Source organism: Homo sapiens, chromosome 5 (assembly GCF_000001405.40).
Source record: "Homo sapiens chromosome 5, GRCh38.p14 Primary Assembly".
In the NCBI taxonomy this organism is placed as follows: domain Eukaryota; kingdom Metazoa; phylum Chordata; class Mammalia; order Primates; family Hominidae; genus Homo; species Homo sapiens.
This window is the reverse complement of record NC_000005.10, coordinates 53,445,270-54,505,915: the sequence shown is the minus strand read 5'-3', so window position 1 is coordinate 54,505,915 and position 1,060,646 is coordinate 53,445,270. Positions and strand designations below refer to the sequence as shown.

At 39.0% G+C, this 1,060,646-nt stretch overlaps 4 protein-coding genes, 3 long non-coding RNA genes, 1 other non-coding gene and 4 pseudogenes across 31 annotated transcripts, besides 24 other annotated features; 5 read left to right on the top strand and 7 right to left on the bottom strand.

Moving 5' to 3' along the window:
• On the bottom strand, positions 49,539–50,217 carry HSPB3 (heat shock protein family B (small) member 3). Its single transcript, NM_006308.3, has one exon. The coding sequence runs from the start codon at positions 50,124–50,126 to the stop codon at positions 49,674–49,676; it is 453 nt and encodes a 150-aa protein (NP_006299.1). The 5' UTR covers positions 50,127–50,217; the 3' UTR covers positions 49,539–49,673.
• Positions 65,096–65,155: an enhancer, noted in NCBI's record as "active region_22550". NCBI's record gives its function as "activates an Ori minimal core promoter by ATAC-STARR-seq in GM12878 lymphoblastoid cells {active_cell/tissue: GM12878}" and the evidence as "EXISTENCE:reporter gene assay evidence [ECO:0000049][PMID:35858748]".
• Positions 65,432–65,933: an enhancer, noted in NCBI's record as "H3K4me1 hESC enhancer chr5:53735813-53736314 (GRCh37/hg19 assembly coordinates)". NCBI's record gives its function as "activates a minimal SCP1, AML or CMV promoter by ChIP-STARR-seq in naive H9 embryonic stem cells {active_cell/tissue: H9 hESC(naive)}" and the evidence as "EXISTENCE:reporter gene assay evidence [ECO:0000049][PMID:30033119]".
• LINC01033 (long intergenic non-protein coding RNA 1033) lies at positions 90,791–184,972 on the bottom strand. Its single transcript, NR_126379.1, has 5 exons — positions 184,918–184,972; positions 104,051–104,273; positions 102,128–102,393; positions 97,395–97,461; positions 90,791–90,894 (listed from the first exon to the last, which is right to left on the bottom strand). It is a non-coding gene; the product is annotated as a long intergenic non-protein coding RNA 1033 (long non-coding RNA).
• RPL37P25 (ribosomal protein L37 pseudogene 25) lies at positions 105,883–106,477 on the bottom strand (annotated as a pseudogene).
• Positions 115,118–115,247: an enhancer, noted in NCBI's record as "active region_22549". NCBI's record gives its function as "activates an Ori minimal core promoter by ATAC-STARR-seq in GM12878 lymphoblastoid cells {active_cell/tissue: GM12878}" and the evidence as "EXISTENCE:reporter gene assay evidence [ECO:0000049][PMID:35858748]".
• Positions 115,258–115,387: an enhancer, noted in NCBI's record as "active region_22548". NCBI's record gives its function as "activates an Ori minimal core promoter by ATAC-STARR-seq in GM12878 lymphoblastoid cells {active_cell/tissue: GM12878}" and the evidence as "EXISTENCE:reporter gene assay evidence [ECO:0000049][PMID:35858748]".
• Positions 180,001–180,145: an enhancer, noted in NCBI's record as "145 bp enhancer 36 fragment used in the MPRA reporter construct; PK_construct_4477". NCBI's record gives its function as "activates an SV40 promoter by MPRA in K562 cells {active_cell/tissue: K562}" and the evidence as "EXISTENCE:reporter gene assay evidence [ECO:0000049][PMID:23512712]".
• Positions 180,064–180,081: a transcriptional cis regulatory region, noted in NCBI's record as "GATA motif; enhancer activity is reduced when this motif is scrambled". NCBI's record gives its function as "necessary for full MPRA enhancer 36 activity {active_cell/tissue: K562}" and the evidence as "EXISTENCE:site-directed mutagenesis evidence [ECO:0005528][PMID:23512712]".
• Positions 192,235–192,582: a transcriptional cis regulatory region, noted in NCBI's record as "candidate enhancer chr5.1314 targeted for multiplex CRISPR interference". NCBI's record gives its function as "positively regulates SNX18 gene expression with high confidence in K562 cells {active_cell/tissue: K562}" and the evidence as "EXISTENCE:mutant phenotype evidence [ECO:0000015][PMID:30612741]".
• ARL15 (ARF like GTPase 15) lies at positions 195,343–621,974 on the top strand. Of its 10 annotated transcripts, none has more exons than XM_017009598.2 (7): positions 195,343–195,484; positions 220,558–220,575; positions 223,589–223,645; positions 333,988–334,132; positions 351,277–351,336; positions 392,506–392,714; positions 619,203–621,974. In XM_017009598.2, the coding sequence occupies exons 3-7, from the start codon at positions 223,592–223,594 to the stop codon at positions 619,353–619,355; spliced, it is 621 nt and encodes a 206-aa protein (XP_016865087.1). In that variant the 5' UTR covers positions 195,343–195,484; positions 220,558–220,575; positions 223,589–223,591; the 3' UTR covers positions 619,356–621,974. The 10 variants fall into 10 exon arrangements, with proteins under 10 accessions (XP_016865087.1, XP_047273291.1, XP_011541802.1 ...); XM_047417335.1 differs by lacking the exon at positions 220,558–220,575 and adding an exon at positions 197,970–198,028; XM_011543498.3 differs by lacking the exon at positions 220,558–220,575 and adding an exon at positions 197,970–198,028 and having other exon boundaries at positions 195,469–195,621.
• Positions 200,581–201,244: an enhancer, noted in NCBI's record as "OCT4-NANOG hESC enhancer chr5:53600502-53601165 (GRCh37/hg19 assembly coordinates)". NCBI's record gives its function as "activates a minimal SCP1, AML or CMV promoter by ChIP-STARR-seq in naive H9 embryonic stem cells {active_cell/tissue: H9 hESC(naive)}" and the evidence as "EXISTENCE:reporter gene assay evidence [ECO:0000049][PMID:30033119]".
• Positions 208,717–209,217: an enhancer, noted in NCBI's record as "H3K4me1 hESC enhancer chr5:53592529-53593029 (GRCh37/hg19 assembly coordinates)". NCBI's record gives its function as "activates a minimal SCP1, AML or CMV promoter by ChIP-STARR-seq in naive H9 embryonic stem cells {active_cell/tissue: H9 hESC(naive)}" and the evidence as "EXISTENCE:reporter gene assay evidence [ECO:0000049][PMID:30033119]".
• Positions 324,880–325,386: an enhancer, noted in NCBI's record as "NANOG hESC enhancer chr5:53476360-53476866 (GRCh37/hg19 assembly coordinates)". NCBI's record gives its function as "activates a minimal SCP1, AML or CMV promoter by ChIP-STARR-seq in primed H9 embryonic stem cells {active_cell/tissue: H9 hESC(primed)}" and the evidence as "EXISTENCE:reporter gene assay evidence [ECO:0000049][PMID:30033119]".
• Positions 457,608–457,909, top strand: RN7SL801P (RNA, 7SL, cytoplasmic 801, pseudogene; annotated as a pseudogene).
• Positions 485,154–486,060: an enhancer, noted in NCBI's record as "H3K27ac hESC enhancer chr5:53315686-53316592 (GRCh37/hg19 assembly coordinates)". NCBI's record gives its function as "activates a minimal SCP1, AML or CMV promoter by ChIP-STARR-seq in primed H9 embryonic stem cells {active_cell/tissue: H9 hESC(primed)}" and the evidence as "EXISTENCE:reporter gene assay evidence [ECO:0000049][PMID:30033119]".
• Positions 486,799–487,572: an enhancer, noted in NCBI's record as "OCT4-NANOG hESC enhancer chr5:53314174-53314947 (GRCh37/hg19 assembly coordinates)". NCBI's record gives its function as "activates a minimal SCP1, AML or CMV promoter by ChIP-STARR-seq in naive and primed H9 embryonic stem cells {active_cell/tissue: H9 hESC(naive and primed)}" and the evidence as "EXISTENCE:reporter gene assay evidence [ECO:0000049][PMID:30033119]".
• Positions 487,573–488,347: an enhancer, noted in NCBI's record as "OCT4-NANOG-H3K27ac-H3K4me1 hESC enhancer chr5:53313399-53314173 (GRCh37/hg19 assembly coordinates)". NCBI's record gives its function as "activates a minimal SCP1, AML or CMV promoter by ChIP-STARR-seq in primed H9 embryonic stem cells {active_cell/tissue: H9 hESC(primed)}" and the evidence as "EXISTENCE:reporter gene assay evidence [ECO:0000049][PMID:30033119]".
• On the top strand, positions 554,317–554,412 carry MIR581 (microRNA 581). The gene has a single exon (NR_030307.1). It is a non-coding gene; the product is annotated as a microRNA 581 (primary transcript).
• Positions 593,793–593,896, top strand: RNU6-272P (RNA, U6 small nuclear 272, pseudogene; annotated as a pseudogene).
• Positions 622,515–623,714: an enhancer, noted in NCBI's record as "CDK7 strongly-dependent group 2 enhancer chr5:53178032-53179231 (GRCh37/hg19 assembly coordinates)". NCBI's record gives its function as "activates an origin of replication core promoter dependent on BRD2, BRD4, P300/CBP, MED14 and CDK7 cofactors, with strong dependence on CDK7, by STARR-seq in HCT116 cells {active_cell/tissue: HCT116}" and the evidence as "EXISTENCE:reporter gene assay evidence [ECO:0000049][PMID:35650434]".
• Positions 643,922–644,130: a silencer, noted in NCBI's record as "fragment chr5:53157616-53157824 (GRCh37/hg19 assembly coordinates)". NCBI's record gives its function as "represses an EF-1alpha promoter that drives an FKBP-Casp9 reporter gene in an ReSE screen in K562 erythroleukemia cells {active_cell/tissue: K562}" and the evidence as "EXISTENCE:reporter gene assay evidence [ECO:0000049][PMID:32094911]".
• On the bottom strand, positions 645,284–646,852 carry ASS1P9 (argininosuccinate synthetase 1 pseudogene 9; annotated as a pseudogene).
• Positions 650,808–652,007: an enhancer, noted in NCBI's record as "BRD4-independent group 4 enhancer chr5:53149739-53150938 (GRCh37/hg19 assembly coordinates)". NCBI's record gives its function as "activates an origin of replication core promoter dependent on BRD2, P300/CBP, MED14 and CDK7 cofactors, and independent of BRD4, by STARR-seq in HCT116 cells {active_cell/tissue: HCT116}" and the evidence as "EXISTENCE:reporter gene assay evidence [ECO:0000049][PMID:35650434]".
• Positions 686,234–729,866, top strand: LINC02105 (long intergenic non-protein coding RNA 2105). Of its 2 annotated transcripts, NR_147167.1 has the most exons (6): positions 686,234–686,360; positions 689,724–689,863; positions 720,772–720,836; positions 721,789–721,949; positions 727,539–727,648; positions 728,630–729,866. It is a non-coding gene; the product is annotated as a long intergenic non-protein coding RNA 2105 (long non-coding RNA). The 2 variants fall into 2 exon arrangements; NR_147168.1 differs by lacking the exons at positions 689,724–689,863; positions 727,539–727,648 and having other exon boundaries at positions 721,786–721,949.
• Positions 706,011–706,211: a silencer, noted in NCBI's record as "peak5241 fragment used in MPRA reporter construct". NCBI's record gives its function as "represses an SCP1 promoter by STARR-seq MPRAs in K562 erythroleukemia cells {active_cell/tissue: K562}" and the evidence as "EXISTENCE:reporter gene assay evidence [ECO:0000049][PMID:32103011]".
• Positions 725,992–726,061: a silencer, noted in NCBI's record as "silent region_16007". NCBI's record gives its function as "represses an Ori minimal core promoter by ATAC-STARR-seq in GM12878 lymphoblastoid cells {active_cell/tissue: GM12878}" and the evidence as "EXISTENCE:reporter gene assay evidence [ECO:0000049][PMID:35858748]".
• Positions 729,867–780,509: 50,643 nt separating the features above from the next.
• LOC124900975 (uncharacterized) lies at positions 780,510–793,008 on the bottom strand. Its single transcript, XR_007058768.1, has 2 exons — positions 792,494–793,008; positions 780,510–781,579 (listed from the first exon to the last, which is right to left on the bottom strand). It is a non-coding gene; the product is annotated as an uncharacterized LOC124900975 (long non-coding RNA).
• Positions 793,284–793,785: an enhancer, noted in NCBI's record as "H3K4me1 hESC enhancer chr5:53007961-53008462 (GRCh37/hg19 assembly coordinates)". NCBI's record gives its function as "activates a minimal SCP1, AML or CMV promoter by ChIP-STARR-seq in naive and primed H9 embryonic stem cells {active_cell/tissue: H9 hESC(naive and primed)}" and the evidence as "EXISTENCE:reporter gene assay evidence [ECO:0000049][PMID:30033119]".
• On the bottom strand, positions 822,578–945,277 carry NDUFS4 (NADH:ubiquinone oxidoreductase subunit S4). 5 transcript variants are annotated; one of them, NR_134475.2, is made up of 6 exons: positions 945,156–945,277; positions 932,185–932,308; positions 902,386–902,464; positions 859,511–859,683; positions 847,292–847,365; positions 822,578–822,798 (listed from the first exon to the last, which is right to left on the bottom strand). NR_134475.2 is itself a non-coding variant. In NM_002495.4 (5 exons), exons 1-5 carry the CDS (start codon positions 945,251–945,253, stop codon positions 822,695–822,697), a joined length of 528 nt encoding a protein of 175 aa, NP_002486.1. In that variant the 5' UTR covers positions 945,254–945,277; the 3' UTR covers positions 822,578–822,694. The 5 variants fall into 5 exon arrangements, 2 of the variants coding, with proteins under 2 accessions (NP_002486.1, NP_001304980.1); NR_134473.2 differs by lacking the exon at positions 932,185–932,308 and adding an exon at positions 901,021–901,192; NR_134474.2 differs by lacking the exon at positions 932,185–932,308 and adding an exon at positions 901,021–901,109.
• Positions 833,785–834,769: an enhancer, noted in NCBI's record as "OCT4-NANOG hESC enhancer chr5:52966977-52967961 (GRCh37/hg19 assembly coordinates)". NCBI's record gives its function as "activates a minimal SCP1, AML or CMV promoter by ChIP-STARR-seq in naive and primed H9 embryonic stem cells {active_cell/tissue: H9 hESC(naive and primed)}" and the evidence as "EXISTENCE:reporter gene assay evidence [ECO:0000049][PMID:30033119]".
• Positions 944,876–945,375: an enhancer, noted in NCBI's record as "active region_22547". NCBI's record gives its function as "activates an Ori minimal core promoter by ATAC-STARR-seq in GM12878 lymphoblastoid cells {active_cell/tissue: GM12878}" and the evidence as "EXISTENCE:reporter gene assay evidence [ECO:0000049][PMID:35858748]".
• Positions 960,355–960,996: an enhancer, noted in NCBI's record as "NANOG hESC enhancer chr5:52840750-52841391 (GRCh37/hg19 assembly coordinates)". NCBI's record gives its function as "activates a minimal SCP1, AML or CMV promoter by ChIP-STARR-seq in primed H9 embryonic stem cells {active_cell/tissue: H9 hESC(primed)}" and the evidence as "EXISTENCE:reporter gene assay evidence [ECO:0000049][PMID:30033119]".
• Positions 1,014,217–1,015,416: an enhancer, noted in NCBI's record as "MED14-independent group 3 enhancer chr5:52786330-52787529 (GRCh37/hg19 assembly coordinates)". NCBI's record gives its function as "activates an origin of replication core promoter dependent on BRD2, BRD4, P300/CBP and CDK7 cofactors, and independent of MED14, by STARR-seq in HCT116 cells {active_cell/tissue: HCT116}" and the evidence as "EXISTENCE:reporter gene assay evidence [ECO:0000049][PMID:35650434]".
• Positions 1,018,782–1,025,287, bottom strand: FST (follistatin). 10 transcript variants are annotated; one of them, XM_005248402.5, is made up of 6 exons: positions 1,025,040–1,025,287; positions 1,022,845–1,023,036; positions 1,022,194–1,022,412; positions 1,021,584–1,021,847; positions 1,020,689–1,020,919; positions 1,018,782–1,020,229 (listed from the first exon to the last, which is right to left on the bottom strand). In XM_005248402.5, coding segments are annotated over exons 1-6 (993 nt in total). In that variant the 5' UTR covers positions 1,025,125–1,025,287; the 3' UTR covers positions 1,018,782–1,020,227. The 10 variants fall into 10 exon arrangements, with proteins under 10 accessions (XP_005248459.1, XP_005248457.1, NP_006341.1 ...); XM_005248400.5 differs by having other exon boundaries at positions 1,018,782–1,019,965; NM_006350.5 differs by having other exon boundaries at positions 1,021,623–1,021,847.
• Positions 1,023,985–1,024,054: an enhancer, noted in NCBI's record as "active region_22546". NCBI's record gives its function as "activates an Ori minimal core promoter by ATAC-STARR-seq in GM12878 lymphoblastoid cells {active_cell/tissue: GM12878}" and the evidence as "EXISTENCE:reporter gene assay evidence [ECO:0000049][PMID:35858748]".

The following is a 1,060,646-nucleotide window of genomic DNA, read 5'->3' as shown; positions in this document are numbered from 1 at the left end:
TCCTATGGCTCCACCCAGAAACAGACTCAGTGCACCAAAAGAGGACCATTTTCCACACCCCTATGATTGCACTCACCAACCAATCAGCAGCACCCATTCCCTAGCCCCTACCCAGCAAATTATCCTTAAAAAACCCTGGCCTCTGAATTTGCAGAGACTGGTTTGAATAATAAAACTCTAGTATCAGCTGGCTCTGCATGAATTAAACTCTCTATTGCAATTCCCCTGTCTTGATAAATTGGCTCTATCTGGGCAGTGGGCAAAATGAACCTGTTGGGCAGTTATACTTTCACCCCTACAGAGGTGATACCTCAAAATATGGCTCTGCAAAATATCTCAAGCAGTGATCTTAGGCCTTACAATAGTGATGTTATCCCCAGAAACAACTTGGAGAGGGTCAGAATCTTGCAGCCTCCAGCTGCATGATTCCTAAACCATAATTTCATATCTTTTGGCTAATTTGTTAGTCTTACAAAGGCAGTCTAGTTCTCAGTAAAGAAAGGGGTCTGTGTTGGGATCAAGCCCCCACAAAACTGGCCATAAACAAAATCTCTGCAGCACTGTAACATGTTCATAATGGCCCTAATGCCCAAGCTGGAAGGTTGTGGGTTTACTGGAATGAGGGCAAGGAACACCTGGCCCACCCAGGGCGGAAAACCACTTAAAGGCATTCTTAAGCCACAAACAATAGCATGAGGGATCTGTGTCTTAAGGGCATGTTCCTGCTGCAGTTAGTTAGCCCAACCTATTCCTTTAATTCGGCCCATCCCTTCGTTTCCCACAAGGGATACTTTTAGTTAATCGAATATCTGTAGAAACAATGCTAATGACTGGTTTGCTGTTAATAAATATGTGTGTAAATCTCTGTTCGGGGCTCTCAGCTCTGAAGGCTGTGAGACCCCTGATTTCCCACTTCACACCTCTATATTTCTGTGTGTGTGTCTTTAATTGCTCTAGCGCCACTGGGTTAGGGTTTCCCTGACGGAGCTGGTCTCAGCAAGTGGCGTCCATTCGTGGGGGCTTGAATCCAGGTCGAAGGGTTGCCAGAGCAACGGTTGGAACAGAAAACTAGCTGGAGGACACCCAAGTACTCTTAAAGCAATCCGCATGGTGAGTAAGAAGGGGAGCTCGGAAGCGTCAGGGTAACAATGGACAGGTATGGGGTCTGGTTCATTTCACCTTGGAACTTTTTCACACTGATAATTAGGAGGAACAAGAGTATAGTGAAGTAACAGAAGAGGTTACAGAGCAGGTTTATTTGCCAGCTAAAGCCAAAGTGGCAAAGGAGGGAGAGGTTCATCCCTACCCTTCTGCACCCCCTCATTATTATTTTGAAGAAAATGACCCCCCAGATCTTTCTTTTCCGGAGGACACTGGGCGAAAAGTAGTTGCCCCCGTGACTGTTCGAGCAGCACCTCGAGGGACTGCTCTTAGTTCTATTCAGGCAGGCATTCAGCAAGCTAGACAAGAGGGTGATTTAGAGGCTTGGCAGTTCCCTGTTAGAATACACCCCCCAGATCAACAGGGAAATATTATAGCTACATTTGAGCCTTTTCCTTTTAAATTACTCAAAGAATTCAAACAAGCAATAAGTCAGTATGGACCAGGTTCTCCCTTTGTAATGGGACTGTTAAAGAATGTTACAGTTTCCAGTCAGAAGATTCCTACTGACTGGGACACTCTTACTCGAGCTTGTCTAACTCCTGCTCAGTTCTTACAATTTAAAACTTGGTGGGCAGATGCAGCCTCCATTCAGGCTGCTCGCAATGCCCAGGCCCAACCTCAAATTAATATAACTGCAGACCAACTTTTGGGGGTTGGCAGCTGGGCTGGTTTAGATGCATAATTGTCCATGCAGGATGATCCCATAGAACAGCTTAGAGGAGTGCGCATTAGAGCTTGGGAAAAAAATCACCTCAGGTGGGGAACAATACCCTTCCTTTAGTGCTATGAAACAGGGACCAAGGGAACCATATGTTGATTTTATAGCTCGGTTACAGGAGTCTCTTAAAAAGATGATTGCAGATTCGGCTGCTCAGGAGATAGTGTTGCAGTTACTAGCTTTCGACAATGCTCATCCCGATTGCCAGGCTGCTCTGCGACCTATCAGAGGGAAAGCACATTTAGTTGATTATGTCAAGGCCTGTGATGGTATTGGAGGTAATCTGCATAAAGCTACTTTGTTGGCACAGGCAGTGGCAGGACGGAGAGTGGATAAAGGAAATACTCCATTTCCTGGAGCTTGTTTTAACTTTCTTGTGGGAAGCATGGTCATACTAAAAAGGAATGTAGAAAAAATCAGCAAGTCAGGCCGCCAGATAGGGGAAAAAAGAAAACTGTTGAGCCTGAAATATGTCCAAAATGTAAAAAAGGAAAACACTGGGCTAGTCAGTGTCACTCTAAGTTTGATAAAGAAGGGAACCCAATTTTGGGAAACGCCATGAGGAGCCCGTCCCAGGCCCCATTCTAAATCAGGACATTTCCAGCTCAGGCCATTCCCTCACCCCTGTACAATGTCTGTCCCCTGCCACAGCTGGTAGTGCCACAGTAGATTTATGCTGCACAAAAGCTGTCAGCCTTCTGCCTGGGGAACCCCTGCAAAAGGTCCCAACAGGAGTCTGTGGACCCTTGCCAGCAGGGATAATGGGATTACTTTTAGGAAGGTCTAGTGTAAATTTAAAAGGGGTACAAATACATACAGGAGTCATTGATTCAGATTACATTGGGGAAATTCAAATTGTTATATCTACTTCTGTTCCCTGGAAAGCAGAGCCAGGAGAGTGCATAGCACAGCTCCTGATTGTGCCATATGTGGGAATGGGAAAAAGTGAAATTAAATGAACAGGAGGATTTGGAAGCACAAATAAACAAGGCAAAGCAGCTTATTGGCTAAATCAAATTACTGATAAACGTCCTACCTGTGAAATAACTATTCAAGGAAAGAAATTTAAAGGTTTGGTAGATACAGGAGTGGATATTTCAATCATTTCTCTACAGCACTGGCTGTCCACGTGGCCAATTCAACCCACTCAATTTAACATAGTTGGAATTGGTAAAGCCACTGAAGTATATCAAGGTAGTTATATTTTGCACTGTGAGGGCCCGATGGACAACCTGGGACTATTCAACCAATTATAACGTCTGTACCTATAAATTTATGGGGAAGAGATTTATTACAACAATGGGGAGCACAAGTTCTAATTCCAGAACAATTATATAGTCCTCAAAGTCAATGTACAATGCAGGAAATAGGTATGTCCCTGGTATGGGACTAGAAAAAAATTTGCAAGGTTTGAAAGAACCGCTTCAAGTGGAAAAACAAAGTTCTCACCAAAGATTAGGAAATAATTTTTTTTTTTTTTTTGAGACAGAGTCTCACTCTATCGCCCAGTCTGGAGTGCAGTGGCGTGATCTGGGCTCACTGCAAGCTCCACCTCCTGGGTTCACACCATTCTCCTGCCTCAGCCTCCTGAATAGCTGGGACTACAGGCGCCTGCCACCACGCCCAGCTAATTTTTTTGTATTTTTAGTAGAGATGGGGTTTTGCTGTGTTAGCCAGGATAGTCTCAATCTCCTGACCTGGTGATCTGCCCGCCTTTTGATGGTGGCCATTGTTAAGCCTCCAGAACCTATACTTTTAAAATGGTTAACAAATAAGCCAATTTGGATAGAAAAATGGCCACTAAGTAAAGAAAAACTGGAGGCTTTAGAGAAATTAGTTGCCAAACAATTAGAAAATGGGCACATAGCTCCACATTTTCTCCTTGGAATTCTCCAGTTTTCATAATTAAGAAAAAATCAGGTAAATGGAGAATGTTAACTGACTTAAGAGCCATCAATTCAGTTATACAACCTATGGGAGCATTACAGCCAGGATTGCCTTCTCCTGCTATAATTCCAAAAAATTGGCCTTTAATAGTCATAGATTTAAAAGACTGTCTCTTTACTATCCCTTTAGCTGAGCCAGACTGTGAACGGTTTGCATTTACAGTTCCTGCAGTAAATAACCTGCAGCCTACTAAGCATTATCATTGGAAAGTGTGGCCACAGGGCATGTTAAACAGCCCAACAATTTGCTAGACGTATGTGGGGCAAGCAATTGAACCCACTCGTAAAAAATTTTCACTTTGTTACATTATTCACTGTATGGATGATATACTACGTGCTGCCCCCACTCGAGAAATATTACTCCAATGTTATGATCACTTGCAAAATTCAATTTCTCGTGCTGGTTTAGTTATAGCTCCTGACAAAATTCAGACTACTACTCCTTACTCCTACTTGGGGACCTTAGTAAATGACACCACCATTGTGCCACAGAAAGTAACTGTACGTAGGAATCAACTAAAAACATTAAATGACTTTCAAAAATTACTAGGGGATATTAATTGGATACGACCTGCTCTAGGCTTTCCTACCTAAGCCATGAGTAATCTGTTTTCTATCCTTAGAGGAAATCCTAGTCTCACTAGCCCTTGGCAATTAACAAAGAAGGCGGAGACAGAGTTACAACTGATTGAGAAGCAAGTCCATAAAGCTCAGATAAATAGAATAGATCCAGAGAAGACTCTAGATTTGCTAATTTTTTCAACTCAGCATTCACCTACTGGTGTTATTGTCCAAGAACAGGACTTAGTAGAGTGGCTTTTTATTCCACATACTAATTCACGGACTCTAACTCCTTATTTAGATCAAATCGCTACTATGATAGGGATTGGGAGAACTTGGATTGTTAATTACATGGATATGATCCTGGAAAAATTATTGTCCCTCTCATGAAGGCACAAATACAACTAGCTTTTATAAATAGTCTTACTTGGCAAACCCATTTAGCTGACTTTGTGGGTATTCTCGATAATCATTTTCCTAAAACGAAGCTGTTTCAGTTTCTGAAATTAACTAATTGGATTCTCCTTAAAATAACTAAATTTAAACCAATTGAAGGTGCTGAGAATGTTTTTGCAGATGGGTCTAGTAATGGTAAAGCTTCTTATTTTGGCTCAAAAAGTAAAGTTTTCCAGACGTCCTGTACTTCAGCTCAAAAAGCGGAGCTTGTAGCTGTAATTGAGGTATTGACTGCTTTTGATATGCCTATTAATGTGATTTCCGATTCTTCATACGTGGTTCATTCCACACAGTTAATTGAAAATGCTCAGTTACGATTTCATACAGATGAACAACTGATGACTTTATTTACCCAACTGCAAACAGCAGTTAGGAGTAGAATGCACCCTTTTTACAGCACTCACATTAGAGCTCATACACCTCTTCCAGGACCTTTGACTGAAGGGAATCAAATGGCTGATTGCCTACTTGCTACTGCAATATCTAATGCTAGACACTTTCACAATTTAACCCATGTTAATGCTTCTGGTCTCAAATGCAGATACAGCATTACCTGGAAAGAAGCTAAAGCTATTATCTAGCTATGCCCGACTTGCCAAATGGTACATTCCTCATCTTTCACAGGAGGAGTTAATCCTCGAGGATTGGAATCTAACTCTATTTGGCAAATGGATGTCACACATATTCCCTCGTTTGGGAGACTAGCTTACGTACATGTATGTGTGGGCATCTTTTCTCACTTTGTCTGGGCTACAGGCCAAACAGGAGAGTCTTCTGCCTGTGTTAAACGTCATCTTTTGCGGTGTTTTGCGGTGATGGGCATTCCAGCTTCTATAAAAACAGACAATGCCCCCAGGCTATAATAGCCAAGCTCTAGTTACATTTTTCTCTATGTGGAATATTAAACACATTACTGATATCCCATACAATTCTCAAGGACAAGCCATAGTGGAAAGAATAAATCTCTCCCTAAAACAGCAGTTGCAAAAGCAGAAAGGAAGAGACAGAGAATATGGAACAGCACAGATGCAACTGAACCTAGCATTATTAACTTTAAATTTTTTGAGCCTGCCCAAAGGCCAGATGTTATCAATAGCTGAACAGCATCTACAGAAACCAGCTGCAAAGACAGAAACAGAACAACTGATTTGTTGGAGAGATCTGATAACAAAAAGTTGGGAAATAGGTAAAATAATAACTTGGGGTAGAGTTTATGCTTGTATTTCTCCAGGCCAAAATCAACAGCCGATTTGGATACCATCAAGACACCTGAAACCTTATCATGAGCCAGATGCTGAGGAAGAGATTCCGGGAGGATCCCAAGGACCCCTCGGTTGCAGCCATGTCGAGACTGATGCTGAGGAGGACCCCAACTGTCACAAGCAACACCTGTCGAACACAGCCACCCATCTGGGGGCAGATCAAGAAGCTGTCACAGATGGTGGAAGAAAACTTGAGGAAAGTGGGACAACCAGTCACAATGAATAATTTAATGGTAGCTATGATAGTGGTTATCACCACTACTGTGAGTATTCCTTCAATAAGGGCTGGTAATAATGCCTGGATGCAATCACTGTATGAGAATTACACATGCTTTCTGGTCTCAGTATTTACCATAATAAATCTGCTCCTATAATTGAGGCATACTGCCCTCAAAAACCTATTTGTAAACAGGATTGGACCCAGTTAGAAAAAATGAAAGTAGTTGTTTAGGAAGATTGCTTTTCAGAACCAGCAGAGGTGCTGCACAACAATTCCTATGGAATCATTATTAATTGATCCCCTAAGGGGATATTTAGCTTGAATTGCACTCTCAGTCTGCGTGCCATGGCCACACTGTGTTCAGATGATCTGAACAAAATGGTCAGATGGTAGAAATGATAAGAAGTACGGCAAAAGTTCCTATTATCTGGAAACATGGCGGTATAGTGGCACCTCAAACTCAAATGATATGGTCCGCTGTAGGAGCTAAACATAAGGATTTGTGGAAACTATTAAATGCTCTTAATAAGATCAAAATTTGGGAAAGAATAAAAAAGCTTCTAGAAGGAGACTCTACAAACTTGTTTTTGGATATAGCAAAATTAAAAGAACAAATATTTAAAGCATCCCTGGCACACCTGATGTTAATGCCAGGAACTGGAGTGCTTAAAGGAGCTGCAGACAAATTAGCAGCTAGTAACCCATTAAAATGGATAAAAACACCTGGAAGCTCTGTGATTTCAATGATGACTGTGCTTTTAATCTGTGTTGTTTGTCTTTGTATAGTCTGCAGGTGCGGATCCTGACTCCTGCGAGAAGTAGCTTACCGTGACAAAGCTGCCCTTGCTTTTATCTCTCTGCAAATCAAAGAAGGGAGACATGTTGGGAGCAAGCCCCCCCAAAACTGGCCATAAACAAAATCTCTGCAGCACTGTAACAAGTTAATAATGGCCTTAATGCCCAAGCTGGAAGGTTGTGGGTTTACTGGAATGAGGGCAAGGAACACCTGGCCCACCCAGGGCGGAAAACAACTTAAAGGCATTCTTAAACCACAAACAATAGCATGAGCGATCTGTGTCTTAAGGGCATGTTCCTGCTGCAGTTAACTAGCCCAACCTATTCCTTTAATTCGGCCCATTCCTTCCTTTCCCATAAGGGATACTTTTAGTTAATCGAATATTTATAGAAACAATGCTAATGACTGGTTTGCTGTTAATAAATATGTGGGTAAATCTCTGTTTGGGGCTGTCAGCTCTGAAGGCTATGAGATCCCTGATTTCCCACTTCACACCTCTATATTTCTGTGTGTGTGTCTTTAATTCCTCTAGCGCTGCTGAGTTAGGGTCTCCCCGACCGAGCTGGTCTCAGCAGGTCTGTTTTGGGAAAGGGCTGTTATTGTCTTTGTTTTAAATTATAAACTAAGTTTCTCCTGATGTTAGTTTGGCCTACACCCACGAATAAACAAGGACAGCTTGGAGGTTAGAAGCAAGATGGAGTTAGTTAGGTCAGATCTCTTTTACTGTCTCAGTTATAATTTTGCAACAGCAGTTTCAGTATGACAAGATGACCAGGAAAAGCACCATAAACAAAGGTAAGTTCTGCTATGCAGATTTAAGTCAATGCCTTCTCCATTGATTAAGAGTCTAGTGATCTAGTGTCCTCCTCTTCCTGGTGTAGACAGGGACACAGTCTCACAAATGGAGATTTCTTTGATAGATGTAAATTTCTCTCACACAGGATAACTTTTCAGAGCCTCTACTGTGTCTACAATTTCTCAAAATAACAGCTCAAAATAATCCTTATGTTAAAGAGACATATTTTGGCCTGGCATATTCTGGTCTCCTAAAGTCATATTTTGGCGTGACTTGTCCTGGACCCAATTAATAGAGTGTTCTCATTTTTTATAGCAACATAATATCCCATTATGTGGACATACTGAGGGAGCACAGGGAATTTCACCCCAAAATATGGCTCACTGCAGCCTGAACTCCTGGGCCCAAGCAGTTCTCCTGTTACAGCAGGCAGATACCTAGACATGAGCAGGAGGGGGAGCCTGAAGAAAGGGAGGTCTGGAAAATCTCACACCTCAGAGACCACTGGAAATCTGCATGCTAGATATGAGCATAAAGGAGGGAAAATACCTGTGCACGAAGAAACACCTCAGAACAACTCTTAAGATGCCCAGTAATCACTCACGCTGCAGCTAATCGGTCAGAATGGAGCTAGCCACATGCTGATAAGGAGGGGATGGCTGGGCACAGTGGATCACGCCTGTAATCCCAGAACTTTGGGAGGCCGAGGTGGGTGGATCACCTGAGTTCAGGAGTTCAAGACCAGCCTGGCCAACATGGTGAAACCCTGTCTCTACTAAAAATGCAAAAATTAGCTGGGCATGGTGGCAAGTGCCTGTAATTCCAGCTACTCAGGAGGTTGAGGCAGGTCAATGGCTTGAGCCTGGGAGGCAGAGGTTGCAGTGAGCCGAGATCATGCCACTGCACTCCAGCCTGCACAATTGAGACTCTGTCTCAAAAAAAAAAAAAAGGGCAAAGGGGAAATTTCTAAGAGTCTGAGAGATATGCAGGGGTAATATGTACACATATAACTGCTATATGACCTTCCTAGAGGGCAACGCTAGAGGGTAATAAGCAAAGCTGCCATTAGGATTGTACCCAACACCAGTCCTTGCATGTGCCTTAACTACCAGTAAAGGAGAATCCCATAAACCTAGAGCAGGAACTAGGCAGGAAAAAAGCAGGGACTTAATGCAGAAGGGGGAAGCTAGATAAAGATAGAGGTGGAGACTTGAGACAGAGGTGGGAACTTAAAGAAACAGTCCCAACATAACAAAAATCTCAATGCAGAACCCTAGGGGCTGCTGGCTCATTCTCTTTCCAGCAGCCCACTCTGACTTTTCTTTCAGAGCATACTATCTCTTTAAACAGACTGCTACTACTACTGCTCCCAGCAGGGTCAGCCCACTCCTCTCTTGGAGCATATTCTTATTTCCTTAATATGTCTTTGTTTACTTTACTAATTGGTCTCTTGGCCAAATTTCTTCTCCCAAGAAGACTAAGAACAGAGGACTCCACACATCCTGGTAACACTCCCACCTCAGCCTCCCAGCTGGCTTGGACTACAGGTGTGCACCACCATGCCTGGCTAATTAAAAAAAAAAAAAAAAATTGTGGCCAGGCATGGTGGCTCACACCTGTAATCCCAGCACTCTGGGAGGCCGAGGCAGGTGGATCACATGAGGTCAGGAGTTCGAGACCACCCTGGCTAACATGGTAAAACACCGTCTCTACTAAAAATACAAAAATTAGCTGGGCGTGGTGGCGCATGCCTGTAATCCTAGCTGCTTGGGAGGTTGAGGCAGGAGAATCGCTTGAACCCAGGAGGTGACGGTTGCAGTAAGCTGAGATCTCACCACTGCACTCCAGTCTGGGAAACAGAGCGAGACATTGTCTCAAAAAAAAAAAAATTTTGTGTAGAGATGGGGGTCATGCCATGTTGCCAGGCTGGTCTCCAGTTGATCTTCCTGCCTCAGCATTCCAGAGTGCTGGGATTACAGGCATGAGCCACCATGTCCCATGCTGATCAAAATTTTTAAATGAGTTGGAATTAGTCAAAAACAGGATTGGTATTCCAGGTAGGAAGAGCATCAAAGACACAAAAAATGTTAAATGCCATGGTGGATATTAGGAAATACAAGAAATAAGTAATATTACAGTGTAAAACAACACAAGGTGAGATGTAGAAGGAATTAAGGCAAAAACATGTGTAAGGAAATTGGACTGTATGAGGATGAAAGGTGTTTGAAATGAGAGAAATGACAAGCTCAGGCAGTAGTAAGACATCATAGAATGGTGGCCAGCATGATGCTAGAAGCTACTTCAGGGAACTACTGGATTGACACATGATAAAGATAGACAATGGCAGTTGGGAGGTCAAGAAAAGGGCAGAAGAACAATGCTTAGAAGGTAAAACTGGCAAGCCTTGATGCAAAGGTATGAAGAGGAGGAGGTCGGGATGGATGAATGGTGACTGTAACAAGTAGAGAATTCAGGTGGGGAACAAGTTTTGGGGAAAGGAGGAGAAGCTTGACTTTCAAGAAGATTATTTTGAGTTACATACCCTTCACTACTACACCCCTGTAAGGGAAAAAATCAAAGGCACTATGCTATTCCAACTTTACTACTTGAGTTGGCTGATGGGAGTATTGGTTTCTTATTTGGCAAATGGTAGAGCTTGAATGTGAATCCAGCTTTTTAAATGCCAGAACCAGCCATCATTCCACTATGTATGCTGCTGTCAAAATAAGCACTGCTCATAAAATAACATAAGTGAAAACAAGCACAGCTGGCTAAAATGAGGTGGCAAATGTCAAGAGAGAATGATTAATAGAGGAAGTATGCTAGAGATAGGTGGACTGGGATCCCATATGTAGCAGAATCATGGGGTTTGGATCCAGCTAACCCAAATTTAGAGAGTACAAATGGAAAATGCTAATTTTTAAAGATTATGCACACTTTAAGTCACCCCCTACTCCATCTGTTGAGAAAGGTAATCTACTGTGAGCCCTGAACAGCCCTATACATTCTTGCTGGGTATGCTAGAGAGACTTTCTTGCTGGCTTTGAAGATAGGAACTGCCATGTTGTGAGAGGGTCATGTGGCAAGGAACTGTGGGTGGCTTCTAGGAGCTGATGGCAGCCCCAAACAACAAGCCAGCAAGGGCAGGGCACAGTGGCTCATGCCTGTTAGCCCAGCACTTTGGGAGGCTGAGGTGGGAGGATCACTCAAGAGCAGGAGCCAGCCTGGGCAACACAGTGAGAGCTGTCTTTACAAAAAGTACAAAAATTAGCAGCAAGAAAGTCTCTCTAGTTACTTTAGACAGTCTTCTATAATGAAATTGATCAAGGGAATGATATCCTGTTTGGAAAAATCTCTCAAGCCAAACTCCTCTACTCATATCAACACAATAAACACAGAAGACTTCTATGACCCCGAAATATGTGGGGATTTCTCTCCACCAGCAAGTAAACAATAGATTCTGCAGTGGACACCAGCTGAGTGTCCTCCAATTCAGTTCTGACATTGTCTACCTGGAGATTGTGTCAGATCCCACAGGTTGAGGGCTCAGTCCCACCAATCGCCAGTCCAAGTGTCTGGAACTTCTGGCTGACCAGATTTAAGTTGGGGTTCCCACAACCCCCTCTTTGGTTTCAATTAATTTTCTTTTTCTTTTTTTTTTTTTTTAAGATGGAGCCTCGCACTGTCACCCAGGCTGGAGTGCAGTGGCCCGACCTCAGCTCACTTCAACCTCCGCCTCCCAGGTTCAAGCGATTCTCCTGCCTCAGCCTCCCAAGTAGCAGGGATTGCAGGGGCATACTACCATGCCCAGCTACTTTTTGTATTTTTATTAGAGAGGGGATTGCACAATGTTGGCCAGGCTGGTCCCTAATGCCTAACTTCAGGTTATCCATCCACCTTGGCCTCCCAAAGTGCTGGGATTACAGTCGTGAGCCACTGAGTCCAGCAGGATTCAATTAATTTTCTAGAGTGGCTCACGGAACTCGGGGAAACACTTACTTGCATTTACTCATTTATTATAAAGGATATTACAAAGGATATAGATGAAGTGTGTAGGGCAAGGTATAGGGGAAGGGGTACAAAGCTTGAAGGCCGTCTCCAGGTATACCACCCTCCAGGAACCTCCACGTGGTCACCTCTTCAGAAGCTCTCTGAACCCTGTCCTCTTGTGTGTGGTGGAGTTGTTGGCGGGGAACGGTTGTGGGGTTGTTTTTTGAGACAGGGTCTCACTCTGTCACCAAGGCTGGAGTGCAGTGGTACAACTATGGCTCACTGCAACCTCGACCTCCTGGGCTTAAGCAATCCTCCCACCTCAGCCTCCCAAGTAGTTAGGACTTACAGGAGCCCGCCACCAACATCTGGCTATTTTTTGGTAATTTTTGTAGGACCAGGTTCCACCTGTTGCCTAGGCTGGTCTTGAACTCCTGGGCTTAAGCGATTCACCTGCCTTGGCCTCCTAAAATGCTGGGATTACAGGCATGAGCCACCGTGCCCGGCCCTCTTGTGTTTTAAAAGAGAATTCATTACATAGGCATGATTGACAACAGTGCAGAAATGTGATTGGACGAAAAGGGTATGACTGCATACAAATAGGCTGAGCGGGGAAACCCAGTAAGACCCACTGTTGAGATTCTTCCTGGCCTCTGTGCAGCATTGCTTCCTTCAGAGTATGGGGCACGCTTTCTGGAATGAGGGTCTTTTGACTTGCCTTGGACAGGTGAAAGGAGGAAAGAAGTTCAGAGAGACAGAGAGAGATTGTTTCCTGAGGCCTGTTCCTGAGGCCTAAAATGCCCCAGCCAATGTCTTGTTATAGCCAAAAAGGCTATAACAAGAGGGCTATGGGAGTTATCAGCCAGAAACTATGACTTTCATGCTTTATATATATATATATATATATATAAAATCATATCACACATCTCATCAACTTTGCCATATTCTTGTGGTTAGAAGCAAATCACAGATTCTACCAGCACTCAGGGGAAGGGACTACACAAGGGCAGGACTCCCTGGGGGTCACCTTACTGTGTGTCCACCACCCTGTCTGTGGGGTGAGCAGAAGGCCAGCAGATGCACAAAGTAACAAGTATGCAGACACAGCTAACCTTTTCCAAGGTAATTTGGGGGTGGCAGAGTAGCTCTAAGGAGCCAGAGGGGCAAGGAGGAGAGGCTAATGCTTCCTGGAAGGAGTGCGACAATCCAGACTGGGGTCGGGCAGGAGCTGAGAGAGACATGGGGCAGGGCCCCTCTTGAAGGTCACAGCTGGACAGGGGTGGTCACCAGGAACTGAACTGCCTGTGACATGGGCAAATCCAGCTGACAGCAGAGGGAATATCAAAGATCAGGAGAGTAGGAGGTGTGCGAAGAGCCCATGGGAGAGGGCTAAGGTGTGGTACCAAGGAGCCAAGCCTAATGCATAAAAAGGAATTCCAACTTTGTAACTTGAGGACTCAGTTCCTCACTCCCATGCCCATCCCAGCCAACTTGAAAGGGGCCTTATGTCCCGGGAGGGTGGGAAACAGTGAGGAGGCTCACATAAACCAGACATGCCTTTTTTGACCCTATGCAATAGCATCATAAGGGCAGAGCCAAGTTTCATTTCCTCTCTTCAACATTCTTAGGCTCATTGTTAAATTTCCTGGCTTCATCCCAGTTCTCATCTTCTACCACCTCTTTGAAGTAGCTGACTGGGAATTTCTTAAATTATGCAGAGTAACTTCCACAGCACCGTGCTGTCCATATGCCCTCCTCTGTTGGTGTTTCTCTTCTGCTTCTTTAGTGACTTTTTTCCCAGGGAGTTTAACATTTTGTGGTTTCAGCTCTCAAATATAGGTGAAACCTCAAATTCATACCTCCAGCCTTGTTTGTCTTCTAGGCAGGTGCTTGGAAAAAAAGGACAAGAGAACACGTTTCCACTTTCAGCTATGTGCCTTCCCAGCAGCAGCCCAGGGGATGCATAGAGGGTCCAGTTCTGTTTTTGTTTTACCCTCTTCTCATATGTACATAATGTCCAGTCTACCAAACTGGAACCCTTGAAATCTTTGGAATTAATGCAATGAACAGTATGGAATTGTTCTTGGTCAGGAACACAGAAAGATGAATCTTCTTTTTCTTTCTCCACAGCCAAGTTCCTGTGCTTGGCTTTCCAAACCCTCCATTGATGAGCCCCCACTACCTCCCAGCTTTATGTGGCAGCCTCCAAAGTCCAAGCCATCACTCTGGTCTCTTCACTGGTTTCCTTCACAAGAGAGACCACCCAACTTCTTCCCTTGGACTGAGAAATCGTAAAGCTGAATGATGAGAGAGAATGGGATGCAGGTCAAACTACCTGGGTTTGAACCCTAGTTCTGTCTCTTACTGGCAGTGTGACATTAGGCTGATAACTACTCTCTATGCTTCAGTAACCTCAGTTGTAAAGTGGAGGAGATGATGTCTATGTCATACAGTTGTTGTGAGGAGTAAGTGACTCAATATGTGCAAAGTGCTTAGAACATTCCTGGCAATTGGGTCACATAATACTAAAAAATCAGGCAGCAAGGACCTATGTCATCTATTTCTCCACCACAGCCTGGCTAGGTCACCATGTGTCATCAAACAGGAATATAACTAATTTTAATCAATATTTTATATATTTCAATTACATAGAAGTACAAACTTCAAAAAAAATTGCTTTGCTTGCAGAAGGGCTCTTGCTTTTCCTCCTTCTCCCCATCCAAATTCTATCTCATTCTTCAAGAACCAGCTTAAGTCCCACTTCCATGAAATCAATTCCTGTTGCTTCAGTCTACACCAAATTCTCATTTCTGGAAATGCTTTTATAGTAGGTTCACACCATAGAAGTTGGCGCTGAATGGCTCTTGTGTTTTGTGGGGTCTCTAAGTGTCTCCTCAGTAAATAGTTTGCCACTTCTGGCTGAGTTCTGAAAAAAATGAACCATAACCGGTAGTTGACCCCCAGAACCCAGGTTATTACCTTTATTATTGATGGAGGCAAATTGTAGGATATACTATAGAGTAAGGGCCAAACATACTTCCTAACTGCATTCAAAAATATGTGTCCTTTTCCTTGTGGGACTGCGCCCAATGCCACTTCACTCCAAGAAAGTTGCTCCACATCTTGCAGGGGAACAAGAATAGGGACATAAGAAGCCAGGCATATGTTTAAAAAAAAAAAAGTCCCCCTCCTGCAAACCAACAAGTGGAATGAAGGCCCATTCCTCTAGCAAGATCTTTCCATGTCAACTATAAATTCTTGAGGACAGGGCCTGGATTTTCAGCTTTGGATGCATTCTCTATAGTCCCTAGAATGGTATAGGTGCATAACATCTGCTCAATAATAATTCCAGGCTCTGTTCTAATCACTGTCTATATATTAGCTTAATCCACCATGAGAACCACCTATAAGGTAGCTGGTATTAACACTGATGTTTTATAGATGAAGAAACTGAGGCATCAATCTCTCATAGTCAACAAATGGTAAAGCTGGGATTTAAACCCAGTCTGGCTTCAGAGTTCATGCTCTTAACCACCATCCTATACTGTACTGATTGAATTTCACGAGCAGTAATGTTGGCAGAAATGGAGATTGTAAGAGTTCAGAAGCTGGATGGGAACCAGCCCTGCTAATGTCCAGTGAAGGCAAGCTCTGTAAGTAATAACTAGTGCTTAGACAATGTCATCAGTGAAGATCCTACAGCACATTTTCTTTTTACGACACTATCAGAAATTCTGCAAAATGATCCATTATGAACTACTCTATGTACTTGGAAAGAAGTTTATAATTCCACTTAAGGTACTACTGAAATAAATTTTAATGTAACATCTGGTCATTTGTGCAAAAATGAATCAAAATAGCTCATATTTGTCAAAAAAATCAAATATAATTTGATTTTTTTCTGGCTCTGATTTTTTTTTGAGACAGGGTCTTGCTCTTTCACCCAGGTTAGAGTGCAGGGGTGTGATCATGGCTAACTGCAGCCTCAACCTCCCAGGTTCAAGCAATCCTCCTACCTCAGCCTCCCAAGTAGCTGAGACCACAGGTACATGCCATCATGCCTGGCTAGGCTAATTTTTGTATTTTTGGTAGAAACGGGGTTTCACATGTTGCCCAGGCTGGTCTCAAACTCCTGGGCTCAAGTGATTTGCCTGCCTTGGCCTCCCAAAGTGCTGGGATTACAGGTATGAGCCACTTTGCCTGGCCCCGATTCTTTTGTTACTCATATGATTAAACTGCAATTTTTGGCATAACAGAAGGCAAGGACATTTTCCTTTATTTCATTGTTTTACAGAATGGCATGAAGGCTAAATTCTTATCCAAGTATTAATTACATTTGATCTCATAGCTTTACATTGCACTTCTGTGATCAATTTCAGGCTGAATCCTAAGTAAGGGAGAAAATGTATCGCCTTTAGGCATTTTGCCTGTTTACCACTAGAGGTCACTACCTAGTCTTTTATCTGTGAAAACCGAGGCCTAAATGTTCGTTTTGCTTCATTCATGTCATTCATGTTTATGAAGGAGAGGCATGAAAATTTGTTACAGCATGTCTCAGACTTATTGTGAAATTATCTAAAGTAGAAATAAGTTTCAAATCAAGCTGGTTAATCAGCTTTATTTGATGTTGACTACCATTGATTTAGGGCCTACTGTGGGCAGGTTCTGTGCTAGGTGCCTTATATATGTTGTCTCTGAATGCTGCAACATTATCCTCATTTTACAGATGAGGAAATTGAAGCTCAGCAAAGTCATAACATCACACAATTGCACAACAAGGACTTAATTCAGGTTGTGAACCCAGCTCAGGACTGGTAAATAAAAAAGGGAAACTTAGGCCGGGCACAGTGGTTCATGCCTGTAATCCCAGCACTTTGGGAGGCCAAGGCGGGCGGATCACATGAAGTCAGGAGTTCGAGACCAGCTTGGCCAATATAGTGAAACCCCGTCTCTACTAAAAAAAAAAAAAAAAAAAATTACCTGGGCGTGGTAGTGGGCGCCTGTAGTCCTAGCTACTTGGGAGGCTGAGGCAGAAGAATCACTTGAAATCGGGAGGTGGAGGTTGCAGTGATCCGAGATCGCACCACTGCACTCCAGCCTGGGTAACAGAGTGAAACTCTGTCTCAAAAAAAAAAAAAAAAAAAAAAAAAGATTAAAAAAAAAGAAAAGAAAAGAAGAATTAGCCAGGCATAGTGGTGCACACTTGTAATCCCAGCTACTTGAGAGGCTGAGGTGGGAGGATTGCCTGAACCTAGGGGGCAGAGGTTGCAGTGAGCTGAGATTGCACCGCTGCACTCCAGCCTGTGTGAGGCTCTGTCTCAAAAATAATAGTAAAGTGAAAAGGAGAAATTTCCAATGATGCCTGACCTGAAAAGAGGTCCAAGAATATTTATTCTACCTTGTAAGACATTTGGCAATTCACCATGATGATGGGTGGGTTAAACAGAGTTGAAGAGGAATACTATTAACAACTCTAAATGGAATTTACAGCTAAACAGATTCTAGCAAAACAGCCATCTAGCTGCACTAGAAATTTCATTTTAATTCGATTAAAGCTAATTTGTCCCCACATTTTTTATTTAAATGTAATTAGTGGATAATTTAAGGCGTCTGATGTTACAAGACGTTTTAGCTAATAAAGGAGCTGTGTTTCTGCCTTAGACCTTCATCTTTCTTAGGTGATAAAGGTATAAGTGTCCATGCCTAGGAAAGAGACCATGTTTACATATGTCTATGGGTCTTGATAGTACATTTTCTGGCATAAAATTTTGTTGTAATGACTTTCTAGTTTTTTTTTTATTTTTTCTATTTTTTTTTTTTTTTTTTTTTTTTTGTTAGAGATGTGAGGTCTCACTACGTTGCCCAAGCTGGTCTCAAACTCCTGGGCTCAAGCAATCCTCCCACCTTGGCCTCCCAAAGCGTTGAGATTACAGGTGTGAGCCACTGCTCCTGGCCCTGTGACAACTTCCTGTCTTTCCACAAACATGGCTGCATTTGGCAGTGCAGTGTCACACTAAATAATGACTCCATTGAAGTGGATCAGACATGTACTTTGTGCCATCAGTGTTAATAAACATCAGTTCTAGTATTGTGCTGAATCTGAACCTATTCACTGAGATCATAATGAGCTTAGAATTATTCATTATAATGCCCTTGTATTTCCTGGTCTAGGGCTGTTTAATAAGATACTACTTTCATCTGAGGAGACGAATAAAATTTCAGTCCTGACTACACCAATTACATGCTTTTTTAAAAAAAGACAATAAAATTAATGCTGCATGAAACACATCCTACCCTAAAATAAAACTACTTAAACCTTGATCTTCAAGGATTTGAATAAAAAGCATACTATCACTGAGGGTTCTTTTGTATACAGGACCAAGAATTATATTTGTTCTGCAACTTTAGCCTACCAATGTATTATTATTATTATTATTTTTAAAGAGATGGGGTCTCACCATATTGCCTAGGCTGGTCTTAACTCCTGAGCTCAAGCAATCCTCCCAACTTGGCCTCCCAAAGTGCTGGGATTACAGACATGAGCCTCCACTCCCAGCCCCATGTATTAAGTTTGTGAAAAAAAAAAATCTGGGGGTAAAAACATACCTGGAGACTTTACATATTCCACACACTCATTTTATTTTATTTTATTTCATTTTTATTTTGTTTGTATACATTCTTATAATTTCAATTTTTTTTATTATACTTTAAGCTCTAGGGTACATGTGTACAACATGCAGGTTTGTTACATATGTATACATGTGCCATATTGGTATGCTGCACCCACTAACTTGTCATTTGCATTAGGTATTTCTCCTAATGCTATCCCTCCCCAATCCCCCCACCCCACGACAGGCCCTGGTGTGTCCACAGGCCCACCTATGAGTGAGAACATGTGGTGTTTGGTTTTCTGTCCTTGTGATAGTTTGCTCAGAATGATGGTTTCCAGCTTCATCCATGTCCCTACAAAGGACATGAACTCATCCTTTTTTATGGCTGTATAGTATTCCATGGTGTATATGTGCCACATTTTCTTAATCCAGTCTATCATTGATGGACATTTGGGTTGGTTCCAAGTCTTTGCTATTGTGAATAGTGCTGCAATAAACATACGTATGCATATGTCTTTATAGCATCATGATTTATAATCCTTTGGATATATACCCAGTAATGGGATGGCTGGGTCAAATGGTATTTCTAGTTCTAGATCCTTGAGGAATTGCCACACTGTCTTCCACAATGGTTGAACTAGTTTACAGTCCCACCAACAGTGTAAAAGTGTTCCTATTTCTCCACATCCTCTCCAGCACCTGTTGTTTCCTGACTTTTTAATGATTGCCATTCTAACTGGTGTGAGATGGTATCTCATTGTGGTTTTGATTTGCATTTCTCTGATGGCCAGTGATGATGAGCTGAATTCTACCAGAGGTACAAAGAGGAGCTGGTACCATTCCTTCTGAAACTATTCCAATCAATAGAAAAAGAGGGAATCTTCCCTAACTCATTTTATGAGGCCAACATCATTCTGATATCAAAGCCTGGCAGAGACACAACAAAAAAGAGAATTTTAGACCAATATACCTGATGAACATTGATGCAAAAATCCTCAATAAAATACTGGCAAACCGAATCCAGCAGCACATCAAAAAGCTTATCCAACACGATCAAGTTGGCTTCATCCCTGGGATGCAAGGCTGGTTCAACATATGCAAATCAATAAACATAATCCATCATATAAACAGAACCAAAGACAAAAACCACATGATTATCTCAATAGATGCAGAAAAGGCCTTTGACAAAATTCAACAGCCCTTCATGCTAAAAACTCTCAGTAAACTAGGTACTGATGGGACGTATCTCAAAACAATAAGAGCTATTTATGACAAACCCACAGCCAATATCATACTGAATGGACAAAAACCGGAAGCATTCCCTTTGAAAACTGGCACAAGACAGGGATGCCCTCTCTCACCACTCCTATTCAACATAGTGTTGGAAGTTCTGACCAGGGCAACCAGGCAGGAGAAAGAAATAAAGGGTAATCAATTAGGAAAAGAGGAAGTCAAACTGTCTCTGTTTGCAGATGACATGATTATATATTCAGAAAACCCCATCACCTCAGCCCAAAATCTCCTTAGTAAGCAAATCTCCTTCAGCAAAGTCTCAGGATACAAAATCAATGTGCAAAATCATAAGCATTCTTATACACCAATAACAGACAAACAGAGAGCCAAATCATGAGTGAACTCCCATTCACAATTGCTTCAAAGAGAATAAAATACCTAGGAATCCAACTTACAAGGGAAGTGAAGGACCTCTTCAAGGAGAACTAGAAAGCACTGCTCAACGAAATAAAAGAGAACAAAAACAAATGGAAGAACATTCCATGCTCATGGATAGGAAGAATCAATATTGTGAAAATGGCCATACTGCCCAAGGTAATTTATAGATTCAATGCCATCCCCATCAAGCTACCAATTACTTTCTTCACAGAATTGGAAAAAACTACTTTAAAGTTCATATGAAACCGAAAAAGAGCCAGCATTGCCAAGACAATCCTAAGCCAAAAGAACAAAGCTGGAGGCATCATGCTACCTGACTTCAAAATATACTACAGTGCTACAGTAACCAAAACAGCATGGTACTGGTACCAGAACAAGATATAGACCAATGGAACAGAACAGAGCCCTCAGAAATAATACCACACATCTACAACCATCTGATCTTTGACAAACCTGACAAAAACAAAAAATGGGGAAACGATTCCCTATTTAATAAATGGTGCTGGGAAAACTGGCTAGCCATACGTAGAAAGCTGAAACAGGATCCCTTCCTTACACCTTATATAAAAATTAATTCAAGATGGATTAAAGACTTACATGTTAGACCTAAACTCATAAAAACCCTAGAAGAAAACCTAGGCAATACCATTCAGGACATAGGCATGGGCAGGGACTTCATGACTAAAACACCAAAAGCAATGGCAACAAAAGCCAAAATTGACAAATGAGATCCAATTAAACTAAAGAGCTTCTGCACAGCAAAAGAAACTACCATCAGAGTGAACAGGCAACCTACAGAATGGGAGAAAATTTTTACAGTCTACCCATCTGACAAAGGGCTAATATCCAGAATCTACAAGGAACTTAAACAAATTTGCAAGAAAAAAGCAAACAACCCCATCAAAAAGTTGGTGAAGGATATGAACAGACACTTCTCAAAAGAAGACATTTATGCAGCCAACAGACACACACTCATTTTAATTGAATTAGTCATCAAGCTTCTGATCTAGAACTATCTTTAGGATTGGGTGTTTTAACACCCTCTTCTCCTCTGTGATCTTGGAGCAGCTGTTGTTCCCCCCAAATAGCCCATTAATGTAGATTTATTTTTTAAATTACTACTTTGTTCTAATGATACATGAGCTAGTTAATTCTAAGAACTGAAAAGCCTGTTCAAGAACAACAGCATGTAAGTTCTCCAAATCTGTCTGTAGGAGAACAGCACACCATGCAGAGGAGTTCTACCACAAGATCAACAGGAGAGGTAAAACCCTGTGTGCACATGAGGCAGATCCAATTACGATTTTGTTTACTGGCTTTGCAAGGACTCAGGCCTCTCTCCCAGGCTTTGGATTTATTCTTCCTATTCAAGGCAACGACAGCCGAGTTTGACAGAAATAAAATTCAAGTCATAGCAGATCAAGTAACTCAAAGATTTCATTCCGGTAAAATTAGAATACTAAGTAGTTGAGTTATTACTGGGGAACTCTACATCGAAGTTTAAAGCCTCACATTTAATTATCATAAGCGTGTAGGGAGAGTAAAACTTGACCTCTGCTTTTTTAGGGTTTTTTGGTTGGGCCTAGGAATTAAGTTGACAGAAGACAAATTCATAGGAGAAAAGCATACAAATGTAATACACATGTTACATGGCTAAGGAAATGAAGATTCAAAGATGCAGAATTGAACACTTATACTGAATTAGACAAAGAGTCATGAATTATTAAAATGTGACAAGGTAAAGGAGCTTGGGCTAGGGTGGTTAACTGGGTAGAGAAGTGACTAGGAAAATAAGGATTAATTTAACAAGTTTCATTAGTACAGATCTCCTATCCTTGATGATAAGAATAATACCTTCTTTCTGGTATAAGGAGGGCATCTTTCACATGGGAATTTCATCTCTTGCTTTCAAAAAAATAAAAGGAAGGGCTGAGTGATCCTCTTGTCCTGCTGTTTTATTCAGTCCCTAAACACAAAATAGCCAATATACCAGAGCAGCATAGTTTGGAGTAGCATGTTCTTAGTTCCTTCAAGTAGAATAAGTGAATTAATTTTTAATTACATTTTTAATCTTGAGATGATTACAGATTCACATGCAGTCGTAAAAAATAATACAGAGATAGCTTGTATCCTTTAGCTGGTTACCCACAATGGTGACATCTTGCAAAACTGTAGTACACTATCACAGCTAGCATATCAACACTGACACAGCCAATTACAGTGTCCTAGGGAACTTTATAATTTCCTAGGAAAGTAATACTCCACTGAATCAGACCAGTGGTCTCTTTAGCTAGGATCTGTCAGTGGCACCAGGAATACTTACAGAAAAAGAGTACTAGTTTCTCTGATATCATCCTTAAAGTTTAGGAGTGTACCCAAACATTCACATTTTAAATTGCTATTAAAAGGGAGATCAGTCGTGAACTTTTTTTTTTTTTTTTTTGAGACGGAGTCTCACTCTGTTGCCCAGGCTGGAGTGTAGTGGCGCAATCTCGGCTTACTGTAATCTCTGCCTCCCGGGTTCAAGCAATTCTCTGCCTCAGCCTCCCAAGTACCTGGGGATTACAGGCGCCCACCACTGTGCCTGGCTAATTTTTGTGTTTTTAGTAGAGATGGGGTTTCACCATATTGGCCAGACTGGTCTTGAACTCCTGACCTCAGGTGATCCACCCACCTCGGCCTCCCAAAGTGCTGGTATTACAGGCGTGAGCCACTGCGCCTGGCCGAACATTTCTAACTCTTGTCTGCTGACTCCCTTTCATTCTTGCCCTTGCAGATGAGCTTCCTGCCCTCCTTCACCCTGCCGTGTGCCCCGTGAGGATGACTTATGGGCAGTACCAAACTTCGGTTGCCTGTGTTCCTCTCTGAAGGCCATGGCTTCATCCAACAGTCAGATTTCTCCATGAAGATGGCCCTCTCCAAGTGCTGGCACCCACTCCATGCTCTCACACCCCCCAGGCCTAGAGGAGGGAAGAATCCTGTGGTCCCTGTTGGGGCCCCTCACCCCTGACCTCAATTCTGTAAGGAGTCCCTTTGTTAAGCTACTTTCTGCCACTCGCCTTGTGTGTGCTGTCTGGTTTCACCTTAGACCCCAACCAATACATTCAGCAAACACTCACTGACCACGACTGTCTTCCTAATGCCCTCTTCTTCCTCAACCTGATGGACACTGCTCTCCCTACATCCCCTCCTACAGATGTAGGAGGGAGTCAAGGATAAAGCCCAGTGAAACACCACCATTTAAAAAGAGAGCAGTGGTCAGGAGGAAAGTAGAAGACGAAGCATGGCTCCCAGGCTCCTCAAACTCCAATTTCTCCCTTGGCTGGTGACATCTTGGGCTAAGGTGGTTAATTGGGTAGAGAAACTTCTTTCAGGAGACCCACAGGAGCCTCCCACTAACCACTTGATGAACTGCCCAGATCCCTCCTCTTTAGCAATAAAGGACTTGGTCACCCGGCTGCTGCGAATGTTGCCCGAAAACAGCCTTCAGCTGACTGCCTTCTGGGGGGCTGCCTTGGCTGAAGAAAACGGCCTCGTCCAGAGTCACGCTTCCTTCCGGCACAGCCTGCATCCAACGACTAATCAATGAGTCCGATGTAAAGGTCTGGTCCCCTTGGCCCAACTCAGGACAATTACTGGTTATCTATTGTTGCATAACAAATGACCCCAAAACTGGCAACTTAAAACAACAAACATCTATTATCTCTCAATATGTGGGGTTCGGGAATCCAGGAGTATCTTAGCTTCAGTTTCCATCTCAGGGTTTCTTATGCTGTTGCAGTCAAGCTGTCACATCTGAAGGGGCTGGGGTCCACATTGCTGTTGGTAGAAGGCTTCAGTCTCTCACTACCTTGGCCTCTCTATAAAGTTGCCCACAACATGGCAATGACTGCTGGGTCAAAATCCTGTTTTCTATGTAAAGCAGACTTCCTTAATAATTTCAGCCCCATATCATGTCTTGGTCACTTTTAGTCATTAGAATAGTTACTACTAGCTGTTAAAAAAAAAATGGCCACGTGTGGTGGCTCCTGCACTTTGGGAGGCTGAGGCAGGTCACCAGCCTGGCCAACATGGTGAAACTCCATCTCTACTAAAAATATAAAAAATATTAGCTGGGCTTGGGGGTGGGTGCCTGTAGTCCTAGCTACTTGGGAGGCTAAGGCAGGAGAATTGCTTGAACCCAGGAGGCGGAGGTTGCAGTAAGCTGAGATCATGCCACTGCACTCCAGCCTGGGTGACAGAGCAAGACTGAGACTCTGTCTCAAAAAAAAAAAAAAAAAAAAAAAAGACTTCCTATTCTTAAGATCCAATGATTTTATTTTAAAGCTTTAGTTTCATATCCAATGCATGGCTCTCTCCTCCTCTCCTATGCCCTGCAGAATAGAGATGTGATCTGGGTCACACACAACTTGTAAGTCTACCATACCTCCTGCTGGTAATGACCATGGAGGAGAAAAATGGAAGGGAGAGGTGCCCCGTGAGACCCAGCTTATTGCCATTGTGTTAGTGTGGACAGATGAAGGAAGACAACATCTTCAGACAGGGGATTTGCCCCCAACCAGTAATTCTAGATGCTAGGGGTTCCTTATAAGAGATTCATTCTCAACTTCAAGCCCAGCCCTCGAGCTGGTGGCCTTATGTCCCATTCCTCTGATGTGTGCCCCTCTTTGCCCAATATTGCAGCATAGCCAGACAAGACCAAGACTCCAAATATGGTCTACTCACCACAGCCAACTCCTGGGTCTTCAGGCTTTTGTGGAATCCACCTTTCAAGCCTCCAGGACACCATGACTTCAAGTGAAGACAGTTTCGACCCCTGCCCTGCTTGGCAGCCCCCCATCATGCCATCTCTTCCCAATGTATTTTTTCCTCTACTGTGGTGGCACAGGGGCTGGACAGTGAGCCTAGCATCCTTCAGCTGTTCAGACAGGTAGCACATATCAGATACTTACAAACCTGTGAGTGGTTCTCTCGACAGCTCTTACCCTTGGCTTTGAGGATGGGAGGCAACCTACCCCCTACCCTTGTTCTTGGGAGTAAATCATCCTAAATGAGCACTGCACTTCTGCAAAAGGCAACAGTCTTCTCCCTTTCAGTCTCACTTTATATTAGGGTGAGAGGTGTTGCTGCTGGTTCTGCTTCCTGGTTCCTCTTAGCAAACCTTGTCAGGGTGTGGCTGACCCACTCCAACAGCTGTGGTTCTAGGAATTTAGAATGTGGGGGATTTAACTCATATGATCCTCAGCTGTGAGCTTAGAATGGCATTAGTCACCAATACTTAGCAGCTGTTACATGTTTAAAATTAATCACCTTTCCCCCAACCACACTCTGATCCTGTATTGCCTATCTTGGTGAATGGTACTACCATCCTCCCTGTTGTATTAGTCTGTTTTCACATTGCTGTAAAGAAATACCTGAGACTGGGTAATTTATAAAGAAAAGAGGTTTAATTGGCTCAGGGTTCCACATGCTGTACAGGAAGCATGATGCTGGCATTTGTTTCTGGGGAGGTCTCAGGAAACTTACAATCATGGTGGAAGGGGAAGGGAAAGGGGAAGCAGGCACGTTTTACATGACTGGAGCAGGAGGAAGAGAGAGAGGAGGGAGATCAGACCTCATGAGAACTCACTCACTATATAGTACCAAGGGGGGATGGTGCTAAACCATTAATGAGGATTCTGCCCCCATGATCCAATCACGTCCCCCCAGGCCCTGCCTCCAACATTGGGGATTACAATTCGACATGAGACTTGGGTGAGGTCACAGATCCAAGCCATGTCAGTAACGAACTATTGCAGAATGAGAGATCTTCAGTAAGAGAACTGTGATAGTCCCTGGCAAAATGGGAAGGTTGATCACCCTACTTCCCATTTTCAATGACTCCAATCAGAACTTGTGAATAATTCAATTCCTCCCCTTTCTTCATTGGCCCTGCTCTGTTAGCTAGGCATGCTGTCCCCTTACCTCTAACAGCCTTTGCATCTATAGCCCCCTTTCCATTCTGCAACTCTCTTAATTCACACTAGTGATTATCAGCCTTGGTTTCTCACTGGAATCATCTGGAAGGATTTAGAAACTACTGATGCCTAGATCCCATCACCAGAGATTCTGATTTAAATGGCCTGGGGTGGGCCCTGGACAAACACCAGGGGATTCTTAGGTGCATTCTCCCACCTGAACTACTACAGAACTGAATGATCTTCTTAGCTCCAGGGTTGCCCTCTGTAGTCAATCCTTCACACGGCAGCCAGAGCTTTCTAAAACACAAAGCTTGTCACATCATGGCCCTGCTTAAACTTCTCCTATGGGTCCCCACTGACCCAGGATAAAGCTCAAACTGTTCATCATGGCAGAAGGGGAGCAGTGCTTGGGAGATGAAGCTGGCGAGGGAATCAGGGCCTGATCATGCAGGATCTTGACTCTTGGGCTAAACTGCTTACATTGCTTCATGTACACCATGCCCTCCGACAACATCAGCTTTTGCTCATTTAAATACTACTCACTGAGCACCTACTATGTGCAAGATGGTACAGATACAATGATGAATAAAGTGACCACAGTCATAGACTTTACCCTCAAGATATAGTAGGCTAGATCATTAAAGAGACCACAGCCACCCTCCCCTGGCTCAGAGAGAAGTAACCATTGTGGAAGACAGTGTGGCAATTCCTCAAGGATCTAGAATCAGAAAAACCATTTGACCCACCAATCCCATTACTGGGTATATACCCAAAGGATTATAAATCATTCTACTATAAAGACACATGCACATGTATATATATTGCAGCACTATTTATAATAGCAAAGACTTGGAACCAACCCAAATGACCATCAATGATAGACTGGATAAAGAAAATGTGGCACATATATACCATGGAATACTATGCAGCCATAAAAAAGAATGAGTTCATGTCCTTTGCAGGGACATGGATGAAGCTGGAAACCATCATTCTTAGCAGACCACACCTTTTTTAGTACCTACGTTGTGATCTGAGTATGATTATACAATAGCACTTGTAACCCTCATTACGGTTCTTTGTTTATACGTATGTTCCATTCTAGAAGTCTTAGCATAAGTGCCTTGAGGTCAAGAATCATACTGTTTCCATATTTTTATCTGCAACACCAAGCAGGGTGCTCAGTACATAGTGAATGCTCAGGGCAGTTTGCCAAATGAAAAAGGCAAGGAAGAATGGCTTAGTCTGACTTTCCACATAACTACTTGGGAATCGTAAATTCTACTTCCTTTATCCATTGATAATCTCACAGTTCTATGCTTTCCATTAGAATGGGTGTATTATGAAATAATTTCTCATGTATTCAGAATGGTCTTAGTAAATTTGTCAAATGGCCATTGTGTGTCTCTGAAAGCAGGACACACTCTCTCACAGGGCAAGTGAAGGGACTACTGATCCTTTCTTCATATGACTTCTAAAAATAGCTTAAGTCATCAATTATCAGCTATATGGGAGACACACCTGACAGCAGTAACTGAACTTGAGAATACCCTGAAAATGGCCCTATGGTCTAAGAAGAATGTGTGTTCAGAGTTCCAGGCTAAGGAATCTGGGAGTGGCCAACCTAGAGATTCACTCCTTATCCATGAAGGGCATCTCAACCCCTAGCCCTTCCCTTGGAATGCAGGCCATACAGGAGATGGAGGCCCTTTGTTTTGGGTTACCTGGAGGTTGCAAACTGGAGGTTGCTAGGTAGAGGGTACTAAGTGAAAATGCTATGGAAGCTGCATGCTTTTTACACATGGTAGTAGTTTTCCGGTCCAGCCCACCACAACTGGACCATTCCTGTATGTAATTCCCCTATATAAGCACTATATCTCATTCACTGTCTCTTGGTCTCTTTTTTTGGTCTCCAGGACATGGTGTTATCTTTATTGCAGTCAATAGGGGTCTGGCCTAATAACATCTTAGCAGGGATTACTTATATTATAGCATCACCTCTTACCAAGGAGATTGGCATGTCCAAAGACAATCTGAAGATGAAAGAGGAATAGTCCTTTTATTTTATTTTATTTTTTATTTTTTTTTATTATTATACTTCAAGTTCTAGGGTACATGTGCACAACGTGCAGGTTTGTTACATATGTATACATATGCCATGTTGGTGTGCTGCACCCATTAACTAGTCATTTACATTAGGTATTTTGCCTAATGCTATCCCTCCCCCTTTCCCCCCACCCAACAGGCCCCAGTGTGTGATGTTCCCCACCCTGTGTCCAAGTGTTCTCATTGTTCAATTCCCACCTATGAGTGAGAATATGCGATGTTTGGTTTTCTGTCCTTGCAATAGTTTGCTCAGAATGATGGTTTCCAGCTTCATCCATGTCCCTACGAAGGACATGAACTCATCCTTTTTTATGGCTGCATAGTATTTCATCGTGTATAGGTGCCACATTTTCTTAATGCAGTCTATCATTGATGGACATTTGGGTTGGTTCCAAGTCTTTGCTATTGTGAATAGTGCTGCAATAAACATACATGTGCATGTGTCTTTGTAGCAGCATGATTTATAATCCTTTGGGTATATACCCAGTAATGGGATCGCTTGGTCAAATGGTATTTCTAGTTCTAGATCCTTGAGGAATTGCCACAGTGTCTTCCACAATGGTTGAACTGGTTTACAGTCCCACCAACAGTGTAAAAGTGTTCCTATTTCTCCACATCCAAAGAGGAATGGTCCTTTTAATGGTCGAATGAAAAGGGTAGTGAAGCCTGTGTTTTCCAAGGATTATAGCCCCTTACTTCCCTCATAAGTAAGCTCTGTGCAAGAAGACAAGTGACAGCCACAGACTGAGCCCCGGGTAGAGCTCCCACTCAGCTTCTGGGGGAATTCCCCAATGCTGTAACTCAAACTGGTGCAACTACTCAGCTTTGACAATGCTTCTCAGGAGAAGGAAGAGCCATGTTGTTATGTCCTCAATGTCTCCCCCTGTTTTGTCAGTTACTCTGGAGTAGACTACATTGTCAGTACAATGGTTTTTATCCAAGCCAAACTCCTCAGTGCAGAAGGCATCCTATTTTCTCCTGAGTGCAGCACACAGTGGTTCAGGCTGCACACAAACTTTACAGCCGATGGCTCTAATGACCAACTCAGTCTCTCACACTCATCTTCAAAGTCTGTTTTACTCACATACTTAGTTTCTGTGGTCCCTCAGTTCATCAGAATCTTGCTAATAATCGGTTATAACCCCTATTTGTTTTTTTTTTTGCATTTGCATTCTCTTCCAATGATTATTCACTAAAAAGCAACAGCAACATAGTAGGATGCTACTGATTCCAGTCACTCATCCTCTCTACGTTAGTGTCAATATATTATTTCCCCAGGTAACTTGTTAAGTAGAGTGATCAACCAGCCTAGTTGGCCCAGGACTGAGGGGTTTTAGTGTAGGGCTAAGCAGATGGTTGGTCACTCTATAACAGATCCTAGATCATACAGCCAAGAAATAACACAAGCACTGAAGACTCTAGATCAGAAAACTGGAAGGAAGTAAATGCTAGAGAGAAAATGAAGGAAAGAGAAGTAGGTTGACAGAAAGTAAGCATGGTGCGGGGAGGGAGGAATGAAAGAACACCTGTGGAAGAGGAAAATACAAGAAGAAAAATCAAAATAAAAGAAGACATAACCCTGGGCAAATGAAAACTTACAGGTATAGAGAACTAGTTACAAATATCTAGGAACAGTCCTAAAGGGAATAAAAATAGAAATAGGAGTATACATGCCATGGTGATGAGCAGTGAGTTGGAAAGGAATAAAGAAGTCCTGTTAAAATATATCCTTCTACACATGGTGATTTCTTTTCTTTCAAAATGTCCCTTCTGAAACAAACAGTACATCTTTTTCTTCGTGTTACTTATAAAACATAGCATTGTATAATGTTTGGAGAAAAGAACAGGAATAAATCAGATAAAAATGATTATTACTTGTATAAATGTATTTTTCCCTTGTCTCTCAAAGAGAGTGATACTATCATCTGCTGGAAAATTACCAGGTCAGCCTATATTTAGTCTGGCTCCTTTGGGATATCTGTAATTTTGTTAAGTCCTATAGTTAACAAATATTAACGAAGTGTCTAAATGATATATGGAATTTCGTTGAATTCAGTAATTGTCCTATTTCCAGTGTTTGGTTTTGTAGCCTCACATGCTTTTCTATTTACCACTAAGGAGGGATAGAATTTGATTTTCTTTGCCCTATAAAAGATGACCTGAGTGGCCTTTTCAGTTTGTACAGCTTTAGGGTAAGTAGGCATTTGTGGAAGAAAAAAAATACAAAAAGAAAAATCAAAATAAGAAAATACACCACTTCATTGGTGGAAGAATGTGGATCCATCTGCACAAGAAACGGGCCTATAGGGTGGTAGTGGAGGGGATGGAGGATGGGAGTGCACATTACAGAGCACCTTTTGCCAGGCTGGACACTGAGTGGACACATCCTCCCCTTAAGAGAGGTGGAGGCCCTGGCCAATGAGATGCTACAACAGAATGGACCAGCTGGCCCTTGGGGTGAAGAGCACCCATGTTCTACAACATTGGATGTAATTATAGGAGCTGATCTACACACGCGGAACCCAATCATCATCACTTGTTGAAGCCCACGCAATGCAGGGACGTTGTGATAACTCTTTGTGAGGCCATGTTGAAATAATTACAAGGTGCAAGTGATTTTCAGGGCAAGGTTCCCACTCATTCATCCCACCCACATGTCAGACTTTCACCCATTTAAAATAGAAGAATAACTTGAACTGAGCCAAACATACAAGGCCATGTATTATATGAATCCATTTATATGAAACGACCAAAATAGGGAAATTCAGAGAGACAGAAAATAGACTGGTGGTTGCCCACTGGGGGATAGGGGAGACAGGGGAGGTTGAAGAAAGATGGAGTGATGGCTAGTAGGTCCAGGGTTTCTTTTTGAGGCAACAGAAATGTTCAGAAATTGATCGCGGTGATATTGTACACCTCTGTAGATACACTAAAACCCATCAAATTGCAAACTTCAAATGGGTAAATTATGGTATGTAAATTATATCTTGATAAAGCTATTATTTTTTTAAAAAGAATAACTTGAGGCTCATTGTCTTTCTTCATGAGTTTATACTGGTTTGGAGGAAATCTTTAGAGATGTGTAGCATGTGAGACAACATGCTAAACATGAGATTAAGCTTCTGGAGAAGTTCAGGCTGCTTGGGCAGTACCTTAAAAGTAAAGAATTCTAACCCAATTATCTTGTTAAGAAACTGAGCTGGTCTTTCACGGTGTTACAGGTTGAATTATGTCCCCCAAAAAGGTATGTTGGAAATCCTAATCCTGAGTACCTATGAATATGACTTTGTTTGAAAATAGGGCCTTTGTAGATGTAATAAAGTTAAGATGAGGTCACCCAATTAAGGTAGGCCTTAATCCAATGTGACTGGCATCCTAATAAGAAAACAGAGACACAGGGAGAGAACACTTTGTGAAGACACAGGGACAGACAGGGAGAAGGTGGCCATGCAAAGACAGAGACAGAGCAATCAACAAAAAGAATTGGCGGGGCACAGTGGCTCACACATGTAATCTCAGCACTTTGGGAGGCTGAGGTGGGCAGATCACTTGAGGTCACAAGTTTGAGACCAGCCTGGCTAACATGGCAAAACCCCGTCTCTACTAAAAATACAAAAATTAGCTGGGCATGGTGGTGGGTGCCTGTAATCCCAGCTACTTGGGAGGTTGAGGCAGGAGAATCACTTGAACCCTGGAGGTGGAGGTTGCAGTGAGCCAAGATTGCACCACTGCACTCCAGCCTGGGCAACAGAGCGAGACTCTGTCTCAGAAACAAAACAAAATGAAAACCAAAAAAGACAGAATCATAGAATTTTAGAAATAACCAAATAGACGTTAGAAATGAACAGTGATATTGATTCACTAATGAAGCATTTTATTTTTTAAAATTATGTTTTAGTCTTTAAATAAGGTAGAGATGTACATAATTAAACTACATAAAAAACATGACTGGGAATTTGCTCAAATACATATTTGAAATATATAAAATAATGGCTAATATTTATTGAACTCATATTCTGTACCACGCTTTGTGCTGAGTACTTGACATCTTATGGAGTGACCAACTCTCCTAGTTTGCCTGGGATGTCCCAATTCTAGCACTGTAAGTTTTGTGTTTTGAGAAACCACTCAGGCCTGGACAAGCCAGGCTTGTTGGTCACTCTACATCTTCATCTCATTTAGTCTTCCAAACAACTGTATGTGATGGTACCATAATTACCCCCATTCTACAGATGAAGAAACTGAGGCATAGAGGGGTTAAGCAAACTGATCAAAATTACCAGGTGTGGCCAGGCGTGGTGGCTCATGCCTGCAATCCCAGCAGTTTGGGAGGCCGACACAGCGGATCACTTGAGGTCAGGAGTTCGAGACCACCCTGGCCAACATGGCAAAACCCCGTCTCTACTAAAAATAAAAAAATAAGCTGGGCATGGCGGTGTGTGCCTGTAATTCCAGCTACTGGAGAGGTTGAGGCAAGAGAATCACTTGAACCCGGGAGGCGGAGGCTGCAGTGAGTTGAGATTGCACCACTGCACTCCAGCCTGGGCGACTGAGCAAGACTCTGTCTCGACAAAAAAAAAAAAAAAAGGCCCGGCATGGTGGCTCACGCCTGTAATCCCAGCATTTGGGAGGCCGAGGTGGGTGGATCACGAGGTCAGGAGATTGAGACCATCCTGGCTAACATGGTGAAACCCCGTCTCTACTAAAAATACAAAAAATTAGCCAGGCATGATGGTGGGCGCCTGCAGTCCCAGCTACTCAGGAGGCTGAGGCAGGAGAATGGCGTGAACCTGGGAGGTGGAGCTTGCAGTGAGCCGAGATCGCGCCACTGCACTCCAGCCTGGGCGACAGAGCAAGACTCCGTCTCAAAAAAATAAAAAAAATTTTTTTTTAAAATTTCCTTTGATGTTTTGCTATTTTTTTGTTGTCTTTTTGCTTGTTTTAAAAGTCTTCCCTAGAAGAATATATAGGTAGATATATCACCCTGAGTACCGAAGGGAAACAAAATGCATATTCAGCTTGGATTTTAAAAAGATACAATAAAGTGATTATTTATAGAGATGTGGGCAGGACTGAAGGATGAACAAAAATGGTGAGACACCCAGAGACCTGTAATAGAGGGGATGCCATTACCCCCCAGAGCATGAAGGATTAAGGGAAAGAAAATGGAACTACTTGCCCAGTGTGGGCTGCAGCCAGGAGAGAAAGTCTCATCAGAGAGGCAGCCACTGCAGGAGGCAGCCCCTGCCAGAACCTGGACCTGAAGCAATGAGAGTTGGAGAAGAAATTTCCTAAATCCCCCTTTCCTTCCACCCTCTGCTCTCTTGCTGGTGCCTTCCATTGAGTGAATCCAGCCTGAAGCCAGAGGACAGACCCCCAGAACACAGAACAGGGCAGAGAAGATCAGAGGTCAGGGGTGGGGATGGAAGAATGAGAACAACCAGCGCAGCAGACATGCAGAGCTTTTTTGTTTGTTTGTTTTTACATTTACTTTTTAGTCCATTTGGAATTTTTCTTTTTGAGATATATATGATAGGGATGAGCTTTTAATTTCATTTTTCTAGACAGGTCTACAGTTACCTTAGGTACATACATTGAATTGTTATGTCTCACCAATACACCACAACGTAGCAGTCTCTCATAGCCTGACATATCACCCAAAGTTCTTCGTCTCACGACCAAGAAAGTTAAGGAGCACAGGTGCCAAGGGTAACACTGGAGCAAAAGTTTAATAAGTGAAAGAAGAAAGCTCTCTCCTGTGCAGGGGGGACCTGGAAGAGGGTTGCTGTTTTTACAGTTGAATGCAGAGGATTTTATAGGAAACTGATGAGAGCTGGGCATCTCATTTGCATAAGGTGTGAATCTGTGGTAGCTCCACCCCATCCTCCTAGTGCACACGGGGGCCCTTAGCTTGAGTTATTCCATATTGCTTTGTTCCCCTTACTGTGCATGTGTCAGGGGACAAAATTTTTCATTGTGGGCATGTCTGGGAAACTGAGCTGTATAGCCTTTCTTATCTGTGTGGCTGTGGGCCTGTCTTAGGCAATCTCCCATGCAAGTTCCCTTATCTGTGCCGGTAGCTTGATGTTTTGGGGTGTTCTTTTGTTTGAAACAATTCAACAGAAGACTCACCCTAACTGCTTGCGTGACCAGTTTCTTCCTTTCTCCTCTCTCAGAATCATGTTAACATGTATTACAACTGCAACTGCTACTATTATCAAACTAAACTCTAGGATGTGATGGGGTTCTGATCAGTGTCTCCTACTTGGTTCTATTGATTTACTCTTATGTTAACATTATTTTAATTACCGTAACATTATGTTTTAACATTTAGTAGAGCAGCTCCCATGTATTCTAAAGTTCTGGTGAAAAACTAATAGGGAATCAATAGGTTTGAAAACTGGGGGAACTGTCAAATACAAAAAGGTTTCTTATTCAGATATATTTTGAAGTGATATGTACAATTAAGAGATATGTACAAATTCTAATTAGTTCCCTAACATAGGAACTCAATATATATTACTAGATTGTACAAGAAGAGGTGGAGTTTTTTTGAAAGATAAACATAGGAATATCTGATAATTAGCCATATAATTTTGCTTTGGCAAGATACCAAAGTCACTAGAATTCGTTTTCCTCTTGTTTTGATGCAAACCACTCAAAACTCAGTGGCTTAAAACAACCACAATCTGTATTTTCTTACAATTCTCTGTGATAATGGGCTCAGCTGGGCATTCCTTCTGCCCCATATGATCTCATCTGGAGGCTTGCCTGGGCTGAAATGTCAAGGAGGGGTATTTAAATAGCTAATAGCTAGGACTGCTTGTTGGATAGGAGCTTAGCTGAGAGAGCTCAGAGAGAGCTTTGGTTCTTCTCCAAGGAGTTTCACCATGTAGCTTGGGTTTTAAAAGGGAGTGTATGGAAGAGTGTGAATAGGAAAGCTTTAGATTTCTTCAGACCCAACCTCAAAAGTTACATAGTGCCCCTTCCTTCTTATTCTGCTGGTCAAGGAGGGACACAAGGACAGTCTACACCCCATGGGAGAGCAAATTGCTACTCTTGTCATTAGAGGTGGAGTCTAAAAATGTTTGGCCATCTTTATTCCAACACACCTCTATACTTATTTGGAAATATTAAAGAAAAGAGTTCTATCAACATTTCCAAAGACCTTTTATCTTCTGTCTCTTGATTCTAAATGTGGTTTGCATTTGCATTGTGAATCATGTGCATTATGAACTTAGTTCAAATATGCACGTAATTGCAAAAGAATGAAAACAAAAATGAGATATCATTTTGTCCAAATGATCTGCTCCAGGAATGAGAAAAGTTTGAAATGAGTTCTGAAAAAATAAGTTAAGTCTTAAGCATCTTAAATGCAGCTGCATTACTCTATTTTTAAAGCATTGGAAAATGAGGGAGGAAGGAGGGAAAACAGCTAATTTTAGCCACAGCTGCCACCGATGGGAGACAATTTGCAATGAGAAAGGAGGGGTTCATCAATGCTTGAACTTACTGTATTCTTTACTAGATATCTAATCTCTCCTTTCCATCCCATCACTTGACATATTTCATGAGAAAATTTAGAATCTAGTAGAACACTGTACTGCCATAACCCTTGGCGATTATAAATAAAACAGAAAAAAACAAAAAGACATAGCCAGTCTCAAAAATAAGATAAACAGCTCTGTAGACTCAAACAAAACAGAAACAGAAAGCAGTGGATTGACACCGTGTGCCTGCTGGCTTTCAGGCAGAAATGGACAGTGACAGGGGAACTTTGGGTCTTGAAAAGTAATGAGAATCAAGGAATTCAGAGGACAGGAGACAGATTCACCATGTGAGACTGGGAGCTGTGGTGTGTGGAGACCCTCCTGCCCAGTAAAGGGAACTGAAACCACTTGCAGGCTTTCTAAGAAGAAAGAAGAAAATCACCAAGCCTCATGCTTGTTTGATGACCGAATCTGCAGTATTCACAAGGTCACTTTGAGGCAGAGATTTCTAAAATCCTCAAGTTAAAGTCTAGAGCAAAGTTAACAGCAAATCCTCTAGATAGGGAAGGTTGATTATGGGATAGAGGGAAGATAACAACAACTACTGTTTCACACAAAACAAGCCTGAAAACCAAAATTCCCAAGTACTTCAAAAAACTTAATGCTAAGAAAATCAAACTAGTCCATACTTTGAACTTGAATTCTCTCCAGATAAAATTAATATATAGAACAATCCAATAAAGACTTTGAAAATAATTATGTTTAGGATGCTCAAAGAATTATGTCTATTTAAAAAGAATAAGAAATTATGAAAGAAATGGCAGGCAGAATAGTTTGATAGGCTGGGTGCAGTGGCTTACTCCTATAATCTCAGCATTTTGGGAGGCCAAGGTGAGTGGATCACCTGAGGTCAGGAGTTCAAGACCAGTCCAGCCAACATGGTGAAACCCTGTCTCTACTAAAAATACAAAAATTAGCTGGGCATAGTGGTAGGCATCTGTAATCTCAGCTACTTGGGAGGCTGAGGCAGGAGAATCGCTTCAACCCCAGAGGTGGAGGTTGCAGTGAGCCGAGATCATGCCATTGCAATCCAGCCTGGGTGACAAGAGTGAAACTCCATCACAAAAAAAGAAAAAAGGAATAGTTTGATAAAAAATGTAATTAAAACCATAGCCATTGAGAACACACATGAGATAAACTCAGTAACATGGTAAAAATGAGACTTCGTATCTCTCTGTGCTTTACATTATACAGTGCTATGGTTTGAATGGGTCCTCTCCAAAATTCAGGTGTTGCCAATCTCATAGTACAAAGAGATGGGCCTTTAAGGGGTGATTAGGCCACAAGGGCACCTCCCTCATGAATGGAATTAGGGGTCCTTATATAAGAACTTGACAGAGAGTGTTGTTTGTTATCTCTTGCACATTTGCCTTTCACTATGTGAGAAAACAGTAAGAAGGCCCTCACCAGATGCCAGTTCCTTGATCTTGGACTTCCCAGCTTCCAGAATTATAAAAGATAAATTTCTGTGTTTCATAAATTAGCCAGTCTCAAGTGTTCCATTATAGCAGCACATACAGATGAAGACAATTAGACTGGCAAAAATTTAAGCCTGAGTATGCTAAGGTTTGATGAGGATTTAGGATAATTTCAAACCCTCATATAATTCTAACGGTAACATAAATTGTTAAATCACATTGGAAAACGCTGGTATGATTTATTAAATGGAAGGTGGCCACACTCAATACTTCATCAGTTTTATTCTTAGGTATATACCTTAAAGAAATTCCTGCACATTAGCCAGGTGAAGTGGCACATGTCTAATCCAAGCTACTAGGGAGGCTGAGGTTGGAGGATCGCTTGAGCCAAGGAGTTTGAATCCAGCCTGGGCAACACTGACTTTGCTTCTAAAAAAAGAAAGAAATTCCTGCATCCGGAAGCCAATAGACATGTACAAAAATATTCATAGTGGTATTGTTCTATAGCTCTAAATTAATAAAAAATGTCTATTATTGTTTGAGCATGAAAGCTTATGCCTATAATCCCAACACTTTGGGAGGCTGAGGCGGGAGGATCGTTTGAAGCCAGGAGTTTGAGACCAGCCTGGGCAGCAAAGCAAGACTGTCTCTACAAAAAAAATTAAAAGATTAGCTGGGCATTGTGACATGTACCTGTAGTCCTAGTTACTCAGGAAGCTGAGATGGGAGGATCACTTGGGCCCAGGAGTTCAAGGCTGCAGTGAGCTATGATCACACCACTGCACCCAAGCCTGAACAACAGAGCAAGATCCTGTCTTTTTTTTTTTTTTTTTTCTATTAATCAGGCTGGAGTGCACTGGTGCAATCTCAGATCACTACAACCTCTGCCTCCCAGGCTCAAGCGATTCTCATGTCTCCTGAGTAGCTGGGACTACAGGAATGTGCCTGGCTAGTTTTTTGTATTTTTAGTAGAGATAGTGTTTTGCCATGTTGGCTGGGCTGGTTTTGAACACTTGGCCTCAAGTGATCCACCCACCTTGGCCTCACAAAGTGCTGGGAATACAGGCATGAGCGACCACACCTAGCTTAAGACCCCATCTTTAACAAATTATTTTTTAATGTTTAAAAGAGAATATCTATTATCGCCCCGGTATGGTGGCTCATGCCTGTAAACCTAGCACTTTGGGAGAAAAGGTAGGGGGATCCCTTGAGCCCAGGAGTTTGAGACCAGCCTGGGGAACACAGGGAGACCCTGCCTCTATAAAAACAAAATATATTTTAATATCATAAAGGAATGACTATTATCAATAGAATTCACAGATTGGTGCATTTATTCAATGAACTATATACATCAATAAAAATGAACAGAGTACTGTTCTCTGTGGATGGCGCTAAAGCAATCTTGAGTAAAGGAAGTAAGTCACAAAAAATACATAGGCTATACTTCCAGTTATATAAAGTTTAAACAAGTAAAAACTAAACTACATTGATTAGAGATGCAAATACATGTAGTAACATTTTTATCTTTTCTTAATCATCACATAGGACAGGATGGTGGTTGCCTCTGGAAGGAGAGTAGCCTCTGGGTGCTGTCAGTGACCGATTTCTTATGCTGGGTGATTTATTACATGGATGATCTTTTAAAAAAACATATGAACAATAATAATTAAGTTTTTCTATATGTATGGCATATTTCAAAAGGAAAGAAAGAACGAAAGGACTGAGGAATTCAGCTAGAAATAGAGCACAGAAAGACCAAGGGCTTTTGAGAGGCTTCAATCTATATATAGTAATAGTTCTAACTGAAGGGAATGGAGCCTTTGTGGAGAGCATGTGAAGAAGAAATAGCCATGAAATGTCCAGACCTTTAAAAAAAGATATTTGTTCAGACTGCATATTAAGCAGCACAAACAAATCCAGATCCAAGCCCAGACAAATCACAGTGAAACCACAGAACATCACAGAGAAAATATCTGAGACTACCAGAGAAAACAGATTATATACAAAGGAACGATTATGTTGCTGCTAATAAGAACTCCACTCTAAGTGGAGAGGACAACAGAATAATTACAGTGTTGAGGTAAAAATTACCATTCATCTAGAATTTTATACCTTGCTAAATATCATTCAAGAGTGAAGCAATGTAAAGACAGTTTTCACCTACAGAGCCTCAAAATAACTAGAAACCTTAACCGGAAGAGATAGGAACCCAAAGTTCAGCTGTGGAAAACAAGAAACAAAGGTGAGCACAGAAATTCATACATTTTCTTTTAATAGTAGGATTTTTTTTTTTCTTTTTGAGATGGAGTCTCGCTCTGTCACCCAGGCTGGAGTGCAATGGCATGACCTCGGCTTACTGAAACCTCCTCCTCCTGGGTTCAAGCGATTCTCCTTCTCCTGCCTCAGCCTCCTTAGTGGGTGGGACTACAGGCACACACCACCATGCCCGGCTAATTTTTTGTAGTTTTAGTAGATACGGGGTTTTGACATGTTGGCCAGGCTGGTCTCGAACTCCTGACCTCAGGTGATCTGCCCGACTCAGCCTCCCAAAGTGCTGGGATTACAGGCATAAGCCACCATGCCCGGCCAATAGTAGGATTTTAACAGTCAATATTTAAAGGTAAAACTTTTTTTTTTTTCCGGCAGGGTCTTGTTCTGTCACCCAGGTTGGAGTGCAGTGGCACGATCACAGTTCACTGCAGTCTTGACCTTGTGGCTCAAGCAATCCTCCCATCTCATTTTTGATTTTTTTTTTCCTCTTTTTTTGTAGAGACAGGGTTCTCATTTTGTTGCCCAGGCTGGTCTTGAACTTCTGGGCTCAAGCAATCTTCCCCACTCAGTCTCCCAAAGTGCTGGGATTACAGGTGTGAGCCACCGTGCCCAGCCCAAAACTAAATTTAATTTTAAAAATGTTTTAAATAAATAAGAGGTGGGGTCTCACTATTGTTGGCCAGGTTGGTCTTGAACTCCTGGCCTCAAGCTGTCTTCCCACCTTGGCTTCCCAAAGTGCTAGGATTATGGGCGTGAGCCATTGAGCCCAGTCTAAAAGTAAAATTAAGAATAGCAACAAGATGGAGGACAGTATTCAGTGGGTAGTAAGGACACAAATGACCTAGTCACAATCAGGAGAAGGATATTGACAGTTTTTTTGGTGGGGTGCGGTGGCTCACGCCTGCAATCCCAGCACTTTAGGAGGCTGAGGCGGGTAGATCACCTGGGGTCAGGAGTTCGAGACCAGCCTGGCCAACATGGTGAAATGCTGTCTCTACTCAAAATACAAAAAATTAGCCAGGCATGGTGGTGCATGCCTGTAGTCCCAGCTACTAGGGAGGCTGAGGCAAAAGAATTGCTTGAACCTGGGAGGCGGAGGTTGCAGTGAGCCGGGATTGCACCACTGTACTCCACCCTGGTGAGACTCTGTCTCAAAAAAAAAAAGACAAAGAAAATGTTTAAATTTTTATACTTGTATTATTTTCCTTCAAAAATGTATATTAGCCTATAAATTTTCAGGCAGTGTTTAAGTTTTAACATCTTAAAGATCAGTAGAAAAAACAAAGAAGTAAACCGAAAATCTGAAAGGGAAAAAAGCAAAGAAAAGCATGATAAACAGAAATATGAAATAAGAAATAAATTCAAATATTTAATTCCAATAAGTAAATGGATTAAACTTATCTACTAAAAGACAGATGATCAGACTGCATTTTTAAAAATTCAGCTATATGCTACTGCTTTTAAGAGACACATTTAAATACTGTAGTGTATTCAATATATTGAATATAAAAGAACAAGAGTTGCCATGTAAATAATAAAAACGTGGTATTTTTCAGGCAAAATAGAATTTAAGGCTAAAAGCATTAAATAGGGATAAAAAGTGGGCCTACATAATAATATAAGAAACAATTCGATAGAAAAAAATTACAATTTTAAACTTACAATTAGGAAAGTTATATAAGTTTATACAACAAACTTAAAAGTATAACAACATAATCTAAAAATACACAAAGTAAAAAATGGGCCAGAACTTTTTTTAAAAATGGAAAACTGCCTTTTTTCCAATTTCGAATCTCCAATTTTGAGAGATTCGAAGACAACAATCTATATGTTTTCTAGTATCAGGGGAAAAAAGGGAAGAACATAGAATATTTGAACAACACATTACAAAGAATGGTATCATACAGATCATTTGATCTTACCACATTGCACATTCTTTGTATTTCCTTGAGGTTAGAAAACATTAATAAACAGGATTATATTTTTATATACACACACACACTGTGTATTAAACAACACAGGAAATGTAAACAGCAGTTTGAATCATTTGCTTTTCAAATTAAAAATACTACCTCTCTTATTTTGCGGGGGGTCAGGGGTGGAGGTGGGATCCGGCCCACTCAACCACTAAATAAAATTATTTTCAAAATGTAATATAAGAGCTGTACCAAACCAACATTTTAATTTTTAATTCTTCTTTGTGACTAATTATTTGACAGACTCTGAAGAGAACTATGATCATTAGTAAAAAGTATTTTTGTTAAACTAGTGGAAATCATGGGTTTTTAAAAATTTGAGGTTGTATGCTAAATTCCCTCTATTCCCTTAATTTTCCTGGGGGACTTTTTTGTTTTTGTTTTTTATTTTCTTGGGTTTTCTTTGTTGTTGTTGTTTTGAGACAAGGTCTTGTTCTGTTGCCTAGACTGTACTGCAGCCTCACCCTCCCAGGCTCAAGCTATCCTCCCGCCTCAGCCTGCAGAGTAGCTGAGACTACAGGCACGTGCCACCACTCATGGCTTATTTTTGTTCTTTTTGTAGAGATGGAGTCTCGTCATGTTGCCAAGGCTTGTCTGGAACTCCTGAGCTCAAGTGATCCTCCCACCTCAGCCTCCCAAAGTGCTCAGATTACAGGCATGAGCCTAGCAACTGGCTAAGACTTCTTTAAGATTTGTTTCTCCCTGAAGAGAATTTCTCCATGGAACGGTTCCATGTGCTGAGCCAGCATCCCTGCCCACAGACCTGCCGAGCCTCTTCACAGCTCCCTGTGACATGGTAACCAGCACAGTAACACATCCCATCATCACACCAAGTTGGCTTCCCAGTTTTTTCTCATTTTATTTTCCTTGCCTCATATGTTTTCTAAAATAACTTTTTGGCTGGGCGCAGTAGCTCACACCTGTAATCCCAGCACTTCGGGAGGCCGAGGTGGGTGGATTACGAGGTCAGGAGATCGAGACTGTCCTGGCTAACACGGTGAAACCCCGTCTCTACTAAAAATACAAAAAAAAAATTTGTGCTACAGGGCGTGGTGGCACACGCCTGTAGTCCCAGGAACCCAGGAGGCAGAGGTTGCAGTGAGCTGAGATCACACCATTGCACTCTAGCCTGGGTGACAAAGCGAGACTCCATCTCAAAAAAAAATAAAATAAAATAAAAAATAAATGAAAATAACTTTTTGACTTGCTAAGGTCCTTAACAGATCAACTTTCAGATAATCACATCAATAGGGACAAACACAAGACCCAATCCACTGATTTTTTTGATCACTTGTTAGCAATCTCTACATAGACTGACCATACATGATCCCATTACATATTTTTAAGCATAGGGCTTCCATATATGATGCTTCCAACCCCACCTCCTGTCCCCATCCATATAACATTTTCAACAGTGACAAGTGTACACTTAGGTAATCCATTCCAGGGACAAGAGGCTATGCCTATAGCAAAAGCTTAGGAGAATCAGGAATTAAGGAAGAAAGCATTGTCCATATCCCTGATACTGGCCATTTTCCTTCCTCATATCCAGAGCCTCATCGCCTCCCAGCAAAGGGTTACAGCCAAGATGTGTTTTGTAACTTACTGAGTAACACCCTACTGTAAAGCAAGACCTCCATACATTTTTCTCGTTTGGGGTTTCATGGTAAGTATGGAAATTGAATAGGATTGTGTTAAAGCAATGTTTCATGAAAGAAAAACCTGTGGAACTCCAGTTGAAGTTCTCAGTCTTTCATAACACTGTACTGTCTTCCCAATATCAGAAAATGCTAAAAGACGTGGTCCAAACACAATTGCACACAGTGGGCAAACAGGAGACACTCAGGCAAAAAAACAAAACAAACAAACAAAACCCTTCAAGGTGGCTCTTTGAGAAGGGCCAGCGTGCCTGGTAAGTGCATGCGATTGCCAAATGCAGTCAGTGCGCTGGTGGCTAACAGTAGCCTTGGACTAGCTGGACATCTTTCAGGAAGTATTTTGGGTAGGAACCAGGCACTTTTGGCATGCTGCTCATAGTGTGGGGCACAGTATGCTGTGATGGCAGAAAGGATAATGAGGAGAGCTAGCTGGGAAGCATGTTGTTTCTTCTGTTTTTGATGTTTCGTTTTCCAAATAAGATTTCCAGGACTGTGTCTCTACCTTGAAGGACAAGTAGGTGAGAAAAATAGGCCAAGGACAAGTGGGGGACCTCAGTGTTGTAGGAAGTCAGGGACCCCAAACGGAGGGACCGGCTGAAGCCATGGCAGAAGAACGTGGATTGTGAAGATTTCATGGACATTTATTAGTTCCCCAAATTAATACTGTTATAATTTCTTATGCCTGTCTTTACTGCAACCTCTAAACATAAAGATTTCATGGAGACTTATCACTTCCCCAATCAATACCCTTGTGATTTCCTATGCCTGTCTTTAGTTTAACTCTTAATCCTGTCAGCTGAGGAGGATGTATGTCATCTCAGTACCCTGTAATAATTGCATTAACTGCACAAATTGTACAGCATGTGTGTTTGAGCAATATGAAATCTGGGCACCTTGAAAAAAGAACAGGATAACAGCAATTGTTCAGGGAATAAGAGAGATAACCTTAAACTCTGACTGCTGGTGAGCCAGGTAGAACAGAGCCATATTTCTCTTCTTTCAAAAGCAAATGGGAGAAATATCACTGAATTCTTTTTCTCAGCAAGGAACAACCCTGAGAAAGAGAATGCACGCCTGAGGGTAGGCCTATGAATGGCCACCCTGGGCGTAGCCATCTCTTAGGGTTGAGACTGCAGGGATGAAATAGACCCCAGTCTCCCATAGCACTCCCAGATTTATTAGGAAGAGGAAATTCCCGCCTAATAAATTTTGGTCAGACCCGTTGATCTCAAAAACCCTGTCTCCTGATAAGATGTTATCAACGACAATGGTGCCTGAAACTTCATTAGCAATTTTAATTTCGCCTCAGTCCTGTGGTCCTGTGATCTCGCCCTGCTTCCACTTGCCTTGTGATAGTCTATTACCTTGTAAAGTACTTGATGTCTGTGACCCACACCTATTCGCACACTCCCTCCCCTTTTGAAAATCCCTAACAAAAGCTTGCTGGTTTTTGCGGCGTGTGGGGCATCACAGAACCTACCGACATGTGATGTCTCCCCCGGACGCCCAGCTTTAAAATTTCTGTCTTTTGTACTCTGTCCCTTTATTTTTCAAGCTGGCTGACACTTAAGGAAAATGGAAAAGAACCTACATGAATATTGGGGCAGGTTCCCTGATACCTCAGTGCAGTTTGGACTTGGAGAGATCACTGAGAACAAAAATCTTGAAAATCTTCATTGACTTCTAGCTTTCTGGCAGACAGCTTTAAATAATAAACACACAACCTTGGTCCACAATTTACAGAAAAAGAAAAATCCTGGAGATGTTTAAGAGGACTAACTTTGCACCTAAGTGGATTAAAAATTAGATCAAAATATAAAGTGACATTAGGGTCCATAAAATCTGAAGGCAGTGTAGGTTGCAGAGCAGTAGATGATATAAGACTGTCTGATCTGCCTGGCATTCTCTTCCTGCAGTTTTGTATTTAAGGTTTACTGGATACAAACCTTGCATATCTTTTTGACTGACACCTTGTTTCTGAAGGCATCGCCTGCCTCCCAGACCATGCTGCTGCCACTTTTGCCAGCAGTTTTGCCAGGCTTCCAAGGCAGCAAGAGTCCACTGACTGAAGCCTTGAGCCCTACTCATGCTGAGTCATTCTTCTGCTCCTAATCATGCTGTCATTCTTCTGCTCCCAGCTTGGATGAAATGTCACATCATCAGGGTCTGGTTTCCAACAAGGCATTGAATGATAGAACCCAGAAGTACAGGAAAGTTTATCCCCTGTGAGCTGAACCTTGACTAATAGGAGATGGGATATTGTAGAGAATAAGGTGAGCAAATTCCCTCTCTCCCCTTGATTTTCCTGGGGACTTCTTTAAGATTTGTTTCTCCCTGAAGAAAACTTCTCCATGGAGCGATTCCCTGTGCTGAGCCAACATCCCTGCCCACAGACATGCTGAGCCTCTTCACAGCTCCCTGTGGCGTGGTGGTCAGCACAGTGACACATCCCCTAATCACACCATCTTAGCTCCCCAGTTTTTCCTTGTCTCATTTCCCCTATTTCCTCATCTTTACTATCCTGGGCTTGACACTTTCCAAATAAAGTGTCAGCTCTTCCTCATCCCATCCTCATCCCAAGCTTTACTTTGTAGAAAGAGACTTTCTAACAGAGAACTCTGACAATAGGACTCATTTGATTGGAGTACTGGATATTATCCTCCTGCCCCTGAGGGTCATCCTCACTTTTCTCCATCCTGCCCTTTGCCCTGGGGGGCCGTTGAACTAGATGACAGGACTCCCATGCCCTCTGGCCTCCAGTCAGATCCAGCCAATGGGGGACCCTAGCAGGAGATGGGAAGGAGGAAGTATTTGTTCTCCTGGCTCCCTCCCTGTAAGAGGTCTCCTTGGACTGGTCATGCCCTCAGATGAAAGTCACAGCTGGTAGTCTCCTCTATGCGACTTTCCTTTTGATTTCTGAGACCTGCTTCCTCCTCCCATCCCTTTGGACCTGGGGGACGTAACAACTCCACACTGAACGTCAGATTACTCCGCTTTCCTTTGCAGTGCCTCTATGCCCTCCCCACTCCTTTGTAATGTTTCTCTCTCTCTTGTTTTTTATTTTTGTTTTGTTTTGTTTTTTGAGACAGTCGCACTCTGTTACCCAGGCTGGAGCGCAGTGGTGCCATCTTGGCTCACTGCAACCTCTGCCTCCAAGGTTCAAGCAATTCTCCTGCCTCAGCCTCCCTAGTAGCTGGGACTACAGGCACGTGCCACCATGCCCAGCTAATTTTTGTATTTTTAGTAGAGACTGGGATTCACCATGTTGGTCAAGCTGGTCTTGAACTCCTGACCTGAAGTGATCCACCCATCTTGGCCTCCCAAACTGATGGGATTACAGGCGTGAGCCGCAATGCCCAGCCTGTAATGTCTCTTTATAAATAAACCCTTCTTGAATTTTTCCAATTTGATAGGGTCCAACTGTTTCCTACTGGAACCAAGAATGAAAAGAAATGGTTAAATGCTAATACAATTAAGCTTTGTTGGAACAGTGAATAGCCATTACAAATCAGTTCTTGTTTGGTAGAAAAAGAAAGCGATGCACTAATTTTTAAAAAGTCACTGTTGCGATGAACACCTATCAACCCCAATAGGGAAAGCACCAGGTTAAAGAGGCCAAAGAAGAGACCCAGAGCCAGCAGATGAAATGCGGTGTTTTATTAGGGGGTTAATACAGAAGAGAGAGTCCAGTAGCGGCAGGCTGGCTGGGAGAACACAACTGCTTGCAAACATTATGCAGTTTCTACAGCACTTTCACTTAACACCCTCCATCGAAAGAACTCCACCTGGCAACCATCATTTAACTCAAAACTCAAGGCCTCAATCTCCTGTACGGCACATATTCCATGGAACAGGCTGGGTGGGGGCTCAGATGTATAGATAAAAAAACGAATCTCCAGGTTGGCCATGCACAGATTGCCTAACTTGAAACACACATTCAGGTACATCTACCGTACTGGGTCTTTCTAAAGGTATGCTTAAATGTTTGCTATCACATGCATTTACTCTGCAATTGATTAAAAGGTCAAACAATCAGAGTTCTGGCAGAAAACAATTCCATTGCCTAAAGGACCATTTATGAGAGAGTGGGCAAAGTAAGGAGAATCAATAAGGGATAGTGACACACAGGGTACAAGAAAGAGCAGAGAGTCACCCCTCCTCCTCCTTTTGAACAGACGAAAGGAAGAGACAGTGTTACAACCCTAAGCCCTGTGAGAGTGGCAGCCCTGGAGGAACTCAGTCATAGAAGGATGCAGCCCTGACAGGGCCTTGGTCTGCAGCAGGTTAAGGGCGACAGAAGAATTCCCTGACCATTCTCCCCTCTTGCCCACTAATCTCTCTGCAATCTCTGGTCTCCAGTCAGTGCCTCTTATTGGCTGAACCCAACCAGAAACTAGAATGATGTGGCCCATCAGGGTCAGCCTGCTTGGGCTCAGAGTGGGGCTGAGAAGGGCAGAGAATGGTTTGACTTGGTGGGAGTGGGGAGGGCAACAGACAGTAGCCAGTACAATCAGGATATCAAACTCCATACAGATATAATCCTAATTTTGTGAAAAGTGATACATGTATTTATGTAGTCCTGTTGTTGAACAAGATATTTAAAATAGCTGCCTCATGGTAGCAGAAGAACCATAGATGATTTTTATTATTTATAGTGTTTGGTATATTTCCCAAATCAAAAAAATGGCTATAAGACTTTAAAATTTATCTTTAAAACTTATCTATATCTTATCTATAAGACTTTAAAATTTATCTTGTAAAAACAAGAGCTCATTAGACATGTGTTTACTTTAATTTTATTTTTAAAGAGAATATTTTCTATCAGTGGCTCCTCATGGTAGGAATTTCACCTCCTGAATTTTCCCGGGAGGAGGATCTCATCTAGAGTAAGATCAAGGCCGAAAGAGAGGGTTTTTTTGTTTCTCACCACATTAGTTTCTTTTCACACTATTCTGCCAATCACTGGGAAAGAATGATAATCCAGACAAATGGTATCCCAGTTCTGATCATATTAGTAGATCTGGAATCTCAACGACTGCTATTAACTTTGTTATGCAGCCAAGCTGATCTGTGATATTCACTTGGTCAAACAAAATTTTTCATATCTGAGTTGGACACACAAACCTCCATGTATAGGCATAAACCTCAGATATGCATATAACTGCAAAATCTTTTCAATTTAATTAGACAGTAAACATTCTTCTCAGATTACATTTGTTTTCAAAATAACTTTTAGAACTGTTTGATTCGTTTTTCTATTGCTTCATGTCTTTTACATTTTAACTTGAGCTACAGTAAAACAACGTGGGGGAGTACTGGGATACTGTCAGCAATCTGCATTTGCCCTGGTGTTTTCCACACCCTGCATTCCATGTCTATTCTTAGCACTGTCCTTGGGCTGCTTGTCAGCTCACATTCAGTGCGGGGTAAAAGGCAGGCAGCCACTGCCTCTGAAGAAATACTTAATGTATACAGAATGAGATAGCAAACCTTTGGAATGTCCCAGAGCAGCTGTTGAAGGCACTAGTCCTTAACCTCTACCAATGTCTCCACCTTGAGCCAAGGCAGTAGTTTGGGAGAATATAATAAGCACCAATCATCAGATGTGCTGTGTAAACTCAGACACGCAGTGTAAGCTCAGGTGTTGAACTTCCATTGGCTGCCAGGCTATTTAAAGCTAAGGATTATGCAGAGATAGCAGATGTGTTACATTTTGCCATCTAAGTTTATGGAGCATCTAAAAAGCACAGATTAAAACTCACTGAATTCAGCAATCAAACTTTTAAAAGTGGTGTCCTTAAGCTTCATATTAATTTACAAGAGGATATGTAAATACATATCTCATGAACATTTTGTACGTGTCCATAGAACTTATACTATCTTTAAAAAGTCAAAACACTTCAGATAGGATTCAGTATATCTTTAAAAAGATGAATGAGGTACATATTTGAACTTTTTAAAAATAAGATTTATATCTGAAAATTCCCATTGACCTTTAAGGCAGTAACAACTATACTAAATCATAAATAGATATCAGACCCAATTTCCAAATACTGTATTTTAATTTTTGCACTCCATATTTATAAAACCTCATTTTAATTAAAATACATTAAAAAGAAAAGCTTATCGAGTGAAGGGAATCACAACTCTTTTTGGCAAAATAAAAGATTTTCATAAAATGGATAGGAATTCCTTAAATGGGTATAGCTCTTTTGCCATCAGTGATTACAAATGCAGCTGGCATTGTTGGAATAATAAGAAACAATTCGGAGTCCTCTCTAATATCCAAATACAGCCTTCTGTATTTTCAATGTTTCAGTTGTAAGAATAGTATCAGTTTGAGCCACACAAACATATTTACAAATTTTCCTTTCTGAGTAAGAATAATAAAGACAACCTCAACATACCAGGAACTGTGTATATATTTTTAATCTTCATAAAAATCATAGCAAATCATTTCAAATGTGGGTAATACAAACATTCTCGTAGTACCAGTGGCTGAACCATCATCTTCCCCATGTCATCTGAACAGGAACCGATACGATGTCACTTAGTCCCAACTGGATCCTTTACTTCCACCACCAAAATTCCATCATGACAGAGGACTGCAGACAAATCTTTGATTTCCACACCATCTGGTAGTTTGTACTGTCGGGTGAAGCTTCTTGAGATAAAACCGTGCTCATCCATTCTGGTTCCGTGTTGTGCTTTTATCAGCAGCCAGCCTTCGAAGGTCTGAATGATGATGTCTTCAGGGAGGAACTGGACCACGTCCAGCAGGATCTGAAAGTGGGATTTGCCTTCTCGGGGTGGCGTCTCTGCCGCTGAGTCCACTGGAGGAGACTGCGCTGCCCTGGTTTTCCTCAGGTCCACGATGGTTGGCCCAGGCAGTGCATATAAAGCATGATCCAGCCTGCAGTCTTCTAGACCTCGAGCTTCAAACTCTTCCTGGTAACGCACTGGAATCTCTATGAGGTGCCTCAAAATGATTTTTGCCATAGTGAAGGCAAAAACAGCCTTGAACAGCCTCCTTCTGCCAACCTTCCACTGCCTTCAGTCAGTGGCGAGCCCCTGCAGTTGCCTACTGACTGGATTACCAGTTGAAGCAGCTAGTGGTTTATAGCCGTGCCCAGACGCAATCACTTAATTAGGCCTGAATCATAGCACGGAATGCTCTCTTGTCTTTTCACACATGCTGACAATGAACGGCTATTTATAGGGCATGTTTCCCAGTGCATTTAGCACACAGCCTGCACAAGCTGCCCAGTCATGGATTGCCCTTACATTCTCAGTTATCCTTGGCAAATGTGTCTGCCTTGCTTACTTCAAGAAAGAGAGTGGGAATCGAAAATGGTATTTGAAAAATATCTGGGTGAGGCCAGGTGCGGTGGCTCATGCCTGTAATCCCAGCACTTCGGGAGGCTGAGGCGGGTGGATCGCCTGAGGTCAGGAGTTCAAGCCCAGCCTGAACAATGTGGTGAAACCCTGTCTGTACTAAAAACACAAAAATTAGCTGGGCATGGTGGCTTATGTCTGAAATCTTAGCTACTTGGGAGGTTGAGGTAGGAGAATCGCTTGAACCAGGAGGCAAAGGTTTCAGCGAGCCAAGACCATACCGTTGCACTCTAGCCTGGGCAATAGAGTGAGACTCCATCTCAACAAACAAACAAACAAACAAAAACCAAAAATATCTGGGTGGGTGCTTTCTCCCTGTGAACTTCAGTAATCTAAGGGAATAGGACTTCTTAGAACAGTCAGAGATGTTCACTCATAATATGAACTGGGATCACATTTTCCCTCGTCTCCAGATACAAAGCTGGGGAGGGCAGAATCTAGCTGTAATTCAGAAAGAATTAATACACACATATTCAAATCTCAGCCATTCAACAAACTGCCCTGTGTCCTATGCATTTCCTTTTATTTTATCTTTTAGTCTTTTGGGCTAAAAGACACATTATCTGGGTTTATTTACATCTGACTCATCAAAATTAGATCAGATGACTAAGCTAGAGAAGTGACAAACGTCAGATGGGGGCTGCAGGGGCATAGGATGGGGAATTTTAGTGATGAAAATAGAGCCACAAAGAAGAGAAAAATGTCAAAGCTTTGAATGATTTGATATGAACCTCCAAAAATCTAAGGATTAATCTTGTCACAGCTCTGCTACTGAGTTGGCAAAAATAAATTAAATATAATTTCCCCACTATATCACCCTTTATACTAAACTTACCCTGAAAAAGAATGAGGCAACTCCTTATCCACAGCTATGGAAGAATCTCCAAGATATGTTAAATCAAAAAGAAAAGTCCAGGGCAATATATGATATGCTAGTGTTTATACTTTTTTTTTTTTTGAGACAGAGTCTTGCTCTGTCACCCAAGCTGGAGTGGGTGACAGCCTCGAAGTCCTGGAATCAAGAAATCCCTCACTCTCAGCTTCCTGAGTAGCTGGGACTATAGAACCATGCCACCATGCCCAGTTAGTTTTTTTGATTGTTTTTTTAGAGATGGGGGTCTTGTTATGTTGCCCAGGCTGGTCTCTAACTCCTGGCCTGAAGAGATCCTTCCACCTCATCCTCCCAAAGTGCTGGAATTACAGACGTGAGCCACTGCACCAGGCCTTATTTATACTTTTTTAAAAAGTATGTATTTGCTTATATTAATAAAATCTCTCTGAAAGCTTTGTAGCTGAAGACAGTGGGTGCCTCCTGAGAGTGATTGGCAGGTGGGGGCTGGAAGGAGACCTAATTTTTTACTGTAAATACTTCTGTGCTATTTATTTACTTACTATTTTTATTATTATTTTTGCCACCATCTTCTTTGTGATAGTGTGTGCTTTTTATTTTATTTATTTATTTATTTTTTTGAGATGGAGTGTCGCTCTGTTGCCCAGGCTGGAGTGCAGTAGTGCCATCTTGGCTCACTGCAACCTCCACCTCCTAGGTTCAAGTGATTCTCCTGCCTCAGCCTCCTGAGTAGCTGGGACTATAGGCGTCTGCCATCACACCCAGATAATTTTTGTATCTTTAGTAGAGACAGGGTTTCACAATGTTGGCCAGGCTGGTCTCAAACTCCTGACCTCAGGTGATCTGCCCGCCTCAGCCTCCCAAAGCATTGGGATTATAGATATGAGCCACTGCGCCCAGCCAGTGTGCTTTTTATTTATAGAGTGTATATGGAATATACCTACACACAATAAATTTTAAAATATGGAAAATTTCTTCTCCATGGAGATTAATATTTTCTTAAATGGATAGACTTAAGAGTACCTTTCCTTTAAAAATATATGCACTTTCTTCAAATGAAAAAATGTCTATATAAATTAAAAATCAGAAAATGGAACAAAAGTCTTCTTTAGCTCGCTTTATAAGTCTAAAAAAACCTCTGTGGACATATTGGCATACACTTAGAAACATGTCCTAACAATGCTGTTCACACTCAGCTTTTTGACCTGCAGTTTACAGGCTGGTGGCCCTCCAGAGGAAAATGTACTCTTTTAGATATGTTAATGTTCTCCGGCTCATAAAATACTGCGGGATGTTGTCATCAGTACTGCTCTTAGTGGAAAGTCAAGAACAGAACTCACTGCCAGTGACAAGAAATAGATATGATCTTAAGGATTTGGCATTCAAACACTAGTAAGATTTACAGCAAAACTGAGGGAAAGCTACAGACATTTCCTACATGCCTCCTACCCCTACACATGTACAGCCTCCCCCATTATCAACACCACCCCCAAAGTGGTACTTTTTTTTTTTTTTGAGATGGAGTCTCGCTCTGTGGACCAGGCTGGAGTGCAGTGGCACCATCTCAGCTCACCGCAACCTCAACCTCCAAGGTTCAAGCGATTCTCCTGCCTCAGCCTCCCAAGTAGCTGGGATTATAGGCACCCGCCACCATGCCCAGCTAATTTTTGTAGTTTTAGTAGAGACGAGGTTTCACAATGTTGGCCAGGCTGGTCTTGAACTCCTGACCTCAGGTGATCTGCCCACCTTGGACTCCCAAAGTACTGGGATTACAGGCATGAGCCACCGCTCCCAGCCTCAAAGTGGTACATTTGTTACAACTGATAAACCTACACTGACACATCATTATCAGCCTGAGTCCATATTTCACCCTAGGGTTCAGTCTTGGTGTTGTACATTTTATGCATGGTGGTGACATGTATCCACCATTACAGTATCATGTAGAGTAGTTTTACTGCCCTAAAAACCCTCTGGGCTCCACTTATTCATCCCTCTGTCTCCCCAAACCCTTGCTCTAAAAAACTTCTCAAAAAAAAAAAAAATAAGTTTTTTAAAACAAATACTAGAAAGAGGCTGTTAGGGTGAGACAGAGAAAATGTGTCAAATAATCTTACAGTTTCTTGCACCAGGGATCTCTAAGACAGGCAAAGAAGGCTTAGGTGTGAGTGATAAGTTTCCATGTATGATCTGTGAATGAGCTGCTGAGATTAAAAATGAGCAATTCCAGCACTTTGGGAGGCCGAGGCGGGTCAGGAGTTCAAGACCAGCCTGACCAACATGGTGAAACCCCGTCTCTACTAAAAATACAAAAATTAGCAGGGCATGGTGGTGGACACCTGTAATCCCAGCTACTCAGGAGGCTGAGGCAGGAGAATCACTTGAACATGGGAGGCGGAGGTTGCAGTGAACCAACATCGTGCCACTGCTCTCCAGCCTGGGCAACAGAGCAAGACTCCATCTAAAAGAAAAGAAAAAAATAAAAATGAGCATCACATTTCTGATGCGATATTCAAGACTTCTACTTCTGCCATTTTCCCAAAATTTTCCCAAAACTGCCCTTTGACTCCAGCCCTAAGCGTGACTGCCCTCATCATGATCATCAGCTACGTTGACTTTTTGTCCTTTTGGAGAATCTGTCAGGCTTCCTTCTCCTGCCCTCCTGTCCATCCTTCGCCTTGTAACTAGAGCAGTTGTTCTAGAGCATCACATAGATGATGTCACTCCCTTGCTTCAAACTTGAAGTCAGAAGTTTCTCATCACAACCAGAATGAAATATAAAATTCTTACCATGGCCTTTGAGAACCTATAATCTGGCCCCTCTGCCCTGCTCCCCTCCACCTCACACTAGGGTTCAGTCTTCGTGTTGTACATTTTATGCATGCTGGTGACCACAGGTAAAATGGTGGTGCCCCTGCTTCAACCACACTGGCCTCCTGTCTGTCCCTTGAACACTCTAAGCTTGGTTCTTCCTCAGGCTTCTTGTACTTGGAGTCCCTTTTGTTCTGAAAACTTGACTTTCAAGTTGTCTTAAAGTTGCCTCTTTCTCATCATTCAGGCTCCAGGTCACGTGTTACTTCTTCAGCCAAGTCTTTTCCAACTATCTAGGGAAAGTACTCTTGTTATCCATCATAGAACCCAATTTTTTTTTTTTTTTTTTTTGAGACAGAGTCTCACTCTGTTGCCCAGGCTGGAGTGCAGTGGCGCAATCTCGGCTCACTGCAAGCTCCACCTCCTGGGTTCACACCATTCTCCTGCCTCAGCCTCCCGAATAGCTGGGATGACAGGCGCCCGCCACCATGCCCGGCTAATTTTTTGTATTTTTTGGTAGAGACGGGATTTCACTATGTTAGCCAGGATGGTCTCGATCTCCTGACCTCGTGATCTGCCCACCTCGGCCTCCCATAGTGCTGGGATTACAGGCGTGAGCCACTGTGCCCAGCCCATAGAACCCTATTTTACCTTTTTTTGTATTCTTTTACGCCATGATCAGGGCGGTGTGGTCACAAGAGGAGATACAGGAGAGAGTCTCGGGAAAACAAAGTATGTTATACTCACAGGTCCTAGAGACAACTGGCTATGGAGGGTGAGAGGAAGACATAAGCAGTCAGGAGGCAGAAGACAGGAGCAAGTGGAAGATTTAGCCACAGCCATTATTGGGGTTTCCACAGGGAAAGGCAGGGCAGGATGAACAGTTTAGAACTGGCTAGTTTGAATAATTTCAGCAGGCCCTAAGCTACAGGATGTCTCCAATTGCCCGGTACCTGGCCTTTGGTTGACTAAGGCAGAGGAATGTTGTGTCCTGGAGTGCAGGGGCCACATAGAGGAGAGATGGCTCTGGGTTGGGCAGTTTGCGTATCAAAGGCACACTCCCAGCTGAGCCCTTTGCTGTCTCTAAGGATTGGCCAGCCCTGGGAGGTGCAGTCTCTTTCCAGGTGGAAAGGTTTTTAACATATCAAAACATCATAATATACAGAAAATAATCCACATTCTTTTATTAAAGAGTGGGAACTATTTTTTTTTCTTATCCCTCTCAAGAGGACAAATAGAGTTTTATTTTATTGCATGCATTCTCACTGGGGGTGATAGTGCCCACAAGGAGGTAAAAATTGGTTCCTATGGAGCAAAAAAAAAAAAAAGATTCACATAATCTAAGATTATATAAAATCTGAGATATTATGTAATGGTTTGTGATCCTCCAAAGGGCCACAGTGCATAAATGGACATGTATCTGGGTTATTAGAATTCTAATGGGGAGATGGAGGAGAAATTAGGTGAACAGTATCTAAAGATATCTGGGAGAGGATAAATGATACAGTAATAAAACAGGTGAGAAATGCTGTGTAGTCTGCTTCATTAGTCACCCATCAAGACACCCATGGCTTATGCCAAATGCTGAAGAGCTTAGGTGGATAAGGATGACAGTATAGATGCAGCAATGCTGTCCTCGACCAAACCAAGGTCAGAGTCATCAGTAGGGTGAACGTTAAATTGCAGTGACTTGGAGATCATTGACCATTGAACACAGGCGGCAAATTCCAATAACAGCTTGGCTTGAAGTCCGAGAAGGTTTTCTAAAAAGAGCCATGACTCAGCTGGGATAAGAAGGCTGACAGAGTGGGCCACAGGAAGCTTTGAGCAGAGAAGGAGAGGGAGGACATCTGAGTGTTCCAGGTAACAGGATGGCATCTTCAAGGTCCTGGAGCCAAAAGAAAACATCATGCCAAGAGAAGATACAAGAATCTCAGCGTGGCCACGATACACTCTGCAAAGTAGGAAACGGGGAAAATGAGGCTGGAGAGGAAGAGACCAGCCATGAAAAGCCTTGTCATCTTTCTTGAGACAAAATAACATTTTTAAAGTTGCCTGAACTTTCACCAGTTATTTAAGCTGCGACAGCAGAAATCTTAAAGACGATTCTTCATCGCCTCATAATCAAAATTTCTATTGAGTTTTTTTTTTCCAAATTAAAGTTTGGATTCTATTTTGGAATAATAGAGTTAACTTCAGGAAAACCCAAATCAGTGCCTTTTTAAAAACTTTTCTGACCACCCACAATAAGAAATATATTTACTATCATGACCTAGTGGATATACATATACACATACTGGGTACAAAACACTTAGCTTTCCTACGTGAATACACTCTGATGGTCTCTATTCAGTTCTATGTAGCTTAAGAAAAGTGATCCTTGAAACTCTCTAAATTGATTTCATGACCCCAAAATTGGTTAAAATTGATAGTTTGGAAAGTTACTTAAGTTTTTACATTATTAAGCAGGTAGTTTATCATGTTTGTGGGGTGAATTACATCTCTGCAGGGTGACTGTGGTGGTCTTAACTGATTGTTCTTCTGTGGCTGTGGTGAGGCATTGAGCAGGTAGGGAAGGAAGGAGTGCAGTGGGAGCAGGCAGCATGGCTTATGTCAAATGTTGAAGAGGTTAAGGAAGGTACGAATGGAATCCTAGATTTAGCAGTGAGGGTGTCTTTGACTTAACTAAGAGGAGAGTCCATGGTAAGGTAGGGACAGAAGTTAAACTGCAGTTGGTCAGGGAGTGAATATTACATATAAACTACAATTATAAGCATGTAAGGGGATGAAAAAATTAACATAAATTCCAGGTTTGTTTTGTCTAATAAGATGCTTTTAATAAAATTGACCAGCCGGGCATGGTGGCTCATGCCTGTAATCCCAGCATTTTGGGAGGCTGAGGCGGGTGGATCCCTTGAGGTCAGGAGTTCGAGACCAGCCTGGCCAACATGGCGAAACCCCGTCTCTACTAAAAATACAAAAATTAGCTGGGCGTGGTGGTACACACCTGTAATCCCAGCTACTCAGGAGGCTGAGGCACGAGAATTGCTTGAACGTGGGAGGCAGAGGTTGCAGTGAGCCAAGATCATGCTACTGCACTCCAGCCTGGGTGACAGAGTGTGACTGTCTCAAAAAACAAAACAAAAACAAAAGAAAATTGACCATTAGCCTGACGGATAGGAGAGAACTGGTTAGCAAGAGACCCTGACAGGCTGTGCTTGTCTGAGTCTGAGACCTAGATGAACAATATCCCATTTGGAATATTTCTTTTAAACAAAGTAATTTCCTTATGTCATCCTCAAGTCATTGGTAAGGTTTTGTTCAGCCCTACAGCCTAATGTAAACTAGGCTTTGGGGAATTAAGGAAGGGACTGTACTATATATTATATACATTAGAGCAAAGGGCCTCGGCTACCCAGAGAAGCAGTAATGAGACAACAGGAGATGAAAATAGTTGTTTGGAAAAAGATAAAATTGGCAACCCAGTTAATATCTACACATACCCAAGGGCATCCAAAAAGTTTATGACAGGAGGTTTGATTGGACCCTGCTGCACTCTTGAAGGCTGAAGTCAACTCTGGAATGTTAGCCTGGAATGTTAAGGACTTTGTCCTTCCATAGGAGCCATAATAAACACAAATAGAAGGAGAGTTGAAGGATGGAGAATGTAATCTTCCTAAGATTTCCAATATTCCTTCTTTGATCACATCATCTTTCCCCTGATCAAATACTTGCAGTGGTTCTTGGTTTTCTCACATAACTGTTGTGATTATACAATCTGATCTTAGCTTTCTTTCCAAATCTGTATTTTTAGGATTTCCTCCATCCTATGCTCCAAACTCTTTGGTCTGGAATTCAAGGACCCCACCAAGACCGCTAAATAGGTGTTTGTAAGAAGCCATACCTTATAGGATTGTTCTGTATCATCCCAACCCTCCAACTAACTGGCGGTCGCTGTCTGAATATTCTTTCTCCTTCTCTGTCTTTTCTTCCTTACATGCTATTTCTTTCAGCAGGGCTGCTGTGGTAGGCTTGATAATGCCCCCCAAAAGATATCTACATCTTAATCCTTGGAATCTGTAAATCTTTAGAATCTGCTACCTTATATGGCAAAGACTTTACAGTCATGATTAATAAAGATCTTGAGATGAGGAGGTTATCCTGGATGATCTGGCTAGGCACCAAATGCCGTCACAAATGTCCCTATAAGAGAGAGGCAGAGAAACACAGAGGAGAAGGCAATGGGAAGAGAGAGCAGAGAGGATTGGAAGATGCAGGCCTTGAAGATGAAAGCAATGCAATTACAAGCCCAGGAATCCCAGCAGCCATTAGAAGCTAGAAGAGGCAAGAAACAGACTATCCTCCAGAGCCTCCAGAGAAAGCACAGCCCTGTCAGCTCCCTGCTTTTGGACTCTGGGCCTCCAGAACTGTGAAAAAGTCCATTTCTGTTGGTTAAGCCATCAGGTTTATGGTTATTTGTTACCAGAGCCACAGGATATGAATACAGATACCCTCACCCTCTGACACAGATATTAGCTAGGATGCTCAAAATGTGTTTTTACTTTAAGCCTTGACCCAAACATTCCTCCTCCCTGTAGAGTTCCCATATCGCTTCAGCTGAAAGCAGTTTTGCTGTACTTGCTGGGTATGAGGTCCACCTGGCACCTTAGGTATAAACTTGTGGATCTCTTTTACGCATTGTTAAGCGAGACACTAGGCTAGGAAACATGAGAGATAAGAGTTAGTGTTCAAGAACTAATACAGGAAAAAAGCTTTGGAAGATTCTACTCATTGAATTGGTATCTAATGTGCTCATGAAACTTCAGGGCCACAAACTCTGAAGGGACTATTTATAAGATTTTTCCTTCTGGGACTGTCATGATGGAGTCAGGTTCATTAGGCACTGCTCAGGGACTGGAATGTCAGCAACCAGAAGTTAGCAGGTGGAGCAAGCCCCACTGTGTTCACTTTGCCTCCCCTGAGTCCCGACTGCTGGGCTCACCAATGCACCCATACTCAGGCTCAGCTCTGTTCCTGCTACTGAGTTGATTGTAACCAAAGCAAACAAATCATCAACAGCCTCAGCTCAATCTCATCAGGACTGGAAATGAATCTAGCCTGCCAGACTCTGTGGCATAGCTTCAACAGCTGAGCATCTGCCTGCGCTCTCAAATCTCCAACCAGATTCCAGACCGGAGCCACTCGTACTCTTGGAGTTGGTGCAATTCATAAAGCTGAACATTTGGCCAAGATTTTCTCCTCTGTTTGCTTTCCCCCCAGCCAAATTCCACAGTCCCTCTAAAGGCCTGGATCCTGCCCTGAACTGAGACTTCACTGGTGGTTGGGGCAGTGGTATTTCCTCTAGAGTCCATTTGTTCTTTTTACGGAGATAGATCCTAGTTCTGTGCCTTCAATCTGCTAGCCATGTGTGTTAGTCAGGGTTCTCCAGAGAAACAGAACAAATAAACTGCAAATATAGAGATCTATAAAAGGAGATTTATTGTTGGAATAGGCTCAGGTGATTATGCAGGCCAAGGCATCCCATAATCTGCCATCTGCAAGCTGAAGAGCTAGGAAATTCAGTTCAAGTCCAAAGGCCTAAGACAGGGGAACTGATGCTATAACTTCCATTCCAAGGAGTCTGAAGGCCCAAGAACCAGGAGCTCTGATGTCTGAGGGCAGAAGATGGATGTCACAGCTCATAAAGAGAAAGAACAAATCCACCCTTCCTCCTCCTTTTTGTTCTATTCAGGCCCTCAAGGGATTGACTGATTGCCACCAACACTGGTGAGGTTGATCTTCTTTTTTTAGTCTATACAGTCAAAGACTCATCCCTCTGGAGACACCTCACACACATACCCAAAAAGAATGTCTGACCAGCTATCTAAGCATCCCTTAGCCCAGTCAAGTTAACACATACAAGTATCGCACAAGGCTCCTGCCAGACTGTCTGACTTTTGGACTTAGGGATTCTAGCCATCCATGCCTCCTGCTTCATGGAGTAATGGTCTGTAAACATCACTTGAGCAGCCATGCCCTTTGACTAAGTAGTGGAGACTGTAGTCTCAGCCAGTGAGAGCAACTGGGTAGCTTCCACAGTTACCTACCCTGCGTCAGCCTCCTTTTCCTGACATTGACTTCTGAGCACCAGTGCGCCTCCCTTGTAAACCTGCCAAGTCTCTATACCTAGGCCCATCTCATCTCCAACAGATCCACTTCTTCGTGGTGGTTAAGAACATGGAGTAAGGGGGTCTCCTTCGATGTGTTACTTCACCTGAGAATGTTTCAACTTCTCTAAAATGGGTATAACTACAGAACATACCATCCAGAGATGTTGGAAAGATTGAATTTGATTCTGGCCATAAAGTATGTTCTCTATGAGGCACTGTGCTAAGTGATCTATCGGGGGGAACCAGCCCCCGATATTCAACATGGGTCCTTTTCTATTTTCCCTAAGTGTCAGTCAGTCTGAGAAATAAAGGGAAAGAGTACAAAAGAGAGAAATTTTAAAGCTGGGTGTCTGGGGAAGACATCACATGTCAGCAGGTTCCGTGATGCCCCCCAAACTGCAAAACCAGCAAGTTTTTATTAGTGATTTTCAAAAGGGGAGGGAGTGTATGAATAGGGTGGGGTCACAGAGATCACACGCTTCACAAGGTAATAAAATATCACAAGGTAAATGGAGGTGGGGCAAGATCACAGGACGGGGCAAAATTAAAATTGCAAATGAAGTTTCGGGCATGCATTGTCATTGACAACATCTTATCAGGAGACAGGGTTTGAGAGCAGACAACCAGTCTGATCAAACTTTATTAGGCAGGAATTTCCTCATCCTAATAAGCCTGGGAGCGCTATGGGAGACTGGGGCTTATTTCATCCCTTATCTACAACCGTTAAGAAAAAAAAAAAAAAAAAAAACAGACGTTCCCAAAGTGGCCATTTCAGAGGCCTCCCCTTAGGGATGCATTCTCTTTCTCAGGGATGTTCCTTGCTGAGAAAAAGAATTCAGTGATATTTCTCCTATTTGCTTTTGAAAGAAGAGAAATATGGCTCTGTTCCGCCCGGCCCACAGGCAGCCAGACTTTAAGGTTATCTCCCTTGTCCCCTGAACATCACTGTTATCCTGTTCTTTTTTCAAGGTGCCCAGATTTCATATTGTTTAAACAATTTGTGCAGTTAACACAATCATCACAGGATCCTGAGGTGACATTCATCCTCAGCTTACAAAGATGATGGGATTAAGAGATTAAAGTAAAGACAGACACAGGAAATCACAAGAGTATTGATTGGGGAAATGATAAGTGTCCATGAAATCTTCACAATTTATGTTCAGAGATTGCAGTAAAGACAGGAGTAAAAAGTTATAAAAGTATTAATTTGGGGAACTCATAAATGTCCATGAAATCTTCACAATTTACGTTCTTCTGCCATGGCTTCAGCCGGTCCCTCCATTCGGGGTCCTTGACTTCCCGCAACAGTGATCAATATATATAATGTTTCTGTTGGTTTCTCCAAAACATAAGCAGTCTGGACACTCGAAAAGTAATTTGTTGTCTATCAAAAACTGCAATCCCACTTTGGGAGGCCGAGATGGGTGGATCGCTTGAGCCTAGGAGTTTGAGACCAGCCTGGGCAACATGGCGAAACCCCATCTCTACAAAAAAATAAACCAAAAAAAATAACTAGGTGTGGTGGCATGCATCTGCAGTCCCAGCTACCCGGGGGGCTGAGGTGAGAGGATCACTTGACCGACGAGTCAAAGGTTGCAGTGAGCCAAGATTGCACCACTGCACTCCAGCCTGGGTGACAGAGTGAGACCCTGTCTCAAAAACAAAACAAAAACTATAATCCTTTTTCTCAGCTAATCTTTAGAATTTTCATGAAAAAGCATATAAAGCTACTTTTCTGGGGAAATACAGGTTACTGAAACACAGACGGTACATAAATGGAATAAAATATAAAGTTTTAGACACAGAAAAATGTTTTTTACTCTGTCACTGAGTGTTTGGTGCAGGGTTTCCACCCCTCAAAATAGAACCAATACAAGCATCTGTCTTTGGTCCATTTTAACATTCCTTTATGAAGAGATGGTTTCTATGCTATCATAAGCTCCTTTAAGTTGCAGGCAAAAAAGAAAGGCATGACATGTTAGTTTCAGACTTAAAAGAAGCAGAGATGTTCTCAGGATCTGTACTGGGCTGTAAACCTAATTCCAGATGTAGTGTGATGTGGTGTCTGAAAGTGAAGCCAAGAGGGGCTTTCTGGTTTATGTGATAACTGCCCTCTGGTGGGAGAGGCTAGAATTTTACTGATGAAAGACTGGTTCTTTAATAATAACTGAGATTCTAAACAAATAATTCTTATTCTTCTTGTCTTTTGACTTTATTTTCCAAATAAAGATCCCCATATACTGAGTCCATTTCACTATTTGGTCTGACTAGCTTTTAAATTACTTGTATTATATGGGGTGGGAGGTGGCAGGCTTGGGGAAACAAAAATTTCTTTAATGCCTAGAATCTTATTCCCTATTTGGAAAATTTTTGAAGGGTAAACGTTGAACCCAGGCTTTCTGATTGGAAGCTACAAAGCACAAATTATGCTGGTTCTTTCTACATGCATATTCTGAAAGAGGCATCTTATTAGTATGATGAAAGAAACCTTTTTTAAGGGACATAAAGACCTAAATTTGAATCCTCACTCTGCCTTTCACCATCTGCTTGATCTAGGGCAAGTCACGATCTCCCTAAGCCTTCATTTCTTCTTCACCAGTAAAATAAGGAAAATATGTGTATCTCTTAGGTTGCTTTGAGTGTTAGAAAAGAGACGTAAAACAGTAGAGCCTGGCACATAGTAAATGTTCAATACATGTTAGATATTATTATTTATAGTATGTAACAGGATGCAAACTCTTTGGAGAAAAAGCTGACCCACTTCAATTCCATTATGGCTATTTTTAAAAGAATAGCATGTAGCATTGCCCACATTTCTTTAAATATTAGTCAAAGCCATGGCAAATATTAGATGTTACTGGATAACTACACAAGCCACAATTTCTACACAGATGAGGTTCAGACCAAGCTAGCACTTGGGAAGGAATGCACTAAGACTTCCCTATCACACTAGAATTACCTTTATCAGCTGTGATCAAATGATATTTATTCTTTTTCTGCAATTTACTTTTAAGCCCTTTGGTGATATTAACATTACTTTTTAGTTGCTGAGCTACTAAGCTTGAGAAACTCAAGTCTGCTTTTTAACCTGAGGGAAATTCCAAGGAAATACTTGCTATGGCTTGCTCAGAAGTGGTTCTTGGGGCTTTAGGAGTTATTTTTCCACAACATAGTTTAACTGAGAGATCAGATAAGGACGTCAAGATAAAGAAAATGTAGAATTGGAGATACTAGGGCAGAGAGTAGAGGGAAGAACTGGCAATCAAAGGCAAAGGTAGGAGACAGGAGTCCTAATGAGTCTCCTAACACCGGGTAGATGACCAAAACCTCCATGAACCCCACTTCTCAGCTGGAAAATAGGGCAAGGGACTGAACTACATTTACAAAGTCCCTTCCAGGTTAAAAAAAAATGAAGAAAAAAGAAAAAATCCACTTGAGTATCATGTTAATTACACATAGCCTGCCAAAGTGTTCTCAAAAACATTATCATTTTATTCTGTGTGCACCCACTCCCCAGCCCCAGCAACTCCCTTTCCATTCATTTCATACCACCAGCCAGGGTTGCCTTTTCTCCAGCACTAAAGACTGGCAGAGGGGCAGGTGATTCAGAAGCACTTTGTTTTTTCTTTGAGACAGGGTCTCACTCTGTTACCCAGGGTGGAGCGCAGTGGCACAATCACAACTCACTGCAGCCTTGACCTCCTGGGGTCAGGTGATCCTCCTGCCTCAACCTTCCAAGTAGCTGGGACCACAGGTGTGTACCACCATGCCCGGCTAATTTTCTTTTTTATTATTTATAGAGACCAGGTCTCACTATGTTGCCCAGACTGGTCTCAAACTCCTGGGCTCAAGTAATCCTCCCTCCTTGTCCTCCCAAAGTGCTGGGATTATATAAATGAGCCACTATGCCTGGCCCATAAGCACATTTTTATCTGAGGACCCTGCCATCAGATATGAGGAGTTAATTAATTGGAGGGAAGGCATTTGTCCTTGGGATGTTATAAGGGAGATTCTTGTCATTTCCCCACACTCTTGAAAAACCCATCTTGTATGCCCCCTTGACTGAAAGCCTGATCCAATAGCACTATGGCCCTGGCATGCGGCCCCAACCCCTGTCCAGTGAGTGGACCCAGGGCGGACCCTTGACCGGAGATTTGGAATTGAGATTCTGAGACTTTAGGCCCTTATTGGGGCATGAATTAGGTGTGCATTAGGCCCTTTAACTGAGGTCTGCATGGAGTTCAGGCGGCTATTTCCTGCCATAGGAAGGCCAAAGCAGGGCAGACCACACCAGCCTTCATGTTGGCCTCACTGTCCTGGCTCTGTAGCGAGCAGCAGAAACAGGGCATCCCACAGCTTCGGGGAGAATAGTTGCCTTAGAACTAGGAATTGCCCAGAAACCAAAAAATTGCCAAGAGCCAATTCCCAAGCCATTATCTGCCCCTGTGCTCTGGGAAGTAACACTTATATCACTGGGATACAGTTCTGTTTATTTCTAAAGCTGGACTGAATAGGTTTCTGTTAGCCTTTAAAGAGCAAATACATACTGGCAGAAGAGCATGAAGAAATTTATTCTCGTGCTCAAACCCCAAAAAGCTCATGACTTGAAGTAATAACCCTCAAATAAAGACATTTCAGACACCAAGATGAGCTATTGGAAACATATTTTAGGGCTGAAGGGTCTTCTTGGGGTCCTTTAAGTCCACAGGCAGCTTCCTGTGCTATCTTCCTGGTTTCGGTGGGAATTCTAGAGGAACATGCTTGGGCAGGCTCTTTATGTCCTTTGCAAAGCAAACAGGAACTAAGATCTAAGATCTCATACATGAAAAGAAGTGAAACTCAAGGTGGTATTTTTATAGCCTAGACTTTGAAAAAGCTGTCTTTGGAGGCCCTTCTGGAGGAAGAATGAAGGCTCATGCAGCTGATGCAATCTGCTCCATGCTCACAGCCCATCTGCTATTCGGGGTTTTTGTTTTTTGATTTTTGCTTTCTTTGTCATTCCACTGTTTGAGATACGATCTCGCTCTGTTGCCCAGGGTGGAGTACAGAAGCACAGTCACTCCGTGCTACAGTAGCACAGAGGCTCACTGCAACCTCAAACTCCTGCGCTCAAGTGATCCTCATTCCTCAGCCTCCCAAAGAGCTAGGATTCACCACACCCGGCCCCATCTGCTGTTCAAGTCTCAATGACAGGTGGCCTTGCGTGATGATCAAGAACATAAGATACGGTCACCTGGGTTCAAATCCTGACTCCACTCTCAACCTGGACAAGTTACTGAATGCCCACCTCGCTGTGTTCTTTTAAGATCAAAAGAGACCATGTATGGAGTATCCAGTGGGTTCCAGACACTATTCTGCATAGTTTTACATGAAAATGAAAGCTAGCATGTATGCACGTAGAGTACCTTAGCTTATTGATCACAAGAGGAGTTAGAGAGACCACTAAGAAACTGGGGCTTGTGGGGTGTGGACACATGCACAACCCATGCGTGGTCCTACGATTCTAGTACCCAGGACCAGCAATGAAGGGAGTTAATTAAAATTCATTTTAGAAACTCACAACCTGCAACAATTTCTCAGTAACAATCAAATTAAAAACCCTAATGATGTGTTTACCACTACAGATGCTCCTCGACTTAGGGGTTATGTTCTGATAAACCCAGCATAACTTAGATATATCATAAGCCAAAAATGCGCTTAGTATATCTAACCTACCAAACATCATAGCTTAGCCTAGCCTAGCTTAAATGTGTTCAGAACACTTACATTAGCCTGCAGGTAAGCTAAATCAGCTAAATCAACACAAAGCCTATTTTATAGTAGAGTGTTAAATATCTCATGTAAGAATATCATACCACATATAGCTTGCCTGGGAAAAGATCAAAATTAAGCTGGGTATGGTGGCTGGAACTTGTAATCCCAGCTACTTGAGAGGCTAGGTCAGGAGGATTGCTTGAAGTAAGGAGTTTGAGATCAGCCTGAGCAACATAGTGAGACCCTATTTCTTTTTTATAAAAAGGAAAAAAACCCACAAAATTTAAAATATGGTTTCTACTAAATGTGTATCAATTTTGTACTATCATAAAGTCAAAAAATCGTAAGTTGAAGTTGAAAAATCATGAGTCTGGGACTGTCTGTATATGTGTCAGACAGGGGTCCTCACAGTGGAATATTCTGATGATGTATTTTTCTAAGCCCCAAAGCAAGATGTACTATCCAGTGGCAATCTCATTGGCTTTATAGATGGAAAGATGCAAAGTCAACAGGCATGTCTCCTACAGTGAAATATTATGTCCGAACGCTAGCACAGAGTAAACACTTAAGTGTTTATTTCTTTCCCTTCCTTCTACAAAACATTAACTTAACCGTGTCACCATCTAGGGTTGCAACAATCTAGCCATCTCTTAACTACCTCCTTGTGATAATATCTTGGTAGTTACAGCATGTGCTTTTATGAAATGTATTACCTTCATTTCTTACAACACTGTACAACACTTCTACTGACCTCTAGAGAACTATAGACTTTTATACTTTCCGACCTCTAGAGAACTATAGACTTTTAGACTTTACTGCCTTCAAGACTGCATCTTCCGCAACCAACTTATCCTTACAACTTCACCGCATGCCTCTTCCCCTTCCTACCTTCCCTGCAAACAAGCCTGTGTGCACACACTTGACCTTTACCTGCTGAGACTTTTTTCTAGATTTCCAAAAGGCCATCCCTTTCAAGCTTTCATGCGTTTGCATTTGCAGTTCCTTTTTCTGTATGGAAAATTCCTGTCAGACTATACTGTTTCCTCTTCTGAGAAGCCTTCCCCAACTCAATCAGATAGAGCTAATCACCTCACCCTCTATGCTTGCAAAATGCTTTTAGGTTATCCACAAAGCTGTTCTGTTCCAGGTCACTGTTCCTGACCTCTGAGGCAGGGACAGGATCTTATACCATCTTGGAAATAACTGCTTTCGAGGAGACTTGAATGTGTCAGTCATGTTCCCAGCAGGGAATACGGCATCTGCAAACTGAGAAATTGAAGAAGGGTTCAAAATATAGACTATTTACAAAGGTGGGCAGAATCTAGGAGAAACACAGGGATAATGCAGTGTCTCCAGGGCCAGCAAGAGCAGGGAGTTTTGGCCTGAAGAAGCCAAAGAGAGAAGGTAGCCACTTGAACCCATAGTAAGAAATATATATAGAGAGGGGTCCACATAGCAGGACCAGAAACCCTTTGCAGAGAGAAATAGACAACCCCCTGTGGACTGACAGGTGAGGAGTTGAGAATATACTCTGACCTCATGCTCTACCTGCTGCTTTCCATTGGCCAAGCCCATCAGGAACCTGTGGCAACGGGCCCATTGATGTAATCCTTATGGCTAGTCTCCCTGAGCACAGAGCAGAGGGAGAGTAGCTTGGGAGGGTCAACGGGAGACAGCCAGCACTGTATGCATAGTGACAAGTTTTTTGCACACTATATAAATGCTCAAACAGTAGCTTTTAGACCCAGCAGTAATAAATCAACCACATATTAGAGATATTTAGCAAAATGATCCCAAGGTGGGTTCCCTGGGCAGCGGACTCGAGATGGTTACCAGCATGCAGGAGACACATTTGGGGTCAGCTCCTGTGGGAGAGAAGGGAATGAAATCTGTCTCGCTGTTTCTCTGTCCAAATGACCCAAGGGTCTCAATCAGAAAAGATTCCAGCCTTGAATCCCAATGATGAAATGTATTTACCCTGGTCCTTTTCTGGGCCCCAAAATAACAGTCATTTGGGGTCCTCCATTTTTATCACCCCCCAAAAAAACCCCCATACATATTACTAGTTTCCCCATTTCCCTACCACCACCCTACATAAATGCCCACATTCTCCACACTTGCCAGCACAAATGGAGTGGAGCATGCATTCTCAATAAGGGAAATATCAGCCCCTACGGGGCAAAAATTGTCCTGGCAGGGTGGGGCGGGGTGAAAGAATGTAGTTATTACATAGTACAAGAAAAGATGTACAGAGTATCTGGGAGAGTGAAATTTCATGAACTGAGGGGTGGGAGGGATGAAACTTGGGGGGAAAAAAGTCTAAGATGGCACACAATGCCACCTGAAAATTTCATTGTGACTGCATAGCACTTCCCAGTGACCCAGCAGGCACAAGCAACACTTCCAGCTGCAGCTTCAGGCATCATCTGCAGGACCTCCCAGGTGTCTGAGTGACAAAGCTTTCCTCTGTTGTACTCCCCTGAATAGGTGCTTATGAGGCCAAACCATAACACACAACATTGTAGCCAATGTGAAGGGGCTAAAACTGACCAAACCTTTCACCTGACCTCATTAAACCCTGGACTCTTGCTTTTAGACACCCCAAAAGATGTACCAGGCTCACCTGATATCTTCCATGCCTCAAACTTGGAATAAGCCATTACCGCTAAGGAGCCCAGGATCTTTTTAATGGGGAACGGTACTAAGAGACCTCAATCTATGGGCTAGGGCCATTTCTATGAACTGCAGTGGAATATATACACACTAATTTTAGAACATTTTCATCACCCCCAAAAGAAAACCTTATACATATTACCAGTCATTCCCCATTTCCTCACCATCACCCTACATGAATTTTTATTTCAGTTTTGGATTGTTTTGATTTGTTGAATGTGGCGTGAATGAACACAGCCTAGTTTTAGAATGAGTTTGTTTCTGGGAGAATTGCAGGGTGACATAAAAGAGGACACAACACAATTCATTGCTGCCCAGGGGCCATTATCACTTACTACCCATTGCTGTCTGACCTATCAGAAGAATGTGCTCTTCACTGAATAAAAGGCAGCACGAGGTAAATAGCTTTGGAGTATCTTCCCAGCTCACACGGCCCTTCCTTAAGTGAACTACTCCTACCTTCTCAACCACACCAGTGGACCCCCAGAAGCTACTTTATACAACATGGAATCATGCCCCTGGCCACAGTTGATAATACCAGGGTTGAACATCCCATCCAAGTTAGGCCAGAGCTCTTCCTTGGTAATTTAGAGAATCCAAAGGGAAGAGACTGTTAGAGAGAAGAGGTAAGATAGAAGAGAAGAAGATTTTTTCAGTTTTCCAGCACTTAAACTGAGTCCATTTGTGGTAGGCAGAATTCTAAGAGTCCAGCCCTGGTATAGACCTGTATAATACCTACCCTTGACAGTGGAAGGATCTGCAAATATGAAACATCACTCCTATAACTTACTATGTTATATATATACATATATTTTTGAGACAGAGTCTCACACTGTTGCCCAGGCTAGAGTGCAATGGCACGATCTCCGCTCACTGCAACCTCTGCCTCCCAGGTTCAAGCAATTCTCCTGCCTCAGCCTCCCGAGTAGCTGGGGTTACAGGTGGCTGCCACCACGCCCGGCTAATTTTTTGTATTTTTAGTAGAGATGAGGTTTCACTATGTTGGCCAGGCTGGTCTCAAACTCCTGACCTTGTGATCCACCTGCCTCAGCCTCCCAAAGTGCTGGGATTATAGGCATGAGCCACCATGCCTGGCCAACTTACTATGTTATATGACAAAAGGTGTGTTCTAGATGTAATGAAGGCCTTAAATCAGTTGATTTGGAGTTAAAAGGAATATAATCCTCACTGAACTTCACTTAATGGGGTGAAAACCTTTAAAAAGCAGCAGAGAGAGTCTCTTAACTGCTCAAGAAAGAAAGCAAACAGCCCTGGGTGACTGTCTGTGGAGAGAAGTGGCCTGCAGGAGTGGAGGCCTCAGTCCTGTGACCTCAAGGAACTGCATTCTGCCCACAAACAAGCTGAATGAGCTTGGAAGAGGGCCCTGAGCTCCAAGTGAGAACCAGCCCCCGCTGACACATGCAATGCAGCCTTGAAGAGACTGTGAGATTATAAATTTGTGTTCTTCTCAAGCCATTACGCTTTTGGCAATTTGTTACACAGCAATGTGTAATAATATGCCATTCCCAAAGCCTCATTGGGTTGGGTTCAAAAAAACCAAACAGCTGAACATGCTTCCTCACTAAATTCTTCACTTTTTACCTGAGCTAGTTAACAGTAGTTTATTTCAACCGGAAAGTCCTAATATGGTTTTTGGTACATTATTCCAAAGAAAGAATAATTAGTTAATGCTGAAAATACCAACCCACTTGAATGCCTTTACATATTTCTATTGACACATTTCCCTCCCCTCTGCCTCATATGATGGATGATATAAATATGAATAGAATGGATAACAAGAATCTTGGAAAAATTCTAAGGGTTGGATGTGGGGAGGGGAGCAGAAGACAGTGCTTATCATTGAAGCAATTAAACCTAAAGTCAGACATGATTATCTTAATACTTTTGAACAGAAGTATGCTTTCTGCTAATGAGGTTACAAAAACGAAAAAAAAAACTTTTTTTTAAAAATATGCTTCTTGGCCGGGCGTGGTGGCTCATGCCGGTAATCCCAGCACTTTGGGAGACTGAGGCGGGCGGATCACCTGAGGTCAGGAGTTCGAGACCAGCCTGGCTAACATGATGAAATCCTGTTTCTACTAAAAATACAAAAAATTAGCCAGGCGTGGTGGCACTCACCTGTAATCCCAGCTACTCAGGAGGCTGAGGCAGGAGAATCACTTGAACCTGGGAGGCAGAAGTTGCAGTGAGCAGAGATTGCACCATTGCACTCCAGCCTGGGCAACAAGAGCAAAACTCTGTCTCAAAAATAAATAAATAAATAAATAAATAAATAAATAAATAAATAAAATATGCTTCTTCGTGGCTCTACATGCTAGAGAGGACAAAATAGTGAATATATTACTCTATTTGGTGCCCTCTGACCTTCAAATTTTATCCAACATAATAATGACAATATCTTTAGGTGCAAATGTCTAGCTCATCCTCTTAACCATAGCAGTGGCCCCAGGGATCATTTTGTAAAACTGAACCCACTCTCCTGGGCCAGAACTGTATGGTAATTTGGAGGACAGATACACACAGACTCTACTACAGGTAAATGCTCTACATAGATGTTCACAGTGAGGGAACTTTTGGGTCTTGGTGGCTGTGGCAGCCATAGAGATGCACCACTGCTCAGCTCTTCCTTCAGGAAAGGAGTGGAGCTGGGAGGTGCGAGAGCGGAGTTAGCTGACGGCCTCCAGCTGTTAGTGCCTTCAGAATCTGCTTCAATTTTTGAGCTGGAGCCATACTTCTTCTAGGCAACCCCCAGCTAATGACTAAGCACCACAGAGGTCCTAGAGCCTGGACATTTCTCTCCAACATGGAACACCTCTAGCAAATCATCTTTTTGCTCTGGAGTTCCCCATTGGCTTGGTCTGAATTTTGTCATGTCCACATCATGATCTGAGACTCACTTGCCCAATCCTGATTCCTCCCGCTTTCCTTTAATAGGTGTCCAGTATGCATCATGGTGTGAAGACTTTCCCTGTCCAGTTACCTTCCTCTTCCTCTTCTCTTTCACAGGGATTACATCTCAACAAACCTCATGTGCTCCCAGCTCCATCTCAATGTCTGCCTCACAGAGGACCCAGCTAACTCAGTGGCCATACTTGGGCATGCATGGGAATGGAGAAGAGGAAAACAATCTATATAAAGAGAAGAATGAAGCATACACTGAGGAAAGAGAGAAAGAGAGAGAGAGCGAGCAGGAGAGAGTGGGGGAGAGAGAGGGAGGGAGAGAGATGTGACGATATCTGACTGCTATTTAATCCACAAGTTCCATGGGACACTTATTAGTAAATTTCCATTTTTTTTCCTTCAGTTAACTTAGGCTTTTTTTTTTTTTTCTGGTCACAAAGATAAGTAATTAATCCATATTTGACACCCTCTTCAAAAAAAGTGGGGGTGGGGAGCAGGGGATTAGGGCCACAGAACCGTCATCGGAATTGTACCCCTTACATAGCTCCAATATGTAACCCCAAACCACCCACCATCCACACCATTATGTCTGAATGAGATGGAAAAACACCAAGAAAATTCCCCTAAGTCAGATGGAGGAAGGACCACGTGGAAGGAGACAATTAACACTAATTGAGATAATCTTCTTATAGTATGGAAAACAAGAGCAACTACAGCTAATAAAATTAACCAAAAAAGTATATAGGTTTAACTTTGAAGCAATTACAAATGTGCTATCTTTTTTAAAACGTGCTTCATTGGCTCCTTATGTAGGCGGCAGAGGGGAGAGAATGAAAAGATATCTGTTTGGTGGCCTCTAACACTGAAATATATTTTGGCAGCATACATTAATTGAATACCTACTATGTGTCAGGTCTGGAAAAAGCACTGAATACTAGGATAAAACATTCATCTCTTAAAAGTGCTCAGATTATTGCAAGAGACAAATAATAAAAAAGAAGTTTAGAGATAAACACTCAGAATAAAATTCCCTTTATCTGGGTCATATCAGTTTTTAATAAAGAAAAGTAGTATCCAGGCACAAGAGAAGCTCCCCAGTTACTGAAGCATTGGAACTATAAGAAAATTGCCATTTTTCAAAAAAGAATGGAAATTATTTGAAAATTAGGCACAGTTTGAAGTGAGGAAGAGAAATAGCATCTTAAATGTAACTGCCAAGATGTAGCAAAAGAAGGGTAAGATGGATCCAGCACCAATGTCAACAGGAAAGCTCTCTGAGCCATTAATTCTAAAGAACACATCTCCCAAGAACATTAGTTTTCAGCCCGGCCTAACAGATTCCTCCTGAATAGTGTATGTGGGCTGCCCGGCTGGTGAGGTGTCCTTAGAACCTGAGCCCCTGCAGTGGACATCTCCATGTCTGTTTCCTTCCAGCTTTACAACCAGAGGCCATCATGTAGCCACCAAGGTCTGCCTCCCTTGGCTGTGTTTGAATTCCCTCTCAATTTCTGTTGATTAGCGTGGTAAGAAGCTACCAAGATGTTTCCCAAGGATCCCAGATTCCTGGTACTTGCACCCTTAGTAGTGCTGTGCCATATTGAATAAAGCCGACCTATGTAACCAATAGGATATTGCAGAAATGCCCATGTGTGGCTTCTTAGGCTAAGTTACAAGAGACATGGAAGTTTTTTTACCTTATTTTCTTCAGTCTCTTCCTCTGAGGCAAGGCAGCCACCATCTTGTGAGGGTACTCGAGCAGCCTGTGGAGAGGCCCACATGAGGAGGAACTGAGGTTTCCTGCTGACAATAAGCATAATGTAAGCAAACTGTCTTGAAAGGGGATCTTTCAGCCCCAGTCAAGCCCTCAGATGACTGTTGCCCTGGACAACACCTTGACTGTAACTTCAAGAAAGACCCCAAGCCAGAATTATCCACCTAAGCCACTATTCAATGTCTGTTTCACAGAAATTGTGTGAGGTAGTATTTAGCATTGTTTTAAGCAGCTAAGTTTTGGAATGATCTGCTATGCAGCAAGAGATAACTAACACAGATATCGGGTACCTGAATGTGAGGCACTATCCTAACAAAACCTCAAATGTGGCCTCAAACAATCCTCCCGCTTCAGCCTTCTAAAGTGCTGGGATTAAGAGTGTAAGCCACTGCCCGGCCTCCTGTGGTTTTGATGGCAATTTCCTTACCTCCCTTTAATCCCACACTGGCAGCCTAGTGAATGTCTATCAGGCTTCTACTATCAGTTTGTTCAACATGTTATGCTTTCACTAACACTCTCCTCAAAGTCTTTCCAGCTTCCATTCATTTCCTCATTCCAAAGCCAAAGCCAAAACAAACAAATAAACAAAAACAAAAAAATGAAAGGAAAGAGGATCCTTGTTATATAGTGGTAGAAAATTTAGCAACACCGTCCCCTTCAGTAAGGTGGAGGTAGCATGGATTGGGTGATTTTGTTTTTTGGTGTGTGTGTGTGTGTGTGTGTGTGTGTGTGTGTGTGCGTGTGTTGAGACAGGGTCTTGCTCTTTTGCCCAGGCTGGAGTGCAGTGGCACAATCACAGCTCACTGCAGCCTTGACCTCCCAGGCTCAAGTGATCCCTTCCACCTCAGCCTCTTGAGTAGCTAGGACCACAGGCAGATGCCACTACACTCAGCTAATTTTTTAAATTTTTGCAGAGATGAAATCTCCCTATGTTCCCAGGTTGGTTACAAACTCCTGGGCTCAAGCAATCCTCCTGCCTTGGCCTCCCAAAGTGCTGGGATTACAGGTGTGAGCCACTGTGCCCAGCCTGGACTGGGTGACTTTGAACAGGATTGTCTACAACTATAGACATCCTATATTTTTCCTCCCATTGCATGTTGTGTGTGATGAGGGTAGGTTACTTGTTTCTTTAATTGGCAGGTCTTCAGATGAAGGAGAATGGTATTCAAGGAGCTAAACTTAAAGAACTGCTCTTAAGAAATCTCATCCAAGGAGTCTTGTGCTTGATTTATATAGCAAGATTTTGGATGTTCAGCAGGTATTGTAAAGGGATTAGACTTTTGGGGTCATGAGGGGAGGTGAGAGTATTTTGTATGTGGTAAGGAGGTGAATCACTGGGGGACCAGAGGACATTCTTTGGTAGCCCAGTCATGCCCACCTCCTGGTATTCATGCCCTTGTGTAGTCCCCTCTCAAACTGAGTAAGGTTGACCCATATAACCAGCAAGATGTCATAGAAATGATGATCAGTGACTCCTGAGGCTTCCGTAAGAGACACTGTGCATTCCTCCTTGCTCTCTCTTATGTCACTCATGATGGGGGACACCAGACATTGTGTCATAACAACACTCCAGCATCCCATGGAGAGACCCACATAGGTAGGAACTGAAGCCTCCTTCCAACAACCATATGGATGAACTATTTTGGAAAGGGATCCTCCAGTCCCAGTCAAGTCTTCAATGACTGTAGCTCTGGTGACATCTTTTTGTTTGTTTTGTTTTGTTTTGTCTCTCACTCTGTCACTCAGGCTGGAGTGCAGTGGCACTATCACAGTGCACTACAACCTCAGCCTCCTGGGCTGAGGCGATCCTCCTGCCTCAGCCTCCCAAGTAGCTGGGACTACAGGCATGCACTACCACACTTGATCATTTTTTTTTTTTTTTTTTTTGTAGACATGAGGTCTCAAAGTCCCCTGGTGGCATCCTAACTGCAACCTCATGAGAACCTGAGACAGAACCACTGGGCTAAGCCACTATTAAATTTCTGACCCACAGAAACTGGGATAATAAAAGTTTATTACTTTAAACTGCTAATTGTTGAAGTAATTTGTTACATAGCAATTGATAACTACAGCAGTCTGGGTTTTTGTTTGTTTGTTTGTTTCATACCATCATTACTCCTTTCCTTCTATCTACCCACCAAATGTGTTGTAATAAAAATATTTTTTAAAGTCATTATTGATATAATATTGGAAAGAATGATTCCTCCATTTCTCTGATCACACTAAATAGTTTCTACTCATCTGTGCCTGAAGAAGATTAAAGAGGCATAGTAGGTAAATTCCATAAAATTACTTTTAAGTGGTCAAAGAGGAATGACAGCCAGCACTGTCATTCCAGCCACATGGAAAGCAGAAACTAACAAAGCACCTCAGTCAATGCAAATCAGCAGACAAAATGAGATCCTATTTAAGGAAATCATGTTTTCAGATTAAACTGCTCAGAAGGAACTGGCCTTAAAAATCAGGTTTGCTTTAAGTATTGTCAAGTTAAATAAATAATGCAGAAACAGAACAGCTGTCATTTTGGGAGCAAGACCAGACTCTTCCAGCCAAGAAGAAGGTGGCTGTGTCACCCATCCATTCCAACGCTGATAACATGTTCTACCCAGGGGCTCAGATTCTCTGTATTTCAGTCCATATATTTGTGGACTTGACTGTAACATCATAACGTGTCTTTCTTTCTAGGCTAAAGACATCAAATCTTTTAGGGAAAGGCCTAGATTTGATGAAGGAGAGAGCAGCTCTGATATCAAGTTCCTTGACGACTTGATTAAATGAGCTAACCCATGTGTAGACACATAGGAAGAATGCAATAAATATAAACTATAAAAAAAGGAATGTGATTAAAAGAACTTATGGAATAATAAAATCAACAAAATGGTAATTTCCATGCTATTTCTCTTTAGCACCTTAATGTTATTAAAAGACCCAATGGTTTTTACACCAACTCAATGAATATTTGATGTCTGCTCCCACTTGATTGAAGAGTGGGAACATTGGTGGATATTTTAACTGGCTTTTATTAGAAATGTTTGAATTAAACACACACAAACTTCCCATGCCTATTAGTGGCTCCTTACATGTAGCTTTTCCCTCTCACCTACTCCTGGGACCCTTGACTCTGTTACTTGGGTCCCTTGGAGCATGGCTTGGCCCCCTGCCTCTCTGCTATCACCTCCTTATTTCCTAAACAGGGGAAACTTGCATGTTTTCATTGTCCTTTTTTTTTTTTTTTTGGCTCTGTCTTTTACCTGCTTGAGTTAGAGTTGTCTCACCTATGGATATATTTCTTTTACAACTTCTCTCCTATCAACTCATTTTCTCCTCCTTTTTGTTTCATTTATAATCTAAATACTAATCAAATTGATTATTTTCTTTTTCTCTTTTTATGGCTATGTCTATTAGTAGCATGAAGGATTAGAAGTATATGGGCCATCAACATTTAATGGAATCAAATGTTCTGAAAATGTCTAGAAATTTTCTTCACATCCTTAAATATTTCTAAGACTCTGAACTTCTTCAAAGGAAACCTCTTTTAGTTCAACCAGTGGGATTGTTGGTCAATCAACTGACATACTTTCCATTAGATTGTATTTGTTTTATTCAGTTAGTAGTACTAATTTTACTGTAGTATATACTTTTACAAATGTGGAGTATTTCAACCACTCTGAGTTCAACAAATTTTTGTACATTAGACATTGCAATATTAGAACTTGAAATATATTAAAATAGAAACATTAATTAATTGTATTAGATAACAGTAAATGAACAATTCATTATAGGAAGTATTCCATTTATAACCAGCCTAGGTAACAAATGCTTGGTTATGTCATTGAAATGAACAAATGTTAAATAAGTAAAATTGACATGTAGGAATCCTCACTCATAGAAAAGAGTAATCCTACATATTTTAATCTCAGTACTGGCTCAGGTTGGGTTTTATGAAAGCAGATACTGAGACAAAGTCTGAGGTCCAACTTGTTGATTGGGGATAAACAACTGTGAAAGGAAAGGGAGAAAGAAAGATTGGGCAGAGAGAGAAGTGATGTGGGCCTGACAAGTCTTAGCCACTCCCCTGGGGAGCTCTGGAGCAAGTATTTACTGTTGTGGGTGGATAAGAGGGCAGGTCCTTTATACCCACCTCGCTCAGCCGCCAGATGGACTGCTCATGGAAGGGCAAGGTGCTCTTTGCAGTGGTGGCAGAGTGTGAAGAAGCAGACAGCTGAAACAGTCTGCTGTCACACTGCCTGCAGGTGGACAGCAAGTCCTCCTTGAAAGGGGACCTAGGTGGTGCTTCTCAATGTCTATCACATATGACTTTTTTTTTTTTTTTTTGAGATGAAGTCTCACTCTTGTCACCCAGACTGGAGTGCAATGGTGTGATCTCGGCTCAATGCAACCTCCATCTCCCAGGTTCAAGTGATCCTCCTGCCTCAGCCTCCCAGTAGCTGAGATTACAGGTGCCTGACATCATGCCCAGCTAATTTTTGTATTTTTAGTAGACACATGGTTTCCCCATGTTGGCCGGGCTGGTCTTGAACCCCTGACCTCAGGCGATCCACCCGCCTGGGCCTCCCAAAGTGCTGGGATTATAGGAGTGAGCCACAGCGTCCGACCTGGCATTTTTGAAATTACATTCTAGAGCACCAGCCTTCTACAAAATGTACTGGCAGCGTCCTGAATGTATTTGTCCATGAGGTGCGTATTCACATTCCTCTATCATGGAATCAGACCACATATGTGGGCATATTAAAGTCTTCAAAAAGTCAGTAATCAAACCGGTTTAACATTACTTAACTCATTGGTTACCAGTATTTAACCAGAGGACCTTTTTGGGGAAACTAGTGACATTTCTTGGACCACTAAAAGAAAAAATGCTCTTTAGAACAATGGACTAAGTATCTCAGCTTTCTTTGCATAGAAACTTCACTTCTATCTGATAATAGGAACAATTCCCTGGTTTTGGAAGAAAGGTAAAGTTTTGTTTAACATATTCTCTAAACCTCTAATGAGAAGTCTGGCTTATATTTTCTCCATCTTAATTGCTTTTAAGTGGTAGTAAAATAGAGCAAGTGTGCTAATAACTGCTTTCTGTAACTAATCGCTGTACTTGTAGCTACTGCCTAAAACTTGGTGTTCCAGGAAGAAAGGTACCATAATGCTCACTAGAGCTCCCCAAACCTACACGAATGATCCAGTTCAACACAGGATACTCACACTCACCATGACGCCTGCTGCTTTTCACTTAAAACTTAGAGAAGAGTTAATCACTAGAAGATCATTCATTCAGCTTGCTAAAAGTTGATTTCTCCTGCATCTCTGATCTATATTTGGAGAGTACTAAGAGCACCAAAGTATTGGAGCCACGAAAGAGAAACAAATTTTATGACTTGGTTCAGTGAAGTTGCTAAAGCCATGTTAGTTTTTTGACTGTAACCCAAACATCCCAGACCTCCTATTTTCAAACCTCATGCCCAAGCTGTCTAGTTTGTCTTTAGCCCCACTTTGCCGGATTATTGGCCACCACCTACCCATAGGTGACTTGAGTCTTGAGCAAACCCAATACCCCTTAGGCTTTGGCTTTCCCAGAAATAACCCTGGACATGCAGGGTGGTGTCAGGCACGATTCCTCTTGATGTTATCCTCTGCTCTTCCTGCTGATGTCTGCTGCTCCTAGCTCTTCAGCGAGGCTGCCCCCACTTCCTGAGCACTCCTGGGTTCCACAGCTGCAAATCCCTCCACATGCTGAAGGGGCCATGTGACTTCTGGCCTTATTTCTCCCCAAACACTATATACATGGCATACCACAGAAATAGAGAAAACATCTCTCCAGCTGCTCAGAGGTGACATTTGGCCCTATAAAACTGGAGAAGGCACTGCTTTGTACCCCAGAGTCTCAACAGCTCTTTCAACCACTGCCTAACACCCCTAAATCCAGAAATCAGACCTAGTTTCTGAGGTTGAGCCAGAAAAAAGGGAAATGAAGAAGGTAGTGGTCTTACCACCGTCTTTCCCCTCCAGAGAAATTTCTTCTTTCCCTTTCTTCATGCAAATCACCTATATAATTTGAAGCTATGGGACCAGCAATAACACAACCAGAAGCATAGTGAAGCACAGTGGAGGAATTATACCCCTGCCCACATGGTTCAAAAACAATTTCTTCTCAATGGAAAGAAAAGTCAATTTTTTCTTTTTTTTTCTTTCTTTTCTTTTTTTTTTTTTTGAGATGGAGTCTAGCTCTGTTGGCCAGGCTGGAGTGCAGTGGCATGACCTCAGCTTGCTGCAACCTCTACCTCTCGGGTTCAAGCCATTCTCCCATTCCCCTGCCTCAGCTTCCTGAGTAGCTGGGATTACAGGTGTGTTCCACCATGTCCAGCTAATTTTTGTATTTTTAGTATAGACGGGGTTTCACCATGTTGGCCAGGCTGGTCTCGAACTCCTGACCTCAAGTGATCCACCCACCTTGGACTCCCAAAGTGCTGGTATTACAGACGTGAACCACCGTGTCTGGTCCCCAATATTTTTTGCTTTTGAGGACTCAAAGAGGCTGTTTCCAATAGTTTTTGGAGAAAGGGTGGTTTTTTTGTGGGCATGTCAGCCTGATTTTTCTGTTGATGCCATCCTGCTGCAGGCTGTTGATTCAGAACATTGGATATTCTGTGGCTGATGAGCCAAGTGCCCACTGTGAAGGAGATGATAAACTCATATACAGTGACAGCAACTCAGGATTCTCTTATCAATTCCCTTCCTATCATATAAACCAAGAGAAGTGGCCTATGGGAAAAGTGAGCAGGAAAAACACAATTTAATTTTCAAAGCTTCAAAAGATTAACATGCTACATATTTTTAAAATCCACAACATTAGAAAAAGATATCTGCTTATGCTTCTTGGAAAGAAAGTAGTAACTAAGGTTGACAGTGCCCAGCCTAGAAGTCAGCTGCAGGCAATTCTCTCAAACGCTGACTGGTTTTTGCTTCTCTCTGGGCAAGGGAGCACCAGAGGCTGGCGATACATAGCAGCTTATAAGAAAGGGGAGGCTTTGTGTTAGCCCATCCAATACATGGGCATGGATAGAAAATACCTGGGAAGAAAAGCATGGTGGAAAAGAAATAGATACTAATAGCCCATTAAATCCTTTCTAGTGGTATCTGAAGTGAGTGGAGGCCAAAAAGAGAAACATGACATAAGGGGAAGCCCCTTTGCTGGGGCTCTCAGAAGGCACCAGGCTTCCTAGGATTCTCAGGAAGAGAAGCTCATTAACAGTGTCAGATATCCCAGCTGTAACTTCTAGACATGAGCATCCTCCAACACTGAAGGGTTAAAGGTAAGCAGCCCAATCACTTGTTATCCTGCAATTTCTGTAAACAAAAGCTGATTTTTCTAAAACTTAATGCTAATTTCTACCAAGAAGACAGGAAATATAGCTGACCTCCAAATCTGAAGCTTACCACCTTGCCGTTTCTTATTATGTCTTGTATTATGGCTTCCTATTTCTTTTACACTTCAGTTGGAACTCTGTAAGAGAATGATGTCTTCCGAGTGGCTAAAAATAATTTTGTAGTAATAATAACAGTAGCTAGCTTCTAAGTGCTTAATGTGTTGCTGGCCATATATGAAACTCTTCATTTGCTGCTCTTAGGCTTTACGACGACCTTTTCCAGAATAGAAAATGGAGGCACAGAAAGTTTAAATAGCTTGCTTGCAGGGAGGAAACGTGCAGGGATGGGAACAGTGAAGCCCTACAGTCCATGCTCCTAACCACTGGGCTACACTGTGAAGTGGCTATTTACCCCCAATCTCCAACTACTCCATATAAGATTAGAGAACTCAGCCAGGTGCACTGGCTCATACCTGTAATCCCAGCATTTTGGGAGGCCAAGGCGGGTGGGTCACTTGAGGTCAGGAGTTTGAGACCAGTCTGGCTAACATGGCAAAATCTCGTCTCTACTTAAAATACAAAAATTAGCGGGGTGTGGTGGTGGGCACCTGTAATCCCAGCTACTCAGGAGGCTGAGGTTGGAGAATGGCTTGAACCCGGGAGGTGAAGGTTGCAGTGAGCCAAGGTCATGCCACTGCACTCCAGCCTGGGTGACAGAGCAAGACTCCATCTAAAAAAAAAAAAAAAAAAAAAGATTAAAGGACTATGCCTGGAAGTGCCATGAAAATGGAGGAAAATGCCAGGCGGTTGGCACAGGCATTTCGTGAAAACTTCTAGAAATAAAATAAGGGGGAATGTATGTTTAAAATACACACACAAAACCAATTTTCAGATGGTAAGAGGTGGTTTGAAATAATCAGTTCTGAGTGTGTATTTTAAACTCATATTCCACCCCTGCCACCCATTTTATTTCCAGAAGTTCCCATGAAACGTGTGTGCCAACTGCACTATCACGGTACTTCTAGGCATAGTCCCCTACTCTTACATGGGGTGGGTGGGGACGTGGAGGTGCAAACAGTGAATCAGGAAAAGCAAAACCTACTGGAGCAAATGCCATCTAGAACTAGTTACTTCCATTTTAGATACATTTGAATGTCATTTCATTTTTTTGTCTTGAACAAAATATATTTATTACCTTATAGTCTAGGATGCAATATGGTCCATTAACCAAGTAATTAAAACCAGTTGTGATGAGTTAAGTAAAGGGGACTCACAAAAAAGCAGATGAAAATGCTTAAGACTGTGATATGGCCAGAAGTGAGCTGTGAGGTACAGTGAACAAATTCAAAACTTATTTTTTTTCTCCAATCCTCCTTTTTTGAATTTGAGAAAAAAATGCTAGAAGGAATAAGAAATGGATCATAGATAATTTGTGTAGGTGAAAATGTAATTTACCTCAAATCATTATTATGAGTAAACACTTCTTTGGGGCAACAATATTGTTTTCTCAGAATGTCTGCCAAGTGTGTTGATATTTCTGAAATCCAACCTTAACCTGTCATTTTCTTTCTTTAATTTCCTAGACTCAATATTCCCCTCCACCATCTCTAATTCCCTTCCACCTTATATACGCTGTCTCTCCCTAAAGGGTGTGAAAATGGAATGAGTGCATTCTTCTTTCCTTCTCATTCATATTAAATAATGAACTAAGGAATTTTACGATAAATCATTTATAAAGAAGAAATAGAAACCATATTAATAGCATTTTTTTACCATAAATCTTAATCAGAATGTTAACGCCCGGCAAACATAGATGACATCTAAACTATAAGAAAAACCATGTAAGTTTGCCTGATTTTTTACATAGAAGCAACAAGAATATTACTTTATGATATGGGTCTTCTTAAGTTTACTTTTCTGGAAGTTACCATAGGGATCTCAGATGGACTTTTAAAAGCCTTTATTATTTGCTATTTCAAGGCTTTGGTTCTTAGCCAAGCTGAAGAATTTCTCTCTACCTGATTTTACCAGTAGCATCTATAATCAGCAAATTCCTCTGTCCTTGAGTTCCCTAAAATACCCTACCCTTCCTGTCCTTCCCAGCGTTGATCTTCCTTACTTACCTGTAGACAGCCTACAAGCCAGGTACCACATCAGCTTCCCTGGGAGAATTTTCCTAGTGTTGGTTCTTTAGTTCCTCAAAATTGTCTGATCGTACCTGATTAAATGAACATCTTTCCCAAATATGACATTCCAGGCAAGGCCTTAATTACATAACCAATTTTTCCAATTATGGTCTGGTAAACAAAGAACAGTTTCTTATTGAATATTTGCTAATAAGTATATTGCCATGAAAAGTAAGAATACTTGATAATAGTTTGTGAATTCAAGCGGTAGGTGGAAAGGGTCAGTGAGAAAAATATATTATTTAAAAATATTTTATTACTGTTTACAAAAGCAAATGGATAAGGAGTTATGGGGTTACAGATAGCTTAAGAAAGAATTTCCTTATATATCCAGAAAATACAGCATTAAAACAATATCAACAATATTCCAAACACATAACTTCAATCATCCCTCTATTCATTCATTCATTCCTATGTAATTAATTCTTGTTCTGCGGTAGCTTGGGTTAGCAGTTTTATGAAGCCTTCTGCTTCTCCATTAGAGTTCTGAAAATCCTGACTCAATCCTCAGGGACAGACTAAAAGTTGCTAAGCACAGAAGCCTATATGAAAGAGTCTATTTTTAGAAGTGTCAATAGTTTAAAAGTACATGGTACAGTTCTTTTCCATCAGTTTCTGAGGTAGTCATTATTTGAAGGCAGCAACTCTGGAGGGTAGCTGATTGCCGAGTCTTCAGGAAAGCATTAGAGGAAAACACACCCCATCTGTAGATGATAAAGTCTTAAAACAACGTGGTAAGTTGATTACTGATTATTTTCAAAGTGAAAGGCCTGATGAGCGTTCATAGCAAGAATAATGCAACTGACAAGAAAGTTTGGTTATTTCTGTGGCATGCAAAATAAAAGTTTTAGACAAAATGTCTATAGGGACAACTAGCCAATTTTCAATGTCTACAAGGACTATGATTAGCCAGTTTTCCATGTCAGTATGTGTTACAATTGATTAAAAAGAATGAAAATAATTTTTACATGTAATAATCTTGAGACAAAATATACCAAGAGTATGTTAAGACTATACCAATATGAATATTTCAAGAATATCAATTAGAGATTCAGCAAGTCTAGAGTGAGTCCTAAATATCTACATTTTAGTAAAACTTCACAGCTAAGTCTAACATGCATCCCCAGTTAAAAACCACTGGCCAAGAAGCTGCTAGTTTCAAATTAAATAAGTAATTTTGTGGCCAAGTTTCATATAATAAAATGATGACTGATTACCCTATAGGGTTTTTGACTGACATCATCAGACAACTACAACTGATAAGTATAGGAAACCTCATCAGAATTATTTCATATTATTTCAGTGTTTTCCTTGAGGTTCAAATATATTAAAAATAAAGGCATCGGCAAATCTCCGGGGACTTTTCATGAAGCACAGAATTTCTAAAGTGTTACATTGGTAACATTTTACCTATGCAAATGTGCAAGATTTAACCCACCTAAAGAAAACAGCATGATCGGTTCTTGCTCTCCCCCTCCCCCTCCCCCTCTCCCTCCCCCTCCCTCCCTCCCTCTCCCTCTCCCTCTCCACGGTCTCCCTCTGATGCCCAGCGGAAGCTGGACTGTACTGCTGCCATCTCTGCTCACTGCAGCCTCCCTGCCTGATTCTCCTGCCTCAGCCTGCTGAGTGCCTCCGATTGCAGGCGCGCGCCGCCACGCCTGACTGGTTTTCGTATTTTTTTGGTGGAGACGGGGTTTCGCTGTGTTGGCCGGGCTGGTCTCCAGCTCCTAACCAAGAGTGATCTGCCAGCCTCGGCCTCCCAAGGTGCCGGGATTGCAGACGGAGTCTCGTTCACTCAGTGCTCAATGTTGCCCAGGCTGGAGTGCAGTGGCGTGATCTCGGCTCGCTACAACCTCCACCTCCCAGCCGCCTGCCTTGGCCTCCCAAAGTGCCGAGATTGCAGCCTCTGCCTGGCCGCCACCCCGTCTGGGAAGTGAGGAGCGTCTCTGCCTGGCCGCCCATCGTCTGGGATGTGAGGAGCCCCTCTGCCCGGCTGCCCAGTCTGGGAAGTGAGGAGCGCCTCTTCCCGGCCGCCATCCCGTCTAGGAAGTGAGGAGCGTCTCTGCCCGGCCGCCCATCGTCTGAGATGTGGGGAGCGCCTCTGCCCCACCACCCCGTCTGGGATGTGAGGAGCGCCTCTGCCCGGCCGCGACCCCGTCTGGGAGGTGAGGAGCGTCTGTGCCCGGCCGCCCCGTCTGAGAAGTGAGGAGCCCCTCCGCCCGGCAGCCGCCCCGTCTGAGAAGTGAGGAGCCCCTCTGCCCGGCGGCCGCCCCTTCTGGGAAGTGAGGAGCCCCTCTGCCAGGCCACCACCCCGTCTGGGAGGTGTACCCAACAGCTCATTGAGAACGGGCCATGATGACAATGGCGGTTTTGTCGAATAGAAAAGGGGGAAATGTGGGGAAAAGATAGAGAAATCAGACTGTTGCTGTGTCTGTGTAGAAAGAAGTAGACATAGGAGACTCCATTTCGTTCTATACTAAGAAAACTTCTACTGCCTTAGGATGCTGTTGATCTATGACCTTACCCCCAACCCGGTGCTCTCTGAAACACGTGCCATGTCCACTCAGGGTTAAATGGATTAAGGGCGGTGCAAGATGTGCTTTGTTAAACAGATGCTTGAAGGCAGCATGCTCGTTAAGAGTCATCACCACTCCCTAATCTCAAGTACCCAGGGACACAAACACTGCGGAAGGCCGCAGGGACCTCGGCCTAGGAAAACCAGAGACCTTTGTTCACTTGTTTATCTGCTGACCTTCCCTCCACTATTGTCCTATGACCCTGCCAAATCCCCCTCTGCGAGAAACACCCAAGAATGATCAATTAAAAAAACAAAACAAACAAACAAAAAAAAACAGCATGATCTTCTCTCTGTAGGTAATGAATGAATAATACAATTTTAAAGTTAAGAATTACTCATATTGCTTAGTAACAAAAACAAAATCCAATTTATGTTAATACATTGAAAAATAGATACAAAGTTAATATTCAACACAAAAAAAGTGAGTTCTGCGTTAGATCTCTGCAGAGCTGCCACTAGAGGGCACTATAAACAGATTACAGAATAAATCCCCTGGACCTTGTCTTTTTTGGTACAGAGCTTGACTGTTGAATCTTAAACTGTTAGTAACAGTAAGAAGGTACACATCTTTGAGACTTGGTGAATGTGTAACCTCATATCTAGTTGCCACACCAGCTCCATGGATATTATTTAGGGGATTTCTGCCAGGGATGGAGGTGCAGAAAGTCATGTTGGAGGACTCCCTCTTGTGCAACATTAAACTAGAGCCTTCACCTCAGGCTTCAATTACTTTAATAGCTTTTCAAATATTATACTACATATATAATATAGTATAATATATCTATATTTCCTTATTAAACCTTAGGCTAAGTACACAAATGTATATTATTCTCTAATTTTCTATTGCATTATATATGTATATAACATATGTATACATTATATATATATAATTATATATATTATATATTAACATTATATATATAATATATATTATATATTATATATATTGTATATTATATATATTATATATATTGTATATTATATATATTATATATATTGTATATTATATATATTATATATATTATATATTTTTATATATTATATATATTATATATATTATATATTTTTATATATTATATATATTATATGTATATTATATAATATACATATACTATATATGTATATTATACATGTATACTATGTATAATATATACATAGTATACATATACATATATTATATATAATACAATAGCAAATTAGAGAATAATATACTTATTCTCTAATTTATGTACTTACCCTAAGGTTTAATAAGGAGATATAGATATTTGCTTCAGATACAATCATGGGTTGCTTAACAACAGAAACTTATTCTGAGAAATGCATCGTTAGGTGATTTCATCATTGTGTGAACATCATAGAGTGTACTTATACAAACCAAAATAGTAGAGCCTACGACACACCTAGGCCACATGGTGTAGCCCATTGCTCCTAGGCTACAATCCTGCACAGCATGTTACTGTGCTGAATACTGTAGGCAATTTAACAGTGGTATTTGTATATGTAAATATATCTAAACATAGAAAAGGTACAGTAAAAAGACAGTACTATAATCTTATGGGACCATGTCATATGTGTAGTCCATTGGCCAAAATGTTATCATGTGGTATACGATTGTATTTTTAAGAAATAAAAGACTCTACAGATACAACAAAAGGCTTTTGAACGCTCTCTCAGTTCTATTGCTTCCCTCCCTCTCTGTTTAACAATTTCAGATTAAACCACTATTTTGAAATTGATATGTGTACTTCCCACCCTATGTTTAATATCTACACTACATAGAAGGAGGTACTGTTCATATTATGTTCTATTGTTATGTTCCAAGGGACATTGTTCTTTCCTTCCATTTGGATTGTTTTCTTGATCCTTGCTACTGATTTGGAAATTTTTTGTTTTCTTTCTACTCTTTTAGTATATATTTTTGGGCTAGTAAACATGTTACATCATTTAATGACCTCAGAGTCTTAAATATGGTCTTCCCTACTCCCATTCTTCATGTCATCTATCATTTGTTCTTTTGTTTTTTCATCATTACTCATCACCTATAAATATTTTTGCCTTATGTTTGAGTGTTGGTAGTGGGAGGAGCATCTCTCTCCATCAGCTCAATTCACTGGGTTGTTGTAATTCCACAGATAACCTTCTAATTGGTCTTCTCTCCAACCCACTGAACACCACTAATTTTTGTGAAGTATAGTTTTTTCATTATACCTCTTTACCACCTGTGAACATTATACTACTTTCTAGCTCAAGTGCTCATTTATTATGTTTGGAACCATATAATATGTCCCATCCTATCCTTTCTAACTTGTCTCACTGTTTCCAACATGAATCCCCTAGTCTAGATCATGATCCTTCCTCACTGGTCCACAATACCCTGTGTTGATTGATACACTTGTGCTTTTTATTATGCCTATAGGCAATTCTTTCTCTTCTTTTTCTCTATCCTAATCCTATATTTCTTCCTAAATCTGTTTAAGGTCCAGTTTGTGAGAGAGTCTTATCCTAGTTACTCCATATCTATTCATCTTTATCTCTTTTCTCATCTTTTAAGACTCTAAAAGTCTATAATCCAATTTTACATTGATCATATCATCTTTTTTAAACCCTATTTTTTTTAAAGGATCAGTCCCTCTTGATTAGAAAACAGAGTTGGTTGTTTATTGGTTGTTTCGTTTAACTGACAGATACAATAAGTATTTATTAATTTGAGTTCAATTTTAAAACACTTTAGCAATTAAATACAAAACATTTGTATTCTGTTTGTAGAGAGTTTACTGGGCGAGCTCTGTCAGTGATTTCCAATTAAATCAGGGCTATCTCCCTTCCTTGTTAATTTACATCACTGTTACAGTCATTCAGATATCAAGTGAGAATGTATGCACAAGTTTCTGTGCTGTGAATCATGGAGAAAGGCAGAGACACTGGTTACAAAAGCCCACCTATCCATTAAATGTCACACACAAGAGGTGGTAGAATTTGGACTCAGACTGTCTCAGTTTGAATCTCAGTTCAACCACCTCCTGGCTATATGACCTTACCAAGCTCTTATTCTCCATGCCTTAGTTTGATGTATAAATAAAGACAAATGGCCAACCTCCTGGTGCAGTGTTCACTGGGAAACACTAATGGATACAGGAAAATAAATACAGTATGCCACCCTCCCCCATCTGAGTTTTCACTTGCTATGAACAACCACAGTCCAAAAATATTACATACAATAAGATATTTTGAGACAAACAATGTTCACGTTAACTTTTATTATAGTATGTTGTTATAATTCTTCTATTTTATTATTAGTTATTGTTATTAGTCTCTGCCTAATCTATTATATAAATTAAATTTTATCATAGGTATATATATGAAAAAACATAGTATATGTAGGGTTTGGTATTATTTATGGTTTCAAGCATCCACTGGGGGTCTTGGAATGCATCCCCCTCAGATAAGGGGGCACTAGTGTAGGTGTGTGAGTCTCCAAGTAAGTCAAAGACAGCACATAGCAATCTGGTCTTCCTGGATGTCAGACTTCAGGAGAGCGGACTCCCCGCCTTGCCTTGTGTTGCTTTTAAGCTGCATGATTAGGAAAGTCCAGGCCCTTCCTTGGTGTGACCAATACCAGGATGGAATACACCAGCAACATGATGGGGTAGGAGTTTGCCTCCAGCCCTATCCTTCCAGCTCAGCACTGGCAGTTGAGGTTAGCACCAGGGAGCTGGTGTGCAAAGCAGTGGCAGGATCTACCACCTGAACTTTCATGGTTGGGGAAGCCCCAGCCCCTGCCTGGCAAGAAAAGGACTCAGGCTGTCTGGATTCTAATTTCTGTTCAACCACATACTGGCAAGACTTGTGGGCAAGCCTTGCTTTGGGCTACAAGCCAGAGTTTAAGGCAATTCATTCTGATTGGTTTCCAGGGTATCCTGGGGCAAGTTACCTCCTTTTTCTGGAAGGCCAGCCTGTAGGGGATCATGAGACCAATTAACTCCTACTTCTCACTTTCCTTATCTGTAACAGGGATAATAATACTACCTACCCCCAGGGGGTTGGTGTGAGTTTAAATGGTTTAAACATATAGTATGCATAAGAGTGGGTGGTACATGCTAAGGGCTCAATAAGCATTATGTCTTATGTGTGCATTTAATTACAACACAAGTGCCTTTGAAGAGATACTATCCTATGTGAGTTCAGAGTGAATCACTAACTGGAATTACCAGAAATATTTATCTACATCAGTCCATAGTTGGTGTCCCCTCAAATCTGCTTATGCAGAATTGCATACCTTGTTGTGAGCCTCACTGTCTGGATTCTACACTCTGCCTTTTCTATCTGTTTGTTTTGATGTCTAGAGCCTGAGGCCCATCCACATTCTCTAAACTTCACTTCTGCTGGCTTGTCTGAATGACTAAGCCTCACTGTTCCTCACAGACATCCCAGATCTCCTGGGGACCTTAGCTTCACCCAAGGCTCTGCTACTGCGACTACTCTTTGTCTTAGTGAACCCTAGAATCTTTTATTAACCCTAGACTGAACTTTACTGTGGATAAACCTCATATATATATATATATGTTTTTTGTTGTTGTTGTTTGTTTTTGTTTTGAGACAGGATCTCTCTGTGTCACCAAGGCTAGAGTGCAGTGGAGCAATCATAGGTCACTGCAGCCTCAACTTCCTAGACCTAACCAATCCTCCCACCTCTGCCTCCCAAGCAGCTGGGACTACAGGTGTATATAACCACACCTGGCTAATTTTTGTTTTTGTATTTGTATTTTGGTAGAGATAGGATTTCTCCATGTTGCCCAGGCTGGTCTTGAACTCCTAGGCTCAAGCAATCCTCCTGCCTCAGCCTTTCAAAGTGTTGGGATTATACGCATGAGCCGCCACACCCGGCTGAATCAGCCATTTAATCAAACTGTGTTTATCCTCTCTCCCTCTAAAGCCCTGCCCTTAACCTTCCCTTCTTTTATCTTTGACCCTTAAACCAGGCTCTACCACCTGATGTAACTTGTTTTTATGCTTTCTAGCCTCTCCATTTTTCACCTCTTATAGCATTCTTTTGTGAATAATAAAACCAAATCATAATATTTTATGAAACATTATAAGGTACACAGTAGTTGTTAAAGGATGAGTAAGACAGAATTCTTGCTATGTAGGAATTTACAGCTTATAGGAGACATAAAATATAACAATGCTCATAATACTCCTTTATTATCCTTTCAATATCCATGGGATCTCTAGTGATGTCTCTCCTCTTCCATTTCTGATATTAGTACAGCCAGCCTTCCATCTTCATGGGTTCCCCATTCATAAAATCAACCAGCCATGGATCAAAAGTATTTTTTGAAAAGCAAAAATAAAAATAGAATAAAATAATACAGATTTTAAAACAGTACATTGTAACAATTATTTACATAGCATTTACATTGTGTGAGGTATTAAAAGTAATCTAGAGATGATTTAAAGCATGAGAGAAGATGTGTGTAGGCTATATGTAAATACTGTGCCATTTTATGTAAGAGATTTGAGCATCCATAAATTTTGGTATCCATGTTGGGTCCTGGAACAATTCCCCAGGGATATCATGGGACAACTCTAATTTGTGTCTTCTCTTTTTTTCTTGGCCTAGAGAGTAACCAATTTTAATATTCTTTTTAAAGAACTAACTTTTGATTTTGTCTATTAATTTCCTATTTTCCATTTCACTGATTTCTGCTCTAATTCTTCATTGTCTTTTCTTCTCCTTATTTGGCATTTGGTTTGCTCTTATTTTTAAGTTTTCTAAAATAGAAGTTTAGATTATTGTAGATCTTTCTTCCTTTCTAGTTTATGTATTCAATGCTATAGATTTCCTTCCAAGTACTGTTTTTGCTGCATTATGCAAATTTTAATGAGTTGTATTATCATTTTCATTTAGTTTGAAACATTTTTTAAGTTCTCTTGAGATTTTTTTCTTATCCATATATTATTTAGAAGAGTGTTTCTTAATCTCCAAGTATTTGGGATTTTCTAGCTATCCTTCAGTTATTATTTTTTCATCAGCAGGAGCTGAGGCCTCTATCTTTCTGTTATTGATTTCTAGTTTAATTACAATGTGGTCTGAAAGCAGATGTGTGATTTCTAGTCTTTTAAACTGTTAAGGTGCATTTTATGGCCTAGAATGTGGTGTATTATGGTGAATGTTCCATGTGAGCTTGAGAAGAATGTGTAAGGTGAAACAGTCTACCGATATCAATCATATCTAGTTGATTGGTACTGCTACTGAGTTCAGCTATGTCCTCACTGATTTCCTGCCTGCTGGATCTGTCCATTTCTTATTAAGGTGTGTTGGATTCTCCAGCTATGATACTGGATTTATCTATTTCTCCTTGCACTTTTATCTGTTTCTGCCTCACTCATTTTAGTGCTCTGTTGTTAGCCACACACACGCTAAGAATAATTAAGTCTTCTTGCACTGTTTACACCTTTATCATTAGTTAATCCCCCTCTTTAAACCTGATAATTTTTCTTGTGGTGAAAAAATATAACAATATAAATTTCTTTATAATAGAAGTGTGTAGGGGGCAGCCAAGAAGTATAATTCCCACTGAAAAAGGGATGCATGGGTAAGAACTTATTTTTTATCGTTTATCATGTGCCAGGTACTGGGTCTAAGAAACGGGGGCAGGGATTGTTTCTTTAGGCATGACACGATTGGAGGCTGGATGCATGAAGTTGGTAGCAATAAATAAGAAAAAAGCTTGTGTCTATATGTGCTTTGTATATCTAGTCTATCTACCTACTTATCTATCTGTCTCTCTTGCTGAATCAGTTCAGAATGAATGAGGCATTATGACATTTTATTCCTTAATAGTTCAATGTACATCTAAAAAAAAAACAAAAAAACTGAGCATTCTCTGATCTCACAAGACAATTACATCTAACAATCAACAGTAATTCTCTAATCTACTCTGTACTTGTCGTGCTTTATTCTCCCTTTGCCTTCTACCTCCAGATGCATTCTCCACTTTTTTCTGTTTTGCTCTCAGCTCCAAAAGGCTTATTTCTACAGACTGCCATGGGTGGCCAGGACTCCAACTGGGGTCAGCCAACTGGAGGCACCTACAAGGCATCAGAGGCCAATGGTGAGCCCTGGCAAGAGATCAGAGGGTGGGAGAGTGGCTGGGATACTCTCTCTGCTCCTCCCTGCTGAGTTCCTTGTCCGGTACTGGCTGCATCTGCCACTGTATCCCTTGTGAAGCTGTACTCTGTTCAGCAGCTCCAGCTGTGACTAGACACTCATAACTGCCCCCATGCCTGCTCCTTTGGGTCTAACAGCAGTTGGTGACAGCTTCCCTGCTGCGCCCTGGGTGCCTCAGCACCCCCTATTGATTCCATTAGCTCTGCCTACATCCCTCAATAGTCCCTTCTTTAACTGATTCATGATTAAGTTCTTTTGAGTTTGCCATCGGTTTCCTGCGAGGACCCTGCCTGATATTTGAATATTCCATATTCAAAATTCACCATTAACCCAAAGTGTTTTTAAAGCTTTTTTAAAAACCAAAATCCACTCAAGAATCCCATGTTGAATTGGTTTTGCCTGTTTAGTCCCTTAACCTAGCTCCTCTTCCTTTTTTCCTTGTCATTAACTTTTTTTTTTGAGACCAGAACAGCTGTCTTATTCTGTCCCATATTCTGAATGTGTTCAAGTGTACCTTAATTTGTTCTTCTCTGCTTTGAATTTCCTTTAACTTGAATCTAATCCAGCCTTTAGATTCCATTTCCATCTTAAACATTATCTCTTAAATATTATTGACAGGTGCTGTCATATAATTTATAAAGCATTACCTCAGAAGTCACACAGCATCATTAATAGTGGGACAATCAGATAGTAAGTTACCTAGTGATAATAGCCATATTTCTCCATGGTAAAGGGTACTTTTTCCTCCGTTTGCTATAAACAAGTAATAGCAAATTACTTGTTATTTTAAGGGTGATACTTTGGTGCTTTTTGAATATCTGGTTCTCTGTTGACTGTTCAACTAACAGTTTTAGCATTCATTATTGATCCTTGTTTGGATTGATTATTTCATAATGTCTTGCAAAAATATTTTCTATTTCCATCATTATTTCTACATTTATTATCTAGCATTCTTTTGTATACAAAAGCTTTAGTTTAATAACGGGAGCTATTTATTTTTCCTGACTACAGGTGTTACGTAAAAGCAGAATAATCCCTAATTTGGCCCCCTTTAATTCCTTACTCTGAAATTAGATAATCAATGTAATGCCATTACTAATATAAACTGTCTATATTGGGTTTCATTAATGAGCTCTCATAATTCTGTGCAATTAAGCTTGGTTATCAGGGAAATTGAATTCTATATCTTCTCAAACACAATAAATTCAGCTTTGTCTGCATCTTCTTACCTTTTATTATTGCTGCAGAGATGTCTGCACCAGCCCTGGTCATCCATACATTACTAGCACTAATAGATACAGACCTCTGGTACTGTGGTAGCACAAACCCGATGAACAAAACCCACCATCAATAGCTGGTATTTACACCACAATTAGATTGCGCATCTCGTAAGAGCGCTCAGAAGGCATTCAAAAGGGCTATCATCTCTTTCCTGTGTAAGCTATTAGTCTCACAAATTTTTGATCAGGAGACCCTCAAAGCTTAGCTGTACTGTTACATTGCTTTCTCATGCTGAAATAAGCCATTTTGCTTCCCTAAGTGCTTCTGTCTGAAAAAAATAATGGATTTTTTAAAGCTAAGTGAGACTTCTGGGTTCTGTTGGATTTTCATGAGTGATCATGTAGGGGCTGGCCATTTGTTATCCTCAAGTGCACTTTTGGCTGTCTCCTTCACTCCCTATATGCAGTCACAGGTATCTGCTACATGTAGTAACAGACTTTCGCCAAGCTCTCTTTCAAATACTCAGTGCTAGTCAGAGTTCCCAGCCTCATCTGTATGGCTCTGGACTTTTCTCTGCAGCTGCCACCTCTTAGTAGCTGTTCCTCAATTGCAAACACCACAGCAGAGGGGAGAGAATCAGACAGAAAGAAAAGGCTCACATAGCCATTCACCAATTAACAAAGTCTTTCTCCAATAAAACTAACAATAATTAGCCGAAATCCCTAACATCCCAGTCATCATCACAAATAAATCTCTTTACTCATTGAGACAACGTAGAGTGAGCCATACATGCCAAAAACATCTAGGCTAAAGGATGTACAAAACAAAGTTGTGATAAGGTCTGTCTGGCCATTGGCTTATTTGCTCCCAGATCCATTCATTGTCTTTCCCCTGTCTGTTCCATGTTACAGGGGCTATCCTCTGCAAACTACAATTCTCAGTTTATTAATTTTCTATTACTATATAACAAATTACTGCAAACTTTGCAGCTAAAAATAACTCCCATTTACTATCTCATAGGTCTATACTTCAGAAATCTGGGTTAATTTGGCTGGTTCTCTGTTTAGAAAGCCCAAGTCAAGGTGTGAGCTGGACTCTTATTTTGAGACTCTGGGGAAGAATCCACTTTCTAGTTCATTCTGGTTGTTGGCAGAATGTCGTTCCTTACAGCTATAGGACTCAGGTTGCTTTTCCTTGCTGGCTGTCGGCAGGAGACCAGGCCTCTCTCCGTCATTGACTGGGAGAGGTGGAATGGGTTTAGAGGAGGGGCAGGGTGGGTTGAGGAGTGGACCGTGATGAAACTCATTGCTGGGGGCTGTTAGATAATACTCCTCCTCTCAGCTGAGCAATAAGTCCTTTCTGAGGAGTATCTAAGCCGGGGGTTGGTAACTGTATATAGCCTGCTGCCTATTTTGGTATAGCTCCCCAACCTAAAAGTAGATTTTTACATCTTTAATGGTGACATTTTATATTTATTTTTTATTTATTTTTTGAGATACAGTCTTACTTTGTTGTCCAGGCTGGAATACAAGAGCATGATCATGGCTCACTGCAGCCTTAACCTCCTGGGCTGAAGTGACCCTCCTGCCTCAGCCTCCTGAGTAGCTGGTACTATAGGTGCAAGCTACCATTTTTTTTTTTTAAGAGTGAGAGAGATGGTGTTTCACTGTGTTGCTCAGGCTAGACTCAAACTCCTGAGCTCAAGAAATCCTCCTGCCTCAGCCTCCCAAAATGCTGGGATTATAGGCGTGAGCTACTGTACTCTTAGCACTTACATAATATCTTGATTTTGCTGCTTAGCTCTCACAGGTTGAAATATTTACTATCTGGCCCTTTACAGAGAATAATTCATGGGCTCCTGAATTTTATGCTGGGCATCTTTGTGTCTGTTCAACCCTGGCAGGTCAGAATAGAGGGCATGGTGAGGGGGACCCTGATACTGTAATTGAGGAAGGGAGAAAATGGGAGACATATCGAGTAGAAAAAAACCCAAAACCCAGAAACTTGATAGCAGGGCATGCATAAAAAAGTGAGACTGTCATTTAAAACTTCCTGGAATGGAGTATAATTTTTTAGGTCTTTGCTAATTTGTTGTAATAAAAATATTCTTGTTTTAATTTGCATATCATTTGTCTACTAATAAAGTTGGAATTGGATCTCTTTTCATGTGTTAATTTAAAGAATTGCAAATGACAGCCACAAATAAAATGAACAGATTTCTGAACCAAGGATAGAAACAAAATAGTTAATATCCATATACCTAAAATAATCTACAAAATGGAAAACATTAAGGTTCCTACCAAAAAATGAACAAATGTTTATGCTTTTAAATTTGTTAATACTTGAAAACAGAAACAAATTTTGAAGCATAGCTTCTGAGTCCAAAACCTTGTAGTTGAGCATTTTGAAATATCTAGGGTAGTTCCCTAGTACTTCTACCCGTTCACTTCTCTACTCATTTGGCTAAACTAAATAGTTTTATTTCTAAAGAATATTTATGTTATCAAAGAAGCAGAAAAAAATTTTTCCTAAGGAAAAATGGAGTCAAGAATACCAAGTTTTATATTTGCAATAATGATATTTTCTCTCAAAGAATTTGCAGGAAAAACATTTATAACTATTAGTGCACAGCTAGAAAATTGAAATGGCACCAAGAAAAACCTACGTGATTGCAATCAGCTCTTGTTCAAGAGTAAAATCCCCTTTAGTGCCTGAATTGTGATTTTTAAATATCATTCTCCACTAAAAGAAATTCCTTTTGAGAAATAGTTGATTTTAGGTCCACATCAGGACATTTACAAAATGAGTAAGACATAATTTTCTGCCAGAAAGCAGGGAAATAATCAAACTTTAAAGAGGTCATGTCAAAAGTACACAGGACCTAAACTGAAAAGGCTTCTGCTGGCAAAGTTGTGACAATTCAAGCCAAAAGGAACAATATCACTGCTTGAAACATAAATATATAAACATTCAGTAGTTCACAACAATACTCAGGGATCAACGCATTGGTCACCATCTGAGTTGGCTAGGGCACCAACTCTACTCTCAATTTTTTTTGTGTTTGTTTTGAGATGAAGTCTCCCTCTGTTGCACAGGTTAGCGTGCAGTAGTGTGATCTCAGCTCACTGCAACCTCTGCCTCCTGGGTTCAAGCGATTCTCCTGCCTCAGCCTCCTGAGTAGCTGGGATTACAGGTGCACGCCACCACACCCAGCTAATTTTGTGTTTTTAGTAGAGATGGGGTTTCACCATGTTGGCCAGGCTGGTCTCAAACTCCTGACCTCAAGTGATCCACCTGCCTTGGCCTCCCAAAGTGCTGGGATTACAGGTGGGAGCCACTGTTCCTGGCCTACTCTCAAAATTAATAAAAGAAAAGAATCAAGATTTTACCTTTCCGGCATAAGCTGCGTTTCCATTTATCCAAAGACTTGAGGTCATGTGCTTCACAGAATTCCAGCTAACAAATGCAGAAGAAATGATAGGCTTAGAAAATCACTATCTTTCAATTTTAGTGAGATACTATGGATCTAGGATAATCAATGGTTGATAAATATTGTAAAGGAGGGATCCAGCTGCCACTTCCTAATACACTGATCAATTTTAGCATCACTCAAATTAGATAGGCCTTGACATTGTATTTCAAGATACAATGCCATAGGAACTATAAAGCTCCACTTACAAAGTATTCATACCAAATTGAACATGTTTCGAGATCTAACAATAAGTTTATAGGAAATATGAGGAATAAAGGAACTACTTTTTAAAACCATCATGAGAAAGCAATCAGCCAAATTCAAATATGGAATACTCTGTGGTATGAAGAATGGACTTCTCCAACAAATCAACTGTATTAAAAAACAGCAGAAGGGTATAGAATAAAATACATAGCAGATATAATAATCAAATGTAATATTTAGGCCATATTTGGATCCTAATTTGAACAAACCAGCTGTAAAAAGCATTTGAGACTATCACAAAATCTTTTTTTTTTTTTTTGAGATGGAGTCTCGCTCTGTTGCCCAGACTGGAGTGCAGTGGCGCTATCTCTGCTCCCTGCAAGCTCTGCCCCCCGGGTTCATGCCATTCTCTTGCCTCAGCCTCCCAAGTAGCTGGGACTACAGGCGGCCACCACCACACCCGGCTAATTTTTTTGTATTTTTAGTAGAGACGGGGTTTCACAGTGTTTGCCAGGATGGTCTCGATCTCCTGACCTCGTGATCCGCCCACCTCAGCCTCCCAAAGTGCTGGGATTAGAGGCGTGAGCCACCACGCCCGGCCTGACTATCACAAAATCTTAACATAGTCTCGGTATTACATGAAATGAAAAAAACCACTGTACATTTTGTTGAGTAGCATCATGCCATGGTGGTTGCGTGGGGAGAAAAAATAGTCTATCAGTTATCAACGCTCCAGCCTGTCTAAACTTCCCTCAAGGCCAATGAGGACTCTTTAGAACACAAAAGAAATCACATGGGCTCTGAAACAGTCTGGTTCTATCTGAAGCAGCATTTCTTTCCTTTCATGCAACAGTATCTCATAAGTGACAGGTAAACTGGGTACTGAAGATCATGATGCAGAAGTTGTGGTGGTGAATATGCGATTTTTGCCAACCCATCATTTGAGGTGATCAGGGTAAATTTTTTTACTGGGAGGAAGAAAATCTAAGAAATATATGAGTACGTTAGGGAAAAACCTGTATATTCCATACAGTGAAGACCTTCAATGAGGTAGTGATTCTTGAAGCCATTAAACCAGCCACTAAGTTTTCTATTATATTAAACTATCTGGTGAAGCTGTGAGTGCAGTTGAAGATGCTTTGAAGAGACATCCCTCTGTATTGAAACCCTAGATCAGAATTCTAATGTCGATGCCTATGTTCTCTATTGGCAGTGAATGCCCCAAGGACCTACAAGAAGCCTGAGCCCCAGGATATAAGGCTGCAAAGGGCTGTCTGTGATGCTAAAGGCAAATGTTTACAGAGATTCAGCCATGCTAGTATTTCTATTTGTATTACACTCTCAGGTTTTTTACTTCCTAATTCTAACACCAACCCCATTTTTCTCATAAGCCCTATTATTTTAAGTATACTATATTGCTAACTGAAGAGTGTTTTTTTTTTTTTTTAGGAATGCATATGATGTCTTAGCAAAGATAACTGTGTACCAAAGTTAAAATTTTGGCCACTTATTGGAAGCCTAACATTGAACAAACCACTAATCTTCTCTGGACTGTCTAACTAGCTTTCTAAAATTTGACAAATGGGAATATCACCTCTCTTAAAGGATTGCTAAGGTTGTACACATAAAGCACCTAATATGTCATCTAGCACATGGGAGGACTGAATAAATAGTAGTCATTATTATCCGAGGATAAGTGTTGGTCCTCGACCTGCTGCTGCTGAACTAGGGAGCTCAACAGCAACCAAGCTGAGCAGTCTGCAGATATTTTGACATGAACACTCAGTGATTTGTCCTACGCTCTCTTCACCTCCTCTTCCAGACCACAGAAACACAGAAACACAACTAGTCTTTCATTGTTCCCTCCTCTGGTCTGCAGGTTAAACCCCAAATGGAGCCACCCCTGAAACCTCAGCCTGGTTGTTACACACAAACTGAGCCAAGCTCAGAAAACTCTAAGTTCCTGCTTCGTGCAGTGTTAATGCAGGTTAACACACAGTATGTTGAGAAGCAGTCCTGGCAGCCCCCCAGCGGCTTTTCCAGATATCCCATTGCTGGTTTGATAAACCAGGTCCTAGCATATCTCCTCAGAGGAACTCCTACTTAGGAGTCCTGTGATCAGGGCCTCAGGGTCAGTCCCATCACCCCAGTGCCCTCCTCAGTGCTTCTGGCTGCAGAAGCTTGGTCAAAGGGAACCCCAGAGGGAATCCTACCCATAGCAGACACCTCTGCTAGTGAAAAGAGATACAAAAGGAACCTGGTGAGAAACTCCTAGAGCCCTTTAGTTCCTCTCCAATATAGCTGCCCATATACATTTAATCAGACATGAGGAGAGTTTAAAAACACAGCACTGAAAGGAAAGTGGAGCCTTGGATCTAGCTCTCCTCATGGGAGCTCTCCTGAGGCTCAAGGCAAAAGGCTGGGACCCACGGCCTGGGGCTTCCCTGGTGAGGCTCCTCAGATTCCTACCCTGTCTTTCCTCCCTGGTTGCCTGGGAACTGACCAGCTTGCTTATGGCCACTTTCCTTTCCACTCAGCCTCTTCTGACAAAGGGCACCCCCTAGACTGCATCCAGCACCAGATCCCAAGGAGATTCCTTTACGGCATCATGGCGTGATTCAGAAAAGGGAAACGGAGAAACAGAGAAGTAGGTGAAGAAAGTAGGAAAAAGAAAATAAGGGGAAGAATGAGGCTAAAGTCAAAAGAAAGGCCAAGAACTTATTCATGGCTGGGGTGTCACATGTGGTCATCACCATCATATATTTCCTGATTTAAAAATTATCTAAAAGGGCTGGGCACGGTGGCTCACCCCTGTAATCCCAGCACTTTGGGAGGCCAAGGCGGGCAGATCACCTGAGTTCCAGAGTTCAAAACCAGCCTGGCCAACATGGTGAAAACCCGTCTCTACTAAAAATACAAAAATTAGGCAGGTGTGGTGGCACATGCCTGTAATTCCAGCTACTTGGGAGGCTGAGGCAGGAGAATTGCTTGAACCCGGGAGGCAGAGGTTGCAGTGAGCCAAGATCGCACCATTGCACTCCAGCCTGGGCAACAAGAGTGAAACTCCATCTCAAAAACAAAAAAAAAAAGAAAAAAAAATTATCTAAACGTACTTAGGAAAGAATTGAAGGATTATATCCTGAAAAGATTCACTGTTTTGTTGTGGAAATTTGGCCTTTAAGGGCTTTTGTTTCCTGTGAAAATGCATGAGCTATAAGAGTAGAAAGTTTACAGACCAAGTAAGAGATCTTCAGAGTTATTTAGGTTTTAATAAGCTTGCCTCATTCCATATATATTTTTCCAAGGGCAGTCAATCATCTAGACACGTAATGTTAATAAATGAAGTGACATTTGTATTGTCTATGTAGAAGTGACTGTTGCTTACACAAAGCTTTCTTCCAAAGAGTGTAACATTCCCATGGAACGCCCTAACAGGCAGACAGATCTTTTAATTGTTCTCAGAAAGTGCTTCCAGACTTGTAACCTCAGAGAGTGTCTTGCTTACAAGTAGTCTGAGAACAAGTTCTTACATGTTCTAGAAAGGAAGGCCCTGAAAACATAGAAGCAGCCTGTTTTCAAAAAAGGGGAAGAAAAACAGATGTCCGGTTGATTGGACAAATTAGTCCTAGGTAGAAAAAAGAATGTGAAATGCACAATAATTTGAGGGGTGAAAGGCAGTTGTCAGATGGAGAAGGTAATAATGAATGATAATTACTGTGTATTTACTTTCTGGAAGGAGAATGTAGGAAATGTTAGAGCTCAATCACTTAAAAATTCATTGGTTTTTCACCACTATTCTTGACAAAATAAAACGTCAAAATTCACACAACAGCATAGAAAAATAGATGAAACATAGGCAGATAGAAGTTGTGAGTGCCTCGTTCTATCTTGAATGTCTAGAGGCATCTGGATGTTTTAAAGATACCTTTACAAAAAAGTAAACCTTAAAAGAACTACCTAGGCTCTTTTTTCATAACAAAATAAAGGGGATTGCGTAAAAGATTATTGCTTAGAGATCTGGAAGAATTCCAAGAACATTCATATTCCTAAAATAAAAGCCAGCCCAATTTAAAAGTTTTATGAAAAGCTTAACTGGGGTTGTTTCTAAATTAAATCCAAGAACACTCTCAAGTTGATTTTGTCTATTTAGAATTGCCTAAAATAAAGGAAAAGTGTGAAAAACATATATTAGGAAAACTGCCAGACTTAAGTTTTCGCTTCTATCAAAAGGATTATACTGAAGGAAAGAGTCTTTGCTTCTTTATGCATGAAGAATATGTTCTGAAAATAAAGATATCGGCTATCCAAGCAAGCTTTAAAATTGCTCTTTTGTGAGATCCCATGGTATGTGGTGTAAGTACAAATACATTAGAGGTGTGTATTAATTATTGATGGCTGCCTAAAAATTTACCCCCAAATTTAAGAGCTTAAAACAACGTTTATTACCTCACACTGTTTCTAGGGTCAGGGTCAGGGTCAGGAATCCAGGAGTGGCTTAGTTGGGTGGTTCTGCCTCCCGAGATTATCATCAAGCTGTCACCTAGGGCTGAAGTCTTCTGAGGCTTGACTGGGGCTGGAGAATCTCCTCCCAAGCTTATTCACGTGATTGACAACAGGTCTCAGGTCCTCATTACCTGAGATTCTCATTGCATGGTGGTTGGCTTCCCTTTGAGTGAGTGATGAGAGATGGTAGCCACAATGTCTTTTATAACCTAATCTCAGAAGTGACATATCATTACTTCTGCCATATTCTGTCACACAGATAAATTCTGGTACAATGTGGGAGGGGAATTATACAAGGGTATGAATACCAGGAGGAGACAATCTTGAGGGCTGGCTACCATAGTCTGCCTTCTAGGCTCCAGTGAATCAAGTCCCTCCAACATGCAAAACACGTCCACTCCATCTCAACATTTCTAAAATTCTTGTCTCATTACAGCATCAACTCAAAGTCTAGAGTCTTGTCATTTAAATCAGGACCAGGTACACAAGAGGTTCCTTAGGTATAATTTCTTAACTCTAGCTCCTTGGGTATAATTCCTCTCAATCTGAAACTAACACGCACACACATAGACACACACACACACACACACACACCCCAAACACACAATGGTGGAACAGGAATAAACACTATATGCATTAATATTCAAAAAGGAAAGGTACTGGACACACTACTATGTCCCCATAGCAGCTCTGAAATCCAGCCAGGCAAATGTTGGAATCGCCTTAGGATTTAGTCCTATTTCTACGCATGAGTTATTCTCTGAGGCTTTTAGCTTCCCCTTCAGAGTCATCCTTTTTTAAAAAGAGACAGAGTCTTGCTATGTTGCCCAGGCTGATTCAAACTCCTGGGCTCAAGTGGTCTTCCCACCTTGTCCTCCCAAAGTGCTGGGGTTACAGGAGTGAGTCACCATGCTTAGCTATTCTTTCTTTTTCATGAAAGTTAGTACATGTATGCAGCTGAAATTTTTTCTTAACCTGCAGTGAAACAGGGGCAAAGTGAGTACCAAGGCCTTTTTTCATTTCATACTGTCTCTATCCCTTTGAGTTCTAGTTGGCAATGTTTCTACTAATATAATTCTTTTAAAAAATTTGTGAATCACCTATGAATTTTTGGGGGTCCATTCCATTAGACAAAAGTCACGCCCAAAAATCTTTTTGAGATAATCCCTTTCCCACCTTGTGATTCTGCTGAAAAACTATGCTCTTAAGCTTCTCAGGAGCCCTGTTTTTGAAAGAATCTGTGAGTCACAGCCTTAAAAACTTTAGAGGGCCTTTGTGTGACCAAACTGGTACTCTGAGGCACCACTTTTGATCTTTCTGAGGTCATAACAAAGGATTTATAGTCACATCTCAGCTTCATCTTTGGATTATGTTTTCATGATGGTGCCCAGGATTTGACCTCTGTCCTTCAGCCATTTCTTAATTTAGCATTTTTCACCATCTGTAAAAGCTGAGAATCTTTATGTCTTTATGAATAGCAAATTAGATCACCCAGTTTACCAGGTACATTCCCACCACCCACATTATTGCAGACAACAATATTGCTAAGATTTATGCCACTCCATAGTAAGGATTCCCTGTTCTGTTTTCAACAAGATTTTTCTCACTTTCTTTTAAACCTCCACCAGCAGCCTGGTCAAAGTCCAAAGTTTTTCTAATGTTTTGTTCAAGGCTCCTGAGACTTTCACTGCTATGCTTCTTAAATTCTTTCCAGCTACCTCCACTGTCTAGTTTCCTAGCTGTGCCTACATTTTAGGTATTTATTATGGTAGCACCTTACTTCCAGGTATTAAAAAATATATTAGAATAACAAATTATCCCAAAACTTGGCAGCTTAAAAAAACAAACTTTTTTTTCATCTCGTACAGTTTTTGAGGACCAGGAACCCAGGAACAGTTTAGCTGAGTTGTTCAAGCTGAGAGTCTCTCATGAGTTTGCTGTCAAGCTGTCAGCCAGGGCTGCAGTCTTCTAAAGGCTTGACTGGAGCTGCAGGTTTCACTTCCAGTGTCACTCGCATGGCTACTGTCACATGGGCCTCTCCATAGGACTGCTCATTACATGCCAGAGGGCTGCCCCCAGAATGAGTGATCTATAAGAGACAGAGAGACCTAATGTCTAATGACATATTGCACTGGTCACACAAACTAACTCTGGAACCACAAGGGAGGGTGGGAATACCTGAATTGGGATTATTAGGGGGTAATTTTGGAGGCTATCACAGATATAATTGCTTTTTTTTCTTTTTTTTTTTTTGAGATGGAGTCTCGCTCTGTCCCCCAGGCTGGAGTGCAGTGGCACGATCTCGGTTCACTGCAAGCTCTGCCTCCCGGGTTCATGCCATTCTCCTGCCTCAGCCTCCCGAATAGCTGGGACTACAGGTGCCCACCACCACACTTGGTTAATTTTTTTGTATTTTTAGTGGAGACGGGGTTTCACCGTGTTAGCCAGGATGGTCTTGATCTCCTGACCCCATGATCCGCCCACCTCGGCCTCCCAAAGTGCTGGGATTACAGGCGTGAGCCACTGTGCCCAGCCACAGAGTATAATTTTTAAAAGAACTCCTTTTCTCTCCCGTACCAGAACAAATTGAAAAGTAGATGCAATGCAAGAATCAAACAAATAGATCAAAATATTAACTTTATTATTGATAGAAGCTAAATTGGAGGAGGTGGCCTAGACATGTGGCTACAATGAGCTTCAATACTTGACCTCCAAATTAGACTTACCTACCCAGTTATAGAAAGAACAGGACTTCTCACTTATCAGATTAGCTTATCACACAGAGAGCAAAACAAAAAGCACCTCTTCTGTGTTTTTTTTCTGTGTTTTTGTGGGGTCTTTTTGTGCACAGGTGCCTGCCCCTTGTGTAATACATCTAACAAAATCTGTCCTGCCTTCTTCGTTAGATCCCAGAAAGTCTAACACAGTTCTCAAGCTTTAGTATGCTGATTGCTGGGCCTGGAGAATCTCCATTCCTTTATAAATTCCCAGGCAATCTTGATACAGCTGGTCTGAGAACCACACTTTGAGAACCACTGGCCAAGTACCTATGATGCACTGATGCTTATGGGCATCTCGTTTTCATTCCCAATCTCATTAGTGTCCATAAAAATATAAGATAGATTTCACTAACCCTTCCCCTGCACTTGACAGACATGGAGAACAAGGCTCAGAAGTGAAGTCAGTGGGCCAAGCTTACATCCTGCTAGGCATGCAAAGCCAATCTTCAAACCCAGGTCCAACTCCACAGCCTGTGGTCTTCCCTCTCCACCAGGTTGCCACCAATTACTAAGGACTGAACATCAGTGCATAGTCTGAGTCTTAACAGTAATCTCCTAGAACTGTTTTCTATTAACTCCACTTTGCATCTTGTTTTTTATTTATTTTTTTATTTTTATTATTTTTATTTGTTTATTTAGTTATTATTATTATTATTTTTTGAGACGGAGTCTCACTCTTTCACCCAGGCTGGAGGGCAGTGGCACAATCTTGGCTCACTGCAAGCTCTGCCTCCCAGGTTCACGCCATTCTCCTGCCTCAGCCTCCTGAGTAGCTGGGACTACAGGCACCCACCACCACGCCTGGCTAATTTTTTGTATTTTTTAGTAGAGACGGGGTTTCACCATGTTAGCCAGGATTATTTCTATTTTTTAAAACTAGAACATTTATTTGCATGACTAATTGTTGACGTTCTGAAGCTAAACTGGATGCTGCAACAGCTGCCTTCTTGGGTTTAGGTGTTGTTCCTTCACAGAATTCATCCTGAATCTGAGGTGTACAATTATCATTATTATTTTTTGAGACAGAGTCTCACTCTGTTGCCCAGGCTGGAGTGCAGTGGCACAATCTCGGCTCATTGTAACCTCAGCTTCCCAGGTTCAAGCAATTCTCGTGCCTCAGCCCCATGAGTGGCAGGGATTACAGGTGCGCGCCACGATACCCAGCTAATTGTTTTGTATTTTTAGTACAGACTGGGTTTTACCATGTTGGCCAGGCTAGTCTCAAACTCCTGACCTTAGGTGATCCACCTGCCTCAGCCTCCCAAACTGCTGGGATTACAGGCATGAGCCACTGTGCCCGGCCGCAGTGTACAATTTTTAAGTGCTTCATTTGACCAGTACTGGTGGCATTTCATCTTTCAGCCCTGGCACTCAAGTTATACTTTCTCTTGCTCTTGTCAGTGTGGCCGCATTTGCAGCAGATCAACTTCTGAAGTTGGTAGGCCTTGGCGCCACTGCGGCAGCACATTTACTTCTTATTGCAATGCTTTTCAAATGGTGACTTTCTATTCATCGTCTTGTGTCTGTGGCCAAGACCAGACACTTCTCATCTTCTTGACCTGTAGTCTCAAGCACAGTTTGCTCCATTTTCATTTGTCAAACATAATTGTACACTATGCACAATACATTCAACTGGGTAATGTCCATACATGTTAAAAGTAGGTAAATATGTTTACCTTAAGGGGCAAGATTAAGACTATCAATTAACAATGGGCTACCATTCCAGAAGTTCCATAAAAGAAGTTAGAAAACGTCCAGCACAACAGATACCTAGCTGCTTTCCCTCCAGGTTTGCTCTCCACTTTCTCCACCCTCCTCCCTGCCCAGGAGGTGGACCTCCGTGACCTACATCAACAGTCTTCCTTGCCTTCTAGATTCCCATTGGCTTTCTCCTCTCCAATAGTGAACAGAGGGAGGAAGGAGAGTTCCCCAACTCCCTTCATGTAGGGTCACCTCGGACTAACTGCATTTTTCCATAAAGTACATGAGTCCTCTCAAGGCAGCTGCTCTGCCCTGAGTGATTTTATTTTTTTTTAAGACAGAGTTTCACTTTTGTCTCCCAGGTGGGGGTGCAGTGGTGCAATCTTGGCTCACTGCAACCTCCACCTCCCGGGTTCAAGCGATTCTCTTGCCTCAGCCTCCCAAGTAGCTGGGATTACAGGCGCACACCACCATGCCCAGCTAATTTTTGTATTTTTAGTAGAGGCAGAGTTTCACCATGTTGGCCAGGCTGGTCTCAAACTCCTGACCTCAGGTCATCCGCCTGCCTCGAACTCCCAAAGTGTTGGGATTACAGGCGTGAGCCACCGCGCCCAGCTATGAGTGCTTTTTTTTTTTTTTTAAGAGGTTTCAGGAACTCCTGTCTCCCCTATCCCTTGAGGCTCAAGGATAGTAATAGCTCTTAAAGTCCTGCACTATTGCTGTGGTTTTCCTCACCCTACCCATAGCTTTCTAAACAACCCCCTTATTAGTACCTCCTTGAATTATCCTAACTTGAGTGTGCTATTTCCCTTGGGGCCCTGAATGAATACATATTTAAGTACAGTTTACAGTTTGCCTTTCTTTGAGCTAGCCCAGGTGCCTTAGCTTAAGGTCTATGTCATCTTCCTAAAAGTCAGTAACTTCCTGCTGCTGCCCAGATGGTTATTAAAGGCATGAAAAACCACCTTCTGGGCCTCACATGTGCTTTGTAGGTAGAACAAATGGCAAGAGGCGACTTGGAAGGTTCTGCAGGCAAAATTCTTCTTATCAAAATTGCTGCTAAATTTTAGAATTCTATAATTTTCTACCTTATATTAGGCACTTATTCTAGCAAGAGGTAAATTATCCCTGGAAGAAAGAGATAAAGTTGTCAGTCAAAGACATTTGTGTTAAATGAGTTTCAGGTGTTTCTATTTTGGCTGCTAGCTGCAAGCCTGGTTTGAGAAAAAGGAAGATAAAATCCATCTAGGTTCTAGAATAATGGTTTTCAAGGTGTGTGGGGAAGATGGTTTTCACTGTCTTCTGGAAGGCATTTTGGAAATTATGGGGAGTCTTTGTGAGCCAAGGGCCAGAGATGCTAGTCTGCCTGTGCTGAAAGGGATGGTTCCACACAACAGAGAATAACTGTGTGGGAACTGTAATGCTCTAAGAGCATTCATGTTGCTGAGAAACCTGTTTATAATTACCCAGGCAAAGGGCTTATGTTTTCTTTTATGGAAAGAAAGAAGGGAAGAAGGGAAAGATGGATGGAAGGAAGGAAGGAAGGAGGGAAGGAAGGAAGGGAAGGAAGGAGAAATGGAGGAAGGGAAGGAGGGAGGGAGGAGGAAAAGAAGAAAAGGAAAGGAAAGAAGGAAGAAGGGAAGGCAGAAGAGAAGGAAGGGAGGAAGAAAGAGAGAGAAAGAAAAGAAAGAGCGAAAGAAAAAAAGGAAAGAAAGAAAGAAAAAGAAGGAAAGAATTTGTGTATGACTTTAATACTCACTGAAATTTCCAGGAATGCAACTGCCATATAAATTGAGGGACTATCATACATTGTTTTGTTTGAATTTTACCAAGCTGGTTACAATTAGAGAAAAACACAATTTTCAATCTGCATTTGTAGCTGCAGCATTCAAGGTGAGTCTACAAACATATTAAAGTGCCATAACTTCATTGTATCTTAATCTAGTGAGGTTTTATTCTACTATACATACTGAAATTTATAAAGAAAATCTCCTTGCACAAAATTTTAAAAAATTAATGTAATACACCAATGGAAATCTAATAGATACATACAAAGAAAGTAGTTATAATTATTTCATTTCCAGGTAGTCAAAGGTGTATATAGCAAAGTACCTACCATAGAAATGGTCATTGGATTTGATGAAATTTGGGACCCACAGATCTAAAGCGAGGTGTTCTGATGGCTGAAGGTACCACTGGGGAGGAGGTCCACTGCAGGGAAATCCCTCCTGGGGGAAAATTGCCACGAAAGAAGCTATGTGGAAAGAATGAGAAGGAAGTGATGACAATAAGGCCTAGTGTGTATCAGAAGCCTTCTAGTATGTGTAAGGCCTTGGAATGGGCCTTATTACTTATTGATAACACCATTTAAAAAAAAAATTACTGACTTCTTTCAAGACCGTGTGGCATTAGTTTATCTCTCAGTATCATCTGGCAGGGAGTGGATATTCAATGAATGTCAAAGAAAATCATTCAACAAAACTCTCCTTGAATAAATTGAAGATACTACCACTCATTACTAGAAACATTTATCAAAAAAGCAACCATGATTTGTAACTTCTTTACAAAGAGATCCTGTAATATTTTTTATCACATATGGTGACTTTGGTGGGTGTAATTTCCTATGTAACTTCAAATCTAAAATGTAGTGTTCACAGCCAGGTGAAAGGTTATTTGGCCAAACTGGAGGCCTCAAGGGCCCAAATAAATCAGGAGCCGACTTGTTTTGTTATGCTCATTATATTTCACATCTTGACAAGTTAAGAAATGTCTTGGGTATTTTTTAATGTCCGGAGTGCAATGACAGAGATTAATAAATCATCTGGAAACAGAGCTTCTTTATTAAGAACAAAAACTCAGTGAAAGCTAAACCCTGAGCCCCACTCCCTTCACCTGACAGCTGCTCATGCTTTAGGTCTCAAGCCCTTCCCTGAACCCCAAGTCTGGGTTATGGGTCCTTCATCTGGCTTTCCCAGGATCCGATACACTGACCCACGAGCTACAAGGGTAACTGCTTGATTACTTACCTGTTTCTCCCAGTAGACTCTTGAGGTCCATCCATGTTTCTCTTGTATTTGGCACACAGGTTGTCAGTGCTTAGTCAGTCGTTCAACAAATTATGCATTTGCATATTGCAAATGGCAACATTGGCTTCAACACTGTTCCACTGAGCAACCAAGGATAGGTGTGCCTTCACACATGGTTCCCACTGAACACCATCTAACACTACTTCTGTGCTTTCTACATTTTGTCCTCTAGCCCCAAAGCTCCTCTGCTTTATCTATTACCTTTTATCTCCAATCAAGTTGGGACTAGGAAGCATGAGAGGGCTGGGAAGTAGAAGAGTTACTATTCTTATCTGTTTATTTGACTGTTCAGTTTAATTTTAATAAAGATCAACTCCTTTTCTGTTTCAAGTCCCTATTCAGGCTTCAGTCAGTTGCGAGAAAGAGAAAACTGTTTGGTTTGGTTTGAGAAAATGTTAGTTTGATTGTTCATATGTTCCCAAATTTTAGCAGGCTGGGCCTCTGGGGTTTCTCATTATGGAGGCCTGAGATGGAGCCCAAGAATTTGCATTTCTAACAAGTCCCCAGGTGATGCTTGTGTTGTTGGTCTAGGGACCACACTTGGAAAATCACTGGCTGAGTAAGAATAAGTTTTAGCAAATGTTATTTATCTCCTCACCAGGTACTTGTCTTTAAAGATATCTCCAATTGTGAATAACAAAAAAGAAATTAGTCTCCTGTCATAAAAGATATGCAGATACCAAAAAGTAGATAGAATCTAAAGTACCAAGAGGGGCCTGAATATATACCAAACTCCTTAAGACAAACCTGGTTCTATTCTTCAGGTTAGGCTGAGGAGGCAGAAGTCCACTTCTTACAAAGCAGCCAAGTTGGGACCTGGCAAGAAATAGTAGAACTTTCTAAGGCCCAGAGCCTCATTCATCCTCAAGTAGGTCTGCTCCCAGCAATACCCACTTCTTAATCCTGTCTGAATGGGAAAACTATTCTGGCTGAATCTGAAGACCATCCAATGCATCTGCCTATTTTCCAAAACATTTGTTTTTGAGTTCACATCTATATCATGTATTACCTGCTAGGAACAAAGTTTCTAACAAGATATGGAGTTGAAATGTAATATGTTTTAGCTATCTTGCATGTGTGCTTTTTCTTTTTCAAAAAAATGTGAGCTCTTTTAAATATTATTGATCAGCTAACTTTTGCTGTATTTTCTTAAGCAGCTACTTTTTTTCCCCATATATCCTTTTTCTTTCTAAACTCCCTCATATGGCAGAGTCATATTTTTTAAATAGCAGTGAATGTGTACTATCCTACCTCTGCCCAGGCAGTCAAGGCCAGGGCAGACATTCTCACAGAAGCATTTCTGCTCCCAAAGCATGGCTAGGAAAGAACATAGAGAGCCCTTCAAATGGTCAGGGCATGGCTTGTGGTAATCAACAACAGAAAGCCAGTCAGGCCAGCCAGGGGAGTAGAGCCAGAGGTGTTCACCAGGATAGGTCACACTTCAAACCAAACAGTTTCCTCTTTCTTACAACTGACTGAAGCCTGAATAGGGACTTGAAACAGAAAAGAGGTTGATCTTTACTATAATTAAAAATTATTTCCTGAAAGCAAAATCAGGAATGCAGTCCCATTCATAATTGCCACAGATATAATAAAATACCCAGGAATACAGCTAACCAGGGCGGGTAAAAGATCTCTGCAATAAGAATTACAAAACACTGCTCAAAGAAATCAGACGTGACACAAACAAATGGAAAAACGTTCCATGCTCATGGATAGGAAGAATCAATATTGTTAAAATGGCCATACTACCCAAAGCAATTTAAAGATTCAATGCTATTCCTATCAAACAATGACATTCTTCACAGAACTAGAAAAAAACTATTCTAAAATTCATATGGAACGAAAAGAGATCTTAAATAACCAAGGGAACCCTAAGCAAAAAGAACAAAGATGGAGGAATTATATTGCCTGACTTCAAACTGTACTTCAAGGCTACAGTAACCAAAACAGCATGTTGGTACAAAAACAGACACATAGACCAATGAAATCGATACAGAGCCCAGAAATAAAGCTACACACCTATAGCCATCTGACCTTTGACAAGCTGATAAAAATAAGCAATGGGGAAAGGACTCCCTATTTAATAAAGGGTGCTGGGATAACTGGCTAGCCATACGCAGAAGACTGACACTGAACCCCTTCCTTACACGAGATACAAAGATCAACTCAAGATGAATTAAAGACTTAACTGTAAAACCTATAACTATAAAAACCCTGGAAGATAACCTAAGAGATACCATTTTGGACATAGGAGCTGGTAAAGATTTCACTACAAAAATGCCAAAAATAATTGCAACAAAAGCAAAAATTAACAAATGGGACCCAATTAAACTAAGGCGCTTCTGCACAGCAAAAGGAACTATCAACAGAGTAAGCAGACAAGCTACAGAATGGGAGAAAATATTTGTAAACAATGCATCTGACAAAGGTCTAATATCCAGAATCTATAAGGATCTTAAATATCTAGCAAAAAACAATCCTATTAAAAAGTGGGCAAAGGACATAAACAGATACTTTCCAAAGGAAAACATACATGCAGCCAACAAACATATGAAAAAATACTCAATATCAGTAATCACTAGAGAAATGCAAATCAAAACGAGAGTGAGATACCATCTCACACTAGTCAGAAAGGCTATTGTTAAAAAGTCAAAAAATAACAGATGCTGGTGAGGTTGCAGAGAAAAGGGAATGCCTATACACTGCTGATGGGAGTGCAAATTAGTTCAACCATTGTAGAAAGCAGTGTGGCGATTCCTCAAAGAACTAAAAACAGAACTACCATTCGACCCAGCATTCCCACTACTGGTTATATACCCAAAGGTATATAAATCATTCTACCATTAAGATACATGCATGTGTATGTTCATTGCAGCACTATTCACAATAGCAAAGACAAGGAATCAACCTAAATGCCCATCAAAGGTAGACCAGATAAATGAAATGTGGTACATATACACCATGGAATACTATGCAGTCATGAAAAAGAATGAGATCATGTCCTTTGCAGGAACATGGGTGGAGCTGGAGGCCTTTATCCTTAGCAAACTAATGGAGGAACAGAAAACAAAACACTGCATGTTCTCACTTATAAGTGGGAGCTAAATAATGAGAACACATGGATAGAAGCAGGGGAACAACAAACACTGTGGCCTTCTTGAGGGAGGAGGCTGGGAAGAGGGAGAGGTTCAAGAAAAAAAACTGTTGGGTACTATGCTTAGCACCTGCATAACAAAATAATCTGTACACCAAACCCCCAAGTCACAAGTTTACCTGTGTAACGAACCTGCACATGTACACCTGAACCTTAAATAAAACTTAAAATATTTTTCTAAAAAAGAATTATTTCCTGCATACCTTAATTTTGGGCAGAGGTTCACATCTGCTACACATATGAGCTCAATAACTGTGTTGTATTGTCTAATATTGTACGCTTTCTTAAGCTGTGAGTTTGTGGTTTTCTTTCCTTAATCAACAAAATCTTATCATTGATTATTCTTTGGGAGATAGTCTACCTATGGCTGTTTATTTTTTTATTTTTATTTTTATTTTTATTTTTTTGGAGACAGAGTCTTGCTCTGTCCCCCATGCTGGAGTTCAGTGGCGTGATCTCGGCTCACTGCAACCTCTGCCTCCTGGGTTCAAGCAATTCTTATGTCTCAGCCTCCTGAGTAGCTGGTCACCTGCCATCATGCCCGGTTAATTTTTCTATCTGTGGTAGAGATGGGGTTTTGCCATGTTGGCCATGCTGGTCTTGAACTCCTGACTTCAGTTGATCCACCTGCCTCGGCCTCCCAAAGTGTTGGGATTACAGGCGTGAGCCACTGCGCCCGGCCTGCTGTTTATTTTTTGGTGAAGCACTTTAACATTTAAGCTATATATAGTGAAGACCTGTGAACTTACCACTCCACTTGATTAAAAAAAAACACACACACACAAAACATTTTAGAGATATTTGAAACCCTCTGTGTTTTCCCCCAATCTCATCCCCTTCCCCACAAAGTGAATGCAACCATAAATGTTTTTATACTACATATCTATCTAAGCCCTGTAAACAATAAATAGTATAATTTTGCTTGTTTTAAGGTTTATATAAATACCATTTTGTTTGTCCTATAATTAGTTTTCACTCAACATTATGTTGAGACATATCCATATTGATACACACAGTTGTAATTCACTAATTTGTGGGATTATACCACATCTTGCTTAGCATTTTTCCAAATGATGGCAATTTCACTTGCAATATTTACTTTTATAAGGAATAATTTAATGAGTAGTTCCATAAATGTCACCTTGCACATGTGTGCAAAATTTTCTCCAGGATACATGCTACAAAAATATTGCTGGATTATAGCTATTACATACCTTCAACTTTTCCTGATATTGTTAAATTGCTTTCTAAAGTGGCTGTGCCAATTTCACTCCAAATAGCAGTGTTTGAGAGTTCCCATTGTTCCACATCCTTACCAAGTCTTGATATTGTCAGTTTTTATTCTTTTTGCCAATCTTGTAAGTTTGAAATTATATATTATTTAAAAATTGAATTTACCTGGTTACTAAAGAGGTAGTACATCTTATTTATGTTTACTGGCAAATATAATACCCTCTGTGTGAATCAGTTCGCCATTTTTCTTTTGGCCTTATTATTTTTCTTTGTAAGAGCCTTCAATTTTTATCAACTATGTGTTGCAAGCATATTTTCCCAGTCTGTGTGTGTGTGTGTGTGTTTTTGTTTTGTTTTTGCTATCTTACTGTATAGAAGTTTTAAGTTGCATGTAGTCAAATTTCAGTCTTTTTCACTGATATTTTTGTCTTATCTGTATGACCTGAGAGTTGGAGAATAATTTACATCCACAATTTGCCTAAAGGTTTTGCTTTTTCACATTTATATTCTTAATCTTCCTGGAATTGATTTATGTATTGGTGTGAGGTAGGAATCTAATTTTATTTTATTTTACTTTTTCTGTAAAGATAAGCATTTTCTCAGTGAGATTTACCCAGGATTCCTTTCCCCCACTGATTTATAATAGCACATTTGTCATTCAGATGTGTAAACCCATATGGAGTCTGGTTCCAGATTCTGTTCTGTTACACTGGTCCATTGTCTGCTCTTTTATTTTAAAGTGATGGTAAATAAAGCAGTTTATTAAAGCGTGTTAGTGTGTTTTCATGCTGCTGATAAAGACATACCCGACACTGGGAAGAAAAAGGTTTAATGGACTTACAGTTCCACATGGCTGGGAAGGCCTCACAATCATGGCGAAAGTCAAGGAGGAGAAAGTCCCATCTCACATGGTTGCCAGCAAGCAAATTTGTGCAGGGAAACTCCCGTTTTTAAAAACCGTCAGATCTTGTGAGACTCATTCACTGTCAATCACAAGAATAGCACAGGAAACACCCACCCACCCATATTCAATCACCTCCCACTGGGTTCCTCCCATGACATATAGGAATTGTGGGAGTTACAATTCAAGATAAGATTAGGGTGGGCACACAGGCAAACAAAAGTGATTCCCCCAACACCTTGTTAATCTCCAATATTTGACCTATATGTAGTCCTTTGTTCTCTCATACAGAAACACTATATCAATTAGTCAAGGCCCACAGACAAACAAAACAAAACAAAACAAAGTCTTGTTATGAGTATAACTCTTAAAACCAAATAGTTTTTTGTTTTTGTTTTGTTTTGTTTTTAGAGAAAACTGAGTACTTGTACCTATTTCACTCATTATTTGAGGAATTTATTAGCTAGAAGAAATGTACATTTGTTTCAGGCCTTAAAAATCCTGGGAGCACTGTCCTGAATACCTTCTGGAACCATTTGTATAGTAGCTTTGAGAGAGAATGACTTGGCCAAAAACTTTATTTTTCTAATCCCAGGGAAGATACAAACTCAGCAGTTGCTGTGTGGTGCTCTAAATGATTAGCCCAAAGACCTCCTACTGAGATCTCCATAAACTGGCAGCTTGGATTACTCAGTGATGTCACCCCATGCAGGTTTATGGGCAGATGGCCAAACCTTGACACAGGCTGCAGTCAGATCCCAAACAAGTACATACACATAGACTCTTCCTTGTCTATAGCCTAAGCCATGGTCTGACACAGCCAGGAAAAACTCCAAAGAGGAGTAGATCACAATAACCTGGTTTATTGGTTTTATATCATTAAGTTTCAGAAACGTTTTAGGACAAACAGCCTTTGTAAAAAGCCAACATCTATATGTACTTTTCTATTGCAACTGGCTTAAGTAATAAGTGTCCTATTTGCCTTATAGAATTCTAAATTTAGTACAATTTGCTGCTAAATATATAGAATTATATTATAGAACTGAAAAAGAACCTAAAGGTAATCTAGTTCAGTGATGGTTCCCAACCTTAGCTGTACTTTAGGATTACCTGAGAGGCTTTAGAAGAATCTCAATGACTAGACTTAGACTAACTAAATAATATTGGGCAGGTGATATGGTTTGGCTGTGTCCCCACCCAAATCTCATCTTGAATTGTAGCTCCCACAATTCCCACATGTAGTGGGAGTGACCCAGTGGGAGATAATTGAGTCATGGGGGCGGTTTCCCCCATACTGTTCTAGTGGTAGTGAATAAGTCTCATGAGATCTGATGATTTTATAAGGGGCTTTCCCTTTCACTTGGCTCTCATCCTCTCTTTTCTCCCACCATGTAAGACATGCCTTTTGCTTTCCACCATGATTGTGAGGCCTCCCCAGCCATGTGGAACTCTGAGTCCATTAAACCTCTTTTTCTTTATAAATTACCCAGTCTTGGGTATGTCTTTATCAGCAGCATGAAAATGATCTAATACAGCAGGAGACCCAAGTATCAGTACTCTTTTAACATTCTTTGAGTGACTTCATTGTACTGCCAAGATCGAGAGAACCATTGGCCTAATTCACACCTTTTGCATACTAAGAAAATGAGGCTTAGGTTAGGTGACTTTTCATTATGTTTTAAACTTACACTATCCGATATGGTAACCATTAGCCACATCTGGCTATTTAAATTCAAATGTATTACAATTAAATAAAATTACAAATTGAGTTCCTCAGTCATGCTACTCACTTTCAAGTGCTCAACACCCACATATGGCTACTGGTTACCATATTACACAGCACAGAAGAGACATTTTCATCATCACAGAAATTTCTCTTAGACAAGTAATTTTACATGTGTTTTTAAAATTCTTTTGGGTTTGATTTCTATCCAGGCATTTAGTAACTTCAGAAACATTTTAAACCATTATTCCACAATGATTAATATAATAAAATATTTTTAAGCAAGAATAGCTTAATATTAGCATGTACATCTGTAAAGTTCCTAATACCATAATAAAAGCAACAGCTTCCTAGGGAAGTGTAGATGTGACTCAAATTCACCCACACTCCACCCCTACCTCCAAACCAATAGATCATAATCCAGAAGGCCATTTCCCCTACTTGATTGGTAAGGAAAGCACACCGGGGGAAGGCGAGGAGGAGCTACAATTTCCCAGTGACCAGTTCGTCACTTTAAGAGCCAACCCACAAGCATGGCCAAGCACAGTCTTGGCTCAAGAAAAGCATAAATGAAATTGGTAGAGGACAGTCTCCTCCTCCTTATGGAAAAACAAGACACAGTACAAGAACCAAGTTGAAGTCGATTTTTCCATTCTCAGTATAACAGGATGTATCACCACTGCTGTCTTTTTTAAAATTATAGGACAGAATTTATCATCTAAAGCTTCTCGACCTCTTAAAGAAAACATGCCATAGAACATATTTCATAAAGCAGGTGTTAGTGCTAGAGGGATTCAAATCTGTTGTGTTGGTTATATTTTTGTCACTGCAACCACCTAGAAATATGTCAACATTTTTAAACTTTGTTTTTTCAGTTGTGTTATGAAATTGAAACTTGATATAACTGTACCAGAATACATTGTTCCTTGTCATGTAGCTCAATATTTCCATTCCCAAGTGCATTATATCAAGCCATGTGATAGTTATGCCTTAATTTAAACAAAAGCAAGCCAGAAAGCCAATAGTGCAACAATAAGCCAATTTCAGTGATTACAGTGTACTAGGCACTGTTCTAAGCATTTTACATGGATTACATCATTTAATTCTCACAACAACTCACAATGAGGTCAGTGCTATTATTATTCTCATTTTACAGATAAAGAACCCAAGAGACCCACAGCTGAGTAATTTGCTTAAGGTCACACAGCTAGTAAGTGGTAGAATTGAACTGCCAACCCTGGCAGTCTAACTGCAGAAAATAGCATTTTAATTGCTCCGCTGTGTTTTCCACATGCACATACTTCATAAAAAGGTCATCCTTGACTTATTAAGGTCAAGATAAGAGACACTGGAATAGACTGGTCTATTTGAGCAGTAAAAGGGACCCCATGTGGCAGCAAGGTGTGGACGTGGGTATATGCAGCCCTAACCACAGGTTTCCCAAGATTGCTTTATTGGGGAGATGCCTCATTCTCGCTTTGACTTTTATATCACCTACTCTCTGGCACAACACACACCCCTCGTTTTGCAAGGGCCACAGTAGTAGTTGCAACAAAAATGGTTACCAGAGACTAGGAAACAGCAGGAGAGCAAAACAAAACAGCAGTACCTGCAGGCGCTGCTCAAGTGGTTACACAATATTCCCTAGTGTCTGGGCCCTGGATAGACATGGAGGAGTAAGGTTTCCTGGCTCAAGGCAGGGGGCTGAGATGGATAGATATCTGCATTAATTAGATCATTATATAAAACATCACCTTTCTTAAGGCCATATTCTCTCGTTCATAACCTTTACAAATCTCAGCATGTTTCCACATTTCATCCACAAATTTCATCCACAAGAAAGACAGTCTGTCCCAATGTTACTGGTTTTCCAGCCTGAGCAAGCCAAATTATTTTCTCAACCAGACAGCAGCCTGACATTCTTATCAGCATCAGAGTGTTCTTTGGGTCTTTCATACCCACGGTTTCTTCGTTTATTGTTCTACAGACTAATACAACTTTCCCATGCAGCCTGGCTTTGAGCCCTTTGGACTTGTCCCCTTTTCTCCCAGCCCCAAGGATGTCAATTTTTTAAAAACAGACTTTTTTTTTTTAGTGGTTTTCAGTTCACAGCAAGCGTGAGCAGAAGGTACAGAGAGTTCTCATATATGCCCCCCAACAAACAACACATACACAGCCTCCCCAACTATGAATATCTCATACCAGAATGGTATATTTCTTATAGGTGATGAACCTACATTGACACATCATTATCACTCAAAGTCTGTAGTTTACACTAGGGTTCACTCTTGGTAAGGTAGATTCTTATGGATTTTGACAAATAATAATGACATGTATCGACCACTATAGTATCATTCCATTGTTTATTTTTAAAGGGTATTGTGTTCATCGGTTTTGTGCTGCTGTAACAGAATACCATAGATTGGGTAATTTATAAAGAACAGAAATTTACTTGTCATGGTTTTGGAGCCTGGGAAGTTCAAGAGCAGGGTGCTGGCAGGTTAAGTCTCTGGTTCCAATATGGCAGCTTGTTGCTGCATCCTCTGGAGAGAAAGAACTCTGTGTTCTCACATGGCAGAAGAGCAGAACAGAGAACACACTCCCTCAAGCCCTTTTTATAGTGGCTTTAATTCATTCATGAAGACTCTGTCCTCATGACCTAAACACCTCCCTCAAGGCCCCACCATTTAACACTGTTGCGTTGGGGATTAAGTTTCTAACATGTGTATTTTGAAGGGAACAAAAACATTCAAACCATAGCAGGTACCATATGTATACTTTGTCTTGAGAGTCCTCACTTGCTTTTCAGAATTCAAAAATGGTCTCATTGTTTCTGTGAGTTCACTACCAAGTCCTTTGCACTTGGTCTGACAGTGAGTGACAGCAGAGGCATCTGGGGCTCTGAGATACTCCTCGCACAGCCAGCTTAAGAGCCAGAACTCTGCAGTTGCCTTAGCAACAGCTAAAGTTTCCTGTCCCAGGCTAAAAAGCGTGATATCTCTTCATTTGTAAAAAGTCTATTTTATTCTCTCAATCTGCCTGGGGCATAAATATGCCAGGAATGGAACCCTCAGGGTTGGATTTCCTGTTCTTGATTTTGAAATAGAAGGTAAAATACTCATAGAAGGAGGTAAAAAGGAGGCCTGCACATGTTCTTATACTTGATAGCAGGCTCAAATATTCTAATATAGCCAGAATCTGAGCTAGTCAAAGTCTTAAACTTGCAGACGATTTGATTTTAGACCCAGCATTTTTTTTAATTCATCACAGAGAGAAATAATTCAATGGTCTTCATTTTGCAGAAATGAAGAAACTCTCTATCCCAGCTCTTGCATTTGAGAACTCTAATAGAATTTTGAAAGGGAAAAAAAGTGAAACATCTTTAAATGACTACATATTTGATCATGCCTAATATATCTTAAGTATTATTGAAGAGCTCAGAATATTCTCCAAATGTGAGCTCATTCTAGCCTAAAACACTTAGGAAGCCCATCAGCCTTGAATTAGACAATAGAAATTCTCTCCATTTCAACTCTCTTCTCTAATTGAAGCTTCCGTTTAAGCCCAAAGAGTTGCAATTTCTTTGTCTCTCCCTCCAGGTTCTCCAGACCATCGCTTATCCCAAAGCCTACATTTCTGCCTGTCTGAGACACAGGTATATAAATAATATTTAATCTTTCTTCCTTCCCTTGACGTGTTGACTGAAAGCTGAAACAAAAGGCATTATAATGTTAAAAATGTAAAGTTAATTTCACCTTAGCCAAGTTTGAGGACAAATAGCCCCTGAAAACACTGACTTAGCACAAACCGATAATGAGTCTCAGAGTGGGTTACATGAGGCACGGTATTCATGTGTTCCATTACATAGAAAATGAGAGAAAGGGGTAATAAAGTAAAGGTGACATTCTCACAATTCTGATTGGTGCTCAGAGACATTGTACATAAGATAAAGCAACAGTCTGGTTAAGTTATATAGGGTAAAAGGTTAGCAAGTATGTGGGCATCTTAGGGTCTGGAGAGGGATGATTGATTTTATCCTGCCTTTATGCTATATCTGATAGATAGGGTTGTATTATAATTCGTACATATCAGTGAAATATTTGACAGACTGCAGCCTTGCTGGTGAGGGTTCAGCTTTAATTCATAGGCCTAGTTTCTATTGTCTATGTCCAATCTGCAGCCATCTTAGACCACTTTTAAATATATTTTTCTTTCAGATTTTCCTTTTTCTGAAGAGTTAAGTACCTAGCTTCTAACAAACATCCACCAGATTTTATTTTAGAACTTGGAGAATAACTGAATTTCTTGAAGCAACATGATTCACATACTTCTACCGTCCTATAAGTTCAAATCACTGGGGGTGGCCACCGCCCAAGTGGTTATATGCACCTAGGCTTGGCAGGAAGTCAGGCAAAAGAGAGCATTTGGTACTAAGTAAATCCAGCAGCCTCAACCCAATTGCAACATCCACATCAGGAGGTCAGACATGCTCCTGCCCATCCTTTGGTATCAAGGGAGGCAAAGTATAAAGACTAAAAAAAGTAAATAGTATGCTCTTTCATCTTTCCCCTAGCAGAGGATGGCGGGAGGTTCTGGCACGGTGGAGAATAACCTCAGAAGTGCACCAGCGGGCGGTAGCAACGGCCGCACTGAAGCAGGTTAAGCACCCTGAGAAAAGTGGTAACATCTAGAGCAGGCTCTGCTCCCTGGCCTCACACCTCCATCCTACTCTGAGATAAAAAAAACTCCTCATCAGTTATCTTTTGGGGCTTTATACATAATAGATGTCCAATAAAGAATTCAATGACATGAAGGATCCCACATTGAGGAAAGAGCAGAGAAAACATGGCTGTAGCCTTTGTGAAATTAAATAATTCAAACTTAAAATAATTCAAACTTAAAGCTGTTTGAAATTGAAGTTATCCTGAGCCTTGAGAGGAATGTGGCTATGCAGCTTAAGTCACATGGCATGCAGCTGCAACTTCTGCCTTTTTTATTTTCTGTAAATAATTAAGAACAAAGTTCCCCAGAGATAAGACTCCCTCAGCTCACTACTCTTCCTCTTGGAGTAATAAAGCAATCTTCCTTAGAATGTAGCAGTTCGTAACCAATCAAATCACTGTGATGTGTGTGTGCACTGGTCGTGTATGGAAAATGTTGCCATGCTGCTGAAATTTAACTTCTCTACTTTGGAATGCTTGTTGCATTCATTTGGAGTCAATGTCTCTGGGTGGCTATCCTCAAACTTTGCACTCGAATAAACTCTATACTTAATATATTTTTTGAATCTCATTATTTAAGGTTGACACCTTTAAGGAACTTCTAAGTTTGTTTCTGGCTTGTTTATTTCTCAACACATACACACCATGGTTGGAGTACCGGCAAGGAACTATTGGGAGGGAGGTTTGACTAATTCTAGGGAGTAGAAAGGACAGACTCAGTGAGAAAAGCTTCACAGAGGTGATGTGCAAATTGAGATTACAGGGAGGAGTACAAAATGGTTAGGTTGGACAAAGGAGCAGGAGAGGCATTCTACCCAAAAGAAACAGACCTAGCAAAGGCACAGAGACCTTGGGTTATTCCTCAGGGAATAGGGAAGGACTTTACGTACTGACAGGCCTAGAAAGAAAGGATTCAGCTGGACTGGGAAAGCTTTGATTACCAAAAAGCCAAGATGAAGAACTCAAATGTCTCAGGAAACACAGCAGAAAACAAAGTGGTGCTGTTGCATAACATGTGGAGAACATTAGCACATTGTTTAAGGGCAATGAGTTTAAATTTCAGAATACCAAACTAGTCAGTCAAATACTTCTGCAGACCATACAGCTTGCTTCCTTCTCCATTCATATAGGGGTACAGGCTCAGAAGATAAGGGGACCCTGACTTCTAGGATACAGATGGGGCATCAAGAGATGCCATATCTGGGCTGGGCACAGTGACTCACACCTGTAATCCCAGCACTTTGGGAGGCTGAGGTGGGTGAATAATTTGAGGTCAGGAGTTCAAGACCATCCTGGCCAACATGGTGAAACCTTGTCTCTACTAAAAATACAAAATTAGCCCAGGCATAACGGTGCACGCCTGTAATCCCAGCTACTTAGGAGGCTGAGGTGGGAGAATCAAACCCAGGAGGCGAAAGATGCAATGAGTTGAGATTGCACCACTGCACTCCAGCCTGAGTGACAGAGTAACACTCTGTCTCAAAATAAAAGAGATACCACATCAAAGTTAACAAGAACATGTCTGAATAGGGAAAACCATTCAGGCACCAACACAACCTATGCTGAGGCTGGGAGGCAACTAGCAGACTAAGGACCTCAGCGACTTTCAGATTCCATACAGCAAGCAACTGTGAAATCTAACATTCCTTATTCTTGAAAATCATAGCACACCAGGTGTATCACAGGGTGATGACCAATGTTCCCAAATCAAGTAGGAGGAGAGATTTAGCCCATCATTTTTTATCATAAACTTCAGATCCTTCTCCGTGATAACTTTTAAAATTTTCCTTTTTTTTTTCCATGATCTGTGTTGCTGTATTAGATCAGCCTCCAAAACCCTGATTTATAAGCTTATTAGTTATGTACATTAGTCAGTGTTTGTTGTGTAACAATCACCCCTTAAATCTCAGTGGCTTACAACAACAAATACGATCTTCTTGTCCTCAGATCTGTGTGTCAGCTGTGGTTCTGATGAGTTCCGTTGGACTTGGCTTCCCACAGTAGGTTGAGTTCAAGCCTTTTCTGAATGCTTCTTTAATCTGGGAGCGAGTCTCAAGAACCCATTTCTAATTGAGCATATTCTGGAGCCATTGCTTTCTGAGGCATGCTCTTCTGATGGCAGAGCATAGGAGCTCAATAGGCAAGTGAAACTTTTTTTTTTTTGATTTTTTTTTTTTTTTGGTTTTCTTTTTTTTTTTAAATTGATCATTCTTGGGTGTTTCTCCCAGAGGGGGATTCGGCAGGGCCACAGGACAATAGTGGAGGGAAGGTCAGCAGACAAACAAGTGAACAAAGGTCTCTGGTTCTCCTAGGCAGAGGACCCTGCGGCCTTCCGCAGTGTTTGTGTCCCTGGGTACTTGAGATTAGGGAGTGGTGATGACTCTTAACGAGCATGCTGCCTTCAAGCATCTGTTTAACAAAGCACATCTTGCACCGCCCTTAATCCATTCAACCCTGAGTGGACACAGCACATGTTTCAGAGAGCACAGGGTTGGGGGTAAGGTCATAGATCAACAGGATCCCAAGGCAGAAGAATTTTTCTTAGTACAGAACAAAATGAAAAGTCTCCCATGTCTACTTCTTTCCACACAGACACAGCAACCATCCGATTTCTCAATCTTTTCCCCACCTTTCCCCCTTTTCTATTCCACAAAACCGCCATTGTCATCATGGCCCATTCTCAATGAGCTGTTGGGTACACCTCCCAGATGGGGTGGTGGCCTGGCAGAGGGGCTCCTCACTTCCCAGAAGGGGCCGCCGGGCAGAGGCGCCCCCCACCTCCCGGACGGGGCGGCTGGCCGGGTGGGGGCTGACCCCCCATCTCCCTCCCGGACAGGGTGGCTGCCGGGCGGAGATGCTCCCCACCTCCCAGACGGGGCGGCTGCCGGGCGGAGGGGCTCCTCACTTCTCAGTTGGGGCGGCTGCCGGGCAGAGGGGCTCCTCACCTCCCAGATGGGGCGGCTGCCGGGCGGAGGGGCTCCTCACCTCTCAGACGGGGCGGCCGGGCAGAGACGCTCCTCACCTCCCAGACGGGGTCGCAGCCGGGCAGAGGCGCTCCTCACATCCCAGACGGGGCGGCGGGGCAGAGGCGCTCCCCACATCTCAGACAATGGGCGGCCGGGCAGAGACGCTCCTCATTTCCTAGATGGGATGGCGGCCGGGAAGAGGCGCTCCTCACTTCCCAGACTGGGCAGCTAGGCAGAGACGCTCCTCACATCCCAGACGGGGTGGCGGCCGGGCAGAGGCTGCAATCTCGGCACTTTGGGAGGCCAAGGCAGGCGGCTGGGAGGTGGAGGTTGTAGCGAACAGAGATCACGCCACTGCACTCCAGCCTGGGCAACATTGAGCACTGAGTGAACGAGACTCCGTCTGCAATCCCCGCACCTCGGGAGGCCGAGGCTGGCGGATCATTCGCGGTTAGGAGCTGGAGACCAGCCCAGCCAACACAGCGAAACCCCGTCTCCACCAAAAAAATACGAAAACCAGTCAGGCGTGGCGGCGCGCACCGGCAATCGCAGGCACTCGGCAGGCTGAGGCAGGAGAATCAGGCAGGGAGGTTGCAGCGAGCCGAGATGGCAGCAGTACAGTCCAGCTTCGGCTCGGCATCAGAGGGAGACCGTGGAAAGAGAGGGAGAGGGAGACCGTGGGGAGAGGGAGACCATGGGGAGAGGGAGAGAGAGAGGGAGAGGGAGCAAAATTTTCTTTAAGATCAAAAGTACAAGTTAAGAAAATTATTTGAGTTTTATTCCTTATTCCTTAAACTATATGCAATATGCTTATATTTAGATATGGATAAATTAGGGTTTGTGAGATTTTTCCATCTACCTACGTTGTCTGCAAGGTCTGTGAATGTGACAGTCACTTTCTGTCAGGCTGCCAGAGGCCCAGGATTCACACTTTGAGAAGCACAAGTCTTGGGTGAGATTTTAATCACTTGAATGCAAATCCTGTAGGCTTCTGTGGATGCACATGTGTTTTCAGAGGGCAGGAACTATGACTTGGACATTGTCGTGTCCTCCACAGTATTTGACACCATACATGCCTCATACGTTTGCTGGACTGAATACCAACCCTGTCCAGGGAACAGCATGCCAGGCCTAGCTGGACTTGAGCACCCTGGCTGGCTTATTAAGTACTTGCCTGTGTGAGTGGCTGCCCTGGGTATTTGTGACTTGATTACAAACCCCTTAATCTCATCTAGGAGGAGGAAAAGGATGAAGAGCTTACTATGAGTGTTACTAACTGTGCTAGATACTTTATGTACTGTATTACATGTATTTTTCATAATCTTACAATGTATTTTTTTTCTAGTTTACTGGGGAGGAAATTGAAGTTCAAGTAGCTTCTCTAAGATTAGAAGCTATCGTACCTTTGCATGTTTGACTCCAAAACCCAAAATCCTAAGAGGAAAAAATCCCAACCCACTACCTATCAATAACGAAATGTGTTAACATGGCCTACCTGATAGGTGCTGTTCGGTGGAAATTCTAAGGTGGACCCTTTATACAAATCAGGCTCTATCAAGTTTGGTAAATAAACAAACCATGTTATGCACCTCTGATAAAATCAAGTTTCTAAACCTGCAAAATAAAGTGTGATGGAAAGAAATATTACCCTGCCCCCTGGTGACTCTGCCAGAACACATCCTCCCTTGGAGACTCAGCCTCTAACATGTGATCCATCTTACTTGTACAGCACACAAACAAACCAGAGAATGAAATTTCAGAAAAATCTCTTTGAAACCTCTTCTCCATTCACAGAAACAGTCCTGAACCTACTCCTCTCGAGCTCCATCTGTGTTCCCAGGGAGCCAGCCTGCTGAGATGCCTCTGTCCTCCAGGATAACCCTTATCACTGCAAGGAGGCTTCTCAAGGCTCTGTTAGCATTTTTTACTTCTAACCCACAGATTGCACATCAGCAATACAAATGTGCCCATAGTGAGCCTACAAATGGTGTAAGGCTCTGAAGAGCACAGAGTGACACTTTATTGGTAATAAAATCCCAAGCTAACTGGAGAGAAAGCATGAAAGCTTCTCAATCTGCTAGAGAAGGGGGAAAAACAAATCAAATAAGGTAAATTTTTCCTGTACCCCACTCCACTCACATTTTTTTAAAGCTTGATTTTTGCAAAGAGAAAGGCTCTTAAATTCTACAATTAAAAATCATGAAAGAGACAAAGGGAAAGAGTGAGACAAAGAAACAGAGACACAGAGAGACAAAGAGAGAAGAGATGTCCAACAGAGATGTAGTTGGAGAAGTCAGTGGGTCTGTAACTCCGAGTTCTATGACTTCCTTGGACCCAAATCAGAGGATGTCCATCAAATGCATTACTGATGCAGGATTTTTCTCGACCGCTTTGTTGGATTTGCGACGGGGGTGCCCCATTTACTCAGCCCATGGTGCTCAACCCCTTGCAGGAGGAAGCATGTGAGCAAGTGAGTGGAGGATCCAGCCGGCCATTTGGCCGCTAGCAGGAGCAAGCTCCATGTGGGCCCTGCAGCCAAACCAGGTGTGAGCAAATGAGTGCGGGATCCAGCTGGCTGGTTTGGCCACTGGCAGGAGCAAGCTCCATGGGGACCCCGCAGCAGCACCCAGGTGGGGGCGCCTGTGACCCCGAAGCTCCAGAGGGCATGTTACAGTGCTCTCTTAGATCCACCATCCATGGACAGCAGTGTGTTATCAGCTCATTGGGCCCCTTGCCTCATTGCATGGGGCAGCTGCCCTCTGCCAGCAAGGGCAAAGAGCCAGTATGAAAGCCTTTTCTGGGTACCTGTATTCAGTGGGTCCTGTGCTCTCGTCTGGCATCAAAGAAGAATGAGGTTGCACAGACACTTGAAAGATGGTGGAGGCAGAGAATTTTATTTAGTGGTGGAAGTGGCTCTCAGCGAGAGGGAAGCTAGAGAGGGGGCAGGATGGGCAGGTAATCTTTCCCCAGAGTCTGGTCATCTTCGGCTGGCTCTTCCCTGAAGTCAAACTGCCTCTCTGAAGCCAAGCCATCTCTACTCCAAAGTCCAGCCTTCCCTCTGAAGCCAAGTTGCCCCTCTCCCTTCTATATCAACTGAGCCTGGGGTCTTTATAGGCACACGATGTGGAGGGGGCGGGGCAAGGCAGGCCATGTGTAGTTTTGGAAAAAGCAACATTCAATTGGTAAAAAGACATTATCCAGAAAGAACCAATTGGGAGAAAGTGGGCAAACAGGGATAGAAGTTCTCACTTTGGACTGCAGGCTTCAGGCTTTTCAGCTGAAAGGTGGTGTTTCACTGGGAACCTGCCCCTGTCTGCCTAGAATTTCTCTGCTTCCTGCCTCTATCATTACTATCCAGATATTAAGAATGATGTACATTCTACTTGACATGGAAAGACATTTATGACATTGAGTAAAGAGAAGAGTTACAAATTAATATCATTCTATATTAATGTATTCTTATTGTGGTAAAATATACATAAAATTTACCATTTTAAGTGTACAACTCAGTGACATTAAGTGCATTCACATTATTGTGCAAAAATCACCACTATCCATTTCCAAAACTTTTTCACCATCCTAAACTGAAATTCTGTACCCATTAAAAAATAACTCCCCAACAAAGGAATGCTTATACACTGTTGGTGGCAGTGTAAATTAGTTCAGCCACTGTGGAAGACAATGTGGTGATTCCTCAAAGACCTAAAGACAGAAATGCCATTTGGCCCAGCAATCCTATTACTGGGTATATACCCAAAGGAATATAAATAATTCTATTGTAAAGACATGTGCACATGTATGTTTATTACAGCACTATTCACAATAGCAAAGACATGGAATCAACATAAATGTCCATCAGTGACAGACTGGATAAAGAAAATGTGGTACGTATACACCATGGAATACTATGCAGCCATAAAAAGGAATAAGTTCATGTCCTTTGCAGGAACATGGATGAAGCTGGAAGTCATTATTCTCAGCAAACTAACACAGGGACAGAAAAACAAATACCACATGTTCTCACTTGTAAGTGGGAGCTAAATGATGAGAACATATGAACACATAAAGGAGAGCAACACACACTGGGGCCTTTCAGAGGGTGGAGGGTGGGAGGAGGGAGATCAGGAAAAACAACTAATAAGTATTATGCTTAATACCTGGGTGATGAAATAATCTGTACAACAAGCCCCCATGACACAAGTTTACCTATATAACAAACCTTCATTTGTGCCCCTGAACTTAAAAGTTAAAAAATAAGTCCCCTTTAATTTTTTCCCTCATTCCCATAACCAATCTTCTACTTTCTGTCTCTATGAATTTGACTATTCTAGGTATAGCCTGTAAGAAGAATCATACAGTATTTGTTGTTTTGTGTCTAGATTATTTCATTTAGCATCATGTCTTGAAGGTTCATCCATGTTCCACAGGTTGAATATGCCTTATCGAAAATGCCTGGGACCAGAAGTGTTATAGATTTTGGAATATTTGCATTATATAATTACCCAGTTGAGCATCCCAAACCCTAAAATGCTCCAATGAACATTTCCTTTGCATGTTACATTAGCACTCGAAAAGTTTTGAATTTTGGAGCATTTCAAATTTTAAATTTTCAGATTTGTGATGCTCAACCTGTAGCATGTATCAGAATTCCATTCCTCTTTAAGGTTAAATACTATTCCATTATCTGTGTATTCCACATTTTGTTTATCCATTCATCCATAGATGGACACTTGGGTTGTTTCTACCTTTTGGCTATTGTGAATAATGCTGCTCAAACATGGGTATACAAATACATATTTGAGTTTCTGCTTTTAATTCTTTAGGGTATATACCTAGAACTGGAATTATTGGTGCATATAGTAATTCTGTTTAATTTCTGAGGAACTGTCATACTGTTTTTCACCACAGCTTCTATATTCATATTTTTTAACTATTTGTAAAGCACATACAAAATGTTTTACACACAAAATGTTAACAGTAATTTTTGGACTGTGAAATTATGGGTTAATTTCCCCCTAAGTATTAGCTGTCTATTGATATATAACATATTGCCCCCAAATGTAGTAGCTTAAAGCTACAAACATTTATTATCTCATAGAGTTTCTGAGAAGCAATTAAGTTGGTTGGCTCTGATTCAGGATCTCTAGTAAGGTTGTAGTTAAGGTGGCAGCTGGGGCTAGAGGATCCTCTTCAAAGTTCAGTCTTATGGCTGCTGGCAAGAGGCTTTAGTTCCTCACCACAGAAACCTCTCCATAAGGCTGCTGATGACATGATTTCCTCCAGAGCCAGTGATCCAAGAGAGACAGATTGAGAGAAGGAGAGACCAAGACAAAAGCTGCAATGCCTCTCTTCTTCTTCTTTTTGTTTGTTTGTTTGTTTGTTTGTTTTTGGAGTCAGGGTCTTGCCCTGTCACCCAGGCTGGAGTGCAGTGGTACAATCATGGCTCATTGCAGCCTTGAACTCCTGGGCTCAAATAATCCTCCCACCTCAGCTTCCTGAGCAGCTAGGAGTACAGGTACATGCCACCATGCCAAGCTAATTTCTACTTTTTTTTTTTGTAGAGACAGGGTCTAGCTATGTTGCCTATGCTGGTCTCAAACTCCTGGCCTCAAGTGGATCACTCACCTTGGCCTCCTAAAGTGCTGGAATTATAACCATGAGCCACCATTCCCAGCCTGCTGTATCTTTTATAAACTAGTTGTCAGCATTAACACATTACTTTCGCATATTCATTGTACATACAAGACAACTCAGGTATAATGTAGTAAGAGACTGTCTAAGAGTATGAATATCTGGAGGTGGGGCCATCTTGGAGTCTGGCTACCATACCACATTGATCTATATTTTCAAATTTAACTAAAATGCATATCTTTAGTGACACGACACATATAAAAAGGGAGGATTCTGAGGAAGTGACAAAGTAGGAAGCACCAGGAATCTGTCACCCCACCTAGACAACAATTTCACTGGCAGAATATATCGGATGTAGCTATTTTGAAGCTCTGGAGTCTATTGAAGGATTAAAACTCCAGAGGAAGGCTTAGACAGTGAAGAGCATTTAATTCTGATCAATTTTAACTCTTAGCACAGTAGCAGCTACCCGTCTCTCACCTTCAGCCCCATGGCAGGTAGCCATGCCTGTAATATTGCACACATGTCCTTGGAGTAGCTTGCAAAAAGCTTGCAGGAGCTAGGATGAACATAAAGGGCTCTGTCATCCAAACATCAGAGATTTCCATTCTAATCACTGATTGCTGCTCCTGATCACAGAGGTGCAGACAAAAAGAAGACTGGCCACTGCTGTTCTACTTCCCGCCCCCCGCCACCATTGTTGCCAACCCCTCCATCTCTGGCTGAAGTGACTTCCAGGGAATTTAAAAGGCAATTGTCCTTTCTTCCCCTTCCTTTCATGTTTTTTTCCCCACTTTCAGGGGCTAGACATTAAAGACTAGAACATTCAAAAGCAACTGCATATACAAGGAAAATTAGAAAGAGACCACACATGCCCAGGGAAAGGTGCAGGATCAGAAAAGACCTTAGAAAGACCTTAAGTTTACACCTCAGGCTGATCCTTGGCAGAGAGAACCTACAAAAATTAAAAAAACCAAACCCCATAAATAACAAATGAAACAATAGCAAACCACAGGGAAAGAGGAGAATCTGATTGTCAGAGGTATTACATTATTAGTTTCGAATGTCCAGTTAAAAATATTACAAGGTCATACAAAGAAACAGGAAAGTGTGACCATTTCAAAGGAAAAAAAATAAATCAACAGAAACATCCCCCCTAAAAAAGACCTGATGGCAGATTTACTAAATGAAGACTTTAAAACAACTGTCTTAAGGATGCTCAAAGGACTAATAGGATGTGGAGAAAGTCTAGAAGGCATGGCTGGGTGCAGTGGCTCACACCTGTAATCTCAGCACTTTGGGAGGCCAAGGCAGGTGGATCACTTGAGCTTAGGAGTTTGAGATAAGCCTGGGCAACATGGCAAAACCCTGTTTCTACAAAAAAAAAAAAAAAAAGTGCTGAGTGCAGTGGCCACACCTATAGCTCCAGCTACTTGGGGGTCTGAGACAGGAGGATCACTTGAGCCTGGGAGGCAGAAGTTGCAGTGATCTGAGGTCATGCCACTGCACTCCAGCCTGAGCGACAAAGTGAGCAGTCCCTGTCTCCAACCAACCAACCAACCAACCAAAAAAAAGAAAGTCAAGAAAGCAGAAGAAAGCAACATATGAACAAAATGAAAGTATCAAAAGGATATTAAAAACCTAAAAGGAAACCAAAAAGAAATTCTGGAGCCAAAATATATAACTAAAATTAAACATTTATTAGAGGGATTCACAGTTAGATTTAAGCAAGCAAAAGAAAGAATCAGTGAACTTGAAGATAAGATGATAGAAAATATCAAGTCTGAGGAACAGAAAGAAAAAAGATTGAAAAAAAAAAGCAGAGTCCAAAGGACCTGTGGGATACCACCAAGTGGACCAACATACATATTGTGGGAGTCCAAGAAACAGAAGAGAGAGAGAAAGAGGCAGAGAGAATATGTGAAAAAATAATGGCTGAAAACTTTCCAAATTTGTTGAAAACCATGAATATAAACATTCAAGAAGATTAACAAACTACAAGTAAGATGAACTCAAAAGGAACCACACCAAGACACATTATAATCAAACTTTCAAAAGACAAAGAGAATCTTGAGAGCAGCAAGAGACAAAGAACTCTTCAAATACAGTGGACCCTCAATTAGATTATCAGCAAATTCCAAATCAGAAACTTTGGAGGTAAGAAGGCAGGGGCTAATATACTCAATGTGCTAAAAGGAAAAAACAACATCTGTGAACCAAGAATCCCATATCTGGCAAAACTATCCTTCAAAAGTGAGGGAGAAATTAGGGTGTTCTCAAATACACAAAAGCTGAAGGAGTCTGTTACTAGTAGACCTGCCCTGTGAGAAATGCTCAAGGAATTCTATAGGGTGAAATTACAGCACAGCAGATAGTAACTCAAAGCTGTATAATGGAATAAAGATATCAGTAAAGGTAAATAACATGAGCAATGATAAAAGCTAATATATTGTAACAATGCTTTGTAATTCTACTTTTTGTTTTCTACATGATTTAAGAGATTAATACATATTAAAAAACAATTATTAGTCTAAAAATTAGAATTATTGTAATGTTGATTTGTAACTTCACACTGTTTTCCACATAATTTAAGAGATTGGTGCATTTAGAAGAATTATTAGTTTATGTTTTGGGGTATGCAATGTATAAGGATGTAATTTTGTGACATCACTAAGGAGATAAAAGCAAAGCTGTAAAGGAGCAGACTTTGTGTATGTTATTGAAGTTAAACTTTTATAAAATCACATTAGAGTGCTATAACTTTAGGATGTTAAATGTAATCCCCATGGTAACCACAAAGAAAATAGCTATAGAATATACGCAAAAGGAAATGAGAAAGGAATGTAAACATTTCAATATAAAAATAAGCTAAACATAAAATAAGAGAGTAATGCAGAAAATAAAGATCAAAAAGCTATAAGGGAGATAATAAATAACATTATGACAGAAGTAAGTCCTTCCTCATCAGCAACTACTTTAAATACAAATGGCTTAAACTTTCCAGTGAAAAGACAGAGATTAGCAGAAGGGATTAAAAACACATGATCTAACTATTTGCTGTCTACAAGAGACTCATTTTAGATCCAAAGACACAAATAGATTGAAAGTGAAAGAATGGAAAAAGATATTCCATGAAAATAGTAGCTGAAAGAGAGCAGAGGTGGTTATATTAACATCAGACAATATAGACTTTAATTTTTTAAACTTACAAGAGTTAAAGGACATTATATATTAATAAAAGGTTTAATACATCAAGAAGACATAATCATTATAAACATGTATGCACCTAATGACAGACTATTAAAATATATGAAGCGGCCGGGCGCGGTGGCTCACGCCTGTAATCCCAGCACTTTGGGAGGCCGAGGCGGGTGGATCATGAGGTCAGGAGATCGAGACCACCCTGGCTAACAAGGTGAAACCCCGTCTCTACTAAAAATACAAAAAATTAGCCGGGCGCGGTGGCGGGCACCTGTAGTCCCAGCTACTCGGCAGGCTGAGGCAGGAGAATGGCGTGAACCCGGGAAGCGGAGCTTGCAGTGAGCCGAGATTGCGCCACTGCAGTCCGCAGTCCGGCCTGGGCGACAGAGCAAGACTCCATCTCAAAAAAAACAAACAAAAAAAAATATATATATATATATATATATGAAGCATAAACAGAATTCAAGGGAGAAATAAGATAGTTCTACAATAATAGTTGGACACTTCAATAGCCCACTCTCAATAATGAATAGGTCACCAGAGAAAAGAAAAGTAGGGAAATAGAAGACAAACATCACAATAAATGAATTAGATCTAGCAGACATATGCAGAACACTCTACCTAACAACAACAGCATGCACATTTTTCTCAAGTGCACATGGGGCATTTTCCAAAATAGACTATATGTTAGGCCACAAATTAAGTCTCAATAGATTTAAAAGGATAACTATCATAAAAAGTATTTTCTGGCCGGGCATGGTGGCTCACACTTGTAATCCCAGCACTTTGGGAGGCCGAGGCAGGCAGACCACAGGGTCAGGAGATCAAAACCATCCTGGCTAACATGGTGAAACTCCATCTGTACTAAAAATACAAAAAAATAGCCGGGCATGGTGGCACGTGCCTGTAGTCCCAGCTACTTGGGAGGCTGAGGCAGGAGAATCGCTTGAACCCACTAGGCAGAGGTTGCAGTGAGCCAAGATTGTGCCACTGCACTTCAGCCTGGGCAACAGAGTGAGACTCAGTCTGAAAAAAAGAAAAAGTATTTTCTCTGACACTAGGAGATGACATTAGAAATTGATAAAGAAGTAAAACTGGAAAATTAAAAATTTGTGGGAACCAAAAAATGCATTATTAAACAACCAATGGAACAAAGAGGAAATCACAGGAACATTTGAAAATACTTAGATATAAATTTTAAAAAAGACACCATTCCAAAAACTTAAGGGATGAAGGGAAAGCAATGCTAAGAAGGAAACTTATAGCTATAAATACTTACATTAAAAACAAGAAAGATCTCAAATCAAAAACCTAACTTTACAACTAAACCCAAAGCTAGTAGAAGGAAGAAAAAATAATACTAGAGCAGAGATAAATAGAAACTAGAAAACAATAAAGAAAATCAGTGAAACCAAAAGTTGATTCTTTGAAAAGAGAAAAAAAATTGAAATACTTTTAGCTTGATAGACAAAAAAAAGAACAGAAAAGTCTCAAATTACTAAAATTAAAAATAAAAGGGGAACTTACTACTGATTCAGTATTATTCTTTTTAAGAAATAAAAAAGATTATTAGAGAGTACTATGAACAATTGTACACCAACAAACTGGATAATCTAAATGAAATGAGGAAATTCTCAGAAACTCAAAAACTACCAGGTCTAAATCATAAAGAAATAGAAAACCTGAATAGACCTATAACTAGTAAGGAGATTGAGTCAGTATTAAAAAAAATTCCTAAGCAAAGAAAAGCCCTGGACCTGGTGGCTTCACTGGGGAATTTTATCAAACAATTAAAGAAGAACTAATACCAGTATTTCTCAAATTTTCCCAAAAAATTGAAAAGTAGGGAACACTTTCTAACTAATTCAGTGAGGCCAGCATTACTCTGATACCAAAGCCAAAGACACAACAAAAAAAGAAAACTACAGACTAATATTCCTTAAGAATATTGATGCAAAAATTCTCAACAAAATACTAGCAAACCAAATTTAGCAGCATATTAAAAAGATTGTGTATCAAGTGGGATTAATTCTGGAATGCAAGGATGTTTCAGCATGTAATAATCAATGTAATATACCATGTTAAAATAATAAAGAAAAAATACCACAATTATCTCAACAAATGCAGAAAAAGCATTTGACAAAAATCAACCATTTTCATAATAAAAACATTCCAATGAACTAGGAATAGGAGGACATTCCTATTACATATTACCCCAACATAATAAAAGCCATATATGAAAAAATTTAAAATAAGCATCATACTCAATGGTAGAAGACAAAAACCTTTCCTCTAAGATCAGGAATAAGGCAAGGATGCCTACCTTCACCGTTTCTACTTAACATAGTACTGGAAGTTCTAGCCTGAAACATTAGTCAAGAAAAAAAATAAAAATCATCCAAACTAAAAAGGAAGAATAAAATCATTTCTGTTCAAAGATAATATGATATGCAGAAAATCCTAAAGATTTCACAAAAAGCTTTTAGAGCTAATAGAGGAATTATTCACAGTAGTAGGATACAAAGTCAACATACAAAAATCAGTTGGATGTCTACATACTGACAATGAACAATCTGCAAAGCAAATTACAAAAGCAATTCCATTTATGGTAATATCAAAAATAATAAAATACTTAGGAAATAACCAAGGAGGTGAAAGACTTGTACAATGAAAACTATAAAATATTACTGAAAGAAATTAAAGACCTAAATAAATTGAAACACATCCCATGTTTGGATAAAACTGTTAAGATGTCAATATAACCCAGAGCAATCTATAGATTCAATGCAATCTCTATCAGTATACCAATGACTTTTTTTTACAGAAATAGAAGAACCCATTCTAAAATTCATATAGAATCTCAAGGGACCCCAAATAGCCAAACATTCTTGAAAAATTACAAACCCGGAGGACTCACACTTCCTGATTTCAAAAGTTACTACTATGTTATTGGCATAAAGACAGACAAATAGACCAATGGAATAGAATACAGAACACAGAAATAAACCCTTATATGTATCATCAAATGATTTTTGACAAGGCTGCTAAGACCACTCAATGAGGAAAGAACAATCATTTCAACAAATGATGTTGAGAAAACTGAATATCCACATGCAAAAGAATGGAGTTGGACCCTTACCAAATATCATATGCAAAAATTAACTCAAAATGGACCAAGGACCTAAATGTAAGAACTAAACTATAAAATTCTTAGAAGAAAACATAGGGCAAAAGTTTTGAAACACTGGTTTGGCAATGATTTCTTGAATATGATACCAAAGGCACAGGCGACAAGAGAAAAATAGACAAATTGGATTTTATGAAAATTTTAAAATTTTGTAAATCAAAAGACAGTATCAACAGAGTAAAAAGGCAAACCACAAATAGAAGAAAATATTTGCAAATCATATATCTGATAAGAGATTAATGTCCAGAATATATAGAGAACTCTTAAAACTCAACAGCAACAACAACAAAAAACTAATTCAAAAGTGGGCAAAGGACTTGAATAGACATTTCTCCAAAGAGAATAATCAAATGGCCAATAAGCACATGAAAAGATGCTCAGCATCACTAATCATTAGAGAAATACAAATCAGAATTATAATAAGATACCACTTTACACTTGCTAGAAAGGTTACTATCAAAAAACAGAAAATAAGTGTTGGTGAGGATGTGGAGAAAGTGGAAAATTGGAACCCTTGAGCACTGCAAGTGGGAATGTAAAATGGTATAGCTACTTGGAAAACAGTATGGAAGTTCCTGAAAAAATTAAAAACAGATAACCATACAATCCAGCAATTTCACGTCTTGGTATATGTCCAAATAATTGAACACAAAATTTTAGGGAAATTTATCACCCATGTTCAGAGCAGCACTACTCACATTTGCTAAAACACGGAGCAGCCCAAGTGTCCATTCAACAGATGAATGGATAAGCAAATTGTGGCATATACATACAATAAAATACTATTCAGGCTGAGAAAGGAAGGAAATTCTGACATATGCTACAACATGGATGAACTATGAGCATATGATGCTAAGTGAAATAAGCCAGTCACAAAAAGAAATACTGCCTGATCTCATTTTTATGAGGTATTTAGAGTTGTCAAAATCATAGAAACATATAGACTGGTTGCCAGGGGCTGGGGAGTGGGAGACATAAGGAGTTACTTTTCGATATGTGTAGAGTTTCAGCTTTACAAGATGAAAATCAGTTATGGAGCTGGATGGTGATGATTATTAAACATTATGAATATGTTTCATACCACTGAATTGTACAGTTAAAAATGGCCAAGATGGTAAATTTTATGTTAGGTGTGTTTTAAGATGATTATGAAGTGTAACTGCTGTTAAGACCCACAGAAAAATGCCTACACTCAGTAAAACATTTCCAAGCATTGAAAAACAAACCAGTAAAAATACCAGGATTTACTCAACTTTTGTCTGACTTCATAAAAGACAGATTGATCAGGAAATGTTTTCATTGAGGAACACTTTACTCCTATCACTCAGGTTGTTCTGGCCTCATCTTTAACCTTCAGCTTCAAACAGAAGCCCGGGATGTCTTATGGTTCCAGGAGGACCCTGAGCAATTCTATGGCAGTGCTAGCACAAAGTCCAGAGGCTTCAGCAGAGGTAAATCTGCAAGGCATCTCTGGGGTAGCCTGCTACCATGGTCCCTGTCTTTGGTTTATCTTTTGTTGAGGGCTGAAATGTGACAGCTTTACTGAAGGAATGAATAAAGCTAACACTTTATCCACAAAATCTGACTATCCCTGGAAGAGGTAACACATCATAGCTTTATTGGTCACAATTTAAAGATATTTAAACACTTCTAACAAAATTTTAAATTATAAAATATATATCATAAGATGTATAGAAACAAAAATATAAAGGACAAAATTCATCCCCTAATTCTAGCAATAAACAGCGTGATTGGGTTTTGGAGTTGGGTAAGCTTGGATCCAAACCCTGGCTCTGACATTGAGTAGCTGTGCAATCTGGGGAGAGTTACTGACCTTCTTGGAGGCCACAGTTTCTTCATCTAAGAAATGGTATATATTTATAATATCCCCAAACCATAAACAACTTAAATGTCCATCATCTGGCAAATGGATAGACAAAAGCTGGTATATTCACTATACTGGGAGATTTTCTCAGCAATAAAAAGGAATAAACTGCTGACATGTGCTATGAAATAGACAAAACTCAAAACCATTACACTAAGTGAAAGAAGCCAGGTACAAAAGACCAAGGGACCACATAATGTATAATTCCATTTATATAAAATGTCCAGAAAAGGCAATATAGAGACAGAAATTAAATTAGTGATTGTCTGGGGCTGGGAGTAGAAATGAGGATTAAATGTAAATAGACACGAAGGAGCTTAGTAGGGAAATAAAAAATTATAAAACTGGACTATGGTGATGACTGCATTTCTTGGTAAGGTTACTAGAAATCACTGAATTGTATTGAAATAGATGAATTCTGTGATATGTAAAATATGCCACAATAAAGCTGTTTAAATAAAAAGGATGAAAACTGGTCATCCACTTATAATAGTCTGTGCTAAAAAAATAAAAGTATTCATGGTAATGGTTTAAAAAAAGATATAATCTCATCCTATGGTTAATGTTTAAATAAGGATATCTATAAAACACTAAATGCAGGGTCTGGCACATGTAAATACACAAACTGTTGACTGTTATAAGAATAGGGAAAGATCAGCCACTGTGAACATGAAAGGAAATACAATAAAAGGAAATACAATACAAGGTATTTTTTCTAATGCATGCATATTTCATGTAGGCCAGAGCATTTTGTATTAGTCCTAGCTTGCCTTTATTCTATTTACCATAATTGCTGTATTATTATGCTTTTCTTTTCTTTCTTTTCTTTTTTTTTTTTTTCTGAGACAGAGTCTTACTCTGTCACCCAGGCTGGTGTGCAGTGGCGTGATCTCAGCTCACTGCAACCTCTGCCTCCTGGGTTCAAGTGATTCTCCTGCCTCAGCCTCCTGAGTAGCTGGGATTACAGGCATGTGCCACCACAGCCGGCTAATTTTTGTATTTTTAGTAGAGACGGGGTTTTGCCATATTGGTCAGGCTGGTCTCAAACACCTGACCTCAGGTGATCTGCCCGCCATGGCCTCCCTAAGTGTTAGGATTACAGGCATAAGCCACCGTGCCTGGCTTATTATGTTTTTCTTAAGCACTCCATGATGATATAGAGCATGATAGGGCTAAACATAACTTAAACATTTACTGATGGGTACTTAGCTTTTACAATTTGGCTAGCTCTTATTTATTTATTTATTTTTATTTAATTTATTTTTTTTATTTCTGTTATACTTTAAGTTCTGGGATACATGTGCAGAATGTGCAGGTTTGTTACATAGGTATACGCATGCCATGGTGGTTTGCTGCACCCATCAACTCATCATCTACATTAGGTATTTCTCCTAATGTTATCGCTCCCCTAGCGCCCACCCCCCGACAGGCCCCGGTGTGTGATGTTCCCCTCCCTGAGTCCATGTGTTCTCATTGTTCAACTCCCACTTATCAGTGAGAACATGTGGTGTTTGGTTTTCTGTTCCTGTGTTAGTTTGCTGAGAATAAAGGTTTCCAGCTTCATCCATGACCCTGCAAAGGACATGAACTCATCCTTTTTTATGGCTGCACAGTATTCCACATTGTTTATGTGCCACATTTTCTTTATCCAGTCTATCATTGATGGGCATGTGGGTTAGTTCCAAGTCTTTGCTATTGTGAACATTGCTGCAATAAACATACGTGTGCATATGTCTTTATAGTAGAAAGATTTATAATCCTTTGGGTGTATACCCAGTAATGGGATTGCTGGGTCAAATGGTATTTCTGGTTCTAGATCCTTGAGGAATCACTGCACTGTCTTCCACAATGGTTGAACTAATTTACACTCTTGCCAACAGTGTAAAAGCATTCCTATTTCTCCAGATCCTTTCCAGCATCTGTTGTTTCCTGACTTTTTAATGATCACCATTCTAACTTGTGTGAGATGGTATCTCATTGTGGTGTTGATTTGCATTTCTCTAATGACCAGTGATGATGAACTTTTTTTCAAATGCTTTTTGGCTGCATAAATGTCTTCTTTTGAGAAGTATCTGTTCATATCCTTCACCCACTTTTTGGTAGGGTTGTTTGTTTTTTCTTATAATTTTGTTTAAGTTCTTTGTAGATTCTGGATATTAGCCCTTTGTTAGATGGATAGATTGCAAACATTTTCTCCCATTCTGTAGGTTGCCTATTCACTCTGATGATAGTTTCTTTTGCTGTGCAGAAGCTCTTTAGTTTAATTAGATCCCATTTGTCAATTTTGGCTTTTGTTGCCATTGCTCTTGGTGTTTTAGTCATGAAGTCTTTGCCCATGCCTATGTCCTGAATGGTATTGCCTAGGTTTTCTTCTAGGGTTTTTATGGTTTTAGATCTTACATTTAAGTCTTTAATCCATCTTGAGTTAATTTTTGTATAAGGTATAAGCAAGGGGTCCAGTTTCAGTTTTCTGCATATGGCTAGCCAATTTTCCCAACACCATTTATTAAATAGGGAATCCTTTCCCCATTGCTTGTTTTTGTCAGGTTTGTCAAAGATCAGATGGTTGTAGATGTGTGGCGTTATTTCTGAGGCCTCTGTTCTGTTCCATTGGTCTATATATCTGTTTTTGTACCAGTACTATGCTGTTTCGGTTACTGCAGCCTGGTAGTATAGTTTGAAGTCAGGTAGCACGATGCCTCCAGCTTTGGTCTTTTTGCTTAGGATTGTCTTGACTATATGGGCTCTTTTTTGGTTCCATATGAAATTTAAAGTAGTTTTTTCTAATTCTGTGAAGAAAGTCAATGGTATCTTGATGCGGATGGCATTGAATCTATAAATTACTTTGGGCAGTATGGCCATTTGTTACTGTGGATCAACCTACATGGGGAAGTGTTGGATAATCGCTATGCCATTTGTCAAGTGGACATATCCATTAAGTGTAAACCCAGAAGGTTATCATCATTCATTATGAAACATCCATATTTGCATTAATTCTTATTGTGGGTAAGAATTCCCTACTCTATCTAGACTTTTGTTCTCTGAAAACTAAATTTTGAGAACCTCTTCCTAAAAATTATTTATTAACATGGAGGGAAAGTGTTCATTTTTTAAAATCGGTGTCAGTAAAAAGTAGATATATTTGAGAAGGTTCTTAAAGATGCAATGTGTTAAATTAAAAATAATTGAAAAACTGATCTTCGAAGATGACACTAGTTGTGTAACTTTGGGAAAGTTATTTTACTTCTAAGTCTGTTTCCTCATCTATAAAACAGGAAAAAAATTGCATCTTTACCCTAGACCTATATGACAGCTATAAGAAATTGTAAGTCACCAAGCCCATTAAAAATACTCAGAGATTCCTTTATTCTTAGGACAAGGAAACTAAATGGTAGGTCAAGTGACTTAATTTTCTGTAGATTCTACTCAGGCAGGAAAATGTAAAAATAGTAAGTAATTATTAATAATATTTACTGTTTATTGCTCAAAAAAACTGTGCTAGGTCCTTTTATCATCTTATTAAACCTTCACAACACTGGTTGTTACTCCCATTTCAATGATGAGGAAATTGAGGTTTGAAGAAATTATCCTGCTTTTCACACAGAGAGTCAGATGCTTCCCTGTGACTCATTTCTGGTGTTTCTTCCATGCAATTAAATGCCCAATTTGTTAGACTTGTTATCCAATGGCCTGCTTGACATGTCCACTTAGATGACTAATAGGCATCTCAAACAAGATGAAAAGCAAGATTCTGGCCTTGCCTCCAAATCCTGATGTTCCTACAATCTTCCAGACTCCATCAATCTAGGTGCTCAAATCAAAAACCTTGGAGTCATCCTCAACTTCCTCAAACCCCACTCTTATATTTAATAGAACCTGCCAACTCTGTCTTCAATTATATCTAGATTCTGAACAACTTCTTACCTTTCCAAGCTACCACTCTGGCTGAAGCTGCCAATGACTCTCACCTATATTAAATATCCTACTATGTGGTTCATTTCTGTCCTTGTGCCTCTTCAGCCTACTTGTACAAAGCTGCTAGAATGATCCTGCTAAGATAAAGATTTGTCCACATCTCTCTGCTCAAAACCTTTCCCTGGATTCCTGTGTGACTCAGGGTAAGAACCACAGTGCTTTTGAGGGTTCACACAACTGATGTGGCTCTCAATACCACTGATCACAATTTCTACTCCTCCCCCATGGCTCACTCCATTCCAGCCACACCAGCCTCCTCACTGTCTCCTCTGAGAGGGCTGTTCTGACTCCAGATTCCACCATGGCTCACTTCCTCACTTCCTTCAGGCTTTATGCAAAAGCTGCCTTCTCCAGGAGGACATCCTTCATTACCCTACCTAAAATCTCAACACCCTAATTCATTCACTTCCCTATTTCTGCTTCATTGGTTTCTTTTGCACTTATTACCAATATGCTGCATGTTGTACTTACTTCTCTTGTTTGTTTCACCTTGCTAGAATGTAATTTCCATGGGGCCCAGGAATTTGGTCTGTTTTGTTCTCTGATGTGTTTCCAGTGCCTAACACATGGTGGGCACACCATAAATATTTGTTGAATCAGTGTGTGAGTTTGTAACTGACTTGTGCTTTGCTCCACCCCTGCTGTCTTCCATCTTACCTCATACCGCACATGAGAGTATCCTTTGCAGACACTTAAACTTTTCTGCACATTACCACCTGTGACTTTCAAGAGGTATAACAGGACTATCCTTAGAGTTTTCTAAAACCCATTTCAGGCTCTCCTCCAGATTTTATTGAGGAGTCTGGGTCACATGAAAATATCTAGTCCAACCTCTGGCAAAAGGGCATGGGACTACCATAACTGTAGTGGTTTAATCATGATTTATTCCCTGAAGCTGGGCAGATTGCTGCAAGCAATTAGAAAGAAGAGGATGAATTTTATGTAGGAAAATAAGCATCTGCCAAATCCACTGAATCACGATTTCCTGTCTGTGAACACATTTGAACTTCAATATATTTATGTGGAAAGATAGACAGGAATTCTGACCATTTTACAGAGAAGGGAACGAAAGTACAGAGATTCCCCAACATGCCAAGGTCATGTCATAAATCAGAGGAGGTCCAGTGTATTCTACACAAGTTCTGGGTTCTAGAGAAGAAGAGTAGAGCAGGAGTCAGAGACCCAGAGATTCTTTCTCAATCTGCACAAAAAAATTGTATGACCCCAAAGGGGTTCTGACCGCTCACAGCCTCAGTTTCCCCATCTATAAAATGAAAATAAAGTCTCTTTCTTTCTCCAGAACTGTGTTGGGGCTGATTAATCATTAAGAATCTTTTCTTATCTGTTGAATTTCAGCTCAAGCTGAAGTGTGTTGGTGGACTTCGAACTTTGCAGAGCCAGAAGAGAAGAATTAGATTTATTCCTCCTTTCGTTCTGAAAGTAAATACAAAAGGATGGTCTTTTTAAACCTTTGTATGTTCCCCAGGCTTTCCTCTGGGTTGTGTCTCTAAACCCTTCTAGATCTAGGTTTGACATTTGAGGAACACAGGTGTTCCTCGGCAGGTTGTCTGTTCCTCATTTAGAGATCAATCTCCTTGTGCCTCCACAGCTGGAAGCTTCCATTGCACAGTCCAGTTGCAGAGCCCACTGCAGTGTTCTTCATAGCTTGAGAGCTCTCCTATCCTAAGGCATTGCTGGCCAGGGTCCCGGTACACACAGTTGCCAGGCTACATTCATTCTAAATTCTGCTGTTGTGTTTCTCACTCCTATGCACAGTTTCCAATATGTTGCCTAAGAGAGTCAAGTTTTTCTGTTGAAGGAGTGGCTTTACGGGAGCAATGGGAAGAAAATGTTGTTTAATAATTTAGAGTACATTGCATTCTAAGTTCTATACCCATATGATGCATTTCCAACCTTCTAACCCCATAGATTCAGATCTTTCATCTTTCTTCAGTGTAAAAATTAATATTCAATAATCCTTCACTTTTGGATTATTTTGGATAGAAATTTAGGGTGCTTCACATACTCTTTCATGCGATTTTACAACTGAGAATAGATTAGGTAACTTGCACAAGGTCATTAAGCTGGTAAATAACAAAATTGAGATTAGATCCCAGGGCTATCAGGCTGCCTCTGACGTATTATATGAGGTACTATAATTTTCATGCATCCAAAATAGACATTTATTTGTACTCTAAGTTACCCATTGTTAGGATCTCAGGTTATATCTTTTCTGAAAAATCTAGAGAGGGAATTTTACTTGAAGAGAGCTGCTTACAAATTTTATTACTTAAACTAGGGGTTGGCAAACTTTTTCTGTTAAGGGCCAGGTAGTAAATATTTTAAGCTTTGTGGGCCAGATAAACTTTGTTGCAACTACTCAGCTCTGTAGTGGTAGTGAGAAAGCAGCCATAGACAATATGTAAACAGATAAGCATGGCTCTGTTTCAGTAAAAGTTAATTTACAAAAACAAGCAGCAGGCTGGATTTGACTCACAGGCCATTGTTTGCCAACTCCTGAACTAGGCTGGGGTTCTATTAGAACCATGCACTCTTTTGCATAATGCTTTCAAAGGTATTAGTGAAAATGTCTCTCATTCTCTTAGTGAAATGGGAAGGTAAATTTTGTTTCACAATATACTCACCTAGTGCTTCAAAAAGATCTCTAAACATTTTCCTCACCAATCAATATACGCCACAAACTTGACTGAAACAGGGAATGTTTCGTATCCCTTATGAGTATACAAGGGATACTTGAGATCATCTAGTCTAAGCCTCTCATTAGAGAAATAATTGGGGGTGAAGAAACAAAGGAAGTTTTTCAACCTCCCATCCAAAAGAAGTACAAGGTACACTTTGGAAGACCAAGAAGCTATGAGTGTTAAGCTTAATGTGTGGTTGGAATCTTGATATTTCTTTGCTAAAGAATAAACTATAACATATAAAATGCATCCTGATAACTTCCTTTTTTAACTTAGTATTATTATAATGAGTTTATTTTTCCTAAAAGGTATTGTAAAGCCTTTAAAAAACTCAGGCAGAAAGGCAGGAAAAACTGCCTTATTTTCCTAGACTTCAGCAAATCTCTTTTTAAAATGTTGCTCTCCTGTGTCCTTTAGTTATTGGCGGAGACACTAAGACCTCTTGTTTTAATACAGCCTCCCACAAGATGCCAGGGGACCTGTCAGTCTGAGTCACAGTGGAATGCAGACAGCACCCTCAGATCAAGATTATTCATGGGGGAGGGAGGGCAGAGTGTTCGGGAATCACAAGGGATAGGGCATTCACCCAAGGAAGCTGTTACCACTCCCAACATATGAAAAGGGATATCTCAGGCCTGAAAGCATGAGCCGAGGCAAACTCTGGAACTTGCAGTGGTGAAAAGAAGGCTTCCTTAAAGTAACACGGCCCTCAGTCACGAGACACAGCTGGCCTATGCCAGACTGTTGTCAGCTTGATACCTCTGCTCCTGTCTGAGGCTGGGAAGTCAGTTTCCTGAATGCCCTTCCCAGTATAGTTCCAAGTTAGGGTTTGCCAAGGAGAGGAATTCAAGTGAAATTTGGAAGGTGAACTTGAGGGAAAAACCATTACTTTTGGGAGGTCATCTTGGTCAGACAGTGACAGAGAGATGTGATGTTTCTGGCAGGCCTCCCCACACTGGCCCTCTCTCTTCCTGCTCTGAATATAGCATGTTTCTCTAAGGGCTGTCACTGCTCACCAAATCAGCCTCAAGCCCACCCTACTTAGCGGCAGCTTCCACAGACTCCTTGACAACCTCCCTTTTCTGGGTCCCACTCAATAACCAAACATGCATTGCTTCGTAGACTGTCTATGATCTCTATCATACTGGGAAGCCCTGATGCCAATGCACTGGCTAGAGTGACTATGATTATCTCTCTGACCCTCTGAATCTGTCATCCAGACTTTCTCATCCCAGTGCCCTCCACCTTTTGCCTAAGCTCTTCTTTCTATATTAAATCCTTTCTTCCTGGGTTATTTGCAGTGATGCTCTTTTCCTGACACCTCTGGATGTTCAGCACCAGGCGACCTTGCAGGAGGGAACCAGGTGAGTAGACACTCTGACCCTGCTCCCCTCCCTCCTTGATTGTCTGGCCAGAACTCTCCATTAGCTGAACAGAACCAAAAGTCAAAGATGAGAGACTTCTGGTGCAGACCACCCAAGTCAGCATCCAGGGCAGACAGATGGGTACAGGGGAAGAAGAGGGGTCTAGGGTGGGTGGAGAGGAGGAAGGACATCTGTGGCACAGACCACTCAATAGTTTTTGCTAGACCAAAATTCCAAGAAAACTTCAGAACATCTTACAATTTCAGCTCTACATATATATGAAAAGGCAAGGTGAGTGGCCTTCTCTGTACTCTCCCTCCCAGTTAAAAAAAAAAAAAAAAGTTGAAGACTTCAAGTTGAATATCTGTGAAAAACTAAGAAACTGAAAAACAACGTGTTTGAGGAATGGCTCCCTTTGTTTTAATCAAACTGAATTTCATGTAACCACATTTTATAAAAAAGACTTTATGTAGAATAATGGTTTCTCTGAACCATCTGTGCTGCGCCTTTATGGAAGAGAGAAAAAAATGATACTGAATTTGTATAAAGAAATTTAAATCAGACACTAAAATAAAAGAAAAAAAATCCATTTTTTCCAAGATCAATTAAAGTAAAAATTTATTCTAGAGAATTCCAGCAGAGTTTGGTAATTCTTCACCTCTTTCTAGTAAGAACCCTGTTAGAAACCATAGGACTCTTTAGAGCAGGGCTGTTCAACAGCAATGCAATGCAAACTACAAATGCAAGCCACATGTGTAATTAAAAATGTTCTAGAAACAACATTTTAAAAAGCAAAACTGGGTAAAATTACTTTTAATAATAGATTTGTGCTTAACCCAAGATATCAAACATTATCATTTTAACATGTACTCAATATTTTAAAATCAGTAATGAACTATTTTATGTTCTTTTTCATGCTAAGTCTTTGAAATCTGAGGTTTGTTTTACACTTACCACACATCTCGATTGAGACTTGACACATTTCTAGTGCTCAGTAGCCACATGTGGCTGATGGCTAGTGTATTGGACAGCATAGCTGTAGAGCATGTATTATTGTCCAATGAAAGTTTCTTTCTCATACAAAAGAATGCAGCATAATGTAAAAGAACACGGGTTACTCTCTGTCTGTGTTTTTCAGGTTTTCACCAGTGTTTCCAGTTCTCCTTTGCTTTTTTTTTGAGACTGAGTCTTGCTCTGTCACCCAGGCTGGAGTGCAATGGTGCAATCTCAGCTCATTGCAACTTCCACCTCCCAGGTTCAAGCAATTCTGCTGCCTCAGCCTGAGTAGCTGGGATTACAGGCACTCATGCCCAGCTAATTTTTGTATTTGTAGTAGAGACGGGGTTTCACCATGTTGACCAGCCTGGTCTCGAACTCCTGACCTCAGGTGATCTGTCCAACTCGGCCTCCCAAAGTGCTGGGATTACAGGCATGAGCCACAGTGCTCGGCCCTCTCCTTTGTTTTTGAGTAGATAGGAAGACTGTCTTCCCTACTCCCTTGAAGTTGGGTGGGCAAAGCCAAATAATTTGCTTTGGCCAATGGAATGTGAGCAGAAGTGATGCACCACTTCTAATTAGCAGCATTTAAGAGCTGGCATGTGCTTATCCAGGCTCTTCTCCTGCCATGATGATTGTGAAAGCTTGTGTTGATATGGAGCTGTCCTGAGATTGAAGCTGCCTGAAAGGCTGAGCCAAAACATGTAGTACAGCTGCCCTACGTGACCAGGATAATAACTTTTGTTCTATGAAATCCCTGCTTCTCTCAGGTGGCCCTTTCAGAGTTCTGATAATAGGTCTTCCCTCTTGCTCTTTCAACCCAGGCAGGGTGGTCACTCTCTGATGTTGCCAGCCAAGGCATTTGGCTTTTCCGGAGCTCTGCCCTCATCTTTGTAAACGGTCCCTTTATCAAACGCTCTTCAATTATACTGTTGACTGTGCCATCTGTTTCCTGTTAGGATTCTGACTGATACAGTATGTTTGCCAAATATAAAATGAGCCTAAAGACAGAATAAGATGAGTACATTCAAGAAATAATTCCTTGAATGACTATAAATCAATTTTCAAAGCAATTTCTAAGATAGTTCCCTCACCAACCACTCTTATCATACAAAATATCCTCTTTATCTTACTTCTGTAAAAATGTGCAGTTATTGCTCACAGTGATTTGTGTTTATGTGTTTAAGGAAATCTGTTTCTTTTTTTCTTTTTTTTTTGAGATGGAGTCTCACTCTGTCACCCACGCTGGAGTGCAGTGGCACGATCTTGGCTCACTGCAACCTCCGCCTCCTGGGTTCAAGAGATTCTCCCACCTCAGTCTCCCAAGTAGCTGGGATTACAGGCACCTGCCACCATGCCTGGCTAATTTTTGTATTTTTAGTAGCGAAGGGGGTTTCACCATGTTGGTCAGACTGGTCTCAAACTCCTGACCTCAAGTGATCCACCTGCTTTGGTCTCCCAGATTGCTGGGATTACCAGCACAAACCACCATGCCCAGCTGGAAATCTGCTTCTTGAACCTGATTGGTCTTCATTTTTACTTTAAATACATGTTAAACATTTACTTACAAATTTGTGTTTGGCAAAATTAGCAACAAATAAAATAACTAGGAATTATAGTTAAAGATCAGCTTCAAAGAGGATTGTATATACAGGCTTGAGCTCCTACCAAGAAGCCTGAGACTTGAAAGAGTTATTGCTGTATTATTTGTTTCTTGTAAAAAGATCAGAAAGTTACAAATAAGCACAAAGAAAGTACAAATAACTCGTCACACAAAGATAATCACTGCTAGTGCATCCAATTCTAAATTTTTAGAAATCAAATATTATTGTTTGAATACAATCTTAATTTGTTAATGTTTGACTAAAGTTTGAACTTATTTCCATATAAATAAATACATTTTTATGCAATTTTTTTAACTTAAGTTCAGGGGTACATGTGCAGGTTTGTTACATAGGTAAACGTGTGTCAGAGGGGTTCATTGTACAGATTATTTCATCACCCAGGTATTAAGCCTAGCACCCATTAGTTGGTTTTCCTGACCTCTCCATCCTCCCACCCTCCACCCTCCAGTAGGCCCCAGTGTGTGTTGTTCCCCTCTATGTGTCCATGTGTTCTCATCATTTAGCTCCAACTTATAAGTGAGACTTGAGGTATTTGGTTTTCTGTGCCTGTGTTAGTTTGCTAAGGGTAATGGCCTCCAGCTCCACCCATGTTCCTGCAAAGGACATGATCTCATTCTCTTTTATGGCTGAATAGTATTCCATGGTGTATATGTAACACATTTTCTTTATCCAGTCTATAATTGGTGAGCATTTGAGTTGATTCCATGTCTCAGCTATTGTGAATAGTGCTGCAATAAACATATGTGTGCATGTGTCTTTATAATAGAAAGTCTCAGAATACAAAATCAATATGTAAAAATCACTAGCATTCCTATACACCAACAACAATCAAGCTGAGAGCCAAATAATGAATGAACTTTTGCTACATTCACAATTGCCACAAAAGAATAAAATACCTGGGGATACAGTTAGCAAGGGAGGGGAAAGATCTCTAAAAAGAGAACAACAAACCACTGTTCAAAGGAATCAGAGATGACACAAACAAATGGAAAAACATTCCATGCTCATGAATAGGGAGAATTGATATCATTAAAATGGCCATACTTCCCAAAGCAATTTATAGATCAATGCTACTCCCTTTAAACTACCATTGACATTCTTCACAGAACTAGAGAAAACTATTTTAAAATTCATACAAAACCAAAAAAGAGACCAAAAGCCAAGGCAACACTAAGCAAAAAGAACAAAGCTGGAGGCATCACACTACTTGACTTCAAACTACACTACAGGGGTACAGTAACCAAAACAGCATGGTACTTGTACAAGAACAGACACATAGACCAATGGAACAGAATATAGAGAACCTGGAAATAAGACTACACACCCACAACTATCTGATCTTTGACCAACCTGACAAAAACAAGCAATACGGAAAGGATTTTCTATTCAATAAATGGTGCTGGGATAACTGGCTAGCCAATATGCAGAAAGCTGAAACTGAACCCTTGGCTTACACCATATACCAAATCAACTCAAGATGGATTAAAGACTTATATTAGTCTGTTCTCACACTGCTAATAAAGACATACCTGACACTGGGTAATTTAAAAAGAAATAGAAGTTTAATGGACTCACAGTTCCACATGGCTGGAGAGGCCTCACAATCATGGCAGAAGGAGAAGGAGAAGCAAAGTCATGACTTACATGGTGGCAGGCAAAGGGAATTTGTAGGGGAACTCCCCTTTATAAAAACCATCAGATCTTGTGAGACTTATTCACTATCATGAGAATGGCATGGGAAAGACCCCCTCCATGATTCAGTTACCTCCCACTGAGTACCTCCCAGACATGTGGGAATTATGGGAGCTACAATTCAAGATAAGATTCGAGTGGGGACACAGGCAAACCATATCATACCACCCCTGACCCCTCCCAAATCTCATGTCTTCACATTTCAAAACCAATTATGCCTTTCCAACAGTCTTCCAAAGTCTTAACTCATTTCAGCATTAACTCAAAAGTCCACAGTCCAAAGTTTCATCTGAGATAAGGCAAGTCCCTTCTGTCTAGGAGCCTATAAAATCAAAAGCAAGTTAGTTACTTCCCAGATACAATGGGGATACAGGAATTGGGTAAATATGCCTGTGCCAAATGGGAGAAATTGGCCAAAACAAAGGGGGCTACAGGTCCCATGCAACTCTGAAATCGAATAGAGCAGTTATTAAACTGTAAAGTTCCAAAATGGTTTCCTTTGACTCTACGCCTCACATCCAGGCCACACTGATGTGTGAGAGCAAGAGGTAGGCTCCCACAGCCTTAAGCAACTCCACCCCTGTGGCTTTGCAAGGGTATAGCCTACCTCCTGGCTGCTTTCATGGGCTGGCATTGAGTGTCTGCAGCTATTCCAGAAGCATGGTGCAAGCTGTCAGTGGATCTACCATTGTGGGATATGGAGGACAGTGGCCCTCTTCTCAGTCCTTCACTAGGCAGTGCCCCAGTGGAGACTCTGTGTGGGGACTGTGACCCCACATTTCCCTTCTGCACTGCCCTAGCAAAGTTTTTCATGAGGGCTCCACTGCTGCAGCAAACTTCTGTCTGGACATCCAGGTGTTTCCATACATCCTCTGAAATCCAGGTGGAGGTTCCCAAACCTCAATTCTTGACTTCTGTGCATCCACAGGCCCAACACCTCATGTAAGCCACCAAGGCTTGGGGCTTGTAGTTTCTGAAGCAATGGCCTGACCTGTGTGTTGGCCCCTTTTAGCCATGGCTGGAGTTGAAGCACCTGGGATGCAGGGCACCATGTCCCAAGGCTGCATAGAGCAAGAGGACCCTGGGCCCAGCCTGCAAAACCATTTTTTCCTTCTAGGCCTCCAGGCCTGTGATGGGAGGGGCTGCCATAAAGGTCTCTGACATGCCTTGGAGACATTTTTATTGTCTTGGTGATTAACATTTGGCTTCTGGTTACTTATGCAAATTTCTGCAGCTGGCTTGAATTTCTCACCAAAAACTAGGGTTTTCTTTTCTACTGCATTGTCAGGTGGCAATTTTCCAAATTTTTCTGCTCTGCTTCCTTTTGAGTGCTTTGCTGCTTAGAAATTTCTTCTGCCAGATACCCTAAATCATCTCTCTCAAGTTCAAAGTTCTACAGAACTCTAGGGCAGGGGCAAAATGCTGCCAGTCTCTTTGCATAGCAAGAGTGGCATGTACTCCAGTTCTCAACAAGTTCCTCATCTCCATCTGAGACCACCTCAGCCTGGATTTTATTGTCCATATCACTATCAGCATTTTGGTCAAAGCCATTCAACAAGTTTCTAGGAAGTTCCAAGCTTTCTCACATCTTCCTGTCTTTGAGCCCTCCAAACAGTTCCAACCTTTGCCTGTTACCCAGTTCCAAAGTTGCTTCCACATTTTTGGGTATCTTTACTGCAGCACCCCTCTACCCAGAACCAATTTACTGTACTAGTCTGTTCTCATGCTGCTAACAAAGACAGCATGAGACTGGGTAATTTACTAAGAAACAGAGGTTTAATGGACTCATAGTTCCACATGGCTGGGAAGGCAACACAATCATGGCAGAAGGCGAAGGAGGAGCAAAGTCACAGCTTACATGGCAGCAGACAAAGAGAACATTTGCAGGGGAACTCCCCTTTATAAAACCATCAGATCTCATGAGACTCATTCAGTATCATGAGAACAGCATGGGATTCAATGCTGAATTCCCGTGATTCAGTTACCATCCACTGAGTCTTTTCCAGACATTTGGAAATTATGGGAGCTACAACTAAAGATGAGATTTGGGTGGGGACACAGCCAAACCATATGAAGACTTAAATGTAAAACCCAAAGCTACAAAAACTCCAGAAGATAACCTAGGCAATACCATTCAAGACATAGGAACAGGCAATGATTTCATGACAAAGACACCAAAAGCAATTGCAATAAAAGGAAAAATTGACAAATGGGACTAATTAAACTAAAGAGCTTCTGCAAAGCAAAAGAAATTATCAACAGAGTAAACAGAAAACCTACAGAATGGGAGAAAATTTTTGCAAACTATACATCTGACAAAGATCTAATATCCAGCATCTATAAGGAATTTAACTTTACAAGAAAAAATGACAACCCCATTAAAAAGTGGGCAAAGGACATGAACAGACAATTCTCAAAAGAAGACATACATGTGGCCAACAATCATAAAAAAAGCACAATATCACTGATCACTAGAGAAACGCAAATCAAAACCACAATGAGAAATGATCTCACATCAGTCAGAATGACTATTATTAAAAAGTCATAAAATAGCAGATACTGACAGGGTTGTGGAGAAAAGGAATACTTATGTACTGTTGGTGGGAGTGTAAGTTAGTTCAGCTATTGTGGAAGACAGTGTGGTGATTCCTCAAAGACCTAAACACAGAAATACCATTTGACCCAGCAATCTCATTATTGGGTATATACCCAGAGGAATATAAATCATTCTATTATAAAGACATGCATGTGTATGTTCATTACAGCATTATTCCCAATAGCAATTATTGTTTATAGTAACTTCCTTGTCATCATTATTCCTTTCTATTTTGTTAGCTCTTTTGTTCAATGCCAATTTTTCAACACTCATATAATACTATAAGCTTCTTTGTAGCTTTAAGTATCTGGTCAAATTTTCCACAGGTAAATTCTTGGAGGTGAGAATGTCCAGGTTAGAAGGGTTTGCATGTTTTAAAAGCTTCAGATAGATTTCCAATATGCCCTCCAGAAAACAACTGATTAATTTATATCTTTCATAGGAATGTAGGAGATTGCCCTCTATTTCCACATGGACACCTTGCCAACACTGAGCATTATCTTGGATTTTGTATCTTTAACAGGAAATAAATGGTAATGCATTTTAAGTTTGCAGTGAAAGAATAAACAGTTCTATATTTTGGACAATTGTATGTTTTCCCTTGTATAGTACCAGTCTTCGTCATTTTCCCACTTTGCTAATAGTGAATATTTATGCTCATAATACTCTCTAAATGCAAACATTTGAGTGCTTTTGTTAGGCTATGTTTCTGACAGAAACCATTTTTTGTGATTTCCCTTACACCTCTATAGCATCCATACAATTTTTCTCATAAATGAGAAAACAAAAGCTTTAAAGAATTAATTAAATTAATCAAGATGACTTAGTTACTGTAGAAGATGCTACTAGTACTATCCCTAAATCACCTAATCCATCTAGCACTCCCATCCTCCAGGGGCTAAGATTGTTTGTGGCTAACAACTCAATTTTCCATCCTTCTCTGGAAAATTATCCCCAAAGGGAGTCAAATGCCAAGATGGCCAATAATCAATGACTGACTTGTGAAAAGGGACATCCTACACCTGGTAAAGTAAAAACTTCAGCTGAATTAAATTTAAAGGAATTTAATTGAACAATGAATGATTCCCAAATTGGGCAGCCCCCAGAATCACAGCAGATTCACAGAGACTCCAGTGCAGCCATGTGGTGGAAGAAGATTTGCAGACAAAAAAAAAAAAAAAAAAAGGAAATGATGTACAGAAATCAGCAGTGAGGTACAGAAACAGCTTGATTGGTTACAGGTTGACATTTGCCTTATTTGAACATAGTTTGAACACTTAGCCATCTATGAGTGGTTGAAGTATGGCCACTGGGATTGGCCAACACTCAGTTATTGTTACAGGTGTGTACTCCTAAGTTAGGTTTTCAATCTTGTCTGACTATTAAGCTAGGTTACAGTTCATCCATAGGGACTCAAATATAGAAGTATAGAGTCCTTCTTAGGCCATATTTAGTTTGCATTAGCAATTCCCCCTTTTTGGTCATTTTCTCTATTTTAAGAGATTGACCAAAACTTTAGTCATTGATGTTACTATCATTTTGCAAATGTACTTATATGGTCTTGAAACCCTTTGGTGAACAGTAGAACAATGGGTTTTGCAAGGAGGGAACAAGGCCTGAGTAGAGGGTGCCTCCTTATGTTGGAACGGCCTGTATACAGGAGAATAACAAAGTCTGGTCTGTTCTAGGATTTACGTGTTTCCTTAAAGTCTTGGATTATGTCACATGTAGCATGAGTGACTCCATTTAATTTTGTCGGTTGGGGCCTAATAAATGAGCTCAGTCAAAAATAATGGCTTTCCACAATTTTTTTTTTTTTAAATTCCCCGTTTTGGCCAGGTTCTTACTCAGACAACAGTGTGACCAAAACTTAGGGCCTTAGCACCACTCTCAGTTATCACCATTTTGGGTTTCCGGGCTTGGCATGTCATTCACAGGTTACATTGTCCTCATGGTCACACATTTCTTTCAGCTTTTGTCATTCCAGTTGAAGAGAGAGCATTTGACTTTCTAGAGATTGCTGCATGCAAACATTTAAAACATTTGAGAGAATACAGCGCACTGGGGAGACTATTATTATGACTATGAGGAGGATAATATCAAGAGTTTGCAGTATGCTCCTTACCCAGGGTCCCCATAAACCAAACCACCTAAAATTAAATAGATTAAAGAATGAGCTAGATGAAGAGTCTACTCGCTTGACTAAGTGGTCTTTTCATTAATCCCCTACAATTGAAGTTTTATAATCTACATTTGATGTATTTCTCCATAGGCCACAAGTGTCAGCAGCTGCACAGATACTTTTCTGTTTAGCTAATTCTATTATTTAGCACAACTTTCACAAGAGTTTAAAGTCTGTTGTGTAATGATAGCCTTTAAAGTAGAAATTGCTGTAGAGCCTATTATGAGGGAGACATTTTAAATTATTGCCTTTTATTCTAAATCATGGAAAAAGGACCTAACAAATGATGTCCTTCTAGAAGAGTGAAGGCCTCCTGGCAATATTCTCTTTAATCCATGATGTAGGTTAATAGGAGTTTTGACTGATTATGAGGCAACATATGTATCATTAACCTTTCTCACCTATATTTGGCCTTCATCTTTTATCTATTAAAGGTTATTCACGTATAAGGCTGGCCGCAAAATCCTTCACAAATAAAGGTACAGCCTATAAGTGTACATAATAGACCACCCTTTCACTTCTGTTGTTCACAGAGGCATAAGAAATGAAAAAAAAATTCAAAGATAAGAGTTTCATGATAGTAGAGAAGTTTTGATCTGTGATTCTGGGAAAACTGTTCACATTAAGGATGCCATCTTATTCTGGGGAGAAACTGTCCTGGTTAGCTTTACCTTAAGGGTTACAATAGGTGTACAGTTCCAAGAGTGTGGAGGGACCCTTCTCAGTTGTGAGATTATGAACCCAAAGTGTAAGGTCCCAAAGTTTTGCTGTAGTGTGAATGGCAAGGATGGTCTTTTTCTGATGTTCTCTTTGGGTGTCCAAATCTTTGGGCATCTGATGTCCAATCTTTGGGTTCTAGACTGTGAAGGGGTTGTCCTCAGTGAACCATAAAGAGCTTTCTTTACCTAGTGAAAATATACTGTGGCATAATAATCTACTGTTATAACATTAGCCCTCTTACATGGGAAAGCTTTTATATAACCAGAAAACATGCACTGAAAATGACAATTGAATAAAATTCCTTTATAAATGTTTAAATGGCCTATCAGGTAGCCAAATGTACCTGAAATTTTTATTGTCTTCCCAGGAATATGGAACCAAACATTGGCTTTCAACTATTTCTGCGATTTATAAATCACCACATCAATATATTCAATTTGGATCATTTTATCTTTTCCATGACAAGTCATGGAATGCAGAACCTTTAATAACAAAAGCTTTAAGGACTCAGGAAGGACAAGGCAGCCATCCTGATTCTTCATGAGTCCATACTTAACATTGAATGAATACCAGTTGTTTAACCAATTTAGGAGCATAGCACTGATAACTAATGGGTTATCATAGGTAATTTGACTTACACTGTGGAGTTCATTCAAATTGTATATCTAGTATTGGCTGATTTCACATGATAATTGGGCAAAGTATTTTCTTGGTATTTAATTAATTTTTCTTATACTTAAGTTGGAAGTTTTATAAATCAGTCAGTCTTTTTATTAAGGTTTCAGGAGTTCTTATCCAGACCAATTCTTGGGGAATTCATGGGGAATTCTTACCCATGATATAATTTTAAAGTTGTTAGAAAACTTTATTCAAGAGTGCTTTTCAGGGTTCTTTCTATCCTTTCATGACCTCTTAAAAGACATCATATTCTGGGATTTTTGTGTGCTTATGGAGTTTTTAGAAACTGCAAGAGCATTAAGCAATTAATTGTAGAAATGAGTTTAAATAGTGATAGTTAAAAACACAATTGACAAGGAAATTTCGTTATCTCTCTGGTCTACAATAACTTAACATTATAACCTTAATTATGATTGATATCATATACTCAGACATATTAGGGTTTTAGAAATCCCTATATATATATATATATATAATTTTGGAAAATATATTAATATCATCACTAAAATATAACCTGAAGATTCAACATTATTTTAATGCTTCCCATGATTTTTATACCAAATAAGCCAAATGTCACTGTTGCATTAGTGCATTATTGATGTCAAACCCAATTCTTAATAAAACCTTACAGACAAATGTATTCAATCTTAATTAGTTTGATCATAAAATAAGAACTTTATAAACCTTTTATAATCCTTTACAATTTTTGTTAAAGGGCAGATTAGTGCTCTAAGAAAAACCTGTTGTGCTTTTATTTTGATGTTCAATTTATGGAAAAACCAAATAATACCCCTTTAAATTTAGTCAGTATTTTCACTCATAGAATTTTTTGCAAGGTTAATTTTTTTTTTTTTTTTTTTTTGAGACGGAGTCTCACTCTGTCGCCCAGGCTGGAGTGCAGTGGTGGGATCTCGGCTCACTGCAAGCTCCACCTCCCGGGTTCACACCATTCTCCTGCCTCAGCCTCCCAAGTAGCTGGGACTACAGGCGCCCGCCACTACGCCCGGCTAATTTTTTGTATTTTTAGTAGAGACGGGGTTTCACCGTTTTAGCCGGGATGGTCTCGATCTCCTGACCTCGTGATCCGCCTGCCTCGGCCTCCCAAAGTGCTGGGATTACAGGCGTGAGCCACCGGCAAGGTTAATTTTTATAAACCTTCCACAACTTGTTTAAACCTTTAGCTTTATTTAATTTAAAACAATCCTTTAACTGTTTAATCTAGGCAAAAAGTTCAAATTCCCATGACTTCTAATAATCTTTTACCAAAAGTATATTCTACTTTCCTTACACACCTTGCATGTAAACTGTTTTGTTCAGTAGTCTCATATACATGTTATACTGTTAACCCTTAGTGATTTTTACCTCTGCTGAAAAGCCTGGTTAGTAAGTGATTCTAATTACGTACCAGTGTGGAACCTAGGACCCAGACAAAAATTCAGGTAAGGTCTGACTCTTTCCAGCATCTAACTCCACGTGTCACAGGCTTTACATAGCTGTTAAGCAGGCATGCTGTACAGTTAAGAGTCATAGTGGCATTTTATGAAGCATTTAGGAGCCCTAATCACCTTTAAGTTGTACGTTTCTTGGATAAATGCGTTTCATAAATTATTTCACAACTTATGCAGACAATCTATGACATGCTTGGACTTTCTGACTCATCCTAAATATCCCTCTTTTTAAACAACCAGTCATTTTACTTTCGGACAAGAATTTACCATACAATATACTTTCTTATATAAAATCTCTCTTCTTTACAACCTTCTTTGCATAGCTAGGGTGCATGGCTAATTCCACATGTCCTCAGGCCTCATCTAGAATCTAACATATCCAAGGTAAGTAAATTGAACAACTTTCAAAAGTCAAAGAAGCTGATTATGACCTGAAAGCATTTAGTAAACTTAATATCTGACCTGCATAATTTAGACCAAATGTTTAAATTTTGCCAATAATTTTTAAAGCTGTTCTTATTTCCTAAAGATTAGTACAGTTATGTAAACTAAAAGGCATTACAGTTTTTATTTTTCTTTCAAAATATTTGATTTAAGCACTTATTTTTGTTTAAGCCAATTAATTAGAGCTCTTTATATAAACATTACACACACGACACATATATAACTACACAGACAGAAGATTAGTACAGTAGTTGTAAGATTTTTCATTTGCCAATTTTTAAGTTTCTTAATTGGTTATTGGCTTTATGGTGGAGTCCTTGGAAGAACAGGGCCAGGAAAGGGTCTCTAGTGTCTCCTGTTTTTCCCAAGAAGTCCAGGCCATTAGAGCTTGAATACCACTTTTAATTACGCTGGCTTTTAACCATAGCACTCTTTAATAAAGTCCTTTTAAAATTTCTTAATACTTGACTTTAGCCAAGCTAAATGGACAATATTTCTGGCTTTTGAACTTTAGCAAACGTAACCTCCCAGGTGCTTCGAGAAAGAAAAATTTAAGACAGTCCATAGAAGAGAATAGAATCAACAAGTTCATGCAAATATCAAATCAGAAATGACTCATTTCTTAAGCCAGGAATCAAACCCAGACAGGCACTGCGAAAGGGCAAAACCTTAGCTACTGGGCTATAGCACAGGGCAGTCTCCATATCCCCTCCCAGAAGAAGTCTGGAGTAGTCAATTTTGAGCTTGCAAAGGCTTTTAACTACTCAAGATAATTTTTAGAGCTAACTATGACATGAACCCTAAAATTCCTATTCCCTGGAAAACAGAGACCAAGAGAAAGTACTGCCATGTGGTTACAAGGTCAAGCTCCCAAGGACATAAAACAAGATGAAGGCCCCATCCAGTTTTTTGTTTGTTTCAGGGACCTACTGCAAAGTTTGTTACTGACCAGCTTGCTGGACCATCTTGAACAGTGAGCTTATGGGGTCCTAAGCCCATGTTTTATCCTGAGGTACCCCTCAACACAGAAAAATGAATTCATAGCACAAAATACACAAGATTCGCTACAGCTTAAGGCTAGCTTCAGAATTCTTTTTTGCATTAATCAAAACTTTACAGAGGAGAATAAACAGTAGTTTTTACCATTCATTCAACTGGTTTGCACAGAGAGAGGGAAGCCAGAAATCTGAATGGTAAGAAATTTTTACCCTTTTGCTGGTATGCCAGGCTTCTGGATTCCCTTACCCTGAGCAGCCCTAGTGACCCAGCTCACCATACCATAGCCCTGGGGGCCAAGCCACAACACAAAAGATCAGATCTGTTCCTGGACCCAGTCCTGTTTCTGTCATGACTTCCAAACCCAGTTTGGATCAGAAATTTGCTCAAAGAAACTCCGAGAGCTCAAAAAACAAATCCATGGAGCTCCAAAATATGAGAGGAACCTTACCCATGATCCCCAGTCTCTCTGAGAGATCAGTGGACATAAGTGGGTCCTGCAGGTACCTTGCATGTTCACTCAGTGCTCCTGGGGGTCGCTAGAAGCCCTACTTTAGATCCCACTTCTGATGCCACCATGATAAAAGAAAAACTTCAGCTGAATTAAATTTAAAGGAGTTTAATTGAGCAATGAACGATTCATGAAACCAGCAGCCCCCAGAATCACAGCAGATTCACAGAGACTCCAACACAACCACGTAGTGGAAGAAGATTTACAGGAAAAAAAGGGAAATGATGTACAGAAATCAGCAGTGAGGTACAGAAACAGCTGGATTGATTACAGGTTGGTGTTTGCCTTGTTTGAACACAGAACAATTAGCGGTCTATGAGTGGTTGAAGTATGGCTGCTGGGATAAGCCAAGACTCAGTTATTGTTACAGGCGCATACTTCTAAGTTCGGTTTTCGATCTTGTCTGACTATTAAGCTAGGTTACAGTTCATCCACAAGGACTCAAATATAGAAGTATGGAGTCCTTCTCAGGCCATATTTCATTTGCTTTGACACCCTTAAAGTGGTACCATGTTTGCCTCTAATCTTTCATTACGATGGGCTAAGGCTAGACTTCAGCTTGTGAAAATAAATTAAATTTGGCTTAAAGTTGCCTTTATATCTTGAGAGTCCCTAAATGGCAAACTGCAATCTAACTTACAAACTGTAACCTAACTTAAGAGTATATTCTTGTAACAAATAGCTGTGTCTCAGCCAGTCACCAGAGCTGAGCTTCAGCCAATTATAGGCTGGCAACTGATCAAACCATGTACATATAAGGCCTTATCACACCATGCTCAAATAAGGCAAACACACAGCTGGCTGTAATCAATCAAGCTGTTTCTGTATATCATCACTATCTTTCTCTGTCTATAAATACTACCTGTCCACAGTTGCTGGGTGAAGCTCTCTTGCAGTTCTGATTCTGAGTGCTACCCAATTCATGAAGTACTTTTTTGCTCAAATAAACCTGGCTAAATTTTTTTATTTGTTTATTTATTTTTTTGAGACAGGGTCTCTCTCTGTTGCTCAGGCTGGAGTGCAGTGGTGGGATTATGGCTCACTGCAGCCTCAAACTCCTGGGTTCAAGCAATCCTCCCACCTCAGCCTCCAGAGTAGCTGGTACTGTAGGCATGCGCTACCACGACTGACTAATTTTTGTGTTTTTGTATAGATGAGGTTTTGCCACATTGCCCAGGCTGGCTTATAACTCCTGGGCTCAAACAATCCTACTGCTTTGCCTCACAGAGTGCTGGCATTACAGGCATAAGCCACTGCGCCTGGCCCTTAAATTTAACTTGTCTAAAGTTCGGTTTTACTTTTTCCTCACCTTTAACTTCTATAGGACTTGAAGTGTTTTGTTATTGTTGTGATGGTGGTGGTGGTGGTTTTTTTTTTTTTTTTGTAGGTAGCTGAACCTTTACCTTTGCTAGCTTATTCTCCTGTCCTGTCCTGTCCTGCTTCCCTCACTTCTCTAGGTTTTACTAGAGAGGAATTTCTCAATAAATCACTTGTATAAGAATCTTTCTCTCAGCCAATGCTCCTAGGAAACCCAACCTAAGACAGCTGGAAGTGGGAATTCATATTTAAACCATCTGACTCTAGAATCTACACATGCAAGCAATAGAATATACCCTATTCCTATCAAAGACACCAGCTCAAACATCATCAAGATAGCAAACACTTTCTCCTAGTTTATCATTTGCCTTTTACCTTTATGATATTTGTCATAAAGAAGTATTAAATGTATGTAGATAAATTTATTGATCTTTTCCATTGTGATTTCTATTTTTCATGTCATACCTATTCATCCTGAGTTTTAAACTATATGTTATTCTAGTTCTTTTCTGGTTTCATTTATTTACATTTATTTTTAAAATTCATATGTTCAGTGGGATACTTATATCAGTCATTCTAACACCATTTCAAAAATTCGTTAACTCACCAATTTGAAATGCTGCATTTATCACGTATACTTATATATGCACTCTGGAGCTTGATTTAAAAATCCATTAACTCACCAATTTGGAATGCTGCATTTATCACATATACTTATTTATGCACTCTGGAGCTTGATTTTAGGGTTATTATTCTTTTTTGCTGATTTCTATAGTACAGTGCTAGTTAAAACATTGTAAAATTCCTTTCTATTGAAATTTTATGGTATATTTCTCTCCATTTTTATTTCAGATAAACTTAAGAGCTGCACACTTAAGATATATGTACTTTTTGTATGTATATTATACTTCAATAAATATTTTACAAAAAGTACCGTAGACAATTTATTTGGAATTTCACTGTTTCATTTTTAAACAGTGGCTTATAAAACAATTTAGTGAGAATTGTCATCTTACAATACAGAATAATTTCTTCATTTTATTTTTAGAGACAGGGTCTAGCTCTGTCATCCAGGCTGGAGTACAGTGGTACAATCATGGCTCACTGTAGCCTTAACTCCTGGGCTCAAGCAATTCTCTCACCTTAGCCTTTGAAGTATCTGGGATTACAGGTAGCACCACCACACCTGGCTAATTTTTTTGTTTATTTGCAGAGACAGGGTCTCACTATGTTGCCCAGGTTGGTCTCAAACTCCTGGCCTCAAGCAATTCTCCCATCCTGGCCTCCTAAAGCACTGAGATTACAGGCATGAGCCAACAAGCCTGGCCTAGAATAATGTCTTAAAAGCACATGTTATCTCTCCATTTATTCAAGTATTTTTATGGTTCTCAGTAAAGTTGCAGTTTGCATATGCTTCATATACCTTAAATTTATTCTTGGATTTCGTTATGATTTGTATTATTGGAAATATTATTTTTAAATGTTTATTGCTAAAATTTAGAAGAGTTATTGACTTGTTATTTTTGTGAGATTTTATCTGAAATTTTCTGGTGTATACCTTTGTTTTCTTGTTATCTGTAACAAATTTCAAGTAATAGAATACCCAGCTCAAAGTTGCATAAATTTGAATTTATTATTTCACTTAATGAAAGTGTTCAGAAGTAGGTAGTTTCACAGCCGGTTAAGTAGTTCAACAATGTCATCAAGAACTTGGAATTAGGTCAGGAGCAGTGGCTCATGCCTATAATCCCAGCACTTTGGGAGTTTGAGATCAGCCTGGAGAACAAAGTGATACCCTGTCTCTACAAAAATAGAAAAACAATTATCCAGGCATGGTGGTGTGCACCTGTAGTCCCAGCTACTCTGGAGGCTGAGGTAGGAGGATCACTTAAGCCTGGGAGGTCAAGGCTGCAGTGAGCTGTGATCACACTACTGCACTCCAGCCTGGGTGACAGAATAGGACCCTGTGTCAAATAATAATAATAATAATAATAATAATAATAATAATTTAAAAAGAAAAAGAAGAACCTAGAATTAGGTCTTTTTGCTCTACCATCTTCAAATTGTTATCTGTGTGGTCTCTCATGATGTCAAGACAGCTGCAGAAGCTTATGCGTGTCCCAAAGTGAATAGAAAGCGTGGGAACTTGTACATTTAAGCAAGAAGAAAACTTTCCAAGAAGCCATCATCATACTTTCACTGAAATTTCAACAGCCAGAATTTGATTGTGTATCCAAACCTTAGATACAAGAGGGGCTGAGAAAGCTTGTACAGTTGTCCCTCTGTATCTGTGGGGGATTGGTTCCAGGACTTTCTGTGGATCCTCAAACCCACAGATGCTCAAGTCCCAGATAGTAAATGATACAGTATTTGCATATAACCTATGCAAATCTTCCTGTACACTTTAAGTCATCTCTGGATTACTTATAATACCTAATACAATGTAAATGCTATGTGAATAGTTGTTATCCTTTATTGTTTAGGAAGTGATGACAAGAAAAAAGTCTGTGCATCTTCAATACAGATGACTTTTTTTTTTTTTTCGAGACAGTCTCACCCTGTTGCTCAGGCTGGAGTGCAATGGGGCGATCTCGGATTACTGCAACCTCCACCTCCCAGATTCAAGCAATTCTCCTGCCTCAGCCTCCTGAGTAGCTGGGATTACAGGCACACACCACCACGCCTGGCTAATTTTTTGTGTCTTTAGTAGAGACGGGGTTTCACCATGTTGGCCAGGCTGGTCTTGAACTCCTGACCTCATGATCCACCTGCCTTGGCCTCCCAAAGTGCTGGGACTGCAGGCGTGAGCCACTGCACCTGGCCCAGATGACTTTTTTCTGAATATTTTTTATTAGAGTTGGTAGAATCCTTAAATGTGGAACCCACAGATACAGAATCCATGGATACAGAGGGTCAATTGCATCTGGCATTTTCAGCTACCATTCATTATGGAAATGACCTCTAACAATTAGGTAGACACAGAGGGCTACAGCTACCACGAAGGTAAAAAGCAAAGGCTATTACATGATCTATCTTTATGTCTGTATTTGTAGAATGAAAGTTTCCTAAGAGTCGGCACCTGGATGGCCTAAAGCCTGCCCATGGGGCACAGTGCCAGGGGCATACAAGCCCATGCAAATAATTTTCATTTTAATTTATCTTAAAATTGGAGGGAAAAATAATAATGAAAGTATATTAATGAGTCAGATTTGGCTTATATTTATTTTCATCCCAATGCAATTGTAAAATGTAATTTTTAATATTTTTGTGCCGAGGAAGGGGCCCCCAAGGGTGTCTATGGACTCCTAAAGTTATAATATAGCTCTGCTAACAAACATTTTGATTATATTATAAAATTATTGTCTTAGTAAGTCAATAAAGGACACTTTGGAGGGAGAAAGGTATAAAGATATTTTGATAGTAGAAAGAAATGTAAGGAAATAGCCATATGGGATGAGATGCTTTTTTCAGAAACACAGACCAAGCCAGATTATTCTAATGGGGAGATATGAAAACCCAAGGACAAGCAAGACGATGCAGGCAACCTAGAGGGTGGGAAATAATGGAAATGTAGCAAGGTGAGCCATAAAAGGAAGAGAAAAGAAGGGATGACAATGAGAATGGGCAAAAATGATTAAATATAAATAATTTCTGTGTGTCAGCAATGGCCTTGGTTGCAAGTTTGACAAGGACATTTTAGCTGGGGGCTATGACTGCTATTCTAGGATCCCAACATTTTCCCCACTTTTGAAAAAAGCTCTCAGGCTTGTGCTTTCAGAAATGAGTCTGCCATCAACATCTGGGTTAGACTGTTTTGTATTGTTAAGTCACTGTGTCCTGTGTCCTTATTAAAATGTCAGGGTCAACATGTGGTAAATTAAAGGGGAAAGAAAAAAAAAGAAACCCCACCAGATTAGAGACTTCTACCCCTGCTTTTGTTACTCCCAGAAGCATCTGGTTACTCAAAATAAAGCAAAAGAAAAATGTTTTAAGACTTTACTCACTTTAATTTTAGAATGTGTGCAGCAGCTGTGGGAAGGATAGGACCTTGGAAGACCTGGACTGTGGCAGACCCAGCTTCCTCTGCTGCATCGCCTTGAACAGGCTTCTTGATTCTGTAACTGGACATAGAGTTTGAATAGATAATTTCTAGGGTCCCTTCTAGCTACAAAATTTTACAAATTTGGGGGTGGGGTCATGCAGCAAAAGGGTAGTTTTGGAGGATTAAACCAAAACCAAGACAGTTGTAGCTCTGAAAATGCTAGAACCTCTGCAATGCACAGTAGTTCCTTTGGCATTGACCTGTTGCAGGCTGTCCTCCATTGACAACAGCCTATTAAATCAAGTGATACTGTGTCCACCAGCAGCACTGGAGAATGGCTGGATGTGGTGAGTATCTGGTGTCCTAGCCTTCCCATTCAATACAAAAATCAGCATGTGCAGCAGGTGAGGAGTTATTCTGCACCAGCTGGAGCAATTGAGTCTTAGGAAAAACAAAGCCCCAGCATTAGGCTCTCTCCCCATGCATAGTCTATCAAAAGTTCTCTGCTGCATCAATCCATCCAAAAAGAGATATCAGACTTGAGCTCCTGTGTCCTAATTTTACTCTTTAAAAATCAATGATTCTTCTGGAAATGGATAGTGGTAATGGTTGTACAACACTGAATATACTTAATGCCACTGACTTATACACTTAAAAATGATTATAGTAACAAAAAGTCAATGACTCAAAAATCAATGATTCATTCTTTTTTTTTTTTTAACTTTCTCAGTCCTTTTACTATCAAAATATGTGTTTTTATTGTATGTTTTTCTAAGAAGCTGGGTTGACCGTATCTCCCAGGAGTATTAAAAAATGCAATGCAGGGGCCAGGTGCGGTGGCTCACGCCTGTAATCCCAGCACTTTGGGAGGCTGAGGCAGGTGGATCACTTGAGGCCAGGAGTTCGAGACCAGCCTGGCCAACATGGCAAAACCCCTTCTCTACTAAAATTACAAAAATTAGTCAGACGTGGTGGTGTGCGCCTATAATCCCAGCTACTTGGGAGACTATGACAGGAGAATCACTGGAGCCCAGTGGGTGGTGGCTGCCTTGAGCTGAGATCATGCCACTGCACTCCAGCCTGGGTAACAGAGCAAGACTATGTCTCAATAATAATAATAATAATAATAATAATAATATTTAAAATTGTTAAAAAATGCAACGCGGGTATATCTTTTGCCTTCATATTAGACAATATTCTTTTGACAATGACTACTCTGTGTGGCAGTGAGATACTGGTAAACACTTCTCTCACAGCACTGATGTTATGGCCATCGCCATGTTTTAATTTGCAGGCATTTTAGAACCATGGTCCCCAGGCTTCTTTGTTCTATGTTACATGCACTGCCCACTGAGCCTGATAGTCTGTCCCAGCCTACGAAATACTTTTTTTACTTTGCCCAGCCTTCAAAATGGAAACCAAATTTTAGTCTGCTTTAGCTTTATTTCACTCTGTTGTTTACTTTGCTGTGAAGAAGACCTTTAGTTTAATATAGCCCCATGTGTCTATTTTTGCTTTGGTTGCTTGTGTTTTTGGGGTCTTAACACAAAAAATCTTTAACCAGAACACTGTTCTGGAGAATTTCTCAAATATTTTCTTCTTAAAGTTTCATAGTTTCAGGTCTTAGATTTAAGTCTTTAACCCACGTTCATTTGATTTTTTGTGTATAGTGAAAGATCGAGCTCTAGTTTCATTCTTCTGTATATAATTATCCAGTTTTCCCAGTGCCATTTATTAAAGAAGCTGTCCTTTATCCATTTTATGTTCTTGGTGTCTTTGTTGAAATCAGTGGAGTGCAAATACATGGACTTATTTCTTGGTTCTCTACTCTGCTTTATTGATGTGTGTATCTATTTTCATATCAATACTGTGATGTTTTGGTTACTTTAGCTAGGTAGCATATTTTGAATTCAGGTACTGTGATGCCTCCAGCTTTGTTCTTTTTGCTCAGTATTGCTTTGGCTATTTATGATCCTTTTTGGCTCCATACTAATTTTAGGATTATTTTTTCTATTTCTGTGAAAAAGGTTGTTAGTATTTTGGTAGGGATTGCGTTGAATTTGTAAATTCCTTTAGGTAATATGATCATTTTAACAGTATTAATACTCCAATCTATGAGTATGGGATGTCTTTCCATTTGTTTGTGTCCTCCTCCATTTCTTTTATCAATGTTTTATAGTTTTCATTCCTTCCTCTTTTGCAATGTGGATGCCTTTTATTTCTTTATCTTACCTGATTGCTGTGGCTAGGACTTCCAGTATCATGTTGAATATGAGTGGTAAAAATAGTCATCCTTGTCTTATACTAGTTCTTAGAGGAAAGATTTTCAGCTTTTTCCCATTGAGTATGATGCTTAGCTGTAGGTTTGTCATATACGGCCCTTATTATACTGATTTATATTCCATCTATGCCTAATTTGTTGACAGTTTTTATAATGAAAGGATGTTGAATTTTATCAAGTGATTTTTCTGCATGTGTTGATGTGATCATACGGTTTTTGTCCTTCATTCTGTTGATGTAATGTATCACATTTATAGATTTGCGTATGTTGAACCATCCTTGCATCCCTGTAATAAATCCCTCTTAATCATTGTATAATATCTTTTTGATACGTTGCTGGATTCAGTTTGCTAAAATTTGTTAAGGATTTTTGCATCTATGTTCATCAGGAATATTGGCCTGCAATTTTCTTTTTATTGTTGTGTCTTTGTATAGTTTTGGTATTAGGATAATGCTAGCCTCATACAATGAGTTAAAATAATTTTTCCTCTTCAATTTTTTGAAGTAGTTTGAGGAGAATTCATGTTAGTTCTTTTTTATAAGTTTGATAGAATTCTTCAGTGAATTCATCTCATTCTGGGCTTTTCTTTGTTGGGAGATTTTTTATTGCTAATTTAATCTTGTTACTCATTATTGATTTATTTATGTTTTCTACTTCTTCTGGTTCAATCTTGGTAGGTTGCATATGTCCAGAAATTTATCTATGTCCTGGTTTTACACTTTGTAGAGAATAGTTGTTCATAACAGTCTCTAATGATCATTTGTATTTCTGTGGTATCAATTATAATGTCTTCTTTATCATTTCTGATTACTTTTTTTATCTTCTTTCTTCTTGGTTAGTTTAGCTAGTGGTTTATTGATTTTGTTCATTTTTTTAAAAAACAACTTTTCATTTTATAGATTCTCTGTAATGATTTTTTAGTCTCTGTTTCATTTAGTTCTGCTCTGATCTTTCTTATTTCCTTCTAGTAATTTAGAATTTGGCTTGTTGTTGCTTTTCTAGTTCTCGGGGTATAGCATTAGGTTGTTTATTTTAAATCTTTCTACTTTATTGATATAGGCATTTATTGCTATAAACTTCTCTCCAAGGCTGTTTTTGCTGTATTCTGTAGGTTTTTGTATGCTGTATTTCCATTTTCATTTCTTTAAAAATTTTTTTAAGTTTCTTCTTAATTTTCTTATTAACCCAATAGATGTTCAGAAGCATGTTACTCAATTTCCATGTATTTGTACAGTTTCCAAAGTTCTTCTTGTTATTATTTTCTAGTTCTAATCCATTATAGTCTAAAAAGATATTTGATATGATTTTGATTTTTAAAAATTTGTTAGGACTTGTTTTTTGTCCTAACATATGGTCTATACTGGAGAATGTTCCACGTGCTGATGAGAAGAATGTGTATTCCGCAGCTGTTGGATGAAATGTTATGTAAATGTCTGTTAGGTCTGTAGTGCAGAGTAAGTCTGATGTGTCTTTGTAGATTTCCTGTCTAGATGATCTGTCCACTGCTGAAAGGGGGGTGTTGAAGTCCCCAGCTTTTATTCTATTGGGGTCTGTCTTTCTTTAGCTATAATAATATTTATTAGCATATAGATTTACAATTGTATATCCTCTTGCTGAATTGATCTCTTTGTCATTATATAATGATCATTTTGTCACTTTTTGTTTTTTAACTTAAAGTCTAGTTTGTCTGATATAAATATAGCTACTCCTGCATGCATTTTGTTTGTGTGGTATACTTTTTTCCATTCCTTCACTTTCAGTCTATGTGTATCTTTACAGATGAAGTGAATTTCCTGTAGGCAGCATATAGTTGGTTTAAAAAAAAAAATCAGCCAGTCTGTCTCTTTTAACTAGGAAACTTAAACTGTTTACATTCAAGGTTGCTATGGATAGGTGAGGACTTACTCCTGTCATTTTGTTAATTGTTTTCTGATTGTTTTGTATATCCTCCATTCTCTTCTTCTTATTTTATTGTTTTCCTTTATGATTTGGTAGTTTTTTGTTATGAGAGTATTTGACTCTTTTCTCTTTCTCATTTGTGTATCTGCACTACCAGTGATTTTTATACTTTGGTGTGTTTCTATGATGGTAGATGTCATTCGTTCACCTCCAGATGTAGGACTCCCTTAAGCATTTCTTGTAAGTCTGGTCTAGTGGCAATGAATTCCCTCAGTCTTTGCTTGCCTGGGAAATAATATTTCACCTTAGTTTTGAAAGATGGCTTTGTTGGGAATAGTATTTTTGCTTGACAGTAATTTTTCTTTTAGCACTCTGATTATATTATCTCATTCTCCTCTAGCCTATAAGGCTTCTACTGAGCAATCCACAGTCACTCTGATGCAGATACCCATATCTTTGACTTGATGTTTTTTTATTAATTTTTTAAAGTTCTCTTTTTGTCTTTGACTTTTGACTATTTGACTATAATTTGCCTTGGGGAAGACCTTTTGGGATTTAACCCATTTGGAGATTTTTGAGCTTCCAGTATCTGAATGTCTATATCTCTTGCAAGACTTGGGATGTTTTCAGGAATTGTTTCATCAAATAGATTTTCTATGCCTTTGCCCATCTCTTCTCCTTCTAGAACCACCAAAATTCAAATATTTAAATGCTTTATGGTATGCCAAAAGCTTTCTTCATTCTTTTTCTTTCTTTTCCTTTTTTTTTTTTTCTTTGGCTGACTATGCTATTTCAAAAGACCTGCCTTCAAGTTCAGAAATTTCTTCTGCCTGAGCTAGTCTATTGTTGGAGTTCTCAACTGTATTTTTTATGTTATTCATTGAATTCTTCAGTTTCAGAAATTCTTTTTTATTCTCTTTAATATCTATCTTTTTGTTGAATTTCTCATTCAAATCATGAATTACTTTTCTGATTTTGTTGTGTCGTTTATCTGTGTTTTCTTTTATCTCATTTAATTTCTTTAATATTATGATTTGAATTCTTTTCCAGGTATGTCATAGATTTTCTTTTTGCTGTTATCTGTTACTGGAGAATAATTGTGTTCCTTTGAAGGTGCCATGTTTCCTTGCTTTTTAATGTCTCTTGTGTCTTTACATTAATATCTGCAACTTTGGTATAACAGTCACTTCTTTTGATTTTATGGATTGGCTTTTGTAGGGAATGACTTTTTCCTGTAGATGTATCTACAGTGTTACTTGGGTAGGGTGCTTTGGATTTGATTCTGAATAGATGCAGTAGTGTATTCTCCACATGATTTCTTCAGCTGTAATCAGCATCAGTGTGGTATCTGAGAGTTCCTCAATGGCTTATCCGGTGGTTGTTAGTGGAGGCTGTGGTGAGGCTTTGCTGAGAATGGGGATGTCAGATGGGCTATCCAGACAGGTAGGTCTTCAGCCCCCTGGGTGGCATATGTGGTATCAGTGGTGTCAATAGCAGTGGCAGGCCAACCTTTGGGCCCATGAACTGTGCACATGGGCACCAGCAGTGGTAACAGTGGACTACATGGGCCAATCTCCAGGCCCCCAAGTGGTTTAGGAAGGTAGGTGCTGGCAGCAGCAGTGGCAGGCTGAGTAGCCGAGTCCAGGGATGCTGGGAGACATGTGTGGGCATCAGTGGCAGGTGGTGGTTCTTTCTTATGCCCCTAGATTGTTCATGTCTGTGTTGGTAGCAGTGGGCAGGGCAGGCCTATACCCAGGCCCCTGGACACTGCACATTGGTGCTGGTAAGTGGGGACAGGTTGATCCCCAGGCCTCTCGATAACATGTTTGGACACTGGCAATGGTGGTGGTGGGTGCAGAAGAAATGTCCTTAGGCCCCTGGATGGTGAGTGTGGGCAACAGTGGGAGCAGGCAGTATGGATCAATCCCCAAGCCCCAAGACAATGTGTGCAGGCACTGGAAGTAGTGGCAGCGAGCAGGGCATGCCTGTCATCAGGCCCCCCCTAAAGTTGTGCATGGGTGCTGGCTGCTGTGGCCAGGGTGGATCAATCCCCAGGCCTCCAGACGGAGTGCATGCGTGCCAGTGGTGCAAAGGGTGCATGGGTGCAAGTAGGATAGGTCAGTCCTGAGGCCACTGGACAATGTGTGTGGGCACCATTGGTGGAGGTTACAGGTAAAGCAGGTCTGTCCTCTGGCTCCCAGTGGTGCTTGTGGGTACGGCTGTGGTGGGTTAGGTAAGTCCTGTGTCTGTTACTGTGACACTCATCACTCTGTACTTTATATGTCCATTGAGCAACTGTACACCCAAAAAGCATACAAGTATCAAGAGGCCAGGATCTGGGTTTGATTTCACCAGTGAGTTCTCAGAAGGCATATTTCATAGAAAGTGTTAAATAAGTGTTTTGTGTTAAGTCCCAATTCTATTATGCCATCCCTGACTACTCTGATTTATTCTGTTTTTTTTTCTCCTGAAATTCCCTATCAGTCACTTGGCTTTTAATCATAGGCTTTCTCTTAACTCTTTTATTCTTTGAGATCGAATATTTTTGAAATTTTAAATGCATAATCTTATTTCATAAGCAAGACAATGTATATTTTCTCTAGAAATCTTGCACTTGTCCACAACATCAGACCCTGGACTTCATGACATGCTGTATGTTTATGGAATTAATGGTTGGTGCTGTATTATGAGACCGTGACTCCATCACCTAGAAAGGACATGAAACACTGCTACCATTCTATGTGATTTAAGATAGGGGGCCTACCTTGTTTTTTTTTTTTTAATTTCAGGGGTTAGCAGTGTGGCCCTCTGGCCCCGTCAGTCTGGGCAGTGGAAGTGTTATCATACTAATGATGTTCTTGAGGTGGGAGTGGGCGTTTCTTTTTCATTAGCAGAACTCAAAAGACTTTCAGCTCTAAGTAGAAAAAAGACATTATCGGAAGTTCTGGGTTTTCCTTCATATAGGAAGGTAGAAGACATCTCACTTTTCAGGCTTATCATGACTCCTAGCACTGCCCTGACAGTGCCAGCAACTTTTGGGTATCTGGGAGGCCATTGAAAAGTTAATCAGTCTGATGAGGCAGCTGCATGTCTGTTCCATCCAAGTGCTAGACTATTTATGCATATTAAAAACAGAAACCTATAAACTGACCCCGGCTGTACTACTTTTAATGACTTCAAGCTGGGCTGTCAAGTATTTTGCTATTTTTAAAGTCAGTTGTTTTTCCATGCCTGCATTTTGTTTTGCCATAACACATATGCAACAAGAATTTTTCCATAAGCTTTAAAAATAGAAGAAATATACCTTTAAGCTAGTTCTCTTTAAAAAAAACTGTTGTGACAACTTCAGTCTATAAGATTTTTAGTTAGTCCCTCTCATTACGTCTCAAGTCTTTTTTTTTTCTGCTAATAATGCTGGAGGTAGAGATATGGTCAAGATGTTTAATCAAAGTGAATGGAATTAGGAAGTAAGCCATCCCTATTTTTCCTAGGATTGTATTACTTAGGCTTAGCTTGCTCTGCTTTTAAAGTCACCTTGGTTCTAAAACATACAGGATAACAGAAACTAGAATTTAATATGGAAACAACCATCCTATGATAAAACAAACTAGGTTTGCTATACACCAATCAAGGGCTTAGGGGAGAAATCAGAACTTAGAGTGGGTGGAAGCAATGAATATGGAGTACCATTTCCTAGTCTCCTCATGAAAAATGGGCCACCAGTGTTTGATGCCAAGAAGCTGATTGTTACTTAAACTCTATCTTCCTGGAGAACTTACAAAAGTAGTATGTTTTAATTGCAGACAATTTGGAGGATGCTAACAAGCTTAAAATTTTTTTAAATTAAGGATCACACCCAAATATAACCATCATGTTTATGTTGTCGGCTGGAAGTACCAGTCCCTTTTAAAGGTTTTTCACAGAAAACTGTGCAATACAGATGGAGACTAACTTAGCAGATCTAAGGAGAATGGAGATTGGGCAGGAAGGTTTCAGGGTCCATGAACTGTATGATAGTGACTCTCCTACAATCCATAGACTCTTTAGAGCAGGTCCTGATAGTGACCCAATGGTGGGGCCATCTCACATGCAGACCTGCCTCAATAGCCTTGTGCTCTAATTCCATACCTTGCAAATCTGGGGCCCTGCATTTTGGCATCTTATGGCAGACAAATGATGCTAGTAGGAAATAGTAGAAATCCCAACTCTCCCTTGTCTCTACCTTCTCCAGACCAGGCAATACTTTGGCAGTGAGTCCTACCAAACTCAGTATAAGCTTCTAAGATGCCAAAGAAAAACAGCACTGACTTTCCATTCAGTGGTCATTCACTGTCCATTCAGCCAACAGCTCCAGCCACTGGCCAGACCCAAGGGTCTCCTACAGGCCTGATGCATGTAAAACTGAGACAGAATTTGCAGCAGATAGAAGAAATCATGATTCCAAATGACATATGCTGGAAAGGGCAAATGACGGTGTTACTACATCTGAAGGACAAACTAACACTAAGAGATTTCACCATGATATGGCCCCAACTTCCCTTAGGAGGGAGAAAGGGAGCAGAGCATGTCAGAATCTATACAGTTACACAATGAGACCACTGGAACGCCTCACCGACAATACCTTTACTCTGACAAAGGGTGGCTGAGAAGTTCTTCCGCTAGTTGCTCCAGTAGACGTCTACTCCCAATGACTGAAGCATGGATGGGGAGGAGCGCAAAGTGGCAGAGTTATGTTGTTGGTGTGTTGGTGTTGGTGGTGGGCGGGGGGTGGGGGGGGGGCAGTTCTACATAATAGCAGGGCTTTAGGAGTAGGGTAGGGCAGTGGCTAACACATTCCTTGCCCCTTCTAGGAGGCAAGTAGCTAGAATTGGTAACCTTAGAAACTCAGCCTTAAAAACTCCTGACATTCCCCAGATGTCCCCATTCCCTAGCTCAAGACAAGACTCCTTAGTCACCGGTGGTGCTGAAGACACAAGGAAGTTGCATGAACAAGTAGCCCAGATGTCTATGGCTGCAGCATAGCCTCGTTCCTCTTAACCTGCATCTAAAGCTTCATGAGGATTGTCTGTGGCTAGTTGACCAAAGACGAAAAAAAATTAGAAAATTCGGCATGATTTGCCACCAACACCCAAAAGTAGATGACTGCAGCACTACAGCCCTATCCCAGGGTGGCTCTGAAGGATAGTATTTAAAGAAAATCTTCCTCCCAGTGGGCAGAACTTTGAGCAGTACGTCTGTTTGCCCATTTCATCCAGAAAAAGGGATGGCTAGAGGTCCACATTCATCATGAGCAATAGCTAATGGTTTAGGTGCATAGTCAGGGACTGAAAAGAAACATGATCAGAAAATTTCTGACCAAAGAGGTCTGGGAATCTAGTATGTGACTAAATGGCGTTCACACAGAGTGTGAAGATATTTCTGTCTCATGTCAATGCTCCCTGAAAAGCAAGCTCAGAAAAAGAGTATTGTAATAATCAGGTGGACAAGCTGACCTGTTCTGTGGGTGTCAGTCAGCCTTTTCCAACAGCCATTCTTTGCCTTGCCTAGTGAGTGCTGAACCATGATAGGAATGAAGTTTCTGTATGGGCTCACAATATGGATTTTCTTCTACCAAGGCTGATCCAGCTATAGCTGCTGTTGAATGCTCAATCTCCCAACAGCAAAGTCCAACAGTGAACCCCTGATATGGCACCATTCCCAGGCCAGGTGTGAAGATGGAGAAAACCAGCTAGCCACCTGGTGGCAGATTGATTATGCTGGACCACTTCCATTATAGAAGTGGCAGCTCTTTGTTCCCAGTGGAATAGATACTCACCCTGGATAGGGATTTGCCTTCCCTGCCTACAGTGCTTTTATCAAAACTGCCATCTGTAGACTTACGAAATGCCTTACTCACCTTCATGGTATTCAGCACAGCATTGCTTCTGACCAAGAAATTTGTTTTATAGCACATAACATATGCTAATGTGCTCATGGTCTTGGAATTCATTGGTCTTATCATGTTTCCCATCACCCTGAAGCAAGTGGCCTGAAAGAATGATTGAATGGCCACTGAAGACTCGGTTATGACAATAGCTGCATGGCAGCACCTTGTAGGGCTGGAGGAATATCCTCCAGGATGCAGTATATAGTCTAAGCCAGATTGTGCTATTTCTCCCTTAGCCAGAACTTGGGGAATCAAGGGTTGGAAATAGGAATGGCTCATCTTATCTTTGGTGATTCACTGGCAAAAATTTGCTTCCTGACTTCATAACTTTATACTGTGCTAATCTAGGGTTCTTAATTCCCAAGGGAGGGATGTTTCTACCAAGAACACAGAAAATGTTCCATTAAATTAGAAGTTGCGACTACAGCTTGGTGACTTTGTATTCCTCATGCAAGTTAATCATCAGGCAAAAGAGGGGGTTATTCTACTGACTAGGATGATTGATCCTGTCTATCCAGTGGAATTAGGTCATTCACAACTACAGAATGGAGAGAAGGAAGAGTATGTCAGAAATGCAGATTTCCTGTAGCATATTTTTGTATTCCATATTGTTATGGATTGAACTATTTTTTTCCAAAGAGATATGTTGAAGTCCTAACCCCTGGTACCTGTGAATATAACCTTATATGGAAATAGGGTCTTTGCTGATATAATCAAGATGAGGTCATATGCAATTAGGGTGGGACCTAATCCAATATGACTGATATCTTTATAAGAAGAGAAGAGGCCAGGCGCGGTGGCTCAAGCTTGTAATCCCAGCACATTGGGAGGCTGAGGCAGGTGGATCACTTGAGGCCAGGAGTTTGAGACCAGCCTGGCCAACATGATGAAACCCCATCTATATTATAAATACAAAAATCAGCCAGATATGGTGGCGTACACCTATGGTCCCAGCTACTTGAGAGGCTGAGGCATGAGAATCGCTTGAACTCAGGAGATGGAGGTTGCAGTGAGCTGAGATTGTTCCACTGCACTCCAGCCTGGGTGACAGAGTGAGACTCTGTCTCAAAATAAGAAAATAAGAAAAAAGAAAAGAGGAGACGAAGAGACACAGAAGGAAGATGGAAGATGTCCATGTGACAGCAGAGGCAGAGTGGATTTATGCTACCACAAGCCAAGGAATGCCGAGGATTATCGGCATCCGCTAGACACCAGGAGAGAGGGAGAACAGATTTTTTTTCCCTCTGAGCCCCCAAGAAAGAACCAACCCTATTGACATTTTTATTTCAAACATATATCCTCCTAAACGGTGAGAGAATAAGTTTCTGTTGTGTTAAGCCACCCAGTTTGTGGTAATTTGTATAGCACCGCAAGGAAAGTAATAGATATATCCTGAGATTAATATTCATAGGAAATTCCAAAACCCAATTTAGGTAGGGCAGCAAGTGGCTCAGATCCTTCAGGAATGTGAAGGGATTGGGTCACCCCAATAAGCAAAGATCTAGGACAAGATTAAACATTGTCGAGGGAAAAGAGAATATAAAATAGATATAGTCAAAAAACCAAACCACATAATGGCTGCAGAAACAAGGACAATAATAGTTATGAGTATTTTTCTACCTAATTTTGGTATGAGTGTATCTATATATGTAGTAAATGTTTCTTCCCTTCTCCCATTCCCCTACTTCTGATATAATAGTCATTACTTTTATATCTCAGTATAAGTTACAGGATATCAATGGGGAGTACGACTCAGCTAAAAGAAGAATGAACAAATTTGCTGTCCTAGAAAAATGTTTTCCAGAATTCCCATATCTTTATGCTTCTGAGTTAGCAGTGACCATAGGAGAAATATGTAGAAGGTTTATAAATTAGAAGGGGGGTTGCAGCCCTATTGTTTTATACTGTGAAAGTCAATGTAGGAGGCCAGACGCGGTGGCTCATGCCTGTAATCCAGCACTTTGGGAGGCCGAGGTGAGTGGATCATCCGAGGTCAGGTGTTCCAGACCAGCCTGGCCAACATGGTGAAACCCCATCTCTACAAAAATACAAAAATTAGCCGGGCATGATGGCGGGTGCCTGTAATCCCATTTACTCGGGAGGCTGAGGCAGGAGAATCGCTTGAACCCGGGAGGTGGAGGTTGCAGTGAGCCAAGATTGTGCCATTGCACTCCAGCCTGGGCAACAGAGTGAGACTCTGTCTCAAAAAAGAAAAAGAAAAAGAAAGTCAATGTAGGATGCCAGGCATCCTGTACACACTGTGGTGACAAGCTGCTCACGTTGTCTACATAAGGCAGCACTTGGGCCCACACTTCTGGTACCAGAATTCCTTCAGCTTCACCTAATCCTAGGCCAAAAGCATGGGCTATTCTATGGCAAAAGGTGCCAACTTCTTCTGCAAGTGACCTGCAGCATCAAAGGTAGAGACAGTCTGAGACTGATGTGGATTCCAGTTCATCCTCACAGTTCCAGCTCATTCTCAGGAGTTTTAAGTTCATCTTTACTTTTCTTCCCACTTGGTCTGGCTGACTTAGAACAACTTCTGGCTCAACACCTAATGCAGAGACAGCAGCCTTGCATAGTCCCTTCCATTGGTAAAACTGTGTAAGGTCTTAGCCCTATAATAAATCCCTTTTTCTATATAGTTGTAACAGTGTTTAGCCTGTTTAGGAATGTTTGATACGCTTATTCAAGTCTATAATTTGCAAATTCTTAAAATAAAAATGAATTTGACTTATAGCTTCCCTTCAAAAACTAAGTTGTTTTATGATGTCTCATACCATTTAAAAATATTCCTTCTTAATAAAAGTTTCAGGCATAAAGTTACATACCTAAACCCTTAGGAAAAAAAATGTACCCATGTAAAATAAAGCTCCATGATGTTATATGTTCATGTGGGACATCTGATTATACCAGCTTGCCTTCATCACTGTACACTCCTCAAAGAATGGGTTTTGGTAGGAAAGAGAAGACCATTAGCTGGGGTTTTGGAAGAGAATTTAATAAAGGGACTATTTACATTGGTGTGAACAGGGGTCTGGGAATCAACAAGGGATGGTGAAGCACCAAGAACTAGCCCCAGAGGGAGCCCTTATCACCTCCATGCATGAAGACACGAAGGACAGAACCAATGTTACCACAGTCTACTGAGAGCTAGAGCCATGAAAGGGGCCGCCAGCAAGGGCTGTGGATGTAGAGGGATGCGGCTATTGCCACACTATGCCATAGCAGGACAGGTGTGCCAGGCGTGAATACTCCAGCCCCTCTTCAACTCCCACCTTCTCGTCTCCAGCTGATGTTTCCCATTGGCAAGGGAGCCTGGGGAATGCGGTTAGTAGGGTGGGTCAGAGAATGGAGAAACGGAGTGTGGAAGAGAACAAACTGAGAATGTCAGCAACATGTGGGACAAAAGGCATTTAGGGCTCATCAGGAACAAGGGACCTAGAGCAATTCCTACTGTGCCATGGGAATCAGAGGGAGAACATAGGAGAGTAAATCATTTTTTTAGCCTGTACCTAGCTGGAGCAGTTCATTTGCAGGACCAATAACAAGTATCCCTTCAGAGGCTCCCCTCAGCCAAGGAAGACAAGGTGCTGAAAATCCCACATTGGTAAAACATCCAACTCTCACTTCTTTAAATAAATTGGAACCTAGAACAGTTAAGCAGGTTAGTGGGAAGAGAATTTAGGTTGCTTAGTTCGGGCTTTTCCTAATCTATGAGGATCTTTCCAGTATTGAGGAGAATAGGCAGTACTTCTAAATACTTCAAAGTACTTGAACATTGAATTACTGCTTGTGAAATATTATATAACATGATACTCAATCCAATCATTAAGGTAAAATAGGCAACAAAATCCACACTAATGAAAGAGCTGTTAAACGACTTCAACGTTTTATATTCTGACCCCAGAAGGCTTATTTGCAGCTCTTGTTCTGCTTTAGTGTCAGTCCTTTTGAGCTGTTAATCCTTCAGGTGGTTCTAATCACAAACAGCTGTACTAGGTGGAGCTCTGCTACCCAGGAAATGCCCTTGTAATACTCAGGAGTCTTGACCCCTTCTTTCTCACTCTCGCTTTCACAAATGATGGTTTGGAAACCTTCAAATACAAAGGGTGAGGCCAGCTCCTAAAGTCCCTTCATTTTCTACTGTCTAACAACTACTGCCTTATCTCATTTAAGTAAAATGTTAGCCAGTAGAGGCAACCTCAAGATCCTAGAGACATCTTTGCCTCCTCTCTCTTTTGATCCCCGTATCTAATTATTTCAAGGCTTCCTATTTTTTCTTTGGCAGTTGCTTTCCTCCTCCAGTCATGCTTATCACCCTGGTCCAGAACCTCACCCTGTGCATTCTTAGATAAGCCTCAATGCCTTTTAACTGAAATATCTGCTTCTAGGCTCTTCCCCTACATTCTATCTTGTTTTCTAGGAATTAGTACTATTTTTAGAACATTACCTGGAGAGACTATAGTGGCTTCCTGTCAGAGCCTGATCTCCTCAACCATAACATTCAAGCCCTCCATCAACCGGACACATCTCACAACCTGATTTTGCCACTCCAGTCAGGCTGTTTAATAAAAGATCATGCTTAATTCTGCCTTTTTCAGTCCCTTAGAATTTACCATCCCCTCCCCTAAATAAACCACGTTCTTTATCTCATGTCCTTCTATGTCCTACCTCTTTTCCAGGGTTTGAATTATAGGCCCCAGTAGTACTTTTCTTGCACAATCTAGCCCTTAATTTCCCTTCTGCTAGGATCCAGGTAATCCTTGACAATCATGGGTAAGAAAAAAAATATTTTGAGGGCTTACTATATGCCAGGTGCCATTCTAAGTGGTTTATAGCTTTGCATGTATTAAATAGTTTAATCCAAACAATTTGTGTGGAGTTGGTTTCTATTATCAGCACTTTCCAGGTAAGGAAATTCAGGCATCGAAAATTTAAATAACTTTCCCAAATAAAAGGTGGGATGTGAGTTGGAACTTGCGTGGAATTCATCTCCAGAATTCACATTGTTAATTGCCATGTAATCCTGCATCCCACTAGGAACGGGGGCAGGATTTTTGTGAGCCTATTGCATTGCAGAGCACCTATTACACAGGACAGCTTCACAGTTAACTGCCATTTTCTCCCAGTTAGTTGATGCTATGATTCTGATGCAAATTTATGCGTCAAGTGTTAAACTACCCTATTTGATGAGGCATTTGATTGAAAACTGTTACAAACGCATATTAACTTCACACCTGTGGTTCTTTCAATAGAAGTCTTTTCTGAGCAAAGTCTATTCAGGTAGCATAAGCAGTTCGCCCACTGAAGGGACTACCCCAGCTTTCAGTCATTTGATGGGTTGCCTACACAGCCTTTTTTTCTTTGGAGCTGATTTAACTCGCTTAATTTTGTACTTGTCAAGCACAGTGAACATGATGAATCCCTCCTAGGTACCAATTTATTAAAAACATCTATTAATTTAAAAAATGTGCCACAGCTTGAATTTTCTCTTACAAAAGCAGGAATTTGTTCATTTGTAAACAAGCTTCCTGTTCCTTTCTCAAGGTTTACATCCATGATGTTGTAAAGGCTGGGACATCGCTCCTTATCAACTTGCAGGTTTTAAACAAGTCATTCTTGCCCTTCTTTCTGTTCTCAATAAGAGGGATATTTTAGTCCTTCGGAAAATGTAGCTTATCATTTTTGATATGGTACAAAACAGCATTTCCTCCCTTTCTGTTGCATGACCCTGCAGTGACAATCTCTGTTTTACAACTTTGGACAATGATACAAAGTTGTGTTTATGGTCAACCTATGCTGCATTCTACATAAAACTGGAAATTTTAGTAACTCATATGGGACCACTGAAGGAAACATAAGACTTGAGGAGACCCAGACATGCTAATTTGGTCTACTATTTAACCATTACTGCAATCCTGCAAAACATAAATAAGCATACCTGAAGGTGACCAACTATATCACCATGTACTCAAAATAGGGCATTTGTCTTTCATAAGATTCATAATCCTCAGTGGAGGCTTTCCTGTGTGAAAACAGTTTTCACATTTGTTTCTGGGTTCACATAATTCTTAAAACATTTTGAGAGTAGTTTGTCAAGTTTTAGGATTGTGGTATGTCAAATCATTTTCACAAAATAACCTTTGATATCCTAAGAACTAAGTATTTTATTATTGCTTTGTCTTGTGAAATGCCCTATGAACAATACCACTCATAACTGTGATATTCCTGTATCCACACAGTAATTGTAGCCTTTTCCTGAGAGGTTTGAGCAAATAGAGCCCCACTGCTTCCCTAACCAGGCATAATAACCACACCTCTAACGACTGTTAATTACTTCTCATAAGAATGTTGAGGCTGAGATAAACAATGCAATAGTGAGTTTCTTAATTTTGAATAGGAGCTGCACATGGTCTTAATATTGCTATAATTTCCTTTTCTTACCATAAATAACTCATTGAAGTGTCCCTTTGTGGTAAAAACTGATTGTTTATTCTCTGACAAAACAAAATTGTTAATCTTGCTATGACATGGCTGAGTTATCTGAGCTTCCGGCCTTCTTACTGAAGAGTTTGGCATCTGAGATATAATACTTTTTAAAGGGTGTAAACTGAATTCCCACTTAATATTAGTAAATAACATTCTGTACTAGTATGGACCAGGCAACATTTTTTATTTTTATTTTTCTCCTTCTAAATATATCCTAAAAGTTGAGGACCAGTGAGGATTACTGGCATAAGACAAAAGCTGATATTTTTCCTTGGTAATTCAGTCAAAGCATCACTTTCATCTGGATACTTTGTACTTTGTATGTGGTCTGGAACTTTTAGTTTAGTAGTCTAGACATTATCAAAGTAATATGTTGAATGGAGAACATTTATGAATATAAGTGATTAGGAGTTTGAGATTCAAAGTATTTCTTCCAACACAGCTATTTTATATAATAATTTATCTGTTATTTTACTTATAGGAACTGAGAGCTCTACCTAGTTGTACGATCTCTATAGATATTTCTGCTACCAAAGAGAAGTGCAGAGATTCTCCATTTATGTGCACTGCCATCTGTCACATGGAGACATAGTGTTGTGTCCACTACGTAACATACAACTAAAGCTTGTACATTACAATGCTACCATACAACCATCCTGGAGGGCAGGCATGGTTTATATCAATGGAAGTGGGCAAATGAACCAAGCAGCCTGTTGAAACGTTTGAGAAATTTAATGATTGATCACTCACTTTAGTTGCAGCAGAGGGTCTCCTACGGATGCATCTTATGGCTTCCATATAGGTAATACAAAATATAGAGCTTAGTGGCACACAAAGCCAGCTTACTATTCCTGGATTGCCCATCTTACCATTTCTTCTGATTCTGAGTTATGCTGCAGAGAAGAATCAACAAAGCCATCATCTCTCTGCTGCCCTTTAATTTTCCCTTTTGCTTACTTTGCTTTATTTCATCAACATTTTAAAGATGATACTGTAACTCCAAAGTGGAATAATTTTCCTGAGATCCTTAAAAGTCAATGGTGGAAGCAGGATTCTTCTACTTCTCCAGACTAAGTCAAAGGCACTGTCTATAAAAACACAATTCCTCCAACAAGGCTTTCAGTACATAGGATAGCCAGCACTTCAGTGTTCAGTATATTTGTTTTTGTTTTATTATTTTTTAAAAAGTATTTTATTTATTTATTTTTTTTAAGATGGAGTCTCGCTCTGTCACCCAGGCTGGAGTGCAGTGGTGCAATCTTGGTTCACTGCAACCTCTGCCTCCCAGGTTCAAGCGATTCTCCTGCCTCAGCTTTCCAAGTAACTGGGATTACAAGTGAGCCACCATGCCCAGCTAATTTTGCATTTTTAGTACAGATGGAGTTTCACCATGTTGGCCAGGCTGGTCTTGAACTCCTGACCTCAAGTGATCCACCCACCTCGGCCTCCCAGAGTGTTGGGATTACAGGCATGAGCCACCTCACCAGGCCATATTTGTTTTTAATCCTTACAACAACCTTGAAGAAATTACCTATATTGTTTTTAATTTCCATTTTAAAGATGAGATAACTGAGTTTCAGAGGTTAAGTATCCTTCTTAAGGTCACACAGCTAATAAAGCACCTGGGATTGAAATTTAGCTCTGTCTTCTGACAAAGCTTGATCTTAACCCTTGAGCTAACTGGATCAGAATTATATGAAATAGCTGTGCCACCGCATGTGATTATGGTGTGGTAAGTTAGCCATTACTCTTTAGACCATTTGAAATCTCATGAAGTCACATGCCTTGGTCCATTGCTTCTTTCATTTCCTATTAAGAAAACTAGCCAAACCTCTTAGTCTGTAACATTATGATGCCCTTTGTAATGCCAAAATGATTTCTACCAATTCCAAATTGCTTCTGTTCTCTGAACTATTACCTTGGAGGCAGCCTGAGAAGTAGGAAGATATGGTATAATATCTAGCATGCTGTTCTTCCTTGATGTCTTCCAGCAGGTCTAATAGTACCACAGGCACACCATCAGTCAGCCATAACGTGTACCAGAACATACACACACACAAAGGGAATAAAGAGAGGCCTTGGTGGAATAAGCACGTCCAGAACACGTCCATTCACTGATGTACTTTGGCAGCAAGCATACAGTACTGTCTTCTCTAGCTCTCATTTGCCCAGAGAATTCAACACTACTCAGGTACATAAAAAACCACAATTATGTTAGAGATTCCTATTTGAAGAAAAGCTTCTCAAGGACAAAGCATTACAATGAATCAGTCTACATGGCATGGCATTAAACACAAGATGCAGGCAAAGACTTCAAGGTCATGGCAAGGAGACAGGGAAAGCATTGGAAAAGCTTGGCTCTCATGAATGTGTTAGTGTCTTTCATGAACCCATTAGTTAATTAATTATTAAGATAATAGTTAATTCTTATGCAATTTTTTTTTTCTTAAATGCCCTCTTTTCTTTCTAAGAAGAGTAACGTCAGGTTTAAGCAATTGATTTAAAAGTAAACTGTCTCTGGGCCAGGCACGGTGGCTCATGCCTATAATCCCAGCACTTTGGGAAGCAGAGGCAGGAAGATCGCTTGAGGCCAGGAGTTTGAGACTAGCCTAGGCAACATAGTGAGATCCTGTATTAACAAAAAATTTAAACATTATGTGGTCCCAGCTACTTACAAGGCTGATGTGGGAGGCCCAGGAGATCGAGACTATAGTGAGCTGTGATCACACCACTGCATTCCAGCCTGGGTGAAGTGAGACCCTGTGTCAAAAAATAAAAAAATGAAATTAATTAATTAATTAATTAAACTGCTTCTGGAGTATTAAACTTTAAAATAATTTATTTTGAAAGCAAAATTAAATCACAAGGATTTCCTCCTTTGTTTCATTATAGGCTTTGCAGACTAGTACTGAATGGAAAGGCACATTTGAAGGAATGAGCAGAAAAGGAGAACAGTAGTATGCCACGATTAATGCATTCAGGAAGGAACACAGTTACTGGTGTGGGTGCGCACAGACTCCTCCAGTCTCCTGCCAAAGAGAACCCTGAACTTAGAAACTCAATGCTTTGCCTTTTGCTTCCAAAAATTATTTCTTGCAGTATTGACAATGAAGCCAATATACATAAAAGGAATTGTGGTCAGGTTAGAGAGAAAAGAAAAAAACAGACTGATGTGTTCCGTATTGTCACAGAATAAACAGATCAATAAAACAGAGGAGAGCTCAGAGGCAGAGTCATGTATAGAAGGCATTTTATGTAGGTTAAGGGTTGGCTCCACCTCACTGGAGAAAAGAATGAATTGTTTAGCAGATGTTTTTGGAAACCTGGTTAAACAGATGGACATAATCTCAATTTAACCCCACATACAAAAGATAGACTAACAATGGGTAAAAGACCCAAACATGAAAGGGAATGCTATAAAGTTTACTGAAGCTGTGGCTTCTTGATTTTGTGGTAGGAAAGGACTTTTTTAACTTCAGCAGCACCAGCCCTTAGGTTTAAAGTTGGTGGAAGAGATTACATCAAATCCAAGGATTTTTGTTCAACCAGGGACATCATGGACAACGTTGACAGGTAGCAAAGTAGGAAAAGCACATCAGGCATATTGGGATGATTTCCTGTTAGAGGAAGGAACAGGAATTAGTTAAGAGGGATTAAAAGAAATAATTAAATAGAGAGAGGAACGCTGTTGTGGACCAATGATGATAATACAGGGTACCGTGAACTGAGGAATCAGGTCCATTCAACCCTTGTACCTTGAGTACCATGATAATAAGTTGGGAGAATCTCAGGCATTTGGTGAAAAAAGGCTTCTAAACAGCGAAGAAGTGAAGGATAAATAATTATATGGGTACTTTTACAAGTGTTATGGATCATGCTTTGGACATTTAGTATTCAAAATAAGTAGAAAATGGACTCCCTTTTCAAATACTTTATGCCACTGAATCAGGCTTCTTTAAATATGACACTTCAGGACAGTGGCTCATCCCCAGCCCCCACTGACAATGTATTTTGTGTTATTTAACAGACACTGAAGTAGGCTCCAAAGGTGCACAATCCAATGAGACAGTTTCCTTCCTTCAAGGAACTCCGACTAGTGGGAGAGAGAATGAAAACAGCAGCAGCAGCAGCAGCCAACACTTACATAATGCTTACTATGTGCCCAGCACTGTTCTAATGTACGACATTAACTATTAATCTCAATAATCCAGAAGGTTGATGATGTAGCTATTTGTTTCCTACCTATAAAATGGGGTAAATAAGTTACTGAGATGTTAAGTAGCATGCCTAAGGTCACAGAACTAGAAAGAGGGAAAGCCAAGATTCAAGCCCAGGCAGACTGGCATCTGTGCTCTTAACCACTATACACAAAACAGTATGGTAAATGCCAACAGAAATATGCAGAAGACTGGCACTTCACTCACAAAAAGGAGGGCACTCCCCTCAAATTAAGAACAGTTAAGAAATGTTTCTATACAGTGTGCTCTGTGATTTCAAACGTTATTGTTTGTTTTAAATCTATAAGTTAAGTTGGGGAGAATTCACATCTCTACAGTCTTTCCATCCATGAACATCATATCTCTGTATTTTTCTAGGTTTTTAACTTCTCTCAAAATCTTAAAGTTATAACAATTATTCTTAGGTGCTTTTAAAGTTTCTACTTTAAAGGTCATTTAAAAAAACATATTCAAAAACACATTTCCTAACTTTGTTGCTAAGTAACTAGAAATACAATTCATTTTATATTGATTTTTAAGGAGTAACAGATTTAATTTTAACTTTAATAATTGATAGGCAGATTTGTGTTTTACATACACAACCACAATCTGCCGATGAATTGTTTCTTTCTCTCCATTCTTTATATTTTTTCTCTGGTTATGCTGTCCGGGTTCTCTAGTATAATGTAGAATAGAAGCTGTGATAGGTGACACCGTTGTCTTGTTTCTGACCTTAAAGCACACTTAAAGTTTCACAAATGAATATGTTTGCTTTAAGTTTTTTGTAGATACCCTTCATCAATCGGAATAAATTCCCTTTTACTCTTAGATTGCCAACCATGAATGGTGTTATGGACTGAATAATGTCTCCCCCAAATTTATATGTTGAAGCCTTAACATCCAGTACCTTAGAATGTGACCAAATTTGGAGACAGATCCTTTAAAGAGGTAGTTAAAATGAGGCTGTTAGAGTAGGCCCTAATCCAATAATCCTAGGGTCCTAAGAAGAGGCAATTTGGACATACAGAGAGACACCAGGGGTACACAACTACAGAGAAAAGACAGAGCGAGGAGGCGCCCATCTGCAAGCCAAGGAGAGAGGCTTCAGGAGAAACCAAACCTGATGAAACCTTGATCTCGGACTTCTAGCCTCCAGAACTGTGAGAAAATAAATTTCTGTTGTTTAAACCACCCAGTGGATGGTATTTTGTTACGGCAGCTCTAAAAAACAAATACCAATAGATATTTAATTTCTAATGGTTTCTTTTTTGTATATGTTGAGGTGATCCTGATTTTTCTTCCTTAATCTGATAATGTGGAGAGTTAACTGATTTTCCAATGTTAAGAACATCTGGCATTCCTAGGATAAGCCTGGCTTAGTCACAATGTGGTTTTTTTTTTTTTTCTACTTTTCTTGGATGTTTTGCAATATTTTTCCATCTGTGTTTGTGAGTGAGACTGATATATAATTATTGATGTCCTTGATCAGGTATCAAGATTATTATAGTTGTTTGAGATGACCTGGCAAGCACTCCCTCCTTCTCTACCCTGGAATAGTTTCAAGTTGGGACATTTTGTTTAGGGAATGTTTGGTAGAACTTGGTAAACTTGTCTGGCACGGTGCTTCCACATGATGGCTTTTAAATAGCTGTTTATTTAATTTCCCACCTCAGAGAACCAGGTGGTGCTTATTGCTGAGCTGATGAGAGTTCTGCAACAGGAATCAGCTTGTTTCTTGCTGGCTTCCCCCGCCTCTTGAACTTAGCCTTCAGCTTTCTCTGTTCCGCTACGTCAGTTGCCACTTCTGTATCCACTTTCTGTTTTCCTAAATGGTTGACCTCTTATATGCTGGAGTCTCTCCTTTAATTCTCTGTCTTGGTGGATCTTTTTTATTCCTTTACTGGCCTGTGGGGGTGAGGGTGGGGGAGATAAGCAAGTATATTTAATATGTCATGTTTAAGTGGAAGACCTCCATTCATATTTTTACTGCATACCTTCATTGTTCAATACAGTATCCACTACCTGCATTTCTAGTTCTCAATAGCCATGTGTAGCTAATGGCTACCATACTGGGCAGTACAAGTATAGGCCATTTCCATCATTACAGAAAGTTTTATTGGACTGTATCACTTAGCACAACCCAGAGATGCCATCCACGACTACCTGTCTAGAGTATGCTTCCCTGTTACTCGCCAGCACATCTCTTTAATTCTGTATAGCACTTATCACTAGTTGATATCTTTCCTGTCTCCAATCACTAGAGACTAAGCTTTATGTGAGCAGGGATAATATTTCTCTAGCATCCCTAATATATAGTAGGTGTTAAATAGGTATGTAGAATGCATGAATCCATATTAGCCTGCCCAGAGTACCTACATGCCTGTCTTTCTCAATTTAAACAGCATAGAGTCAGAATCTCAAGTCTGGATGAGATAGGAAGCATTATTATCTAGATGGTATATGATAGCCACTTTTTTCATTGGCTTTATTTTATAGTTTCTTGTTTCTGAGTTTCTCGTTTCCTTGCAAGCTGCCTTGAATCAATTGCCAGCTTGGATTAAGGCTTCCTTATATGTAAGCCTTGAAAGAAGAGATCAAAATTATAAATCACGGGCATTCAAGATGTTTCCAACTTTCAGTGGAATACCTACAAGAAAGCAATTTGAATAGTTTCTATATTATCCCAATAGGTGATGATCTCATAAGAAGCAGGCAAGAAAGCAAGTGCCCAAACACTTTTTTGGGATTTGCTTCCCTCTGTAGTTGGCACATCTTTATGCCAGTCTTAGGGACCAGAATGAGGGAGCAATTACACTGGATGGAGCTGCAAATCAACTTCCACCAACACCACATGGGGAGTTGGGAAGCAATAATCTGCAGAGAAGCTCCTAGCTGAACCCTGATTTGCACCAGTTAGACTTCCCCAAACTAAACTGTCTATACCTCCTATACCTTGGGCTCAAACACTCATCTTCTTTTAAGTATGTAATGCCTCATCCCCAATTTGTTGCTATTGATTCTTTATATGCTGTTTTCCCATCTGGAAAGTTCCCCTCACAAATCCTCCAAGATAAATTTTTTCTTTCTTGGAGAGTTCTATTAGAACTCCAGAAACTTTGGCAAACCCTCACTGAGTTCTCATCCCTTAAACACTTTAGTAACTCCTCTGGCACCAGGTTGACTGTGTGCACATTTGTATCGGGAAGGGCTTTGTCTATTCGCCTTTCTTTGTCCTGTTATTTCTAATAAGCGGAAGTTTCTCCGTGGTAGACTCTAGGCCTGCTTTATTTTCTTGTCACACTGATCCCAAGATCTTGTCACTTCCATAGTAGTATAGGGAAGAAATAGATATTCCAGGGTTATGGAAGGAAAGTCCTTAGCTCTGTTACTTAATGTGTGATCTTGGGAAGGGTATTTTATCTGTGATTTTTGCTGTGAGATTTCAGCATGGTGATCATGAGGCCTAATGGATTTGTTGATTTTTCTCCTTCACTTGGAGCTGACTGTGTCAGGAAGTACTAACAAGTATGCTCAGGCAGTGACATATTGACACAATGAGGCTGGCTGTAAATAGTGAGGTCTATGCTCTAAGCAACCAATCAATCTTTAGTGGTGCCAGGGCTACATGCAAGGTGTCAAGCCAGGCTGTTGAGGGAGATTCAGACACACGTGTGTGGCAGAAAAGGAGATTCACAATTCAAGAAAGGACTTGCTGCCCAATTGCAATGAGTGTGATTCACTAATGGCCTCCATCTATCTATTAACTCTTTTAGCTCTTCCAACACCTTTATTTTAGTTCCATAAGGCTCATAACTGGCTTGCAGAATAGGAAATTAATACAATCAGCAATGTAGAAATGTATCTAAGAGATTAAATGAACTTGCTGGGGTTGGTATTGAGAGGGATTTACACAGCTTCTTGATATTTGGTGCTTGAATGGTGGTTGCTTGTGAGATCTAGTTATCTTTCCCTCGTATATTTACCATTTTCAGTGGATGTCTTATCTTGCTTTAAAACCCCAAGACCCAGCAAAGCCCTTTTTGGAAAAGGTGAGTGACCCTTAATCATGGTAGGGATTAGTTGAACTCTATCCCCTGGCTGAGTAAACAGGAGCCTGGAAGGAACAGGTGACCTGTCCAAGCTCATCTAGTTAAGTAGTTACAAATCTTCATCTTGACTGCCAGGACTGATCTTTGAAAAATAGACATACAAGGCCTTAAGATCTACCTGCAGGAGAGAAAACAGGTTTAAACTGACATGGAGATATTTTAGATTAAAAACTTCAGACTTAGCTATTTCAGTGAGGGGTTCCTCTAGTTTGAGTTGCAAGTAGGTCACCATGCTAAGAGCAGAAAACCCTACTCTAATTCCAACCTCTGACCTCATTCAATAATCATTGGCTTGATTCCATTTATGAATCAAGCTCTGTTAGCGGCTTCATGTGGGGACACCCTGTTCTGATGAAGTTCATCTTCTGGGACACAGTGATACTTCATTTAGGTTTAGGAAGCAGAGAAGAGGACTGGGGTAAATCAGAGGTGGGTGTCAAGGTATCCACTGGAGAGAAAGGGAAAAAGGACTCAGAAGAGAATTTTAAAGTCACAGGAGTTATTGGATGTGGTAAGTGAGAAAAAGTGCCTGATGACCTCTGCAGAGCTGACCACTTTTTCTGAAAAAGAAGTGTCCATGATTTAAGAGTCATTATAATGAAAGATACCATCTTTCAGCTATTAAGGAATAATATTAAGGCAAAGATGAGACAAGATAATCATTCCCTACTTTGGAGCTGGGGGGTAGAAGGAAGAAGACTACATAAGCTAGGTCAAAACTGAGTATTAAAAGTGCTCAGCTGGGCGTGATAGCTCACGCCTGTAATCCCAGCACTTTGGGAGGCTGAGGCAGGCGGATCACGAGGTCAGGAGATCAAGACCATCCTGGCCAACATGGTGAAACCCCGTCTCTACTAAAAAAAGATACAAAATTAGCTGGGTGTGGTCACGTGTGCCTGTAGTCCCAGCTACTCAGGAGGCTGAGGGAGGAGAATCACTTGAACCCGGGAGGCGGAAGTTGCAGTGAGCCAAGATTGTGCCACTGCACTCCAGCCTGGCAACAGAGCGAGACTCCATCTCAAAAAAAAAAAAAAAAAAAGAAAAGAAGTGCTCATACTCTTTGTACCAGTAATTCTATTACTAGAAATTATTCTTAGGATAATAAGATGTGGATAGTTTTATAAGCAAACATTCACTGTAATATTTATAATAGTAGTAACTAATAAAGGATTTGTTAACACAGTAGTACATTTTTACAATAGTTTTATGTATCCATTAAAGATTTATGAAAAGTTTCAGTGAGATAGTGTATGCATGATACAAAACTAGTGAAGGCAGTATTCTCCTTGGAAACAACAAAAGAATAGCTGGAAATAACCACTAATATGTTGATTTTTCTGGAAAGTTGGGAGACCAAGTTGCAAAAATGCATTTCTGTTTTCATTCCTTGCAAGTGACAGTTTAACAAAAAATTTTCCTCCAAATTTGGCTAGCCAGCAGCCTTTATGGAATTTTAGAGTATGGACTGTCAAAATAATTTCTCTTTGCTTTTGACAAGCAACAGTGATGGCCTCTGTATTAGTCTGTTTTCACGCTGTTGATAAAGACATACCTGAACCTGGGCAATTTAGAAAAGAAAGAGGTTTAATGGACTTACAGTTCCACATGGCTGGGGATGCCTCATGATCATGGCAGAAGGTGAAGCAGGAGCAAAGACATGTCTTACATGGCGGCAGGCAAGAGAGAATGAGAGCTTGTGCAGGGAAATTCCTCCTAATAAAACCATCAGATCTCATGAGACTTACCACTATCATGAGGACAGCATGGGAAAGACTCGCCCCCTTGACTCAACTTCCTCCCACCGGGTCCCTCCCACAACACGTGGGAATTCAAGATGAGATCTGGGTGGGGTCACAGCCAAACCGTATCAGCCTCTTTCCTCAAAACCTATGCACTAATGCAATTGCCTCATGAGTTTACATGTTTCTTCCGCATCTGGAAGAGGGTCATTCTTTTCACTGACAGCAAGGGCAGAACTAGGTTAATGAGATCATGTCTTGTTCTGGATTGCAGTCTGTTACTTGGCATACAGTATGGTAGGTTGATTAAATGCATTCTAACTTCTCTACACTCTTTTAAAAAGCATGTATTGAGGTGATTACCTCAATAGGTGCTACCAACCCTATCAGCTATGACTGCAGCTTCATGTAGTGGGTAGTGTATTATCTGTTCATACCAATTCAGTCAAGTTAGCCTCTTTCCTCTGTAGGGGCGGACTCACTGACATCTCAGAAAACATCTAATTGAAAAAATGTGCTCCATATGGAGTTCAAAATCTACAGGTTGTTGTTGTTGTTTTATAAGGACTCTTTCCTAAAATGCAATATGTGATTTTTTAATACATTACACTGACTACAAGGTTTTCATTGATGCCAGTCACAATGAATGTGCAAATTGTGTGGAATAAAGTGAATATTATGGTGCAGTCTTTGGAACTTTTCCTTGAACATATTCTTTCATCTCCCTGCTTTGGCCCCATATACTAATTCTTAGAGGCAGCAAGAACCATACTGACCCTAATGACATGTTCAGGACTATCTTTCCCTAAGCTTAACTTTTAAAGGAAAGGCAGAAGCCACCTGCTTCTGAGTGGCTATCCTCCTCTGCATAGAGACTGATAGGCCTCTCGAAAGCCTGACTGGGCAGTAGCCCACACATCATTTATCACTAAGACAATGGTCCATAAGGTGTCTCTTTGCTAACTCAAGCCCTTTATCTTATTTTAAATATGCTTATTCACGAAGAAAAGCAAAACAAACAAAAAATGTTCCATGACTATTTCTGCTCATTGAGAGATTTTGTTTTCCAAATTAGTTTCAAACAAATTGTGCTAAAGAGTGTACGTTTATGGACGTCCATCTCCTCCAAAATCTAGGTGAAAATCTCTTCTAAACCTACATGTGTTTGAATTAACAGAATGCCAAGGAAAATCAAAATTGGATCTAATAGCACTTTGGGAGGCCGAGGTGGGCGGATTGCTTGAGTCCAGGAGTTAGAAACAGGCCTGGGCAACATAGTGAGACCTTGTCTTTACCCTTAAAATACAAAAAATTAGACGAGCGTAGTCGTGCACACCTGTGGTCCCAGCGACTCTGCAGGCTGAGGTGGGAGGATGCTTGAGCCGGCGAGGCGGAGGTTGCAGCGAGCCGAGATCGCGCCACTGCACTCCAGCCTGGGCGACAGAGAGAATCCCTGTCTCAAAAAAACAAAAACAACTTCCCCAACCCCGCCCCCCGCCCAAACCCTCACAACTTTCTGGCTGTAGGAATTCTCGTTTTGCAGCTGAGGAAACAGGTTTGGAAATTAGACTGCATACCTAAAATCACTTGGCTCATCAACCTACAGCTCCCTCTAGGGGGCTGCCTCGCCCTTATTGGTTATGTGCACATTTGGGGTGAATTCCACGGTCATCTAACAGAACTGTTTTGGTAGTCCCAGGTAAACTTACGGTACGGAAATTTGTTTCTTGAGGATACAAAAAAGAAAGGTGTCAGGGGGAAAGTAAAAATTCAACTCCTAAAACATCGCGTGTAGAGTCAGGCAGTCACTTCATAAAGAGTTCAGTCGATGAAGTTTCACTCTTGAAACTTTACTGTATGTATGCAAGCCCTAACTATTAATACAGGTGACAGCATCCACCTTATCTTCCATTCTCCCTAAGCCCTGAGGGTGGGGATGGGGGGGGGGGCACTCCAATCACCTGAGCCTAAGAACATAGCCTAAGAACATGTGTCTGGCATGGTCTGGTTATTTATAGCCTAAAAAAAAAAAAAGCCAGCTTCTTGTCCGATTCAGGCTTTCCCTGCCCAAACCCACTAGCTTAATGCGATATTGACATTACCAGGAAATGCATACGTCCCAAATGCATCTGCTTATAGATGTTTTTACCTCCTGAAATAATACCGGGTCACAAATACTGTTGTGTTTTTTGCAGAGAGCTTCTACTGCTCATTTAATTCAGGGGCGTTGGATTTGTGCTGAGCGTAATTTGACTCCAAGCATGCAAACTGATCAACTTCTTCCCGTGTGTTTGGGGAGTACAAGTGACTACTGCGACTCCTCAAATGTTTTTCTTTTCCTTTTCACGTGGAGGAAAGCGAATTCTCCGAAGACTGTTCGGCGTTCTACGCAGGGGTTGGAAGGGGGGTTCCTGAGTCACCTCTGGCTGCGCGGGGGGCCTGTGTGTACCCTCAGGGACACCAGGCTGGAATCGTCCACCTTACTTTCAAATGATAAAAGTGCGGAGGGTCTTTCTGCCCCTAAGTCGCGTACAGGATTGCCTGTTTACGGAGTACACTTTCACACACTTCTTTCCCGGTGGTGCAGTCTCGTGGCGGCAGAGCCTTTAGGAAGGCTCTGGGGGGAGACAAGATCAGTGGCGACCACGCCTCCCATGTTACAGCGCTCGCTTCCTACTGGGGGTTGGCGGGGACACCAAGGCTCTCCAGCCCGGGAACACGGAGTTCGGCTCCGTTGTACCCAACTGGAAAGCTGTGGAAACACAAAACTCGGGCGGCGACAGCACCAGCCGATTTTCCGCTCTCTTGGCTCTTTCTTCCGCTTGCACCGCCCCCACCCCGGCTCCTCCGCTCAGCACACAGGAACCCACATCCCCCACCACTCCCGCGTTTCTCTCCTGCCACCAGCTGGGGCCTGCCTTTTATAGGCGCCGCAGCCAATGAGCACGCTTCTTTCCTTCTGCCCGCCCGCCTGGCCAATCGCCGCGCCCCTTGTGTAATCTCCGGCTAGTCGGCTGCTTTCGGCTATTTTCGCTGTTGCTGGCTTTTTCAGGAGCTGCTCGCTCGCAGCCAGAGACGCTGCTTTTTTTTTCCGGGTTCGGAGCCGTTCCGGATGCTTTAGGCTGCCGGATGTCTGATCTCCGAATAACTGAGGCGTTTCTGTACATGGATTATCTGGTAGGTGCAGGGCAGGGGTGGCATGTCGCCTCTCGGATCTCGGCGTGCCCGATGGCCCCCTGCCTTGAGGAGCAGCCTTTTTGCTTTCTTTCTTTGGGATAGGATGCCTCTGGGGTTCTTTCTCCCGCAGCCGGCTGGTAAGCCTTTCCCTGGACTCGGAGGGGCAGCCTCCAGGGCGGGTGGGTGGTGGAGCTGACAGGTAAAGGTGCGGCCTGGGCCAGCACGGCTGCAGGGCGAGGGTCGCGCTGGGGCTGCTTGAGAGATGGGGCGGCCGCGGCGGCGCGTCCCCTGCCCGCGATCGGCTTCCTGGCTTCCCTCTGCGCTCTCCGCAGAGGACTTTCTTTCCGGGGGAGCAGGAGTTTTCCTCTCTCCCTGGAGCAGAACTCCAGGTGCTATTAAAGAGCCATAACCAGAATGGCTCACTAAGTGCCCAGCAGCCCTGGTCATTTGATTGTTATTAAATCTCTAAAGCTATGACCTCGGTCGTGGCGGGGTTTTAAAAGCACATTACCATAAAGCAGACGGGTCTAAACTACCTCGCAGGCTGGCACGAACAGGACTGAGTAGGGACAGGTATAGCCCCACCATTCCGGTCTTGGGTGCGTGCCGCGGTTCCACTGTGCACGGATTGGAACCCGGCTGTTTAGGCCAGGCTTGTGCTGAGAAGTTTAGGTGGGAAAAGTGTCAGCACAGTGCTGGGACCGAACATCATTTTAAAAATGGACTTCTATGTGTCTTTGTGGAATTATGCGAGCACCATGTTTTGTTCCAGAAATTATATTTCCCCAGAGTTGCTTGTTTGCGTTTAAGGGGATCCTCATTTACAGAGACTTGTGTTCGATCCTATACGATTATTGTGTTTACCATGTTGGGCAGAACCGCTATTGCCATGCAGAGTTGAAGTAGACGGTTAGAAACATTGACCCTCCTGTCATCTTGTTGGACACATGCACTCGGTTTTCGACTGCAGATTGGCCTGGCAGAGATTTGCCAGTGCCTTCTAGGAATTACACTTAAGGCTGTACTGAGAAAGTCTGTGCATGCTTTGATGGCCAAGAAACGCCGGACCGGCTTTGTGCTGTTATCTGTGTATTTGGGCTTATTTTAGTGTACATAAAGAAAATGTTTCTCCTAATGCTTCAGAGCTTGATGGTCTTGTGGGAAAGGATGGTGACTGCAGTTAATGCATAGCCTTGTGAATGGAGCTGGATCTAAAATTCTGAATTCAAGTTCTGTTTTGTTGTTCATTTGTTGATGGCAGTAACTTCCTTTATCTTTGTGATAAAGGGATATTATTCACCCAGTACTGTAGCTGGTTACGGGGATTATCTGATTATGAACATTCTTCACAATACAAGGTGCCCTGTAAGTTAAGAGAGCTGCCAGAAGATTATTTTCTAAGTTAAATAACTGATTTAATTTGTAATTTATCTTATAAAATACAATACATGGTTTTTGTCTTGCAGTCTGCCTAAATTAAAGCGAAAGTTTGTTGGGATAATTACCAAGTAGGAAAGGGTGACATTGCCTGTACTACTAAAAGCTAATTTTGAATACTTAAATAGTTCTTAAAAAAGAAAATCAGGTGGTTCTGACATTTTATTATTTTCTTTATTTACCGGATGTGTTTTAAATTTATAAATTGCATCACAAAGCTGTCTTTGAGGTGCCAAACCTATCAAAATGCTTAGTGAAAACAAAATTGATAACTCTGGTTAATTACTCAGGCTAACCTCTAGATAGGCATAGTCTAAAGGTGAGTGGATGAATGTTTGTGGGCCCAAGGTTACCTTAAAAGCAGATTAATTTATTTGCCAATTTACTAACAGCTTTGTGTCAAAATCAACAGGTCACAAATTTGACTTGGCCTTTTTGTTTTACCTGGGCTCAAGTTTACCCTAAAAGCAGATTAATTTCTTTGCCAATTTACTAACAGCTTTGTGTCAAAATCAGCAGGCCTCAAATTTGACTTGGCTTTTTAAAAAGCTTTACTTGCCATACATCTTAGTTTTACTTTTATATTTAAAAAAAATCATTATTTTGCCACTTTATCCATCTAAAATTCACAAGTGCAGTGACCAACCCCATAAAAGCCAGTGGCTACTCTTTGGAGGTGAGAAAAGAAATCTTAAAGGAAACAGTTTAGTTTTTGTGAGTGTGCCAAGTGTCCCCTGTGAAAAGATTTCAGAAAATTCTTTAGCATTAAACTGGATGGAAACAAACAGAAAAACCATCTCAAAACAAAAAACTAGCCCTCCCGAGGTAGCCTTTTTGTGTTCACCTTTTGCTTGTCGACTTTCAGAGAAAATGATGTGCCACACATTATTTTTCTCTTCCTGTCTTTCGGATTGACTTGCTTGCTTATGCATACTCTGTGTGGCGTTTATTAAAAGCCCTATTTCTGAGGAATAGAAATCAATTTATTTGCATCTGGTATCTTATTTTATTTTTAAAAAATTCCTGAGTTCTTTTACTTACCTTGCAGGGAAAAAAAATGCTCCTTTCATTCCAAGTTTGACTCCAGATTTTGCTGAATGGATTAGAGTAAGTTCCCTTTCCATGCACTGACAAGAATGATGGTGTGTGTCATTTCTTTTTAATCAGTATTTGACTTTCTTGTGTTGTTCCTGTTGGAAACTGGAAGAGAGAGCTGTGTGTGTGTATGTATCTATTGTTCATTGTTCTTTGGGCTGGATGTCGTCACTTAACCTTTTTATTTGGAGGAGAGTGGAAAGGAAGAAGGGAGAGAAAGGTGGAGGTGCTATTTTGTCTTAACAGGATTAATCCTTTTAATAAGATTGAGATATTAAAACAGATGAAGAAGCTCTACTGATCTTCGGGTCGCTGTTGATTTCTTAAAACAAATGTTCTCAGAAGTGACAGTCAAGGTGAGGGACAGGGATAGTACTTTAATATTTAAGACAGGGTTTTATTGATTTCAGTCGAGAGAAAGAATAGAAATTTGCTAATCCTAATCAATTAGATGTATCACCTGGTGCGGTGCCTGACTTGGTTTCTGGCATGTATTAATAGTTAGGGCCCGATATTTTATTTGTTGAATCAGATGAATATGAAATGGAAAGGAAAATTCTGCTTTTTTTCACCAGTTTTTAAACTGAGACAAGATAAAATCTGTTTGGATTAGGTGTTTTGTTCAGGGGAATGCAGAATGTATCCTTTACTCTTAACTTGAAGATGATCAAGATATAATCCTTTTAGCCAGGGTGGCAATTTAAACATAAAAATCTCTGTTTTCCAGTTGATGAGTGAATCTTCCTAGAAGGGCACACAACTTTTCCCCTTTCCATGATGGGGTTTAAAGGCCATGTTTACATCTGCCAAGTCTCTGGGTAAACATTTAGCTGCTGTCCCAACAGGCAGTACCAGCATCTTACTCTTTCTTCTCATAGGTAGAACTAGTAACACAATGTGCAGAGCTTTTTGGATAAGGTAGGAGAAAATAGTCAGGTTAAAATGAAAGAGAAAAACACATTTCTCGAGTTTTCCTGGGAGGTTGGACAAGATCAACTTCTAGATTCCTTTCAGTTCAAAATTTTCTGTCTTGACTCATGTGATGATTGATCTGGAATTAACCTTTTTTCCCTCTGCGCCATCAAAACAACAGTGGTAGAATTGGTTGTACTCTGTGTAATACCTATGATGATTAAATGAGATAGTGGAGGGAAAGCCATTTGTAAACAGTACGTTGCTTTTCAAATATAAAATGTTAACGTATTGTGTGGCTGGGCGAGGTGGCTCACGCCCGTAATCCCAGGACTTTGGGAGGGCAAGACAGGCGGATCACTTGAGGTCAGGAGTTTGAGACCAGCCTGGCTGACATGGAGAAACCCCATCTCCACTTAAAATAGAAAAATTAGCTGGGTGTCGTGGCGCATGCCTGTAATCTCAGCTACTTGGGAGGCTGAGGCAGGAGAATCGCTTGAACCCAGGAGGCAGAGGTTGCAGTGAGATCGCACAACTGCACTCCAGCCTGGGCGACAGAGTGAGACTCCGTCTCAAGACAAAAAAAAAAAAAAAAAGTTAACGTATTGTGATTATGTTGCTGATGTTACTTTTATACCTCCTGTAGAATGACTGTTACTGCTTAGTGGTATTGAAATACCTTTTAAACTAGTCTCAATTTATGGAAATACTGGGAGTTGTAATCAACAAGCAGGAAGTCACAAGACTCTTTTAAGAATCTTTTAAAAGCTACGAAAATAAAACCCATTTGAATAATTTATCTATTCAACAAATATTTATGGAGCCCTTACTTTCTGCATGGCCCTGAAAGTCATGCGGGATGAACCCTCAGCTGTAATATCCTCCTTGACTGCAGGACTGGCAGTCGTGTGGCTCTAGAGGAACCTGTGGCAGGACAGGTTAAGTAAGGCACATAGGGGAGGGGGTAGCTTCTGATGTGCTTCTTTGCTTTCTAGTACATTTCTCTCATTTTGTGTGTTTTATTGTGAACTAAAATATAAACTTAGACTTGAAAATGTGACAAGTAAAAATGGTTGATTAGTCTTGGATGCTAATTGTCAATTAATATTCATTGCATTTGTTTATAGTAGCCTCCACCCTCCCATCCACGGTTTTACTTTTCAAGGTTTCAGTTAACCATGGTCCACCGAGGTCTCAAAATAAGTGAGTAAAGTACAATAAGATATTTTAAGAGAGAGAGAGACCACATTCATATAACTTTTATTACTGTATATTGTTATCATTGTTCACTTTTATTATTAGTTATTATTAATCACTTACTATGCCTAATTTACACATTAAACTTTATCATAGGTGTGTGTGTATAGGAAAAAATATAGTGTGCTCTGTGCTATGTTAGTTAGTTCTATGATAGCTCAGTACTATCTGTGGTTTTAGGTATCCACTGGGACTTGGAATATATCCCCCATGGATGAGGGGAAACTACTGTACCGTGTTGGGGATTTTTTATTTATTTATTTTTTTTTTGTGACAGAGTTTTGCTCTTGTCATGCAGGCTGGAGTGCAATGGGGTGATTCTCCTGTCTCAGCCTCCTAAGTAGCTGGGATTACAGGTGCCCACCACCATGCCCAGCTAATTTTTGTATGTTTAGTAGAGACGGGGTTTCACCATGTTGGCCAGGCTGGTCTCAAACTCCTGACCTCAGGTGATCCACCTGCCTCGACCTCCCAAAGTGCTGGGATTACAGGAGTGAGCCACCGTGCCCTGCCAGTGTTTGGGATTTAATAAGATTAGATTTGATAGGTTAGTTTAATAAGATTTCTTTGTATAGACTGGTGGACTTGACCTATTTAGTTTCTTGGTTATAGGCTGTATCTGCCATCATAAAAATGTATGTCTCAGTGGGGAAGATGTGGTGAGAGAATTGGGTTGATCATCACAAATCTGTCACCATTTGCAGGATAAAAACCAGCTAACTAACCAACAATAGAAACCCATGATGTGCTACAAAGGGTAGAGCCCACAGGCACTATGAAATTGTAAAGGATCCTACTTGAAAAGAGGAGTGAAGGTACATTTGTGATTTCATATTATGTTCAGTTATCTGTGAACTGAACTTCTTTATTGATAAAAAAAAAAGTACATTGTTTCGTTGTTTTTAACCCTGAATATCTATGAACATTGTAAGTTGTATTTATTGTGACTAACTTTAAAGTGATAATGTAGGTCACTTTTTAGTCTAAATGTCGAGTGGATTAGGCAGTCATATTAAATATTCCTTTCTTAATAATTTATAAGATAAAAATTATCTGAGCACAATAAACAGATCTACCATATATGGAGTTCATATAGCAAAAATGTTTTGAGCAAATCCGTACCATTAGGTAGGAACTTTTCTACAAAGGTGTTAAGTCTGGTTCCCAAACTTCTGTGGCTCCAGTCTAACAGTATGAGCCCTAGGAGAGGACACATAGGGACCTTGATTCATGCCCTCCAGGGGCTTGCATTCTGAAAGATGCCAAAGCCACATGCTTGTTGGCATGTGGGCAGTGCTCAGGTCGGGGGTGAGAGGAGATAAGTATATGAGTTATAATCAGGAGGGCAAAATCAGTTAACATTTATTGAACACTTACTCTGTGCCAGTGTTCTAAGTGCTTTGCATGTGTAATAGCATTAAACTGAGGCTCAGGGAGGTTGTGTAATTTCCTCAAGTTCACACAGCTAGCAAGTAGTTGAACTGCGCTTGTGGCCCCAGGGCCCTCCCTCTTCATTGCCTTCCACCTACAAGTAGTTCCCTTGTGCTAGGCAGAGGCTCAGGCAGCTTGGTGTTAAGGCAGTTGGGATGCACTCAAAATTTTTAGTATATTGCTTCTTAAGTAAACAGGTACAGAAAAGTGGTCCTTGACCACTACTATGTTAAAGAAAGCAGTGGCCATGAGCAGGCAGGCTGATGCGCCCTTGTCCCCAAGGACTCTGGCAGGTGATTGTTACAGAGAAGGCTGGCTAGGAAGAGAACTATGTTGTGTGCTGGGAACTCCTGCCTTACAGTCTCCATACCCTGGTCATAGCCACTGAGGTGATCTTCAGCATCTAGTGTTCCACCAGGTGACCACATATAGATTTTCAGGCAACCTCCTTACTCAGCCCCCTAGTGTCACTTTTGGGGGCACATTCCTACCTGCCCCAAGCCCCAGTTTTGTTTTGTTTCGTTTTTCTTCCCTCCCTTCCCCTCCTTTCCCCTCCCCTCCCCTCTCCTTTTTCTTCTTTTTTTCCTCTCCTCCTCTTTCTTCTTTTTTTCCTCTCCTCTTCTTCTTCTTTTTTTTTTTTTTTTGACAGGGTCTCACTCTGTCATCCAGGCTGGAGTGCAGTGGTGCGATCTCCTTACTCAGTCCCCTAGTGTCACTTTCAGGGGCACATTCCTACCTGCCCCAAGTCCCAGTTTGTTTGTTTGTTTCTTGCTTTTCTTGGTTGCTTGCTTGACAGGGTCTCACTCTGTCATCCAAGCTGGAGTGCAGTGGCTTGATCTCAGCTCACTGCAACCTCTGCCTCCCGGGTTCAAGCAATTATCCCACCTAAGCCTCCTGAGTAGCTGGGACTACAGGCGTATGGTTAGTTTTTGTATTTTTTGGTAGAGACGGGGTTTCACCATGTTGCCCAGGCTGGTCTCAATCTCCTGACCTCAAATGATCCACCTACCTCAGCTTCCCAAAGTGCTAGGATCACAGGCGTGAGCCACTGTGCCCAGCCCCATTTCTTTTGAAGAGGTACTGAGACTGTGCTATGTTCTTTTGCCACGCACTGCCTGGGAAGTCAGCTGTTCCCAATAGATACTAGGCCATAAGCAGCCTGTTGCTTATGGACTTCAGCTGGGCAAAATCTCCTGATGGTATTAACTTTATAAAAGGATTTATTTCTAAGGTAGACTAAAGAGAAGGAAAGCTTGTTAGGGAAGGTCTCATAACTATTGTAGGTGACAAGAAGTGGGAATTTCCTCTGATACTTCCCACAAATTAAATTATTGAGGGGCTTTTGTTTTGGATCCTGCAGCCCCCTGTGTTATGTTGTGGCTCTCCCCTGTCATCTCCCCAAATGTCCCAATGTCCCAGGTGTTTGGATGAGTCTAAGAAGCCCAGTTCTGGTTGACCCTCATTTTCCGAGTGTCTGTAAAGTACCAAGTCACATCTACTTTTAGCAGGGCTGGCTTCCCAGCCATGCAACCGCTGGGTTCAGAAGAGCCCCATGCCTGGTTTACTGCTCTTTGGTCCCCATCCTGGAAAAAAAAAAAAAAAAAAAAAAAAAAAAATCTTAATTTTAGAACAGGTGCTTTGCGTTTTCATTTTGCACTGGGCCGCACAATTTATAAGGCCAGTTCAGATTTCTAGCGCTAAATACATGGCTGGCATCTGAGTCTGTAACCTGCATCATTGCTGGTTCCCTGACCGTCTTAATCACCATTTTATCACTGGAATCTAGTCTAGTGTCTGGTAAATACAGGACTGTGTACCATTTACAGTGCTGAGTGTTTTCCTTGGATCACCTAATTTAATCCTCCCAACAGTGCTGTTAACCACAAAGACATAGCAACTTAGAAAAGAGGAAACTTGAGACTCTGAAAGGTTGAGTGTTGCCCAGAATTGCATAACCAGTGGAGGGTCAGGGTCAGGATCAGTGTATGAGCTTGTCTGATTCTAAGCCCATGGCCATGAGCATTCTTCGGTGCTGCTTAACTATTATAATTAATAATTGTTGAGAGGATGAGTGAGAGAGACTGTGTGAACCATAGATAACAATTCTGGAAATTGAGGGGTCACTTGATTGTTTCTGTCACCTGGTTGCCTGTGAGAGGCCCTCTGGGAACTCAGTGACAGTGCAGCTCCCACTGGGAAAGTTGTGTGGGTTTGTGTTTGAGGCGGGAGTCTGCTCACTGATTTTGCTTTCATTGATTACCCACTCTCTCCTTCAGTGTGCATAAAGGTAGGTGTTCTGCCCTTTGGCTCATAGAGCCAAGCACTCCTACATGATTTTGATAGTAGCTCACCATCTGAAAAGTTGCATTTGCAAGCCAATCTCATTTATCAAGTTCCTCTGTACCTAGATTTGCTGGGAACTGTTTTAACCTCTGGACTGCTGCTTTCAGAGTTGAGGACTTATCCCACTAATTATGTCCATGTCTCTCCAAGAGGGATTCCCTTGGGTTCTTTTTTCAACAGGAGAGCTGCTGCTCTGGCCTCTCTCTCTCTTTCTCTTGGGGAAGGGAATGACAATCTGGAGGCACTCCAGGACCACTGATTGAGGCATTGGAGGTCTATACCCGTTCCTAATCAGTATAGACATGGAGTCAGGAGCTAAACAGAAATATAATTCTTTCAGAGTTTTATTTCTAATTATGAATTATTTTAAGCATTCAGAAAAGTACAGAAAATAATATAACAGACTTCTGTGTACCTGCCTTCCTGATTGAACATTTTGCCATTTTGACTTCAAAATTCTGGTGATCTTTAAATGAAACTAAAGACTCCTGTTCCCTGCACGCTTCCTCCTCCACCCTTCTCAGTGGTGACCACTATCCCGAGGTTAGTGAGTAACAGTCTCATGCATGTTTTTGGCTTTTTATCATATATGCATGTGGGTGTAAACCATATATAGTATCATTGTGTGTGCTTTAAGAATTTTACCAAAATTGTAACATAATGCTCTATCTTTCTAAATTTGCTTTTTTCCCTAAAAAAAAATGTTGAGTGAATAAGACATTAGTCTGCCCTCAAGGTACTTATGCTCCTGTACGATGAAAAATAAACAATTACATTTTGGAGTAGCATAGTCTATCTGGAGGGAAATAAAGACGGCTAGAGTAGCACATGAAAGGCAACCTAACCTAGATTTCAGGGCCAAAGAGAACTTCCCAGAGGAGTCTTTTAACATCTGCAACATTAAAGCTGAGTAAAGTTGGCCCAGTGACAGGCAGGGCCAGGGCCAGGCAAAAGGAATAGCTGTGCGGAAATTTGGGGGTGAGTAACCCCATGACTTCAAGGGACTTCAGGGGTTCTGTGTTTTTGGAGCAGGGTTTGGAGCAGTGCTAGAAATGAAGCTGCAGAGCCCAGCTAGGGTCATGGAAACTCTGAAAGTTTGCCTGCAATGACATGGTCAGATCTGTCTGCAGTGCAGAGAAGGATTGGAAAGGGAGGGAAGACTGGAGCAAGACTAGTTAGGAAGATGTCCTGATCCAGAAATGAGATGATGGTGTTCACAACCAGGAAGGGGCAGGAGGGATGCATAAATGTAGATGGATTTAACAACATTTAAGAATTGCCAGAATTTTGTAATTGGATGTGGAAGATGACAACAGAATAGATCTCAGGGATAATTCTTAGGTTTTTGGTTTGAGCATTGTTTTGGTTATCTGAGTAATGAACCACCTTAAAACAATAGTTTAACACAATAACAATGTATTTTACTCGTGAATCGGGGTTTGACTGGGTTCAACTAGGCAGTTATTGTTCAGGATCCCTCATGAAGTTGTAATCAGATGGAGGGTGGGGTCACCTCAAGGCTTCATACACATGCCTGGCATCTGAGCTGGGTACATTGCAACAGCTGGGTGCTGGACAAGGGTGGCCCCCTGGGGCATCTCTCTTCATGTGGTCTTTCTATGTGATGGCCTCAAGATAGCTGGACTTCTCATATTGAGGCCGAAGGCTTACAGAGCAAACGTACCAAGAGAAACTGGCAGAAACTGCCTGGTCTTTTCTACCCAATCCTCAACAGTGATTCAGTGTCACTTTTACTGTGTTCTTTTCATCAAGGCAGTAAAAAAGGCATTGCTAGGTTCAAGGGCAGAAGGGAGATATCTCTTGGTGGGAGGAAGGTTGAAGAATTTTTGGGCATGTTTTAAAACCACTGTAGGTATTGAGGTGGGTAATGGGGTCATGCACTATGATCTGTAACCCTGAAGAAATAGCAGGTTTGGTGGGAAAGGGAGAAGTTTGACTTTAGAGTGACTGAGTTTGAACTGCTTGTGCAGTAATTCAACTTGAGATTTCACATAGGTAAATGGAAACTCAGAGGTGAGGTTTGGAGATGTAGTTAAAACTAATACCTAGGGCCAGGTGCGGTGGCTCACGCCTATAATCCCAGCACTTTGAGAGGCCGAGGTGTATGTATCCCGAGATCAGGAGATCCAGACCATCTGGCCAACATGATGAAACCCCATCTCTACTAAAATACAAAAAATTAGCCAGGCGTAGTGGTGCACACCTATAGTCCCAGCTACTTGGGAAGCTGAGGCAGGAGAATCACTTGAACCCAGGAGGTGGAGATTGCAGTGAGCCGAGATTGCGCCACTGCATTCCAGCCTGGCGACAGAGCGAGACTCCATCTCAAAAAAAAAAAAAAAAAAAAAAAAGCTAATAGCTAACATTTATTGTTACATACTGTATACTATACTATATTATTAATATTTTGCAGGAGGCACAGTGCTCAGTATTTTTTATATGCTATACATTTACTATTATCGTTTTAGAGATTAGAAAACTGAAGCTTAGAGAAATTAAATGTTGTGCCTAAGACATGGTGGAGCCAGAATTTGAACCTAGGTCTGGCTAATGTTTGAGCTCACATTTGCAACCACTTAGATGGTAGCTGAAGCCATAGCCATGCATGAGGGTTCAGTTGTGTGGGAAAGGAAAATACTTGAGGATGCCTACGGCCTCAGCCACTGCTGGCGTGTAGTATACATGCAGCTTTTATGGGATCACCAAAAGTAAAGGAACCAAAGAGGAACTTGGCAGCCAGTCATGGTGGCTTGTGCCTGTAATCTCAGCACTTTTGGAGGCCAAGGCGGGAGGATCACTTGGGGCCAGGTGTTTGAGACTAGACTGGGCAACATAGTGAGACCCCTGTCTCTACAAAAAAATAAGATAGCCAAGCATGGTGGCATGCACCGGTGGCCCCAATTACCTGGGAGGCTGAGGCAGGAGGATCACCTGAGCCTGGGATGTTGAGTCTGCAATGAGCCGTGATTGTGCCACTGCACTCCAGCCTGGGTGACAGAACAAGACCTCATCTCAAAACAAAAAATGCAAAGGAAAAAAAAACCAAAAAACCAACAGCAACCAGAAAGAGGAGTCTGGGAGAAAGAGAACTGAGAGGTTGGAAGGAAACCTGGAGAGTGTGATGTCAAGCAGGTGAGGATAGAGACTTTCCAGGAAAAAGTGGCCAATTTTGTTAAATGTTGACCAGAGATCATGGAAGATAATGACTGGAAAATGACCACTGAATTCGTGTCAGTGGTGACCTTGGCCAGAGGGCTGTCATGGGCCTTGTTGCGGTGCCGATTAGTGGAGGAGTGGGGAATGAGGAAATGATGCTGCTCCAATGAATGTTTTATGAGACATTCACCAGGAAAGAGAAGAGAAAGGGCTGGAACTGGAGGGGCAGGAAGGTTGGGGGGTGGCTTTCCTTAAATGGGACTAGAGATGGCGCAGTGCTGGTGCAGTAGAACGTGAGGTCATTTTGCCAAGTGTGACTGAAATGTGGTCAGGTAGCGGTTTTAACTGAGGAGGATAGAAGAAGCTGCAGTGAGGACGGAGGGCCGAGGATGACCAGAGACACAGAGGGTTGGTAGTTGTGTCGTGCTGAAGTTGCAGACCGTCTTGGCACACATTTAGATGGTTGTGTGATTTCTTTTTTCTTTCCTTGTGTAGCCTTTGTAGCCATCTAGATGTAGTTTTAAGAAGGTGGGCCGTTAGATTGGTAAGGGTTAGGGTTTTTCCTAATCTAAGGTGAATCCATAGGTAGACAATGGGGTGCGGGAACTTAGTACACTGGTAAGAAAATATTTGAAATTATAGACTGAGATCTGAGTTATAGGAAAGGAAGGAAGGGCACATAGAAAGTAGAAGATTTCTACTTTCTTCTACTTTCTCACGCCTGTAATCCCAGCACTTTGGGAGGCCGAGGCGGGCGGATCACGAGGTCAGGAGATCGAGACCATCCTGGCTAACACGGTGAAACCCCGTCTCTACTAAAAATACAAAAATTAGCCGGGCGTGGCAGCGTGCACCTGTAGTCCCAGCTGCTGGGGAGGCTGAGGCAGGAGGATGGCGTGAACCTGGGAGGTGGAGCTTGCAGTGAGCTGAGATTGTGCCACTGCACTCCAGCCTGGGCGACAGAGCGAGACTCCGTCTCAAAAAAAAAGAAAGTAGAAGATGGAAGGGCCTGGTGGTCTTGATGAGGCTGAACCATAAATGTTGTATGGAGTAACAAGTCAGAAAACTGGAGGGAAAGAAAGTTCAATGTGGTCAGACAATAGGGGTGTGAATTGAAGACTGCAGAGGTCAGAGGTAGACTCTCCAAGGGGAGGGAAAACTAAAAATTATTTCCACAATACTATGCTCCTTATAATTTTAATTAGATAGAAGTCATGATCACAGAGCCCATTTTAGCTTTACTGACAATGCATCCAGATTACTATACAATTGTTCCAGACATAACATAAGAGGGCTAACCTCACAAACTGCCCTAACAAAACAGCCCTAAGCAGGCTGCCCACAACAAAACAAACTCCAGGCTCCAACAACTGCCTGCAACCAGATTTCAGTCCTGTTGGAAAGGCCTTGGCCTGGGCCATCTTCATTAGCTTCTGGACTCAGCACTTCAAACTACCAATTCTCTGCCCCAGGAACCTGAAGCTGGCAGGACTCAATCCCAGGGACCCCTCCAAAGAAATCCAGCCTAGTGATAGATCCAGACAGCAACTGAGTCCCTTGAGGGGGGTCCAGTCTGCCCATTCATCAGGAACTAGAACTCCCCTGGTAGTGCAACCCCTCTTAGTAGAAAAAAATAGGCCGAGAGTCTTACGAATCCAGTAATTGAGCTGTGAGTTTAGTAATCTGAATGAGGACCCTCTGTAGCACAATAAACCTGGGCCTAATCTTCTCCCAACTACCTAAACCAGGGAAATGCTAGATGAAATAGCATCTTTCATATTAAGGTCATCCTTACTGTACACTGCTCTGTGCCTCCTTTCCAATAAGCCCATCTCACACTAGTACCTGCCCTCTCCAGCCTTTCCATACAACCCTCTGCCACAGTGGTGGTGGTGCATTAACTCTGCAGAACTCGTTAGGAAAGAGGGCTTCTCTTCTCCCAACCTTTCACTACCAAAACAGAATTGAGGGTCCTTCCAGGGCCACTGCAGGGCTGCCTCAGACAGTGAGGCCTGTTAGACACTGCACAGAAGTGCCTGGCCAAGGGGGCAAGTGGGGCTGAAATCCAGCCCCTGCTTGGCTTGCCCAGATCCCCATTGTGAACTGGCACAGAGGTGCCTAATGTGCTAGCCATAACCCAGCCTCGGGCCTTTGTTCCTGTCTGTGTTATAGGACAGAGCACATTGTGGCACAGTGCAGGGCTGGGTTGCAGGCCTCTTAATATGCCCAGAACCTGGCACAAGTACACCTGACAGGTGCTGAGTAAATATTTGATTGGACTGAGATGCTGCACATAATAATGGTCAGGGGCAGAGCCAGACTGCCTGCATTTGCATTCTAGCTCTGTGACTTACCTGCTCTGCAGCCTCCGTGCCTGTTTCCTTGTATGCAAAGTGGGTGTAATGATAGTATTAAATACCTACCTCGCAGAATTGAGTTAATGTGTGTATAAAGCATTTAAAAGAGAGCCTAATTCTGTAAGTACTACAAAAGTGTATATAAAACAAGGACTTATGGTACTGTTGTCACCAAAAAGATTTTGCTCCATTTCGATTCATTTTCCCCCTACCAGCCTTCCAAAAATCTCCCTGCCTCTGCCTAATACGCATAGTGTAGGGTAACTGGGTTAAAGACACTTCAACTGCTTGCTGGTGTTTTAAGTGGCAGCTATTTCTGATTCACAGGGTGAAAGGTCCTGGCAGGGAAGAGGGTGGCCCACATCTCTCCTCAGGCCAGTTATGCTTACAGCTGTTACCTAAGTTCGGCCACACGAGCCGACTCAGTAGATGAGTTTTCTGAGGTGCTACTCTGGAATTCTGTGATTGTTTGGAGCCTTCAGTTCCTATTTCATTGGAGTCAAACAATTTGAAAGTCAAGTTTCTGCTTTTGAGAAGCAGAGCATGTGATTTATTGGCCAGCTCTTTTATCCCTTCTTCCTGTATGAATGTTTCCTGAGAGGCAGGGTATGGTAGAGGAAGGAGCATTGGGACGATTTATTGGGTAATGTTGCCGTTCTTGGTCATTTCGAATGTTTCCTGAATGAGGCTGGTTCTCTTTTCAAGTCACTGGGCTAAAGTAGAAAACCTCTTTGGATTATTGGATTTCTCTCTTTGTTTCATTTTGTATAGAAATGTATATTTTATATTGTTCACCAGTAATGTTTTTTTCAGTGTAACATACTTTTTCCTATAATTTTTTGGGATTTCTATGTGTGTTTTAAAGGTTGGGTCATTTAGATGTGATCACGCGATTGCTCCTAGGTTTCCTTTGCATTTCCTGACTCTTTCAGGGTCCCTACTGACCTGGCCTTGGGCTGTGGGTAGCATCACTTTTTGAGCCTGGAGTGCAGCCCCTATTTATTATTTCTGTGGATGTAGGCTGCAATTTTTGTGCATCCTGAGATTCCTGTGCTAGTGATGTTTTAGTTTCATTATGTCATTATTTGGGGAGAATACCTAACTATACTGGGGATCTTTGTTAATACCCATAGGTGACTATTTTCCATTTCATGTCTTCTGAGTTCTTCCTGTTTTATCATAAATAATTATGTGTACTTAATATTCACGTGAAATAGTTTCATAAAATGGACTCAGTAAAAATTTCGATTCCATGTTGAGAAAGATCTTGCATTGCTAATTCTAAAATTCTTCACATCAGATTCTTTGTAAGAGAACACAAGTATAATGAAACAAGTTGCTTAAAAAGTTGAAAAGCTGTGCAAGATGTGATGCATATTTTAATACTTTCTACAAAGGTTGTCTTGAATAAACCATCGTAAAAGTGAGTGATTATTAAACCATGAAGGAGATGAAGAATCAAGAGTTATAGTAAGCTCATTGATGATTCAGTCTTTTCCTCATCTGTCTTAAAGCAGTTCTTTTCTATTTCCCCAAATCCAGAGTGCTTAAGAGTTCATCTGAGGGAAAGATTATTTATCCCAATTGCTTTATATAACTGCAGTGAGTGATATTAAGACAATAAGCAGTAGCAACAGTAACAAATACATATGCTTCTAACACTATGAGTAGTATTTTCCTGTGCATTCAAAATTAACAAGGACTTTTGTTTTATTAAATGATATTTTAATCAGTGTTTATGTGCCTGAAATAAAACATAGTCGCTTTAGGTCCTCAATTTTAATTCTGCTGTGTAGCCCTGTGTTAAAAGATCTTGCAGCAAGACAAGGATCTGTCAGGTTTTAAAGTATTCTATAAGGCTGGATTTCAGGTTAGTTTTGGGAGAAGAAAAGCCCTACCTTCCCTTCTTTCTAATCTCCCTCTTTCCTTTTCTGACCTTCCTTACTCAGCAAATACTTATTGTGAGCTTAATGTTTGGCAGGCATTTGGGCATCCTAAATAATACAGGGATGACCCTTGTAACTACTGAGACGGTAGCCTGTAACACTGAACGTAATATACATATGTCTTTCTTTCAACTACTGAACTCCACCTTAGTAGTTTGAAAGCAGCTGTAGATAATAGATAGGCAGATGGCTGTGGTTGTGTTTCAACAGAACTTTATTGGCAAAACCAGGCAGTGGACTGGATTTTCCCACAGATTGGAATTTGCCAGCCGCTGGGTTAGTAGAATAGGATTTACCTACCTCCTCAAAGAAGAGAGGCAGTATTGCATGATACTTTTCGTTGGCATTGGAGTTTTGGCTTTTGGACTTGGGGAGAACCTTTAAAGAAGAGCAAGACAGTTTGGGAGGCCGAGGCAGGCGGATCACATGAGGTCAGGAGTTCAAGACCAGCCTGGCCAACATGGTGAAACTAAAATACAAAAATTAGCTGGGTGTGGGTGGCACGTGCCTGTAGTCCCAGCTGCTTGGGAGGCTGAGGCAGAATTGCTTGAACCCAGGAGGCGGAGGTTGCAGTGAGCTGAGATCGTGCCACTGCATTCCAGCCTGGCGACAGAGTGAGACTTCGTCTCAAAACAATAAAAAAAAAAAGGATGATATGATGAGTGGCTTTAGTTGTTTGAAGGGCATAAAGTCTTCTATGAATCTGAGCAGGTCATGATCATAGGAAGGCCAGGTATTGGTTCAGGTAAAGAAGAATTCTCTTAAGATTTGTTCATCTTCCTTGAGTAGGAAATGACAGAACAGAAGCTGGGTCCCTGCCTGTTAGGGACATCACAGAAAGGGGTTCATGCACTGAGTGAGAGGTTGGAATAGATGCAAAGTTCCTTTCAACTTTTTCCTTGCTTCTAGGTTGATCCTAATGTATCAGCCAATCTCTCTTCACTTTACTATGAGTTATTTAAGAAAACATTGTGGTATAGGGGAGGAACTAACATGTTTCTTTTCATTTAGGCAGTGGAGTTTTTTCCAACTAATTTTATGCAGAACTATTAAACAAGTGATATTTTACTATATTTGACTTTTTACAAGCCTATATTTATGATATTTACTTACACGTTTATTATTATTATATATTAATCAGTGAGGACAATGAAGCTGTTCTGATGAACACAAAAACTGCCTTTAGACATGGTTGAGAACTGAAGGCTTATCAAATAGTTTATTTGGTTCTGCATTTTGTTCTCTTTTTGGTGTAGCATTGAGGAAAAACAGGATTCCAACAGAATCATAGTTGCAAATGTTACAGATTGGAAAGTAGCTCACTGTGCAATGTTGAGCTGATCTTCAGTGAGAAGGCAGAACATAGGTTTTATCATGAAACTTGATCTTTCCCCCCACCCCAAGTTACTCTGGCAGCATGAGTTATGTGTGGGTGGTGTGTGTTAAAATTTTATATACAGTACATTTGAACATGTTGTTTCTCATTTCAGTCTCTAATTAAAATTCAATTTCTACTTAAAAGTATTTCTTGAATATCCAACTGTCTCTTTGCAACACCGTGTGAGGTTGCAGAGTTGGAAAAGGACTGGCTTAGAATTAGACCTGGGCAGTAGTCTACCTTCTGCCACTTGCTAGCCTCGGGCTAGTATCCTTTTGTTTTTTTAATATGAGAAACAGGCCTGGAAATACCCACGTTGCTCTAATTGTGAGCGCTGAGTGAGACGACAGTATAAAAATACCTAGCGCATAGTAGAACCTTAGTAAATGCCTTTTTTTCCTTCTCTTGTGACTTGTAAGATAAGGCCATCCTTTTAAATTGAATTGTGCGTGGTTCTACTCAATTTCTATAGGTATAGTTACTAGACATTATTCACTATCTTAATGAAACGCTTGAATAGGAACTCTGCCCTCAGAAATGCAAACTGTTCATCTGAAAGGAGTGGGCTTACGAGGGTCTATAGCTCACCTGGTTCATGGGTTGTGATTCTGCCTTCTGGTTTGAGAGTGAAGGGAGGACTTTGGAGAGATCCGCTTGCTGATAACAGGTGGAGGGCAGGAGTTTCAGTGGCTTGCTTATCCACACGACATGTCAGAAACATAGGCAATGACTATACTGCCTTTAGTTGTTAGATTTTTATATCAACCTCCACATATCTGTTCCCTTTAGTCCTTAGCACTAAAACCCATTCATAAAGAAGGGCCAGTGTGCACATCTTTGGAGAAGCAAGAACATCAACAGCAAGGGAGGGAGGGGAGGGCTCCTGCCACTTGGCAGCCAGGCTTTAGGGATGGGGTAAGGAGAAAATCTACAAGACTTAGGAAAAAGTGGTATCCCTTGAAAAAGAAAAGGGAAATAGGGTGAGTCCCTGGGGACAAAAGTAGGTAGATACTACCACCTGAGTTGGGCACAGGGATCCCTGGGACTTACAGAAAACCCCAAGTAGTTCCCTGAGCATATAGATTGGGGCTATTTGTCTTCAGCAAGTATGAGACAGTGGTATAGCTGCTCATAGGAATCTCAGAGGTTGGGGTATCAGATGCTGAAGAGTGGCTCAAAGAAATTGGCTGTGAACCCAAGCCCCAGGGGAGCCCAGTTAAGATTCCGTAGGGTCTGGCAGTTGTGGCTGGGAGTTGGGTTTCTGTTAAGATTACTCTTAAACTATTAAATAGTTTTAAGCAGGAGGTGATAGCACCAGATTTACATGTTGAAAACTTGCTCTGGCTGTTGAATGGAAGATGGATTATACAGGGATCAGATGGGAACTAGTGGGGCCTGTTCAGGAGACTCATCCACATTCCAGTAGTAGATGTGGGCGGCTTGGCTTTGGATTCACTAGGTGTGAGAAAATATCTTCCCTTTGCTAAGCACCTGATGCTTGCTTATTTAATTCAGTAGAGTTAGTAGCTTTAGTATTATTATAGTTAGCCTTCTGTATCTGCGGGTTCTAGATCTGCAGATTCAATGAACTGCAAATTGTAAATATTTGAACAAAAAATATAAAAAATAATACAAAATAAAAAATACAGTCTAATAATTACACAACATTGTCATTGTATTAGGTATAAGTAATCTAGAGATGATGTAAAGTATACAGGTGGATATGTGTAGGTTACATGCAAATATTACAGCATTTCATATAGGAACTTGAGCATCCACAGATTTTAGTATCTGCAGAGGGTCCTGGAGCCAATCCCCCATGGAAACCAAGGATTATCTGTTCTCTTTTCTCATCTGAGGACCACTTATTGAAGTTCAGGGTGGATGAGTTTTCTAAAGTAACTTATTGAATGGTTCAAACCCAGGTTTGTCTAACCTCAAAGCTTACCTTTCTTTTCCCTCCACAGTTAGAAAAACAAGAAGAAAAGTTGAGATTGTCTAATTAATAGGCAAATAGAAATTTTTTTGAACCTTTAAGTGGTTGTTAGACCACGTTCTCCTGTAGTCAGCCTTTTCCTGGCAGTACAATAATTTTTGTAAGTTAATATAGAAGTACTGATTCAGTAAAAGGGGTTGGCCATTTGAATATTTTGAGGACTTTAAATATAGATTTGACAGTGTAGGTATCATGCCCAAAGAAGTGGCTTAAAAAGATAAATTCAAGGAAAGAACCCCTAAACAATGATTTCTAAGGTTTTAGTAGAAGGACAGTGCTGAAAAGTTGTGTTCATTTAATTATATTAAAAACGAATGGGACGTAGGGAATGGAAGATGAATTCATACTCTGGATAATTGAATAAATATAATTTTCCTTATGATTCTAATTAATTTTGCTTCCAAGTGCCTAATGGACAATGCATGGCAAAGTAGATGCCTATCATTATAATAGCATTAAAAATATTAAATATTATTGAATATTAAAATATTGAGTGATGCTGGACACGGTGGCTCATGCCTGTAATCCCAGCACTTTGAGAGGCCAAGGAGGGCGGATCATGAGATCAGGAGATCGAGACCATCCTGGCCAACATGGTGAAACCCCGTCTCTACTAAAAATAGGAAAATTAGCTGGACGTGGTGGCACTCACCTGTAATCCCAAGCTACTCAGGAGGCTGAGGCAGGAGAATCGCTTGAACCCAGGAGGTGGGCAGAGGTTGCAGCGAGCCGAGATCGTGCCACTGCCCTCCAGCCTCATGACAGAGTGAGACTCTACCTCAAAAAAAAAAAAAAAAAGGTTGAGTGATAGTTGATATAATCTTATATAATGTAGACTAAAACTTCTTCAGTTTAAACATGTCGCATTGCCAATCTGGACAATATTGTGAGGCCTGGCTAAAAAATGGATGTTGTTTATTGTTTTGCATCAGTTGCTGGCTCTGTTGAGACAGAGTGGTAAGAGAGAAACTTGGATTTGGAATGTTTACTCCTTTGGGGAATCTCAGAGTTACCATTCTGGGTTACAGTATTTGCAGTAAGAAGTCACAGGAGTTAGTCCTGGTAATGCAGGTGACAGCAGGCGGAGACACCAAGAGTACAGACAAGGCCTGAATGCAAGGCATCTGTAGAAGCTGATGGCAGACTGCAGCCCCTGGGGCTTCCTGGTGTGTGGGGCCCCATTATGCAAATGCTTAGAGGAAGTTGTGTGCCTGGAACATAGCAGATATTCAATTAAAATATACATTATATGTCAATTACAAAATATATAAAACAAAATACAAATCTGAAGCTTACTGTATTTCCTTTTATAACTCATTGAATCCTCTTAGTACCCAATGAAATAGGTACTACTATGATCCTCATTTTACAAATGACAAATTAAGATGCACAGAGGTTAAGCAACTTGCCCAAGCTCCTACAAATAGTAAGTTGTATGGCTGGGATTTGATTCCAGAAAGTCTTAACACTGAAAGCTGTTAGATTTGCTCTTAATGTCTCCCAGAACTGCTTCTCAATAAATATTTGTGGATTATTGAATTGAGTGTCTAATGCTGTGACTTTTTACGGTAGAAATACTGTGTTTGCCTATGCAAGGGGTTTGGGAAGCAAAGCTGTTGAAAGCTTTTTTGGCATCTCTTTTATTGTCTATAATATTGTTAGAATGACCACGTCTGCTCTTAAAAATAGCAGTACCGGAAATCCACCCTCTCCTGCACATTCTCTCTTTTTTTTTTTTTTCTTCATAGGACTTGTCACCATCTAAGTTGATTTTATTTGTTGTTTTGTGTGCCACTACCACTGGAGTGTAGGCTCCATAAGAGCAGGGACTTTGCTCTCACTGTTCCGTCCCCAGCATGGGACATGGCTGGGCACAAAATGTGTGGTCAATGCAAATATGAAATTGTTTAATTAATGAAGAGAATTAATACAAAGTTCATTGGTGCTTCAGCTTGGGCATCTAAAATCCTTGAGCCTTTCAAAGGAATTGCCGATCTATGCTACACTTGCCACCCTGGGGCATCAGTGGTTTAGGGAGTTACAATGCCTGGGCTGAGTTCTTCTAGTTGTTAATGACGTATGGAAAATTCTTTTGCTTGAAGTTAATGAGACAGGCCTCTTACTTCCTTGCAAAATATGCTGTAGGCTTTCCAGAATCCCGTGTGCTCTTGCAAGTCTCATCTACTCCTTACAAATCTGAATTTGATAGGTTTCTGCCATGCATGAGAAGCTGGTGCCTATATTCAGTTTTTATTGCCCATATGCCTTATTGTAGGTACTTGTATTGAGGGAAAAACCTTATATGTCCAGGTAGGCTACAGAGTCAAAGAGGCTTGTCCAAAGTGTTATTTGTAGTAGGTGAGTGACACTGCATCTGCGTGTTTTTCTTTTTTATTGGCCTTTGGTAGTCAGACTTTTATGATTTGTTGAATTATAAAATACATGTAAACTGTAAACCTGCTTTACTCAGTTTGTTTGACTTCATTTGCACTTGCTCATAATGATTGAGTTTGGCCCCCACGTCCAAAAGACTTGAGTTCAAATTGTGGTTCTGTCACATTCTCTCAACCACTGTATCAATTAGGACTGGAATTGGTTGGAATATAGTGGCTTTGACAGTTTCATTTTTTGCTCAGGCAAGTAAGTCCAGAAGTCATTAGGGCCCCAAGAAGCTTCTGCCCACTATATGTAGACTTTAAGCTTATGGTCCAAAATTAGTGCCAGAGCTCCTGCCATCACTTCTGCATTCCAGATAGCTGGATGGTGAAAGGGCAGAAGAAGAGTGTGCTTCCCTCCTGGAAGACTTGTAAGACTTACTAATTATATCTCATTTACTAGAATTTGATCATGCTGCCATTCCTAGCTGCAAGAAACTGAGGAATATAGTTTTTTAACTAAGAAACAGACTTGTCTGCAACTGCACTCAGCCATTCTTCACATACTGATTTCTCTCTGGGTCTACTTCTCCTGGGGTTATTAGCAGGGTTGTTATTCTCCTCTGCTTTGTGTAGCTTTTCTTTTTTGTATAGTTTCTTGTTATTCATACTAGTAGCTTTGTAAATTTAGATTGCTGTGATTCTTCATGGTTATGAAGTTATTTAATAGCTTTGCTTTTTGTATTCCCTCAGTTTTATTTTGCACTATGAACTGCTTCATCTTTTCAGTATTTTTCAACTCAAATTTGGGAGAAAAAGAATATGATTAGGTTAGCCTGGCCCTTCCTGCTAGGCCACACCATGGTTGTTGGTCAGCTACTAAGGCTAAACTGCCTGCTAGTTCAATCAGCTGTGGCATCTTGCTTGTGGGCCTTTGCATCTAAAAGGGTGGGGAGGCAAAACAGACTCTATGATGTGACCATGCTAAGTCCCTGACAAATGGAAATTCCTTTGGCAGGGAGTTAGAGATAAGTCTTAAAATGAGGATGTTTTGTATATTCATATGAATGCATTTTAATTAGTATGTAGATTGTCAGTTAATAGTTATCAATAATTGATATCGGACTGAGAAGCAATTATTTGCAAAGACTAGGAAGGTGTCTAGGGCATGCATTAGCAGCCCTCAGATGCTTGCGCATTATGGGATGTTTCTTGCTTTCACTTTTATCTGGAATGCCGTTTTCTTCTGTGCTCCTTTGAACTTGGATACCTCTCAATCTTTTGAGACTCAAAATTCAGGAGATGCTTCCAAGTCTTTCCTGACATGCCTATAAGAATGACTTTGATGCCTCTACTCTGTTTCCCTAAAGCCCATTGTGCATACCCCTGATTGTGCTGAACACATTTACATTGCACTTGTCTGGCACAGGTATGTTTAATTACCGCTTTCTCCTGAACTGGAAGATCACTGATGCTAGGGTTTGGTCTTCTTTATGTTTCTATACTTAACACTTACCTAGAAGTGCTTGCCACATTAAGGATGCTCTGGGCCAGGTACAGTGGCTCATTCCTGCAATCCCAGCACTTTGGCAGGCCGAGGTGGGAGGATCACTGGAGCCCAGGAGTTTGAGACCAACCTGGCCAACATAGTGAGAACTCATCTCTACAAAAAAATAAACAAAATTAGCTGGGTATGGTGGCGTGCGCCTGTAGTCCTAGCTATTTGGGAGGCTGAGGTGGGAGGATTGCTTGAGGCAATCCTGGACAGGAGGTCCAGGCAGCAGTGAGCCAAGACTGCGCCACTGCACTCCAACCTGAGTGACACAGTAAGACCCTGTCTCATTAAAAAAAAAAAAAAAAAGCCCTGCAAATGTTTTTTTCGTTTTCTTTCTTTGAACTGAGTTTTAAAATTCCCAGTGCCTGGTCAAAAGTGAAGGAATAAATCCTCCAAGATAAGTGGTACTCATTATTTTACTCTAAGTTAGAAGGGGATTTCTCTCCCTCCATACTTTTTAATCAGAATTTTCAGAACGAGAACTATTCTTACCTTCACCATTTCAGCCAAAATCTGCCTGGATATTACGTGTGATTTTTAGTGATGTTTTATAGAAGATGGGCTAACATTTTGCTGGATGAAATCTGTAACTTCTGATATGATGATTTATGCTTTCATTTGGTTATTTTTGCTAGATGACTTTTCAAATCTCAGGTTATTTCTGCTAGATGGCTTTTCAAATCTTTGTGATTGAATTTCACAGAGATCATGTGCTAATCATGATGATTGTTATTTTTTAATAGGGAGAGGGTTGATTCCTTTTTGAATACTGATTGAACTCTTACATATTCCATCCATGGACATTGGTAGATTGCTTGGAAGTATAGATGCTCTTGGCGTGCTGTTGGCACTGTTACCACTGAAAACATTTTTAGAAAATGTTGAGAGGCCAATTTTATTAGCTTTGCTTTAGATTGCAAATGTTTCTCTTTGGGTAGATTATCATCATCCTTTCTCCTAATTTGAAGAAGCTATAAAATATATGCTGAGGAGCAAAATGCTCTACATTTTGTAAACAAATCCTAATTTTATTTTGTAATTAGTTAAAAAAAAAACTTACTTTTTTCCCATTTGGGGAAAATTACTTTCAAGTGTACTAAGGGAGTTGTGAAATAATGCACTGTTAATGTTTTCAGTGACAATACTAACAGAAGGAGATGCCAGTTCTGAAGTAGGTGGCATTCCCAAGTGTTTATTTCCACTCTGGAGGAGTGACTAAAGCATAATTGACAGACGCGACCTTTACTCAGAAAGGATTCGACCCACGCGGCACTTTAGCGTTCCCATGTACCTTGGAACGGGTCGTCACTCTCTGTATCCTCCATTTATTGCATCTTTGCCTTCAGCCCATTTGTCTGCTATTGAGAGGAAATGCTGGATCTTTGTTAACCTTATTTGGAAATAGAGGACCCAAGCTAGGGCCTCATTCGAAGGGGTTTTACTGCTCCCGTATGCCCTTTCTTGTTTTACCAGTTTTAACATACTGCTTGCAGGACTCTGAAGAACTGGCTTGGCTGTTTTAACTTTTTAATTTTCATCAAGCAGAATTATAGAGGAGAAGATAATATAACTGTCATCTTGCTTTGTATCAGGATGAGGGATTGCACAGGACATCAAAATTAGAACTGTCAATTATGTTAAGTATAAAAAATAGCTCTCTAAAAGAATATTGTGTTTATTAGCCCTCTGATGGAACTCAAATTATACCTTGATACCATTTTTTGGACTGTATAGTAAATAACGTTTATTTTCTGCCATCTTGTTGAAGTTTTGTTTTCTCCTTTATTTTCATGCTTACCTTTGAAATTTCTTAGGGAAAACAACAATAAACTGTAAGTAATCACATTAATTTCAAATTTAGTATTCTTTTTCTGTCTTAGGCATTCTTTTTCTATAGACCTCTCTTAAACAGATTGTAACCAATCTGTCTTGTTTTTGACATCTTTTTTGCTGTTTTATTAGATGAGGCAGCAAAGAAGATGAGATTCATCTTTGAAATAATATTCTTTAGTTCTTCCTCAGGGAAGTCTAGATGTAGATTTATGAATATTACTGTAGAGGCTACCGGGTCAGAGTTTATCTGAGATAGAAACTCATTCTTTTATTGGAAATAGTTAACTACTTATCCTTCATTCCAAGTTATGCCTTATGTCTCATGGGTTTACAGTTAAAATAGTTTCTTGCAAATATAGCATCTATATAGGGAAATAATATAATTATTTAAAATTTATTACCAGTTCATATACTGTGATCAAAGGAAGTTTGGTTATGTTTTTAAATATATGTATCCGACTCCTAGTAATTAGAGGGAAGAGGCCATTGTTGAGAATATTATTGTTAGAATGAATTTACAAGCTGGGGCAATAGACATGCCACCTGGCCTGAGGTCGGATGTTCAAGGATAAGGCAGTATTTGTAAGGATTAGAGATTAGAGAGAATGAGGTAATATGGTTAGTCAGAAAAAAAGTTACACAAAATAAATTGAGGGTTTTCAGGGTAATAATTTTAGCAATCCCAACAACAATACTTGTACATTTTGAGAATATGAAAAGGAGTGGAAAGTAGGTTTTTAGTAACTAAAGAGTAAATATTTCTCCCTCCTTAAAAGATAAAGCTCATAAAAAGAGTTAATTCTCTCATGATAGGTGCTAGAGCCCTTTCATATGGCACTGGGAATACCTACTTTTTAAAAACAAACGTTGCTCTGTACTGGTTAGGATTAGGTTAGGCTGTGAGAGACACACAACAATTTTTAAACAAGTTAGAGGGCTGGGTGTGATGGCTCATGCCTATAATCCCAGCATTTTGGGAGGCCGAGGGAGGTGGATTACTTGAGCTCAGGAGTTCGAGACCAGCCTGGGAAACATGGCAAAACCCTGTCTCTACAAAGAAATTAAAATATTTGCTGGGCATGGTGGCATGCTCCTGTAATCCCAGCTACTTGGGAGGCTCAGGTGGGAGGATCACTTGAGCCCAGGATATTGAGGATACAGTAATTCCAGATTGCACCACTGTACTCCAGCCTGGGCAACCAAGTGAGACCCTGTCTCAGAAAACAAAAAGTTACAGGTTGATTTCTATTTCATGTACAAAGTCTGGAAGAGGAGGGAATGGCAACTCTGCTGTCATTTGCATCTTTGGGTTCTCTTATCTGTATGGTCTACTTCATGTGTCCACTGTTCTCATTGTGCCGTCACAACCCAAGATTGTCACTGGAGCTACATTAAGTCTCCGTTACAGCCTGGAAAAGAAGTAGGAAAGGCAGAAGAGCAAAAAAGGGCTCTTCTCAGAGTCAGTTCCCTTTAAGCACCTTTCAGTTACATCTCATTTTGGAGAACTTAGTCACAGGACAACACTTAACCCCAAGAAAGGCTGGTAAATCTTTTATTCCAGGTGGCATAAAATAAGAGTTATCTTTCAGTTGGGGAAGATAACTTTTCCAGCTTACTCAGAGAGTTGTTCAGTCATTCACTATTATGTTACAAAGGTACAACTTGGGGTAATTTCCAAAGGTAGATGGGAAGAATGATCTTGGACAAGGCAATGAGCGTTCTTAGTCTTGGGCTCTGAGGATGCCAGGGCATGGCCCCTGGTTTGTTTTCAGTAGTGTATTTCATTCAAAATAAACCCAATAATGTTACAGTCATGATAGTAATAACTTAATAATAGATGTGATCATGATCCCCAGTATGAAATTATCAGCCATTTGTTTTGAACAATAGCACCGTTGATATTTGAAAGTTTAGATTGAGTTTAAGTACTTCACTCAACAGAGTGTCCTAAGAGTTTGATTTTCCATTGCTGTAATTTTTATTTTTAATGTCCACGCATATAGCCTTTGGCTTTCCAATCTTTTATTTACCAAATTCCTTCAATCATACAGAATTCAGTTTCTTGTGGATATTGTCTAAAGGGGCAAGAGCCTTTGGCAGAATGGGTCTGATGCGACTTCTTGGTCTTCCTCAAGGACTGCATCTCTGGAAGCCTTTTGGCTACCACAGAAAGCCAGGGATCCTATGTCTTTGCCTCCTTGCCACAATGGATAAAACCGTGATTGCTGAGATTTATGACATTATAAACTTTAGGGAGAAGCTTTAACTTGTCAACAATAAACCATAATAACAGTGTTCGACTGTATAAAGTTAGGGTTATTTTGACTACATGCTAATTTAATGTGCTAAAAATATTTCTCCAGCTAAAGAAAGGAAAAGAAACCAGTAGTCATGTTTGGTATGCATGGTTTTGTGAGTGGGCATGTGTTTTAGGAATCTGAATTTGATTTGGGAGTTAGAAGTTGTGAATTCTAAGTTGAGTACTGCCATTGATATTCTGAGACCAAGGATCTCAGTCTTCTGTCAAAATTTAGCCCATTCATAACTTTCAGCATTTAACTATGAGCATTTCCCTTTTATAGAGATTTTTTTCTATCCATTATAAGGATTATAGACTTTTATGATCTAATAAGAATTGAACTGAAAAAGAATGCTTAAAAAGCTACTTATAGCAGCCAAATATTTATTATTAAAATGGGATATTAGAGCAAGATTTGAAAGAAGTAAAATTAAACCATTACAATAAGTTACACTCCTTAAATGATGCTCTTGTATTAGAGGACAAAGTATCTGCCTTACAGTCCCAAGATAAAGCCACATGCCCCAGACTTTATTATCCCTGTCTTTGAGCTAGCCTAGAAAACAGACGGAAGAAATTCAGCCACTTCCTCATAAAACAGATGTTGGAATACAGCAGATTTTCTTTAAAGAGGGAAACAAGAGCAAGGGGAATGAAGACAGTTCTTTGGTACAAACATTTCTTATTCTCTTATTCTTATTTTAATCTTATAGAGAATGTCTGAATGCATCCAGATCTCATTTGCTGTTTGTAGAATTGGGATTTACACGGTAAGCAATGTATATTTTTGTGGTACCACATGTTGTGAAAAATAAGTGAAGACCCTAGTGTTGGAAATCATGTGGAGTGATGGCAATTATCCTCTACTGCTGATGGGGGTATAAATATATACAACCACTTTAGAAAGCAATAAAGCTGAACATGAGCATATCTTGTGACTGAGTAATTCTACTCCTAGGTATATAGCTCAGAGAAATTGTTGTGTAATTACCAGAAGACCTGTGTAGGAAAGGTTCCTAGTAGAAATATTCATAAAAGCAAAATGTTAGATGCAATACGAATGTCCATCAATAATAGATTGGATTAAACAATTATGGAGTTTTAATTTAACGGATTACAATACAGCAGCAAAAATATATGAAAAAATGATTGTGTGAATTACAGCTTGTAATAATACACCGTGGATGTATCTCACAAACAATGTTGAATGTAAGAAACAAGTCACGGGAAAATACATGGAGTACAATTTCATTTCTATGGAGTTCAAATACAGTAGAACTAAGCAATACATTGTTTTAGGGTTACATATGTTGATATACTATAAATAAAAGCAAAAATTCATATTGTGATTACCTCTAGGGCAGTAGTTCTCAACAAGGGGTGACTTTGCCCTCCAGGGGATATATGGAAGTGTTTGGAGACGTTTCCGGTTGTCACAACTGGTGGTGATGGTGGTGATATGCTACTGTCATCTTATGGGTTGAGGCCAGGGGTATTGCTAAGCATCCAAAATGTTCTGGTTAAGAATTATCTGCCCAAAATGTCAATAGCGTGAGGTTGAGAAACTGTTCTAAAGCAGTGGAGGGAAGAAAAAGTGCTTTAAAAGTTATAGTAGGCCAGGCCTGGTGGCTCACGCCTGTAATCCCAGCACTTAAGGCAGATCACCTGAGGTCAGGAGTTTGAGACCAGCCTGGCCAATGTGGTGAAACCCTGTCTCTACCAAAAATACAAGAATTAGCTGGGCGTGGTGGCGGGCGCCTGTAATCCCAGCTACTTGGGAGGCTGAGGCAGGAGAATCGCTTGAACCCAGGAAGTGGAGGTTGCAGTGAGCCGAGATCGTACCACTGCACTCCAGCTTGGGTGACAAGAGCGAAACTCGGTCTCAAAAACAAAAAAAAGTTATAGTAATATTCTGGGTTTTAACTTGAATGGTGAGCGCACAGTGTTTTTTTATGTTATTCTTTAAACTACATATTTACTTTATATACTTTTTGTATGTAAATATTTCACAATACAACAACAACAAAAATGAATATTTTAAGATGTTTGAGGTTTTTTTTTTTTTTCCACCAGCCTGTGTCAGTTGACCCAAATGCCTTGAGCTCATTTCTTAACTTGGGATTTTGGAGATGTATCTATGTAGATGAGCATGAAGGACTTTTCTAATCAGATTAAGTGATAAAATGTCTTGACATTTTCCCTTTAGAGGCCTAGGGTGGGGATTTGGAGACTCTAGATGGAAATATAGTGATACTTACTTTTAAAGACCAAATTATTTTCTAAGTAAGGACTTAAAAATATTTACATGAAGTAATCTTGTTTACTCATCTGCTTCGTACAGAAGAACATATGTATGTGTGTACAAAATGCTTAAGGAATTTGTTTAAAATGAATGATGTAAAAATTCTGAATAAAAGATAGGAGTGCAGCTTGTAAGTTCCTTGAGGGCAGGGAGTCTATCTTGTGTTTGTCTTTATAGCCTTTACAATACCTTGCACAACGTCTGGTACTTGGCAAATGCTCCATAGCTGTATGCCCAATTATATTAAGTTATAGTGAGAATAATTTTCTGTTTTGCCTTTATTTGAATGTAAGAAAAAGCAGATTTTCTTTATTTCTTCTATCACCTTTTGCTTTAGCTGTCTCAGATGAGTATTTGTCCCCGGTTAGATGAACAGGTTACTTGAAAGCTAAACATGTTTTTTAGTTATTTTAAGTGAAGTTAATTCCTGAGTCTGTTTTCCCAGATCCTCTGAGAAGCAGTTGCCAAGCTGGGATTTGAATGCAAGTTGGGGAATGTCTATGAAGTGGAAAGAGGGAGGAAACCACAAAAGGTAGAGAGAGCCTTCAGACCATGCTGTAGGTCTGACATCTGTGAAGGAAGAGTGGGAAGGAAGGAGGGATGGGGAAGAATTTTACAATGCCATGTATTCCTGAGAAGTCTTGGCTGGATGGATGGGGCTTCCCTAAGCAAAGTTGCCTGTTGCTGGAGTTTCGCACTGGGCAACAACAGCAGTGATTCCAGTACCTCTGCACACTTGGGCGCTGGCTCGCAGCCCAGTAGAAACACAATTTCTGCACGAATGCCATGGTAGACCTGAAGCTGTGGCAGCAAGAGGCCGGCAGTTAGTTGTGCTTCTCCAGAAAGGGAGCTCTGACTGGCATATTTCCATGGCTGCTGCAGTAAGCCAGCACAATAAGGTATTTCCATCTAGAACTTGGGAATATTGGAACTGCTGATATCAGAAATTGTATGTATTCCTCTTTGAATACCTAGCACTGAGCCTGGGCCTGAGACCTAACAGGTGTTCAGTCTCTGTCCCTGCTTATTTAATGAAGAAAGGCTGGTCATGGATTCATTCCAAGGCAGATAAAAATCGGCCCTAAAAGGAGAGAGTGTGATGATCTTAATTGTGTCCCACACAAAACTCATGTGTTGAAGCCCTGACTCCGAATGTGATGATGTTTGGGGATGGGGCCTTTGGGAGATAATTAGGTTTAGATGAGGTCATGAGGGTGGGGCCCTCCTGATGGGATTAGCACTCTTATAAGAAGAGACACCGAAGGGCTTGCTTTCTCTCTCTCTCTGTCTGCCATGTGAGGACATAAGAAGGTGGACATCTTTAAGCCAGGAAGAGATCCCTCAACAGAAACTGACCATGCCGGCACCCTGATCTGGGACTTCCAGGCTCTAGACCTGTGAGAAAATAAATTTCTGTTGTTTAAGCCACCCAGTCTAAGGTATTTTGTTTTGGCAGATTAACACAGGGAGGAGAAAAAAAAAATTCTTGTAAATTGCAGATAACATAAACCAGAAAAAAAAAAACAAAAACAAACTCTTATTAGCTCCTGTTGCAAAGAAATGCTGAGTTATGAGTAAAACAAAAAGTAGAAGAGGAAACCTAAAAAGATTATGGGTTAGCTTTTGGGATGAGAAATAGTGTTAGATTGTTGAGCTGAGTTGTTTTTTTTGGTGCTTTTAATGTTACTGCCAAATAGCAGTGAGTTAAAATACTTAGAAGTTAAGGAGCAAAAAGCCTTATATTTTACATATTAGGAATCCATATCTGAAGTGAGCAAGACCAAATTGGAACATATATAGGACAGAAAGCTTCCTAGGTTAAGTGTGTGATATACAGGTAAATGTATGCCTCCATTAAAAGGTTTAATAAAGATCATTACTCAGAGACAACAAAGGGTATCCAGTGCATGCCGTCCACCTTTCCCACTGAGGTTTGGAGTAGACAGACCTTTCTCCAGACCCTGAAAAGCAGTGATGCTTATTTAAAGGGCCTTAACTCAGGAAGATGTGGCAGGAAACTTAAGGTATAGGTAGAAAAACTTAGACATTATCAGTGGTGGAGATATGAAGGCTTCCAAAGCCCAGAACAAATTGAGACAGAGGGAAGCAGATAAAAAACAAACAAACAAACAAAACAATCTTTAAAACCAAGCATCTGGTCCAAGGAGATAACTCCACTTCCTATGAGTACAGCACAGGAGATAGTGTTATTCTAATGTAATGTAGGGATGTATCACAAAGAAGTAATTTAGTTTCTGAAACAAAAGGAGTCCTGTTATATGGATCTGTTTTGGATCTTAAGCAACATTCATTTGGTTCTGTTCAGGAGGAAGGAGGGGACGTAAATTTAGGCCAAGAGTTTATAGTACAATTGTGGTTCTATGATTTTATGAAATCCTGGCAGTGAAAACAGGCCATGCTTAAGAATGTGATCTTGAAGTGAACCTTCTACCATCAGGCATGGTTGAGCTCCAGGCCAGAGAGGCACACAAGGGCATTGCTTTGGAATGCTCTTAGGAATGTCAGGGTAAGCATTTTCCAAAGGTGTTGTGCTGAGACTTCCCTGCGTTGGGAACTATAATAACACCATCATGGAGCCAGAAGCACAATGGTGGGCAATTAGCTGGTGCTGACAAGAAGCAGGTTAAGGGAGCAGTGATAATTTTAGCTTCTAGTGACCTTCCTGTGGGTTGTGGACCCTTTTGGCCAACATTGAACGGCCCAGATGAATGAAGCTAGGGCCAGTGAATCTTGCCCTTCTCCAGGAATGGTACTGTTTGAAGCATACGGAAGCCACAGGGGTGACTGTTTGGTTTTCTGTACCCAACAGCTGCGTAAAACTGAAACAAGTGATGGAGATTTGAACTAAATAATACCAGGGGAATGTCCTGCATGGTTACAGATTTTGGTTATCAAGAAGAGCTTTAAAAACTCTTTAAATTCTTCTTTGGCCTTTGCAGAAATTATTCTTTTCTCTTTTTTTTTTTGAGACGAAGTCTCACTCTGTCACCCAGCCTGGAGTGCAGTGGCACGATCTCGGCTCACTGCAAGCTCTGCCTCCCGGGTTCACGCCATTCTCCTGCCTCAGCCTCCCGAGTAGCTGGGACTACAGGCGCCCGCCACCACGCCCGGCTAATTTTTTTGTATTTTTAGTAGAGACGTGGTTTCACCATGTTAGCTAGGATGGTCTCAATCTCCTGACCTCGTGATCCGCCCGCCTCGGCCTCCCAAAGTGCTGGGATTACAGGCATGAGCCACCATGCCCGGCCTGCAGAAATTATTGAACGCGTTTTACTAGCAGAGAAAGCATTCATCCTTCAAAACAATAGCAGTAAAAATGGCATTCAATTTCATCTTGAGATGAAGAGTCATTTGCTAGTGGGTAGAAATCATCCTTTTATCTAGTTACAAGATTTGCTTGTACCTACTTATATTCAATTTCTGTGACTTCTTTTTCTTTTTTGCGGGGGGAGGGAGGCAGGGAGAGCTACCTTTGTGATTACAGTAAAAAGGCAAAACAATTGTATGTTACTATTGGTATTACTACTGATAATATTAGTAACAATATTATTAATAAGATTATATATTATTAAAATTGCTTATTTTCATTTAGCTCTTTAGGTCTGGACAAATCCTACCCTAATTCAATTGGGTTATTACAATATACAGTGCTACATGTAAGGACACTGTATTTCCTATGGATGCTGTAACAAATTATCACAAACTTTGTGGCTTAAAACAACATAGATTCTCTTGTAATTCTGGAGGTCAGAAGCCTGAAGTGGGTTTCACTGGCCTAAAATCAAGGTGTTGGCAGAGCTGTGTTCTTTCTGGACGTTCTGGGTAGGAATCCATTTTTTGCCCCTTTGTGCTTCTAGCAGCTATCTGTATTCCTCAGCTCATGGCCCCTTCTGGCAATGGCATACTTCTAGCTTTTGCTTCCATTATCACATCTCCTCTATGACTCTGACACTCATGTCTCCCTCTTTATAAGGACGCTTGTGATGAAGTTGGGCCTACATGAATAATCCAGAAGAATCTCCCCATCTCATGATCCTTAATCATATCTGCAAAGTTCCTTTTGCCATGTAAGATAACATATTCACAGTTTCCTGGGATTAGGAAATGAACGTGTTGGGTTGTGATGGTAATTGACTCTATGGGAGACATTATTCTGCCTACCATAAGCACCTTAGTACGATCTTAGGCCTTAGTACAATCTGTCCTCTTCTAGAGAAAAAAGAAAACCAGTGTAGCCTAGTCCTAATGCTGGGTGTAGAATGTTGTCATCATATATAAAACCAAGGTTAAAAATTTGTCAGATAGATCGGAAGTCTTGCACTCTGCAAATACTGGTTCTAGCAACAAATTAAAGAGCAGATTTAATATATGACCATTTGGAGAAGAGTGGTATTAACTGTACCTGTTTATTATGCCCCTTGGAGATTCCAACATAAGCATTTATTGTCAACTGTGTGGGATGCTGAGATGTCTGCAGTCATTATAAAGGAATGCAAAACTCTAAAACAAAGTGAGACACACCTTAATTACATAAATTCTGCATAATCACACATTTTAATGATTTGAGTGGAAATGAATTAAGGTGTTGGCTTGGCTGTTTTTATAAAGACCAAAATAATAGTAGCTTAAGCAGAATAAGTTTCTCATATAAAAATCCAAGCTGGCCAGGCATGATGGTGTGTGCCAGTAGTCTCAGCTACTCAGGAGGCTGAGCCCAGGAGTTCAAGTCCAGCCTGGGCAACATAGCAAGAATCTGTCTCTCTTTGGGAGGCCGAGGTGGGCGGATCACGAGGTCAGGAGATCGAGACCATCCTGGCTAACATGGTGAAACCCCATCTCTACAAAAATACAAAAAAAAAAAAAAAATTAGCCAGGCGTGGTGGCGGGTGCCTGTAGTCCCAGCTACTCGGGAGGCTGAGGCAGGAGAATAGCGTGAACCGGGGAGGCAGAGCTTGCAGTAAGCCGAGATTGCACCCCTGCACTCCAGTCTGGGTGACAGAGTGAGACTGTGTCTCAAAAAAAAAAATAAATAAAATAATAATAATATAAAATTTTAAATTTAAGCCAGTAGTCACTTTGGAATCTAGCTCTTTGCTTCATGAGTCAGGCGCTCAGGCTCTTTCTAGCTTGTTGTTCTTCCATTGCCTCAGTGCTTCTGCTCATGTGCAGGCTGCAGGAGGTTCACCACTCCCGTATGTTTGTTTATTCTGTGGGAAAGGGAAAGTGGAGGCCAAGTAGTTTCCTTCTGGGGGCATGATCTGGAAATCACAGACATCACTTGCCCTCACATCCCAGTTGCCAGAACTTAAGGTACGTGATGATACCTGACTACCAAAGAAGCTTGGAAAGGTGAACTCTAGTAAGCCTCCAAGACTCTAGGGGTTCTACTCCTAAGGGGGCATATAGAATGGATATTGGGGACAATCAGTCATCTTTTTCACAAGTACATGAGCTAAGGCAGTTTGATCTGAGATTAAGCCAACAGACGGTGCAGTGTACCTCAAAGACAGTGTGTAGGCAGAGAATCAGTGTTGCCCGTAGCCATTGTCAGGCACACACTGAATGAGCACATAGTGTGGCAGCAAGACTGGTTTTGTGTTGTGTGGCAAATCCAGCTTCAGCTTCTGATTGGATTGATAATTGAGACTCTATGGGCCAAGATTGAATCTAGTGTTTTCTTTATGATATCAATATAGTTTATGTATTTTTGCCCATAGGCACATAAGCACACAGAGTTGTTCCTGGCAGTTTTATTTCTGTGGGTAGAAGTGAGGGGTTATGTGTTTTATAACCTAGGAAATGAGAGTTTATAAAGGTTTTTTTTGAGACAGAATCTTGCTCTGTCATCCAGACTGGAGTGTAGTGGCGCAATCTGGGCTCACTGCAACCCCTGCCTCCCGGGTTCAAGCAGTTCTCTTGCCTCAGCCTCCTGAGTAGCTGGGATTACAGGTGTGTGCCACCATGCCTGTATTTTTGTATTTTTAGCAGAGTCGGGGTTTCACCATGTTGGTCAGGCTGGTCTTGAACTCCTGACCTCATGATCCACCCGCCTCAGTCTCCCAAAGTGCTGGGATTACAGGCATGAGCCGCCGAGCCTGACCTAAATGTTTTCTTTCTTACCTTTAGTAAGCAAAATAATGTTCTCAATTAGAGTGAGAACATCTGGCTAGCATACCACCTTTCTGGCAGGGGAATTTACAATTTTAGGTTTAATGAACCTATTGAGAGCCACAAATGTCCCTCCTAATTTCTATTTTTACAGTAAAATAGTTACACTGTGAAATACATAAGATTGATAGGACTGCTGTATTTTTCTTTATCATGTTTTGAAATTAGAGTCCAGGCAAGAACAAGATAAAATCTGTTTGCTTTAGGTGTTTTATTCTGGGGAATGCAGAATGTATCCTTTTCTCTCAAGATCAGGACTTCTCTGCCACATGCCTTTGTGAGTCCAGCACAAGTCCCCTTGGGTGGCCCTTCTGGTTGAGTCTGACCCAGCGTCAGCCGACTCTCTTGCTGCCCCTAAACCTGCTCATGCCCTGGGCTCCTTTTTCTCAGTGACTGGCACCACAGCCCGTTCAGCTGCCAAGCCAGGAACTAGACTCAATCTACAGCACTCCCCTGCCTCACGATCCTAGCAGTCCTCAAGTTTGATCTCTTCTACCCTAGTTGCCTCACCTCTCTGTCATTACCTGGATTCCAATGCCAGCATTCCTTGCTTAGAAAGACCTAACGGCCTCCTTTGAACTCTAGAGCCTTTCATCAGCCAAAGTGCATCTATTGCACTATCTTAGAATTGCCTGGTCATTTTTCTGTAACTCACATCTCACTGTAAGCACAGTGAGGACGTGACGATGTTAGTCTCTCTGTTCCCCTCCCCCAGCATCTGGTGGCTCTTCACCATCATCATGGTCATGATCACCACTGACATTTACCGAGCACTTATTAAGTGTTGAGCAGTGTCTGTGCTAAGGCTTTTATAGATGAACTCATTGAACTCGGTATAATCTTTTGAAGAAGGTACTGTAATATTACTATCCTCATTTTACTGAGAGGAGACCAGGACATGGCATGGTTAGATGTCTTTTCCATCTGGTAGAGATAGGATTTTGAGGCAGAATTTGATACATTCTTAGCCACCACACACTGCCGTTATCCAGACAGTAGGTATTCAATATGAATTTATTGAATTTAATCTGGAATAATTTCTCAACTTTTTTTTGTCTTTTAGTCCTTGACATTTTTGAAGAGGCCAGGCCAGTTATTTTGCAGAATTTCTTTCAGTTTAGATTTGTCTAATTGTTTCTTCGTGATTAGGTTAAGATTAAACATTTTGGACAGGAATATTCCATAGGTGACACTGTATCCTTCTCAGTGCATCTCAGCAGGAGCACAGGGTGCCAGTTTATCCCATCATTGGTGTTGCTTTTTTAAGTTCATAATTAACCTAAATTTCAGAGGCTGGTAATTTCTGGCTTTACCCCAAATTCATGGACTGTACCCTATTTAGAGCCTACTATATCTCTTATTTTTCACTACACAATCTATTTTTTATTGTATCTTTATAGCATATTTAGAGGTAGATATGGGACTATGTAAGTTTAGTACGGTTTGCTGAACTTTGGAATGTTTTTATAATCATAATATTTTGATCAAGATGGAACCTTAGAATTTTCCTCTCATTTGGATTAGAATGTTAATTCTATACTAGGTAGTTCTTGTGGCTAGACTGTTGCACTTTTGAAGGCAGATTTAAGAGTTCCACTTTCATGTGGTCCAGCCAGCTTTCTTCTGTGTCTCAGAGGTCTCCTTACTCTGCTAGCTGCCTTTACTTTTAGGGATTAATGGTATGGAATAGTGGCTATAATTGCAAGCATATTAATTACCACAAGTGGAAAATAAGTTCTAATTATGTATTCTATATTAACTTCATATAGGAAAAAACAATTTTTACCTTCTGACTGTAGATGTTATAATGATAATTTTAAAAGGCACCACAGAAGAGGGAGTGGGAAATTGTTTAGCTACATGAGGATCATCCTTTACAAAGGGCCATTGTGAGGTTTCTTTTGGTAATTATAAATTGTAGCTATGTGTTTAGGTGGAGAGGCTTTTTTTCTTGATAAGAAACATTTGGGGTTATTTAACTTAGGAACTTAAAATACTTTGAATTTTGCAACTTAAGTGACATGGTGACCCTTGATTTTCACCAAGAGTATATCTGATTGATGGAAATTTCCACCCTAGGAATTGTACATTTTTGTGCACTTTCTTTTCATGGATGGTCGACTTTGTTTTCTTGACAAACATGTAGTGTTTTATCCTCAGAACTAGTACTTTTTTCTTGATAGGAAGAATAATTTGTTTTGTCAATGATTAAAAATTATCCTAGAACGCAGTCACTGCCAAGGATGTGGTTTACTCATATCCGTAGTTTGGGAACAAAATTATGTTTCAAACTGTAAGGTTGGACATGCTGGCTCCTGCTTGTAATCTCAGAACTTTGGGAAGCCAAGGCAGGAGGATCGCTTTAAGGCCAGGAGTTTGAGACCAGCCTGGGGAACATAACAAAACCTAGTCTTCAAAAAAAAAAAAAAAAAAAAAAAAAAAGCCAGGAGTGGTGGCACACACCTATAGGCCTAGCTATTCAGGAAGCTGAGACAGAAGGATCTCTTGAGCCCAGGAGTTTGAGGCTGCACCAAGTTATGATTACACCACTGCATTCCAGCCGGAGCAACAGAGAAAGGCCCTGTGTCTTAAAAAAACCAATTTAAATAAATAAATAAATAAATAAATAAATAAATAAATAAATGTTAAGCACAGCCAATAGATTAATATTACATAGGCAGAGGAGAATCTGCTTGACCCTGGTGATGATTTGGTCTTTGCTTTGTAGAACATAAACTTATTTAAACAGTGACTTAATGTATTATATAAGGTGAATCTGAATGAGAGGTTTTATGCTTATTGTATACTGTGGAGGACCAGTCTGCATCCTCTCTATTCTTTTGGGTTTAGCTAATGTTCTGGCACGTAGTAAGTACTTCCTGGCTCTCTGTTGACTAAGTTAGCATATTAGAGTTCTCCAGAGAGAATAAAAAGGATATATATATGGTCAGTAGATTCCATATCCATGAATTCAACTAACCACCATTGAAAATATTTGAAAACAAATTTGCATTCGTACCCAACATGTATAGATATTTTTCCTTGTCATTCCCTAAACAGTATTTCCCAAACAATGTAACTATTTACATAGCATTTGTATTGTATCAGATACTCTAAGTTATCTAGAGATGATTTAAAGTATGTAGGAGGATGTGCATAGGTTATATGCAAATACGATACCATTTTATATCTAGATTTGAGAATCTGTGGATTTTGATACCTGAAGGAGGTCCTGGAACCAATTCCCCTTGGATACTGAGGGACAACTGTACAACTGTTTAGATCTATAAGAGGGGATTTATTAGGGGAATTAGCTTATGTGATTATAGAGTCTGAGAAGTTCCACAACAGGCCATCTGCAAGCTGGAGACCATGGGATGCTGGTAGTGTGGCTCAGTTCAAGTCCCCAAGGCCTCAGAACCAGGAAAGCCAATGTTGTAACTTTCAGTCCAAGGCTGAAGGCCAGGCAACCCGGGGAGCCACTGATGTAAACCTTGGAGTCCAAAGGCCTGGGACCCTGGAGTTCTGTTGTCCAAGGCAGGGGATGAGTGTATTCCAGATCCTGGAGATAGAATGACACATTCACCTTTTTCCTGTTTCTTTACTGTCTTCACCACCATCCACCAGACTGGATGGTGCCTGCCCACATTGAGGGTGGATCTTCCCCACCTAGTCCGCTCAGACTCACATGCCAATCTCCTCTGGAAACATCATCCCAGACACATTCCAAAACAATGCCTTACAGGTTTCTAGATATTCCTTAATCCAGTCTAGTTGGCATTTCAAATTATTACAGTGGGAATACAGTTCTTTAGAGTAGAGAGAAGAGCAGGCCACAGGAGGCTCAGGCAGGTGGCCGTAGCACCCAACACAGACCTAACAGATTGTGTGCTTCCTTTAGAAGGGCCATGAGGGCAGGGGATTTCTTGTTTTGTTCATTGCTGTATCTCCAGTGCCTAGATAAGTGTCTGGCATGTTGCAAGTGCTTAATACATGTTTGTGGAATGAATGCATGAATGAACAGAGCTCCAATTAGTGTGTCGAAACCAGGATACACATGCCCCTGGGGATACGTGGGCATTCTAAGTTATGGTAGGTAGCAGTGATAGGAGTCTAAGAAAATCATTGTTCATTTGTGTGGATTCTCCTTTATCGCTTCCCCTTTCACGACTACTCTATTTTCAGTTAGGAGAGAAAGGCGCTACTCTCTCATCCTAAATCTTGGTGCATTGGCCTTGGAAATAAAAACCTCCAGGGCACAAGCCAAAGGAAAAACTCAAAATATGATGTTAGTGTTGAGAAAGTGAATGACTCTAATATTACCAGATAACAAACCATTTTCAGTTCTTTGCTTTCAATAAAACAAAATATACTCAAATTGTCAGCTGATCTTTAAAAATATTGATAATTCATGTGCAATTTTTTGTTACATAATTAAGAAGAAGTCCAAAGAATTGAATGATTTTACAGTCGCTAAACTTCTATTCCTATTTTATTTATGAGAGCAGGTTTCGTATATTTTATATCTACATTAAAAAATGTGAAAAATAGGAATAGAACTGATGCTGAACTGTATCTCATCCTAGTGATAAATAATAATCCTCAGGCCGGGCGTGGTGGCTCACGCCTGTAATCTCAGCACTTTGGGAGACCGAGGCAGGTGGATCAGGAGGTCAGGCGTTGGAGACCAGCCTGGCCAACATAGTGACACCCTGTCTCTATTAAAAATACAAAAAATTAGCTGGGTGTGGTGGCAGGCATCTGTAATCCCAGCTAATCAGGAGGCTGAGGCAGGCGAATCGCTTGAACCTGGGAGGTGGAGGTTGCAGTGGGCCGAGATCGCGCCACCGCACTCCAGCCCAGGCGACAGTGCGAGACACCGTCTCAAAAAAAATTAAAAATAAAAAAATTAAAAAATCCTCTATGTTGTGTAAATAAAAATATAACCTATCCATCTCATTAAGAGATGTATTACTGAAAAGTTTTACTTTTTATACATTATGGATTTGTCAACATTTATTATATATTAATTTTGATCAATTGTGGACCAATAATAATTTTAGGAACTTAGTCCATAAGAGAAAATTTAAAAATATTGAAAACTTACGGCCACAGGAAATGTAAAATGTGAGACTGCAATTATGTACACAGTTTATTTGTGGGGAGCATGATAGAGTGATCAGTAAAAGATTTACAAGCATAAAAATATGTTATTGAAGTTCTGCTGGGGATATGGAAAAGATGTATGAATTCAAGAAAAAATTAAAAGAGGATATATGACTGAAAAGGAGCTTGTTCTTTTATTTTATTTTATTTTATTTTATTCTTATTATACTTTAAGTTTTAGGGTACATGTGCACAATGTGCAGGTTATTTACATATGTATACATGTGCCATGCTGGTGTGCTGCACCCATTAACTCGTCATTTAGCATTAGGTATATCTCCTAAAGCTATCCCTACCCCCCACCCCTACCCCACAACAGTTCCCAGAGTGTGATGTTCCCCTTCCTGTGTCCATGTGTTCTCATTGTTCAATTCCCACCTATGAGTGAGAATATGCGGTGTTTGGTTTTTTGTTCTTGCGATAGTTTACTGAGAATGATGATTTCCAATTTCATCCATGTCCCTAGAAAGGACATGAACTCATCATTTTTTATGGCTGCGTAGTATTCCATGGTATATATGTGCCACATTTTCTTAATCCAATATATCATCGTTGGACATTTGGGTTGGTTCCAAGTCTTTGCTATTGTGAATAGTGCTGCCATAAACATATGTGTGCATGTGTCTTTATAGCAGCATGATTTATAGTCCTTTGGGTATATACCCAGTAATGGGATGGCTGGGTCAAATGGTATTTCTAGTTCTAGATCCCTGAGGAATCACCACACTGACTTCCACAATGAAACCCATCTGTACATCACCATCATCAAAGACCAAAAGTAGATGAAACCACAAAGATGGGGAAAAAACAGAGCAGAAAAACTGGAAACTCTAAAAAGCAGAGCGCCTCTCCTCCTCCAAAGGAACGCAATTCCTCACCAGCAATGGAACAAAGCTGGACGGAGAATGACTTTGACAAGTTGAGAGAAGAAGGCTTCAGACGATCAAACTACTCCGAGCTACAGGTGGAAATTCAAACCAAAGGCAAAGAAGTTGAAAACTTTGAAAAAAATTTAGACGAATGTATAATTAGAATAACCAATACAGAGAAGTGCTTAAAGGAGCTGATGGAGCTGAAAGCCAAGGCTCGAGAACTACGTGAAGAATGCAGAAGCCTCAGGAGCCGATGCGATCAACTGGAAGAAAGGGTATCAGTGATGGAAGATGAAATGAATGAAATGAAGCGAGAAGGAAGTTTAGAGAAAAAAGAATAAAAAGAAACGAACAAAGCCTCCGAGAAATATGGGACTATGTGAAAAGACCAAATCTACGTCTGATTGGTGTACCTGAAAGTGACGGGGAGAATGGAACCAAATTGGAAAACACTCTGCAGGATATTATCCAGGAGAACTTCCCCAATCTAGCAAGGCAGGCCAACATTCAGATTCAGGAAATACAGAGAACGCCACAAAGATACTCCTCGAGAAGAGCAACTCCAAGACACATAATTGTCAGATTCACCAAAGTTGAAATGAAGGAAAAAATGTTAAGGGCAGCCAGAGAGAAAGGTCGGGTTACCCACAAAGGGAAGCCCATCAGACTAACAGCGGATCTCTCGGCAGAAACTCTACAAGCGAGAAGAGAGTGGGGGCCAATATTCAACATTCTTAAAGAAAAGAATTTTCAACCCAGAATTTCATATCCAGCCAAACTAAGCTTCATAAGTGAAGGAGAAATAAAATTCTTTACAGACAAGCTAATGCTGAGAGATTTTGTCACCACCAGGCTTGTTCTTTTTTTTTTAAAAAAAGTAATGTTTTTCAAATCTCTGTGATACCTAGAGAGATTTTTATCAATGTAAGGGAATGATTAACAGTTTTATTTATAAATCTGGATATTTATAACAAGTTGGAAATTATGTCCTTATGCAACTTATCAAACTAGATGTCAACTTAAAAATGGATAAGTGAGTATAAGTATATAGCTTCAGAATATTAATGCAGAGGATGCTGAAACAAACAATTTCGAGGATCATTGCTTTAAAACAGAGCTCTGGCCAGGCGCGGTGGCTCATGCCTGTAATCCCAGCACTTTGGGAGGTTGAGGTGGGCAGATCACAAGGTCGGGAGATCGAGACCGTCCTGGCTAACAATGTGAAACCCCGTCTCTACTAAAAATACAAAAAATTAGCTGGGTGTGGTGGCACATGCCTGTAGTCTCAGCTACTCAGGAGGCTGAGGCAGGAGAATCGCTTGAATCTGAGAGGCAGAGGTTGCAGTGAGCTGAGATCCCGCCACTGCCCTCCAGCCTGGGTGACAGAGTGAGACCCCAATTCAAAACGAACAAACAAACAAAAACAAAAACACAGCTCCATCCCCAGGGAGTGATTCTGTAGCTCTGTGTTGAGACCCAGGAATCCACCATTTAATAAATATCCAGATGATTCTGCTGCCTAAAATCTTTGAACACAGATACAGGGAATATATGGAAATTACTTTTTGTCTGCCTGAAAATAGAGCCAATTATTTTTTGCTTCTCACGTGTGTGTGCATTTTATTGTTAGTAATGTGATGGCAAGAAGCTTGCTTTTTTTGGGTCATCTTCTATTGCTGCTGCTCATTGTGTTTTAGTATCTCACATGGTTTTCCTGTAAGTTCATTTCATCTTCTAACTCTCCAAGATAAAACCATTTTCCTGATGTCTTGAGACTATCACAATTTTATTTTAAAGATACTTTGTTCTTTAGATTAATTGACTATATTTCTAAATGCCAGCATTTCAAATCCTTCTATGTTCTGTTTTCTTTTTGCTCAGTGAAGATTATTTGGTTTTCAGCCCCATGTATAAACCCAGATCTGAGTATTGAATAACCAAACTTTTAGTTGAAGTAACAGGAACCCACTTAAACCACTAAATACAGAGAGATAATAGATTTTTCCGGTTTCTGGGATTTCTCATGAAATCCAAAAGCAGGGACATACCCATACTCAGGAAGACTTGGAACCAAACCCAGGAGGTCTTAGTGACTCTGGGATTTTTGTCTCTACTTTGTGATTTTTCTCTACACATCTGCTTCTTTCTCAACAAACTGACATTTTCTGCTACTTTGCCTACAAAGCAGGCAGAAGCTGGTCCCAAGGTCATCTATTATGTACAGCCACGGGGAGAGGTCTGCTCTCATTTCCAACTCTGAATTCCCGAGGAGGTGGATTTTCCTAACTCTGTTCTAGTCAGTTGAGGTGGGATTCTGTTGTTCAAATATGGCTGCTATGACTCTGGGACTAGTGAAGGTGCTTAGGCTCAAAAGATGTTGCTGCAACTGGCAGTTAATGAAGTTAGTCGTTTCTCTTTCATACATTTTAAGTGTGAGGCAAAGCAGTAAGCCTGACATGGAGCCGTTTAGAACAGGGATCTGAAATAAAAAACTGGATATTTAGTAGTTCTGTGACTTTGGGCAAGTCACTTAACATCTCTGAACCCCTGCCTTCTCATCTGTAAATACGAATAGTAATAGTTCCAACCTCACAGGGTTGTGGTGGAGGTTAAACGAGGCTTAATATGGAACCTGATATATAGTAACTGCTTCGTAAGTGTCAGCCATCATTCTAAAACTCATACACAAAGTCAGTTTGTAGTGTTTTATAAAATGTGTTAAGGGGCTTTCTTTAAGTATGTCTGTCTAAATACAAGTATTTCTAAATATATGGAATAGATGTGCTTGTAAACATAAACAGAAAATCTGAGTCTAAAAACCTTTTGTTTCACTGAAATTTTCTTGGCAAACTTAGCTACAATAGTTAACATTTTTTATATAAATTTGAAAGGGCATGATAGAAAGTACCATAAAAGTGCAAAATCTGAAATAATTCGGAGTCCCTCTTCAATTTAAAAAGAATCACTATGATACATTCAATTGCAAAGTGCCTGAATACAGCTCATGGATGTTACCATCGGCTGAACCTTATCTCTGGCAGAATTTTTGCAAGTGTACCATGCTCTTACTTTAATATTTGTGATTATTTAGGATTGTTTTTATGTCCCCTAAAATGTCCTGTAAGTAGTCTTTAAAGTGGCAGCACTCGTGCTCAAAAAGATTTTCTTTTAAAGTCAGTAACTTTCTAAAGGAAACTAGGTGAGTTAAAATGTCATACAGAAGGCCAAACAACCACTACATTCCAGAAAGAGTATTTTGTAAAATATAACAATTGTACTAAGAACATTAAAAGTGATATTAAAGCAAAAATGTTGAAAGGGATCAGCAAAAAGAGTTGGGTTTTTTTAGGGGAAGTCTGATTTATACTTTTATTTAAAAAAATTACAGCAGGGAGTTGATGTCATGAGCTGTGCTTGAAAAAGATGACCTTGGGGCAAAGATCCTGCAACCAGGGTGATCAGTCCATTCATTCAGTCAGTGTTGAACATTTAACTATGGCATGGTACTTGAGGCAGTTGGCATAAAACCCTGAACAAAGACAAAATCTCTCCCCTTGTAGAGTTTACATTCTAATGGGGAGAGACACAGTAAACAATAAAGATGGTAAGTAAACTACATATTGTATGTTAGATGATAATTGCTTTGGGGAAAAAATAGCACATGATAAAGGGGTTGTGAGTATATAGGAGGAAGTTGCATTATGAAATAGGTGGTCAAGGTAGGCTTCATGGAGGAGGTGAGATTTGAGAAAAGTCTTGAAGGAGTGAGGGAGTTAGCCATGTGGATATGTAGGGAAGAATGTTCCTGGCAGAAGGAACAGCCTATGCAAAGGTCCTAAGACAGGAGCAATTCTGTGTTTGAGGAATTTTTAGGAGCCAATGGCTGAAGCAGAAAGAGTAGGGTGAGTGACTGAGAGAATAGAGGAGATGAGGTTAGGAAATAAGAGGCCAGATCATCTAGGGCTTTCAGGCCTTTTTAAGGACTTTGGCTTTTACTCTTAGTGACTGTGGGGGTACCTCATAGGGTTTTGAGTAGGGAACAATATTGACTAACTTGCATTTTTAAAGGATCACTCTCGCTGCTGTTTTGAGAATAGGCTAACCTAGGGCAATGTTAAAGCTGGGAGGCCAGTGAAGTATTATAGTCATTGTAGAGATGAATTTGGTTTGAACAGTGTGATAAGGGGAGAGGTGACAAGTGGTCAGAATATGGATGTATTTTGGAGACTGAATCAATAGAATTTTCTCATGGAGTGGATGTGCGGAAGAATGAAGAGAGGAGTCAAGGATTCATATGGGGGTTTTTTAGGGAGGAGAAAGGATATGATTTTCATCAAGTGAAATGGAGGATGTATTGAGCAGCTTTCAGAGGGAAGACCTAAAATCCTCAGGAGGCTTGTGCAGTAATCTAGGCAAAAGATGATTAGGTCCCTAATGGTACAGGGAATGAAAAGGTGGAGACAGAGTCAAGAAACTTTGTAGATATTCAGCAATCAGGTATTCTGTGATATACTGAAGGAGTTGGTAGAGGTAAAAATGGAGAGGTTGGAGTTTAACATGACAACAATTTGGTGGTCAGAAGAAATGAGTGGATGGTAATGCTTTTAACTGAGACAGGGGACACATAGAAGGAGTAATTTGGGGAGCAAAGAAGATGATCTTGCAACTAGATGTGTGAGTTGGAGGTGCCATGTTGGAAATACATTTTTGCAGCCTAAAAGCAGTATTAGAAATGGGGGTTGTATGGATGGGGTTGCTCTCTGCTTGGTTCACTGCTCTATCCCTGTTGCTCAGAATATTGCCTCACTCAAAGTAAGCATTCAATGATCATTTCTCAGATGGATGGATGCAATTTTGGAAGTCATCCAAATGGAGAGGGTTGCTGTTTTACCCTTTTGGCCTCATTGGTTCATTAGATGGCTTGCTCCAGTTTCCTGTTTCCTTTCTTCGTGGAACCATAGGGTTATAGACAATAATGGGCTGGGAAGCATACATACATGCATCTTCCTTATTATTTTACACTCTGTGATTAAAATGCTCCCTTTCCCCTTCACCCTTATCTTTTTAAATTATGTGATTCCCTTTTGTTTTTCTCTCTGCACTGTAGGGGTAGAAAAATCTTTAAACAAAAGTTGCTTCATTGTGTCTTACTTTTATCTAATCTTTTTTTATTTGTTAACAGTGACAGTGGTTAACTGGGAGATTCGAACTGCCATTTGACTTCAGCTTTATCTGCACAGGTTCAAGATGCAAATTATTAATTACAGTTGTGTTATTACAAAACCACTAATGATATTAGAATTCCTTTTTTGCATTTCTAGTTTTTATAAATGCATAATTCACTTCAGCCTGTGATTATACTTTAAAAAAAAAACTAAAATATTGTGCCATAAAGAAAAAAACTCTAAAATATTGTACCATGCCACAGGGCTTGCAGTCTCTGCCTTAACATTTTCCCACCAATGGTGGCAACAAAGTGGAAAATTTGCCATATTGTTATCCTACTTTCCCACCCCATCCAAATGAATTCAACCTGGATGAGAAGATAAGCCAGAAGTTTTACTGCCCAGTGACTCCCTTTGTGCCTATTATGTTCCCAAATACTTTTTGTTGCCAGTGCCCGGCAAACAGAATTAAAGTGCCTGTTCATTCCACTGAATTTCATTATCTGGTTTCCTGTCTAAACCTTTAATACGAAAGAAAGACAAATGGAAATTTTTTGTGGGGAAAAAATAAGTGAATTTAGAAATTAAATAAAACTTTTAAAAGTTTGGAACATGAAAATTATTTATTTTAATGAGATCATATGAGGAGTACAAGAAGGGGCTCTCAGCTCTGCTTGGCAAAAGGATCAGTATACTTTGCCATTATTTTACTTAATAGAGATAGGAGACAATAATTATTAGCTACAAGAAGAAGAAATAACAAAACTAGCAACCTCTAGACATAAAATATGAAGTAGAAATATAGTTATTAACAGGAATGAAAATAGGTAACTGGAGTTTGATCCATTTTTTAGGGAAGAGGCAGTTTTTCAGTAATAGGTTCTTTGAGAGTCTCAAAATCACTTCCATAAAGGCAGACAGTTTTGTGGATCACAAAGGCACGTTCTGATTCAGGCCCTGCTGTTTAATTGAATGACCTGGGGTAAAATATTTTATAATCTGGGCCTTCTCTTCTGAAAAACATTGAGTTTGAATGAAATTCTCACTATTCTGCTCCCAATTCTGCTTCTTAAGAGTCCAGTCTTGGCTATAAAGCATCATTGAAACCAGAGGTTTACATGGTGGCTTGGATCTTGGGGATGAAAATGTTGTTGAGAGACAGGAATATATATTTTAATCTAGGATTGTGTGTGGGAGGGTGATGTTTTATATACAGAAAGGTTAGGAAAATAGACTTCTTAAATGAGAGAGGTTGAGATACCAGATCCTTCCGAGAAATGGCCCTTAACTTACATGTGAGTATTTATTTCAAATGTTCATATTTTTCCATTGATTTAATGATTTTTAGAAAAGGTCTTATATTGAAAACATACATTATCCCAGATAAACTTAGTCTATTAACTAAATAATTGGATGATTAATTTAACTTAGCACATTATCCTCTGGAACACATTAATGTGAAACTTCAATTTGATGAGAACCAAGGTTACCAGCCTGTCATTGGAATTTTCGCTTGTTCATTCCTAGATGATAAGAGCAAGTGACCCCCACCCTCCCGAAAAAACGGTGTGGTCATGGGGTGTGTGTGTGTGTGTGTAAGATCTGGTTCAGTACCCCATATAACAGGTAAGTATGGAAGCATTCACTTATCTGTCCTGAGCCTCAATTTTCTGCTGTATGAATATAAAGGACTTGACTAGATATTCTCTGGGGATATTTTCAGTACATATGCTACATCATTACAAATTGTAATAATAAAACCCAGACTTCTGAAGTTCTCTCTTTTTTTTTTTGCATATTTAGTCCCAATATTAACATACCCAACATATGTCCAGTTCAGTTTGACAAATAACTATTGAATATCTACTATATGTTAAGTAAAGTGGTTGGCCCTAGAATCAGGACAGCATCCTGACCCTTCAGGAATCTACCGATTATTTTAGGAGACCTTTCTGAGTTAGCTTAATATATTTGAGCCGGGTGAGATACCTTATCAAAAATCCTACCCAGTGAATTCCCATGGTTCAACTGGATTGTGAAATGTAAGTACTAGATCACTTAAAAACAAACTGTGGTCTGTTAATGGGTGCAGCTGGCAAGGAAGAAAGTGTTATTGCCTATAGAATATCATAGTCCTGGTATCTTCCCATAGGATGGATGTGGCAGGCAATGCTGTCTTGCTAATGACCAGTTGTACCATGTGTCTCTTACTGGGTCTACAAGGAAACTCATGGTGAAGTTACCTTCTGACATTCTCACACTTCCCCACTTGCAGCCCCTCATTCCTCACAAATGAGGGCAAGACCTGCTACCTACTGGCCTGTCTTCTAGGGGTTTAGATCAGAAGCGGGGGGAACTAATTTATTTTTTTCTTTGGCTCATACTGTTGAAGCCTATTCAGAGAAGCATGGAGTTTACTCATTATCCAGGCTATATTCCAAGTTCTGAGATTGGGATACTTGGGGGATTGGTGGTGTCAATTAATGATCGAGTATAGGAATGTAAGTGCTGATATGACTTTGGACACATTTGTCACTTGTCCTAATCTGCTTCTGTAAAACAAGAGGGCTGGACTGTAGCGTGGAAGATGTCTGTGATTCTGTGTTCAGAAGAATGCCCCTTGAGTCATTGTCAGAGAGTTTCATCCTGTTTAGAGCACTCTGCCCTCTTGAGATAGGAAAAATATGCATTATATAAAGAATTTTTTCAAATCAGGGTTGAAACCAGTAGGACTTTTATTTCTTTGTTAAGTGGTAAATCAGCCTAACTAGAACCCTGTGGTCTCTTGGGATTTATTTCTACTTGGAGCATTGTGGTCTTTGAGTTGGGTTAATATGAATGGAGCTTCTAGGACTTGTTCAACTCTTGAATTAGTTCCTGAGGTACCAAAAGTGACAGACCAGACTCTGAACAGCATAGACATATCAAAAGAAAACGATTTGGAATTATGGAATTCATTTTAATGAATCTGTAATGTCAAATAGAGTGGTGACTTAGTACCTATGTAATTGTTATGATAATGGTTGAAGGAATCACACTTTCATCCCATCTACCCTGGTTCTTCCTTTTCTGCTAGTACAGAGAAGCTGGTTTGCATTTAAGCTCAGAGTGGCTCTGAGTAGGAGTAGGACAAGGAAAGAAAGAAGAGTGCAGAGTGCAGGATGTGCATTCCAGAGTGGCACCATTAAAGATGCGCATGCTGTATACCTCACGCTAGGATGGCCAAGGGAACATTAACGTGCTTTAATAAATGTGCTTTCCTCTGAGACTATGGGCTTAGACAATGGTTTGCATCACTCTTGAATTCTAACACATTCAGGGTTTATTTGGGGGAAATTATTTCAGGTTGACGAATGAATTCTAGCATTTCCTGCATTCCTGTTTGTCTGTATTCACAGAATCAGTTGTACCACTAAAAGTAGTGGAAATTCTAAGTGTTTTGGGTAGGCATCCTCTTCCATGATTCTTAAAATATTGGGTATCTGTATTACAATCAAGTTGCTGGCCAGGAACGAAAAGGATTTTTGCTCATTGTAAAGCAATGTTATAATTTTGCTGTGATGTTGTAAGACCATGTGATAATGTTGTATACTGCTGATTGTCCTATTTGTCAGATAGCACATTACTTGGCCATTCTTTATGCCTGTATGTTCTCTGAGATACAGAAGAGTTATTGTAGTCATTTACCTCCCCTGCAGTGTAGGGGTCTATAGATATTGTTGATTTTTGGGTGTCTGAATGTTGATGACCTCCCAACCATGAAAATCTGTTAAAATCCTGGACTGTTTCTTTTTTCCACTCATCTCTAACCTGTTTCTTTCACTTGCCGTCACTTCAGGGAATTTCAACTAGTTTCAGTATTGGGAAGGAGAAGATGTGTGGGATAAATAAGCTAATAGAAATGTTGAGTTGCTGAAAAATCACATCCTCATTCCTGGAAAGAAATGATTTAGGGGTGATTTGTAGTTTTCCAGTTTACTTATATATCTATTTCTCTGGTGTGAGTCATCAGGAATGGATGACAGAACTGTTTGACAGCAGCCAACCCCAAGGTTAAGTTTATATGTGTGTGCATATATCAGTATGTGTGTGTGTGCATATATGAGTATGTGTGTGTATGTGGGGTGAGTGAGTCCTGCCTATTCAAATGGGTGAGTGCCCATGGTTGACCCCAGGCTGTTCTGTTCTTTGTTTAGAGGCCTGATGAATACTGGGTCCAAGATGAATGATCATAGGTGCACCCTATTAGGCTCTAATCATTCAACGTAGGCCTCTCTGTCCTAAATTGAGAGCCAAGAGGATAGCTTGGCTGGATTGAAAGTGTCTCCACTGGACAACAAGGGTTGAAGTAGCTGTCTAGACTGAATACAGTCTTGCCCCTTTCTTTGAATTTGTCTATATGGTTGTTCATGTTTCAAAATGTGTGTTTTCCTTACAGAGCCTGAGGCAACCACCTCTGGCATCATGTTCTCCCCATTCCATGACACTGCCCCCGTTTCCCCACCTCAGCTTAGCCTGGAGGGGCTCAGGGTGGGTGCTTTGGGCCTGTGATCTTCATGTTTCTTGGCAGCTTTGGCTTGATCACTGAATCTTAGGGAGAATCTGTTTTTCATTTCATGCCCCTCTCCTTCCATTCCCCTTCTGATCTGGTGGCTTTCCATTACTCCAGAGGATGTTGAGCTGCATTGGGGACTTTTTTGGCCCCAGGTAGAATTAAGTGCCCTGGGGAATTTGTACATTCTGGAGCTATTCTAGGGACAGTATGGGAATTATAGTTGAATTAGGATCAGCTTGTGATCTAGGACTTCCTTTCAAGAGAAGGTGGACTCTCTTAGAGTGTAGTTCTTTAAGGATTAGTAATTGCTCTTTTCCCAGCACCTTGATTTTTCTCTATGAATCTCTTGCCTCAGATCCCCTAAAAAAATGGGGCTAGACAGACATAGCTCGTGAATAATGTGAAAACTTGATGTCCCTCCATGAGTATCCATCTGTAACGGGAGGATGGGTTGATTTCTTTTTGAGACAGGTTCTCACTCTGTTGCCCAGGCTGGAGTGCAGTGGCACAGTCACAGCTCAGCCTCCCAAGTTGAAGTGATCCCCCTACCTCAGGCTTCTGGAGTAGCTTGGACTTCAGGCATACACCACCACGCCTCACTCATAAATTTTTTTTTTTTTTTTGTAGAAACAAAGTCTTAACTATGTTGCCCAGGCTCGTCTCAAACTCCTGGACTCAAGCGATCCTCCTGCCTCTCGGCCTCCCTCAGTGCTGGGATTACAGTCGTGAGCCACTGCTCCTGGCCTGGATGGGTTGATTTATAAAGTGCTTTGAGCTCAGCAGCCCGTGTGATTCTATGACTGTGTGTCTGACTTAGCCAGTGTCTACAGAACAGTTCCCGTACCTCCACTTAAGTATGTTTTGCAAATACAAGGTGTTTTTGTTATGGCAGTAATAAGTCAATACTCCTGTGTTTATAGACAGCTCTGAAAAAAACCAACAGGAAAGCAGAAACCAACAATTGTGGTCTGAAAACAAGTACCTATCCCTGTTTTGCCTCCAGCACTTTCTTTGTGTGGGCTTGGAATAGATGCAGGTGGTATTCACCAACAGGAAACCAGTATCCTCTTCTCTGACATGCAATCAGATACTTGGGTTATTTCTTACCAAAAGTTTTTGCATTTGTTTTTAATTTTGAAAGTAATATATGATTATAATAAAAATGCATCATACAACTTATCTGCTTATTTATGTTGAAATTGGCTCCACATTCCACATGGTCACTGGCTCTGATCCTGATTCATAGCACCTCAGATCCAGAGCCTACAAGCACGACTGGGCTTCCAAATAGGAATTCCTAATAAATAGAAATTTGGCCCAGTTTATCTTAGCAGCTCAGGTCAAAAGTCAAATGTTGGCTTTCCTAGGGGTGTGTTCCTCTTTGGTGAAGTGTTGGCTTTGATCCTTCTGCTGAGCCTGGATTTTGGGACAGAGATATATATATCTCCTAGTAGAGATCTTTCATCTCTTTGGTTAAGTGTATTTCTAGGTATTTTATTTTTTGTAGTTATTGTAAAATGGGTTGAGGTCTTGATTTGATTCTCAGCTTGGTCGTTTTTTGTGTATAGCAGTGCTACTGATTTGTGTAAACTGATTTGGTAAATTGAGACTTTACTGAATTCATTTATCATTGGCAGAGAGAGTTTGACATCGTCTTTTCCAACTTGGGTTCCCTTTATTTCTTTCATTTGCCTGATTGCCCTGGCTAGGACTTCCAGTACTACGTTTAGCAGAAGTGGTGAAAGTGAGCATCCTTGTCTTGTTCCAGTTCTTAGGGGGAATTCTTTCAACTTTTCCCCATTCAGTATGATGTTGGCTGTGGGTTTGTCATATATGGATGGATTTTATTATTTTGAGGTATGTTCCATCTATGCATAGTTTGTTGAGGGTTTTTATCACAAAGCAATGCTGGATTTTAGTGAATGCTTTTTCTGTGTCTATTGAGATGATCATGTTTTTTTACAGCTCTGTTTATGTGATGAATTACATTTATTGACTTGAATATGTTAAACCATCCCTGCATCCCTGGGATGAACCCCACCTTGATCATGGTGAATTGTCTGTTTGATATGCTGTTGGATTTGGTTTGCTAGTGTTTTGTTGAGTCTTTTTTGCATCTGTGTTCATCAGGGAAATTGATCTGTAGTTTTCTTTCTTTCTTTTTCTTTTTTTTTTTTTTTACATTCTTTCATGCTTTTGCTATCAGGGTAATACTGGCTTCATAGACTGAGTTAGAGAGGATTCCGTCTTTCTCAGTCTTTTGGCATAGTTTCAGTAGGGTTGGTACCAATTTTTTCTTGAATGTCTGGTAGAATTCGGCTGTGAATCTGCCTGGCCCTGTGATTTTTTTTTGTTGGCTTTTTTTTTTTTTTTTTTTTAAACTGATTCGATCTTGCTGTGTGTATTCTTCTGTTCAGGATTTCTATTTCTTCCTGATTCAAGCTAGGAGGGTTGTAGGTTTCCAGGAATCTATCCATTACTTCTAAATTTTCTAGTGTGTATGCATGGGGTGTTCATAGCAGTCTCAAATGATCTTTTGTATTTCTGTGGTGTCAGTGGTAATGTCTCCGTTTTCATTTCCAATTGAACTAATTTGAACCTTCTCTCTTCTTTTTCTTGGTTAGTGTAGCTAATGGTCTATCAGTTTTGTCTTTTAAGAGAACCAATTTGTTTTATTAATCTTTTGTTTTGTGTTTCAGTTTCATTTAGTTCTGTTCTGATCTTTGTTATTTTTTTTTTTCCTTCTGCTAGCTTTGGGTTTGGTGTTTTCTTTTGTCTCTAGTTCCTTGAGGTGTGATGTTAGGTTGTCATTTTGTGAACTTTCAGACTTGTTGATGTTGGCATTTAGTGCTATAAACTTTCCTCTTAGCACTTTCCTCTTGCTGTATCCCAGAGGTTTTGAAAACTTGTGTCATTATTATCATTCATCTTGAAGAATTTTAAAATTTCCATCTTGATTTGTTAACCCCAAAAATCATTCAGGAGGAGATTGTTTAATTTCCAGGTATTTGTGTAGTTTTGAGCGTTTGAAAGTAATTTTATACAATATTTTTAAATATTTCATTCATGAAACAAAGTTTTGACTGTTTTATGCTGCAGCCCATCACATGAGTTCAACTTTGGAATTCTCCATATGTGGTATCATGTTAGCGCTCAAAAAGTTTTGGATTTTGGAGCGTTTCAGATTTTGGATTTTCCCATTAGGTGTGCTCAACCTGTTATTTATACTTCCACCAGCTTAGTATGAGAGAAACTATCCTTTTCTTCACCTCCTTATCTCAACTCTAGATGTTATAATTTAAAGGGAGACGAAACAAAATCTTTACTACCTAAGATAAAGTATCTTGTGGATTTATTAAGTTAATAGTAATTATTAATTTGCATCTTTTACTACCAGTGAATTAAAATTTTTTATGTTTATAGGGTGATTTGTATGTTTTAAGCATTCTCCTTTGTTTTTTATTTTTTATGTTTATAGGGTGATTTGTATGTTTTAAACATTCTCCTTTGTTTCTGGCACTTTCCTTTTAAACTTCCCTTTCCAGCCATTAAAACAAACAGTAAATGCAAGGATAAAAAAAAAATGACGTGGAGTAGAGTTTGGAACATTCTCTAAACTAATTATACGTGTGTCCATTTCAGTAACTAGCTTTTCCTGGGAACATAAGTTCCTGGAATTGAAGGATTGGAGCAGTGAAAAAACAAGGTTACAGGGTCATGCCTATAATTGGCCAAGGTGGTTAGCTATACTCTGTGCCATGTTTCCAGACCTTGTCTCTAAACAGGCGTGATAGAAAAACATTCAGATCACAACGGGACTGGAGTGAGGATTTGAAAGCACAGCACGGAGCTGTGAAAGACTGGAAACCAATTTAGAGTTGCTAGTGTCCAAAGCAGAAAGGAGAGCACAGTTGCTCTAATGCAAAAAGCAACCTTCACTAATATGATTTGCAAATGATAAGTTCCTATTAAACTTTAGGTAAACAATTTTGTGATAACATTTATCCCCTGCCCCTCTCCCCTGTTGATTTTTTCTGGATGAGGAAAGCAAGGCTGTGCCAGCCACGTAACTCGTGTAAGGACACACAACAGTGCTTATGTCTCCATCTTCAGGTCAAACCACTTTATGAAGGGCCTACTACATGCCAGGCACCAGGCTAGGTGCTAGGGAATTGAAAGGACCCTTTTCATAAAACCATCATGAGGGTCTTTGTGATTTAGAGCTCTTCTACTAAAAGAAACTATGCATTTACTCCTGTCAACTTCTTTATGATTTATGTATTAAGATTAGTCATAAAAGAAAATACAGACTACAGACTGTTGCTCTGGTTGGTCCTCAAATTCATTTAGTGGTGACAGAGCCCCTAGAAGTTTTAGCATTCTTCCTGTGACACCTCAAAATGTTAAAAAATAAGCTTCGAATAGCTAATGTATAATTTTGTAATAAGTCAGACTCCTTATATAATAGAGGCTTGTGTAGACAAGCTATATAGCAAGTACCCAAGGTTACAAAATGTGAGTGCATCATGAAATTGACAACAATCTTCTTAACTATTCCTCCGTGTTAGTTGACAAAGGATCTTCATTATCTGATTTTGGGTAGTAGAATGACTCTGTTCAGGGCACAGAGAATCAGTGATCCACGGAAACAGAGTTTGAAGATCCTTATTTTAATCTGCAAAAGATTGTCTTAATTTTGAAAGAAAATTTATGCAGAATAGAGTCCAGTTTTTCTGGCTCTATTTCATCACCCCCAAGCTCCTATCTTGCAATGCTCCCATGTCTTAAGAAACTTGTTAGTGATCTTCAAAGATTGCCAAAATTTGTGGAAGTTCTTTTAGTTTAGGAAAATAATCTCACTGGTTTCTTAACCTTATGTAGGTACTTATAATGTATCATCTGGGCTGGGCATGGTGGCTAATGCCTGTTATCCCAGCACTTTGGGAGGCCAGGGTGGGAGGGTTGCTTGAGCACAGGAGTTTGAGACCAGCCTGGGCAAGATGACGAATCCTGTCTCTTCAAAAAATGGGAAAATTAGCTGGACGTGGTGGTGTGCACCTGTAGTCCCAACTACTTGGGAGGCTGAGGTGGGAGGATCACCTGAGCTCCGAGGTCGATGCTGCAGGGATCTGTGATCACGCCATTGCACTCCAGCCTGGGTGACAGAGTGAGACCCTGTCTCAAAGAAAAAAAAAAAATCTGATTCCTTAAGTCAATTACATAACTAACTGTAACTTTAAAATTAACCTATTTCCAGTTTTCTCTTGAGGCTTGGCAGGGAACCCACTTGTGTTTGAATTGAGTGAGTACAGATTTTCATTTGGTGGTACTTTGTTTTTATCAGTTCTTCAATCTTCCTAACCTCTACTCCCAGCTCCCTGGGCTGGTGTTGATTACATGGGGTTACATGTTGATTACTTGGGCTGCTCTTGGTGCCCTGTGGAAGTGGTATGACCCAGCTTCATAATCCATTATTTGAAGAACGTGAGCCCCTTTAAATTTTCAGGCCCAAGAGAGGCATTGGAATGAAACAGGAGTCATATCACTCCCCTTGAGCTAAATAATTACCTCTTGAAGCCACTTGCTATTTGAGTGCTATGCTGACTGCTGCCGAGAAGCCATAAAATGCCGTATACCTATAGTTCAACAATGTATAGCCAATAATCAATGTTATTTTTGTAAGACAATGAGAATTCCTGGTGAACAATGATTGTAATTGTCCCCTCTCCTGATTCTTGCTTTTTTAAAAAAAAAAACTTGACCTCTGGGCCAGGCATGATGGCTTATGCCTGTAATCACAGCACTTTGGGAGGCTAAGGCGGGTGGATCACCTGAGCTCAGGAGTTTGTGACCAGCCTGGGCAACATGGCAAAACCCTGTCTCTACAAAAAATAAAAAACATTCCAGGCATGGTGGTGCGCGCCTCTATGGTCCCAGCTGCTCGGAAGGCTGAGGTGAAAGGATTGCTTGAGCCCGGAGGCAGAGGTTGCAGTGAGCCGAGATTGGGCCACTGCACTCCAGCCTGGGTGATAGAGTGAGACCTTGTCTCCAAAAATACAAAACAAAACAAACTTGTTCTCTCTTGAGTTCTCTGGAGCACCCCCTAAGGCAACTTGGAAGTGTCCCTGGCTGCAGTCTTCAGCCTTGGCCCAAATGAACTCCATGTTAATTTTGCCTCAGCTTCTTCCTTTTAGACATCACTTTGACCAATCCTGATTGACCCTCATCCTGTGACATGAACCCTGTCGGTGGTTAAACTGGTGAGAGAAATCTTGTCCTTTGTTAAATGCATGGTATCTTTATTAAAGACTTGTTTGCTGAAACTTCAGAAAGTCCAGGGAGCAAAAGCATAGATGAACTTCTAAGTAGCAAGTGTTTTCCTTTTAAAAAGAGCAAAATAAGTATCTAAAACCTGGACTTCAGAACTTTCTTGATGCTATTTTGCAACAGAAAGGTTTGAAGAAATGAACTGGATTGCACAAGGTGACTTAATGAGGCAGTCTCTTCCATAAAGAAAATTTACCTTAACTACTAGATCAACATTCCTTTTGCCTGGAGTGATGTCGAGATCCTTTTACTAAATGTTAAATGCATTCAGGAGTTTCCTAACACATTGCCACCTGCTTAGTTTGGTTTCTGTTGTCTGCCTGATGACTCACAGACAATCTCTCCAGTTACTATAAGGTCCATAGCCCTTTGATCCTAGTCTGCATGTTGCTGATAGCATGGAATATCATTTCTTGTGTTCAATAAGGAAAAATTCAGAGAATTTTAAATTAGTCTTTTTCATTTATTCATTAAACAGTTGTTTGACGTGGTCCTCTGCTTCACTGGTTGTCAACTTTGATTGACTATGGGAATCCCATGGGCAGCAAAAGGCCAATATCTAGGTCTTACCCCAGGGATTCTGATGTACTAATTGGTTTGTGGTGTGGCCTAGCATTGGGATTTTTTAATGTCCTCCAGGGTGATTCTATTGTGCAGACAAGGCTGAGAACCACTGCTCTAAAGCTGATTGTGTTCTTAATTGGGGACACTTCATGCTTACCTTATTACACTACAGGTGTTCTTAAACAGGACAGTGTGGTGGACACTGAAGAAGTTAAAATCTACTTGTTGGATCCTTATTCTTGGAGATTCTGAATCAGTAGGTCTGAGGTCTTTAGGAATAGCTCCTTAGGTGGCAGTTCTGATGACATCCCTTTATGAGACACAGATACAGAATAACCATTTAAATAAACTTTAGAAATCTAGTAAGGGTACAGATAAGATGCCAGTACAGTTTATCAGCAGCCTCCGTTTTCTGCCATCCCTAGGTGCTGCAGTGGAAATACCATATTACAAACTGTTGCTGTTGACTAATGCTAATATTCAATTACTTTTTAAAAAGCCTGGCTTTCCTTAATTTAATTCTGCTTGTGGAAAAACATACTCAACAAACAAGAGTGGGAAAATTAAATGAAAATACCTAGATGTTTGTCAAAAGCCTACAGACGTATCTCTTTCTTTGCACTAAAGTTCAAAGCATGCTTAAGAGTTGTTTGGCCACCTTAGAATTTTGCAGTGTGTGTTTTATCATAAAAAGTGTGAGCCAGTAATTAAAGCTTTACATCATTGTTTACTTATCTTCTTCCTTCTTACCTGAATTAGGGGAGGGGCTTTCAAGTGAATCACTTTCTAAGCCTCTGTGCAAATTAGCAGTGTTGTGTTTCCTTCAGCTTTTCCAAGCCATGCTTAATAATTAGGAAGATAGGCTGATTCAATTTAATATAGCATCTGATTGAAAGCATTTGAAGTTAGATTACTAAATATAGTAAAACTATATTTAGTTAAATAAAGTTAGCCTGTCACTGTTAGGAGGTGGACCTTGCTTTTTATAACTTCTTTCAGAGAGTGAATTGTGTTTCAGGTAGACTAAAATGGTGACCCTAGTGACCTTCACTGTGCCTACTTGTAAGTCTAGATCTCTCCAGAGCTGGGTTGTTCTGGGATCAGAAGATGTGGGATTTCCAGTTAGTTTCACAGCCAACATGGTTCTCCCTCCAGGCTGCCCCCAGGACCTGTGGACTCTGCTCCATCTTCAATGGCCCTTTGTCACCAGCTCTTGGTGTTTTTTTTGGTCCCGTCCCTACTACCCATGTCCCTGTACTTCTCCCTCTCTCCACCATCATGTCTCTCATCAAGACCACCAAAATCACAGACCTTCGTCTCTTAGCGACCTTCATTTCTACTCCTCAGAACTTACTGAACCTTGTTCTTCCCACTTCAGAGACTGCACAATCAGGTATTTTCTTCTCCAACTTTAACTAAACTTGCTTCTCATCATCATGCTGATTTTGAAAATCTGATCTCTTTCCTGTTCTCCAATTCTGTCAGCCTCACCCAAACCTGCTGCTTTTATTTCCCTGCTTAGCCAGAAGCCCTGTGATATGGTTTGGGTGTTTGTCCCCCCAAGTCTCATGTTGAAGTGTGGTTCCTCGTGTTGAAGGTGGGGCCTGGTAGGGGTGGTTGGATTGTGGGGGTGGATTTCTTATGGTTGATTTGATGCTGTCCTCTTGGTGCTGTCCTCATGATAGTGAGCTCTCAGGAAATCTGGTTGTTTAAAGGTGTGTGGTGCCTCCCTCGACCCCCACCTCTTGCTCCCACTCCTGCCATGTGACAGGCCTGCTCCCTGCTAGCCTTCTGCCATGATTGTAAGCTTCCTGAGACCTCACCAGAAACAGATGCCAGTGCCATGCTTCCTGTACAGCCTGCAGAACTGTGAGCCAATTAAACCTCTTTTCTTATAAATTACCCAAACTCAGATATTTCTTTATAGCAATGCAAAAATGGTCTGACACACCCTATGACCAGTCATTGAATATATTCTCCACAGGACCCTTGAGATGCAGTCCCAGGCACAGCCACTCTAACTCGGTTTTTCTCCTGGCAGGCTGCCAATTGCTGTGTGACAGAAACTGCTATAGCCCTGTTGGCTGGCTTTGATACTGATTAATTACTTACAAGCTCTCCTGGCTCCTCTGTCGTGCCTTAGGAATTCTGTGTATTCCTCAGACAACTAGGGATTGATTTCCTTCTTTTCTCCTACAGCTGTTAAAGTTTTTTTTTTTTTTTTTTTTGCTCTTAACCACAACCACACTTCTCCTTTCTTACTCTCAGATATGACCTCATGAACTCCTTCACTTAGAAACTAGAGATGGGAATTCTTGCACTTTTACTCTCCTTCAAGTGTTTCTGTATATTGTTACCTATCTCTCTCCTTCCTTATTCCCAAGGTTAATTGGTTACCTCTACTCTTCCCGTTCCCTTCTGAACTTTTTTCTCTGTTATCTTCACTTCCTCTTATATCTTCTTCTGTCTTTCCTTCTTCGTTGACTCAAGTATCTTCTATTCTGAAAAATACCTTCTCTGCTCTATTTCCCTGCCATTGCACATTTGACTCTTCCTTCTCTTTACTGATGGACTTTCTAAAAGAGATGTACATAGAAAGTTCTACCTCCACTTTTTTTAGCCAACTGCAACTGGGTCATTAGTTGGACTCTACTACCTCAGCTCAACTAATTTTATATGCATCCACTTCTTTTCAGCCCGCATCCTGTCTGCCAAGTTATGATACTACTGATCATTTTTCCTTTGGCTTCCATAATACGCTATCCTAATTTTTCTTCTAATTTTTGGGTTGCTCTTCTTCTGTTTCCTCCACTGGCTTCTTTTCCATCACTGATTCTTTTTTTTATTTTTTATTATTTTTTTTAGAGACAGGGTCTCACTGCAGTGCCCAGGTTGACCTCAAACTCCTGGGCTCAACTGATTCTCCCACCTCAGCTTCCCAAAGTGCTGGGATTACAGGCGTGAGCCACCACACCCAGCCGTCAGTCTGGTTTTTTAAGTATTACCAGTCTCTCAGTGTTCCATGCTTGGCCTTTTTCTCTTTTTCTGTCTTGGGGAGTGAATTCATCTATTCCCATGACTTGCTTCCTTTGAATACTCATTAGTTCAACATATACACAGCTAGCACCAGGCACTAACAGTTCAGAGATGAGCAAGACCAACTCATTCAGCAAATATTAAAGAACACCTAGTATGTGTAAGACATTGCTCTGATGAGCCAGACAAAATTCTTGCCTTCATGGAACTTACATTCGAGTAGAGAAGACCTACAATTAGCAAATAAGTAAATGAAAGAATGTCAGATGGTGGTAAGGGCTCTGGTGATTAATAAGGCAGTGAGAAAAAAGAGTGTATGGGATGGGAGTCAGAGAAATTTATTTCCCTGTAAGGGAAGAAGCTATAGGAGTAAGCCATGCAGACAGTGGAGGGAAGTCCTTTCTAGGCAGAGGAGACAGTATTGCAAAGGCCCTGAATCAGAGCAACCTTGGTTAGTAAGTGAACAGCCAGGAGGCCAACTATGGTTGCAGGAGAGTGAGTCCGAGAAAGAGAAGATGGAGATAGGTAAGGTTGGAGGTGGGGTGGGATAGGATGGTGAAGAGAGATGGTCTTGTTGGTCATGGTAAGAGATAGTTTTGTTGGTTTGACTTTGATTCTGAGTGAGACAACCCTCATGACCTCTCAAAACCCAGTTATTTCCCAAATGCTCCATCTTCAGAAACCATCACTCTGGGGGTTGGAGCTTCAACATATACATTTGGGGGGAGATACAATTTAGTTCATAGCAGGTTACTAGAAGCCCTCCATTTTTGATGGTGTATTAAGAATCTGGTCTTTACCATCAGCTTTCTTCCCTTTATTGTTCTTAATTTTTTTTTAATCAAATATGCCCTCATGTTTCAGAGACCCACTTCCAAAGCTAGGAATTTTTGTCTTCGTGCTGTAAAAAAGCTCCATCATCTTTTTCTCCTTCACATTCACCAGCTCTCCCCATTCATGGAAGTTCCTCTGCTGTTGTTAGGTTTTTATTATTTCATTTTATTTTATTTATTTTTTTCTGTGATTTGAGGTTTTCATTTTTATAACTGCCCAACCTGACAAGCATTTGTCCATAAATTAGTATGTTATATTGAGTAAGGATGTTCTATACACATCAAAAATACGTTGCTAATGTGATATTTGTTTCTCTCATAGACTCACCTGTTCCATTTTTCAGATTTTGAAGGGGAATTTTTAGCTGAATTTAAAAAATATGAAAGGACTCTTAATGTTATCTCACAATGTGCCTTTGTTTCTAAACGTGTTCGGGTTTTTTTTTTTTTTTTCTCTTCCTTTCCTCCCATTCTTTGTGTTTTGGAGTTTGAAAACAGGGCTTTGCAGAGGAAATGGGACAGTGACATTTGTTTTTTGTTTTGAAGTTGTTGAGTTTAGCAGAGTATGCGTTCATAGGGTGTGAATTGCAGGATGTAGTTCTGGGGTCCTCCCTACCAGCCGACCCCACATCAAGGTTATTCTGGGAAGCCTTATCCAAAGCCGACTATAAAATATGGGGCTGAACATTGTCAAAAGGCTAAACAGGAAACAGACATAAATAACTATTCAATCTTAATTCAGTCCTAGCTACTTTCTCACACATATTTTATAATGTGTTTTAAAAAACAATTTCCTTAAAAAAAAAAAACAAAACTTTAACTCCTTAATTTCTAGGTTACTTTTAATAGGAAATTATTCATCTTCATGACTATCCAGTGGCATCATCCCTTTGGCAGAGGGCAAATTACATTCAATAATATCCAAGATACAAAAGAAATTTTTGGAGAAAACAAAAATGCAAATTATTTTAATTTGAATTATTTATCTTAGAGATTTTATCATGTACATTTATACAGTCTTTGCTGATAAGGAGCTATAAATCCAATAACTGTAGCATTTCTCAACCTTTTCATCATTATGCTTCCCCGACCATCCTGGGCTTTTTAGACATTTTTTTCTTAATCACCCTCTCCCTTATGACATTTTAATACCACAGAGATACTGTGTATATGTTTTATGTACTCTGTGTGTGTGTGTGTGTGTGTGTGTGTGTGTGTGTGTGTGTGTGTGTGTATGCATGCTTTGTATATAAAAAGAGGTTTTGCCTCTTAAGCAGGAGGTGGTGAGAACCTAAGCTTGATGAAAACATGTGAATAAAAGAAAAGTTACTTGAACTTGGTGATGGTCGCAGGAATAGAGAGAAGGGGGCAGTTTCAAAACACATGTAAGAGATAAAAGCCTTGTCTGTGTATCATGTGTGTTGAGTCAGGGAGATGAAGGAGTGGTGAGGTAGATTCCCCGTCTCTGGCTGGGTGCCTGGGATGGTGGTGGGCATGAGGTGCTGTGAAGTGGGATAGAGAATTTGGGAGGAGGAACATGTTTGGGGGAGGTTAGTTTTGGACATGTTGAGTTTGAGGCATCCATGGGATGTCCATGTGGCTTTGTACAACACATAGTTTCTGTGAGAGTCTGAAGCTTGGGGGATAGGTCGGGGCTACAGAGCAAGAGCTTTGAGAGTGTCTTCTGAAATGTAGGGAGTGGGCAAGTTGTCGGAGGGATCGTGTAGATGAGAATAGCTTCATGTTAGTGAAAAGAAAACCCAGAATAAGGGCGCATAGAGGAGTTTGTAGACCCTTATTTGTGAAGTTTACCTTAAGGGAAATATTTTAATTTGACAGAGAAAAAGAACAGGAGGAAGAAGGGAAGGCAGTTTTGTTTCAAAAAAAAAAAAAGTGAGTGAAGATCTTTATAGACTTTCTAGGACACACCTAATATTTCTGGGATATTGTTATGATTTAAGGGATTAAGGCTCAGAAATCTATCAATGACACTTCCCCTGGGTGGATATACAATGAAGAACTGACAAAAGGGTGCAGTGTTGATAACTCTTTGAACTATTTTAATTACCCTGTGAATTGGATACAATATTATCAGAAAGGGGCTTACCATAGAATTATGATGGACTTCAGAAGTCCACATCCTAGGCCAGGCACAGTGGCTCGTGCCCGTAATCTCAGCACTTTGGAAGGCCGAGGTGGGTGGATCACTTGAGGTCAGGAGTTCAAGACCAGCTTGGCCAACATGGTGAACCCTCGGCTCTACTATAAATACAAAAATTAGCTGGGCATGGTGGCAGATGTCTGTAATCCCAGCTACTTGGGAGGCTGAGGCAGGAGAATCACGTGAACTCAAGAGGCGGAGGTTGCAGTGAGCCAAGATCGCGCCAGTGCACTCTAGCCTGGACAGCAGAGCAAAACTCCATCTCAAAAAAAAAAGAAGTCCCCATCCTGATTTCACAGAGCAAGAGTGCTTAGGACCCAGGGAGCATTTTTGAACTTGCCTGAAGTTACATCATAGCCAGTCAGCAGTAGCACCAGCTGGTACCTGAGTCCAGATCACCAAGCTTCTGTTTTGTTCTTTTGTTAATACATCAGATTGTCTCTTTTAAGAGATTTTAAAAATTAGAATTCTGTTAATTCAAAAAGTGTCTGCTCATTTAACCTGAAAGAAGTTTTTAAAAGTTTTCACTGAAGTCTGATTTCTGCCCAGTTGAATAAGGCAAGCAAGGTGTGACTATTTGTTTGACACATACTATTCCATAGATTTTCTTTTTCGTAATTCCTGCTAAGATTCAGTGGTTACTAATTACAAATCCATAATTACTAATTTCTTGTGATTATTATAAAACATTCTTAAAGATTTCTTTGAGAGATTATTTTAAAGAAGTAGGATAAAGGAATAGAACATTATCATGAAGTTAAATTTATAAAGATGTCAGGAGGGAAGATTGAAGTTAATGCAGGCAGCCCCAAACATAATTATACCCAGACAGAAGAATATTCCTCTCCCGCTGAATTGATTCTGGTTACATAAAGAAAATTTACTTGGGATCATTATTAGAGTATTTTCTTCATTTTAGAAATAGCACACATTGAAAATTAATATTGATATTAATATTAAAATTATACTTTTAATTTTAAAATTTTCAAATTTAAAAATGCTGAAAACACCAGTAGTGCTATTAATTTTTAATAAATGCTGATGATTAACCTTCTGATGTTTTTTTTTTTTATGGCTACCTTTTTCTTTGTTTACGTAATGTGTGGAATTAGGGAAATCATTAATGGTGATAATGATGGGGAGGGACAGTGCTGGAGAGAGGCAGATAGTGTCCACCTTGGACTCAATTTCCAGAGCCTGGTAGAATGGCCTTTCTATCAAATTGCATTTCTGATTTGAAAGCCCATTACTTTATATTTATAACAGGAAGTTATGGTATTGCTGCCAGTCTAGATGATTCTTTAGCTTGACCTTTATTGTGTTTGATTTTGTGATTTCACCTTTTTTTCCCGTTTTAGAAAAACTTTTGGGTGTATACAGGAGAGAATTCCTTCCCGTGTTTTAGGGAGTGGTATTAAAATACATTCATTTTGTTCAGTAGTTCTGTTCCATACTTCCTACAGATAAAGACCCTTTCTGTGTGATTGTGAGACTTTTGAGGTTGAGCGTGGTTTCTCTAATGGTATTTGACATGAAAAACTTCATAAAATTCATGAAGCTACTTAATACACAGGTCTGTGAATTACATTAGTTTGTCAGTTATTTTTACACACTCATTTACTAATATGAATAGTACAGGTAGTGGGTGTTTCTCTTTTGTAAACTATTTTGTACATTATTAGTTATGGGTGAAATCTAGAATTTTCACTTATAGGGATGCTATTTTAGGGACTTCTTATAGAATGATAAAATTGTATTGCTGAAGGAAACGTTCATATTATTACTTAATCTAGTTTTGTCATTTTATGGAAACAGGCCCAGAGAGGGAAGATGACTTGTCTAAAATCTAAGAATTAGAGATTTGTGCATAACTGCTGGGATACTTGCTCTTTGATCGTTGCTCAAATTCCAGCCCATACTTGCTCAGTCCTAACTTTGAGCTTCTTTAGAGATTGGTCCGAATCTCTCACCCTTACATCTTGGACAAGGTGGCAACAGTCACTGCAAAATTTTGTGTGAAATCTCTAGATCTTAAATGTCTGTGACAAATGTTAAGAAATTGTGTGTCAAGCAAAATACTTTAGAGGCCAATGGGCCACATGTTTTTGATATCAAGAGATTACACACAAAATTTGTTTTCTAGCTTCTTTTGAAAAATCAGAATTGGGAAGATGTATTCATGAGTGACTGCTGCCCCCTTTGGTTGGGACTCGTTCCTTCAGGTTCATTACATGGTCATCAATAACCATTTCCTTGGTCCCTGCTTTTGTCTTGTCTGGACTCTAAGCATTTGAATTTTTAGTATTATAAGAAAACTTAATACTTTACTATCAGTCACCACATACATGTGTTTCTATCTGTACTACGACTTATTAAAAGCCTTTTATCAATAGCCTCCATTTTGGAGGGGGGGATTTCAACTGGTGCCTAGACTAGCAAGGATTTGTTTATAACACAGTCTGTGCTTATGAGGAGAATACAAAGGGCGGATAATTTCAGCTTGTCAGCTTGAATATGTTATATTTATACAAATAACAGGCTTTTGAGTTTTCCTAGATTACATCTATTTACAGAAGGCTGTAATCAAGGTTTAGCAGCATATTTTCAGGAATTCTTTGGTGCATATTTTCTCAAAAGATACTACCAGGACAGTTTCATGACACTAATAATAGTTTTATAGAAATGATTTGTCATGTTGTTTTTAATGGCCTGCCACCTCCTTTTAAAATCTTTTTGAATCTGTCTATTCCTAAGCAGGTAATAATATTCTATTATTGTTGATACTTGGAGATGTAATCTTCAAATAATTAAATGATTCAAAAATTGTTGTAGCAATGTTTACAGGAGGATGTTTTTCATACTGGGACAGGCAATCACATTTTTATGTTGGTAAGATTGTCTACATCTAGGGATTGGTATTCAGATCTTGATTTATATTCTCTATATTGAAAAGGTATGAGCAAAGAGATTTTTTTTCCTTTGTGCATTTTGCAATTTTAATTTCATTTGGAATGCTCTAAGGAGGTGTGTTCGTTATAATTTTTGTTTGCAGCCCCAAACTGTAAACTGACCTAGGAAAAAAAGGGGTAAGTGCAACTTTAGGCAGTTCTGTATTCAGAGGCACGAGCGACATCATTCAGTTGACTTGCTTACCTAACCCCGTTTTCAGGTCCGCCTCATTCTATGCTGTCTCCATCTTCAGAAGAGGCTTCCCTTCCTGGTGGCAAGATGGCTGCCGGGAGCTCTGCGTTTGCATTCTGGCCTCTCAGCAACCCTTCCAAGAAAATATTTGTTCCCAGTAGTTTCAACAGAAGTCTTATTCTAGAGTCTCATTTCCTCTGATTGTCTTGGCTTAGGTTATGTGTCCTATTCATGAACAGACCCTGTGACCAGGAGGGTGTATGAGACTATGATTGGCCAGGCCTACATCCATGCTTATCTTCGGAGTTTGAGGTTGCTCATCCCGGCCCAAATCACGTGGACTGAGTGGGAGTAAGTGGTCCCCTAGGACCAATCAAGGCACTGTTGAAGAAGAAAAGTATAGAAGGCCTTTCCCTATGCAGGATTGTAAAAATACTTCCCTATATATTCCCTAAATATTTGTTATTATTGCTGTTATCATTATTACTTTACCATTTAGCCCTTCAAACCATCTGGATTTAACATGTAACTTATAACTTAATTGTGTGTGTGTGTGTGTGCGTGTGTGTACGTGTACAGGTTAAAAGTGATGCAGGAGAAGAAGAGGGGCACATAGGTCCCTCAGGAGGCATTGCTGGGCCATCTTGCTAATCGAGGCAGGTAAGGACACCGTGAATTGGGTGTTTACCCAGGCTGTGTGCAGTGTTTGACTAGGTCATTCAGCCCGATTTCTGCCTTTGTATGTGTCTCAGGCTATACGTGAGGCTATTCCTTTATACTTCTGTCAAGTCCTTTATGACTTAGATATTAAGATTAGCCTTAAAAGAAATACAGATTCAAAATTATTGCTCTAGTTGGTCCTCAAACTCAGTGGATGACAGAGCCCCCAGAAGTTATGGCATTCTTTCTGCAACATCCTGAAATCTTGAAAAAGGAGAACATTTAATATGACTTTTTGTCCATTTCAAGATGTGCTCATGTTTTTTAAACCTTAGGTGCTTGCTACATATCTTGTCTACACATGCCTATTATATAAGGAATCGGATTCAACACGGAATTATATAATTAGTTATTTTTAAGATGACCTACTCTCATGAGTCATAACAAAAAGTTGAATTATGTTGAATGTATTCTACTTAAGAAGGTAGCAAATTATATAATAAACACTATTATTTTACCTTTCATTGAGAGAGTATTATTTGAGAAGCACATTAAAAATCATGTGGTCTTGGAAAAAAGAACCTATGAGTAACTATAATTATCTCTATAGGTAAAGAAATAAAAGACAAAAAGGCTGAGTATATTACATTTTAGAAAGAATATTCTTATGTAGAGTGGTTTATTTCCTTATGATTCTGAATAATAATGACATACAGGGTGATATTTTTACTACCACAACCATTGGGTGAATTATATTTAGATTACTCTGGTAATCTGGATTAGGGATTTTTTAGATGTTAGGTTTTTTTAGGTAATCTAGGTTACCAGGGTAATCTAAATATAATTCTGGTACTGGTTGTTCTGCTGGCTTATTTTTTCTTTCTTTCTTTATGGACAGAACGGTATAAACATAGGCAGGCTTATTTTTAGTAAAATAGTTAAGAATTGGGACTTTGATTAAGTATCATTATATAGTATTAAGCATCATTAATAATTCAGAAGTTTGGAGACTTTGTTAAAATGACTGTTTATTTATTGTCAGATTACTGATGGGATGTGAGTAATTTCAGAACTCATTTAGTACCATATCTAACTAGTACCAATTGAGTACTTTTTATCTGAAATGCGTGGGATCAGAAGTGTTTTGGCTTTTGGATTTTTGCAGATACTTTAACCGTTTGAGCATCCCCAATTCAAAAATCTGAAATCCCAAAACCTTCAATGAACACTTTCTTTGAGTGTCATGTTGACGCTCACAAAATTTTGGATTTTGGAGCATTTCAGATTTCGGAGCTTTGTGGATTTCGGAGCTTTGTGGATTTCGGATTAGGGATCCTCAACTTGTATTTTGAGAGGATTTCAAATCATGAGAAGGGTCCTTATTGCGAAGGCCAGTCTTTCACATGTTCACCCAGTTTTTTGAGTGCCTGGCACAATGCTAGGCATTGAGGATTTGATGGTGAACCAGAAACTTCCTAGTCTAGATGGCAGGGAGTGGGAATGGTGTTGGTAAACTCCTAAACGAACACTTGCAATACAGTATGTTAGGCAACACAATCTTTTAGGTGTTGTGAAAAGGACATAAGTAGGTTTCTGTGCAAGCGTGGATCAACGATACTTGATGTACCTTACAGTGGGACTTTTGATCCTTTTTAATTCTGCAAGTGTCCCCACTCTACCTGCATGTATACTCAGACATGTGCTTGTGGAAAATATTTTTTAATTTGAAGTAAATTAAAATTTTGATGATTTAATGACACCTTTTGAGCCAACTGATGACTTGAATATTACAAAGCAAAAAAAAAAAAATTATTGGCGATGTGTTTTTTTTTTTTTTATTTTTGAGATGGAGTCTCGCTCTGTCGCCCAGGCTAGAGTGCAGTGGCGCGATCTCGGCTCACTGCAAGCTCCGCCTCCCGGGTTCATGCCATTCTCCTGCCTCAGCCTCCCGAGTAGCTGGGACTACAGGTGCCCGCCACCACACCCGGCTAATTTTTTGTATTTTTAGTAGAGATGGGGTTTCACCGTGTTAGCCAGGATGGTCTCGATCTCCTGACCTCGTGATCCGCCTGCCTCGGCCTCCCAAAGTGCTGGGATTACAGGCCTGAGCCACCGCGCCCGGCCGATGATGTGTTAGAATTAAGTTCTACTCTCCAGTGAACAACAGTTCAAACAAGTTAGAAAGTTATTTCTGTCCCAGGGAAACAGACTTGCAGGTAAATAGTCTAGGGCTAGTATGGGGATTCCTAACCTTCCAGGACCCAGCCTCCCATCTCGTTGCTTCACCATCTGCAATGGTGGCTTAAACATCATTGTCCAAAATGGTTATTTGAGCTAAAGCCATCACTCCCACGTTTCAGACAGTAGAAAGGAAGAAGAGCAAAAAATATGCCCCCATTTTTTAAGGAAACATTCTAGAATTTAACTTCTTTTTGTCCTCATATTTCAGAACATAGACATATGGTCACACTTAACTACAAGTGAGGCTGGAAAACACATAAGCCTATGTACTCAGTTCTCTCACTACAAAAGAGAGGAGAATATATATTGGGGAACCCCTGGCAGCCTCTTCTACAGGGACACAGACTCCCTTATGCCAATCCAGAGAAACCAAAGACTTACTGAGCATTTCTTTGAGGTGATTCTTTACTCGTGTAAGTCTTAAGTGTATCATCTTAGCTACACTAACAATTGGGGGGTGGAAAAGAGTCTTTTCCAACTGATACATACCAATATTTTACTTCAGAAGAGATACCTGAACTGTATATTTCAGATGGCATTTTTAAAATCCAATGCCTAGGATAATAGGGTTAGTTACTTTTCCAAAAAAAAAAAAAATGGCATTCATAAAAGCCTTTTCCCTTGCCATTGCCCAAAGATAAGTCAATTTCCTATCTATTAATAGTTGTACAGCTAGTCTGTCTTTTTCGGATGTTATAAATTGACCTAAATGTCGTTTCCACCATGGAGGGTGCTAGAGGGATGGAGTCAAACACCTTTGATTGTAGAGTCAGAGGACCTCATCTGAGTCTTGATTCTGTCACTCACTAACTGCTGTATTACTTAGAAGAGTCATTAATGGCTTAGTTCCCCATCAATGACTATAAAAGTGGCACCTTGGTATTTTACCTCAGGATGATTGCTATGGATTAGATTAGAAAACTCTAACTTGAATGTCAAAATGAGTTCATTTCATCTCGGTCTTTGCCAGTCGTCAACATCAGGCCCCAAACCTTTGACAGAGTCAGTCTACCCTGAGTCAAGCGTTCCTGTTTCTGAGGATACCTTTTTAGCTCATGAAATGAGTTGATTACATTCTTTATTACAACAACCTGATCTGTTTCCTTTGCGAGTGATTTGGAAAACACTTTTCATTTAACTTTTACTCAAGGTTTTTCTTGTTCTTTGAAGTGACAGTTGGTCTGTGAAGTCGGCTTAATGTCAAAGTCAGGTTATTGAGTCAGCTGCTGAAGAATATAAACTTAAGATGGCTTTAGAGATAGCCACTCATTCTAGTGCTCTATGTTCCTAAAAAATATTCTCTGGCGGAGTGATACAGGAAGAAAGGGGCATCCTGCGAGACTCAAATTCACAGACTTGACTTGGAGCTGGTTTTAGAAGTCGGGAAGGTTTCACTCACCGTCGGCTTCCTCAGGGTTCCAACGGTTGCTGGGTTCTTTATTATTCTTATTGTTTTTTGTGATTGTTGTGTGTATTAGGGCCAGGTTTAGGCTAAAGAGTATTTCAGGCTCAGAAGCTGGAGCTAGCAGTGCTGGGGTCACGTGCAGTGTTTCCAGGGCACAAAGGGTCAACCCCTGAATCTGGGCTTATAAAAAATTGAGTGACTTTGGCATGAAAAATTAAGTGACTGGGTTGCTCCCTCGTTTTCCATTCCCATTTTGTTTTTTAACTTTGTTAAACTCAGGGGTGGGGTAACCATAATGCCAGGAAGGATGTTGGGGAGTTAGTGATATGGAAAGAATGGTCAGATGCTTTCCTTCATCCTTTGAATGCTCTTCCCTGCCCCTAAAAATATAAAGATTTAAAAATTATTATTATAGTAAACGTCCTCTGGTACTCTTGTGGATTTGTTTTTTCTATTTAAAATTCAAATCCCAGTGGAATTATTTTAGAGTAAGTAGTGAAGTAGGGATGCAACTTTGCTTTTCCCCCTCATATGGTTAGTTGGTTGCCCAGCCCCATTTGGTGAGTCATCCATCTGTTTCCCGCTTTTTGACATGCTACATTAACCGTAGATACGACAGTGATCATTTTTGGCTAAAAAATTATTTTTGAAGGTTTGGCAAATTCAAGACAAATTCTACAAAGGATCACCCGCATTTCTTCTAGTCAGCTGAAGTAGTGCCCTCAGGTGGTAACAGTCTTAAAAACACAGTTTGCATTCTCTGTGCCAGGTTTCAGATTGTGTTATTCTTGATGCGTTTTTACTGACTTTATTAATAGTCTTCTTTCCTTTTAAATAGACAATACTAATTTACATAAAATGCTACTGCTTTTTGTTATTCCCTGTATGTACTTAGATGTATTCCCCCTTTTTGGTGTCTATATTGATCTACCTGTCTGATCATGCATTGTCAGCATGCTGTTTCTATTAAGATAATTGTATAATGTTCTAATACTTCAGGGTACTTCTCTACCAATAGGGAAGTTGTATTAGTCCATTCTCATGCTGCTAATAAAGACATACTAGAGACTGGGTAATTTATAAAGAAAAAGAGGTTTAGTGGACTCACAGTTCCACATGGCAGGTGAGGCCTCAGGAAACTTACAATCATGGCAGAATGGGAAGGGGTAGCAAAGGCATGCCTTGCATGGTGGCAGGCAAGAGAGCATTTGCAGGGGAACTCCCCTTTATAAACCCACCAAATCTCTTGACACTTATTCACTATCACGAGAACAGCTGGGGGAAAACCCACTCCCATGATTCAATTACCTCCCACCAGGTCCCTCCCACAACACGTGGGGATTATGGGAGCTACAATTCAAGATGAGATTTGGGTGGGGACACAGCCAAACCATATCAGAAGTGAAAAGAGTGGAAAAGGAGAACAAACAATTCCTTTGTACACATCATTTTCACTCATGTTCCAATGATGTCGTACGGCCATACCTGGCTGCAAAGGAGTCTGGAAACTGCATTCTGTAGTTGAGTGGCTATGTGTCCAGCTAAATTTTATTCACAAGGAAGATACCAAGGTTCAGCATGCTCTGGTGGGACACTTTTCACTTTAGACAAATGTCTAAATACAAATATTAATGGAAGTAGGCTTAAAATAGATAAAAGATTAAAGAGTTTTAATTACTTGAAGAAAAGAAGGATTTTGTTTAAATGAATGTATGCACTGGGCAATATATGATTAGAGAGTGAAACACTGGCACATTATAAAGGACCAGTAGAATTTCACAGAAGTGTTGCCAATAGAAATTTATTTTTGGCCAGTCTGCTCCATCTACCTAAGTTGTTGACTTGAAGACATTGTGTGTTCAGATTAGAATGACAGACGAAGCATACATATTGTTTCTGTCTTTTTGCGTCTGATGCTCAAATTAAAATTGGATGAGTATGCTCCTTAGTGGTTGTAGTTTGGTAATACTACTGATTTGTGTGTGTGTGTGTGTGTGTGTGTGTGTGTGTGTGTGTCTGTGTTTAGTTTCAGTTCAACTCGGCCACTTCCAGTTGAGATTAATAAAGCCAGTTATTCACTTAAAGTACCTGTACCCACCAGGCTGTATGGCTGAGGCTAGATCTATAAAAACTCAAAGCTAGAAAATGCTTCCATAACTATGACAGTATCTCAGCACTTCAGAAATTATAGAATTTGAGAGTTTAAAAAGGAACATAGTTATCCGATCAGACACTATCAGTTGGAAGGAGTAGCTATCTCTGCCAGAGTTTAAAAGTGGCAGAGAGGATTTTATATACCACTTCAGCTTGCATTATCATCAGAGGAATCAGACATTGTGTTCTGGTGATAAAGCCATTTAAAAAATTTTCTTTTCCAGTCTAATGATTTAAAAACCAAATAGCTATATCAAATTTCTTATTGTTACTCAAACCTTTTAATGTCCTAGTTGATGAAATAACAATTCCCATTTCATACAGTTCTTTGAATTAATTATAACTGTAATTTCCTTAAAAATTCCATATTTGATTATTTTGAATTAAAAATGCTCACAGCATCTTAACAGTATAGAAGTATAGTCAAATGCCCTTCCATTATTTTTGCTACTAATGCATATTCCTTGCCAGAAATAACAAATGTTAATACTTTACTATAGCCCGGGGTGGTGGCTCACACCTGTAATCCCAGCACTTTGGGAAGCCAAGACAGGCAGATCATTTGAACCCAGGAGTTCGAGACCAGCCTGGGCAACATGTTGAAGCCCTGTCTCTACAAAAATTATAAAAATTAGCTGGGTGTGGTGGCACATGCCTATATTCCCAGCTACTTGGGAGGCTGAGCCCAGGAGCAAGGCTGCAGTGAGGCATGAGCGAGCCACTGTACTACAGCTTGGGTGACAGAGCGAGACCTTGTCTCAAAAAAAAAAAAAAGGTTTAACTATAGAATTAACGTGCATATGTGCTCATAAACATGGGTACACGTGCGTACATTTTTTAAAACATAAATTAGATCATGCCACCCGTTATTCTGTGACTACATTTTTTAGTTTAACCATATATTTCAGACTTCTTTCCATGTCATTACATTATTTTATCTGATAAGGTTGAGTGTATTTTTACACTGTTTTTCTTATGTCATCCTAGAGAAAGATGCATAGAATTAAATCCTTTTAACATTAACATACAGAGTTAAAAGTATACCCCAAGCATTGGTTCTTATCCTTCAAAGGTCCTTTTTCAGATTTTGTGAAGGCCATTGGAATGCCCAGGTTGTAAGTTGAGTGTAGTTTTAATATTTGGAAATTGAACTAATAATAATCCCAACTTTATCCATGTTAATGCTTCTATGTATTTAAAGTTATAAGTAGTTAATAAGACATAATTTGAACAGATTATTTTGGATAGCCGATGTATAATCAATTCATAGGAATTTAAGAAAGAAGTTTTTTGTGTGTGACCTCAGGTTTACTTTTGCATTTAGTTATGAACTACATTCAAACTAGATTTGGTTTCACATTTTCTTAGCTCTTTTAAAAACATATTATCAAAAAATTAAAATTAATTTCCCTATGCTCATATATTATTATTTTATAATCTGAATTTTCTGGGACGGAGTTGTAATTCTTCTGACAATCCAATAAATTTATTTTGTGTTCTGTGAGCTTACAAGTCCACTAGAGGGTGCATTTTACTCTTTTTTGACACAGACAGAAATTTAAGTCCATAATTTTGTTTCACTTTCACAGAGCTAGTTGGGTTAACAGCTTTGGAAAGCAAAGTCCCTTAAATTCTTAAACATGGACACTAGGAGACTGTTGTACAAAAACATAATTCATTAGTATAAAGCAACCATATCATTATTAAAATAGTGGCCTTACCAGTGGATGCTATTGTAGGATGCAGAAGGGAGCACGGTGGGGTGGGGATGTCTAGGGAAGCTTCATGGGCAAGATGGGATCTGTAGTGTTCAAACACCTGGTGAAGTCAAACTTTTTGGTCTCAGGACCCCTTTACACCATTGATAATTATTAAGGCTCCCAAATAGCTTTTATTAATGTGGGTATTGATATTTAATGTTCTAGCAATTAAAATTTTTTTTTTTTTTACTAATGCATTTAAAAATAACAATAGTAACGGGCCAGGCCTGGTGGCTCAAGCCTGTAATCCCAGCACTTTGGGAGGCTGAAACGGGCGGATCACCTGATGCCAGGAGTTCGAGACCTGGCCAACATGGAGAAACCCCATCTCTACAAAAATAAAAAAATTAGCCGGGCTTGGTGGCACGCGCCTATAATCCCAGCTACTTGGGAAGCTGAGGCAGGACAATTGCTTGAATCAGGGAAGCAGAGGTTGCAGTGAGCTGAGATCTTGCCGTTGTACCAGCCTGGCAACAGAGCGAGACTGTCTCAAAAAATAAATAAAAATAAACCCATTACATGTTAATATGAATAACATTTAAATGAAAAAGAACTATATTTTCCAAAACAAAAATTAGTGAGAAAATGGCATTGTTTTACCTCTTTGCAGATCTTTTTAATGTCTGGGTTAATAGAGGGCAGCTAGAGTCTCATATTTGCCTCTGCATTTAATCTGTTGTGTGTTTTGGTTAAAGTATGTGAAGAAAATTCAACCCCACGCAGCTATGAAGTTGGAAAAGAATATTTTAATAGCCTTTTCTGATAATTGTGAGTAGTCTTCTGTGATTCTATATCTAAACAATCAAATGGTAGTTCCTTAGGGGCTAGTTGCCATGTGGAACCTGAAACCATATCAGTGAACTTATTCTAGTTAGTTATGTTAAAAGCCAGTAGTCTCTCTTGGACCTTGAAAGACTCTTTTGCTCAGGCATGACTTTGTAATATTACACATTGGTCTTGGAAAATATTGGTTCATCTAGTTATGTAAATCTTCCAAATGTTAACACAATATCAGTCTTGTAAATATGTCAAGTTCATGATGGCAGATACAAGTTTTCTAAGAATTTAATTTTCATTTGAAAGCTTGAATTTTATCACTGGCAACAAATACTAACAGTTGTTTTCCTTGAATTGACATGCCCACTTCATTTATTTTTAAGAAAATATCTGTGAAATACCCAAGTTCGAATAATTATAGTTTGCCTGTAAGTCATTTTTTCAAGTAAAAATGGTGTTCCATGAAAAGAGAAGTTAGTTAGGTTCACGAGTACTTTTCCTTGAGACAACCCTTAGACTTTTACATAGAGCAGAAATGTTTTGTATGTATTTCATCACACAGAATAGTAACGTGTCAAGATTTAATAAAATTGATAGTTTACTGCTTCATCAAGGCCATTTTTATGTAAAACACAATGGCAGCTGGTAGAGTTTGGTGCCACCAGCATGATTTGTGCTAAAGGGCCAGCAGTTTCACTCACTCACTCTCTCCATCAATGTTAATGCAAACACAATGCAAGAGGTAAATAATGTCTTAGTATGATGACATTAGTTTTGATCCTGCAGATCCTCTGAAAGGGTCTTGGGGACCCTCAGGAGTCCATGCACACATTGAAAACGGCTGGACTAGGAGAAGCATAGAACTGGGTGTTGTGAAGCCATTGCAAACAAGGATGGTGTATGAGGGCAGGGGTGAACATGAGTGTCAGCCGAACAAGGGGCTGAGGGTAGACTCCAATTGATGGCTCTTGTGGGAATAGAGGAAATCAGAGGAGAAAAGAATGTGTCTTGAAGGCAGAGCAGACCGGAGAGGTCCCTGAACACAAGTTCTGAGAAGCAATTTTGTGGCTTTCCTGGTAGGTGGGCATGCGTCTTTAATTAAGCACCCCTGCCCTTCCCACTCTGCCCTGTTTCTCCCATATTTCTACCTGTTGGTTCTATTTTTACCCCCAAATGCAGCATAAGGCTCTGCTTTCTCCTGTGCAGCCTTTCAAATATGAACTTAGGGTCTTGAGGCCCAGTGGAAGGGAGCTTCGAATGTCAGAACAACTGGAAACTTTTTTCCATAGATAGTAAGGAGCCATTGCTTACTCTGGTCTCTCCTTCCCTTCCTGTTTTTCTGCCTACCTTTTTGAGAATGGCATTTGACAATGATATTTATTGAAAGAGCACTATGTATTAATAGTGCTCTTGGGTTATGTTAGGGTTGCAGCCGTGAACAGACAGCCTCAGTACCTGCTGTCAAAGAGCCAAGAATCTAGTAAAGGATACAGGCAAATGTGGTCAGGATCATGGGAACATTTGGTGAGGGCCTCTAATCCCAGAGGGGAAAGGGCTTGCAGGTCAGATTGCAGGACTTTTTGGAAGAACTAAGACTATGGAGGCTGAGACTTAAAGAGTGAGGGGTTAGTTAAGCAAAAGGTATAGGGAGCCTAAGGAAAAGGAGAGGGTTCTGGAGAGGGCTCCACAAGGATTTGGATTTAGAGACAGCACATGAGCAGTCAGTGTGGCCGCAGCGTAGACTGCTAAGTGGTCAGGCCTTCACTTGAGATTGGAGAGGGAGTATGGACTGAATTGTGTCTCCCCAAGTTCATATGTTGAGGCTCTGTCCCCCAGTGACTACGTTTGGAGATAGGGTCTATATGGAGGGAATTAGGGTTAAATGAGGTCTTAAAAGTGGGGCCCTAATCTGATACTACTAGTGTCCTTATTTTAAAAACACCAGAAAGCTCCCTCACTCTCCACACTCATGCACCAAGGAAAGGCCATGTGAGGACAAAGTAATGGTTTGCTAGCCAGAAATAGAGCCCTCATCAGAAACTGAACCCTCTCAAACTTTGATCTTGGACTTTCCGACCTGCAGAACTGTGAGAAAATACATTTCTGTTGTTTAAGCCACCCAGGGTCTTGGTATTTTGTCATGGTAGCCTAAGCTAAGATAAGGAGTTACCACCCAGAGAAGCTGATGAGCTCTGCCAGCCTTGTTAAGGAGCTTGGTTTTTATTTTGAGGGTTTTGGTGAGACATCAAAATGTTGTAAGAAGCAGAGTGAAAGATTATTCAAGGTGAAGTGTGAGGGATGGATTGACTGGGGCTGTGCAGATAAGAGTGTTATGAGAGAGACAGAGAAGTGGATGTTATAGGCTGGATGAGGGTGGCAGAAGTGGGCAGTGGGGATTGAGAGAAACTTGGTTTCGAGAAACAGTTTAATAGTTTTGTAGACTTGAAAATTGGTGACTGGATGGGTCAGTGAAGGAGAATGAGGAGTCAGGACTTCCAGGTTTCTAGGTGGGTGATCCTTGTTCACTGAACTAGAGAACAGCAGAGCAGCAAGTTGAGAGGAGCCAAGGGTGCATTTGGTTTTCATCATGATGAGTTTAATGTGTTTGTGGGATATCCACGTGGAAACATTCCCCAAGCAACTGGCTTATACAGTGCTGGAGACCAGAAAGAGCAGGGGAAAGAGGGAGAGAGAGAAAGAGGAACAGAGAGCAGGAGAGAGAAATGGGCTACTGATCTAGGTAAAAATGCTATTAGTGAGATTCTGTAGTGGCAATGGCCAAATCACTTAATTCCTCTCAATATTTCTTTCATCTCCTGTAAAATAGAAATAGTATTTTTTTTGCTTACCTACCAAGCTGTTATATACTCAAAAATAAAACTAAAATAGAAAATATGGCAAAAGCACATTGTAACTACAAAGGACTGCACATATTTGAGTAATTTATTATACTGGGATCTCTAAGGGAAAATGCTGGATGCATAGGAACAAGAAAAAGGCCCTAGGGAGTGAGAACCTGGATGAGGGCGCACAGAGGGAGAGGACAGGATTACAGGGAAGACTTGCTCATACCTCACAGAGGAGGAGAGGGTCCAGATGACACCTTTTCCAAGTCCAGCTGGCTGGGAAAGTGATCATTTCTTTGAGAGAAATAGGAAAATCAAGAGCAGGAGCTGGTTCATTGGAAAGATATATATATATTTTTGACGTAGTCCCATGGCATTTGAGGAGACCGTATTGAGGCATCTGGGTGCATGTCTTTGGTGGTTGGGAAAGGCCATTCAGGACATTCTCTTCTTCCTTCTTTGTGCTTTTTTGGTTCACCTTTTCTTTTCTTTTCATTCTTTCTTTTTCTTTTTCTTTTCTTTTCTTTTTTTTTTTTTTTTCTGAGATGGAATCTCACTCTGTCTCCAGGCTGGAGTGCAGTGGCGCGATCTGGGCTCACTGCAACCTCCGCCTGCCGGTTCAAGCGATTCTCCTGCCTCAGCCTCCCAAGTAGCTGGGACTACAGGCACCTGCCACCATGCCCAGCTAATTTTTGTATTTTTGGTAGAGACGGGATTTCATATTGGCCAGGCTGGTCTTGAACTCCTGACCTTGTGATCCACCTGCCTCAGCCTCCCGAAGTGCTGGGATTACAGGGGTGAGCAGAGCACTGCTCTAAAAATGTTTTTTGGGCAATGTAGAGTTAATTTTAAACAATGGAGTTTGAATGCCTGTAGGAAGCCATGTTCCTAGTCACCACAGGTCTCTCCTCAGTCTCCTTTACTCCCCGTATTGCTGCCTCACAGGCTTAGATTTTTCCCTGTCCTGAAGGCATCTATGAATCCAGGTTTAAAGTCACCATGGACAATTTGGCCTCAAAGGGGAGAACGGGAAGTGAGATTGCCGGTGGGGATCAGAATCGGCCAGAGCCAGTTGAGACCATGTCCCAGAGGGAGCCCCTATGGTGTGGAGCAATGACCACAATTAAAATGTGTTTCAGTTTCCAAGCTCTTAGCTTGAGATATGCTAACCTAGACTCCTTCTTCCGAATAACAATAATCTTAAGATTATAATTTAATTGGAAGAAGCTAGGACAACAACAGGTGCACATAGATACTTAGCACAATAATTGCTCATAATTTGGCAGGAGGAGCCTGGGTTAGTGTATCTCAAGCTAAGATCTTGGTGACTTGTCTCTAAAACTGTTTGTTAGTAATGTTTTCCTTTTTTAAACTCTATTTTATTTCATTTTATACCAGATCTTCGTAATACTCCACTACAGCAAATTCTGATTTGTGTGCTTGCTTTCATATCTCTCGTGTCTGATTCTGATGCAGGTACCCGAAGGATTTCTACAGTGTGTCCTTCACCCCACCAGCCACCAGGGGGCAGGCACATTCAGTCAATACTTTGACTATTACCATCTCAAGGTGCATGTTGTAACTGCTAGAGAAGAAAACAAAAATTAAAAAGAAAGACAAACTTTGAGATCTTATTATAACTTGATGTCGTTAGCTGACCCAACAGGCTTTTGCTACTGTCCAAGCATTGTTTTCTAGGAAGGCTATAGTTGGATGATCTAGTGTAAAGGAAATGTCACCATGGTTGAAGTCTTGCCAATAGCTCAGAGAATGTTTAATGAATTGAGACGACTCAGTCAAGCAGTGAGTAGTAAGAAAATCTGTGTGACTAGTGACAACCAAAGTGGAAAGAGGGGCCCTTGTGTTCCTAGAGTGTCCCAGATGCCCCCCAGAAACATGGATTAGAATAAACCCCAGAAATCTCTCACAGACACCTTAACATGCTTCTCCCGACAGGAAACATGTTATTTTCAGGGATGCTATGTTTGGTGCTTTTAAAGTAATACTATGATATCCTTTTAAAAATGCTCAGCTTCTTTAAAGGAGATTGAGGAATAAGGAAAACAGATCTCTTAAGTAAAGAATTCTTAGAATCCTTAACATGAGATCCATGAGACTAGCGCAGTTTTCTTCCTGATTCCTGAAATTCATTAAAGGGAATATTTTTCTTACCATGAAAGTGAAGGTTGTGTTTTATTTACATGGGCTAGAGGAAAAGGATGAACAAATAAGCAAACTACTTGTGGAAGAGGTTAGAACTATTTCAGATAGCTATAAATTTTTATTGCAAAACCTCATAAAAACTCCAAGAAACAGTAATGGGGGAGGTGAGAATAACCTTATATCATAATTATTAATTGACTTTCTCTTTTGTTGTCTGGGTGGGTGGGGGTGGGGGGGTCAGTCCTCGTGGTAATAAGGACTTTAGAAGATGAGATTTCATCAGTTATCTGAGTAAATTCACCTGTTTGAGCTAGTCCTGAATATTGAACCTATTCTACCCCCTGGGTTTATGCAGAATTTGGTGATTTAGTTACAATTTTGGTTCAACACTTCTTTAGATTAGCAGTATGTATCTCAGGGAACCTTTTCAGATTGTAGTATTCTGTGATAAAATGTGGCTTGTCATAGAATATATTGCCAGGCTTAGTGGACACCAGGCTTTCTGAAGATAATTTTTGTCCCCTTTGCCTCTATTTTTAGGGATGTGAGATGTGTGAGGCAGAGACTGAAATTGTAATGTGTTTGGCACCAGGTGACCTTAGAAATTAGCCATCTGATAATTTGCATTTCTGATAATTTTCATGTAAGGTGCCCAGGGTCCTCTGGCGTTACAGACATACAAGTCCCAAGTTTCCTTCTCTACTTCTATCTTGTCTTTCTCTTGGTTTGAGAAGATGTTGTGGTTTTTTCCAACCCATCCTCTTATCTCCTGCTTCTGCCAGTCCAGTCTCTTCTCAGAAAAGGTGTTACTCTGTAGAAAATGTTAACTCCTTCTGCACACCCAGAGACCACTTACTGTTTTGTACCTACAGCTCTGAAATGATGATTCTGTCACTTTTGATTTCTGTAGACTCTGGGTTTTCTTGTCTTCTCATGAATTGTGAGCACACTGACAATTGTTCAATGTGCTCAAATGTGGAAAAGTTATCTTTTCTTTCAGTTGTAAGTGAAGTATCCCTAAGGAATACCTGCTGATGCTGCTTATCTTGCTTTATGTTTTAGCTGCCCTGTGTGACTTTGAGAATGACCCAGAAGTATTCAGGCCTTTCTGAACTGCGCTGTCTCCTGTGCATCTGGCCCTTGCAGTCATTCAGTTGGTGGGATTTAGTGGAAAGGGCTAAATTCTGGAGTGGGAGGGCCTTGGTTTCTGCCAGACTCAGCGTTTGAGCAAGTCTTCTGGCCCACAAGTCTCTATTTTTTCACTGATAAAAAGCCGCTCATAGTAATACCTGCCTCCCAGAGAGCCTGTGAGGATTAAGAGAGGTAATGGATATGAAAGAGCTGTGTAAAGGCAATGAGGTTAGGTCTTGTGTTAGTCATGCCACCTTGCTTGCTGCAGGAGGATGTGCTGTGGCTCACCTGTGCTTGAGCAAGCTGTGTAGGGATCCTGTCATCAGGCCTCCTCCTTCCCCAGTGTGTGAAGGGAGAAGGTGAGCTCAGACAACTTGGCCTCAGTGCTTACAGAAGCAGCGTTATTTCCTTCAGTTGTTACCAGTTACTTTGCCATCTTGTTTGAAATAGTGTATTAGTCTGTTCTCATGCTACTAATAAAGATATACCTGAGGCTGGGTGATTTATAAAGGAAAAAGTTTTAATTGACTCACAGTTCCACATGGCTAGGGAGGCCACACAATCATGGGGGAAAAGCAAGGGATGTCTTACATAGCGGCAGGCAAGAGAGAATTGAGAGACAAGTGAAAGGGGAAATCCCTTATAAGACCATCAGATCTCATGAGACTTATTCACTACCATGAGAACAGAATGGGAGAACCACCCCCATGATTCAGTTATCTCCCACTGGGCCCCTCCCACAACACTTGGGAATTATGGGAGCTACAATTATTCAAGATGAGATTTGGCTGGAGACATAGCCACACCGTATCAGATGTGTTGAGTTGAAGAACAAAGAGTCAGGTCCTTGATTTTTGCTTCAGTTGAAGACATATAAATGGTGAAATGGCTTTTTCTGCTGTGGATTTTAAAGGTTTTACTCATTTTTTTTAATAACTTAGACTAAAAGCAAGGCATTATTTCTAAAGAAAGATTATTTTTAACAGTCTTTGAAATTAGTCTATTCAGAAAGTTATATTTTTTCTGTTTCCTCCATTTTCTTCTCCTTTGGATCTCTTCCTCTTTGCCTAGCTTGGTCTTCTGATATTATCATAGCTAACCACGGCTTCCAGTGTCATGAATGGCTGGAGGCCTGGCCTCTCGATTCCAGGAATTTCTGCATTCCCTTTAATCAGCCAGCTTCAACCCTTTCCATGGCCTGGAATTGCCTCATTTCTAAGGATTCAAGCTTGGAGCTGTCTTCCAGTCACAGCCTTCTGTTCTTTCACTTACTCATTCCTTCATTTCCTCTAAACGTGCTTGTTCCTCATCTTAAATCCAATTAACGGCCATTTTCCACCTGCCGCTTTTCTTGTCACTCAGTCTCATCCTTCCTTCCCTGCTCAACCTTCAGGCCTTGACCTCCCCAGTCCACCGTGTCAGCTGTTGGCTCACTGGCATCCTTAGAATCCCTTGCCCTTTTAACTTCTGCTTTGCCCACTATTATGACTGCCTTCCCACTCCCCCCGTGTCTATATCCCAGGCCACTGAAAATCACTGGAGGAAATCACATTAGCCCAATCACATTGGGCTAAATGCTTAGTATTGATGTGTGCCACCTCCCTCTGCTGGAACCTCACTGCTCCTGGGAAAGTCTTTTTAGTTTTCGATCCTTCTTCACCCTGGGGTCCCATTTCCATCAGCTTTCCTTATTTTGCTAGTAATCTTGCTTCCTTTTTCAATGAGAAGGTAGATGGTAATCCAATTGAATTTCTTCAGCTCTCCTTTACACCTGAACCTTTGTCTGTATTTCCAGCCTACTTCTCACACTTGCTTCCCGATGCGATGGTGTGTCCTTACTCCTTCCCAAGGTCAGCCTCCTCACTTTGGGCACCCTCTTGTCAGCTTCAGGGCCTTACACTGTGAATGAACTCTGCCACCTCCTCCCTGCCATCACTTTCTCCCTTTCCACAGACTTTCCTCCTTTTATCCTATGAGCTACTTAACTTTCCTGAAACCTTCGCTTCACAAGAGCCTCTCATTCCCTTAGTTACAAATTTCTCAAAGAACTGTCACTTCTTCCTACTGTCACTCTTCACCACCCAGTCATTCCTTAGCCCTCTGGCCAAGTAGTATCTTCTCCTGCTGTTCTGCTGGGACTCTTCTTGCAAGTCGGCAAGGACCTCTTTCCTAGTTGTCAAATAATCTACTTCTCACCATCTCCACCACCTTTGACATAGTTATCCACTCCAGCAGGTGTTAATGCTTAGTACATTTATGTTGAGTGGATGGATAAAGGCGCTTTGCTTCTCTCCGCTAGTCCCCATGACATGGTGCCATCTTTTTTTCTGCTGCGGTCCCTCTGATCACTTCTTTTCAGTCTCTTTTTAAACCTGACTGAAATTTTGAGTTTCCCCATCTTGGCAGAAGGATGAAAAATCAGGGAATCTTAATTGAGTACCTACTGTGTGCCAAATGCTACCCTTTAGGGGCTTTAATTACGTTAACTTGTCTCATCTTTACAGCAACCCTATGAGGTATTGTTTGCCTCATTTTTAGAGAAAAATAGTTGAACTTGAGGGAATTTAAGAATTCACCTATGTAACTATTAGTGGGAGAGGAGTTTGAATCCTGTTTGACTCCAGTGCCTTTATTTTCCCATTAGATTCACACAGGACTTGGGTTGAAATCACCTTTGTGTTTCTCAGTTCCCACCTGAGTGCTTGTGTACATTAACTGCACATATTTGAGAAGTCAATTTGTGATACTGCCTGTTCCTATGGCTTCAGTCTTTTTGCTTTATTTTTTTTAAAACATTGGCTTTTAAAAGACCACAAAAAGTAGTATGTGCTGTTGATAAAAATTCAAACAATAAAAGTTTGTTATAAAGTAAAAAAATGAATATTCTCTCCCTTCCCTTCCCACCACTCCCACTCTCAAGGGGTGGTGACAACTATCATTTTTACACTGATGATGTCCAGGTTTTCAGTTTCAGTCCCTAGATCCCTCTTGAGTTTCACAATCCAGTATCTGAATGTTGAGCCCAGATGCTGATTTATAGTTATTTATATTTTTCCGTATAATTTTCTGGACTCCCATAGTTGAGTCATTGAAAGTCTGTTGGATAGTGGATGTGAAATCAATTAATCAGTCAACTGATTAATCTCTAATTCCGCCTATTGCACGTGTCTGTCCTGCTGGCCTCGTATACTTGGATTCTTCAAGATTAAATCCTTCTCCTTCTTCCCTCCATCAGTTCCATTTCCTCATTTCCTGTGCCTTATCTCAGTTGTGATGCCATCTGCCTTGTCATCCTTGTCTCATCCCCCTTCTTCACATTGCCATGCAGTCAGATGGTATCTCCTTTCAGTTGCGTGCAGGGTCACCACAATGCGTTCCCACTGCCGCCTTTGGAGTTCAGCCCACATATCCTCTGGCTTGGACGGTTACCCCGGCCTCCTTGTGATTGCCTTCGCTCCTCCTCACTCCACTCTGCTGAGTCTTAACTTTCTAAAACCTAACTTTCATTGTGTCCCTGCGTTGTATGGCCACAAGCACACAACATCCTAATATGATGTAAGCTCTGGCATGTCTGTTTGTGGATGATGCCCTGAATTTTTATTCTCCTGCTTGTACTGATGCGTACTTTTTGCTCTGAATGCAGCCAACATTCAAGGTGCTGCTCAAGTGCCACAGCATTCTTATAACCTGCTCCTGACATGCCTCCAGTACTCAAGTCAAGGAAGCTCTTCCCAACCCCGGCGCTCTCATAATTGCCATTTATTCTCAGTATTCAGTCCATTCTGCCTTGTGTTAAGTTTGTTGTTCAGACAGACCGTGGAGGTAGATTGTAAATTTTTCAAGATGACCATGTTGCAAGTATTTTTATGCCATTTGATTGATACATAGTAAGTTCTTAGTCATATGCTATTTGGATCTATTTTCTTAAAGCTCTGATTTGAGAATCATAAAATTGATTGTTATTTTATTGTTATTTTCATATTTAGATAATGCTGTTACCAAGGTTATCTGTGAAAGCCCCAATAATCTATCTAATAGAAGTTTATGCCTAGTGGGCCAAATAGTTTGTCAATTGTCAATCAACCTGTAGACCCTTTTCTATCTCTAAAATGACCTATTTAAAGAAACTCTGGGATCGCATTCAACTTTAGCTCCTAAACCACAGCCTACTGTGTGCGAACTCTAAAACGCCACAAGAAAGCTACCATTAAATTATTGAAAATATTCTTTAATAAAGAATTTTAGTTCTTTAAATCTCTGCATTTTAACAAATCTGAACACAAACATATCCTAGGTGGTCTTTTTTAACCAAGCCGTTTTGGACATAATTTTTTTACATGATGTAAATTTTAATAAAAAATATAAGTAGTTTTTTTTTTACATGGTGGGAGGATGGTTTAGTGTTCTCATGAAAGGAGGAGGGAGGACATTTACCCTTCCATGGTCACTGCCTTTTAATAACATGATGCGTGATAATTTTAAGGCCCAGTTTGACTATCAAGTAACTTGTCTCCTTGCCGAGGCTGGCGGATCATGAGGTCAGGAGTTCTAGACTAGCCTGGCCAATATGGTGAAACCCTGTCTCTTAAAAAAAAAAAAAAAAAAAAAATCCAGGCATAGTGACGCGTGCCTGTAGTCCTGGCTGCTCGGGAGGCTGAGGCAGAAGAATCACTAGAACCCGGGAGGCGGAGGTTGCAGTCAGCCGAGATTGTGCCACTGCACTCTTGGGCGACAGAGTGAGACTCCGTCTCAAAAAAAATAAAAAATAAAAAGTATTATACCTTAAGCCAAGGCTTGAGATAAAGGTGTGGGGAAGAGTTTTCCCATTTTTCACTAGAGCCCTCCAGTTTTTTCCCACAGTAACTGGGTGGGTGAACAGTTTCCTACTGCTCCTCCACCCTGGGAAGATCAAGAGAACCCGAGAGTGGAATGGGAAAGAAGGAATCCTTATCCTTGCTCCTCCCCTCACCCCATTCCCTACCTTCTAACAGCACAAATACTTTCATACCATTTAAGGTGATGATTTTACGTGCTTGTATGACGAGCATAGCTTTGATTTATTGCTGACCAGCAGTGTCAGTGTTAACCTAGACGAGAAGCTCCTAGAACACTCTGATGACTTCTGTGGAACAAGTACTACAATATCCAAACAGGCTGCTCAAGTGTGTTTGCTTGTTTGTTTTTTGTTGTGTTGTGTTTTTTATGTGGTGAGTCCTAGCCAAATCATTGACTAAATAGAATCTTAGCTTTGAAGGTTTTGGGGGGCTCCTTTTGAAACACAGTGCCACTTTATTGCCACACTATTCCTAGATGTTTTGGGGAAAATAATCAGTATCACTTTTTGAATAAAATCCCAGGTAGCTGACTTAATTATATTCTTAAATATATTCTTTAAGTTTAAATTTTTGTTCAAAGGACAGCTCAAGTAACTGAATTGTGCTTCTTAGAAATGCAAGATTCATTGGGGTTCAAGAGAAACTTGCTTTCTGATTCTTTCAGGATTGATATTTCCACTCCAGCTTGGCTCATTTTTACTTTCCATCCTCTAGTATTTAAAATTTGCTTTTAGAATTTATTTTGTTTATGCTTATTTGGCACAGGAAGAGTATTTCCCAAGACGCTTAAATTTCTCTTGCCTTTTCATTGTTCAAAAATGTTCCAAACGAAAAACTGTGTATGTGTGCGCACACACTGTGCATGCACACATGTGCATGAGGGTTTTGTGTGTGTGTGTGTGTGTGTGTGTGTGTGTGTGTGTGTGTGTGTGCATGTTTCTTGCCAAATAACCTAAAAATTACTTCTCTGGCCCCCATGACTTTTTTTTGGTCCTGTTGTAAGCTTGACAGAGATTTTATTTATCCTTATTAAATGTGGCTTGTTTATATCTAGTTATTTGTGTGAAGTTTATGCTTAAGAAGAGTGGGATTCGTTTTGGATATATTATCTCAGAGCCAACTGGACTCTTATTAGCGCTTGTTTGAAAATGGATGTGTGTGTACATGTACAGATGTATGTATGAAGTGTGTGTGTGTGTATACACACCCCATCTTCTTGAGTGGTTTCTCAAATTGTAGGATTTGAAAGAAATAAAGGAAAGAAAGGAAAAAGAAAAATCCCTTAAGTAAGAGGACAAAGGAATGCTCTCATAACTGGGCTGGAATTGGAGTTTGTGTTTCATTTAAAATGACAAATCAGCAAATCCCTCTTCAACTATGTTACATCAAGGTGAATTTTCCCTTCATTCTGGGCTTTGGACACAATTTGCCTGGACATCTTCCCAGGAAAGCCCCTGTGTAAAACCCCTATTAAAGCAAAGTCATCATAAAATCATTTCATTTCCATAATGCTTGTCTTCTGACCTGTGTGAAATGTACCACAACTCTTGAGGTACGTATTTTGAGTCCTAACATACAAGAAAGTTGTTAGTTGTTCTTAACTAGCAAGAAAATTAAAAGTGAACACAAAATTCTCGTATATGCCCAAACTGTGATACAGATTGAAGATAAAAGGTGGAGATTCTTTCCTTCCATATGGTGAAGCAATTTGGGGAAAGAGAAATTAGACTTTCGGCAGAAAGAAAATGTCAGATTTTTTTGGCGGGGGTTGGGGAAGTGTTTTTCACTCCCTAAATTCTGGAATTTTATTCAGAATTAAAGGGAAAAAAAAAAGACACATGTCTACTGATTTCACTCTTAGGACTTATCTATCTTAGTGCCAGGACGAGAGTCGGCACTGCGGATCTCACCACGGCAAAGGGGGTGCTTTAGGAGGACTGCACAATTTATTGGTCACCATGAATTAGTTCCCAGTAAATTATACAACACACATTGTCTCTTATCTCTTGCTAGGGGACACTGCTGATTTCAGAGATAAATGGGATTGACTGTTTAATTTCACTAGTAAACAAACTTGTAGGAAAGTGGAACTAGCATGCGGCGTCCGAAGGTCTCTTAGTACCATGAAACATAGGATGAGTGTGAAGGTGCTTATTATATTAAAAAATTAAGGTGATTATCATATTTAAAAAATCAAGCAAGAAGAATGTTTCTAACTTAAGACCAGTAATAGCTGCATTTAATGCCAGAATTTTCCAAGGAAATGAAACAGGTCAAACAGAAACTTCGGTGAAGACGTGCTCTGGGGAGAAACCAGCTGAATAAAGTTCAGTAGCTGACTCCACTTAGATTAAACCATTGACTCTGGAAAGCTGTATATCTCTTTAGAAGTTTCTATTTTTCCTTCTTTCATCCACAGGAAAAGCAAACAAAACAGAGGTGGGGGAGGGGAGTGGAGATAAATAAATCACGTTCATATGCTAGGTCAATTTTTAAGCCAATTTTGATCTTTATGGTAAAGTATTTTCCACATCTGCCAACCACAAGTGTCTACATATGGTAACAGGTAACTTTCTTTAGTACTATATAATCTGTGAGACATAAATAACTAGGCATTGTAATTGTATGGCAGTTACCCTACAGTTGAAAGAGTTACATGATTATTAGTAACCCATAAAATAAGGTGGTAGTGTTTTTTTTAAATAATCTGTTATAGGAATTTCTTGTTTCCATACTTTTCTTAAAGACTGTAAATAATCTTGTTATGCTCTGACATTCAGCAAGTCATTGCAAAGAAATATGTTTATTCCTTCAAGATACCACTAGATTATCCATTTCAAGAAATGAATATTAAATATGGAAGGACACATTTTGTCCTTTTCATTTTAGTTCTAGATTTTGCCATATGGTTGCCCATGGCTTTTAAAGAACAGTTAGTATCAGGAATGAACTTTTTAGCCACAACATTTCTGTGATTTTTGGAAGTGTGATTTTTGGAAATTCTTAAAAACCACATTTTGAAATATTGGTAGTTACTGTTGTCATTCTGTTTCTTTTCTTTTTCCCCCTTTCTTTCTCCGTCTCTCTTTTTTGTGACCAGTGCCTCTTCTCACAGATAAACCAGTATGATACAGACTTTTTGTGTTTAAAAACAAAACCTAGACTTACAAAAAAAGTTCCCAAATAACTTGTATTTAATTAGTATGTAATTTATTTAATTAGTTCCCTGTCTCTTTCTTTGCAGTGATTGTCTTGATTTCTAGTTCTAGTTTTAAAACAAGGAAAGTTTTAGGCCTTTCTTGATTCAACTCATGTTGTCCATAGCACACCTCACTGTCCCTACCAAAGAAAGGCATTGAATTTGAGATTTGATGCATTTTAGTCTTTTTTTTCTTCCACCCTGATCTTCTATATATGGCTGCTTTGCAAAACAGTTTTGTGCAAGCAGACATGACTTAACTCCATTCCCTACATAGAGAACTATTCAACTTTACTTTTATGTGTTTTGAATACTGCCTCATGTGAGACTGTGACAGCAATAAAGTATGCATGGCCAACCTTATTTTAATAGCGAAAGAGAGCTGCTTTTAATTAATAAGTGGATCTCTTTATGTCTGGGGTTTTCAGTTTATTTTGTGGTTCCTTGGAGTTCTTCAATTATGTGGCCTAAAAGGGCTATGTTAGTGCCGACTAAATCCTTTTTAAAATCTGTCATTTACATGTTTTCTGTCTGTAACCTGTTTTCAGATTACTGTCTTAAAAAAAAAAAAAACAGCAGTAGCAGTTTTTCCGTAAAACGTTAAAATCCATAGACCAAAATTATATATATATTTTACATTATTAATGGGATGCAGCATCCATGTACAAAATTAGAAGACTAGCTGTGCTCTTCAGCTGCTCCATCACATAGGTTAAAGAGTCTTTATATTGCATATTTCCCCACTCAACATCTACTTTTAAGTTACAAAACTGATAGAACTTGTGTAAAGCATCTACTTGGTATCTTGAGCATTATAGAAGGTGTGCAATGGCTCTTCCTGCTGGTGATGCCATTGCCGTCTTTGGTATGTATAGAATTTTACTGAGTTCTGTCAAATCTGGGATGTCAGTGTGCCCCACGACTTCCCCACCAACTAAACCCTAAGGGGTTTTTATGCTACCGCGGGAATCCAGTGCCAGACTTGGACCCACAGTGACCCCAAATAAAGTGATTCCTGGGTGGTAATATGGATGCTTTATGATTGACATACACATAAATACATCCAATCTTGCTTATGAAATTTTGTGATCTGCTTTTGTCATTAGAGGATATAGTGAATCTAATTCTGCATCGGGGATACGGGATACAGTGTATTACTGCATTGAAGGAGATTTGTCTGTAGGAGCATGAGCATTCTGTAGCAATAGGCATAGCCGTCTTCTCGGCTGGATGTTAGTTACTAGGAAGTATTCATTGTGTGGGTCACTATATTTTAACAACTCAAAATTTTTTAAAAAAACCATGCTCTTTTTGAATAGAAAGAGAGAAAATATTAAGTCTTTAAAAGTCAGAGGTAAAACCGTGGCCAATCTGAATGTTACTTCTTTCTGGTTACTTGAACAGTGTCTCTCTGAAGTCTTCCTTGGGTCAGACACAAATAAATGGGAGGTTGCTCTTGGAAACACTCCCTAGGCACTGGTAAAAGTTGTCGGTAGATGGCAGTACTGTTCTACTACAACATTTTTTAATCCCTGCAAATACTGCCTAACATTTCATTCCCAGTCTTAATTTTGAAAATGCTTGATTAGTTACATTAAGCAATGTTTGGGTGATTTTTTTTCCCCCTTTTAAACTTAACAGAATTATAGCCACAGCCTGAAAGAAAGCCATTACTGGTAGACAACAAATTCTTAGTCGTAATTTAGTCCAACATAGAGAATGACATACCGATTTTTAATTATATTTGTAAAATGGCTATATAAATATATAAAATGGTTAACAATAATGATTATAATTTCTCACTTAAACTTTGCATCAGTGTTTTTTCCTCTAATTCTACCGAGGGTAACATCTGATCGTTACGGTGAATCATCTGAGATGTACATTTCTATGAACATGTTTATTTCTTTTTACCCCTACAGGTCTACATGTATGCCTTGCAAATGGAATACTTTTGAACTCTGCTAAGATATCTTGGCATATACAACTAACTTGTAGATGAAGAAAGCTAATATCTCTACAGTTTTTATTTGGAAAGTCAGGGAATAACGCTATCCTTAGGGAAGGGTGGTTTACCTTCTTATATTAGTTTTTTGCAGGTCCCTTAGGAACATGCATTACAGAAAAATAGGCTGCTCTTCTGTTTGTCTTTGTGATTCAGATTATAATAATTAACTCTCTAGGCTAAATATAACTAACGATCTGTGATCATCATTTAAAATGGAATCTTTCACAGTAAATTTGCAATTGGTATATTTCCTGAACTTCTCTTATTTTAAGATATTTTTAGGGAAGATTTCATATAGGATGGGAGGTGAAATTGGTAGTGTTTTCTCCCTTTTTAAAAAAAAAAAAAAAGAAAAGCATTGTCTTACTAAAATTCCATTGGAAAAGATAAATATATTTTGTTTTACAAAATACTTTGGGAGGATAAATCTTCCTTTTAAATCGAACTGAATTTTAAGAAAACTGTGGCTTAACTGTTTATCTCGTTTTCCTATTTCTTTACCTAATTTCTATCTAGAATTGTAAAATGATTGATTAGAGACTTAATCTGGCTTTTGTTTTTACCTTAAACTATTTAAAAAACTAAAATGTAATGTTAATGTTTTTTGTTCTCTATTGTCTTTAAAGGCATTAGCAGGTAGAATAGAAAGAGATAAAACATCTGGGTAGTCTAAGTAGATGGGTTCTGTTTCAGTTATCATTTTATGCTTAACTTGTACGGGTCTAAGGTATATACATTCTCTTAACTACTGTATAAACTAGAAATTTGCAGCATAAGCCACAACCTGTGCTAGCTGAAGCACTTAGTTACAGCATGTAATTCCCAACAGATTTTTCTGTTATATTTTTTTACTCACCCTCCATGGAATGATTAGTACATTTTGGGGATTTAATTAGGTGTGTGTGTGTGTGTGTGTACACATACATATACATATACCCATAATATAGAGACAACTATTATAACTGCTATAAAATAAAATGTGCTGGTGGGAATTTGCGCATAGCTTATGCTGAGTATGTGGAAATTTGGGATATAACATATGCAGTGTCTCCCAGCAAACAGAGATAAGTATAGTAATAACAAATTTATAAGATATTTGTTAGTTATGTTCTTCCATCAGATACTGATAGACAATATAAGCCAGCCAAGAAGCACATGAGTCAAAGTTACTTTAGAAGTACACAGTGGAATAACACCCCCGTGTAGTAAGAACTTTGTTTCCTTGAGAAGTTTGGATCACAGGGTGGTGAGGATGAAACCACTGCCTCTATGATTTGCAATTGAAGTGATGCTGTTGAGTGATACTTTTTGAAAGAGTAGCTTAAAGTTTTGAAGGAGTAACATATTTACTGAAAAATTTCTGTCAAAGTGAAATTCTAGAGACTAGTATTCATTTATGCCTGTTAAATATTTGCGAGAAGTAAAGTTTCTTCGTGTTTGACTTACAATAGATTTCTCAAGCAATGTTTCTCTCCAGCCAGCTATAGGATGAGGGTGGACAAAAAAAATTGGCTTTGTTTCTATTTTATGCACAGCCAGACTTGCTCTTATGTTTGTAATATTTAAAGGAGTTCAATAGGAGGCCCTTGATTCTTTGATCTAATGCCACAGTGCAGTTTAATGAGAAAGGTTTTTAATATTGTATGCAATATTGAAAATTTGTGCCAGCTCAGACCAATATAATGTAATGTTAGATTTACACCTTGGATCCATTCTTTTATTTCTTGTCATGAATCCACTCCCCCAGCCCCCCACCCCTGACTGAAACAGGTAATTACAAAGGTCTTCAGATCAATTTTTGTAAAGGGGCACCCTGACGGGTACCATGACTGAAGTGTGACATGAGCCTTTTCCAATACAATGGGTGGCCTAACATTCCTCTGGAAGCCCAAGCTCATTAAATATTCAGTTCCTTTTTCCCCCCCTCCCCCCTTCGCGCACTTAGCTTGAGTCGCACTAAGTCTGGGGTTTCTTCGCTGAAGACTTAGGAAAATTGCTTCGAGTTCTCAGATTGAATTTTTTATGTGTATGACTTCATGATAGCATTAGCATGTGCTTTGATCCATGTGTGAATGGCGCTGGGTCGGCGCTTATTGCCATATCCAGATGGTGTTACAGGGAACAAACAGTTGTGTTTTAGGATTTCTCAATAGACTGTCTAGACTGGCCGTGCAGCAGACAGATACAGCCACCCATCAAATTAGCGTTTGTCAGATTTATGGTAATGGTTCACCAAAGCCTTCCTGTCATTGACATTAAGATTTACGCCTCCAAAGTTATTTTGTCTTCCACAGAATATAGCTTGTGATTGCTTGGATTTAAAAAAAAAAAACTTTAAGACAGAAAAGTCTTGTTGAATGTGAGCTGTTTCTGAATGAAAAGAAAAATATAAAAGGCATTAAACAGTGGCTGCGGCTTAGGAGCAGTATTGATTAGGGAAAGGCCTCCTCCCCACCCCCAAGCCCCCTCAAGTGATAAGAAGGATGTTCTGCTCTGGCTGGTGTCTCCCATTTGCCCTTGTTGGAAAGAAAAACACGTATGTGGGTGACTATGGCCAGATTTTGCCCTTTCATGTTGTTACTCTGGAGTAACGTGATCTGCTGCCCCAACGCGGTGGGAATAACCTTTTGACAGGCAGTATGTCCATTCTCAGTGGAAATGTTTTCCCAAGTCTGGCCAGGCTGCCTTTGATCATACCTCCTTCCAATGTGGGGTCACAGCTACTATGCTATGCAAGAGTCACAGGTTCCTGCAAGGAAAGTGAGAGACATGAGGGTTTAAAATAAATAAATAAATATGACCCAAACCTTCTTAAGTTCTCAATCATTGAAATGAAGTCAGAAGAATGGAAATGGCCACAGGAAGTGTTCAGGACGTTTCGTGTTAAACATGGTGTGCGTCTTTTTGTGTAAGTGGGTCAAGCAATGCATTTCACACATTTTCGTGTAATGCGGCTTAGTAGTGAGGGTGCATCTCATCCTGGACACGCTGAGGCATGTCGGAAAATGTGTTTTCCTATTGTATGTTGGTGCAAATGACAAATGGTGAAGAGGCTGGGAGCTGATGAAAATGCTGAGATGGCCACAGAGGACAATATGTAGGGAAAAAAGCTTTGCGGAGGTGAAAAGCTCCAGCATTTTTCAAAGGAAGTTCTTTCATCTGTCTGAGAATGGGCATTTGGGGAAACTCCTGCTAACCCCTTTGGTATGTCAGGATTGAGAACTGCTGCCTGTTCTAGTACAGGGCAGAATCTTTGCAGAATTTTTACTGGAAAGATATCTCTTATCTACTCCAGTGGCTGTAGCAAAGTTATATCAGTTAGTGAATAAAGTATTCTCTATTAAATGTGCTGGAGCTGAAGGCTTCTTATTAACCTGCAGCAGCCCCTGCATCTCTGGGTAGTGGTCCTTCTATCAAGCCCCCTTCCTTCCTTCTCTCCTTTTTTCCCCCCTTCCATCTCTTCCTCCTTTCCTTCCTTTCTTTTTTGCTCTTGCCATACAGTAATCATTTGATTACTCTGTTTGGGACTGCTATTTTGGCCTGTTTTAAAAGACTTCTCTCTCATATATGTGTTCAAATTTAGTCGTAAGTATATCTGATAAGTTGTAGCAAAAACAATTGTTGCTCAACTAAATTAAATCTCAAAAGATTACATTTTTTCCAAACAATAAACTGATGGATTTTTTCAGTTTTGTCCATCTTCAAATCTTTGAATATTGGGTTAATGGTACTAAGTTAAAATAATTTTCTGCACTAATTTCTTGGAGTGTTAGAGCTTTCACTTAGTTTGTGGTATTTTTTTGGATAAATTATGACCCATTTATTGAAGATTTTTATTATCTCTGCTATATGGATATAAAACTGGAAGACTTCTCAAAAAAATATGGGAACATTTTTGCTAAACAAAATTTTCCTCCAGAACGTTCTCTCCCTCTCCCTTCCTGCCTCTCTTCTTGTCTTCCTTCTTTATTCCTGTTTTCCTCAAACTGCTAAAAGAGTTATTCATTTGGATTCCTTTTGAAAAGTCTGTTTCTTAAGGAACCTCAATGGTCCTGACTGTGTTTTGATTAATTTCCAGTGCATTGTTAAAAGGGCGGTTATTTGAGAGAGCATCTCAAAAGTAAATCTACTTCCTGCCACCTTATCTTTTGCAATGCTTATTTGGGGTTGTGGCAGTGGAGGGGGTGACTCGAGCATCCTCAGTTAGTCGTCTAGCTAGAACAGTTACCATTTTGGACTTGAGAACTATTTTAAGTTTGTTGTAAGAAACAGTATAATTTTTACAAGACACATTTATAGTGTTTTAAAAAAGTTAACTACCCTTCTTACACGTGTGTTTTCTTAGAAATTGGAAGGGTTGAATGGAATGCCAGTGTTTTAGCAATGTGTGAAAAGTTATTTCAATAAAATCCTTTTTCTTCTTTGGTTTAAAACTTTATTCTGCCTGGGAATCCTCCACATTTGTGATTTGGGCATTACTATTTTTAGGAGGAAATTTTAACTGGATACATTATGCTATGTTTGCTTGATCAGACAACATATTTAAAGGAGATACAGGATGTTAGTGTGTCAAGGGACCTTAGAGACATCTAATTTAACAACTTTATTTTTCCAGTTGGAGAAACAGAGGCATGGGTAGGTTAAGTGTTTTGGCTAAGGTCATAAAACTGGGCTGGCAGGACTGCTATTCAGATTTCTCACTCTGCATCTCCCCCCCATTAAATCACTACTTTTAGGTAGCTAACAGTAGATTCACTCTTATTTGTTCCCCACCCCTACCACCAAACATGCTTAATCTTTCTCAATCTCCATTTGACTAATTAGTTCACAGCTAAGAAAGCATATTTTCTTTGAGCAGATTATGCCAATAGAGAAAACAGAAAAAATAGTCCAACAGGACAAACACTGTTCATTGTACACCCAATAGCCATTTATCCTTCTTGCTAAAATACCCTGGTCTGAGGCAGCAATGTGTCTAGCCCCAGGCAATGAATGAACCATGATTGGTCTAAGCCACTTAGACTCCTGTGTTCCCTGTTTTCTCAGCTTCTCTTACAACTAGATGTGGCTGTGTTGCTCGGTTCTGACTAGTGATCTTATGGGGGAGGGGGTCTGCTTGAGGTTCTGTGGGGAAAGTTTTTGCTTTCCTGTGAAAAGGGACAGATGTGGCCTTTTCCCTTTTCTACCTTCCTTTTCCCTTTTCCTCTTCTTAAACAGAAATGTGACATCTGGAGCTGATGTGCCCTTCTTACTACCTTACAAAAAAGGCCAGCTTCTTTTTAATTAAGTCTCATTTGTTTAAACCAGGGATTGACATTTTGGTTAAACCATTGGTTGGCAAATTATGACCCATTGGCTGATTGCCTATTTTTGTAAGTAAAGTGTTACTGAAACACAGCCACGTATTGACTGTGGCTGCCTTCATGCTATGACAGAGTTGAGTAATTGTGACGGAGACTATATGGCCTGCAGGTCTTAAATATTTACTCTCTGGCCCTTTAGGTTTGGTGATGCCGTTTAAAGCACCTAACATGAATTTTCTGTTACTTGTAGCCAGACACATTCCTAATGGAATCAACCAATAACCAAGATCCTTAAACAAATTAGTGACTTGGCATTTCTTCCTACTCAAATTACTCTTTTCTGGTTAAGTAGGTGTGCTCCAGATAAGCATATTCCTCATTTTGGACTTTATCTACTCCTCTTTATTTCCTTCCTGAACTCTCTGATTATCATATTCTTTTTAAAAGTAAGATAAGAGTATAAAAGTATTTCATTTGGCCGGTCACGGTGGCTCGTGCCTGTAATCCCAGCACTTTGGGAGACTGAGGCGGTCGGATCACCTGAGGTCAGGAGTTCAAGACCAGCCTGCCCAACATGGCAAAACCCTGTCTCTACTAAAAATACAAAAAATTAGCCAGGTATGGTGGCGGGCACCTGTATTCCCAGCTACTCGCGAGGCTGAGGCAGGAGAATCGCTTGAACCTGGGAGGCAGAGGTTGCCGTGAGCTGAGATTGCACCACTGCACTCCAGCCTGGGTGACAAAAGTGAAACTCTGTCTCAAAAAAAAAAAAAAAAAAAAGTGTTTCATTTAAGCGCTGCCTAAAACTAATGTCAGCTCTTTGATATTCCAATCTTTTAACTGCCCAAGGAATTATTTTCTAATGCTCAGATAAAATTGTCAGGGCTTTCACTCGGTGAGTAGGGTCTATTCATGGATCTTAAAACCTGAACCGATAGAACAGCTCTACAGCTCCTTGTATTCTGCTCCCAACCTTCCTGTCCCCTCCAAACTTGTTGCCCTTTGTGGTCTGGTGGAAGCAGGAGAAAACCCTGCAATAGCCCCCACTCTGTGACATTTTGGAATACTTTGTGCATACCAAACAAACCACTAACTTGATTTGGGAAGATAAACTGAAAATACATTTCTAGTTCAGTAATAGCTATAATTGGACAGTCTGTCTTTTGAACAATAAAAATAATCCTAGTTTCGTTTTGTGTAAAGATATAACATCTTATGTGTGACTGCAAAAATAAGCAAAAACTACTTATTAAAATATGTGTATTTTCATTTTGTTTGCTGACAGTGTCAGGTAGTAATTGTGCTGGTTTTGCAGACTCTGTAATGTGTTATTGCAGAAAAAGCACTAGATTGGGTTCTATGAGACTGAATTAACCATGAGTTGTTTGTCAACTGAATTAACTTCTCTGTGCCACAGTTTTGCATCTCAAGGAAAAGAGATTGAACTATGTGGCATATAAGGTCTCTTTCAATTCTAATATATTTGTATTTGTAAATATTCTTCAGGGTGGCTAGAACCTACTTGAGGATTAGTCAATTCAAATAATAGCAACAGCAGCAACAACTGCAACAAAACTTCCTTTGGAAAATCAACATACTTTAGTCAGAATGGCCCTTTAATTTTTAAGGCCCAGATGCCTCAAAGGATTTGTCATGTACAGTTATCATTTGTTGTCAGAGGACTATTCTGGGGGATAGAATGTTATGGGTGAATTTGGGTTCTGTGATGGCCATTTGCAATGCTTTAGCTTGATAATCAAATATAATATATTTCACAATACATTTATCATTTTGTTGAAATAACGTAATGAGTGAAGCCATTGTCTTGAAGTACAAGTTTCCAAGAGAATATTCGGAGCAAATTGGCTGGAAAGTGAGTGGATTATAGTAAAATAAAATAGATAATAGGCATTATTTTTAATAAAATGTTCTTGCCTTGCTTAAGAAATATAGTTCATGAAAAAGAAAATTATAATTTGATTGGGAGGATTTTATGGTAATGATGCCTGTGTCACAGAATCTTACAATATATTTTGAAGTGGGTACGTTTAAAAATGTCTTGCTTTTTAGAAGAATACTTAATAACAAAGAAAAAGCATATTTTTGTTAATTTTACTTGTTATGCCTCTTTGCCTTTTCAGCTTTCATGGAAGACATTAAGGAAAAAAAAGTTGGCATTGTATTCAAGCCAAATATTAGGACACAAAGAAGAAATTAATGTTATTTCTACCATTTATTCACCTTTTCTTCCTTTTTCAAAGAACTCCTTAGCTCTTCTGTTTTATTAGCATTCTATAATCCTCTAAGTCACTGTGTATCTTTATATTTTGAAGAGAAAGTTGCCATGTAAGAAAAAGATAGCTTTCTTACTTCTTTGAGGGAGAAGATAGGCTATGAATAAATAAAAGATAAAAAATAAGAAAGGCTGTCAGTTTCAAACACTCTGGAAGAATGTTGACTTTGCAAGTAACTGTTCAAAAATTAGTCTCTTTATACAGCATGTCTGGCCAATGTCTAGGTAAAAGAAATGACCTGAGGTGAATGATTTTTTTTTTCATTATATGTGCTTTAAGCTAAAGACGACCTCAAAATAGTCCTTTAAAAAGAATGGTACTACTTGTGCTGTAAAATACAGGTATACATTTTCTAATAGTATAAGGGAGACAGAAATGGATATTCAATTCTAGTCCATATTTCTTGGCTTTTTATTATTTAGTTTTTATTTTTATCAGGGTTGTATATGAACATTTTCTAAAAGATCAAATAATCTTATAGAACTTATTATGTGAAAACCAGTGGTCAATGGTGAACTTCTTCTTCCTTCCCTCCCTTCAAATGCCCTCTCTAACTTCTCTTTCTCTAGCTTTCTCCATTTCAACTACTGTATTTAGCCTCTCTCTCTCTCTCTCTCTCTTTCTCTTTTTATATTTACCACCATCATTCTAGTTAATGTACTTATATAGCTACTTCTTGATTTTTCAGGTTTAGGCATTGTCTATTGGCTTCTGCTTTGGAAATTGAGGATTTCGCTCTTTTCTCTCTCCATTCACCCCAACACACATCTTTACCTCCCCCTACTCCTTCATTCTGCCCATATAGTTAATGTTCTCATTTTGGGTAAATCCATGTGTTTACATTATTATGCCTTTATAAATGCCATTCATTGCTGTCATATTATGATTTCTTCTTTATTAAACTCTACTTTCTCTTGAGTTAGTCATTGTCCTATTTTGTCATTTACTTAGTTTGCTACGTCCTCATCATTCAGTCAATATTCTGTCTCTCTTGAGTTGTATAAATCTCCTCTTCATAATTTCAAATAGGTGTGCTATAAAATTGTATCTAGTTCATCTTCTTGGTGACATTCTCTCAGAGCTTCTGATCTACGCCAATCTGGACTGGTTGTTGACCAGCCCTGCTGCATGGCTGTCGTCACTGGGGGGCCCCCTGAATTATCATGTTGAGGGGACCCTTTCTTCTGTAAGATGCTTGCTGGCTTCCAGGTCTTTGTGTTCTTTAGCTTACTCCAAAGTTCATGGGAAGTCGGTTTTTTTGAGATTTTGCTTATTGGACTCATGACTGATGGTTTAGTTGGTATAGAACTCTAGCTTGGAAATAATTGTCCATCATAGTTTTGAAGTCATGATGCCATTTATTTCTAAGCTTCTAGCTGTTGCTATCCAGAGCAGCATCATTGTTTTGATCCTGAACATTTTGTATCTGAAGTACTTTTTCTGGTGGTGGTGATGATTTTGTTTTTAATCCTGTTTGGCAATTCCAGTCTTCTGAAATTTCATGGTGTGCTTTGGTGTGTGAATATGTGTGTGTGTGCGTGTGTGTGTGCGCATGTGCATGTATATATGTATTAGATTTTCATCTCATTGTATAGTTCTGCATACCCCAAGTTTAAAAAATTTTTTCCTGTGTTAGGTTTCTGTCTTTCATATTAATGACTTCTTAGACGCCTGGCAGTTCTTGTCTATTTATATTTAAAAGTGGGGCATTTGAAGCTAATTCAGAGTTCTGTGTGCAAGAGTGAGATTTATCTACTGTGTGTTTCTCCCGTGGGTATTTGGCTGTTTTATCAGAGAGCTCCCAATAACATATCTTTAGGTTTTCTCTCTTGGGGTAGTTAGATATTCCAAAGAAGAATCTTTCAGGCTCCCACCTGGAGAATGTAAGCCTGGGCCTCAGTGGTGGGGGAAGCAAGGGGGAAAAGGGGCCTTGGGCTCTCAATATTCACTATGCTAAAGTTTTACTTAATTCTCCTTTTCTGTACAATACTCCTGCTTTAATATGTGCCTAGTGATCTTCAGTACAGAAAATAAAAGGTGTAGCCTTCTACCAGGGTGGCAGAGCCAGTTGCCCAGCTTGTGAAATCGGAGAGAGGATCTAGAACTCTTAAGTCCTTCTTTAAAGAGATCTGAACCAATCCTCTTGTTTTTAGTCCCTCCTTCATGCCCATTTATAAGGGATCTTGGATTCCAGCCATTCCTGAGCTTCTTGGGAATCCCAGGGAACAAACTGTCTTGTGGCCCACCTTTCTTTCACTGCCTGTTTAGAGTCAGCTTCTTGTCTGCTGGACCAGTTACCACTTGTTCTTCTGCTTTCTAGTTTCCAAAATGTAGTTATTTTTTATGTCCAAGTGTGTTTATCTTTTTTAAAAAAATGTCTTTTAAAATCATTTTAGTGCAGTTTTAGGAGAAAGTGGAACTAAATGACTGTATTCAACCTGCCACTTTAAAGAGGTCTTTTCTCATTTGTGTAACTGCAGATTGTCTTCTCAATAGGCGGTTTGGTCAGAAAGTGTAGGTGCAGTGTGAACAATTCTGTAGAGCAGGAATAAGACTAAATAGAAGCATGCTCTGTCTGTGTTTAGATGCTTGTAACTGTCATGTTTTTAAGAAGAGGTAACATTGGGGGTGAAGTAAAATATCTCTTCTGGAGGAGTTTTAAGTGCAGTTTGGCCTCTTTTTAAAATTCTCTTAGTCTCCCTGTGCAGACAGATACCCACATACATTTGTATATTGAAAGGGGCCATGGGAGTTAGTATCGTGCCACATCTTGTGCACCTACTGTCCAGTGGCTTCTGTGTCCCTTTTGTATAGGATATTGTCATCATGTGGTGTAGAAGAACCCTTCAGGAAAAGCAAGACTCCTCTCTGCTAGAGGAACGTGGGTGCTTTGAGAAAGGAGATTCAGAGAGGATGACAGCATCTCACGCATGGGCGTGGGGTTCCCCTTCTCATTTGAAAGATGTAGGGTTCATTGGACTAGACGAGCCTTTCCAGTTACAAATCTTGGTCACTTGAGAATTTTGAAAATGCATTGTATTTTAATTGCTTACTTTTTTACATCTGGGCTTTGTATATTCATTATGATTTTGTATCAGAGACATTATTAGAAGTCATTTGAAGACTTCTGGTTTAGGTGTGTTGATAAGGTTGGCTGCCCTTACATTTTCTTGTGTTTCTATTCTCCTCTTTCCCTGACGGCTACTTCTTGACCATGCTAGCTTTTTCAATTTCTATGACAAATCAAGTTCTTTTTCCCCTCTGGGCTTACACAAATATAGTTCCTTCTTTATGAAACGTTGTTCTCCTCATTTTTTTTGTCTGGCTAACTCCTAATTATTTCAGCTAAGATATTTTTTGTTTTCTTATCCCCCACAGAGGGTTTTCCTAACTCTTCATCTAAATAAGATCACTTACCTCTTAGATTTCTTTCCCTCTCAGCTTTTTGAAGTATAACGGTATACAATCTGGTAAACTTTTAAGAGGCACCCTGTTCTTTCCCTTCATAGTGCTTCTCATTGACAGTATTTAAACATGCATTTCTGACTCTGTTTACTATTGACTTTCCTTCTAGACTATAACTTCAATGAGGGCTGTGGGCATATCTTCCTTGTTCACTATAAATATCTACCTCTTGGCACTGGTGGGCACTCAGTCAATATGGGTTGAATGAATGAAGAGTACAAACTCAGAAGGTTGATCCTACTGGCACCCTTTTCAAGCTTCGAGAAGTCCTAATTATGGTATTTGAGGTGCTGGGATTAGTTTTTTACCCCCTTGCAACTCTACATAAACTATGTAACTACTAGCATTAAACAGACATAGACTTTGGGCCAGATCAATATAATCTATTTATTACTGCCACTGTTTGGTTTGTTTTGTTTTTCCTGTCCAGTTCTCTTAATCTGGTATCATTAATCTAGATTAGCCAAAGAAAAAATACAGATTCTGGGGGTGGAGGAGAAAGGGCCAAACCAGAAGAAGAATAAGGGGGAAGGAGGACAATTTAGTCTGTTCCACTAGATACTTTTTAAGTATTAAACAGTGTTCATGTCTTTCTTCTCCATTCACCAGAAAATTATGAATTTGAGGAAAAGGACAAGGAAGTTAGAGAGTTGGTCGGTCATCAGGTAACTTTAGTTACTGTTTCTGGAGCAGTCTTTGTTCTTACTGTGCCTTTGACCAGGAGTTCCTAGAGGACAGGAACATGGCTTTCACATATTTAGTCCTCCACAGCAGAATTTAAGTTACTTAACAGTTAATTATGGTGGTGCTCAAATAAGATTTGTTGAATGATTAATCATGAACACGATATCAGGTTTCAGTTTCTGGTTGGGATTCTAGCATAATAGTTTAACTAACAAAGCCCTCAGCTTCTGTAAGGTTATACTCTAAAGGCAAAGAACTGCTCTTCGGTAAGTGTCAGATGGGCCAGCCAGTAAGGAGAGGCAATGATTCTGGGACGTTGTTATTTTGCCAAGGGTGGTCCCTAAACTTTTGTTCTGTTTGGAACAAACTAGCTGGAATACCTTTTTATTCCCTGATGGGTTTTCCCTAACAGGCAGTGCAATGCAGTGGTTTATATTGTTTTGAAAGCAGATTAGACTCGTGTTCAAATCCCAGATCTTGTTAGCAGTGTCATCTTGGGCAAGCGATCTCTGAGCAGATGCCTTTACCGTCATGGGGGCCTGATGTAAAGTGTATACCTCCCAGGGGAGTTATGAGGATTAAAAACAATAATCCTCCCAAAGTGCTTGGAAAGTACTTCATCCAAAGTGAGCGCTCTTCATGCCATTGCAGTTGTTGGGATTTTTGAGGAGTGTGCAACCAAGGAGTTGGAAAAGTTCAAGGGAGGCCAGGCGTGGTGGCTCACACCCGTAAATCCCAGCTACTTGGGAGGCTGAGGCAGGAGAATCGCTTGAACCCAGGAGGTGGAGGTTGCAGTGAGCCAAGATTGTGCCACTGCACTTCAGCCTGGACAAAAAGAGTCAGACTCCATCTCAAGGAAAAAAAAAAAAAAGGCAAGGGAATTGATAGCAAAGATGATTCTTCGTAAATGACTATACATTCCTCCAGGTACTTCCATGAAAAACAGTGCACAAGCTACACAAATACCTGGATTGGATTCTGAGCGATAACTACTAAATGAGCTTTGTTTGCTCCAAAATCAGCACAATGTTCAGAACTGATCCTTTAATTATGGCCTTTGATCCACAATACCTACGGTGTGCTTTTAAGCATCAACTCCTTTACGTTTTAAAATCTTATTCATCTGCACTGAAATGTAAAGAGGTTGAGAAAAAAAGTGCAAGACTTGACTGGAAACTTTAGAGTGTGTACATTATGTTTAGTTTCTAGAAAGAAGTATGGGCATTGGGTAATTTGTCTGGATTTTAAGAAGGCCACAGTCTGGAGTTAATGTAATTGCCAAGGGGATAATGGAGATTCATATTTAGGCAATATAGGTACAGATGAGCAATTCGAAGCAGTGTGCATCTGCCAAAAGTCTTACCTTATTTATGACAGTTTAAGACTGGCTTCTCAGCAGAAACGTGCAGAGGGAAGGAAAAGTCAAAGTCCTAATTTCTGAAAACATGGGCAGTGCAGAATTCCTGCATGTCTCCTGTGGGAATTACAGCAAATAGAATGGAGTCTGGCGTAGATAATAGTTATATGTGATTTGTTTTTCATCATGTGTCTTCATGGATGGAAAAGTTCAGTCTTGTCTTCACCCTCACTGTTATTAATATAATTATCACAAAAAGATATTTTGTGGTTTGGTTAACATTTTACAAACACAGACATTGATTTCCTCTCTCGAAAAGAAAATTGTATATAACTTAACACTATGTCCTTTACCACTCAAATTTTCAAAGTTGTTTAGGTAGCAGCTTCCAGATTTTTGGATTTTATAGAACCATAATATTAAAAACAAACAAAAAAACCTTGGCGGGGTGGGCAAAGGTGGGACTTAGTTTGCCAATAAGGACATTAGAAAAACAACCCTCAGGGACTATTACTGAGTTCATTTCATGACCTTAATACCCTCCTGCCCCTGCCTGTAGGAACATTATAATCTTTGAATAAATAAGTCCTTTTAAATTGAAAAAAGGTAGTTTTATGGGAAACCAACCAACCAACCCTTTTTGTTCTTGGTTTTCCTCAGTTCACTTTGGATTACTGAAAACATTATTGACCAACAGTGAGTGATTCCTTGTATGGAATAGTACTAGCTGATGGTTCTACACATACATAAAAATGTTGTCATGATTAAAATTATCTTCAAGAATCTTAAAACCAGTGTTACTGAGGGGAGGTAGAAGCTTGTGTATGTGACATGGAGATCTCCCAAAATATAATTTTATAAAATTGACTTTAGTCATTGGATATTTTCTCATACTTTCAAAGACTTTATATAAGGAAAGAAAAACAAGAGATTATTATTTTTGTTTAATTTGTGCTTATAAAAAGACATCAAATAGTGTTAAATATAAAATAGTTGATTATCCAGAATCTATTCCAATAGATGAGAAAGGGGAGTTGTGATGCTGCGAAGTATTTTGTTTTTAAAAAAGTCGATATTCTTGGCGATATGCTATATAGTTAATGTTAATGGTAAGTGACCAAGAGAAGTTAAATGTTATTCAGTTTGGTTTTGAAATATATTAAAACTCTTTGTATCTGATTAGGGATAATTATATTTTCTGTTGGTATTAAAGCCGATTTGTGTCCTCTGAGGTTTACACCAAGAAATGTGTATTTAACAGTGAGGGGGGAGTGGGGAGCTGAGTATAGTAAGGGTGGAGTGGGATGGGACTTACTGTTGATTCAGGAGAGTAAATGAGGCCAAGTTGTGAGGAGAAAACAAGCTAGGATTATTTTAAAGATAATTTGGGAGCTTTATATAAGTACATGGAAAATAGGGAACCCCCTGAAATCATGGCATAGAATGGGGAATAATTACATTAACTTTTTCTATCCTTATAATGGAAAAATGGTGCTTCCCTAGGACTTCTGGTATATATTGCTTATGTATTGGATATATTCTGGCACATCAGAAATCTATGAAGACTTTTTTCTATTGATTTTATTCATGAAAGGTGATATTTCAGATAATAATTTGACTTTAGGAAACCTTGTAAATAGGTACAAAGAAAACAAAAGTACAACACCCTCCCCTCCAAATACTTTAAGGATAATTGCATATGAAATGACCTTTTATATAACTGAAAAGAGCTAGGTCTTTATTATTCATTTTTTGGCATCCCACTTGTATTAGTTTTCTATTGCTAGTATATTACCACAAACTAAGTAGCTTAAAACAACACCATTTTATTACTTTGCAGTTCTGGTGGTCAGAAGTTCAAAATGGGTCTCACCAGGATGAAACTAAGATGTCAGCCAGGCTGCATTCCTTTAGAGGAGATTCCCTTTTCTTGCCTTTTCCAGCTTCTAGGGGTCGCCTGAATTCCTTGGCTATTGGCCCCTTTTCATTTTCAAAGCCAGCAGTGATTAGTCAGTCTTTCTTACAATGCCATCTCCCTGATTCTGACTCTTCTGACTTCCTCCTTTCTGCTTAAGGACAATTGTGATTACATTGAGCCTACCTGGATTAATTCAGAATAATATTTGTAAGGTCGGCTGATTAGTAACCTTGATGCCCCCTGGCCATGTAACGTAACAGTCACAGGTTCCAGGGGTTAGGATATGGATATCTTTTGGAGGAGCCATTATTCTGCCTACCATAATACTGTATCACACAAATACATATAATTTTTCTGCCTTGATTATTCTACAATATGAGTGGTTGTTTCTTAATTATACTTGCCTAAGAAATAAGTTAAATAATAAACTTCTTAAAGGGACAGGAGTCATTATTGAGCTAAAGAGAGAGCTCATTCATATGACTTTTAAAATGTCAAATTTCGAATTTATTTGTGCCATATACTCTAGTTGGTACCCATGTTTTTGTGCTGTGAGGGAATTCCTTCTTGCTTTGAATTTCCTGCCAGTTACATAGCTTGCTCTCTTGATTTTTATCCCTATATAATTTTAAATTTCTGACTTGAGGTTTTCTAAGAGGCCCTAGTTACTAAAGTTAGGAGGTCAAGGAGATGGTCCATTGTGACTTAGGGTTACATGTTAAAGAAAAATTATTCAATGATGCTCAGTAAAGGCCAGGAAGACTATTCAGGACCATCACCATAGGTATAGGGACCACTGCATTGGGTTCTTGCAGTGCAAGAGGAAAGATTGAGTTCAATTTCAAGTACAGCATGGGGAGGTAGGAATTCATAGCCAAAGAGCAGGGTGGGGATCAGTAGATGGAAAATTACTAAGAAGAAGCATAAGGGGTAAGGGGGACTCTGGCTAAACCAACCTAACAGGATTCTTGCGGAAGACTGGCTGGGGTGATCAGACATCACCTGGGGGATGGTGGAGGAGAAGGATGATCAAATTAGATATGGGGGTTCTTGCTGAACTGACTTAGCCAGGCTCTTTGCTAAAATGGGATTTCACAAAGAAGTGCACAGATGGGTTTAGGAGAAGGTTCGGAAGCCTAACTGAAGTTTGACCAAGGAAAGAATCTTATTCATATCTCAGACTCTGAAAACACAAAAGCTTATTCCTTTCATGGTGATGTGGTGGGTATGGGGTAGTTGGTAAGGTGTAGGGTGAGGAGCGTGTGGGGTAGTTGGTGAAGTATAGGGTGAAGGAATTGAGAAAGATGGAAAGAGGTGCACCTGGGAAAAGAAACTAAAAGTGATTCATTATAGAGTCAGGACTAAGGCCACGGAGATATTGCGCTCTGGTCTTCTCTCTGGTAAGCCATAGATTTGAACTGAGGGTAAAACCAAGGAAAGCTATTGAGATAAATGAGAATCACTCAACTCTTTTTTTTTTTCCTAACCCACTGAATTTGAGGGATTTAATTGGAGACAAAGGGCGTAGGTGTTGTATGTATCGTGATCATCCAACTGAGCTGCAAAAAAGTGGTGAAAGTAAATCCGATTAGTTGAGAAGGTAGGCTTTTTGTTACTATAACAAGTGATGTTTCAATAAAGTGTGAGAAGAAGCACTGCAGAAGAAGTATAATTATGGTTCAGTTTATTGAGTTGTTGTTTTCGCCTATCTGTGATAGAGTATGGAAAGATGAATAAAAAGTTTGCCATCAACAGCTGAAGTGCTTATTGCCAGGGTGAAATGTATTTTCTGTGGCACCTAAGTTAAGATATTCCCTGTATTTTCTCTCAGTCATACCATGAATGTGAGGACAGAGCAACACTGACCTCTGCCTAACCCTAGTACAGGTAACCCTTTTAGGGTGTTGGTTTATGATTATATCAACTAATTTTTGAGATGGTTTTTTTTTATTATCCTTCCTGGTGTAACTTAAGTACCCTCAATTGGTTTGTAAACACTTGTTGTTTCTATAGCCTGTTTCTTATTGCCAGTCATGGCATAAGTTTTTCCTTCTCTAGAGTTTTCATATCTTGGCTGCTTCTCAAAGTTTGAGGTAAGCAAATTTGGATGCAGTGCCTCCGATGAGGACTTGTCATTTTGATACACAATTATGCTCTATTTTCTTTTTATTTATTTATTTATTTTTAAATTTTTTTTATTTATTTTTTTCTTTTTTTTCTCTTTTTTTAATTATTATTATACTTTAAGTTTTAGGGTACATGTGCACAACGTGCAGGTTACTTACATATGTATACATGTGCCATGCTGGTGCGCTGCACCCACTAACTCGTCATCTAGCATTATGTATATCTCCTGGTGCTATCCCTGCCCCCTCCCCCCACCCCACAACAGTCCCCAGAGTGTGATGTTCCCCTTCCTGTGTCCATGTGTTCTCATTGTTCAATTCCCACCTATGAGTGAGAACATGCGGTGTTTGGTTTTTTGTTCTTGGAATAGTTTACTGAGAGTGATGATTTCCAATTTCATCCACGTTCCTACAAAGGACATGAACTCATCATTTTTTATGGCTGCATAGTATTCCATGGTGTATATGTGCCACATTTTCTTAATCCAGTCTATCATTGTTGGACATTTGGGTTGGTTCCAAGTCTTTGCTATTGTGAATAGTGCTGCCATAAACATATGTGTGCATGTGTCTTTATAGCAGCATGATTTATAGTCCTTTGGGTATATACCCAGTAATGGGATGGCTGGGTCAAATGGTATTTCTAGTTCTAGATCCCTGAGGAATCGCCACACTGACTTCCACAATGGTTGAACTAGTTTACAGTCCCACCAACAGTGTAAGAGTGTTCCTGTTTCTCCACATCCTCTCCAGCACCTGTTGTTTCCTGACTTTTTAATGACTGCCATTCTAACTGGTGTGAGATGATATCTCATTGTGGTTTTGATTTGCATTTCTCTGATGGCCAGTGATGGTGAGCATTTTTTCATGTGTTTTTTGGCTGCATAAATATCTTCTTTTGAGAAGTGTCTGTTCATGTCCTTCACCCACTTTTTGATAGGGTTGTTTTTTTCTTGTAAATTTGTTAGAGTTCATTGTAGATTCTGGATATTAGCCCTTTGTCAGATGAGTAGGTTGCGAAAATTTTCTCCCATTTTGTGGGTTGCCTGTTCACTCTGATGGTAGTTTCTTTTGCTGTGCAGAAGCTCTTTAGTTTAATTATATCCCATTTGTCAATTCTGGCTTTTGTTGCCATTGCTTTTGGTGTTCTAGACATGAAGTCCTTGCCCATGCCTATGTCCTGAATAGTATTGCCTAGGTTTTCTTCTAGGGTTTTTATGGTTTTAGGTCTAAAGTTTAAGTCTTTAATCCATCTGGAATTGATTTTTGTATAAGATGTAAGGAAGGGATCCAGTTTCAGCTTTCTACATATGGCTAGCCAGTTTTCCCAGCACCATTTATTAAATAGGGAATCCTTTCCCCATTGCTTGTTTTTCTCAGGTTTGTCAAAGATCAGATAGTTGTAGATATGTGGCATTATTTCTGAGGGCTCTGTTCTGTTCCATTGATCTATATCTCTGTTTTGGTACCAATACCATGCTGTTTTGGTTACTGTAGCCTTGTAGTATAGTTTGAAGTCAGATAGCGTGATGCCTCCAGCTTTGTTCTTTTGGCTTAGGATTGACTTGGCGATGCGGGCTCTTTTTTGGTTCCATATGAACTTTAAAGTAGTTTTTTCCAATTCTGTGAAGAAAGTCTTTGGTAGCTTGATGGGGATGGCATTGAATCTATAAATTACCTTGGGCAGTATGGCTATTTTCATGATATTGATTCTTCCTACCCATGAGCATGGAATGTTCTTCCATTTGTTTGTATCCTCTTTTATTTCATTGAGCAGTGGTTTGTAGTTCTCCTTGAAGAGGTCCTTCACGTCCCTTGTAAGGTGGATTCCTAGGTATTTTATTCTCTTTGAAGCAATTGTGAATGGGAGTTCACTGATGATTTGGCTCTCTGTTTGTCTGTTATTGGTGTATAAGAATGCTTGTGATTTTTGTACATTGATTTTGTATCCTGAGACTTTGGTGAAGTTGCTTATCAGCTTAAGGAGATTTTGGGCTGAGACAATGGGGTTTTCTAGATATCCAATTGTGTCGTCTGCAAACAGGGACAATTTGACTTCCTCTTTTCCTAATTGAATACCCTTTATTTCCTTCTCCTGCCTGATTGCCCCGGCCAGAACTTCCAACACTATGTTGAATAGGAGCGGTGAGAGAGGGCATCCCTGTCTTGTGCCAGTTTTCAAAGGGAATGCTTCCAGTTTTTGCCCATTCAGTATGATATTGGCTGTGGGTTTGTCATAGATAGCTGATATTATTTTGAGATAAGTCCCATCAATACCTAATTTATTGAGAGTTTTTAACATGAAGGGTTGTTGAATTTTGTCAAAGGCCTTTTCTGCATCTATTGAGATAATCATGTGGTTTTTGTCTTTGGTTCTGTTTATATGCTGGATTACATTTATTGATTTGCGTATATTGAACCAGCCTTGCATCCCAGGGATGAAGCCCACTTGATCATGGTGGATAAGCTTTTTGATATGCTGCTGGATTCGGTTTGCCAGTATTTTATTGAGGATTTTTGCATCAATGTTCATCAAGGATATTGGTATAAATTCTCTTTTTTTGTTGTGTCTCTGCCCAGCTTTGGTATCAGGATGATGCTGGCCTCATAAAATGAGTTAGGGAGGATTCCCTCTTTTTCTATTGATTGGAATAGTTTCAGAAGGAATGGTACCAGCTCCTCCTTGTACCTCTGGTAGAATTCAGCTGTGAATCCATCTGGTCCTGGACTCTTTTTGGTTGGTAAGCTATTGATTATTGCCACAATTTCAGCTCCTTATGCTCTGTTTTCTAAGCCTTTTAAAATAGCTGAATGTTTTAAATAAGTGAATGAGCTGTTGTTTGGACTTGCATTTCCCCCCAAAATGTGGAAGTACTGATTGAATCTTGGTGCAAAACATGGAGATCTTTTTTATGTACTGTGCTGAACAGAGTGCTTGTAAGAAATGTAGGCAGGTAAAAGGATTAGTTTTAATTATCTTCCAAGCTAGTGTGATCATGAAGTAGGGGCATCCCCCTCCCAATCAGGTGCTTTTCTGTGACAGTGGCCTTAAGACATTTGCCTGAAAGGTGTGTTAAAAGAGCAGTCATTTAAAGTTCTTTCCCTGGCATTCATGAGATATTTCTCATTACCTGGAGAGCACCCAGACAAGTTCATGCTGCTTTTTTACAATGAATTGCCAGATAACATTGTGTTCTTGCTGCTGAAAGATGTTCAAACAATTTGGACTCTGCTACTACACTTCAGTCTAGTCTGTTCAAGTAAAAAAATAAAAAAAAAACAAACTGAAAACAAATACCACCAATATGAAAGGAAGTACAAATCTATGTGTTGTGAAGAACTGAAATGAACTTATCTGTTTCCCAAAAATATCCCAGGTGTTTTTACTATTGAAGAATCAATATATATTGACTAGTATATTCTTCAGAGTTTAAAGTTTTCATCCTTTATTGTGAAACTCATATGAATGAAAATGCAGTGGCACTGATGATTTTTATTTTCTTGTTTTCTTCCATTTCTCATTTGAAGGAGGCTTCTATAGGTAACAAACAATTCTGGCATAACTGTATGTTCACATTTCTATTTAGAATTCTATTTCAGTTTAATATACTCAAATACTTTATAATTCAATATATCCCACTGCAGCTGTTTAATCACAGTTTTATATTTTAATAATTAAAGAATAATGAAGAAAGAGCACTGAATGTGTAAATGCCAAAATCTCAAATAACAACCAAAAGTTTGTGTTTTCTGTTCTACCCACACCGAGAACAGAAATTTTAATAATTTTTTAAGGTAAGCTTGAACTAGTATGGCATAAATAATAATTATTGTTATTACCACTTACTGCTTTATTTGTAAGTCAATACTCTAAGTATTTTACATTATAACTAATTTAGTCCTGACCACAACTGTATATTAGTCCCATTATTGGGATGAGAAAACAGGACCATATATGTAACTTAGGTCATTTGGCAAAGGTGGCCCAGTTTTTTAGGTGATTTGGCAAATGTGGCTGAGTAAGTGTTGGAGTGGGAATCAAACTCAGAAATCTGGCTCTCAAATTTGAGTGTTCAACTTCTAAATAGTGGAAAAAGCTGCAGCCTACCTTCTCCTGTCTGCTACCAAGCAATCCTGTGATCTTTTTGATGAATGTGCTTCAAGATTTGGGGCTTTAGTAAGTTCATCTATGTTGAGAACTTTTGATGTCATAAAACATACTCTTTAAGGTATTTTCTAGCTCTAAAAATCTAAATTCTATATAGTTTAAAATTAACCATGTATTTAGCCACCAAATGGAGACTGATAAATTTTGGGGTAGCCATACAATAGAATTCTATGCTGACATTAAAAAGAGTCAGGTAGAATCCTTTTCTGCTTTGATGAATATGTCCTAGCATATTCACAGGTTTGCTTGGTAGCACACAGGAGAAGATGGGCTACAGCTTTTCTGCTATTTGGAAGGGGAGCACTGAAACTCTGCAGCCAGATTTCTGGGCTTGATTCCCACTCCATCACTTATTAGCTGAGTCACCTTTGCCAAATCACCTATTCTTTGGGTCTGTTTTCTCATCCTAAAATGGGACTAATACATAGTTGTCAGGAAAATAATGAGCTAGTTGTATAACTGTATGCATACTATGATTCCATTTTTGTACTAAAAGAAAAGAGAAAGATGTATATATATATTAGTATATGCATAGAAAAGTTGAAGGATTGAGCACTGATCATCTCTAGGAGGGTTGAATATGAAGGGACATTTCTTTTTTCCTTTACACATTTCTGATTGATCAACTTATTCATTACAGGTATTACTTTAGACATGAGAAAAAATAGAGAAAAATTAAGTGTGTGTCCTCATATGTGCTTATAAGTGGACTAGAGATAAAAGAAAAAAGGTCTCCTGAAATCAGAGGTTGGGCCAACTGTCAGATTAGTGGAAGGAGCAAATTATTTCCTTCTCTAGTTTGTGAAATGACTGTGGGGCCTTCAGTTGTTGTAGTAGCTATTTAAACCATCACCATGTTTTGTAACCTTTTAAAATTCTCCTGAGCTTTTTGCATGTTTCTTAATGAATAAAGGATAAATACAGTAAAGTCTGGGTTGATTTTTTTCTGTATTTTCATTGATGATGTCTGAATATAGGATCTATCTTGAGCCTTGCTGCCCAGGTATATATTGACCACAGGTGGCTTAATTTGGCTTGTACATAGTGAAGTACATAGTACATTAGCAACATTAACTAAGTATTTTGAGAGTACAGAATGTAGTGTAAGCCTTAAGTGGGGAGAAGTAGTTATGGACCTTGGGCCTTGAGAAATAAGAATGATATTGCCTGTTGGACAAAAGGAATGTAGATTTACTTTCTGAGTAAATAAACATCCTGAATGTCTCGAGATATCTCCTTGTGACTTCCATCTACTAGTAGAGGAGGACTGAGACACCCTACTCTTTGTGGCATACCTCACTACGCAGGCCTTTGGGATTTGAAGGAGCATGACTAGAAGTCCTCTTGGGAAGTTGGTAAAGCTAAAGGTAAAATTCTCCCTTGGTACAAGTTAGATCAAACATGGTTCATTTTGTGCCTGTGCTGTATCAGGTATCTGAAGTAGATTCTTTCCAAGCTTAACCTTTCAGACAGTTTTTAATCTATAAATATTAGTGTTTAAAAGTCAAAACCCTGTGAGGTCATTCTACCATTTCTGTTACCTCCCTCCTCTCCTCACGTTACCACAAAGCTATATGTTTCTTTTTTTGCCAGGTCTAAGATTTTTATTAGGGTGAGATTAGATTTTTCATATTAGGTGGCTGGAAAGTACAGCCAGCTGAAAACTATCAGCCATTTAGACTACATGCTTCATTTGAATTGTGTTTCTGGATGCAAGTCAAGTGTGACAACTGAGTTTCATAACTTTCTCTAGCTTGATTCAAAAATGTTTTAGGGCCAAAATACTTCTGAGGTCTTTTCTATCCTTTCTTGGTGAGGCCGTATGGAGGTTATTGGGGTTAAGACTATGTTGTGGGTCTCATAAAAATGATGGAGAGGTGAGGAGCCTTGCATATTAGGCTTGAATCATCTTTTATCCTTGCCTATGTTCTTCCAGGAATGACTTATCTCGTCTTGTTCAAAATGAACATCGCAGTGGGTCCATGCCTCTGATAATAATTGATGTCATGTATTTTGTTGGCTTTAAAAATGCTTAAGTTCTTTGATTGAAGTTATAGCTTTTAGACAATATAGAGCTAAATTATGAAGGGGAAACATGTTTTCAAAGAAGACTGGGTGGATAAGAAGGAACTAAAGAAAGTAATAGTCGGAATAATTCCAATGCATGGCGATTAGGATTTTAGTGTTCACTACCATAGTCTCCCAGGGGACACCCACATCCAACAGAACTTGTATGTTTTTATTTACAGTTATTAAATAACTGTATTTAATATCATCCATGCCCCCAATTATTTAATATCATCCTAGCCCCCAATTATTCAGTTTTTTAAAAAAATTCAACCAAGCTTTTTAAGGGAAAGCATTAATTTTATAAACCTAGATCTGAGCAATTTATAACAGAGCCATGTGAGCTATTTCAGGAAATCAACAAATATTTATTGAGCACCTATGATGTGCTAGGCAGAGTACATAAGTCGAAGTAGTTACAGTTCTGGAAAAAAAAAAAAAAATGAAGGCTTTATTGTAAAACAATAGGAATAGATTAGAGCACAGGTCCCCAAGCTTTTTGATGCCAGGGACCAGTTTTGTGGAAGACAGTTTTTCTATCGACTGGGGTGGAGGGGATGGATTCAGGGTGATGCTGTTCCACCTCACATCATCAGGCATTAGATTCTCATAAGCAACCTAGATCCTTCACATGTGCAGTTCACAGTAGGGTTCCCGCTTCTATGAGAATCTAATGCTGTAGCTGATCTGATAGGAAGCAGAGCTCAAGCCACAATGCTCCCTTGCTCACCTGCTGCTTACCTCCTGCTGTGAGGCCTGGTTCCGAACAGGCCATGGACCAGTACCGGTTCACTGCCTGGGGGTTGAGGACCCCTGGATTAGAGTATTACAGAAATATTTAAGAGGTGAAATCAATACAAGTAAGAGACTTGTATCAATTTTGGACATTGTGAGAGACACAGGATTGAGGATAAGCTTTGGATGATGGATTGGATGATGCTGCAATTTACTGAAATAGGAAATATAGAAAGAAGGAACAAGTTTCTTTTGTGGGTGGTAGGATTGATACTGAAATTGGATTTTTATTAGTTTGAGAGTACTTAAGGGAGATCTAGATAGAGATGTTTAACAGGAAGTTTAAAAACTCTAGTTTGGCTCTCCAGAGCAGGACGTTGAAGCAGATATGGGATTCAGAAGCCATCAAAATAGTAGAAGCCATGGGAATGGAAGGAATGTCCTACGTGAAACATGTCAAATGAAAAGTGTCACTGGACCTACATACATACTCTTGATTTCTGTCTTCACCACCCCAGTAAGATGGTGCTTGTGAAGATCACCAATATCCTCCATATTTCCAGATACAATGGTTATCTGTGTGTTCTGATCTAACTACTCAGAAGCATTCATCTTAGTTGCTTACCTCCTCCCTCTTGAAACACTTAAGTTTTCTTACTTTCATGACACTTACGTTTTCTGTTTTTTCTCTCAACAGACTGACTGGTTTCTCCTCTTGTGTCTTCTTGTAAAGATTAGAAAACTTTAAAACTCTGTCTAGACCCGCCCCCCACCCCAACTCTTTGTCATTAGCATGACCTTAGTGTTATAATTCTAGAGGAAGACAAAACACAGGAGGAGTCACATAAAAGTATAAGATTTGCCAAATTTAATAGGATGTGATTTAAAAGGATGCATGTTCCTTCCATTCAAGAAAAATGCGGCTAGAATATAGAATTCCATCAACCTCTGTCCAATGATAAAAGGTTAGGAAATAATTCAATAAAACAATTGTAAAAAATCTTGCCGTCATGGGACTTATGTTCTAGTGAGGGGAGACTGGCAATAAACAAATAAATAGTAAATTACTGAGTAAGTAAGAAGACAGTAAGTTCTGTGGGAAAACATGTAAGGTAGTTAGAACATGTTGTGGTGGGAAAGGTTGCAATTTTTTTGGCTTTTTTTTTTTTACTTATACTTTAAGTTTTAGGGTACATGTGCAGTTTTTAAGAGTAATCAGGGCAGGTCTTACTGAAAGGTGATATGTGAGCAAAGACCCAAACAACATAAAGGAGTGACTATGAACCATATGTATATCTAGGGCAAGAGATTTCTAAGCAGAGGGAATGGCAAGTGCAAAGGTCCTGAAGTTGGATGTTACCAAGCGTGGGCCAGGAACTGCAAGAAGGCCAGGTTGCTTGGAGTAACTGACTGAGTGAAGAAATAGTAGTAGATGTTGTCATAGAAATAATTAGGAGTGGGGGAGGAAGGAGGAAGGAGGCAGATTTTATAGGACCTTTTAGTCTGCTATAAGGGCTTTAATTTTTAGCCTGAGTGAGATGGGAGCCTTTGGAGTATTTTGAGTGGAAAAGAGACTTGATCTGACATATGTTAACAGGATCACTCTGGCTACTGTGCTGTAAATAGACTATACGGAGGTTTGAGTGAAAGCAGGGAGCCAGTGTGAGGCTTTTGGAATAATCAAAGCAAGAGATTGGGGTGGTAAGGGTAGAGGTGGTGAGAAGTAGTTGGAGTCTGTATATATATTGAAGCTATTGCTGACAGAATTTTCTGATTGATTGGATGTGTGGTTTGAGAGAAAAAGGGGTGCCAAGGATTATTCTAGAGTTTTTGGCCTGAGCAACTGAAAAAATGGAGCTGTTGTTAACTAAGGAGGAAAGTTTCAGGAGGAATAGGTTTGGGATGAGTTATAAATTGTGGGATTTTTTTTCAAAATTTTTTTTTATTTTTGTAAAATACATATAAAATTCACCATCTTAACTATTTTTAAGTATGCAGCTCAGTGGTATTAAATGCATTTATAATGTTATATCCCCACCATCACCAGCATACATCTTCATAACTCTTATTCATCTTGTAACACTGAAATTCTATACCCATTGAACAATAACTGCCTGTATCCCCCTCCTTATTTCCTGGTAACTACCATTCTACATTTGGTCTTTATGACTTTGACTAATTCTATCTTATATAAGTAGAGTCAAACTGTGTTTGTCTTTTTTACGGCTGGCTGGCTTATTTAACTTAGTCTTATGTCCTCAGGGTTGAAACATGCTGTAACATATGTCACAACTTCCTTCCTTTTTATAGCTAAATAGTAATCGATTATATGTATATATCACATTTTGCTTATCCATTCATTTGTTGATGGACATATGGGGTACTTCTATGCTTTAGCTGTTATGAGTGATGTTGCTATGAACATGAGTGTACAAACAACTCTTCCAGATCCTGCTTTCAGTTCTTTTGAGTATATATCCAGACATGGCATTATTGGATCAGATGATAATTCTATTTTTAATTTTTTGAGGTACTGCCATATTGTTTTTCACAGTGGCTATATCATTTTACATTCTTCCCAACAGTGTACAAGGGTTCTAATTTCTCCATATCCTTGCCAACACTTGTTATTTTCCATTATTCTGATAGTAGCTGTTATGGTTTGAATGTGCATGTCCTCCCCAAAATTCATATGATGGAACCTAAGACCCAATGTGATGGTATTAAAAGGTGAGGCCTTCAGGAGGTTATTAAGTCTGGGGGCTATGGCCTTATGAATGGGATTAATACCTTTATCCAATGCTTCCAGGAAACTAGCTAGGCCCTTTTCATCCTTCTGTCTTCTGCCATGTGAAGATGTAGCAGAAGGCCCTCACCAGACACAAAATGCCAGTGCTTTGATCCTGGACTTTCCAGCCTCCAGAACTGTGAGAAAATGAACTTCTGTTCTTTGTAAATTACGTATTTTGTTGGAGCAACAGGAACAGTCTAAGACAGTGGCCATCCTAATGATATCTCACTGTAATTTTTTTTTTTTTTTTGAGACAACGTCTCATTCTATCACCTAGGCTGGAGTGCAGTGGGGTGATCTTGGCTCACTGCAACCTCCACCTCCTGGGTTCAAGCAATTCTTCTGCCTCAGCCTCCTGAGTAGCTGAGATTACAGGTGTATACCACCACACCTGGCTAATTTTTTTGTATCTTTAGTAGAAACGGGGTTTCACCGTGTTGGCCAGGCTGGTCTCGAACTCCTGACCTCAAGTGATCCACCTGCCTTGACTCCCAAAGTGCTGGAATTACAGGCGTGAGCCACCACACCTAGCCCTCACTGTAGTTTTGATTTGTATTTTCCTGATGATTAGTGATATTGAGCATCTTTTCATGTACTTAATTAGCCTTTTGTATATCTTCTTTGGAGGAATGTCTTTTCAAATTCTTTGTCCATTTTTGAACAGTTTTTTTATTGTTCAGTTTTAGGAGTTGTCTACATATTCCAGACATTGATCTCTTATTAGAGATATGATTTAAAAATATTTTTTCCCATTCTATGGACTAACTTTTTACACTATTGACATTTTCTTTTGTTGTACCAAATGTTTTAGTTTTGATAAAGTTCAATTTGCCTATTGTTTCTTTTTTCATCTGTGTCTGTGGTATCATGTCCAACAAATTATTGCCAAATTCAATGTCATGAAGCATTTGCCCTGTGTTTTTTTCTAAGAAAAAACTTTCTATGTTTCTATGTTTTTTATACTTTTAGGTCTTACATTTAAAGCTTTTATTCATTTGGAGTTAACTTTTGTATATGGCATTAGGTAAGGGTACAACTTTATTCTTTTGTGTGTGCATATCCAGTTTTCCTAGCACCATCTGTTGAAAAGACTGTTCTTTCCCACTGAATGATCTTTTCACCCTTGCCCAAAATCATTTGACCACATATGCAAAGGTTTATTTTGGGGATCTCTATTCTATTTCATTGGTCTATATGTCTGTGTTTATGCTAATAACATGTTCTTTTGATTACCGGACGTTTGTTTTGAAATCTGTATGTGTAAGTCTGGAGCTCCAGCTTTGTTCTTTGTTTTCAAGATTGTTTTGTCATTTGTGATTCTATATGAATTTTAGGATGGGCTTTTTTATTTCCATAAAAAAATTATTTAGATTTTGATAGGATTGCATTGAATCCATTTGGGTAGTGTTGACAGATTAACATTATTGTCTTTTGTCCATGAACATGGGATGTGTTTCCATTTATTTGTATCTTCTTTAATTTCTTTCAGCAATGTTTTGTGGCTTTTATTGTACAAGCTTTTCACCTCCTTGGTTAAGTTAGTTCTTAAGTGTCTTATTCTTTTACGTGCTATTATAAATGGAATTATTTTCATAATTTCCTTTTCAGGTTGTTAATTATTAGTGTACAGACATGCAACTGATTTTTGCACATTGACTTTGCCAGTGACATGAACCTGTATGTAGAAAACCCTAAAGATTGCACAAAAAAAATGGTTAGCTTGAGACGTAAACCTTAGGCAAAGAGAAGTTTGTGATTTGTAAGAAATTTAAAATTAATAGGATTAAAAAGAGAGCTGTGGGCCTTGTTATGTATTTGCTTTGGAAGCCCTCTAAGAAAATTTCAGGTCAATTTTTTATTCTCTGCCCTACTGGAATGCCCCCAGATTATGTGACAATGAGGTCTTATTTTAATATGTGCAGAATTTGTTAAGACTGACATTCTTTGTTTCAGATTTTTACATATCAGAGAATTCTTGCATTTTTCTGGTGATGTCTTATTCCTCTTGTGTGGGTCCCAAGTGAGCCCTGATCCTCTCAGATACATTTTATATACTCTGTTGGTGATGAATATTTTATCTCTGGCAAATACTGTCCATGTCTAATTCCCTTGAGGACCTTGGTATCCAATATTATTGTAATTATAAAATCAATGTTAACACTAAAGTCAAAGAGTCATGAGCATGCCCTTTCTTGCTTGTGAAGAGCCATGGGGAGATAAGCAGTCTGTTCAGGATGGAGTCATAATTCCTTGTATAGAATATCATAAATTATTTCCACAGATTCACCAAGCAAATGAGGCCTAATGTCCTTTTCTATAAAATACATGCCTTTACCTAATCCTTTCCCTCCCACTCCCATTCCCCCACTGCTTTTTCTTAACATGATAGTTTACTGTGAGCCTTCAGGTTTTTTTCCTTTTGGGAAAGCTGAGTTTGTTAGCCAAGGACCTTTATTTATTTATTGCTAACCATAAATATGATTGCTCCATTTTTTGTTGCATGTTCCAGATGAGTAGTTTTTTTTATTCTTGTTGTAACAGTTGCTTCACAATTATGGTGTGATATGCAAATTGGAAAAGGGAGACTTGAGGGATTGTACCTTACTTAGACAAACATGTCAAAAACCAGAATGTTTTTATTTAAAAAAGAAAGAAAGAAAAGAATGGCTAGTCACACATCCTTAAGGAGTTTCTGTCTATCTACACTGCTAGTGACAAACAATAGCCCAGACTGTCCCATGGAGTTTTTGTGTTTAACAAAAGCTAGGTGCTACACATGGCTTCAAGTATGTCCTGTCCCATTTTCTCCCCATAAGACATTGAAGGTGAAAGGAAAGCAAAAATATGCAAGTATGAACATAAGAACTGCCAGGCATTTGCTTCCTCTACATTCACAGCCAGCCTCATCTTCTTACATGTAATAATGTATCAGTAGGAAAATAGAAAGGGAGAAGGGAATACATGTAGAATAGGAGAGCTGAGTATTAAATAACAAGTGGGACACTAAGAGGGCAAAACATGTTTGCTCAGGAAAATTCACTCCAGGGTTTCTACCAGCCCTCATCCTGTCACCTGCCTTGGTTCAGACTGACTCTTAGCCATTCCCAAGACTCTGGCACATTCAGTCAGAATCAGTCTGTGGAATTGGAAGATGAATAAATATGTTCTGTTTTATGTCCTTCAATTGTAGTACTAGATAAGTTCTGCTGTCTGTTGGGCCAGTGGACCAAATGTATAGTTGATACTGGTTTTGGCTGCCCTGCTTAGGAGAAAATCCCACAAGAACTTGGAGACAGGGTTCCCTCCTTCCATTGCTGATGGTAGGGGGCAGCAATTTTTTCCTCAACAACCTGGTAGCCAGGGCCCCAGCATGAGAGCCAGCAAGGTTTGGCTGGTTAGATTCTCCAGCTCAGTGGCACAATGCCCGGGGTTGGAGCCTTCTGATGTCATTCTCGTGGCTGCAGTGGAGTTTGGTGCAGGGTGGCAAGCAGTTAGCATAAGTGGCAACTCCTAAACTTATAATAGTGTTACCTTGGGCTGCCTTAGTTCTTGCTGTTCTTTAGCCTTCTCATCAATTCTGTGAATTATCAGTATCCTTCCAATGAATTGCTTTTCTGTTATTTGCAATCTGAACCCTGTTTTGTACAAAAGGAAAATGAGGACATCCCTTTTTAAGAAACACTTGGGATGTTCAAGAATCTTATTTTCCTGGTAGTTTAAGAACTCCTTTGATAGAGTGAGTGCTTTGTTTGACAAAAAAAAAAAAAAAAAGTCGATGCTACTGAGACTTTATTCTAGTAAAGCTCTAGTTAAATGTATAAGGCCCATGGAGCCTCTCTAATATCTTCATGAATCTGTATATGGTACTTGTATAATCTATGTAATTTGGGCTATAAATTCAAGAAACATAATTTAAGGCATTTGTGCCTGTACTAATTTCAGGGAATAATATAAAGCAAATACTAAAAGGATTAGTAATATAAATTAAGTCCACATGCTACATTTAATCTTGAAGGAAAATTTTTTTTGGTATTTAATTTTCAATAAGTGATTTGTGGGTGCTGAAAGAGATCAGCTGACATCTGATAGGTGACCCCACATAGATCTGCCTTTATCTGTGTGTTCAGCTTTTGCTCGTGAAGTTTGACAGTAGTCAGAAAGTGCCTCTTTAATAAAGCACACCTTTAAATAACTCTCACAGATTCATTCCAGCTTTTAAAGTGAGAAGATGGCTTGAACTCCCACTGCTGCCAGCTCAGCTGTGGATCTGAAATATCCAGCTGTGCCCTCTCTGCCTCTCTCATCACCAATAACAGACTTTGCAGTCAGAATCTGTCTGGCACGTGTGTTGATGTGTGAGGCGAGATAGCATTTTGCTCACCGTATTGGCTTCTCCGCGCTAGACCATAGTAAACATTTGTCTTTGTCAGCAGTTAAAGCAGTGTGATTTGAGGATGTACAGGGATTACGGACACTTCTGCTCTGTTATGCTTTTGTCTAGGTCTACATAGAAATTTATATTCAAAAAGAGTCGATTTAACTGTTAGAATAGACCAGTAATTCTTGAAAGTGTGTTTTTAGGGGTTTTCTTCACCTTTAGGGGAAGAAAATAATCCAACGATTGTCCCACTATATGTCATACTACGAGCTTTTAATTGTTGTTATTATTGCAAACCAAATGGACTGCCTCTGTGTCATTAGCCACCATTGGGATTTGGCATATCATATCAGATCTTTGACCAAATTGGTGTTAAAATAAGCCTAAACCCTGAATTATCTTTAATTATCTACTATGAGAAGAATCCTGATGTGTGGTCATAAAAATAAGTTTTCTTTGGGAAAACACTATTGTAACTGAAAAATCTAATATTAGCACTCATGATGATAATAACACCTATTGATTATTGAGTACTGTGCTGAGCATTTTGTATATAGTACCTTATTTGCTACTCCCAGCAATCCTGTGAGATGATCCCTATTTTCTAGATTAGCTATCAGTGAAGTAACTTGTCCTGATTGCCATAGGGTTTGATTTCAGGCTTGTCTAACCATGCTTTTAATCATAGCCACGCACATCACTGGGGAGCACATCTGGCCATGTGGCTTGGTCAGACACTCATGTTCCAAAGTTGAATTAAAAGTAGTGCCTGCATTCAAGTGCTCTAAGTCCAGTGGGGGAAGATGGATGGCAAATCAACTGTACTTGACAGAATGATGAGTGTTATGACAGTGAAATAGAAAAGATACTCAGGGAGTTTGGAGAAGGTCATCTAAATCAGAGTGAGGGTCACAGAAGTTGTCTTGAAAGAAATGATCATTGAGCTGAATTTTGAAGGGTAACTAAGAGCCAGCCAGAGGAAAATAGTGAGGAAGGATGTGTAGGCAGAGGGTCAGCCCCTTTACTGACATGGAGCCGGAAAGAGAATGGATCAGAAACTGCATGGAGGTGCATAGGATTGCCTTGAGGGCCATGTATTTGGTGGGAAAAATAATAATTAATATTATTATCAATTAAGTTTTGTGTGTCAAACCATGTTTTAGCTGTTATAGACGTTATTTCCTGTGGTCCCCATAACAACTATTGGATGCCAGAAATGAAGGCAAAGGTCAGATCATAAAGCTCCTTGTCTGCCCAGATAAGGAGTCTGTACTTTATCCTGACAGCTGTGGGTAGCTATAGAAAGATTTTAAATCACGGGAAAAACATGGTATTCTGGAGACTGAATTGGAGTAGGATAAGACCTGAACTAATGACACCAGTTAGGAGAAAAGATAGTGTGGTTATCCAAAGGACTGTGGTGATGTCCTGAACAAAGAAAGGCACTGGGATCCAGGAGGAACAGGGAAATAGTAGAGGCAAAGTTGGACAGATTCATAGGAATTGGTGACTAGTAGAATATATGGGACTGAGCTCCATCTTTATGGAGCCTAAAAGATTGTTAAGTGAAGAATAGAATAGGATTTCCACTTTTAGGGACTACAAGAAAAACAATTTTGGTTTGTTTTCCTTTTTTTTTTTTTTTTTTTGTTATAAGCCTTTCTAGCTTCAGTTCCAAAAGCACAGTGAATGGAAAGAATCTACTTTATTGAGATCTTTCCTCCTAGGGATTTTTGTGGTGATATTTAAATCCATTTGAAGGTCTACTTGTGGAACCTAGTCTCTCTCTCTCTCTTTTTTTTTTTTTTTTTTTTTTTTTTTTTTTAAAGACAGTGTTACTGTTGCCTAGGCTGGAGTGCAGTGGCACAGTCATAGCTCACTGCAGCCTTGAACTCCTGGGCTCAAGCAATCCTCCTGCCTCACCCTCCCCAGGACCTGGGACTACAGGCGCACACCATCACACCTGGCTAATTTTTAAATTTTTCTTTTTTTTTTTTTTTTTTGATTTTTTTTTTATTATACTTTAAGTTTTAGGGTACATGTGCACATTGTGCAGGTTAGTTACATATGTATACATGTGCCATGCTGGTGTGCTGCACCCATTAATTCGTCATTTAGCATTAGGTATATCTCCCAATGCTATCCCTCCCCCCTCCCCCCACCCCACCACAGTCCCCAGAGTGTGATATTCCCCTTCCTGTGTCCATGTGATCTCATTGTTAATTCCCACCTATGAGTGAGAATATGCGGTGTTTGGTTTTTTGTTCTTGCGATAGTTTACTGAGAATGATGGTTTCCAATTTCATCCATGTCCCTACAAAGGACATGAACTCATCATTTTTTATGGCTGCATAGTATTCCATGGTGTATATGTGCCATATTTTCTTAATCCAGTCTATCATTGTTGGACATTTGGGTTGGTTCCAAGTCTTTGCTATTGTGAATAATGCCGCAATAAACATACGTGTGCATGTGTTTTTATAGCAGCATGATTTATAGTCATTTGGGTATATACCCAGTAATGGGATGGCTGGGTCAAATGGTATTTCTAGTTCTAGATCCCTGAGGTATCGCCACACTGACTTCCACAATGGTTGAACTAGTTTACAGTCCCACCAACAGTGTAAGAGTGTTCCTATTTCTCCACAAAAACGAGAATTTTAGACCAATATCCTTGATGAACATTGATGCAAAAATCCTCAATAAAATACTGGCAAACCGAATCCAGCAGCACATCAAAAAGCTTATCCACCATGATCAAGTGGGCTTCATCCCTGGGATGCAAGGCTGGTTCAATATACGCAAATCAATAAATGTAATCCAGCATATAAACAGAGCCAAAGACAAAAACCACATGATTATCTCAATAGATGCAGAAAAAGCCTTTGACAAAATTCAACAACCCTTCATGCTAAAGACTCTCAATAAATTAGGTATTGATGGGACGTATTTCAAAATAATAAGAGCTATCTATGACAAACCCACAGCCAATATCATACTGAATGGGCAAAAACTGGAAGCATTCCCTTTGAAAACTGGCACAAGACAGGGATACCCTCTCTCACCGCTCCTATTCAACATAGTGTTGGAAGTTCTGGCTGGGGCAATAAGGCAGGAGAAGGAAATAACGGGTATTCAATTAGGAAAAGAGGAAGTCAAATTGTCCCTGTTTGCAGACGACAGGATTGTTTATCTAGAAAACCCCATCGTCTCAGCCCAAAATCTCCTTAAGCTGATAAGCAACTTCACCAAAGTCTCAGGATACAAAATCAATGTACAAAAATCACAAGCATTCTTATACACCAATAACAGACAAACAGAGAGCCAAATCATGAGTGAACTCCCATTCACAATTGCTTCAAAGAGAATAAAATACCTAGGAATCCACCTTACAAGGGACGTGAAGGACCTCTTCAAGGAGAACTACAAACCACTGCTCAAGGAAATAAAAGAAGATACAAACAAATGGAAGAACATTCCATGCTCATGGGTAGGAAGAATCAATATCATGAAAATAGCCATACTGCCCAAGGTAATTTATAGATTCAATGCCATCCCCATCAAGCTACCAAAGACTTTCTTCACAGAATTGGAAAAAACTACTTTAAAGTTCATATGGAACCAAAAAAGAGCCCGCATCGCCAAGTCAATCCTAAGCCAAAAGAACAAAGCTGGAGGCATCACACTACCTGACTTCAAACTATACTACAAGGCTACAGTAACCAAAACAGCATGGTACTGGTACCAAAACAGAGATATAGATCAATGGAACAGAACAAAGCCCTCAGAAATAACGCCGCATACCTACAACTATCTGATCTTTGACAAACCTGAGAAAAACAGGCAATGGGGAAAGGATTCCCTATTTAATAAATGGTGCTGGGAAAACTGGCTAGCCATATGTAGAAAGCTGAAACTGGATCCCTTCCTTACACCTTATACAAAAATCAATTCAAGATGGATTAAAGATTTAAACGTTAGACCTAAAACCATAAAAACCCTAGAAGAAAACCTAGGCATTACCATTCAGGACATAGGCGTGGGCAAGGACTTCATGTCCAAAACACCAAAAGCAATGGCAACAAAAGCCAAAATTGACAAATGGGATCTAATTAAACTAAAGAGCTTCTGCACAGCAAAAGAAACTACCATCAGAGTGAACAGGCAACCTACAACATGGGAGAAAATTTTCGCAACCTACTCATCTGACAAAGGGCTAATATCCAGAATCTACAATGAACTCAAACAAATTTACAAGAAAAAACAAACAACCCCATCAAAAAGTGGGCGAAGGACATGAACAGACACTTCTCAAAAGAAGACATTTATGCAGCCAAAAAATACATGAAAAAATGCTCATCATCACTGGCCATCAGAGAAATGCAAATCAAAACCACTATGAGATATCATCTCACACCAGTTAGAATGGCAATCATTAAAAAGTCAGGAAACAACAGGTGCTGGAGAGGATGTGGAGAAATAAATTTTTCTTTTGAAGAGATGGGGTCTCGCTATGTTCATCAGGATGGTTTCAAACTCCTAGCCTCAAGTGATCCTCCTCCGTTGACCTCCTAAAGTGCTGGGATTACCAGCATGAGCGACTGTGCCCGACCACCTAGCTCCTTTTAAATGTTTTCATGTCCTGACCCTTCTTAAGTCTTTAAAATATAGAAAATGCCCTTGGTAAGGAATGTTAAAAGTGTTTGTGTATTTTTATGGCCTACTTCCTGTTTAGAAATGTTCTGTTCAGGTAATCAGCAAAAAAAGAGATTTGCTGTAAAATGCATTAGTTTCTCATTCACTTTCCTTTAAATTGTATTACTTTGCTCTTTAGGAAAAAAATAGTACATGGTCTGAAACTGACCTAGATGAGGCCCTGATTTGGAGATGTTTATGAATATGGCATATAAAGGTTAGGTCTCGTTACAGACATTTATGCCTGGGTATTTTATTGCTGGTTTTATTGCATAATTCTGTTTTTATAAAAATTGATTTTTTCCCTTCAAGCCATTACAATGTAAGAATTAGATTTTTTTAAAAGAAACATTTATTTTTTTACTTAGTTTTCTTTCCTAGTAAAAGAAAAAAATCCTATTCCTCTGATCTATTTCCAATGTGAGAAGATGTGAAATTATGCATAGCTGGGAATTATATGAGAATCTTGAATTCATTTCTTTAAATCTAATCATCAGATACATGCCCTAACTTTTAAAATCTCACTTTTGGTTCATCTTGAATTCCACATACCGAGACTCTTGAAAGCCACTGATCGGGGATGACTGATGCAGACTGGGAGCCACGTGGGCCCCGGGTCTGGTTCAGCGCAGCAGCACTCTCTTCCATTCAAAGTCTCAGATGTCTGCCCCTCTGCAAAGCCGTGAGGCCAATGTCTATAGCTGCTAAGCATGAAATCCCCTGCTTCTGTTTGTTTCTTTTGTTGCCACGAGTTAATAGGGACAGAGACAGGAGACAGCCCAGAACAAAGCAGAAATAATGGAGTATTTCACCCCAAAAAGGAATGTGGATTGAGAAATACAAAGGGTAAGGCAAAGACAGATTTAGTGTCCTGAGGCAGTGTGATGTATTGGCCAGAAGCCTCAGCCCTGGGACAATTCCAGTCCAAAGCCTTCATCTGTGTGCTCCCAGCAGCCCACATGGCTGAAAGGTTTGACCCACCTTCTATAAAAACAATTTGTTGTTTTTTTCCCACTAGGGTCTTAAAGGATGACAGGATTTCCACCTCAAAACATAGGTTGCTCTTGGAACGTGGAGAAGTCTTCAGCTGGGCTGTGTCTGGCAGCCAGGGGCCTCTTCACAGCACTCCTTTGCCCTGTTTGTTATTTTTCTTGCTATAGATGCCATTTTGAACTTGTTTGCAAGAACCACTAGTCACCCTAAGACATCGAAGCATATTTGATTTTTGTTTCTCTTCTTACAACTAGAAAGATAGGATTAGCTAAGAGATCGCATGCTCATTATAGACCTTCTCCTTCACATGCCTTTCTGCACAACCCAGTTTATTCATATATTTCCTCCTATACTCTCCTCCAACATATTTTATTTAGTATTTGCTTATTTATTTTACTTTATTGAGATATAATTTACATACACATATATTTTAAGGTATAATTTATATATACATATAATTTGAGGCTGTTTCAAAAGAGATTTTTTTCCTTACTGCTGTGCTTAGGGTTGGAAATCTCTGCAGCTCACATGGGCTTCTCTTTTTTTTTTTTTTTTTTTCTCGAGACAGTCTCGCTGTGTCACCCAGGCTGGAGAGCAGTGGCGCGATCTCAGCTCACTGCAACCTCAGTCCCCCAGGTTTAAGCGATTCTCCTGCCTCGGCCTCCTGAGTAGCTGGGACTACGGGCACACACCACTACACCTGGCTAATTTTTGTATTTTTAGTAGAGACGGGGTCTCACCACGTTGGCCAGGCTGGTCTCGAACTCCTGACCTCAAATGATCCCCCTACCTCGGCCTCCCAAAGTGCAGGGATTACAGGTGTGAGTCACTGCACCTGGCTGGCTTCTCTTAATACATAAGTTTTATCCTTTCCAGAGGACAAAAAAGGGTTAAATGAAAGAAGCAAACAGTGTGAAAGAGAGAAGCCAGCAGCACTTTGGTATCCCCTTTTCTTCCATCCCAGTCAATCTCCTCTCCTCCTCCTCCCCTGCTCTCTAATTCAGCAGGGCAAGAATCTTAAGGATGCTATTTCTCACCCAACTTCTCTAACTCCAAGAGAGCTGCAGGTCCCTTTTGCCTGGAATGAGAGATACTTTGGCCATAAACCTGCTGGTACAAGTAAAGAAGCAATACAAAGACTTGTATCTTCGCCTTCCTTTGCCCGGTGTTTTTCTCTTCAGTTACAAAGGCAAACTTACTTAAAGCACTCTTTCACCTCCTCAAAAGAACAGAACACCCCACTTCTGATGCTCTGATCCCTGACTTGAGGGCATGAACTAGGGCTCTGGAGTGGAATAACCCTGGCTCGAACCCCAGCTCTGCCACTTAATAGCTCTCGGGTACATTTTCTTATCTCTTTGTTGCCCTCTATCAACACAGAATGGATCTAAAGTTTCCTTTGAATGACACGCCCTCAGAAATTAGAGGCTTATCATTGCAGAAGTTTGGAAAACAGCTCAGGAGCCAGACTGCCAGGGTTTGAATCCTGTTCCACGTAGGCAAGTTACTTAACTTCTTTGAGCCTCAGTTTCCTCCTCTTTAAATTGAAATCATATGGTACTTTTCTAGGGAATAGATGAATTAATACCCATAAGTCACTTATATCTGCTGTTCAATACAGTTTTATTTTTAATTTACTAGGACACCCGCCCCTCCCAATGTCTCCTACAGAGCTCAAGCAGCTCTGACAAATCCCGTAACACATTTTGTAATGTGTTGTATTTTGTACTGGGTTTACATTTTCAAAAGACAGAGCCATAACTGACTGTTACAGACCTGGAAAATATTTTGTTCTAAATCAAGTCATTTTACATATTTAAGCACTTCTTAATGTTTTACTCATTGAGCAACGCTTAGTGTTAGAAAACACTTCTAGAAATTGACTTCTTTTTAGAAGCTTCTTTTTTTCTTCATTATGAGAGTTGGAGAAGGGTCAGAATGAATAGCTGCCTCTTTTTGGTTTGGAAGCCAACTATGTAAGAAATATATCCACTTAAAGTTATGGGTGACTTTTCTCTTCCCTTTAGGTACTAACTCATGGATGTTTCGTTAATCTAAAAAGTATTTATCGAGTGTGGTCCTTGGCCTCACCCTTGGGCCACATAGAAAAAGACCTGGTGAGCTGTCATAGGAGACCTTGTGTTTCTGTCTGGCGAGACCAGTATTGAAATGAGAAGGGAACAGTGTGGGGCTTGGGTAGTCTGGCTGTGGAGAAGTCCCAAAGCCGACTGAAGAAAAGTTTCCAGCAACTATACAGAGCTTCAATCAAATTGAAATCATGCTCAGAATAAAATCATGTATTCATGATGAAAAACAGAGCATCAATTGAAACAAATGCCATGTCCCAAAGGGCTGGGAATTTAGCGAAACAGGATGGTAGGAAACACTGGCAATGCAGGGGCCAGTGCCAAAGTGGGAGGATTTTGAGCTAGATTCTCGTCTAGTAACACATATTTGTAGGACAACTTTGCTGTTCTGTTTTGGTGCCTGGCCACCCCTTGGTAGCTGTAAGATTAAGCTTTTTGAACCTATAATAGGACCAAGAATGGATATGTCTTTGTGTCTGTGTGCATATTTCTATCAGCCAGTGAATCTTAGAAAAGAATACATGTGTCATAGTATTAACTGTAGTGCTAGTCTGTACAGGACCAAGAAGTGGAAGAAAGGATTATTTCTCTCTGAGGGAATTGAACACTTCTCAGAGGAGGTGCCCTTTAAACAGAACTTTGAGCAGGAGTTTGCCAAGTAGGAAAGTGGGGAGGAACTTTTATTCTGTGTGCACAGGAACAGGGTGGCATAGAAACGTTAAGTGCTCAGACCATGTGAAGGAATAGTGGTGATTTGGAGGGTGGCCGGAGTCATTAAGGTAGAAATATAGAGGAAAATGAAATGTACAATTAAATGCTTGATTAGTGCTTTGCAATGTTGACATGAGGGGTTATTCATCAAGTACTGATTGTGTACAGTGCTCTGCTAGACCTACAAAATGTCTGGCACTGTTGGGGAAATAAATACCTTATTTCTGTTCCAAACAGAAATGGGAACATTTTAAGATAATCTTGCTGCCTTGGTGCTAGGTCATCAGACTGAAATGCAAGTCCTTATTTTACTCTAGTAATTTTATCTTTTGCTTTCTTTTCTTTCCAATATTTGTAGTCACCTTCCTTTTTAAGCACATATTTCTAAGGGGTTTGCTTCTGCTTTCAAGCTAATCCATTATTTCAGCTGTTGATTATATGATTACATGATTTGTCCAAAGTCTACGATATAGTCAGTTATTACTGGTGATTCTGGTCTTTGCCCTCTCTCAAGACCTAGGCACACCATTTCCTCAAATACAGCACTAGAAGTTTGTGGGTACACAGAATGGGGAAACATCCTGTGTCCTGACATAATATAGTAGATACACTGGGTTCTTTTAAAAAAGACCAAGTCATAACTTGTCCCGTGTGAAAAGGCCTGTGAGCTGAAGCAGTCTAGGCAGTGGAGACCATGACCTTGGTTGGCCCCCCAAGAGGGTATACTTATATTCAGACTGGCTCTGTTCTCTATTTGCTGCTACCAGGGGAGTGGGGACAGGTTGTGTGTGTTTAGTGTCTTGGGCTGAACTGGGATAGAATGGAGCATGTGGAGGCTGCTGTGGGCTGTTGGAAGTACTACAGTCTGGGCTGTATATTGGGTGGCCAGGCCCTTGTCTAAGGAAGCTAACTGTCACTTAAGATACCTTGGAAAAATGAAAATCGCAATGAGCAGTTATTTACCTGTATGGCGCCTTTCTTAGTAGCATGATGTATTGCACCCAGGCCTCATAACATCCTCCTGAAGAAAGGAAGCGGCAGAGAGTGTTAAAATGTTACTGGTTAATCGTGGGGAAACTGAAGCATGGATAGGTTTATGAGGCTTGAACAGAGTTACACAATGCCTTAGTGTTTGGCCTGGGAATGAGGCCTGAGTTTGCCGCTTGCTGTCAGGACTGCCGACAGCATTGTGTTTCGCATTGTACAACAGTGAAAGGGGCTTACTCTTAACAATGCAAGAGCTGCTGTAGGAGACACACACAATGAACTTTGGTACAGTATAGTCTAGAGGCCAAAATGAGTAATTTTAAGTAAATTGACTATAGGATCCAAAGCTTCATTAAGTTTTAAAACAAAAAACAAATGAAAACTCTTTACAGTTTTTAGGAACTGACTCAGAAAACATGACCATTCCTTCCCCATTGGAAGTAGCATACTGTTGAAAGTTTTATCTTGTTGACTCAAAATCTGACACTATTCCTGTTACCCATAGGATGATTTATTCAGTCAGTTCAAATACATGTTGATTTCTAAGAGTCTGTGATTTATGTCAAAGATTTTGCCTTGTAATAACTATCAATCTAGCCATTAAGTTCCAAAGAACCTTATTTCCACAGCCTGTGGTTTTGTGGGGAGGCTTTTGTTTTATTCAGTTTTGGTTTGGGTTCTTATAGAACAGCTGGAACTATAGAGCCTGGACTTAGAGAAAGAGCTTGGGGAGACGGAGGGGGAGATGTCATGTTGGATGTCCTTATGACATTCGGTTATATGATTGAAACCATGGGACTGGAGATGATATCACTGGTGAGAATATAAAAAGGGAAGAGAGACCAGGCTCAGTGGCTCACGTGTGTAATCTCAGCACTTTGGGCAGCCGGGGTGAGTGGATCACCTGAGCTCAGGAGATGGAGACCAGCCTGAGCAACATGGTGAAACCCCATCTCTACAAAGATACAAAAATTAGCTGGGTGTGGTGGTGCACACTTGTAATCCCAGCTACTCGGGAGGCTGAGGTGGGAGGATTGCTTGAGCCTGGGATTTGGAGGTTGCAGTGAGTGGAGATTGCACCACTGCACTCCAGCCTGAGTGACAGAGACAGACTGTCTTAAAAAAAAAAAAAAGAGAGAAAAAGAAAGAGAAGAGAAGGCTGGGCATGGTGGCTCACACCTGTAATCCCAGCACTTTGGGAGGCTGAGGTGAGTGGATCACCTGAAGTCGAGAGTTCAAGACCAGCCTGGCCAACATGGTGAAACCCCGTCTCTACTAAAAATACAAAAATTAGCTGGGTGTGGTGGCGCATACCTGTAATCCCAGCTACTCAGGAAGCCGAGGCACGAGAATCACTTGAACCCGGGAGGTGGAGGTTGCTGTGAGCCGAGATTGTGCCATTGCACTCCAGCCCGGGCAACAAGAGTGAAACTCTGTCTGAAAAAAAAAAAAGAAAGAAAGAAAGAAGAGAAAAGACAGTGGAGTAGAATATCACTGCTATCATTGCAAAATCATCTTTTATGTCAGAAGTGGCTTAGGTGACCTAGAATAAACAGGTAAAATAGATATTAATGGAGTTGGCTACAAAGTTTTTCTACTCTGGATTTTAAAAAGAACATGAAGATGAAATTCTGGAGTGTTTGGCAAAAATATGAGTGATAACGACATGAATAATTTAAACCGGATGCTCTAGCAATCATTCACATACAGTTTCATTTGATATTTAAGGTTTATGATAGTTTGGGCCAGGGTAGTCAGGCCAGCCCTCCTCCAGGAGATAGTCCAGAGGAATTCTGGCAAGGAGCTGAGTGAGAATGAAGGCCTCTAGGGCAGGAATGGGATCTCTCCTCCTTGAACCCCAAACAAGACCAACGCAGCCCAGTAAAAGAAACTGTGTGACTAGTTTTGTTGTCTGTCCTAATTGAATGTGGAAGACCACTTCTAAGTCTGAACAGCTGCTAGCCATGGCCATCTTTGAGGGAACAGACACATACACAAATAAACCTATCTCTGAGAAAAACTCTCATTCTGAGTCTGGGAGACAGACTTTATAAAAAAGCTTGTTAAAGTCAGACAGTATCAGCCAGCCTTCATATGAATCCATGAAGTGATGTGTTGGCGTTTAGAATGCTGTTAGTAGTTATGGTCATTAATCTTGTGGGAGAGGGTGTGCTGGAACTAAAGGAAGATCAGAGAAGAACATCTCATAGGATGAAGACAGACTGAAATAAGTAGGACTCCTCAGGCTTGAAAAGACTGAGAGGAAATACAATTAGCATGAATAAACCCATGAAGAATATGGGTCATAGAATTGTTTACCAGAAGCAGGCAGAACCTCTTGAGAACAGAGGAAAAGTGAATTTAGGACAAAAAGAAGCTCTAATTTACCAAGAAAGTTGATCCTGTACACCAAAACCACTCTTTTGGGAACTAGGCTAACTAATGGCATTGAAGCGAAGTGAAAAAGTCAGCGGTTTCTTATTTTGACAGTATTTTCTTGAAGCGTGGAGGGCTCAGAGAACATAGATCAAGCATCCTGTTAGTCTCTATGTTTTCTTTTTTCTTTGCTTAGGTAAAATTTAAGTGTCGTTCATTCTTCATTCAACAATTATCTGCTGAGGGTAGATTCTATGCCATGTTCTCTGCTAGACACTGGGAGTACTGAGATGAAGGGGGACAGACATGGTTCTCACAGGCTGGTGATGAATAAGAAACTGCAATTGTCTGTGTAATGAATTTATAAAAGCCCAGTAGAGCTGGACGTGAATTGCTAACACAATCTTAGGATTGGAGCAGACTGCCCTGAGGATGGGATGATTAAGTTGAGACCTAAAAATGATGAGGTGTTGGCTAAGTCCAGAATTGGGGGAAGAAGGAACAGCATATTAGATGCCTCAGTTGAGGTAAGAGAGGGCATGGCTGGAGGATGTAGGGGAGTGAGGGCAATGAGGCTGGTGAGCTTGGCTGGAGCAGATCATGGAGTGTGGGGTAGACCATGGTAAGGGTTTGGGCTCGAGAGCTGGGCAAAGTCACTGGGGTGGCTTAAGCACGTATGGTCAGATTTTCTCTTTATAAGCAATCCAGTCACTGCAATGTGGAGAATAGGGGGCACAAGAGCAAATATACTGGAACTAGTGGGAGGATATTGATGTTGTTCAGGTGATGATGGCCTGGGCTGGACAGAAGTGGACAGATCCTAGAGCTACTTCAGAGGTCATATGAACTAGATTTGTTGATTAGATGTGAGAAATGAGGGAGAGAAATAATCAAGTTTGATTTACGAGAGTATGACAGCCAATTAGTACTCAGATTTTATCTGAGTGAGATGAATCAACACAGGCTTTTTTATAGGTCTCTTCTCTCGTAATCTCCAGATGACCCAAAAGTGAGTGGATCTGCCTTCTTTCCTCCCTGTCTCCCCCTTTCCCTCTTTCTCTCATGAATCATTCAGGGTCTAAATGTTTCAGGCTCTATAAGCTGGCACATAGTTGGCCCCTATGGATATGGGATAAGTAGAAAGATCAAAAGCTGCACAAATGATACCCTGTCTCCCAAATCCTCTTGTTTTTCTTTCTTTCTTTCTTTTCTTTTCTTTTTTTTTTTTTTCTGAGATGGAGTCTCGCTCTTTTTGCCCAGGCTGGAGTGCAATAGTGTGACCTTGGCTCACTGCAACCTCTGCCACCCAGATTCAAGTGATTCTCCTGCCTCAGTCCCCTGAGTAGCTGGAATTACAGGTGCCTGCCACCATGCCTGGCTAATTTCTTTTTGTATTTTTAGTACAGACTGGGTTTCACCACATTGGCCAGACTGGTCCCAAAGTGCTGGGATTACAGGCCTGAGCCACTGTGCCTGGCCCAGATCCCCTTGTCTTTAACTCTTGCAGAGCAAACTATACTACAGTTCATAGTACCCTGGTTGATTGACCTGAAAAAGAATTTAGCAAAGGCCAGAAAGGCAGTGGTATGTATAGAGACTCTATTTAATGATTTTAAAAATTTTTGTATTTTGAAATAATATCAGTGGTAAGACCAGAACAAGGAGTTTTCCTCTATTCTCTTTACTCAGCATCACTAGTCATTAACATTTTGCCATGTTGGCTTTGTCACTCTCCTCACCAGATAAAGATGGAGCTGGAGATTTAGATTTTTCTGAGCCAGTTAATTGTGGACATCAAGACCCTTCACCTCTAAATACTTAGAGGTATTATAAATAATTAGAATATTTTCTCAGAACAATGATTTTTCTTACATAACCACAGTACATTGATTAAATTCAGGAAATTTAACCTTATACAGTACTCTTATCTAATATGCAGTCTATATTCAGTGTTCACTTATTGTCTCAATAATGTCATTTATGGCTTTTTTTTTCCCCTTTTGATCTAGGATCCAGTCCAAGATATATTGCATTTTATTATTATGTCTTTTTAGTCTTCTTTAACATGGAACAGTTCCTCAGTCTTTCTTTGACTTTTAAGACATTGATATTTTGGAGGAGAACAGGCCAGTTGCCTTATGGAATACTCCTTAGATTGGCTTTATCTGGTTTCCTCATGCTTAGATTCAGATTGTGTGGTTTTGGCAGGCAAGCTGTGGGATGATGTCATGCTTTTTGCAGTGCACCTGCCATAGCAGGAAGGGAGGCATGAAGTAGAAAAACATTTCATAACTAAGAATGTTAACTTTGATCACTTGGCTAGAGTGGTGTCTCCAGGTTTCACTGTTCTAAAGTTACCGTTTTCTTCCTTATAGGTAATACTTTATTCAATTACCTCTTAATACTTACTCAGTCATTTTAAATGTGACTATGGTTTATTTCCATACTGTCATTTAAAGGAACATTTTTTTCCCCTTCTTTTGGCAGTGTTTTAGAGCACTTTGCTGCAAGGGACCACCACCTGCACGACCAGAATATGACCTGGTTTGCATAGGCCTCACAGGTTCTGGCAAAACCAGTCTGTTGTCCAAACTCTGCAGTGAAAGCCCCGATAACGTCGTGTCGACCACAGGTGGGTACTGTGCTGGGGTTCTGTCCCTTCTTCTTTCTCATCCCAAGATGTCCTAGTTTCCTGTGCAATTTATCCCCTCCCTTCTACTTATAGTTTAATGCTTTAATCAGTTTATTTTAATTTTAAACACTATCTCTTTTTCAAAAAAGATTTGAAATGAATTTAATAGCATTAAATTGCTGTATCCTATATCCCTCTAGCAGGTCATTTCAGTGGCACTGAATAAATGAAGCTTGGGAAAATATTAATACAAATGAATCCTGAAATCTGGAACTCTGATATATGACAAAATGGATTCATCTTGGGCCCATAGAGTACTTTCCTTCCTTGAAGTGTCACTCCAGCCTATGTTTCTTGGCCACACACTCCCTGAATAGTAAACTGATGTAGTCTGAATCTTCTTTCCTTGTCATTTTTCACCTGGAGGAAAGTCAGTGCAAGAGATCATGCATCAGCCTTCCCCTATTGCTTCCTGATGGAGCCAAGCAAAGTCAGTCTAGGGCAGTGGTTCTCAATCAGGGGAGATTATGCCTCTGAGTGGGACATTTTGGAGTCATTTGTGGGGAGGGGTATTACTGGCTTCTGGTGGATAGAGGCCAGTGGTGCTACTAAACATCCTTCAATGTACAGGGCAGCCCCCACAGCAAAGAGTTATCAGGCCCAAAATGTTTTCAGTGTCAAGTTATTAGTGAGAAATCCTGGCTAGGGTTTTTCTTCACTTCCCAAATGTGTCCTCTTTCTCTTCTGACAATGAAGAAGGAAAGAAGAGTATAAGAGGAAATAATGGAAGAACAGCTGTAAGAGATAGAGAACAGAGCTGCTGTGCAGAGAGAGCTGAGAAGGAAGGAGAAGGGTGAGATGTTTTCTGGAAAGTTGAAAAGATTGTTCATCAGCCAGCTTATTTTGAGCACCTACTATGTGCTAGGTCCAGTGTTAGACATGAGATAAGCGATGATTTCAGCATTCCAGGAGTCTCAGTATACTGGCTGCATAAACATTAAGTTCATATCCAGAAATAGATGGGGCATGGAAGGAAGGGGCATGACAGTGTTGCCTGGACCTGGGGAAGGGAAGGATGCATGATTTGGTTTGCTACATTAGATTTGAGGTTGATAAGTAGGTCTGGTACAAGAAATAAGGTGAGGGGGTGGAAAAGAAAGAGGACTTAGGAGCAGAGGGGCAGTGTGAAGGTAAGGAGTGTCAAACAGATTGGCAACTCCTAGAAACTGCATTTGTGTGTGGCTGCAGTGTATGTTTAATAGAGTGCCAGGAGACAAATTGTATTCAGTGGTGGCTGAATCTTAGCAGACCTTTCATACTGTGCTCAGGAGTTTGGGCTTTTCGTGTAGATAGTGCAGAGACATCAGAGTATTTTAAGCAAGGAAACTACATGATCAGATGTCCATTTGAGAAGAATCAAGCTGGCCATGATGTGGAGGCTAAATTGTGAGTAGCGCAGTTGGAGGCGGAGGCAGAAGATTACTGTGATGGTGCAACTGAGATGATGAAGGCCTTGGCTGAGGCAGTTACAGGGGGAAGAAGAGGAAGGAATAGGTAGGATATATATTTGAGAGCTAGAATTGACAAAGCCTAGTGTAGTTGGGTTTGGAGGGTGAGAGTGAGAAAGCCATGGCTGTCTCAATTCCTGGCTTACGTGATGGTTGGATGATGGAATTATTAACTAGGATTTCCTACAAAAAGTAGAAAGGATATTGTTGATCAAGAACCTTACTTCAGTTCACGTCAGCTTTTGCCGGCAAGTAAGTTTTAAAAAAGTGCAGGTTTTGAGAGCTTTTCAGATTTTAGAATTGAGATAAGAAACTGTGGAGCTGTTAAAGGGTTAGAGACATTGCTTGATTTTAGGATGAGGGAAAGGATAAGGGGATTGTAATGAGTAGAGACCCCAGAGAAGATTAGCAGAGCTCATGTGTAGCCTCTTTGCAGGAAGCTGTTTCTGACTACCTTCTTTTCTCCTTGGACAGAACTGAGTACTCCCTCCTCTCCCCACTGGGCGTTGTCCGTATTTCTCCCAGTTAGTGCCTGTAGCACTGCTTTATGTATGTGCCCATCTCCCCATCTTGGGTTAGAATCTCTTAAGGGCAGCTAGAGCATCATATGTGGTATTGTATACCCAGAGTCTGTCACAAGGTTTAGGCATGGATACAGATGTCTGTTAATAAGCAAATGAAAGTAAATTGAATCTATATAGTCTTCTGTTAGCCTTATAACAGCCCTTATATGACAGGTAGGAATCTTTTTCCATATTCTGTTTCTAAATTACCTGAAGATCAAAGGTATGGTGACATGGCTATTGTTACATAGCTAGAGATAGGATGCCAGTTCAGGTGTTCAAGTGAAGTTTAGTGGTATCCAAGGTTTAGGATTTCTGGTGGAAGTAGGTACTTTATTGGTTGTTTATAAAACTGTGAATATCTTTTGAGTAATGTGCAATGAAGTTATATAAACTTTATTAGCTTAAGTCTTTTCAATCAAAATAGCTTCTAAAATATGTGTAAGAGTAACACAAAGTATGCTTTTCTTCACTTATCAGAGTTATCTTCTAGCACTATTGCTAGAGGAGCAGTTTTGAATTATAGTGTAAAAGATTATCTGTATATAATTTTCTTACTTGTAAGTTATGTTTTGTGTTTGTTTTTATGAAATTTTTTAATAATACGTTTTACCAGAATTGTGCACTAGTCTATTTTCTGATGAATTAGTTGTTAGGTTGGCTAATTTTTTGGATATCAAGCTTCTTTGAGTTGTCATTGTTCTGAACCTGGCATAATGTCTTTTTGGAGGCCTCTTTGGAGGAAGCTGCCATCAAGAAGTTTACACCCAGGTTAGGAAGATAAGTTGTGTATTGATAAAAACAGTTCACATATATTGCTTATTTAATATACTCCAGGCTCTGTGCTAAGACAGAATGTGATATGTGTTATATTAATGGTGTAAATATGAAAGTTAAAAGAGGAGAGTGATCATTTCTAATCTGGAGGGTCAAAGAAAGCTCATAGTTAAGGTTACATTTGAGTAGGGTCTCATATGATGGGTAAGGTCTAAGCAGAGAGGAATGGGGTGAGGAGAGTTAGGGATAGAAAGCATAGGTATATTCAGAGAAAGATTAGTGGTCTTACTGGGTTAAGGCACAGCATGCAGAGATTTAGGGGATGTTGGGATCTAAGGCTAGAGACTTAGAGAAGCTGTTGGGGGAGACCTGTTAGATGTAGAGGTGATCCAGCAGGGACAATACTTGTGGGGATGTTACTGCTACTGTAAAAGTGACAGTTATGCTGGGTATTCAAGAGGAAAGGAAGATAAAACAATCAAATATGAGTCAAGTTTATAGCTTTATGTTTTGGTGAATTGTTAAAAAAAAAAAAAGTAGGGAGAATGTGACAGAGTTTTAAGATAAAAATAATGAGTTTAGTTTGGGGCATGCTGATTTTGAGGTTTGACAAGACATCCAACAGTGATCCAAATGCTAAAAGCCAAGCAGACTAGAGAGATTTGAGAGACAACTCAGTCATAGATTTGGATGAGCTTGTCCAGGGGTAATGGGTAGAAAGCGGGAAGAAAGGTGCTAAGCACCAATTATATTTTGTTAATTCATTCCACATTCATTGAATGTCTGTTATGTGACTGCCACTGATTTAAGGACTGAGGATATATCAGTTAACAAAATATACAAACAACCCTGCTCTTTGGAGCTTACATTACAGCATCTGCTTTTGATAAGGAATATAGGTCAGACAGTTCTATATAATATCCTTTAAGTCAAATATGGGCAAGAAATCAAAAGAACCAGTCAAATAAGGTAAACGTAAGTCTAAAGTCTGAGAAAGGCCATTGGATGTGGTGACAACGTGGTAATTAATAACTAATGGTAGAAACAGTTTCAGTAGAGTATTGAGGTGGAAACCAACCTGAGAATTGAGGGGATGAAGAGCAAGCAAAGGAATTGAGGGGTAGACCATCGTTTTCACTCCTTAACTCTTTGGAATATAGACAGTTCTTTCAAGAAGGTGGACAGAAAAAGAGAAAATAGTGCTAAGAGAATTTGTTTCTATAAGAAAAGGTCTCTTGAGCATGCTAGTAGTCAGAGGTTTAGGGTGGTCATCAGGGGAAAAGGCAAGACTGAATATGCTCAAGAGAGGGCAGTGAGCACAAGGATGAGTGAGGACTTCTTGTTCTGGTAAGATGGAATAACTGGAACTAGTTTACTCTCCCATCTAAAAGAAGAAGAACAACAACAGCAACCAGCTCATGAAATATACAAAGCAACAATTTTCAAGCCAGGAAACGCAGTTATCCCTGAGAAATGAGAAACAAATGAGATGTGCTCTGTGATTGTCCCAGCTTAATGCCTTGAGAGTTTCCAGGCTGTGGCACAGTTCCAGAGGGAGCTGAGGTGGAGCTCAGTGAACTCCCTGCATTGAGGAGATGAAGCCGAGAGCAAGGGGAGACCAAGATGGCTAATGTTCATAGAATAGAATACCAGAGAAAAGAGTTGTACAGAGAGAGAACACTAAAGATTTTCAGAGTCTCCCTTGAGTATCCAGCAAAATATTCAATGCATGCATGTGAGGAAACTTCCCAAGGCCAGGGCAAGAACCATCTTAAAGGACTAGAGGGAACAGTGGTTGGTGTTCATACAGGGTTGAAAACTATGCCTGTAATCACCAGATGGACTGAAAAACTTATAACTCACAAGGAACTGGGTAGAGTACTTGGCAAGGTCAGCCGTAAGTGGAGTACCACTCTGGACTCACATGACAGATAATATTAGCAAGTCCCAAAACCTCAGATGGTTGTCTGGTAATGTAATGCATCTCAGCACAAAGCTGTATAGGATTTAAAGAAAAAATATTCATCACTCAACAAGGTAAAATTCACAATGTCTGCCAGTCAGTCAAAGATTATCAGGGATGGGAAGAGGCCAGAAATCATGATTCATAATGAGAATAATCATCGAATTGGAACTGACCCAGAACTGATGTAAATATTAGAAGTAGCAAAGGGGGACATTAAAACTGTTATTATCACTGTATTGTATCTGTTCATAGAGACAATCTGAGAGAGAAAAAAATGCAAAGAGCATCCAGCGAGCTATGGGACAACTTTAAACCTAAGCTAGGGTAATTTGAGTCCATGAAGGTGAGTGGAAAGGGACAGAAAAATATTTGAAGAAATAATGGCTGAAACATTGTTGAACATGAAGAAAACTCTACACCTACAGATCCAAGAAGCTCACTGAACCCCAAACAAAAGGAACATGAGCAAGGCTGGGCACAGTGGCTCACACTTGTAATCCCAATACTTTGAGAAGCTGAGGCGGAAGTATCACTTGAGGCCAGGAATTTGACACCAGCTTGGGCAACATAGTAAGACCCCCATCTCTACAAATAAATAAATAAATAAATTAGCTGCATGTGTTGGTGCTTGCCTGTAGTCCCAGCTACTTGTGAGGCAGAAGTAGGAGGATTGCTTGATCCCAGGAGTTTGAGGCTGCAATGAGCTGTGATCACACTGCTTTACTCCAACCTGGGTGACAGAGAGAGAGACCCCATCTCTTGTGGGGGAAAAAAAGAGAGAGAGAGAAAGAAACGTGAATATAACTATACCAAGGCACATCATAATAAAATTGTTCAAAACCGGTGATAAAGAATATGATGTTTAATTTTGTGTGTAACTGGCTGGGTCCCAGTGCCCAAATATGTAGTCAGACATTAGTCTGGATATTTCTATAAGGGTAGTTTGGGATGAACTTAATACTTAAATCTGCGGATTTTGACAGATTGTCCTCCATAATGTGGTTTGGCCTCATCCAGCCAGTTGAAGGCCTGAATAGAATAAAAGACTTGCCTCCCTGGAACAAGAGGGAATTCTTCAGTAAATGGCCTTTGGACTTGAACTGCGTATTGATTCTTTCCTGGGTCTCCAGCCTGCCAGCCCAAACTGTAGATTTTGGGTTTATAGCAACTGTAATTGTGTGAGCCAATTTCTTAAAGTATTTCTCTGTCTCTATTTATATATATATATATAAACAAAGGTATATATTTATATCCATACATGCACCTATACATACATATAAATATGCATATAAACACACATCCTTTTGGTTTTTTTTTTCTCTTGAGAACAAAGTAGTACAAAGAAAATACCTTAAAAGCAGATAAAAGATGTTACATGAGTAAGAATAAAAATAAGGATGGCATCACATTTTTTCACTGGAAAAATGCAAGTAAGAAGACATTGGAGCAGCATCTGAAAGGGAAAAAACTGTCAACTAATATCCAGCAAAAGTCTCTTTTAAAAAGAAAGTAAAAATAAAGACTAGACTTTTTCAGACATACAAAATCTGAAGGAATTTATTGCTAGCAGATAAGCATTATAAGAAATGTTAAAAGAAGTCCTTGAGTCAGAAAAAAAATGATACCAGATGGAAATCTGGATCTATATAAAATGGAGACTGCCAGAAATGCAAATTATGTGGATAATTATATAATATTTACTTCTTATTATTTAAATATCTTTAAGAGGTATGTCTTTAAACAACAATAATAAGCACATATTATGGGGTTAACAACATATGTAAAAGTAAAATGCCTGAGAACAATAGCACAAAGGTCATGGGGAAAAAGGGAAGTACACTATTGGAAGATTCTTGTACTATATGTGAAGTCGTATAATAACACTTGAAGGTAGACTGATTAAAGATTTACTGTAAACCCTAAAGTAACCAATAAAATAACAAAACAAAGGATGAGAGCCCATAAAGCAACAAATGAGATGAAAATAGAATTATCAAAAATAATCCAAAAGAAGGCAGAAAAAGAAGAAAAGGGGAACAAGAATAGATGAAACAAATAGGAAACAAGTAGAAAGGTGATACAGTCAAACCTAAACATCAATAATAATATTAAATATAAATGATCTAGACTCCTTAATTAAGAGACAGAGGTTGATATAATAGATTTTTTTAAAAACCAAGACCCAACCAAATACTGACTTTAAGAATCAAACTTTAAGTATAAAGACACAAATAGATTAAATATACAAAGGTGGAAAAAGATACATCATGCTAACACTAGTCAAAAGAAAGTTGGGGTAGCTATGTTAATATTAGACAATGTAGATTTCAGAGCAATGAATAAGGCTGGGGATAAAGAAGTTCATAATGATGAAGGGATCATTTATTCAGGAGACTGTAATAATTCTACACATTTATGTACCTAACAGAACTTAAAAATATATGAAACAAAAAAATGACAGAACTGCAAAAAGAAATGTACAAACCCACAATTACAATCAGCGACGTCAGTTTCTCTCAATACTTTATAGATCATGTGGGAAGAAAATCAGCCAGTACGTAGCAGACTTCAACAACACTAACAGCTAACTTGACCTGATTAACATTTTATAAAATACTCCACCCAACAACAGAAGACATTCTTTTCAAGTACACATAGAATATTTGCCAAATTAGGCCATAACCTGGTTTATGAAAGCAAATCTAAATAAGTTTAAGTGGCTTCAAGTTATATCCAATATGTTCTTAGACCGTGATAGAATTGCATTAAAAATCAATAACAAGAAGAAAAAAAAAATCTCAAGTATTTACAAACTCACTTACTTCTAAATGACCCACGAATCAAAGAAGGTAGCAAAAGAGAAATTATAAAGGATTTTGCACTGAATGACAATGCAACATATTAGAATTTGTGGTGCCTATAAAACGGGACTTTAAGAAAAGTTTATACCACTAAATGTCTATTCAGAAAAGAAGGGCCTCAAATCAATGACCTCAGCTTCCACCTTAGGGAACTGGAAGAAAAATGGATTAAACCCAAATAAGCAGAAGAAAATAAAGATCAAAGTAGAAATCAATGAAATAGAAGAGCCATAGAGAAAATTAGTAAAACCAAAAGCTAGTTCTTTGAGAAAGTCAGTAAAACTGGTAAAACTCTAGCCAAACTGATCAGAAAAAATAAAAAAGACACAAATAACCAATATCAGGAATAAGAAAGGTGACATCAATATAGATTCTATAAATAGTAAGAGGTTAATAAGGGAATATCATGAACAACCTTATGCCAGTAAATCTGACAACTTAGAGAAAATGGACAATTTCCTTGAAGGACAAACCATCAAATCTCACTCAAGAAGAAATAGAAAACCTGGATAGACCTATATCTGTTTAAGAAATTGATACCTTTTCTTTCTTTTTTTAAGTCTAGTTGGTTTCACTAGTGAATCCTACCAAACATTTTAAGGAAGAAATACTGCCAATTCTTTAGTCTCTTCCAGAAAATTGAAGAGGAGGGAAAAATGCCCCAACTCCTAAGACCAGCATGAAGCTGATACCAAAACCACACAGAGACATTACAAAAAAAAAAAAAAAAAAAAAAAAAAAAAAAAAAAAAAGCTTCATACCAATAGCCCTCATGGACACAGATACAAAAATTATAAGCAAAAATATACCAAATTAAATTCAACAATAATATTTTAATAGGATAATATGTCATGAACATGTGACATTTATTCTAGGAATGCAGAGTTGGTTGCACATTCAAAAATCAATCAGTTTATTCACAATATCAATAAACCAAAAGATGAAACTATGATCCTGTGAAGATATGCAAAAAACAAAAACAAAAAAAACTCAGCATCAATTTTTGACAAAAGCTATTAACAAAGTAGGACTAGAAAGGAATTACCTCAACTGTTAAAGGGCATCTGTGAAAACCCTACAGCTGTTGTCAGAGTTAATGGAGAAAGACTGAATTGTTTCCTGATCAGATCAGGAATAAGACATGGATGTCTGTTCTCACCACATCTATTCAACATTGTGGTAGAGATTCTAGCCAGTAAATCAGGCAAGAAAAATAAATAAAATGCTTTCATTTTGTGAAAGAATAAATAAAAACGTACTTGCTGATGGCATGATTGTTAAAGTAGAAAATTTAATTGAATCGACAACTCTTTGCTATAAACTGGAGATGGTTGATATGAATTAGAGCTGATAGTTTTAGAGATCTGAAAAACTATCAGAAACTTAGAGGATAGCTCTGGCTATTAGTTTTAAGAATGTTGCCCATAAGAATAGAAGCAGATAGGGTGTGGTGGACAACTGTTAGCCAAATATTGAGTTCATTCAGATAGATGAACAAAATCCCTGAAAATTGGTAGGTGGGAATGCAGAGGTCCATATATAAGTAAACGTCATAACTCAGGTAGGATGTTATTAACAAGTGGCTATGATGAAGTGTTCTAAAAGCGTAGAAGGAAGCAAAGTTTGTGCTGAGAGGCGCTGATAAGAGAAGGAAAAGCTCTGTTTGCTAGTGTATGGAGGAAGAAAAAATGTGCAGGGAAATGCTGGAGCATGGAGAAGACTTCTTAAGAAAGATAAGGTTCAATATGATTCACTGAGAAGGCTCTGTAATGATAAAGGTGAGGCTGAGTTGGCCATGGGAGGCAGGAAGTAATGATGTAGGAGAAAAGGGGTAGATGCTTGGTGTTTGGACCTGTGTGTTCATTATAGTGAAAGGAGGGCAAGATGTTGTAGAAACAAGTTACTGATGGTAGAGAAGGGTTGGCGAATAGGCAGCAGAGGAGGTCCCACAGGCTGACTTTAGTTATCGGGGATCCACAACTGTTCAGTGCTGGAGTTTGAGGTAGGCATTGCTGACATCTTCAAACTTACTGCCCAGGTCCAGAATTCTTTTGGTTGTTCATAGCAGGTGTGTATCTCTCTCTGTGTGTGTGTGTGTGTGTGTGTGTGTATGTGTGTGTGTAAGTAAAGAAGAACAAAGGGGGTGGAAGGAGGGTACTGAAATAAACAGCAAACTCCAATAGTAATAAAGGTAACTTGGAAAAGAATTGAGGAAGTCAGAAATCCACATGTGTATGTAGACTTCAGTGTGGAAGATGGCAGAATAGCTGGACTAGGCCTCCAGTGAATCATTCACAAGGGAAGGATCAAGGAACTTAACTATATAAAAATTTAAAACCATTGGAAATCTAAAATTAAGATAAATATAAAAAAATACTGTTGGAAGTATTTGCATCAGATATTACAGATAAGCATATGGCTGTCCCTCTTAGAGAATTCAACCACACTTACAAATAACATCTAGAATCTAACAGATAAACTGTGCCAAGTCTATAAAGAGATAATTCATAAAAAGAATAAATGGCAAACAAATTAATGGAAAAGTTTCAACTTTACCAGAAGTTTAACTTTACTAGAGAATAGATAAGTAAACGTTAGTTTTATACTTAAATTTACCAAAATCTGTTTCTTTATGAGACGAGTCAGTGCTGGTAAGATTGTAGTGGCATTGGTATGCACATGTATTACAGGTGACATTATGATTGTTACATTATGACTGTTATGATATCCCTTTTTTTTGGAAAGCATTTTTCTTAGAAAGCAGTTGTTCATATAAATCAAAAGTTATGAAAATGTTCACAGACCTAGTAATTATGCCACTGGCAATTTATTTTAAGTAAGTAACTTAAGGGAAACTATATGCATAAAGCAATTTCTTGCAACATTTTGTATTGCAACTAAAACTTTAAGGTAGTTTAAATGCCATACAACAAGGGAGTTTGTTAATTACATTATGGTAACTTGATCAAAATGATTATAGATTAGAAGAATATATACAGTCTTCTATTTAAAAATTAAAAATTAGATTTACATTTATTTTTTGAATTTAAACCATGGAAAACTATGCATTTGAATTAAAAAACTAGAGAAAAACTATAAGAATAACAGTGTACTTTATTGATGTGATTGAATTATGGGTAAAACCTTTATTCTTTTAAATTATTTCTCTATAATGTCTTGAAAATATAAAGCCAATTAAAAATGCAATATTTATTGAAGAGTTTTGAACATTCGAAAAGAGAATCTACCTTCAGAGTTGGTTTCTTAAAATGAAAACATATGAGAAGGATGTGTTCGTTTAATTTCAGCAAGGCGAGAATGTCTGCCTTTTCTTCAGAAAGAGAATTCAAACTTTATTGGTTTATTAACTTCAGCAATTTTTCACCTCTGACATAATTTTTAAAAGATACTTAAATTGTCAAAACTCAAAGAGCCAAGAAATCCTCCAGAGAGCAGGACCTGTTGGTGAGGAGAGAAAATTTGAGTAATTTGCACCTTAGTCTAGAAATAAAAGTGAACTCTATCCAGACTGAATTCCTTTACTGTATATGTATGAGGAATTTGTTGATAAGAGGGGTTGTTAAACTGTAGATTACATAAATGTTCACTTTTTTTTTTGAAGCAGAGGAATGGAATCTAAAGGCTTAGGAGAATATATTGATGGTACATGGAGAATAACCTAGAGAAAACTGAACACTTTGAATTGAAAAAGGTTGAAAACATCTTCTAGGGATATATACCATATTTGAAAAAGATTGAAAATGTTCATGAAAATTTGAAGAAGACATTTAAATAACTTCAGTATTAGCTTCAAATGTGTTAAGCCAACAAGAGAAACAAGTTAGAAAGTCAGATTTTGATATCTTTTAAAGGATTGTGTTTTATAAATGCCAGTACATTAAATTTCCTTTTATGATGTTGAAATCATAGTTAGAAGAATTTCGTTAGTCTGTTGTCCAAACATCACAAAACTGCTGTGGCATAAATCATGCCCTTGGTGCAGGTCAAAGCCACCAGATCTGTAGAATGTCTTTCCCTTCAGCAATTCTTAGAGTGACCCAGGAATTTCAGAAGCACACAAGTATCTGTGTGCGTGCACTCAGACTTGAGGGAAGGGGAGGAGGGTTTAGTCTGTAGGTCCAAGTGAAATACTTGTGTGTTCCACACAATGAATAAAAATAGACTAACCTTCCTCCCAAAACTAATTTTGTTACAATTCCAGGAATGCTTTCAGTGCATGAAAAACTTCAAATTCATCTTTCTTGTCTCACAGGTTTTGTTGGATTTAAGGACTGCAAAACAAAGACTGAAAGGCTATGCAAACAATTATTTCCCCAAAGAGTTACTAAGTCATATATTTATTAAAAATTTGTGGGGTTAAATCTTAGGGGAGGTTTCAGTCTTACTAATGTAGCTTAGATAGGCCAGGAAAAAATGACTGCGTAACTTAGGCTTCAGCCATCAAATTGTTTGAATGGAGCCTGGGGAGACTTAACCGTGAAGCCTTCAGCCAAATACTACAGGCCATTGATGATTGACTCAGTGGTTACTTTTATTTCCTTCTCCTTGTTTAATATAAATAATGGAATGCTAATTTTAGAGGACATCTCAAAGAGCTAATTTAGTCCTCATTTTGCACATGAGGAATTCAAGGCCAAGGCAAGACAAAAATGTGGCTGGTGAGTCTAAGAGCTGTGCTTCGGACTCCTAGGATAGTCCCTTGTCACGTTAGCACACTGACACCCTGAAGATGGCATCAGAGGACACTTCCTGTTTGAAGAAGCAAGAGAGTAGTTACACTGTCATGGATGAGTCAGTTGAACACTTTTTCCCTCCCCTCCTAAGTTCCTGATTTTATTAATTATTTCTACAAAATGTACCTTCTAAACTCATGCTATTATTTTTATTTCATTAATAAGAAAGCAATGGCATATAGACCTGAAAACCCTTATTTGGGTTTCTTGTGTTGGGTTATTTATAAACAGGAGGACAATGAATTAGTGGGTTTATTAGGTGTTGGGTTATTTATAAACAGGGAGGACAGTAAATTAGTGCATTTATTAGGCACGTGTGTATTTTGGTCAGTTGACTTTACCAGTATTTAGGCTCAAAATTGGACAAAATGCTGTGAATCCCTCAGTTTGTTGGTATATGGAGGAGACACTACAGTGTAGTGTAGGGCTCTGGTGATGAGACCTGGTTTTAAGTTTCGAATATAGCACTTAGTACTTTTTTTGAGACAGAGTCTTGCTCTGTCACCTAAGCTAAAGTGCAGTGGCCTGATCTCGGCTCACTGTAACCTCTGCCTCCCGGGTTCAAGCGATTCTCCTGCCTCAGCCTCCCAAGTAGCTGGGATTACAGGCATCTGCCACCACGCCCAGCTAATTTTTGTATTTTTAGTAGAGACGGGGTTTCACCATCTTGGCCAGGCTGGTCTCAAACTCCTGACCTCGTGATCCACCCGCCTCGGCCTCCCAAAGTGCTGGGATTACAGGCGTGAGCCACCGTGCCTGGCACTTCACTTTCTTCTTGGGACAGTAGTACTGATACCAACTTTAGGATTGTTATAGCAGCTAAATTAGGAAATAGATATTAATACTTAGCATATTGAGATCCTATTGTATGCCAAGCACTGACCTACAGAATACAGTGTAGCTTGTTTCTTCATTATGGATCCTTGCAGTCTAGCCAGAGAACAAATATAAAACAAATCAACCGATATGTAGTTACAATTGTGAAAATCACCTAGGAGGGGTACTGAATACTGGAAAAACATGGACTCAGAAAAATCAGTCTAGTTCGAGGACACCAGAGAATGCTTCCCTAACAAAGTTAGCTTGCTCAAAGTCAAACAGTTAATAAATGGAATAGGAAGAGTTTGAACCTAGACTTTCTTTCTCTAGAGCAAATGCTGTCTGGTAGCTTTTATTCCTCAAAGCAACCCTTTGAGAAAGGTATTTTGATGGTTTGACCTTTGGTATCCCTCCTAAATATTATATTAATTCTCCCCCTTGGCCTCATCCAACCTGATGTAAAGGGAAAAAAAAGTCTAATAATTTCCCTTCTTGGTTGTCCTTCTGGTGAACTGAAAGTATGACTTTAGATTTTTAGTTCCATTTAATCCTTTCAAATGTTTAGAATGACTAAAATAGAAAAAACATTGTTTCTCTTCTGTAAATAGTACATTTTCTTATTTTCTGGACTAATCAGTCTATCTAGACTTTGTCTTTTGAACATTAATTACTGAAGCTAAACCGTAAAAATAATATGGAGACAGCAACATGGATGACTGTGTATACCTTTGCAGTATAAATCTAACCACACAAGTTCTATTTGGAGAAAACATTTACGACTATTTTGTCGGGACATTTATATGCCTATAAATAATATTGTTAGGGGGCTGGGTGCGGAGGCTCGTGCCTGTAATCCCAGCACTTTGGGAGGCCGAGGCGGGTAGATCACGAGGTCAGGAGATCGAGACCATGCTGGCTAACATGGTGAAACCCCATCTCTACTAAAAATACAAAACATTAGCTGGGCGTGGTGGTGGGTGCCTGTAGTCCCGGCTACTCAGGAGGCTGAGGCAGGAGAATGGCGTGAACCCGGGAGATGGAGGTTGCAGTGAGCCGAGACCACGCCACTGTACCCCAGCCTGGGTGACAGAGCGAGACTCCATCTCAAAAAAAATAAAATAATAAAATAACATTGCTAGGATACTTTGCTTAGTGTGAACTTTTGAAGACGTTTTAGTAGTCAACTTATGAAGACTTTGCAAGAATTTAAAGACAATAACAGTGACATAATCTGCCTGTTGGGTTAATAAATTTCAAAAGTTGTATTTTGCACATAGGTGCAGCAATTTCTGGAAGGATATTACTTCCCTTTGAGAGCCTGCGTATTGTCAGCTTTTAAGAATCAAAGCAGATTAAACATTGGTGATGTGCTCCATAACCATTTCCTTTTCAAAGTTGAGGCCTGTGCCTGTCTTACTTCTCTAGAAAATCTACACTTGAGTTGTCCTGAGCATAACCACTAATAGACTGCTTAATATTTGCAGAGAGCTTTTCATTTTCAGGATTTCACCATCATTGCTTTTTAATCCATATAACACCCGTGTGAGGTAGGTAGATACATTCAGGCATCCAAGTCTCCTGCAGGTGAATTTCTGTGCCAGCAGGAATATTATGATTGGCACTGACTTTCCTTAATTTCCCAGAGGCCAGACACCTGGAGAGGCTTTCCTGCAGGCTCAGGTACATGCCAGTGTTTCAGCCACATGGGACTGCCTCCTCTTTCCTCCTGCTCATTTACTAGGATTCAGTGACTTCATGCACCATTAACCATAATGCTGTGCTGACTGTGTCAATCTGCATTAAGCCCACAAAGGAAGGGGTATGTTTTAGAAGATTGTTAGAGGGCCCAATGAACATTTTCCATCCTTTCTGTGCAGCAGACTTCAGCTGTTGACATCTTCGTCACTCCAACAAAAGTACTTTTCATTCAATGGTAACTTTTACATCTCCAACTACATACTTAGATTAATAAGTGAGCACCCAGAATCAAGTTTGTAATTATATTCAGGCAGGCAGAAAATATGTATACCTAATGATTGAATCATCAACGAAAAAGCATCAATGGAAACATAATGCCAGCAATCGTATATTATATGCTTATGGTGTACCAGGCACTGTGATAAACATAACACATACATTATCTTATCCTTATAACAACCCTATGAAGTAGATATTATCATCCCTGTTTTACAGATGAGAAAGTCGAGCAAGGCTAGTAGGTTGCCCACATTCACAGAGCTAATAAGGGACAGAGCTAGAATTTCAACCTAGTTCTGTCTGACTCCAAAGTCAGTTCTTCAAACATTATATACTATGTACTGCTTTAGGTGGAAGGTAATGTACAGCTTATTAAAGTACTGGGATAACATGCAGCAAAGAAGTGCAAAAGATAGGCTAGACTAAGAAGGTGTGTAATGATTTCCTTCTTTATAAAGCAAAACAAACCCATTTGAAAGAATTGTTTTTATCCATGTAATACTTTATATATTTTTTCATAACTTACCTCAAAGACTCATAATTTGTCTTCTTTGTTGATAAATTCTTGAAAAAGAAACTTTTTTAATCTTAAAATTATACATATTAAATAATGCTTAAAAACCTTAAGTAGAATGGTTGCTCAGAAACTATTGATACATTAACTCCTAGAAATTCATAGGGCTTTTAATTCAAAAAAGAAATATAAGTACATGGCAAAACATTCAAATGAAACAAAAGAATCTTCCTCCTATTTAAAATTTCCAGATTCCCAGTTTTCCTGAGAGTCATTAGCTCTGGTTTCTTGTGGATCCTTTCAGAAAGAATCTGTGTGTATATTTGCATGTGTGTGTGTGCGTGTGTGTGTGTGTGTGTGTGTGAATGGGTATATACACACTTGCATATGTCACAGTTGAATTTATTGTCTTGAATGGTAATAGTTAAGTCATAAATATATAGTTAATCATAGAACTGTATACTCTGAATATTTTCTTATAATATAAAACTTGTATTACATGTATTATAAAATGATTGCCTATGCATAAGTGGATAATTATGATTGTACTTTTAAGAAAAATAGATACATGACATATTAACCATGTCCTTTAAAGAAGACACTAACATAAATACTATGTAATTCTAATATGAAATGGTTATAATTTAAGTACCTTAATTTCTAGGGTTGCTGAGTTATATGTGAGAAAGAATTATAAGACATTAACTTTAAGAATTAAAGTTAGATGCAGAGGTCCTCATAGATTTAATATTTTCTTTGAAATTTCTCTATACTTTCAAATGTCTTTCTTATATCTGATAAAAGTTGCAGAGTGACATTACATATTAAATTAAAGAATAAGGCAATATTTTGAAGTAAAGGGGATAGTGTTATATATTGCCGTAATACACAACTATGTTTTTTGCTTGTTTGTTTGTTTGTTTTTGAAATGGAGTCTCGGCGTGTCACCAGGCTGGAGTGCAGTGGCCCGATCTCAGCTTACTGCAACCTCTGCCTCCCAGGTTCAAGTGATTCTCCTGCCTCAGCCTCCCGAGTAGCTGGGATTACAGGCGTGTGCCACCACACCCAGCTAATTTTTGTATTTTTAGTAGAAACGGGGTTTCACCATGTTGCCCAGGATGGTCTTGATCTCTTGACCTCGTGATCTGCCCGCCTTGGCTTCCCAAAGTGTTGGGATTACAGGTGTGAGCCACTGTGCCCAGCCACAACAACTATGTTTTGATAATGGCAGAAGATAATATTCAGTTATCAGTTTACCTTGGAAATTATGTGTTTCTAGTATAAATATCAGCTACAAAAAGTAAATAAATCTTAACCAGCCTAAAAAGAGACAATTTGAGCATCCTAAGTGTTTTAATTTAAAAGTTGCTAATTCTTTTTTTATGTTTTTGTTTTCTAATTTTAGGTTTTAGTATTAAAGCAGTGCCATTCCAGAATGCCATCTTGAATGTAAAAGAACTTGGAGGTATAACATTTCAAATCATTTCTATGTCTGCCCTTAACTTTTATGAATTTGGTAATAATGTATTATATGTAATTCAAACATAATGATAACTTATTTTAGTAGGTGGTTCATTTTTATCTTGATAATATATTTCCTAGAAATATTTCCTTCTCTTCGTATGTTTTAAAAATTGTTGAAGAGTTCTAAGTAACATAAACTTTGGGGGTTTTTTGAATGAATCAAAGAATTACACTATTATTGGCAATTTATACAGCTCATTGGTTTTACTTGTTCAAAAAATTCTTGAATAAAACATATGAAGAGAATTTTAATATCATTGAAAGATCAACTATTCGGGGAAAAGATTTGTATTTTAGAGTAGTTTGTGTTTATACTGCAGGTTTTATTGTATTAGATCTTTTTAGAATGTATTTGTTCCGATAATAAATCTTTGCCAATGGGTTCTTTGCTGGCCAAGCACATTTATCGGATAGGCTGTACCCCAAACCATACATCACTCAGTCTTTCATTACACTCTCTGTCTGGCATTTTTTGGTTGTGTTTTATGTTAGTCAGGGTCTTAACCCATGTAAATAGATTAACAAAGAAATCAGTCAATTCAGTGAACCCACTAAATTCTCTAATGGCGCATGAAAATACTAAGTGCTCTGGAGTTCAGTATGATATCGGTGAGTTTAATGACTTAGGAGAGAGTTATCTTCCATCTCTTTAATCACTTTGTGATATTGGCCTTACCTTGTTTTGTTTTGTTTTGTTTATTTTCCCTTAAGGTCATTCTAACTGTGACCTATTTTTAGCTCGATGAGATTGTAACACCAACTTTACGCCATTTTAATAGCGTTTGGTACCTTCTTATTTTTATCTAATAAAAAACTGGCTGATCTTTTCAGGTGTCTGTTTTCAGTTCGCTATGTGTAGGACAGGTTCGCTTCTGCCAGTCAATTTCATATTCACTTTTAGCTTTATAGCATTAATATATAAAACAACCATGATCAATAAATTCCGATTTTTCTTTAAGACATTTGGTTTTGTCATTTTGACTCCAAAAATTATAAAACATGAATGTTCTTATAATAATTTTTCTATGCAAAGTTTTTAAAAGACTGTGTTCTATTAGGGTATTTTAAATTATAATTGTACTTTTAAGAAAAATAAATGTATGGCATATTAACCATGCCATATGCTTAAAACCTTAAATACAATGGTTGCTCAGAAACTATTGATAAATTAACGTCTAGAAATTAGTTTAATTTAATTTAATTCAAAAAAGAAATACAAGCAGCTGGCAGAACATTCAAATGAAACAAAATAATCTTTCTCCTATTTAAAATTTCCAGATGCATGGTTTATAAAAAAATGCTTTTTTGCTTTGTGGCTTCTGCTGATTATTCCTTGGTGACAATAATATTACTTATGGATATTTAAAAATCAAAGAACACATTGTAAATGCATGGTTTGAGAGTTATATGGGTTTTAAATATGGCTGTTACTAAGTATTTTATTTTTAGGTTGGACACAAAGCTTTTATTGAACACCTTCCAGGTATAAGAAACTATTGGTTGGTTAATAAGACATTTATTACATATGATGTTTACTTGGATGAAACAAACAGTAACTGTATGTGGACAGTTTTAAAAAAAGTGAACACCAAGGAATTCGTAAGGTTGGCTCTGTGCCATCAAAATTCAGTACAATGAAAGATCAAGTTAGGGGACTAGAGGTACATAAGGTGGGAATAGGTCTGTTCTCAAGCACGGTTTAATTTTGCCGAAAGAGCTGTTCCCTGACAGTTGCTGAAATGGAAATTACAATGGAGAGGATACCATAGGATTTGGTGGTTATGTTTTAGTTGGTACCTATTTCGTAATGAGGTTAAGAGATGCAGGTAAAAGGCAGAGCCTCAGGGATCAGAGCAGATACATTCGTTCCAGGCTAGTGATACATAAGTTTTTGGCATGTGTTAGTATTGAAGAGCAAATTTCTAGCCTATGCATAGATTCTTTTACTTTCTCAACTTTAATAGCTCTGTTTCCAGTTGACACAGTGTCTGAAGGAAGAGGGGACTTTCTGAGTAGAATCCAATTGTGTATCCTGTGTCACATGCTCGGGGGCAAGCACTTAAGGGAGTTGACTTCTTGACAGCTCATTCACTAAGTCATTTCCTCAAATATTTTTTGAGGCTAGGTACTAGGTTATGTCTCAACCAGGAACACATGAAAAGCTAGGCTAACCTGTATAAAGTGTAGCTTTCCTAGGAGTTAACGTGTATGCTAGATATGAAGGGGATCATCCCAAAATAAGGTGTATGTGCACTTAGGGGGAATTATGACTGGCTGAAATCAAGTTGTCTGAGAGGGAGTTGCTTGACTGAGAATTTCTGGGAGGAGAGAGTTATATGTTTTATGATCAATGTGTGAAGATATGAAGCTTTTATTCACCAGTGGAGGGTTGCTCAGAAGACAGGTTAATCAGAGTTCAATCACATTGTCAATCAGAGAAAAATTCTGAATTCAGGGGAGGACCTCAAGAAAATAGGTGGTAAATATAGAGATTAAGAGCCAGGACAGTGATGAATTCTTAGTGAGGAATGCCCAGGTAGTTCTCCTTATCCTGGGGTTAATTCAGGAGAACAGCATGGCCCCTGTTCTCCCTGCTAATGTCCTTCCTCTACCCATTTCAGATAGTTCCAAGGCTCTTCTTCACTCTTTCCCAGTCTTAAGTTAAAATTCTCACTTCTTCAAAATAGGGAAGCGCATAAACCTGTGCTCATTATCTATTTAGAAGAAATGATATGGGGTGAGGAAACAATGAATAATGGAGTTACACTCAGTGAAAGTCACTTTTGGGGATCTTAATGACAAACTATATGTTTGCACACACAAACATATGTTTGTGTGTGAATATATATGTGTTGAATATATATTACTTATAAAAATTATTATTTCCTCTTACCAATTTTCTGTTTTGTGAAAGTGTTTTTATATCTTTTTCCTGAAAAATTCTTAAAATTCTCATTCACATCAATTTCTTTTCATGTGGTGTTTTCTTACTGTTCACTTGATCATTTTACCACAATTAATTATGGGTCTAGCATGGTCCTATGGGCAGAGAATGAAAGATCTAAGCACAGCCCTCATCTTCAGGGAACTCCTCATTCAGTGATGGAGACATTCATGAAAAGAGAAATAGGAAATTAGTGAAAATTTTGAAAATAATGAAATGAAAGGGAAAAAAATTAAGTGCAGAAGTACAAGGTAAATTATGACACAGTGATAGTCTAGCCCAGTGGTTTGGTGGGCCATTTCTATTTTGCTATTTTAAGAATGCCTTGTTCTCAACTACCTGTCACACCCTCCAGGCTGCAGTGATTATGCCTATCTTTTTGTGAAATTGGAGCTCTAAATTTTCTTCTTCTGTTTTGCCCTTATTCCCTTTTCTCTCCCCTACACAGTCTCAGTCTTTGCAACTTCATGCCTAGAGAGTAGATGCTATTATTATCTCACAGATAAGATAACACCAGACATGATGATTTGACTGTGGTCATTTGGAGCCGGAGGTTGGTATCAGTCTGAGCTCTTGTGCCTAACCAGTGCACTCTACACCTACAGCACTTTACCCAGGGCCTGGCACAAGAGAAGTGCTCCCACCTGTTATTTGCTGCTGTTTGTATCATTATTATTTGCATGATTTGAAGTCTTCACATGTTGGTTTGGTTTTTTTTTTTTTTTGGTTAACAGTGTGTTGGTAAAACACCATTTTTTATTTTTTATTTATTTATTTTTGAGACAGAGTCTTGCTCCGTTGCCCAGGATGGAATGCAGTGGTGCAATCTCGGCTCACTGCAACCTCTGCCTCATGGGTTCAAGTAATTCTCCTGCCTCAGCCTCCCGAGTAGCTGGGTTTACAGGCATGAGCCACCGCACGTCGCTAATTTTTGTATGTTTAGTAGAGACAAGGTTTCGCCATGTTGGCCAGGCTGGTCTCGAACTCCTGACCTCAAATGATCTGCCCTCAGCCTCCCAAAGTGCTGAGATTACAGACATAAGCCACTGCGCCCATCCCTAAAATACCATATTGACAAAACATGAATACCTTGCTCTCTGCTCAAAGACATTTATAGGACTTAATCTCTAATTATTTCTGTTGCTTTTATCATTCATTTTCTCTCTCACACTCTCTTATTTAGAGATCTTTCAAGTCAAACTCTTGCTCAGTTATGGTTCTGACTTCTGGTTCTGTAATCCTGCTTCCCTCCTTTGATTTCTTCAAGACTACCTTCTGAATCAAAGTCTTACTTCTACTTTCCAAACTATCTAAAACTTTCCACAAACATTTCACTGTTTTATTCGTTTATTCTTTGTAATTCATTCATTCAGCAAATATTTACTGAGCATGTATTACATGCCAGGCTCAGTTCTAGAAAGTTGTGGTGGTTATAGTGTCAAAACAAGCACTGTTCCTGCATAAACCAAGTAAGAGGTGCCAGAGGAAACTCTTCCATACTTGACTTCTTAAAGTCAACTATTACTTCTTATAGGCCTAGAACAGATATCCATTTAGGCCCTTTCACACCTGAAGGGGTTTTCTAATACCATCCAAGGTATTAGCAAGCCTGGATATTAGTCCTGATTCCTACGCAGGACATTTTATAGTATTACTTCGTGAACTTTTTGTTTTCCTATATAGTCTTTTATCCAGGAGGTTTTTGGTGAAGCTAATCTCAATTCCTTCTCTTTTAGTTTTAATTAGTTACTGTGCTTGTCTTGCTCTAGATTATTTTATTTTTCTGGATATTGTACAAGATACCTAACAAGGATGCTGAATGGACTGATGGATTACTCTTTAAAGAATTTTCCTTCCTTCTAGTGACTTGTTTCAAAGCTCAGAAATTCTGTATGATTCTAGGCAAGTCTACCACCTTCTTGTATCTCTGTTCCCTTATCTGTAAAGTGAGATAATAATAGTTCCTATGTCATATAATCCTTGTGAGGGCTAAATTAGTAAATGCAGGTCAACCACTGAGAATTTGCTTGGCCTATAGCTCACATTATGGAAGATTTGCTTTTATAATGATCATACTCTCACTTTGCCGCCTCTCAATTCTGTGCAATAAAGGACACCTTTCAATAAAGCCTTTTTTCCAAGGTCAGAAATAATGCAAATCATGTATTGATTTTTTTTTTCTCTTTGTGGTCATACCTCTCTTCCACTTAAACAAGATATTACACCTGTTTAAACTGAGAAGCAACTCGAAAAGGCCCTCACTGGAGTCTCTGTTTAGCTACCTAGCATAGTTTTGGCACTGTGCGTGCGTTAATATCAAATGATCTTGTCCTGCTCCACCTCATCACCTTTCCTTCTGTTTTCACATTTCACCTGAAAAATCTCTTCTATCATTGCCTCTTAATTGCTTTCATTTTGCATTTGCCTTATGTACTTTAACCGCATTATGAAAGTAAGTGAAGCATCTGGCATTTAGCTGAGTTGAAAGCAGTTGTCCACACTGCAGTGATGTCACGGCATTTAGCTGAGTTGAAAGCAGTTGTCCACACTGCAGTGATGTCACAGCTCTGATAATGTTGCATTTTAGAAATGTCCAGTACTTAAATTTACAAACAGGTTTCTATGCAGTCATGAATGTTTTCCTCTTGATTTTGAAATTGTATGTGTGAATTGATAGAATCCAGAGATGGAAATTTTTAGTTCTTAACATGTTTGGTGTGTTATTATTTATTGATAAGGACCCAGACATCATAATACTCCCTAACTGAATTCTGTAACCAGGACTGGGTGTGTCAAATGACTTGTTTTCTTCCTCTTAATATTCTAATGTGTTACATCTGAATTGTCTCCCCATGCCCCATCCCAGCCACCATCCTTACCCAATGTTCTCTTTGAAAGTGGTGTCTTCGCAATTGACATTGAGAAAGGCAAAGACCAGCTGAAAAGCAGCTGGCTGTCTTTTATGATTCAGTATTCATTGCTGCCTGTTGTCAATCAAAAGGGGAAAGTTCATGAAGATTTTTGTTTGCATTTTCATTTTAATTTTTTTCTTCCTATAAAGAAAAGACAACTTTTTTAGGGTAATATAGAAAGTGCAGGTTGTGTTCATTTACTCGTTTGCTTCGGCCCATGCAATAGTGATTGAATGATTTTTGTGGATTGTCAGCTAAGCCATTTTTTTAAGGTTTCTTCTGTCAGCAGCCAAGCTGTTATATGAAACAGATGTTGACTCTGTCCTGTTTCTTTGTTTGCCTGGAGGAATACGCCTCCTCATAGTGAAAGGTGCTGTTTGTTTGTATCCTGCTAGTTATCTTCGGGTGCTGTTAATCTGCCCAGGTTATTTGCATTTCTTAATTTCTCCAGAAACTGTACAGGACACACTTCTTGACAGGCAACCCAGGGGGCACTGCTGCCTATTTCTTTTAGTTTCTGTCTTTTGTACACATGCCATTTGATGTCTTTCACCAAAATAAAGCTTTCTTTCGTCAGAGTCTCATTTTATTAAATCTTACTTTAGAGGAAAGAAGACTTCTTTAATTTTTATCTTACGCATTTTCACAGTTCCATGTATATTATGCATCATCCCCCTCCAGATCCCCACTACCATCTCTCATTTTTTAAAACTCCAGCCAAATACTTATGAATGTAATGTAATCACTGGCTCTGAGACTCATGCCACACTGCAAAGCCAGAGGAGACGTAAAGACAATATAAATCAATAAATTAGTTGGGTATTAGAAAAAGAAACAGCATAGGCAGACAGACTTGCAGAGGTTATTGTGGCCACATTGCTTTGAGGGACAGGTGGAGTTGCAAAAATTTCTTGCTGGTATAGGAGAAAGCAACTTGCTATTCGAAAAGTGTTTTAGACATTTCCAGACATAGGTGTCCATGGGAGGGATGGTGAGAAACCATTTCCCTGGCAAAGGAAAATGACAGCACAGAAGAAGGGCTCAAGGAAGACCATGTCCATAGAATGCTTTTGACCTTACTATAGGTAAATCACAGGCAGCTATACACAAGTAAATGTACATATTCTGTATTTATTATATAATTCTAAGGAAGAAGTGTGGTTCAGCAAGTAGAGGATACCCTCAAGATCCTCTGCCACTCTCTGCAATTGATTTTCTTGTTGTTATTTTCTTATACGTAAAATGTAAGTTTTAATAAATCACCTCTATTTATTTCCCAAGGGATTGGGCTGGAAGAGAACATTTTCAATTATCTAAAGCTCCTTGGAGAGATGCTTTAAGAATAGATGGTGGTATTTCCACTAATTCTCTTTTTATAGTCATGGATCTAGTGTGATATGTAATACTGAATGACCGCAACTTCTTGATATAATATTGTTTCCTTATCAAGGAAAAGAACCAGGCCTTTTTGGAATGAGAACAGCCAGTTAACTCCTGGCTCCCTGAGCTGTGTACTTTCTCACTTAGGCTTAGCCTATACTAGGGGAAATGATATTGGTATAAAGCCAAGTCACTTGGATGTGAGTTAAAAGGCCACAGCTATCTGAATTGGTTGAATAGGATCCCAGGGTGGTGGTGTTTAAGTGTTTTTTACACTTGCTAAGGGAAAACTGAGCCAAACAGTCAGCAGAGCCAAATAAATGAATCTAGGGGCCCAGAAGTCTGTTACTGGCTGAGGTAGACCTGACCTTAATTTTTGTTTTCTTCTGGAGAAGTGCCTTAGGAAATTTTAAAAAATTTATCTTCCCAGTCATAGTCTAGTATAGCACTTAAGGGTCCACTTTTTCTAAGACTGTATATACATGTAGAATGTTCTAGAAATGATTTTTCTGGCCTTTTGACCCCCCTGGCAATGAGGATCTCATGTGCCTCTGAAGGTTGCTGCTGCACCACTGTTTCCTCTTCAGGGGCCATCAGGTCATTTCGTATCTTCCAGCTCTACTAAACTGCCTCACAGAACATTTGTGTTGGGTTCTTAGTTTAACTTCCTATCCCTCACAAGGGAATAAGTATTTGTTTCTCCCAGGGATTGCCATAATAGCAACTAATTTTCACTGTGTATTTAGTTTCAGTGTGGTAGTGCAGCAACAGCACTGGAAGTCAAGAGACCAGTATTTTCCTCTAACAAAACAAGCCATGGGATATTGGGCAGGGCGCACTTAACTTTTCCAAGGCTACTTATTTTTTTTTCCAGCAGTCGAAGATGCTGATAACAATTCTCTTGTTTAAGTATAACGTAACTAGTTTATTTTTATCTTGAAAGTCATAGTATCTATCTTGCTTTGGCCCCTACAAATCGTAGATCCTACCTCTAACCTCTGTACAGGATTATGTAGCATTGTTCACTCTATTTTTCTTTCATCCTGGGTTCTTCAATTATTGTTTTTTGTTTTTTTTTTGTACAGTAAACATTTGGATAAGTCTCAAAGCTCTTTGTGTGTATGGTGTGAGGCAGGGTATATACATAAAATAAAAAATAACTAATACTAACTTGACAAAGTTCCTATCACTCTGATGTTTTCCTTGAGAAGCATTACAGTCTGGTGTGGTAAGTCCTGTAACAAGACTGAGTATAAGATGCAGTTAGGATCATATAGGAAGGAGAAAGGAGACTTCACAGAGGAAAAGAGTCTACGAAAAGGGACAGATGAGACAAAAGTCATGGAGATACACTAAGTTTAGTTTACAGATGAAACAAGATTGGAGATTTATGAATCATTGAAAAACAAACCATAATCTTAAGGGTTCACTGTACTATAGTATAAAATATCTCAGCAGTTTCAAGCTGGAGGGAAATTTGCCAAATTATGACCCAAGATGCAAGAGTAATGCTAGACACTTCACAAGCAAAAGGTTGTTTTGTTATTGTTATTTAATTCACTTCAGTGAATATTTAATGAATACCAACTCCATGCCAGGCCCTGAGGATGCAATCCCTGCCATGCCCAGGTGTGGGTGAACACACACACACACGCACGCACACACACACACACACCATCCTCTGAGACTGTTTCTTTGTATACTTCGGTGGGAGAGTGATGTTGGCCATAATGATTATGGAAGTTCTCAGAAAAACATAAAACTAGATTCCCATAAATGGAATGGCAACTCGACAACTGTTGAAGAGGTAATATGCTTATAGCTATTTATCACTTAACAGACTAGATTGATTCTCTGACACGTTCAAAGCTGATTAAAATAGATCTGAGTAGTGTTCTTTTGAGGAATCAAAAATTTGTTGCATTTAATTTCTTGCGGTCCAAAGTATTGTTGAAAGATTCTACTGAAGATGCTTGATTATTTTAATCTTGAAATTCCCTGGTATTTATGGCATCATTGTGAGCAGCAATAATGCGAAGAATTTATGTAAAGTTAATTATCACTGTTGGTACAAGTGTGTGAAGCCCTTAAATTTAAGCAACGTACATGATTGAAAATTGGAAGTTGTTTTTTTAAATGTCTTTTGTTATATATGTCTTTATATTTTTCTTCCATAGCCAAAATTCTATTTTATGAAAAAAATGGTAAGAAAAGAAACAATAAATTAAATCTATAACAAAAATAGATTTAAATCCTCAACAAAGAAAAGAAAGCAAGACAAAGCTAAAGGTACAGACAATGGAAACACGAAATAAAAGAGGAATTCGTCAGGATTATTAATCAAAGGGCTCATCAGAGTTATTAATTGGAGCTCCACATTTGGAGCTGTGCCTTTATTTTTCTTTTCTCCTTGTGTTAAGTAGTGGATAGCAGCTGTGTTTACCCACAAACTAAATCCTTGAGTGTGGGTGCTAGACCCAGAGAGGTAGGGCAGTGCCTCAGTAATGTGCTGACTGCCAGGTGGGTTAGAAAGCCCACCCACACAGGAGACAAGCCACTTGTCTGTCCCTATTAATCACTGGAAACAGACAATGGTAAACAAAAGAGCTGGCACACAGAGATTCTCAAACAAAAGATGAGCATATAATTATGACACACCGCAATATGAAGTAAATCAGTACCATGAAAGAAAGATGCCAAATGAAAAATGAGAAGAAAAAATATTCAAGGACCTAGAGGTAATAGAGTGATCAGAAGAAGACATTCAGAGAGATGTATTCATGAAAAAGACTCAAGCACAGAAATTAAGAATTTAAAGTTTGACTTTAAAATTTAAAATGAAAATGGTCATTAATACAACTCACATATAAATTAGGGAAATGAAAGATTGAACTAGGGAATCTTTTTCAGAATGACATACAAAAAGAATACTTCAGAAATGTGGGGAAAAATTTGAGAGACATAGAGAATAGTTACAGAAGTTCTAGCATCCCTGTAATTCTCTTAGAGAAAAGAGAAACTGGAAAGGACAAAATTATCAAAGAAATAGTAGGAGAAAAAGCATAAAATATGAAAAAAAAATATTTAGATGTAATGAGCCCTCTCAATTCCAAATATAATTAATAAGAAAATAACCATACTTAGAAATATTATAAACAAAAATAAACTATTAATTACGATTTCTCTCTCTTTCACACATACACACACACATGCATGCACACATAAAATAGCTTTATTTCTGATTTTAACATGGAAGATGGCAGGGTCAGGTAAAGAGAAACAAGCATAAAAGTATATTATGTTCTTTTTTTATTTAGGGTATAGATTATGATTTAAAGAAGAAAAAAATTGAAGTTTATGTGTCTTAAAGGCAATTAAGAATAAACATGATAATAAAAATAGGATGATATATTCATAAATGAATTTTTAAGAAAGTTTTGAAAGTTTACCTATTCAGCTCATATAATAAATTATCTTAGGGAACGGAGTAAGAGTTCACCGGGATCAAATACAAATTTTGCTTTATCTGTAGTGCATGAATTTTTTTCCATAACTTTTTTTTTAAAGCATAAAGATTTTTTAAGAAAGGAAATGTACTGTAAGGACAAAAAGCAAAGAATATTTGATACATTTAGCAAAGTTCAAGAAAGAAAGAAATAAAACAATCAAAAAAGTTGTGATAAATAGAAAACACGTATATCTGTATCAATAACCACAATAAATGTAAGTAGATTAAATTCCCTTTTCTAATACGGATAGCATAAAAATATTACATATTCAGCTATATATGGTGACAAAAGACACTTCTACAAAAAAAGATAGGTTAAGGTAAAAATATATATAGGAAATGATACCCTTAAAAAAGGCCATAAAAAAGAAAGTACTTAAAGTAATATGAGATGAAATAGAATTCAAGCAAAGATCATTAAATAGACTAAAGAAAAAGATTTCATATTGATATACTAAGATAACTAAGTAATCATGAACCTTTAAATATTTAACTACATAATCCTGAACTATATAAAGCTAAAACTAAGAGAAATGTAAAGTCAACAGATCGATCCACAATTAGTAGGGAAATTTAGCTCTCCTTATTTGAGCAGATAACAGATCAAATAAATAAAAATATATAAAGGATTTAAATAGCCAATTAACAGACTTGATCTAATTGATAATTGTATATTTTTATAATCAAATAGAAAATATATGTTCTTTGAATTATCCATATAATGTTTACACATGTGACCATATTTTATGTGTTTTCTGGTTAATATCCAGTAAAATTAGAAATTAATAGCAAATAGACAAAAATAATGGCACAGCCAACAAAATTTAAAAGTACTCCAGTCTTGTGTCATGAATCAAAATGGATCCAAGGTCTAAATTTAAAACCTAAAACAATAAAACTTCTAGTAGAAAACATATAAGACAATCTTTGTGACTTTGGGTTAGGCAAAGATTTCTTAGACACCAAAGCATGATCCATAAAAGGAAAATTGGTAAATTGGATTTTTTTTTCACTTCCAGTAGACTCATTTATTGTCAGATGCTTGCTTCCTTTGTTTAGTTTTTATCCCCACACTATTAACATAAGAGCATGGAACACGTTGGCCTCCTAACAACTCCCGGAACCACAGTCATTTCGGATGGAAAGTAAACAGCATCTTGTCCTTATGAGGGGTGATGGGAGGTCATTGGAGAGGGAGGCCACAGGCATGAATGGGCCAGCAAGGTGAGTCCAGGAGAGCATGGGCTGTCACTGATCAACCCTCGTGGCTCAGTTTGGTCCTCTGTTCTGAGTTGTTCTTTCTGACTGATCTTTACTTTGTCTCTGTCGTCTAGGTTAGCTCCTGGTACCAATGAGATAGGAATTACTTAGTTCCCCAGGCTGTGAGCATCCTTTATTTTTGTCATTAGACAAACTCCCCCATGTTGCTCCCTAAATTCCTATCTCCTATAATCCAAATTCCCCCATGCCACTCTTTAAATTTCCATCTCCTGTCATCCAAATTCTGGCCAAAGCTGATGTCTAATTTAGAAAAAAATGGAGCCTACAGAAGATAGGATCTGGAATCAGTTAGGGTTTGAAGACCTTAACTCCTCCACTTACTGTAGCTATAGAGCTGGTGAAAGTGTAAAATGGCACAACTGCTTTTGAAAACAGATTAACAGTCTCTGAAAAAGGTAAATGTACACCAATTTGATAATCCAGCCATTCCACTCTTAGGAGAAGTGAAAACTTACATCGATGCAAAATCTTGTACACAGTTTATTTGTAATAACACAATACTGGAAACAACTCAAATGTCATCAATTGGTGAATGGATAAACAAACTGTAGTACATCTGTATAATAGAATACTATTTAGTAATCAAAGTGAATGAACTATTGATACATGCAACAACATGGATGAATCTCAAAATAATTATGCTGAGTGAAAGAAGCCAAGCAAAATAAAATAGTGTTCTCCTACTGAGATAAATTTGTATTCTATTTATATAAAATTTTAGAAAATGCAAACTCATATTTAGTGACAGAAAGACCAGTGATTGCCTGGGAGTGGGAGAAGGAAAATATGGCAATAAGTGAAAGAGAGAGATTAAAAGGGTCATGAGAAAACTTTTGAGGTGCTGGATATACTTATTATCTTGATTGTGGTGATGGTTTCACCATGTATACATGTCAAAACTTGTCAAATTGTACATGTTAAATATATGCAGTTTATTGTGTGTCAGTTATACCACACTAAAACTATTAAAAATATTTCTATAACTTGCAAAATTAAAAGATACTCTTAATTATCTCCAGTTAAAAATCGTTGAAATTGTGTTTTGTGGAGACTTTGGCCCTTTTCTTGGATTGCTTTCCAATGAAAATTTATTCTAGACAGATTAAGGTAAAAAAAGCTTGAAAAAAGATGAAAGTGACTGGGAAAGGACTCGGAAAGAAAACCGTCAGTTTCTAGGTAATCGTATATAGCTGAATTGTTAAGATTAAATGTGTAAGCACTTCAAACTCTAAGATAAAGAAATTATCAAATCAATTAACTTAATGTGTAGACTTTTAAAATCTCAGTGCTAATAAGAGAAGACAGATTGATCTGTCTGTGTACAGCAGCACTCAGTTAATAAAAAAAAATGACAGATTCATTATATAAAGAGTGAGAGATTTCTCAGTATAACCCAGTTGTGGTTCATGCCGTAGTGATACTCAAAACCATAGTGATATAACATTTTCTTCCCAACCATTTTGGTTATATTTATAATAATTATTCGTGTTGGTGATTCTGCATTTGGCAAAGTGCAGATCTTATAGAAAGGAGCAGGTTGGGGAAAAAACGGTAATGACATTAAGGTGAAAAAATATATTAGAAAGCATCTGCTTCCAAAATATATTAGCATAATTCCTATCTAGACAGTTTGTGTTTTGTGTATGGGTAATGAAATACCATTTTTTGTTGTTCAAGAATCTTTGCAGTTTCAAATCATCTTCAGCTGATCTTCTATAAGTCTTACCATATCCAGACCATATCTTTGGTTAAAGTTTTCCATCCAGACCTTATTTTGGCATAAAAAGTAATTTTATTTTCCATTTGCATTTTGCCTCATTTCATTTTTCCACATCTTGGCAAAATGCCTGGTTGAGATTGTTCTATTTATAATATGCCAAGCGGGTAAAACATAAATATGTTTTCCCACTCTGTACTTTGCCATCAGTGATCTCCATGGAGTGGGAGCCACCACTATCATGTTCTTTTTCTTTAAGATAATGGTAGATTTTAAATGTGGGCTGTGTAAGCATATCTCTATCTCTATCTCTATCTATCTATCTATCTATCTATCTATCTATCTATCTATCTATCTATCTGTCTATCCACACACGCATATATATATATTTAAACCCTTTATTTCAAAATCATAGTTGGTGGTACAACCAGAGCTGGTAGTGGGATTACCATATTATAATAAACAATTCATACTTCAGGAACTAGGGACAGAGCACATGCTGCCTTGTTTTTTTTTTTTTTTCTTTCAAAATCTTCTAAATGTATTTAGATATCAATTAATCACCCTTTTTGTTCCAGTAAGTTAAGAGAGACCTACTATAATCCAGGAAGTTAAAAACACAGAGGAGACTTCTTGGACGCTTAGTTGTCAGACTACTGTGGACTTTAAGATGGATAGTAGTCAGATAGATACATTGATAGATTTTAAATTTGGGCTTTCTTTGCTGTTACTCATATATAGTTGTCTATTTTGCAAACATTTATCAAGTTGTAGGGCGAAATTATCTCTACTGGAGCAGATGAAAACTTGTTTAAATGGTGATTGGTTAAGATCCAAAATGAGTATGCTTTCAATTTAGAAATGTAGAAAAGATGCTTAAAGTCTTTAGGTGTATCTCTGAACATACTTAAAATACTTTTAAAAGTCATTTTTTATTCCTTTTTTTTGAGACAGGGTCTCATTCTGTTGCCCAGGCTGGAGTGCAGTGGGACGATCTCAGCTCACTGCAGCCTCCACCTCCTGGGCTCAAGTGATCCTCCCACCTCAGCCTTCCAAGTAGCTGACACTACAAGTGGATATCACCATGCTCAGCTAATTTTTAATTTTTATTATTTCAGTAGCTTTTGAGGTACAAGTGGTTTTTGGTTACATGGATGAATTGTTTACTAGTGAAGTCTGAGATTTTAGTACACCCATTACCCAAGTAGTGTACATTGTAACCAATATGTTGTTTTTTATCCCTTACCCACCTCCCAGGCTCCCACTTCTAAGTCTCCAAAGTTCATTGTACCACTCTGTATGCCTTTGCGTACCCATAGCTTAGTTCCCACTTATAACTAAGAACATATAGTATTTGGTTTGTCTTTTCTGAGTTACTTCACTTAGAATAATGACCTCTAGCTTCACGCAAGTTGCTGCAAAAGTCATTATTCTGTTCTTTTTTAATGGCTGAGTGGTATTCCATGTATGTATGTACCACATTTTCTTTATCTACTCATTGATTGATGGGCACTTATGTTGGTTCCATATCTTTGCAGTTGTGGATTGTGCTGTGATAAACATGTGTGTACAGGTGTCTTCCTGATACAATGACTTCTTTTCTTTTAGGTAGATACCTAGTAGTGGGACTGCTGGATCGAATGGTAGATATACCTTTAGTTCTTTGAGAAATCACCATACTGTTTTCCATAGAGGTTGTACTAATTTACATTCCCACCAGCGGTGTATAAGCATTCCTTTTTCACCATATCTACACCAACATCTATTTTTCTTGACTTTTTAATAATGGCCATTCTTGCTGGGGTAAGGTGATATCTTATGAGTTTAATTTGCATTTCCCTGATGATTACTGATATTGGGCATTTTTTCACATGTTTGTTGACCATTTGTATATCTTCTTTTGAGGAATATCTATTCATGTCATTTGCCTATTTTTTGATAGGATTGTTTTTTTCTTGCTGATTTGTTTGAGTTCCTTGTAGATTCTGGATATTAGTCCTTTGTTGGATGCATAGTTTGCAGATTTTTTCTCCCATTCTGTGGGCTGTTTACTCTGATGATTATTTCTTCGGCTGTGCAGAAGCTTTTTAGTTTAATTAGGTCCCATTTATTTATTTATTTTTGTTTTTGTTGCATTTGCTTTTGGGGTCTTAGTCATAAATCCTTTGCCTAGACCAATGTCCAGAAGTGTTTTTCCTAGGTTTTCTTCTAGAATTCTTACAGATTCTGGTCTTAGATTTATGTCTGGATCCATCTTGGGTTGATTTTTGTGTAAGTGGAGAGGTAGGGATCCAGTTTTGTTCTTCTACATCTGGTCATCTTGTTTTCCAGCACCGTTTATTAAATAAGATGTCCTTTTCTCAATTTATATTTTTGTGTGCTTTGCCAAAGGTCAGTTGGTTGCGTTTAGCTTTATTTCTGCATTCTCTATCCTGTTCCATTGGTAATTTTTATTTTTATTTTTTTAGAGATGGGGTCTCACTATGTTGCCTAGGCTGGCCTCGAACTCCTGGCCTCAAGTGATTCTCCCACCTTGGCCTCCCGAAATGTTGGGACAGGCATGAGCCACTGTACCTGGATCGAGATCCTCCTATTTTAAGATGTGTGGTGGTACTCTTCTGGAAGAAAATCCTAAATATAATAATAGAGATTTATACATTAGTAACTCTTATTAAGTAATTTGTAGCATTACAAAAGAATTAGTGGTTTTATAAAAGGTTTCAAATTTTCTGTAAACATTGAAGTCTCAATACATATTAAGTTATTTGATTTGGCTGCGTATTTTCCAGACCATTTCTAAGGCATACTTTGACTCTAAAATTCTCTTTTGTAAGTGATTAGTCACTGCATGTTCTCCTCATATTATTTCCTCATCCTACTTTCCTTTAAAAAAAAAAAAAGCTTTCTCTCTTAAAATCCATGTTACGGGATTCAAAGCTTCTGAAATCCACCATGCCCAACTATAATATACAATTTAAAATTCACATTAAATTTCATTGGGAATATTCTTTATAGGCTGTGATGAAATTAAAATCTTACATACTCCTCCATTTATCATCTGGAACAATATCTCTGTGAACAAGGAACAAAAGAACAAAGAAATGATGGTTACAAGATAAGGAAATCTAGTAGGTAAGAGCCTGCACAATTTTGAGATAAAGTTCTGAATTTTTACTTTTCTTGTTTTTATATATTGTATCATGGTGTCTACCCCAGGTTTATTAGAGAAGCTGAAATATTAACCTTGATTGGCAGAGTGGCTATTATCGTTTTTATGTGTACTAGGCTAGGGCTGGGCCACCAGTTTAAAGAGGTGTCAACTGAGGAGTGGAAGAAAAGGTTGTGGCATGTCAGGTTATACCCTAAAAGTGTAAAGTCCCATGGCAATACAATGTGAGCCCTAATGCAGAAAATACTCTCAGAGGAACATGTCCTCTTTGCATAGCATCGCTGGGAATCTCGTCCAGGGAGTTCAATGGGGCAGGTCACCAGAGGAGGACACAAGGGGCAAGTGCAGGACGGCCATGTGCATCATTTGGCCCATGTGCTGACCATATGAAACCTGCTTTGGGACTGGAAAATGCCTGACATGGCTAACCTAGAATATATCACTTTGCTGGTTCCTGGCACCATCCTTGTTTTTAATGTGCAATGAGTGGCTGCTGTTGCACTGTTTGAACATTACTATGCCTTGCTGACCTAGGGGAGCCTGAAGCAAAAAAAAAAAAAAGGTTATCTACTGCAGTTCTAAATCAAATTTTAAAACAACAAAACATTTTAATATCTGTAGCTGGAAGGAGAATGTTTGGAGCTGTGCAACTGGCAGGCAAGAGTGTAGTGACTGAAGAAGAGATGATTCTTGGGCCAGTTTTGGACACAAACTGAACTAAACTAAAAAAAAAAAAAAAACCCAGGCAGACTGTCCTGTCTAGCTTCCCAGTAAAGTCAGAGGGGACAGTCCTGGCAGTACTATGGATTTGTATGCTGGGATAGATATAAACAGCAAAACTCTCAGCCCTGTGGCTATAAAAAGAATTATTTTTTATGATGTGTTCGTTGTTTAAGAGCAGGCTGTGAGTTTTGTTTAACATTTAATTCCAATACAGTTCAAAAACCAGAATTCTATCTTGTGTGCTTAAGCTCTTTCAGATGTTTTTATTGTGTAACATTTTCTCCAGATTCTTCTTTTAATGTATGTTTTTTTTTCCCTCACAATCTGTTAAAAGATCAGTTTGCGTGAATCTTGACACTGTGATGCTATTTCATGGTTTTAATTTGAATGCGAGCTGTTGCAGCTGGAAGCATATGATTAATGATACAGACTTGTTTGTCACAAAAACAGATGATATTTTACATTTAGTCAAGATGCATTGAAAAATTGACTTGCTTGTATTTTACTGGCTGTAAGTCACATTTTAATTCACTTTTGAATTCTCCTTATAATTTGAATTAATCTTAAACATGCAGATATATCTCTCATGATGTAGCTGGCTATTGAAGGTATTTGAAGGATGATTAGAAAATCGCATATTAAATATACATTATCCATTAGTTAAGTAGTCATTTTTAAAATTTTTTTTGCTGATAAAATTGTACTAAATGAGTCAATGAATCTGGGAGTCAGTATACAAAGAGAGTGGGAATAAAGCTTATAAATTCATTGTTCTTGATGGCTTATATATTTTTATATACTTTTACAGTTTACCTGAATAACAAGGTGATGTTTCTGATCTCCCTTGCCTTCTGCTGTCTTGAAACTCTGCCCCACATGAGACAAGGCAGTGTTTTCCAGATTTTCTACCATCACTCTGGAACTCAGAGTGGGCTATGGGTGCATTTGCTGCAGTGGGCAGTGGTCTAACCTGTCCTTCTCAGAAGCAGTGTCAGGAAAGTTGGGTATGCAGTCTCCTTCAGAAATGAGTCTTATAATAGCATTCTACCTTCCAGCAGTTTTTATCTCATAAAAGAATATGAAACCATATTTGTTAAATCAGACATTTCTTGCTCAAACCTGTTACACCAAATAGGAATTTGCTGTTTTCAAATCTCTGGCATGTGACTGAACTGAACAGTCCCAAACTGAGTACTTGCATGGTGAGGAAGTCAGTCTCAGAAAGTATGTATATATGCCATGTTTGAAGAGTTTTCATTATTATCATTCATTATAATTTACTAAAATGCAACTCTCTGTTTCTTTGTTAAAATAATCTTAGCTCTGCCTTGTGGAGCCACACTAACAAATAGTACAGCTCCCCTAGATAGTAATTGGGAAACATGAATTTAGGTGTCATGTATTCTGAAGGATCACTTTTCAATCTAATTATCTTCCATTTCTTCAACTATTTTTCCTATGATGTGGTCTCCAGGTCTATCACGATCCTCCTTGTCTCCTGGAGAAGTATTAAATTGTGGGGTCCCTTGTAAAATATGTGCCTAGAAGCATGATGCTATAGATGTGGTCTGACCAGTGATATTCATCTCTTTTTAGGTTTGCTTTTTCTTTTCATGCCAACAACACGAATCATAGCACCCTACTGGCCCATGTTGGATAAGCTGTCAAAACATCCAGCTGTTTTTAGTCATGTCTTTCCCATTGTGTTCTTCAGCTGATTTTTTTTTTATTCCAAGTACCAGACATTACTTATATCTCTATTAAATTTCATTGTGTAAGTGCTGGCTCATTGTTCCAGCTTGTCAAGAACTTTTTGGCTTTTTTTCTTTTATCATCCAACATATTAGCAATTCCTTTCAGCTTTGAGACATCTGTAAATATTAAAATAATTTCTTCAACTTTTTAATTCAATTAAAATATGTAAACATGTATCAGACTGTCTACTCTGTGCTAATCTCAGGCTCCCTGCTAGAAATAACAAGATGGATAAAATGTAATCATTCCAGCTGGGCGCAGTGGCTCACGCCTGTAATCCCAGCACTTTGGGAGGCCGAGGTGGGCAGATCACCATGTCAAGAGATTGAGACCATCCTGTCCAACATGGTGAAACCTCATCTCTACTAAAAACACAAAAATTAGCTGGGTGTGGTGGTGCGTGCCTGTAGTCCCAGCTACTCTGGAGGCTGAGGCAGGAGAATCGCTTGAACCCGGGAGGCAGAGGTTGCAGTGAGCCGAGATTGTGCCACTGCACTCCAGCCTGGCGAGAGAGCAAGACTCTGTCTCAGAAAAAAAAAAAAAAAAAAAAAAAAAAAAAAAAAGCTAATCATTCCTTCAGGGAGCTCACAGGCTATAGGGAATAATAGACATGTAATTATAAAACTGTAATGGAGTGTGATAATTGCTATAGTAGAGTTACGTGTGAAGTGCTGTGAAAACCAAGATTGGTTGCAAATCATAGAAGACCTAGCCCCTTTCATGTTGGCACAAATCCACGAATTTGGGGGTAAGTCAGTTAAATCAGCTACAAAGCTACCGAACTACTGCCGTCTGATTTCTTTCTTTCTTTCCCAAGGATACTGTAAGAGACTTGTCAAATACTTTCCTGAAATGATCCCATACTATGGTATTCCCCAAATGTACCAACCTAGCAAGTCAGTCCAAAAGGAGCTGAGAATTATTTAGAAACATTTATTCTTAGTGAACCCATGGTGGTTCACAATGATCCCAGTTTTTAAATCTGGGGCAATATTTGCCTATCACCAATCATCTGGTAACCTTCCCATTCTCCAGGGTTACATAACATTGCTCAGAGCAGTTTTGCAGTTACATCTGAGTTTTTCTGCTATCTTGTATGTAATCTGTCTGGATCTGGAGACTTGAGTTAACTTAAAGAAGTTTGATATACTCTCTCCTATCTGCAAATTTACTTTCCTCTTAACTGTTTTCAAAGTTACTCTTTTTATGCCCTCTCTAGTTTTTTTTCTTATCTGATCTTAACATTTTTGCGAGTATAACTTCATTTTAGCCTCTAATCTTTCCCTTTCTGATAGCTTTATCCTCCTTTAACTGTCTTCCTGTTTTGGATGACCATTCATGGTCTCCGCCTTCTCATCTTCTTCCAATTGTTAGGTTGAAATCCTTTCTACAGTCTAGGGTAAATGATCATTTTTGGTAGTGTAGTCTCTAGAATAACATAGTAACCATTTCTTCTTTGATGGTCACAATTAAGTTTGGAGACTTAGATTTGTCATTGTTTTCTTATCCTTCTTTGCTATGAAACTGTCAGCTGAATCAGGTATACATTTGTCAGAACTGAGGACCTTATAGCGGCCACATGTCTAATGGCATCTGGCTCTGATAGTGTGTCTGTTAATAGCGATATGCCTGCTACCAAGACTGGACAAATCACGTATTTGGCCATGGATAATACTTGTGTGGGGTACTGCCAGCACTTGCCACTTTCTCTCTCCTCGGGGTTTGATTGCTGATCTACCCTCCTCCTTATCAACTCATTTTTATCAGTACCTCTGTCAGTATTCCTAACTGAATCCGACTTGTGTGGAACTTCGACTCTTTAATATGGTTTAGACAATTTCTGATGATTAATGATAAAATAATTTAACCTTCAGTATCTATGTCCTTGGTAGGCACTTCCCAGATCTTCTATATGCCTGTGTTGTCCTGTGTAATTTGGTATAGATCTGGCACTTAGTATTTATCTGATTTTCTTTTAAAAGTTTATGTTTGAATTGAGTTTCTAAATATTTCCTTAGATTAGATATTAAAAACAGAAAATTCAGGATTAAAACATCGTAAGGCTCTTGATACATAATACAAAACCGCTTATTAGAAAATTTACATAGATTTACATTCCTATTAGAAATACATTCTATTGTCTTTGTTATTGGATCTTTCATATTGTTGCAGATTATCGTTTAGATTTTTTTAGGCAGTTGGATAAGTGAAAAATGGTACCATACCACAAGATACAGGTCATAAAGACCTTGGTAATAAAACAGGTTGCAGTAAAGAAGCCGGCTAAAACCCAGCAAAACAAAGATGGCAATGAGAGTGACCTCTGGTCGTTCTCACTGCTACACTCCCACCAGCACCATGACAGTTTACAAATGCCATGGCAACATCAGGAAGTTACCCTATATGGTCTAAAAAGGGGAGGCATGAATAATCCACCCCTTGTTTAGCATATCATTAAGAAATAACCATAAAAATGGCAACCAGCAGCCCCTATCTATGGAGTAGCCATTCTTTTATCCCTCTACTTTCTTAATAAACTTACTTTCACTTAAGAAAAAAAAGTACCATATAATTTTAGTTTATATTTTTTAAATAACAAATTAAAATTCTTTATGTTTGTATCTCCTTTGTAATTTGTGTCTATTGATTATTTTGCTCTTAAAAATATGACTGTTTTTAGTGAAATTTTGCATGAAAGATTTTGGGTTAATGATTTCCAGGTGAAATTTTGGGTTAAAGATTTCCTTGAGATTTTGACTGGTAGTGTCTTAAACTCAATAGTAAATTTGGAAAGATTAAAATGTTTATTATATTAAATGCATAAATATATTTAATAAACATATTCATTAAATTTGGAGAGAATTAAAATATTTCTTATACTATATGGTAGTATAAGACATATTTTGTTTCTGTGCCTGCATGCGTATGTGTTTGTGTGTTCATCCATATACATATTGGGATATTTTTCCATGTACATATTGGCATATTAAAATATTTGTTAAAATTGCTGGATTTTTAAATGTTTTTTAATGTATTATCAAAGTATTTGAAAACATTTAAATTTTGTTTCTTATCACCTTATGGAACCATGTTATTATTAGTTCTAAGTTTTCTCATTAATTATTTTGGGTTTGTATCTATAAATAATCATACTTTTTCCCCCTGCCAGTTGCAGTACCTCTTACTAATTTCTGCCTTATCATATTGGCTAGAATTTTTTTTTTTTTTTGAGACGGAGTCTTGCTCTGTGGCCCAGGCTGGAGTGCAGTGGCGCGATCTCGGCTCACTGCAAGCTCCGCCTCCTGGGTTCACGCCATTCTCCTGCCTCAGCCTCCCGAGTAGCTGGGCTAGAATTTTAAAAACAATACTCAGTAATTCTGGTGATAGTGTAGCCACACTAATGTGGTATCCTCTGCACCTAGTATAGTACTTGGCACATAAAAGTTTCTCAGAAAGTGCTGGAGTAAATTTACTTGAATTAAGCAATCAAAGAACTTTGACTCTAGTTGGTAAACTAAAAACATTTTACATAAGTAACAATGGTACAAAATAGAAAGTTACGCATGACATTAAAAACTGTAGATAACTGACTACTCTGGCTCCTTAGTGGGGGAAAAAAGATTATATACAAATACAGTAAAAGGAAGGGTTTTGTGGTACAGATGGCATTTAATGCAGGCTTAGGAATCGATTATACTTGAAAATATAAAGATAGGGAAAAAGTAGATCCCCAGGAGGAGGAGAAATTCAAACCAGAGGCAACAGCAGTTGAGAAGCATGAAGGGTGTAAGGGGAAAACACGAGCAGTTCATTTTGACCAGTGTAAACGTTTCATAAATGGTGTGAAAAGATTCAAGGTTAGAAAGGTCATTTGGGTCAAATCATCAAGAGCCTTGAATGACAGGCTAATAAGCTCTTTGGACTAATGCTTTGCAAGGTTTTTCACATTATCAAACATTGAAAATGATAATATTTTAATGGTATATTAGGATAAACAGAAACTGCTTACTGCTAGAGGTGATGACAAGAGATGGGGAGAGCATGCCCCAGGTCCCACTGGACACCCCAAGGGCTACAGGGATCTCAGCACTTCTGTAATCCTTCCAAGGCACATCTAAGTTAGGAAGAAGATAAGATTTGTAGTTTCAGATTTCATCTAGACATTTCTCTCAAATTCAATTTAAAGCTGTTTTGTGTTCTGCCCATTTTCTCCCCTCCACACATACATACGCATCCTTCCTTAGATGTGCCAAATAGGTTCCTAGTTTCCAAATCAACTACCTAGAGTGCCATTCATTTAAGTTTCCTTCAAACCATGGCTTTTAATTGAAAGAAGAGATGATTATGTACCTGTGTCCCTGGTTCTTTAATTTTCTACCTAAGTTTTGGCTACCAAAAATCAATTCTATATTTCCCAGGTATGTATCATTGTATTTGTTTTTCCCTACTTGTTTTTGATTTTATGATACTTTTGAAGAATAATTACATCTCAGTACTAATACAACTAATTTTGACATGAAGTTTTCTCACGATAGCCTATGATCTCCTAATAAGTTAATAATATATCATTTCTGATAACACTTTCAGGGAATTAGTCTGTGGCCCTCAAATAATAATAAATTACATTGTTAACTTTTAAATCTGAAAGAGCTATTGTAGACTAAACAAAATTAATGATTTTCTGTAAAAGGATTTTCCTTGATTAAAGAATTAAGTTTCAATAGCAAAATATCATAATTTAATGATGCCACATCGTCACTGGGTGTTGCATTAGGAAAGAGAGTGCTTCCCAGAACACTTTTTTTAAATCTCTCTTGACAGTTAACCAATAAAATTAAGAATGTAAAAATATATTTTGATTTAATATTTTTAAACATTTTATGGTTTTGCTTGTTTGTTTGTTTGTTTTGTTTTGAGACAGGCTAGAGTACAGTGGTGCAGTCATGGCTCGCTGCATCCTCCATCTCCCAGGCTCAAGCAATTCTTTTGCTTCAGCCTCCCAATTATCTGGGACTACAGGCATGTGCCACCATATCTGGCTGATTTTTTACTTTTTGTAGAGACGAGGTCTCCCTCTGTTGCCCAGGCTGGTCTTGGACTCCTGGGCTCAAGCAATCTTCCCACCTTGGCCTCCCCAAGTGCTGGGATTATAGGCATGAGCCACCACATCCAGCCAATATTTTAAGACATTTTAATGCTGAAAATGGGCTATAAACTTTACAATTGATTTTAATTTCTTTTACATATATTGATGGTACTTTGGCTATGTTTTAAAAAGAATTCTCATCTTTTAGATATATACCAAAATATTTACAGATGAAAGTATGTAATATTAACGGTTTGCTTTAAAATAATAGAAAGGAGGAAGTGAGGTGAGGCTGGATTAGACAGGATTGTTGGTAATGGCGTTCATCAGACTTTCCTTGTTACATTTATATGTTCAAATGATAATAAATGAAAATGCCAGGAATATAATTCATCATTTATTTGATGGACATCAGAAACCCTACAGTACTATTGGGAAAGTGGGTGGCTATTGCATGCTACATTAAATCTGAACTGCTACGCTTTTAATTTCTGTTCTGTGCCTTATTTTCTTTCATAGTTATTATCTCTTCTCGTTTAATTTTTTAATTTCTTGATTTAGTCTCTGTTGTAGCTATCTCTTCTTGCTACTGTCTCTGTGCCTGTTTCTGGCAGATTCTCTCTCTCTTCCATCACCCACATAATGATTTACTACTTCTAATATGCTCTGAATAGGGAGCCAAGAAATTGTGATCACTTTTTTTTCTATGCCAGGTTTCTGTGTGGACCTGAGGGACTTTTTAGAATGTTAAGCATGGGAGCTTTAGGTTATTAATTTGGAGACATTTCTGTTGGCTGTCCCATGGTTCTTAATTTTTAGCTGTCTTCTGGATAGTTGAGGCATCCTATCAATGTTCAGATTTAGATATTAGATGTTTCGATTTAGATAGTATACAAACAGTCATATATGTTGAAAGGTATCAGGAAGGGATTGGTTTTTTTGTTGTTTTTAATGCAGTGCTAATGATGGTAATAAAATTTACTTATAACTCACTGAAAAGAAATTTAATTTTCCAGTTTTTATTTAAGAATCAAAATAGTAAGGCCAGGCGCCGTGGCCCATGCCTGTAATCCAGCACTTTGAGAGGCTGAGGTGGGCGGATCATGAGGTTGGGAAATCGAGACCGTCCTGGCTAACATGGTAAAACCCCATCTCTACTAAAAATACAAAAAATTAGCCGGGCGTGGTGGCACTCATCTGTAGTCCCAGCTACTCGGGAGGCTGAGGCAGGAGAATCACTTGAACCTGGGAGGTGGAGGTTGTAGTGCGCTGAGATTGCGCCATTGCACTACAGTCTGGGCGACAGAGCGAGACTCCATCTCAAAAAAAAAAAAAAAAAGAATCAAAATAATAAATATAGGAAATACTTGTGTTGCTCAGAGATAGGTTGAAGCCTAAATGACATAGTGTCATAAATGTATTATCAACTCAGTGACCTGTGAGACTGTGAGCTCATGAGTCAGGCAGGGGTCATGTCTATTTGGTTTGCCACCATATTCCTTATGCCTAGTGTTACGTCTGATACATAGAAGCTACTCAATACATACTTGTTAGTTGATTAAGTGAATCATAATATAAATCAGATGGCTATTTTAAATTCAGCACACATGAATTGAGTGAAGATTATATGTTGATTCCTATATTAGCTACCTAAAATATCCAGAAAAATTGGTCTCAGAACATAAGTGCAGAAATCTGTCAGCCCACAACAGTCATAAAGAACTAGGCATGTAAAAACTGATGCTTTGTTGTGTGTCTAGCTTTTGAAATTGAAGAGATAATCAGTTTGCTGCAGGATCACAATGGATAGAGAAAGTAGTCTTATAAAAAATAAAATTAAGGAAGGCTTCACAAGGTCATAATGTTTGGGTTCAGGCTTGAAATCTGCATAAGAATTTTCTAGGTAAGCCATAAGTGTAGCAGAGGAAAAACAGCCAGAGGAACATCTTAGTCCATTTGTGCTGTTGTAACAAAATACCTGAGACTGAATAATTTATAACGAACAGAAGTTTATTAGCTCCATCTTGAATTAATTTTTGTATAAGGTGTAAGGAAGGGATCCAGTTTCAGCTTGCTACATATGGCTAGCCAGTTTTCCCAGCACCATTTATTAAATAGGGAATCCTTTCCCCATTGCTTGTTTTTCTCAGGTTTGTCAAAGATCAGATAGTTGTAGATATGCGGCATTATTTCTGAGGGCTCTGTTCTGTTCCATTGATCTATATCTCTGTTTTGGTACCAGTACCATGCTGTTTTGGTTACTGTAGCCTTGTAGTATAGTTTGAAGTCAGGTAGCATGATGCCTCCAGCTTTGTTCTTTTGGCTTAGGATTGACTTGGTGATGCGGGCTCTTTTTTGGTTCCATATGAACTTTAAAGTAGTTTTTTCCAACTCTGTGAAGAAAGTCATTGGTAGCTTGATGGGGATGGCATTGAATCTATAAATTACCTTGGGCAGTATGGCCATTTTCATGATATTGATTCTTCCTACCCATGAGCATGGAATGTTCTTCCATTTGTTTGTATCCTCTTTTATTTCCTTGAGCAGTGGTTTGTAGTTCTCCTTGAAGAGGTCCTTCACATCCCTTGTAAGTTGGATTCCTAGGTATTTTATTCTCTTTGAAGCAATTGTGAATGGGAGTTCACTGATGATTTGGCTCTCTGTTTGTCTGTTATTGGTGTATAAGAATGCTTGTGATTTTTGCGTATTGGTTTTGTATCCTGAGACTTTGCTGAAGTTGCTTATCAGCTTAAGGAGATTTTGGGAATAGCAAAGACTTGGAACCAAACCAAATATCCAACAATGATAGACTGGATTAAGAAAATGTGGCACATATACACCATGGTATACTATGCAGCCATAAAAAATGATGAGTTCATGTCCTTTGTAGGGACATAGATGAAATTGGAAATCATCATTCTCAGTAAACTATCGCAAGAACAAAAACCCGCATATTCTCACTCATAGGTGGGAATTGAACAATGAGAACACATGGACACAGGAAGGGGAACATCACACTCTGGGGACTGTTGTGGGGTGGGGGAAGTGGGGAGGGATAGCTTTAGGAGATATACCTAATGCTAAATGATGAGTTAATGGGTGTAGCACACCAGCATGGCACATGTATACATATGTAACTAACCTGCACATTGTGCACATGTACCCTAAAACTTAAAGTATAATAATAATAAAATAAAATAAAAATAAATTAAAAAAATACAAAAATTTAAAAAAAGAAGTTTATTAGCTCAAGATCTGGAGGCTGGGAAGTTCGAAGGCATGGCATTGGCACTTGGCAAAGGCCTTCTTGCCGTGTTATCCTGTGGCAGAAGGCAGAAGAGTAAGAGATTGAACTGACAGCCTGAAGCCTTTTTATAATCAGCATTAATCCATTTGTGCTGGTGAATCCCTCATGACCTAAGCAACTTCTATTAGGCCCTACCCCCCAACACTGTTGGATTGAGGACCAAGTTCCCAATACATGCTTTTTGGGGGACACATTCAAATCATAGCAGAGAAGTTTTAAAAGTTTCAAAGAGCTTGGCAATTACACTGGGTTATAGAGGAGAGGTAAGTTGGGCAGTTGATTGAGAATTAGGAATAAAGGATAAGGGGTAAAGAATGACTTAAGATTCATAGTTTCAATCTTGGCTGCTAAGTCTGACAGGGAATTCAAGAGGTTGGGCTGGAAAAGAGTGCATAGCAAGAATTAGTTTATTTGGGGACAAATTGAGTTTAAAATTCCTGGGGAACATCTAGAAGGGAACATATGATAGAAGAAGTAAGAGTATTGGTGCTCAGGAGAAAATTAGATGAGAGCATTTGAACTGAGTGTTTTCGTGATATTAGAGGTAGATGAAACAATGTGAGTAAAGACTTTCCCAAAGAGGATGTACAACAAGAGAAGAAATAAGCTGATGAACAGAATTTTGGAGAATATCAGCAGAGGTAATTCTTAATTGGAGATCTGTGCACTCTGAGGGTGGAAACTGTGCCTTTTTCTTTTTTAAAAAAAATCTCTGCAGTACAGCACAGCGCAACACATGGCACCCGGCAAACCCTCATAGCAATTTTTTTAATGTTGCTTTTTAAGAAGTATTTTGAGAATGCAGTAAATACTATTGACTGGGGGAATCATGAGTCGCCAGTCAGACCAATGGTAAATTATTATTTTTTTCTCCCTGTAGTTCATTAATCCACATTTGGGAATTTCTACCTAGCTGCAAATTTATTTTAAACTTTGCATTAATTATCTATTGCTGTGTAACAATTCACTACAAATTTGGGGACTTAAACAGCACACGTTTTATCAGTAAGTTAAACATAGAATTAACATTTGACCCAGCAGTTCCACTTGTAGATAATACATACAAAATAATTGAAAACAGATGTTCAAACAAAAACTTGTGCACCAATATTCATGGCCACTCTATTCGCAATAACCAAAAGATGGAAGCAACGCACATGCTGATCAGCAGGTGAACAGATAAACAGTGTGGTATATCCATGCAATGGAATATTATTCATCCATAAAAGGATCTCTTTCTAATTCCTGTTTTTGTTGGCAGATTTCATTTCCTTGTGGGGGCAGCGTTAGACTGAGGGTCTCGGTTCCTAGCAGCCTCCATTCCTAGGTGAGAGAATACACTCAATTCCTTGCCATGTGTGACTCTCTAGTGTGGCAGTTTGCTTCATAAAAACTTGCGTACTGGGGCTGGGCGCGGTGGCTCACGCCTGTAATCCCAACACTTTGGGAGGCCAAGGCAGGCAGATCACCTGAGGTCAGGAGTTCGAGACCAGCCTGACCAACATGGCGAAACCCCGTCTCTACTAAAAATACAAAAATTAGCTGGGTGTGGTGGTGCACACCTGTAATCCCAGCTACTCAGGAGGCTGAGGCAGGAGAATTGCACTCCGGCCTTGGCAACAGAGTGAGACTGTGTCTCAAAAAAAAAAAAAACAAAACAAAACAAAACAAAAAACTTGCTTACCAGAAAGGCAATAGAGAGAATCTGATAGCAAGACAGAAGATACCTATTCAAGGAAGTGACATCCCATCACCTTGCCACATTCTCTTGGCTAGAAGCAAGGCACTAGGCCAGCTCACACTCAAGGGGAGATTACACCAGGGGTCAATATCAAGAAGTGGGGATCATTGGAGGTCATCTTAGAGTCTACCTACCACAAACATGAAGGGGTAGCCTTCACCATGTAACATTTCTGTGGGGTTTTAGTAATTAGCTTGGAATGACTATGCTCTTCCTAACCTTCTTTAAATCCAAAATCATTGAGCACCTATGATGCCATTATGGCAAGTATAAAGAAAGAAAATATGTGGTTTCTGGCTTTATGAAAATACAAAATATGGGTCATTCTAAAGTTTTTTATATATCTATTATTAACAATGGTGCATGACCTTAGATTGATTTTTGCTAAGACTGTGTTTGTGTATTTGTTGAATAGAATGATCTGATTTTTGAGGTTTGTAGTAAAATCCTCATTTTTCTAATTAAGAAAGAGACAAAATCTTGAAGAATACAAACCAAAGAGTGGAGGTGTGGTAGATAATGTGTTTTTTTCTTTGCTATTTTTTTCTGTGGTCAGTCATTTGTATATAAGAAAAAATATTCAGAACAGCAGCAAGCCTATGATAAATGTGTTTAAAACAAATTTTTAAAAAATGGACGTTGATCCTATGTCAGAATTACAAGCTTAAGCAGATTAACATACTTTTATATGTGCTGCCCTATAACTGTTTCGACCTGTCTAGAATAAGAAGAGCATGAAAGGAGTGATATCTTCTTATCAGTCAACTATGAAAATAAGTCCTAATCTAATATCAGAATTGTAAGAAAATTCAGCACTGTGGAACCTTACTGGATACCCAATAAATGTCTCTTCTCATGTAGCCTATTCTCTGTCCTCAGGCAAATATAGTCTTTAACTATCCTAATCTAAATAAAATTTAGACAGTAGGTGTAACATCATTCAAATTACACTGTCTCTCTCCCTTTTCTCCTGAGTGTGTTCTTCGTGGGAAACTGTATTTGGAAGTGAAGTGCTTAACCTCAGGCAATGTTTCAAAGTCATTTGTCTTCTTTTTGGCTAGTGCATTGATCCCTACTCCTTTAATGCTGTGTCACTCTCTTTTGTATAACCTTCTCTTTCCAAGTGCTGTATGACACATTAACACTTATATTTTAAAGTTAATTAAAATTAATTTCATTTTGAGAGTTCCACTTGCCTCTTGAGACAGTAAGATGCATTCCAGAGCATAAGATAGAAGGTTGGCAATGACTGATTTAGTGATATGATTAAGTATGAAGAAACCTGCTTGATGGTATATGTGATGGAGTGGGCTAGTCTTGTTTTAATATATAGTAATTGTGTAAAGAGGGAAGTCTGATCACTTTAAGACATGATTTTAATGGTTCATTCATCCACCTTCACTCATAGAAACTATTCATTTCGAATTGTCTGAAATAGGATGATCATGTTACTAGCATCCTCTTTAAAAATGGCAATTTCAAAACACAAAGGGGAAGCTTGCTTCTGAGAATAGAAAAAAAGGGACTGTACCGCTTTAGAAAGAAGCTCAGAGAGAAGAAACAGTATTTCAGATAAGAAATATAAAAGGAGCCGGGTGCGTTGGCTCACGCCTGTAATCCCAGCACTTTGGGAGGCCGAGGCAGGCAGATCACGAGGTCAGGAGATCGAAACCATCCTGGCCAACATGGTGAAACCCTGTCTCTACTAAAAATACAAAAAATTAGCTGAGTGTGGTGGCAGGTGCCTGTAATCCCAGCTAGTTGGGAGGCTGAGGCAGGAGAATCACTTGAACCCGGGAGGCAGAGGTTGCAGTGAGCCGAGATGGCACCATTGCACTCCAGCCTGCGCAAAAAGAGCGAAACTCCGTCTCAAAAAAAAAAAAAAGGAATATAAAAAGAAGAGAGGGTGTGAGTAAGAGTTCTTTTAGACTATATAAAAATGAGACTTCTTGTCCTCGAATCGATGGGTAAATAGTTTACATAATCACTCCCCATTCACTCATTAATTAACTTAATCAATAAATATCAATGGCCTGCTCTGTGCCAGATTCTGTATAGATACTGGAGACACAGTGATGAACAGCACAAATGAGAATCTTGGGGTATTTTATAAAAATTATTTAGTAGAGCTATGGAGACAGGTAACCAGTGAAATTAGAATGCTTAAGCAAAAGCTGTGAAAAGGCTGAAAAAGTGGGTTATAAACAGTTACAAGAATTATTAAGAAAAAGCCCATTTTGTGCTTAGATTTGTGTTTGCTTTTCTTGTATTCACAATTCAATTATATTTTATTTAAAAATCTACTTGACAGAAAAAAAGAAGAGTACTTGCCTACAAATGGCACCCCCTGCCTTAACCCATGCTGCCTGAGCTCTTATTTGTGCAACCATGCAAGCCGCTGAAAAAAATAGTACCAATTTTTGGTTATCTATGCTTTATAACAAAAGAAAGAGAAATGTCATAAAGTGTAATAATAGCTTTATATGTATGTGTATGTATACTGTATGTCAGCCTTGTAGGTAACATCATCTCTCAAAGGTATGCGTATACACGCACATTGCGCACGCATGCACGTGCACATGTGGACAAAACCAGTTTGTATTAGTGATCAGTTTTGGTTTTCATAAGGGTGTCACCTGAATGTTAACACGACTAATCATGCTGTTTGTGTTCATGTCTAGTTGAAGACACCTGTACTGAAAGAACATGCGTTTTTGTCTGAAGGGGAGAAATTTCTTATTTGGTGTTAGTCAAGGGAAGAAATCTAGACAGCAATGAGGGAGGAAGAAACTGGAGATTATAAAATACTGAGTCTGAAGGTGATACAGGACATAGGAGAAAGTTAGTTGAACAGAAAAAGAAAGGGTCTGTCCCAAGTAAAAACTTTGGTTTATTTTTTTATAACATTGGTTTTCTCAGGAATTACAGAAAATCTATTCTTTGCCTCTTTTGTTCAGCATCTGGTAGCCTTTTACTTCCAGGTACTGAGCTAACTTGAGTTAGTTCTTCGTTCAGTAGTTCTGTGAGTTATAGGCTTAAATGGTGGACAAATGATAATAGTAACATCCACAACAAAATGACAGTTAACACTTGTGAACAGTTAGCATATTCTACGTACTGTGTGAAAAAAGTTATTTAATCCTCACAATCCTATGAGGTAATTAAGTATTATTATTTTCCTCTCTTTTATTGAGAGGGAAACTGAGGCTTGGAACAATTAAGCGGAGTTTTCATGTTACTTAGATGATATGTGGCAGAGCCAGGCTTTGAACTCAGTAAGAGTCCATGCTGTTCATCACTCTACCATCATTCTGTCCTTCAGGGCTGAATCTCACTCCTGAGATTCACTGCTTTGTTTTCAAGGAAAATTGTGTACTGAATTCTCAAAAAAATTAGAAGCTTTGGAAAGTTTTAGAACATACTTGATCCCTAAACTTAGAGCTGCCCAAATTTATTTATGAGTTATAAAGTGCATTGACTTATCTAATTACATAATTCGATATGCACATTATAAAATTAAACATTGATGTCACCTCCCTGAAATCTAGACTTTTTCTTTGCCATTCACTATTTTATGCTTGAGCCTGAACATGATGCTGGGTGGCCTTCTGTCATCAATAGGGGGACAACAACTAGATCAAAGGGAATGGGCCAGGTGGAGAAATGGAACTCTCATTTTAAGAGCTCTGATAAGCATTTCCAAAAAGAATGTCATAGAGACAGTTAAAAGATGAAAGAGCAAATGTGAGTGCAGTCATATATTGCAGAGCAAGCATAATTCTCTTACAATTTTGTTATGTGAGTAAATATGGTAATAACTTGTTTTGAGGTCTGATTAGTCACAGACGAAAAAACACTCAAAGTGAGGGACAAATTTACTATTCCACTTTTGAACATCAAGGCTTATAGTATGTGACTCTAATTATACTTTATGCTATATAGGATGAGACATTAGATGGTTTTTAACTTTTTCCGTGAGTTTGTCTTAATCTAGAACCTCTTGCATCTTTATCAGTTTTGTCACAGGATTGGTACGTTAAAGTTTCTGATAAAAAAGAAAAAATACTGGTTGGGGAAATTGGCAAGTTGTGCTAGAAAGCAGTAGCATTTCCGCATTATTAAAAGATCTTATTTCATCCTGGGTATGCAACAAATATCTTTCTGTCAGCCAGGAAGTCTCCATTTTGGCTCTTCCCAATTTATTGCTTTGGTCAACGTCAATTGCAGCAAAGCTGTTCCCACTAGCTTTTCTAGTCTTGCCACCAGATTTTCTAGAATACCACAAAAGTGTTTTGTTTTTTGTGTCATGCCAATGGCTCAAGAATTAGCTGCTTAAAAAACATTTGGAACTATGCAAGTTGTGATCCCCTTGGCATCTGTGGTTCTTCTAAGGAGTCAGCTGTTGGCTTTTGCAGGAGTACGGAAGGGAACATTTCTCCAGAACTGTTCCCACAGCTTTTTCTTTCTATGCTTTCAGTTTCTCTTGGGTACTGATTCTGTTGGACATCAGAACAGTATAAAGGTTCATAAATAGGATAGAATCAAAAAGTATCCCAAGGAACATAGGTTAATGTACTTTGTGGTTTTAGTACAGTGCTTAGCACGTGCTGTATTATGGCTGCATGTTTTCAAATACTACGACAGGACTCTGAGAAAGGCCTATGAGTAGAGTGAAGTTTCATTGTAAATATGTTTAAGGAATTCTTAATATCAGATGCTGAATGAGAGATTCCTTGCAGAACTGGGTATGTACCAGAAACATAAAAATTAGTTGCTAATAACTTTACTCAAGCCACCACCATCAACCAAAAAGATAGATTATTTGTATAGCAAAGAATGATTTGCTTGGTAAATTCTACATTCTACTTTTGAGAAATCAGAATAAGTATTCTATAAAAGATTAATTCTTTAAAAACTATTGAGTTTCCATTATGGGTTAGATGTGGTCAGAGTATGGTGATGAATCAGACACGAAAATGCACAAAACTCCCATATGGTTCTTCCAGTGTAATCAGGAAGATGAACTATGCATTTAGATTACTATGCTACAGGGTAGAAAGTGTTACATGGAGAACCAAGAGAAACAGACCAGAAGATTTTTAGAAATTATTCCCAGCTGCAAGATCAGGTAAAGCTTGGTGGAGTAGGCAACATTTGATCTGGCCCCTGAAGCGCATGTAGTGGTTTGAATTTACAAGAACTAAGGGGACAACTCACACGGTAGTAACTCCAGGCAAAGGAGATAACAAAACCAAATGCATAAGGGTGGAAACCTTAGGTCTGGTCCAGGAGAGCAAAACGTTTTGCTCATTTGTGGAGTATCTAAGGAGATCAACAGAGGAACATGGTAGGAATGGCAAAGTGGAGCCAGATTATGGAGAACTATAAATGCTAAATCAAGTCATTTGAGAACTTCAAGTTATAGGCACTTAATGTTTTTGAGCAGAGTAGTGATATAATTTGAGCTAGTTTTCTGGACAAGTATTAGTATATTTGTGATAGTTTGTGCTAGTTTTCTAGGTAAGTATCTTGGTTCATTTGAGACTGGGTAATTTATAAGCAATAGGAGTTTTTTTTGGCTCGGTACGGCTAGGAAATCCAAGTTCAAGGGGTCTCATCTGGCAAGGGTCTTCTTGCTGCATCAAAACGTGCAGAAGGTATCACATGGTGAGAGAACATGCAAGAGAGAGGAGAAAATGGAGAAAACTCCTCAAATGAACCCATTTCCAAAAGAACAGCATTAATCCATTTTTGAAAGTGAAGTCCTTGTGACTTAATCACCTCTTAAAGGTTCTACCTCTTAATTTTTGAAGGGGCATTGAACCCATAGTGACAAGTATGAGTAATTTAACTGGAGCTGTGCAAAGAGCCGTTGGAAGGTCATCCTACTGATCCAGCTGGAAGGTGATGAAGGCATGAACCATAGTGAGAACATAAAGGAGGGGCCAATGTCAGAATGCAGACATGGTCCTCAATGCAATTGTTAGGAATTGACATCTAAGATAATGATGTAAAATTGTGTTTGGAGTCACATAGACATCCAGAATAAGTGTTGAGGGAGGATAAGGTGAGGAGAGGGCAACTGGCATATCAGTTTGTATGGTACGTAGAACTTTGTTTTATAAAATGTAGGCTGAGGACCACCTACCTTGGAATCTCCTGGGAGGCATGCCATTTAAAGTTCCTGGGCAACACACAATTCAGTAATCTTTCTAGGCCTTCAAGTATCTGATCACTGGGTTAGAATTCCGATATAATGGTACCAAGGAGATTAGGATGCTTCCTGGGTAGACCTCTTAGTTTTGAGATTGCCCTCCCAACTCCAGCTCTTCTATCTTGGGACTTGAGTCAGCCAAGGTTAGAATAAAGATAGTTTAAAGTAAGACTTTTATTCCCGCTAGAAACTAGCTCTAAATTTATGCCTAAATTTCAGTAGATCTTAAATGTCTTTTTCTCACATTAAAGACAATGAGTATCCATATGTGCCATGTCAGAAATTAAAGCCATGTTAAAAATTTTTATAAAAGAATAATAAGCTCATAACATGTTAATATAAATAACATTTTTAATGAAAATCAACAATTTTGAAAACAAAAAAATAGTGAGAAAATTGGCAAATCTTTTTAATCTGGTTTAATAGAAGAGGGCCGGATGCTCATATCTGCTTCTACAGTTAATCTGTTGTTAATATGTTGTTTGGGTTGAAGTATATGAAGAAAGTCTAGTCTCACATAGATAACTCAAAAAGGGAGGCATGATTTAATAACCTTTTTAAGTAACTGTTGATTGTCTTCTTTGATACTATACTGAAATTCTTCAACAGGTGGTTGTTTCTTAATCAGTTGTAGTGTGGAATCTGGAAAACTTATCAGGGAACTTTTTGTACTCAGTTAATTAACTTGCATTGGTCTTTCTTGTACTTTGAATGTATTTTTTTATCTATGCATGGTTTTGTAACATCATGCATTCGTCATTTGGAAAATATTGGTTCACTGAGTAGTGTAGAGCTTCCAAATGTTTACAGATTACTTTATGAATATCTGTCTATTAATATCACCACCAATCTCATCACTGAAAAGCTGTCAGGCTCACTTAAAACTTAGCAGAAATAAGTTTTCTAAAATTCTAGCTTTTGCTTGAAAACAAATTTTACCATTGACAACAAATACTATCATTTGTTTTCCTTGAAATGACAAGCTTGCACATCTATTTTTGAGAAAATGTCTATCAAACAGTCAAATCTGAATAATCATAGTTTGTCAGTTGAAATTTCAAGTAAAAATGGAGTTGTGTGAAGTAGCTTACAACTCAAACAGTTGTACAAGTGCTTATTGTCAAATCAACTGTCTACTTTGGTATGTAGCAAAAATGTATTTTGCTTACTTCCCATTTAGTCACATAGAATATTTTAAAAGTGTGTTTAAGAGCTAAGTTAATAAAATAATAACTTTTACTGCCGTATTAAGGGAATTCTTGGGTGAAACTGTAGCAGGAGATTAAAGAAAAGGATCTTTTCACTATTAATATATTATTCATACATTATGTCATATAAGGGACATTTTTTAAAGTTATGGTATTTCTCTTTGGGTTTGTGTGTGTGTGTGTGTGTGTGTGTGTGTGTGTGTGTATGTGTCTCACTATTTGCAGGTACCATATGTACTCCTAAATGTGGCCAATGAAAACATAGTTTCTCATTGAAAGAGTTGACTGCACAAGTTGAATTTCCAGGTGTCCTGTGTGTTTCCAAGGGACAAGCTCTAGTAAAACATGCAACCAAATTCTCTTTATACCTGACTCACTGGACACCATCTAATGTGTGGATGTATTTGCTCTGCCTGCTATATTTGCAGGCCTCATTGTAATTTGTATTACTTTACAGGATTTGATGGTTTCAGTTAAGAGGAATAATGGCTTTCTAAATATCTCTTTAGGTCCTAGCTCAGAGACTTGTATGGATGGAATAGGTACTTAATAACTATCCATTGAATTAACCAGTTGGGAAATGTTTTTGGACATATTTCCATTAATGTATGTGGGCATTAACTTACCTTTTGTTCCAATAGGGTTCCATTTCTTTTCTCCTAGCTTATGTGGTAATATAGTTCTTTATTTAGCCTCATTGCCTTTTTAGTCCATGATCTCTATTTCAATCACATTAGACCTAAATATATTTATTAGGTGTGTAACCTTGGGCAAGTTACATAATCGTTTTGTGTTTTGGTTTCCTTGTTGATAAAATGAGATTGATAACAGTATTTACCTCATGATAGTCATTAGACTGTCATGGGTAAGTGATTTAATATACGTAAAACACTTTGAGCAGCCACCATTCATGTCAGAACTACACTAGTTTGTCAATTGCAGCCATTAGTTGGCTGTGGATAGAAACTCAATGAAAGCATTCTGTGGGCATTAGTTGGCTATGTGGAATTTACAATAAAGCATGCTGCATTGAGTCTTACAATGAAAACTGTGCACTGCACATCCTTCATGTTAGTGAAATTTATAACAAGCTAGTGTACAGATACACATGCACACTATTTTTGTTGTTTTAAACACTTACCACCGAGTAACACTGCCTCCAGTTTTGTCCCTCCAGCTTATGGATGGTTCTCAAGCATATGGATAGTGTCTGGATGTAGCCTGTAGCAGATGCTGTTGGTATCCTACCCAGATCTCCTTTCCTGGGCCAGTGCATCCATCTCCCAGCTGCTGTGGGTATTGGCTGCTAATGACTCACACCTGTACTCTTCTCCAGAGGCCTGCCCTTGGCTGACAGTAATTGCCCCAACCAAATATGTTTGGGAGATTATGAGATCATGCCCCAACCCCCTCCTGCTCCCCAGGGATGGCTAATGACTATACAAGGGTGTAATAGCTCAGCTCCCTTGCCTTTGGACTAGACAACTTCTGTGGTTCAATCCATGCTTTAGAGTTCCTTATCGCATCAAGCTGAGGCTAGATTTCTGAAACAATATCTTTGCCTAGCTTCTTCCCCCATTCTAGCTTACTTCTTTCACTTCTAGTTTCTCCTGACAGCACTCCCTCTAAATCGGGTGTACAAGAAATGATGTCTCAGGCTCTGTGTCTAGGGAACCGGACCTAAGATGTTGCTTATCTCAGTACCCCTGCTGTTTCCTTAGTTCCACCACCACCTAAGTAATGAATTCCCTATATTAAATAATCTCTGGCTTAAATTTCCTCTTTATTTTTGTTTTGTTTTCTTAGTTGGACCCTGCTTGATATGCATCAACCCTGCTCATATCCCATGTCTTCACATACTTAACATTACTCAACATCAAATGTCCTTGATCCTCTTATTAAATATATACCTAGTTATTTTTGTATAGTATAATGGTGAAATCACAGATTTTAGGACCTGAAAATTAGTTTCAAAGGCTTAGTCAATTATACTTCCCTCCTTAGATTGTTGTAAGAATTGTATGAGCTTTTCTTTTTAAAACACTTAGTACCTGGAGGATAGGAAGTGTTTAATAAATGGGAGCTGTTTGGCTACTGATATTATTCTTTCAAGAAATTTACCCCCACCGCCCCAAGCACCATGGTATGTGCCTTTAGTCCCAGCTACCCAAGAGGCTGATGCAGGAGAATCACTTGAGTCTTGAGTCCAGCCTAGGCAACATAGCGAGAACCCATCTCAAATTTAAAAAATGAAATTAAAAAAGAATTGCCCCACTTTGGATGAAATGCCTATCTCTTGATCCCAGAGGACCTAATGAGTATCTCTATGACAGCACTTTCTTGTACTCTATTATAATCTTTGAGTTTTCTTTTCTATTTCTCCCAGAAAATATAAGCTGCTCAGTGTCATCAGTGGTGTGTTGGCTCTCTGGGAGATGAAAGGACTCGATATGTAGGATTTGCTGATTTCCATAGTGACAGTGCTTTCACCCTGATTGATTTCAAGCTACCAACAGGATGTCACTGAGCACAGAGTTGGGAAGAGAAGCAAACAGGTGACCCTTGCCAGCCAGGGCACACCAACTGCAGTCCCCACTGTTTCCCTAACACATAACAATATGTCAAACATAGGAGCTAGATGTTCAGTGGATGACTGAAATACAGTTATTAACTGGTTAGGACTTGATCATATGCAATAAATTGGTGAAATTCCTTGAAATCTAATTGTCGTTATATAACCAGTAGCACCCCTTTCCTACACATGCACACATATTGCCCCTCCTATTCTTGAATGAAAGTGATGAAAACAGTCACCATGATGTAATGGGAAGTGCCTATGCCTTCCCTGGGCAGGTTGTCTGCTAACTCATGCAAATCCCAATTTTGTGATTTATTAGATACATGACAAGGGATCACTTACTTTACCTCTGTCTGCCTCAGTTTCCTCAGAGAGTTGGACTAAATCATCTCTAGAGTTTGTTCTAGTCTCAAATTTGTAAAGCTTAATTAGTATATAATTTTACTCCCTCATTCCCTCAATTTTCATTATTCCAGTACTGAACTTTGAGTTAGATGTTGTGCTATATAATGGAAATACAAAGAGGAATACTACATGACATGCCTTGGCTGATGAGACTCTCCATGTGGTGTTGCTTTTTTTTTTTTTTTTCTTGAGATGGAGCCTTGCTGTGTTGCCCAGGCTGGAGTGCAGTGGCGCGATCTTGGCTCACTGCAACCTCCACCTCCCGGGTTCAAGCGATCCTCCTGCCTCAGCCTTAGCTTCCCAAGTAGCTGGGATTACAGGCACCCGCCGCCACGCCCGGCTAATTTTTGTATTTTTAGTAGAGATGGGGTTTCACCATGTTGGCCAGGCTGGTCTTGAACTCCTGACCTCAGGTGATTCACCTGCCTTGGCCTCCAAAAGTACTGAGATTACAGGTGTGAACCACCGCGCCCAGCCTCTCCATATGTTTGTTTGTTTGTTTATTTGTTTGTTTTAATAAACATCTTATCTCATTGAGATCATAAGTGTACACCTGTTGTCTGTTATTTTTCCTCATGGGTTATGAAGCCAAACAGAATCATGTAATTGTATCAAAGGCCATGATTTTAGTTTTTCACAAACTTTAGCACTTTGACACATAAAGCTATTGTGCTAATAACTCCCTAGGTGAAATTAAACAAGGCTGTCCTGATCAGCAAGCAGTTCTGTTAAAAAAGTATCACCAAGCTAATGTTAATGGTTTGGAAAGAAGCGTTGGTGGATGTCTAGGCCATGCAGCTCTCTGAGGCAGGTTCAGTCTCAATTTTTAGAGAGTGTGTAGTTCATTTGAGATGATTAAAGTCTGAAAATATCCTTTTGAGTTTAAGTCTAGGAAGTATTTATCCTGGTTCTCTCACACACATTTTTATATAAAAGTCATTAAGAATGGCTTGGATTTTGTGTCTTCCTTCAAGGCCAAATCTACCTATTGGCTCTACTGCCTTCTTTGTTCCCATCCACTGTGATTTCTGCCTTTTCTAAATTCCTGTTTTAATCCATACCACAGAGTTTAGCACTTAATTTTTAAAAGGTACATTGGTTTCCAGTAGGAATTACTGTTGGGAACATTTTTCAGTTGCTGAAAGCTCTTTTTAAAACGAAAATTTGTTTTGTTTTTGACAGGGGCTGATAACATCCGGAAATACTGGAGCCGCTACTACCAAGGATCTCAAGGGGTAATATTTGTATTAGACAGTGCCTCTTCAGAGGATGATTTAGAAGCTGCTAGAAATGAGCTGCACTCAGCTCTTCAGCATCCACAGTTATGCACTTTACCCTTTTTAATATTGGCCAATCATCAAGACAAGCCAGCAGCTCGCTCAGTACAAGAGGTATGTCTCATTAGCATGACAACTCTTTGTCTTCCTTGCTTGTACTTTTGCTGCCACGTTGGAACCTGGAAAAATGCATGTAATTAGGAATGTGCTGGTTATGCTGCTTTCAACATGAAACCTTAGTTTTCATAGGAAGCAGAAAGCCTATATCAATCTGTTAGCACTTGTTTACATACCTAACCCTACTTGGAGAGCACAGAGTTTTCTAGCTATTTAGCAATGGTTAAAAGATGTTTCTGGTTATATTTTTCATCTATTTTGAGGGGCTAAAGGCCTGGTTATTTAATGTTGTTTTAACCTGTGGACTTAGTTCATTCTCTTCTTCAGCTTTTCTAGGAACATATCGTGAGTATTTCCATGCATTACTCGCCTTCAGGTGTCATGTTCTTGTTCCTCTGAAGTGTTCAATGTTGACTAGGATTAATGGATCCTATTCTGTAATCTGCTAGGCTGAAAATTGATGTCTTGCAAATTCCATGCCATCAAATACATTTTAACATGGAACCAATGTTTATCTTCCTCATTTAATTTTATTTCTTAGCTTGTATCTCTCCTATAAAAGCATGAGACTAATTCTAGGCAAATAGAGTCTCAGCCAATAGAGCTTGTGATTCATGGTACTGCAGTAATGAGATATGTGAATAGTTTTTAAAACTTAAATTATAGTGAATTATAACGTAAGTACAGTGAAATCAAAACTCCTGATGTATTCCTTTATACTTGTAACTTTCAGGATATGATTTCCCCTCTCCTTCAGAAAATTGCATGCTTCCTCAAGTGATTTTGGAATGAGATGATTAATATGAACAATCTTGCCTTTCAGCCTGAAAAATAAATGAGGAGCCAAGGACATAACATGTTCTAACTCCAGACCTCCCTCACACTTAGTGTGTGACCCACGGCAGATAGCCTATTCTTGTGCCTGGCTTCTCACCTCTAAAATGAGAATAATCCAATTTATTATGATAAGTTAATAGGATTAATTTGGATAATTTACTTTGAAGTTTAAACACCTAAGTAGAAGAACCATATAAATAGAGTTTTTATTCAAATTTTAGAAACACAGTTTAAAAAAAAGAAAGGCAAGGACCCATTATTCAACAGACAGAGCTCATGTCTCACTTTAGTTGCCTCATTCAGCATTAAGTACGTAGCACCTTTTAAAGAATAGAGTTTGAAAAATACCTTATAGATAATATTAAGTAATTAAGTAAAAAACAGCAATAAAAATCTATTCAGAAAGTCATTAATGTGAAGATCTTCAGCATTATAATGATGGTGTCTCCTAATGTGCTTTTAAGACCTTAGTTTGTAAATCTTTTAACTTCTCAGCATCAGTTTTTCTGCCTATAGAGTAGATATAATAGTATGTAATGAAGGGTAGTTTATGATTATAAGGTCGTTTGCTGAGAATGCATTGTTATTCAGCTATTCATTCTAAAAAATCTTGTAATATGTATGTGTACACTACTACATGTAGACAGTATAATGTGTGTATGTAATATATACATAATACATATACACATTGATAAAACATAGATATAAGTGCCATTTTAACTTCAGATAACTTTATTCAAGTTATTTGCAATATCTGAAAAAAGATTTTTTCTTTCTGCTTTTAAAGTTATGAACCTGTGTATCTGTTTTCCTTAGACATCATATAATTGAAAGTAATGTATCTTTAAACCTAACATATGACTTATGGTTACCCTCCATAGGAATGAAAGATGATCACATTGAATAAAGGAAGCTTTTAGCAATTAATTGCTTCTGAGTATTCCTTGTGTGTGTTGACTGGCTGTCTTTCCTAGGTAAAGAGCAAATATCTTTTTCCTTCTTTTTGTGATTCATCTTTCAGTAAGACTGATAGTTATAAATGTAGCGTTGTCATAGATATGGTCTGAAAATGATTCTAAACTTGTGTATACTGGAGCATATGTGGCTTTGAGTTTCCTTTTTATTTGTATCCATTTTAAATTTACTTTTCTCAAAACTTTTGCTTGTAATGGAATTTGCATAATACCAATATGGGGACTGCTTTAAGTAAAGCATTTTTCCCCATAATTAAATAAACATATACCATACAGGTGCATGTCTACACTTTAGACTGCTTTAATGGGATACATGGGCTAATTCCATTATAAGTCTTGAAGTTTATGGAAGCACAGTGACATGGTTATACTTACTTTGGGTCTGGCCTAAAAAGAAAAGGATATATCCTAGATTTTTCCCATTTCTTGATGACAGAGAAGTTTCTCTGTGTACTGTATTAAAATGCCTTGTTGAAATGCTCTCAGGAATGTTTTAAGAATTAAATCAGTACCTTATTGTTGGCATAAAAATGGAGTTGTGGAATTGAATCTTAAACATTTTGTAAACAATAACTTTAAAATCGTTGGGAGCAGGCATTGGTATTATAGAAGAGGCAGTAGAAGATTGAAAAGTGAGCAAAGTCATGTGTTACTAGAAATGTATTTAGATAACGGTCGTCTTTTTATTCTCTCTTTCCTAAAGGTGTTGCACATCCTGTGCCCTATTGCTGATAAGCATTCTTACTCATTTGCACCTGCTAATTTGTGTATGTTTTATGGAATTTACCAATGCTAAAAAGATGGTATTTTAATCTGCAAAATACTTGTGAATTTTAGGCAAAATTCTGATCTGTCAGAATCAAGGAAGGTGCATTCAACTTACCAAAAAGCACTAAACTTTGATTCAGTTAGAAAAGATAATCAGTCATAAAGGCTATTGATTCTTCTTCTCACTCCATTGAAATTATTACATTTTATGTTTAATGCAGAAAATGTGCAATAATTTATCCTGTCACTGGAGTGAAACTGTACAAACACACTATTGGTTGATGAGTGTGTCTGGATACTGTTGACTTTAGAAGTGGGGAGAAGCCAGTGAAATTCAAAAGAGAAAGTCAAATTATCAGTGGGACTCCAAAGAGAATAAAAATCATAAGGAAGTTGTATATGTAGTCCCCTCCCCTACTATGAGTGTTGCTATGTTTGTGTGGAGCACTGAATTAAGAAATGAAGACAATGGTTAAAATTACTATGTAACCCACAGAGAGAGGGCAACATGCCCAATTATTTTCTTGCCCTTTCAAAAGCAAGTGTAGTCTTGTACATTACATATTTTTTCTTTCTGTAATATACCTGGTAATGACCTGGGTTTAACTTACCAGAATTTTAAGATTTTATGTCTTGAGAGCTGATAGTGAAAACATGTATTTTTAAACAAGCTTAAAAAAACAACAACAACAGCAAAACTCTAGGAAAAAGAACACCCTTTACATACTGTCTGAAAGCCAAGCAATTCTTGCAACAGATGTTTGTTGTATTCACTTTGGGGAGGTGAATTCCAGAATTTACTCATATCAACTATTTTTCTCTATAGAAAGCATTCGAGAAAAATTTATTATTATGTCAAGTGGCCCACTTGGTACATTAGGGAAAATTCTGATCTAATTTAAATGATAAAGCTATAAAATGAGAGAAATCTTAAGGGTAAATAGGTTGGTTTCTCATTTGTATTGAATTGTAATTGTAACTAATTTGTTTTACAACTCCCATAGGAGAGCATACTTCAGTTCTGAAGTTATTTAATAGATCAGGAGGGTTTTATGAGAAGTTAAGTTGATATAGTAGCCAATAAATGTAATCCTATTTTCCTTCTACACAGTTGCTGATTGTGATTCTTTTACCTCCTGGTTTTTAAAATCTTATTTTCATTTTACTGGACATTGTGTCTTATAAAAGAACACGTTTTGTTAACATGAAACAGTCTATATTTTCTAGCAATGTCATCTGATTTGATGTTTGTCTATATCCTTAATCCAAAAGTATTTAACTTTTTCAGAAATAGTATATCAAAAGTACAGTGTTAAGTATTTGTTGAATATTTTCTATTAAAGCAAATACTAATTGAGAAATATGAAGACTGTGAAACAGAGTTTTGAGGCAGAATTATAAGGTTGAATGGCTCTATTTGTTCCACGGCTCATTAACACAGGAAAATACAGCTTCTAAATTAGGGTGTCAACATTAAAGTTAAAATTTGTGATCAGGCCATTTCTCAATTTTTATGCAATTTTAATTCAGTTTGTTATTATGACATGCATAGAACTTTGTGTTATGTTTGAAAAACAAGATATAAATGCGAGAAAAGTATTTGCAAGTATTTTTGTAATGATATAAACATTACTGGTTTTTTAGACCATGTTTTATTTTGGTTATAAATATTCAGATTTTTTTGAACAATGCATTCATTACTCTGTGCATGAAGAGTTTATTTAATTTTCGCTTTTTAGTATTAGACATCTTCTGGAAGAGGGTGCTAGTGTGTTTCTATGGTATTTAACTATCACATTTAATTATAACTACTTATTTATAGGTGATTATTTCTACCTTGTGTACTTTTTTTCCTTTCTACAAAGGATCAGACAGAGTTTTGAAAGACTGAAATTCTTGGGCAATCTGTGTCTCTAGATAATAAACTATAGTTTAAATTATTTTATATTTATATTGCTTGATAACAGATCATTTCTTTTTTGGTAGCTTTATGAAGTACTGAGTATCTTCTCTGACTTCATGTGACAAATCTTTTATTAAAAAATGCAAAGCAGTGTTTAAATCGTGTAAAATGCTTAGCTTAATTTAATACTGCTTTCTGTATGTGTAGAGAAATGTGTTTGTAAAATAATCATTGGAAAGTGTCATATACTCTAAATCTTAAGAGTTTTCCAAGTATCTTGACCTGCCTCTTGGCAGCATTTTAGAATACTGATTTGATTTCACATGGAGCAGTGTACATACCTATGGTGTGAGCAGCTTGAAAATTCCCCTATGGGACGTATACTTATTCTAAAATGGTATGAGAGATACAAACTGTTTTTCGTTCATTCCTTACAGATGCACTGCACGCTGTTACAATTAAATATTGAGGAAACAATGAGAGGGTTTGGAAGTCAATTTTCCACTGAATGACTCAGCTATCTCTTGAAAATATTTATCAAGAGAAATAAATATTTCTGAATTAGCAATCATTTCATTAGGTATAAGAATGTCATTATTTTAAGTGTATTTTGAAGAGCAACTTTTAAGCTGTAAGTACTAAAACAGCCAGAATATTTTATTTATTATACATTAATTCATTTATTTCTATATGCATTCTTTGATAAAATTAATTTTGTATACCTGATTTTCTTGATTCTATGTCTATCCACCTTGATCTCACTGTTTTTTCCTCTGTATACCTGTGTTTCTTGCATCTACCAAGCAATATGATTAAAGTGTGCCTTGTCCACCAAAAGCAAAATTTCCATGAGCAAATACGTTATATAAGAAATGTCCATTTTATCAAGCAAATTATTTAGGTGAGGGTAATAAAGTTATACATCTCAATATATGTCAATGTATATACAAAAAGTAATTTATTATGTTCTCTTTTAAAACCCCCATTCCTTTCCACTATCTTCCTTCAGTCACATACATATCTTCATTTTATGTAAAGTGAACATTTTGAAGCCTTTTTCAATTCGTACTCTTTTTTATTCTCCACATCTAGACTTTTCACAGTCTCATTCTCCCACTTCTGCCTCTGAAGTGCTTCTCAGAGTTTCCTAATAGTTTACACCCCTAGATCTCCTCTTTTCTCACTATTTTTCAACACAGAGCAGAACAAGCAAACTTCCTATCGAAGTTTCATGATACCCATATTTTAAAACCTTCTAATATTAATAATCTTTTAATCCCTTCTGGAATCGAATGTAATTCCACAGATCTTCTATGTTAATGTGCATCGGATTCCTTTTTCTTCACTCACTTATGCTTATGTACCACTCACTATTCCTAATTCACTAGGAAAACCCCTGATGTAGTTTGGCTGTGCCCCTACCTAAATCTCAACTTGAATTGTATCTCCCAGAATTCTCACGTGTTGTGGGAGGGAGCCAGGAGGAGGCAATTGAATCGTGGGGGCCAGTCTTTCCTGTGCTATTCTCGTGGTAGTAAGTCTCACAAGATCTGATGGATTTATCACGGGGTTCCGCTTTAGCCCCTTCTTCATTTTTCTCTTGCCACCACCATGGAAGAAGTACCTTTCACCTCCCACCGTGATTCTGAGGCCTCCCCAGCCATGTGGAACTGTAAGTTCAGTTAAACCTCTCTTTCTTCCCAGTCTTGAGTATGTCTTTATCATCAGTGTAAAAATGGACTAATACAACCCCCTCAAGATGATGTATTACATCAGGAAGTAGTCTTGAATGCCCATGCCAAAGTTGGGCTCTCTCATCTGATTTCCCTTGGCAACCTGCGCTTATCCAAATCATAATATTAGAATTTCGCCTATAACTTCTCTGTCTACTCCTTAAGGTTGTAAGTTTGTTGAAGGACAGGAATTACGGCTTGTTTATGTCTCTGTGGTCAATAAACAGTCAACCCTCCATATCTGTGAGTTCTGCATTCATGTATTCAACCAACAACCAATTGAAAATATTCAGGGAAAAACACCATTCTCTGAATTCAACACGTATAGTCTATTTGTCAATATTCCCTAAATAATACAGTATAACAACTATATACGTAGCATTTACATTATTAGGTATTATAAGTAATCTAGAGATGATTTAAAGTATATGGGAGGATGTGCATAGGTTATATGATAATACTCCTCCATTTGATATCAGGGATTTATGCGTCTCAGATTTTGGTATCCATGGGAGATTCTGGAACCCATCCTCAAAAGATACCAAGGGATAACTGTATTTTGTTTGAAAGAGTGACTACCTCCGAATCTTACCATACATCCTTTCTTACTGCCTTCATACCATCAACTTTATCCAGATTTCCTTACTCTCTCTTTACTCAAGCCAATGCATCTATTTTTATCCTTGAATATAAAAATTTTTATTTTCCTGAAACACCAAACCTGACCTGTTAATATTGCTTACAAACCACATCTTCCTCGAATCCTCACCACTCTAACCATGTTAATACATAGTTTTAAAAAGATTCAACTTGTTAATTATCGTATTTACAAATGTTTGATTTTATGTTTCTACATTTGTGTTTGTCTATTTGTGGACTTTTTTTAACACCATATCAGGGTACTATTCTCTTTCCAAAATCCCTCATAGAAATTGGCTGGACATCTTGGCCAAATGATATTCTTTTAATACATTTTAAAATAATTGCTTATATTTATCTTATAGAACTTATGTTGTTTGCTAGCATCAAAATCTATTTTTTTCCTGTTTAGATTTATCACATAGAGACTGGTACATAATGAAGCTCTAAGGGAACATAATGACATGGTTTTAAAGTGATGAATTCAATTTATTAAAAACAAATGAGGCCGAGGCAGGCAAATCACTTGAGGTCAGGAGTTCGAGACCAGCGTGACCAACATAGTGAAACTCCGTCTCTACTAAAAGCAGAAAAATTAGCTGGGCATGGTGGCGCGCCCCTGTAGTCCCAGCTACTTGGGAGGCTGAGGCAGGAGAATTGCTTGAACTCGGGAGGTGGAGACTGCAGTGAGCCAAGATCACACAACTGCATTGTAGCCTGGGTGACAGAGTGCGGCTCTGTCTCAAAAAACAAACAAATAAAAAAATGTAGCCTTTTAATTAATAAAATCATTTATTACGTAAGTGAAACTTAGAAGGATTTTAAAAAATTCTTATATTTAATACTTTGTATGCATATTTAAATATTTTATAATGAATCATAACTAGTAAAGTTAGAGACTGATTTTATCCAAACAATATTATTTGGCTACTTTCTAATCTTTTTGAGGTAGTATGTATTTGTGTTGTTGTAGTGGTGATCTTCACACTTTAGATCTGTATGTTAATATTATATTTTATAAAAATTAGCATTTCATTAATCCTCATTCAACAAAGGCAATGGCTGATTTGAGGCAAAAGTTTAAGGTACCCTTTCCTTGTCCCTTAGTTCCTTTCATTTATTTTTTTATTTGCAAAAGAGAACTCAGTCACTACACATTCCATAGCTTACAAAGTTAATAAAACATTTGTCGAGGTAAATTAATTTGAAAATAGAGACATAGTTAATGTCAGTAAGGTACTTTGAAGATAAAAAGCACAATAAGCGTTAGTTATTATAATTATGATAATTATTATCATTATTATTATTACATAGTGTCTGCTTTAAAATACCCTTGGTTGCTCTGAGATGGCTGAGACTAATGAGAAGGGTTAATCTGTTGGATTTTATCCAGAACTAAGGATTTGAGACATAATGCACAAATGGTTTACTTTTTTTCTTAATGGAGCAAGAGATATATTTGTTTATTCCTTCCCCTGAAAAAACAGAAACAAAACTTCCTCTTGATTCTGTAATGCAGAAGCATTGTCACTCATTTTGAATAGTCTTAATATTTTCTTATATAATCTCTACAAATATGTCTGAGGAGCAAATACAGGTCTTCTTAAAAGGTTCTGAAAACATAGCCATTGATTTCTACTTCAGTATCTCTGAGTTGTGTGGAGCTTGAAATTATAATTTTTATATGTTAAAAAAGAATAGGGCATAATATGGGAAGAAAATATGAAATCTTAGTTCCTATTATAAAAATGAGAAATCATATCTTTGGGAAGTTATAAAAATAACTATAACTAATTATATAAATTAACCCCAATAAGAATATCTTAAGGAGGAGTCTTTAGATTATTCTTTAGAGAGAAGACTTCAGCATTAAGCAAACTTCTTTGCAAGGTACTGCAAATATTGGCATCACAAGTCACAGAGATGAAGGAAATATTGAAACATTTTAACAGGCGCATGTATGAAAGTCAAATGTACCCCCAGCCTCATAATCAGTAAGGCATTAGTGACATGTCTGAAGAAGACATTCCCTAATATTATTGCAAATTAAGTAATAAAAGACCTCAAGAGAATGAAAAGAGAAAAGGTGCCTGAAGCCAATGAATTACAATTGACAACCTAAAGGCAGTTGAAGAACCAATTGCTAGAGTGATTGCAAAGCTATTCATAATGTGCAGCAGACAGAGCACACCAGAAAGCTGGAACAATGCCTTCAGTTCAGCAATATTGCTTCAAAAGAATGGAAAGAGGGGAACGGGAAGAGCCACTGACCCTGAGACCAATTTCCAGGCAGCTGCACAAACTATATACTGTAATTAAAGGTTTTGACCAGTAATCACAGCAAAGCCAGACTACAGAAGTCTGGGGGAACCAGCAATGTTCATAATGAGGCAGACATCCTTAACTTAAAGCATGGAAAAAACAGGTAAGAAAGCTGGTCCATTTCTGGCAGTGACTTTGAAAAGTTCTGCTGCGTTAGCACAAATACGAAAATCACATATTTTTGGCCTTGTTCCTCTGAGAACAAAAACATGTAATAAGAGATACCTGCTTTCATCTTTTGCAATGAATAGAATACTCTCCTACTTAGAAACAGGCTTTTTCTCCTTGCCACTTTATTTTTTCCTTACCTATGAATTGCATGTGCCTTTGATGAAAACAATGAACTGGACATGTACAACGGTACATGTAATAGACTGAATGCAACTTAGAAGTGGCCACTCTTCCAGTGTACATAGGCTTGGAAATGAACTAATCCAAACCTGAGTAATTTGTTTATAGTACCTCCTTTCACTTTTGTTTATTGGTATCTACAGTCTCTCATTCTTTTTCTTTAATAATATCTCTTTATATAGAATTTTATATTCAGCCATGACTCTATTATTTCAATAGTCACATTACCACTTCGAGGATTGATACCATGAAAAAAGGTTATCTAGTAGTTTTGAGTGAAGATATGAGGCACACCTTCAATACCAATAAGAAGGTATACTACAAAGGTCTAATGAAGAAAAATATCTCATTTTGAAGGTAGCACATAGCTTTCAACTGACTGGGCCTGTTATGGTCTTTGCTGTGTTTGTTATCACAGTATCTAATAGTGAAGTGGTAATTACTTTCTTTAGTAGAAATTCCAAGATCTAAATTGGTACACATATAAATATTTGACAACAAAAAAAAAATTTACAAGTTTTTTACTAGGTTACAAAGGAGAAGAGTCAAGTAGGGTTTAATTTTGTTTTATTTAGGCTTATATCTTAATATGTTCAAGTATCTGGATTCAGTTGCCCTAAACACAGTATACATAGATTGAGTTTTAGTTCATGCTACACCTGACATAAGATTATGGGCTATAATGTTTACATGGTAACTAGCTCCATAAAATAACTGGGATTGTTTTCATAAATGAGAAGTTAAACCAATGGAGCCTTATGGGAAGAAGGTTCTACATATGAACTGTTAAGTAATTTAGAAGTCACATAGAACAATATAATTTTAGCATGTAGAATTTGTAATATTTATTTTTTAATACTGGTTATGACTAATTATTTGTCAAGCCAAAGCAGTTCTTTATTGAAAGGGGCCAGAGTGGAAAATCTGGGTAACTTGTGTACAGTTTAGACAAGGAGAACAAAGAAATAATGCAATGAAAATAAGAGCTTGTCAGGGGAATCCTTAGAGAACAGCTGGTTGAAGAATTACAGTTGTTAACTGTGCTATGAAAGAAAGATGCTCTCTCATCAGGCGTTAGCATATTTCATTGAAGAGAAGACTGAATAATCATTAGAGGGATCCTGAAAAATAGGCCAAAAAAGATCTTGAGATGGAGGTACAATGTATATGCACAAAACACTATTGTTACTACTGTTATTATTATTATTATGGGAAAGCAAATCACTGTGTCCAGATAAATGTCCCGATTTTCCAAAACATGGCACAAATTGTTTAGAAAGAACACTTTCTTTCTTGTTATACATAAAGATTTACATTTTACTCAGTTTTCATATAGTTTCATTTAAAGTGGTATTTATTAGGCCAGACATGGTGACTCACACCTGTAATGCCAGCAGTTTAGGAGGCCAAGGCGGGTGGATCACATGAAGCCAGGAGTTTGAGACAAGCCTGGCCGACATGGTGAAACCCATTCTCTACTAAAATACAAAAATTAGCCGGGCGTGGTGGTGCACGCCTGTAATTCCAGCTACTTGGAAGGCTGAGGCATGAGAATTACTTGAACCCAGGAGGCAGAGGTTGCAGTGAGCCAAGATCTCATCACTGCACTCCAGTCTAAGTGACAGAGTGAGACTCTGTCTCAAAAAAAAAAACAAAACAAAAAATAAAATAGTATTGGTCAAATTTATTGGAGAGTTAAGTGTAAATATTTGAATTATTTAAATGTTTAATATGTAAATTATTTAAATAGACAGCCATGAATATGGAAATACATGTTTCTGCATATTTTGGATACCAATTTTGCATATTAACTTTGATGTTTTTCTTTAAGTATAAGTTGGGACATTTTTCTGTTTTCTTAACACTGGCTTTTTAATGACTTATGTTAATAAGCAAATTAAGTCCATTTTTTAAGTGAAAAAATGAGAATAGATTTTAAGGCAAAGCATGAGGTCATCAGGTACTTGAGTAATGAATGGCCTGTTACTGTTAATGGAAATGTTTTTGAGCACTATAGCTATCTTTTTTTCTTTACCAGAGAAGCTCCTTGTTTTCTTTTCATATTGTTAAATCTTTTAAACTAATACAGTTTTAAGCTAATACAGCACAGTTTTCTGCTCTAGGGAAATACAGGCTTCTTTAATTATTCTGAATGTTGTAGTAGCCCTTCAATTATTTAGAACATTAGTTCTAGCAGTGTAGATGCAGAAAATAATTTTGTTGAAGCAATGACTGACTTTTAGGTCCTAGACATTGCTTTTTTATAAAACACTCAATATGAATCTGTAATTTTGTAATTTCATCTGTTAAAAATGGAATACAAAAATTATAATTCTTTCATTATTTGTTTTTATTTATACTCTAGTTAGTCAAAATTTTGTCATATGTTTCTTTAGCCTGGTAAAGCCGAACTGAAAAATATATGTTATTTAAAGTTGTATCATATTTTTAAGATGTTAAAGGAAGAGTTGTGGCTGTAATTTGTGGGTTTACTTTCACCACAATTATTTTTAGAATAACAACTCTTCTCTCACTCATTTTGTTTACAAATATGCATACATTTGTAAAGAATTGTAGTTGAGATTGCTTGATCCATCCTCTGTCAATTAAGATTGTATGACTAACTAAGGTTCTATAGAAAATGTATTTCTATCATTTTCATTTGGATCCCCATGTGATATTACATAATTTTTAAATCTTCAATCTTATTTTAATAATCAGCCTGAATGATTAATAAAGCCATGTGGTACAATTTTACAAAAAGGTATACAGTGAAAAGTAGTTCACTTTTCTAGTCAAGTGCCCTGTTCAGCTCTAATTTACAATTCTCAGTCTGAAACCAGGCTGCTTTATTACTAAACTTTGAATGTCAAAAGGTTAGAAATGCCAACTTAATGAATTTTCTTTAGCAACAAAATGAAACATAGACTATATATTAATATAGTCCGTATTTGAATTCATTAAATTCCTTCAAATTTAGTGATTTTCTTAAAGATGGTACTTCTAAAACACTTTTAAGAAAATTAATTTTAATAGTTTAATCTCTAACTTGTTACCAAGGTATGAATTTTTAGCAGTTTACTGAGTCAAATGAGGGAGAGGACTTAGAGGAACCATGTGCAGTAATTTCACAATTTATTTGTGATTGCATGAGGTAAACATCTAAGCAGTCATACCGTGTTTATTATGAAAAATTTCAAACATATAGGTAAGTATAGAAAATATCAGACAAACCCATCCAACCCATTACCCGTGATAAAATGTTAACATTTTATCATGTTTGTTTCAGATCTTTTCTTTAATGAAACAAATCATGAAAGCTGCATTTAAAGCCCCTTCCTTTCCCTTCCTCATCATTTTCCCATCCTTTCTCCTTCAGAAGCAAGAAATATCTTAAAGTTGGTGTGTATCTTTCCCAGTGTACATTTCTATGCTTTGACTACATATACATGTGTCTCTAAATAATATATGATAATGGTTTGTGTGATAAAAATTTATATGTGATGCCTTACAGCTTTTTAAAAAATGTTCTGGTGTTTTCTTTATATTTAAGTTCTTTCTAGATTTTTTGTGATTATAAACAGAGCTGTTGATAAATATCTTTGTACATGTCTCCTTGTATATGCAAGCATTTCTCAAGTGAATACATGTAAAATTGCAGTTACGGGGGGGTCACAGGATATACCCAGGTTTAACTTGATGAATATTTAACTTGGCACTTTGGTTTGGAGATGACAAACAGTAAGACTGGGAAGTCAGAACTTTTGGATTTAAATCCTTCTCACTGTTGACCATCTAAATTATATTGGGCAAAAACTTAAAAGTCTGTTTTCTCATCTGTAAAATGGGGCTAATTCTAGAACCTACCTTGTAGTGAATGGTGAGGATTAAAGGAGGGCATAGCACATAGAGAGTCTTACTCATTATTAACAGTTGCTCCCTGCTTTCTTCCCCCTCCTCCTGACAGGGTTGTTTTGAGGGTTGAATGAGTTAATGTTCCATAAGGCAATTATATCAGTGTCTGGTATAGAGTAAGTGTCATGGGAGTGCTTTTTAAATACACAAAAGTCAAACAAAAAATATTTAATTTAGTCACAAAGGAATATATTTATATTCCTTTGAGGGTACTTAAAGAATAAATTCCAAATGTAAAAAAGAAAATACTGCAAAGCTATAAAGCCCTTACACAACCCTTACAACTTTTGCTAGGTTAAATTATAAGCAGTTAACTTATTTTACTTTCATTCATATATGTGGTATTGCGGGCAGAAATTTTTTTTTAATCATTAGCCGATAAAATGTACTTTTCTCTCTAGTTATGAGGAAACCAGGAAAACCAAATCTTTTGGTGATTTTCACTTGTGAAATTTGATACCAAGTCTTGTTCTTTAAGATGTTCCAGATATATCATTCTGCCCTCATTTTTAATATGTCAAGTTTGCGGTACTGTTATATTAGTAGTGTTATTTTTTCAAAAAGTACAAATGCAAATATAGAATGTTGTACTTTGAATAGCATAGAAGAAATGAGGGAGATGATTAAACAAGGTATAGGCCTACCTGCATATCTTTGCAGCCTCACCAAAATCCAGAAATCTGCCTTTTTATAGTATGTCACTTGTGTGTGCTCCTAACGTGATTGACAGATTGTTGTTTCCCCTCTTTGAAGGCTCAAGAGGTTACTCGGATTATTTTAAAGCATATTAAAGTGTATGTCGCACCAACTCTTACTCTCAGATTTAAATAGAATCTTCTCAAGCATTAAAGATGGATTACTTTGTATTACTTTTATTGCTTTTCAAGTGTTTTTGGAAACATTTAGGAGTCCTCCTTAAAACTGGATTTCCTAGAATGGGTTTTCTTTGGGGGAAATTTTAAGGATTAGTTGTAGACTTTCCAAAGTCTGAAGTTTAACAACCAACAGGACCTGATTAAAACAAATTACTTAGTTAAAAAATGAAAACAGGGCAGAAGAGGAGGAAACCCCATCGTATCTCTGTATTCCTTATAATAAATCAGACCTGTGTGTTTTTAACAAAAACGAGGGTGTGCTTTTTTCCCCCTTCATTCTCAGTTTCTTTTGATCATTGATCTGGGTGACCCCACGCTCAGGGTTTTTTTCTTCATTTGACATGGACAGATTTTTGAAGTATAGCTCTCCTTTGGGAACCCCGGGCAGTTCCACTTGACTAACCTGTGATCTAATGAGCAGTGATGCAGGGTTACAGTGGCCATTTTGTGTGCTTTGACGGAGGATGGCTAGACAGAAAGTGGGAGAAAGGCGATGTCTGCGGAGAAAAGAGAAGCAGGGGGATCGAACGGTGTGAAAAAGACTTGTTAGCCCACATTAGTTTGCCTGATTTACTTCACAACAGGTCAGAAAAGGCCAACAGCAGGGTTGTCGTTAAATTGCAGCATTGAAAATCCTGGTATTAGAACGCTTTCAGATCTCTGAAAGCTATTAATTCCAAAGTTGGTTTTCACTTACCTTTGAATTGCAGGAAACAGAGGAGCATCCAACTTTCCTCAGTCTTACAGATATTTATGAAATAATTATATGACCCTAGATTCTTTTTTAATGCTACAGGTTTTAAACATCCTCTCATGGTTGGCCTGTTTTACAAGGAACTTAGATGTGAAAGAGAAGCCAAACCCAGCAAGGTCGTTGTACTTTTTTATGCCCTATGTTCGACCCCTAATGAGATGCCCATGCTTTCCATTTGGAAATGCTGTAGGAGTGTGTTTGTGAATTTATGTCCTCATAATGGGAGGTAGCTCTTAAATTTGTCCCTGCACATCAGCACTGATGTCTGTGTGTGCATGTATACACTTTGTGTGCTCTCCCTGTAGAGTACAATCAGAACGTTAATTGGTCAAACCAAATTAGGTTTTAAAGTTCTTCCTTCCTCCACCTTAAGCTTAAATGAGTATATTTTACATCTTATTCTTCTTTTACTCCTTTTAGATGAAAAAGATGGCTTACCAAAAAATAACCAAGTTCTGGTAGCATGTTACCAAGCTTAAATGTTATTATAGGAACCTAAAAGTGATCTACTTGAATGTAAAATTTTCTTCATATTCAAAAGAATTTTGGAATTTATATACTACAAACTATTTTACAGTTATTGATCACAATTATGCTTGTATTTGACTACCATTTTTGTAAGACTAGCCAATTAAAAGCCATCTCACTATAGAATTAAATAACATTTGGTAGTGCCAGCTTCTTGATTTTAGTTAAGATAGAGAGAGAATCTAAAACTTTGTGTTTGAAGTAAAAATGGAAGCCTAAACAAATGGCAGTGTTATTGGCTGGTTGTGGCAGACATAAGTTTTTTGTTTGTTTGTTTGTTTTTTGAGATGGAGTCTCACTCTGTCACCAGGCTGTAGTGCAGTGATGTGATCTCAGCTCACTGCAGCCTCCGCCTCCCAGCTTCAAGCGATTCTCCTGCCTCAGCCTCCCGAGTAGCTGGGACTACAGGTGTGTGCCATCAAACCCAGTTAATTGTTTTCTATTTTTAGTACAGACGAGGTTTCACCATGTTGGCCAGGATGGTCTTGATCTCTTGACCTCATGAGCCACTGTGCCCGGCCTGTGTTAGACATAAGTTACTCCATGGGTAGTTGTTGCCTTAGAGCTATAAAATATATGTAACTTGTTTTCTTTGTGCAGTAAGGGTGCCCAGGAGATGGACTGGCTACTCCCATAGTCTTGATTCAGGTACTCTGGCTGTGTTAAGAATAATTTTGTTCAACAGGATAAAGAATTTTGTTCAACATTAAATAGACCAAATTTAAGCCTTACATAGTAACCAGTATGTGAAGACTTAGCTGTAGAAAACTGTCCTGTTTGTAGATAGGCCTGCCTATCTACAAATTGGCAAAAGCAACTTTTTCAAAGATGAGAAATACCTTGGTTTAGAATTTTAAGCATACTTCTGTGTTTTTAAAATGTCATTATTAGGCCGGGCACGGTGGCTCACACCTGTAATCCCAGCACATGGGAGGCCAAGGTGGATGAATCACTTGAGGTCAGGAGTTTGAGACCAACCTGGCCAACATGGTGAAACCCCATCTCTACTAAAAATACAAAAATTAGCTGGGTGTGGTGGCGGGTGCCTGTAATTCCAGCTACTCAGGAGGCTGAGGCAGGAAAATCACTTGAACCCAGGAGTTGGTTGCAGTGAGCCAAGATGGCACCACTGCACTCCAGCCTGGGTGACGGGACAAGACTTGGTTTCTAAAAAATAAAAAATGAAATGAAATGAAATGTCATTGCTCATTTAACAAAACAACTTGTGTTCATTCTCTTCAAACAATATTTTTTGCACACTTATTGTGTGCCACCATTGTGTAAGGAGGTACAAAAATGAATAACAGAATGACAGGTACAAAGATTAATAACCTACATATAACAGATAATCACAATATATTATGGTAAAAGCCACTGGAAATATGTAAAGAGTACTAAGGAGTGCAGAGGAGGAACTGAAATTAATATGAACTAACATGAACAGTGGTAAGTATGTTTCACATACATTGTATCAGGCACTTCTCCTGATTGTTCTGGGAAATGTGGTATTATCTCCTTATCCATTTTATAAATGAAAGACTTAAGGTCCACAAAAATGAAGTAATAAATTATGCAAGATCCAACTTCTAATACTGACCTAAACCTGACTCTTTGGACTTTGTGTGATATGCTCTTTCATTCTACCACAACAATCTCCTGTCATTAAATTTTTTTAAAAATAACAAAAACATTTTATTATTTGATTTTTAAAATGTAATCTAATTTTTTTTTTTTAACTTTGAAGTCTTGATTCAAGTTTTTTTCTCTTTGGATGTTTTTTTTATGTTTTTTGCTACTTGGACAGGCCCCAGTTGCCATTTTGCAGATGGGCCCTTTTTACAAATGAGCTCAATTGAAATGAGAGTAATATATTGAAGAAACTAAGCCAAGTGTGTTTTTATATATTTGTGAGACAGAGTGGCTATTGTATTCTAGTACTTGGGGGGAGAAAGCCTGCTGATTTGGGCTTAACTTACTGTCCTGTCTATCTTTGTTTTCAGAAACAACACAGGACTACATTACAGAACTAATGACACCTAAAGCCATTTCTGTAAACATCCAGCTTCCTCCCTAAGCTTTCCTGGTTGTAACCAGCCTTTAGCAGCTCTCAACCTCCATTCATTCACGTGTTTTTTCATTCATCAGTTTAACAAACAAGAGATGAGAAGGGAAAAGGACAGTAGAAAAGGGTCTTTGGGGACAAAGGGAAGAGTTTAAGAAAAGGCACGGGGCTATAAAACGTGTCATATTCTGGTAATTGTTAGCCATTCTAAAAAGAACTATAAATTTTCTAAATATACATCTTCCTATGCATAAACAGGAAACAACTATTACAGAGTTTAAAAGGCGGCCTTGTCATTAGATAGTAGTTCCTTTTTTTAATACCTCTTATTAAATTCATGCCCTCTGTGACCCAGGTAACATATGATGGAGGAAAGATGAACTGAGATTTTAGATCAACTCATATGACCTCAAAGTGGCAGTGAATTCCTAAATCCTTTTCCCTGTCCTATGCAAGCCCACTGCAGGCCCACTGAAGGACAGAGGCATTAGAAAATATATCTTAGTTCTCAAAAGAATTTCGAGTCTTGATTTCACACTGTTTTCTTCTTTCATTCATATAGTTGTGCCACATCTCTATGTCAGAAGTAGTTGATATTCAAAGAAGGCTGCTGATCTAACTTTTAGCAAGTCGGCAATATCCATTGGGCAGGTATCTTTGTTTTGATTATTGATGTATATATAGGTGCCTAGAACAGCTCCTTAAACATAGTAGATGCTCATAAATACTTGTCAGATGAACAAATTTATTCAGTGCTTATGATGGGACAAACAGTGCATTGTGTCCTGGATGTAGAGTAGTGAGCAATACAGACCCAGGCCTGGTCACTGTACAGCATTCCAAGTGGGTAGTTTTCAGAACTGTTTGCTTTATAGCAAAGTGATAGTAATTCTCTTTTAGAGGTAGGTAAAATGAATCATGTAGATAATGGTAATGAATTATTATTAAGGTATTATAGCATATCTTAAAATGCTTTATTTTATTAGGGCATTTAAGAGAAAATGGTAATAGTTACTTAAAATACATATATGAATTATATACCCCAGTGCCTTTTTTGTTGCTGTTATTTTACCTTTGTGTAGTCTCTATATCATTACTGGTTTTTTTTTTTTGTGCTATGTTATATCTTAGTTGGGAATTTCCATGTTTTATTCCTAATCAAAAATCTTTAATATTGTTGTTTTAAAACAGAATTCATGTACTTCTGACAGGATTTAATTAGCAAAATTATTCTTTTTTTCCTCTGTATTTTAAGAAATTGAAGTACTATTAGGTATTGGGAAAATATGGCAATTTTTAAGGCAATCCAAATAAAAGCCATATGAGACTCTACGTGGTCTGGTCTAGGAAGTCACAAATTTGGTGAGTATCAAAATGAACTGGTATGACATTTGCTAAGCAGGTGGTAAATGTCAAAAATTTGTCTACTAGCCCAGGATGGCCTATATGCCTCAAGTCTTGAGAACCACTGTGTCTCTAGGGTAATCATCTGAAATGCCTTTCATCTGTTTCCCGAGTTGTTTCTCAGACTAAACCCTGTATAGAAACCTTCACTCTGAGACCACACTGAAAACACATCTGCACTTAAGAATGTGGATTTTAAACACTGTGTGTGTTGCATGCACATAAATTATATTTAAGAGAATCTGTTTTTATAGCAGATCCTTGATATTCATCAGGATGCATTCTAAACTTCCCACCAATAGCAAAATCACTTGAATATTGTATGATAATGGTATTTAAGTAAGAAAAGAGTAAAAGTCATTTTTGCACATTTTTCAGAAATCACTTTCATATTTAAAAAGTTTAATAACCCAGATCAGTCTTTTTTCTTTTTTTTTTTTTTAACTTTAAATGTTTATATTATACTTAAATTATTAAATTACCTCCAGCATTCAATCTTTGCAAGAAATCCAAGTCAGTCATTTAATGGGTAGACTATGTGCAGGAAGCATAGTGTTACTGGAGACTTTCACACATACCTTCTGTCTTTGCATTATGAGAATCAGAACATCCACTAAAAGCCTAGCTCTTTATTAGGGAAAGGTAGCAATCAAATAGAGCATTGCTGAATGTGTGCCAAAGTGAGTGCAGGGAGAATGAGCAGGCTCTGTCACATCCTTACCCTGGGGCCAAATGCTGCCCAAGTTTTCTCGGTTCATGTCAGGCCAGGTTTGGGGTGCTTTCTTTGGTCTTTCAGTGACCCCAGCAGGATCCAGAGAACACCCTGGCCTAGGCATTTGGCTCAATGCCAGGACACCTTTCATGTTTGAGTTGAGCTATGGAGAATTCACCTTAGAACAGAGCAAACTCCCTAGGCAAGACTTCTGTGAGCACTCTACATTCAACAATAGACACCATTCTCAGTGATTACCAAGAATTCAATTACACATCCTTCTCAACAGTGAAGCACTGCATCTTTAACATCAAAGCATGGCTTTGTGTTTGTTCATCACTCATCCTTTATGAATACTTCCTTTATATGTCTGCATGTAAATGTGCCTATAATATATATGTGTATGGGATGTAACTATGGACCAATAAGGCTCTTTAAAAGACACCCCAGAAATGTATGAATGCCACCTTCTTCTAAGCACAGAGACTTTTAAAATTTATGATATATTGTTTTACAGGAAAAAATAAGGTAAGTTAAAATGATATAATTTGGGTCTTCTTTTCCTATTTAAAATACATCTAAGTTTGAAAATTAGTATCAGTGTAGGATTTGGCAGAATAAAGATCCGCCTAAAGATCCTCTGGATTGGAGTTATCTCTGAGATCTGGTCAGAGATATCTTAGAAACCCAGCCCAGTAAGGGAGAGAGCAGCCTCTCGAGGCTTGGTGCCCTGGTGATTTCAGGACTAGAGGATAGGAGAAGACAAGGAGCAAATGGATCTAAACGCTTTAAGGAATAATGCAAAGATTAAAAGGTTAATAGCCCCTATATCCAGGATCACCTTGAGTGGTTCTCTGGTTATTTCAGTGGTCTCCTTTGTTCCACTGAAATGGTCTTCTGGGTTCTACCATATGAGCCATACAAGAAAATCTCTATTTTTTATTTTTTGTTTGCTTTTTTAAAATTAAAAAATTGTACATTCCATGCTTGGTCATTCATTTCATTAGGAATTTGTCTAAGAACTATAGGTATGTGCTTGTTTCACCCATCCATTTATTCTTATATTCAATATGGATTGATGGAGCATCTAATTCCATAAGCCTGGTAAATAAAATGTACTCTTTAGAATAAAACATCTTTCATCACCTGAGGGTATTGACAAGAATATGCCAAGGATTCTAAAGCCAGATGCCAGAAGAATTCCAAAAAGATTGTGGACATCACTTGGAATAAATACATAGCACAGAGCTTCACCAGGAGACTATATTTGTACGTGTATTTTCAACCTAAACATTCCGGAACGAACGTGTATAGATTCCATATCCTGGTGATGGTGGTGGTGGTGGTGGTGTGTGTGTGTGTGTGTGTGTGTGTTTTCAATTTGAGCAGTCTATTAACCACATGTAAGTAGCTAGAGGCAGGAGAGGGAGAGGAATGTGCGGAAATGCATTTGACTTGGGATGTCTCATTTTCCAGAATCCCTGCCAAGGGCTGGCAAGCCCAGAAAGGCAGAGGCTGGCACCATTCCCTGCCACTCTCCGCCCTCTATGGTATACCCCATCAGACGCCTGTTGTAGGCGTGACCTAGATTCCCTAGCTGATGCCTGGGACCAGCAGGGCCCATTGCATTTTTTTTTTTTCTGTGTTTCCTCATCTCTTCATCTCAAGTCTTGCTCAGCCATTAAGTTAAAGAAATGCTCCAAAGGTCTGTGCCAAAATGTGTCTGCCCTTGTTCTTAGTGGCACAAGCCCGACTGTCAGTTGACAGGTGGGCACACCACCTGGGGAACAGTTAGCTTCCCATACCAGATGGAGTTTTACTGGTCCAGGAGAAGGCCCACAACTGGGTTGCTGGAACAGATGCTCTGCAGACAGTCTCTGGATCTGTTTTCTTCCTCCTCCCCATGCCCCACCTTTGCTTACTGCATATGAGCAGTGCCCTGTAGGACTGCTACAGACTACAGCTCTGTAGCATTATAGGAGACTTCTAAGCTAAAATTTCTTTACCGACCTTATGTTTGAGTAACATTCTCCAGCCCTTCAAAACCTGAGAAATAAAGTCTCTGAAAACAGAGATATGTATAACTATGGAATTTGAATAGTGACCTTAAAAAACATAGGTTATGAAAACATTTATATTAGCATTTGCCAAAAGGTTGTTTGGCTGGTCTTGGGAGTGTTGACACTTTAATTGCGTTTCTCGCCTCTCAATAGCACAATTTAGATTAAATCTAATTATGGTAGATGGTAGTACATAAAAGTAGTACCTTTTAGATTTCCAAAGTGTGGAAGAAAAAGATTTTCCCCATGGTCTGATATATATTCTTGTTTTATTGCAAATAATTGAAGAAAAGTGAAAGTAGATTCCTCTGGTTTTCAACCTAGTACTTAAAAATTTTAGAGGAAATTTAATCTGGAGAAACTCTTGTTTTTTACATAAGAAAATACCAGTGTTTTCAGTCATTCCTTTCAGCCATAAAACATCTGTATTGTGACAAATGACTCATCAATTTTAGTGAAAGGAGTCTAATCTCAGCCCTAAGCGTGATGTCTTGTTATAGCCCCTTGTGGTTGTGTTGTGCATATTTCTTGCTAAGTAGTGTTTGTAGAAGTATGTGTACTTTCATTTAAAAGAGAGTCCCATGGCAAGCTTCTTTTCCTTAGCATTCCAAGGATTTTATAATTATCCTTTTTTATCTTTCCTTTTCCTATCCTCCTCTCTCCCTCCTCCTTTCCTTCTTTCCCTTTCTTTCCTTTCTTCCTTCTTCCTTTTCTGTGATATATAAAAAATGTATAATGTATGGAACATGTGTATGTAGTTTAAAGAGTAGTATTAGAGCAAATGGCAATGTCTCCACTACCCACATTAAGAAATAGAAATAGAAAACTCCCTGTGCTGTATTATTCTCTGAGCCCCTCATTTTCATGCATCCTCTACCTCCCACCTAGAAGTAACCACTGCCTTGAATTTTGTGTTGCCTGTTTCTTTTTTTTTGCTTTTCAATACTTCTGCCACCCATATATACATCTCCAAATAATATATGTAATAGCCATCTTATATTTTTAACTTTATATAAATTGGGAATCATGCTAAATGCATTCTTCTGTGGTCTTCTATTTTTGTTCATTATTATTTTGAGATTCATCCATACTCATCTCTGAGGCTATGGTTTATTCGTCTTTATTGCTGTGTAATATTCCATCATATTGAGTGTATCACAATTGATTTATTCATTCTACTGTTGATGGACATTTGGGTTGGTTTCATTATTTGGACATTACAAACACTGATGCTGTGAATGTTAATGAATGTAACATTTGTATATGTACAACCATTTCTCAATGGTATGTACCTAAGAATAGAAAGAGTTATAGGGTATATGCATATCCAACCTTATTAGGTACTACCAAGAAGTTTCCCAGAGTAGATAAGAATTTCCATTTGTTTATATCCTTATCAGTATATGGTATTATCTGGGTTTTAAAATTTTGCAAATCTTTGTGCATAAAGTGACATTTTCTAATTGTTGCTATAAAATACAAGAAATATACATTCGTATGTTGGTTTTTGTAGCCAGAAAACCTAGACTTTTAATCCTTTTGATTCATTTGAATATAATATTAATACATGCCTGCACATATTAAATTCATTAGCAGATGAAAATTTCTTTCATCCTTTTCATGTCTTATTTTGATTACTTTTTCTTGTCTACCTACATTGACTGGTATCTCCTGGACAATTTTGAATAGGATTGGTGACAGAAAGTGTTCCTGACTTCCTCTGGCTTACAAAAGGAGTGCTTTCAACATTTTTCCTTTAAGTGTGATGTTTTCTGTGGGATATTTACTTATTTAAATAGATAAATGCCTTTAATCTCGTAGTAGGTAAAAAACTTTTTTATAAAAGATATCCTTTTCTATTGTGAAGTGAATTTTATTATGAATGGATGAGGAAGTTTATCAAATGCTTTTCCATAATTATGGGGAGGATTATGTGATTTTTTTCCTATTAATAGTAACTATTAATGTTGTAAATTACCTAAATTTATTATCTAATATTAAATCACCCTTGTATAGTATTAGATGTGATGGCTACAGAAGAAATGTCTGAAACTCTTTACCCTTAATTAACGTACAGTCTAATTGGAGAGACAAAACATGATTAAAGAAAAGTTAATAGATGCCACAAGGGTAGATTGTAATTATTTTCTGCATTAATGGGGCTTTGAGTTCAGTTGGCAAAAACCGTTATGGACTGCAGTGGGCTGAGCCAGCTTCCTGAGGCGGGGGGTGCTGGAGCTGAGACTAGAATACCTGTTTATCTTTTTACAGCACTTTGAATAGCATTACTTTGCATTACCAAGTTACTTCTTTTTGAGATTCTAACACTGATTTCAAGTAATCATTCATATGCGACAACACTCCATATGACTGTTGTTCTTCAGTGAGATTTGTTGCACTTTGTCTGACAAAACCACCTTTAGGATCTACTTTGTTCCCAGCCAATATTTTGCTGCAGCTCAATTTGTAGGTCATTGGTCCCATCCTGAATTTGCTGCTACAAAATTCACTTCCAAAATACTTGGACTTTTTTATTTTAATAAACTACTTGATTGCCAAGGCTAATTAGAAAAGAGAGCTACTTAAGTAGAATTTAATTTAATAAACATTCATAGAACACTTACAGTATGAAAAGGACTCTGCTAGGCCTCCATGTAAACAACAAATTATAGCTGCCCTCAGGAAGCTTTCTGTCTGCTAGGAGTTTATGCTTCACTAGGGCTGTGCTGCCTAGTGTTGTCCTTGGACACAAACTGAGGAAAATCCTCATTACTTTTCACATTGAGAATGGGTTTTGCCTTGGTTGTTTCATCAGGTTAATCTACCTCTGACCAAGCTGAGTAAATCATTTTCATGCTAACAGTGGGCAAGGATGGGAAAATGCTTGTTTTCAATGGCCAAATAGATGATTTTTTTTTACAGTTTTGTTTTAAAGTACTATGTGTACATACTATGTGTCTTTGTTCTGTTTAATTTAGTCTTGCAGGTTTTCTTTTACTCGTTTACTTCACATTTTCTGCCATTTCAGTCACATACGTATAGCCCAGTTTTGACAACCCCATATGACCTCTTCAGTCAGCACTGCATACTTCACATTCCTTTATCTTAATTTATACATATCTTTGTCCTGACAATTCCCCAATTGTAGAATTAATTGTTTTTTTCTCTTGGTCTTTTTGTGTTTTGCTCTATTATTTGCCCCTTCTTTATCACCTTCCCATATGCTTTCTGGAAACAGTCATGCTAGTTGGCAGTATATCTTGCTATCTTAACAGGAAAATTTCAATGGATAGTTCCTAGGATGCATCATATTTTTGTAACTGTACAATCAATCAGCTAATATCCAAAATACAGTACCCTGGTTATGCTTATTAATATTTGGAGCCGACTGGGCACAGTGGCTCACGCCTATAATCCCAGCACTTTGCGAGGCCAAGGCAGGCAGATCACTTGAGGTCAGGAGTTCAAGACCAGTCTGGCCAACATGGTGAAGCCTCATCTCTACTAAAAATACAAAAATTAGTCGGGCATGGTGTCATGTGACTGTAATCCTAGCTACTCAGGAGGTTGAGGCAGGAGAATCACTTGAACTTAAGAGACTCAAATATATATATATATTTGGAGCCATTTAGTTTCATTTTTGTTTCCTGTAGATGTAGCAGTGTTACTGGCTTCTTCCATTGTCTTTGTGAAAGCGGTGAATGCCAATGGAAACGAGTCACATGTTTATATTTTAACAGTCACATGTTTATATTTTAAAAGAGTGGAATATTTGTGGTAAGTGCAGTTGTGGCTTAATACCTCTGCTATTCCTTTTAGCTATCCAAACCAGAGGTGCTACTTCCTGAAAGTGGCAGAATTCAAAGAATCTAACCATGACATGCTTTTGATTTTTGTTATTAAGGAGATCTAGGGCTAGAAATTGCTAAAGTAGCATAATAACATGGCTTAGTATAGAAACCAGGAGCTGCAGCCCAAGATCTCGGCAGTACCATGTATAGGTTATATGACTCTGAGTTCTCTCTTTTTTTTTTGAGATGGAGCCTCGCTCTGTCGCCCAGGCTGGAGTGCAGTGGCTTGATCTCAGTTCACTGCAAGCTCCGCCTCCCGGATTCACACCATTCTCATGCCTGAGCCTCCCGAGTAGCTGGGACTACAGGCACCTGCCACCACGCCTGGCTAATTTTTTAGTAGCGACGGGGTTTCACTGTGTTAGCCAGGATGGTCTTGATCCCCTGACCTCGTGATCCGCCCACCTTGACCTCTCAAAGTGCTGCGATTACAGGCGTGAGCCACCACGCCCAGTGACTCTGAGTTCTTAAACACCTTACTTCTGCTTACCCAGGTTTAACATGAAAATCATCTATTAATTCAGCTTTGAACATTTTTTAAATTATTAAAACCATGAAAATTATTTAGCCATAAAGTATGTGTTGACTTTGCATATATAAATTCCTCGTCTCTCCCATGTGGCTTCATGTTTTGTTTATACTACTGTTTTCAAATCATTAAGTCAACCGCCTAGAGGAACTTGATTCCAGTTTTTGTGAAAAGCAAACCCAGAGCCTAGAAAAATGAAGGCCAAATTCATTGTACGTATCATTAGGCTAGTTGCCTTGTTTTTTTTAACCCATTCTGATTTCTTTTGCTTCTAGTATAGCGGACCAGTGTGTATTTTTTGGCTATAGCATGTATGTTTCATAGAGTATTTGTTAGGATTAACTAATAGCAGGTAGAGGAAGGGTTAATATTCTCATTTTTCCCTCCTATTCTATCTGGAGAGATCATAAAATACATTACAGTTAGAGTCAACAATCACCACTTGAAGAAATCTCTTCAACACAAAGCCTGATAAAATTTACATCTGGTAAATGTCTATTTAAGCTACTGCGAAACACATATACTTAAAAAAAAAAAAAGGCCTTTTCATTGTCTCAATGTCTTGAAGGCTGGAGATTGTAAAGCACTTCCCTAAAGTTCCTATGAGCAGGATGAGGCTATTTGCCTTTATAGAGCTATAGAACTAATAAGCAATTAAAGGGGATTTTGAAAAAAGCCTATAACTTCCAAAGTGATAAACTGTGGAAATATTCATTGGACCTGTCCCAGATTAGCTGAAGTATCCAGATGCTAAAGCTTATGTGTAGAGGCCAAGTACGGTGGCTCATGGCTGTAATCCCAGCACTTTGGAAGGCCGAGGCGGGCGGATCACCTGAGGTCGGGAGGTCGAGACCACTCTGACCAACATGGAGAAACCCCGTCTCTACTAAAAATACAAAATTAGCCAGGCGTGGTGGCGCATGCCTGTAATCTCAGCTACTCAGGAGGCTGAGGCAGGAGAATTGCTTGAACCCAGGAGAGGGAGGTTGCGGTGAGCCTAGATAGCACCATTGCACTCCAGCCTGGGCAAAAAGAGTGAAACGCCATCTAAAAAAAAAAAAAAGCTCATGTGTGGTGCCTGGAGCCATGGGACGCTTAGGAGAGAATATAGGTATTTCAGTCTGCCTCTCCTGGGACCCATCCACCTCTTCTCTTTTCTTCTAAGCCGTGGTTACCACCTATGGCGCTGACCATTCTCCTAGTGAAAACCTGCCAAAGACAATGGAAGCAACTACAGTGTTCCAGATACCAAGAATATCTTTATTCTGTATCTAAGAGTACAAGTTAGAAAGTGTTAGCCTAATAAATTTTGCAATAATTTATATATTGATAGCTGAAGGGAATTTAAAAATATTTTATGTACAATTGCCAGATGTTTTAAACCAATACTAATAAAAATATTTGTGGGGAAATACCCATGTTTCCTCCCTAATTCATCACCAACTGGCAATTTTAGTCTGTACGTTCAGTGACATGAAGCCACTGATTATATATTTGGGAGTCACAGCTATGTCACACTGCAACAAAAATTTCTAAAAAAACTTATTCTCAATTTCTGCATTTATTACATTTTGTCCTCGGATAATATTTTGATTTGCTATTTCAAATTGCTTTGCTGTAAACTATAGCAAAGGAGAAGGAAATGAGGTCATTGGGAGTAAAATAAAGGACTAATAAATAAAATAAATAGACTTATAAGACCTGTTAAATACTGTCAAGTAAAGCCAAAGATTGTTCTGTAGTATCTTTTGATTCACAGTAGTTTGCTAAGCATTCTGAAGCTCACAGGGTTAAACAATTCATTTATTCTTATTGTCATTGTTTCCCTGTTCTGTACAGAAAAGACATGGTAGCAGTGTCATTTCAGTTCACCTAAAGGGAATGACTGCAGCCTTACGCAAAATGTAGTATCCAAGATATATTTGTTCTATAATTTCAGTGAAGTGGATTCTCAAATTTCACGGTTGTTTTTATTAAAATCTGTGTATACATATACTCAGACATTAGCCAAAGCCATAATATCTGAACCATAAAACAGCCTCACTAAGGATTCATAAATATGGCCTCTCCCGCCCAATCATTTTCATATCATGTTTGTCCCTTTAGTAGGTTCCAAGATGATGTTTTTCAACTCCCATTACACCCTAAGAATTTGCTTGGATGAGTGAAATCAGTTGCAGTTTTTTTCGCCAGAACATGGTGCCACACCCTTGGCAGGTAGGCAATGTTGTCTTCATATGTTTGCAGAATTACTGAACATTAGCACTTTGTCCTCCAGAGAATACCCAACCCTACCCCTCAGCTTTCAGTGCACTAATGCCACAGACAAATCTGGCTCTGGAGGGGAGATGGCAATGTGAAGGCTCCCCACAACTTTGTGCATCTGGGGGTCGTACAAAAACAATGGCAGTCTTACAGCTTCTCCCAGGGAGATGTCGAGGGGCAGCGTTGAGGAGAAAGGGTAGACAGAGTGATTGTTCTTTCTGTTGTGCTTTTTCCCTTAAAAATGAATAAATTTAGATCACTTTAAGTTACAGTCTCTCTTTTTTTTTTTTTTGAAGAGTCAGTACCACTGTAGTGGCCCCAAAAGTATCCTACTCCTCCACCCCTCTGGGAGTCTCCAGATCTCTAAGACTAGATGAGCCCAAGAATAGTCTTACCCCACCCAGCCACTCTATCAGGAACCATCTGTGGACTGAGAATCCGCTCCTATTCTGAAGCATACGGTGTCCTGAAAGGCCTTCTAGACCCCTTCTGGGTTTGGTTACACAGGCTGAGAGTGCCAAGCCCACTGGCTAAGGCTAATTGTACAAGAGCACTCCAACGGCCTGCAGTGCCCCTGCCCTTCACCCCTAGCCTGGCTAATGTCCAGTGGTCCTCCTGGAAGACTTCCTGGTTTCCTCTGAGATGAGACTCCTCCCAAAGACTGGGCGACTCAGCCCCTTGGTTCCCATGGCACCCTGGCTATGGAATAAACGCTGGCAGTGTGGGGATTACTACCCCCATATAGATCATTCAGTCATCTTCTTTTCTGTATGATTAATTCTCCAGCCCCCTCCCTACTCCATTTAATTTTAGCATATGTATGATAAATCTTCATTGAATAATGAACAACTCATCAGTGATAAACCTTTTCTGAGGTATTGTTGTCCTTTGAAACAAAAACTCCCAGATTAAATGGTACTCAAAACTTATTAGATATTTTGCAGAACTCACAGTTCTACATTATTATAGTCATGTATTATAGTTATCGATTTACTTTAGGAAGTTTGAGTTGTAAGTTTGACAGCTCAGAGAACCAACATTTACATCTATTATTAATAAAGACAGGTGCTGCACTGATAATATAGTTAATGTATTCCTAAAAGAACCTAAATGAGGAGAAAATGACATTTTCTCTTTGATTTTAGTTAATTGGTGATATTTTCTCATGAAAAAACTTTTGACCCAAAGCAACAGTATATATCACATTTAAGTATATTCAGATTCATTTCATTGTCAATGTCCAGCCAAAGCACATTTAATTCTTGCGCAACCATCCCTGCAATAAGTTAATCAAATGAGCACTCAATCCCTATTGCATAGAATATTTAAGAGAAACACTTAAAAATTAAAGTGTACCATTGCATCAATTTCAGTTGCATTAGAAGTTCTCCTTAGTTCCATTAGCCTCAATTGTTTAAATAGCCACAGTGGTACTATGTATTTGCTACACACTCAACAGAATATATGAGCTTTTCTCTTTCCTTTATTCTTCTTTTTTAATTGGAAGGCACTGCTCATGAAATACAATTCTTTGATTTGTTCTCTAGACAGTAGAAAGACGTCATGGTTATTTCTTCCTTGGTAAATTAAGCCCCATTGTCAAACATAACTAGTGAGAAAAATAAATGCATTGTGTGAAATCCTAACCTTTAAACATACCACATTTGCTTACATATTTTTCTTTCTGTTTCCCTTATTTTTACTCTAAAATATGAAGATTCGTAGGCCTCATCTGTCTTTTCATTTTTCCCATATTTTCAACAAAGGTAGCCACTCCTCCAGAGTCAGAAATAAAATGATAAAATTAGTTCAAATCTAGGTCTTTTACTATGCCCAATTCTTCAGCAGCCTCTATTTCCTTAATATACCATTTAATGGAAAAATTTGACAAATTTGCATATAATCAAAAGGTGATTTTGCATCTAATTTTCCCCCCTCTAAATATGAGGCTTGAGAAGGAAAAAGTAAGGCCTTAGCTGAAGCTTCATCTTCCTTCTGAGCATTAAAGGTGCAAGAGCAATATACACTCAGAAACAAAGAGGAGAAAAACACAGAAAAAAAGGAGAGCCAAGGGGCTGGTGTGAGGGCTTCTTCCTATTTTATCTTGGTAGGAGTTGATTAGATTATGTGTCTTTAGTGTATCTCTGGAAGATAGAACATATTCAACTTGCAGTCACAAGAGATACTTTTTCATGATGATAATTTAAAATGTTACCAGGATTTTTTCCTTCCAAATGTGAGTATCTGTCTATACACACACGTATGTATATGTAGTTTTTGAAAGGGTAAAACTTCTAAAACCACAGCGAATATTATGGTGGTTAAAAAAAAGTCAACCTATAAGGAGAAAAATCATAAAAAGTTAAAATTCCCTTTGAAAATATTTTAGAACTTTCATGCTGTAGTTTTCTTTCCAACAGTGGAGCATTCTCCTATTTCTCCTGTTATGCACAAGATGTAGTATTTGATTTGCATTCAAGGGTCAGGATGAAAAAGAATACTCGTTTTTAAATACTAGAATCACACACTGTAGTGGAAGTGTTCTCATCATGAGAAGCCCCAGAGAACTGAGACCCATTAGGGGGATTTGTATTTGTCTCCCTCCCTCCTTTCCTTCTTTCCTTCCTTCCTTTCTTTTTTTTTTGTTACCCAGGCTGGAATGCAGTGGCTCAGTCTTGGCTCACTACAACCTCCGCCTCCTGGGTTCAAGCAGTTCTCGTGCCTTAGCCTCCCGAGTAGCTGGGATTACAGGTGCCCGCCATCACTCCCGGCTAATTTTGTATTTTTAGTAGAGACGGGGTTTCGCTATGTTGGCCAGACTGGTCTCAAACTCCTGATTTCAAGTGGTCTGCCCACCTTGACCTACCAAAGTGCTGGGATTACAGGCATGAGCCACCATACCTAGCCTGTTTTCATACTGCTATAAAGAACTGCCTAAGACTGGGTAATTTATAAAGGAAAGAGGTTTAATTGACTCACAGTGCAGCATAGTTGGGGAGGCCTCAGGAAACTTACATTTATGGCAGAAGGCGAAGAGGAAGCAAGGCACCTTCTTCACAAGGCAGCAGGAAGGGGAAGTGCTGAACAAAGGGGGAAAAGCAATTTATAATACCATCAGATCTCATGGGAACTCACTATTACCAGAAGAGCATGGGGGAAACCACCTTCATGATCTAGTTAACTGCACCTGGTCTCTCCCTTGACATGTGGGGATTATGGGGATTACAATTCAAGATAAGACTTGGGTGGGGACACAAAGCCTAAACATACCAGGATTCATGTCTTCCATCTTCAGAACATAAATTCAGATGGAGCGGTGGTAAGGGACTGTTTCAGTTCTTTCTTTCTCAAGTTTAATATGCTTATGATACAATTCCATCATTAGTAGAGTACCCATGGAAGGAGTTATTTCAAACAAATAGATTGAATACTTTTAACTGCTTTGTTAAAAGTTTTCAAACTAAGGCTAAATGGGCATCACACAATAACCAATAACTTGACACAAAAATCCTTTATATAACGCATACTTTCATGAATGACATAGGACATAATTTTTGATTTAAGTTATGGACCAACTTGTGCCCTTCCCCCAGTTCATATGTTGAAGTCCTAACACCCAACATGACTATATTTGGAGATAGGGTTTTTAGGAAGTAAATTAAGGCTAAATGAGGTCATAAGGGTAAGATCCTCATTTGATAGGGTTGATGGCCTTAAGAGGAAGAAGGAGTGAAAGAGCTCTCTTTTTCCCTACGTGAAGACACAGCTAGGAAGTGGCCATCTGCATGCCAGGAGAGGTCTCACCAGAAACTGACCATTTGGCGTCTTGATCGTGGACTTCCTGGAAAACTAAGATGCTTATAGACTTGAAATTTAGAAAACGTTCAGGTCCCCATCTTCTTCTGATGAATGAAGAGAATTGTCCTCACTCCTCTGTTGTGACATTTAAAGGACAGGGGGAGTTTCAGAGCACTCAGCTGAATTTGCTGTGATGAATAGACATCTCAGGGTTTTTTTGTACTCCCTGTTTGATATTTATATTTTATGAATTTTGAACTACTTTGAATATGAATATTATTAGAAATTTATTAACGCTCAAATAGTTGGTTTTAACATGTTTCTATTATTATTTCAGATGAAGTTAAAATCTAAAAACACAAAACGTTAGGCCTTTTTCTTCTTGGGGACGATGGGGTTTTTCTTGGGGATGATGAGAACATGATACAAGCAAAAATGATTTTATAGCCATACCTAAATGCTTATGTAAAAAATAATTTACTGGCTGAAATTGTCCATCCCCAAAGGCATCTTTGAAGAAATTATGCATAAAAATGAAAAGCTTGAAAAAGTAACTTGAATACCATATCATTTGTAACCAGCAGCACTGAATGAATTATGTGCGTAGCAGCGATGTCTTTTGTTTCTGTCTCTAATCCTTTCAACTCTTCACCTCTCTCTAGTGCAATATTTAAAAATTGTTAGTCTTCAAAAGTATTCCTATCTAACAGAATACCCAAAGCTGTTTCAACTTTAGAATTCCTATGTCCTGTGTTTTATTGAAAGTGATTACACTTCCTTGGAAGTACATGGTGATTCACATATACCTAATATAGGGCCTTGTTCATAGAAAGTGCTCATAGCATTCATAGAAGGTCATTTCCTAAAGGACTAAATGATTAAATTAATATACATCTGTGTCTGTGTGTGTGTGTGTGTGTGTGTGTGTGTGTGTGTGTGTGTGTGTGTGTGACGGAGTCTCACTCTTGTCACCGAGGCTGGAGTGCAATGGCATGATCTCAGCTCACTGCAACCTCCGCCTCCCGGGTTCAAGTGATTCTCTGGCCCCAGCCTCCTGAGTGGCTGGTATTACAGGCATGTGCCACCAGGCCTGGCTATTTTTTGTATTTTTAGTAGAGATGGGGTTTCACCATGTTGGCCAGGCTGGTCTGGAACTCCTGACCGCTGGTGATTTGCACACCTCAGCTTCCCAAAGTGCTGGGATTACAGGCGTGAGCCACCATGCCTGGCCTTAATATGCATCTTTAAATTTGTTTTTATTTTGAATTTTTGGTGTTCTAATACAGTTTACATCACTGCCTGTACTCACTGCCCAATTTTCTACAGGTATCTATCTATCTTGTTCATTTGAAAATAGCATTTAGAAAGGGAAATGATAGAATTTTTTTTCTCATCAATATATCTTAATTTTCCTATACTTGAAAATAAGAGGGATTATTCAAAATCAGTTTCAGAAAATGTTGACATTGTGTAGGTTTGCAAGTGAAAAGAAGGCAATGGAATTTTGCATTAGCACTTAATATTGGGCCCTATTTGCTTGTTACTTGTTTCTGTTAAGATCCATGGTTATATCCAATTTTCTTTCAATTCTTTACTCTGTGGTTATTGGGTTGGGTGATTTTGATTCTGTTCAACAACTGGATGCTTTGAGTAATGAACTTCAGTGCATAATTATCCAGCGAAATCATAGCAAAGGGATGAGATGACAAAAAGCCAACTTATTTTCAGGAACTAAAAATAATGGTATAATATAGGAATTAATACATGTATGACTATTCCAGCATCTGACTTTATTCTGATCATTTATTTTTATATAAATTGTAATTTAAAATTGTAAAATTTTAAATACTTGCTATTAATCTGTAAATATCGTTTACTTTTTAAAAATAACAGTAAATTAAATCTGATGTTTTAGTGAAATGCACAAACCACTGAATTCTTTTGAATTAAATAAGGTATTGATAGTAATTCATTTAAATAATTATTTCCCCCTTTTATCACTTTAGTTAAGCGATACTTTACTACTAAAACAAGCATGTTATTTATAATAGCACTTAATTGTAATAAAATTTAATGATTATTTTAAGCTGATTTTTATGCTATCAAGGTTTAGTAGGATAGTGAGTTAGCTTATATGTGATTATTTTTATTTATGATTTAATATTTTGCATCTATTAAGATGTTTTTGGTAGTTGAGAATGATGCTCATAATTGTTTTGTTTAGGAAATGTTCAGTCAATGTTACTTTAGCGAGAATAGTCATTTTAGCTATTAATGTTAGGGAGGTCAGAAATTTTGGAGGATACTCCTGTCTTATGCCATCCCATGAAGTAAGGATAGAGTCAGGGTTGAATATTTGCCATGGGCCAATGCTTTTAAAACTAATGTGTGGAGTACTAGTATGCCTTCTCATATGTGTCTAAATAGAAATTTAAAATAAAATTTACCCCGAAGGAGTTACTGAGCTTCCTGTGTGTATCATTTAGTGACTTGAAGGTTTTGTGTGTGGTCGTTCGTGTTGTTTCTTCACTCATATGGTGTTGGACAATGAATTATATACAGAGAGTGTGGTACTGCTACTGTCTGACTTGTCCTGGGTTCTACACTTTGCTTTTATTCAGACCAGCCTGTGGAGTAAGCACAACGTATATCCTAAGCAAAAGCTATTCTGAGGGTTTTCAGTTGATTACAATGTAAGCATACTTAGGAGCAGATGAGATTCAGTAATGAGAAAACCCCATCAATTTGGGTGTTAGGAATAACTCATTGTGCTTGCTTTTTGTTAAACTTAAGAGCATATTATAAGTAATAGACAAATTAAATTCAATTCAGAAGACTCTTGTGGGGACAGTTCCTTTAAATACTGGAAATGCTGTTATTTGAAAGAAATAATTACTTTAGAATTTACTTAAATTTATTGTAATCAAATTAGCATAACTCAAGAAAGACATTGTCATCACACATCTTTCCCATAACGCTTTATTAATTACATATTTCCAAAGGAATGGCGTCTTAAGGTCCCAGAATCCACCAGAGTGTTCACAAAAACATTGTAAAATATCCCTTGAAAGGTAGTTAAAAATCAGGTCATGTTAGAGCTGCCTTACATACCTACCCTTTCCTGAGAAAACCTCACATCTTTGCCAAATGACAGACAGCTTACCTGGATTAAGGTTCACAACTTAAAATAGAATATTAGAAAAAGAGACTGACGCGACTTACCTATTATTAAGGCTAGCTGTTGTTGTACACACTCCAGATTTTATGTGTGCATGTTAATTAAGTAATGAGAACCCCAGGGCAACATTTAGTATACATGTTTGAACATTTTTCCCCTTAGAACAGTGAGCATCATGTTTCCCCGTATAATGGCTGACATAGACAACCAAATTCCTTCAGACCTTTTCAACACTTGTTTGGAAGGTAGATTGCTTCCTTTTGAGTTCTTTACATTTATGGCTCAGTGTCTGCGTTCATTTTTCTGGGGGAATGCTTCCATAAATTTCATAGCCACTGCTATAATCTCTCTAGTGATTAATCTCTGAAAAGTTTAATGAACTGTCTAAAGAGGGTGATTTTCTACTTGGGCCTGGTAAGACACTTTTTACGTTGCTTCTCTGGAGCCATGTTTTCCGTGTTATTTTCATGATATTCCTACCACATTCATTTTCTTTCTTTGAGTAGTAGATATCCTTAAATAAACATCACAGTTTGAGAAGATATCATCCTTCATCCTGTTGCATTCCAGCCAAAAGGAGGTCAGAGTTTGAAGAACTTGAGTAAATGAATGACAATATGTTAACAGGCATAAGAAAAATTTAACGGTACTCTTAATTTCTCCCTGTTAAGTCTTCATTTATGATGATGAAGCACAACTAAACATCTTTGGGGTTACTTGAAACATCCTGCGTAGCATAGAAGATGTTCTCATAAGGGAAGCTAATAAGAAGTCACCACTCCTTCAGCAACTGCTAAGAGGAAGAATTTGCTTCAGACAGATTATGTGGCAACTGCAGTGGTCCAGTGGTTGGAGGCCTCTTGATGAGCACAGGAGCCTTTTTAGGAATTAACGCTGATGTCTTCCTCCATGGATGTTTTCTACATAGTTTGGGGGATTAAAAAAAAAAGCACTCCTACATTGGACTCTATTAACACTATGAATTTTATTTTTCATTTAGTTTCATCTTTTAAGTGTTGTAATTATATACCTCCACAATCTATTAGAACGTAGTACCATTGTAACGAGATGTCAGCTAAAAATGTAAGTTTTGGCCTTGAGAAGGTGATTTTTTTACAGGATTCTTACTTGTGATTTAATTCTGCAGTGAAGAATACTTTCTCAAAGAGTTTGTATATGTTCTTTGTCACTATTTCAAATAGTTTATCAGAAAGGATTTAATATTGACGTATATTATGATATGAATCCATAATTTTTCATCAAATTACTGCTATACTATCCTGATTTCTCTTTTTTTTTCTTTTTCTTTTTTTTTTTCTTGAGACGGAGTCTCGCTCTGTCGCCCAGGCTGGAGTGCAGTGGCGCGATCTCAGCTCACTGCAAGCTCCGCCTCCTGGGTTCACGCCATTCTCCTGCCTCAGCCTCCCGAATACCTGGAACTACAGGCGCCTGCCACCATGCACAGCTAATTTTTTTTTTCATGTTTTTAGTAGAGATGGGGTTTCACTGTATTAGCCAGGATGGTCTCGATCTCCTGACCTCGTGATCCACCCGCCTTGGCCTCCCAAAGCGCTGGGATTACAGCCGTGAGCCACCGCGCCTGGCCTATATTATCCTGATTTCTTAGTTTGCTATTGAGTGTCTGCCAAGCATTGTGCTGGGTACTCATTTAATCGTTGTACCAACTCTGTGGTGCGTGTGTATGTATTATTTACACATGCACACACACTTATTCAGATACATAATTTATTATGAATAGATATAAGGTAGTATAATGGGTTAAAAGACAAACTGCAGAGTCAGTGTATAAATCCAGGTCTTTCTAATTCTAGATCTTATCCTCTTACCTAGTCCGTACTCTTCATTTTACCACATTTAATATGGTACTTATTAAGGGTATAACTTAAATACAAGATTAAATTACTACAATTTTAAAACTCCACATGAACTATATGACTGGGTGCAGTGGCCCACACCTGTAATCCCAGCACTTTGGGAAGCCAAGGTGGGCAGATTACCTGAGGCCAGGAGTTCGAGACCAGCCTGGCCAACATGCCAAAACCCCATCTCTACTAAAAATACAAAAATTAGCCAGGTGTGGTGGTGCACACCTGTGGTCCCAGCTACTCAGAAGGCTGAGGCATGAGAATCACTTGAACCCAGGAGGCGGAGGAGGTGGAGGTTGCAGTGAGCCAAGATCGTGGCACTGACTCCAGCCTGGGGAACAAAGTGAGACCTTATCTCAAAAAAAAAAAGGAATATATATTATTAACCCAAAGACTGTTTTGTTCTAGCTTCTGTTTTTGCTTTTCGCCTTTGGCTGCCTTGTGAATAAAATCTTAAATGACCGTGATAGAAAAATTATGTAAAGTAGTATTCACTAAAACTTTACTTCTGTAATTCAATATGAAGAAGCTTCACGTCTACCTGGGGAAAGTATATCAGTTTTCTCAAGCCTACCTTGTTTGTCTAGTGACAATAACAGATTCCTAGGGTTGGAAGAACCCCCTATATTTATTGTCCTGAACTTGGCAAAGATCATGAACATTCATTTAACCATCTAAATTATAAATTATCTTATAATAGCTTCTTTGGGCCAGGAGACTTTAACTTATTTAAAGTAATACAGTATAATGATAGGCCAGGACTTTTTTTTTTTTTTTTTTTCCTGTATTCTGTACTAAGAATCATTCTGTCAGATCTGCTTTGGGTTTTTCTGTGAGTGTTTCTCTTAATTTATATTTCTAGAGTTTTTGTGTCTTGTGGGGATATAAAATTCCTCAGGAGTGTAAGGAGTAAAAGACTAAAGAACATTAATAGTGTGTGAAGATTGCTACCACTGAGACCTGGGGAAGTGAAATATGGGCAAATGGACTCATTTAATTTAAAATTCTTTTTACTCTTTTACCTTCTTATATGTGTCTTTTATTTGAGCATTTTTAATGTGATATAACTTAAAAATTAAGCTTCAGAGTCAAATAGAAAATATCAAAATTAAGAAGGAAATAGATGTATTTTTCACTCTGCCTCTAATACTATTAAAGTAAAATCTCTCTGACTTGAATAATAGAAACTGACAGTTCTGAAAACATGTGCCTTTTCTTAATAACACAGGCAATTGTCTTTTATTTATTTCATCAGGGAAAGACACTTAAGCTCACATAGATTTCAATAGCTTTATGCATCAAACTTTACAAAAGCAGAAAAGCAGATAAAAATTAAAAGTTAAATATCTTTTCCTCTTAGGATCTTATCTTCTTTATTCTTCTTCCTTCTTCTCAGTTGTTTATTAGCTTACTCTTGGATTTACAACATTTTATTGACAATCTGTGGTTTGTGGACTTTATTAGTCCCAGTCTGTCACTTTAAGAAGGAGAAAAGGAACAGAAATGATTATAGCCACTATTTTTGGATGTATTGTAGGTTTTAGGCATTTAGTTCTCACAGCCACACTGTGAAGTAGGTGCTTCATAATCATCCTCCTTCTTTAGATGAGGCTCAGTTTGTAAGCAGTGGACCTGGTGTTTGAATACCAATCTGTATGATTTAGAGACACAGGATTTCCCACCACCCACACCATTTGAACATGTTATAATCCAGATCTGGTATATAGTAAAGATGCTAGTCAACAGTAAAATTACCAAATGGGTGAGCTAGAAGAAAGACTGACACAGAGTGAATATTCAGCTATCACTCTGTAAATAAAATAGTTCCACTCTGGTTTTTCTCTGCTGCCAGCACAAATGAGACTGGAAGGCAACACCTGGAATGACGGGACCCCACCCAGTCTCCATGACATATCTTGGCATTCCCACTGAAGCTGTTAAGAAGCTTGGAATGCTAGAAAAACTAGGAAGCAGCATAATAGTCAAGAGGAGTTTTGTGCTTACAGGTACTGCTACATTCCCACCTGGCTGCTGCCCATACATCCCATTGTAAAGTTTCTTGTTACTGCTAGTTTGAGAGCCACCTTCGTGTCTCTTGGCTTTTCTTTTAATCAAGGGGACTAGAAGTAGGAAAACATTTCTTTGGGGCTTAAATGATGTCAGTAATTGGCAATGGAAAAAAGGAAACTTAATCTGAGCTGATCACAGAGACACTGGTCTTTTCCTTTTATAAGGAGACACCACTAGACTATTTCCATTTGCTTTCCCCAGAGTGTTATATTGTTTACTACTCCATGTAAGCCAGCCATATCTTTAAATGAAAGCATTTTCTAACCAACTTCTGAAGTGAAATGGTAACAATCTCACTTGAAACCTATATGTCAGTACATCCCACAACACATGAGTTTGTTTCAGACTTTGAGTCCTCTTATATATGTGGTGAGAAGTTCAAAATTACCCCTTATTTATACAGCCTTTGGCAGTTTGGGCAATGTGTTTTGTCACCTGTTTGCTGTCTTACGAAGAGCTGGAAAGTTTATGAAGAAATAGAAAATATGACTTTGAGCCCTTGACATTTTAAAATAAATGTACATATTGTTAGTGACAGATTGCTAAACTTGGCTTTAGACACTTAGCTATGTTTCTTGCCAAAAGTAATCCAGATGTGCATAATTTATCCGACTGCCATATGTGCACTGACATGTCGTTCTATAATCAACTGTTCAGTATGGTTACAGTTATATGTTCTTTTTTATCAACAATCTTTTGAAATATCACTGACTTGATAACTTATTTTAAGTTTTAACAACTTCTCAAAAAGTAATGCATAACCAATTTGGCTTTAAACCTGAGTGACCAGACATGTTGAGTGTCTAGAAAAGACATTGACAATCCACATTCCCTGAGGGCCATATGTATTTCAAGGGGGAAAATCTAGGATACCATCTTCAGCGTGATTCTATTTTGATGAGTGTCTTAGGGGTATAGAATAGAAGGTGTACCCAATTAAATTTTGTTGAAACAAAAACAAAGTAAAGTCTCTAACCAAGTAATTTGTTTTGGAAAGGGAGTGGGAAAAGGAAATTTTGATACATATGAAATAAATATGTGGAAAGAGGATATTTCATTTTTTCCCTAATGCAGTATCTTCTGTGTTGTGTGCAGGCAATGCTTGTGACATTCACATGGGGTATGGCACTGTGCTGATTCCCAAGCTTTATCTTTTTGTTTAAGAAAGGCATTTTTTTCCCTAGAGAATTTGAGAGAATGTATGTATGATAGGAAATATTGCTTGTCTATTACCATTTCTTAAATTGATACTTAAATATCTCGGAGACATTTAGACCACATGATGATAGCATTTGTACCAGCGCTGAGAGATAGTTACCTTGAAACTATGTCCTTGTTTTTTGTGCTTAGTGACACTGAGCCACCATCAAGTCTAGACAGGGGTATTGCCAACCATGTGTGTCCTTGTTTGTGTTTATCCACAGCTGCAATTAGGTTTTTCACACTGTCCCCATCTGTGGAGGCTAGCTGTGCAGTGACCTTGGCCAGTTCAAAATCTGTTCAACCAAGCCCGTGTGTGGAGAGAACTGGGAGTACAGATGGTAGGACTGATGATGGGGAACTGTTTTGTTAGTGATCGTGGCTGATAGTAACCAACCTGTCTTGTACACAGTATGATTTTTAAAGACATATCCTAAAACCTCTTATAGTAAAACAAAAATTGGCCCAGTGTCAGTGCAAATGTCCTGAAAACAATAAGAGTGATACAGTGGCAGGTTTGTGGGTGTGGGATGTCTATTTCATTATTATTATTATAGTCAATGTGTAGCTCTTATTTTCTTTTTTTTTCTTTTTTTTTTTTTTTTCTTTTTTTGAGACGGAGTCTCGCTCTGTCACCAGGCTGGCGTGCAGTGGTGCAATCTTGGCTCACTGCAACCTCCACCTCCCAGGTTCAAGCAATTCTTCTGCCTCAGCCTTCCGAGTAGCTGGGACTACAGGCGCCCAGCACCATGCCTGGCTAATTTTTTTGTATCTTTTAGTAGAGACGGGGTTTCACCGTGTTAGCCAGGATGGTCTCGATCTCCTGACCTCGTAATCTGCCCACCTCAGCCTCCCAAAGTGCTGGGATTACAGGCGTGAGCCACCGCGCCTGGCCGGTAGCTCTTATTTTCTAATCAGCTTCCACTTTCCCTGACACAGTTCAGTAGGAGGTTCTGAACATTAATGTACCAAAAAGTGCTTCTGAACAATAGTGTACCAAAAATTCCTTTGAGACTTCCAGGTTTCCTACTTGAATGCAGAGGTTGGGTCTGGCTTTGCGGGGGGGGGGGGGGGAAAGGCGGTGGAAGAGAGAGAGCATCTATACTTGAAAAAAAAATCTGATTTAGACTGAACTGTAACTGTTATTTATCTTGCCTGTGATTACCTGTCACTTTGAAATCTTATGGGAGTGATTTGCTCTTCTCCTTTGAAATTTGAGATGTTCAATGTGTATATTTTCAGGCTTCTCATCATTTTTTCTAATTAAAAACATTTATTTATTGGTATATCTAAAGATACCATTTTAAGCAGACATGCACACATAATCATACTTAGTCCACTTGCTGTTGCTATAATTGAATACCTGAGACTGGGTAATTTATAAACAAAAGAAATGTATTTCTTTTTTTTTTTTTGAGACAGGGTCTCACGTTGTCATCTAGGCTAGAGTGCAGCGGCACGAACATGGCTCACTGCAGCCCTGACCTCCCTGCCTCAAGAGATCCTTGCACCTCAGCCTCCCAAGTAGCAGGGACTGCAGGCATGTGCCACCACCCCTGGCTAATTTTTGTGTTTTTTCATAGAGACAGAATTTCACCATGTTGCCCAGGCTGGTCTCGAATTCCTGAGCTCAGGAGATCCTCCCTCTTTGGCCTCCCAAAGCGCTGGGATTACAGACATGAGCCATTGCACCTGGCCAAGAAAAGAAATGTATTTCTTTTTCTTTTTTTTTCCTTTGAGACAAAGTCTCAATCTGTCACCCAAGCTAGATTGCAGTGGCTCTGTGATCTAGGCTCACTGCAACCTCCACCTCCTGGGTTCATGTGATTCTCGTACCTCAGCCTCCCAAGTAGCTGGGACTACAGGTGCTCGCCACCACACTCAGCCAATATTTTTTTGTATTTTTAGTATATACAGGGTTTCACCATGTTGGCCAGGCTGGTGTTGATCTCCTGACCTCAGGTGATCTACCCACCTCAGCCTCCCAAAGTGCTGGAATTACAGGTATGAGGCACCAGACCCAACCAAGAAATGTATTTCTTATAGTCCTGGAGGCTGGGAAGCCCAAGGTGGAGGAGCCACATCTGGTGAGGGCCTTTTGCTGGTGGGGACTCTTTACAGAGTCCCGAGGTGACCCAGGGCATCACATGGCAAGGGGGCTGAACTGAGAGCCAAACCAACTTTTTTTTTTTTGAGACGGAGTCTCGCTCTGTCGCCCAGGCTGGGGTGCAGTGGCGCGATCTCGGCTCACTGCAAGCTCCACCTTCCAGGTTCACACCATTCTCCTGCCTCAGCCTCCCAAGTAGCTGGGACTACAGGCGCCCGGCACCACGCCCGGCTAATTTTTTGTATTTTTAGTAGAGATGGGGTTTCACCGTGTTAGCCAGGATGGTCTTGATCTCCTGACTTCAGGTGATCCACCCGCCTCGGCCTCCCAAAGTGCTGGGATTACTGGCGTGAGCCACCGCACCTGGCCCAAACCAACTTTTATAACAGACCCCTTCCCTTGATAACTAAACCACTCCCATGATAATCCATTAATCTATGAATGGGCTACTCCATTCATAAGGGCAAAACCCTTCATGACCAAACACCTCTTAAAAGCCCTCCAGCCAGGTGTGGTGGCTCACGCCTGTAATCCCAGCACTTTGGGAGGCCGAGGTGGGTGGATCTCTTGAGGTCAGGATTTCGAGAACAGCCTGGCCAAGGTGGTGAAACCCTGTCTCCACTAAAAGTACAAAAAATTAGCTAGATGTGGTGGTGAATGCCTGTAATTTCAGCTACTCGGGAGACGGAGGCAGGAGAATTGCTTGAATCCAGGAGGCAGGAGAATTGCTTGAATCCAGGAGGCAGAGGTTGCAGTGAGCCGAGATTGCGCCACTGTACTCCAGCGTGGGTGACTGAGTGAAACTCCGTCTCAGAAAAAATAAAAAATAAAAAAAAGTCTTCCCTATCTTTTAATGCTGTTATATTTGGGATTAAGTTTTGGTTTTTTCGTGGTTTTTTTTTTTTTTTTTTTTTTTTTTGAGACGTTTTGCTGTTGTCACCCAGGCTGGCGTGATCTGGACTCACTGCAACCTCCACCTCCCAGGTTCAAGTGATTCTCCTGCCTAAGCCTCCCGAGTAGCTGGGACTACAGACACTCGCCATCACTCCCAGCTAATTTTTGTATTTTTAGTAGAGACGGGGTTTCGCCATGTTGGCCAGGCTGGTCTCCAACTCCTGACCTGAGGTGATCCACCCTCCTTGGCCTGCCAAAGTGCTAGGATTATAGGCGTGAGCCACTGAGCCCAGCCAGGATTAAGTTTTAACATGAGTTTTGGAGGGGACAAAGATTCAAACCATAGTACATACAATTATGTTTTAGAAGAATTATTACTATTATCATCATTATTACCCTCATCATCCATATTTGTTTGGCTTCACTTCATTAATTTTGAATTAATGAAAATGTTCCAGATTTCTGGATTTATCCAAATATTTAAAAAAATATATTTTCACTTTCAGTAATTTTAGAATGTCGCATTGAAGAAGTCCCATGATTCTTTAAAAATTTATATGTTAATATAACATTTTGAAAATGACAATACAATTAACAGCAAACATTTGTTAAGCATGTGTATCGTATTAGGTACTATTCTGCTTTGCATAGCTCTCAACTGGCATTATTAAGTTACCTAAAGTCAGGTAGCTAGGAAATGGCAGAGCTGAGCTAAGAAGTCAAGCAGTGAAGTGAGCTCCAGAACTCATTTTCCTAATTACGCTGCCATTTGGTCTTCAACAAATAAAACCAATATTAACATATTGTACTTACTAAGAGCCTGTTCAGGGTATCATTACATTGAGATGGCATGACCCTGATAAGCATTTCAATTTTTTGTACTTGGAAAATTCCAATTAGGATAAATTTACTGCAGAATCTCTTGTCTGCTTTGTTTTGGCTAATTCTCCAGTCTGACAATTTGCTGCCTATTAATAGGATTTATCTCACCTCTTTTATCTGTTGGTCACTCTACAGGACTGGGATCTCTTTCACTAGGGTTATGTCATACAGTCTTTCATTCTTCCAACAAATTATAAGTTAGAGATAAAGAAACAGAAAAGAGATTCAGTTCTTCCCCCTCAAAAAGTTCACCTAGATTGGTCCAAATGGTTGTGGTCGATTTTCCATAAATGTTGGATACGTTGACTTTCTAGAGACTATTTCTGAGGTCTCTGCAGTTGTCCATATCAGTTTCTTGAATTGTGCTTTCTGTTCCTTGGTGCTGGTGCAATAGAACCCACTGATTGGGTCTTACTTAGCTTCTAAAACTTCTTTGTTCTGCTTTGTTTTGTCTTAATTCACAGTCTTCTCATTCCACACTCTGCCTTCACTCTCATTTTCTCTATAGTCTGTTAAAATGGGAAGAAGATAGTTTGGAGTGAGCCATCCTCAGTTCAAATCATGGCTCTACGACTTTTAAATTATGAGACTGTAGGCAAGTTCTTGGAACCATTATTTTCTTATCCTCCAGCTCTTTATTGAAGATTAAATCAGAGAACAAAGTGTCAAGACATGGTCTCTGTCTTTGAAGTGCTGACACTTTAGTGGGAGAGATAGACCTACAAACAAATAATTAAAACAGCAGTGATAAGTATCATAAAGGTGGTGTGTGTGACATGCTATAAAAACTTACAGGTGAGTAGTAAGTTTTTGGTGAGTGAATGAATGTGTGAGTGAAACTTAGGAGAAAGGGAACTGAAATATGACTTCTTGTCAAGAGATTTGGCACAACTCTGGATAGCACATGGTATGATTTTATAAATGTTCATTCATTCACCTAACATTTATTGAGTGCTCACTACGTGCCAGGCAATGTGCTGTTTACTGGAGATTACCAAGACGATGGTTCATGCTGAGAGGAAAAAACTAAATTGTTCATTGCTCTGGCTATATTCAGTAAAAGAGCACTTGCGTTTTCTCTGGTCAAATGATGTAGCACAAGCATTTCATAGACTGTGATTAGGCCTTCCTTATAGCATCAATAAACCTATTTAAATAGGTTCTTCCTGTACATATTTTTATTCTGAAATCCCCTTTTTGATGTAACTGAATAAATGAAGAAAAAGATGAGTATATACACAGCTTTCAGATTTCCTTTCTTTCATGCCTGCAAGCATGGCATATATACTTACTCTTGTGAAATCTTTAATCAGGTAATCTGTTAGTACAAATAGTTAAGCTCACAAAATGAGTAGTTTTTACACAGAATTTATACAAGTGTAAGTTTTAAGCTTCTGTTTTTTATCATAATGATGCAGATACTGAAAAAAATTGTCAGAAAAATCTCTCTTCCCATCTCTTCCTAAATGCAGTGTAAATAGCAGCATATATTGTCAATCTCAGTAATAATAACACCCGTGTGAAGCACTACTTGCTCAAAGGAGTGAGAAAAAATATTTTGATGTTTAGCAAATGCTATCCCAACAGTGAAAGGAGTGCCAATTTCCTGTTAGATGTTGAATCAGTCATTCCAATGGCAAGTAGTGATTGAGGAAACACGGCCAAATTTTAATCTATGTATAATTGCATATATCCTTTTCAGATGTCGTTTTTAGTGAATCTAAGAAGTACTTAGAAGGAATTTGCTACTATATTAAGGGACCCTCTTGTATTACCCAGCACCTACCCCCATATATAAAATAACCTTCTATGTTGGCGATTATGCTTTAGTTTCTGTTACTTTTTTAGTAATAATTTTTTTATATTTTTTAATTTAGTTTCTTGTATAGTAAGACAATTTAACATTATCGAATGTGGAAAGTAGAGGAGGAAATTTGTAACACCATTACCCTATTATAAGATTTCTTAATCTCAGCAGGTTGGGAAGTAGTTTTATGCGTTGTAGGATGTTTAGAAGCATCCCTGGCCTCAGTCCACTAGATGCCAGTAGTACCTCCTGAGTTGTGACCATCAAAAGTATCTCCCAATGTTACCAAATGTCCCCTGAGGATCAAAGTCCCCACCCCACCTGCTCATTTTTGAGTTGCCTTTATTCAAAGATATTATCAATTTTGAATGTCCCTGTCAGTCTTCTTTCATGATATATAGATCCTTTTACAGAGCTGTAGTAAGTGTATGGATAGTGTTGTATTCTGATTGTTCATGCTATATAACATCTAAGCATTTTCTGCTGTTAACTAGGTATCAGATTTAGCACTTTTATATTAATTCTCTATTGAATTTTTTATGAAAACATGGCAAATGGCCTCCTTATGAGTATACTTTTTCTAGTTTACATTTTTGCTTTTCATATATGCACTATGTCGCTCGTGAATTCTTTTCCTACCTTTTCTGTTGGCAAATGGGGGCTTAGGCCTTTCTAGTTCCATGTGGTCTCTAGTATAGGAGAAAGCACCAGGCTTTGCACTCAGACAGATGTGGATTCATTCCTCCCCTGACACTAGTAGCTTTGTGATTTGGGGCAATATATACTCTGAGAACATCTTATCTTATAAAAGGAGAGAAAATACAGAGGTATTGTGATGCTAGAAATAATGTATTTAAAACATCTAGCAGAGTAAGAACTCAATAACTGTTAGTTTGAAGTAGTGGTAATAATAGTGCGGTTTATATTCCTTATTGATCCAAATGTAATGCAGACCACAAATGTGAGCCATGTATGTAATCTAAATTTTCTAATAGCTGTGTTAAAATAAATAGAATAAGTGAAATTATGATTAACATTGCATTTTATTTAACTCATAACATTTGTATGTAATCAGTACTGAAAATTATTAATGAGAGGTTTTACATTATTTTTCTCATACTAGGTCTTTGAAATGTAATGTACATTTTATGCATATAGCACATCTCAATTTGTTTTTTGTAGTTGTTGTTTTTTGGTTGTTTTGTTTGTTTGTTTGCTTGTTTGTTTTTGAGACAGTCTCTCTCTGTTGCCCAGGTTGCAGTGCAGTGGCGTGATCTCGGCTCACTGCAACCACCCCACCTCCTGGGTTCAAGTGATTCTCCTGCCTCAGCCTCCGGAGTAGCTGGGACTACAGGTGCATGCCACCACACCTGGCTAATTTTTGTATTTTTAGTAGAGACAGGGTTTCGCTATGTTGGCCAGCCTGGTCTCGAACTCCTGACCTGAGGTGATCCGCCCGCCTCAGCCTCCCAAAGTGCTGGGATTACAGGCATTAGCCACTGCGCCCAGCCAGGACATCTCAGTTTGGACCAGCCACATTTTAAGCTGTCAATAGCCTGATGTAGCTAGTGGCTATTATATTTGCTAGCATAGCTCTAAGCAATATGTGAAAGATGCCAGATTAATATATATGCATTAATGACAAATTATTACTAAACATGGTGGGAATACCTACTTTAAAGATTAGTTTTAATTAATCTTAACCTTCTCTTTTTTAATAGCAGAAAACTATTAAAACTCTTTTATTTTGCATTTTACTTCTCAAATTTATTTAATTCTGTGGCTGTAGCTAGAAATAGCTTACAGATCCTGTCATTTTAATGTACATTATATCTTACTTGCTATTCAGTTTAATGTTTGACTTAGTTTGTCCAAACCCTTCCATTCAACAAATGTTTATGGAGTAGAGTTGACCCTGGGTATACTCAGAGCATTGGTTCTGGGACTACCCCCACCCCATTCCAAATCTACACATGCTTATTCCTGTGGAACTCAAGTATACAAAAAGTTGGCTATCCATAAATGTGGGTTTTGTAACCCACTAATACTGTATTTTTTTATCTGCATATAAGTTGACTCAGACAGTTCAAACCCCTGTTACCTGAGGATCGACTATACTTAATATGTGCCAGGCACTATTCTAAGTAAATGTTTTTTTTTTTTTACTCACTAGATTTTTAGTGCTCATAAAACCTCAGGGAGAACAGTGCAAATATTATCCCTACCTTCCAAATGAAGAAATTAAGGCACAGAGTGGTCAAATCACATGCCTGAGGTCACACATCCAGAAAATGGAAGACTTGGGAGAAGTATTCAGGAAAACTGGCTGTATAGCTTCATACTCTCAAAGACTGATGCAATGCTGCCTTTTTCTCAATCCTCATTTCTCTAAGCACAATTCAATTACTTTTACTTGTTCCATTGTTATATGTGGTTAGCCTCAGGACCTATTATTCCCAATTGATGGTCACATTTCCTCTTTGGTCTTCTTTAGCTGCCCTACTATGCTGAAAGCACTGGTGGGCTTTTTTGTTTAAGGCTGGGGGAACTTACAGGGGGAGTGCAGAGGGAGTCATAGGCCACATTATTTAGTATGGATCTTGTCCTTTGCATCCTTTCTTCCTTTTAAGAGAGAATCTCATCATCTGTATTTCGGTATCACATTAGAATACTCGTGACTCTTTTTTTACTTGCCCAGTCTAAGTTCAGGCTGGAGAAGGGGAAACAGAGGCGGAATAGTGCTTGGTTGTTACACAGCAGCCATGCACTTCCGTGGGAGAAAGTGCTGCCTCTGGATTTCTGAAGAAAATCAGAGAAAGAAATGTATTATGTAAGTCTGACTCACTGAGCAGAATGGGTAAGATAAATGGTAGGAAAACTCAAACCAACTTTTCTATGACCCTGTGTGAAATTCCTCTTTGTGCCCTAAGAAAAATGCTAAAAATGATGTGGTCAGAGTGGGAATGCTGCAGCTCAGAATCAGAAGGAGAATTTCTAAGTTTTAGAAAGAAGCTTGCTAACATCATAGGCGCTGCTAATGGCCATATACATATTAATAAAGCTTTAAACACCTCCCAAATTAGCTTTATTTTTACATCAAAAGTGCAAGACATGGAAGTGGTAATTTGTGTTAGTCCAGCAGACACAAAATTAATTGAGATAAAAACAAGATGTAGCAGGCAAACCCTTTGGGTGAAAAAAATAATGAGTTATTCTAACTCATTTAGACAGTTTCAAGTGAAACATAATAACAAGAAATGAGTTCACAGTGTTGAATTAGGAGTTTGTCATACATATCCATGCTCCTCAACACCAAAGTCAAAGTAGTAGAAGCAATTAAATTCAGGTGCTGTGCCATCAGTGTACCATTGTGCTGTGTGAGAAAGCTGTACCTCATTTAAATCTTTGGGTTTACTGCTCATCTTACTATATCAGGTAAGCATGCTGCTTTGTGTCTGCCCACAAGCTGGACTCAGGGATTACAGAATGAGTGTGGCTCTGGTGGACACAGGGAAGCATGGAGATAAAGAAGTTCATTGGTTTCTCTAAATCTGTTTTTCCCAGAACAGTTTGGCAGCACAGTGAAAACCAACTGCAGAATCCTCATTTCCTAGGAAACGTCTATCAAGCCACAGATCCCTCAACTTGTCACCAGCCCATAGTCTGTCAAGGCATAAGCCAGTTGTACTCGGAAGACACGCTGCATCCTTGTGATGCCTTGCCTTGTATGGGATTTATTATCAACTGTTACCCATTGTTTAGGGGTTTTTCCCCCCTCTCTCTTCCTGACATCCTATGCCTCATGTATGAAGAATTTCTTTTTGAAGTTATGTAGAATGATTCTACTGTGAAAGCATTATTGTGAGAGCTAAGGAAATTAGATTGCACAATGGGGAATTTAAATATAAAAGAAGAAAACAAGAAACTCCAGAGGAACTACTTCTTGAAACTATGATTCTACAAGTCCTGGATCTCTCTATCTTTAGCATCTGCTAAAATTCACATCCTCCACTAGCCATTTTATTTCCTTGCTGTTTCTTTTTGTGGGCTTCCTGATGAGGAATGCCATTCCCCATTTTTTCATTCCTGGGCTCAGCTCATGTTTTCTGTTAACCTCTCCTGTTAACTTTTAGCTTTCTTGCCAGATTTTCTTATGGTATATGTATTAGTCCATTTTCATACTGCTGATAAAGACATCCCTGAGACTGGGCAATTTATAAAAGAAAGAAGATTAATTAGACTTACAGTTCCACATGGCTGGGGAGGCCTTACAATCATGGCAGAAGGCAAGGAGGAGTAAATCACATCTTATGTGGATGGCAGCAGGCAAAAAGAGAGTTTGTGCAAGGAAGCTTCTGTTGTTTTTTTTTTTTTTTTCCTTAACCACCAAATCTCGTGAGTCTCATTCACTATCACAAGAACAGCGCAGGAAAGACTGGCCTTCATAATTCAATCGCCTCCCACCGGGTCTCTCCCACAACACATGGGAATTCAACATGAGATTTGGGTGGGGACACAGCCAAACCATATCGTTCTGCCGCTGGCCCCTCCCAAATTTCATGTCCTCACATTTCAAAACAAGTCATGCCTTCCCAACAGTCCTCCAAAGTCTTAACTCATTTCAGCATTAACTCAAAAGTCCACTGTCCAAAGCCTCATTTGAGACAAGGCAAACCCCTTCCACCTATGAGCCTGTAAAATCAAAAGCAAGTTAGTTACTTCCTACGTACAATGCGGGTACAGGCATTGGGTAAATACAACCATTCCAAATGGGAGAAATTGACCAAAACAAAAGGGCTACAGGCCCCTTGTAAGTCCGAAATCCAGTGGGGCAGTCAAATCTTAAAGCTCCAAAATTATTTCCTTTGAGTCCATGTGTCATATCCAGGTCGCACAGATGCAACAAGTAGGTTCCCATAGTCTTGGGCAGCTCTGCCCCTGTGGCTTTGCAGGGTACAGCCTCCCTCCTGGCTGCTTTCGTGGGCTGGCATTGAGTGTCTGTGGCTTATCCGGGTGCAAGGTGTGAGCTGTCAGAGGATCTGCCATTCTAGGGTCAGGAGGATGGTGGCCCTTTTCTCATAGCTCCACTAGGCGGTGCCCTAGTAGGGACTCTGTGTGGGGACTCCAAGCCCACATTTCCCTTCTGCACTGCCCTAGCAGAGGTTCTCCATGAGAGCCCTGCCCCTGTAGCAAACTTCTATCTGGGCATTCAGGCATTTCCATACATCCTCTCAAATCTAGGTGGAGGTTCCCAAATGTCAATTCTTTTATTTTATTTTACTTTTTATTTTTTTGAGTGGAGTTTCGCTCTTGTTGCCCAGGCTAGAGTTCAGTGGAGTTCACTGCAACCTCCACCTCCCGGGTTCAAGCGATTCTCCTGCCTCAGCCTCTCAAGTAGCTGGGATTACAGGCATACACCACCATGCCCAGGTAGTTTTGTATTTTTTAGTAGTGATGGGGTTTCACTATGGTAGTCAGGCTGGTCTCGAACTCCTGACCTCAGGTGATCCACCCACCTCAGCTTCCCAAAGTGCTGGGATTACAGGTGTGAGCCACCATGTCCAGCCCCAAACTTCAATTCTTGACTTCTATGCAGCCTCAAGCTCAACACCACATGGAAGCTGTGAAGGCTTGGGGCCTGCACCATCTGAAGCCACGGCCTGAGATCTATGTTGGCCCTTTTCTGCAACAGCTGGAGTGGCTGGGACACAGGGCACCAAGTCCCTAGGCTGCACACAGCTGGAGGACCCTGGGCCTGGCCCACGAAACCACTTTTTCTTCCTAGACCTCTGGGCCTGTGATAAGAGGGGCTATCATGAAGACCTCTGACATGCCCTGGGGACATTTTTCCCATTGTCTTGGGGATTAACATTTGGCTCCTCATTACTTATGTAAATTTCTGCAGCTGGCTTGAATTTCTCCTCAGAAAATGGGATTTTCTTTTCTATCGCACTGTCAGGCTGCAAATTTTTCAAACTTTTATGCTGTTTCCCTTTTAAAACTGAATGCTTTTAACAGCATCCAAGTCTCCTCTTGAATGCTTTGCTGCTCAGAAATTTCTTCTGCCAAATACCCTAAATCATCTCTCTCAAGTTCAAAGTTCCACAAATCTCTAGGGCAGAAGCAAAATGCTGCCAGTCTCTTTGCTAAAACATAACAAGAGTCACCTTCCACATTTTCAGGTATCTTTTCAGCAATGCCCAACTCTACTGGTACCAATGTACTGTATTATTAGTCCATTTTCACTCTGCTGATAAAGACACACCTGAGACTGGGTAGAAAAAGAGGTTTAATTGGACTTACAGTTCCACATGGCTGGGGAGGCCTCACAATCATGGTGGAAGGCAAGGGGGAGCAAGTCACATCTTACGTGGATGGCAGCAGGCAAAAAGAGTTTGTCCAGGGAAACTCCCTTGGGAAACTCCCATGTTTTTTTATTTGTTTTTTGTTTGTTTGTTTTGATACAGTGTCTCGCTCTGTAGCCCAGGCTGCTGCGCAGTGGCAGGATCTGGGCTCACTGCAACCTCCACCTCCTGGGTCCCGCTTCAAGCAATTCTCCTGCCTCAGCCTCCTGAGTAGCGGGGATTACAGGAATGCACCACCATGCCCATCTAATTTTTGTATAGTAGACACAGGGTTTCACCATGTTGGCCAGGCTGGTCTTGAACTCCTGACCTCATGATCCACCCACCTCAGCCTCCCAAAGTGCTGGGATTACAGGTGTGAGACACCGCACCCGGGGTTTTTTTTTTTTTTTTTTTTTTTAGTCATCAGATCTCATGAGACTCATTCACTATCATGAGAACAGCACAGAAAAGACCAGTCCCCATAATTCAGTCACCTTCCACTGGAATTCAGGATGAGATTTGGGTGGGGACACAGCCAAACCGTATCAGTATAGAACATGATAGAGGGTATCAGTTATTAAGAAAATTTATATTCATTATCACCAAGGGTCCAGTGTTCCTTTCATGAATCTAAATATCAGCTTGGAAAGGAACTTTTCAACTATTTCTAATATTTGGTTATAAGTAGAATATGAAATACAAGCATTAATGTTCCATAAAACTGTTTTTTATACACATTATGGAATTCCATCTGCCTCAATAGTGCTGAAGGAGCCAAATAACTAAAATGGACCCTTTAAAAAGTTAACTACACAATAAGAATAATTTATTCTCAAAAGTAGGTTGTACATTACTATCAAGCAAAGTGTCCTTTAATCATCCTGCTTTCTCATCCTGGTTCCAACTGTCACTTGGTAGAGGTAACCATTGAAACTTTAGTGTATATCTTTCCAGACCTTTCTGTATTCTTTCTCACATTTTCTCAAATACTGTTTTCTGTCTCTGTGGTTTTTGCATAAATGCTATAATACCAGTGCATCCTGGTCTTCTAACCAAGTGATGAACAGGCTCATGCCATTATTTAAATACAACTGGTTAAGCTGTCACTTGAACATCGAAGTCCGTGCACTATGTTGAATTAAAAATCGGAAAAACACCAGAGGACCCACAAGATGAGTTCTGGTTGATCACTTTGTATTCTCAAGGTCGTCTCACTTCACAGTGAAGATGCTGTCGGAACGGAGGCCCTAATCAGACAAGAGTGTTCTAGACTGATGAGCCTTTTAAGCCTGCTCCACTGTCATTTCTTAGGAAGTAGCCATGTTATATCACTTGGCTGACTTAATTCCTGTGTTTCTATTAGGCTAAGACAGCAATGACCTTTAGTCTATAGAAGAAAAAAAGCAATTTGCGGGTACAGATTAAGGAAAAATAGGAGGGTTTATATAAGTGGCTTGGAGACCATAAGGTTATTTAAAGCCTTTCTTGGAGAAGGTGGCTTTTAGACTGCAGTTTAAAAAGGGAACATGTTGTGACAAATGGAACAAGGTTGTGCAATTAAAATTATCCTTTCAAAATATATTCAGAACCTAATGACGTCTCACCAGCCCCAGTGCTTCCATCATCACTCCTGATGTGCAACAGCAATGGTCTCGAAAGTTCTCCCTCCTCCCGCCTTGCTCCTCTATGTGCTATTCTCTCATGGTAACCCGAGGGAGCCTTGAAACTGTAGTTAGATGATATCACTCCTCTGTTCAAGACTCTCCTGTGGCTCCCATGGGGAAAAGCAAAAGCTCTATCTGATCTGGATTCCACCACTTCCTGGACTTCATCTCCCAGCTCTCTCCCTGTTGCTCCCTCAGCTCCAGCCACACTGTCCCGCTTCTGCTCCTTGAACCTGACACGGGTAATCTTACCTTGGAGCTTTTGTGCTTTTCCCTCTGCCCAGATTTCCCCAGAGCTCACTCCCTTGCTGTCTTCAAGACTTTCTTCATAGCACGTATTTCCTTCTCACATATTACATATTCATTTGTTTGTTGCTGTTTATCACACTGCATGAGAACCCAAGCTCCTGGAGAGGAGGATCTCCATTTATTTTGGTCCCAGTTGCCAGAACAATGGCGGGTATAAAGTAAGATTCAACAAATACTTGTTTATTTAATACTTAATTCATGTAAAACAGCCAAGCTACAAAGTTGTAGGAAAAAATGAAGTGTGAGGGATCTTTTAAAAAATCAGAATTGGCAAGGCACGGTGGCTCACACCTGTAATCCCAGCACTTTGGGAGGCCGAGGCGGGCAGATCACCTGAGGTCAGGAATTCGAGACCAGCCCGGGCAACATGGTGAAACCCCATCTCTACTAAAAATACAAAAATTAACTGAGCATGGTGGCAGGCTCCTATAATCCCAGCTACTCGGGAGGCTGAGGCAGGGGAATCACTTGAACCTCGGAGGCGGAGGTTGCAGTGAGCCGAGATCGCGCTGTTGCATTCCAGCCTGGGGAACAAGAGCGAGACTTTGTCAAAAAAAATAAATAAATAAATAAATAAATAAATAAAGGCACCAGTAAATTAGTGGAGACAGAGATAAAATACCACTGTGTATTCTTCACAGTTTCTTGAGATCTTCATATATTATCAAATTATTGGGATTATTTGTGGGCTCATACTGTGTTTTACTTTATTCATTAGGCAGGGTCAGAGTCTCACTCTGTTGCCCAGTCTGGAGTGAAGTCGAGAGGTGCAACCATGGCTCCCTGCAGCCTCAACCTCCCAGACTCAGGCCATCCTCCCATCTCAGCCTCCAGAGTAGCTGGAGGTAGCTCCAGGTGCATGCCACCATGCCTAGCTAATTTTTAAATATTTTTTTGTAGAGACTAGGTCTCACTATGTTGCCCAGACTGCTCTTGGGCTCAAACGATCCTCCCATCTCAGTTTCCCAAACTGCTGACATTACAGGCATGAGCCACTTATGCCCCATCAATAGTATGCTTTAAATGGTGCTATACAATTTCTGTGGGTTATTGCAATTTGAGTATGCTACTACTTCATTTATAATGTTTAGTGAATGGACAAACACTTCCTAAGGAAAAGAACATGATGGTACTTTTTAAACAGTGGCACAGTTGTGTGTTAAAACCTGCCCCATCACCTTTAAATATGTTACCAGTCTTATGGTTTTCATTTTTGGAGGAAAATCATGTTGATGGACTATTTTTAGAGGCTTCAGAAAGAACATTTATTTTCTTCAGCTCTGCTCCAGGAATATCAGACAGAAAATACTAGAAAGTTTAAAATAAGCCAGTTTGGAGAGAGGGCAAGATGAACAATGATTAATTTTATAAACATCTTTTATTCCTAAATATCCTACATTATTGTACCCACTGATATTTATAAGATGCTGTTCCTATTGCAGGCTGACTATAAATCACTTTTCCCAAAATTTAATCTTCCTTTTAAGGTGATTTCTATCCTCTTTTTTTTTTATTAGACTATACATTTTTCTTTCTAAAACTTTTCTTTCTTCCAATTTATTTGTTATTGCATTATTCTATGTTCGTATGTGTATGTTCATGTATGTGCACATGTGTATATGTTTGTGTTCATGACACAAACCTACTACATGAGTAGTTTCTCATTTAATTCACAAAGCTGATCTGTGAGCTAGGTATTTGTGCTCCCCCGTATACTCAGGAGGGAATTGATGTTTGGAAAACAACGATTTGCCCAAAGATAAGCAGTTAGTAAAAGACAGAGCTAGGATTCAAAAATCAGCTATGTCGTGCCTCATAGTATGTGATTATTCCATCACACCATGCTCCCTCCTTTAGTGGCCTCTGGCATCCCCCCAACCCCACGAGGTGTCAGTTTCTTTATTTGTAAAATGAAGAATTTGAATCAGACTTTTTTTTTTTTTTTTTTAGACAGTTTTACTCTGTTACCCAGGCTGGAGTGCAGTGGCGCAATGTTGGCTCACTGCAGCCTCTGCCTCTTGGGTTCAAGCAATTCTCCTGCCTCAGCCTCCCGAGTAGCTGGGACTACAGGGGCACGCCAGCATGCCCAGCTGATTTTTTATTTTTAGTAAAGACAAGGTTTCACCGTGTTGGCCAGGCTGTTTCGAACTCCTGACCTCAGGTGATCCGCTCACCTCAGCCTCCCAAAGTGCTGGGATTACAGGTGCGAGCCACTGCACCTGGCCTGAATCAGACTGCTTAAAGGTCCCCGCCCCTTCCCCGACCCTTCTGTTAGTGGCTTTTATTATTGGTCATAATAATGGCTACCACTATTGGGTTAAACTCTTTAAAAACATAACTTATTAAATTCAGTAACCATATGAGTGTGATATTATCCCCATGTTTCAGATGGAACTTAGACTGATTAAGCAACTTGCCCAAGACCATTGAGTTATCAAAAGCAGAACTCGTATGTGAACCCAGATTTGAGACCATAGTAACCCTGCATTGTTGCACACACTTTCTACAGTATGCATACTCCTTTTGTATAATAAATGTAAAATTGACAAATGTGGGAAAACTTACTCATTCAATAATTCAATAAACATTTGTTGAGTAGATATAGTTGGTCAAATTCTGGTAACTGCCATGAACCCAAAGATGCACAAAGCTTTGTCCCCGCGTCTGGGGAGCCCACAGTTCACTAGTGGGTGGAGGAGGAGAAATACACATGATAATTATAATACAATGTGACAAGTGTAATAATATTTCAGTGGAATGCCATGGGAGTTAGGGAAGTAATCTCTGATCTGGGCATTGAAGGGTAAATAGGAACTTGACAAGCAGAGAGCAATGACAGAAGAAACTGGATGTACAAAGGCAAGTGAGTATAATCATACAATGGCATATTATTTGGCAATAGAAAGGAATGATAGGCCAGGTGCAGTGGCTCACGCCTATAATCCCAGCACTTTGGGAGGCCGAGACGGGTGGATCACCTGAGTTCAGGAGTTTGAGACCAGCCTAGCCAACATGGTGAAACCTCGTCTCTACTAAAAATACAAAAATTAGCTGGACTTGTTGACATATGCCTGTAATCCCAGCTACTTGGGAGGCTGAGGCAGGAGAATCGCTTGAACCCGGGAGATGGAGGTTGCAGTGAGCCAAGATCACGCCACAGCACTCCAGCCTGGGCGACAGAGCAAGAATCTATCTCAAAAAAAAAAAAAAAAAAAAAAAAAAGGAATGATGATGCAACTAATACATGTTACAACATGGATGAACCTTGGAAACATTATGCTAAGTGAAGAAAGTCATTTACAAAAGGCCACATGTCATACTATGCCGTTTACTGTAGATGAAATGTGCAGAAAAGGAAAATCCATAGACACAAAAAGTAAATTGGTGGTTGCCTAGGGCCAGGGAGAGTGTAGGGATTGGCAAGAAATGGGATTTGACTGCCAATGAGTATGATGTTTCTTTGTAGTGTGATAAAAATATTCTAAAATTGATTACGGTGATGGTCGCAAAACTCTGTATGTACTAAAAGCCACTGAACTGTGTTCTTTAAGTGCATAAATTGTGTGGTATGTGAATTGTATCACAACATGCCTTTTTAAAAAAATAAAAGCTAAGTGGGTGTCCAAGAGTGTGGAATGTTTAGGTCGCATGGAGAAGTTTGGTGTGACTGGAAATAGATTCGGTGAAGTGAGATAGATGAGGTAGGTTGTGGCCATTTGACAAAGGGCCTTCTGCTTCAGATTAACACCTTTACCTTTTCTCATCTAGTATTCTTTTATTTTTTTGAGACGGAGTCTCTCTCTGTAACCCAGGCTGGAGTGCAGTGGCGCGATCTTGGCTCACTGCAAGCTCCGCCTTCTGGGTTCACGCCATCCTCCTGCCTCAGCTTCCCAAGTAGCTGGGACTACAGGCGCACGCTGCCACGCCCGGCTAATTTTTTGTGTTTTTAGTAGAGACGGGGTTTCACCGTGTTAGCCAGGATGGTCTTGATCTCCTGACCTTGTGGTCCGCCCGCCTCGGCCTCCCAAAGTGCTGGGATTACAGGCATGAGCCACAGCGCCCAGCTCTAGTATTGTTTCTCTAAAGCTCATCCACATTGTTGAATGTAGTTTATATTTTTCACTTTTGTGTAATATTTCATTGTGCAAGCTATACCACTGTTTATTTATTTGGGACATTTGCTTTGTTTCCAGATTTTTCTTTCAGAAAGAGTGCCACAATAAATTTTCTTATACATAATCCACTGGTGCAAGTCTCAGAAGATAGTACAGTGCCATTTTTATAAAGCTCAAAAATAAGCAAACTCTTTAAAGGTATATATGCATACATGTGTAATAAGACTGTGCTAAAACGAGGAAAGATATTAAATACAACATTCAGGATAGTGATTTATTTAGGTGGGGGCGAGGTACCGGAAGTAAGGGGAGAGATGGAGCACAGAGGATGGCTGTAGGTTACAGATAATATTCTAGTTTCTGATTGGGTGGTACATTCATAGCTAGTTATTTATTATTAAATAAACTCTATTTTAGAATGACTTTAGATATACAGAATTATTACAAAGATAGTACATAGTGTTTTGTGTATCCCATACCCATTTTCCTCTGTTAAGAGTAGGGGGACATTTATTACAGTTAATGAACCAATACTGATACATTGCTTATAACTAAAGTTGATATGGTATTCAGATTTCCTTAGTTTTTATGTATGCTTTTCTCTGTTCCAGGATCCCATACAGGACACCACATTACACTTAGTTTTCACATCTCCTTAGGCCCCACTTAGCTGTGACAGCTTCTTAGACTTTCCTTGTCTTTGACGACCTTGACAGTTTTGAGGTGTACTGGTCAGGTATTTTATAGAGCGCCTCTCAATAGGAATTTGTCTGATGTTTTTCTCATGATTACACTTAGAAGGAAGATCCCAGAGGTACAGTGCCACATCACATCATATCAAGGGTAAACACTGTCAATGTGACTTATCACTGTTGATATAAACTTTTATCACCTGCTTGAGGTAGTGTTTGTCAGGTTTCTCCACTTTTTCCACTCTAGAGCCACTCTTTTTTATTTTTATTTTTTTTCTTTTTTCATACTCTACTGTTTGGAAACAGGTCATACTTAGAGAGCCATACTTAGAGAGTAGTTATGCTTTACTTTCTTTTGGATAGAATACCTACACAAATTATTTGGAATTATTTGGAATTTTTCTACATAGTAGGTTTATCTCTTCTACCCCATTTATTTGTTGATTTATTCAATTATTTACTTATGTCAGTAGAGACTCATGGATATTTATTTTATACTTTGTTTTTTGTTTGTTTTGTTGTTGTTTGTTGTTGTTGTTGTTTTTGGAGATGCAGTTTTGCCATATTGCTCCTAGTCTCCAGGGATCCTCCCGGGCCCCAGGGATCCTTCTGCCTCAGCCTACCAAGTAGCTAGGATTACAGGTGTGTGCCATCAAGCCTGGTTCATACTTTGGATTATAATTCAATACTCTGTTATTTTGTTGCTTAAATTGTTCCATTTTTGGCATAGGATGTTCTTTTAATTAGCTCCTACGTCCCTTTGACATAGCCTCATCGTTGTGGGGTTTTAGGTGATTTTTTTTCTTTTGGCACTTCCTAACTCTGGCACTGTAAGAGGCTCCACACTCATCTTGGGTATTTCTTGCCGCAGACAGGATCAGCCTTTTGTTGAAGAAGCCCTGGTCATTGGAAAATGGAATCAGAAACCAAGATCTGCGTGCCCTGTGTGCCACTGGGGTATTATTGCTTCTAGACCTCAGCTGATAGAGCGAACTCTGTGTGTGCACGTGTGCATGTGTGTGTGTGTGTGCTGGCCCATGTATATACATATAAAAACATTTTTATATGTAATCCTCTGTATATTAAACTAAATATGAGTTCATACTGAGGTCTTCAGCTCTAATTCATTCCCATAAGGATCATTCTAGCGTTTTTACCCTTGCTTATCTGTAATCTCTCAGTAAAACAGTGAGAAATCTGGCTCACGCTATCCACCATCCATTTACTCAATTGTTTAATTTTAGTATACATATATAATGGTTTCAAAATTAATCCATACCCCTGTGGGAGACAATTCTTACGTACAGTTTCCTTTACCTTTAGTCTTACAGACTTCCCTTTCTTCAAGAGTTACTTAGTTCTGCACTTTATACCCCAATACTTTTCTGGGAAGTTGTTGTATGCAATGTAATATGTTTAGATTATTTATAATATATTTAGATTGCATTTCATGCTAGGCTTCCCCGACTTTCTAGTTAATTTTTTTTAATTTGCATACATTGAGATTTATTCGTTGTGCTATAAAGTTCTTTGGGTTTTGGCAAATACTTAATGTCTTACATCTACTTTTAGAGTACCATACATAATAGTTTCACCTCCATAAAAAAAATCCCCTATGTTTTACATATTTGTCTCTCCCACTCTGAACCCATGGCATCCACAGACCTTGACTGCTATATTTTTGCTTTTTCTAGAATGTCATATAATTGGAATCATACCTTATATAGCTTTTTGAGACTGGCTTCTTTTACTTAGCAATATACATTCAAAATTCATCTTTTTTGTGGTTTGATAGCTCATTCTTTTTATCAATGAATAATATTCCATTGTATAGCTATACTGCAGTTTGTGTAGTCGATTCTTCTATTGGAAGACATCTTGATTGCTTCTAGTTTTTTGTAGCTATACATAAGGTTGCTACAAACATTTGCATATAGGCTTTGTGTGAACGTAAGTTTTAAAATCAATTGAGTAAATACCTAGTAGCGTGATTGTTGGGTCGTATTTGTAAGAAACTGCCAAACTGTCTTCCAATGTGGTTGTACCATTTTCTCACCATCAATGAATGAGAATTCCATTTGCTTTGCACCCAACAGTTGTTGGTGGTACTGTTTTGAATTTTAGCTATTTTAGCAAACGTGTAGTGGTATTCTTTGTCTAAATTTGTAATTCCCTAATGTCAGATGACGTTGAGCATCATTTACTTGCTTACTTGTCTGTTTGGTGACTTGTCATTTATCTTTTGCTCACTTTTAAAAACTAAGATACTTACTATTTATTTTTAGGCTCTGCAATTTATATTTGTTACATGTATTCTTTTGTATGTATCAAATAGTATGTTAAACTATTAAAGCAAAGGAACAGGAAGAAAAAGTTTCAGCTGCATGTTGTAAGTGTGAGGGTCGATTAAGAATTCAGACTTAACTTCAAACTCCAGCCTTGGTACTTATTAGTCTTGCGACTTTGAGAAAGTTATATACTCTTAAGACCTCAGTTTCTTCATACTTAAAATGAGACTAATACCTACCCTATCTGTTTCTTTGTGAGAAAATCATTAAAACAACAGTGTTAGCTAAAGATCAAGCAAGTGCTGGAGACTTGACGCATGTGCCACAAAGGAGATGCTCAATAAATGTTGGCTTCTCATAAGCCCAACGATGGAAAGCTTACTAATCATTAAGCAAATATTTATCAAGTGCCTATTCTGTGCCAGGCACTGAGATACATTCATGGGTCTCTGAGTAGTAGTATTAATATCTTATATCTACCTTTACGGTATCATCAAACTAGTTATATGACTTACAGTTTAAATTACTTTATAGTTTAAAATCACATTTGAGCCAAATTGTGACATTATATTCATAATTTAGAAAGTTAACATAGGGAAAGGATCAGAAGCAGAAGATTAAATTAGTAGGCTCTTCTAAAAATTCAGATGAGACAATAGGATCTAAAAGATAAAATTGGGAATAGAGAGAAGGGAACAGCTGAAGAGATATTTCAGAGGTAGAATTTCATAGACACGAAGATTACTAAGCGATCACGGGTAAGAGAATGGTGTTAAAGATTACTTTTTCTGATCATGAAATTTTAAAATATTGGTTTATAAAGCCTCATATTCACTTAGCATGTACTGATAATCCCCAGTTTTAGACACACGCACATAATATCCCTGGCCACATTTTCTTTTGCAAAATTCTTTAATTCAGAAGTGCTCCTTCCCCAGCAGAAAGCATCTGAAGAGAAAGTCAAACATTCAAGTCAAGTGGGAAACTTTCAAGATTAATTGCCTATACTCACTAGCCACCAAAAATTTTCTGTATTGGTTCTAATAGTTATATTGCAGAACATTTTAAAAGACAGCACAGTATTCTTGCTTGTCTAGTAAAGTAGGAAGGTAAGTTTTTGCTCAATGGGGTGATTGGCTCAGCAGCAACAAGAACTGCACAATTTCATCTCTAATTCTAATCTAAACAGAGCTGAGAAATAATTCCCTTGTGTGTTTATAAGTAAGAGTTAAATCCCTCCCATTGTAATGTAGCACCAGATCGAAGTAAACAGACTATGATTTCAGTGCTAGACACAGCCTTAAGGCAGAAGAAATTACACTGTCATGCAAAGGATATGTAGCTGCTGCTATTTTGGTGCTTGAATTCTTCGTTGTCACATAGTTGAAGGCAATCCAGATGAGGAAGAGTGTTAACCAACAAAAAGAGAAAATTCCCTGCACATGGCTAGGAGGATGGAGGGGAAGAGGAAGGCTAGTACAGTACCATCTGAACACACCAATAAATGATCTGCTCCAACAAATGGTGGCTTAAACTTGTCTGCCCGTTCTTATTGAAAACAAGTTGTTTAGAACAAAATGCAAGCTGAAGATTAAAATCTATATTTCAGGCTGGGAGTCGTGGCTCATGCCTGTAATCCCAGCACTTTGGGAGGCTTAGGTGGGAAGATCACTTGAGTTCAGGAGCTTGAGACCAGCCTGGGCAACATGGCGAAACCCCATCTCTACAAAAAAAAAATCAGAACAATTAGTGAGGCGTGGTGGTGGTAGGAGGATTGCCTGAGTCTGGGAGGCAGAGGTTGTAGTGAGCCGAGATTGTGTCACTGCACTCCAGCCTGGGTGACAGGGTGAGACCCTATCTCAAACAACAACAACAACAACAAAACCTCTGTGTCACCAAATGGTTTGCCTATCATTGATTAATTTAATTGGATTGGCTTCCAGTTGCTTATAAAATAAGTTTAGGAAAAATTGGATATTTACTTTCTTGATACCTCCAAACCATAGGATATATCCTTTAAGATGTATATTTAAGATAAATGTAGATAATATGGATTTAAGATACCTATGTATAGTGCTGGGCATGGTGGCTCATGCCTGCAGTCCCAGCTGAGGGACTTACTGGGAGGCTAGGGTGGAAAGATTGCCTGAGTCACAGATTTTGAAGCTGTGTTGAGCTATGATCATGCCACTGCACTCCAGCCTGGGTGACAGAGCAAGATCCTGTCTTTAAAACAAAAAATAAGTAATTTAAGAGGCATTATAATATTTGCTTCTCTATGTCCATATCTTAGGTATACACGTAGACATTATAGGCAGTTACTTTTGAAATCAAAGTACTAATTCTGAGCACACTAGATATTTGTTTTACTACCCAGAATGGAAGGTAGAGAAGATTCTAAAGTAAGAAAGATTCTATATTCCCCACCAATGCAGGGATTCTGCCAGTTGCTCAGTAGTTTTTTTCCAATTATACATTTTGGAACTGAGGAAATAACCACAGGATGGGTTCAGGGACCCACTGTACCCACTATGGGACTGACCTGAGGTAAAACTCCTTGATCACCTGACCTCCACTAACTCCTGCTCTGACTGGTGGGCCACAGTGATGTTTTGGATCTCTTGGAATGTGTCAGTTCAGGGCCAGTAATCCCCAAATGTCGGACTGTTGTTTTTTTTTTTTTTCCTATAGCATAGTCAACCTGGTAATAGGCAAATGGTTCCTTTGGGGAAGGCTGAGAAAAAGAAATATATAGTATCATGAAATATAGAATTTTGGCTGGGCCCAGTGGCTCACACCTGTAATCCCAGCACTTTTGGGAGGTTGAGGTGGGCAGATCACTTGAGGTCAGGAGTTCGAGACCAGCCTGGCCAACATGGTGAAACCTCGTCTCTACTAAAAGTAAAAAATTAGCCAGGTGTGGTGGCAGGTGCCTGTAAATCCCAACTACTTGGGAAGCCTAGGCAGGAGAATCGCTTGAACCCAGGAGGCGGAGGTTGCAGTGAGCTGAGATCGTGCCATTGCATTCTAGCCTAGGCAACAGAGTGAGACCCCATCTCAAAAAAAAAAAAATATATATATATATAATTTATATATATATAATTTATAAATATACAAAATTTTGATGAAAGGTAATTGAGTATGAAAGTAGCATATTTTAAAAACAAATAAGCCAAGTGAGGTGGCATGCACCAATAGTCCAGCTACTCTGGAGGCTGAAGCAGGAGGATTCCTTGAGCCCAGGAGTTCTGGGCTGTAGTGCATCATGCACATTGGGTGTTTGCATCAAACACTAAGTGGCATCAGTATGGTAACCTCCTAGGAGGGGCGACCACCAGGTTGCCTAAGGAGAGGGGAACTGGCCCAGGTTGGAAATAGAGCAAGTTAAAACTTCTGTGCTCAACAGCAGGGGGATTACTCCTGTGAATAGCTACTGCACTCTAGCCTGGGCAACATAACTTTACCCCCTTTCAAAACAAAAACAGAAATGAAACAAAGGGAGACAAAACTGAAATCATCTTTCCTAAAGTAATTTCTAAAAACAAGACATGTGAACCAGTAGAGAAAGATATAGGGTAAATTTGGAAATCATCATACCATTAGAATGACACGCAATGCTCATATAACTTTAACATGTCTGTGAATAAAAATGCAAACTCCGTTATGTGATAACGAATTAACTCAGGATAACATAATTAAATGCATGATCCATGTCATGTTTATGGTCTTCAACCGTGGAAGAATTTATCCTACCTTGGTAATTCAGTGTAACTTCAGTGCATACTGGTTATAGTGAATAACTGTTGTCTTTCCATCCGTTCTTTCAATGTCTCCTGAGAAGAGCATTCTATATTCTTTTAGTCTGCAACTCCCTCCACAACTTTTTAATTCAGTTGTGCTGTCACTGTCAGTACTCTACCTCCGGGCCACAGCGATGCCCTAGCAGAGTCCTTTACTGAGGTTTTATATGAAGATGTTGTAATAGGGGTTGTCTCTTTTTCTGCTGTGGCTAAGATAATTACTTTCTTCTCTGCCTACCCCCAGCCCCACATCCACCATGTTGCGGGGAGACATGAAACATGCAGTAGGAGAGAATGAGACCAACACAGAGAGAGTAGCATGACCAAGCTATTGATTAGTTGGTTTTGGTATGCTAGTATCAGTCTAGCTCTGTTGATGTCTTACATGAACAAGTCAATCTCCCTTACATTTTGAAACTTTCAGTGGAACTACTTCTGACTTGTTTTGTTTAATGCAGTCCCTCAGTACCAGCTGGCTAGAGTATACTTCCTGGAATACTAAATTTTTTATTTCACTCCCTTACTCAAGAAATTCCCATGTCCCCACCAGCAAGAGCACTGACTTTGTGAGCCATAGAGTCTGAGGTTGAATTTTGGCTCTTTCACTAACGAGCAAGTCTCTTCAACTCACTGACCCTCCTGATCCAAAGTCCCAGTTCCCGGGGTTACTGAGAGATTGAAGCATGACAGTGTAAATGGAAAGCCCTTGATAAAGACCGAGCATGTTGAGCATTCAGTGGGAATGTTGAGACTCCTGAGCACAGCTGTCCAGGCATTCCCCATAAGGCCCTGGCCTGCCGTACCATGCTAACCATCCACTCCCTTCCTGACCAAACTCTGTTGCCCCAATCTGGCTTACTTGCTGTCCCCAGTAAGCCCTGCATTTTCCCACCATGTGGCTCCCCTTCTGCCCTTCATCTACTTACCTGAATTTAGCCATTTCTTTAAAAATCAATAAAGTCAATTCCATTGCTCTACAGCAGTTGTTGACCCATGATTCTAACATGATCATCTCCCTCTCCAAATCCCTAGGACATTCTGTTGCCTCTATCATTAATCTGGCAGCTAATCATAGAATGTCCTGGTCTTTCCTTTTTTTCATTCAAACTGGTTTGTATTTTGCATGATTTTTTAATTTTTTCAAACACTTTCATTCTATTTTTATTTTCTGTCTCTCTCTCTCTCTGCTTATGTATTTTGAGACAGAGTCTCGCTCTCGTGCCCAGGCTGGAGTGCAGTGGCATGATCTCGGCTCACTGCAACCTCTGCCTCCTGGGTTCAAGTGATTCTCCCACCTCAGCCTCCCAAGTAGCTGGGATTACAGGCACATGCCACCATGCCTGGCTAATTTTTGTATTTTTAGTAGAGACAGGGTTTTGCCATGTTGGCCAGGCTGGTCTCAAACTCCTGACCTCATGTGATCCATCCACCTCGGCCTCCCAAAGTGCTGGGATTACAGGTGTAAGCCACCACGCCCAGCCCATTCTATTTTTAATCCAATTGTATGTTCCTTATGGTCAAGAACTATGAATACTTTTATTTCTTTTCTCCTTTCTAGGACTTAATACATACTAGTTCAATCAATAAGAATATATAATTTAGTCATTTTTTACAGATCTGTTTATAACCAGTCTACACGGACTATCTGAACATTTAGATATTTTGAACTATTCTTTTTATTACAGATATAATCTTATTCTAATAAGTACCCTTCCATGAGGAAAGAAAGCAGTCATAGGTAATGCAGGAAATACCAATCAAGTAGGACAGAAAGAGAAAACTAAGAGCAATTGAAGGTGACTACTCTTTTATTCTGTTTTTAGCATTTCCTTCAAGTGAGTTGGCTCTTTGTAGTCCACTGAGGAATTGTACAGAGAAATGGTGACTGGAATTCATTGCCTTCTGTTGACTGGGGGGTAAATGCTAAGTCATTTCTGAACCTACAACCTTGGCAAGCTCTGCCCCACTCTCTCTATGTCTGAACCTGCAACCTTGGCAAGCTCTGCCCCACTCTCTCTATGACCTAAAGATTAGACAGCCAAAAATGAAATGATAGCCATGTTAAGGTGGCTTTTTTTTTTTCCTTCTTGATTTCTAACTTGTTTGCTCTAAGGTAAATGATTGCCTGCTTACCAAAAATCTCTATTTGACACATAATAGAATTGCCGTCACATGTTGTTTAAACAATCTGTATCTGATATGACGTGCATCTAGTCACACTTTAACATCTACAATAAATGAATAGGAGACAGAACTAGAATCTTTAGGAGAATTTTGGAGTTCAGTTTGACAAATTTAGCCAAAGGTTATGAAGAAAATACAGTTCTTAGCCCCAATGTTCTTGTAGTCTGGACTTTCAAGCAATCAGCATGATTTAGTCCAGCTTTTAAAGCAGTCAGCTTTGTTATGCAACTATACTTAGAACAAATGGTGGCCCAATTGTGTGTGTGTGTGTGTTTGTCCCAATTATTAAAGGTATGCTTTGTGTTTTCTGACCAGGGAACTACTTTATAATACTGGTATTGGGGGTAGGAGTGCCACGTTTGGTACAGGTAAGGTATAGTGAACCACATTTCGACTGTTTCTCAGCAGTTACATTTCTGGGAACGTTATATAACTTGTGGTATAGCCAAATCCTTGAGCTAAGAAGTAGTGGTATAACTGGGATTACTGCAATTGTTCTGAGTTGAAGAAACTTCTAAAATGTGTAGTGTGAAATTTGGCTTGCTGAAATCATGGCCAGAGAGGTGCATTTTAAAACAAAACCAATAGGGAAATCTTAAATCCAAAATTGCCTTACACATGTTAAACTAGTTTAAAATAAAATTTTGTCAAAAGGAATAAAATTGTGAAATTGTCAAAGTTTTGTTATGTGATATCATCTAATGTTTGTAGAGATTTTTAAAATGTAATGGTCACAATTTTGCAAACAATATATAGACCAGTATTTAAAGGCACACAAAAAACTGTTATTTAAACTAGCTCAAGAAAATGATCTGAATATAAAACCTCCTATCTTGGGCACATTATAATTTAAAAATATTATGTATGAGAGATACAATGTTTTTTCCCCTAAAAGTTGCATATTTACCTTTTTTTAAATTCAAAATGTGTCTTTAAATAAAGGCCTGTTTTGGCCGGGTGCAGTGGGTCACGCCTGTAATCCCAGCGCTTTGGGAGGCCAAGGCGGGTGGATCACCTGAGGTCAGGAGTTTGAGACCGGCTTGGCCAACGTGGCGAAATACCATCTGTACTAAAAATACAAAAAGTTAGCCAGGCGTGGTGGTGAGAGCCTGTAATCCTAGCTACTTGGGAGGCTAAGGCAGGAGAATTGCTTGAACTCAGGAGGTAGAGGTTGCAGTGAGCCAAGATCGCACCATTGCACTCCAGCCTGGGCGACAGAATAAGACTCTGTCTCAAAAAAAAAAAAAAAAAAAAATTAAATAATGGCCTGTTTCTAGATTTCAAAGCAGCTTGGACCTGGAAATTAAATATTTGGAATCTATCCAAGTAATGTACTTACAAGAAACTTTTGTATGTTAAAGGCACATCTAATGTGCTTAATAAATTTCATAAACATCAATAAATGGAGTGAGTGAATTAATGAGCGAGTGAACTAGTAGTCATGATGCAATAGGAGTGACGAGATAGAATTTTCTGAGTTTTTTGTTTGTTTTGAGATAGGCTCTCTGTCTCTGTCACCCTGACGAACATGGCTCACTGCAGCCTCAGACTGCTGGGTTCAAGCGATACTCCCACCTCAGCCTCCTGAGTAGCTGGGACCATGGACCACAGCATACCACCACACCTGGCTAATTTTTTTTTTTTTTTTTAAGAGATGGGGTCTTGCCATGTTCCCGAGGCTAGAATTTTCTCTTATTAAGAGCCTGAATTATTTTAATGTTTCCAAGTTTCATGGTCATTGTTTATAAAGTAGAAATAATAGAGCAAATTTGTTTTCGGTGTTGTATTAAATGAAATGATATATGCAATATGCCTGATGGTGCTCAGCCCGTGGTGGTAAATGTTCTCTTTCCCTATGATGGAAATGTAGCCTGACATTTGGAGAGGCAAATCTAATTTCCATGACTTCTATCATCATGTATCTGGAGATCACTTCCTAAAGGAAATTTCCAGCCTTTACCCATCTCATTGACCACAAACCCATATTTCCAATTCAAGGGTTGTGAAAAATGTTGCTGGAAAATATAAGGACAGTATTACCATGGTTATTATTACATAATTATCTCAATCTTGAGCAGAATCCTAGAATGTCAAAGATTACAGGTTGAAAACCAGTGACTACCATTCACTCAGAGCCTTATTGAGAGCCTGCTACATCCAAAACACTGTGCAAAGTGTGGAGATAAAAATATAAATAAGGCATACCCCTAGCTCTGGGAAGGTAATTGTATATGGGAAAGATAAGCTTGTTTAATACTATTTTTAATGTATAAAGTACTAAAAAAAAAAAGAGGCATGTGTAGAATGGGAGAAGAGAAAGAGCAAATAATTCAGCCTTGGGAATTGAAGAAACAGAGAAGGTTGTGCTTGTTTTACAGCCCCAAAAGACGAACAGGCATTTGCCAGGAAGGGATGAGGAGGTGAAGATAGTGTCTAAAGGCAGGAAGGCATGTAGTTAGTACTTAATTGTACTGTTAGAGGTGCCATGATGCCTTTGTGTATCTGAAGCAGTGGTTTTCTAAAGCTAAGCCGTTTTAAAAACATGAACCTATATATAGGTTTATTTTTTTTTGAACCTATATACATGATCTATATATATGAAAAAGAGATAAAAGCAAAGCTGCCTTCTCCAAGCAGGAAAGAAGGCCTGGTGTCACAGCTGCTAGCCGTGTTACACCCCACCCCCACTTGGTGACACCCGAGGCACTCTCAGGGAAGTTAGAGAAGTGTGGTAGGAGACCATGTAAATTCAGGTGTGTAGACCAGAATATGTCACTTTAGACAGATTGGGCTTTGTCCTATGACGACTTAAAAGTTATCAAATATTTTTAATCAAGTTAATAGCATCAGCTGTATTAGAGAACCCTACGTGTTATGTAAGGTCAGTCAGAGTAGAAAGATTGGGGTAGAGACCTGTCAATCAGATGCTCCAAGAGTCCAGTTATTAAAGGAAGGGCAGAGAGCTAATCTGCATAGATCTGAGTTCTGAGTTTGGCTCCTTCTCTGCCAGACTCCACGACCTGTAATTACAGAAGCTTAGATTTAAAGATCTTCCATGTATCATTTCACTGCCTTCCAAATTTAGGTACCCCTCTGATAATGATACCGACAAGATAGGCTGTCACATTACCTAGAACATTTTCATGATATGAAGCATACTACTTATTAGGAAAAATCCCTTTATTTTATGGTAGCCCTAATTACATTTAGAAACAACAAAATGAAAGAGCTGGGTGCGGTGGCTCACGCCTGTAATCCCAGCACTTTGGGAGGCTGAGGTGGGCGGATCATGAGGTTAGGAGTTCAAGACCAGCCTGGCCAACATGGCGAAACTCCATCTCTGCTAAAAACACAAAAATTAGCCAGGCGTGGTGGCGCTTGCCTGTAGTCCCAGGTACTTGGGAGGCTGAGACAGAAGAATCGCTTGAACCCAGGAGGCAGAGGTTGCGGTGAGCCGAGATCGTGCCACTGCACTCCAGCCTGGGCGACAAAGCGAGACTCCGTCTCAAAAAAAAAAAAAACAAAAACGAAAACAAGCGAACAAAAAAACCTCTTCTCTTTCATTCCCAACTAGAATAAATGATCTATTGGAGGATTTTTTACCAAACAATCCTTTGGATATTTATACATAGCTACATAGCCCTCAAATCCTTGCTCCGCCTTTTCTCTGCAACTCAGAGTTCCCTGATTCAGAGTTCCTGGGGCGTCAATTTCAGATTGCTTGCTTTTCTCATTGCCCTCTATGGATGCTTTCAATTCCAACTATGAAATGAAAGATGCCATCTAACGCTAAAATAAAGTTCCTCAGAGTTGGAGTGAAGAGTGTACTATCCAGCAATGGAACTGGTACCTCCTTTGATTTGGAAGTACTACTCTTTAAAGAAGCATGTGATTGTAATAATATTTTAATAGCCAGGTCATACTTGTGGCTCATGTAGAGCCTGTAGTTAACTCAGACCCTGGAGCCTTGAGCAAGTCTATTAACCTATCCTGTCCTTGGTCCCTCTAGCTTAACCATAAGGGTCACACCTGCCTCCTGTTCATGGTAATTATGGATAATATGATGTTAAATTAAATTTATAGGCAATGTTGTACTTGAAATTCAAGGTGACCTAGTTGTTGTGCAGATGTAGTTTTCAGAAAGACAAAAGAACCATTGTCAATAAAGTAATCTATATCAAAGGCATATTAAACAGCCTTTGGAAAAAAATTGTGTTTCCTAGGATTTTGCATTCTTTGACCTTCACTACTTCTGTTTTAGCAATAAGAGATTTAGCCTGACTACTCTATAAATAGATTTTCAATTTATATTGCCAGATAATACACAATTTGATGAGACTGAGGATGGTTTTCCTGAGAGGCTAAGTTAATTGGTTTATGTATTATTGTCTTGTATGTGTCTCACTTTTTCCCCTGGCTTCCAAGCCTTTGAGGCGTATGTTACTTTGTCTAATAGAATATTCTCTTGGCTGACTTCAGCAAAGGAGTGACCAAGTCTGCTCTACACTTGCTGGCAGGGATGTTGCAGTAATCACAATAAAATAAGGTCCTGAGGAGAATCTGGCTCAGACAATAGGAGTTACAAAGTAAAAACAAGGACAGATCCTTAATGTTAGCCTTCTTCATTATGGGAGCTGAACAATATTTGATAATCACATTTCAGTGTATTTTATAGATGCACTATAAAAACTACACCATAAAAAATTTATAAAATCTGTTATAGAGCAATTTCCCTCCCTCTTTTTTTATTATGTCAATAGCACCCAGAAGTTTTTAGAAGATACTTTACTTCCTTCACAGGTAGTTAAAGGAATTACTAAACTTCATTATAACACTGAAACTCTGTTGGACATGGTGGTAAAAACTGTATTTGGCTTTGAGGATTTAAAAAACATAATGAATGCAGTTAGTAGCTCTACTGTGATCAGTCTTATTTAATAATGTTTCTCATGCCTTTTTCATACTTTGTGGGAACAATGAACATAGAATCCAAGCTTTTAGGTGCTGTTATTTCATGATAAGACTAAGAGAAATATGACTTTCTGCAAAAATTTTAGGTATTCTTTCTGAAAATTATGGTTGTATTTTCAAGATCCTGTTGTTGCTCTTATTAACAAATATCTTGTTAGACTTGATATTTGATTCTCTCTTCCCACTGGAACTTTAGGTATGTGATAGTTCACCTGTTTAAGTATGAGCTTTCTTTCATTAAAAGAGGGACAAAGTGCATTGCTGATATGCCCTTGACCACTTTTAAAACATTATTAATATCTGCATAATGCTGTTAGCCAGGAAGAATGTGCCATTGGTGCCAGACAAGTCCAAATAGGATTTTAATGCATGACGAAATGTAAAGATAAGAAATATTGAAGAACAAAAAATTAGAATTTGGTCAGAGCTCTTCTGTGAATTACAGGAGAATAAATCCAAAGAGGACTAAAGCTGATGCTTGTCAAATGAGTCAAATGTCTAATCTGCCCTTTCTTGTTTGAAATTGGAATAAATGCATTACAGTTTCAACCATACAATTTTATAATTTTACGTACACATTGTTTATGATCTTTTGTGGCTTCTTCTCCAGTGGACCAGAAAAAAGTTCAAAAATAAATACGTTTTTCAAAATAAATTTCTATCCATTTCTAGCTGCATTTATTAATTTATTTGCCTTGTTTTTTTTTTTTTTTTTTTTTTTTTTAGACAGAGTCTTGCTCTGTTGCCCAGGCTGGAGAGCAGTGGTGCAATCTCGGCTCACTGCAACCTCCACCTCCCGGGTTCAAGCGATTCTCCTGCTTCAGCCTCCCAAGTAGCTGAGATTACAGCATCTGCCACCAAGCCCATCTAATTTTTGTAGTTTTTTAGTAGAGAAGGGGTTTCACCATGTTGGTCAGGCTGGTCTCGAAACTCCTAACCTCAAGTGAACCACCTGCCTCGGCCTCCTAAAGTGCTGGGATTACAGGCCTGAGCCACCACACCCGGCACTATTTGCCTTTCAAAGAACTTTACAGTTCTCCTGATGTCACCATATTCTTTAATATGTCATTTTATATTATGTTCTGTAGAAACCTCATTATCTAAGAGATAAGTGAGTGATAGAAATATAATAAGGATGAATATCTTGTTTTACAAGATGTATATAACCTATTCTACACTTTTTGTTTTTCTCTACTTTAGTCTTAATTTTCTTTCTTTTCCTCTTTTCTGTCTTCATTTTCATCTGCCAATTTTTCAGGTCCTTTTCCCTTTCTTAAAAGTGTGAACTTCTAAAGACTTGGACAGCCTCACTATACAAGGTACGACAAACATTGGGTGTATTTAGTTGAGTAGGTGGATGCCTACGTACATGCATGGATGAGTAGGTGAGTAGGTAGATATATGAATAGAAGAGTGGACAAGTGGCAACTCTTCCCTGTCACCATGATTGCTGGAATCGCAGAGACCTAGTGGTTGGTCTCCTGTAATCTCTGGCAATCTCAGCACTTCATTTTGATCACTAAGAACTTTATTGCATCTTGGAGTATGTTTTGAAATTACAAAGCATGGAGGAAGAGCTTGGCGTGTCTGACACCTTAAAAAGAATTGTAAAGGCATAGATCAACTCTGTTAACTTTTGTGTCAATATAATGAAAGTCTTTGATTTTCCCAAGTGAATTTATAATTTGGAAATGGGGTATGAATATATGGCAATGATGATGATTTCTCCAAAGACAGCAAATGTCTTAGTATTTGATTGTCCCTTATTTTATATCTGTGAATCATATATATATATATATGTTTACAAATAAGACCAGTCTGTTTTATTAAGCTAAAAATTATATTTATAAGTGTTAGTTTATCACTTAATCTTACATGTAAATTCACAGAGTGAGATGGAAACAAATGGAAGTCTTATTTATATCACTCTAATTTTGGTTTATTTCACTGTTCAATTATTCAATTACCTTTAAGGTATTTCATTGTTTTCAATGACTTACATGAGGTTTACACTTGAGTTTTGATGGGCTCTTGGTGGAACTTAGTTCTCTGTTATTTTTGGAATGCCTCTGTTTGGGATTTTATATATGTTTTAACAATTTATCATTATAATTAAGTAAACTTAAGTTCATCTTGGGACCATCACAAGAGTATTGGTAAAGATGCACTTTAAAATAAATCTCCTTATATTTAGTCTAGACTGCTAAGTACTAACTACATCTGCTCTGCAGAGAATCAGATTAGGCCAGGAGAGTCTTATGTCTTCATTATGCCATTATTGCAGTGCATAATGTTTGGATAAAATATAATTTTCCTGTTAACTCTAAGCAAGGTATAAATAAGCAAAAACTTTTTAGGAATTAGCAATTTCATTACATTCACTTGTACATGCTCTCATTAAAATATATGTTGCTATAATCAGCTATAAATTACTGGGCATTAAATTAATTACATAGGTTATATACAGTTGGCAATTAAAGTATGATTTTCAATTCAAGGTGTTGATTAGACAATTAAAATGATTACTAAATAAAAAATTATTTCTAAGATATGTAATAGTTTGGAGATTCGGATAGATAATCTAATACTGTGATGAAAGGTCCATAATGTTTGCAGAATTTGGAAAGCCTTGAATTAAAATCATTATATTGCTGCCAAGAAACAGTGGAAATAAATGATAGGTTTGTTTTAGCTTGTTAGCATACTATGATGTCCCCTTGAGTTGCAAATATAATATTTTTAATACTATAACGACTCTAATGAAATGGAGGTAAAAACAAATGAAGTTTTAAAAGTGCCTATCATCCATTTTCAGGTGTACTTAAGCATTTCATTATTAAATACCGTAATCATCCCTGAAGTTCACAATGGTTGCCAATAGTCCTGGGTCAAGCATACTAAAACCTTTGAAATATTTTCTAGAGTGTCTATTTTTACTTGGCAGGTAAAACCTAATGATAATTAGGGTGGAGGCATTAGACATCACGTAAACTTTTTCTAGCTATTGCTTTTTTAGTTCAGTGGCTAGTTTTCAGTGTGGATTAACTTAATCTGTGCAAATAAAAAATAAATGATTACTTTCTTACATTTCATTCATGTATTTACTACATTTTCTGTATTGGTCATCATTTTTCACAGAAAACTATGTAAACTTTTTCTTTATCTTGGACATATTTCTAAGTTCAATGTATTCCAAATAGAAAAATAAAGGGTAAGGACAGAATATTTCCTGGAAACTTAATAAATATATTCTTTAAAATGTTTATTAATTTTTTAAGTCTTTAAGAAATATACATTTAATACTTGGAGACAACTTTGCTTATAGTTGAAACAGTAGTGTGTTTTCTTTCAAGGGTAAAAGTTTTAGATATTGTGGGGATTTAAAAAAATGTATGGCTTAGTAGGTTCAATGTCATTTAAAATCTAAGATTTTCTGTAACCTAATAATAGACTAATTTCTGACAAATAAAAACCTGTATAAGACATTTATATTCCCCACAGTTTTATTTCTCAGTTTTAATTATAAAAGATATAAACCAAGAAAATATATTCTTCCTTATATATGATGAATCGCTTTTACGTAAATTACCATTTAAAAATAAAATCATCCCTTTGAATTTTGTGTCTTTGGATTTATTAAGATGTGCTAAAATTGCTTATCTTTACAATTCCACCTAAAACCATTTTTGAAATATAATCCAGTATAGGAAACAAAACACTAAATCTATTTAATTTTGGAGCTCAAATTTCTCATGACAAAATACATTTTTGGACTTTAAAAAATTAGTCATAAATATAATTGATTCTGAAATAATTAGGTTTTTATTAGTCTGAAAATAGAGCTCATCCCATCCCTTTTATCCATCTGCCACATTAAGTATCTGACAATCTTTACAAGTGCTTCTCATTCAGCTTATACAAAAATATAGTTTTTTTTTTCCCCCAAGTGAGTTCACAGGAACAAAGTATGGATTTGAAGGAAAACAGAGTCCTACGCTTGGTATACCCTCAGCGTTTTTATCAGAGGGGAGTAAACACTGAAGGAAATGAGGTGTTTGCCTTCAGTCAGTATTGGAATATGTAGAAATGTAGAAGTAGAAATTGGATGGACTATATCTTTTAAATCTGATTTTAAATAAAAAGCATTTCTATTTAACATATTGATATTATTACTGGTGCCAGAAATGAGACTATAAAGTAATTTATTGGATAAATTTTATTTGAAATTTTAAAAACATTGCAAATAATGTGTAGTCACTTTTAAACATGTAATTTACATGAGGGATATTTCATTTTGAATAATTTGATGTTTTTCTTTGATTCCCAGAATGTTTCTTATATCTGATCAAAATCCCTTTTTTTTTTTCTTTTTTACGAAGCGGGGTCTCACTCTGTTGCCCAGACTGGAGTGCATTGGTGTGATCTTAGCTAACTGCAACTTTGAACCCCTGGGCTCAAGTGATCCTCCCACATCAGCTTCCTGAGTAGCTGGGACTCTGTAGGCATGCACCACCATGCTGAGTTTTTCTTTTTTTAGAAATGGGATCTTGCTATGTTGCCTAGGCTGATATCAATGTCCTAGCCTCAAGTGATCCTCTCACCTCAGCCTAATATTAATTTTATTTTTCTCACTTTATAAGTAAGTAGTTGGGAGACTTTAGCTAATTTTTTCAAGTAATTTTTCTTAACTCACTGTTTAATGGACTTGGGTTTTAAAAAATAGTCAATTTCTATTGAAAGAAACATAGTTCAAATATGACTCTATTAAAACAAAAAATGTATCGGAAATAGACTCTGTATTGGAAATAGACACTGCATTGGAAATAGCTCTCATATTTAAAAGTGGGCTTTATCATTACATTATCTTAAGATATTTCTTAAAGATTTGCTAATTTAGTAATGATGTCTAGTTCCTGGATATTCCTTTGTTTGGAAAATTTGTGCAAATTTCATTTGACTCATCTTGATTTGGAAAAGATGAGGTATACTCTTCAAAAGAGTTATGTTTTCCCTTTCTGTTACATTTCTGATGACCAAGTATTAATATATCATAAATACATTTAATTAATTTTGACACTGCCTAAGGAAACCTATAAGGATATGTGTTTTATTCTAAAATAATCAAAGTTTTTTTTAAAGTTACTTTTAAAATAAGATGAATCATCTTTTGGCCTACATGTCATTCATTAATCCTGTATGAGAATTTGATTACTATGTCTGTACATTTCTTCCTCCAGACAGTTCCTTTATTTGATATCATAACTACATCTGGGATTGAGTTCTTAATGTGAGTTTAACAAACTTGTGAGCTGATTTCATAAAGCTATCAAAAGCACTTGCTGATAACTGAGGAATATGATTCAGTATGTCTCTGAACTTAAAAAGTATTTTAAAAATTTAAATAACTGACAGGTTTTTTTTTAATTAACCTATTTCATTTGCTATATTTGTCTTGCCTATGTTCTCAGCCAGAAGTCGTTTTCAAAGGGTGCATGTGTTTTGACTTGTTAGAATTTTAATATTTTAGATTAAGTCATTCAAAAAGTATATTTCTTAGGCCAGGTGTGGTGGCTCACACCTGTAATCCCAGCACTTTGGGAGTCCGAGGCAGGTAGATTGCTTGAGGCCAGGAGTTCAAGACCGGCCTGTCAACACAATGAGAGACCGCCCCCCGTCTCTAAAAAAAAAAAAAGTTATTTAGCTGAGTGTGGCGGCATGTGCTTTTGTAGTCTGAGCTACTCAGGAGGCTGAGGTGCGAAGATTGCTTGAGCCCAGGAGGTTGAGGTTATAGTGAGCTATGATTGTGCCACTGCACTCCAGCCTGGGCAACAGAGTGAGACCCTGTCTCTCTGTCTTTTTTTTTGTTTTTAAGTGTATTTCTTTATTAGTTGATGTTTACAAAGTATCTTTTCATACCCACCAAATTATGTTTTACTTCAGAAATTTGTTATGCCTGCCTACAGTGTAGAAATATTTCCAGAAGTAGTTACATAGCAATTTGGTAGGGTGACCACCTTTACTTTAACAAATAGCATTTGAATGCATTTTATTCACAGTAGTAGAAGGGAGTGACTGTAAATAGTTTACTGTTTGTTCTTTCTGGCTCTATTGTCAATTTCAAGATTCATGTGGTTGAAGCTTAGAGGATAAGAATGTTAGGGTCCATAGTATGGGTATTATTTTTGTAAGTCATTTATTTATTTCAGCAAGGGCCAAACAGGCAGTTTCTATGAGTCCTGCCTTACACTCATCCTGGGAATCAAATCAATCCACAACAAAATGGATTAATTTTTCAATTTTAGTGAAAACAATGGGAACGTCTTAATGCTTAAGCAAACACTAGTTATACCTTCTCTTCCTTTTTCAAAATATTCTGGGGGAATAATGACAAGACAACCTAAGACAGACCTTGTGCCGGGCGTGGTGGCTCATGCCTGTAATCCCAGCACTTTGGGAGGCCAAGGCAAGCGGATCACGAAGTCAGGAGATCGAGACCATCCTGGCTAACACGGTGAAACCCCGTCTTTACTAAAAATATAAAAAATTAGCCGGGCATGGTGGCGGGCACCTGTAGTCCCAGCTACTCAGGAGGCTGAGGCAGGAGAATGGTGTGAACCCGGGAGGCGGAGCATGCAGTGAGCCAAGATCAGGCCACTGCACTCCAGCCTGGGCGACAAAGCGAGACTCTGTCTCAATAAAAAAGACAGTCCTTGTAAATATTTGTCAGTAAAATTTTAATGATGTCTAATTTAAAGTGCCATTTCAAACTATTATTTCTGTGGTATTTTCTTAACAAAATATTCAACAACTCTAAAAGATTTTAAAGTGATTTCTTTCTTTTTTTTTTTTTTTGAGATGGAATTCTCGCTCTGTTGCCCAGGCTAGAATACAGTGGCTCGATCTCGGATCACTGCAACCTCCACCTCCCAGGTTCAAGCAATTCTCCTGCCTCAGCCTCCTGAGTAGCTAGGATTATAGGTGTGCGCCACCACACCCAGTTAACTTTTGTATTTTTTTTTAGTAGAGATGGGGTTTCACCATGTTGGTCAGGCTGGTCTCGAACTCTTGACCTCATGATCCACCCGCCTCGGCCTCCCAAAGTGCTGGGATCACAGGCGTGGGCCACTGTGCCCAACTAAAGTGATTTATTTTGATAGATTAAGCAAACATTTTCTAAGCACTATCTGGTACAGTCTGTACAGTCTTTTTTTTGAGACGGAGTCTTGCTCTGTCACCCCAGCTGGAGTGCAGTGGTGTGATCTCAGCTCACTGCAACTTCCACCTCCCAGGTTCAAGCCATTCTCCTGCCTCAGCCTCCCGAGTAGCTGGGATTACAGTCATGCGCCACCACGCCCAGCGAATTTTTTGTATTTAGTAGAGACAGGGTTTCACCATGTTAGTCAGGCTGACCTCAGGTGATCCACCCGCCTCAGCCTCCCAAAGTGCTAGGAGTACAGTCGTGCACCACCATGCCCAGCCAGTCTTTTTTTTTTTTTTAACCTTATATAGCTGTAGATTCCAACTTCCACAGGCATGAAAAATACTTATATATGTACATATATACAGACATACCTACCTGACTCCAAATATGGGGATCAAGTAAAACATTAACCAACATTTTTAGTTCAAGGTGGCCTGTTAATCCAGGAAATAGATTACAATTAAAATAAAAGAAGAATAGAAAATTTGGGCCATCAGAAAATGTCAGGAACCAGAACTTTTTATGTTTAATTCTAATTTACAATAAGAGTCAAGAGGTTGAGTAGCTTTATGCATGATTGAAATAATAATACCAAACATCCCTATCCTTAAGTTTTAGTTTTGTGCAACAGTAATTCCCATGCTTAAGTAGTCTCTTCTCTTACCCTATAGTCTTATTTGCATTGTGAGAAATTTCTTCTCTTGCCTGTCACATTTTTTTTTTTGTCATTGTACCTGGCATGTAATATGTTCTCAACATAGATGTACCAAAAGGAGTCATGAATAAACAAGCCGGGTGCAGTGGCTCACGCCTGTAATCCCAGCACTTTGGGAGGCCAAGACCTGTGGATCACTTGAGGTCAGGAGTTTGAGACCAGCCTGGCCAACATGATGAAACCCTGTCTGTGCTAAAAATACAAAAATTAGTCCAGGCATGATAGCAGATGCGTGTAATCCCAGCTACTCGGGAGGTTAAGGTAGGAGAATTGCTTGAACCCAGGAGGCGGAGGTTGCAATGAGCCTAGATCACGCCACTGCACTCCAGCCTGGGCGACAGAGTGAGACTCTGTCTCAAAAAAAAAATAAGAAGAAGAATAAAAAAACCCATGAATAAACAAATGTGTCATTTAGACCTAAGAAAAATTTAAAAGCCAGAAGAGTCTTCTAAATTTTCTCTCTTTTGAGGATAAAGTCCTCACATGCTCCATTCTCAGCCTTGAGAGGGATAGAGTAGGAGTTTCTAGAGCTTGATTGCCTGTAGTCAGTATGAGGTGGAAAATGTATTTTCTGTTAGTAAGTAGAAAGGCTGCTCTACCTTAATCATGCCAATTATATATTATTTAATCATACCTGACCAGTGATTGGAATGATGATGATACAAATGTTTTTCTTAGGAATTAGGTGTTTCACAAAATTTCCAAACATCCTTTTTCCTTTCTATATAACGAGCCCAAGAAAAACTTTGTCATTGATATCACAAATCTAGTGTGTGTGTGTTGGGGATTGTGGAAGGATGTAGATGATCTGTGTCATGGGGAAACTGCATTTAGTTCTTGCATTTTGCGAAGTCTCGGGTGAAGGACAATTATTTTTTAGACAACAAAGACAAGAGCATGTCAAGTACTCTCGCCATGAATGGTGGTATATTTTGGAATTTGTTTTTTGGTAGAATGGGGCACATTCAGGTGGGCCATTATATGATGCAGCTCTGAATAAACTTTCCATAACACAGCTTTATTTCTCAAGTGAATTATATCACTGAAGCAACAGGTCGCATGGTCTGTTGCCTCCAGGGTAGTGCCTCTACAGCTGGGCAAATGTTATCTAGAATAGGACAATCCTCTTTTCTCATAAGTGCCATGTATTCTATCTACACTTCTTCTGCACAAGATAAAACTTGAATGTTTCCTTTAAGACCTCTTCCAGAATCTTCCCATCATGAAATAGAATGTCGTCTATTCATCTACTTTGACTGAGTGGCCAAGATGACATTTGAGCTGGTAGTTCCAGGAACTAGATGGCATTACTTTAATGGTCTGAGCATCAAGTTATCTTTCCCAAAGTGATGCACAAGAGTGGCTTACAGGTATTAATTTTTGTCTAGATAGTCTTAAATGTCTGTCTTAGTATTAAAAAATGCTATGTCGGCACAAACTTTTTTCTCATTTTGAGTGCCTCAATAATAAAGCTTAAATCTTTTAGTCTTCTAACCATGATCTTAGACTCCCCCTGGTTTGGGGGAGTTTATCTTGTCCCAACCTGTACACATGTACCATCTGTACATAGTAGCTTCCACGTGTATAGAAATAAGCAGACTCTAAGTATGTGCTACTTGCATTTACAGTGGTTTCCAGGTGGCTCCTTGTTTGTGTCACATTCTCTTCTTAAATTTAACATGTTGACCTAAATCATCCTAATCTTTTCAACCATCATTACTTTCTAGTTTTTTCATTAGCTTGAATGGCACTTTCAACGTTAATGTGGCTCTAATATTAGAACTGATTTTCCTTCCATTTTAGTGCTCTTTGCCCTTTAGCAGGTAGGAGATTCCTTCTAATTCTCATCTTGATATCATGGCACATCTCTGCTGAAACCCATCAAACCCAACTCAAGAGTTTATGTAATCTTGCATCTGCTTGTTTGCCTGCCTTTATTTTATCCCACTGGTTCTCTCTCTGTTCTTGGCACAAGCCAAACTCACTGCTGCCTCGGGACCTTTGAATTAGCTGGTGATGCTTCCCAGAATTACCTTGCTTCAGATCTTTGTATGTCTGGCTTCAACTCTCAGCTCAGGTAGCTTTCTCACACTCCTCAGTCACTCCCTATCACATCTCTCTGTTTCAGTGTTCAAAATGTAAAAATCCAAAGACATAAAATTGAAAAGACTTTTAAATTCTGATCTTATGTCCTTCCAACATTTCCATTAATGTCCTTTCTCTTAAGAAATGATAGTTACAATATGTAGTAATGTGTTATTTCTATGGAGCAGTCCACAACCTTTTATTTATTTTTTAAAATATTATCCCCCCTCCAAAAACTCTGTGTTGAAGCCCTTATGTGTCTTATACATAACTGCTGCTTTGGCTTTGCTTGTCGTATAGCAGGTACTTTTCCACTTATATCCTGACTCACTTTCAGAAGTCCTTTTTTGAAACAGGGTGTTGCTCTGTTGCCCAGACTGGAATACAGTGGCACGATCATAGCTCATGGCAGCCTCAAGCTCCTGGGTTCAAGTGATCCTCCCACCTTAACCTCCCAAGTAGCTGAGACTACAGACACACACTACCATACCTGGCTAATTCTTTTTATTTTATTTATTTATTTATTTGAGATGGAGTCTGGCTCTGTCACCCAGGCTGGAGTGCAGTGGCGCTATCTCTGCTCACTGCAAGCTCTACCTCCCAGGTTCACGTAATTCTCCTGCCTCAGCCTCCTGAGTAGCTGGGACTACAGGCACCCGCCACTATGCCCGGCTAATTTTGTTTTTGTATTTTTAGTAGAGGCGGAGTTTCACCGTGTTAGTCAGGATGGTCTCGATCTCCTGACCTCGTGATCTGCCCGCCTCAGCCTCCCGAAGTGCTGAGATTACAGGCGTGAGCCACCGCGCCCAGCCATTCTTTTTATTTTTTATAGAGACAGGGTCTTTCTGTGTTACACAAGCTAGTCTCAAACTGCTGGCCTCAAGAGATCCTGCAACCTTGGCCTCCCAAACTTCTAAGATTACAGGCAAGAGTCACCATGCCCGGCCTACTTTCAGAAGCCTTTTGAATATGAATACTTTATATTTTACTGAAAGTATGATGTGTGTATTTATTGCATATGTTACATATGCTTAATATGTCTACCATATTTTTAGAGAGTGGGGGTTTTTAATACTTGCAAATTGAGATTGTAAACTCTTTGAGAGCTGTATTGTGTCTTCTCTTTAGCATGCTTCTCTAGGTGTAGTGGTGGTGGTGGTGGTGGTGGTGGTGGTGGTGGTGGTGGTGGTAGTGGTGGTGGTGGTGGTGGTGGTGGTAACTGTTTTTATAAATTAACTATTTTCCAGACATTGTGAGAGGCATTTAACAAACATTATCTCATGTACTCCTGACAACCTGAGGAAGTAGTTACTGTAATCATCCCCATTTTACATCTGAGAAAATTCCTTAAGGAAGTTGCCCAAGGTTATAGGGCAAGTAAAAGACAGAGCTGAGATTCGAACCCAGAGAGTCTGACTCAAGAACCTGCAATCTAAAACAACTATTTGCAGCCTTCTCAATTACACCATGAATTCTTCGTAATTTTTTTTTTTTTTAGACAGAGGTTTACTCTGTTGCCCAGGCTTGGGTGCAATGTAGTCCTCATAGCTCACTGCCGCCTTAAGCCTTGACTTCCTAGGCTAAGGCCATCCTCCCATCTCAGCTTCCCAAGTAGCTGGGACTATAGGCGCATACCACCATACCTGGTTAATTTTTAGTAGTAGTATTATTATTTGTAGAGATGGGGTCGTGCTATGTTGATGGTGCTGATCTTAAACTCCTGGTCTTAAATGATCCTCCCACTTTGGCCTCCCAAAATGCTGGGATTACAGGCATGAGCCACCATGCCTGGCCAATTGTTAGTAATTCTGATTGACTACACTTAGTGTATTCAGAGAGAGACATTCATTTCTGCTCTTTGCCTTCAATGGATAGACTGCCAATTAAGTGTTGGGTAGAACAGATTATTAAATATCAACTTTTGACATATTGGTAAAAATCTAAGGAAACTAACACTTTGCTAGAAACTTAGAAAATGTTATTGCATTCAGTTGTGGTTTTTTTTTTTTTTTAATTTACTAAAAAGAAGATTCCCCTCAACCTGGTCCACCCCCTTGATGGTGAATTAAGGAGGTGAATTTTGAATGGGAAAAGAGAAAATTTGCTCAAATTAGTGAAAGAGCTTTTGAGGCTCTGAGGTTGTTATGGGACTTTGTATTAAGAAAGGACTATAAAATTATAACACATATGGCTGTGGGGCAGATTGAAAATAATTTAATCTTTTGACCGATTGCAGTTATGGAACTTGGAATGATTCATCATTTATATAAGTTATCATTGCTACCCCAAAACAGAAATATTGTCACCGGGTGCAGTGGCTCATGCCTGTAATCCCAGCATTTTGGGAGGCCGAGACAGGCGGATCACAAGTTCAGGAGATCAAGACCATCCTGGCTAACATGGTGAAACCCCGTCTTTACTAAAAATACAAAAAAATTAGCCGGGCGTGGTGGCGGGTGCCTGTAATCCCACCTACTAGGGAGGCTGAGGCAGAAGAATGAATGGCATGAACCCAGGAGGTGGAGCTTGCAGTGAGCCACGATCACGCCTCTGCACTCCAGCCTGGGTGACAAAACAAGACTCCGTCTCAAAAAAAAAAGAAAGAAAGAAATACTGTCTATTACTAACTGGTTGATATTGGCATAAGTACACTTTAATATGCATATTAGTAATGACTCTTTTCTGGGAATGTTCAGCGCAAAATACAGGGAGTGAGTTTGTTCTCATTGTTTGACCTGAGGGCTAGTATTTGATTCTTTGATTAAATAATAGGTCCCATGGATTACTGGGGAGGGGAGGGTATAAGAAAAAGTTCCCCGTGTGCTGCAGATGGCCAGGTTGGATGTGGCAGTTGGTGCAAGCATAGATCAAAATGGCAAAAGTAAAAATGAAACAAAACCAAAAATGTTCAACCAGATGATGGGCCATGATTGTGAGGTTGGTGGAATTTTATAATGTAAAATTCTAGTTTATCCCTTTTCTACTATTCAGCACATATTTAGGCTTGTTGGTATTCATAGTATACATCTCTTAACATAATTAATTCCCCTTTGGCAAATACCATATTCTGCAGTTCATTTAACTGTTCTGGGCTGCAGAGCCTTAGGGATCACACCTGAATTTCATTATGGAAGTTTAAGTAATTAATAAAGAGAGGAATCTCACCATTCACAATTGCCTTCCGACTGGTTAAGACAAGACTTGATGTAATTTTTTTCAAAAACTTTCTATAAGCACAGCTTTATTGCTTGTTTTGTGTGGTGCACAGGGGATGTGCAAAATATTTGGTCATGCTGACTTTCAACAGGATCCTACTGTCTAGAAATCCTGGATAATTCATTTTCTTTTCCCAGTTTCACCTGTTTACACTTCAGAGCATTACAAGCCAAAGACAGTCAATTAAATTTTTAGAAACACCACAAACCCACTCATTTAAAATGAATAGTAAGGAAAGAATAATAACAAAATGCACTTTAGTTAGTCGCAAGTGAGGCCTCATATCCAGAAAGAAAATCTTAAGATTTTCCTTTCTATACCTTCCATAGCTATGGTTCATGTGGCTTATATCCTTAAGAAGAGAGCTTTGCATCAAGTGGTCACACACATCTGTCAGTAGGAACTAGAGAAGAAGATTCCTTCTAGTAACCTTCTGGCAACTCAGTTTACATGTTTCTCACAACCCTCAAATGCCCAGTCCTGCCCCCTAAAATGTAATGTGGCTTATTCATTGGTGTCTCTCCATGTTGTTCTTCAGGAACAGGTGTTGTTGCAAAAATAATGGCATAATGGCTCAGGCAATATTTGTGATGATGGTAGGCCTCAGCTCTACCCATGTCTCCTGTAGTCCCACTTAGCTTCTGTAACTAGATTAGGAATTTTACTCCTTACAATCTCAAGAAAATTTCCCTTGGCTCTCTTGAATGTTCGACTCAGAATTATAAATTGAAAGGTATAGGCCAGGCACACTGGCTCACACCTGTAATTCCAGTACTTTGGGAGGCTGAGGTGGGAGGATCACTTGAGCCCAGGAATTCAAGACCAGCCTGGCCAACATAGTGAGACCCCATCTCTGCAAAAAATACAAACATTAGCCGGGCATTGTGGTGCACACCTGTAATTCCCAGGTACTCAGGAAGCTGAGTTGGGAGGATCACCTGAGCCTGAGAAGTCAAGGCTGCAGTGAGCTCTGATTATGCCACTGCACTCTAGCCTGGGTGACAGAGTGAGACCCTGTCTCAAAAAATAAAGAAAGAAAATAAATTGAAAGCTATAATTTTGGTATGTGACAGATTATAAGATAGACTTTGATTTTTACTATGTGCAGAATATGATTTTTATTCACTTAATAATTATTTCTTGAACACAATATGTGTCAAAGTTGAAACAAGCTAGTCAGTCTAAAAATTCAGCATTAACTCAGTTACTAATGAAAAACTATAAGGAAATGATTTAACGCATGAAATTATTTACTTCTTTGATAAATGGTCATCACCTTGGTACTAAAAATGTATTTAGGTTTTCTTGGTTTGTTTTTAGAAATTATCCCATCAAGCCCTCTGCTTCTTGGTAGAGGCTATTATAGGAAGTTGGTATTTCTAATATTCCTCCCAAAGAGGCACCTTAAGAAATAACAATACCTATGATTTGAAAAGTTCTATAAATATTTCTAAGAAAAAGTTCCAAGAAGATGCACAATATTCAAGGCAAGTAAAATCCTCCCGGAAATTATTACTGTTATAAGATGATGCTCTAGTAGCATAAAATATTCAAAATCCCTTCCTGGTCAATTTATCCCTGGGAAATAGCTTTCTCACTAATGTGATCGGATTGTAATTACCGAAACAAACAAACAAACAAACAAACAAACAAACAAATAACTTGCCAGTAGCATAGGATCTTTCCCACTAAACTGAGGAAAGAAAAGCAGTGATTATCCCTTATCACTTGGTATTGCTTTTATTCAGAAAGAAACACATGTCTTTTCGTTATAGCACTTTCCGATTTTTAAATTCTTGTTCATGAAAATGTGATTATGATGTACTAGAAATTTGCCTCAGGTTCTTTATCAGTCCAGCATCTTATATTCAAGGTTCCAATTAATTTTAAGAAATTGAATTAAATTCTCTGTTTCCTTACAGAATCGCCTTCACAAGCCATGATATTAGGTTTGCTGTTCTTGGCATGGGAAGTGCTTTCAATATGTGACTGTTGTTTGCTTTTTTTTTTTTTTTTTTTTGGTCCCTTTGTCTCTCTGCAATCATATCATATGTGTGTATTCAACTAGCAGATATAAGAAAACTCAGGTGAGGGTAAACTTAAGCTTTTGGTCGCTATCCTCACTTTCCATTTGTTCCACAAAGAAAGGATTGTTTCATTTCCATTTAGTGGCAGGAAAGTGCTCTCATGTTTTTCTGTAGATATCAAATCTGCCTGGGATTTGGCCCTACTTTTCCTTTATCTTTATTGGTTTTAGTAAAAGTGGAAAATTTATGTTAAAAAATATGTGTATATAACATAAACACACATACTACAAATAGACATATAAAACCTACTTTTATCATTTTTTGTATCACTTTATGTTGAACACTTCATGAAATGTTTATTCCACATTAACTTATTTGGTAAATGCATAAAAAATGTTTTTTTCCTTCTTGAATTGCCTTTTCAAAAGCCTCTGGATTTTATATGTTATACTTTGTGAGTATTTGTATTAACTATAGATATACATATGTATTTGTATATATATCTCTTTTCTTGACACTACAAATTCTTTATCCAGATTATTGAGTAATAGGTTGTTATTGTTAGCTGTTCTGGTTAAATATGAGTAACCATATGTTGTTTAGATATGAGGAAATAGGGTTATGTGTTATGATGAACATAAATACATTCTTCTTGAATATTTGCAAAGTAACTCATAGGCTTGCTTAGGAATCCTCATTATACATCTTATTCCTGGAGACATAATAATTATATGAATTGAGTTAGTACCATACCGACCCTAAAATAACAAGTAAAATTGTATCAGATATTAATTTTAAAATTGTGTCTTTTTACTAAGTTTTTATACAATACAAAGTATTAAAAAGTATGGATAAATCTAACATCGCAGTACATGTTACTCACGAATTTGGTTTTCTTCACAAATCTGCAAAAGTACCATTACCTGCATGTAGCTTCATGTTACATAACTGCCATTGATTTTTATTTTGGAATAATTATAGAGTCACAGGAAGTTACAAAGATAGCTGAGAAAGATCCTGTGTACTCGTCACCGAGTTTTCTCCATGGTTGCATTTTATAAAACCATATAGTACAACAACCAAGCCAGGAAACTTGTATCGTAGGGGCCAAGGGCAAGCCTCCCTCTTTGCCTTCTGAAGGTTCACTGAAAATCAACTGACAAAAGGCAGATTAATAGGAGAAAAGGCATACAAATTTATTAACACACACAGGGAAGAATCCCAGAGTGATTAATCCACCACATAGTGGGGTGCTGATGGTTATATACCCTTCTTCTCAGGGGAAAGGGTGATGGGGAAGTAGGGATGATTTTAGGAGAGTAGTAAATGATTTTTAGGGGAATTCAGTGGGCTTGAAGAACATACACCGGCCTAGGACAAAGTCTGTTGGGCCAGCAGAGCAGACACGATGGTTCGTGACAAAAACCTGCTCAGGTGTGTTGACAGACTTCAGTCTTTCTTCCTGTGATATGAGTTCAGTTAATGAAAACTCAGGGAAGGGACCAGAGGTGATTGTTTTCTTCTTTGGCAAGTCCAGACTCTCAGCAGATAAGGGAACTTCAGAGAATAACTTCATCTTTTGCTTTGGGAGGCGCAGAGGATTGAGAGAAGGAAGGGAGGAGGAAGGTCAGAGAGGCCTAAGGCTTCTTCTTCAGTTAAGCACATCAAAGCGCCATATTTTGGTGTATCAGTTTCTGAGCCCCAACGGTATAATGTGTACATATAGTTCCATGTCTTTTTTTTTTTTCACATGTGTAGATTTGGGTAATCACCACCATGATCAAGATAAAGTCGTACCCCTTTAGAGTCAATCCTGTATTTCCCATCTTCGAAAGTCTAGAGCTTAAGTCTGCCATTTCATTTTTTGCTTTTTCGACTTAACCGTCTCTTTACCTTTCACTGTTTTGTTTTTCCTGCCTTCCTGAGGGTTATTTGAACTTTGTTTATAATTGCATTTCCATATATCTGTAATATTTTTAAATGTGTCTGTTTAGATTTTTAGTGTCGTTTTAGGTATTACACTGTACATCCATAATCTTTAACAGCCTATTTGTGTCAACATTTTACTAATTCAAGTCCAATGTAAAAATTATTATCTCTCTCTACATCCCTTTACCCTCCTCATTTATAATATAATTGTCTTAAATATTTTTTATTTTTTCAGTCTAGTTTCTTTCGGTTGTTCAGATTGGGTAATTCCTGTTTTTCAGTCTGCAGGTTCACTGACCTGACTTCTCCATCCTGCTGTCGAGCCTATCCATTGAGTTTTTAATTTCATTATTACATTTTTCAGTTCAACGATTTCTACTTATTCTTCTTTATATCTCCTCTTTGAGAACATTGAGAACCACATCAGACAGTGTTGTAATTTTTTCTTCCACCATCAAACATGATATCTCTCAAGAGGAGAAGGGCATAGGGGTGAAGGGAACTTTCCCTCCATCCTTTGAAGGTTCAATAATTTGAGTCTCTGGAATAAAGTTGACAATATACAGATTAACAGGAGAAAAGGCACACACGTTTATTACATGCATATAGACGGGAGCCCCACACAATATGAGACTCAAAAAAGGGCCTGATGGTGGAAGCTTAAATAGCATTTTGAGCTACAGAAAGAAATAAGGGGCTGGGATTTCTGGTGGGAGGTGGTAACAGGTTATAGAGGTTTGAGGGGAGAAAAATGTGTGATGAGCAGAGGCTGTCTTGTTATACGGATAAAGTCTCTCAGCTAGCAATCTTCAGAATAGGTGGTTTTGACCTTTAGTCTCCTTTCCTGTGAGCTAATCTTCTCTGTTTGATAAGATTATAGAGAGGGGGGCTCAAAGCAATTGCATTTCTTCTGGAGGAACTTCCCTTAGTCAGATAAGGGAACTTCAGAGAAAGCACCTTCCTGCACTTTGGGAGGGAAAGAGGGGCAAGAGATGAGAGACAGGGGCAGCAGGGGACTGGAGGAGGGTGAGGAGAAGGTCAGAGAAACCTTGATTCAAAGCACTCAGCATGCCAAAGCACCATACTTTGGGACATTGTTTCCTGAGCCCCAATAATACTTACGCGTATTTTTGCTCTTTTCAATTTTCCTTATTCCCAGTGTTCCAGTATTTCTTCTTTTTATCATTTCTCTTCCATTTTGATAACTTTCTGTAGCCATTTCTTTAGGGTAGGTCTGCCAGTGACAAATTCTCTGAGTTTCCCTTCGTCTGAGTATGTCTCAATTGCCCCTTCATTTCTGAAGGATATTTTCACTGAGAATCAGATTCTGTCTTGACAGATCTTTTCTTTCAGCACTTGAAAATGTTGCATCATTTCCTTCTGGCTTCCGTGGTTTCTGGGGAGGAATCTGCTGTCATTTTAATTTTTATTCTTCTTTAGGTGAGGTGTCCCTTTCTGCCCTGCTGCTTTGAAGCTTTTTCTTTGTCTTTATTTTTCAGAAATTTCATTATGTTGTATCTTGGCATGGATTTCCATGGGTTTTTCAAATGTTTGAGGTTCTCTAAACTTCAATCTGTAAACTTCTTCAATCATTATGTCTTTTTGCCAAATTTGGGATATTTTCAGCCATTGTTTCTTAGAAGAAGTTTTCAGCCACACCCTCTTTCTTTTTTCCCTCTGAAACTTCAGTGACACAAAGGAAATCTTCGATTATGGTCCCACAGGTTCCTGAGGCTCTGTTCATTGTTTTTAGACTTTTTCTCTTTGTTGTTCAGATTGAGTAATTTCTGTTGTTCTGTTAAAGAAATTCAGGTACGCTGATTCTTTTGTTTTCGCTCTTCTATTATTGAGTCCATCACTGAGCTTTTGTATTGTTCAGTTATTGTATTGTTTAGTTCTAAAGTTTATATTTGATCCTTTACATCTTCTACTTACTGATGTTTTATATTTTTTCTTTTGTTTTATGCTTCTTTATTATTGCTCATTAAAGCTTTTTTGTTTTTGTTTATGTTTTTTGAAATGGAGTTTCACTCTTGTTGCCCAGGCTGGAGTGCAATGGCATGATCTCAGCTCACTGCAATCTCCGCCTCCCGGGTTCAAGCGGTTCTCCTGCCTCAGCCTCCCAAGTACCTGGGATTACAGGCATGTGCCACCACACCCAGCTAATTTTGTATTTTTAGTAGAGACAGGGTTTCTCCATGTTGGTCAGGCTGGTCTCGAACTCCAGACCTTAGGTTATCTGCCCACCTCGGCCTTCCAAAGTGCTGGGATTACAGGCGTGAGCCACTGTGCCTGGCCCTAAACCATTTTTATGATGGCTGATTTTAAATCCTTGTCAGAAAATTCTGATATCTGTGTCTTGGTGTTAGTGTCTCTTGACTGTCTTTTCTTTTTTTTGAGACGGAGTTTCACTCTGTCACCCAGGCTGGAGTGCAATGGTGCTATCTCGGCTCACTGCAACCTCTGCCTCCTGGATTCAAGCGATTCTCCTGCCTCAGCCTCTTGAGTAGCTGGGACTACAGGTGCCAGCCACCACAGCCAGCTAATTTTTTTTTCTTTTAATTTTTATTAGAGACCAGGTTTCACCATGTTGGCCAGGCTGGTCTTGAACTCCTGACCTCCCGGCCACCTGAGCCTCCCAAAGTGCTGGGATTACAGGAGTGAGCCACGAAGCCCTGCTGACTGTCTTTTCTTATTCAAGTTGAGGTGCTTCTGGTTCTTGGTATGACAAGTCATTTTTCATCAAATTTTAGACACTTTGGCTATTATTTCATGAAATTTTGGATGGATCTTTTTGAGACCTTCTGTCTAGTAGATGTCGTCTGATACTGCTCTACCTCTTTACTTGTTCAATGGGGTTGGATGTCTGGGTTACCCACTAAGTCTTTGTTGGCATCTGGTGGGTAGGCATACCTCATTATTGCTTGGCAGGGGCAGGAGTTCAGGCTCCTTACCAGCCTTCCCATGATACCCCCACTCTGGGAGAGGTGGGGATTCTTACTGCTCTGAGTACAGTCTCTACTGACACTGCAGGGGGGTGGCCTTGGTACTGCAAGGTGGTGGTGAAAGTCCTAACTAGTAGGCCTCCGCTGACACTGCTCCTGTAAGGAGGGGAAAGGACACATCATTCCCCCAGTGCCAGTCCAGGTTCCTGGAACGTACACAGTCTCCATTGACAGTGTGAGAGGGGGAGGGTCACCACTGATTTTTAAAATCTCATTTTAATATTTCAGATATTTCCAATTATAAGTAACTTTAATACTTCATATGTTTACTTTTTTGGTTATATTTCTTTTAGATCTACAGATATATTTAGTTTTTTCATACTAGTTTTAACAAAGCTCAGAGCTTACAATTTTGTCTGGTGTTGTAGCGTCACATTTGAGAACTGCTAATTTGCTTTTCAGATGTGAGAAGAAGAGAATAATTGCAAAGTGTGCTGTAGATGAAAGAGTTTAATGCTTTTGTAGATATTTTGTGAAAAGCAGTGAAAGTATAGGTCTGGTTTTTTAAAAAATGGAAATAGATGGTGCTTACATTCCTACTTGATTCTTCAATTTATAACAACCCAATTATAAATATTACTTTTTGTTCCAGATTTTTTACAGAATCAAGTGTATGTTTGTATAAGGCTACATTGGCATGAGCATTAGAATGTCATAATATTCACATTTCCTTTTCAAATTTAGGATGTAGTTTATTACATTTCTGGAATTATGCATATGCAGAAGATCTAAAGTTGAAATTTGAAAATTTGTAAATACATTCAGAGATTGAGATAATTCAGTGACTTCATGGCCCCAACATACTTAACTGTCGTTCAATATGATATTAATTGAAGGCTTTTAAGAAATCCTTCCAACAAATAATAGATTTCTAGGTATAGCCCTCTGTAGTTTTACCGAACACTACTTTAAGTAGATATGAAGATTCTCAGATCATTTGTTAAGATAAAGCTTCCGAAATAATAATGTAGACCCTCTTAAAAATAAAAACTACCAGAGAATTAATTGCTTTAGCCTTATCTCAAAGCAAATGGAAACCTACTTAAACAATACGTCGTTTACTTACCTTTGACATATGTGGATAAGGGCATAAATAAAATCACTTGGAAAAACCTTCACTGTTAGATGACAAACTTAGGTACGTCTCAACTGGGTTAGGAACATAAAAAGAAAAAAAAAAAACCTGTTTATCTTTTTCAGGGTGTTTCAGAAAGTCTTATACTTTATGATAATAAATTCATCAATTTTATAAATAAATTAACATACATATTTTTTCATTAAATTTAGTAGTTAAGATGCCAATGCATTTCATTGACAAAAAACTGTTTAACAATAAAGAACTCAATAGTACCAAATTCGTAAAGAATCTGATCTTGTTCCTTAATTTAGCCTACATGCATTATCTTAAATTGTGCAGATTATAGAAAAAAACAACAACATTGGGAACTATAATAGATTATTCACTCCGGGTGTTTAGTTCTGTTTTGTTGAAGAAAAGGGAGAAACTTTCTTACATGTTTGTTACTTCTCTTCCCCAAGTTAAGGCTAGACTTTACGGTTTGTTTAGCTGTGAAGGGATGACAGACTTGGGGGATGGTGAGGGGAGCTTAGTTTTGGAATGTAAATACATGTAGAGCTTGCCTCCTTTTGTTTAGCATCTCTTTAAACTAAGACAAAAAAAATCAGTGAATGAATGAATAGCAGCATGGTGAAATACCTAAATGTTTGAGTTAAAATTTTTGGATGTTTGAAATCCTATTTGGATCCTTTTCCCAGATCACGGTGCATTCATATGCACTCAGCAGGAAACTTCATGGAGATGCACATTTGGGCAGAAGGTCTTTGACGGTGCCTTTTTCTTAACTTGTGCCTTTTCTTCTTTAGAAAAAAGTAATGGCTTAAGTCTGACTGAAGAACAATCTTTTTTGTATGTTCCTTATAAGAATTTACTTATGGTTCACAGATTTTTACCCACCATCTATGTCTGCAATCCTTGGATTTAAAATAGCATATATCCTACTGCAGACTACAGGAAACACCAAATTAAAGACTTAATGACATACTGTTGAAAAAGACAAAAGGCAACAAATTATAAATCAATCCACTAAACCTTTAAAGTGAAATTCACAGAAAAAAAAATGTGCATTTGAGCTAATGGTTTTGTGAAGCATTAGAGTTTTTGTGCTTATGTAAACCAAAATACAGGTAAACTTGGCGGTACAGTTGGATTTGAATCCAGATATTTTTTAAAAACTATGATGAACATGTGGAATGTGCTTCTTCACTAGGCAACAAGCCTAGTGATTATATGGGTATTTCGGTACTTCTAAATGCTGCTCATTTAAAAAAAAATGTTTACCCCTTTTTCTTATTTTTAGAATTATTCTTCAAATCCTGATTGTTTATGGTATCTATCTAGTAATGTGGTGGTTTATTAATTTTCCTCTTCAGATTTGCCTTAGCCATACTGAAGTCCATTCCGATTTTCTTGACGTGTAAGGAAGTGAGAGTGTCTTTTGTCTATTGCTTAAGTTCTGGGGAAGGGAGCAAGAACAAGAGGCTCTGGGGGTTAATGGAAGGGTTAGAGAACAGATGGAATGGGAAGGAAAAGGAGGCCTTTTAAAAACTAGTTTTCAAAAGACCCTGGTTACTGCCTCTGGCTCATTTTTCTAGCCTTCCCTTTGGGAGGGTTTGTTGTGGGTTTTTGTTGTTGTTGTTGTTGTTGCTTTGGTTTGGTTTGGGTTTTTTTTTTTTTTTTTCTTCCACAAAGGCACTGATTCCCCCAGAAACTCTGACAGAACATGCTCCTTCTGGGTGGTGTGGGAATGTCAACCTGAGCTGGTAACAATGCAGCTAGTAGTGAAGTTATCATAATAGCCTAGAGAATCGTGGCTGCAGGGCCCCTGATAATTCTGTGGAGCTGTATTTGGGACTGGAGGTGAGACAGCTCTGTGTCAATGCCTTAGAACCAGGAGAGCCTGGCAGAGACATACCAAGCTGAAAACACCAAAGCACATTCAGACCTCACTCCACTTCATGACAGTTCATTTGAAGGTAATAAAAATGACTGGCCAGGGTGCACATGTTTGCATGTGAGTGAACAGACACACCATTTTAGGGAAATATGTCAAGCCTAAGCTCTCTCTTGTGCTCACGGGTGGATTCTAAGGTCAAATATACTGATGAAGATTCCATACACACTATTATCCTCATTGTTGTTATGATGTTTCAGTTTCAACAGAGAGCTGGATGCAACACAGGGCAGAGGCGACAAAGGCGGAGCAAATCCAATGCCAGAACTTGAGAGAAAAGTAGAGGACGCACCACGATTAACATGTTGGCAAATTCACTTTCTTTGCTGTTGTCTTTGCTTTTCTTTGGCTTATCATCATTTACAGAGTTGGTCTTTCCAACCATGAAATCGATCTCTCCGTTCTCAAAAATTTGTTTTAAATAAGAGGGAGGGAAATAGATGACAGTATATGCATAAGATGGTAGAATATATTTTGAGAAGATATTTTAGAAGGTATTATAAGGCATTTGACTCCTCAGAAAAGTCAGAGGGAATGTCCTATATGTAAAATGTAGCATGAGGAGGTTAACATAGACTGTACTGAGGTAAGAAAATAAGGTTGCATTTGAGCGAGGTCTGTAGCATGCTGTGATGAGCTTCTCAGCACACAGCAATAAGTGGAGGCCTGAGGAAAAACAATTTTACTGTGTTTGCAACTCTTCTAGAGGTTCATTAATTGTCATGGGGTGGGGAGCCGGTGTTAAAGACAAAGGAGCAGAAAGGCTACATAACTTGTGGTCCTAAAGCAACATGAAAATGTGGGGCTTCTTGTTTAAAAATAAAGAATTTCATGGTAGTGACAGCAGAGTGTTAAAGCAAGTGTGGGCCCTTATGAGTCCTGTGGATTGTGACTGCACAGGTGACACACCCATGAAACTGGCCTGCAAGAGGAACCTGTCCTGCACTCGTTCCATGGCCAGGAGCATCAATGACTGCCCCTTTTTCACTGTCTACTTACCATCTCTTTCACAGGGATTTCGTGAAGATTACTTGACAGGGAACGACAAACACTTGGAAAAAATTCAAAGGAAGCAAATTATATATTATACACTATAAGGGAGAGAGAACTTTCTCTCTACCCTCTGAATGTTCAACAACCAAGCCTAAGACATGAACTGACAGAAGACAGATTAACAGGAGAAAAACCACTTTAATTACCGGTAGCCGCAAAGGAGTTCCACAAAACATGAGACAAGGGAAAGGTCAGATGATTGAAGTTTATAGAACATCCTCAGCTACAGAAAGGAAAAGGGCTTGGGCCTTCTGGGTGGTGGTGACACAAGTTACAGGAGGGTGAGGAATGGAGCTGTATGGTGAATAAAAGTTGTATTATTATGCAGATAAAGTCTCTCTGGTAATAGAGCAGCCTTCTTCCTGATACAGTTACTTTACTAATGTAGACTTCTTTTAGAGATAGAACTTTCCTTTATAAAAGTATAGGTTTTCAGAACAAGCTCAAAAGATGCCAAAGGGGTGTATTTTGGGGTTGCACATTCTGGTCTCTCACAGTCATATTTTGGGATGGTGTGTCCTGAGCACCAGCAACACACCCATACACACCTCAAGCTATGTTTTCTAATATACATAATTCTTTAATAAAAGAAAGATTATTGACATAATTAAGGGACAACCAAATGTGTTGTGACCATCTAAAATGTTTGCCATGTCAATAGTGGAATGATTAAGGTAACATTATTAAAAAGTGTCCCAACTCTAAAGTTCTGTGAGTCTAATATCCGTAATCATTTTATGAAGATTTATAATGTAAAAGCCTGCCTGATGTTCAGCTTAATAAAAGAGTAACTTATGTATGGATGTTAAGGAGATAGTTAAACTGAATACCTGATACAGGTTGAGCATCCCTTATCCAAAATGCTTGGGACTAGCAGTGTTTCACATTTTGGATTTTTTTCAGGTTTGGGAACATTTGTGTTTTTTTGTTTGTTTGTTTGTTTGTTTTTGTTTTTGTTTTTTTTTTTTTGAGATGGAGTTTCGCTATTGTTACCTAGGCTGGAGTGCAGTGGTGCGATCTTGGCTCACCGCAACTTCTGCCTCCTAGGTTCAAGCAATCTCTCCTGCCTCAGCCTCCTGAGTAGCTATTACAGGTGCCCACCACCATGCCTGGCTAGTTTTTTGTATTTTTAGTAGAGACGGGGTTTTGCCATGTTGGGCAGGCTGGTCTCGAACTCCTGACTTCAGGTGATCTACCTGCCTTGACCTCCCAAAGTGCTGGGATTATAGGTGTGAGCCACCGCGCCTGGCCTGGGTTTAGGAATATTTGTATTTCACTTATATAGGGGCAAAGGGAAAACCTTCCCTTCACCCTTGGAAGGTTCACTGATAAATCAATTCAAAAAGGCAGATGAAGAGAAAAGGCACACAAATATATTAACTTGCACACAGGGCAGAACCACAGAGTGATTACATACACCCTAAAGGGGTTCAGGAGCTCAGAAGCTTATATACGATCTTGAGGTTAAAAAAGAATGGGAGGCCGAGGCGGGTGGATCACCTGAGGTCAGGAGTTTGAGACCAGACTGACCAACATGGCGAAACCCCGTCTCTATTAAAATTACAAAAAAAAATCTAGCCAGGTATGGTGACGTGTGCCTGTAATCCCAGCTACTTGGGAGGCTGAGACAGGAGAATAGCTTGAACCCAGGAGATGGAGATTGCAGTGAGCTGAGATCATGCCACTTCACTCCAGCCTAGGCGACAGAGCAAGACTCTAGCTCAAAAAAAAAAAAAGAATGGGGACTTGGGTCCTGGCAAAACAGGTTATGGGATGGGGGACAAGAGGAATTCTGATGAAGGGCAATAAATGATTACTTGGGAGAATTAATGGATGAAGAACAGAGATTAACTTGTAAATAGTTCTCTTTGGGTCTGCTCAGGTGTCCTTACATTCTTGGTCTTCTTTTCTGCAATAGGTACAAGATAACAGGGAGGAGAAGAAAAACAGTTGTTCTCCTTGTGATTCCCTTGGATCTTTAGGTAGAGTGGGAAAAAATCTCTTCCAGTGTCTGTTGTTCTCCAAGAGCCTTTAATTCAAAATACTCATTATACCAGGGAGTAGTGTTTTGGGGTGAAGTTCCCTATGATCCTTCATTTGTTTGTTAAACATCTCTAATCTGAGAATTTGAAATCCAAAATGCTCCAATAACCATTAACTTTAAGCATGATCTTTGAGTGTCATGTCAGCACTCAAAAAGTTTCAGATTTTGAAATATTTCAGATTTTGTAATCACCTAATGGGTTCTTCTTACCCACTGTGCAGATGAAGCCAATTCACTGAGACAGCATTATTGCATTAGAGAAAGAGTTCAATTATTGCAAGGCAGCCTAGTGGAAGGATGGGAGTTATTACTCAAGTCTGTCTCCTCAGAGGTTCAGAGGTTAGAGCTTTTCAAGGGTAGTTTGTTGGGTGGGGGGGTAAGGGAATGGGTGCTGCTGATTGATTACAAGTGAAATCATAGGGGTGTGGAGAACAGCCCTTGTGTGCTGAGTCAGCCTGTGGGTGGGGCCACAGAACTGGTTGAGTCATGAGTCACAGGTCTAGATGGAGTCAGTCAGTTGCCAGGATGCAGGATGAAGAAATATCTCAAAGGACCAATCTTAAGTTCTACAATAGTGATGTTATTTATAGTAGCAAGTGGGGAAGTCACAAATCTTGTGACCTCTGGTGCCTTATAGGAAGGTAAGCTATGCCTGCATCTTACCAGAATTCAGGCCCTTCCCATAATTCTAATCTTGTGGCTTTTCAAAATTAATCTTACAGAGGCAGTTTCAGTCCCTGAACAAGGAAAGTGTCAATTTTAGGGAGCAACTAGCATCATCATTGTTTCAAAGTTAAAATTTAAACTAAATCTCTCCAATGGTTAGCTTGGCCTGTGCCTGGGAATGAGTGAGGACAGCCAGCCTGTGAGGTTAGAAGCAAGATGGAATCAGTCATGCTAGACTTCTCTCACTGTCATAATCTTTGCAAAGGTGGTTTCAGATTTTTCAGATTTTCTGACTAGGGATGCTTAACCTATATGAGATAAAACTTACCAACTTAAATTCATTGGCTTGCATATTTTTAACTTGTAAAATGAAATTAGCTTTCTATACTCAGTTTTCAAAACTAATAGAGATGTCTTAAAATTGAATAAAAGAAAGTAGGAAAAAGAAAGAAGTCCGGGCGTGGTGGCTCACACCTGTAATCCCAGCACTTTGGGAGGCTGAGGTGGGTGGATCACCTGAGGTCAGGAGTTCAAGACCACCCTGGCCAACATGGTGAAACTCCGTCTCTACTAAAAATTCGAAAATTAGCCGGGTGTGGTGGTGCATGCCTGTAGTCCCAGCTATTCAGGAGGCTGAGGCAGGAGAATTGCTTGTGAGTGAGCCGAGATTGCACTACTGCACTCCGGCCTTGGCGACAGAGCGAGACTCCATCTAAAAAAAAAAAAAGAGTCCAGCGTGGTGGCTCACACCTATAATCCCAGCACTTTGGTAGGCCGAGGCGGGTGGATCACCTGAGGTTGGGAGTTGGAGACCAGCCTGACCAACATGGAGAAACCCCATCTCTACTAAAAATACAAAATTAGCTGGGTGTGGTGGTACATGCCTGTAATCCCAGGTACTTGGGAGGCTGAGGCAGGAGAATTGCTTGAAGCTGGGAGGTGGAGGTTGTGGTGAGCTGAGATCTCACTGTTGCACTCCAACCTGGGCAACAAGAGCAAAACCTCGTCTCAAAAAAAAAAAAAAAGAAAAGAAATATTATTTTTTGTTGTTTGTTTTTCAACTTGCATAGCCTGGGTTAAATGCAGCCAGTGAGTAATAATGCAAGTCCTCAATCATTCAAGACAAAACTAAATTGTTGTCTTTAGTGATACAAAGGAGAGTGACCAAATAAGAGCTAGGGAACTGAGAGACTTCATGGGATGCATACAAGCATGGAACCCATAAAACAATCAAAACCATGAAGAGGACTATCAGCCAGTTATAGAATCTTTATTTCTGGAAGACTACAATATTTGCTTATCTAAAGGGATGGACAGTATCTTCTCTCATCTCTTTCAGAGCTATTATTTGATCTGAAATATTACAAGGCTATAAAAGGATTTTATAATGTTTGCATGCCATTTTAAGAACACATATAAACAGTGTATTTAAAATCTGTTATTTTTATACAAAGTGATGGTAATTTGTTAGGTATCGCTAGAAATGCTACCTTAAATTTACAATATTTGGTTTGTCTATTAAACATTTATGCTCTTTTTTTTTTGAGACAGAGTCTTGCTCTGTTGCCAGGCTAGGGTGCAGTGGCGCGATCTCAGCTCACTGCAACCTTGGCCTCCTGGTTTCAAGAAATTCTCTTGCCACAGCCTCCCCAGTAGCTGGGACTACAGGTGCGTGCCACCACACGCAGCTAATTTTTGTATTTTTAGTAGAGTCGGGATTTCACCATGTTGGCCAGGATGGTCTTGATCTCTTGACCTCGAGATCCGCCCGCCTCGGTTTCCCAAAGTGCTGGGATTACAGGTGTGAGCCACAACACCCGGCCCTTATGCTCTTTTAAGACCGTAGTTTTCCAGCATTTCCTCCACTGCCTTTGGTTAGACTGCCTGCATTCAAGCTTCCCTTCCTGAATTTTCTGACTTAGCAAGCCTTTTAACTTCGGTGTCTTAGGTTGTTTTAGGTTAAATGTTCTGGGAAAGAAGTTAAAAATGGAACTCATGCTATTTTTCACCCTAACCACCTATATAATCACTATCAAGTTTCTACCCATGAAGAATAGTATTTCCAAATACTGACACCTTTTTCTGTTATTTATTTAAAAACAAACAAAAAACAAAACAACAACAACAACAAAAAACCAACCTCTTCTGATTACAGGAGAAATGTGCTCATTTTAAGAAATGCACACATTACTGAAACGGGTCATATAGAAAGTTGAAGTTCTGTGTAATACAACTTTTTGAGGTAATAATGGTGGAAGTTTGGTGAAACACTTAAATTTTACAGTTTTATAATCTACAAAGCCATAATGTATAGAACTCTGGATATTCACAGTATATATTTCTAAAGGTTGAATTCCTTATATGCCAACTTCTGTGAAACTACACTTATTTTCACTCTAGAGACTTAACCTTGAATCGTGAAATCTGCTCACGGAGGGCTTTTTCCACTCCCGGCACAGGCTAGGCATCTGTCTTATAATTTGGCCTTTTATCACTTCACTAAGGACTTCTTCCACAGTCTTTGTGAGAGCTGATTTTTTTTTTTTTTTTTTGAGACGGAGCCTTGCTCTGTCGCCCGGGCTGGAGTGCAGTGGCGCGATCTCAGCTCACTGCAAGCTCCGCCTCCCGGGTTCACGCCATTCTCCGGCCTCATCCTCTCCGAGTAGCTGGGACTACAGGCGCCCACCACCAAGCCCCGCTAATTTTTTGTATTTTCAGTAGAGACGGGGTTTCACCGTGTTCTCCATCTCCTGACCTCGTGATCCGCGCGCCTCAGCCTCCCAAAGTGCTGGGATTACAAGCGTGAGCCACCGCCCCCGGCCTGATTTTTTTAAAATTTTTTTTATTTTACTGATTTGATGGAGTCATTGTTGGGATCAATAAAATAATGCGATAATTTCTTCAGAAACCATTGTCATCTTTAGATGTCCTTGGTGTTGGACAGTCTTGGGCTTTGTATTGCAGGTTATTATTATTTTTTATTTAGCTGGCGGTTATTCAGAGCCAAGTCTGGTGAATATTTTGAATCATGTTGGTTCCCTTCCAGATATGGTCAAAGATGAGGTGATATCTACTAGGCATTGAGACTGTTTGTCTTGAATGTCTTGTTAACTAACTCTCTAGATAATTCCAGTGGAAATACTAATGTTTAGCAGTGACAGTATCAATTGGAATATTGCCTATCTTGACAATTTTTTTAGACCAGTGTTTTGGAAGTCTTAAATTTGTAGCTCATTTATTGAAAAATCAATCTACTTGTTTTACTTCATTGTCATTGCTTTGACACTTATAAAGTAATTATTAAATGTAAGGTGAATGTTACTACTATGCATGGATTGTTTAGCAAATCTCCTGTTCAAGGAGCAGATTTTTAGTCCTGTTGAGCCTGCCCTTCAGGAAGAAATGAAGTGAGTGGGGCAGTGTTTTTGTGTTTTTCGGGAGGGCTTTCCTTTTACTCAGGTCTGCTAAAAGAATGCAAATCGCTTCAAAACAGTCATCATTCTCCCTTTCTTTGTGGCCTTATGTGTTGGTCTTAATCTCCTCCTTTCTGTCTTTTTGTTTTTGTTTTTTTCCTCAGTAAAGAGAGTCAGGAGCCTGCCCTTTCCTCCCTTTCTCTCACCTCACCTCCAGGGTGGCCTGAGAATTGAGGAAGAACCTTAAATTCTGCTCTTTGTTAAGAGCTCTGATAACTGGAACTGTTGGAATATTGCTAAAATGGGTTTTGGAGATGTTCCCTACTCTCCCTGCCTGCCATTTCCACAGATTACTGAGGATTGGCTCTGTTGCCAAATGAGGCTGATATTGAGCCTCAAATTTTGACCCATTTTTCATCAAGTTTGTCTTAATATAGAAGTTGCAAGATTTAGTAGTGCAGCAATTATTGTTCTTATAGAAAAAGTCAACTGCATGTTTGCTGAATTCCATCTCTTGGGCTGAAGACAAAAGAGTTTGTGCACAATATTCGCAGTCCATAGTGTTGTAAGCAGGAATGTCTGCAGCAGCCAGAGAGTTCAGGGCAATGTTTTTTGACCTGAAACAGTTACCTACCTAGCAAATGTAATACAAAGCCTAAGTATTACTTTCTATGGAATGTGGGGTGTTTCATAACTAAACAAATCAGTGATGCTGGAATAATATGCTTTAAAAAAACCTTACAAATCTATATTTGAGTGAATGAAATGAATGTTAGAAAGTTTACAATTTTTATGGAAAGCTGGTAATTTTAGGTTGTTGGGTGGAGGAAAAGGAGGGCAACACACTTTGCTAAGTTACTTGAAGTTCCTGCCAGTACTGCTGCCTTCTCCCAAATGATTAAAAAGTCGAAAGCAACTTTGTGGCAATTTAACAATGATGGCAAATACACAGAAATGCAGGGAGATCTTTCATTTAGGCTGTCAAAGATCAGTGGGAATTAAGGCACCTTTGCATTTACATATATAATATGAAGCACCTTTTGTTTTATATTTCACAAATTCTAATGGACATTTTATTTATAATGAAACATGAATACTACTGCCAGGATATTCTAATGAAAATGATCAGCTCATTTTCAAAACCTTAAAATAATGAACATAGAAATAATTTCTAGTGTCTAGTTCTGTAATCTTACATTAAAATAGTTTCTTGGACCTCCAATCAGCCACAATACTGAAATGACAATGCCAGAATAGATAACAGAGATGCAAAATGATTTCCAGTTAATGACATTTTATCTTATTAACGTAAGTATTAACATTTTAATCTACCAGAGGAAAGAAGACTCAAATATTAAAAGAAGAATTCTCTGGAGCAGTTTACAAACATTTTGGGAAAACAAGGATGAAGCACAGGGACTGGGAAAAGATTTCAGTGTTTCTCTTGTTCACATGACAGAGTAGCAGTCAAAATACACCCCTGTGATTTGTCGCATCTGTTAGAAATGCTGCAGTAGCTAAAGGGACGTTCCCTGGCTTTGGTGAAGAAATAAGTAAACAAGCCAGTGTAAAGAGAAAACCCTGGTTAGTGATCAGAGGCCACATTCTCCAACCCCTGCAAGTTCTAGCTTCGTGTAATGCCAGAAAGAGAGAGGTCAAAAGTCTGAGAGAACTTTTGTTATGAAAAGTGTTTGTTTGTATTTTTAAAATTTTGGATAACATAATCCAGTGCTTTGGGTACAAAGGTTTGAGCAATCGGCACCATTTTAATAATGCATTTAGTAGTCGCAATGCATTAACACTTAAAGAGATAGAGTCTAAAATGCAGTTCATGTACACATTTCACAGTCTGCCTGATATTTATTAAGACACACCTTCTTTTCCCTAGATACCTTTTCTCACTATTTCTGTCTTAGGTGGTTACTCATCTCTCCTCACTCTTACATGTAGTGTTTTAAAATTTCATATATATGCCCAGAGGACTCTTGGCATTTAAACAAGTTTCTCTACATTAAAAACAAAAAGTCTGTTTCTGAGTTATAGAAGTTATTTAGCTCCTCTGACACATAATGCTACATCAGCTTCAGGACAATCAAATATAGCTGCTTTTAGAGACAGCAGAACTAAAGCAGGAGCCGGTCTGTGCATTTTTGCATGACTCACTGAGATGTATTGAAGGTCTGAGTCTCATGCAGAATTTAACCCTCTCTTTCCTGAGACTGATGATGTTTTCATATAATCTACACTTCCTCTTTCAAATGGTGAAGGCAGACAAGACCCCCAACATTGGGAGCTGCTTTTGATTTGAAAGAATGTAAGTGATAGAGGACTCAGGCTTATGTATCTTCTTTTGGCTCAAGTGTGCATTTCTCAAAAAGAAGGTCTATAAGGAAAGAGGCAGCAATGATCAGTTTGTTAACATGTCAATATTGTGCTCCTATGCTACCTTCAGGTTTCTCTTTTCATTGCAAAACTGGCCAAGTTTTTTTATTTTAGTAGAGACGGGGTTTTACCACCTTGCCCAGGCTGGTCTCGAACTCCTGAGCTCATGTAGTCCACCCACCTGGGCCTCCTGAAGTGCTAGGATTACAGGCATGAGCCACCGCGCCTGGCCACTCTTTCTTTTAAAATTTAAAGATAAAAATATTTTATTTAAGGCCAGGATCATATGCCATTTTAGAGGGGACAAAAACTGAAGATGCTATAGGGAGAAAATCTGTTGAAATACTATTTGAATAAGATGAATATATTTAAAGCTAGAAGGCCAGTTACTTGCATTTTAGGGTAGTAAAGAAATTGACCAAGTTTATCAAAACACCATTGGCTATCCATCTTGAAAACGCAAAGAGTATTACAAAAGTGCATAAAACTGACAAAGAGCCCAAGGCGGATCAATACTTTTAGAAAATGGAGAATTATGCTTTAGAAAGCCACAGACCTGAAGTTTTGCTACTCTTCTTTCAAAAACTGTTTTCCAGAAATCAGTCTTAAAACACTAAGAACAAAATGAAATCAAGCAAGGCAGAACCAGCCCCAATTAAAAATTTGACTTTCAGAAGAGTAAAAATTTTGTTTCACCTAACTTTATTTTTTTGAAACGGAGTTTTGCAACCTCCGTCTCCTGGGTTCAAGCAATTCTCCTGCCTCAGCCTCCCGAGTAGCTGGGATTACAGGCATGCACCACCACCCCGGCTAATTTTGTATTTTTTTAGTAGAGACAGGGTTTCTCCATGTTGGTCAGGCTGGTCTCGAACTCCCGACCTCAGGTGATCCACCCACCTCGGCCTCCCAAAGTGCTGACATTGCAGACGTGAGCCACCGCACCCCGCCTGTTTTACCTAACCTTCACATGGACAATGCACTCAAGCTGGTACAAAATTCAAAAGGTATAGAAGGGTGCATGTAGTGAAAAGGGAACCTATCCATTCCCCACCTCATGGATAACAATGACAGCCTCATTTTAAGTACATTTAGAACAAATAAATGAAAGGAAATCAATAAATGTTATTTATTTTGTCTGAACAAGACTTTTTTAATTCCATTCTGTGCAAAATATTAATTAAAATTGGAACAGTATGTTCTCCATCCCTGTTTTTCAAACTGTTGGTTGCAGCATGATTAGGGAGTCATATACAGACTTTTGTGGATTTCATGTTAAAAAAAAAAATCAATTGTTATAAGAGAACACACTGTTTTGTAAAAAAAAAAAATCTTTTTTGTTGTGCATATGTATTTACACACATATATCCATGTGTACTCGGTCTCAATATCAAAATATTTCTTACAGTTACTTATGGTCAAACTGTTTGAAATACTTGTATTTAATTTTTCTGGTGTGGCTTTTCAGACACTCTGGAAAGCAGAACTAAGAAATGATTTCTGGGGTATATCTAGGAAATGTCACCTCAGTTATAGCCCAGAAACAACTGTGGCCACAATTATGAAGACAGTGTTTACACTAAGACCATGGATGGAACCAGGCTTCTGGATTCAGTAGCCTCTAAATTTAAAGGGGTTTGCCAGTACTTGGGAGATGTAAACAAAAACAGTCAATAAAGCATTCTTTTTTTTTTTTTTTTTTTTTTTTGGAGATGTAATTTCACTCTTGTTGCCCAGGTTAGAGTGCAATGACAGGATCTCAGCTCAATGCAACCTCCACCTCCTGGGTTCAAGCAATTCTTGTGCCTCCTCCCAGCTACAGCCTCCTGAGTAGCTGGGATTACAGGCATGTGCCACCACACCTGGCTATTTTTGGGTTTTTTTGGTTTTTTTTTTTTGAGATGGAGTCTCGCTCTGTCACCCAGGCTAGAGTGCAGTGGTGCAATCTCGGCTCACTGCACGCTCCGCCTCCTGGGTTCACACCATTCTCCTGCCTCAGCCTCCCGAGTAGCTGGGACTACAGGCGCCGGCCACCACGCCCGGCTAATTTCTGTATTTTTAGTAGAGATGGGGTTGCACCTTGTTAGCCAGGATGGTCTCGATCTCCTGACCTCGTGATCCGCCCGCCTCGGCCTCCGAAAGTGCTGGGATTACAGGCGTGAGCTACCGCGCCCGGCTATTTTTGTATTTTTAGTAGAGACGGAGTTTCACCACGTTGGCCAGGGTAGTCTTGAACTCCTGATCTCCTGACCTCAGGTGATCCACCCGCCTTGGCCTCCCAAAGTGCTGGGATTACAGACATGAGCCACTGCACCCGGTCCAATAAAGCATTCTTAAAAGTGTTAAAATATGAGACAAATATTATATGCTCTACCATTATAAATACAGTCACCTGGGGGACAGACTGGATCCTGTGAACAATTGAGCTCTCTGGGTCTTTGGGAACTAAAGAAGAGAACAGAAGGGCAAATAGTATAGGACACCAGAAGGTATGTTTGGAGTGGGGGTGTCTTGTCTTCTGCCATCTACTACCTATGTGACATTAATTTAATAGTTTGCTTAGCCTCACGAAGCCTCAGTTCCCATATCTGTTTAAAAAACAAACACGGGCTGGGCGTGGTGGCTCATGCCTGTAATCCTAGTACTTTGGGAGGCTGAAACGGGAGGATCACTTCAGCTCAGGAGTGCGAGAGCAGCCTGGACAACATAGTGAGAACTCCTCCCTATTTAAAATAATAATAACTATTATTCAAAAGAAAAAAGAAAAAGAAAACACACATTAGAATTTAAAAACTAGAAAGAGAACACTTGTTTTGCAGGATTGTTTTGATGATTAAGTTAGCAGAAAACATAATATGCTGACTAGCACATTGTAGGCCCTCAACAAAATGTACATTTCTTTTCTTCTGTATGTGAACTCATTGAAATAAACTTCAGCTATAACCCCTCTTACACACACACACACACACAGGCACACACACACAAAATCACATGTAATCGCAGATGCTCGTACCCCTACAAATTTGTAACCATCCAGCAGTATTTATCTAATGTCCTGTAAATATAGCACTACCAAACTCTAAAATAATTTACCAGTAAGTGCAAATGGCTCTGTGATAGAGAGGCGGCAATCAATACATAAGTGGATAACAGTGTGGACTTGAGATCTGCCACCGAAGCCACTGGGCAAGTTATTCAACCTCACTGTCACTGTTCTACAGCTTCCTCATCTATAGCATGGTGAGAATTTTTTTTTTTTTTTTTTGAGACACAGTCTTGCTCTGTCACCAGGCTGGAGTGCGGTGGTACGGTGATCTCAGCTCACTGCAACCTCCACCTCCCGGGTTCAAGCGATTCTCCTGCCTCAGCCTCCTGAGTAGCTGGGACTACAGGCACGCGCCACCATGCCCAGCTAATTTTTGTATTTTTAATAGAGACGGGGTTTCACCATGTTGGCCAGGATGGTCTCGATCTCTTGACCTCGTGATCTGCCTGCCTCAGCCTCCCAAAGTGCTGAGATTACAGGCGTGAGCCACCACACCCGGCCGAGAATATTTAACTACCTTACTGGTTTGTGTGTGTGTGAATTTGAAATTATTATACGTAAAGTGCTGGGAATGTTGTCCAGTATTAAGCAAAGTTCTTCCTGTCACCTAAGTGGCAAAGCGATGGCAAGGAAATTGGTTACTGAAGGAAAGTTTCCTATGGAAGTGCAAAAGTAAGGCTTTTGTGAGATTTTAAGGTGGAGTTAGTGAGAGACTATCAGAAAAGATGGAGAGATTTTTATTCACACTTGTGTGCCATTGTTAAAGATTCCTTTTAATACTCTTCATGTTTAGTTTGGGAAGTCTGTGTGCTTCTTGTGTTTAAAGTTACTGACTGATACGCTTACTTTTGTTTCTAACAGTTTTTTATGTTTCTTTTGTTTCTAATGAAATATGCCCATTAGCTGTATTTTTTGGTGTTTGTTTTTCGTTTTTAAAAGGAGGGGCACAAGAATGATGTTTCTAAATTTCTCAAGTTTAATTCCAGGCCAAAGTAGAGATAGATAGATAGATAGATAGATAGATAGATAGATAGATAGATAGATAGATAGAAAGAAAATATTTTCTGACTGACATTCTGACATTCCATTCCAGTCCTTTAGATGTTAGACTACAAACAATCACAGGTGAATTCTTTGGCAACTTAAACCTGTTTTCATAGCTCAGGCTTTGTTTGAGGGAAAACAGTTTGATTTTGAAGGAAATTTTCAAAATTCTCATGAAAGACCTTCAGCAGAATTGTGGATCTTCAATGTGCATGTACTTTTCATAACTCCTATCTATAAAAATCCACATTTGTGAGAAATGGCTGGCTGATAAATGTCACCAGTTTGAGGATGTAGGGGATTGTGGTATGTAGCCATGTTGTTCCCAGCTCACGTGTGGTTGTTGGCCAAATTTGAAGCAAAGAGATACAGCTTCATTCATACTTATGTGTCATTATTCCATTATTCCATTCTCACTGTCACTGTTAGATAAGTCTTCAGCTGTGAATACCACATTTCCCCCACTGTGGTACATTGTATTTGTAACTTCCAAAATGAGCTAGTTCATAAACTACATTCTAAGTTACCCTGGGAGCCCATTTGCTCATTCAGAATATATTTTGAAGCCCATGCCCTTCACCACAGTGCTTCAGGTACAGCCCAGAGTGTTTACACATTTAGTCTCCAGACTAAAGCAGGGGCTTTTTCCATTGACTACTACTAATGGCCAATCGTTTTTGCTCAATTTGCATTGAGTTCAGAAAATTATTAACTATCAAGACCTGGTTAAAGGCCTACTTTTGGGCTTTCTCACAATGCAGAATTTGACTGGTCAATAGAAACCACTCTGGGTATCTCTGAAATGACAGAGATACACAGAATCATTAGCAATGAGAGCATAGTTAGAAATTCAGAAACATATATTACAGGGCAGCAAGAAGAGACCTGTGATACAGAACTTGTCAACTTTGTTGAAGAAATTTGCAAATATATGCATCTGTTAGCGATCAGTGTCCTGACTTAATAGGCAAGTTTAAAATTACTGATTATGCTGATGTGCTTCTGATTTCTTTTTGCAAAACAGATGAGTAGTTTTTATTCCAAAATTTGTTCCAAATCCTATTTTTTGGCAGTGCGCTAGGTTTAGTCACAGTGTGAATAAAGTATGCTCTCTCTGTCTTGATTACTCTGCCTAAAATATCTCAACACAGTGTACATTTGGTCCCTCTTAGATTATTACAACTAATGTTAAACATCAACAACTTCTTCTTTTAAGCTAATGAAAAAGTTGCAATTGACACTCTTATTACCCTTATGACACCTCCCCAAACCCAAGTTCCTCTTCTCAATTCTCCACTATTTTGACTACTCAATACCCTCTCTAGGTCACTTCCTTTGCCTCTCAACCATTGCCTTTTGGTTTTGTGTCCCTCCATTAATGTTTAGAGGACGACTGATGTCTTTCATTCATCTTTGGATAAAGGGCACCATTATTAAATTGGCTTTGCTTTATTCCATGTGTGTCCTGGATCTGCCTCCCCTCTTAGTAGCCAAGGACACATTTCTGAGTTCTCTATCTATGCTTGCCAAAATGGGAAAAAGAAAACTGTTGAACCTGAAGTCTTGTAAGATACGTAACCAATTCAATCCATATTTTTCATATAAGTGATTTTTTAGCGTCCAGTGACTCCAACCATTGGAAGCTGTGGAGTAGATGAAGAGTTGTTTGTGCCTTGTGGCATTTATCTTGGGTATGGTCCATCTGTAATGAATTTGAGTCATGAGATATAAATCATATCATTATAAAGAGCCTAAAATGGGCCAACACGAGAATCTAGCAATAGTACAAGGTGTAATGGTACTGAGAATTTAAGACAGAACTTGACCTCAGTTATTTTCCTTTGGATTGCCAGAGGCCAGTAGCTACATTTGCTCCTCTTGAGATAAGCATTTAAGGATGTTCCTTCAGCCATTGTTGACTCAAATTAAGCATTGCATGAAGCAGCATTCAACCCTTAGGAAAAGTTAGTTGAGTTGCCATCTTTAGGGATCTAAGATGCTGGAACAGTAAACTTTCAAAAAATGCTTTGATGCTCAGATTTAACAAAAAGTTAAAAGAAAATAAAGCCCTTAAAAACAAACCTAATACACTTATCATTGTTGTATTAGTATGAAATGTTGTTTCTTTACAAGCCTAAAAGGAGAGGTCATTATTTTTGTAGCTTTCCATAGAATAAGGAGATTGATACTTTATAATGTTCTGGAAACCAGATAGATTTTGAAGTTTTGAAAAGGTTCAGTGGTGGTCATCATGGAGTAGTTGAGAATTGTCTAACTAGAGTGGGGTATTGACTTTACAAATATTTATCAAGTACCTTCTGCATCCTTAGCACTCTGTTAGGCACTAGGATATGGGGAGCTTGTGATAAAGAGATGGAAAAGATAGTGGCTCTCCCCTCAAAGGTGTGTATAATGTATTAAGGTACATAATGCAAGGAAATGAATAAAAGGGAGGGTGGATTACTGAGTCTAGTACCTAAGCACACACAACCCATTTCTGGGGGAGAGGGTTGCAGGCAGGGCTGGCTACATAATTTGCAGGGCATAGTGCAAAACAAAAATTCCATTGTTCAAAGTCGGGCAAAAAGTACCATTAAAAGTACTAAAATATAAAGTTTTATCCTCTGCTCATCCGACTTCACTTACAAAACACAAATTCAGAGATAAAATTATTAAGAATTTCAAGATAGTAACAGCAGAGTACTAAACTAAGCCCAGAGCCCTTCTGAGCCTGGGCCCCTTTTGAAAGTGGGGTCTTAGGCGACTGCACAGTGGCTCACACACTCATGAGGCCAGCCCTGGGTACAGGGGTGATTCCTGTGAAATCTAATATGTCAGCACTAAACCTTTTTTCAAGGAAGGGTTTATATAGAGAAATTTGAACAAGTTTGTACAGATCAAAATGGATATGTTTTGTTAGGTATATGTTTTATTTATTTCCCTTTTTTTGGTTAGGAATTAGGGACAGGGATTATTTCTTATAAGGGAAGACAGAGACTAGGGTATGAAAAACTCAGAGGAAGTATCAGACTTGGAGAAATATAGTGATACTATATGTACCGCAGAGACAGGCTGGGTCATTTGTTAAACTTTAGTGCAGGATTTGCCATCCAGGGTTTTGGTACCCAAGGTGGCTTAATATTTATGACACATCTTTCTACATCAGTTGTTACATCATTCTCTCCTTTTTCCTCAGTTTCAACCCTTCTGAAGGGTAGCTGTTTGCCTCACTCAGTATAATTTCACTGATTATTCCAGATGTACCCTAGTTGTGGTGAGAGTCTATCCAGGCGTTATTGCAGGCAGACGTGATGTCCATTTATTTATGTAGATTACCACCCTCACATGCAGCTAGTGACCAGAAGAAAGGTTTTCAAAAGATTGAAAACTTCTAACATAGAGTTGGTGTTTTTGTTTTTTGTTGGACAATAGTCAGGGGAGAGAATCTGTAGCAGATTCATTTCTTTTCCTTGGCCTAAAAGCCTTGCTGGAGCCTCCTCCAAACTTAAAAAAACTAGAGGAAAAGAAAAGAGTGTTCTTTGAATCCATAATACATCAGTCTGCAGTGTAGCTTTTCTTTTTTGCTAATTTTTTCTAAGGAAGACCCTCATGGACTCAATATAGATATGAGTGAAACTGCTGTCTCAAAAGCCTTTTATTAACTAGCTGCTAAATTTTATGACATTTTTTCTGTCTACTATACCCCACCCTTCTCTGCTTCCTTTTTTTCCCTTATTTTTTTCCTTATTTTTATTTTTATTTTATTTTATTTTTGAGACAGAGTTTCACTTTTATTGCCCAGGCTGGAGTGCAATGGCGTGATCTTGGCTCACTGCAACCTCCACCTCCCGGTTCAGGAGATTCTCCTGCCTCAGCCTCCTGAGTAGCTGAGATTACAGGCATGTGCCACCACGCCCATGTAGAGATGGGGTTTTCTCCATGTTGGTCGGGCTGGTCTCGAACTCCCAACTTCAGGTGATCCGCCCACCTTGGCCTCCCAAAGTGCTGGGATTACAGGTGTGAGCCACCGCACCCAGCCTTTATGTATTTATTTATTTATTTTTATTTTTATTTTTTTGAAATGAAGTTTCACTCTTGTTGCACAAGTTGGAGTGCAGTGGCACGATCTTGGCTCACTGCACCCTCCACCTCCCGGGTTCAAGTGATTCTCCGTGCCTCAGCCTCCCAAGTGGCTGGGATTACAGGCCCGCACCACCATACCTGGCTAATTTTTTGTATTTTTAGCAGGAACGGGATTTCACCATGTTGGCCAGGCTGGTCTTGAACTGCCGACCTCAGGTGATCCACCTGCCTCGGCCTCCCAAAGTGCTGGGATTACAGGCATGAGCCACCACGCCCGGCCTTCCACTTATTTTTGAACATTTCTTTTTGTTTGAAGTTCCCTTCTTCCTGAGCTTATTTTAGCATTGCACATGCCTACTTGTTTTCCTACATTTCCTTTCACTGTCTTCTTCACTCAGTTTTCTTTTCCTCTCTATTCCTTGAGTATAGACACTTACCGAATGTTGGTCCTACAGCCTTCTCTTTATTCTCTGTTCTTTCTACCTAGGAGATTTCTTCCACTTCCTGGCCCCACTCTTGACAGCATCTCAGTGTTGATGTCTCTGTCTTCTGACTCCAGATCCAAATGTTACTCTGAGTGTGCTTAATGTGAATGCACCAATGCCCCATTAGCCCCCACATCCCTTCAGCATCGTCATGTTAAATAAATTCCTTATTCCAGTGGGAGTTTACTTATTCTGTCTCCTCCCACTCATGTCTGCTATTTGGGACATCCCTCTTTTGGTTGGTGTTGCCCTGGTTCTCATTGGCACCAAACCCAATTCCCATGTCTGTCTCTCCTTTTTAGACCATAAGCAGGGACCAGGCCTTTTCATTTTGTAACTGCTGCATGTAGTACAGTGCCTGGAACACAGCTCAGTAAGTAACAAGCTGATTGATTCACTGAATTAATATTGAACGGCTTCTCTCCCACCTCCCAGTTAGTTCTCAAAGACTTTTCATGCCCTCATCTCTTATGTAAATATTCCACTTTTATTCTTTTGCATCTCTAACCTTCCCTTTATGTTTCTGCCAGAGTTGTCCTCCTTACAGAAGTCCCTTTCTGTGCAGGGCTGTGCCTTATTCATCTTTATATAACCCAAGTGCTGAACCGCAGTGCCTTGTATACAGTAGCCACTTAAAGGTATGCTAAATTTGAGCGGAGCTAAGAAGGAAGGAAAGAGATGTGAGGGGTGACACATTGAAAGGAGGATTAGAAAGATAAAAGGGGAGAAACTAAAGGGCTGAGGCCAGCCAGTCTGTCTGTAAACATTCCATTAGTCCTGGTGTTAGATTGGATAAAAGCTTTTTTTTTTTTTTTTTTCCTGATGTCCCTGGACACTTCTCCTTTGGAAAAGAACGATACATTATTCAAGAGATGGGAAAAGCGAGAGAAATAGGGCTCAGTCCCCCTCACAAAAATCTGGTTCATAGAACCCAGAATTTTGGAGCTAGAAAATGCCTGAGTAGAGCCCAGCTCTCATTCTGCAGGCAAGGAAACTGAGGCATGAGGAGGTTAAGTGGCTTAGCAGCTAGCTAATGGGAAAATCAGCAGTCAAACATGAGTCTCTTTCTTCCTCTCCCAGCACATCCATCAGTAAATCACATTTTCTCTTTTCTTGGTGGTGCAGGCCAGTGTTTAAGGTGAGGGATTATGATTACTAAGAGACTAGGCATTTTAAAGACCCTTTGCTAATCACAAATTTTTGCAAAGTTTACATCAGGCTCTTTTTAAAGGACTCAGCATGGTGGGAAATAGATTAGTGGTTTTACATTTCTTTTTTTTAAGTGGAGATTTCCAAAGCGTCCCTCTTTTTATTTTCTTTTTAAAATAAAATTGTACTTAGCATAATTAGAGAAACAGATTAAAGTGGAATTGTTCTGGCTAAATTGGAGGTGAGGACCATAAATTCTGCTTGCTGCCCCCTTCCCCATTCACCTCCTTCATCCTGCTCCTGGATGCCCACTGAAGAATCTGAAAAGTTTCTTAGAGAACACTTTTTATCCAGTTAATCAAATGACCTCCAAGGTCCCTTTCATTCTCTCATGCTATGGTGCTGAGATGATGTAGTCTGTTGCCATTTGGATCATTATTGAAAATTATCAGGTGATGAGGATTTAGGGAGAGTGAAACAAGAAGTGGTGTGGGAAGGCCTGCTATTCATCAGGAAATAAAAGGTACCCTTAATTTGGTTTTTAAGAAATAGTCAGGAAAAGAGATTGATAGGGCAGCAGAGAGACTGTCTACTGCTTGGAGATTTTGAATGCTGTGGCTAGAGTGATAAACAAAGACAACTCTTAGCAGTGGGCACATATCAAGAAATGAAGAACGACGAGCCCAGAGTTGAGGAGCTCAGATTAGGGAACTCTTCTGAGCTCAGGACATAAAGAAGAAGACAGATTATTTGGAGAAAAAAGTTTGAAAGGTTTTTGTGAACTGGATTTATAATGTAAAGGACAGAACTTTGTTGAGTTGTTTTCCAAGGTTCAGCAAACGAATTGCATTTCAGCATAAATTTGTCAAATGGTAGATGAGAAATGTATTCTTCACCCTATTGAGGTAGTAATGTTGGAAAGAGATCTTGCTGTACGATACAGGAGAAGGAAGGTTTATTAAACTGCACAGAATGTCTGCAAGTCATCCCACATCTCTGAACTCTTTCTTCCCATCTGTAAAAATAGGAAGATTATAATTTTAGATATGTTGAGCCTGTGTCCATCCCAGTGCTCCTGCTCCCTTCTGCCTTCAGGCGTAAGGTACAGGTGTAAGGTGTTAGCCTACCATTATTCTCTTTTTATCTAGGGTCTCTTTGGATCAGTAGTCTCTAACTAGAGACAATACCATTCCTACCTAGGGGACTTTCACCTAACCAGCCTCAGAAACCTATTTTTAGGTAGCAAAAGAAAAACATTTGTCATATAGACCTAGATGTTAGCTGCTTGTCACAAGCTGAAGGGGTGTTCTCTTTTTTTTTTTTTTTTTTTTTTTATGAGACAGTCTCACTCTGTCACCCAGGCTGGAGTGCAGTGGTGCGATCTCAGCGCACTGCAACCTCCGCCTCCCGGGTTCAAGCAATTCTCGTGCTTCAGCCTCCCAAGTAGCTGGGATTACAGATGTGCACCACCGTGCCCAGCTAATTTTTGTATTTTTAGTGGAGACGGAGTTTTGCCATGCTGGCAAAGCTGGTCTTGAACTCCAGACCTCAGATGATCTACCCGCCTCAGTCTCCCAAAGTGTTGGGATTACAGGTGTGAGCCACTGCACCCAGCCTGAAGGGGTGTTCTAATGTTGAGTATGATCACACATGCATCAGCTCTGTTCTGGTACTCGCATTTCGTCAACCAGAGGCTCCCCTCATAAATGTCAGATTAGTCCCAGGAGACACTAGTCTGCAATCTGATTTCCCTTGCCATTGTCCCCAGCTAGGCGGCAGAGCTGAGTTTAACTAAAAGTTTAAGAAAACTGGGTTTTTTGCTCACCCATCTAGCTGAACATTCTCCTGAACATCTGCCTGAACATCCTCCTCTGAAGAAGCCAATGAGAATTATTGATAATGTATGAACCCCCAGGAGACAAACCTTTTACAAATAAACTGAAAGACAAGGAAGTAAAGTTATATACAGTTATTAAGGAACACTCAACCACCCCTGCTTTTTAAAACCACATAATGAAGCTTTAGCACATTTCACCCTTATTCTGTTTTTGTTTCTGTTTTAAGCTAGAGACTCTTTGGGTCAGTGGTTTCCAACTGGAGAAAGTACTTTTTTGCCTAGGGGACTTTGGGGAACGTATGGGAATATTCTGATTATCACTATAACTGGGGTCACTGCTAGCATTTTGTGGGCAGGGGCCAGGAATGCCAGGACAAGGCCAACCCCCGAAAAGGGAGAATTATCATATCTTAAATGCCAGGAGCATCCTCATTGAAACACTGAGCATTTTAATGAAAATGTACTCTTCCTTTGCCAAATTTTCTTACTGATAAACTATGATAAACTACTCTTGAAGATGAGTAATCTATAGCTATTTTGCTTATTTGGACCTTAGTAGTGTAACTGTTTTCTGACATTGGACACTCAATAAGTGTCTGCCAAAATACTGAGAATTATGAGTAGTGAGGCATCAAATATTTAAAACATATTTCTGTTTTATACATAAGCAGTATAGTCATTTTTAAAATCATTTATTGCACACCCCTAATGTAGACAAATGTTTATAAAATATTATTTGAATTAAATGCAACTGCACACTCACATCATTTAAAAAAATCCCCAATTGCTTTTTTTTTTTTTTTTTTTTTTTTGTGACGGAGTCTCGCTCTGTCTCCCAGGTGTGCAGTGGCACAATCTCGGCTCGGAGCAACCTCCACTTCCCGGGTTCAAGCAATTCTCTGCCTCAGCCTCCTGAGTAGCTGGGATTACAGTCACCCACCACCATGCCCAGCTAATTTTTGTATTTTTAGTAGAGATGGGGTTTCACCATCTTGGCCAGGCTGGTCTTGAATTCCTGACCTCGTGATCTGCCTGCCTCGGCCTCCCAAAGTGCTGGGATTACAGGCATGAGCCACCGCGCCCAGCCTCCCAGTTACTTTTAAAGAATGTCTTGGCACCCATTAAGAAAAGTAGATGTTTAGACCAGGTACGGTGGCTTATGCCTGTAATTCCAGTACTTTGGGAGACTGAGGTGGGAGGATTGCTTGAAGACAGGAGTTTGAGACCAGCCTCAGCAACATAGTGAGACCCCTGTCCATATAAAAAGAAAGAAAAATAAGTGTTGATTTGAGGTTTGTGTGTTTTCATTTAAATGGCTCTAATATTAATATTAATGGCATAGGACTTTCAAAATAATTTAAAAAAAATTTTAAAACAAGGCAGCTGGTATATGGCCTACATTTAGATGTGAGTTGCAGTTTTTAAATGCATCTTCACTGTTGGTGGTCTCAGCAAAGTCAGTTCAGACATGGCAGGAGTTAGGGATTGGGAGGAAGAAAATACAATTTCATTTTCCTCATGTTAAATGTACATTATCAAGGATCCAGTTTAAATGTGTCTAAGTTAATTGGAGCCCCTAGGAGCCACTTTGCTAAGCAGCTAATTCAGCCTCTCTTCCCCAGAGAGGATAATTGTTGTTAAAAAACAAAAAAGTAAAATGTGTTGTTTTCTCATGTAATTATGTAACTGACATCTTTATATAATAATACATTTGGGTGGTCTGTCCCTGAAACACTCGGTTTGTTAGGAAACATTACAGTTTCCACAAGTAATCACTTACTCCTAAATATGATGAAAGAATTTGGTAGTATTACATTGCATCATTGCATTAGTCAGAAGCTAAACTTTCTAAATGAGTTTGGCACTGGAGAAGGCTTCTAGGTTTTTTGCTATATTTTTCTTAAATGTCATTATATGAGCTAAAATATTCTTCAGGTGGAATACTATATGACGGAATGTTTAAAAGTAACAAAATACCAATCTGTTAAAGAAAAGAGCAAGGGTCCCAAAGTGGCATCTTTTCAGTAATTACATTGTGATATCCTTATCAACGTGGTTATTCCAGTCTCTTTCAGCTCATTCATTTACCCCCACTGGATTGGGTTAGGACGCATGAACTTACTTGCCATAGTGAACCACAAATATCTTGACAATGGACACACTGCCATTAAAATGGAGTTCATTTTAATACATGTTGGTAATAAGGTTCTGTGACTTGCTGATTAAAAAATGCCACACTTAATGAAACTGGAATTTTCCCTTTAATTCTATTCTTCTGAGACTAGACTGCCTTGGTCCTGAGGAGACACCCATCCCTAATCCCAGATTCAGCCAGGACCTGACTCTAACTAATCATGATGGCTGATTATTCCACCTGAGGGCATGTTGTTAAATTGCTATTACCTAGAATTGTGTGGGAGGCTTTTGCAAAGTAGCAGAGAGAGGAAAGAAAGTGCACAGACAGATAAAACTCTAAGGAGGGAGGAGAACCCCAGGGCAAAAGCAATATGAGGTAAACATGCAGAAAGCTGAAATAGGCAAGGTAAAAGGTGCAGAAAGTTGAAATAGGCAATGTAAGGACAGAGTTTGATTTCAAAGATAGAAAAGGAAATTGTGAGATGATTGCAAAACTGTCATCATCATCATTATCTTCATCATTCCTTCTTTATTTTTTAGAGACAGGGTCTCCTATGTTGCCCAGGCTGGTCTTGAACCCTGGGCCCAAGGGATCTTCCTGCCTCAGCCTCACAAAGGCTAGGATTACAGGCACGAGCTACCATGCCCAGCCCAAAACTGCATTCTATGACTCAATCAGTGGTTTATCCTCAACAGCAAATAGAAATAAATAGGCTATGCTCAAAGGAAAGAAGAGAGTTAACAGTTTGGTTCCAAGGCTAACGACTAGGAGTGGGATTATTCTATCATTAACAATCTGCACTGTGTTTCCTAGACGAAAATGTGTATCAGGTGAAATGACACATTTCTACTTAACATCATCCTAAATTAGTGCTTTTAATATCTTTTTTTCCACAAAGAAATGGCCACATTTTTTAACTTCTTTTTTTTTTTGAGAAGGAGTTTTACTCTTGTTGCCCGGGCCAGAGTGCAATGGCGCCATCTTGGCTCACAGCAACTTCCACCTCCCGGGTTCAAGCGATTCTTCTGCCTCAGCCTCCTGAGTAGCTGGGATTACAGGCATGCGCCACTACGCCCAGCTAATTTTATATTTTTAGTAGAGACAGGGTTTCTCCATGTTGGTCTGGCTGGTCTCAAACTCCCGACCCACCTCGGCCTCCCAAAGTGCTGAGATTACAGGCGTGAGCCACTGTGGCTGGCCTGTGACCTTTTCATGCAATGTACCAATACTGTACAGCCATTGTGCCTAAATATGTGATATCTTACACATTTGAGATGGATGGGCATCTAACATGGTAGAGTCCATGACATTGTTGGTACTAGACATTAGGTTTTATTACAACACAAAACGTTAGTTATTTGAGAAAATAAAAATGTTTTTTCCTAGTATAACCTAAATGGAATCACATGCCAGATACAAAATTGTGAAAGCAAAGGTGAAATTTAATGGAATACAGTTTAAAAATGCATTTGGGTAGGTACTGCCATAAAAGTATTGCCTTTAAAATTGTAACCTAACCTGGAATGACAGTGCTTTTAACTAGGTATAAGATGTGTGTAGAAGCAAGTATAGATTTCCTCTGTGTGTGTTATATGTATACTGAGCAGGTATTGAAGTGTTATGACATTGTTCAGTCATTCAGGAAAATGGAAAGTCTACTTGTCTTTATTTAAACTTGTAGTTCCCAAACTGTATACCAGGGCACCCAAGGGTACCACAGTCAACTCATAGGGGATGTTTTAAATTTTAGAGGAAAACACAGCAATGTTTGGTATCTGTCAAGTACCCAGTGCATTACTAGATTGAGGTAGTTCACAGCTTCAACATTAGATGGCGCTACATTCCTTTTGACGATGTCATATCTTTCTAAGGTTGGGTTTTTGGAGGTTAACTTGATACAAAGCAAGTACTGCATGGCAACAATTTGGTATGGGAAATGAAGGCAACTCTATCCAATATGATTCCAAGATTTGAGAAGTTGTGCATACCCGAAAGGTGTACGCATACTTTAGTGAGTAGTTGTGGTTAAGAATGAAATAAAAATATACCTTTTTTCTTTCAATTTATAAGTATTATTTTTTTCAAACTGCTACCAAGTTATTAGGACAGCTCCTTAGTAGTTGTTTGAACGTAGGTACTTAATAAGTTAACTGTTAGGTATTTCTTTTGGCCTAAAGACACCACCATAGTGGGAGATTAATCACTCTCCCACTACGTGGGAGATTCATGAATCAAGAAAATTTGGGAACCTCTGCTGAAAGTTAACTTGGTGTCTTGGAGTTGAATCAAACATGTCTATAGAAGATTTTGTGAATAGAAGCATACTTCTGATCTTGCTCTGTTCTTCCCCACCTGATAGGGTCAGCTACAGAGCCAAGGTGTTTACACTCATTGCTTCAATTGCCCCCCGCCCCCCCTTTTTTTTTTTTTTTTTTTGAGATGGAGTTTCGAGCTTATTGCCCAGGCTAGAGTGCAATGGCGCAATCTCAGCTCACTGCAACCTCCGCCTCCCAGGTTCAAGCGATTCTCCTATCTTAGCCTCCTGAGTAGCTGGGATTACAGGCGCATGCAACCACACCTGGCTAATTTTTGTATTTTTAGTAGAGATGGAGTTTCATCATATTGGTCAGGCTGGTCTCGAACTCCTTACCTCAGGTGATCTGCCTGCCTCGGCCTCCCAAAGTGCTGGGATTACAGGCGTGAGCCACCGTACATGGCCTGCTTCAATTCCTTTTATATCAGCTGTTCAACAGCAAATAGAGACACCATGCCCCGGCTCCCTTTCATTCTGTTTAGATCTAATAGAATCTATATTCCCTACCAAGTATAACAGATGCGTTCCTAAAATTTGACCATAAAATAAGTTCCAGTACATTCAATTCAGTTATCTCATTGGCTTCCACTTCAAAAATGGAATTATACCCATGGGGTGGGGGTAGGGAGTGAGAGGAATTAGACTATATGAAAAGACTATATTAAAAGCAAATATTTCAAAATCAAACATTCAAAGAGAAAAAAAAATAGTGTTTCTTTGTTAAGATATTCGGAATAAGCCACAAAAGGCAAGCACATAATTAGCACATAATTTCAAAATTTTTTTGAATTTTGAAAACAAAATTCAAAAAATCAGTGCAGCAAATAAATTAGAGGTGCTTTTTCAATTCATAAAATAATTCTTCTCTTGCAGAATCATTCATAAGAGGGTTCCCTGTGATATGAGCATCCCCAGGGCATTTAAAATATGATTCAATTTTTAAAAATTCTATTTGTACCCAGCTTTCTTCAGAAACACAACTTTGGTTTTAAACAAGGTGCATCTGTTTCCAGAAAATGCTTTCCCATGGATCTGTGTGTAGAAGGGTTGTATTGCATCTGGAGATCACACTCAGCTCAAGTCAAGATTCTCTTTGAACGCACCAAGCTTAGGAGCTAAACTGTCTTGGCTGTGTGCTTGTGTTTGATCCTGTTGGGAATGAAGCTAATTGTTTAAGAATTTACATCCTGGTAAGGCTGTTAGCACTTTAAATTGATTTGGTATTTTTAAAAACTTATTTAAGATTTACTTATACTGAGGAACCTGGCTTTCCCTGAACTAAAAAGAAGAAATTGTATTTCCAGATTTTACCTGGCTTATCATCTGCACAAAATCTACTCTAGGAGCATTCTTTTATGTAACAATTGCAGTGGGTTTTACATATTGTCTTTGTAGCAATATGATGTGTTTTTTTTTAACTATTTTTTTTTTAGAGACAGGGCCTGGCCCTGCTGCCCAGGCTGGAGTGCAGCCTGGCTCACTATAGTGATCCTAGCTCACTATAGACGACCTGGGCTTGAGCGATCCTGCTGCCTCAGCCTCTCAAGTAGCTGGGACCACAGGCGTGTGCCACCATGCCCAGCAAATTTTTAAATTTTTCAATGGGTTTCACTGCATTTCCCAGGCTGGTTTTGAACTCCCAGACTCAAGTGATCCTCTCGCCTCAGCCTCCCAAAGCGCTGGAATTACAGGTGTGAGCCACAGTGCCCAGCCTTGTGCTTTCTTTAAAACTTTTTCATGCCTCCCAACGTGCTAATTACTGCCCTGTTCTTAATCTAGTCTTACACAACAAAGTGCCCTTAAAACTGTTTACATTCAAAGTGCCTTTTGCATAAGCATATCAAAATTCTTTATAAACACTAATTAATTCACACTATTCTGTGGAAGGAGTCGCTCTCATTTTTCTTTTCAAAATAAGGCTTTTGGTTCTTTGGCATTGTGTACCTGTCTTCCTACAGAGAAAAGTTATCGTCAGTTTCTCAAGAGCAGAGAATCAAACCTCGCAGAACTTTATAAACCTCACTTAGCATTGAGCTTTACAAACAAGGGGATACACACACCCATACACACACACACACACACACACACCCCTCCCTGGTAAGGGTTTGTTGAGAATGAAGATATCACACTTCATATTCAACAGTGGGTAGATATATCTAAATATCCTAGAAGTCTATCTCATGCTCAGGGTGATTATTGACTCACATTTTAAGAGGAGCCTGAGATGAATCTTTTTTGTAAAGCGAGGAATGTTTTTGAAATTTGAAGAATCACCGTTTAGTCAGTTACCGGATAACTAGACTTTAAAGTGATAACTAGACTTTAAATTTGGCCATAGGTGCATTTAACACACGATCATAGAATAACATTGAGTGTTCCCTTAATTTAGTTGTCTATTATTAATAAATGCCAGATAATTTAGAAATGTTATTTTTTATCCTTCAATAGCTATACAATGTATATTTTATTTTCTCCATTTTACAGAGGAGAAAATGGGACCCAAGGATGTTAAGTACTTTGCCTGGTGGGTGGTAGAAGCAGAATTCCAGCCCAAGTCTGACTGACTGCATAGTCTGGACTCTTTCAATTATCCATTCTCCTCCCCAAATCCTGTTATATCTGCAAGAACCATTTAGAGGTTATCTAGCCCATCAGCCTTGCAGATAAGGAAACCAAAACTCAGAGACACATAACTTGCCCAAGGTCACCTGGTGTTCAGTTCTTGATGCCTCTGAATAACCTTGAAATATGCTCAATAGATGTTGCATATTTATCTCAGCTGATTGCAGCTTTTCAGAAATTCACCACTCCTCCCCAAAGTTGATACACTAACCATTATGCTTGGTAGTACTTAGAATTCTAGGGAACTCATCTATCGGCAGCACCTCTGGACTTGTATTGAGGTTTTCTCTCATCCTTTATATCCTTACAGGCTTATCTTCTTCAACTGACCTACTTCATGTTCTTGCTACAGTCTACCATTAAAATTCAGATAAACAGTATGCTGTAAAATTGTCTTTTGGAGAGTATCCTGGTCATTTTAGGCACGCAAAATGTATTCAGTAATAAATTAAAGATCTTGATTCAATACTTGATTCAATACCCTATAAATATTAAATGTCAACTCATTCTTTTTTATCCTGTTCCTAATGATGTGTATTCTTAACCCTTTAGAAGCTAACATTTAATGAGCAGCTGTTATGCGTCAAGAACTATAATAAAGCAACTTGTAACTCAACTCACCTGATTCTTCCAATAACTTAAGTGGGGGCTATTGTCCATGTAGTTTTTTTCAACTATAAAGTTGAAAAGATCTTATCTCAGAAAAGCTTTTTTTTTTTTTCTTTTTTTCTTTTTTTCTTTTTGAGACAGGCTCTCACTTGGTTGCCCAGGCTGGAGTGCAGTGGCACAATCATGGTTCACTGCAGCCTAGCTAGACCTCCTGGGCCTCAGTGATCCACCCATCTCAGCCACCTGAGTACCTAGGACCACAGGTATGCACCAACACATCCAAATTATTATTATTATTATTATCATTATTATTATTTTGTTGTTGTTGTTGGAGTTGGAGTCTCACTCTGTCGCCCAGGCTGGAGTGCAGTGGCCCGATCTCTGCTCACTGCAAGCTCCGCCTCCCGGGTTCATGCCATTCTCCTGCCTCAGCCTCGGGATTAGCTGGGACTACAGGCGCACGCCACCATGCCCGGCTAATGTTTTTGTATTTTTAGTAGAGACGGGGTTTCACCGCATTAGCCAGGATGGTCTCCATCTCCTGACCTCGTGATCCGCCCACCTCGGCCTTCCAAAGTGCTGGGATTACAGGCATGAGCCACCGCACCTGGCCCCAAATTATTTTTTAATTTTAATTTTTATTTTTGTAGAGATGGGGTCTCCCTGTGTTGCCTAGGCTGTTCTTGAGCTCCTAGGCTCAAGTGATCCTCCCACCTTGGCCTCCCAAACTGCTGGGATTACAGGTGTGAACCATCGAGTCCAGCCTCAGAGAAGTTAATTTCTGAAAGGACCCAAAGCTCTATTCTAAATGGAAAGAAACTTGACTTGAGCTTCCCTTCTTCTTTAAAGAATCATTAACCACAAAATCTGTAATCTCTCTTTCTCACTCTCTTTAAAGATGATAAGATACTCAAAATAATTCAGAATGTGTGAGTTGGTTCTCAAAAAAAAAAAAAAAGTGAAAGGGGTTTGTGGATGGAAGCCCAATTAAAAGCTTAAAAGGATTGGGCCTGTGCGCATGCATGTGTGAGCCTTTTCTGCAAATTATGTGGAAGGACGAGGCTAGATCTAGATGAAGAGAAAATGAATACAAGACACCCCTCCCCACCCCACCCCCGGCCAGATGGACTTAATTAAAAGTTTGTCAGCCTGGCTACATAGTTCTGGAAGCAGTTCAATATTCATTTCTACATTTACACAAAATCTCTAGTATACTTCATTGTTAATGTACCTTCTAGGAAAAAGATGACCTTTTCAAAACATAACTTGGGCCTCTTGAGCCATATCTTGAAATTATATCATGTTCCTGCCTAGACACCATGGAGGGCTTTCTACTGCCCTTGGGATAACTGCTGACTTCCCTTCAGCCATCTCCACTGCCCAGTTTCCATCCTCAGTCTCTGTCATTGAAGACTTGGCCATTCCAGCTGTACTAACTTCTTTTGTACCACCCTACCCCTTCTAGTCTTAGATTTAAATGTATATATATTTCTTTTGTGTTCTCCACATTGCCCAACATTGTACTGGATATTCCTTAATCCCATCCCCTCTTTGTTTATGACGGTTCCTCTGTTTGCTCCCGAAATCCTGCTCTTGTAGACTCTCAGCCTCATTAGCAAAGGACTCTGTCAGGCTTCTTCACTATTGTAGCTCCAGTACAGAATGTGATACATAGCAGATGCCTAATAATTTCTTTTCAGTGACTGAATGAACGAAAACTACAAAGTTGAAACTCTGTCTCTGTGAAGCTGTCCCATTACCCCAAGTTAAAAAATTACTTTCTCTTCAGAATTATTATAGCAATTCCGTGTTCCTCATCTGATTCTTCAGTGTTTGCCAAAGCATAGTCAGAGACCACCTGCATTGGAACCCTCTGGAGTGTTTGATAAAATGCAGATTCCTAGGCTGTACCCTAGACCAGTGTAATCCGATGTCTGGAGTGGAGGCTGGCAGTCTACATTTTAACACAGATTTTAGCTCACATTAAAATTAGAGGCATCTGATCTGAACTCTTAGCTCTGTTAGAAGTGCTGATGAAAAGCAAAATAACAAAAGATGGTCAAAATTGAAAAATAAATTATTTCTCCCAAAATAATTATCAATTGCCTTTTTGGTTTATTTTTGCTGGTTTTTATTTTCTCTCTAGCAGTATATTGTTTGTTCTAAAATCTTGCCTGAAACCATTTGAAAGTTGAAGTCATGATCACTTGAAAGAATGACAGAACATAGGCAGAAACATAACATTCAGGGTAAACTATATGTTTGAGAGTCAGGGCCGAAAGAAGGTAGATAGGTACTCTATTCTTTTATTTAGAACTTCTGGCAGAATTGTAAATGAGAGGAGAGGAAAAATAAAACACTGACTAATTGGATGTGGACATGTGTTCTCTTAGCTCTGTGGTTACAGGGAATTAGTGGTGATCAGATTCAAAGACTAGTGACACTGGGTGTCATCCCCAAGCCCCACCGAAAAATTCCTACAGAGAGACATCAGGCAGTGAAGGCTGTCTTTTGAGTGTCTGAAAACGAGAAAGTCAAATCTGGGGACCTTTGGATTTGGGGATGTTAAAGTTGAGTATACGGGGGTTAATTTTGTCGGTTGCTCTACTTTTGTGTGTATTTGAAAATACCATAAAAAAGAATGATCTGTTGTATACCCATGTTTGTAGCAGCATTATTCACTGTAGCTAAAACGTAGAGGCAACCCAAGTATCCATCAGCGGATGAATAGATAAGCAAATGTACTATATATACACATGCAATGGAATGTTATTAAGCCTTAAAAAGGAAGGGAATTCTGACATATGCCACAACATGGATGAATTCTGAGGACATTACGCTAAATGAAATAAGGCAGTCATTAAAAGAGAAATACCTTGTGATTCTCTTAAATCAAGAATGCAGAGTAGTCAAAATCACAGAGACAGAAAGGATAATGGTGGTTGCCAGGGTTTGGGGAGAGAAATAAATGAGGAATTACTGTTTTATGCATAAGAGTTTCAGTTTTAAAAGATGAAAAGAGTAATGGCGATGGATGGTGGTGATGGTTGCACAACATTATGAATGTATTTAATAGCGCTGAACTGTACACTTAAAAATGGTTAAGATGGTAAATTTTATGTTGTGTATTTTACCACAGTTTTTTAAAAAAATCTGAGCCCAACCTAATAGGAGATAGGGGGAGGAGTGTGAGAGTGTGAGCAGAGGGAGTGAGGATGTGGGAAGAAAGACCTGCTGTTCTTGGAGGAGGGGAGTGGTGGAAAAGGTTGATTATGTAGAATTGGGAGCACCCTTGGTATTGTGAGTACAACATTTGCATGTACTCACCCTCTATGTAAACACATGGGCTAGAATCTGGCTATGTAGTTGTTCCATTCTTGACAATAATTTAGATAGTGAGCTTTTTACATAGATAAGTAGAAAGTTCAATATTTAAAAAGTGACCCCCTTAATTAGGTCCTGCTATAAATGAAGCTGGATTTTACATATGTGAGGGTAAATTGGCAGGATAAACAGCCATAATTGAAGGTCAAAGGAAGTGGCCTAGCTACAGGTTCAGTCCTTTTCAGTTCTGAATCCTACAAAGATTGCAGGAATCACTTTGAAAATGAAGAAATAAGTGGGGAAGTTGGGCTGAATGTATAAATAAGGGTTTTCTCAGTAAATTGAAGGCAGAATAATCTAACCTTAGCAAAGAAAAAAATATAAATTAACACAAGGGGAAAATAAATAGATGGTAAGTAAAATAATGTATTTGGCTGGAAATGAAATTATTATGGTAAATAATAGTTATTACCAGGTAATACATTGACCTTGAAAAAAGATGGAGGTGGTTATTGTTGATGATGATGTTAATTGTAGAGCAGTGGGAAATGGAAATCCTAAAAGGCATCACTCTATCAACTAAATAGGCGTTGGGGCCTCAAAAGAGGTTTTTTTCATTACCATTATTCTCAAGCCCGTGGAACTGAATTGAGTAACTCTCCAGAACATAATGTCAAAAACAGAGCTTATAGATTGAAAGCAAAGGAAAAAGCAAAAGAAAGGGAAAAGCAAGCAGGATAAGAGAGATGAAGGGAAACTGAGAGCCAGGGTTTATCTGCATCAAATAAGACCACACCAAGAATAGTGTGTTCAGCTATGAGCAGCTCAACTCCAGATGTGGAACAGCTGGAGAGAGTTCAGAGGAATGCAGCAAGAAAAGAATTAGACCAAACAAAGAACTGGAGAGCATATAAAAGACAGCAGGCTTTGAGAATGAGTCCATGATATGAGTCCTTTTCTAATTTTTATGGCAAGGGTTAAGAAGTATAAGAAGTTATTTTATATATAGTTCAATTTTCCCTTAATATCCAGGGCGGTCACTCTCTAAGTATGTGAGTGCTTGCAAACAGACCAGAAGAAAAGTTTGTGCACATAGCCCGGGTGGACCTTGAGCTCTGTAGTGAAATGGGATGCAGTGAGGATAAAGAGAGCATAAATGGAAGCTTGGGGAGACGACTGCGGGAGTGCGGGCTGTCCAAATGACTGGATGGCCTGTGGTGGGAGGGTTAGCAGTTCCATCCTTGGAGGAGCATTAAAAGTATGCTGAACTGGTCCTAGAAGTTTTATTGTTGGGAATCATCCGGAGTCTGGCAGAGGACTGCGTGAGATTACCTAATGGGTTTCTTCCGTCTATTTTCTGTGATTCATCCACCCTAGCCTACGGCAGTACATGGTTGAGTCAGTCGAATGCAGATATCTCATTAAAAGGGGGAATTAAGGGCTATTAAAAATGATTTGCTGCTACTCCCAGATTAAAGAAAGTAGACCAATTTACAATTACAGTAGCTATGGTCCAAAATAAAATGCAAATTGTCAAAATGCAACAGTTATAGGGAAACAGGAGTGAACCAGAGTGCACCTTCTCTGGCATTGTTTTTAGAGAATGGAAGGCTGAAAGTGACATTGCTGAGATAGTGTGATTTAAGCAGCCTTCCCCCACATGCTTTGGAGACCAGAGTCCCCAAACTGAAAATTTCAGAAGTTTCTTATAAATGGGTAACATAAATTTGGAGAGCAGATCCAACATTGAATGCTGTTTTCCTTTAAGATGCAAGAGGATTAAGTCAATTGATGATTTTTTTAAAGAAAATTTATTTTTAAAATATACTTATGTACAGCAAAGCACCCTGATAACTCAAAGCAGGTTTACAAGTTTTTCAGTAAAAATCTAGAAATTGGATAAACAACACTGAATTACCAAATGATTATACAGTCTCTATCTTAACAAAAACTGACCGCTGTTTATTATCTACATAATACTATACGCCATACTAAAAAAGACTAGGAATCAACTGATTCCATGACTGGCAGTTTACATAAGAAAAAACCGCTGGGTGCAGTTTACAAGAAAAAAATAAACAACTGCATCAAAAACTGGACAAAGGATATGATCAGACACTTCTCAAAAGAAGACATTTATGCAGCCAACAAACATATGAAAAAGTCATCATCACTGGTCATTAAAGAAATGCAAATCAAAACCACAACGAGATACCATCTCACACCAGTTAGAATGGTGATCATTAAAAAGTCAGGAAACAACAGGTGCCGGAGAGGATGTGGAGAAATAGGAATGCCTTTACACTGTTGGTGGGAGTGTAAATTAGTTCAACCATTGTGGAAGACAGTGTGGCGATTCCTCAAGGATCTAGAACCAGAAATACCATTTGACCCAGCAATCCCATTACTGGATATATACCCAAAGGATTATAAATCATTCTACAATAAAGACACATGCACATGTATATTTACCGTGGCATTGTTCACAATAGCAAAGACTTGGAACCAACCCAAATGCCCATCAATGATAGACTGGATAAAGAAAACATGGCACATAGACACCATGGAATACTATGCAGCCATAAAAAAGGATGAATCCATGTCCTTTGCAGGGACATGGATGAAGCTGGAAACCATCATTCTCAGCAAACTAACACAGGAACAAAAAACCAAACACCTCATGTTCTCACTCATAGGTGGGAGTTGAACAGTGAGAACACACGGACACAGGAAGGGGAACATCACATACTGGTGCCTGTCAGGGGGTGGGGGGGTAGGGGAGGTGTAGCATTAGGAGAAATACCTAATGTAGATGACAGGTTGATGGGTGCAGCAAACCACCATGACACATGTATACCTATGTAACAAACCTGCACCTTCTGCACATGTATGTATCCCAGAACTTAAAGTATAAAAAAAGAAAAGAAAAAAAAAAAAGAATGTTTAAAAGCCCGGGGTTATCAAGCAGTGGGAAAAACCTGGGAGTGTTCAGTCTTGAACTAGCTTTCATTCCATTTCTGAGGCTTTCAGAGTCATCCAGGTTCTCCTTACCTCCTCCTTAGTGTTCTCTCTTGGTTCCAAGATTCCGCTCTTGAAACCTGCCCTACTCATAAGCCTCAGGTAGCTTCCTCTTGCCTATACGAAAAGTGTAAGCTCTTTGCCTAGCTTTGAAAATCTTCCATTATTTCTTTTTTCTTTTCTTTTTTTTTGAGACAGAGTTTCACTCTTGTTGCCCAGTCTGGAGTGCAATGGCCTGATATCAGCTCACCAAAACCTCTGCCTGCTGGATTCAAAGCAATTCTCCTACCTCAGCCTCCTGAGTAACTGGGATTATGGGCATGCACCACCATGCCTGGCTGATTTTTTTTGTATTTTTAATAGAGATGGGGTTTCTCCATGTTGGTCAGGCTGGTCTCAAACTCCCAACTTCAGGTGATCCGCCTGCCTCAGCCTCCCAAAGTCCTGGGATTATAGGAGTGAGCTACTGCGCCCCGCATGATTTCTTTCAAGAGTTCTTGCAGATACCACAAATTAATGTTTTTCGAGTTTTTAAATTAGGAATCCTTATAAGTGATTATTTTTATGAGAATTGTACTGAAATATATGCACCACTGCTCACAGAGTATCAGTTGCTTGCAGACTGTGTTCTCTGAATCCTGTGTGCTCCCAGAAAGACTCAGGCACTAGAGTTTCCACTCTTTCTCACTCTTATTCGATGACTGACCCTCAGGGTGCCTTCTGGCTTACCCTATATCCAGCATTGCACTGGGATAAAATTTAATAAAACCAAAGGATGACTGTCCTAAGGCAATAATTAATACCATTCTCACATATTCTTTAATTGATGTTTACTAATATTTATTTTATCATTTTTCACTACCCTGTTTAAAAATAAATAATAATGATTAGGAAATTCTGTAGGATTTTTTTTTCTGGATCTAGTTATTATATCTTCAGTTTCTTGAAATATAAGATTCTCCTCTGCCACTGTGACTAAACCGGGGTTCGTTCTGAAGTAACTGAAGTTTGTTTGAATCTAGACCACTCCCCTGTGCAGTCGGGTTCCTTCAGTAATTCCCTCTGGCAAAGGGGGCAGGGCAGTTTTTTTATTGTGTTGCTTTGTTTTTTTGAAACTGGGTCTCACTCTGTCACCCAGGCTGGAGTGCAGTAGCAGGATTATAGCTCACTGCAGCCTTGAACTCCTGGGCTCAGGTGACCCTACGGCCTCAGCCTCCCAAGTAGCTGGGACTGCAAGAATGAACCACCATGCCTCGCTACAGGGCAGTTTGAGAGAAGCCTTTGGGTGTATTAGTGAGGTGCTCTGATTTGGAGTTTTCTTTTCCTTAAACATTTGAGATGAACTATCTTCATCTGAGGAAATAAGATTCAATGCTGTAATCTTAGCCCCTTGTTACTGCTTTCCTCTTAAATCTGAGGGTTTTTTGAATAACTCACAGTCCTCAGTTCTTAGCTCTGTGGGATTAAAAGTAAATTAAAGTGAACAAATGGAGTTAAGCAGGTATAGAGAACTAAATTCTGATAATTTCTCACATGTCTCCATCCACCTCCTGTAATTTAACGATTAGTGTCTTCTGACAAGAAAAAACTGTGTTTGTATTCTGGGTAGGTATAGTTTAGCGCTTAAAATTGGGGCCTAAAGTCAGGGCTTAAGCATCCATCAGACCTCTGTGTAAATTTTATGTTTGCCACTTGTTGGCTGTGTGTGAACTCTTTCCTCATCTATGAAATGGAGACCTAACACCAATTTAATACCTTAATCATAAAGAATCAAAAAAGGTAATGCAAATTAAGTGTTTAGCACAATGCTGGCACTGCTTTGATGCTACTTAAAAGAATGACTGCAGATTGCTTTTCAAACTAGTACTAAGAAATGGGAAAATGGAAGATAGAGATAATGAAGTATGTCTTTGAGTTGCTTTGGTATTTTTGCAAAATAGGTGTTGGAGAAGATACATAAGGAAAGCAAAAAGTATAATTTAGGAATCATAGGTTTATTAGCCAATGAAATCAATAGCACTCAAAGGAATAAATAAACTGTATGTTCAAAATAGTAGTTGAAGAAAGAAACTAGAGTCAAGACTTTAGGCCAGGTTCAGTGGCTCACGCCTGTAATCCCAGCACTTTGGGAGGCCAAGTCAGGTGGATTACTTGAGGCCAAGAGTTTGAGACCAGTTTGGCCAACATGGTGAAACCCCATCTCTACGAAACATACACACACACACACACACACACACACACACACACACACACACACACACAAAAGACTTTAAAGACTTTCAACTGTGACTGAGGCAGAGTTGCCAAGCAGATGCTAAACAAATTATTTTGGCATCTCTTGCTGGGGAAAATTCCCCCAGTTTTATGTGTCAGTCACTTAATGGGAGGACATGTTGGTATAGTGAAGGAGTGGGGCTTTAGAATCAGGCCAGCCAGAATTGTCTCCAGCCCTATGACTGCTTCTGGCACCTCTGCTAAAAATAGGGATTAAAAGAGGTTGCTATAGTATGAGATTTTTGTTGTTGTTGTTGTTTAGGTTTTGGTTTTGTTTTGAGACAAGGTCTTATTCTGTTGCCCAGGCTGGAGTGCAATGGTATGATCGTGGCACACTGAAGCCTAGACCTCCTGGGCTCTAGTGATCCTCCCAGTTCAGCCTCTCCAAGTAGCTGGGACTACAGGCACATACCACCATACCCAGCTAATTTTTTTGTTTATTTTTTTTGTAGAGATGAGGTCTCACTATGTTGCCCAGGCTAGTCTCAAACTCCTGAGCTCAAGCAATCCACTCACCTTGGCCTCTCAAAGTGCTGGGATTATAGGCGTGAGCCACCATGCCACAGCCCATGAATTTTAATGAAATATATATATAAAGACCAGGTACCTAAGAAGTGATCAATAGATGGTAGGTATTGTAACGTATAATAATCTGTGTTTGCTTCCCCTGTTGACAGAGCAGGTTCACTCACTTCTAGATGTGCTGTTCTGAAAGCATAGACTCAGAACAGGTAGCGCTCAGGAGTAACCTGACCCACAGAGTAAAATGAGAATACTGACTCCCTTGATAAAGACACAAAGTCTCTTAATGTAGCCATGTCTGTGTGGTTCTGGAAGTTAATATTCTACCCTTACAAATTTGAACCACTTACTGTATGATAATGCTTTATATTTTATACAACATTGTATTTACAAAGGAGATTTTCAATATATTGTATAAATACACTTTTCTCATTCCCTTTGTGAAAAGTATAGAAACTTAACCTCAATTGGTTGTGCTTCTCCTTCCACTATTTAAGTGGCCTTTTACAAAAGTTGGATCTTGAGGTACTTTGTTACTTTCTATAAAATATATATGTGTGTGTATATATATATTCTTATATGAACGTTTCTCAGAATACTGGACTTTAGCATACCTCTTGCCTGCTGTGATGCTTCTTTTATTTCTTTCTTTTCTTTTCTTTTTTTTTTTTTTGTAGAGACAGGGTCTCCCTGTGTTGCTCAGGCTGGTCTCGAACTCCTGGCCTCAAGTGATTCTCCCATCTTGGCCTCCCAAAGTTCTAGGACTATAGGTGTTGAGCCATCATGCTTGCCCTGTGATATTTCTTTTAGTTGCTGTGACAAATGGATGACTCCGGGAGTAGATAGTAAAACAAGTTTCGGGGAAGCTAAGGAGAGATTTCAACATTCAGTCTTTAGAACATTAGGGTGGGCATTAAGATTTGATGTCAGGAGTCTCTTATTCTCATTGCAAACCAAGTGGTTGCCTGTGACTGAGGAGTTATGTCCCATACATACAGATACCACTATTTCAAATATAGATGAAAATATATGTGAATACCATGTGATTATTAAAAATACAAATTTACCCATAAACATTCCTGAACTGGCAGTGACTTAAAGCATTGTATATTTTCTCAGGCTACAGATACTAAGCAATATACCACTTGTAGGATTCGATTCTTCCCTAGGTTCCTTTTTTTCCCCCTTTCTTTACATTGAAATGTTTGGGAACACATGACCTAGACCTTTTTGGATTTAGGTGTTAGCTGGAGACTAAAACCACTAAATAAAGTTTTTGTCTCTTAGATGGTTTTGTGCTAATGAGTCTTTCCTCCTATTATAGGCGAAAAGCCTCAGACCTTCCATTTAAGTGGTGCACTTTGTATCTTTCATCTAAAGAACATAAAATACTTTATAAAACTCCACAGTGATAGAAAGGAGGAAAAGTTGTTGGGGCGGGGGGGCAGAGGACCGGGGGACTTGCCCAAGGTCATACAGGGTACCAGTGGAAGCACTGCATAGAGAGCACCAGATTCTCCTGACTTGAATTCATTGTTCTCAGACCTTGTTTCCAGAGACTTGATAAGACTTTTCTGCTCTAATTTCATCATCAAAGAGCTTGGTTTGAAATACTTACATTTTGTGCTGGTATCTTTCAAAATATGATATCTTCTATCAGCAGGGTCAATCACTTGCCTTAGTTTGTTCTGGCAAAATTGCATGGACTTAAATTCTGAAGTAATATTGATCTATATTCCATAAAAACTCAGACCAGGTATTCATGACACAGATTTGATGGGAACACTTACAGATTAAACAGGAATCATCTAAGAAGTGAAGTTATTACTGACAGCCTTTTAGTTCCTCAAGTGGGAAAAATTACTATGTAAAAGACTACTGTGCTACATTAAAACAAAACAAAACACTATTAGTGGGAATTTTTTTTTTTTTTTTTTTTTTGAGGCGGAGTCTCACTCTGTTGCTCAGGCTGGAGTGCAGTGGCGCGATCTCGGCTCACGCAAGCTCCGCCTCCCGGGTTCACGCCATTCTCCTGCCTCAGCCTCCGAGTAGCTGGGACTACAGGCGCCCGCCACCACGCCCGGCTAATTTTTTGTATTTTTAGTAGAGATGGGGTTTCACCATGTTATCAGGATGGTCTTGATCTCCTGACCTTGTGATCCGCCCGCCTCGGCCTCCCAAAGTGCTGGGATTACAGGCGTGAGCCACCGCACCTTGCCTAGTGGGATATTTTTCTAACCTATGCCTTGAATTTCCTAGTTTTCACATTATAATTTGGAGATAAAAGTTAACAAAACTATTTTGTTAGTCTCTTGGTAATTAATTTATGTTTGTTATAAAAACAAGAACAAATGAAATACAACTGTAGTCCAGAGACAAATCACTACTGGGTATAAATGCTCCAACAGAAAAATCCATGAAGTTCGTTACTGTTCAAAAATACCATCCTTTGAAGGGGCTGCCCGTCTTCTTCAGGACTAAGCGATACTCACATACTGCCAGCTCCCTACACCTGCCTCCCTTGATCTATGTATAGAACTTTCCTTCTAGAAACGGACATTTCTGAACCACCAGCACCACGACCTCAAGCTCGACATGCCAAAAATTGAGCTCATCTTCTCTCAAATGCATTTCTCTTCCTGTTTGTCCCATATCAGTGAATGATGCCTCCATCGAGTAGTCACTTGGGGCAATCTTCTAGACTACGGTTTGGGGCTGCTTGCCAGCCTTGCCCCTCCACATTTGCCCAAGTTATTTTTTTCTGTGCTGGAAATCTACTCATCTCAGTCCCCTGCTTAAAGTTAAGTGGCTCCCCATATCCATTAGTATAAAAGTTCAAGTTCTTTGGCACAGCATAGAAGACGCTCTATGCATAGAAGCCCCTCATCACTTATTTCCAGCCACTCTGGCTCATGTGACATCCCAGTGAAATGTTGTAGTTTCCTAAATGGGTGGTGTCACTACCCTGTTCTTGGAGCATGTGCAAATATTATTCCTCCTACCTGCATGTACTTCCTTTCTACTCTAGACTCAGCCCTAGTGCATTTTTGACATGCCACTTACTCAGCTATTTTGGTACTCGTGTGGTTGCCTATCACCCCTGCTACACTACCCCAGTAGACCCTCAGTGCAGGGATTATGTCTTATTTGTGTTTTTGCTGCCTGCATAGCATAGTATCTGGGACCTGGAGGGTGCCTAAAAAATGTTTATTAATAGATGAATGAACTAAGGAAACAGGAAATCAATTTCTTTCCTTCCAATAAACAGAACATTGATGGCACACAGGCTAAATCCAGGATGTGCGAATCTTCAATCCTAAAGGTATCATGAGTCTGTGACAGCGGGTAGCTTTCCTTGATAGAAAGGTATGGCCACTTAATATCCTTTTTGCCATTTTTGTTATTATAGCTACACACCCAGATGACGTAGGCAGAGCCAGGGACCCTGGCCAAGCAGCTGTACTGATGTTCCTAGACCTATCAGCAGCCTTAGTCAGGTCAGGTCAACATGTTCTACTCACTCACCCACCTGCAAGCCTTGTGGATGGTTGTGTCTCAACTGGCTTTGGTCCTTCCCCAGAAGAATCATATGACACTTTTTTCTTTTAATTTCTTCAGTTTCAGATTCTTTCTCAATAGGACCCTTGGCATTGCCACGCCCCATGGGCCTAGATGCTCCTAGTATCTTTCCAATGTCAAATAAAGCCAGCAAGTATTGCCAAGAGAGGGAACAGAATTAGATCTGAACATTTCACAGTCCTTTGCATGCTGCTGCTTACTGCCCTACATCATGTCCATGTGAAACACTAACCAAGGATTTAGGGTGCCCGTAAAGGCCAAGATCCTTGAGAACTTCTTAGAGGAGTAGTGTAACAGGGAGGACCCTTTGCAAGTGCTTTGTAGGCAAGCTCTCTTTGAATACAGTGCTTAGATTAATGAAACTGAGATATTTCCAGCAATGGACAGTCACCAAATCAAGTCCCAGCTTGCTGTGACTGGAGGTGTTCTTAGTGACATAGCTAATTGGAAGCTGCTGGGGGATCCCTCAGACATCATTTCTGCCCACCTATTTCTTGTTTTTCTCTTACAAATTGATATGGGAGAAAGTTTAGAGAAAAAGATGGAAATACTTAGAATGGGAAGGAGGAAAGACTGAGGTTGTAGGAGTAAGGAAAAAAAAGGTTAGATTTTCAGGCTGGAGTAGAGGATGTTGGTTTCCTGGTAATCAGGCCCACACAACCACTGCTGTCAGTCCTGCTCATATACCAGGGTTCCCCTCATGCCTCCTTCACAGCACCTTTGTTTACATCTCCCTGAGGTACACATAACCAGAAGACTTTTTATACTGTTGCCGCTCACCTTCTTATAACTGATTACCACCTCACAGACAGAAAGTAGAATGGAGAAGTTCAGTAAAGAAGCCAGAAGATCAGTTTTCTCTCCTAGGTCTTGGATACATCACCTATGATTATCAAGGGCTCTCTCAAGATTCAACCAGATTTTAATTAATTCTAGAATTAGAGTTGCCTCAAATTCTGTGTGCAGCAAAGCAGAGGTTGTCATTAATCCATTAATAAATTGGACATTTAAGATCTATAAGGACATAGTTTTTGTTCTTTATTTTGTTAACTATTAGAACAATGTCATGTTTATTAAATATTTGTCAAGTGATTGAAATACACAAATGATGTTAGACAAGAAGATAGGCTGAAAGTACCTAATATAGTGACCTTTAGAATTCTGCCATTATTTCCAATATCTATGCTTTTGATCTCTGCTCACAGATACATGGTTTCCAAGCAGAAAACAGTGAGCGCAGAGAAACTTCTGTTTGCTTTTAAAATAATTAATGTCTACCAATATATGGCAGAAATTCCTTAAAGGGGCAGGGCGTGTTTTATAGATTACATTTAAGGGCAGATTATTGAGGAGGAAAACAAATCACCTAGTAACCTCATAAAAATGACATTTTTCAGATTAAGTCACAAGTAAAGGAGACTTAATTGACACTCCCAGGCACTTACAACCACTTAGCTGCCCAGGCACTGCCTGTGCTCACTTTCTTCTCCAGCCAGATCAACCTGGTAAGTGTGATCCAGGTCTAAGGCAACTTGCCAAGAGGTGGGTACATGACAGTAGCTTGCTAAAGGGTAGGCTGTACCCAATTTAAAAATCAGTTGAAAAGTTAACATGGGATTTGTTTCTGTGGGAAAACAGAGTCTAGCTTGTATGCAATGTTATTTATGTGGAATCAGTTTCCCAGACAGACCACAAACCCAAAACTCTGTTATTAGTCTCTTGTCTTCTTTTTTTCTGTTTTTTTTTAATGACAGGGCCTTACTCAAAGTCAACATAAAATTTTAAAGACTTTATTATATGCCCACATATACAAAAGGGAAAAATCGTTGAAAATAGCATTATTTATGCATATGATAAATGACTGTATCATTTCAGCTTATACCTTTTAAAATTGCCCGCTCACAGAAACTAAAACATCATTTAACCTCAGTTAAGTCTGTGTATTTTTGTTTGTTTGTTTGTTTTGTTTTGTTTTTTTAAGACAGGGTCTTTCTCTACCATGCAGGCTGGAGTACAGTGGCGCAATCATGGCTTACCACAGCCTGCTGAGGCTCAAGTGATCCTCCCACCTCAGCCTCCCAAGTAGCAAAGACTATAGGTACATGGCACAACACCTGACTACTTTTTTTTTTTTTTTTTTTTGAGATGAAGTTTCACTCTTGTTGCCCAGGCTGGAGCGCAATGGCTCGATCTTGGCTCACTGCAACCTCTGCCTCCCGGGTTCAAGTGATTCTCCTGCCTCAGCCTTCCGAGTAGGTGGAATTACAGGCGCCCGCCACCATGCCTGGCTAATTTTTGTATATTTAGTAGAGATGGGGTTTTACCATGTTCACCAGGCTGGTCTCGAACTTCTGACCTCAGGTGATCCACCTGCCTCGGCTTCCCAAAGTGCTGGGATTACAGGCGTGAGCCACCATGCCCGGCCTAATTTTTTATATTTATTTGTAGAGACAGGGCTTCACTATTTTGCCAAGGCTGGTATTTTTTTGACGTTAAAAAACTTTAAATCAAGTTTATATCTGCTGTAAATTTCCATTCTCTGTTTATTTCTTGGACCTTTATGCTTCGATTTCTCATACTCGGCTGTGCTTTATAAATTGCAGTTCCTTAGCCATCACTGCCATTGTCATCACTAGTAAATAATATTTATTTAGTGCACTCATGCTTTTTCTATAGCAGTTGCTCCAAGTAACATCACAGTTGCACAAACAAGCTGGATATGATAGAGTAAAAAGTAATTAATATTTTTAGAAATTTATCTTCAAGTATCTTTAGGTCATTGCAAACATGAAAATAAGGAAACTCTGCTAGTATTAAACTTGAAATCACTTCCAGTACGTAACAGAAGGCAAGAGACAGACCATCAGATAGATTTTATTCCTATATACTCCTTGACGTTGAAATCTCAGTACAATACCGATATTGGAGGGTGAGACTAATTCTCATTTGTGATTTAACTGTTTAAACAGGTTCATATTTTATGTTCCACAGAAAATGCCTTGACCGGTGATCTCGGTAAACCTGTATAATAATAAGACAGTGATTTCTGGCTCTAAAGTCTCTAGAAGAAAGTCATAATTATAATGTTTTATATTAGTTTGGACACATGTGAAACTGACACAATTCAACTGTTTTTGACGTACAAAAAAAGAAACAAATGTTACCTGGTGCAACCTAATATTTGCTTTGTAAAGCAAGCATAGGAGATATCTGTACTAAGACCCGGAAAGATTAAATGACTTGTTCAAGGTAATAAGGTTAACAAATAGCACTACTTGAATTTTAAAAACCAAGTTTTCTGAGTCAAAGTCCAGCATATCTTCTACTATAATATACTGTGCTACTGGGGAACAAACTAAAATAATGAAAATAATTGTGGTATTGAAAATATGATCCAAAATAAGGGAATTGTATTTTTTTAGGGAGGAAAAATGACTATCAATGCGGGCAGGTGATTAATCATCTGGGAAATTTAAAAGTATGAAGAACGTTTGCTTTGCCTAATTATTTACATTTATGATCCAAGAGGGGTTTTTTTTGTTTAATTTCCACTTTTTTCTTTTAACTCTTTCCAAATTTATTAGGAAATTCTAAGCCTTTACAAAAGTTGAGAGAATAGTATAATGAACCCCATATATCCATTACCAGTTCAACAGTCAAAAACTTACGGATAATCTTTTTAAATCTATATTCACACATACTTCCTATTCCACACTGGATTATTTTTAAGCCAATCCCAAATACCATGCTATTTCATCCATAAATATTTCAGTATGCATAATAGATGATTCCTAATCCATCTTTTAGGCTTATTTGGGAAAATGAACATTGCAATTGTTGAGAAGCAAACAATTAAAAACCTTTAAGAAATTCAGCAAAGCATATGCAAGGGCTGTTTAGAGCTAAAAAATTGCATCACATCAGCAAGAATTCAGTTACCAAATCTTCCCTTTCTGGCCTCTCAGCATCAGATACTAGCTGTAGGTATGCCAAGGCATGCATAAGGAGACTTGTTATTGAGCATGTTGTTTAGGATGTGTGTGCACCAAATATGAAATTTAACATATCATCCAACTCAAGTAATGAAAGGCTCTTCTTTTTTTTTTAATCACTTCATGTGGTGTTTGTGTGTGGATGCCTTTTTAAGAAATAGCTGTGTGTAAATGAATGAGGATAATGTACTCAATAATTTCTAGTCATATAACCTGAACGTTAGTGCTACAGAGATAGCATTGGTCACTTCTGAGTATTTTTGTTATTATTCTTTAAATGCTTTTGTTGTCTAATTGGAAAACTGGTAAAATACTATCATTTTCCAGATAAAGTTCTTGGCAAGTTTTCTCTCTTTCAAACCCCCTAGGACAATCCACAGCTCCATGAAAACATGAGTCAAATACATTACAAATTTCCCAAGGAGAATCAACATCTTTTCCAGCTGTTTGGATAGTCTGTCTAACATCTGACCACAGCCCTCATCTCCCAGTATTGTTCTGGGCTTTTATACTTTAACTTTGATTTGTTCAATGTTATAATTTAAAAATCGAGCCAATAGTTTGAGTCTTCACTTTTTTCTTGAAGACTTATAACTCTTATCATTTATTACTTTTAACATTTATAATTTTTTTTTAAATGCCAGCCACAGAAGATACTGACTCCTTAGGCACTTCTCTTTGATAGTGCAAAAATTCCTTCTTAATGCTATCAAACTTTTCTCTCTCTTTTTTCCTCCCTAGGTATTTTTCTATTATTTATAAAGTGAAATGTCTCCCAACTATAACATCAAAAAGAGCTAAACTTGATCTGATTGATTAGTTTCAGGTTTTCTATTTTAAATGTCTCTTGGCACTAGCCAGTGTGTTTTCATTTATTCAGAAGGAATGCATTTGTGATCATTCCAATTAATCCCTTGTCTGTTTTGTCTGGCATCTGTGTGAAACTAGTTATAATAACTTTAAAGTTTGGCAAGCTGTACAGTAAACTGCCCAAGGTGGGATGGAAAACTTTCAGGGCCCAATGAGTCAACTTGTCCTCCAGCCTATCTACACAAAATCATCTGTTGCGTTGAGTTGTCTCTGTAACTGTTAATAACATTTGATGAGTAGTTCAGGGCAAGAAGGTAAAACCAAGCAACTGTGTCATTAAGAATGGATTCCAGAGTTTTGAGGACCAAATATCAACAAATAAAAACGGAGTTCTCTCTCGCTCTCTCTCTCTCCCTCTCTCTCTCTCTTTCTCACTCATTCTCACTCTCTGCTATAGTGTTTAGGATGAGAGAATGGAAGAGAAGTAAGCTATTGAAATACCTGGAACTTTGTTTAAGCTTTATTCAAAGAAAACATGATTTTGGTTTCAAATGTATGGTAGAAGCTGAGTGATATTTTATGGACTTTTTTGTACCCTCCTGGAGTTGGCACAACCGGAAGACCAGTACACCATTCAAAAAATAATTATTGAAACCATTCAATAGCTATTATGCACCAAACTCATCAAATTATGTTTCATAGTTTTTATTTTCTGTTTTCATTGGCTATCTTTTATCTTTTTTCAAGTAAAAAATGGAAATTAATTTCAAATTTTTTTGCAGCCACATTTGATATCATTTGGGGGGAGTTTCCTCTCAAACTTCATCTATGAAGCCTGTGAGATATTAAACTAGATGCATACTTGTACATGCATCACACTTTGGACTTACTTCTTCCAAGGTTCTCCCTTTTATCCAGCATGCAATCACCTTTACAGTATGCCAAGAGAGTTAAACCACATTTTCATTTACATATGCTCATGCAGTAAATGCAAAGTTTATCTTAATTTATGGTATTTTAAGTGTCCCAGCTCACGTTCCTGTCACAACTTCTCAAACATGGGATTTTTTTTTCTTTTTTTTACCAATAAAGAGTTTTAGCCACTTACATTTTTATTATTGAAACAAAGAAAGTTTTTGTAACCTTCTTATTCCAGAATATTCTAGGCACTTGAGGAAAATTGTCAACTCACAAAATTCAGAGATCACTATCCCATTGCATGCTTTGTAGTGGGTTTTGTTGAGATCATAAAGCAGAAATAGATTTTTTAAAAATATTAAGCATCGAAAAGATGACTGAAAATAGGAACAGACCTGCTTTTATCTGTTTGATAATTCTCTCTCATTCACCAGAACGTGTTTCTAAATTATTTAATCTTTCTCTTTGTTCACTCTGCATTTTGCTCCTGGCAAAATGTGCTGAAGTCACTGTTGTCACATGTTTTTAATTTTTGAGAATCCATCTTTCTAAGATAGACACAAAAAGAAAAACTAACTGCACAGAACACCACATTAAGAGGAAAGTAGTTGAAGTTCTGCCATGAATAGTTACCAAAAAGAAAAAAAGTATGATACTATTTGGCCCCATCTTCCTAACTAGGGAATTCAAATTGTTGAATACCTAATAGTACTTTTGCAAGTATTTCAGTTTTTAAAAAATATGCTATGGTGGACAAAGCATGCCTATTATGTAAATATATAGTTACTAAAGACACTAGCATGTATGTGCCTTTTCTTCTTGTTGTTGTTTGTTTGTTTGTTTTTTGAGATGGAATCTCGCTCTGTCACCCAGGTTGGAGTGTAGTGGCGCGATCTCGGCTCACTGCAACCTCCACCTAGCAATTCTCAAACAATTCTCCTGCCTCAGCCTCCTGAGTAGCTGAGATTACAGGCACCTGCCACCATGCCTGGCTAATTTTTTGTATTTTTTAGTAGAGACGGGGTTTCACCATGTTGTCCAGGCTGGTCTCGAACTCCCGACCTCAGGTGATCCACCCACCTCAGAGTGCGAGGATTACAGGCGTGAGTCACCGTGCCCAGCCTGCGTATTTTAAAAGATATAAGATGTGCCCAGGTAACAAAAAATGTGTTTAAATGCCCTATATCGGGCCGGGAGCGGTGGCTCACGCCTGTAATCCCAGCACTTTGGGAGGCTGAGGCGGGTGGATCACAAGGTCAATAGTTCGAGACCAGCCTGGCCGACATGGTCAAACCCCGTCTCTACTAAAAATACAAAATGAATGAATGAATGAATGAATGCTCTATATCAAGTGGTAAGCCCGTCCGAAGACTGCAGTCCTTCAGATCACTAGGATGCTGCTAATTGAGTAGGACACAGCAGCTTACAGTAAATATTACTTTCTGGCTACTTTCTTATGATAGTTGAAATTACATCTAATTTATCAAGAAAGTGAATGCTTATTTGATTTGGCTATGAAATTATGCTGCTCAGTTTTAAGATGTCTTCATGAACCCAGTCTCAGTGAAGATGTTTCTGTATTTTAGGGTTTGTTTGGGTTTTTTGGCCTCATCCTCCCACGAATGTTTAAAATTAGCTTGGCATTTTAAATCTGTGCTTTTATGTTAGGTCTTAGATAATTATAAAATAGAAGAAAAATTAAGAGCAAAAAATTAGATATGCCAGGTTTTGCTATCTTGTTGAAAGTGATCGATCATCTGAAAGCTGTATAATTTATTTAGACAACCAGTTTTGTAGAGTATCAGTTTACATCATGGTGCATATAATTTTACTTCAGCATACTAACTCTCTCTTATATTAAAGAGACGAAACCAGAAGTCTAATGTCAGCTTAATGCCCCCAAGTTGCCACTCACATCTCTCATTTCTCTAGTGACAGCCAGGCTTCTTGAAAACACTGTCTGTGTCTAACCTCCCATTTTTTCCTTACTCCTCTAGACCTGGAATCTGGCTTCTCACCCTACACCCATCACAATCACTGAACAATAACTGCTTTTTACAGGACTACTTCTTTGGTACTACATTTGGTCCTCACTTCTCTATTTCCCTCCTTCATAGCTTCTTTGGCCCCACATTCAATTGTCTAGTTACTTATCGTGGGCCTCCTCTGTGGATCACTCTTCCTCCACTGCTTCTTACATGCTGATGTTCCCCAGCATTCCATCCCCTGGCTTCTGATCGCTGGGCAAATCTCTCAACATGACCACATGTCCTCCCCTAGTTTCAGCCTCACTCACATGCAGATGATTCCTAGATCTGTCTCCTGAAGGCAGCTCTGTGTATCCAGCACCCTACTGGACACCTCACAAGTCTTAGGTTAAATGTACAAAACTGGATCCATTTTTACCTATTGTTTTTCTACCTACTCTTCTTATTTTCTCAGAGGCAGTGAATAGCAGCACCAACACCAATTCTTATTTTCTTTGTGATCCCTTTGTCTCCTCCCATATCCAGTTTCTAAATTTTATCAAGTTCACTATAGCCTTCATATCCTCAAACTAACCACTTTTCTCTCCATCTTCATTGCTGAAATCTCTCATCTGCTTTTGCCTTCTCCCATTTGGCTTGATCTTATCATTCAATACTTTTACATGCTTTTATTGTCATTCTAGTGAAATTTTGAAGAGAGAAGAGATAACTTGTGATGAATTCATTGTGTGTACACGGAAGTCTAAGCCAGCTTTAAATTAAAGCATTAATGTTTTGGAAAAGTTAGAAAATACAAATAAACAAAAATTTTAAACTAAAAAAACCTGAAATTATAATATACTGAACACTGACTCTTAACTAACATTTGTCTATATTATTGCAGATTTTTCCATTCCAATATGTATGTCTATTTTTTAAAGGGGATTATAATATATGAACTGACTTATATTCCAGTTTAGTGTGTACCTACTTCTTTGTTGGTAATTATACACCTGCAGTATCATTTTTTCATGACATTATTATATGGCTGCAACACAGCTTATTGAACTAGTGCCCTAAAGGTAGATGTATAGGATCTTTCCAACATTTCATTATTATAATCAAAGCCTTATTCATACATCTTTCTGTACTTGTACATCTAGTTTCTGAGGACAGATTTCTGCATGTGGAATTTGTCTCACATATTTGCGGGGATGCATTGTTTTAGGGCTTTTAAAATAGATTGTCAAATAGCTATTGTTTGGGAAAAACTCTCAAACCACCTTTTCTCTCTTCTCTTACACCACCACAGTAACAGTCGTCAACACGGAATAAGACTTCTTTGACCAAATGTGTGTGGGTTGCTTTCCACCACCAAGTGAGCAATTAATTCTGCAGTGGCCTCCAATTCAATCCCACCACTATCTACCTGGAGATAGTGTGAGATCCCACATGCTGGGGTTCAGTCCCCATGATTGTCCCAACAGCACACCAGTTGCAAGTCCAGGTCTCAAGAATTTCTGAATGACCAGCTCAAGTTGGGGTTCCCACAACTCCCACTTTTGGTTCTGTTAACTTGCTGGAGCAGCACACAGAACTCAGGGAAACACTTACTTACATTTACCGCTTTATTATGAAGGACATTACAAAGGATACGGATGAAGAGATGCATAGGGTGAGGTATGAGGGAAGGGGCGTGGAGTCTCAGTGTCCTCCCTGGGGTACAACCTTCTGGGAACCTCCACATGTTGAGCCATCCAGAAGCTCTCCGAACCCTGTTCTCTTGGGTTTTTATGGAGGCTTCATTACGGAGGAATGATTGTTTAAACCATTGCCACTGGTGATCAACTTGATCTTCAGTCCTTTTCCCCTTCCCTGAGGTTGGAGGATGGGGCTGCAAGTTCCACTCCTCTAATCCTGCATATGTCTTTCTGGTGACCAGCCCCATCCTAAAGTTAGCAGTCAACATTAGTATACCAAAAAGACAGCCTTTTGGAGATTCCAAGGATTTTAGAAATTGTATGTCAGGAAATGGGGATGAAAACCAAATATATATTTCACAATATCACAGCTATCCAAAGTGTTAATACCTTTTAATACACTGCAGAGCAAGAGTTTGTCGATGTTCCCCACTCCCACAATAGTAATAGTAATAATTCTTTTACATTTTTATCCAACTGGGTAGATGAAAAATGGTATCTCAGTCCATTTACTCCAATCTCAGACAAGTTTCTAAAATGTTTGGTTGTGTGCTTGCCAAACCCACAGTAGATCAGAAGCAGGAACTTTGGAAGAAGAAAGATGCACTGATATAGTCAAGTCCACTGGCAGCAGCATGAGTAATAGCAGACAGACCAACAGTGAGCAAGGATACAAGAAACCCCCCACACAGAAAAAAAAAAAAAGAAAAACAGAAATAGAATCCCAAAATGCACACACAGTCCATGGCCCATTTAATTCAAGGCCCAAAAGCCCAACTCTCTTCTGTGGTCTCTAAGGCTTTCACTGCATTTCAACACAAGTCCCCCCCACCTCAGGATTTTGAAATCTTACAAAGAGCAAAACCTTGGCTCATAAAAATAGTAATTAATTAAATGTCAACTGTTGTCAATCAGTTTCAGAAGATTGCTAAAATAATATTCTTTATTTAATCTTTTACTAAAATAGTCTTTAAAATGCTTACACTATGAGTTGCAGAGCTTCAGCCTTCCACTTATCTTCTTCCACCAAAATACCATGAATAAATTTTGTCCTATTAACCACTATATCATTTGATTAAACACTAAAGGAGATATTAATAATATACAAACAAGAAATATATTCTAAGGACTCTGCAAGGTCCGGAAGAAAGAATGCTTCTGGCAGATGTGATACCTAGCTTTCAATTGTGTGAAAATCTACTTGTTTGAATCTCTCTAGAGTCAAGATTAGAGGGCCTGGGCAGAAGTTAAAGGAGGCAGATTTCTAACAATTAGGACTTCCTGGCAAAGATTTTCTTATGAAATGTTTTGCAAATTGGCAGGCCTCTAAGGCATCTTAGCAATCAATAAATAACAACTATGTTTTAGAGGAAAGAAAACCAAGGTGCACAATGGAATAAGTCGCTTACCTTCAGGAGTGGGGTGGGAGTATAACCCCAGCTATCCCAACATTTCATCCACTGCTCTTTTACTTGTAACAAGGTACTCCTCAGCCAGTTCTACATTGCTAGAGTGTTAGCTCTGGAATTCAGTGTCTAATCATCAAGGATGTTATAGAAAGTATTTCTACATTAGGAAGAAGTAAGATTAGAAGAATACGAAAATCCCTACTATCTCAGGGAGCCTATGAATTTTGGTTTAAGTAACTAAGTGTTTAAAACCAGTATAGAGGCCAGGTGCGGTGGCTCACGCCTGTAATCCCAGCACTTTGGGAGGCCAAGGTGGGCGGATCACGAGGTCAGGAGATCAAGACCATCCTGGCTAACACGGTGAAGCCCCGTCTCTACTAAATACAAAACAAAATTAGCCAGGCATGGTGGTGGGCGCCTGTAGTCCCAGCTACTAGGGAGGCTGAGGCAGGAGAATGGCGTGAACCCGGGAGGCGGAGCATGCAGTGAGCCGAGATCACGCCACTGCACTCCAGCATGGGGGACAGAGCTAGACTCCGTCTCAAAAAAATAAATAAATAAAATAAAATAAAATAGAACCAGTATAGAAATACCTTCAGGCATCTTTCTCAAGGGAGAAGATACTAATTTTTTTAAACAAAAGGAAAATAGAAAGTGAAATGACTTTACAGTGGGATACTATACTAACTGATTTTAGTGGGACCTTCCTGTAAAGTGAATATTCTGTAAAAGGGATGACAAATGAGTGCCACCTCCTGTCCAAGATGAGGGAGGAACAGGTAGCACTTGCTGAGAAGCACTCTGTGGCCACAACCAGGCTCCTTGGGGAAAAAGGCTTCAGTATTCTGCACAGTTGGCCTCAGCTGTGGGAATAGGTGGCCCATGTAGTTACCATCTCTCTTCTGCAATCTTCAGATAAAAAGAGAAATTACAAGGTCAAATCAAGGGAATCTTTGAATCGAGAGCATTTAAAAATAAGGCAAATTTATTGCTGAGAAGAATTAACTATTTCCAGAATTCTCGTGGCAATCAATTATCAAAGAATGTAAAATATTCAAGTTACTCTGTGTATGTGTGTGTGTGTGTGTGTGTGTGTGTGTGTGTGTGTGTGTGTGATGGAGTTTCACTCTTGTCTCCCAGGCTGGAATGCAATGGCACAATTTTGGCTCATTGCAACCTCCACCTCCCAGGTTCAAGGGATTTTCCTGCCTCAGCCTCCCGAGAAGCTGGGATTACAGGTGTCCACCACCATGCCCAGCTAATTTTTGTATTTTTAGTAGAGACAGGGTTTCACCATGTTGGCCAGGCTGGTCTTGAACTCCTGACCTCAGGTGATGCACCCGTCTTGGCCTCCCAAAGTGTTGGAATTACAGGCGTGAGCCACTGCGCCCAGCCATCAGTTATATTTTAGAGTCAATTTTATATTCTTGAATTTTCATTTTGTATGAATTTATTTTTTATGAAATTCATAAAATTGGGTGAAGAAATAAAGCTGAAACTTGCCTTTCATGTCAGAAGACCCTATGAGTTTCTGTGCTGGCTCCTACTGGGAAACACTGTTTTTCACCCAAAGCAGACTAACTTAAATTCTTCAGTTCCAGAATAAGGCTTTCAAGATGTATTTTTACCATGCCAAAGTCTGCAAAAGTTTTGGAAAACCAAAATCATAATGTGGAAATCTGACAGTCTTGCACTGTGATCTGCTTCTTTGGAGATAACACGTTCATTGTTCACTTGAGAAAGGGGATAAATGTGCTAATTAGGTAGTAAACATCTACTCTCAAATTCTTCCCATCCTTTATTACCTTTTTGTCTATATCCTAGGAGACATTCTTTTCTATTTTTTCAGACCTACTGTTAATAATGGGGTAATAGAGGCTGTAGATTAATAGCAGTTCACATTCATGTGGTACTATCGAGGTGCCAGGTACTGGACTAAATGTTTTCATTACCTCATTTAAAGCCTGGAGAGTTAAGTATTTTCTCTGAAGTCACATAACTTGTAAAGAAAGAAGCTGAGATTAGTTTTACAGCCCTCACTTAAAAAAAAATAAAAATAAAAAAACCTTATTTTGATAACTCTTTTCTAACCACTGCCTTCTGTTTCCTTTCTTCTAATATCCATAGGACAATTGTCTTCATAATTTAAAATTCAAAATTTTCATATATCCTTTAGGCCTTTGATCCAGTTTAAATGAACCAAAGTTAAATGATGAAATCTGTTCACATCATTTAACTAGAACACTACTATGAATTATTTCTCATTACTTTTGAGGAAAATAGAGTATACATTTACTATATATTTCTGATCAATCCTTGCATAGAGATGATGAACAAATGTTTTGGTTTTGAGGTTTTACAAGCTGATTCAGATAGATTTCGAAATGAAACTTACTGTTCAAAAAGTGACACACACAACACACTCTTGTATGGTTCCAATTATTGATAATTGGAGCTGGCTTCCAACTCCCAGGATCATTATTATGGAAGATTCTATAGCAATGACTATGAATTGTTTTCTCAGTGAATTAATGTTGTTTGGTAACATAAAGTTCCAGATATGTTATATTATACTTAATGGTAATTACTTGTATAAATCATGGTAGCCCCAGAGATGGAGTACATGGGATAGAATACACAAGTATAATTTATATTTACATCATACTTTTTATTTTATGTACCTGTTGATTAAAAGTATTATGGATATTATGGTCTCCAACTGTTAGCTAGAGTACAAATTGTCCAAGGATGTTAGGGAACAATTTGGTAATACCTGTCAACATTGTAAATGCACATTCCCTTTTATCCTATACTCTTACCATCAGTAGTTTCCCCTAAGAATATACTTGTGAAAGTACACCAAGCTGTATGTACAAAGATGTTCATTAAAGTGTTGCTAATAATAGTAACAAACTGGGAATAACCTAAATGCCTATCAGTAGGGAACTGGTTGAATTAATTACATTACATCTGTAGTATAGAACTCCATATGCTCCCTGAAAAAATATGTGCTGCTATCGAAAGACCTTCAGGATAAAATAGTCAAAAAAGGCAAGCTATAGAAGTCTGAACAATATGGGTTGTTTTGTGTATATTATAGACATACATTAAATTAATACATGCCAACACAGACTCCTATAACATAAAAGATATTTTGTTCTGGAAGGAAACACAGAAATATAATACATACAAGTAAGAATAATTAATTTATGTTTCATGCCTTTCTCTACTGTTGGAATTTTCTAAACCTATGTGTGTATTTCTCCCCCTTTTTAAAATTTAATGTTCACTTCAACCATTTGGATGATGGGATTAGGTACAGCTTCTTTCTTTTAAAAGTGGTTTTTGCATCACAAACAACTAGTAAATTTTAAAATATAAAATCAATCAATGGGAATGATTTTTTTTTTTTTTTTTTTTTTTTTGAGACAGAGTCTCTCTGTCACCCAGACTGGAGTGCGATAGTACTACCTTGGCTCACTGCAACCTCCACCTCCCAGGCTCAAGCAATTCTCCTGCCTCAGCCTCCCGAGTAGCTGGGACTACAGGCGTGTGCCACCATACCTGGCTAATTTTTGTATTTTTAGTAGAGATGGGGTTTCACCATGTTGGCCAGGATGATCTCGAACTCCTGACCTCGGGTGATCCACCCACCTTGGCCCCCCAAGGAAATAATTTTTTGTTGTTTTTAAGATCACATGCTTGATCCTTGTATATATAATTATTTCTAAAGTCTATGACTCTACTTATTAATGTTTTTCCTAATCTAAACAGCGATTTAAAAAATTTCAAGCCTAACCATAACCTTGTTTCATATAGAAGCAGTTATCCTATTTCCTATTTATCTTTGGTATTCCCCAGTCCACAACTGGATGTAGATAGAGAAACTAAAGGGAAGGGCAGATGCCTAGAGCCCTAACATTTGGACCATGTGGTACAAGGACAAGATACAAGAAACCCTGACAAAAACAAGCCTCTTCTGTTTCCTGCAGTGATAGGTGCTTTAGAGAAGGTTACAAATAAAGACAGCCTCAGGATCCCACCCACAGTGTTCCAGAAATGTGACCTGTTATCTTTTAATATGTGAGTATAAAAGGCACAGAGGATTGAAAGTGGAATACTCTGAGCTGGGAGTTCGGAGACCTGAGGTCAAGCCCCATCTCTGCCACTAGCTGTGACTTTGGAAGAATCACTTAACCCTCACCTCCACAAAGAGGTGAAGTGGCTACTTATCTGGCAAGAAAACAAGTCAGACATATTGATATTTATATGATGAAATTTCAGTCTTGCAACTTGGGCACCTATTTTACAAAACATCTTGACGTCTCTTTACTCAGCAATACAAAATAACCACAAGAGAGATCAACCTTGAACTGAATGCTCCTGTCACAACAGAATAGAAAGGAGGACAAGCTGTCTCTACATCATTAGGTATTCTAAATTCTATCCTTAGATTAAGTTAGAGCTCAGGAAATCTTTGTGCCCTAGCCTCATTGGTTTGGGCCGTAAGATTCTTTCACTGAAGCACATTTACTTTTGTAGTGACCTGAGCTGTCATCAAGGGTCACAATAAGAAAATCACTGTTAAGGATAGATTATTTCATTATGTGTTTTAGTGTTCTTGTTTTTAAATGTCCAAATGTTAATATCCCTTTAGAATATGCACCAGGAAATGTTTATCTCTTCTACCAGCTAGATTGCTTCAGCTTGTGAGATAATGAGAAGATGATATATCATTGTACATACTCATTTGCCTATATGAACCAATTTCTACATCTTTATGTTGAAGAAAACAATACCCATTTTAATCTCCTTTGACTTTCAAACTTATATCTTCCCGTCAAGCACTTTCGTTTGAACTATAGACTTATATATCTGTCTGTCTGCTTGACATCTCCACTCATTAATTCTTTCGACAAATATTTACCAAGCATCTACTATATGTCAGACACTGCTCCAGGCACAACAGATGCAGCAGTGATCAGGACAAGCCATGCTCCTGTCTTGGAACTTTCAGTATAGTAAAGGGAAAAAAAAAGTAAACAAGATAGCAAAGTAAAATGTATCCTATGATAGTGCTAAGTGTGGGAGTTACAATGCAAGAAGAAAGGAAGGAGAGTTGCCAGTGGGGCAGGGAGTGAGGAGGGAGGAGGAATGCAACGTTGGATGATCACGAGCATGGAAGGCCTCACTGAGAAGGTGACAAATGATCAAAAACAGGAAGAGGTGCAAATCAGTGCAGAAAGTAGTAGGAATAATAAGTCCATAGGTCCCAAGAGAGAACTGCACCTCTATAGCCAGTGCCAGAGGAAAAGAGGCAGAGTATCGTTACCCCTTTTATCCTAGCAAAAGCAATCCTCCAGGTTACTCTCTCCCACAGTTACCTTAGCATATCTTCTACATAAAATTTATTAGAACCTGAAACTAGGCTCTTCGTTTCTTAATATAGATATATTGATCATCTCCCCCACCAAAATATGACCTCTGTGAAGGCAAGGATTTTATGTTTATTTTATTCTCTATTGTGTCTCTATTGCCTAGCACATAGATAAAAAGCGCCCTTGGGGGATTTTTGCTCATTTCTCCTCCCATAAATTTGCATAGGTATTATCTTGGCAGTCATTTGGCTTAACAGTGCATCTTTTATTAATATCATACATTTATTAGCCAGCACATTTATTTGAAAATGAAACAAAATTTTTTTAAAACTTAAAATTGTAATAATTTTTACCATACTTTAAATTTATTGAGACTTGTTTTGTGGTCTAATATATGATCTGTCTTAGAGAATGTGCCACATGCACTTGAGAAGAAGGTGTATTCTGTTACTGGCTGGAGTGTTCTATGTATGTCTGTTAGGTCTAATTGGTTTATAATGGTGTTCAAATCCTCTTATTTCCTCACTGATTTTTCATCTAGATATTCTTTCTATTATTGAAAGTGAGGTATTGATGTCCCCAATTATTATTGTCGAATTTTCTATTTCTTCCTTCAATTTTGTAAATGTTGGCTTCATATACTTTGGAGATCTGATATTTGGTGCATATGTGTTTATAATTGTTATATCTTCTGATGAATTGACCCTTTTATCAATACATAATATCTTTTTTTGTCTTGTAAAAACTTTTTGACCATTTTAGCTGATATTATTTTAGTCACACCAACTGTTTTTTGGTCACTATGTGCATACAATATCTTTTTTCATCTGTGCACTTTAACCAATGTTTGTCTTTGGATCTAAAGTGAGTTTCTTATAAACAGTATATGGTTGGATCCTGATGTTTTTTACTCCATTGTGCCAATCTCTGCCTTTATATTGAAGAGTTTGATCCATTTATACTTCAAGTAACTACCAACAAGAATCTTAACCTTTTTGCTATTTGTTTTCTGTATGTCTTACACATTTTTGTCATTCCCTCCAGTACTGCCTTCTTTTGTGTTTAGTTGATGTTTTAGTGGAATGTATTGTTTTGATTCTCTTTTCCTTTTGTGATTTTTTAAAGACATTTTCCTAGTGCTTACTATGGGGATTACAATTAATGTCCTAAATTTCTAACAGTCTACTTTTACTTGATACCAACGTAACAGCATATAAAAACTCTGCTTCTGTACGGCTTTGTTCTCCTCCTCTTTATGTTGTTCTCATAAATTACATTTATATATTTTGTGCCCATTAACATATGTTTAAAATTATTTAAATGTTTTTTGCATTTGTCTTTTTTTTTTTTCTTTTTTTTGAGACAGAGTCAGTGGCACAATCTTCACTCACTGCAACCTCCTCCTCCCAGGCTCAAGCGATTCTCCTGTCTCAGCCTCCTTAGTAGCTGGGATTACAGGCAGCCACCACCGTGCCTGGTTAATTTTTGTATTTTTTGTAGAGATGGGTTTTCACCATGTTGGCCAGGCTGGTCTTGAACCCCTGACCTCAGGTGATCCACCCGCCTTGGCCTCCCAAAGTGCTGGGATTACAGGTGTGAGCCACCATGCCTGGCCACATTTGTCTTTTAAATCATGTAGAAAGTAAAAAGAGGAGTTACAAATTTAAAATATATACTAGCTTTTATATTTACCTGTTTGATTACTATTTTTCTGTTTTTGAGACAAGGTCTCACTCTGTTGCCCAGGCTGGAATGCAATGGTACAATCATGGCTCATTGCAGCCTTGACCTTCCGGGCTCAGTTGATTCTCTCACCTCAGCCTCCTGAGTAGCTGGGACTATGGGCATATACCACCATACCCAGCTAATTTTTGTATTTTTTTGTAGAGACAAGCTTTTGCCATGTTACCTGAGCTGGTCTCAAACTCCTGGGCTCAAGCAATTCACCCAAAGTGCTGGGATTATAGGCATAAATCACCATGCCTGGCTCCATTTGGTTACTTTTAACGGCATTCTTTATGTCTTTGTTATAGCTTTGACTTACTATCTAGTGTCCTTTTGTTTCAACCTAAAGAACTCTCTTTAGCCTTCTGGTAAGGGAGGTCTACTAAAAGCAAACCTTCTCGGTGCTGGTTTTTCTGGGAATGTTGTAATTTCTGCTTTATTTTTTAAGGATGTCTTGGTCATATATGAAATTCTTGGTCAACATTTTTTATTCTTTCAGCACTTTAAAAATGTTGTCCCACTCCTTTTTGGTCCCCATAGTGTCCAATGATAAATCTTCTCTTAGTCTTATTGAAGCTCACTTCTATGTGGTAAATTCCTTCTCTCATCTTGTTGCTTTAAAAATACCTTGTTTCAAAATTCCTTGGCTTTCAATAATTTGATTATTAGATGTTTTGGTGCAGATCTCTTTGCATTGATTCTTGTTGGAGTTCACCGAGCTTCTTGACTGTATAGATTTGTGTCTTTTTTTTACATTTGGGGAGTTTTTAGCCATTATTTCTTCAAATCATTTTTTTTCTTTCTCTTCTCTTCTGGGCTTCCCATTATGTGTAAGTTGGTATACTGTTATGGTGTCCAGCTGGTCTTTTAGGCTCTGATCATTTTTCTTCATCCTTTTTTCTTTCTGCTCCTCAGATTGGATAATTGCAGTGGACCTATCTTCATGTTCACTGGTTATTTTTTCTGCTTGCCCACATCTGCTATTAAAACCCTCTAGTGAGCTTTTTATTTGAGTCATTGTAGTTTTCAGCTCCAGATTTTCTGTTTGGTTCCTTTCTGTAATTTCTATCTCTTTATTGATGGTCTCTATTTGTTCATATGTCAGCTCCAGATTTTCTATTTGGTTCCTTTTTATAATTTCTGTCTCTTTATTGATATTCTCTATTTGTTCATGTATCATTCTCCTGATGTCCTTTAGTGCATCTATGGTTTCCTTTAGTACTGTGGGCATATGTAAGACAACTGACTTAAAGTCTTTATCTGTAAGTTTAGTGCCTTTGGTCCTCAGGGAAATTTCTATTAATTTCTTTTGTGAAATTTCTATTAATTTCTTTTGTGAAAAATATATAAGGCATGCAAAGAAAGAGGAAGTATGGTCTTTTGTGAATGGACCATACTTCCTCTTTCTTTGCATGCCTTATATATTTTTTGTTTAAAATTGGACATTTTGACTTTTGTAATATGGTAACCCTGGAAATCAGTCTTTCTTTTCTTCAGGGTTTTGTTGTTGTTGTTTGCTGTAAGCTGCAGCTGTTAGTTTAGTGACATTTCTAAACTATTAAAACGAGGGATGTATTCTTTATCATATGTGGTCTCTGATAGCTTTATTCCTTTAGCTTCCATTCAGATAGTGTTCTGAAAGAGATTTTCTTGAATGCCAGGAGCCACAAGCAAGAGAGAGGAAGTGGGGTGGGGGGAAGAAAATCTCTCAGGGTCTTTTTTTGAATGTATATCATGCTGTGGGTATGTGCATGACTTTGTAAATTCTCTAGTATATATAGACACTTTTGAATGCCCTGTTTTCTCAAAACAACGACAACAACAACAACAACTCTCTCCAGCTTTTCTTTTCCATATTTTTGGGACTCGTATGCCTCAACTTTAATCTTTTGTCCTAGGCAGCTGCAGGGTTTCCACCTCGAATGTGTTTTGAGTTAGGTGAAACAAAGTTCTTCAGGTAGCCTCTAGATAAGTTAGAAATGACAAAAACAATTCTTTGTAAATAAGGTACACTGTGCAGCCTTCAGAACCAGGCGCCAGGGTCCCACACTGGAAATCCAGACTGTTGCCTTTAAGACTGCTGCTGAGCCAGGAAACAGGTTTGGGCCAGAACATATGCAACTGTTACTGTGCTTTTCTACCATTTTTAAATTGCCTTACTCTTGATTCGGCATTGCTTAGTTGCTGTAAACCTTTGTCTGTTTTCCAGAGTTCTAACAATGTCAATTCTCAAAGCTTTTTCTTGAATTTTGAATGTTTCCTTGGGAGATGGGGCACTTGGAGGTGCCTACTCTGCCATTTTTGCTAACATCACTTTCCTGCCCTACTTTAAATTGTAAGTTTTAGAAGTGTGTTTTATTTATCGAAAAATTCTTTCTTAAACTGTAAAATCTATTCCAGTTTTGGAGCTTTAATTTCAGTTGTAATCCTAGTAAAATGCTGCCGTAAGCTCACAAGGTATGCTTTGCAAAATATTTATATATTTATAAATCTCTGTAAAGAAGAAATGGTAAATCTGACTGTATTAGCTTGGCAGAAAAGTGATTAGATCGAAAATTTTATCCTTTTCTAAAGTAACCTAATTGTTGTTGAAGGAAGAAAAGTATTGGGGTATCAGGATTGAATGGAAGGGTGTAGAGTCTTCCAGCTGTGCTGCTATCTTCCTTTGTCTTACAGTCCTTAGGTGGAGGGGCAGGTTCTTTAAGGTCTCCATCTAGTATGGCACATGAAATGTGCTCGATAAATGTTTGTTAGATGAACTTCAAGTTAACTAAGACATTGTTATTAAGTTAATCTAAAGCAGGAGATGTGCATTTCAGTGCTGGAAGAAGTATAGAGACTTTCACCCAAAGAACTATTTCTTAGGCAGATTCCAGAAAGTGATGTTGGAGTATGGCACATATGTTACCGAAGAGCTGGTGCAATGTGGAAACACTGGAGTGGAGGTCAGAAATTAGATCGATGCTCTTTCCATAAAATAGTTTCCACTTTAAGAACAGTGTTTTTAAAAGGAATATGTTCTTTCCTATGCAAAGAGGCAGTGTGGTCCTAGTTAGCAGTATGTTGGAAGCAAACTTTGGATAATGATGCCTAATTTTACTGACCGTTTTGAGTATTAAATGAGTCTATTTATGTAAAATATTTGATCTAGAGGCCTAACACTGTGTGGATTCTCAATAACCTAACCTGTTTACATGAGTTCTTAAAGTTGAATATGAGTTTCTACTCACTTTTCAGGTTATCAAGCATTTGGTGTGAAAGGAAACTGTTCTGTGGCAGACATGAAATGGCTGGGAAGTGGGAAACGCAGGGACATGATGTTCAAGGAGTGGACAGGTGATCCAGTGAGGAATTGGGCTATGGAACATGGAAATATTCTTAGAAAGTAATTACCTTATTTTTCTCCTTTTGTTGTATTAACTGATTAGCTTAATCACCTCCAAATAATGAGAAATCAGTATACAAGTTCTACACCTTGGCAGAGGGCTTGGATCCCAAGACAGAGGAAGGTATTTGCAGATGATGGATGGAGAGGATATATACAGCAACCTTACTGAAGTAGCTGGGTCTTCCTTGCCTGTATGTCATACCATGCTTCTTCAAATGTTTTATCCAGACTAAAGGATGCCAGGACTGATTTCCCAAACATTAGGATAATTCTACCACTTAGAGGAATGCAAGAAAGCTCCCCTGTCTTTGGTGATTTTTTTTTTTTTTTTTTTAAGTAGAAGATGAGAAATAGCTTGTATGGAACAGAGAAGTCTTTGTACCGATACATATTCAACTAAAGATCTGAAAATCAATAATCTCAGGTTTTGAAAATAGAATGCTATTCTTATACCATATGTTTAATGTACATCTGTATAAGGTTAACAAAAATCTATTACCATCTCACTACTTAGTCTGAAATGGAAAACCTAGTGTTTTTAAGTGATCATAGATAATTCATTAAAGCGTAAGGCTCCTACATAATAATTATTGCTTGTCACTTTTGAATCAACAAATAGATATTATGATGGATCAGAGAACTTTTGATATATCCGTATTAATTATGATTGTCTCATTAAATATAGAAAATGTTTGTTCTCACATTCCTTTGGCTGACACCTCCTCTTCCTTCAGGCGTCGGCATTACAAAATGTATTTCCCACTGCACCTGCCCCTGCCTCTACCCATCCCTACCACCTTTGCCCTCCACCCTCTTCATATGAAAAGGTCTTCCTGCTTCACACCCATAGCACACTGACCATCAGTAGCACTGATCACAACTACAGTTGGTTAAATTTTGCGTAATAAATTTTCTAATGAGGATTTACCTCAATATATTCTCTGCTTCAAGAAATAGTGATATTAGGAAAGGGCATATACAAACAACTCAATCTACTTTGCTGTATAAAAAGTTCACTTATTTATAGAAAATTTAAATATAATACATATTAAGATTCTCTGAGCTCCCTACTAAATAACAATAACCCCTCACATTTGCATAGTGCTTTATACAAGACACGTATATTATCCTCCTCAATTCTTCAGAGGTAGGTAGAATCTCATTTATTTTATGGATAAGAAACTGAGACTCAGAAAGGTTAAGTAAGTTCCACAAGATCATGGAGCCTAGTAATTTGCAAAATAAGGCCTCCAATCAAATCCTAGTTTTCTTTCTATACCCCAGCTGCAGCTTTTAGTAATGGTCTAGTTCAGCATACATATAAATATTTATAAACATTGTGTCATTGTTCTGAATGAGTATATCTTACTATTTTGACTGTTTTATGACAGTGGAGCTGCGTAGTAAAGTGAACATTTGCAGAAGTTTAATCTACAGCCATTTTATATTCCCTCTCCCTCTGCTTTGAGATTTTATCCTTTGCTAGCAACAACATTCTTCTGTAACAACAAATAAAGCAAGCATCTTCCTATTTGCCTTCAAATAAAACAGGTTTAGGGATTATCTGCTCTTTTCACATACTTAAACACACCTTGAGTTTCTTTTTATAGACTTTCCTTTCTCCTGACACTGTGAAATCCCAGTGCTGTTTCTTATTTGAATGTTTTATCATCTGACACCTAATAATAAAAAGTCATTGGCACAATAACAGAGTTTCATCTTTCTTAAAGTTTAAAAATGTTTAGAAATTATTTCATTTCTTAAATAAAAATTGCAGTAGAATTAAGTATTTCCCTAGAGAGATAAAGATTGAAATTTGAAAGTAAATTGCTACTAACTTTGAGCCAATTAAAAAACTTTCATGGAAATGATTTTTTTCACATTCATTTTTTTTAATGTAGTGCTAAAACCAAGGAGTATCATATAAAACAGGCCCAAGGCACGTTTTGTACCTAAGCTAAAAATTACTTTTGTGGCCTTTGACATATCAAGGAACTTTGCTATTATAATGCAAGCATAAGATGAAATTTATTCAACCTTTTGAAAGTTTAAACATAAAAAGTTTAACATAAGAAACTAAAAAGTTTAAACATAAAAAACAGTTATTGTCTGTGCAAGGACTCAAATTCTTTCACTCTCTTCTTTTTTGTTTGTTTGTTTTTATTTTTGAGACAGAGTCTCACTCTGTTGCCCAGGCTGAAGTGCAGTGGCGTGATCTCAACTCACTCCAACCTCTGCCTCCCGGGTTCAAGCAATTCTCTGCCTTAGCCTCCCGAGTAGCTGGGATTACAGGCACCCACCACCATGCCTGGCTATTTTTTTTATTTTTAGTAGAGACAGGGTTTCACCATCTTGGCCAGGCTGGTCTTGAACTGACCTCATGATCCACCCTCCTCGGCCTCCCAAAGTGCTGGGATTACAGGCGCGAGCCACCACGCCCAGCTACTCTCCTCTTTCACACACAATTTCCAAAATCACAGCACAGATTGTCCAGAAAACATTTGTACTAATAGTTTTGTTTATGGAATTTGAGTTATTCCCCAAAGCACAAAATGTAAAAAAAAAAAAAAAAAAAAAAAAAATTCTTTTATGTAAAGTCTAAGAGAACAGTAAAAATATATAATGTGGTAGCTGGTAAGGAAGAAACTGGTTATAATTTTAAAGCATAAAGCATAATGCTTGAAAAAGATTCATGGAAAAACTATAATTTTATCTAGTTAATATATTTACAAAGCAATATATTTATTTACTGATATTTTTAGTGGTCATCATATCGAAAATATATAGGGAAGGAGTATATAGGGAAGGAGTAAGTAAGGTTTTCCAAAAAGTTATGTGAAGGTATTCTTGTGTTCTCTAGATCAGTGCTTTTAGAAAATTTGTGTGATCTAAAGAACACAAAGAATACCTACACAGAACCACCTGCAGACTGGTGCCAGTCCACAAAATATCTGTTTGAGTATGCAAGAAGATAAATACAGAAATTGAGAGTAAACATTTAGGAAATTTATAGCAATCTGACATCTCTGCAACATCCAAAGTATATGATTTTTGTATTCTACAAAAGCTTAGCTCAGATCTATGATGGGTTAGAAAACAAATACTCAAAACAAACCAGCTCCTTCACCACAGATGGTATTTGAAGTTCTGATCAAGCTCATGGTCTGCAAACCTTTTCTCTAAAGGGTCAGATTGTAAATATAGGCTTTGTAGGCCATACTCAAAGTCCCTGCTACTCAGCTCTCCCATACCCAGCTGCAATAGACAATATATAAACAAATGAATCTTGCTGTGTTTCAGTGAAACTTTATGGACATTGAAATTTGTATTTCATCTAATTTTTATGTTCTTAATATGCTAATATTGTTTTGATTTTTTTCCCCCAACCATTTAAAACTGTGAAAACCATTCTTGGCTCTTGCAGGCCATATGAAAACAGGGAGTGGGCTGGATTTGGCCCTCAGGCCAAGTTTGCTGACCCCAAGCTAGATCAGCAGTCCAGCCATCGTCAGGAACAGATGCTGTTATTTCTTAGTCTCAGTGTTCCCGTCTGTCTCGGGATTTTAATTGCCACTTACTTTCACTCTGCAGTTTGGGTTATTATTCAAGAAATACCTTAGAGCACTCATAATGCTTAGAACATTATGTTTAATAAAATCCAGAAGGAAAATGTTCCAAGTATCTCACTGTGGGAATACATTTTAGGATTTACTATGACCTACTGGTTTACATGAACTTTGCTGAGAAAAAAAAAAGCATGGAGAAGATTGGGATGGAAGATCTCTTTATTGTGTGTATAAAAGTAGTAATAGGCTATTTTAATTTGTGGCCTGGAATGGGTAGTGATAGAGCATGAGTTGAAATCTTGCTTCACGATTACCCTCAAATGGAGAAGTAATCTGTTTCAAATGGTAATCAAATGAAAAAAAGCTGTGAGTAGATTGTGTTAGCTTAGCCACCAAAATAGAGAATTTCTCAGATTCCCCCTCTGTCTCCAGTCCTTATTTTCTCCTACTGTTAACAGAAATTCAAACCCCAGCTGCTCCCATAGTTAACCAGCCGTCATGACATCGTCGTCTTTCTGTTCTTAGCAATTTCCATCTGGCTTAGTAGAAGTGGTTCCTCACTACCTTGAGCATAGTCGTTTTTTTTTTTTTAATTTTTGTAGAAACGAGGTTTTACTGTGTTGCCCTGGCTGGTCCTGAACTCCTGGCCTCAAGCATTTCTCTCACCTCAGCCTCTCAGAGTGCTGGGATTACAGGCATGAGCCACCATGCCCAGGCCGCCACTTTAAACACTTGAATACTACATACTTTCACTACTTGATTGATCTTGCACATAATCATCAAATTACAACATTCATGTTTATGGTTTTACTTATTTGTTTTTCACATTTATGTAGTGCCTTTTTTTCTGCATCGCTTAACATTTGCCAACAAATATCTGCACGTGAACTAAGCAAGTCATTCTGTTAGCACAATGACCTTGAGCAAAGGCACTTTCCTTCTTCATATGCATTTGTTAGTCTTTAGTCCTAAGTTTTTGCTTTTGTTTAGTTTGTTTTTTCACTCTTCACATACGAGCAGTCTTTTGGAAAGAGTTACTTATAGTATTTCTAACTTGGAGAAACCTTTCATCAAGTTGAAAAAGTTCAGTGTTCTGAGCGATTATGATAGAATCTCCTGTCAGAATATATGTTCCCTTTTTGTTCTACTTCAAAATATAAGAGGTTAACTCTTGTAGGCATGCCACAGTATTTTTGGATTAAGTCAGGCCCTCCAAAAAACTTAGAACTATGAAACAAACCAGTGTTTAAGAAGACACATCCTTGGAATATGAGCAAGCCCATTAATTCTGTATTTTGAGTAAAAGGTGTTTGATCTTATGCATGCTGTCTTCCATGTCATCATTTCAAATGATGAAGAAACTACATCTCCTAATATTTGAGAACAAACTGCAAAAGTTGGTCCCTTGATTGTATTATAAATCCATAAAAAGACCCATTTTTAAACACAGCAACTTTTTAGGCAACTTCCTGTTTTTCACTTGAAATAGAAGTCAAACTGTTATAAGTGCTGTCTTCATTATTCATATTTAATTACACAGTGGCTTATTCTTCATTATTTTAGTGTATTTGTGAATACTCTAGCTATTGAGTAGAATACTGGTTACAAAGCTAGTCTATAAACAACATGAAATGAAGGGTGCTGACTCAGAAATTTAGAGTCCTCCACAATACCATATCCAATGGGAATTAAATCATTGTATTGTCTTGTGAGTCTTGAGGCTTATTTATCTAACTGATGTTTATCAAGCACCTTCCATGTGGCAGGCAGTATGTAGCTTTTATTTTATTTAGCAGTATCTTTTTTAAGATTATAAATTTTTTGTTGAATATTATTTGCAATCAGGGACACTTCTAAACTTAAGGAAAAACTTTACGACTAAAGTGCCAGCTCTCTTCAGAATGGCAGTGAAGGTAATGATTTGCGGTTCTGTGTGTGTATGAGTTTGTTATTATAAAATCCTTCAGCTCCGGGCTATGTACATTTATGTTTCAGTAGCATGTCTCATTAAATCCTTTAGTGCAGTACTTCTCAGTGAAGTGAGTTCTGATCAATGTGAAGGAATGCTGAGTGGGCACAATTGTGACTCTTGTTCTGAATATTACCTGTGCTTCCAGAAAAGTATTTTAGCAAGTGTATGACCCCTGGTTAATGAAAAGTGTTAAAATATATCAAATAAACTGTCTTAATTGTTCTTTTAATAAAAATATATGTCCACTTGGAAATAATAATTTCACTATTTTAACGACTGTAGTTGTTTTGGAAATTTGTTAGATAAAGGCTCCAACAGCATAAACTAATAGTTTTATATTACCAGATTGCTTCCAGATTTCTCTTTTCTGTTCAGTGAATAAGAATAGGGTGTAGGATCAAATTTCTAATGATTTTCTCCAGGAGAACCACTGTTACGCAAATACCGAATTTATAACACTTCAAAATAGACATCAGGGCAAATTTTACAAGACCTATCAGTTCATTTTTATTGTTTGCTTCTGTAGGTAGTCATATAGAAGACCAAAAGAACCATAAAACACTGTTTTTACATACATGATGATAGGAGTTAGGTGGGGTAAAGTTTACTAATATTTGTTAAGGAACCTACTACAGTAGTTCCAACTTTATTTTGGACACTTACATTTGTTTGTCATTATCTGTCCTCTGTTCCCAAATTGCCTTAATTTGTATATCATCATCTTACGTATTCACTGTCATTATCTCAAGTTTCCAAGGGTTTTTGCTATGTCACTATTTTTTACCTGTGCCTATTCTATTTCTTTTCTTTCTAATTTGTTTATTAGTTCTACAGTGTTATTGTTTAATTTATTGTTTCCTTCTGCAACCTCCCTTTTTATCTCATTTTTTTCCACTGGTGTCTCATTTAATTTCTATTTTCTTTAATCTTGTAGTGTAATGCACTCACGGAGATTTTTGGAGGAAGGTGGAGAGGGCTGTTTTCTTCTAAACTAGATTCTTGCTTCCTTCCCAGCCCTCCCCCTTTCTTTCATTTTTTTCTTTGCTCTGGGAGTCCTGCTTAGTTGTCATAGTCTTTTCTCTTTGTAAAACTTAAGTTGAATATGAACAACTCACTCAGGATCTTTTCTTCATTCTCTAATGTTGGTGAATTGTCCTTGTCTTGCTTTTTAACCGTCTCTAATTAGACCTCGGGGTCTAGTCCCAGAGCTGCATTCAGTTTGAGGAGTCGACCTGAAGACCCACATGCTGGAGATGAGGTAGAGTTAGTTGAGCTGGGCTGCGTGCTGGGATCCTACAATCCCAGTTGTTGGTAGGATCTTTGCTCTTCCTCAGTAATTGTATTAAATGCCCTGCATCAGGGTTTGCTCTACATATTCACAGATATATCTCTGGAGGAGTGAGATACGGGGCTTTGGATTATTCCTCCAATTCAAGGAGGTGCTTGCAAGCCATTTGTTTGATTAGTTTTGGCTAAGAATGTCAGCCTCAGGTGTCTCCTTCCCTTGCCACATCCTATCTTTCCCCCAGCAAGTGTTTTTATCTCTTTCCAGCTAATGGAGAAAGGAGAAACCTGTATGCTTTTACCATGGCATTATTAATCCACAGACAGGGAAGGGAACCTCACCTGGGAATTTTCTGCCTTTAATTCTCCTTCTCTCCCAGCCCTCAACACACACACACACACACACACACACACACACACACACACACACACACACACACCCTTATTTATTTTTCTCTTTGGCTAGACCTTTGTTTACTGTTTAAGATACAGTAAACTCTGATACAGACTAGCGAACCTCATGTTAGCACCAACTAAGATTTAACACAACTGGCAATTGGCTATCTCCTTCCCTTCATCCCAGCCCTTGTCCTTGTTTTATTAGCTCTACAACAATGAGATCCCACATACATGATTGAATTTGTTAGACTCCTACATACAGCTTTATAATAGAGTTTGGCTGTAATTAATTAGCTTTGCTTGATTATGACTCATTTCCCTTTTCTTCTCCTTTCCTCCCAGGCATAAAAAGCCAAAATGGTGAGTTCTGATTTGCTTTTCTGTGTCTGAGGAGATTCCTGTGATGGCAGGAAGAGCTTTTTACTATGGATGGATTTTTCCATCTCCTCCCTGGGCTGCCAAAATGCTAGCTTAGATCCATTTTCCCCAAATTGGGGGCTGTTAATGATAGTTTTCAGGATTTTGGCCACCTAACTTTCCCACCTCCAATGCAATCCCTTTTTACCTAGGAATCTTCTATTCATGGGCACCGCTTATACAGAATATGGTATGATGTTCTCTTTAACTTGGTTGGTCTCTGGTAACATTTTTGACTTTTTTTTCTTTTAACAGCGATTTTAAGTTTATTCCATTAGGGGAAAGATTCTATAATCTGGCTTTATTATGTCTTTTTTTTTTTTTTTTTTTTTTTTTCCTCTTGAGACCGAGTCTTGCTCTGTCGCCCAGACTGGAGTGCAGTGGTGTGATCTCAGCTCACTGCAACCTCCGCCTTCCAAGTACAAGCAGTTCTCCTGCCTCAGCCTCCCGGGGAGCTGGGATTACACTTGCATGCCACTACGCCTGGGTTTTGTATTTTTAGTACAGATGGGGCTTCGCCATGTTGGCCAGGCTGGTCTCAAACTCTTGACTTCAGGTGATCCACCTGCCTTGGCCTCCCAAAGTGCTAGAATTATAGGTGTGAGCGATGGTGCGCAGCCTATTATGTCATTTTAGCCCAAAAGTTCTGTGCTAGGCACTTCAGGTTTAAGACTTTTAATCTTTACAGGCCTGCTCAATAAACCATAGTGATATGATCCCTCATTCATACATGAGGAAACTGAAATTTGAAAGAGTGAGGGTTCCCAATGCCACACAGCTAAAGGGTGGAATATCAGGGTCAAATGCAGATGGATCTGTCTCCAAAGCCTGTGGTGTCTCCACTTCAGTGCTGCTGACTTGTGCTGCTGTCTGATGCTGGGTACCTCAGCAACCCTTCTAGGCTTTAGTTACTTCGTCTACAAAATAAGGGGCCTGGCCTGCAAGGTCCTTCCCAGCTCTAAACTTCTATGTTTATGGTTAGTGGAATGAGAACACTACATTTTACTTTAACATAAATTTACTTGACTTTACATTTAATAGCAATGGCCATATATTTCAAGTTTAAATATATATTTACATATTTCTGCAGTCGGGAATTTTAGATTATATAAACCTTTTTGTTTTTGCAACTCATTTTTCAGGTGCTTTGGAATTTCACTGCTGTTCTTTTTAATGTATGGTGTTTGCAATTGTAAAGTTTGGAATTTTCATTCAAATGTGAATTTTTTCTCTTATTCTGTCTTGGTTTAACACTTCTCAGTGTGCTGAGAATGCCTGAGTTGGAGGTAGTTTGAGAAAGTGGAGCAAAGCAAAACTAAATAACTCGTTTGGAGGTTAAACCTTCACCCTTGACCTAAACAAACTGAGTTAACGAACCAAAGATTACATTATGGAGACTACAAACCCCTGCTTCTACAAGTTTATAATCTAAAAGATAAACTGTCTGATGTCAATGTACGTCTAAACTACTCAGTAAACATACCCAGTAAACGACAAACATGTCCGTGTTCACAGTTGCAACGTAATAGTGATGTAGAAGCTAGGAGTACAGTGGAAATAGCGATTGTCTGTTAGATCAGGAAGTACAGAACATGAAAGGCCACTGTGGACAGAATGGATCATCGTAGGAATAAGGTCACATGAGGCAGGACTTTGAAGATGGTTGAGTAGAGACGAGGAAGCTGACTCACATCTCTCTCAGCCACTCCAAGCTTACTCCTTAGTCAAGTGCTGTTTAGCCCTCTGCCTACAAGAATGCAGCCTCCCTGATCTGTTGCCCAGGAATCAGTATTTGTTTTTCACTGCCTTCTTTCTAAATGTCAATTCCATCCCAAAGATGGGATCCTTAGAAGTATTGAACCTATATTGGCCTGTCTCTGCATAGTGTAACTTAATTGGGCTACTTCTAACCATGCTTTTCTCTATTTTGTTTATTTGGTATTCTTTGAGGACATTATATGTGCCAGACACTTTGCTAGGCCTTAGGTATATAGTGACGAGCAAAAGAAATAGTAATTAAGCTGATACATTTGTAGTGAATCAGAAAATTAGCAATTCTAGAAAAGCAGACAAATAATTAGCAAAGAAATCAAGGAAAAGGATAAGGTAGTAGGATAGAAAATAGCTGAGAGTGCAGTCGGGAGCTACTCAGTAGGTGATCAGGTTTGTTGTTTGTTTTTTGTTTGTTTGTTTGTTTTTTGAGGCAGGGTCTCACTCTGCCACCCAGGCTGGAGTGCAGTGGCATGATCACAGCTTTCTGCAGCCTCAACCTCCCAGACTCAGGTGATCCTCCCACCTCAGCCTCCCGCATGCCACCACACTCAGCAAATTTTTTGTATTTTTTGTAGAGATGAAGTTTCACCGTGTTGCCCAGGATGGTCTCAAACTCCTGGGCTCAAACGATCCTCCTGCCTCGGCCTCCCAAAGTGCTGGGATTACAGGTGCGAACAACTGTGCCCGGCCAGGTCATTTCTTTATTTCATCCCTTTTCTCATATATTCCAAGTCTCTTGCTCAAGCTGTTTAACCACTCCCTTGTGGACTTTTTCTAAAGCCCCATATCTAGGCTGTTTGTCTACAGAATTGATGATACTTTTAAACTCCTTTTAGTTAAAACCCAAGTATTTGTTCAAACCCTGTTGTGTTTTTGGCTCTGTGCCAGACATGGTGGTGTTTACCATGTAGTTCTAAGGCCCTGTAAGATCCCTAGAAGGATCTTAATTCATTTTCTATCCTTCACTTGCTGTGATTTTTATCTCCCATGCCCATGTAACATGGGGTCCAGAGTTGAGATGAGTGTCTTTCTTGTTCCTTACTGCCACTTCCAGACCATTTATCTTGCAATTAAAAATTCCATTTCCTTTTAATTTTAAGCCATTGCACTATTCTACCTACTACTGTTCTGGACACATTTTGTACAGCTTCCTGTTGATTCTGACCATCATTCATAGAAGCTTTTGAGCGCTGGTTTGACACCTCTTCTTCCCATGGCTGTCTGTCATTCTTGGAAACTCCAGCTCTCAGGTAGAAAATTTATCCAGCTTTGGTTCTCTTAGTTCCTTGAGCACTTTCCTTCCAACAATCTTTCTTTCACTCTATCTCAGCCACCCACTCAGGCCATTCTCAACCAGACTTGGCCATTATAAGTAGCTGTACCACCTGTGAAACCTCATCTTTAAGCACTGTCTTTGACAATTCCTGTCTTTTCAACTCACTTACTCCATACCTGCATCAGAAAAACTGAACATGACAGAAGGAAAAACCAGCAATACTACTCCTGACTGGCTTATTAAATTGATGACCATAAGGCTCAAGGGGCCCCAAATTTTCTAGTAATCTTAGCTGGTCACTTCTCTGGGAAGGACTCATTCATAGTTTCTCCTCCTCTCTCAAACCTTCAGTATCCCTTCCACCTTCTCAGTGGATGACCTCACTCCCTGTTTCCCTGAGAAAATAAAAATCATCAAAACAAAAAATCTACTAACCTTTTACACACACTTTCTTACCATATCCTTTTTCCTTTCACCTACTGAAGTTACATTTTCTTTCTGGCATCATCACTTTGTTCTTCTCTCTAGTGAATTATTACAATCAGGATACAGAGTGTTAAAATTATATACATAGCCCGTTAAAATCTTTTAAAAATCCCTTCTTATCTTCCCCAACACCCCCGCCCACTCCCCACTGACCAGCCCTCCTCCAGCAAGTTTCTTTCTTGGCTCTGCAAGCACACACTTATCGTGAAGCTCCTAGAGAGAACATTTATTGTCTCTTTGTTGCCTCCATTTCCTCCCCTCCCATTTTCCCTCTTGAAGTCATGCCAATCAGTTCTCTCATGACTCAACTACTACGCAATCCACAGCGGATCCATCCCTCCTTCCTGAAGCACTTTCATCACTGGTGGCTGCTTATCACACCCTCACATGTCCTGACTTCTAAATAGTGGAATGCGGGCCTCATTTTGTTTTTAATCTCTTCTCCACCTACACTCATATCCTAGGTCATCTCACCTTTCCCATGGTTGTTTTGTTTTGTTTTGTTTTGTTTGAGATGGAGTCTCGCTCTGTCACCCAGGCTGGAGTGCAGTGGCGCGATCTCGGCTCACTGCAACCTCCACCTCCTGGGTTCAAGCGATTCTCCTGACTCAGCCTCCTGAGTAGCTGGGATTACAGGCGCATGCCACCATGCCCAGCTAATTTTTGTATTTTTAGTAGAGACGGGGTTTCACCATGTTGGCCGGGATGGTCTCGATCTCTTGACCTCATGATCCACCTGCCTCGGCCTCCCAAAATGCTGGGATTACAGGCATGAGCCACCGCGCCTGGTCCTTGGTCCATGGTTTTAAATACACCAATGATGCCTATAAACTGATGAGTCCTACATTTAAATCTCTAGCCAAAGCTCTCAACCGATTTCTAGATTATTCCTGTGCTTCCACAGCTTCTAGTGCCACTGGTATGTCTGATGCCATCTTACATTTAAGGTCAAAAGATTCCTGAAGCCCCCACACAACTCAAACCCAACTTCTCCCCCATTGTTTTCCATCTCAGTCAAAGTAGCATCCTTCCCTCTCTTCCCCACCCACCCCACAATTTACCTAGTTCCCTGGCCCCAGTTTCTCTCAGTGCCCACATGAGCAAGACCAGTTGCCTTTATCTTCAAAATATATCCTGAACCTACAGTATTACCACCCTAGTCCAAGCAACCTGCAACCATTCCTCTCTGGATTCTTGTAATTGCTTCCTACCTGGCATCTCTGCTTCCATTCTTGCCCCTGCCCGCCCCATACTCTTTACATGGATTTTTTAAATAGATAAATCAGACTGTGCCACTTCCCTTCCCAGAGCCCTGCGGTGGTTTCTCATCATGAAAATAAATAGCTCTCCTGACCCAGGCCTTGCTTAGCTTTCTGACTTCCTTTTCTACTGCTGGAGACAGTTAGAGGTGAGCACCCTGTAGAGAGGTGGGCCCTCTATTAGGTGGAGGGGAGGGGAGGAAAGGGAGGAAGGGAGGGAAGAAAGCGAGAAAACACCAACAACTCAAAGAAGAATCACCACATAAACAACTGTGCCCACCAGGAACATGCATCTTGCCTGCTATTATCTAATAGTTGAGATGTGAAGTGGACTGGCAAATTTGTGGGTTCTGGTTATGGAGAACTGACCTAGGTTGATATTCATTCTGCCAGAGCCACTGGAATTTGTAGTTTCTGAAAAGACTTGTGTTATTTGGCAAAACCAGAATTGGGCATCATTTATCTTCATGTACTTAGCCAAAGCCCTAGAAAAACTTTTTTGATTCTTAAGAAAATGATCTAAACCCAATAATCCTTGCTTCGTTTATTTTTAACGACAGGCCCATTCTGTAGAGTTTTTCTGTATGAACTTACCCGACCTCCTGTAAAAAGAAAGATCTACCTTGGATATAGAAATTTATTTATTATCTGTTTCATTCTGTTCTTTTCTGAGAACAGCAAGTTTTCCACGTAGTTCTGTATACATAATCCTTTTTTTAAAGGATTGCAGGCACATTTTATTGTGAATTTGGCCATGGTTTAATGATGTATAATGTTGGATTTCTTCATATCTTAAATATTAAAAAAGCTTATACAGAAGTAAAGGGAAAGGGGAAGAAGGAGAAAAGTAGAAGAAGAGAATGACTAATGCTTTGGTTTAACAAATAACATTGTGAAATAAACCATTGATATTTTGTAAGGTAAAAATCTTTCAAATCTACTCATTATTATAATAATAAGTAATAAAATACTCATCTCACAGGCAGTTCAAAGGAACCCCATTGACTAAACTTGGTAATTAATTGGTAAGCTTTAATGGACAATATAATAAATATTTTTCTTGTAAAAGCTTGACCTAGTACAATTTTTGGTGAAACAGTTTGCTTTTACAGAATAATAAAACTACAAAGACATTTTGAGAATTAAGTCAGCTGCATGATGTGATCATTAAGCTATTTGCTATAAAATGTACATTCAAATTATTAGAAGTTCAAAAGAATTGATGACACATTAGAAATGTATTTTCTGTTTTTCATATGAAACATAAAAGCTCTAGAAGTTATGGGCATAAGTGAAGTATGCATGTTTCCTTCTCTCCCTTCTTAAAAAATCCATAATTGTTCTCTGTTTAAGCATAGAAAAATGCCATGTGACTTTTATTTCTCCAGAAAATTAGGAATAACCTGTGGGCATTTAAGGTTATACTAGAACATGCATAATGAGTGAATTCCTATTAATTCCATGTTATATTGAGGAAAAATGCTTCAAATATACGTAACTTCCACCAGAGTAGTTAGCTTTTTCTTAGCTATATTTGGAACTTTGATTACTACTCTTAATCTCTTTCAAAGTTTAATTTTATTAAATTGCTCAAAGGTAGAGACAAAAGGTTATGGTGTTTTTCTTTTTTCTTTCAGCAAATGAAGAAAATACAAATTTGCTACATGCCTATGGGAATTAAGCAGTATCATAGCACTGGTTGGTCTAGTTTTAAAACTTCAGGACTGCCGGGCGCGGTGGTTCACGCCTGTAATCCCAGCACTTTGGGAGGCCAAGGTGGGCGGATGACGGGGTCAGGAGATCAAGACCATCCTGGCTAACACGGTGAAACCCCGTCTCTACTAAAAATACCAGAAAAATTAGCCGTGGCAGGCACCTGTAGTCCCAGCTACTCGGGAGGCTGAGGCAGGAGAATGGCGTGAACCAGGGAGGCGGAGCTTGCAGTGAGCCGAGATCGCGCCTCTGCACTCCAGCCTGGGCGACAGAGCGAGGCTCCGTCTCAAAAAAAAAAAAAAAAAAGTTCAGGACTTTATTTTCAAGCAAAAATCAAAGTTGTTTGTTGTTGTTGTTGTTGTTGTTGTTGTTTTTTCTGGATAACACCTAAGTTACAAACGTCTGTTCATATTTGTTTGAATCAGTGTTTAATTTTATTCTTTTATGATTATTAATCTACAGATTTCAAATGTAAGGAACATTGGAATAGTGAGTGATGTAGCAGCTAACTTTCTTTTTCTTTCTTTCTTTATTTTATTTTATTTTTTTTTGAGACGGAGTCTCGCTTTATCTCCAGGCTGGAGTGCAGTAGCGGGATCTCGGCTCACTGCAACCACCACCTCCCGGGTTCAAGCAATTCTCCTGCCTCAACCTCCAGAGTAGGTGGGACTACAGGCGCGCCCCACCACGCCTAGCTAATTTTTTTATTTTTAGTAGAGACAGGGTTTCATCATGTTGGCCAGCATGGTGTTGATCTCCTGACCTCATGATCCACCCACCTCGGCCTCAGAAGGTGCTGGGGTTATAGGCGTGAGCCATCGCGCCCGGCCCAGCATCTAACTTGCTATTTGCAAAACGGAAATGTAATGACTGAATATTTTCGTCAGTCCAAAAATTTGTGAAGAGAAGAATTTTAATAACATTATAACAAACAGTAATGTCAGTAAAATGGAAACTGAAATGCATGCATTAGCATGAAATATAAGACTAGGGGAAGAGACAGAAGATAGGTAACACTTTCATAAGAAAAATTATTAGAAAACATTCGTTCCCGAGTGAAAGGAAAGGTGAAGGTACTTGAAGAAAATGAACAATTGCCTTTTCACTCATCCAGAGTGCCTTTGAACTCATTCAGAGCTCTTTGTAAATCTAATCAATTAATGATGCTTGAAATATGTTTAATTTGGGTAGTTGAGGGAAGTATGTTCTAGAAGAAATGCAACCAAGATATCTTTTGGGTGAGAATCTAAGAGGAAGTGATGGATTGTTTGTTGATTTCACAGTAACTGAGAGGAAATCTATAATAGCTTAAAGGATTTTAGCGTAATTTTATGATGCTAACAAATTTGTGTCGTAAACTGACGCTAATATGGCCAGACTGCCAAGTGATGCATACTGTAAACACCGATAAGAATTGCATTTTATTTATTTATTTATTTTTGAGACAGAGTCTCTCTCTGTCACCCAGGCTGGAGTGCAGTGGCATGATCTCGGCTCACTGCAACCTCTACCTCCCAGGTTCAAGCGATTCTCCTACCTCAGCCTCCCAAGTAACTGGAACTTGCAAGTAACATGTGCCTAGAGGCACATGGCACCACACCCGGCCAATTTTTATATTTTTAGTAGAGACAGGGTTTTGCCATGTTGGCCAGGCTGGTCTCGAACTCCTGGTCTCAAGTGATCTGCCTGTCTTGGTCTCCCAAGTGCTGGGATTACAGGCGTGAGCCACAGCACCCGGCCAGAATTGCATTTTGGGTGTCAACCTGGTAAAGGAGACAGTTGGAAGATCTTGGACAAAAGATTGATGTATGCAAAATACTGAAAAGGTTATTGGTAAGACAATGAGTGCAGACTATTTTAGAAATGTGATTTGATTCGTTAATTCCTTGTACAAGAAAGTAAAAATATTTATCCAGACATGTGGTAGGGAAGTTCCCTAAAGTAGACATATAGTGCTGTAGTTTAATTGCTCACTAAGTATTCTTGGTGTCACAGGCATTATAAGCCAGTTTAAAATTTTGATTTTTTTTTTTTTAGCAGAATGTTAACCAAGGAGAAATATGGATAAACTCCTTTTTTAACCACCCTCCCCAACAAAAGACTAGAAGAGCCATACAAGTAAAAGCAAAATAAAACATTTTGCATGTTTGTAGGTTCTTCTAAATGTTGAACCCCATATCAGTTGAGGGTGTTGATTTTAACAAGCCTCTGGATCAAGAGAAAACTAATTGAGCATTTTAGTATGATGTATCTCTCATAATGAACGCTGTTATTTCTACCCTCATGAGAATGAATATAAACACAGATATGACGTTGACATGAATGGCCATGGAAATTGTTTACCCCAGAGTGGTGATGATATTATGGTTAAACTGGCTGTGCACTGTTTGGCCTGGGAAGTTCCTTAAAGTGTTTCATACCCACTTCACCCCACCCCACTCCACCCCTTTTTTTTTTTTGCCATTTCATAGTGTACCCCTGATCACATAGATTTGGCACATCATGGTTGGTGTTAGTATTATTTTGATACAGTTAGGTGATTTCACCATTGTGTGACCATCACAGAGTGTACTTACACATACCCAGGTGGTAGAGCCTGCCTGCTACACTCCTAGGCTGTATGGTAAAGCCTGTTTTTCCTAGGCTACAAACCTGTACAACATGTACTGAATACTGTAGGCAACTGTAGCACAATAGGAAGTATTTGTGTATCTAAACATAGAAAAGCCGTAGTAAAAACTATAGTATTATAATTCTAAAGGCCCATTATCATATATGCAGCCCATCCTTGACTGAAATGTTGTTATGCTACACGTGACTGTACTTATTTGGCACGTCCACATAGGGCTTTTTTCTCAAATATTAAATGTTGTTTAAACTACTGACATAAGAGTTATGCTAGACAAAGAAAAACTAGTGTAAATGTGATGAAAACCAAATGAGACTTTTTAAAACTCCACATCAGGCTGTGTGTGTGTGTGTGTGTGTGTATGCGCAGGCGTGCACATGTGTATTTTGTACTTATTCCCTGATAACCTTTTATCTCTCAGACACTTAATTTGTCATTTAGGATATCTGTGGTTAGGAATGGAAGGCCCATTTTGTAATTGGTCACTATGCCAGAGGTGAAAGCCATTGACACCGAGCCTCCGGGGACGGAGAACTCTTGGCAAGGCTTGCTACCAGTGGGTGTTTTTTTCAGTTCTGTCAGGTCTGTGTTCCCTTGGGGGAATTTGTACCCAAAGAGTATTGAGTTTTTTCTGTTGATTTTTTCCAAAAGCATGTGTTTTCTGCATTCCTGTTTTATGGTTCCCTGCAAAGGAGGAACAGTTTCTATCCTTATTTGGTTTGGATTTGATTAGCAGCATTTGGGATTAGTTTAGTCTTTTTAAAGTAAAGCAAATGATAGGTAGCAGAGGGTGGTGGAAATCGCACTGGGCAAGAAACCAGAATTCTGGTCTCAACTTTTCCCTCTAGCGAACCCCAGCAGAGGAACTCTCACTGCTTAACTGGCTCTTGTCCTCAGGTTATATGCAGATAAAATGCATGCAAAAAAATGAGAAAACTGGATAGTCTCAAAAGAATTTCAAAATTCTACATTCCTTTTAATGATAATGACAGTAACAACAATGGCAAGAGCAGCTATCAGATACTTTAAACACATTGTTTCTAATTCCCACAATAATCTTGGAAGTTTTGTTTGTTTGTTTTTCAGATAATGATGCAAAAGTTTGCTCAATAGCATACCAATAGCAAGTGGCAAAGCCAGGATTGAAACTCAAGTTAGTCCAACCCCTGCAATTACCCCAAGATTCTGATTATCCAAGCTAGACAATAGTGTCATAGATATGCACATAGGTTTTAGACTCAGACATCTGGGTTTAAAAACTCAGTTTTACCACTTTCTAGCCATGTGACCTTGAGCAAATTGTTTAAACTGTCTCTAAGGATTGCTAAACTGTGAGGCGGGCAAAATCACAGCTACATCATAAAGTTGGTGAGGATAAATGCACAAAAAACATAAAGTACGAAATGTGAAAGTGTGAAACAAATGGTAGCTTTGGCCTCTGCTGCTTATTTATCATCATTATGTCTAGGAAAAGAGGCCTAACATGAAGATAGATATAGTTTCATTATGTCAATATATGTACCTCTCTCTGAAAACTAAGTCTTTCATAAATGATTTCATTTTCTTTTTTTTCCTTTTTCTTCTCTGAGATTACAAATAAACCTCAGAGGCCGGGCACGATGGCCACGCCTGTAATCCCAGCACTTTGGGAGGCTGAGGCAGGTGGATCACCTGAGGTTGGGAGTTCGAGACCAGTGTGGCCAACATGGTGAAACCCCATCTCTACTAAAATTACAAAAATTAGCTGGGTGTGGTGATGCACATCTGTAATCTCAGCTACTCAGCAGGCTGAGGCAGGAGAATCACTTGAACTCAGGAGGCAGAGGTTGCCGAGATCGCACCACTGTACTCCAGCCTGGGCAACAGAGACTGAGACTGAGTCTCAAACAAAAAAACCAAACAAACAAAAAAACAAACCTCAGAGATTATATGGATCTGTGGTTGTTGTTGTTTACTTTGGGGAAATATGGCTGTCAACATGCAAATCAGATGTGAATAAATTCCTCCCGCTCCACACTCCCAGGTTTACCCAGGAATCCAGAAAACCTTGAAGTACATTTCAAAGGATTCTTCTCAGTAACTCTTTGAGAGCTTACTGTCTGCTGGGTACTATCCCAGGCACTGAAGTTTTGGATATTTCCAGTTGCCTCTCTGTAGGGAGAAGTAAAAGTCCACCAACTGTACTGAAACAGAATGATGTGTGCTAGACACCTCTAAAGAGGACAGGCTTGCTATTATATGCTTTAGTCAGCTAGTAGCTGAATAGTATTCTGTTTATTTTCTTTTTTGTTATTCAAGTCAACAACTTATCACTACTTCCATCCTGCACAAACATGTATCTGCTTGTTGGCAGCTACTGCTCCTGGATGAGGGTGGGTGTAAAGAAAGAGCTCCTTCACTAAGTGGGAAAGTAATCCAAGAAAAAGTGTTAGGCTATGAGTATGTTTTCCATGAAACAAGTAGCACCCAATTGGCTTGTATTATTTGATAGATTTTTTTACATTCATTTATTGATTTCATTATTTACTCTGAGACTACTCTGTACCCAGCAAGTGCCAAAGGAGTCTTTATTGTGATCCTCCCTCCTCTTTTTATCCCTGTTGACTCTTCAGTTCCATGTCTGTCTTTATTAAGGACATTTCTAAAAAATGTCACCTCTGGGAAAGGGCTCTGGATTCACCCATGTGAGAATGCTTTTCTGCATAATTAGCCTAATTTTTTAAAATCAGATCATAGCAGCCATTGTCCCAGTATGCTTTAACTCTGTGATGTTACCAGCTTGAATATTGAATTTGAGGCAGTCAACCTTCCTAAAGAAAGATGTATACTGTGCTTTATGCATCATCACTGAAAGAATTTTGCTTTGAAGCCCAGTGTGAACACTTAATTTTTATTTGCTATTATAAAAGAGTCTCTTTGAGCTGACAAATATGAAAATATGACTGTGATTTGGGCAGGAGTCCAAAAACTTTAGAGAGAATGATGCTTTTATCTTTTGAAAGTCTTTTGACTACCGCATTATTCTATTAATAGATGGAGAATGGGTAATAACATCCTTCAAGGCCTTCTTCTATTGCAACTGGTCTCCCTACATACTATAGGGAAAAGATGTATGTGCCTAGTGGTAAGAGTTTAATGTACATTTATTTAAATCTCCTGTCTTTGGGCAGCTGTCAAGTTTATTTAAGAGCTCTGCGTAGCCAGGTTTCTATTTTTTTTTTTCTCAATTTATATGCTGTCCTCCCTAGAATTTCAGTTAAACAATAAAAATCATGCTTTTAAGTTGGTATGTGGTTACATACTTAAGATTTCTCATGAAATGACAGTAAGGAAGCCTTGAGCTAAATGGCAGCTTTCCCAGCATCCGGGAATTCTGCATTTATCTTTACAGAGTCTGTGGATATGTCTACCTCCAAGTACAGCAGGGATATAAAAGCAGTTTATCTCATTATATTCTGTTGTAACGAATAATTAAAGATTTTATGAAGGGTTAACACTCCAGAGGAAATATTTTATAGACCAGCTATATGCATGTACTGAGCATAGGAAACATTTCTATAAACATCTATCAGAAAGTCTTTTTAAAATAGCTATAATAATGTCAATATTTCAACAGAACCCCAGGTGAAATCTAATGGTATCCTTTTTATGAAAATTGTTAGAGTAAAAGAAAAATTATTTTACCAATAGTGACTGATTTTGAGTTAGAGCTTAAGGGATTCTGCCCACACAGCGGTCATTTACATAACCTTGGGAATCTTGAAAATCTGAATTCAGCCCTTGGTCATTGCTATTTAAGCCAGATTTTGCAAATAACCTGCAGGTGTCATTGTGAAAATATGTAACATCAGCCGTCATCATCTAAAACTGAACTAAGCAACTTAGAAGAAAGCATAGATTCTCATTAAGAGAGATCCTTAAACCTAATGAATATTGAAGATAAGCTTTTTAAGTGTTCATTCTGATGTATCTGACTGCTTTTTCTGCATCTTTTTTTTTTTTTTTTTTTTTTTGAGACAGTCTCGCTCTGTCGCCCAGACTGGAGTGCAGTGGCACAATCTTGGCTCACTGCAAGCTCTGTCTCCCAGGTTCACGCCATTCTCCTGCCTCAGCCTCCTGAGTAGCTGGGACTACAGGTGCCCACCACCACGCCAGGCTAATTTTTTGTATTTTTAGTAGAGATGGGGTTTCACCGTGTTAGCCAGAATGGTCTCGATCTCCTGACCTCGTGATCGCCCACCTCGACCTCCCAGAGTGCTGGGATTACAGGCGTGAGCCACCGCGCCCGGCCTTTTTCTCCATCTTTACTGATAATAGAAAACCTTTCTACTGGTGGTTGAGATCTGTGAAAGAATGCTATTCAAACTACACCCTCCCTATATCCTATGTCTTTTTTCCTTCTAGATTTGATTAATCTCTTCTCTTAGAGAGTAATTCTACCTATACCCCCTTGCCCAGACCTTGGAAGATTCTTGGAGAGCATGAAGCACAGTTGGGTAGGGTTGTTGTTTTGTGGGGAGGCTCTAAGGTTTGTCCCAAGAAATAATGTCAAAAGAGAACAGCAGAGATGCTTTGTCCTATTCTAAATAAAAGCTTTTCATTTTATTATTGTTATAAACTAAAGTGTTGACTCTGTGATAACTATGGCCTTACATTTTCATGCTTATATGATTACTTTCAATTAAGCCCTATTGCACCCAGTAAATTTGGAGACATTTGAGAGATGACGGGGATTACGAGAAAGGAGATTATTGGGGCTTTAATTGTCCTTTGCCCCAGCGCTTCTACATTTTCCCCTGTAATTCCTTGAGCTCCTTCGTCTTTGAGGATCTCACATTTAACCTCTATTTGCAAATCTCTATTCCCTTGGCCTGCTTTGCTATTGCCAGCCACTTGCTCAGATCTCAGAGGCTTCATTAACTTCACACTGACACTGTGTCCAGTGTTACCTATAACCAATATAGCACGGAATGATAAAGACCACAAACATTGGCTTTATCCTGCTTTCTGTTTCCAAATTTGGCTTTCACCCAGTACTCTTGATCAAGGCACGGAGTCTTCCAGAATGTTTATAATTTCATAGTACCACTTCATTGGCGTAAATTCATTCCTCAACCCAGATGGTGATCCGCTTAGAAGGTTTTTTTCTTCCTTGCTTATTTGTCATTTAGAAAGCCTGAGATTGGGAATAGTAGGTCCATTTTGTAACTGGTCTTTGTGCCAGAGGTAAAAAGCCATTGGCAAGGCTCTCCTATGAAGGGGGAGCTGTTGGCAGGGCTAGGGGCTGGTGGGCGTTGCTCGGTTCCGTTTGGTTTACACTCCCTTGGGGGAATTTGTACCCAAAACTTTTTAAGTTTAGTTTTCTACTGCCTTCTCTCACCTTCCCCAAAAGCATATGTTTTCTGCATCCTTTATCCTGATTCTTTCTTAATAAGCGGAAGTTCCCTTCCTTATAAGGTTTACATTTGTTTGAAAACACTCATGCCTATGATTTTTCTGTAATGTAGCAATGTGTGGGCACTGAGGCTGTCCCTTCTTAGTTTATCAAGTTAATACAAATGCCAGTTTACAATACTAAATTTTCAGACCCAGCAAAGTGTGAACTAATTTCTAGAAACCGTGCATTATGTAAAATAATCATAAATGTGAGTTGCCGCGTAAGGCCAGTAACTGATTTAGGGTAGGCCTGGCCTATCCACAAGTATTTTTTGAATTAAATAATTACTGTGCCGGATGGGCAGGGAATATAGATGATATATAAGTCCCAAGCCCAAACCTCTAGCCTACAGGCTTACTTAAAAGACAGTTATTGAAAAAAGCAAACACAAACAAAACCTACTTACTGGAGTTAAGACAGAGAGAGGCTTGTGGGCTAAAGTAAGAAGAAATGAAATGTCTGACCCCTACTTATTCTCATTGTGTTTGGTTTTAGTTGGGTATTTATGCTGTTGAGAAAGTAGCAATGTACTATGTAGGAAAAGGTACATAATTTTTTATATTATTCCTATGGTAAATAGTGGAAGAAAGTAAAGGTGCCAAAGATGAGAGAGGTAGGATTGGATCTGGTAAAGGTGTTGACTTCTGTGGCTTCCTTTAGGAGGAAGATCCAATTTGGTCATGCCTGCCTAATGCTGAGACTATTCTTAAAGCTTAAATATGATAATAACAAAGAAAAGCAAGCTTTCTAACAATTTGTAAGGGACTGCATCAGGCACACCATCTACCTTGATGGGATTAAATTACTTAATTTTTCCTTAAATCTTTCAGCAAAATAAAATGACAGTAATTTGCTTTAAACAGTAACAAACTGATTGTGTCCTACGTACATCTTTTCTAAGTGGTAAGAACATCATTTAGACAATAATTGGTGTGAATAGCCCCCTGTGTGATGGAGTGTGTGGCCTGTTGGGCTAGGAGCAGCGACCCTGGTTGGAGGAAAGATGAAATTGAGATTTTTTTCCCTGCGTTTTTTCATAATAATATATATGCTGTTTGCTAATAGCATACGTGAATAGTATATAGCTGTCATTACTCTTTCTTCCTCATTGTAGGCCAAATAAAGCTGACTTTAAACATTTATGTTGATAAGGATTTAATTCTGAGTTTATTTATAATCACCATTTATGATTGATGAAGGCATTAATTTGACCTTTCCCTTGACTCAATTGTTAGGAACATTATCATGTATTCTTAGGAATCCTTTAGAGATAAAAAATAAATAAAATCATGGAAAGTGAATCTACTGCCCAGAATTCCTCAAAGAATCTGTAAGACAGTCTTTCCAGTTAGCTAAACTACTTCTATTTCAAACTGATTTCATGAAATTAAATTGGTATATATACAGCTTAATTCCCTCTACCGACCTGCATCTTTTCTATAGGGAAACCACTTGAATTAACAGTGTCCAGAGGTCTGATGATGGATAATGTAGAGAAAACTGTGGTTTCCTCCTTAGTTTCCTGTTCATAGGAATGTCCTCTGTAGTCAGCATGTGCGTGAATCGACCACCGAAAATATTCCCCTGGAGTGTTGAGCAACCTAGAGTGTGTTCTGTAATGACTTCGCTTTGAAATGATCTCTAATCCCAAGACAATACCTCTGCCTCCTTTCTAACAAATATATCTCTTACACCTAGGAGAAGTGATGTCTATTTTTACAGAGTATTTATCAGGCTTATTGAAAGTTACATTATATGCAGGAAGGTTTATCCATGGATGGGAAATTTTCTCTCTTTCAAGTGACCCTTTCCTTCTCAAAGACTGTTTGGTGATACCAAATTCAAGCTGCCCTGATGATACCCTCTCAGGTGACCAAGAAATGTTGGCAGGTTTTTAGTAACAGGAGGAGAAGCCATAGGCTGCTTGGTTAAGATGGAGGTCTTTAGGTAACATTTAAGAGATAAAATAATAAAAAGTGTGTCTGTCTCTTCACTTCCCCTCCCTGGTAGCCAATTGCAGTATATATTGGATGGGAAGAAGCAACTTGTGTGGGTATGTGATTTTTAGATTTATTATGAAAATATTTTATTTTTTATTATTGTATAAAAATTTTACTTTGAGCATTGCTGGTAATCCATCTTTGTTTATGTGAGGCTCTCCAGGTATTTAATATCATTGAGCCTTAATATGAAACTCCCTATAAATTATTTGGCTTCTCATTAGTGTTTAATATAAAAAGAACCTATAATAAATGATCAGCCCCTCCTAAGAACAGAGCATAAGTAAAGAGAGCACTTCAGGTTAGCAGCAAGTGTGCCCACACTAAACTCTCTTCCTCGGCTTGCTTTCCTTTTCTGCAATAGAAGAGTCCCAGCTGTCCTGTACCTTTATTTCCCATTTGCATTCTGCCACACCATTGCCTTGTAGGGGGGACTTTGACTGAGAAGCCAGATTAGCAGGTGCATCCGCCTCTGATGGTGTGAACCACACATTTATGGTAGTCCATTGGACCTTTCACCCTGTCCCCCATGACCAAGCTCCTCAACACTGCCATGCATGAAATACTTTGCTTTTATAATGCTGTCAGATAAGAGAATTATCTTTTTGGAACTAATTGTAATAGAAGGGCATTGATGTTGCACAATAGCAGAAAAGCTACTTTTAAAATTGTTACCAATTTCTGATTCAGTTCATTGGTAAAAATATGTATAATTATTTGCTAGCATACATGGGTAGTGGACAAATGATAGTATTATAGTTTTCACTATGCTCATCTTTAAATAACAATCTTGGGGTAGTGTAAAGGACACACAATTATCGTGACTTCTGTTTGACCCATAAGAGAAATGCATATTCGGGTTGTACTTTTCTCAAATGACTACAACCACCAATACTTTACATAACTCTTGACTTTTTAGGGCAGGGCATTTAGCTTTAAAATACTCCCATTGAGGGAAAAATAATATTTACCCTAATTTCCTCCCTCTGTCCCTTTTCGCTTCTATCTAACCAATCTGCGTGCTTTTATGTATTTTTTTTTTTTTTTTGGAACTTATTTTCTATCTGGAATGCTTATCTAAACAAAGAGTTAGATGGCCTTGATAAGTGAGACTAATGGAATCGTTTCCCTCTAACTTCATAAAAACTTTAAGGATTATCTTTCTTGAGTTCTCTGTATTTCTGTTTTAGAAGAAAAGAACAAAATTTCAGAAACAAGATTATAGTGCTTTTGCTAAAGTATAAATACGTGGGCCCTATACAAACTGGCAAATTCATTAGTCTTAAAGCAGACATCCAAGCTATTGTGGGTGTTTGGATGACACCATTTTCACAGTAGGAAATCATTTCATTCTGAGCGTGGACTCGGCATTGGTTAACGCAGTGAGTTTTATGTGGTATAAACACCTGGAAGTGAGAGAAAAGACAGCACAGAAGCTCTGTGGGAGCTCTGCTGAGCATTGTATAATATTCTTGAACCAATCACCCGACAGCCACTTCCTGGAATAACAATGTCCTTGTTAAATTTTTTTCAAGTTTATCCCATAAATATGTCCATATACTTGAGGGCGGGAGGATTAATATGAATGGATATTAGGGGAGGGGGAATGATTATGAATGGATATCAATATAATTTGTAGAATTTGGGTACCTGGCTCTATTTGTTTGTAAAAGTCCTCAGAATGGAGCCTCAATTTATGCCTCGCACTTATAAAGGGTATTTGGCAAAGCCTCTTCCTTTCTTTAACCTGAAGTGATCTGCTGAATTTTAATCCTTTATCCACACTTCATAGCAAGGTTGGAGAATTGGAAGTAAAAAGAAAGATCTGAGGAGCTGAAGGATCCTTTTAGAAAGATCATGGCTAGGACGGTGACACTGATTTTCTACCAAAATGCCTACATTTACTTTGCAGTTAAAAGAAAACATTAATCCAAGTGCTAATCCTAAAATACTGCCCTCATTTAATATCTAAACTACCTAAGCAACCATAAATCATACCCTTCTCCAGGAACCTTTTCTGGCATTCAAAGTCAGCTATCCGAATCTTAACTCTAATCAAAAGTCCATCTCAAATCCTGTCTCCTCCATGAAGACTCCAGTAACGTTAGTTACCGTCAGTCTGGCTCTGTGCTGAGAATGAGTGTGGAGATCAATAATATTCACTGACATTTATGCAGTGCCTCCTACCTGCCAGGCACTGAGCTAAATAAATTCCTTACCTCTCACCTAGTCCACACAATAGCCTTAAAGATACATGTTATTATTAGCAACATCTTACAGATGAGGAAGATGAAGCCCGGGGTGGTTAAGGGAAACATCCACGGTCACAGAGTTAGTAAAGGGCAAAGTCAGACTTTGAACCCAGCCTGCCGGGAGTCCAGAGACCACTTCCCTACAGGCTGCCTTGAGTTGCTGCAGCCCTCTTTCAAATCATACATTTTTGATTCAGTGATGCTCAGTTTTCACCTCACTATACTTGATCCTTCATCCTCAATTTTTTATGTTATTTTTGATGTCCCAAACACAGCTACCAAGACCCTAAGCTCCTTGTCCATACCATTTTTCAGAAAGCAGAACATGGTCCTAGACACATACATAGTACGTGTGTGATCAGTACTTGCAGGGCTGCACTGAGTTGATATGGACAGTGCCAAAAATTAGGGAAGGAAATTTGATGCGGACCTAGGGAAACTTTATTCCAAAGGCTTCAAGAGGTGATTGTAGAGGAGGTGAATTGGGACCCAGGGCAGGTGCTTAAGCAGGAAATAACAGAGCCAAATGTATAACCACTTACGAATGAGAGCTTTTAGCTGAAGGATGAAAACATAAGGGTGGTGCACGTGTGTCTGTGTGTGTGTCTCTGTCTGTCTGTCCATCTTCATTTGTGACTTGGCAAGGCACAGAGCTGGGCAGGAGTGAGATGGACAGACATGCAATATAGGTAATGTCAAGGCTCCATTCTTCAGAAACATGAAGCTGATGAAGTTACCAAAAGAGAAGGATTTAGAAATTTGAGGAATTCTGTCCATCTTTGCTGTGTTGAGTTCCTATTCACGCCCTCACTGCAAGTTAGAAAATTAACGATTAAATGGAGGGTGGAAATGGTTGCACAACAATGTGAGTGTACTTAATGCCACTGAATTTTACTCCTAAAAAATAGTTGAAATGGTCAATTTTATGTTATATATATTTTACCACAATAAAAATAAAATTAAAACGGAGGAAGATATTGGGGCTAGAGAGGCTTTTGGACTTTATTTTTTTTTTTTAAAAAAAAAGGTCTTGGTGACTGAAGGTTTAACCAAATAGTTCAACATGTGAGGTCTTTACCTTGAGGCATGTTGTATTCTTTTTCTGCTGAATTTTGTGGGGGGTTTTCCTGGCTCATTGAACAACTTCCTTTGGAAACCTATTTCATAGGTCCATACAGAATAGTATCTTCTAGTGAGCCAAAGTAGAGGGAAAGAAGAGCATGGATGGCAGAGAGAGAATCATTCTCGTGAAGCTGGGTGGCAGAAGGATTTCTGTAAGATTGGATATCAGTTTCAGCTGAATGGTTTTTTTGATTGGCGTAGAACAATCTGAAGAAGAGGAAGCCACTCACTGTCAATTTGCTATCATGTCAATTCCTTTCCCTTCTCCTGTCAACTGCATTGCCCAGGCTCCCTGACCCTTATGCTTCTGATTTGCTCTGGTCAGGGAGGGACAGACAGAATTTTGAGGGGAAGAAGGACAAGTATGGGAGAAATGAGAGATATTCTTACCTGTCTGTGCTTTGGATGAAGTGGCTGGGGTGGGGGGACTTTTTTCCCGCCGTGGCTGCATGTTCTCCATGGCTTCATCTTCCCACTAGACAGCCCTTTCTTCCATGGTCCCAGATTCCACTGGGCAGCCCCTGCCATGGTCCCAGTTCTCACCAGATGGCCCTGACTTCTATGATCTAGTAAAGACACCTCCTGCCCGCATCTCTGCAGCCCTGTGGGCATTAGTGGCTTCCTGCAATCTCTGAATGGCTTTAGTATCTTGGTTGAGACTCTTAGTACTTCTGTCACCTGTGTAGCCAGTTTTCTGTATTACATTCCTTAGCTTGGAATAACTGGAGTGGTTTCTGTTTGCCTGATACAATAAGATACTTGGATTGCGATGATGTATCTTCTTTAGGTGTTTTTAAAATGTCTTTATTTCAGTGTATAGTTAGTAAAAAAAAAAAAAAAAAAAAAAGAAAGAAAAAAGACTAAGGACATAGAGGTTCATAACAATATATAATTGGTAGACCCCAACCCTTGTTTCAGTCAGAGAATCCCTCCTATGTTTACGATACATATTTAAGTTCTTTGTAAGATACGATTTGAAAAACAGGTTTCACTGCTTAAAAACAAAGTTTTTTTTGTTATTATTTTGGTTTTTTTTAAAGACAAGGTCTTGCTCTGTCACCCAGACTGGAGTGCAGTGGTGTGATCGGTGCTCACTGCAACCTCGAATTCCTAGGCTTCAGCAATCTTCATGCCTTAGCCTCCAGAGTAGCTAGAACTACAGGCACATGCCACCATGCCCAGTTAAAAAAATAACATATATATAATACAGATGAGTGTCTTGCTATATTACCCAGGCAGGTCTCGAACTCCTGACCTCAAACGATCCTCCTGCCTTGGCCTCCCAAAGCACTGAGATTACAGGCATGAGCCACTGTGCCCTGCCCCAAACCTCACTTAATGTATGAAAGGCCAGGCACAGTGGTTCACGCCTATAATCCCAGCACTTTGGGACACCAAGGCAAGAGGATCAGTTGAGTCCAGGAGTTCAAGACCAGCTTGAGCAACATAGCAAAACCCTGTCTCTACAAATAGTAAAAAAAATTAGCCAGGCATGGTGGCATGCAGCTGTGGTCCCAGCTACGAGGGAGGCTAAGGTGGGAGGATCACTTGAGCTTGGACATTGAGGCTGCAGTGAGCCATGATTGCACCACTGCACTCCAGCGTCGGTGACAGAGTGAGACACCTTCTCAAAAAAAAAAAAATTATAAAAATAGAATTATGAAACTGTAGGTTTTTAAATGGCCCAAGTTAGGAAGTAGCACAAGAAACAAATAAAAATTCAAGAAAAAAGTTGAAGTGTCTGCAATATAGGACAAATGAAGAATTTTTTTTTTAATGTTGAAAATTGAAGCTTGGGAGGAAACAGATTTTATTAAAGGCAGTAGAAGGAGACTTCTGTGAAAATGCTAAAAGACGCTTATAAGCACCTTTTGAAGGAGTTGAATTCTTTCTTGTGTCTAATATGTCTAACTTAACAGTTTTCTAATTTGAATGTAATTCCTTCCCTTCTCTGTAAATTTATAAATATTGATTGAGGTATTTGGGGCTCCCAAATTACATTGTATTTGATAAGAATTGAAAGAAAGACCAGGAGCTATTAAAAAGAAGAGAGCCAAATGAATGTATATACCTCCTCCTTGGGAGAGAACCAAAGTCCCTGTGCACCCTTGTTAGGCCAAAGACAGTTTGGTTGCTGTCCAGAGTTGGGAGGAGGGGCATGGGGAGTTACGGTGAGCAGCCTTTAAGTGAGAATGAAAAATGAAAAACAGTGTGGAACTGGCACTGAGTAGAAAGAGAATTGGACTAAATGTTAGGCGTCTAGGTTCATGCCCTCAACCCTCCTAGCCAACTTTGGCTTTAGTCATTCTCAGTCTCCTTAGCTGTGAAATGAGAGGGTTGAAATAGATGATTTGTAAGTCCCCTTCTGGCTCAAAAATTCTGACTCAGAGAAGATCTTTTCTGTATCAGTTCTTTGGAATGAATCTTATTTTCAATTTATCTAAACAGTTTTAAAGTGCTGTTTAGAATAATTAAAGTAACACTAAGAAAGGCTTGAAAAGTAATCAACAAAATTGGGAATATCTCCCATAATGTGGCTTGTGTGACAATCTGCTAAAATTTTTTAAGCTAATAAAAGTAAAAGACAACACCAAATGAATGCTTTTTAAGAAAGCTAAGGAGACGTAATGGCAACTTTCCAAAAGCTGCTAAAGCTCTCAGTCTGCTCCTCCCAGCTGTTACTTCTCAAGGTGCTCATGGGCCTTCGGAAATCTGACACAATGTCAGACAAATACCTTTCTCCGGACACTTTTATTACCTCCTTTTCCTGAAAGTCATAGTCTAACGCCAGGAAGAGAACTTATAGTCATGTCTCATTTATCTTCAACGTTCTGCTTTCTAATTGAAAATTTTCCTTCAGCGGTTTTTCAAATCAGATCTTAAGCTTGAATTACAAGTCGTTATAAGTCTTTTAACTTTACAGTGTTTACTTGGTCTGAAAAATAGTCAGGTTTTTTATTTTATTTTATTTTATTTTTTTGAGACGGAGTCTTGCTCTGTTGCCCAGGCTGGAGTGCAGTGGCGCAACCTCGGCTCACTGCAAACTCCGCCTCCTGGGTTCATGCCATTCTCCTGCCTCAGCCTCCCGAGTAGCTGGGACTACGGGCGCCCGCCACCACGCCTGGCTAATATAATCAGGTTTTTAAAAATGTATTGTTTAAAAAATAAAACTTGATAAGTTTTTTAAATATTATGAGATTTTTATTTTGACATGCTCAAGAATATACCAGAACCGAAAGAATTTCATTTAGGTTGAAAAGAATCAGTTTAGGTTACTAGTAAAGGAGATGCCTTTAGGTAAATCATGCTTATTTGAGAAAGCTTTGTGCATTTGACAACCTATTATATTTGTGCATCTGACAACATCCAGCAATTATACAGGATGTATAATTCATCTCTAGAACTCAAAGATCATTTTACCAAGTAGCCCTTCACCGACAAGGAGGCAGTGGGGTGGGGACAGGGAACAGCCTGCCCTTCTGAAGCAACTGCGTCATATTTTATGCAGATGTAAAGTTTTATGATCTTAGCAAAAATCAGACCACAAATACAAACTTGTGTTTCAAGTTGGAGAGGCAAAAGGACTTTGTTTCTGGTGTGGGAGGTGATTGTTTGTTTGTTTTGAGTTTCAGGAGTTCCATCCTGACTCACCCTTACCAATGGCAGCCATTGAAGACCAGAGCCCGAATCGTGAAGAGGCAGTCATTCTCCAAAACTTGCTTGCCCTGAGTTTGAAGTTCCCTGTCACTTGAGAAGACTTCTTTAGGGTGTAGATTATAGACTTGCCTCAGAAAGGCCACTTTTTAAAAATTAATCATCAAAATAAATGAAAGCGTGTATAGGTCACTTCTGTTTTCTGTATAAGTTTCTCAGAACATGCTCTGTATACACTGGTTATTCAATAAATGTCAGTCAGTCAGCAGCATTTATGGAGTGCTGCTCTACTTGAAATGCTCATAAAGGAAAGTGAAAGTCCCCAGGGGAATAGACAGTTTTCAGATTGTTTTTCTCTTGTGTTTCTGGTTCAGGATCTACACAGCTCAGTTGTCAGCACAGATGGAAAAGTGGCTGTCCTTTTCCTATGGAGCTGTTGTTCACAAGTCAAGCAATATTCCATCAATACATCACTACAGATGTACCACTTGTTAAAATATTGACGTACTGGCCTATCCATTTGAATGCCACCTGTTTCCTCCCCGCTGGGACCTCTTGGGCTGCTCCACAATTTCACAACCAAAGCAGTAATTCCTGGCTTGGTAGAGAGCCTCTAGAACTGCACTACAGCACTGCCACCAACGTTCATTCTGGTTGGTTAGTGTCCATGACATACTCCATCTTTAATATCTTAAATGTTCCTCTTGTACTAAACATTATCTACACAGAAAGTTAGGGGACATTCAAGAATGATGCCTCAAAGCTGATACAGTCATTGTCATTTAAAAAATAAGAAGACATTCAAAGACTAAATGAACTGGTACAGTGATCCTTTTACGGTGAACTATTGGATTCTTCTCCTGGTCCTAGGGCAGAGACCAGGCCTGAATCTTGTTTGTATCCTCGTTACTAAACACAGGCAAGGGAACAGTGAATGTTAATTGAACTAAACGGAACTGAATGTAGACTTCAGACTTAAAGGAGAGAATGGAAGCTGAGATGGCCATACCAGAAACACAAACTAAGGCATACCAGAAGACAGTCTTTTCATTACCAAGTGGCTGCCAGCTGAGGGTCAGTAATTAACTGACAAAACACATGGTGCTACACTACAAGTTAAGTAAAACAGGAAGTAGTTTGATGAGCAGATATTGATGGATATACCTTGTCACTAAGGTACATATTGCTTTCAAGGTGTACATTAACTTTCAGTGCATAGCTCTGGTATGTCTGCAAAACTGAATTCTAGAACTGAATTAGACATTTTTTGTTTTAAAAGGGAAAGAAATCTGAATAGCTCAGTGTTGAGAATCAATATGATGGCACATAGTGATTGTCAAACTGCTCATTCCTGGTAACCCCAGCCTTGCTTTAGTCAGAGCAGTCTGCTTTTAATGATTTTTTGTTTTGTTTTGTTTTGAGACAGGGTCTCTCTCTGTCACCCAGGCTGGAGTGCAGTGGCACAATCTCGGCTCACTGCAACATCCGCCTCCTGGGTTCAAGTAATCCTCCCACCTCAGCCTCCCAAGTAGCTGGGACTACTGGCGCACTCCACCACACCCAGCTAAGTTTTGTATTTTTAGTAGAGACAGGTTTTGCCATGTTGGCCAGGCTGGTCTTGAACTCCTGACCTCAAGTGATCCACCTGCCTTGTGCTTTTAGTGTTTTATACGCATTATTCTGTCACTCCCTGAGTGAAATCATCTGCAAAAATTAGTTCATGTTAATTTTTACTATTCTCCACATAATTAATGGGAAAATAAAATGTTTCTATTACTGGAACATAAGTTCAAGGTTAAAAGGGGAAATGTCTAACACATAGGTTTTTGTACTTACATACTTACAATAGCTATAGGGGGGACAGTATACCCATAGGTAAGAACATGGGTCCTAAAGTTTCACTGACCAAGGGCAGAATGTCAGTTTCTTCACCTGTTAGCTGCTTGCTCTTGAACAAGTGACTTACCTCTCTGAGCCTCTGTTCCTATATGAGTTAAATGCAGGTGATAATACATTACCTGACAGAGCCGTAATGAGAATTAAGTGATGAAATGTTTCTGTATTAGAGTAATACAGTTGCTATAAAGCTTACATTCTCGATGTCTTGCCACTGTAGGTCACCTCACAGTGCAATATGGTCAGTGGGGGCACTCTGCTCCTTGTAGTTATTCAAGGACCCTGATGTCCTCTATCTTGTTCTGCTCTCCTCTAGGTCCTTGGGGCCACTTTATTCAACCACTTATGAAAAGGGAGAGAAGGACTGTGCGCACAAAAAGGGGACATCACAAAAGTTTAGTTTGAGCCAGGCCTGGAGGTTGTGCACATCAGTTGTGCCCCGACTCCCAAGACTCAGTCACCTGGCTACAGCCAACCCTGGCAAAGGCTGTGAATTGTAGTGTAGCCTTTTGCCCTGGAAGAAGAGGAGGACACAGATATTGCTATGCACTAGCTATCTAAGGCACTTACCACAGTGCCTGGCATGTCATAAGTAGGCAGCTCCTTTTATTTATTTATTTATTTATTTATTTATTTATTTATTATTTTTTAATAGAGACAGAGTCTCACTATGTTGCCCAGGCTTGTCTCAAACTCCTGGGCTCAAGTGATCCTCCCTCCACAGCCATCCCAAAGTGCTGGGATTGCAGTCATGAACCACTGCACCTGCTGGCAGATACTTTTTAAAAAAAAATTCCAGAAGCACCAGGCAGCAGCTACAGTGATGCTCACCATTTGGCAGTTGCTCAGTGACTGTGCAAATTATCCTGAACCCATAAAAGCACTCACTTTGTGTTGAAGAGCCATTTTTTAACAAAATGACAAGAACATATATTATGAAAGGCAACCAAGCAAGATATACACCAAGTTGAAACCACAAATGAAAAACATAGTGTGGGACCCTATCATCATGTCTTCAATTACCCTCCAACCCTACATATATGGGGGAAAAGTTTCTAAAATTGGGCTACTCTACCAAAAATAAAATAATAATTTGGGTAAAATAGACCCCCAAAAGTTATGAAGGTACTTACGGGAAGGAAGGATTGTTCAGGGCTTTAGCATGAGACTTCCATTTTTTTTAAAAAGTTATTCACATATTACAGCTTTCTATTAAGTAGTTATAAATTTTATTCATAAAGCTACCAATTTTTGAGCACCTACTCTGGGCAGTCACTGTGCTAAATACTTTACCTATATTTGTGCCCAGTCTATACCCAATCCCTTCAAAGACAGCTGTTATTCCCTTATTTTAAAAAATTAGGAAGCTAAAGACATTTACTGACTCGTCGGTTCAAGATTACTTGATTAGAAAATGGCAGGACAGTGATCTTTCTAGTTCAAGTTGCACAGCTCTGATACAAGGAACAAAACAACAACTCAAACACCAATGTCACTGGTTGCTATGAGAAACGAGTGAGCTGATCCAAACACATGGTATTTCAGGTACCCAGCATGGAATAGTAGGTGCTCAATAAAGGTTAGCTCTATCTGCCTCCCCTTGTTCCCTCCCTGTTGCCATTCAGTAGAAATAGACCATGGCAGCAGCTGCTGCAAGTCTTTCACCTTAATCCGAGCTGTTTATTCTGAGTGCACACACAGGCGTGCTCAAACCTTTCCTTTTTTTCCTTTCCCATCCTGTTTTGTCTCCCTCAATCACTTTCTTCTCACTTGTATTATTGTTTATAGAAAGCACTAGGCTGATCTTTTTTCTTGTCTTCATAAGAAAGGTAAATGTATTTCTACTGCTCTGCACTCCACTGGAGTGTGAGTTCCCTTGGCAGGAGCACAGATAATTTTACAAGGGGTAGCTAGTGTTACATTTGTAGATTCTACCATGATTATTTACGGTTCTGCAAACCATTCTGCATTCATTTCAATGGCTTCCCTAATTCCTTCCAAGTTGAGAAAATCTGATGGGGAGGGCTTTGCTATTTACCACTCAGTATATTGGATAACACCTTTGGCACACACCTCGTAGACTTACGATGTAGTATTTGAATTTGTTAAGGAAAACTGTATGACTGCTGATCTTTGCAATATGGTTCCTGTTTTCACAGAGATTGGCAGTGATCTATAACAAAAGCCTTGATAGGGAGGTGTTATGAGGGGTGTATTATGTCCTGTACAGTTGCCCAGTGAATGTTCACTCACACCTGGTGTTTATAAGATAAACCATTGAAATTTTCCTTCCCAATGAAAGACAAAACCAGTGGAGGAAATAAAAAGCCCAGTAGAAATCCAGAAGTTATAAAATAATTGTATATCTTCTTGTACTAATTTTAATTGTGTAATTAGATTGTAGATTTGTGTTGTTACTTTTCAAGTTTAATGGACCTTCGAAAATAATGCAGCTTTTTTTTTTACTGTCAACTTCACCAAATTATAAGATATATTTCAAAATCTCCTCTCTTTTGCTTCCAGATACTCAGACTCTTTTATTTCATTTGCTAACTGTCAATGGTCTGTGTGGCATTATCTTAAAGCCAGATTTTAAGAGCTTCATATTTATTAGTGTGCAGTCTCTATTTGTATTTTTAAGACTGTCAACCTTGGATAATTGTTGAAATTCTGCTGAGTTTGAGAAGCTTTATTTTGCATGACCCCCCAGATCTAAATCACTCTCATCTCTCATTATCACATTTATGTAAATATTTTTAGATTATTATGCAATTGACAGATACCTTTAAAATGTCTGATTTCCGGCTAGCAGCAGTGACTTACACCTGTAATCCCAGCACTTTGGGAGGCCAAGGTGGAGGATCACTTAAGCCCAGGAGTACGTGACCAGCTTGGGCAACATAGTGAGATCCCCCCCCATCTCTACTAAAAATAAAAAAAAATTAGCCAGGCATGGTAGTACACATTTGTTGTCCCAGCTACTCAGGAGGCTGGGGCAGGAGTATTGCTTCAGCGCAGGATGTCAAATTTGCAGTGAGCTATCATCACACCACTGCGCTCCAGCCTGGGCAACAGAGTGAGACCCTGTCTAAATAAATAAATAAATAAATAAAATCTGCTTTTTCTAAATTGGTTTTCTATATTTTCCTTCTCTCGACAACCTCTCTGCATTATTTCTTGATTCATTAGTAGTTATACACTTGGGCATCTAGTGTTCTTGGCTGTGGTACAAACTGAAGCCTCAGTTATCTCATGGCCATATGTTCTTATTGCATATGTCGTATGATTTCTAAGAATGGGAAATTCAGAGCCTCTTTGAGCCTGAGTTTAAGATAGACAACTCAGAATATGAAATATGTGTAAGCACAATACTGCCTTGTGTCTATTTACCAAAAGCGTTTTAAGGAATGCAGCTTCAGTTTTGATTGCCAGTGTATTCCTGGCAGACTCATAAAAATAGGGAGCAAAAGGGCCCCCTTTACCCCTCTGGTGAAGGAGTTTGATAGATGAGGGATTAGAGCAATGTTAAAGCCTTCCAGAGGCAATGCAAAGAAGATGTCCTGCAGCTTGAGTATCAGAAAAGGTTAATCTTAACTGCTCTTCTCAAGCCAGAGACTTGAAGAGCACTGTTTCCTGAATCAATAAGGATTTAAGGAAATAAACTGGTCACATTTGTAAAAAGAGATCTATTTTCTGATGTGTAGTCCCCAGAATGGGAGCAGGAGGTGGGGTTGTTTTCTTAATTTGTCTGCTCTGTGAAGGCAGAGACTTTAGATTTTATGTGTTTGGTTAGTGCCTATGGAGTATATGTAGATGTCTAATAAACACTGTGATGATAATGTTGAGGGATTGAGGGAACATTCTCAATTTGAGCTTCTATTTCTGAAGAATGAAACCCTTGTCTAAAAGGTGTCTGTATCTTATCTCCACTAGGGGCCCATCCAGGCTTGAGCCAATGGAGTAATTCTCCATCAAATCTTCTGTGTTCAAATTCCTAGGAGAATTTTTTGATGATTCAATCTATTGGTATGTTTCACTAACCTTCATATCTGAAGTGATATCAGAGACACACTTAATGAGTTGCAGCTCTCAAATAAGTTGCTACAATTGGACCTAAAAGGCTTTTCTCAGGCAAGTCCAGATATCCACTTTCCCTTATCTGCTTACTTTCAGGGGCCTTCCAGAGAACAAATGGCTGGTCCTTTTCCAAGGGGACAGATTTTCCTACCTGATGCTTTTGTTCTCCAGCAAGAAAAGAAAATGAAAACTGTTGTCTTCCCCTAGAATATTGAGTCCAGAGTAAGCTGAAGCTTTGTGTATTTCTTTTGTAGTGATTTCCTTCATATATATATGAATAGAGTGACTACTGAATATCGGAGGTTTGGGCTAGAGGTAAAACCATCTCTTTGATATGCAGAGCAAAATGAAATGATAAAACATCAAATGTTGGGATGTTTGAAAGAGTTTCCTACATGACCTGTCAGGTCTTAATTTGCTCAGAGTAATGCCTTGGGCCTTCTTGTGTTGTTAATAGCCTTTAGGGGAAATTATGTTGGAGGCTGTATCAATCATCTGGCCTTTTTCTTGTTTCATACAAGATTCCCTGTACCCTTATCTTTCTATCAGAATATTCTAGATTAGCTGTGTATTTGCTGGGCAGCCTTAGTACTGATGCCTTAAAAGAACATGTCACCTGCCCCTGTCTTACTAGGCACTTTCCAAATAATAATAATAATACTTTGTGTTCTGAAACCTAATTTTCTTTCTTTCTTTCCCCCCAACTTTTATTTTAGGTTTAGGGGGTTACATGTGCAGGTTGTTTTCCCTGCAGCAGGTAAATTGTGTCACTGGGGTTTGGTGTACAAATCATTTTGTCACCCAGGTAGTAAATATCATACCCAATTGGTACTTCAAATCTCTCCCTCCTCCCACCCTCCATCCTCAAGTAAGCCCTGGTGTCTATCGTGGAACCTAATTTTCTATTTCTCTTTTTTTTTTTTTAATATTACATTTTGACTCTTCACCTGGACACAGCCACATTGAGATTAAGGTATTCTCTGAATTAAATCTGTTCTGGGTATTTTGTGAGTACGTTTAGAATTTCAGGTCAGGTGCAGTGCCTCATGCCTGTAATCTCAGCACTTTGGAAGGCTGAGAGAGAAGGATCGCTTGAGCCCAGGAGTTCAAGACAGTCTCTCTACAAAATATAAAAATAAATTAAAAAGCCAGGTGCAATAGTGTGTGCCTGCAGTCCCAGTTACTTGGGAGGCTGAGATGAGAGGATCTCCTGAGCCCAGAAGGTCAAGGCTGCAGTGAGCCATGACCATGCCACTGCACTTCAACCTGAGTGAAAGAGCAAGTTTTAGAATTTCTATCTTGGAATAGAAGCCAAATTGGGAACCAAGAGGCGAATCACTTAAAGTCACCTGACAAATCAAAAACCAACCTTAAATCAAGTCGTTTCTCTTTCTTACTTGCTGCAATGATATTTAAAATATATGTTGCCCTGGTTGAGACTGTTTGTCTTGGATCAACATCATTCTAAAGAAAAAGGGTAAATTTGACAGGGATGCTTATTTTACATTTCTTCCTTTCGCTTTTTCAAGTTTTTACAACTAAAATAAATGAATAGTGTAGCAGCTGGAATAGAAATCTCTTACTGATTGGGCCATAAAAGTGGGAGCTTTCAGAAACAGCCTATTCTCCACAAAATAAAATAACCTAGACATTGTCCAAACTGTTCAATGCTAGACTTGAGAACTATAGTTTTAAAGCTTCTTTTGCTATGGATTTATTATCATTTATAAATATTATGAATTTTCAAATGAGTTAGCAACTATCAAGACAGGTAAATCTCACACCCTCTTCTGTGTTCCCACAGCCATTTTTATACATACCTTGTTATAATTATTATCTTTTTCACCCAGTAGCCTACGGGTTCTTTGAGGGCAGTATCAGGTCTTGGTTATCTTTCTCTCTCACAGCACAGTGCCTTGTGTGTGATAAAGCCCCCAACAAACTGAATTAATAAAAACTATAGATCATCCTGCCCAGACTGTTTTAGGAAGTATTTGTGTATCTCCTCCCCCTAGTAGTTTGGTTTGGTCAGCTCTGTGCCCAGCATCTCTGCTCAGAAGGCAAGGACAAGGGAGGGAAGGAGGGACTGAAATTTCTTTGGCTGACTGACCAGATGCAGTGGCTCATGCCTGTAATCCCAGCACTTTGGGAGGCCAAGGCGGGTTGATCACTTGAGGTCAGGAGTTTGAGACTAGCCTGGCCAACATGGTGAAGCCCCGTCTCTACTAAAAATACAAAAATTAGCTGGGCGTGCTGGCACATGCCTGTAATTCCAGCTACTTGGGAGGCTGAGGCAGGAGAATTGCTTGAACCAGAGAGGTGGAGGTTGCAGTGAGCTGAGATCACGCCATTGCACTCCAGCCTGGGCGAAGAAGCGAGACTCCATCAAAGGAAAGAAAGAAAAGAAAAGAAAGGAAAGAAAAAGAAAAAGAAGATAAAAAGAAAGAGAAAGAAAAGAAGAAAAGATTCCTTTGTCTATTCTCATTAGCAGCTCATTCAGTTCCATTCAGTGAACACTCTGAGCATCTGCCTCACTTCAGACCTTGCTCCAGATGCGGAATTCGCCAAGATGAGTGAGAGGGTCTACTTTGGGCAAAGCTCTCTGAGCCTTGAGGTCTGTCTTCATCCCAAAGAATTTGCACTCTAGCAGGGGAGAGGGGAAATGAATGGACGAATATTTATGTATTACTTGGGTTGAGGGAGCAGTCAATTCTTCAGGGAAGGGAGAGCAAGGAAAACAAAGAAGGGAAGTGACAGGGGAAGGGAAGGAGGTTCCAGAATGCATCAGGTGGATAAGTAGCAGTCTTGAAGTGTGAAAATTAATACATGGTATATTTGGGGAGACAGCAAGCACTTTAAGGCATAGTTTCAAGTAGGGTTGGGGCTTAAGTTGTTGAAGTGAGAGGGATTTTTTTTTTCCTTAAGGCTTTCTACACGATTTAGATTGTAAATCTTTGGAGGATAGACTGCTATACCACCAAGCTTTCCTCAGAGAAGGAGATCAAAAACATTGGGAGATTTAAATGTAATAAACTAATACAGAACTATAAAGTGTGTGTGTGTGTGAGAGTGTGTGTGTGGGCCTGTGCACTTGCTAATTTCACTTCCCTTTCCTTGTCCTGTCCACTCTCTGGTATATATAAATAATGAACTGATTAAAACACTCACAGAAGGGAAAAGGAGATAAGGAGGAAGAAGAAAAGTTTATGTTCATTCTAAACCCTCAGGTGCTGTGATTTCAGGAGGGAAGAAGCTGTTTATAAGTAAATAAATATACACACACATATAATAATTGTACTTCACATATATATAATAATTGTACTTCAAGATAGCGTGAATACTTGCAATGATACAGGTTAAATACCATTAGAGTGATAAAACCAAGGGACTACAGGATCTCAGAGAAGGAAAACCTCACCTTCAGCTATTGTGATTAGAGATTGAGAAGTAGCATTTGAATTGGGTCTTAAGCACAGATAGAAATTTAGTTGAGGTCATAGTAGTAGTAGAATAGTGCCAGGTACTATTCTGAACACTTTAATATTCTAATTCAATTGAGCCTCACAATGAACCTTGTGATATAGGTATTATTGTTCTTGTCATTATTATTATACCCATTTTCCAAATTAGAAAACTATGGCCTAGAGCAGTCAAGGGACTTACCCAAAGCCAAAGAGTTAGTAAGTAATAAAAAGGGGATTTGAACAACGGTAGTTTCGGCTTCAGTCCAGTTAACTAGCTAAACTACCACTCACAAGAAACAGGACAGAGGGCCTTCTAGGAGAAAGAAATGTCTTGGGCAAAGAGTTCATATTTGGAAAGGGCAAGGTGAGTTCAAGGAGTGACTAAACTCAGTTAAGGGGATAGGATCTGTGAGTATTGAGAGATGACAACCCTGCTTTGTTTTGTTTTGTTGACACAGAATATCACTCTGTTGCCCATGGGGAAATGCAGTGGTGCAGCCTTGGCTCACTGCAACCCTGCCCTCTTGGGCTCAAGCAATCCTCCCACCTCAGCCTCCCAAGTAGCTGAGACTCCGGATGCATGCCACCATGCCTGGCTAATTTTTAAAAAAATTTTTTGTAGAGATGGGGTCTCACTCTGTTGCCCAGTCTGGTCTTGAAGTCCGGCCTCAAGTGACCTTCCTGCGTCAGCCTCCGAAAGTGCTGGGATTACAGGCGTGAGCCAGCATGCCTGGCCTGACCACCCTGTTTTGAACTGTAGACTTCCCATGCATCTTCCTGCTTCATCTTCCTAGTACTTTATGCCATTGTCTAACATGCTACATACTATTTTAGTGGTTTATCACATTTATTTAGTCTTTCTTCATTAGAATGTAAGTAGCTAGAAGTTTGGGATTATTCAGCTTTGTTCACCGCTCTATCTTTAGTCTCTAGAAGAGTATCTGGCATGTAGTAGGTTCCTGTTGAGTATCTGTTGAATGAATGAATGGATAAGTTGAATTCAGATCACTGAGGGTTCCACAATACTCTAGCAATCTTTAGTCTCTTGTGGACCTCACATGATATGTGGGAAGCCACCAATCAACCTTGATCATATCAATGTGTCATGTGTCTGTGCATTCAGTGCTGCCCTTTGGAGGAGGGGGTGCTGCAAGATTATGGTGGAGAAATATAAAAACATTGAAAGGATTCTGTGGTTTGAAATGCTTTGTTCTACTTGCAATACTCTCAAGGAGTAGCTGCTGATGTGGACTGAGTTTTAAGGGACTTCAGGAGGCATTGCAACAAATCTCATCCCAACCCTATTATAAGTACCTAAAGTTACATACTGTTGGATTTCATTTCGTGTTATTAATCACTGATTTTTCATTGAAAACCGTTTTTTTGTTGTTAGTACTAGCTCAGCATGCAGCATACTAAGTAACAAGCAGCATATTTCCACTGTACACAGGCTCTTGGGCCAGACCACCACTATTGTGTCTTGCCCCCATAGCTTGGACATATTCTTTAACCTGTCTAAGCTTCGGTGTCCTAGCTTCGAAAAATGGAATAATAATAGTACTTTCCTCAATGGACTGACGTGAGGATTAGTGAGTTAATATATATATTTTTAATCTTAAAAGAGTGTGTGGTGCTCACTTTGACAACACATATACTAAAATTGGAATGATACAGAGATTAGCGTGGCTCCTGTGGAAGGATGACATGCAAATTCATAAAGTATTCCATTAAAAAAAAAAAGTCTGACACATGGTAAGGTATATAGAGACTTCGGATTGCTGGAAGGAATTCTTGGAAAGGAAGGTGAAAAAGAAATAAAGGCAGATTTTATTTATCTCACAGTTTGGCCAGAATCCTATGGCTAAAGACACCTTAACTTTACTGTTTTTATATTCCACCATCACTACCCTGAAAGATTATTTTGGAGAGTGTTGTTGGATTTGATCGTGTGGCATTAAAAATGCCAGATGACCATATGTTCTCACTCATATGTGGGAGCCAAGCTATGAGAACACAAAAGTATAAGAATGACATATTAGACTTGGGGTCTTGGGGGAAAGGGTGGTGGGTGGCGAGGGATAAAAGACTACACATTGGGTACAGTGTACACTGCCCAGGTGATGGGTGCACTGAAATCTCAGAAGTCACCACTAGAGAACTTATTCATGTGACCAAACACCACCTGTCCCCCAAAAGCCTATTGAAAAAAAGGTTAAAGGTACTTTGGAGAAACAATCAATTTAAAAAATGCCAGATGACATCTAACATCTGATCTATAAGATAGTAAGAACTGGACGGTACAGTTAAAATCCTATCACCTGAAAATATCACAGTCATGGGGGAAGGAATGAGGGAGAGAAGGAATGAGGGAGAGAAGGAAAGAAAGGACAAAGGAAAGAAGGAAGGATTCTGAAAAAATGATGTTGTAAGCATCATTCATTTTATATAGTAAAACAATTGAAGAGTCTCTTGGATTTTGCTGTAAGGGACTTGACCTACTGAAGAATTTCTTCTTACTGTGATATTCTTAAAATGTTTTAAATGAGTGAACTTCAGTTGAAGCTTCTCATACCAAGACAATTCTGATAAAACTGGAGTCCACACTCCATGGTAAAATTAAGAAGCCCTCAAAATAGTAAGAATGATCGAATATTGGTGGCTTTCAATGAAGCTTCGTGTATTCTGTTAAGCAGTTATGCCAAGGAAAGAGATAATTGAATGTTATTGTTCAACTCCAGATGGAGATATTACTTTATTTTTATTTTGTCTATGTAGTCCACTGCTTCTGTCTACAAAGTATTTAAAGTGACTCACATGAAAATAGTAATAATAAAATATTGAAATACAAGAAGATCAGAACAAAGAGAAGGCAACTATAATAATGCTCAACCCTACTCCAATTGGTCGAATCACTTTTCCAATTGAGTTTCATATTTGTTGCTCTGGGTTTTTGAAAAACGAAAGGGCAGGGGAATCATGATCTGTGACATATTCTTTCTCATTATGGAAAACAAGGAGAATGTGTCTTCCATAGGGAAAATAAAAGCTGTTCGAGCATAATTCTAAGAAGACGTTTTCTTTATATATATATATATATATATATATATATATATATATATAATTTTTTTTTATTATACTTTAAGTTCTAGGGTACATGTGCACAACGTGCAGGTTTGTCACATAGGTACACATGTGCCATTTTGGTGTGCTGCACCCATTAACTCGTCATTTAAGACCATAATTCTAAGAAGATGTTTTCTATAGAAGACATTGAGTGATCTAATGAGTAATTCACAACACTGTTATAGTAAGCGTAGTTTTGAATTTCTTGTGGCCTTTTCTTACGGTGGCATTAAGTAATGTTGAGACCCTAGTATTGAAATGCCATAAAGTGATTTGGTAGCCTTCAGCAGGGTATACTTGAACTTCATTCAAGGATAGCATTAGACATCCTGTAGAGGAAGATGGATGATCTGGCCCTTTCAATGATCTTCTCTAAAGATTACTTCTCCCAGGAGATCTGATAAAGAGCAGGGAGTTGGAGATTTCATTTCCTGTCCGGGCCTGAAGAGCTGGTACCACTAATTCTGGAAAATCCACATATAAACATTGCAGCCCTGTGGGCAGTTGTTGGATTTTCATTGTGAAAGTTAAGAATCCTGAGGGTCTTCTGGCCTGCCTGAAAGGTTGCCCACCTTCCAGAAACAGACAAACTCTTATAAATTATTATTGACTTAAAATTTAAATCCCCAAAGTGCTTAGATAAGATAAAAATCCATATTTCTTAACTATGATGGTTAAAAAGCAACTATATTTATCTGCGGCACATGAGTAGATACTATTATATGAGGAGAATGTTTATATTGTCAGCTATTGTGTGCTTCACATTCATATAACTCATGTTTGTTGAGCTTCTACTGTGAGCCAGGTTACCTTCTTGGATGTGTCTCTGCATACAGTGTAGTTTTATTTCCTTAAATTCTCTTTTTGATGTGTTCATGTGTATGTTTTTATGTTTTGTTTTATTTTATTATTATTTTTCTTTTTGAGATGGAGTTTCACTCTTGTTGCCCAGGCTGGACTGCAATGGCGTGATTTTGGCTCACCACAGCCTCCGCCTACCAGGTTCAAGAGATTCTCCTGCCTCAGCCTCTTGAGTAGCTGGCATTAGAGGCATGCGCCACCACGCCCAGCTAATTTTGTATTTTTAGTAGAGACAGGGTTTCTCCATGTTGGTCAGGCTGGTCTCGAACTCCTGACCTCAGGTGATCTGCCCACCTCGGCCTCCCTAAGTGCTGGGATTACTGGCGTGAGCCACCGTGCCCAGCCTGATTGTTTTTATTTTATTAGTTTTTTTAAAATACAAAAACTATAGTCACTTATTATTTTAAGTCCAATTATTCAGAAATACATAAAGATATATAAAAGTTAATAATCTTTTCCCTCTTTAATCCCCAAGGTTATTATCCAGTGTTATCAGTTTGATGTGGCTTCTTCCATACCTTTTTCTGTGCTCAAATAATTTTCTTAATTATTCAGAGCATATGTCTAAAACTTCAATATATAATATTAGTGATTTTTTTCAGTGGAGCCATATTTATTTTTGCTGGCAAGCAGGAGAAATTTTCCCCTAATTATAATTGATTTTCTATAGTGTACTTGTTTGTTTGCTCTGTCTTGAGGGAAGGGAGGGGAAACATTGTTATTACTCTCCCGAATAATTTAGAAGCTGAAGACTCCACCTATGAATGGAACTTTTCCTGTTCTGAACAGGACCAAACTTGATGGGATATGATAAGCATGTATTTTTCAAATGATGTCATCTTCCATCTGATGTCAACTTTTGTGTATATGCTCATTAATTTTGAGACTAGCTCCAGTGTCACAGTATCAAATCTGAATATATCCTACACACCCTTCTCAAAAGTCAATGCTCGAATATCCTTTCATTGATCTTTTGTCAAATAGGGAAGTCATCTGGTTTGTAGTATTATTTCCTGTGCATTTAGTGAGTGTACGGAATCCCAGGAACAGCATGACCCTAAAGTTGCAAAAAAGAAACATTTTGAAAATCTGAATACAAGTGGATCACCCCTTATTGACGGAGGATACATTCCAAGGCCTCCTGTGGATGCCTGAAACTACAGATAGTACCAAACCCTTTACAGTTGTCCCTCAGTATCCATGGGGCATTTGTTCTGAGACCTTTCTGAAATAACAAAATCTGAGTCAGTGAAAGAAAATGGTGTAGTATTTGCATATTACCTATGCATATCCTCCTATATATTTAAATTATTTCTTGACTCCTTATAATACCTAATATAATGTAAATGCTGCGTAACTAGTCATGCTCTATTGTTTAGGGAATAATGATGAGGAAAAAAAGTTCATTACATGTTCAGTACGTGTGCAATTTTTTTTTGAGTATTTTCAATCCACAGTTGGTTGAATCCACAGATGTGGAACCCATGGATACAGAAGGCCTGCTATAGATACTATATTTTTTTCCTATATATACATGCCTATGATAAAGTTTAATTTATAAATTAGGCACAGTAAGAGATTAACAATAGTAACTAATGATAAAATAATTGTAACAACATACTGTAATGAAAACAAATGTGGTCTCTCTTTCTGTTTTTCAAAATATCTTTTTATATGGTAGCAAGGAAAATGAAACCACGGAAAGCGAAACTGCATGTAAAGGGGGACTATTGTCTATAGTTATGACATCATTTTTGTGCCTGTGATGATGCTTGAGGATGAGAAGTCTGAAACAAGATAGTTAACTGTTGAAAAAATAGGACTGCTTTATGTGGCAATCTTAAATAGCAATCGTATCTGAAACATTTCTAGATGCCCAAAGCAATATCTGAAATACTGAGTGTAGAGGGTCTCTTCCATATTTCAGTTATTAGGCATTGCTCACACAGAGAGTAAGAATATATTAAGGAACTCGGCTGGGCGCTGTGGCTCACGCCTGTAATCCTAGCAATTTGGGAGGCTGAGGCAGGCAGATCACGAGGTCAGGAGATCGCGACAATCCTGGCTAACAAGGTGAAACCCCGTCTCTACTAAAAATACAAAAATTAGCAGGGCATGGTGGAGGGCGCCTGTAGTCTCAGCTACTCGGGAGGCTGAGGCAGGAGAATGGCGTGAACCCAGGAGGCGGAGCTTGCAGTGAGCTGAGATTGCGCCACTGCACTCCAGCCTGGATGACAGAGTAAGAGTCCGCCTCAAAAAAAAAAAAAAAAAAAAAAAAAAATATATATATATATATATATATATATATATATGAACTCTTAAGCCAACCTTTCAACCTTCTTCTCCATGCCCATTCCCTCTAGTCTGCCCCCACCCAAGAAAACCAAATACACACATGCTCACCTACACATTTGTCAAAATCTTGACTCTTAAACCCGAAGACCAGTAACTATAGATATGTGTCATATATCAGTAGGATATCACCACAAGGTATGTCTAAGAAAGCTAACTTCAGTATTCCCATTTTACAGATGGGAAAATAGATGGAATGTGGGAGGAATAGTAACATGGAGAAAATAGTTTCAAGGTATGGTGGCCATGTAGTAGTTAAATGAAAAGTAAGTCCCCTGCTAGGAAGCTGTACTTCTTGCTAGCCTCAATGAAACCATTCAAGGATGGCCATCCTTGCATGGAAACTTAAAGTAACCTGAAGGAAGAGGCAGCAGCTTCATCGCATCCAGTTGGTTAATCCCCTCTCTGTCAATCACCTGCATACAAGCTGAAAAAACTATAAATTCACATTTCTGGAGCCACATGGTCAAAATAGCACTTTATATTCAGTGTGAAATTCTTAAAATGAAACCCAGCTGGCAGATGGGAAGGACTGGTGTGGGGAGGAATATTGAGTGTGCAAGGGTTTCATGATTTTCCAGAGAGCTTTTTATGCTTTGTGCAGATATAGGAATATTTTTAAACATCTATGATGCAGCACAAATGAATTTCTTAAATCTAAACTGTAAGTCTAATTTATAATATTTCATAAAAACCATTAAGATAGTTATGCAAGCCATTGCAAATTCAGCCTTGCCTATAAGGATAGAGTGATTTGCTCATTTAGGGAACTCTTTTCAATTCCTCCATGAGTGTTAGTTAATATATTATGTCTTTTAGTGCTTTGAATAAGTCCTTTGCTTAATAACATACTTTGTGAGAAAGTGAGGGGAACAAGAAAGAGAATAGTTAGTTCAGTTCACTTCCACCTCCACCTCATGTGCAGAACTTCCCCCCATTATGTTGTACCTCTTAATTGCTTCCATTTTTTTCTCTTTCCCCAGGTTTTGTAGGAGGTAAACCATATCTTGGTGATGTACAGGGCCAGTGGTCATGCTGGAACCTGTCAAACCCCCATCCCATAGTACAATGCTTTTTGTTACTGATCCAAGCCCTGCAACCTACCGGACACATTTACAGATTTATCAAATCAGTTTGATAGAAGATTGCCCCTTCTCATGGTGCCAAAAAGCAGTTCAACCTGTAAGTAGGTTACTACATATTTGGTGTCCACGACTTCATATAAGAAGTCAGAATTCAAGTATTTCAGCAGCTGCAGGAGATTTCAGCATTTCCGTATGTTTTATGAAAACTATAATTGACTTGCTAAAAAGTGTGCAGGTTACATGTGTTGTATGGATAGATGAGAAGCTACAGTCAAACAGGCAAGAATTTGTTTCTGAAATACTGATTTCTCTAGAGCCACATCTTTTCCTTTTTTTCAGTGAAAGATTAGATGCTGTGACTAGGCACCTAAAATTTACAAACCCTATTTCAAGGACTCTGACGTATAAGTGTCCTTATGCTAAATGTGACAGGGTATCAGGAACTAAAAGTAAGTTTGTGGACACATAGAGGCAAATGCCATTTACATGTATCATTTAGAATTGTTTTGTTATTAACACTTACCTTCTAGTTAAAAATAGATCATTGGTACAAGCTATCATTTGTCAGGCATTGGAATTATATGATTTTTGTTTTTAAGCGCTTTTCTGGAATTGGCATTTTACCAAAGGAAAAATGAATTTGGTAAGAATTCATTTGGAAAGAAACAGATGATAATTTCAAGGTAAAATAGGACTATTCTGCAAAGCACTAAGATTACCTGCTCTCTAAAGAAATGTAGTGTGGAAGATTGTAATCAGGGCATGGGCTAAGAAAAGCTCAGGACATTTTCTTGATGGGTATACTTTATAATAGAATTCTGTTTCTGTTCTGGGTCTAGAAAATTGGAATAAGTTCTATTTAGGAAATATTTTACAAATACATTCAGAATAACATTATGTTTAATATTTTAACTAATATTATATTTAATAACAAGGTTTTCAGTTATAACCATAATATGCTTTCATAGAGATGAATATTTCTACAGGAAACTGTAGGGGTGTGGGGGTGTGCACATGAGCGTGGGTTTGAGTATTTTAATTTTATTTATTTATACTCGACTGTCACAAAAAAGGATTTGAGGTGATAGACACTAGTATTGATTCTGACAGTGGACATGCTTTTATGTAACACTCTAAACTTCAGACTGAAGTGGGTGTTAATGACTTCCCCTCTGAGAATGCTTTTGATTCAGACATGATGAAAAGTGTGACTGGAAATTTAGAGCAGAACGTGTAGTTAAAAGCCCACTCATCTGGCCTGGTCTGAACTGGTAGTTGAACAGTTAATCAAGAACTGGCTAAAAGGCCAGGCGCTGGTGGTTCACACCTGTAATCCTAGCACTTTGGGAGGCTGAGGTGGTCAGATCATCTGAGGTCAGGAGTTCGAGACCAGCCTGGCCAACATGGCAAAACCCCATCTCTACTAAAAATACAAAAATTAGGTGGGCATGGTGGCAGGCACCTGTAATCCCAGCTACTCAGGAGGATGAGGCAGAGAATTGCTTGAACCCGGGAGGCAGAGGCTGCAGTAAGCCGAGAGTGTGCCACTGCACTCCAGCCTGGGTGAGACTGTCTCAAAAAAAAAAAAAAAAAAGGAACTAAAAATAAATAATTTATTTTAATTTAAACATACCAATGGTACTAATCTTTTCATGTTGGGCCAAGGCCTTTTATCTGAATATGTGGCCACTAATCAGAGTTGTGTTTTATATTTGTTTCATTAAGCAGCCATTACCTATGATTTTTCAGCTTCTGTTTCTTTAAAATGGAACTATAAGTTAAAGATACTTGGGAAGCAATCTGCATCTTTCCCTCTCAATCCTTTGTAGTTATCTTATCTAAATCCAATCCAACAGCAGTTTGGTTTTAGTGACTCACCTTTATTAAGTTCTTTGAACTCATTCCATTTAGTTTTTCATAGGAATAGAAATTCTCAAGTTCATATTTTATCTGTTGGTGTCACATTTACTTATACTACTTAATAATAAATATGATTGCCATCTTGAGAGCTGTGAAGCAACCTAGGAGTGCTCACCAGTTGTCAGCATCCACTGGGTAATTACCATCATTCAGGGTGATGTGTCCACTGGTCATGAACATTCACTGTGTAGGCAACATCAATCATTTGTCTTGTACCAGGACAATGAAGAGTCGGTTGATCCAAGGTGATTAGGTGGAGACTAATCAGTAGAGCTTTTATCATAGCTCTATGTGCTATTGTTTTGAACCCAACTATAGATTTGTCCTTATCTATGGCTGCTTTATATTTAACCCATATATTGCCTTCTGTCCCTCCTTTAGATCAGTTATATAGCAAATGTTATTATTGCTGTGGTACTTTCTTTTCCTTCATGTCACTTATTCCTACCCGACTTTACTTAGTTACTTGATATCTGTCAGTATCGCTGGCCACCATGTAAGCTCCATAGGGCCAGGACTTGTTATGTTCACCTTTGTATCCCCAGAGCCCAAAACAGTGACTGTGTAGACTGAGTGAAAGGTGGCTACTTCCTTGGCACACTTGTTTCAGCCCAATTTGGTGTACTGACTTGGCCCCCCAAGATCTGTTGATCATTCATTTTGAGCCAGAAAGAAGCACAGAGAATAGGAGCTGTTGACCTGTGATGCTCCTGGACGGAGCTCCTGGTCTACCCTCCCAGTCCACTTTCTAAATCTCCTGGTTCCAGGGAGTGAGTCTGATGGTTTGTGCTGCTAAACTGTGGATTGAATCATTAACAGGGGTTTGTTCTCTGACTTTTGCCTTAGAAGATCAGTTCAGAGCAAGGTTTTTCAATCTTGGCATTATTGACCTTTTGGGCTACATAATGTTTTGTTGAGGTGAGAGGGGAAGCTGCCCTATGCATTGGAGGATGTTAGCCACATCTCCCTGGCCTCTACCCACTAGATGCTGGTAGTAACCACCTGCTCTGCTTCCCCACCCCCTGTTATGACAACCAAAACAATCCCCAAACATTATCAAATGTCCCGTGGGAAGGTACAGTTGCCTTTTCCTTTCCCTGGTTTAGAACTAGTATTTTCAACTAGTCATGGATGACAATTACGACCCAAGGCCACACTCCCAATGCTGTGGTAAATCCCAGTCAATGGCTTTTGGAACCTTTATTTCTGGTGTTCTCTTTATGTCTGATTAGAATGTTCTTGAGACATGTCTTTCACAGGCTTTGTACTGAGCTCAACTAGTCCTGTGTGGGATTTTTTGGCTAAAATTCCTCAGTACGGATTACCACTTAGCTTTTCTTTAGACGGCCTGCAAGCCTCTTTCCAAGCTCATATTTCTCAGTTGCCAGGATATTAGGCTCCTGACTGTATTGCCAGCAGGGAAAGAAATTCCCTTCCCGTGACTGACATGGCACCTGGTTACAAGCCCATTTGTTACCTGTTGCCCTTGCTCAGATGTGCTATTGAGGCGGCTGTCAGCTTTTTCTGCCTCAGCTCCCTGCCCCTCTTTCCCCTAGTTCTCCATGCTTTCCTGTTTTTTCTTTTCCTTCTGGTGTTTCCATGGTGGCTTCTTGCTGTAGCCAGAGGACAAACTGCTGACAGGCACATCCCTTGAATATCTCTGCATCTGGACGGGGCCATTGGCACCCTCCATTGGTGACTGAGTAACGCGTGGCTTGCCATATTTGTCTGTCTCCTGTTTATGGCCCAAGAATTTGAATCTGCTCCAGCATCTAAATGTTGTCGTTGTTAGGACAGAGTGCTGCCATAGTACCACAAGGCCAATATTAAACATGTTTATTTGGGTTCCATATATTAACATTTTGATTTGTTACTACTGCTGTTGTTTTTTCATACCCGACAGCTGCAAGATTGAGACAGGGGACATATATTCCATTACAAAAGCCAAATAACCTTGTGTGTATAAACTGTTTTTAAAAGATATTTGTGCCTTCAACATTCTTTAACCATTGACTAAATATATTCTCCCTAATATTTTGTTGAGTCAGAGAATCCCTTGAGTTGGCCAATTGACAGTAGTTTAATAAAGTGCACAAGGGTGCCAATATTGGATTAGCAGGGAGAATAGCTAGACTTGACAAAATCAAATCACGTTCCCCTGGTTGTCTGATCAGGTAGCAATCGTTTGACGTGTATTTGTGGCACACAGCCTCGTATAACAGAAAAAGTTGAATGTGAGGTGTGGCCAAAAACTCATTTTAAAAGATAGAGTAGACTTTTAAGAAAATTGAGAATGTGAAATAGAATCAGGAATTGTTCATTTGTCAGCTAACGTTAAGTTACCTCAAATGTTTTGTAAGGTCTTAGAGGGATGAAATTTGATGTTCACTCTGAGGCAAATGTTGGATTTGAAAAATACCAGGCTCAGGGGCTTCTTCCTCTCATGCTATTTTGCAGAATCAAAGGCTATGGTGGGAAAACCGTGTTTTCTGTAACACAAAAGCATAAATTCTCAGCACTGGAATGTCCTCAGAGCACATCTAGCCATCCCAGTCTAAGCTTTTAGCAAGGCAAAGGAGGAATAATCCAACTGTGTTGAAACATTTCAGTTACTGAGGCAGACACAATTGTTGGTAATCATGAGTTGTTTTTCTTTTTCATATGCTCTTTAACCTCATAAAATATGGAACTCATATCTTCAACCTGCACTTTGTAATATCAGGATGTGCACCCACCCTCCCACCCACCTAGCCATTTCAATATGCACACTTAATGGGTATTAAGTTTAAAAAAAAAACTTAAAAGAATCAATTTCATGGTGAATGCATCTAGTTAAGCAAGCCATTTAAACAACATTTTACTCGTGTGTAGCAGACCATTTTATAAGATACTGATAGCTTTACAAGCCTGTGTTTCAGACAAGCTAATTGGTTGTCTCTAATATGTGTTTGGGGCTTTCACTCATTAACTCCCTTTCCTGTCTAGTACATACTTTGTTAGCTTACAGACATATAGGTAGGACTCCTTAAACAACCTTATTCTATTGCCAGGAGAAAGGTTTTCATTGAATAGGTTTCTTCCTACTTACAATATTTGCTTTCTTGAAAGGAAGGAAAATCATAACTGAATATTACCCCAAATACAGAAGATAAAAAATCAAGTAGAATACCCTAAAAGTGCTTGATACCAAAAATGAATGCTCTTTTGAAAGAGTGGAGTGGAAATGATTGACAGAAAGGAAGGAAAGGAGGAGAGGAGAAAAAGGAAGAGAACATGATGTGCTCTTGAACCTGGCTGCCTCTGTAATTAACGACTATGTTATGTATGGTATTGAGAAGTCTGTTGCTTGCACCTGCATGCAAAGACAAGTGTACTGATGCTTCTCTTTTTGCATATGTCAGAGCTTTCCATTCTCTGAAATAAGAATTAGATGCTTTGTTTGGACACAGATTAAAGGAATAGCTCAAAACATAAGTGTCCTATGTGGGTCTTGAGATTTCTGGAGTGGTTCTCTTTTCCAGGATAGGTTGTTTACTTTTCTGTTTGCAACACGATTCATTGCAGCTGCCCGTAGGCATATGTGTAATCATTTGAACCAATTATATCTACAGTTTTGAAACTCTTCATGTAAAATCCCACCTCCTTCATGAAACCATGGCTTGATTAATTGGGAAGACTGGTAACTTCTCTCCAATATTCAATTTTCTTCTTTTACTAACATTTTAACATGGAATGAAATATAGTACATATTTTGTTGTCTTTTTCATTGTAGCTCAGCTATTTAAATCTATTTTTTTCAAATAAGTATCCTCTTTGTGTCTCACATTATATTGAGAATACTAGATAATACAATTTTTTTTCATTTCTGTGCCCTCAAGGAACTGAGGACTCATACACATGAAAAAAATAGGGAATAATTATCCAAATCTGGATTATGCTGTAACTGAAAATGGAGTTCACCAGAGACTTGTGGAGATGCTTCATCTGCATTGAGTCTTGATAGCCTAACCCATTAATTTATACAATAATTATTTATAATGCCTGTTATAAGCAGAGTATAATGGTTCCTATAACTAAAAAGTTCACAGATTGCAGGCCTTTGGCATAGCTTGATTCAGGGGTTTGTGGTTCAATCACACCTGCAGTTTTCTTGGCTATTTCTTCATGTATCAGCTATCTTTCAGCATTTGTATCCTGCGGAGACTACCTAGAAACCAAACCTCAGCTTTGATTACCTTATGAACCTCTGAATCCAGTGGGCACACACTAGCAGGGGATATTTCAGTTTTATAAACAAATAAATCCTCTTCATCTTTTTAGGCCAGTTTAAGTTGGGCATTCTGTTTCTGTCAACCACAGGCCTCTTCAGTTACTGATAATTTCGTACTAGAAGGGATTGCTGAGTTAATTCTACCAAACATTAACATTCAGTTACTCATAATTTGGTACTAGAAGTGGTTGCTACAAGTGAACTCCGCAATGTAGAATTGGATAAATAGATGTAGGGAGGAAAAAAGTAAGGAGGACTCTTCTGTCCCTGATTTGTAAGATTAGAAATCCTATTCACTGATTGAAAAACAGATCATTTACATTTTTTCTTGTCGTAACTTGGAATATGTCATTAACTCTTGTGAATACAGAAACAAAATGTGAGAGAGACATAATCCAACTGAATTTTATTTTTAACATGTATAAGAGGTATAACCATGCTAGATAAGAAAACAAGGAAAAGAATATAGAACTTCATTTACTTGAATCAATCAAAAAAGCTAGAAATTGAAACATAATAATATATATGGGGGTGAGATCCAACAGAATGCTCTTAAAATGCCATTAAAATTAAATGTTTGTTCATCCTTAGGAAAGTAGGAGAAAAAAGAGCAAACTAAACCAAAACAGACAGAAGAAAGAATATAATAAAGATTACACTAGAAATAAATGAAATAGAGATTAGGAAAACAATAGAGAAAATCAATAATACCAAAAGTTAGTTTTTTTGAAAGACCAATAAAATTGACAAATCTATTTTTTTTTTTTTTTTTTTTTTTTTTTTTTTTTTTTTTTTGGGATAGAGTCTCACTCTGTTACCCAGGCTGGACTGCAGTGGCATGATCCCAGCTCACTGCAATCTCTGCCTCCCAGGTTCAAGCGATTCTCCTGCCCCAGCCTCCTGAGTAGCTGGGATTACAGGCGTGCACCACCACGCCTGGCTAATTTTTTGTATTTTTAGTAGAGATGGGGTTTCACCATGTTGGCCAGGCTGGTCTCAAACTTCTGACCTCAGGCTATCCACCCACCTCAGCCTCCCAAAGTGCTGGGATTACTGGTGTGAGCCAAGACGCACAGCCAGTTTGACAAATATTTAATCAACTAACAAAGCAAAAATGAGGGAAACTTAAATTTCTAAAATTAGGGATGAAAGAAGAGACACAACTACCAACCTTGCAGAAATAAAAAGGGGCTGGGTACAGTGGCTCATGCCTATAATCCCAGCAATTTGGTAGGCCAAGAGAGGAGGATTGCTTGAGCCCAGGAGTTCGAGACCAGCCTGGGCAGCATGATGAAATCCCATCTCTACAAAAAAATACAAAAATTAGCCAGGCATGGTGGTACACGCCTGTGGTCCTCGCTACTCAGGAGGCTGAGGTTGGAAGGTTCCAGGCTACCTGAGCCTGGAAGGTTGAGGCTACAGTGAGCCATGATAGTGTCACTATACTCCAGCCTGGGCAACAGAGTGAGGTCTGTCGGGGGTAGGGGGGGCAGCGGGTGGAACCCAAACCAAAAAAAAAGAAATATAAAGGACTATGAAGGAATACAATTAAAAAAATTGTTTGCCAAATAACTAGATAAACTACATTAAATGTACAAATTCCTAGAAGGGTGCAAACTACTGAAATTTACTCAAGAAGTAATAGAAATCAAAATTAGACCTATAACAAGTAAAAACATTGAATTACCCTTCCCATCAGAAAAGCCCAGGACCCTTGCTTCACTGCTGAATTCTACCAAACGTTTAAAGAATTTACACCAATTCTCAAACCATTCCAAAAAGTAGAAGAGGAGGGAACACTTCCCAACTCATGCCACAAAACCAAGATTACTATGATACTAAAACCAAATACATTACAAAAAAAAGTTAAAGACCAATATTCCTTGTGAATATAGATGCAAAAATCTCTCAACCAATATATTTGACTCTTGAACAACATGGGTTTGAACTGTGTGGGTCCACTTATATGCAGATTTTCTTCTGCCTCTGCCACCTGTGAGATAGCAAGACCAACCTCTCTTCCTCCTCCTCCTCAGCGTGCTCAACATGAAGACAGTGAAGAAGTTTATAATGATCCCCTTACACTTAATAAATAGTAAATATATTTTATCTTCCTTATTATCTTATTAATGACATTTTATTTTCTCTAGCTTATCTTATTGTAATAATGTAATGTGCATATAATATACAAAATTTATGTTAATTGGCAAGGCTTCCAGTGAACAGTAGGCTATTAGTAGTTAAGTTTTGGGGGACTTAAAAGTTATACATGGATTTTTGACTGTGTGGCCGTCAGCACCCCAACCCCCATGTTGTTCAAGGATCAACTGTACTAACAAATTAATCCAGCAACATATAAAAGAGAATTATATATATGATAATCAAGCATAGTTTATCTCAGGATATAAAGTTGTTTCAACATACAAAAATCAGTGTAACACATTATATTAATATACTATAAGATAAAAATCATACAGTCATGTTAATAGATCATGTCAAATGCAGGAAAAGCATTTGACAACATAGATTTAACACATGACCCAGGAATTCCATCCCTAGATATATACCCAAAAGAAATGAAAACATGTGTTTACACAAAACTGCTCATAAAAAGCAGCATTATTTATAATAGCCAAAAAGTAGAACCCGACCAATAAATGGATAAACAAAATGGGATATATCCACACAGTGGAATATTATTCAGCCGTAAAAAGGGATGAAGTATTGATACATACTACAGTGTGGATGACCATTGAAAACATTGTGTTAAGTGAAAGAAGCTAGACACAAAAGACCACATATTACATGATTTGATCTATATGAAATGTTCAGAATAGGCAAATCCATGAAGAAACAAAGTAGAGTAGTGGTTGCTAAAGGCTGAAGGAAAGCATAATTGGGGGATGACTATTAATGGTTCAGGTGTTTCTCTCTAGATGACAGAAATGTTCTGGAATTAGATGGTGATGATTGTTGCACAACCCTATGAATATACTAAAAGCAACTGAATCGTATGCTTTCAAAGGATGAATTTTATAGTATACAAATTATCAGTAAAAGAAAATGGAATATCTGTAGAGCAAGATGGAAAGATAGTAAAACATGTGCTAAAGAAACATAAAGTCCAACCAAGCAGTGGAAGAAATTATCTAGAATCTTAGGTGGGAGTATCCATCTGTGTGAGTAGACAGTGAAGTAGGTAATGATAACTACCTCCTAATCCAGGAGCAAACAACCCCCTTTGAAGACCGACGTTTTCTAAGAGTTGTCACAACTATTTTTTGAAAGGGCTTAACTTGTCAATGAGTATCTCCAAAAATTTTGATTGAAAAGCAACCCAAGTTTGGGCTGGGCGCGGTGGCTCACAACCTGTAATCCCAGAACTTTGGAAGGCCAAGGCAGGCGGATCATGAGGTCAGGAGATCAAGAACATCCTGGCTAACACAGTGAAACCCCGTCTCTACTAAAAATACAAAAAATTAGCCGGGCGTGGTGGCGGGCGCCTGTAGTCCCAGCTGCTCTGGAGGCTGAGGCAGGAGGATGGCGTGAACAACCCGGGAGGTGGAGCTTGCAGTGAGCCGAGATCATGCCATGGCAATACAGCCTGGGCGACAGAGTGAGATTCCGTCTCAAAAGAAAGAAAAAATAAATAAATAAATAAAGGGAAACCAACACAAGTTCAATTAGATGGGAACCTCAAGTTACATGGAATTATAACCCCTTTCATTTGGGATGGCAAATTGTTTCCTTAATGAAAAGTCTTTTTACCCTGGAAGATTTAACATTAAGAGTATAAAAATGATTAAATAGGCTGGGCGTGGTGGCTCACACCTGTAATCCCAGCACTTTGGGAGGCCGAGGCAGGCAGATCACTTGAGGTCAGGAGTTTAAGACCAGCCTAGCCAACATGGCAAAACACTGTCTCTACCAAAAATACCAAAATTAGCGGGACGTGGCAGTGCACACCTATAAGCCCAGCTACTCGGTTGGCTGAGGCACAAGAATCACTTGAACCTGGGAGGTGGAGGTTGCAGCAAGCCGACATGGTGCCATTGCACTCCAGCCTGGGTGACAGAGCAAGACTCTGTCTCAAAAAAAACATTAAAAAGTAAAATTAAAATGATAAAATAACCCCACAATATTAATACTTTCATTTAAAGTATATGTTACACATAGATCAAACTGATAGATTCTCTTTGTGATTCTCATTTAGAATGTACCAGAACTTGAGAGTCATTTAATTCATAAAATTCATGGAAAAAAATTCTAAGATTCTCAACCACTTGGGGATGTTTTGATTGTTAAACAGTTGAAATGCTTAAAAAGAAAACTGAATATATTAAACTTATAAATGGAATTATAAAATGAGTTAAAAATGAACTTAGTTTATAAATGCACCCAAAGAGTATTCAAAGGCACCATAAATGTAATTGTTAAAATTGAAAAGATATGTAGATAGAATATTAAAATTTTTAAGTGTAACACAAAAATTTCAGGAAAAGCTAGGCTTCAGGTGGTGTAAATTTAACAAACTGTATATTCCTTTTCAAAACTGCAAAGTAACAATAACTAGTATTGCTGTGCACCAAAAGCCATCCTCAAGGGCACCAAAAACCTCAAACTGACAGGTCACTGACCACTTGCCTAATGGGGAGTAGTACTAAGGGAGTTGGTAAGAAAACTTCCTGTGCCCTGGCTTGTTCTTGTGGTCTTAGCAAGTCTCTACATACACGAAAGAAACACAGGCTAAACACAGAGAGGAAATAAAATATGGCTTTCTTTAATGAGAGATGACCCTACTGCCTGCTTGACTACAGTTCAAAGCATCCGAAGTCGTAACTGGAGCCCAGCCAAGCTGGAAAGCCCAAATCCTCTGTCCCACTAAAGTGTGAACTAAAGCAGGGGAGAGGAAGTCTAGCAATTTGAGGTCAAACTGAGGCACAGAAAGCCTGATGCCCCAGGCTCCTCCCAAGCACTCCTTGGGCCTCCCTGCTAGACAAAGCAGAAGGCTACAGAATGCTTTAGGCCAGGGGTTGACTTTTTATTTTCTATAAAGGGCTAGGTAGTAAATATTCTAGGCCGTGTGGGACATACCATCTCTGTGGCAATTACTCAACTTTGCCACTGTAGCATGAAAGCAGCCATAGATAATACTTAAGTAAATGAGCATGCTGAGTTCTAATAAAATTTTATTTACAGGGAATTTATGGTGCCTGGGTGATGAGGAGGCAACCAACAATGGCCTCTGCTACTAAGACCCCTTCTATATAATTCAAAAGTTGCTCCTATATCATAAGCGATCCCCTTGAGGTGATAGGAGGACATCAGCTTGGTCTTAAAAGATGAGAGAGTATTTATAGGCTGATCCTTCCCACCTGTGGATGGAGGCACCTAGGGTTGGAAGCAGTAGTTGGAGCAAAGGCCTGGATGCAGGAATCCCTCAGGCTGTAGAGGGCCTGATAGAATAACTGGAGTAGAGAAGGGTACAGATATGGGAATACTGGATGTCTTTCATTAGTCCCTGAAGACAAGAAGCACCCATACATAACTGTGCCTCTCATAGTGGTTATCTAGAAGTAAGCTTTTTGGATAGAAGAATAAAACAAGCCCCTAAGGCATACCAAAAATAATAATTTAAATAAAAACAGACATGTTTGCTCTGTACTTCTTGGTAATCAGATTAAGCAAAAACAAGACTGTTTTTCAGATCCTAGGTCCTACCACCAAAGCTAATGGGATCATTTTATTTGGCTATTCTGGGACATACTAACTTCTCCCGTGCATTGGAAGACTGGGTTTCTACACAATTATTGTCACAACAAATAAAATTCTATACATGTCGGAGGTTACTGATTGGGGAAGATGACTTATAGTAAGAGCAAGGCTCAATCACAGGTGATTACCTGCAATTATTTGTCTGGTTTTCAATTATTCAGGTAGGCTGCACTGAACTTTAGTATCCTTAAGAAAGAAGCATCTTATGAGAACTATACTTTTGTACTTACCATCTTTTTGAAATAAATACGCACCCCCAAAGTAATATTGTGATATTGGTTAACATCAAGTCATCATTTTCAGGTCCTTGTTAAGCACTCAGTAAAAAGTGAATAATATCCATTCTGTGTTATAATATTTTGGGGACTGTGGCAAGTTGGTTTTTTATTTGTATCATTTATTTCTGCCTTTAATGACATATTTAGTACCTTTCTAAGGATTTCAAAATCCTGCAATGAAAAGAGGAACAGCTGGTGCTGCTCTCTAGACTAACCTTTCTTTGAACAAGCTGCCAAGAATGCACTCTGAAGAATCTTAATGATGCCCTGCCACTTTATCTCCAGACCCTGTCCTGGAGCCATGGCGTGGGCATGGCTTTCTCTGACTTTGGTGAAGGTTACCCAGTTAAGCTGGCTTCATGAGCCTCTGTAATGAAGGCAGCAAAGCTGGAGGGCCCTTTTGCAAATACATATACAAGATGTATACACTCAGTAGTGTGATGGTAAATGTGACTTTGTTTGTTTGTTTGTTTGTTTGTTTTGAGATGGAGTCTCGCTCTGTCGCCCAGGCTCGAGTGCAGTGGTGCGATCTCGGCTCACTGCAAGCTCCGCCTCCCGGGTTCACGCCATTCTCCTGCCTCAGCCTCCCGAGGAGCTGGGACTACAGGCGCCCACCACCACGCCCTGCTAATTTTTTTGTATCTTTTAGTAGAGACGGGGTTTCACCGTGTTAGCCAGGATGGTCTCAATCTCCTGACCTCATGATCCGCCCACCTCTGCCTCCCAAAGTGCTGGGATTACAGGCGTGAGCCACCGTGCCCAGCCTAAATGTGTCCCTTTAAAAAGAAAAAAAGTCCTGATTTGTTGTACTCGCAGGTTTCTGTGGTGTAAATACTCAAACCATGGCCACGTTCATGACTTGTACAATTTGACATCCGTGTACCTGGAGTTGGAAGGAGAATGCACACAATCAGCTATTGCCAGCCCTATGTCAGCGGGCCCCACCATATCACTGAGAAAAATTTCAATGCAAATATTTTCCGCTAATGTGACACGTTCACACAATAGGTCTATCTACTCTAGTGATTAAAGAAAGGTGCTAGGACATAGACAAGGAAAGTCCCACTCTTTTTGTAACAATCATGGAAAAGGTCCTACGAAATTTTGCTGTCCATTCAGGCTCTCTTGGCATCCTATTAATTGGAGCAAGACCATACTTTTACTAGAGAGTTTAAAACCAGTATAGGCCAGGCACAGTAGCTCATGCCTGTAATTCCAGCATTTTGGGAGCCAAGGCAGGAGGATCACTTGAGGCCAGGAGTTCAAGACCAGCCTGAACAAAATAATGAGATAATGTCTCTACAAAAAATAAAAAATAAATTAGGCAGGCATGATAGCACATTCCTACAGTCCCAGCTACTTAGGAGGCTGAGGTGGGAGGATTGCTTGAGCCCAGGAGTTCAAGGCTGAAGTGAGCTATGATTGTGCCACAGCACTCCAGCCTGGGTGACAGAGCTAGGGCCTATTTCTTTAAAAAAAAAAAAAAAAGTAACAGTAATAATAAATAAATAACAGAACCAATATGAATCCATCCCAAAACCATGATTCCTATAGTTCTTTGAAAAATACATGCCATGCAATGGACACTGTGTATTTAAACTTACAAGAAAGCAGTAATAGCTGCACGTGGTTCAAGACAGTTAACAGATTCTCTTGCATCATCTTCCAGCTTGCCCTTCTCCCTGTCACATCCCACAGTTGCACTTCTTTTTCCTGGCCTTTTGTATTTGGTTTGAGATCCTCACCCAGTCATCTGCATTAGCTGACCTATCCCCATCAGTTTGAAGGAGCTAAAGTTGTCAACCTAGACTCCTTCATGAGACCTGTTTCCTTTTCCAGAGATGGAGAATGTGCCTTTATTTCTAAAGTTTATTTTAACAGTCTTCTATCCAGATACTTTTTATTCAAATTGAGTTCTGTGATTTAAGAACTAGTCTAAGTAATCATATCCCTCTTTATTGGAATCCATTGTTTTTCTGCCTTCCAGTGGAAGTAAGTCCAAGTGCTATAAATAAGTGAAAAAGCCCTTAGTAAACTGTGCAGTATTAAACGGTCTTTTATGGTCACTAAAAAGCTCATGGGGGAAAACCCTGTACTCTTATAATACAAATGATGAGGACAGTGCTCTTCTCAGACCACTGCTGTTGTTGTTTTGTTTTCAGTTTGCAGCATCGTGTCTTCAGTGGAGCCCCGTCTGCTGGCACCTGGAGTGCTGGCACCCGAGCTGCCTTCTCACACTCTCCAGTCTCGTTCAGGACAGAGCGGCTGAGTGAATGAAGTTATGGGAAGCCAACTTTTAGGGCAAAACTTTCCAAAGCTCCTTAGATAGATCCTGACCCCACCACAACCACCTCGCAGGCTTAAGAAGGGTCAGTTATAATCCACTAGTTTTTCACAGAGGGAACATAGGCATTGTGTGTAGTGGGTGATCTGGGGGAGAATGGGGAAAGCAGATATCCAGCTGCCATCCCCAGTGGTGACTATGCAGAAAAAATAAGCTAATAGCCCCATACAGGGTGAGAGGTACCTGTATTTCACATGGCAAGAGCAGCAGTTCCCAACGGGCAGGACCACCCAGGGAATGTGTTGGGCATGGGAGGGTGCAGGTTGTTTTCATTTCTAGCAATGACTGGTTGTTGCCCATGGCATCTAACTCAGTAGAACTAGGGGTGGCGTATTCTATGATGCAGAGCAGAGTCCCACGCAGTAAGGAACTGTCACACACCCTGGCTCTCCATGTCTCACAACACGTTCTTGTGGGTCAAAGCTCTGTTTATAAATATCTGAGCTGAGAACATGACTCTCTTTCACACACAAACACTAAGTAAACCCTTTCTGGACTGTTCTGTTCCCCTGCTCCCCAGAATGCTTACAGGAAAACTAGTTCAACTCTGGGCACACACTACTGGTTTAATAACAAACAGAGGAAAAACAAGCAGCCTACCATTAGAAATAAAATGAAGTTTGCAGATTTTTAAAAAGGAAAGACTTGTTATTGAAGTTCAAAACTGTTTACATGCCTTCTAGAAATTTAGTCACACCAAATTGGCAAGAACTGAAAATCAAAATTTTGAATCTCAAGTGAGGGCAAGATAGGGAAATCAGAGAGCATCACTGCCCCGTTAGAGATCCTGGACCTAGGAAAGGATGATACTGTGATTTCACTGCTCAAGGAAACATAAAGGACATCTCCTACCCAATGAGTGGGTCTCCAGTGCTATGTAATGTCTCACAGGTTTAACAGCTGCTACAAACATTAGCAGCAGTGAGATGGTGCCGAGTCGTCTCTGTTATATTGGGACTTTACAGTAAACGCGATGTGTGAATAATGGAACGCAGTCATGCCAATCAGCCGGCAGTGGCATGAGTGGAGAAAGGCTCTGGTGACAGGGCTAAAATAGGTTGGCTGCTGGTGGTGGCTTTGTTTTCCTATCTCTAGGGTGGACACATGGCTACTAATAAATGCCCACTCTCTGTGGCTTTCCTGAAAATAGCTAAATGACCACAGGTTGTCAGACAGCTGTATTCTGATGTCATTCTCCCAAGTGCCGTCTCCAAAGGCCAATGTGAAACAATCACTATCTCCTTATTCAAGAAGTTTTCACTTAACCGTGCTAGTTCAGCAACGGATAAGTAGTCAAAAGATTTAGGTTCATGTTCTCTTCAGTCATTTTTAAGATGTTCATCTTGATAAGTAAATGGCCTTAAAAAATTGTATGTCCATCATAAAAAATAGATCATTGCATCACAGGCAGTTTTTTTTTTAAACCTTAAAAATAACGTCAGATGTTAAGTATATGACTTACGTTGTTCAAAGTTAAACACTATTCTTTAAAACTGTACATCAACATATACAAAGACAAAAAAGCAATGGTGAACAATTCAAATGTGACTGTAATTGTTACTGTAATAACATAGGGAAAGTAAAATTTGAATTTCAGATTGATATAAGATAACAAAATAAAAATGTTATCCTAGGCCAGGCCCAGCAGCTCATGCCTGTAATCCCAGCACTTTGGGAGGCCAAGGTGGGCAGATTGTCCTGAGGTCAGAGTTCGAGACCAGCCTGGCCAACGTGGTGAAATTCTGTCTCTACTAAAAATACAAAAATTAGCTGGGCCTGGTGGCAGGCATCTGTAATCTCCGCTCCGTGGGAGTCTGAGACAGGAGAATCACTTGAACCCAGGAGGCAGAGGTTGCAGTGAGCCGAGACTGCGCCATTGCACTTCAGCCTGGGCAACAAGAGCAAAACTCTGTCTCGGAAAAAAAAAAAAAAAAACAGTCAGAACTAGAACATAAAGTCCTCATCTTCTCCTCTCTGTACTGTGGTCTTTGTTTTTAGAAACATGAAATTCCAAGTAATGAAAAGCTAATAAATGTTCCAGCAGCAGTCACTCACTGTACTTGAATACTAGTGAAATGGCAAAACTCGTTTAAAAATTGATACCATAAATGTAGAGTTGTGTGGAATCCTGTGGATACCAGTGGAGTGAATATTGGCAGTGTTAGATACCCACTTAGGTGATGGATCTGAAAATCTTGAATTACCCAGCCATATTTGTCAGCTTAACACCACTAGGCCCCTTTATCTGCTGACCACTCTGTCCCTGTAACCTCCACTTCTTTCTCATGTTTAGTATTCAGCAGGAACAACTTCTGAATCATGTCTACCTGCAGACACCTGTATTATCTTCCATGTATGCCTGTGTGATAGACTATATTTTCAGTTGCCTAGAAACCAACCTTTAACAGGTAGCTGAACTTCACTGTTTTATGTCTGGTAGGTATTGTAAAATATCACATATTACTGATATACTTTGTGATTATTTTAATCCAATATTGTTTTCAAATTAGCTGTAAATATGCTACCGGGATCAATTCCGTATTATTTTTAAATTAACCACCCAGAGGAAGTATTGTTAATGAGATGCCTTCCTATTATTATTATTATTTATTATTTTAATATTGAATTTCTTGTGACCAGCCCTCTTCTCAGTCATTAGCAATACTTAAAATGCTGTCCTTTTGGATTTGGGTTTATAATATGTATCAGGGACACAACTTCCTTTATGTACTAGATTTTGGATGTTGCATACTTCATCTGATGGGAAGCATTATTGATCAAATACTAGATTGCATTGTAAGCACAGTGGTCCCAATTTCTGAGCTCAGTGATACAACCTGAAGCCTTACTTTGTGGCAGAAGCAACAAGACCAACATCTCTGATTTTCAGCTCTTTGGAGCAGCCCCCACCTCCTTCTAAGGGTGGACTTAGCCAGGATTCCCTACCAGTCCCTCCTCCCTACTCTTTTTTCCCCTATTGGCCAATGGTCCCCTACTCAGCTAACTGGCAGTTCTTCCCTCTGCGGAGTTGGGTTGGTCCCTGATACTGGTCTTTGCACCAGGAATTTCAGATTGTCTTGGATGTCAATAGTTTTCAGTGCCATAAAGAAAACAAGCTAAAAGAATGGAGTTTGTGTTTTCAGTAAGCAAGAATCCTCTTAAAGCTGGGCATGGTAGCTCACGCCTGTAATCCCAACACTTTTGGAGGCTGAGGTGGCAGAAGCCCCTGAGCTTAGGAGTTCAAGACCACCCTAGGCAACATGGTTAGACCCCACCTCTACAGAAGATTTTTTAAAAATTAGCCAGTTGTTGTGGCGTGCACCTATGGTCCCAGCTACTGAGGAGGCTAAGGTGGGAGGATCGCCCAAGCCTGGGACGTCAAGGCTGCAGTGAGCTGTGTTCCTACCATTGCACTCCAGCCTGGGTGACAGATTGAGACCCTATCTAATCTAAAAAAATAAAAATAAAAAAATAAATAAATAAAACAAAAAAAGAAAAACAACAACAACAAAGAATCCTCTTAACATGATTTATAAAACACCTTGGGCAAAAAATTGTTCTGAAGTTGTATATCCATTTTCTGATCTGCAAGTGAGGTGTTCATTACTCTTCAGAATCAGAATTAATGAGGATCTTGTAATTCTCACAGGTTTTTTTTTTAAATTAGTGTTTATTATGAACTTTCAGACATTGATAAGGAGACTTTTTGGACATACTTGGACTATAAAATGTTAGTATATTTCTGGTTCCTAAATTAGCATAATAGCTTAGTATTTCTTATATATAGATATATATGTCTTCTGGCTTATATGAAAAAATGTACAAACATATTAATACCAATTTGGATAGCATATCTCTACTGTCAACAAACAGTAGTCTGCACTGGTACTGGCAAAATAAAACCGTATTTGAGCATGGCATTTAAAGTGGAGATACTTTTTTTTCTAGGTCAAGTATTGACTAAGGTAAGACTGTAATTTTTCATGACACATGAGATTTAACGAAATTTGTTAACCAAGAACATCTTTGAGCAATGTCTCTTTTGATGTTGCTACTAACTGTATTTGATGTTATGTAAAACTTTGTTGGGCAATAAATATAATGTTCTACTTTTGTATGATACAGTGTGTATGAGTCGGGAGCTTCCTGAACTTTGTGTTTTATGATACCTTTTGAGAGAAGATCATCAATACTTCTAGAAGCCATAATAATTTGCTATTTATTCACAGCCAGGAATTGGTAATACTAAATGCCGTTAGTCAGTATGCTGGCCAATATAGTAAGAGTGACTTGTGACTGGTTATTAATTGAACAGGTTTTTCAGCACATACCTATTATAAGTTCTTGCTTTTTCCATCCTAGAAAATTCAGGACTGAAAAAGAAAAAAAAAGGTAGAAGATTTTACGCATATATGTAAATTTATGTAAGTGTGTATATGCATACAAACATACATACATGCAGTTTCTATCCTCTTTCCTAGAAAACACGCTCTCATGTCTCAGAAGCAGATACTAGAAATTTGAGAGAGAAAGAGAAGAAGATTATTTAAATTAGATTTTTGTTGTGTTATGTGCTTGATGGTCAAAATAATTGAGTCTTGAGTAATCAATATAGTACCTACTGTAAGTCGTCACCCATTTAATAAGTTGGCAAGGTGAGATAGTGAAAGCTACTCTGCTAATTATTTTGATGAAATCGAATCTTTTGGTGTCTGCAATGTATCTTGACTGGTGCCATAGTGCAAATAATTTTTTCTCTGACTTCATCAGACCTCCCACGCTGCTAAATGTATGGGTGGAATGGTGGCTTGCACGCAGATCATTCACCTCTAAAGAAAACACTCCCAGGTCACAATATATAACCCACATTATAACAACAGCTGCGGACAGGCATCCACATTGCAAAGTTGTAGGCATCACAGTTCGTATAAATTCCGCCTCGAAATTCCCCTACTTTATCCCTCAGAATTTTGATATGAGAAAGTTTCTGATATAATTAATAACCTATTTATCTTTATTTTTTCCTCTTAAGATCAAAAAATATTTTGAACTTGAACCACTTGCACGTGGAAAACGCTGGATTCTACAGCCCTGCTCACTGGATGACATGGATGCACTGAAAGACAGCTTCTCTCAGCTGATTAATTTGTTAGAAGAAAAAGACCATGAAGCTGTAAGAATGTGAAATCTGGCAAAGAAAACAGGCTCCCAAAAGGCCTTGAACCTATCATGTTAGTTTCTCATTTTAATTTTATTTTGGTATCAAGACTATATTGGCTTCAGTATCTATTTTCCTCTGGTCATTTCAGACTCTCATCTCTCTATTAAAGTGAATATTCTGTAGATCAGATGAATTATCATCGGCATTAACGTCAAGTACACACTACTGAGAGAGAATTTATTCTCTGTTTACCACTAATTATCTTCCCCGCATGTCTCTTCCTTCTGTTGTTCTAAGCATCTCTTCTATACTCTGTGCTGAAACGGATGGAATTCATGGCTTATGGAAATCAAATCCCTTTTGAAGGACTCAGAAAGACTCACAAGACCTTGATCATTTTCTCTGGGTTTGGGAGTGGAGTATTATGTGACTGGGACTCCACAAAATATTTATATTATTTTCAAGACCTATTGGGGGTTTTGTTTTATTTTATCTAATTTTTTTTTTTTTTTGGTATACTGAGCTTATAGACTATGAGAGAAAAGTGAGCACCAAAAACTTCATTAATCACCTTATCAGGAAGGAATATCCTGCCATAGTAAAATTGGCTCTGAAGAGCTTAGAGGCAAGTTACACAATGTTTTCTTGATTACATCTGAAGTCTCTTCTCTTTTAAGAGCAAAGACATTGTTTCAGTTTCTGAGAGTGGTTAGAGGAAATTTAGGTACAATGCATGCATCACAGACTGTATTTGATTGATTCGAGTCTTCAAATATTGTTTAATGGAATGATGAGCCTGCATAAAGTGAAGCTGCAATGTAACATAGGTATCTTTTTCTAAAAACTTCAAGTGTTTGATTAAAATAGAGAAAATAATTTTTAAAATAATAGATAAAAATTTTAAAAACAGCCAGAAAAAGTATAATTTATACTGGTTAGGGTTTAAGATGGCATGGATTTGACAAAGATAACAAAGACAGAATCATCTATATATTCATTCATTACGTGTTACTGTAGTTTATTGGAATCTGTTAATGCCTTCCTCTAGTAGTTAAAGGTTTATCAGTATTTCTATTATAAACCTCTATTTTCAGGGGTTTCAATGTGCCCTTAAAATTGTGCTGGGGCTGCAGCAAATAAATAATATTGGGACTCATATTCAGTCTTTGGAACTAGTTTTTTTTCCATTTAATTTAAATGACAAAATTGCATAGGGATAAATGTACAGTTTTACTAAGGTTTAGCACCTTTGATCTTTTCTAAATCAGGAAAAAAATCTATGCATATTGAGGTTCACAGATGAAATATTCTTTGGCATACTTTGTAGACTTTGACCACTTAAAATACTAAGTGGCCAAATGATAAAAAAAACTGCTCCCTGCACATGAGTGTAAAAACATGTTTGTAATTTTAAGTAAAATGGACTGATACCCAAATACCACAGACTCACACTATATTACAGAATGATGTAATACCTGGTAATTCTCCAGAAGATAGACTTCAGACCCTTAATGCCATTTAAATGTAGTTTTTGTGGTTTAATCTTATGAGTAGATTGTAATGAAATCATTACCTTTGAAACATCAAACACTTCTTTAAGCTTTTTTTTTTTAATGTCATGAATCAGGAAGGATACATAGTGATTCGTATACAATTTTGTCTGCAGCATTCTTGAATATTTTTAACACTGTGTAATCCCTGAGCAGCACAAAACTTTTATTCCGATGACCAGTTACACAATTCCTGTTTTTATTTTGTCCTGTTGTGCTCATCTTCTATGAAAAATAAATGATTATTAGGCCTTGCTTTCCCTGCAAGTTCATTAAATGTAGAATGTTGTCTTTTTAAGACACCGTGGCTGAGTGCTCCTAAGCCATCTGTTAAATGACTTCCCGTGGTCTGCGTGTGTGTGTTCATGTGTGCGCCAGTGATGGGCCTCTCCTCAAACCCACGACTGTCTGCAGCGTCTCAGCCGTCAGAATGAAAACATTATCAATCAGTACCCAACAACAGCTGTTTTTGACAAGTTTCTGTCTGACGCCTAATGCTTTACAACTGTCAATAAGGCTCCCTCTTTGTCTAGCAGGTCGGAGCTCGCTGTCTTGCTGCTTCCGCGCGGCATCCTGTCCTTGTAACCCTAGAATTTGCCATGTTTTGGAAATCCACGTGGGGGCGGGGTGGGGCCTGAACGGGTGGGGATGGGTGGGTGGGTGGTGGGGTGGGTGGGATGGCTGGGGGTGGGAGTGTAAGTCCCTTTTCCTACTTTCATGTAAAGTGCCACAGGTGTCTTGGTTTGCATATTCAAATATTATATAGGAAAAACAGTCTGTTATGTATTTCTTCACCTAGCTTCTTGTAATATTTATGGACGTTTCCAGTTTTTGTACCTTCTTAGCTAAAGCAGTTGCCTTTTTGTAATGGCAATTAATTTATATGATAAAACTTTGTATCCACTGTAGTTGACAGTATTGGTTGCTAATTAACTGCCATATTGCCCTGTCTTTCTATTAAAAAAATACTGTACCTGTACTTAGAGGCTAACAGATTCATGTGGACATTTACCAGGCAAGACCAACTTGTATTGTCCATGATTTCTACGATTTCCACTATCTTCAAATGAAAAATAAACGCTGAGTAGAACTGGTGTTTTCAGACTAACTCCTTTCAACTTTAGCATTTGGGAGTCCCAGATTTCTGTTTACGTTTGTGTCGCCTGTTTGTCTCCAAAATAAGTTCTGCTGCTCTTGGGTCAAAACAAATGATTAATTCGCATTTCCTTTGAAGCCATTGTGAAAACCTTAAAAGAAAAAAAAAAAAAAAAAAAGCAAGTATCTTTTCCAGTTGGTTTGTCTTCAGCAGCAATTTACTCTTATTGAAGCTGTTCCTTCGGAGTGTGTGAACAGACTCAAGATATTATTATAAAGCATCATCCTTCAATCAAAGGATTATTTTATAATATGTGCTGTGAAATTAACTTGAGTGGCAAAGTTTGGTGCAATGAGTTATTTCATTCAATGGTGATTGATGCTGTTAAGTAATATTTTTAAGTGACTCGAGGAAATACTGTGCATTTACAGATCCATCCTTAAGGATGCAGGTCTAAAAAAAGAGTAAGAAAGAAAAATCAAGTGGTAGATAGATAGAAGAAGAGAGAAAAAGAAAAAAAATACGTAATTGAAGATGAAAAATTTAAATCCCAGCTTTTGCTTGGTCCCAAATGCAACGTTATCATCACTTAGTATTTGACTACACAGAGAGCTTGCAACGTTTCACTTCTAAGCTGGGAATCTAACCTTCATTCCTAGGTTTATTTCTAGTGTAGGCAATTAGCAGTTATCAACTTCCTAAGCATCTCAGTCCTATCCAAGTAAATGTGAACAGAACTGTAAGATTTTGAAGCAAATGGGGTTTTCTTCATGTCCATATTGCATATTCAGACTTGAATGGAAATCTAATATTCGTGCCTGGCTTCATCCTCTTTATAACTTTAGAGTGCATTTTCATTAACCTCCTGACCTAATGGCGCAAACAGAAATGAAAAGGTATGTAGGGTGGTGGGGCTGGAAGTGGGAGTTGCCCTTTGGGATCCCTCATTTTCAATGCATTTGGAAGGGAGGGTCTGTGTTTGTTATGCAGAAACTTTAGAATGTAGAGTCCCTGTCTTGTTCCCCAGCCTGGGTCCTGGAGATCTGAAGTTCATGCTGTAAAATGCATTACCACATCATGTTGGGAATTCCTGGCTCCCAAGGGCTCACAGCATTTGGTCACCAGTGAATCAGCATGTTTAAATTATGTGCATCTCAGGGTTAAATGTTTTTCAACTCAGATGCATGAAGTGACTGATGAGCCCAAGGTTTGGCACCCTACCCCACACCCCCTTGTACTAATTTAGGAACATGAAAAGGATCCCTTAGAAGCCTCAGATGGGATGTCAGTTTCTCCTCCCCTTTCCTATTCTCTTTGAATTAAAGCTTTAAATGACAAACTTTTCTTCCACCCACTGTCTCATCAGATCTGGAAATTCTGACTTCCCTTCCTGGGGTTTCATCTGTTTGTAACAACTTCTCCATAATGTGACTTACTGTGAAACCAAGCAAAGAAGTTAAAAGTCACAAAGAAGAATCTCTCCAATACGCCCTGTCTAGCATCTTCCTTTCCTTATGAAACAAAGAGAAATTCAAAGCCCATGATTTCTCTATCAGATTTTTCTCTATAATCTCATCTCACATGCCATCTCTGCTCTGCAAAGCATATTGTATTCACTGGCTCCTGGTTTAGAAAGGCCAACTACAGGGTTCTTAGGCTTAGCCTGCCCCTTCCCTTTCTTGCTGTACTTCTCAAGTCCTGACTGCACACAGGAATTTCCACAGGGCATTCTAGATGAATAATCACTTTCTACAAGGGAATAGTGTGGGCCTGGTGGCTTTCAAAGAAACTTCACTTACCATATATGCCTTGTAAGTCACTTGTACCCTGTTGGGAGAATAAAGAAAGTGGTTTCTAGATGTAATGCCTTGCTAGGCTCAGCCAGGTTTATAATCCAGTCCAACTCCTTATCCCCACTGCTCCAGCTAGACATAGACCAACGTGGGTACAGCCATTCCACCACACTTTTAAAAAACGATCTTCTGCTAACTACTAGATAATGGTGAATTCCCTTTTTCCTTCCTTCTTTTTCAAAAATCTCTTCCTTTTATCTGATGATCTCAAAGAATCCTACATAAATGTTTCAGCCTAGTTTTCTTCTAGCAGCAACATTTCAACCATGGAGGTGAGTTGGCAATGTAGTCCCCAGAGATGCTAACCTGGCTCAGGCCCAAGGGAACAAATCAAAATGAGGCTTGAATAAGCACCAGGTTCCCCAGACTCTCTCATTTTCCTGTTTCTTCATGGAATATAGGGAGGCGGAGGGAGCTGGTTATTTCAAAAAGCCTAAGATCACTTCCATCACAGGCAAACCCCTCCTGAAAGTGTGAAATCCAGCCTACAATGGACTTTCACCGACAAGTGATTCATTGAGACAAAGGCTAGAGTTCCAGCATCAAACAGATGTCAGACAAAGCACCAAACGCCTATAAATGATTGCTTTGCAAGCAAGGGAATGACTGGAAGACCTGGCCTAATGATGTACCCCATGTCTGGACAAGCTTACAGAAGATGGTGGTGGAGGGAGCTGGTTTTTTTTTTTTTTTGAGACGGAGTCTCGCTCTGTCGCCCAGGCTGGAGTGCAGTGGCGGGATCTCGGCTCACTGCAAGCTCCGCCTCCCGGGTTCACGCCATTCTCCTGCCTCAGCCTCCCAAGTAGCTGGGACTACAGGCGCCCGCCACTACGCCCGGCTAATTTTTTGTATTTTTAGTAGAGACGGGGTTTCACCGTTTTAGCCGGGATGGTCTCGATCTCCTGACCTCGTGATCCGCCCGCCTCGGCCTCCCAAAGTGCTGGGATTACAGGCGTGAGCCACCGCGCCCGGCCGGGAGCTGGTTTTAAACAGAGTCTGTGAAGAAAGCTGTTTCTGGAGAGAGAAGTAAGACCACAATTCTTACCTGAGAGGTTCATGTTGAAATGAATGATTTCTGGCCAGTTTGCGTATAATCTGTGTAAAGGTAAATCAGAAAAATGTGTGTCCAGGGCACCTTGAAGGCCAGAGTGATGTGGTATGATATTAAATCATTAGACATATAAATATTAAAAATGAGAAGATTTTGTTAGAATGGAAACGGCTCACCAAAAGGCAGAGACAAGAATGCAAACAGTAAGTCTAGCTGTCATTCTCTGTAATCTGGAGCAAGTCAGGTTTGTCTCTGGACCTTCTCCAGTTGTTTTACAACTTTCTAGACATGCAGTGTATCAACCCAACACTTTTATTAAGCAGCTTTGACAGGGTTTTTGAGATGACAGCTAGTCGAGATTCAACTTAGCATTGTACAGTTTTATTTCACAATTGGAACTTTCGGTTTTAATACTTTTAGGACTTTATTCATTAATGCAACACTTTTTGTTGAACACCTACTATGTACCAGGGATTGATATAGCTGTAAATATGACATACTTAGTCTCTGTCTTTGTAGTACTTTAATTCCTGTAACACTTGTTAAATTGGATTATTTTTATGACCGTAGAGAATTAGAGGGGGTGAGGGATTTTATTATATTAAAATTGCAATTTCAGTCTCTAGATTTTAAAAAATTTGTTCTTGGTCCTAATTTCTGTTTTTTAGCCCTCCTAATTTAGAATTGTTTTTGGGTGCTGTTTAGCTTCTGCGACCATTAATAAAACTAAAAATCTAACCATAGTGAAGTTTTTGCCTTTTCTTAAGCATCTTTGTAAATAGAACCTTGTAAAGCTAGCACCTTTTATTCTGCTATTTTGCTGCTACAACAATGAAGCATGTGTCTAGCACACAAAGGTGCTTCCAAAGTGCAAAATCAAACTCTTGTCAATTACCTACTGTTCTTTTCATCCTCTCTGTATTCAAAGGGCTTTGCCTCCTCTAGAACAGCCTTGTCTCATCCTGCCTGTTGATCAAACAAATGACTTATATTTGAAATGTTGAATGTTTAATCTCCAAGAGGAAAATTCTTATTCAGCAGCAGTCTCTTGTGTTTTATTCCACCTAACAGTTAAAGCGGCTGCATGTCTGCCACGATTCACATGCCCAGACAGAGGCAGTAACCTGTAAGCATATAACCTGCTGGGTTTTTTTGTTGTTACTGTTTGACCTAGGAAGGTAGCAGTGAGTTTTAACTGGGTTTCAAGAGGCTGCTTTGATTTTCTGTCATTGAGGACTGGGAACTTGGAAAGACCCCTTTACGCCCATGATTTATTCCAAAATGGTACTTGGGCAAAGTCGTTCCTTTAGCAGGAGTTAACACATTTTGGATTTAGAACATTTTTACAAAATCTATACCAACACTGTTCGCATTTCCTTGAACACCTAAAGGCCATATTGTTCCTGCTCACCAGTGTTAAGCCCCATGCTAGATGTGACCCTTAGAGAGCCATGACACATCCCTTATGCTGTTTACTGGCCCAGATGTTCAGGTCAGATCACAAAAATTAACTGAAATAGAAACCTCTCTATTTCCATTCCATTTGTTAATTTCAAATCACCCAATTTTTTTTTTTTTTTTTTTTTTTTTGAGACAGAGTCTGGCTCTGTCTCCCAAGCTGGAGGGCAGTGGCCCGATCTCGGCTCACCGCAAGCTCCCGGGTTCAAGCAATTCTCTTGCCTCAGCCTCCCGAGTAGCTGGGACTCCAGGCGTCTGCCTCCCCGTCTGGCTAATTTTTGTATTTTTAGTAGAGACAGGGCTTCACCATATTGGCCAGGCTGGTCTCGAACTCCTGACCTTGTGATCCGCCTGCCTCGGCCTCCCAAAGTGCTGGGATTACAGGCGTGAGCCACCACACCCAACCAGAGTCACCCAAATTTTTTATTTTTTATTTGTATTTATTTTTTTGAGACGGAGTCTCACTTTGTCCCCCAGGCTGGAGTGCAGTGGTGCAATTTCGGCTCACTGCAAGCTCCACCTCCCAGGTTCATGCCATTCTCCTGCCTCAGCCTTCCAGAGTACAGGTGCCCGCCACCGCGCCCGGCTAATTTTTTTTTTTTTTTGTATTTTTAGTAGAAATGGGGTTTCACCGTGTTAGCCACGATGGTATCGATCTCCTGACCTCGTGATCTGCCGCCTCGGCCTCCCAAAGTGCTGGGATTACAGGCATGAGTCACCGCGCCTGGCCCAAATTTTTTATTTTTTAATTTATGAATTTATTTTTTAGAGAAAATGTCTTATGTTCCCCCAGGCTCGCCTCTAACTCCTAGGCTCTAGCAATTCTCCCCTGATTCAGCCTCCAGACCAAATTTTTAAGTAAAACAGTAGGATCCAACGAAGTCATATAATATCAGCGATTAATCAAAATGTGTGGTTCGTAATTGGGTGTCTGCTCCTAATGAAATAAGGGGCAGTGGTCATCAGTGTCTGCTAATGTCACAGAAGCAACCAGGCATAGTTACATGCTTCCAGATAGAAGTGTGAAATACCACCGAGGAAGTATTCGTACCAAAAAATTGAACCTGAATCTGATCAACCCTCTGGATCTAACAATTTGTAGAATATACAGAAACAGAGGAATAGGTTAAATGACACATGGTGACACAATAATCAAAATCCAGACTATTGGAAATTTAAACAAATGAGCTGGTTTACTAAATGGCAAGGTGGAAAAAAGAAATAGAGGGAGGAAATCTGTAGATTAAAAGAGTATGAAGAGCTCCATCAACCAATTACAGAGTATGGGGCTTATTTGGATTCTGTTTCAAACTAGCAAAATGTAAAAGAATACAATTTGAGACAGTTGGAGAAATGTAAGCACTTGTTGAATATTTTATGAATTAAGGAATCCTTGATTACTAAGCTCTTTTAGGCGTGATAATGAAATTGTGGTTGTGTATTTTTTAAAGGAGTCCTTATTTATTAGGGGCACATACTGAGATCTTTATGGATGAAATATTATGATGCTCAAGATTTACTTCGAAATAATCTATTAGGTGAAGAGAGAAATAGAAGTAGGTGGGGATTAGATGAAATAAGATTGTTTGTGAGTGACAGCTGTTGAAGCCAAATCATGGTGAAGGGGGATAGTGATACTTTGTTTTCTGTCTCTAAATGTGTAATTGACATTCCCCCACCCCCTTTTATGCCTCTGAATATGTAATTGACATTTTCCCCAAAAAGTTTTAAAAGAAAGAAAGAAAAGAGAAAATGAAGAGAGTAAAAAGACAAGCCACAGAATAGAAGATATTTTCAACACAAACCCAAGACTGTTACCAGAATATTTATTCAGAGCTCCTCTAAATCGCTAAGAAAAAAAAAAAATCCATGGAAAAATTAGCAAGCAACTTGAACAGGCACTTCACAAAGGAAGAGGATATCCAATTGGTCAGTAAGTTTATTAGTAGTGAGGTGCAAATAAAAACTACCATGATCTGGCACTGCACACTCACCAGAATAGCTAGTTAAAGATAACACCAAGAAAAAGAAAATAAGAGGGAAAAAAAAGAAATGTGTCCATCTGGCATGTTAATCACCACTGAAAATTTGTGTCCTGACTCCAAGAAGGAGGTTTGTAGCATGGTGACTAATCCCACAGTGTTTGGAGTCACCCAGAATTGGCTTAGAGTTTGGCTGGACTCCTTGCTAGTTACGTGACACTGGACAAATCATTTAAATGTTTGTGTTTCAGTTCTCTCGTCCACAGTGGAGATAACATGCCTTCTTCACAGGCTTATCATGAGGATTAAATAAAATCATGCACATAAAGTGCTTCTTAAGGTGTCTGGCACACAGGAAACATTCAATAAATGGTGACGATGATGATTCCAGTAATGTCTGTTTGAAGGAATCTTTGCATTTCCGAGGTAGAAAGCTCTGCAAGAGCTGAGGTGGGTTGGGAGGTGCAAATGGTGAGGTTTTACAACCAATTGAATTTATATAATGGCTACAGCAACATTAGTCTTGGAAACCCAGTCTCACTGGTCATGGAGCTTTTGTAGATCAAGTAAATACACCTCGTTCCAGTGGCCTCAGAACTTCCATTTTTCATCATCCAATTGCCCACACATTGATTTATTCATTCAACAAACACTGATTGAATGTATATTATGTGCAAGGCATTGAGCTATATGTATTAAAGAAAGGTAAAACCAAATACATTTAATCTGATATAGTGCTCAGGACTAAATATTTGCTATTTAAACATGTTTATTTCTTCAGAGGTCATTGGTTCTTTCTAGTACTTTCTGTGTCATCATTCACTTATAAGTCACAGAAGAGCAATGATTATGTCTCTTTGTTGCCTTTTAAAATCTACAGCACTTAATAACAGAAAATTTCATGAATATTTGTAACTAGCTAACCACCTCAAGTTGAAAACAAGGGTTCCAAGTCATACATTTTTTAAAAATAGGGCTGGGATTACAAAAAGGTGAGCTTTACCATCAATGATTATAAAAGAGATTCATGTTCATTATGGAAAATACAAAGGAGAAAATAGAAAATAACTAATCCTAGAAAGAATCACATTAACATTGTGATGCATATCCTTTTAATTTTTTTATATACTTTTATAAAATGGGAGTCATACTATGTATATTATTTTGGAACATGCTTTTTTTTTTTTTTTGAGACGGAGTCTCGCTCTGTCGCCCAGGCTGGAGGGCAGTGGCACCATCTTGGCTCATTGCAAGCTCACCTCCCAGGTTCACGCCATTCTCCTGCCTCAGCCTCCCGAGTAGCTGGGACTACAGGTGCCTGCCACCACGCCCGGCCAATTTTTTCCATTTTTTAATAGAGACAGGGTTTCACCGTGTTAGCCAGGATGGTCTCGATCGCGTGATCTGATGATCCACCCACCTTGGCCTCCAAAAGTGCTGGGATTACAGGCATGAGCCACCGCGCCTGGCCGTGGAACATGCTTTTTATTTACTAACATATTAGAAGCATTTTCCATGCTGTTGAATTTTTTCCTAAAACATGATTTTTAATGGCTGCCTAGCACTGAGCAATACCATTATTGCAATGGTTCCATATTGTTGGGTATTTGGATTTCTGTTTTAAATGTCTTTGTATAAGAATATTTGTGCACATTCCTTGATGCTTTTTGTAGAATGGATACTTACAAGTGGAGTTCCAGGGTCAAAAATTGTAAACACTTTGAAAGCTTTTAAAACATAATTCTCAGATTGCCCTCCTTAGCTGTAACAATTCATAATTCCTACCAGTGATTAGAGGCTGGTTCCTATTTATTACCTGTGACTTTGGGCTATGGAATTATTTTAATCTATCCTGATTTAAAAGGTGAAAGTGAAATCTTGTTTTAGTTTGCTTTTCTGATAACCTACATTCTAGCTAGACTTTACACAAACAAAATAGCTTTGGTCATCATTTTCTGGGGAAGTGGGAGAACTGAACAATATTTAATTCTTTTTTTTTTTTTGAGACGGAGTCTCGCACTGTCGCCTGGGGCTGGAGTGCAGTGGCACGATCTTGGCTCACTGCAACCTCCGCCTCCCAGGTTCAAGCGATTCTCCTTGCCTCAGCCTCCTAAGCAGCTGGGATTACGGGCACCCGCCACCAAGCCTGGCTATTTTTTTTTTTGTATTTTTAGTAGAGATAGGGTTTCACTACATTGGCCAGACTGGTCTCAAACTCCTGACCTCGTGATCCGCGTGCCTCAGCCTCCCAAAATGCTGGGATTACAGGTATGAGCCACTGCACACAGTCAACAATATTTAATTCTGTGCACTAAATTGTTTAACTCAAACACTTCCCTCCCACCTTTACATGATGTTGACCACAGGATAGATATGCAATATATGTTATATATGTTTTTGTAGAGTGGAAAGACACAAATAAACACCATGTACTTGTGATTAATCCAATGTAGAAAATAAGTGTGAAAGGAGGGGAAGAAAGGAAAAAGAGTAGAGGCACAAAAGAGGCAAAGATCATACATAGTAGTCCCTTGCCCAAAAGGAGAGAATGAAAACACAAAGGGGAAGGTAGGCTGAAGTCAAATTGTGGAAAGCCTTGAATGCCAGGATGAGGAAGTGGGATGAAATGTAGTGGGCAGTGGAGACCCACTGAATGCTTTAAAGAAGAGCAGCATAATCAAAACATTTACTTAGGGAAAGTAGCCTGGGCAGAGGGTGGGTTGAAAGGAGAAGCTCTAGGGTGGTCACAGGTAACAGGGAGGCAAGGAAATGTGTTAATATGAGAGGTGTAGCAGGAGAACATTTGTCAAAGGGAACAACAAAACTACTAAGGCCAAACTGAGGAGCTGAGGTAATGAAGAAAGAACATGAAAACCAGCCTCCTTGCCCTTGTTACCAACCCATTGCTTCACAGCCCCTTGGTCCTGAACAACAAACACAGGCTTGGATGCCTCCGGAGGTGACTGGGTGAACCACATGATATTGGCAGATGAGCAAAGGTTCTGCAGGGTGCTATTCCCACCCACTCATGGAAGAGTTCCAGAGGTCAAGGAGCCCTACAAACTGCCCAGAAAGTGCTTTGTTGAACACACTCTAGTTGCCTCAGATAATGGGATTTAATTATAAGCCAACAAATAAAACCACCAACAAATAAAGTGGGCAGGTATCCATTTCTGAGGCTGCATAACTGGGCTGTTGGGCTAACAGGAACTGCATATTTCAAGAGGCAGCAGGACTTTATATCATCCAACAACAGCTAGATGACAAAAACTTCTCTACTAGTCATTATCCCATTCAGGTGCAGCTTCACAGGTGTGCAACCTAGTGCAGGGGTCCCCAACCCCAGGGCCACAGACTCGCCTGTAAGGAACCAGGCCTCACAGCAGGAGGTGGGCAGCAGGAGACCATTACCCATGAGCTCCATTTGCTGTCAGATCAGCAGTGGCATTAGATTATCACAGGAGCGTGAACCCTATTGTGAACTGTGCATGCTAGGATCTAGGTTGCATGCTCTTTATGAGAATCTAATGCCTGATGATCTGAGGTACAACAGTTTCACCCTGAAACCATCATCCCTCACCCCTCTCTCCCACTGTCCATGGAAAAATTGTCTTCCACGAAACAAGTCCCTGATGTTAATAAGGTTGGGGCCCACTGATCTAATGCATTCACACAATGTCCTGTGTTCAGAAGGGCCATGTGCTTGGCTTAATGCTCTGCTGTCACCATCTTGGAATTCTTAATAACTTTATTATAGCACTTGTGTTGTATTATAAGTAAAGTCCATGGGACAATGGAGCCTTCATGCAAATAGAGAAGATATTGCAATACGCATGTTCTTGTCTGCCTGTTCATCTACAGCATTTTCGATGTCCCCTGGGCACAGGATTTCGGTGGATGGGCCCGTGATGGACAAGAGTTCAGCAAGGCTCAAAACAGTACAAAGTAGTTGTGTTGAGTCTATGACCAGAAAGAGAGGACACTGGCATACCTCAGAGGCCATGCTTTCCAACTGAACCCGAACTTGTTTCAAATGCAGAAAGAAGGCAATGGCATTCTAAGAAACACCAACAAGCAAGGAAGCCTATCATATCCCTTCTAATCTGTTTAACTTCCCTGTTTTAACCAACCTCTTACACTGAAAATAATGCCATGGAAGGAAGGGGAAGACAGGACAACCCCTAGTTCCTGTTCTTTTCTTCCTTCCTGTCAGTAGCCAAAAGTAGAGTGTTGGTGTAATATACATGTATCAAGAAGTCAAATAAAAACAGATGAGGCTGGGCACAGTGGCCCACGTGTGTAACCTCAGCATTTTGAGAGGCCGAGGTGGGTGGATCACTTGAGGTCAGGAGTTCAAGACCAGCCTGGCCAACATGGTGAAACCTAGTCCCTACTGAAAATACCAAAATTAGCCAGGCATGGTGGCAGGCACCTGTAATCCCAGCTACTCGGGAAGCTGAGGCACGAGAATTGCTTGAACCTCGGAGGCAAAGTTGTAGTGAGCCGAGATTGTGCCTCTGCACTCCAGCCTGGGCGATAGAGCGCGACTGTCTCAAAAAAAAAAAACCAAAAAACAAAAAACAGATAAGTTAGTTTTGTGCAAAATACAAATGTATGTATGAGCTATAAAATCTCAATTGTGCAATTTCAATGATTCTGCATATGAGTTACAACTACAACTGGCATTTAAAACTGACATTACACAGTGAAAAGATGAATGGTAACATTTATGCTAATAATTTTAGTGTGTCATTTTTCTTGATTTAGAATGACATTGACTAGCAAATAGAAATTACCGTGACTAGGCAAGATCAAAACCTTGGAAGAAAAGAAAAAGCTTTATATCAATGTCACTTTTTCCCAGTTTTTTGAACAAGGAGTCCCACATTTCCATTTTGCACTGGTCTCTGCAAATTATGTAGCCAGCCCTGTCTTCAATACACATATGAGCCTGAAACAAACTAACTGGGTTTGAATTTCAGCATTGAAATTACTTGCCGACCTTGAGCAAATTGTTAACCTTGTCAAGGCTCAGTTTCTTCATCTGTAAAATGAGAATATTAGCAATTTTTTTAAACAGAGTCTCACTCTGTCACCCAAACTGGAGTGCAGTGGCATGATCTTGGCTCACTGCAACCTCCATCTCCCAGGCTCAAGCAATTCTCCCACCTCAGCCTCCCGAGTAGCTGGGATTACAGGTGTGCACCACCATGCTTGGCTAATTTTTTCTTTGTATTTTAGTAGAGACGGTTTCACCATGTTGCCCAGAGTGGTTTTGAACTCCTCAGCTCAGGCAATCCACCCGCCTCAGCCTCCCAAAGTGCTGGGATTAAGGCGTGAGCCACCATGCCCAGCCGGAATGTTAACAATTCATACCACATAACTATAAGGTCTTTATATAGGTTAAATGAAATACTATAAGAAAAAAAAAACACTTGGCACCTTGTCTGCCCAGTAGTAGATGCTTAATAAATACTAGCTCTTACAATGGCTGTAGTATGGTAGCTCTTACACACTAAATTGTTAGTTACTGCAGTTGCTCACCCTGGTGTCCCACCATATGACGATGCTGATGCAGTATTGCTGTGTGTACTCTACTTTGCCTGCTGACCTCCCCTTAGCTGACTTCCCCTTTCTGTGATGCATGCAAACTCAGAGGGAAGATATACCAGTCCTTCTCTAATGCAGAGCACTCTTGTTGGACTGATCACTCATAAATCGCTGCTGTCTTATAGATGCAGGTTCCATATAGGGCACCCATCCTTAGTCCCATGGACTATGGCCAGGAGAGCAGGGTCACATGGAACAAAGCATAAAAAACTCCTTGAAGGAGGCCACAGGGGCATGGCAATCCCTTTGATACTTCCCAGCAAGGGGCAAAATAATGAGCAGACACCTTGCTCTGGTAACCCATGACGAAGTCTGGCTGCCCTCTAAGATGGTTTTTGAAACTTTTGGGAATTAAAAAAATAGGTCCTTTTAATGATTTTGATGTCTACTGGGGATCAGGAAGGTGTGTAAGTACACTTCCTTAAATACAACACAACCCTGAAATCATAACACAACCTTTTAAATTCTCAGAAAAAAAACTACACATTGATATTGACATTATACTCTTGACATTGAAATAGCATTACTCCAGTAGACGTCCAGCAAGGTTTCCAAGGGCGTGGTCTGTAGACGACTAGCAAAACAACAAAAAAAGAGAGCCTGGAATACTCTTACAGTGCAGATTCCTGGGCCATGCTCCTAGATCTACTGAATCAGAATCTCTGTGAATGGGAGGCCTAGGAGTCTGTATTTTAACAAACTCCCCAGGCAATTCTGACCATCACTTTTTAATTGTTTGTGGGCAGCAGAGGGCAGAAGAGGGTGGACAATGATGAAGGAGAATTCAGAATAGGGAAATTTGTTTTTTCTAGGTGCTAATAAACTCAACCCGTAACAGCTGTGTTCTTCCTGAAGTTGTGGTTGAGCATTGCCCGGGAGTTGGAGTATGCAGGTCTTCTGTAGTTTTGGGGCTCTGTGTGCCACACTGCTGTGTTGCCCTTTGGAAAAGTCCTTCTGGAACTGGAATGAGGATTTGGATCTGAGGAAGAGGAACAGGGTCATACTGAGGACTCTGAAGAAAAACAGTTTATGACTCAATGGAGAAGATTATGGTATGCTCTAAGCCAACAGATATGAAACTATGTTATACCTACCCTTGTGTTGTAGGAAGATGTTCCAGTGGACACAAGGCAGGATAGTTTTATGGAAACCAATTGCTATATCTTCAACTCACATAGATATTTGTTCCTACAATTGGTCTGCCAGAGATTAGGTTGGCGTTTTTCCCCTTCGCCTTTCCTTCTTCTTCACAACCCGTCTTCTCCCACTTTGGAAAAGAAAGACCTTTTATCATCCCTTGGAATTGATCAGGCCCCCAGTGACCTGAGAGCTGAAAGACTGGCGGTGTTATGGAAGGAAAGGCAACTGGCAGAGTGACTCTCCTGAAAAGAAATTAATGCTTTAACCAAATGCCACTATGCACTACAACAACCTTCCATCCTTATCTTGTCTCAAAGACTCCTGATAACTTGCATTTTCACAGTTACTCTGGCCAAATCATCCAAGTTATCTGAGTGTCAAATAAAAGCAAAGAACAAGGGATTCTCCAAATTGTGAAATGCATTCACATTAGAATGCATTCATGACCCCACCACCTCCTTGCAGTAGACAGGGGCTTGTCATCCTAAGCAGGAATAGGGGGCTATTCTCCCACTTCAATACAGTATCTACAGTATGGGGCTGGAAAAGTCATCAAAGGTATTAGGGGTGTTTACTCCACATTCCTATCTATCTACTGGCCAATTAACATGATTTGCAGCTGAGAAAATAATACTCTTGTCCGTCAGAGATAAATAGGGTCCCCAAACTGTGAAACAAAGGGGAGAGGAGCAATGATGTTTATAAAAGTTATTGCAAACCCAAATGCACTTCAAAAGGAGCTGTGGTGACAGATTCTGTTTCACAGGGTCCTCTCAATTCTTCTCAGCCTCTCAAGACCCTTCCTCAGACTCAGCTGGGTGTTTTCACCACTGGCCTGCTGCTTCAAGATGTAGTGCAATGTGTGGAATTAATCTAGTCTATAGCCTAGCCCTGCTCTGTCCAATACAGTAGCTATTAAACACTGGAAAGGTGGCTAGCCCCAACAGAGGTGTGTGTGTATATAAAACACACACCAGATTGCAAAGACTTAGCACAAAAAAAGTGAAATATCTCATTTTTAATTTTTATATTGATAATATAAAATGGAGCTATTTTGGATATGTTGGATTAAATAAAATATATTATTAAAATTTATTTCACCTGTTTCTTTTTACTTTTTTGCACTGTGGCTACTAGAAAATTTAGAATGACATGTGCCTCCCATTGGTGGCTCACATTATATTTCTATTGGACTGTCTGTCAGTCTGGACTGTGGGTTGAGCAGCCTCAGGGACAGGTTGATGGGGATGTGGAAGTCCAGGCCTGATTGGTAAAGGAAGTTGGGGTGATTTGGGGCTGGCAGTGACCCCTCTTGCTGAAAAGAGGTATATTTGTGACAATTGCAGCATGTGGAGCCCAGCCTAACGGATTGTAATCCTGCCTTCCTTCTGGTTCTAATACTTAACCTCAAAGGAACCTTAATATTTAAACCAAATGGCATGTGAGATTTCAGTAAGCTGATGGATTGCTCTCCACTCAGCCATTTGAGAAATCCTACTGAGGTCTCTGCACAGCTGAGTTCCAGTTGCCTCCATATCCCAATGAAAGTCTGGCACAGCACTGATGAGCTGATGAGATTTTTTTCACTTGTTTGATATTAAATAGGAAAGCCTTTCGAATTAAACGTTTACAGATAGTGTGAAAATTGGAAGTGTGAGTTTTAGCTGAGCCAACTACAGCAGATCGAAAGACTGCACTTGCCTGCTGGTGAGAGAACAGTGCTTCTGGCTGCCATTGTTAGCTCCACCACCACTTTGGGGAAGTGGGAGCTGGTTGCCAGCTTACTCCTTTCCAGAGGTGAATTACTCATATACTGAGTCCACCAGGCTTACGCTATTGTGGGTACAACTCTGTTCTAAACATCATTACCTATGACAGCAACAACTTACTGGCCCAAGCCAAGAATTTAGAGCTTTTGGATGATGAGGCTGAGCCCATTTCAGAACTTGATGCCAGACATTATGCAGGGCCTCTGCATGGGTCCCTCAAATAATAATGACAACAACAATAGTAATAACAGCAAATACATATGGAGCACTTGCTCTGTGCTTTAAATATATTAGCTCACTTCATCTTCAGCCCTATATGACAGAAAGCGTTTTTTACAAAATATTATTCTGTTTTGTTGTTTTGATTTGTTTTTTAAGTTGCCTAAGGTGACATAGTAAGTGGTAGAGCCAGCTGCAAACCCAGGGTTTCTGACCAAAGCCCACACTCAGAACCATACTGCCATTCTTACAGAGAATAAATATTAAAATCTCAGCAGTGATTGTCAGAAATGGCAAAATGACAAATTAGAACATCTTCAGTCATTCAGGGGGACATTGATTCACATGTATGTGAATCAATGGCCCAAAGGTAAATGCTTTTTATTCCAATATGGCTTTTTGGACAAAAAGGACCAGACCAAGTCTGATACAAGTGATACTAGTAAAGATATGAGTGCACACAGACCTACCTGAGAATGGCTTCCAGAGTTTATCTTAGTAGAATCTTCCTAAAATTGGAGGTCACACGGCATAGACAAGGCAATCTTTCTTTCACTATGAAACTCTTTCTTCAAATAAAATCACGTCCTTAGATTAAATGTAGGTATACAAAGGAGAGCTACTCAGACCTCCATGAGCTCAGCTTTTTTTTTTTTTGAGACAGACTCTCCCTTGCTCTGTCACCCAGGCTGGAGTGCAGTGGCGCAATCTCGGCTCACTGCAACCTCGGCCTCCTGGGTTCAAGTGATTCTCCTGTCTCAGCCTCCCGAGCAGCTGAGATTACAGGTGCACACCACCATGCCCGACTAATTTTTTGTATTTTTAGTAGAGACGGGGTTTCACCATGTTGGCCAGGCTGGTCTTGAACTCCTGACCTCAGGTGATCCGCCCGCCTCGGTCTCCCAAAGTGCTAGGATTACAGGCATGAGCCACCACTCCCGGCCGAGCTCATCTATTTCAGCTCCCACAGTATGGCCCTAGGGAAACATACACACAGCCCATTGGCCACGCCAAACAATGCAAAACTACTGGGGAACTGGATTAGGAGATCTAGAGTTGAATTCTACTTCTGCCACTTAACCACTCACATGGGCCTCACTTAGCCTTTGTTCAGTCATTCCTCCCATTAGGTAGCTAAATTCAACCACAATTCCTTAGAAAAAGAAAGTTGATCAAATTGAGCTTTCCTAGAAAGAATCTTCTCTCAGTCCATGTGTGAAAAAGGGAAAGTCTTGTCTTACTGGTTTTTGTTTTATTTTGTTTTGTTTTTTTACCATGCCTCTCTTTCTTGAATTGGAGTAAATAGCCAATCCCTAAATTGAACTCTTACCTCTGCCAAAGTTCCTTGCCTTACCAATTCCCTGTGGAGGGTGAAGTAGACCATGGCAAAGGTTCTCCAAATGACTCTTTCCTGAAAAGAAACACAGAGCAGTGGGAAAGAGCACGGGGAAATCAGAGATTGAGCAAGGATCGAAGAGGAACCTGAGAGCTAAATGCACCGTGGAGCTGCCCCTGCAGTCAGAAGACTTTTTAGAGAGGCAAAGGAATTTCTTTTGCACACCCCTTCACCAGCCATAAACTTCCTTTTCTTTTCCAAAATTCCCCAAGAGGACATATCAGGAAGTGGGTGCTGTGAACTATTGGGCTCCATGGAGAAAACTTATCTTTTTAAATCAATAGAAAGTGCCTATGGATGGATGAACAGAAAGAACAACATTTAAGAAGGCTTTAGAATGAAAGAGAATCCTTCCCTTAGCTGAGGAGCTTATAGAAGAGCAAGATTAGAGCTACTGCCGGATTAACTTTCCACTTCCATTGCCCTTGTGCCGGCCTGTCATATCTGATACCAAATTAGAACAAGAGGAGCTTGCTACATGGTGTCTTCCATGAGGCACCATGCTCAAGACTGTCAAATCTACAAAAACAAATACATATATAAAGCCTTAAAGCATGGATCCTGATTTGAGGGGTTTGCTGGGAATTTAGACATAGAAAACTGAAACCATGCAGGGTGATGAGAGGAGCTGTGATAACTTTTTAGGGTACATGTGCTGTCATTCAGAGAGTGCACATGCCCAGTTCTCTAGAAGGATTTCAAACTATGATAAGATAGATGGAGAGTTGTGCGGTGTGTTAGGTGCAGACCAAGAGGGATACCTAAAGCCTCTGTCCTCTTGGAGTGCACACACCTGTTTTTCATAGATCCCTTCCTGGCTTCCCATGAACTGGTCACCCTTTCTGTGGATTTCATTAATCCTTCTGGGCCTGCCATGTCTTACTTTTCAAAGAATCGCTGTTGGCTATAGTACATACAGAGTCTCTTCAATAACTTGTCTAACTCTTGAATCTTTAACTTTTAAGTAACTTATTAGGTTTGATGCAAATAGAGGGAGAAATTGTGTTAGCCTGTTGTCAATACACTGTGCTGAGGACATTCCCCAACATGTGTTAATTCTGCAGCTCACTTAACTTTTCCAGATGTGGCTGGCTGGGCTGCCAAGTTGGTGACATTGCAGATGGATGGCCACAGCCTCACTGTAGGCAGATGAACATGGGTACCTTTGATGTGATGGGGTGACTCTTTTCATCTATTAGCCAGAAGGAAAAGCTATTTTCTTCTGTAGAGTTCTCAGTTCACTCCCACCTCAAGGAGACTGTATAATCCTCAGCATACTCTAGTACTCAGGACTGGGGTCTGGGGCTCTCATCCCTACCCACTGAGTGTGTAGCTAGTAGCTCCTGTCAAGTCAGAATAAAACTAATCCAAGGAGAGCTGTAAGAGAAGCTTCAGAGAAGGCTGTTTTCTTAAAGGGGGATGCTGTTTCATATATGAAAATGGTTGCATTTCACCTGTTTAATCAAATGTCATCCTAAGCACAAAAAACAAGGCACCCATGTCCTTTACACAGTAGATATATTTTATACTCCCTATATCCACATCGTGCATATACAAATTTCAGAGTATAACGACTCTTCTACTCCAGGGAGGAAATCAGTGATGATCAAAATCTAAGCAAGAGAAAGTGCTCTTTAGCCTTCCATCTTCCTGGCAGATAAAGGTAGTAAAAGAAGTTTCAGGTTTTCTTCTTCAGCAGGATGGGGACCTTCTTTAACAAGAAGGAGAACATATACATTACAGCCTTCGTTTAAAATATGCTCCATTATTTGGTATGTAAGCAAATTATTGAACCTCTAGACACTTTGGTTTCCTCATCTGGAAAACTGGAGTAATACTCACTCTGTAGGAATATGGTGAGAGCAAAGACCACATATGTAGAGCCACAGCATAATACTTGCCACATAATGGGTCCTCCATATTTACAGCCATTTGTAACAGTATAATGGAAATCCTTTTTTTGCTTCTAGTTCAGTACAAGGTTCATAAGACTGGTCATTAATGAACCTATAGAAGCTTGGATGTTTAGAAGTTACATTTGGGCCAGGCGCGGTGGCTCACGCCTGTAATCCCAGCACTTTGGGAGGCCAAGGTGGGTGGATCACCTGAGGTCAGGAGTTCAAGACCAGCCTGACCAACATGGAGAAATCCCGTCTCTACCAAAAATACAAAATTAGCCAGGCGTGGTGGCACACGCCTGTAATCCCAGCTACTCAGGAGGCTGAGGCAGGAGAATCACTTGAATCCGGGAGGTGGAGGTTGTGGTGAGCCAAGATAGTGCCGTTGCACTCCAGCCTGGGCAACAAGAGCAAAACTCCATCTTAAAAAAAAAAAGAAAAAAGAAAAAGAAGTTACATTTGAAGACTGATGCAAGGCCCACAACACAGAATTTGATGAGGCCAGTGGCTATTTTATTTGAGGAGGATTATCTTGTCCCAGCCTTTTTCTCAGATTGACAGTAAATTAAAAACTATATTTGTGCCTGGCGTGGTGGCTCACACCTGTAATCCCAGCACTTTGGGAGGCTGAGGAGGGTGGATCATGAGGTCAGGAGATTGAGACCATCCTGGCTAACACGGTGAAACCCCTTCTCTACTAGAAATACAAACAATTAGCTGGGCACGGTGGTGGGCGCCTGTAGTCCCAGCTACTAGGGAGGCTGAGGCAGGAGAATGGTGTGAACCCGGGAGATGGAGGTTGCAGTAAGCCGAGATCGCGCCACTGCACTCCAGCCTGGGTGATAGAGCGAGACTCTGTCTCAAAAAAAACAAAAACAAAAACAAAAAAACAGCTATATTTGTAGGCTGGGGGCGGTGGCTCACACCTGTAATCCCAGCACTTTGGGAGGCCAAGGAGGGTGGATCACAAGGTCAGGAGTTCAAGACCAGCCTGGCCAACATGGTGAAACCCCATCTCTACTAAAAATACAAAAATTAGCCGGGCACAGCGGCAGGCATCCATAATCCCTGCTACTAAGGAGGCTGAGGCAGGAGAATCACTTGAACACGGAGGGTGGAGGTTGCAGTGAGCCGAGATCGCACCACTGCACTCCAGCCTGGGTGACAGAGTAGAGTAAGACTCCCTCTCAAGAAAAACAAACAAACAAACAAACAACAAAAAAACACTGTATTTGTAAGCAATTGATTTGGGAAGGTTAATTGTTAAAAAACATTGTTATACCTTATTAACAATTCACTCTGGAGTTGGTTCTTTTAAACTGAAAATTAAAATTGCATTGTGATTCTAATATTTTATTTAGATAAACTCAGGGCCCTTGCAGTTCTTAGGACACACCTGCAATCTTTGAAAGCTATGTTTGGGTAGAGTAAAGTTCATAAAGACCTAAGGAATCGAAGTGGAGAAACAGTTTCAGAGTAATGTTTATTAAAATTACTTTTATACTTGTGTATCCCTGCAAAAGAGTAATTGGGCTTGGCTAGGTGCGGTGGCTCATGCCTGCAATCCCAGCACTTTGGGAGGCTGAGGCAGGCAGATCACCTGAGGTCTGGAGTTCAAGACCATCCTGGCCAACATGGTGAAACCCCGTCTCTACTAAAAATACAAAAATTAGCTGGGCATGGTGGCGGGCGCCTGTAATCCCAGTTACTCAGGAGGCTGAGGCCCGAGAATTGCTTGAACCTGGGATGCAGAGGTTGCAGAGAGCCAAGATCATGCCATTGCACTCCAGCTTCAGGGAAAAGAGCAAGACTCTATCTCAAAACCAAACCAAAACAAAAAGAGTAATTGGGCTTATCAGATAATATAAAGTCCTTGTCCAAAATGTTTTGTGTTTAATGTGGAGTATGGGAGTGTGACTCAGCTCCTTCAATGGGTAACAATAATTAACAATGATACTTCTCTCTTCTCTATTAAATCACAGAATTACCAAATAGGGAGTTGAAAGGCAATAGAGAAATCTAGCCCAACATCCTCACTTTATAAATAGGAAAACAAAGACAGTGGTAGATTGTGTTCTTTCTTCATTATTATTCGTTTCTTCTCACCCTCACCATGCTTCTCTGCCACATTGCCTATAAGCTTGGACAACGGAACATGGGTGGATATGGCATTTGCTTCAGAGCAGAAACTTTAGGTGCAATTGTGTGGCTTGGCTGGGTCCTCTTATTTCAGCCCTCCACCAGGAGAAGAGCATATCCTGTGTGCTCACCTTCTGTGTGGATTTTGGTATAAAGCAAAACTACAGCCAGTCCTCATCCTTTATGTAATATGAGCAAGAAATACATGCTTTTCTAACTTCTTGAGACATTAGGGTTGCTTGTTTTATTTATTTATTTTTAATTTTTATTTATTTATTTTTTTCCGAGACGGAGTCTCACTCTGCCACCCAGGCTGGAGTGCAATGGTGTGATCTTGGCTCACTGCAAGCTCTGCTTCCCAGGTTCACGCCATTCTCCTGCCTCAGCCTCCTGGGACTACAGGTGCCCGCCACTACGCCCGGCTAATTTTTTGTATTTTTAGTAGAGATGGGGTTTCACCATGTTAGCCAGGATGGTCTAGATCCCCTGACCTCGTAATCTGTCTGCCTCTGCCTCCCAAAGTGCTGGGATTACAGGCGTGAGCCACCGCGCCCGGCCTGGGTTGCTTGTTTTATAACGTAACTTAGTGAAAACTGACTAATACGATGGCCCAGGAGGTTGAAATGATTCACTCAAAGTCACATAGGTACCGTTACACCGCCTGAGTTAGAACACGAATATCCTGATCAGAAAAGTTCTCTAATAGACTTCAACTTAGCAGGTATGTCTCCCAAACCTGGTAGTGCTTGGCACAAAATAAGTACTCAATAAATATGTTGTATGAATGAATCAATGATGAATGAAATAGGAACTAAAGTTCCTATTGAGCTGCTTCGATATGTATCTAGTCTGGTATTTGTCACATAGCTAGTAAGTGACAGAAACAGAAACACCTACACTCTTTTGAACTCCAAAGCCTGGGTGCTTTCCACTGCTCCACAGTTTCGTTGCTGGAGATAGAAATATGACATTTTGGGCCATTTATGGACAATTGAAATATGTACAACGGTGTGACAGCAAGGCCCCTCCAAGGGGATAAGCTGCAATAGCTTCCCACACCATAAGTGACAGCCACTGGCATGCTAGGATCAGGTCATACTCCTGAGATGCCAGTTCCTTCAGTCCTCAGAGTATAGGGGTGCAGTCTGGGGCCAGCTCCCATAGGTGGAGAGCAGCCTCATTACTCCTATATGCCATGCAATTATCATCATTTTCTGTATGTGATGGAAAATGACATTAAAAAATTAGGGACACTAGGCCGGGCGCAGTGGCTCACACCTGTAATCCCAGCACTTTGGGAGGCTGAGGCAGGCAGATCACCTGAGGTCAAGAGTTCGAGACCAGCCTGGCCAACATGGTGAAACCTCGTCTCTATTAAAAATACAAAAATCAGCTGGCCGTGGTGGCACACGTCTGCAGTCCCAGCTACTTGGGAGGCTGAGGCAGGAGGATCCCTTGAACTTAGGAGGTGGAGTTTGCAGTGAGCCGAGATTGCACCACTGTACTCCAGGCTGGGCAACAGAGAGAGACTCAGTCTGAAAAAAAAAATATTTTGGGACACCCTCGGTGAGAATTAGTAGCTCTAGGTCAATCTAGCCACTTTGTGGATACATGATTTTTAGAAACCTTTTCAGCCAAATTTTCACTGGATCCTGGCTTTACTGTTTTGTTATACACATTTTCCATTTGTCCTGAATCCTTCACTTACTACATTTTATTGGAGTTTCTGTAAATCACCTTAAATTTCTTGTAGAAAGTCAGAAGCAATTGAGGCAAGTTTTGACTGTAATTACAAGTGAGTTTATTGAGTTTATTAAGCTGGGAGCATTGACATATGAATGAAGAAACAGAATGTAGTATATATACATGGTGGAATATCATTTAGCCTTTAAAAAGGACCATGCTACAAGATGGATGAAGCTTGGTAACATTACGCTAAGTGAAATAAGCCACAAAAAGACACATGCTATATAATTCCACTTATATGAGCTATCCAGAATAGTCAAACTCATAGAAATAGAAAGTAGAATGGTGGTTGCCAGGGGATGGGAAGGGTGGTAAAATGGGCAGTTTTTGTTTAATGGGTAGAGAGTTTCAGTTTTGCAAGATGAAAATGTTTTAGAGATTGGGTGCACAACAATGTGAATATACTTAACATTACTGAAATGTACACTTAAAGATTGTTAAGAGGGTAAATTTTATATTATGTGTATTTACCTCAATTTTAAAAAAAGAACATATAGTAAAATTGTGCTATTTACTCTAAACAGAGGCTTCAGTTAAGCTGTTGCAAGATGTGCTATTGCTGTGGTGTTGGAAGCATAAAACATACTACCTGACTGCTACATTGTTTCTTACGGTGAATCACAAAGTCCTGTTGATTCTCCCAGCAAAACATCTTCTGACTAGGGCTGACTACATCATTCATGGAGTCCAGAGCAAAATGAAAATTCAGTCCTTTATTCAAAAACCAGTACTCCTGAAAGTACCAAAATATAAAGTTTTTTCCTTTATTCTATGTAAAAAGCTTGTTTTCAACTTGCCACGGTGTTTTTTATTTGCAATTTACTATCTTTCTAAGTAAAGAAAAATTTAAACTTGAAATTTTACCATTCATTTTTATAATGTACAAGGCCATTTTTAAATGCAAATATAAAAGCTACCTTTTATATAAAATTGCCAAAATAACATAGTTTATATTTTGTAGCTCACAAATGCACTTGAGTTTCAGGTTCTTACCAGAATGGTGAAAACACTGTATAAAAGGAACTCACAGGTTTTTTTTTTTAAATCTTTTAATTGTCATTTTATAGCTCCCCACCACAGCTGCCCCCCACCCTTCCCTTTGATGACAACGTTTGCAGGCTTCAGGGGGACCAGAGAACAAAGCTGGGGCCTGGCAGCCCCACTACGCTGCCAGCCGAGGAGAACAAGTCACAATTACAAATTATCACAACAATTAGCTCCTGTACTTGGGGGATCAGCAAATTAAGGAGGCCCCAGCTCCTCATTGTACAGGGGGCTATTTGGCAGTGACCTTGCTCTGGAGACGATGATATTCCTTCAGCCTGAGGGAATTGATGTTGATGAACCCGGTGGCATCAATTGACTGATAATCACCCTGCACGTTCATGCTCACCGGCTCCTCCTTGTAGAGAGACAGTGGGGACTCCTGGCCAAGGATGTACACCTGGCCCTCGAGGACGGACACCTGCACTTTCCCTTCCACTTGCTCCTGGGACTTGGCGATGCAGTGGCAGACAAATTCACACTCAGGGCTGTACCAGAAACCGGTATCCACCAGCTCAACAAATTTCAAGCCCAGGCCTTGTTTGATTTTGCGCACTTCCTGGCCCATGGTGAAGGCCTTGGTGTCTAAATGAGCGAGGTAAAGGATGGTGCTTGCTGGGGCCTGGTAGATCCCTCGGGACTTCATTCCAATGAAGCGGTTCTCCATGATGTCAATACAGCCCACACCCTGCTTGCCCACGACTTCGTTCAGGTACATGAAGAGCTCCAATGAGGTCTGGTGGGTGGTGCCATCCTTGACGTTGGTCACCTTCACGGGGACTCCTTTTTTGAACTCGATCTCGAGAATGTCAGGGGTGTTGGGGGCTTTGGCCGGGTCCTGGTCTTCGTGTAGAGACCTGGAGGTGCTTGGTTCTTAGGGTTCTCCAGGATTCCAGACTCGTAGCTGATATGCATGAGGTTCTCGTCCATGCTCCACGAGTTCTTGGGTGTGACCGGGATGGGAATCCTGTGTTGCTTTGCATATTCCATCAGGTCATTGCGGCCCTTGAGCTGGTTGTAGAATTTGGGCATCCTCCAGGGAGCAATGACCTTTATCTGGGGGGCTAGTGAGTAGCAAATGAGCTCAAACCGGACCTGATTGTTCCCATTTCCCGTGGTGCTGTGGGACATATACTTGGCCCCCTTCCACTGGGTGATTTCCATTTGTTTGCAGGCGATGCAGGGCCTGGCGAGAGGTGCCCAGAAGGTAGCGGTCCTCATACAGTGCACTGGACTGGATGGCCGGCCAGATGAACTCCTCCACAAACTCCCTGCCGACATCCTCAATGAACACCTTTTTAGCCCCAAACTTCAGTGCATTCTTCCTGGCTTCCTCGAAGTCTTCCTTCTGGCCAATGTTGGCCAGGTAGGCAATGACGTCATAGCCTTGTTCCTTCAGCCACAGGAGGGTGCAGGAGGTGTCCAGGCTGCCACTGTAGGCCAGAACCACGGAGCCTTTGGTGGACATAGCGTCTGAGATTGGAGGCATGACTTCCTGGCGTCCGGAATCTGTCTTCACCGTGCAGTGAACCACTCGGGTTCGAGCAGCGGTGGCAGGCGACAGAGCAGGCAGAACTTACCTGCTTTTATATGCACCTCTTCTAACACTTTCTACCTTTGGCTCACTGATGAGTCAAAAAGGACTTTAGAAGGCTTTTAAAGAAGCATACTCAAGAGTAAAGAAGAAAACAAAACTATGGGTTGCCCTACCCTCTCTCTTTTCTAATTTGTCATCATTTTCAGCCTACATGGTTGACTGATACAGCAAAGTAACAAAGGTGAGAAAGGATGTGATAGAGTTCCTTGTTAGTTCATGTTTCTTAGAATGCCCTTACCTTCTTTCTGTGTTCTGACCAAGACTGAACAGAAAGCATGGCTCGTCAGGTTTATCAGAGCCTCTGCTTACTCAGTCATGGAGGTAACACGCTTGCCTTGTACTCAATTTGTATCACACTGAGCTCCAATGCATTATGGGTCCACTGGGATTCTGTGCTCATGGGGCATCTTGAATGTTCTACGCACACAGGGAGGCAAGGGATGGCAAGGAATGACAAAACAAGATTGTGCCTGTATTGTCTGCTCATGCATATGGTCCATTGTCTCATTGAACTTCACTTACAAAATACAAACTTATTAAGAATTTCAGCACAATGATAGCGGGGAATTAAATGAAGTGCAGGAGGCTTCTGAGTTCACAAGCCTATGAAGTCGGCCCTGTTTCTGACTCCATCCCTTGCTTTCTATTCCCACAGCCACCATTCTAATTCCAACTTTCCTTATCTTACAACTCAAGGATCAATCGATTTCTAAATTGGTTCCCTGACTCTCACTTCCTTCTCTAGAAGTATCCTATAAATCAGGGGTCCCTGATTTACAACTGGTCTGTGACCCAGGGCCACAGACCAGTACCACTCCATGTCCTGTTAGGAACTAGGCCACACAGCAGGGGGTGAGCAGTGGGTGAGGGAGCATTGTGGCCTAAGACCTTCCTCCTGTCAGATCAGCCATGGCATTAGGTTCTCATAGGAGCACGAACCCTATTATGAACTGTGCATACAAGGGATCTAAGTTGCATGCTCCTTAAGAGAATCTAATGCCTCTGACACCATCCTCCCCAGTCTGTGGAAAAATTGTCTCCTACAAAACCAGTCCCTGGTGCCAAAAATATTGGGCATTGCTGCTATAAATTATTGCCAGTTTGATTTTCCTAAAGCAATACTGGCACACATGACTTCACTGCTTCAGTCCTTCAGTGGTATCCCACTGTCTATCAGGCTCAAACTCTTAATCACAAAATTCAGGGCCTTCCACATTCTGGCCTTAAGCCAATTTTTTTAAATCTTTCTTTCCCTCTGCACACTTGACCTCTATCCAGATACAAATCAAGCAGAACAAAGGTATTCCCCAATAGATTATGTCAGAGTTTGGGACACACTACCCCAAAGTATGGCACCTGGAAACTGAGAAAATAGCAGACACAGAAAGGTTGCTCTCTGACTTTCCCCCATCTTTCTGTGTGAGAACTGGCCATAAAGGAATTCTCCAACCTACCTTCCCTGAATTATGTCATAAGACCCTCATGTGTCAACTGTCCTACCCTATACCCAGAGGAAAGGAATACTACACAGAGAGGCCATTAAGAATCTGAACAAGCAGGCCTTGCTGAGTTCCTTTTATTTTATTATTATTTTTTTTTTGAGACAGAGTCTCGCTCTGTTGCTCAGGCTAGAGTGCAGTGGAGTGATCTTGGCTCACTGCAACCTCCCCATCCCAGGTTCAAGCTATTCTCCTGCCTCAGCCTCCCGAGTAGCTGAGATTACAGGCACCCACCACTATGCCCAGCTAATTATTTGTATTTTTAGTAGAGACGGGGTTTCACCATGTTGGCCAGGCTGGTCTCGAATTCCTGACCTTGTGATTCGCCTGCCTCAGCCTCCCAAAGTGCTGGGATTACAGGGGTGAGCCACCACGCCCAGCTTCCCCTTTAGTTTATTATCATCAGATCACATCCCCTTTTTGTCCAATCACATTTCTACATGTCTCCCTTCTTCATCGAATGTAAGCATAAAAAGACAGTGTTCCCTGGGTCTTTGGATCTTCATTTCTAAAGGCTCCTGTGTCACATAAGTCTTGGTTGAATAAATGTGTTATGATTTGTTAATCTGTATTTTATTAACTGGGATGCCAGCCACGTCCCTTGTGATGGGTGAGGAAAAAGTATTACCTTTTCTCCCCTACAATTGCTAACACCAATTGTGATGGTTAATATTAAGGGTCTACTTGATTGAATTAAAAGATGCAAAGTATTGTTCCTGAGTGTGTCTGGGAGGGTGTTGCCAGAGGAGATTAACATTTCAGTCAATGGACAGGGAGAGGCAGACACACCCTCAGTGTGGGTGGGTACCATCCAATCAGCTGCTAGCATGGCTAGAAAAAGCAGGCGGAAGAAGGTGGAATGAGTCAACTTGCTGAGTCTTCTGGCCTTCACCTTTCTCTCCTGTGCCGGATGCTTCCTGCCCTTGAACATCTGACTTTAGCTTCTTTGGTTTTTGGACTCTTGGACTCACACCAGTGGTTTGCCAGGGCCTTGAGCGCTTTCCACCACAGAATGAAGGCTGCACTGTCAGTTTCCCTACTTTTGAGGTTTTGGGACCTGGACTGAGCTACTAGTGGCTTCCTTGTTCCTCAGCTTGCAGATGGCCTATCGTGAGACTTCATCCTATGATCATGTGAGTCAATTCTCCTTAATAAACTCACTTTCATATATACATAAATCCTATTAGTTCTGTCCCTCTAGAGAACCCTGACTAATGCACCAACCCATTGTCAATATAATACAGCAAAATCCAGTTCATTCCTCAAAGCCAGATTTTACTCTTCAATGAAACATTCCTTAACCACCCCAGCCCACAGTAGTTACATTTTTTACTTTTAGTAGGCTGAGTAATAGCCACTGAAAGACATCAAACCCTATTCCCAAGAACCTATAAATGTTACCTTATAAGAAAGAAGTGTCTTTGCAGATGTGATTAGGCTATTGACATGGAGAGATTTCCCTGGGTTATCCAGGTGGGCTTGGATATCCAATAGTTAGTGAAAATACTATAACATATCCAATAGTGAGTGAAAATACTATCTTTTCTCCATTGTATTGTCTTTGATTTTTTTGGGGGGGGAGGCTGCTTTATTCTGTTCTATTGATCTATTTGTCTATTCTTTTACCAATATCACATTATCTTGATTACTGTAGCTTTATAGTAAGTCTTGAAGTTGGGTAGTGTCAGTCCTCCAACTTTGTTCTTCTTCAATATTGTGTTGGCTATTCTGAGTATTTTACCTCTTTATATAAACTTTAGAATCAGTTTGTGGACATCGATAAAATTTACTGGGGTTTTGACTGGATTGCATTATATCTATAGGTCAAGTTCAAAGAATTGATATTTTGACAATATTGAGTCTTCCTATACATGAACATGGTTTCATTTCTCAGAGTTTTGTAGCTTTCTCATATAGATCTTGTACATATTCTGCTAGATTTTTACCTATTTAATTTTTTGGTGTGCACATGTAAATTGTATTAAGTTTCAAATTCCACTGTTCATAGCTGGTATATAGGAAAGGAGTTAAGTTGTGTATAATAACCTTGTATCCTGCAACCTTGCTATAATCACTTATTAGTTCTAGGGTTTTTTTTAAATCAACTCTTTTGGATTTTCTGCATAGACGATCATGTAATCTGTGAACAGAGACAGTTTCATTTCTTCCTTTGCAATCTGTATACCTTTTATTTCTTTTTCTTGTTGCATTAGCTAGTATTTCCAGTGTAATGTTGAAAAGGAATGGTAACGGGACATCTTTATCTTGTTCCTGGTCTTAGTGGGAAAGCCTCTAGTTTCTTGCTATTAATTATGATGTTAACTGTAGGTTTTTGGTAAATATCCTTTATCAATTTGAATAAGTTCCCTTCTATTCCTAGTTTACTGAGAGGTTTTGTCATTAATGGGTTTTGAACTTTGAAGTCAAATGCTTTTTCTGCAACTATTGATATGATCATGCAAATTTTCTTTTTTAGCCTGTAGATGTGATGGATTGAATTAATTGATCTTCAAATGATGAACAAACTTCACATACCTGTGATAAATCCCACTTGGTCATGGGGAATAATATTTTTCATGTGCAGTTAGATCTGGTTTGCTAGTATTTTAGAGGATTTGTGCATCTATCTTCATGAGAGATATTGATCTGTAGTTTTCTTTTCCTGTGATGTCTTTATCTTATTAAAGTATCAGGATAGAGGATCATTCCAAGATGGCCGAACAGGAAGAGCTCTGGTCTGCAACTCCCAGCATGATCGATGCAGAAGATGGGTGATATCTGCATTTCCAACTGAGGTACCTGGTTCATCTAACTGGGACTGGTTGGACAGTGGGCGCAGACCATGGAGGATGAGCTGAAGCAGGGCGGGGCATCACCTCACCTGGGAAGCACAAGGGGTCAGGGGATTTCCCCTTCCTAGCCAAGGGAAGCCGTGACAGATGGTACCTGGAAAATCGGGGCACTCTTGCCCTAATACTGTGTTTTTCCAACAGTCTTAGCAAATAGCACACCAGGAGATTATATCCCGTGCCTGGCTCAGCAGGTCCCATGCCCAAAGAGCCTTGCTCACTGCTAGCACAGCAGTCCAAGATCGAACTGCGAGGTGGCAGCCTGGGCTGGGGGAGGGGTGTCCACCATTGCTGAGGCTTGAAAAGGTAAACAAAGCAGCCGGAAAGCTCGAACTTGGTGGAACCCACTGCAGCGCAATGAGGCCTGCCTTCCTCTGTAGACTCCACCTCTGGGGACAGGGCATAGCTGAACAAAAGGCAGCAGAAACTTCCGTAGACTTAAATGTCCCTGTCTGACAGCTCTGAAGAGAGCAGTGGTTCTCCCAGCATGGAGTGTGAGCTCTAAGAATGGACAGACTGCCTCCTCAAGTGGGTCCCTGACCCTCATGTAGCCTACTGGGAGATGCCTGCCAGTAGGGGCCAACTGATACCTCATACAGCTGGGTGCCCCTCGGAGATGAAGCTTCCAGAGGAAGGATCAGGCAGCAATATTTGCTGTTCTGCAGCATCCGCTGGTGATACCCAGGAAAACAGGGTCTGGAATGCTGGAATGGACCTCCAGCAAACTCCAACAGACCTGCAGCTGAGGAACCTGACTGTTAGAAGGAAAACTAACAAACAGAAAGGGATAGCATCAACATCAACAAAAATGACATCCACACCAAAACCCCATCTGTAGGTCACCATCATCAAAGACCAAAGTAGATAAAACCACAAAGATGGGGAGAAACCAGAGAAGAAAAGCTGAAAATTCTAAAAACCAGAGTGCCTCTTCTCCTCTAAAGGATTGCAGCCCCTCACCAGCAATGGAACAAAGCTGGATGGTGAATGACTTTGACAAGTTGACAGAAATAGGCTTCTGAAGGTCGGCAATAGCAAACTTATCCAAGAGAAGGAGGATGTTCGAACCCATTGCCAGGAAGCTAAAAACCTTGAAAAAAGATTAGATGAATGGCTAACTAGAATAAACAGCATAGAGAAGACCTTAAATGACTGGATGGAGCTGAAAACCATGGCACGAGAACTGTGTAATGGATGCACAAGCTTCAGTACCTGATTTGATCAAGTGAAAGAAAGGGTATCAGTGATTGAAGATCAAATGAATGAAATGAAGCAAGAAGTTTAGAGAAAAAATAGGAAAAAGAAATGAACAAAGCCTCCAAGAAACATGGGACCATGTGAAAAGATCAAATCTACGTTTGATTGGTGTACCTAAAATGATGGGGAGAATGGAACCAAGTTGGAAAACACTCTGCAGGATATTATCCAGGAGAACTTCCCCAACCTAGCAAGGCAGGCCAACATTCAAATTCAGGAAATACAGAGAACACCACAAATATACTCCTCGAGAAGAGCAACTCCAAGACAAATAATTGTCAGATTAACCAAAGTTGAAATGAAGGAAAAAGTGTTAAGGGCAGCCAGAGAGAAAGGTTGGGTTACCCACAAAGGGAAGCCCATGAGACTAACAGTGGCTCGCTCGGCAGAAACTCTACAAGCCAGAAGTGAGTGGTGGCCAATATTCAACATTCTTAAAGAAAAGAATTTTCAACCCAGAATTTCATATCCAGCCAACCTAAGCTTCATAAGTGAAGGAGAAATAAAATACTTTAAAGACAAGCAAATGCTGAGAGATTTTGTCACCACCAGGCCTGCCTTACAAGAGATCCCAAAGGAAGCAGTAAACATGGAAAGGAACAACTGGTACCAGCCACGGCAAAAACATGCCAAATCATAAAGACCATTTATGCTAGGAAGAAACTGCATCAACTAACAAGCAAAATAACCAGCCAACATCATAATGACAGGATCAAATTCACACATAACAATATTAACCTTAAATGTAAATGGGCTAAATGCCCCAATTAAAAGATACAGACTGGCAAATTGGATAAAGAGTCAAGATCCATCAATGTGCTTTATTCAGGAGACCCATCTCATGTGCAGAGACACACATAGGCTCAAAATAAAGGGGTGGAGGAAGATCTACCAAGCAAATGGAAAACAAAAAAAAAGCAGGGGTTGCAATCCTAGTCTCTGATAAAACAGACTTTATACCAACAAAGATCAAAAGAGACAAAGAAGGCCATTACATAATGGTAAAGGGATCATCAACAAGAAGAGCTAACTATCCTAAATGTATATGCACCCAATACAAGAGCACTCAGATTCATAAGGCAAGTCCTTAGAGACCTACAAAGAGACTTAGGCTCCCACACAATAATAATGGGAGACTTTAACACCCCACTATCAATATTAGACAGATCAATGAGACAGAAGGTTAACAAGGATATCCAGGACTTAAACTAAGCTCTGCACCAAGCAGACCTAATAGACATCTACAGAACTCTCCACCCCAAATCAACAGAATATACATTCTTCTCAGCACCACATCACACTTATTCCAAAATTGACCACATAGTTGGAAGTAAAGCACTCCTCAGCAAATGTAAAAGAACAGAAATCAAAACAAACTGTCTCTCAGACCACAGTGCAATCAAATGAGAACTCGGGATTAAGAAACTTACTCAAGGCTGGGCATGGTGGCTCATGCCTGTAATCCCAGCACCGTGGGAGGCTGAGGCGGGTGGGTCACGAGGTCAGGAGATCGAGACCATCCTGGCTAACACAGTGAAACCCCATCTCTACTAAAAACACAAAAAATTAGCTTGGCATGGTGGCGGGCACCTGTAGTCCCAGCTACTTGGGAGGCTGAGGCAGGAGAATGGTGTGAACCCAGGAAGCAGAGCTTGCAGTGAGCCGAGATAGCACCACTGCACTCCAGCCTGGGCGAAAGAGCAAGACTCTGTTTCAAAAAAAAAAAAAAAAAAAAAAGAAAAAAGAAAAAGAAACTCATTCAAAACCACACAACTACATGGAAACTGAACAACCTGCTCCTGAATGAATACTGGGTAAATAACAAAATAAAGGCAGAAATAAAGATATTCTTTGAAACCAATGAGAACAAAGACACAACATATCAGTACCTCTGGGACACATTTAAAGCAGTGTGTAGAGGGAAATTTATAGCACTAAATGCCCACAAGAGAAAGCAGGAAAGATCTAAAATCGACACCCTAACATCACAATTAAAAGAACTAGAGAAGCAGGAGCAAACAAATTCAAAAGCTAGCAGAAGGCAAGAAATAACTAAGAACAGAGCAGAACTGAAGGAGATAAAGACACAAAACCCCTTCAAAAAAATCAACAAATCCAGGAGCTGGTTTTTTGAAAAGATCAAGAAAATAGATAGACTGCTAGCAAGGCTAATAAAGAAGAAAAGAGAGAAGAATCAAATAGATGCAATAAAAAATGATAAAGGGGATATCACCATTGATCCCACAGACATGAAAACTACCTTCAGAGAATACTATAAACACCTCTACACAAATAAACGAGAAAATCTAGAAGAAATGGATAAATTCCTGGACACATACATCCTCCCAAGACTAAACCAGGAAGAAGTTGAATCCCTGAATAGACCAATAACAGGCTCTGAAACTGAGGCAATAATTAATAGCCTAGCAACCAAAACAAGTCCAGGACCAGAAGGACTCACAGCCAAATTCTACCAGAGGTACAAAGAGGAGCTGGTACCATTCCTTCTGAAACTATTCCAATCAATAGAAATAGAGGGAATCCTCCCTAACTCATTTTATGAGGCCAGCAACATCCTGATACCAAAGCCTGGCAGAGACACAACAAAAAAAGAGAATTTCAGACCAATATCCCTGATGAACATCGATGCAAAAATCCTCAATAAAATACTGGCAAACCAAATCCAGCAGCACATCAAAAAGCTTATCCACCATGATCAAGTTTGCTTCATCCCTGGGATGCAAAGCTGGTTCAACATATGCAAATAAATAAAGGTAATCCATCACATAAACAGAACCAAAGACAAAACCACATGATCATCTCAATAGATGCAAAAAATGCCTGCGACAAAATTCAACAGTCCTTCATGCTAAAAACTCTCAATAAACTAGGTATTGATGGGACGTATTTCAAAATAATAAGAGCTATTTATGACAAACCCACAACCAATATCATATTGAATGGGCCATAACTGGAAGCATTCCCTTTGAAAACTGGCACAAGACAGAGATGCCCTCTCTCACCACTCCTATTCAACATAGTGTTGGGTGTTCTAGCCAAGGCAATCAAGCAAGATAAAGAAATAAAGGGTATTCAATTAGGAAAAGAGGAAGTCAAATTGTCCCAGTTTGCAGATAACATGATTGCATATTTAGAAAACCCCATCATTTCAGCCCCAAATCTCCTTAAGCTGATAAGCAACTTCAGCAAAGTCTCAGGATACAAAATCAATGTGCAAAAATCACAAGCATTACCATACACCAATAACAGACAGGGAGCCAAATGATGAGTCAACTTCCATTTACAATTGCTTCAAAGAGAATAAAATACCTAAGAATCCAACTTACAAGGGATGTGAAGGGCCTCTTCAAAAAGAACTACAAACCACTGCTCAATGAAATAAAAGAGGACGTAAACAAATGGAAGAACATTCCATGCTCATGGATAGAAAGAATCAATATCATGAAAATGGCCATACTGCCCAAGGTAGTTTATAGATTCAATGTCATCCCCATCAAACTACCAATGACTTTCTTCACAGAGTTAGAAAAACTACTTTAAAGTTCATATGGAACCATAAAAGAGCCCTCATTGCCAATACAATCCTAAGCAAAAAGAACAAAGCTGGAAGCATCATGCTACCTGACTTCAAACTATACTCCAAGGCTACAGTAACCAACACAGCATGGTACCAAAACAGAGATATAGACCAATGGAATAGAACAGAGGCCTGAGAAATAACACCACACGTCTACAACCATCTCATCTTTGACAAACCCGACAAAAACAAGAAATGGGGAAAGGATTCCCTATCTAACAAATTGTGCTGGGAAAACTGGCTAGCTATATGTAGAAAGCTGAAACTGCATCCCTTCCTTACACCTTATACAAAAATTAATTCAAGATGGATTAAAGACTTAAATGTTAGACCTAAAACCATAAAAACCCTAAAAGAAAACCTAGGCAATACTATTCAGGACATAGGCACGGGCAAGGACTTTATGACTGAAACACCAAAAGCAAAGGCAACAAAAGCCAAAATAGACAAATTGGATCTAATTAAACTAAAGAGCTTCTGCACAGCAAAATAAAGTACCATAACAGGCAACCTACAGAATGGGAGAAAATTTTTGCAATCTACCCATCTGACAAAGAGCTAATATCCAGAATCTACAAAGAACTTAAACAAATTTACAAGAAAAAAAACTCCATCAAAAAGTGGGCAAAGGATATGAACAGACATTTCTCAAAAGAAGACATTTATGCAGCCAAGAGACACATGAAAAAATGATCATCATGGCTGGTCATCAGAGAAATGCAAATCAAAACCACAATGAGATACCATCTCACACCAGTTAGAATGGCAATCATTAAAAAGTCAGCAAACAACAGGTGCTGGAGAGGATGTGGAGAAAAAGGATCAGTTTTACACTGTTGGTGGGACTGTAAACTAGTTCAACCACTGTGGAAGACAGTGTGGCGATTCCTCAAGGATCTAGAACTAGAAATACCATTTGACCCAGCCATCCCATTACTGGGTATATACCCAAAGGATTATAAAGACACATGTTACTATAAAGACACATGAACAGGTATGTTTATTGTGTCACTATTCACAATAGCAAAGACTTGGAACCAACCCAAATGTCCATCAATGATAGACTGGATTAAGAACATGTGGCACATATACACCATGGAATACTATGCAGCCATAAAAAAGGATGAGTTCATGTCCTTTGTCAGGACATGGATGAAGCTAGAAACCGTCATTCTCAGCAAACTATCACAAGGACAGAAAACCAAACACTGCATGTTCTCACTCATAGGTGGGAATTGAATAATGAGAACACTTGGACACAGGATGGGGAACATCACATATTGTCACCTGTCATGGGGTGGGGGTAGGGGGTAGGGATAGCATTAATAGTAATACCTAATGTAAATGATGAGTAATGGGTGCAGCACACCAACATGGCACATGTATACCTATGTAACAAACCTGCATGTTGTGCACATGTACCTTAGAACTTTAAGTATATATATAAAAAAATGCTCCTCACTCAGTATATAGATAAGCAAACTATGATTCAGCTAATTTTATCATCCACTAAAGGGAATGTGTTATATCTTTATTAGTTGATTTGGAGGGGGTTTTACACTAGGTGTTCATGTGACCAAAACAGTTTTCTAATATTTTAAATTATGGTAAGGAGGGATGTGTAAGGGAGGGAGAAGAGAGGGATAAACAATTTAACAAAATGGTTAAAAAGTATTCTCAATGAAATACATGTAAAATATCTCATTTATTCAAAATTGTATATCTAAGTATTCATACATATGTCTGAAGAAATGTATTAAAGGATAGTTACCAGCAAAAATAAATAAAAATAAAAATAAAAATAAAGTATGAGGATAATGCTGGCCTCATAGAATGAATTAGAAAATATTCCCTCTGTTTAATCCTCTGAAAAAGACTAGAGAATTGGTACAATCTCTTCCATAAAGTGTGGTAAATTCACCAGTGAAGCCATCTCGGCCTGATGCTTTGTTTTTGAAGATTATTAAATTACTGATTTAATTTCTTTAATAGATGTAAGCCTATTTCGATTGTATATTTCTTCTTGTGTGAATTTTGGCAAATCAGATCTTTCAAGGAATTGGTCCATTTCATCTAGGTTTTCAAAATTGTAGGCCTATAGTTATTCTTTGTATTCCTTTATTATTCTTTTAATGTCCATAGGATCTGTAGTGATGTCCTCTCTTTCATTTCTGATATTAGTAATTCATCTTCTCTCTCTCTCTCTTTTTTTTAATTAGCCTGGCTAGAGGCTTATCAATTTTATTGATCTTTTCAATAAACCAGCTTTGGTTTCATTGATATTCTATATTGATTTTCTGGTTTTAATTTCATTGATTTCTGCTCTAATTCTTGCTTCTTTTCTTCTTAGTTTGGATTTAATTTGCCCTTCTTTTTCTAGTTTCATCAGATGGAAGCGTATTATTGATTTTAAATCTTTCTTCTTTTCTAATATATGCATTCAATGCTATCCATTTCCCTCTTAGCACTGATTTTACTGCATACCACATATTTTGATAAATTGTGTTTCTATTTTTTTTTTATTATACTTTAAGTTTTAGGGTACATGTGCACAATGTGCAGGTTAGTTACATACATATACATGGGCCTGGTGGTGTGCTGCACCCATTAACTCATCATTTAGCATTAGGTATATCTCCTAATGCTATCCCTCCCCCCTCCCCCCACCCCGCAACAGTCCCCAGAGTGTGATGTTCCCCTTCCTGTGTCCATGTGTTCTCATTGTTCAATTCCCACCTATCAGTGAGAACATGCGGTGTTTGGTTTTTTGTCCTTGCGATAGTTTACTGAGAATGATGATTTCCAATTTCATCCATGTCCCTACAAAGGACATGAACTCATCATTTTTTATGGCTGCATAGTATTCCATGGTGTATATGTGCCACATTTTCTTCATCCAGTCTATCATTGTTGGATATTTAGGTTGGTTCCAAGTCTTTGCTATTGTGAATAGTGCCGCAGTAAACATATGTGTGCATGTGTCTTTATAGCAGCATGATTTATAGTCCTTTTCATATATACCCAGTAATGGGATGGCTGGGTCAAATGGTATTTCTAGTTCTAGATCCCTGAGGAATCGCCACACTGACTTCCACAATGGTTGAACTAGTTTACAGTCCCACCAACAGTGTAAAAGTATTCCAATTTCTCCACATCCTCTCCAGCACCTGTTGTTTCCTGACTTTTTAATGATTGCCATTCTAACTGGTGTGAGATGGTATCTCATTGTGGTTTTGATTTGCATTTCTCTGATGGCCAGTGATGGTAAGCATTTTTTCACGTGTTTTTTGGCTGCATAAATGACTTGTTTTGAGAAATGTCTGTTCATGTCCTTCACCCACTTTTTGATGGGGTTGTTTGTTTTTTTTCTCGTAAATTTTTTTGAGTTCATTGTAGATTCTGGATATTAGCCCTTTGTCAGATGAGTAGGTTGCAAAAATTTTCTCCCAATTTGTAGGTTGCGTGTTCACTCTGATGGTAGTTTCTTTTGCTGTGCAGAAGCTCTTTAGTTCTATTGTTATTGTTTAAAATATTTTAATATTTCTTTTGAGATTTCTTCTTTGAGCCATTAGTTATTTAGAAGTGTGTTTAATTGCCACATGCTTTGGGATATTTCAGTTATCTTTCTGTTATTTATTTCTAGTTTAATTACATGTGGTCTGAGAGCAGACATTGAACAATTTTTATTTTTTTAATTTGTTAAGCTGTATTTTATAGCCCAGAATGTGGTCTATCTTGGTGAATGTTCCATGTGAGCTTCAGAAGAATGTGGATTCTGCTGTTGTTGGATGAAGTAATTTATAGATGTCAATTATATCCAGTTAATCGATGACGTTGTTGAGTTAAAGTATGTCTTTATTGATTTTCTGCCTGCTGAATCTGTCCATTTCTGACAGAGGGGCGTTGAAGTCCCCAACTATAATAGTGTATTTATTAATTTCTGCTTGCAAGTTCTATTAGTTTCAGCCTCAGTTAGTTTGTCATTCTGTTGTTAGGCACATACATGTTAAGAATTGTTATGTCTTTTTACAGAATTTATCATTTTATCATTATATAATGTCATTATCTCTGATAACTTTTTTTGCTTTGTCTGAGATTTATATAGTCACTTCTGCTTTCTTTTGAGTATGTTAGCATGGTATATTTTTCTCTATTTTCTTACTTTTATCTATCTTTAAATAAACTGGGTTTTTTTGTAGACAACATATAGTTGGGTCTTGATTTTTGGTTTGCTGTGACAATCTCTATCTTTTAATTAGGTGCATTTCGACCATTGACATTCAAAGTAATTATTGACATAGTTGAATCAGTATCTACCACCTTCGTTACTGTTTTCTATCTGCCACCCTTGTTCTTTTTTCCTTTTTTTGTCTTTCGCTCTTTTCTCCTCTTTATCTGCCTTTTGTGGTTTTAACTGAGCATTTTATATGATTCCATCTTTTTGTAATTTCTTAGCATGTCAGTTATCCTTCTTATAACTTTTTTTAGTGTTTGCCCTAGAATTTGTAATTGACATTTATAACTAATGGAAGTCCACTTTGAAATAATACTATACCACTTCACAGGTAGTGTGAATACCTTGCAATAACAAAATAATCATAATTTCTTTCTTCTTTTCCTTCTATCATTGTTGTTATTCATTTCACTGATATATAAGCATACATAAGCATAAATAATATATATACATAAGCATGCATAATTGAATACATCATGCTATTATTTTGTTAGCTCATTTTTTTATTTTACGAAGTAAAATAAATTTATTCATTTTCCAATGTTCTTTCTTTATGTAAATATATGTTTCTGACCTATATAATTTTCCTTCTTTCTAAAAATCTTCTTTTAACATTTCCTGTAAGGCAGGTCTACTGGCAACTAATTCCCTCAATTTTTGTTTGTCTGAAAAAAATCCTTATTCTTCCTTCATTTTTGAAGGATAGTTTCACAGGGTAGAGAATTCTATGTTGGGGTGTGTGTGTGTGTGTGTGTGTGTGTGTTTCTTCAATACTTTAATTATTTCATTTCACTCTCTTCTTGCTTGCATGGTTTCTGAGGAGAAATTTGATATAATTCTTTTCTTTGTTCTACTATAGTTAAGGTGTTTTTTTTACCTGACATATTTCAGTATTTTTTATTTAACTCTAACTTTCTGTAGTTAAAAATAATATGTCTGGGTGTCTTTTTTTTTATTTTAAATATTTATCCTGCTTGGTGTTCTCTGGGCTTCCTGGATCTGAGCTTTTATATATTTAATCAGGACCTAGTCTGCTGGGGTGTTATGAGAGACTAACTGGCCTGAGAGAAGGGAAATGCCTAACTTCAGCCCACCCTAGTCACCCTGTCACAACTAAGGGGGGAGGAAAATACTGAGAAAGTTCACAGTTTAACACACATGTGCAAATATCTTTTTCGTATAATGACTTTTTTTCCTCGGGGTAGATGCCCAGTGGTGGGATTGCTGGATTAAATGGTAGTTTTACTTTTAGTTCTTTAAGAAATCTCCACACTGTTTTCCATGTACTAGTTTACAATCCCACCAGCAGTTCCCTGTTGCAGGAGTAAGATGGTATCATATTGTGATTTTGATTTGCATTTCCCTGATCATTAGTGAGGCTGAGCATTTTTTTCATATGTTTGTTGGCCATTTGTATATCTTCTTTTGAGAATTGTCTATTCATGTCTTTAGCCCATTTTTTGATGGGATTGTTTGCTTTTTTTCTTGCTAATTTGTTTGAGTTCCTTGTAGATTCTGTATATTGGTCTTTTGTCGGATGTATAGATTGTGAAGATTTTCTCCCACTCTGTGGGTTGTCTGTTTACTCTGCTTATTGTTTCTTTTGCTGTGCAGAAACTTTTTAGTTGAATTAAGTCCCACCTATTTATCATTGTTTTTGTTGCATTTGCTTTTGGGTTCTTTCATGAAGTCTTTGCCTAAGCAATGTCTAGAAGGGATTTTCCAATGTTATCTTCTAGAATTTTTATGGTTTTAGGTCTTTGAATTTAAGTTCTTGATCCATCTTGAGTTGATTTTTGTATAAGGTGAAAGATAAGGATCCAGTCTCATTCTTCTACATATGGCTTGCCAATTATCCAAGCACCATTTGTGGAAAAGGGTGTCCTTTCCCTACTTTATGTTTTTGTTTGCTTTGTTGAAGATGAGTTGGCTGTAAGTATTTGGGTTTATTTCTGGGTTCTCTAGTCTGCTCCGTTGGTCTATATGCTTATTTTTATACCAGTACCATGCTGTTTAGGTGACTATGGCCTTACAGTAGAGTTTGAAGTCAGGTAATGTGATGCCTCCAGATTTGTTCTTTTTGCTTAGTCTTGCTTTTTCTATGCGGGCCCTTTTTTGATTCCATATGCATTTTAGGATTGTCTTTTCTAGTTCTGTGAAGAATGATGGTGGTATTTTGATGGGAATTGCACTAAATTTGTAGATTGCTTTTGGCAGTATGGCCATTTTCAAAGTATTGATTCTACCCATCCATGAGCACGGGATGTGTTTCCATCTGTTTATGTCACCTATGATTTCTTTCAGCAGTGTTTTGTAGTTTTCCTTGTAGAGGTCTTTCACTTGCTTGGTCAGGTATATTCCTAAGTATTTTATTATTATTATTATTATTATTTGCAGCTATTGAAAAAGTGGTTGAGTTATTGATTTGATTCTCAGCTTGGTGACTGTTGGTGTATAGCAGAGCTTCTAATTTGTGTACATTAATTTTGTATCCTGAAACTTTGCTGAATTTATGAGTTCTAGGAGCTTTTTGGAGGAGTCTTTAGGACTTTCTGGCTATACAATTATACAATTATATTATCAGCAAACAGTGACAGTTTGACTTCCTCTTTACTGATTTGGATGCCCTTTATTTATTTCTCTTGTCTGATTGCTCTGGCAAGGACTTCCAGTACTATGTTGAATAGAAATGGTGAGAGTGAGCATCGTTGTCTTGTTCCAGTTCTCAGAGGGAATGTTTTCAACTTTTCCCCACTCAGTATTATGTTGGCTGTGGGTTTTTCATAGATGACTTTTATTACATTAAATTATGTCCCTTCTATGCCAATTTTGCTGAGGGTTTTAATCATAAAGGGATGTCCCTTCTATGCCAATTTTGCTGAGGGTTTTAAACAGCAAAAGCTTTTAAAGGAATGCTGGATTTTGTCAAATGTTTTTTCTGCATCTATTAAGATGATCATGTGATTTTTGTTTTTAATTCTGTTTATGTGGTTTATTACCTTTATTGACTTCCATATGTTAAACCACCTCTGCATACCTGGTATGAAACCCACTGGATCATGGTGGATTATCTTTTTGATATGCTGTTTGATTCAGTTAACTAGCATTTTGTTGTGGATTTTTGCATCTATGTTCATCAGAGATATTGGTGTGTAGTTTTCTTTTTTGTTATGTCTTTTCCTGGTTTTGGTATTATGGTGATACTGGCTTCATAGAGTGATATAGGGAGGATTCCCTCTTTCTCTATCCTGAGGAATAGTGTTATTGGATTGGTACCAATTCTTCTTCGACTGTCTGATAGAATTCAGTGAATCCATCTGGTTCTGGACTTTTTTTTTTTTTGGCAATTTCTAAATTACCACTTCAATCTTACGCCTATAATTGGTCTGTTCAAAGTTTCTATATCTTCCTGGTTTAATCTAGGAAGGTTGCATATTTCCAGGAATTTATCCATCGCCTCTAGGTTTTCTAAGTTATGCATATAAAGGTGTTCACAGTAGCCTTGAATAATCTTTTATGTTTGTGTAGTGTCAGCTGTAATATCTCCCATTTCGTTTCTAATTGAGCTTATTTGGGTCTTCTCTGTTATTTTCTTGGTTAATGTCACTAATGTTCTATCAATTTTATTTATCTTTTCAAAGAACCAGCTTTTTATTTCATTTATCTTTTATAATTTTTTTATTTCAATTTCATTTAATTCTGCTCTGGTCTTGGCTATTTCTTTTCTTCTACTAGGTTTGGGTTTGGTTTGTTCTTGTTTCTCTAATTCCTTGAAGTATGACCTTAGGTTTTCTATTTGTGCTCTTTCAGACTTTTTGATGTAGACATTTAAGGCTATGAACTTTCCTTTTAGAACTGCATTGGCTGTGTCCCAGAGGTTTTGATAGGATGTGTCACTATTATCATTCAGCTCAAAAATTTTTTTAATTTCCATCTTGATTTCATTGTTTGACCCAATGATCATTCAGGAACAGGTTATTTAATTTCCATGTATTTGCATGGTTTTGAAGGTTCCTTTTGGAGTTGATTTCTAATTTTATTCCACTGTGGTTGGAGAAAGTACTGGATATAATTTCAATTTTCTTAAATACATTGAGGCTTGTTTTGTGGCCTATCACATGGTCTATCTTCGAGAATGTTTCATCAGCTGATTAATATAATGTATATTCTGTGGTTGTTGGGTATATAAATATCTGTTAAGTCCATTTGGTCTAGGCATAGTTTAAATCCATTGTTTCTTTGTTGACTTTTTCTCTTGATGACCTGTCTGGTGCTGTCAGTGGAGTATTGAAGTCCCCCACTATTATGATGTTGCTGTCTATCTAATTTCTGAGGTCTAGTAGTAATTGTTTTATAAATTTGGGAGCTCCAGTGTTAGGTGCATAAATATTTAAGATTCTGATACTTTCCTGTTGGACAAGGCCTTTTATCATTGTATAATGTCCCTTTTTGTCATTTTTAACTGCTGTTGATTTAAAGTTTGTTTTGTCTGATATAAGAATAGCTACTCCTGCTTGCTTCTGGTGTCCATTTGCATGGAATGTCTTTTTCCACCCCTTTACCTTAAGTTATGTGGGTCCTTACATAATCTGGAATGCAGTAAGTACTTGGTTGGTGAATTCTTATCCATTCTGCCATTCTATATCTTTTAAGTGGAGCATTTAGGCCATTTACATTCAACATTAGTATTGAGATGTGAGGTACTATTCTATTCACTATGCTATTTGTTGCCCGAATACCTTGGTTGTTTAAAAAATTATTTATTGTGTTGTTGTTTTATAGGTCCTGGGAGATTTATGCTTTAAGGAGTTTCTGTTTTGATGTGTTTCGAGGATTTGTTTCAAGATTTAGAGCTCCTTTTAGCAGTTCTCATAATGCTGCTTGGTAGTGGCGTATTCTCTCAGCATTTGTTTGCCTGAAAAGACTCTATCTTTCCTTCATTTATGAAACTTAGTTTCTATCTTGGTTTCACTGGATACAAAATTCTTGGATGATACTTGTTTAAGGAAGCTGAAGATTGGGCCCAATTCCTTCTAGCTTGTGCAGCTTCAGCTGATAAATCTGCTGTTAATCTGATAGGTTTACCTTTATAGGTTACCTTGTGCTTTTGCCTCACAACTCTTTTTTTTTTTGTTTTTTGTTTTTTGAGATGGAGTCTTGCTCTGTCGCCCAGGCTGGAGTGTGGTGGCGAGATCTCAGCTCACTGCTACCTCTGCCTGCCAGGTTCAAGTGATTCTCCTGCATCAGCTTCCTGAGTAGCTGGGATTACAGGCATGGACCACCATGCCCAGCTAATTTTTGCATTTTTAGTAGAGATGGGGTTTCACTATGTTGGTCAGGTTGGCCTCAAACTCCTGACCTCATGATTTGCCTGCCTTGGCCTCCCAAAGTGCTGGGATTACAGGGTTGAGCCACTGCACCCAGCCTTGCTTCGCAAGTCTTAATATTCTTTCCTTTGTCTTGACTTTAGATAACTCGATGACTAGTGCCTATACAATGATCTTTTTGCCATGAATTTCCCAGGTGTTCTTTGAGCTTTTTGTATTTGGAAGTCTAGATTTCTGGCAAGGGTGGAGAAGTTTTCCTTGATTATTCCTCCAAATATGTTTTCCAAACTTTTAGATTTCTCTTCTTCCTCAGGAATGTCAATTATTCTTAGGTTTGTTCATTTAACATAATCCCAAACTTCTTGGAAGCTTTGTTCATTTTTTTAAAATTATTTTTTCTTTGTCTTTGTTGGATTGGATTATTTCAAAAACCTTGTCTTCGAGGTCTGAAGTTCTGTCTTCTACTTGATTGATCCTATTGCTGAGACTTTCCAGTGCATTTTGCATTTCTATAAATGTGTCCTTGATTTCCAGAAGTTGTGATTATTTTTTATTTATGCTATCTATTTCACTGAAGGTTTCTCCCCTCATATCTTTTATCATTTTTTTAAATTTTCTTAAATTGGACTTCACCTTTCTCTGGTACTTCTTTGATTAGCTTAATAATTGACCTTCTGAATTCTTTTTTCTGGCAAATCAGGGATTTCTTCTTGGTTTGGATCATTTGCTGGTGAGCTAGTGTGATTTTTTTGAGGTTGTTAAAGAACCTTGCTTTTTCATATTACCAGAATTGTTTTTCTGGTTCCTTCTTATTTGGGTAGGCTATGTTGGAGGCAAGATCTGGGGCTCAAGGCTGCTGTTCAGATTCTTTTGTCCTGTGGGGTGCTCCCTTGATGTAGTACTCTTCTCCTTTTCCTAGGGGTGTGGCTTCCCAAGAGCTAAACTGTAGTGATTGTTATTTCTTTTCTGGACCTAGCCACCCAGTGGGGCTACCAGGTTCCAAGCTGGTACTGGGGGCTGTCTGCACAGAGTCCTGTGATGTAAAACATCTTCTGGTCTCTCAGCCATGGATAGCAGCACCTGCTCTGGTGGAGGTGGCAGGATTGTGAAATGGACTCTGTGAGGGTCCTTAGTTGTATTATTTTTGTTTATTGGACTAGTTTTGTGCTGGTTGGCTTCTTGCTGGAAGGTGGCACTTTCAAGAGAGCATCAGCTGTGGTATAGGGAGGATCATGTGGTGGGCAGGGTCCTAGAACTCCCAAGAAAATATGACCTTTGTCTTCAGCTACCAGGGTGGGTAGAGAATGACCATCATGTTGGGGCAGGGTTAAGCATGTCTGAGCTCAGATTCTCCCTGGGCAGGGCTTGCTGCAGCTGCTGTGGTGGATGGGTCCCCAGGTCAATGGAGTTATGTTCCCAGGATTATAACTGCCTCTACTCTGTCACCCAGGTTACCAGAGAAGTGGGGGAATGCCAACAGTTACAGGCCTCCGCAGGTCCCATGCAACCCAAAAGACCAGTCTCACTCCCATTGTGCCCCCAACTCCCAACAGCACCGAGTTTGTTTCCAGGCAGTGGATGAGCAGGGCTAAGAACTTGCTCCAGGCTACCAGCCTCTCAGCTGAGAAAGCACACAAGGCTTTCAAGTTTCATGCCTCACTGCCTTCCAAAGTCTGCACTTCGGATTTACCCCGTCTGGTATTCTGTCCAAGAATCTGCATTTTCAGTTGGAATTGTTACAAAGTTCAGCTGAAGGTTTCCTTTTCCCTGCGGTCTTTTCCCAGTTCCTCTGGCAGTCCTCCCCAGTGACACCTGTGAAACAAAGTCTGAGTTCTCTATTCTTTTAGTCTATCCAGCTTTTTACTTGTTGTTAGAATCGAGTGGCTACTTTTTTTTTTTTTAATAGAGATGGAGGTCTCACTATGTTGACCAGGCTGGTCTTGAACTCCTGGCCTCAAGCAATCCTTCTGCCTCAGCCTCCCAAAGTAGTGGTGTGTCCAGAATTGGTGGGTTCTTGGTCTCACCGACTTCAAGAATGAAGCCACAGACCCTCGCGGTGAGTGTTACCGTTCTTAAACGCGGCATGTCTGGAGTTTGTTCCTTCTGATGTTCAGATGTATTCAGAGTTTCTTCCTTCTGGTGGGTTCGTGGTCTCCCTGGCTCAGGAGTAAAGCTGCAGACCTTTGCGGTGAGTGTTACAGCTCTTGAGGCAGTGTGTCTGGAGTTGTTCATTTCTCCGGGTGGGTTTGTGGTCTCACTGGCTTCAGGAGTGAAGCTGCAGACCTTCGCAGTGAGTGTTACAGCTCATAAATGCAGCATAGAACCAAAGAGTGAGCAGCAGCAAGATTTATTGCAAACAGTGAAAGAACAAAGCTTCCACAGTGTGGAAGGGCACCCAAGCAGGTTGCCACTGCTGGCTTGGGCAGCCTGCTTTTATTCTCTTATCTGGCCCCACCCACATTCTGCTGATTGGTCCATTTTACAGAGCGCTGATTGGTCTGTTTTACAGAGAGCTGATTGGTCCGTTTTGACAGGGTGCTGATTGGTGCATTTACAATCCCTGAGCTAGACACAAAAGTTCTCCATGTCCCCACTAGATTAGCTAGATACAGAGTGTCGATTGGTGTATTTACAAACCCTGAGCTAGCCACAGGGTGCTGATTGGTGTGTTTACAAACCTTGAGCTAGATACAGAGTGCTGATTGGTGCGTTTACAATCCCTTAGCTAGACATAAAGGTTCTCCAAGTCCCCACCAGATTAACTACATGCAGAGTGCCCATTGGTGCATTCACAAACCCTGAGCTAGACACAGGATGCTGACTGGTGTATTTACAATCCCTTAGCTAGACATAAAGATTCTCCAAGTCCCCACCAGACTCAGGAGCCCAGCTGGCTTCACCCAGTGGATCCCGCAGGGGGGCGCAGGTGGAGCTGCCTGCCCATTCCGCTTAGTGTGCCCGCACTCCTCAGCCCTTAGGTGGTTGATGGGACCGGGTGCTGTGGAGCAGGGTGCAGCACTCGCTGGGGAGGCTTGGGCTGCACAGGAGCCCATGGCAGGTGGGGGGACGCTCAGGCATGGTGGGCTGCAGGTCCTGAGCCCTGCCCTGCAGGGAGGCAGCTAAAGCCTGGCGAGAAATCAAGCACAGCAGCTGCTGGCCCAGGTGCTAAGCCCCTCACTGCCTGGGGCTTGCGGGCCAGCCAGCTGCTCCGAGTGCGGGGCCCGCCAAGCCCATGCCCACCCAGAACTCACGCTGGCCCGCAAGCGCCCAGGCGCAGCCCTGGTTCCTGCCTGTGTCTCTCCCTCCACACCTCCCCGCAAGCTGAGGGAGCCAGCTCCAGCCTTGGCCAGCCCAGAAAGGGGCTCCCACAGTGCAGCAGCGGGCTGAAGGGCTCCTCAAGTGCGGCCAGAGTGGGCACTAAGGCTGAGGAGGCGCCCAGAGCGAGCGAGGGCTGCAAAGGCTGCCAGCACACTGTCACCTCTCACTGGGATTACAGGTATGAGCCACCATGCCTGGCTGCTTTCAAGCTCCTTGAATGCAGAGCTGAATGTATTCATTGTCTTTTAAATATTACTTTTTTTCTTACATCTAAATTAGAAATCCCTCAGAACACAGAATTGTTTCTCTCTAATTTATCAGCTTTTCTAAAGCACCTTGCATAGTATTAAGTTTATTGAGGTATAATTTACAGAAATTAATAATCTCCCTTTGTAAGTGTTCAGTTCGATGAGTTTGCCAAATGCATACAGCTGCGTATCTTGGCCACAATCAAGATCTAGAACATTGCCTTCACCTCAGAAGATTTCTTGTGCCTCTTTACAGTCAATCTCTTCTTCCTACTCCTAGTTTTTGGCAACCACTGGTCTGATTTCTGTCCCTATAGCTTTGCGTTTTCTAGAATTTCATATAAGTAGAATCAAACAATATGTAGCTCCTTGTTTCTGGCTTTTTTCACTTAGCATAATGCTTGTGAGATTCCATCTATTTGTATGTACCAGTGATTTGTTTCCCTTGTGTGAATGTACCACAGTTTGTTTATCCATTAACCAATCGGTGTGTATTTGGGCATTTTCAGTTTGGGGCTATTATAAATAAGACTTATATATAATTCATGAACAGGTCTTTACTATAAATATTCACATTTACATCTTTGTATGGACATGTCTTCATTTCTCTTGGTTTAGGATTGCTGGGTCATATGGTAAGTGTATGTGTAACTTTATAAGAAACAGCTTAATTGTTTTTCCAAAGTAGCTCTACCATTTTTACATTCCAACCAACAAACTACAAAATTTCAAGTTGCTCTGCATTCTCACCAAATCTTCATATGATCAGTCTTTTAAATTTCATTTTAGCTATTGTATATGCGTGGTGGTATCCCATTATGGTTTACATGTGCATTTCTCTCTGGCAAGTTATGTAAAGTATCTCTCAGTGTGCTGATTTGCCATGGGTATGTCCTCTTTGGTGAAGTGTCTGTTAAAATCTTTTACCCATTTTTTAAACATTAGGTTTTTCCCATTAGTGAATCAAAAGATATGTAAATATACATATTCCAGATGTCCTTTATCAACTGTGTTTTGCAAATATTTTTTCCCAATCTGTGACTTATCTTTTCATTTTCTTAACAGTGTCTTTTAAAGAGCAGAAATGTTATATCTTGATGAAGTCCAGTTTATCAAGATTTTCTTTTCAGGACCATACTTTTTGTGACTTTTCTAAGAAACCTTTGTGTAACCCAAGGTCACAAGAATTTTTCTCCCGTATTTTCTAATGGAAAGTTTTATTTTTCTTATGGAAAGTCTTACATGGTTAGCTCTAACATTTAGGTCTGTGATCCATGTCTAGCTAATTTTTGCATATGACTAAGGAAACATATACTGTTTCATGTGTACCTATGTGTCCCAGAATACAACCATCAAACATCTAACGCAGAAACAAAAAGACACGCTTCCTAGAATGAAGACCAGAGCCCTGTAGGAAAGCTTGAAATTATTTTTCGGAGAACCCACATAGGAATATGTCTTCTACCATTTGGGAAGGGGTGGGTGAGAATTAGCATAGCTTTGTTATTTAAAGGTTTGCATTTCAATAAATTTTGAAATTTATTCAGATCACAAATGCTATAGGAGAGAAAAATACTTGTGGGCTGACAGATTAAGAACTCTTCTCTGGATAGTCTTGATTAACTGACTAGATGTTGAGAAAACTACAAACCTGTTTCATTATCTGTGAAATGGGTGTAATCATACTTGACACGAAGCTGCTTTACAGGCTTGTGTAGACCAATTGAGAAATCTTGTAGAGGGGTCATAAGGATCCCAAATTTCATTGTGATTATTGCTAATTATACTAATTCTTAATTTAAAATGCTGCCAGAAAGCCTGCAGATGACATCAGTAATAAAAGGTCCATTGATTTGCTTGTGTTGTGAGCATATTAATCATAATTATTGCTTTGGCAGCCACGATGTCTAACTCCAGAAGTGTTTATTCCGTTAGTGATTCATTATTTTCAAAGTACTATTCTGGTAATGATGAATCTGTGTTACAGACCAAGGCCTTATATGACGAAATGTCATTGTTTTGTGGGATTTGTGACTCCTCTCCCATGGGAGGCAACCTCAACATGACATGCCCTTAACAAATGACATAGTGGGTTAAAACGAGGATGGGAGAAAATGATTTCAGTTCAAATGCTGGATTTTTTTCATCCTGGGGGCAGGTGCCTTCCCATAAATATTTTCCTGAAATGAAAGTTACCATGGGAAATGGGTGGGTGGTTTAGATATCAGACTAAGGGCCTGGCAGCCAGGGGTCTGGATCTATCTTCGTGTCCAAAAACCCAAGACAATGGCAATAAATACATAATTCCAAAGGGGTGTTGTGGCCCTGAACCTAAACCCAACAAAAAGATAAAGAGAACTGCCTTCCAATGACCATTGTTAAACACTTAGCATTTTGTGTTTGTGACATGCTTTCAACCTTTACTTACTCTTCACTGCAGCCCTATGAGTTAGGGCAGGACTCACAATTGGCTCACAGGGAGAAAACAGCCTCTAGGAGGTGGTTGTCAGGGCCTCCCTCTCTGCCGGGCCTTTGGTCTCCACTAACATTTTGAATTATGAGTTTTTAGCATTCAGAGGACCCAGTTCTTTTTTTTTCTTTTTTGAGACGGAGTCTCGCTCTGTTGCCCAGGCTAGAGTGCAGTGGCGTGATCTCAGCTCACTGCAAGCTCCGCCTGCCAGGTTCAAGCAATTATCTTGCCTCAGCCTCCCAAGTAGCTGGGATTACAGGCGCGTGCCACCATGCCTGGCTAATTTTTTTTTTTTTTTTTTTTTGTATTTTTAGTAGAGACGGGGTTTCCCCATGCTGGCCAGGCTGGTCTCAAACTCCTGACCTCGTGATCCACCAGCCTCGGCCTCCCAAAGCGCTGGGATCACAGGCATGAACCACTGCGCCTGACTGGACCCCGTTTTTTGGTGAAGTTTTTTCCCCTCTGAACTTTTTAGTATAAAAAATATTTAAAATATTCAACAGTAGAAGAAAAGTTATAGTAAACTCCTATGTATTCATCTTCAGCAATTACAAAGACGTGGCCAATCTAATTTTATCTGTACCCCACCCACCTTGCCTCACCCTGGTGAATTATTTTAAAGCAAACCCCAGAACACATATTTTTTTTTATCTGTAAGTTTTGATCACTAAAAAGAAAGGATTTTTTTTAAAAAACGAATTATCACACATAAAAAATTACCAATAATTCCTTTATATCCAGTCAATTACTCTAAACATCTCATAAATATTTTTTCTTCGGTTTCTTTATTAGAATCAGGATTCAAGTGAAGTTCCACACATTACAATAGGTTAATGTCTCTGAAGCCTCCTTTAATCTAGGGGTTCCCTTTTGTGGTTTTTTTTTTCCCTCCTCACAATTTATTTGTCTAAAAAATCAAATCATTTTTTCTTGTGAGATTTTGTCCTGCGTATTGCTGATTGCATACCCACAGTATTTTTTGCTTTTCTTTTTTGTTTTTGCATACCCATAATATTTTTAATAATGTCATTTGTCCCTTGTGTTCTCTAGAAATTGGTGGTTGAATCTAGAGACTTGATTGAATTAGGTTTGATTTTTTTTCCCCCTAAGAGTGCATCGTGGTGTTGGATGCTTCCATCGGATAGCCCAGGGCTTTTCATTAGCAGCCATCAGTGACTGTTGTCTGGACCCATTAATTAATTACGAGTTGCAAAATGGCAACGTTCTTTTTTTTTTTTTTTTTTTTTTTTTTTGAGACAGAGTCTTGTTCTTATTGCCCAGGCTGGAGTGCAATGGCATGATCTCGGCTCACTGCAACCTCTGCCTCCTGGGTTCAAGCGATTCTCCTGCCTCAGCTGCCTGAGTAGCTGGGATTACAGGCACCCGCCACCACGCCTGGCTAATTTTTGTATTTTTAGTAGAGACAGGGTTTTGCCATGTTGGCCAGGTTGGTCTCGGACTCCTGACCTCGTGATCCACCCGCCTCGGCCTCCCAAAGTGCTGGGATTACAGGCGTGAGTCACCATGCCCGGCCAAAATGGCAACATTCTATCACATATTAGCTGGAACACTTCCATAAAGTTCCCCTCACCTACTTTTTGGTTACCCAGTCATACAGTTTACATAAGTCAGAATAAATGCTTGATTCTTTCCCTTATATTTTATCAAAATATTGAGTTAGTTCTCTAGTATACTCCACAGTTATCCAATTAGGTTTTAAAATTTTTTAAATAGGCCGGGCACGGTGGCTCACACCTGTAATCCCAGCACTTTGGGAGGCCGAAGCAGGTGGATCACGAGGTCAGGAGTTCAAGACCAGCATGACCAACATGGAGAAACCCCATCTCTACTAAAAAATACAAAAATTAGCCAGGCATGGTGGGGCACACCTGTAATCCCAGGTACTAAGGAGGCTGAGGCAGAAAAATCGCTTGAAACCGGGAGGCAGAGGTTGCAGTGAGTGGAGAATGCGCCATTGCGCTGCAGCCTTGGTGACAGAGTGAGACTCTGTCTCAAAAACAAACAAACAAACAAACAAACAAAATTTTAACTAACAATATAGGCCGGGTGTGGTGGCTCATGCCTATAATCCTAGCACTTTGGGAGGCCGAGGTGGGTGGATCACGAGGTCAGGCATTCGAGACCAACCTGGCCAACACAGTGAAACCCTGTCTCTACTAAAAATACAAAAAATTAGCCAGGCATGGTGGTGGGCACCTGTAATCCCAGCTACTCAGGAGGCTGAGGCAGAAGAATCACTTGAACCTGGGTGGCGGAGCTTGCAGTGAGCCGAGATTGTGCCACTGCATTCCAGCCTGGGCGACAGAGTGAGACTCCATCTCAAAACAAAAAACAAAAAAACAAAAAACAAAAAAAAAATAATTCTCTGGATTTAAACATGCCTAATTGTTTCACTTTATTGGAATTATTATGGTTGATGCCCAAATTGTCCCATATTTGGCCAGTGACAGCTGCTTCCAGTTGGCTTCTGAGTCTTCTTGACATAATTTCTATGTTAGTTTCGTAGGGCTGCTGTAACAAATTCCACAAACTGGGTGGCTTACTGCAGAATGTATTGCCTCACAGCTCTGGAGGCTGGAAGTTTGAAATCAAGACATTGGTAAGATTGGTTATTTTGGGAGACTCTGGGAGAGAATCTGTTCCATGCCTCTCTCCTAGCATCTGGCCATTGCCACAATCCTTGATGTTCCTTGCCTTGCGGATATCACTCCAGTCTCTGTCTCCATTATCACATGGCATTCTCTCCCTCTCTGTGTCTGTGTCCATACTTCCCTCTTCTTATTAAGATACCAGTCACTGGATTTGGACCCACCCTAGTCCAATATCACCTCATTTTAACCTGATTACATCTTTAAAGACTCTATTTTCAAATAAGGTCACATTCACATGTATAAGGGGTTAGATTTTGAACACATATTTTGGGGGAACACAATTCAACCCATAGCAACCCCAGTAATCTTTAATAGATTTTTTGCTTTCTGTTAAGACAAAATGTTACAGACTCTTTTTTTTATATTTCCTGTTGCAGACCCAGAATTGACCCTTTTAGGTTGGAAATGATATTTAGGGACCATAATCTGAGCACTGGGAGTGCTCATTGTTACTGGATTGGTCATCACTTCCAGGCCTTTGCAAAGGACAGAAGTTGGGAATGATTTTATTTCTTACAGAAAAAATACATTATAAATGTATAACTAACACTTCAAATTCAAATTGAAGACTTTAAGACTTAACCCCATCAAACCATCACCTATTTACCTTATCTTGCATTAGCAAGTCCTGGTTCTCAATGATACAATATAATTACTCTTTTTCTGCTGGGCACAGTGATATGTGCCTATACTCTCAACTACTCAGGAGGCTGAGGCAGGAGGATTACTGAAGACCAGGAATTCAAGGCTACCCTAGGCAATGTAGCAAGACCCCATCTCTCTCAAAAAAAAAATTATGTACAATTACTCTTTTATTTTATTTCGTAACATATACAGCACTGTCTAAAAATAACAAAACTAATGCTACTACCAACAATATGATTATTAAAAATAGTTTAATATTTTAAAAATTATCTTTGTAATTCTGTTTTTTTTTTTGATGGAGTCTTGCTCTGTTGCCCAGGCTGGAGTGCAGTGGTGCAATCTTGGCTCACTACAAGCTCCGCCTCCCAGGTTCATGCCATTCTCCTGCCTCAGCCTCCTGAGTAGCTGGGACTACAGGCGCCCGCCACCATGCCTGGCTAAATATTTTTTTGTATTTTTAGTAGAGACAGAGTTTCACTGTGTTAGCCAGGATGTTCTCTATCTCCTGACCTTATGATCCACCCGCCTCGACCTCCCAAAGTGCTAGGATTACAGGCGTGAGCCACTGCACCTGGCCTGTAATTCTTTTTTTCCTCAGTGTACATTCCACTCAGGATATACACTAAAATTATTTCATATTGAAATAGTTTTTCTATGTTTAGCTATGCTATGCTACCAGTTTTGTGGACAGTTGGGGTCATTTGTTCTCACTTATTTTCAGTTTTTAGGGATTGTCTTTTATTAATAGGCTTTCTATTTTAGAACACTTTTAGGCTCACAGCAAAATTGATAGGAAGGTACGTAGATTTATCACATATCCTATCCCTACACATGCATAGCCTCTCTCATTATCAATATCTTCCACCAGACTGGTACATTTGTTACAGTTGATGAACATACATTGACACATCATTATCACGTGAATAAGTCTCACGAGATCTGATGGTTTTATATGGGGTTTCCCCTTTCACTTGGCTCTCATTCTCTCTTGCCTGCTACCACGTAAGATATGCCTTTTGCCATGATTCTGAGGTCTCCGCAGCCGTGTGGAACTGTGAGTCCATTAAACCTCTTTTTCTTTATAAATTACCCAGCCTCGAGTATGTCTTTATCAGCAGCATGAAAACAGACCAATAAAGTTTATATTACTGGCTACTCATGCACTCTATTGCTATTCCAACATCTGTGCATTCATATAGACTAAATCCTATGGTAGTAATAAAAACAGCTAACACTAACTGAACTCTTAGTATGTCCTGAACGTTGTTCTAAGCACTATTTCCTCACTTAATTCCTATGCCCAGCCTATGAGATTGACACAATTATGATCCTGCTCTTGCAGATAAGGAAGGAATAGATAAGTAATTTGCCTAAGATAAATATCTAGAAAGTTGTTCTTAGCCATTATATGATACTGCCCTTCCAAGCATACCAAACATCTTGTGACAAATGCCTTGTCATGAGGACTTCCAAAGACCAGCTGATTTTGAATAAATATGTAGGACTAAATATTTTAGAACTATAAAAATAAATGATGTTCTCAATAAAGTGTGATGACAGGTTTTTAAAGCATTGATTTAGATGTGTGAATTTTAATACATCTGTTTGAAAACCAACCACGTTTCTGAATAGTCACACCTTCTATAATAGATTTATTAAATTAAAATGTACAAAAGTGCTCACAGTTGACTTTTTTCACCTGTAAAATTGCAATTTCATATGGTTCCATATAATACTTTTGCCACTATTGAAAAGATGAAGTCTCATCTTTTCTTTTCAGAGATCTGAGCTGTTTGTCAGTCCATCTGATAATCAACCCATTGGTTAACTGTGCCAAATGCCATATCAGTTCTGGGGTCATGAGCCATGCCTCTTAAAAGTTTATGTCTTGGGAAAAGTTACTTCTCTCAGCACTGATTTTATCTATAAGGTAAAAATTTTAATACTTGCCTCATAGAATTATTATGAAGATCAATTGCATAGTGTAAGTTAAAAGTTCAATCATATATGCCAAGTACTTAACAAATGGTGGCTATTTTTATTACTGTTGCTTATTTTACTTCTTTATTAACTAGCATATCACTAGACCATCATTATGGAGATGTTGACTTTATTTCCCCTGAAAGCAATTGGCCCTGTGGTTGGGGAATAAGTGCTGGGATTGCCTTGGTAGGTGACATATGACCTTAAAAAGCCTGCGACTTTTTGTCAGGCTATAGTGTGGTAATGAATTTTCCCAGAAGTCTATGGTATCTGCTTGTCATTTTGCAAGTGTGTGTGTGAGATTCAAGAGCAAGCTTGTAAGCACACAAAAGTTCCCAGATGGCTTTTCAAGGACTTTTGATGTCTGCAATCTTTGATTTGAATGTTCCCCAGAGATCTGAGAGCAGATTTCTTGTATCCTTAAACATGGCTGTACAAAATTGAGCAAATAATTGGCCTAGTTTAGACCATCTTGTTAAATGACAGCTAGATTCATGGCAGCAAGAGCAGCCTCACATCTGATATCATTGACTGAGTCATGATCCACTGGCATTGGGAGCTCTACAAACTTCTCAGGAGAGCCTTGAAAGAGGCTAACCAGGTGTTGACCTGTGGTCAGCTGGAATAAAAGTTTTAATTGAAGAATCTTGCCTGTGAAATGCGTGCCAGGTTTTGTCCTGCTGCAGTCAACTGTCTTGATTCTTGAGCAGTTTTATTAGCTTCACCCATAGCTGTAATGGATTTGAGATGACAGTTTAGGAGCTGCAAATATTGAGGTCCTGGAACACAAACATACAGTAAAGTCAGCCACAGTAAAACAAGACTTAGGGCAACATGACTCCCTCAGCTGGCTTCCTGCAGAGAATGGAGGCCAAAAGGAAAATTATCCTCACCTCTGCATGGTGGGCCCTTAGCCATGGGAGGGAAAGAAGGGTCTGAGTCTTAAGACCTGGAGTGCAACGAAAAGTAGAGTTTGGCTATCAGAGACTACTATTGTGAGAATGGCAGGCACTACAAAACATGAGTGTAGCCTCAATTCAGGGCATGAAATTGCTATTGTTTGCTAATCTTGTCTCAATATTTAAAGAATACTATGCAAGAGGTACATTGCTTATGTTGTATAAAGGGTTAACTAGAGATTCACTTTGGGGGAAAATGTGTTTTAGTTGTTCCGAAGCCTCTTCCGGCTTCTTTACAGCTGTGTTCTAATATAACCTTGGTGCCATCCAAGGCAATAAATAGCAAAGGAGTTGGGGTAAGTCCAGTGATTTTTCCACAGCATCTTTCATTGTAAGTATGCCGGATTTTAAAAAATGAGACTCCATAAACCACATCATCACAGAATCCTGTTGCCATCTCTGGGGGGTTTTGGCATTCCAAATCCTTGCCTTCTTGGACAGTGCATTGATGTGGCCCTGGGGACTGGTTAGAGTGTCTACAACCAATCCTGGCACTGGATCACCTTGTGGCTGAGGTGAAATGGGGATCTCGTTTTCAAAAGGTTGGAGAAGAACTCAGAGGAAAGGATCTGAGAGGAGACCACTGACTCTTTGGAGCTTAGGAGAGATTGACCCTTGACCTTCTCAATCTTCAGACCTTAGAAGCTCCTTGCTAGTCACACATGTTCACATCCATCTTGGCAGCCCGAACCCCCAACGTCCTTGGACATTCCTAGAAGTGTAAAGATCAAATCAGCCCCAGGATGTTGGCAGGATTCAGTGTGTTACTAAAAATGGGCCCTTGTGGATGAAGACTTAAGCATTTTAAGTGAAAAAAGAAAATCAAATTTATGTAATTATTAGTGACTCCAGTGATTTCAGTTGTTCTGAAATGGTTCATTACCAAAGATTGAAACAGGGTCACAGGAACACTGCTTCCCAGTGAGAGAGAAGCGTATCTCTCTGCAGCCCCTATTCCTCCCCTAGTCTCAGCAAAGAGTGACACTGGGGAATACTCCAGAAAACTATTCATGGGGGTTTGGATTTACAAGCTTCATAACTGTTCTCTTAACACTACAACCCACCTTTGCAGTGAGCGATTCAAAGCCACAGCCTCCTAGCTAACTTTGGGTCCTTCCCAAACACTAAATAATGGGATGGGGATAGAAGACAGTTGCTTTTCCAAAGTGCAGAGGCGGGAGGCTGGATGACTGCTCCAGGAGCTGGTCTAGCGCCAGCCCCTGGCTGATACCTGCTCTGGGGCAGCGTGCAGAGGCTAAGGCCTGGACAGAGCTGGGAGGTGGGGGAGCAGTTTTCCGTGACAGCCTCCCTTATTCATGGCTACCCTTCTCTCAGCCAAAACTGTGTTTCCTGGTACCTCTCTCGGGGTTGCAGACGAGGAGCAGTTGGATCATTTGATTAGCTTTTTCCCAGAACAGGGAGCCTCCCATCTCTGTTTACTTCCCAGTGAGTGAAGGAGGAGGCCCAAGAATGGGGCGCCTTCTGGGGCTGCTCCTGAAACAAAAACCACCCCAGAGTCAGCCCTGGTTTTGCTAAATGTGCCACATTTCCCACATCAGGTTGACACCTGCTGACCCTTTCCACCCTCCCTACTGCTGGGGAAAATACTTCCGGGTGGTCCCACTCCAGCTCTCCTCACCGAAAAAGTAAACTTTCTTTGCTCCTCGTAGATCACCTGTTTGGATTTTTGCTTTTGTTTTTAATTGTGGTAAAAATGCGTAACATAAAATTTACCATCTTAACTATTTTTAAGCATAGTTCAGTGTCAACTATAATCACATTGTTGCACATTGGACCTCTGGAACTTTTTCATCTTGCAAAACTGAAACTCTATATTCTCTGAACCACTGCCCATTTCCCTCTCCCTGCAGCCCCTGACAATTACCATTCTACTTTCTGTTTCTATGAGTTTAACTACTTTAGATATCCCATATAAATGTAATCACACAGGATTTGTCTTCTTGTGATTGGCCTATTTCCCTTAGCATAATGTCATCAAGGTTTGTCCATGTTGTAACATGTGACAGCATTTCTTTTGTTTGTAAGACTAAAAACCATTTCATTGTGTGTATATACCACATTTAATTCATTCATTCATCTGTGTATGGAGATTTAGGTTGTTTTCACCTCTTGGCTATTGTGAATAATGCTGTAATGAACATGGATGTGTAAACTTCTCTTTGAGATCCTGCTTTTGATTCTTTTGGATATACACTGGAAGTGAGATTGCTGGATCATAGGGTAATTCTATTTTTAATATTGTGAGGAATCTCCATGCTGTTTTCCATAGCAACTGCACAATTTTACATTGTCTGAGGGTGATTTTGAAGTGCCCTGGGCATAAACTTCAGGCCTTAGGCTTCCACTCTTGGATTCATTTTTGATATCCCTACATTCTTTCCACATCACCTACCCATAGCAATTAGTTGTAGCATGTAACCTTTCTCCAAGGTCAATCCCACAGAGCAGGGAACAAACAGCAGGCCTTACCCTGGTCCCAAGTGTAAGTAAAACATGGACTTTTCACTTCTAATCTGATGCTTCACTGGGTCCTTACCATAACAGGCAAATGCAAGCACTCAGCTCAAACACCCTCCATCCCCACATGGGCCTTTCTGGAGCCTCTAGCACTTCCCTTCATGTGGGGTGAAGTTCCACTGCTCTTTAGTCAGTGTCATTTTCCTGGAACTGGTCAGGACTCCCATCCTCATGCCTACATTAAAGGCAGGCCGGCATCTCTGGCTCTCTTCCCTGTGGTGGCGATAGCTCGTTAAATGCCTCTTGGTCACTTCTGTGAGACAGCCTGGCAGTGGAGGAGGGACTGCGGTTTGCTGGCTGCCCACCCAGGCTGAAGGGCTCTGATCTTTTTACAGAAGAGCCCATCTCTTTTATGCTACAGAAGAAAGAGTCAAGACTTGCAGGGCAATTGTGGGACTGTTTTCTTTTTCCTAACTGGCTCTCGGTGACATGGTTTTCTGGTCTAAGAGCTTATGTCTTTGATGAGATGTGTGTCCCCTCTGCTCCCCCTGGCCCCAACTCAGATGCCCCTTTAGCCAATTCTAACACACGCACGCGCGCGCACACACACACACACACACACACACACACGCACCAAAGGTTCTTGTCCACCCCAGCCTATGGTTTGCTTTCCAATCATTCATTCTATTCCCAGCTTCTGGCTTGGAATTTGGGCCTCCAAAAAGGAAATAAAAGGTACAATTCCTCAAGATTAGCTACCAATTTTTTTCATTCTATTTTATGTTCACCTTATTTACCAAAGTCACTGCTGGCTTTATATGCAAGTAGAGAAGTTTTCAGAGCAATTAGACTGCCACAAAATAGCTCCTTTCCAATTTGCATTGGAGCAAAAAGCCAACATTAGATAATCATTTCTTTGGTTTTGAATTGCCCTTTCTAGTTTTTTTAAAAAATGCGAATACACCTACTAGGAGTAACAAATTGCCACTAACCCTTCACTATAATTTAGTTTGTCAGATGGCTTCCTTCTGGGGCAAGTGGGTAGGGCAATGTGAGGGCTTGAATGGGAGAAAAACACAAAAAGTGGAGTTGGGGGAAACATTAACAAATTCCACTTATTTCCCAATTTTTCCTAAGATCAGCTTTGTATATGTTTCAGCTAGAATCTCATGAATCTGTGTATTTCAGCACTTGCCTATTTTAGGAAAAATTGAGCAAGTTAGCCAAATCGTTCTTGATGTCTTGATTTTACAGGCTGGTACCATGTTATGAAATGCTGTAAGGAAGGGAGGCATCCCTGAATTTATCTTTTGTCTCTTGTTTAAGTCCATATGGATCCCATGTGACTTCAAAGTATGGAGGCCATGTTGACTGGTTTTTTTTATTTTTTGGGGGATATTTTTCCTTTAATGTGTTGGTCTAATTAGAGAAGGAAAAAATCAATATTTGGATTTGAAAGTTACATACAGAGGAGAAATTGGCCCATAAACTGTGGAGGGAATAGATGAGCTCTAAAATCATCAAGAAGATAGTTCCTGGTATTAGTTCAGATACTTTTGGATGAAAGAAATATAAATCAATCTGAGCTAGCTTAAGCAAAATGTGGGGGGTGGTATAAGGATAACGGGTATCTCATGGAGCCCAAGAGCAGGAATAGCTTGTCAGCAACCCAGGAGCGAAGTCGGCCTCTCGTTTCTGCTGCTCTCAGAACATCTGCTTTTCCTTTTCTCTCTCTCTGCAGACCAGCTTTCTCTGGTTCTCTGGTCACATTGCAGAATGTGGTTGCCCCAAGGCTCCTAGATCAACATATTGTCTTCCCAGTCACATGAAGATTAATTAGCTATTAATTAGTCCTAGTTCTTGGGAGAAGGAACCTGAATCAGGGTCTACAGTGGCCTAATGAACTATAAACGAAGGGCAGTTGTCACAATCTATAAATGTGGGTGTTGGGGGCTTACCCTGGGCATCAGAGATACTTTTTCAGAGAAGCATGGTCCACATGCTGAGCTTTCAAAAGAAAATGAGCCATAGTTTTCTGTGTTTACTGTTTGTAACTTGAATGTCCCCAGGTCTTGTCAGCTATGGGCACAAATAGTCATGTCATGCTCATAACACCAGAGTAATAGGGGACCTCAGACTTCACACAAGTGCTGCCATGGGTTTTATATTATTTTATTTTCATTTATTTTTTTGAGACAGGGTCTCACTCTGTCCCCCAGGTTGGAGTGCAGTGGCATGATCTTAGCTCACTGCAACCTCTGCCTCGTGGGCTTAAGTGATCTTCCCATCTCAGCCTCCTGAGTAGCTAAAACTATAGGCGCATGCCACCAGGCGTGGCTTTTTTTTTTTTTTTTTTTTTTTGCCACATTGCCCATGCTGGTCTTGAACTCTTGGGCTCAAGCAATCCTCCTGCCTTGGCCTCCCAAAGTGCTAGGATTACAGACATGAGGCACGGTGCCCAGCCAGACCAGGAGTTTTCTTCAGTGTTCCTCCAAGCTCATGAATGGTCCACTCCAACTGAGTTCACCATCTCTTACCAGATACCTCAGTTCCCCACCAGGTATTACAGTCTTTGCCACTATTCTGCTGGGCACCAACCACAACAACAAGCCAAGTTTGATCCTTCACTAAGGGTGGCCATATATTTCTAGCTTATGCCCGTTGTCCTCATATAATTGTTAATTGTTAATAGCACCCTCTTTTATTCTCAGAGAAGCATAAGTTTTACAATAGTCAGAGGCAAGGAGGTTTTTGTGAATCCTCTGTTAGAGAAGCTCCCAAATGGCACAGTTTGTGTTCTCAACATTTTATACAGGGGCAGAGAAACCCAATTTTAAATTTAGAAACCTAAATTAACCAAAGGGAAGGCTATTGATTGATTGATATAACCAAAGTAGGGAAAAGGCAGTGGGTAGAGCGTTTCAGCAACCACTGGATTCAGAATCTCAAGTGTTAGAGAACTCACTTCTTCTCTCTTCGTTTCCTTTTTTTGTTGTTGTTGTTGTTTTGTCTCTGTTTCTCTGTGTTAAACTTATTCCCTTAGACTTGCCCCTATGAAGCTGGAAGCTTCAACACTAACACCAGTCCTAGGCCTACATCCTCAAAGCTTCAGAACCACAAAACTCAGAGGGCTCTTAAAGGGAATATCTTAGGAAAGAGCCTATTGACTATGGTTCGGTCGTATGCCCATCACTGGACCATTCACTGTGGCCAAAGCATTAGGAACTATGGTTGGCAGCCCCATCAGAATCCTACTAAAAAGAGGACAGTGCTGTTCCAGGCAAACAAAGCAACAAATGCCCACCACATAGAGCTCTTTCAGTGTTTAACCATCAGCCAATTTTCTCCAGAAGTGAGACCTGAGTCCAGTTGGGGAATGTCATAAAATAAAAGCAGTATGTGGTCCAACATTCCTCCTTCCCATTCTACAACTAGGATTTTTCTGACTGAGGCAAACTCTTCCTGATCCTTGATCCCTTCACTCATCCTATAGGGTCCACAGTTCTTACGCACGTTGGCTTGGTTAGGCTGCCCTAGCTGTTCACTGGACCCCCAGTGGTGGGCATAGCTTAGGCACAAGCTTAAAGATATCATTATATATATTAGCAAAACCAAACAGGATTAGGGAAACATGTACATTACATCCCGGACAAATCCTGAGTAGGTTCTTGAAATTAAACCATATGACTTCTTAGACCTACAGTTTGCATTCTGAAGACAAGCCAGTGGGATTCATACTCAGGGTAAGAAACCCTCCCCCGTGTGTGTGTGTGTGTGTGTGTGTGTGTGTGTGTGTGTGTGTGTGTGTATGTAAACCAGGATGCAAATGGTACATTTATTGGCTTCAGGCCCAAATGTTATTCACAGAAAAGAAAAGCTGATTCCTGCTCTGATATAAACTTGAACATTATTTTTCTGTTCATGGAAAATTCTATTTTTCTTTAGCATTGTTACTTAACCAAAAGACTTTTAGAAAATTGCAGCAGTGCTTTGAAGCACTCCGTGAAGTTGAGCTATTTCAGGCCTGTTCCAGAATAGGTTGTATGCCCATGTGGGTTTCCATATCTGCAGTGGATCTTCCATATCTGCAGTGGTGTTTTGGTTGACATTTAGGATCTTTTCAAGCTCATGGTTTTCATGAGTACACAGATGAAGCCAATTCACTTTGTGAAATCCACCTAGTTTAAAATTCCTTTCATCTCCTCTCAAACATATTTGAGAAAGTCATTACAAATCAAGAGACCAATGTGAAGCTTAAAATGCATTTTCTTAAATGTCCTTCAAAAAGAGATTATGTTTTGGACATAATGTTTTGGACTAAACCAGGAGGTGAACTGCTGAGCATCCAGAAGTTTCTAGAGGGTACAGCATTGTAGGTTTGTTATGTTTGGAAAACAGTGGCCTGGACTATTTGTATGCAGGCGGGGATATCCCCTTACTGGGGAGTGAGCACTCATCCTCAAAGCCATTTGCATGTTCTGCACCTTTCTGAACCCTTCCCAGTGCCAAGTCCAAAATGAGTCATGAGACTGACTGCATGCACCATATGGTAAACCTGAGAACCATCCCTCTACTGAAGGACGCACACCAGGGCATGATTTGTTTAAGGCTACACAACTTCTGCCGAAAGATGACTTTGCCACAGCTTTTAAACATATGATGCAAGTTTTGTGCTGTGAAAAGTCCCCACTTACAGTTTAAGTATTTTTGTTCAGAGGAATAAAAGAAAACAAATACGTAAGTCCTAATACAGGGCCTGTTTATAGCAATGGATCAGGCAGATCTCACTTCCCTTACTACATCCCTGACTGCTTCTAGCTGCATTAATTAGCTTAAAGGGGCTTCAGGGCTACTTGGTAATGAAAACAGCCATACCTTATGCAATTAATTATATAGAACAGTTACTTAGCTTCCATTTTTCTGCACCCCTCATGGTACTGACTTTCCACTTTCTGTTTTCATTTTTAGAAAATAAGTTGCTATGAAACTTACATCTATTGACTTTGAGGATGCTTCTAGAAAATCATTTGAATATTTTTAAAACCAAAGATTTCTATATTTCTGCTAACTTTTTAAAGAGGAGCCCAAGTCTGAGAGACACAGAAACCCAACTCTAATTATATCTGTGGTGCCTGGGAGACATCCCCAGCTTAGATGAGTAAATGTGAAAAGAGAAAACAATCATAGGCAATTAGCTGGGTCTTGGCTTAATGTCAGCAATGTATCCACTGTGAACCTCAAGCCCTCCCTGCTCTGTGGGCACCAGTCTCCCTCCCTCCCTTCCTCCCCTCAGCCACAGTTCCATTTAGCAAAGCAGAGAGGGCCTTGGACTCGTATTGTTACCCTGGAATTAGGCTAGACAATATTTTCCAGTGACTTCTTAAAAGTCTGTCCCTTCTTCTGGTCCCCTCCCCATGCATATCTCCCCCCCACCACAAACCCACGACTTGTTAAGTCATTTTACTGGAAAACTGCTTGGCACCTAGCACTTCTTCTTTCAATTACAGCCCCTTTTGAAGGTCTCATTGGCCCACACAGAATGCCACTGGCCGAGTGTAAATGCCAGAGAAATATATTTCTTTTAAAACACTCCACATTTCTACTGCAAATAGGAACCCTCCCCAAGTCCATCACATCTGATAACCACTGTCAGGCTAGACAGTGGACTCATGGTGCTCTCAGGGCGACCTCACAGGGGCTTGGCCGTGGCACTGAGGGGAGAGCCTGATTGGCTGGCTGTTTCATTGCCAGATCTCTGAAGGCCAATCAGGATTTGTAGCTCAGCCACCTGCTTTCTGAGGAGCACTGAGCAAGATGGCCACCTCCTGGTGGTAAGTCTCGCTCCTGGAGTTCCCATCTTGACCCTACAGCGGGACATTTTGCCGCCACCTCTTTGTGTGTTGGGAAGATGACGTCCTTTCTGCTCGTCCTGCTTCTCTGATTGGTGAGTTTGGGATGGAGAAATGGACACGTTCAGTTCAACCCCTTCCATTCTCACTTTCCAAGAAGCAAGGTTTCTCTGTCTCTGGAAGTTTTCTGGGACTGGACTTTGTCTTGGCAAAGGGAGAGGCTGCAATTTGGTTGGGAAATGTTAAGTAGGGCTGTGTGAGAAATCTTAGGTGCAGACTGGGGCTCTTCATCTAGCTTTATCAGCAATAGAGCAGACATTCTTGGCCCCAGCTTACAGCTCCAGCCTCTCTTGTCTACCTGTCAACTGCTTTGGGGCTTGGAGCAGAAAAGCAGGGAAGTAATTAATTGTCACCCTCTAACTCCAGCACTGCCCTCAGGAATGAAGAGAGGAGCCAGGGAACTCCTGCGGGAATTCCCTGAGAAGACCACAGGACTATAAAATATAATGAAGTGATGTGAGAAAAAATTGATAAACCAGCTTGGAGATTAAGGATGAAACTCAAGGATACAGGAAAGCTGAATCTCATGTTTTTCTCTTAGGAAATTCCTCTCAACTTGTGAAACAGGAAGACCGAGGGTTTCTCCTGGAGTTGTTTAAAGAGTGGCACTTTACAGAATTAGTTTCATGAAGCTTGTGAAAGGGAATCATCTGTCTAGTGCACCATCAAGTCATTATTAGAGTTTTCTTAGAATACTACCCAGGCACTGGTAGAAATTGATTTACACAAGTGTTCTTGTTGCACTTGAAGCAGAATTAGGAATTTAGCTAAAATCTTTCAGATACAAGAGATTAGACCTGCAAGAGAGGTAAGAGAATTTGGTGGAAGGTGGAAGCAGAGAGCATCCTTACTAATTTTAAGAGCTCACCCAAGACCAGTAGTTTTCCATCCATTAGAATCACCTAAGGAATTGCTGAACAATTCCAATATTTGGGTTCCTTCCCACATCATTCAAACCAGACACTCTGGTGATGGGCCAAGGAGTCAGTATTGTTAAAAACTGCCCAGGTGATTCTGTCTGGTGTGCAGCTGGGACTGAAAAACAGTATCCTGGTGGGCTAAGGAAGCACTGGTCATCTGTCCCTTGCCTTTGGGAGCAGCCACAGGTGATGGTGATGATGGTGGTGGTGGTGGTGAGTGGGGAATTTACATACTCTTTCTTCCCTAATGAATCTAAACTCTGCTACTTGAAGGGTGGTCCCTGGACTAGCTGCATCATCACTTAGGGCCTTGTTCAAAAATGCAGAATTTGGGGCCCCACCCTAGACCTAGACCTATTGAATTAGAACTGTAGTGGGGAAATGTTTCTTGAACTTTAATGTGCATAGGAAACACCTGGGATCTTGTTAAAATGCAGATTCTGTTTCAGTAGGTCTGGGGTGTAGTCCAAGGTCCTGCCTTTCTAACAATCTCCCAAGTGATTCCAGTGTTTCCAGTCCATGGACCACACTTTGAGCAGCAAGGCAGCTGAGGCCTTGGAGCAACCACAAATGGAAGTTGCTCGAAGAGCAGTGCTCCAGCTTTGGACTGCTCTGTAGGAATGGTGCTGAAAATGTTGCATGGTGCATCTTCAGGGACATAACAGACGCTGAAGATTTTATAGGAGTGGCTGCCATTCCCAGAACAGCCAATAGTAATTACCATCATCAGGAGATGCTGTTGCTGGGAACTTCCAGGAACTGCCAATTGGAGCTGGCACCAAAGGAAACTGCAATGGGAGAATCGAGTTAACAAGACTGCTTAGCAAGTTGGAACCCTCTCTGTATTCCAGCCCAAGTCACACTTGAGAATGAGGGAATTGGCTGTTCTTAATCACTTGCTATCTGGAGGAGAGAACCAGTCTTTCCATATACTTCACACTGAAATTAGAAAATAATTTTTCATCAAGATTCCTCTTGGGGCTTATGTATTCCTTTACTCCACAGATATTTTTGAGGACCTACTTTGTACCACGTAGTATGCTAAGACTTAGATTTGAATGTCTAGAAACTGAGTGAGGCTCCAGCCAGCAGTAGACACCTAGAACTGCAACTCAACTCTCATTGGAGAGGACACTGTGGCTTGAGAGAAGGTTATATTGGGATAGTGTCCATAAACATCTTAGCTATTATATAAACCTTGGGCCTAACATCAGTTGATGTCAATTTCAGAAATAAGACCATATATGATTCATTTGGAATCAGGCACTGGAAAAGCCAATGCTATTACTGGAAGGAATTTGACACCACTGAGCTACCCTAGGATAAAGGCTAAGTACACAATATTTTGCAATGAAATAGCAGCCATAGAAGATACTGTATGACTGCACTGGGGGTTTAGTACTATAACCAATTTGAGAATTTGGGAATGATTTGGTTCTGGGCAGGGAATATAAGTGGGAGCTTGAACCATGGGCTGTATTCCTCCTCCCCATATGGAAAGACTTGCCTGTATCATTCAGGATGTCCTTTCCCATCCTGCCCTTTAAACCAGTGTGCTCAGAAGAGGTATTGCTGGCCTCCAGAGACCTCAGACACCCTGCAGACAGTGTTTCTTATGACTTTTATAAGGCCAAGGGCTTCCTATTTGAAGAGCTATGCTCACCTGTTGTGAAGGCAGGAAGACATCTCAGTCAATATGTACTCTAGTGACCCAGAAACAGGGGAATGTCAAACAACAAAAAAATTGCTGATCAGGAGTTCTGAAACCTCAGCTGACCTTGGAACCCAGTGGGAACTCATTAGCAGTAGTGACCAGAAACCCTAAGGGGAAGCCATTATAATCCTCACCCCACCCCCCACCTCACCCTGGAAAGGTGTGTTAGAGTCCACAGCTCACCAATGTTAAATGACTCAAATAAAGTTACAGGGTAGTAGAAACAAGTGGAGAAGAACAAAGGTTTTCTGACTTCTAGTACCAGGGAAATTAGAAATGGTTAAGAAACAGAGAAACTGCAGAAGAAAAAGACCTGTCATTATAGTTGGGGGTGTGTGTGCAAAAGGAAATATGTAATCATCTCAATCTGAGGGACCTCCATGTGTGGGCACATACAACAGACTGTGAGAAGTTACAAAGGAGATGGAAGACCAAATGAGTGTGCAATATAACTGGAAATAGGACAGATATAATGGAAATACACAATAACATAAGTCACATAAGCACAAAATATATACCTAAGTGATGACAGCTGTATAAGGAGCCAGGTGGCATGGGGGAGAGAAGGAGGCTCGGGGAGGTAATTGGAAAAGTGTGTGGGTAGAAAAGAAATTGATAGAAAGCAGCAGTATTTGCATCTACCTGAGGAAAGGCACTTGCTGCTGAGGCAGGTTTAAGTAAGTTCCCTGGGGCAAAGAAAGAGTCTTCCAAAGAGCTCTGAGGTTCTAGGACTAGAGGAAGTAGAGCATGAAATTTCCTTCCAGGGACAGTCTGGTTTGAAAGGGAGGAGGAGAAATAAGAGAAAGCTCCGTGGTAATATACAAGACGAAAGGAAAAGAAAGACAAGTAAAAGGAATGATCTGCAACCACCTGGATATTGGAGCACAATTGTGAGAACAACTGGGTAAGAAGAGTCCATTTTCTTACCCTCCTTTTTCCCCCCTTTCCAAAGCATCCTATATTCCATTTTGGATTATTCTTGATAAGTTTCGTTTCCTATGGAATGTGCTACCTATCTATTAGCAACTGATGCTACCTCTCTTAGCTTCCAACTTGATAAAGAGGCATTATTAATATAGCTGCTGGATCCAAATTGAAGGGAAGGAATAATCTAGCAAAATATCCACAAATTAGCTGCACTTTCTTTTGTAACATAAGGCAGCTGTATTCACTCACCTGAGATGGGGTGGAAGATCTCACACACTGTTCTCTGCTTTCCTTTTCTGCTTTGTTCAGAGACACAAGATGTAGGCACCCTGCTGAGCATGGAACTCCTGGCTGCCTCCTCCACCTCAACATATGCTTGTTCAGGTAGAGCCCAGCTAGGGACTGACAGTGGTAGAGCATTGCTGATTTAGGTTCCTCACGTAAAGCACTGTAGACAAGGGCAGAGACAAAAATCTCTGGTAGTGTGCTTGCGGGGGATCTGAGTTTTTAATGTATTTGATTGGTTTAGCATGTCAAAGATCAAGTCTTGAAAGTAGGAGAGAAAAATTATATGTCTTTCCAGCAGAGCCAATGTAATGCTTGCCTGCGAGTAACCAGGAATTGTGCTATATGCTGTGCACATCTGTCTCACAGACCTAAGGTAACGGAACCTGCAATCCAGTGGACCATGGAACTGCTTGAGTTCTGGGCACCATCTGTGCCAGCATAGCCTGCTGAATCTCAGTATCTCTCAGGAGGGGGCCAGAAATCAATCTCACACATTCCCCAGATAATTCTGATACCTTTAGAACTACGACTTAGAGGGACTGCATAATAATAGAAATGACTTACTGGAAGGATAAATTTTTAGAAAATAGTTAAATTCATTTTTAGAAAATAGCATCCTCAATAATACATGACCTTAATGAAACAGAAACAGAAAGCCATAGATGGGAACATTGTGAAGTGAAGGGCTAACAATACAACAACTATACCACATGATACAACATAAAAATGAAAATGTTGAGAAGAAAGGGAAGTGGGAGTGGTAAAATAGGACTGCAAGGAAACAATACTTGGAGTAGCACAATTTAAATCTGCATCAGCGTCATAAACAGCAGAACTAACAGGGTAGAATTTAAATCAGTAATGTGGAGGATAAGCCTAGAAATTGTTCCAGAAGATAGTGAAAAGCAGGGGAAAAGAAATATGTTAAAATGAATAAAGAAATGGTGGGTAAGAAACTATTATTCAAAGGATACAGAGAGCCAACCAAGAACTGCAGATTTCTTTTATTAAAAAAACCCTAGAGTAGTTAGTTAATTGCTTCTCAGCCTTTGGGCTAAGATTAAGTGTATAAACTAGAGTAGTTAGAACAGAAGTGATAATCATGATGAAAAAGAATTTTTCAGGGAAGAAAAAAGATCCTGGATTCATAGATGAAAAGAGCCCCTTGGTTCAGCCAAAGAATATTCTGGAAAAAAAAAAAACTAGCAAAACCTTGAATTACAAGGATAAGTGAATAAATCTGCATGCATCTAGCCAGAAAAATATAACCACAAATGAACAAAATCAGAGAAACTTTCAACTTGTTTATGCAACTGTAAATGCCAGAAAAATAATGGTGCTGTGTTTACAAGATGTTGAAGGGAAAATTTATAAACTAAGAATATTATACACATTGTTTTTCATCTGTTAAGGCAACAGAAGTACATTTCTAGACAAAGATTTCAAAAATACACCTCCTATGTATTTCATCTTGAAAAAATTATTTGAGGATGTACCCTGGCTAATTGATGAATCAAAATTAAGATCCCGAGAAGAAAGAAGTAAATCTTAGTATAACTAAGACTGGCAGGGAGAATTGAAAATGGCAAAGCAAAAAGTTAAAATCTATATAATTGTAAATAAGTTGAAGCCTGTTGGTCAATTCCACTCCAAACAATATTGTCTTCAGTTGCATGGGCTCCGGTATACTAAATAATGCAAATTAGTTCTCCCTAAACTGTAAGCTGGGAGAGGGCAAGGGCCATGCCATCTTATTCACCACTTTGTCTCCAGTGTCCCTTCCTAGCTTGTGGTGATGCTTATTAAACATTTATTGGACTTTCTACATGAGTATTCTTTTAAACTTCTCTCAGCAGACAGGCCTTATGAATTCTATAATAACATTCTAGCTGGGAGATGGAAGATTTTGGACAACAAAATGAAGGAAGAGAAATATCACAAAACTTTCAGAGGAGAGAGCAAACTCCCCCACCGAGCCAAGTCATCTTGCCCTCTTTTCTTCATCAGGAAAGAGGCAGTAGTTCTGAGAGACCAAAAAAGTCATGTGCCTGTTTTTATAGGCACCAAGAAGTAGTAAGTTCTAGTTCCATTCCTCTGAAGATAGGGGTGGGAAGAGTCCAGCCTGTCTCTAAATAGGACAGCTATCAAGCCTCTGGCTGTTTCTCAGCTTCTGAAAGGCCTTGGGGCATAGGGGAAGTGTAGAGGGTGTGTCCTGGGCCCAGAGTGGTCCAGGGAGTGGCATACTCCTTTCCCACAGACTCTAAGATCCCATTCCTCAACTACCTGTCAACAGGTTCAAGGTCATAAATTCTTGGCAGTTTCTGGAAAACAAAGCCCCGTATCCTGGAGGAAGTGAGGTGGCTAGGTGTAAGTGATGTTATGTGTGGAATAATTTTCACCATATTTTTCAGCGAGGTATGCTTACAAATGGTCTTCATACTAAGAGTTGGAGCCCAAACCTAGAAACCAGGGAAGAGGAAAGATATGTGTATGTGTAGAAGGGATGGGGCAAGAAGTAACAGTCATGCGTGTACCTTTCCCTCAGTGCACTAAAAGAAATGCATTCAGGGAGCCGAGGAGAAATAGGGACAGCCAGGCCCAGGCTGTGAGCAGGTTCAGGGAGTCTCACTTAAACGCAGTTAAGCCGTAGTTGCCTTCCACACCTGATTTCACTTGGTCAGAACAAGCAGTCTCACAGAAGCAACTCCACTCCATGAATTAACTTACAGGGATTTATCAAGCATGTATCAAATATGGGACATTTCCATACCGGGAACTAAGGGCAAAGACACAATTCCTTGTTTTTATATGGCTTTGTCTATTAAGATGTAGGAGTGGCCATCTTCACCTTATTCAGTTAAAAGAATGACTTCTTTTTATTCTTAAAGACTTCATCTAGATGTTTTCTCTTTGTGGTCGCTCCTGACCTCCAGTCCCTCTGTTGAGCCCTCCTAGATTATTGTAAGGATGTAGGTGGAAGTGAATAAACTTGAAAAGGTGTGCCAGGCCTCAGGAGTCCTTGGAGAGAGACATGGAGGCTTGTGTTAAAAGTTTGTTAGAAGGTTTTCACTTTGAAGTTGAGAAATTCAGGCCAGTGAGCCAAGGCATGAGAGATGTAACCAGGTTTTGTTCCTGGGGGTTCAAAGCCAAGGGCAGCTGATGAAGTGACAGAACTGGCTCAGAAATCTGAGCAGCAGCAGCTTGAAGGTACTTAGATGGGTGGGAAAGTGGGACTCAACTGAGGTACCAAGGGGCCCCTCTGCAACGCACTAACTCTCTCAGTAACCACTATGGTCTATCCTTTTAAAACAACACAAATTTAATGTCTTTATATTAAAGCTAAGATTCAGCCTAGAAGCTGAAGTTTGATATTGAGGATGAATGCCACTTAGTGCAGTAGTTAGTTTGTTTGTGTGCGTGTGTTTTTTTTTTTTTTTTTTTTTTTTTTTGAGATGGAGTTTCGCTGTATCACCAGGCTGGAGTGCAATGGTGCAATCTTGGCTCACTGCAACCTCTGACTCCCTGGTTCAGGCGATTCTCCTGCCTCAGCCTCCTGAGTAGGTGGGATTATAGGCACACACCACCACGCCCAGCTAATTTTTGTATTTTTAGTAGAAATGGGGTTTCACCATGTTGGCCGGGATGGTCTTGATCTCCTGACCTTGTGATCCACCTGCCTCGGCCTTCCAAAATGTTGGGATTACCGGCGTGAGCCACCGCACCCGGCCCAGTGCAGTGGTTCTTAATCCTGAAGACATATTAGAATAATCTGAGACATTAAAAAAAATACCAATCCCTGGGCCCACCCCAAACTAAATAATTCAAATCTCTGGGCATGCAGACTGGGTATTGGTATATTTTTAAAACACTCCCTGGCTGACTCTAATCTCCAAAACTCTAACGGAAGAGAATTCGGAGGCAAGTAGGGGGCCTTGCTGCAAAATGTGGTCTGCACATCAACATCACAGGGAGGCTTGATGGAAATACAACCTCTCAGGCCCCATACCAGACCTACTGGATTAGAATCTGCATCTTAACAATGTCCTCAGAGCATTTGTAGGTACTTTGAGTATCACGATAGAGGAATACTCTGCAATGTTTCAGCAATGACTTGTTAAAATACCCCAGAATCAGAGAGCTAGAATTGATTTTAGTCACTGACTTCAGAGATCCCAATGTCCCCACAGGAATCAGGCAGAACAGTGAGAGTTAGGCAGGCATGCCACCCCAGCGGATCACATGGGCCTCAAAGACTCTAAACAAAGCGAAAGAAGGTAGGGAGTAGAGAAGACAGGGGGAGAGCACACAGCCCCACTAGAGAGGGAATCTGACTCCGCTCCAGCTTTGATTAGTTTCTCTGTGAAATTTCCTGGTTTTTAAATGTTGGCAACTAATTCATGTTTTAGAAGTTTTTTCTATAGGTGTGATGGTTAATTTTAGATGTGATCTTACTGGGTTAAGGGATACCCAGGTGATATGATTTGGATTTGTGTCTCCAGCCCAGTGTTGGTGGAGGGACCTGGTGGGAGGTGATTGGATCGTGGCGGCGGACTTCCCCCTTGCGACACTCATTAGAGTGTGTTCCTTCTCACGAGATCTGGTTATTTTAAAGTATGTAGCACCTCCCCCTTCTCTCTCTTACTCCTGCTCTGGCCATGTAAGGTGCATTTGATTTGCCTTCTGCCATGATTGAAAGTTTTCTGAGACCTCCAGCCATGCTTCCTGTACAGCCTGCAGAACTGTGAATCAATTAAACCTCTTTCTTTATAAATTACCCAGTTTCAGGTACTTCTTTATAGCAGTGTAAGAATGGACTAATATACCAGGTCGCTGGTAAAGCATTATTTCGGTGTCTGTGAGGGTGTTTCTGGAGGAGACTGGCATTTGAATGAGTGGACTGAGTAAGGAAGAGCCAACCTCACTCCATGTGAGTGGGCACCATTTAATCCTTCAAGGCCTAGAATAGAACAAAAAGGCAGAGGAAAGGTGAATTCATGCTGTCTGCTGGAGGTGGGCCATCCATCTTCTCCAGCCCTTGGACATCAGAACTCCAGGTTCTTGGGCCTTCAAACTCAGACTTATGCCAGTGGCCTCCTAGAATCTCAGGCGTTTGGCCTTGGCCTGAAAGTTATACCATCAGCTTCCTTGGTTCTCAGACATTTGGACTCCAACTGAATTATACCACCAGCTTCCCTGGTTCTCCAGCTTGCACGTGGCATAGGATGGGACTTCTCTACCTCCATAATCACATGAGCCAATTCCCATAAAAATTTCCTCTTACATATCTATAGATACTGACATATCTTCATCTATATCTGATTGGTTCCATTTCTCTGGAGAACCCTGGTACAATGGGCAAATCATGACACACTGTAGGACAGATTTTGCCCATGGAATACCACTAATCTAAACCAACTCTTTCATATTACAGATAAAGAAATTGAGTCTGGTTTTCTCATCCTCCACTTTCAGAAGAGAGTGACTCCAGTTTAAGTATCATTTAAATTTTCCACTTTTGTTTTAGGTAATAGAGAGCTGCTGTCTTACAGAATTCTAGAGCCATTGAAGGTGGAAGTGGCTCTGAGCAGGGGATCAGGAGGGGTTTCTCTGGAAAGACAATGAAAAAACTCAGATTCAGTACCCAGATGTGTTGTTTTTGGTCTACCAGAGGGGCGGACCAAACCTTTTCAGTTGACATTTCCTTCAACACCAGGCTTGTTTTGGGAGTCTGGGCCAGGTGACAATGATGGCACTAAGAGCTTGTTTTCCCAATTAGAGTCAAAACATTTGCTGAGCAACCCCATAAATTGGCTAGACAAAAGTAAATAGGAAGGAGAGACATGGGAAAGGTGAGGTACCACACAGCCCTGAGTGAAAAGAAAGTTGGAGGGAAGTACCCTGCAAAAAAAAAGCTGAGAGAGAAGATGCAGGGATGACTGGGCCAGCCAATTAGTCAACATTCAGCATTCATTCATCCCTCAACAGCTATTTATCATGCATCTATCATATCCCAGGCACAGCTCTTGATACTAAAGATACAACTGTGAACATGACTGACCAAGCACCTGCCCTCGTGGAGCTCACACCATTTTTCATGCAAGCATCCTACATCTATGAATCTTTATTTTTTTGAAACAGGGTCGCACTTTGGCCTAGACTAGAATACAGTGGCATCATCATGGCTCATTGCAGCCTTGACCTCCCTGGGCTCAGGTGATCCTTCCAACTAAGCCTACCAAGTAGCTGGGACTACAGGCATGTGCCTAGGTGGGTAGATCAGGAGGTCAGGAGTTCGAGACCAGCCTGGCCAAGATGGTGAAACCCCATCTCTACTAAAAATACAAAAATTAGCCAGCCATGGTGGCGGGCGCCTGTAATCCCAGCTACTCAGGAGGCTGAGGCAGGAGATTTCTCCAACCTGGGAGGTAGAGGTTGCAGTGAGCTGAGATCACGCCACTGCACTCTAGTCTGGGCAACAGAGCAAGACTCTGTCTCAAAAAAAAAAAAAAAGTATAATTATAGGTTTGTGTGATAGAATCTTCGTTCAGTTCATTTTCTTAATCAAGAAAGAATATGAAGAGCAATAGTGGTTTGTGACTGACTAGAAGCCTCAGTAAATTTTCATTCTTTGCATCTGTAGAGGTAAATTTCTCTGAACAATGCTATTAATCATCATTGCATGGGTTAATGTCTGCATCCATATAGGCAGCAGTAAATTACTTAAATGATTTTCCCACTGAGCATTAATAATAAATGGAGTTAATTTTTCCAGGAATTCACTTTATTTTTCCCTTTAGTATTTCTAGTTTGTACAAATTACTTTTTTTATTATTATACTTTAAGTTCTAGGGTACATGTGTACAATATGCAGGTTTGTTACGATGGTATACATGTGCCATGTTGGTTTGCTGCACCCATTAACTTGTCATTTACAGTAGGTATTTCTCCTAATGCTATCCTTCCCCCAGCCCCTCACCCCATGACAGGCCCCGGTGTGTGATGTTCCCCTCCTTGTGTCCAAGTGCTCTCATTGTTCACTTCCCACATATGAGTAAGAACATGCGGTGTTTGGTTTTCTGTCCTTGTGATAGTTGGCTCAGAATGATGGTTTCAAGCTTTATCCATGTCCCTGCAAAAAGGACATGAGCTCATCCTTTTTTATGGCTGCATAGTATTCCATGGTGTATATGTGCCACGTTTTCTTAATCCAGTCTATCATTGATGGACATTTGGGTTGGTTCCAAGTCTGCTATTGTGAGTAGTGACACAGTAAACATACACGTGCAGATGTCTTTATAGTAGCATGACTTATAATCCTTTGGGTGTATACCCAGTAATGGGATGGCTGGGTCAAATGGTATTTCTAGTTCTAGATCCTTGAGTAATTGCCACACTGTCTTCAACAATGGTTCAACTAGTTTACACTCCAACCAACAGTGTAAAAGCATTCCTGTTTCTCCACATCCTCTCTAGCATCTGTTGTTTCCTGACTTTTTAATGATCGCCATTCTGACTGTCATGAGATGGTATCTCATTGTGGTTTTGATTTGCATTTCTCTTATGACCAGTGATGATGAGCATTTTTTCATGTGTCTGTTGGCTGCATAAATGTCTTCTTTTGAGAAGTGTCTGTTCATATCCTTTGCCTACTTTTTGATGGAGTTGTTTGCTTTTTTCTTGTAAATTTGTTTAAGCTCTTTGTAGATTCTGGATATTAGCCCTTTGTCAGATGGGTAGATTGCAAAAATTGTCTCCCATTCTGTAGGTTGCCTGTTCACTCTGATGGTAGTTTCTTTTGCTGTGCAGAAGCTCTTTAGTTTAATTAGATCCCATTTGTCAGTTTTGGCTTTTGTTGCCATTGCTTTTGGTATTTTAGTCATGAAGTCTTTGCCCATTCCTATGTTCCGAATGGTATTGCCTAGGTGTTCTTCTAGGGCTTTTATGGTTTTAGGTCTAACATTTAAGTCTTTAATCCATCTTGAATTAATTTTTGTATAAGGTGTAAGGAAGGGATCCAGTTTCAGCTTTCTACATATGGCTAGCCAGTTTTGCCAGCACCTTTATTAAAGAGGGAATCATTTCCCCATTTCTTGTTTTTGTTAGGTTTGTCAAAGATCAGATGGTTGTAGATGAGTGGGGTTATTTCTGAGGCCTCTGTTCTGTTTCATTGGTCTATGTCTCTGTTTTGGTACCAGTACCATGCTGTGTTGGTTACTGTAGCCTTGTAGTATAGTTTGAAGTCAAGTAGCATGATGCCTCCAATGTTGTTCTTTTTGCTTAAGATTGTCTTGGCAATGCGGGCTCTTTTTTTGTTCCATATGAAATTTAAAGTAGTTTTTTCCAATTCTATGAAGAAAGTTGTTGGTAGCCTGATGGGGATGGCATTGAATCTATAATAACTTTGGGCAGTATGGCCATTTTCATGATATTGATTCTTCCTATCCATGAGCATGGAATATTCTTCCATTTTTTTGTGTCTTCTTTTATTTCATTGAGCAGTGGTTTGTAGTTCTCCTTGAAGAGGTCCTTCACATCCCTTGTAAGTTGGATTCCTAGGTATTTTATTCTCTTTGTAGCAATTGTGAATGGGAGTTCACTCATGATTTGGCTGTTTGTCTGTTATTGGTGTATAGGGATTCTTGTGATTTTTGCACATTCATTTTGTGTCCTGAAACTTTGCTGAAGTTGCCTATCAGCTTGAGATTTTGGGCTGAGATTATGGGGTTTTCTAAATATACAGTCATGTCATCTGCAAACCTGGACAATTTGACTTCCCCTTTTCCTAATTGAATACCCTTTATTTCTTTGTCCTGCCTGATTGCCCTGAGCAGAACTTCCAACAGTATGTTGAATAGGAGTGGTGAGGGCATCCCTGTCTTGTGCCAGTTTTCAAAGGGAATGCTTCCAGTTTTTGCCCATTCAGTATGATATTGGCTGTGGGTTTGTCATAAATAGCTCTTATTATTTTGAGATATGTTCCATGAATACCTAGCTTATTGAGAGTTTTTAGCATGAAGGACTGTTGAATTTTGTCAAAGGCCTTTTCTGCATCTATTGAGATAATCATGTGGTTTTTGTCATTGGTTCTGTTTATGTGATGGATTACATTTATTGATTTGCATATGTTGAACCAGGCTTGCATCCCAGGGATGAAGCCCACTTGATTGTGGTGGATAAGCTTTTTGATGTGCTGCTGGATTTGGCTTGTCAGTATTTTATTGAGGATTTTTGCATCAATGTTCATCAGGGATATTGGTCTAAACTTCTCTTTTTTTGTTGTGTCTCTGCCAGGCTTTGGTATCAGGATGATGCTGGCCTCATAAAATGACTTAGGGAGGATTCCTTCTTTTTCTATTGATTGGAATAGTTTCAGAAGGAATGGTACCAGCTCCTCTTTGTACCTCTGGTAGAATTCGACTGTGAATCCATCTGGTCCTGGACTTTTTTTGGTTGGTAAGCTATTAATTATTGCCTCAATTTCAGAGCCTGTCATTGGTCTATTCAGAGATTCAACTTCTTCCTGGTGTAGTCTTGGGAGGGTGTATGTGTTGAGGAATTTATCCATTTCTTCTAGATTTTCTAGTTTATTTGCGTAGAGATGTTTATAGTGTTCTCTGATGGTAGTTTGTATTTCTGTGGGATCGGGGGTGATATCCCCTTTGTCATTTTTTATTGCGTCTATTTGATTCTTTTCTCTTTTCTTCTTTATTAGTCTTGCTAGTGGTCTATCAATTTTGTTGATCTTTTCAAAAAACCAGCTCCTGGATTCATTGATTTTTTGAAGGGATTTTTGTGTCTCTATGTCCTTCAGTTCTGCTCTGATCTTAGTTATTTCTTGCCTTCTGCTAGCTTTTGAATGTGTCTGCTCTTGCTTCTGTAGTTCTTTTAATTGTGATGTTAGGGTGTCAATTTTAGATCTTTCCTGCTTTCTCTTGTGGGCATTTAGTGCTGTAAATTTCCCTCTACACACTGCTTTGAATGTGTCCCAGACATTCTGGTATGTTGTGTCTTTGTTCTCATTGGTTTCAAAGAACATCTTTATTTCTGCCTTCATTTCGTTATGTACCCAGTAGTCATTCAGGAGGAGGTTGTTCAGTTTCCATGTAGTTGAGTGGTTTTGAGTGAGTTTCTTAATCCTGAGTTCTAGTTTGATTGCACTGTGGTCTGAGAGATGGTTTGTTATAATTTCTGTTCTTTTACATTTGCTGAGGAGTGCTTTACTTCCAACTATGTGGTCAATTTTGGAATAGGTGTGTTGTGGTGCTGAAAAGAATGTATATTCTGTTGATTTGGGGTGGAGAGTTCTGTAGATGTCTATTAGGTCCGCTTGGTGCAGAGCTGAGTTCGGTTCCTGGATATCCTTGTTAACTTTCTGTCTCGTTGATCTGTCTAATGTTGACAGTGGGGTGTTAAAGTCTCCATTATTATTGTGTGGGAGTCTAAGTCTCTTTGTAGGTCTCTAAGGACTTGCTTTATGAATCTGGGTTCTCCTGTATTGGGTGCATATATATTTAGGATAGTTAGTTCTTCTTGTTGAATTGATCCCTTTACCATTATGTAATGGCCTTCTTTGTCTCTTTTGATCTTTGTTGGTTTAAAGTCTGTTTTATCAGAGACTAGGATTGGAACCCCTCCCTTTTTTTGTTTTCCGTTTGCTTGGTAGATCTTCCTCCATCCCTTTATTTTGAGCCTATATGTGTCTCTGCACGTGAGATGGGTTTCCTGAATACAGCACACTCATGGGTCTTGACTCTTTATCCAATCTGCCAGTCTGTGTCTTTTAATTGGAGCATTTAGCCCATTTACATTTAAGGTTAATATTGTTATGTGTAAATTTGATCCTGTCATTTTGATGTTAGCTGGTGATTTTGCTCGTTAGTTGATGCAGTTTCTTCCTAGCCTTGATGGTCTTTACAATTTGTCATGTTTTTGCAGTGGCAGGTACCAGTTGTTCCTTTCCATGTTTAGTGCTTCCTTTGGGAGCTCTTTTAGGGCAGGCCTGGTGGTGACAAAATCTCTCAGCATTTGCTTGTCTGTAAAGGAATTTATTTCTCTTTCACTTATGAAGCTTAGTTTGGCTGGATATGAAATTCTGGGTTAAAAATTCTTTTCTTTAAGAATGTTGAATATTGGCCCCCACTCTCTTCTGGCTGGTAGAGTTTCTGCCGAGAGATAAGCTGTTAGTCTGATGGGCTTCCCTTTGTGGGTAACCCCACGTTTCTCTCTGGCTGCCCTTAACATTTTTTCCGTCATTTCAACTTTGGTGAATCTGACAATTATGTGTCTTGGAGTTGCTCTTCTCGAGAAGTATCTTAGTGGCGTTCTCTGTATTTCCTGAATTTGAATGTTGGCCTGCCTTGCTAGATTGGGGAAGTTCTCTTGGATAATATCCTGCAGAGTGTTTTCCAACTTGGTTCCATTCTCCCCGTCACTTTCAGGTACACCAATCAGACGTAGATTTGGTCTTTTCACTTAGTCTCATATTTCTTGGAGGCTTTGTTCATTTCTTTTTATACTTTTTTCTCTAAACTTCTCTTCTCACTTAATTTCATTCATTTCGTCTTCCATCGCTGATACCCTTTCTTCCAGTTGATTGCATTGGCTCCTGAGGCTTGTGCATTCGTCATGTAGTTCTCGTGCTGTGGTTTTCAGCTCCATCAGTTCCTTTAAGGACTTCTCTGCATTGATTATTCTAATTATCCATTCGTGTAATTTTTTTTCAAGGTTTTTAACTTCTTTGCCATTGGTTCAAACTTCCTCCTTTAACTCGGAGTAGTTTGATCTTCTGAAGCCTTCTTCTCTCAACTCGTCAAAGTCATTCTCCATCCAGCTTTTTTCCATTGCTGGTGAGGAGCTGCGTTCCTTTGGAGGAGGAGAGGCGCTCTGATTTTTAGAGTGTCTGGTTTTTCTGCTCTGTTTTTTCCCCATCTTTGTGGTTTTACCTACCTTTGGTCTTTGATGATGGTGATGTACAGATGGGTTTTTGGTGTGGATGTCCTTTCTGTTTGTTAGTTTTCCTTCTAACAGTCAGGACCCTCAGCTGCAGGTCTGTTGGAGTTTGCTGGAGGTCCACTCCAGACCCTGTTTGCCTGGGTATCAGCAGCGGAGGCTGCAGAAAAGCGGATATTGGTGAACCGCAAATGCTGTTGCCTGATCGTTTCTGTGGAAGTTTTGTCTCAGAGGAGTACCCAGCCATGTGAGGTGTCAGTCCGCCCCTACTGGGGGATGCCTCCCAGTTAGGCTACTTGGGGGTCGGGGACCCACTTGAGGAGGCAGTCTGCCCATTCTCAGATCTCAAGCTGCGTGCTGGGAGAACCACTACTCTCTACAAAGCTGTCAGACAGGGACATTTGAGTCTGCAGAGGTTACTGCTGCCTTTTGTTTGTCTGTTCCCTGCCCCCAGAGGTGGAGCCTACAGAGGCAGGCAGGCCTCCTTGAGCTGTGGCAGGCTCCACCCAGTTCGAGCTTCCTGGCTGTTTTGTTTACCTACTCAAGCCTTGGCAATGGCGGGCGCCCCTCCCCTAGCCTCACTGCTGCCTTGCAGTTTGATCTCAGACTGCTGTGCTAGCAATGAGCGAGGCTCCGTGGCCGTAGGACCCTCTGAGCCAGGTGTGGGATATAATCTCCTGGTGTGCTGTTTGTTAAGCCCATCGGAAAAGCGCAGTATTAGGGTAGGAGTGACCCAATTTTCCAGGTGCCATCTGTCACCCCTTTCTTTGACTAGGAAAGGGAATTCCCTGACCCCTTATGCTTCCCGGGTGAGGTGATGCCTCACCCTGCTTCAGCTCATGCATGGTGTGCTGCACCCACTGTCTGGCACTCCCCAGTGAGAAGAACCTGGTACCTCAGTTGGAAATGCAGAAATCACCCATCTTCTGCGTCACTCATGCTGGGAGCTGTAGACTGGAGCTGTTCCTATTCAGCCATCTTGGCTCCCTGTTTTTTTCTTTATTAGTCTTGCTAGCGGTCTATCAATTTTATTGATGGGGGTCTGTTGTGGGGTGGGGGGAGCGGGGAGGCCTAGCATTAGGAGATATACCTAATGCTAAATGATGAGTTAATGGGTGCAGCACAGCAGCATGGCACAGGTATACATACGTAACTAACCTGCACATTGTGCACGTGTACCCTAAAACTTAAAGTATAATAATAATAAAATAAAAAAATAATAATAATTTAAAATCCAAAAAAAAAATTTTTTATTGATGTCTTCAAAAAACCAACTGCTGGATTCATTGATTTTTTTGGAGGGCTTTTGTGTCTCTATTTCCTTCAGTCCTGCTCTGATCTTAGTTATTGCTTGCTTTCTGCTAGCTTTTGAATTTGTTTGCTTCTGCTTCTCTAGTTCTTTTAATTGTGATGTGAGGGTGTCGATTTTAGATCTTTCCTGCTTTCTCTTGTGGGCATTTAGTGCTATAAATTTCCCTCTACACACTGCTTTAAATGTGTCCGAGAGATTCTGGTATGTTGTGTCTTTTTTCTCATTGGTTTCAAAGAACATCTTTATTTCTGCCTTCATTTCGTTATGTACCCAGTAGTCATTCAGGAGCAGGTTGTTCAGTTTCCACGTAGTTGTTTGGTTTTGAGTGAGTTTCTTAATCCTGAGTTCTAATTTGATTGTACTGTGATCTGAGAGACAGTTTGTGGTGGTTTCTGTTCTTTTACATTTGCTGAGGAGTGCTTTACTTCAACTACGTGGTCAATTTTGGAATAAGTGTGATGTGATGCTGAGAAGAATGGATATTCTGTTGATTTGGGGTGGAGAGTTCTGTAGATGACTATTAGGTCTGCTTGGTGCGGAGCTTAGTTCAAGTCCTGGATATCCTTGTTAACCTTCTGTCTCATTGATCTGTCTAATATTGACAGTGGGGTGTTAAAGTCTCCGGCTCTAAGGACTTGCTTTATGAATCTGGGTGCTCCTGTATTGGGTGCATATATATTTAGGATAGTTAGCTCTTCTCGTTGAATTGATCCCTTTACCATTATGTAATGGCCTTCTTTGTGTCTTTTGATCTTTGTTGGTTTAAAGTTTGTTTTATCAGAGACTAGGATTGCAACCCCTCCTTTTTTTTTGCTTTCCATTTGCTTGGTAGATCTTCCTCCATCCCTTTATTTTGAGCCTATGTGTGTCTCTGCACGTGAGATGGGTTTCCTGAATACAGCACACTGATAGGACTTGACTCTATCCAATTTGCCCATCTGTGTCTTTTAATTGGGGCATTTAGCCCATTTACATTTAAGGTTAATATTGTTATGTGTGAATTTGATCCTGCCATTATGATGTTAGCTGGTTATTTTGCCCATTACTTTATGCAGTTTCTTCCTAGCCTCAATGGTCTTTACAATTTGGTATGTTTTTGCAGTGGCTGGTACCAGTTGTTCCTTTCCATGTTTAGTGCTTCCTTTGGGAGCTTTTGTAAGGCAGGCCTGGTAGTGACAAAATCTCTCAGCATTTGCTTGTCTGTAAAGGATTTTATTTCTCCTTCACTTATGAAGCTTAGTTTGGCTGGATATGAAATTCTGGGTTGAAAATTCTTTTCTTTAAGAATGTTGAATATTGGCCTCCACTCTTTTCGGGCTTGTAGAGCTTCTGCCGAGAGACCCACTGTTAGTCTGATGGGCTTCCCTTTGTGGGTAACGAAACCTTTCTCTTTGGCTGCCCTTAACATTTTTTCCTTCATTTCAACCTTGGTGAATATGACAATTATGTGTCGTGGAGTTGCTCTTCTGAAGTATCTTAGTGGTGTTCTCTGTATTTGTTGAATTTGAATGTTGACCTGCCTTGCTAGGTTGGGGAAGTTCTCCTGGATAATATCCTGCAGAGTGTTTTCCAACTTGGTTCCATTCTCCCTGTCACTTTCAGATACACCAATCAAACATAGATTTGGTCTTTTCACATAGTCCCATATTTCTTGGAGGCTTTATTTATTTTTACTCTTTTTTTCTAAACTTCTCACTTTATTTCATTAATTTGATCTTCAGTCACTGATACCCTTTCTTCCCCTTGATTGAATCAGCTATTGAAGCTTATGCATGTGTCATGTAGTTCTCGTGCCATGGTTTTCAGCTCCATCCGGTCATTTAAGGTCTTCCCTACACTGTTCGTTCTAGTTAGCCATTCATCTAATCTTTTTTCAAGGTTTTTAGCTTCCTTGCGACGGGTTCGAACATCCTCTTTTAGCTCAGAGAAGTTTGTTATTACTGACCTTCTGAAGCCTACTTCTGTCAACTCATGAAAGTTTTCTCCATCCAGGGTTGTTCCATTGCTGGCAAGGAGCTGCTATCCTTTGGAGGAAAAGAGGCACTCTGGTTTTTAGGATTTTCAGCTTTTCTGCTGTGGTTTCTCCCCATCTTTGTGGTTTAATCTACCTTTGGTCTTTGATGATGGTGACCTACAGATGGGGTTTTGGTGTGGATGTCGTTTTTGTTGATGTTGTTGCTATTCCTTTATGTTTGTTAGTTTTCCTTCTAACAGTCAGGTCCCTCAGCTGCAGTTCTGTTGGAGTTTGCTGGAGGTGCCCTCCAGACCCTGTTTGCCTGGGTATCACCAGCAGAGGCTGCAGAACAGCAAATGTTGCTGCCTGATCCTTCCTCTGGAAGCTTTGTCTCAGAGGGGCACCCGGCTGTATGATGTGTCAGTTTGCCCCTACTGGGAGGTGTCTCCCACTTAGGCTACACGGGAGTCAGGGACCCAGTTGAGGAGACAGTCTGTCTGTTCTCAGAGCTCCAACACGGTGCTGGGAGAACCACTGCTCTCTTCAGAGCTGTCAAACAGGGACATTTAAGTCTGCAGAAGTTTCTGCTGCCTTTTGTTCAACTATGCCCTGCCCCCAGAGGTGGAGTCTATAGAGGCAGCAAGCCTTGTGGTGCTGTGGTTGGCTCCGCCCAGTTCGAGCTTCCAGGCCACTTTGTTTACCTACTCAAGCCTCAGCAATGGCAGACGCCCCTCCCCCTGCTGGGCCGCTGCCTTGCAGGTTGATCTCACTGCTGAGCTAGCAGTGAACAAGGCTTCATGGGCGTGGGACCTGCCAAGCCATGCGGGGGATATAATCTCCTGGTGTGCTGTTTGCTAAGAACGTTGGAAAAGCGCAGTATTTGAGCAGGAGTGTCCCGTTTTTCTAGGTGCTGTCTGTCACAGCTTCCCTTGGCTAGGAAAGGGAAACCCCATGACCCCTTGTGCTTCCAGGGTAAAGTGACGCCCCGCCCTGCTTCAGCTTGCCCTCCGTGGGCTGTATCCGCTTTACAACCAGTCTCAATGAGATGAACCAGGTACTTCAGTTGGAAATGCAGAAATCACCCATCTTCTGCATCAATCATGCTGGGAGCTGCAGACCAGAGCTGTTCCTATTCAGCCATCTTGGAATGGACACCTCAAATTACTTTTAACCATAGTGACAATAACAAAATTCTTCCGTGTCTGCTTAATCTAATATACCCACAGAACCCCAAAATGTCTACTAAATAAGGGGTCATGGTGTCTGCACCTTGCTTCTTATAGGTTTTGAGGTGTTGAGATTGAATTCATTCTTTATATGTTACCATTGCCTTACAAGGAAAATTGGTGCAATGCCTTTTATTGCATGTTCCACTGCTTATACTGTGCTTTTTTATACACAGCATTGCTCATTCCCTCCTAGAACTCTGCCCTCTTCCCTTCAGCCCATTACCAAGCTTGTTTCTTGCCTTCCTTGAGGGCTTTCTTATATAGATATTATTCCTAAGAAATACTGTCAATGCTTTCCTGGAGAGCAGAGGCTTGAAGCAAACTCATAGTGTAGAACAAGGCAGACACTGCTGGTCTTGTCTGCTGACAAGAAGAACCACAGATCCAGGGATTGAAACAAGATGTATGCACCCTCCGGGCCCTGGTCAGCTAAGGAGGACAGCTAAGAGACTAACTTCTGTCTCTCTGCTGGTGGCAAGCTAGCCATACTGAGTGGGCAACCAGAAGCCCAAACCATCTGGACAGTCTTGGACTCCCAGACTGGTTGGCTGTAGGTCTCATAACAAAGAGTATCCCCAGCCAAAGTCATGAGGCTGACTGTGGATTCCTAGGAACGGAAACTATGCCCTATCTCCTTGGTATCCTGCTTGGCACAGTGCCTGGCACATCAAGATCCCTCAGTGGACATTTGCCAAACCTTTAACTAGATAAGATTTTTTCCATCACTCCTGGTCACCCCACACAGCCCTTGGGATTGCCGGGCATCTGTCCGTCCATACCTTAAGAAAACAGGCGCCGGGCGCGGTGGCTCACGCCTGTAATCCCAGCACTTTGGGAGGCCGAGGCGGGCGGATCACGAGGTCAGGAGATCGAGACCATCCTGGCTAACACGGTGAAACCCCGTCTCTACTAAAAATACAAAAAATTAGCCGGGCGTGGTGGCGGGCGCCTGTAGTCCCAGCTACTCGGGAGGCTGAGGCAGGAGAATGGCGTGAACCCAAGAGGCGGAGCTTGCAGTGAGCCGAGATCGCGCCACTGCACTCCAGCCTGGGCGACAGAGCGAGACTCTGTCTCAAAAAAAAAAAAAAAAAAAAAAAAAAAAAAGAAAACAGGCATAAGTCATCATCAATTTGAAGTTTAATAGGTCACCTCTTCATTCTTGGAGCTTTTTTTGTTATTTCTGAAGAGGAAGACAAATGTTTAAGTAAAGAGGATTTTTTTTTTTTTTTTTTTTGAGACAGAGTCTTACTCCATTTCCCAGGCTGGAGTACAGTGGTGTGATCTCGGTTGACTGCAACCTCCACCTCCTGGGTTCAAGTGATTCTCCTGCTTCAGCCTCCTGAATAGCTGGGATTACAGGTGGCTGCCACCACTGGCTAGTTTTTGTATTTTTAGTAGAGAGGGGTTGGTTTCACCATGTTGACCAAGCTGGTCTCGAACTCCTGACCACAAGTGATCCACCCACCTCAGCCTCCCAAAGTGCTGGGATTACAGGCATGAGCCACCATGCCTGGCCTTGGAATACTATTTTTTAAATAAGGAGACAAATAGCCATAGTGACCAGACAGTTGAACTCTCTATGTGTCTTTCCTTGCAGGAAACGTTCATGGTGCAGTAGATACTTTTGGTTGCATTTTGTATCTAACAGCCATTTCCCCAGGTTTTCTAATTAGTAGAATTCTGATACATTCATGTGTGACTCTGTGTTTTAGGAAAGCTGGGCCCATGTTCAGGACCAAAAGGCGATTAGTCTTGATTAGTCCAAGTTGATCATGGTGACTGTGTTCTCCTTGCTGACAGTTGGCTTAGAAAAAGATTTGGGAACAATTATGACTAATAAGGTACAAAGGTAAGGTTTTTGAAAAGGGTTGGGGGGAGGCCTGGGAAAGTTTTCTTGTTGGCAAAGAAATATCATTTTCACTATGGACTTCACATTTTGTTGTGTGAGGATGCTATGGTGAAGGTTGTTGTCACTGTTTTTTGACCATAAGGAGACAAGCTAGAGGACCAAAGCCAACACCCTAAGTATTGCAGTGCAGAATTATGAGAAGGATCTGGTCCTTGCTGATGTTGTTGAGCCTCTAAATTTACCAACCCTAGACCTACAGTACCTCAGACTGCTCCTCATTTGAGAAAATGATACTCTTAATTTTTAAGCCAGTTTTGTTTAAGTCTGTTACATACAGCCAAAAAAATAAAGATGAGGAAGCCAACTCTCATCAGGAGATTGCTAAGTGTGCAAATATTCAAACTGAAGGGAGCCAGTTGAATACTTTAAATTGCAAATAGTCCATAGATCTCTGATGCATCCATTTTTCCATAGGGATCAGACAATCAAGTCTTCCGGTGAGCTGTCTCTTTCCCTGAACTCTGAACAGTGCACACTGCCAAATTGAAATCCATTTTTTGTAATTTAGGAATCTTTTCAGGTGGATTTAAGCCCTGAGAACTAAGGGATTTCTCCTAGTCTTCTAAAGTCACAGTCTATTTAGGACTGCCTCCTCTGTCTGGTGGCTGCCATGGCCAGGGTTCTGACATACCTGTCTTCCCAGCTCTCCACACTGTGGGTATGGGGAGGCACATGGAGGGCTGAGAAAGAGGCTACCACTCCCTCTGTCCCTGACTCCAGGGGCCACTGAGATGCTTTCAGCCCTGGACTGTCAGCTAGCAGCTTTACTCGCACATAGATACTTTCTTTGGGGAGAAATAGTTTTCTCTCTTGCTCTCTGATAAATTTCCTTTAAATTTGTCTCACTATGTTTAATATCTTTTATCACTACTGGAAAGGAAATTGGTGGTTTCAGACACTCTACTTGTACTTTTAACTCAATATGCCTCCTCCATATACACTTTTAGGGTCCTGTATTAGTTGCAAATGGCATAAGAGTAAACTGTCCTTCCCAGGCAAACCTTTGTTGAGGAATATCAGCTAAGGTAAGACGAGGTAGGAAACAGGATTTAGATAGCGCGATCTGAGCATGAAGACAGTGGTACTTCTCATGAGGGGAGTCGTTTATGAGCCTCTAGTTGAAGATTGCCCTTCTACAGCTGAAAGAGGGAATCAGTATATCATGAATCAAGCAAAGACTTATAAAGGCATCTTAAAGATGAGAAAAGAACTCCCAGTTTGGTAATCACATATAGGCGTTACAAGGCAAAGAAGAGCCCAACAAAAGGGACGTTGATCATTTATGGAAGTGGATATAGCAGGGAACTATGCTGAGATGCTGAGAAGTCACTATTTCCTGAGCAGCACTGATAGCTTTTTATCTGTCCTATTTCAGGGAGAGAACAGTTATAGTCTAAGACAAAGAAGTCATTGCTCAGCTCTGAGTTTCAAAATAGTTTTTAAGTTCATAAGAGACATAGTAATATAAAAGTCAAAGTGCTTTTGACTTGTTATTATTAGGCAGGCTTTGATGGGAGAGAATTTCTGCTGGGATTCCAAAATCTAGCTTTTTTATATCAAGAGCAAAGGTAGAGAACTTACCACATAGAGTTTATACATTAAACTTAAAGTAGGAAAGAATGCATGCTGATCCAAGTACAGGTGTATAGTTCATACAGAAAGATAAAACCCTTCTCTGGGCAGATGGAGCAGGGAGAAGATGGAAAGAAAAAGAGGACATTCAGATGCTGATATTGAGCACTGCTCCCTGTCAATCCCATAATTCAGCACACTCAGGATGAAACCCTAAGGGTGAAAACAGAAACCGTGTTAAATAGTATATTAATATGGTTAATTGCATGATTCACACATTCAACAGATATTTATTGAGTGCCTTCAAAGTACCTGACACTGTTATAGGTGTGTGAACTATATCAGTGAACAAAACAGACAGTGATGCCTGCGCTCCTGGAGCTCATATTCTAACTGAGGAAAACAGATATAAAAAATAAACATAATAATTGATTTAATATGATCTGGTGATAAAAAAAAAATAAAGTAAGGATTCAAAGCCAGATTGGAATTCTAAACCTGCACTCTTAACCACTGCACTATAGTTTTCTATTAGTTTTTTGACCATGGGAGATCTACAAAGAAACTTCTCATTAGTGATGCTAAACAGCTGGGTCTGAACTGTTTCTGAGGTGAGGGAGACACATACATGTAACCTGTTTTGAACATAATAAGAATCACCCATGAAAATACATAAAGACAGGAAATGGCATAGGGAAGGGCACAACCCAGCAGTGCATCCTGGAACCTTAAATTTCCTCTATGTTCTAAACACTGCTTTTGGAAAAGCAAGAGACACCCACAAATTAAATCCAAATGTCCAAAAAAAAAAAAAAAAAAAAAGACCTGAAGAATGAGCAATGGCATACATCTGATTTACACCCATGTTGGCTCCCTAGGAGGGCTGACCCTCAGCTAGACCAGCCTCCATTCTGCAGGATTTGGCTCTTTGCAAATGTAAACCCACTACTGGCCTCTTCCCAGCAGTCACTGCCTAATATTGCAGGGGCTTCCTGAAATACTCATTTGTGTTACCTTGTTCTCTTTTCTAAACTCACAACCGAGAAAATATTTAATAAGTAAAATTACCCATGGTATATAATTTTATCCACATTTCTTACAAAGATTGTCTCCTCCACACTTCAGCAACTAGTTGAAGCCACCAGGAAGGGATTACTGTTGTTATAAAATGTGTAAACAATTAATATATGAAATTCTCATTCATCTTGGTATCTGACAGGCTCCCCATATATTCAAGGGTTCATGTGCATATACCCACACACAACATGGAAGGTGCTTACCCCAGAGTGGGTGACCAGTAAATGCAGAACTGAATTGTCAGTTTTCTTTGCCTCACCATTCAGCCTAAAAAGATTATCTCACCCTGGAAAGAATAAACATCTGTAGATATATAGCACATGTATTGGTTTGGGGTTGGGGTGCAGGGAGGGAGTAATCTATCCTCTGATATGGTTTGGCTGTGTCCCCACCCAAATTTCATCTTGAATTGTAGCTCCCATAATTTCCATGTGTTGTGGGAGGGACCCAGTGAAAGATAATTGAATCATGGGGGCCGTTCCCCCCATGCTGTTCTCCTGGTAGTGAATAAGTCTCACAAGATCTGACGGTTTTGTAAGGCGTTTCCCCTTTCACTTGGCTCTCATTCTCTCTTGCCTGCCACCATGTAAGACATGCCTTTTGCCTTTTACCATGATTGTGAGGCCTCCCCAGCCACGTGGAACTGAGTCCATTAAACCTCTTTTTCTTTATAAATTACCCAGTCTTGGGTATGTATTAGCAGTGTGAAAACAGACTAATACATCATCCTTCCACAGATATGGAACATGATTCAGGCCTGATTAATTGTAATTCCTTCCCCCTGGCCATGGAGATTGGCTCAGAGATGGACACAGCATCTTAGCCAGGCCATTAAGAGTCTTCCAGGACTTTTGGCACTATCTAGAAAGAGGTTTGTTCTTCCACTTGAGCCACTAAGCTGGTGGAATGTGAGTCTGAAGCTTTGACAACTTTGTCTCCATGTGTTTCCACCTGAGGACAAAGCCAGGAGTTAAAGAGGGACCTAGGGTCTTGAGAGGTCACTTGAGTCTCTGGCTATTGCTTCTTCTGAAGCTAGATGGCCTTCCCAGTGATATAAATTAATACATTTCCGTCTTTGCTTTAACTAGATTGAGTTTCTGTCACTTAAAACCAAATCAGTGCTAATACATGATGATAAACATATGCTATCATTTGTTAGTATCTACCATATGCTAGGCACAGTGCTAGGTACTTTACATAGAGTGTCTCACAATTGTACTCTTAGTTGAGTAACATTCTGTTTTAGAACAGGAAAATAAGAACAAGACAGTAAGATTAAGCAGCCTGTACAAGTGTTATTAAGTGGTCCAGGCTCCCAAGTCCATGCTCTTTTCCCCCTATCCTGACACTAGGCAACAGCTGAAGCATGGTGGGAAATGGAATTGGCATCAGAAGAGTGAGTCACTTAGTCGTGACTTTTGGAGGTTCATTTACTTAGTTCATAATACCTCATGAAGTAAAGAATATGAACAAGATTGGCAAATGATAAGTCTATGCCAATTATTTTTTTTAAAGATAGCTTTATGGATATATAATTAATATACCATATAATTTATCTACTTGAAGTCTACCATTCTATGGGTTTTAGCATATCCGTAGATATGTACAGACCTCACCACAGTCAATTTTAGGACATATTCCTCACATCAAAAACCCTGTACCTTTTAGCTGTCATCCCCATCTCTTCTTATTCCCCCACCGCCAACCTAGCCCTAAACAACCACTAATCTACTTTCTGTCTCTATAGATTTCTTTATTCTGGACTTGCATATGAATAAAGACATATAGTATGTGGTCTTTTGTGGCTTCTTTCATGTTTTCAAGGTTCATCCATGTTGTAGCATGTATGAGAACTTCATTCCTTTTTATTATACCAGTGATTCTTGACCTCTCTTGGGATTAAGGGGTCTTTTGAAAATCTGCTGAAAGCCAAACATTCCTCCCCCTGCAAACATACATATGTAACAGTTTCCAAGGCTTCCTAGATCCCTTGAAACTCATTCACAGAACTCAGTATAATTGTATGAACCTAAGTATCTCTAAAAGACAAGACTTTAAATGGCACTTCTTTTCAATGTGCTGTACTCTCTACATTTGTGTAACTCTGGCCAAAATAGGCCCAGAGTTAAGCAGTATCTGTAAGGAGACAGCTTGCCTGGGAACCTAGTCCAAGCAGGGCCGCTGGGTACACACCACCATCACCAACAACAGCTGCAGAAGTTCTTGACGGACTTTATGAAGATACAAAAGGATTAAATGAGAATGACTAAACACACTATGAAATAAGAACTGTGTGCAGTTTACTATATAATAAACACATACAGTGTGTTTGCATAATAGGCTATAAATGATATATAAAGGGTTCTGGTAAGAGTTTCCAATTCCTCTTCACTAGTTACTGGTGAAATCTTATCAGGTGTGGCTGAGAAAATAATCTCTTTTCTGGATGAGTTGGAGTTCTGATGATCTGTGGTTTCCCACACTGTCCTTGTAACCCAGCAGCCTGTACTTGGAATGTGTGGCTTCTTTATATCTGGGCCCTTGGTACCATCAAAGAATACTTCTTATCCAATAGTTAGTACGGTGGCTATCAGATAATTGAAAAAATTGGTTTAAGAGGAGAATTACATAAGAAAAATATGTGCATTACCCTTAACATTTTATTTTTACTTAAAACATATTAGGTTCATATAAGCATATGAAAGTGTGAATATTCTACTATTTCTTACACTCCAAGTAGTACTTTCATGGGTTACAACCTGAAATGAAGATCTTTATTTCATACAGCTTTTCTGATCAGGTTTCTAACCATTTTACTTGCATTATCAGCTACACCCATATTGCATCACCTACAATTTTTTCAATTTTTGTTGTTGTTGTTGTTGAAGTGGACCAGAACTTAAAGGCATTTGCTCTAGAATCTGAATACGGAATCTATTTCTAGGTTTTTTCCCCTCTAATCTTTTTTTTTTTTTTTTTTTTTTTGAGACAGGGTCTTGCTCTGTCACCTAGGCTGGAGTGCAGTGGTACAATCATGTCTTACTACCGCCTCAGCCTCCTGGGCTCATGTGATCCCCCCCACCTCAGCCTCCCAAGTAGCTGGGACTACAGGCATGCACCACCACACCCAGCTAATATTTGTAATTTTTGTAGAGACGAGGTCTTCCTATGTTGCCCAGACTGGTCTCAAACTCTTAGGCTCAAGTGATCCTCATTCCTCAGCCTCCCAAAATGCTGGGATTACAGGCATGAACCACCATAGCCAGACTCTCTCTAATACGTTATAGTTGTCTTGTTTATACCTAATCTGATAGCAACTTTTTCTTTAGAGACTCACCTCTGTTGAATCCTTCTAAGTTTTCCTTTTGTTTGTTTGTTTTTTTGGAAATGGAGGCTCACTCTGTCACCCAGGCTGGAGTGCAGTGTTGCTATCTCGGCTAACTGTAACCTCCACCTCCTGGGTTCAAGCAGTTCTCCCACCTCAGTCTCCAGAGTAGCTGGGACTACAGGCGCACACCACCACGCTTGACTAATTTTTGTATTTTTAGTGGAAATGGGGTTTCACTGTGTTGGCCAGGCTGGTCTCAAAGTCCTGACCTTGGGTGAACCACCTGCCTCAGCATCCCAAAGTGCTGGGATTACAGGTGTGAGTCACCATGCCTGGCCCTAAACTAACTTTCATAGAAACAACTACCGTTTTGCTCTCATGTTTCACTTGTATAATTACAAATGAATTACATTATTACAGGAACAAGGCCAGGATACAGACTCTAAAAAGTGAAGTCTGGGTAAATTGACAGTTCAGTTGGTAGATCCAGAAGTAGAGAAGTATAGTAGAAAGAAGCCTACTAGCTACTAGTATTAAGAGATAAAATGAAATATATATGTGGAATATATGTTATATGCATATACAATATAGTCATATATAGGGCTTTGACTTTTATACATATGTACGACTGTTTTAGGGGGCTATGTAATAGGTTTCTGAATGTGCATGTAAACTAAAATTCATAATTCACATTTGAAATATATACAGACTCCTCTTTCTTTTTTTCTTTTTTTTTTTGGAGATGGAATCTTGCTTTGTTGCCCAGGCTGGAGTGCAGTGGCGCAATCTTGGTTCACTGCAACCTCTGCCTCCCAGGTTCGAGCAATTCTCCTGCCTCAGCCTCTGGAGTAGCTAGGATTACAGGTGCGTGCCACCATGCCCGACTAATTTTTGTATTTTTAGTAGAGACGGTGTTTCACCACATTGGCCAGGCTGATCTCAAACTCCTGACCCGCCTGCCTCGGCCTCCCAAAGTGCTGGGATTACAGGCTTGAGCCAGCACACCCAGCCCAGACTCTTCTCTTAAAGGAAGCATTTGCAGAATTCTTTTCTATTACAACTAAATTCCTCCTAACATAACTATTAGCATAACTACTAAAAATCATCAAGTTGGTCAGTTACCTTCTTCCTAACTACCCTACTCACTTCCCACTGCTCATTCCGGTCAGACCTGTCAGGGATGTATGTGCCAAGACCCACCTTCTCAGGGTGGGATGAGATCCTCACATGGCTGTCTTGCATGCCTCTGCCTTGTCTCTGTGACCTGAGGCGTCTTCACTGTTACTTTGTCTACAGATATTAGGATATTTCAGCTTCTTTTCAATCTTGCTGCCACCACCTTGGTCCAATCTACCATTGTCTCCATTCAGATGTCTGCAGACTTCTTACCTGTTTCACAGAATCCTCTGTGACTCAATCCAACACATTCTTTTTTTTTTTTTTTTTTTTTTATACTTTAAGTTCTGGGATACATGTTCACAACGTGCAGGTTTGTTACATATGTATACATGTGCAATGTTGCTGTGCTGCACCTGTTAACTTGTCATTTGCATTAGCTATATCTCCTAATGCTATCCCTCCTCCTTCCCCCCACCCCACGACAGGCCCTGGTGTGTGATGTTCCCCTCCCTGTGTCCAAGTGTTCTCATTGTTAATTCCCACCTATGAGTGAGAACATGCAGTGTTTGGTTTTCTGTCCTTGTGATAGTTGGCTCAGAATGATGGTTTCCAGCTTCATCCATGTCCCTACAAAGGACATGAACTCATCCTTTTTTATGGCTGCATAGTATTCCATGGTGTATATGTGCCACTTTTTCTTAATCCAGTCTATCATTGATGGACATTTGGGTTGGTTCCAAGTCTTTGCTATTGTGAATAGTGCCGCAATAAACATACGTGTGCATGTGTCTTTATAGCAGCGTGATTTATAATCCTTTGGGTATATGCCCCATAATGGGATGGCTGGGTCAAATGGCATTTCTAGTTCTAGATCCTTGAGGAATTGCCACACTGTCTTCCACAGTGGTTGAACTAGTTTACAGTCCCACCAACAGTGTAAAAGTGTTCCTATTTCTCCACATCCTCTCCAGCACCTGTTGTTTCCTGACTTTTTAATGATGGCCATTCTAACTGGTGTGAGATGGTATCTCATTGTGGTTTTGATTTGCATTTCTCTGATGGCCAGTGATGATGAGCATTTTTTCATGTGTCTGTTGGCTGCATAAATGTCTTCTTTTGAGAAGTGTCTGTTCATATCCTTTGCCCACTTTTTGATGGGGTTGTTTGATTTTTTCTTGTAAATTTGTTTAAGGTCTTTGTAGATTCTGGATATTAGCCCTTTGTCAGATGGGTAGATTGCAAAAATTTTCTCCTATTATATAGGTTGCCTGTTCACTCTGATGGTAGTTTCTTTTGCTGTGCAGAAGCTCTTTAGTTTAATTAGATCCCATTTGTCAATTTTGGCTTTTGTTGCCATTGCTTTTGGTGTTTTAGTCATGAAGTCCTTGCCCATGCCTATGTCCTGAATGGTATTGCCTAGGTTTTCTTTTAGGGTTTTTATGGTTTTAGGTCTAACATTTAAGTCTTTAATCTATCTTGAATTAATTTTTGTATAAAGATATAAGGAAGGGATCCAGTTTCAGCTTTCTACATATGGCTAGCCAGTTTTCCCAGCACCATTTGTTAAAGAGGGAATCCTTTCCCCATTTCTTGTTTTTGTCAGGTTTGTCAAAGATCAGCTGGTTGTAGATGTGTGGTATTATTTCCAGGGGCTCTATTCTTTTCCATTGGTCTATATCTCTGTTTTGGTACCAGTACCATGCTGTTTTGGTTACTGTAGCCTTGTAGTATAGTTCGAAGTCAGGTAGCGTGATGACTCCAGCTTTGTTCTTTTGGCTTAGGGCAATCCAACACAATTCTTTATATGGCAGTCACAGTGGGTCTTTCTGAAATATGAATCGTTCATATCACTTTCCTTTTAAAGTGGATTCTTCAATGCTTCTCATTCTCTTAGAGACCAGACTTTTCAACAGTACCCTCAAGATCCTTTGTAACATGGCCTCTTCTACCCTTCTAGCCTCTTTGTGTCACAACACTCTTCACTCACTCTTTCTGTTCTAGCTATTTTCATCTTCTTTCAGTTTCTTGTGTATCCTATACTCTTCTCTACCTCCAGACCTCTGGTTCCTTCTGGAACATCACCTGCATTGTCACTCAGTTGTCCCAGGGAGCCCTTCTCTGAGCCCCCCAGCCTAAACTCCCACAGCATCCCATACTACCCCGCTTTTTGATGTTCTTCAGATGGAGACTTCCTAGTCCAACAACTGACTCTCCCAATAGACCTTAAGATCCATGAGGGCAAGAGGTATGTTTGTTGTGATCATTGCTGTATCCCCAACACAGTATCTGACACTCAATAGATGCTAAAAATTATCTGTTGGATCAGTAAATGTGTATCATACTCTTCTCTGTTGTTTATCTTTGAATGGGGGTCTCTAGGTAACACAGAACCCTAACCTTTAAGCACCCAAGTAGGCTAATTAGTAAGGAGCCTTTTCATCTGCCCACTAGATTACAGTGGGGAACTAGGAGCATTGCATGCCACCAAGAACACGTTTTGAATTCATCTCTTCCCAGTTCTCTTATCATCTTTATGTCTCAAATTCATCAACCTGTCTAAAGAGTCCTGGGTTCATTCTCTTGAGAAGGTTCTGGGGGACTCCATAGTTTAATTTACATTTGTATCTGCCACCTGTAGAGCCCATTAAAGATAAAATGACAGTGGCAAGAACATGGCTGTGGAGAAACTTCCTGAAATCTGCCAGTGATTATAGCCACAGAATGACTTCAGTGTTTTTTTTTTAATGTTTGGATCTTTTGGCTCTCCATGAATGTGGTGACCTTGTGGTGACTTCCACCTTTCATTCAAAACTGACTTACAGACAACTTGGGTTTCAAAGACTATAGCAATAACTTTAGATGTGGAACTTGAGTTTCCTTCTCTGTGCACTCACCTGTTTTTTGTTTATAGCTACACATATTTTCTTTTCTTTTTTTAACCTGGAAGAGGAGAGGCATTGTTTCAGATATCTCAAACAAGGTTGAAAAATGTCCACAGCCAATTCCCAGGAAAAATGACCCTTTCTGTCTAGTAGTCTCTCCCATTTTAGTTCCTTGTATTTGTATGAGTTTCCTTCCTTCTCTTGTACTTCTTGATGTTCATGAAACATATACCCAGTACCTACCTGTTCATGAAATCTGTACTCAGTATGCTCTCTGGCCAACTACTTCGTAGTCCCCTGAGAGCACAGCCAGTCACATTTGGTAGAAATGGAGAAGCATCTCCTCTCTCCTGCCATGCAGACTGGCTTCAATCTCCTCAACATCACTTCAGTCAACTCTAGTCTTAGGCTTTGACATAATGTAACCGCCCAACATGTTCACCTTGCCTGCTGCCTAGAGAGAGCTGATTTATGAAGACAGGGGAATTGCAAAAGAGAAAGAGTAATTCACAGAGCAAGCTGTGCGGGAGACTGGAGTTTTATTATTACTCAAGTCAGTCTTACTGAGAACTTGGGGATCAGAGTTTTTCAGGATAATTTGGTGAGTAGGTGGGTCAGTGAATCGGGAATTCTGATTGGTCAGGTCTGAGATGAACTCATAAGGAGTTGAAGCTGTCCTCTTGCACTGAGTCAGTTCCTGGGTCAGGGTCACAAGACCAGATGAGCCAGTTTATCAGTCTGTGTGGTGCCAGTTGATCCATCAAGTGCAGGGTCTGCAAAATATCTCAAGCACTGATCTTAAGTTTTACAATAGTGATATTATCCCCAGGAGCAATTTGGGGAGATTCAGAATTTTGTAGCCTCCAGCTGCGTGACTCCTAAATCATAATTTCTAATCTTTTAGCTAATTTGTTAGTCCTGCAAAGGCAGTCTAGTCCTCAGGCAGAAAGGGGGTTTGTTTTGGGAAAGGGCTGTTAACATCTTTGTTTCAAAGCTAAACCTAAACTAAGTTTCTCCCAGAGTTAGTTTGGCCTATAGCCAGGAATGAACAATGACAGCTTGGAGTTTAGAAGCAAGGTAGAGTTGGTTAGTTCAGATCTCTTTCACTGCCTCAATTATAATTTTGCAGTGGCGGTCTCAACAATGTGATGCTGTATCTTTAAGAGAGAAAGTAAGTCACAAAATAAAGTATAACCTATATTTGCAATGATAATTGAAATGAGGTTGCTTTGGTATAGTGAAGACTAATTTTTCACTTCATTTTCCATTTTACGGCCCATCAGTAACTTCCTGTATCTTCTTTTTGGCAGACGTCCTTGACCACAGAGGAGAAACTGGCAATTTAAAAACAGCCAGATATCTGGTGCTATTTCAAAGTTATAATAGAGACCTGTGATACCTTGCTGTGGTGTTGGACTTAGTTTATGTCTTCCATCTCCCTTTGGTAGACAGAAGAATTAGTCTGGTTTATGATGAATTTTGTATATGTTTACTGGAAAGTGTTCTGCCTTAAAGAAAGTTTTCGTAATAGCCAAAAGCACATTGCAGGAAGATGCCCTGCATAGACCTGTGTGTGCTTGTAAGTGGCAAGTTTCAGACATCAGAGAATGTGGCTTTCTCTTGTGTTTGAAAGTACAGAGAGTTTTATGGATTCCCAGATGCTAGGCTAAGGACGATTAATATATAGTCTGTTGGCCTCAGTCATCTCTAGCTATTCATCACCCGATGATACACTCAACCATGTTCATGAGTTTAAAGAATCAGAAAGTCAGAAAAGGGTAAGGGCAAATGATCTGAAATATATCAATGGAAGCTCATTTCTAATTGGTGCTATCGTTTAGGTTTATGACAGGTTCTTCATAAACCACTATGTGTGTGTAAAACACATCAGAGACTTCTCACACCAGAGCAAACCAGACTAGACAGAGTTATTTCACACAGTAATCACCAAACATTCCTATCTTTTAAATATAAGGAGCCAATCTATTGTAACCTCCTCTGCAAACACTGTTGTATTTATTCTTTCTCTTTTAATGCTTGACACTTAACCTGAATGGCTTCTTTTATGTATTCAGTTTGAAAAAACAGGATATAGAAAGCATCATTTGATTTTTAAATTTCCATTCCTGGGTAGATGTTTTGGTTATTAAAAAATAGCTCAACCCTATTTGTTTGAGACATATATGCAGGTAAATGGGTACATTTAGGGATTTATTTATTTATTTATTTTGTCTTTCTATTTCCCTGTCCACATTTGTGCTTGTAGATCTGTGTCTCTGGAGATCCCTTTGCTCAGCCATCAGATCAAGCAGGCATCCATGGTTCAGAATGGTAAGCAAGACCATGCAGTTAAAAAAAAAAAAAAAAAAAAGTTGGTGAGCAGGAAGAATATATAGGCACCATGAGTCTGCACTGAACAGAGCAGGAGCAGCTTGTCCAGGGAAGTCAGAGTCGCACCAGGGGTGTAGCTGGAGCATCTACCACAGGATGGTTGTGTCTGCCAGGGTCACTAATTATTTTGCAGTCAGAAAGTGCCTGGTGAAAGGCTTAAAGGAGAAATTCAATGCAGTTTCCTTTTATCTGCCTCTCCAATTGATGTCTATACAGAGCAAACAGGGCTCCCCAAACACGCCAGTCTGTTTCAGATACACAAGATTAAGTAGCTAGTGACATTCAAGACCAATCGGCCCACCCAGGAGGATTGAAACCAGTGGAAAAGCTGTCAGATTTCGCCTTTTCTCCATTAATCTTAAAGCTTTTCAGTGGTGCCAGGTCGCATCTCCATCAGACAAGCTGAGAAGAGTGTCCCGCAACTTTCTACACCCCCCACCCCCACACCAAGGAGAGTAACCCCTTCATTGCTGAGCTGATCTCTTAGGATATAGGGGATTCTTTTCACGGCCAGGAACAGATCTTCACTGGCTCCACTGCTTTTCAATACTGGAGGAAGCTGGGAGCAGAAGGCGGGGTCTTTCTTCCTTACAAGTTCATGGCTGGTCCACTCCCTGGAGGCTGTGCCACACAGACCCCAGAGATCAGCTGCCCTTGAGAAGAGATGGCTTTAGGGGTGACCGTGGGACAGCTAAGGAAACAGGTGTTCCCCTAGTAGTCTGGAAGCTTCACCTACCTGACACAGTGTGTGGAAAGAGAGAGGGAAAGCTAGAGGGAGAGAACACAGGGAAAGATGAGAGAAAAGAAGAAAGAAGGTGTAAATAAAGAGAATGAAGTGCGAATTTGTAACGGTCCTTTCCCCATGCCTCATTTTAAATCCCTTTGGAAGCAGGTGATGACCTGGGCAAGAGCTCACCAGTAAGGAGCAAAGGGGCCCGCCTGCCACTCTTAAGCAGAGCGCCTGCTGAATCAGGATTTCCAAGGCTCCGGCTGAGTGCCTGGCTGGGGGCTGTGTGTGCAGATGCCACAAGATGGACAAGACTGAGGACGCAGGTGAGCATTTCTCGGTGCAGTCAGGAGTGGGAGAGGCCTGTGGCTTCCAGAAACCCAGCTTTGCCTTTGAAGACAGAACTCAGAGAACTGCTGGCTGGAGGGAGCCAGGGTCTTTTCCTGCTTTCTAGTTACCCCTGAGAGCCTTTTCTGTGGTGTTTATATCGCTGTCAGCCCGAGTCTACCCTCAACAATAGGTGTCTCAGAAAGCCGTGGGCCCAGTTCCTACAGCTGGGTTGATTTACACCAGCAGGTATAGACTGATCCCGCTCAAAATCAAAACTCTGGCCTCCACTAAAATCTTTCACAGCTCATATAGTTTTCACACACACACACACACACACACACACACACACGCACTGTTAGTTAAAAATCACCCATTCTTGAGCAGCATAGATCACTGTCTGGATGGGTTATCTTGTTCCTGTTAGTAGGTGTGTGCTTCCCACAGCTCCTACCCCACCCCAGATGGCTGCTGGCAGCAAGGCCTCAGCCTTTTTCCAATGTGCAGGGATTATAAAATAGACCTCTGGGTGACTTGTTTTTAGGGCAACTTTCCGTACAGTCCCTAGACTCATTTAAATATCTTTTGTTACATCAAAGAAGTCACCCTTCACAGCAGTCCCGGGGAACCAGGCCATCACCCAGAGTTATAGCATCACTTATAGATTAAAATGTTAATAAGCACAAAACTATGCAAAGGTAGACTTGTGGTGTTGTCAGTCTCACCTCACCTGTAGGGAACAGATGTGCCGTTGTTGTGTATATTAATATCTTTTCTCAAAGGAATATTAACCCAGAAGGAAACAAATAATAGGCATAATTATATCTAGGCATAATAACATATATATTGAATACTACCTTTGTCAGTATTATGCAACCGCATTTATCCTAACTGACCATTATTGAATACTTTGATAAACACCCACTAATAAAAGGGTGCCCAGCACAAGACTGTGCATAGAGTTGATGCTCAGTAATTTTCCAATTTATTATGGGCATGTCCTGACTAGTGCATTCAGTATACAAAGCACTTAGGTATTTGTATGGAATGTAAATTCTAGTATCAGCATCATCCGCCCTCTAATATTACAGTTAAGAAAAAGATAAGGACTCCTACAAAGGGAACTTAAAACCCTGAGGCCAGGTGTTTTGTCTAGGAATTTAACAGAGGCTTTGTGTGATAAGAGTCTCTCTAGGAAGGGCCAGCACTCAAGATCGTATTACCATTACAATGGCAAAAACCGCAATTACTTTTGCGCCAACCTAATAATCACCCTGTATAGCTGCAGTCCAGTCTGGGTTGCTGGGCCAGCAGATCATCCTGCTTAACATCTACCCCATAGCATCTGCTAAATTTAGGACACAGGAGATCCCAGATAGGTAACTGGTGAAGGAATTGAATGAGCATCTGAGAAGGTAGCCAGCTTCTGGACACAGATGGCCAGCAGGATATCTCCATAGGAGCAGCCTCTACTACTTTTTGCTTTTAAACGTGTGAACACATCTTTGCACTCTTGCAGAAATTCAGAATTGGGCCAGTACTACTTCCTGTTAAAAGGAGAAAGCAATCACTCCTTGGCTGCTGGTGACTGGGGAAGAAAGGTGAAGGGCCTGACTCTGCCATGTGTGGACCTCCCCACACAGACCCTTACACAGCAAGTTGCTAGAATTGCCTCCTCACCGTAGAGAGGAAAGAGAAACGGGGCAGCTTTCTTCTATCATCTCCATCTTCATCACAGGCCCTCACACTGACAGTTGCTCAAAGCGCTTGCTAACCAAATTCTTGGGCCCTTCCAGGTGGATAATAAGATATTATTTCTTGATCACTCAATATAGGATTTGTGTTATAAGGGCATATGTGAATTTAATATCAGTGTTATAACTTTCTCAGTGACTTCCAAAGAAATCTATGGTTTAACTTTATTTGTATTATGAAAGGAAAAAAGTTGTAAGCAGTGTAGATTTAGAAATAAAGCGGTGGGAGTGGAAAAGCCAGCAGCCCAGCATCACTTGTTTAAAACTCTTTCTACGATTGTGAAGAACCTGCACTTTTCCAGAATTTGTCTCTCTTATCTCCCTTCCACCTTGTTCTATATTTTGACCTTTCATGACCACATCTCCTACCATCTTTATAGTCTATCTTGTGTGGGTAGGGACCTATTTTGGCCAGATCCAGAATCATCTGGCTCCTTCTCTTTCTTGGTTCTTTTTACTTTATATGTTATTCTGAGCATGGGTCACCCCTCAGCTCCCTTCTTACCTTCTCCTAATCATAGTCACAGGACAATCATTGTCAGGAACAACATCTAGTTCTAATCACATTGAAATATGCAGTAACATCTAGTTGGATAATTTTCAATAAATCTCTACTAGGAATTGAGCTATTTTTGCCCTTAACTTTCCCGATAGCTTCATCAGAAAAGCAGCTCATTTAAAATAAAATGTGTTGGGGGCATTTGGAAACCATCCCTGCCATCAGCATCTTCTAGGCCAGGCCTTGACTTCCAGGGCTTATCATATGCAAGTTCGGAGTTTCAACTGATAACTTGATGGAACAGAAACAGGTGGGGCAAGGCTTGCAGAAAAAAAGGACATAGCCAACCTGGAGGCAGGGGCCTGGGGTCCTCCCTGAGGGTGCTGATACAAGTTAGATTCTTTATTGCTCACATGAAACAGCCTTTATGGTCCACACACTGGGCCTCCACAACAATGGATTTTCAGTCAACAATCTGAGGGGGTCATGGTATTTGTTAGATGCCTTAAGTATATATTTTCTGGCAAAATGGTTTCTGTCAAAAGTCAGGATAAGTCAAGGGATATTCTTGAGGGGAATTTAATGCAATGGAGAGGCTTTCAACATTTCAAAAAGTGTTGGCAGTAAAACATTTGTTCATAATAAGACATGAACATTTAAAAATATTTAAAAGTGCATTTAGTTAGCAAGAAGTGTTTCAAACTAATTGACTCAGTTGGATCTGAAGAAGTTGATAAAAGGGGTTTTGAGGGTGAATAGGCCCAATATGAAACACAGGTGACTTTAGGAGGCTGTAAATGCTATCCCTATGTTAAGCACCTAGATCACCAGAAACTTCATTTTTGTATTATATTTCTCTGGACCCCTAGAGACTCAGCTTTACAGAGTCAGTCTTTAAAAGAGCTTGAGAGACCGGGCACGGTGGCTCACGCCTGTAATCCCAGCACTTTGGAATGCCAAGGCAGGTGGATAACCTGAGGTCAGGAGTTCGAGACCAGCCTGGCCAACATGGCAAAATGCCATCTCTACTAAAAATACAAAAATTAGCTGGGCGTGGTGGCGCTTGCCTGTAATCTCAGCTAGTTGGAAGGCTGAGGCAGGAGAATCACTTGAACCCAGGAGGCAGAGGTTGCAGTGAGCCGAGACTGCACCATTGCACTCCAGCCTGGGCAAAAAGAGCGAAACTCCATCTCAAAACCAGAAAAGCTTGAGATAAGCTGTGGGGGTTGTGGCGGTGGAAGGGAGACGATATAAGAAAGGCGCCACTCTCTCTCTTTCTTTATATGTGTTTGTGTGTGTGCATTCAGAACTGCTTCAGTGAAGTTGCTTACTGCCTCATACCTAAGCATAGCTCAGGAGCAAGAAAAAGTTTGTCTAGCCTCCTCTGAGTAGACATCAAGAATGATATAATTCACTGTGTTTTGCCTTAGACTTGAGCATGCTAGCATCTAAAGCCAGGATTTGGGCTCCATTGCTGTTATCTTTCTTTTGCCAGAGCTTCTTGATATGATTTTCCCCCTTTTGAACTTGCTCTTGGTCATGCTAAGGTACTGATATATCGGTTCCAATGCTTATAATGACCTTACCATCAAGACTTTGCATGCTATCTGTGGTTTATAGAGTGTAAACATGCCAGGAAGTGTTTGGATGGATTGGAAGGATTTTGAAACCACTTCTTTTGCTTTAGAACAGAAAACATCTAAAACTATGTGCTGTGGAGTACCTGGAGAACCTTCCAGAGGCCCACACAGAAAAGAACCTTTGATTTGGTTACTGGAACTGCTCTCAGCATACAATAGTCCTAACCTCCTTTGGCTGCTCTGCTTCTTTGACTCACTTCCTGACCCAGACTTCCGTTTAGAAAGGAATCCTGTTTCTGGTCATTTCCCAACAGGCTGTTCTGCCTGGTTGGCTGTTTAAAGATGTGGTGCTTTGTGATGTGTTGCTCTCAGGGCATCTTTGAGGCATTTCTTCTGACCACCCTGCTTGCAGCTGCCCACTTCCTCTCCCTTCCAACAGCTGTTCTGATGTCCTGCTGTCATCCTCTCTGTATACAGCAGACAAGCAGTCTCGCTGCAGCTAGCATCCATCCTGTCAGTGTCGGTGGGCTGGCTGCATTCCAGGACATGGGTAGACGGATACAAGAGGACAAGCTTGGGAACCAAATGTTGGCAAGGGAATGGAATGAACACAAAGCCCTTTGCTAGTGATCATCAAGGAGGGTGATAGGAATATCTCTCTCAGTTGATGACCTTTGAATTCTCAGTCTCTGGAAGAACTTTGACATCCAGGGAGCCTTTGTGGGATAATGTCCCCTAAAAGGAATCTTTGTGTGATAGTGTCCTCTAAGGGCACATGTTTTCTTTAAAGCCTTGTTGTTTTGCAAACTCAGAAAGGTTTCTACTAGCTCTAATAAGCTTGTGGCTTCCCAGCAACCTGGACCCAGCCCCTGTATATTCCAAAAGCAGTGATCACAGAATTAGACAAGCAAAGAAGCTAATCTGACGATGTACACAGTTTGTAAGCATGTGTTAAACTTCAGGATAAGGAATGTGTAAAGCAGAGAAGAAGTGGCAGCTTATACCTTCCTACTCCAACTTTCAGGATGAACTGAGAGTGCTGATGTTCCTTTCCTTTCAAAACTTGCACAAGGAAAATTTTGGAGAAGAAATTGGAGGTCATGCCACAAATCCTGAGCTGGGGAACCACATGCTGTGGTGGAAATAGGAGCGCAGAGGCTAGATTTCCAGGACATTCTGCAGTGGGAGGTGGATGGGGCATTGTGTGTGATAGCTTTAGTTTTCAGGAAAGAGGAATGAGGAACAGAATGGAAAATGGTGAGACAAATGAGACAAATGCAACTGACATTTGTCATTTTTGGCTACCTAGTATATGAACTACCTTTTGTGTTTGAGAAATTTCCTGCCTAAAGGCCAGAAAACCCCCTTCACTAGCCCTCCCTGCAGCTCAAGTGTAGGCATGTGCCCTAGGGTGGATCCCTCAGATGCATCACCCCAGCCTTTGAACAGGGAGCCAGTGGCGCAAAGAAGCAGAAACAGGAGAGAACCCATTTGGTTGTAGTGGTGGCAATACTGCTAACATTCAGCTCCCTGTATTCCATGGGGACTGGAGAGCCTCACTGGTCTTGGGTCTCTGCTCCCACCTGTCCTCTGAGCCCAGTGTTCTTGAAGAGTTTGTGAGCTACCTCATATCCTTTGAAAAAAGTGTATTTTCTGCTTAAGTCAGACATAGTTTCTGTTGCTGGCAAAATGAAACTTCAAAATGAAACCAGAGCTGCCTCTGACTCTCACCCCACATATTTGAATCAAACTCAGATTTCCTACAACAGCAGACTTCTGATGCCCAGGCCTCAGTTCTGAACTCTGGAGGCTACAACCTGGCCTGCTTATAGACGGTGGACCAAATGAAGGTGAAGAGGAGACGGGTGAGGAGAGGACTGGGTGGCAGGGACATATGATCTGGTCAGGGAACAAGAACAAGCAAGTGGCAGCACTAAGGGTTCAACACAAGGAGGGGCTGAGAAGATTGAGGCATGAGCAGGGTGGCGGGCATGGTTTGTGACTCTGCCAGATTCAGAAGGTTAGGGATGAGGGACTCACCCTGAGTTGTGTTTGCCCAGGAAGCCCAGACCGGCTGAGCAGGCCAAGCCCAGGGTAAACAAAGAAAAGCATGCCAGTTTTCTAGACGAGGAAGGCAATGTGTCAAACTCTCACTTTGGCCATCCCAGTGGAGAAAGGCAGAACTCAATGAAAGACCATGTTCTCTTCTTCCCTGTGCTTTGGGGGCTAATGTTGATAACTGGGGTTTAGCACATTAAAGAATAAGTCATGCAACCCACCATCTGGAGAATCTATGCAATTCCCCTTCAATCGGAGCTGACTGTACACACACACCTTGAGACCTAAACAATCTAATAGCACCAGATGGTTCCCTAGGAAGCAAATTAATTAGACATTTCTCTGAAGATATAGTCCAGTTGGGGTTAAAGTTTGGAAAAGTTCTTTGTAGTATTGGGGGCAAAGGAACCAAGGTTTTATTTGAAGTAGAGAGTGGCTGAAATTATGGCACAATCTGCAGGCCAGGCAACATTCTGAAGTTTTGTTTTAGGCTAAGAATAGGTGCTTGGCTACGCAGTTGCTGGAATTAGTACTCCAGCTACCTATACAGCCCTCCAATATTTAGAAGAGTGGCCCAGGTATTAGGAAGAGCATGGCAGAGACTTATGAATTTTCTAGAGATAGAAGAATTCATTAATTTATCTACTCATTTGACAAATATTTATTAAACACTTTATACACTAGGCACTCTTGCCTGGGCCTTTCTCACCAGGAAAATTGAGATAATGCTCTTATTTAATCCACACAATAGCCCTGATTTAGGTCTATTTGTTATTCTCATTTTACAGATGAGGAAACTGAAGCAACTGTTCAAGAAGAGGATATAAAAAGGGACAGGCATTGATGATGATATCAGAGCTTCTTCCTGGGGAATCTCAGCCTCACATGATGGAGTATGACTAAAGGAAAAAAATAAGGCTCTTCACATACTTTCTTGGCAGTCTGTGAGGGTCAGGGTTGATTTTGTGTCCCTAAAATGTCACATGAAGTTCATAGGCACTTCCAAAGGGGCAGTCTAGCAAGTTAAAGAGTAGATGTGGGGCTGTGTGGAGTCCATTGTTTGGGTAATCTTTTTCAAACAGTAGGAATATACCAGCTTGTAAAGATTTGCCCACTTAGCTTCAAGTCTCTCTGAACACATTTCCCCCCGCTCTATGAATAGATGAAGACATACAAATGGAACTCTTGATATTCTTAAGTGAAAAACATGATATGGAATAGCAGATAAATACAAACAATTTCTTATCCAGCAAAGAGCTCCAGAAATATTTTGACTTCATTTAAAACAGTTATATAAATATTTGCTGGTGGAATTTTTTTCTAAACCAAATACCCTGAAGGATTTTAGTTGTCTATCTACAACTTTTTGCTTGTGGAAAATGTTGACTTCCTGGTTACTTTGACTTGTGTTCACCTGAAATTTTGCTTTTGCAGTAGTTTTTCTTATGATTTAGTGGCATTGCCTGTCCAGTGACAGGAAGTGGTGTTCTTATTGGGACTAATATGTGTTATGGCCCTAGAACCAGCAGAAGCCACTCCTGCTTTTTTCCACACTCTTCTTTCTATAGAAGAGAAGGGAATGAGGATCCCACATGGCATTCACTGCCTTGAGCATACTGAGATTTCTTTGCAAAAGGAGAAACAGCACCAGCAACTAAGCATTTTATCCCATTTTATTTTACTTCTTCTATGATTCTTTGCCACTTAGCAATGCCAATTAATTGATTTGGGACTGGAAATACATTTCTTATACAATCTTCAAGTTTTCTTTCATAAGAACATAACTTTCATCTGATATTGTTCCCCACTTCTCTCTTTTCAAATGTAATATTTGGGCCAGTCCTTGAAAGTGAACTGAGTTGAGTTCTCATGGCCCATAAAAGAACATATTCAAAATGTATCATTTTCTTTATGTCACAGATAAAAGATCATTAATTGTATATAAAATTTCCATATAATTTTTAAAATTTTTATTTTGCAATAATTTATTTTAGATTTACATTAAAGTTGCAAGGAAGGTACAAAGAGTCTCTGTATGCCTTTCACTCAGTTTCTCCTAATGTTAACATCTTACGTAATCATGGTACCGTTTTCAAAACTGAGAAATTAACATTGGTATTTTGCTATTAACAATAGACTTTACTCAAATGTGAACAGTGTTTTCATGAATGCCCATTTTTATTTCTAGGATTCAGTCAGGATACCACAGTGTATTTAGCTCAAATGTACTCTATAACTTTATCAGATTCATTTATTAGTTTTAACAGTTTTTTGATGGAGTCTTTAGGGCTTTCTATATATAAGATCATGTTGTCTAAAAGCCAAGAACAGTTTAATTTATTCCTTTCTGATGTAGTTGCTTTTTATTTCTTTCCTTTCCCTGATTGCTCAAGCTAGGTTTTTCAGTACTATGTGGAGTAGAAGTGGCAAGAGTGGAGATCCTTGTCTGCAGCCTCTACCTCCCAGGTTCAAGCAATTCTCTTGCCTCAGCTTCCTGAGTAGCTGGGACTACAGCACGTGCCACCACGCCCAGCTAATTTTTGCATTTTTAGTAGAGATGGGGTTTCACCATGTTGGCCAGGCTGGTCTTGGACTCCTGATTTCAGGTGATCCACCCGCCTCAGCCTCACAAAGTGCTGGGATTATAGGTGTGAGCCACCACCCCTGGTAGGTTTATGATATTTTTAATGTGCTGTTGAATTCAGTTTGCTAGAATATTTTTGAGGGCTTTTGCACCTATGTTAATCAGGGAAATCGGACTGTAATTTTATTTTCTTCTAGTATCTTTGTTTGGCTTTGATATCATGGTAATGCTGGCCTTGTATAATAAGTTGGGGAGTATTTCCTTCTCTTCAGTTTTGGGAAAAGCTTGAGAAGGATTTGTATTCTTTTTAATGTTTTGTAGAAAGCAGCAGTGAAGCCATCCAGTCCTGGGCTTTCCTTTGGTGGGAAACTTTTTATTATTGATTCAGTTCTCTTAGCCATTATTTCTTTGTTCAGATTTTCTCCATGATTCAGCCTTGATAGCCTGTATGTGTCTAGGAATTTGTTTTTTCCAGGTTTTCCAATTTGTTAGTGTATAATTATTCATAATAGTCTCTTATGATTGTTTATACTTCAGTTGTAATGTCTACTTTTTCATTTACAACTTCGAGTCTTCTATTCTTAGTCCATCTAAAAGTTTGTGAGTGTCCTCTTTTCAAAAAACCAATCCTTAGTTTCATTGATCTTTCTATTGTTTTTCTAGTCTCTATTTCATTTATTTCTGTTGTGATCTTTATTATTTCCTTTCTTCTACTAACTTTGAGCTTAGTTTGTTGTTAGTCTAGTTCCTTGAGGTGTAACATTAGCTTGCTTATGTGGACTTGTTTTTTTTGATGTAGGCATTTACTGCTATAACCTTCCCTCTTAGAACTGGTTTTGCTGCATCCTGTAAGTTTTGCTATGTTTTACGTCTACTTTCATTTATCTTAATGTTTTTTCATTTCTTTTTAAATTTCTTCTTTGACCCATTCATTGTTTAGGAGAATGTTGCTCAATTTCTATGTATTTGTGAATTTCCCAAAATTTCTCCTGTCACTGATAAGTACTTTCCTACCATTGTGGTAAAAAAATGACACTAGACATGATTTAAAACTTCTTTCATTTGTAAGACTTGTGGCTTAACATATGATCTGTCTTAGAGCATATTCCATGTGTGCTTGAGAAGAATATGTATTCTGCTGCAGTCATATGAAATGTTCTATGTGTGTCTATTAGTTTTATTTGGTCTAAGGTATAGTTTACATCTGATATTTCATTACTGATTTTCTGCCTGAATGATAAGTCCATTGCTGAAAGTGGGATGTCAAAGTCCCCCACTATTATTGTATTATAGTCTTTCTCTTTCTTCAGATCTATTAATATTTGATTTATATAGTTAGGTACTCTGATGTTAGGTGCATTTATATTTACAACTGTATATTGTCTTATGAATTGACCTTTTTATTATTATATAATGAAATTCCTTGTCTCATTTTACAGTTTTTTACTTTAAAGTCTATTTTATTTGATATAAGTATAGCCAACCCTGGTCTCTTTTGGGTTCCAGTTGCATGGAATATCTTTTTTTCATTTCTTCACATCTTCAGTTTGTCCATAAAGGTGAAGTGAGTACTTTGTAAGCAGCATGTAGTTGAGTCCTGTTTTTATCCATTTAGCCATTCTATGTATTTTAATTCAAGAAATTCATTTACTTTTAAGGTAATTATTGGTATGTAAGAATGTATTACTGCCATTTTCTTACTTGTTTTTTGAGTGTTTTGTTGATCCTTTGTTCCTTTCTTCCTCTCTTGCTGTTTTCCTTTGTGATTAGGTGAGTTTCACTAATAGTATATATTGATTCCTTTTTATCTTTTGTGTTTCTACTAAAGATTTTTGTTTTCTGGTTACCACGAGGCTGACATAAAACATGTCATAATTACAACTGGCTGTTTTGAGAGAATAATAACTTTGATTGCATAAACACATTTTACACTTTTATTCAACCCTCCTCAGTTCTTTTGTTGTCACAACTTACATCTTTTAATATTATGTATCCCTTAACAAATTATTGTAACAATAGTTATTTTTAATATTTTTGTCTTTTAATCTTCATACTAAAGATGTAAGTGATTTATATACCACCATTACAGTATAAGAGTATTCTAAATTTGGTTTGTTCGTTCTTTTTTTTCTTTTTTGAGATAGAGTCTCGCTCTGTTGCCCAGGCTGGAGTGCATTGGCATGATCTTGGCTCACTGCAACCTCTGCCTCCCAGGTTCAAGCAATCCTCCTGCCTCAGCACCCCTAGTAGCTGGGATTACAGGCACTCGCCACCACGCCTGGCTAATTTTTGTATTTTTAGTAGAGACAGGGTTTCACCATGTTGGTGAGGGTGGTCTCGAACTCCTGATCTCAGGTGATCCACCTGCCTCGGCATCCCAAAGTGTTGGGATTACAGGCGTGAGCCACTGTACCTGGTGGGTTCTTTCTTTTACCAGTGAACTTTATACTTTCATATTTTTTGTGTTACTAGCATTCTTTTCTTTAAGCTTGAAGAACCCCCTTTAGCATTTCTGGTAAGATGAGTCCAATGGTAATGAATTCCCTCAGCTCTTGTTTGTCTAGGAAAGTCTTTATCACTCCTCCTTTCCTAAAAGACTAGTTTTGCCAGTTAAAGTATTCTTGGTTGAGAGGATATTCCCTCCTCCCGCCCATCCCACATTTTGTATATATACCATCTACTCTCTCCTGGCCTATAAGGTTTCTGCTGAGAAATCCACTGCTAGCCTTATTGCAACTCCTTTTATGTGATACGCTTCTTTTCTCTTGCAGCTTTCAGGATCCTGTCTTTGTCTTAAATTTTTGGTAGTTTGATTATAATATGTCTTGGTGTAGTCTACAATTTTGTTTGTATTGAATCTGATTAAAAACCTTTGACCTTCCAGTATCTAGATATTTCTGTCTTTCCCCAGATTTGGAAAGTTTTTTGCTATTATGTTTTTAAATAAACTTTCTGGCTCTTTGTCTTTCTACTTCTTGAACTCCTATAATTTGAAACTTTGCTCTTTTGATGCTCTCCTATAAATTCTATAAGCTTTCTTTAATTCCCCTTCTTTCTTTTTCCTTTTGTTTCTCTGACTGGGTAATTTCAAATGTCCTATCTTTGAGCTCACTGATTCTTTCTTCTGCTTTATTGAATCTGTTATTGGAGCTCTCTATGGAATTTTCAAGGTCAGTTACTGTGTTTTGTTAGCTTTCAATTTTTTTTATAGTTTCTATCTCTGTTAAACTTCAAATTTTGTTCATATATTGTTTTCCTGATTTTGTTTCATTGTCTGTCTTCCTGATTTTGTTTTGTTGTCTATCTGTATTCTCTCGTAGCTCACTGAACTTCTTAAAGATGATTACTTTGAACTCTTTGTCAGGCAGTTTATAAATCTCTGTTTCTTTAGGATCAGTTTGTTGGTATATTATTTTGTTCCTTTGGTGGTGTCATGTTTCCCCGATTGTTCTTGATCCTTCTGATTATACATTGATGTCTGTGCAGACTGGAAAACTCTTTGTCTGGGAAAACTCTTCACCAATCAGTCTGTCCAGAGATTTTGGGCAGAGCTTCTGATATGGTCTGCACGTGGGCTTGTGCTGGAATCTTAAGGCAGGTTGACCTAGGTGCCTGTGTCAGCAGGTGGGTGGTCCTGGGGCCTACGTCTGTAGGGTTGAGATTGGAGCCTAGAGCCACTGGGATGGATCTTTTGATTGAGTCTGCAGGGGTGGGCCTGGAGCCTACAGGGGCCAGCCTGAGGCCTGGCTATGCAGGGGTCAGCCTGAAACCTTAGTTTGCAGATGCCAGCCTGAAGCCTGGGGATATGGGGTCATGCCCAGTGCTGGGGGTGGTTTGGAACATGGGGCCACTGAGGATGGCCTGGCCCTGGGGTGTTCACATCAGAGCCTGAGTCTGCGAGGGCTGATCTGGTGCTGGAGTTTGCCTGGGGTGGGGCCACTGTGGTGGGCCTAGGGCTTCTGGGTCCAGCCCATTCCTGGGGCCAGTCTGGAACCTGGAGCCACTGGGGTCAGCCTGGTAGTAGTGGGGGCCTAGAGGCTCAGTCTATGGGTACTGACCTGAAGTCTGGGGCTATGAGGACCTGCCCAGCCCTGAATTTTACTGGATCAGGCCCAGTGTTGGGGTCCAAGGCAAAGTCCAATGCTCACTTCCTTCTGTTTCCTCCAGGTATCTCAATTCACATTATGCTACCTGGATTAGGGAAGGGATGATGTGGGTAATGTGTAACTGTCTTTCTTATCCTCTTCAATGCATTGTTTCTTAGTTCTGTGTTATGCCCAGGTGCTGTAATCTCCTAATTTCCTCAGCTCTGTGAAGGCATTTTTATACATGTTATTCAAACTGATGTTTGCTGGAGGAATGAGTGCTGGAAAGTCCTATGCTGCCATTTTGCTGATGTCTGTACTCCTGTTTAGTTGTTGAAATTACTGATGTGGTTTGATTTATTTTTAAATTTTAATGTGCAAGATTTTATATATACACACACTGCTTTTTTTCTTCTTTCTTGCTGTTAAATAGATTCATTAAGGTTTTCTTATTTTGTCTTTTCTCCCTCTGTTAGTTTAGAAGTCTTTTTCCATTCTTACAATATTGTTCATTTAAAAAAATGCATACTTGTCTTAACAAAGTCTAAAGTTAATATTGCTTCCCTTCTCCTGAGAGTTAAACTCTTCACTAATCCCCATCTTCCATATTATTGTTGTCTAATATAGTAGTTGCACTTTTTTTTCAACCCTCTCAAGTTAGCCCTTATTTTTATTAACAGTCAATGCTGATTTATATATACTTACAATTATAAATGTATTAATTCGTCATTGTTCCCAGCTTCTTCCTTGGTTCTTAAAAAAGGTCATGCATTAGTGGTTCCTTCAGAAAATGGTTTTCAAACTTTGCTTGAAACCTTATTCATTTCTCGCCAGTCTTGAATGATAAGTATAGAATTTTGGATAGTTATATTTTATCAGCATTTTGAATAAATTTTTATATTATCTTCTGGCCTTTGATATTGCTGATAGAAAATCTATTTTTATTTTAATTATTTTTAAGGTAGGAAATCTATATTTTCCTTCTGGTTGTTTTGAAGATATTCTTTGCTGTTTGACATGTCTAAATGTGAATGTATTTGTATTTATATTATTCAAGACCTATGCTTCTTCAAACTGAGGATATATCTCTTTAACCATTTTGAAAAATTCTCAACTATATTATTTTCGGGCCAGGTGTGGTGGCTCATGCCTATAATCCCAGCACTTTGGGAAGCCAAGGCAGGTGGATCACTTTAGGTCAGCCATTGGAGACCAGCCTGGCAAACATGGTGAAACCCCATCTCTACTAAAAATACAAAATTTAGCTGGGTGTGGTGGCAGGTGCCTGTAATTACAGCTGCTCAGGAAGCTGAGGCAGAAGATTGCTTGAACCTGGTAGGTGGAGGCTGCAGCGAGCTGAGATGATTCCACTGCACTCCAGCCTGGGAGACAGAGTGAGACTCTGTCTCAAAAAATTTTCTCTATATATAATTTTCAAATATTCTATTCTTTCCACAACTCTTGTTGCATACATATTGAGTATTTTAAGTCTCTCCTTCATTTCTTTTAATATTCTTTTATATTTTTGACATCTTTATCTCCCTGCTTCATTTTGCATAATCTATCCTCAGATAGATTCTCAGATAGATCCTCAGATTTATCCACCAGTTCACCAATTGTTTCTTCAATTTGTCTAATCTGCCTGCTGTTTAGTCTTCCTATAAATGTTTTTTCTTTGTTTTAAAGTCTTTTCATGTATAGAAGTGATATTTGGTTCTTTTTCACATCTTTCTATTCTTTGTACATAGTATCTTCTTTAAAGTTTCTCTTCGTTTTTAAAATCACCATAATAATTGTAAACATAGCTATTTTATATTTTCTTTCAGAATTTACTATTATCTTCAGAAACTTTAATGCTAATACTTGTGTATGTTGTGTCTCCTTATGCTATGTGCTTTATAGTGAACTGTATCCTCATATAGTTTAATTTCTTTTCATTATGAGTACATCTTTATCAGTCATCTCTCTCTGTGTGTGTATGTGTGTGTGTGTGTGTCTTTGTGTGTGTGGAGAGATTCAACATGCCTGGGTTGTAAAAATATTGCTACAAGAGGAGTGTCAGTTGTTCAGGATTCCTTTGAACAGTAATTTCTCATAGAAGCTCTCCTCCTCTAGAGCCTTAGGCAAGTTTATCTCTATTTCTTTAGATTGGAGTATAGCCCTTTTGATCATTCTTTCAAAGAAAAGGCAGTCTTTCCAGGGTTGGAGGACTTCAGTTCTAGATTTCTATCATCTGCAGGCCCATGACCCCATTTAATCCCATCTGGACATTAACGCTGTCTTCCTTCTACCACCTTATGTAAGGAGCGTCCCAGCCACTGCTGACAACTCAAGCTATAAGTTCTTCTTTTGTTTCTGGCTGAGGACTTGTCTTTTCTTTTTTTCATTCAACTATGTAGTTAATGTTTTGTATATTTTTTCTGACCTGTTTATACATTTATAGCTGAAGAAGGGTGTCTATTATCTCAATCTGTATGTTGTGGAAACTGAAAATTCCCTAATTACATTTGCATGGGTCTTACCTCTCTTTGTACCTATTGTTCAGACCATTCCTAAAATCTCTAAATCTTTGTGAAGCCTTTCTAGGTTTTTTCTAAAGAGCATTTTTTACATAAATAGCTAACATTTAGTAAGAACTATGTACTTGACTAGAGTCTAAGCATTCTACATATTCCATGTAATCTTCACAAAATTCTGTAAGTTCCTTCATACAATTATTATGCTGATATTCAGGTAAAGATAATGAGGCATTGAGAGGATACACTTTTTCAGGGACACACAGCTATTGAGTGGTGGGTGCTAGGATTTAAATCAATGTCTGTCTGTTGCCAGAGTGCCCTAACTCCCAATGTGACTATATTTAGAGATTGGGTCTTTAAGGAGGTAATTACGGTTAAATGAGGTCATAAGTGTAGGGTCCTAATAAAACAGGACTGGTATCCTTATGAGAAGAGGAAGATACCAGGAGTACATGTACAGAAGTAAGGCTCTGTGAGGACACAGTGAGAAAGTGGTCATCTACAAGGCAAAGTGAGAGGTCTCTCCAGACACTAACTCTGCCGGCACCTTGATCTTGGAATTACAACATCCAGAACAGTGAAGAAATAAATTTCTGTTGTGCCACCAATTTGTGGTATTTTGTTATGGCAGCTCTAGCTAACTAATACGTGCTCCTTTCCTTTCTACCACAAAGTATTTGAACGCTTAATGTATAATATTCTATCTAAGCAAAATACAATTCAAGCAAGTGTATTAGTTCATTTTCACACTGCTATAAAGATTACTACCTGAGACTAGGTAAATTATAAACAAAAGAGGTTTAATTGACTCAGTTCTGCATGGCTGGAGAGGCCTAAGGAAGCTTACAATCATGGCAAAAGACGAAGGGGAAGCAAGACACGTCTTACATGGTGGCAGACAAAGAGACAGTGCAAGGGAAACTGCCGCTTTTAAAACCATCAGATCTCATGAGAACTCCCTCACTGTCACAAGAACAGCATGAGGGAAACTGCCTCCTTGATCCAATCACCTCCCACCATTCCCTCCCTCGACAGGTGGGAATTACAATTTGAGGTGAGATTTGGGTGGGGATACAGAGCCAAGCCATCTCACCAAGTAAACACTGAAAACAAACTACCCATCAATCAGCCTGAACTATATATACTGTAAGGAAATTTACATTATTGTGACATAGAACGTATCAACAGTGTAGCCAGTTAATGTTCAAAAGCACTCAATTATTTCTCGAATTTTGAAGTTACATGGAAATCCTTCACACAGCAAGTATTCTGAAAGGATGAAAACTAGAAACTTAAGCAGTTTTCATTTATAGACATGAAAATAATGTTTAATAAGTCACTTAAGAATTTAACAAATTTAAGGTTTCATAAAAATAAATGGATGTTCTCTTCTTCACTTAGGGACTAGTCCAGTGTACCAGTGAAGACAGCTGCCTTTACGTGCATATATTTTGAATATAAACTATGTGAGCAAGAATCTGACTTCTAGCCAGTCCTTGGTCATGGAAATCAGGCCTAACATATGTAGAGACATTTATAGCTCCCCTTCAAGTTAGAGTAATTTAGGTTCTGTTGATTCAACTTACCGCTAAGGAAGTTTCTTCACCGGAGATCAACACTTGTGTGTTCTTCAGAAACACAAGCCATTTCTACTTAAAGAGTATGATTTGCTTTGCATTGAATATAGCTAGGAAGAGAAAAGCTCCAGTTTCTTTGTTCTAAGACCAGGATTGGATTTGAGTGGGACTTGAATGCTGGTGCTGTGTAGCTAGAATAGAATACATGCCAGTAGCTCACATTAGAAATTGTCTCTGGTGAAGCTGCTCTTCCAGGTGGAAACATATTTTCATGAAGAAGGAAATGTTTTTCTTTTTGTAAAGGATCAAAAGACTTAATCAGAAATTTTCTTAAGCCTGGGCTTGCTTTTCCCTCTGCTCTGTGTACTAGCTGATGCTCTGCTGCAGAGGCTCCTGGGTGAACTTTGGTCCATCGTAAACACTCTCCTGCCACTTCTCATTTGCTCTCCACCTCGTGATTCCTCTGGCTGTTCCTTGCTTTTCTCCCTGGGAGCTGGTTCTCAGAAGCTCTGTCATGTTTTCCTTTACTGCCTGTTGGACATCTACAAGATACTCCTGGGCCAATAATTTACAAGACCAAATGACATAATCCTTGACTCCAAGGGTTAATGGTTTATGCCTAATGGCCTCAAAGGCCTGAGCCAATTGGAGGGAAAATGACATTTGCGTTCTTCTGGAGTGTTTATACTCTCCAGAGCACTGACTAGTCCATTGACATGGTCTATATCTTTCCCCTCTAAATAGTTCACAATGCAGCACCAAGATTTGGTAATGGAGCCACATCTAGCTTAGAGGGGGCTATCATTTGCTCTGAGAAAGACTCTTTTTGTTTTGTTTTGTGGCACATTTTCTATGGAGGAGAGGGCTTTGAACACAAGTCCTAAATAAACCTTGACAACAATCCCTATACAATAAGTAGAAATTATGTTCTCTATCAACATTCATGAATAATGAGGCAGATATGTGGTATGATTTTGAAAGTGATTTTAAAACTCCTAAACAAATACTCTAATACCCTAAATATGCTGCTCCACTTGCCCCAGTGCCTGAATTTCCGCCATGAGTTAGCTAAGGAAACAGACTGGATAACGAGAAGCCAGGTCACACTAGGGTGTTTTGGACAGTTAGGCCTGATCAGAAAGTGGTGAGTAGATGATTTTTTTTGAAGGGGAGGGATTGAAGGTGGAGTTCATTTGAGCAGGAAATTGGTAGGCAGGTAAGTGGCAAAGAGTAAGGAAAGACACAAAAGGGAAGAAGAAAAGATGTCAGCAGGCTAGAGTAAGATCTTTCAAAGGCTTAAATGCCAGAAATAAATGTAAAAATGATATTTAACTGTAAAACACAAAATATTAAAATAGCTTTTTTTGTTGTTGTTACATATTCTGATTGCAACATTCTAGAAAGTACATCCGAGCTGAATAAACTTTTCTCTTTTTCACTGGCCCTCCCTTGCTGATTCCCTCACCCAGGACTGGGTCAGTGTAGTGGGCATTCATAGAAGGGAAGTGTGTCTGCTGATGTACAGGACACAGTGTAGGGCTATAAAGGCTGTGCAACATATAACTCCAGGGAGTCCCGTTCACAAGGGCTATGATATGAATGGCTGCCCATGGAGTCATGCAACATGGGGGCCCTGGGATTCAAGTTCTGATTAATATTGACTGTGCTGAACAAAGTGTAGTCAGAAGCCTCTGCCCTGGACTCACTAGAGCACTTGTTAAAATGCAGATTCCTACAGGTTTAAACTGGGTGGGAGTAAAGGAGAGCTGGAATTTCAATATTAAAATAGAATTCTTGAGCTCACTGGCAACACATGGTAACTACTTTTACGGGAAGTTATCACCCGCTGCTTCCCTTTTCCCCCCAGGAAAGCTCCAAGTTAGAGAGGCCTGAACTTCTGCTCTGGGAGCCAGTTCTGGCATGGCCTGCCCCAGCATCTGGTCAGCCACCTGCAGCCATTCCATATTCTGACCTAAGCCAAAAAAGCACAAAACCCATGTCAAAGGGCTATATCAGGAACTCTGGAGGACAAGGTTTTAAGATCTGGGCCTCAATTCCAGCTTTGCCACTGAAATAGTTTGGATATTTCCCCCCCAAAATTACATATTGACATTTGATCCCAGTGTTAGAGTTGGGGCCTAGTAAGAGGTGTTTGGATCATTGGGGTGGGTCTCTCATGAACGACTTGGTGACCTCCCCATGATAATGAGTGAGTTCTCACTTTATTAGTTCTTGTGAGATCAGATTGTTTAATAGAGCCTGGTCTCGCCTTCCTCTGTCTCTCTTCCCCCTTCTCTTACCATGTGACATACCTGTTCCCCTTTGCCTTCCACCGTGATTGGAAGCTTCCTGGGGTCCCTCACCAAAAGCAAATGCTGGCACCATGCCTGCAGAACAATGAGCCAAATAAACCTCTGTTCTTTATAAATTACCCAGCCCCAGGTATTCCTTTATAGAAATGCAAACTGGCTAAAACATCTACTAACTGTATGGTACTATTTAAATTATAAAATTTCTCTGGACATGTTTTCTTGTGTGTTTGATTGGAGTATAAGTCAGAATGCATCTTCCAGGCCTTGATCTAAACCACCTCTCTTTTTTAAGTTATGAGGGTGAAAAAAGTACACCCCATAGGTCCAAAATTCAGAAACTCCTGGGGGCAAATGTGTTTTGAATTCAGAATCTGTTGTTTTTCTTTAGAAATGTAATATAATGCATATATATTATGGAGTACCTTTAGCAGGGTCTGAGCAGGATCTGTAATTAAATATGTTAATTATTTCTATAGCAAAATATGTGAATATTTGCCATTAATGTGATAAATAAAGCTATAGATAGTCTTCATTCAGGTTTTGCTGCCAAATTAGATGTGTCTAAAACTTCAAAAACCCTTCTAGATTTTAGAATATTTTAATTTTGGAATTTTAGGATAAAGAATTGTAGACTGGTACTAATGCCAGCTCTTTTTTTTTTTTGTATAGAATTGTTTTATTCAAGTCAAATTTACATAGAGTGAAATACACAAATCAGTATATAAGGCTTTTGACAAACACATATACCTATATAATGCACACTTCCATCAGTCCATAAGGTTCCTTTCTAGGCAGTTCCCATCCCCACTCCCTAAGAGACAACCACCATTCTGATTTTTCCCCAAAGATTAGTTTTGCCTGATTTGATAAATGAGCTCATATACCACAGTATTTATTGTATAAATACTATCTGTCTGGCTTCTTTGACTTACATTTTTTAAGTTCTTCCATATTGTTGTGGATCAACAGTTCTTTTTTAACTACTCAGTAATATTTCTTTATATTAATATACTGTAAATTATTGTCCATTTTTCTGTTGGGGCTAGTATGAAGAAAACTGTTGTGATAATTCTTATACAAGTTTATGTGAATACATTTTTTATTTTTATTATACTTTAAGTTCGAGGGTACATGTGCACAACATGTAGGTTTGATACATAGGTATACATGTGCCATGTTGGTTTGCTGCATCCATCAACTCGTCATTTATATTAGGTATTTCTCCTAATGCTATCCCTCCCCCAGCCCCGCACCCCCAACAGACCCAGGTGTGTGATGTTCCCCTCCCTGTGTCCGTGTCTTCTCATCATTCAACTCCCACCTATGAGTGAGAACATGCAGTGTTTGGTTTTCTGTCCTTGTGATAGTTTGCTGAGAATGATGGTTTCTAGCTTCATCCATGTCCCTGCAAAGGACATGAACTCATCCTTTTTTGTGGCTGCGTAGTGTTTCATGGTGTATATGTGCCACATTTTCTTAATCCAGTCTATCATTGATGGACATTTGGGTTGGTTCCAAGTCTTTGCTATTGTGAATAGTGCCGCAATAAACATACCTCTGCATGTGTCTTTATAGTAGCATGATTTATAATCCTTTGGGTGTATACCCAGTAATGGGATTGCTGGGTGAAATGGTATTTCTAGTTCTAGATCCTTGAGGAATCACCACACTGTCTTCACACATGCTTGAACTAATTTACACTCCCACCAACAGTGTAAAAGTGTTCCTACTTCTCTACATCCTCTCTAGCATCTGTTGTTTCCTGACTTTTTAATGATCGCCATTCTAACTGGCATGAGATAGTATCTCATTGTGGTTTTGATTTGCATTTTTCTGATGGCCAGTGATGATGAGCATTTTTTCATATGTTTGTTGGCTGCATAAATGTCTTCTTTTGAGAAGTGTCTGTTCATATCCTTTGCCCACTTTTTGATGGGGTTGTTTGTTTTTTTCTTGTAAATTTGTTTGAGTTCTTCGTAGATTCTGGATATTAGCCCTGTGTCAGATGGGTAGATTGCAAACATTTTCTCCCATTCTGCAGGTTGCCTTTTCACACTGCTGATAGTTTATTTTGCTGTGCAGAAGCTCTTTAGTTTAATTAGATCCCATTTGTCTATTTTGTTGCCATTGCTTTTGGTGTTTTAGTCATGAAGTCTTTGCCCATGCCTATGTCCTGAATGGTATTGCCTAGGTTTTCTTCTAGGGTTTTTATGGTGTTAGGTCTTACATTTAAGTCTTTAATCCACCTTGAGTTAATTTTTGTATACAGCATAAGGAAGGGATCCAGTTTCAGCTTTCTGCATATGGCTAGCCAGTTTTCCCAGCACCATTTGTTAAATAGGGAATCCTTTCCCCATTTCTTATTTTTGTCAGGTTTGTCAAAGATGAGATGATTGTAGATGTGTGGTGTTATTTCTGAGGTTTCTGTTCTCTTCCACTGGTCTATATCTCTGTTTTGGTACCAGTACCATGCTGTTTTGTTTACTGTAGCCTTGTAGTGTAGTTTGACGTCAGGTAGCATGATGCCTCCAGCTTTGTTCTTTTTGCTTAGGATTGTCTTGGCTATACAGGCTCTTATTTGGTTCCATATGAACTTTCAAGTAGTTTTTTCCAATTCTGTGAAGAAAGTCATTGGTAGCTTGATGGGTATAGCATTGAATCTATAAATTATCTTGGTCAGTATGAATGCCAACTCTTATGTCTTAGCTAAAGCCTATACTTTTGGTACAGTATACATTTGTGAAGTTTAAGGAGAGAGCATTAAAGTGGAATACAGGTGCCAGTGGGCCACAGCATCATGGTTATGAGAACAGTACTGCAGCTTAAGTTCACAAGCCCTGCCTTGCCTCTAATAGACTGCGACCTTGGGCAAGTTTATTAACCTCTTTGTGCCTCACTTCTCCCACCTGTAAGTCATAGAGTTGTTGTGAGGATGAAATAATCTATTATATTTTAGGACCTAGAAGACTGCTTGGCACATAATACTCAACAGGTGTCAGTTTTCATTATCCAAGGAATTGTGTTAACTTGTTTTATTTGCTTATTTGTATGTGGGGGTGGGGTCAGGGAGAGGAGGTCTAGAAAATGAGAGATTATTTGACAGAGGGCACTGGTCAAACTGTTCTCCTCCTTGTATTTGTCCTCCAGTCCTGCTCCAGGTATACTGTTTGGTAACTCCCCTTTCTACCCATCTCTGTGCTTGACTCCATCTATTAAACTGGAAATGTCATTCTACGTACTGATAAGATTATGTAAAGGAAACAGAGTGAATTTTTAGAAAGGGAATTATTATTTCCTTGAAAGGTAAAGCTGTATTTATGTCACTAATTGTAGCAATCTATGGGTTGCTGGGAAAAATTAAGCAAAGGAGGGGCCTGAAGGACCTGCCTTGTACTTAACCTATGTGTCTAATCCAAATGAATTCATATTAAACAATGAAAATGTTTAACTGAAAATGAAATGGAGTGAGTTTCCATGAACTCACTCATCTTCCCCACAGCCCAGGAAACTGCATATAATTTTAAAGCTCACAAGCCAGAGGTCTGTCCCTCCTCCTGATCCTAAGTTTTATATGGGTTGTGACTCATGTGGCCACTGAAGGCAAATCACTGATTCTAGAATCAAAACTCAGCAAGAGCAGAATATAAATCAGCTCCAAACCAGAGCTCTGGGTGGAAGCTACAAGCTAGGCTGAGTAGCATGTAAGCATTGGACATGGTTTTAGTCTCACTGATAGGATGTTTCTTCTCAATCTGATATTTATGTGATGAAAGTGTTTTCTTTTTTCCTTCCTTACAGAAATGCAGTTCTCAAGTTAAGTGATTGGTAAGCACCATAGTAGCGGATGTTTTAATTTACATATGTACCACAATCTAAAGCTTCACTTCTTCCACATGGAATCCAGTCATTTGCTGGAGTCTTTCAAATTTATTTCTTAAAAAAAAAAAGACATGAAAAGTCCAATTACACTGAATGAGTATTATTCTACCTGAGGAATAAGGATTGCTAAAGGAAGATATGAAAAGAGGGTTTTCTTTTCATTAGTAAATTCCAAAAAATTTGCTTACCTTTGCATCACTGCCAGACATGACAAAACCTTTGAAATGGAAAAAATTCTTTCTGTGGTTTCAGATCAGCCATTTTTAATCCCCCTTTGCTGCCTAACTTAATTAGATTTTCCTTAAAAAGTATTGCTGTGGGCTAAATATTTGTATGCCAAATGTCAGCCTTAAGCATATTTTCACTATGAAATTATTAACCCCTGAGAAACTTAATAGAATTTTAATTATACTGATGCTATTAGGAACTCCTATAATAGCCTTTGATCCCCTTTTCTGTCTGTAACTTCCCTGGGTTTGATTTACATTTATTTTAACCAAGGTCATTAATTCATAACCTAATGAACCCCCACCTACAAGAAACCACAGTCACAACATAAAGAATCGCTCATTCAATGATTTTTAAACACTCTGTAAATACATTACAAACTCTTAATTACCTGCAAAATTAACTTAATTTATCCATTATTGAAAGATATTTCCTAATAAGGTAGGAAATAACCAAATCACCATTTTCTAGGATACTTGGGCAGGCAACAATGAAAGAAAGCAGTAATTGATTTTGAAAAACAATGTTTGCTTTTTTAAATGACCACAGCTAAGCAAATCTGCTAGTGAAATTCCACTAAACAGTTGCTTGCCCCTTGGTAAACCAATTAGCTTAAATCTCTATCATGAAGGTGTCTTTTGGTTCTAACAAGTGACCATAGAGGTAAAGTACTTCTCTACATCCTTCCAACTCTAGGATGGGGTTGTACAGATCTTGAAGAAAAAGCAAAGCTGTATAAACCTACTTGTAGTTAGAACTGTCCCTAACCCTTCAAGATGGACCGGCTGCATGTGGTGGCTCACGCCTGTAATCCCAGCACTTTGGAAGGCTGAGGTGGATGGACCATAGGTCAGGACTTTGAGACCAGCCTGGCCAACATGGTGAAACCCCATCTCTACTAAAAATACAAAAACTAGCTGGGCGGTGATGGCATACACCTGTAATCTCAGCTACTCAGGAGGCTGAGGCAGGCGAATCACTTGAACCTGGGAGGTGAAAGTTGCAGTGAGCCAAGATTGTGCCACTGCACTCCAGCCTGGGTGACAGAGCGAGACTCTGGCAAAAAAAAAAAAAAAAAAAAAAAAAGAGAGAGAAGGAAGGGAGGAAGGGCGGAAGGGCCAGCGGTGGCTCACGCCTGTAATCCCAGCACTTTGGAAGACCGAGGTGGGTGGATCACTTGAAGTTAGGAGTTCCAGACCAGCCTGGCCAACGTGGTGAAACCCTGTCTCTACTAAAAATATAAAAATTAGCTGGGCGTGGTGGTGTGCACCTGTAATCCCAGCTACTCAGGAGACCAAGTTGGGAGAATAGCTTGAACCTGGGAGGCGGAAGTTGCAGCGAGCCGAGATCACGCCATTGCACTCCTCAAGGGAGACAGAGCGAAACTCTCTCTCTCTCAAAAAAGAAAAAAAAAAAAAAAAAGATGGGCCTTTTGCCATGTTTATGTAAATTATTATGGCAGTATCACCATGATATATTTTGGTCAAAATTGTTAAACCTGAGTTTTGCCAAACCTTAAGACTGAACTTTCAGTTTATAGGAAATATGGGGAGCCAGGCATGGTGGTGCGTGCCTATAGTCCCAGCTACTTGGGAGGCTCAGGCGAGGATATCTTGAGTCAGGAGCTTAAGGCTATAGTGAGCTGTGATTTTGCCACTGCACTCCAGCCTGGGTAACAGTAAGATCCTGTCTCAAAAAAAAAAAAAAAAAAAAAAAAAAATCGTATTAGCCAGAAACAATGTACAAACGCTTTTTTTGGATTCAAGTCCAAAATGTTAACTGTAGAATTAAATTTGGTGGTGGTGGTAGGGAACCATTGGGGAAATCTGAATATGAACTAGATATTAGAGTATAATAAGGATAAAATGCTATGATGTCTGGAATTTGCTTTAAACAACTTGAACAATATGCTAGCAAATAATAGCAAAATATTAATGTCAGTTTAAATAGGGCATACGGGGATTCACAATACCAGTCTCTCTAGTGATTCTTTGAAAACATTCATGATAAAAATAAAAATAACACATGAAAAAATATATGAAAGAAAAGAGAAAATTCTACAGCTTTCTTTCAGAGACATACTTTAATTTCTTTATACCACTCATAGTCAGGATGTGTTTGTATAGATAACCTAACTTTCATGCTTGTTCCCTTTGGTTCTGCTTCCTATGAAAATACATAACAAGTAAGATTATAATTTGTGCTCTTGAAACAAGTGGTCCATGGACCCCTGGGTTTCCTTGAGACCCTTTCAGGAAATCTATGAGGCCAGAACTCTGGATAGTAAGAGTAAAATATTATTTGCCTTTTTATTGTGTTGACCATTTGCATTGATAGTGCAAAAACAACAGTGGGAAATTGCTGTTTGACAGTGTTAAAATAGGTTTCCCAAAGAATATATTCAAACATTATGGTCATGATTATCAGTTTATTAAACTAGAGAAAATACTTTTATAGTATTTGTAAATAAAATTAAATATTCTTTAAAGGAGAGGAAAACTGCTAGTATCTGAACATGAGAGAGAGAGGCTGGGGGGAGATTTTTTTCTAAACCATTTGACAATAAATTACATATGTCATGGTCGTTTACTCCTAAATACTTCAATACGTAATTCCCATGAATATTCTTTCACAATTTTATACGTTTGTCAATGTCAGTAAATTTAACTTTAATTATAATATTTTAACCTAATCTCTCTGCATTCCAGTTTTATCAAATGAATAATAATGCTCTTTGAAATATCTTCCCCCAGTCTAAGATCAGTGTTAACGTTTAATTGTCATGTCTCTTTAGCTTCCTTTAATCTGGAGCATTTCCATAGATTTATTTGTATTTTATGACACTTTTGAATAATATATCTCCTCCTCCTTTAATTAAACATTCCTCATTTTCAGTTTGTCTAACGTTTTATATTGTGTCCTCAGGGTATCAGAATTGGTGGTATCTGATGTCCATCTGACTTTCATTGGTGATGTTTTTTTTATTCTTATTATTTTTTATTATACTTTAAGTTCTAGGGTACATGTACACAACGTGCAGGGTTGATACATAAGTATACATGTGCCATGTTGGTTTGCTGCACCCATCAACTCATCATTTACATTAGGTATTTCTCCTAATGCTATGCCTCCCCCAGGGCCCACCCCCCGACAGGCACCAGTGTGTGATGTTCCCCGCCCTGTGTCCAAGTGATCTCGTTCAACTCCCACCTATGAGTGAGAACATGCGGTGTTTGGTTTTCTGTCCTTGTGATAGTTTGCTGAGAATGATGGTTTCCAGCTTCATCCATGTTCCTGTAAAGGACATGAACTCATCCTTTTTTATGGCTGCATAGTATTCCATGGTATATATGTGCCACATTTTCTTAATCCAGTCTATCATTGATGGACTTTTGGGTTAGTTCCAAGTCTTTGCTATTGTAAATAGTGCCTCAGTAAACATACCTGTGCATGTGTCTTTATAGTAGCATGATTTATAATCCTTTGGGTATATACCCAGTAATGGGATTGCTGGGTCAAATGGTATTTCTAGTTCTAGATCCTTGAGGAATTGCCACACTGTCTTCCACAATGGTTGAACTAATTTACACTCCCACCAACAGTGTAAAAGTGTTCCTATTTCTCCACATCTTCTCCAGAATCTGTTGTTTCCTGACTTTTTAATGATCGCCATTCTAACTGGTGTGAGATGGTATCTCATTGTGGTTTTGATTTGCATTTCTCTGATGACCAGTGATGATGAGCATTTTTTCATGTGTCTTTTGGCTGCATAGATGTCTTCTTTTGAGAAGTATCTGTTCATATCCTTTGCCCACTTTTTGATGGGGTTGTTTTTTTCTTGTAAATTTGTTTAAGCTCTTTGTAGATGCTGGATATTAGCCCTGTGTCAGATGGGTAGATTGCAAACATTTTCTCCCATTCTGTAGATTGCCTTTTCACTCTGATGATAGTTTATTTTGCTGTGCAGAAGCTCTTTAGTTTAATTAGATCCCATTAGTCAATTTTGGCTTTTGTTGCCATTGCTTTTGGTGTTTTAGTCATGAAGTCTTTGCCCATGCTTATGTCCTGAATGGTATTGCCTAGGTTTTCTTCTAGGGTTTTTATGGTGTTAGGTCTAACATTTAAGTCTTTAATTCACCTTGAGTTAATTTTTGTATATGGTGTAAGGAAGGGATTCAGTTTCAGCTTTCTGCATATGGCTAGCCAATTTTCCCAGCACCATTTGTTAAATAGGGAATCCTTTCCCCATTTCTTGTTTTTTTGGGTTTGTCAAAGATCAGATGGTTGTAGATGTGTGGTGTTATTTCTGAGGCCTCTGTTCTGTTCCACTGGTCTATATCTCTGTTTTGGTACCAGTATCTTGCTGTTTTGGTTACTGTAGCCTTGTAGTACAGTTTGAAGTCAGGTAGCGTGATGCCTCCAGCTTTGTTCTTTTTGCTTAGGATTGTCTTGGCAATGCGGGCTCTTTTTTGGTTCCAGATGAAGTTTAGTTTTTTCCAACTCTGTGAAGAAAGTCATTGGTAGCTTGATAGGAATGGCATTGAATCTATAAATTACTTTGGATACTGTGGCCATTTTCATGATATTGATTCTTCCTATCCATGAGCGTGGAATGTTCTTCCATTTGTTTGTGTCCTCTTTTATTTTGTTTAGCAGTGGTTCGTAGTTCTCCTTGAAGAGGTCCTTCACATCCTTTGTAAGTTGGATTCCTAGGTATTTTATTCTCTTTGTATCAATTGTGAATGGGAGTTCACTCATGATTTGGCTCTCTTTTTGTCTGTTAATGGTATACAGGAATGCTTATTTTTTTAATTTTTTAATTTTTTTATTTTTTGAGATGGAGTCTCACTCTGTCACCTAGGCTGGAGTGCAGTGGCACGATCTTGGCTCACTGCAAGCTCCCCCTCCTGGGGTCATGCCATTCTCCTGTCTCAGCCTCCCAAGTAGCTGGGACTACAGGCACCTGCCACTATGCCCAGCTAATTTTTTGTATTTTGAGTAGACAAGGTTTCACCGTGTTAATCAGGATGGTCTTGATTTCCTGACCTTGTGATCCACCTGCCTTAGTCTCCCAAAGTGCTGGGGTTACAGGCTTGAGCCACCTTGCCTGGCTGGAATGCTTGTGATTTTTGCACATTGATTTTGTATCCTGAGACTTTGCTGAAGTTGCTTATCAGCTTAAGGAGATTTTGGGCTGAGATGATGGGATTTTCTAAATATACAATTATGTCATCTGCAAACAGGGACAATTTGACTTCCTCATTTCCTAATCAAATATCCTTTATTTCTTTCTCCTGCCTGATTGCCCTGGCCTGAACTTCCACTACTATATTGAATAGGAGTGTTGAGAGAGGGCATCCTTGTCTTGTGCTGGGTTTCCAAGGGAATGCTTCCAGGTTTTGTCCATTCAATATGATATTGGCTGTGGGTTTGTCATAAATAGCTCTTATTATTTTGAGATATGTTCCATCAATACCTAGTTTATTAAGAGTTTTTAGCATGATGGGCTGTTGAATTTTGTCGAAGGCCTTTTCTGCATCTATTGAGATAATCATGTGGTTTTTGTCGTTGGTTCTGTTTATGTGATGGATTATGTTTATTGATTTGCATATGTTGAACCAGCCTCGCATCCCAGGGATGAAGCCAACATGATCATGGTGGATAAGTTTTTGATGTGCTGCTGGATTCAGTTTGCCAGTATTTTATTGAGGATTTTTGCATCGATGTTCATCAGGGATATTGGTCTAAAATTCTCTTTTTGTTGTGTCTCTGCCAGGCTTTGTTATCAGGATGACGCTGGCCTCATAAAATGAGTTAGCGAGGATTCCCTCTTTTTCTATTAATTGGAATAGTTTCAGAAGGAATGGTAGCAGTTCCTCTTTGTAACTCTGGTAGAATTTGGCTGTGAATCCATCTGGTCCTGGACTTTTTTTGGTTGGTAGGCTCTTATGCCTAAATTTCAGAGCCTGTTACTGCTCTATTCAGAGATTCAACTTCTTCCTGGTTTAGTCTTGGGAGGGTGTATGTGTCTAGGAATTTATCCATTTCTTCTAGATTTTCTAGTTTATTTGCATAAAGGTATTTATAGTATTCTCTGATGGTAGTTTGTATTTCTGTGGGATCAGTGGTGATATCCCATTTATCATTTTTTATTGTGTCTATTTGATTCTTCTCTCTTTTCTTCTTTGTTAGTCTTGCTAGTGGTCTATCTATTTTGTTGATCTTTTCAAAAAACCAACTCCTGGATTCACTGATTTTTTTTGAAAGTTTTTTTGTTTCTCTCTTTCAGTTCTGCTCTGATCTTAGTTATTTCTTGCCTTCTTCTAGCTTTTGAATGTGTTTGCTCTTGCTTCTCTAGTTCTTTTCATTGTGATGTGAGGGTGTCAATTTTAGATCTTTCCTGCTTTCTCTTGTGGGCATTTAGTGCTATAAATTTCCCTCTACACACTGCTTTAAGTGTGTCCCAGAGATTCTGGTACATTGTGTCTTTGTTCTCATTGGTTTCAAAGAATGTCTTTATTTCTACCTTCATTTCATTATTTATGCAGTAGTCTTTCAGGAGCAGGTTGTTCAGTTTCCAAGTAGTTGTGTGGTTTTGAGTGAGTTTCTTAATCCTGAGTTCTATTTTGTTTGCACTGTGGTCTGAGAGACAGTTTGTTGTGATTTCTGTTCTTTTACGTTTGCTGAGGAGTGCTCTACTTCCAATTATGTGGTAAGCTTTAGAATAAGTGTGATGTGGTACTGAGAAGAATGTATATTGTGCTGATTTGGGGTGGAGAATTCTGTAGATGTCTGTTAGGTCTGCTTGTTTCACAGTTGAGTTCAGGTCCTGGATATCCTTGTTAACCTTCTGTCTCATTGATCTGTCTAATATTGACAATGGGTTGTTAAAGTCCCCCATTATTATTATATGGGAATCTAAGTCTCTTTGTAGGTCTCTAAGGACTTGCTTTATGAATCTGGGTACTCCTGTCTTGCGTGCATATACATTTAGGATAGTTAGCTTTTCTTGTTGAATTGATCCCTTTATCATTATGTAATGGCTTTCTTTGTCTCTTTTGATCTTTGTTGGTTTAAAGTCTATTTTATCAGAGACTAGGATTGCAACCCCTCTTTTTTTTTGCTTTCCATTTGTTTGGTAGATCTTCCTCCATCTCTTTATTTTGAGCCTTTGTGCGTCTGTGCACGTGAGATGGGCCTCCTAAATACAGCACACTGATGGTCTTAACTCTTTATCCAATTTGCCAGTCTGTGTCTTTTAATTGTGGCATTTAGCCCATTTACATTTAAGGTTAATATTGTTATGTGTGAATTTGATCCTGTCATTATGATGTTAGGTGGTTATTTTGCCTGTTAATTGATGCAGTTTCTTCATAGCACTGATGGTCTTTACGATTTGGCATGTTTTTGCGGTGGCTGGTACCAGTCGTTCCTTTCCATGTTTAGTGCTTCCTTCAGGAGCTCTTGTAAGGTAGGCCTGGTGGTGACAAAATCTGTCAGCATTTGCTTGTCTGTAAAGGATTTTACTTCTCCTTCACGTTTGAAGCTTAGTTTGGCTGGATATGAAATTCTGGGTTGAAAATTCTTTTCTTTAAGAATGTTGAATATTGGCCCCTACTCTCTTTGGGCTTGTATAGTTTCTGCCAGGAGATCCACTGTTAGTCTGATGGGCTTCCCTTTGTGTTTAACTTGACCTTTTTCTCTGGCTGCCCTTAACACTTTTTCCTTCATTTCAACCTTGGTGAATCTGACAGTTATGTGTCTTGGGTTTGCTCTTCTCGAGGAGTATCTTTGCGGTGTTCTCTGTATTTCCTGAATTTGAATGTTGGCCTGCCTTGCTAGTTTGGGGAAGTTCTCCTGGATAATATCCTGAAGAGTGTTTTCCAGCTTGGTTCCATTCTCCCCATCACTTTCAAGTACATTGTTTCGGTAAGTCAGGGACCCCGAATGGAGGTATTGGCAGAAGCCATGGCAGAAGAACATAAATTGTGAAGATTTCGTGGACATTTATCACTTCCCCAATCAATACTCTTGTAATTTCCTATCCCTGTCTTTGCTTTAATCTCTTAAACCTGTCATCTTTGTAAGCTGAGGATATATGTCCCCTCAGGACCCTGTGATGATTGTGTTACTTGCACAAATTGTTTGTAAAGCATGTGTGTTTAAACAATATGAAATCTGGGCGCTTTGAAAAAAGAACAGGATTACAGCGATGTTCAGGGAACAAGGGAGATAACCATTAGGTCTGACTCCCTTAGAGCCAGGTGGAACAGAGCCATATTTCTCTTCTTACAAAAGCGAATAGGAGAAATATCGCTGAATTCTTTTTCTCAGCAAGGAGCAGCTCTGAGAAAGAGAATGCATTCCCAGGGATAGGTCTCTAAAATGACCACTCTGGGAGTGTCTGTCTTATACAGTTGTAGATAAGGGATGAAATAAACCCCGTCTCCCGTAGCGCTCCCAGGCCTATTAGGATGAGGAAATTCCTGCCTAGTAAATTTTAGTCAGACTAGTTGTCTGCTCTCAAACCCTTTCTCCTGATAAGATGTTATCAATGACAATGTGTGCCTAGTGGGACACGAAACTTCATTAGCAATTTTAATTTTGCCCCCATCCTGTGATCTGCCCCCATTTGCCTTGTGATATTTTATTGCCTTGTGAAGCATGTGATCTCTGTGACCCACACGCTATTCGTACACTCCCTCCCCTTTAAAAATCACTAATAAAAACTTGCTGGTTTTGCGGCTCATGGGGCATCACAGAACCTGCCAACATGTGGTGTCTCCCCCAGACACCAGCTTTAAAATTTCTCTCTTTTGTACTCTTTCCCTTTATTTCTCAGACCGGCCGACACTTAGGGAAAATAGAAAAGAACCTACGTTGAAGTATTGGGGGCTGGTTTCCCCCGATAGTACACCAATCAAATGTAGATTTGGTCTTTTCACATAGTCCCATGTTTCTTGGAGGTGTTGTTTGTTTCTTTTTACTCTTTTTTCTCTAACTTGTCTTCTCACTTAATTTCATTAATTTCATACTTGTGCATGCGTCACGTAGTTCTTGTGCCATGGTTTTCAGCTCCATCAGGTCATTTGAGGTCCTCTACACTGTTTATTCTAGTTAGCCATTTGTCTAATCTTTTTCAAGGTTTTTAGCTTCCTTGCGATGGGTTTGAACATCCTCCTTTAGCGCAGAGAAGTTTGTTATTACCGACCTTCTGAAGCCTACTTCTGTCAACTCGTCAAAGTCATTCTCCATCCAGCTTTGTTCTGTTGCTGGCGAGGAACTGCAATCCTTTTGAGGAGAAGAGGTGCTCTGGTTTTTAGAATTTTCAGCTTTTCTGCTCTGGTTTCTCCCCATCTTTGTGGTTTTGTCTACCTTTTTTCTTTGATGTTGGTGACCTACAGATGGGGTTTTGGTGTAGATGACATTTTTGTTGATGTTGATGCTATTCCTTTCTGTTTGTTAGTTTTCCTTCTAACAGTCAGGTCCCTCAGCTGCAGGTCTGTTGGAGTTTGCTGGAGTTCCACTCCAGACCCTGTTTGCCTGGGTATCACCAGCAGAGGCTGCAGAACAGCAAATATTGCAGAACAGTAAATATTGCTGCCTGATCCTTCCTCTGGAAGCTTCATCCTGGAGGGGCAGCTGCCTATATGAGGTGTCAGTCGGCCCCTACTGGGAGGTGTCTCCCAGTTAGGCTACACGGGGGTCAGGGACCCACTTGAGGAGGCAGTCTGTACTTTCTCAGATTTCAAACGCCATGCTGGGAGAACCACTGCTCTCTTCAGAGCTCTCAGACAGGGACGTTTAGGTCTGCAGAAGTTGTCTGCTGCCTTTTCTTTCAGCTATCCCCTGCCCACAGAGATGGAGTCTAGATGCAGTAGGCCTTGTTTAGCTGTGGTGGGCTCCACCCAGTTCGAGCTCCCGGCTGCTTTGTTTACCTCCTCAAGCCTCAGGAATGGCAGACGCCCCTCCCCCAGCCAGGCTGCCACCTCGCAGATCTCAGACTGCTGCGCTAGCAGTGAGCAAGGCTCTGTGGGCATGGGACCCACTGAGCTGGGCATGGGAGAGAATCACCTTTTTGCCAGTTGCTAAGACCTTGGGAAAAGTGCAGTATTTGGGCGGGAGTGCCCCGCTTTTCCAGGTAGTCTGTCACAGCTTCCCTTGGCTAGGAAAGGGAAATCCCCCAACCCCTTGCACTTCCTAGGTGAGATGATGCCCTGCCCTGCTTTAGCTCACCCTCTGTGGGCTGCACCCACTGTCCAACCAGTCCCAATGAGATGAACCAGGTACCTCAGTTGGAAATGCAGAAATCACCAATCTTTGATCACGCTGGGGACTGCAGACTGGAGCTGTTCCTTTTCAGCCATCTTGGAATGCTGCTCTGGTGATGTTAAGTTTGAATATCTGATCAAGATGTTTTCTGATTCTTCACTGTAATAATTACTGTTTTCCCTTGCAATAAAGGAGGAACCTGTGGAGAGACAGTCTAAGACCATGCAAATATCCTTCCAGTCATCAAAATGTCCCTCTAGATTTAATATCCATTGATGAATTTTGCCTGATCCAACCTTATAAAAATGCTTTCTTAAGGTATAATCTACCTGCCATAGAATTCATTTTTATACATATCCAATTCAAATAATTTTAGTACATTTACTGTTGTACAGCCATCACTGCAATCTAATTTTAGAACATTTCCATCATCCCAAAAAGAAATCTTGTGCGCATTTGCACACTATTCTTTTTCACATTTTCTAGTTTCTTAAGGTAGAAAGTTAGATTATTCAAAATCTTTCTTCTTTGTAATGTAGACATTTATAGCTATAAATTTCCCTCTGAACACTGTACTAGCTATATCCTATCAATTTGCTATGCTGTGTTTTTTATTCAGTTCAAAATATTTTATAATTTCCCTTGTTCTTTATTTTTGATCCATGAGTTATTTAGACATGTGTTGTTTAATTTCCACATATTTTTGGATTCTCCAAATTTGCTGTGGTGTTGATTTGTAATTTCATTCCATTGTGGTCAGAGAACATTCTTTGTATAGTTTCAATCCTTTTAAACTGAGGCTTGTTTTTATGGCCTACCATATGGTCTATCCTGGAAAATGTTCCAAATACATTTGAGAAGGATTTGTATTCTTCTACTGCGGATGGAATGTTCTACAGATGTCATTTAGGTCAGTTGGTCATGTAGTGTTGTTTAAGTCTATTACATACTTTCTGATTTTCCATTTAGTTGTTCTACCCATTATCAAGAGTAGGGCATTGAGATCTCCAACTATTACTATAGAATTGTCTATGTCTCCCTTTAATTCTGTCAGTTTTTGCTTCATTTTGGAGCTCTGTTGTCACGCCAATATATACATTTATTGTAATATCTTCCCAATGAACTGACTGTATTTTAAGATGCCTCTCTTTGTCTCTAGTAACAGTTTCTGTCTTAAAGCCTATTTTATCTGATATTAGTATAGCCACTTCAGTTCACTTATGCCTGCTGTTTGCTTAGCATTGGCATATCTTTTCATAACCCTTTGTTTTCAACCTACGTTTAAAAAAAAAAACAACAAAACCCTAAAGTATGTCTCTTGTAACATCATAAAACTGAATTTTGCTTGTTTTTTTGTAATCGAGTCTTACAACCTGTGCCTTTTCTTTGGAGTGTTTAACTCATTCACATGTAATGCCAGTATTGATATAGTTAGGCACATGTCCTCCATTTTGTTATTTGTTTTCTACAGGCCTTCTATCTTTCTGTTCCTCTATTTCTCCTCTATTGCCTCCTTTTGTATTACATGATTATTTTCTAGTATACCATTTTAATTTCTTTCTTAATTTTAAAAATCAATTTTAAGTCATTTCCTAATGGTTCTTCTATGGGCTTATAACATACACCTTGTCAGAATGTACTTCAGATTATAGGAATGTAATTCCAGTAAGATAGAGAAACTTTATTCCAGTATAGTTCCATTCCCTCTCCACACCTTTGTGCTATTATATACATACAATAATATAACATTATAAATATTATTTGAGCTTGGCCTGGTGGCTTGCACCTGTAATCCCAGCTATTCAGGAAGCTGAGACAGTAGATTCCTTGAGGCTAGGGGCTTCAAACTAGCCTGGACAACACAGCAAGACCCTGTCTCTAAAAAAATTTTAAAGATTAGCTGGACATGGTGGTGCATGCCTATAGTCCCAGCTACTTGGGAGGCTGTAGTGAGAGGATTGCTTGAGCATATGTTGAGTCATCCTTGCATCCCAGGGACAAATCCCACTTGATCATGATTTAAACTCCCTTCTAATTTGCTGTTGAATTTAGTTTGCTAGTATTTTGTTGAGGATTTCTACATCTATGTTCATCAGAGATACTGGCTTGTAATTTTTTTTTTTCTTGTCTGGCTTTGGTGTCAGGGTATTGCTGGCTTTATGAGTTTGAAAGTATTTTTTCCTCTTCAGTTTTTCAGAAGAGTTTGAGAAAGATTGACATTCATTCTTTTTTGAATATTTGGTAGAATTCATCAGTAAAGCTGTCTAGTCCTGGGCTTTTCATTGCTGGGAAGTTTTTGACTACTGGTTCAATATCCTTACTCATTATTTGACTGTTCAGATTTATTATTTTTTTCATTATTCAGTCTTGGTAGGTTGTACGTTCTAGAAATTTATCCTTTTTGCTTAGGTTTTCCAATTTTTTGGCATATAATTGTTCATATCAGTCTCTTATGATCCTTTGTATTTCTGTAGTATCAATTTTAAAGTCTCCCTTTCATTTATAATTTTGAGTTTTCTTTCTTTTTTTCTTAGTCTAGCTAAGGGTTTGCCAATTTTGTTCATCTTTTCAAAAAACTGTAATTGATCTTTCTACTCTTTTTCTAGTCTCTATTTTATTTAATTCTGCTCTAATCTTTACTATTTTCTTTCTTTGTTAATTTTGAGCTTACTTTGGTCTTCTAGGTCCCTGAGGTATAAAATTAGGTTGTTTCAAGATTTTTTTTTTTCCCTAATGTTGGCATTTATCACTATAAACTTTCCTCTTGGAACTGCTTTTGCTGCATCCCATAAGTTTCAGTGTGCTGTGTTTCTATTCTCATTTGTCTCAAGATATTTTTGATTTCCCTTTTGATCCACTTGTTTAGAGATGTGTTAATTTCCCATTTATTTGTGAGTTTTCAGTTTTTCCCCCTACTTCTAGTTTCATACCATTGTGGAAAAAAAAGATACTTGATATGATTGCAGTCTTCTTAAATGTGTTAAGACTTGTTTTGTAGCATAACATGATTTATCCTGGAGAATGTTCTTAAGATTGTGTTTTCTGCTGCCATTAAATGGAACGTTTTGAATATTTCTGTTAAGTCCATTTGGTTTATAGTGTTTTCCAGTCTACTGTTTATTGATTTTTCTATCTGACCTGTCCATTGTTGAAAGTAAGGTATCGAAGTCCCCTACTATTATTGTATTGCTGTCTTATTTCTTCCTTCAGTTCTGTTTATTTACTTCATATATTTAGGAGCCTAATTTTGGGTTCATATATATTTATAATTGGTATATCCTCTTGATGAATGGATCCCTTTATCATTATGTTATTATCTTGTCTCTTGTGAGAGTTTTTGACTTGAAGTCTATTTTGTCTAATATAAGTATAACCACACTGCTCTGTTTGTGTCCTTAATGCTAAAGTGAGTGTTTTTTAATCCATTCTGTCACTCTGTCTTTTGATTAGAGAATTTAATACATTTACACTGAAAGTAATTATTGATAGTTAAGGATTAATATTGCCATTTTGTTGACTGTTTTCTGACTGTTTGTAGTCCCTTTGTTCCTTATGCTGTCTTGCATTGTGATTTGACAATTTTGTTTGGTAGTGATAATGGTTTGATTTCTTTCACTTTATGTATCTGCTACAGGTTTCTTTTTCTTTGTGATCACCATGAGGCTTACATAAAACATCATATAACAGCCTGTTTTAAGCTGACAACAACTTAACTTTGTTCACAAAAATTCTACACTTTCACTTCTCCCCCATTTATGTTTTTGATATCACAGTTTACATATTTTTATATTGTGTATCCATTAACAAATTATTGTAGCTCAAATTATTATTACTTTTGTCTTTTAACTTTTATACTAGAGTTAAAAGTGATTAGATACCACCATTACAGTATTACAATATTCTTAATTTGACTATATACTCAGTGTTACCAGTGAGTTTTATAGTTTTATATATTGTCTTTTTTTAAAAAAAAACTATTTTTCTTATGAGGACCATCTCTAGAATCCAGGAAGTCTCTGGATCTGAGGGATGGAAAGTTCTTCCTGCTATGAATGAGAGTGGACTCTTCCCATCACCCCCAACTGAAACCACAAACACCCAGAATTTTCTGGGATTCTGACTTAGAGTCCTTGTTATATAAGACCTTGTTGCTATGGAACATGAAACTGTGTCTGTCAGATGGAGAGATTCCCTTAACTTAAGAGCCTTAAATAGCCCTGAAAGTACTCCAGAATGGAATTTGCAATGGAATTAAAATTAGAAGTGAATATTTTTGGTGCCCTTGAAGCTTTCTGGGGACTCAAAATTATCAAGAGTCAGGGACAGTCCAGAGGAAGAGCGTCTGCAAAACTGGGTTCCTAGAAGTACGGACAGACGTGGCTTTTTGTAGAACTTGGTAGGGAGCAGCACCTCATGAGAGCAGAATGGCCTGGCGTGGCCAGTGCTTCCCGGCAGCACGCAGCTCTGCCGGCCTCCAGAACTCCCCCGTTCTGAGCTTGATGCCCCTAGCCTGTCCCCTGCCTATTTCCTCCCCTCCCCTCTAGCCCTCTCACAGGGGTGATTGATACCTTTCACTTTTCTTGGGCCTAGGCAAGTTTTAGAGGAGTTCCCAAGCATTGTCATGAGGCCAGTGTGCTCGAGGCCAGTGTGCTCGCTGGGCAGGATGGCCTGGGCTTGTGCGTGGCCCGAGGGCTCTCCTAGGGCCTTCCCTTTTCCCAGTCACCGTCTGAGCCACAGAAGCAGTGCATTCATTGGATGCACTTAACATAGCTTCTGTTCTTAACATAGCTTCTCTTTCTACGTTAAAAAAAATCATTATTGCATTTTGGAAAGCAGTGCTCGTCAAAAGCAACTTTTAGGACCTATTTTATTGTCCCTTTAAATGTTCTCTTCCACTGAAACTGGCCTGGAGAGGCTAGCCGCTGCTCTTCCATTTCCCCACATCAGGGTATTCTCCATGTCACTGAGTGGAGATGACTCCAGATGTGTTTAAAGACTGGACAATTCACCTATACTGTGTAGGAAATTACCTCCTTAATTACCTGGTAGAATTGTGAGCAGACATGTTCATCCGATGATAGTACTGCAGTTTTCTATTAATAATTTGCAGACTTTAACCTGCTTTCATGTACAGATTATTAAAAGTTTTAAAATGTAACTGATCAGTATTGATCAATCATTGTCTTGATTTTTTTTTTACAGTGTATATTTCTAATCATATTTTTTAAAGCCAAGAGAACTGGTTGAATGAATGTTTATTTTCCTGAAGGTATTTTTAAGATAAAGCTTCCTAATGGCCTGTAAACTTTGCATATGTATGTAGTTTGATACATATTGTCACATCTGAAAATCTTGTGAGTTGTAACTGGTTTTATACAAAATATCGAATAGTGGAAATTGTTTAATTACAATCATGTAATTAAAAATATTAATCCCCCAAAAATTTAATTTTTATTTTTCCATAAGTTATTGGGGTATTGGGGTATGGGTGGTATTTGGTTACATAAGTTTTTTAGCGGTGATTTGTGAGATTTTTGGTGCACCATCACCCGAGCAGTATACACTGCACCATATTTGTAGTCTTTTATCCCTCACCCCCTCCCATCCTTCCCCCCAAGTCCCCAAAGTCCATTGTATCATTCTTATGCCTTTGCATCCTCATAGCTTAGCTCCCACATATCAGTGAGAACATACAATGTTTGGTTTTCCATTCCTGAGTTACATCACTTAGAATAATAGTATCTCATCCAGGTCACTGCAAATGCATTATTCATTCCTTTTGATGGCTGCATGGTATTCCATTTTGTGTGTGTGCGTGTATGTGTGTGTGTGTGTGTGGAGATATATATATCTATATATATATATAGATATATATAGATGTATATATATATAGATGTATATATAGATGTATATATATATAGATGTGTATATCTATATATAGATATAGATATAGATATATATACCTCACAGTTTCTTTATCCACTCATTGATTGATGGGCATTTAGTTGGTTCCATGATTTAGCAGTTGTGAATTGTGCTGCTATAAACATGCATGTGCAAGTATCTTTTTTAAATAATGACTTATTTTCCTCTGGATAAATACCTAGTAGTGGGATTGCTGGATCAAATGGTAATTCTACTTTAAGTTCTTTATGGAATCTCCACACCGTTTTCCATAGTGGCTGTACTGGTTTACATTCCCACCAGCAGTGTAGAAGTGTTTCCTGTTCACCACATCCATGCCAACATCTACTGTTTTTTTTTTTATTTTTTTGATTATGGCCATTCTTGCAGGAGTGAGGTAGTATTGCATTGTGGTTTTGATTTGCATTTCCCTGAGCATTAGTGATGTTGGGCATTTTTTCATGTATTTGTTGCCATTTGTATATCTTCTTTTGAGAACTGTCTATTCAGGTCCTTAGCCCACTTTTTGATGGGATTGTTTTTTTCTTACTGATTTGAGTTCGTTGTAGATTCTGGATATTAGTCATTTGTTAGATGTATAGATTGTGAAGATTTTCTCCCACTCTGTGGTTGTCTGTTTACTCTGCTGACTGTTCCCTTTGCCGTGCAAAACTCCTTAGTTTAATTAGGTCCCAGCTATTTATCTTTGTTTTTATTGCATTTGCTTTTGGGCTCTTGGTCATGAAATCCTTGCCTAAGCCGATGTCTAGAAGGGTTTTTCCAATGTTATCTTCTAGAATTTTTACAGTTTCAGATCTAAGGTTTAAGTCCTTAATCCATCTTGAGGTGATTTTTATATAAAATAAGAGATGAGGATCCAGTTTCATTCTCCTACATGTGGCTAGCCAATTATGCCAGCACCATTTGTTGAAAAGGGTGTCCTTTCCCCACTTTATGTTTTTGTTTGCTTTGTCAAAGATCAATTGGCTGTTTAAGTATTTGAGTTTATTTCTGGGTTCTCTATTCTGTTTCATTGGTCTGTGTTCCTGTCAATGCTGTTTCTATACCAGTTCCATGGGGTTTTGGTGACTATGGCCTTAAGTATAGTTTGAAATCAGGTAGTGTGATGACTCCCGATTTGTTCTTTTTGCTTAGTCTTGTTTGTCTGTGTGGGCTCTTTTTTTGATTCATATGAATTTTAGAATTATTATTTCTAATTCTGTGAAGAATGATGGTGGTATTCTAATGGAGATTACATTGAGTTTGTGGATTGCTTTTGTCCTATGGTCATTTTCACAATATTGATTCTACCCATCCATGAGCATGGGATATGTTTCCATTTGCTTGTGTTGGCTATGATTTCTTTTAGCAGTGTTTTGTAGTTTTCCTTGTAGAGATCTTTTGACTCCTTTGTTAGGTATATTCCTAAGTATTATATTAATTTATTTTGCAGCTACTGTAAAAGGGATCGAGTTCTTGATTTAATTCTCTGCTTGGTTGCTCTTGCTGTATATAAGAGCTACTGATTTGTGTACACTAATCTTGTATCTGGAAACTTTGCTGAATTCTTTTGTCAATTCTAGGAGCTTTCTAGAGGAGTCCTTAGGGTTTTCAAGGTAAACAATCACATCATCATCAAACAATAGCAGTATGACTTCCTCTTTACCAATTTGGATGCCCTTTATTTCTTTTTCTTGTTGAATGCTCTGCCTGGGACTTCCAGTACATGTTGCAGAGGAGTGGTGAGAGTGGACATCCTTTCTTGTTTCAGTTGTCAGAAGGAACGCTTTCAACTTTTCCCCATTCAGTATTATGTTGGCTTTGGGTTTCTCATAGATGGCTTTTATTACATTAAGTTATGTCCCTTGTGTGCTGATTTTGCTGAGAGTTTTAATCCTAAAGTGATGCTGGGTTTTGTCAAATGCTTTTTCTGCATCTATTGAGATGATCATGTGATTTTTGTTTTTAATTCTGTTTTTGTAGTGTATCACATTTATTGACTTGCATATGTTAAACCATCCCTGTATCCCTGGTATGAAACCCAATTAATTATGGTGGATTATCTTTTTGATATGTTGTTGGATTTGGTTAGCTAGTATTTTGTTAAGGATTTTAGCATCTATGTTCATCAAGGATATCAGTCTGTTGTTTTCTTTTTTGGTTATGTCCTTTCCTGGTTTTGGTACTGGGGTGATGCTGGCTTCATAGAATGAATTGGCGAGGGTTCCTTCTTTCTCTATCTTGTGGAATAGTGTCAAAAGGATTGGTATGAATTCTTCTTTGAATATCTTGTAGAATTTTTCTGTGAATCCATCTGGTCCTGGACTATTTTTTGTTGGTAATTTTTTAATTACCATTTTAATCTCTCTGCTTGTTATTGGTATGTTCAGGTTATCTAATTCTTCTTTATTTAAGCTAGGTGGGTTGTATTTTTCCAGGAATTTTTCCATCACTTCTAGGTTTTCTAGTTTATATGCATAAAGGTGTTCATAGTAGTCTTGAATGATTTTTTGTATTACAGTGGTGTCAGTTGTAATATCTCCTGTTTCATTTCTTAGTGAGGTTATTTGGATTTTCTCTGTTCTGTTCTTGGTTAATGTTGCTAATGGTCTATCAATTTTATTTATCTTTTTAAAGAACCAGCTTTTTGTTTCATTTATCTTTTATATTTTTTGTTTCAATTTTATTTAGTTCTGCTCTGATCTTGGTTATTTCCTTTCTTCTGCTGGGTTTGGGTTTGGTTTGTTCTTATTTCTCTAGTTCCTCAAGGTGTGACCTTAGATTTTCTGTTTGTGCTCTTTCAGGCATTTTGATGTAGGCATTTTGATGTAGGCATTTAGGGCTATGAACTTTCGTCTTAGCACCACTTTTGCTGTATCCCAGAGGTTTTGATAGGTTGTGTCATTATTGTCATTCAGTTTGAAAAATTTTTAAATTTCCATCTTGATTTCATTTTTGACCCAGTGCTCATTCAGGAGCAGGTTATTTAATTTCCATGTATTTGCATGGTTTTGAAGGTTCCTTTTGGAGTTGATTTCCAGTTTTATTCCACTGTGGTGTGAGAGAGTGCTTGATATAATTTCAATTTTCTTAAATTTACTGAGGCTCAATTTATGACCTATCATATGGTCTATCTTGGAGAAAGCTCCATGCACTGTTGAATAGAATGTGTATTGTGCAGTTGTTAGATGAGTTCTGTATATATCTGTTAAGTTCATTCGTTCCAAGGTATAATTTAAATCCATTGTTTCTTTGTTGACTTTCTGTCTTGATGACCTGTCCGGTGCTTTCAGTAGAGTATTGAAGTCCCCTACTATTATTGTGTTGCTGTCTATCTGATTTCTTAGGTCTGTTAGTAATTGTTTTGTAAATTAGGGAGCTCCAGTGTTAGGTTCATATATGTTTAGGATTGTGATATTTTCCTGTTGGACAAGGCCTTTTACCATTATGTACTGGCCCTCTTTGCCTCTTTTAACTGCTGTTGCCTTAAAATTTGTTTTGTCTGATATAAGAATAGCTATCCCTGCTTGCTTTGGATGTCTGTTTGCATGAAATGTCTTTTTCCACCCCTTTACTTTAAGCTTATGTGAGTCCTTATGTGTTAGATGAGTCTCCTGAAGGCAGCAGATAGTTGATTGGTGAGTTCTTATCCATTCTGCAGTTCTGTATCTTTTAAGTGGAGCATTTAGGCCATTTACATTCAATGTTAGTATTGAAAATGTGGGGTACCATTGCTTTCATCGTGCTTTTTGTTGCCTGTGTACTTTGGTTTTTTGTTTTTGATTTTTAACTTGTATTTTTGTTTTATAGGTCCTGTGTGATTTATGCTTTAAATAGGTTCCATTTTGACGTGTTTCCAGGATTTGTTTCAAGATTTAGAGCTCCTTTTAGCAGTTCTTGTGGTGGTGGTTTGGTAATGGTGAATTCTCTCAGCATTTGTCTGAAAACGACTGTATCTTTCCTTCATATATGATACTTAGTTTTGCTAGATACAAAATTCTTGGCTGATAATTGTTTTGTTTGAGGAGGCTAAAGATAGATGCCCAAGCCTTTCTAGCTTGTAGGGTTTCTGCTGAGAAATATGCTGTTAATCTGATAGGTTTTCCTTTAAAGTTACCTGATGCTTCCGTCTCAAATCTCTTACGATTCTTTCCTTTGTCTTGACTTTGGATAACCTGATGACAATGTGCCTAGGTGAAGATCTTTTTGCAATGAATTTCCCAGATGTTCTTTGTGCTTCTTGTATTTGGATGTCTAGGTCTCTCATAAGGCTGGGGAAGTTTTCCTCAATTATTCCCCCAAATATGTTTTCTGGACTTTTAGAATTACCTTCTTCCTCAGGTATACCAATTATTCTTAGGTTTGGTCATTTAACATAATCTCAGACTTCTTGGAGTCTTTGTTCATATTTTCTTATTCTTTTTTCTTTGCCTTTGTTGGATTGGGTTAATTCGAAGGCCTTGTCTTTGAGCTCTGAATTTTTACTTATTCAATTCTATTGCTGAGACTGTCCAGAGCATTCTGCATTTCTAAAAGTGGATCCAAAGTTTCCTGAATTTTTTATTATTTTTTCTTTAAGCTATCTGTTTCCATGAGTATTTCTCCCTTTGCTTCTTATATCATTTTTTGGGGGGTTTCCTTGCATTGGGCTTCACTTTTCTCTTGTCCCTCCCTGATTAGCTTAATAACTAACCTTCTGAATTCTTTTTCAGGTAAATCAGGGGTTTCTTCCTTGTTTGAATCCTTTGCTGGTGAACTAGTGTGATTTTTTGGGGGGCATGAAGAGCCTTGTTTGTCATTTAACCAGGGTTGGTTTTCTGGTTCCTTCTCATTGGGATAGGCTCTGTCAGAGGGAAGGTCTAGGGCTGAAGGCTGTTGTTCAGATTATTTTGTCCCACGGGGTGTTCACTTGATGTAGTATTCTCTCCTTTTTCCTATAGATGTGACTTCCTGTGAGCCAAACTGCAGTGTTTGTTGTCTCTCTTCTGGGTCTAGTCACCCAGTGAATCTACCTGGCTCCGGGCTGGTACTGAGTGTTGTCTGCACAGAGTCCTGTGATGTAAACTGTCTATGGGTTTCTGATCTGTGGATACCAGCGCCTGTTCCAGGGGAGATGGTGGAGTGTGCAGTGGACTCCATGAGGGTCCTTAGCTTTGGTGGTTTAATGCTCTATTTTTGTGCTGGTTGGCCTCCTGCCAGGAAGTTTTTGCTTTCCAGAAAGCATCAGCTATAGTAGTTACGGAAAGGGACCGGTGGTGGGCAGGGCCCTGGAACTCCCAAGATTATATTCCCTTTGTCTTCCACTACCAGGGTGGATCGGGAAGCACCATCAGGTGGGGACAGGGCTAGGCATGTCTGAGCTCAGGCTCACCTTGGGTGGGTCTTGCTGCAGCTGCTGTGGTGAGTGGGATGACATTCCCAGGTCACTGGAGTTGTGTACCTAGGAGGATTATGGCTGCCTGTGCTGAGTCATGCAGGTTGTCAGGAAAGTGGGAGAAAGCTGACCGTCATAGGCCTCACTTAGTTCCCATGCAAACAGGGGCCAGCCTCACTACCACCATACCCTCAACCCTGCCTGCCAATAGCCCCAAGTCTGTTTCCAGGCAGACTTTGAACATATTATCCCATTCTGCTGGTCTGCAAGGTTTCTGTTGAGAAATTTGCTTAGAGTCTTATGGGGATTTTGATTGCATGAAATGAATTGCTTTTCTCTTGTTGCTTTCAAAATTCCCTCTGTCATCGACCTTTTTTTTTTTTTTTTTTTTTTGAGATGGAGTCTTATTCTTCTGTCACCCAGGCTGGAGTGCAATAGTGTGATCTTGGTTCACTGTAACCTCCACCTCCCAGGTTCAAGTGATTCTACTGCCTCAGCCTCCTGAGTAGCTGGGATTACAGGTGTGTGCCACAACGCCTGGCTAATTTTTGGATTTTTAGTAGATATGGGGTTTTGCCATTTTGGTCAGGCTATTCTTGAACTCCTGACCTCAAGTGATCTGCATGCCTCAGCCTCCTGAAGTGCTGGGATTACAGGCATGAGCCACTGACTTTTGACAATTTGTTTATAAAATGTCATGCTGAAAACTTCTTTATGGTCAGTCTATTTGTAGTTCTTTTGGATTCATAAATCTAACTGTTCATTTCCCTCCCCAAATTTGGTAATTTTTTTGTCATTATTTTTAAAAATAAGCTTTCTATTCCTTTATCTTTCTTTGCTCCTTTTGAGAATCCCACAGTGGATATGTTGGTCAATTGATGGTGTTTCATAAGTTCCATAGGCTTTCTTCACTGTTTTTCATTCTTTTTCACTTTGTTCCTCGACTGAATAATTTCAAATGACATGAATTTAGTTAGCTGATTCTTTCTTCTGCTTGGTCAATTCTGCTGTTGAAACTGTTGTATTTTTTAGTTGAGTCATCGTATTCTTCAGCTTCAGAGTTTCTGTTTGGTTCTTTATTATTATTATTTTTTTGTTAAAGAAAATTTTTCGTGTATTGTTTTCTTGATTTCTGTAGTTGCTTATCTGTGCTCTCTTATAGCTCACTGAACTTTTTTTGTTATACTTTTTTTTTACAATTCAAACTTTATTCTTTAAATCAAAAAAGTAAAGGAAAATTACAACATTAAATCCTAGAATAAAATATTTGATGATTATACATACAAAATAGCATAATTAAAAAATTCTTAGTAAAAGGGAAAAATTCTGCAAATATACTAATCAACAAAAACATTAGAAGTATTTCAATAAAGTTAAAAGAGGGAGTGGACTGGCCTCTCACAATTCACTACTGTGTGAGATGTCTGAGTGGGGACCAAAACAAGGAAGAGAAAAAAAAACCAGGAAAGAAGCTGATTCAAAAACTCTGATTTGTAGTTATTCACAGAAGACATGGATGTTAACTAGAAAAGCAAGAAAATATATTTTACTCTCAGAACATGAACTGTTAGAATAACAACATCCAGAAAATTGGGTAAATGCATGGTCAAAATACTACTCTTCAGTAGTAATAATGGATAAACAACAAGAATAACAACAGCATAACATAGACAATCAACATCTATCTTGATTAGCAAATATACCAAAAAAATACATTTTCTTTTTTTTTCATTTTACCTAGTTCTTTTATCTCCTTTTAATATACTTTAAGTTCTGGGATACATATGCAGAACGTGCAGTTGCCACAGTGGTTTGCTGCACCCATCAACCTGTCATCTACATTAGATATTTCTCCTAATGCTATCCCTTCCCTAGTCCCTCACCCCCTGACAGGCCCTGCTGTGTGATGTTCCCCTTCCTGTGTCCATGTGTTCTCATTGTTCAACTCTCACTTATGGGTGAGAACACATGGTGTTTGGTTTTCTGTTCCTGTGTTAATTTGCTGAGAATAATGGTTTCCAGCTTCATCCATGTTCCTGCAAAGGACATGAACTCATCCTTTTTTACAGCTGCATAGTATTCCATGGTGTATATGTGCCACATTTTCTTTATCCAGTCTATCATTGATGGGCATTTCGGTTAGTTCCAAGTCTTTGCTATTGTGAATAGTGCTGCAATAAACATATGTGTGCATATGTCTTTATAGTAGAATGATTTATAATCCTTTGGGTATATGCCCAGTAAAGGGATTGCTGGATCAAATGGTATTTCTGGTTCCAGATCCTTGAGGAAGCACCACATTGTCTTCCATAATGGTTGAACTAATTGACACTCCCACCAACAGTGTAAAAGTATTCCTATTTCTCCACATCCTCTCCAGCATCTGTTGTTTCCTGATTTTTAAATGATCACCATTCTAACGGGCATGAGATGGTATCTCATTGTGGTTTTGATTTGCATTTCTCTAAGGACCAGTGATGATGAGCATTTTTTCATATGTTGGCCGCATAAATGTCTTCTTTTGAAAAGAGTCTGTCTGTTCATATACTTCGTCCGCTTTCCAATGACAAAAACCACATGATTATTTCAATAGATGCAGAAAAGGCCTTCAATAAAATTCAAAACTCACTTCATGCTAAGAACTCTAAATAAACTAGGTATTGATGGAACGTATCTCAAAATAGTAAGCGTTATTTATGACAAACCCACAGCCAATATCACACTGAATGGGCAAAAGCTGGAAGCATTCCCTTTCAAAACTGGCACAAGACAAGGATGCCCTCTCTCACCACTCCTATTCAACATAGTTTTGGAAGTTCTGGCCACAGCAATCAGGCAAGAGAAAGAAACAAAGGGTATTCAAATAGGAAAAGAGAAGTCAAATTGTCTCTGTTTGCAGATGACATGAGTGTGTATTTAGAAAACCCCATCGTCTCAGCCCAAAATCTCCTTAAACTGATAAGCAACCTCAGCAAAGTCTCAGGATACAAAATCAGCATGCAAAAATCACAAGCATTCCTATACACCAATCATATACAGAGACCCAAATCATGAGTGAACTCCCATTCACAATTGGTACAAAGAGAATAAAATACCTGGGAATATAATTTACAAGGGATGTGAAGGACCTCTTCAAGGAGAACTACAAACCACTGCTCAAGGAAATAAGACAATACACAAACAAATGGAAAAACATTCCATGATCATGGATAGGAAGAATCAATATCATGAAAACGGCCATACTGCCCAAACTAATTTACAGATTCAATGTTACCAATGACTTTCTTCACAGAATTAGAAAAAACTACTTTAAATTTCATATGGAACCAAAAAAGAGCCCACATAAGCCAAGACAGTCCTAAGCAAATAGAACAAAGCTGAAGGCATCAGGCTACCTGACTTCAAACTAAACTATAAGGCTGCAGTAACCAAAACAGCATGGTACTGGTACCAAAACAGATATACAGACCAATGGAACAGAACAGAGGCCTCAGAAATAACACCACACATCTACAACCATCTTATCTTTGACAAACCTGACAAAAACAAGCAATGGGGAAGGATTCCCTATCTAATAAATGGTATTAAGAAAACTGGCTAGCCATATGCAGAAAACTGAAACTGGACCCCTTTCTTACACCTTATATAAAAATTAACTCAAGATGGATTCAAGACTTAAACATAAGACTTAAAATCATGAAAACCCTAGAAGAAAGCCTACCCAATACCATTGAAGACCTAGTTATGGGCAAGGACTTCATGACTAAAACACCAAAAACAATTGCAACAAAAGCCAAAATTGACAAATGGGATCAAATTAAACTAAAGAGCTTCTGCACAGCAAAAGAAACTATCAGCAGAGTAAACAGGCAACCTACAGGATGGGAGAAAGTTTTTGCAATCTATCCATCTGACAAAGGGCTAATATCCAGAATCTACAAGGAACATAAATAAATGTACAAGAAAAAAAGCTCACTGAACTTCTTTAACATGATTATTTTGAATTCTTTTTCAGGTAATGCATAGATTTTCATTTATTTGTGGTCAGCCACTGGAGATTTATTTTGTCTCTGGTGGTATCATGTTTCCTTGATTTTGTATGTATGCTTCTGGAAATTTGCACTGCTGTCTTGGCATTTGAAGTAGTCACTTCCTCTAGTCTTTACTGACTGGCTTCAGGAGAGAAATATCTTCTCCAGTCAGCCCAGCTAGAATCTAGGGGTTTCTCATACCTTTTACCTGGATGTGCTTACTCCACTACTCCTTTGTTTTCTCTTGAAGGGGGCATCTTAGGATTGTGTGCTTTCTCTCAATATTGCAAATCTAATAGGGTGCTGAAAGTCTCCTGCTTATTTATCATAGGACAGTGCCCTTGAATGTTTAAGGTTTTGTGCTTTTTTCCAACTAAGCAGAGTTGAGTTATCAGCTTATATCCATGTGAATTCTGTGGAGAATTGCATGCAGTGGTTATGGGGAGAAAGAAAGTGGTGCACAATGCTGGGGACACTTGTTGGCTAGTTAGTAGGAGGTGGTCTCCCAATAAGGTGTCTAAGAGCTTGTGGTTAGGCTCTTAGGTCCATGTGTCTGTTAGTAGAATCTGTGCTGATTCTTGAGATCTGCATGCTGGTTGCTATGATTCCCTGTCCATTTTCACTGCTCCTAGTTGTCTTCAGATGATTTAGCTATGTTGATCTCAGTGTTCTGGGTAGACAATACAGAAGTGGGTCTCTTGAACAGTATGTCATAAGACTGGGGAACTTGGGCACTTATTTCACTCTCTTTCCCAAGAAAGAAATTGTAGATTAAAGGGGTCTGTATTGGCAGAGTTGTGCTACCTGAAGGAGGAGTGATGCACATAAAGTGAAACTGTTCTTTTTACCTTCTATGCATCTATACTTGGATTTTTTGGCTCCACTAGGGTGGTGGAACCTCTGAGCTGGACTATGTGCATCACATAAACATATTATTCTCATGGGTAGGTTGTTCAAATCAGTGTTTCTGTGGGGGCTTGAATACAGGAACCTCCTATTCTACCACCTTCTAGATGTCACTTCTTTGTTTTAAATAGTGTCCCTGCTTTTTTCATGTTCTGTTGCTAATAAAGTTAACCCTGTCGGGCAGGGTCAAGGAGCTGCCACTCTTACATCATGCTATGTCCATCCTGGACAGACCTGTCACAACACAAGGCAGAGCCATGAGGGTAGGAATGAGAGCTACTGCTCTTCCCAACCTGCTGCAGCCTCTCCTGGAGTGACACCTGTGTGCTATGTCTGGAACTGCTGAGGGAGGATGGTAGCTACCAGTCCTCATGGCCTGCCCATCTGCACAGTATAGAATTTCTGCAACATGGAGATGGAGAAGATAGGAGCAACCCCTGGCATGAATGACACAGACTCACACTTTTCTTACTGAGATGCAGCAGATTTTCTGAGCAGATGTTTTTCAATTTGTTACATGCCCTGTGGTCAGTTTCTAGAGACTTTATTTTTTATTATTAATTAACTAATTTATGTATTCATCCAATTTTATCACTGTTTCTTTGAGAAGAGGATCTGTTAACTTTCTCATATAGGCATTTCAGAATTCCTGCTTCCTAATTAAATCTTGCCTATAATGATCACAAATTTCTGATTTTCCAATTCTAGCATTCTTTCTGTATTTACCACTCAGGATTTGGCATTTTACAAGCAAGAGCCCTCATCTCTTCCCCATTGTTTATCTCTATTTATTATCAGTATAGATTCATGAGTTCTTATTTTTCACTCCAATGGTTTATATTTTGTTACTGTACAGAAATTTTTGTTTAATTTTTTCAGATTTGACAAGTGGCAGCCCCTTTAATTTGGATCCTGTGTTCTTGTTCATTATCCTTTTGTAATGTGTTCTTGCTTTCTAGTATATCAAGATGTTCTAGACTGATCTCATATTTACCCTGCCCTAGCCCTAAGCTCAGTCATTTTTCTGAGAAGCTTTAATTCATTTCAGGGAGAGAGGATATTACAGATCAAGATCTTGATGCTAAATGTGCTATAGTCATGCTGAAGTGTCTTTGCTCATGCTCTTAAGTGGACAAAATTAGGAAACTTATGTATATGTAAATATACAAGTATACAGACACGCATAGACATATTTTAGAAATGGGTTTACATTTATTCCTCCGATTCCAGTTCGCCCCACAAAAGTTATTTCTTTCCTTTCCATGTTCCATATTAGTTTGTCCCTTCTTCTTCAGTAAAAACTCTGAATCTTAACAATATCAATACATTTATTCATTTGCTCAATCTTATAATACATCCAAATTTGTTTCAGAATTTTGTTGCCCGTACCACTATATTTTAAAATGCTACGAAAAAGAGTTAAGGATTTGTTTGAAATTCTCTCCCACTATCCCACCCAATCCAAGACTAGGTAAAAAGTAAAATAGTGGGTTCAAAGTAACTAGGATAAATTCATTCTTTTTTTCCTCTTCATTGTGGTTATGGTATTCATTTAAAATACATGCGGGACCATTTGGTCCAGTTTGCTTTACATTTTAGGACTTCTTTTTTCTCTTCTCACCCCTATTGATTTAATTTTTTAAAAAACATGTAGAACATTAGCATGCTTCCAAGAATCAAAATAATACTAAAAGATATATTTGGAGAGGTATCACTCACTCCCATATCCCTTCTGCATGTTTTTCTCCCATCCCTTTAGTAGGTAAAGGGTTTCATTGTTTTCTGGTTTTGTCTTTTTGTTACACAAAAGGCAACATTAATATGTAAGTATGTATATATGTGTGTGTGTGTATATATATACACACACACACATATCTGGGTCTCTGTGTGTATGTATATATGTGTGTATATATACTGTATATGTGAATATCTTATATACAGTGTGTGTGTGTACATATATATAACGTCTTGTACTTGTTCTTTCAGTAAGCAATGTCTTCTAGAAATCATACCATATCAGTTAATATGAAATTTTTTCTCATTCTTTTTTAAAAGCATCTATATAATACCCAGTTGTGTGGATGTTCCATAGTTTATTCATACAACTTCTTATGCTTAGATATTTAAGTAGTTCCCAACATTTTTCAATTACATTAATGCTGTAATCAGTTTGTGTATATGTATGTATTTTTATGTTTTCTGGAGGTGTATTTTAATATGTATTGGAGTTGTATCTTCAAGATAAATTCTTACAAGTATTATTATAAGTGCCTACAAGTATAAGTCTAAGAATATACATAGTTTGTTATCATTTAGCATTCTCACCAACAATGTACAAGAGTGCCTGTTTCTCTATAGCCTAAACAAAAGTATATTGTCGAGCTTTTGAACTTTTGTCTGTCAGCTGGGAGAAAAGTAAAATCTCAAGATAATTTTAAATAGCATTTTTCTTTATTATGATCACAATTACATCTTTACCTATGTTTAAGGGCCATTTTTATGCCTCTTCTTGTGAATCATCTGTTCGTGACTTTGACTCATTTTTCTGTAAGATTTTTTGGTCTGTCTCTCACCAATTCTTAAAAGTCCTTAGTACATTAGAAATCAGCTATTGAACTACAATATATGTTGCAAATATTTCCCCCAGTTTATTTGCTTTTTAACTTTGATTGTGGTTTATCATCTCAGATATTTATATTTTTATGAGGTCAAATGTATCACTTCTTTTATTACATCTGAATTTTGAGTCAGTTAAAAAGCCTTGAATTATAAGTAAAAAGCCTATTTTTACTGAGGCTATAGAAAAATTCACTCATGGTTTCTTCTAGAACTTACATAATTCCTGCCTTCCTTCCTCCCTCCTTCACTCCCTCTCTCCTTCCCTTCCCTTCTTATTTAGATCTCTGATCCATTTGGAGCTTATTCTTGTGTATGGTATGAGTGGTATGAGGAATGGATCAAATTTTATCTTTTTCAGTTGTCCTAACACCATTTATTAAAAAGATAATCTTTATCCCAAGCACTAAGAGAGATTACTTCCACCACATATTAATTTTTATATGTAGGTGGTTGTATTAGTTCATTCTCACACTGCTATAAAGAAATCCCTGAAACTGGGTAATTTATAAACAAAAGAAGTTTAATTGGCTCACAGTTCTTCAGGCTGTACAGGAAGCATGTGGCTTCCGCTTCTGGGGAGGCTTCAGGAAAGTTACAATGATAGCAGAAGGTGAAGGGGAAGCAGGCATGTCTTACATGACTGGAGCAGGAAGAGAGATGGGAGGTGCTAAACACTTCTAAACAGCCAGATCTTGTGAGAACTCACTCATTGGAACAGCACTAGGGGCATGGTGCTAAACAATTAGAAGCTGCCCCCATGAGTCAGTTACCTCCCATCAAACCCCACCTCTAACATTGGTGATTACATTTCAACATGAGATTTTGGTGGGGACACAAATCTCAGATCCAAACCATATCAGTGGTCTATTCTCAATTTTATATTCTATCCCATTAGCCTATCTATTCATGTTCCAGTACCAAATTGTTTTAGTTTTATAGAGGCTTTGTAGTATATCCTCCCTGACAGTTTTCTTTTGTTAGTGTTTTTTAAAGCTATTCTTATGTGTTTGTTTTTACATACAAACTTTAGGATCAAATTATTTAGATCCATGAAAAGTTTATTAGAATATTGAAATTTTGACTGGAATCAGATTAACTTTATAAATTAATTTAGGAAAAACTGACATCTTTATGATTTTGAGATATCCTATTAAAAAGGATAATTTCTCATTTATTCAAGTCTATTTTTGTATCTTTCATAAATGTTTTATAATTTTCTTCATAGAAATCTTGGATATCTCTTATTAAATTTATTCCTAAATATTTTATCTTTACTCTTCTTTATTGCTATTATGATCAGGGTTCTCTTGTCTATTATATCTTCTAACTGGTTATTGTTTGACCAGATGAATGCTGTCAGTTTTTTGTGTCAAACACATAACATTTGCCATTCCATCATTTTGTTTTTTTTGTTCCTGAGACAGTGCCGTAGCACTGTCTCAGCCCACTGCAACCTCCACCTTCTGGGTTCAAGAGATTCTCCTGCCTGCTCTCCCAAGTAGCTGGGATGACATGCATATGCCACCATGCCAAGCTAATTTTTGTATTTTTAGTAGAGACTGGGTATCATCATGTTGGCCAGGCTGGTCTTGAACTCCTGGCCTCAAGTGATCCATCCACCTTGGCCTCCCAAAGTGCTAGGATTACCGATGTGAACCACCATCCCCAGCCTACCATTCTGTCAAGTTTTAAGTATACAGTTCAGTAATGTTAAGTATGTTCACATTGTTGTGAAATAGATCTTCAGGGCTTTTTCATCTTGCAAAAAACATTTTTGGTCTTTACCATGAGAGCCTTGTTGAGTGTCTTTGAGGTAAACCCGAAGAAATATGGTGGCCTCACTGAAACTACGGTCTTAAAGAAGTTCTCATTCTCAAGCTAGTCTACACTCAACCTCCAGCAATTTGTCAAAATTATCTTTTAAATGATTCTGCCAGTTTATGTCTTCAGCAACTTTTCTAGGTAAGCTGATCTTGGCCATGACTCTCTGGGTTTGCTTGTCTCTTTAGATCTCGATGCCGTGGTTTACCTTGAAATCTACAACTTTTCTTGAATCTATCAGAGAACTTCAGTTGGTCTAGGTGGTCAGGTGTTCTAGTTCTCTCTTGTAAGGATGGAATGATAACTTTTAAGCTCTTTACATGTTGGAGCTAAGGCCAGAAGTCCCTCATAATTTTTGAAAGCATAAAGTGGTCCTAAGACCAAAGCATTTGAGAACCCTTGCTATATGCTATTATTAAATTATCTTTTTTAAAACTTAAAGAAATTTAAAATACAATCTACCTTTTAGCATTTAGCTGTTGCTGTTTTCCTCTTTGGAATTTCATCATTCTAACCATATATCTCTTTGAGAGTTGTATTCTAAAGCAAAGTGCGACATGGACTTGATCCTTCAGAAGCTTAACTGAAGCAGTTCTTCACTTACTCCATTTTAACCTTTATTTAACATGCAGTGACATTATATTATACACTCTTAGGAGTCCTTTCATACTGTTAAATATTTACTTAATTCATACTCATCTTATTGTCCTCTATGATCCTTTCTTTTTTTTTTTTTTTTTTTTTTTTTTTGAGACAGGGTCTTGCTCTGTCACCCAGGCTGGAGTGCAGTGGTGCAATCTCGGCTCACTGCACCCTCCACCTTCTGGGACTACAGGCATACCACCATGCCTGGCTAATTTTTGTATTTTTTGTAGAGGCAGGGTTTTGCCATGTTGTTCAGGCTGGTCTTGAACTCCTGAGCTCAAGCAATCTACCTGCCTCAGCTTCCCAAAGTGCTGGGATGAGAGGTATGAGCCACTGTGCCTAGCCAGTTTTCTTCTTTCTCTTGTAAAGTTCAGTCAGTCATTCCGTGTCTTACATGTCTATAATTTATATTTCCCAAGTGTACTGCTTTGTGTGTCCTTAGATGAAATGCCATTTGTAAGTAGGACTAAAGCATACTATTACTCGTGGCACATATTAGTTTAGGCTGATGTGGAAATCCCTAGGAGTCATTTGATAGTGTTGTATTTTCACAATGTTTCCCCCATTTAGGATTATAAACTGGTATCAAGAACACTTTTGTTTGGTGTTCATATTTGTAGGCTTTACTTTAAATGTTATTAACGCTTTTAGATTGGTTGATTCCTGCTTTTGTCAATCACTCTCACACTTAAAGGAATCTACTTACAAAGATACACTACAAACTTCTGACTTATCAATTAATGACAGTGACTAAAATGCAACTATTCATGAATTCTATCACTGTTAGCAAGAACAAAAGTGACATTCATTCTGAAGAGGTAACTGTTTAAATTATAAAGATAAACTGAAATTTACCTTGTGACTATCTTCTTTGATTTTAACAAAATATAATTTTCTTCCTTCATACATACTCTATCAAGATTTATAAAATCTTCAAATTTAAACTCATAAACATTTAGGAGCTGATAGTTACATATTGATATTGAAAAATGTCAGCAGATATTATATTGTAACCTATTGTTGGCATTTTTCTCTAGATGAAAAGATTTCACTTGAGTAAATTTGAGTTAGATACTATTAATGAAATGATACTATATCACTTTATATTCATACATTGTTTCCAACTCATTGCTTATCAATAAAACAATTAATTCAAGAATTCACAACAGGTTGTATTTTTGGGAAAAACCCTCAAACCATGCTTTTCCCTCTGCTCTCACACCACAACAATCACCTTCACATAAGACCTCTGATGAAATGTATGGTGGCTTTTCCCCACACACCAAGCAGTGGACACCAGCTTGGGTGTCCTCCAGAGATAGAGACAGATTCCACAGGTTGACAACTCAGTCCCACAAGACCACTCCCTCCTTCCCACCAGTCACAAGCCTGGACTTCCAAAACTTCTGATTGGCTTCAAGTTGGGGCTCCCCAGACCCCTGCTTTGAGTTCAATTAATTTACTTCAGTAGCTTACAGAAGTCAGGGAAACACTTATGCTTACCAGTTTATTATGATGGATATCTTAAAGGATACAAGTAAACAGCCAGATGGAGAGATATATAGGGTGAGGTTTGGGACAGTCCTGAGTACAGGAGCTACTGTCCTTGTGGAGTTGGGGGTTTGCCACCCTGCAGGCACATAGATGAGTACATCTTCCTGTCAACCTCCATGTGTTCAGTGCTTTGGGAGCTCTCTAACCCTGTCCTTTGGGCCTTTGATGGAGACTTTATTGATTGTCCATGATTGAAGCAGGGACAACTGTGTCAAAATGTGATTCAACAAAAAGAGTATTATCTAAACCCAGCGCATTAGTCTGTTCTCACATTGCTATAAAGAACTACCTGAAACTGGGTAATTTATAAAGAAAAAAGGTTTAATTGGCTCACAGTTCTTCAGTCTGTATGGGTAGGCTGGCTGGGGAAGGCCTCAGGAAACTTTCAGTCATGGTGCAAGGCAAAAGGGAAGCAGGTATATCTCCACATGAAGCAGGAGAGAGATAGTGAAGTGAGAAGTGCTACACACTTTTAAACAATGAGATCTTGTGAGAACTCAATCACTATCACAAGAACAGCAAGGGGGAAGTCTGCTCCCATGATCCATTCACCTCCCACTTCCAACACTGAAAGATTACAGTTCAACATGAGATTTGTGTGGGGACACAGAGCCAAACCAAATTACATTACCCAGCAATGCCTGCCTGTTCAGATTCCTCTTGGCCTCTCTGTGCAACATTCCTTCCTCCAGAATATGGGGCAGGACCCTCTCTGGAATAAGGGTCTTATGACCTACAATCAGGTTAGATTCCTTGTTTGGGCAGGAGAAGGTGAGAGAGAGAGAGTGATTGATTGATTCTGTTTCCTGAGGCCTGTTTCTGAGGCCTAAGACACCCCAACATTATAACAAAAGACTGTAACAAAGGTTATGGGAGCTATGAGCTAGGAACCATGGATGAAAATACATGTGTGTGTATATATATATATCTCACAGGTCAGTAGGTCTTCTTTATTCTCAATTATAAACACAACTTTGAATGTTAAACTGTACATTATTTTATTTAAATTCTTCTGATATCTGTAGACATCTTGCTTTATCTTTATATCTCACATTAAGGTTTAAAAAATTACTAAAATAGAAATATTAGGTTAAATTTATGTGTGTCTGCTAATGCCTGGCCACATGGTAGACAGTCAAATAATATTTAATGAATGATGTAAATTTTCATGAAAAAGAAAGTGCCCAACATTTATTAAGCATCTATCAAGTGCTTATTTATTCAATGTCATTTGACGAAGACACTAAGGCTCAGATTGGTCAAGTACAGATGGCACATCTGAGATTTGATCTAAGGGTTGTCTTGCTTTAGAATGCCATGTTTTTGGCTCTTTTCCAAAGGGGAAATTAAATCTAATAAACTTAACTTTTTACTGTATTTACTTATTTAGTTTAGACTTTTCTTGGCTCAAACAACCCTCACTTTGTCACGGTGAGGTCAAAATGGGCATGTGGCCATTCTAAGAACTATTCAAAAGAACAGACAGCATGAGGCTTCATTTTGATGAAAAGATTGGCTTTGTAAACTTGCACAATTTACTCCTTGTTCCACAACTTTATTTATTTTATTTAAAACACAGACAGAGTTTCGCTATATTGGCCAGGCTAGTCTCAAACTCCTGGCCTCAAGCGATCCTTTTGCCTCAGCCTCCCTAAGTGCTGGGATTATAGGCATGAGCTACCATGCCTGGCCACCATAGCTTTAATTATAGCTATTTAAAATCCTTCTGAAAAGTAATGCTTCATGTAAATGCTGATAAGTATGATACTACCAAACAAACTTGACAGAGATTAGCAGCCTGAAGAGTGATGTGGTTCTGGAACATTTTTTATGGTTTTATTTTCCCACATTTTGGATTATCTGAATGGATCCTAAATGTAATCAAAAGTGTCCTTATAAGAGGGAAGCAGACGGAAATTTGACCTGAGAAGGGACAGGTGATGAGAAGACTGAAACAAGATGCTACTGGTTTTGAAAATAGAGGAAGGGGCTACAAGCCAAAGAAATGACGCTCTAGAAGCTGAAAAAGACAGAAAGTGGATTCTCCCCTAGGGCCTCTGGAGGAAATGAAGGTCTCTCAACACTTTGGTTTTGGCCAGTGAAAGATTCTGGACTTGCGACCTCTAAAACTGTAGAATGTTGTTTTAAGGCACCGAGTTTGTGGTAATTTGTTACAGCAATGACAAGAAACTGATACAAAGACTAAACGACCTTTATACTTCCTATCAGGACTACATTGTCTTTATGAAGTTACGTCTAATTTTGCTCATTTCTGACATTCTAGTAATCTTGACTCTAAAAACAGTAGGGGTGAAAACTGTAGTTGGTGCAAAAGTAATTACGGTTTCAGCCTGTGAATTTTAAATCATAAATAGGTTCAAACACATCTTTATTAACCAAAACAGGAATCATTACAATGAACACATTTTTTCCAAAGAGAAATAAGTTTGTTTATTCCTGTAGGGTAAAAATCCATGCTTTGGGATTCAACGAACCCTTGGGAAGCATTTTCTGCTTCCTGCTGGTTGTGGAAGCATTTTCGCTGCAAAAAGTTGTCGAGGTGCTTGAAGAAGTGGTAGTCGGTTGGCGAGAGGTCAGGTGAATATGACAGATGAGGCAAAACTTCGTAGCCCAATTCATTAAACTGTTGAAGCATTGGTTGTGCAACGTGCAGTCAGGTGGTGTTGTGGAGAAGAATTGGGCCCTATCTGTTGGCAAATGGCAACTGCAGGCATTGTGGGTTTTGGTGCATCTCATTGATTTGCTGAGCATATTTCTCAGTTGTAATGCTTTTGCCAGAATTCAGAAAGCTGTAGTGGATTAGACTGGCAGCAGACTACCAAACAGTGACCATGACCTTTTTCTCGTGCAGTTTTGGCTTTGGGAAGGGCTTTGGAGCTTCTTCTTGGTCTAACCACTGAGCTGGTTGGTCATCACTGGTTATTGTATAAAATCCACTTTTTGTTGTACATCATAATTCGATTGATACATGGTTCATTGTTACTGCATAGAATGAGAGATGACACTTCAAAATGATGATTTTTTAAAATTTTTGCTCAGCTCATGAGACACCCACTTATCAAGCTTTTTCACCTTTCCAATTTGCTTCAAATTACAAATGACCATAGAATGGTTGGTGTTGAGTTTTAAGGCAACTTCTTGTGTAGTTGTAAGAGGATCAGCTTCAAAGATTCTCTCAATTGGTTGTTGTCAACTTCCGATGGCCAGCCACTATGCTTCTCATCTTCAAGGCTCTCATCTCCTTTGCAAAACTTCTTGAACCGCCACTACATTGTATGTTCAGTAACAGTTCCTGGGCCAAATGCTTTACTGATGTTGCGAGTTGTCTCCACTGTTTTACGACACATTTTGAACTCAAATGAGAAAATTGCTCAAATTTGCTTTTTGTCTAACAGCATTTCCATAGTCTAAAATAAATATAAGATAAACAGCAAGTAATAAGTCATTAGCAAAAAAAATAAAGTGAGAAACATGCGTTAAAATGATGTATAACATAACCACAGTTATGTAAGAATGAATTCGAATATCAAATAGCAAATTTCAACAGTGCAAAAACTGCAATTGCTTTTGTACTAACCTAATATCTTTTCCTTGCCCATCATAAGGGTCATGACTGATACCCCATAAAAAAAGACAGATTAACAAGAGAAATACATAACTTTATTTAACAGTGTTTTACGGGGAGTAGGAGACTTCAGAAATGAAGACTCAAAGACCCAGGGAAAACTGTGTACTTTTATGCTAAGCCCCATGAAAGAAGTAGACATTTGTGGAGAAATATGATTGGAAAAAGGGGTATGATCTAATGGTAATAACTTTGGGGAACATAAAAAGGTTCTTTGTTAAGATTCTTCTTCGCCTCTCTCTGCAGTACTCTTTTCCTTTGGGCACATGGCAGGACAAAAGGGTCTCACTTTTAGGGAAGGTAGGTCAGAAAGTGACCTTTTTAGATTTCATGGCTTGCTTTAGGGGTAAGGATTTTTAGTTTCTATGACCACTTCAGGGAAGAGTTCTGGTTTTTATGATATGCCTTGGGGGAGAAAGGAGGATGTAAGGGAGATTAGAGAGACCTTGTTTCTGATGCCCTTCCAATCTTTTTCAGTTGAAAGAACTCAGCACGTGCCAAGGCACCCATACTCAGGGTGTCATTCTCTGACCATTGGCAGCACCTATCAATCTATAAAGAAGCATGTAGCCTTGAGCCTAAATGCAAGTCTTTTCATTAAAAAAAATCCTTTATTGGCTTTCTCTATTCCTTATTTATCACATCTTCCTCTTTCTTTACCAGAAATATTTTCCCTCAAGAGACTGTACTTGGCCTCTCTTCTCTTCCTCTTAGTCTTGCCTCTATTGTCCCGTTTACTGCCATAGCTTTAATTTTTACAGTATAGCCAATGCTCTTGGTCAGTTTGTTAGGCTTCAAACCCACACTTCCTGTTGTCTGCTATGCATCTTCAGCTGGATAGCTCATTGGCATTTTGTATTCAATAAAACTAGAAATGAATTCATCTTCTCATGCACTGATTTATAAATGGAAAACCAAGTCACACCAGAAAACAAATGCTTCATCAAATAAGATATGTTAAGAATTTTGTTTTGTTTTGTTTTACACAATAATGGAAAACTCCAAAAGTATCATCTTATTCTTTTGTTTTTGTAGACGTTAATTTTGAGTAATATTTCTTCCAACATTTCTTCACTTTGCCTTGCTCCACATGGGCCATCCTAGTCATGGAATGGAAAATCTGACTTTAGATCACTCTGCATATAAATTCTAACAATATGATCTTCTCAACCAAGTAACCAATTAATTCAAGTAACTTGAGACAGAGTACTCTGACTTTATCTCCTCTATAATTTTTATTCTGAAGACAAAAAGAATCAAGTAAAAACATCTTGAACTTTACCTGTAGTTTGTTGCTGGTGGTATTAGAGAGGTAATTTAAAAAAAGAATCTATGGTTCGATAGTAACTAACAAAAACAATGATGGCAACAACAAAAACCTAGTGAGTCCAGCCAGTAACTGTAGAAGAAATGATAGCATAGAAAATGACCATCTTACAACCATCAGTAATACGTAATTCAGGCAAGGATAATCAAAAGATGTTAAAACAATTTGGTGAAATTTTGTGGGGAATCAGGATTCATGCAATATCAAAGCATCAACCCTTAGATTACATAACGTATGATGGAGAAATCTGGTATGTACCACTTTAACTGAGTGATCAAACTTAACATCAGGAATAATTACTGCCTTTATGTACCTCCAGAAGGGACTCTTTGAGAAAAACATATTACATATATAATATTCTTACCAAAAATGCTTAACTTTAATCTAATTATGAGGAAACAACCAGAGGAACCTAAATCACAGAACATTCTATAAAATGACTAACCTTGGATTTCTTAAAAATTCTGAATATCATGAAAGAAACAAAAAAGCAGGTGAACTGTTCAAGATTAGAGGAGAATAAACCCAATGTATGATTACGGATTGGATCCTGTATTTTTAAAAATTGGTATATAGTATCAGGGAAAACTGGGGAAATCTGTCAATTCCCCCTCCCCATCTGTCTGTTTTATTTTATTTTATTTTATTTTATTTATTTTTCTTTAAGTTCTGGGATACATGTGCAGAATGTGCAGGCTTGTCACATAGGTATACACGTGCCATGGTGGTTTGCTGCACCTATCAACCCATCATCTAGGTTTTAAGCCTGCGTGCATTAGGTATTTGTCCTAATGCTCTTCCTCCCCTTGCCTCCCACCCCCCCAACAGACCCTAGTGTGTCATGTTCCTCTCCCTGTGTCCATGTGTTCTCATTGTTCAGCTCCCACTTATGAGTGAGAACATGCAGTGTTTGGTTTTCTGTTCCTGTATTAGTTTGCTGAGAATGATGGCTTCCAGCTTAATCCATGTCCCTGCAAAGGACATGAACTCATTCTTTCTTATGGCTGCATAGTATTCCACAGTGTACATGTGTCACATTTTCTTTATCCTGTCTATCATTGGTGGGCATTTGGGTTGGTTCCAAGTCTTTGCTATTGTAAATAGTGTCACAATAAACATACATGTACATGTGTCTTTATAGTAGAATGATTTATAATCCTTTGGGTATATACCCAGTAATAGGATTGCTGGGTCAAATGGTATTTCTGGTTCTAGGTCCTTGAGGAATGGCCACATTGTCTTCCACAATGGTTGAACTAATTTACACTCCCACCAACCGTGTAAAAGCGTTCCTATTTCTCCACAGCCTCTCCAGCATCTGTTGTTTCCTGACTTTTTAATAATCACCATTCTAACTGGTGTGAGATGGTATCTCATTGTGGTTTTGATTTGCATTTCTCTAATGACAGTGTTGATAAAGTTTTTTTTTATATGTTTGTTGGCCACATACATGTCTTCTTTTGAGAAGTGTCTGTTCATATCCTTCACCCACTTTTTGATGGTTTTTTTTTTTTTTTTTTTACTGTAAGTGTGTTTAAGTTTCTTCTAGATTCTGGATATTAGACCTTTGTCAGATGGGTAGATTGCAAACATTTTCTCCCGTTCTGTGGGTTGCCTGTTCACTCTGATGATAGTTTCTTTTGCTGTACAGAAGCTCTGTAGGTTTAATTAGATCCCATTTGTCAATTTTGGTTTTTGTTGCAATGGATTTTGGTGTTTTAGTCATGAAGTCTTTGCCCATACCTACGTCCTGAATGGCATTGGCTAGGTTTTCTTCTAGAGTTTTTATGGTTTTGGGTTTTGGGTTTTACATTTAAGTCTTTAATTCATCTTGAGTTAATTTTTGTCTAAGGGATAAGGAAGGGGTTCAGTTTCAGTTTTCTGCATATGGCTAGCCAGTTTTTGCAGCATCATTTATTAAATAGGGAATCCTTTCCCCATTGCTTGTTTCTGTCAGGTTTGTCAAAGATCAGATGGTTGTAGATTTGTGACATTATTTTTGAGGTCTCTGTTCTGTTCTATCATCCTATGTATCTGTTTTGGAACCAGTACCATGCTGTTTTGGTTACTGTAGCCTTGTAGTATAGTTTGAAGTCAGGTAGCGTGATGCCTCCAGCTTTATTTTTTTTGCTTAGGATTGTCTTGGGTATATGGGCTCTTTTTTGGTCCATATGAACTTTAAGGCAATTTTTTCTAATTCTACAAAGAAAGTCAATGGTGGCTTGATGGGAATAGCATTGAATCTACAGATTACTTTGGGCAGTATGGCAATTTTCACAATATTGATTCTTCCTATCCATGAACATGGAATTTTTTTTTTACATTTGTTTGCATATTCTCTTATTTCCTTGAGCAGTGGTTTGTAGTTCTCCTTGAAGAGGTCCTTCACATCCCTTGTAAGTTGGATTCCTAGGTATTTATTCTCTTTGTACCAATTGTGAATAGGGGTTCACTCATGATTTGGCTGTCTGCTTGTCTATTGTTGGTGTATAGGAATGCTGGTGATTTTTGCACATTGATTTCGTATCCTGAGACTTTGCTGAAGTTGCTTATCAGCTTAAGGAGTTTTTGGGCTGAGATTATGGGATTTTCTAAATATACAATAATGTCATCTGAAAACAGACAATTTGACTTCCTCTCTTCCTATTTGAATACCTTTTATTTCTTTCTCTTGCCTGATTGCCCTGGCCAGAACTTCCAACACTATGTTGAATAGGAGTGGTGAGAGAGGGCATCCTTGTCTTGTGCCGGTTTTCAAAGGGAATGCATCCAGTTTTTGCCCATTCAGTGTGATACTGGCTATGGGTTTGTCATAAATAGCTCTTATTATTTTGAGATATGTTCCATCAACACCTAGTGTATTTTAACATGAAGGGATGTTGAATTTTATCAAAGGTCATTTCTGCAACTATTGAGATAATCGTGTGGTTTTTGTCATTGATTCTGTTTATGTGATGGACTATGTTTATTGATTTGCATATGTTGAACCCAGCTTTGCATCCCAGGGATGAAGCCGACTTGATTGTGGTAGATAAGCTTTTTGATGTACCACTGGATTCAGTTTGTCAGTATTGAGGATTTTCGCATTGATGTTCATCAGGGATATTGGTTTGAAATTTTTTTTTGTTGTATCTCTGCCAGGTTTTGATACCAGGATGATGCTGGCCTCATAAAATAAGTTAAGGAGGAGTCCCTCTTTTTCTATTGTTTGGAATAGTTCCAGAAGGAAAGGTACCAGCTCCTCTTTGTATCTCGGGTACAATTCGGCGTGAATCTGTCTGATCCTGGGCTTTTTTTGGTTGGTGGGCTATTACTACCTCAATGTCAGAAATTGTTATTGGTCTATTCAGGGGTTCGACTTCTTCCTGGTTTAGTCTTGGGAGGGTGTACATGTCCAGGAATTTATCCATTTCTTCTAGATTTTCTAGCTTATTTGTGTAGAGGTGTTTATAGTATTCGCTGATGGTTATTTGTATTTCTGTGGAATCAGTGGTGATATCCCCTTCATCGTTTTGTATTGTGTCTATTTGATTCTTCTCTCTTTTCTTCTTTATTAGTCTAGCTAGTGGTCTATCTATTTTGTTAATTTTTTTCAAAATACCAGCACCTGGATTCAATTATTTTTTGAAGGGTTTTTTGTGTCTCTCTCTCCTTCAGTTCTGCTCTGATCTTAGCTATTTCTTGTCTTCTGCTAGCTTTTGAATGTGTTTGCTCTTGCCTCTCTAGTTCTTTTAATTGTGATGTTAGGGTGTCTATTTCAGATCTTTCCAGCTTTCTGATGTGGGCATTTAGTGCTATCAGTTTCCCTCTTAACTCTGCTTTAGCTATGTCCCAGAGATTCTGGTATATTGTCTCTTTGTTCTCATTGGTTTCAAAGAAGTTCTTTATTTCTGCCTTAAGTTTGTTATTTACCCAGGAGTCATTCAGGAGCAGGTTGATCAATTTCCATGTAGTTGTGTGGTTTTGAGTGAGTTTCTAATCCTAAGTTCTAATTTGATTGCACTGTGATGTGAGAGACTGTTTGTTATGATTTCCATTCTTTTACATTTGCTGAGCGTTTTACTTCCAATTATGTGGTCAATTTTAGAATAAGTACCATGTGGCACTGAGAAGAATGTATATTCTGTTGATGTGGGGTAGAGAGTGCTGTAGATGTCTATTAGGTCTACTTGACCCAAAGCTGAGTTCATGTACTGAATATCCTTGCTAATTTTTTGTCCTGTTGATTTGTCTAATATTGACAATGGGGTGTTAAAGTCTCCCACTATTATTGTGTGGGAGTCTTAAGTCTCTTTGTAGGTCTCTAAGAACTTGCTTTATGAATCTGGGTGCTTCTGTATTGGGTCCATTTATATTTAGGATAGTTAGCTTTTCTTGTTGCACTGATCCCTTTACCATCATGTAATGCCCTTCTTTGTGTTTTTTTTTATCTTTGTTGGCTTAAAGTCTGTTTTATCAGAGACTAGGATTGCAACCCCTGCTTTTTTTTCCTTTTCATTTGCTTGGTAAATATTCCCTTATGCCTTTATTTTGAGCCTTTGTGTCTCTCTGCCTGTGAGGTGGGTCTCCTGAACATAGCACACCAATGGGTTTTGACTCTTTATCCAGCTTGGCAGTCTGTGTCTTTTAATTGGGGTATTTAGCCCATTTGCATTTAAGGTTAATATTGTTATGTGTGTATGTGTGAGTTTGATCCTGTCATCATGATGCTATCTGGTTATTTTGCAAACTTATTTATGTGGTTGCTTCATAGTGTCGATGGTCTTTACAATTTGGTATGTTTTTGCAGTGGCTGGTACTGATTGTTCCTTTCCATGTTTAGTGCTTCCTTTGGGAGCTCTTGTAAGGCAGGCCTGATGGTGACAGAATCCCTCAGAATTTGCTTGTTTGTAAAGGGTTTTATTTCTCCTTCACTTATGAAGCTTAGTTTGGCTGGATATGAAATTCTGGGTTGATAATTCTTTTCTTTAAGAATGTTGAATATTGGCCCCCACTCTCTTCTGGCTTGTAGGGTTTCTGCTGAGAGGTCTGCTGTTAATCTGATGGGCTTCCCTTTGTAGGTAACCTGACCTTTCTCTCTGGTTGCCCTTAACAATTTTTCCTTTGTGTCAATCTTGGAGAATCTGATGCTTATGTTTCCTGGGGTTTGGAGTATCTTAGTGGTGTTCTCTATATTTCCTGAATTTGAATGTCAGCCTGTATTGCTAGGTTGGGGTAGTTCTCCTGGATAATATCCTGAAGTGTGTTTTCCAACTTGGTTCCATTCTCCCTGTCACTCTCAGGTACACCAATCAATTGTAAGTTTGGTCTTTTTACATAGTCTCACATTTCTTGGAGGCTTTGTTTGTTCCCTTTCATTCTTCTCCAATCTTGTCTTTATGCCTTATTTCAGCAAGTTGATCTTTAATCTTCGATACTTTTGTTCCGCTTGATCAATTCAGCTATTGATACTTGTGTATGCTTCACAAAGTTCTTGTGCTGTGATTTTCACCTCCATCAGTTCATTTATGTTCCTCTGTAAACTCTAGTTATTCTAGTTAGCAGTTCCCGTAACCTTTTGTCAAGGTTCTTAGCTTTCTTGCCTTGGGTTAGAAGATGCTCCTTTAGCTCACAGGAGTTTGTTATTACCTGCCTTCTGAAGCCTACTTCTGTCAATTCATCAATCTCATCTCTGTCCAGTTTTGTGCCCTTGCTGGAGAGGAGTTGCCATCATTTGGAAGAGAAGAGGCATTCTGGTTTTTGGAATTTTGAGTGTTTTTACGCTGGTTTTTCCTCATCTTCATGGATATATCTATCTTTGATCTTTGAGGTTGGTGACCTTTGGATGGGGTTTCTGTGTGGGTTTTTTGGTTGTTGTTGTGTTCTGTTAGTTTGTTTTTTTTCTAACAGTCAGGTTCCTCTTCTGCATGTCTGCTGCATTTTGCTGGAGGTTCACTCCAGACCGTGTTCACCTGGGTATCACCAGTGGAGGATGCAGAATAGCAAAGATTGCTGCCTGCTCCTTCCTCTGGAAGCTTCGTCCCAGAAGCCTGATGCCAGCTGGAGCTCTCTTGTATGAGGTTTCTGTCGATCCCTGTTGGGAGGTGTCTCCCAGTGAGGAGGCATGGGGGTCAGGGACCCACTTGAGGAGGCAGTCTGTCCCTTTGTAGAGCTGGTGCACTTTGCTGGGAGAATCGCCCTTGTAAGGATCAGCTGCTCTCTTCAGAGCTGGCAGGCAGAAAAGATTAAGTCCGCTGAAGCTGCGCCCACAGACGGCCCTCCCCACAGGTGCTCTGTCCCATGAAGATGACAGTTTTATCTGTAAGCCTCTGACTGGGGCTGCTCCATTTTCTTCAGAGATGCCCTGCCCGGTGAGGAGCAATCGAGAGAAGCAGTCTGGCCACAGCCGCTTTGCCACACTGTGGTAAATTCTGCCCAGTCCTAACCTCCTAGTCTCCTTAGCACTGTCAGGGGAAAACCACCTACTAAAGCCTCAGTAATGGTGGATGCCCCTCCCCACTCCAAGCTGCATCATCCCACGTCAACTCCAGACTTCTGTGCTGGCAGTGAGAATTTCAAGCCAGTGGTTCTTAGCTTGCTGGGCTCCATGGGAGTGGGACCCGCTGAGTGAGACCACTTGGCTCCCTGGCTTCAGCCTCCTATCCAGGGGAGTGAATGGTTCTGTCTTGCCAGGGTTCCAGGCACCACTGGGGTATGAAAAAAAAAAATCTCCTGCAGTTTGGTGCCTGCTCAGCCACCCAGTTTTGTGCTTGAAACCCGGGGCCCTGGTGGTGTAGGCTCATGAGGGAATCTACTGATCTGCAGATTGCAAAAACCATTAGAAAAGCATAGTACCCAGGCTGGGTAGCACAGTCCCTCACAGCTTCCGTTGGCTGGGGGAGGGAGGTCCCTTGCACTTCCTACGTGAAGTGACGCCCCATCTTGCTTCTGTTCACTCTCTGTGGGTTGCACCCACTGCCTATCCAGTCCCACTGAGATGAACTGGGTACCTCAGTTGGAAATGCAGAAATCACCCACCTTCTGAGTTGGTCTCGCTGGGAGCTGCAAACCGGAGCTGTTTCTATTCAGCCACCTTGGCCCCTCCCCTCCCATCCATTTAAAAAAACTGTGACAATTGCTATTGTAGTTAATAAAGAATAATGTCTTTTTTTTTTTCCTGAAGAGATCCACTCCGAACTATATTTAGAAATGAAATCATGATGTCTACCTCACTTTTATTTTAATTCATTTATTTAATTTTTAAAAATAATTTCAACTTTTATTTTAGATCCAGAGGGTACATGTGCAGGTTTATGGTACATTGCATAATGCTGAGGGTTGGGGTACAAATGATCCCACCACTTAGATAGTGAGCATAGTACCCAATAGGTAGTTTTTCAGACCCTTTCCTCTCTTTCCCACAGCTCCAGTAGTCTCTAGTCTATTTTTCCTATCTTTATTTTTCTATAGTCTAGTCTATTTTTCCTATCTTTTATTTTTCTATAGTCTCTAGTCTATTTTTCCTATCTTTATGTCCATGTGTACCCAGTGTTTAATTCTCACAAGTGAGAACATGTGGCATTTGGTTTTTTGTTCCTGCATTAATTTGCTTAGGATAATGGCCTCTAGCTGCATCCATGTTGCTGTAAAGGACGTGATTACATTCTTTTATATGGTTGTATAGTATTCCATGGTATATATGTACCACATTTTCTTTATCAGATCCACTGTTGATAGGCACCTAGGTTGATTCCGTGTCTTTGCTATTGGGAATAGTGCTGCAATGAACATATGAGTGCATGTGTCTTTTTGACAGAGTGATTTAGTTTCCTTTGGATATATACCCAGTAATAAAATTGCTGGGTCCAGTGGTAGTTCTGTTTTAGGCTCTTTGAGAAATCTCCAAACTGCTTTCCACAATGGCTAACATACTTTAGATTCTCACCAGCAGTGTATAAGCATTCCCTGTTCTTTGCAGCCTTGGGAGCACCCATCTATCTTTCTGACTGGTGTGAGATAGCATCTCATTGTGGTTTTTATTTGTATTTCTCTGATGATCAGTGATGTCAAGCATTTTCTCATATGTTTGTTGGCTACTTATATGTCTTTGAGAAGTGTCTGCTCATGTCCTTTGCCTACTTTTTAATGGGTTTTTTTTTTTTTTTTTGCTTGTAAATTTAAGTTCTGGATATTTGACCTTTGTCAGACCATAGCTTATGAATATTTTCTCTCATTTTGTAGGTTGTCTGTTTACTCTGTTGATAGCTTCTTTTGCTATGCAGAAGCTCTTTGGTATAATTAGGTTTCATTTGTCAATATTTGTTTTTGTTGCAATTACTTTTGAGGACTTAGTCATGAATTCTTTGCCCAGGCTTATTTCCAGAATGTTATTTCCTAGTTTTTCTTCTAGAATAAGTATACTTTGAGGTTTTACATTTAAATCTTCCCAACACTGCGAATTTTGTATATGATTAAAGGTAGGGGTCCAGTTTCATTTTGCTGCATATGGCTAGCCAGCTAATCCAGCACCAGTTATTGAACAGTGACTCATTTCCCCATTGCTTATTTTTGTCAACTTTGTTGAAGATCAGATGGTTTAAAGTGTGTGGCTTTATTTCTGGGTTCTCTATTCTGTTCCATTAGTCTGTGTTTGTTTTTGTACCAGTACCATGCTGTTTTGGTTACTGTAGCTTTATAGTTTGAAGATGAGTAATGTGATCCTCTGCCTTTGTTCTTTTGGCTTAGGCTTGCTTTGGCTATTTGGGCTCTTTTTTCGTTCAATCTGAATTTTAGAATAGTTTTTTTTTTTCTAATTCTGCGAATAGTGGCATTGATAGATTGATAGAAATAGCATTAAATTTGTAGATTGCTTTGGGCAACATAACCATTTAAATGATACTAATTCTTTCAAACCATGAGTATGAAATGTTTTTCCATTTGTTTGTGTCATCTGTGATTTCTTTCTGCAGTGTTTTGTAGTTATCCTTGTAGAGATCTTTCACCTCCTTGTATACCTTACCTTTAAACAAGAGAGAGTGCGTGAGAGTGTGTGTTTTCCAATGCACAAATGGAGAGGGAAGGCAGGGAGGTGAAAACATGTGATAAAATGTTTACTAGTAAACTTAAGTGATAAATGAATGTTCATTTACAACATTTTAATAATTTTTATGATAAAATTGAGGGAAACTGTAGTTTAAAAAATATCTTAAAATGCCATCAGTAACCTTTAGTAGGAGAAAGTCTATTGATATAATACATTATTATTACCAAGTGCCATCGTTGGCATACTTTGTTCACAATATCAGCTTTGTGTACTTCTTACAATAATAAAATCTCCTGGATTAATTTTTCTTAAATGCCTTGACAACTGGAGACAAGGAAGCTTCTTACCAGTTGTAGTAGTCCCAAAATTGCCATAAATCTCAGCATTCAGTTTCCTTAGCCTAGATCCACACCTAACTGGAGTTGAAAGAACAGATGTAATCATTTCTATATTTATGGGTAATCAATTAAACCACAAATCAATCTGCCCCCATGATTCAATCACTTCCCATGAGACCCCTCTTCCAACACTGGGAGTTACAATTTGACAGATTTTGGTGGGAACACAGAGCCAAAGGATAGCAACACATATTTTAAAGAAACAATTTTAACTTTTTTGGGTGGGTGGGCCAAGATGGTTGATTAGACGCAGCTGCAGTCTGCAGCTCTCACAAAGTGAAATAAAAACAGCAAGTGAATTATGCACCTTCAACTGAGGAATCCAGGTTCTTGCATTGGGACTGACTAGGTGGACAGCTCAACCCATGGAGAGCAAGGAAAAGCAGGGTGGGGAGATATCCCATCTGGGAGAGGCACAGAGCCAGGGGAGCCCACATTCCCAGCCAAGGGAGGTGATGACTGACTGTGCGACCCCACCTGGGAAAGCATGCTTTTCCCATGGATCTTTGCAATCCATAGATCAGGAGATCCCCTTGTGAGCCCACCCCTCCAGGGCCTCTGGTCCAAAGCACAGAGTGTGTGGTCTTGGCGAAGTGGCTGCTTGGGCACACACAGAGACCCAGGAGCTTTGCATACTCTGGTCTTGGGAATTCTGGCAAGGTGGGAGATCCATTTCCTAGGAAGGGGGCTGAATCCAGGGAGCCAAGTGGTGTCATTATGCAGGCCTCACTCCCATGGCACCTCACAAGTTAAGACCCACTGGCTTGGAATTCCAGCTGGCCAGCAGCAGCAGGCTGGAGACTGCCTGAGGCGGATCTCTGCGGTTTGAGTTGGCAGTTCTTGCCGGCTGGCTGTGGGGAGTCCAAGTGGTCCAGACTGGGAGGAGTTCCCCACAACATAGTACCGCTACTGTGCCAGATCATGGCAAAACTGCTTCCTCAAGTGGGTGGGACTCCAACCCATCCCTCCTTACCAGGCAGGGCCTCCCTGTGGGAATTTTAGCAACTCCAGCCAGAGTTACATGGATGGAACTCTGATCTCTCCCTGGGACAGAGCCCCTGCAAGGAGGGGCAGCCACTATCACTACAGTTCAGTTGACTTAGTCTTTCCAGCCTGCACTCTGGAGAACCTGGGGGGTCTGGATGAGGCAGGGATCCCCCCCAGAGCATCTGTTCTGCCAAGGGGCAGCCAGACTGCTTTTTAAAGCAGGTCCCTGATCCCGTTACTCCTGACTGGGTGAGACCTCCCAACAGGAGTCTCCAGATACCTTCTACAGGAGTGTTCAGGCTGGCATTGGGCTGTTGCCTTACTGGGGTGGAGCTGCCAGAGGAAGGAGCAAACTGCCATCTTTGCTGTTTTGCAGCCTTCGCTGGTGCACAACTCCAGGTGTGGGAGGAACTGAGGCAACAATAAGCTGGAGTGGATCCCCAGCAAACAACAGCAGCCCTATGGAAAAGTGGCCTGACTGTTAAAAGGGGGGAAAACAACAACATCAACAAAAAGAGACCTCATTAAAACCCCATTCAAAGGTTAGCAACCTCAAATATCGAAAGTAGGTAAGCCCACAAAGATGAGAAAGAATCAAAGCAAAACCCCTGAAAACTAAGAAAGCCAGAGTGCCTCTTCTCCTCCAAGTGACCACAGCACCTCTCCAGCAAGGGCACAGAACTGGGTTGAGGCTGAGATGGTTGAATTGGCAGGAGTAGGATTCAGAAGGTGGGTAATAACAAATTTCACTGAGCCAAAGGAGAATGTTCTAACCCATTGCAAAGAAGCTAAGAATCATGATAAAACAATACAGGAGCTGATAAGCAGAATAGCCAGTTTAGAGAGGAACATAACTGACCTGATGGAGCTGAAAAACACACATGAAAACCTCACAATGCAATCACAAGTATCAATAGTAGAATAGACCAAGTGGAGGAAAAAATCTGAGCTTCAAGACTGTCTTTCTGAAATAAGACGGACAGACAAGAATAGAGAAAAAATAATCAAAAGGAATGAAAAAAACCTCCAAGAACTATGGGATTATGTAAAAAGACCAAGACTATGACTGATTGGGCTACCTAAGGAGGTGGGAAAACAGAACTAAGTTAGAAAACATACTTTAGGATATCATCCAGGAGAACTTCCCCAACCTAGCAAGATAGTCCAAAATTCAAATGCAGTAGCTTCAGAGAACTCCTGTAAGGGGTTCCTCTCCATGAGAAAATCAACCCCAAGACACATAATCATCAGAACCTCCAAGGTTGAAATGGAAGAAAAAATGTTAAGGGCAGCCAGAGAGAAAGGTCAGGTCACCTACAAAGGGAAGCCCATCAGACTAACAGCAGACCTCTCAGCAGAAACCCTACAAGCCAGGAGTTTGGAGGCCAATAGTCAACATTCTTTAAAAAAAGAATTTCCAACCCAGAATTTCATATCTGGCCAAACTAAGCTTCATAAGTGTAGGAGAAATAAGATCCTTTTCAGACAAGCAAATGCTGAGGGAATTCATCACCACCAGGCCTGCCTTGCAAAAGCCCCTGACAAAAGCACTAAATATGGAAAAGAAAAACTGTTACCAGCAACTACAAAAACCCCCTGAAGTATATAGACCAGTGACACTATGAAGCAACCACATAAACAAGTCTGCAAAATAACCATCTAGCATCATGATGACAGGATCAGATTCATACATAACAATATTAACCTTAAATGCAAATGGAGTAAATGCCCCAACTAAAAGACACAGAATGGCAAGCTGGATAAAGAGTCAAGACCCATTGGTATGCTGTCTTCAAGAGACCCATCTTACATGCAAAGACATACATAGGCTGAAAATAAAGGAATGGAGGAAAATTTACCAAGCACATGGAAAACGGAAGAGAGCAGGGGTCTTAGTTTCTGACAAAACAGACTTTAAACCAACAAAGATCAAAAAAGACAAGGGCATTTACATAATGGTAAAGGCTTCAGTGCAATGAGAAGAGCTAACTCTCCTAAATATATATGGACCCAATATAGGAGCACCCAAATTCATAAAGCAAGTTCTTAGAGACTTACAAAGAGACTTAGACTCCCACACAATAATAGTGGGAGACTTTAACACTCCACTTACCATATTAGATCATGAAAACAGAAAATTGACAAAGATATTCAGGACCTGAACTCAGCTCTGGATCAAGCCGACCTGATAGATATCTACAGGACTCTTCACCAAAAAGCAAAAGAATATACATTATTTTCATTGTCACATGGCACTTACCCTAAAACTGATCACATAATTGGAAGTAAAACACTCCTCAGCAAATGCAAAAGAATGGAAATCATAACAAACAGTCTCTTAGACCACAGTGCAATCAAATTAGAATGCAAGTTGAAGAAAGTGACTCAAAACCACACAACTACATGGAAGTTGGACAACCCGCTCCTGAATGACTTCTGGGTAAATAATGAAATTAAGGCAGAAATCAAGTAGTACCCTGAAACTAATGAGAACAAAGAGACAGCATATCAGAATCTCTGCGATGCAGTTAAGGCAGTGTTGAGAGGGAAATTTATAGCACTACATGTCCACATCAAAAAGCTAGAAAGATGTGAAATCAACAACCTAACATCATAACTAAAGTAACTAAACCAAGAGCAAACACCAAAGCTAGCAGAAGACAAGAAATAACCAAGATCAGAGCAACCCACACAAAAAGACAACCTTACACAGAAAGAACTGAAGGAGACAGAGACACGAAAAACTCTTCAAAAAAATCAACAAATCCAAGAGCCAGTTTTTTGAAAAAAATAACGAAATAGATGGCTAGCTAGACTAATAGAAGAATCAAATAGACACAATCAGAAATGACAAGGGGATATCACCACTGACTCCAAAGAAATACAAATAACCATCAGAAAAATACTATAAACACTTCTATGCAAATAAACTGGAAAATCTAGAAGAAATGGATAGATTGCTGGACACATACACCCTCCCAAGATTGAACCAGGAAGGAATTGAATCCCTGAATAGACCAATAACAAGTTCTGAAATTGAGGCAGTAATAAATAGCCTATCAAGCAAAAAAAGCCCAGGACCAAATGGATTTACAGCTGAATTCTATCAGAGGTACAAAGAAGAGTTGGTATGATTTCCACTGAAACTATTCCAAGCAATTGAAAAAAAGGAACTGCTCCCTAACTCATTTTATGAAGCCAGCATCATCCTGATACCAAAACCTGGCAGAGATACTACAAAAAAAGAAAACTTCCGGCCAAGATCCCTGATGAACGTCAATGCAAAAATCCTCAATAAAATGCTAGGAAACCAAATTCAGCAGCAATCAAAAAGCTTGTCCACCGCGATCAAGTTGGCTTCATCCCTGGGTTGCAAAGCTGGTTCAACATATATGCAAGTCAATAAATGTAATTTATCACAGAAACAGACTAAACATAACATCACATAAACAGAACTAAAGACAAAAACCACATGATTATCTCAATAGACACAGAAAAGGCCTTGGATAAAATTAAACATCCCTTCATGTTAAAAACTCTCAATAAACTAGGTGTTGAAGGAACATACCTCAAAATAATAGCCACACATGACAAACCCACAGCCAATATCATACTGAATGGGCAAAAACTGGAAGCATTCCCCTTGAAATCCAGCACAAGACAAGGATGCCCTTTCTCCCCACTCCTATTCAAGATAGGAAGTTAAATTATCTTTGTTTGCAGATGACATGATCCTGTATCTACAAAACCCCATCATCTCAGTGCAAAAGCTTCTTAAGTTAATAAGCAACTTCAGCAAAGTCTCAGGATACAAAATCAATGCACAGAATTTGCCAGCATTCCTATACACCAACAAAAGGTGAGCAGATAGCCAAATCAGAAATGAACTCCCATTTGCAATTGCTATAAAGAGATTAAAATACCTAGGAATACAGCTAACGGGAAGTGAAGGATCTCTTCAAGAACTACCAACAATTGCTCAAGGACATTCAGAGAAGACACAAACAAATAAAAAAAATATTTCATGCTTGTGAGTAGGATGAATCAATATTGTGAAAATGGCCATATTGCCCAGAGTATTTTATAGATTCAATGCTATTCCCATTAAACTACTATTGCCATTCTTCACAAAATTAGGAAAAACTATTTTATATTTCAAATGGAACCAAAAAAAAAGAGCTTGGAAAGCCAAGACAACCCTATGCAAAAAGAACAAAGCTGAAGGCATCATGTTACCTGACTTCAAATTATACTACAAGGCTACAGTAACCCAAACATCATGGTACCAGTATAAAAAAATGACACATAGAAATGAAACAATGAAACAGAATAGAGAACTCAGAAATAAGACCACACACCTACAACTATCTGATTTTTTACAAACCTGACAAAAACAAGCAATAGAGGAAGGATTACCTATTTAATAAGTGATACTGGGAGAACTGGCTAGCCATATGCAGAAAAAATTAACTCAAGATTGATTAAGGACAAATATAAAACCCCAAACTACTAAAACCTTGGAAGAAAATCTAGGTAATACCATTCAGGACATAGGCAGGGGCAAAGATTTCATGATAAAATGCCAAAAGCAATTGCAACTAAAGCAAAAATTGACAAATGGGATCTAATTAAACAAAACAGCTTCTGGACAGCAAAAGAAACTATCATCAGAGTGAACAGACAACCTGCAGAATGGGAGAAAAATTTTGCAATCTATCCATCTGACAAAGGTCTAATATCCAGAGTCTATAAGAAACTTAAACAAATTTACAAGTGAAAAACAACCCCATTAAAGTGGGCTAAGGACATAAACAGACACTTCTCAAAAGAAGACATAAATGCGGCCAACAGACGTAGAGGAAGAAAAGGTTAACATCACTAATTATTAGAGAATGCAAATCAAAGTCACAATGAGATACTATTTCACGCCAGTCAGAATGGTGATTATTAAAAAGTCAAGAAACAACAGATGCTGGCAAGGTTGCAGAGAAAAAGAAATGCTTTCACGCTATTGGCGGGAGTTTAAATTAGTTCAACCATCGTGGAAGGCAGTGTGATGATTCCTTAAAGATCTAGGAGCAGAAATACCATTTGATCCAGAAATCCCATTAATGGCTATACACCCAAAGGAATAGAAATCATTCTGTTATAAAGATAAATGCATGTGTATGTTTATTGCAGCACTACTCACAACAGCAAAGACATGGAATGAACCAAAATGCTCATCAAGGATAGACTGAGTAAAGAAAATCTGGTACATATACACCATGGAATACTATGCAGCCATAAAAAGGAATGAGATAATGTCCTTTGCTAGGACATGGAAGAAGCTGGAAGCTGTATCCTCAGCAAACTAACACAAGAACAGAAAACCAAACACCACATGTTCTCATTTTTAAGTGGGAACTGAATGATATGGACACATGGTCAGTGAACAACACACACTGGGGCTTGTCAATGGGGGCAGGAGGAGGGAGCACATGAGGAAGAATAGCTAATGGATGCTGGGCTTAATACCTAGGTTATGGGTAGATCTGTGCAGCAAACCACCACGGCACACATTTCCCTGTGTAACAAACATGCACATCCTGCACATGTACCCTGGAACTTAAAGTTGAAAAAAAATAATTCTAAATATAATTAACAATACAAAGCAGTATACACCAAGCACCAAACAAATTGTTCTGTTAGTTCTGTAAGAATAGTTTGAAAGGGCTGGATTACTTCTACTTCTTGGTTGTATGCTACTATAAGCAGGTTGTTATTGAAATTTAAACTCATTCTCTTTGAAATATTTGTGGAATGACTACTTTTTTTTTACTAAAACAACACAAATTTATTGCTCACAGATTTAGAGGCTGGGAAGGCCAATATCAAGGTGCCAACTGATTTAGGTTCTAATCAGGGCTGTCCTCCAAGCTTACAGAAAGTTATGTCCTCACATGGTGAATAGAAAGAATGATCTCTCCTCCTCCTCTTATAAAGCCAATGTCCTATCAGATTAGGGCCCCAACTTCATTACTGCATTTAACCTTTTTATTTAGCTTTTAAGATATTTTTAGGCAGATGCAGTTTCAAGATAGCCAAATAGGAACAGCTGCAGTCTGTAGCTCCCAGCATGATCAGTGCAGAAGATGGGTGATTTCTGCATTTCCAACTAAGGTACTGGTTCATCTCACTGGGACTGGTTGGACAGTGGGTGCAGACCATGGAGGTTGAGCTGAAGCAGGGCAGGGCGTCGCCTTACCCAGGAAGCACAAAGGGTCAGAGGATTTCCCTTTCCTAGCCAAGGGAAGCCATGACAGACTGTACTGGAAAAAAGGACCTAAATACTGGGCTTTTCCAATGGTCTTAGCAAATGGCACACCAGGAGATTATATCCCATGCCTGGCTCAGCGGGTCCCATGCCCATGGAGCCTTGGTCACTGCTAGTGCAGCAGTCTGAGATTGAACTGCGAGGTGGCAGCCTGGCTGGGGGAGAGGCAACCACCATTGCTGAGGCTTGAGTAGGTAAACAAAGTGGCCAGGATGCTCGAACTGTGTGGAGCCCACTGCAGCTGAACGAGGCCCACTTGCCTCTGTAGACTCTACCTCTGGGGGCAGGGCAAAGCTGAACAAAAGGCAGCAGAAACTTCTGCAGACTTAAACGTCCCTGTCTGACAGCTCTGAAGAGAGCAGTGGTTCTCCCAGCATGGAGTTTGAGCTCTGAGAACAGACAGACTGCCTCAAGTGGGTCCCTGACTCCCGTGTAGCCTAACTGGGAGACACGTCCCAGTAGGGGCTGACTGACACCTCATACAGCTTGGTGCCCCTCTGAGATGAAGCTTCCAGAGGAAGAATCAGGCAGCAATATTTGCTGTTTTGCAGCCTCTGCTGGTGTTACCCAGGCAAACAGGATCTGGAGTGGACCTCAAGCAAACTCCAATGGACCTGCAGCTGAGGGACCTGACTGTTAGAAGGAAAGCTAACAAACAGAAAGGAATAGCATCAACATCAGCAAAAGGGACATCCACACCAAAACCCCATCTGTAGGTCACCATCATCAAAGACCAAAGGTAGATTAAACCACAAAGATGGGGAGAAACCAGAGCAGAAAAGCTGAAAATTCTAAAAACCAGAGTGCCTCTTCTTCTCAAAAGGATCACAGCTACTCGCCAGCAATGGAACAAAGCTGGATGGAGAATGACTTTAACGAATTGACAGAAGCAGGCTTCAGAAGGTAGGTAATAACAAACTTCTCCGAGCTAAAGGAGATGTTTGAACCCATAGCAAGGAGGCTAAAAACCTTGAAAAAAGATTAGATGAATGGCTAACTAGAATAAACAGTGTAGAGAAGACTGTAAATAAATGGATGGAGCTGAAAACTATGGCACGAGAACTACATGATGCATGCACAAGTTTCAGTAACCAATTACATCACGTGGAAGAAAGGGTATCAGTGATTGAAGATCAAATTAATGAAATGAAATGAGAAGAGAAGTTTAGAGAAAAAAGAGGAAAAAGAAATGAACAAAGCCTCCAAGAAAGATGGAACTATATGAAAAAGCCAAATCTATGTTTGACTGGTGTACCTGAAAGTGATGGGGAGAATGGAACCAAGCTGGAAAACACTCTTCAGGATATTATCCAGGAGAACTTCCCCAACCTAGCAAGGCAGGCCAACATTCAAATTCAGGAAATACAGAGAACACCAAGATACTCCTCGAGAAGAGCAACCACAAGACACGTAATTGTCAGATTAACCAAGGTTGAAATGTAGGAAAAAATGTTAAGTGCTGCCAGAGAGAAAGGTTGGGTTACACACAAAGGGAAGCCCATCAGACTAACAGTGGATCTTTCAGCAGAAACCCTACAAGCCAGAAGAGAGTGGGGGCCAATATTCAACATTCTTAAAGAAAAGAATTTTTAACCCAGAATTTCATATCCAGCCAAACTAAGCTTCATAAGTGAAGGAGAAATAAAATCCTTTACAGACAAGCAAATGCTGAGAGATTTTGTCACCAGCAGGCCTGCCTTACAAGAGCTCCTGAAAGAAGCACTAAACGTGGAAAGGAATGACCAGTACCAGCCACTGCAAAAACATGCCAAATTGTAAAGACCATTGATGCTAGGAAGAAACTGCATCAACTAGCAGGCAAAATACCCAGCTAACATCATAATGACAGGACCAAATTCACACATAACAATATTAACCTTAAATATAAATGGGCTAAATACCCCAAATAAAAGACACAGACTGGCAAATTGCATAAAGAGTCAAGACCCATCAGTGTGCTGTATTCAGGTAACCCATCTCACGTGCAGAGACACACATAGACTCAAAATAAAAGGATGGAGGAAGATCTACCAAGCAATTGGAAAGCAAAAAAAAAAGCAGGGGTTGCAATCCTAGTCTCTGATAAAACAGACTTTAAACCAACAAAGATCAAAAGAGACAAAGAAGGCCATTACATAATGGTAAAGGGATCAATTCAACGAGAAGAGCTAACTATCCTAAATATATATGCACACAATACAGGAGCACCCAGATTCATAAAGCAAGTCCTTCGAGACCTACAAAGAGACTTAGACTCCCACATAATAATAATGGGAGACTTTAACACCCCACCATCAACATTAGACAGATCAACAAGACAGAGGGTTAACAAGGATATCCAGGACTTGAACTCAGCTCTGCACCAAGCAGACCTAATAGACATCTACAGAATTCTCCACCCCAAATCAACAGAATATCCATTCTTCCAGCACCACATCGCACTTATTCCAAAATTGACCACATAGTTGGAAGTAAAGCACTCCTCAGCAAACGTAAAGGAATAGAAATCACAGCAAACTGTCTCTCAGACCACAGTACAATCAAATTAGAACTCAGGATTAAAAAATTCACTCAAAACCTCAAAACCAAACAACTACATGGAAACTGAACAACCTGCTCCTGAATGACTACTGGGTACATAACGAAATGAAGGCAGAAATAAAGATGTTCTTTGAAACCAATGAGAACAAAGACACAACATACCAGAATGTCTGGGACACATTCAAAGCAGTGTGTAGAGGGAAATTTACAGCACTAAATGCCCACAAGAGAAAGCAGGAAAGATCTAAAATTGACACCCTCACATCACAATTAAAAGAACTAGAGAAGCCGAAGCAAACAAATTCAAAAGCTAGCAGAAGGCAAAAAATAAGCAGAACTGAAGGAGATAGAGACACAAAAAAAACCTTCAAAAAAATCAATGAATCCCAGGAGCTGGTTTTTTGAAAAGATCAACAAAATTGTGACACCAGTAGCAAGACTAATAAAGAAGAAAAGAGAGAAGAATCAAATAGATGCAATAAAAAATGATAAATTGGATATCACCACTGATCCCACAGAACTACAAACTGCCATGAGAGAATACTATAAACACCTCTCTGCAAATAAACTAGAAAATCTAGAAGAATTGGATAAATTCCGGGACACATACACCCTCCCAAGGCTAAACCAGGAAGAAATTGAATCACTGAATAGACCAATAACAGGCTCTAAAATTGAGACAATAACTAATCGCCTACCAACCAAAACAAGTCCGGGACCAGAGGGATTCATAGCCCAATTCTACAAGAGGTACAAAGAGGAGCTGGTACTATTCCTTCTGAATCTATTCCAATCAATAGAAAAAGTGGGAATCCTCCCTAACTCATTTTATGAGGCCAGCATCATCCTGATACCAAAGCCTGGCAGAGACACAACAAAAAAAAAGAGAATTTTAGACCAGTATCCCTGATGAACATCGATGTGAAAATCCTCAATAAAATACTGGCAAACTGAATCCAGCAGCACATGAAAAACTTATCTACCAAGATCAAGTTGGCTTCATCCCTGGTATGCAAAGCTGGTTCAACATATGCAAATCAATAAATGTAATCCATCACATAAACAGAACCGATGACAAAAACCACATGATTATCTCAATAGATGCAGAAATGACCTTTGACAAAATTCAACAGCCCTTCATGTTAAAAACTCTCAATAAATTAGGTATTGATGGAATGCATCCCAAAATAATAAGAGCTATTTATGACAAACCCACAGCCAATATCCTACTGAATGGGCAAAAACTGGAAGCATTCCCTTTGAAAACTGGCACAAGAGAGGGAGGCCCTCTCTCACCACTCCTATTCAACATAGTGTTGGAAGTTCTGGTCAGGGCAATCAGGCAAGAGAAAGAAATAAAGGGTATTCAATTAGGAAAAGAGGAAGTCAATTTGTCCCTGTTTGCAGATGACATGATTGTATATTTAGAAAACCCCATTGTCTCAGCCCAAAATCTCCTTAAGCTGATAAGCAACTTCAGCAAAGTCTCAGGATACAAAATCAATGTGCAAAAATCACAAGAATTCCTATACACCAATAACAGACAAACAGAGCCAAATCATAAGTGAACTCTCATTCACAGTTGCTACAAAGAGAATAAAATACCTAGGAATCCAACTTACAAGGGATGTGAAGGACCTCTTCAAGAACTACAAACCACTGCTCAATGAAATAAAAGAGGATACAAACAAACGAAAGAACATTCCATGCTCATGGATAGGAAGAATCAATATGGTGAAAACAGCCATACTGCCCAAGGTAATTTATAGATTCAATGCCATTTCTGTGAAGCTACCAATGACTTTCTTCACAGAATTGGAAAAAACTACTTTAAAGTTCATATGGAACCAAAAAAGAGCCCACATTGCCAAGACAATCCTAAGCCAAAAAAACAAAGCTGGAAGCATCACGCTACCTGACTTCAAACTATACTACAAGCCTGCAGTAACCAAAACAGCATTGTACTGGTACCAACACAGAGATATAGACCAATGGAACAGAACAGAGCCTTCAGAAATAACACCATGCATCTACAACCATCTGACCTTTGAAAAACCTGACAAAAACAAGAATTGGGGAAATGATTCCCTATTTAATAAATGGTGCTGGGAAACCTGGCTAGCCATATGTAGAAAGCTGAAACTGGATCCTTTCCTTATACCTTATACAAAAATTAATTCAAGATGGATTAAAGACTTAAATGTTAGACCTAAAACCATAAAAACCCTAGAAGAAAACCTAGGCAATACCATTCAGCACATAGGCATGGCCAAGGACTTCATGACTCAAGCACCAAAAGCAATGGCAACACAAGCCAAAATAGATAAATGGGATCTAATTAAACTAAAGAGCTTCTGCACAGCAAAGGAAACTACCATCAGAGTGAACAGGCAACCTACAGAATGGGAGACAATTTTTGCAATCTACCCATCTGACAAAGGGCTAATATCTAGAATATACAAAGAACTTAAGCAAATTTACAAGAAAAAATCAACCCCATCAAAAAGTGGGTGAAGGATATGAACAGATACTTTTCAAAAGAAGATATTTATGCAGCCAACAGACACATGAAAAAATGCTCATCATCACTGGTCATCAGTGAAATGCAAATCAAAACCACATGAGATACCATCTCACACGAGTTAGAATGACAATTATTAAAAAGTCAGGAAATAACAGGTGCTGGAGAGGATGTGGAGAAATAGGAATGCTCTTACACTATTGGTGGGAGTGTAAACTAGTTCAACCATTGTGGAAGACAGTGTGGCATTTCCTCAAGGATCTAGAACTAGAAATACTATTTGACCCAGCGATCCCATTACTGGGTATATACCCAAAGGATTATAAATCATGCTGCCATAAAGACACATGCACACGTATGTTTATTGCAGCACTGTTCACAATAGCAAAGACTTGGAACCCACCCAAATGTCCATCAATGATAGATTGGATTAAGAAAATGTGGCACATATACACCATGGAATACTATGCAGTCATAAAAACGGATGAGTTCATGTCCTTTGTAGGGACATGGATGTAGCTGGAAACCATCATTCTCAGCAAACTATGACAAGGACAGAAAAACAAACACTGCAAGTTCTCACTCATAGGTGGGAATTGAACAATGAGAACACTTGGACACAGAATGGGGAACATCACACCACTGGGGCCTGTCATGGGGTGGGCCGATGGGGGAGGGATAGCATTAGGAGAAGTACCTAATGTAAATGACGAGTTAATGGGTGCAGCAAACCAACATGGCACATGTATCACATGTATACATAGGTAACAAACCTGCATGTTGTGCACATGTATCCTAGAACTTAAAGTATTTAAGAAAAATTTAAATTTACTAATTAAAATTGTATATATTGTGTAAAACAGGATGTTTTAAAATATGTATACATTGGGGAATGGCTGTAGCAAGCTAATTTACATATACATTACCTCACATATTCATCTCTTTTTCATGGTGAGAACACTTAAAATATACTCTTAGCAATTTTCAACAAAGTAATACATTGTTATTAACTATAGTCACCATGTTGTACAATAGATCTCTTCAACTTAATTCTCCTAGCTAAGTGAAATTTTGTATCCTTTGACCAATATTTCACTAGCCCCTGGTAACCAGCATTGTACTCGGCCTCTATGAATTCAACATTTAATTTTTATTGCATTAAAAAAATTAACTTTATGATGAAAAAACACAGAAAATGATATGGAAGCAATAGTTGACCTCTAAATAAAAACTGATTATATTTAAGGTATGTAGCATGATGTTATAGGATGCATGTAGATAATAAAAAGGTTACTATATGGAAGTGAATTATATCTTTCACCTCACTATTTGGGGTTTGTTTTTGTGGCAAGAATAGCTTAAAATGTCATTTAGCATTAATCCCATACACAGTACAACTTTATTACCTATAATTTGTTACCTGTAGTTCTCATGTTGTACATTAGGTCTCTAGACTACTTCATCCTGCATATCTGATACTTTCTTTCCTCTGACCAACATCTCTCAATTTCCTCCCCAAATCCCCTGCCCCTGGTAACGACTGTTTTGTTACTATTGTATATTCCAGATTCCACATATATGTGAGATCTTACAATATTTTTCTTTTTGTGTCTTACCTCACTTAGCAATATGCTCCCAGGCTCATCCATGTTGTGGCAAGTGGCAAAATCTTGGCGTTTTTTAGGGGTGAATAATAATCTGTTTTATGTATGTATGACAGTTTCTTTGTTCATTCAATATTCAGTGGACACTTAGATTGTTTCTATATCTTGGCTATGGTGAATAATATTGCACATGGGAGTGCTGATATCTTTATGAGGTGACGATTTCACTTCCTTTGGGTATAGTCCCTGAAGAGGGATTGTTGTGTTATATGGTCGTTCTATTTTTAGTTTCTTTAGAAACCTCCATACTGTTTTCCATAATGTCTGTATCAATCTGTATCCTCACCAACTGTGTACAAGAATTCCCTGTTCTTCATGCCCTTGCCAGCATTTGTTATCTTTTGACTTTTTGATAATAGCCATCCTAATGGGTATGAGGTGGGATCTTATAGTGGTTTTGATTTTCATTTCCCTAATTTTTAATGATGTTGAGAAACTTTTCATATACCTGTTGGGCATTTTAATGTATTCTTTAGAGAAATGTCTATTCAGGTGTTTTGCCAGTTTCTAAATTGAGTTATTTGTTTTTCCACTCTTGAGCTGTATCAGCTCTTTATAAATTCTGGACATTAACCACTTATCAGACACACGGTTTTCAAGATTTTTTCCCAATTTGTAGGCTGCTGTTTCATTTTGTTGATTGTTTCCTTTGTGATGCACAGGCTTTTTAGTTTTTTGTAGTCCTGTTTATTTATTTTTGCTTGTTATGACCTCAGCTTTTGGTGTGATATCCAAAAAATTATTGCCAAAGCTAATGTCCAGGAGCATTCCCCCTATGTTCTGTTCTAAGGGTTTTGTAGTTTCTGGTCTTATTTTTAGGTCCATTATCCATTTTGAGTTGAATTTTCTGTATGGTGTAAAATAAAGATCCAATTTCATTATTTTGCATGTGGAAGTCTAAATTTTCCCAGCACAATTTGTTGAAGAGACTCTCCTTCCCCTTTTGTGTCCTCTTGGTGCCCATATCAAAAATTCGACCATATTATGTTTGGATTTATTTCTGGGCTCTCCATTCTGTTATGCTGGTCTATGTGTCTGTTTTTATGTCAGTATCATACACTTTTGATTGTAATTTTGTGATATAATTTTAAATCAGAAAGTGTGATGCTTTCAACTTTGTTTTCTTGCTCAGAATTGCTTTGGTTATTCAGGATTTTTTATGATTCTATACCAATTTTAGGATTGCTCTATTTCCACGAAGAATGCCATTGAAATTTTGATAGGAATTACATTGAGACGGTATATTGTTTTGAGTAGTCTGGACATTTTCACAATATTAATTCTCTGATCCATGCGTACAGGACATCTTTCCATTTTTTTGTGTCTTCTTCAGTCTCTCTCAGCATGTTTTGTAGTTTTCGGTGTACAGATCATTCTTTTACCTCCTTGGTTAAATTTCTTCCTAGGTATTTTAATTTCTTTGATGTTACAGATTTTCTTGATTTCTTTTTCAGTTACGTCACTATTTGTGTATAAAAATGCTACTTATTTTTGTATCTTGATTTTGCATCCTGCAACTTCTTTGGATTCATTTACTAGTTCTAACAGTTATTCTGTATGTGAATATGGAATCTTTGAGGTTGATTATATGTAGGATTATGTCACCTGCCAATACAGATCTTATATCTTTCTGATTTGGATGTCTTTTTTTTATTTCTCTTGTCTGATTGCTCTTCCCAGTACTTCCAGTACTATGTTAAATAGAAGTGGCAAGAGTGGTATCTTTGCCTTATACTAGATCTTAGTTGATAAGCTTTCAACTTTCCCCCATTGATTATGCTAATGATGGGTTTTTCATAAATAATCTTTATTACGTTGAGCAACTTCTATACCTAAACTAAGACTTTTTATCAAGAATGAATGTTGGTTTTGTAGAATGCTTTTTCTGAATCAATTAAAGATGATCATGTGGATTTTTATCTTCCATTCTGTTAATGCGATGTATCATATTGATTTCATGTATGTCAATAAAAGGGTTTGGAAGTATTCCTCTTGCTCCTTTTATTGGAAGAGTTTTAAAAGTATTGTCATTAGCTTTTCCTTGAAGTTTGTGTAGAATTTAGAGATAAAGCCACTTGGTACTTTGCTTTTCTTTGTTGGGAAGTTTTGTTTTTTTTTTTTTCTTTTTTTTTTTTTTGAGATGGAATCTCTCTCGTTGCCCAGGCTGGAGTGCAATAGCGTGATCTTGGCTCACTGCAACCTCCACCTCTTGAGTTCAAGTGATTCTCCTGCCTCAGCCTCCTGAGTAGCTGGGATTACAGGTGTGCACCACCACTCCTGGCTAATTTTTGTATTTTTGGTAGAGACAGCATTTCACCATGTTGGCCAGGCTGGACTCGAACTCCTGACTTCAAGTGAGCCACCCACCTCAGCCTTCCAAAATGCTGGGATTACAGGTGTAAGCCACCATGCCCAGCTGTTGGGAAGTTTTTGGTGACTCCTTTAATTAAATTTTAATTTAATTTTTTATTGGTCTGTTGAGGCTTTCTATTTCTTCCTGTGTCAATCTCAGTAAGTTGTATTTTTCTAGGAATTTATCCATTTCTTCTAGGTAATCCAATTTGTTGGCATATAATTGTTCATAATAGTTTCCTGTGATCCTTTTTCTGAGGCATCTGTTGTAATGTTATTTTTTATTTTAAGTGCATCCTCTCTTATTTTCTTAGACTAGCTAAGGGTTTTTCAACTTTTTCAAAAAACAAACTGTTTTATTCTTTCTATGGCTTTTCTGTTCTCTATTTGACTTATTTCTGTTCTGATTTTTATTATTTTCTTCCTTCTGCTAAATTTGGGTTTAGTTATTCTTTTTCTGGTTTCTTGAGGTGTAATGTTAAGACTATTTATTTGGGATCTCTCTTCTTTGATTCAGGCATTTATTGCTATAAATTTTAATGCAGATGTTTATTGCCATAGAACTGGTTTTATTGTATTCCATAGGTTTTGGTATGTTGTGTTTCCATTATTGTTTGTCTCAGTATACTTTAAAATTTTTGCTTTGATTTTTTTTTACCCATTGCTTTCTCAGGAGCATCTTGTTTAATATCCACTTATTTGTCAAGTTTCCAAGATTTCTCTTGTTATTTTTAGTTACATAACATTGTGGTCTGAAATAATACTAGACATGATTTTAATTTTAAATTTGTTAAGACTGCATTGTGGCCTAACACATGCTCTATCCTGTCAAATGTTCCATGTGCACTGGAGAAAGAAAATGCACATTCTACTGCTGTTGGATGGAAAGTTGTGTATATGTCTGTTAGGCCCATTTGGCCAAAAGTACAATTGAAATCCAGTATTTCCTTATTAATTTTCTGTTTGGAAAGTGGGGTATTGAAACCTCCTATTATTGTGTGCTACCTATTTCTCCCTTCAAGTCCATTAATATTTGCTTTATGTACTTAGGTGCTCCAGTGTTGGGTGCATATATATTTATAATGGCTATTTCCACTTGATTATCTGATCCCTTTATCATTAAATAATGACTTTTTCTCATGACAGTTTTTGACCTGAAGTCAATTTTTATCACATATAAGTATAGCCACCCCCGTTCTCTTTTGGTTACTATTTGCACAGAATACCTTCTTCTATCCTTTCACTTTCAGCTTACGTGTGTCCCTAAAGCATATGTGGGTCTCTTGTAGAGAGCATATAGTTCGATCTTGTTTTTGTTTTAATCCATTTAGCCACTTTATATCTTTTGATTGGAGGATTTAATCCATTTACATTCGCAGTTATTATTGATAAGTAACAACTTCCTATTTGTATTAGTCCATTTTTGCATTGCCATAAAGAAACACTAGACACTAGGTAATTTATAAAGAAAAGAGGTTTAATTGTCTCACAGTTCTGCAGGCTGTACAGGAAGCATGGCGCTGGCATCTGTTCAGCTTCTGAGGAGGCTGTAGGGAGATTTTACTCATGGCAGATGAAGCAGGAGTGAGCATTTCATATGGTGAAAGCAAGAGAGACAGTTGGGGAGAGGAGGTGCCACACTTTAGAAGAACCAGATCTCATGAGAACTCACTACTGCCAGGACAGCACCAAGCCATCCCACCTCCAACACTGGGAATTACAATTCAACATGAGACTTGGAAGGGGCATATATTTAAACTATATCACTGCTACTGGTTGTTTTGTAGCTCTTTTGTTCCTTTCCTCCTCTCTTGTGGTCTTTTGATGTCACAAGTTACATCTCTTTATATTGTGTGTTCCTTGAGAAATTATTTTAACTTTAGTTATGTTTGACCATTTTGACTTTCATACTAAAGTTATGTATGATTTACAAACCACCATTATAGTATTGGAGTATTCTGGATTTGACTATGTATTTATCAATATTAGTGAACTTTACACTTTTGTATGTATTCGTGATAGTAATTATCTTTTCATTTCCACTTGAAGAACTCCATTAAGCATTTTTTGTAAGGCAGGTCTAGTGGTAATGAATTCCCTCAGCTTTTTCTTGTTTGTGAAAGACTATTTATCCTTCATTTTTAAATGACATCTTTGCTGGGTATACTATTCTTGGCTAGCAGGGTTTCTGTTTGTCTTTTTAATTTACCACTTTGAATGTATCATTCAATTCTCTCCTCACCCACAGGTTTTGGCTGAGAAATCCACTGAGAGCCTAATGGAGATTCCCTTATATGTGATTTGATACTATTCTCTTGCTGCTTTTAAAATTCTCTTTGACCTTTGACAGTTTGAGTATAATGTGCCTTGGGGAGGACTTCTTTGGGTTCAGTCTTTTTGGGGACTTTTGAGCTTCATGGAATTAAATGTCCAGATCTTTGCAAAGATTTGGGAAGTTTTCAGCAATTATTTTATTAAATAAACTTTGTCTCCTTTTTTTGTTCCCTTTCCTTCTGAAACTCCCATAATGTGGATGGTGGATGTTCATTTAATAATATCATATACATCTGTTAGGCTGTTTTCACTTTCTCATTTTTCTTTTGTCTCTTCTGACTATTTCAAAAGATCTGTCTTCAAGTGTATAGATTCTTTCTGCTTGATCCAGTCTGCTGTTGAAGCTCTCAATTGTATTTTTTATTTAATTAGTTGAATTCTTCCATGCCAAAAGTTCTATTTGGTTCTTTTTAATGATATCTATCGCTTTGTTAAATTCCTCATTCAGGTCATGAATTATTTTCCAGATTTCTGTGAATGTTTATCTGTACCCTCCTGTATCTTGCTAAGTTTCCTTAACATTATTACTTTGAATTCCTTTTCAGGCAATTTGTAAAATTTTTCTGAACCATGAACACAGCATATCTTTCCATTTATTTGTGTCACCTTCAGTGTCATTTATCAACGTTTTATAGTTTTCAGTTTACAGAACTTTCGTCTCCTCCATTAAATTTATTCCTTGTATTTTATAATTTTTATAGCTATTGTAAATGTGATTATTCTCCTGATTTCTTTTTCAAATAGTTTATTGTTAGTGTTAAAAATGCTACCAGTTTTTCTTTGTTGATTTTGAATTCTGTAACTTTACTGAATCTATTTATTAGTTTTAACTATTTTTGGTCAAGTCTTAGGGATGTGTACACAAACACAGTCATGTGCCACATAATAATGTTTGGGGCAATGATTAACCACATACACAACAGTGATCCTGTAAGATTATATCAGAGCTGAAAAATTCCTATTGCCTAGTTATGCTGTAGCTGTAATAATACAAAACAATACCCACATGTTTGTGTTAATGCTGGTATAAACAAACCTACTAAGCTACTAGTCGTATAAAAATATAACACATGGCCGGGCATGGTGGCTTGTGCCTGTAATTCCAGCACTTTGGGTGGCCAAGGTGGGCAGATCACCTGAGGTCAGGAGTTTGAGACCAGCCTGGCCAACATGGTGAAACCCCATCTCTACTAGAAAAAAATAAAAAAATTAGCTGGGCGTGGTGTTGCATGCCTGTAATTCCAGCTGCCTGAGGGGCTGAGGCAGGATAATTGCTTAAGCCTGGGAGGCAGAGGCTGCAGAGGCTGCAGTGAGCCAAGACTGTGCCATTGAACCCCAGCCTGGGCAACAGAGCAAGACTCCATCTCCAAAAAAAAAAGTATATATTACATATAAATATATATTATATATATTTATAATTATATATAATTATATATTATATATTATAAATATATAATATATAAATATGTAACATATTTATATTTATTTTATATATAAATATAAAAATATATAAATATATAATATATAGTATATATAAAATATATATACTATATATTATATATACAAATATATAATATATATTTATAAATTTATATATAAAATTTTATATTTTTAATATTTATATATAAATATATATTTATATATAAATATATATTGCATATTTCTATATAATATATATTATTTATGTATTATATATATATGTATTTTTTTTTTTTTGAGATGGAGTCTCACTCTGTTGCGCAGGCTTGAGTTCAATGGCACAGTCTTGGCTCACTGCAGCCTCTGCAGCCTCTGCCTTCCTGGCTTAAGCAATTATCCTGCCTCAGCCCCTCAGGTAGCTGGAATTACAGGCATGCACCACCATGCCCAGCTAATTTGTTTATTTTTTTCTAGTAGAGATGGGGTTTCACCATGTTGGCCAGGCTGGTCTCAAACTCCTGACCTCAGGAGGTTTTATATATATAAATATATATGTTTATAAATACATATAATATATAAGCATATATATTATATATATCTCACATATAATTATGGACAGTACATAATACTTGATAATGATAACTATGTTACTGGATTTTGTATTTACTCTATTTTTATTATTTTAGTGTGTACTCCTATTAAAAAAGAAGTTAGCTGTATAACAGCCTCAGGTACGGAGCCTACTTTCAGGAGGTATTCCAGAAGAAGGCATAATAGGAAATGACAGCCCATTTATTATTACCCTTGAAGACCTTCCAGGGACAAAATGTAGAGGTGGAAGATAGTGATGATTGATGATCCTGACTCTGTGTAGGCCTAAGTTAATTGTGTGTCTGTGTCTTTGATTTTAACAGTTTAAAAAGTAAAGTAAAAATAACAAATTTTAAAAATAAAAGCTTATGACACAAGAATATATGAAAGAAAATATTTTTGTAGCATTGTACAATGAACTGATTGCAGCTAAGTGCTATGAGTCAAAACATTTAAAAAATTAAGGTTTATAAAGTTAAAATTTCAGTAAACAAAAGTTTATTGAAGAAGGAAAAATATCTTCTAAAAATTTAGTGTAAGTGCAACTGTTTATAAAGCTTACAGTAGTATACAGTAGTATACAGTAATGTCCTAGGCCTTTACAATCAATTCACCGCTCATTGACACCCAGAACAACTTCCAGTCCTACAAGCTCCATTCATGCTTAAGTGCCCTATATAGGTATACCAAGTTTCATCTTTTATACTATATTTTTACTATATCTTTTCTATGTGTAGATATGTTTAGATATACAAATACCTCCCATTGGATTACAATTGCCTGCTGTATTATTCTTATAGTAACATGCTGTACAGGTTTGTAGCCTAGGAGCAATAGGCTATACCATATAGCCTAGGTATGTAGTAGGCTATCTACTATCTAGGTTTGTGTAAGCACACTCTATGATGTTCAAAGATGAAATTGCCTAATGACGACCCATTTATCAGAACATATCCGTGTTATTAAGCAACACATGACTGTATGTGTGTGCGTGCATGTGTAGAGACAGAGATTGGGGGTGGGGGGCGTGGAGAGAGTGAGTCTGCAAAAAAAATAAGGACAATTTAACTTCTTCCTTTCCAATTTGGATGTTATACTTTTTCTCTGGCCTAACTGATCTGGCTACAACTTCTAATACTATGTTGAATTGAAGTGGCAAGGGTGAACATCCTTGTCTTGTTCCTGATCTCTGGAAAAAAGCTTTCAACTTCTCCCTATTGAGTATGTGTTAGCTGTGGGCTTCTCATGTATGGCCTTTATTATGTTGAGGTACATTCTTTCTATACCTGATTTGTTGGGAGCCTTTATCTTGAACAGGTGTTAAACTTTCTCAAATGTTTTTTGACATCTGTGGATATGATCATATGGTTTTTGTCCTTCATTCTGTTACTGTGGTATATCACATTTTTAGATTTACATATGTTGAACCATCCTTGCATCCCAGTGATAAATCCCACTTGATCATGATTTATAATCCTTTAAATGTGTTATTGAATTTGTTTTGTAAGTACTTTGTTGAGAATTTTTGCATCTGTGTTCATCAAGGAAACTGGCCTGTAATTTTCTTTTCTTATAGTGTCTTTGACTGGCTTTGATATCAGGGTAATGCTGGCCTTGTAAAATGAGTTGGGAAGTATTCCCTCCTATTCAGTTTTCAGGAAGAGTTTGAGGATTTATATTAATTCTTTGAATGCTTAGTAGAACTCAGTAGTGAAGCCATCAGTTACTTGGATTTTCTTTGACGGGAGACTTACTACTGATTCAATTTTCGTACTCATTGATTTGTTGACGTTTTCTATTTTTTTTTTTTTTCACTGTTAACAGCCTTGATATGTTGTATGTGTCTAGAAATTGATTTACTTCTAGGTTATCCAATTTGTTAGTCTATAATTATTCATAGTGGTCTTTTATGATCCTTTGTATTTCTGTGGTATCAGTTGTAGTATCACCCCTTTGAGTCTTTTTTTCTTAGTCTAGCTAAGGGTTTATAAACATTATCTTTTCAAAAAACCAATTCTTGGTTTTGTTGTTTTCTATTGTTTTTCTAGTATCTACTTCATTTCTGTTGTGATTTTTATTATTTCCTCCTTCTACTAACCTTGGGTCTAATTTGTTCTTTTTATACTTTCCTGAGGTGTCATTAATTGAGATGTTTCTTTTTTGATGTAGGCATTTATTGCTATATCCTTCCCTCTTAGAACTGCTTTTTGCTGCATGGTATGTTTATGTCCAATTTCATTTGAAAACAAAATGTATATATATATATTTGAGACAGGGTCTTGCTCTGTCACCCAGGCTGGAGTACAGTGACATGAATATGGCTCACTGCAGCCTCAACCTCTTGGGCTCAAGTAATCCTCCCAACTCAGCCACCCGAATAGCTGGAACCATAGGCACACACCACCAGGCCTGGCTAATTTTATTTTTTGTAGAGATGCACGTATGCCCGTATCAAACATATTGGCCTGTTGCCATGTCGCTCAGGCTGGCCTGAACTCCCGGGCTCAAGCAATACTCCTGCCTTGGCTTCCCAAAGTGCTGGGATTACAGGTGTGAGCCATCGTGTCTGGCGGAAGGTGAAATCCCCCTCTTAATTTCTTTGATTCATTGGGTGTTCAGGAGCATGTTGTTTAATTTCCATGTATTTGTGGATTTTCCAAAACTGAGCAATTTCTTTTTCTTTGTAGAGAGGGTCCCACTATGTTGCCCAGGCTTATCTTGAATTCCTGGGCTCAAGAGATGCTGCCACCTCAACCTTCCGAAGTGCTGGGATTACAGGCGTGAGCCACTGTGCCTGGCTGGAAGTTATGTTAAGAGCACTACTTGAAGACAGTATTGTATTTACTTTTGGCTTTGGGATGATTTTTTTTCCTTCAACTTTTATTTTAAGTTCAGGGGTACATGTGCAGGATGTGCAGGTTTGTTACATAGGTACATGTGTGCCATGGTGGTTTCTGCAGATCATCCCATTGCCTAGGTATTATGCCCAGCATCCATTTGCTATTCTCTCTGATGCTCTCCTTCCCCCACCCTCACCAATAGGCCTCAGTGTGTGTTGTTCCCTGCCATGTGTCCATGTGTTCTCATCTATCAATCAGCTCCCACTTATAAGTGAGAACATGCAGTGTTTGGTTTTCTGTTCCTTTGTTAGTTTGCTGAGGATAATGGCTTCCAACTCCATCCAGGGCTCTGCAAAGGACATGATCTCATTATTTTTTATGGTTCCATAGTATGCCAGGGTGTATACGTACATTTTCTTTATCCAGTCTATCACTGACGGACATTTAGGTTGATTCCATGTCTTTGCTATTGTGAATAGTGCTGCAATGAATACACATAGGCATGTATCCTTATAATAAAATGATTTATATTCCTTTGGGTATATACCCAGTAATGAGATTTCTGGGTCAAATGGTATTTCTGCTCTAGGTCTTTGAGGAATCACTACTTTGTCTTCCACAATGGTTGAACTAATGTAAACTCCTACCAAGAGTGTGAAAGCACTCCTTTTTCTCCACAATCTTACCAGCATCTGTTGTTTTTTGACTTTTTAATAGTAGCCATTCTGACTGGCATAAAATAGTATCTCACTGTGATTTCGATTTGCATTTCTCTAATGATCAGTGATGTTGATCTTTTTTTCATGTTTGTTGGCTGCATGTGTGTCTTCTGAGAAGTGTCTGTTATGTCCTTTGGCCACTTTTTAATGGGGGTTTTCTTTATAAATTTAAGTTCCTTGTAGACTCTGGATATTAGTCCTTTGTCAGATGGATAAATTGCAAAATTTTTCTCCCATTCTGTAGGTTGTCTGTTTACTCCGATGATAGTTTATTTTGCTGTGCAGAAGCTGTTTAATCAGATCCCATTTGTCAATTTTTGCTTTAGTCGCAATTGTTTTTGGTATTTTTGTCATGAAATCTTTGCCCCTGCCTGTGTCCTGAATGGTATTGCCTACGGTTTTTATAGTTCTGGGTTTTACATTTAAGTCTTTGATCCATCTTGAGTTAATTTTTGTATACGGTGTAAGGAAAGGGTCCAGCAAAACTGGGTAACTTCTTAACAGGTTTCTTTCTTAAAAGTTTACCTTTCATCTGAAATAAAATTCTAAAATAGTAATTATTAAAATGTGTATTAGTCAAGTAAGGCTTAAGATGGGCAACATATGAAGAAATGTAGTGGGTTTTCTTCGTGTGTGTATGTATATAATTATAAAAATATATATTACATCTGTACGGTAATAATTTAACCAGTGTATTAAAAGCTGAAATAAATGTAAAAGACCTCCCCCTTTCCCACAACCAATGGCATCCATTAAAGTCACCATTAAGAATTTCTTGTTTTTCTCAGGTTTGTCAAAGATCAGAAGGTTGTAGATATGCGGCATTATTTCTGAGGGCTCTGTTCTGTTCCATTGGTCCGTATCTCTGTTTTGGTACCAGTACCATGCTGTTTTGGTTACTGTAGCCTTGTGGTATAGTTTGAAGTCAGGTAGCGTGATGCCTCCAGCTTTGTTCTTTTGGCTTAGGATTGACTTGGCAATGCGGGCTCTTTTTTGGTTCCATATGAACTCTAAAGTAGTTTTTTCCAATTCTGTGAAGAAAGTCATTGGTAGCTTCATGGAAATGGCATTGAATCTATAAATTACCTTGGGTGGTATGGCCATTTTCACGATATTGATTCTTCCTACCCATGAGCATGGAATGTTCTTCCATTTGTTTGTATCCTCTTTTATTTCATTGAGAAGTGGTTTGTAGTTCTCCTTAAAGAGGTCCTTCACGTCCCTTTTAAGTTGGATTCCTAGGTATTTTATTCTCTTTGAAGCAATTGCGAATGGGAGTTCACTCATGATTTGGCTCTGTTTGTCTGTTATTGGTGTATAAGAATGATTGTGATTTTTGCACATTGATTTTGTATCCTGAGACTTTGCTGAAGTTGCCTATCAGCTTAAGGAGATTTTGGGCTGAGATGATGGGGTTTTCTAGATATACAATCATGTCATCTGCAAACAGGGACAATTTGACTTCCTCTTTTCCTAATTGAATACCCTTTATTTCCTTCTCCTGCCTGATTGCCCTGACCAGAACTTCCAACACTATGTTGAATAGGAGTGGTGAGAGAGGGTATCCCTGTCTTGTGCCAGTTTTCAAAGGGAATGCTTCCAGTTTTTGCCCATTCAGTATGATATTGGCTGTAGGTTTGTCACAGATAGCTCTTATTATTTTGAGATATGTCCCATCAATACCTAATTTACTGAGAGTTTTTAGCATGAAGTGTTGTTGAATTTTGTCAAAGGCCTTTTCTGCATCTATTGAGATAATCATATGGTTTTTGTCATTGGCTCTGTTTACATGCTGGATTACGTTTATTGATTTGCATATGTTGAACCAGCCTTGCATCCCAGGGATGAAGCCCACTTGATGATGGTGGATAAGCTTTTTGATGTGCTGCTGGATTCGGTTTGCCAGTATTTTATTGAGGATTTTCACATCGATGTTCATCAGGGATATTGGTCTAAAATTGTCTTTTTTTGTTGTGTCTCTGCCAGGCTTTGGTATCAGGATGATGCTGGCCTCATAAAATGAGTTAGGGAGGATTCCCACTTTTTCTATTGATTGGAATAGTTTCAGAAGGAATGGTACCAGCTCCTCCTTGTACCTCTGGTAGAATTCGGCTGTGAATCCATCTGGTCCTGGACTTTTTTTGGCTAGTAAGCTATTAATTATTGCCTCAATTTCAGAGCCTGTTACTGGTCTATTCAGAGATTCTACTTCTTCCTGGTTTAGTCTTGGGAGGGTGTATGTGTCGAGGAATTTACCCATTTCTCCTAGATTTTCTAGTTCATTTGCGTAGAGGTGTTTATAGTATTCTCTGATGGTAGTCTGTATTTCTGTGGGATCGGTGGTGATAGCCCCACAAAAACAAATGGGGAAACGATCCCTATTTAACAAATGGTGGTGGGAAAACTGGCTAGCCATATGCAGAAAGCTGATACTGGATCCCTTCCTTACACCTTATACAAAAATTAATTCAAGATGGATTAAAGACTTAAATGTTAGACCTGAAACCATAAAAGCCCTAGAAGAAAACCTAGGCAATACCATTCAGGACATAGGCATGGGCAAGGACTTCATGTCTGAAACACCAAAAGCAATGGCAACAAAAGCCAAAACTGACAAATGCGATCTAATTAAACTAAAGTGCTTCTGCACAGCAAAAGAAACTACCATCAGAGTGAACAGGCAACCTACAGAATGGGAGAAAATATTTGCAATCTACTCATCTGACAAAGGGCTAATATCCAGAATGTATAATGAACTCAAGCAAATTTACAAGGAAAAAACAACCCCATTCAAAAAGTGGGTGAAGGATGTGAACAGACACTTCTGAAAAGAAGACGTTTATGCAGCCAAAAGACACATGAAAAAATGCTCATCATCACTGGCCATCAGAGAAATGCAAATCAAAACCACAATGAGATACCATCTCACACCAGTTAGAATGGCAATCATTAAAAAGTCAGGAAACAACAGGTGCTGGAGAGGATGTGGAGAAACAGGAACACTTTTACACTGTTGGTGGGACTGCAAACTAGTTCAACCATTGTGGAAGTCAGTGTGGCGATTCCTCAGGGATCTAGAACTAGAAATACCATTTGACCCAGCCATCCCATTACTGGGTATATACCCAAAGGATTATAAATCATGCTGCTATAAAGACACATGCACACATATGTTTACTGTGGCACTATTCACAATAGCAAAGACTTGGAACCAACTCAAATGTCCAACAATGATAGACTGGATTAAGAAAAAGTGGCACATATACACCATGGAATACTATGCAGCCATAAAAAATGATGAGTTCATGTCCTTTGTAGGAACATGGATAAAATTGGACATCATCATTCTCGGTAAACTATCGCAAGAACAAAAAACCACACACCGCATATTCTCACTCATAGGTGGGAACTGAACAATGAGAACACATGGACACAGGAAGGGGAACATCACACTCTGGGGACTGTTGTGGGGTGGGGGGAGGGGGGAGGGATAGCATTAGGAGATATACCTAATGCTAAATGACAAGTTAATGGGTGCAGCACACCAGCATGGCACATGTATACATATGTAACTAACCTGCACATTGTGCACATGTACCCTAAAACTCAAAGTATAATAATAATTAAGAAAAAAAAAGAAAATGTGGCACATATACACCATGGAATACTATGCAGCCAAAAGAAATGATGAGTTCATGTCCTTTGTAGGGACATGGATGAAGTTGGAAATCATCATTCTCAGCAAACTATCGCAAGGACAAAAAACCAAACACCACATGTTCTCACTCATAGGTGGGAACTGAACAATGAGAACACATGGACACAAGAAGGGGAACATCACACACCAGGGCCTGTCATGGGGTGGGGGGAGGGGCGAGGGATGGCATTAGGAGATATACCTAATGTTAAATGACGAGTTAGTTAATGGGTGCAGCACACCAACATGGCACATGTATACATATGTAACAAACCTGCACGTTGTGCACCATGTACCCTAAAACTTAAAGTATATATATATATAAAAAGAATATAAACCATAAAAAAAAAGTTCTTATATATCTTCTCTAAAATATTCCAGGTACATATATGTAAGCATCTGCTGCCTCACTTCACTCCCACATATGTTTTGTCTACTATTCTTGGTGTTTTTCACTTAGCAATATACCTTGAACTTCATTCCAAAAAGCTAATAATAATATACTTTTTTTGTTGTTTTAAATAGCTGTATCATACTCTTGAACTCTATTCCCCCTTTAATAGATGTTTAGATTGTTTCGACATTTTAGCTACTAGCAACAACTTTACAATAAACATCTTTGGACATTTACCTCTGTATATCTACAGGCTATTTGCCTGTAAGTGCATTTTTCAAATTAAATGGAATATGAAGTTAACATTTTGAAAAAAGGCTGCCAATATGCTCTCCAAAACTGTCAATGAGAGCTACTGTTTTCAGAAATGCAGTTGTAAGAAAATGTATATTTAGTTTATAACTTTGAAACATCAAATAACATTAAAAATCCTAAGAAATCATCTGACATTAACAACTCCATTAGCTATTTTTAATTATTTTCAGAACTAAAAATAGAGCACGAATTTTGAAGACAGACATAAATAAGTTCAAGTCCCAGATTTGGCACTTAGAACTTGCGTAATTTTTTTTTAAAGATACAGGGTCTTACTCTGTTGCTCAGGCTGGAGTGCAGTGGCATGATGATAGCTCACTACAGCCTTGACCTCCTGAGGTGAAGACATCCTCCTGCCTCAGCCTTCCAAGTAGCTGACTACACACGAATGCCACTATGCCAGGCTAATTTATTTATTTTAAAAATTATATTTATTTCTATATTAATTATTTTTAGAGATGGCGTCTTGCTATGTTGCTCATGCTGGTCTCGAACTCCTGGCTTCAAGTGATTTTCCCACCTCAGTTTTCTGCATAGCTGGGATTACAGGCATGAGCCACAGCACATGACCTGTGTGATCTTGAGCAGGCTATTTAATCATTTTCAGCCTTGATTTTTGTCTTTTCTTTGCAAAATGGGTAAAATAATAGTTCCTGCTAATAGGGTTATTATGAGGGTTAGTATACAAAGTGTTCTTTTCTTTGAATAGCCAAAAACAAAGCATGTGTTTGTTTAACTCATAATGTATGACCTAAATGATTGATTGATTAACAATAAAAGCATATATCTATCTACTTATATTTAAAAAAAAAAAAAAAACAGTGAATATTACAAATCCCCGTGAATGAACTGATTTTTATTTTCTCTGAGTCTTAATTCCTAAGAACATGAAATCTTCACCTGAACTCCTCATAATCATGAAGTGTTGATTTCTGGGCAGAGATTACTATGAAATGCAATTCATTCAGGCTCAAAGTACCTTCGTAAATTATAAAGTTGTAATTAAATTAATTTAATAATGACGACATAGGGGTTTAAGTTTATAAGACTGCAATGTTATCGTGTACTTCTCTACCTATGATAAAACCATTTCTAAGACAACATTTTAATAATGTTGGCTGGTGATTTATAAACCATATTAACTTGAGAATGGCTATAAAAAGCAAATATAAAACTTCAATGTTGCAGTTGATTTCAAGCATTCCTGTTAATTAATAGATTCTAAAAGTACCAAGATTTCCCAGAGGTATGATCACCTCAAATCTTCTCTCTATATAGGAAATTGAAACATGCTCAATTTGAGACATCAAAAAACATTTAAAATAGACACCACAAAATGTATCTGTAGTTTAAAGGTCCAATTTATTAGGAGATTAAGAGATGTATTTATTATACATGGACTATAAATACTGCACAGCTGACTTTATTCACAGTCAAGCAGAGATATAGTCAGTGCCAACCTATTTTGTGGATACTCTTGTTCTTTTGTTCCAAGAAAAGTTTGCACCATAAGACTTGGACTTGGGTTTTGGAACCTTCCTCTCTTCAATGTCATAGCTCCATCCTAGGAGGAAAAAACAAAGACAAATCCACAGAAACAGAATTAAAGAGGATACCTGAAAAGCACAGCAAGCAGAGGCTAGCTTTTATAACTTAACTTAATGTTCATTTATCATCAAGAGTATATGTCAACACATCTGAGATATACTTACTATTTGTTCCCTTATAATCAATCCTCTGTGAGAAAAGGGTCCAAAAGATTGCCTGCAGATTATTTACCATATCTCAAGTTGTTAAAGATGTAAACTATGATTCAATTTCACCTTGCTCAATTACTGATATCTATGTATTACATAAAAATTTCCATTACTCTATGTGGTTTAACATAGGCCTTTAAAATAGTTGCAATGAAGAGCGATGAACATTATAACCAACTCACTATTATTCTAAAAGTTGGTTTCTTTACAAGAGTTTGGAACTCTTCCAAAGGGATACAGAAAAATATGTAAACGTATATATATGTACGTGTGTATGGGTGCATGTGTGTACTATAGTTGAAGTGGACCATGAGAGGTTACTTGGTTCAATCCCCTGGACTTGGACAGGCTACTGATTAAACTCAAAAATTGATTTTCAACATTTATTTCAATGGCTATCTATCTGCACTAATTGGACTCAGATGGGAGTACCTGATAAAGAGCGCAAATTGTTAGGCCTGACCAAAGGCCCACTAGATCAGAATCTCTGGTGGGGGCCCAGGAAACTACACTTTATCAATTCCAGGAGATTTTTATGCATAAAAAAGTAAGGGCCGCTAATCAAAGGTGTCTGTCTATTCTCTTCTGAGTATTTATATTTTCCTTCCAAAGCCATTTCAGCATTTTGTAATTCTGAAAACTGGGTATATGTATGTCTACATTTTCTGCACTAGTCCTGTTCTTTAGTTCTCCTAAAACATGGGAAACAAATCAACATCCTCCTCCTTAAAAATATAATTAAGTCATTCTTTTATTCCCTAAGCTAGGCAACCCCTATAACATTCACTTTTCTTCATAAAATCCATTTTCCCACACCTGTAATTTATTCTTCTCTCAGGACTTTATTCAAATAACATCTTGAAACATCTAATTCATGGCTGTATCATGCAGTCATGTACAAAATGTCCCAAATGTGATTATTTATTATATAGTCTAATTAAGTGAGCCTCTTGATCTCGGTAAGTATAGTACTTTCTGCCACAAAGCTTACATTTCAATAGTCCCTTAGTTAGTATTCAGTTTTACCACAAAAGTTAAGCCTATGGAACTCAACTCATCAAAGTATACTACTACTACTGTACACAAAGGAAAGTAACAACATTTAACAGCGTATTTTAATTTAAACTTTTAATCTACTTTATCCATAAGAGAATATTACATTCCCAACTGCTGGAACTCCATCTCCAAAGAAAGTCCAATAACTATAAGGAAATGGGGAAGCAGGAAAGCAAATGAAACATCAGAATCCAGGAGAGAAAATATTAATTTACTTGTTCAACATAACCTTACTTTCACAGAGTAGAAAATATGTTTTGAGAACTTTCTTATCCATTAAAGTTACAAAGCTATAGCTTACTTTAAGAGAATGTGGACTTACAAAGTACGTACATTAACAAGTAGTTATCTCCATTTCAAAAAATTTACTAAAGGGCATAAGAAAACTTTGTCTTTCATAAGGTTGTCATGAGGATTAAAGTACATGTCTTGTACTTCATAAGGATGTGATAATTCATGTAAAGTGCTTAGAAAGCACCCTGACTTAACAATCATTTATTGAGTTCTATGAGAAAGAACTTTTCCTAAAACCTTTATATGAAGTAATATTATTCCCCTTGTACAGGTGAGTAAACTGAGGCTCAGAGAGGTTAGGTAACTAGCATAAGGTCACTCAGCAAAGAAGGGGCAGAATCAGGATTTAAACACAGACGGCCAGATTCTGGAGGCTACAACTTACCTATTATGCTACATTGTCTCTTGTGGTTTATAGTAGGCACTCAATAAATGTTAAGTATTATTTGGTCCTCAAATTTGATTCACAACTTCATAGCAACATGTCTCTATATAAATTTCCATTACATTAGAGCCCATTAAATTTGAATTTGTGTTGTTTCGGGTATAGCTAGCTATAATCTAACCTAGGAGAAAACACTTTAGATGGGGTATACAGGGGAGACCTCCCTCCCTGAGAAGTAGGCAGAGAACAGTAACTGCAAAGGCCCTGAGACAAGAGCATTCCTGGTGTACTAGGTAGTATGTTCTAGTCCCCATGCTGAGTGCTTGAAATGTATTTTTTTATTATTATTATACTAAGTTTTAGGGTACATGTGCACAATGTGCAGGTTAGTTACATATGTATACATGTGCCATGCTGGTGTGCTGCGCCCATTAACTCATCATTTAGTATTAGGTATATCTCCTAAAGCTATCCCTCCCCGCTCCCCCCACCCCACAACAGTCCCCAGAATGTGATGTTCCCCTTCCTGTGTCCATGTGTTCTCATTGTTCAATTCCCACCTATGAGTGAGAACATGTGGTGTTTGGTTTTTTGTCCTTGCGATAGTTTACTGAGAATGATGATTTCCAATTTCATCCATGTCCCTACAAAGCACATGAACTCAACATCATTTTTTATGGCTACATAGTATTCCATGGTGTATATGTGCCACTTTTTCTTAATCCAGTCTATCATTGTTGGACATCTGGATTGGTTCCAAGTCTTTGCTATTGTGAATAGTGCCGCAGTAAACATACGTGTGCATGTGTCTTTATAGCAGCATGATTTATAGTCCTTTGGGTATATACCCAGTAATGGGATGGCTGGGTCAAATGGTATTTCTAGTTCTAGATCCCTGAGGAATCGCCACACTGAAATGTATTTTTATTGAAATTTTATGTACAGAGTTTATAGGTTGCATGGCTATAAGGAAGGCATTATAATATATATCTTAATTTTACATTACCTTAAAGGAAAAAATATCGAGAAAATAAACAGCCTAAGGTCACAGGGCTAATAAGTTGCAAAACCAGGATTTTAACCAAGATGGACGTTAACACCTAAGTACTTTATTAATAAAACTGCATTTCTTTAAAAATATCCCGCAATTGCAAGTTTTATCTATTTCATTCATTTCCTTTTATTTGAAAAAATATGTTGAAAAGACTTTTAAGAATCCTGTAAAATAAATATATGTTCCCCATGTGCTCTCCCACAATTGTGAGGAAGGAAATGGTTTCTAGTGTAGATTCTGTATGTGGTTATAATGATAGCTGGAAAATTAACCCAAGACCTCCATATTCTTTTCTTGCCAAATGATAGGTAAGAAACCTAAGTTCTCTCTCCTCTTATTACCTCCCAACACACACTCTCCAGGTCAATAAAGACATTAGGAAAGAAACTGCAGAAGAAATGAGAAAGCACTCAAATATCTAGGAAATAGTAATATACACACAAACACAAACCTGATAATCACTCTCTCATTCACTCAATTACCCTTTCAGCCGCCAGGTAGAATTCTCTGTACTACATCAGATCTCAGACACAGTTCTAATATCTATTCTGGTTATGGAGTTCCAAAATGTGGTCAGGGTCACTGCAATGTGAGAAGAATGAAGTTTTATACATATAAAAGAAAAGAACAACTGGTTTGGGTTTTCCCCTGGTAACTAAGGAGTGAGCTGGCTCCTGGGAATTGTGAGCCAGATTACAGTTGCTGTTGATGGTGATAACAACATAAATAGAAGTATCATGACAGAGATTGGAATGTGGATGGGCAAAGCACCCTGTGAAAAACAAACAAAAATACACAGAGAAGAAGCATGCATTTTCTAATAGGATCCATCTCTATATAATTACCACTGACCACTCATGATTGTTAGGATGTGTAGGGAAAAAAAATTTATTATCTTCCCGTTTTTCTGTGGCAAACAACTTTGTTTCCAAAGTTGCACATGCAACTGTGCTTCTCTAAACGCAAAGGAGCATATGAGGAAGTCCAATGACAATTCACAATAGAGACTAAAACTAAAGTAAGAATCCACATACATCTCTCTTTGGATTTTCTATTCATTATTCAGAAAACTTTTCTGCTATGTAGGGCTGTCATCATAATAAAAATTTGCTGTTTTTTGAGGTACTGTTAAGAATCTGATCACATTTCCAAGCATCCTCCTCCAAGGTGTTTGTTACAGTACCTGGATGAACAAATTTACTGGTCCCACTATACTCGAATGTAAAGGTTACTTGAGCAAACAGGGAAGCTGAGCTAAAAAGATAAAACTCTAAGAATAACAACACTTGAAAGGACATTAAGCATGTATGCTTAAGAATGGGTAAGTTAGACGAATTATACTCATCTTTTCTACTTCCTATTTGAAACTTGTTGCTAAAAAGGATGTATTTTGCAAGAAATAAAATGTAGATATTAAATGTTTAAATTTCTATAAGAATGTCTTTCTTTAACCCTAAAATAATTTTTTTTAAAAGAAAGAGCCCAAACTTATTTTTCTGAATGGGAATATGGAAGTGAAAATACTTGCACTCTCTGAAGAATGCTTATATAAAATGAAGGTATAGTCTACAATCATAATGGTCCCATATGTTGTCCTATTAGGGTACTGAAAACCAGCCCCTTGCTCTTCTCAGCTGTGCGACAGAAGAAGATCAAAGCAATGGAGTCCAAGACAGCTGCCCTAGGGATAGGTAAAGCTCCCAGTGCTGCCGTCACTTTCTAGAGGAGAGTAGCCATATGGCACAGATTTGCCACAAACCCAACTACCAGCACCTAAATGATGAGAAGCTGACTCCCTTTGCTGTTTCACACACTGAAACGCTTTCACAAAATAGTCTGAACTTTAAGCCCTAGTATCAGAGAAGTACCTTTGGAAAATGCTGTAGTAAACTTAAAATGTGATCTTTAACATCCCATGCCCAATTTCTTTTTCTGAAATATGACAGTTTATTTTGTAGATCTCCACATTGTGAGTGGAATATTCTATTTCCTATGATATAAATGATATACTTTTCAAATGCCAAAAAACCCCAACCTCTGAACAAAACCAGGCCACAATTAACTTATGAATTCCATATATAAGACAGAAAAATAAAATCAACTTCATTCATTTTTATACAGAATCATTTCATTTATGGTTCAGTAATACAAAAATACAAACATCCATCAGTTCTTTTATTGCTTGTGAAATATTTTATCTCAAGTAACCTTGATTGACGTTCTGTGAAAGGTCTGTCTTCTCTAATAACCTAATCTCAAACCCTGACATGAGTTTGGAAGTGAACAGCTAAATGATTTTTCCTACTCTCCATTTGTACACAGAACAAGAACTACCACATAATTTGGCACAAACTGACGTAACTGACAGTCACTTCCAACTGAAGCATGGGATCAGAAGAGCAAAGCTTTGGGAGGCCAAAGCAAGGTATACTGGTACTTGGAAGGTTTCAAGATTCTTCACCAGGCTATGTACCCATATTATATCTGGCTGAAAGCGGAGCATAACCCTAACATATAATTTTAAGAAGGAGAAAAGAAAAATAGCTTTTTAGGAATTTCACTTTAAAAGTCTCTTTACTTTGAAATTACCAATTAGGTACATAATATGGGGGTGGGGTACAGTAGGGGGTAAATGGTTCAGAATAATGTAAAAGTATCCTAGATCTTCTATAGAAAATACTATGGAGAAATAACAGAGGTTTCGGATACACTGGCAAAGCAAGTCTTTCCATGAAATTTATATAAAGTGATTTAAACAAGCAAATAAGGTGAAAACATGAGGCACCTGAAATATTTGTTAGATTAGTAATACTCTACACCTGCTGTAGAGTATTGCCACCTCTCAAACCCCAAATTACTGCTTTGATGTGACAGTCAACGGCCCCTTGAAATTTTATCTTTTCAAATAATATACTTGCTATGTAATATTTCTATTATTTTCAAAGCAGTAGTTGGAACTATTCAGCATTTGCCACAAAACAAACCAAGGTAGTAATCCATTACTCCAGCTTTTGTGTTCCAAAAGTATATCTGAAAATCAGCCATTAGAAATTTAGAACACATTTTTCTGGAGAAAAAAACTACACAAATAGCCAAAAACCACTTCCAGAGATTTGCAAGCTACTCATAGGGAGTCTCAGAATCCTATTTAACCTATAATATACCAGGAACGTCAGTAAGCCACCATATATAATTCTCTCTCGTGCTCGCGCCTTAGCAGTACTTCCCTAGCTACAGACAGGATCCAGGATTAAACATTGGGAGGAAAAAGCTATCTATGAAAAAAAAAATCTTTCATGAATTCACGTAAAGTTTATTTGTGACTCCTAAATCAATGCCCATGGTGCTTCTGTGGTCATTTGTGACATGTGGAGAATGTCAAAAAATTTGAGTCCCGTAACATACATTTCTAAATGAGGTGAAGCAGGATAATGCTCTGCCTTCTTGTTTTAGCTCTCATACTGTAAACAAGCATACTTTTTGTGCTCTATTTAGTGCCAGTATTTTGCATTTCTGTGCTGCTTTTTGGTAATTTCACTGTTTAAAATGGTCCCCAAACACTGCTGAAATGTTATCTAGTGTTCCAAGAAAGCTGTGATGTGCCAATATGTGTTTCAGATACGCTTTGTTTAGGCATGAGTTATAGTGCTGTTGGCTGTGAGTTCAATGTTGATGAATTAACTGTATTAAATAAGGTGTCTTTAAACAAAAACACATATAAAACAAGGTTATGTACTGGTCAGACGACAAACTATGTGACCAGAGGCCTGCAGGAACCTAACCATGTATATCCCGAGGGATAAGAATTCTTGCTAATTTAGTGTTTCATAGTGACTTTAAAGAACATAACTGTGAATAAGGAGAACAACTATAATTGAGAGATACATAAAGTCTGTCCTCTCTCATAGATTTGACTCCCCTCTCAACCCAGTCCTGGAAAAATCAGTTTTGTCTCAATTAGCAACTCATCTCAACATTTCTTTACCCTACATAAATCTGTGCTGTTTGACTTGTCCTTTGAACTGGTTATAACATTTGCCTGGCTCCCTTATATCAGATGAGTAAAATCCTTCAATACATGTTTATTGTATATCTATGCTAGAGTCAATGTATCTTTTTCTGGAAAATTTCTTTTAACCATTTTGGAGGTCCCCTTGAGACATCCTATAGATTTATCAACCAAAGGCAGGCAAACTTCATCATCGAAGAAATGGTGTACCTTATGCTTAAGCCTGCATACCTCTTTTCTTGGCTCTAAAAGGTGAATCCAAAGCAGTAAGAGAACTCTGCTGACTCTGACTCTGGTCTTTTGCTCTCTACTAATCTGGGGAATTGGTTTTGCAATCTGACCATCTGATGATCCCTGTAAATGGATTAATGGTTTATAGAGGTCTATTCTCTATTGGGTGAGAAAAAATGGAGAATCTAGTTTGTTAATCTATTTTGGACTCAAATCAATTAATAATTTGTCCTCAGAAAAGAACAGCTCTTTGGTATTTCATCATTTTGTATTATTAATTCATGGCTGAAAGTTTAGAACTGAAGTTATAAACTCTGTGTGACTGTATGTCTATCAATGTCTGTATAGAGAAAAGCCTTATTGTGCGTGTAGATAAGGCTTTTCTACCTTCAGGTGGCACTGATTAGATTATAAAGTCTTTTTAGGGAACTCTGGGCCTGGCGTGGTGGCTCACGCCTGTAATCCCAGCACTTTGGGAGGCCAAGGCGGGCGGATCACGAGGTCAGGAAATCGAGAACATCCTGGCTAACAAGGTGAAACCCCGTCTCTACTAAAAATACAAAAAATTAGCTGGGCGTGGTGGCGGGCGCCTGTAGTCCCAGCTCCTCGGGAGGCTGAGGCTGGAGAATGGCATGAACCCGGGAGGCAGAGCTTGCAGTGAGCTGAGATTGCAGCCACTGCACTTCAGCCTGGGTGACAGAGTGAGACTCCGCCTCAAAAAAAAAAAAAAAAAAAAAAGGAACTCTGTTCTGATTAGCTTATAGAGAAAAGTAAGTGATTATGTAAATTGAGTAATCTTAAAATTTTCAGAGAAGAAAATGGAACTTCTAATCTTTTCAGTGTGCTAGAAATTATTTTAAGCTACAAGTACTTTTTAAGAGTACTTAAAAAGTACTCTAAGAGCAACTAACAAACATTTTGAGACTTCAAGTTCATATCGTGTAGGTAAATCTTGACAAACAAGACTAATAATTTTGGTTTAATAAAACAGCAAGGTTTTCTCTGGTTTATCAATGTCAAATATATAAACAGACTTTTATTCCACTTGCGTATTTTTTTAATTATACATGTTTACTGATCAAATAAGCCAAAATTACTTGTTTAATGTTTAGTCAAGAAAAAATGTAAACTTACAATTAACCAAATTGATTCATTATTGACAATTTTATTTCAACAATAATTATGTTTTGTAATATGTCACCTTCAAAATTAATTTCCAAGATTGTCAGGTAATTAATAGATATTTATTAGATATCCAGATCTCTTATTTTTTTAATTATTTTTTAAGGCTAGTGGAGTCAAGCTGTGGGAGTGGAAAAGGAATAATGATATCTGTAACCGGTTGTGATCAATTAGTTGTGAACCCTAGATCTCTTCTAAGTAAGACAGAATACTAATCCATTGATAATGATAGGGTTCAGGACATGCTACCCTAAAATAATGGCACCTTGGCATTTGAAGAAACAGAGAAGGAAGGCCACTCTGACCTCCTCCCACCCTTGTACCTTGAAGTAGACCATAAAATAATTCTCTGGCCTTCCCGTGGAAGAAGTCATAAGACACTCATGTGCCCTATCACCCAGAGGCAAGGAATATCACAGAGGGATGGACTTAAGAGAAGAATCTGAACAAACAGGCCTAGCTAAGTTCTCTCTAGCTTATTACTATTGGATCATACCTTCTTTATCCAGTCATATTTCCACACACAATATACTTTTTCTTCAAATTTAGCATAAAATACACAAGTATTCCTGTTTCTTTGGGTTTTCATTTCTAAAGCGTCCTGTATCACATAAAACTTACATTAAATAAATATGTGCTTTTCTATTTTTAACTGTCTTTTATTATAGGAGACGAACCTATGTGATGGGTGAGAAAAGACATCTTTTCTCCACTATAATTACTAGGCAAAATTTTAAATTTATAAACTCTTGCTACTTATTTTCATATGCTACAGAGAGGCTGTATCTCTGAGTTGGTTAATGAACATGTTCATTTTTGCCACCTGGAGAAGTTGGAGTATAAGGAATGCATATAGCTATAGAAAGTTATGTGTATTTATGAGATCTGCTAGTCTACTAAAATGCTGACGTGTAACCATTTTCAATTCTCCATCTCCCAGTTTCTCTATGGAATCAGTCACTTTGGTTAAAAGATACACATAAATGAAACTGGAATAGGAGAAATGGTGGCAGAGAGGTAAAACTTTGCAATGCAAGGTTATGAGATGTGTTTTTGTTTATTAAAGGAAAAAGAATAGTTATGTCCTCAAGTAAAGTGACTGATTGTGCCAGAAAGAGAAAGAGAATGTCTTATCATTGTAAGAGCTAAGGTTCTTTCTTTACCATCATATTACCTTCTATATTTAAGTTTTACTGTGACTTTGCAATGAGTGGCCACATATCATTTCTCAGGTACCTATGATTCTATATCTAACTGTTCACATCTCCGGACAACTTTTGATATTTACCTTCCCAAAACTGAATCCTAAATGTAAAATAAAACTTTCAGGATATCATTGCACCTAGAATTATCTCTGAGATTCCCTAGAGGGCCTCTGGAAAATCACAAAGATACATTCTTTCATTTTGTGAAAAGAGAGGTGCTAAAAAATAATTAGGTTTATTTTATATGCTATTATTAACAAGCTACTTGAGAACAGTTGTCAACTATGAGAAAAGTTGTCAATGCAGAAAAGATGTTTAGCCATCCCAAGGTTAAATTTCATGGGTAAAGTGTTATTAACCAAAATTGTATGCTATATGGTAAGTTCCTGGGGAATTATCAATGCCTTCACTGCTCAAGATGTGTTCTATTTACCTGAGTCCTTGTACTGCTTTGCCCAGCAAATAATTACAGTATAGTTTATCAGTCATAATTTGTTATTTTTAAAAATATTAACTTGGTTGCATCTTTACTTCTGTAGTTTAAATCTTGCATCTTCTAGGCCAGTAAATGTCAACTGGAAATCAATGTCACTTATCTGAGTTTTATTAATATACCGATATTTAGGCCATACTCCAGACTTACTGAATCTTTTTACTAGATTTTAAATCTAGTGGCAAGTTCTTGGTGTGGTTTCCTAGCTCAAGAGACTTCAAAGTCCAATCAGAGATTCCTTGTAAAAACTTTCACCAAAGCATACAAGAAAGCATATATGACAAATTAACACTCTTGCTACACCTATGTAAATAAGGCTAAATATCATACCAATGTTATTTTGTGATCACAAATAATCTCTTGCTGAGATTATTTCCTAATCAAAATGGAGAAGGAATAGAAAAAAAAAACCTTTGTTTCAATGGAAAACTGTGCATTGTCTCTGGCACACCCTTCCCCTTCTAGATTATCAGATTTTAGATCAGTTCCTTATCTTTTAGCTACTTGGCAACTCTTTTTAGGTTGTACACAATTGATACACATGTAATTTCTGTCCTGTGTTCTACTTAATAGACCTCCCCCACCAAAACCCAATTTTGCCTCTATTTGCAATTCACTACGTTTTTTTATTTCACATGAATTAGTGCTGTTTTGACTTTTACTCTGAACTGGTTGTAACACCTGCCTTGTTCCCTTATATGAGTAAAATAAATTTTTACTTGCAATTTATACCTATATGAAAGTCATGATTCTTGCCTTTGTTTTGAAAGTTTTTTTTTTTGTTTTGTTTTTTTAAAAGATATATGGATGTGAGGTTGAGACCCTCATAAGAGGTTACGTTAGGTGGAAGCCCAGACCTTACTGATGTTGTTCACTTCTGGGATAATTCTAAGTACTAAGCTACATCTCCAATTATTTCTTTCTTTATTTTCCTGGATCCAGGGCCAGACCTGTTTCCTTCCGTGCTTCTACCTTCTATTACTTCAGAGGCGGGTTTTCCACCCCAATAGACCCACTATGAAGAATGCAGTTTCACAGCTTGTCCTCAGCCCTCCTATTCCTGAAAGAAACCTTCCTTTATTTTGAGAATTTCAAAGAGTTTTTATAGCTAACAACAATGAGAAAAACACAGGGGGTAAAATGACATACTAGACAAAAGTCACAAACTTTCAAATCAGATCAAACGGGGGAAAAAAGACCATTTCTGGTTTTCATTAGCATGTAAATGGTAGTAGATTCTAGTCTTCCACCATCCAAATTTTCCACAGCTGTCTTCTACCTCCTCTCTCCATGATGTAGCTTCCTCCACCCCCCATCCTTCTACCCCATCACTTATTACATAACACAAGGAAAGACAAAAGCCACATGGGTGAGAAGGGTGGGTCTTTTTAGTACACAAAGAACTGAAGTGAGGTTCATCTACATTTCAGAGGAAACCCCAGATGATATTCGTCTCTTTACAAAGAAACGTTATCATTAAAGAGTTCCTTTGGAATAGATGCTGAGCTTAAGATGTTTAGGATGAGGCCCTAAGTTTAAGGCTAAAAGAATCAGGGGTATTTATATTTTCTTTGTGTGTCAGTATGTTTGGGGACATGGTAGTGGGAACAGGGAGAAAATGAAGTCATAGGGAGCATTCAGTCTTTTCTTCTTTTCCACTCCCCAATTTCAGAACACCAGCCTTCCATAAGAAGTGAGGTAAAGAAGAGAGAGCTATGCAAAAAAGATATAAGCTGAGGGGACAGCTGCAGAAATTATCAATAGCAGGAGAAAGAGAACTTCTTTTCATCTCAAAAACAAGAGTAGAGTATTCTTATATAAAAAGATGAGCCTGCATAATACCTTATTTGGTTAACAACTGAAAACAGATGATTAATGGGGGAACTTGTGTACTTATAGAGATACTATAGGTATATAGTACGTCCCTATACTATTATCCCTCCCTATTATCTCTACTATAAAGATACTACAGAAACTTATAGCATCTCTAGAGTATACTATATGGAGTATATATATTATCTCTCTATATAGAGATACTATATAGATAGTAGAGTATAAATAATATATAGTCTAGAGATACTCTATAGTCTATTCCATATATCTATATAGTAAAGAGATACTATAGTATCTCTATACTATACTCTAGAGGTACTATAGGGACACTATAGTATCTCTGTAGAGACCTACAGTATCTCTTTATTATTTTATAAGTAACATAAGAGTTTCTACATATCCTTAATTCATTCTAGGTAAGAGTACCTGAAGAATAGAACTGTATTTCTTAATAAGTATTATATTTGAACTTTTCCAAGTTGGATATGAGTTTCCTGTTTCTCATATTTACTATAGGAATTATTTAATGAACTATTTACATAGAATATATATATATATATAATGTATACCCTGTATATTGCCAAATATATCAGTGCTGTTCAGTAGAAATATGTGAGCCATACATAAGTTTCTAGTAGCCACATTAAATAAAAGGAAATATGTAAAATTAATTTTTATAATATTTTACTTCGTCCAGTGTTTCTAGGTTATCACTTCATGTAATAAAAATTGAGATACTTTTTTTTTTCATACTAAGTCTTTGAAATTCAGTGTGCATTTTACACTTACGGCACATCTAAATTCGAATTAAACACATATCAAGAGCTAAAATCACATGTGGCCAGTGGCTACCATATTGGATAGTGTAGATCTAGATTATTATTTTTTAAGATCTACTAGCATCATAGTACCAGGAAAACCATTGGACTTGGAATCTAGAAGGTTAGGTGCTGTCAGGAGCAATGTGATTGATCTGGGGCTTGTTTTCTTAACTTCTCTAGGTCTCGGTATCCTATCAGAGGGAGAGTTTAGAATAAATAACATGCAGTTTGGAAGCAATTCAAACATTATGAAATAATCATTTTGTTTCAATACACTTCAGGATGCTAATCCTTAATAAACTCAGGATAAACTCCAAATTAACTTGACAGGAAAACATTCATTAGTTTTATTTTACAAACACACTAAAATATAAGAAATTGTTAATCATCCTACTATAGCTTTCTTTCTTCAGGTTTCTAATTACAGGGAATTAACAGATCAACAGTTCTTCTAAAAAAAGAACAAGTCACCAAATTAAGGTGATTTAAAGAAAAGTTTAAAGCATAATCTGGAGAATCATTTACAACGTTACTAAATTTGCTGCTAAATTCACCAATATTTACTGAGCACATTAAAAGATAAATAGGACTTGTCTTCCCTGGTAAATTCTTATAATCCAATAGGCAGGATAAAATATTACAGTTTGAGTGTAAGAACTATGCCTTATTTATCCCCAGAGCCTAGCCATACAGCGCTGACATACAATAGGGTGTGTTCAACATGCTTCTGACTGAGTGCAGTACAAAAAAGGTAAAAGAGAAAACCATACTATAAGAGCTGCAAGAAAGGAACAAATTATTGTGAAAGTTAAAAGGAAGAAAGAGGAGTTCATCCAGTAGTAGATGGGAGGTGCAAGTGAAGGAGGGGAATAAGAAAAGGGATGAAGAAATGAGACAGCATATGAAATGAAGACTAGGTTAGAGTTTCATAGGCAGGGATAAGAATGAGAACAGTATTAACGAGGTTGTAGAGGGAGGAAGGTGTAGTAGGTTTGGAATGTAAGGGCAGAAAGTAAGAGTTGGAACACAGACAAAACTTGTTAGTGCTTTGGTAGTAAGTTTGTGCCTATATTGTGAAGAACTTTGAATTATCAGTTGAGGAATTTGTCTATTAAACACAGACTCTTGAAGATGTTTGAATAAAGGGTATTTTGGGACTTACACAAATGTCATAGTATTGAGGCAGTATACGTAACAGTTTAGACTAGAGGTCACCTAAAATTTTCTGTAAAGGGCCAAGTAGTAATTATTTTTAGGCTCTGGGGCCATATAGTCTCTATTACAACTACTTTTCTACCACTGTAGCCAAAAAGCAGTCATAGACTATATATAAATGAATAAACATGACTGTTCAAATAAAACTTGTTCACCTCCTTGTATGTGTCCCTGTTACTTAATGTGACATAATGTCTCTAAACCTCAGTTGCCTTGAACAATTAAATGGAGATAACTGTTCCTGCTTCACAGAGTTACTAAATGAGAATGAAAAGCACTTAGCATAGTGCCTGGCTCATGATTTAGTGTTTGTTACTTTCTGTGGTGACAATACTTATTACCCAAGTCTCAAAATATAATTAGAGGGCATTAAATATGTTTTGTAAGGCTGGGTGCAGTGGCTTACACCTGTAATTGCAGCACTTTGGGAGGCCAAGGCAGGTGGATCACCTGAGGTCAGGAGTTCGAGGCCAGCCTGGCCAACATGGTAAAACCCTGTCTCTACTTTAAAAAAAAAAAAAAAAAAAAAATTAGCTGGACATGGTGGTGCATGCCTGTAGTCCAGGAAGCTGAGGCAGGAGAATCGCTTGAACCTGGGAGGTGGAGGTTGCAGTGAGCCAAGATCATGCCATTGCACTCCAGCCTGGGTGACAGAGTGAGACTCTGTCTCCAGCCCCGAACCCCTCCAAAAAAAAGGTTTTCCAGAAAGCAACTGAATCTGAAAATCTTACTCCCCTTGATGTATTGATTTTCTACAATCTTTAGTGTCAAGGGAAACCATGCTCATGACTTCTCTTTTTATTTGACATTTAAAAGGGAAATGAAAAAACTAAGGAGATAACAGGTAGGCTTTTATCTTCAGAATAGTCCCTGAATTGATATACAAATAATCAACTGTATCTCAAATACAATTGATAACAAATTGTATTTGATAATTGATATACAAATCAAATAACTGTCAAAAGCTAATATACTTTTAGGCTGCATTAATATAAAATACAATTTGATAAGTGATACATAAATCATCTTTTGTGTAGGTATGTGGCAGTTTTACCCTAACTTCCTATTTCTAGATACTACTGAAAGGCAAGCATTAATGCCCATAAACGTATAACCTTTGTCATATTTTACTATTAACACAGAATCAGCTGTATTAACAAAAACTCATTTCCCCCTATACAGCATATGAGTAAGGCACTGGGCTAGATAGCAAAGAAATAAAGACGAACTAGCCCATGGGCTTTAACATCCTTAAGTCTATAGTTTTTGGACATCACCCAATCCAACTTCTCATTTCAAAGATGAAGAAATATGCTTCTAAAAGGCTAAGTGTAGTGAAGCATGACTTGTTCAAGTTCTCCTGTGATGTAGACCACTGTGGAATGAGAGTCTTAGTTACCAGCCTCTTAATCCAGTAGTCTTTACATATTAGTGCATCTGAACCTTTTTTTTTTAAATGCCTTAACTTATCAGAACATCGGTTCACTCAACCTTCAATAGCACTAGCTGACAACAAATGATTTTAGTTGTGGGGATAGGGAGGATCCATTTGCATGTCCTTCACTACTATTTACCTACCCAAGAGGGGCAAGTCAGAAGGAAGAGGATGCTGTGGAATTTGGAAAAGATCCCCCACCTCCACCTTTTTTTTTTTTTTTTTGGAGACAGAGTTTTTGCTCTTATTGCCCAGGCTGGAGCTTGTTGCCCAGGCTGGAGTGCAATGGCACGATCTCAGCTCACTGCAACCTCTGCCTCCCGGGTTCAAGCGATTCTCCTGCCTCAGCCTCCTGAGTAGCTGGGATTACAGGCATGTGCCACCATGCCCGGCTAATTTTGTATTTTTAGTAGAGACGAGGGTTCTCCATGTTGGTCAGGCTGATCTCAAACTCCTGACCTCAGGTGATCCGCCCACCTCAGCCTCCCAAAGTGCTGGGATTACAGGCGTGAGCCACCGCGCCTGGCCTCCCCACCTCCACTTCTGTAATGCTTCAATGGTGTTTATTTAGATCTTCCTTCCACTGTAGCTGAAGAAACAGGATTTATCTATTTAAGGACATAGAATGCTACATGTTAAATAAATAAGGCAGATCATAAGTACTATACCGAAATCAAGAGTGGAATAATCATTAAGGACTTTCCCAGGAGAGGAGAATGGTTTCAAATTCTTGAGTAAAGAAATATGTTTCTTTCTATTTATTTATTTATTATTTTTTGAGACTGAGTCTCACCCTGTCACCCAGGCTGGAGTGTAGTGGTATGATCTCAGCTCACTGCAACCTCCACCTTGTGAGTTCAAGCGATTCTCCTGTCTCAGCCTCTTGAGTAGCCAGGACTACAGGTGCGCACCACCACATCCAGCTAATTTGTGTATTTTTAGTAGAACCAGGGTTTTGCTGTTGGCCAGGCTGGTCTCCAACTCCTGACCTCAAGTGATCCACCCACCTCAACCTCCCAAAGCACTGGGATTACAGGCATGAGCCACTGTGCCCAGTCAGAGAAATATATTTTAGAAAGTCATTTATTCCACCAGATACTGAGTGTCCATTATATGTCAGGTTTTGTGCTAGGTGCTAGGTGCTAGGCACATAGCAGTGACCAAGATAGGACATAGTTCTGCTATCTTAAAGGTTAAAATTCCTGATTCACTGTTAGCCTACAACTTTATGTCACTAACCACAAGGCTTTTTAAAGTTACACTTTCTATAGACTTTGATAGTGTTCCTCAGTTTTCTTTCCCGGGGAGGTAGAAGTCAGATAGAAAGGCACTTGATTTTAATAGGAACAGTGGTGAGCTCACACTGGCAATTCACATGGCAACTGTAGTCATGCAGTCCTTGTGACCACTTAGAGAAAGACTAACCAGGGATTTAAATATTTAATTAGATTTCCTGTTATTAAACTCATGTGACAGACTTCAAATGAATAATTTTCAAAGTGTCAGACATGAAATATAATAGGCTGAAAAGATAAAAAAATTAATGGAACTGTTTTTCATAACTATGTTACAGTTCACAAAGAGAGTAATGTTATTTTAAGTCAAAATAGTATTTTAAAAGACCACTTTTGAAAACAATTATGTAATTAAGAAATTTGGAACTTGCCAAGAAAGTATAAGTAAGGAATTGCACTTAAGAACCTCTTTTTAAAAAGTTTTTAAAGGTCTATTAAGAGTTAAGGTGGAGCCAAGATGGTGGAATAGGAACAGCTCCAGTCTACAGCTCCCAGCGTAAGCGACGCAGAAGACGGGTGATTTCTGCATTTCCAACTGAGGTACCGGGTTCATCTCACTGGGGAGCATCAGACAGTGTGTGCAGGACAGTGGGTGGAGCACACCGAGTGTGAGCCCAAGCAGGGCGAGGCATCGCCTCACCCAGGAAGCGCAAGGGGTCAGGGAATTCCCTTTCCTAGTCAAAGAAAGGGGTGACAGATGGCACCTGGAAAATCGGGTCACTCCCACCCTAATACTGTGCTTTTCCAACGGTCTTAGCAAACGGCACACCAGGAGATTATATCCCGCACCTGGCTCGGAGGGTCCTATGCCCACAAAGCCTCGCTCATTGTTAGCACAGGAGTCTGAGATCAAACTGCAAGGCATCAGCGAGGCTGTGGGAGGGGCGTCCGCCATTGCCAAGGCTTGACTAGGTAAACAAAGCAGCCAGGAAGCTCGAACTGGGTGGAGCCCAGCGCAGCTCAAGAAGGCCTGCCTGCCTCTGTAGACTCCACCTCTGGGGGTAGGGCATAGCCAAACAAAAGGCAACAGAAACCTCTGCAGACTTAAATGTCCCTGTCTGACAGCTTTGAAGAGTAGTGGTTCTCCTAGCAGGCAGCTGGAGATCTGAGAACGGACAGACTGCCTCCTCAAGTGGGTCCCTGACCCCTGAGTAGCCTAACTGGGAGGCACCCCCCAGTAGGGTCAGACTGACACCTCACACGGCCAGGTACTCCTCTGAGACAAAGCTTCCAGAGGAACAATCAGGCAGCAACATTTGCTGTTCACCAATATCCGCGGTTCTGCAGCCTCCGCTGCTGATACCCAGGCAAATAGGGTCTGGAGTGGACCTCCAGCAAACTCCAACAGACCTGCAGCTGAGGGTCCTGACTGTTAGAAGGAAAACTAACAAACAGAAAGGACATCCACACCAAAACCCCATCTGTATGTCACCATCATCAAAGACCAAAGGTAGATAAAACCACAAAGATGGGGAAAAAACAGAGCAGAAATACTGGAAACTCTAAAAATCAGAGCACTTCTCCTCCTCCAAAGGAATGCAGCTCTGCACCAGCAATGGAACAAAGCTGGATGGAGAATGACTTTGACGAGTTGACAGAAGGCTTCAGACGATCAAACTACTCCGAGCTAAAGGAGGAAGTTTGAAACCATGGCAAAGAAGTTAAAAACCTTGAAAAAAAATTAGACAAATGGCTAACTAGAATAACCAATGCAGAGAAGTCCTTAAAGGACCTGATGGAGCTGAAAACCACGGAACAAGAACTACGTGACAAATACACAAGCCTCAGTAGCCGATTTGATCAACTGGAAGAAAGGGTATCAGTGAGGCAAGATCAAATGAATGAAATGAAGCAAGAAGAGAAGTTTAGAGAAAAAAGAATAAAAAGAAACGAACAAAGCCTCCAACAAATACGGGACTATATGAAAAGACCAAATCTACGTCTGATTGGTGTACCTGAAAGTGACGGGGAGAATGGAACCAAGTTGGAAAACACTCTGCAGGATATTATCCAGGAGAACTTCCCCAATCTAGCAAAGCAGGCCAATATTCAAATGCAGGAAATACAGAGAACGCCACAAAGATACTCCTCAAGAAGAGCAACTCCAAGACACATAATTGTCAGATTCACCAAAGTTGAAATGAAGGAAAAGATGTTAACGGCAGCAAGAGAGAAAGGTCGGGTTACCCACAAAGGGAAGCCCATCAGACTAACAGCTGATCTCTTGGCAAAAGCTCTACAAGCCAGAAGAGTGGGGGCCAATATTCAACATTCTTAAAGAAAAGAATTTTCAACCCAGAATTTCATATCCAGCCAAACTAAGCTTCATAAGTGAAGGAGAAATAAAATCCTTTACAGACAAGCAAATGCAAAGAGATTTTGCAACCACCAGGCCTGCCCTAAAAGAGCTCTTGAAGGAAGCACTACACATGGAAAGGAACAACAAGTACCAGCCACTGCAAACACATGATAAATTGTAAAGACCATCGAGGCTAAGAAGAAACTGCATCAACTAATGAGCAAAATAACCAGCTGACATCATAATGAGAGGGTCAAATTCACACATAACAATATTAACCTTAAAGGTAAATGGGCTAAATGCTCCAATTAAAAGATACAGACTGGCAAACTGGATACAGAGTCAGGACCCATCAGTGTCCTGTATTCAGGAAACCCATCTCATGAGCAGAGACACACATAGGCTCAAAATAAAGGGATGGAGGAAGATCTACCAAGCAAATGGAAAACAAAAAAAGGCAAGGGTTGCAATCCTAGTCTCTGATAAAACAGACTTTAAACCAGCAAAGATCAAAAGAGACAAAGAAGGCCATTACATAATGGTAAAGGGATCAATTCACTGAGAAGAGCTAACTATCCTAAATATATATGCACCCAATACAGGAGCACCCAGATTCATAAAGCAAGTCCTGAGTGACCTACAAAGAGACTTAAGACTCCCACGCAATAACAATGGGAGACTTTAACACCCCACTGTCAACATTAGACAGATCAATGAGACAGGAAGTTAACAAGGATACCCAGGAATTGAACTCAGCTCTGCACCAAGCAAACCTAATAGACATCTATAGAACTCTCCACCCCAAATCAACAGAATATACATTTTTTTCAACACCACACCACACCTGTTCCAAAATTGACCACACAGTTGGAAGTAAAGCACACCTCAGCAAATGTAAAAGAACAGAAATTATAACAAATTATAACAAACTGTCTCTAAGACCACAGTGCAATCAAACTAGAACTCAGGATTAAGAAACTCACCAAAACCGCTCAACTACATGGAAACTGAACAACCTGCTCCTGAATGACTACTGGGTACATAATGAAATGAAGGCAGAAATAAAGATGTTCTTTGAAACCAACGAGAACAAAGACACAACATACCAGAATCTCTGGGACACATTCAAAGCAGTGTGTAGAGGGAAATTTATAGCACTAAATGCCCACAAGAGAAAGCAGGAAAGATCTAAAATTGACACCCTAACATCACAATTAAAAGAACTACAGAAGCAAGAGGAAACACATTCAAAAAGCTAGCAGAAGGCAAGAAATAACTAAGATCAGGGCAGAACTGATCTTAGTTACCACCAGAGAATATACTATAAGCACCTCTATGCAAATAAATTAGAAAATCTAGAAGAAATGGATAAATTCCTGGACATATACACCCTCCCAAGGCTAAACCAGGAAGAAGCTGAATCTCTAAATAGACCAATAACAGGCTCTGAAATTGAGGCAATAATTAATAGATTACCAACCAAAAAAAGTCCAGGACCAGATGGATTCACAGCCGAATTCTACCAGAGGTACAAGGAGGAGCTGGTACCATTCCTTCTGAAACTATTCCAATCAATAGAAAAAGAAGGAATCCTCCCTAACTCATTTTATGAGGCCAGCATCATCCTGATACCAAAGCCTGGCAGAGACACAACAAAAAAAAGAGATTTTTAGACCAATATCCCTGATGAACATCGATGCAAAAATCCTCAATAAAATACTGGCAAACCGAATCCAGCAGCACATCAAAAAGCTTATCCACCATCATCAAGTGGGCTTCATCCCTGGGATGCAAGGCTGGTTCAACATACACAAAATAAACGTAATCCAGCATATAAACAGAACCAAAGACAAAAACCACATGATTATCTGAATAGATGCAGAAAAGGCCTTTGACAAAATTCAACAACACTTCATGCTAAAAACTCTCAATAAATTAGGTATTGATGTGACTTATCTCAAAATAATAAGAGCTATCTATGACAAACCCACAGCCAATATCATACTGAATGGGCAAGAACTGGAAACATTCCCTTTGAAAACTGGCACAAGACAGGGATGCCCTCTCTCACCACTCCTATTCAACATAGTGTTGGAAGTTCTGGCCAGGGCAATCAGGCAGGAGAAGGAAATAAAGGGTATTCAATTAGGAAAAGAGGAAGTCAAATTGTCCCTGTTTGCAGATGACATGGTTGTATATCTAGAAAACCCCATCGTCTCAGCCCAAAATCGCCTTAAGCTCATAGGCAACTTCAGCAAAGTCTCAGGATATAAAATCCATGTGCAAAAACCACAAGCATTCTTATACACCACTAACAGACAGCCAAATCATGAGTGAACTCCCATTCACAATTGCTTCAAAGAGAATAAAATACCTAGGAATCCAACTTACACGGGACTTCGTGAAGGACCTCTTCAAGGAGAACTACAAACCACTGCTCAATGAAATAAAAGCGGATACAAACAAATGGAAGAACATTCCATGCTCATGGGTAGGAAGAATCAATATCGTGAAAATGGCCATACTGCCCAAGGTAACTTATAGATTCAATGCCATTCCCATCAAGCTACCAATGACTTTCTTCAAAGAATTGGAAAAAACTACTTTAAACTTCATATGGAACCAAAAAAGAGCCCGCATTGCCAAGTCAATCCTAAGCCAAAAGAACAAAGCTGGAGGCATCAAGCTACCTGACTTCAAACTATACTACAAGGCTACAGTAACCAAAATAGCATGGTACTGGTACCAAAACAGAGATATACACCAATGGAACAGAACAGAGCCCTCAGAAATAATGCCGCATATCTACAAGTATCTGATCTTTGACAAACCTGACAAAAACAAGCAATGGGGAAAGGATTCCCTATTTAAGAAATGGTGCTGGGAAAACTGGCTAGCCATATGTAGAAAGCTGAAACTGGATCCCTTCCTTACACCTTATACAAAAATTAATTCAAGATAGATTAAAGACTTAAATGTTAGACCTAAAACCATAAAAACCCTAGAAGAAAACCTAGGCAATACCATTCAGGACATAGGCATGGGCAAGGACTTCATGTCTAAAACACCAAAAGCAATGGCAACAAAAGCCAGAATTGACAAATGGGATCTAATCAAACTAAAGAGTTTCTGCACAGCAAAATAAACTACCATCAGAGTGAACAGGCAACCTACAGAATGGGAGAAAATTTTTGCAATCTGGTCATCTGACAAAGGGCTAATATCCAGAATCTACAATGAACTCAAACAAATTTACAAGAAAAAAACAAAGAACCTCATCAACAAGTGGGCGAAGGATATGAACAGACACTTCTCAAAAGAAGACATTTATGCAGCCAAAAGACACATGAAAAAATGCCCATCATCACTGGCCATCAGAGAAATGCAAATTAAAACCACAATGAGATACTATCTCACACCAGTTAGAACGGCGATCATTAAAAAGTCAGGAAACAACAGGTGCTGGAGAGGATGTGGAGAAAAAGGAACACTTTTACACTGTCGGTGGGACTGCAAACTAGTTCAACCATTGTGGAAGTCAGTGTGGCAATTCCTCAGGCATCTAGTACTAGAAATACCATTTGACCCAGCAATCCCATTACTGGGTATATACCCAAAGGATTATAAATCATGCTGCTGTAAAGACACATGCACACATATGTTTACTGCGGCACTATTCACAATAGCAAAGACTTGGAATCAAGCCAAATGTCCAACAATGATAGACTGGATTAAGCAAATGTGGCACATATACACCATGGAATACTATGCAGCCATAAAAAAGGATGAGTTCATGTCCTTTGTAGGGACATGGATGAAGCTGGAAACCATCATTCTCAGCAAACTATCGCAAGGACAAAAAAAGCAAACACCGCATGTTCTCACTCATAGGTGGGGAATTGAACAATGAGAACACACGGACACAGGAAGGGGAACATCACACTCCGGGACCTGTTGTGGGGTGGGGGGAGGGACAGCATTAGGAGATATACCTAATGTTAAATGAAGAGTTAATCGGTGCAGCACACCAACATGGCACATGTATACATGTATACATGTGTAGCAAACCTGCATGTTGTGCACATGTACCCTAAAACTTAAATAAAAAAAAAGTCTATTAATAACAGAATAGGGTATACTTATATACTATCATATAGTATTTGTCAGACCCTAGTCTCTAAACACTTTTATTAACTCATTTAATCACCACAGCAATTCTCATTGCACGTATGAGGAAATAGAAGTATAAAGTCATACAGGTAGTGACATACAGATTCAAAGGCAGATAGGTTGACTTCAGACTTTTAATCATAAGCTATACAATACTAGGTGAAAAAGAAAAGCAAATATGTTAGATTATAACCTTTATAGTGCTTTCACATTTGTATTTCAGGTAATGTTAGAGAACACTAATTTCTTATTTTTATATACTGCCTTACAGTAACAATGCACTTAAAGAGACAAATTCAATTTGAGAAACTAGAATAACAGGATACATTAGGTACAAATGTTTAGTAGTGCATTTGAATCTAAGGAAGACAAACAGCAGAAATACTGGCTGGAGGGAGGTGAAGGTCAGAACTAATAGTTATCAAGTAGTATCTATTACGTATCAGCTATCACCCACTTCATGAGGTATCAAGCAGAACATCTATTATGTATCAGCTATCACCCACTTCATGAGGTAGGTACCCTTATTTCAACTGAGAAACATTAAGTCCATTATGAAATTAATCCAAAATCATATAGCTTCAAAGTGGCATAACCAAGATTAGAATCCATATTAGTCTGACTGCAAAACTTCCTTTCACTATACTATGTTGGCTTAACAGCAGAAAATAAGGAAAAAGGAAGACATTTTGCATTTTTGTTGATAGCAAGATCAACATAACCCAATGATGTTAGGTGGCTGCCCCAAAAGCAAATATACTCTTAGGCCACATTAATATTATTATACAGTTGAGATTAGGCTTGGTATTAGGCCCACTATATCTAGAAAAGTAGCAAATGTGGGCATTTAGACTGAAGGGAAATTTTACAGGCAATAAGACAATATTTTCAAATAATTGAGTTATTAAATAGATTAATAGACTAGATTTTGGCATTACGTTTGGCTGAAAGAACTTAACGGTAAACAGAGGTGTCAAAACTAGAATAGGCTGCCATATATGTTCAATTGAAGTTCAACAAAATGTTAGTAATTTTACAGAGGAATTCATACACAAGGTAGGCGTTAAGTAGTTTCATTCCCTGTTGGTACTTCAAATTAGAGCAGTCTGTCTTTTACATGTTGTATGAGCATTCCAATTTAGGTTTTTTTTTTTTTTTTTTTTGGAGGTGGGTGTTCTGATGTAGTTAAAGTCTGAAACCACTGGATTAGATACAATGAAACCACTGGATTCCAACTCAAATTCTGTATACTTAATTGGTTTTAATTAAGGTTAAGAACATAAAATCATTATCTTGACTTTGTCAAAAACAGACCAAACATACCATTTTTTTCTGCAAAGGAAACTGCATCTTCTTTAGTACTGAAGGTTAGAACCATGTTGGATAAGGGATCAGCCCTGTAAGAAACAAATTTTTTTCCAAGATTTAACATTAAGCTTTAGCTGAGAAACAAAATCAATATTTAAAATAAACAGCTACTATAAAATCAAATAAGTACATTATTGATGGAATATTTTATTTGTAATAATTTCTTTAAAACTGTTAGTTGGAATACCTTTTTCTGTGTTAAATTTGGGAGATTTTCTAATATGTATTGTCAAATAATAAAATTCATAATTGCAAAGGCATTGTTAGTCTTTAATAATTTTATTCCACTCTAAAAAAACAATTTGAGATGAATTTTAAAACCCAAGAGGATTCTTAAATGGAAATTAAAATTTACTATCAAGATTACTGATGTGTAAAATTGCTAGTCCTATCATTACTCAAGAAAATGCAACAATACACATTCTTTTTTTAAATTAACTTCTTCTGAGTCTCCTTTTTGAAGATCGCTCACTCCTGACAAACCTTCCATCATTAACAATATTCTTTTAAAGCATAAAAAAATAAAGCTCTAAGATCTGACATCCAATTGAATTCTTCAATGTAGGACAGTGTTAATGTTTACAAATCTACATAGGCTCTTTAGGAAATCCAACTTCAAGAAATGTCACTTTTATTCTTTTTTTTTTTTTTTTTTGAGATGGACTCTCACTCTGTCGCCCAGGCTGGAGTACAGTGGCGTGATCTGGGCTCACTGCAACCTCTGCCTCCCAGGTTCAAGCAATTCTCGTGCCTCAGCCTCCCAAGTAGCTGGGATTAGAGGTATGCACCACCATACCTGGCTAATTTGTGTATTTTTAGTAGAGATGGGGTTTCACTATGTTGGCCAGGCTGGTCTCGAACTCCTGACCTCAAGTGATCTACCTGCCTCAGCCTCCCAAAGTGCTGGTATTACAGGTTTGAGCCACTGTGCCCACCCCACTTTTATTCTTATAACAAGGTGGAACACTGTTTGCTACAAATGTTTATTGTGAATCTCTCAGAGGTGAATATAGCATTCTATGAAACATTGCTTAGAAATGTGGAAGTAAAAAATATAGAAAGGAGGATTCAAAAGGTAATTTGGATGGGGAAAGATATGAGATATAGAAAGAAGAGAATAAATGGGGAGTACCTCTCACTGACGGGAAGACCCACTAATTACTGCTGCCAATGTTCTGGTCACAGACCATGGTTGCTACTCTGAGATTCCTATAATTATATATATTCTTATCATAACCCACCCCTACCCTTTGTAAGCAAAAGAGCTTCATATGGCTGGCTATATTAGTACTAATAATATCATAATTTTATATTGGTTCCTCCTTTTCAAAGCGCACACGATTTTCCAGTTGATAGTTAAAGTATATATACTGAGAACAGAAGTATCAACATAAATATGATGCAGTAATCTGATAAGTGTTGACAGGCACATTGGCTTAGTTGAGAATAAGAAACAAGACAGAAGCCAGGAGATCAGAACTCTGTTTCCTGCAAAGATGGTATAGCCTTTATTATTATCCTCACTTTATTTATGAATACATACATATAGAAATCAAATAGTAACAACTTATATCCAATATATCCAATAGTAACAACATTCATCCACTGGAAGAAGCCACTATTCTTCCAGCCATTCAGTTTCTACCCTTCTCATTCTCCTTCATTTCCTGTATTTTGTAGTTCTTTTTTAGGTATGCTGTCACCACCAGTTTAAGCTCTTTTTCATTATTCCCATAACCCCATCCTAACTAATCTTTCTGCCTCCTTGACTCCAATCCACCCTTCACCAAGATGTCTTCCTAAAGTTCAAATCCCAAACTCACTCTCTGCCCAGTTCAAAAATTTCAAACAGTTTTCACTGTCTATCACATTAACTTCAGTCTTCTACCTTGGCATTTAAGCACTTCTATAATATGGACAGAACTACTTTCTAGCCTTCTTTTTAATTACTCCCCTGAGAAGTAACCAACTAGTCAAATCAGGTTGCTAATTGTTTTTATAAATGCAAGGTGTACTTTCCCATCAGTTCAATTTGTTCCTTCCTCTTGAAATGCTCTCCTACTCTCTGCACATGGAAGTCCATCCAAATAATCCCTCATGCTTCACTTTGAATACCAACCTATTCCATGAAGTCTTTCATATCCTACCCTCCTCCAACTGTATACAATCTCTCTTTCAACCTGGTCCACTAAAGATAATTTGTTCTTTTATTTTTAGACTTTATTTGCTCATTTCTCAATTACTGAAGTTCCAATTTGGGTAATGGCAGAATATTATATCAGATTTATCTGCCTAACTATAAACTCTGGACAAAACAGAAAAATAATTTTCAGAGACCAGAGAGTGACTAATAGAAAAAAAAAATAAACTTCTAGAGAATTCAATCTTTAAAAAAAAGGAACCAATCTAAAGTTGGATTTAGATCCAACTTTATACGGTGTTTCCCATAAGGTATTCTCTAGTCTAGACAAGCTAGGAGCATCGAGAACTCAAGCAGAAAGCCGTAATCTCAGTGCAAGGAGCCTGGAGACGGAGTCCAGGATTGCCAGAGCAGCTGGAAGAGAGTATCCACAGAGCAGGGAGCTTTTGAACTGTACATGATTCAGCAAGGTTTCAAAATGAAGCTGGGAAGGCTGAAAGAATTGAGCAAAGATTTCAGCAGCTGCCTGTTACAGGGGAGACTGAGTCTGAAGGGAGAATGTGGGTAAACACCTTGTGCTTTCCATCAAAACTTCAGAAAGGCCGTGCCTTTTTATTTTTTAACACTAGGTTCCAAGACTAAGGCTAAAACTGAAACAGATCCACTCCAATGATGCATAATCCTCCACAAGTTCAAGGTGGATCTATCAGTAATTTAACTGTCTGTTGGAACAAAACTTATCAAGTTGCTACTGTCATTAACTTGAGAAACATAAGGGATCAGATAATTAATAGATTATTGTTATCTCTATATTAATTGTTTGAATATTAACTAGTGACTAATATTTCAGGGACTAATTAGCATATTAGAAAGCCACATATCCACTAAAAGATATATACGAGATTCTTCATTTTAGTACTGTATTATACATAAAAACCCAAACAGAAATTTACACAAATAACCATCAATAAATAGCATGGAATGGATGAATCTCACAAAGTTAAGCAAAAAAGCCAGTCACAAAAGAGCACATAAAGGATGATTCTCTTTAAGTAAAAAAAAAAAAAAAAAAATAGGCAAAACTAATCTATGTTGTTAGAAGTCAGAACGGTGGTTACCTCTGGAAGGCTGAAATCTGAAAAAAGCATGGGATGAAATGGGAACTTCTGAGATACTGGAAATGCTGTTTCTCCATCTGGGTACTACTCACATGCATGTGTGTTCCGGTTGTAAAAATTCATGAAGCTGTATGCTTCTGATCTGTATACTTTTCTTAATGTATATTTCAATAAAGTTTAAAAAGCAATATTAAGCCTGGCAAAATAATACGTTGTACACATTTCCAAGGTTGATTTTAGATATTTTTCCTCCAATATCATTTTCATATACTTTACTAGACACTAATGAACATCAGTAAACCAATAAAATATCAAAAATTGTTTCATAATTATAATGTCCAACATTGGTTGGCAGATTGCTTTTTGTTCTACACCATAAAACAGACTTTGTGAAGATACTTACCATTTGTGAATTTCAATGATCATTTTCTGCTTATGAGCAAAGCCTATTTAATATTATTCAAAACAGATCTAAGTATCAATACAATGTAAAAATTAGCATTATAACTGACTCTTGATTTACCTAAGAGAACTATTCATGCATAAAAGGTATTGGTGAAACATTTTGGCACTGAGAATTTTAATTAGATGCCCTCTGAATGGCACAGAACGGCAAGTGAATGAGTTTCTTCTCGGGAAGCTTAGCTTATTTGTTTATTTTTTAGTTTAAGTATCAGTAGCAGTTATAAGTGGCTCTAAATGCTGTTAGTTTGATTAGCACCATTCAGAAATATCAGGTGGTCATCTTTCTGCAAATAGGAGATATACATAATGAAGACCGTAGAGAAAAAATATGTAATATTAAAACCAATATTTTAATAAACACTTTTGTTATTTTAAAATATTTCTGAGGTAAGAAATGCCAAATAGCTGAGCAAAAAAAAATTATATTCTGCTATAGAAGTTATGTGTGCACACTCCCTCCACCCTGCATCAGGCCAATTCCACAGATTGGGTGGATGCAAAAATGTTAAATACATATTAACAAATACATATTACTTAAAAATAGTAAATACATATCCAATTATAAAACATATAATTGGATCAGAAAATAGGTAACTGAAATTCACTACAGAAAATGCCCTTCAACAGATGTTACAAAAACATTAATACTTAATACCCATTCCTGATTTTTTTTAATTATTGGTAGATCAAGATTAGAAAAGAACTTTGTCCATTTTATTATATCAGAAACATTTCTGCTAAAGAAGAAAAAGGGAATAAGGATGTTGAATATCATGAATGATACTCAACTTTGCAAATTCTAGCCAATGCAACAAGGCAAGAAAGAGAAATTGGCTATAAGGAGAAAACAAACTGCCACTATTGTTAGATTATATAACTAGAAAATCAAAGTGAATCCCTTGAAAAACCATGACAACTAAAGAGACAGTACATAATGTGGCTTATATGCAAAATCAACTTTAAATATTAGCAATACTCAACTAGAAAATGTAATGAAGAAACTTCATCTGAAATAGTGATAAAACTAAAATATCTAGGCATAATTTTAATAAGAAATGTGAAAAACTTATACTAAGAAAATCATGACATTTCACCAAAGGACATATAAACTTAAATATATGCATATACATACACTGAAAAAAGTCTGGAAGGATATATACCAAATTGTTGTGGGGGCTTCTATGGAGGGAGGGCGGGTATACTGGTGAGAGGGTAGTAAGCAGGGGAGGAAAAGGAGTAACTGGTAACATTCCTCGCTTATATGTTATATATGGAAACATGTATCTATAGTTTAAATCTACAATGCAAGCACAGTCATTTACTTGTTCAAAAGTCAGTAATGAGATGAAAAGTAGACAGAATTCTTATTTAAATTCAATTAAAAAAACTGAACCACCTGATTAAAGCAAATTTTAGAAGTGCTTTGGCAATGTGTTAGAACAGTGTAAAGGGGAAAGATGATACAGGCAATGCTTCTGTTTGCTACTTACTCATAATCAAAAGAACTATCTGCCAACCTAAGATGTCCACTTTGATGACTTAAGGCTTGAGGATCAAGTGATGAGAGAATTCGCAACATCTACGTTTGTGCACATGTCTGCTTAAACTATTTGACCTTCTATGTCCACAATGACATGGAACAAATCCTTGTTTCCAGAAGCTGAATGACAGATTCATAATTTTCTAACAAAAAAAACATTTTTAAAATTTAACACAGAAGTCACATTTTCAGAATGTGATTAACACAAAAAGTACTGAGTCCAATGATCACTGAGTTTCAATGACCAATGTACATTAATACAGCTGAGGAAAAATAAATCATTTTTAGGTTTAATCAAAATTAAAGTCCTGCTTACAGAAATAAATGAAAAGTAAGCATTTACTAACCTAAAAGATAAAAGATTGTAAAAAAAAAAAAGAGATTAATAACCAATAGTTATCTTTGGCAACTTGCTACAATATTAAACAAGGATAAGTCATGCTGTCTCCCTGAAACAGGATCAAGGAGATTTAAAAAGTAAAAACACTTGGGTCAAACCCAAAGGATAATTTTGCACCTTAAGATATTTTTCATATTTACACAAAGATAAATCTTTTACCTTTGAGTTCTAACATTTAAAGACTCAGGTAATTAAAAGAGCATAAGAAAAGCTCCACTTTGGATGAGAAAAGAAATGTAAATATAGTACTTTAAAATATGAATTTAGAAATCTAAAAACAAAGATCAAACACATTTATCTTAAAATCCTACATGTGAACCAAAGTGGCCTTTCAAAAAATACTGTAGATAAGCAGATAACAATGAAATGTATTCACTATATTTTTAAAAAATAAAACCATGTTTACAGTCATGAAGCCCATTTTCACAATGAGGATCCTTCCCCTCAATCCCCACTGAGGAAAACATATGGGAAAACATTTAAGATTTCAAATTTCTGTCACAAAATTACTGTGAAATTACTGTAAAATTACTGTAAAATTAAAAAATTACTGTAACTTTGTAAAATTACCTTTTCCATTAGCACTGCCTCTGCTGCTCAATGAAATATGTCCTTTCCTGTGTATTTAACAGCAAGATAGCAAAAAAAGAAAAAAAAAACCCTTCCAAAGGTATATAAAAATAATCTCTGCAGGTGTTACATTTGTCATATTTCTTATACTGCACACTTCCAACCCTCTGTAATACTCTTACATCAGCAGGGTTAGATGTCTGTTAAACCCTCCAAGCCATTCCATCAATATGATAGACCTAGACAGTATCTATCAGAAGAAATGAATAAAGTTGGCCGGGCACGGTGGCCCACGCCTGTAATCCCAGCACTTTGGGAGGCCTAGGCAGGCGGATCACGAGGTCAAGAGATCGAGACCATCCTGGCTAACACGGTGAAACCCCATCTCTACTAAAAATACAAAAAAAATTAGCCGGGCGTGGTGCAGGTGCCTGTAGTCCCAGGTACTTGGGAGGCTGAGGCAGAAGAATGGCATGAACCCGGGAGGCGGAGCTTGCAGTGAGCCGAGATCGCCCACTGCACTCCAGCCTGAGCGACAGAGTGAGACTCCATCTCAAAAAAAAAAAAAAAAAGAATAAAGTTAAGCCCAAGATCCCCTAAATTAGGAAACCTTGTGGCTTTGGAAACAAATATATTCTAGGTATAGGATGGATAGTCATTTCTCTTTTAGCACATCCTAAAATCATTCTTTGACCCACAGCAAAAAACACATTAAAATATTAACATTCTCTTTGCTCCATTAAATACAGTAATTCTCCTGATTAAAAAAAATACAAGTCTATATGGACTTATCTAGCCAGGTTTTAAATATTTTATATTTTTAATATTCTACATATTAGTATTTTATATATAGTTGTAAAATAAAATATAAGCAGGCTGAGAACCCAAACTATGGTCAACTCATTAATTTATCTGGGACACAGGTTTATTTCTTAGTTAAGTGATAAAATTTAATTAGATGATCATGAAAAACCTTCAGCTTACAATTCTAACAATTTTAGAAAAAGATTTAAAATATTTCACAAAGAGAAGTCAGAATTCAATATGTCCAAGCAGTAAAATTACATACTATTTTTGTGTCATTAAAATGCTAAAAAAAGAGTAGCAATTCTCTGTTCTAATCAAATCAAATAAGTAAATATTTTAAATAATAATTTTATTCTTATATTTTTTCATGCTACTGGTTGTTAACACCAGAACAAAAAGAATTAATGAATGTTTTTTAAAATTATTCAAGATTCAAAACAATGTCTCAGATAAACCAATTGCAGACAAGGTCTATTGCTTCAAAAAACTTTTTACTTCGGCAAAACTACGTTTTGAAAAAGAACTTTACCTCCCAAACATATAGTATATCTCATTTTCAATCAATATGTAATAAAAACAGCATTTCCATATTTATGCACAATAGGTTACAGTTTTGTCTTAAAGCATCAGAGTATTAAATCACTACATATTTCAACATTTAATATGCTATTTCCAGACTAAGCAATACTATAATAATGATTGTGTGAACCTTTGTGCAAGCACAGCAAAGTAAAACTGTATTTATTTAAACAATCCACTAATGCGCTTCCAGGACACACTATCCCCAAAATATGGCAGCTTGGCATTTGAGAAAACAGCAGAAGCAGGAAGGTCTCTCTGACACTCTCCCCTGAAGTAGGACATAACAGAATTATCTGACCTTCTGAAGTCAGTCCTAAGACCCTCATTCCAGAACTGTCTACCCTATAACAGAAGGAATGGAATGTCCTTATTTCTGAAGACAGAGACACAGACAAGAATCTGAACAAACAGGTCTGGCTAAGTTCTTCCTAGTTTATAATCATTAGATCATAAACTTTGTCCAACCATCTTTCTGTATGACTGTCCACTCTTCATCAAAACTAAGCCCAAAAATACACAGATTTCCCTGTTTCTTTGGGTCTTCATTTCTGAAGTCTCCTGTATCACATAAAACTTACACAAAATGAAATTGTATGCTAGTCTCTTGTTAAACTATCTTTTGTTATAGATGTCTCAGCCACAAACCTTGCAATAGATGTGAGGAAGATATTACTTTTTCTCCTCTATACCACTCAAATGTATATTCTTATATAAAGTATTTTACTCATCAACAATTTAGCGTATACAAGGCACAAGTACTCAAATAATCATTTATTACTGAATGTTGCTGGGAATGTATTACTACGGTGAGTCTGGGGAATAGATGAACATGTAAAAATCTCATGTGATTGAAAAACAGTAATCATTAACATTTCAATCACTGGATCGGGACAAATTTTTTCCTTATAAATTCCTTCAGCTTCTAGAAGCATGTGGTTTACAAAATGACTCTATATATTATATGAAACATAAAATAAAAAGGATAACACAACACCTACTCTTCAAAAGAAAACATACAAATGGCCAATGAACACGAAAAATGCTCAACAGCACTAATCATCACAGAAATGCAAATCAAAACTACCATGAAATACCATTTCATACCAGTCAGAATGGCTATTGTTGGCAAGGATGCAGAGAAAAGGAAATGCTTATACCCTAATGGTGGGAATGTAAAGCAATTCAACCCCTATGGAATACAGTATGGAGATTTCTCAAAGAACTAAAAACAGAACTACCATTTGACCTAGCAGTCTCACTACTTGGTATCTACCCAAAGAAAAATAACTCATTTTATCAAAAAGAAACCATTCACAATAGCAAAGTCAAGGAATCAACCTAAGTGTCCATCAACAATGGATTGGATAAAGAAATGTGGTACATAAACATCATGGAATACTACGCAGCAATAAAAAAGAATCAAATCATGTCCTCTGTGGCAACATGGATGAAGGTGGAGGCCATCATCCTAAGTGAATTAATGCAGAAACAGAAAATCAAAGACTGCATGTTCTCATTTGTGAAAGCTGAACAATGGGTACACATGGACGTAAAGATGGAAACAATAAACACTGGGAACTCCAATAGAGGGGAGAGGGAGAAGGGGGCAAGAGTTGAAAAACTGCCTGCTGGGCACTGTGTTTACTTAATTTGGGTGATGAGTTCACTAGAAGCCCAAACCCCAGCATCACCCAATATATTCATGTAACAAACCTGCACATGTACACCCTGGATCTAAAATTTAAAAAAGAACAATATTCAATTATGTATGAAGGGCCTTAGACTAAAGGGCAAAATTTCCATGAACAGGGGGATACTCTAGATCACTTTATTATGAAAACAAACACAAGATAGAAAGAAAATATAGATTCCTATTGTTTCTGATATAAGGAAAAGTAATTGCCAGAGAGCATCCCCTCACCTTTGCCATAATCAATTGTCTAGAACAAGTCACAGATGTAGCCATACCTTATGGAAGAGGATGATTAGAGTTGTAACAAAGAAGCAGATATCCTGGGGCATCTTAGAATTCTACCTACCACAACCACCCTTGTACAAAAATGTGATCCAACATCTCACATTGGTGGGGATATTGTGTTTTTGTAAGGAAAAAAAAATGGTCTCAAAGTATTCTCCTTGATACTGGGGCTTTTAATCCTCAGCATCTTCCACTTTTGGGGGGCCAGAAAATTTTTTCTTGGTTGCAAAGGAGGGCAGTCCTGTGTCTCATAGTATTGCCATTATTAACTAGATGTCAGCAGAAGCCACCACTTATTACAACCAGGAATGTCTCCACACACTGGCAAATGTTTTAAGGATACAAAAGCACCCTCAGTTGAGAACCACTGATTTTGTCTGTATATGACCATTCTTACAGATGCAGGCACCACCAGGAATCTCTTGAAACAATAAGGTGCATTGGGAAATCTGACCTGGTATTTATTCTTTGAAGCTAGAGTTAATGGGAGACTTCTGTTTTCTTGACAAGTACTGAGAATATACAACCCATTAGAGCAAGATTACTTAGGAAAATTATCTTACATATGAAAAAGTTTGGAAGCCAAATGTTCCTCCATCTGTTGTTTTCCAGAAACTGGGTAGATTCAGTTTTCTGTTTGGTAGTTCCCCTTTCTAACAATTTCCAGGCCAGGTCTTGTACTACTACTACAGGAGACATGACAATTATGGGCTTTGAGGGACATGAGCCGATTCCATCCCTTCCTTATAACCATGACATGGCGGCTCATCTCACATATACAGATTCACTCCAAAGACTAAGTTGGGTAAGTATCTATTTCTCAGCTTTATTACCAGTGAGTGCTCAAGACTCTACCTAGGTGGTTTGATAAAGCAGAATATTCTTAGCAAAGTGTTTCATTTTGGTTCTCTTAATTTTATAACACACTGAATTATAACTAATCTTATAACAAATTTGTAGATCTGTGGAAGTACATTTGTATTTTTGTGATGTTCTAATTGAATTTGTATTGTTTGACTTTTTTCTCATTTTAATAAATTAATTAAACTGCAACATAAGAAAAAAACTAAGAAATTGTGCCTATATATCATTTGCCTAATAAAATATAATTCTATTTAAACTGCAACATGACAGATGTTTTCTAAAAAAAGTCTCCCAAGTAATCAACAGGCAATGATGTTGAATATTATACTTTTCTAGAACAAGACAGTCTACATTTTCTAATTTAAGTTTATAACTACCTTCAACTGGAGACCGGACATAATGTTCTCAGAGTTTCAATACGAATGACAATTTTCTAGCTTATCTGCCTAATGTTTTCTCTAATGACAGCTTTTTAAATTTAACTAGAATCAGCCCTCCTACTTAACATTTGGGCCCTATTCCATTATGGAGAATTAGGTCACTGACTTCATTAGTACCACAAGAATTTATTCCAATACACTGTTAAAAAGCAATTTAATGGCCAGGCATGGTGGCTCACACCTGTAATCTCAGTACTTTCGAGGCTGAGGTGGGTGGATCGCTTGAAGCCCGGAGTTCGAGACCAGCCCGGGCAACAAAGCGAGACTCCATTTCTACAAAAAGATAAAAAAAAATTGGCCAGGTGCTGTGGCATGCACCTATATTCCCAGCTACTTGGGGGATTAAGGTGGGAGGACCGCTTGATCATCCCAGAGTTCAGGGCTGCAGTGAGCTAGGATCACATCACTGCACTCCAGCCTGGGCAAGGGGGCAAGACCACATCTCTAAAGAAAATAATAAATAAAAATTAAAAGTAATTTATTATTATTTATTATTAATCACAATATCTCAGGAACTTATAAGTTTCCCTCAAGTTAGCTAATTTCTAAATTGACCTAGTTCCTACCCCCCTTACAAAGAAAAAAGATATATATATAATATATATTACAAAGAAGTTTATTGTAATTTTAAAACAAGTTAAAGTGTCACTATATTATAAACACCATTCTTACAGTATCTTGGATAAAACAGTATTCCCCCTTATCTGAGGGGGGACAAGTTCCAAAACCCCTAGTGGATGCTTAAAACCACGAATAGTATCAAATCCTATATTTTCCTAAACACATAGACCTATGATTAACTTATAAATTAGGCATAGTAAGAAATTAACAATAAGTTGTAATAAAATTGAACAATTATAACACTTACATACTATAAGAAAAGTTATATTAAGGGTAGTCTCTCTCTATCTCGAAATATCTTATTGTACTGTCCATCGGATAACTGAAACCGTAGAAAGCAAAACTGCAGATAAGGGGGGACTGCTGTATACATAGCTTTGAGTTCCATAACAGTGCTCTGAAATTCAGTCATTTTTATCTAGTAAGTAGTACTCTGAAAAAGACTATGTCATAGTTTACTGTGCTAAGCCACACTTATCTGAATATCTAAATATATAATGTGTATCTTTGAGCACAGTGGTACTTAACAGCGTCAAAAAGTACTGTCATAAGCATATTGTACATAAAAGAGTTTGAAAATCATATTTAGAAGAAAGATCTACATAGAAAAAGATAGCTGACAATATTCACATTAAAATAAAGTACTCACGTTGATGCCCAACCCATCAAAGGATTTTCCCATCGCTCTCTGGTATCAAACTCCATCTTCCATTTCTTTGTGTTGTTTACTCCAGACTGCATGTTATTGCGAGCAGGAACAAAGATCCTGACTTTTCTAGTTTTTATATGCTCTTCTGGAACTCCAGTTAAAGTAGTGATATCCTACAGAAAAACAAGAAAAAAAAACACGTTTCAAACAGCCTACATACACACTAATGTACTTTTGTTGTTTCCTATATTCATGCAACTCTATTCAGATTTGTTCATAAATTGAGATAAATTTTCTGGCTTATTTCACTACCATTCTGATACTTTACAATGTAAATTACTATTTAGATACCTGTAAATGGTTTATTTAGGGGGACGTAGTGGAGACAGTGGAAAAGGATCGTAAAAAAAATTTACGCCCTTTTGTCCAACAAAGCATTGGTATTTTCTGAAGAGACTGTTTGCTCGCAGAAGAGCCTGTAGTCAACAATGCTCTTACTTTGTGAGCAAGTGCGAACTAGTCAGAGGAGAAAAAATACAAAGGAAATATGAAAAGGGGATATAAAAAGTAAATCCTTATTTGCATGTTTATTTAAATCTTAAATAGAAGACAATCTGTTACTTATAATTTCTGTGTCAAATTGCTTACCCACAAGGCATTACCTTGAGAGGGAAACCTGAACCTTTTTGTAAAGTTGTAAATTTAACAACTTTAATTAGCATTGTGATGTATCTCCCCCCTTTGGTGAAACCTACTAAAGAGAGAATGATACAATCAAACACATTCTGCAAAAGTAATCCCAAAAAGTGGCATAATTTTTGCCAAAATGTGAGATGAAAACAATGGTAACTTTAACTCGATTTTTCTATAATTTTATCCAGTAACAAATGCTCATTTTGAAAATGCACAGAATTTTGATGCCCCAGAGTAGATACATTTATCAAAACATAGTAGCAGTCAGGACACAAATTAGTAAAGTAATTCAGAGTTTAAAACTTATTTATTCCTAGTGTTCCATTATTGGAATGCTAAGCATGTGGGAGTTATTTATATCCTACTGCTCAAGGCCATTGCCAAGGTCTGATTGCAAAAATTCTAAAAACTGCAACCTCAGACATAAATGGGTTAAATCTCCATTTAGTAATGGTAAAATACTTTATCTGATCAAAGTAAATCACATTGGGGTCAACCATATGCTTATTAATGAAGCATTTTAAAATCATGGTTCACTTACTAACGTAAATTTTGGATAACTTGGTAAAAACAAGAGTTAATATAAAAATGATTATACCAAATTTGTGAAAACTAGAAAACGTCTGTGAATTTTTATGTCATTATAATACACACCCTAATGAAGACTAATGTTTATTTGTAGTTTCAATCTATCAATGCTATGAACCAAATAACTGGCAAGAATACTTAGCTGGTAAGTATTCTTAGCTAGTACGTACTAGTGGGAAAAACACGAAACACATTTCTGACTTGACTATTATCTCTATCCACAAGATTAAAAACCAATTCTTTAAAGTTATTTTAGTTGGCAACCAATCCTCTATTTAACACAATACCTTTCCACCTGCGTCAATAATTAGGTGTGGCTACTTTGTCACAGCTTGTTTACAGAAACTATCAAAATTATCCATATAAATATTTACACAAATATGCACTTCTAATATGTGCCTACATTTACTTATTTTTAAAGTTTCCCTACATCTAGTTTAAAGTAAAAATGAGTGAAGCTGGCACATAATTTTTAAAGGTGTGAAATACTTTAATTGGTAATTTCTAATATTCAGGTTCAACTTCAAAAAAAGTTTAAGTATTATTATATTTAATGACTTCCTGAAGCATATATTCTCTATTTAAGAGCTTAAAGTGGCTCAACTCCTGGGAAGTCCTCAATGTTTAATTCCTCCTTTGAATTCACTGTAATACTTGCAATCTGCCATAGTAGTTTATTATTTAATATTATATATCTTTAGATTAATCTGTCTCGTTTCCTCAGCTACAGCTTAAGCTGGGTATAAACAAACACTATAAGCATGTTATAGAATTATGGGGTGGGGCATCTTTTCCAAATTCCAAAGCATCCCCTCTGTTCTGAGCTGAGCTCATAAAAGCTGGAGCTGTAAGTTATGTCTATTTTTAAAACTATATGAAAGGAAACACATTAAACTCTTAACACTGGTTACCTCAGGAAGATTAGAGGAAACACTTTTACTTTACCTACTTCTATACTGTGATGCATATATGCCAAAGTGATTAAAAAACTTAAGATTTTAAACTTTTTCAAGTTTTGAAAAAAATTGAAATAGTATTTCTTGATTTATACTATAAAACAGTATTTGAGCTACAAAGTAGAAAGGACAGTATATAGAAAACCTTTTTTAAAAAGTGTCTACACAATGTTGCTAAGCTATTTATATTTTGAACTCATAACTACCAATCTTCCATGTCTTCTCGAATTACAGCAATTATTTATTGGTATCTTACCCTAATTTAAAGTTGGCATTTGAACAAGTGGGTTTCTGATTTTGGGAACCCAAGTTGTCATGACACAGAATCAGTTTTTGCATGCAGAAGACATGTAAGGTACTACAGCCCAATTGAGCTGCTGCCAAAGACAGAATAAAGAGGCTTGGCATCTCTCATATACTTGACACCTAAAGGGTACAGAGGCTCTAAAATTCCTAGTCCCTGTAGGCACACTCTCAGTCTAGACAACCTGATTTCTCACACTTTAAAAATGCATCACGACACCCTATTGTTATCATTTCATCCACACAGCTTCGGCTAGTGACAGAAGAACCTGTTCTTTAAGCACATTTCAATGGGCTAAAGCTCCCACTCCAAGATTCCATTAAAACAATGTAACACTTGAAAAGAACTATGAGGCACTATGCTGAACTCTACTTGTGTCTTCAACGCTTTGTGTGGTTCCCTCTAAATTCACACGGAGCTACCTGAGATCTAACTTTCACAAAAAAATTTAAAATCCGCAAACTATTTAAATTATATTGAACTAATTGTATTCTTTATGGATTTCTACTTTTGTATGGCAATATGGATCACCTGTGAGTTTTTGAAACCTATTTAGAAAAGCTAGAAATGCTTTGGAGAAAGATGTCACTATTGCCTTTTACAAATTTCTTATTTTACTGGTAAAATAGAGATAAATAATTTATAAATAATAATTCAAAAAACTAAATCACATAGGTATGAAAAGCCTTCAAGCTGGCACCTGAAGAACCTCAAGACTCACCAGTTAATAATTATCTGTAAATTCTAATAAAACAAGCTACTCTATAAGTAATATACACAGATTTATTGAATTTTAAAACTTAATTGTTGAATAGTTGGGTCAAGTATGAAACCTATGCTTCCATTATTAATGTCATTATCCTAATAAAGTTTCAGAAATACAACCTTATGTGCAATATGCTATTTTAATAAATGATAACTAATAAGTCAATGATAATTCACAGATTAAGGGCATTCAAGTCAAAATTTGCTATTGGAAAGATGCATGTCATAATTCCAAAGTTCATTCTTTCAACACCATATCTTCAACAATTTTAAATTTTGGAGGAGATGATAGCTGACCTGCCATTTCACAAGTCTACATAAATGAAGAGAAAATTTAAAAAATCACTATGAATGTACCAGTATATGTATATGAACTTTATTCTTTCAAATACCAATTTCCATGATAAAATACTAGTTTTCCATATTAAAACTGTATGATTCGGTTATCAACTGTCTCCATTTATCTTCTGTGATTTCAACTTTTTTTTTCTTTAACAAAGGAAGCAGGGAACAAGCAATGGGAAGTTGGTGTCAAAATGCAGAAAAACCTCCCAGCAAGCTTCTTGCAACCACCCAGGATTTAGAGTCTTGCTGGCCGCTCTCTTTTCAATACCAGAATTTCACACATTTCAATGACTATTATGACTTCAAAGAATCAAATTTTCATCATTGTCCGTCATCTGCCGGTTGATTTGTATAAAGGAGTTCTTCTGCATGCACTCCCAACAAAAGCCTCCTTACTTTTGTGGCTATATATCAAGTTTAAAAGTTTTGTTTGTGACAGTTGTGTCTTTGGTAAATTAGGGCAACACTGAAGGAGTGCAGCTGCTCCACAGGAACCTCCTTTTTGGCACCATTTCACTTAAATAAAAACTGAATAATTAGCTTCTGCCTTTATTAAACCACAAAAATGCCACTGGCCTTAGTAATTACTTCCGGTTGCCCCACCCACTTAACCTTAACAGTTTACACTTGTCATGAAGAGAAATAAATGTAAGGTTTTTGCACTTTGGGATGCATTTTTGCTAGATCTCTCAGTACGCCCAGAAAAGCCAAAACTTTTATCATGCTTTTCCTAGTAAGTTCACTAAATTGCATGTTAGTATGGATCAATGCTGAACAGTTTTAGTAGAGCACATATTGAAACATTAAAAATACTGTTTATAGAAACTTGTTCTACCGCAGACTATTAGTTATTTACAGCTAAAACTAATCTAAATTTGATGACTGAGTTTACATTCTATTTCAACCATAAAAGATGTTCAAAGAAAAGCAAGTCTTAGACCTGTAATAAAAACTTTCTTTCAACTAACCCACAGATACTTAAAGCAAGAAACTCATTAAAGGTTTCATAAATAAGGACATTTTACAAAATAAATTTTACAGTTTAAAAAATATAAAGAGTTGGCAGATAGCATTATCATATCTATTTACTTACTGTGGAAGAACTTAAACACTTCTAAAAACTTAGGGGCCATATAGATTCAGATACAATAAAAAACATAAAAATAAATTTGAGTTGTGCCATTAGAACCAACTTTTGTTTGTTTGTTAAAGTAACAAATTGATGTTGGAGTCCAACCAGGCAATGAATCAAGTGTTGGAATGTGACATCTGTTATATTTTGCATACTGGGCAAAACTATCATTGAGCCAAAAGTGTAGTTTGAATGAACTGCTGTGGATAATATGATAGAAATAGTTCATGCAAATGATGCTACTAATCATACAAGGAGTACAAAACTAATAATTAGAGACATGTTTTTCAATCTCACAAACTATTTTTACCACTCCTAGATCCTTCTGAGCAGGAAAGCCTTGGCTAAAAGCAAAGGGCTGAGTCAAAACTGGGTTGGAATCCCAGTTCTCAACTTTGGGCAAATTAATAGACTCCTTTTTCATCATGTATGAAATCAGTTTGCTATACCAAAATGAGTACTAAATAACATATGTGAAGTGGTTACCTTCGGCAACAAAAAGAATGTTTCTCATTTATTCAACGTATTTTTTAGCACTTACTACATATTAGACACTGAACACAATGAGCAACAGTGAAAACATGATCTCTGTCCTCAAGAAAATAACAAACATTTTTTTAAAGGACATTCTCTGTCCAACCACACCAGCTCTCAGGGAAGTTTGTAATAAAGGTCCCGGTCTTTAAGGGGATTCTGTCATCTCAACCTTAGCTGGTCAGTCATATGGTTAATGTCACAGATTAATGTGTGTGTGATTACAGGCATGTCATATTCCATGGGAAACTGGAGATCCATAACCACTATAGCAACAAAGTCTTTTCTTTCTTTTTGCCTATCTTTGGAAAGGGCTATCTCCTCCAAATTTCATGTTAAAATTTGATCCCCAATGTTGGAAGTGGGGCCTAACGGGAGGTTTTTGGGTCATTGGAGCAGATCCCTCACAAATGGTCTGGTGCTGCCCTTGTGGTAATGGGTGAGTTCTTGCTCTATTAGTTTCTGCAAGAGTTCCTCCAAGAGCTGGTTGTTTAAAAGAGCCTGACACATTCTCTCTCTCTTGCCTCCTCTATCACCATGTAATCTCTGCACAAGTCGGTTCACCTTCACCTTCTGCCATGAGTAGAATCAGCCTGAAGGCCTCATCAGAAGCATATGATGGCACCATGCTTCTTGCACAGCCTACAGAACCATAAACCAAATATATTTCTTTTCTTTATAAATTATCCAGTCTCAGGTATTCCTTTACAGCAACACAAATGGACCAAGATACTGCCCACACTGGCTCCTTCCTCTTCCTTCTGGACCTTTTTCTTCCATTTTCTTCTGCTCCCCTTTCCTCCTTTTGATATTCCATAAAGTAACTTTGAATCTTGATATGTTCCCCTTCAAGTTCCTACTTTAACATCCTTCCGTCTACCCCTGCCAGAATCCTTCACTTTCCACTTCAGCCCCTCAGTAATTTGAACTTTAAGTACCCCTACTCTCAAGGGATTCAAGGTCTCCCAAAAGCAACCACGTAATGCTGAGAAGAGGAAAAAAAAAAACTATCTGAAAACAGAAATGGATGTTTTGTTCACTTAGATGGACTCTGGGGTAAGACAACTGCTAGATGTTTCCTCAGTCACTAACTCACCTAAAAATTTCATCCACAGCCTCCATAAGAAAAATATTTGATAATAGGCAAATATGTTATAAAACTCCTCCCTGGAAAAAACTTACATTCTTTTTCTGTGCCTTTGAGATGTAAATTTCCTACCTGTCTTCTCTTGAACTCAATAGTTATCTTTTAGAAATACAAACTTCAGGGAGGTAACTGTTATCAAAAGAAAAAAAGAGAGAGGAAGAAACAAGTTTAAACAAAGTTTAACTTTTTAGTTTCTTTGCTTCTGTGATATTTTTTATAACTGCCTGATTTTTAAACAAGAAAAATAAAATGATGCTTAGCTTTGTTTAATGTCTCAAGAAGTTGTCATGAGCAGTTTAATTGTTGAGAACAAGTTAAATAAATATAACTGGAGTAAAAATTTGTAAGTGAACTCTTCAATAATAACATTTTATACAAGATGTCAACTTAAAAAGAGGTTCCAAAATCTTTTTGGTAACTTGCAACCTTAAAGTTATACTTAAGTAAGATTAAGTAACAGATATTCATTAAATGTCTAGGTCATTTCTTAGTAAAATAAAATGCTGAAACATTAATTGCTGAACATAAATTTGAATTTATATACTTTTGGAATATTGCTTTTATACACTATAGAGTAGCTAAACATATTTGGTCTGTTAATAAAAATGAGAAATTGTACTATAAGGAAGCATGTTTCTAGAAATCATAATAGTATTAATCTACAGAATATTATTACATGACAATTCACAATTGCTAAGTATTAAAATTCTAATATATATATATAGTTTAAGCTACAAGAAATTAAGAAGGGTGAAGAGAAACAACTTTTATACAAAAAAAATGCAATAAAGGATGTATTTTTTGGTAAGAGAAGTTCTAAAGCATGAGGGTATATTTTCCATTATGGGAAAAAAGAGAGTAAATTAATTCTGTGCTAAAGTAAAATAACTGGTTTGCCAGAATAAGAGAAAAAAGCAGGAAGAGAAAGCAGTTGGATATTTGTTTCAAGACTAAAAAAGGCTTATGGAAAAGGAATCTTGGGGGAAAAAAATCTTATCTCATGTGGTCAAAGATGGCTGAGACTGAATGAATTCATTTACATAGTTTTATTAACATTAGCTATAGCTATAGTATTAATAGTACACTGATGCAAAACTAGAAATTTGGTCTTCTCTGTTAAAATGACAAAGTTTTCCTGGAGTACTGGTTTAAGAAAGTGAAGGTTTTCCTTTATCTGTTAAGTAACTGGCCAAATAAACAAAGATTTTGTGTTTTATCAAGATAATTTTTTTTTAACTTTTATTTTAGATTCAGGGATACAAGTGCAAGTTTGTTATATAGGTAAACTCATATCATGGGAGTCTGGTGGACAATTATTTCATCACCCAGGTACTAAGCATAGTACCTGATAGTTATTTTTTTCTAACCCTCTACCTTCTCCCACCCTCCTACCTCAAGTAGGCCCCAGTGTCTGTTGTTCCCCTCTTTGTGTCCATTTGTTCTCATTATTTAGCTCCACATATTTGTAACTATGTAGTTTTCTGTGTTTGCCTTTAAAATCTTTTGTCACTTTGGTAATATTTCACAGTGCCCTATGGGCCTATTTAATCAAATGCTTTAAACCTTTTGACATTTTTTACTTCTTAAAGTAAAATTCTAAATTATGTCTTTTAAACCTCTGATTTTGGAACTTTCCAGAGGGTCCCTGGAAAGTCTCAAAGGATTTGTCTCTCAATCTGTTGGAGATATTAATTAGGCTCATTTGATAAGTTAAATTATATGGGAAGAACTGTCAAATAATAAGTGATGTTTAGACTTCTCAAAATTATTATCTATGAGTATATTATTAATGAGTGTTCCATAAATTGACATTTCAAAAATTCTGATATGTTCTGGTGTAATGCTATCAGTCATAATTCTGGCTAGTATGTTAACATTTTGTATACCAAAAAACTGCCGAACTTCCTTGCCAACTGCATCATTATAATAATGAACGCTCATCAGACTTTTAACCACGGCCATTTTAAATCTTCTGTCATTCATAAGACAGTTACTATATATTTTGATTCTTCTCTCAAAGTGTTTGCAGTGAGCAATAGTCTAAGTTGCCTCATCTTCAAGGGGATTAATGAAAAAGACTGACAAGTACTCTGTAACACAGATTTCTGGTAACTTTCAGATTATACCATTGGACTGCATAAGAATTTCCAGAACTCGAATGAAGAAACTAATGGGTTCGTGAAACTGCTCATCAAAATCAAGCAGAACAAGAATTACATGAGGGTGAATGAACTAATGAGGATAATTTTTTTTTGTTGTTTGAAACATTGTGGGTCTTTAATGTTTTGTTTTCCAGATTTAAGGAAATTCTTTTTTCTTTTCTTTTAAGCTATCTATACAGCTTACAGCAATTTGGCAAAGTATACTTTTATAAACAAAAATGGAAAAAATTCTCCCCCTGCATAATCCTTCTAGAATCCAGGAACTATAAGCAAGTATTCTTATTTTTATACAATATAGTTACTTGTACAAGTTCAGGAAGAATCTGTTCTTGTAACAGGAAATTGTGTATTTACTGCTTATATTACCAAGGCTTTGACTAGAATGTCTTATTTTCAAATACAACCAAATAACTTTAAGAAACTAAGTTTGACTTTATGGAGCCAATAAAAGCCCCTTAGGGGTAAAAAAACTGGCCTGGTAACTTGAATACATGGTTGTATGGTTGCCTTACAGCTAGGTGAGTAAGGAATGCTACTTCTTGGAAGGCCTAGGAACCTCAGGATACTTGGGGACCTCAAACAGGAATTCACCTCATCTCTACGAATGCAAAGTCTTATGAAGAGTCCTTGGCTTGGCCTTCTAGTCTCGAGAGGCTTTTACAAATCCAATCTGAGACTCCTTATGAAAAGTTCCAGCAAAGCAGACTTAAAAAGAGCCTATGCTGCACATAATGTAAATAATCAGGTTAAGTGTATTAGCCTGTTCTCACATTGCTGTAAAGTAATACCTGAAACTGGGTATTTTATAAAGAAAAGAGGTTTAATTGGCTCACAGTTTGGCAGGCTGTACAAGAAGCATGGCTGGGGAGGCCTCAGAGAGCTTTTACTTTTTACAGCAAAGCCAGAGCAGGCATCTTCACGTGGCTGAAGGAAGAGAGAAGGGGGCAGATGCGACATACTTTTAAAAAACCAGATCTCATGATAACTCATTTACTATTACAAGAACAGCACAGACAGGATGGTGCTAACCTATTCGAGAAGGACCAACCACCATGATGATCCAATTACCTCCCAACAGGCTCCACCTCCAATGTCGGGGATTACATCTCCACGTCAGATTTGGTAAGAACACAGATCCGAACCATATCACTAAGTTTAATAAGATTAAACTTGTTTTGCAAACAAATTAGTTTGATTATCTTTGATAAAAATGAGAATGACTGTAGAAAGAAAAATTACATTTTAGAAGAAAACTACAGTGCACCTATTATTAGATCCCAGCACATTGTTTTTGAAGTTTTGTTATTTACCTACAAACTGAAATGAATCCTGAATTCTTCCGGTTTCTTCTAATATCTAGCTACAGCTCTCCAAACTAATGTTTCCAATTTTCTCCCAAGTTTCTTTGACTTGGAATTACTAAAATTAAAACTTCCCTTTTCCTGAAGTCTTACAAACTGTGGCTGGATAAATTGATAGAAACTTCAGAGAAATCACAACTCATGTGTAGACAACCTTTGTGACATTCAGACTGCAAACCAGGAAAATCTATCAGACTGCCACTGCCTGTAAAACTGGTTTTTTAAAAAATCTGTTAGCTGGATACAGTGGCATGCATCTGTAATACCAGCTCCTAGGGAGGCTGAAGTGGGAGGACTGCTTGAAACCAGGAGTTTGAGACCAGTCAGGGCCACACAGTGAGACCCCATCTCTTTAAAAAATAAATAATAAGTAAAACATTTGTTACATTTTTTTCTTGTTAATCTGTCTTTTGTTATAGCAGTGTCAGCCATAAACTTTGCAACGGGTATTCAAAAGATTTTCTCCCTAATAGTAGTATATGATTTGACATATGACATAACCAAATCAAGTCTACTAAGAAACTATTTTATGATGAAATGCAATTTTAGAAAAATGATATAAGATACAATTTTTCCCCCAAATAAGAAAAATCTATTAGAACACCTTTTTGCATTTTTATAAGGAAAACTTAAAAATCTTTGTTTTCTAAGTTCAAACTTTGGAACAACTGAAATCGTTGAAAAATATGCTTAACGAAGAAATGAAGGATCAATGCCTAGATGAAAACCAGTATGTTTAACAGAAGCATTTTGAAAATTATTAAACTAATACATTTTTTAATACTTAGAATTACAAAAGTATAACATTTAATAATTTCAACTTTTTGGCAGCTTAATGGATTTGCTTTTTAACCCAATACTTCAGGATTCTTTTTTATTTTTACTTATTTATTTATTTTGAGAAAGGATCTCACTCCATCACCCAGGTTAGGGTGCAGTGGCATGATCATGGCTTACTGCAACCTTGAGTTTCTGGGCTCAGGTGATCATACCACCTCAGCCTCCTGAGTAGCTAAGACTACAGGCACATGCCTCCCTGCCTGGCTAATTTTTTGCATTTTTTTTTTTTTGTAGAGATGGGGTTTCACCATGTTGCCTAGGCTGGTCTCGAACTCCAGCAATCCACCCGCCTCAGCCTGCTGAGTAGCTGGGATTACAGGCATGAGCCACCATGTCTGGATGGATTTTTTGGTTGGTTGGTTGGTTATTTATTTATTTATTTATTTATTTAACAGAGTTTTTGCTCTGTTGCCCAGTCTGGAGTGCAATGGCGTGATCTCAGCTCACTGCAACCACCGCCTCCTGGCTTCAAGCAATTCTCCCACCTCAGCCTTCCAAGTAGCTGGGATTACAGGTGCCTGCCACCTCGCCTAGCTAATTTTTACATTTTTAGTAGTGATGGGGTTTCACCATGTTGGCCAGGCTGGTCTCGAACGCTTGACCTCAAGGTGATTTACCCGCCTCGGCCTCCCAAAGTGCTAGGATTACAGGTGTGAGCCACCACACCCAGCCAGATTTTTCAGATTTTTAAATCATCAAGTCATGTACCTATCTTAGGATACCTGGCAGCTTTTCAGAAGCTATAATAAAAGGTGAAAAAAAAAAAGTCTGGCCCTAAGGTACCTGGAACTTATATAACATTACCTTTTGAAAAGAACCAGTCTAAACCAGATAAGGTGGCATATGCCTGTAATCCCAGCTACTTAGAAGGCTGAGGCAAATGAACTGTTTGAGCACAGGAAATCTGAGACCAGCCTGGGCAATAAAGCAAGACCCACAGGGAAGGAAAAAGGGAAGAGGGAGAGGAAGGAGGGGGAAGGGAAGGAAAAGAAAGGGAAGCAAAGAAAGAACAGAACAGAACAGAACCAATCTATTATTTCTTAATTAAACAGTACTCTTCATCTCCTGGTAATAAATTAAAAAGGCTAAAGAACACATAGCATACATTAAGAGTTATGAAAACAAAAGGTATGGCAGTAAAGAACTAAAGATGAAATAATTCTTAAATAAACAAATATCAGGACAAAGGGCCAGAACATAAATTTCCTAAAATCAAGCAATGGTTTTAAGCAATAAAGGAACTTAATTACATCTGAAAAGGACACTGGAAATAAGAGAAAATAATGGATTGAAAACTGAACGCTTCAGATTTAATAATGAAATATTCATGAGGCAATGATGTGCAAGTCAAACTAGATTGCAAGAAGGCATATTAAAAAAGTGTAAGGGGATTCCTTGTCAATTTAGCATAAGAATAAAAAACTATGCAACAGAAGTTTCCTTTCTGTTGTTAAGAACTGGTCCTAGCTCAGTTGCCTGAACATACTAGTAAAACCAGGGAAACACTTAAGTAAGCAATATACACAAACCTTAAACATTATATTATAATGCAAGAATGTACACGTGTATTCTTTTAATAATCTGATTTGGGCAATACCTTTTGAGTATAGGTCCATTTATCAAAATCCCAAGTGGTGTTTTTTCCATAAACCATCAAGAAAATACACCATCTACAATTTATAGTTTCAGTTTTGTAAATGTGAAGTGAGAATATAAAAATGTTTGTGAAATAATCTGAGTCCAAAATCTGCCTAGAATTTAATGATTTCCTTTTACACCACACACAATCTTTTTACAATTGCCTTACTCAACATACTTTGACAGGAATTATTAGTATGAAGGAGACAAAATATCTTTTCTTCTACCCATCTTGGGTTCATGGTTGAGGGTCCCAAAACAAAAGACGGATTAACAAGAGAAAAGCATACAAATTTATTTAATATAAGTTTTATGTGACACAGAAGCCTTCATACGGAAATGAAGACCCAAAAAAGAGTTAAACCTGTGTGTTTTTATGCGTAGGCTAGATGAAGAGTGGGTAGTCAGAAATATGATAGGATAAAGGAGGTGTGATCTAATGGTAATAGACTGCAGAAACTTAGCAAGGCTTTTTGTTCAGATTCTTCTCTGTGATCCTTTATCTTCCTCAATGTATAGGTAAGGCAACTCTCACATAAGGTTGTATGGTCAGGGAAAGGTCAAAAAATCCTTCCTAGGTTTTACAACTTACCTCATAAGAGACAGGGAGTGGGGAAGGTCACAGTGACCTTTTTGCTTCTGCCTTCTTCATAAAATATTCAATATGCCAAGTCACCATATTGTGGGGTTCCATGTCTTGAACACTATCATTAGAAATTCACCTTTATCATCTTCTCAAAGTATTCAACAGAACTGTTACAGAAAGGACTCTCTTGTCCTCATATAAGCAGATTATAGCACTCAGTTACATTATGAATTACAATGTCAAGTATAACTGGCAGAGACAGGTATGGAAGTAAGCTCGCTGAGTCTTGATAAAGCATACGACTCAATGACTGAAAGCTGAAGTCTGGCAATATACTAAAATGAAGCCTTAATTAAGCCACATATGTAGTATGTCAAGGGTGTTAGTAGGTATGTTTTATAAAGAGAATTGAGAACATCAATAACTGAGCACATTTTTAAAGGTTGGTTTAAAAAGTAAAGATTCATTAACAAAGCCACTGTTGCAAAAGAATTGTCACAGTGTAGTATATGGATCCTGCTGCAATCCATAATGGGATCAGACTACCACTCTTGCCTTTACAAACTATAAAACTAGGAAAGTTATTTTAAGCAACTGTTTTCAGGTATTGGACAACCTGATAACAGAAAGCACAGCACTGTGTTCCCTGAAAGAAGGAAAACTCAAGATGCAGTCCTATAATTGTCTCAGCTTCATGCATGGGGGCACATATCAGACTATGGTACAGAAAGGTAAATCCCAAGCAGAACAAAGCAATCTCACAGAGCAGAAAAGGTAGGGATTGGCATTCAGGCATGCTGAGTCAAATGACATTTCTGAGGCAGAGTTCTGAAGAGGAGTTAAGCAAAAAAGGAGTTTCAGAAATCTGCACAGTCTTTGTCTACAATGAGACTCTGTGAAGTGGGACAAGTAATGAGAAGTTCTAACAAGTCAGAGTAAAGATTTTGCTGAACACTCTGGGCATTAAATTGAGACACAAGAAAGGTAAAACGTAAGAAGAAGAGCAACTCTATGACTGCCCATACAATGCTTAATATCAATCACTAAAAGGATTAAGCTGATCAGCAGTAGTAGACTGCTGAAACAAATCTAAATGCTGTATAAAGGAAGACAGTAAAATCCAGGCTCCCAGTAACAAAGCAATCAGAACATCAATTACACACTTAAAAATCATTAACTGTATTTTCTGGCAAGATGGCCAAATAGGAACTGCTCTGGTCTGCAGCTCCCAGCAAGACTGATGCAGAAGATGGGTGATTTCTGCATTTCCAACTGAGGTACCTGGTTCATCTCACTGGGACTGGCTGGACAGTGGGTGCAGACCACGGAGGGCGAGCCGAAGCAGAACACAGCACTGCCTTACCAGGGAAGTGCAAGGGGTCGGGGAATTTCCCTTTCCTAGCCAAGGGAAGCTGTGACAGACTGTACCTGGAGGAATGGTACACTTCTGCCCAGATACTGTGCTTTTTCCCATGGTCTTCGCAATCGGCAGTCCAGGAGATTCCCATCGGTGCCTGGCTTGGCAGGTCCCGTGCCCATGAAGCCCATGAAAGCTAAGATCCATTGGCTTGAAATTCTCATGGCTAGCGCAGCAGTCTGAGATCGACCTGGGATGCTGGAGCTTGGTGGTGGGAGTGGAGTCCGCCATTGCTGAGGCTTGAGTAGGCAGTTTTATCCTTACAGTGTAAACAATGCTGCTGGGAAGTTCAAACTGGGAGGATCCCATCACAGCTCAGCAAGGCTGACTGCCTCTCTAGATTCCACCTCTATGGGCAGGGCATCACCGAACAAAAGGCAAGCAGCCCCAGTCAGGGACTTACAAATAAATCCCAGATTCCCCTGGGACAGAGCACCTGGGGGAAGGGGCAGCTGTGGGCACAGCTTCAGCAGACTTAAACGTCCCTGCCTCACAGCTCTGAAGACAGCAGTGGTTCTCCCAGCACAGCATTCAAGCTCTGATAATGTACAGACTGCCTCCTCAAGTGGGTCCCTGACTGCCGTGTAGCCTGACCAGGAGACGCCTCCCAGTAGGGGCCGACAGACACCTCATAGAGGAGAACTCTGGCTGGCATCTGGCAGGTGCCTCTATGGGACGAAGCTTCCAGAGGAAGGATCAGGTAGTAATATTTGCTGTTCTGCAGCATTCGCTGGTGATACCCAAGCAGACAGGGTCTGGAGTGGACCTCCAGCAAACTCCAACTGACCTGCAGCTGAGAGGCCTGACTGTTAGAAGGAAAACTAACAAACAGAAAGGAATACCATCAACATCAACAAAAACGACATCCACACCAAAACCCCATCCATAGGTCACCAACATCAAAGACCGAAGGTAGAAAAAACCACAAAGGTGGGGAGAAACCAGTGCATAAAGGGTGAAAATTCAAAAACCAGAATGCCTCTTCTCCTCCAAAGGATCATAACTCCTCACCAGCAAGAAAAGGAAACTGGACGGAGAATGAGTCTGACAAATTGACAGAAGTAGGCTTTAGAAGGTGGGTAATAACAAACTCCTCCAAACTAAAAGAGCATGTTCTAACCCAAAACAAGGAAGCTAAGAACCTTGAAAAAAGTTTAGACAAATTGCTGACTAGAACAACCAGTGTAGAGAAAAACCTACATGACCTGATAGAGCTGAAAAATGCAGCAAGAGAACTTCGTGAAGCATACACAAGCTTCAATAGCCGAATCGATCAAGCTGAAGAAAGGATATCAGTGATTGAAGATGAAATTAATGAAATAAAGCAAGAAGACAAGATTAGAGAAAAAAGAATGAAAAGAAATGAACAAAGCCTCCAAGAAATATACGATTATGTGAAAAGACCAAATATACGTTTGATTGGTGTACCTGAAAGTGATAGGGAGAATGGAAACAAGTTGGAAAACACTCTTCAGGATATTATCCAGGAGAACTTCCCCAACCTAGCAAGGCAGGCCAACATTCAAGTTGAGGAAATACAGAGAACACCACAAAGAGACTCCTCAAGAAAAGCGACCCCAAGACACATAATCGTAGGATTCACGAAGGTTGAAATGAAGAAAAAATGTTAAGGGCAGCCAGAGAAAAAGGTCGAGTTAACCACAAAGGGAAGCCCATCAGACTAACAGCAGATCTCTCAGCAGAAACCCTACAAGCCAGAAGAGAGTAGGGGTCAATATTCAACATTCTTAAAGAAAAGAACTTTCAACCCAGAATTTCATACCCAGCCAAATTAAGCTTCATAAGTGAAGGAGAAATAAAATCCTTTACAGACAAGCAAATGCTGAGAGATCTTTGTCACCATCAGGCCTGCCTTAACAAGAACTCCTGAAGGAAGCACTAAACATGGAAAGGAACAACTGGTACCAGACACTGCAAAAACATGCCAAATTGTGAAGACCATCAGCGCTATGAAGAAACTGCATCAACTAACAGGCAAAATAACCAGCTAGCATCATAATGACAGGATCAAATTCACACATAACAATATTAACCTTAAATGTAAATGGGCTAAATGAGCCAATTAAAAGACACAGACTGGCAAATTGGATAGAGTCAAGACCCATTTGTGTGCTGAATTCAGGAGATCCATCTCACAGGCAAAGACATGCATAGGCTCAAAATAAAGGGATAGAGAAAGATCTACCAAACAAATGGAAAGAAAAAAAAAGGAGGGGTTACAATCCTAGTCTCTGATAAAACAGACTTTAAACCAACAAAGATCGAAAAAGACAAACAAGGGCATTACATAATGGTAAAGGGATCAATTCAACAAGAAGAGCTAACTATCCTAAACGTATATGCACACAATACAGGAGCACCCAGATTCATAAAGCAAGTTCTTAGAGACCTACAGAGAGACTTAGCCTCCCACACAATAACACTGGAAGACTTTAACACACCACTGTCAATATTAGACACATCAACGAGACAGAAAATTAACAAGGATATCCAGGACCTGAACTCAGCTCTGCACCGAGCAGACCTAATAGACATCTACAGAACTCCCCACCCCAAATCAATAGAATATACATTCTTCTCAGCACCACATCGCACTTATTCTAAAATTGACCACATAATTAGAAGTAAAACACTCCTCAGCAAATGTAAAAGAACAGAAATCACAAGAAACTGTCTCTCAGACCATAGTACAATCAAATTAGAACTCAGGATTAAGAAACTCACTCAAAACTACAAAACTACATGGAAACTGAACAACCTCCTCCTGAATGACTACTGGGTAAATAACAAAATGAAGGCAGAAATAAGGATGTTCTTTGAAACCAGTGAGAACAAAGACACAACGTACCAGAATCTCTGGGACACATTTAAAGCAGTGTGTAGAGGGAAATTTATAGCACTAAATGCCCACAAGAGAAAGCAGGAAAGAGCTAAAACTGACACCCTAACATCACAATTTAAAGAACTAGAGAAGCAAAAGCAAACAAATTCAAAGGCTAGCAGAAGGCAAGAAATGACTAATATCAGAGCAGGATTGAAGGAAACAGAGACACAAAAAAACCCTTCAAAAAAATAAATCAATGAATCCAGAAGCTGGTTTTTTAAAAAGATCAACAAAATAGATAGACTGCTAGCAAGACTAACAAAGAAGAGAGAAGAATCAAATAGACTAAATAAAAAACAATAAAGTGGATATCACCACTGATCAAACAGAAATACAAACTACTATCAGAGAATACTATAGACAACTCTATGCAAATAAACTAGAAAATCTAGAAGAAATGAATAAATTCCTGAACACATAAACCCTCCCAAAACTAAACCAGGAAGAAGTCAAATCTCTGAATAGACCAATAACGGATTCTAAAATTGGGGCAATAATAGCCTACCAACCAAAAAAAGTCCAGAACCAGACAGATTCATAGCCGAATTCTACCAGAGGTACAAAGAGGAGCTCATACCATTCCTTCTGAAACTATTCCAATCAATAGAAAATGAGGGACTCCTCCTTAACTCACTTTATGAGGCCAGTATCATCCTGATACCAAAAACTGGCAGAGACACAACAAAAAAAGAAAATGTTATGCCAATACCCATGATGAACATCGATGCAAAAATCCTCAATAAAATGCTAGCAAACCAAATCCAGCAGCACATCAAAAAGCTTATCCACCACAATCAAGTCGGCTTCATCCCTGGGATGCAAGGCTGGTTCAACATATGCAAACCAATAAATGTAATCCATCACATAAACAGAACCAATGACAAAAACCACATGATTATCTCAATAGATGCAGAAAAGGCCTTCGACAAAATTCAACAGCCCTTCATGCTAAAAACTCTCAATAAACTAGGTATTATGGAACGTATCTCAAAATAATAAGAGCTATTTATGACAAACCTACAGCCAATATCATACTGAATGGGCAAAAACTGGAAGCATTCCCTTTAAAAACCGGCACAAGACAAGGATGCCCTCTCTCACCACTCCTATTCAACATAGTACTGGAAGCTCTGGTCAGGGCAATCGGGCAAGAGAAAGAAATAAAGGGTATTCAATTAGGAAAAGAGGAAGTCAAATTGTCTCTGCTTGCAGATGACATTATTGTGTATCATGAAAGTACCATGGTCTCAGCCCAAAATCTCCTTAAGCTGATAAGCAACTTCAGCAAAGTCTCAGGATACAAAATCAATATGCAAAAATCACAAGCATTCTTATACACCAATAACAGACAAACAGAGAGCCAAATCTTGAGTGAACTCCCATTCACAATTACTACAAAGAGAATAAAATACCTAGGAATCCAACTTACAAGGGATGTGAAGGACCTCTTCAAGGAGAACTACAAACCACTGCAAAAAGAAATAAAAGAGGACACGAACAAACGAAAGAACATTCCATGCTCATGGACAGGAAGAATCAATATCGTGAAAATAAACATACTGCCCAAAGTAATTTACAGATTCAATGCTATACCCATCAAGGTACCACTGGCTTTCTTCACAGAATTCGAAAAAACTACTTTAAATTTCATATGGAACCAAAAAGGAGCCCACATAGCCAAGACAATCCTAAGCAAAAAGAACAAAGCTAGAGGTATCATGCTACCTGACTTTTAACTATACAACAAGGGTACAGTAACCAAAACAACATGGTACTGGTACCAAAACAGATATATAGACCAATGGAACAGAACAGAGGCCTCAGAAACAACCCCACATATCTACAACCATCTGATCTTTGACAAACCTGACAAAAACACGCAATGGGGAAAGGATTCCCTTTTTAATAAATGGTGCTGGGAACTGGCTAGCCATATGTAGAAAGCTGAAACTGGATCCCTTCCTTACACCTTATACAAAAGTTAACTCAAGATAAATTAAAGACTTAAATGTAAGACCTAAAGCTATAAAAACCCTAGAAGAAAACCTAGGCAATACCATTCAGGATGCAGGCATGGGCAAAGACTTCATGACTAAAACACCAAAAGCAATTGTAACAAAAGTCAAAATAGACATATGGGATCTAATTAAACTAAACAGCTACTGCACAGCAAAAGAAACTATCATCAGAGTGAACAGGCAACCTACAGAATGGGAGAAAATGCTTGCAATCTATCAATCTGACAAAGGACTAATATCCAGAATCTGCAAAGAACTTAAACAAATTTATGAGAAAAAAAACCAACAGCCCCATCAAAAAGTGGGTGAAGGATATGAACAGACACTTCTCAAAAGAAGACATTTATGCAGCCAACAAACTTATGAAAAAATGCTCATCATCACTGGTCATTAGAGAAATGCAAATCAAAACCACAATGAGATACCATCTCATGCCAGTTAGAATGGCGATCATTAAAATGTCAGGAAACAACAGATGCTGGAGAGGATGTGGAGAAATATGAACGCTTTTACATTGTTGGTGGAAGTGTAAAGTAGTTCAACCATTGTGGAAAACAGTGTGGTGACTCCTCAAGGATCTAGAACTAGAAATACCATTTGACCCAGCAATCCCATTACTGGGTACCCAAAGGATTATAAATCATTCTACTATAAAGACACAGGCACACATGTTTATTGCGGCAGTGTTCACGACAGCAAAGACTTGGAACCAACCCAAATGCCCATCAATGATAGACTGGATAAAGAAAATGTGGCACATATACACCATGGAATACTATACAGCCATAAAAAAGGATGAGTTCATGTCCTTTGCAGGGACATGGATGAAACTGGAAACCATCATTATCAGCAAAGTAACACAAGAAGAGAAAACCTAACACCGCATGTTCTCACTCATAAGTGGGAGTTGAACAATGAGAACACTTGGACACAGGGCGGGGAACATCACAACCCAGGGCCCATCAGAGGGTGGGGGGCTAGGGGAGGCATAGCATTAGGAGAAATACCTAATGTAAATGATGAGTTGATAGGTGCAGCAAACCAGCATGGCACATGTATACCTATGTAACAGACCTGCACGTTGTGCACATGTACCCCAGAACTTAAAGTATAATTTTAAAAAAATCATTAAATGTGTATGTAAAAGGGAAACAACAACTACAATAACAAAATAATCAATAGAAATAGGCCCTGAAATGATGTAGGTTTATAAATAATGACTATAAATATGTTAAAAGATTTCAAGAAAAAAGATGGACAAAATGAGTGAACATTTCAAAAATTTCTGCAGAATAATGGAAACTATATTAAAGAACTAAATAGAAATTCTAGAGCTGAAAAATATAGTATCTAAAATGATAAATACTGTAAGGGATTAATAGAAAATTGGACACCAACAGAAGAAAAGATCAGTAAATTTGAAGACAGGACAATAGAAACTAACCAAATTGCACTACATAGTGGAAAAAGACTGGAAGTCAAACTGGGCCTCAGTGACTGGCTGGAAAATATTAAGCAGTACAATATAAGTGTTATAGTTACAGAAGATGAAAGATTGAAGCAGAAATGTTTTTTGAAGAAAAATTTCCAAATTTTCCAATTTTTAAGAATACTAATCAAAAATTCCAAGAATCTTAATGAACCCTAACCAAGATACATGTAAAGAAAACCACACAAAAACACAGTATAACAAAATTTCTGAAGTTTAAAGATAAGATAATTATCATAAAAGTAGTCTTAAGAAAGACACATTACCTACACAGTAATGATGATAAAAGAAAACAGAAAACTGTAATCCCAGCACTTTGGGAGACTGAGGCAGGCAGATTGCATGAGCTCAGGAGTTCAAAACCAGCCTGGGTAACATGGCGAACCCCATTTCTACAAAAAATAAAGCCAAAACTATCTGGGTATAGTGGTGTGTGCCTATATTCCCAGCTACTCAGGAAGATGAGGTGGGAGGATCTCTTGAGCTCAGGAGTTCAAGGCTGCAGTGAGACAAGATTATGCCACTGCACAGAGACCCTATCTCAAAAAACAAAAACAAACAAACAAACAAAACACACCAAACAACAACACAAACCCAGAAAAGACTGAAAGCTTTTCCTCTAATATGAGGAAAAAGACAATGATGCCCACTTTTACTAATTCTATTCAATGTAGTACTGGAAGTTCTAGCCAGAGCAATTGGACAAGAAAAAGAAATAAAAGCCATCCAAACTTGTAAAGATGTATAATTATCTCTGTTCCCAGATGACATATGTGAAAATCCCTAAAGATTCCACCAAAAAAACCTGTTAGAGATAATAAACAAATTCACCAAGGTTGCAAATATAAAATCAATATACAAAAATCAGTTATGTTCTATACACTCACAATGAACAATCTAAAAAGTAAATTACAAAAACAATCCCATTTACAATGGCATAGAAAAGAATGTAATACTTAGGAACAAACTTAGAAAACGAAAGATTTGTACACTGAAAACCGCAAAACACTGTTAAAAGAAATTAAAGACATAAGTAAGTGGGAAGACATCCTGTGTTCATCAACTGGAAACATCAGTATTGTTAAGATGACAATACTACCCAAAGCAATCAATCTACAGATTCAATGCAATCCCTATAAAAAGTGACATTTTGGGGGTAGAAATAGAAAAATCCATCCTAAAATTCACGTGAAATCTTTGTTTCAAAACAATCTTGAAAATGAAGAACAAAGCTGGAGGACTCATAAATCCCGATTTTAAAACTTACTACAAAGCTACAATAATTAGTTTGGTATGACAGAGAATAGATATATGGGCCAATGAAATAAAATAGCCTAGAAATAAACCCTTGCATATATAGCCAATTGGTTTTTTAAAGAAGTGCCAAGACCATTTGATGTGGAAAGCACCAACAAATGGTGCTGGGAAAACTGGATATCCAATTCTAAAGAATGAAAATGAATCCTTGTCTTACACCATATACAACAGTTAACTAAAAATGGATCAAAGGGCCGGGCGTGGTGGCTCATGCCTGTAATCCCAGCACTTTGGGAGGCTGAGGCAGGCAGATCATGAGGTCAGGAATTCAAGAGTAGCCTGGCCAATATGGTGAAACCCCATCTCTACTAAGAATACAAAAATTAGGAGGGCATGGTGGTGCACGCCTGTAGTCCCAGCTACTCAGGAGGCTGAGGCAGAAGAATCGCTTGATCCCGGGAGGCAGAGGTTGTAGTGAGCCGAGATTGCGCCACTGCACTCTAGCCTGGGTGACAGAGGAGATTCCGTCTCAAAACAAACAAACAAGCAAACAAAAAAACAGATCAAAGACCTCAATGGAAGAGCTAAAACTGTAAAACTTTGAGAAGAAAACATAGGAGGAAATCTTCGACAGTGAATTTGGCAAGGAATTACTGGATATGACAATAAAAGCACATGCAACAAAAAAATACAGATAAATCAGACGTCATCAAAATTAAAATTTTTGTGCATCAAAGGACATCTAGCTGATAGAGGATTAAGATCCAGAATATACAGAAAACCCTGAAAACTCAACAAAAAAACAAACACCTAATTCAAAATGAACAAAGAACTTGAATAGACATTTCTCCAAAGATACATAAACGGCAAATAAACACACAAAAAGATGCTCAACATCACTAATTTATTAAGAACATGCAAATCAAAACCACACTGAGATACTACTTCACACACATTAGGATGGCTATTATAATGAAAATGGAAAATAACACATGTTGGTGAGGATGCAGAGAAACTGGAACCTTTGTGTATTGCTGTGGGAATGTAAAATGGTGCAGCCAATATGGAAAACAGTATGTAGTTCCTCAAAATGCTCAACGTATAATAACTACATGATCCAACAATTCTACTTTGGGGCATCTTCCTAAAAACTTGAAAGCAGAGATTTGAACAAATATTTAGACATCCATATTAATAGCAGCATTATTTACAATAGCCCTAGAAACAATCCAAATGTTCGACGACAGAAGGATGGATAAACAAAGTGTGATATACACATAAAATGGAACTATTATGTAGAGCCTTTAAAAGGAATGAAATTCTGACACATGCTATAACACAGAAAGTATAATAGAGGTTATGAGGAACAGGGGAGAGCATAAAGGACAGTTAATATTTAATGGGTACAGAGTTTCTATTCGGGATGATGAAAAAGCTCCGGAAATAGTGGTGATGATTACTTAACATTATGAATGTGGTTAATGCCACTGAATTGTGCTCTTAAAAATGGTAAACTTTGTGCAATGTATATTTTAACATAATTTTTCAAAAAAGGAAACTGGAATGACATTTTTAAGTCATTCCAATCTTCAACCTAGAATTCTATATCCAATGAAAAGGTCTGTTATGAACTGAATGTTTGTATTCTCCCAAAATTTGTATAGTGAGTCCCTAATCCTAAATGTGATGGTATTTAGAAATGGGGCCTTTGGGAGGTAATTAGGGTTAGATGAGATCATGAGTAAGGCCCTCATAATGGGATTAGTGCCCTTATGAGAAGAGATATGACAAAGCTCACCTGCTTTTTCTCTCTCTCTGTGGCCATGTAGACACATCAAGGAGGTGGCCTTCCACAAGCTAGGAAGACAGCCCTCAACAGAAACGACCATGCTGGTACCTTAACCTCGGAATTCTAGCCTTCAAAACTGTCAGAAACTAAATTTCTGTTGTTTGAACCACCCAGTCTATGGTATTTTGTTGTGGCACCCTGAGCTAAGACAAGGTCTGTCAAAAGTGGAGTCAAAATAAAGGGATTTCTAGATAAACAAAAGCTGAGAGATTTCTGCCCAACAGAACAGCACTGTAAGACATGTTAAATAAGGCTCTTTAGGCTAAAGGAAAAGGATACCAGATGGAAACTTTATCTACATGAAGTATAATAATTAAGAGCAACAAAAATGATAAATTTGTGAGTAAGTACAAAAGATTTTTCTTCTCACTTCTAAATTTATTTAAAAGACAACTGTTTAATGCAAAAATAATAATTTACGGCCGGGCGCGGTGGCTCACGCCTGTAATCCCAGCACTTTGGGAGGCCGAGACGGGCAGATCATGAGGTCAGGAGATCGAGACCATCCTGGCTAACACGGTGAAACCCCGTCTCTACTAAAAATACAAAAATTAGCCGGGCATGGTGGCGCACGCCTGTAGTCCCAGCTACACGGGAGGCTGAGGCAGGAGAATGGCGTGAACCCGGGAGGCGGAGCTTGCAGTGAGTTGAGATCGCGCCACTGCACTCCAGCCTGGGCGACAGAGCGAAACTCCGTCTCAAAAAAAAAAAAAAAAAAAAAAAAAAAAATTTACTATGAGGTTTATAACAAATATGGAAGTAAAATGTGTGTCAACATTAACACAAAGGACTGGAATGACAAGTGGAAGTACTGTTTTAAGGTTCTTATGTTACATATGAAGTAATACATTATTAGTTCATGGCAGACTATGAAAAGTTAAGGATGCATATTGTAATCCCTAAAGCAACTGTTAAAACAAAAAAGAAAGAAAAAAGAAATCAGATAGGACAAATAGAAAACAAGCAGCAAGATGGTAAATGTAAACCCAATTATATCAATAAATATTTTGCACATAATTTTTTAAACACAAAATTAAAAGACAGAAATTGTCAAACTAAATAAAAAAGTAAGACCCACATATAATCGCAAAGGTCAAACTTTAAATATAAACTCACAAATGAGAATAAGATGTACCATACAAAACTAAGAATAAGAAAACTGAGGCAGTTATATATTATTATCAAATTCGACTTCAGAAAAAGAAACAGCACCAGGATAAAGAGGGACATCACATAAGAATAAAGCAACAACTTATCAAGAACACACAACAATTTTCAATGTTAATGCACCAACCAACAGTAGTTTCAAAATAAGTGAAGCAAAAATGTGATCCAACACACACAGGAAAGATACCAATTATAGTTTGAGACGTTAACTCTTCTCTCTCAAGAACTAACAGAAAATGTGGACAAAAATATTGGTAAAGATATACAAAATGTGAGTAACACTATTAGTCAACTTAAAACTTAATTGAAATTTTTGGAACACCCAACCCAAAAACTGGAGAATGCATATTCTTTCAAAATGTGTATGAAACATTAATCAAGACAGACCATACACTAGGCGATAAAAAAGTCTCAAGAAATCTGAAAATTGAAATCATAGAGTATGTTGCTGACTACAGAATTAAATTTGAAATCAGTAATAATGTAGTTCGCCAAATAAATGATGAAGTACTGTAGATATTTCAGAGGATGATGTTTACCTTGCATTGTTTTGGAAAGGCTTTATAACAAAACAAAAACATAGACTGAATGTAAGAATAGGTAGAAAGTTTCATAACTTCCTCAGATACATTATGCCACAAACTCTGTTATAATGCTTTATAAAATAATAGTAACAGTGGTACTAATGTAGCAGCAGCAGCAATAGTTAATGCTTCTGTAGCACTAACTGCTATGCATTGGCCTAGTATACAGAGATTTGTGATAGAAATCTCATCAACCAGCAATATCCACCAATTTATAGTACAATGATACATAAATTTGTAAGTTGATCCTTAGGATATATATACTAAGCCTTGAAGTACTTCTAAATCAATGTTGCATCATTAATGTATTAAGTATTTTTATTATACTCTAATTCTTAGATATATGGTATTTATCTATTAGGTAGAATTTGCTACATGCCCCCTGTGTCAGAGTCTGAAAAGTATCCACAGAACTAGGCCATGTATATTAAAAATAAAGCCATATCTCTAAAGTTACATTGGTAAAATCTTCTCTAAAAGCATTCTGTATCAATTATCTCTAGGTATCAAAAAATATTTAAAATGTTGATACTTTTTTTTTTTTACATTTTTTGAGATGGGGTCTTGCGATGTTGCCCAGGCTGGTCTTGAACTCCTGGGCTCAGGCAATCCTCCCACCTTGCCACTGCGCCTGGCCTAAAATGTTGATACTAAACCCTTCAATTTAGTAATTCCACTTCAAAGAATTGATACTAAAATAAAGATGTCATCAAAGATTAGACTTAGGTATAAAGATGTTCATTCTAGCATTGCGTATAGTTGCAAAAAATTGTAAACAACCTGCAGTACAAAAACTGCATGATGGCTAAGGTATTATGGTACAGCCATACAATGAAAGATTATACATTCGTTTATAATTATGCTTTTGAATAATTTTAAAGAAATATAGTCACATTATAATAAAGTGAAAAACAGGATAAAAAACTGTAAAACAATTTGTCTTACATATAAATACATTAGATATTAGTGTGTTTAAATATTCATATAAAAAAGAAGTAAATTCACCAAGACTGAGATTAAGGTGATTTTAATTTTCTTCATTATGCTTTCTTCATTTCCAAATTAATGTTTCCACAACATGTACATATTACTATGTTTTTAAAAAATATGTATCTTTTTTATTGGTAGTAAAATTTGATATATTTATGATGTATAATGTGTTTTTTTTTTTTTTTTTTTTTTGAGACAGAGTCTTGCTGTGTCACCCAGGCTGGAGTGCAGTGGCGCCATCTTGGCTCACTGCAACCTCCGCCTTCTGGGTTCAAGCGATTCTGCCTCAGCCTCCCAAGTAGCTGGGACTACAAGCACCCGCCACCACAAGCACCCGCCACCACACCCGGCTAATTTTTTTTTTTTTTTTTTAAATTTTTAGCAGAAAAGGGGTTTCACTATGTTGGCCAAGCTGGTCTTGAACTCCTGATCCACCTGCCTCGGCCTCCCAAAGTGCTGGGATTACAGGTGTGAGCCACCGTGCCCGGCCTCTAATGTGATTTTTGATATGTCTATGCCTTACTATTAAAACCAGTAATTATTATTATTATTATTATTATTATTTTGGAGACAGTCTCACTCGGTTGCCCAAGCTGGAGTAGAGTGGCGCGATCTTAGCTCACTGCAACCTCCGCCTCCCGGGTTCAAGCAATTTTCATGTCTCAGCCGCCTGAGTAGCTGTGACTACAGACACGTGACCCCACGACCAGCTAATGTTTTGTATTTTAGTAGGGACGGGGTTTCACCATGTTGCCCAGGCTGGTCTTGAACTCCTGAGCTCAGGCAATCCACCCACCTCAGCCTCCCAAAGTGCTAGGATTACAGGTTTGAGCCACTGTGCCCAGCCTAAAACCAGTAATTTTTTAATTACACAGGGTTTAATGACCAAATATAATAATAGGAATAAGTACTTTGGAAACTTCCTTGAAGTAATACAGTTACAAATTTCCACCATTAAAAAGAATAAAGAAATTTCTCACTGGAAGGATAATTATATAGCAATACACCTATCTACCAATTAAAGAATTACATAGTTGATTGTCAGAAACTGTATATTGAGAGATAATATCACAGATGATATTAGTGCCACAGGCTGTTAGAAAAGGCAAGTTACATGACAAAAATCATTACCAACTATACATGTACATACGTATACACACATGACTAACACAGGACCACTGTGAAGCCAATATTGTGCTCCAGGGTGCCCTAGAACTTAGTACCTGCACTGCAGATTTGATTCACAAGAATGGGCTCCATAATAATTCAAAACTGATTAAGAATAATAATTATAATTCCAGCTTGCTTCTCTCTCCAGGCTAACAACTCCAAGTAGCAAAAAAAGGAAGAAAAACACTTTTTAGTGAATAATGAACATAATGCGTTATTTATTTATTTATTTTGGAGACAGGGTCTCACTCCGTCACCCAGGCTAGAGTGCAGTGGCATGATCACGCCTCACTGCAACCTCAATCTCCTGAGTATTAATAGTTCAGCTCCTGCCTCAGTCTCCCAGGTAGCTAGGACCACAGGCACGCGCCACTACCCTCGGCTAATTTTTTTTTGGAAGAGACGAGGTTTCCCCATTTGCCTGGGCTGGTCTCAAACTCCTAGGCTCAAGTGATCCTCACAACTAGGCCTCCTAAAGTGCTGGGGTTACAGTTGTGAGCCACTGCATCCAGGCTCTCCTCTTGTTTAGTGTTGGTATTCTCAATTAACTTTCAAAACAAATATAAAAAGGTATATTCATTTTATAAGATGAGGACACTCACAGAGGTTAAATAACTTGCTTCAGGTTATACAGCTAAAAGAAGAGATGACTAAAGATCTAAGGCTATATTTATAATTAGTCCATGATCTTGCCATTATCCCATGTATCTCACTAGAGTGAACATTTCAAATAATGTAATAATGTATAAACCATTTTTCAGTTATTAAATGTTTCTAAAAGTCCTATATATTTACAAAAGAGGAAATATGACAATTTTTAAAAAAGTGCTTAGAGGGTGGGGCACCTTTTGTCTCTCCCACTAGTTTTGATGTTGCTCCTTAGTCATTTTGGGAAAGTGAGAGAAAGAAGAAGAAAGATAAAAGGAACAGAAGTACGGAATAAAAAGAATGGAAGGAAGAAGAAAACGGGCGGTAGAAGAGACAGGGGAGTGGGGGAAAAAATGACGGCCAAAGAATGACTCAGAAAGCCAAAACTAGAGAGAGACAGAAGGGAAGGCAGGAAAAATGAAAAAAATGGAAGGGAATAAGGTGGTATCAGGAAAACACATGTAGCCAGAAAGGGAGAGAGAGATGACCTACAGCTACATAGTCAGCAAAAGACAGAGTGTCAAAAGACAGAGGGGAAAAGCCATACAAACTGTGAAGAGAGATTTCAAGAAGCAGAGAGTAAGAGGGGGGAAAGGAGAGGCAGAACAAGAGGAAGTGCAGTCAAAGTTAAGATGAAGACAGACAACTATCACCATCAACCCATGCCACTGGCAAAAGCAAGGTGCAGAACTCAAATATATTTGAAGCTATCAGCACCAAACTGGTGGACAGCACCTCAGCCAATTTATTCTTATCTTCCTTTACCACTATGACAAATCTTTAACATGTTTTCCCTTGGTGGAGAAGGGGGCAGGGCAGAGAAAGAAGGGCTATGGAGAATTAGAGAGATGAGTTTATTATTCCTGGTCCCAATACTGCCTTTCTCAAAAAGCAATTTCAAATTCAGAAGATTCTTTAATAGAAAAAAAATCACCAAATTGTTATATCGTATATAAAACCTATGCAAAGACAAAAATTAGGTTCCTTCAAATTAAAATGGCAGCAAACTAACCATTTCCTTTGAGCTTCTTTAAAGTTGCCCTTAACCATAATAGCTTAGTAATTTTCTAGCTTTTACAAGTAAATCGGATCAAACCACTTTTCTACTTAGAATTATATAAAGCCTTCTCATTATAATTCAAATAATATTCAAATTTCTTACTATGGGCCTAAAGAGCCTTCTTACCTGATCCAGCTCCTGCCCACATCTCTGATCTCATTTTATATCATTCTCCTCCTTTCTTATTATGTCATATCTTTCCGTCTGTTATTTGACTACTACCAGCTACACTTTTGGTCATTAGCTTTTCCCTTTACTCAAAATGCTCTTACCTTAGATACTCACACAGCTGCTTCTTTCTCATCAATTCAGATCTTAATTCACACAGCACAACATCTCAAAGTGGGTTTCGTTGACTGCCCTACTTAAATGACCCCTATTCCACCCAAACCCCAGCTATTCTCTGTCTCATCACCTAGCTTTGTTTTTTCCATAATATTCATAATCTATGAAAAATACCATAATTATTTATGAATAAAGCTGGCATATGCTTAAGCATGAGAATATAAGCTCTAAGGACATGGTTGTTGTGCTTTGTTCATAGCTACATCCCCAGGGCCTAGAATATGCTAAAAAAAAAAAATTGAATGAATGAAGGAAAGGATAATAATATTTTACATTATAAATAAGAGACAAGTAAAAAAATATCTTGAATGATCTTCACAACTACAGATTGTCCTAGATGAAAACTACTAGATCTAGAGGACTTCTAATCTCAGAGCAACCTAGGCACAGGCTATAGCTGCCATATTTGAATGTTTAAGATATTATAATGCATACTAAATCAGAAATCTTGTTTTAATTCTTTGGATGTCAAATCTTAAACTACCCAATTAGGTTTAAAAATTATCTTTAATGGATACATCTTAATTTACACAATATATACTCAGTAATCACTGGAATAGATGTACATCGGTACACTAATCAGATCCTCAGTTCTTTAAGTTAGCATTCTCAGCCCAACATTTTGGTATATTTCTGTATCCTATATGTTGTTTAGAGAAAGCCAAGTTTATTTTTCATGTCTATTTTATTGGAAGCATTAACATTTTAAAAACCCTCATCAACTAACATGAAATATGCTGAAAGCCTTTAGAAGTAAAGTATTAAACATGAAACAGCAACTGAACAAAAAGCCTATTCACACATTTCTAGAAAAGTATGCCTTATAAAGAAGCAGTTTTGTGGAGACATAGTATACTGCATACAGTAAAGCTTCCATATCACTGCCCTATTTTTCAAACTTCCCCATCTTATAAAACATGAATATCTCACATGCTTGCAGGTGGTATTTTGAAGAGTAGAATAGAAGCAGACACTAGGTCATATAAAATTAGAAAACCTGAACACAGAAATAGAATCAAAGTTTGCTAGTCTCAAATTTTAAAGTCTACGTTCTCCTTTCTTTTGCTCTAATTCTATTCTGAGATACATGATATAAAAAGAAAATATAATTGTCACCAAAAGATACTACTTCTATTTCTTTACCTCCTCTCACCCTACCTTCATTGAGAACTTACTACAAAATGGCAGATATAAGGCTTTAACAAGTTTAAGTATTTGGATTAATTCTTGAGTTATAAACTTATCTGGCAAGCTGGCTAATTCAAGAGCTATAACTTTAAAAACAAAGTACTATTTACTACCAAAAAGACCAAAACAAAACAAAACAAAAAACCCAAAACCAAATTCAAATAGAGTGTAAAATAAAGCATCAGGGATCTATCTGCATACCCTACCATAAATTTGATGGTTTCTTTATAATTATATTCAGTTAAATGAAAAAAATTAGATAAGCAATTTTCAAGGAGATAACATACAGTTTATGTACTTCAAATTCACTAATGAGTAATAGACTAATAATGTATTTTCAGATATAAATGAGTACTCTCTAGAATATGACAAAAAACCTAAACTTAAAATCCAAACAAATGAAATATTATCAATTCTATTTTCTTGAGAGCCAAAGTTTCCTACATAATAACATGCAAGAATTTTAAATTCTTGAAAGCAAGTGTCAAGTACGATACACAATTTCCATACACAGCAGGTAGTAAAGCAAGAAAAGAACTGACACAGTTACTCTGCTTAAAAGAGACACACAATGGAGAACTGTTATACAGCACTAGCATACTACAGGTCTATGCATTAAAGATGTTGTGGCTATTAACAGTTTAAACCTTTACTGTATTTTGCTAATTGGTACATAGAACTTTAAACCTTTTGAAAGATAAAACATTTCAGTCAGTTCAATTCTCCAGTATTGTTCAAGTATTCCAAGTAGGAACAAAGAGGGAAATAAATCTGCTTTAATTGCTGAAGAATCACAGATAATAGAGATGGCTGAATACTGTAGGGGAAAGATCTTTTGTTCCTTAAACAATTTAAATATAGAACGATCATTCTCTAAGTTTTAATGGTTCCTGTCTGTATATAAAAACTGTAATACTTAACATTCATTTTCTTTGTGATATTTAGTACATGTAAGTTTTACACAGCTTGATACTACATAAAAATAGCATTTCAATAAGCATATATTTTAAACAACAAAGTTCTGCAGAATTTTATTTATCTAAAGAATTTAGAAATAATTACATTTGAAAAATAATAACTGACTTGTTTTAATGATCATCATAGTTAAATATAACAGGTTTTAAAATTACATCAAGGAGAGTAGAAAAAATTCATTTTAAATGATTAACTGTTTTGATAAACTTTCAACTATTTAAGAGCATGTTTTATTTATAAACATAAAAAACTTTTAATATTAGTTCATGTTTATAGATACATGTCATGAGACAAAAATATGAAATACAATGTAATAATCTTCCAAACATGTAAAGCAATCACTTTTTATATGATTATTTACTGATTAACTTACACAAAAAGTACAAAAAGAAGAGCTTTCCTTCTAGCTTCAAGAAGTCTTAACATTTTCCATTACTTGAGTCTGGTATTTTTCAAAATCAATCTCTCCTACATACACACATGACAGTACTAAAAAAGGAACAATTAAGGAATGACCATTTCACTATGAAATCTACACTTCCAAAATCACTAGTCATTACTGCTTCCTTAGAATTTTAAGCAACAGTATTGCTGCAATCTTAAAGGCTATTCATCCATTTTTTTTTTTTTCAATAGCTTGTGGGTAGTGTAAAAACTGACACAGGGAAATACATTGTAAAAAAAAAAAAACTATAGTTGCTTTTAAAACAAAATTTATTGCAACAAACATTTATATTTAGTCATGATTCTTCTCTTTTTATATTAGAAGTTTCATCTAAGAATAAAAATAGGCATTTTGTAGGATGAAACACTTGAAGAAACATTATACATATTTAGTGAAAGTCTTAAAGAAAAAAACCCACACGCTAAACTGCCACCATGGTAGGTTCTCAAAGGCTGCTATTCTTTGATGTAAAATGAAATACTACTTAGTGAATAAAACATAAAAAACTCCTGTCTACCCTTCAAAGAGACATATCCTTTGACCCAGTGCTCCAGACTAAAGCCTTGAAATTTTTGCACAAGAATGCTGCGTGAGTAAAGTCCAGACAAAACAGACACTTGAGATGCTAGAAAGCTGTATAACCCCAATCGCAGACACTACTCCTTCCAGTAATCTAGCAGAGATAGCACTGCCATACACCAAAAGAAAGTAATCTCACCAAAAGAAAACTGACCCCTTAGAGGGGGAAAAAAAAAGTAAACAGTCAAAGCAAAAGTAAGCCTTTAACTTAAGGTTATCTTTTTGTGTAGGTCACCTCTTAATGATCAATTTTTAATTCAAGTTTGCAGACTTATATAAGTTTTCATCTATAAACTTTTAGTATGTCAGGAAGAAAAAACAACATAAAACCAACAAATACTTGTACAGCAAACGTAGTTGTTTTATTTTCGAAGACTTGCAAAAACCATTCAATTTTACAAACTTCTTAGAATAAGTTCGAGTAATAAAATGTTTTTAACTATTACAAATTGACAAAAAAATTGTATTAAATAACTTGCTGCTGCTTACAGACATTCTAACACAGCAATATTAAAACCTCATCGGCTGAGCATGCTACCAGTACCGTGTGCTAATTAATCAAACAGCGATTTATTTATTGCAAGCCTCAGCAAGTACCAAAGCTTAAGTGCTGTTTAATTGCTATTTGGAAGAAATTTTCAAGTAGCAAAATACAACCAATTGGCAACATTCAGAATACTGACAACATTTGTTTTACAGGCACACCTGATTTTTAAATAAAGATATTATTAGAGTGCTAAAAATGTCAAAACTATTAGGATTTTACATTAATAGCATTGTGCTATAATTTCTCAAAAAAGTTTTGAAATAATAGATGTCCTTCCTCACTCCACACACTCCCAAAAGATTTAAGTTTTACAGATTGCTAAATAAAAAGTTTCCTTTTTCACATATATTTAAATTGAGGATGCATATCTAACTAACTATACTACCTTTGTAAAAGTTAAAACAGGTGGTGCTTAATAGTTTTTAAACAAAATAACTTAGCATATAAATGAAAACAATGTAAAGTGTCAATACAACACTGAAGCATAGTGCCTGGCATATGTAAGTATTTATTGAATAAATAAACAAAGAATGAAGGAGAGATAGCAGCCAACATAATTTATATAAAAACAATATATGTAATGTCTAAACTATTAAAGCTTATTTTGTGTCATTTTTACTAATAAATTGAAACTACTATATTTTCTGAGGGTATTTTTCTATTTTCTTAGTAATATTTTAACTGTACTAAATAGTTATAGGAATCAGTGTGTAAAAAATGGGCTAAAAAAATGATCAGAAAGCAAATTGAAGGTATACCTATGTAGGACTAATTAATATTTTGGTTGTTTTTTAGGGGAGTACCTACTCAAAATCTTTAAAGAGCATTGCAAATTTAACTTCTCTCTTTTGTATAGCTGAAGTGAATATAAAAAAGACAACATGTTCATTGGACTTGCGTATTCATCAAATGTCCTGAAAGGAGACTGAGGTGGAGGGAGGCATAAAGAAAAAAAAGTTACCCTCATAATAAAGCACAAAGGCAAAGACATTCTTCACCTAACCTCATGGCACAGCTCCTCCTGCAACAAAAACCAAGGGCCAAGCAAACAACCATTTATAAGATCTCCTTAGTATCTGTAGGAAGTATCATATATTAGGAAATAATGGTACAGTCCACAAAAAGTTTTTTTTTTTAAGCATTGTGCTTCTAAACATAAGCTTACAGGATTATTTTCAGATGCTGTCATCTACTCTTTTGATATTTACATTCTTGTTAGTTTCAAGGGTAAAAAGGTTAGCAGTTTATACACAACAAACTAAAATTGACTAATTAGAAACATAGAAAGTACTCTGAGGCCATATTCTTTATTAACAATAATCCAGGATTTGCCACAATTTTATTATCTGAAGATTTGTACTCAACAATGTTAACATTGTATATAGTTCCAAAATGAAAGAATAGATTCTTGCACTAGAAAATGCTAAGCAGACTTTTCCTTTCTACATTTTATGCCTAAAAAAAAGATAAGATACATGTTGTTGATACATAATTGATGCCCAGAAAAAAAAAAAAACCACAAGTTTTTCTTTGTACTTGTATTAGCACTGACATCCACAAAGTACTATGAAAATTCTTGTAATTTATTGTATACTGTATAGAAAATTCTAAAATGTAACAGTAAAAAAATAAAATAAGCTTTACTGGGTAAGATGTCCTATGAGTGACTCTGTGAATATGTTAAAAATAATGATCATATACTAAAGATGGATGAAAAGAAACACGACTTGATAACAGCACACAAAAGAGAGAATCTGAGGTTTTAGCTCTCCATGAAATCCACATAAGTATGACAACCTAAATTTAAAGTTGCCTTACTAGAACTGCGATGATTAAAAGGAATAAAGGCAATAATCCCCACCACAACCTGCACCACATCTGTAGTATGAAAAATTCTGGCAAAAACATTTTAAAAGAGATTCAAACTGGATGGCAATCAAGATGATTAATTAACTGGAACTCATATGAAATAAATCAAAGCCCTGGCGATGTTTAACCCAGAAAAGAGAAGACTTAGGAGAATGATTCGCAAGCTTTTTGATGTTGAGATTCCTTTATACTGTTAAAAACTACTGGGACTCCAAGGTTTTGTTTATAAAAGATACAGGCATACCTCATTTTATGAACTTTGCTTTACTGTGCTTCACAGATTAATGGTGCTTCTTTTTTTTTGTTTTTTTATGTTTTTGTTTTTTCAAATTTAAGGATTCTGGCAACCCTCTGTTGAGGTCTACTGGTGTGTGCTCATTTCAAGTCTTTGTGTCACATTTTGACAATTCTCCCAATATTTCAAACTTTTGCATTGTATGTGTTATGGTGCTCTGTGATCCGTGATCTTTGATGTTACTATTGTAATTGTTTTGGGGTGCCACAAACTGCGTCCATATTAGATAGCAAACTAAATTAATAAAGGTTGTGTGTGTCCTCCACTGACAAGCCATTTCCTCGTACCTCACCCTTTCCTTGGGCCTCTCTATTCACTGAGACAACAATATTGAAATTAGGCCAGTTAATAACCCAACAATAAGAGTTCAAGTGAAAGGAAGAGTCTCATGTCTCTCACTTTAAGTAAAAATTTAGAAATGATTAAGCTAGGTGAAGAAGGCATGTCAAAAACCTAGACAGACCAAAAGCCAGGCCTCTTGCACCAAACAGCCAAGTTGTGAATGCAAAGGAAAAGTTATTGAGGAAAATTAAAAATGCTATTCCAGTGAACACATGAATGATAAGAAGGCTAAAGAGACAGCCTTATTGCTAACTGGAGAAAGTTTCAGTGGATAGAAGATCAAACCAGCTACAACATTCCCTTAATTCAAAGTCTAATCTAGAGCCAGGAGCCCTAAGTCTCTTCAATTCTTTGAAGACTGAGAGGGGAGGAAAGCAGAGGTTGGCTCATGAGGTCTAAGGAGGAAGCCATCTATATAATATAAAAGTGCAAGGTGAAGGCCCAAGTGCTGACAGAGAAGCCACAGCAAGTGATCCAGAAGATCTAGATAAGATAACTGATAAAGGTGGCTATACTAAACAATAGATTTTCAATGTACAGCCTTGTATCAGAAGAAGATGCCAGCTAGGACTTTCATAGCTAGAGAGAAGTCAACGCCTGGCTTCAAAGCTTCAAAGGACAGGCTGACTCTTAGAGGCTAATGCAATTCCGGTGCTCACTGACCATTCTGAAAACCCTAGGGCCCTTAAGAATTATGCTAAATCTCTTCTGCCTCTGCTCTATAAATGAATAACAAAGCCTGGATGGCAACACAGTTGTTTACAGCATGGTTTACTAAATATTTTATGCCCAGTGTCAATATCTACTGCTCAGAAAAAAAGATTATTTTCAAAATATTACTGCTCACTGACCATGCACCTGGTCACCCAAGATGGAGATGTACAAGGGTGTCGCTTTCATGCCTGCTAACACAACATCCACTCTGCAGCCCGTGGACCAAGGAGTAATTTTGACTTTTGAGTCTTATTATTTAGGAAACACATTTCATAAGGCTATAGCTACCATAGTGATTCCTCTGATGGATCTGAACAAAGTAAATTGAAAACCTTCCGGAAAGGATTCCCCATTCAAGATGCCACTAAGAACATTTGTGACTCATAGGAGATGAAAATAGCAACATTAGCACGCGTTTGAAAGAAACTGAGTCCAAAACCTTAAACTGGGAGAACCTTAGTCCCCTCTCTTTCCTCTTCCTCCTCCACTTCCCACTTATTGTCACCTTGTAATATTCAGAGAGCACCTAGATTATGGATCTGAATAGAGAAATGCTTACAGATAATCATTAGCCCACATGCCAGTAACTTATACTTAAACATGGGATGGAGTTGTAAAGTGCTTTTATAATACAATACAATTGTTAAAGGCAAGAGTTGAATCTTTGTTTTATTTTGACATGGCATGTCCTGAAATAAATATTGATTCAATATGGGAAAACAAAAACAAAAAAGAAAGAAGTTGAATCCAACCCTCATGAATGACTTTGAAGGATCTAAGACTTTAGTGGAGGAAGTCACTGCAGATGTGGTGGGTGGAGCCTAAACAAGTGATTAAATTGCTACAATCTCATGATTAAACTGGAACAAATCAGAAGTTGCTTCTCATGCATGAGCTAAGTCGTTTCTTGAGACAGAATCTACTCCTGATAAAGACTGTGAACGTTGCTGAAATGACAACAAAGGATTTAGATTATTCCATAAACTTAGTTGATAAAGCAGCAGTGGGGTTTAAGAGGCTTGATTCCAATTTTGAAAGAAGTTCCACTGTGAGTAAAATGATATCAAACAGTGTCACATGCTACAGAGAAATTTTTCATGAAAGGAAGGGTCAATCAGTGTGTCAGAGTTCACTGTTGTCTTATTTTAAGAAATTACCACAGCCACCCCAACCTTCAGCAACCACCACCATGGAGGCAAGACCTTCCACCAGTCAAATGATTACGATTCCCTAAAGGCTCAGCTGATCGTTAGCATTTTTGAGCAATAAAGTGTTTTAAAATTAAGGTATGTACATTATTTTTTAGACATAATGCTAATGCACACTTAGCAGACCTCAGTGTGGTAGAAACATAACTTTTATATGCACTGGGAAGCCAAAACAAAATTTCATGACTCACTTTATTGTGGCATTTGCTTAACTGTGGTGGTCTGGAACCAAACCAGCAATATCTTCAAAGTATGCCTGTATATCCATAAATATCTATCACATAATAAATTAAAATGAAGAAAACAATATAAATTTAATGTAAAATAAGCCAGTTATGTAATAATATAAAGATTTTAATTTAAAAAACTCTATTTTTGAAAACTGAAAAGTGAGAAGAGTGGCACTCATTTGCATTTTGGCACTCGTTTGAAAATCTACTATCTAGCTTAATGGAGGACAGCTGAATTCTAACATCTGTTCTTGCATTCAAACTGTTTTGGTGGATTGTTTTTATTGCAATATATGAAGAAAACTCATTATCATACAGATATGTAGTTAGAAAAAGGAGCAAAATATTCATAGCCTTAATATTTTCATACTTGATTACTTAAAATCCATTGCTCTATTTTGTACTTTAAAGGAAACTTTTACCCATGCATGATTTTATATCATGCACTGGTCATACGAAAAATACTAGTTCATAGAGGTATATAGATATTCCAAACGTTAATATATTGCATTACACAGTATCAAAAATCACATCCGTTAGTGTCATTACCAATCCCACTAGAACAGTCTTTTTTTTCTTTTTTTTACAGAATTTCAATTTTTAATTTTAGATTCAAGAGGTACATGTGCATGTTTGTTACCTGGGTATATTTTGTGATGCTGAGATTTGTGGCAGATAAATCCCATCAACCAAGTATTGAGCATAGTACACAATGTTAGAATTTTTATAGAACTTAATTCTGCCATGGATGTGATTGAGCTTGACATCTTTCTAGTATTTAAAGACCGTTCTGGGAAGGAGAGATGGGCACAACGGTTGAAAAACTATCACTGCGCTTGAAGTGTATCATGGGCAACACCTCCTTGAAGTGACAGGTTCATTTTCAAGAAAATGTCTGCCATGTACCAAAGATAATAACCAATTGATTTCAGCTGGAAAACCATAGTGACATTCTGGTCTGATCTACAGTCAGGCCTCCATATCTGTGCCTTCTGTATTGTGGATTAAATCAACTGCAGGTAAAAAATATTTGAAAAAAGAAAAAGTATGGTTGTATTTGTACTGAACGTATACCTCCTTTTTTCTTGTCATTATTCTCTAAACAGTACAATATAACAGTTACACTGTATTAGGTATTGTAAGTAATCTAGAGATGATTTAAAGTATATGGGAGAATATGCATAGGTTATATGCAAATACTATGCCATTTGATATAAGACTTGATACAGTTTGCATATTTGTCCCTGCCCAACTCTCATGTTGAAATGTAATCCTCAATGTTGAAAGTGGGGACGGATGTGAGGTGATTAGGTTATGGAGGCAGATCTCTCATGCAGAGCTTAGTGCTGTCTTAGTGATAGTCAGTTCTTATGGGATCTGGTTATTTAAAAGTGTATGGCAGTGGGCACGGTGACTCATGCCTGTAATCCCAGCACTTCGGGAGGCCGAGGCAGGTGGATTACCTGAGGTCAGGAGTTTGAGGCCAGCCTGGCCAACAGGGTGAAACCGTCTCTACTAAAAGTACAAAAACTAGCCAGGCGTGGTGGCGGGCACCTGTAATCCTAGGTACTCGGGAGGCTGAGGCATAAGAATCACTTGAACTGGGAGGCGGAGGTAGCAGTGAGCCGAGATCGCGCCGCTGCACTCCAGCCTGGATGACAGAAAGTGTATGGCACCACCCTGTCCCTTGCACCTGCTTTTGTCATATGATGTGCCTGCTCCCACTTCACCTTCCACCATGAGTAAAAGGTCCCCTAAGGCCTCCTCACAAGCCGAGCAATGCTGGTGCCATGCTTGTGCAGCCTGCAGGACCATGAGCCAATTAAACTTCTTTTCTTTATAAATTACCCAATCTCAGGTTTTGTTTTGTTTTGTTTTTTGAGACAGAGTCTCGCTCTGTCACCTAGGCTGGAGTGCAGTGGCGCCATCTCCACTCACTGCAAGCTCCGCCTCCCAGGTTCACACCATTCTCCTGCCTCAGCCTCCTGAGTAGCTGGGACTACAGGCGCCCACCACCATGCCCGGCTAATTTTTTTTTTTTTTTTTTTTTGAGACGGAGTCTCGCTCTATCGCCCAGGCCGGAGTGCAGTGGCGCAATCTTGGCTCACTGCAAGCTCTGCCTCCCAGGTTCACGCCATTCTCCTGCCTCAGCCTCCTCAGCAGCTGGGACTACAGACACACACCGCCACGCCCAGCAAATTTTTTGTATTTTTGGTAGAGATGAGGTTTCACCATGTTAGCCAGGATGGTCTCGATCTCCTGACCTTGTGATCTGCCCGCCTCAGCCTCCCAAAGTGCTGGGATTACAGGCACGAGCCACTGCGTCCCACCTCAGGTATTTCTTTATAACAATATGAGAACAGTCTAACACAGGTCTTAAGCATCCACGGATTTTGGTACTTGAGGGGAGTCCTAGAACCAATCCCCTTACAGGTACTGAGGGACAACTATTACTTCAAGAAAGGTATAACAAAGCTGGGGAAAATCTAGGTAGGGCAAGAAAATTCAACAGTATGCAACCGATTTTATGACATATAATTAAAAATACCAAACCAATCCAGTCTGTCTACCTCTCTTGTATGCTTCATAGCACTCTGTTTAGGGCAATGTATTACTGGCTGACTCACTCATTCTTCAAACTAGAAAGAAGAGAACTTAGAAGAGTTATTAGTGAACTCTAAAATTTGAAAACTTTATAGAAAAGGCAACCTCCTGAGAGTTAAAAAAAGATGCTCATAGGAAAAATTAAAATAATAGTGCTCTCATTAATGAACACACAGGATGTGAAAATCATCCTCACTTCATACACACATAACTGCCTCATTTCTTTTGTTTTGTTTTTCAGACTGAGTTTCACTCTTGTTGCCCAGGCTGGAGAGTAATGGTGCGATCTCGGCTCCCTGCAACCTCCACCTCCCAGGTTCAAGCGATTCTCCTGCCTCAGCCTCCTGAGTAGCTGAGATTACAGGCACCCGCCACCACGCCCAGCTAATTTTTTGTATTTTTAGTAGAGACGGGGTATCACCATGTTGGTCAAGCTGGTCACGAACTCCTGACCTCGTGATCCACCCGCCTCAGCCTCCCAAAGTGCTGGGATTACAGGCATGAGCCACCATGCCCTGCCCCTCATTTCTTTTATACTTGACTAAGCAAGTGGTGTTTGATTACCATTTGAAGAATAGGTAGATGGTGACCGGATGAAGTCCTCAGGATTAGTTAAAATGCATCCAGGTAGAGTGAACAGGAACTCCAAATGCCTTGAAGCAGGAAAAAGAGTAGCAAGTTCCAGGCTTGGTGTGGCTAGACCACAGAATGTAAAACACAGTGGTACAAGATAAACCTAGAGAGGAAGGCAGGAGCTAAATCAGGCAAGACGTCAAAGACCATGTTAGGATTTTAGTGTTTACTCTAAGGGCAACAGGAAGCACCAAAGGACGAAAAGAGGGTGACAATACCAGCATTTCAAAGACTATTTTGGCATCCTAAGGAAAATTAATCAGATTAGGATTAAAGAGTCTAGGGAGATCAGGTCAAAGACTACTGTAGAAATCTAGGTGAAAGATGATGTAACCTAGATCAGGATGATGACAATGTCAGTAGGTAAACTGAAGAGATAATTTTAAAATAAAACCAGTCAGCACAAGATGTGAATTTTCCAAACTGTCTCTATTTACTTATACATTTATTTGTCTGTATCTTTAATGGTGCAAATAGAAATTTAAGTGTGACCTATTACTTAGATTGGGCTTACAGGCTCAAAGTTGAGTGATAAAATACTGTACAATAATAAAGGGGGTAGTTAAGAAACACTGATAATGGTAAACCAGATATAAAATGAAAAGCACACATATACAATTACTCATTTCTATCAGAAGTTTTGGAAACATTACAAAATGTATGCTATTGAAGCATAAATATAAAGTTGCATGTAAAGTAACAGACCACACTCTAAAATATTTTATAAGTGATGGCTGCCAAAATTCTGTTTGTTACTGATTCACAAAACATTATTACTCATTTGTTGCTGGTCTTGCTAGTTGTTTGCTAGTTGCTTGCTAGTTATTTCTTCATACATATGAAGAAATAAAATGTGTGTGTATGTGTTTGTATGCATATACATATATACATATAGTGATAATAAATGTTGCATGCTTCCAAGAAAACCTAATATATTTAGTTTTAGATAGTACTAGCAAGTATCTCACAACTTAAATAGGAGTGTAACTGAGAAAATAAAAAGCAAAACATTCATTACAAAAAGTAATGAATGTTCTGCTAGTTATAAACACCACAAAAATGAAAACCTTTCATAATTTTAATTTATTAATATTTGCATATGGTTTTGTATTTGTTTATAATGCTTAATATAAATTATCTTTTGATGACAAATATTTCTTCTTAAAATTTAGGTATAATCTAGAAATTCAAATTCAAATCACTTTCCTGAAAACCTGGAACACCATACTGAATATCTATAGTACAAAAATAACCCTGAAGGCAGAACCATAGCAGTGTGTAGTAGAAAATCCTTACCAATTTTTCATCAACTGTTATGAGTTGTGTGTCTTGAGTCTGGTCCTGTGCCAATCTCCATGTGGAAGTCCTCAACGACCTGCAGTGCAAGACTTTAAGTTAAAAAAGGATCCAGGCAATGAGAGGAGAGACAGACAAATCTTACATAAACAAGCTACTTTAACAATATCTGTCTTATTAAAAAAAAAAAAAAAGGAAAGGAAAGAAAGAGAAGAGGGCACAAAAGTCCTTTTTCTCTGCAATTAGTTCTGTCTGCTGAGTTTTTGGCAGACTCACTTGACAGTTCACAACAGGCTGCGCTTTACGTCAGTCTTCAGGCTCTCTGTCACAGAAAGGCCACCAGTGACAAGTACTGTACTGCTGTCTATGAGTGTACAGTGGCTGATTTGTCACGACCAGCCAGAAACATGCAAAGCTATACCAATTGTTCTGGAACACTGATTCTTAAACGGATGGCATCAGAAACGAAAAGAAAAAAATCCCAATCATAATAAAAAGTTTATTCACTCTAATTTCACACCAAAAGTATTTTACATAGGAATGATTTGTATAACTAATGTTATTAGTTTAGTCCTGTAGCCCATTCACAAAATGGGAGAAATAAAATTAGTTAAAATGAAAATATTAAGTTAGACGTAAAATGGGCAGAGAATCTAGCCCCTTTATATTAGCATTTTCCTACTCTCACTCCAATTACTTAACGTTAACGGACGTTTCATGTACACTTTGTTGTTTATACTACTGAATGTCATACATATCCCTGACTGTGCTGTGACATTTTAGCATCTTAAGAGTTTTCCAAACTATTAGGCTATCTGACATAGATTTCTATTGCAAAAGTAAGTATACACAACTGTGGCTCAAATTTCCACCCCAAATATATGGCATTTGGTCCTTTCTTTTTTTTAATACAATATATTCACTACCATAGTTTTAATGCAACATAATAACCAATAATTGACAAAAATAACTGATACAAATAGTTGAACTTTTTGTGCTAAAAGTTCAATTTTGATAATGTGTACACAGCCATATAGAAAACCTTCTTAATTATAATTTAAAGATAACATAATACAAGAGGTTTTACTGCTTTATGAATATACTTTAAAATATCTGTCAATTATTTACCAAATTTAAGGTATTATGTAATTCTTTATCACTGTAAATGCCCCACTCAGAAATATACCTACACAAAATGTACTAACATGGAAATAACTCTAGATGATTTACACAAAGTTAAAATACATGTCCTGGTTGTTATATTAAAGAAGTATAATTAAGCAACTCTTAATACCTATTTTATTTTGGAAATCATTAAGGTCAGTAACATGGCAATTAAAAAATTTAAATACTTTTAAACAAATCCACATATTACAAGAAAAACATTGGGTAATGATAAGTGAACTCATGAGAATCTGAAATATCAGAAAATGTTATCACATTTTCTAAATGCAGTAAGTAGCTCCCCCTCATCCTTGTACGATACATTTTAAGACGCCCAGTGGATGCCTAAAATTGTTAATAGAACTGAACCCTACATACACTGTTTTTTCTAATACATACACACCTATGATAAAGTTTACTTTACAAATTAGGCAGTAATAAATTAACAATAACTAATAATAAAACAGATCAATTAAGTAAAATAAAGGTTACTTGAACACAAGCACTGCAATACTGAGACGGTCAATCTTATCACCAAGATGGCTACTAAGTTCTGACTAACGCAGGTATCCTATACAACCTGGATACACTAGACAAAGGGATGATTCACATCCTGGGTGAGACAGAGCTGGACGGCATGAGATTTCATCACACTACTCAGAATGGAGCAAATATTAAATTCATAAATTGTTTGTTTTGGGAATTTTCCACTGCATATTTTTGGACCACAGCTGACCGTGGGTAACTAAAACCGTGAAAAGCTACACTATATTTTCTCAAATGAAGAGACCTGTTAGATGAAAACAGTGCAAATTATTAGGTAGATTAAAACTCTGTACCCATTTTGTGCAATTTTTTACTACAAAGGGGATTTAACTTAAAACGATTATGTCCTAATTGTTTAAGAAAATCTTAGTATATATTAGTTGTAATCCAAAGTAAAGTTCTTAATTTATAAAACCATATATAATTTACTTTAAGGATAGGTTTATTTTAATAATTTTAGGTTAACCTCCAACTAATTGTAATAATAAAGTTATATAACATCTTTTGTAAACATGTGTAGCCGGGCGCGGTGGCTCATGCCTATAATCCCAGCACTTTGGGAGGCTGAGGCGGGCGGATCACAAGGTCAGGAGATGGATACCATCCTGGCTAACACGGTGAAACCCCGTCTCTACTAAAAATACAAAAAATTAGCCGGGCGTAGCAGCGGGCCCCTGTAGTCGCAGCTACTCGGAGGCTGAGGCAGGAGAATGGCGTGAACCTGGGAGGCGGAGCTTGCAGTGAGCTGAGATCGCGCCACTGCACTCCAGCCTGGGCGACAGAGCAAGACTCCGTCTCAAAAAAAAAAAAAAAAAAATTTATTATAAACAAACGCACTGATAAAAATTTATATCAAGCTGTATGTAAAAGATAATACAATAAAAAGGACAAAAATGTTAAGTAAAACAATCCTACCATAAAGTTACAGTAAAAATTTTTTGTAAAAAAATTTAAGATAGGTTAGATTGCAAAGAGTGATTTTAATTTTTATGTAAAACAATAATTATTTCAGAAAAATTTGCCTAAATTAAAACGTGTGCTTGTGTAAGTTATATCATGTGATAAGAAACTACCCTCTAAGCAGAAAACAATTATTAAAGGACTCAAATATCAGATGTGGAGAAAAGTTTTTCTCCAATTCTGGACAGTTAAGGTAGCAACGAAGGTCCACAGTCAATTATGAACACAGCATTTAATAAATTATACCTACCGGGCTGGGCGCAGTGGCTCACGCCTGTAATCCCAGCACTTCAGGAAGCTGAGGTGGGTGGATCACCTGAGGTCAGGAGTTCGAGACCAGTCTGGCCAACATGACAAAACCCCACCTCTACTAAAAATACAAAAATTAGCTGGGCTTGGTGGGGCATGCCTGTAGTCCCAGCTACTCAGGAGGTTGAGGCAGGAGAATCTCTTGAACCTGGAGGCAGAGGTTGCAATGAGCCGAGATCGCACCACTGCACTCCAGCCTGGGCAACAAAGTGAGACACTGTCTCAAAAAATGAATAAACAAAAAATAAAAATAGGCCGGGCGGGCCGGCTCACACCTGTAATCCCAGCACTTTGGGAGGCCGAGGATGGCGGATCACCTAAGTTCAGGAGTTCCAGACCAACCTGACCAACGTGGAGAAACCCAGTCTCCACTAAAAATACAAAATTAGCTGGGCGTGGTGGTGCATGCCTGTAACCCCAGCTACTCGGGAGGCTGAGATAGGAGAATCACTTGAACCCGGGAGGTGGAGGCTGCAGTGAGCTGAGATCGTGCCATTGCACTCCAGCCTGGGCAACAAAGAATGAAACTCCGTCTCAAAAAATAATAATAAAATAAATAAATAAATAAAAATTATACCTACAAAGTATAATCTATAGTAAATTTTAGACTACACATGAATTATACAGTAAATATCTGTTTGTTGATTAGCCTGTAAGGAATGTCACATCAGTGAAATGGTAGATGGAAGGAAAATATTAAGAGTACAAAAACCTTGTTAAGAAAAAAAGATATAAAGCCTAGAAAGCATAAAGGAAAAAATGACAGAAGCTATTACATAAAACCAAAAACATCAAAACTAAATATACTGTAAGTGAAGTGTAAGACAGACAAGAAGAAAATAATACAAAATAGAACAGTAAGGAATCAACATCTAAAAGAGGTAAAAGAACTTGTACAAGTAAGTAGGGGGTCATTTCTAAATTTTAAAAGAAGAACTCAAACAGCAACAAAACAACCCAATTAGAAATGGGGAAAACACCTAAATAAACATTTATCCAAAAAAGATATACAAATGGCTAATGAGCACATGAAATGATGCTCAACAGAACTAATTAGAGCAATGCAAATCAAAACACAATGAGGTAGCATTTTACACCCTTTTACAACATTTTAGTATATAAAAACAGAAAATAAGTATTAACAGAAACGTATAGAAATTGGTACCCTTATGGGAATGTAAAATGGTACTACCACTATGGAAAATGGTATGGCAGTTTCTCAAAAAGTAAACAGAATTATCCTATGATCCAACAATTCCATTACTGAGTATATACCTAAAAGAACTAAAAGTGAAGACTCAAATAAATATTTGTACACCAATGTTTATAGCAGCATTTTTCAAATAGCCAAAAGCAAAAACAGCCAAAATATTAATAATCATATTTTACTGGGCAATGTACCCAGTAAAACAGTGTTCTCAGTAGTAAGTGTTCATGTAGAAACAATGACTAATGTGTAATCATTAGAAAATAAATGGTAATTTTACTCACTCTGCTGTTTAATATTCATTTTTGACAAACTTAAAAACATTCTTTGCCTCATGGGTTTGCCTTTATTTTTGTCCATCTATTTGTTTTGTTAATTGGCCTGCTCACATTTCCAGGTTTGTAAAGTATCATTCTTAATTCTCAGCCCAAAGGATAAACTCTGAGGGTTGTGATTGTGATTATTAATTACCATTACTGGTCAAGGTAATTATAAGCGTACAAGCCATTTATTCTGTTTTTCTGTATAAGTTTCCTGAAAGAAAAAGAGATATCCTGAAAATGAAAATCAATAAACTTTATTTCTAATCCTGGTTTTTATCAATAAACCTTATTTCTAACTCTGGTTAAGTAAAACAGTTTGGTGAGATTTTTGTCTTTTTTATTGTGTTGTCTTTTACATACAGCTTGATAACAATATGAGATAAATTTTTATCAGTATATTTATTTATATAAACATCTTTTGCTGTAGATGAGAAAATCTCAACTCCTCTGCCTTTATATTTTATTTTTTGAAAACATAAAATGAGGAACTTGTTGCTCTAAAGTTTCTTCTAGTGATGACAGTCTATTTGATTCTAGTAAGTGGAACTGACGATAGTTCTACTTTGTTTTAATAAACCCGTGGAAATCCTATGCAAGAATCACCCAACTCACATAATAATCTGTTTTTCTTTAAAAAAATCTTTCAAAACCATACATATACACATTTTCTTTCTTTCTTCATCCACTGATGAACATTGGGGTTATTTTGCTAAAAACATTCATGTGCAGGTTTTTGTGTGGACATTAAATTTGCCACTTGTTTGGGTAAATACCCAGGAGCACAACTGCTGATCATACGTTAAGACTATGTTTTAGCTTTGTAGGAAACTGCCAGACTCTTCCAAAGTGCTGTACCATTTTGCATTGTCACCAACAATAAATGAGACTTCTTGCTCTCTTCATCCTTGCCAGCATTTGGTGTGGTCAGTATTTTGGATTGCAGTCGTTCTAACAGGTGTGTAGTACTATTTCATTGTTGTTTTAATTTGTAATTCCCGAATGACATATGACGTTGAACATATTTTCATATGATTATTAGTCATCTGTATATCTTCTTTGGTGAGTTATCTGCTTAGATCTTTTGCCCACTTTTTAATTGGGTTGCTTGTTTTCTTATTGTTGAATTTTAAGAATTATTTGTTAACTGTAGATATAGTTCTTTATGAGATACGTGTTTTGCAAATATATCTTCCTAGTCTGTGGCTTGTCCTTTCATTCTCTTTAGAGTGTCTTTCACAGAGCAGAAGCTTTTAATCTTAATGAAGCCTAACTGATGCATTTTTCGTTCATGGATGATGCTTAGCGTCTTCCTATCCATGTATCCATTAGGATCTTCTTTGATATCCTTCCTCAGAGTTTTCTAATTTTCTTCATATAGATCTTGTAAATATTGTTTTTAACACTTCAAAATACACTTTTCAAAAAGTCTTAAACAGTGAAGATTTTTAAAACATTACACTGAAAAATAGTATCTAAACAACACTACTGACCCAACGTACTAATACTATGTCCCTTTTGAAACTACCTATCAACTAAGAATAATTTAGTAAAATTCCCATATTCCTTGTAGCAGTTTGAAACTGTGACTCCAAATTTCTTTGACGCTCCTCCCTCCCATTAAGAGCTGAAGTCTGTATCCTGTTCTCCTAAAATCGGAGCTCTGTGATTCCTTGATCAATATGAGAAAGTTAAACTGAGGTTATGTGTGTTTCCAGCATCAGACCTTAAGAAACTATCTGTTTTCACTCCCTGTCTCTTAGAATATTGTTTCTTAGGATGTTTCACTTTTGGAACCCAGCCACCAAGTTGTAAAAAAGACCAAGCTGTCCCACAGAGAGGTCCTTGTGAAGAGGAATTGACAGCCAATAGCACTTTGCCAGCCATGTGGGTGAGGTATGTTGGACATGAAACCTCTAGTGGAAGTTGAGCTATCCCAGCAGACACCACATGGAGCAGACAAACTTCCCTGGCAAAACCTGCCCAAATTGTACATTTGTAAGCAAAACAGAAGACTACTGTTGTTTTAAGCAACTATTGGGATGGTCTGTGTCCAGCTATAGATTTAAAAACATCCCTATAAATAACTGAATATGATTTTATAAACATTAAAATTGAACCAGTAATTTCAAAGGACCAGAAATAATGTGTTGGACTTTTAGACAAAATAAAACTCCTAATCTTATAAAAACCATTATGGAGTCAATCTTTAGCCTTTTGATTAGAACTAATTACGTTTGTTGTCAATTTATTACAAATTAAATTAACCCAGACTCACCTTATATCATAAAGTATTTCCATGCTAAGCCATAAGGAAATATTACTGAGAGTTTTAATTGAAATAAAATATATACATATTCTCCATGCCACAGTAATTTCCTCACACCTGAAATGTGTTGATATTAAACCTTTGAAAACTTTCAAGTTAATAATCTTGAAGCTTTTCAATATCTTGAATCAATAAAGAAAATTTAAACTGTCTTCAGCATACTGTATTCATTAGATAGAAAAAAGAGAGAACCAACTGTTAATGGGAAAATTAAAGATAAAAGGTCAAGGGACCATTTTATTTTATTTTATTATTTACTTTTTGACACAGGATATGGCTTTATCACCTACGCTGGAGTACAGTGGCACAATCATGGCTCACTGCAACCACGACCTCCTTGGCTCAAGCGATCCTCCCACCTCAGCCTCCTGAGTAGCTGGAACTAGAGGCACACACCATCCCACTCGGCTAATTTTTTGTTTTTTTTTATAGGGATATGGTTTCACCATGTTGCCTAGGCTGGTCTTGAACTCTTGGGCTCAAGCAATCCTCCTGCCTCGGCCTCCCAAAGCACTGGGATAACAGATGTGAGACACCGAGCCCAGCCTAAGGGACCATTTTAACATTCTGGAAAGACAGACTGAGTAAAAGTAAAAGAAAAGAACCCACAAATGCTTTGTTTAAATTAGAGAAAACAATAGTGAAGATAATTTGTTTAAAATCTCTTTAGAACACCATAAATTCTTTTATTCTCACTTAAAGTTTTTGCAGTAATTTCTAATCTTCATCTACAGTACTGAATATTATCTTAAAATGTTCAGCTGGTCAAATCAGTAAAAAGTAAGCACCTCCTGCTCATAGAGGAGGAAAAAGTAAGGATTATTTTTCTCATTCTTCTGAACCAGGTAGAACTATGGTAGGAACTAATAGCAGTTGTGTGTCTGGACACAGCTCAAGCCCCAAACTGAAACTAATCCTTTCAGAGTCATCCAACAGATTAAAGAAAGATTTGTGCAAGAGGGATAAGGGTAATTATGTTCACGTAACAGACTCTGAAATGGAATTGAAGAGTAATAAGTAGGAGAATGTGGGCAAGATACTGGAGGATGCTAACAAAGAAACCGGAGGGTGTGACGGAAAATGTAAAGGAGAAAGAAATGTATCTACATTTATAGCAACAGGTTATCAAAATAAATATACATGAGAGAAGAATAAGAAATAAAGATGTCATGGTGATGACAGTAATTATATTACAAAACACAAGGAACATATGAAATGTTCACATTTAAGAAGGTCAAATCATTGAGCTACCTTGGCCACAGAAGAATACGTCTACTGGCTTGGAATGCCTTAATGGAAGAAACTGTGTTGCTATCCTTTGACATGTGTTATTAATAACTGGAAACAATTTACCACAAAGATGTCAATTATTAACTTATAAATTAAATACAATAGTAATACAAATCCTAATAGAATTTTTATAAAATTAGGTGAGTCTCATGAGAAGAAAAAATTCATAAAAAATAACCAAGGAAATTTGAAAAACAATAATAAAGTAAGATTTCCTTGCCAGGTAACAGACTACTGTAATTAAAATACCTGTATATGCCCAGGCACAGACATATACATTAAACAAATAGTACAGATCAGAGTACAAAAGCAGACTATGCAGATCTGTAGATTTATTACATAATAAAAATACAATTTTAAATCAGTGGTGAAAAGGTGGGCTATTCAATAAATAATATTGAGACAACTGGCCATCCTTTCATGGAAGCATAATGTCTGAATCCCTTTCTAAAAGAATTACATCATGTACCAAAGAATTCCAGATGGATTTAAAAATCAACGCATATACACACACACACACACACACACACACAAACACAGACATACGTATATACAAATGCAATGTATGTGTATCTGTGTGTAAAAAAATACTGAGATAATGTATAAAAGAGGTTTGTTTTAATAACTTTTGAGTGGTTAAAGTCTTCCAAATTAAGGCAAAATATCCACAAACTAGGAATGAAAAATAATTTCTGAACAACAAATTCATATAAAGGAAAAATCAGAGATAATAAGTAAAACATATAGTAGATAAAAGACTAATCTGTAGGATACATAAAAAATGCTTACAAAGCAAAAGAAAAATCATTCCAAAAAGGGAGAGGGAATGCAGATGATATGAGCACAATAGACATTAATATTAATGATATCAATAATCACTTTAAATGCAAATAGTCTAAATATACCAATTAAAAGAGAGTTATCGGAGTAGATTAAAAAATAAGACACAACTACATATTACTGAAAAGAAACCCATTTTTAATTATAAAGACACAGACTAAAAGTAAAGGGATGGAAAAAGACATAGCATGTTAACACTAGTCAAATCTTGCTTCCACAGCTAAATTAATCTCAGACAAACGGGACTCCAGAACAAGAAAAATTATCAGGGATGAAGAAGGTGATAGTGATAAAGGGGTCAGTTCTCCAACAAGATGTAACAATCGTTAGTGTGTATGTACCTAACAAGAAAATGTCAAAATATGCTATGCAAACACTGATGAAACTACAAGGAGAAATGCATTATTATTGTGGGACACTTCAACATTCTTCGAATAGTAATTGACAGAGCCAGTAGACAGAGTATCAGTTAAGAATATGGTTGAAGTAAACAGCACAATCAATTAACTGGATATAACTGGCATCTGTCAACTGCTTTATCTAACAATGGCAAAAGACACATTCTGCTCAAACTCAAGTGAAACATTCACCAAGATGGGCCACATTCTGGGACATAAAACATACCTTAACTAATTTAAAAGAATAGAAACCACACAATGCAAGCTCTCAGTCAGCAATGGAATTAAACTAGAAATCAGTAACAGAAAACTAGAAAATCTCCAATTACTTGGAGATCAAACAATACACTTCTAAATAACTCATGGGTCAAAAAAGTCTCAAGAAAAATTTTAAAATATTTTGAACTAAATGAAAATGAAAATACAATGTTCAAAATTTGTGGGATGCACCAAAAACAGTGCTTAGAGAAAAACTTATAGCTCTGAATGCATATATTAGAAAAGAAGAAAGGTCTAACTAAATTCAATAATCTAAGCTTCCACCACAGGAAACTAGAAAAAAAAAAAGGGCAACATAAACCTAAGGCAAGAAGAAGATAAAAAAAATTATAGTAAACATCAATGAAATTGTAAATAGGAAATTGGTAAAGAAAAATAAACAAAACCAAAAGCTGTTCTTTGAAAAGAGCATTAAAACTGATAAACCTTTAGTCAGGTTAACAAAAAAGAGAAACAGACAGATGAGAGAGAGAGAGAGAGAGAGACAAAGCCCTAATATATAAAATGAAACAGGTATCATCACTCCTGATCCCACGGACATTAAAAAAACAGGGAAATATTATGAACAACTCTAAGCTCACAAATTTGATAACTTAAATGAAATGGGCTAATTATTTGAAAAACAGGAATTACTAAAACTCTCACAAGGAGCAATAATCGGGACAGGCCTATATCTATTAAAGATAATGAATCAATAATAACCTTCCAAAAAAAGAAACCATAACGTCCAGATGTTTCCTGGTGAATTCTACCAAATATTTAAGGAAGAAATGACACTAAATCTCTACAATCTCTTCTAGGAAATAGAAGCATGTAGTACCTCATTCTATGGGACCAGCATTACCCAAACATCAAAACTAGATAAAGGCATTACAGGAAAGGAAAACTATAGACTAATTCTCTTATAAATATAGATGCAAAAATTCTTAACAGATATTAGCACTAAATTCAACAATGCATGAAAAGATTTATATACCATGACCAAGCAGGATTTATTCCAGGCATGATTCTAAAATTCATATGGAAAGACAAAAGACTCAAAATAGCCAATGCAATACTGAAGAATGAAGTCAGAAAACTGTTATTACCCGACTTTAAGACTTACTACACACTGCACAGCTATAGTAATAAGGACTGTGGTATTAGCTATAAAATAAATAGATGAATGGAACAGAAATAGACTATTCAAATATAGTCAACTGATCTCTCAGAAAGAAACAAGGGCAATCCAATAATGACAGTCTCTTCAATAAATGATGCTGGTACAACCAGACATCCACATGCAAAAACTTAATCTACACAGTGACATTACACCTTTCACAGAAATTAACTGAAAATGGCTCATGAACCTAAATGTAGGAAGCAAAACAATCAAATTTCTCAAAGATAATGTAAGAGAAAATCTAGGTGACCTTGGGTTTGGTACTGAGTTTTCAGATACAATGCCAAAAAAATGATCCATGAAAAATAAATAAGTTGGACTTCATTGAAATTAACAGCTTTAGCTCTGTGAAAGATACTATTAATATTAAAAGAATGAAAAGACAAGCCACATGCTAGGAGAAAATATCTGCAAACTATATATCTGATTAAGAAACTTTATCTACAATAAACAAAGAACTCTTAAAACTCAACAATGCCGGGCGCAGCGGCTCACACCTGTAATCCCAGCACTTTGGGAGGCCGAGGCGGGCGGATCACTTGAGGTCAGGAGGTCAAGACCAGCCTGGCCAACATGGTGAAATCTGCCACACCCCCTCATCTCTACTAAAAATACAAAAAATTCGCCAGGCATGGTGGCACGTGCCTGTAATTCCAGCTACTCAAGAGGCTGTGGCAGGTGAATCACCTGAACCTGGGAGGCAGAGGTTACAGTGAGCCAAGATTGCGCCACACTGCACTCCAGCCTGGGCAACAGAGCGAGATCCCGTCTCAAAACAACAACAACAACAAAACTCATCAATAAGAAAACAAACAACCCAACTGAAAAGTGGGCAAAAGATCTAAACAGACACCTCACCAAAGAAGATATACAGATGATAAATAAGTATATGAAAAAGTGCTCAATATCATATGTCATTAGGAAATTATAAATTAAAATGACAGTGCTACACACCTATTAGAATGGCTAAAATCCAAAATACCACACCAAATTTGAGAAAGGATGAAGAGAACAGAAGTCTCATTCATCGCTGGTGGGAATGCGAAATGGTACAGCCAATTTGGAAGACAGTCTGGCAGTTTTCTACAAAGCTAAAACATAGTTTTAACATAGGATCAGCAACTGTGCTCCTAGGTATTTACCCAAATGAGCTGAAATCATATGTCCACACAAAAACATGCAAAAGAGTGCTAGGGAAATGAAAAAGAAAACCATAAGATACCACTTCATATTTATTACGATAGTTATTATCACCCCCCCCCCCCAAAAAAAACAAACAAAAAGTAGCAAGTACTGGCAAGGATGTGAAGAAAATGGAACACTTGCTCACTGCTGGTGGGAATGTAAAATGACACAGCCATTACAGAAAACAGTAGTGTGATTCCTCAAAATATTTAAAATAAAATTACCATATAATCCAGCAGCTTCACTTTGGGATTTATATTCAGACAAACTAAAGCAGGGACTAGAACAGATATCTGTACACTCATGATTATAGCAGCATTATTCACAGCAGCCAAAAGACAGAAGCAACCCTACTGTCCACTGGCAGATGAATGTGTAAACAAAATGTGGTATATACATACAATTGAATATTATTTTGCCTTAAATGGAAGCAGATTATGATATATGCTACACCATGGAAGAACCATGAAGACATTGTGATAAGTGAAATAAGCCAATCACAAAAGAATAGTATATGATTCTATTTATATGGGGTATCTAAAGTAGTCAAACTCACAGAAACAGAAAGTAAAATGGTAGTTGCCAGGGGCTTATGAGAGAGAAGAATAGAGAATTACTGTGTAATGGGTACAGACTTCAGTTTTAGAAGATGAAAAAGTTCTGGAGATATATGATGGTAATGGTTGCACAACAATGTGAATGTACTTAATGCCAATGAAATATACTTAAAAATAGTTAAAATGGTAAATTTCATAGTATGTATAAACCACGACAATATTTTAAAAAGAGCATGCCTTGTGAAGAAACAGATAATCCCTGGTTTACAACACCAATAAAGACACATATGCAAAAGTTTGTCAAAGATGAAGAAGATTTATAACTGCCTAGAGACAGTCTCTTCACATATGTACATAAAAATAGTATGTTTGTATCTATTAATCACTCATCTCCTTGGAAAATTTCAGAAGTCCAGAATTAAGCTGTTGAACTTCAATATGATTATTCATTTGTACTGCCTCATGGAACAAATTTTCCCAAATTATATACTTTTTAAAAACTACTAGTGCTTGCCTATGTAACACAAAATATGAGATAGTTTTTGTTATATGTCCTACCAATTATTAACCTCTTGATTTTTTAGACTTTGCATAGCATCATTATCCAACATGTTCTACATAAAAATAGTTGATAACTGTGAATCTTTATTAATAGATTTATGTTATAAGCAAGCACATAAGAGCAAATCTTAAATATGCTTATGAAAATGTAACAGACAAAACACAAGGAAAAGGATGTCCAATTAACCAGTTTACTCCTCTACTGGACATTTCTGGCTAAACTGCCTAGTTCACCTTTCAGCAACAAGACCCTTAATTCAATCAAAACAGGATTACTTCAAAGCTATTTGGCATTTTTTTAAAAAAATCATTCTACCAATCAATCATGCGTAATTCTCTATATTCCTCAAAAGGCTTGTTAGTCATTCCAGCTGGGCACCCATATTCCAGTTCTTCTCTGTATTAGTCAGGGTTCTCTAGAGGGACACAACTAACAAGGGAGTTTATTAAGTATTAACTCACACCATCACAAGGTCCCACAATAAGCCATCTGCAAGTTGAGGAGCAAGGAAAGCCAACCCGAGTCCCAAAAATGAAGAACTTGGAGTCTGATGTTCAAGGGCAGGAAGCATCCACCACGGGAGAAAGATGTATGGCTGGGAGGCTAGGCCAGTCTAGTCTTTCCATGTTTTTCAGCCTGCTTTACAGTCTAGCCACACTGGCAGCTGATTAGATGGTGCCCACCCAGATTACGGGTGGGTCTGCCTTTCCCAGCCCACTGACTCAAATGTTAATCTCCTTTGGCAACACCCTCACAGACACACCCAGGATCAATACTTTGCATCCTTCAATCCAATCAAGGTGACACTCAGTATTAATCATATTCTCCTTCTAATCGTATTTTGAGACTACACTCCCATTGCCACTTCTTGGTTAGGTGTAGGAACGTAACTTACCTAAATTAGTGAAGTATAAGGGGAAATGACATTATCCAGCAGTAGCTTTAGAAGTCAATGCCTAACTGCCTCTTTTCCTACATCCCAGTAACCAACAGTAGTTAGTCTGAGTTCCCAAGTGAGGATACACGGAGTAGCATTCCTGACTGTCCCACAAGGGAAATGCAACATGAACAAGAAATAAATCTCTGTTATTTTAAGCTACAGGTATTTTGGGGTTTAGGATCCTGACTGACACAGTTTGATAAGCAATTCTCTATTCAAGTGCTTCTCTAGGGACTACCATACGAGAATTTAAATTGTATGATGTCTGTTTTACATTGACTGAGGTTGGGAGTGTTACAGCTTGAGAGTTTACTATTTTCAAATGAATCAAGATGTTGCTCTTAAAAACCTACGTTTTGGTCTTTAAGGGCAGAATAATTTATTTTCTTACGCTTTTGAAGGTCAGAAGGGGTCAAAAAGCCATTAGATGATCTGCTTCACAACTGCTCTAATGCTACTGTGTCATCTTGGACAGATCACCTCCTAATTTTTTTTTTTAAGATGGCTATGCATTTTCTCTTCACTTTCAAGTGTTCCAACTTGTCACTTTTTGCTTCGGTTTAGGAATCTTTTGGTCTAAAACTTCTCTGTATCAGCCCTAAAACCACTGAGATTACATTTGTATAAAAAATATATTAAAAATAAAATAAAAAGTGAATTCAAAAATAAAATATGGTGACAATATAAGACATGATATTTCATTGTTTGGCAATATTACATCAAAGGGAAAGCTAGTTGGTACAAGTTGCATACTTCAATTCAAAAATAAAGTGCCTAAGAGTGGTGTATTTGCAAATGGACTGACATATTGTTTTTTAAAAGGCTGATGATCACATCATTAAGAATAATGAATACATGCAGAAGAAAACAAAAATTACCAGCATTCATATATTTTTCACTTCATGAAACAAACTGGATAACAGTCATGTAGTAACTTCACAGTCAGTCAGACTCGTGAAAATTCCAGATCTGCCACTTAAGAGCAATATGATCTTGAACAAATTATTTCACAACTCTGCACTTCAATTTCCTCATCTGCAAAAATAAGGATAATAATACCGCAAATAATTACTGGTAGAATTAAATAACTAGTTAAGTAATTGGCATGAAGGAGCTGGTGTGCGGAGAAACAAATGTTCACTTCTTTCCCTCTAGTCACAAGCAGGACCAATTCATAGGAAGGCAAGAGAGGAAAGAGAACCCCACTGAAGGCTCAGATGATCGTTAACATTCTTGAGCTGAGCAGTAAAGAATTTTTAAATTAGGGTACGTACACTGTTTTTTAGACATAATGCTACTGCACACTTAACAGTCTACAGTGTGGTGGAAAAATAACTTTTATCACTGGGAAACCAAAAAATTTGTGTGACTCGCTTTACCATGGTATTTGCACAATCTAGTGGTGGTCTGGAACCAAACCTGCAGTATCTCCAAAGCATGCCTGTACAACAATCACTTATTAATAATTGGCCTCTCTGCCTCTAGTCTTCTCTTCCTCAAAGGCACCTTCAACCTAAACAAGTAATTATTATACCCAATCATGTGACTCTTTTGGTTGAAATCCTTCATTGACTGAGTGGTAATTTACCTTAAAAAAGTGAAGTATTGCCAGGCATGGTGTCACACCTGTAATCCCAGTTCTTTGGGAGACTGAGGCCGGTGGATCCCTTGAGCCCAAGAGTTCAAGACCAGCCTGGGCAACATGGTGAAATCCCGTCTCTACCAAAAAACACAAAAATTAGCTGGGCATGGTGGCACATGCCTGTGGTTCCAGCTACTTGGGAGGTTGAGGTGTGGAGTATCACATGAGACCAGAGGGCGGAGGATGCAGTGAGCCATGATAGCACCACATGCTCCAGCCTGTGAGACAGAGCGAGACGCTGTCTCAAAAAAAAAAAAAAAGTATTTAGGGATGGAATACCATGATATTTATAATTGAGTTTCAGATGGCTTAGATCAATATATGTGTTTGTCTGTTGCTAATCTATACATACTCAAATATATGCCTTTTGCTCATTTATATACATATATATGCAAAATAAGCAAAACCAGCAAAATACTAACCACTAACCATGTTAAATCTAGGTGGTAGGTTTATAGATTCACAGCACTCCACTTTTCTGCATGTGTGAAAATTTTAATGGAAAGTTAAAAAATTGAAAGCAACATGAAAATTACAATTAGTATGCCTCCTCTGTGGAAAAATGGGCAAGAATAATATATTTTCTTAAATATGCATAAACGGACTCCAAGCATAAGAAACTAATAATGATTTTTTGGGAGTGGGGTAAGCAGTGGTAAATGAGCAGATGGGATAGAGAAGGAGACTCTTAGAATTTATTTTATATATATATAACTCGGCCGGGTGCAATGGTTCACGCCTGTAATCCCAGCACTTTGAGACGCCGAGGCAGGCAGATCACTTGAGGTAAGAAGTTCGAAACCAGCCTGGCCAACATGGTGAAACCCCGTCTCCACTAAAACAAAAAAAATTAGCCAGGCATGGCGGCACATGCCTGTAATCCCAGCTACTCGGGAGGCTGAAGCAGAAGAATCATTTGAACCCGGGAAGTGGAAGTTGCAGTGAGCCGATATTGTGCCAATGCACTCCTGCCTCAGTGACAAGAGTACAACTCCATCTCAAAAAAAAGGAAGAAACAGGCTGGGCACGGTGGCTCACGCCTGTAATTCCAGCACTTTAGGAGGCCAAGGCAGGCGGATCACAAGGTCAGGAGATCAAGACCATCCTGGCTAACACGGTGAAACCCCGTCTCTACTAAAAAATACAAAAAATTAGCCAGGCATGGTGGTGGACGCAAGTAGTCCCAGCTACTCAAGAGGCTGAGACAGGAGAATGGCATGAACCTGGGAGGCGGAGCTTGCAGTGAGCCAAGATTGCGCCACTGCACTCCAGCCTGGGCGACAGAGTGAGACTCCGTCTCAAAATAAATAAATAAACAAACAAACAAACTAACTAACTAACTAAACAATTCATTTTCCTGAACAACTACAGTAAAGTTTGCTACCTATGGCCTGTTCTAATGCAATCATTTTTCTGAAATCAGATTCAAATCAAGGAAAGATTTAGTAATAAGTTACTATAACTAGAGATTATTTGAGTTTTTTGTTTTGGTTTGTTTTTTTTTTTTTTTTGAGATGAAGTTTCACTCTTGTCGCCCAGGCTTAAGTACAATGGCGTGATCTCGGCTCACTGCAACTTCCATCTCCCAGGTTCATACGATTCTCCTGCCTCAGCCTCCTGAGTAGCTAGGATTACAGGCACCTGCCACCACACCCAGCTAATTTTTGTATTTTTAGTAGAGATGGGGTTTCGCCGTGTTAGTCAGGCTGGTCTGGAACTCCTGACCTCAAGTGATCCACCTGCCTCGGCCTCCGAAAGTGCTGGGATTACAGACGTGAGCCACTGCACCTGGCCGATATTATTTGTTAATAAAAGAAAAACTGAAAATATTCTATACTAGTCAGCAAAGCAATGCCATTTTAAAATACAATTTTAAAAATGGATGTCTACAAATTTAATGTACTTGGCAATTTGCTTAAAATTAATAGAAAATTCCAATAGTTTCAAAACAAAAGAAAAAACTATCAACTCAGAAATGTAACATAACAAAAAACATATGCATAAAAGCACAAAAGGACACATAAAAATAAATTACAATACACACAGGCACAGGTGTATACACACACATACACACAAAAATTTTCTTTTTTTTTTTTTTGAGACGGAGTTACGCTCTTGTTGCCCACACTGGAGTGCAATGGCGCGATCTCGGCTCACCGCAACCTCCGCCTCCCAGGTTCAAGTAATTCTCCTGCCTCAGCCTTCCAAGTAGCTGGGATTACAGGCAAGTACCACCACGCCCGGCTAATTTCGTATTTTTAGTAGAGAAGGGGTTTCTCCATGTTGAGGCTGGTCTCGAACTCCTGACCTCAGGTGATCCGCCCACCTCAGCCTCCCAAAGTGCTGGGATTACAGGCGTGAGCCACCAAGCCCGGCACAAAAATTTTCATTGTGGTTAGCTTAATGAAGAAAATAGTCTGCTTGTTATTCAATTTATGCTTTTACAGGCCCTCATACTGTTTAGGAAAAACTCAACAATTATTTATTGTAAGATTCATCCAAATCGAGTCAATAAAACTGCAGACTACTAGAACAGAACAAGTAATTAAAACTCCCACTGGCTTCCCTTATAAATTATGAATAGTTACCTAAAAGCCTAAGTCAATGACTTTTTAATAAGTACTATCAGAATTATATAGGCAATTTGCTTTTAATCACAGAACCAACCTAATCAACAAGAAAACGAGACACAAAACCAGTACTTCTTCAACTGACTTTTCATAATATCCCATAATTTTAAAATATTCACCTAAGATTTTTTAACTTTAAAACATTTTTGGTCAGGCACTATGGCCCACGTCTGAAATCCCAACACTTTTCTGAGGTGGGTAGATCACTTGAGGTCAGCAGTCTGAGACCAGCCTGGCCAACATGGTGAAACCCCATCTCTACTAAAAATAGAAAAACTAGCTGGGTGTGGTGGCGTACACCTGTAATCCCAGCTACTTGGGAGGCTGAGGCACAGGAATCACTTGAACCCAGGAGGCAGAGGATGCAGTGAGCTGAGATCCCGCCACAGCACTCCACCTTGGGCGACAGAGTGAGACTATCTCAAAACAAAAACAAAAACAGAAAACATTTTTAGTTATGCTGGTAAATATCCAGGCAATAAAATACTCTGAAGAGAAGTTTAAAAGATCTAACAAGAGTTAATACTTATTAACTACAAATTGGCATACCTATGTTTAAAAACTCATTTGAGGCCAGGCATGGTGGCTCACGCCTGTAATCCCAGCACTTTGGGAGGCAGAGGCAGGTGGATCACCTGAGGTCGGGAGTTCAAGACCAGCCTGGCCAACAAGGTGTAACCCCGTCTCTACTAAAAATACAAAAATTAGCCGGGCATGGTGGCACCTACTCGGGAGGCTGAGGCAGAAGAATCACTTGAACCCAGGAGGCAGAGGTTTCAGTGAGCTGAGATCGCGCCATTGCACTCCAGCCTGGGTGATAAGGCCGAAACTCCATCTCAAAAAAAAAAGAAGCTCAGTTGAACTCCGTCAACCATATATATTTAAGAATGTATACCAAGATTCTAATTCCTATTCTCAATTCACCAAACATCTACTATGAAATATCTATTATGTCTTACGCACAATGCTAAACCCAATAATAACTTGCTTTCAAGATTTTATAGTTTATTGCGAGAAGGCAGACATATAAACAATAATCGCAATGCCAATAGTTTGAATGCAAATGGTAATTTCTATGAAAAAGGTACATATGAAGTACTTTTCTATGCATGGAGAAATAACTGTGCATTGGGGAGTGGGAGGTGTAAGTGAGATGCAGCAGGACTGTAAGGAAAAGCTTTCTTAACAATGTTGCCTGTACCTGCCAGATACTTCTGTTTTCATTGATCATCCAACATCCCAAGATTGAAAAGGGAATTAAACATTTAACATATTACTTGAATTCTTTCACACATTTTGTACTTATTATGTGCAGTACAGTCTTGGCAACCACGGTTGGCAACACTTGGCAACTTTTAAATGTAGGTATAGTACCACATAACCAGTAGCTTAAATTATGGTTGAAAAGCCATGAATTCTTCATCTTCCCAAATTTACTCCCACCAGTGCGTCTTATCTTGCCACCCATCAACTCCCAGTAATTGAAATAATAAAATGTAACAATACCTATAATATTTAAAAATCCCTTAAACTCTAGTTGATTCCTATTTTTGAGTTGCTTTTATTTCCAAAATACATAGAATTGAACAAATTTAGCCAAATAAAATCATGCGGTATATTTAATGCAGACTATAAACAGAATGTATAATCTTCTATTTCCAAAGTCTGGGTTTATACTGCATATCAAGCATTCTGCTATTCTAAAATCACATAATAGCTATACAGCTATTTATTACGGAAAAAAATTACAATTGGAAGTTACTTAGATTTGCAATACATGTCCATTCCTTCATGAACAACTTTAGAGTTCTAATAACCCAAATCACATGGAAAGCTGTCTTTCTGACAGGACTCCACATATACATTTTAGTAAATATTGCCGTAAGATAAAGTTTGCAATAGTATTATTCAATAGTATGAAATAAGAAGCATCATAAAGCTATAAAAGTCATCATTTTTTGGTAATCTCTGACATTGTCCATGATGGCTATATTGAAAACCCAAACAGTTATTTCATAAGAAAAAAATATATAAGGCCGGGTGCAGTGGCTCACACCTGCAATCCCAGCACTTTGGGAGGCCGAGGCGGGCGGATCATGAGGTCAGGAAATCGAGACCATCCTGGCTAACACAGTGAAAGCCCATCTCTACTAAAAATACAAAAAATTAGCCAGGCGTGGTGGCGGGCGCCTGTACTCCCAGCTACTCAGGAGGCTGAGAGGCAGAGCTTGCAGTGAGCCGAGATCGTGCCACTGTACTTCAACCTGGGTGACAGAGCGAGACTCCGACTCAAAAAAAATATATGCTATACTGCTTATGGAGATGCTGCTGTGCATTAGTTTTAAATTTCTATATGATTCCATAATCAAATGAGTCCACAGATGTTTACCAAGTATCTATTATATGAAGTATCTATTACACGCTAAGTACTGTGTTAGCCTGTAAAAACAAACAGGTGAAGAAACAGTTCTTGATCTTGAAGAACTTAAGTCTAAAGAGAAACACAGACAAGTAAACAGGCCATCATGATGAAGCATAGTAAGTACAGCAGGTCTTTGAATAATATCAGCTTGTTCAAGGTCATTTTGTTATATGTTGATGAAAAAGAAAAAACGAAATTAATTCCCGGCCAGGGATACTATCTGTGTGGAGTTTGCACATTCTCCTCATGTTCACATGGGTTTTCTCTGTGTACTCCAGTTTCCTCCCACATCCGAAGGATGTACATGTGAGCTGAACTGGCATGTATACATGGCCACGGTCTGAGTGAGTGTGGGTATGTTTGAGTGTGCCCTGCAATGTGATGGCATCCTGTCCAGGGCTGGTTCCTGTCCTGTGCTCTGAGCTATCAGGGCTGGCTCTGGCCACTCTTGACCCTGAACTGAAATAAATGGATAAGTATCTTACTTGTTTTTATTCATCTTTCTTAAATGTGTATATAGCTATTTATTTTTATTTTAATTTAATTTTATTTTATTTTATTTTATTTTATTTTATTTTGAGACAGAGTCTCACTCTGTTGCTCAGGCTGGAGTGCAGTGGCGCGATCTCGGCTCACTGCAAGCTCCGCCTCCTGGGTTCACACCATTCTCCTGCCTCAGCCTCCCAAGTAGCTGGGACTACAGGCACCCAACACCACGCCCGGCTAATTTTTTGTATTTTTAGTAGAGACAGGGTTTCACCGTGTTAGCCAGGATGGTCTCAATCTCCTGACCTCATGATCCACCTGCCTCGGCCTCCCAAAGTGCTGGGATTACAGGCGTGAGCCACCACGCCCAGCCCTAGCTCACATTTATTTTAATGATTAATATTAGAAATGCTTGGGCCTTTATTTAGAAATGTGATGATCTTTTTTAACTCTTGTTTTATATCAATTAGCCTACGGTTAAACTGGTTTTGTTTATACATTGTTTCCCTTAAAGTAGCAGTTTCCAAAAACATGATGAGGTAAGAGAGGGAGCTCTAAGACTTCACAGATAAGTACTTAATCTAAACTTGTGAGTTCAGATAATGCTCCTCAAAGAAAATGATGGTTAAACTGCCACCTGAAGGATAAACAGGACTTAAATAGGCAAAGGGTGTTGGGGGTAGGCCGGGGCAGAGAAGGCACAGACAGGAAAGCAGAAGAAATAGTCTAGGCAGACAGAGCCTTAATTACAGAAAAGAGAGAAAACATTTAGGGGTTGCAAGCAGTTGAGAAATACTAAAATATAGAGTTTATGTACAGCTGGAGATTGGGTCAGGAGGGGACTGATGAAAGTATGAATGCCCAAGAATGAAATGAGCAGGGAATATGAAGGACTCTGTGGCATGCTGGGAAGTTTAGACTTTTGCAACATGTACCCAACATGGAGAACAAACTGAGACTGATGAGAGGGAGATCAGTTAGGAGGCAGGATGATAGCAATAGCTGTAGCAAAGATGGAAATTGATTCAGAGTTAGGAAAATGAATACTAGAATTTAATGACTAGCTGATATGAAGCCTAAGAGAGGAAGGAGAGAAGAATAATACACAGGTTTCTGGCTTAGACAACTGGCTGGGTGTTGGTGACAATTACTAAAAAGGAAAATAAGTGTGGCCAGGCACAGTAGCTCACGCCTGTAATCCTAGCACTTTGGGAGGCCAAGGCAAGCAGATCACCTGAGGTTGGGAGCTCAAGACCAGCCAGACCAACATGGAGAAACCCCATCTCTATTAAAACTACAAAATTAGCCGGGCACGGTGGCACATGCCTGTAATCCCAGCTACTTGGGAGGCTGGGGCAGGAGAATCGCTTGAACCCAGGAGGCAGAGGTTGCCGTGAGCCAAGACTGTGCCATTGCACTCCAGCCTGGGTAACAAGAGCGAAACTCCAAAAGAAAGAAAGAAGGAAAGAAAAGAAAGAAGAAAAGAAAAGAAAGGGAAAGAAAGAGAGAAAGAGAAAGAAAGAGAGAGAGAAAGAAAGAAAGAAAGAGAAAGGAAGGAAAGGAAAGGAAAGGGAAAAGGAAAAGGAAAAGGAAAGGAAAGGAAAGGAAAGGAAGGACGAAAGAGAAAGAAAGAAAGAGAGAGAAAGAAAGAAAGAAAATAAATAAGCGAAGTTGTGGAGGAAGTCATCATCGTAACATTGTTTCAGGTATGCTGGATTTGAGACGCCTGTGCAAAATCCAAGATGAGGATGTCTTGGTTAGATCTATGCACCTAGAATTCATGGAAAAGATACAGAATCACATCTTTCATGAAGAGCAGGTCCTAAAGTCAGTGTTAGGCAACAACTGCAAATAGCAAAAATCATCTTTGGAAATTCTAATTTAGGAAGATCCCCTCCAAAGGAGACTCACATACTATCTCTTAATAAGCCAGTCGTCTAGCACTAGAACAAACTACCGTTTCTTTAGTTGAGTCCTAAATGATCATTAAGTAGAAAAATAAGAGTATTAACTTGCATTTTTAACTGTTTTTAAAAAATTCTCTACCCATTTGTAGTTGCCACGTATATGTGTTGAATTTCTTAAGTGAAAAGTACATATGATGTAAATAAATCATTTACATTTAGGCTTTAGTGTAAATAGATGGTAAATGAAGTCATGGTGGATAATGAGACACAGGGAGAGTATATTAGTTTCCTATAGTTGCAGTAACAAATTACTACGAAATTTGTGGATTGAAACAACACACATTTATTACATTTATTCTCTTATAGATCTAGAAGTCAGAAGTTGGAAATCAGTCTCACAGGGCTAATATCAATGTGTCAGCAGGAATGGACTCTTCTGGAGGCTCCAGGGGACAATTTGTTTCTTGTTTCTTCTAGCTTTTAGAGACTGTTGGCATTCTTTGACATGTAGTCACATCACTCCAATCTCTGCTTCCAACTCTACACTATTTCTCTGACTCCACCTGCATCCTTCTTATAAGGACCATTGTGATTACATCAGGCCCACCAGGGTAATCTTCCCATCTCAAGATCCTCAACTTTATCACATCTGCAAAGCCTCCCCTCCCTTTTATTTTAAAGAGATGGGGTCTTGCTCTGTCACCCAGGCTGGGGTGCAGTGGCGCAATCATAGCTCACTGAAGCCTCGAACTTCTAGGCTCAAGCAATCCTCCTGTTTCAGCCTTCCAAGTAGCTGGGACTACAGGCACATGACACCACACCTAGCTAAATTTTTATTTGATTTTACTTTTTTGGAGACAGGGTCTTGCTATGTTGCCCAGGCATGCAAAGTCCCTTTTGCCATATAAGGTAACATTCTCAGGTTCTGGGGATTAGGACATGAACATATTTGGTGGGTGGCTGTGTCATTATTCAGCCTCACAGAGAATATACAAAAATAAAGGTACTGGTAATTGTCTAGTGTGTAAATTGGATGGTGGGTTCACAAGAATTCATTTGGCTATTATGGTTCCTAACATATATATGATACATATATTCATGTGTATATAAAATATTATCTAATTTGAAACATTTTAGAAAGCGTAAAAAGGTATAAATCAAACTCTTAAGAAACAATGATAGTTCAATGAATGGGCAAAAGATAATGTATTCTGAAAGAAAACTGAGACGGAGTAAAGCCAAAACAGAAGTCAAGGGAAGAATCTTTCAAGAATGAGACAGTCATCTCTTTGGATGGTAAAGGTCACGTAAGATAAGGACTGAGAAGAAAATATTCAATTAGCAACAGGGTCACTGCTGACCTTGATCAAAGCTATTTCAGTGGAATGGTAGATGCTAAAGATAGATTGTTGTGGGTTGGGGAGTGCACGGGAGGTCACAATTTGGAAAAAGCCAGGTGCACAAAATTCTATTATATATTTATGCATAAAATACTGCAAATAAGTAAGACGAAATCCAGGATGTTCTGATAAACCAAAACACGAAATTGGAATCTAGTTAAGATTTACCAAAAGAAAGAAAAAAGAAAGTAAGAAAAGTAGAGAGGGAGAAAGAAGCAAAAAGGAAAAGAAGCTACAAAAGAAAGAATAATGATGATGACATCGAGGAGGAGCAGGACAGTGATGATAATGTTCTTTTTATAATTTTTCAGGCACTTATAGCATATGCCGAGCACTGTACTATGCATTTTATATACTTTACAAAACAGGAAGTATTATGTCCATTTTACGGAACAGGACACAGAAACAAGGAAAGCACAGTTAGCAAGTATCAGACCAGGAACTCAAATGTAGGTAGAGTTGACTCTAAAATGTGTGTTCTTAACTAGTCTGCTAGACTGACATGACGGGTCCAATAGAGTAGCTCAAGTATGAGAAGGGTAAGAATACAGCCTGACAGCATGGCTAATATCGTGAGCCAACAGAAAATTTCTAGAAAGTAGTCTTTCCCAAAGCTAGGGTCAAGGACACTGGTAAGAGTCTATTAAGGGAGTTGGCCACAATAAGAATTTGAACTTTAAGCCAAAAAACTAAATCTAGAACCAAAATAAAAACTTGAGCCTTAATAAGGGGCCACTTACAAGCAGTAACTAAGACAGACATAAACCATGGACTTCATCAGCAACAGAATAACAATGTTTAAAGTCTCAACTAAGGAAAGAAGAATCTAAAATTTGTTAAATAAACTCAGATGCATGTTGTATCCATTCTAGTACGAACTATGAACTAAAATGGTATGCTGAGACATTAATAAAATGGAAGACAAGACTATCACAATGATAATCAGTCAGAGATGAAAGTGGGACAGGAGCAAGACTAAAAGGCAGCTGTTGAAGAAAATTCTCTTAACTACCCTAAGTCTTTTAGGCAGTATCACTGAAGAGAAAATACATGCTCATCTGGAGAATTAGATCATCTAGGATACCAAATTCAAAGAAAACTGTAGGTTGATCTTTGTTAGCTGGGATGTTATACACAATCCCGGGTCAACTACCCTGGCACATAGCATAGGAATATTCTGCTATCATGAATTCCTTAAACATAACATTATATAGAAGAAACTATCTCTTCCCATGAGATTATTATTTATAGTTAAGTGAGTTGGAAGACCTCAATTTCCAAATCCTTTGGCATACCCTTCAGAACAGGTGAGTAAAACAAATTCCAATACGGGTGAATTCTTTTACAACCCTGGGAAAATATCAAACTATAATATAATCACCAAGAGACCATCTAAAATTAGATGTTTACTTTAGTGAGATGAAACAATATATCTAAAGTAATTACCTCAATGCCTAAGTGCACAATAAACAATAGATATTAGACCCCTTACTAGGACCAAAAAAAAAAAAAATAGCAGACTATAGAGACTCTTTAGTTATAAGGTCCTGTAACAGACACCTTTGAAGCTCATGTCACACTCCCTTGGCCCATGTGTCATTTCAGCCACAGCTGCAGGAATTCATACTCCCATTATCCTCTAGCATCCCACCTCAAGTGAGCCCATTACGCCTCAACATCTTCAGAAGCACAAGTATAGCTTAAAGCACAAAAGAGTTAACACCTTTAATCAAAAGGGAATGAGAACTTATGGATAAATGGTCAAGCCTTCCACCTTTCAAATGGGTAATACTGGGTAGCATTCTACACACTGCTCAGGAGGTTTCTCTACTGCTCACAGCAACAATCGCAACATCATACTTTTTTGTTCCCTCTCTCACTCCCCAGGCTTCTCACTCCTACTTCCCAGGCAAGCTCTCAAATAAACCACCTAGGCTTATGTCTTTGTCTCAGACTCTACTCAAGGAGAAGACAAACTAAGGTGAAGCCCTACACAAACCCCGAGAAATGAGTATTTGGCCTTTGCTTGAACACTGCTAATCCTCAAAACAGATGTTCCAAGAGCATACATCCTACTCAAGTCTGTAGAAATGCAGCCTTTGAAGCTAGAAAAGAAATACAAATATTTGTTGAATGGGTGAACAAACATTAGCAAAGTCTCAGAATTCATTAGGAAAAAAGATAGTTTAACCCATAAAACATACACAAACTTTGTTTCCCGAAGATAACACTACACAAAATATTCCTGTTCTAAATTTTTGACTAGGAGGTCCCAGCTTTTATTACATCTCACTCTCAAGGTTCCTATGATCTATATTCATACGATACAGCAGTATAAGAAGAATTACAAACATTGAGTATTTTTTGTAAACCCTTAGTGTGTTTAATCTGACTCAAATCAAGTATTTCTCCAGGATTTTTAAACTTGGTATCAGAGAAAGGGATTTTCAGTCCCTCCCTGGTAATAAAGCTATGGAGATATAAACCTGAAGAAATTTCTATCAGTTATAGTATCTACCACATGGGAAAAAAACAATCTGAAATAGTAGCTGTCATTCAGAGACAGACAGAGACAAACTAGAAAAAGAACCTGGTGGCTTTCTAGCTTAGGTCCCTGAGACTAGCTAGGTGCACCCTTACCCTTTCCATTGCTTGGTAATGTAAACCAATTCTCTCTTCTTGCCTAAGCCAGCCATCTGAGATTTTAGGTTTCTGTAACTTGTGAGAAAGGTTTAACACAAGAACTTGAACACGAGTATAAACAAAACACTGTATAAGACCTAATACTATCTATGGAAGGGCTACAAAGCCTGGGATCCATTAATCCCCCACTCTGATTTTATACATATGACTGTATCTATTTCTAGAGAAAAGTCACCAAAACTTCCATCATTTACTCTAAATAGATCTCTGACCTCTACACCCTCTCAAAGAAGATTTATTGTTTGATGGTCTAAACCAGTGATTCAATGTATTTTCCTGCCTCTGCATCACTTACATGGGCAACATCTTTAAATAAAAGTCATGATTTTCAACCACAAGTACATGTATTGTGAAACCCTTTCTTTATGCCATTTCCAAGATTATGGTATGTGAATTCCTCCCTTTCTCCCACCACAGTTGAGAATCAACTGGTTAAGAATCTGATCATTTAGGCCAGGTGTGGTAGCTAACACCTGTAATCCCAGCACTTTGGGAGACAGAGGCAGGCAGATCACTTCAGGCCAGGAGTTTGAAACCAGCCTGGCCATCATGGTGAAACCCCCATCTCTACAAAAATACAAAAATTAGCCAGACATGGTGGTGCACACCTGCAATTCCAGCTACTCGGGAGGCTGAGGCACATGAATCGATTTAACCCGGGAGGCAGAGGTTGCAGTGAGCCGAGATCATGCCACTGCACTCCAGCCTAGGCGACAGAGCAAGACTCTGTCTGCAAAAAAAAAAAAAAAAAAAAAAAAAAAAGAATCTGATCATATAAAGAATATTTTGAGTCATTTTAGATCCTTTAAATCCATTCAGATGTGCTAAGATGCAAGAAATGTTAGCGTTTAGCTTTAAAAATAATCCATCCTAGGATGGGCTTGTCCTGAGTAAGATGTAGCAAGCACACTGTACCCTGTATCTCCCACTGAATGCAACCATGAAATCTGGAAAGGATGCATGGAGCAGCTGTTTGAAGGCTCTGAAAAGGAAATAGCAGGCAGATCAGGGAAGATCATCAGAACTCAAAGGACCACTGAACTAGCAGTGAGTCTGAAATAGCTTTTCCCTTGAATGTCCCCAGCCTGAACTTAAATGCGGCTGGAAACATGAAATGAGCAATTCTCCAGAAGCACTCGGCCTCAAGGAGCAAGAAAAGAAACAAGTGCTCAGAGAAATGATAGAAAATCCCCATTTTCTTCTCTTTTCTCTCATACACCATGAATCAGCCATAGGCAATCCTATAGCCACATGCGGTGGCAACAATGGAAATGTGCGGGAGCCAAAAATCTGAAGGAGGGTTCTTCTTCTAAGTCCGCTGGAGCTGTGGTTCTGAAAAGGTGGGGCCAACACCCATTGCTTTTCTGTTTTTTTCTCTCTCTGTCCTCTAGTCCCTTAGTCCCTGATTTAGGTGCAACTACAGTGCAACTTAATGATAGCCACAATTTTCTGGATGGACATTGATAAAGGAAACCCCAGGGAATTGGGTTCTCCGAATATAATATAAACAAAAAATAAATAACAAAAAAAAGAAAGCATCCAAATACATGGAAATTAAACAAAACACCTCTAAATAATTTACAGATCAAAAAGGAAGTCTCAAGGGAAATAAAATATTTTGAACCAAATGAAAATACAACATATCTTAATTTGTAGCATGAAACTAAAGCAATTCAAAAGAAAAGATGATGAAAAATTTCCCAGCTCATTTTATGAGTCCAGCATTACCCTGATACCAAATCTAAACACAGTACCAAAATAAAAAAGAAACAAACTACAGATCAGTATTCTTCATAAACACAGATGTAAAAATCTTCAACAAAGTATTAGGAAACCAAATATGCCAGTATACGAAAAGAATTCAACACCACAACTAAGTGGGGTTTATTGAGAATGCAAGCTGATTCAATATTTGAAAATCAATCTACCACATTAACAGTCTAAAGAAGAAAAACAAGACTACACCAATTGATGCATAAAAGGCATTAGACACATCCATTCTTGATGAAAACTGTTAGCAAAGCAGAAGCAGAAGGGAACCTCCTCAATCTAATAAAGGGTATTTCTACAAAAAACCTTTAGCTAACATTATACGTAAAGGTGAAAAACTGAATGCTTTCCCTTAAGATTGGTAAATGAAAAGAATGTCTGCTGTTACCATTCTTAACATCCTCCTGGAAATGAAAAAGAAATAAAAGACCTAGTGATTGGAAAGGAAGAAACAAAATTTCCCTATTCACGGACTGCATGATTATTTTCTTAGAAAGCCCAAAGAATCTACAAAAAACTTATATAACTTTATGTAACAAATAAATGTGGCAAGGTCACAGGATACAAAGTCAACCACAAAAATCAATCACACTTCTATATACAGCAATATACAATTTCAAAATAAAATTTAGGCTGGATGCAATAACTCATGTCTATAATCCTAGCATTCTGGGAGGCCGAGGAAGGAGGATCACCTGAGGTCAGGAGTTTGAGACAAGCATGGGCAATATAGCAACCTGTCTCTACAAAAAAATAAAATAAGAAAATTAGTCAAGCTTAGTGGTACATGCCTATAGTCGCAGCTGCCTGGGAGGCTGAGGTGGGAGGACTGCTTAAGCCCAGGAGCTCAGGGATGTAGTGAGCTATGATTGCACCACTGCACTCCAGCCTGGATGACAGAGCAAGGCCCTGTCTCTAAAAAATAAAAAATAAAGAAAAGAAAATTTTAAAAGCAATGCTCTTTACCACAGCTCCCCCAAATTGAGATAGTTAGGCATAAATCTAACGAAACATATACAGGATCTGCACGCTCAAAACTACAACACTGATTAGATAAATAAATAAAGAGACATACCATGTTTATGGATTGAAAGATTCAACACAGCAGAAATGTCAACTTTTCCCAAATTAATCTATAGATTTAATGCAATACAATCAAAACCCTAGCAGGATTTCATAGTTATAAAAGAGCTGATTCTAAATGATGGAAGGGAACTAAAATAGCTACAATTTTCAAAAAGAAGGATGGGCCAGGTGCAGTGGCTCACACCTGTAATCCCAGTACTTTGGGGAGCCTAGGCAGGAGGACTGCTTGAACCCAGGAGTTCAAGACCAGCCTGGGCAACACAGGGAGACACCCATGTCTACAAAAAAAATATAAAAATTAGCGAGGCATGGTGGTATGCACCTGTAGTCTTGGCTACTCAGGAGGCTGAGGTGGGAAAGAATCGCTAGAGTCCGGGAAGTCAAGGCTGCAGTAAGCCATTATCATACCACTACCCTATAGCCTGAGTAACAGAGCAAGACCTGGTCTCTTAAAAAAAAAAAAAAACAAAAAAAAAAAACAAAAAACAACAAAGGCCAGGCACGGTAGCTCACGCCTCTAATCCCAGCACTTTGGGAGGCCAAGGCAGGTGGATCACGAGGTCGGGAGTTCGAGACCAGCCTGGCCAACATGGTGAAACCCCGTCTCTACTAAAGATACAAAAACTTAGCCAGGCATGGTGGCACATGCCTGTAATCCCAGCTACTTGGGAGGCTGAGGCAGGAGAATCCACTTGAACCCAGGAGGCAGAGGTTGCAGTAAGCCAAGATTGCGCCACTGCACTCCAGCCTGGGCAACAGGGCGAGACTCCGCCAAAAAAAAAAAAAACTTCAAGAAGACAATACAGAAAAAAATCTTCACAGCCTGGGGTTAGGCAAAGAGCTCAACAACGAAAGCACAATCATTAAAAGGAAAAATACTAGTAAACTAACTTCATCAAAATTTAAAACTTTTACTTTGTGAAAGATAATGTTAAAGAATGAAAAAGAAAAACTACAGATTAGAAGAAAATATTTGAAAATTACACATCTGATTGGTAGAGTTCAGGACATGCTACCCCAAAATGTGCCACCTTGTAATACTGAAAAACGGCCGAAGTAGGAAGGTACCTTTGACCTTCTTCCCCCATCCCTTCTTCTCTGAAGTAGGTTATAAAATCTAGGATTATCTAACCTTCCCTATAAAACTCTCATGTGAGAGGTGTCTTCCCTATATCAGAAAGAAAGGAACATTGTTATCTCTGAAGACAAATGGTCAGTCAGAGACGAATCAGAACAAACTGGCTTTGCTGTTTCCCCCAGCTTATTACCATATACCAAATCCCCTTTGTTCTATCATATTTCTCCCTATCTACTCTTCACCAAACCTAAGCATAAAAATATACAAGTTTAACTGTTTCTTTGGATATTTATCTCCTTATGAAAGCTCCCATGTTACACAAATTTATATTAAATACATGTGTATGCTTTTCTCTTCTTCATCTGTCTTTAGTTGTAGGGGGCTCAACCATGAACCTAGAGAGATATATTTTTTCCCATACATGACAAAGAATTTGTATCCAGAATATTTTAGGAACTATAAAAGCTGAACAATAAGAAAATAACATGATTAAAAATGGGCAAAAGACATAAACAGATACTTCACCAAAGTTCAACATCATTTGCCATTAGAGAAATGCATATTAAAACCACAATGAGTTAGCCATCATAGAAGTACAAGTCAAAACCAGAATGAGGTACCACCTTATACTCACTAGGATAGTTATAACTTCAAAAAGATAGATAATAACAAAGTTGGAGAGGATACAAAGACACTGGAACCCTCATTCACTGCTGGTGGGAATGTAAAATAGTGCAGCCACTTTGGAAAACAGTCTGACAGTTACTCAAAAGGCTAAATATAGAGTTATTACATTATCCTGCAATTCTACTCCGAGGTATATACCCAAAACAATAAAAACATATGTTGACATAAAATATTGTATCTGAATGTCCACAGAACACTATTCATGTAGCCAAAAGGTAGAAACAATCCAGATGTCCCTCAAAAATAAAATGTGGTTTGTCCATACAATAGAATACTATTCTTCAATAAAAAGGAATAAAGTACTGGTACATGCTACAACTTGGATAAACCTTGAAAACATTATGCTAACTGAAACAAGCCTGTCACAAAAGACCATATATTATATGACTGCATTTGTATAAAATGTCCAGAATAGGCAAATCTGTAGAAACAAAAAGAAGGTTAGTCGTTATCTAGGACTGGGGGAGAAGCGACTGCTAATGGGTACAGAGTTTGAGTGATGGAAATGTTCTAAAATTGTGGTTTTGGTTGTACAATTCTGGGAATATATGAAAACCAGTCAAATTGTATACTTTATATGAGTAAATTTTATAATATATAAATTATAGCTAAATAAAGCCATTCCAAAATAAAAATCCGTAATGAAATACCATTAAACACCTACTAGAATGGCTAAAATAAAAAACACAGCCGGGCGCCGTGGCTCATGCCTGTAATTCCAGCGCTTTGGGAGGCCGAGGCAGGCAGATCACCTAAGGTCAGGAGTTCGAGACTAGCCTGACCAACATGGTGAAACTCCGTCTCTACTAAAAATACAAAAATTAGCCGGGCATGGTGGCATGCACCTGTAATACCAGCTACTCAGGAGGCTGAGGCAGGACAATCACTTGAACCTGGGAGGCGGAGCTTGCAGTGAGCCAAGATCGTGCCACTGCACTCCAGCCTGGGTGACAGAGCAAGACTCTGTCTCAAAAAAAAAAAAAAAAAGAAAAAAAAATACAATACAAATGTTAACAAGGATGCAAAACAACTAAAACTTTCATATGGTGCTGGTGAAAAGCAAAATGGTACAACCACTCTGGAAAACGGTCTGAGAGTTTCTTATAAAATTAAACATACACTTAGCTATGACCCAGGAATCTTCTACCCAGGTATTTACTCTAGAGAAACAAAATCATAATTCACATAAAATCCTGTACAGAAGCTCTATTTACACTGCCAAAAACCTGAAATAATTCATATGTCCTTCAATAGGTAAATGGATAAACTGTGGTACCTCCACATAACGGAATACTACTTAGCAGTAAAAAGGAACAAACTGTCGATACATGAAACTTATATGAAGTTCAAAGGCACCAGGCTGAATAAAAAAAGACAATCTCAAAAGGTTATATATGACTACATTTATATTACAGTCTCAAAACTGTAAAACTATAAAGATGAAAAAAGATAACTGTGGACAGGGATTACAGCGGTCAGGGAAGGATAACATGAGGGAGTCTTGGGGTAATGAAGTCTTTTGGTATTCTGCACCCTGAAACAATACAGTAAAACAGTTATCTGCATATTACACTGTATTCTGTACTAGGATTATGGTGGTGGTTACACATAACCCATACATGTGTTAAAACTCTAAGAAGTATACACCAAAAGGAAAACAGTTAATTTTTCTTTATAATTTTAAAAATAATATAAAATAAATCCAACCTAGAGTCAACTTTTTTCCTTAATTCAATCTCAGCTCATGAAACTATCATCTCTGATAATCTCATTTAAATAAAAGTACAGTACATAGTTCAAAGATCAACACTGACAAAATGGAAAACATCCTAAGGGGTACCAAGAGGTAGTAAAGCGTCAGGAAATTTGATCATTAATAAAGAGTAAACAAACTGGACGTGCTAAGCCTGGAGCACAGACTTGAAGGAAGAATGAGTGATGACAAATGTCTTCAATTATCTGAAGGGCTGACAAGTGTATACGGGGTTAAACTTGTTCTATACAGTTTCAAAGAAAAACATCACTTACCAGTAAGTCTAAACGTATAGTGTGTTTTCTGGGGTTATCAGAAAGTCACCAAACTTCCTCAACAACTAGATAATCAAGAAGCAGGAAGTTCTAGGGATTCTTGCATTAAATAAAGGGTTGGACTTAATGATTCTAGAGTTTTCTTCCAACTTAAATATTACATAAATCTATGAACTATAACTCCAGAGTTAACCTACAAAGATAGAAGACACTGAACATCTAAAAAGGTAACCTTGCCTGCCAAAATATCACTTTTTATTGCACAAAAGTAAATATTACAAAGCACTTTCACATTTTTTAAAAGGTTGAATACAAAATCTGAACAAAAAGCCATATTATGAAATGTATTTTATTCCCCAAATCTCATTTGTACTACGAATATTAAAATTAAATTCAAATTACACATGTCTAAGTCTAATCTTATTAGACTTAAAAGGCAAAAGTCATAAATTTCATGCAAATTCCTGTAAGTATATTGAAGAGATCACTTGAAAAAGAAGTACTCTTTCCATACAAAGAGTGGTAGTCCTCAAAAGAGCCAAAACATCTGTATTCACTTTAAAGCTCATCAAGACAGACTGACATTTTTAGGAGAAGCATATGGCTTGCTGAACAGTCATCTAGAACAGAATCTTTTGTCCAGTAAGCCCTATTCAAGGACCATTTACTTATGTGTGAAGTGGCTGAATAAAGGAAAAAACATATTTTTGAGTCCTAGAAAACACAAAGAAATAAACTCTTCATATAGCTTTGTTTAAGAATACAGAAAATATATTGCAAAAGCAGCCAGATTTTACTCCCAGAGACAGTTCTCTCAACATTTGAAACGATTCAAACACAAAAGAGTAGAGAAGCATGAAACTTTCTTAGAGAACTACATCCAGTGAAAGACCACCTTCCTAAAAAAGCCTTTTCCATTTTAAAGGATAAAACACTTTCTTAAAATTTTGAAGGGCAGAGTTCAACAGCTGTGCTATATTAAACCTGAGCCCTTCCAAAAGGAAGAATAAGAGTCTCTAGAGAGAGAGTAATATGGCCTGCTTTCTCCAAAATTATCAAAATGCCTTTTTTCCCTCTAAGGAAACTTTCCCCAAGAAAATACCTCTTATGTGCATGGGTGAAAAGCATAAAACTTAATTTAGAATAGAAAAATATGCAAAAATGGAAGAATTTTTGTTTCTGGAAATCTCCCTGAACTCTCTCCCAAGGAAAAATATATTTCCTAAGTCTTACAAGATATAATATGGAAACTTTTTTTTTAATCCGTTTTCAGCCCTAGCTTCCCATTAGAATCACCATAGAGCTAAGCCTCAACCTAAACTTACTGAACCAATATAGACTGGGGGGCAAGGCATCTGAATTTTTTAGGCACCCAACAGATAATTTTGATGCACAAGGGTTTAAAAACCAGTGAACTGGAGAATGAGCCCATAAAAGAAAAATTAAGTCTAGTGAGTACAGACAAGAAGAAAAGGTTACCTTTGAGCAACTAACTAGTTCTAAAGAACCTAAAGTCATATTTACCTACCAAAATACTTAGTAACAGACAACAAAATAGAACTTGAAACAAGAATTCTGAATTGCTCTGTTATTAAAAGAAAAAATTTATAATAGTTTATTAAATTATTCATATGTTTAGATGAAAGTTGTTATGAAGAATGTGGTCACTGCATAATTCAGGTTCAAAAAGGTTCCATCAGGATCTATGGACTTCTACAAGCTAGAAAAGAAAAGTCACAAGAGCTCATATATTAAATATAATTATTCGTTAACCTTAAAAGAGCTCAAGTCTTTAATCATAAAAAGTAAACTTCTGCCATCATCAGAATTTCATTTAGCATACTTTGTTTTATACAAAATTCTAATAGGTTTAGTTGCTTGACATTCAAATCCATAATAAATGAAAAAGGGGTGCTAAAACTGCTAAAGGGAAGCAGACCAGTCAAGGAAGAATATAACACTATTAAAAAGCAGACACGAGAACTCAGAAAGCATAGCAGACACTGAATCGTTTTTAAAGACAACACAATACAACCGTTTTTCCTAATCACTGGAATCAGTAAGAAAACAGAAAAAAAAAATGTCCAGTATATCTTGTTATATATATTTTTTAAGAGCGTAAAAAAGTATAATAAGTCACCTATGAAAAGTCCCTTACCAAAAATAATTACAAAATTTAGGGGAAAAAATCATTAGCTTAAAAAAGTAAACAACTAATTGTGCATTTGGTAACTCTCACTGTACAAATGGAACCATGCAGCAACAGTAAAGATAAGAGCATTCCATGGTCTCTCAAATAAAGAAGACACTTGGCTAAAAGGCAGAAAAAACAGAGAGGACATTAGGGTTTGAACTGATTATTACCAGACATAATATTCCTCACTGCAAAAGTGAACATATTCATTTAGACTGCTATATCAGACTACAGTCAACCCTCTGCATCTGTGGGTTCCACATCATAATTCAACCAACCTCAGATTTAAAATATTAAGGGGTGCTGGGCTCAGTGGCTCACGCCTGTAATTCCAGCACTTTGGGAGGTCGAGGCAGGTGGATCACGAGGTCAGGAGTTTGAGACCAGCCTGACCAACATGGTGAAACCCCGTCTCTAATTAAAATACAAAGAAATTATCCAGGCGTGGTGGTGCGCGCCTGTAATCCCAGCTACTCGGGAGGCTGAGGCAGGAGAATTGCTTGAACCTGGGAGGCAGAGTTCACAGTGAGCCGAGATCACGCCACTGCATTTCAGCCTGGGCAACAAAGCAAGACTCCACCTCAAAAAAAAAAAAAAAAATACTTGGCGGTGGGGGAGGAAAAACTGCATCTGTACTTATCATGTACAGTCTTTTTTCTTTTCATTATTTCCTAAAGAATACAGGATAACAGTTATTTACAGAGAATTTACATTGTATTAGGTATCATAAGTAATCCAGAGATGATTTAAAGTATATAGGAGGATGTACAGAAGTTATATGGAAATACTACACCATCTTAAATCAAGGACTTGAGCATCCGTGGATTTTGGTGTCCTTGAGGAGTCCTGGAACCAATCTTTCATGGATACCAAGAGACAATTACATTTCCTGGCAATGTAAACTTCAGTAATTTCACTTCTGTACCTGTTTCCTCATCTGAAAAATGAGGATAACAACACCTGAGTTGATAGGATTACTGTGGGAAACACATGAGATAATACAGGTGAAATCCTTGGCACAGTAGCTGATACAGAGTAAATTAAAAACAAATGCTACTTGGAATTAATTTTGCTTGGAATAAACGATTCTCAACTTCTACCAAGGGACATGTTTTAGAAGCTCTTCCATTTGAAATTGTTTGTATTCAGTACAGACAATATGTATTCTGACTAAATTCTATGTATACCTCACCCCAAACAGATCTCTTCTAGCAAGTATTATACAGGAACCAAGTTGCTCCATCTTTCTCCCTTAAGTTCCGTGTATTATTAACTTTTTTTTGGAGTCTTGCCCTGTCACCCAGGCTAGAGTGCAGTGGTGCGATCTCGGCTCACTGCAACCTCCGCCTCCCAGGTTCAAGCGATTCTCCTGCCTCGGCCTCCCGAGTAGCTGGGATTACAGGCACCCGCCACCGCACCCGGCTAATTATTGTATTTTTTAGTGGAGACGGGGTTTCACCATGTTGGCCAGGCTGGTCTCGAACTCCTGACCTCATGATCCACCCGCCTTGGCCTCCCAAAATGCTGGGATTACAGGCGTGAGCCACCGCACCCGGCCGTATTACTGACTTTTTAAAACTTCGCATAGTTACTCTTACTCCAAAAAAGTTCTCATGTTCCAAGGGTACCCTTTCCCAAACATTCATTTCCTCTTGCATTTTTAAATTTGAATACAAAAGAAGTGTCTGAACACTTGTCAAAGTGTATGAATACAAAATCTATTCATAAGACAACTTCAATCCAAAAGTTAACAGAGTTCTAGGTGAATATCCTACACTCAGACCACTGCAAATAATTAGAATATGTGTTGTAGATAGTTTATCTTCATATTTATAAAGGTTAGTGCCTACCTGGCTATCACTGATGAGGGTATTAAAAGAAACACTGCGTAATGCTCCCTGCTTTTCCTCACAATCGCTCATCTCTAAATATGTATTTATTCATCTGTAAGATAAGCATTTACCTGCTACATGCAAGCCATTACACTAGATGCCATGAAGTACACACAAATAAACAAAAATGTGGTTGTGTCCTCAAAAAGCTTGCGACCTCACTGCTGATATATCGGTCCATGTGCTAAAACCTGCTCACTTGCAAATATGAGTGTATATAAAATAGAGTCAGCATAGGTTGTTATGCTGAGGTAACCAATCCAAACACCTTTGTGGCTTACAGCAAAGGTTTATTTTTCACTCAATTTATATTTTATAAAATCTTGCAATAAGAATCAGTTTCTGCTTTGCACTATGTAGTCTACAATCCAAGATGTGGGCTAAAACAGCAGACCCCACCTGGAGTACACCTACCTCACATCAGAGGGAAAAGGAATATGACAAAACACAGGAGAGCTCTCAAAGCTCCTGTTTGACATGGTATATCATTTCCACTAACATTTCACTGGATAAAGCAAGTCATTTGGCCAGTGGTTTTTGGATATGTAATCCTGTTGCAGACAGTGGTAGTGAATACTTTAAACAATAACACAATCTATCACAATACTTACAACCAAGATTAAAGAAATGAAAAACATTCAGGCCATTCAAACCAATAATAAAATTACCATTTATCTAGGGAAGGCTTACTATATGCCGACATTACATATTAAAATATTTAATTTTCCGGCTGGATACGGTGGCTCATGCCTGTAATCCTAACACTTTGGGAGGCCAAGGCACACGGATCACTTGGGGTCAGGTGTTCAAGACCAGTGTGAAACCCCGTCTGTACTGAAAATACAAAAATTAGCTGGGCGTGGTGGCAAGCACACCTACAGTCCCAGCTGCCTGTGAAGACTAAGGCAGGAGGATCACCTGAGCCCAGAGGGTGGAGGTTGCATGAGCCAAGATTGCGCCACTGCACTCCAGCCTGAGCAACAGAATGAGACTCTGTCTCAAAATATAATAATTATTTTCCTAACAAAAATTCAACGAAGATGTCTGCTACTGATGAAAACTAAGTATGGGCATTTGGAAAGAGGAAAAGAAACAAAACAAATAAACCTATCAGAAAACATATTAGAAATCTTTCAAGCTCTCAAACTTTGGCTTGGATGTGTTACAAAGATAGCAAAAATAGCTGCCCCTAGGAGAGGAATTTATTTAGTTTATCTGAAGTAGAAGTGAACCTATTGGTCTTAAGTGTCCTAAATTTGAGCTTAGCCTATTTCCCAGCAAGGTGTTAACAAACAGAATTCTTGTCAACCTTAAGGACTGCTTACTATTTGGAGGGTTCAAATTCAATTCCCCATCGAATTGAAGACTCAATTTCATGCTAGCTTATATAATGCTGAAGAACCAAACACAGCAACAGAATAAAGCCACAGATCAGGGCATAAAAGAGACCTCACAAACAGGTCCCAAACACTCAGTCCCCACCAGTCATTAATTAAAACCCTCTGGGTGATTTAACACCCTAAGGACTTGTTTGAGGAAAACACAAGACCTAGTAAATACTAAGGTGAGATAAGTATACATGAACACACTTAAATAAGTGAATAAAAACATCACTGCATCAAATATCTTAAGTATAGCTATTTTGAAATAGAGTGCCATTTCATCTGGCTGATAAATGCATTTAGAATAGTTAAATTTACCCTGGAAAATCTCTTAGGAAAGTCAGGGAAAGTAAGGATAAATGTAGACAACTTAGGGATGGGCGCGGTGGCTCCCGCCTGTCATCCCAGCACTTTGGGAGGCCGGGGCGGGTGGATCACCTGTGGGTAGGAGTTTGAGACCAGCCTGGCTAACACGGTGAAACTCCATCTCTACTAAAAATAAAAAAATTAGCTGGGCGAGGTGGTGGGCACCTGTAATCCCAGCTACTCTGGAGGCTGGGGCGGGAGAATCGCTTGAACCCGGGAGGCAGAGGTTGCAGTGAACTGAGATTGTGCCACTGCACTCTAGAATGGGTGACAAGAGCGAAACTACATCTCCAAAAAAAAAAAAAATGTAGACAATTTAACCCCTTTTTTTGCCTCCTCACATTCGGTACAGGGAAATGAGAAGCACATGGAAACTGAGACCAACACTACAGCACAAGCTCAGTAAGTAACTAGATCAGCTCAATCACCCACATTACTAGATTTTTTCTCTCTTGTGTGTATGTGTTGTTGCATTCTTTGTTTTGCTTTTCACTGATGATATACTATAATTGAATTAATATGTTAATGTAGCAGCTAACAGCATCCTTCCTTTTCTTTTTTTTTTTTTTTTTTGTTTTTTTGAGACACAGTCTGGCTCTGTTGCCCAGGCTGGAGTGCAGTGGCGCGATCTTGACTCACTGCAAGCTCTGCCTCCCGGGTTCACGCCATCCTCCTGCCTCAGCCTCCTGAGTAGCTGGGACTACAGGCGCACGCTGCCACGCCTGGCTAATTTTTTGTATTTTTAGTAGAGACGGGGTTTCACCGTGTTGGCCAGGATGGTCTCGATCTCCTGACCTTGTGATCTGCCCGCCTCGGCCTCCCAAAGTGCTGGGATTACAGGTGTGAGCCACCGCGCCCGGCCCTTCCTTTCCTTCAGTTCCCTACTCCACTCCTTACCTTACTGATTCCACTTCCCATATTCTATTCAAATGATCTGAAATGTTACATGATTTGCAAATGTTTTTCTAAGCATTACAATAAAATGAATTTTAGATGTAGATTTTCCCATTAATTGGTTCTTTCTACTCACCTTTTTCAGATCCTCATTACTATCAAATCATAATGGAAAAAGAATGCTTAAGGATGAAGAACAAACAATATGTAAGGGAGAGGGTCTATAAATTTCCCTCAAATTAGGATGAACATGACAAGCTCTTAGGGTAAAAATGTGGCACAGAAAACAAATAAATGTGTTAATTTGTATTTAAAAAACGTCTTCCCTGGCATTAAGATTTTTTTTCAAGATTAAATGATTTATTTTCAAATCTCTTACATTTGCAGGCAAAAACTCTTAAGTTTGGATATGTAGTAACAATTATCATCAGAGTTTCAAAAATCTAATCTCAACTTCAATTACTATAATTGCTGACAAAATGGCTTTGACTTAAAATTACAGCCATGTTTTGATTAGCCATAAACCAGTGGTCCCTTCAAACTTGTTTTCAGTTCTGGGGCTACCATGAGTACATTATTATCTGGGAATGACAATTAATCCCTATAATCTGTACGGGAGGAAGGGCTAATCTTGGTCACCGCTATATTAACTCTAAGTTAACCAGTGAAGTATTTTACCTTAGAAAAATACTTAACCCAGCCTGACCAACATGGTGAAACCCCGCCTCTACTAAAAATACAAAAATTAGCCAGGTGTGGTGGTGCGCGCCTGTAATCCCAGCTAGTCAGGAGGCTGCGGCAGGAGAACTGCTTGAACCCGGGAGGCGGAGGTTGCAGTGAACCAAGATCACGCCATTGCACTACAGCCTGGGCGTCAGAGTGAGAATGTATCTCAAAAAAAAAAAGAGAAAGAAAAAGGAAAAATACTTTCCATATATGGAACACTTAATTACAAACATCATTTGCCTTTCCCCAATCTTAGCACCCTTACTTTTGAGTGACTCTATTCTATGTATTTAGTAATCGTTTAACTAATGCTTTCAAGCCTTTTCATAAGCCACGGACCCTACGGGACACTCTCTTCTTTCCCACCCAACACCCACTATATTTAAACCTTAATAAAACTCATCCTTAAAAATTCTTCCGAATTAACTCATCCTAATTCTCTGCATTCCATTTATATTTAACACTAAATCAATTAGCATTCTACTAGACCTTCCTTTCAACTTTTAACCACTTGCATCCACCTCCTACCCCCTTCAAATCTCTCCATCCAGTCTTTCCAATCTTTGTTCTAATATGTGTGTGTATGTACGTATAGCATTAGTACTATAATTTAAAAAACTCCAGGAAATTCTGAAAAATAGAAAATGGAAGGTTAATACAGCCAAAAAAAAAAAAATCATCACAAAAATGCTTCAAGGAAAAACAGTAACAACTCAATCAACTGACAACTGAATCTGACAATACTTTGGAAAAGTACTACTTTAGGTTCTCAAGGACGCAAAGAGCCCTCAACAACTCAATTCAATCCCTGAATTATTGTGAGGCTTTAACAAAATCCCTAGAAAACCTCCAGGCATTACCACCAGCCTTTTAAAAATTACCTTCCAATATTACTAGCAGTGATATTTTTACTAACACTGAATTCCAAACAAGTTTTCCTCCCAAGCAGACTGATGAATAAACAATCTTCCTATGCAGAAACCAAATTAAAACCACTTAAAACCATGGAAGGGATACAGTGATTTAACCCTTCTGTAAGGACTGGAGTGGTGGGCAAACAGGTGACAAATGGAAGGGATGCAGAAAGTGGAAACAGAAATCAGTGAGACTCCTCCCCTTCTCTGAGGGCTAAGGTTCAGCTTGCAGCTCCGGAGGCAAAACCTCCACGGACCCTCTCCCTCAGCGACAAGCCGAATACGAAAGCTTCCAGAAAACCACAGGTCCTCCTCCCCGGCCTCGCACTCACGCCCTCACTCGCCTGGCCAACGCCCATTGATAGCAGACAGTCCCTAGTCCGCCCGACTTCTCCCGAGAAAAGGGTCAACAGAGGACGCCTTCCCCGAGGCCTCCTCCGGAACTCAGCCAGCAGAGACTCCGCAAAAATGGAGGGACCCAAGAAGCTTGAAGAAAAGTGTGAAAATTCTATTACCTGGTCGGAACCCTGGAAACGGAAAGGGCAGCTACAGCCACTGCCCTTCTCCGCCACAACGTCTGCCTCAGTACCACTGACATTGACACCGCCGCCATCTTGCTGCAGGCAAACGCCAGGATGAAAGGACGGATCACCGCAAGGGACTAACTTCCTTCGTTCTCAAGCCAGTGCAATCGCAATGTTGCGAAATTCTTTGGGATTTTATTTTCTTTTTAATACTGGGGCTTAAAAAAAGAGGGGAAACGCTTAGTTTAAATAAGTAAGAAGAAAAATGTGCGGGAAGAAATGCAGAAGTGCATTAACTGTAAATATTACCACCATAAAGTGTAATCTTTACTGCTTGTTAGGACTGGTGTTTTACAATGATAACGAAAAGACCAAAATATACTTGCATATTTAAACACCTGCAACTCGTAATTTATTGAAGAAATTAGGATATTTGGGGCTGAACCCACTGGAAAAGCTGGAGAGCTCTTTGGGTCCTTGAGAACCTGCAGTAGTACTTTTCCAAAGTATTGCCAGATTCACTTTGCAAGCCCTCAGGACAGGGCTGTATTCAGTTTGATATTCTGTAGTAGTAATGTTCGTATTTTCCAAACGAAAAATCTGGATACGTGATCTGGCAAAGGATTATTTTTTGACATGTAGATTTATATGAAGAATCAATAGAACATAATATTTGATGTCACTGTTTCCCCAGTAAATCCTGAATGTGTGTGTGTTCATAATCCATAGACATGAAGAATGATATTAATGCTCCATGCATATAAAACAAAAATTATCTTCCAATACAAGTGTTGGAAACATGTTTGTATTGTGGACTTCCGACCTTAAAGAATAATGACTAACTGAATTATATAAAATAAAAAGCAGGTTAGTTTTGGGTTTTGTTTTTTAAGAAATTTGTTTAAAGAGTTAGTACTTTCCTGCTTTTAAAATTAAGCACATGAAAACATAACCTTCATTAAATAAATAGGAACAATAGGAGGATGGGGAATGACATAGTTTGGCATTATGGACCGTTAAAGGAAAACCCAGTACATAAGGGAAAGGGAGAAAGAAAGAGAAAAAGTCATACTCAGGGAAAGAAATGCACAAGATGAAGGAAGGCAAGGGAGAGATGCCTCAGAGAAAATTTTCTTTCAAACTTTTCATTTTGAAATAGTTATAGATTCACATGAAGTTGCAAAGATAGTACAGATGTCTTGTGTACCTGTTTCCCCCAGTGATTACATCTCGTATAACTCTAGTACAGTATCAAAGCCAGGAAACTGGCATTGATATAAAGTATTTGTGTAGTCCTATGTCATTCTACTACATATTTTGTGTAACCACCACCATGATCAAGATACAGAACTATTCCACCCTCACAAAGATCTCCCTAGTGCTAACCTTTTTGGTAACACCTGCCCTCCTAACCCTAGTGATCTCTGTTTCTGTTTTTATAATTTTGACATTTTGAGATGTTATATGAATGGACTCATGCAGTACATGACCTTCTAAGATTGGCTTCTTTCACTTGGCATAATGCACTTGAGACCCATCCAAGTTGTTGTGTTTATCAATAGTTCATTCCTTTTTTATTGCTGAGTAATATTCCATGACATGGATGTACCACAATTTGTTTAACCATTCACCTATTGCAGAACATTTTGATTGTTTCCCATTTGGGGCCATTACAAATAAAACTGCTGCAAACAATTGAATACAGGTTTTTATGTGGACAAAAATCTTCATTTCTCTGAGATAAATGCCCAGGAGTGCAATTGCCAGGTCATGTGATACATGTATGTGTCATTTTTTAAAGAAATTAAAAACTGTTTTCCAGAGTAACTGTAACATTTTACATTTCCTCCAGCAATGTATGAGAGATCCAGTTTCTCCATATCCTCACCAGCATTTTCTATTATTGCTATTTTTGTTTTAGCTGAGCTAAAGTAAATAATAAATGTGCAGTAATACCTCATCACAGTTTTACATTTATTCCCCTGGTGGCTAATAATGTTGAATATCTTTTCATGTTTTTATCTGCCATCTGTATATTCCATTCAGTTAAATGTCCTTATGTCTTTTGCCCATTTTCTAATTAGCATTATTTGGTTTTTTACCTGTACATTTTGAGAGTTCTTCATATATTAGATGTGTCTTTTGTCAGATGCATGATTCACAAATATTTTCTTCAATCTGTAGTTTGTATTTTCATTCTCTTGACAAGATCTGCCACAGAACAAATATTTTTAATTTTGATGAAGTCCAGTTTATTCATTTTTTAAATTTATGGATTGTGCTTTTGCTGTCATGTCTGAGAACTATTCTCTAATCCTGTATCCTAAAGATTTTATCTTGTTTTCTTTCAAAGGTTGTTTTAGTTTTGCCTTTTACATTTAAGTCTATGTAATTTTTGTGAGTTAAGTTTTCCATTAATAGGTGTGAGGTTTAGGTTCAGGTTTTTGCTTGTGGCTATCCAATTGCTCTAGCACTACTTATTGAAAAGTTTATCCTTCTTCCATGGAGTCCCTTTTGCACCTTTGTCAAAATATCAGTTGGCCATACTTGTGTGTGGCTATTTCTGGGTTCTCTATTTCAGAGAGAAATTTTAAGCCCAAGGGTGGCTTTGGTGTCTGGGTGAATTTTAATAAAGATTTTCTATGTGAAGGAATAATGGGATGTGTCCCAGTGTTCATAAGAGCAACTTCCTATAGCCCTGTTACTGGCCCTACCAACCAAAGCTCAACCTCTCCACCTAACACCTATTCTAGTCCCCAACTTCCATGGATCTGAATTCCCCAGGAAAGCCCCCGGTCTCTAGTCTCTTTGTCTTTTGTACAGCCCATAATCCAACATCAGCATTGCCAGAACCCTAGTGGAATCTTTGATTCCCTTCACTTTCTGCTGGATTCCCTCAGCTGCCCATTCCTGAGGTCCTTTCTGACCTTATATACAGGATATAGGTGTTAGAATGGAACAGAAATAACTTGGTATGTTCATTTATTTATACTATTTCACCTATACCACAGGCTGTACCATTAAGCTTAATAGAATGTCTAGGTCCAAGTGCCATTTTGTTATTTCAATGTGCTGCCCCAGAAGTTGTTAACTACTAGAGTCCACTTCTTTGCCTCTTCTCTAGTCATCCTCCTTGCCCTTCAGATCACAGCTGTGAGTCACATCCTTCAGAGTCACTCCCCATGGTAGAAACTACGTCTTACAGGCATTTTTCACCTCCGCCATCCTTGCTGACAGAGCCTGACTCCTATGATAGAGACTAAAGTTGCTGTATATTGGCTTTCCCATTAGCTCCTGCAGCTAGCACATGAACATGTCCAAAGCCAACAGGATCTGAAATCCCTTTTGAGAAAAAAGACTTCTGAAAAAAAAAAAAAAAAAAGACATACAAGAAGAAATACCTCTTTTCCTGCGTCTGAATGCAGTTATATGAGGACATAATGCCTAGAACTGTGGCATCTTCTGAACTAGAAGGGACAAGCATAAGAGCTTAGCTAACAAGAAGGGGTGGAGGAATAGAGAGAGGAAAAGAGCCTAGGGCTTAGTTGACATCATTGAGCCAATCCTGAACCGACTTTTAAACCAAACCTGATGAAAATACCTCCAAACTTCCTGTTACATGAGGTAATAAATGACTTAATTGTTTAAACCTCCATTAGTTAGATATTCTGCATCCAAAAACATCTTTTCCTATGCTCTTACATGAAAAATACTTCTCTGACTTCCCTTTATGTCAGCTCTTTCTGTAGACTCTCCTAGCATCACATCTTCCTTCTTCGTAGCACCTCTCATGTCTCAGTTTTAATACACTATCATTGTCACTTTCTCTACAATGTAAAGTAAGTTATCTGAAGACAAGGATCATATCTGATTTTGATTATCATTTTCCCAGTATCTAGCCTAGTCCCTCACATATAGCAGCCTCCAAAGGATGTATGGAATAAGTGAATGAAAGTAACTGGAACTTTTAAAATGTCAAAAAAATGAAAAAAAACAGTGCTATCTCTATTTGCTATTTTGCTTAGGAAAAGCTCATACAAATTAATGTGATTGCTGTCTTGGGTCTATAGATCTTATTGGTTTCTAAAATTTCATCTTTGATCAGTTGCCATTTCCTGAAGAACTTGGTGAGATATTGGGGACAGGAGCTCCACGTTGCTGGCAAGAGATCGGAAAAGATAAATTTACCTTTTACTGGGCTTGCATTAAAAAAATGTAATAACCTCTTTCATTTCCTTTTTTCTTACATTTCAAATAAGGATATAGACCTGAGAGTGGAACAGAAATAATTTGCTGTGTGCATTTTTTTATAACTTCAACCAAACTATGCATTCTACCAGTAAGCGTAGTAAAATGCCTATGTCCAAATACCATTTTATTATTTCAAATAGGAGTATTAAAATGTAAATTGACTTTACTTTTTGCTTGCACTTCATCCATGATTGCCAAATGAAACATTTATCTTAGACTTTCTGATGGCATGTGAAAGTTACAGTGGATCCAAAGTTGTCTGTTTTTAATTTTTCCCCTTGCACATGGGTCTTTAGTAAAGCATCCAGAAAAAAATAAATTAAAACCAGACATTTCTATCAGAAGTTTCACATACAATCACTATAGACATGACAAAATTCCACCATCACTTTATTGGCTGCAAACTAATTTTTTTATCACATCTCATTTTTCACTGCTAATTTATTTGAAAAACTTAATACCTTATCATCTTATAAAATTATCATGACATCTAGCAGTGCAGCTGAGGCTTTGGCAACAAATGAAAGAATTTCTACCTATAGTGAAGATCTGTCACTTGAAATTATTTTTGGAAAACAAGAGGTACAAATAATCACATTCTTAAGAACTCAAGGAGTTTTCCCACATAAATTTCAGAACATACTTCATCACCCGCTGGAGTTTCAGCCCTAAATTTTCAACTGCACATAGGTCATTCTCAAACTTAACATATAGAAAACCAAACTAATTCTATTTCACCCCTTTCTCTTGCCCCAAGAAAATCTGTTCTTCCCCTCAGTATCTCTGCCTTGGCAAGATATGTACTATCATCTTTCTTCTAATACATGTCATCAACTGTAAAAGGCACCGTTATTTTCTGTACTATTAAGAAAGAAAACAATGCAGCAATTGAACCATGACATAGTACTAATTATATGTCTTGATTTCAGAGAGGTAAACTGTGGGAAAATGCACATCTTAGAATCAAAGAAATATAGTAATTGTCTGCCCTAATATATTTCCTCCCCTTTTTTGTGGTAATAGAACCTGTTATTTTATTTTATTTTATTTTTTTACTGGTTTCTGGAATAAAGACTTTATTTTTCAGCCTCTTTATTGCTAGGAGTAGCCATGTGACTAGGTTCTGGCCATTGAAATACAAGGGGGCAGTATCATGTGACAACTTCTGGGAAACCTCCTTTAAATGCAGATAAGAGTCACACTTCTTTTCCCCTACTTTTACTTCTTTTATCCTGCTGCCTGGAGCTAAGTGTGAAAACTCAGATCATGAGGACAATAGCTATACTTAATGATGAAAGAATAATGATGTGGAAGAAGCCTGGATCTCTAATCATCATTTGATTCCCTAAGAAATGCCAATCTATTGATCCTACCACCATTTTCCTGTTCTCCACTCCTTTGATGAGGACCCTCTTCTCTTACCCAGGTTAAATTCTATGACCAACTGTTATGCTTCTACTCATGACTCTCCTGTCTGTTTCTCATTTTTTTTTTTTTGTACTCAGCAAAACTGCCATCTAAATGAAATCCAACTCTCTTTCTGTTCTGCACCTGCACCCATAAAAGCGAACAGGACTGGAGAAAAGTATCAAACCATACTGATTTGTCTCATTTGACCATAAACTTCAAGTTGGCCATATTGCTACTTAGCAATTATATTAAACTTCTTTGCATTCTTATCACATTAATTTTCTCACTTTATTATGTGGATCTTTCACACCTTGTTTTCTCTCCTCGAATCTCTCCAGTTCTCAATTCTTGCGATGACTTTCCTACGTGACTGAGAAAAGTGGAGCAATCAAAAGAAGACTTCTTCAGACACTCACTACCTTATCACTTACCAGCAGCTGCACTCACATACTCTACCTTCCCTCCTATTATCATAGATAAAGTATCCATGCCTCTATCTAAAGCTAATCCCTCCACTTGTGCACTAGATCTCATCCCATCCTGAACCACCTATATAAGATCTTTCTAGTAAGTCTGTCCTTTAGAAGAAAATAGGAGAAAATCTTTAGGACACAGGGTTGGTGAATAGTTCTTCAACCTCATACCAAAAGCACAATCTATACATTTAAAAAAATGAATATAGCTGGGTACAGTGGCTCACACCTGTAATCCCAACATTTTGGGAGGGTGAGGTGGGCGGATCACCTGAGGTCAAGAGTTTAAGACCAGCCTGGCCAACATGGTGAAAACCCGGTCTCTACTAAAAATACAAAAATTAGCTGGGTGTGGTGGCACACACCTGTAATCCTAGCTACTTGGGAGGCTGAGGCAGGAGAATAATAGCTTGAACCCAGGAGACAGAGGTTGCAGTGAGCCAAAATCGCGCCACTGCACTCCAGCCTGTGCAACAGAGTGAAACTCTGTCTCTAAATAAATAAATAAATAAAAACTGGACTTCATCAAAATTAAAAACATTTGTTCTGCTACGGATCCTGTTAAGAGGATGAAAAGAGAAATTACAGATGGAAGAAAATATTTGTGAACTACATATTGATAAAACTTGTATCTGGAATATATAAAGAACTCTAAAAATGTAACAGGAAAAAAAAATCAAATATTGCCATTTAGAAACTGGGCAAAAGATATGAGACATTTAACTGAATAGAATATACAGGTGGCATATAGGCACATGAAAAGGTTTTCAACATTATTAGCCATTAGAGGAATATAAGTTAAGACCATGATGAGACATCACTACACACTTATTATTTATTTTACGCTACCTTCAAAGTAAAACTATAATATGACCACTTCTCACTACCTCTATTGCTAGCACACAGGTCCATGCTACTATCATCTCTTGCCTGGAATGCTGCAAGTCTTTTAATATGTCTCCCTGCATTCATCCTTACCCACTTATAGTATATTCTCAATACAGCTGCCACAGTAGTCTTTTTAAAAATATAAGGCAATTCATTTCACTCCCTTGCTCAGTACCCTCCAGCGGGTCCTAGCATCAGAGTTGATCTTTTACATCTGCTATGACTTTTTTCTTCCTCTCTCTGTTGTTTTCTTAAACATGCCAGGCAGGTTTTCAGGTTAGGGCCTTTGCATGGATTGTTCCCTCTGCCTAGAATATACTTCCCCCATATCAACATGGCTAACGCCCTCCATTCTTTAAGTCTTTGATCAAATGTCACCTTTTCAGTGAGGCTTTCCTTGACGTATATATCAGTCAATGTCTTGTAAGGAAAACAGAAACTGCTTTAGATATTTCAGAGGACATCTAATTTAGGGGAATTGTTTACACAGGTGATGGCATTTCTGGGGAACTAAACAAGGAAGCTCATGAGGCAACTCAGATACTAGAATCAGCAACATCTGCTATCACCCCTAAGAGCTAATACACCACAGGGAAAACTGGTGTTACCAGAGCTCTAAAGCTGGGGTAGCCAATGGGATTCAAAACCACAGCAAGGGCTGTTGAGCAGGAGCTGGGATCAGGGAAGGAGACGCTGTCTAACAGGAACTAAAATCATGGGGAAAACAATGCAACCACTGCCAAGGATAACCCCACCCCAAGCAGGGGGAGGAAGGATAAGTACCCCCAACTTACTCTCCAATCTGCCGGTGCTTCCCATTAGCTAATGCAACTAGAAGCCAGAAGTCCAGAGAACCCAGGGGAAATGGTATCTTATAAATGGCAGAGCAGGGAAAGGCAGGGAAGAAATCTGATAGCAAACTGGCAGAAATCCAACATACCACCTTATCCAAAATTGTAAGCTCTCAATCTTCACCCCTACCACTTACTACCAAACCCCTTAGCCTGCTCCACTTTCTTATCTATCAGGACTCATAAATGTAAACAACAAAAACCTACTGTGGTTATAGAAAGGAAGTTATCGAAGATCCCAAATATCTCAGTCAGTGGAGCATCAGTAAAGGAAGTTACTGAAAACATACTGAGTAGGAAATCGAATCACAAGAGGTCTGAAGAACAGAGCTAAATTTTAAAAGGGCAGTAATAAATAACCTAGGCAGAAAGCAGGACCAAAGCCAAATTATGCCACAAAAAGTAGTCCAGTGAGGACTCTAGTATTGTGTTAAATACAGGGTGCACAGCTTCCTAGACCCCATTTCTGGAACCAAGACCATTGCTGTCCATGAAAACTATGCCTGCTGCCACCACTACTGCCACCTATCTCCATAATGGATCCTTCACTGCCCTGGGTGCCCAGTGACTCCCTCTCCAAAATCCAAGGCAAATATGTCTCAGTGCCTGAATCTGGGTCACATGCTTATATCTTAGCTGCATAGGAGATGGGAAAGGGGATGTGTCATTTTCAGGTTTCTTGGTAAGAGGCAGTCTTCACCTCTTGTCCATATCCATAAGATGGTAATTTCCCAAACATACAAATGAGATTTACATGCAGGGCAGTCAAAAAAATTATAAATGTTCACTGCATCCTTGTATGTAACCCAAATGCCATCACTTTTCTCTCTTGGATATCCTCTATGCAATCTTATTTTTTTAGAAACTTCCAATGCAATCTTAAAGACCTAGGTTAACAGTTGCTCTTTCATTTAATGTCCCCACTCCCACTGTCCAAGAAGTGTCCATCAGTCTTTTCTTTTTGCCATCACTATATATTATATAAACTTCCTCCATGGCACTATTTTTTTTTTTTTTTTTGAGACAGAGTCTTGCTCTGTCACCCAGGTAGGAGTGTAGTGGCATGATCTTGGTTCACTGAAACCTCCGCCTCCCGGGTTCAAATGATTCTCCTGCCTCAGCCTCCCGAGTAGCTGGGATTACAGGGATGTGCCACTGTGCCCAGCTAGTTTTTGTATTTTTGGTAGAGACGGGGTTTCACCATGTTGGCCAGGTTGTTCTCGAACTCCTGACCTCAAGTGATCTGCCCGCCTCGGCCTCTCAAAGTGCTGGGATTACAGGCATGAGCCACTGTGCCTGGCCAGCACTATTTTTTTAAAAAACACATATTATATACCTACCATGCCCTGGACATACTAAGGGCTTTACATATTTTATTTGATCTTTAATAATATACTCAGGGATTTACATATTTTATTCTATTTTAATTTTTAATAACATAGTAAGGGCTTTACATATTTTATTTAATCTTTAATCATCTCTAAAATGTAAGTATAAATATTTTCTTTGTGTTGCAAATGAGAATATTGAACCGCACAAAAGATAAAATGACTCACCCAAGCTGGATACTTCCCGAAAGCAAGAAAGACAAGATATGAAACCCAGTCCATCAGAATCCAGTATATGAATTTTTAACCATATGAGAGATACACTTCTTTAAAAACAAAGAGCGTGTGTGTGTGTGTGTGTCTGTGTGTGTGTGTATACAAATAAGAAACAAGAGTGGCAAATGTTGATAATTATTGAAGCTTTTGATGAATATATGGGTATTAATTATACTGGTTTTTTTTAAATTAACACACACATACATATACACATATCTTCTTCAAACTTTTTTTTTTCCTGGAGTATTTCAAAACAAATCTTGGTCATATATTTTACCCATTGATCAGCAGAAGCTTATGGAATTCACACTAGGATCCTGCCATTAAAATGACTTAGTTTTGCTCAATCCCTACATAGTAGTTTCACAATACCAAAATCTTATGGAGCTACAATCAAATTGGTTCATCTTGGTTCAAATTTCCAGCCCTGTCAATCAGCAGGACTGGCGGTGGCACTGATTAGATATGACTGCCGAAGCCGATCCCTTCAGAAGAGACCAATGCTAAAGGAAAGTGTATGTGCCAAGTAAATACTCCAACTTTTGCCTAAGAGGTTTTATATTGCTCTTGAACCCCTAAAAGAAAATAAAAACTTTAAAGTGTTTGTTGACAGTGAACATAATTGGGTTTATTTATTATAAATAAGACTGACGTTACACCTATAGTAATTTGTGACTCAGGCAACATTTGTCTCTGGTACATTTGATTTCCTTGTATTAGTTAAAAGTTGCTTTAATAAATAAACCTAAATTCTCAGTGGCTCATCACAATAAAAATTTATTTCTCTGGGGGCCAGGTGCCATGGCTCTCACCTGTAATCCCAGCACTTTGGGAAGCCAAGATAGTTGGATCGCTTGAGGTCAGGAGTTCAAGCCAGCCTGGCAAACATGGCGAAACCGCCTGTCTACTGAAAATACAAAAACTAGCCAGGCATGGTGATGTGTGCCTGTAGCCCCAGCTACTCAGGAGGCTGTGGCCTGAGAATTGCTTAAAACCAAGAGGAGGAGTTTGTAGTGAGCCAAGATTGCTCCACTGCTCTCCAGCCTGGGTGACAGAGTGAGACTCTGTCTCAAAAAAAAAAAAATTATTTCTCACATGTCAGTAGAGTTGAGGGTATTCCCTATCAGGCCAGAAAACTAGGCTCCATCCTTCTCCAGGTCCTTGGAGATCTTTCCATTCAATAAGCCAAGGAGAAAAGATGCCATGCAGGTAGTGTGGAAAGTTTTTATGGATGAGACTTGGAAATAGCATGTATCACTTCTACTTATAGTCCATTAGTCAGAATTCAGTCATACAGTCACACATAACTGCAAGGTAATTCTGGGAAAAATGGCATATCTAGGTGCCTTGAAGGAAAAGGAAATGGACTTCGGTTAACACATAAAAGCCTCTGCCACAGCCTGCTCTTCTGATCACCCAACATCCTTTTTCTTTCTCCTTACATACAGAAAACACTCACCCTCTTCCGAAGACAAACAAACCAAAGTTTAAAGCAGACACGGCATCCATACATTGTCCATGTAAATGTGCCAAATTATGGGCTACCATGATCTAGAAAAGGACAAGTTTTATGAACCCCCACTGCCATCCACATATTCACTCAAATTACAGTAGTGGAATTGCAATACACACATCTATTTAGGAAGGAAAAGAATTAGAGATATCCAGCTCTCATTGGTCTTTGCAATATTTATTTATTTATTTATTTATTTTTATTTTTATTTTTTATTTTGAGATGAGTCTTGCTCTGTCGCCCAGGCTAGAGTGCAGTGGCCTGATCTCAGCTCACTGCCAGCTCCGCTTCCCGGGTTCACGCCGTTCTCCTGTCTCAGCCTTCCGAGTAGCTGGGACTATAGGTGCCCGCCACCACGCCCAGCTAATTTTTTTTGTATTTTTAATAGAGACGGGGTTTCACCATGTTGGCCAGGCTGGTCTTAAATTCCTGGCCTCAGGTGATCCACCCACCTCAGAAGACAGGTGTGAGCCACCGTGCCCGGCCGATCTTTGCAATTTTGGAATTTTGCTGGGCAGGCATTATGAAGGTTCTGAGCCTTGACCAGATCTTTATTCTTTTCTCTGGTAGGAAGTCCATTATCCATTGTTCTCTGTGGTTCCTAGATCCAGGCCTCTAGGAAGTATGTGCTTGTCCTATATCCTCCACAGATACACCCAAAGTGTGTCCCTCTTGGTTGTGGCCCATCTTTACTGCTCGCTCCTAGTGTGCAAGTTTGGGCTTGTGATTGTGTTTATAGCAAGAAGAGCCGCAGACAAAATCCTTCAGACACCAAGTTAAAGAAGGAAGGGGTTTATTCGGCCGGGACATCAGCAAGACTCCTGTCTCAAGAGCCAAGCTCCCTGAGTGAGCAATTCCTGTCCCTTTTAAAGGCTCACAACTCTGAGGGGGTCTGCCTGAGAGGGTCGTGATCCATTGAGCAAGCAGCGGGTACGTGACAGGGGGGGCTGCATGCACTGGTAATCAGAATGGAACAGAACAGGACAGGGATTTTTACAATGCTTTTCCATACAATGCCTGGAATCTATAGATAATATAACCAGTTAGGTCAGGGGTTGATATTTAACTACCAGGCCCAGGGCGTGGCACCGGGCTGTCTGCCTGTGGATTTCATTTCTGCCTTTTAGTTTTTACTTCTTCTTTCTTTGGAGGCAGAAATTGGGCATAAGACAATATGAGGGGTGGTCTCCTCCCTTACGCTGACAATTCAATTCCTTCAGAATCACGGTAGATTTCTGATTTATGTGCTTTTCAGTCAGTTCCATGTGTCAGTAACCACATCTGAAAGTCTCCTTAGACACAGCTCTCAGGCCTCATTTTTTTTTTTTTTTTTTGAGACAGGGTCTCACTCTGTTGCCCAGGCTGGAGTGCAGTGGCGTGATCTCGGCTCACTGCAAGCTCTGCCTCCCAGGTACAGGCCATTCTCCTGCCTCAGCCTCCTGAGTAGCTGGGACTACAGGTGCACGCCACCACGCCCGGCTAATTTTTTGTATTTTTAGTAGAGATGGGGTTTCACCATGTTAGCCAGAATGGTCTTGGTCTCCTGACCTTGTGTTCTGCCCGCCTTGGCTTCCCAAAGTGCTGGGATTACAGGCGTGAGCCACCGTGCCCGGCTAGGCCTCATTTATTTCTTTGCTTCCTTGACCCTTATGGTGAATAGTGATCCAGGTAAATACAGCTAAGAGATTCCTTGCGGGGCAGAGACAAGACATCCTCACCAAGCTTCTTCTCAATTGCATAAAAATCATGAGTAGATAAAAGGTTGTTTTAAACTATTAAGCTTAGGGTGGTTTGTGACACAGCAGTAGATAACTATATTATGATATGCCTTTTTCTCTTCTCTTACCTGGCCAGCTAACTTAAAGGCACTTAGACTTTGAGTAGGAAGGCCATACTTGTAATCTGTTTATTTGGCTCAGAATAAGTTGTATTAATACTATTAATATTTAGGCAGAAGCAACAGTTATAAACCATGACTATCCTGGTCAAACTGGGACATACAGTCACCCTATGGCCCTTTGTTGCTCGAAGTCTTTTTTCCCCAGGGTTATCTTCTATTCCCTAAAGTTTAAAAGCAGTCAACTTTTCCAGTCCTTTGAGGAACCACATTTCTAGCCTTTCTTTATCCCCTTTATTTCTGTTTGCAAACCAGTCCATTCTTTCCTAAGCACATTTGTCTCTTGTGATAGCTTGCTAAAAGCAGTCAGTCTTATTTTTTCCAGTCACTTCCACTGATGCTACAGGTTCTGTGGTTCTTTCAAGTTCTCCTTGGAGGCAGCTTTACCATGCGTTTTGCTTCTGGATATCATGAATCTCTATCTTTCCAGCCTGTAGTATCCATTTCCTCGTTGTTTAATGCCCAGCCACTAAAACCAATGTCGTAAAATGTCTTACGTTCAGCAGTTCTTCACTTTCAATATGAAATGTGTAATGGTTCAAAAATTATATATATATATATATTTTTTCACTCACATAAAGTCCAATCTAGGTGTTCCTGATTGGTGATTCTCCTGTTAAGTGTTTCTGGAATGTGTTTCAAGGCTCTTTCTATTTTGTAGCTCAGTCCTCTTCATCCAAGGTTTTCAAAGTCACTGTGTTCTGAGCGAGTCTGGAAGGTGGAAAAAGGGCATAAAGGATCATGTATAAGAGACTTTTATGGACCAGACCTGGCAGTGAAGCCACATCCTATTAGCTAAATACATCCTATTAGCTGAAACTCATTCACATAATTACACCTCACTGCAAGAGAGGCAGGGATGTGTGGTCTAGCTGTGTGCATGGGGGGAAGAAAACAAAAAAAGAAAGAAACAGGCTTTCTGAAAAGCCAGCCTGTCTCTGCTGACCTAGGCCACAGAAGTAATAAGATTTGCTCAGCTCTTAATTATTAACCTGTTAGAAATAAAAGCAAATTTGTGGATAATTTAAATTTCAGTAATCTAAAAAACATTGTGCATTGAACTTTGTGAGGTATTTTCTCTCTGCGTTTGAGTATATATGTGGCTGATACTCTTGAAATGTCTTTTTAAGCAAATAACATGCACTATACAGATTTCATTCCTGCAAGGCCAGGAAACTGCTCAGTTTTGCCATCTAGTCTCCTCCTTTGGAACCGTTTGCAAACTAATCTAAAGTGTATCACCTTTCAAATCTTCTTTGGAGCTAAATGTGCTATTTCAACAAACTTATTGGCTTGCAGATAAACATAAAGTAAGTATAAGATGTAATAAAATAATTAGCATAGGATCAGAAATCATCTGATTCACTTCCTCTAATTTTCAAATGATTGTTTTATGTTTATTCCATTTTACTGTAGATGCTTGGAGTTAATAAGCATAAAAAAATATTTTTACGAAGTAAAAAATAGTGCTGAACAATAAAGAATTGACTATACAAAAAAGTATTACAAAATGTTAATAGTTCAAATCAATTTTGAAAAATTGCTGTCTGTTATCATTTTTATTAGAAGTTTTTAAAATAAAGAGCATAAGAGCTGTCAACAGTTTCTCCAAACAGATTAGACTTGTCTTTTTAAACTCTTAAAACCTAATTATGAATGAAGCTAGCATTTTGTTTGCGGTGTCTTCTCTTTTCTCATTCCTTGAGAGTTTCACTAAGACTGTACCTCCTTTCAGGCATTAAAAATTGAGCAGTAATAGTCAATAGATTATATTACCAGGAGGTGTATTAATTTCTGGAAGACATCAAGATTCCAAAGCTTGCCTTGAAATCATCAGTTAATCACGTGGCCCAATTGCAACAATTGAGGAAAGCAGAATGGAGCTATCCCATGCCACTAAAAGGCTTAGCATACTAATGGCCCTTTGACACTACCAGCCATTCAGAAATCAGACTTTGTCATGCTGAAGAATAGACCACTCACCCCCAACAGGAAGCATTGGGGAGGCAAACGTGACAGTAATTCCCTGTCAGATAAAACTGAGGTATTGTTTTGGATTCCATCATATGTGAAAAGAATTACCCAGTCATAAATTTAAAATATTCTCTCTTTACCTGTTAGTCACTCTGTATTAGAGTTAAGTGTTTGTGACAGATTAAGGTTAACAGTTTATAAAATCTAGGTGTTTTTGAATGGGTTGTAGAAATTGGAATATGGTCACTTGCTCTATTTTGATAATCTAAGTATTGCTAAAGATTATAGATACAGCTGTGGAGGGGAAAAATGAATCAAGATTCAAATATTTTCTGTTTTTTATTAGCTAGTAGAAGGCAGGATATAGTGTGAGAAAATAAAGCATAGCAGGGAATAATCTGCTTTAGAGTTACTTTTCTCCATATTTACATAGTTTTAAATGACCTTGTATTAACATGCAACAAAACACTAGAAACAATTCAGTAGAAAGCCAGCATAAAAACCCAGTAATGGTCCATGGAAACTTAGGGAGGTGGGGGAACTCACATTAACACATCAAAACTAATTTGAAGAGGATTTAATTGATCTGTGGGTTGTCAAAGGAAGACTTCAGCTTGTAAATTACAAGTGGGTGTCTGCTCATTACCTTTTTCCTTTTGAAAATAGAGTGAAGAGACATAATCTTAGTGTTTTATCTGTTCGTATTTATTTATTATTTCCCACCTTAACTATGAATGCAGTGCCTTATTTTGCCCAATTATCTTTTGTTTGAATCATTTTTCAAAGGGGGAAATATTTATTTCAGGGGTGATTATCTCTTGTTCCATGAAAGAGGAAAAAACAGGTTCAAATCAGGGAGACTTCATCAAAGAGACTTGTAATCCCTATTGTGTCTGTGTATTCTTCCCATCAGTTTAGAGAATGTGATAAATATCTCTTTGAATCAAGCATTGGCACTTACTTTTTCAGGTTCCAACAATTTAAATGTGGTGCAAAAATAGGATATTCAGATACAGTAATTTACTACATTGTGTTGCTTTTGAATGTAAAAAAAACCACTTGTAATTCTTTTAAAAATGCCCCCTTTGCTAGAAGTACTTAATTTTTTTGTATAACTTTTATTTTATAATAGCACTATGTTTTGGGGGGAAAAGAAAAATAAAACAAGATCATTCTTTGTGACTCAATACGTTTCACTGAACCCAATAAATGAATAATTGCAAAAGAATAAGAAGCCTTTTAAAGTTTCATTTAGCTCCGAAAACCTTCCCCAGACTGTCAGCTCCAGCTACGCTCTCCTGCAAAAGCAAGTATTATTTTAGAGTTTTTGAACAGCACAGGTTTACAACAACATGGAATTTATTTTCTTGATTGCTCAGTTACCACAAATTTTAAAAGATTAATTTTCTCATTTTAATTTGGTTGTCGTAATAGTATTGCCAAGTTTCCACATGGTTTTAATTTAATGTTCATCAGTTGGTATCTTTATTACTCCATTCCTGCCTCATCTTGAGGTATACTGGATAATTATTTTTTTCCTTTCGAAACAAAAACAGTGATAAAGGTTATGGGTAGATTTTGAGCTATCTAAGACCTTTATTATAAGTTTTTCTTTTTTAATTTTGACGATTGCGAGAACAGTTTTCTTAAGAGAAAAAGTGTATGTTTTAAAGAATAACATTATTATCTGGGGACAGATACATATTAGAAATCATGTTTTATCATCCTGGAACAGGAAGAGAAATACCTTATTTTAAAATTAAAGTTCATATTGTGGGTGATTTGTGAATATTTAGGGGCCTGCTCATTTGCTAGTAAGCATCTGTAAAAAAATTACAAAAAAATCCGTAGTAAAGATATAATATTGACAGAATACTAATAAGATCAGCAGAAACACAGTCTTTTGAAATAAAAAAAATTCCATTTTATTCCTGATTTTCTTTTTGTGTACCAAAATTAAACTACTTAATTAGTCCTAAGTGACTATGTTTTATTTACCTTACCAATCTGTATTTTACTTTATTAAATACTATTTTAATTTTTAGGACGTTAAAAAAATGGTAAAATAAACAATATTTTTTAAAGTAACAGAAAGTAAAATTGAACACCTTCTATGACATTCTCATCATGAGTTTCCATTCCCTGTTCTGTGATTTCCATCAGGTGCTGAGAAGCCCTGGGCAGAGTTGAAATCTTGTTTCACAAGAGCAACTGGTCTGTCAATGATGCTGATTTTACAAACTGCACTTTGAAGACTCACTTGCTTATCTAGCTGGGATGAGCACCCCCACTCCCTCAGCCTACCAGGCATGCAAAACCACAAGAAAAATGTGGTCAGCTTTTTCTTGGAACTCAATTGTACTCCAGGGTAGTTAATTTTAAGCCTCATTTTGCATTAAAAATGCATAATACTATGGAATACAGTGCAAAAATCTCATAATTCTTTAGGTCAAACATAAGACACTTCGAAACAATTTCGAAGTTGTGGAGACTTTCCTGATAACTTCTCATGTTCATGTTGCTGAACTGTTAAGCTGTCCAAGTAGAAAAATATGAGAAACCCTGAATTAAAACACAGAAATGTGAAATCTTTTTTTTCCTTCCTAATTTTATGGCAGTTCCTATACGCACTGTTATCTTAGATGAGTTCTACTTACTCAAATTATAAACCATTTTATCTCCGAAATTTGGGCTTAGAAAAAAAAAAACAGAGAGAGAGAGTCTTGCTATTTCACCCAGGCTGACCTCAAACTCCTGAGCTTAAGCAATCCTCCCACCTCAACCTTGTTAGTAGCTGGGACTACAGGCAACTTGGACTTTTGAGAAAGAGAAAACCTGAAACAACAAGAAAAAGGCAAATGAAATCTAAATTGAGTGATGACTGGTATTTCAAGACTATTGTGTTACTGAGCCACATGTAGGGAGGTAACAATGTTATTTCTTCATGGGCTTTTTATTTTTTTGAAATCTTTTTCCTACTTGTAAAATATTTGAAAAAATATATAAAATCATACAGAAAAAGAAAAAGAAGGGATTAAAATTCACCTTAGGTCTTACCACCATGAGATTAACCCTGTTTATCAATGAATTATTTATTGGGTGCTTACCATATAACAGACATCTTTCTATGCACACATGTAAATAGTTTTACATAAATAGAAACATACCATATACATGCTGTTCTATTACTTGCTTTCCTGTAATAAAAATATGTCACAGACAACAAATATATGTCTACATCATCTTTTAATAGTTGTCTAGCATTCCCTTATGCAGTTCTAGACTACTTAACATAACCATTGTTGTTATAGCCTTTCTTAATTTCTTATCCCCACATCAATCCATTGAGACTGAAGCCTTCTCAGGTTTCCTCCAAAAATGAGTTCTTCTGTCATTTCATGATTTTTCAACTGAAGAATACAACAGGTAGTCCTTGTATATATTTATGAGTTTATATATCCATATATGTACATGTGTGTTTGAAATATGTCTGTATTTAATTTTTTTTGCTGTATTTTCTTTAAAATCTCAATATCCATTTAATATAATTTCCTCCATTGGTTGTGATAAGAAGACCCAAATATCTTTACCAACTCCATCAAATAATACATTTTTTTCAAATGTAGCTTACACAAGTCCCCTGCTTATAGCAGAATAACTTCCGTTGAAAGACGTCTTTCAGAACTGTAACCACTGTCTTGAGGATGAATACACCTAACTAGATCTGAATTTTCAATATAATTGCACAACTCTAGCATGTATTCCTTGGTTATTCTCATCTCTTTCTTTATGCTTCATCTTCTCATGGAGTTAGTCAGCCAAACTGAATTTCCTCTGGGAAAACTATATGCACATTTTCTGCATAATCTCTGGAGGTTAAAGCTTTGAGGATCTTTGTACATAATGGAAGAGGAGAGTCCTTTGACTACAATTGTCTTAATCCTTAAGATGTTTTGTATGTCATGAATGGGGAAGCCATCATTTCATCTAAGGCTTCCTGAGACAGGATCTGTAAGATATTTTCTTCTCAGTGATTTTATTCAGTAATGCATTGAATAGGTGAAGTTCATAATCACTAAATAAGCACATGCTAAATAAATTTGCTGTAACTACATTTTAAGGTTGATTGGTGCCCTCAGGTTATATCTGGTCATACATGATAACATTGCATACTGAAAAAGGATTTGCTTATTTAATTAAGTGATTTTTTAAAAGTTGATGATAAGGGTTAACATACTACTCTTGGCTAGATTTGGCACATTAAAATATTTCTTATTCCAGAGGGAATTTTAATTTTGTTCACAACATTTTACCTAGAGATAGTCTTTTCCTTAACAATTATTTTGTTATCAACATCTGTTTTAAACCAGAATTCATACAGAAGTCTGTTATAAATAGAATCATAAAATAATTTTGCTCTGTATGTGGCTAGATTTAATATAGAATCAAAGGAACAGTCTGCCCTTTGTTTTTTAGATTGTTCCCAAAAGAAAATTCATAGACTCACATTTCTCCTTGAGTTACTTAACCTGCAAAAAATTGTCAAAAATAATTGATATATTGAACAACATGGAAACTAAGTGGAGATATGGGATTTCTCTTTCTAGAATACTTCTCTTAAAAGAGACTTAAATTTCTTTAGAGTGCAGCTTCCCTTTAGTTAATAAAATTGAGAGGTGAAGCCAGCTGGACTTCCTGGGTCAAGTGGGGACTTGGAGAACTTTTCTGTCTTACAAAAGGATTGTAAAACACACCAATCAGCACTCTGTAGCTAGCTGGAGGTTTGTAAAATGCACCAATCAGTGCTCTGTAAAAACGCACCAATTGGCGCTCTGTAGCTATCTAGAGGTTTGTAAAATGGATCAATCAGCACCCTATAAAATGGACCAATCAGCACTCTGTGAAATGGACCAATCACCACTCTGTAAAGTGGACCAATCAGCACTCTGTAAAATGGACCAATCAGTAGGATGTGGGTGGGGACAAATAAGGGAATAAAAGCTGGCCACCCACCAGCCAACAGCAGGGCAACCGCTGGGGTGCCTTCCTACCCTGAGGAGAGTTTGTTCTTTCACTGTTCACAATAAATCTTGCTGCTGCACTCTGTTTGGGTCTGTGCTACCTTTACGAACCGTAACACTCACTGCGAACGTCTGCGGCTTCATTCTTGAAGTCAGCGAGACCACGAACCCACCGGAAGGAACCAACTCTGGACACGAAATGAGCAAGATGATTTTTTTAAGGTCGCCTTTATTGTCATAAAAGGGAGGTCCTATCAGGTCATACCAGCTTCACCTATCTCTCTCTTATTTTTTTTATTTTTATTTTTAGAGATGGGTTCTTGCTGTGTTGCCTGGGCTGGGATACAATGGCTATTCACAGACCCAATCATAGTTCACTGCAGACTTTGGCTCCTGGCCTCAAGAGATCCTTCTCCTTCAGCCTCCTGAGTAGCTGGTACTACAGGTGTGCACCACCACACCCAACTTTATGTTTAATCTCCTGTAAATAGAGGGGCTTAGTCAGAATTCTCAGAATATGTTTTATTTTGTCTTGCTTTGGCTCTGGAAATACAGCTAAATAGAATATTTAATGTTTTTAAAAATAATTCACAAATCTGTGGCTAGTTATTCCTTTATTGTCAATCAAATGCCAATCCACATTTTATATAATTAAAACTTGAAAGTAAATTTGAATAGGTATTAAAGTTATGCAAGTTCACCCTAAAATATTTAAATACCATAGACAAGTATTCATAAGGGTTACAATGCAGAAATAACCACTACAGGCATTTTGATGCATTTTTTCTAGTTTTTTTTCTGTGTGTACATGTTTATATATATTTCAATTGGAATCTTCTGTTGGTCCGTACTGAAATACATTTGTCTAAGACAGATTCCTATTATAGATGAGGAATTACTAGACAAGAGAATGAATATTTTTAATGTTCTTGATGCATGGTGTCGTATTACTTTGAACAGAGTTGTGCCAATGTATAACCTTACCAGTTGTGAGTGAGTATGCATGCCTGTTTTGTTTTGTTTTTGTTTTTTACTGTCTTGCCTACATTAATATTTGTTTGATTTAAAGCTTTGCTAATTTAATAGGTATGGTGGGCTAAATGGTGGCCCCATCTTCAAAAAGAGACGTTCATATCCTAATCCCCAGAATTTGTGAATATTACCTTCTATGGCAAAATAATGAATAATGCCTTAAATGGCAAAATATGTGATTAAATTAAAGACCTTGAGAGGGGGATTTATCCTGGATTATTTGGGTAGGCTGTATATGCAATCTTGTGTATTTTTATGAGAGTCAAAGGAAGTTTTAAGACACACAGAAGAGGAGGCAATGTGAAGACAAGACAGAGATTGCAGTGATGTGGCCACAACCCCAGGGATGTCATGTTGGACTGAGTATATATGGGTATTTATTATACGGTAAAGGTGCATTCAAAATAGTGGAACAAAAGATGGGTTTTTCATAAAATAACATTTTAGCATTTGGCTAGTCATTTAGAAAAGATAAGTCAAATTCCTGTTTTTAGATCTCTACAAACTTGAATGATTTAAATGTAAAAGAACTTGAAGAAAATAAGTGTATATATTTATATTTCATTGTTTGGACATTATTATAGAAACTGGAAATTGTATTAAGTCTTAGAACTTCCTTATGGTAATGAATACTATAAACAAGCTGAATGATAAAAAACTGTGAGAGTCACAACACTTGTTGAAGGAGTAATAGCCATAATGTACAAATGAATAAGCCAGTAAAAATAATTCGATAGAAAAAAATCAGTGATAGGCTTTAGCACTTGTGTGTTATGTGAAGAGGCACAGCTAGCAAATAAATGCCAAAAATATATTCACTTTATTAATAAGAGACATGTAACTAAAACCAACCATAAAATACAGTTTCTACATCTATAAAGTTTTAAAAGATTAAAACAACCCATTGGTGTAGAAGGCGAAGGAAAATAGACCATCTCATTCACTGTGGATGTTTAAATCACTAAAATTTTCCTAGAAGGCGGTTTGCCATAATTTATCAAAATGTAAAATGTTTATAGGCTGCCACCCATCATCTCAATTTTAGGACTTATTGCAAAGGAAAAATTGTGCAAATGCAAAATGATATATATATTAAAATATTTATTCTGATTTTGTGTTTTTTAACATCCTCCCCTCCCAATTCATTAAAGCAGGAGTATACAAGAAAATTATGGTACAACCCTGTAGTGGAATACTTTGTAACCATTAAAAATTAATATATGATTCTGTATTGATTCATGAAAAAATATATCCACAAGATTCTATCAGTGGAAAAGAAAGCATGTACAGAATGATCCCATTTATTTAAAATTGATTGCTAAGTATAGTACTCTGGAATAATAGTATCTGGAAAGATATTCACAAAATCAGCAGCAGTTATCCTTAGGTGTTGATATTCATATTTTGGATGCTTTCTCTTTGGCTTTTTCTGTACTGTTTTAATTTTTAAAATGAACACATGTAATTTTACAAAAATATATAGCTACAACTATTTTTAATGCATAATGAAGTAAGGAATGAAATAGCTTATGTGAAGACTAGAAGCAATTGCTATGTAGGGAACTACAGAATTTTAGGAAACACTAACAGTCCAGGTAAAATTGGAAATCACGCATTTATTTTGTCACTAATGTTAGAGATGATACGGTATTCTCCAGTAGAGCTATGTGGCTTTACATTCTATATTCTAAAAGCACTCCTTTGAATGTCATGGACCAAATCTCATGAACTCAGATTATAGAGTTTTACTATAACTGGAAGTGTAAAGAGCATGGAGAACATGATGGGTAGCAATTACTCATCAGATAGAAAGAGGAAGGAGACATTTTGTATAATGGGAGGAGAGGAGGCAAATTAGTAAGGAATGCAAGCGGAGAGAAGACAAGTATTAACTGGATCCCTGATTAGAGATTTGGTGAGCCATCATTCTGGGTCTTGGGCAATGGAGGCATGTGGCAAAATGGCAGGAAGCCCAGATAGCTTGGGAAGAATCTGAGGCCATCCAGCCTTGTACTCTGCTTTCCTGACCTATCACCATGGCTGTAGAATGGTAGGTCAGCAAAAGCAGAATGGGGATTCTAGAGAGATGGGCCTAGGATATTGTCTGCAGCCTATGACCTTTATATAGTACTTAGTGGTAGGAAGCAGAGATGCTATAAGGACTGGCAGATCAAAATGGCTTAAGTTGGAAAATTAAAGCTGGAGTTTGTGGGAAACTTACACTGGAGGCCATGGTGAGGAAGTAGTCATCAGCAGAGCTGACCATGCAGGACCAGACACTCCTTGGTAGATGCCAATGCCCACTACTGAGGAAACAGACTCATCGCCCTCCATTGGAGACAGAGGAACACCCGGAACAACACTGTCCAGTGGAAATATAATGCAAGCTACACATGTGATTTAAAATTGTCTAATAGCCACACTTAAAAAACCCAAAGAACAAAAAAAACCACACTTCATGTGCTCAGTAGCTGGATGTGACTGGTGTCTACTGTATTGGACAGCTCAGATCAAGAGAATAGCACATAGACCCATCATCATAAATACACAGAAGCTTCTCTACTCAGAAACAATGTTGGCAAGAGAGAGTGGGAGAGGAGACCCTTCCAGCAGTGAGAAATATACCTGATGGAGAGTTAAAATTATGGATTGATAACTTTCAGCTAGAGGAATCAGTTATTTTTAAATAGACATTAGGATTTTTTTTTTCAATGATCACTGGAAGTTGGAGACTTAAGAACAAGATGAGGACCAGGTGCCGTGACACACACCTGTAATCCCAGCACTTTGGGAAGCCAAGGCAGGTGGATCACCTGAGATCAGGAGTTCGACACCAGCCTGGCCAAGACGGTGAAACCCCATCTCTACTAAAAATACAAAAATTAGCCAGGCCTGCTGGTGGGCGCCTGTAATCGCAGCTACTTGGGAGGCTGAAGCAGGAGAATCACTTAAACCCAAGAGGCAGTGGTTGCAATGAGCCGAGATCATACCATTGCACTTCAGCCTGGCAGACAAGAGCAAAACTCTGTCTCCGCTCCCCCCTCAACAAAAAAACAAGATGAGATATTTAAAAATAAAGAAATATGTAATTCTTGCACACTTGAGTAAAACGGTACATTTTAACCCTCATCACAAACTTTTGAAAAATTGTCTTTTTACTGAGAGGAAACCTAGCAATTATTAAGCATATTAAGTATGTCACTGTGCCTTCCACTGTATTTAGGCATGGTTCCCTGAAGTTAAGTCAGTATTGCTTGAATCCTCCAAATGCTTGTAACCTAAAGTCAAGACTACACAACACTAGCTGTTACAAACAAGATGTGATAATTGAGAACTGGGTTTTTTGGGGTACAGGAGCTTCATAACATTTGATTTTAAACAGCATGTCAGGACTACTGCAAAGCTTTAGGAAAGTCCTTCTCTGAGCGGTTTTCATTCCTGTGTTATACCCATCAGGCTTACTCTTACTCCTCTCCCTTCACTTGTGTGTGTGTGTGTGTGTGTGTGTATGTGTGTGTGTTTAAGACTTCATTTTCTTCAGAGCAGTTTTAACAGCAAAACTGAGAGGAAGGCACAGAAATTTTCCACATACTCCCTCACCTCACACATGTATAACCTCCCCAGTAATCAACATCCCCCACTAAAGCTGTGCATTTGTTACAACCGATGAACCTACATTGACATATCACAGCCACCCAAAGTCCAAAGATTACATTAGGATTCACTTGGTTTTGTACATTCAATGGGTTTGGCTAAATGTATAATAATATGAATCTGTCATATAGTATTTTATACAGAGTATTTTCACTGCTCTCAAAGTCATCTGGGCTCTGCCTATTTATCCCTCCTCCCCCACCCTCCCTACCACCAGACAACCCCTTGCAACCACTGATCTTTTTATTGTCTCCGTAGTTTGCCTTTGCCAGAATGTCATATAGTTGGAATTATACTGTATGTAACCTTTTCAGATTGGCCCCTTATGCTTAGTAATATGTACTTAAGGTTCCTGCATGTCTTTTCATGGCTTAATAGCTAATTTCTTTTATCACCGAATAATATTCTATTGTCTGAATGTACCAGTTTGTTTATCTGTTCACTTAAGGACATCTTGGTTGTCCCCAAGTTTTCCAATTATCAATAAAGCTGCTATAAACATCTGTCTCCCCAAATCCAGAACATTGACAACACCAAATGCTGGCAAGGCTGTGGAACAATAGAAACTCTGATTTATTGCTGCTGGGAATGCCAAATGGTATACAACCACTTTGGAGACAGTGTGATAGTTTCTTATGAGACTAAACATGCTTTTACCATACGATCTTTGCAGTATGCAGTCTCCTTGGTAATTACTGAAAGGAGTTGAAAACTTATGTCTACACCAAATCTGCCTTCACATTTTATGTTCTCCTATCTAAAATATCTTCCTCCTTTCTGATACCTTATTCTATTCTGCCATAGTCTGAATATGTCTCCTCAAGTTCATGTGTTGAAAATTTAATCCCAATGCAACTAGTGTTGAGAGGTGGGGCCTTTTGGGAGATGTTTGGGTCATGAAGGCTCCACCCTCATGAATGGATTAATGCCACTACAAAAAGGGCTTGAAGGAATAAATTCTCTCTTCTACTCTTCTGCCATGTGAGGATATAATCTTCCTCCTCTCTGGAGGAACAACAAGGCACCATGTTGTAACCAGAGACCAAATCTGCTGGTGACCTGATCTTGGACTCCCCAGCCTCCAGAACTATGAGTGAATAAATTTCTGTTTTTTATAAAGAACGGTCTGTGGTATTCTGTATAACAGCACAAAATGGACTAAAACATATCTATATTTCAAGAACAAGTTTAACTTCCATCCTGGTTGTAAACTGTGCCTGGCCTCATTCAATTTAAATAGAACTTACTGTGTGTTTCACATTAAATGGCTAGACTTTGAGCGATATACTCTTTTGCTTAATTTTCCAGTTGCTTTATTTAGTGTCTTATCTCACCAGTGAATTCATGCTCTATTCATGGGAAAAAAAACTCTTATTTTCTTTATTTACCTAACACATTCAGTGAAGTGCTAACCTTGGGATTAATCCTCAGAAACTACTTTTTGCTTCAATTGAATCAACTAAGTAGTCTGTAATGATTCAATTTGAAGATTAAAGTAGCCAAATGTAGCCATTTTAATGTAGTCATTTTGTTAGCACAGGGTTGCTTTTATAGAAAGGGGAGTCCAAACTGCAAATAGGTAATCACATGGAATTACATTCTGAACGCTGTATTGACGATTTTGATTTTATCTTCTTCAAATATTCTATGGCCAAGAAGTATTCCTGACCTTATGTTTTCCAACCACTGTTCATAAAACTGTTGATCATTTCTTGGCTGTAGTGAGGTGAAAGGATGATCACCATTTCTAAATACACTATATTTGCCATTTATTACTTCCGTTTATTCCTAGAAGATGCTCACCCTCCTCAAGCACTTTAACATAGAAAATTATTTTCATAGTTGATTCTTTTGGAGCACCTTCACTTCTGTAATACAACATGCACATCTTTTATCAATGACTATGTGCTGAAACTATTCACCAAAACATGAAATAAAGACTCCCATCTTTTTGGCTTCACTTTTACCATGCTCACGTAAAGAAACAAATTGATGTGTCCACTCAAATTGAGGCAAAATCAGTATGGTATGTGATTATGTACTAGTAGTTGAATTATCAGGAGAAAACCTACCAAAGCAGTATTCTGTGTTTTACACACACACACACACACATACACACACACACACACACACACACACACACAGTTTTTTTTTTTTTTGAGATGGAGTCTCGCTCTGTCGCCCAGGCTGGAGTGCAGTGGCGCGATCTCGGCTCACTGCAAGCTCCGCCTCCCGGGTTCACGCCATTTTCCTGCTTCAGCCTCCCGAGTAGCCGGGACTACAGGCGCACGCCACCACACCCAGCTAATTTTTTTTTTTTTTTTGTAGTTTTAGTAGAGACAGGGTTTCACCATGTTAGCCAGGATGGTTTTGATCTCCTGACCTCATGATCTGCCTGCCTCTGCCTCCCAAAGTGCTGGGATTACAGGCGTGAGCCACCGTGCCTGGCCACAGTTTTAATATAAAATACTTGAAAAGCAAGAGCAGTATAATACATCAGTACTATTCAAAGTAGTGTTCAAAGAGGTATGCTTCTAGTACTTCGTGGAGTAATTTTAGTGCTCCTGGCACATTATATTAGGCTGGTGCAAAGGTAATTGTGGTTTTTACCATTGGAGGTAATGGCAAAACCTCCAATTACTTTTGCACTTACCTAATAAGACAATAAACATCTAAATAAGGTTATAGCCTCAGTTTTGATTTTTTTGGATTACTTTACAAAACCTTGAGCTTATAGCTTATTTTTAATTATAGTGCTTTAACATTTGTCAGACATATGGCTTTTACTCTTGTCTTCCTATCTGGAGAATTTCAATATTGATATTCTGTTGTTTAAACCACCTTTATGCTCCTCAGTTTCTGCTGAAATAATAATTCTTTGACCCAAAAGCCTTCTTTACTTTTGTTAAAGTGTTTAGTTCAAAAGGCATTTTGCTTGTTCACATAGACTAATTTAGTAATTGTGATTTTTATAATCTAAAAATTTAGAATATTACTTCTTAGAGGTTTCAAGGGATGATTTAAAATGGATACTTTTCTTATGTGTGGGTCTAATGATGATGAAATTATGAGAATTAGTGGATTAGGCAGGAATACAGTAATTCTTAGGGGTGAAGAATTATATACAAAAATCTATGTAATGGTGAATTATGTCAAAACTGAGTGCAGTTAGTCATTTCACAAATATCTATTGAGGGCTTGCTATATACTGGACACCATCTTAGGTAGTGAATGAGCTGTAATGAACAACATAGACATTCTTCATAAACTTGGAAGTTTAGAATCCAGCAGTTACTAATATATTGATAATACAATGGATGAGATGAACTTACTCTCTCACATGACCAGAGGTTTGCTGATGTAAGCAGTGTTCCTTAGAGTGATAAAAAATAAGACATTGATTTAAGTTCTTTTATATTTCGTATTATATAAAAGGAATTCATGGAATGGATCAGATTTTACAACCCATAATATTTAGCTCCACCACAAAGGAAGCATAAAATTTAAAGTTCTTGACTGGTTTAGGTGTTTAAAGTGCAGACTGATGGCTTGAACCTTTGACTGAATTTCTTTTCAGCCAAATAAGGTTTTATAATGGATGAATCCTTTTCGTAAAGCTGTCAAAATTAGACTTAGGGAAAGTGCATCCTCTTTGTTATATCTATCTCATCCTTTACACATTTGCAGAAATGTGAGACAATTTTTTTTTTTTTTTTTTTTGAGATAGAGTCTTGCTCTGTCACCAGACTGGAGTGCAGTGGCACAATCTCGGCTCACTGCAACCTCTGCCTCCCGGGTTCAAGCGATTTTTCTGCCTCAGCCTCTGTAGTAGCTGGTACTATAGGCGCGTGCCACCATGCCCGCTTTTTGTGTTTTTAGTAGAGATGGGGTTTCACCATGTTGGCCAGGATGGTCTCCCTGACCTCGTGATCCACCCATCTTGGCCTCTCAAAGTGCTGGGACTGCAGGCGTGAGCCACCATGCCTGACCCTTGGTTTTTTTTTTTTTTTTGAGACGAAGTCTCACTCTGTAGCGCAGGCTGGAGTGCAGTGGCATGATCTTAGCTCACTGCAATCTCTGCCTTCTGGGTTCAAGCAACTCTCGTGTCTCAGCCTCCAGCTACTCGGGAGGTGCCTGCCACCGTGTGCAGCTAATTTTTGTATTTTTAGTAGAGATAGAGTTTTGTCATGTTGGCCAGGCTGGTCTGGAACTCCTGACCTCAGGTGATCCACCCGCCTCAGCCTCCCAAAGTGCTGGGGTTACAGGCATGAGCCACAGCGCCCAGCCACAAATTTTTAAGTATTGAAAAAATATGAGATTTGAAAAATGTTTTGATTCTTCATCTGATATAGTAGTAGAAGTGAACTATTAAGACTAGGGTCAACTATGAGGTTGGGGGTCATATTATGTTCATAGAAGTATCTCATACAATTATTATGTTCATACAAGATAACAAGTATCTCACAAAAATGTTGCAAGTTGTATAAACTCTTTTGTAGTTCAGATAAAACTCTGTGAATATGACTTTCACCTGAATCTGAAGCATATTGCAAATCAGCATAGAGAAGTGAAACTTGAATAAATTTAAACATTTAGAGGTTTTTTTTTTTTTTTGAGACAGAGTTTTGTTCTGTCATCCAGGCTGGAGTGCAGTGGCACGATCTCGGCTCATTGCAAGCTCCACCTCCCGGGTTCACGCCATTCTCCTGCCTCAGTCTCTCGAGTAGCTGGGACTACAGGCGCCCGCCATCACGCCCGGCTAATTTTTTGTATTTTTAGTAGAGATGGGGTTTCACCGTGTTAGCCAGGATGGTCTCAATCTCCTGACTTTGTGATCCACCGGCCTCGGCCCCCCAAAGTGCTGGGATTACAGGCGTGAGCCACCGCACCCAGCCTAAACATTTAGAGTTTTCAAAATAAAATCACCCCTCTTTGCAGAAAGCAAGCATTGCTTTGAAGTCTTTTTTTTAAGTGTGCTCCATGTAGAATAAAAACTCTTAAAAAAGGAAGCCAAATGGAATGAATATCAGTAAATAGTGAAAAATAAATATCTGGAAAAATGGTTGATTAGGAAGCATCAGAAATCTGTTTTCCTACCTAGATAACAATTGCACTGGCAGAATCTGTCTGATGTAACTCTTTTGGAACTCTGGAGTCGATTGAGGGCTTGCAACCTCCAGGGGAAGGCTTGGTCCATAAATTGTAGTTAATTTCAGGCAATTCCAGCTCTTACTATAGTAGCAGCTACCCATCCTTCATCCCCAAATGGAGGCAGGCAATTGTGCACACGTTCATGAAGCAACCTAAGCATACCTTGTGGGAGCCAGAGTAGGCAAAAAGAACCATATCCTCCAAATATTAGGAATCTGTGTCCTGATCATGGACTGCATCTTATGATCACAGATTCAGACAGAGTTGGGCTGCCATTGATGTTACACCTGCCCCCATTGCTGCAAGCCTCTCTCCCTGCAGCTGAAGTGACTGCCAGGAGATTTAAAGGAACTGTGCTCCTTTTACCTCTTTCTCTCTTTCTTTCTTTTTTCTTTTTTTTTTTTTTTGAGATGGAGTCTCACTCTGTCACCTAGGCTGGAGTGCAGTGGAGCGATCTGGGCTCACTGCAACTTCCGCCTCCCTGGTTCAAGCAATTCCTCTGCCTCAGCCTCCTGATTAGCTGGGATTACAGGCACACACCATCACGTCTGGCTAATTTTTTTTGTATTTTTAGTAGAGACGGGGTTTCACCATGTTGGCCAGACTGGTCTCAAACTCCTGACCTCAGGCAATCTGCCTGCCTTGGCCTCCCAAAGTGCTGAGATTACAGGCGTGAGCCACTGTGCCCGGCCTCTTTCTTTCATTTTATAAAATTTTTTGACACCTCCCCATCCACCTTTATTTCTATCATTTTCTACTTCTAGCAGCCAGACATTAAAGACAAGCAGATTAAGACCAGGCATAGTAGCTCATGCCTGTAATCTCAGTACTTTCGGAGACTGAGGTGGGTGGATCACTTGAGGTCAGGAGTTCAAGACCAGCCTGGCCAACATGGCAAAACTTTGTCTCTACTAAAAATACAAAAATTAGCTGGGAATGGTGGTGTGTGTAGGTAGTTCCAGCTACTTGAGAGGATGAGGCAGAAGAATTGCTTGAACCCAGGAGGTGCAGGTTGCAGTGAGCTGAGATCATGCCACTGCACTCCAGCCTGGGCAACAGAGTGAGACTGTCTCAAAAATAAAAACAAAAACAAGGACATTCAAAATCAACTGTATTCATGGGGTAAATTAGAAAGTACCTGTGCATACCCAGAGAATGGCACAGGCTCATAAAATACCTCCAGTTTATAACTCAGGCTGATCCTTGGCACAGAGACAGCAGACAGCAGACAGCAACAAAACAAAAACAATAGCAAAAATAATAACAAAAAGTAGCAAACTCTGGGGAAAGGGGAAAATCTGATTTCTAGAGTTATCATATTATTAGATTCCAGTATTCACTTTTCAACAAAACATCACAAGGCATACAAAGAAACAAGAAACTATTCAGAGGAAAAAATATAAATCAACAGAAACTGTCTGTGAAGAGGGCCTGATGGAAGATCTTCTGGATGAAGACTTTAATACAATATCTTAAAGATGCTCAAAAAAACAAAAGAAGATCTGGTAAAAATCAAGAAAGCCATATATGTAATATAAATATTAATAAAGAGATAAAAAACTTAAAACCAAAATGAAACTCTGAGCTGAAAAGTACAATAACTAAAATGAAAGATACATTAGAGGGGCTGGGCACAGTGGCTCACACCTGTAATCCCAGCACTTTGGGAGGCTGAGGTGGGTGGATCATTTGAGGTCAGGAGTTTGAGACCAGCCTGGTCAACATGGTGAAACCTATCTCTAGTAAAAATACAAAAACTAGCTGGGTGTGGGGGCAGGCACCTGTAATCCCAGCTACTTAGAAGGCTGAGGCAGGAGAATTGCTTGACCCCAAGAGGCAGAGGTTACAGTGAGCTGAGATCATGACACTGCATTCCAGCCTGGGTGACAGAGTGAGACTTCATCTCAAAAAACAAAAACAAAACATTAGAGGGATTCAAAGGCAGATTTGAGGAGGGAGAAGAAAAAAAATAGTGAGTTTGAATATAAGACTGTGAAAATGTTCAAGTCTGAGAAAAAGAAATATTGAAGAAAAGTGAGCAGGGCTGGGAGCAGTGGCTGATACCTGTAATCCCAGCACTTTGGGAAGCCAAGGCGGGTGGATTTTATGAGCTCAGGAGTTCGAGACCAGCCTGACCAGCATGGTGAAACCCTGTCTCTACTAAAAATACAAAAATTAGCTGGGCATGATGACACATGTCTGTCTGTAATCCCAGCTACTTGGGAGGGTGAGATAGGAGACTCACTTGCCCAGAAGGCGGAGGTTGCAGTGAGCAGAGATTGTGCCATTGCACTCCAGCCTGGGCAACAAGAGTGAAACTCCATCTCAAAAAAAAAAAAAAAAGAATAGAAAAGTGAACAGAACCCAAAGATTTGTGGAATACCATTAGGCAGATCAATGTATGCATTGTGGGATTCCAAGAAGGATAAGAAAAAGAAGCCAAACACATATTTGAAGAAATAATGGCTGAAAACTTACCAAATTTGGTGAAACTCATGAATATAAACATCCAAGAAGCTCAATGAATTCCAAATAAAATGAACCCAGATATGGACAAAGGCACATTATAATCAAACTTTTTAAAGAGAAAGGCAGAAGATAAGTAAGAGAAGAGACGACTTCACAAATCTACTAGATGTAACAGATGTATACAGAACATTCTACCCAACAACACAGGATAAACCTCAAGTGCACATGGAATATTTTCCAGAATAGACTGTATGTTAAACCACAAGTTAAGTCTTTTTTTTTTTTTTTTTTTTTTTGTGAGACGGAGTCTCACTCTGTCGCCCACGCTGGAGTGCAGTGGCACGATCTTGGCTCACTGCAAGCTCTGCCCCCCAGGTTCACGCCATTCTCCTGCCTCAGCCTCCCAAGTAGCTGGGACTACAGGCGCCCGCCACTACGCCCAGCTAATCTTTTATATTTTTAGTAGAGACGGGGTTTCACCTGTGTTAGCCAGGATGATCTCGATCTCCTGACCTCGTGATCCACCCGCTTTGGCCTCCCAAAGTGCTGGGATTACAGGCGTGAGCCACCACGCCCGGCCAACAAGTTAAATCTTAATTGATTTAAAATGAAAGATACCATACAAAGCATTTTCTCTGTCCGAAACAGGTTAAAATTAGAAATCCCTAACAGAAGTAAAACCAGAGTATACACAGATGTTAAAGCATTTATCAAAGAAGATATCACGAAGGACATTAGAAGGTATGTAGTCTTCAGTAAAGTTTCAGGGTTTAAAATCAATGTACAGAAATCAGTAGCATTTCTATACATCAATAACTTTCAAACTGAAAGCCAAATCACTAACACAACTGCTTTTAAAATAGCCACAAAAAATACTAAGGAATATATATAGCCAAGGAGGTGAAAGATCTCTACAAGGAGAACTACAAAGCACTGCTGAAAAAAAAATCATAGATGACACAAACAAATGAAAAAACATTCCATGTTCATGGATTGGAAGAATAAATATCATTAAAATGGCCATATTGCCCAAAGCAATCTACAGATGCAATGTTATTCATACCACACTACCAATGTCATTTTACACAGAATTGGAAAAAAATGTTCTAAAATTTCTATTGAATCAAAAAAGAGCCTGAATAGCCAGCACAATCCTAATCCAAAACAACAAAGCCAGAGGCATCACATTATTCAGCTTCAAACTATAAGGCTATAGTGACCAAAATAGTATGGTACTGGTGCAAAAACAGACACGTAGACCAATGAAACAGAACAGAAGACCCAGAAATAAAGGTGCAGACCTGCAACCATCTGATTTTTTGACAAAGCTGATAGTAACAAACAATGCAAAAAAACTCCTTATTCACTAAGTGATACTGGGATAATTGACTAGCCATAAGCAGAACACTGAAGCTGGACCTCTATCTTTCACCATATACAAAAATCAATGCGGGCCGGGCGTGGTAGTTCATGCCTATAATCCCAGCACTTTGGGAGGCCAAGGTGGGCAGATCACCTGAGGTCAGGAGTTCGAGACCAGCCTAACCAACATGGAGAAACCCCATCTCTACTAAAAATACAAAACTAGCTGGGCATGGTGGTGCATGTCTGTAATCCCAGCTACTCGGGAGCCTGAGGCAGGAGAATCACTTGAACCAGGGAGGTGGAGGTTGCGGTGAGCCGAGATCACCCCATCACACTCCAGCCTGGGCAACAAGAACAAAACTCCATCTCAAAAAAAAAAAAAAAATTAATGCAAGATGGATTGAAGACTTAAATGTAAAACTTAAAACTATAAAGACTCTAGAAGAAAACCTAGGAAATAACATTCTGAACATTGGCTCTGGCAAAAACTTTATGACAAAGACTCCAAAGCAATTGCAACAAAAACAAAAATTGACAAGTGGAACTTAATTAATCTAAAGAGTTCTACACAGCAAAAGATCAACAGAATAAACAGACAAACTATAGAATGGGAGAAAATATTTTCAAACAATGCATCTGAAAAAGGTCTAATATTCAAAATCTAGAAGGAACTTAAGCACATCAAGAAGCAAATAATAAACTTCTTCATTTAAAAATGGGCAAAGGACATGAACAGACACTTCTTAAAAGAAGACATGCATGCAGCCAAAGATTATATGAAAAAATGTTCCACATTACTAATCATCAGAGAAATACAAAATAAAACCACAATGAGATAGCATCTCACACCAGTCAGAACGGCCATTATTAAAATGTCAAAAAACAAAAGATGCTGGTGAGGCTTGCAGAGAAAAAAGAATGCTTCAACACTGCTGGTGGGAGTGTAAATTAATTCAGCCACTTGGGAAAGCAGTCTGGAGATTTCTTAAATATCTGAAAACAAAACGATCAGCAATCCCATTACTGCCTATATATCCAAAAGAAAACAAATCATCCTCCAAAAAGATACATGCACTTGTATATTCATTGCAGCATTATTCACAATAGCAAAGACGTGGAATCAATCTAGGTACCCATCAATGGTAGATTGGATAAAGAAAATGTACATGTACACCATGGAATACTAGGCAGCCAGAAAAAAGAATGAAATCATGTCCTTTGTGGCAACATGGATACAACTGGAGGCCATTATCCTAAGTGAATTGATGCAGGAACAGAAACCCAATATCGCATGTTCTCACTTTTAAGTGGGAGCTAATCACTGGATACACATGGCAGTAAAGATGACAACAATAGAAACTGTGGACTATTAGAAGGGACAGTGAGGGAGGGAGGGAACGGGTTGAAAAAATATTGAGTAGTATGCCCACTACCTGGGTGATGGGATGAATCATCTCCCAAACCTTGGCTTCACACAATATGCTCATGTAACAAAACTGCACATGTATCCCCTGAATCTAAAATAAAAGTTGAAAAAATACTACTAGAAAAAATTAACCAATACAAATTAAATTAAATTAAAAAAGAAAATTTTTAGATACACATGAAGATGAAAATGCAACATACCAAAATTTATGGGATTCAGTGAAAGCAGTGTGAAAGGAAAAACTTAGAACCATAAAGACTTACATTAAAAGATAAGTAGAATCTCAAATCAGCAATCTAACTTTACATCCTAAGGAACTGGAAAAAGGGCAAACAAAACCCAAGGGTAGCAGAGAAAAAGACATAATAAAGATTAGAGCAAGATAATAGAGAATAGAAAAACAATAAAGAAAAATCAATGACCAAAAGTTGGTTCTTTGAAAAAATCAACACAATTGACAAACCTTTAGCTAATTGAACTAAGCAGAAGAGAAAGAGGCCTCAAATTGTAAAATCAGAAATGAAAGTGGGATATTACTTATTCTCCAGAAATAAAGAAGATTATAAGAGAGCAATTATATGACAACAAATTGCAGAACTTAGATGAAATGGACAATTTTTAAGAAACACAAAACCTGCTAAGTCTAAAAAACAAAGATATAGAACATTTTAATAGACCTATAAGTAAATATGTAAGTAAGGAAAGGAAAGCAAGAGAAGAAAATGAATTAGTAATCAAAAATCTGACAAGGGAAAGTCCTGGATCTCAGGGCTTCACTGGTGAATTTTACCAAACATTTAAAGAGCTAATACCAATTCTTCTCATACTATTTCAAAAAATTGAAGAGGAGGGAACACTTTCCAACTCATACTGTGAGGCCAACATTACCCTGATACCAAAGCCAAAAACACTACAGCAGAACAAAACGGCAGACCAATATCCCTTATGAACATTGATGCAAAAAGTTTCAACAACATACTTGCAAAATTGAATTCAGCAGCAAATTGCAAGGATTATCCACCATGACCAAATTGATTTATAGCTGAAATGCAAGAGTGTTTCACATATGGAAATCAATCAATATAATACGACACACCAACCGAATGAAAAAAATAAAAACACACCTGATAACCCCAATTGTTGCAGAAAAAGCAGTCACAGTATTCATATATTTTCATAATAAAAACACTCAACAAACCAAGAAGAGAAGGACATTACCTCAACATCATAAAAGCCATATATGGAAACACACAGCAAATATTGTACTCAATGGTGAAAGATGGAAAGCTTGGCCAGGTACGGTGGCTCACGCCTATAATCTCAGCACTTTGGGAGGCCAACGGGGTGCGGATCACGAGGTCAGGAGTAAGAGACAAGTCTGGCTAACATGGCGAAACCCTGTCTCTACTAAAAATACAAAAATTAGCCAGATGTGCTGGCAGGCATCCATAATCTCAGCTACTCAGGAGGCTGAGGCAGGAGAATTGCTTGAACCCGGGAGGCGAAGGTTGCAGTGAGCTGAGATGGTGCCACTACACTCCAGCCTGGGTGACAGAGGAAGACCCCATCTCAAAAAAAAAAAAAAATAATAAATAAAAAAAAAGAAAGAAAAAAGACTGAAAGCTTTTCCTTTAAAATCATGAACAAGGCAAGGATGCCTGTTTCTACCACTTCTATTCAATATAGTACTGGAAGTTCTAGCCAGAGCAGTTAGGCAAAATATAGAAATAGAAGGTATGCACATTGGAAAGGAGGAAGTAAAATAATCTCTGTTCACTGGTGATAAAACATTATGTGATAAAACCCTAAAGATTACACAAAAACCCTGTTAGAATGAATAAATGAATTCAGCAAAGTGCAGTACAAAGTCAATGCACAATAAATCAGTTGTATTTCTATATACAATTAGCAGTCTCAAAAGAATGTAATAAAAATAGTTTCATTTCAAATAGCACGGAAAATAATGAAATAAAAATTATCCTAACCAAGGAGGTGAAGAACTTGTATAATGACAATTTTAAGACAAAAATTAAAGAAATTCTAAGACACAAATAAATAGAAATACATTACATGTTTATGAATTGGAAGGCTAACTATTGTTAAGATGTCAATACTACCCAAAGCAATCCACAAATTCAATAAAATTCTTACCAAAATCCCAATATATAAATATATTATATATACATATGTACATATAATATATTTATATAAATATATGTAATATATTTATATGTATTATATGTATATATTACATATATATTATATTAGATATAATATATTATATAATATACAATATATACATATATTATATAAATATATAATATATACATATACTATATAAATATATAATATACATATATTATATTAATATATAATTATATATTAATATATTATATATACATATATATCATATATACATATATAAATATATTATATGTACATATATCATATATACATATATTATATATATATTTTATATATACACATATAGTTTATATAGATACATATATATTATATATATATGCAGAAATAGAACAACTAATTCTAAAATTCCTATGGAACCTTAAGGGATCTTAAATAGTCAAAAGCAATCTTGAAAATGAAGAACAAAGCTAGAGGACTCACATTTCCTGATTTCAAAAATTACTACAAAGCTACAGTAATCAAAACAGTGTGGTACTGACACAAAGACAGACATATAGACAAATGGAATAAAATAGACAGCACAGAAATAAACCCTTGCATGTGTAGTCCAATGATTCTTGACAAAAATGGCAAGACCATTCAATGGGGAAAGGATTCTTTTCAACAAAAGAGTCTGAGGAAACTGAATATTTATATGTGATAGCATGAAGTTAGACCCTTACCTAACACCATGTACAAAAATTAACTCAAAATGGATCAAAGACCTAAATGTAAAATCTAAAACATTTAGCAGAAAAGAAAAAAAGCTTCTTGACTTTGGATTTAGCAATGATTTCTTGGATATGACACCAAAGACATAGGCAACACACAAAAAGAATAGACAAATTGGACTTCACAAAAATGAAAAAGATTTGTGCACAAAAAGACAGTATCAATAATATAAAAAGGCAAATCACTGAATAGTAGAATATATTTGCAAATCATATCTCTGACAAGGGATTAATATCCAGAATATATAAAGAACTTCTGAAAAACAAATAACCTGATTCAAAACTGAGCAAATGACAAATACATATTTTTCCAAAGAAGACATACCAAAAGCCAATAAGCACATGACAAGGTGTTCAACATCACTAATGATTAGGAAAATGAAAGTCAAAACTACAATCAGATACCCCTCACACCCACTAGGATGGCTACTATTAAAAAATAGAAAGTAACAAGTATTGGCAAAGATGTGGAGAAATTGGAACCCTTGTGTACTGTTGTTAGGAACAATGTAAAATGGTACAGCTGCTGTGGAAAACACTACAACAATTCCTCCAAAATTAAAAACAGAATTACCATATGATCAGGCAATCCAACTTCTGAGTATATATTTAAGATTTGAAAGCAGTCTGGAAGATATATCCATACACTCATGTTCATAACAACACTATTCACAATAGCTAAAACATGGTAGCAACCCAAGTGTCTATTTTTTAAAAATTTTAAGTTATTTAAAAAATCTTTTTGGCTGGGCATGGTGTCTCATGCCTGTAATCTCAGCACTTTGGGAGGCCGAGGTGGATGGCTCCCCTGAGCCCAGGAGTTTGAGACTAGCCTGGCCAACGTGGCAAAACCCTGTCTCCACTAAAAATACAGAAATTAGTGGGGCACGGTGGCATGAGCCTGTAGTCCCAGCTACTCGGCAGGCTGAGGTGGGAGAATTGCTTGAACCTGGGAGGCAGAGGTGGCAGTGAGCTGAAATCATGCCACCGCACTCCAGCTTAGGCAACAGAGTGAGACTCCATGTCAGAAAAAAAAAAAATTTGTGGGCACACAAGTGCCTATGGATGGATGAATAAAAAAGCAAAATGTGGAATGAAATATCATTCAGCCTTAAAAAGGAGGTAATTCTCTTTTGTTCTTTCCTGTTTTTAGTTTAAGTTCAAGGGGTACTTGTACTGGCTTGTTGATATAATTTGGCTGTGTCCCCACCCAAATCTCATGTTGAATTGTGGTTCCCATAATCTCCACATATTGTGGGAGGGAGTTGGTGGGAGATAATGAATATAATGAGGGTGGTTTCCCCCATCCCGTTCTTGCGATAGTAAGTTAGTTCTCATGAGATCTGATGGTTTTATAAGGGGCTTTTCCCTCTTTTGCTTAGCACTTCTCCTTGCTGCCATCAAGTGAAGTAGAGTGTGTTTGCTTCCCATTCTGCCATGATTGTAAGTTTCCTGAGGCCTCCTCAGTCATGCTGAATGGTGAGACAATTAAACCTCTTTCCTTTATAAATTACCCAGTATCAGGTATGCCTTTATTAGCAACATGAGAATGGACTAATACATTTGTTACATGAGTAAATTGCATGTTGCGGGGGTTTAGTGTACAGATAATTTTGTCACCTAGGTATCAGCATAATATCCATACTTAGTTTTTCAATCCTAACCCTCCTTCCATCCTCTACCCTCAAGTAGGCCCCAGTGTCTTTTGTTCCTTTCTTTGTGTCCATGTATGCTCAATGTTTAGATCTCACTTATAAGTGAGAACATGCAGTGTTTGCTTGACTGTTCCTGCTTTAATCTGCTTAGAAGAATGGCTTCCAACTTCATCCATGTTGCTGCAAAGGACATAACCTTATTCTTTTTTATGGCTGTGTAGTATTCCCTAGTGTATATGTATCACATTTTCTTCATTCAGTCCACTGTTGATTGGCATCTAGGTTGATTCCTTGTCTTTGCTATTGTAAATAGTACTGAGAAGAATATATGCATGCATGTATCTTTACAGTAGAATACTTTATGTTTCTTTGGGTATTTACCCAGTAATGGGATTGCTGGGCCAAGTGGTAGTTCTATTTTAAATTCTTTGTGAAATCTCCGGACTGCTTTCCACAGTGGCTGAATTAATTTACATTCCCACCAGCAGTGTATAAGCATTCTCTCTTCTCTGCAGCCTCACCAGCATCTTTTGTTTTTTGACATTTTAATAGAAGCCATTCTGACTGGTGTGAAACGCTATCTCATTGTGTTTTTCTTTTGTAATTCTCTGATGATTAGTGATGTGGAACATTTTTTCATGCGCTCTTTGGCTGTGTGTATGTCTTCTTTTGAGAAGTGTCTGTTCATGTTCTTTGCCCATTTTTAAATGGGGATGTTTAATTTTGCTTCTTGATTTAAGTTCCTTATAGATTTTAAATATTAGAACTTTTTCAGATGCAATTATTTGCAAATATTTTCTCCTATTCTGTAGGTTGTCTGTTTACTCTGTTGATAGTGTCTTTTGCTGTGCAGAAGCTCTTTAGATTAATTACGTTCCACTTGTCAATTTTTGCTTTTGTTGCAATTGCTTTGAAATCTTTGTCACAAAGTTTTTGCCAGAGCCAATGTTCAGAATGTTATTTCCTAGGTTTTCTTCTAGAGTCTTTATAGTTTTAAGTTTTACATTTAAGTCTTTTATCCATCTTGCATTGATTTTTGTGTATGGTGAAAAGTAGGGATCTAGTTTCAACCATCTGCATAAGGCTAGTCAGTTATCCCAGTATATTTATTGAACAGGGAGTCCTTTTCTTGCTGTTTGTTACTACCAGCTTTGTCAAAAATCAGAAGCTTGTAGGTGCGCACCTTTATTTCTGGGTCTTCTGTTCTGTTCCATTGGTCTATGTGTCTGTTTTCATACCAGTAACATGCTATTTTGGTTACTGTAGCCTTAAGTCAGGTAGTGTGATACCTCTAGTTTTGTTCTTTTTGCTTAGGATTGCTTTGGCTATTTGAGCTCTTTTTTGGTTCCAAATGAATTTTAGAATGTTTCTTTCTAATTCTGTGGGAAGTGACATTGATAGTTTGATATGAATAGCATTGAATCTGTAAATTGCTTTGGGCAGTATGGCCAAAAAAGTGTAGGAAATTTTGACATATGCTACAACACACATGAAACTTGAGGACATTATGGCAAGTGAAATAAGCCAGTCCCCAAAAGACAAATAATCTATAATTCCCCTTATATGAAGAACTTAGAGTAGTTCAAATTATAGAGGCAGAAAATAAAATGGTGGTTGCCATGGGCTGGAGGGGTGGAGGAATGTGGAGTTATTATTTAATAGATATAGAGTTTCAGTTTAACAAGATGAAAAGAGTTATGGAGATGGATGGTGGTAATGGTTGCACAACATTTTGAATGTATTTAATACTACTGAATTGTATACTTGAAAATGGTTAAGATAGTTGCTGGGGTCTGCTAAAGTCTCTCAAAATTCATGTGCTGAAACTTAATCCCCATTGTGGTGGTATTAAGAGGTGAGCCTTTGGGGAAGTGATTAAGTCATGAGGGCTTTGCCCTCATAAATGGATTAGCGTCTTATAAAAGGACTGGAGGGAACTAGCTTAGTTCCTCTTACCCTTCCATTTCTTCTGCCATGTGAGAACACAGCATCTGTGCCCTCCTGAGAATACAGTACCACGGCACCATCTTGGAAGCAGAACAAGCAACTCTCACCAGACACCAAACCTGCTTGTGTCTTGATTTTGGGCATCCCAGACTTCAAAACTGTGCAAAATAAATTTCTATCACATGTAAATAACACAGTTTGTGGTATTTTGTTGTAACAACATGAACAGACTAACACAATGATAAATTTTATGTTATGTATAGTTACCACAATACAAAATTTGAATAAGAAAAGAACATCAATTGTTTGTGTTCACTAAAGTCAAGAGGATCATCTGAGTCTAGTAAGCAATGGTCTCCAGTCAATAAAAATAAAATGGGCATGTTTATGACAGACCCTTGGGGGGCAAGGAAACACAAAGGAGAATAATGAGAATTTACGAAGAAGATCTCACTTTTTAATATATCTACCTCGTTTCCACTTTCTCTGAAGAGAACAACAGAGAAGTTCCTTGAGCATTTTAGAGCATGATTGGCATAGGGAACAGCAATCTCCCCATAGTGAGACCACAGGGAGGTGGCAAGGTTTCCTCAAATAACCAAAAGCACGGCCCACAGTGGTTGAATGGGTGACAGAAGCCAACAAGAAGAAGCTACCTCCCTGGGCTAAATCACTTTAATCTTTAATGGAACCATAGTAATGCTCTCTAACTGGCCATGTCACTCATCTTTCCTCTTCCTCAATTGATTCACCACAAAGCTGACAGAAAAATGTTTTAAAATTAAAATCTGATGATATCCTTGTCCTGCCTGAACACTTCAGTGGTTTCCAATTGCACGTCAGATAAAATGTAAAATCCTGTTTCTGAAGGATCTGGCCCTGCTTAAGTCTGAGGTTCATTTTCTACCTTTCTCTTCTTCCCTCATTGAGTTTCAAACTCAATGGTTCACCTACTTTTTCTCAAATAAACTGAACTCTTTGATCCCTCACAGTATTATCACAAGGTTTTTCTGTATGTCTGAGAAAATCTTCATCACTACCCCCAGTCTGACCCAGGCCACTGTTGTCTGATTGGTTCTTCCTCAACCTCCAAGTCTGAACTTCAGTGGCTCTCCAGTCTAGGTTAGGTTATATGTTATTACAGTATCCTATACTTTGTCTTTACACATATTACTTGTTTAAATAAAATTACTCAGACCAATAGCAAGTTAAATAGAAATATGATTTATTATGTATTTATTATTGTCTATCTTTCTCCATGAGGGCAGAGACTGTGTCTATCTTGTTTATTTCTGAATTCTATGTACATTGTCCCTGACTCATAGTTGGTGCCTCATAAATACCTGTGAAATGTAAATGCAGACATGACAGGGATCAGTGGAAAATCTTGTCATTGTCTTCATGTTTTGTCTGAACCAGGACACAGCTTTTTGTTTTAGGTACCAAACTTTAAGTCTAAATTATCTAAGAAATAATTAATGTTGTAGATTTTACCAAATACTTCTTGGGGAGGTGAAGAGGAAAATGACATCACACACACCACATAGTAAATCTTAATTTAAAAATCTCTGTTAAACATCTCTGTTCTTCCCCTCAAAGTTCCTTTTTGACTTGTTGTCTTCCCCTTGACCCTCCAGACAGCCTCTCCAGCTTTACAGATCTTAGTCTTCACCACCCTGGTCACCATACCAAGAAAGGCTCTCTCTATTTTTTTTTCTTATGTACAACATTTTAGCTTTCATCTTTGTACTAGGTTGCTAGGACTGCCATAACAAACTATCACAAAGTTCGTGGCTTAAAGAACAGAAATTTATTATTTCATAGTTTTGGAAGCAAGAAGCCCAAGAACAAAGTATTGGCAAGGTTGGTTCCTTCTGTGGGCTGAGGGAAAAAAAAAAAAAAAAAACTCTTTTGTAATAAACTACCATTCAACTCAGAAATCCTATTACTGGCTATATATCCAAAATAAAATAAATCATTCTACCAAAAAGACATGTGTACTCATATAATCATTGCAGCACTATCCACAATAGCAAAGATATGGAATCAACCTAGTTGGCCATTAATGGTGAACTGGATACAGAAAATATAGTATATATACACCATGGAATACTAGACAACCATAAAAAAGAGAATAAAATAATGTCGCTTGCAGCAACATGGATACAGCTGGAGGTCATTATCCTAAGTGAATTAATGCAAAATACTGCAAGTTCTCGCTTACAAGTGGGAGCTAAACTTTGGGTACTCATGGACATAAAGATGGCAACAATAGACACTGAAGACCACTAGAAACGGAAGGGAGGGTGGAGGGCAAGGGCTGAAAAACTCACTATGGGGTACTATGCTCACTGTCTGGGTGATGGATCATTCATATCCTGAAACTCAGCGTCCATGTAAAAAATCCGCACATATACTCCCTGAATCTAAACGTTGAAATTATTTTTTAAAAACTTAAAAAGTTTAAAAAAGAAAGTATCTCTTTGTACAATTGTGTATAATTAAATTTGGATTCTTCTGCTGATTTGCATTGCTTTGTGAAGTTACAAATTGCAAACATGTTAATTGCCCACCTTGCAAATAAGAATGTTTGTAAGATTATCTTATATAATAATTTCTCAAATTTTTTTTCACTTTAAACATTTACATAATTTGAATATTTGGATCACTTCATTTCATTCATATCATTTTTGTTAATTTGTCATCCCCTCCTTTTGAATGTGCATAAGGAAGAAATGCTTACTTTTTAAAAAAGGGTAAATATTGCACTAAATAGCCTTGCTTTTGTCTTTATTTTTCCTGCCATGGTAGCAAATGTCACACTTTTATAACTTTCATACATTTATGAAGAAATTCTGAATAAAATATGCTTCGTAATAAAGTATACAATTGTGTGAATAATCCTGAAATTTGGCGGGACAAATAGAGTGTTTCAAGTGAAAAGAGAGAGAGAGAGACAGAAAGAGAGACAGAGAAAGAGAGTGCACACAATCTCCAAGACTTATTTGCTTCTTATCTGATTTTGTGGTTTAAGCGAACATGATAAATTACAATATGATGGTAATACATCACATCATAAAAAGCTTTTATCTTTAAGATAAATTCTGTTATGTGGTAGGCCAAATTCTAAGATAGCGCCAGTCTTAGTCTTTTACGGCCGGTATAACAAATTATTATGGTCTTGGTGGCTTTACCAACAGACATTTATTTCTCATATTTCTGGAAGCTGGAAGTCCAAGATCAGGGTGCCAGTATGGTCAGGTTCTAGGGAGGGCCAACTTCTGGATTGCAGACAACCATCTTCTCATAGCATCCTCACATGGTGGAAGGAGGGCAAGAGAGTGTTCTGAGGTCTCTTTTATGAGCTCACTAATCCCATTCATGGGGACTCCACCATTATGACCTAATCACCTCCAAAGGACCCCACCTCCTAGTACCATCACACTAGGATTCGGGTTTTATCATACTAATTTTATGGGGACGCATTCAGTCCATTGCAGCCATCAAGATTCCTGGCCCCTGGTAAACACAGGCCTTCTCTCAGTTATTCAGTCAAACACTAATCCAGGTGCTGCTGTGAAGGGATTTTGCAGATGTCACTAAATTCCCAAATCAGTCAACTTTAAAACAGGGAGATTATCCAGGTGGGCCTGACCTTATAGAATAAACCCTTTAAATATGGGTATAGGCATCAGAGAGGAAGTTAGAGTTTGAAGTGTGAATTGACTCTGGAGAGAGTCTCTATCTGTTGTTGGCTCTGAAATTGGAAGGGGCCATGTGGCAATGAATGGGGAGCAGAGAGCAGCCTATGGCTGATTGCCAGGAAGGAGATGGAGACTTGAGACCTGCAGCCTCAGGGGAATGGGTTCTTTAACAACCATATGAGATTGGAAGAGGACCCTGAGCTCCAGATGAGACCACAGACTAGCCAATACCTTGGTTTCAACCTTGTCCAGCCATGTCATGCCTGAACTCTGACAGACAGAACTGTGAGCAAATACATAGGGATTACTTTAAGCTGCTGAATTTGTGGTACTTTGTTATATATCAATTTATGGTACTAATAATTCTGTAAAATTGATAAACTTCCTAAAAAATTCATTTAGAGAATATCTTGCAAAAACAATCCTAATGTCATTTGAGTGAAAAGGAAATAGAAAACCCTTGTTTATGAAAACCCTCTTATGAAATGGAAAGGAAATAGAAAACCTTTATTTATTTGCAATATGTTGTTACAATATTCCTTTGACTCATCCATTTTATGAATATCCTGTTCAGACTCCATGTGGTCATTTTTAAAGATATGATTTTGGAGGGGAGCAGAGCAATATGGTAGAATAGAAGGCTGCACCAATTATCCTCCCACTCAACAAGAACAGCAAATTTAACAACTATCTACAGACAAAAAAGCACCTTCATAAGAACCAAAAATCAGGTGAGCACTCACAGTACCTGTTTTTTTTTTTTCTTTTTGAGACGGAGTTCTGCTCTTGTTGCCCAGGCTGGAGTGCAATGGCACGATCTCGGCTCACCGCAACCTCCACCTCACCTCCCAGGTTCAAGAGATTCTCCTGCCTCAGCCTCCTGTGTAGCTGGGATTACAGGCATGCGCCACCACATCTAGCTAATTTTGTATTTTTAGTAGAGACGGGGTTCCTCCATGTTGGTCAGGATGGTCTCGAACTCCTGACCTTAGGTGATCTGCCTGCCTCAGCCTCCCAAAGTGCTGGGATTACAGGCATGAGCCATCGCGCCCGGGGGGTTTTTAACTTCATATTACTGAAAGAGGTACTGAAAAGCATAGGAAAGCCAGTCTTGAATTGCCAACAATGCCCCTCCCCCATACCATTCCCCCTTCCCCTCCAGCCGCTGCATGGTGCAGAGAATCTGTGTGCTTGGGGAGGGAGAATGCAGCAATTGTGAGACTTTGCACTTAACTCAGTGTTGCCTTGTCACAGTGGAAAGCAGAATAGGGCTGCACTTACCTGATGCCACTCCCACTCCACCACAGAGGGAGCATTTGGACCGGCCCTGGCCAGAGATAAATTGCCTATCCCAGCACTCAGAACTTGAGTTCCCTCAAGCCTCACCACTGCAGCCTGGAGTGCTCTGGGGCCCTAAATAAAGTTAGGCCACAAAGACTGCAACTTCTAGGCAAGTCCTAGTTCTGAGCTGGGCTCATAGTCAGTGGACTCAGGGGCGTATGACCTACTGAGACATTAGCCAGGGTGGCTAAGGGCATGCTTGCACTGCCCCTTCCCCAAAACCAGGCTGCACAGCTCATGGGTACAAAGAGACACCCCTTCCTTCTGCTTGAGGAGAGGAGAGAAAAGAATAAAGAGAATTTTGTCTTGCATCTTCGATACCAGCTCAGTCACAGTAAGATAGGGTGCCGGTCAGAATCATGAGGCCCCCTTTCCAGGACCCAGCTCCCAGATGACACTTCTAGTCACATGGAAACCCATTACCTTGAAGTGAAGGGCCCATTTCTGGCAGAACCTATTATGTCTGACTAAAGAACCCTTGGGGCTTGGCCCGGTAGCTCATGCCTGTAATCCCAGCACTTTGGGACGCTGAGGCGGGCAGATCATGAGGTCAGGGGTCTGAGACCAGCCTGTCCAATATGGTGAAACCCCGTGTCTACTAAAAAATACAAAAATTAGCTGGGCGTGGTGGCGTGCACCTGTAATCCCAGCTACTCGGGAGGCTGAGGCAGGAGAATCGCTTGAACCTAGGAGGCAGAGGTTGCAGAGAGCTGAGATTGTGCCACTGCACTCCAGCCTGGGCAACAGAATGAGACTCTGACTCAAAAAAAAAAAAAAAAAAAAAAAAGCCCTTGGGCCCTGCATAACCAGCAGTAATACCCAGGGAGTACACTGTGGGCCTTGGGTGAGACTCTGAGATTGTGGGCATCAGGTGACACTCAGCACATTTCCAGCTATGGTGGCTATAGGAAGAGACTCTATCTGCTTGAGAAAAGCAGAAGGAGGAGTAAAGGGGACTTTGTTTTACACTTTAGGTACCAACTCAACCACAGGATGTAGAGCATCAGGTGGGCTCTTGAGGTCCCCAAATCTAGGCCTTGGTTCTTGGACAGCCTTTCTTGGCCTACCCTGGGCCAGAGGGAAGCCTAATGTCCTAAAGGGTGAGTCCCAGGCCTGGTGATATTCATCACAAGCTGACTGAAGAGCCCTTGGGCCTTAAGTGAACATCGGTGGGAGCCTGACAGTACTCCCTGTGAGACTGTGGTGGTGGTGGCCACAGTATGAGGCTTCTCTGTTTGTGGAGGAACTAGAGGAGGGAGGGAAGAAGAAAGGGAAGACTGCATCTTGTGCTTTGAGTGCCAGCTCAGTAACAGTACAATAGAATGTAGGTAGATTTCTAAGGTTTTGAATCCAGGCCCTGGCTCCTGATGGTATCTCTGGACTCACCCAGGTCCTGACTCACTGCCTTGAAGGGAAGGACACAAGCCTGTCTGGCTTCACCACCTGCTGATTGTACAGCCCTAAGGTCTTGAGCTAACATAGGTGGTAACCAGGTAGTGGTTACCTCAGGGCTTGGGCAAGACCCAGTGCTATGCTAACATCAGGTCTGACCCAGCACAGTCCCAGTGGTGATGGCAACAGGGGTGCATGTGTCATCCCTCTCTCAGCTCCAGGTGGCTCAGCACAGAGAGAAAGACTCTGTCTGTTTGGGAGAAAGCAAAGGAAGAGAACAAGAGTCTCTGCCTGGTAATCCAGAGAATTAGGATCTTATCCAAGACCACCAAGGTGGTACCTCTATGAATCTGCAAGAACCACAGTGTTACTGGGCTTTGGGTGTCCCTAATGCAGATATGGCTTACATCACAACAGTCAAGTCCTTTTGAATACCTGGGAAGCCTTCCCAAAAAGGATGGGTACAAATAAGCCCAGACTGTGAAGACTATAATAAATACCTAACTCTTCAATGCCCAGACACTGACAAACATCTGCTAGCATCAAGACCATCCAGGAAAATATGACCTTGCTAAGCAAACTAAATAAAACACCAGTGACCAGTTCTGGAGAAAGAGAAATATGTGATCTTTCAGACGAAAAATCCAAAATAGCTGTTTTGAGGAAACTCAAAGAAATTCAAGATAACACAGAGAAGGGATTCAGAATTCTATCAGAAAAATTTAATGAAGAGAATGAAATAGTTAAAAATAATAAAGCAGAAATTCTGGAGTTGAAAAATGCAACTGACATACTGAAGAATGCATCCAAGTCTTTTAATAGCAGAATTGTTCAAGCAGAAGGAAGAACTAGTGAGCTTGAACAGAGGCTATTTGAAAATACACAGTCAGGGAAGACAAAAGAAAAAAGAATAAAAAAGAACGAAGCATGTCTGAAAGATCTAGAAAACAGCTTCAAAAGGGCAAATCTAAGAGTTATTGGTCTTAGAAAGGAGGTAGAAAAAGAGATAGGGGTAGAAAGTTTATTCAAAGGGGTCATAGCAGAGAACTTTCCAAACCTAGAAAAAGATAACAATGTCCAAGTACAAGATGGTTATAGAACACCAAGCAGATTTAATCCAAAAGAGAACATCAAGCCATTAAATAAACTCCTAAAAGTCAAGGATAAAGAAAACATCCTAAAACAGCAAGAGAAAAGGAACAAATTACATATGAAGGAGCTCCAATATATCTGGCAACAGACTTTTCAGTGGAAATGTTACAGGCCAGGAGAAAGTGGCATGACATATTTAAAGTGCTGAAGGAAAAAAACTTTTATCCTAGAATAATATACCTGGTGAAAATATCCTTTAAGCATGAAAGAGAAATAAAGACTTTCTGAGACAAGAAAAAGCTGAAGGACTTCCTTAACACCAGACCTGTCCTACATGAAATGCAAAAAGGGTACTTCAATCAGAAAGAAAAGGATGTTAATGAGCAATAAGAAGTCATCTGAAAGTACAAAGCTCACTGGTAATAATAAGTACACAGGAAAACACAGAATATTATAACACCTTAACTGCACTGTGTAAACTAATCTTATCTTAAATAGAAAGACTAAGCAATGAACCAAAAAAAAAAAAAAAAATGAAAACAACTTTTCAAGACATTGTACAATAAGATGTAAATAGAAACAACAAAAAGTTAAAAAGCAGGGAGACAAAGTTAAGGTGTAGAGTTTTTATTAGTTTTCCTTTTTTTTGTTTTTGTTTATGCAAATGATGTTAAGTTTTTATGAGCTTAAAATAGGTTATAAGATAGTATTTGCAAGCCTCATGGTAACCTCAAATCAAAAAACATACAACAGACACAAAAAAAATAAAAAGCAAGAAATTAATCATATACCAGAGAAAATCATCTTCACTAAAAGGAAGACAGGAAGGAAAGAATGAAGGAAGAGAAAACCACAAAACAACCAGAAAACAAATAACAAAATGGCACAAGTAAGTCCTGACTTGTCAATAATAACATTGAATAATGCATAGTCTCTGCCTCTCTGCCTTCTCCCTCCCCAAGCACACAGATTCTTTAATAAATGGACTAAACTTTCCAATCAAAAGACAGGGTGGCTAAATGGGTAAGAAAAGAGACCTACTGATCTGTTGCCTACAAGAAACAGATTTTACCTTTAAAGACACGTATAGACTGAAATAAAAAGATTAAAAAACACATCCCATGTCAATGAAAACCAGAAAACCCCAGGAGGCTCTGTATTTATAACAGGCAACATAGATTTCAAGACAGAAACTAAAAATGGACAAAGAAGGTCACTATATAGTGATAAAGGGGCTAATTCAGCAACAGGATATAACAACTGTAAATATATATGCACCCAACACTGGGGCACTTAGATATATAAAGCAAATATTACTATAGTTAAAGAGAGAGATAGACTCCAAAACAATATTAGCTGGAGACTTAAGCACCCCTCTTCCAGCATTGGACAGACCTTCCAGACAATCAACAAAGAAACATCAAAGTTAATCTGCATTATTGCCCAAATTGACCTAACAGTTATTTATGGAACATTTCATCTAATGACTGCAGAATATATTTTGTTTTCCTTTGCACATGGATTATTCTCAAGGATAGACCGCATGTTAGGTCACAAAACAAGTCTTACAATATTCAAAAAATTAAAGTAATATCCAGCCTGTTCTTTGACCACAATGGAATAAAACTAGAAATAAATAACAAGAGGAATTTTGGAAGCTGTGCAAGTGTGGAAATTAAACAATGTACTTCTGAATGACCAGTGGAGAAATGAAGAAATTAAGAAGGAAATAGAAAAATTTCCTGAAACAAATGAAAATGGAACCCTAACATACTAAAATCTGTAGATTCAGCAAAAGCATAACTAAGGGGAAAAGTTTATAGCTATAAGTGCCAACATCAAAAAAGTAGAATGGATTAAAAATATGTTACATATACACAATGGAGTACTATTCAGCCATAAAAAGAATAAAAACCTGTCCTTTGCAACAACATGGATGGAAGTAGAGGTCATTATGTTAAGTGAAGTAAGTCAGACACATAAAGACAAACATTGCATGTTCTCACTTATTGGTGGGAGCTAAAAATTAAAACAATTGAACTCATGAGGATAGAGAGTAAAAGAATGGTGATATGGTTTGGCTCTGTGTCATCACTCAAACCTTATGTCAAATTGTAACTCCCAGTGTTGGAGGAGGAGCCTGGTGGGAGATTATTGAATCATAAGAGTGAACTTCCCCCTTGCTGTTCTCATGACAGAGTGTTCATGAGATCTGGTTGTTTGAAAGTGTTAGTACCTCCCTCTTCTCTCTCTCTCTCCTGCTCTGCCCTGTGAGGATATGCCTGCTTTCCCTTTTGCTTCTGCCATGATTGTAAGTTTCTTGAGGCCTCCCAGCCATGCCTCCTGTATATCCTGCAGAGCTGTGAGGTAATTAAACCTCTTTTTCAAAAAAAATAAATTACTCGATCTCAGGTAGTTCTTCAATGACAATGTGTGACAATGAACTAATACAGAAAATTGGAACCAGAGAAGTGGGGCATCACTATGAAGATAGCTGGAAATGTGGAAGTGACTTTGGAACTGGGTAAAAGGCAGAGGTTGGAGCAGCTTGGAGAGCTCAGAGGAAGACAGGAAAATGAGGGAAAGTTTGGAACTTCCTAGATACTTGTTAAATTGTTGCGATCAAAATGCTTATAGTGGTATGGATATTGAAGTCCAGGCTGAGGTGTTCTCAGATGGAGATGAGGAACTTCATGGGAACTGGAATACTCTTGCTATGCTTTAGTAAAGAAACTGGTGGCATTGTGCCCCTGCTCTAAAAATTTGTGGAGCTTTGAACTTGAGAGAGAGGATTTAGGATATCTGGCAGAAGAAATTTCTAATCAGCAAAGTGTTCAATATTTGGCCTGGTTGCTTCTAACAGCAAAAAGATTATCAGAAACTGGAACTTATGTTTAAAAGGGAAGCAGAGAGGCTGAGCAAAGTGGCTCATGCCTGTAATCCCAGCACTTTGGGAGGCTGAGGCAGGCAGATCACCTGAGGTTGGGAGTTCGAGACCAGCCTGACCAATGTGGAGAAACTCCATCTCTACCAAAAATACAAAATTAGCCAGGGGTGGTGGTTCATGCCTGTAATCCAAGCTACTTGGGAGGCTGAGGCGGGAGAATCATTTGAACCCAGGAGGCAGACGTTGCAGTGAGCTGAAATCGTGCCATTGAACTCCAGCCTTGACAACAAGAGCGAGACTCCATCTCAAAAAAAAAAAAAAAAAAAAAAAAAAAAAAAAAAAAGGAAAGCAGAGAATAAAAGTTTGGAAAATTTGCAGCCTGACTCATTTTCTGGGAAGGAATTCAAGGCTGCAGAAATTTGAATAAGTAATGAAGAGCTGAACGTTAATAGCCAAGAAAATAGGGAAAATGCCCCTGGGGCATCTTGCGACAGCCCCTCCCTTCACAGGCCTGGAGGCCTAGGAGGGAAAAATGGTTTCATGGGCTGGGCCCATGGCCCAGCTGCTCTGTGCAGCCTCAGGACATGATGCCTTACATCCCAGCCGCTCCAGCTCCAGGCATGGCTAAAAGGGCCAAAGTACAATTCAGGCCATTGCTTTGAGAGTATAAGCCACAAGCTTTGGTGGCTTCCATGTGATGATGGGCCAGGGGGTGCACAGAGGGCAAGAATTGAGGCTTGGAAGTCCCCATCTAGATTTCAGAGGCCATATGGAAAAGCCTGGATGTCGAGGCAAAAGTCTATCATGGGGTGGAGGCCTCATGGAGAACCTCTACTGGGGCAGTGCCAAGGGGAAATATGGGATTGGAGCTCCCACACAGAATCCTCACTGGGACAATGCCTAGTGGAGCTGTGAGAACAGGGCCAATGTCTTCCAGACCCCAGAATGGTAGATCCACCCACAGCTTTCATTTTGCCCCTGGAAAAGCCACAGTCACTCAATGCCAGCTCATGAAAGCAGCCACAGGGGCTGTACCCTGCAGAGCCATAGGAATGAAGATGCCCACACTTTGGAAAACCATCACTTGCATCAGTGTTGCCTGGATATGAGACATGAAGTCAAAGAAGATTAATTTGGAGCTTTAAGATTTAATGATGACTCTGCTGGGTTTCAGACTTGCATGTGGCTTGTAGCTCCTTCGTTTTGGCTGATTTCGCCCTTTTGGAAGGGGAGCATTTACTCAATGCCTATACTGTTATTGTACCTTGAAAGTAACTAACTTGTTTTTGACTTTACAGGTTCATAAGCAGAAGGGACTTGCCGTGACTTAGATAAGACTTTGGGCTTGGAGTTTTGAGTTAGTGATGGAATGAATTAAGACTTTGTGGGACTGTTGGGAAGGCATGATTTTGTTTTGAAACATGATAATTGGGAGGTGCCCGGGGTGGAATGATATAGCTTGGTGCTGTGTTCCTACCCAAATCTCATGTCAAATTGTAATTCCCAGTGTTAGAAGTGGGTCTGGTGGGAGGTAATTAAATCATGGGGGTGGCTCCACCCCTGCTGTTCTCATAATAGTGGATGACTTATCATGAGATCTGGTTGTTTAAAAGTGTGTAGCACTTCCCCTTTTGCTCTTTCTCCTCTGCTGCCCTGTGAAGACATACTTGCATCCCCTTTACCTTCCACCATGATTGTTAGTTTTCTGAGGCCTCCCCAGTCATGCCTCTTACACAGTCTGCAGAACGGTGAGTCAATTAAATTTCTTTTCTTCATAAATTACCCAGTCTCGGATAGTTCTTTATAGCAGTGTGAGAACGGACTAATACAGATAGTTACCAGAGTCTGGGAAGGATAGTCGGTATGGGGATGGGAGAGAAGTAGGGATGGTTAATAGGTACAAAAATTTAATTAGATAGAATGAATAAGGTCTAGTATTTGATAGTACAACAAGGTGACTACAGTCTACAATAATTTATTGTACATTTAAAAATAGCTAAGAGTATAACTGGATTGTTTGAAACACAAAAGATAAATGCTTGAGGTGATGGATATCCCATTTACCCTGATGTGGTTATTATACATGCATGGCTGTATAAAAATATGTCATGTAACCTATAAATATATACACCTACAATGTACTCATAAGAATTAAAAACAAATAATTTTTAAAAAAGAGAACAAGACATGACTTTGAATTACTCTGCCTACATTTTTTTCTCCACTTTAGAAAAGACTAAATGAAACATCCATGTAGAACTAGTTTTAGTTACTCCAAAGGTTGATAATTATTTCCCAAGATTTCTATATTATTATTCTCATTCTCAAACCAAGTTAAACCCCACTGATTACTAGTTTGTCTCTGTTTAACTATAAAAAGCTTACATTTTTAAAACAGATATTTTGGCTATTCACTTTATATATTTTCAGACATTTAGATCTTGAATTCCAATTAGATTTTCCTACCTTAAATCTTTATCATTGATTAAATTTCTACCATATATTTCCATTGTCAAAATGTAGAACATGCCTATCCTTTGACAGAAATTACAGTTCTAGGAATTAATTCTAATATGTATATCTACATGAATATGTAGATATATTAGAATATATATTCTTTCCTATTTGAAGCATCGTTGTTTAAAATATCAAAATACTGGAAACAATCTAAATGTCTAAAAATAGACTAAGTTGTGGTACACCTATGCAATTTAACTATGTATCTTTATGTTAAAAATAAGCCAACTGCTGGGTGCGGTGGTGGCTCATGCCTCTAATCCCAGCACTTTGGGAGGCCGAGGCGGGCGGATCACGAGGTCAGGAGATCAAGACCATCCTGGCTAACACAGTGAAACCCCGTCTCTACTAACAGTACAAAAAATTAGGTGGGCGTGGTGGCAGGCGCCTGTAGTCCCAGCTATTCGGGAGGCTGAGGCAGGAGAATGGTGTGAACCCCGGAGGCGGAGCTTGCAGTGAGCCAAGATCGCACTACTGCACTCCAGTCTGGGTGGCGGAGCGAGACTGTGTCTCAAAAAAAAATAAAAGTAAATAAAAAAAAATAAGCCAACTGTATACTGATGTGGAATAATCTGTATGATATAAGAAGTATCAAAGCAAACTGTACGATAGAATATCTAGTATGTTATAATTTATGAAAAACAAATGAAAATATAGTTACATGCTTGCTTATGCACTGAATATTTCTGAAAAATATACAGAAAACTGGTAACGTTAGTTGCTTCTGGGGAGGAGAACTTGATGGCCAGGGTCTTGGGGTAGGAGAGAAACATACTTTCTTTTCCCTACATATTCTTTTGTTCCTTTTAAGTTTTACAGCCATGGTATGCATGCATTTCATATCAAATCAATTGGCCTTCTTTTCTTTCAAATAAGTGCTTATATTTGGTGATTTTAAGAACACAATATACAAATAACTCTCCGCCTAGGGTGGGAGGAGGAGCAAAGTTCTTCTATTTTATAGGAATGTTGTCTCTTTTAAACACAATTATGGTTCCTTAAAATTTTTATTAAGAGCAGGGAGCTTTCTATGATATGCGGCTTCTAAATACAGGTTTTTTTTTTTTTCTTAACAATTGTAACCTATAGTCTTAAGGCTATGTTAATCTCAAAGCATGTTTATACTGACTATAAGAAACAATGTGACAGAATATTTGTTATCTGAGTTATGTTTATTTACTTGGTTTTAAATATTTGCCTTAGCAATGTGAATTTATTAACCTATCTTGTGATAATTAACACGCTGACTATGATCTTACTGACCCCATTATAGTTTTTCTTTTTTTTATTTTAGATATGGGGTCTTGGTCTTGCTGTTTTGTCCAGGTTGACCTTGAACTCCTCCAGCCTCCTGAGTACCTGAGAGTACAGGCATACACCACCACAAAAGACTTTCTCTCCATTAAATAAATAGGATAAATTCCTTTGTTAATTAAAAAATGTAGCAGATTCTGAGTCTAGAGTTCTCGCCTCAGTTGTGCAAGAAAATAAAATGTGCTTATAGCAGATTCATTATCAAAAACACAGCAGAAAACTTTTGCTTTCAGACAAATTGGTACTGTGGTCCTGGAAACAAGTCTGAACAGAGGGGTGGTGGAACAGATTGCTTCAGCCCTAAAATCAGAGTGTGCTAATAAAATGGCTGAAGAGGACTCATGAAATCTCATTTTGGTTTTCAGTGGAAGCCACCTGTCTTTACTGCCTATTTCCCATCTGAGAAACTGCTGTACTCTCTAAATTAGATAAAAAAAAAAAAATGCAGACATTCAGATGTATTGGGTAAGGATTCAACATTTAGAAGCAGTGTCAGGAAAGTGGTGTTTTTAAATGATATGAAATATGGTGGAACAAATTGAGATGCAGTCGTATCGGGTTGTGGTAGAGAAATGATTTTCTCCCTTAGTGTTTTCTCTCTCCTTTTTCCTATATGAATTAAGGATTGATCAACCAAAAATCAGGTCTGGATGGGAAGTCTTAGATGGCTCCTCTGTCAGGCGCGGTTCTGGTTGGAAAACAGAATTCACCTAGATAGGCTAGGAAAAACCCACAGTCATGGCTGAACTACTCACAGAGGTGTGTGCTGGGGTGAGGGTGGTAAAAAAGGGATGTTTCGCTAGAAAGGAAAGGATTGGTGTGGGGGTAAGGATGGGTGGGCACAGAGTTTCTGGAGCTAAGAGAGCTGGGAACCTGTAGATAAGGCCACTGTGCTTTTCCTGGGTAGTCCTGGAAGAAATCAGCTACTATTAGAGAGGTGGTGCTGGAGCAGAGAGGCAGAAATGAGTCAGTCTCTTACATCCCTAGCTTCCCATGATCTGCTTTCTTCTCAGCAGCCTGGCCAAATCTAGACGGAAACCAGCTCCCATGGGGGTATGGGAGATGATGTCTCCAGGGCTCACCCTTCCAGGGCATGGAGGAGGAGAGAGAAGGATGGAGAACGGATGGGGAGTGGAAGTGCAAAAAATAATGATAATAATAATCAGTGCACACAGCATTGTACTACATGTATTAAAATCCTCTGGGCAAATCCCAATGTGATGCAATGTGTATGTGTTTCTCTGTCATGTAAGCTGCTAGTAACCTTGGTCTGTCTGAACCCCAGCTGGCTTTGGGTGACAGAGGAGCCCTATATGAACTGATGTAGGGTTTCAAGGAAAGATTATCTCTGGATATCTGTTTGTTATATATGCATATGCATCATTGCTATAGTATGTGGCATATTATATCTATAGATATGTAATTAATATTCTAGACAGACAACAAAGTGTTTGCATAAATTTTCAACTTCTTTTCATCCCAGAGGAACTAAATTAACAAATTAAAATCTGAAAATAAAGTGCACATTCAATTTTAAACAATAAGAATATGGATAAGATTGGAGGATATTGTGAAAGATTGTGTTCGGGAGAAAACACATAGTTAACTCTTTACTCCACCCACATTTTGGAAGGAAAAGCTGCAATTAAAAAATTGTAATTGGTGAAAATAATTTAAATTAGTAAAACAAAATTAACATTCAGATGACAGAATCTAGTTTTCTACTTAGTTTCTAAGTGGAAAATAATACATTCTTATTTTAGGTGTGAAAATTTTTCTTAAAGAAAAAATAATTTGCTCTTATCAGAAAAAATGAAGGTATATAAATATATTTGCAAAACAGTTGTATACTTTTCCATTATGAAGTAGAACAAGTACAACTAAAGCATTACGTAGATTAAAGTGTTTTATAATAATAATTTTCTTTTCCATTATCACTTAACATGCAAAAGGGAAAAATGAACTTTTGTGTGATGAAACTTCGCAACACACCAATAAAAACATGGAATATAATAATTAATTGCCTCCAGACTGACAGCCATGCGGGACCAAAATTATTTTCTCTGCTTTGGTAAAATTTTCATGTGACTCTGGTTGTTGTAGTTTTAATTTTTATGGTAAGGCTTTTAGGACAAAAATAGTATATGATAAGACCCAGAAATTTATCATTTCCCTAGTTTGAGAAGTTTTTTAGTGATGCTAATGGAAGAGTGTGCTTTGGTAAATTAAGTCTTTTTCCCCTAGAATCCTGACTTCTTTCCCCACCATCTCTGAAATAGTGCACTTATTTCAGTACTGTTACAGTAGGTAGCTAGTCAGACATGAGCAGGGCAGGAGAGGGCCCCCCTCACCCCCCATTACCACACGGAATGTCAGGTGACCATCAGATGATGGTCAGGCAGTTGTTAACGGTCTCTCTAAAATAATAATTGGTCACGCTGGAGCCAGAGAAGGGAGTCTCCCAATAGTTAGAAAACACATGAAATGTTGGTCAGCAGCTTCCCGATGAGATCTCAGGAGCTTGGCAAGAGGGCTCAAGCATGTGCATTCAAAGGCAAAATGACAGAGTTTAACTGGTGTATGACCTCCTAGGAAGATTTGACTGGCAAGGGAAGAACACCTCAAGTGAGCATGCATACAACTCCAATAAACACGCTGTGCATGCTCCCCTCCCAATTGCTAGCAGACCACTGTGCATGCGGACAGCCCTTCCCAAGGAAGAATTAGGGGAGAAGGAAAGCAAGACCCCAGAAGCATGCCAACATACAAAACCCCAAGTCAAAAGGTCAAACCATGCACTTGATCTCTCAAGGTACCCGCTTGGCATGCTTCCAAGTGTACTTTACTTTTTTTCTGTCCTGCTCTAAGGCTTTTTAATAAACTTTCACTCCTGCTCTAAAATTTGCCTCTGTCTCTCCTTTTGCCTTATGCCCCTCAGTCAAATTCTTTCTTCAGAGGAGGCAAGAATTGAGGTTGCTGCAGACCCCATACAGATAAGGATTTGCTGCCAGTAACAGAACCATCACTGCCATCGATTTTAGAATGTATTTACTGTCCTAAAAAGAATTCCTGTACCTGTTAGTAGTCGTTTACCATTTCTCTCCCATTCTTTTAGCTCCTGGAAACCTGGAATCTTCCTGTCTCTATAGACTTTTCTATTCTGGACATCCGGGTGAATTTTTTAAAGTGTAGTCTTTCTCTGACAAATTCTCAATTTTATATTGACTTATTACATGTTAATATAAATTTGTTTATATTTTCCTCCTAATTGACTATTGAAATTTTACATTAATACTGAGGTCCTATGTAAGAATTTTGAAAATATTACAGTTGATCCCCCGACTCCTATTATAAAACATAAATAATGACACCTGTGAGTTTTTGTTTAGGTGTAATTTGGCCCATAAGATGTAAAAGCACTTCAGGAAAATTTTGAACAGTAAATAATCAACTAATTAATCAAACAAATAACCCTCATGATGCTACATTAGTCTGTATTCATTACCTGTTCCTAGATAATAGTGAAGGAAAATGTTTAGCCTAATCTGGTTCTTTGTCTTTCTATCATCTAGTTCTCTGGCATATGTCATTAGCACTGGAGACCTGATTTTCCCATGTAAGGATTTTTATTATTATCTGAGAATTCTTACTTTTCTAGTCTTTGCTTGAGGTTACCCTTACCTTGACTCCTCAATGATGTGTTTGTAAACACTAGCTCCTGCACTGATCCACTAGAGGCTGGAGTTCAGGAAGCTTTTGTTTACACAATATTCTGCCAAATGCTGATTGCTTTTGTTTGTTATTTGGGAGATTGCTTCTCACTGTGTCTTCCTGCTGTTGCTGTTCTCTGCTCTAGTTCTCTGTCTTCCCCACGTTCCTCTGAATTGTGTTGCAACAATGCATCATTTGGAGGCGGCTGTCTTACTAAATGGAGCATTTGGCTTGTAGTAGATTGTGAATGGCTTCTGGTTGTTGTATGCTCCTGAGAAAATACCCTTGAACCTATTGATGAATTTTGTTCTTTCTCTTTGGCGGTAGCCACTTGCAGTCTTATCTTTAACCACTTAATCCCTATTTTGTTTTTGTTTGTTTGTTGGTTTGTTTTTTGAGCTAGGGTCTTGGTCTGTCACCCAGGCTGGAGAGTAGTAGGGCAAGCATACCTCACTGCTGCCTCCAGCTTCTGGGCTCAAGGGATCATCTCACCTTATCCTCCTGAGTAGCTGGGACTACAGGTGTGCAACATCATGCCTTGCATATGTGTGTGTGTGTGTGTGTGTGTGTGTGTGTGTATATATATATATATATATATTTTTTTTTGTAGAGACAAAGTCTTGCTATGTTGCCCAGGCTGGTCTTGAACTCCTGGCCTCAAGCAATGCTCCTGCCACAGCCTCCCAAAGTGCTGAGATTACAGGTGTGAACCACCATGCTCAGCAATACTAATCTTTTATTTGGTTCATCTAGTAGTGTCTACCTATCACTGTGGCTGCCAAGATCTTTGGGACACCCTTCCTACAATGTTTTACTTCTCTATGCTGAATCCCACCTCCCAATTTAGAATTTAGGTAATCTTACATTTCCCAGCTTCCCTTGTAGGAACTTAGCCGCATCAGTCAGACGTACTCCCATAAAATTTTGATTTGGAAGGAATCTTTGTGGGGAAACAAGCAAGGTAAAGGGCATTCATTCAGCAGAGGCAGTAGGTTCTGTGGGTCTGTTGCAGAGGTGCAGTTTCCTGATCATAGAAGAAGTGTGATCAGGCCGGGCGCGGTGGCTCACTCCTGTAATCCCAGCACTTTGGGAGGCCAAGGCGGGCGGATCACAAAGTAAGGAGATAGAGACCATCCTGGCTAACATGGTGAAACCCCATCTCCACTAAAAATACATAAAATTAGCTGGACTTGGTGTTGGGCGCCTGCAGTCCCAGCTACTCAGGAGGCTGAGGCAGGAAAATAGAGTGAACCTGGGAGGCGGAGGTTGCAGTCAGCCGAGACTGCACCACTGCACTCCATCCGGGGTGACAGAGCAAGACTCTGTCTCAAAAAAAAAAAAAGAAAAGAAAAAAGAAGAAGTGTGATCAATAAAATACCAGGATTGGTCATAGAGATCTGCAGTGGCTAGCATATGGATTTCATTTAAACACTTGATTATATTTGTATACTGAGACATACACAGAAGATTCTATAGATTGACAAGTGAAGGAGTGGAGAATGGAATTCTTTTTTTTTTTATTCTTTAAGTTTTAGGGTACATGTGCACAATATGCAGGTTTGTTACATATGTATATATGTGCCATGTTGGTGTGCTGCACCCATTAACTCGTCATTTACATTAGGTATATCTCCTAATGCTATCTCTCCCCCTCCCCCCACCCCACAACAGGCCCCAGTGTGTGATGTTCCCCTTCCCGTGTCCATGTGTTCTCATTGTTCAATTCCCACCTATGAGTGAGAACATGCGGTGTTTGGTTTTTTGTCCTTGCGATAGTTTGCTGAGAATGATGGTTTCCAGCTTCATCCATGTCCCTACAAAGGACATGAACTCATCCTTTTTTATGGCTGCATAGTATTCCATGGTGTATATGTGCCACATTTTCTTAATCCAGTCTATCACTGATGGACATTTGAGTTGGTTCCAAGTCTTTGCTATTGTGAATAGTGCTGCAGTAAACATATGTGTGCATGTGTCTTTATAACAGCATGATTTATAATCCTTTGGGTATATACCCAGTAATGGGATGGCTGGGTCAAATGGTATTTCTAGTTCTAGATCCCTGAGGAATCGCCACACTGACTTCCACAATGGTTGAACTAGTTTACAGTTCCACCAACAGTGTAAAAGTGTTCCTATTTCTCCACATCCTCTCCAGCACCTGTTGTTTCCTGACTTTTTAATGATGGCCATTCTAACTGGTGTGAGATGGTATCTCATTGTGGTTTTGATTTGCATTTCTCTGATGGCCAGTGATGATGAGCATTTTTTCATGTGTCTTTTGGCTGCATAAATGTCTTCTTTTGAGAAGTGTCTGTTCATATTCTTCGCCCACTTGCTGATGGGGTTGTTTGTTTTTTTCTTGTAAATTTGTTTGAGTTCATTGTAGATTCTGGATATTAGCCCTTTGTCAGATGACTAGATTGCAAAAATTTTCTCCCATTCTGTAGGTTGCCTGTTCACTCTCATGGTAGTTTCTTTTGCTGTGCAGAAGCTCTTTAGTTTAATTAGATCCCATTTGTCAATTTTGGCTTTTGTTGCCATTGCTTTTGGTGTTTTAGCTGTGAAGTCCTTGCCCATGCCTATGTCCTGAATGGTATTGCCTAGGTTTTCTTCTAGGGTTTCTATGGTTTTAGGTCTAACATTTAAGTCTTTAATCCATCTTGTATTAATTTTTGTATAAGGTGTAAGGAAGGGATCCAGTTTCAGCTTTCTACATATGGCTAGCCAATTTTCCTGGCACGATTTATTAAATAGGGAATTCTTTCCCCATTTCTTATTTTTGTCAGGTTTGTCAAAGATCAGATAGTTGTAGATATGAGGCATTATTTCTGGCGCCTCTGTTCTGTTCCATTGGTCTATATCTCTGTTTTGGTGCCAGTACCATGCTATTTTGGTTACTGTAGCCTTGTAGTATAGTTTGAAGTCAGGTAGTGTGATGCCTTCAGCTTTGTTCTTTTTGCTTAGGATTGACTTGGCTATGCAGGCTCTTTTTTGGTTCCATATTAACTTTAAAGTAGTTTTTTCCAATTCTTTGAAGAAAGTCATTGGTAGCTTGATGGGGATGGCATTGAATCTATAAATTACCTTGGGTGGTATGGCCATTTTCACAATATTGATTCTTCCTACCCATGAGCATGGAATGTTCTTCCATTTTTTTGTATCCTCTTTTATTTCATTGAGCAGTGGTTTGTAGTTCTCCTTGAAGAGGTCCTTCACGTCCCTTGTAAATTGGATTCCTAGGTATTTTATTCTCTTTGAAGCAATTGTGAATGGGAGGTCACTCATGATTTGGCTCTCTGTTTGTCTGTTATTGGTGTATAAGAATGCTTGTGATTTTTGCACATTGATTTTATATCCTGAGACTTGGCTGAATTTGCTTATCAGCTTAAGGAGATTTTGGGCTGAGACGACTGGAGTTTTCTAGATATACAATCATGTCATCTGCAAACAGGGACAATTTGACTTCCTCTTTTCCTAATTGAATACCCTTTATTTCCTTCTCCTGCCTGATTGCCCTAGCCGGAACTTCCAACACTATGTTGAATAGGAGTGGTGAGAGAGGACATCCCTGTCTTGTGCCAGTTTTCAAAGGGAATGCTTCCAGTTTTTGCCCACTCAGTATGATATTGGCTGTGGGTTTGTCATTGATAGCTCTTATTATTTTGAGATATGTCCCATCAATACTTAATTTATTGAGAGTTTTTTAGCATGAAGTGTTGTTGAATTTTGTCAAAGGCCTTTTCTGCATCTTTTGAGATAATCATGTGGTTTTTGTTGTTGGTTCTGTGTATATGCTGGATTACGTTTATTGATTTGTGTATGTTGAACCAGCCTTGCATCACAGGGATGAAGCCCACTTGATCATGGTGGATAAGCTTTTTGATGTGCTGCTGGATTCAGTTTGCCAGTATTTTATTGAGGATTTTTGCATCGATGTTCATCAGGGATATTGGTGTAAAATTCTCTTTTTTTTGTTGTGTCTCTGCCAGGCTTTGGTATCAAGATGATGCTGGCCTCATAAAATGAGTTAGGGAGGATTCCCTCTTTTTCTATTGATTGGAATAGTTTCAGAAGGAATGGTATCAGCTCCTCCTTGTACCTCTGGCAGAATTCGGCTGTGAATCCATCTGGTCCTAGACTTTTTTTGGTTGGTAAGCTATTAATGATTGTCTCAATTTCAGAGCCTGTTATTGGTCTATTCAGAGATTCTACTTCTTCCTGGTTTAGTCTTGAGAGGGTGTATGTGTCCAGGAATTTATCCATTTCTTCTAGATTTTCAAATTTATTTGCGTAGACGTGTTTATAGTATTTTCTGATGGTAGTTTGTATTTCTGTGGGATCGGTGGTGATATCCCCTTTATCATTTTTTATTGTGTCTGTTTGATTCTTCTCTCTTTTGTTCTTTATTGGTCTTGCTAGCAGTCTTTCAATTTTGTTGATCTTCTCAAAAAACCAGCTCCTGGATTCATTGATTTTTTGAAGGGTTTTTTGTGTCTCTATCTCCTTCAGTTCTGCTCTGATCTTATTTATTTCTTGCCTTCTGCTAGCTTTTGAATGTGTTTGCTCTTGCTTCTCTACTTCTTTTAATTGTGATGTTAGGGTGTCAATTTTAGATCTTTCCTGCTTTCTCTTGTGGGCATTTAGTGCTATAAATTTCCCTCTACACAATGATTTAAATGTGTCCCAGAGATTCTGGTATGTTGTGTCTTTGTTCTCATTGGTTTCAAAGAACATCTTTATTTCTGCCTTCATTTCGTTATGTACACAGTAGTCATTCAGGAGCAGGTTGTTCAGTTTCCATATAGTTGAGTGGTTTTGAGGGAGTTTCTTAATCCTGAGCTCTAGTTTGATTGCACTGTGGTCTGAGAGACAGTTTGTTACAATTTCTGTTCTTTTACATTTGCTGAGGAGTGCTTTACTTCCAACTATGTGGTCAATTTTGGAATAAGTGTGTTGTGGTACTGAGAAGAATGTATATTCTGTTGATTTGGGGTAGAGAGTTCTGTAGATATCTATTAGGTCCACTTGGTGCAAAGCTGAGTTCAATTCCTGGATATCCTCATTAAGTTTCTGTCTCGTTGATCTGTCTAATGTTGACAGTGGGGTGTTAAAGTCTCCCATTATTATTGTGTGGGAGTCTAAGTCTCTTTGTAGGTCTTTAAGGACTTGCTTTATGAATCTGGGTTCTCCTGTATTGGGTGCATATATATTTAGGATAGTCAGCTCTTCTTGTTGAATTGATCCCTTTACCATTATGTAATGGCCTTGTCTCTTTTGATCTTTGTTGGTTTAAAGTCTGTTTTATCAGAGACTAGGATTGCAACCCCTGCCTTTTTTTGTTTTCCATTTGCTTGGTAGATCTTCCTCCATCCTTTTATTTTGAGCCTATGTGTGTCTCTGCATGTGAGTTGAGTTTCCTGAATACAGCACACTGATGGGTCTTGACTGTTTATCCAATTTGCTAGTCTGTGTCTTTTAATTGGAGCATTTAGCCCATTTACATTTAAGGGTAATATTGTTATGTGTGAATTTGATCATGTCATTATGATGTTAGCTGCTTATTTTGCTCGTTAGTTGATGCAGTTACTTCCTAGCCTCAACAGCCTTTACAACTTGGCATGTGTTTGCAGTGGCTGGTACTGGTTGTTCCTTTCCATGTTTAGTGCTTCCTTCAGGAGCTCTTTTAGGGCAGGCCTGGTGGTGACAAAATCTCTCAGCATTTGCTTGTCTGTAAAGGATTTTATTTCTCCTTCACTTATGAAGCTTAGTTTGGCTGGATATGAAATTCTGGGTTGAAAATTCTTTTCTTTAAGAATGTTGAATATTGGCCCCCACTCTCTCCTGGCTTGTAGCATTTCTGCCAAGAGATCAGCTCTTAGTCTGATGGGCTTCCCTTTGTGGGTAACCCGACCTTTCTCTCTGGCTGCCCTTGATATTTTTTCCCTCATTTCAACTTTGGTGAATCTGAGAATTATTTGTCTTGGAGTTGCTCTTCTCGACGAGTATCTTTGTGGCGTTCTCTGTATTTCCTGAATTTGGATGTTGGCCTGCCTTGCTAGGTTGGGGAAGTTCTCCTGGATAATATCCTGCAGAGTGTTTCCCAACTTGGTTCCATTCTCCCCGTCACTTTCAGGTACACCAATCAGATGTACATTTGGTCTTTTCACTTAGTCCCATATTTCTTGGAGGCTTTGTTCATTTCTTTTTATTATTTTTTTGGAGAATGGAATTCTTAGCTTACTTGGGAGTCAAGAAATGTGGATAAGTGAAGCAAACCAGGCAAAGGACAAAGGGAGAATGATCGGTGCAGTGGACTTGGGGGACACTTACCCCATCTAAAGGAGAGAGCTGCTGTTTCCCTGCTCCTGGGGATTGTGCCTGTGTCGTGTCTCAGAATCAGTGATGCCCAGGCTTCAGATTTTTTCAAGAGAAAGTAGAAGTCTAACTTTTTGGGTGAAATTTCCTGAGTTTTAAATATTACCAACTAATTCAAAATTATTTTAGAGATTTGAGTGACCTAATAAAATATAAGTCAGGTATAGCCTGTGGGTTGCCAGTTTTTGATCCCTGCTTCACTGGAGAGAAGATGAGGTCATCAGGAAGACCCGTAAGAAATGGAGAGATATGAGGGAGTGGGAATACAAAAGTCAGGGAAATTGACAAGAGGGAAGCCTGGTTAACACTGTACAATTCAAAGGGTGGTCTTATTAGATACGGATAGTATAGTGTCCTTGTGTCCATTATGTAGGGTCGCTTGGAATTCGTTGGTAACCTTTGTCAAGTCTCTTCAGAAGAATAGTAGGAGAAAAAACCAAATTGCAGTGGTTTGAGGAATGAGAGAGAGTTGACGCAGTGAAGACAGAGAGTGGAGACTACTCCGAGGGTCGTGTCTAGAAGAAGATAAAAGAAGCTTTTTTTTTTTTTTTTTTTTTTTTTTTTTGTGATACAGAGTTCATTCTGTCACCCAGGCTGGAGTGCAGTGGTGCGATCATGGCTCACTGAAGCCTCGATTTCCCAGTCTGTATTACTCAGGGTTCCCCATACGGACAGAACTAATAGGATACATGTATACTTGAAAGAAAGTTTATTAAGAGGAATCAACTCACACAATCACAAGGTGAAGTCCCACAATAGGCCATCTACAAGCTGAGGAGCTAGGAATCCAGTACTGGCTCAGTCCGAGTCCTAAAACCTCAAAAGTAAGGAAGCCGACAGTGCAGCCTTCAGTCTGTGGCCAAAGGTCCGAGATCCTCTGGCAAATCACTGGTGTAAGTCCAACAGCCCAAAGGCCGAAGAACCTTGAGTCTGATGTCCAAGGGCAGTAATCATCCAGCATGGGGGAAAGATGAAAGCCAGAAGACTCAGAGAGCCAGCTTATCCCACCCTGCCCACCTCGTTCTGGCTGCCTTGGCAGCTGATTGGATGGTGTCCACCCACATCGAGGGTGGGTCTCCCTCTCCCAGGCTAGTGACTCAAATGTTAATCTCCTTTGGCAACACCCTCACAGACACACCCAGAAACAATACTTTACCAGCTATCTAGGTGTCCTTCAATCCAATCAAGCTGACACCTAATATTAGCCATCACATGGGCTCAAGTAACCCTCCAACCTCAGCCTCCCAAGTAGCTGGGACTACAGGTGTGTATCACCATGCCCAGCTAATTTTTGTATTTTTCATAGACATTTGATTTTGCCACATTGCCCGATCTGGTCTCAGACTCCTGGGCTCAAGAGATCCTCCTGCCTCTGCCTCCCAAAATTCTGAGATTACAGGTGTGAGTCACCACACCTGGACAAAAGAAGCTTTTTTTTTGAAGGTCTAGCCAAGGCTGAAGTATATATATATTATAAACATGTTTTATATATGTAACATGTTTATATATAACAAGTATATATATAATAAACATGTTTATAATATATATACTATGTATGTATGTATGTATTATATATGTATATATACATGTCTATGTTTTAATTAAGCAAACTTTAATAATTATATTGTTTCAATTTTCTATAATCTTATTTTTAAAATTCTGTGAAGTATATTTATAAGCTCAGATGAATAAAACTACTCAAGGGGGGAACTTAAAAATGATGGAGGTGAAGTCTGTTAATAGAGTGAGTTTCTAGAGGAGAAGCGAGAAGGTGTGGTGGAAAACAAAGTACGAAATGGAAGATTCTCTGAGATTAGAACGAAGGAACTTAGAAAAGGTATGGCATTGGGCAAACTTACAGCTAATGATGACAGTGGAGGAAGCTGAGGTAATTCTTTTCTAGTTCGTTAGAAAAGCTAAGGTTCATTGATAGTGAGTGGAGTGGGAGTGAAAAGCCTGCTTGAAGAGGGTGGAGAAAGTTTAAAGATACCAGTGAGGGAGATGGGATGAAGATATATATATATAAAATTATATACATATATTATATATATAAAATTATATACATATATTATATATATAAAATTATATACATATATTATATATATAATTGTATATGAATAAAACTACTCTGGGGTAATTATATACATATATTATATATATAATATATAAATATGTATTTATAAAATACTGCTCAGGAGGCTAAATAACCCAGTTGAGACCAGATCCCATACTTGTGTAGTGGCACTGAAGGATTTCACTGTTGCTCTGCAGCATAGGATAGGTGTGAAGAAGGTGGATTTCACTCATTAGTAGTTAGGATTTCAGCCAGAGGGTGTGGAAAAATGGGTAGGTATTCACAGACCCAAGGTTCTGGTGAAGAGGATGGTTGAGGTGATTGAGGTGGAAAATGATACAAGACCAGGAAGGGTGGAATAGCAAGAAAATGGAGAGAGAGGCCCTTTCACCTCTTAGTTCAGGCAATGGACCTTGGGGCATTGTTATTCTGCATGCATCCCTTGGAAGGTTTCACTTACCATTGCCTGGAGCCCATGTTTCTAGTGCAGCAGGTTACTTAGATCTCCCAGTCCTTAGAAGAGGTAGTAAGGCAAATAGCAGTTTTGGTTTCCTGACCCATGGATGAGGCTGAAGTAGTATCCTAAGGGATGATGCAGAACTCCAAGAAATTGTAGGTAAGTTCCAGAGAAGGGAAGTGGACCAAACGCCAATTAGTGAAAAACCAGAGTTGGAATGTTACTACCCTTCATTCAAAATTCTAGTCTCTTCTTGACAAACATACCACCTAATTAATATGGCTGGAAGCGATGGTGAAGGTGCGTCTACACCTCTTAGTCAACCCAGCTATGTCTCACCGGGAAGATGGTAGACGATGACAATATTCTATCAGGAAACATACGCCTTGTGATTTTTATGGCCAAATGCCTTTGCCACCACCAGGTACATCCCTGTAGCACAGGACCAAGTTATATGTGAGAATTCTGCCGAGGAGACGCTGGGGGAACAGGGCTTCCCTAAAGCCCTACCAGAGGCATGGGTATTCTGGCTGCCTTTGGAACATCAGGGAACTGGGGCTCACTTGGAGCTTGAAATGATTCTAGAGTAGTGGTCCTCAAACCTTAACACACATTAGAATCATTTGGAGAGCTTGTTAAAACATAGATTCCCAGACCCTACCCTAGTAAATTAGATTCAGTGGTTCTGGGATAGTGCTCAAGAACTTGTGTTTCTAACAAGCTCCCAGATCTTTCTGGTGTTCTTGGTCTAGGCACTACACCTTCAGCAGCACTGTTTCTATTTGGGAATTGTATTGACTGGGCTCTGGTTCCACATGCCCAATGAAGAAAGTGCTTTAAGTCCGATTTGATGACTTCTCCTGGGGCACTGACTCTATCTTAGAAGTCCCAGGTGTTGCTGCCTTTTGAATAATCTAACACCTCTGCAACCTGCTGTCATTTGAGCCATAAGCCCACAGCAATCTCCAGAAACTATAGAGACTGGCCTTCATCTTGGTCTTTTGTTGTTATCATTGCTTATGAGTTGTACTATGACCATTATCATCCCATTGGTTTTTTTTTTTTTGGTGCTGAAAAAGAAATTTATCAAGATCTTTTTTTTCCAAACTGGAATCAATGTAGAGCCCCCTCTTTCTCACCAGGATTGTGACTTTTGCCTCTAACAACTTCTTAGGGCCCAATATTCTTAAGAAAAGTGTATACTTGCTCTTTAGACAGAGACTTGAGTCCTTGGGGAATGAGTACAACAGATATTTATTTGGTGGGAGTGTATCTGGCTCCCAACCTTGCCAGTTGGTTCCCTGGCCATTTTCTTAAAATAGAAAAATGACACAGCACTGCCAGGACTACATTTGGTCTAATCCAAAGAGTATGTGTCTGAAGGACTCTGCCACAGGAATCTTGGTGATACCAGCCAAGATATCTGAGGTCTAAGGATGGCAAAACCCAGGAACCATCCAGTATTCATGGGGGGATTCCAGCAAAATAGAAGCTGGGATTTGGACATGTCTGGGCAGGTCCACTGACTACATAGGGCAGGCATGCCTGGTGTCTATTTACACAACAGCTTTTGGCTGAAGAAGAATTGTGTGGCTGCTCTGAATGGAAAATGGAATGGGAAGAAGGGAAACATGTTACTCTTAGGACCCAGGTTTTGAAAACTCTAATAAACAAGTTTATTAATTGTATAATATATGCATTGTTTCATATCTGGCAACTGCACAATTTATACTCGGATTTTTGAGACAGTTTGGGAATAGTTTATCCTGTTATTATCTTCAGGAGTCTATAGTCCTCCTACAGGAAATTGTATCAAAATTAAAGAAGACTGAGTTAATTTATTGTACTGCCAGGAATTGTGCTGAGAGTGTGAATTGAAGGACAAAAGACACATTTTGTGGCTTTGAAAATTTCAGATGGTGAGTGAATTTTTTCTAAATTTCATGGGAAATAATATATCTAAACGTTTTATTTTGAAAGGTACACTTTTGCCGTACCACCTAGAACTTCATGAAGTTTTATTAAATATTAACATGGATAAAATACTTTAAAAGTACGCTTACCTTCCATTTTAAAAATGGCTTCCGCTTGGGCTTCTGGTCTCGATTGATATATGTTATATGTTGATATATGTTATATGTGAGAATTCTGCCCAGGAGATACTGGGGGAACAGGGCTTCCCTGAAGCCCTAACAGTGGCATGGGTATTCTGGCTGCCTTTGGAGCATCAGAGAACTGGGGCTCACTTATCATTATACAAACTGTCTACTGAAGAAGTTCCTCTACCATTTCTCATTCATTGCATTTTCAAGGTAAGGTTTGATTGATGAGTTATTATACCACCTTTTTTCTTTAATTAATCATAGTTATTATAATATTAGAGGACACTTATTTTCTGACTGTTTTTTAAGTGCCAAGCATGAATCTAAGCACTTAACACATTATATCTCTTTTAATCCTCACAACATTGTAATGAGAGAGAGACTTTCCTTGTTGTGATTATGTAGGTGAGGAAACTGAAGTACATAGGGATTAAATTGCTTGTCAAATAATACATAGCAAGCAGTGGGGAGAATGAGGGTGTTGGGTGTTTGGAGTGTTACAATGAAGGTACTAATCATTCTAAATTGTAAGATGATGATAGAAAGGCTGTTTCTCAGTTTGGGTATGGTTTAGGTGATAGGAATTCTCTCATTGCACATGTGAATTCCCCCAGTAGCCTTGTTAAAGTCACTGGAATTGTTTTCCAGTCTTTTTATCATACAAAATCATTTTTTTAAATGACTCTGATAATTCATTCTTTTCCCAGAGAATGGGGAGAAGCAGTTTGCTGTGCACCTCTCCTTCTTGAGAATGACTTTTTAAAAAAAGCATTAACTTTTTATTTGGATATACGATATTTTCAAACTCATAGGAAAGTTGCAAAGATAAAGATAGTGCTAAAAATACCCTATAACTTTTATTGAGATTCGCTTATTGTTAACATTTTATTCCATTTTCTTTATCATTCATGTACTCCCTCTTTGCATACATGTGAACAAAATAATAAAACCTATATATTTTTTTCTAAGTCATTTAAGAGTAAGTTTTATACATTGTGGCCCCTTTTCCAAAATACTTCAGTGTGTATTTCCTGAGTCAAAGAGTATTCTCTCACATAACCACAACACAGTAATCAAATTTTAGTAGATTTAACATTGATGCAATACTTTAATCTTTGGACAGTATTCTGATTTTATCAACCGGCCCAATATTGTTATTTACAGCATTATTTTCCTTAGGAACAAGATCTGATCAAAGGTCAGGTACTGCATTTAGCTATCCCATTTGAGAATAACTTTAATTAGCCAGACTTTATTTTTGCTATACTTGAGGAATCATATCCCATGTAGTATATAAACATTTTAATTTAAATTAGGCTTCTGACAGATCTTTTATTATTAATTTATATTTTGTAATTCCATTCTATTAATTACACTATATGCATGTGAATTAGACTTTTTTGGGCCATAGTTGAAATTCTAACAATAGTCTAAAGATATTAATCTACTTTTAATTTTAAAAGAGATTTCTATTTTTTTGGTACTAATAAGTGTAATGCTAGGTGACTGGAAAAGTGGAAAACTCCAAGGAGGAAAACGAGATACCGTCCAGTGTTTAAGAGGAATGATTGATGCTGACAAATTTGGAATAAAAATTTTAAATAAATAATCTGGATGTTTTCTAAGGCAAGCTGTTGATTTTATCACTTCCCATTGCCAAGACACACATCGGTGCCTGTTAAATTTGACGTTTTTACTCTGATCGTCAGTGGCAGCTTTAAAGCATCTGTAGCATCCCAGGATCAAGCAACAAATCAACTCCACGAAGGGCTGTGAAACCATATCTGCCCGTTTCCTTTCCCGAGAGCCTCTCTCTAGTGGCAAGCCAGTAGCTAATCTACACCGGAGAAGTTACGACCCTTGTCTTTTGCAGTTAATGGCAGCCTGTTTGTTTTCTGCACCTCTCTTTTCCTTTTGGGGAACACAGGGCTGAAAGGTAACAAGATCCAACAGGGCTCTAATCATTATATAAACTGTCTACTGAAGAGGTCCCTCTACCTCCACCAAATTTCTCATTAGGTGGCCACAGTTGAGAGCCAACAGTCTCTGGCAACAATTTTGAATAACTATTCATATTAAAGAGGCTTTTTACAAAAGGGATAAACTTTTAAGAAGAACTTGGGTCATGGTGTTTGAAAGAAATGATATGTTTATTATTGTTTAGCGATGCTGGTAATATTGACTATACTTTGCTCTTTCCCTCCCACAGTCCTGATACTTCTTTACATCTTGAATTTCTGATATTTTAAATATAATTAGGCTTTGAATATGTAAGTACATAATTGGAATTGGAATTGAATCAGAAACTTGTGTTGATGCTCCAGTTATATATTCCTATGCATTATATTACAGGGACTAGTGAATGATGGCCCAAATGCCAATCTGAGGCTTGCATCTTGTACTTCTTTGATATTTTTAATATATTTAGGCTTTGAGTATGTAGCACACAATGAATTGGAAACTTATGTTTATGATCTAGTTATGTATTCCTATGTATTACAGGGACCATTGACTGATGTCCTAAACACCATTCTGAAGCTCTAATAGTGTCTAGTGTAAACTGTGAAATATTGATACACTTCCTCTTACAATGAGTGACATTATTTGATCCCTAACCATGGACATCATTGTGGAAATTCACCTCCACCCCATCCTCACCTCATCAAGTCCCTAGCATTCCAACACTATAATGTCTACTTCTGCAGCTGATATTCTGATTTCTAGAATGTGTTTGTCAAATATTATATCTGTTGTCAGCTTTCCTTGTGATGTGTGTTGTTTTTTAAAAGACTGAAACTGCACTGGATTTATGGGAAAGTAAGATGAAGCGTGTCCCTGGCTATGGTGATGAGCTTGCAACAAGGACAGCTAAAACGATGGTGTTTTTAAAGAGGAAATATTAGCCTTGGCATATTGCAGGAAAGAACCCACATCTACAGTCTGTTCCTTCTGTGGTTAGTGACAGGTATATGCCACTCCTACAGTGGGGTTGCTGGACCTCAGATCCCTTTATCTTTCAAACTCCAGTGAAGTGATCTGTACTGCCCTGGCCATGTAATTTCAGAGATAGCTACATTCCTCAGCAAAGGTATCATACACATTTTTACTCAAAAGTCCAAATAACTTCTTTGCATCATCAGGAATTGAAACCATTGGCTTTTTAAAATTTTTTTATTTTTTCACTCATCATTTATTTACAAATACACATTATAACTTTTATATACATTGCACATTTACATGGTAGAAAAGTACAAAACTATATATTTAAATGAATTTATATTTTAACTTGCCATGTTTGAAAATATAAAATTGCATCAGAAAAAAGTATTATGAAAAGCAAGAAACTTGAACTGATAAAGCTTTGATATAACTTTTAGTGATATACTGGTTGAAAAAGAACTAATTTAAAAGGTACAGCTGAGTAGCTTAAAGGAAACACCTAACAAAAGGTTGAATGTGTAGCCTTCAACATCCTTTAGTCTCCTGACACCCACATCATTTCTTTGTATCTGTAACATCTTAAAAGTACATTACTAGAATTCTAATCATCTCCTCTCTCACAAATGTCTTCATCATAACAAAAGAACTGAAGTAGGAGTTTCCTCAAAGATGCTTATCTTCTGTACCTTGTATTTGAGTCAGAGTTATAATGCCTTTTGGTCAGTCAAGGTTCCTTGTAAACAAAACCCGAGGGATCATGTATGTACAGATCAGGCAGCAGAGAATCCAATAAATAAACATGACAGAAACTGACATGCAAGTTTGTTGAAAGTGGAAAAGAGTCTAACAGTGAAATGAAGGGAGACAGATGAGTGAGTGAATAGTAAGGAATGGACTTAAATGGTTTACAAGGAAAAAAAGCTTTTACTTTACAAGCAAGAGACCTCACAATAAATAACAACTGCTCTTCCTTTCACGAATAAATTTCTTCAAAAACAAGGTATACAGTCAACCAGACATTTTATGTATAAATTATAAAACATGACACAGTATAAATAAATGTCTACAAGTCTCAACTATGGGCCTCATCCAGTAGACCTCACAATGAATGCCTCTCCGTGTCCAATGAGTAACAAGGTGGCCTGGGAGAGAGCTTTAGGACAAAGGTCCTTTAATGTATAGTTTTCCCCCCAAATAAATAAGCATACACTTATTTACAGTATGGACAATATATTTTTCTTTTTTTCTTTTTCTTTTTTTTTTTTTTTTTTTTTGCACAAAGGCTATGTCAACACTGAACACTTATAGAGAGTTTACCACTCTAGAATAGAAGATATAGGAAAGCTGTAGTCCTGGTCTTCATCTTCCTCCTCTTCCTCGGTGTCTTCCGAAATGGCTAGATGGGGGAATACAGGGGAGCTGTTGTTTAAATACGGACAACAACAGCGCAGAAGCAGCTCAGTGTATGTTTTCAAAGCCCTCTGATACAGCCATATTACAGCGTTGCATTTTTATGTGACTTGCAGTGAGATGCTTTTTTTGTTTTTGGCATCTGCTGTTATGCAATAAGTTAAAAAAATTTTTTTAAAGCATAATCTATGAAGTCAAAAACTGCAGAAAGTTCTGAAGAATCAATGGCTCAGGTTTTACGGGCAGATTCCTGAAATTAGATAAAAAGCGCTCTTGTGTTCTAGGTATAACTGCTTTGGGTCCTTAATTCAGAGTTAGTAGAGGCAACTGCAAAAAGCAGCAGCCCATGTGTGATAATATGAAGCTGTCGTTGGAAAAAAAAAAAAAAAACTTTTGAAGCAGTTAGTTTAGACTCAAATGTTAATAAAGCAAACAGCAAAGCACACTACCAAAACACAAGAAATAGGGGAAAACAACTGGAAATAGATTTCTAGAGGCAACCCCATTGATGATCACCAGATAAGTCCTAAAAGCCAAGAAACATCGCAGAGAATTTTCTGTGGATTATTGAATTGCTGGTGATACTTAGCAGCTACCTAATTTGAACAGAAATGGATTTATGGGAGATCTGCGTGCTTTGTAAGTGTCCATTCCCTAGGGATTGCCTGGGAAAGCCTTAAATGGCAGCAAGGTTAAAAATCGCACTTACAGTTGCAAGATCCGGAGTGCTTTACTTCCAGTAGCACACCTGAGGAGCAGGCAGCTTCCTTCATGGCACACTCGCTGGCATAAGTGGCATTGTCACTGGCACAGACAGGCTCATCCGACTTACTGTCAGGGCACAGCTCATCACAGAGGGAACACCGGCCTCTCCCAACCTTGAAATCCCATAAACATTTTTTCCCACCAGTGCACTGGATATCTTCACAGGACTTTGCTTCTAGGATATAATACATCTGTGATGAGTAAACTGATTTCCCCATATCCCCCTTTTCTCCCTTTCTCTAGTCCTCTATCAATAAATATAAACATAATTTATTTTATATAAACATAATAGTAATAGCCTATTACTAATGGGGGTAATGGAGATATTATGCAAAAATGCTGGATAATAAAACTGAAACTCAAATGCACACACACATACACACGCACAAAACCCCTGCAGTTTCTTACATACTACATTAGTGCATTAAAAGGGTATTTTTTTAAGAACAGGATTTTACAATATTCTCAAGTTAAATATGTATCTTATTATTTCCCACAAGTGGGATCTTTTACAAAAGAAAGAATTCCATTAATTACTAGAATCTGACAACAGATTTCTGGAACTGCTAAGTAATTATTTTTCGCTTCCAGCAAGTCTGGCACTTAAAAAAATGTGTAAAATTGAGTAAGTTCTAAGTTTTCTAAGACGGAATACTGTTCCTTGCTTCCTGCTGGCATTTGAATATATGTGTCAATGCCTCCAGAAGACAATGGTTTCCATGAGGAATACTGTGGTCACAACACTTTCCCCAAATTGCAGCGTATTTCTCCCTATGGTGTTTGGGGACGCCTTGGGCTTTACTTATTAGTTAACCCCACAGTTTAATAATAGAACTAGCCTGTTTTCTCTTTTTCCTTCCTCAATCCAGAATACCTACTGATACACTTTCCCTCATAGGCTAATCCAATAGATCTGCCCAGCAGGCAGGTAGCCTTTCTCAGGTGGCAGGCACTGGAGTAGGTGACTCCATCATTCCCACAGAGATATTGCTCAGAGGAAGCAGGCTCTGGGCAAATCCGATTACAGGTCACACAGTAGGCATTATTGGTCTGGTCCACCACACATGTGGAGCTGCCTGGACAGAAAACATCCCGACAAGTCTCTGGAACAAAGAAGGAAACACACATGAATAGGTACCTTCTAGTCCTTAGGGAGTGAGCACTTGAAGTTACCAAGGAAATCATGACACTGAAGCATCCAGCTTTCAAAAGGCACTTAGGGAGCCCTGTAGTTTTCAAGAGAGAATCTATGACTAGGTTGGTCCCCTCAGTGTTCTTAATGAATCTCTAGAGGTTAGAAAAGGACTCCTTTATTTGGTTTCAGTATTACTATTATCAGGCTCTTACTGCGGACTACACCATCCCCCAAGGGTCTTCTAGAGGGTCTACTTTAGGTACAAAGCTGGAGGAGGGGACAGATCCAGTCTTGCTCAACAGGGTAGGACCTACTTTTACATCTGCCTTGGTACTGGACTTCCAGTTCTGGCTGCTCTTTACATCTTGCCTTTAGGAGTGCACATTCATTGCGGTAGGTTTTCCCATCCAGCCCGCAGACTGGACCCTTCCAGGTGATGTTGGAACAATCCGGGGCGCAGACGCAGCGGGGTTTGTTCTTCTTGTTCATTCGGCATTTTTTCCCAGGTCCACAGTCCACGTTCTCACACGTTTCTGTGAGTTAGAAACAGGCATGGATTAAAACCAGAGCCAGGCAGTCTGCAGGTCAGCCAGGAGGGCTTCGGGTGCCTTGCGCAATCATGCAGCCCTGAGTTTGCGCTGGAGGGGCCCCAGGCTCTCTCCTGGAATATTGGGAGTTGGTGAAAGAGTGTGGACCTTGGGCTGTGCCCCACACCCAGATCTCTCTCATTAAGGAGCACAGGTTGGTGGGTTTCACCACCACACTTGGCTAAGAAGTCTGGCGTGTATTCCCTACAGCCTGTAACAGGCAGAATTAGAGTCTGCACGGCTTACCAGGGCAAGGGACAGGAAGGGGAAGCCCAGGAACAAAGCTCTCCTACTCCCAAACCCCAGTCAGGTAGTGGGGAAGCTAAGGGTAAGACGCCCTCTACTGAGGGCCTGCAAGTTGGGAAGAAGGAGTCCTACCTTTACAGGGGATGCAGTTGGGGGCGCCCCCGTTGAAAATCATCCACTTGAAGAGTGTGTTGTCATTCACGTCCTCCTCGGTCCACGAGGTGCTCAGCCGGCCGGTGCTGCAGCACTCCTCCTTGCTCAGTTCGGTCTTGTACAGGACCTGGCAGCGGCCGTTCTTCGCTTGACGGAGCCAGCAGTTCCCAGCTGTGAAGAGACAAGGGTGGGGAGGTGGGTGAGTGAGCAGTGAGCGGTGGCAGGGCAGGGAGAGCGAGGTGGCTAGCGAAGGAGACCCGGCGGGGATGGGGAGGGGGTGAGCGTGGAGGAGGGGAAGTGAGAGAGACGCGGGAGAAAAGTAGGAAATAAATCGAAAGGGGTGGAGGGGTGGAAAAAGAAGGCAGTGGAGGGGGAAGCCCTGATCACAGAGATGGGAGGTGGGCGAGAGGGAGGGAGGGAGAGAGGGAGAAGACAGGGCGCCCCAGCCATATCAATGTCAGTTACCAGTGACCCAGACACAACACGTGCAGCTTGCATTGACTTTTACTAGACTGTTTACTTTTATTCGTCCCATTTCATAACCTGCAGAGACTCGAAGAGCAGATTAAAGAACCTGACAAAAACAGGATGCGACGGATGTTTTTACATGCTGGTTTCATGTAGGCGGGTACAGGAATTATTTGTGACAGGGGTTAAGAAAGTAAGAGAACGAGAGAGAGGAGAGAGGAGAGATGGAGGGGAGAGAGAGGGAGAAGGAAAGAGAAAGAAAGAAAGAAAAGAAAGAAGAGAAAGAAAGAAAAGAAAGAGAAAGAAAGAAAAAAAGGAAGAAAGAAAGAGAGAGAGGAAGAAAGAAAAGAAAGAGAGAGAGAGAGAAACAGATCAAGCAAAAGGCACTTCTGAAAAATGAAAGCAAAAAAGCAACCCGGCCCAGCCCGGAGCTACCCCGCGCGGCCTCCAGGCGCAGCCAGCCCGACGGGCCCGTTTTGCAATCCGCCAGACCGGAGCACGCCCGCGGCCACCGCGATCTTTCGAAATCTCCGAGGGCTGCTTTCCTCCGCGCCCACGTCCGGGCACCAGGCAGAGCCTCTCCTCTAAAGGCGGGCAACCCAGCGCAGTGCCATGCAGACGGCGAGGGGCAGTGCCCAGGAGGGCAGTTTACAACATACTTAAAATGTTAACGCTGAAGCAGGGAAAGTAATGCCTTAAGGTGGGGGGAGGGGGGAGTCTTCCTACCATTTCACGGTTATAAGTACCTATCTCATACCTAGCAAGAAATATTTGCAAGTGATTTCTCCCTCTTCCCCCTTTTTAATGTTCGGATTTGGGTCGAGAAGACTTCTCATGAATCACCAATATGACTTTAACAATCATTGGATCGCAAGCTGCTATTATTATTTTAAACATTCTGCCCAAAGACTAATTGAAATAAACAAATCTATTTTTAAAAGGCAAGCTTCAGAAATTTGCTCTTAACCCATTTCAGAATTTAAGTCAGTTATGGGCTGCTCACTGTTTTACAGAAAGCTAAGGGTCAGAAAGAAGAATGAGGCAGAGGGGAAAAAAACTGTAAAGTGCTCAAAGCACTTTGGGGTAATAATTTGGCTTTTTTTTTTTTTTTTTTTTTTTTGCGAGAATGGGGGATGGGGTTGGAAGAAGCATCCACTAGGCAGAAAGCTACTTCCCTTGAAAATCTTCAGCACCCACATTTCCAAGTTTGGGCAAAGTTTCTGAAACCACGTCCCCCAGCCACCAAATAAAATTCAGTATCTCTCCCCCAAACCCCCAGGTTTTCTTTTCTTTCTTTCCTTTTTTTTTTTTAAGTATCCAAAAGATGTGGGAGGGAGAGAGATGAGACTGCAAATGGGTCGACTGAAATCTCCAGGCTACTACTGATACTTGTTCCCTTCTTCAGAGCCAAACAGAGGAGATCACATCTAAAGTTATCATGGCCAGAACTTGGAGCATTTAACCCTAACTACTAAGACCCCAGCTCGCTCCCTTTCCTTTTTCAAGATAACCGAGCTCCAAACTCAGTTCCCAGTCCTAAAGTGTCATTGCCTACAATTTTCCCACTCCTCTCCATCCCGGAGTCCCCAAGTTGGTTCAACATCTTCCGAGAGCAGCGTTGCTCAGAACAGACCAAGTGGAGACCACAGAAAAGTCGACCCCCCTGTCCTCAGCCAAGCCTCCCCAGCGCATCCCCACTCGCTTACCCTGGGCACTGCGGTCCTCCATGAACTGGCAGAGCAGCAGCAGCAGGAGGCAAAGCCCACCCGGCTGGTGCCTCGCGCGGACCATCCTGGGGGCAGGCGCGGGGCGAGGAGCGCAGCGGCGCGGGGAGCCGGCGCGGCGGCGGGTGGCTCGGGCGAGCGGCGCGCGTCGCAGAGGCCAGCGGCGGAGGGCGCAGCGATCCCGGCGCAGCCCCGCGCTCGCCGCCGGCCGCCCGCGCGATTCAATGGACGTCAGAAGCCGGGCGCAGCCGCGCTTTAAATCTAGACGGGGGTCTCCGCGGTTTGCGGTGGGCGGTCTCCCAGTGTGTGGGGCTGTGGGAGGGCGGCCGCGAGCGAGGGTGTGCGCGGCTCCTTGGGGGTGGGGAGCTTTCAAAAGTTCAGTGTGAATCAGGTGACATTTCCCACCTTCTGGAAACCCTTCCCAATTATCTTTCGGAGGTGCCCGAAATCAAAACGGCTGGAAGGGAATCGTCGAGTTCTTATTTGCGTAGGAGCGAGAGGGAGGGGGAAGGCGACCGGGGCGGGGGTTGGGGGCTACGCGTCGGGGGTGGGGAGTGGGGAAGAACACCCACTTCAAGTCCTGCTCGCCGCCGCTCGCCGGCAGCGCCGGCGCGCCCGGGGTGGCGGGTGTGTGTGTGAGTGTGTGTGTGAGTGTGTGTGCGCGCGCGCGCGAGTGTGAGAGGGAGGGCGCGGTGGGGGCGCTGGAGGCGGTGGCGGGGGGAACCCGGGAGTTTGTCTCCGTGCTGCCTCTCCTCCGCTCCAAAGAGACTTTTGCAAACGGCCGAAGAGCCCCGGGCTGCCCAAATATCCCGCCCCGGGTCGGGTCGGAGCGCGCCGGCCTCGCGGCGGTTCCGGGCACCCGCAGCCTGGGCGCGGGACCCGCGAGGTTTTGTGTCTGGGTCTGTGAGTGCCTGACTTTGCAGCCACCCCCAGCCCAGAGGTGTTGCTAGGAACCCCGGCCCCGGCACCTTCCACCCTGGCAGAGCGCTACCGAGACGCGGCCCTTCGTCTGGACTAGTCGGAAGCAAACAAAAATGTTTAACACCTCAGGCCCGGTCTCCCCGCGGCACAGCCTCGCCCTCTCCCTTTCTTTTCTCCCCTTTCACTTCGCGGCGTCTGGAGTCGGAGCCCGGAGCGGGGGCGCCGACGTAGGCGGTCTGGCCCCCCCTTCCTCTCCCGCCTGGAGACTCCCCAGTTTCTGTCCTGTGTGCCTCTGTCTGTCTCTCAGTCTCCTCGGCTCCAATCTCTCTCTCTTTCTGTCTCGTCTTCTCTCTTTTCGCGGAATAAAAAAGATTGCAACATCCATAATGAACTTCTGTAGCCTCAGTTTATTAAGTACAGTGCCTGGCATTCTTCGCTGAAAGTTGGCGGGTCTCTCATTTATAACATTTTTGGCACCGCTGAATGAAACTGAGGAGGCGATATTTCCTTTTATATAAAACGATTACTTCACGGAAAATGCTATATTGTTTATTCCAAAGCTGCCTTTTAAATTTGTTCTTTTCGCATCTGAAGCCCGAAGGACAACAGATAGCGAAGTATGCAGACAAAATTCTTGGACATTCGCAGGTCACTGGGATTTGTTCTACGAATTTCAAATCTGCCCTTCTTCCCCCCCTGCAACTGCCCTCCCCCCGCCAGACCCTCCCCCAGTCCTCCTCTAGCCCTCCCACCCCCCATCTTCCGTCAACCTTCCCCCCTCCACAACTGCAAATAACTCAGTGATAACAGATTTTTTTCCACCAACTGCAGGAGATAGTGCTAATCTTTTAATAAAAGATCCCATTACAATGGGATCTGTCTGGACAGACTATAATAGATCCCGAAATACAGCCGTGCTAATATTAGAAGACAGTTGTTTGGGTGCCTCTCAGACGGGCCCAAGCCCCCCTTTGAAAGTGGGCATGAATCACAAAGCCCCGCGGCCGCCGCACCTGCACCGCGCGCATTCGGTGCAGCAGGCTGGTAAAAGCGGGTGACCTCGCCGCCGCTTTTCGCTTTATAATTACCGTCATGAGGACGGGAGGGGAGGGGCTCGGGCGGCCCGGGGGAGACTGGATTTTGCTCACTTCAGACGGCTGTGGGGGCTCCACATCCTTCTTAATCTTTCCAGAATCATTCTGTCTGTTTCTGTCTCGCTGTCTCTCTCCCCTTCTCCCTTTCCCTCCAGTCCTCCAACTCATTCCCTCTGCTCTCTTTCCCCTACTCCTTCCCCTCTTCTCTCCTTCCCTCCCTCTACCCAGACTCTACCCGTACTCTCCCTCCCTTTTCTCCCTCTCTTTCTTTTCCAGTCTCCTTTTCTCTCTTCCCTCCAACTCATTAATGTAGAGTTGTTTAGTGCCCTCTAATGGCAGACGACATTAACAATTAATAGCAAACTGTCCCCTTTGCAGGAGCCGCCACTCAATGGCAGAGTTCCAAAGCTGAATTTATTTCTTCTTTATTCAGAGAAATGGTATAGTCCTTATACAATGATGTGCTGGAGGGAAAGTTTGTTTTCTCTGCTTAAAGGTTCCCCCACCCCTGCCCAGGGATAAGTTAAAGGAAAGAGAAGCTAACAAGTATTGTTACTTGACTTTTCCCCCTACCCTGTCTTTTAATGGCAGCAAGAGACACAGCTTCTTTTTAAGGTAGAGGTATCAAACCGTATATCCAAGGTTGAAAAATAAACATTCCAAATGCATAAAAGATCTCAGATGGTAAGTAACTGGATCTTACAGCAATGCTATCAATGATCATACATAATTACATGATTTTATATTTGTCTCCAGTTTAAATATATTTATTGGTCCTGAATTGGCCAGTAGCCTCTGGAAACTGGGGTCTTTTTCTTAGACTTTCCACCCTAGGACTATACAAAATATTTAAATTTTACTTATATGCCTAGTTGTATATGAAGTCATCTTGCCTGGAGAAATATAGAATCACGTTTTAATCCATATTTATTTTCTCAATATCTTTGGGAAGATTGTTTTAAAGTTCATAATCTCATCATATTTTATAACCGTATAGCAAGGAGAATAGTGATATAACTTGTATGTTCTTATTAGATTTTAATTTTGTTCATTCCTATATGTACATATAACATGTTGATGTAAAAGGGTCATACAAGTATACACAAAGATTACCTTTTTGGGGGAAGGTCTGTGTAGCTAAATGAAGATTAGAATAGAAGCAATTTGGAGGGGCTAGTCAAAAAATTTTCCATGTTTGAGCAAAACTATTTAGTTTGTCCAGATACTTATTTTAGTTTATGTATATAGAAACAACTGATGTCACAAAAACTTTCTAAATTAATTTAAGTTGTATCCTCACAATTCCAGTATGATTGGGTAAAAGTAAAAATTTCATTTCTATTTCATTTTTTGTCTATGTAATGCCAAATGCTCAGACCAGTCATTTGACTAAATTGACTGCCTTGACTAGTTGTTTTGGCATCATGTAATTGTCTTGGCTAAGCCAAAGCAGACACAGTAGCTCTCATTGTAAAAAATGGCACCACAAATAGGAGTCCCTCAGTACCAGAGGGTGACCCAACACAGGATTACTTCTCGTCCCAGAGAAGGTGACCCTGCAGGTCAGGGTTGAGGTCACTGGCAAACACACTGTGGAAAACATAAGTGCTGTGTTGCTTTTGCCCTTTTGAATAAGCAGCTTGGTGTTTGTTTAGTGATACAAGCTCATCCTGTTTTTCAGCTGCACCTTGGATAGTATTGATCTGTTTGGGAGAATGTCTGCTCCAAATCAGCACAGATCAGTCACCATGACTCTTGCCATCTAGGGTTATTTTCAGATCATAACTGAGGAAATGAGACACAGGTCAATACTGGTTCCTTATAGGCTTTCTGTGGGCATCAGCAAGAGATCCATCCCATTTCTGTGGTATGAAATGGTACCACACCTGTTCAGTGACATCACAGAAAAACAGCTGCTATTTCTTTTACTGTTATATCGCCTGTAAATGTTAAATATTGGGTTTGTAGATATCTAAATGTCAAGGGGACATTTTAAAATAAAAATGTCGCCTTTCATTTTTGTTGTATGCCTCCAAGTTTGACTTCTTATTTTTCCTTTCTGCTCTGCCAAATAAAAATGTAAATTATGAGAAACACAATAGGACCACTTTGTAGCTGAATTTCTGGGCAGCACACAAAAAGACTACTGTTTTCTGATTGGTCTTTTGTCAGCTTCAAAAGCTGTCTTCCTTCTGAAGTTTATAAATTTAAAATATTAGAGTTTAGCAAATGATTCAATCTAACTCCCTAGATAGCTATTTAAACTCATATGACATTGTTATTTGAGACCAGAACTGACCTGGTTAAATTTCAGTACCTAAAAAGAGAATATGGAGGGAGTGGGGTGAGGTTATGTAGAGACTATTTGAAAGTCATGAACTGAGTAGCTTTTTTTTTTTTTTTGCCTTAAGATTAAATGTCAAGCTTTTTTTGAAGTTAGGTGTTTTGCAAAATGAATACATTTTCAAGTGCAAATAATCAATCTTGATTAAACAACAAAAGTTAAGCATTTGAAAAATAGGCTAAAATGATTTTAAAATCAGATTTTATTCTAGGTACAAAACAGTTACTTAATGTGTCATAGTCTTTGGCATTATGCAACTTCATAGGCTAGCATAAGGATTTGAGTAGGGGGATGGGGGCAGTAGTTCTGTATTGGTTGAATCATTACAGAACTAAAAAGTTAAGAAATGTGAGTACGTAGAAGCAATGTTTACCCAAGATATCCAAACTACCGGTCAATTAAGGTTTTAAAAAATCATTAGAAAAATATGTTTTATGTAATATATATATATATATATATATATAACTGAGAAAACAACGGATTACTTGAACTTTTCTCTTTTCAGTGTTGCTTTGGTGTTATACAGAGCTGATCAATCATGGATAGCTCTTCCTTTTTGATACTACTTGTTTCTGTGTAACATTTTTATTGCCTTGCTTTCCCCTTTAATTTTAGAAATATTTTTGGGTTTCCAGAAGTCAGCTAAGCTAGTTGTCACATAGTCACTTAAACTAGCCATATTAATATATTCAAGTTCAACATAATTAAGTAGTTAAAATAAATCTTAGTAAATAATTCAAATTATGCCTTAGAATGGGGATGTTACATTGGATTAATAGAAAATTCTAAAGTATTTTAGGTCGCTTTGACAACATAAATGATTCATATATTTGGATATGACTGAAAATATCTGTGTGTGACCTTTAGCACTTTTAACCCTGATTCCATTTACACTTTCAACTGCATAGAAGGTGTGAGGAGGGCAAACTAGGATTTGCTGTTCAGTTTCCCCTACTTTATGTTGGAAACAACGTGTCAATCAAAGTAAGAGCCACCTTCCTGGATTATTCATTGGCTGAAGGTGAGTAGCATGCTGTAGTTACTTTGGTATGTTTTATTTTCTGGTCCCTTATTTTAGCTTTCCATAGAGTAGCAGTGGTTTGCACACTTAATAACTAGTTCTTCTCTAGGTATTTGCCTATTTAATATTACCATCAGTAGTTGATACAATTGCTGTTTGATCATCCATCATATTGTCACCCCACTTTTTAATTTGACATGAATCCTGTCTCATTTCTGATGCTGAATGGTAAATTAAGAAGTGAGATACTGTTGCCAGGCGAGATGTCAGAGGCCTGGCATTGAAAAGTGGTCAACCTGTGGGTTGGTAAGAAGAATTTACTGATGACAGTGTAGGTTTGAAAAAGGATAGTTTTATTAGAAAGAAAGAATGCTGCAGAAGAAGTGCAGCAGAGCCTCTCAGCAAGAGAGGACCCAGAGTGTTTTGGTAGATTTTTCCTTAGGGGTATTTATGGACCTTAAAGCAGGAGCTTAAGAGTAATTTGGACCACATTAGCCATGTAGGTCATGTTAAACAATAACGTTTGTAGATACCTTGGTGCCTTAATGTCAGCAAGGGTTGCACAATGAGTTTCAATATGCATACAAGTTACTTAACAAATTTTTGGGAGGGAAACCTGGAACCATATGCCTGGTTTAGATAATGGGAAAGTCGAATTACTTCTGAATCCCTCAGATAAGGAATTTTGTCTCTGGATGGCCTGCTTGATAGTCACCAGGTGATCTTTGCTATCCTCAATTATGTTTACAGTAAATTCAAATTTTACAAGTTAGTAGAACATGATTTTGAATATCCTATTTCATCATCTTGTAGAATTTTCAGTTAGTCTTGGAAGCAGAGAGTGAGTCTTACCATACACTGAATCTGCTGGCACCTTGATCTTGGACTTCCTAGCCTCCAGAATCATGAGCAATATATTTCTGTTGTTTATAAAATTATCAAATCTAAGATATTTTGTTATAGCAGCAGCATGAGCTAAGACAGTCATTGTTCCTCAACGGGGAATTCATTCCAAATCAATTTTGCACTTTTCCTTTGCACCTTTGTAAAAAATCAAAGAGCTTCGTAAGTGTGTATCTATTTCTGGGCTCTCTCTTATGTTCCGTTGATCTATTTGTTGATTCTATGCTGGTACCACACTATCATGATTAATGTGACTTTATAGTAAGTCATGAAGACAGGTAGTGTAATTCCTACAACTTTTTCTTTTTTTTCAAGATCACTTTGAATATCCTACTTGTATTTTTATATAACTTTTAGAATCTGTTTGTTGATTTTGCAAAAAAAGCTCGATGGGATTATGATTAGGGTAGATCAATTTGGTGAGAATGACATTTTAACAATATTGAGTCTTCAAAACCAATAACATGGTATGTCTTTGTATTTACATAACTCTTCTTTAGCTTCTCTCAACTGTAGTGTGTGTGTGTGTTTTTTTATTTTGGCTGTCATTGAAAAACATGCTGAAGTAGGATATTATATGTCATTTTAAGCTCTGTGTCTCAAAGGACCTCAATAGGTTATAAAGATTTCCTGGTGTAGGCTGATACTTGTTTTCAGACTTCCCCAAGCTGATTGTCTATGGTCAGTCAAAAAGAGTGTATTGAGCACACTTACCAGGAGTGGTGTGCTGACTCATCAAAATCTCTGGCATGCACTCTTTTGGTGTTTCTTTTAGACCATAGTCACTCCTTTAAATGAATAATCTTCATCACCATGAGATTTACACTCAGTGAGTGTTAAGAATAATTCTCTATTAGTTAGTGTTTTGTTGAGTATTATTTCATCATGTTCATGCAAATAGACTCCTCCTCAAAACTATCCATTATTGTGTTTAAGTTCTGAGAGATGGAAACATGCAGTTTCCATTATGCCAACATTTGGGTGGCAGTTACTTTCTGCCTTTATTCTTTATTGGAGAGTTATGGCATCTTTTCTGTTGTTATTGCTCTCCCTGACCCATTCATCCTCTCTGTAGTTTACTTTCCCCTTATATCTCGTTTTGCATCCACCAGAAGGGCTAGTGCTATACCCTAAACTTGTACCTTTTGTAGCATGTATTGGCTTATTTGGTTTTTCATGTAAATGCCACATTCAAAAGTAAACAATACTTTGTATCGTTTATCCAACAGTACTATTAAATATTTAACAATGGGTTGAGGTCAAATGGTGATGACACAACATGTGGAAATACGGGACAGGTGATGCATTAAGTGTTGAAATAAATTATTTCAACACATGGTGAGACTTGCTATTTTTTGGACTAAACATATATATACACACACATGTATAATGAGAACTACTAGATGAATTACTTAAAGGCAGTCTTGGTCAATGTGTGCTTAATGTCCCATAAATAGTCACTTTTTAGCAATATAAAATCATGAGTATATATACAGGAAGTTCATTTATTTGGTTTTTCAATACATTAAATAAATGATTCTCTTGAACTGGTCTCAGTGCAGTTTCCTTGCAAATAAAGATATGAAAATCGTCAACAGGAAACATGTGTTAATGGCTCACATGCTGGGCAGATGGAAACATAGTGTAGAAGAACCATTTAGTTGAGATCATTTTGGCCCCAATACTTCTAATTTTTGCTTTAGCAGAAAACATTGCTTTGGCCAGCCAGATGACACAACAATCACACTGTCAACATTTTCATTTTTGCCAGAGCACCAGATTTCCTGAATAAAACCATTAGGCAGTATTCTTAACTTTTTCTTGTTCCCAGTCCCCTTGAGAAGCTATTGAAAGATATGGACCATCTCCCCAGAATAGCAGACAGACACAAACACATACACAGCCACACAAAATGTTGCATTCATTTTAAGGAGGTCACAGGCACTCTGAAATCCATGCATATATCTATTATTTTATTCTTTAATAATAGCTACCATGTTTTAGTGCCCATTCCATGCTAGACATATGAAATACGTCATCTCTATTTTTTTTAACTGCTCTGCCAGGTAAGTGTTATTATCACCACTTCCTAGATCCCTCCAAAAAACAATAGGGCAAGGCTGAGTCAGAAGTACTTTACTGCCTAGCTTCTAGGAAGTGATTGTAATTTAGGCTTCCCAAGGATTAATGAGAAAAAGAAACAGATCTGTAATTACTCCCATATTCTAAGCAACCTAAGATACTTTTAAAGATAATGTTTTTTCTACTGTTATTCATAAAAACTAAAGCTGAAGAACATAAAACATGCAAGCATAAAAAATCAATTACATTTTCTAAATTCTCTGATGAAGATAGAGAAGCAAACAAGACTAATCTAGTTGTGGCTTTCTTGGAGATTTTAGGATGAAAGAGAAGGCAGATATTAAATAAGTAAGTACTATTCAATACATTATGAGGAAGAGGGTCAAGGAAAGCCTTCTTGATGAAGTGACCTTTAGCTGTAATTTTTGGTTGAGGAGGGGTTAGCCAGGAGAAGGCAGTGCTTGTGGAGAGATGGAAGAGTATTTGCAAAGCCCAGGAGGCAAGAAAGGAATCATATGAGGAACCAAAAGTAGTTTAGTAATGACCAAAGCACAGAGTTTGAGAAGGAGAGTGGAAATTGAGGAAAATGAATAAGTGGATGGTCTAGATTATATAAGCTCTTGTAAAATCTTGGGCTTACTGGTATTCCAGAGGAAATCCATGGGAATATTGTAAGTAGAAGGTGGCATAGGTCCCTTTTCACTTAGAAACTCTCTCCCCACTTGAACTGTGGAAATAAATGGGAAGGCATTAAAGGTGGTAAAAGGGTTACCTTCAAGATATAATTATCAGGTAGAATTGATAGATTCTGTTGATTGATTGAATGTGGGCTATAAGGGAAAAGGAGGAAACAAAAATGACTCTTGGGTTTCTGGTATGAATAAATGAATGGATGGTAGTATAGTTTTCTGACATAGGTAATAATGGAGGAAGGACAGGTCTGTTTGAGACTTGGATTCAATGAGCCTGTGGGAGTTAAGAAATTTTGAACGCCCTAAATTGCCAGGGTCACCTTTATCAAGAAATGTTTTGTGGGTAACACAGCTCAGCCTTCCTTGCTGACTCTGGAAACAGCCAGCTTTACCTAGATATGACCAATTACAACCAAGAATACAAGGCACTTTGAAATGAATTGATCAAACAAATAAACAAGAATAGGTGGTTGTTTCACTAATACCCGAGATAACACATGTTCCTTCTTGCACTTCCTAAGCACTAACTTTAAGGGACAGCAGCACTCAAGATATAAAACTTACATGACAACAGGATGAAAGAGGTCTGGCCAGGTGCTGGGTGCAGTGGCTCACACCTGTAATCCCAGCACTTTGGGAGGCCGAGGTGGGCGGATCACGAAGTCAGGAGTTCAAGACCAGCCTGGCCAACATGGTGAAACTCCGTCTCTACTAAAATTACAAAAATTAGCCAGGCATGATGGCACGAACCTGTAATCCCAGCTACTTGGGAGGCTGAAGAAGGAGAATCACTTAAACCTGGGAGGTGGAGGTTGCAGTGAGCCAAGATTGTGCCATTGCACTCCAGCCTGGGCAACAAGAACAAAACTCCATCTAAAAAAAAAGAAAGAGGTCCAAACACTGTCTCATGATACACCACTGTTTCAGAATCTTTGTGTTGTGTAGACCAATCTCAGTCTCCAGAAGGCCACCTAGGATCCAATGCCTGGAGTGAGGGTAAACAGAGTGGAAGATGAGAAATCCATCCCCAGCGATCGCTGACATTTAGTCATACATTAAACAATATTTATTAAGTATGTATAGTATTTATAGAGTGTAATTGAGTACCAAGTGATATGAAAACCATTAGGAAAATGTTTGCTGGGGAACTGACATTTATATGGTTCCAAATAAATCAGATGACTATTGTTTCAAGGGGGAAATCATAACAACGTAGTGGAAGGGTCAGCATGCAAATCCAGTGGTCAATCTTCATATTGCTGTGTTGGAACAACCAGCTATAGCTGCAACCTGATGTGATGGAATGCAAAGAAATACCTTACCTCTGATGAATTTTAGCCACAAATATGTAAATGGAATCTAATAAGATGTTAGCTCTTACTTCCCATTTATAGGAAATTCAGGATGTACCCAATAGAGAAGCAAACAGACAAATCCAGAAGGTGAGTCATTCTACAGAACTGACTTGATATTATCAATAATGGGAGCCTATGGATAAATGCTTCCTCTTTCTTTCTGAAAAAAAATTTGAGGTTTTCTGTGCAGTTGAGCGAGCAGTCACAGTGAAGGTGGCCAGCTCAGTAATGCACCTTTGTATTGGTTCCCTTTCTTTCTTCTCTCCTCCATTTCTCAATATTTTCCCCTGAATCACACACTCCAATCAACAGCTTACATTTGACCTAAGCCCTCCTTTTAGGCTTTGTTTCTGGGGAAACTGCACTAAGTGGAAGTGAAATGCTGCTGATAGGTTTAGGGAACCAATGAGGCCACAAAGTCATGTAGTGTTTTTCATACAACACAGACTTTCTGGATCAGTCAGGACAAAGATTACATGTGTATACCTCTTAAGATTATAGGACAGGAATGACAAATAGGTAAACTTGATCTAATGGGAGCAGAAAAGGATTCTAAAGCTATAATCAATTAATAGTATCTGTGGTAGGCACCATATAAAGGTGTATTATCCACATATGTTTGTCACCTTTAGACTAAAAAGGTGAAGGTGATTGAGGGGAATATAGGAGGTAATTACATACATTACTGGAGGGGGGAAAAAAAGGCCTTCATTTCCAGATGATTTAGACAGATCATTTATGAACCCTAGACAGTGCTCCTAGGCATTTCCCCCATATCCCCATTGAACTCCTCTTTATTCTTCTTCTCCATAACCTTACTGATCTCCAAATGTGCTCCTGCCTCAGAAACTTTACATTTATTGCTTCTTTGACTTGGAAAGCTTTTCCTTTAGGTGCAAGGATGACTTGCTCCTTCACTTCCTTCAGATCTCTGCTCAAATATATGTATCACGGGGGCTATTTAATTACTTTGAAACCTAATCTCTACTGAAAAGGCAGAATAAATGTTTATTTTTTCCCCCTTTACATGTTTTTAAAGTAAGATGTAGGTTGAATGGCTATTTCAAATGATGTTGACAAATGAGGTTTCTGTTGTTTGCTCTTGTTTTTCCTTTCTCAAAGACTGGTTCTCAAAAGATACCAATATGGACTTATGGGTATTCATAGATTTTCAATTAACTGTAACCATTGTTCTTTTATTGCCTAAAGCATTATAATCTTGGCCAGTGGAAGTCCCTTCAAGGTAGCCTCTGTATCTTTTTCACACAATCCTGTTAATCTTGGAAAGTTTGCTTGCTTTTGGTGCAAATTGTCCTAGACTGACCTTATATCTTTGCTGACCCAGGCACAGAATTAGCCTTTCTCCAAGAAGAAGACCTGATTTTTTTTATAACTGGGGAATGGCATTAGAGGTGAAAATCTGGGTGCTGGTGCTAGAGGTACTCCTTGCTACTAGACATTGCTTTTAGGATATTTTAATTGTACAGAGCTAGAAAAATATATTTTTTTAAATCACAAATTTATGTTGATATTTCCAGTTCCATTTCTTTAAAAAGATTACAGCTTTGGCTGGGCGTGGTGGCTCATGCCCGTAATCCCAGTACTTTGGGAGGTGGAGGCAGGCGGATCACCTGAGGTCAGGAGTTCAAGACCAGCCTGGCCAACATGGTGAAACCCTGTATCTACTACAAATACAAAAATTAGCCAGGTGTGGTGGTGCACACCTGTTAATCCCAGCTACTTGGGAAGCTGAAGCTGGAGAATCGCTTGAACCCAGGGGGCAGAAGTTGCAGTGAGACGAGATTGTGCCATTGCACTCCAGCCTGGGCAACAAGAGCATGACTCTGTCTCAAAAACAAACAACAAAAATTTTTTACAGTTTTATTGAGGTGTAATTCAAGTACCATAAAATTCACTTTATTTTTTGAGACAGGGTCTCACTCACCCTGTCACCCAGGCTGGAGTGCAGTGGCATGATCACAGCTCACTGGAGCCTGGACCTCTCGGCTCAAGGAATCCTTCTACCTCAGCCTTCCAAGTGTCTGGGACTACAGGCATGTGCCACCACGCTTGGCTCTTTTTTATTTTTTGTAGTGATGGGTTCTCACTGTGTTGCCCAGGCTGGTCTCAGACTCCTGCAGTCAAGTGATCCTTCTGCCTGGGCCTCCCAAAGTGCTGGGATTATGGTCATGAGCCACTGTGCCCTCCAAAATGTACTTTTGAAGTGTATAATTTAGTGGTTTGTGGTATATTCTCAAAGTTACAACTGTCATCACCAGCTAATTTTAGGACATTTTTATTACCCAGAAAGAAAACCTTTACTCATGTCACTTCCCATTCCTCCTTTCCCCTAACCCCTAGCAACTACTAATCTATTTTCTGTCTGTATGGATTTGCTTATTTTAGACATTTCATATAAATGGAATTATATAGTATGTGACCTTTTGTATGATTTTGCATCTTTCACTTAGCATAATGTTTTCAAGTTTCACCCATATTGCAGCATGTAGTATTGGTACTTCATTTCATAAAAATGGCTGAATAATATACCATTGTATGGATATACAACATTTTGCTTAACTGTTCATCAGTTGATGGACATTTGGGTTCTTTCCACCTTTTGGCTATTGCAACGAATGTTGCTATGAACATTCACATACAAGTTTTTGTGTGAGCATATGTTTTCATTTCTCTTAGGTATACACCTGGGTGTGGAATTGCTGGGTCATATGGTAGCTCCATGTTTATCTTTTTGAGGAACTATCACACTGTTTTCTGAACAGTATTTTGGAAACCATTTGTACCATTTTACATTCCCACTGGTAATATACGAGTGTTCCAGTTTCTCCACAGCCTCTATAACCTTTATTATTAATCATCATTTTAATTATAGCAATCTTAATAGTTGTGAAGTAGTATCTCATTGCATTTTTTTCTTTTTTTTCTTTTTGAAAGTAAATTCTACTTGAAGCTAAAATCATATAAAGAGATTTTATAAGGAAGAAACACAAAGCAGCAACCTGTAAATTTCAGCCTAAAGAAATTCAAATGCACAACCGTGAACTTTGGTACTGATAGACATAAGAGAGGAAAGTGACCCACAGAGCCTGCAGCACAACTTAAGGAATCTGTTTTGCAAGGAAACACATTTCCCAGGTAGGGTGCCAACTCTGTGGTTATAAGAAGGCAGCTCTCCATCAGCACAGAAAGATGGACATCTTGCAACTAAACCATAACAGAGGTGAGGGAGTGGGACACTTATTCACAGCTGAACATCTTTTGCATAAAACATGCTGGGCATAATTCCCTGGGTCTTGCTCTCACCTCCGTGGCTTTTTTTTTTTTTTTTTTTTTCTGGAGTCTCACTCTGTCGCCCAGGCTGGAGTGTAGTGGCGCAATCTCGGCTCATTGCAACCTCCACCTCCCAGGTTCAAGCAATTCTCCACCTCAGCCTCCTGAGTAGCTGAGATTATAAGCACCTGCCATCGCGCCTGGCTAATTTTTGTATTTTTAGTAGAGATGGGGTTTCACCATCTCGGCCAGGCTGGTCTTGAACTCCTGACCTGGTGATCCACCTGCCTCAGCCTCCCAAAGTGCTGGGATTACAGGCGTGAGCCACTGAGCCCAGCCCCTCTGTGTGGTTTTGATCTACATTTTCCAATTGAGTTTTAACTTTATATTAATTTAATTTTTTATCTTATAATTTTTAACTTAGAATTTTACTTTATCATTCTCATGGTGCTGTGAAAATCTCAATTCCTGATATCATTAATAAATCACTTATTTTTTCTATGCTATAAAGGATCTGATTTCAATACCTTGCTTTTTTATGGTATAACAGATTTTAAAACCCTTTAAAAATATTTTCTCTTAGAATTTGGTCTTTAGATTTGTCCTCCTTTGTAGAGAGAACACTCTTTTCAACAGGCTGGATTTGGAAAAGAGAAAAAGAGAATTTACTGAAACAGAAACACGGGAAGGATAATGGTATGTCTTGGTAAGTTTTAAACAAAACAAAAAAAGAAAACCTTTTTTTTCCTCCTGTGTAAAAAGGTAATACGTGTCACTGCAGAATATTTGGAAAATATAATAAAAGAGAAAATTGAAATCATGTGTTTTCTTACCACCCAGAGATAGCCATGATTAATGTTTTGGTGCATATCCATCCAGAGTTTTTTTTTTAAATCTAAGGAGATCACCAATACCAGTCCAACAGGGCAAGCAGCGTCTTACCAGCAGAGATCATGGTATTCTGGAAAATGTAGGAGTTAAAAACACTTTTCACTTTTCAGGATTCCTGCCAACATTCAGGGTCTAGCTTTGAGAAGGAAGGCAGGTAGGAAGTAGACAAAGGTTCAGGGTTCTCAGCCTGCAGATTGAGTTTCAGGAAGGGTTCCAGATCAGGTTGTCAATGAAGATATAGGTGACAGGACGGAAGGTTCCTGGGTCTGGGGAAAGTTACCTGTTGCCAAGCTCTGTAAGAATACAGAGTGGGGTGATGGCTACTGTGTGCTTCCTTTTCCTGTTCGGACTATCTCAGGAAAGGAAGTAGACTTGGTTTCTGCAGATCGAGTGCTACAGAGGCTCCAACCTTGGGTTCTGAGGAAGAGAAAGGCAGGGAACCAAGACAAAGACTAACAATGTGCAGCTTGAAAGTGAGGTCAATTTATTTTCAACTATATTACACATGTTTTGGAAAAAAAAAAAAATCTTTACAAATACGTTTTAACATAGTGATTTTTTTTTCAGCCTGAGCTACTAGCAAATGTAACTAAATGTTTAAAGAAGCACTATAGAGTTGGGATCACTGAGTATATCATGTTAATGACTGTTCTTAATGGAAGGAGCAGAAAATTGTATTCTTATGAAAAGCAATTAGAGATATTTGAGAAATGTGTATTCTTGTTGCTCTTACAATAGCTCAACAGCTTTTTTTTTTTTTAAATAGCTTTCAGTCAAAGTGATGTTTTTCCCCAGAAAATTCTAATAAGATGCAAGCTACACATCGGTAGAGTGCCTGGTCCAGTTGTGGGTGTTCAATAAATATTAAACACCAGCAACAATCATTTAAATTTCCTATGTTATGTTTTCCCTAGAAAGGATCTCTTCAGCAGAGCTATGGATTAAGGATAGCCTAGGGCTGCAAGAAAGAGAGACATAGTAACTTTGCCCACAGCCCAATCCCACATATCAATGTGTCAGAACAAAAAGATCAGTATATGGCGGTAACTCCTGCAATCCTTCCCGCACACTGAGCTGCCTTTTCTTGCTATTGGCTCTTTATGAATAAAGAGTGGAATCAGCCTGCGATAAGCCAACTGAGAAGTACTGGCATTTTGAAAGGGATAACCTGTGAATATGGTCTTTGGTTTTACTTACATATTTACATCTCCCCAGGTCTAGCTGCAACTTGAGAAGTTGGAAATAAGGAGATAAGTATTCTTTGGCTCAAATGAAGGGCAGAAGTCAGTCTCCCCTCTGATCTGCAGTCTGGATCTCGTATCTGTGAGTTGAATCTCTGTTGCATGAGGAACAAGTGCAGATTGTGCAACAGAGGGCCCCCTGTGTGCATCTGACAGGAGAAGTTTGTTCCGAGTGTCATAGTGTTGTTTTCATCTTGATAGACTAGCACAGTCTGGTGAAATGGTTGGGGGAGGGTGCCGGGGAAAAGAGAAATGCCCAGGTAGCTGAACAATGAAAGCTTGCATGTTACATGTCAGAAATGAAAGGGAGCTCAGTGAAACCACTGGTTAGCTGAGGCAACTGAGAAAGTGGAGTGGGGATTTCAGGAAGAATAACATTTGCAAAGACTGAAAATAATCAAGGGAATCAGAAGCATGTACTTGAAAAGTGATGGGAAATACAGTGGTATGTCCATTAACCACAGCACTATCACCATCAATCATCTTTAGTCTATGATGAGAATTCAAAACTCAAGAGAGACCTGTCTTGGCCTGTGTCTATACTTCATGTTGAAGTATTTATTTTTGTCCTTGGTGCTAGTAGATGCTGCTGCTGACAGCATTACTATTTATGTGTATGAATGGGGCTCAAAGCTGCCAGATTAATGACGCACAGTACAATCTCATCTAAGCACACATGTAGACAGGCTGTCACCATTGGTGGCTTTGCCTGTTCACCTCTGGGGTTGCATGAAATCTCAGTTAACAAAAAGGTCCTCTAGGTTTGAAATATGCAGCACAGATCTGTTGACTGCTTTGCTTTCCCAGGAGTCAGAGTATATGCCACATTACTAACTGTTCAGCTTCTACACATTCTTCCCACTCCTTTTAACTTGGCTCTGCCTCTAATCAAGCTCCTTTGGCCTGTGGTTGGCACAGCTGCTGTGGTTTAGTGCACATGTCCGGTGACAGAGATTCAATGAGCAGAACTTAAATGCTGATGGAGTGACTCTGGAACTGTGTTTTTGGAACCCTTGTGTTTCCACTCATGTCAGTTCTGGCACATGGGTGTTGATGTGGAGACTGCTGGGAATGTGGGTGGGGATCCAAGTTACTGTTGGTTGTCCTTTGAACAGGTGCTTACAGGGCACAGGTTTAGTTGACTGCCTGGTGTCATGTCTTAGTCCTTTTGGGGTGATTTCCACCAGAAGGGAGCTTCTTGAAACAAGTGTCCTATTTTTTTAGGCTGCCCAAGCATCTCTGAACAATAAGTTTCCTAGGTGGTGGAATTTGCATTTAGTTCTCTCCTCAATGGATTTGTGAAGGTTTCCTCTGTGAAGGTGGCTACACTACCTCAGGTTTGGATTATATTTTTGCATTGGGATTATTTTGCATCATCTAGGACAGAATCCCATGGGATCTCATGTTGTTTCTTGTGCTTTGGGTTTAGAAGTAGAGTCACTGAATATATAGAAGTTCCTGAATGATTGCACCAACGTTACATGATACTGCCTTCTGTGCTGGCTTGATTTTTAAGAGGATGCTGGGCATAGTCTGATTCTGGCTTGTAGAAGCACGGTTTTGTCTAGCACACTGCACAAATAGATGTACCCGAATTCAACTGGTGGTAGAGAGCAGATTTCATACTTTAGCAAAGTCTGCCATCGAATCTAACATACTGGCTTCATAATTTTAGGAGTTTAGGGAAATTCTCTTGTCAAGATACCTACTTGTTAGGAATCTGGCATAAGAGTATGAGTTGGGTTAACAGAATATTGAACCAATAATATCAAAGATGTGGAAATAAAGTGGGCCAGGATTAAGTTTAAATTTAAGAATTAAGTTCTGGGCTTTTTGAGGATTGTCTCTGATACCACAGAACTTGATCCCCTTGGTTCATTGAGGAAAAACGTATGTCTGTAAGACAGATGTGGAATTTGGGCACTTATTTTCTTTACCATATTCCATATTCAGAATTTCTGCTTCTCATCAAAACTTCTCTTTGCAAATAGATTCATATGGCTTGGTCAAAATAAAAATAAAAGAAGTGAAGCATACACATAAGAAAATGTCTCTTATTTGTTAAGTTGAATGGTTGATATAAATTTATATGTGTAAAAATTAAATAATGTATATATTTAATATATATGAGATTTTTAGTGTATATAGAAATGAGAAGTATACACATTATATAATAAATTGCTATATTGGGGGATTAGGGAGGGATTGATCTTTCCACTTTTTGGTATTATTTGAATTTTCATTCAGTATGTTAATTTTGTAAAGAAAAAATATATACGTTTATTGGTCAACTTTGGCTTTTTCTGAGGAAACCCTAGTCCCTCTATAAAGTGAAGCAACATTTTTTAATGTATCCCTAGCTGCTTAAGGATAAAAGAAAATTCAGGCAGGTTAAGTACTGGCAATTCCCAAAGATAAAATTGAAGACAATCAACACTAAGAATTAAACTAGTTGAATAAAGAGTGAAGGTTGCCAAGTATTATAAATATGTGGCTATTCACTTTATTATGTACAGCTACTGTGACTGATGGTTTTGACTCTCAAGAGAACAAAAGAAGAGAGAGATGCAATTGTGTCTCTTAAGGAGTGTCTAATTAAGGTATAGACTAAACACATTAAACAGCTATGCACTAATTCCAAAGCAACCTTAACCCATGTGAGTGACAGTGTAGCATAGATGATATATATCATGTCTAAGGGATTTCAGTATAGAAACATGTTCTATGTGAATTTTTTGGCTTAGCTAGTCATGGTCATTATGTTTCCATGAAAGGATCCTTTGAAATCAGTAAATCCAATTCAAAAAATACACATGAAAATGAATAAATCATATTTTAGTGTTCCCCAGAAGATTAAAATTTTTATAATCATTATGGGTAAAATGCTGTGGAAGAATGGAGGCATCAATAATTAATTTTTTCTGAAGAAATAGGAGAAGTGCTCATAACATATGGAAAAGATGTCAAAGGATGAGAATTATTTTATTATAAGAAGAATGAATAGATAAATATTACAGGAAAAAGCACAAGAAAAAGCATAAATGCATGAAGAACATAGGATTATGGGGCAGGTGATCGATGAATCTGTGAAGATTAAATTGTACAGGTCCTAGAATGACAAATTAGGACATTTAGACTCAATCTTGTAGATAATGTAAAGCTGTTAAAGGGCATGAAATGACTAGATTTGTACTTGTTACTATGAAATACACATGATAAATTATAATTCAGTAACTAAAAGAACATGTGAAATGGAAACCAATGGAATAAGTTTATAGCTTCTCAAACAGGTGCCGTTGACATTTTGGGTGTGCCTATTTATCTAATCATACTGCATATGATTATGACCAAAAGACATGATGATGAATACAGTCTTTGGCACTAAACCCATTCCTACATAATGCTGAAATAATAAGATTGAAAAATTAAATCATAGTTTTGTTTACAGTTACAGCCTTTTGCTAAATGTTGTACAAAAAATAAAACCTCAAAAGCAACAACAAAAACAAAAGAGAAAGCCTAAGGGAATAAGAAATCAGCAATTTTGCTTAAAAGCTTTTGTTGGCTTCACAGTACCATTACTAGTAGTACTCCTAACAGTTGCTTCTTACCTTTTAATGAGTGTCTACTATAGGCCATATAGTCTTCTAAATGGTTTGCCTTTATTAACATTTAAAGTTTCTCCTAATTCTAATTTTTACTTTTTCAATAAACCTTATTTGAAAGTAGATTTAGATTTACAGAAAAGTTGTAAAGAAAGTTTCACATACCCTATACTCAATTTCCCTTATTATCAATATCCTACATTAGGCTGGGCACGGTGGCTCACACCTGTAATTCCAGCACTTTGGGAGGCCGAGGCAGGCTCATCGCCTGAGGTCAGAAGTTTGAGACCAGCCTGGCCAACATGGTGAAACCTTGTCTCTACTAAAAATACAAAAATTAGCTGGGCGTGGTAGCACACGCCTGTAGTCCTAGCTACTTGGGAGAGTGAGGCAGGAGAATCGCTTGAGGTGGGGAGGCGTAGGTCGCAGTGAGCCAAGATTGCGCCACTGCACTCCGGACTGGGCGACAGAGCAAGATTCCATCTCAAAAAAAAAGAAAAAGAATCTTACATTAGTATGGTACATTTGTCACATTAGTGAAACAATATTGATACAATATTATTAAGAAAAGTTCATACTTTGTTTTAATTTCCTTAGTTTCTACTTAATTTTTTTTTTCTGTTCCAGGGTCTATCTGAAATACCACATTACCTTAGTCGTCCTATTTCCTTAGGCTCCTCTTGGCTATGGCAGTTTATCATGGTATTTTAATCATCATTATCATTCCATGTGGTAGGACTATTATAATTTTTTTTTTACAGATGAGAAAACTGAGTAACAGAGAGACTATAGCCACACAGACATGGGAGTCAACTTCAGAAATCTGGGCTGGAACCCCCACTCTTAAGCACCGCACTGTTTCTAATGTGTTGGGTACTCATTAAACGGAAAACATGTGCACAACTGTACACCTGAACTCGTGACATCAGGCTGCGTTTGGTAAGTGCTATAAAACCCCAAAGGTAAAGATTATTTATGGCTTGCAGGAGTTTAGTGAAATTTGTGAAAGATTTCAACAATGAGATGAAGTTTGAGCTAGGGCTTGAGAACTGGGAGGAATGATTATATGATACATTATAGCTCTTTTCAAATATGTTAAAATCCCTATCCCAATTCATTTTTATACTTCTCTGAGGTTTTGTCCTGGAGTGAATGGCTTGAAGACAAGGATTTTTGGGTCATGGTTTAATAAACTTTCAATTACCAAACAAAGTTATGGTTTGTAGAAATTCATTTTACTTCCAGGAGGACAAAACATTTAAAAAATACGTTTTTCAATCTATTTACGCTTAGTCTGAGAATTAGTTTGGTTACATTTTCAAACTCTTTCCTAACCAATTGGAGATGAGGATGAGGTCAATTTTGTTTGACTAATGCATTGTTGATTCTTTTACACCATTCTGGCACATAGAAAATAATGAATAAAAATTTGATGAATAAATGAATGAAGCCTGATTCAATTCAAAGAGATGTTAAAGATTTCTTGGTAATACTGTAGGCAAGTGGAGGCTGTACATGGTTTCCCTTATCAAATGCAAACACTGTTACCATAAGCCTAGCATCTTTAAAACACGTGTGCTTGTTCAGGTCCTCTGGAGTCTGTAAAAAGAAGGAACAGAGGAATTCCAGAGAGTCTTTGTCCTTCGCTCTTCTCATCAGCATCCCCAGTGAGAACTCCAATTCTCTGAATTTGTGAGAAAACAAAAATCATTCTCAGAAAGTTCTAGGAGTATGTTCTGTTAATGTTTACCACTTTTCTAAAAAGTAAGGAGTAAATCTTAGAATATCAAGTTTATTTATTGGAAATGAACTCTACTGAGAAATTATTTAAAAATGACAACCAGCAGCTTTACTTTGTATTAATTATCTTCACATGGTGCACAAATTAAATAATTCATGATTGGATTTAGAAAGTAGTAACATATTTTTAAAGTGCATTCTGCTTCAGGAGATAATGTGACACATACATCATATATTTAATCTTTAGAAGTTTTTAGAAAATAACCAGGATTTTCAAATTTGGAACATGGCACTTATGTCAACATCAGGTAGGACTGAAAAGATGCAACCACCCAAGGGATTCGCCTTGCCTGCTGTGTAGACAGAGCCAATTTATCAAGACAAGGGAACTGCAATAGAGAAAGAGGAATTCACGCAGAACCAGCTGTGAGGGAGACCAGAGTTTTATTATTACTCAAATCAGTCTCCCCAAGCATTTGAGGAGCAGAGTTTTTAAGGACAACTTGGTGGGTGGGGGGAAGCCAGTGAGCTGGGAGTGCTGATTGGTCAGGGGTGAAATCATAGGGAGACAAAGCTGTCTTCTTGCACTGAGTCAGTTCCTGGTGGGAGGAGGAGGAGACACAAGATCAGATGGGCCAGTTTATCGATCTGGGTGGTGCCAGCTGATCCATCAAGTCCTGGGTCTGCAAAATATCTCAAACACTGATGTTAGAAGCAGTTTAGGGAGGGTCAGAATCTTGAAGCCTCCAGCTGCATGACTCCTAAGCCATAATTTCTCACTCACGGATAGTGTTAGTCCTACAAAGGCAATCTAGTCCCTAGGCAAGAAGAAGGTCTGCTTTGGATGTTATTGTCTTTGTTTTAAACTATAAACTATAAACTAAGTTTCTCCCAATGTTAGTTCAGTTTATGCCCAAGAATGAATAAGGATAGCTTGGAAGTTAGAAGCAAGATGGAGTCGATTAAGTTAGATCTCTTTCACTGTCTCAGTCATAATTTTGCAAAGGCAGTTTCAAAGACACCCTTTGGAATTATGACCTCCTCCCTGCTACCCTCTCCTTCCCCCAAATAATGGGATATGTTTGAAAAAGGAAGATTAACCGATGAGAAGTCAGCCCCCAGATTAATTCTAAGCTTGCAAGAACCTGGAAAACTGCCTTCTAATGATGCTTATTAAATTTTAGGCCTTGGGGGGGGGTTTCAAGAGAGACCTGTCTTAGGATCAAGGGTTGCATGAAAATTATATTGTTTCTCAAATTTCTCTGAAGCAGTGATGGAAATGGCAATGACAATTTAAAGTGGATAAAGTCAAGGTCAAAAGAGACCTATAGAATTCAATTTATCATTTTACTTTCCTTTTGAATATCAGCTTATGTTATTAAGAGCTGTGTTTTCAATGTAGTTATAAATGTGTAAGAAATGTGATAACTTGGCATAGCATGGTGGCTCACGCCTGTAATCCCAGCACTTTGGGAAGTTGAGGCAGGCAGATCACTTGAGGTCAGGAGTTTGAGACCAGCCTGGCCAACATGGTGAAACCACATCTCTACTAGAAATATAAAAATTAGCCAGGTGTGCTGGGGTGCGCCTGTAATCCCAGCTACTCAAGAGGCTGAGGCAGGAGAATCGCTGGAACCCAGAAAGCGGAGATTGCAGTGAGCCAAGATTGCATCACTGCACTCCAGACTGGGCAATGGAGGGAGACTCAGTCTCAAAACAAACAAACAAACAAACAAACAAAAAAACAAACAAACACACACACACACACACATACACAAACACAAAAAAGAAATGTCATAACTCAAAGTAAAATTAATAAAGTAAAAAGAAAAAGCATAGGCACTATAATTAAACCTATGAAAAACAGAGCTATGATCACTGACTGCGGTTTTGATGTTTGGTTTTGACCGTGACGTTGAGAAAAATGGCAATATCTTTACATTTAAACTAAATAAATTTTGTTTGCTATATAATTTTGTGGATAGTTTGGAAATATTCAGATGATGCTGTGGATTTGTCTTGGCAATCAAGGCAGAAAGATGTCTTCGCACCATGAGAGCTGCAGGTAGGGGCAGGGAAGGAAGCTCTAAGGGTCAACCTTATGAACTGGTGAGTAACTGTCTCTTACAGAGTTTGATTTGAGCCCTATTTGTTTATAGGATGAATGATTTTTTAAAAAAGGTTTTGTAATTCTACTTTCACTCTAACATGCTGTAAACAGCTTTCTCTGTGATTAAATATATATCAAAAACATGATTTTTGATGACTACATTGGTTGCATTTAAAACTGTACAATCAGAGGAATGATGCAAAATATTTTTGTTTGCGACACAGAAAGACTTATTTTCTTCTTTTAGGATAAATGACATTGAATGAGAGAGCACCAGAGATAATCTTCTGCCTTTCAAATATCCTTCTCTGGTCAACATTCCACCATTGAGTTAGATACCTTCAGCGTCACATACTTTCCATCAAGAGTTATTTGTTAAAACCTGAGCCATTATCAACAAATTGTTTAATCATCAACAAACTCCCTGGTGCAGTTTCTCCATCTGTGAATCATCTCTATCAGAATCATCTGGAAGCTCTGTTAAAAACACTGATGTAGGGACCCCAACCCAGATACCCCTAGAATCTCTAGTTGGGAAGATGGGTGAGCCAGAGTGGTTCTTATACCCAGTGAAGTTCTAGAATCACTGAAATGATAAATTGACAGCCATCTGAGATAAAACTCTTTAGAATACAGAGTAGGCACCAAAGGAGGGAGGTAAGAGTATTTCAAGGTGAAAGAGAGAGGTAGAGATGAGGTAAGCTGGAGATGTCAAATCTGAGCTTCAGCTCCTTCATGATTCTGTTCAGGGCCAGTCCCTAGAAGAGTTAGTGTTCCTCTGGATGGTGGCTCTATGATTCTTTTCCCTCATCAGGAAAATGGGCAACTGCAAATCTTTCTTTTGGAAATGGCAGTGCTAGACCACAAGAATGTATGAAAGACAAAGAATTCTCAGAGATAAACTCCCTTAACTGAGTCCCTAGAGGCTTTTCATTTGTTCTGGCCCCAGTGACATGTGGTGTAGATCCAGATATGTCCTGGCTCTTGTGATCATAGTCTTTCTTTTGAAAACAGTTGCTGACAATCTGTCACTCCTTTGTGTTAGAACTCAGCCCGTTTGAAAATGCGGGGTATCAGCTGCTGTTGCTGTAGGTCCATTTCTGTTTTCCAGCAGGTGGGTGTGTCTGTCTCTTTCCTTTCATCTCCATCCAGGCTTTCTTCTTTCAGGCACTTTCCAGTTTGTCAAGCCAAGTATGCCTGTCATGTTGGAACCCAGTCCCGGGACACGCACCAGCTTCTCTTTGTGGTAATATCTCCCTTGATTGTGTTCCCCATTCTTCCTTATCTCCCTAAAGCCTATCAATCCATTCACATGGTCACCCACTATCCTAGTCTCTTTTTTGTGGATGCTCAAAAACTGCCAGTTAACTTAGTAGCCTCACTTCTTCTATCATTTCTCTTCATCTAGACTTGCCTTGTGCTTTTCTACTGGATCACCTTTGCAATTTCCTTCTCTTTTCTTCCCATTATTTTCTGTATCAAATCATACTAAGTGCTTCAGTAGCTGCCCTGAATCGAAGCATAGCTTAGTAGAAAGAGGGTGTTTTCAGACTCAGGCTAGAATTCAAGTCCTCTCTTTGCTGCTTATTGGTAGCTCTGAGAACAATAGTTCTGTCTTAGAGTTGTTGTAAAAATGTAATTAGATAATATAGGCATAAGCCAAGCATAGCACCTGTAACAATAGATGCTCAATACATGGTAGCTGTTATTATTCATACATTTTTTATGAAAGCTTTTCATACTACTGTAGCCCACAATGCTTCTCCCCTGCTCTTTGTAGTTATGTAGATATTTTTGAGTTTATGGAGCAGTGGGAAGCCAGAGTATATGTCCCCAACCATGTGACCCAAGAGTAAGGGGGCTTGTGTGTAGGAAGAAGAGCTGTGATCCACAAACATGTGGTATCTACTGTCTGCTCACAGGCAGGGGTTTCTCTTAGGACCAGGCCTCTGGTATTCTTTGCCTGAGTTTTGAAGCGGTTCTCTCCTTAAGCACAAGCCATTTCCAGGGGAATTTTCTTGCTGAAAGCACATGGTTCTCTCAGTGCCATTTTGTTGAATTGAAGCCTTGGAGTCCCAATTGGAACAGCTCAGAATGTCCTAGGTAAAGTCCTACCCAGTGGGGCCATGGAGCCTCCACCATATTATGGGATTTTGCTGTCTTATCTCTGGTGCCAACACAATTCTCTAGCCCTTGATATGCTTCTCATTGCTAGCAATTTCTGTTATTTGGTGCTGCACAAGAATTCTCTAGATTGGAGAGCCTGTAGACAATAATGCCCCTGGCTCATTAATCTCTGAGACCCTCAGGAATGAGCTTCTGGTACAGTTTACTCTTCCTTCCCTTGTGAACTTTCAAACTACAGCATGGACATAAACATTTGATACCTAGGAATCTCTGACTGATCACCGTATGGACCACAATCTCTCACATATGTTTTGATCCCAGGGTTCTCAAAGGAGTGCCACACAGGGGAGCATTTTCCATGAAATTCTGCTTTGTCCTACTCTGTCTCTACTCTCTCTATTAAAGGTTACTGTTGAGAACCACTGATAGCCTTTAGGAGTTTTGGGAAGGGGTAAAGATTAACTAGAACTCTGTGATAGAATTAGAAAAATATTTCCTAAAATTCTAAAAGATTTGCCGGAGTGGAAAATATAGGCTCTTCTTTTCTATCTCTTACTCCTCCCTGAGCATTTCAGTTAAGTAGATAAAAATGTATCAGAAAGCCAACCAACCAAACAAAAATCAAAACCCTCAACTTCCCCCCAAATCCCTAAAGCTCTCCAAAAGCCAGAAGGCCTATCCTTTCTTTTCTGCTCTTCCAGATTCAATTTGTTCATTCTTAGACTATGTTTCCCTTAAATTTCCCTTTTACAGCTTGGCTATCACTGGCAGCTCTATCCCCATGTTCTGGCCATTCCCCAAAGTCCACATATTATCAGGACTCCCAGAGACTTACTGTTTGTGCTTCATTTGATGCAGATCACATAATGCTTAGTAGTTGTGTCTTTTTTATTATGAAGATTGTATGCTGCTTAAGGGTACATAAGCTTATACACTCTATTGAAGGTAGCATGATAATTTCCAAAAAGCAGCTGCTTAATGCAAATATATTGATGGGTTATTAACTTTTGCCTTAGTTATACTTTACAATTTTTCTGCTTGCCAAATCTGCTTCTAGCCAACAAATGATTATTTGTGGCACCTGGGGACAAAAATGGCATGGAGAACTAAAACCTAGAGATAATCCTGTAAGCTCATTTAGAACAAAGGCTTAATTATCCCCCTATCAACTGAGTCTTTTATCTAAGCTGAGTGGCAATAAGCAACAAACTGATGAGTTTTGTTTGCTCTGCTTGCTTTGGCTGCTGTGAATGTCATAAGGAACACAAGTCAGAAAGAAGAAGCATCAGGTGTGCACAGGATGGTCTGTTTGTTTCTGGTCATGTTGATCAAAGAGCAACGTGTGTTAAGTGCATCATTGAACAAGTCTTTGGCCTTTCTACCTGGGCAAACAAACATCTGACAATTTGTTTCACAATAGACTGGAACTAGTCTGGGAATGTTACTTAGTTTCTAATGCCTGATTTTCCTCATTTGTAAACCAAAAGGCTAAGTGATGCTATTCCTGTAGATGGAGGTGGACAAGTGCCATTGGGGAGGGGGTGGGGGAATAGAAATAAGAAAGGGGTTGGGACTTCCCAGTGTGGCCTTTTACTGCTGCCAAATGGGTGGGCTTCGGCTTCTCCCTCCTGTTCCCTCACTACCCCTAACCCTCATGGACCAACAGCCAGAGAAAGCTGGTGACCAGTGGTAAAACCTGTTGGCATCCTAAAAGGGTATCAATTCTACCTCCTAGAAACTTTTAAATTCCACCTCTTTCTGCTACTGCCTCCCTAGCAATGGGTTTATAGTGAAAATATTTGATAACTGGTATGGCACAAACACTGTCCAGTAAGGATGAAGTCTGGTTATAAACAATCAAGAAGGTTAAACTGGTGAGTCCTGCTCTTTGAAATTTAAGGTCCAATTGCCTCTGGAATAGATTTTGTGGGGGCTTCCTTAAGTGGATCTTCTAGTGTAATCTAATTCATGGCACAGCAGCCAGAATGATCTTTTTCAAATGCAAATACTCTGGTCATCTCCCCACCAAACTTCTTAAAATCTTTCCATGGCCATTTACAGCTCTCAAGATAAAGAGAACCTCCTTAACATTGCCTTTAAAGCCTCACATAGTTTATTCCCTATCTATCTGTAATATAATTAGTAGCCTATCTCCTACGCAAAGCTGTAAGTTCTACTGGGGGAAGCCCTGTATTTGTTTTTTTCCACACAATTCTTTCCCTGATGACCAGAGCAGGAGCTTGTTAAATATTCTCTGAGTGAATAAATAAATCATGAAACAATCCCAGTTTTTCCAACATGTATCTACATAACTGGTCCAGGGTTTTTATTGCATATACATGTGAATGTATTTTTAATAAACAGTTTCATAGAAGATACTTGTTCATATTCTTCATGTTGTCGAATAGTGCATTTTCCTGGTGGAGTGTCAGACATCTGGAAGCTGTTCTAAGTCACCCTTTTTGTTTCATTCCCCCATATCTAAGCAGTCATGTGGTACTATCAGTTTTACTTCCTAGATGGTTTTCCCAGTCATTCCTTCTCAACCTTTGGCTGTGCCTTGGTCCAGGTCTCATCATTTCTTACAGTTATTTCTGACCTGGTCTCTCTGCCTTCTTTCTGTTCTCCAGTCCATCTTCTGCAGAGCTGTGAGGACAAAGATGGAAACTTTCTAAAACCCAAACCTAGTTATGTCACTCTTGCCTTAAAATTCTTCAGGATGCCCTACAGAGGATCACGTTTTAGCACAACTTATAGAACCCTTCACAATTTGGGACCTGTCTACTTCTTGGGAACATCCTTTTAATAAATATTTATTAAACACCTACTATGTGCCAGGGGTTCCACTGGAAATATGATGGTCAAATAAGGTAGTATTTTCTTGTCCCTTACTGAAAATATTGTCTAATGATAGATTCACCCTTTGGGACAAACATACGTAGCTACTATGTGTGGTTCCTGGAACCTGTCACCTTCTCATATTTCTTTTTTTTTCTTATTGTACATCATAGATATATGCTTTCATATTTCTTTGCGGTGACTGGGGTGCCCCTTCTATTCCTCACCTTTACCCACATCTGCCTGACAAACTATTTATTTTTCAAGACTTAATTTAAAAACTATTTTTCTTGGAGTACTTTGTCTGATCATCTCCCCTCCCACAGAAAGAGTTCGCTGTTCTTTCATTTTTTCACTCCTAATAGTCATATTTTATATTTCTTTATTTTTCTCTACACTATTCTCTAGACTCCACATAACACGATAGTTTGTCTTAGTCATTATCATTTCTCCAGAGAGTAGATGGGTGCCTGCTAAGTGGTAAGCAGGTACTCAATAAATGGTTGTTGACTGGGAAAATGTTTTCTTGTAATGTGAGAACCCAGAATATGTGGTTAATATCATGGACCCTTTTGTGGCAAACATTTTTAAAATCTTAAGAAATCATAATTTATAATAGTAATTTGTTGATATATTTAAAAGTTTTGGTCTATTTTAAATGTAGAGTTCATTTTATTCAATGTCCTTTGTTTAAATGAAATCCAGTTGTAATCTGACTCCTTTTAATACTTATTATCAACTGTGATAAAGAATTAACTTGTATAACTTGAATGATATATGCACACTTAGGACAAAATTCAGCAATAACAATTTTCATTTGATTCTTTCTTACTTTGATTTGTGATGGGCTTTGGCATGGTTTGGTATGGTAAATGTTGATATTTTCCCTTCTGGAATTTCCAGATTTTCTTTCTATTGATAGAGATAGACATTTTAGCAATTTATTTGCAATCTAGGCCTCTCAGCCATCTCTTTTTCCCCAGGACACCTATTTATATTTCCATCTCTTGGTTATCCTTAAGCATAAAGTCAACATGAACTACTTCCTGTGACAGCAAATCCTGGTTAGAGCTCTCTGGGGTATGAGGATTCCAGTAAAGAGTTGTCTGAGATGGGACTACTAGGGATTGGTCTTGTCAATTCACAAATATTTATTAAGCACCTGCTCTGTGCCCTACTCTCCAGCAAGGTATAATTATTTTTGTCTTTTCACCACTGTATTCCAATGCCTAGTAAAAGCCTGATGAATATTTTTTGAATGAATAAATCCTTGGGAGATATGGAGGCTGCTCTTGGGGTGGGGGGAGAGGGCAGCTGGGCAGAGGAGTAGAAAAAGAACCATTAACCATGCTCCTACTATGTGCTAGGCCCTATGTTTACACTTTCCACATATTGTGATGCACATTTTACAAGAGCACTTTGAGGTAGATGTGGCCTTTATTTTCCACGAAACCCTTGTTTTCCCAGCTGGAGAGCCAAGGAGTAAACTTGGAATCACATAAACAGTATCATTGTGTTCCTAGTTCTGTACTTACACTGTCTCTATTGACAGACCTTAGCTCTTCCAAAGCCCCCCTCAACTATTATGGAAAATGTCTGGGGGTGTCCTCTGTGTACTCATGAAAAGAGGCTTCTTTGCATTTGCCACTGCCCTTCCATTTGTCACATTGTGTCTACCATTTTTTGGCCCCACTGGTCTCCTGCTATAATGTTTCCACCTGTGGATTTCCCCAGGGGTTGAGTTGTTCATTATTCTATGCTCCTGAGGCTGCTTCACTGTCACATGGCAGCCCATTTGGCCCACAGATGATGCCACAGTGTCATGGAACTGTGAGAAAAACAACTTGGTGACTAGATGATCTTTCTCTGGCAGAGGACAAAACATCTGGAGGGAAGGGCTGGCCTGGGCAAGGCACTTATCTAATGTGCTCCTCCAAGGGTGTGAAAGACAGAGGCACAGAAATCACTGCTATGCTGGAGGTGGAGGGTGCATAGCTGGAGCTTCAGGGTAAAGAGGTCACTGTCTGGCTCAGACCACCTCACAATTAAGTTTGTTGTTAAAATAAATCTTCCAACCCCACAGAAGAAGAATAAAGATTGGAAAGGCTTGGCATCCAATGGGAAATGCCTCAAGGGAACAAGTGATATGTCCTTTTCAGAGATCCACAAAGGTTTAGCTAGGAGGGATGTATGACAGGAATAAAAAGCCTGTAAAAAACTTATAGCTTTTCCTCTTTCTCTATTTCTGCAGGAGAAAGTGTCATTTTTACTTCAGCAGTTCCAGGAAGTAGGATTTTGTTTTGGTTAATGTCTATGTCCGCTATTGGAAAGAGCCCCCAAAGTCTAAATTGGTATAGAAGAAATAGGGCAGAAAGCAATCTTTGGAAGAATAATAGATTCAGTCTCAAGAGGTAAGGGGATAATGAAAGGAATAAACTGCAGCATGGACTGGAGTTTTAAGGGTGGAAAATGTAAGTGAGAAAAGAATGATTATTGAGCAGCTGTTAAGAAGACTTCAGAGATAATGATGGAAAAGGAGGAGCTTTAGGATATTTGCTGTGTCTCTTTGAAAAAATGTCAGTAAAAATTTAAGATATTTTCAAGAGTATCCTTGGGTTTTGGACTTATGTTTCTGTTGAATTCAGCACTGATCTTAGACTGGTCATGAGAATAGTTCAGCTATATTTGTGTTGCCATTGTATTAAAGAGCCAAGGTGAAGCCATGAAACCATTGATCAATGGAGTGATGGATTATGAAGTTCTGACAATATGAGTTTCCAGAGACCAGACAAAGCCAGAATCAATATGGGCTGTGGTTGTTGGTAAAGGTTTTAAAGAGCTCCATGGAACATAGCTGGGAATTAGATCTAACAAAAAATATATAGGATTTGAATAAGATGAGGAGAAAAAAGGACATTAGGTAGTAGAAATATCCCAAGTAAAGGCATCAAGGTAGGAATGAGCATTGCATGTAAGGGGAATAGTCAGTTCAGTCTAAGTGAAAGAGAAAATGGAATGATAAATAGTAATTGGGAATTAGAATCTATCAGTAAAGTTAGTATGTATTAGAGGTCAGGTTATGCAGGTTATAGAGGATTTTAGATTCTGAGAGTGATGAGAACTAGGGATTGAGAAGGATTATCTGAAGAAAGAAAGTAATTGAAATGGAGGGAGCCTGGAGACACTTTTTTTTTTTTTTTTTTTTTTTGAGACAAGGATCTCTTACTCTGTCACCCAGACTGGAGTGCAGTGGTGTGATCATAACTCACTGCAGTCTCAAACTCCTGGGTTCAAGTGATCCTCCCCACCTCAGTCTTCAGAGTAGCTGGGACTACAGGCACATGCCACCACATCCAGCTAATTAAATGTTTTTTTTGTTTGTTTGTTTGTTTTGTAGAGATGGAGTCTCTTTATGTTGCTGGGGCTGGCCTTGAACTTCTGGCCTCAAATGATCCTCCCACCTTGGCCTCCCAAAGTGCTGGTATTACAGGCCTGAGCCACCATGCTTGGCCTGAGGCTTTTTAAAAATCCACATGGGAAGCATTTTAGGGTTTGGACTCAGTTGGGAGAAAATGTTGAAAGGATGAATCATAGGATTTTGTAACTGATTAGATGTAGATGGCAGATGTGAGACCAGAATCAAATATAATTCTAATTTTTCTGGTCTAGAAGTTTTGGAGCATTATGGCTTCATCCTTTCATTTATCCACTTAATATTTTCATTTATTCAAGAAATATTTATTGAGTACGTGCTGTATTTTTGGTACTGGGATACAGAGAATAAAGATATCAAAAGCTCCCCAACCTTATGGAGCTTATGTTCAAGTGAAACAGATAATAAAAATGTAAATAAGGAAAATATGTAGCATGTTAGCTGTTGATGAATTATTTGAAGAAAATTAAACAGAGAAAGGGAATAATGAGTTGGGAGTATATGAAGAAGGTACAATGATAAATAATTAAAGTAGGAAAGCTGGTAAAGAAGATAGTTGTCAGAGAGATGGACAAAAAACGTGAGTTTGGACGCATAAGTAATATTATTTTCTGGAAAATGTAGGCCAAGAATTCTTATGGGATGTTAGGAATGGAAATATATGTTTGGGAGCCACCAGCATAGCTGTAGTGATTGAGGCTGGCATCCCCGATTGAGGCAAGCCTGAAGACTCAACCTTGGAGGCTACCCATTTTTAGAATTCTTTGGAAAAAGGAAGAAGACCCAGGGAGGGAAGAACAGTCTTCATGATGCCAACAGGTTTAGAAAGAGAGGCAGGAAAGAAAAAGAACTTAGTCCTTATGAATGTTTTCACTTCTGTTATGTAGGTGATAACTAAAAGGTCTAAGTCATCAATCTTTTCCTGTACCCACAGTCTTAATCTTCCTCTGGTAATGTCTTATGACAGTTCCTGCAAATATCAGGAAGATGGCAATGAACCACTTTGTTGCTCAGAAATGGATAACCAAAGTGAAATTTACTTTTCTCTAACACTAAAATGAACCACTGAAATGATAGTGTCCTAAACAGTAGGTGCCTTATAAGTACTGAAGACTTTGTAGAAATATTTATTTCACAACTAACCCATCCACCCACCCTCTGTAAAGCACTTATACTATGTATCTTTATGCCATAGTCCCAGCCTTGAGGTTTTATAATCTAGCATGAACAATACCAATGTGGCATGTTATGAAGGGTCTTTAGACAGGAAAAAGCCTGTAAGTAAATATAATACATGAAACAAAAAGTAAATAGGTAGTTGACTTACATTGTCTTCGGAAGTGCATGGCTTACCAATTAGGCAATTACTTGTGCTCATTTTTACAAGGTAATGTTACTAATCCTTTCCAATAAAGTCAAGGCTGATTATGTATCTGTTATCTGTTTCCTCTGCATTAGAATCTGTTTTTTTAAATTTTAAAAGATTACTAAGATATACAAATCAAGCAAGAATGCTGTAGGGCTCAGAGGGATTGAACTATGAGTCTTAGCCTGTGAATTGTAAAGGTACCCTCTGCTGACACTCTTGTGTGAACTCGTAGGCTGGTATAACAGACAACAGCGATGCAAAAACAAAACAACAACAACGACAACAACAACATAATTCCATGAGACTTTAAGTGATTGTGACCTACATCTCACATTACAAAAATGTTATATATTAATGACCTCTTGTAAAATCAGTGTGTATTCTATTGAATGGAAATTTAATGAGAAAAAAATGGAGTAACATTTAATATTGGTCAAAAACTCTTAACTCACTAGTTTTAGAGAGTTAGTTTACTACCTCTTTGTTCTGTTCATTAACTTGCATGGGAATTAAAACAATCATGAATAATGGAAGTGATTGCAACACAAATTCCTTATCTTATAACAATGCCACATGAAACTAGTAGAGGCTGAAAATATTTGTTTCTATCCTTACATTACACAGCCCATCTTTCAGTGATGGAAAGAAGCAAGTGATCATCTTTAGTCTTGATGCTCATGAATTATGAGTCATCCTCAGCTTGGGAATCTGGAATTGTTGAGTAGTATTAGCCCTGACTTGCGAGCTCATGTTTTGCTATTGGAAACAAGTGCTTCCATTTCCACCCTGTGTTCTGCCCTTTTTTTCTCTGAAGTTCAGGACTTACAAAATTTTCAACTTGAATATTTTTAACTGTTGCTTTTTTTTTTTTTTTTGAGACGGAGTTTTGCCCTTGTCACCCACGCTGGCGCGATCTCGGCTCACTGGAAGCTCCGCACTACCGCCGCCCCTCCCCCCAGCCCCCCCCCACCCCGCCCCCAATCTCTTGACCTCATGATCCGCCCACCTCGGCCTCCCAAAGTGCTGGGATTACAGGAGTGAGCCACCGCGCCCCGCCTAACTGTTGCTTTTTCTATACCTAGTAACATAGTATCAGAATTCTTGAACTGACAATGACAGATGTTTAAGAATCATTAATTTTAGTTGCCAGTTTTTTTTTGTCAGACCAGACATTTCTGTTACTGAAGTTGATTTAGTTTGTGTTTCTTTGTTATTTTCTTTGTTTTGATTACTTTTATAATGTTCTTAAAATATATTTAAAAATGGACATATATGAACTCATTAGTAATCTCAATATAATATTTAAAATAGCCTTAATGTTGTTTTAGTTGTGAAATTTTGTTTCCCTGTAATTGATAAACAGAACAAAGAAAAGTCAAAGAAACAGTAGGTAAGTTGATTTTCATAATCCTTCTTTCATAGGATCATCTGGGATGTATTAAAAACTTCTCTTTACCTTAACATAAAATCTAAGCAGGAAATAACGTATTTTTACAGAAGTGAATCACTCATATTTGAAGTTAGTGAAGTTGTGGGCATACTCAGATTTCTTTTTTTGTTCAAGAAACTTGAAAGATACTTTACTGCATGCTTTAGTCTGGCCAAATAAAAGGAGAAATTGGGCCCAAGATTCAAGAAAAGTATGTGTGGTGTACAATATCTGTGTTAGGATATGCTTTGAAAGACTCAAAAAAAAAAAACTTTACATATATTCCAACATATCACATATCTTTACATATTATTAGCATCTTAAAAAGCTGGACATAAAACGAAATGTGTAAAAGCCAACATTATGTCATGAGGAACAAAAAAGAGAAGAAGCAGACATTATATACTTTCTTATATGCTTTACCAAAATTCCTTAAAAAATAAACTAGACTATGGCTTGCAGCCATAGGTGTAAAATAGATTATAAATTAATTTGGAAGCAGGTGTTTCCATGGTTGTGGGAAAAACAATGCCAACTGAACATTTTCATAGCATTAAAAGAGCAGACTATGGTTATGCTTACAACAGGCAAGAAAGAGAAATAAGATCATAATCCTGGAACATATTCCTCACTTTCTGAAACAAAACCTGGAGCCATAAATGCTGCAGCTGGAAGAGTTTTGTAGGAGTTTTGATCTTGGTGGGCGAATTCAGCATTAACATCTTTAAGTCAGATGCATAGCTTGCAATAAAACCCATATCCATGAGGTATTTTCTTTTCCCAACTGTGAAGTTTCTGTTCTTTCTTTTTCTCTTAAAAAGAAATAAACAAAGACCAAAAATTATTGTATTTGTTAAACTTCAATTTGTCATTTCTTGGAGCAAGTAAAGTTGCAAAGGAGAAATTCTCAAGCCAGCCATATATATAGTTATAGTATTATTATTTTTTATACTCACTGGCACAGAATCCTATTCCATTAGTGAGCTGTGTTGAAGAATAACATCTATGCTTCCCTGGGCAATATTTTCCTCTGATAAGAATTGCGTTTCCATTTGATCACAGATTGCATCTATTAGTTTTCAAACACCTAATTCTAGCAACTC

Coding starts and splice junctions, on each gene's coding strand:
- NDUFS4 (NM_002495.4), bottom strand. CDS start 945,253: ATGGCGGCGGTGTCAATGTCAGTGGTACTGAGGCAGACGTTGTGGCGG. Junction 859,684..902,385: donor TAACAGTTGATGAAAAATTG/GTAAGGATTTTC, acceptor GTTTTTCTGTAG/GATATCACTACTTTAACTGG. Junction 847,366..859,510: donor TTGATGGGTTGGGCATCAAC/GTGAGTACTTTA, acceptor TGTTTCTTACAG/GGCTGATCCCTTATCCAACA.
- HSPB3 (NM_006308.3), bottom strand. CDS start 50,126: ATGGCAAAAATCATTTTGAGGCACCTCATAGAGATTCCAGTGCGTTAC.
- ARL15 (XM_011543498.3), top strand. CDS start 195,507: ATGTCGCCTCTCGGATCTCGGCGTGCCCGATGGCCCCCTGCCTTGAGG. Junction 223,646..333,987: donor GTAGAATTGGGATTTACACG/GTAAGCAATGTA, acceptor TTCTTTTGGCAG/TGTTTTAGAGCACTTTGCTG. Junction 392,715..619,202: donor CAGCTCGCTCAGTACAAGAG/GTATGTCTCATT, acceptor TTTCCTCTTAAG/ATCAAAAAATATTTTGAACT.
- FST (XM_005248400.5), bottom strand. CDS start 1,025,124: ATGGTCCGCGCGAGGCACCAGCCGGGTGGGCTTTGCCTCCTGCTGCTG. Junction 1,022,413..1,022,844: donor CAACTGCATCCCCTGTAAAG/GTAGGACTCCTT, acceptor TCTAACTCACAG/AAACGTGTGAGAACGTGGAC. Junction 1,021,848..1,022,193: donor GTACCAAGGCAGATGTAAAA/GTAGGTCCTACC, acceptor TCTTTGTTCCAG/AGACTTGTCGGGATGTTTTC.